The sequence below is a fragment of the Schistocerca nitens genome, chromosome 3 (assembly GCF_023898315.1).
Source record: "Schistocerca nitens isolate TAMUIC-IGC-003100 chromosome 3, iqSchNite1.1, whole genome shotgun sequence".
NCBI classification, from domain to species: Eukaryota; Metazoa; Arthropoda; class Insecta; order Orthoptera; family Acrididae; genus Schistocerca; species Schistocerca nitens.
The window spans coordinates 793,453,176-794,556,065 of record NC_064616.1 but is presented as its reverse complement, the minus strand read 5'-3'; the positions used below and the strand labels follow the sequence as shown (position 1 = coordinate 794,556,065).

Here is a 1,102,890-nt window from a genome sequence, read left to right as displayed (position 1 = left end):
TTATTTCTATCAGTTACGTTATTTTTTGCCACCTCTATTATTGATAGATGTCTCAGTTCTGAAGGTATCGTTACAGTCCAAAGCCGGATTCACAAACGCATTTTTGTGGCTTGCTGTATTGGCATCGTGAGCTACCGTTCACATAGAACGACATAAATTCTACTTAGTTGCACAGCTGTCAATGTGGCGTCAATGGAAATCATATGGTCGAGTACGAATTTTATAGCGCAGTTTATGGTATTAGAGAGCTATGACAAGAGTTAAATACAAGGAAGATGAAACCCAAATTTTGAATCCGAAAATAGGTTTCATCCAATACAAAAAGGAGCCATGTGTATACATAGCCGTGAATCGTTCTGTTAAATTTCCGAATTTAATTAACTTAAACTGTATAGCGGGTGAAAGAACACCGATAAAGGGTGTTCGAATGTGCCCAGTGATACGTCTGTGCGCTCATCTATGTTTGTCGAATTTAAATACAAGTAATCTTTAGTGTGAACGTACTTTAACAGACTGTAACTGTCAAAAAATTGTGAGCATGGACTTCATGTTGGTTTGGAAGAATCTGTGGTAGAAGTACTCAGAAAAGAAGTTTCCGTAACAGAAAATTATTTGCGGAATATGAAATCAGTATTAATGCAAGTCAAAACTGAAGAATATGTGCAGGACGAAAACTAACGGAAAGACATATTAGACCTAAGAACTCAACTTGTTTAGTGCGAATAAAAGAGAAATTTGTGCTACAAACGGAGAACAAATTTGATATTCTTGAACATGAAGACTTTAAATCCGAAGGAAAAGGGACGACAAGGAAAACTGATGACTGGGAAGATAGTAAGAAATTTTCGAACAAAAGTGATCGAAAAAGTCAATCGTACATAAACCATGTACCGAAGAAAAACGGCAAATTCCTTGTTTTTCCGACTGCCATGGTAAAGGAAACACCGAAATTTTGCGCAATGCTCAACAAAGACTTGACATAACTGAAACTGTAAAACCAAGAGCCCCTATATCTGAAATTCTAAAAAAAATGTGAAAGATCGTTACAATCTGGAAGCAAGTTTATTGTAATAGGAGGTGCAAACGACGTTTACTGTAATGAAAGTAGGCAAGCAATGAGGCTTTTGAAAAATAAACTTCGAAATAACACACATATTATCTTCTGTGTTGTGGCTATTCCACAGAGGTATGATTTAATACACAAATCAAAGAAAGTTTTGCATCACCCAAAGTCCCAGAACTCCTGAAGATAGCCGTCCACTGTGGATATTGTATCACAGACACAGTCCCTTTGACTGTTCAGAGATGTCACTGAACCCGCCCAAAGATGTAAACAACCATGCATGAGCAGTGCCTATTAGACAGAGCGGGTCCGACAGCCGATCAGTTCCAGTCATTCCACCAGGAAGGCGGTACACGGCTCGTGTTGACTGTAGTTCAACCATGCCTAGACGGTCAATACCGCGGTTCGATCGCGTCAGAATTGTTACTTTGTCCCAGGAGGGGCTCTCAACAAGAGAAGTATCCAGGTGTGTTGGAGTGAACGAAAGTGATGTTGTTTGGACATCGAAGAGATGCAGAGAGTCAGGAACTGTCGATGACATGCCTCGCTCAGGCCGCCTAAGGGATATTACTGCAGTGTAAGCCCGCTACCTACGGATTATGGAATCCTGACAATAACGCCACCATGTTGAATAACGCTTTTCATGCAACCATAGGACATCGTGTTACGAATAAAACTGTGCACAGTAGGCTGCATGATGCGCAACTTCTTTCCAAACGTCCATGGCGAGGTCCATCTTTGCAAACACGATACCATTCAGTGCCATACAGGTGGAAACAACAACATGCCGAATGGACCTCTCATGATTGGCATCATGTTCTCTTAACCAATGAGTGTCACATATGCCTTCAACCAGACAATCGGCGGAGACGTATTTAGAGGCAACCTGGTCAGGCTGAACGCCTTAGACACACTGTCCAGTAAGTGTAGCAAGATGGAGGTTCCCTGCTGTTTTGGGGTGGCATTATGTTGGGCCGACGTACACCAGTGGTTGTCATGGAAGGTGCTGTAACGGCTGTACGATACGTTAATGCCACCCTCCAACTGATAGTGCAATCATATTGGCAGCATATTGATGAGGCATTCACCGAACATGCCTGGGATAGATTTGAAAAGGGCTGTGGATGGACGACGTGACCCACCAACCACTCTGGGGGGTCTAAACTGAATGACTGTTGAGGAGTGGGACAATCTGGGCTAACAGTGCCTTGATGAACTTGTGGATGGTATGCTACGACGAATACAGGCATGCATCGAAGCAAGAGGACATGCTACTGGGTATTAGAGGCACTGGTGTGTACAGCAATCTGGACCACCACCTCTGAAGATCTCGTTGTATGGTGGTACAACATGCAATGTGTGGTTTTCATGAGCAATAAAAAGGCTGGAAAAGATATTTATGTTGATCTCTATTCCAATTTTCTGCACTGGTCCTGGAACTCTCAGAACCGAGCTGATGCAGAACTTTTTTTGATGTATGTAGAATAATTGTGTTAATATAGAAATAATGAGCACTGACAGGAAACTACACCAAATTGCCATTTCCCAGTGCCATTTTCATACCAATTGATGGCTCTGTAATAGAGCATTTTACAACTCATGGTCTGCACAAAAATAACAAGTAAGAAAGTCATACCTGCTGAAATAATAGACGCTGTTCTGTCAACAAGTAAAGTAAACAACATTCCATTTTCGCTGCCAGTAGTGGTAAATTTAGAAGGCCCAACCATACCTGTGCAAACAATGGAAAATCAACAGGATCATTACCACAAACTTCATGTGCAGCACCAGTGATTGTGGAGTCTCAAAATGTAGCAATCAAACCTAGAACTGCTGACCCCTGCACTCATCAGCAGCAGTGTCAGAAGCTTCATCTGCTGTTGCCCTCCCATCAGTGGCTCAAGACCTTTTATTAGTATTAGTGCCTTAACAATCTTCAGCAGTGCAAGACCCTTCACCATCTCATGTGTTGCACCATCATCAGCAGTGACAGAGGCAAGCAGAAGAATCACAAGAACCAGGAAACACACAACTCTACATAGTTTTGGTACCTGGCCTCAGTTCCAGGACTAACGTAACTCAGAAACATGCAGGTACACTTCCTACAATTTCTAGCTACAATTTAGAACAAAACAGTGATGTCAGAACAAAGATTTTGGGGAATGACAAACTTCATGTTTTTTCACCAGAATATAATGAATCTAAGAACCAAACTGAAGCAGTTGTCTGTTTACATTAATGACAGCAATGCAATAAACAATGTGAATATATTATGTTTTACTGAAAATCATTTGAAGGCAAGGATTGAGATGATACTATGATATATATATTTGTTCTGATGTCATATATACACAACACAACATTGTAATTGAATGGATTAAGGTAAGGTTATAATTTATATTAAAAATAATAAAGCATACAGGTCTGTTGCTGTAAGAAATTACTGTGTTGATCAACATTTTGAGGCTTGTTGCATGGAACTCCATGTCAATACTCTGCCTATTTCTGTGGTTTCTGCTTACAGAGTGCCCACAGAAAAGCTTAGTGTGTTCCTCAAAAATACTTTAACTCGCCTGTTCTCAAAAATCAGAGAAATTATCATGCTTGGTGACTTTAATGTAAATTTCCTTACTTATAATAATGATGGAACAGATTTTGAGAATGTAGTGACCTCTTTTAATCTGAGGGCAGCTGTTGACTTTCCCACAAGAGTAACAAAGGACTGCATAAGTCTGATTGACAATATCTTTGTAGACGGCAACAGAACTGATAACATATGTGTAACACAAATTTTAAATGGCCTTTCTCACTATGATGGGCAGCTGTTAAAATGCATTATGTAAGCCCTGCTAAAAAGAGTAGTTTTATCAACAGGTCGTTTATACTAATCAATAGAAAGATCTAGAAACCTTCAGCAGACATTTGCAGCAGTTAGAATGGGACACAGTATATCAGACCAAAAATGACAGTGATCAATTTAATCTATTCCTAAATGAATTTATTACCCTTTGTGAAGATGTATTTCATAAGAGAACTGCAATTAGTACCAACCTGAGTGAGTACAGGAAGCAATGGCTCACTAAGGGAATCAAAACAGAGTGTAAAGCAAAGAGAATGCTTTATGTTTCACTAAGAAATTCTAACTAATCTTAAGGTAGGAGCACCACAAATTATACTGTAGCATTCTAAAGAATGTAATTAAAAAATCCAAGAGTATGTTTATCAAATCTTATACTGACAACTCAGATAATAAAATATAAGCTATATGGAAAGAGATCAAAAGGGAGACAGGAAAAATTTCAGAAGATACAGACAGTATCGAAGTGTGTAATAATGGAAGCATTGTAAATGTGGCAGATCAAACTGGTTGTAAAGGATCTATAACTGAAGCCATGAACGTTCTTCAAAAAGCAATGGAAAGCAAAATAAGTCAGATTCATATACCTTATATCACAACTGATGAGAATGAGAAGGTAATAAGCCAAATGAAAAATAAACGTTTCACTGAGTGGATAACATATCTATGAGAGTACTGTAGCACTGCTGCAAAATTTATTCTTGAAGTTCTCTGTCACATATTTAATGAATCTATAAAGCAAGGTACTGTCCCCAGTAGACTCAAATATGCAATTTCTATGCCACTGTTCAGAAAAAGGTGATAAAGCTGAGGTTTCCAACTATTATCCAGTTTCATTGCTAATAACTCATTCTAAAATCCTAGAGAAACTTAAGTTCCATAGAATCATGGATCATCTTAATAAACATAACATCAAATGTGTAGATCACAGAATTCTACTTACAAAGGCTGAGCACTATGGCTTATCTAGTAAAGTAGGGATATGGCTTGAATAATATTTAGATGACAGAAGGCAGAAGATAGTATTGCATAATGCTGCAATGCCACCTGCTTGCTGTGATGTGGGGCACAGTAAAATGGGGAGTACCACAGGGCTCAGTGCTTGGTTCGTTTTGTTCCTTATCTTTATCAATCATCTGCCATGGTGTATGACACAAAAAGCAAACTTCACCCTCTTTGCAGATGACACAATCATTATGATAGAGAAAGTACCAAACCACAGTCTAGAGAACTCTGTGGTCATTATATTCAAAGAATCTCTAGATTGGTTCACTTCTAATGGTCAGTTCCTCGATCTTAAGAAGACTCAGTTCATGCAGTTTCAAACAGCAAACGAAAAACTTGAAAATACTGAAATAAAATGTGGTGACAAAGAAATATGGAGAGTTGAGTGTTCCAAATTCCCAGGATTACACATTAACAACACTCTAAACTAGTCAGTTCACATCATTGACCTATGTTAAAGACTGAACTCGGCAGCATTTGCCATTCACTCAATTTTATCTGTTCGTGACTTGGAAACAATCAAATTCGTCTGCTATGGATATTTCCATTCACTTATGATGTATGACATCAAGTCCTGGGGAAACCAGTCACGAGCTAATAAAGTCTTCATTGTGCAGAAGAGAGTCATCTGAATTATGGATAGAGTGCACCCTAGATACTCTTGCAGAACTTATTTAAACAACTGGGGATCCTCACCATGCCATACCAATACATTTTATCACCAATGGGCTTTGTGGACAATAATCATACAATATACTGACAAAGAGTGAATATCATGATCATGATACAAGAAGTAAACATGATCTTCACAAAGAGATAAAAAATCTCTGCATGGTACAGAAAGGACAATCAAAGAATTTAAAATGAGAAATGGTAAAATAATCTATGTTAAATTGAGTGAAAGTCCAAATCCGCAATAGCTGTTTATTGTTTTTTTCCCTCTATGACGACAGGTTTGGAGTACAGCAGTAATTCCTCCACAAAAACTGCTACATAGTCTTTGTGTTTCGAATTACTGTCACCAGGGAGCTGTCTCCATCTACATCGTAATTCGCAAGCAACCTAATGGTGTGTGGTGGAGGGTACTTTTTGTACCACTAACTGAGCCTTCCAACCCTGTTTCACTCACGAATAACGCGTGGGAACTATGATTACCTGTAAGCCTCTGTATTGGCTCTAATTTCTCGAATTTTCTTCTCATAGTCATGACTCGAGACCTATGTGGGGGACAGTGATATGTTGTCCAACTCTTTTCAGGAAATACTCTCTCGAAATTTCAATAATAAATCTCACCTTCATGCACAAATCCTCTCTTGTAACGTCCACCAATGGAGTTTGTTCAGTGTTTCTGTAACGCTCTCGCGCCAGCTAAACTATCCTGTGATGAAACGCGCAGCTCTTCATTGGATCTTTTCTATCTCTTCTCTCAGTCCTACCTGGTAGGGATCCTACATAGATGAACACTAATACTCAAGAATTGGTCGAAAAAGCTCCTTATGAGCCACTTTCTTCGTGGATGAGTTACATGTCCTTAAAATCCTTCCTATAAAACAGAGTCTGACATCTGCTTTTCCCAGTATTTGTTTTACATGGTCATTCCATTTAAGGTCGCTCTGGATAGTTACTCCCCGATATTTTACGGTAGATAGTGTTTATAGCGGTATGTATCAGTGGTGTAGCTGTACAGTAATGGTTTTCTTGTACTATGAATGTGGAATATTTTACATTTATTTACGTTCAGGGTCAACTACCAGAGCATGTACAATTCATCTATTCTCTGGAGGTCATTCTATAAATCGTTACTATATTCTGGCATTGCTACTTTGTCATAGACAACTACATCATCTGCAAACATCTTTAAAGAGCATCTGACGCTTTCTACTGGATCATTGACATATACTGTAAACAGTAACGGTTTGTAACAAAAGTTCCCAAATTTACAGCCCTCCAGGAAAGTTCTCACACTCAGATTATTCTTGTGCTACTCTAGTTGATAAAGAAACCCACATCCAAAGAGTCACCAGGAACCAATATATGTTTAATGTAAAATTGTCTGCCAGTTCTCCCAGTTCTTCTTCCTAACAAATAAAAATATGACATGCTTTAAGATCTTAGACTATCAAGAGTAAGACTGTGTGAGAATGTCTACAGTAACCAAACGAAGCCACAGGGCATTTCTTTGTGGAGAAAAAGAAGTTCGGACATATGCTGAGTATCAAACCATTTTTTTTTGTTTTTATTCACAATGACTATCCTGTGATGTGGACAGTTAGGGTGATCAAAGAACATGCCAAATAACTACAAAATAAAAATTTTATTTGTGGTTAAAATGTGAAAGAATGTTTGTTGTAATATAATTGATCACTTATCATAGAATATGTAATCTGTTTCTTATCTGAAATGTATTTTGTATATACTTTGTTATTTTCTTAGTATGAAAAACGAGAATGTTAGTTGATGTAAGCTTTGTTAATTAGTAATTAAAATTTTTTATTAACCTTAAATATTAAAGATTTTGATAACAGTTTTTATAATTTTTACAGCTGATGCTGCCATAACCAAAGGAGCTCCTATATTTAAAAAAATGCTAAATACACTCCTGGAAATGGAAAAAAGAACACATTGACACCGGTGTGTCAGACCCACCATACTTGCTCCGGGCACTGCGAGAGGGCTGTACAAGCAATGATCACACGCACGGCACAGCGGACACACCAGGAACCGCGGTGTTGGCCGTCGAATGGCGCTAGCTGCGCAGCATTTGTGCACCGCCGCCGTCAGTGTCAGCCAGTTTGCCGTGGCATACGGAGCTCCATCGCAGTCTTTAACACTGGTAGCATGCCGCGACAGCGTGGACGTGAACTGTATGTGCAGTTGACGGACTTTGAGCGAGGGCGTATAGTGGGCATGCGGGAGGCCGGGTGGACGTACCGCCGAATTGCTCAACACGTGGGGCGTGAGGTCTCCACAGTACATCGATGTTGTCGCCAGTGGTCGGCGGAAGGTGCACGTGCCCGTCGACCTGGGACCGGACCGCAGCGACGCACGGATGCACGCCAAGACCGTAGGATCCTACGCAGTGCCGTAGGGGACCGCACCGCCACTTCCCAGCAAATTAGGGACACTGTTGCTCCTGGGGTATCGGCGAGGACCATTCGCAACCGTCTCCATGAAGCTGGGCTACGGTCCCGCACACCGTTAGGCCTTCTTCCGCTCACGCCCCAACATCGTGCAGCCCGCCTCCAGTGGTGTCGCGACAGGCGTGAATGGAGGGACGAATGGAAACGTGGCGTCTTCAGCGATGAGAGTCGCTTCTGCCTTGGTGCCAATGATGGTCGTATGCGTGTTTGGCGCCGTGCAGGTGAGCGCCACAATCAGGACTGCATACGACCGAGGCACACAGGGCCAACACCCGGCATCATGGTGTGGGGAGCGATCTCCTACACTGGCTGTACACCACTGGTGATCGTCGAGGGGACACTGAATAGTGCACGGTACATCCAAACCGTCATCGAACCCATCGTTTTACCATTCCTAGACCGGCAAGGGAACTTGCTGTTCCAACAGGACAATGCACGTCCGCATGTATCCCGTGCCACCCAACGTGCTCTAGAAGGTGTAAGTCAACTACCCTGGCCAGCAAGATCTCCGGATCTGTCCCCCATTGAGCATGTTTGGGACTGGATGAAGCGTCGTCTCACGCGGTCTGCACGTCCAGCACGAACGCTGGTCCAACTGAGGCGCCAGGTGGAAATGGCATGGCAAGCCGTTCCACAGGACTACATCCAGCATCTCTACGATCGTCTCCATGGGAGAATAGCAGCCTGCATTGCTGCGAAAGGTGGATATACACTGTACTAGTGCCGACATTGTGCATGCTCTGTTGCCTGTGTCTATGTGCCTGTGGTTCTGTCAGTGTGATCATGTGATGTATCTGACCCCAGGAATGTGTCAATAAAGTTTCCCCTTCCTGGGACAATGAATTCACGGTGTTCTTATTTCAATTTCCAGGAGTGTATGTACAAATGGCTAAATTTTTAAGGAGTGACTAATTTTATGTATATTCCTTAAAGTCACACAGTCTTGCACAAATTCTATGTCTAACGTTGTATAAGAGTGTTGTTTTAATAAGTCAAGATCTTACAAAAGTTCTCTTAATTAAAGAAATTTGTGATATAACTTGTTTTTTAACCATGTTTACACTATTTAGCGATAGTGAAGTACCTGATTAATGTTCCTGGATATTTATGAAGTTTATTACCTCTGGAGCTAAGCTATGATTATACATACTGATTATATATTGATTCATACGCTGCCAGGTTATCTCACAACTACTAATTTCGAATTATGTTAAATCATAAGACATGAAAGTTTAGAAATTATTAACTGAGTCATGGACTGCTTTAGAAGTTGCTGGAATAAATTAAGTTTGCGAGAGGAACAGATGTAGTAATCCTTAGTCCAACGCTTTTGCATTTTTGTTGCAAGAACTGAGCTATTAGGATTGTTGTTGTTGTTGTGCTCTTCAGTCCAGAGACTGGTTTGATGCAGCTCTCCATGCTACTCTATCCTGTGCAAGGATCTTCATCTCCCAGTATCTACTGCAACCTACATCTTTCTGAAGCTGTTTAGTGTATTCATCTCTTGGTCTCCCTCTACGATTTTTACCCTCCACACTGCCCTCCAGTACTAAATTGGTGATCCCTTGATGACTCAGAATATGCCCTACCAACCGATCCCTTCTTCTAGTCAGGTTGTGCCACAAATTTCTCTTCTCTCCAATTCTATTCAATACCTCCTCATTAGTTATGTGATCTACCCATCTAATCTTCAGCATTCTTCTGTAGTACCACATTTCGAAAGCTTTTATTCTCTTCTTGTCTAAACTATTTATCGTCCGTGTTTCACTTCCATACATGGCTACACTCCACACAAATACTTTCTGAAACGATTTCCTGACGTTTAAATCGATACTCGATGTTAACAAATTTTTCTTCTTTGGAATCGCTTTCCTTGCCATTGCCAGTCTACATTTTATATCCTCTCTACTTCGACCATCATCAGTTATTTTGCTCCCCAAATAGCAAAACTAATTTTCTACTTTAAGCATTTCATTTCCTAATCTAATTCCCGCAGCATCACCCGATTTAATTCGACTACATTCCATTATCCTCATTTTGCTTTTGTTGATGTTCATGATATATCCTCCTTTCAAGACACTGTCCATTCTGTTCAGCTGCACTTCCAGGTCCTTTGCTGTCTCTGACAGAAATACAATGTCGTCGGGAAACCTCAAAGGTTTTATTTCTTCTCTATGGATTTTAATTTCTACTCCGAATTTTTCTTTTTTTTCCTTTACTGTTTGCTCAATATACAGATTGAATAACATCGGGGATAGGCTACAACCCTGTCTCACTCCCTTCCCAACCATGCTTCCCTTTTATGCCCCTCGACTCTTATAACGGCCATCTGGTTTCTGTACAAATTGTAAATAGCCTTTCACTCCCTGTATTATACCCCTGCCACCTTCAGAATTTGAAAGAGAGTATTCCAGTCAACATTGTTAAAAGCTTTCTCTAAGTCTACAAATGCTAGAAATGTAGTTTTGCCTTTCCTTAATCTATTTTCTAAGCTAAGTCGTAGGGGCAGTATTACCTCACATGTTCCTACATTTCTACAGAATCTAAACTGATCTTCCCCGAGGTCGGCTTCTACCAGTTTTTCCATTCGTCTGTAAAGAAAAAGTGTAATTTTTTTCTAGCCGTGGCTTTTTAAACTGATAGTTCGGTAATTTTCACATCTGTCGACAGCTGCTTTCTTTGGGATTGGAATTATTATATTCTTCTTGAAGTCTGAGGATATTTCGCCTGTCTCATACATCTTGCTCACTAGATGGTAGAGTTTTGTTAGGCTTGGCTCTCCCAAAGCTGTCAGTAGTTCTAATGGAATGTTGTTTACCCCCAGGGCCTTGATTCGACTCAGGTCTTTCAGTGTTTTGTCAAACTCTTCACGCAGTATCATATCTCCTATTTCATCTTCATCTACATTCTCTTCCATTTCCATAATATTGTCCTCAAGAACATCGCCCTTGTATAGAACCTCTATGTACACCTTCCATCTTTCTGCTTTCCCTTCTTTGCTTAGAACTGGGTTTACATCTCAGCTCTTGATATTCATGCAAGTAGTTCTCTTTTCTCCAAAGGTCTCTTTAATTTTCCTGTAGGCAGTATCTATCTTACCCCTAATGAGATAAGCCTCTACATCCTTACATTTGTCCTGTAGCCATCCCTGCTTACCTATTTTGCATTTCCTGTCGATCTCATTTTTGAGACATTTGTATTCCTTTTTGCCTGCTTCATTTACTGCATTTTTATATTTTCTCCTTTCATCAATTAAATTCAATATCTCTTCTGTTACCCAAAGATTTCTGTTAGCCCTCATATTTTTACCTACTTGATCATCTCCTACCTTCACTATTTCGGCTCTCAAAGCTACCCACCTTTCTTCTACTATATTTCTTTCCCCCATTATTGTCAATCGTTCCCTAATGCTCTCCCTAAAGCTCTCTAAAACCTCTGGTTCTTTCAGTTTATCCAGGTCCCATCTCCTCAAATTCCCATCTTTTCGCAGTTTCTTCAGTTTTAATCTACAATTCATAACCAATAGATTGCGGTCAGAATCCACATCCGCCCCTGGAAATGCCTTACAGTTTAAAACCTGGTTCCTGAATCTCTGTCTTACCATTATATAATGTATCTGAGACCTTCCAGTATCTCCAGGTTTCTTCCATGTATACAACCTTCTTATATTATTCTTGAACCAAGTGTTAGCTATGATTAAGTTCTGCTCTGTGCAAAATTGTACCAGGCGGCTTCCTCTTTCATTTCTTACTTCCATTCCATATTCACCAACTACGTTTCCTTCTCTTCCTTTTCCTACTATCGAATTCCAGTCACCAATGACTATTAAATTTTCGTCTCCCTTCACTATCTGAATAATTTCTTTTATCTCATCATATGTTTCATCAATCTCTTCGTCATCTGCGGAGCTAGTTGGCATATAAACTTGCACTACTGTAGTAGGCGTCGGCTTCGTATCTATCTTGGTCACAATGATGTGTTCACTATACTGTTTGTAGTAGCTCACCTGCATTTCTATTTTCCTATTCATTATTAAACCTACTCCTGCTTTACCCCTATTTGATTTTGAATTTATAACCCTGTATTCACCTGACCAGAAGTCTTGTTCCTCCTGCCAGCGAACTTCACTAATTCTCACTACATGTAGCTTTAACCTCTTCATTTCCCTTTTTAAGCTTTCTAACCTACCTGCCCGATTAAGGGATCTGACATTCCACGCTCTGATCCGTAGAACGCCAGTTTTCTTTCTTCTGATAACAACGTCCGCCTGAGTAGCCCCCACCCGGTGATCCGAATAGGGGACTATTTTACCTGTGGAATATTTTACCCAAGAGGACGCCATCATCATTTAGCCATACAGTAACGCTGCATGCCCTCAGGAAAAATTACAGCTGTAGTTTCCCCTTGCTTTCAGCCGTTTGCAGTACCAGCACAGCAAGGCTGTTTTGGTTAGTGTTACAAGGCCAGATCAGTCAATCATCCAGACTGTTGCCCTGGCAACTACTGAAAAGGCTGCTGCCCCTCTTCAGGAACCACAGGTCTGTCTAGCCTCTCAACAGATACCCCTCCGTTGTGGTTGCACCTACGGTACGGCTATCTGTATCGCTGAGGCGCGCATGCCTCCCCACCAATGGCAAGGTCCATGGTTCATGGGGGGGGGGGGGGGCTATTAGGGTTAACGGAACAAAAATTAATTTGGAAATTTGTGTTAAGGTCTTATGGGCCCAAACTGCTGAGGTCATCGGTCCCTAAGGTTACACACTACTTAATCTAACTTAAATTGACTTACGCTAAGGACAACACACACACAAACACACACACACATCCATGCCCGAGGGAGGACTCGAACCTCCGATGGGGCGACCAGAAATGTGGGTATTACAAGCACATGTTTTCCTTGTAGTGATTCTGAAAGATGACTTATTAAGATCTGGGTTGATGGATGGAAGAAATTCGATAATCCGTGAAGGATGCTTTAATGTTTCCATTCCCCTGAAACTGCTTTCAGGATGTTTCGAGAACGTACTACTACATACCAAAAAAGAAGTTACATTAGTACATGCCACATCTGCTCGTAATTCGAATATTCATATGAAGGAGAGTACTCAGCATCTACATGTACATGATTACTGTTCAGTTCACATTTAAGTCCATGGCAGAGATTACTTCTCTGCTGCTTACCTCTCAGATATCTGGTGGAAAAAAAGAATAGTTAAATCCTTCTGTAGCAGCTCTGATTTTTTATTACAATTATCGTTTCCCCTGTGTAGGCAGACACGAACAAAATATTTTCGTATTTGGAGGAGAAAGTTGGTGGTTGACATTTCGTAAAAAGATTTAGTCGCAACGAAAAATGCCTTTGTTTTAATGTTTACTACACCAACTAGCTTATAATATCCGTTATACACACTTCCCTGTTTCGCGATAATACAAAAAGAGCTGCCCTTCTTCGAACTTTTCGATGTCCTCCATAAATCCTATCTGGTTTGGATTACGTACTGCACAGCAGTGCCCCAGAAGATTACAGACAAGCATAATGTAGGCTGTCTGTTTAGTAGATCTGTTACCTCTTCAAAGGATCTGTCAATAAAATGCAGACTTCGTTTCGCCTTACCCACAACATTATCTATGAGATCGCTCTAATTGTACCATGCTTTTCCAATGAGTAAAGCAGTAATCCGTGAGGTGTGTTGGAAGGGGCCTGACATTTCATTTAGGTAGCTAGGAACTGCATGAGCCTCCACTACTGCAAGCAGCATCTAAACAGAATAGAGAATCTGGAAGCACAAAGTCATACGATTCTAGTTGTCCAGACAGATAGAAAGAATAACATTACAACTGTCACTAGTAAGTTTGGGCGCTGCAACCCAACCAATGTAAAAGTTTATCTTTATTTACCTGTACGATAATCTACATCTAAATTTCTCAAAAGAAATACACTCCTGGAAATGGAAAAAAGAACACATTGACACCGGTGTGTCAGACCCACCATACATGCTCCGGACACTGCGAGAGGGCTGTACAAGCAATGATCACACGCACGGCACAGCCGACACACCAGGAACCGCGGTGTTGGCCGTCGAATGGCGCTAGCTGCGCAGCATTTGTGCACCACCACCGTCAGTGTCAGCCAGTTTGCCGTGGCATACGGAGCTCCATCGCAGTCTTTAACACTGGTAGCATGCCGCGACAGCGTGGACGTGAACCGTATGTGCAGTTGACGGACTTTGAGCGAGGGCGTATAGTGGGCATGCGGGAGACCGGGTGGACGTACCGCCGAATTGCTCAACACGTGGGGCGTGAGGTCTCCACAGTACATCGATGTTGTCGCCAGTGGTCGGCGGAAGGTGCATGTGCCCGTCGACCTGGGACCGGACCGCAGCGACGCACGGATGCACGCCAAGACCGTAGGATCCTACGCAGTGCCGTAGGGGACCGCACCGCCACTTCCCAGCAAATTAGGGACACTGTTGCTCCTGGGGTATCGGCGAGGACCATTCGCAACCGTCTCCATGAAGCTGGGCTACGGTCCCGCACACCGTTAGGCCGTCTTCCGCTCACGCCCCAACATCGTGCAGCCCGCCTCCAGTGGTGTCGCGACAGGCGTGAATGGAGGGACGAATGGAGACGTGTCGTCTTCAGCGATGAGAGTCGCTTCTGCCTTGGTGCCAATGATGGTCGTATGCGTGTTTGGCGCCGTGCAGGTGAGCGCCACAATCAGGACTGCATACGACCGAGGCACACAGGGCCAACACCCGGCATCATGGTGTGGGGAGCGATCTCCTACACTGGCTGTACACCACTGGTGATCGTCGAGGGGACACTGAATAGTGCACGGTACATCCAAACCGTCATCGAACCCATCGTTTTACCATTCCTAGACCGGCAAGGGAACTTGCTGTTCCAACAGGACAATGCACGTCCGCATGTATCCCGTGCCACCCAACGTGCTCTAGAAGGTGTAAGTCAACTACCCTGGCCAGCAAGATCTCCGGATCTGTCCCCCATTGAGCATGTTTGGGACTGGATGAAGCGTCGTCTCACGCGGTCTGCACGTCCAGCACGAACGCTGGTCCAACTGAGGCGCCAGGTGGAAATGGCATGGCAAGCCGTTCCACAGGACTACATCCAGCATCTCTACGATCGTCTCCATGGGAGAATAGCAGCCTGCATTGCTGCGAAAGGTGGATATACACTGTACTAGTGCCGACATTGTGCATGCTCTGTTGCCTGTGTCTATGTGCCTGTGGTTCTGTCAGTGTGATCATGTGATGTATCTGACCCCAGGAATGTGTCAATAAAGTTTCCCCTTCCTGGGACAATGAATTCACGGTGTTCTTATTTCAATTTCCAGGAGTGTATGTACAAATGGCTAAATTTTTAAGGAGTGACTAATTTTATGTATATTCCTTAAAGTCACACAGTCTTGCACAAATTCTATGTCTAACGTTGTATAAGAGTGTTGTTTTAATAAGTCAAGATCTTACAAAAGTTCTCTTAATTAAAGAAATTTGTGATATAACTTGTTTTTTAACCATGTTTACACTATTTAGCGATAGTGAAGTACCTGATTAATGTTCCTGGATATTTATGAAGTTTATTACCTCTGGAGCTAAGCTATGATTATACATACTGATTATATATTGATTCATACGCTGCCAGGTTATCTCACAACTACTAATTTCGAATTATGTTAAATCATAAGACATGAAAGTTTAGAAATTATTAACTGAGTCATGGACTGCTTTAGAAGTTGCTGGAATAAATTAAGTTTGCGAGAGGAACAGATGTAGTAATCCTTAGTCCAACGCTTTTGCATTTTTGTTGCAAGAACTGAGCTATTAGGATTGTTGTTGTTGTTGTGCTCTTCAGTCCAGAGACTGGTTTGATGCAGCTCTCCATGCTACTCTATCCTGTGCAAGGATCTTCATCTCCCAGTATCTACTGCGACCTACATCCTTCTGAAGCTGTTTAGTGTATTCATCTCTTGGTCTCCCTCTACGATTTTTACTCTCCACACTGCCCTCCAGTACTAAATTGGTGATCCCTTGATGACTCAGAATATGCCCTACCAACCGATCCCTTCTTCTAGTCAGGTTGTGCCACAAATTTCTCTTCTCTCCAATTCTATTCAATACCTCCTCATTAGTTATGTGATCTACCCATCTAATCTTCAGCATTCTTCTGTAGTACCACATTTCGAAAGCTTTTATTCTCTTCTTGTCTAAACTATTTATCGTCCGTGTTTCACTTCCATACATGGCTACACTCCACACAAATACTTTCTGAAACGATTTCCTGACGTTTAAATCGATACTCGATGTTAACAAATTTTTCTTCTTTGGAATCGCTTTCCTTGCCATTGCCAGTCTACATTTTATATCCTCTCTACTTCGACCATCATCAGTTATTTTGCTCCCCAAATAGCAAAACTAATTTTCTACTTTAAGCATTTCATTTCCTAATCTAATTCCCGCAGCATCACCCGATTTAATTCGACTACATTCCATTATCCTCATTTTGCTTTTGTTGATGTTCATGATATATCCTCCTTTCAAGACACTGTCCATTCTGTTCAGCTGCACTTCCAGGTCCTTTGCTGTCTCTGACAGAAATACAATGTCGTCGGGAAACCTCAAAGGTTTTATTTCTTCTCTATGGATTTTAATTTCTACTCCGAATTTTTCTTTTTTTTCCTTTACTGTTTGCTCAATATACAGATTGAATAACATCGGGGATAGGCTACAACCCTGTCTCACTCCCTTCCCAACCATGCTTCCCTTTTATGCCCCTCGACTCTTATAACGGCCATCTGGTTTCTGTACAAATTGTAAATAGCCTTTCACTCCCTGTATTATACCCCTGCCACCTTCAGAATTTGAAAGAGAGTATTCCAGTCAACATTGTTAAAAGCTTTCTCTAAGTCTACAAATGCTAGAAATGTAGTTTTGCCTTTCCTTAATCTATTTTCTAAGCTAAGTCGTAGGGGCAGTATTACCTCACATGTTCCTACATTTCTACAGAATCTAAACTGATCTTCCCCGAGGTCGGCTTCTACCAGTTTTTCCATTCGTCTGTAAAGAAATCGTGTAATTTTTTTCTAGCCGTGGCTTTTTAAACTGATAGTTCGGTAATTTTCACATCTGTCGACAGCTGCTTTCTTTGGGATTGGAATTATTATATTCTTCTTGAAGTCTGAGGATATTTCGCCTGTCTCATACATCTTGCTCACTAGATGGTAGAGTTTTGTTAGGCTTGGCTCTCCCAAAGCTGTCAGTAGTTCTAATGGAATGTTGTTTACCCCCAGGGCCTTGATTCGACTCAGGTCTTTCAGTGTTTTGTCAAACTCTTCACGCAGTATCATATCTCCTATTTCATCTTCATCTACATTCTCTTCCATTTCCATAATATTGTCCTCAAGAACATCGCCCTTGTATAGAACCTCTATGTACACCTTCCATCTTTCTGCTTTCCCTTCTTTGCTTAGAACTGGGTTTACATCTCAGCTCTTGATATTCATGCAAGTAGTTCTCTTTTCTCCAAAGGTCTCTTTAATTTTCCTGTAGGCAGTATCTATCTTACCCCTAATGAGATAAGCCTCTACATCCTTACATTTGTCCTGTAGCCATCCCTGCTTACCTATTTTGCATTTCCTGTCGATCTCATTTTTGAGACATTTGTATTCCTTTTTGCCTGCTTCATTTACTGCATTTTTATATTTTCTCCTTTCATCAATTAAATTCAATATCTCTTCTGTTACCCAAAGATTTCTGTTAGCCCTCATATTTTTACCTACTTGATCATCTCCTACCTTCACTATTTCGGCTCTCAAAGCTACCCACCTTTCTTCTACTATATTTCTTTCCCCCATTATTGTCAATCGTTCCCTAATGCTCTCCCTAAAGCTCTCTAAAACCTCTGGTTCTTTCAGTTTATCCAGGTCCCATCTCCTCAAATTCCCATCTTTTCGCAGTTTCTTCAGTTTTAATCTACAATTCATAACCAATAGATTGCGGTCAGAATCCACATCCGCCCCTGGAAATGCCTTACAGTTTAAAACCTGGTTCCTGAATCTCTGTCTTACCATTATATAATGTATCTGAGACCTTCCAGTATCTCCAGGTTTCTTCCATGTATACAACCTTCTTATATTATTCTTGAACCAAGTGTTAGCTATGATTAAGTTCTGCTCTGTGCAAAATTGTACCAGGCGGCTTCCTCTTTCATTTCTTACTTCCATTCCATATTCACCAACTACGTTTCCTTCTCTTCCTTTTCCTACTATCGAATTCCAGTCACCAATGACTATTAAATTTTCGTCTCCCTTCACTATCTGAATAATTTCTTTTATCTCATCATATGTTTCATCAATCTCTTCGTCATCTGCGGAGCTAGTTGGCATATAAACTTGCACTACTGTAGTAGGCGTCGGCTTCGTATCTATCTTGGTCACAATGATGTGTTCACTATACTGTTTGTAGTAGCTCACCTGCATTTCTATTTTCCTATTCATTATTAAACCTACTCCTGCTTTACCCCTATTTGATTTTGAATTTATAACCCTGTATTCACCTGACCAGAAGTCTTGTTCCTCCTGCCAGCGAACTTCACTAATTCTCACTACATGTAGCTTTAACCTCTTCATTTCCCTTTTTAAGCTTTCTAACCTACCTGCCCGATTAAGGGATCTGACATTCCACGCTCTGATCCGTAGAACGCCAGTTTTCTTTCTTCTGATAACAACGTCCGCCTGAGTAGCCCCCACCCGGTGATCCGAATAGGGGACTATTTTACCTGTGGAATATTTTACCCAAGAGGACGCCATCATCATTTAGCCATACAGTAACGCTGCATGCCCTCAGGAAAAATTACAGCTGTAGTTTCCCCTTGCTTTCAGCCGTTTGCAGTACCAGCACAGCAAGGCTGTTTTGGTTAGTGTTACAAGGCCAGATCAGTCAATCATCCAGACTGTTGCCCTGGCAACTACTGAAAAGGCTGCTGCCCCTCTTCAGGAACCACAGGTCTGTCTAGCCTCTCAACAGATACCCCTCCGTTGTGGTTGCACCTACGGTACGGCTATCTGTATCGCTGAGGCGCGCATGCCTCCCCACCAATGGCAAGGTCCATGGTTCATGGGGGGGGGGGGGGGGCTATTAGGGTTAACGGAACAAAAATTAATTTGGAAATTTGTGTTAAGGTCTTATGGGCCCAAACTGCTGAGGTCATCGGTCCCTAAGGTTACACACTACTTAATCTAACTTAAATTGACTTACGCTAAGGACAACACACACACAAACACACACACACATCCATGCCCGAGGGAGGACTCGAACCTCCGATGGGGCGACCAGAAATGTGGGTATTACAAGCACATGTTTTCCTTGTAGTGATTCTGAAAGATGACTTATTAAGATCTGGGTTGATGGATGGAAGAAATTCGATAATCCGTGAAGGATGCTTTAATGTTTCCATTCCCCTGAAACTGCTTTCAGGATGTTTCGAGAACGTACTACTACATACCAAAAAAGAAGTTACATTAGTACATGCCACATCTGCTCGTAATTCGAATATTCATATGAAGGAGAGTACTCAGCATCTACATGTACATGATTACTGTTCAGTTCACATTTAAGTCCATGGCAGAGATTACTTCTCTGCTGCTTACCTCTCAGATATCTGGTGGAAAAAAAGAATAGTTAAATCCTTCTGTAGCAGCTCTGATTTTTTATTACAATTATCGTTTCCCCTGTGTAGGCAGACACGAACAAAATATTTTCGTATTTGGAGGAGAAAGTTGGTGGTTGACATTTCGTAAAAAGATTTAGTCGCAACGAAAAATGCCTTTGTTTTAATGTTTACTACACCAACTAGCTTATAATATCCGTTATACACACTTCCCTGTTTCGCGATAATACAAAAAGAGCTGCCCTTCTTCGAACTTTTCGATGTCCTCCATAAATCCTATCTGGTTTGGATTACGTACTGCACAGCAGTGCCCCAGAAGATTACAGACAAGCATAATGTAGGCTGTCTGTTTAGTAGATCTGTTACCTCTTCAAAGGATCTGTCAATAAAATGCAGACTTCGTTTCGCCTTACCCACAACATTATCTATGAGATCGCTCTAATTGTACCATGCTTTTCCAATGAGTAAAGCAGTAATCCGTGAGGTGTGTTGGAAGGGGCCTGACATTTCATTTAGGTAGCTAGGAACTGCATGAGCCTCCACTACTGCAAGCAGCATCTAAACAGAATAGAGAATCTGGAAGCACAAAGTCATACGATTCTAGTTGTCCAGACAGATAGAAAGAATAACATTACAACTGTCACTAGTAAGTTTGGGCGCTGCAACCCAACCAATGTAAAAGTTTATCTTTATTTACCTGTACGATAATCTACATCTAAATTTCTCAAAAGAAATACACTCCTGGAAATGGAAAAAAGAACACATTGACACCGGTGTGTCAGACCCACCATACATGCTCCGGACACTGCGAGAGGGCTGTACAAGCAATGATCACACGCACGGCACAGCCGACACACCAGGAACCGCGGTGTTGGCCGTCGAATGGCGCTAGCTGCGCAGCATTTGTGCACCACCACCGTCAGTGTCAGCCAGTTTGCCGTGGCATACGGAGCTCCATCGCAGTCTTTAACACTGGTAGCATGCCGCGACAGCGTGGACGTGAACCGTATGTGCAGTTGACGGACTTTGAGCGAGGGCGTATAGTGGGCATGCGGGAGACCGGGTGGACGTACCGCCGAATTGCTCAACACGTGGGGCGTGAGGTCTCCACAGTACATCGATGTTGTCGCCAGTGGTCGGCGGAAGGTGCATGTGCCCGTCGACCTGGGACCGGACCGCAGCGACGCACGGATGCACGCCAAGACCGTAGGATCCTACGCAGTGCCGTAGGGGACCGCACCGCCACTTCCCAGCAAATTAGGGACACTGTTGCTCCTGGGGTATCGGCGAGGACCATTCGCAACCGTCTCCATGAAGCTGGGCTACGGTCCCGCACACCGTTAGGCCGTCTTCCGCTCACGCCCCAACATCGTGCAGCCCGCCTCCAGTGGTGTCGCGACAGGCGTGAATGGAGGGACGAATGGAGACGTGTCGTCTTCAGCGATGAGAGTCGCTTCTGCCTTGGTGCCAATGATGGTCGTATGCGTGTTTGGCGCCGTGCAGGTGAGCGCCACAATCAGGACTGCATACGACCGAGGCACACAGGGCCAACACCCGGCATCATGGTGTGGGGAGCGATCTCCTACACTGGCTGTACACCACTGGTGATCGTCGAGGGGACACTGAATAGTGCACGGTACATCCAAACCGTCATCGAACCCATCGTTTTACCATTCCTAGACCGGCAAGGGAACTTGCTGTTCCAACAGGACAATGCACGTCCGCATGTATCCCGTGCCACCCAACGTGCTCTAGAAGGTGTAAGTCAACTACCCTGGCCAGCAAGATCTCCGGATCTGTCCCCCATTGAGCATGTTTGGGACTGGATGAAGCGTCGTCTCACGCGGTCTGCACGTCCAGCACGAACGCTGGTCCAACTGAGGCGCCAGGTGGAAATGGCATGGCAAGCCGTTCCACAGGACTACATCCAGCATCTCTACGATCGTCTCCATGGGAGAATAGCAGCCTGCATTGCTGCGAAAGGTGGATATACACTGTACTAGTGCCGACATTGTGCATGCTCTGTTGCCTGTGTCTATGTGCCTGTGGTTCTGTCAGTGTGATCATGTGATGTATCTGACCCCAGGAATGTGTCAATAAAGTTTCCCCTTCCTGGGACAATGAATTCACGGTGTTCTTATTTCAATTTCCAGGAGTGTATGTACAAATGGCTAAATTTTTAAGGAGTGACTAATTTTATGTATATTCCTTAAAGTCACACAGTCTTGCACAAATTCTATGTCTAACGTTGTATAAGAGTGTTGTTTTAATAAGTCAAGATCTTACAAAAGTTCTCTTAATTAAAGAAATTTGTGATATAACTTGTTTTTTAACCATGTTTACACTATTTAGCGATAGTGAAGTACCTGATTAATGTTCCTGGATATTTATGAAGTTTATTACCTCTGGAGCTAAGCTATGATTATACATACTGATTATATATTGATTCATACGCTGCCAGGTTATCTCACAACTACTAATTTCGAATTATGTTAAATCATAAGACATGAAAGTTTAGAAATTATTAACTGAGTCATGGACTGCTTTAGAAGTTGCTGGAATAAATTAAGTTTGCGAGAGGAACAGATGTAGTAATCCTTAGTCCAACGCTTTTGCATTTTTGTTGCAAGAACTGAGCTATTAGGATTGTTGTTGTTGTTGTGCTCTTCAGTCCAGAGACTGGTTTGATGCAGCTCTCCATGCTACTCTATCCTGTGCAAGGATCTTCATCTCCCAGTATCTACTGCGACCTACATCCTTCTGAAGCTGTTTAGTGTATTCATCTCTTGGTCTCCCTCTACGATTTTTACCCTCCACACTGCCCTCCAGTACTAAATTGGTGATCCCTTGATGACTCAGAATATGCCCTACCAACCGATCCCTTCTTCTAGTCAGGTTGTGCCACAAATTTCTCTTCTCTCCAATTCTATTCAATACCTCCTCATTAGCTATGTGATCTACCCATCTAATCTTCAGCATTCTTCTGTAGTACCACATTTCGAAAGCTTTTATTCTCTTCTTGTCTAAACTATTTATCGTCCGTGTTTCACTTCCATACATGGCTACACTCCACACAAATACTTTCTGAAACGATTTCCTGACGTTTAAATCGATACTCGATGTTAACAAATTTTTCTTCTTTGGAATCGCTTTCCTTGCCATTGCCAGTCTACATTTTATATCCTCTCTACTTCGACCATCATCAGTTATTTTGCTCCCCAAATAGCAAAACTAATTTTCTACTTTAAGCATTTCATTTCCTAATCTAATTCCCGCAGCATCACCCGATTTAATTCGACTACATTCCATTATCCTCATTTTGCTTTTGTTGATGTTCATGATATATCCTCCTTTCAAGACACTGTCCATTCTGTTCAGCTGCACTTCCAGGTCCTTTGCTGTCTCTGACAGAAATACAATGTCGTCGGGAAACCTCAAAGGTTTTATTTCTTCTCTATGGATTTTAATTTCTACTCCGAATTTTTCTTTTTTTTCCTTTACTGTTTGCTCAATATACAGATTGAATAACATCGGGGATAGGCTACAACCCTGTCTCACTCCCTTCCCAACCATGCTTCCCTTTTATGCCCCTCGACTCTTATAACGGCCATCTGGTTTCTGTACAAATTGTAAATAGCCTTTCACTCCCTGTATTATACCCCTGCCACCTTCAGAATTTGAAAGAGAGTATTCCAGTCAACATTGTTAAAAGCTTTCTTTAAGTCTACAAATGCTAGAAATGTAGTTTTGCCTTTCCTTAATCTATTTTCTAAGCTAAGTCGTAGGGGCAGTATTACCTCACATGTTCCTACATTTCTACAGAATCTAAACTGATCTTCCCCGAGGTCGGCTTCTACCAGTTTTTCCATTCGTCTGTAAAGAAATCGTGTAATTTTTTTCTAGCCGTGGCTTTTTAAACTGATAGTTCGGTAATTTTCACATCTGTCGACAGCTGCTTTCTTTGGGATTGGAATTATTATATTCTTCTTGAAGTCTGAGGATATTTCGCCTGTCTCATACATCTTGCTCACTAGATGGTAGAGTTTTGTTAGGCTTGGCTCTCCCAAAGCTGTCAGTAGTTCTAATGGAATGTTGTTTACCCCCAGGGCCTTGATTCGACTCAGGTCTTTCAGTGTTTTGTCAAACTCTTCACGCAGTATCATATCTCCTATTTCATCTTCATCTACATTCTCTTCCATTTCCATAATATTGTCCTCAAGAACATCGCCCTTGTATAGAACCTCTATGTACACCTTCCATCTTTCTGCTTTCCCTTCTTTGCTTAGAACTGGGTTTACATCTCAGCTCTTGATATTCATGCAAGTAGTTCTCTTTTCTCCAAAGGTCTCTTTAATTTTCCTGTAGGCAGTATCTATCTTACCCCTAATGAGATAAGCCTCTACATCCTTACATTTGTCCTGTAGCCATCCCTGCTTACCTATTTTGCATTTCCTGTCGATCTCATTTTTGAGACATTTGTATTCCTTTTTGCCTGCTTCATTTACTGCATTTTTATATTTTCTCCTTTCATCAATTAAATTCAATATCTCTTCTGTTACCCAAAGATTTCTGTTAGCCCTCATATTTTTACCTACTTGATCATCTCCTACCTTCACTATTTCGGCTCTCAAAGCTACCCACCTTTCTTCTACTATATTTCTTTCCCCCATTATTGTCAATCGTTCCCTAATGCTCTCCCTAAAGCTCTCTAAAACCTCTGGTTCTTTCAGTTTATCCAGGTCCCATCTCCTCAAATTCCCATCTTTTCGCAGTTTCTTCAGTTTTAATCTACAATTCATAACCAATAGATTGCGGTCAGAATCCACATCCGCCCCTGGAAATGCCTTACAGTTTAAAACCTGGTTCCTGAATCTCTGTCTTACCATTATATAATGTATCTGAGACCTTCCAGTATCTCCAGGTTTCTTCCATGTATACAACCTTCTTATATTATTCTTGAACCAAGTGTTAGCTATGATTAAGTTCTGCTCTGTGCAAAATTGTACCAGGCGGCTTCCTCTTTCATTTCTTACTTCCATTCCATATTCACCAACTACGTTTCCTTCTCTTCCTTTTCCTACTATCGAATTCCAGTCACCAATGACTATTAAATTTTCGTCTCCCTTCACTATCTGAATAATTTCTTTTATCTCATCATATGTTTCATCAATCTCTTCGTCATCTGCGGAGCTAGTTGGCATATAAACTTGCACTACTGTAGTAGGCGTCGGCTTCGTATCTATCTTGGTCACAATGATGTGTTCACTATACTGTTTGTAGTAGCTCACCTGCATTTCTATTTTCCTATTCATTATTAAACCTACTCCTGCTTTACCCCTATTTGATTTTGAATTTATAACCCTGTATTCACCTGACCAGAAGTCTTGTTCCTCCTGCCAGCGAACTTCACTAATTCTCACTACATGTAGCTTTAACCTCTTCATTTCCCTTTTTAAGCTTTCTAACCTACCTGCCCGATTAAGGGATCTGACATTCCACGCTCTGATCCGTAGAACGCCAGTTTTCTTTCTTCTGATAACAACGTCCGCCTGAGTAGCCCCCACCCGGTGATCCGAATAGGGGACTATTTTACCTGTGGAATATTTTACCCAAGAGGACGCCATCATCATTTAGCCATACAGTAACGCTGCATGCCCTCAGGAAAAATTACAGCTGTAGTTTCCCCTTGCTTTCAGCCGTTTGCAGTACCAGCACAGCAAGGCTGTTTTGGTTAGTGTTACAAGGCCAGATCAGTCAATCATCCAGACTGTTGCCCTGGCAACTACTGAAAAGGCTGCTGCCCCTCTTCAGGAACCACAGGTCTGTCTAGCCTCTCAACAGATACCCCTCCGTTGTGGTTGCACCTACGGTACGGCTATCTGTATCGCTGAGGCGCGCATGCCTCCCCACCAATGGCAAGGTCCATGGTTCATGGGGGGGGGGGGGCTATTAGGGTTAACGGAACAAAAATTAATTTGGAAATTTGTGTTAAGGTCTTATGGGCCCAAACTGCTGAGGTCATCGGTCCCTAAGGTTACACACTACTTACGCTAAGGACAACACACACACAAACACACACACACATCCATGCCCGAGGGAGGACTCGAACCTCCGATGGGGCGACCAGAAATGTGGGTATTACAAGCACATGTTTTCCTTGTAGTGATTCTGAAAGATGACTTATTAAGATCTGGGTTGATGGATGGAAGAAATTCGATAATCCGTGAAGGATGCTTTAATGTTTCCATTCCCCTGAAACTGCTTTCAGGATGTTTCGAGAACGTACTACTACATACCAAAAAAGAAGTTACATTAGTACATGCCACATCTGCTCGTAATTCGAATATTCATATGAAGGAGAGTACTCAGCATCTACATGTACATGATTACTGTTCAGTTCACATTTAAGTCCATGGCAGAGATTACTTCTCTGCTGCTTACCTCTCAGATATCTGGTGGAAAAAAAGAATAGTTAAATCCTTCTGTAGCAGCTCTGATTTTTTATTACAATTATCGTTTCCCCTGTGTAGGCAGACACGAACAAAATATTTTCGTATTTGGAGGAGAAAGTTGGTGGTTGACATTTCGTAAAAAGATTTAGTCGCAACGAAAAATGCCTTTGTTTTAATGTTTACTACACCAACTAGCTTATAATATCCGTTATACACACTTCCCTGTTTCGCGATAATACAAAAAGAGCTGCCCTTCTTCGAACTTTTCGATGTCCTCCATAAATCCTATCTGGTTTGGATTACGTACTGCACAGCAGTGCCCCAGAAGATTACAGACAAGCATAATGTAGGCTGTCTGTTTAGTAGATCTGTTACCTCTTCAAAGGATCTGTCAATAAAATGCAGACTTCGTTTCGCCTTACCCACAACATTATCTATGAGATCGCTCTAATTGTACCATGCTTTTCCAATGAGTAAAGCAGTAATCCGTGAGGTGTGTTGGAAGGGGCCTGACATTTCATTTAGGTAGCTAGGAACTGCATGAGCCTCCACTACTGCAAGCAGCATCTAAACAGAATAGAGAATCTGGAAGCACAAAGTCATACAATTCTAGTTGTCCAGACAGATAGAAAGAATAACATTACAACTGTCACTAGTAAGTTTGGGCGCTGCAACCCAACCAATGTAAAAGTTTATCTTTATTTACCTGTACGATAATCTACATCTAAATTTCTCAAAAGAAATACACTCCTGGAAATGGAAAAAAGAACACATTGACACCGGTGTGTCAGACCCACCATACATGCTCCGGACACTGCGAGAGGGCTGTACAAGCAATGATCACACGCACGGCACAGCCGACACACCAGGAACCGCGGTGTTGGCCGTCGAATGGCGCTAGCTGCGCAGCATTTGTGCACCACCACCGTCAGTGTCAGCCAGTTTGCCGTGGCATACGGAGCTCCATCGCAGTCTTTAACACTGGTAGCATGCCGCGACAGCGTGGACGTGAACCGTATGTGCAGTTGACGGACTTTGAGCGAGGGCGTATAGTGGGCATGCGGGAGACCGGGTGGACGTACCGCCGAATTGCTCAACACGTGGGGCGTGAGGTCTCCACAGTACATCGATGTTGTCGCCAGTGGTCGGCGGAAGGTGCATGTGCCCGTCGACCTGGGACCGGACCGCAGCGACGCACGGATGCACGCCAAGACCGTAGGATCCTACGCAGTGCCGTAGGGGACCGCACCGCCACTTCCCAGCAAATTAGGGACACTGTTGCTCCTGGGGTATCGGCGAGGACCATTCGCAACCGTCTCCATGAAGCTGGGCTACGGTCCCGCACACCGTTAGGCCGTCTTCCGCTCACGCCCCAACATCGTGCAGCCCGCCTCCAGTGGTGTCGCGACAGGCGTGAATGGAGGGACGAATGGAGACGTGTCGTCTTCAGCGTTGAGAGTCGCTTCTGCCTTGGTGCCAATGATGGTCGTATGCGTGTTTGGCGCCGTGCAGGTGAGCGCCACAATCAGGACTGCATACGACCGAGGCACACAGGGCCAACACCCGGCATCATGGTGTGGGGAGCGATCTCCTACACTGGCTGTACACCACTGGTGATCGTCGAGGGGACACTGAATAGTGCACGGTACATCCAAACCGTCATCGAACCCATCGTTTTACCATTCCTAGACCGGCAAGGGAACTTGCTGTTCCAACAGGACAATGCACGTCCGCATGTATCCCGTGCCACCCAACGTGCTCTAGAAGGTGTAAGTCAACTACCCTGGCCAGCAAGATCTCCGGATCTGTCCCCCATTGAGCATGTTTGGGACTGGATGAAGCGTCGTCTCACGCGGTCTGCACGTCCAGCACGAACGCTGGTCCAACTGAGGCGCCAGGTGGAAATGGCATGGCAAGCCGTTCCACAGGACTACATCCAGCATCTCTACGATCGTCTCCATGGGAGAATAGCAGCCTGCATTGCTGCGAAAGGTGGATATACACTGTACTAGTGCCGACATTGTGCATGCTCTATTGCCTGTGTCTATGTGCCTGTGGTTCTGTCAGTGTGATCATGTGATGTATCTGACCCCAGGAATGTGTCAATAAAGTTTCCCCTTCCTGGGACAATGAATTCACGGTGTTCTTATTTCAATTTCCAGGAGTGTATGTACAAATGGCTAAATTTTTAAGGAGTGACTAATTTTATGTATATTCCTTAAAGTCACACAGTCTTGCACAAATTCTATGTCTAACGTTGTATAAGAGTGTTGTTTTAATAAGTCAAGATCTTACAAAAGTTCTCTTAATTAAAGAAATTTGTGATATAACTTGTTTTTTAACCATGTTTACACTATTTAGCGATAGTGAAGTACCTGATTAATGTTCCTGGATATTTATGAAGTTTATTACCTCTGGAGCTAAGCTATGATTATACATACTGATTATATATTGATTCATACGCTGCCAGGTTATCTCACAACTACTAATTTCGAATTATGTTAAATCATAAGACATGAAAGTTTAGAAATTATTAACTGAGTCATGGACTGCTTTAGAAGTTGCTGGAATAAATTAAGTTTGCGAGAGGAACAGATGTAGTAATCCTTAGTCCAACGCTTTTGCATTTTTGTTGCAAGAACTGAGCTATTAGGATTGTTGTTGTTGTTGTGCTCTTCAGTCCAGAGACTGGTTTGATGCAGCTCTCCATGCTACTCTATCCTGTGCAAGGATCTTCATCTCCCAGTATCTACTGCGACCTACATCCTTCTGAAGCTGTTTAGTGTATTCATCTCTTGGTCTCCCTCTACGATTTTTACTCTCCACACTGCCCTCCAGTACTAAATTGGTGATCCCTTGATGACTCAGAATATGCCCTACCAACCGATCCCTTCTTCTAGTCAGGTTGTGCCACAAATTTCTCTTCTCTCCAATTCTATTCAATACCTCCTCATTAGTTATGTGATCTACCCATCTAATCTTCAGCATTCTTCTGTAGTACCACATTTCGAAAGCTTTTATTCTCTTCTTGTCTAAACTATTTATCGTCCGTGTTTCACTTCCATACATGGCTACACTCCACACAAATACTTTCTGAAACGATTTCCTGACGTTTAAATCGATACTCGATGTTAACAAATTTTTCTTCTTTGGAATCGCTTTCCTTGCCATTGCCAGTCTACATTTTATATCCTCTCTACTTCGACCATCATCAGTTATTTTGCTCCCCAAATAGCAAAACTAATTTTCTACTTTAAGCATTTCATTTCCTAATCTAATTCCCGCAGCATCACCCGATTTAATTCGACTACATTCCATTATCCTCATTTTGCTTTTGTTGATGTTCATGATATATCCTCCTTTCAAGACACTGTCCATTCTGTTCAGCTGCACTTCCAGGTCCTTTGCTGTCTCTGACAGAAATACAATGTCGTCGGGAAACCTCAAAGGTTTTATTTCTTCTCTATGGATTTTAATTTCTACTCCGAATTTTTCTTTTTTTTCCTTTACTGTTTGCTCAATATACAGATTGAATAACATCGGGGATAGGCTACAACCCTGTCTCACTCCCTTCCCAACCATGCTTCCCTTTTATGCCCCTCGACTCTTATAACGGCCATCTGGTTTCTGTACAAATTGTAAATAGCCTTTCACTCCCTGTATTATACCCCTGCCACCTTCAGAATTTGAAAGAGAGTATTCCAGTCAACATTGTTAAAAGCTTTCTCTAAGTCTACAAATGCTAGAAATGTAGTTTTGCCTTTCCTTAATCTATTTTCTAAGCTAAGTCGTAGGGGCAGTATTACCTCACATGTTCCTACATTTCTACAGAATCTAAACTGATCTTCCCCGAGGTCGGCTTCTACCAGTTTTTCCATTCGTCTGTAAAGAAATCGTGTAATTTTTTTCTAGCCGTGGCTTTTTAAACTGATAGTTCGGTAATTTTCACATCTGTCGACAGCTGCTTTCTTTGGGATTGGAATTATTATATTCTTCTTGAAGTCTGAGGATATTTCGCCTGTCTCATACATCTTGCTCACTAGATGGTAGAGTTTTGTTAGGCTTGGCTCTCCCAAAGCTGTCAGTAGTTCTAATGGAATGTTGTTTACCCCCAGGGCCTTGATTCGACTCAGGTCTTTCAGTGTTTTGTCAAACTCTTCACGCAGTATCATATCTCCTATTTCATCTTCATCTACATTCTCTTCCATTTCCATAATATTGTCCTCAAGAACATCGCCCTTGTATAGAACCTCTATGTACACCTTCCATCTTTCTGCTTTCCCTTCTTTGCTTAGAACTGGGTTTACATCTCAGCTCTTGATATTCATGCAAGTAGTTCTCTTTTCTCCAAAGGTCTCTTTAATTTTCCTGTAGGCAGTATCTATCTTACCCCTAATGAGATAAGCCTCTACATCCTTACATTTGTCCTGTAGCCATCCCTGCTTACCTATTTTGCATTTCCTGTCGATCTCATTTTTGAGACATTTGTATTCCTTTTTGCCTGCTTCATTTACTGCATTTTTATATTTTCTCCTTTCATCAATTAAATTCAATATCTCTTCTGTTACCCAAAGATTTCTGTTAGCCCTCATATTTTTACCTACTTGATCATCTCCTACCTTCACTATTTCGGCTCTCAAAGCTACCCACCTTTCTTCTACTATATTTCTTTCCCCCATTATTGTCAATCGTTCCCTAATGCTCTCCCTAAAGCTCTCTAAAACCTCTGGTTCTTTCAGTTTATCCAGGTCCCATTTCCTCAAATTCCCATCTTTTCGCAGTTTCTTCAGTTTTAATCTACAATTCATAACCAATAGATTGCGGTCAGAATCCACATCCGCCCCTGGAAATGCCTTACAGTTTAAAACCTGGTTCCTGAATCTCTGTCTTACCATTATATAATGTATCTGAGACCTTCCAGTATCTCCAGGTTTCTTCCATGTATACAACCTTCTTATATTATTCTTGAACCAAGTGTTAGCTATGATTAAGTTCTGCTCTGTGCAAAATTGTACCAGGCGGCTTCCTCTTTCATTTCTTACTTCCATTCCATATTCACCAACTACGTTTCCTTCTCTTCCTTTTCCTACTATCGAATTCCAGTCACCAATGACTATTAAATTTTCGTCTCCCTTCACTATCTGAATAATTTCTTTTATCTCATCATATGTTTCATCAATCTCTTCGTCATCTGCGGAGCTAGTTGGCATATAAACTTGCACTACTGTAGTAGGCGTCGGCTTCGTATCTATCTTGGTCACAATGATGTGTTCACTATACTGTTTGTAGTAGCTCACCTGCATTTCTATTTTCCTATTCATTATTAAACCTACTCCTGCTTTACCCCTATTTGATTTTGAATTTATAACCCTGTATTCACCTGACCAGAAGTCTTGTTCCTCCTGCCAGCGAACTTCACTAATTCTCACTACATGTAGCTTTAACCTCTTCATTTCCCTTTTTAAGCTTTCTAACCTACCTGCCCGATTAAGGGATCTGACATTCCACGCTCTGATCCGTAGAACGCCAGTTTTCTTTCTTCTGATAACAACGTCCGCCTGAGTAGCCCCCACCCGGTGATCCGAATAGGGGACTATTTTACCTGTGGAATATTTTACCCAAGAGGACGCCATCATCATTTAGCCATACAGTAACGCTGCATGCCCTCAGGAAAAATTACAGCTGTAGTTTCCCCTTGCTTTCAGCCGTTTGCAGTACCAGCACAGCAAGGCTGTTTTGGTTAGTGTTACAAGGCCAGATCAGTCAATCATCCAGACTGTTGCCCTGGCAACTACTGAAAAGGCTGCTGCCCCTCTTCAGGAACCACAGGTCTGTCTAGCCTCTCAACAGATACCCCTCCGTTGTGGTTGCACCTACGGTACGGCTATCTGTATCGCTGAGGCGCGCATGCCTCCCCACCAATGGCAAGGTCCATGGTTCATGGGGGGGGGGGGGGGGCTATTAGGGTTAACGGAACAAAAATTAATTTGGAAATTTGTGTTAAGGTCTTATGGGCCCAAACTGCTGAGGTCATCGGTCCCTAAGGTTACACACTACTTAATCTAACTTAAATTGACTTACGCTAAGGACAACACACACACAAACACACACACACATCCATGCCCGAGGGAGGACTCGAACCTCCGATGGGGCGACCAGAAATGTGGGTATTACAAGCACATGTTTTCCTTGTAGTGATTCTGAAAGATGACTTATTAAGATCTGGGTTGATGGATGGAAGAAATTCGATAATCCGTGAAGGATGCTTTAATGTTTCCATTCCCCTGAAACTGCTTTCAGGATGTTTCGAGAACGTACTACTACATACCAAAAAAGAAGTTACATTAGTACATGCCACATCTGCTCGTAATTCGAATATTCATATGAAGGAGAGTACTCAGCATCTACATGTACATGATTACTGTTCAGTTCACATTTAAGTCCATGGCAGAGATTACTTCTCTGCTGCTTACCTCTCAGATATCTGGTGGAAAAAAAGAATAGTTAAATCCTTCTGTAGCAGCTCTGATTTTTTATTACAATTATCGTTTCCCCTGTGTAGGCAGACACGAACAAAATATTTTCGTATTTGGAGGAGAAAGTTGGTGGTTGACATTTCGTAAAAAGATTTAGTCGCAACGAAAAATGCCTTTGTTTTAATGTTTACTACACCAACTAGCTTATAATATCCGTTATACACACTTCCCTGTTTCGCGATAATACAAAAAGAGCTGCCCTTCTTCGAACTTTTCGATGTCCTCCATAAATCCTATCTGGTTTGGATTACGTACTGCACAGCAGTGCCCCAGAAGATTACAGACAAGCATAATGTAGGCTGTCTGTTTAGTAGATCTGTTACCTCTTCAAAGGATCTGTCAATAAAATGCAGACTTCGTTTCGCCTTACCCACAACATTATCTATGAGATCGCTCTAATTGTACCATGCTTTTCCAATGAGTAAAGCAGTAATCCGTGAGGTGTGTTGGAAGGGGCCTGACATTTCATTTAGGTAGCTAGGAACTGCATGAGCCTCCACTACTGCAAGCAGCATCTAAACAGAATAGAGAATCTGGAAGCACAAAGTCATACAATTCTAGTTGTCCAGACAGATAGAAAGAATAACATTACAACTGTCACTAGTAAGTTTGGGCGCTGCAACCCAACCAATGTAAAAGTTTATCTTTATTTACCTGTACGATAATCTACATCTAAATTTCTCAAAAGAAATACACTCCTGGAAATGGAAAAAAGAACACATTGACACCGGTGTGTCAGACCCACCATACATGCTCCGGACACTGCGAGAGGGCTGTACAAGCAATGATCACACGCACGGCACAGCCGACACACCAGGAACCGCGGTGTTGGCCGTCGAATGGCGCTAGCTGCGCAGCATTTGTGCACCACCACCGTCAGTGTCAGCCAGTTTGCCGTGGCATACGGAGCTCCATCGCAGTCTTTAACACTGGTAGCATGCCGCGACAGCGTGGACGTGAACCGTATGTGCAGTTGACGGACTTTGAGCGAGGGCGTATAGTGGGCATGCGGGAGACCGGGTGGACGTACCGCCGAATTGCTCAACACGTGGGGCGTGAGGTCTCCACAGTACATCGATGTTGTCGCCAGTGGTCGGCGGAAGGTGCATGTGCCCGTCGACCTGGGACCGGACCGCAGCGACGCACGGATGCACGCCAAGACCGTAGGATCCTACGCAGTGCCGTAGGGGACCGCACCGCCACTTCCCAGCAAATTAGGGACACTGTTGCTCCTGGGGTATCGGCGAGGACCATTCGCAACCGTCTCCATGAAGCTGGGCTACGGTCCCGCACACCGTTAGGCCGTCTTCCGCTCACGCCCCAACATCGTGCAGCCCGCCTCCAGTGGTGTCGCGACAGGCGTGAATGGAGGGACGAATGGAGACGTGTCGTCTTCAGCGATGAGAGTCGCTTCTGCCTTGGTGCCAATGATGGTCGTATGCGTGTTTGGCGCCGTGCAGGTGAGCGCCACAATCAGGACTGCATACGACCGAGGCACACAGGGCCAACACCCGGCATCATGGTGTGGGGAGCGATCTCCTACACTGGCTGTACACCACTGGTGATCGTCGAGGGGACACTGAATAGTGCACGGTACATCCAAACCGTCATCGAACCCATCGTTTTACCATTCCTAGACCGGCAAGGGAACTTGCTGTTCCAACAGGACAATGCACGTCCGCATGTATCCCGTGCCACCCAACGTGCTCTAGAAGGTGTAAGTCAACTACCCTGGCCAGCAAGATCTCCGGATCTGTCCCCCATTGAGCATGTTTGGGACTGGATGAAGCGTCGTCTCACGCGGTCTGCACGTCCAGCACGAACGCTGGTCCAACTGAGGCGCCAGGTGGAAATGGCATGGCAAGCCGTTCCACAGGACTACATCCAGCATCTCTACGATCGTCTCCATGGGAGAATAGCAGCCTGCATTGCTGCGAAAGGTGGATATACACTGTACTAGTGCCGACATTGTGCATGCTCTATTGCCTGTGTCTATGTGCCTGTGGTTCTGTCAGTGTGATCATGTGATGTATCTGACCCCAGGAATGTGTCAATAAAGTTTCCCCTTCCTGGGACAATGAATTCACGGTGTTCTTATTTCAATTTCCAGGAGTGTATGTACAAATGGCTAAATTTTTAAGGAGTGACTAATTTTATGTATATTCCTTAAAGTCACACAGTCTTGCACAAATTCTATGTCTAACGTTGTATAAGAGTGTTGTTTTAATAAGTCAAGATCTTACAAAAGTTCTCTTAATTAAAGAAATTTGTGATATAACTTGTTTTTTAACCATGTTTACACTATTTAGCGATAGTGAAGTACCTGATTAATGTTCCTGGATATTTATGAAGTTTATTACCTCTGGAGCTAAGCTATGATTATACATACTGATTATATATTGATTCATACGCTGCCAGGTTATCTCACAACTACTAATTTCGAATTATGTTAAATCATAAGACATGAAAGTTTAGAAATTATTAACTGAGTCATGGACTGCTTTAGAAGTTGCTGGAATAAATTAAGTTTGCGAGAGGAACAGATGTAGTAATCCTTAGTCCAACGCTTTTGCATTTTTGTTGCAAGAACTGAGCTATTAGGATTGTTGTTGTTGTTGTGCTCTTCAGTCCAGAGACTGGTTTGATGCAGCTCTCCATGCTACTCTATCCTGTGCAAGGATCTTCATCTCCCAGTATCTACTGCGACCTACATCCTTCTGAAGCTGTTTAGTGTATTCATCTCTTGGTCTCCCTCTACGATTTTTACTCTCCACACTGCCCTCCAGTACTAAATTGGTGATCCCTTGATGACTCAGAATATGCCCTACCAACCGATCCCTTCTTCTAGTCAGGTTGTGCCACAAATTTCTCTTCTCTCCAATTCTATTCAATACCTCCTCATTAGTTATGTGATCTACCCATCTAATCTTCAGCATTCTTCTGTAGTACCACATTTCGAAAGCTTTTATTCTCTTCTTGTCTAAACTATTTATCGTCCGTGTTTCACTTCCATACATGGCTACACTCCACACAAATACTTTCTGAAACGATTTCCTGACGTTTAAATCGATACTCGATGTTAACAAATTTTTCTTCTTTGGAATCGCTTTCCTTGCCATTGCCAGTCTACATTTTATATCCTCTCTACTTCGACCATCATCAGTTATTTTGCTCCCCAAATAGCAAAACTAATTTTCTACTTTAAGCATTTCATTTCCTAATCTAATTCCCGCAGCATCACCCGATTTAATTCGACTACATTCCATTATCCTCATTTTGCTTTTGTTGATGTTCATGATATATCCTCCTTTCAAGACACTGTCCATTCTGTTCAGCTGCACTTCCAGGTCCTTTGCTGTCTCTGACAGAAATACAATGTCGTCGGGAAACCTCAAAGGTTTTATTTCTTCTCTATGGATTTTAATTTCTACTCCGAATTTTTCTTTTTTTTCCTTTACTGTTTGCTCAATATACAGATTGAATAACATCGGGGATAGGCTACAACCCTGTCTCACTCCCTTCCCAACCATGCTTCCCTTTTATGCCCCTCGACTCTTATAACGGCCATCTGGTTTCTGTACAAATTGTAAATAGCCTTTCACTCCCTGTATTATACCCCTGCCACCTTCAGAATTTGAAAGAGAGTATTCCAGTCAACATTGTTAAAAGCTTTCTCTAAGTCTACAAATGCTAGAAATGTAGTTTTGCCTTTCCTTAATCTATTTTCTAAGCTAAGTCGTAGGGGCAGTATTACCTCACATGTTCCTACATTTCTACAGAATCTAAACTGATCTTCCCCGAGGTCGGCTTCTACCAGTTTTTCCATTCGTCTGTAAAGAAATCGTGTAATTTTTTTCTAGCCGTGGCTTTTTAAACTGATAGTTCGGTAATTTTCACATCTGTCGACAGCTGCTTTCTTTGGGATTGGAATTATTATATTCTTCTTGAAGTCTGAGGATATTTCGCCTGTCTCATACATCTTGCTCACTAGATGGTAGAGTTTTGTTAGGCTTGGCTCTCCCAAAGCTGTCAGTAGTTCTAATGGAATGTTGTTTACCCCCAGGGCCTTGATTCGACTCAGGTCTTTCAGTGTTTTGTCAAACTCTTCACGCAGTATCATATCTCCTATTTCATCTTCATCTACATTCTCTTCCATTTCCATAATATTGTCCTCAAGAACATCGCCCTTGTATAGAACCTCTATGTACACCTTCCATCTTTCTGCTTTCCCTTCTTTGCTTAGAACTGGGTTTACATCTCAGCTCTTGATATTCATGCAAGTAGTTCTCTTTTCTCCAAAGGTCTCTTTAATTTTCCTGTAGGCAGTATCTATCTTACCCCTAATGAGATAAGCCTCTACATCCTTACATTTGTCCTGTAGCCATCCCTGCTTACCTATTTTGCATTTCCTGTCGATCTCATTTTTGAGACATTTGTATTCCTTTTTGCCTGCTTCATTTACTGCATTTTTATATTTTCTCCTTTCATCAATTAAATTCAATATCTCTTCTGTTACCCAAAGATTTCTGTTAGCCCTCATATTTTTACCTACTTGATCATCTCCTACCTTCACTATTTCGGCTCTCAAAGCTACCCACCTTTCTTCTACTATATTTCTTTCCCCCATTATTGTCAATCGTTCCCTAATGCTCTCCCTAAAGCTCTCTAAAACCTCTGGTTCTTTCAGTTTATCCAGGTCCCATTTCCTCAAATTCCCATCTTTTCGCAGTTTCTTCAGTTTTAATCTACAATTCATAACCAATAGATTGCGGTCAGAATCCACATCCGCCCCTGGAAATGCCTTACAGTTTAAAACCTGGTTCCTGAATCTCTGTCTTACCATTATATAATGTATCTGAGACCTTCCAGTATCTCCAGGTTTCTTCCATGTATACAACCTTCTTATATTATTCTTGAACCAAGTGTTAGCTATGATTAAGTTCTGCTCTGTGCAAAATTGTACCAGGCGGCTTCCTCTTTCATTTCTTACTTCCATTCCATATTCACCAACTACGTTTCCTTCTCTTCCTTTTCCTACTATCGAATTCCAGTCACCAATGACTATTAAATTTTCGTCTCCCTTCACTATCTGAATAATTTCTTTTATCTCATCATATGTTTCATCAATCTCTTCGTCATCTGCGGAGCTAGTTGGCATATAAACTTGCACTACTGTAGTAGGCGTCGGCTTCGTATCTATCTTGGTCACAATGATGTGTTCACTATACTGTTTGTAGTAGCTCACCTGCATTTCTATTTTCCTATTCATTATTAAACCTACTCCTGCTTTACCCCTATTTGATTTTGAATTTATAACCCTGTATTCACCTGACCAGAAGTCTTGTTCCTCCTGCCAGCGAACTTCACTAATTCTCACTACATGTAGCTTTAACCTCTTCATTTCCCTTTTTAAGCTTTCTAACCTACCTGCCCGATTAAGGGATCTGACATTCCACGCTCTGATCCGTAGAACGCCAGTTTTCTTTCTTCTGATAACAACGTCCGCCTGAGTAGCCCCCACCCGGTGATCCGAATAGGGGACTATTTTACCTGTGGAATATTTTACCCAAGAGGACGCCATCATCATTTAGCCATACAGTAACGCTGCATGCCCTCAGGAAAAATTACAGCTGTAGTTTCCGCTTGCTTTCAGCCGTTTGCAGTACCAGCACAGCAAGGCTGTTTTGGTTAGTGTTACAAGGCCAGATCAGTCAATCATCCAGACTGTTGCCCTGGCAACTACTGAAAAGGCTGCTGCCCCTCTTCAGGAACCACAGGTCTGTCTAGCCTCTCAACAGATACCCCTCCGTTGTGGTTGCACCTACGGTACGGCTATCTGTATCGCTGAGGCGCGCATGCCTCCCCACCAATGGCAAGGTCCATGGTTCATGGGGGGGGGGGGGGGCTATTAGGGTTAACGGAACAAAAATTAATTTGGAAATTTGTGTTAAGGTCTTATGGGCCCAAACTGCTGAGGTCATCGGTCCCTAAGGTTACACACTACTTAATCTAACTTAAATTGACTTACGCTAAGGACAACACACACACAAACACACACACACATCCATGCCCGAGGGAGGACTCGAACCTCCGATGGGGCGACCAGAAATGTGGGTATTACAAGCACATGTTTTCCTTGTAGTGATTCTGAAAGATGACTTATTAAGATCTGGGTTGATGGATGGAAGAAATTCGATAATCCGTGAAGGATGCTTTAATGTTTCCATTCCCCTGAAACTGCTTTCAGGATGTTTCGAGAACGTACTACTACATACCAAAAAAGAAGTTACATTAGTACATGCCACATCTGCTCGTAATTCGAATATTCATATGAAGGAGAGTACTCAGCATCTACATGTACATGATTACTGTTCAGTTCACATTTAAGTCCATGGCAGAGATTACTTCTCTGCTGCTTACCTCTCAGATATCTGGTGGAAAAAAAGAATAGTTAAATCCTTCTGTAGCAGCTCTGATTTTTTATTACAATTATCGTTTCCCCTGTGTAGGCAGACACGAACAAAATATTTTCGTATTTGGAGGAGAAAGTTGGTGGTTGACATTTCGTAAAAAGATTTAGTCGCAACGAAAAATGCCTTTGTTTTAATGTTTACTACACCAACTAGCTTATAATATCCGTTATACACACTTCCCTGTTTCGCGATAATACAAAAAGAGCTGCCCTTCTTCGAACTTTTCGATGTCCTCCATAAATCCTATCTGGTTTGGATTACGTACTGCACAGCAGTGCCCCAGAAGATTACAGACAAGCATAATGTAGGCTGTCTGTTTAGTAGATCTGTTACCTCTTCAAAGGATCTGTCAATAAAATGCAGACTTCGTTTCGCCTTACCCACAACATTATCTATGAGATCGCTCTAATTGTACCATGCTTTTCCAATGAGTGGCAACGGCCTTGCCGCAGTGGCTACATCGGTTCCCGTGCGATCACCGAAGTTCAGCGCTGTCGGGCGTGGCCGGCGCTTGGATGGGTCACCATCCCGCCGCCATGTGCTGTTGCCATTTTTCGGGGTGCACTCAGCCTCGTGATGCCAATTGAGGAGCTACTCGCCCGATTAGTAGCGGCTTCGGTCAAAGAATACCGTCCTAACGGTCGGGAGTGCGGTGTGCTGACCACACGCCCCTCCTTATCCGCATCCTCCTCGGAAGATGACACGGCGGCCGGACGGTCCCGGAAGGGCCACTTGTGGCCTAAAGACGGAGCTTTTTTTTTTTTTTTTTTTTTTTCCAATGAGTAAAGCAGTAATCCGTGAGGTGTGTTGGAAGGGGCCTGACATTTCATTTAGGTAGCTAGGAACTGCATGAGCCTCCACTACTGCAAGCAGCATCTAAACAGAATAGAGAATCTGGAAGCACAAAGTCATACGATTCTAGTTGTCCAGACAGATAGAAAGAATAACATTACAACTGTCACTAGTAAGTTTGGGCGCTGCAACCCAACCAATGTAAAAGTTTATCTTTATTTACCTGTACGATAATCTACATCTAAATTTCTCAAAAGAAATACACTCCTGGAAATGGAAAAAAGAACACATTGACACCGGTGTGTCAGACCCACCATACATGCTCCGGACACTGCGAGAGGGCTGTACAAGCAATGATCACACGCACGGCACAGCCGACACACCAGGAACCGCGGTGTTGGCCGTCGAATGGCGCTAGCTGCGCAGCATTTGTGCACCACCACCGTCAGTGTCAGCCAGTTTGCCGTGGCATACGGAGCTCCATCGCAGTCTTTAACACTGGTAGCATGCCGCGACAGCGTGGATGTGAACCGTATGTGCAGTTGACGGACTTTGAGCGAGGGCGTATAGTGGGCATGCGGGAGACCGGGTGGACGTACCGCCGAATTGCTCAACACGTGGGGCGTGAGGTCTCCACAGTACATCGATGTTGTCGCCAGTGGTCGGCGGAAGGTGCATGTGCCCGTCGACCTGGGACCGGACCGCAGCGACGCACGGATGCACGCCAAGACCGTAGGATCCTACGCAGTGCCGTAGGGGACCGCACCGCCACTTCCCAGCAAATTAGGGACACTGTTGCTCCTGGGGTATCGGCGAGGACCATTCGCAACCGTCTCCATGAAGCTGGGCTACGGTCCTGCACACCGTTAGGCCGTCTTCCGCTCACGCCCCAACATCGTGCAGCCCGCCTCCAGTGGTGTCGCGACAGGCGTGAATGGAGGGACGAATGGAGACGTGTCGTCTTCAGCGATGAGAGTCGCTTCTGCCTTGGTGCCAATGATGGTCGTATGCGTGTTTGGCGCCGTGCAGGTGAGCGCCACAATCAGGACTGCATACGACCGAGGCACACAGGGCCAACACCCGGCATCATGGTGTGGGGAGCGATCTCCTACACTGGCTGTACACCACTGGTGATCGTCGAGGGGACACTGAATAGTGCACGGTACATCCAAACCGTCATCGAACCCATCGTTTTACCATTCCTAGACCGGCAAGGGAACTTGCTGTTCCAACAGGACAATGCACGTCGCATGTATCCAGTGCCACCCAACGTGCTCTAGAAGGTGTAAGTCAACTACCCTGGCCAGCAAGATCTCCGGATCTGTCCCCCATTGAGCACGTTTGGGACTGGATGAAGCGTCGTCTCACGCGGTCTGCACGTCCAGCACGAACGCTGGTCCAACTGAGACGCCAGGTGGAAATGGCATGGCAAGCCGTTCCACAGGACTACATCCAGCATCTCTACGATCGTCTCCATGGGAGAATAGCAGCCTGCATTGCTGCGAAAGGTGGATATACACTGTACTAGTGCCGACATTGTGCATGCTCTGTTGCCTGTGTCTATGTGCCTGTGGTTCTGTCAGTGTGATCATGTGATGTATCTGACCCCAGGAATGTGTCAATAAAGTTTCCCCTTCCTGGGACAATGAATTCACGGTGTTCTTATCTCAATTTCCAGGAGTGTATCTGCATAGCTATACGATTATACGCTCGGTTTTCAGCTTCATATTATTACATACAAGTTATGTCACCTCTCTTAGAACTACCTCAATTCAAAGATCGTGCTTCGACCACTGTTATGGAGCATTCACGACACAATGAAGGAATTAAAAGCTAGCATATCATACTACAAATTGGGTATGATGGCTGTGCTAATGCCCCTAAAAAGGTAACGGCGTATTGTCTAATTTTACGTGATCGCATTATAGAGTATACACCTGTGACTGGTGTTGTAAGCCAACCTTTCAGTTGCTACAGTATCAATTTACAATGACAGCATATGAAGTGATGATTCTTGACGCTGAAGCCTTAACGAATGATGCAATGACGTTCGAACAAATATCGGGCTTGCAGCCGGTTTTCGATTCACTCGTTTCACGATATTTCGACAGGGCCCCTGCCAGTCATCTTCAGGTGAGCCATCGAAGTCTGACGAATATTTGCTCCGTTCTATCCTATATAGCGCGCTGCGAGTATTCTGCGCACGCCTCATTGTTCAAGCTGACACACGGACCACACCTCATGGTGGCAGCTCCCTCGCTGGTGGAACCGCGCAACTCAGCTGTCCTCTGTACTACCGCTCGCCGTGGCTGTTGGCGCACTCTGCCATCTTCGATTAGAACAAATTGTGGAGATGATGGGGTTCCGCGCACTGTCTAACTGGCAGTCACTATATACACTGAAGCGCCAAGGTAACTGGTATAGGCATGCATATTCAAATACAGAGATATGTAAACAGGCAGAATATGGCGCTGCAGTCAGCAAAACCTATATAAGACAAGAAGTTTTTGGCGCAGTTCTTAGATAAGTTACTGCTGTTACAATGCCGCCCGCTCTGTTTTCCACTTAAATTCCTACACCACCTACTCCCACAACCAGGCCCACTTTACCTTCATCCGCCTCGACAGCCTTGTTTAAGGTTCTCTCTCCCCGTACCGATTCCTTCTCGCCTCTCACCTCCTGGCGTGTCACCAGTATCGTCTCCTCTACCTCAACATTCTTCCCTCTCTGGTAGCAAATACCTATTCATGCATACCCTACCCCAGGACCAGGTTGACTCCTTCATCCTTAGTGAATCCTTCCTCCAACCTCAACATGTTGTCCGCACCTCTCCCTATCTCCTTCACTACACCGACAATCCCCTTCCCCTCACCTGAGGTGGGGTCGCTATTGGCCTCGTCAAACATCTCCCTGTCTGGCCACAACCCCTCCTCAATGACCCAACTGAACATTTTCTCCTCAGCATGTTTTATCCCTCCCTGACCATTACCTGTGCAGCTATCTATATCCATCCCTTAGCTCCTCTACCCTACGACTTCATTTCACATGTTGACTGTACCTTCTCCACCAATGTGATTCTCCCTGCCCTCAACATCCACAGCTGTGACCCTGCCACCCCCTCGCAGTGGCATCAGTTCCTTGTCACCCTCCATGGTGACCTTGTTCCTGTCCAACAACACACCTGTCCTGAAAGTAACTCGAATCCTGATGTTATTCTCACTTCCCCCAACCTCCTTGATCACATCGCCATGGACATCCTCGATCCTATTTGTAGTGACCACCTCCCCGTCCTTCTCACTGTCTCCTCTGCCCGTGGCCCCCTGCAGCCCCCCTCCCAGCTGCCCCTCCAAAGTCCAACCATAACTACTGCCGTGTGGAATGGGATGCCTACTGGGTTGAAAGCTACCCCATCACCTTTCACCATCCAACTGTCGTCACCCCTGCCTCTTCCTTCCTCCAGAAGACCATCACAGATGCTGTGGAGGCCCATGTCCCTACCAAACTCATCCACTCTCACCACCCTACACTTCGTCCACAGGCCATCCTTCCTCTTCAAGAATCCCGCAGGCTCTACAGCTCCTTCCTCCGCACCTGTGACTGGGATACACTCATCCACCACCGGCAATTACAGCGACACATCTGGAACCTCCTTACAGCAAAGAAACGCTGGGACTGGCGCCAGACATGCACATGCCTCAACTCCACCCTCCCTGTCAATTCCACCAAGTACTGGTCAGCCTTCCACAACCTTACTGGTAGCCATCCCACCCCACATTACCCTATCCTCCATGATGATCACACCTTTCCTAACAACATAATTAAGGCTAACCATTTTGCTTCCCACCTCTCTGAGGTCTTCTCCATTCCTGATAATCCCCATTTTGATTACTCCCTCTTCCCCAACATATGACCACAGTGATACCTCTGTTCCACCACTTGCCCCTAGCTTCCAGTACTTGGATCAGTTACCCCCCCCCCCCCCCCCCTCAGACATCAATAGTCTCATCACTGCACACAGCATCACACTCGTCCTAGGCTCCAAACGCAACACTGCCCCTGGTCATGATGGCATCATCTACCGCAACTCCAAGGAATCCCCCCCCCCCCCCCCGCATCCTTCGTAGCTGTCCTTGCTACCCTGTACAATGTCCTCCTCTCCACTGGATTTTACCCTGACCTATGGAAGACTTCCCGTGTCCTACTGTTCCCTAAACCCACCAAACGCCCCTCTGATACCTCTTCCTATCATCCCATTTGCCTCACCTCCATGTTCAGTATGGTCTTTGAGACCATCCTCTCCCATCGTATTCACCGCCACCTTAACCAGCACCACCTCCTTCCCCTTACCCAGTGTGGCTTCCAGCCTTCCTTCTCAGCTGACGACAAACTCCTTAACCTTACCAATCTTTTTCCCTCCAACTTAACTCCCACCACTCCGCTATCTTTATTTACCTTGACCTCCAGAACGCCTAGGACCGTATCTGGCATCCTGGGCTCCTCTTCAAACTCCAGACCTATGCCCTCCCTATCAATTTCGTCCATCTCATTGCTTCCTTTCTCTCCCTTCGTCACTCCTACGTCACTACCCTCAATTTTAACTCCCGTTCCTTTTGTTCCTCCACTGGCGTGACCAAGGCTCCGTCCTTTCCCCTCTCCTCTATCTCCTGTACACTGCTGATACGCCCAAACCTCCCCCACCTGTTCATTTCCTCCATTTGCTGATGACACAGCCTTCTGAGCCCTTTATCCTTTCCTTCAACAGTCCCAACGTACCCTCCAAACCCACATTGACCAGTTAACTGTTTGGTGCAACCAGTGGTTCCTCCGTATCAACCCCTCCAATATGCAGGCGGTCATCATAGGCTGCATCATAGGCTGCACCTTCTGCATCTGCCTTCCATCCCCCATGTGCACCCTCTATGACCTCATCCCCTTTCCCCAACTTCTCCTTTTCCTTGAACACATCTGCACCCTGTATATTGTATGCTGACTCGATCCCCCTCACTCCTTGGTGTCTTCCTTCCTCTCCACCCCTGGCCCGTTGCTGTGCTTTACGATTATGTCCCACCCTCTCTCCATCTCCACACCCTCCACCTCCTTTCCCAAAGCAACTTCCAGCATCTACCCCTCCCGGATGATGAGGTTCACCCTGACATCTACCCTTCCTACCAATTCTAACCCCACCTTCCTCCTCCCTCCTTCTCAGGGCTCCCTCTCCTCCCCCCCTTCTCCTGAGTGGCTTTCCCCCTCCTATACCCCCTCCCTCTACTGTGCTCCCCTTCAGTGTCTCTACATTCCCTCCTGCCTTATGTTCCCTCTTCATCTCCCACCCTGCCCGTCTCCTGCATCTTGGTGCGCCCCCTGTGCCCTCCTTTTCCTCTTCCTCCCGCCCCCCTTCCCCCCCTCTTTTTTCCTCCTCTCCGACCTCCAGTCCTTCATCAGGTCCCTATCAGTAGCTTTTATTCTTTATGAGTGTTCCGTCGTTTCCAATGGTTTTGTTTTTTTAAGCGCCTCGCTCTGTGTAATTTTTATACTGTCGCCAACTTTTATCTTCTGTCTGACTCCAGTGATTTTAAGTACGCAACGGATTGCCAGCTGTTTTCTTTTAACTCTATGCCGACTTTTTAATTGTCCCCCAATGTCCCCATATTAGTGTTTTCTTTAAGTCCCATTTACTGTGTTTTATGTCCCCCTTTTTACCCCAGTTTTTTATGTAAGAGTTCCCCTTGTATATTTTTGTTAAAGCCGTTTGGCTGAAGAACAGTGGACTGTGCCACTGTCAGCCATCACCTGCCCCATAGGGGCAGGGCAATGAAATTAAAATAAAGGAAAAATGGTGGCCCATCAATAAGTATCAGCATGTGAACCATTCAACGAAATATCATTGATGTGGGCTTTTGGAGTCAAAGACCCACTCGTGTACCCTTGGTACGACACAAAGCTCTATGCCTCACCTGGGCCCATCAACACCGACATTGAACTGTTGATGACTGGAACCATGTTGCCTGTTTGAACGAGTCTTGTTTCAGATTAACCAAGCAGATGGACGTGTATCGGTATGGAGACAACCTCATGAATCCAATGACCCTGCATGTCAGCAGGGTACTTGGGCAATTCCAGCAGGACAGTGCGACACCCTACACTTCCAGAATTGCTACAGAGTGGCTTCAGGAACACTCTTCTGAGTTCAAACACTTCTGCTGGCCACCTAACTCTCCATACATGAACATTATTGAGCATATCTGGGATGCCTTGCAAAGCACTGTTCAGAAGAGATCTCCACCCCCTGGTACTCTTACGGATTTATGGATAGCTCTGCAGGATTCATGGTGTCAGTTCCCTCCAGCACTACTTCAGACATTAGTCGAGTCCATGTCATGTTGTGCTGTGGTACTTCTGTGAGCTCACGGGAGCCCTACACCATAGTAGGCATGTGTACCAGTTTCTTTGGCTCTTCAGTGTATTTAGATAAAATGGTTGAAGAAGACAAAGTACAAGTGTAATGTGAGTTGATCTAGCTACAATGACCATCTCACTGGCTGTGAGCTGAATCGATAGCACAAGTGAAGTGTGGGCAGAACAGTGAGTAGTAGGGCACTGTGGGTTCTGGCCAGAAAAGTGCTGACATTAGTATCAGCAGTTCTCATCAGTGTTGTCATATGACGGCTAGGAGAGTTGTGTGTGTTTTATTTAACTGAAGTCAGGAGCTGCACAGTCTTATCTCCAAGGTAATTTCAGGAAACACAGCATGTTGCCATGTGCTAAGGCCAAGGATAGTAGGGCTTCCCCACCCATCCTGCACTCCTGCATAAATCATCCCACAGCTCATGATCCCATGTTCCCATGAGCCTGATACCCACACCCAGCAGCTATGTTCGCATTATTGACTTCCAAAAATATGCTTAAGGACTGATTCTCTAGTCCTCACATCGATTACTTTGATTTGAAGCTATATATCATTCGATTTGAAATATTGGAACAAGTAGATGTCATATTTCTACATAACTCATTAAAAATCAGAACTCATATGTTAATATAAATAATGAAATTGGAATTCTCATTTGATGAAAATAAGTTTTTTTACCTAAAACACTATCCCACAACCTCTGAAAATGAAAACAAATTCAAGAACATTGTCACATCCTACTTGCTCCTGTCACCAGCAGATAGCTGTACTGAAAAATCGATTTTTCCCTATAAATAATTATAAACGAACATCTGCTTGGAAAAAATAAATAACAAATTAGGAATTTGTTGAACACGAGTTTCACCTTAAATACCATTCCAAAAAACCTGAAAATGTGAAATAATAGAAAATCCAAGTTCCTCCAGTAACCAGCAAATAACTACATTGTAAAATCGCGACCATAGTCTGATCTTTGTACCACACCAATAGACGGCTTCAGTAACAATTAAAAACTCAAAGATGGTAAATTAATTATTTTCTTCGTCTAAGATGTTGGAAATATTCTCAAATGTCCTCAAAATACTACAGCATTGCGATGTTTCCATTGCTTGTTGAGGTTATTACATGAAAACGCTGTTTCATGTCACAATTCAGCAAGATAGTTTGCAGTGTAAACGAAAATGCCATTTAATTTCCACATACACATGCATTTGCCAAATTAGTGCCCAAAATTCCGAAGTATATATCCCAATAGTAGATTTCAATATTTGACATTTGGGAATGTAGGCCTAAAAATTCGATGTCATATAACTACCCTGACCAGTCTTATACCAGCAGAAAAATAAGTGGTAGCTAAGTGGCAAATAGACAGACTGAAGGTAACTAATTAGACACACCCTCAAATAAAATATTTCACCCTCATAATATATATTTCCGCATTTTTAAATAGTTCTCAAGCACCAATTCAGGAGGTAAAAGTGGAATGCATCATGTTACTCACTAGGAACATCATAAACGAAACTATACATTGCCTGTTATTGCTCTTATTATTAATGACACAGGCCTACTAAAGTGTACGTAAACAACAATGGTTTGCGGTCAGGAGGCACCCTATGAGCGTTTTATACTGTATTTGTCCCACTTTATTGTCCACAACATACTAAAAAATATGTCAGCTGTGCTGTTTACGTTGTTAAGTACGTAAAATGAGTATTCGATATGTGCAGTTGCATTTCTGCAAACTATGACTTGCAAAAATAAAAACCAGCAACCAACTATACCACCGTAAACGCCCACATAACACAATTGTTTTATTAGGAAACGAGGGAAAGACTATGGTGTTTTGTATTACAAAAAATGTTACTTATACAACAGAAGAACATATAGCTCACAGCATGTAAACACACAAACAAAGATGCTAACAGAGTCGATTTCTCGGGAAAAAACTATGTACCATGATACACTGCAAGACACTTCGCATTTCGCAAGTTCAAATTTAATATTATCACAACTAAATTATTTGTTTAACTGATTAAAGTACATTACATTGTAATATAAACAAAATTTCAATGGAAAGTCGATTCTGTATACCTTGCATACACAAAGGGCCATCATAATACACCTAACATAAGGTTTTGTATGACCATCCTCCGTTACTATAAAGGCTAAACAAATACCACAACACATATTAAAGCGATAGTATTCACTATAACGTACAGAAATGTAGATTTGGAAGTCGTCATGTTCTAAAAAAAATTAGTGAATCACAAACGGATATGACGTTACCAATTCTACCAGCCCAATATGCTACCCCCTTGTGGAATATACTTAATAACAAGCACTCAACAACATAGTGCATGTTAGGACTTCCTGTGAACAAAGCTTAAACAAAGTGACTGTAAATATTACAAGGTATGGTAGCTCAACATTGTATTGTAACAGCTTGACAATGCCGCTTCCAAGAGACGATGATTTCAACGTCATAATAGACGGAAAATAATGTGATTAAAGCAGCAATAGCGGTGCGGAATTACTAATAATTGCTATAGTGACGTAATTATATTCCATAACAGAGTAGCTGAAAAGTCATCAAGTACATACGCAAACAGCTTGCACAGAGAACAAACATAAAATCCATTCTGTAGTGGTTCCCACCTGGTTAATACCATGGTCGGTCATGTGTGTGGTCACATTATAAAATCTATAAATTTGTTACCAATAACGTCGCCCACTCCTGGGCTTGTGATTTCATATACATAACAAAAGTTTTACTACTCTACAATCGGAGGTCACCCAAGTTAGTCAACCCTAACCATCTTATCATATAGTGTAAGCCTAGATGTCGCTGAATATGCTAGATATCACCTCCACCTAAGAAAAACTTTACGACACTACTGGTCCCGTTAATGTACGAGGGTCAGTCAAAAAGTAATGCCTCCTATTTTTTTTTCTACGTTTAATTGTCAGGAAATTTAAATGCAATTACATAGGTTGAAAACCACAACATTGAGGATAATTTTGTCATTTTTCAATGTAATCTCCGCCCATCTCTACAGTTTTGGTCCATCTTTGAACAAGGGCATGTATCCCAGCACTGTAAAAATCACAGCTCTGCTTCCTAAGCCATTGACGCACGGATGTTTTGACGGCCTCCTCATCTTCAAAATGAATCCCACGATGAGCTTCTTTTAGTGGCCCGAACAGATGGAAGTCTGATGGTGCCAGGTCAGGGCTGTATGGGGGATGAGGCAAAACTTCCCATCCAATTTTGACAATCTCGTCAGAGGTGTGACGACTGGTGTGTGGTCTTGCATTGTCATGCAAAAGAAGAACATCTGCCATTGATTTTGTTGGGCGAACTCGCTGAAGACGTGCTTTAAGTTTTTTGAGGGTTGTGACGTATTGAACAGAATTTATTGTGCATCCCTGCTCCAAAAAATCAACCAGAATCACACCCTCTGTATCCCAGAAAACTGTTGCCATAACTTTCCCTGCCGATCGCACAGTTTTGAATTTTTTCTTCCTCGGCGAGCTTGTGTGACGCCACTCCATTGACTGCCTCTTTGATTCGGGTTCAAAAAAATGCACCCATGTTTCGTCCCCGGTCACAATTTTTTTCAGAAACTCATCTCCCTCCAAACGGAAGCGCTGCAAGTGTTGGGAGGCTATTGTTTTCCTTGCCTCTTTATTCTGATCGGTTAACATTCTTGGAACCCACCGTGCACAAACTTTTGAGTACCCCAATTGTTTAATAATCATGATCACACTGCCTTTACTAAGAGAAATAATGCGACACACTTCATCTGCAGTCACCCGACGGTCACCACGAATGATGTCATCAACTTGCTGAATGTTGTGTGGAGTCACTGCACTCACCGGCCTGCCGCTCCGCTTTTCGTCAGTCAACGGTGTTTGCCCTTCAGCTTCCTTACAACGACGAACCCATCGTCTAACAGTGCTGACATCCACTGTCACAACACCATACACCTTCTTCAGTCTTTCATGAATGCGTATGGGCGTTTCACCTTCTGCATTCAAGAATTCAATCACACAACGCTGTCTCAAACGAACATCGATGTCGGCCATCTTACAAACTTCTGCTGTGCTGCCACCTGTTGACACAGAAAGTTACTACTGCAGTGGATTGCAGAAGAAGGTTTGAGGAATGGCGCCAAATTCAAATTTTTCACTTAACTTAATTTCTTTAAGTAGAAAAAAAATGGGAGGCATTACTTTTTGACCGACCCTCGTAGATTTATTATGTAGTTTCATGAGGTAGAATACCTGTGCTGTATGTAAATTATAAATTAATAGCATAGTCAGCAAAAAAAGGCCAGCGGTTAATAATTGTAATGGGATAATTTAATGGTAAATACTCCGATTTGTGTGACAGAGTACCAAACAGCGATGGACAGACTGTATCACTGACGGGATTGTGAAGAACAATGCTGCCCCTGTTTTAATATGGCGCTTCCGTCGGAGTCAGAGTAGCATATCACTGCTGTATGCTGGTAGAATATAGTAGTTCATGGTCTTCTTCTTCGTCAGTAGACGAGCAGCAGAGGGGCTTCCGACAAAGTGATAGCAGAACTGACAGAGTTACAGCATACAAGTGTAGGAGACAAATTACACTATGAGTGCTCGAATACAATGAGTGGAACCTGCTATAACCGAATGATAGTAAATTGTCATTTGTCATCCAGTTCTCGTGGACTGCAACCGATGTAACTGCATCCAGAAGGTGGAGCTGCTTCTGTCTTAGTAATCAACAAACAGCCCATACTGCTGACAATGTGCTCTCAAAACATGTCATTCTACGTGTAATATATCATAAAGTTTGCATATACAGCACTTTGGTAAGGTTCCCAGCATACATAACAATAGTAACATACACTACGTCATCAAAAGTATCCGGACACCCCCAATAATATACGCTTTTCATATTAGATGGATTGTGCTGCCACCTACTGCCAGGTACTCCATATCAGTGACATCAGCAGTCATTAGACATCGTGAGAGAGCAGAATGGAGCACTCTGCGGTACAAACGTACGCGAGATTTCCACACTCCTAAACATCCCTAGGTCCACTGTTTCAGATGTGGTAGTGAAGTGGAAACGTGAAGGGACACATACAGCACAAAAGCGTACAGGTCGACCTCGTCTGTTGACTGACAGACACTGCCGACAGTTGAAGAGGGTAGTAATGTGTAATAGGCAGACGTCTATCCAGACCATCACACAGGAATCACAAACTGCTTCATGATCCACTGCAAGTAATATGACAGTTAGGCGGAAGGTGAGAAAACCTTGATTTCATGTTCGAGCAGCTGCTCATAAGTCACACCTCACGCCGGTAAATGCCAAACGACGCTTCGCTTGGTGTAAGGAGCGTAAACATTGGACGATTGAACAGTGGAAAAACGTTGTGTGGAGTGACGAATCACGGGACACAATATGGCGATCCAATGGCAGGATGTGGGTATGGTGAATGCCTGGCGAACGTCATCTGCCAGCGTGTATAGTGTCAACAGTAAAATTCGTAGGCGGTGGTGTTATGGTGTGGTCCTGTTTTTCATGGAGGGCGTTTGCACCCCTTGTTGTTTTGCGTGGCACTATCACAGCACAGGCCTCCATTGATGTTTTAAGCACCTTATAACTTCCTACTGTTGAAGAGCAATTCGGGGATGGCTATTGCATCTTTCAACACGATCGAGCACCTGTTCATAATGCACGTCCTATGAAGGAGTGTTTACACGACAATAATATCCCTGTAATGGACTGGCCTGCCCAGAGTCCTGGCCTGAATCCTAAGAACACCTTTGGGATGTTTTGGAATGCCGACTTCGTGTCAGGTCCACTCCATGAAGAATGGGCTGCCATTCCCCAAGAAACCTTCCAGCACCTGACCGAACATATGCCTGTGAGACTGGAAGCTATCATCAAGGCTAAGGGTGGGCCAACATCATACTAAATTCCAGCATTACCGATGGAGAGCGCCACGAACTTGTAAGTCATTTTCAGCCAGTTGTCCGGATACTTTTGATCACGTAGTGTACGCCAGTGGCGGTGTCAATACTGCTTGCTAATGCAGATTTCCAGTTCCCCAGTCGTATCTAGATATCGCCATACACAGTGTTTAATGTATTATGTAAGCCTTGCCTGCACATCTGCTATATATTTTTATATTTCCAATTACAGTTTGTATTCTTCTGTAATGACAACATTTACTCTTTTTCTTACGACTTGTGGGATAAAATTATTTGTGAGCACCAGTCTCAACTCAGTGACATCTATAGCTGACCGTATTGTGGAGGATAATACCCTGAACTGAGAGAAATACACTCCTAGAAATTGAAATAAGAACACCGTGAATTCATTGTCCCAGGAAGGGGAAACTTTATTGACACATTCCTGGGGTCAGATACATCACATGATCACACTGACAGAACCACAGGCACATAGACACAGGCAACAGAGCATGCACAATGTCGGCACTAGTACAGTGTATATCCACCTTTCGCAGCAATGCAGGCTGCTATTCTCCCATGGAGACGATAGTAGAGATGCTGGATGTAGTCCTGTGGAACGGCTTGCCATGCCATTTCCACCTGGCGCCTCAGTTGGACCAGCGTTCGTGCTGGACGTGCAGACCGCGTGAGACGACGCTTCATCCAGTCCCAAACATGCTCAATGGGGGACAGATCCGGAGATCTTGCTGGCCAGGGTAGTTGACTTACACCTTCTAGAGCACGTTGGGTGGCACGGGATACATGCGGACGTGCATTGTCCTGTTGGAACAGCAAGTTCCCTTGCCGGTCTAGGAATGGTAGAACGATGGGTTCGATGACGGTTTGGATGTACCGTGCACTATTCAGTGTCCCCTCGACGATCACCAGTGGTGTACGGCCAGTGTAGGAGATCGCTCCCCACACCATGATGCCGGGTGTTGGCCCTGTGTGCCTCGGTCGTATGCAGTCCTGATTGTGGCGCTCACCTGCACGGCGCCAAACACGCATACGACCATCATTGGCACCAAGGCAGAAGCGACTCTCATCGCTGAAGACGACACGTCTCCATACGTCCCTCCATTCACGCCTGTCGCGACACCACTGGAGGCGGGCTGCACGATGTTGGGGCGTGAGCGGAAGACGGCCTAACGGTGTGCGGGACCGTAGCCCAGCTTCATGGAGACGGTTGCGAATGGTCCTCGCCGATACCCCAGGAGCAACAGTGTCCCTAATTTGCTGGGAAGTGGCGGTGCGGTCCCCTATGGCACTGCGTAGGATCCTACGGTCTTGGCGTGCATCCGTGCGTCGCTGCGGTCCGGTCCCAGGTCGACGGGCACGTGCACCTTCCGCCGACCACTGGCGACGACATCGATGTACTGTGGAGACCTCACGCCCCACGTGTTGAGCAATTCGGCGGTACGTCCACCCGGCCTCCCGCATGCCCACTATACGCCCTCGCTCAAAGTCCGTCAACTGCACATACGGTTCACGTCCACGCTGTCGCGGCATGCTACCAGTGTTAAAGACTGCGATGGAGCTCCGTATGCCACGGCAAACTGGCTGACACTGACGGCGGTGGTGCACAAATGCTGCGCAGCTAGCGCCATTCGACGGCCAACACCGCGGTTCCTGGTGTGTCGGCTGTGCCGTGCGTGTGATCATTGCTTGTACAGCCCTCTCGCAGTGTCCGGAGCAAGTATGGTGGGTCTGACACACCGGTGTCAATGTGTTCTTTTTTCCATTTCCAGGAGTGTATGTTTTCTTCGCCTTAATACAGCACTTCTGTGTAATACTTCCGTTGCCTTTGTTGGAGTCAGAGTTAAGAATTTCCACGTAGTTTAAAGGTAGATAATTAAAACTGTATGCAGACAGAACATAATTAATAAGCTTTTCTCTGTTTTGTGTGTCACGAAGGGTTATTTGTACGCCAGTGGATTTTCGTGTTTTCTTATTACCCCTGTAGACAAACTGCAGAACGTTGTTAAACACCACACAGAAGTTAGTATGTAACTTATTCGTAACTGACACCAAGTGGACATGATTGACACAGGGTACAGTGGAGCACATTGTAAATATTGTTCGTTGAAGTCATACACTTTAACAGTATTGTACAGGGTCAAACACAAGAAGATACACTCTGTAGCCTCCAGCCTGGTAATACCATGGTCCTGAGCCAAGGAAGATGTAAAAGTTTCTCGTAGTGGTGTACAGACACATTATAAAATCTATAAGGTGGTTGTCAATAACTTCGATAAATTTGTTCACTCCTAGACTTGCGATTTGATTTATAAAATTATTATATATCTTTATTCCACAAATTGGAGATCAGCCACATTAAGCTGTCTGTCACAACTGTCATATCGCTGTCGATAAACACAGTGCTCTTTCCCTGACAGTCTCTTTCCATGCAGAAGTTGTAGTTTGATATTAGGTAGTTACACATATCCACTTTGTTAAAAATACAGGCAAAATCTTGCGTTATGTCCAAATCCAAAAGGTAAAACCAGTTTGGACAAGTAGATAATAAATTAAAATTTTTACGAAAGCACATCTTTGGTTCTCTGGATGCTCTGGAAAACTACTGCAGAAACACGACTGGGACATATTTTGTTAGATTCACCAGATCAATAACAACAAAATGAATGGAAATCGTGCTTAACTTTAACCTCGTACAGTTTTGCGATGGCTTCATATTGGTGAAATTGCTAAGTTTCAGGCAAAATCTTTTATTAGCCGTAACTCTGTAACCAAACATTTGTGGACCTATGTTTATATGAACTTTTTTCTTTAGTTTTACTTGTAGAATAACATATTAAAATTTTTGCATACATTCGTGAATCACATTGTATATTAGACTTTGTTTGTGATATTTATGAATGTATTTTATTGTGTATTTTTGGGCTATTGTGATGTGTCTTTTTTAAGTTATTGGTTTGTGTCAGTCCTCGCAGTATCACAGTTATTTTAGACTACCTCATATCTTTCCATCTTTTCCTAATAAAACAATTGTGTTATGTGGGCGTTTGAGGTGGTGTAGTTGGTTGCTGGTTTTTATTTTTGCAAGTCATAGTTTGCAGAAATGCAACTGCACATATCGAATACTCATTTTACATAATTAACAACGTAAACAGCACAGCTGACATATTTTTTAAAATGTTGTGGACAATAAAGTGGGACAAATACAGTATATAAAGCTCGTAGGGTGCCTCCTGACCGCAAACCATTGTTATTTACACACACTTTAGTAGGCCTGTGTCATTAATAATAAGATGTGAGAAATAGTTTTTTTGTCATAATATCGTTTAACTTTCTGTACATTTTCATTTCCATGGAACGTCCAGCGTGATATTCTTTCAACTCCAGTGTGTTAGGATGCTTTAACTTGAACCTTTATATGGTCCCTTATATACATGGTGAAATTTCTGTATTACATGGTCGTCTTCCCTAGATTGGTGGGTTCATATTAATACAAGGTCCCCACCTCGATACATGATCTGATGCACCATTTTATTGTTCTGTTTCTTCCTTTCTTCAGCTTTCTTGAGAACGTTCTGTTCTACTCTTTCCAAACTTCCTTCAGTGTTACGTTTTCTGCTGTCACGTTGTTCATACTTCTCTTATACAACTGTCTGGCGTCACATCCATTAAAATTTTCAACAGAACGTATTCAGTAGAGTTGTGGGGTACATGCTTTATTATATCTTCAAAAGTGTTTACCCACTGTGACCATTTACTCTGTTGGTTATGACAGTAGGCCCGACATAGCCTATTAATCTTTTTAATATTTACCAGTCGGTCTGTTTCAGGTTCAGATACTTTTTTCGCCTGTCTTGCATCTAAAACCAAACGAACCTGCCTCTTCGTCTTAACGATGTGAGCGAACAAGCTGTAAGGGCTGGGGGGGGGGGGGGGGGGAGAGTTGAGTGGCACTTCCCCGCTGCAGAGCACGTGGCTGGCGGTTGCTATGGGGTCGTGGCGAGTGGTTGGCGTTTACGTGGCCTTGGAAAAACACGAGCGCGAGCTTGTCAGGGGCACGTATGGCCGTATTTGCGCGCTTGGAGGAATTTATATTCCAGAGAAAAACTGATAAAAACAAACCTAATAGTGACACAGATATGCGAATTGGTACTGATGGAGAGAAAAATATGTAAAGCTAAATTATGTAGACGCGCCGCCGGCCGCGGTGGTCTAGCGGTTCTAGGCGCTTAGTCCGGAACCGCGTGACTGCTATGGTCGCAGGTTCGAATCCTGCCTCGGGCATGGATGTGTGTGATGTCCTTAGGTTAGTTAGGTTTAAGTAGTTCTAAGTTCTAGGGGACTGATGACCACATATGTTAAGTCCCATAGTGCTCAGAGCCATTTGAACCATTTTTTTTTGTAGACGCGCCACAAAAATATATAATAGTTTAAATGTTATTGCTGTCTGAAAAATTGTAAATTTATGAAAGTTCAAAAGCTAATATTTCGGCAATGCTTTGGCCGATTAATATAAACAAAGTGTCTATGTATGCTGCTAGTAGAGTTGCATGGAGCAATCATAGCCTGTTGCTGCTATGGTGTTTTTTATTACAAAATTTGTTACTTATATAACAGAAGTACATGTAGCCTACAGCTTGTAAACACACGAACAAAGATGCTAACAGTGGGAAATGTGACATTTCCAAAGACGATATCAGAGTCGATTTCTCGGAAAAAATCTATGTACCATAATACACTGCTAGATGCTTCGCATTTTGCAAGTGCAAATTTAATATTATCACAACTAAATTAATTGTTTCACTAATTAAAGTACATTATATTGTAATATAAACAAAATTCCAATGGAATGTCGCTTCTGTATACCTTGCATACACAAAGGGCCATCATAATAAACCTAACATAAGGTTTTGTATGACCATTCTCTGTGACAAGGAAATAGTTAATGGGGATAAAGATGTTAAATCATTGGATGAAGAATGTTTGTTTATCATGGGAAAAGATGGTATAGGTGATAATAATACTGTGAATATTGATACAATTAGTGAAGAAGGTGAGGATGTTGGTGAAATCGAAAATTTCATAGTGTATAATGATGAACAACAGAGAGCCATGCATGAGGGGCTAAATACTGAGTGGATGGGGAAAGATGAGTGTGTTTATGATGCTGATGACTGGCTTAATTTTGAGACCTATTGGGGGGGGGGGGAAATATAAAGTTGCTAGAAAGGTAGGGAGGGAGGGGGGGTTGAATGTAGGAAACTCTGGAATTAAAGAGGCCTTTGACTTAAAATTTTCAGGAGATAAGGATACTGAATCTTTTAGTGAAGAGCATGACTAACGATTGCATTCATGAGATAGAGGTGGACTTGTTGGCCAAAACAGAATTGAAGCATCATTTTACTGAAAAGGTGCAACCGATAATAACTGTTGCTGTGTCAGGGTTCTGTGAAACTGTTTTGGTGGATACTGGTAGTTCTGTGTCTGGGGTGGCCGACACCTTTTATGATCATATTAAGAACAGGGAAACTGTGGAATTTCTGGTCACAGTGGTGAGAATTAAAAATACTAGAGGAACTTTCAGTAAACCACTGAGAAATGAGGTGGTTCTAGATGTAAACATTGGAGGTGAAGTATTTAGTCACTCATTTTTGGTGGCCCCAAACTTAGTATGAATATGGTGTTGGGTATTGATTTCTTGAGTAAGTACGACGCATACGTAAATTGTAAGGACCAGATGATGGAACTGAATACTGTTGAGGAAAGAAAAAGGTTTAAATTAAAAAAGCATTCAATGATGAAAAATTGGTGACGAGTTTGCACGTAGCACAGTGCTTAATGCATGCGATGGAGATTGAGAAAGAGACAAGGAGTAAAGTAACTGGTACAAAGAGGATTTCTGATGATGAGAAGGCAGAATTATATTAATTATTGAGTAAAAACAAAGATGTGTTTTCTGGAAAACCAGGGAAGGTGACTGATGTTGAGTATTCACTCAAAGTGAATCGACACGAATCCATTAAGGTCAGGCAATAGTCTACAGCACTGGCAGAGAGGGAGGCAGTTAGAGGATAATTTTTCATGTGTATGTTAGCTAAGTTTTTTTTTTGTTGCAAGAGACTCCTTGTATACTATTTACATATGTGTTGAGTTTTAATAATTTTCTGGATGACCTAGTGGTTTGCATGTTATCTTGATAAAAGTATAGTGGTACTTGAAGTTGTGGAACAGCTGGTTGACACAGCCAATTCTCTCATAATGACTAGTGATAGAGGCTACAACAGTTGTAGGCACTGTACAGCACTTATATGTACATGATAGTATGTGAATGTGAGAGAGGGACACTGTGTGGCATTTTTTATTGTTTATAATGATACGAATATTGATTCAATTTTTCATGAGAGGTGAGTGTGATTTGGTCACACACCAATTTTTTTGTGCATGGGGGTGGAGATAGTTCAACATGGGACTGACTGATGAGAATATGAAACTGAATGGTATACATATAATATGTTCTTGTATTCATTGAAGAAATGTTTGGATTTGGGGGGATATATAATTTGTTTTTATTTTTGTTGATATGTTTAGAATTATTTAGTTTCAGGGGATATAGGCTGGTTTGTGGATTATGTTATGTCATAGGGTATTTTATAATATTTGATTTTATTCAGTTTGCTGTGCTGTAGTTTTCATTGGTCATTGTTTGCAGTGCTGTAGTTTTCATTGGTCATTGGGCAGCAGTTAGATTACTGTTTGTGTTAAAACTAGAGACAGGGTTGTTGCTGGAACCTACCATGGAAACCATCATGTAATAGATTTTTGAGTACTATTCTGGTCACATATTTCCCTAGTTTCACTTTCGTTAGAGAAACCTTGTCTCAGTGTTGTACAGTTGCAATGATTTGGACAGCTTCTGTTCTTCAATGGAATAAATTGTTGTTATCAAAGAAAAGTCTGTAGCCAGCATGTATTTCTTGCTAACACTACCATCTGCATGTTTGTGTCAGGTTTCGCCCTGAAATTTGGCTTTAACTGTGTCAAGTCTGGATAGCAGAGGAGGTGGGTTTACATCCGACTGGTTATTGGTACTCTTTGCTGATAAGAAATTGATGCGTGAAATTTGTTTGTTCCTTGTAGAATCGAGTTAGCTGATTGGCAGGAGAACTTGAGAAATGGGCCTGAGGTCTGAGCTGCAGCACTGATGCACAGAAGACAACAAAAGGTGTAGTGCTTACTGTATCTGCTGCGTAATTTCTACCAAGAAATATAGTGCATTGAAATAAAAAGATTGATAAAAAAGGACAATATTTAGAGGACTTAAAGAAAAATTGCTGGTCCATCTTGGATTCGTTGGTTTCGTTACTTACAACTTTTGGTCAAACATATCAGCATCATGGAAATGCTGATGAATAATATTTAGCGCAAGTTGGGAAGTGCTGCAGCATAAGATAATACAGGGTGAGTCACCTAACGTTACCGCTGGATATATTTCGTAAACCACATCCAATACTGACGAACCGATTCCACAGACCGAACGTGAGGAGAGGGGCTAGTGTAATTGTTTAATACAAACCATACAAAAATGCACGGAAGTATGTTTTTTAACACAAACCTACGTTTTTTAAAATGGAACCACGTAAGTTTTGTTAGCACATCTGAACATATAAACAAATACGTAATCAGTGTCGTTTGTTGCATTGTAAAATGTTAATTACATCCGGAGATATTGTAACCTAAAGTTGACGCTTGAAACCTCCGACGTTCAGTTGCGTGTTGTAACAAACACGGGCCACGGTCGGCGAGCAGCATCTGCAGGGACATGTTTACGATGACGACTGTGTTTACGAGTGTGGCTGTAGTCCACTGTTGTGGTTTGGTCTAGCTGTCGCAGTTTCCGCATGTAGCACTTGCTGCTATTGTTATTCTGCATTCGCACGCAGACCAACTGTAGTACACCGTGTTACCAGACGTCTGTGATAGTATAGTGTTGTAGGAACTGTGACCATGGTGTATTCGAACTCTGAAAAGGCGGAGATGATACTCATTTATGGCGAGTGTCGACGAAATGCAGCTGAAGCCTGCAGGGTGTATGCAGAACGGTAGCCGGACAGAGAGCATCCAACGTGCCGCACATTGCAAAACATCTACCGCCAACTGTATGCACCAGGTATGGTCGTAGCACGCAAACGCGTCCGTAACAGGCCCGTCACAGGAGAAGCGGGTGCAGTTGGTGTGTTAGCTGCTGTTGCCATGAACCCATACATGAGTACACGAGACATTGCGAGAGCCGGTGGACTGAGTCAAAGTAGTGTCATGCGCATACTGCATCGTCACCGCTTTCACCCGTTTCATGTGTCGCTACATCAACAATTACATGGTGATGACTTTAATAATCGAGTGCAATTCTGTCAATGGACATTAACAGAGAATGCGTTGCAGTTCTACCTGTTTACCGATGAAGCGGGTTTCACAAACCATGGGGCAGTGAATCTACGGAACATGCATTACTGGTTCGTGGACAATCCTCGCTGATTCAGACAGGTAGAGCGACAGCGACCGTGGACTGTAAATGTATGGTGTGGAATCATTGGCGACCACCTCACTGGTCCTCACTTCATTGCAGGGGCCCAAACAGCTGCAACATACATCGCGTTTCTACAGAATGATCTGCCAACGTTGCTCGAAAATGTCCCACTGGAAACGCGTCGACGTATGTGGTATCAGCATGATGGTGCACCTGCACATTCCGCAATTAACACTAGGCTGACCCTTGACAGGATGTTCGACGGGCGTTTCATAGGACGTGGAGGACGCATAAATTGGCCAGCCCGTTCTCCTGATCTTACACCTCTGGACTTCTTTCTGTGGGGTACGTTAAAGGAAAATGTGTACCGTGATGTGCCTACAACCCCAGAGGATGTGAAACAACGTATTGTGGCAGCCTGCGGCGACATTACACCACATGTACTGCGGCGTGTACGACATTCATTACGCCAGAGATTACAATTGTGTGCAGCAAATGATGGCCACCACATTGAACATCTATTGGCCTGACATGTCGGGACACACTCTATTCCACTCCGTAATTGAAAACGGAAACCACATGTGTACGTGTACCTCACCCCTCATGGTAATGTACATGTGCGTCAGTGAAAAAGACCAATAAAAAGGTGTTAGCATGTGGACGTAATGTGCTGTTCCAGTCTCTTCTGTAACTAAGGTCCATCACCGTTCCCTTTGGATCCACACGTAATTCGGTGCTCTCCGATACACACGATCGAACAGCGGAGGAGTGGTACTCAAGCGTCAACTTTAGGTTACAATATCTCCGGATGTAATTAACATTTTACAATGCAACAAACGGCACTGGTTATGTATTTGTTTATATGTTCAGATGTGCTAACAAAACTAACGGGGTTCCATTTTAAAATAACGTAGGTTTGTGTTAAAAAACATACTTCCGTGCATTTTTGTATGGTTTGTATTGACCAATTACACTAGCCCCCCTCCTCACGTTCGGGCTGTGGAATCGATTCGTCAGTATTTGATGTGGTTTACGAAATATATCCAGCGGTAATGTTAGGTGACTCACCCTGTATAGGGACTTTTTCGTTTCGATTTTTCTGCTATCATATGTAGAGTTTATTTTTGTGCATTATTTCGTTTCTGAAGGTACAGATTGGGTTTGGTGCTACTTGCGACACCATGCACTGCGTTTACGGAGCAGCAAGTGGGGGTAACTCTGAGCGTACAAGCTGTGGCGGGAGTTTGAGTGGCAGTTTCCCGCCGCAGAGCACGTGGCTGGCGGTTGCTATGGGGCCGTGGCGAGTGGTTGGCGATTACATGGCCTTGGAAAAACACGAGCGCGAGCTTGGCAGGGGCACGTATGGCCGTGTTTGCGCGCTTGGAGGAATTTGTATTCCAGAGAAAAACAGATAAAAATAAAACTAAGAGTGACACAGATATGCGAGTTGGCACTCATGGACAGAAAAATATGTAAAGCCAAATTATGTAGACGCGCCACAAAAATATATAATAGTTTAAAAGTTATTGTTGTCTTAAAAATTGTAAATTAATGAAAGATTAAAAGCTAATATTTCGGCAATGCTATGGCCGATTAATATAAACGAAATGTCTATGGATGCAGCTAGTACAGCTGCATGAAGGAATCATAGCCGATTTAGCAGAATCTCTACCATTTTTGAATGAGATGTCGGAATATGGGATTCGATTGAGAGAAACAGTGTTTTTGGTAATAAATAAATTTAAAGAGATGAAACTAGCGGCAGCATTCTAAAGTTTAGAGAAGTAGGTGAATAATTAAGTATGTATTTTTATTTGTTTATTTACGTTTAGTATCAAAAACCTGCGAAAAGCTAAATCACGCCACAAGAACATCATTTGTGAAAAAACCGTCGCAGATACCAAAAATTTGACTTAATATTATTATTGTCCAGAAAATTTCCATATTTTTCAATACATCATATGTGTTTTTGTGTTTAGTTTTAGAATATTCGTAATTTTTTTGTCGAGCATTGTTTTGAGTTAGGCTGTCGTTTCGAGGATGGATAGGACGGCCATCTTTGAGGATAATTGGTTTTGAACGACGCTTAGAGCCGGACGTGCCGCGCATCTGGGGGTACTAAAGAGCTGGTAGCCACGTTCGGGACAAGTATGTATGTAGCGACGTTCGAAAACGCTCAAGTTGAGCGCAATATAGTGGTTTAGGACAGCAGACAACAGTGTATTTTGTGAACTGTGAAGAGACTGTCGAGTGCCATGATCGCGACAAATGAATTTTGTTGTGAAGTGTTGTAGCATCAGTTATTAATGGCCGCCTTTACGTGAAAGCCACTGAGAGAGCATTTTAAGATTTTAGTCAATATACTGAAGACTTTCGTGGAAAAATAGAAATAAACTACTTGTTTAATATATAAATCAACGTGAGTGACTCAATATTTTTTTGATTTCACCGCAATACTTGTCTGCATTGCTATTTTTATATTTTTATTTAAACTTGAAAATTGAGTTTACGCTAGGTGCGAACTGGCACCCTATGAATGAAAACGTAGTCAAACAAAGTTGTTAAATTGACTCCTGAATTGTTTTTTTTTACTCTGCATGACATCGTTTGGAGCTCATTTTCGATGGCTCCCTTCTGTGCTTGAGATAGAGTGTATGGAGGCAAAAAATATGGTTTGTGTGGTCTTATTTTGATCTGATAAAGTGGTCCTTTTATGATCCCTGGTTTTCGACTGCATACCTCTTTATGTTTTCTAATCAACTTGAACAGTTCTTCAGTTTCCCTTGGTACCGAAGTCGCAATGCCATTAATTTTCGAACGCACTTCAACCTGAGTGAGTTCGTGTTCTTCTTCTGATTCCTCTAAATTTTTAGTTTTGTGATCTCCTATGCCTCCAACACATCGTTTTCAAATCCTTCCGTTTCAACTACTTAGTAGATTCGCGAAAATTTCTTATCTATTTTTATCCTTTTCGTAAACTGAATTTTCTTGACTCCTCCATCTCCTCTTACTCTCATCTAATTCCTTCCATAATCTATTTTTGCTCTTTGCTCGATGAACCAATGTGATCGAATAATAAACTCCTCCTGTAACCCAGGTACCAACATGGCATCCACTCGATAAGTTTCGTCATCTGTTGTAACTTATGACACGGATGCTCAACTAATTGGTTTTCTAGCTTCTCCCACAGGACTTTTAATCTTAAAAACTGTCACAGGCAAGTTGGTATCTCTGCATTCTCTGCTAATAATGCTTTGTAACCGTTGTTGGCAACTGCACACAGCTGTCTCCCAGAGACAACGTTCACGTTTTTGTTCCACAGACTTCTGTTTTTATAAACGGTGCTATTACTGCCTTACCATCGCCAATTGCTTCTTCTTCTATCAAATCTTCTTGGTCATCTCTAAATTGATCATTTGCTGTTACGAAAACTTCACCAGTCTCATTCATATTGTCATGTTTCGGTCCCGCGTCGTATGGGCCACACCTGAAACTACAGCCTGTTTCCCGGTCTGATTATCTGCAAAAGGCTCTACCCCACTTGCTATCTCCCAAGTATCACATTCGTTCCCACTTGCTTTACGCTCATCTCCGCTCCTCGTTGCCTCTATACCATAGCCACCTCATCCTCTGACGCGCGACCACCAAATTCCTTTATCCGTTCCGTTTCGAGCCAGCCTTCTAGCTGTCGTCAGTCATTCACGAAATTTTCTGTAAACGATTCCGTTTGTCTTTTTTTTCTCCGAAATAGGGCGAATATCTTCCTTGCTTGATCGACGGACTCAGTGATGGTTACTACTGAGTGGCTGGCTATGTTTCTAGGTAATCTTTGCACCATCCACCTTACAACTGCTCTTTCGTCGTATGGAGTATTTAAGTACTAGTTCCTTTCATGTTTCGTTTCCAAAAATTCGACATATGTCCCGTCCGATCTTCTGTTATACAGCCGTTTGTAAATGATATTAGTATACCATGCCTTTTGCTTTGCAACCAGTATTTATCCAGACACATGTTCTCAAATTTTTGGTATGACGGTCATTCCTTTTCTAGCCTCGTACCCCAGTTATAGGCTTCGTCTTCCATCTGCTTTACCAAGCACGCGATTTTCGTTTTATCGTCCTAACGTGTAGGTAACTGGCCGCAAAGATTTCTAATGAAAGCTGTGGGGTGAGTTTTCCCCTTGGATGATATTTCCTGAATTTACAACTGTTAATGAACTCAACCTGTGAGTTATTTTTGCTAATTATATGTAGATCCAAATTCCTGCTTCAGTTTACTTTTCAGTACCTGATCGACCCGCTGCTCTACTGTCTGTTGTATGTACAGCTTGCATCTTTTCTACCTTTTTTCTCAACTTCGTGAACCCTATTGGCCGTCTTCTCTTGACATTGTGCAGTGTCATGTGTGAGAACTGAAACCGCTACCACACTATCCTCTAATACAGTTTGCTTTTCACGAAATTAACTTATTTCAACCTTTTGCAAATTCACTTGCCGCGTTAATTCCTTATTGACCACTGACTTTTCCTATACCTTTTCTATCTGTTTGTTTATGTCCTTTTCCGATTTCGTTACTAAGTTGTTAATAGTTTGTTCACGGATTTCCAATTTTTCGCCAAGTTTTTAAAATCTTCCCTTTGAGGCCACCGACGCCACAGATGATTGGAGTTCTTTAAAATTTTCCTTCATAATATGCATTATTTGTCTGCTAAAACCTTCCTGATTACTCTTCTTATTGATGTTTTTATCACTGTACTCCAGGCTTCTACCATTTCCTTCTCTACTGTGTATTCCGGTAATGTGAACTTACCTTTTGTGCTTTTTATCTGCAGTGATCCCATGTTTCACGGGTTGCCCACTTCCGCTCTGTTTAGTGGAATTTCCTAATGAAATTTCCATTATTCCCACAGACGAATTATCCTCCTGAATTTGACTTTCAGTTAACAATTGTTTTGAAATACTTCCCCATTCACAAAATCCTCTCTCGTCATCTATTTTTCCATTTTTAGCTTTATCTACAGGAGTTTTTTCGTAAACGTTAAACAACGAAAGACCAGTTTTCTGATAATATTGAAACTACTATGTTCGTCACGCGCACTTTGCTTTGCACGCTTTCAAACTTCAGTCCAGTTGCCAAGCGCATAGAGCTATGATTAGTTCTTTTCCCAACCGTTCAAAAACTGTTAGTGGCCTAGGCATTTGCGGCTACCTTTTTTGGATGTTTTCCGGCAGAATTGGAGGCTTCGCGGCCTCTGCTGCCTCAGCCCACGACTCCACCGACGGCGCCTCCGCTGCGGGCGCTCCTTCCGACGCCGCCGCCACTGCTGGTCCGGTCACCTGCACCGGACGGATGCCTCTCGCCGCCACAACGGCCCCATCTCCGACCACCGCCCGTCGCCGCTGCCGTGTTTCTCCACGGTGCCGAAACCGATGGACGCTGAGGCTGCCGTCACGCCGCCGCCACCGTCGCCCATGGAGGTCGTTGCTCTGCTTCCTCATCCGAGCATACCCAGTGGCAATGCGCGGCCTGGGCATGTTTTCCACGGCGAGTTTTCCTCATCCCTCTTGAGCAATTTGGGGTCACGGGTGGGCAGCACGCTCAGGCATTTCCGCTGTCCGCCCCCTCAGTTGCGCCGACCTTGGGTCCCTCCACCCGCCGTCGGAAGCCCTACTCAACGACGGTGCTTCATTTCAGGGGGGAGGGATGTGGTATCGACAGCTACGATGCCACGGCATAGGTGCAAGTTCTTAGGTTGGCACTACGATACCGACACCGACGACAGCGCCCTCTAGCCGGCGCTGTGGAGCTCTGTGAGCTCCGCTCCAGATTCAGCCCATTTGATTCCACGCTGACGACCAAGCAATTTACCTTCTACTTCATAGGGGGCCATTACAGACTTTGTTACTTCAATGATAGTTTGTCCTTCTACTAGTGGCTTCTAGCGTTGATGCCTATCCAGCTTCGCACCTACCTGCTCTTCAGTGCAAAGTTACATATGTCACTGACTACTCTTCTCTATTAAATGTTCTGTAAAGTTAAACTCAGTACCGAAACATTTCACTTTTTCCTGCTCCTACACACTTCCTACATTCGGCCTACCCTTCAGTTTACAGGAGCAGAGCCACACGCCGCCTACCAGGCGGGATACAAAAACTCCATCGATAACTATGAATTCGAAAAGTCCTTTCACGTGTCGCCAAATGTAAGATGGCGAAGTTTCTCCCTAAAATCAGATGTTGATATAAGTATGGCGATCGGATCATTGTTTATGTTGCACTGCTTAGATTTGGCTTCTTGCTGCCATGGAACATGCGCCTGAAGACTAAGATTGGGGAAGTGTTCCTACCAGTAAAAGCCCTATCAAGATCACCACACATGCCAATAAAAATCTTCACACTCGGTTAGTTCTAATAGACATGAAAAGGATTGGATAGGAGATGCTGACTACATAGAACTGAAAGGTTTATTGTCTGTAGTACAACGCACAGTACACGTTCCTAACGTTTCTACCAACATGTACTGTCGTTCACTCTTATTTCGACTTGTTATTACTTTTCTAATTTAACCATTGCTTCTACCAATCTTTGCTAGCGACTCACTTATAATATGATGAGTGCTCAATCCTGTCCACGAACACTATAACATTTAACGGATTTATCGAATTCGTCCTGGCACGTGGCCACGTATCATTCAACCAAATCTCACATCCAGACACAACTCCTCACTACTCATTGTCTTCCTCACCACCCATAACGATTGAAGCCACACCAAACGCCATTCCCCATGATATTTGATACACCAAAGTGAATAAAATCAATTAATAATAATTTTGCATCTCTAATTCTGACTACTAAGTGAGGCCTTTCAGCGCACTTGATGGACTATTTCGTTAACATCCCACAAACTAAGTATGTACCAAACAAATCACATAACAAACATTGACAGTAAACATAGACACAAAAAATGAACAGCAAATAATGGATGATAAATCTGAGCACACTAGAATTTTTGGTACAAGAAGTGGATAGCAAAAATGGATAGTAATTTTGAGTGCACTAGAATTTGGAGACTAAAAGTGGACACCGAAAATAGACACAAAAAATGAACAGCAAAAAAGGATAGTAAATCTAAGTGCACTTGAATTTTAGGTACATAAACAGTTTGGGGCAAAATAAATAACAGCAAAAAAACAATGAAAATGAAAAGACTTGAAAAATGGATGTCTCAGAGACAAGTGATAGCAAATGTAAGTTGTACAAAGAGCAAGTGAAGAGTAAGTGTATTTTAATATTTTAACATTTAATATCCAGATTTTTTAACATTTACACTAGTAGTTCTAGCAGTAAATGGGTACATTGAGTGCAGTTGGCATGTTTTGTTTCACACCCCTTTCTAAGTGAATTAAGTTAATCTTATTTTAATTTTTAACTAATTTTATTTATTAATTTATTTTATAATTAAAATTAAATAAAAATCAAATCAAAACTAATTAAAAATTAAAATAAAAAAATTTAATTCATATTGAAATAAAATTTGTTTAATTAAACTGAGTAAGGATGTGCAAGAAAAACTTGCCAACTACACTCAACATACTCGCTAACTATTAGAATAACTCAGGTAAACTTTAGAAAAACTTGCGTGTTAAACATTAAAATATTAAAATACGTCTATCTTTCATTTTCCTTTTGTATAACATTTGTTTGTGATTACTTGTCTCTGAGATGTCATTTTTTCCTGTCTATTTTCTTTTTTCGCTACTCATTTAGTTTCCCAAATTTTTGTGAGCTTAAGAGTACTATCCACTTTTGCTATCCAGTTTTTGTACCTAAAATTGCAGTGCACTCAAATTTACTATCCACCTTTTGCTGTTCATTTTTGTGTCTTTTTGCTGCCCACTATTAGTCCCCTAAAATTCCAGGATGCTCATATTTACTATCCTCTTTTGCACCAAAAATTTCAGTGTGTTAAAATTTTTATCCACTTTTTGGTTCTAATTCTTCTGAATCTATTTCAGCTATCCATTTTTACTATGTGATTCGTTCAATTACAGAAAAATACAGAAAAAACTTATAAAGACTTGAAGGATAGCTAACCATTACCCTTACAGCTAGATACAATATTTATCAATGATTTTTCATTACCATTTAACAGCATATTAAATATTAGTCAAACATAGAAATATATATACAATTGTCAATTAGCAATAAAGAAAAATTAAATCCTTCTTTTGTAAATTCGACCACTATTGTAATCTTTTTCAGCTTCCACTACACCAAATTAATCTTTATAATATTTATAATTATCTGTTTTGCTTTTTTTCACTAGACTTTGAATGTTTTCCTCCCAGTTACATTTTTTAATTACCTTAAGAATCTTTTTTTTACACATTATTCTTTACTACAATTATTTAAATCTTCATCTTACTTTTTCTCTTGTATCTTGGTAATGTATTTTATTCTCGTTAAATAAATTAAAAATTTTAGCATTTTTATCTTCTCCCACTTATTGCAACAAATTTTTGGTGTAAATAATTTGAAATAAAACAAATGGGACCACTTATTATTCCTAAACATATTGCACCATGGGAAATGAATGTATGTGCTTGTATAACCAAGGAAATTATAAAATTTCTGCTATTATTCAATTACCTGATATATTATATTTACCAGATTTATTGTGCAGAAATAGAAATTTAATTCATCCTTTTTATAATTTTGGTGATTATTATACTTGTAAATGTATAACAGCTTTAGTTGGAGTTAATAAAGAAATGAATGTTAGATTTTTTGAAGAGAATAATATAGTTCCAGAGAAATTCCAAACAGTTAAAATAGATAGATACAAACTGAGTAACAAACACAAGCCTTTCTTTATGTTTATTTAATGTTGTTTTAATTTTATCTAATTTATCATGAATATTGTAATTTAGATCTGTTTATTTAACTCAAGTTTCCACTTCTAACCAATAAATACAACTATAAAATCTTGTATAATTTGGAATTCAAAACCATACCTAGTCTTTCTTCTATAATTTTCAATAGTAATATTTGAAATACTTAGTTCAAATCCTTGTTGTAAAGTTTCTTGTTGTTTACATTCATTATTGGTCTTTAATTTTTATATTTCCTAATAATCTCTACTTTCTTTCGAAAATCGCTAGTGTTTTTAAGCAAACTATTCTGGGGAAACAATTTACATCAAAAGTAGAAAAACTGTCTTTTATTTCAAAGCTTGGTTCTTCTTTAGAATAATAAATAATTTCTAATTTGTGTCTTATGAGAATACAAATAAATATTTCATTTTTGAGAATATTTTATTTTCCTTTATTTCTATAAATTTATTTCTATTGGAACATTTAACCATATATATAGCTTTTTTCTCATTTTGTTTGCCCAAAACACCTATACATGTAAAATTACTTTTATTGTTTACAACAAAAGCATAAATTTTATAAACTCTGCACTTTACAAAGACTATCCATTGTTATTGAAAATAATTTTTTATTCTGTCTTCGTTTTTTCTTATTTTTTCTATCCAAAATATTTTTTGTTCATCTTTGAAACATATATTATTACCAAAATATTCTAGTTTTTCCTTGTGTTCTTAAATTTATTAGTTCTTGTTCTTGCTTTTTATTGGATTGTAAATAACCATATTAATTGCTTTACCATCAATAATAGGATATGGATAGAGTTAGTAGGTAATAATGGCTCTGAGCACTATGGGACTTAACTGCTGAGGTCATCAGTCTCCTAGAACTTAGAACTCCTTAAACCTAACTTATCTAAGGACATCACACACACCCATGCCTGAGGCAGGATTCCAACCTGCGACTGCAGCGGCAGCGTGGTTCCAGACTGTAGTGCCTAGACCACTCGACCACTCCGGCTGGCTTAGTAGGTAATATTTTTTCTTTTTAGATATAAATGGAATAATATTATTTATTTTTATTAATCCTAATTTTTCGCTATTCATATATTTTGATATTCTAGAAAATAACCTATTGGATATAGAAAAACATATGTCCCCGCATTTTTGTAAAAAAGTTTGTCTCACAGAACAATATTCTCTGTCGAAAATTTCAGTTCAGTTAATAGGCAAGAAATTAAAGGTAATGCAGTTACAACAAATTTAATTAATTTTGTCTTTCTTCTTCATTAAAGATTTTAATTTTTATTTGTATTTGAGTTAATTTTTTATTATTTTTTCTATCATATGTATGTTTTACTGTTCTGCCATAAGTATCTATCTTTTCCTGTTTTATCTGGAAAATGTAAAAAATCTATAATAAGATACTCAAGTTGTTTATTAACTCCTGGACTCAATAATTGGCTAATTAATTTGTCAATTTTTACTCTAGAATTAGAAGTCATCCAAGTTAAACAATCTTATCCTATAGTATTATTGTTGTTGACTATTAGATTACAATCTCTTTTATATTGTTCTTGCATCTGAAAACTATAATTATTTGTTAGATATTTACACATTTATTTTTATGAAAAATAACTGCAAAATTTGGTCTAACATCTAAATCTGATATATAATACTGTTCTTTTGTATGTTCTTTTAAAATATCTGGTAATTCTTTTAATAATATACCTAATTTAACGTCAGATAATTCTATTTTATAAGGAATGATAACAGAACTTATTTCCTTAATAATTTTACATCTTTATTAATAATTTGTTTAACATCATTAATTGCTTGTACATTAGAATCAAACAAATAAGGAATTTTTTCTTAGACTTCATGTCTACTGAAATTAAATTCCGAATATCTAGAACTAAAAATCTATTAAAACTGACACAGGCTAGTTTTTTTTCCAGAAATTTATTATTTCTTATTTCTCCATCACAATCTATAACATCTGATATTTTGAAGATCATAATGTTGTCGAAAATGGTTCTGTAATCGGTATAAATTCTTCTAATTTTTTCTCCTTTTGTGGAATTATCTCCAATATTTGTACTAAGATTATTATTATTTAAATCTTTGGTAAATAGCCATAAGCCAAATATTTCGTTAGTTACGTTTTTTAATTTCCAAGAAGTTCTACAAAAGAATATTTCATTTTATTTGTACCTTACATTTTATTTTCAGCTTCCATTTACATAGGAAAAAATGTTATTAGATATGTATAAAAGTAGCTGAAATTATAGATGCAAAATTATTATTGAAAGACTTTAAATTATTATTATTAAAAGATATAAAATTAGCTGATCTGGGATAGCTGAAAGTAGAGTGCTAGCCTCATCTAGCTAATTATTAGACATGGAGAGAAAATGTGTTTCGAACTGAATAACGAATTGAAAATTATTTTGCCAGATAGATATTTGAAACTAATTAGTGGTTGGACTTTTCAGTTTTCCAGTTTTTTCAGCTGTTAAAGGGAGGGAATATTAAACAGAGGTAATGATAATAATCACAATGAATTTCACAGTCTAGAATTTTATTTATATATATTAGTTTGTGGGATTGCTGTACTAGTATTAGTCTTAGTCGTAGGAAAGGGGAATTTTGTTAAAAATTCATTAAAGGCGTGGTTGGGTGATGAAGTCCAGGGCTGCTGGCAGTGTGTGGTAATAGTTTGCAGCCGGTAGGCCAGGCAGAATAAACATGCAGTGGAGCAACACCAAGGCAGGGAACCGCAGTGTTGCTTTAAATTATTGTGATGTATGAGGTGAGGTAGTAGGCCAGAGCCGGGAGTGGTGATGTTTAAGTGGCTGACATATGGGAATTTAACCCTGCCATAGTTTCTGTCTTTCTCTGACACTATGTCAGAAGCGATGGGAAAAGCAGTATAAATAGTCAGGCACTTTTAGCTTGATAGGTGTGTGGCAGGTCAGTTGTGAGTTGGGTCAGACCTGTGGTGTTCTACACTTATAGGGGCCAGTCTGGCAGTGATGGTGTAAATATTCTGTGTAAACTGAACTTCGTTTCCATGTACTTGTTCAGACTGTATTCCGTCTCCTAGGACACAACACCACAGTGGGACGGAACGGCAGCAGGGTACTTGGAGATTGCATGGTCTGCCTGAACGAGGGCAGCAATAGCCGTCTGCAACGGGGCCAGGACAGGCCACGTTCGCTTCACACTGGGAGTACTTGGGGCCTGGCGAGGCATACGCTGCAGGAGGCGCAGCAGCGCTCAACAGCATTAGGGACGGCAGTGGACGGCCATCCGGCAATCACCACTAGCAGCAAGTTGCGGCAAGGCGTCCAGGAGGGTGTGGGTTCGTGTCCAGTGCTGTCCTCGGAGCAATAGCGGCAGAGGACCACGGGTAACCAGTACAACCACCTTCGTCCCATTGTTGCACAGATCAGGCTTAACGGGGTGTAGGGTGGTAGGGACCAGGGCTGAAACAGTCTCTGGAATCGTGGGTAGCTACTCAACGTAAGACACAATGCCTCAGCAGGCGGTGACTGGGCAGAGCGCGGTCGACTTCCAGCTGAGTGGCCTTGATGATGGAGCAGTGGCATCGGGATGCTATTGTTTGTCATGATGACTACACACTCAATGGCAAACGTTAATTCACATAATTCAGGTCTCAGTTTTGCAACAAGTTTCATCCACATTAGGATATTGATATTCAGGGGAATCACTTCTAGCATCCTTCACTCTCTCTGCAAAAGTGTGCCCTGAAGTGAAGTGCTTCGAGCTATCTTGCAGAACACGACTAGGCCCTCGCATTTCCTGCTTTTCCAGAACAAATGGGGATAGTTACACGTTAATAATGGCAACACTGGAGAGTGTAAGTGAAGGAAGAATTAATGCTGGAAATGTGTGTTTATTTGGAAACAGACTATTATCGTCCTATTTGATACTTACAAGAAACCTTTTTAGTGCGAGGTCGCAAGTTAAGTCATTAGTAACGCTCATCTGAAAGAGTTGTGTTAACATTGATCACAGGAAAATATTAGCTCCTATTGACCAACCATGTGTGTCAGGAGGGGAACAAAAAATGAGTGTCTGAGGGGTGCAGATGTCAACCTTCTATGGGATGTATGTATTACACATCACAAAATAGACTGAACCACGAACACGGAATGAACAATCGGGCGCCACAGTGATCACAAAGGTTCCCACTATCAAGATCGAAGGCAAACTCCTTCAGAGTTACAAACCGTACAAGACCTTCAGCTAGGTATCCACTCACAAAGAATGCATAGAGAATTGTGTTGATTGAATGAGATGATGACAACTGATGGAATGTGATGGCGTGCAACCGAATCCGAAACCGTCTGTCATGGAGCGTATCATGAAACTGGCTATCCTTTAAAGTGTAGCTACAAACAGTAGAATAATATGTTTTGTAGGCACAGAAAAAACGAATATCCAAACACTTCCAGGTGCTTAGGCAAAATGTAGTGCTCATACCAAAGTTGTTGTTCTCTTACACTAATTTTCACACTCTTGCGGTCTGTGACGTAAGTATTCTCTACTGCCCTTACAAGATCATGCACACAAGAAAGAATCGTATAGGGAAGAGCACCTCCTACTTCTCACAGCACATTAAATAACTTTCCAGCCAATTTACCATCCAGCTTAGCAGTCGGTATAATTGTATACCAACTCGATAAGGCATTGAGGTTACTTGATCTAGGTACAACTTTCTTGGAACCTCTAATTTCCAGGGTTCTCTTCACATGCATTTCCTCTTCAAATCCTGATTGATCTGAGTCGAAAACAAATTCCTTACTGAACGATGGGAACAGATTATCTCATTTACAAATTTTTGGTCAGATTTGGCAGTTAGCTGTGGCTCGTCAAGTTGATAATTTGTTTGAAATCTCGTTATCTTATGTCTTCCAATAGTGATTCCTTTTAGCCACAAAGACGGGATGAGGTCCTCCATGCTTGTCTTTGCATAGGCCACAGTATCCTGACGCATAGCTTCTTGCTCCAACACGACGGTCTTCCAATGTGTGGTGCTTGTAGCATACAAATCATTGTGCACGACATTTTAATAGATTGTGTTTTATTTTCGGACCAAGGTTCAAGGCAGATTTTCCAGCAGATCTGCCCTTTATTGTCAGTGACGTTCAAACGAATGAGGTTAGACTGTTAAAGTTTTGTGATTTGTCCAACTTGTTTCTGAAAACATTAGGGAGATGCTTTTAATGTGTTAACAGGGTGATTAGCTCACCCAAATTTTTACTAAGTGGTCAGCCAACCCCATATCATTGTGCCATGGTTTTAGCTCCTCTGTCGTTTTACTTCTGTTTTAATCCCTGGTGTAGCACCTTTCATTCTTTCTCTGTTGTCTTAAAGTGTATTTAATAGTGATTGTGTAGGTGAATGCTAGTGAGGTTTCATTCTCACTGTGTGCAACAATTTTACCCATTTTATCCACATTCGTGAATTTTAAAATGTGTCAGGGCGCTGATAACGTCGCTATTGAGCGCCCATACTGAGAAAACACACACACAGAACACACACACACTCACACACACTCACACACACACACTTACTCTTATTCACTACACAGTTGCACTGCTGCAGACATATTCAAAATACGTTCACAGTTGTTTTTTACTAGGCTGCTATTCGAAATATGTTCATAGTTGTTTTTTACTTTGCTGCTCTTGGTATTCGACATATGTAATTATGCTTGGTACCTGCTCCTATATCTGTACCCTCAAATCGAAATTTTCATTTAAATAAAAATAAATTATTTACCTAAAATTAAATATTTCAATAGCCCTGATTTACGGCCTATAAAAGGAAGTGAAATATCTAAAAATTCATTCAAACTCAATAACAGGAACTGAACAATCTTTAATCTCTTTCTTACCTCAATAAATAATTTTCTGTTATTTATCATCATCTTCTGAAATTATTTTAGTATAACGATCTGGAAGAGTAATTTTATATTTATATCTAAAAGTAATAAGTATTTTGGATCATATTTAGTTGACAAAATTTCAGCTGTTGTAATATTGTGAGATTTATTTTCTTTTAGCCCTAAAAATTTAGTGAACACATCTGCACAACCGTGACTATAACTGTTAAATTCACTTACTAGATTTTCTATGCTATAAATTTCGTCCATTCGGTTTTGGTTTTATTTATGTAGAAAAAAAAACTAAGTTCTCAGAAACTGAAATGCTTAATAAAGGAACGAGTCATTACTCATGTTCAATGTTTTAATTACTGAAAAACTAAATTGTTCAGTTTTTAACTTCTTTATTTTTCTGAAATTATTTTGGAAGGAAATGAAAACATGATGTTACAATTTGTTTAACTCTTTTAATTATTTATTTATTTATATAATTAAATTTTTCAGTAAGCATTTGATGTTGTGAATCATAAGTAAAATTCTTTTTATGATACATAACAACATTTGCATTTGTATCATTAGTTACATTTTCATGAAAATACACATAATTTCATTTTCGTTTTTTGAGTAGTTACAACATTCATTCATCTAGACATATTTATGACATAGATAGGAGCATTAAAAGAAAACTGAATGGACCTGTATTTACATTGTTATTTAACTGGGTTATTTTTTAAAAACTCTAAAAGCATTGTAAGGTTTTAAAAAATATTTAGAAGATCAAGATTCCATAATTCTTGAGAAAAAATGACATTTCTTCCACTTTTTACAACGGTATTCTATAATCTTACAAGACAGAATAAACAAGAATCCTGGAATCATTATTTTTTTGATTGGTTTTTAAAAACCACGAAAATAAAGTAGGGTATATCAAATTTTGTAGAATTATAATAATTAGTAATACCTAGTTGAGAACTTCTTTTTGCATTTAAACGAGCAAATTCAATTTTTTGTAGTTCAGAGAAAGAAATTGGAATTTTGGGTTTTCAAGTCTTTCTTGTTCTGGTTCAAGTGAATATTCAAGTTCATATTTAATACCAGGAAGACGAATTTCAACCTTTTTAAAACAGTTTTGCCTCCTTTTAGAAGTGTCCTATTATCATTATCAGTAGTTGAATTAAGAATAGAATCTTCTTGATCTTTTCTTGAACTCCAAGCAAAAATTACAGTTATATCACCATCCGACATAATTTTTCTGTACTCTTTAAAAAATCAACCAAATAATTCTTTGTTTTTAGTTTTACCATTGTTGAGAGTATGTCCTTCTATATTTAATATATTTGATAAGAATGAAATTAATCAAATAACAGTTACTGAAGAAATAAATAGATGTTCTATTCTAGATAAAATAATGTTTACTTTTCAATTGTCAAAACATCAAACAATTTTCAAACATAAATATCAATTAATTTAATGTTCGATTTACCATTGTGTGCTGAGAAATGTGTTCCAACTGTTTGAATAACATCAAATGTTGTATAAAATTGTGATCAATTAGGATGATCCAATCATCACCAGCATTAACATTAATTTGTGTTTGCTTGTTACAAAGATACAAACTATTTGTTGTTTTCTCTTTAACATGAAATGAGTAAAATTGATAACTCTCGATATTTTTCATGATCTATTAATGGAAAAAATAATTAGTACGTTTTCAAAATTACTGTTATATAAGCACAATTGAAGTCAATCAAATTATATTTTTCATCAGTTATAGTTACTTCTAAATTCTAAATAGTATCAAAAATTGGAATATTTATCGGATGATTTGATTTATAAATTATTGGTCCTCCAAATTCGACATTAAGGCTAATTGAAGAAATAACATTAGCTCCTTTATGAAAATGATCATTATGTTTAACGATCATTCCATCAGATAGATTAAAATTTAAATTAATTAATTCGAATCGAATAACTTTAGGAACATCTTTAGCAACAGTGTTTTCATTAGTTTCAATAACTTGATTAGTACATTCTAAAATTTTAGAGACACAATCCTCTTTATCTACAAGTAATTTAATTTCACTTAATTTCGGTAACAAGTCTATTTAAAATTTGTTTAATGCTTATATTAGGTTTTTTCGACTGGATAAATTTTTCTAAATGTTTCAAACTGCACTGACCAACAGGAATTTCTATCGCTGTTTCGTTAGTATATAATTTATTATCCTTTGATGTAATATTTTGAGTTATTAAACTTGAATAGAAGTCAACTAGTGAGACTCTTTTATAAGTTTCTCTTATCGGAGCAGTTAATCTATTTTTCAGAGCAGATGAATTATCACTCTGTTCATATAACCTACTCATTTATATTAATGAAAATCATGTAAATAAATCACAGATTGAGATTCAAAAATAAGTATTCCATAAAAGAAATAAAAACATAAACATAGTAAACTTTTACCAAATTCTATTCAATGTGCAGTCATAGCACCAAGCGGTTGTGGAAAAGTAGCATTAATGATTGATAATAATATTCTAGTTATAGGATTGTTAGACTGGAAAAATTAATCATTTACAACTTATCAAGAATTTATAAAAAAATGAAGAAGTTGAAGATAAAAGAAATTTAAAATTTACTGCTTTTATTGAAAATAATGATGAAATATTATTGATTCAGTTGAAAAAGTTGATGAGGGTTTAGGAAAAAAAATTTAGAAAAACCAATTGAATATATTTCGATGAATGATGAGTGTCAATTTGTTGATAAATTAGCAGTAATCCATGGAGAAGAATTAGCTGGAAATAAAAAATTTCATAATGAAAATGTTGGAATAACTGAAGTGTTAACAAATAAATTTTGTGATTTATTACTAATGATCCAAAGTAATTCCTTATTGAATTAGATTTTTGAATAATTTGCACACACATTTTGGAAAAGTGTAAAATATGGAAAAGATTAGTTAATAATTTAATTAATGAATTGCCATTTCAAATGCATCTTCCAGGCTATCGATTTTGCATTCTGGGGACCAAAATTGAAGAAAGATTAGCTAGAGGTCGTAAAGGAATTAATCCATTAGACGAAGCTTATATAAAACATGATACTGCTTATAGAGATAATAAAGATTTAGAAAAAAGGCATGAAGCTGAAAAAGAACTTCAATTATTTGCAAAAGAAAGAATCTATGTTTTAGATGCTTCATTACCAGAAAATTTTTTTCAACTGCCATTAATTTGATAATGTATGGAAAGAGAAAATTAGGTATGGGATTAGGTGTGGGTGAAGATGGATGCAGTTATAAAAAAAATTCTTTATTAATTTTTAATCTACATCAGTATAAATCTATATAAATGAATAACTTTTCAATTGATTATACTTTGCTGCCTAGTGGCAAAATTCAACCAAAATCAATTAAACATACACTCAATAAGGAGCAATTATATAGTATTTAACCATTCTTAACTGATGCTCAAAAAAAGAAAGGCAAAAAAAACTAGTAGAAGTTTACTTGTTACCCTTAGCTTTTCCTTTTGTGAAAAACATTATTGAGTGTGTTATGAGAAAGAAAGGAGCAAAACATGAAAGTTGATTTTTACCATTAATATTAGCAGCCTTACCATATTACACTGTTATTGGTTCACTAGCTGAAGGAAGTGCAGCAGTTGGTAATACATTTATAAATAACAAAAAAGCTGATAAAAATAAAAAAGAACAAAAAATACTCAATGCAGCAAATGAAAAACAAGAGGAGTAAGAAAAATTGAAAGAAATAATCACAAAATATAATAATATTTTATCTAATAATGAAATAGAAGAATTAGTTAAACAATTAAAAATTAAATATTTTCATGGAGTTTTTATGACTGATGAATTATCAGAAAAAGCAAAAAAATTTAGGATGTGAAATCATAAATTTTGATGCCTCTGATCATGATGGTACTCAATGGATTTGTTATTAAAAGAATAAAGATAAAAAATATGTTTTTGCTTCATTTGTGGGAAAAATACTAAAAGAATTAGTAAATTATTAAGGAGAAAATGATTTATGTTATAACAACGACCTAGTACAGAATTTTGATGAAGTAATTCGTGGACACTGTTGTCTATTTGTTATAAACTATTGTGTATGAATTATAAGTTTAATTATATTTTAAATTTAATAAATAGACACTTTTGGAAACAAGTTATATGATAACCTCAGTAATGATATTAAAATATAAAAGATTTTCAATCATTCGAACCAAAAATTAAAGAGCGAGCGCATTTTTCCACTGATTTTTCAAAATTGGAAGAATTTCAATCACAAATATTCAATCATCAGTAGACTCGTAAATAATTAATATAATTAAAGAAAGAATATGTAAAGTAACTAGAGGTTATATTAGTTTTAAAGGTAGAAGAATTACGAATGTAAATGATCCAATGGATGTAAAAGATGTAGTGAACACATGTTCTTTACAGAATGAGTTATCAAATCTTGTTGCAAAACCTGAATATACAAGTATCGTAATGAAGCGGAATAATTATGTCATTACAACGGGTTTACTCCATATTTAAATCAGTTAAGTAATCTTAAAGATACAGTGTATGACAAACCAATAATTGAATTTACTTTAATGAATGGAGAGTATGACTGTATTCTTAAAAAACTTGTTGATGAAAGCATAAACAAAGATTTAACATTAATGATTTTGATCTTTCAATGTATGTTTTTGTCAAACTCCAGACATTCAATCAATTAAAATAGTGCACAAATCAAACTTTCAGAATGTAAGATTAAAAGATTAACACTGTTTCAGTTGACGTAAAGCTAATTATATTTTTGTGAAATAATTTACTTATTTTTTTTCTATATACATGAAGAACGAGAATATCATTTACAGTTTTTAGTGCAAAAAGTTTATTGAAACATGTAATTTTCATAGATTAACAACTGAAAATGAAAGAGAAAGAATTGCAGGTCTTTGTGCTGTGTGTTAAAGTGAAGGGAGTAAATTAGATAAAACAGTGTTGTAGATAATGGAGTAAGTATCTGTGTACAAATTATTAATAAATTAGATAAGCCAATAAGAAAAATTTTTGAAAGAAAAGTGTAATTTCTATTGGAGTAGATGATTTATAGGAAGCTGCATCAGTTGAAATGGATTCTGGAAAGTTAAAAGGCGTTTTGCAGATAGATAAAGCATATAAATACTAATTAACTGTTATAGATGTTGTTTCAAAATTTGCTTGAGCTATTCCAGTTAAATATAAAGCTGGTAAGAACATAGCCGATTCCTTCGAAAAAATTTAAAAATGAATTACCAAAAAAGTTACAAACAGGTAATGGAATAGAATTTTCTAATGAAAAGTTACAAGAATGAGTGAAAAATTTAACTTTAATAATCATTCAACTTTTAGTGAATTAAAACCATCTGTTGCTAACAATTTCATAGAACATTAAAATAAAAACTGTGGAAGAAATTTTCTCTGCAAGAAAATTATCGATGTGTTGATTAGTTTCGAAGTTAGTTGACAAATTATGTAAATTTTTGGATTTGAAGATGTTATTCATTCTAATCCAATCACATATAAATTTAATAATTTAAATGGTGAACAAATAAAAGGAAATTTTTATGAACAAGAGCTACTGAAAAAAAATTTTCCAGATGTCTATCTTCTTGAAAAAGTGTTAAATAAGATAGGTAATGAAGTATATGTCAAATGGTTAGGTTTTGATAAATCACACAATAGTTCTGTAAAGACGCCTAAAGTAATTTTTTGAACACATGTAAAAAAATTTCACATGTGTATTGCAAATTTAAACAATTTTGCTATTGAATATAATTTTCAAAATCCTCATTGTTTTATTAAAGTAGATATGGCATATTATGATATTCAGAAAAGTCAGCAAAGACGATGTAATGTCGAAATTATTTGAAAATTTAAAATTTGAATTAATGGAATCTGATGTTTTTTCTTTTTATCTATTAGGTGTATATAAAAATCTATATGAATCTTATGTAAAATTTTATTAGTGAAAAAGTACTTGGAAGTGTAGTTTATGTTCTATGAAATGTTTGCTACGTTATTTACGTCTTCATACAACTGTTTCGTGAAAAATTATTCAAAGTAGTGAAATAATTTTGATGACAATCTATTCTTGAAGTTTCTTTCATTCCTGATATAAATTTAATTACTTTGTCACATAATTAATTCTATGAACGTCTTCACAATTAAGATGTCTATTTCCAATAATGTGTATTTGATTTTGTGCATTAGTATACTGTCTTTAAATAACAAAATATTTATACTTTATATTTATAATTAAAATCATATAATTGAAGAATAACAAAAGATTTTAAATTCCAATCATTTGTTTGAGGAACCACATGTGGTAATAAATTATCTATTTGTTATTTTTTTCTTTATAAATGGAAAGCAAAAGTAAAATGATTTGTCTATTGTGCAATCAACAAAAGGAAATTCATAATAAACTAAAAATAACAAAACATAATACACCTTCAAAAATGGTTAATATTAATTGTATAAAAAAGAACGAAAAATAATATAGGAAAGATAAATACGAACATTTAAAAGAACTTGTCAATAACTGGAACACAGAACATTAATTTGTGAAAATTATAAAAAGGTAATTATAAATTTTCCTAAATATATTCATAACTGTGACCATAATCAATTAAAGAAATATAAAATAGATTTTCGTTATCAAAAAATTAAAGATAGATAATATTGAAAATTTGAATGTTTGTGGGAAATATGTTTGATTAATGTATCTGAAAAAACATCAAAAATCAGCATATCACGAAAAAATACTAGTAACTAATTAATTATTTGTTTTATTTAATCTTCTGTGCAACTGTTTATTCCCAACCGAAGCTGACATTATATATTATTTTATTTTGGCTTAATTTACAATGTTAATGTATTAATTAGATCTGGTAATAGACACATTATCATGCACTTAAAACAATTTTGTTAAGTTTATCTGTATACAATTTGTGTTTATAAGATCTAATTAAATTAGTTTTTCTGTATAGTTTCATTTTGTTATGTAAACAATTTTTTGAATCTCCAAACTAATTTCAAACTAATTTCTGTTTTTACAAGTTTATAAGCAAAACTTTAATCTTTAATTTTTCTTAAACTTTCTTATTTACAAGTATTCCATAAATATTATCTTTCGGATAATCACTTGTCTCAAATTCGTTTATCATCGATTTCATATCTTTATAAAAATCCACAGTTCTATTGTCATAAATAAAAAAAAATCAATATTGCGAAACATAAATCAATAATTTCACTGTATTTTTGTTTCATGACATTAATATGAAAGCCATATATTTTTATTTTTGATATATCTAAAATACTCACTACATTATAAATTGGTTTATTGAATATTATTTTATTTTTTCCATATGAAGTCTACTAGATTTTTTGCAAATGCAGTAGTATGTCCATATTTCTGTTTTGAAATACAATTCGTTTATTTTCTTGGATCTAGTATTACTTTAATATGTTTTCTCTTTCTAATATTTTCCAATGTTCTTCCAAATACTGAATTATTCATTACCTTGTAGAAATGTTTTTCAAAATCTTTAGCTGTATTTTTTCTCATTTGTGTATTGAAATGAATGTATTTCTTCAACCAGTCTGACAGTTAAAATGATAAGATTCTATGAATTTCCGTTAATTTTAATCGAAGATTTAAACATTGTTTAAAGTTTCTAAATGTAAAACATTTTTTTCTTTATTATTTAATGTTGTTAATACTTCGTTTTTTGTATCAGGTGCCAATTCTAAATCTTTATGTAAGTATTTTCTAAATTGACTTTCCAAATATAACCATATTTTATATCGTATCCGAGTCAAACATTTTGGTTCTTGTCAACTGAAATCTTTCAATGGCAAAAACCATGTTATTTATTTGCATCTAAATATCCAATATAATATTATTTTCTTTTTGGCTTAAAATTTTTCATGTTTTTATTATTTGAGTTAACATATTTTTTAATACTTTGAGAAATTCCTCCTCGAATTTATTTTTCAAGAAGTAAATCTAATTCATTTTTGTCATTTTCAACATAGAATTCCAAGATAATCCTGGTGCAGTAAAATACCAAGATGGATCAAGTTGATATGAATTAATACATATATCTCTAAAATTTTCGAAAATGTCCCGAAAATTAAAAACATTTATTGTATATGCTTGTATATTGATCTAAATTTCTAATATTTAATTTTTTCCAAATTTTTTTTTGCTCGATTAGAAATCTTCATCAGCAGTATTATCTTTATTAAGTCACAAATAAAAACATTATTTTTTAGGTAACTTAGGCTCTTGTAATTTTTCTTCATCATCTATATATTCACAAGGATAAACTCCTTTTTTAATAATTGTATCTAATTGTTCACCTTCAAAATTTTTGGTGTTTCTGTAAATTGTTCTTTTGTAAGATAAGAAGATAATTTATCAATAGTTAATGCCATAATTTTAAAACGTACCTAAAAATCTTAATGTTTATCAATCTTCATCATATTTTCTAAAAGAAATATATTTTTGTTCATTATGTGGAATAGCATAAATATCTTTATTATCTATTGTTAATTCTTTGACCATCAAATGAACATCATAATTTGTGAAATTATGAACATAAACTGGAACAAATGAAGGATTTTGATAATTAAGATTATAATCTTCATGTGCATCTCCTCGATACTTTTCTGTTAAATGTCAGTTATCTTTTACTTTCGTTACTGCTTTAGTATATTTATTTTCACAAATAAGAGAAGTTTCCTAACTTTTAAGGATTACTTTATATTTAGTTGTCATTATCATTGGAATATTTCGTCCCTATATTTTAGCAATTTCTCTGGATGCTTATTTTAACATTACAACGAATTTTTTTGCTGCATCTTTATCAGTATACATAACAGGATTTTTGTAATCTTCATTAGAATATTTAACATAGTAATTGAATGAAATTGGTAAATGTTTTTGATATTTATTAATACAAGATTTTCAGGATAGGGTTGACAAAGGTTAATATCTTTTAATAAACTTCCGAAATCTGCATAAAGAACAAAAGGTACCCTTAATGAATGATCATAATTTACAAATTCAATTTTTTATCCATTAAAAGGTATATCTATTTTTACTTCTTTACATTCTGTACAATCAATTTCGTGATCTAATTTCTTAGACATTCCCAGTGATTTTGTGACATCATGTCTAATCGGGTGTACTACCGGTGATCTGCATTCATCTAACTCAATATTTCAACGTCGTACCTCAGCGTCTTCATCAGGCGCTTCCTGTGACTGAACGACAGATTAACTGTGTCCTATATTTATGTCTGGACAGTGTCTGGCTTTGCCTATGCCGTCCGCTCCCGCTGCGACCGTGTCGGTTGGTCGCCAGATGTTCTGCCTTCCGTCCGCGCCCGCTTCCGCTGTTTTCCCCAGTGGCAGCCGTTTTATGGCGTACCCTACTAGGTCCACACCCGCCAGAGGTGTTCCTGGAACTGTCGACAGGCTGCGTTTGCTGTTGGTGACCGTTCCGACTTCCTCCAGCGCGACTGTGTCGGTTTGTCGCCAGGTGCCCCATCTTCCGTCAGTTACCGCTTCCGCTGTTTTCCCCGGTGGCAGCCGTTTCATGGCGTTCCCTACTAGGTTCGCGCCCGCCAGGCGCGTTCCTCGCAGTGTCGACAGGCTGCGTTTGCTGTTGGCGACCTGTCCGACTTTCTCCAGCGCCCCTGTCATTCTCCTTGTCTTGTGTTTTCTTCCATTGTTTTTGTAATAGGTCCAAAGACGGGTTCCACGCTGTACTGAGTTGGTCCCAGTTTATCAAGTTCTCTGTCATCTAGATTTCAATCGATTTAGTGATGACGCTGTTCCAAAATTTGGGGGTCTGAGATAAGACCCTGATTTTGTCATAATTCATTGTGTGCTCAAGTTCCAAGCAATGTTCTGCTATTGCCGATTTAGTGGCTTGTCGTAGCCTGGTATGCCTTTGGTGCTCTTTACATCTTATATCAACGGTCCTGATGGTCTGGCCAATGTAAGACATACCACATTCACATGGTATATGGTAGATTCCAAGTTTTCTCAATCCCAGATCATCCTTAACCGTTCCAAGAAGCACCCTGATCTTGTTTGGTGGGCAGAACACATTCTTGATACTGTGCTTTTTCAGTATTCTGCTGTTCTTAGCACATATAGATCCTGCATATGGTAGAAAGGCTACCCTCCTGGTCTCTTCTACTTGTTTTTCTCTCTCAGTATCAGGTGATATGGAGGGATGTAGCGCCTTGCAGATGACCCTTGTTGAGTATCCATTGTCTGCAAACACTCGCCGTAGGTATTCAAAGATTGTTTACAGATTTTTTACTAAAATATTTATTCTTATTATTAATTTTACTTTCAGATCTTTTGATAAGAGCGAGTTATTGTCTTCTATTAAGTTTAGAATCATTTTTCAATTTTCTTATTTTACAGGTTTTAAGAAGATCTTTTACAGACCTTTTTATTCAGTTCACTATCGTTATCATTGTTATTAATATTGTCAAAAGGATTTGTAAAGATTGACTCATTTTTCTTTATTATGTATGCAATAATTCTTTAAATTTTTTGTTTTACAAATTGATCGAAGTTCTATTATATTTGTATAACTTAGATCTCCCATCTTCATTTCTTTTTTCATTTATTTGTTATTATAATAATCAATAAATTCCAACAGACCTTGTCTAGTTAGATTGAAATAACTATTTTCTTCAGAATAATTTTTTAATTAATTGTAACTTAATCCACATTTTCCTTTACTATAATTTCCTGAGTTTTGTGATAACTTAGCTTTGAAGTACATTTTTGTTATGCTTTTATTTATATAGAAAAAATGTAGTTATTCAGAATTAAAACATTTATGTTTGAAATGTACCTTTGAGTTTTTTAATGCAAATTTCAATGGATGTCATAGATAGATAAGGTTTGACAGATCTCATTTATCAAGAGAAAATTTATTAGCTGATTATTTTTTAAATAAATAGGTAGTTCGTTTTGTGGGTGTAGACATATGAGGTTTGATGGCTCTTATTTATAAAGAATAAAATTTATTTTATTTTCACATTTTTAATGAGGATTTAGTTTTATGAGTATAGATAAATTTTTGGTGGGAGGATATGGCGAAACTAGAATCTTGGTATATACCCTGGAATTCTTTGTGTCCAAACTCTGATTTATATACTACTATGATGAACCGCGTGGCTCAATTCCTGTTTCAATATCACCTTCACTTTTTATGAACATATCATCATCACTGTCCACACAGTCAAGCATATAGGACACCACACATTCAACTGATGCTCTTGTAGAAAAGCTAATATTTCATCTGCCACTATTTTCTCACTCTGCAAAATTCTTTGGATTCCATCCAGACGAAGTCTCAACTTCTGCAACTGTTGTAGATATAATGCAATGTTTACTTTCTTTGTAGCTGCCATTGTTCTGCTTTTTATCAACACCACTAGCATTGTAGCACTGTTGTGAATCACTTGTCAACTAAGCAGTTCACCTATGCTCCTCACCCACATGCTGTGCTCACCATTGGATACATCCAGCCCCGCTCCTTGTAGTCAGTAGCAGCAAATATTGTGGTTGCATGGTAGGCAACATGTGGGGTATTAAATGGCATAAACATCTTTGGCCTTTTGTGACTTAGCACTCAATGGGGTTCCTTGTTAGTGAAGTGATCCTTCGACACTCCTTCCCTCCCCATCTTTTTCCTTTCTTGCCGCTCTAATAGATATAGAATAACCTTAATACCGATAAAGAAAAATATTTATGAGACTTGAGTCATTCGCCTCAGGAAAAAACATTATTGGAAGCTTGGCAACCCATTGAAAGGCTGTCTCTTCTATCTTCTGTAATCAAGGTGACAGAAAATTTAAGCCCTCGTTACTGTCCATAGTTTGCTTCCCATCATATAATTCACAGGATTGTTTGTGATGTAAGAACAGTTTCATTTTATCAAGCATGTATGGTTAATATCTTCGAAATGTGGCATCTCACAGGCTTACTGAGTATTTTTCACTGACACTAAGTTAACGAGAACACAGAAAAGAATATTCCAGTCATGAAGAACTTAAAACTGAGTGAGAAAAATAAAATTCTTAAGTAGTTGGAAAACCCGTTGACGACGTCTGTATCATGTTACAAGAAATGGCGTACATCACAAAGAAAGTTATTTTTACTGGCTGTGATGTTCATAGGTAACTGCTTTATTTCCACGTGTTGCATCACAAGAAAACTGACATCTTTGTTGAACTGTTTCTGGTCAAAATTCCTTTAACTCATAACGTTGGTGCTCTCACTCATTTTTTCCTAAGGGATAAACTTAGCACATAACTGAGTTGACAATATGTGGATAACAATGTGTCACCTTTCCTATGAGGCATAGTAATAGATGGTGAAGGCTTTCAGTTCTGCATAACTGTAAGTTGAGAGATCTCGCGAACTATGTCTCCGACCCTATGTATACTACCTAATGGTAAAAATAAGAAATCCCACGATAGTCGACTGACTGCCTCGTTATGCTCAGTCATTCATCATTGTGTGCGGTATTATATAATTTCGAATCATTGAAACATGTATGCCACATTCACTCAATGAACTCTCAACAGAAAAATGGTTTCCACTTGGATAACCTTTGTTTAACCATAGTCGTGCACTGTCCAGCTGGTTTCGTTTTCAATTAACTTCCAGCAGAACTGGAAAAACTAAATGACACATAAAAGATTTCCAAATTTTAGTTGAAACACTTTATTGCAGCTAACTTCTTTTATTCTGTGCAGGAGTTCTCCACATTACTTTACATTCTTGCCCTATTATTTATAAATTATTGTATATACTATAATATTTTTTAAAGTTTTCGTAGTATTTTTTAGTCTTTAATTTTATTACAGGTTTCTGTGAATTATGCTGTGATTTGTTTAATGACCATGTAGATTTGACTCAGATGGTCTCTCAGAAGCTTGTCAATTTACCTTCACAGCTGTTAGGCACTACTGTCTAGAATGAGAAAACTTAAAATGACGTTTTCCTGAAATGAATACTGTTGTGGTTGGCAGAAGTGCCAACACCGTGTTACTACAGGAGGCCGAAATGCACGCGTTTTAGCTCACGCAGGCTGGCGTGAGGTCTGGAACAAGACAAGGAAATTAGAATTTCGAAAAACGGACGTAGCTGGTGGAATACTTAACTTTAATCCATTAATGATGAACGTCGCTTTTGATGGTACATGATTCACAATATCAATAGTAACTGAATATGGTGCCTTGCTAGGTCGTAGCAAATGACGTAGCTGAAGGCTATGCTAAACTTTCGTCTCGGCAAATGAGAGCGTATTTTGTCAGTGAACCGTCGCTAGCAAAGTCGGTTGTACAACTGGGGCGAGTGCTAGGAAGTCTCTCTAGACCTGCCGTGTGGCGGCGCTCGGTCTGCAATCACTGATAGTGGCGACACGCGGTCCCGAGGTATGCTACCGGACCGCGACCGATTTAAAGGCTACCACTAAGGGTGATGCCCAGAGAGAAGCCTGCACACGTTCAATTACACCTTGTGATTTCAAATCGTGTAATGTTTTTGCGACCTCATCACGCAATACGTGGGGAACATTGCGCGCTCCGAAAAGTTTCCGTTGCGCGTTTACTTTCAGTTCCAAATGTGCTTTATAGTTCTTAGCGCAACCAAGGCCCGGTGAAAAAATGTCTGCAAATTCTTCACATAGAGGAGAAACACTGTCGGAAGGCACAGTCTGGTTCATTGATAGGACCTGATTTACTATAGACAAGTTAAGCAACTTAAATAAATCAAAACCAAACAAGTTCACTGCAGAAGAAGAACGAAGGACGTAAAACAACACAAGTTTTGTTCGTCCTTTGTATGTTGCAAGAAGGCTGCACTGTCCTAACACAGGGATCCCTTGACCTGAATAACTAGTTAACTTAACATTTGCGGCATGCAACGGAGGTGTGCCCAGCAGTTTGTAAGTGTCTTCATTGATCAGTGAAACTGCAGCCCCGGTATCGAGCTGGAATGGTATCACTTTGCCATTAATGTCCAAGTCCACAAAAAGTTTATTGTCCTGCTGACGACAAGAGCGACTGTCTCGTGCAACGTGAACTGACACTGGTACAAAATCACTTGTAACTTGACAGGAGTTCCGGCTATGTCAACGCACACTATTTGTGGGATGAACACAGTCACTGTTAGAGAGAGTGGCACTGAGCGGAGTTGAATGAACTACATGAATTTCCATGGGCGAAGTTTCACGAGCCTGAGTATCCTTGGTTCGAATCCGGCGCGACGCAAAGGGCCTGGAATGGTTGTGTGTTTCCCATCTGAGCTTTTTCTGGCAAACACTCTGAACATGTCCTTTTTTTTACAATAAAAGGAAATAGTTTGGCGTGACGGGCAATTCTCACGTTAATGTCTAGTAGCGCACCGCAGGCAGGATTTGAGCACTGCATTTGCTTGCCTGCGTGGCACACGTGGCTGAGAGCCTGGCAGCAGTGGCGTGACCGGGCGCGAGGGCCGTTTACTGCTCTGTGCAGCTCGCCTGGCGGGCCGGTTAACCTGACACATGGCTGGTTAAGTTTCAAATGATTCCTGAGCAAAGTCAGGTGTGTCCTGCCGATCCAATATGTCCATCACTTGTTGAAGGGAGGGATTGACTAGTTTCAAAATCTGTTCCCTTATACGAACATCAGAAACGTTCTGTGCAATGGCATCACGTGCCATAGTATCTGAATAAGGGAGTCCACATTGACACTCAAAAGCACAATCCCTAGTAAGGCCTTGCAAGGTTGCAACCCACTCCCAATTAGTCTAACCTGCCGTACGTTTTGTACGAAAGAAGGTATACCGTTTCGCAACTACATTGACTGATTCTTTGAAATATGCATCTAATGCAAACAAAATTTCTTCGTAGGACAGAGTTGCTACGTCGCGTCGGGGAAATAATTTGACTATCACACGGTACGTTTGTACGCCGATCGATGATAAGAGATAAGGCTGTCGCTCGTTACCTTGAATTCTGTAGGCGGCGAGATGGAATCCAAATTGGCGTGACCACTCCGTCCAGCTTTCCAGTGCAGCATCAAAAGGTCGAAAAGTTGGTGCAACAGCGTTTTGTGGCTGCGTTAGCGGTGGAGCAGAGGCTGCCGCATCGTTTTGCATTGCACGTTGACCCTGGACGAGCTGTCCAAGGTCATCCAGTAATGCCTGCGTCTGCTGATTCTGTAAGCGATAAAATTCGGACAGTACATCTGGAGGTTGTGGCGAAGCCATTACACAAGTAAATCAGGGCAATATCGATAAGAACACTGTTTTTACTCTCGTCGCCAATGTTGTGGTTGGCAGAAGTGCCAACACCGTGTTACTAGAGGAGGCCGAAATGCACGCGTTTTAGCTCACGCAGGCTGGCGTGAGGTCTGGAACAAGACAAGGAAATTATAATTTAGAAAAACGGACGTAGCTGGTGGAATACTTAACTTTGTATGAAGGCTTTCACGACCGGATGACATATCTTCCGGTAAACCTTCTGGGATGTAAGGTCGTGGTCGATGAAACTCTTCAGCTCCTAACGTTTCGTCCAGAGCTGCGCTGGACATCTTCAGAGGGGTGTTTCTCCTCCGGTGAGTCTTGCCGACTGATGGGTCGGACGTCTGAGAGCGACTTATATATCGTAGAAAGTGGGCATGACCTGAGTTGCACATGACATGCAGAGATAATCTTTGTCAGAGATAAAACTTAACTATCGATCGTAATCTCGTCACGGATAAAACTGTCTAGCTATTCTGTAGTGCTACTGTCCAAATAACACTAAGTTTCATGGTCTCTTCTTTCCGATTAAAATGATCCCTATGTTTATATATTTCAATTGCTTCTCTACAAAGCCGTGGGTAATAGTTCGTCGTCGTAGATAAAATTTTTGTTTCGGAAAACTTCACTTGATGATTTATGAGACAGACAGATGGAAGACTGAAGCAACAGATTTTTAGAAAAATAACTCACACAGACAGATACTTACATAAAAACTCTAACCACCATCCACAACAAAAGAGAGGTGTGATTAAAAGTCTCGTTGACAGAGCCAGACGGATTTGCACGCCGGAGTATCTAGACGTCGAATTAAAACATCTGAAGCACGCTTTTGAGAAAAATTGCTACTCAAAGAAAGAAGTAAGCAGAATTCTGCACCCAAACAACAAAAAGCCTAAGGACAAGCTCGAAAAACGATGGAAGAATAGTCTCTCTCCCTTTTATAAAGAAAGTAACGGATCAGATTGGAAAGATTTTAAGTAAACATGATATTAGACCTTTTTTTAGGCCAACGAAGAAAATTTGTCATGTTCTCCGGTCTGTAAAAGATAAACGCGCTCCTCTATCAACCAGTGGCGTATATAAAATTCTGTGTACATGTGGTAAAGTTTATATAGGAACAACAAAAAGAAGCGTAAATACACGGTTAAAAGAACAGTCTTTGCCGATTAGGAAAAACAGATAAATCGGCTGTAGCAGAACACGCTTTTCAATCAGGAAATCATCAAGTGAAGTTTTCCGAAACAAAAATTTTATCTACGACGACGAACTATTACCCACAGCTCTGTAGAGAAGCAATTGAAATATATAAACATAGGGATAATTTTAATCGGAAAGAAGAGACCATGAAACTTAGTGATATTTGGACAGTAGCACTACAGAATTGCTAGACAGTTTTATCCGTGACGAGATTACGATCGATAGTTAAGTTTTATCTCTGACCAAGATTATCTCTGCATATCACGTGCAACTCTGGTCACGCCCACTTTCTACGATATATAAGTCGCTCTCAAACGTCCGACCCGTCAGTCAGCAAGACTCACCGGAGGAGAAACACCCCTCTGAAGATGTCCAGCGCAGCTCTGGACGAAACGTTAGGAGCTGAAGTGTTTCATGGACCACGACCTTACATCCCGGAAGGTTTACCAGAAGATATACTTAACTTTAATCCATTAACGATGAACGTCGCTTTTGACGGTACATGATTCACAATATAAATAGTAACTGAATATGGCGCCTTGCTAGGTCGTAGCAAATTACGTAGCTGAAGGCTATGCTCAACTTCCGTCTCGGCAAATGAGAGCGTATTTTGTCAGTGAACCCTCGCTAGAAAAGTCGATTGTACAACTGGGGCGAGTGCTAGGAAGTCTCTCTAGACCTGCCGTGTGGCGGTGCTCGGTCTGCAATCACTGATAGTGGCGACACGCGGGTCCGACGTATACTACCGGACCGCTGCCGATTTAAAGGCTACCACCTAGCAAGTGTGGTGTCTGGCGGTGATACCACAAATACCTGATAGTGTGTGTAGACAAAATATTTGTTTCTGCAGTTAGAATTTGGACTTTCCCCATCCCTGCCATTGGTCACAATGCCTGGCGACACCCCCAGCATGTGAAGCCAACCTCTGCCAATCACTGAGTCTACTTGGGGGCAAGCTCAGGATGATATTCTAGGGCCCATTAAGTGTAGAAGAAGTTCTGATCTGTAGGAAAACTCAGTCTCTGGCAAACGAAACTAGATCAGGGTTACTCCAGGCTATGAAGTTTCCGCAAAGTACAAATATCTAAACCTATATCAACATTTGTGTACAAGCACAAGATCATTTAGAGACCAGGCTCGTGGATCGATGTCAACGGCAGTGCAGACAAAATATCTACAACGTTACATACAGCCTACATTCAGTGACGACATCGCAGGCGGAAATGAGCGCAGGCGACGAATGATTTCATTGACAATGTTAGCGAGACATACAAAAATAGTAGCGGTAGCAGAGCAGACGACAGTAGCAAAGACGAATATGGAGTGACGTGGGAAAACAAGTAAATGTAAACTTCTATTTCACAAATATGGCTATAATAAGGTTTACATATCCTTGAATACGTCAGATGTCACCACACATTTTATCAGTACACAGATGATTAGTAAATAAATACCCGAATTGGTCACTATAGTCAGCGTCCCTTAGACGTAGTTGTTCGATTATAATAGTACTGTAAAGAAAACGAATTGTTCAGACGAGTACTGTGTACCGTTGACGAACGTACGAAAGACTCATGTTATGTTGCTGTCAACCACTGCACACGGTTCACGATATCACAGCATGGAATGCAGGTAGAGGCACCCAGCTGTCGGGATGCCACATCACTGTGCGACAAACGGTTGTAGTGAGGACAGAATTGGGTATAGATGTCGTGGTAACGTGTGGAAAGAACTGATAATATTAGCACTTGAGATAGGATATGGACGCTGCAAGAAAGACTATTATAAGTCAAATAACAAAACCAGCATAGAAGTTTTTTAATGTCCTGTGCAGTGTCTTAAGATGATTGATCGAGGATCTGCAAATCGATACTAGTTTTGTATGTCAACAGTCGGTATGGAGAAGTAAAGTTAACGATAATAATTTATTACTCATGAAAATGACTAATTGTGAGTTTCTTCTCTAATTTAATTATCTTCCCACAAATATACTGCAATGAAAATTTACAATGATTTCACCATGAAAGGAGTGACGCACTCAACCAGGATTCACCTACATGATGCAGGTAAAACAGACAAAATTACTGGTATACTCCAGAAATCATCACTTCAAGCGTAAGAGACAGATTAAGACACACTTTAATATAAGGACTAATGGATTTAGTGCTCAAGAATAGATATTGCATGTCGCGCAGATTTTTTTTATTAATATTGCATTTTGCTGTCAGACCAGATCATATAAAACTAAAGCCATTGCACAAATAAAAATAAAAATGACATTTGCAGAGTCATAAACAGTAATAGAGAGTTCTTTTACTGTAAAATAAACATTCACAAGTAAATTACACACGAATTGCAGCACCATTTCACATCTCAGAACAGGAGTCCAAGTATTCCATGTCAATACTGCATTTCTTAACAAATATTGTTTCAGTAGATACATAGTCTATTGCCAAGTAATGTCCAATTTAAGCCTAATGTGAATATTGTAAGGGCCAGCACACCAGGCTGGTGTTCTACTGTGTTCAGAATGGTCGTGGTAGGTGCCTGCATGCGTTGGTCGATGCAGTAACAGATGAATCAGTTGTAAAACATGTTTGTTCCGTAATTTTACAATCCAGGCGGCGTCGTACTTTCTTCGCTGGGTATGGTCAGCGCACCTCACGTCTGTCTGTTGTTATTGTCCTCTGACTAGAACTCTGAGAGGATGTGGGAATGCTTGGTCTGTCTTTTTACTTGCATGTGTTAAACCACTCTACAGCAATTTCATGAATAGATTTTTCATTTGCAACCATGATTCTTTTTTTAAGAAAATAATACACTGCACAAATAATCGCTAGCAACACGGTAACACTAGTGGTTGATACACTAATCGTTATAAAGTTCCATATACACTCCTGGAAATTGAAATAAGAACACCGTGAATTCATTGTCCCAGGAAGGGGAAACTTTATTGACACATTCCTGGGGTCAGATACGTCACATGATCACACTGACAGAACCACAGGCACATAGACACAGGCAACAGAGCATGCACAATGTCGGCACTAGTACAGTGTATATCCACCTTTCGCAGCAATGCAGGCTGCTATTCTCCCATGGAGACGATCGTAGAGATGCTGGATGTAGTCCTGTGGAACGGCTTGCCATGCCATTTCCACCTGGCGCCTCAGTTGGACCAGCGTTCGTGCTGGACGTGCAGACCACGTGAGACGACGCTTCATCCAGTCCCAAACATGCTCAATGGGGGACAGATCCGGAGATCTTGCTGGCCAGGGTAGTTGACTTACACCTTCTAGAGCACGTTGGGTGGCACGGGATACATGCGGACGTGCATTGTCCTGTTGGAACAGCGAGTTCCCTTGCCGGTCTAGGAATGGTAGAACGATGGGTTCGATGACGGTTTGGATGTACCGTGCACTATTCAGTGTCCCCTCGACGATCACCAGTGGTGTACGGCCAGTGTAGGAGATCGCTCCCCACACCATTATGCCGGGTGTTGGCCCTGTGTGTCTCGGTCGTATGCAGTCCTGATTGTGGCGCTCACCTGCACGGCGCCAAACACGCATACGACCATCATTGGCACCAAGGCAGAAGCGACTCTCATCGCTGAAGACGACACGTCTCCATTCGTCCCTCCATTCACGCCTGTCGCGACACCACTGGAGGCGGGCTGCACGATGTTGGGGCGTGAGCGGAAGACGGCCTAACGGTGTGCGGGACCGTAGCCCAGCTTCATGGAGACGGTTGCGAATGGTCCTCGCCGATACCCCAGGAGCAACAGTGTCCCTAATTTGCTGGGAAGTGGCGGTGCGGTCCCCTACGGCACTGCGTAGGATCCTACGGTCTTGGCGTGCATCCGTGCGTCGCTGCGGTCCGGTCCCAGGTCGACGGGCACATGCACCTTCCGCCGACCACTGGCGACAACATCGATGTACTGTGGAGACCTCACGCCCCACGTGTTGAGCAATTCGACGGTACGTCCACCCGCATGCCCACTATACGCCCTCGCTCAAAGTCCGTCATCTGCACATACGGTTCACGTCCACGCTGTCGCGGCATGCTACCAGTGTTAAAGACTGCGATGGAGCTCCGTATGCCACGGCAAACTGGCTGACACTGACGGCGGCGGTGCACAAATGCTGCGCAGCTAGCGCCATTCGACGGCCAACACCGCGGTTCCTGGTGTGTCCGCTGTGCCGTGCGTGTGATCATTGCTTGTACAGCCCTCTCGCAGTGTCCGGAGCAAGTATGGTGGGTCTGACACACCGGTGTCAATGTGTTCTTTTTTCCATTTCCAGGAGTGTACATTGTATATAATTATCCTCTACATGCAACTCAGTGACACTTGTCCTTTTTCTCAATCGTTCAGGTCGTCAGCTGATTGTAACATTTTGAAATCTAAAGTACTATTCAGATAGATGAAACTTCGTGTGGACACTATAGCGAAAGGTGTTTCTGGCCAAAGTAAAACTAGTAGAGTGAGTATCTATATTGATAATGGTTCAGGTAATTGTAACAGGAAAGTGAAGATGTGTTCCAGCGATATCACATCTCCTATCATTAATCAATAGCCCACTCCCCTGTAACTCCAAGTTTGCTAGAGTCATAGAAGTCTCATTCTCATAACGATTTATTGCCACCGTTTCTGGTGAAAACACAGAACGGATCCAATCATTCACCAATCACTGGAAATGAACACAGGCACTGACACCACTCTTTCTCACTGTGGTGGCTCCATCTGCCCCAAGAACAACTGAATGCCACATGATCGTCTGTCAGTATGTAGCACTTGCACTGGACCAATGGCGAGCAATTCCCTGATACATTTACTGTAATATGCTGCTGCCATGACAACCTGCGTATTTCTCTTCTCCGAAACCAACAATATTTCATGAATTCGAACCTTCACCAATTTATTGACACATTCCAACTTGACACGATATGTATGTGTAGTATAACAGTGGTAGTGCGTAATTAATCCAGTAATGGGAAACTGTATTTCTGTGTTCACTCTGGCGTGATCTGTGTAAATCTTAAGCCTAGAAACAGGATAAGAGAATGTTACGTTGCTACTTGCTGATACTACTGTCTGTTTCAGCCCTGCTGGAAAATCCTTCTCTGCCTGCTGCAGGCCCTTTAAAAACTGTTGTCGTGTGAATAATGTAATAGTTAATTGCCAATGGGTAGCATGGTGAATCGCTTCCTGCAACTCACAAATCTCTGATCTGGCATCTTCTATACTGGTAATTAATCCATACAATAATTTGGCCATTATTAATTCCTCATGAGGGCTAAAAGTAACTCGTTAAACTTCACACTTATATGGATATGGTGTCTGTTCTTTCGGACATGTCCGAAAGGACAGACACCATATCCATATAAGTATATAGTTCTGGCTACACCGGCCATGACCTTCTTTTCTGTGCGGATGCACACATATTCCCCGAACTCTTACGGGACTTGGTAAGAATGTCTTCCACGAGTAATGAGTATGTTTGGGTGGGACATTACGAATGTAGTGTGTGGACATACAAGGTGAGAACGTAGGTCTCGCGTGAGGCGTGCGCTAGATATCCTCTGCAGTGGTGCTATCGTCCGTGCTCTCAGTGGCTCAGATGGATAGAGCGTCTGCCATTACGTAGGAGATCCCGGGTTCGAGTCCCGGTCGGGGCACACATTTTCACCTGTCCCCGTTGATATATATCAAAGTCCGTTAGCAGCTGAAGGTATTAATATAATTCTAATTTCGTTAAACTTCGGTTAGACGAGAAATCACTCTAATCTAAAAACCATAAATTCAACTAAATACGTAGGTATTACAATTACGAACAACTTACATTGGAAGGATCACATAGAAAATGCTATGGGGAAGGCTAACTCAAGACTGAATTTTATTGGCAGGACACTTATAAAGTGTAACAGACCTACTAAGGAGACTACCTACACTACGCTTGTCCGTCCTGTTTTAGAATACTGCTGCGCGGTGCGGAATCCTTACCAGACAGGACTGACGGAGTACATCGAAAAAGTTCGAAGGAAGGCAGCACATTTTGTATTATCGCGAAATATGGGAGAGACTGTCACAGAAACGATATAGGATTTGGGCTGTACATCATTAAAAGAAATGCGTTTATCGTTGCGACGGAATCTTCTCACTAAATTCCAATCACCAACTTTCTCCTCCAAATGCGAAAATATTTTGTTGACACCGACCTATATAGGGAGGAACGATCAACACGATAAAATAACGAAAATCAGAGCACGTACGGAAAGATATAGATGTTCATTCTTTCCGCGCGCTATACGAGATTGGAATAATAGAGAATTGTGGAGGTGGTTCGATGAACCCTCTGCCAGGTACTTAAATGTGATTTGCAGAGTATCCATGTAGCATGTAGATGTAAATGTCGATCAATGTGCTTAAGTGAGGCTGTATCTGATTGAGCCTCTTGTGCAGTGTATCATTTGTTTGATTCACATACACCTGCAAATCGGTTGCTATAATGTGCAATACCTTTATGAGGTCCAGTAGCTCTTGACCCATAACTCTGATCTTTGTCATACGTAAATCCACTATTTTTCCGGTTTACTCTCCATTTTCTGTACTTCCCCTGTGGTGTTATTAAAATTTTCGACATCTTCCCTCTCAGCTGTCCGAAACACGTTCTTGAGAAGTTTACCCTTTGCATTCAAGCAATCCTTCTTCACCCTTACCCATGTCTTTGGAATGACTTCTATCAGTTGCTGCAACTTATAAGGAAATTCTAGCTGCTGATATTCATCCTTTATGTCTGCTAACATTTGATTCTTTGTTACTTCAGTTACCAAATTTAAAAACACGTCTTGCAACCTCTCATATGTTAAGTGTAAGCCTCAGTGACCACTTGTGGCTTGTGAGGAGTACATCCGGTTACCTCGAGAACAAGACTCTGATTTCCAGTGGTAGATTCTCTATTCAACTAGTCCCATATTCCTGCAAGAGAGTTATGGTCATGATAACCCTTCTTAGCATCACCGCTGGCACCACCTAGGAGAAAGGAATTGTCAGTGAATCCTTTCCCCTCTCTGAACTACAAAGACAATTAATACAAGACAAATCAAGGGAATCTATATCTTACATGTCGTTTACACCTTTCTCTGGCTTTATGAGACAGCTATTGCTCTTGTTGCATAGAAGAAGGTGCGTGGATTAACACATCATTTATATCCTGAAAAGGTTTTATGTGACTGACATGGGCATTTTATGTTCTCACGAACTGCTTCTTGGTAGGCAACTGCAATTAGACATGCAGTGGTGATGTCATTTCTACCTGAAACTTAGGAATTTCTTAGTCTCATCCTTTGAACTATACAGATTCGCTAACAAAACCCATTGTCCTTCCCTATACTGCCATAGCTTGCTCACTGGTAAACCCGTACACTCCTGGTGTTGTAATGCTTTTGTGTTTGCCCGTTTCACCTTTCACCAAACTTCATTTTATGTTCTCACGAACTGCTTCACATGCTCGCCTTCAGCACTTAACTGTGGCTGTAGAACATCAGAAGAGGATGGCATTTTCTGCCCATATGCCACCTTGTATAGTGATAGTCCTATCCATGTGGGGACTTTAGAATTATAGGCTCATGTGACGAGACTTATATACATGTCCTAGTCCCAGTGTTAGCTGTTTACATAGTAATTCAACATCTTCATTATTTTGCGGTGTACTTGCTCCATACATGCATTTGCTAGTGGATCAAATGGATTGGTACGCAATTTCTTGAGTCTTAACAACTGGCATAATTGCTTCATCAGATCAGCCATAAAACTAGTTTCTTTGTCTGTGATTATTGTCTCTGGCACTCCAAATTCGAGAACCAGTTGTCGACCGTAGCCTAAGCTATGCCACTGTACTTGCTTTTTGATCCAATATTGCCAAAATCATCAGATATCTCGAAAAATGATCGATCATCATCAACAAATATTTGTTCTCCATTAATCTCCTGTTAAAGGATCCAAAGACATCAACCCCTATCATTTGAACTGATTCAGGCAATCTATGATGCTGAATTTTTTGATAACTCAATTTGGCAAGTTGTATACACGGAATACCGTTCTGGACAAACTGCTCCACATCTTGTCATTGCGTTCTACACCAAAACTTTTCTGCGTCCCTTCTGTCTATTGCTCTCCTGCCTTCTTAACCCAAAAGCATGTGATCATCTGCTTGATGCAAAACTTCCGTTTGAAGCGCAGTATTTTAGACTGTGACTGTTTGTTGTACAACTGACATTCCTCATTAGCTGTTTGTGCTTTCTTCCAGTCAGCTAGACTTAGTCTCAACACCTGTAATACCGCAACTTCTCTACTCAAGCTATCCGCATTTGCATGGCTCACTCCAAGTTTATGGATTACGTCATACTTGAATTCGCTCAGTTTCAAAAGCCATCTCATAAGCCAACATAAGGCTCCTTTAAAGCCAGTAACCATTTCTAGTATGCATGATCCATCAGTACCTTTAACTTACGTTCACATTAGTAGCAACGAAAATACGTAATGTTGTATATCACAGTTAGTAATTCTGTCTCAGTTGTTTAATAATTTGTCTCGGCTTTATAGATCTGACGAAATGTAAATTTATCAGATGCTCATTCCCACTTAGCTTCTAACTCAAACAGCTCCCTGAGTACAGTTGATTATGTCACATGACAATATGAACTCCTTCGTAAAATCCACAACATTTAACACAGGCTCGGATGTCAATTATTCTCTCAAATTCTAAAATGCTTCTTGCACTCTGGTGTTCAATCTAGAGTTACACTTTTCTTTAGTAGTGTGCTCAGTGGTTTTACAACCTCTGCAAACCCCCTGACGAATTTTCGATGGTAATTAGCCAACCTAATAAATAACTGCATTTCTTTAACTGTCTGTGGAGTTGAAAAGTCACATACAGCAAAGTGAGATGACTATCTGTCCTTACTGTCCTTACTCTGTCGCGGTAGATAATGTGCCCCAGGTAATTCACCTGTGTGTGAGCAAAATGACACTTGTTGGTGCTTAGTGTGAGACACGCAAATCTTAACCTGTCAAACATTTCTTCCAATCGATCTGTGTTCTCGTCCAAACGTTTAGGAAACACCATAATTTTGTCGAGGCAACCCATACACTTTTTGTGTTTTAGACTGCAGAGAACTCAATACAATAACTGCTGGAACATAATAGGCACATTTTCAATTCAAAAAGCATTCTAGGATACTCGTAGGGACCAGAATGGCTCATAAATGCTGTCTTCAGTCTATCTTCTGGATCTACCTTGATCTGGTAATGCCCACTCTTCAAATCCATTACTTACATTGCCGCTAGTTATCCAAAGTTTCTGTAATATTCGGAATTGGGTATGCATCCGTCACTGTTTGTTTATTCAAGTACCTGTAATCACAACAAAAATGGTACTTCCTCAATCCCTCTAGTAACTTCTTCAGAATAAACACTATACTTGCTGTCCATGGACTATTACTGTGCTGAATTATTTCATCTGCTGACTGTTGATTTATTAGTTGCTCCACTACCAGTTGGAGATGCTTCACCAATCTGTACAGCTTGCGGTACACTAACGCACGGTTCTCTGTCAGAATCTGATGCTGTGTTATCTGTGTAGATGGCGTAGGTCCTTCCATTTCAAACAAATCTTTGTACTTCAATAATAATGCTTCAATTATTGTGTTCATCCCCGTTCAAGTGACCAACCTTATTCCTCAAATGCAGATGCGATGACGGTTTGTTTGATTCGTAATCTAATTTCGAATTATCGATGCACTCCTCTTCTATAATTTCTATCATAGCAACTACCAATCCCTTTGGGAGATCCACTTCCTCTTGCCCAAAGCTGTCAAAGCTTATCGGTATCACAGCTTGCCAATTTACATCCCTCACATTAGCTATACCCCTCTGAACAAAGCAATGCTTCTTGTCTAACACATAGTTACTTGGCAGCAGTTCTACCATGCATAAATCCTGTTGTGGTACATCAACGCCCACCGGTACCCAGATCAACTTTCCTGACCTACCAGCATTCTTTCATGCAGAATCACTTTTAATGTACTTGTATTGTTCGTAACTTAGCAATGAGTGTACCTTGCGACTTAGAAACTAGCTGCCGTACTTAACGTGAACAAGTTCCTACTCCCACTGAGTTCAAGTGTGTGTTGCAAAAGGTTAATCTTAACATGATACCTAACCTGAAAGTCTAACATAAGTACTGCAGAAAATACTTGCGTCACAGGTGGTAACGCTTCCATCTGCTCATGGAACCACACATTCCCCACCTCAAGCTGCATTGGCCGTAACAAATGTAACTTGGTATCCCCTGTTGTGCACAATCGGAATTTCCAGTTCCCTCTTGTTCACAAGACTCAGACTGACAATCGGTACATGTGCCCCAGTGTCTGCTAAAACTCTGCACTTCTTACTTTTCACTCAAACCATCAAGCAACAATCCGCCCTTGCCTGTACTACGTCAGTGCCATTATTTAATGGGAATGCCTACCGGGGCAGGAACATTCCCTTTGCTATTTAACGGTTTCTTCCCGTCTATCCCTTTCTCCTATCTTTCAGCCCTACTCTCCCGAGCCGTATGCCGAAAACACTGACAATTACGACTTAGTGATTGGCGACACTGTGCCTCCAGATGGCCCTATTTCCCAAATTGGTAACACCCTTGATCTGATGCAAATATTTGCCGATGCCAATGTATTCTACTCACACCGTCTATCTCTTGCACGTGCGTCGCAACCCGAAGTACTATCGCTAGATCCTCAGGGTTCTTCGTTCACACTCGTCGTGAAAAATCAGGTGTAATGCCTTCCAGGAAAACACATCCAAAGTCCTACTCTCTGCCTCCTTAAGTAGCACTCTCTCTTCCTCCAGATTTCGAGATAACTCGTACGTCTGTACGCTTATCGTCCGAATTCTATCGGAAAGTCCTCTATTATTTCTTTCACTTTCCGTGTCAGTGTGTTCAACTTCACTTTGAACAATCGGAAATTATTCTGTCTCTTGAAACTCTGATGTAACAGCTAATTCTAAAAATGTGGAGAATTTGTATGAGCCCTCAGGATACAAAACACGAGTTTTCGCACACCCATGAGACGATGCTTAGCCGTATGCAAACACACCTTCTCCGACCAATTAAGAAAACTTGGTCGTGGCCTAGACATCACTTATGAACGGATTCACATACTCTGACGTTTTGCTGGAGAAAGGAGTTACAAGGTTTTCAGCAGAGGGATCTACATCTACATCTAAATGGTTCAAATGGCTCTGAGCACTATGGGACTTAACATCTGAGGTCATAAGTCCCCTAGAACTTGGAACTACTTAAACCTAACTAACCTAAGGACATCACACACATCCATGCCCGAGGCAGGATTCGAACCTGCGACCGTAGCGGTCGCGCGCTTCCAGACTGAAGCGCCTAGAACCGCTCGGCCGCTCCGGCCGGCCATCTACATCTACATCTACATCCTATATCTCTAACGTAGATCAGTTGTAGAATTTTAGAACATGTAATAGGTTCGAGTATAATGACTTTTCTGGGTACTAGAAATCTACTCTGTAGGAATCAGCATGGGTTTCGAAAAAGACGATCGTGTGAAACCCAGCCCGCGCTATTCGTCCACGAGTCTCAGAAGGCCATAGACACGGGTTCCCAGGTAGATGCCGTGTTTCTTGACTCCCGCAAGGCGTTTGATACAGTTCCCCACAATGAACAAAGTAAGAGCATATGGACTATCAGACAAATTGTGTGATTGGATTGAAGAGTTCCTAGATAACAGAACGCAAGGTGTCATTCTCAATGAAGAGAAGTCTTCCGAAGTAAGAGTGATTTCAGGTGTGCCGCAGGGGAGTGTCGTAGGACCGTTGCTATTCACAATATAAATAAATGACCTTGTGGATAAGATCGGAAGTTCACTGAGGCTTTTTGCGGATGATGCTGTAGTATATCGAGAGGTTGTAACAATGGAAAATTGTACTGAAATGTGGGAGGATCTGCAACGAATTGACTCATGGTGTAGGGAATGGCAATTGAATCTCAATGTAGACAAGTGTAATGTGCTGCGAATACGTAGAAAGAAAGATCCTTTATTATTTAGCTACAATATAGCCGGTCAGCAACTGGAAGCCGTTAATTCCATAAATTATCTGGGAGTAGGCATTAGGAGTGATTTAAAATGGAATGGCCATATAAAATTAATCGTCGGTAAAGCAGATGCCAGACTGAGATTCATTGGAAGAATCCTAAGGAAATGCAGTCCGAAAACAAAGGAAGTAGGTTACAGTACACTTGTTCGCCTACTGCTTGAATACTGCTCACCGGTATGGGATCCGTACCAGATAGGGTTGATAGAAGAGATAGAGAAGATCCAAAGGAGAGCAGCGCGCTTCGTTACGGGATCATTTAGTAATCGCGAAAGCATTACGGAGATGATAGATAAACTCCAGACTCTGCAAGAGAGACGCTCAGTAGCTCGGTACTGGCTTTTGTTGAAGTTTAGAGAACGTACCTTTACCGAGGAGTCAAGCAGTATATTGCTCCCTCCTACGTATATCTCGCGAAGAGACCATGAGGATAAAATCAGAGAGATTAGAGCCCACGCAGAGGCATACCGACAATCCTTCTTTCCACGAACAATACGAGGCTGGAATAGAAGGGAGAACCGATAGAGGTACTCAAGGTACCCTCCGCCACACACCGTCAGGTAGCTTTCGGAGTATGGATGTAGAAGTAGATGTAGATGCTCTCAGAGGCGGTCTGCACCCGTGGATAAAGACCAGACAGCAAAAGCGCAAGCGTGAAACGACAAACAATAACCGATTTTTGTCGCCAAATGGTAACAGACAGTCTCTGTCCATATTACCATGACAGTAAAATTCTGACTTTTGAGATCAGTCGCGTGGAGTAGCCGCGCGGTTTGAGGCGCCATGTCGCGGACTGCGCGACCCCTCACGCCGGAGGTTCGAGTCCTCCCTCAGGCATGGGTGTGTGTGTTGTTGTTAGCGTAAGTTAGTTTAAGTAGTGTGTAAGTCTAGGGATCAATGACCTCAGCAGTTTGGTCCCTTAGAAATTCACACTCATTTAAATATTTTTTCCTTGTGATCACATTCACTCTGGCTGATGAAAAGTGAAGATCACGACCGATCTCGCGAGCCGCTCAGAAGCGAATCCATTGGGCACCCCAGATTGCCTTCACAACGAAAGATTAGCGCCTTGTTCCCAATGCACAGGAAAATCTCCAATCGTGGGAGTTTAAAGAAACAGCTGCCGAACATACTTTTAGATTCTGCCACTCCTTTCCCTCCAAACCATTACAACAAATTTTCCTCTCATCGCCGGTCGTCCCACCCAATTCAGTGTGTGCTCTTTCTCATCAACACACGTACACACCAATCCACCATTCAGATGCCTTTTTTCCGTCATGCACAGGAAAGCTAAGGCCTGCAACTGCCTCTGGCCGTTGGATGGTAGCGGTCTTCGTGGGCGCCATACTGTAGATCCCTCTTGGACACAGACATCAAAATTCTCCAAACCACCATAGACGATGCAGTCATCCGGCATTGTCTGGTAGGCGAGCGGCGGGCCTTAGTGCACTAAAACGATGTGAGGCGCTGGTCTCAGCGCTGGTCACGTCCCAGACAGCATGCTCTCCTCGCTACAAAATGCGAAAACGCCGGGCACCCCCTGTGGTGTGACGAGTGGACCGTACTCTGTTCTTGTCGCTGAGGTAGCCGTGCCGCCACACATCTTCCCACGAACGAACAAACGAACCGGGCTTCAGCAGGGGCCCCCCGACCCCTGGTTGGCGGAGTCCTAGTAGGCTTAACCTACTTTGCCTCGAGGTCTTCTTTCTTTTGGCATGGTTAATTCTTCTCTTTCATTTGTGTCTTCTTGTGGCCCTTCTCAGGTTGGTTAAACTTCTTGGTGTCTGCTCCGCAGACACTGGGTGGGCCCATGACAGGCCGACTTCGCTGCTCCCGGCGCGGACGGCGTTGGGAGCACCTTATTTCGACGGCTGTTGAACGGCCGCCGATGAGGCTGTCATCACTGTCATCTTCCCACGCCTAACAAAAGGCGCCAACCCCATCACCCAGTTTCTGTCTGAAGAAAATCAAAGCTCTCATTCCAGATTTATCACTCCAGTGACCTTAATTGGCCGTCATCACTTGAGAACTTAACGAGAAAAAGTTGAATCAAGGCAAAAAATGGAAGGGGATAAGTCATGAGAGCTTGGCGTCTTTCGTAGCCCCTCATTCACAAAAGATTTTGCTTTACAGTGATTGGCCCACTTAGCGTTAGCATAGTGTGTTATTCATATAAAAAATATGAGAAGTTGGAACTTACATTTCGTCTTAATCAAGTCAAACAATGTCAGCAGGAACATGAAGGTAGGTGGATGAGTTAACAGTTCAGCCAAACTTTCTCACCCACTAACTATTCATGCAATTAATATGAAAATTTTATTGTAGTGTCCTGACAAGGTTATAAAAATACTGAACTACAAATATTAATTTATGGTACAAATTGTATCATTAACAGAGTTTTTAATTTTGCACAGCCAATATTAAATTTTTTTTCTACATACAGTCATCTAAAAATCAGAATGCAAATTGCATGATCTCGTATTTTTAGTTCCAGGGAGACAGCAAAACGTTGCAAACAGCTCTTGAAAGTTTCATGGCTTTAGCGCATATACTTTTTGAGAAAAGACTTCTAATAACGTAATAAATGTAAAACAGAGACAATGAGGTTCAAAGACTTTCTTCTCATACTTCTACGTGTAATAAGCTTACCTCAACTTTAAAATGCTCCATACTGATACCCCTCATTCTCCAGGTTTCTCTTCTCTCCTCTTAAAATCTGTCTGGCCTGTATTCACAGATAAGACAGTAATCTGTTAGCTTTCTTGACCCTGCTTTCGATGGTGTAAAATGCTTTTACTGTAAACACATCAGGATCTATATAAACTCTCTTCATCACTTCATTTCTACCGCTATTTCCGTTATGGTAACATAAAACTGCATCATAGACACCTACGAGGGCTATTCGGAAAGTAAGGTCCGATCGGTCACGAAATGGAGACCGCAGCGAAAATCCGATGACACTTTACACAGAGGTGTTGGGCAGTGTCTCTTGTGTGCCCATCGATTGAATCACGTCACACTTTTCAGTTCTGAGCGCATAGCGAGCACGTAAAGCTACCTAGATAAATAGTGTTTCCCGCCAAGTACGAGGGCAGCGTGAAACATTTCGCCTGATTTTATGCAACTCATTTAACACAGTTGTCAAGCGTTTCCTCATTCATGGCAAATACACTCCTGGAAATGGAAAAAAGAACACATTGACACCGGTGTGTCAGACCCACCATACTTGCTCCGGACACTGCGAGAGGGCTGTACAAGCAATGATCACACGCACGGCACAGCGGACACACCAGGAACCGCGGAGTTGGCCGTCGAATGGCGCTAGCTGCGCAGCATTTGTGCACCGCCGCCGTCAGTGTCAGCCAGTTTGCCGTGGCATACGGAGCTCCATCGCAGTCTTTAACACTGGTAGCATGCCGCGACAGCGTGGACGTGAACCGTATGTGCAGTTGACGGACTTTGAGCGAGGGCGTATAGTGGGCATGCGGGAGGCCGGGTGGACGTACCGCCGAATTGCTCAACACGTGGGGCGTGAGGTCTCCACAGTACATCGATGTTGTCGCCAGTGGTCGGCGGACGGTGCACGTGCCCGTCGACCTGGGACCGGACCGCAGTGACGCACGGATGCACGCCAAGACCGTAGGATCCTACACAGTGCCGTAGGGGACCGCACCGCCACTTCCCAGCAAATTAGGGACACTGTTGCTCCTGGGGTATCGGCGAGGACCATTCGCAACCGTCTCCATGAAGCTGGGCTACGGTCCCGCACACCGTTAGGCCGTCTTCCGCTCACGCCCCAACATCGTGCAGCCCGCCTCCAGTGGTGTCGCGACAGGCGTGAATGGAGGGACGAATGGAGACGTGTCGTCTTCAGCGATGAGAGTCGCTTCTGCCTTGGTGCCAATGATGGTCGTATGCGTGTTTGGCGCCGTGCAGGTGAGCGCCACAATCAGGACTGCATACGACCGAGGCACACAGGGCCAACACCCGGCATCATGGTGTGGGGAGCGATCTCCTACACTGGCTGTACACCACTGGTGATCGTCGAGGGGACACTGAATAGTGCACGGTACATCCAAACCGTCATCGAACCCATCGTTCTACCATTCCTAGACCGGCAAGGGAACTTGCTGTTCCAACAGGACAATGCACGTCCGCATGTATCCCGTGCCACCCAACGTGCTCTAGAAGGTGTAAGTCAACTACCCTGGCCAGCAAGATCTCCGGATCTGTCCCCCATTGAGCATGTTTGGGACTGGATGAAGCGTCGTCTCACGCGGTCTGCACGTCCAGCACGAACGCTGGTCCAACTGAGGCGCCAGGTGGAAATGGCATGGCAAGCCGTTCCACAGGACTACATCCAGCATCTCTACGATCGTCTCCATGGGAGAATAGCAGCCTGCATTGCTGCGAAAGGTGGATATACACTGTACTAGTGCCGACATTGTGCATGCTCTGTTGCCTGTGTCTATGTGCCTGTGGTTCTGTCAGTGTGATCATGTGACGTATCTGACCCCAGGAATGTGTCAATAAAGTTTCCCCTTCCTGGGACAATGAATTCACGGTGTTCTTATTTCAATTTCCAGGAGTGTATCAGCAGCACACTGCAGGGGCAGTGAAAATGCTCTTGCAGCGTTTTCGGTGGGACATGTTTGATCGCCAACAATGGAGCCCGTAATTGACTCCCTCTGTGTTTCATCTCTGGTTACATGAACGTTTGGCTACGGAAACAACATTGTGGCACAGATAGCGAGCTGCAGATCAGCGTAGAGAAGTAGCGGAAACCATAGGCGGCTGCCGTCTATGACGAGGGTATTGGAAAGCTGGTACAATGCTACGACAAATGTCTAAGTTTGAGCAGTGACTATGTAGAGAAGTGACTAGAAGGTGTAGTAACTCTTGCAAATGAAACATATTTGATTTTCACAGTGGTTATCATTTCTCGACGAATCGGACCTTACTTTCCAAATAGCCCTCGTATTTTGAGTACTTCAAGTCCACAGACTATCCTTTTTGAGCATCTAATCCAAATTAAATTACTGAGGCTTTCATTTGCTTTTCGTGTCTCTCCGTGGAGACACTTCCTCTATAAATCAGGGTTTTCAAGAAATCTGAATGTGGGCTTAATTGAATTCATAACAGATTCCGGTAATGAGTGTTTATGTGAATACGTCTCAGTTCTGTTGTTGAACTTACACCAATCATCTTTCTAACACAGATTGTGCATTGGTATTTGGTCAGCAGATAGTTAGTGGAAAAAAATTGCCCACACAGAACGCCTCATTGCCTCTAGATAATATGTGTTTTTCCTGAAAGCTCTCCCATAAAATGCCCTCCATGCCTCCACAGCCTCCAGTTGAGCCACTATAATTTTTAGAGCATGCTACTGCATCCTTTTCTTGCCACAGTTCCTCACTGTCTTCATTGTTGGATAGTTTTTAACATTTTTATGCAGCGACAGCAACTGATATTGTTTATGTAAGAATATACAGCCTACAGTTGCAGGTTAACTTTATCGTTTACCTAGGTTTCAACGTTAGTAATAACGTCTTCTTCAGAACCTGCAAAAAGTTGATATACTGTGCTAGTAAATTATATTAGATAGGGTCATCCTACAGGATGCAACGTGTAGTACTTACATAAAATATTATTTAAATGTTTGCCTAAAACAAGCCATGTTCTAAGTCAACTTTATAAAACTTGATGCATAACCATAAGGTTTTGTCATTTCTATTAAACAACAAGCTGTAGCAAATTCACTTTAAGCCCGTTGTATGGGCCTCGTCGTGCGACTAGAGACTGCGGTCTGCTTCACAGAGGGCGGCGCGCATGCGCGAGACGTATAGAATCAAACTCTTATTACGCACGCGTCAGATAACATTTTTGCTATGAATTAATTTTCTACTTAACTATTGTAAGTTAATTACAGTATCCAGCACGACTAAGTTTTACGTTCTACTACAGAGCCTTATACACTGACACAAATCTCGTATGAACATCTGTAGGGAAGGTTCTGTTATTACAGACACTGTAATGGTCACATGCATTATGAATTATTGTAAACCTAATATAGGCTGGAAGCCTTCGAAGTATGCCCTATTTTTTAGATACAGTTGATCGTTCAGTAAATTGCCAAAATGTTCACGAAAGATATGTGCAATGTTAAAAACATTAACGAAAAGCTAAGAAATAATGAAGCCCTAATAAGTAAGGCCGACAAGGGGAACACGATTATCGTTTCTACAAAAATAGAATATATTCAGAAAACGGAAATGTTCTTTGAAGAGAATGGCATCGTACCACTAGAGGTAGTCCCAACGCCCGCCACACAGAGGGATATTAGAGCGAGTCTTAGCAATACTAAGAAGTTGATCGGAGAATTTAGAGAAAAGGCACTGATAAACATGAACCCCAAGCCGCCGACGTTAAGGAGTCAATTTAAGCTCCACAAAATTTCCCATCCGATCCGCCCTATCGTGGATAGCACCAATAGCGCTTATCATAAATTAGCGAGACATTTACATTATAAAATTAAAGAATATTTCGTGTTTCAAAATAATGTTTCGATTAAAAATTCAGTGGACCTAGCCAACAGACTTAAAACCGTAACATGTTCCGAAAACACCAAATTGGTGTCATTTGACATCATTAGCTTGAACACAAACGTACCAGTGGATCAGACCTTGAACATTATAGATCAAAACTTAAGGTACCACAAAAAATTATCCACCATAGAAATTGATGAGCTAATGTTACTTCTTAGAACGACTCTTAAATACAATTATTTTTCATTCAATAAAAAATTATATTCACAGCCATGTGGCCTAGCTATGGGGAGTCCACTTGCATGTATCATGTCTGAAATTTTTATAAATTCCCTGGAATTGTTTTTTTTCCGAAATTACCCGGACTTAGTGAACAACATCATCTTTTATGCGAGATACGTGGATGACATTCTTCTACTGGTTAATAACTCACCAGAAGGAATAAAGCAAATTTTCGCAACGTTTAACAGTCTACATGAAACAATAAAATTCACACAAGAATTGTAATCAGTTGATAGATCACTAAATTATCTTGATTTAACGTTGACTATTAAAGATGCTAAAATAGAGTTCAAGATATTCCGGAAGGCAACTTATTCAGACAACATCATCCCGGCCGATTCAACCCACCCCCAAGCGCATAAAATTCTATTCTAGTATTCATCGGGTGATTTCTATCCTGTTGTCAGGCGTCAACCTCGAAAAAAATTACAAATTCTCGAGAGTACTGCACAGAATAATGGCCATGATCCAAAATAGTGAGGCAATTATATCATAAGAAAACGCGAAAAAGGACAACGACTTTAGTAAACACAAATACTCAAACCCAAGATCAGACCAAGAAATGGTTGTCGGTTCCTTATATAGGTAATGTCTCCTACAAGATAGGGCGCCTGTTGAAAAATTCAGGTTTTAAAATTTCCTTCTCGACGAGTAATAGTTTAAAGCGAATTTTGCTTCATACCCTTGAGAAATATTGTGATAAGTCAGCGAAATCAGGCATATATAAGATTATGTGTGATGATTGCGCATGTTATTACATAGGTCAAACAGGCAGAGCTATAGCAGTAAGGTTTAATGAACATCTTCCAATAAAGGGCGTAGGAACACGGTCAGCCTTTGCAGAACATCTGGTGCAAATGGCTCATACACCTAAACCTTTACGTGGCATAGAACTACTACATCATGAAGTTAAGGGCTATAGACTCGACACGCTTGAGGAACTACAAATTTATGCACACCTAATTACAGATAGAGGCAATTTACTGAACGATCAACTGTATCTAAAAAATAGGGCATACTTCGAAGGCTTCCAGCCTATATTAGGTTTACAATAATTCATAATGCATGTGACCATTACAGTGTCTGTAATAACAGAACTTTTCCTACAGATGTTCATACGAGATTTGTGTCAGTTTATAAGGCTCTGTAGTAGAATGCAAAACGTAGTCGTGCTGGATACTGTAATTAACTTACAATAGTTAAGTAGAAAATTAATTCATAGCAAAAATGTTATCTGACGCGTCCGTAAGAGTTTGATTCTATACGTCTCGCGCATGCGCGCCGCCCTCTGTGAGGCAGACCGCGAAGCCCTCGCGGTCCGCAGTCTCTAGTCGCACGACGAGGCCCATACAACGGGCTTAAAGTGAATTTGCTACAGCTTGTTGTTTAATAGAAGTGACAAAACCTTATGGTTATGCATCAAGTTTTATAAAGTTGACTTAGGACATGGCTTGTTTTAGGCAAACATTTAAATAATATTTTATGTAAGTACTACACGTTGCATTCTGTAGGATGACCCTATCTAATATAATTTACTAGCACAGTATAATATCAACTTTTTGCAGGTTCTGAAGAAGACGTTATTACTAACGTTGAAACCTAGGTAAACGATAAAGTTAACCTGCAACTGTAGGCTGTCTATTCTTATATTCATTGTTGGACATTTTCTTTGTTGCACACTGGTGGCAGTATTTAGACATACTTTCTACATCTAAAACTTTACAGGAATCAATACCAATAACAGATGCAACTCCATACAGAGATGTGTGACCCCTTTTCATCCAGGTCCCCTCTGCAGACACATACACGTCAGTAACATTTGTAGGAGATTCACTGTCATGAATATCTATCCCAAGATCTATTTCTCTTTGGTTTATTTCTACCAGTTCCTCCACTGCTTTCTTCATAGAAACTTTAGCAGTATCGCATAAAGCCTCAGACATTTCTTTATTAATTTTTTCAAACCTTGCAGAAGGTGGAGCCATGTTCAAAAAAGCACACAATAAATTACCGCCTTCCCTGCCCTGTCCAAGGCATCTCAGAGCATATGATAACCTAAAATTGCTTTCATAGGTACCAGTGTCAGTTTTTTTGGAGGAGGAAAATGAAAATTCATAGCCACACGAATTACAAATTAATTTCATATCACAAGCTATTCCAACTCTTCTTTCTTCAACAACAATCATGCATTCTGAATTTTTGCAGCTAACACATGAACATGAAACCTTTATAGCCTCTCAAAGAAGCTCTAAATCAATAAGTCTGAATCCAGTGGAATGCATATCAACATCATTCACGCACCTGTACAATTCTCCTGTCCCAAGTTTCGATGCTGAAGCTGAGAGTTTACATTCTTCATTTCGAGCAGCTTCCTCTTTTTTTGTTGGTAAACCGATTTCCATGGAACACCCGTTTCCTAAACAGTTTTTCCTCCACCTTCCACATAAAGGTTTGCGAATTCAACCTTCCACCTACTAATACGTTTTAGTATTGTCAAAACGTAAATAAACCACATGCAAGAAAGTTTTTAGGCAAAGATATAGATGTCAGTCAGTGATATAGATGCCAGTCAAAGATATGGAAAGAAAATAGCCTTCACACTGACAAAAATTCCGCTGAAGCAAGCAGTTTCCCCAAAGTCGGAAAAGGTGGGAGTGGCCATCACTGCAGAGTTAATCAGTTTAACAATTTAAAGGCATTTGTAAAGCTGCTATCACGATAAAATTCACACGTAACATAGACTAAACTGTGTAGATTAAGAAAATAAAATTTCTGAAAAATCGATTTTTTGGACCAAAATCCATTACATCCACCCTTAAACGCAGGTGACTGATGCAATTTTCTGCTGACATTCAACACTTGATACAGGAAATTTGCAACAAATATACAGCACTCATACACCTGACAGCACAATGAAACATTATCACTGTTTGTGTGGCATCTATATACTGTCACATTTTGTAGGTCGTGATAAGCAATCATAATTATATGTCACATTATATGAGACAATTCGAAAGATCAAAACAATAGCATCACAACAAAATACCCAACAGAATTAAATACGTTGCCACAGTGGCATCAAATACACATAACAAATTTACACTCCCAGAATGAAACACAGAAAAGGATTTAATTTTTCAGTAATAAAAAGTCATTGACAGCGAGTGCTGTATGAAATCCTCCGGGGGAGGCTACCCATTGAAGTAATCCCTCTTAATCGATTTACCAAAAACTGAAGTTAAAAATTAGAATTATTTTAGAAAACTTGTCAAATAAAAAAAAAAATAAAAACTAGTGATTAGTAGCTTAAGGGGTGAGGAAAGATATCATAGGTCCAATGCCCTCTATTGTATAGAAACTAAACAATGAAAAATAGGTAAGAGTGGCAACACCAAGACTGTGAAACATTACAAGAGACAGTTCATTAAAGTCTCAACTTGTCTTAACATAGTGGATGGGGGACTATTTTTTGCAGGACTACGGTTTGCCACTGGCAGTACCAAAATAAAGAACACATCACACACTTGCACTTCACCCTTCCACTCACTTCACACGAATCATCTTCCTCCGTGACAGTGGTCCAGGGATGCGAGTTAGCATCGGTGTGGTCACGCTCTCAGAAAATGCGACTAGTGGCAAGGGCCACCAGGCTGATGTCCTCCAGAAGATGCATCGATGATAGGTACCAGTGGGCGGCACCAGACATCCTTCTGCATCGATAGAAGTACCAGCAGTCGGAGCAAGTGGCTCACATCGTGGCGAGGCAGCTCATCACAGGTAAACTATTCAACAGGATATTGCATCAGCCGTCACAGGAAGTCTCTGTTGGTGTCTCAGTCGTGATCGAAACACGACATGTGCCTAGTCCCTCTGTGGACCTCACCTCGAATCTGCTAAAGACAGGATTATCAGATAGCTGTCTGAAGAAAGGAAAGAAAATTTATAGTTCAGGGCTGAGCAAGGAATAGGATGGCCTGGATGGGGTAGTACCACTGATTTGTTAGTCAGCGACAAGGATTTGAAAGTTGGTTCGCAGATCGAGTCAGATCACTCTAGCAGAGGAGAAGTTGAATTAGGATACAGGTGTGCATTCTCTTTAGCACGAACTGCATTGTGCTTGCGGTCCGGCCAAGTGCATGGGAGATTGAAACACGAAATCAGTGTAGTGTCTACAGTGTCTGTGCAGTCGAGATATTGATTCCATAGGTCGATGCCGCTGTCACCGTACATGTGCGTCTGATACTAATCGTTTTCCCTTGTTTGGAAGGTGAATTTCGGGGAAGCCCTCTTCTGGTCAGGCACGGTGCAGGCTGTCGCCGCTGACTGCCCGGTCCGTCTTCTCGCTTTCCTCCGCCACGCACTGGTACGCCGCTCCGGAATTTGGAAAGTCCCCTATGTTCACTCGGCGGGATGCCTGACAGCACACTGACTCAGCCCCACGCTTTTTCGTCAGGCCTGGTGACTGAAGAGTTGGGTTCAGCTTACATCTTACAGCCTGCCTCACTTCACCTGCACGATGTAAACGAATTCCCTATCAGTCATTGTCCGCAACACTTTCACAATACAATTTTACAAATACACTACTGGCCATTAAAATTGCTACACCAAGAAGAAATGCAGATGATAAACGGGTATTCATTGGACAGATATATCATACTAGAACTGACATGTAATTATATTTTCACGCAATTTGGGTGCATAGATCCTGAGAACTCAGTAGCCAGAACAACCACCTCTGGCCGTAATAACGGCCTTGATACGCCTGGGCATTGAGTCAAACAGAGCTTGGATGGCGTGTGCAGGTACAGCTGCCCCTGCAGCTTCAACACGATACCACAGATCATCAAGAGTAGTGACTGGCGTATTGTGACGAGCCAGTTGCTCGGCCACCATTGACCACACGTTTTCAATTGGTGAGAGATCTGGAGAATGTGCTGGCCAGGGCAGCAGTCGAACATTTTCTGTATCCAGAAAGGCCCGTACAGGACCTGAAACATGCGGTCGTGCATTATCCTGCTGAAATGTAGGGTTCCGCAGGGATCGAATGAAGGGTATAGCCACGGGTCGTAACACATCTGAAATGTAACGTCCACTGTTCAAAGTGCCGTCAATGCGAACAAGAGGTGACCGAGACATGTAACCAATGTCACCCCATACCAACACGCCGGGATATACGCCAGTATGGTGATGACGAATACACGCTTCCAATGGGCGTTCACTGCGATGTCGCCAAACACGAATGCGACCATCATGATGCTGTAAACAGAACCTGGATTCATCCGAAAAAATGACGTTTTGCCATTCGTGCACCCAGGTTCGTCGTTGAGTAAACCATCGCAGGCGCTCCTGTCTGTGATGCAGCGCCAAGGGTAACCACAGCCGTGGTCTCCGAGCAGATAGTCCATGCTGCCGCAAACGTCGTGGAACTGTTCGTGCAGATGGTTGTTGTCTTGCAAACGTCCCCATCTGTTGACTCAGGGATCGAGACGTGGCTGCACGATCCGTTAGAGCCATGCGGATAAGATGCCTGTCATCTCGACTGCTAGTGATACGAGGCCGTTGGGATTCAGCACGGCGTTCCGTATTACGCTCCTGAACCCACCGATTCCATATTCTGTTAACAGTCATTGGATCTCGACCAACGCGAGCAGCAATGTCGCGATACGATAAACCGAAATCGCGACAGGCTACAATCCGACCTTTATCAAAGTCGGAAACGTGATGGTACGCATTTCTCCTCCTTACACGAGGCATCACAACAACGTTTCACCAGGCAACGCCGGTCAACTGCTGTTTGTGTCTGAGAAATCGCTTGGAAACTTTCCTCATGTCAGCACGTTGTAGGTGTCGCCACCGGCGCCAATCTTGTGTGAATGCTCTGAAAAGCTAATCATTTGCATATCACAGCATCTTGTTCCTGTCTGTTAAATTTCGCGTCTGTAGCACGTCATCTTCGTGGTCTAGCAATTTTAATGGCCAGCAGTGTACATTGCACAGACAGAAATTAAAAGACAGTCTTTACCCTGATAACATTAATCGCTAGTGTTCAGTTGAGTTTGTAATGTTGCCATTATCATGTCAGAATCGCTCACAGGAAAGTATGCTTATTTACAAGACTTTGGCCATCTTACTTACTAAAATTAAAGTTGTGCAGGATAATCCTATAGGGTCCAACTAACCTAATGGTACAAAAATCGAGCTCTCTTATGGATTAGAAAACCTTCACCCAAAACAATGAGTAGATGCAAACTCAAGAGACAGGAGAAAATGTAGTAGTGTCATAATTAACCCAATTCCCAGTATACATTATTCTAATAACACAATGAAATCCAGTTACTGTCTTCCGTCACCATGTGAATAATTGTCCAGTATACTAAGTACTGCATGCTATGCCTTTCTGGCGCCACCGTCATCGACGACGACGACTACTCCAGTCACGTCAGAAAATAACATGTGAGGACAGAGTACAGTGTAATGGTTCAAATGGCTCTGAGGACTATGGGACTTAACATCTGAGGTTATCAGTCCCCTAGAACTTAGAACTACTTAAACCTAACTAAGCTAAGGACATCGCACACATCCATGCCCGAGGCAGGATTCGAACCTGCGACTGTAGCGGTCTCGCGGTCCCAGACTGAAGCGCCTAGAACCGCTTGGCCACAGACACCTACTAGAGTACAGTATATACCACAAAAAAGAACACTAGTAATCATCCCTGTATAATTAAGATCTTAGTGATCATAATGCAGAACTATGAAGTAGTAATAATAAAAACATTCCGAAAAATTCCTACATGCTAGGCAGACCATTACATTTAACGTTTTGCGATTGCAGCTGTAGCGTTTCTAAAGTTAAGTAATGTCAAACATGTTTGTGCACTGTTATTCGATTATTAAAGTTAATGGTTTTCAACGTTGTCTCTTACTGTTTCTGGTGAAATAACGGTTTAATAATTTTTTGGAAACTTTCGCCCATTGTGTTTTATAGAGTGGTTGTCATTTATTAAGTTTAGTACGATAGTTTCCAGCCGACGTTTCTTATTGCTTGCAGTGAAATATTTCAGTAAAACTTTCGTTCACTGTGTTTAATTTCGTTGAGAGTTCCAGGGTCGCTTTAATTTTTTGTTGTAGATACTAAATTATGTGAAATTTGTGTGGTATTGATAGTAATTGTGGTTTAGTAGTATTAATGAAAGTAGTTGCTTTCTCACTAGAGAGCGAAATTCTAGATCGCAATTGTTAGTTCTTTAAATAGTCTTACTGTAGGAAAAGGGTGAATGGCCTAAAATTTTTCCTTTGAGAATGGTCAGTTTCCTGAACGATTTAAGTACTCAGTAGTAAAGCCATTTCACGAAAAGTGATGAAGGGATAATGTAGACAATTTTAGACCTATTTATATGCTATCAGTGTTTTCTAAGGTTTTGAAAAGGATGCATCTGTAAGTATAATTAATCATTTTATTCCACGAAAAATTCCTCCGAAAAATGGTGCAACGCAGCCAGCGGTGTGCCCATACTCAAACGAAAAATAAGGCGAGCAGCTACCCAACCCCATCCATGTCACAAAATCGGCCAACTTTCGACACACACAAGAAACTTCGTCAATAACTCGAATCTCGGATGGATGGTATTGCTATTCCCGCAACAGCAATGAGTTGCTTCTTGTGAATGAAAAGAAACTCAGTTACATTTCATTAGTTCTCAAAAAGGACGCACAAGATAACATCGTCGTCTAGTTTACTTTACCGGTCTACTCAACAACAAATAACTTGTTCAAAAATTATTCTACACACTTCTACATCTACTTTATGTACATTTATATCTTAAACACTTTAGCCTAAACTTACAGCACAGAAGTTCGCTACCTTAACCTACGCTACAAATGGTTTAATATGGGAGGTTTGGTGGAGCCAAACGGATTGCTTGCTCTTCATCAATTCCAGTTCTATGGCGTGCTGGTGGCAGATCCTCCTTATGCGGTATCGTCCATTGTACATCGAAAAGAATTTTTGACAATTCTGCTTCAGTTTGTTTGATAGCTGAAACGATTTCAGGAGGAGCTTTTGGTCCACTTGGAATACTCTTTTGCGTGCTTTTTTGACAGCACGTTCCTTCTTGCTTCGACCTGCAGACTGAATTCTGAGGAGAGCATTGTCTACAATTTTCTGATGCTGCAGTTGAGTTCGCTGTGAGAAGTCTATATCATCTTTTCTATTAAGTTCTGAGGCTGTCGATTCTTTAATACTGTTACCGGCGCTAGCTACGTAATCCTATGACGTGCCTCATTGATGAAATTTTGGGAATCCTTGAGGAAAACGTCCCAGGAGGTGAGTCGTTTGTGGCAATATAGCCGACACAGGTTGCCTGACTCTGTTAAAACACACACAGCCGAATTCGAGCTCGGGTGGCGTCGGGAGATAAACATTGGTTCAGTCCTGTTTCTTCATAGGTTCTCTTTCCACCGCCCTGACTTGTACACCCTTGGACAAAACTATTGAGCACACTAGAAATTTAGCACATGCGAGATATACATGACAGTAAATAAACCTTTTGGTTTAAAAGGTAGTCTGTTGGCATCGGAAAAGGCCAAAACAATAATCCACCTCAAAGCCACCAGTAAAAAATCTGGCGTAACAAAATTTGCCAGTTGAATGTCTTTCTGTGTACTAATCAGTCCGCTACATTCGATAGTTGTGGACACATGTCACTAATCTAGTGCTCTTTCCCTGTTTATATCTGTGACATCGGTGATGCTGATGCATGGTGGCTAAAAGAAACGAACTTAGTTTAGAAAAGAGAGAGCAGATAAAGCTTTTGCATGCATTGTTGTTGTTCTTGTTGTGGTCTTCAGTCCAAAGACTAGTTTGATGCAGCTCTCCATGCTACTCTATCCTGTGCAGGCAAGCCTCTTCATCTCCGAGTAACTACTGGAATCTACATCCCTCTGAATCTGCTTACTATACTAATCTCGTGGTCTCCCTCTACAATTTTTACCCCAAGCTTCCCTCCAGTACTAAACTGATGATCCCTTGATGCCTCAGAATGTGTCCTACCAATCAATCTCTTATTTTAGTCTGGTCATACCACAAATTTCTTTCCTCGTCAATTATATTCAGTACCTCCTCATTAGTTATATGATTCTTCTGTAGCACCACATGTCAAAAGCTTCTGTTCTCTTCTTGTCTAAACTGTTTATCGTCCACGTTTCACTTCCATACATGGCTTTTGCACGAGCAAAGGAAATCGCAGACGGAGATTTCGAAAACTGTGACATGTTCGCGCTAATTTGTGCATTATGCTACTAAGCGATTTGCGACGACCGGGTCGCATGTTAATAGGCCCAGACTGGGCACAAGCGGATCACAACAGACCGTGAGGACTGAATGATAGGAAGTCGTCAAAAAATAGGCAGAAAACCCATTAGACCTCGCTGGTGAGTTGTCTGAAAGTTTTAACAAAACAATATCTGCTCCCACCAGTCTTAGACTCCTTCAAGAAGCTACTCTGAAAGGCTGTAAATCCAGGAAAAAGCCATGGCTCTCTGACAAGAACAGAAAGGCACGGTCTGAGTGGGCTATAAAACTCCAAACGTTCACCGAACGAGATGGGTCAAATATCGTGTGGTCTGACAAAGCAAACACTCAGGTAAGTTTGTCAACTTGATGCTCTAAGAAGAAGTATCAATTTGGATAGAAAACAAAATGCATTAATTTAAAAACTCATGAAAGAATTCTCTACAATATTTATCCAAATTTCAGATTTTTGGTACACAGTGTGTAACCTATGTCCGTCGCCTGACGGGAGAGGAATGTAACCCAGAGTGTGTGGTACCTATCGCAAAATACGATGGAGGGAGCGTCATGTTGTGGGGATGGATGAGCGGTGCAGGAGTGGGACAAATGGTCGTGTTTGAAGGCCGCATGGATTCCACAAAGTAAATAGACGTCCTAAAATCTTCTTTACTGCCCTCTTTTAAAACGGTTTTTGGCGATACAAACGTGGATGGCGTCAAATTCCAGCAAGATAACGCAAGCTGCCACAAGTCTGTCAGCAGAATGGCTTGGCTTAGGGAAAATAAATTAGAGCGTCTGTACTCGCCTGCCCAATCACTGGACCTGCATCTCATAGAGCACTATGGCGTTTATTGAAGAGCAAAGTCAGGCGACACACAATTAAGTCAAAAGAAGAATTAAAAGACCACCTGCGCCTTGAGTGGAACGCCATGTGTCGACGATTGTAAAAAGCTAGTGTACTCTCTACCAAAAGGAATTTCTGCTGTAATAAGAGCAAAATGTGGGCCCACGAAATATTGATTTTGTGTTACTAATGAACATTATAAACTTGAACAAATTATTTCTATTTGTTTAATTTTCTTATTTTTGACAACGCTCAGAGTTATCTAGAGTGTTCAATACTTTTGGCCAAGGGTGTATTGCGGCCCATTATCAGAAATAACACCCTCTACGCGACCCACCTGTGGAAGAAAGTCTTTACACAGAGGTAGTGACACCGTCAACCACGTAGACTTTTTCAGCGGTGTGAAAGTCACAAATTTTGATATGAGTTCGACAAAAACCAGCACGTAACTGTATCCCCTTTGCGTTTTCGATAACGGTCTCATTAAATATATGGCAGCTAAGTGTTTTAAACTATTGGAAACGATTGGGAACAGAAGGGTTTGCATACTTATAGTCGTATGCATTGCCTTCTGGCAGTCCTTGCACACTAAGAGCACACACCGGAATTTCCGTTCCACGTTCCAGAGGTGACAGCAGGTCCTTAGCTTCCGGAAGCATTTTTCGGACCGAAATGCCTGTAACTTAAATGGATGTGCCACATCACTTTGTTGATCAAATGTTCTGGTAGGCACAGACACCATTCCGATTCCCCCACATTGTTTCTGTGAAAGAGTATACCTTTTCTTAGCAAGTAGAATTGTCCAATGGCCGGATGATTCCGATCTTTCCACTAATCTTTGACCCTCAGAAGCTCTGGATCCTTGTTCTCCTCTCTCCTAATGTCTTTCATAATGCAGATCAGAAAGTCTTCGAATGCGACTTTTCTCGTAGTGGAGACTGTAATGGTTCCCCTCAAGATCCTCTTTGACGCTGGACCCTGCCTCTGTTGGGGACTGTGATAATGCGTCAGCTATTACATTTTGACTGTACTCTATGTATTTAATGATGAAATTGTGTTGCTGCAAATGTGTTTCCCATCTTGTTAACCTTTTGTGGGTTAATTTAGCAGTGAGAAATAATTCCAGGGCCTTGCGATCTGTATAGACTCTTGTCTTCCTCCTGTATAAGAAATATTTGAACTTTTCGTACCCACAGAAATTCCCAATGCATCGAGCTCTCTGACAAAGTAGTTCTTTTCGCGTTTTGAGAGGACTCTGCTTTCAAATGCAGTAGTTTTCCAGAATCGATTTCCATCCACATTACAATCCGGGAAGACTGTCACGCCCACGCCTGTATAGGATCTGTCAGGGCCCATGCAGAATTCCTCTGCCAAGTTGAGGTGTGAGAGCATTGGCGCTTTCAGAAGTGCCAACTTCCAGGCCTGAAATTCGCACTGTGTGGTTTCGTCCCATTCCTATGCTTTTTTCTTTCCTGTAATCTGATTCAGACATAGGATGTTCTGGGTGTTCACATGAATGAATCGATTACAAAAATTTATGATATCAAGGAACCCTCTTAGTTGTTCAAAATGGTTCAAATGACTCTGGGCACTATGGGACTCAACTTCTGAGGTCTCGGTCCCCTAGAACTTAGAACTACTTAAACCTAACTAACCTAAGGACGTCACACACATCCATGCCTGAGGCAGAATTTGAACCTGCGACTGTAGCGGTCGCCTCTTAATTATCTTTTGGTCGTCGGTCTTTCAAACTTCTCAGTCGCTTCAATTTTTTTGGGATGATGTGGCCAAGAAATTTCTCAGATGAAATTCCGAATATTGGTTTTTCCATGTTCACAGTGATTCCAAACTCCTCGAAGGTGTCAAGAAGTTCTGTAGTACTGTATGATGTCCTTGACATGTCTTTTCGGCTATTAGTAGGTCGTCAACGTAACTGGTTATGTGTTTTATGAGGTAATCACTTAGAATGTCACGAAGACCACGGATAAACGCAGCTGACGAAATATTAAGCCCAAAAGGCAGTCACCGGAACTGATAGCATTTTCCAAGTGCCAGGAATGATGTGTGCAGCCAGCAATTGGGTTGCAGCTCAATTTGCCAGAAGCTAGAACTGTGATCGACTGAGGAGAAAATTGACACTCCGTGAAAGTTCTGGAGAAGTTCTTTGAGCCTCTCTGGTCTCCCTGTCTCCGTATCAATAATGGTATTGATCTGACGTGAGACAAGAACGAGATGGATAGCTCCATCTGCCTTCTTGACTACTTTGAGTGGGTTATTATAGGTGCACCTCGCGAGCTCTATCACCCCATCTGCAAATATTTTCGTGATTTACCTCGCCATTTGTCTCTGAATAAAAATTTGGAAATTTGTGGTAAGATCTTATGCGACCAAACTGCTGAGGTCATCGGCCCCTAAGCTTACACATTACTTAATGTAACTTAAACTAACTTACACTAAGGACAACACACACACCCATGCCCGAGGGAGGACTCAAACCTCAACGGGACTCTCTGAATAACAGAGGAATGGCATAGGGTAGCGGAAATATCTTAAACTCGTACTGGAAATTTTAATTTAGCACTGTTTTGGCAGAAAGACTTCTGTGTTCTTTAGTAGCATGTCACGTAACTCCTCAGGTGCAATGCACAAAACAGATTCGACATTTTTCCCCATGAACTCTTTGATATCTTGATTATTATTTCCTCTTCCTTTTCGTCTGCTTGCTGAGAGGACTCTTCCGAGGCGTGATCTTTCCTGTAATCACTATTTGTGTAATTGAGACGGACGCAATTGACTGGAAGCTGCACTTATATCGCCTGCTCCTCCAAATTTTATGCAGATGTAATTGCCCTAGCACAGTATAATTTTTCCTCTTAAGAGGTCCAGAATGGGCTGATATTCACTTAGGAAATTCATCCTACAATTATATCGATTGCCAAATTTTGCACGACTAAGAAGTTGGTCTGTAGTTCGTATCCTTGACACATGAATTCCAATCGCGCCTGCAAACTCACTTCCGTACGTTTTCCTACAAGTGCGCCTTCTATCTTCATCTTTCTCATTGATGGAGTAGGCCAGCTCCTCTTCTCTGAACAACATTGGTATGCTGCCTCCGAAATGGTCGTAATACGGCTCCCACTGTCGATTATGCCGAGCAAATGCACGTCACCTGTGGTTGCAGTAATGCAGTAATCACGGGATGAAGGTCCTGTCCCGTTGTCACTTGATGCTCCTCCAACAGTATCTTCGATAGGTGCTCATACTTAAACATGCATACCCGGCTTGGTCCTAGAGTGTTTGAGGAATCGTTTTGAGCCGTCTCTGCACGAACCTGGCGTTAGTTTCACGTCGTACTAGTACTTCATTGTTGGCTATTGGGGTTAGGTACCCGAATTTCGAATACCTGGGCCCCCTGAGAACAATGGCTTGCCTCTCTCCAGTTTTAATCAAAATGCCGCTCGTCATTACCTCTTTGGAACTGGTAAAAGATTTCCCTTCTTCCCGAATTCTGTTCTCAGTGCTCTTGTCCTGATGACGGTCCATCCCTATTGTTTCTTCCATCATTCTTCCGGTGTTGTCCGTAGTAGTTGTTATTCTGTCCTGCATTTCACTCCCCAGCAGTTTGTCTGTCGAATATCAACTGAAATTCGCGAAGTAGACTCTTAAAGTTCTCGATATTTGTTCCACATTTACCAACTAGGACATTCCGGTAATTACTCGGTAGTTTAGAGAAGGTGAATCCACTGATTTCTCTGTCATTATGAGGCGCGTCTAAGAACTAGAGATGGGCAAAACTGTTCTTTTCAGAGATTGGATCAGAACTGTTCACTCCCTGAAATGAATTAGCTGTTTTTCATGACTCACCACTCATTTACAAAAGAAAATAAATGAAAGGCACATTGCCCTTTAAACTTGGTTTATTCCAGTACTATACCTGTATTTTGATCTTATTTGATCCTATTTTGAAGTAACATAGATAATGAGTAAGAATTTTGTATTGTTTATTGAAATTTCCACGATATGACAAAGTTTTTGATTATTGATTTATTTTGCACTAGCGTGGTTTTTTGGGTGATCGGAAAATGTTGTAACTTGAGATTTACATTAACAATATATTTGGCTATAATGTATTAAAATTTCATTAACCTCGTACAAATACATTGCAAGCCATATATTTTTCCTTTCGAAGACGCCTAAAATCGCAAAATCCGTACCAGAATAAGAAAAAAAAATATAAATTTGACTGTAAAACGAAAGTGCTGCATATAGCCTTACGCAGAATAAAACAAGGAAAATATTGGTGTATCACATTTTGCGATACGTTTATCGGTTCGCTCGTAATTAAAGCGTAAATTCGAGTGTCCATAATAAAAATCCTATAGTAAGAGTAGTCATCAGGAACCTAATCTAATCAGTTTAAACAAATAAAAATAAAATTAAAACAATTGATATATACATAACATAATAATGTAATATACATAGCGGTATTACTATGAGGAACAATATCCAGTGGGGACAAACTCCGATGCAGAGGCGCTGAGTCGAGCAGGTCGAGCCGCGAGCTGTATTACTGCGTGAGCTGAGACCGCAGAGACCAGAGTGACACCAGAGTCGCTTTGCTCGACGCTCTGGCTCGAGTCGTGACGGTGGGGTGAGCGTTGAGCGGGCGAGTTCCGAGGGTGGGGGGAGCTCACCCGCTCCGAGACAAATCGTCCGCTCCCTTGCGAGCAGGTTTTTGCAAGTAGTTCCTATGTTATCCGCTAGGTGGCTCTCTGTCCTGTTGCTGGCATCAACTGCCCAGAGGGCAGGCCGTGCGACTGAAACGATCGCCGACAGAGTGCGATGCGAAGTTAAGCTGCGCCAGACACTGCACAGTGCACACGGCAGACGACGCACAGAGACGGCCCGGCATATGTGAAACACAAAATCCAATGGGGCACTGCACAATGCAGGCAGCCAAGGTAGAAGCAGGGCAGAGGCCGGCGCTGGCTGTGTTGTGTGGCGTGCACTGTGCTCTGACCAGCAGAGGCGCTGCTGATATGCTCCGTCTCTCTCTCTCTCTCTCTCTCTGCCTGGGAAACGTTTGGAGCTACCGTTCTTTTTTTCTGAATCACTGATTGTTCACTCCTTTGAAAGATTGAACTCTATGAATTAGTTCAAGAGCGGATCCCCCATCTCTACTAAGAACTGGTTCTTTTTTGTCAGTCCATCGACTAATTTTGTATGGCTCCTATACTCTGACAATTCGAGGTCTGGGCATAGGATAATTTCTCGTTTTATTCGGTGCTGCATTTACCGTGACCTGTATATTCCCAGAAACGCGTCTCTGATTTCTCGGAATGATCGACAGTTCGTCGCCACGCCGCGCATTTTCTCGCCTGCTGTCCCTTCAATGTGTCTGCAAATAAATTACAGTTTTGCCTCTAGAGGCCATGACCCCGGTAACGGGAGGCTGAATTGAGACACCCAAGCTTTCGCGTGGAGCGGACTTTCGTTTCCCTAAAAATTCTAGAATTTTAGCAACGACAGGAAGTGCTTATAATCGAAGTCCTCTCCTCGCCTTGCGCTCTCACTAAGCCCCGAGTCGCACATCCTATTTTTCCCTTCGTGTCCAGATACGTATGGTCGGTTGTAGTGAGGGACCAACCGTGCGTTACTCTGGTATTTAAGCTCGGTATTGTACAAGAGGTCACTGTGATGTGTTTTCTCTTTCTGACTTCACACACAGTGAGCATCCAATTCTCTCTGCCGCTCCCGTGAGGTCGGAGCGCAAAGCACCCATGTGTCCTGCTCGTTCTATTTGAAAAAGACGTTTCTGTTCTCAGTATTTTCTGTGAGGTGCCCGCCACATTATCTTCTACATTCGTTAGTCGTTGTGAGGTATCCACCACATGGTATTGTCCCTGCATTTTGAGGGATTCAGCTGCAAACGCATTAATGTTTGCAGTTCGCCTCAATTTCGCCTTTGCTGCGGTTCTTTTGGCGACTGCCGCTTCGGCCCTAGCTAAGTCAGCCTGGTAACGAAGTCTGCTTAGCCTCGCTACTAATCATGCCCACTACTGTTAGGTGGTCATAGATTTTCTCTAGTTGACTTCACATCTTTTTTCTGTCTCCTGACGTCTCTTCTCAGTCTCCTCACCTTTCGTCTCTAATTCTTGCATTTTCTCTTTTCTGTTTGTTTTATTTTTCGCAAAATCTGAAATAGTAAATTTTACTCCTGCTAGCGCTCAGAATCACCTATTGGTGCATGACACGTGATTCCTGTGCGCTGCTACATCGTCTTGGTAAGACTGGCGTTCTGATGCTTCGATCTCCTTCTTCTCCCATATTATCAGATTCACCGCTCTGCTCGCGACCAGTCATTGAATCTTACCTCACATTACTGTGTCTATCATCCTATTCCGTAGGAACGTGATCCGTCTCATCCGCTGACCCGTTTTCGTTCGTAACTGCGGCTCTGTCCTCCACGCTACACCTTTTGGACTGACTCCCGTTACGTCTTAACCTAGCCTTACTTCGTGTCAACATTCACGCGAATAGACAGCAAACAAAATTTGCAGGGCACGACAAGTGGTAAAAATTTTAAAATATATACTACTCTTTCTAGTTTCCATATAAAACTTGTCACATCAATTTGCATAATCACTTAACATCCCCTCCAAAATTTGTCCACAGATATCGACACAGAGAAAACATGGAATGTGCTGCAGACATCCATACGAACAACAAAAAAACCACAGCTAAATAAAAAGAACAAGTCAATGATTAGTAAATTCACGCTAGCGTCTTTTACCATCACGGAGTTAAAAAATAAATGAAGGGAGAGAAAAAACTGAACTTTATTAAATGCTGACTACCTCTCATAGCCAACCTGGAAAGCTCCTAGACATGCCTCGACATATAATGCGAGGCGCTGGGGTTGAGAGGTGGACATGTCACCCAGATTCGTCAAAGAAATCCGTATTAGTTAGGTTAATACACACAACCCCCGTCCCCTTTAACTACCACAGTTCCTATCACTCAACAGACAATTTATGGAAGAAATTATGACATGGCCCTGTTGCGGTCGGTATAAGAGTTGCCCTTCTACGTAATTTTATTCATGATAATTTAATAGCTGATTACTTGTATCTGACAAAGGACACTGATAATAAAGGTGGAATTTAACTAATAAATACCGAGCGAGGTGGCCCCGTGGTTAGCACACTGGGCTCGAATTCGGGAGGATGACGGTTCGGCTATCCTGATTTAGGTTTTGCGTGATTTCCAATAAAATCGCTTCAGGCAAATACTAGGATGGTTCCTTTGAAACGGCACGGCCGACTTACTCCCCCTCCTTCCCTAATCCGCAGGGACCGATGACGTCGCTGTTTGGTTCCCTCTCACAAATCAACTAACCGACCAACTATTAAATAATACAAAGCTTTGATATCGCAAAGCGAATTATCGAGAGAATTCATAACGTATTGCAAGACACAAATATTAAATAATAACATTGTAACTTGGGTAATGAGATGTTGGCGGAATCAAGTTATGGAGCCCTACCAACTTCGTGTGTGAGAGTATGCCTTATCACGTTACCACTGACTATTCCGAACAATACTGATCGGGAATGAGAGCCTTTGATACAGATCGCACATGCAAGGCGTGGCTGTGTATGGCGACAAGGCGGCAGCATAAGCTGGAAGGGGTCAAGTTTGTATTAGACAAGTCCCTACTGCGCCGGTGCAGCAAATTCATTACCACTTGCAAGACTGGCCGCGCGACGACAGCTCGGACCACAGGGCTGACGTTGCAGCTGCTCTCAGTGGCGGTCCGCACGTAACAGACAGGCTCCGCCCAGACTACCGTGACCGTAATACTTCTGACTTTTCCAAGCACCTACACTTTGATGCCGGCCGCGGTGGTCTAGCGGTTCTGGCGCTGCAGTCCGGAACCGCGGGACTGCTACGGTCGCAGGTTCGAATCCTGCCTCGGGCATGGGTGTGTGTGATGTCCTTAGGTTAGTTAGGTTTAAGTAGTTCTAAGTTCTAGGGGACTTATGACCTAAGATGTTGAGTCCCATAGTGCTCAGAGCCATTTGAACCATTTTTTTACACTTTGATTGACCAGAAGTGAAGAACTCGAGCGTTCGCTCTGGCAGTACAGATGCAAAACAGGACCGATCTCACCCGCCGTCTAGAAGCGAATCCATTGAACTCCTCACTTAGACTTCACACCGAAAGATTAGCGCCTTGTTCCCTCCTCACAGGAAAATCTCGAATCGTGGGAGTTTACAGAAACAGCTGCCAATCGTAATCTTAGATTCTGCCACTCCTTTCTCCTCCAAACCATTACAACACATTTTCACCTATCACGCATCGTCCGACCAAATTCAGAGTGCACTCTTTTGCGTCGGCACACGTCATACCGATCCACCAATCAGACGGCGTAGGCCTGAAACTGCCTCTGGCCATTGGACGGTAGTGGTCTATGTGGGCGCTGTGCTGTCGACGTAGACACTAAAACTCTCGAAACCGACGCAGACAATGCAGCCCTACAGCCTCGTCTGGTGGGCGAGCGATGAGCCCCAGTGCACAAATCGATTTGCAAGGCACTGGCCGCGTCCCAGACTCCCTGCTCGCCTCGCTACAAAAGGCGAAAACACCGGGCACCCCCTGTGGTGCGACGAGTGGACTGTACTCTGCTCTTGTCCTTCAGGTAACCCTGCGCCACACATCGCCCACGCCTAGTAAAGTGCGCCAGCCCTGTCACTCCGTTTCTCTCTAAAGAAAATCACAGCTCTCGCTCCAGATCTCAATACTCCAATGACATTAACTGGCCCCCACCACTTCGGAACTTAACGAGAAATAGGCGAAACAAGGCAAAAAAGGAAGGGAGCAAGCCAAGAGAGCTTGGAGTTTTTCAGAGATAGTCCACGATTGAAACCGGTAGTGAATAAATATATCGTAAGACAGCACAGTGGGTACCATGCATTCCTCTAAGTATTTATCATGATTGGAGAATGGATTTTGCTAATATGCGTAATTCGCAATGACCGAACCGTCCTCCTTTATTCCTAGCTGTCAGCAGTCTCTCCCGTCTTCATAATTCGTTTTGGAACAATGTCCCTCTTGACAAACCCACAGTGAGTGAATTTGCGAAGCGAATTGTACTTTTCGGATGACGTTACAGAGGCTCACCGTGGCTGATCTAGTTTTGTATGTTGCACAATTCCTGCTGAATCGCTGGCAGTCGCTCAGTGCCTTGCTGAGATATCTGTTTCTGCCGGTCTGCTCGCCAAGATTACTCGCTTACGACACACGTCGCCGCTGTTGATACACTGGTCCCAATGCGGAAGGTGAATTTAGAAATTGTCTTCCCAAAATGAACTGTTCCACTGTGTAACAGTATGCTGGTTATAAGTGTCTCTTACACTGTAGTTTTTCTTCAGCTTCCTGTGCACATGTAGTTTTAAGAATAATTAATCTTCAAACGTCAATTGTTAATGTGTGCTGAGGTCTATAGATAAAAGAGACTGATGTTGGGTAGAACAGATATATCACTGAAGTAAAAATAAATAAATAAGTATTCAATTTTAGCCATTCGCTTTGTGGTACTTACCTTGTAAGTGAAACACACGTGAGTACACTTGGGTCTGCATTCGCTCCATCGGGACACACTGAACGCTACCGACGTTGCCTCTGCTGGGAAGGAACTATACCATGCAATTATTCATAGAAGTACATTTCTCAGTGCACGTCGGAGTGTCATGATAGAGCTACCATGTCGCATTTTAGAAACCCACGCCACTGCTGCGAAATTTATGACGGAGGTAAATATTGTATATATTATCGGTATCTTAAGGCTTGTAGTGGCAAGTCTTACAAGTTTTTTCATAATTTTGGAGACCTCATTTATCTTGACAATATGAATGATGATTTCACTTCTCACTGAGTAATATGATTTGATACTGCAAACTGGATGTACACTATGTGATCAAAAGTATCCGAACACCTAGCTGAAAATGACTTACAAGTTCGTGGCGTCCTCCATCGGTAACGCTTGAATTAAGTATGGTGTTGGCCCACCCTTAGCCTTGATGTCAGCTTCCACTCTCGCAAGTATACATTCAATTAGGTGCTGGAAGGTTTCTTGGGGAATGACAGCCCATTCTTCACGGAGTGCTGCACAGAGAAGAGGTATCGACGTCGGTCGGTGAGGCCTGACAAAAAGTCGGCGTTCCAAAACATCCCAAAGGTGTTCTGTTGGATTCAGGTCAGGACTCTGTGCAGGCCAGTCCATTACAGCGGTATTATTGTCGTGTAACCACTCCGCCATAGGCCGTGCATTATGAACAGGTCATCGATCGTGTTGAAAGATGCAATCGCCATCCCCAAATTGCTCTTCAACAGCGGGAAGCAAGAAGGTGCTAAAAACATCAATGTAGGCCTGTGCTGTGATAGTGCCACGCAAAACAACAAGGGGTCCAAGCCCTATCCTTAAAAAACACGAATTTTACTGTTGGGTGGTGGTGGTGGTGGTTAGTGTTTAACGTTTAACTTACTGTTGGGACTCCACACACTGGCAGATGACGTTCACCGGGCATTCCCATACCCACATCCTGCCATCGGATCGCCACGTTGTGTACCGTGATTCGTCACTCCACACAACGTTTTTCCACTGTCCAATCGTCCAATGTTTACGCTCCTTACACCAAGCGAGGCATCGTTTGGCGTTTACCGGCGTGATGTGTGGCTTATGAGCAGCCGCTCGACCATGAAATTCAAGTTTTCTCACCGCCCGCCTTACTGTCATAGTACTTGAAGTGGATCCTGATGCAGTTTGGAACTTCTGTGTGTTAGTCTGGATAGATGACTGCCTATGACACATTACGACCCTCTTCAACTGTCGGCGGTCTCTGTCAGCTAACAGACGACGTCGGCCTGTACTTCACTATCACATCGGAAACAGTGTCCGCCCCCGATAGCTGAGTGGTCAGCGCGACAGAATGTCAATCCTAACGGCCCGGGTTCGATTTCCGCCTGGGTCTGAGATTTTCTGCGCTCAGTGACTGGGTGTTGTGTTGTCCTCAACATCATCATTTCATCCCCACCGACGCGCAAGTCACCGAAGCGGCGTCAAATCGGAAAACTTGCACCAGGCGAACGGTGTACCCAACGGGAGGCCCTAGTCACACGACATCAGAAACAGTGGACCTAGGGATGTTTAGGAGTATGGAAATGTCGCGCACAGACGTATGACACAAGTGACACCCAGTCACGTGACCACTTTCAAAGTCCGTGAGTTCCGCGGAGCGCCTCATTCTGCTCTCTCACTATGGCTAATGACTAATGAGGTCGCTGATATGGAGTACCTGGCAGTAGGTGGCAGCACAGTGCACCTAGTATGAAAAACGTATGTTTTTTGGGGGGGGGGGTGCGGATGCTTTTGATTACATAGTGTATGTAATAAGGAGATGAAGGCAGGCACACGGACCTGAAGAAGTTCTTCGCTAGATACTAAAAGATAAGAAAAAAATAATATTAAGACTAAACGCACTGCCACCGACTGTTTGGATTAGATGGATGAAAAAGGAAATTGGTCATGTTCTTGTCAAAGGATCCATCCCGAATTAGTAGTTTAACCAAACGACAGAAAACTTTAATCTGGGTTTTCATGTGGGGATGTGAACCGTTGTCCTTCTGAATGCAAGAGATAAGAAAAGACTAAAACGATGACTTAATACAAGGTACAGAAAATGTTAGAAAATATGCAGGAGCAACATATAAAAAGATAAGATGCAGGAACAACAGTGAACGTAAGCTGAAGATCCAAGCCCGTGGAGAAAGCTTGAGAAGAAGCTTGTTAAGTAATGTATGCCAAATGAATAATGATGGCAGAATATGGCGTTGTAACTGAAGATGATGTTATCATTGTGATCATCTGGAAATACAGTGATCAGCCAAAACGTTATTACAGCAGCCCACTACGCGATTGTGTGCTGTTTGGTGGCATTGAGGGGATGTAACGCAGTAGGGAAACTACATAACCGGAGCAGATTCCAATGAGGAAACATAGCGATGATACGGGCTGCAAACAGAGAAATCCAGAGGGGTGATGGATATGGCTTGACGCCTCGCGAGCAACTTGCAATCCGCAAAGCTGGTCAGCTATTCATGTGCTATTGTCACCAGGATTGACGGAAGGACTGCAAAACCGCAAGTAGGCAACAAGGCGTTGGACGTCCATACCTCGTTACACAATGCTGGAGGTCGGAGGCTGGGCCACTCTATAAAGGAGGGCAGTCAGCAATGTGTGCCAGATCCGACGACAGAGTACAGTGTTAGTGCAAGTACGAGCGTTTTGGAGCATACTGTTCAGAGCTCATTGTTGAAAATGAGAACCGACAGCAGATGATTCCTTCGCGTTCTGATTTTGACTCGATGACGCAATCAATTACAATTGCAGTGGACACGCTATTGTCGTGATAAGACGTTGAATCAACGGCTACGTGTAGTCTGTTCAAGGAAATCAAGTTTCTTGTAACACTAGGTCAATGATCGTGTCCAGACACACCTCGTCCAGGCGAATGGCTGCTGAAAACATGCATCGCGCCGTGGAAGCAGGCTGGTGGGGGCAGTATTACGGCAAGGGAGGCATTCGCCTGGCCTTCAATGGGTCCTGTGATAGAGATCGAAAGCACAATTACATTCGTAGATTACGTGAACATTATTGCAGACCAGCTGCATCCCTCCACACTCGATGTCTTCCCCGATAGCAATGGCATCTTCCATTAGGGTAACTATTCACGTCACAATGCTAGAATCATGCAGCATGGGTTTGAGGAGCATGATACTGGACTTTCGTTGTGGTCTTGGCCAACAAATTCGGATGAGCTTGTAGGGAAGCAGACTACTGACGCCGTAGTAAATTCACATCAGTCTTTCCATTGTGTGCCAGCCAGTCCGCAGTAACTAGCTCTGACGTCATAAATGTTGCACAAAACTTTAAAAATCAAGTAAATAACCTAAAATGTTTCTAGTATGTCAGGAGTAATACTAAATTAATATGTATTGAATATCAGTTCGATAACTTTAGCCATTTTCGAAATTTGGACGTTTTTCTGTAAAAATCATTGGCGCAACAGAAAAGAGCTAGAGACTTCAAAATTTATAATCAGATTCCTTTTTCATAAATATTTAATAGAAATAGTCTTCTGGATCTCACAATTTAAGATTTTAGTTGAAATTCAATATTTTCTGGTTTTTGTCTTAAAACTTAAGGAAGCAAGATAGATTAAGTAGGCTAATAAATAAGGCTAGGATGTTTATATTTAAGTAGGTTGGAGATCCGCTATAACTATGAAGATATGAGAAGTTTCATTTGAATACCTATAAAACTATAGCGATAGCGTATCTCCAAAGGGCCAGTTCAGAGCTCGTCTACTGCGTGTAGTGTAATTAAATTAATTCTCTCGCCCAAAATATTTAACTTAGCCACGTCAAAATTTTATTATCAATACTTACCTGCGTGCTGAATGCACATTTAAATTAAGAGCTTCATCGGCCATCAGCAAGAGAAGCTATGATTTATTAGGTAACTTAAAGTGGTGCATTACTAGCCCAGCGGCTAGTCGGGAGAGCCGATTTGATCAGGCGTTCCCTTAGCCGTCCGCACCGCGGCTTTATATATAAGAACGCTGCGCGAGGAAGCAAGGCCCCAGTTCTCTCCAGACGCTGAATAGCACGTCATCTGTGTCGGCAGTCGCGTCGCGTCGGTATCATTGCTACAAACAGCCTCGGATGCCGTATTAAGTTACTCGAGAGACGCGTAACCATGAAATCATTTTCGAGTGAAGTGTTAATTCTGGGATGACTTTAATTATCGATCTTCAGTTTGCGTATTGTCGTATTTTCACGTGCCGCCGCGGGACGGACATTCTACCAATTATTTAGCGTGACGTTTGATGAAACTAATCATCAAATTATGGCGAGCATTCATTTAAATATTTAATTTGGACAGTTGTAGTTGAATCAGCGCATTAGACTCTGAACTGCTCTGTTAGTTAGATTGTGTGGATTCTTTTGTTTTCATCTGTGACTTTCAGAATACAGAACCTTTTTTTTTTCACGACCGTTTTTGATTATAAATCCCGGACAATCTCCTAATTCATCAGAGCTATAAGCTGTAACTATAAGTGTATTCTCAGATGAAGTGGGCACTAGGAATTCTAATTACAGGCTTCACGTTTTGCTAATCACTTTCTGGTTGCCAATATTGTAGTTAGAGAGCCAGTGTTGAGAACGGCGAAAGACAGCATAAATAACATTCTAAATAATGGGAAATGCATTGTTTCTCCATTCAAACAAATTCAACATTCAAACATTTATACAACAAATTATTCCACCCGCCGCCCCACAAGCTGATCGCGATAGAACGAACAGAGCAGGGACACTAACGGACAGCAGTTCCGTGCCCGCAAACCGCCGACCTACGTTTACCTACAATTTTGCGACCTGTCCAGACATTTAGAGCTACATACATACGGAAATCTACCTGGGACTTCCCAAATCATCTGTGAGACAACTGTCTGTCAGATCATAATGAATAAGGTCCAGATCGAAGTCCAACAGTGGGCGCATACAAGAAAGACTTATAAGCGTATGCGAAATGGCAGTGGCCATTTTTTCTTTTTAATTTTTAGTCTCTACAGCTAAAAGCGCAGTGGGCTGTTTGGTTTCTGTCCCATTGTAAATAAAAGGTCTTTTGAGCCACATTCCAGCCGAATGGTGAGAGTCCCAATTAGGAAGCTTTGGGATTAGATTTACAATCCCGATTTTTGCTTTACAAGCAAGAGAGACCTCCTGAAAACCTAGGTCAGAATTGGGGAATGGGAACTAGTTTTCATTTATTACCGAAACAATATATAGCAGATAAAAATACAAAACCCTAGTATAAGTGTACGTGAATTTTGCTCATTTGTATATGAAGTAAAGTCGGTGAGTTGCACGAAATTTGGAAGTGTATGCATGTCTCTACCAACCGCTGGTAATGCAAATGACGGCATGCGTTCAGCTAGCTGAATGATGGCCACAGGGCTCGCGACGTAGCTTGGAATAGTCAAGCAAGGAATCTTTTCAGCGCAGCCTTTTCTGCTGGCGACCTTTGTCGGCTCTGAGCTTAGATGAAGAGCACTGAACCAAATTAACAAAACGTCTAACGGTATCGTTTCCTGTTATTTAATTATTAGCAACCTGCAGTGCGAAAACAACACAAAATTGCCTCTTCTGTTATTACTGTGTTACGGATTGAGTTAATCACTTTGCGTGTAATTAGCTTACATATTCATCTAATGAAGCTATTACAATGAAAGTAGCTTTAATTAACAATAAGTACTCGCTATTTACCTCAATGTTAACACAGCATCTAACCTAGTATCTACTCAAACAGTTACAGTGTGACTGGACAATGACCTAAGTTGACATCAAAGGCAATCGGTATCCGAAGAGGCACTAACACACTGAGCTATGACCGTTAATAAATTTCATCACTTTCTACCTGTGCAGCCTTCTCCAAAATCAGCATGTGGCATTGTAGTACACAGGTAAGGCAGATGCTGGAACCCGTCATTAAACCATCCACGCGAAAGTTTTACAATTTAAAAATGCTGTAGAAATTCTGCTAATACTATCAAACCTATCTGGTATGGGTCCTCACACTTGAGTAATATTATAGGATGTGTTGCACGAGTGTTTTGTTAACCATCTCTTGTAGGCTACAGTTTCCCAAAATCCTAAAAACTGAACTGAGGCTAACTGCATGCAACGAAAATTTGTGTCGGCTGCTACATAAAAGGCCATTGTTAACAGGAGCACTTGAAGAAGTTCGCACTCCACAGATTAAACAACACAGAAATTAGGAGCCAAATAGAGGCGCATACTATGATCCGGCGAGTCGCGATTTTTCCTCTTTTCAAATGATATGAGGAGTCTACTGCAACAACGGCACAGTGTGTCGACAGTTCTGTCACGTTTTGAAAGTGGTTTTCATTCCATCATTTGACACAGTTAATTCGTATTACCCTGAATATGAATCAGAATGTTCAACGTTCACGACGACCACTTTTTGCTATTTCTTATACACCTTCACGATGAGTATACTGCGGACTCTTCCGTACTACAGGGTGAAAATAGGACTGCGTACATACATTCCTGGTTTGAGGACCGCTCAGTGACTGTGTCGTTCCTCGACTAGTCCGCCCAGTCATATAGAAACCGTCTGAGGCTATTTAGATCAGCAGCTGCAACGTAGCAACGAATATCCTTACAGTTATTCAGTTCTGCAGGATCTAATTGTCAACGAATGACATCAGCTGTATAGGGCAAACATGAGGAAAGTTCTGGACTATCTTCCGCGCCGCATTGGGACCATCACCACGGTGTTAGCGTGACCTCTTTCTTGTCCGGAGTGCTAACAAATATTTGCACAGTTTAATCCACTAGTCTTGTGAGAGGTTTCCGAGAGCGGATGCGGAACGAAGGAGGGTAGGGTGTCATGAACACCCCCAACCCCATTAATTGTTTTTAGTAGTGTGTCTCCACAAATGGCTTTCAGAGAATTAAGTAACATGAAAATTTGGATTATCGGAAATGGCAAGGAATTCTAGAAATTACAAGCTACAGGTAACTCAGGACACTTTTGAGATAATTGCCTATGTGGATGGACTTGCAGTCTGACCAGTATAACTACTGTGACGTAAATAGGCTGAACGTACCTACTGTCAGGAATAAATCCCACAAGCTTCGTTAGTCCACAAGTGAACTAACAAAGCACAGGAAAGAGGAAGTGGGAAACGCCTCCAGCAAGAAAATAGAAACATTGAATTCCGCAAGGCAGACAGAAACAGCATGGCTGTCATTTATACGCTCTGTGTTCGGATAGCCAGATGTGTGTTCACTACCTTAGTGCTTGGTGAAATACTGATAGTGGTGATTGTGCAATTCGATATTACACTGTTAACTTCCGTATACACCTCCCATCCCCCATGCGGATCCTCTATGACCTGATTCCTTTCCTCCATCTGCTCCTTTTCCAAGAATCCCTTATCCCCTGGTTGCTCCTCTCCTATACAATCCCCGTTCTTTGCCCCATCTTCACAGTTGTCCCCCCTCCCCTCCATCTCTACACCCTTCATCTCCTTTCCCAAGGTGGCTTCCATTGACTCCCCCTCCCGGATGATGCCTTTTCTCCCTCCATTTATCCCTCCTAACAACTCTGATCCTCACCTCCCCCTCCCTTCCTCTGTTCTTTTCCTGGGTTCCCTCTCCCGCCCCCCTTCAATCCTGTTTTTCTTTTCCCCATCTACCCTCTCTCTGACTTCCTTCTCTCTCCCGAGTCCTTTTGATTTCTCCTCCAGTGCCTACCCCACTCCTTCTCGTATCTGCCCTGACCCCCTTTTTTCTATGTCCTCTCCCTCCATCGGTTCGGTCTGGGTCCTCTCCCGCCCCCCCCCCCCCCACCCGCCCCACCGCCGCCATCTGCTGCCGTGTCGCCTCTATTGTGCTGTTTTAAGTGAGTGTTCAGTGTTGTGCGTCCCCTGTCAGTATTGCAACCAGCCACCATACTGTCGCTAGGTGTGTTTTTAACTGTTGCGAACAGAAACCAGACTGTCGCTGTGTTTTTTAATTGTGCCTCTCTACTTACTGTGTGTTTTAATAAGCATCACCGACCTTTTGTTTTCACATTTTTTTCGCAACTTTTTCGCCTTGTTTCAGTTTTTAACAGTCGCCGTTTTGTCGCGTGCTTTTACTGTTATATCTCCTAATTCAGTTTTTTTTTGTTTTTAACTTTTCAGTAGGCTGCAGAGTGGCGTATTGTGCTGCTGCCAATCCGCCCCCCCCCTCTGGGGGGAGGGGGAATCGAAATCCAATAAAGGAAAAAATGAACGACCGATCTGCTTCAATCTCTCAATCTCAGTACGTCGCATCGGGACTCAGTTCGCATTGCACTTCAATACGTCGCACTGTGCTCTTGTGTTCTAGTGATAGTCGTCACCTCACACCTTAGTTAGCTGTGAGGGAACGTTAGTGATTGTATATAGTTGTGGTATGGACACAGAAAAGATTTAAGAATTAGTAAATTGTATCTGATTGCTGTTATTCACAAAACTTCAGATTGGACATCATTGAAGTTAAGTACTAAGTTGGTTCCTGTAGTTAAGTGTATTTTAACCATGTGCGCATTTTGTGTTGTAGTGAGAGGAAACGGGCCACCCACTTATCGTACCACCCTCTTCTCATCCAGCCAGGAACCACAAAAGATTACAAGAGGGCACAGCCACAACAAGCGGCGACGAGTCTGATCAACAAGCTTTGTTTGCTTTTCATGTGCTCCAGGTAGCTGCAGGGGATCTGTCGCTACAGTGATTCTGTTTGCTAATTTGTTTTTGTTGTTGCATGTATTACAGGAGGGGAGATTCAGGTCGCGGCAGCCAGATTTCAGTTCTTTCACAGTAAGAAAAAGCCGGAAAAGACGTTCCGTCAGTGGTATAGCGACTTGTAGGGTCTCACTAAGAAATGTAGTTGTGGCAACTTTTATAGTGACATGATGATCCCTGATGCGATCACATACTATGTGCCCGATAGCAGAGTTAGAGAACAGATTCTGAAGTACACAGAGCTTTCGTTGTATCAAGTGTTGCAAATATTAGAACAATTAGATTTCGGCGCCATAGCCGCCGATAAATTTGATCAGGTTCCGATTTGTCGGGTCATGTCACCTCTTGCCCACGACCGCCCCACTCAGCCGCCACAAAACGAACGATCAGACTGCCTAGTAAACAAGTAGCCAGACCAGTAAATCTAGTGAAGTCTTGCCCTCGCTGTTTAGCTCGCCATAAGCGGCAAGATTGCCCGTCGCGCGACGTAACATGTTACTCATGTGGAAAGGAAGGCCATGTCCAGACAGTTTGCTTGCGCCAATTCTGCCCGCTCTCGCAGCAATAGGTCCCGTGCACAGTCTGTGAATGCAGTGTTTTCAAAACCAACTACAGGTTCTAGTGGTAATTCAAGTAAGGTTGTGCCCTCATCTCGCTCCAGTACAGTGCGACGCCATTCCAACAAACTATTTCTAATATTACAAATTGCTCGTCGTCGCATTGACTGTCCAGTGGACACAGCTTCTGTAACTTTGCTTAATCGTGCCACGAACGATCAATTAGGCTCACCACGCCTGTCAAAATTTAGCACGCTCGTCACTTCATACCACGGACAGGACATCTCAGTACTTGGACTGCGTAATTTGCCTGCTACTTACAAATATCACACTAGGGCAGTGAAATTTACTGTGTTGTAATCAAGAGACAGTGAAAATATTTTTGGCTGAGATTCGTTTGACTTGTTTGGCCTTAGCATCCAAGACAATGTACTTTCAGTGACTGCTTTGAATCCAAAAGACAGTGTAACCAGTCTGATTAGGGAATTTCCTGAACTCTCTTCCTGATGGACTTGGAAAAGCTTATAACTTTGTAGCGCACATTACTCTGAAAGACAATAACAGCCTAAGTATTTCCGAGCTCAGTCCGTTCCCATTGCTTTACGGCACAAAGTAGCTAATGAATTTAAAAAAAAAAAACTGCAAGACAATAGTGTGATTGCTCCAATACAAGCTAGTCAGTGGGAAAGCCCATTGGTTTTAATGCCCAAGCCTTCTGGTCGCATTCGCATTTGTGTTGACTACAAAGCTACAGTCAATCCACAGTCAATAATTGGCACTTATCCATTGCCTCGCCTTGAGGAACTCAAGGACAGGCTTGGTGCTGGCCGTTATTTTTCTAAGATTTGCGTGATGCTTATTTGCAAATACAACTAGATGAAGAATCACGAAGTGTTTGTTCTTAATACACACCTAGGCCTCTTCAAGTATTTGAGTTTGCCCTTCGGCAGTGCCTCTGTAACCGCCATTTTTCAACATTACTTTGAACAGCGGACTGCTCAAGTGCCGTTACGTTCGAAATACCTTGACGATATTATCGTCACAGGTAGTACGCCAGAAGAACGCATTGTCAATTTGCGTAATCTTTTTCGAGTGTTGATAGATGCAGTACTTAAGTGTCGTCTCTAAAAGTGACTTTTTTTGGGACAGAACTACAATACTTAGGTCATGTGACAGTCAGGGTGTACATCCCCTGAAATCTCATTTGTTTGCAATCCGTGACCTGCCTTTTCCTCACAATTTATCTGAACTGCAGTCAGTGCTTGGCAAGGTGACATGCTATATTCGTTTCATTCCGAACGCTTCACAGATCGCTGCTCCGTTGCATTGTTTGCGTCGGAAAAAAATGTGCCTTTAGTGCGGCACAAAGAGTGTCACGATGCATTTCGGAAACTCAAAAATGTCTTGCTCAGTGACAGATCTTCAGTACATTTTGATCCTGCCAAACCAGTGATTTTCGCAAGTAGATGCTTCCTCTCACGGAATCAGCACCGTGCTTTCGCACAGAATTGGTGCACAAGACGGACCTATTGCTTTTGCCTCAAAGTTGTTAACTCAAACTCAGTGCAATTACACTACTGGCCATTAAAATTGCTACACCGAGAAGAAATACAGATAATAAACGGGTATTCATTGGACAAATATATTATACTAGTACTGACATGTGTTTACATTTTCACGCAATTTGGGTGCATAGATCCTGAGAAATCAGTAGCCAGAACAACCACCTCTGGCCGTAATAACGGCCTTGATACGCCTGGGCATTGAGTCAAACAGAGCTTGGATGGCGTGTACAGGTACAGCTGCCCCTGCAGCTTCAACACGATACCACAGTTCATCAAGAGTAGTGACTGGCGTATTGTGACGAGCCAGTTGCTCGGCCACCATTGACCAGACGTTTTCAATTGGTGAGAGATCTGGAGAATGTGCTGGCCAGGGCAGCAGTCGAACATTTTCTGTATCCAGAAAGGCCAGTACAGGACCTGCAACATGCGGTCGTGCATTATCCATTATCCCGCTGAAATGTAGGGTTTCGCAGGGATCGAATGAAGGGTAGAGCCACGTGTCGTAACACATATGAAATGTAACGTCCACTGTTCAAAGTGCCGTCAATCCGAACAAGAGGTGACCGAGACGTGTAACCAATGGCACCCCATACCATTACGCCGGGTGATACGCCAGTATGGCGATGACGAATACACGCTTCCAATGTGCGTTCACCGCGATGTCGCCAAACACGGATGCGACCATCATGATGCTGTAAACAGAACCTTGGTTCATCCGAGAAAATGACGTTTTGCCATTCATGCACCCAGGTTCGTCGTTGAGTACACCATCGCAGGCGCTCCTGTCTGTGATGCAGCGTTAAGGGTAATCACAGCCATGGTCTCCGAGCTGATAGTCCATGCTGCCGCAAACGTCGTGGAACTGTTCGTGGTGATGGATGTTGTCTTACAAACGTCCCCATCTGTTGACTCAGAGATCGAGACGTGGCTGCACGATCCGTTAGAGCCATGCGGATAAGATGCCTGTCATCTCGACTGCTAGTGATACGAGGCCGTTGGGATTCAGCACGGCGTTCCGTATTACGCTCCTGAACCTACCGATTCCATATTCTGCTAACAGTCATTGGATCTCGACCAACGCGAGCAGCAATGTCGCGATACGATAAACCGCAATGGCGATAGGCTACAATCCGACCTTTATCAAAGTCGGAAACGTGATGATACGCATTTCTCCTCCTTACACGAGGCATCACAACAATGTTTCACCAGGCAACGCCGGTCAACAGCTGTTTGTGTATGAGAAATCGGTTGGAAACTTGCCTCATGTCAGCACGTTGTAGGTGTCGTCACTGGTGCCAACCTTGTGTGAATGCTCTGAAAAGCTAACCATTGGCATATCACAGCATCTTCTTCCTGTCGGTTAAATTTCGTGTCTGTAGCACGTCATCTTCGTGGTGTAGCAATTTTAATGGCCAGTAGTGTATTTACAAATTGAAAAAGCTCTCGCTATTTGCACGGTGTGACAACATTGCATCACTGCTTGGTCGCAAGTTCTATTTAGAGACAGATCACAAACCTTGCAGCCCTTGTTTCATCCGTCAAAGCCGGTTCCTACACGTACTGCTCAAAAAATGCAACGTCGGGCTTTTCTTCTAACCAAGTATCAGTACGAAATTGTGTACAGACCTGCGGCAAAGCGTGGCAATGATGACGTCCCTTCTCGCCTTCCAATCCGCTCCGACTCTAATTTTGATTTCTCTCACGTATCTTGTTGCCAGATCGATGTGCAGGACTCTGAACTGCTGCAATCTTTTCCACTGAACTACAGAAAAATTGCACAGGCCACGGAAGTGGACCCTGATCTGAAGATTTTGTTGCATTACATTCGCGCGTCTTGCCATCGCTCATTGAAAAGTATTCATAACTCGGTAGTGCGCCGATGCTTTGGTCGTCGGCATAACTTTTCAGTACAACAGTGTTGCTAAAGGATTTGTTACAACTGCTTCACGAAGGACATTGGGGAATTGTTCGCACGATAGAGTTAGCGCGCTGGCACTGTACTTGGCAGGGCGTGGACGCCACATCGAACAGATGACGTCATAGTGTTCGCGCATGCGCGGACAACCAGTCACCTCCGTCACAGACATTCTCAGCTTGGCCTAAGACTCAATCGCCATGGCGGGGAGCTCACATTGACTTCGGGAGACCACTCTGGAACACTCGTTGCCTTCTTCTGGTAGACTCTTTTAGTAAGTTTCCATTTGCGGTGTATATGAACTCTGCCACGTCACGTATCACCATTCAAGTGTTGTCCTAAATTTTTTGCATTGAAGGATTGCCTGTAGTGATTGTTACAGGCAGCGGACCTCAGTTCACGTCACGTGACTTCGAACAGACTAATTAAATTGACCATTTATCACCCACACCTCCACCCCCAACCACGCCCACCCTGCCCCCGGATGATGTCACGTGTTCTTAGCCTGCACGTGGGTCCCAGCTCCCCCCTCGCCCCTCCGCCCTCCAACAACCTACCCTACTGGCGGAAATTTCGAATTTTAGCTGAAATTTCTTTGGCTCAGAGCAGTGCTGACGTCCCACTCCCGACCCAGGAATTGGAGAAATTAAAATTGGTGGTACCCTTTCCGGAACCCGAAAATTGGTCCTCCTGGATAGACAGCCCGAGTGTAACCCCCCCCCCCTCCCGCCGCCCACACCTGCAAACTATCAAACTATCCGGATGCGGGAGAGGGAGGTTAGTTCAGTGTACTTTATTTATTTTGGTCGGTAAACTGACGCAAAGATAGTAATGTACCAAACGCTACCCAGACATTGACCTTCGTTTGTGCGAATGCGCACAGGTTGCCCGAAATCTTACGGGAATCGTCACCTTAGTGTGCGCGAGTAATGAGTGGATGGGCAAATATATATTAGGTACATTACGTATGTAGATTGTGGACAGTTGGGAATGTGGGTCTGTAATCCCTGACACAGCACTCATTAAAGCCTGCGCTATGGCAAGTGAGTGGGATTCACCTTATGAGAAAGGATTTTCGCATAGATATCGACTGCGTGTACCTGAATGGTGGCAAATCAGACTTACATCCACTCTGTAATAACAATGATCCGTCAAGCAAGTTCGAAATACAATTACACGTCAGGATGGATCACAAGCAAACCAGGAGATGCTACCAATGTGACAATAATACGGTCGCCAGCCTAATTAGGCATTAACTGAGTTTCTTCCCTGTACAAGTTGGTATATATTCATGCAAAACAACAAGTTGTAACACTGCATAATATAGTGGAATTTTAGAATCAGAAAATCTATTAAACTGATAGTTTCACGTTCTGTACTGATATGGAAAATCATGAATACATAACACTACAGTATAATGTTTACTACAAAACTTTATACTGTCTATTAATCTGATTAAAATCGGGCATAGGTTACCCTAGAAATTGTACTTTCACGCCATACACAAAATGTCAGTTTTGATAAAGATAAAACACTGATAAATTTTGATTTTTATATTGACTTTAACTTTTGCTAGTCAAACCAATTTAGAACACTTCAGAAATCAAATGAATGAGGGGGGGGGGGGGGACCTTGAAACTGTTATGATCGCTGTATTTTAAAAAAAAGATTACTGAATTTATTATTCATTCAAGATTTCCAGTATATAAGTTACTACTCTTTTCATCTTATTTACTGCTCATTTAAATACCTTTAAATCTGTCTCGAAATAATAAACTTCATTACTACATCAATACTAAAGTTATCTTTCGTCTTTGTTAGACCTTCGCTATTCATTTACTGGTTCATTAACAGAACATTTCTTTAAACACCATTCTAATATAGCTAGTTCTGCAAATAATTATTATTATCACAATTTTTAATTTTCATTTTGGGACACTCGGATTGCACAACGTTTGGAAAGGACCCTGTCTAAGTTAGTTGTGAGGATAATTAAATGATGGAAAAGTTCTGGTAAATTTTAGGTTATTATTGCACCAAACAAACACAGTTCACTCTCTGACCCATACGAATACAGTACTAAAAGTTTCAACCTGCTAGTATCGATGCGGCGGTTGGCGGGCGGCGAGATGGCGAGGTACAGAGCACACATACAACCACAGCTATGGCTCTTGACGTATCGGCACTTTAATTCTTCTTAGCGTCGCAATACTTTTCCATTTAGTGCCTATGGAATTTTGCCATGCTGTGTGGGCGTCGGAACGGCATACCCGAGGCTCAGTGAAGCTATGTCTTCCAGGAGAGCCTCCTCGCTCCAGAAGGTGTTGCTCAAACCAGTGCCAAACTCCAACTACTACTGAGACCATTGTGCCGTGCAGTGCCCGCGCGCATTTTCCCGCGCTCGCCTGCCATCCACCTTTTACCGCTCCCTGACAGACCGGATATTCACCCGAGGTTTTGCATTCTACATATTCTAACACATTGCCTACGTATGGACCAGACGCACAGTTACAATTTTAAACATCTTACAACAGTTTCAATATTTACATTTAAATTCTATTACAATATTACTTGACATTTGACATAAACATTAATATTCTCACTGAAACTTATTTACAGTTTTCTTAACATAATGGCATGAAACAAAAAGAAATGAAATCAGAACATCAATTACACAAGTTTATCGTAAAATCAGATGAAAAGAATTACTTATATGTACAATAGTATAGAGTCGTTGTTGTTACACGTCTCATGGGAAGCGTGCAAGGGATAAGTCCCTGCAGTCGCGCTATTCATCTGTGTCCTCGGTGGCTCAGATGGATAGAGCGTCTGCCATGTAAACAGGAGATCCCGGGTTCGAGTCCCGGCCGGGGCACACATTTTCAGCTGTCCACTTCGAGGTATATCAACAACACCTGTCGGCAGCTGAGGGTTTCAATTAATTATCATTTATTCTAGAGAATCTGCAGGGTCATCAATGGTATCTGTTCTTTCGAGAACAGTTACTATCTTCATATATAAAGATAAGTGTTCTACTCCATTGTTTGTGCGTGTGTCAAAAAACTTCGCATCATGGCAGAAAGTAATCAGAAACTAGTAGGTGAAAAACTAAAGGTAGATTTAGGCGATGTAGACTATCTAGATAATTCCATGATAGGTAACTTCAGTTTGATGTATCACAAGCAAATGACAGTGGTTTGCCTGAGTCATTACCTTCTAATTGTGGTCAAGAAAATGATTTGAGCACGGTAAACCCGGTGTTAAATATCTACTGGTAGCTATTCCTAAAACGCAACAGGAACCAGTGTCAGTTTCTGACGTGTTTCAGATATGTTAGCGAATATTCTACAGCATATGAAAGAAATGGGATCAAATATTGACGGAAAAGGGGTCATATGGATTCCAAAATGAGACAAATGGGTTCAGAAATTAAATCTTCAATAAGTTCTGACATTGATACTAAAATGAATAAACTAGGTTTGGATATAAATGAGTTACACAGTGAGGTTGTAGAAATGGAATCCAAAATGGAAAATAAAATTTCGAGTTTGAGGGAATCGTGGAAAAATGACCTGACTCTGTTTGGCAATAATATTAAGAGTGATATTAATCAGGTCAGGCAAGAATGTATTGCTGCAATTGTAACAGTGGAAAGTGAACTAACTTCCCAGATTAAGTAGGTTGCTGAGAATAGCGAAAAGTTCAAAGAATATGTAAGTTTAGAAGTGGGTAAAATTCATGAACGTGTACGAAGTGGAGAAAATTAATTTTAGGTTAACCACGCTGTCTTAGAAAGTAAAATTAAAGAAGGGAAAGATATGCGTACAAAGTTTGGAGCACAAGTACCTAGTAAACTCACTAACCTAGAAACTAACATTAATCAGTTTAGTACTAGCGTGAATGAACAATTAGGTAACCATGAGAGAAGACTAACAAAAGTTGAACAGAATGGTAACAGACAAAGTGTTTGTGTAATGTCTAATTGTGTCATGGAATCTACGGAAATTGCCTATGTAACGCATTGCCAATTTCTGAAATTTGATCCAAATAAGAATATGCATCCGAAAGAATTCTGGAGTGACTTTGAAGATGTGTTATCTATAGTGTGTAACGATAAACAAAAAATCGGTTTCATTACGTCTAATCTAGAAGGGGAAGCTAGAATTTGGGGTAACTTAAATTCAGATAAATACGACAGTCTAGTGGAATTTAAGCAGGCATTCTTCGAAGAATATTAGGGGACGAGAAAGCAAATAGAAGTTTTGAGTAAGTTTTGGTCAGGGGAAAAATATGATCCTAAGAAAGATAGCATTAAAAGGTTTGTGCAAAAGTGGGTGGCTACACTGTGATATTTAAATTCAGAAGTTGAGATAGAACATATAATCATGGGCATTGAAAATAAGTTGCCATTGTACAGGCGGAATAAAATCATTTCTGCTCCCAGGGATGACATTGATCGTTTTGTTCTTTATTTGGAAAGAGTTGAGATCCAGTGAAAACCGAGCGGACGTCTATATAAACATGGTTTCAGTGCTGCGGGCGAACAGTTATAGAGGAGAGGGAAGAAGGGGAAGTGCCGGTAGAGGCAGGTTCATTAAGCCAGACCGACATGCCAACTGCAGTCAGCTGAGAGACAGTGACGTAATGGATACGTGACATCTGTCAGGTGGTAGCTACGTCAGAGGCAGTAATATCACACGTCACGGAAATCTTTAGCGGTCTGTGAGGAAGCTGGCGTTTACAGACTGCAGCCGTATATAGTGTCGGAAGTTCCATGCGGCTTTTCGCGGATGATGCTGTAGTATACAGAGAAGTTGCAGCGTTAGAAAATTGTAGCGAAATGCAGGAAGATCTGCAGCGGATAGGCACTTGGTGCAGGGAGTGGCAACTGTCCCTTAACATACACAAATGTAATGTATTGCGAATACACAGAAAGAAGGATCCTTTATTGTATGATTATATGATAGCGGAACAAACGCTGGTAGCAGTTACTTCTGTAAAATATCTGGGAGTATGCGTGCGGAACGATTTGAAGTGGAATGATCATATAAAATTAATTGTTGGTAAGGCGGGTACCAGGTTGAGATTCATTGGGAGAGTGCTTAGAAAATGTAGTCCATCAACAAAGGAGGTGGCTTACAAAACACTCGTTCGACCTATACTTGAGTATTGCTCATCAGTGTGGGATCCGTACCAGATCGCGTTGACGGAGGAGATAGAGAAGATCCAAAGAAGAGCGGCGCGTTTCGTCACAGGGTTATTTGGTAAGCGTGATAGCGTTACGGAGATGTTTAGCAAACTCAAGTGGCAGACTCTGCAAGAGAGGCGCTCTGCACCGCGGTGTAGCTTGCTGTCCAGGTTTCGAGAGGGTGCGTTTCTGGATGAGGTATCGAATATATTGCTTCCCCCTACTTATACCTCCCGAGGAGATCACAAATGTAAAATTAGAGAGATTAGAGCGCCCACGGAGGCTTTCAGACAGTCGTTCTTCCCGCGAACCATACGCGACTGGAACAGGAAAGGGAGGTAATGACAGTGGCACGTAAAGGGCCCTCCGCCACACACCGTTGTGTGGCTTGCGGAGTATAAATGTAGATGTAGATGTAGATGTAGACTAAACCTGTTAGCAACGCCCTTTCTAAAGAAGGCACGTACTAAACAGAGTTTAGAAAATAATATTAACGAAAATACGAGGGCTAAGGAGAGTGACACTGCTAAACAATTTGTTTCTTTAGAAAAGGAAGGAGCATTTATTGAGAGTGAAAGTTCAGGCAGATATCAGCAGAACCATTTCAAAGAGGAACTTATTTCAGAGAGTAAATATGTAGATCAGGAGGAGGGGTTGGATCAGCACCGCAGAACAGATGAGAGGCTACCTGGAGACTGTGGAATCAATATTATGGAAATGCAGGAGGAAGAGGAAGACAGTGTTGAGGAGTTTTTGAATAAAGTAAGTGGAGTTATTTCAGAAAGTGAAGACGAGGAATCAGGAGAGGAAGAAGAAGGGGGTAATATAGATAATTCTGTCAACACCTTGGATAGAGTTGCAAAAAATGGTTCAAACGGCTCTGAGCACTATGGGACTTAACATCTGAGGTCATCAGTCCCCTAGAACTTAGTACTTAAACTTAACTAACCTAAGGACACCACACACAGCCGGCTGGAGTGGCCGTGCGGTTCTGGGCGCTACAGTCTGGAACCGCGCGACCGCTACGGTCGTAGGTTCGAATCCTGCCTCGGGCATGGATGTGTGTGATGTCCTTAGGTTAGTTAGGTTTAATTAGTTCTAATTTCTAGGCGACTGATGACCTCAGAAGTTAAGTCGCATAGTGCTCAGAGCCACACCACACACATCCATGCCCGAGGCAGGATTCGAACCTGCGACCATAGCGGTCACGCGGTTCCAGACTGAAGCGCCTAGAACCGCACGGCCACACCGCCGACGGATAGGGTTGCAGAAACAGAATATATTTTAGATGGAGAGGAGGGAAAAGACAGAGATGTTTTTTCCATTGAGTAATTTAGTGAAAGAGGCAAGTAGCAGTAGAAATAAGGTGAAAGAGAATCCTGAAAGTGTACAGTTAATTTCCACAGGAGGGGTAGGTATCGACAGACGACAGGTGGTGCATGATTTGCTAGACAAATCTGAAACTCAATGTCTAAAAATAAATCCTAGAAATCCTATTACTGAAGTCATTGTATATAACGATAAAGTTACTTGTTTAATTGACAGTGGTTCTGAAATTTGTGCAGTGGCACAGGAATTTGTGAATGCTCTCCGGGAAAGTAAAGCAGTTGTGATAATGCCAGTAAGTGGGTTAAACATTATTGTGGCCACTGGTAGAAGCAAAAAGGTGGGGTTCAGTTGGAACCAACTTTTTGATTATTAAAGGACTTAGTGTTGAGATGCTGGTAGGTGCCGACTTTCTACAGAAATACAAAGGAAGATTAGATTTTGGAAACATTGAGGCGGTAATAAATGTACGAGGGGAAACTATATCCGTTCCTTTTGTTGGAGAAAAAGGGTCCATTGCCAAAGGCTTGCCAATACGCTTTTGCAGAACCACAGTAAACTTTGAAGAGATTGATGAAGATGGAGAAGGGAAAGAAGTTGGTCCTGTTGAAATAAAATCATTTAAGTGATTGGGAATTAAAAACATACATGATTTAAAGAGATTTTTAATGGAGCAACAAATAAATAGCAGTAACTAAGAAGCCTCAGGGGGCACGCATTCTTTGCATTGTTTGGTGGTTGACGGTCACCAGACGTCCCGAGTTGTTGACAATACTACTTCCCTTTCTTTTCGTGTTGTCAACCTTCCTCTTCAACATTTAGAACTTTGGCTATCATCTTTCCTTCTTCCCTATCAATAAATAGTGTACTAGTGTAGTACAAAAATAGAAACGGAGTTGTAGAGTGAGTATAGTAAAGTTAAAAGGAAGACTGTTTTTCAGAGTAGATGGAGTAAATGACATGACTAAGAAATAACTAATCAGGATGAAAGAGGAATGGAAATGAGAGGAAAAGAATGCTTTAATGTGACTATAAAGTAATGGCAAGAGGGAATTGTCTACTAAGTAAGTAAAGTTTAGCATTTGAAGTGTTCTGAAAGCCACAGAGGTGAGCTTAATGAGTCTAATTTTCCAAAGTCTGTGACTTGTAGAAATGTTGATGTAAAAGTAATGTGTTCAGAGGCAAGAGAGGATTGCCTGCAAAACGAGTCAAAGGAACTTTGTAATTGATGTCTTTTGAAAACTACAAGAGTGGTCTTAAGTGAATTTAATAATTTTAGTGAGGTATATTATTCTTGAATATAGTGTATGAAATGTGTTAGAGAGCCACAGAGAGTTGGCATGTCATGCTTAGTGTTTTTCTATTAGGACTTTTTGTATTTTTCTTGAATATTGTGCACGAGAGGTGAAGAGCCACAGAAGTTGGCTCGAGTTGGTTTCAGTATTCTCCATAAGAACTTACGGTATTCTTTGCCAATAAGAATGTATGCTCTTTATAAATGATGTGTCTAATGTGTACTGCTAAAGCCACAGAAGCTGGCAAAGACAATTTTCAATAATTGTATAAGGACTTTTCTGTAGAATATGTATTCTCTGTAAATAGTAGTAGGTAAGATCTGCCTCTGACCGATTGAAGTGGGCATGAGTAATTTCAGTGATTTTATAAAATTGTTTTTCTCTCTGTATATAGTGTGTATATGAGGTGTTGCAGAACTGCAGGAGGTGGCCTGGATGTTTTTCAATGCTCAATAATTTTGTATTTCTTTACCTAATGTGTAATGATGTTTTTCAGAGCCGCAGAGGGTGGAATAAATAATTTTGCAGTATATTTAATGATGTATTTCTTTGGCGTATAATAGATTATTTGTATAAAGTCCAGCAGTAAATTTTTTCTGAAAGAGGGTTAAGAAAGAGTAAATTTGGAATCGGCCAATTTTGTAACAGTAAATTACTTAATAACTAACAGATTTTGAAAAAGATTTCAGTAGTAGTGCCAATTTTGGGTACTGCTGAAGTTTTGAGAAACAGTTAATTCATTTTTCACAGATTTCATTAATGCTATATGTAAAGAAATGTTGGATAAATAATGAATATGAGTTGCCTGAAGAAGAATTTTGAGAAAATTTGGATAAAAATCTTGAAAAAAAATTATTTAAAAAAAGTTTTGCATTTAACTTTTGAATTTGGGAAGCAAGCTTTAAGAAATATTATCTATTAGGATAAATGTATGTGTTAGGATTAGGATGTAGAGATTGAGAATGGACGTTCAGACATACTGTATATTACAGGCGCTGAGAGAGAACCCGAGGTTGAGACTGAGCTGGATGCTAAATATCAGTGATGAGTCATTTTGTGATTGAAGTGTAAGTGCTTATGACCCATACTCATTTTACTTCGTTTGTGAAAACATTTGAACACCGCCCAAAGTGTCAAAAATTTACTGTGATAGTTATAGATGACGTAATGCTTCAACTAGATTGTCAGTAATGTTTTTAGACGTCATTAAGAGACGAAACAGTTAGTGTTTTTTTTTAAATGAGAGAATTGGATTTAAAAATGAGTTCGTTGTTTCAAAAACTTTTGTAAAAAAAATCTTCTTCATGAATGTTTTCAAAATAAAAAATTTTGAAAAAATATTGTAATACGTAAATTTTGAAATTTGAATTTTGTTTAAGTCATCCTTTGAACAAGGAAGTATTAAACTGAAAAGAATCCTGTAAGAACAAGAGATGTGTTACTTCATTTCAGCTGATGAAAAATATTTTTTTTTTATAAAATTAATTTCCTGTACGTCATCAAGCCCTAGCCATTAACAATCGATGTAAATAGATATATCATGTTGTGATGTTATGTAATTTAAATAATTTTATCAAATGAAAAAAATTTTGCTAAAACAGTTTAATGAGAAGTGTAGGTGTAGTTAAGGAAAAACATTACACCAAAAATTGTAAGAAACATAAAAATATCATCAGGAAAATTTTTATTTTCTTAGGGGGTGTGTAGCGTCACAGCTATTACGCGACTGCAGATTTTTGCAGTAAGTTTTGTTACGTTATGGCGAGCTGTTTTGGAAGCCTGCAATATAGTAGCATTCGGCGGCTGCCGACTTCTGGCCTGCCGTCTGCGCCTACCTGTCGCTAAGTGGACCGTGAGAATGCTCACTGTGGCGCGTACTAAATTCACTTATTCAACTCACCTAAGAAACTAAATAACTATGTTAAATATTATCTGTTTTATTCCAAGTTTGGTACATGACTTTTTGTTATTCAGACGAACTTTGTGTCAAAATTTGATACCGCTACCTATAATACACTCCTGGAAATTGAAATAAGAACACCGTGAATTCATTGTCCCAGGAAGGGGAAACTGTATTGACACATTCCTGGGGTCAGATACATCACATGATCACACTGACAGAACCACAGGCACATAGACACAGGCAACAGAGCATGCACAATGTCGGCACTAGTACAGTGTATATCCACCTTTCGCAGCAATGCAGGCTGCTATTCTCCCATGGAGACGATCGTAGAGATGCTGGATGTAGTCCTGTGGAACGGCTTGCCATGCCATTTCCACCTAGCGCCTCAGTTGGACCAGCGTTCGTGCTGGACGTGCAGACCGCGTGAGACGACGCTTCATCCAGTCCCAAACATGCTCAATGGGGGACAGATCCGGAGATCTTGCTGGCCAGGGTAGTTGACTTACACCTTCTAGAGCACGTTGGGTGGCACGGGATACATGCGGACGTGCATTGTCCTGTTGGAACAGCAAGTTCCCTTGCCGGTCTAGGAATGGTAGAACGATGGGTTCGATGACGGTTTGGATGTACCGTGCACTATTCAGTGTCCCCTCGACGATCACCAGTGGTGTACGGCCAGTGTAGGAGATCGCTCCCCACACCATGATGCCGGGTGTTGGCCCTGTGTGCCTCGGTCGTATGCAGTCCTGATTGTGGCGCTCACCTGCACGGCGCCAAACACGCATACGACCATCATTGGCACCAAGGCAGAAGCGACTCTCATCACTGAAGACGACACGTCTCCATTCGTCCCTCCATTCACGCCTGTCGCGACACCACTGGAGGCGGGCTGCACGATGTTGGGGCGTGAGCGGAAGACGGCCTAACGGTGTGCGGGACCGTAGCCCAGCTTCATGGAGACGGTTGCGAATGGTCCTCGCCGATACCCCAGGAGCAACAGTGTCCCTAATTTGCTGGGAAGTGGCGGTGCGGTCCCCTACGGCACTGCGTAGGATCCTACGGTCTTGGCGTGCATCCGTGCGTTGCTGCGGTCCGGTCCCAGGTCGACGGGCACGTGCACCTTCCGCCGACCACTGGCGACAACATCGATGTACTGTGGAGACCTCATGCCCCACGTGTTGAGCAATTCGGCGGTACGTCCACCCGGCCTCCCGCATGCCCACTATACGCCCTCGCTCAAAGTCCGTCAACTGCACATACGGTTCACGTCCACGCTGTCGCGGCATGCTACCAGTGTTAAAGACTGCGATGGAGCTCCGTATGCCACGGCAAACTGGCTGACACTGACGGCGGCGGTGCACAAATGCTGCGCAGCTAGCGGCATTCGACGGCCAACACCGCGGTTCGTGGTATGTCCGCTGTGCCGTGCGTGTGATCATTGCTTGTACAGCCCTCTCGCAGTGTCCGGAGCAAGTATGGTGGGTCTGACACACCGGTGTCAATGTGTTCTTTTTTCCATTTCCAGGAGTGTAGTTTCGGAGATATAAAAACCCCATTAAAAAGTACTTAACCGACACTTAAGAAAGTAAATTCAGTTAGGAACTATAATAGTTTATCTTCTGGTATTATTTGAAAACATAAACAGAACTCTCAATGTGCAGACTTAATTAATTGAGATTTTCATACTAAAACTTTAATTTTCATTTTCATCATCATCATCATTTAAGACTGATTATGCCTTTCAGGTTTCAGTCTGGAGGATAGTCCCCCTTATAAAATTCCTCCATGATCCCCTATTCAGTGCTAACATTGTTCCCTCTTCTGATGTTCAGCCTATTACTTCAAAATCATTCTTAACCGAATGCAGGTACCTTCTCCTTGGTCTACCCCGACTCCTCCTACCCTCTAGTGCTGAACCCATGAGTCTCTTGGGTAACCTTGCTTATCCCATGCGTGTAACATGACCCCACCATCTAACAATGAGTTGGATAACCTTGCTTCTCCCATGCGTGTAACATGCCCCCACCATCTAAGCCTGTTCGCCCTGACTGCTACATCTAGCCGGCCGGAGTGGCCGAGCGGTTCTAGGCGCTACAGTCTGGAACCGCGCGGCCGCTGCGGTCGCAGGTTCGAATCCTGCCTCGGGCATGGATGTGTGTGATGTCCTTAGGTTAGTTAGGTTTAAGTAGTTCTAAGTTATAGGGGACTGATGACCAAAGAAGTTAAGTCCCATAGTGCTCGGAGCCATTTGAGCCATTTGCTACATCTATAGAGTTCATTTCCAGTTTTTCTTTGATTTCCTCATTGTGGACACCCCCCTGTCATTGTTCCCATCTACTAGTACCTACAATCATCCTAGATACTTTCATATCCATAACCTCAACCTAATTGTTGATAAGGTAACCTGAATCCACACAGCTTTTGCTCCCATACAACAAAGTAGGTTAAAGATTGAACGGTGCACAGATAACTTAGTCTTGGTACTGACTTCCTTCTTGCAGAAGACAGTAGATAGTAGCTGAGCGCTTACTGCATTGGCTTTGCTACCCCTCGCTTCCAGTTCTTTCACTATGTTGCCGTCCTGTGAGAATATGCATCCTGAGTACTTGAAACCGTCCACTGGTTCTTACTTTGTTCCTCCTATTTGGCACTCAATCCGTTTATATCTCTTTCCCACTGACATTACTTTCGTTTTGGAGATGCTAATCTTCATACCATAGTCCTTACATTTCTGATTTAGCTCTGAAATATTACTTTGCAAACTTTCAATCGAATCTGCCATCACAACTAAGTCATCCGCATATGCGAGACTGCTTATTTTGTGTTCACATATCTTAATCTCACCCAGCCAGTCTATTGTTTCCAACATATGATCCATAAATAGTATGAACAACAGTGGAGACAGGTTTCAGCCTTGTCTTACCCCTGAAACTACTCTGAACCATGAACTCAATTTACCGTCAACTCTAACTGCTGCCTGACTGTCTATGTAAAGACCTTTAATTGCTTGCAAAAGTTTGCCTCCTATTCCATAATCTCGTAGAACAGACAATAACATCCTCCTAGGAACCCGGTCATATGCCTTTTCTAGATCTCTAAAGCATAGATACAATTCCCTGTTCCAATCGTAACACTTCTCCATTCTTTGCCGTAAGCTAAAGATCTGGTCCTGACAACCTCTAAGAGGCCTAAACCCACACAGATTTTCATCCAATTTGTCCTCAACTAATACTCTCACTTTCCTTTCAACAATACCTGACAAGATTTTACCCACAACGCCGATACATTTCAGATCTAGCTCTGAAATATTACTTTGCAATCTTTTCTGTTTCCATGTTTAAAGTCTGGTGTGGTTACTGCTTTCGTCCAGTCTGATGGAACATGTCCCGACTTCCACGTCATTTCAGTTATCCTGTGTAGCCATTTAAGACCTGATATTCCACTGTATTTGATGAGTTCCGACTTAATTTCATCCACCACAGCCGCTTTATTGCACTGAAATCTGTTGACCATTTTCTCCACTTCCTCAAACGTGATCCTATTTCCATCATCATTCCTATCCCATTCTACCTCGAAATCTGAAACATTGCCGATCGTATTTTCACCTACATTGAGCAACTCTTCAAAATATTCCCTCCATCTGCCCAAGGCATCCACAGGATTCACCAGCAGTTTTCCTGAACTGTCCAAAATGCTTGTCATTTCCTTCTTACCTCCCTTTCGAAGACTGCTAATAACACTCCAGAATGGTTTTCCAGCAGCTTGACCCAATGTCTCCAACCTGTTTCCGAAGTCTTCCCAAGATTTCTCATGGATGCTGCAATTATCTGTTTGGCTTTGTTTCTTTCTTCAACATAACTTTCTCTGTCTAACTGAGTTCTAGTATGTAGCCATTTTTGATACGCCTTCTTTTTCCTTTTGCAGGCTGCCTTGACTGTGTCATTCCACCAAGCTGTTTGCTTCATCCTACCTTTATACACTACTGTCCCAAGACATTCTTTAGCCCCTTCTAGTACTGTGTCCCTGTACCTTGTCCATTCCTTTTCCAATGATTGTAATTGACTACACTCAACTAACTGGTAACTTTCTGAGATCACTGTTATGTACTTGTGCCTGATTTCCTTATCCTGAAGTTTCTCCACTTTTATCCTCGTCCATATGGACCTGACCTCTTGCACTTCCGGCCTCACAATACCAATTTCACTGCAGATTAAATAGTGATCAGTGTCATCAAAGGATCCCCTGAATACACATGTGTCCCTCACAGCCTTCCTGAATTCCTGATCTGTTATTACATAGTCAATGACAGATCTGGTTCCCCTACCTTCCCAAGTGTACCGGTGAATGTCCTTATGTTTAAAAAAGGAGTTTGTGATTACTAAGCCCATACTGGCACAGAAATCCAAGAGTTGTTTCCCGTTCCTGTTGGCCTCCATATCCTCTCCAAATTTACCCATAACCTTTTCACACCGCCGGCCGAAGTGGCCGTGCGGTTAAAGGCGCTGCAGTCTGGAACCGCAAGACCGCTACGGTCGCAGGTTCGAATCCTGCCTCGGGCATGGGTGTTTGTGATGTCCTTAGGTTAGTTAGGTTTAACTAGTTCTAAGTTCTAGGGGACTAATGACCTCAGCAGTTGAGTCCCATAGTGCTCAGAACCATTTGAACCATTTGAACCTTTTCACACCCTTCTGTTCGATTTCCAATCCTGGCATTAAAATCACCCATGAGCAGAAAACCGTCCTTGTCCTTTACTCTAACAACTACATCACTGAGTGCGTCATAAAAACTATCCATTTTACCTTGATCTGTCCCTTCACAATGCGAGTATAATGACACAATCCTAATTTTCTTGCTAGACACTGTCACATCTATCCACATCAATAATTCGTTTAAATACCTTATTGCAACTACGCTGGGTTCCAGTTCTTTCCTGATGTAAAGCCCTACACCCCATTGTGCTATTCCTGTTTGACTCCTGACTGGTAGACCTTGTATTCTCCCACTTCCTCTTCTTTCTCACCCCTTACCCGAATGTCACCAACCCAATCTTACTTGCAGCCTCTGCCAGCTCTACTTTCTTCCCAGAGTAGCTCCCATTGATATTAATAGCTCCCCATCTCGTTACCATTCGTTTGCCGAGTCGTATCTTAGGTGTCCCTGGTCTGTCAATTAGAGGTGGGACTCCGTCACCTCCAACGGTTCGAGGCATTTTGCTCTGAATGTTGCCAGCATCATATTTAAAGTACCAGGGAAGCAGGTTGCTAGCCTTACTTGCCCCGGGCCCCATTGAGTTCTACCCGTAACGGTTGAGGGACTAACCAGTGGATTTGGTAGTCTTTACCGTCTGAGCACAAAGGTGACCACGACTCAGAATATGTCCGAGATGCCCAGCCTTATTCCAAAGTAACTGCTATCCCGACTGTCAGGACCACTTACTTGGCCACTCATACGTTGCCCGTGGTTCATGAACTAGGACATGACAACAGGAACCCACACCATGAACCATGGTGTGGGTTCCTGTTGTCATTTTCATTTTCATAATATTTTCGTAATATTTCATTTTCATAATATTAAATTCAGACGAAATTATTATTTGTGTCTTATGTCGTTGTGGGAGTAAATGAGAGTGACTGAGAGTGTTATGTGGGACATACGTTAAATTTCAAGATTAATTTTATGTAATGCATTAAGCAATCATAGTATGGGAAAGATGTTTGTACCCACATTGCTGATGACGTATGTCCAAGAGTACTTGTTTTTGTAAGAAGACCGCCAGAATAGTTATTTGTAGAGCAATGTTTTCCTAAAGTTATCTCAAGATTAATTTTTGTTTAGTTTCAATTAATAAACATTATAGTAATAATTTGCTTGTCGAAGTGATGTCAATGAATCTGATGTAGTGATTGGTTCAGAACAGTTTAGGCGCGAATATGATCTTGAAAGATTGATCTAATTGGCTGTTCATTTGATCAACCAATCAGAGTGAAGTCTTTCCCGCGCTCTATCAAGTAGTAATGCGCTGTGAGCAACGGCATTGAGGGAGTCGTGGACTAGCTTTTGAGACGCGAAGGTCATGTTAAATTTATATGTCTGTAAAATGTGTAAGATGAAGAAATGTTCAGCCATTGTTCAGCTTTTGCTGCTACGAACATTTTGTAGAAGACTGAGAGTCGTTGGATATTTTTGTTAGGGAAATATACGCGTGTGACTTGTTTTACTACAGAATATACACTCCTGGAAATGGAAAAAAGAACACATTGACACCGGTGTGTCAGACCCACCATACTTGCTCCGGACACCGCGAGAGGGCTGTACAAGCAATGATCACACGCACGGCACAGCGGACACACCAGGAACCGCGGTGTTGGCCGTCGAATGCCGCTAGCTGCGCAGCATTTGTGCACCGCCGCCGTCAGTGTCAGCCAGTTTGCCGTGGCATACGGAGCTCCATCGCAGTCTTTAACACTGGTAGCATGCCGCGACAGCGTGGACGTGAACCGTATGTGCAGTTGACGGACTTTGAGCGAGGGCGTATAGTGGGCATGCGGGAGGCCGGGTGGACGTACCGCCGAATTGCTCAACACGTGGGGCGTGAGGTCTCCACAGTAAATCGATGTTGTCGCCAGTGGTCGGCGGACGGTGCACGTGCCCGTCGACCTGGGACCGGACCGCAGTGACGCACGGATGCACGCCAAGACCGTAGGATCCTACGCAGTGCCGTAGGGGACCGCACCGCCACTTCCCAGCAAATTAGGGACACTGTTGCTCCTGGGGTATCGGCGAGGACCATTCGCAACCGTCTCCATGAAGCTGGGCTACGGTCCCGCACACCGTTAGGCCGTCTTCCGCTCACGCCCCAACATCGTGCAGCCCGCCTCCAGTGGTGTCGCGACAGGCGTGAATGGAGGGACGAATGGAGACGTGTCGTCTTCAGCGATGAGAGTCGCTTCTGCCTTGGTGCCAATGATGGTCGTATGCGTGTTTGGCGCCGTGCAGGTGAGCGCCACAATCAGGACTGCATACGACCGAGGCACACAGGGCCAACACCCGGCATCATGGTGTGGGGAGCGATCTCCTACACTGGCCGTACACCACTGGTGATCGTCGAGGGGACACTGAATAGTGCACGGTACATCCAAACCGTCATCGAACCCATCGTTCTACCATTCCTAGACCGGCAAGGGAACTTGCTGTTCCAACAGGACAATGCACGTCCGCATGTATCCCGTGCCACCCAACGTGCTCTAGAAGGTGTGAGTCAACTACCCTGGCCAGCAAGATCTCCGGATCTGTCCCCCATTGAGCATGTTTGGGACTGGATGAAGCGTCGTCTCACGCGGTCTGCACGTCCAGCACGAACGCTGGTCCAACTGAGGCGCCAGGTGGAAATGGCATGGCAAGCCGTTCCACAGGACTACATCCAGCATCTCTACGATCGTCTCCATGGGAGAATAGCAGCCTGCATTGCTGCGAAAGGTGGATATACACTGTACTAGTGCCGACATTGTGCATGCTCTGTTGCCTGTGTCTATGTGCCTGTGGTTCTGTCAGTGTGATCATGTGATGTATCTGACCCCAGGAATGTGTCAATAAAGTTTCCCCTTCCTGGGACAATGAATTCACGGTGTTCTTATTTCAATTTCCAGGAGTGTATTTAGCGAGCAATTCTTTGAGAAAGAAATCCACTGAATGACTTATATAAGATATCAACGTTATGTGTACAAAGTGACTGTATATTAGCGCGGTTATTCGCGGAATGGACTTAGGAGAATTATAGCTGCTTTATGTGTGACATAAACTGGGAACTTACAATAGCAGTTTTGCATACTAAATGTGGGCTGATGACACATGTTTAAGCAAAGGAAATGAAACCTACTTTTACCAGATTTCCGAACTTTCAATGAAGACCAGGACTCCGAGTTCCACCTGAAAATTGATTAAGAATATTTACAGGAACAATCATAACGAGATTTACGCGGCCTCAGTAATAGTAGATATTAGGTGCTGTTTTTCATCAACGCTGCTTTTTCATCACCTTGTAAATTTCTATCTAGCAGAGCGAAGGGACACTGAGCAGACGCCGAACTGAGGTAGGTGAATATCAATTTGCAGCTTGCTTCAGTGACATTGAAACACAGAGACAGTTCCGTCGCAAACCTGTCTTCTTGCGTGCTTCATGCCTTCCCAGTCTCACGATAACGTCATCCTCCAGTGGAATTGTGGTGGTTTTTACCACTACCTGGTTGAGCTATGGCAACTCTTAAGCTTTACACTTGATTTCAGCATTACCCTTCAGGAAACCTAGTTCCTGGAAATGCGGGCCCCTGCCCTCTGTGGCTACAGGGGATATTACAAGAAACGTAGTGAATATACAGGGTGGTCCATTGATAGTGACCGGGCCAAATACCTCACGAAAAAAGCATCAAACAAAAAAATTCAAACAACGAAACTCGTCTAGCTTGAAGGGGGAAACCAGATGGCGCTATGGTTGGCCTGCTAGATGGCGCTGCCATATGTCAAACGGATATCAACTGCGTTTTTTAAAATAGGAACCCCCATTTCTTATTACATATTCGTGTAGTACGTAAAGAAATACGTATGTTTTAGTTGGACCACTTTTTTCGCTTTGTGATAGATGGCGCTGTAATAGTCACAAGCGTGTAAGTACGTAGTATCACGTAACATTCCGCCAGGGCGGACGGTATTTGTTTCGTGATACAATACCCGTGTTAAAATGGACCGTTTACCAATTGCGGAAAAGGTCGATATCGTGTTGATGTATGGCTATTGTGATCAAAATGCCCAACGGTCGTGTGCTATGTATGCTGCTCGGTATCCCGGACGACATCATCCAAGAGTCCGGACCGTTTGCCGGATAGTTACATTATTTAAGGAAACAGGACGTGTTCAGCCACATGTGAAACGTCAACCACGACCTGCCACAAATGATGATGCACAAGTAGGTGTTTTAGCTGCTGTCGCGGCTAATCTGCACATCAGTAGCAGCCAAATTGCGCGAGAATCGGGAATCTCAAAAGCGTCGGTGTTGAGAATGCTACATCAAGATCGATTGCACCCGTACCATACTTCTATGCACCAGGAATTGCATGGCGACGACTTTGAACTACGTGTACAGTTCTGCCACTGGGCACAAGAGAAATTACGGGACGATGAAAGATTTTTTGCACGCGTTCTATTTAGCGACGAAGCGTCATTCACCAACAGCGGTAACGTAAACCAGCATTATGTGCACTATTGGGCAACGGAAAATCCACGATGGCTGCGACAAGTGGAACATCAGCGACCTTGGCGGGTTAATGTATGGTGCGGCATTATGGGAGGGAGGATAATTGCCCCCATTTTATCGATGGCAAGCTAAACGGTGTAATGTATGCTGATTTCCTACGTAATGTTCTACCGATGTTACGACGAGACGTTTCACTGCATGACAGAATGGCGATGTACTTCCAACATGATGGATGTCCGGCACATAGCTCGTGTGCGGTTGAAGCGGTATTGAATAGTATATTTTATGACAGGTGGATTGGTCGTCGAAGCACCGTACCATGGCCCGCACGTTAACCGGATCTGACGTCCCCGGATTTCTTTCTGTGGGGAAAGTTGAAGGATATTTGCTATCGTGATCCACCGACAACGCCTGACAACATGCGCCAGCGCATTGCCAAAACACTACAGAAGGCGAACTACTCGCTGTTGAGAGGAATGTCGTTACACGTATTGCCAAATGCATTGAGGTTGACGGACATCATTTTGAGCATTTTTTGCATTCATGTGGTATTTACAGGTAAAAACCTACCTGTTACCAACTGTTCGTCCAAAATTGTGAGCCATATGTTTGTGACTATTACAGCACCATCTATCACAAAGCAAAAAAAGTAGTCCAACTAAAACATTCCTATTTCTTTACGTACTACGCGAGTATGTAATAAAAATTGGGGTTCCTATTTAAAAAAACGCAGTTGATATCCGTTTGACCTATGGCAGCGCCATCTAGCGGGCCAACCATAGCGCCATCTGGTTTCCCCCTTCAAGCTAGACAAGTTTCGTTCTTTGTAGTTTTTTCGTTTGACGCCTATTTCATGAGATATTTGGCCCGGTAATTATCAATGGACCACTCTGTAATAGTGTCAGGTGGAGTTTGTGTCTTTCCTGAACTCATTATGCAGTGAACCTGTGCCCCTTCAAACACCTCTTGAAGCTGTGGCTGTCAGGATAAGGGCGACACAGGAAATAACTGTCTGCAACGTAAATCTTCCTCCAGATGGCACAGTACCTCTGAACACATTGGCTGCACTGACTGATCAACTCCCTAAACCTTTCCTACTTTTGGGAGATTTTAACGCTCATAACCCCTTTTGGGGTGGCACAGACGTCGAAAATTTACTGTCACAACTCGACCTCTGCCTTTAAATACGGGTGCCTCCACACATTTCAGTGTGGCACATGACACATATTCGGCCATTGATCTCTTGGTTTGCCATCCTGGTCTTCTTCCATCTATCCACTGGAGAGCACATGACGACCTGTGTGGTAGTGACCACTTCCCCATCTTCCTGTCACTGCCCCAGCGTCTGTTCCACGGACGCTGCCCAGATGGGCTTTAAACAAGGCACACTGAGACGCTTCTACCTCTGCTGTCAGCGTTGAATCTCCCCCAATGGTAACATCGATGTGGTGGTTGAGCAGGTAACAACGATCGTTTCAGCGGCGAAAAACGCGATCCGACATTCTTTAGGGTGCCCTCGGCGAAAGACAGTCGCTTGTGTCTCGACCATTGGGTGCCATATGTCACCTTCGCAAGTCTCGGCAAAGATCAAACGAGTTTTAGGGTACCAGACCCCAACAGGTGCTCCCAGTGTTAACGTATATGGCGTGTTATCTACCGACGCAAACACGATTGCCGAGCACTTTGCTGAGCACTATTCTCGCACCTCTACGTCCGAGAATTACCGTACAGCCTTTCGCACCCTCAAACGACAGATGGAAAGGAATGTCCTCTCGCTCACTACACGCGACAGTGAACCATATAATGCCCCATTTACAGAGTGGGAGCTCCTCAGTGCCCTTGCACATTGCCTCGACACAGCTCCTGGGCCAGACCGGATCCACAGTCAGATGATTAAAAATCTCTCATCTGACTACAAGCGACATCTCCTCGTGATCTTCAGCCTGATCTGGCGCGATGGCGTCTTCCCATCGCACAGGCGGGAGAGCACCATCATACCAGTGCTCAAACCCGGCAGAAACTAGATTGATGTGGATAGCTATCGGCCCATCAGCCTCACCAAAGTTCTTTGTAAGCTGCTGGAATGTACGGTGTGTTGGCGGTTGGGTTGGGTCATGGAGTCACGTGGCCTACTGGTTCTGTGCCATGGCGTTTTCTGCCTGGGTCGCTCTACCACTGATAATCTTGTGTCCCTCGAGTCTGTCATCTGAACAGACTTTTCCAGACGTCAAACCTTGTTTCCATCGTTTTTGATATACGAAAAGCTTGTGACACCACCCGTCGACATCATATCCTTGCACATAATCTGAGTGGGGTCTCCGTGGCTTACTCCCGATTTTTATCCAGAATTTCCTGTCGCTTCGTACTTTCCGTGTCCAAGTTGGTGCCTCCCATAGTTCCCCCCATATCCAGGAGAATAGGGTCCCACAAGGCTTTGTGTTGAGTGTATCTTTACTTTTAGTGACCATTAACGGTCTAGCAGCAGCTGCAGTGCTGTCCGTCTCACCCTTTCTGTATGTAGACGACTTCTGCATTTTGTACTGCTCCACCAGTACTGGTGTTGCTGAGTGGTGCCTACAAGGATCCTTCCACAAGGCGCAGTCATGAGCTGTAGCCCACGGTTTCCAGTTTTCGGCCGTAAAGTCATGTGTTAAGCTTTTGTCGGCTTCGTACCATTCATCCAGAACCATAACTTTACCTTACTGACGATCCCCTCACTGTAGTGGAGACATATCGACTCGTAGGACTGGTTTTCGACGCCCGATTTACTTGGCTTCCTTACCTTCGACAGCTTCAGCAGAAGTGCTAGGAACACCTCTATGCCCTCCGCTGCCTGAGCAACACCAGAACTCTACAGAACCCTTGTTCAATTCCGCCTTGACTATGGGTGTCTGGTTTATGGTTCGGCCCGCAGTGTTGCATTTACTCGACCCAGTGCACCACTATGGCATTCGACTAGCTACAGGAGCTTTTAGGACGTGTCAGGTGACCAATGTCATGGCGGAGACTGGAATCCCTCCAATGCAGGTCAGGTGTGTGCAACTGCTTACCAGTTACGTCGAACATGTTCGTAGTTCTCCTGCGCATCCGAATTACAGTCTCCTTTTCCCACCTACGGCGGTTTATCTCTCTCATCGACGGCCGAGGTCAGGGCTTACAATTGCAGTTCATGTCCGATCCCTTGTTTCCGAACTGGAGTCCTTGCCTTTACCACCTATACTTGAGATCCATTCACGCACACCTGCCGGCGAGAGGCCCACATGGGGGCCGTGGCTTTGCCTGGACATAACACATGGCCCTAACGACTCAGTTAACCCTGCGGCTCTCCGCTGCCACTTCCTCTTGATACATGACATGTACCGAGGACACGAAGTTGTTTACACCGACGGCTCGATGGCTGATGGACACATCGGTTTCGTGTATGTCCATGAAGGACATATTGAGCAGCATTCCTTGACCGATGGCTGCACTGTTTTCACTGCTGAGCTGTTGGCTGTACCTTGTGCTCTTGAGCACATCCGTTCATGCCCTGGGGAGTCATTTCTTCGGTGTACTGACTCCTTGAGCAGCCTACAAGCTATCAACCAGTGCGACCCTCGTCATCCTTCGGTAGTGACCATCCAGGAGTCCACCTATGCCCTGGAACGGTCCAGTCGTTCAGTGGTGTTTGTCTGGACCCCAGGTCATGTCGGAATCCCAGGCAACGAACTTGCTGACAGGCTGGCAAAACAGGCTACTCGGAAATCGCTTATAGAGATCGGTTTCTCTGCAATTGACCTGCGTTCAGTATTACCCCGCAAGATTTTGCGTCTTTGGGAGACGAAATGGCATAACCTCAGCACGCACTACAAACTGCGTGCCATTAAGGAGACTACGAATGTGTGGCAGTCCTCCATGTGGGCCTCTCGCAGGGACTCTGTGGTTCTCTGTCAGCTCCACATTGGCCACGTTTGGGTGACACGCGGCTACCTACTGCGCCATGATGACCAACCTAAGCATCGGTGCGGCCCCGGCTGTCTGTGGCCCATATCTTGGTGAGCTGTCCCTCTTTGGCTGCCCTGCGACGGAGTCTTCAGTTATTGGACTCGTTGCCATTAATTTTAGCTGACAACGCCTCATCGGCTTATATAGTTTTACATTTTATTCGTGAGGGTGGGTTCTAACATTTGTTCAAAGTTTTAGCGCGCGTCCTTTGTCCTTCTGTGTCCTCCACTCCATTGCTTTTAGGGTGGATGTTTTAACGTGTTGCAGAGTGGCTGGCTCCTCCTTTTTATTCTCATGGTCAGCAAGCCACGGTCATCCGCTCTCTTGTTTTTATCCCTTCTACCTGTTTCTTGCTTCTCTCTGTGGTTTTATTTTCCTGTTTTGTCCATAGCCGTGCTGGTTGTTCTTCGTGTTCTTCCTTTCTCCTGTTATTTTGCTGTACGTCTCCTTGCGTTTCTTCTTTCCCTTGTGTAATTATTTTACTGGGAACAAGAGACCGATGACCTGGCAGTTTGGTCCCCCCCCCCCCCCCCCCCATTTTTAACCAACCAACCAACCGACGAATCACCACAGAATGTCCTCGTTATCTCGAAACCGTCATCTGTGTAAAGAAGAAGCGAGAATTTAAACTACAAAGAAAAAAATCAGTAATAAGCTAATTCTATCAGCTTGTTGAACAAATTACATGACCTGAGAGCGTCTCTCGCATTCATTGTCTGTAAATGAACTGTCATGCGCTTGTATATTACAACTACTTCAGACAATCTTTCACGCCATTGGCACACGTCGAAAAAAAACCTTCATTTTACGTTTGATGACAACAAGCCATAATTCAAAGAGAACGTAGCTGTTTTGTACAGACAGGTCCCCTTTTACCAGTGCGATGCTATATCATACTAGCACTTACGAAACAAATCGTGAGAGCCTGTTTCGCCCTGTTGATGTGGGACATTTAACGAAATTTCAAAGATATCGCCGCTACGGAAAAAAATAAACGCCTGCCAAGAATCATACCGTGATGTCCTATCCATCTGTTACATCCGTCAGGAAGCAAGTCATTGATATCAATTTGATAGGCTAAGTAATTAAATTGATCATGAGAGCCGGCCGGAGTGGCCGAGCGGTTCTAGGCGCTACAGTCTGCAACCGCGCGACCGCTACGGTCGCAGGTTCGAATCATGCCTCGGGGAATGGATGTGTGTGATGTCTTTAGGTTAGCTAGGTTTAAGTAGTTGTAAGTTCTAGGGGACTGATGACCTCAGAAATTAAGTCCCATAGGGCTCAGAGCCATTTGAACCATTTGATCATGTGAGTCAGTTTGCAAGGCGAGTATTTTTTTTTTTTTCAGTAGTCGGATTACACTCACCAGGTCGGTCAAATGGGAATCCGTGGAGGGAAGACGATGTTCTTTTCGAGGAACACTATTCGGAAATGACATCTGAAGCTGATCACAGTCGGATTCTACAGCCCACAACATACATTTAGCGTTAGCAGCGCACTATTAGAAACACGATCATAACGCGTATGTTACCATCACCCTGCATAAAAAAGCGGTCTTGTGTCTACAGGCACACACGGGTCACTGATGGTGTTATGCTTTCTGGTAGAAATGCTGTCCACGATTTGGAATCAAGTCTATCCATTTAACCACATATTTGCGTTGGATCCTGTAGAGACGTCTTTTAATGATTACAGCCACTGGTGAATCATATTCGCGCCACTCTCGTATCTTGAAAAGAGTCACCTTTTTTCGAATCTATCTGATAAGGATCCCACACACCAAGAACCCCCTCGCTGTTTTTTAGACAGACCCTATGCATCTCGTAACTACTCCTCTGCCCCCCCCCCCCCTCCCCCGACCCTCCCTGCAGCTTCGTCCGTGTCTGAAGCCTTCCCCTTGTGAGACCACTATATCTAACGCCTTCCGCACCCTGTGGGGAAACAGGACGAGCTGAGTTGATGCGACATGAGCGCGTTTCGACCACTCGGTGGAAACGGGAACATGTTGCCGTAGCTCTGCCAAACGTTTACAGTGTGTAAGGCCAGCGCCAAATGAAGCTTGCCCGCAACACAAGGTAGTAGAAGAGAGTACAAGCAGTTATGGTGCTGTTTCCCGTTGGGAAAATTAGGAAGACTTCACATCATACATGGTATGGAAGAAGGACGAAGATTTTGCTACTGCATTGTGACACATCTCCAAACTACATACAGATACTGCAGTCCGAAGGAGATCTGTGTCTCTCAGGGTGTATTCATGTCTATCACCCAAACTTATGTGACGATCCTATTAACTATACAGGTTCATTGGAGCAGTTGGTTCGTGAGCGAAGTCGCTTCCATAGTCCGGTGTAAAGTTTCATCACCTGTACTGAAGGGTGACCATATCCAACAGACTATCAATCACACGAGAGGGTTCCTGTATTGTTCCTTCATAAGCAATTTAATACATTGTATTTTTGGTTGTAACACACCCAATCAGTGTAGACCGCTATACACTTTGTTTTTTTCTACCATGACTTGGAGGTCGGTGTCAGCTGCTGCTAAACTGACATTAACATGTTTCGATCCTCTGGCTCTCACAGAAAGCTGAATATCACATGGCATAAACGTACAGGTACCACAACACAGGCTGGTAGAGATAAAAGACAGAGGCGATGTTTCTTATTGACAAAAATGTGGAAGACATCGCAGCATATGGAAACTGGAAGAGTTAGCGATATTGCAGAGCGCTTCCGACAGCTATTCGATGGTGATGACCTGTACAGTTAATCTGATATTCCCCATCGACAGCCTTCTGCAACACATTCACAATTACACAAATACAGAAAATAGAGCAAACGTGCTGGAACTATAGAATATACAGTTGGAGGTGACTGGTTGCATTCCAGTACGGTGCTATACTATGCCGTCCGACCTTAAAAATAGTGCATTTGCGCTAGGTGTTGGTAACTGTACTACATTTACAAGCAATTTTAGAACACAGAACGAAAAGTGATGCCGTGATCGTATGGATAGAGGTGACATGAAATCGATAACATGACGGAAAATACATGTAAACTGAGAGAAAATACGACGAAATGCGGAGAAATTGAGGGAGTACTTGCATGTCTTCTGATGGGTGCAGAACAATTCTTGTACATGGGAACGAGTATACCACAGCAAGAGGAATACAGGAAAATGTTGAGATGCAAACACCGTGAACCGGGGAAACAATCGTATTTTTCTTCGAGGCAACATTCTAGTGTCTATTGAGGTAATACTGACACGCTCGAGTTGACTGCTGTCTTTGATGCTTTCCCGGAAAAAAAAGAAAACCATCTGCCCCTAAACTTACTTGCATATGCGCTAAGGATGACAAAGTGAATGGAGTGATCGGCTGAGATGGAGTTGTAACATGATAGGATTTAATGGTAGACTAATGACGCAGTCTAGAGAGAGAGGGACATGTTGCTGCAGGTCTTTTGACCATTTTTCCCCATCGTTCTGTTTCGATGTATCAGTTGTGTGACATAAACAGCGTTCAACTCTCATACAACGCGTGTTCTGTGTGCGACTTCGAGCACTGCCTACTTGCGATCGTTAACAGCAAACCTCTCGGTCATCAGAGGACTTCCAGCCCGTTCCGACACATTCCTCTAGATGAACGAAGATTTATGCGACCTACTCCATTCCCCTACCACATCTTCGACATAAAATCGAGTCTTCAGTTTCATAACTACGGTGATTCTAAGTTAGCAACAGGTGTTTGTGAGGTACTACAATCCCCGTGTATACATCTGCTTGACAGATGTCATGTTTACGGTGTCAGTGACGGCATGACATGTAATGTTACATGTCAAACACTGCTGCTATGTGTTTGTCTCTTAATTTGTATGAGGCATTCTCCGGTACTAACGATCATTTTATATAGGACTGATGCGAGCATAGTATAATTTCTGAACTGTGATCGGATGTGATCAGTGGGGGGTATACGCCTCTGGAAAGCTATATTGTACATGTCCCACAAGGAATCGATGTTTTTAAGGAGGTACTTTTTCATTTTACAGTTTATCACCATAGTGTGTCGTAGAAAAAGCTGCAAGGATAATGTACTTAATGCGCTGGAAATATATTTCTTACATTGGGATACTAACTGCTTTGCATTCCACACGACTAATAATTAGGAAACCGCAACGATCTAACATTATAGCGTGTTTAAGTTCAGAACCTTGTAGCCTTAAGAGTGCATGTGTTTATGTTCTCTCTTAGCAGCACCTTCTTGGTAATGACCCCAGACACTACAACGATACTTCAAAATTGATAGCGTAGTTGATTTACGTACAATGCAGCTAACTCCGTCTGTCTGGAGCTCCATTGTGCATAAAAACAACCCGTTTCTTGTTGTTAACCGTCTGTCATATCATCACAGTAGATTCATATCTGCTTGACACCGATAAGGGGTACTAACCTCCTCGACATTCGCGCATCAGGAGAAATCTTGTGCTCTTGGATGGGTGCAGGACAGCAGTTACAGCCTCGGATCACACTGTTCCTACACTAAACGTGGAATTAGCGGTCTACTTCTGGTCAGCTGCAGATTAAATCGATGCCAGTGCTGCAGGGAGCGTTGGTCAAAGACAGTGCGAAGAGGTCTTTCGGTCTCTAACTTTCTTCTAATAATGCGAGAATGCCCTGTGACTCCCATCCACATAGAGAAAGATCGTAAATTATGCGCTATGATGGAAGCGCAGGAGGCATGTAGGTCGCTGTCTGGTATACTTTGGTGTGTATGTTCGAGAATTAACAATGAATGAACGTACCTCACAGTCATCTATTTACATTCGCGATAGTACTCGCACAGTAGTGGAGGGGGTGTTTAGCGATGATACAGAAATTCGTACGCATGCTGTCGCATTATTGGACGGTGTTGAAATTACGATAAAATTCCTAAAATTGATCACACTTGCAACTATGATGATTATTATTACAGTACATTGACGGTGTCTTTTCCATTCCAATCGTCCACTGGTACGCTGTTGATTACCACATAATGATTGACTGACATCGCTTGTTTGAGATGGAGAAAGAATCTTAGTGGTGAAAGCAACACTTTCTTGGGATGGCTAACACCGAAACAGTGATCGCGTGCATTGCAGCAATATGAGGAATCAATCAAACAGAACACAGCACCATCAACTATTCTGTCACTGTGAATGATGAGCTTAAATGTAGAGGTCGTCAATCACCTTTAGATAGCAGTTTGGAAACTGCTCCATAATGCCTAAAAACTGTTCCACGTTCCTTATATTGTGACTGTCTCTTATTTCAATCACCCAGTGTGTGGGTGTGTTGTGGCATCAGCAGCACCAGCATGTTTTACACTGGGCTATGTCTAGTTTTATAGGGGAGCCAATGAACCAAAATGTGTTAGTTTAAAATCTGACAGACGTCGAAGTCGTGGCGAAAAAAAAGAAAAAAAAAACAATGTATCGCAGTGCTCAAAGCGTGTTACAGTAGAAAAAGTGGTGTATCAAACAACAAAACAGGCACCCCTCTCCTGCGACAGATAACCTGTGGGAGATGGTTCTCGTACAGTACGTGCGATGAAACTTTACACTGGTCTGTGCAAGTGACGTCGATCATTGGCCACATGATCCAATGGATAAATACCTTTGTATTTAATATAATAGCTACATATGATCAATGCCGGCACGTAGACGGTATTCGTTTTCGATATATCGGAAGAGGGAGATGAAATAAAAATCTATAGGACGAAGTTAGAGGAGCTTTTATAGTTCGTAATTTTTCTCTGTTGGATGCTGCAGAATTGTGATGATAGAGTGTTTGGGTTATCGACGTGAATGGACCATGAGGGATGCGGATCTGGTTTGGACTGCAATACCTGTATGATGTTGAGTCTTCTTAATTTTCCAAATAAGAAACACCACTGTAACTGTTCGTACTGTCTTTTATACTATGTCATGTTGCAGGGGCAGACTTCGTTCGGTATTGACCTGACACATCGTACACGGGTAGTGGAGCTATGACAACATGTTCCCATTTCCACTGAGCGGTCAAAACACGGTCCAATAGCATTAACTCAACTCACTCTGTTGCAACATGGATTGCAGAATGTGGTAAATATAGCTCTCTCCGACTTCTGGGTAAAACTGATCTCGCTATCAACTGCGATGTGTATTACAGTACATCATTCCATATCAACAGTGTCTTTCACAATCCGACCGTCCGCTGGGTACGCTGATGATTACCTCATAATGATTGACACCACTCGGTTGGGTTGGAGGGAGCCTTGGCAGAACACTGGATATCTGCTACTTGTCGCTGTGGAGCATGGGATTAAATGTAGAGGTCATCACCCCCATACAGCTGTTTGGTAGCGTTATTCCATGCTACAGACTGGTCCTATTTCCATATGCTGCAATGCCCTTCACATGCTTTTATTTTTTCACCAATACGGTAGCAGTACCCACGCGTGTTGTGAACAGCACCTTCCAGCGATGGTCGACACCAGAACAGTAATCATGTACATGAGTGCAAAATGTGGACACAAGACCGATTTTTACGCAGGGTGATGGTAACATACGCGTTATGATCGTGTTTCTAATAGTGCGCTGCTTACGCTAAATGTATGTTGTGGGCTGTAGAATCCGACTGTGATCAGCTTCAGATGTCATTTCCGAATAGTGTTCCTCGAAAAGAACATCGTCTTCCCTCCACGGATTCCCATTTGACAGACCTGGTGAGTGTAATCCGACTACTGAAAAAAAAAAAAAAAAATTACTCGCCATGCAAACTGACTCTCGTGATCAATTTAATTACTTAGCCTATCAAATTGATATCAATGACTTGCCACCTGGCGGGTGGAACAGATGGTTAGGGCACCACCGAATGATTCTTGGCAGGTGTTTCTTTTTTTTCCGTAGCGGCGATATATTTGAAATTTCCTTAAATCTCCCACGTACACAGGGCGAAACAGGCTCTCACGATTTGTTTCGTAAGTGCTAGTATGATACTGCATCGCATTGGTAAAAGGGGACCTGTCTGTACAAAACACCTACGTTCTCTTGAATTATAGCTTGATGTCATCAAACGTAAAATGAATGTTTTTTTCCGACGTGTGCCTATGACGTGAAAGATGGTCTGAAATAGCTGTAATACACACGTGCATGATAGTTCATTTACAGACACTAAACGCGAGAGACGCTCTCAGGTCGTGTAATTTGTTCAACAAGCTGATATAATTAGCTTAATATTGATTTTTTTCTTGGAGTTTAAATTTTCGCTTCTTCTTTACACAGATGACGGTTTCGAGATAACAAAGACATTCTGTGGTGATCGGTAATTTTTTCAGGAAAATAGTCGAAGAATTTTTCCTGATTTACACATGGTGGACATGTCTCTGCCGATCATTTGTGATCGGTGGTGGTGCACTTCGTTGGACGTCACAAAAAAAAAAAAAAAAAAAAAAAAAAAAAAAAAAAAAAAAAAATGGAATTGGAATTGTAATCTGCAGTCGAACCGAAAAAGTAATCCGATTCTGTTCATAAACCTAAAAGAAATTGGACTTTGCCTATTTTCGTGGAAAGAGGACATTTATTATGATCGCGGTTGTGTTTTTCTTTAATAGTTGCTTTATTATAGGAGTCACGTTGATGTTAAATAGTCCAGCGCAGAATGGCGGGCTGCTGCTGGCAGTTCCATAACATGCCACGGCTTTCCCTCAGTTTTCTTTTTTTTTTTCGGCAGGGGCTTCGTGTTTTGCAAGCAGCTGACTTTTGAAATAGCCATGTGGAGTTTTCTCCAGATGGACGGGGTAGTGCTGCTAAATATCCCGTTCGTGTTGTCTATGACCGCGGCCTCAAGGCATGCTGCATATTGCGATTGACCGTATGAGTAGACTGTTTAGGTTTTTATGTTGGTAACGCCACGTAGTGCTCTGTATGAAAATCGCTGACTGCGCTGTGTGCAGTCTGTGGCTGGTTGGACTCATTGTTGCAATATTCTCTTGAGTAGTGTAGGGCAGTTGGATGTGAACAGCTTGTAGCGTTGGGCAGTTGGAGGTGATCCGCCAGCAGTGGTGGATGTGGGGAGAGAGATGCCAGAGTTTTGAGAGCGGACGATCTGGACGTGTGTCCGTCAGAAAAAGAAAATTTTTAAGACTGGATATCATGAACTGATATATATATATATATATATATATATATATATATATATATATATATATATATATATATATATCAGTTCATGATATCCAGTCTTAAAAATTTTCTTTTTCTGACGGACACACGTCCAGATCGTCCGCTCTCAAAACTCTGGCATCTCTCTCCCCACATCCACCACTGCTGGCGGATCACCTCCAACTGCCCAACGCTACGAGCTGTTCACATCCAACTGCCCTACAATACTCAAGAGAATATTGCAACAATGAGTCCATTGTTTGTTCTCTACAAAAATCTTTTATTTGCTAATTATGCCTATCAGTAGTTAGTGCCTTCAGTAGTTAGAATCTTTTATTTACCTGGCAGTATTGGCGCTCGCTGTATTGCAGTAGTTCGAGTAACGAAGATTTTTGTGAGGTAAGTGATTCATGAAAGGTATAGGAGATTGGTAGTCAGGGCCATTCTTTTGTAGGGATTATTGAAAGTCAGATTGCGTTGGGCTAAAAAATATTGTGTGTCAGTTTAGTGATGATCAGAATAAGTAAAGAGAGAAATGTCTGAGTACATTCAGTTTTGCTCAGCTGTTTGAAAATCAAATAACGTAGAAGTTTACCAGCACAGTCATTCTTAATTTTTGAAGGGGAAGTTTCATATGTCGACCCTTAGCCGAGGATACCTCACTGGAATCTTCTGATTTTTTCTTGAAGTTTGAGTAATTAGTGTAGTTATTGTTTATTACTAGTGCGTAATTGTAGAGAGAATTTCCTTTGTAGTTGTAGTTGTAGTTGTACACTAAAACAGTTGTGGCATGCATGTAGATTTGCACCAAATATTTCGCAGTCGTGCTTGCAGTTAATTAGATATTATTTTCAGTGCTATGTTAATGTGTTTTCTTATTTTGCTCTTCAAATGGTGCTTTTGTGTGTTATCGTGTGAAATATTTTGACAATTATGGCGTGTGAAAAACGTAACACTAGGCTGCAAAGTAAATTGAGAAGTGACAGTGAAGACGAGAGTAGTGTGTTAGCGCCACCGTGTAATGAAAAACAAATATTCAGAATAGCAATTTGGTAACTGTTTATAGCGAAATGGACCAGGCAATAAATAATGGTGTAGGCAGTGAAACAGCTTGTGAACAGGGTAGTATTGACGATCGATCGGTCGGCAGCAGATCGCCCCAGGAATCCGGAATGATAGGACACAATCTTGCAAATACTGTAGATTCAGGTTTCTCAATCAAGTCGAGACACATTTTCTGCTTTTCAAAATGCGAATGTTGCCGGTGCAAATGCACTGCCGAATACTACAGAGGAACATGTTTCAGACATCAATGCATAGTTATTACAATTAATGCAACAAATGGGGCAACACCTTCAAAAATTAAGAATGACTGTGCTGGTAAACTTCTACGTTATTTGATTTTCAAACAGCCGAGCAAAACTGAACGTACTCAGACAGTACTCTCTTCAATTATTCTGATCATCACTAAACTGACACGCAATATTTTTTAGCGCAACGCAATCTGACTTTCAATAATCCCTACAAAAGAATGGCCCTGGCTACCCATAACCTATGCCTTTCATGAATCACTTACCTCACAAAAATCTTCGTTACTCAAACTACTGCAATACAGCGAGTGCCAATACTGCCAGCTAAATAAAAGATTCTAACTACTGAAGGCACTAACTACTGATAGGCATAATTAGCAAATAAAAGATTTTTATGGAGAACAAACAATGTATTTACCTTAATAGTGTTCAAAAGTCATAATATATATATCAGTTCATGGTATCCAGTCTTAAAAATTTTCTTTTTCTGACGGACACACGTCCAGATCATCCGCTCTCAAAACTCTGGCATCTCTCTCCCCACATCCACCACTGCTGGCGGATCACCTCCAACTGCCCAACGCTACGCGCTGTTCACATCCAACTGCCCAACACTACACAAGCGAATACTGCAACAATGAGTCCAACCAGCCACAGACTGCACACGGCGCAGTCAGGGATTTTCATACAGAGCACAGGAAGTATAATTAGAACTGTGACGCATTTTTCCCATCTGTTGTGGTAGCGTGTATTGGCTTCGATTACCTGGGCTCCAGGATGGCTATGGAGGCTGTATCAAATTCTGACGTCAAACAGCGATAGATACTGTATGCTTACAAGTAAAATACACTTTTTAAATTCCTCTCTGTCCAACATCACCATCTCGTCACTTGAGCGTATTTCCCACCAAAAATAATAAAGATAGTACCTTACACTCCTACCTTTTTCCTGCCAGCTTGTAGGTGTAAGGTAAAGTATGAGTGTGTCGATAGTTTCGAGTGGTATTGCGAAATTTTTTCCCAGTACTATAACACCAGTTCCATTGGATCGTCAGTTTGTGATGTATTGCGATTTTATGCCATCCTTCTACATCTGCATCTACATTTATACTCCGCAAGCCACCCAACGGTGTGTGGCGGAGGGAACTTTACGTGCCACTGTCATTACCTCCCTTTCCTTTTCCAGTCGCGTATGGTTCGCGGGAAGAACGACTGCCGGAAAGCCTCCGTGCGCGCTCGAATCTCTCTAATTTTGCATTCGTGATCTCCTCGGGAGATGTAAGTAGGGGGAAGCAATATATTCAATACCTCATCCAGAAACGCACCCTCTCGAAATCTGGACAGCAAGCTACACCGCGATGCAGAGCGCCTCTCATGCAGAGTCTGCCACTTGAGTTTGCTAAACATCTCCGTAACGCTATCACGCTTACCAAATAACCCTGTGACGAAACGGCCACTCTTCTTTGGATCTTCTCTATCTCCTCTGTCAACCCGACCTGGTACAGATCCCACACTGATGAGCAATACTCAAGTATAGGTCGAACGAATGTTTTGTAAACCACCTCCTTTGTTGATGGACTACATTTTCTAAGGACTCTCCCAATGAAACTCAACCTGGCACCCGCCTTACCAAAATTTAATTTTATATGATCATTCAACTTCAAAACGTTCCGTACCCATACTCCCAGATATTTTATAGAAGTAACTGCTACCAGTGTTTGTTCCGCTATCATACTGTATAATCATACAATAAAGGATCCTTCTTTCTGTGTATTCGCAATACATTACATTTGTCTATGTTAAGGGTCAGTTGCCATTCCCTGCACCAAGTGCCTATCCACTGCAGATCTTCCTGCATTTCGCTGCAATTTTCTAATGCTGCAACTTCTCTGTATACTACAGCATCATCCGCGAAAAGCCGCATGGAACTTCTGACACTATCTACTTGGTCATTTATATATATTGTGAAAAGCAATGGTCCCATAACACTCCCCTGTGGCACGCCAGAGGTTACTTTAACGTCTGTAGACGTCTCTCCATTGAGAACAACATGCTATGTTCTGTTTGCTAAAAACTCTTCAACCCAGCCACACAGCTGGTCTGATATTCCGTAGGCTTTTACTTTATCAGGCGACAGTGCGGAACTGTATCGAACGCCCTCCGGAAGTCAAGGAAAAGGGGAGCCTGTATCTGTTATTTTCTGCATCTCATGAACAAATAAAGCGAGTTGGGTCTCACACGATCGCTGTTTCCGGAATCCATGATGATTCCTACAGAGTAGATTCTGGGTTTCCAGAAAGGACATGCTACGCGAGCAAAAAACATGTTCTAAAATTCTACAACAGATCGATGTCAGACATATAGGCTGTAAGGTGTCAGGCAAATCCAACACCTTCCATTAAAACCCTGACATGATAAGCAAATCCAGTAGTATGTCACATAGCTCCGAATAAATCGTGACATTAAATTAACCAAAGTAATACGAGTAACGAGTGAGCAAATGGAATACCACAGACTAACACAAGAATGCCAAAGTGCATGTCACACCTTCCCACCGTGAGACAGACGCAGTTCCGAGGGGAGAAACGAGAACAGAAGCCGAGAGCAGAACCCTGTTAAGTTAGAAGGCCCTACGATAAGGGACGGACACCCACGTCGCCAGCTAACCGTTAGGACCGCCCTCCAGCCCATGTTAAAAGCTAGAGCCCTCCAGAAGATCAGTATAGATCTTACGATAACATTAAAAGGACCACACCAGCTGCAAGTTCTAGCGTGAGACTTTTTTGCGTCTCTGTTACGTTGCAAACTTTAAAAACATTGCCCTACCACGAAAAGTATAACGTTTCTCATTGGATAGACAGAATTTTTGTAGGCGGAGCTTAAGGTTAACATTGAGACCCTGATTGGTCAGACGAAAACACAGCCAGATAGTTTTTTTAAACCAACTTCGGTAAATTGTAGTAAGGATAAGTTAGGGGAGAGTTGCTTCCGAGACGGCGAGGTGAGCGGAGCTGTGCTGCCCGCCGCCCCCTGACGAACACCGACAAGGTAATGAACGCACGCGATGCCGCATAACAGCGCATAAAGCTTCACTCAGAACTGCAGAAGTCTGATCTGTTACACCCCCTTTTTGCGTAATACTAGTGTCGATCGTCAATTAAAGCTCATGGTGTTCACATTTGCCACTTGAAGTAAAAATCTAAAACGCGATGATTTTTCTGTTATATAGTTATTGAGAAGCCACATCAGCCACTGTAATTTACGACAAGTTAGATAAGTAATTAAAGCTAATTGAGGGTCACTGTAGACCATTTTGATAGTTTTCTCTTTTGTGAAATTTAATTTAAACCTAGATTATAGATGCGATATGGCATAGGTCATCCTTCGATCCATTGTAGAACTTGGAAACCCATTCAGGGAATATTCGTTCACATTTTTGTTGAACGCAGTTGGTTTTTACCATCCTGTATTAAAACATTTCCTTTTATCAATAGTGCAATTTATAAACAATGTTTTGTGAGTAGAATAAAATTTCCAATGGTAAACTTAACTGCTTTTTCGACGTTATTTTACCAGCTAACTAAAAATAGGAAAGCCTTGAACCCCTTCCACTAAATTTAGTTAGTATTAAGATTCTTTTACAGGGAGTGCAGTGGAGCTGACGCTGAAATCATTAAGTATTTGGTTATATCATCGCTAGTCTCACTGAACTCTTCTGAATTGTACATGTCATGTGTGGTCTGGCGTCTGCTTACCAGCAACAGGTCCCAGGTTCAATTCCCTAAAAAACACGCTCAGAGCATCGTTGCGCGAAAGTGGTAGGGAGACACGATATAGAACAAACAGACACCACGCAGAATGTTAGAAGGCCTATAGTTTTGCGCATCTGCTCGACGACCCTTCTTGAAAACTGGGGCTACCTGTGCTCTTTTCCAATCATTTGGAACCTTCCGTTCCTCTAGAGACTTGCGGTACACGGCTGTTAGAAGGGGGGCAAGTTCTTTCGCGTAATCTGTGTAGAATCGAATTGGTATCCCGTCAGGTCCAGTGGACTTTCCTCTGTTGAGTAATTTCAGTTGCTTTTCTATTCCTTGGACACTTATTTCGATGTCAGCCATTGTTTCGTTCGTGCGATGATTTAGAGAAGGGGGGACTTATGACCACAGCAGTTGAGTCCCATAGTGCTCAGAGCCATTTGAACCATTTGAACCATTTAGAGAAGGAACTGCGGTGCGGTCTTCCCCTGTGAAACAGCTTTGGAAAAAGGTGTTTAGTATTTCAGCTTTACGCGTGTCATCCTCTGTGTAGTGCTTTGAGTATGGTTGTGTAATTAGACCAGATCTTTGTGATTAATTACGTAATTAGGATCAATCTTTGCGTCAGTTTCCCGACCAAAATAAATAAAGTACACTAACCTAATCTTCCTCTCCCGCATCTGGACAGTTTCCTGGTGTTTGGAGTGGTGGTGCACTTGGGATTTCCATCCAGCAGAATCAGGGTTCAAGTCCTGGAAAGGGCACCACCATTTTTAATTTCCCGTCAATTCCAAGCGCCTGTGGTGATATAATTGTGATGGAGGAGTGCACTTGGGCTTTCCATCCAGGAGGACCAGGGTTTGAGTCCCAGAAAGGGTACCACCAATTTTAACTTCCAGCCAATTCCTGGATGGGGGAGGGGATGAGGTGGGACGTCAGCACAGCCCTGAGCCAAAGAGGCTCCCGCCAAAATTCGAAATTTTCGCCATTAGGTTAGGTTGGAAAATGGGGAAGGGTGAGTTCTGGGGACCACATGAAGGCTGAGAAAAACACGTACGTCATCTGGTGGTGGGGGTGGGAGGTGCGTGGTTGATTTGATATAAAAAGTGTAGTCAAAAATGGGTCTGAGCACTATGAGACTTAACATCTGAGGTCATCAGTTCCCTAGAACTTAGAACTACTTAAACCTAACTAACCTAAGGACATCACACACATCCATGCCCGAGGCAGGATTCGAACCTGCGACCGTAGCGGTCGCGCGGTTCCAGACTGAAGCGCCTAGAACCACTCAGCCACACTGGCTGGCAAAAAAGTGTAGTCGTAACCCCACTACCCTACTGCTGACGTTCATCCTGAGCAGTGGTTCTGGGAGGACGTTCCTCAGCTCTCGCAAGCCAGTTGGCGGGGTACAGCCAAGAGTACGCCATCCTCCACAGCTACAGCTCCAGGTTGATCTCTACGTCCAGCTTCTTGCCTCCCCCCACCCCTACCCCGCCCCACAATTGTCGTTCACGTCTCCAGTAGACGACGACGGTGCGGCGTTTCCGGGGGAGGAATGTGCTGGCGTACACCTTCGCCAGCACACCGGTCGGCACTAGAAAACATTGTATAGCACACGCTGAAGTATGCCCTCCAATGACAAGAGAAGATCAAGACATGCCTCCAGGCTACAAGCCGATAAAGCCCCCTGGGCAGCATTCGTATAGGCCACCGCCACCAACCGAACTGCTTCAATCTCAGTACCTCAGTACGTCGCATCGGGACTGTGTTCGCATTGCATCTCAGTACGTCGCACTGTGCTCTAGTCTTCCACAGTGATAGTAGTCGCCTTGCACCTTAGCTAGCTGTGAGGGAACATTAGTCATCGTATAAAGTTGTGACGTGGACACAGACAGGAATCAAGAATTAGTACATGTTACCTAATAGCTATTAACCACAGAACTTTAGGCTGGGCATCATTATAGTTAAGTACTCAATTGATTCCTGTAATAAAGTGTATTTTAACCAAATGTGCATTTTAGTGTTTTAGAAAGAGGAAACCGGCCACCCACCTATCATACCACCCTATCCTCATCCAGCCAGGAACCACAAAACATTACAAGAGGGCACAGCCACAACACACAATTTATTATTACATGAACATTTTAAATATAGTTTACTGTTAATATTATTAGGTGCGATTGGATCTTATCAGATTAAGCAAATGTATTATGTTGCAATCTTCGGAGTTTCCATGCAGTTGTCATTTTTTTCTGTGGATTCTTTTTCTTTCGTCAGTCCATTTTTTCCACGGTCTGGTGTTTTTATAGGCGGCTGTTGAAACTTTCTGGTGGAATTACTTGAGCCTTTTCTAAATCCCTTTTGACTTGCTGGATCTAGAGTACGGTTTTGTGTTCTTCTATGTATGTTGCAATTTATTGAATGAATCTTGTTGTTGTAAGTCTGTGGATATGTCCGTAAAATTTCTTCTTCCTTTTCTAATGTGTTTCGAAAGGTTCGATTGTTTTTCGGGATTGTAGTCTGCATCCGTCTTCTGTCCTTTTGGGGCTGAATATGTTTCTTATATTCTTCTTTTAGTATGTCATCCAGGTCACCTTTTTACGAGATGTAAGCGTTTCGCTAGTGTACAATCCTTCAGGCTTGATAACTGTGTTACAGTGCCTGAGTTTCGCGTGTATAGAAATACTTTGTACATTCTTTTTTCTAGATTTTACCGTAAGCTCTCCAAAGTTTCTGCATCCGACTTCTCTGTGCCGTTTTCTCTCCCCCTGTAGATTCAAGGATTTTGCCTAAATACCTGAAGTATGGAACTCTCCGATTTGATAATATTTTGTGATAATTTATTGAGTAGGATGTTTAAGCAAATGTACTTGGTTATTTGGATATTTGGAAGGCAGCTCTTTCAGCACATTACTTAAGAGTCTACCTGTTTAATTGCAGTCATCTAGATGTCTGTTAGTATTGTACTATTGCGAAATCATCTGCGAAAATTAGGTAAGAAATTTGGGTGTCGTTTCTCAGCCCTCTAAATCGTAGGGGCTTAAATTAGTTTTGGTTCCTAGGTTAGAGACTAGGAGACAGACCGTCGGGGTAGCTGACAGCCAGGACTGAGTCCGGGGCAAGATGTGTGATTGTGCCCCATGTCCAAACATTGCTACCAAAATGTATTTTTATTCTACAGAAAGTTTGATATGATATAAACATAATGCAATTCGGGGAATATCGAAGATACACTAACATTCTCGTTGGGATGAAATGTACAATAAATATAATTTTTTATTAAACAGTAAATAAATCCTCACAAGAAGCAATATGTTTCAAAAAGCTGCTCGCGAAAATGCGGTTTCTCAGGGGGTCATATCTCGGTGTCTAGTCATCTCAGAGACAAGGATTCAAGCGTTTTGAATAAGCTACCGACCATTTGTATACCTCAGTAGAGGGTCAAAATTTAACGCTACACATTTTCTCCAGGCCAGGCAAATTGTGGATATCGGTTGGTTTTTTCACATTTCGTGTGGTCTAGGATGGACGTAGGCGGCTTACAGAAGCACCGTTTGTTCATTGGCGATTCCTGAGAAAACTCCTAAAAACCACAATCTTTGTGTACGCAAAATACCAGTTGTGGGTATGACAGATTCTATAATTTCTATTGAGGGCAGACCATCGAAAATTTTACCGTTTGCTCCTTAGATGACATTCCAGGGGAACTTCGAAACTTTTTTCTTTATAATTATCTGTTACCGAGATCCATAGGTTCAAAGTTGTCGTACTAGTGCTGTAAATTATGCACCTAATATCCATTCTGAGGCGTAAATGTTATTTTAAATGACATAGTAAACACATGGAAAGAGTTCTAAGGTCACTGTTAGGATTCTGAGATACAAAACTGTTTTTAGCCATCATTTTTTTCACCAATAAAATTTTATGATGCATTGTCTCTGTGTTACGTACACTTCACGCCTATACAAGTATGCCCAAAGGGATACTGCAATAACAATAAGGAGGCTAAAAAGGATCTTAACAAGTCTGAAAATAACTTAAATTGACTGCCAAAGATTGTTTGAAACTGGATAGACTGGAAACTCAGTAAAATATTACTAATAATATTTTTAATCTTTTATGATAAGAGGCATAAGGTGAGCGTTTTCAGTGAATTGCAATCATTGAGTAAAGCGTTGAGAAAAAGTGTAAAACAAACGATTTTGTGTTAACATATTATGGGCAGTTATTTGTTGTTTATATGTGTCAAGATATATAAATGTGTCGAAGTATACCTACGAACTTTACCGACCTATAGCATTCGTTTCATTTATGGTACGTACGCCGCTGTAGCAGGGAAAATAAGGGAACCAGTGAAAAAATGCTCCTGTCGGAGCACAAAAAGGTGAATATGTTCCTCTTCAATATATTCTGACGGAAAAGTAGGGAATCAGGTGACTCATTCCTTATCCCTCCTCCCTCACCAAAAATTTTGGCATGCGAACGTATTCGCGGTTTTTATGCTGAAAGAGAGTAGCAGAGAGACAGTGACTGTGGAAGAGAGAGGAGACAGTAATGGTGGGAGAGGGAGAGCGTCAGTGAAGTAGAAAGAGAGATGGATGAAGACAATAGCAGTGGGATCCAAAGAGAAGGGAAGATGTTGATGGTCAGTGAAAGACTGGCAGTAAAAGAGAGAGACAGAGGTGCATGGAGATAGAGGCAGTGGGAGAAAATGGGAGAGGAAACAGTGAAAATGAATAAGATGATTAGATATCTTTCACAGGCTTGGGGGGCGGGGGGGGGGGGGGGTGGAGGCAGACTCACCCACTCAGGCGAACTTTAACACATAAGTATGGGGGAGGGTACGTTGTTTTGGAGTGAAATTGTAAACACGTGATTATGGGGGAAAATTAGGTTGGACCCACCTTTCCGGGATTTGTGAACTGCCGAGAAATGGTGGAGGCAGTGGCAGTGGCAAAGAGAGACAAGAGAAGACAGCCGCGGACGGAGGGTATTTAAATCGGCCGCCGCCGCGACCGAACCCAGTTCCCTCTGAGCAGCCTTAGCGTACGGATCTCCGTGCCGGCACGTTCACAGGAGCTCAGTCCGTCAGTTCACCTGATGATGGCGACATGTACGATCGCCGAAATATTGTGCCCGTTGGGCACTATAGACCGGCAGCACACCCGTGGATATTTTGATTAAGAGAAGACAGGTTAAGTGAGAGGGGGCAGTGATAGTGGAATGTACTGCAAATCAATGGAAGAAAACAGAGACTCTGGTAGAGAGACACAGGCAGTGATAGTGGAATGTACTGTAAATCAATGGTAGAAAACAGAGACTCTGGTAGAGAGACACAGGCAGTGGTAGTGAGAGGGAGATGCTGCGTATGAAGGCTTCACTACAAAGAGAGACCGGATGAAAGGACGCTCTGGGGCGGAATGAGAAGTGAGCCAGCTGGTTCCTGACTATTTTGTCAGTCTTTTCAAGAGGAACATATTCGCCATTTTGTGCTCCGTTCCATTGGTGTGCACTATGGTAATATACGTTGCATGAGATTTTGCTGGCGGAATTCGACCGAATTAACAGTCGCTCCTGGTGCAATGGCCCGGATCAGTGTGTGCGGTAGTATACATACACGTATCACGGAACCACTTCTAACAGTACTAACTTCAGGTGCATGTTCTATGCAGTGTTATCCTGTACTATACAAAATGTGAATCTTCGGGAAAAGTTACACGGACCGTGACTTGTCATTGCATTTTATTTAGAAGGCGTATGCAACAGAAGAAAAGCGCAAAGTGTTCCGTCGCAGAACAGAACGTTTACATACAAGTGTATCACAGTAAGTGTTCCTAATTTTCTGATGTCGTAGAGGACAAGAATGTAACCATTACTGGTCATCATCATCATCATCATCATCATCATCATCATCATCATCATTTAAGACTGATTGTGCCTTTCAGCGTTCAGTCTGGAGCATAGCCCCCCTTATAAAATTCCTCCATGATCCACTATTCAGTGCTAACATTGGTACCTCTTCTGATGTTAAACCTATTACTTCAAAATCATTCTTAACCGAATCCAGGTACCTTCTTGGTCTGCCCCGACTCCTCCTACCCTCTACTGCTGAACCCATGAGTCTCTTGGGTAACCTTGCTTCTCCCCACCATCTAAGCCTGTTCGCCCTGACTGCTACATCTATAGAGTTCATTCCCAGTTTTTCTTTGATTTCCTCATTGTGGACACCCTCCTGCCATTGTTCCCATCTACTAGTACCTGCAATCATCCTAGCTACTTTCATATCCGTAACCTCAACCTTGTTGATAAGGTGACCTGAATCCACACAGCTTTCGCTCCCATACAACAAAGTTGGTTAAAGATTGAACGGTGCACAGATAACTTAGTCTTGGTACTGACTTCCTTCTTGCAGAAGAGATTAGATCGTAGCTGAGCGCTCACTGCATTAGCTTTGCTACACCTCGCTTCCAGTTCTTTCACTATGTTGCCATCCTGTGAGAATATGCATCCTAAGTACTTGAAACCATCCACCTGTTCTAACTTTGTTCCTCCTATTTGGCACTCAATCTGTTTATATTTCTTTCCCACTGACATTACTTTCGTTTTGGAGATGCTAATATTCATACCATAGTCCTTACATTTCTGATCTAGCTCTGAAATATTACTTTGCAAACTTTCAATCGAATCTGCCATCACAACTAAGTCATCCGCATATCCAAAACTGCTTATTTTGTGGTCACATATCTTAATCTCACCCAGCCAGTCTACTGTTTTCAACATATGATCCATAAATAATATGAACAACAGTGGAGACAGGTTGCAGCCTTGTCTTACCCCTGGAACTACTCTGAACCATGAAGTCAATTTACCGTCAACTCTAACTGCTGCCTGACTATCCATGTAAAGACCTTTAATTGCTTGCAAAAGTTTGCCTCCTATTCCATAATCTCGTAGAACAGACAATAACTTCCTCCTAGGAACCCGGTCATATGCCTTTTCTAGATCTATAAAGCATAGATACAATTCCCTGTTCCACTCATAACACTTCTCCATTATTTGCCGTAAGCTAAAGATCTGATCCTGACAACCTCTAAGAGGCCTAAACCCACACAGATTTTCATCCAATTGGTCCTCAACTAATACTCGCACTTTCCTTTCAACAATAACTGAGAAGATTTTACCCACAACGCTGATTAAAGAGATAACTCTGTAGTTGTTACAATCTTTTCTGTTTCCATGTTTAAAGATTGGTGTGATTACTGCTTTTGTCCAGTCTGATGGAACCTGTCCCGACTCCCAGGCCAATTCAATTATCCTGTGTAGCCATTTAAGACCTGACATTCCACTGTATTTGATGAGTTCCGACTTAATTTCATACACTCCAGCTGCTTTATTGCACTGCAATGTACTGACCATTTTCTCCACTTCCTCAAATGTGATCCTATTTCCATCATCATTCCTATCCCATTCTACCTCGAAATCTGAAACATTACTGATCGTATTTTCACCTACATTTAGCAACTGTTCAAAATATTCCCTCCATCTGCCCAAGGCATCCACAGGATTCACCAGCAGTTTTCCTGACCTGTCCAAAATACTTGTCATTTCCTTCTTACTTCCCTTTCGAAGACTGCTAATTACACTCCAGAATGGTTTTCCAGCAGCTTGACCCATAGTCTCCAACCTGTTTCCAAAGTCTTCCCAAGATTTCTTCTTGGATGCTGCAATTATCTGTTTGGCTTTGTTTCTTTCTTCAACATAACTTTCTCTGTCTACCTGAGTTCTACACTCCTGGAAATTGAAATAAGAACACCGTGAATTCATTGTCCCAGGAAGGGGAAACTTTATTGACACATTCTTGGGGTCAGATACATCACATGATCACACTGACAGAACCACAGGCACATAGACACAGGCAACAGAGCATGCACAATGTCGGCACTAGTACAGTGTATATCCACCTTTCGCAGCAATGCAGGCTGCTATTCTCGCATGGAGACGATCGTAGAGATGCTGGATGTAGTCCTGTGGAACGGCTTGCCATGCAATTTCCACCTGGCGCCTCAGTTGGACCAGCGTTCGTGCTGGACGTGCAGACCGCGTGAGACGACGCTTCATCCAGTCCCAAACATGCTCAATGGGGGACAGATCCGGAGATCTTGCTGGCCAGGGTAGTTGACTTACACCTTCTAGAGCACGTTGGGTGGCACGGGACACATGCGGACGTGCATTGTCCTGTTGGAACAGCAAGTTCCCTTGCCGGTCTAGGAATGGTAGAACGATGGGTTCGATGACGGTTTGGATGTACCGTGCACTATTCAGTGTTCCCTCGACGATCACCAGTGGTGTACGGCCAGTGTAGGAGATCGTTCCCCACACCATGATGCCGGGTGTTGGCCCTGTGTGCCTCGGTCGTATGCAGTCCTGATTGTGGCGCTCACCTGCACGGCACCAAACACGCATACGACCATCATTGGCACCAAGGCAGAAGCGACTCTCATCGCTGAAGACGACACGTCTCCATTCGTCCCTCCATTCACGCCTGTCGCGACACCACTGGAGGCGGGCTGCACGATGCTGGGGCGTGAGCGGAAGACGGCCTAACGGTGTGCGGGACCGTAGCCCAGCTTCATGGAGACGGTTGCGAATGGTCCTCGCCGATACCCCAGGAGCAACAGTGTCCCTAATTTGCTGGGAGGTGGCGGTGCGGTCCCCTACGGCACTGCGTAGGATCCTACGGTCTTGGCGTGCACCCGTGCGTCGCTGCGGTCCGGTCCCAGGTCGACGGGCACGTGCACCTTCCGCCGACCACTGGCGACAACATCGATGTACTGTGGAGACCTCACGCCCCACGTGTTGAGCAATTCGGCGGTACGTCCACCCGGCCTCCCGCATGCCCACTATACGCCCTCGCTCAAAGTCCGTCAACTGCACATACGGTTCACGTCCACGCTGTCGCGGCATGCTACCAGTGTTAAAGACTGCGATGGAGCTCCGTATGCCACGGCAAACTGGCTGACACTGACGGCGGCGGTGCACAAATGCTGCGCAGCTAGCGCCATTCGACGGCCAACACCGCGGTTCCTGGTGTGTCCGCTGTGCCGTGCGTGTGATCATTGCTTGTACAGCCCTCTCGCAGTGTCCGGAGCAAGTATGGTGGGTCTGACACACCTGTGTCAATGAGTTCTTTTTTCCATTTCCAGGAGTGTAGTTTGTAGCCATTTTTGATACGCCTTCTTTTTCCTTTTGCAGGCTGCCTTGACTGTGTCATTCCACAAAGCTGTTTGCTTCATCCTACTTTTACACACTACTGTTCCAAGACACTCTTTAGCCACTTCTAGTACTGCGTCCCTGTACCTTGTCCATTCCTTTTCCATAGACTGTAATTGACTACATTCAACTAACTGGTACCTTTCTGAGATCGCTGTTATGTACTTGTGCATGATTTCCTTATCCTGAAGTTTCTCTACTTTTATCCTCGTCCATATGGACCTGACCTCTTGCACTTTCGGCCTCACAATCCCAATTTCACTGCAGATTAAATAATGATCAGTGTCATCAAAGAATCCCCTGAATACACGTGTGTCCCTCACAGCCTTCCTGAATTCCTGATCTGTTATTATATAGTCAAATGACTCTGAGCACTATGGGACTTAACAGCTGTGGTCATCAGTCCCCTAGAACTCAGAACTACTTAAACCTAACTAACCTAAGGATTCGAACCTGCGACCGGAGCAGTCGCGCGGTTCCGGACTGCGCGCCTAGAAGCGCGAGACCACCGCGGCCGGCTGTTATATAGTCAATGACAGATCTGGTTCCCCTGCCTTCCCAAGTATACCGGTGAATGTTCTTATGTTTAAAAAAGGAGTTTGTGATTACTAAGCCCATACTGGCACAGAAATCCAAGAATTGTTTCCCGTTCCTGTTGGCCTCCATATCCTCTCCAAATTTACCCATAACCTTTTCATATCCTTCTGTTCGATTTCCAATCGTGGCGTTAAAATCACTCATGAGCAGAACACTGTCCTTGTCCTTTACACTAACAACTACATCACTGAGTGCCTCATAAAAACTATCCACCTTATCTTGATCTGTCCCGTCACAATGCGAATATACTGACACAATTCTAATTTTCTTGTTAGACACTGTCAAATCTATCCACATCAGTCGTTCGTTTACGTAACTTATTGCAACTACGCTGGGTTCCATTTCTTTCCCGATGTAAAGCCCTACACCCCATTCTGCTATTTCTGCTTTGACTCCTTACAGGTAGACCTTGTATTCTCCCACTTCCTCCTCTTCCTCACCCCTTACCCGAATGTCACTAACAGCTAAAACGTCCAGCCCCATCTTACTTGCAGCCTCTGACAGCTCTGCCTTCTTCCCAGAGTAGCCCCCATTGATATTAATAGCTCCCCATCTTATTACCATTTGTTTGCCAAGTCGTATCTTAGGAGTCCGTGGTTTGTCAGTTAGAGGTGGGACTCCATCACCTCCAAATGTCCGAGGCATTTTGCTCTGATTGTTGCCTGCATCATATTTAAGGTACCAGGGAAGCAGGTTGCTAGCCTTACTTACCCCGAGTCCCATTGGGTTTTACCCCTAACGGCTGAGGGACTAACCGGTGGATTTGGTAGTCTTTGCCGTATGAGCACAAAGGTGACCACGACTCAGAATATGTCCGCGATGCCCAGCCTTATTCCAAAGTAACTGGTATCCCGACTGTCGGGACCACTCACTTGGCCACTCATACGTTGCCCGTGGTTCGTGAACTAGGACATGACTACAGGAACCCACACCATGAACCACATTACTGGTACTTATAAATAATACAGAGTCTGTATATGCTTAGTTTTCTATACAAAAGCTGTATGTGCGTAGGTGTTATGTTGACGAGTTGCGCAACGGATTGATCTGACAAGTACCCTTTGGCTCCTGCAAGAAGCAATTTCCACCCCACACTACTACAGAAGTCAAACAGACGCTCCTAACGTACCAAAAAGAAGAGCCTGAAAAACTTTCAGCAATAAATATCTTCTGGAGTCGTCTGCTGTAAGGAAAAGACACAAAAATATTCTATTTTCTTACGTAACTAATGGGATACTTGGGTACTGGAGTCTTGCTAATTAGTGCAAGAAAAACATTAAATGAACGGAAAATATTAATTATTACAAAATCTGAGAAAATCAAGTGAAACTTTTATGTATAAACTGATACACAAATTTCTGAATTCTTTTTGGAATAGGAGGTTACCTCTTATGGACAGGAATCCTGTTAATGAAATTTATATACAAAGTGTGGGAAAGCTCTTTTATCCCTTTTCTTTAAGAATGTTATTTACTCGGCAGAACCGATAGAGGTACTCAAGGTACACTCCGCCACACACTGTCAGGTGGCTTGCGGAGTATGGATGTAGATGTAGATGTAGAATGGCTGAGAGCTGCGCCTACTCAACTTGAATAATTATCCGATTGAATTTTTCTAGGTACAGTCGAGGCTGTCGCGTGAGAAAAGTAATGGAGTGATGTGAATGAAGTATGTTATTTCTAATGGAGGAAAGATGAGGCTCGCCTACTCTGTAGCACACAATACTGTGAGCTGCGACGACTGCTGCCTGCGTCATTCGCCACTGAAAAATAACAAAACTATCTCTTTCTATCTGGATTGACCTTCGCCAATCGAACTCTCACTACGCCTTGATGAAGTCGAGGACTCCTATCTGCCCCTAGTCTAACTATTGGCGTGGTACACCGGTCAGATAACCAGTCCACCACGATGACACTCCATGTTCGCTCCCAGGTGCTAACTATTACTCTGTCTGTGTTCACACTGCACATTGTCGCGGCCAACACAGTGAAAAAACGCTTAATCGCAAGCGACTCAATATAGAGTATCACTCTGATTCGCTAGTGGCAGAGGTGCTCTCTCAGTGCAGTACTGAGTAGAGACTTTGTTCCTCGCTCTCTGCGTACACGCACGAGCGCACTCGCTCCTGCTACGTGTTCCCACTTAAAGAGCGTCACCGGAACGACCTCTCTCCACGTAAAAAGCGAAAAAGTATATCATCAGCTGTCTTTCCCTCACTTCTCCAGCTCATTGTGTCAGAATTAGTCCGCCAATCAGCTTTACTCTTACAAACAGGAGAATGGCGCTCTGTTTAAGCCGACCAATCCGGAAATATACTGTATAGCACCTGCGTTAGGCGTTTACTGTCCACCTGTGAGAACTCTGAAACTGTGCCCTAGGTCCATCAAAAAATGCGTATGCTGGGGCTCTCCCAAACAATGCAGCAGGTTTTGCTTTTAAGGTGAACATGTAGGCCATTATCCATTTTCTCTGGCAAAAAAAAAAAAACTGTTTTGGTCCCTGGGCCGGCACAGCTGAATACTAACTCACCCTCCTACAGACTTTCCAGCGGGCCGGTTGCCTCTGCTGAACAATAACTCCTGTGGCCGTCGTGTCTTGAATGTTTGTGTATGCCAGCCTCGACTTTTTAATCTTGGTGCGCACTTACGATTTATTTATTAGATTTGCATATCGATTAAATGTAAATATATAAAATTGACTCTGCCCTATCGAGTTTGGGCTCAAATGAAACGTCTTGATACACAGAATACCTTGGTAAGGTTGGAATATGCAAGAAATGAAGATCAGGAGACCACGCCACCTTACAAAGCCAGAGTTCATCACTCAGGTTTTAGATGTTTTTGTTTCAGTTGTCATGAACTACTGAAGTTAATTTGTTATAAGTCACAGTATATCTTCTGTGAAATTTGTTTACTCAGTTGCGGGTACTATAACACGTAACATTGTTTTTGTTCGAAAGTGCGCAGACAGGCTTCCTAGTTACAAAAACTGATACTGAAAGTAAAATTTTCTGCCTACAGTATGTAATTTGTTTCAGAGCACATTTTCTGTATTCACATTTCTGCTTTCCACACATTTTCGATCATCTTTAGAGTAGATCGCGATAGCTACTAATTTAAATAGTATTTACAAATATATTTGTAGTTGTCTTTGTATTTAATTATAATAATTTCATATAAATGTGCCCTTGCAAAAATCATGCCCCAAATTTCAAACTTGTTTTGCAATGGAGTCTTTCCAGCACTTTTATTACAATATATGGCATCCTTCATCGCCGTGAAAGTTCAAAACACCGCATATTGGATATTGCTTTATTGAGAAAATTTCATGACCTCTATTATTTCACAAAACTAGTAATAGCTGTTACGATACACCTTGTAGAATGTTCTGTTACAGTCAAAATTATTTGGAATGTAGTTAAAGAAATAGACGTCAATCATGTCTCCAGTTTCCCACTACTAACCAGTCACGTGAATCATGAATGAGCGTGCAAACGTTAAACATATCGATAAAGAGTACTAGCGCCATGACTGAAAGAACTGAAATAAATTTATTTCAAAAGTAGTGACGAAAACTATTATCAGAAGCCCAAAACCACCAGACGTAGGGAACTGGGAGATAGCTCAAACATGATGTACAAGGCAAACGAGAAAACTGATCCGACTGACAAACTTTCAAGTTCAGCTGAAGCTGAACTTCAGAAACTACGCAATAATTAATTACAGTAAAAACACTAAAGCGCCAAAGAAATTGGTACAGCCATACAGAGATATGTAAACAGGCAGAATACGGCACTGCGGTCGGCAACGTCTATATAAGACAACAAGTGTCTGGCGCAGTTTTCAGATCGGTTACTATTGCTACAATGGCAGGTTATCAAGATTTAAGTGAGTCTGAAGATGGTCTTATAGTCGGCGCACGAGCGATGGGACATAGCATCTCTGAGGTAGCGATGAAGTAGGGATTTTCCTGTACTATCATTTAAAGAGTGTACCGTGAATATCAGGAATCCATTAAAACATCAAATCCAACATTTTTGTGTCGAGCAGATGGACGTGTACGGGTATGGAAGCAACCTCATGAATCCATGGATCCTGCACGTGAGCAGGGTACTGTTCAAGCTGTTGGAGGCTCTATAATGGTGTGGGGCGTGTGCAATTGGAGTGATTAGGGACCCTGGATACGTCTAGATACGACTCTGACAGGCGACACGTATGTAAACATCCTGTCTGATCACCTGCATCCATTCCTATCCATTGTGCATTCCGACGGACTTGAGCTATTCCAGCAGGACAATGCGACACCCCACACGTCAAGAATTGCTACATAGTGGCTCCAGGAACACTCTTCTGAGTTGAAACACTTCCGCTGCCCTCGAAACTCCCCAGACATGAACATTATTGAGCACATCTGGGATGCCTTGCAAAGTGTTGTTCAGAAGAGATCTCCTCCCCTCGTACTCTTACAGATTTATGGAAAGCTCTGCAGGATTCATGGTGTTAATTCCCTCCAGCACTACTTCAAACATTAGTCGAGTCCATGCCACATTGTGTTGCGGCACTTTGCGTGCTCTTAGGGGACGTACACGATATTAGGCAGGTGTACCAGTTTGTTTGGATCTTCAGTGTATCTGTTTGCTCCATTTCATTTTATTTTTTAAATTGCTTTACTTTCACTCCACTGTAAAACAAAAGACGGATCTGTTCATTGAGGAAATCTTTGGTGCCAACAAACAAAAAATGGTTCAAATGGCTCTGAGCACTATGCGACTTAACTTCTGAGGTCATCAGTCGCCTAGAACTTAGAACTAATTAAACCTAACTAACCTAAGGACATCACACACATCCATGCCCAAGGCAGGATTCGAACCTGCGACTGTAGCGGTCGCTCGGCCAACAAACAGTGCGATAGGACTGTTCTGACTCCACTCGTGCCCACACATGTCACTAAACAGACATCAGTGTATTAGCATGTAAGCCCCAGTCAGTCGTGCAACGACTAGTGTATTACAACTTACTTGACTATAATAGTGTAAATGGTGGTTTGGAAGTCTTTCGTTGAGGAAATATTTTAATCACAGCATAATACTCTACTTTCCTTGCCAAATTATGATCAGTTGCCAAGGTTCCCAAACCTGTTGGACGTTGTTGATGCACAGTTGATGGTTCAAATGGCTCTGAGCACTATGGGACTTAACATCTGAGGTCATCAGTCCCCTAGAACTTAGACCTACTTAAACCTAACTAACCTAAGGACATCACACACATCCATGCCCGAGACAGGATTCGAACCTGCGACTGTAGCGGTCGCGCGGTTCCAGATTGTAGCGCCTAGAACCGCTCGGCAACCCCAGCCGGCGCACAGTTGATCTGAAACAACTTTACAGTCACTGAAAGAGTGCAAAATGTGCGCAAAGCTGCGGAAACAAGTTTAAAATTTTAAACGAGTGCATCTTATTGAAGAGTTCCAATGGTTCCAAAGTAATGTATTTTAAGTGTGAATTGTTTTCAAGTATTTAACTTCATCCTCTAAATCTGTTCTGACATTATGATATTCATTGATAAATAACTTGCATAACTCAGCGAATAGATGGTTCCTTTGAAACGGCACGGCCGGTTTCCTTCCCTAATCCAGTGGGACCGATGAAATCGCTGCTTGGTCCCCTCCCCTGATACAAATCAACCAACCAACTCAGCGAAGTGATAGTCAGCCATCTTTCAGTATTTCCATAAAACCCAAACGTTTCATCTAAAATCTTAAATGCTTTATATTTTAAGTTAGACACTAGATTGCCAATAATGACATAAAATACGAGTAAAGCCTTTGGATCCCCACCTGTCACTTCATTCCTGGTTTCATAATGAAATTATTTCCTCTTCTTAGTGCTCACTTCTGGAAATTCAGAACTCAAATAATTGCGCTGGCAACAACTTCAGATCAAGGAGAATGGTCTCAATATTCGACAAGATATGTCAATTTATTCAGTAAGCACTCAGTGTCCTACCCCAACATCAGTGGTAGTATTTCGAGCTTGTAATAATTGCTTCTGTAGTCAATTTGTTCTAACAGCTTAAGCTAAATCGATGCCATGATTAAACACTTGAATGATCTCACATTATCCAAAGTAAACCGTACCACAGAACGTGTTTAAGTTGACAAATTTAACTTACTGAGAGTCTCAATAGCAATGGCAACTGGTATTGCACCATCAACCTGAGCACTCCAACGGTTTTCAAACATAAAGAATAAAGAACTTTCAACACACTCTTTCAGAAGTGTTGCCATCGTTGTGGACTGCTACTGAAAAAGTTGTAAAGAATATAAAGGTAGGCTTCCGCGGCCACTGTCACTCTCAACAAAATTTTTCTGGTGTTTGTGACCGCAAAAAAAAAAAAAAAAAAAAAAAAAAATGGTTCAAATGGTTCTGAGCACTATGGGACTCAACTGCTGTGGTCATTAGTCCCCTAGAACTTAGAACTACTTAAACCTAACTAACATAAGGACATCACACACATCCATGCCCGAGGCAGGATTCGAACCTGCGACCGTAGCAGTCGCACGGAAACGGACTGCGCGCCTAGAACCGCGAGACCACCGCGGCCGGCTTTGTGACCGCATTAGCCATATTTAAAACTACTGACGTTTCGGACAGTTGCGAGTGACCTTCTTCAGGGTGTTTTTGTTTACTGCCAAATGAGAAAACTTTGTTTCTTATATACCTGCAGACGTGGCTGTTATCTGATTCTGATAGGTTGTTAAGGATGAAGGGGGGGGGGGATATTAGAAGTTCATTATTGGTGGAAAAGCGACGTTCTGATTGGTGTTTGCATTGCTGCTTGTGATTGGTGGAGATCGACGAATGGAAAACCTGGTGGCAATTGTGACGTGGCGTTGTTTTCCTGCTTTATAGCGCCGGCTGAGACGCGCCAGTACTGATGTACAGTCATGGACAAAACGAGCGAGACCCCTCGCCTTTTCGTTATGCTGATCCGCACACCATAAGAGGCAAGGCGACGAAGTGCTACCAACATACTATGCACAGGCGTGAAATTGAAAAACTATTCGAACTTTGTCAGACTGATTCCAATCATGTGTAAGACCATATTAATGCTGATTTATGTGTAAACACAACACGTAAATATAAGGTATAAATGAAACTTCCTGGCAGATTAAAACTGTGTGCCCGACCGAGACTCGAACTCGGGACCTTTGCCTTTCGCGGGCAAGTGCTCTACCAACTGAGCTACCGAAGCACGACTCACGCCCGGTACTCACAGCTTTACTTCTGCCAGTACCTCGTCTCCTACCTTCCAAGGTATAAATGAAAGACGAAACGCTAATTAGTATGAACTGTAAAAATAAAAATGAAATACAGCTTATCGAGATAACATAACTGTTTTAGTAAGACAAAGTACCCCAAATCGTTACGTGTTAGCAAAATGTTATGCGCATTCGGCCGCGAAACGGTCTGTGTCAACGTTCAGACCAATCATACTGGATTACCATTACTGACCTACCATGAAAGTATGCAAATTTAGCAATGCGTGAAGATTCATAACGAAATGCAGTAAAAATCATTCAGTGCCACACTGAAGTCAATTCAATTATTGACAGAAGCGGAAAAAGTAGGCAGTAACGAGTATGAAATTCTACAAGAGTATCATATCGACATCCACAGGACGTCAGTACAGGATAAAGGTACTGGGGGCACGAGAATTTCTTAAAATTACTTTACTGATAGTCTATCTGCCTAAATCGAGATTAGAACCGAAAACAAACCAGACCTCCCTTTCAGTAGCAAACACCTTTCACTATGCTAGCAGACATCCCAGGCAAACAGCCCTCTATTATTACCCCAGACATGATTAAGCCAGCAACATACTTTTGTGGGGAAGGCAAACGAATGACTGCGTTTTATTGGCCGCACTCTAAGAATACGCAACAGGTCTACTGAAAACACTGCCTACACTACGTTTGTCCGTCCACTGCTATCGTATTCCTGCGCGGTATGGGATCCTTGACAGACGTGATTGACGAAATGGTGCACGCAAAAAACGTCCAAGGAACGGTAGCAGGATTCGTAATGTCAAGAAATAGGGGAGAGAGAGTCCCAGATTTGATAAGCGAATTGGGGTGACATTCATGGAACCAAAAGAGGTTTTCTTTGCCGCGAGATCTTTTCACGAAATTTAGATCACCAACATCTGTTCTGAATGCCAAAACATTATTTCCTCGTGAACTTACACAGGAAGAAATGACCATAATAATAATGTAATTCAGGGCTGTTAAAGAGTGGGACGGTAGAGAAATAGTCCTAAGGTGGTTCGATGAATCCTCTGCCAGGCACGTAAGTCTGGATTGCAAAGAAATCCTGTAGATGTAGTCATGTAGATGTAACAACGAAATTATGTTGTAATTGCGACATGTGAGTTACATTTGATTTGAACATCGAAGTTCTTTGCTGTTTATTGATTTTTTGTTCATTATTATCAGCCATAGACAAACACCTAGGTGCGTTAAATTGATACTGAAATAAAGGACCAATAACAATAAATTCTTAACTACTTGTTATGGTACTGCAGTAACTGCCAGCGTCTTCAGAAGTGGATACCGCATACGACGTTCCTAGGTTAGTGTGGATATTGCAGACGACTTCAAACAAAATTTGAATGTAGCTTCGTAAAAGTTCCCTGATAAAACGATCTGAGTTGCTGGCGAATACAGTTTATCCTCACTAGGCAGAATATATTATAATTATACACGAGGTAAAAAAGGCTGGGCCGGGTGCGGTGGCCGAGCGGTTCTAGGCGCTTCAGTCACGAACCGTGCGGCTGCTTCAGTCACAGGTTGGAATCCTACCTCGGGCATGGACGTGTGTGATGTCCTTAGGTTAGGTAGATGTAAGTAGTTCTAGGTATAGGGGACTGATGAATTAAGCAGTTTGATCACATAGTTCTTAGAGCCATTTTTTGACCTTTTGTGTAAATTTTCTTTACTTAAAGGGTCGTATCATCATATTGCGTTGACATAAAAGCTCACATTTTTGCACCACCAAGGGACAGTATACCGCAGGAAGTGCGATATTTCTGCTTATTATGTCTACCCGTACTCGAGGTAACCGGATGTTAAGGCTTTGGTAGACAGATAGCCGGTCAAGAAAGTGAGACTAGTAGGGTTCCATTTTTACCGATTTAGGTGACGAAATCCTAACGGTGAAAATAGCTACGACAGTTACTGAAGATCAGTGCCGCATAAATAATTCCCCCTACTCTTTATTCGAAATGTTCTAGTTGCAGTCGATACATCAGCATATTAATCGTAACTACGCTTTCGATCCAAATCACGTTTACAGGAATGCAAATAAAATCCATTTGCCTATACACGTGGTAATCCAGATCCCAGTATTAATGCCACCGCGTTTTAGAAGTGCGAGTATTCCCACTGGTAGCTAGCTTAAGAAACAGTTCGGCTAATGAACGTTTTCTGGCTGTGGAGAGTCTAATGGAGAATTCGAAACATTGCAGAATACGTTTGGCAGCTATGTCGCCGTTTATTTCCTGGGGTGGTGCAGAATTATCCTACTAAATTTACTCGCTAATAACAGTATTTTGTTGTTTCGATAAACACCCCCAGTGATTGTCATATGAGCGGTGACATAAAGGTAGAAAATTCATGTTTTTGAGTCCACAAAGCTCTATGCAACAGAAACTGCACATCATTTTGCCATTTTCATTGTGAAATTGCCCGCTTTATCATGTCTGGGGTAATAATAAAGGGCTGTTTGCCTGGGTTGTCTGCTAGCTTAGTGAAAGGTGTTTACTACTAGAAGGGCGGTCTGGTTTGTTTTCGGTTCTAATCTCGATTTAGGCAGATACACTATCAGTAAAGTAATTTTAAGAAATTCTCGTGCCCCCAGTACCTTTATCCTGTACTGACGTCCTGTGGATGTCGATATGATACTCTTGTAGAATTTCATACTCGTTACTGGCTACTTTTTCCGCTTCTGTCAATAATTGAATTGAATTCAGTGTGGCACTGAATGATTTTTACTGCATTTCGTTATGAATCTTCACGCATTGCTAAATTTGCATACTTTAATGGTAGGTCAGCAATGGTAATCTAGTATGACTGGTCTGAACCTTGACACAGACCGTTTCGCGACCGAATGCGCATAATATTTTGCTAATTCGTAACGATTTGGGGTACTTTGTCTTGCTAAAAGAGTTATGTTATCTCGATAAGCTGAAATCCATTTTTATTAGTACAGTTCATACAAATAAGTGTTTCTTCTTTCATGTATATCTTATATTTACGTGTTGTGTTTAACACACAAATCAGCATTAATATAATCTTACACATGATTGGAATCAGTCTGACAAAGTTCGAATAGTTTTTCAATTTCACGTCTGTGCATGGTATGTTGGTAACACTTCGTCGCCTTGCCTGTTAACGCTGTGTAGCAGACTTTAAAGTTGTGTGGATCAGCATAACGAAAAGGCCAGGGGCCTCGCTCGTTTTGTCCACGAGTGTACCTACGGCCGCTACTGTACCCCGCGCGCCTGTGTGTATACCTTCCCGTGAGCTGTCGTCCTGAAACGCTGTAATTGCTGGCAGCCAAGACGTCGGAAGTCGATATCTGTCTTCTCTCTTCACATTGGCGGGTCGCTTGGCTATTTCTATTGCCTCTCTAGTCTTCCTCCTGAAAGTAAGAAGCTGTTTCGCTAGTACGCGAGCTTCACCAAAATCAATTTGTTTGCCGCACTCATCTTGGTGTTCTGCCACCGCTGACTTGGTGTGTTGTCTTAGTCGGATACGTCTTTCGTGTTCAGATATCCGTGTGCTGATGGGCCGCCCCATCTCGCCTACATACACTACTCCACATTCGCACCTGATTTCGTAACTCTAGTAGCATGTGGTTTGTCAACTGCATCTTTCGTTGGGCAAAGAACGTCTTTTATTCTGTTGCTACTTTGAAAGATCTGCTTGATGCATGCTCGGCGGAGAATTTTGACCACCCGTTGAATATCTGATAATAGAGCGATATTTTGTGCTTCCCCCTGCTCTCCTCTATGCCCTTAATTCTTTGTCGCCATAGTTTTATCTATTAGTTTTATCCCATAACCACTGGCAACAAAAATGGTCGAAACGCCGGTAGTTTTATATATTGACAATGCTGTCAAAAACCCAGAAAAATGTTATGGAAAGTTGTAAAGAAGTTGACTCTCTCTGAAAAAGTATCTGCTTTATGACAACTCTCGTGCATAAACTCAATATAATACTATCACAAGTACGCACGGAAAATTTTGCAGGAAGATTGCACTGAAGAAAATATGTCTGAACTGCTTTGTAAGATTCTCTAATATTCCTTCGGTTATCACAACCTTGTCCGCAGCATTAACAAATAGGAACTCAGTGTTTCACAAGTGCTAGTGCAATTAAATGTGCAATAGCAACTCTCGCTTTCTGATTACAGTACATGAATTCCAAAACCCGTTCATTTATTTCATATTCATCAGTTTCGTTATTGAAGTAAATATAACGCAAGATGAATATTGTTTGTTCAATATGATTTGAATCAGGAGTTGCATCAATAATAATTGGAATAATACTTCTCATTTTCTCTCTCTTCCAAGATGGCACCCAAGACATGATGGGCACAGCTAGAAATAAATTTGACAGATAATGCTCTTGTAACTGCTTTCCATGTTTTTGTTGGGCTATGACACTGCCAATGTGTTTTACAGGAAATGGATCATAGTGATTTAGGAGCTGTTATATTCCGAGGAAATTTCAATTATTTGCATCTCCAATTTTCTGAGCTGAGTCTGAAGGACGACCGTCGTTGCCCAAGAAATAATGTCAAGTAACGTGAGAGTTCCCATGTGAGTTGGCTATTCTACGGACGAACAAGTATCAACATGTCCAATGTACGTCTCTCACGTCAGTCCATTTCTTCACTTTTACTGTTTTCCCAGGACGACTATCTACAAACAGGAATATTTTATTTTGTGTTTACTGTAGAATGCAAAATATTTTCTGTATACTCGTTTTTCGAGTAAAATCACCTTATGATGGAATCAGAAGTGCCTTATCTTTGAATGCTGCTGGCAAACCTATCAAATTATAACAACGTTTCACAACTGTTACCGTGTACATTTGTTGGGGAAATTTTTTGTTAGGATTTTCAAGAAGAAAGCACATTTTCGACTCCATGCAAGGTTGTTTTAGTGAACGATATCTAAAGAAAATATAGTGCATACAACATTAACACGAAACAGAATTGTAGAAGATGGTGTTAATGCGTGATTTCTAAAGAAAATGTAGTAAATTCAAGATTAAACACAAAATAGCATTCTATGCAGCTGGCCCGTACGACTCATAAAACTAAAGAAATGAAGTGGAAAGGAAGAGCTAGATTGGTCATGCTGATGCAGGAGTAATAATCTTTTATTTATTATACACTACTGGCCATTAAAATTGCTACACCAAGAAGAAATGCAGATCATAAACAGGTATTCGTTGGGCAAATATATTATACTAGAACTGACATGTGATTACATTTTCACGCAATTTGGGTGCATAGATCCTAAGAAATCAGTACCCAGAACAACCATCTCTGGCCGTAATAACGGCCTTGATACGCCTGGGCGCCCGCATCTCGTGGTCGTGCGGTAGCGTTCTCGCTTCCCACGCCCGGGTTCCCGGGTTCGATTCCCGGCGGGGTCAGGGATTTTCTCTGCCTCGTGATGGCTGGGTGTTGTGTGATGTCCTTAGGTTAGTTAGGTTTAAGTAGTTCTAAGTTCTAGGGGACTGATGACCATAGATGTTAAGTCCCATAGTGCTCAGAGCCATTTGAACCATTTGATACGCCTGGGCATTGAGTCAAACAGAGCTCGGATGGCGTGTACAGGTACAGCTGCCCATGCAGCTTCAGCACGATACCACAGTTCATCAAGAGTAGTGACTGGCGTATTGTGACGAGCCAGTTGCTCTGCCACCATTCACCAGACGTTTTCCATTGGTGAGAGATCTGGAGAATGTGCTGGCCAGGGCAGCAGTCGAACATTTTCTGTATCCACAAAGGCCCGTACAGGACCTGCAACATGCGGTTGGGCATTACCCTACGGAAATGTAGGGTTTCGCATGGATCGAATGAAGGGTAGAGCCACGAGTCGTAACACATCTGAAATGTAACGTCCACAGTTCAAAGTGCCGTCAATGCGAACAAGAGGTGACCGAGACGTGTAACCAATGGCACCACATACCATCACGCCGGGTGATACGCCAGTATGGCGATGACGAATACACGCTACCAATGTGCGTTCACCGCGATGTCGCCAAACACGGATGCGACCATCATGATGCTGTAAACAGAACCTGGATTCATCCGAAAAAATGACGTTTTGCCATTCGTGCACCCAGGTTCGTCGTTGAGCATACCATCGCAGGCGCTCCTGTCTGTGATGCAGCGTCAAGGATAACCGCAGTCATGGTCTCCGAGCTGATAGTCCATGGTGCTGCAAACGTCGTCGAACTGTTCGTGCAGATGGTTATTGTCTTGCGAACGTCCCCATCTGTTGACTTAGGGATCGAGACGTGGCTGCACGATCCGTTACAGCCATGCGGATAAGATGCCTGTCATCTCGACTGCTAGTGATACGAGGTCGTTGGGATCTAGCACGGCGTTCCGTATTACCCTCCTGAACCTACCGATTCCATATTCTGCTAACAGTCATTGGATCTCGCCCAACGCGAGCAGCAATGTCGCGATACGATAAACCGCAATGGCGATAGGCTACAATCCGACCTTTATCAAAGTCGGAAACGTGATGGCACGCATTTCTCCTCCTTCCAGAAGGCATCACAACAACGTTTCACCAGGCAACGCCTGTAAACTGCTGTTTGTGTATGAGAAATCGGTTGTAAACTTTCCTCATGTCAACACGTTGTAGGTGTCGCCACCGGCGCCAACCTTGTGTGAATGCTCTGAAGTGTTAAGTCCCATAGTGCTCAGAGCCAATGCTCTGAAAAGCGAATCATTTGCATATCATAGCATCTTCTTCCTGTCGGTTAAATTTCGCGTCTGTAGCACGTCATCTTCGTGGTGTAGCAATTTTAATTGCTAGTAGTGTATAATAGAAAATTTATTTTACAATAGCAGGGTGCTATTTACCAAATTTGCACCCTGTGTTATCCGAGCCCTTGAGACTTCGGTCCCCCATGAGGATTTGGCCTCGGGGATTATGCCCCTCCCCCATCCCCACCCCATCATCGGGCCGGTCGACTGTCGCCCTGCCGAACACTGGATTTGATGAGAAATGGTTCTGACATGTCACCTACAAGTTAACAAACTGTGAGCGATTCCTGGATCCTTGCCTGCTTCACAGTAGCTACAAATCCTGTGTAAGGTACGCGTACAACGCAATGTGTCGTCGGGAATTGGTGGCGGGCGCGCTGACTCAGCAGGTGTGGTTCTAGGCGGTCGTAATAACGCGAGGAACAGCTGGCAGCGAGCGCCCGGCAGCGTGCTGCGGGCGATAAGCGCGCCACAGGAAGGCGGAAGGGAAACAACGGCGCAGTCACAGCACAGCCCATGGCGCGACGCGTCGTCCTGCTGCCGCACCAGGTAAGTACTGTATTGTACTACCACACTAGTCGCGGGTTTTCGTCCCTAGCGCGACACGTTTCAGTAATTCATTCCTATTTTCAAGTGTGGTTATCTATCACACTGTGTTCTTTATGTTAAATCGTAGTGGCTGCACCGTCATGGTTTGCGTATATGAACGTTTCTGAGTAATGGAGGAGGCACTATAGTTTAAGGCCATAAAAGGACTACGCGACAACAGAATCGGAACAAGACATACACTGACATCACTTACAGTAACAATGTAAACTGCTACAGTACCTGAAAATTGGAATAAACTACTGAAACGCGTCGTTTCCTATGAAAAAAACTTATTAGTGCAGTACGTTTTTTTATGTAAAACGTTATTGAGACAGTTGCTGGCTCTAGAGAAACATCGTTGATGATGGTTGAAAGTTGTTGACTTTTTTGCTTATCTGCAAGTCATATGTTTCGATTCGTTGTGAACGACTGCGGAAAGTGTTCCGACAGATTTAGCACTTACGATTAACGTAATGAACATATCGATTTCGGTTGATCTCGATGTCAGTCCTTCGTATCAGCGATATCTGCATATATCGTACATCACCTATGAAAAATACGGGAGAGAACGATTACGTAACTCTTACGAAAACCTCATAGAGGTTTTTCTTTTCACAGTTAGTGTTTAATGTCGAGGCTGTGTTTCATTTAGGTTGAAACATGAACCACCATAACTGAAGAATATAGGAAACAAAGCAGCCACGTATCACAGTCGAGGACGGCGGAGACTTTCCAAAACTTCGTGTATATTGAGCTCTTTTTCCGGATAAGAACTACGGCCAGTTCTTTTTCGTGGAGAAACGTTTACAGGAATCGGTTTCCTGGGTATTTTGCTGATCTGACTTCTTCTACGATAGCGAGAGCATGCCGAAAATTTGGGTTTTCAGCGGGACTAAGCACAGCTGCAGTGGATCCTACATTAAGAGAATTTCTAACCGATGAGCCACCTCAGCGATGGATTGGCGTACGAATCTCGCATTACAGCATGAGATTCCAGCGTCACCTAATTATACGGGATGTGCCCCCTCTTCTAATAACGTCGGTTGAAATTCGACGCGATATAGCAAAAGCAGTGAAAGCAGTAATTCCAAACAAGCTCGCGAAAGTGAGGGAGGAGTTTGACTCAACTGCGCTGTTGTCAGCGCCCGTACAAATTCCCAACCTTTGCTCAGTCCAATCTCTCCACTTTCATGAATGATGATGAAATGATGAGGACAACACAAACACCCAGTCATTTGGAGGCAAGGGAAAATACTTGACCCCGCCGGGAATCGAACCCAGGATCCCGTGCTCGGGAAGCGAGAACGCGACCGCGAGACCACGAGCTGAGGACCCTTGTAAAAAATATGCAATTGTACAATCGGATGGTGTTTTCCCCAAGTTTATGACTTGATTCATGTAGAAGGTACAGTCTTGCGAAATCGGATGAATCTGTGAAACACCCTGTGCTATCAAAGGTAAAAACACTGTACTGCAGTAAAATAGTAGCACCGCAGTGTGGGTCTATTAAGAGTTACGTAGTTTTTTTTTTTTCTTTCAAAGAGGTGGAGCCCCTCCACGCCCACACCGACATGTTGGCCAACTCAAAAGGTCTGCATAAGGGTTAGTTTTCACTAAAGTGAGGTGTCGCGGGATATGGGTACTGCGATGTTTGCGTACGTCTGGTTAAGGTTAACCATTAATACGCGTCCATCTGGAGATAGATTGGGTCGAAAGTCGAACGAAGGGTAGCGGTTGGACGGGCAGAGGAAACAAAGTGCCAAGGCAAGAGCCAAGGTAAAAAAACCTCTGCGATAGGTCGGGTAGTAAGAGCAGTAGCGGATGTCTTGATGCCTGTGACAGGTCATGCAAGGGTAGGCTTTGAGTTCGTGATAGGTATGATGCATGTCGATACCTCTGACGTTGTGCGGTGCTGTTACTCGGCGGCTGCCGCTCGGTGCCGGTGTTGATCTCTCGGTCAGCTTCAGCATACCTGTAACATTTAGGGTCATCATTGTTTTGTGTCCGATAGGCCATATATCAGATGCACAGTGCACGGTGATGTTGGTAATTTGTTTGTGCGTCAGTGGGCGAGCTCGTCGGTTTCCCTGCTGTAGCCTGTTGGTCGGTCTTAATAGCAGCTGGTAAATCCAGTCAACGTTGCTGATATGCAGGGGCTTGCCGACGTTTGTCGCTTGTCGGCGTATGTCAGCGTATAGGTGGTTACGCCCTAGCTAGTAGTGTCTTTGGTCGCTTATGCTTCCACCTATGATTGTGATCATAGTTTCTCAGAGTAAAGATGAAAGGATTGTTAGTGTGTCTCGAGTTCCTGCATAGTCGTGTGGCGTGTTTTTTTTTTTTTTTTTTTTTTTTTTGAGTACTTCCTTGATGGTTTCAAGGCGATATTTATTGTGACGATCCACGGTGCGTGTGTAGCGTGGAGCGTTGCTGATGATGCGTAGCACTTTGTTCTGTATGAACTGCAGGCGGCGCAGGCGTGTAGGAGCTGCATATCCCCAGACGGGAGCTGCGTACGTCATCAGAGGTCTTATCAGTGTCATGTATATGGACCTCGACACCCTCCTATTCAGTGTGCTCTCCCTGGTAAGCATCGGGTAGAGTTGTTTGAGCTTCTCGTGCGGTCTGTTGGCAACGTATTCGTTGTGCCCCCCCCCCCCCCCCCCCCCCCCCAATCCCTCCCATGTACGTTTCCGGTCCAGCCAGACACCGAGATATCTGACTTTCTCTCGGAAACGTTTTGGGTGTGTATGTAGTGTTTTCTGTCTACTGTTCCAACCAAGGCTCGGCAGGACTGAGTGCCGTCTGTATTCGTGAATTAATGTTCGACTGTTTCCAGTCTCGCCCAAGGATGGCTGAACCATCAGCGTAGACGGCTAACGTCGTGTTTTGTGTTGCTGGGAAGTCGTTAATGTACAGGTTGAACAAGATGGGCCCTAGCATGCTTCATGGGGTACCCCAGCTTGGATACCGAGTTGTCGATTGTTTGCCCTGCACGTCAGTGTTGAAACATCTGTTCGCGAGATATGAATGTATGAGACGTAAGAATCCGCCCGGGAAACCAGCTTCGCTTAGTTTGCGTGTAAGGCCGTTGGCCAAAGACGGTCGAAAGCTTTTTCGATGTCCAGGAACAGGGCCCCTGTGGCTTTATTCATGTTGTAGCCATGTGTAATATGTTCGACTACGCGGAGGAGTTGTTGTATTATTGAGTGGTGATTCCTAAAGCCGAATTACTCCGGTCGGTGTCATTGGCGATGCAGTGCCTAGTGATGCGTTTTAATATTATCTTCCCAACAATCTTGCTGAGCGAGCACAGCAGACTGATGGGTCGGTAATTTTGTGGGAGGGAGTGATCTTTCCCTGGCTTCCTGGACATCAGGACCTTGGCCGCTTTCCAAAAGTCAGGGAAGTGTTGGTGTTTTAGGATGGCATTCGTTGTGTGTGCAAGGTATTCTACGGGTCTATCCGTAAACTCCTGGAGGACACGGCTTTTAATGCCATCAGGCCCAGGGGATTTCCTAGCGTTGGTATGCTTGATAGCCCATGTAATCTCATTTGTGCTAGTGCGTCTAATTTCGTCGCGCGTGGGCTGGGCTACAAGTCGTGTAACCTCCTGGCACCTTTAAAGTGTGAATACCGGATCTGAAGGAGCCAGATTCGGCATGCAAGACGCTGCAAGTGTTGTGGCCATAATCTCTGCCTTCTCCGTCGCGGAGTAAGCTGGGCCGTCTGGTCCTTGTGGAGTGAAAATGTAATGTTTCTCCCTTGTGAAGTGTTTGGCTAACTTCCACACGTTAGGACGTGTGGTATCTAGCCCTGCGAGTTTCTGTCCCCATTGTTCGTTTAGAAATGTTTGTATTTTGTCCCGTATTATACCCTGGTGTCTGTTGACGTGCAGTTTACAGAATGGGCGCCTGGTACGTTACGAGTTCTCCTGAGACGGTTCCTCATTGAGATAAGGCCCAGGATTTCCTGGGGCAGGGCCATTGAGTTTTTTTTTGTGTGTTGTCCATAGAATGGCGTCAGTCATTGCACATTGGACGGCAGTAGTAAGAGCCTCCACAGCCTCATCAGTTTGTTGCGTGTTATTAATTTCGTGGGTGTCCACGTAGTACTCCCCTTTTCAACTTTTCGTAATTGACGTACTGCATACGTACATAATATGCACGAAAGAACTCGTCGGAGATTTTTCTAATAATGTAATATAGCTTTACTTAATCTCCATTTCAGTTTTGCTAATGTACAATGAAAAGTTCGTTAGATGTAGAACAAACGTGAACTTCGTGCTATGCTTCAGATGCTTATTTTGAAATTGCATTTGTTTCCTTCATTAACTCACAACCAAATTTTCACCTTCAACCTAATCTACACCTAGGAACTACGCTACACATCAGTCTGTCACCACAAACAGGATTTCGAGGGGAACACTATCATTCCTGAACTGTGAGTCCTACGTAGGTCACAAGAACAGTACAATATTTCATATTTTTCAATTATTTCGCATCAGTTTACAATTTTACGGTCATACATTTTACAACTCATACAAAAATTGTGTTGTTGATAGTAACAGCAGGCGTGGTGTAGCAAAATAGTGGTGCTTTGGATGTTCGTCCTTAATCAGAACAACAGGGTAAACTCTGAATTTTTCAGTTAACTGGCATCGTCATTTAATTTTGTTGTTATACTCCGTATAACACATTCGAAAAAAATATTATTAATCGTAACTGTGGTCGTGGAACATGGTTATGGGGTTAGAGTCACAAAAATATAACAAATTTACAGTTTTTCATGTTTTTAGCGCGGTTGTGAATTGCGTAAATTTGAAATATATATATCAATGTTAATAGCGATCAAAGGTCAGTGAAGTATTGACACCTAGCAGAAAGAGGCACCCATACTGCTCCATAAATATTACCACTATTCTAGTCCCGAGTTATTTATGTGATTATGACTGATTCAAGTTAAAAAGAAACGTTTTTATGGTGCCTTAGTCGAGACACGAAATGCTTTATATAATTAAATAAATTAAGAATGGAGTACAAATTAAAATTCACTCTGCGGTTATGTGTAATTTGCTGGTTTAGTTGTTCGATAAAAGAACTGCTATGACATTAGCAGAGAACATTGTGAAAAATTATCAATATCTTCTTACTCTCCATGGTTCGTCTATGCGGCTAAATACGAGTAGAATGACCTTTACAGTCCACTATACGCGTTTCGCATATTACTTTCTTGAAGTTTCTTCCGTGGTTTCTTCTTTACACTTGTGCCATGGGTCAGCTATACTTTGTTCTCCTATGCAGTCCAGTACATTTGCGTGCGTATTTCATAAGTTTCATCTGGTGTTCACAATTAAATTTTTAAATGCATGTTTTGTATATGTAGTGCCCACAAAACAAACGCGTTTACAAACATAAGATGGAAAAATTTGAATAGTGTACGAAAATATTCGCAATAACGCAGACTGGATTGTATAATACAGAAAAATAAAGTGTACCGTGCCACACACGTGAACAACAGGTCTGAAACTCTAAAACTGTTGATGAGTTGTATATTACTTCAGAATAAACAAGCTGAGTCACTTTTATAGTTTATTTCCGAACCTCTTCTTTAGGGATGACTATCTATCATACATCTGTCAGAACGCGGTGTTGCGGTGTGCGAAGTTCCCGAGTCTGCTAGTTCCACTTACTGCAATCAAAAACAAAAATAATGACGGATAAGAGTGAGAAGGAGAAAGTATCTAATTGTTATTTAGCGCATAATCACGTTTTATCGAATTCATTGCACTTACAACGCAGAGTTTTGCTGGGAACAATGACGAGTTGCACAAGCAGCTACGCGACAGTAAACAATCTCACGAAAGCCACAGTTGGGGAATTCGCTACGCTGGGACCGAATATCTGAACCATGGTCGTGTCCTGAGTGCACACCCTGTGCTGTATTTATTCTACGGGTACAGTTCAGTGTGCCAAAAGTTTTCGTTCTTAAAGGCGTTTTCCACAGTTTTATTTTTACAAAGACTGTTGGTAATTCTTCAGACCTTCAGAATCACAGCATATTATTTTCTAATGTTTCTGTGATTATAGAATAATCTTTGGGTTCTCACAAATGTAATACGAATGTGTAAGTTTTAAGGGAAAAAACAAGATAACATATACGAATTCTGATGCTCTGTGTGAAAACCACGCTATCAATGTTCTTGTAGAGGGAAATAGCAATTATCACACTGTGATGTAATGTTGTAATCAGTCACGTATTTACACAGGTAAAATTATTATTGGCTTTGAAGTTCTGGGAAGTGCCCCGGTTTGAATGAGGATTTCTTTGATCCTCTTGGATATCTGTTGAACTGACCGTGTAAGTAGGCTGTTTAGGTTTTTATATTGGTAACGCCACGTAGCGCTCTGTATGAAAATCACTGGCTGTGCTGTGTGCAGCCTGTGGCTGGTTTGCATTGTTGTTGGCCATTGTAGTGTTGGGCAGCTGGATGTTAACAGCGCGTAGCGTTGCGCAGTTGGAGGTGAGCCGCCAGCAGTGGTAGATGTGGGGAGAAGGATGGCGGAATTTTGAAAGTGGACGATCTGGACGTGTGTCCAGCAGAAAGAGTAAATTTGTAATATTGGATTCATGGACTGATATATATATTATGACTTTTGAACACTATTAAGGTAAATACATTGTTTGTTCTCTATAAAAATCTTTCATTTGATAACTATGCCTATCAGTAGTTACTGCCTTCAGTAGTTTGAATCTTTTATTTAGCTGGCAGTAGTGGCGCTCGCTGTATTGCAGTAGTTCGAGTAACCAAGATTTTTGTGAGGTAAATGATTTGTGAAACGTATAGGTTAATGTTAGTCAGGGCCATTCTTTTGTACGGATTTTTGAAAGTCAGATTGCGTTGCGCTAAAAATATTGTGTGTCAGTTTAAGCACAGTCATGTATAAATTTTTCAAAGGGGACGTTTCAACCGTTCATCCGAATTCTTCATATTCTCCACACATTACACCGTGAATAGCCCCAAATCGCAAATAAACGCAGAATTTCAGAATTAAACAGCATTAGGAGAGGACGTGACTTGTGATAGAGTGTGCAACACGAGGCTATTACGTCGGATTCATAAAGGACCGAAATGCTCATTCGGGTTATACGATTTCGTCAGTGTTCTGCAGAAGCAAGTGGGGACCCAGTGAAAAAGATGCGACGCAGTGGACGACTTCGCTATCCGCCACTGCCGCTCATTAATGGTAAACGTATGCCATTAATTATCCTCGATGGTGTGTTTGCAGTAACAACAAAATGATTACAGTGAATAATTACATTCACTACTATGTTATAAGAAAAACGACATTACGTTGTATCAGACGAAGGTTTAGCTATACGTTTGTATATTGACTTATTAATCCTGCCATGATGAGGACCATAAGGCCCACTCCTACGCATAAACAGGCATTCTACATACACTACTGGCCATTAAAATTGCTACACCACGAAGATTACGTGCTACATACGCGAAATTTAACCGACAGGAAGAAGATGCTGTGATAAGCAAATGATTAGCTTTTCAGAGCATTCAGACAAGGTTGGCGCCGGTGGCGACACGTACAACGTGCTGACATGAGGAAAGTTTCCAACCGATTTCTCATATACAAACAGCAGTTGACCGACGTTGCCTGGTGAAACGTTGTTGTGATGCCTCGTGTAAGTAGGAGAAATGCGTATCATTACGTTTCCGACTTTGTTAAAGGTCGGATTGTAGCCTATCGCCATTGCGGTTTATCGTATCGCAACATTGCTGCTCGCGTTGGTCTAGCTCCAATGACTGTTAGCAGAATATGGAATCGGTAGGTTCAGGAGGGTAATACGAAACGCCGTGCTGGATCCCAGCGGCTTCGTATCTCTAGCAGTTGAGATGACAGGCATCTTATCCGCATGGCTGTAACTGATCGTGCAGCCACGTCTCGATCCCTGAGTCAACAGATGAGGACGTTTGCAAGATAGCAACCATCTGCACGAACAGTTCGACGACGTTTGCAGCAGCATGGACTATCAGCTCGGAGACCATGGCTGCGGTTACCCTTGACGCTGCATCACAGACAGGAGCACCTGCGATGGTGTACTCAACGACGAACCTGGGTGCACGAATGGCAAAACGTCATTTTTTCGGATGAATCCAGGTTCTGTTTACAGCATCAAGATGGTCGCATCCGTGTTTGGCGACATCGCGGTGAACGCACACTGGAAGCGCGTATACGTCATCGCCATACTGGCGTATCATCCGGCGTGATGGTATGGGGTGCCATTGGTTACACGTCTCGGTCACCTCTTGTTGGCATTGAAGGCACTTTGAACAGTGGACGTTACATTCAGATGTGTTACGACCCGTGGCTCTACCCTTCATTCGATCCCTGCGAAACCCTACATTTCAGCGGGATAATGCACAACCGCATGTTGCAGGTCCTGTACGGGCCTTTCTGGATACAGAAAATGTTCGACTGCTGCCCTGGCCAGCACATTCTCCAGATCTCTCACCAATGGAAAACGTTTGGTCAATGGTGGCAGAGCAACTGGCACGTCACAATACGCGAGTCACTGATCTTGATGAACTGTGGTATTGTGTTGAAGCTGCATGGGCAGCTGTACCTGTACACGCCATCCAAGCTCTTTTTGACTCAATGCCAATGCCTATCAAGGCCGTTATTACGGCCAGAGGTGGTTGTTCTGGGTAGTGATTTCTCAGGATCTATGCACCCAAATTGCGTGAAAATGTAATCACATGTCAGTTCTAATATAATATGTTTGTCCAAAGAATACCCGTTTATCATCTACATTTCTTCTTGGTGTAGCAATTTTAATGGCCAGTAGTGTAGAATCACGGAAAAGGCAAGCTTTACGCTACTAAACACCTATCGATATGTATCAAACGTTTTGGACACACTAATCACATAACATAATAATTAAACCTTAATTGTATTTGGAATGAAGTCCGTAATAAAAATCAGTGCGAGTTGTGCCCCGCAAGGGCACTTGTATTCGTAGTGGCGTGGAAGCGAACAGCTTCCGAATGTCACCTTGAGGAATTTCTTACAAACACATGCTGTGTCGCTTCGTGAAGACTTGTGGCCGGAGCTAGGTATCAAAGTACTCGTCTTACCATCGCATCCCATACATGCTCTATCAGTCCAGCAAAGGACCCGCACATGCCTCAAGGCGTTTGTGGTGGCCTTGGGTCATCCGGTTGGAATTTGCCATTGTGTACACTGCTCGTGAAGGGCATTGAACCTCCTTTCAACAACTGTCAATCCAGTCCTGCTGACATATCCTATAGCTCCCCCACACGGTGACTGCACAAGTTGGAGAGGCGTGGATCTCGAGAATAGCTGCTTTGTATGAACTTCATTAGGTCATCTACAGACACGTTGACATCAAACAGAAGCTACCTTCAGCACACTGCGAAACACCTGTCGGTATGTATCAAACGTTGTGGACATGCTAATCACCACATAATGCCACTCAATGCGGCAGGTGGCTCTGTACAGTGTAAGTCTATGTCCTCCGTAGTAAGCGACGCATTATAATTAGAGACCTCAAACTAGATATCAGTAATTTGTTCTGGCCGGTTCGTGGTGCCACTCTGACTGTAACCCCTTCACGTATTTCAGTTGCCGTCATCCGTCTGTGCGTCAGTCAGTGGTACAATTCTGGGGATTTCTCGTGTTGTCTTTCTGAAAAGCTTCGCGCCTACTCTTTTACCACACTGATGTTCTGAATATATGTCATCACCACTCGTTTTAGAGACATTGGATTTTGTGATCTGTCGGTAAGGTGCATCCTCATGCCTATCCTCAAAGTCCTAAAGATAACGATAAGGTGCACGTGCCAGTCCTGACGTTGTTATGTGTTACAATCTCCACCTGGAAAGTTTCAGTACCGTTAGACATGCCAAACAGCCATTATGTGCTCACACCATTCTTCATATGCAGGAATGGCTATTTTTCTGTACTGAAAATAGCTCGCGTAAAGATGAAATTTTCATAGCACATCTTCTTAGCTTTCGGTCAAGGTGTCCATAGTTCGCACTTTCTGTTTACGTTGGTTTGTTTTACATTATGTTCATTACAATACAAATAAGAAGTCTTTCATTTAATATGGACTATAATAATGGAGTGTGACGAGGGCCTCCCGTCGGGTAGAGTGCAAGTCTTTCGATTTGACGCCACTTCGGCCACTTGCGCGTCAATGGGGATGAAATGATGATGATTAGGACAACACAACACTCAGTCCCTGAGCGGAGAAAATCTCCGACCCAGCCGGGAATCGAACCCGGGCCCTCAGGATTGACAGTCCGTCGCGCTGACCACTCAGCTACCGGGGGCGGACAATATGGACTCAAATACATAGAAATAGAGGGAACAGTAGTAGGTACATCAGAAAAAAAAAAGCTTATATTCGTCCATGAAAATGAAAAAAATGGAAAGAAAAATTGCAGGTTGGTAGACTGAAGTGGAGGGCAGAGGCAGCAGTGTACGTAATAGAAGTGGTGGGAGAGGGGAGGAAAGACGATCATAATAGAACAAGTAATGAAGACATGGGAATGGAAAGTGGATCCTAGAGAAACGAAAATAGAAAGAACAGTAACTGAAGAATATGAGAACACTTGTTTTACTTTTTGACAGAGAAAACTACATCTACATCATTCTCCGAATCCCAGGTAACTGTGTGTGGGGGAGGGTGCTTTTGGTATCTCTGATACTCCTACACTGTTCCACTCTGTGAATGGCGCGTGGGAAAAAATGATTGTCGGTAACACTCCGTATTAGCTCTAACTTCTCTAAATTTCTTGTCGTGGTCATTTAGCGAGATATATGTGGGAGGAAGTAATATGTCCGACTCTTCCCGGAAAGTGCTCACTCGAAATTTCAATAGTAAACCTTCCCGTGATGCAGGACGGCACTCCTGTAACGTCAGACACTAGAGTTTGTTCACCATCTCCGTGACGCTCTTGCGACAACTAAACCATCCCGTTTGATCTTCTCTATCTCTTCTGTCAGTGCCGCGGGTGGTAGCCGCGCGGTCTGGGGCGCCTTGTCATGGTCTGCGCGGCTCTCTCCCCCCCCCCCCCCCCGCATCCCCCCCCACCCCCACCCCCCATCCGAGGTTCGAGTCCTGCCTCGGGCATGGGTGTGTGTGTGTCGTCCTTAGCGTAAGTTAGTTCAACTTGGATTAAACAGTGTGTAAGCTTAGGGATCGATGACCTCAGCAGTTTGGTCCCATAAGACCTTACTATAAATTTCCAATTTTCTGTCAGTTGTACATGGTAAGGATCCCATACTGATGAACAATACTCAAGAATCGGTGGAACAAGCGCCTTATAACCCACTTCCTTCGTGGCTGACCTACATTTCCTTAAGATTCTAACTATGAATCTTAGTCTGGCATCTGCTTTTCCTAATATTTGTTTTATGGGGTCATTCCACTTCAGGTCGTTCGGATCGTTACTTGTTCGGATCGTTACTGCTAGGTATTTTATGGAAGATTCTATTTCCAGCAGTTTGTCATCAATGGTGTACTTGTATAGTAGTGGATTTCTTTTTCTACTAATGCATAACATGTCATGTTTATTGACGTTTAGGATGAACTGCCAGAGCCTGCACCATTCATTAATCTTCTGCAGGTCTTTCTGCAAATCAGTACTGTCTTCTGTCGTTGCTGCTTTCTTATACACAAACGCACCATATCCGAACAATCTTAAACAGCTTCCGACGCTTTCTACACGATAGTTTACATATATTGTAAAAAGTAACGGTGCTATCAAACTTCGTTGTGGTACCCAGGATATTATCTTTACATCTCTCGATTTTGTTCCTTTAAGGGCGACGTGTTGACTTCTGTCTGTAAGGAGGTCTTGAATCCAGTAGCAGTTATGGTCCGAGAGCAGATAAGTTCGTATATTTTTTCACTAACTGGCAGTGCGGGACGGAATCAAATGCCTTCCTGATGTCAAGGAACACGGAATCACCCTGTGCGCCGTTGTCTACAGAGCTGTGGATCTCATAGAGGTACAGAGTGAGCTGAGTTTCGCAAGATCTCTGTTTGCGGAATCCATGTTGAGTTTTATAGCGGAGATTCTCTATCTCCTGAAGTATCGTAATTATTTAGCGTAAACTATGCAACAAATAGACTTCAACGATGTGGGTCTATAATTATGTGTGTCTGTCCTACGGCCCTTCTTAAAAACGGAAATGACGTACACTTTTTTTCAGTCGCTAGGTACCATTCGTTGCTTCAGGGATCCTGTGATAAACTGCTGCTAGCAGGGGCGCAAATTCTTTCGCTTAATCTTCGTACAATCCTATGACATCTCATCTGGTGCCGATTCCTCTCCGCCACTAAAAGACTGTTTTTCCGCGATCGGTTATATCAGTATTTGCCATTTCGACGGTCGTAGAATGGTTGTAAGGAAGGACCGTGCTACGACCTTTCGCGGTGGAATAATTTCGGAAGACCGAATCCAATAATTCGGTCTTCTATTATCTTCCGTTTCGGTGCCATATGGTCACTGAGTGAAAGAAAAGAGGATTTCGAATCGCTTACTGACTTTAGATAAGACCAAAATGTCATACGGTTTTTACTCAGATCGTTTGACAAAAATTTTACTTTCAAAGTCATTGAACGCATCTTTCATTCCTCACCTTACGATCGTTTTCGCTTCGTTCAGCTTTTGTTTGTCAGCAAGGTTTTGATCTCTTGAATCTGCGGTGAAGTTTTTTTGTTTACGTGACAGCTTTCTAAGATGGTTATTAAACCATGGTTGGTAATTTCCATCTCTTAAAACTTTACTTGAAAGATATTTGTCTAAGGCACATTGAACCTTACTTCTGAATTTTTTCCATTTGTGCTCTTCATCATCGTCCTCTTCACTGAATATTTGATGCTGATTGCTCAGATACTATGCAATTTGCATCCTGTCACTGTTGCTAAGCAAAAAAATCTTAATATCTTTAATAACATGTTGCTATCACAGCCTTACCCTCAATGACAACTTCTATTACGTTAACTGATTCGATAAGTTCAGGACTTTGTTGCTAGGACGTCTAAGATGCTACCTTCACAAGTTGGTTCTCTATCTGCTCGAAGTAACTTTCGGATAAGACAGTCAGAATAATGCCACCCGAATCCCTATCTATAGCTCCAGTTTTGATAGCATGAATCTGTCAATCTATACGTGGCAAGTTCAAGTCACCTCCCATTACCAGAGCATGACCAAGAAAATTAAGGATTTTCGGCGCGTTCTCTTCGAGGCGCTCTATCTATTTAGCTCCTGCCACAGGCGGTCTATAAAAGCATCCGATAACCATTTTTAAGTAATCATTTATGCATAACTTCACCCAGATCAATTTACATTCGGAATCTGTGCCGCGCGGGGTAACCGCACGTCAAGGCGTCTTGCCATGGTTTGCGCGGCTCCTCCCCTCCCCCCCCCCCTCCTCCATCGCCGTCGGATGTTCAAGTTCTCCCTCGGGCATGGGTGTGTGTGTTGTCCTTTGCGTAAGTTAGTTTAAGCTAGATTAAGTAATGTGTAAGTCTAGGGACGATGACCTCACAGTTTGGTCCCATAGGAACTTACCACAAATTTCCAAATTTCGGAATATGTGATAACGTCGCTAGATATTATCGAATTCCTTACTGCTATAAATATGCCGCCACCATTGTCGACCAATGTATCCTTAGAATAAGCATTCCAATCTGAACTTAGGTTTTCGTTGCTATTCACTTCCAGTTTCAACCAATTTTCTGTTTCTAATGCTACGAGGCCGCTATAACAAACCTTCAAGAAGCGTTGCTAATTCTGGGATATTTTCTTGAATGCTCCTGGAGTTTACTAATATCTTATTGACCTTTTCTGTGTCCGATCTGCAAGGACGAGCATTCTATGATATCATTGTGGCTGCTGTAATTCGATTTTGGCAGGCAATTCGTCTTTGATACCAAGGGAGGGTTTCTCTAAAAAATAAATAAATAAATAAAAAAATAAAAGATCCACGTGCACGTCACATGTACTCCGCTGCCCCATTAGCCGATTCCTGCTTGTAGTCAGGCCTGACCTATTAAGGGGAATTCCACAGTTCTGCACGCGATAGCAGAGGTCGAGAAATTCGCATCCGATAATGTCGCACAGTCGTCTGAGCTGCTAGTTAGACCTTCCACTCTGCTGAAAACCAGAGGACCACGATCGACACTGGGTGCGATGCTACAAATAATCAGCTTAACCAGCACCCTGGTTGCAATGCTAGTTTCCTTCTCCAAATTAGCCATCCTCTGAAGGGAGCCGCGGATGACATCAGAACGCGAGCGGCAGGCGTCATTCGTGACGACTCGTGCCATTATTTGCGGTCAGTTACAGCCAGTGCGCTCGATAGCCGCCGGCAGGGCCTCCTGCACGTCACGGACGTGATCACCTGCAAACATACCGAGTGTACATTGGTATTCTTCCCCGCCCTGCATGCTACATCCCTGACGGCCGCCGTTACCCACCTAACATTGGAGCTCCCAATGACCAACATAGCCACCTTATTCACTTGTCCGGACTGGACAGGAAGAGCAGCCGCTGGCCCAATAAGAGGCATCCTGTGCTGACTCAGAAGTACCACCTCGTACCTGTAGCTAAGCCATAGGGTGCGAACTGTGCTGCCTGTTCCGTATTGGAAGACGAAGCGACAACCGGCTAACCAGGGGATTACGACAACACCAAAGGTGTCGAGGGCCTCGTCACCGGTGTTCCCGTGTCGCCAAAGCTTTCAGAATTAGCCAGAAGCCTGTCGAGTGGGACAGATGCAGCTCAAAACTGTTTGCGGCCAGCAGCCAATTCTCCTTGTGCCCACTCCTAGCAAACACAGTCCCTAGCCGTATCGTACTGAGTAAAAAGTCGATATATAATCTCAAAAAATACAAACAAAACTGTCGGAAATAATTTCGTGTTATGGTGCTATTCGGCAGCCACTATGTTCCGATTAGCCAAATGTTATGTTATCATTGCTAATGCTAAATCGGTGGAAGGTGGCCAGAGGATCTGTCGCCGTAGGAATGTGGACAGACAAGCAAAATATTGTTGCCATGAGTGCACTTTATGTAAATACAGTATATTGTACTAAACTTGTGGGTGAAGAAATGTTACATTGTTGACGGCTTGTGGTACAAATGGCTCTGAGCATTATGGGACTTAACAGCTGAGGTCATCAGTCCCCTAGAACTTAGAACTACTTAAACCTAACTAACCTAAGGACATCACACACATCCACGCGGTGGCCGTGCGGTTCTAGGCGCTTCAGTCCGGAATCCCGCGACTGCTACGGTCGCAGGTTCGAATCCTGCCTCGGGCATGGATGTGTGTGAAGTCTTTAGGTTAGTTAGGTTTTAGTAGTTCTAAGTTCTAGGGGACTGATGACCTCAGATGTTAAGTCCCATAGTGCTCAGAGCCATTTGAACCAACCTGCGCGTAGCAGCTACGTGGTTCCGGACTGAAGCGCCTAGAACCGCTCGGCCACCATGGCTGGCTCGTACGTAAACATTTTGTCTGATCACTTGCATCCATTTATGTTCATTGTGTATTCCAGTAGTACAATGCGACTCCCACACATCCAGAATTGCTACAGAGTGGCTTCAGGAACATTCTTCTGAGTGTAAACATTTCCGTTGGCCATGAAACTCCGCAGATATGAACATTATTGAGCATATCTGTGATGCGTTGCAATTTGCTGTTCAGAAGAGTTATCCCCCCCCCCCCCCCCCCATCGTAATATTACGCATTTATGGACAGCACTGCAGGATTCATGGTGTCAATTCCCTCCAGCCCTGCTTCAGAAATTAGTCGAGTCCATGCCACGTCGTGTTGAGGCAATTCTGTGTGTTAGCGGGGGCCCTACAAGATATTAGGGAAGTGTACTAGTTTCTTTGGCTCTTCTGTGTATAAGCAAAGGCACGACACGGGCGTGGGCTTCAGTACACTGAATGTTTGCCGGTAGAGGTACCAACAACTCGGTGTAACTTCAACACCAGGTAGCGACACGGAAGTAATCTCGTATTGGGAGCCTGATGGTCAGGTGGCAGCCGCTTATAACACTGTCTGGGCAGTCTTGATTGTTTGACGGCCTCGAGGTTCACCCCCTGTGGGCCCAGGGGTTAGAATAGGCCCGAGGTATTCCTGCCTGTCGTAAGAGGCGACTAAAAGGTGTCTCACACCTTTCGGCCTTTATGTGATGGTCCCCTGTAGGGTTTCACCTCCATTTTTCAAACTTTCCCCGAAGAGCAAGCCAATTAGGGAAGGGCGCCTTACATGGTGCATCGTGTCCATCGTGCATTGAGACCTTTAGCCCACTTACTCGTCGTGGCATTGCAGTCCCGCTAATCCTCCAACTCTTGAGCAAGGACACCTTCCTGGGTGCGTTTTCCTCCACCCACTATGCAGTGTCGTTTTCTGCGCTGACGATGACCATGGAATTATTTGCACCTCATATCCAGCACGGTAGCCAGTCCATTGTGGTGGGGCCGCCATGTACTGTATTGGTTGTAGCCCCCTGCCTACAAACGGATCGCTCTGCTGATGCCTGCACTGTTAACTCCCCAAGGAGTAGATGCCCATCACCCTGGGGCATTAGGACTCCCGGCAGTAGCCATCCTGCCATGTGGCCTTTGCTGTGGCTGGGTGGCGCCTGTGAGGAGGCCCCCCTGGTCGGAGTGGGTGGCATCAGGACAGATGACGTGCAATGAAGCGTATCACATCATCACTTGCTGGTGATCAAATGCCAGCAGTCACTAAGCGTTACAAGTCTCAGACAATACAAGGAAGTAAGATCCTAAATCGTTCCCCTCCCTGGCCACACCATGGGAGGAACGCCAGGCTAAGGATGGCAGTGAACCTTATTGTCCCCACCCCCAGTATCTCGTATGTAAGAGAGCTGATGAGGACTCCTTTGTCTCGATGAAGTCTCAGTTTTTTGTAGAGCATTTAGAGGACAAGTTTGGGGAGGTGGAGGGCTTGTCCAAAATGCAGTCAGGGTCTGTCTTGATAAAAATGGCACCCTCTGCCTTGTCACGGGCATTACTTGCTTGTGACAACCTGAGGGAAGTTTCCATTATCAACATGCCTCATAAGGGCTTAAGTGTGGCCCAGGGTATTATATTCCACAGGGGATATCTTTTGCAGTCTGATGATGAGCTGCACATCAACTTAGAGCAACAAGGAGTTCATTTCATCCAGCGTGTCCATCGGCGTCAAAGGGATAATCAGGTTGCCCCCAGCGCCTTCATCTTGGCCTTCGAGGGTGGCACATTACCCGAGACGGTCAAGGTGATTGTCTACCACTGTGATGTCAAGCCATATATCCATCCCCCAATGAGGTGCTTGAAGTACTGGAAGTTCAGACATATGTCTTCCCACTGTACTTCCAGCATCACATGTCGAAATTTTCGATGTCCATCCCATCCCAATACACCTTGTGCTCTGCCTCACCACAGTCCAGAGACAGGTAGTGCTATTTTCATTGTTTTCTACAAGAAGTGGCTAGCAACCACAGTTTAGTCAATAAACAGCCGCCTTTAGTGAATTAGCAGTCTAGTTAACAGTTGATTAACTCTCTTCAGTAAATTGATTCCTTAGGATGGATAGGATGTGTGACTGCTGTGTACGAACGCAGGAGGAGCTGGCCACTGTTCGCGAACAGCTGAACGTGTTGATGGCCGCGGTCAGCCGTCTTCAGGCTGCTGCCTCGGAGTGTAGCGGCAGTGGGGAGTCTGGTGCGTTGCAAGGTACACCCCAGGTGTTACATGCTTTACCCACTGTCCCTGCTGTCGAGACATCTTCGCGGGTACCGGGCGCGGTTGGGCCACCCTCTCCCCAAGGGGAGTGGCGGGTTCAGCGGCGTTCGCGGAGCACGAGGCGGAGGGTAAATGTGGACGCTGGCCGTGTGGCATCGCCCGCTCTGCCTGTGAGTGGGCCTGTGGCTGCTCCTTCAGCAAGGTCCGAGCAGGCACAGGGGGGGAGGGGTTTATTAGTTATTGGGAGCTCCAACGTTAGGCTGGTGATGGAGCCCCTTAGGGAAATAGGGGAAAGGTCGGGGAAGAAGGCCAGTGTTCACTCTGTCTTCTTGCCGGGGGGTCTCATCCGAGATGTGGAGGAAGCCCCACCGGCGGCGATAGAGAGCACTGGGTGCACCCGACTGCAAATTGTTGCTCATGTCGGCACCAATGACTCCTGCCGTCCGGGTTCAGAGGTCATCCTCAGTTCGTACAGGCGGTTGGCGGAATTGGTGAAGGCGGAAAGCCTCGCTCGCGGGGTGGAATCAGAGCTAACTATTTGTAGTATCGTTCCCAGAACCGATCGCGGTCCTCTGGTTTGGAGCCGAGTGGAAGGCGTAAACCAGAGGCTCAGACGATTCTGCGGAGATCTGGGGTGCAAATTTCTCGACCTCCGCTATCGGGTGGAGAAATGTAGGGTCCCCTGAATAGGTCAGGCGTGCACTACACGCCGGATGCGGCTACAAGGGTAGCGGAGTACGTGTGGAGTGCACATGTGGGTTTTTTAGGTTAGAGAATTCCCTCCCTAGGCCCGAGAAGACGCCTCCTGAGACGCGAAAAGGAAGGATAGGCAAAATGCAAGAGAGAATAACAATATTAATGTGCTAATAGTAAACTGCAGGAGCGTCTATAGAAAGGTCCCAGAACTGCTCTCATTAATAAACGGTCACAACGCCCATATAGCACTAGGGACAGAAAGTTGGCTGAAACCAGACGTAAACAGTAATGAAATCCTAAACTCAGATTGGAATGTATACCGCAGAGACAGGCTGGACAGTGAAGGGGGAGGCGTGTTTATAGCGATAAGAAGTGCAATACTATCGAAGAAAATTGACGGAGATCCGAAATGTGAAATGATTTGGGTTCAAAAATGGTTCTGAGCACTATGGGACTTAACATCTGTGGTCATCAGTCCCCTAAAACTTAGAACTACTTAAACCTAACTAACCTAAGGACATCACACACATCCATGCCCGAGGAAGGATTCGAACCTGCGACCGTAGCAGTCGCGCGGTTCCGGACTGCGCGCCTAGAACCGCTAGACCACCGCGGCCGGCGAAATGATTTGGGTGAAGGTCACGGTTAAGGCAGGCTCAGACATGGTAATTGGATGTCTCTATAGGCCCCCTGGCTCAACAGCTGTTGTGGCTGAGCACCTGAAGGATAATTTGGAAAATATTTCGAGTAGATTTCCCCACCATGTTATAGTTCTGGGTGGAGATTTTAATTTGCCAAATATAGACTGGGAGACTCAAACGTTCATAACGGGTGGCAGGGACAAAGAATCCAGTGAAATTTTGTTAAGTGCTTTATCTGAAAACTACCTTGAGCAGTTAAACAGAGAACCGACTCGTGGCGATAACATATTAGACCTTCTAGTGACATACAGACCCGAACTATTTGAAACAGTTAACGCAGAACAGGGAATCAGCGATCATAAAGCGGTTACGGCATCGATGATTTCAGCCGTAAATAGAAATATTAAAAAGGGTAGGAAGATTTTTATGTTTAGCAAAAGTGACAAAAAGCAGATTTCAGAGTACCTGACGGCTCAACACAAAAGTTTTGTCTCAAGTACAGATAGTGTTGAGGATCAGTGGACAAAGTTCAAAACCATCGTACATTATGCGTTAGATGAGTATGTGCCAAGCAAGATCGAAAGAGATGGAAAAGAGCCACCGTGGTACAACAACCGAGTTAGAAATCTGCTGCGGAAGCAAAGGGAACTTCACAGCAAACATAAACATAGCCAAAGCCTTGCAGACAAACAAAAATTACGCGAAGCGAAATGTAGTGTGAGGAGGGCTATGCGAGAGGCGTTCAATGAATTCGAAAGTAATGTTCTATGTACTGACTTGGCAGAAAATCCTAAGAAATTTTGGTCTTATGTCAAAGCGGTAGGTGGATCAAAACAGAATGTCCAGACACTCTGTGACCAAAATGGCACTGAAACAGAGGATGACAGACTAAAGGCCGAAATACTAAATGTCTTTTTCCAAAGTTGTTTCACAGAGGAAGACTGCACTGTAGTTCCTTCTCTAGATTGTCGCACAGATAACAAAATGGTAGATATCGAATAGACGACGGATGGATAGAGAAACAATTAAAATCGCTCAAAAGAGGAAAGGCCGCTGGACCTGATGGGATACCAGTTCGATTTTACACAGAATACGCGAAGGAACTTGCCCCCCTTCTTGCAGCGGTGTACCGTAGGTCTCTAGAAGAGCGTAGCGTTCCAAAGGATTGGAAAAGGGCACAGGTCATCCCCGTTTCCAAGAAGGGGCGTCGAACAGATGTGCAGAACTATAGACCTATATCTCTAACGTCGATCAATTGTAGAATTTTGGAACACGTATTATGTTTGAGTATAATGACTTTTCTGGAGACTAGAAACCTACTCTGTAGGAATCAGCATGGGTTTCAAAAAAGACGGTCAGCTCGCGCTATTCGTCCACGAGACTCAGAGGGCCATAGACACGGGTTCACAGGTAGATGCCGTGTTTCTAGACTTCCGCAAGGCGTTCGATACAGTTCCCCACAGTCGTTTAATGAACAAAGTAAGAGCATATGGACTATCAGACCAATTGTGTGATTGGATTGAGGAGTTCCTAGATAACAGAACGCAGCATGTCATTCTCAATGGAGAGAAGTCTTCCGAAGTAAGAGTGATTTCAGATGTGCCGCAGGGGAGTGTCATAGGACTGTTGCTATTCAAAACATACATAAATGACCTTGTGGATGACATCGGAAGTTCACTGAGGCTTTTTGCAGATGATGCTGTGGTGTATCGAGAGGCTGTAACAATGGAAAATTGTACTGAAATGCAGGAGGATCTGCAGCGAATTGACGCATGGTGCAGGGAATGGCAATTGAATCTCAATGTAGACAAGTGTAATGTGCTGCGAATACATAGAAAGATAGATCCCTTATCATTTAGCTACAAAATAGCAGGTCAGCAACTGGAAGCAGTTAATTCCATAAATTATCTGGGAGTACGCATTAGGAGTGATTTAAAATGGAATGATCATATAAAGTTGATCGTCGGTAAAGTAGATACCAGACTGAGATTTATTGGAAGAATCCTAAGGAAATGCAATCCGAAAACAAAGGAAGTAGGTTACAGTACGCTTGTTCGCCCACTGCTTGAATACTGCTCAGCAGTGTGGGGTCCGTATCAGATAGGGTTGATAGAAGAGATAGAGAAGATCCAAGGGAGAGCAGCGCGCTTCGTTACAGGATCATTTAGTAATCGCGAAAGCGTTACGGAGATGATAAACTCCAGTGGAAGACTCTGCAGGAGAGACGCTCAGTAGCTCGGTACGGGCTTTTGTTAAAGTTTCGAGAACATACCTTCACTATGTAGTCAAATTAAATCGGGTGATGCTGAGGGGATTAGATTAGGAAATGAGACACTTAAAGTAGTAAAGGAGTTTTGCTATTTAGGAAGTAAAATAACTGATAATGGTCGAAGTAGAGAGGATATAAAATGTAGACTGGCAATGGCAAGGAAAGCGTTTCTGAAGAAGAGAAATTTGTTAACATCGAGTATAGATTTAAGTGTCAGGAAGTCGTTTCTGAAAGTATTTGTATGGAGTGTAGTCATGTATGGAAGTGAAACATGGACGATAAATAGTTTGGACAAGAAGAGAATAGAAGCTTTCGAAATGTGGTGCTACAGAAGAATGCTGAAGATAAGGTGGGTAGATCACGTAACTAGTGAGGAGGTATTGAATAGGATTGGGGAGAAGAGAAGTTTGTGGCACAACTTGACTAGAAGAAGGGATCGGTTGGTAGGACATGATTTGAGGCATCAAGGGATCACAAATTTAGCATTGGAGGGTAGCGTGGAGGGTAAAAATCGTAGAGGGAGACCAAGAGATGAATACACTAAGCAGATTCAGAATGATGTAGGTTGCAATAGGTACTGGGAGATGAAGCTTGCACAGAATAGAGTAGCATGGAGAGCTGCATCAAACCAGTCTCAGGACTGAAGACCACAACAACAACAACAACCTTCACCGAAGAGTCAAGCAGTATATTGCTCCCTCCTACGTATATCTCGCAAATAGACCATGAGGATAAAATCAGAGAGATTAGAGCCCACACAGAAACATACCGACAGTCCTTCTTTCCACGAACAATACGAGACTGGAATAGAAGGGAGAACCGGTAGAGGTACTCAAGGTACCCTCCGCCACACACCGTGAGGTGGCTTGCGGAGTATGGATGTAGATGTAGATGTGTCAACTGCGGAGAGCATAATTCCCCTTGGTTACCAGACTGCAGGATTTTACAGTGGGAAAGGAAAATCATGGAATACAAGACTCTGGACAGACTGACCTACACTGAAGCCAAGAGGAAATTTGAATGCCGACCACATCGTGTGGCTATAACCTCCTCTTATGTTGCCACTACGAGAACATTTATAGCCCCATCAGTTCCGCGAGCTCCAGTCAACTCTAAGAGCCAAAAGACTTCACCTGCCCCCTTGATGGTGGGTGGCACTCCCTCCTTGGTTGCTCCCACACCACCTACCTCAGGAGCACTGTCACTCAAACATCGGGGACACTAGTCCCCACTTGTCAGCCAGAGAAGCGTCAGTCTTTTTCGGCTCCTCTCGCTAGGAAGGGGTCCCTTGTTTCACTCCCTTCCCAAGTTTCTGCTGGAGGGAAAGATGACACCCACAAGATGCTGAAATGCCCAAGAGCAGCTGGTCATAGGGCTTCACAATCATCCTCAGTCCTGGAGACTGAATCAGTGCAGCTCTCCCAGCCAGAGAAACAAAAGGATGAACGAGAGAAATCCAGAAAGAAGGCCCCCAAGACCAAGGGAATTGCGGTGGCACTCACACCACCGCTGTCTACAAGCTCTGAATCTGAGGATGAGATGAAGAATCTGGTGTCCGCTGAGGACCTAGATCTCGCCAGACCCTCAGACACAATGGATATAGCCCGCATCTCGTGGTCGTGCTGTAGCGTTCTCGCTTCCCACGCCCGGGTTCCCGGGTTCGATTCCCGGCGGGGTCAGGGATTTTCTCTGCCTCGTGATGGCTGGGTGTTGTGTGCTGTCCTTAGGTTAGTTAGGTTTAAGTAGTTCTAAGTTCTAGGGGACTTATGACCACAGCAGTTGAGTCCCATAGTGCTCAGAGCCATTTGAACCACAATCGATATAGCCTGTTCAGGAACTAAGTTGGTGGCAGCAGGTGACCCAGAGGCGTAGACTGGCTCATTGAGTGTTTCATGCCTTCCCATTTCACGATCACGTCATCCTCCAGTGGAATTGCAACGGTTTTTTCGACCGCCTGGCTGAGCTATGGCAACTGTTAAGCTTTACACCTGGTTTGCAGCAGTGCTAACCCCTGCCCTTCACGGCTACAGGGGATATTACAAGAACTGTAGCGAATATAATAGTGTCAGGTGGAGTTTGCGTTTATGTCCTGAACTCTGTATGTAATGAGCCTGTGCCCCTTCAAGCTCTTCCTGAAGCTGTACCTGTCAGGATACGGACGACACAGGAAATAACTGTGTGCAATGTTTATCTCTCTCCAGATGGTTCGGTACCCGTGAACATATTGGCTGCACTGATTAATCAACTCCCTAAACCTTTCCTAATTTTGGGAGATTTTAACGCCCATAACACCGTGTGGGTTAACACCATGCTTGCTGGCCGTGGCAGAGATGTCGAAAATTTACTGTTCCAACTCGACCTCTGCCTCTTAAATACTGGGGCCATCACACCTTTCAGTGTGGCTCATGGTAGTTACTTGGCCATTGATTTATCAATATGCAGCCCAGGACTTCCACATCTATCCACTGGAGAGCACATGACCTGTGTGGTAGTGACCACTTCCCCATCTTCCTGTCACTCTCCTGGCGTCATGCCCACGGACGCCTACCCAGATGGGCTTTAAACGAGGCACACTAGGTAGCCTTCACCTCTGCTGTCACCGATGAATCTCTCCCACGTGGTGCCATCGATGCCGACATTGAGCAGGTCACTACAACGATAATTTCTGCGGCGGAAAACGCGATCCCTCGTTTTCTAGGGTGCGCCCAGCGAGAGACACTCCCTTCGTGGTCGCTGGAAGTCGCTAAGGCAATTAAAGAGCGTCAGCGAGCTCTACAGCGACATAAGCGGCACCCTTCCCTAGAGCACCTAATAGCCTTTAAGCGTCTCCGTGCCCGAGTTCGCCTGCTTATCAGACGACGGAAGCAGGAGTGTCGCGAAAGGTATGTGTCGACCATTGGATGCCATACATCACCTTCTCAAGTCTGGAGGAAGATCAGAAGTCTTCTTCGATACCAGACCCCAACAGGTGTCCCTGGCTTTAGCATCAATGGTGTACTTTCTACCGATGCAAACGCGATTGCCGAGCACTTTGCTGAGCACCATGCTCGAGCCTCTGCGTCGGAGAACTACCCCCCAGCCTTTCGCACCCTCAAACGGCGGATGGAAAGGAGTCCTCTCGTTCACTACACGCCACAGTGAATCCTATAACGCCCCATTTACAGAGTGGGAGCTCCTCAGTGCCCTTACACATTGCCCTGACAGTGCTCCTGGCCCAGATCGGATCCAGTCATATGCTTAAACATCTCTCATCTGACTACAAGTGATATCTCTTCATCTTCAACCCGATCTGGTGCAATGGCTTCTTTCCATTGCAATGACGGGAGAGTACCATCATTCCACTGCTAAAACCCGGTAAAAACCTGCCTGATGTGAATAGCTATCGCCCATCAGCCTCACCAACGTTCTTTGTAAGCAGCTGGAACGTATGGTGTGTCGGCGGTTGGATTGGGTCCTGGAGCCACGTGGCCTATTGACTCCGTACCAGGGCGTTTACCGCCAGGGTCGCTCTACCACTGATACTCTTGTGTCCCTCTAGTATGCCATTCGAACACCGTTTTCCAGACGCCAACACCTGGTTGCCATCTTTTTTGACTTACGTAAAGCATACGACACGACTTGGCAAAATCATATCCTTGCCACATTGTATGAGTGGGGTCTCCAGGGCCAACTCCAGATTTTTATCCAAAACTTCCTGTAGCTCCGTACTTTCTGTGTCCAAATTGCTGCCTCCCGTAGTTCCCCCCCCTCCCCCCTCCCACCTCCCCCTCCCCCCCCTTCCCCATACTCAGGAGAATGGCGTTCTGCAGCGCTCCGTATTCAGTGTCTATTTTTAGTGGCTATTAACGGCCAAGCAGCAGCTGTAGGGCCGTTGGTCTCCCCTTCTCTGTATGGGGATGACTTCTGCATTTCTTATTGCTCCTCCAGTACTGGAGTTGCCGAACGGCGCCTACAGGGAGCCATTCACAAGGTGCAGTCATGGCCTCTGGCCCACGGCTTCCAGTTTTCGGCCGCAGAGTGGTGTGTTACGCACTTCTGTTGGCGTTGTGCAGTTCTTCCGGAACCTTAACTTTATCTTAATGACGATCCACTCACTGTAGTGGAGACATATCGATTCTTAGGTCTGGTTTTCGACGCCCGATTGACTTGGCTACCTCACTCTCGTCAGCTTAAGCGGGAGTGATGGCAGCACCTCAATGCTCTCCGCTGCCTGAGCAACACCAACTGGGGTGCAGATCGCTCTACGCTGCTGCAGCTTTACAGAGCGCTTGCTCAATCCCGCCTTGACTATGGGAGTCTGGTTTACGGTTCGGCGGCGCCCTCAGCGTTTCATTTACATAACCCAGTGCACCACTGTGGCGTTCGCCTAGCGACGGAAGCTTTTGAACGAGTCCGGTGACCAGTGTCCTGGTGGAGGCCGGAGTCCTTCCATTGCGTATCCGACGTGCACATCTGCTCGCCAGGTATGTTGCACACATTCGTAATTCTCCTGTGCATCCGAATTACCGTCTCCTTTTCCCAACCGCGGCAGTTCATCTCGCGGCAGTTCATCTCACGCATAGGCGGCCCAGGTCAGGGCTCACGATTGCGTTTCGCGTGCGATCCCTTCTCTCCGAACTGGAGTTCTTCCCCTTACCACCTCTACTTGAGGTCCATTCAAGTACACCTCCATGGTATACACCTCGGCCGAAGCATCGTCTGGACTTTTTGCATGTCCCTAAGGACTCTGCTGTCACTTCCTCTCGATTCTTGAGGTGTTCCGGGGCTGTGAAGTCGTTTACACCGACGGTTCGATGGCTGATGGTAATGTTGGCTTCGCCTATGTCCACAGATGCCATGTTGAACAGCATTACTTGTCCACTGGCTGCAGTGTATTCACTGCAGAGCTTGTGGCCATATCTCGTGCACTTCAGTACATCCGTACCTGGGATGGTGAGTCGTTTCTTCTCTGTGCTGACTTGTGAGCATCTTACAATCTGCGAACGTCCAGGAGTCCATCTCTGCACTGGAACAGTCCAGTCTTTCAGTGGTGTTTGTGTGGATCCCAGGACACGTCGGAATCCCAGGCAACGAACTTGCTGACAGACTGGCCAAACAGATTATGCAGAAAGCACTCCTGGAGATGGGCATCTCTGAAACTGACCTCCGTTCTGTCTTACGCCGCAAGGTTTTTTGGCTTTGGGAGACGGAGTGGCATAACAGTATGCACAACAAACTGCGTGTCATTAAGGAGACTGCGAATGTGTGGAAGACGTCCCTGTGGGATTCTCTCAGGGAATCATTTGCCCTTTGTAGGCTTCGCATTGGTCATATGTGGCTCACACATGGTTACCTCCCCCATCGCAAGGACCCACCTCAGTGTCGCTGTGGCCCCCAAATGACAGTCGTCCACCTCTTGCTGAACTGCCCACTTTTAGCTGCTCTGCGGCGGACTTTTAACTTTCCCAGGACCCTACATTCGGTGTTGGGCGACAATGCCTCAACAGTAGCTTTAGTTTTACGTTTAATTCGTGAGGGTGGATTTTATCATTTGATCTGAGTTTTAGCGCATGTCCTCCACACTAGGGCTTTTACGGTGGAGGTTATAATGTGTTGCACAGTGACTGGCTTCTCCTTTCTCATTCTCATCGTCAGCCAGCCATGGTAATCTGCTTTCTTGTTTTTAATCTCTTCTCCCTGTTTCTTGCGCCTCTCTGTGGTTTTCTTGTCCTGTTTTTCCCATTGTAGTGTTCGTCGTCCTTCTGTCGTTCTTCTGTTTCTTCCTTTCTCCTGTTACTGTGCCTTATGTCTGCTTTGTTTTCTTCTTTCCCTTGGGTGATTGTTCTACCGGGAACAATGGACCGATGACCTCGCAGTTTGGTCTCCCCCCCCCCCCCCCCCTTTTAAACCAACCAGCCAACCTGGAGGTTCATCACTGGTGGCAGTGCACACTGGAAAGTATCGAAATAGTTTTCCAAAGTGATGATGAACGCATTCCTTTGTGCAACGTAGCAAGTGGTAGCCATATTTTTCTCAGAGACCAACACACGTCTAATTATTGTAGCCCCAGGTTTTAGGAGCTAGAATAACTCGTAATTTGAGTTGGAGTCTGCAACAAGATGGCCTGGCTAGTCTATATCTGTACGAGCAGGTGTGTACGGCGTTTCTCGGCTGTTCCAGCGGCCTGGCACCCGCTGCTATGGACTTCCATAACAGTGTGTGAGGCCCACTTAACTCTTCCTGCCTTCGGTCGCCTTTTTACAAAGATCCACACTAGCATCTCTTCCAACACTCTTGCCACCACTGAGAAATGTTCTGACAGGTGGTCATTCATCCTGCTCGTCTGCAGCTCGTGGTCTAGTGGCTAGCGTTGCTACCTCTAGATCATGGGGTCCCAGGTTCGATTCCCGCACGGGTTGGGATTTTCTCTCCCCGGGGACTGGGTGTTTTTGTTGCCCTCATCATTTCATCATCATCATAATTATTCGTGATAGTGGATAGATTGGACTGTGAAAAAACTACAACTTTGTGCGGGTGCTGATGACCGCTCAGTTCAGCGCCCCACAAACCAAACATCATCATTTATCCTGCTCTGTTAAGAAAGTACTTTCAAAACCTGTGCGGTCCAGATTATTAAAAAAATTCTTAGGTACTCTCCTTACCTAAGAGAATTAGTTATAGTGTTATTAGCTTTAATCATGGGTAGTTACAAATGTTTAATGTAATGAAAAGGGTCTCCCATATGCAGTCTGCCTCTCAGGGTTCCCTCTAATGCCAAGTTTCTTGCTAGATTTTGTGTGACTCTCGCCAACACTAATTCTTTGTGTGCTGCTTATAAGGCTCTAAAGCACCCATATTTGTATCTTCAACAGTATCACGCAACATTTAACAATGAAAACTTTCGTAAAAATGTCCAATTGTAGCAGAATCATTTGAGGAGCACATTTGAAAGCATTCTGTTTTCTTCTTATCTGAACGGCTTAACGTCCACAATTCACTTGTATACAAAGCTGCTTTGCTACAAATACCTTCAGTAAAGACATCTTAAGATTCAAATTTATATTCGATGTTAAAAAAATTCTTCTTTTCAGAAAGCCTTTTCTTGCTGCAATCCTCGAATTATATCATCTCTACTTCAGCTATCTTCAGTTATTTTCTCTCTCAAATAGTAATAAGTAGTAAATCTGATCTTCCAAGTCCTGAGCCATCTATGACAGAATTACAGTATCATTGGCAAATCTTGAAGTCCTTGTTTCTTCTCCCTAAACTTTTATTCCTTTTCGAAATTTCTCCAGTTCGTCGGTCATGCAGCTTGAGGCATCGTGGCCATCACTGTGTGGGGCCAAGGGACATCCAGCACATCCCATGTCCGCTACTGTGGCTACCTGGGCTTGCTGCCTACACTAAGGTTGACCACTCACCCTTGGTCGAGTGGGCGGTTGTCCCGAGGTGTAGCAGGCAGCAAAAGGCTTCCCAGGAACGGGATGGGGGAAGCTGATCGAAAAGTATCCCCAGGTCGTCTGACAACGAGGTTTAAGGCTCTGTTTGTGGTTGATAAAGATCTGAACCAGATGTTGTCACTTGTCTTGTTTTAGAGGAAGCCTCTCGACCTGCAAGGTCTGGGCAGTCACAGAGCGTGGGATTATTGGCCTTAAAATATTCCTTAACGAACCCTTCAGGATAGTGGCTCCTCTCCACAGCGGAAAATTTAAAATTCCCCTGTAATATAACATTAGCCCTCATGGTAAAATTTTTCCGAATGGCGGACATTCTCAGTACAGGACGCGGAGACTGAAATGTAACCGCCAACAACAATTACAACTTCCAAACCACGGGTGGCACGATAAAAGAAGCAGTTGTAAATTAAACGGCAACAATCATTGTCATACAGATGAACCTTTTGTAATTTCAATTGCATACTATTTGTCTTCAAGCGAGAGAACTTATGTACTGTAGTGCAAAGACGTCAGAAAAACGAACGGTTAACGCTGAATGAAATGCTCGAGATCATTAACGTGTGCGAAATGCAAAAGCTTAGTGTTAGAGATATGGCAACGAGTTTTGCTGTTGGAAAAATACCTATTAGTGACATTTTAAGAAACAGAAAGCACATTCTAAAATCGTGGACTGGAAACGATAATCTTACCAGTAAACGGATCCAACAGACCAGGCTTAAAAGTTGACAATTTGTCTTTTTAATGGTTCTGCAGTGCTCTCAGCAATAACATGTCAGTTAGTGGATCTCTGATCCTTGGGAAAGAAATTGCAGTCGGCAAGAAGTTAAGACTTCACGATTTTAAAGCGTCTGTAGGTTGGCTTGACAAATTTAGGAGTGGACACATCTCTTTTGTAAACTCTAGTTGAGTGCACGAAAACATCGTGACAGATTGACAAAAACGGGCAACACGAACTTGTGAGGGTTAGGAAGAGAGAAACATTTTTAACTGTGACAAGACTAATATGTTTTCAGAACTCTTCCAACTAAAACAATGGCCTTGAAAGACGGAAAAATATTCAGGAGACAAAATTTAGAAAGAACGACTCAATGTTCTACTGTGTGTTAATATGATACAGTAATTTGAAAAACCTTTAATTATTGGTAAGGTTGCGAACCTTAGATGTTTTGTGGGTATAGACTTGATAAAACTGAACGTAGAGCGCTATGTTAATAAACGATCTTGGAATACGACGGCAGTCATGACTGGCATTTGATAGAAGAATAAGAAAACAAAAAAGGGAAAACTATTTTGTTTATAGACAATTCCATTTCGATTGCGATGCTGCTCTAAAATATGTGAAAATAGCCTCTTTTCCGTCAAATTCAACTTCATGTTGCCAACGACTGGCCATGAGATTATTCGAAATTTCATAAGGTTTTACTGGCAAAATTGTTGAGACATATGTCTCGAATGGACAATGCTGAATCTGGATATGAAATCGGAAAATCTGTCAGTGTAATGGATGAAATTCTTCAGCCATAAAACAAGTAACATCCACTAAAGTCAGCAACTATTTCAAGAAGGCAGGATTCATTTTTAATTATCGTGCTTCAGCGATTGATGATGGTGTCGAAGAAAACAACTTCAAGGAGAGTAAGGATGAACTTAATACTTCAGAGGAGGAATTAGGTAGATCCGAGGGATAAGCCAATATCAATGATGCACTGTTCACAGAAAGTACATAAATTAGCGTAAGTGTACTCGTACAAGAGCTTCATAAACACAAGTGTGGTGACAGCGTCGAGAATACACAACAGGCTGAAGAAGCCGTAACTGAACTGGACTTCATTCAACTTTCAAGGAAGGGGGAAGTTGAAGAGATAAGAAAATTGAAACAATAATTTTTTAGTGGAAAGAGATGAAGAGGCACTCACTTTAACGTTAGCTTCATAAACAAAAGTGTGGTGACAGCGTCGAGAATACACAACAGGCTGAAGAAGCCGTAACTGAACTGGACTCCACTCAACTTTCAAGGAAGGGGGAAGTTGACGAGATAAGAAAATTGAAACAATAATTTTTTAGTGGAAAGAGATGAAGAGCCACTCACTTTAACGTTATTAGTTGAAACACACATTGAGAAGGCAATTATAAATGGCTCTCTGGTTCAGAAAAAATACATGATTATCTCAAAACAACCTTCCATAACGCATGAAAGAAATTTTAATTCTGTATTTTACCAGTATAAGGAAATTTGTCAATGCGATAATGTATTAAAATGTAGAGAAATTCTCATTAAATTACTTATACAGTGTACAGTAGTACAGCACTTTTCTACATACTGTACATTGTATGTAACGTGTTGTATGATGTATTTTTATTCATTTCTGAATAGCGGACAATTAAAAAAAGCGGACAGTTTTATTTGATCCATGGATTTCCAATATTCAGATGTTTTGCTGTAGTTGAGAGCTTCAGATGGGGCCCCTCAAGGACATGGCGGTAAAGGAGAGGAATAAGTCCAGTGTGCATTCTGTGTGGATTCCGCGGGAGTAATCTCACATGTGGAACATGTCCTTCCGTATACCATGGGAAGCAAAGGGTCCCAGCACACTGTCACTTGGATCGCAAGAGATTCTGTCTTGTTTCCGGCAGGTATCTGAAGTAGTAAAGGCCGCCGGGCTTGCATGCGAGATGAAGGCATATATCACCGTATGTAGCACCGTCGCCAGGACCGATTGTGGACGTTTAGTACAGAGCTGAGTCAGAGACGCAGACGGTTCTGCAACCGTGCAGACTGTAGATTCCTCGACGTGTACCATGGTTGGTGGAATATCGGGTCCCGCTTGCTAGGTCAGCTGTCCACTACACACAGGAGGCGTATACATGAGTAGTGGGGCTGTGTGGGTGGAGTGGACTGCAGTTTTTTAGATAAGAAAATCTCGGTAAAGAACAGAAAGTGTTAGTCACTAAGGGTACACGACAAACACAGGATAAGTGTTGACCTAGGAACCATAGGCATTATAGTAATAAATTATCGTACTGTTGGGAAAGAACCAGAGCTCCAGGAGCTAATAGAAAGCACTGAAGCACACATCGTTATAGGTACTGAAAGCTGGCTAAAGCCGAGATGAGTTTAGCCGAAACTTTTACAAAGTACTTGACGGTGTTCAGAAAGAATAGATTGAATACAACTGGCGGTGGCACGTTTGTTATTGTGTAAAGTGGTCTGTGTAGTAGCGAAATTGAAGTAGATAGCTCCTGTAAGTTAGTAAGGGCAGACGTTAAACTTGACGACCAGAATAAATTAATAATAGGTTCCTTTTTACCGACCTCCCTAATCAGATGATCTTCCTGAACAGTACAAAGAAGAGTTGAATTTCATTTCAAATAAGTACCTCACTTATACAATAAATACTTGGTGGTGACTTCAATTTACCGTTGATATGTTGGCGAAAATACATATTCAGAGCCGGTGATACATATAAAATATCGTCCGAAATCGTATGCTTTCTGCGAAAATTATTCTGAATAGCTAATTCAGAAACCCACACGGAGTGTAAATAGCAACGAAAACGTACTCGACCTCTTGGGAACAAGTAATTCTGAGCAAGTATGGAGGATTATGACGGATACAGAGATTAGTGACCACAGAGTCATTGTAGCGGGACTGAATACCGTAAATCGAAAAACACTAAAAATAACCGCAAAATATATATACTTTTAAAAAGCAGATAAAAATTCACTTGACACCTTCCTAAAGGACGGCCTTCATTCCTTCCGAACTAACTAACCACAGGCCAAATGTGACTTACATTCAAAAAATGGTTTCGACAGTAATGGAGAGATTTGAACCAAATAAATTAATAAGATACACTTGCGGGTCATTCAGAACGGCTGCTAAAATTTTTGATGATCAATAAATTCGATCGGGTTGTACTTCAAAAATCCTTTATTTGGATAAAATCGTGCACACGATGTGGGTTTCAGGTTATAAATCCAATTTTTTCCGTTACTGGAGATTTTATGAGCCATAATTATGTAGGTTACCGTGTAAGTGGTGTTACACTATCTTCATCAAAAAAATGGTTCAAATGGCTCTGAGCACTGGGACTCAACTGCTGAGGTCATTAGTCCCCTAGAACTTAGAACTAGTTAAACCTAACTAACCTAAGGACATCACAAACATCCATGCCCGAGGCAGGATTCGAACCTGCGACCGTAGCGGTCCTGCGGTTCCAGACTGCAGCGCCTTTAACCGCACGGCCACTTCGGCCGGCCACTATCTTCATCCATAGCTTTTCATTCTTAATATGACATACTCTGAATATTGACAGATCGTCCATTATTATGTTTAACTGTAGTTGGTTCATACGTTACAGGATAGCAATGCGTGCTTATTTGGTATTAAATTCAAGTTTTTTCGGTTAGACCCTGTTTGTCCATTGTGGTACTGGCTGACTCAAAGAACCTCTTCATGCCTTAACTGCACAGGATCTCACATGCTACGTGATAAATTTGCTGGATTTTTTGCATCACTGCCACGAATTTCTCGTGTACAAGCAAGGTGTAACCTGATGATCACATTTGTAAGGACCCTTTTAATGTTAATTAATTTCATAAAGACTCCCTCTTTGCTTTTTGTAGAGCCTGAAGATAAGATTTACATCCTGAAACTTAAGTCGTACGTACAATTTTATCCAAATAAATGATTTTTCAAGTACAACTGGGGCGGATTTATGGATAATGAAAAATTAGTAAGAGACGAAACGGTACATAAAACAGGCCAGAAAACTGTTGCAGAAACGACGACAAAAGCATACAAGACACTCAATAAAACAAAGGCGATTTTGGATGCAGTGAGATCTTTTCACGAAATTTCAATCTCCAACGTTCTCATCCGAATGCGAAAATATTTTGTTGACACCGATGTACCTAAAGATAAATAATCATTGTAATAAACTACGAGAAATCAGAGTTCGCTTTCTCCTCGAACTGTTACAGTGTAGAGAAATAGAATGAAAGAGGTTAGATAAACCCTCTGCCATGCACTTTAGTGTACATTGCCAAGTAGTCGTGTAGATGTAGATGTGTGTCCAGTGGTGTGAAGTGGCAATGTTCATTTCTCTCACAGCCTTCGCACAGGGATATGTAGATCGCGACGCTGTACGCAATCAGGATTCATCTGAGAAGACAAAGTTGTGCCACTGCTGTGTCGGCTCGCCTCTCTCTGCTGCGACGGAATGGGAGGCCACAACAACGGCCGCTGTGTGCATAGTTGTCTTGCTGTCCAATTATAAGTGACGTGCTGTTCGATCCAACATGACCGAATGCTGACTGTGTCTGTGATCTCTAGTTCTTGTCGCTTGGGCCTTTCAGATCCTGCATGGTGTTGAGAATGGCGCTCCTGAACCCATAGATTCCATTCTGAAATGATAGTTGTGAAATCTAGTATATGGTACTCGCAAAGTAATGGAGGGGTGGTTTAGCGATGATACAGAAACTGGGAAGCTGCGGCCATGTCGTTGGTCGGCATAGAAATTACGGAAAAACTGATAAAATTGCTAAAACTTATCACATTATTTACTGTGATTCTTATGACAGCACACTAACGGTGTCTTTTCTGTCCACAGCTCTTGGCCTAGTGGCTAGCGTTGCTACCTGTGGATCACAGGGTGCCGGCCGAAGTGGCCGTGCGGTTAAAGGCGCTGCAGTCTGGAACCGCAAGACCGCTACGGTCGCAGGTTCGAATCCTGCCTCGGGCATGGATGTTTGTGATGTCCTTAGGTTAGTTAGGTTTAACTAGTTCTAAGTTCTAGGGGACTAATGACCTCAGCAGTTGAGTCCCATAGTGCTCAGAGCCATTTGATCACAGGGTCCCAGGTTTGATTCCCGGCTGGGTTGGGGATTTTATCTGCCCAGAGACTGAGTGTTTGTGTTATCCTCATCATTTCATCATCATCACCACCATCACCACCATAATCATTCGTGGCAGTGACTAGACTGGATTGTGTAAAAATTGGACTGTATAAAAATTGGGACGCTGTATAGGAGCTGATGACCACGCAGTTGACTGCCTCACAAACCAAATATCATCACAAAACAAACATCATGGTGTCTTTTCCATCCCATCTGTCCACTGGTATGCTGTTGACTACCACACAATGATTGACTGACATCGCTTGTTTGAGATGCAGAAAGAGTCCTCGGGGAGGGGCAACACCTTCTGGGGATTGTTAGCACCGAAACAGTGACCACATACATGACGGCAATATGAGGAATCAAGCCATCTGCTATCCCGTCACTGTTAATGATGAGTTTAAATGTAGAGGCCATTAATCACCTTCAGACAGCTGTTTGGAAATGCTTCACAATGCTGCAGAAGTCTTCCAGTTTCCGTATGTTGTGACTGTCTTTTATTTCAGTCATCCTATGTGCGTGTTGTGGGAACAGCAGCATAATTTACAAGGTGCAGTGTCCAGTTTTATGTGAGAGCCAATGGATCGAAACATGTTAATGTCAGTTTAGAACCTGACACAGACCTCAAAGTTATGGTGGAAGAAAGAAAATGTATGTCGTACAAAACTGTAGTCATACACTGCTTGGACGTGTTACAGCAGAAAAAAAACAGTGTATCAAACAACAAAACAGGGACCCTCTCTTGCAACTGATAGTCCGTGGGATATGGTCCTCAGACAGTACAGGCAGTGGATCTTTGCACTGCTTTGTGTAGGTGACATCCATCACTGGCCACTTGCCCCAGTGGATCAATACGTGTGTATATTTGATAGGATCACCACATATGCTCGATGTCAGCACACAGACGGTATTTGTTTCCCAGTACATCAGTAGAGAGAGAGAGATGTGGTAAAAATCTTATCGAGTTTTCTATTGGATGATGTTAGCGGAGTTATGGTAAAATCTAACGATGATTAGATGATGGACTATCAGACCAATTGTGTAATTGGATTGAAGAGTTCCTAGACAACAGAACGCAGCATGTCATTCTCAATGGAGAGAAGTCTTCCGAAGTAAGAGTGATTTCAGATGTGCCGCAGGGGAGTGTCATAGGACCGTTGCTATTCACAATATACATAAATGACCTTGTGGATGACATCGGAAGTTCACTGAGGCTTTTTGCAGATGATGCTGTGGTGTATCGAGAGGTTGTAACAATGGAAAATTGTACTGAAATGCAGAAGGATCTGCAGCGAATTGACGCATGGTGCAGGGAATGGCAATTGAATTTCAATGTAGACAAGTATAATGTGCTGCGAATACATAGAAAGATAGATCCCTTATCATTTAGCTACAAAATAGCAGGTCAGCAACTGGAAGCAGTTAATTCCATAAATTATCCGGGGGTACGCATTAGGATTGATTTAAAATGGAATGATCGTATAAAGTTGATCGTCGGTAAAGCAGATGCCAGACTGAGATTCATTGGAAGAATCCTAAGGAAATGCAATCCGAAAACAAAGGAAGTAGGGTACAGTACGCTTGTTCGCCCACTGCTTGAATACAGCTCAGCAGTGTGGGATTCGTACCAGATAGGGTTGATAGAAGAGATAGAGAAGATCCAACGGAGAGCAGCGCGCTTCGTTACAGGATCATTTAGTAATCGCGAAAGCGTTACGGAGATGATAAACTCCAGTGGAAGACTCTGCAGGAGAGACGCTCAGTAGCTCGGTACGGGCTTTTGTTAAAGTTTCGAGAACATACCTTCACCGAAGAGTCAAGCAGTATATTGCTCCCTCCTACGTATATCTCGCAAAGAGACCATGAGGATAAAATCAGAGAGATTAGAGCCCACACAGAAGCATACCGACAGTCCTTCTTTCCACGAACAATACGAGACTGGAATAGAAGGGAGAGCCGATAGAGGTACTCTAGGTACCCTCCGCCACACACCGTCAGGTGGCTTGCGGAGTATGGATGTAGATGTAGATAGAGAAAACGTTTGGGTGACAGACGTGGCAGAGCTACAACATGTTCCCATTTCCACTGAGTGGTCAAAAAATATGGTCCTGCTGCATTAACTCAGATCATCCTGTTTCTTCACAGGTTGAAAAAGGTCTTAGATACAGCGCTCTTCGACTTCTGCTGAGATTAAACTCAAAGTGCAACAGTCACATGGACAAAGCTGCAGGCAGGGCGGGGCAGAGACTGAGGAACAGCGCTGGAGTTTTACTGTAGCAGATATGTTAGAAAAAGGTAGCTCATTTCGAGATACGATTGCGCCAAGAATATGAATCACTAGTGGCTGTAATCATTACGGCATTTCCAAAGGATCAAACACAGGAATGTGGTTCAATGGGAAGACTTGATCCCAAATAGCTAACAGCATTTTTACCAGAAAGGCTAACACTATAGATCTGAAAAGCCAGGGTATTGGTCATAGGATTTTGTACATTTATTACGACCTCAATCTAGCGTTGCATTTTTTAAGTGATTCATCACATAGCACACCATCTACTACATGTGTTCATTCTCAATCAACCGTCACCCTCCCACGTCTATAATCGTGGATATATCACAGAACCTGTGACATGGGATCAGGATGGAATGCATTACAAATACTTTTTGTTAGTGTGAGAAATATTTAGTGGCGACATGAGGGAGTTTGATACGGGCTTAATACCATGTTCATTACATGAAACACTTTCTAAGTTTGGCGATTTTATTATGAGCTTACACCGCTGGCGATGTGCATCTGGGCTTTCGGTCTGTCAATACACAGCCCAGCTATCACCATCTATATTTAATGTTGCGGTTTTTGTGTGGAAAACCAATACCATATCTCGATTTATAAAGATTGTAGCCTGTGGTAGGAACGATTGAAATTTCCGGCTTACGGCAAGAGCTGTCCGAACTAGACAGGCTGCGGTACAACATACAGCTGAACATGCACGTCGCCCTCTAGGTGGCTGAATAACAAACTAATACTCAGTATGTGCTAGGCAGCCTTAGTGAAACGTGTGTTGGAGGTGTTATCCGTGGAAATTTCAGGAGATTCAATATGGGCGTGTGTTTGCATTGGAAAATTATTCCTTCCCATGTAAATTATCTGGTTGACTGCTTTTACTGCCATCCTACACATTTCCCGTCTTTATTTGGTTGAGAGGACGTCGATTGTGATGTGTGTTGCGTGCATCGAGATGGTGAAATTCAGGTGAAAGAGACGTTTCCTGGTTCTCTAAACATGAGAAACACGTTACTTAACTTTATAAAGTACAAGGAGGATTTGGAATGTGTTAGATCATTGACATAGGTATTCGTTAAAAAATACGAGTGGAACTACCAGTTTCCGCTATTTTTTCGAGTTTTCACTTAAAGATCTTCGCAGACAAGTTTGTAGTTACTCAGTGATTTGCAGCTTGTCCCATGTAATGACCTCGATAAAGTTTTGGGTCTCTAGACATATAATCTCCTTATCTTTGGAATTATACTGTGCAAGCGATCGGTAGTATACTGCTATGTGGCTGATACTGAGAACTACCGCTTAAATGGCATGATACTCTGGGAACCATGTGAAAGTGCGTATGTTCTTGTAATCCTAGTATCTGGAGAGGGGTGTAGAAAGCATGGCAGCAGGCAGAAAAGCAGGCAGGCAGGTCAGGGCTGCAAAGAGTAACAACTTTGTGCTGGGAGAACCACCCCAGGCTTTGTACTCCAGTTCAGAGTGACCGCAGTCCGTGGAGGGTGCAATAATCGCGCATCGGACAGGTATGTGCGGTGAGCAATTGACTCATTACTGTTGACCCCAGTGGATCACCAACCGACCTTGCAGGAAATAGCTAGTACTTTGGCTGAATATACAGTGCATGTGCTTATGTTTTTTGGGATCTGTGTGTCTTCGTGGTATATGTCTAGTTGATAGCTATATGCAGGATGCAGAGTTGATGATTTTGTATGGTGTAGGATACGAATTGTGTTTACTACATCGATATGGTAATCGTCTTTGATGATATAGCCCGGTAGAAGATCGGTTTCCAGCTGAAAAATTCAAGTTTTCCTTGACAGTAGCAGAACAGTGGAATTGGGGAAGTGTCTTCGGCGAGTTTCCATATTTCATGATCTGTAGACCACTTTTGCGGGGTTTAACTGTCAGTGCAGTATGACTGCTGTATTTTTTTTCGATCTGTACAATATAGTTTTACCTCTGAAAGTCTCATATTTTGTCCGTCTGTAGAAAATGGCGGACAGTGCTCCCGCAGTGGTGGCAGCAGCAGTTTGGCGGGTAAGATTCAGAATGATCCATTCACAGGAAGTTCCATGACGTCAGAGAGTCTCAAGACATCCTCTGTGCATGGCATTGGAGCCTTTACAGACTGGTTCAAACGAGAAAGGGGCAATGTATCTACGGAACGTTCTGTGCCATCTGAGAGTTATGTGATGTCTTCTTGTTCGAGTGTTCAGAGACAAGTTCAAGCAGTCCATCCTCCTCTGGTTGTGACAGGCGGGATCCTGTCCCCCAGCCGCCATTGTGGTTTTAGACCATCTCCAGACAAGCAGTTGTAGGACATCGAAAATTCACCGACAAATCCAACAATTTTTCTCGTCTGTAGGACAGTGCTTTGATTCTGATTGTGTAATTGTTCTGATTTTCCCATCTGTGCTTAGACATCAGTGTGATTCTAGAAGTGAGGAAAATAACATCCCTGACTCCAGCAGCAAATATACACTATGCACAGTCAACGTTTCCGAAACGTGATGAACACCACCGCCAGCTGTAGGACTCAAAAAAAAATTTCTCCCTCTGGCAGTGCCTTCAAACAAGCAGCTAAAACTCGAAAAGTGGTGAGCGTCCTGTTTAGAGCTGTAGACAGAGGTATTTATTTCGACTTCCAAATCATCGTTTTGGCATGTAAAATCAGATATTGCAGCTGATACCGTTTTCGGGATCTGTTTCCCACAAAAGTGAGTGAAGTGTCTCAGGAACGTTTCACAAGTGTGCCGCTGTCGTTTTGTACTCTGTGTTCAAGTATGGCGATATACATCGTAAAATTGAAGCAAACTACTGTGCAGAGACCTTTTTGAAAGTGTATTTAGAGACATATTCAGTTTGATTTAGTAACTGCTGAAGCAGCCCATGTTAGCGACAAGGGAAGTCTGTGGTGTAAATATATTATAAGTGTTGTTACATTAGTGGAAGTGTTAGTGAAGTGTTAAATAAGATTAAACGGGGTAAGAAGCTTATTTTCCTTCTCGCACCTATAGCACAGATTTTAGGCTTAATTTCACGCGCGCGTATCTTAAGTAAACAGTGGCTTAAACTTATACGTAATCACCAGTTTTTTTTATTCATTACTCTTTCAATTTATTTATATCTGCCTGAATAGTTTCTAGGGTCCTTTGTTTACGTATTAGTCAGTACTTAAATCAGTTTATACGATTTCTGTTTTTGCCATGAGTGAGATGTGTGTGACATGCCATAGGATCGTTAGTTCCGGGGTGTGGTGTGATGGGTGTGTAGTTTCTTTCATTGGGGCGAATGTAGTGGCGTGGGAAATGGGGACATAAATGAGGCTCACCAGTGGTATTGTAGGATCTGCAGTAGAGATAGGAAAATACTGGAACAGGAAGGGAAAATTGCAGCTCTTCAAGCTGACCTAGGCAAGGCAAGGGAGTATCTGGACAGGTTAAAGAGGGAGAAGGGTGAACAGAGGTGGGAAGTGGCAACAGGTAATAGGGGGAACAGGCAAAGGAGAGCATCAGACAGCTTTGTCATAAATCTTGAAAATAGATTTGACCTTTTGCCTCAGTCAGAATCGGATGAGCCTCATGTAGCTGAAGCTGTAGAAAGGGCACAACAAGCTTTCAAGGACTTGAAAAAGGTAGGGAAATTTGTAAAGAGAAAGAAAGTTCTGTTGTTAGGTAGTTCCCATGGTAGAGGTGTTGGCCAACTACTGCAGGAAAATCTATGTCCAGAGTACCAGGTCACAAACTTTTCCAAGCCTAGTGCAGATCTGGGTCAGGTAACAGAGGATATAGGTTCTTTATGCGAGGATTTCACGAAAGAGGATGCCATGGTTATAGTGGGTGGTCCGGGAAACAGCACTGACAGAGACTCTGAAAAGCAGGCAGGCAGGTCAGGGCTGCAAATAGTAACAACTTCTGTGCCGGGAGAACCACCCCAGGCTTTGTACTCCTCTGTGCATGGCATTGGAGCCTTTACAGACTGGTTCAAACAAGAAAGGGGCAATGTATCTACGGAACGTTCTGTGACATCTGAGAGTTATGTGATGTCTTCTTGTTCGAGTGTTCCAAGCAGTCCACTAGGCATGGCTTTCACCTCAATAGGAAAGGGAAGGGATAGCATCAGCAACGAAGCATACGAGTGTGGGATTTGTGTCTGTGTTGAGACGCCATGATCGGCCTCATTTGAACTCTTCTGTATGGAGGGTGAACTTGGAGTTGGAGTGGCTGCTTAGGACGGATATAGGGTCCCATATTGGTTTGATTCCTGTGGATGCTATTGATAGGTGGGGCTACACTAGGCATGGCTTTCACCTCAATAGGAAAGGGAAGGGAAAACTGTCTGGGTTGATTGAAGAAAACTTAAGGGGGGACACTGTCACAAGTGGTAAAATACCAGTGGTCACAGGTGTCAAAGGGATGCCTTTTTTAGGATAGGGAAGGGGGATAGAAAACGAGTTTTAAGAAAGATTGGCAGACACACTCAGTTTGAGGAAACAGATGAGCAGGAGTCAGATTTTAGCATACAGCCTCCATTTAAACAATGTTTAACAGAAAGTAATCAGAAACAGCCAGTTCATCTTCACCAAAGCAGATATAATCCCATTAGTATGCAGTATCAGTTATCTTTATTACACCAGAACATTCCGGGACCAAAAAAATGGCTCTGAGCACTATGGGGCTCAACATCTTAGGTCATAAGTCCCCTAGAACTTATAACTACTTAAACCTAACTAACCTAAGGACATCACACACACCCATGCCCGAGGCAGGATTCGAACCTGCGACCGTAGCAGTCCCGCGGTTCCGTACTGCAGCGCCAGAACCGCACGGCCACCGCGGCCGGCATTCCGGGACTCAGAAATAAAGTTGATGAACTACTCATTTGTATCGATGAAATGAATCCATCTAACCAAATTGACATAATCTGCCTCTCTGAACATCAAGTGACCTCTGGTATAGGTATGTTAGACATTTCAGGATTTAAGCTAGCTTCCTACTTCTGCAGAGTAGATATGGATGGAGGAGGAGTTGCCACATTTATTAAAAACTGCCATAAATTCAAGAACATTGACATTAATAAATTCTGTTTAGAGCAGCATCTAGAAGCATGTGCAACAGAAGTAGAGTTCCATAACAGATCCTATATAATAGTAACTATTTACCGAGCACCTGCAGGAAATTATAATCTATTCATAAATCATCTAGAAGCTCTTTTGGGTTATTTAACAGGAAGAAACAAAGAAATTTTGATTGCTGGTGACTTTAATACAGATTTTCTAATTCAATCTTCCAGTAAACGTTTACTGCAGTTAGTAATGTTGTCTTTCAATCTAACTCACACTGTAAACTTTCCAACTAGGCTCACTTAATCCTCAGGGACAGCCATTGTTAACATTTTTATAGACAAATCAAAGGAACAAAATCATATCATAAAACCTGTAATAAATGGACTATCAGATCATGACATGCAGCTCCTTGTTTTAGATGTAAATTCTAAGCAGATTATCAACACTGCTAAATCTGAGTACAGGAGAGTATTCAATCGACCAAAAATTGAGTGTTTTAGAAAACTGCTCAAAGATATGAACTAGAAAGACGTTTATAGTGCTCATGACATGAATGAAAAATATAAAACATTCATGAACAATGTCAGTACCATGTTTGAAAACTGTTTTCCTCTAAAAGTTACTCAAATTAAACAGAAGTCTATAATAAAACCATGGATCACACAAGGAATAAGGATTTCCTTTAAGACAAAAAGGAAAATGTATCTGTCGACCAAGAATAGCTCCAATGCTGATGATTTAGCTAAATGCAAGAAATACTGTAAAATATTTAAAAAAGTAATTCAGACATCTAAACAAATGCACTACGAGAAGAAGATAGCAGTGTCAGGGAACAAAATAAAAACAATATGGGATATAGTGAAAGAGGAGACTGGTAGAACCAGAAAGGAACAGGAGCAAATAGCACTAAGGGTAGATGACACATTAGTAACCGATGGGCATAGTGTGGCAAATCAATTTAACAAGTACTTTATATCCGTTACTGATAGAATGGGATTGTCAGGTTCAGTAAATAATGCCCTTGAATATCTGATACTAGCCTTTACAAATAGCTTCAGGTACATGAATATGTCACTCACTTCACCAAAAGAAATAACTTCCATAATAAAATCTTTAAAAACAAAGCAGTCTAGTGGTTACGATGAAATATCAACAAAGTTAATTAAGGCATGTTCTTGTGAATTTAGTACTTGTGTAACCAGTCAATTATAACTGGGACAATTCCTGACTGGCTGAAATATGCAGATGTTAAGCCTCTATTCAAGAAAGGGGATAAAGAGATGCCATCAAACTACAGACCGATTTCACTTTTGCCAGCATTCTCAAAAATTTTAGAAAAAGTAATGTACAGGCAGCTTCTCAACCATCTGACCACAAATAACATATTATCAAGAACACAGTTTGGATTTCTGAAGGGTTCTGATATCGAATAGGCTATAAAATGCCCAGTGTTGTAGTATTAAAGGCAGACCAAAATTTCGATATTAGTTCCCTCCTGGGTCATCACGTCTCCTACTCTCAAGCAGAAGACCTTCAAAGAGCGCCCAAAACCAGCTGCTCCTCACAATCACCTGCTCATTCAGCAGGTAAATGCCGGATGACCCCGGATTGCTGTATATCTTCATGTCCTCCAGGTGTTCCATCAAACCTGCCCTTTTCAGCTAATAGTAAGTGTAACAATCTGACACCCGACATCATTGAGGGTAGTGGGCAGTGAAGCTGGATCTCTCAGCTATATCCTATCTATTCAGAGTTAAATACTTACCTAACCTGATTTCAAGTCTTCTACATGTCTCTCCCACAGAACATGTTTCACAGTCTGGACATTCTATCCTGTAAGTAGACAACACCACCCCACTCTGAATTGTTGCCAGATTTGTACAAGATGACAGATCCAAGATAGCGGCCATAGATGTGGCAACATGGCAGTGACGACATGGCGGGAAATCAAATTTTTGGTGGGAAAATAGGTCGATTGGGCTATCTCCACTAACCCAACTACACCAACCCTTCCCCTGCCCCCTACCCCCTCCCATATCCCATCTGGAAATGTGTGGTAAAAGGACTCAGTCTGTACTGGGCTGCTGGATAGGATGGACATAAGTCTTTATTTTATATGCATTTAGTATACTACTTTTTAAACAATTTGAATTGTCCTAGATAGTAGCTCCATACAGTGTGTTCCCCTTGAGGCCCCGAGTCCAACTGACGTAGTTCAGAACACCATCACCATCAAAGGGCGCTTTCAGCCCTACCCCCTCCCTTCCATGACGTAATCCAAGATGGCGATCTGTGGAAAAATGGCAGGAAATTCACTCAGTCTGTGCTGAGCTTCCCAAGAGGACAGACAATTGTTTACTGTGTACTGTCTGTTCAATGGCTGATGTCTGTGCTGGAAAAGGAGGAGTTTAACAGGTATATTAGGTGTAATCATGTAACTGAGGACTGTGTCCATAGTCTTGGAAAGCAACGATATTTGGTGAACGTATGAAGAACATGAATACACTGTATAAAATGATGAAGATGTAGCAGGATGCGGCTGAGCTACACTTCACAACTCATGCCGATAAATGTGTGTGCTAAACTGTATATTATTCGATAAAGCCCAGTCAGTCTTATGAAGTGCAACAGGCATTTACCCACTCCGGCACGTGGCCTCTTCCAGCAGGCACGGGGACTGTGGGGCAGGGACCACACCAGGCTCACAGCACCAGCATGCAGTAGCTGCAGGACAGTCATGCGATAAGTACTCCCTGTCGCTATGGAAATACCCGCAGTCTCCCACCTGACCCGTAGCGCATGGACACCCATTGTCATTGAACGCGAACTGCTTCAGGAGTTACTACATCTGGTGTTTAAGCAATATGCGGAATAGTGTCACATACATAATTTGAAGATGTCACAGGAACTAAATGTACCACTGCACAAAGAGAGAGCTTTGTAGGTGACGCATGAATATTTAAACTATTTGCGAAGTGATTTTATACGTTTTATTCTGAGGAATACCATCAGCACACTTGAACACCGACTCTAAAAAATGGTCGCGGCACACTTGTGACCCTTCGTGAGACACTTCGCGCGCTTTTGTGGGATATACCACAGATTAGAGATTAGATTAGATTAGTTTTTCGTTCCATAGATCCGTGTTGAGGAGATCCTCGTGGATGTGGAACATGTCACTGATTTTAAAGAAAAAAGCTGAAATAACAATACTAATAGTATGAATATATACAATACATCATTTGTTTCTATTAAAAAATTCGTCAATGGAGTAGAAGGAGTTGGCCACTAGTAAGTCTTTCAGGCTCCTTTTAAACTGATCTTTATTTGTAACTAAATTTTTTATGTTTGCTGGCAAATTATTGAAGATGAATGTTCCTGAGTAGTGGACCCCTTTTTGAACTAAAGTAAGTGCTTTTAAGTCCTTGTGCAGATCATTTTTGTTCCTGGTATTGTATGTATGAACTGAGCTGTTTGTTGGAAAAAGAGATATATTATTTAGGACAAATTTCATTAAGGAGTAAATATACTGAGAGGCAGTAGTTAGTATACCCAGTTCTTTGAAGAGGTTTCTACAAGACGTCCGTGAGTTTACTCCACAAATAATACGTATTACACGCTTTTGGACTTTGGAAACTTTTGTTTGACTTGAAGAGTTACCCCAAAATATTATACCATATGACATTATGGAATGAAAGTAGGCAAAGTACGCAAGCTTTTTCACTTTTATGTCGCCTATGTCTGCTAACACTCGAATTGCAAATACAGATTTGTTAAGGCGTTTCTGCAGTTCTGTGGTGTGCTCCTCCCAACTGAATTTATTATCAAGTTGTAATCCCAGGAATTTAAGGCTGTCAACCTCTTCTATCTGCTCATCTTCGTACTTTATGCATATGCTGGGTGGAAACCTCTTACAGGTTCTGAATTGCATATAGTGAGTCTTTTCGAAGTTTAATGTCAGTGAGTTGGCTTTAAACCATTTATTAATATCCATGAAAATATCATTAGCAGATCTTTCTAGAACTACACTTGACATACTATTTATTGCAATACTTGTGTCATCTGCAAACAAAACGAACTCTGCTTCTGGCAGTGTAATTGATGAGAGATCATTAATGTACACATGAAAAAGCAATGGCCCTAAGATGGATCCTTGTGGGACACCACATGTAATTTCTTCCCATTCTGATGATGACTGATGACTTAATTCACTAGTCCCTTGCACTGACACCCTTTGTTTCCTGTTAGCGAGGTATGACTTGAACCATTTTGCAGCACTGCCCGTGACACCATAGAATTCTAATTTATTTAAAAGGATGTTGTGGTTTACACAATCGAATGCTTTTGACAAATCACAGAAAATACCTGCTGCTTGTAACTTGTTATTTAATGAATTAAGTACATTATTAATATCATAGTAAAATACTAAGATCAACATGACAAGGCTACTTTAACCAGGTACAATTAATAAAAGTATTCTAGCGACCTCTATTGGCGTAAATTTCTTATGTAATGTACGATGTAGCTCTAATTGTGGTGCGTCACTTACAAAGAACGATGTAACACACTACATTATTCTTAGGCCCTAAGACTAGCGGCCCTAAGACTTTGTACCTGTTGATAATATAACCGATACAGCATTTGATGGAATCGACAAAATGGATGACAAACGGATCCACTGACAATAATAAGCTATGTTCTCTCAAACTACCACAGATTTGTATGACCTTTTGTATTTATTTTAAACTAATTACTTAGTGGACCAGCAACGGCCTTGCCGCAGTGGATACACCGGTTCCCGTGGGATCACCGAAGTTAAGCGCTGTCGGGCGTGGTCGGCACTTGGGTGGGTGACCATCTAGGCCGCCATGTGCTGTTGCCATTTTTCGGGGTGCACTCAGCCTCGTGATGCCAATTGAGGAGCTACTCGGCCGAATAGTAGCGGCTTCGGTCAATAACACCATCATAACGACGGGGAGAGCGGTGTGCTGTCCCCACGCCCCTCCTATCCGCATATTCCACTGAGGATAACACGGCGGTCGGATGGTCCCGGTAGGCAACACGTGGCCTGACGACGGAGTGCTTTTTTTGTACTTAGTGGATCACTTAACCACTATGATACTATCGACTGAACTAGATTTCAGCTTTTGACTAATTCCATTTGGTATATAACTATATTTTATCAAAACCATCTTCGGAAATTTTTTAATTTTTTTATTAGGAGTGTGACGTAACAATTCTGCAGGGGGCAGTTCCATGAACCAATTAATGACTTTCTACGTTCAATTTTGGATCGCTTAACAACGACCGTATGATTAAACACTTTGTAAATTGACGTTTCTTGATGTACTTTAAGGGTGAATGTAAATATAGTTGATGATTTTATTTAAGAAAGAAGGGTTTTAAACTACTGTATCGTAAACAAACGGGGTTGGTTAGTTTTTGAAATATAGTGGGTATTATTTACACTACGTGACGCGATCTGAGGTTGTCATACTTTTTTGTAAACAGCCACCTCAGTTTCCTTCTGCTTATACACCAGTTTAGTTATGTGGTGACATATACTACTGCGAGTTTGTTGCAATATAACTCACTCAAATGGTGAGTGGAAAGGTTCAGTGCTATTGGATAACGCGGTGTTTTGGTTACTGTTTTATGTAAATCAGTTCTGGTTCTGTAATTTCCTTGTATTTTAACACTGAAGATGACTATTTGTAGTTGAAATCTAGATATGCAAGAATATTAAAAAACCAATGAGTCTGCGACTGATTATTTCTTCCTTATCAAACACATCTTGCAGATCCCGCTCTTCCGTTTGCGTTCAATATGCAATGCTTGAAGGCCGTTTACGATCTCTCTGAGGTGATGACTCGCTAATGGATTTAAATAGCTACAGCTGAATGTTTATATTCCTTAAGCCTGATAGCATCTTTATGGTCATTATATATATATTTATAAACGCCCATCGCGTTTGTCCTGTGACTTGGCAGAACGTTTAGTTTTGTTCAGACCGCAATTTTGAAACTTATTATTCTTTTCTTTTTTGTTTTTTATCGGTGATGACGTCTTTATGTCCCGATATGTTCTTAGTCTGAAAAACTAATTTTTCCGCCGGCCTGGGTGGCCGAATGGTTCTAGGCGCTACAGTCTGGAACCTCGCGACCGCTACGGTCGCAGGTTCGAATCCTGCCTCGGGCATGGATGTTTGTGATGTCCTTAGGTTAGTTAGGTTTAAGTAGTTCTAAGTTCTAGGGGACTGATGACGTAAGAAGTTAAGTCCCATAGTGCTCAGAGCCCTTTGAACCAACTAATTTTTCCACCTTTCGCGATTTTCTGTCATAGTACAGAAATGTAACTATTTTGAAGCTATTGCTTTCATCTGATTTCTCAGCCTGGCATACGTTTTGCCTAATGATTGGACCGTGATCTCTCGAAACGTATAATAAGTATGATTAATGTTAATGAACATTGTGGTTCACGCTGAAAATCTACAAAATCTTGATACAATCGCGACAACGCATGCAGTAAAACTTAACGAAGTACTTTTTCAGTACTGTAGGAATGTTGAGCCGAACGTGAGACCGACTCCGTGCCATTATACCGCTTTTGGAGAAATACGGAGAGATAGAACGCTGGTGTGTCGATGAGAGCACGGAAGCCAGGAATCGAGGCCTGTGGTCAGCCTGCGTCCGCTTCCGCCAGCGCTGCTTCGGGGAGAGCCAAGAGGCAGCGGCCAGTACGGGCGTAACATGCAGTACAGTCACAGGCAGAACCAGCTGCGCTCCGTAAGTCCCACAAACCTTCTCTCATGACTGGCCACTCGCAACGGCCAATACGCTAATTCGCTTTAATTTACTTAAACGATTCAGTCTGCCCTCAGAGTTGTTCTCGAGAATGGTCATCATCGATTGCTCTCATGGAAGGTGTGTACAGTCTGAAGATATGAAGCCCGATGCCCCCTCCAAATACTCTGCTGGCTATTAAAGTTGCAGTACCACGAAGTATAGAAAATAGCGCAATTGTGTAAAGTGTGCATAAACAAGATAGTAGGAAGAATACACTATTAAATTTGTAGTTTGTTTGGGGGAATTCGGAGAGGGAAATATAGTACACACATGTGCCATATTAGGCATGAAAAACGACACTAAACTGGCTGGGCATCGAGTTGAACTGTGAGTGGACAGAGACCAGTACATCATCGACTGCTGCTTCGCCGTAGCGGCTGGCGAGTGATGCAGGCCAGTCTCTCGGCAACACGAAACGAGATTTTTCATTAGGTGAAATATCGAGAAAACGTGCTGGCCAGGAAAACAGCCGAAAACCATATGTATGGATGGTGGATAGGACATCACTTTCGACATGCGGTGTTGCCTTATCTTGTTGAAATGTAACGTCGTACAAACCTCGAAGATACAGCACAGCCACCGGTCTTAACATGTCAGAAATGTAGCGGCTGCTGTCTGAATTACCGGCTACACGAACCACAGCTGAACACAGTGACTACCCAGTGACACTCCCAACCCTCACGCTGCGTGCTGCATCTTTATAACGAAACCAACAAATCTGGCAATGTACGTTCTCCTCGGAGCCTCCACACACAGGTACACTCATCGTGCTGCTGTATGCAAAACCGGGACTCTTTTGAAGGTGACACTCCTGTGTCCAGTGGTAGCGTAGGACGCATCATCGTCGCTTCAAGTGAAGTCGCAATAGTATCCGTGCTTCTCCAGACGTGGTCGCACTCTGTGTGTCGTACAGCAAACAAGAGCATTTGCTAAATCACGGTACGTGACGTGGCTGTACGATACTGCATAGCCGAGTGTCTCGATTCCTTCCAACACGAGTCTTGTGGGGCCACCGGGATTCCGAATGGCGGTGAGTATGGCCCTTATGAACCCATAATTTCTATATTCGCATGATAGTCTGAGATCCAGACCAACAGCAGTAGCAATATCATTGAACGAGAAACCGCAGTCTTCGTAGGCCACAATCCTACCGCTGTATAATTGTATAGACGTTTCTCCATCTCATACGTGGCGTAATACTCTCTTGCTACAAATAAGAAACGTAGAAACGCAGTTTCTGAATGAATAGCACTCTGTGTAGTACTTCCTTATACACAGAATATAGATGGCGTTACTGTTAACTGCTTTGTGCGGTTACACTGAAATGATAATCGTTTGGATATCCAAACATATAGTAAGCATTGTGCCAGTTTGACGTTTACTGAGCAGTGTCTTCATGATGTTGAAATTTTAATCGCTAGCTGCATACTTGAACGCCATGTCCTCCACCTGGTTCTTCTTTTCTCAACTTCCGTATCTAATCTTTAGATGCCTCTCCCTCCCTCCCTCAAAGATGCGAATCCGTGTTAGGTTTGGGTGCGGAGTTCCACAGTTTGTTACTGTCCTCTCCCCTACCAAATGCAGCTTGCTGTCAACCCCACTTATAACGTGCCACAGATGCCTAGACTTTAATGATATTCACAATAAAATATCGAAAATGTCTTAATAAAGTAGCAGGAATTTGTTTACATCGGTGGTTAGTGCATCGCTTTAACATAGCCTCTAAGAAAATGCAGTTTAGAGTAATACAGAGTGTAGCAGATATAAGTGTAGATATTTCTATTGGTAACTGAGGATGGTGTACTGGAGATTAAATCAGTATTTATTTCATTTGCAGACTAGTAATTATAGCTATTAGGAGTAGTATGTTTTTAGGTTCGTCAGTACCTCCAAGTACACGTGGGAAGAGGAAGATATTAATGCTTATTTTCCATTGGGCAGCAGGTCAGATGTTGAAGTGTGGACACGTGGAAGCAAAATGGTTAGTCTCCACTAACATGTGTTTTCCACTGAGTGGTGCAGTTCTTGTCATGCAGATAACGTCAAGTATGTGGGAAGACTGTTCAACACAAAAAGACGTTCACACTGATGTTTGTACATATAAAGGTACCACATATAAAAATATCTGCACTTATATCCATTAGACCCTGTATATCATGGAAAAACATTTGTCCAACACGTTAGAAATAAATGTGTCATGCCAATGACTTAGGAACAAAGTCTCTTCATTTTGACAACTTTATATTTAACAGAACATGACATCACAGTGTGTCAGTACCACAGACCAGTGTACTAAGGCTATGCGCGCTTTTAAGTCTTATGAATGCTGTTTCTTTCATTCGTTTCCGCCTACATTTAGCACATTTTGTTATTCTTTCTTAGCGGTGCGTCATTACCTTCCTTTCTTGACTTATTAACTTTGCTGGGGTTTCTTGATTCTGCCAGTAGATTCTGCTGCTCAGGCAACGTACTTATACACGTGGGCTGCCACTGGAAAGTATTGTGTATTAAAAAGAGTTTATCATTTTCTGGAATTCCTACACATATTCGAGACTTTTAGTCTTCATGATACTTTTTTGTGCCAAAATTAGCTGAGAAATTTAGGATTCTATATATTTAAAAAATTCTGTAGGGGCACTTATTGTCAAATGTTCTTTGTCTACATCCTGTAACCTTGCTTTCAGCAATTTTTATCTTTCCCCCTAGTTAACAATCGTAATATGCTACAGACACTACAACTACATATCTTTCATATCCTTTCTTAACAGCCACAGATTACACTTTCTCATAGCATTACTTAACCTTCTTATTCCCAACTTATTTTTTTGTGGTGCAGGTTGTGCAACTTAAGACAGTGGATTGTAATGAGGTGGTTTCACCCTCCTTGTAAAAACTACCGTAAATACTTGCATTGTAAACATGTTTTAACATCTGCGAACACCACCAATTAAATAATAAAAATTATATAGATATTTTATCATTTTAATATTTTAAAATTGTGCTTATATGTTATATAAATGCTCTTGGATATAGAGTACTATTGACTGACAAACTATAATCGTTAACCTCCCGCTAATTTAAGTTGCATTAAACAAACAGTAACGAGGCCTGGTTTTACCGAGTTTGTCATTGTTTCTCTGCACATTTGTACTGCACTTAAAGGTCAGCTCCAAATAATCGGATTACTATAACACACAATAAAAGAAATAGCTTTATATATCCACCCATGAATGGCATTCAGTCATCTTGGATTTTATTTCTGTAGTTAGCTTTCTTATCCATCGTTTAAACCTGAGATGGAGAGTACTCCTCATACTATTTTCATGTTCCATCTTTCCTGTTCTGTTTGCAGATAGTACATAGGAACAACTGCTTTCGATAATCCTACCTATAAGCTCGTATTCTTCGATACTTCTCTGTAGAATGTTCGTGATGCACGACGCCTCTCTTGCAGCGTCTGCCAATGAAGTTTAATGAGCATCTCCACGACTCTCTAGCGCTTACTGCAAAAACCGCGAGAAAACGTGCATCTCTTCTTTTGGTGTTCTCGATCTCTTCTACTAATCCTAAATAATGTGGCATTGCGTGCAGAAGCCAACCTTGACCTCGACCTAGAGGCTACTCTCGGAAACCTCACGAATTTGCGCTTGTTATAGTCTGCTGACATCGTGATCAGCATTTCCGTATCTCCAAGGCCATACCACGAACCATGACATCAGGATCACTGCACCCAGTAATGTGTCAAGGCCATGGAGTGGGAGAGGTGGAGCAGGGGGCATGGAAAGGGGAGGAGGGGTGGGGCCCTCTTCCGCTCACTTGCTCCTGCACCCGGCAGGCAGTTGCATGCAGCGCAATGGTAAAGCTGAGATATGGTGACCTCATAAGAAAAAGTTAATATATAATGCCAAATATTTATCTTAATTACCTAAGATAAAGAAAATTTCGTCAACTATGTTTACATTACTGACAAACAAAAATTTATTTAAGGACTGGTCTACAGGTCACATAGGTTTTTTTTTTTCCTTTATTGTAATTTTGTACCTGTACAGACAACAGGTAGGCTGGCAGCAGCATTCTACGCCGCTCTCCAGCCTTAGAGGAGACAATGATAAAAACAGAAAGAATACTCATAATTGACATAATGGCAGGTAAAAAAACAGTAGACATAGAAATACAAAACATGGAGCCGTTCACACTCGACGATAATCCACACTACAAACTGTTGACACGACGCACATACACTGATGATTTCGATGGCACATGTGAACGATGGAGCGTGACGGTGAACACTGAACACAAAACACGACGGCACACACGAGAAATGGATGGCGATGATCTACGGCGCACGAATGTCCACGTAACGTGTGCGAGTCCGGGGACCTGCCGAGAGGGCGAGAAGGGTGAGGGGGAGGGAGAGGGGAGAGCAAAGATGCCAATGGCAGAGGAGATGGCAGGAGGAATGGAGGGACGGGGGTAGGGGAAGCCAGGGGGAGGCGTAGGGAGAAAGGGAGGAGGGAGGGAAGGGGGGGAGAAGGGAGAGAGGGTGCCCAAAGGAACAAACGCAGGAAGAGGGAGGGAGGATCAAAGTTGGTAGGAGGGGTAGATGGAGGGGAGGAGGGCATCATCAAGGAGGGGGAGCTGGCGGAAGCCACCTTGGGAGAGGATGTGGAGAATGGAGAGATGGAGAGCAGGTGGGACATGGAAGTACAGGCGTGGCAGTGGACGGGGTCGGGAGAGGATGGGAGAGACCACCGGGTGAGGAGGATCGAGTTTGCGGGAGGTGTAGAGGATCTGTATCCGTTCAAGGAAAAGGAGGAGTTGGGGGAAGGGAATTAGGTCGTACAGGATCCGCGTGGGGGAGGCGAGACGGATGCGATAGGTGAGGCGAAGAGCATGGCGTTCTAGGATCTGAAGGGATTTGTAAAACGTAGGGGGAGCGGAGATCCAGGCAGGGTGGGCGTAGCAAAGGATAGGGCGAATGAGGGATTTATAGGTATGGAGGATGGTGGAGGGGTCCAGACCCCAAGTTCGGCTGGAAAGGAGTTTGAGGAGACAGAGGCGGGAGCGTGCCTTGGCTTGGGTTGTCCAGAGGTCAGGGGTCCAGGAGAGGCGACGGTCGAGGCAGACACCAAGGTACTTGAGGGTGGGGGTGAGGGCCATAGATGGTGATGTAGAAATCAAGGAGGCGGAATGAAGGGGTGGTTTTGCCTACGATGATCGCCTGGGTTTTGGAGGAATCGACATTAAGCAACCACTGGTTGCAGTCACATAGGTAAAATTCATATGAGCTATATATCGTTCGCCATGGAATACTGTAATGAGTAGGTTGCATATTTCTCAGTAAATAATTAAATATCTACAATCATAAAATATAAATAATGAATTAAGAACACATAGTGCTGAACATGATTTTTACCTTAAATAGTATCTTGAAAACCTACTAAATGCGAAATAAAATCCCGTCACATTTTACATTTCAGTTGCTTACTGTCACCAACAGATGGCTCCACTGTAGCATTCTTTGTAGCATGAGTTGTTCTCACTGCCACTCTTGGATGGCGCCTCTGTACAAAAGAGCTTAGTTCGTTCTTTGTTCCAAGAGTTGTTCTCACATTGCAGTGGTAAAAACGATAAATGTTCGTTTTACAAGGTGTACAACTTTGCTTCTGCCGTTTTTTCCCCAACATTTGAGGCTTTAGTGAAACAAACTGGTTACAGTTGTATATTTCAAAGTATTTTCCATCGCAGGCCACTGCTTTCTCCCATGTTTCGGGCAGTGTACGAATCCCGCGTCGAAAAAACTGTTCATCTTTTGAAGCGATCCACGAATCGATTCAATTTGTGACTTCTTCATGAGATCGGAAGTTATCGTCAGCCAGGCCATGCTCCGTTGATCTAAACAAGAGATTGTCAGAGGGAACAATGTCTGGAGAATACGGCGGGTGTGGTAAGACTTCCCAATTTGACGTTTCCAAATACGTTTTGACATCTTTTGCAACGTGGGGTCGAGCGTTGTCGTGCTGCAAAATCACTTTATGGTGCCTCTCGCTGTATTGTAGCGGGTTGTCTTTTAATTCTCAGCTCATATGCATTAATTGCGTTCGATAACGAGCACCTGTGATTGTTTCACTTGGTTTTAGCACCTCATGGTACACGACGCCTAGCTGGTCCCACCAAATGCAGAGCATGATCTTGGAGCCGTGAATATTCGGTTTGGCCCTCGACGTGGAAGTATGGTCGGGATATCCCCATGATTTTTTGCGTTTAGGGTTATCCTAATCAACCCATTATTCGTCCCCATTCACAATGCGATGCAGAAATCCCTTCCGTTTTTGCCTCTGAAGCAACTGTTCACAAACACACAAACGCTGTTCAACGTCTCTTGGTTTCAGCTCACACGGGACCCAAGTTCCTTCTTTCTGAATCATGCCCATACCCTCGAGACGTTTTGAAATCATTGAAATCGCTTGCTGTGTCACTCCCACTAATCGTGCCAATTCTTCTTGAGTTTGACGCGAGTCTTCCCTCAGCAATGTCTCCAATTCTGCATCTTCGAAAACATTATCTCTTCCACCACTATGCCGGTCTATGACGTTAAAATCAACGTTCTTGAAGCGTTGAAACAACTCACGACACATTCTTTCAGTAATAGCGTCCTTAACATACGTACTTGAGAGCATTCGATGAGACGAGACTCAGCCGCTGTTTTCTTCATATTGAAACAAAACAGTAACACCTCCCGCAAATGACGAGAATTAGTCTCGTAAACTGACGTTTTCAATCAAGAGCAACTTTATGATGCATACACAAATCGACTAATGTTTGAATGAGGTTATGTTGACCGAGGTCCAGGCTAACTGCCTGACGTCTGCGATCTGGTTCAAATGGCTCTGAGCACTATGGGACTTAACATCTTAGGTCATCAGTTCCCTAGAACTTAGAACTACTTAAACCTAACTAACCTAAGGACATCACACACACCCATGCCCGAGGCAGGATTCGAACCTGCGACCGTAGCAGTCCCGCGGTTCCGGACTGCAGCGCCTAGAACCGCACGACCACGCGACCGGCTCTGCGATCTGTTTTTACACCGCTACTTACCGTTGTCCCAACCTATCGGCAAACGGCGGAAGCAAAGTTGTACACCTTGTATGTTTGTACAACGCTTTGCTTAAGACACAAGAGTCGTAAAACATCAATGATACCTGGCAAGTGTCACAATATTCTAAAACGCCTGCAAAAATGTGTCTACAGTGTAAAGAAAGTGCAAGTTATTTTTCCAGTACGCACATAGCAGCCAAATTAGTGTCCAAAATTGTAAAGTATGTACCCCAGTCCTAGTTTTCCATGGGTAATAACAGTTGACATTGTACACGATAGACCGGTGGAATCGATGTCATAAAACTGTCCTGACCACCCTGATAGAAAATGTGTGTTTGCTTAAATACTACGCTATGCAGGTAGGCACACAAACAAATTAATAGTCTGAATGTAACTAATTAGGTCTATTCTTGATGTAAGTCACAATACACATTCAAATAAATATTCGATGGTTTATATTGTTCTCAAACACCATTTTGGGCGGGACATGGATAATGCATCATCAGTATCACAACTAGCTGCCTTAGTGTGTATAATGCAGTGTGGTTTTTGCTAATAAAAACAGCAATTCACTAGAAAAAATATAATCGATGATACTGCTTGCTAATTATCGCTATTATTGTAAATGACACAGGGTAGGGTTCGTTGCAGGTGTTGCAAAAACGGGGAGAGGCGAGATTAGGACACTGTTTAAGGAAGTGGGAGGCTTTACAATGGGGCGGGTGGGGGTTTCTTGCACTTTTTGGTGAGGTGGTCTCGTTTTACTGGAGACAGTGCTGGCAGCAGTAGGATTGAGGAAGGGAACGGGGCAGATCAAGGGGGTGGCGGCAGTTGAAAATCAAGGCTCCCTGTGTGATGAGGTGATCGATGGAGGAGACAGACTCAGTAAAGACACGCATGAGGAAGGTAGGGACAGAGGAGTTGTAAATACTGTGGGCCGAGCGGATTTCCAGGGCTGGGTGAGTGTTCAGTTCTGTCAACACCTCTGCCTCCGTGATTACAGGACGCCGTGATCACGGCAGTGAGGGTTGGCGGACGATGAAGGGGTGGGGGCTGACAAAGAGAGGAGAATGTAAGGAAAGGGGTGAGGAATGCATGGGGGCCAAAGGTGATACAGGGAAGGCACCGGAGGAGATCAGTATGGAAAGAAGGAAAGGAGGACTTGATGACAAGAGAGTCTCTAAGTTGGGTAATAGGGGCACTGGGATGTATTTTCGGATTTCAAGGGTGAAGGTGCAGGCATCTAGGAATTTTGGATCAGGGTTGGTAAGGAAGAAGGTATGCAGGGTGGGGGCTGGAGAGGTGGGAGGAGGGAAGAGGGATGGTATCCATGGTGGGATCAGAGGGAAGTGGGATGGGCGGTGGTTTTTTGGAGGATGAGGGGGTGGAGGTGAGGTCACCACTTGGGCACCTGGGAGGAGGGGTGTGGGACTGGATGGATGGGGAGGTGGTGGGAGGCAGGCCCCCCCTCTTGTGAGGCGGCGGCACTGGGTATGGGGGTGTGACGCTCTGTGGTAGTGACTGTGACAGAGTGGGTGGTTACTCGGGTGGGGGAAGTAGGAGTAGTTGTAGTAGGGTGGGTAGGGAGGGGGTAAGTCGTCTCGGCGGGCGATGGCAGTGGGAGGGGGGGCGGGGGCAGGAGCAACATACAGGTGGGGGTAAAGGGATGAGGAGGAGATAGACGGGGAAGAGGCTGGGTAGAGTAGATGGTTTAGAAGGGTTAAGCCCAGAGGAAGCACTGTGCTTTGAGGCGGAGACGGGTAACCAGAGGTATTAGCCTACATGGCAGATGAAAACTGCCATAACCAGCCAGCCCGAGCAGTGAGAGAAGTGAAGGTTAAGTTTTAATGGCCCATGCATTACGAAGTCATCAATGGCGGAGCTCTAGTTCAAATTGGAGAACGGTAGCTGCATCCACTTAAAACAATTATTCGAACATTGTATTGTCACACTTTTAATAATTTCATGTTAACATATGAAATGTGTGTACGTCATGTAATAAAGCGAAAGTAAGCTTACCGAACCAAGTATTAGTCATCCACATAGAAAAGAGCACACCGTTCGATTTGAAGGGCTGCAGATGGTGCAGAACTGTTCCGTCGCTGACGTAAGTCATGGCGGTGAAGTGGTGGATATGTTCAGTCGCAGCCCTGTAAGGTAGGTCGACGTGGATACGTAACAGAATGGCAGAGAGCAGTTGTCGTTTTTGTCCAAACGGTCTACAAAATATGATGTGACCCTCCAGACCATAAAACACGGCGTGGGAATAGTGGTCGTAAGAAAAATCCTAACCAACAGGGACCGGAGGCGAATGTGTGTGACTCCTCATCAACGACAATCTGTATCAAACCCGTCAGGAATTGGCTGTATATGTCGGTATAATTACCTACAGTCGTTTTTTTTAACTACACTCCGTCGCTTTTTGAACTACTCCCTGGGCAACTTCAGGTTAAGAATTATACGAATGTCTTACAGCAACATTATATCTTTGAACCAAGTGCAGCTGGCTGCTATACACTATGGTTGTGGTGCTGGTGGAAATAACGGATATTTAAAATGTTCAAATGTGTGTGAAATCTTATGGGACTTAACTGCTAAGGTCATCAGTCCCTAAGCTTACACACTACTTAACTTAATTATTATAAGGACAAACACACACACCCATGCCCGAGGGAGGACTCGAACCTCCGCCGGGACCAGCCGCACAGTCCATGACTGCAGCGCCGCAGACCGCTCGGCTAATCCCGCGCGGCACGGATATTTAATTAACAAAAATGTTTCCGAAGCGAAAAGCACATTATGTTTTAGGATACTTACGTTGCGCCACCTGTGTCAAATTCAGTATAATAATGTACATTTTGTCAGCTTACGTATATACACATCGACCGAAATGACAAAAGTCATGGAATAGCTACTGGTGGCTCCACAAAGGTGTGGGCTGTGTTTTTCATGGAATGGACTGGGTCTCCTTGAACCGATCATTGACTGGAAATGGTTACGTTCGGCTACTTGGAGACAAATGGCAGCCATTCGTGGACCTCATGTTCCCAAACAACAATAGAATTTTTACGCTATTTTGTCGAAAGTCGACATGTTGAGAAACGTGGCTGTTGTACTTAAGGTTTATAATTTATATAAAAAACAGCTACCAGCCACATATATGGTTTAAAAAGGTTTATTATCTTCAGACCATGACCGGTTTCGGATTTTTCTTTACAAATCCATCTTCAGATGGCAGTTACAAGCATTCTTAGTTGGACCTAGTTTTGTTTGTGTTATTCGTTTGCTGCACTGGGAAAGAAAAGAAATATTTTTCGCTGTCATATCGGTAATGGTATTTAAAGAAAGATTTACTTGTTTTACAAAATCTAATTGCACATGGTTTTTATAAACATTAGTAAACTTGCAGGTTAGTGTACTTACGAGCTGTGTAGTTCTGCCTGACGAAATATTCGTGCGTTTATATTTTCGAACGCAAGTTTAATACACTTTTCAATATGCACTATGTGAGTGCTATTCCAGTCAATGGACATCACTTTCAACCTCATCATCTTAAATACACACGCAGCACACACGAACAACGTTTACAAAACGTGGTCCAGCTTCACATTACAAACGAGAACAATATTTCCAAAGAGCTTACAGTCATAACGATGTTAACTTACAGATGCTGTATAGTCGATATGGGTACAGTAAAATATCTCTTTGCTATTGTATGAAATTAATCTAAAACGGAATAAATAAAATTACATACAAATAAGATTACAAACATTATATGTAGTACAGAATTACTGTGTGTTACTAATTAGTTGTTACAATAGTAGGGGATAAATTCTAATATATGACATAATAAGCAATGCACATGTTTTCATTATGCAATTTTTCAATGACATATAAGCAGTTGTTGGGGCCTGTATACTGAATGTTTTTGATGGAATATTAGGCTTAAGTTATTTTAAAAAAGTAAAAGTTTCTTCAAAGTTATTTAGGAAGGGGGTGTTAACTGACTCTGTCTGTTCATTGAAAATGTTATCAGGGAACCTGTTTTTATGTGTATGAATCTCAATCTCCTCTAGGAGATTCAATGTGAAAACTTTGTCTTTGAGGTGTAATATCTGCAGGTTGTTTTCTATATTCTCAACTGTATGATTGTTTTCTGCAAGATGGGTGGCAAAAGCAGATTTGCTTAGGTTTTTCAGACGTAGGGCATCAAGGTGTTCCTTGAATCTTGTTTCAAAAGCTCTACCTGTTTGGCCAATGTAGAATTTAGGACAGTTGTTACACTTGAGTTTATAAATTCCAGATCTTTTATGGAGTATGCTATTGTGTGGGAGTGAGTGTATGACTCTTTGTTGGAGTTTGTTATTGGTAGAGAAACTGATTTTGACATTCCTGTTCTTGAATAAGTTGGAAATTTTATATGAAAGTGGGCATATATATGGTAGGGCTACATATTTTACTGATTTTTTGTCTTTCATAGTTATTGTGGCTGTTGCTTGTTGCAAAGACTTATTGCTAGCAATCTTTTCTTTTGTTTTTTGAGAGAGTGTGTCTATGATTGAAGCATCATAGCCATTATTTTGGGCAATTGATTTGATTATGCTGATTTCTTTGTGCTGTTCAGTGGGGGTGAGGGGGACTTTATGCATACGATGTAGCATTGACCGGAAATTAGCCATCTTATGTTGGTTCGGGTGGCAGGATGTGTTACTGATGGTAACATCTGTGGTTGTTGGTTTTCGAAAGATGCCAAAATGGTGTTTGTTATTTATGTTTGATATTTTGAGATCCAGAAAATTGATGCTATTATTTATTTCATGCTCCACTGTGAATTTGATGTTGTTGTGTAATTTGCTCAGATCTTCAGCTAAGGCATCAATTTCGCTGCTGTTACCATCAAAAAGTAATAGAGTGTCATCTACATATCTCTTGTAGTAAATTATTTTACTGTTCATTTGGTTATTGGATGAGAAGAACTTTTGCTCAAGATGGTTAATGTAAATATCGGCTAATAATCCAGCAAGACTGCTACCCATCGCAAGGCCATCATTTTGTTTATAGACTTTATTATTGAAGGTGAAGTAATTATTAGACAAAATGAGTGTGAGGATCTCAATTAACTCATATATTTCTGGTAGATTGATCTTTTTGTGTTTTAAAAGGTTACTTTTTATTATGTTAATTGTTTCATCTACTGGGATGTTAGTGTATAGGTTTACAATATCTAGTGAGGCAAATCTAGCTGTTGGTGGTATGTGGATGTCTTTGATATTTTCTATAAGGTCCACTGTGTTTTTAACTGTATAATTATGTTCGAACATGTAGTAAGTGGTAAGGAGATCCTTCAATTTTCTGCTTATGTAGTATGCTGGGCTGTTTCTTAAGTTCACAACAGGGCGTATGGGGGAATTTTCTTTGTGGATCTTAGGCTGTGACCGAAGTTTTGGTGCAGTTGAATTCATGGCAATGCAGTCCAGAATTTCATATTTATTTAAAAGGGATTCAAAACTGTTGAGTAATCTACGAAGTTTAGCTTGAAATTTTGCTGTGTGGTCTGATTCCAGTTCTGTGAAGTTATTGGACTGAAAAAATTCAAGAGTTTTTTCAATGTATTCTGATTCATACAAAACAACAACTGAATTTCCTTTATCAGCCTTTACCATGAGAGCTTTCTTAGCAGTAAGTTTATCATTGATATCTTTAAGAATTTTTTATTCATTACTAATTATATTATTTTTTGAAAGCATGTGTTTAGTGATGAGTTTGTTGGCTTTATATGCCAACGCATTTTTCTCATTAGACTTAAGTTTGGCAGTGTCACATGCCAGTTTCGTAGCTGCTATTAGGTCTTTTATGTTCTTATTAATTAATCTTGGGGAACTATTATACTTGAAGCCTTTATCTAAGAGGTTAAGTTCATTGGGATTGAAAGAAATATCTGTTGTGTTTACCACACTGTTATAGAATATGTGCGTCTGCTGTTCACCAATGTTAAGTGGTTCCTTTAATTTGAGTTGAATGAGGGATTTTAACTTCTTCTTGTGCCTAGAGGAGATTTGATGTTGTTCTCTGCTAAGAGCATGATTAATATGGTGTGTTACATATATGAACTGTAGAGGTGTGAGACTATTTCCTGATTGTAAATGCAGCTTGTACATAGATTTATTCAGCTTATCTTTCTTCTTATATTGTAATTTGATTTCTGTTTTTATCCAAATAGTTTCACATTTTACTTTAGCAAGCTTAGCAGCTTTTGTTTGACTATTGACCATAACTTTAAAATAATTTGGGGTCACTTTTTCTAACAGACATCTTTTGTTGAATTTTATGTTGTTAATTGTTTTCGTTACATCAATCTTACATTTTTTGAACGCATGTAACATTCTCATTACCTGGCTCGGTAAGCTTAACGCTATTTTGTCGAAAGTCGACATGTTGAGAAACGTGGCTGTTGTACTTACGGTTTATAATTTATATAAAAAACAGCTACCAGCCACATGTATGGTTTAAAAAGGTTTATTATCTTCAGACCATGACCGGTTTCGGATTTTTCTTTACAAATCCATCTTCAGATGGTAGTTACAAGCATTCTTAGTTGGACCTAGTTTTGTTTGTGTTATTCGTTTGCTGCACTGGGAAAGAAAAGAAATATTTTTTTGCTGTCATATCTTTGCAAATATTGTTCTCGTTTGTAATGTGAAGCTGGGCCACGTTTTGTAAACGTTGTTCGTGTGTGCTGCGTGTGTAATTAAGATGATGAGGTTGAAAGTGACGTCCATTGACTGGAATAGCACTCACATAGTGCATATTGAAAAGTGTATTAAACTTGCGTTCGAAAATATAAACGCACGAATATTTCGTCAGGCAGAACTACACAGCTCGTAAGTACACTAACCTGCAGTTTACTAATGTTTATAAAAACCATCTCATGAGCAATTAGATTTTGTAAAAGCAGTAAATCTTTCGTTAAACACCATTACCGATATGACAGCAAAAAAATATTTCTTTTCTTTCCCAGTGCAGCAAACGAATAACACAAACAAAACTAGGTCCAACTAAGAATGCTTGTAACTGCCATCTGAAGATGGATTTGTAAAGAAAAATCCGAAACCGGTCATGGTCTGAAGATAATACATATGGCTGGTAGCTGCTTTTTATATAAATTATAATAGAATTTTTATTGATATTTTTGCGTTTGCGCTTGGTTTGAAGATTATTCTGGACAGTTCGAGCGACTGATTTGGCCGCCCAGATCGCCCGACATGAATTCCATCAAACGTTTATGGGACATCATCGAGAGGTCAGTTCGTGCACAACATCCTGCACCGCCAACACTTCCGCAATTATGGACGGCTATAGAGGCAGCATGGCACAATATTTGTGCAGGGGACTTCCAACGACTTGTGGAGTCCATGCCACGTCGAATTGCTGCGCTACGACGGGCAAAAGGAAGTCCGTCACGTTATGAGAAGGTATCCCATGACTTTTGACACCTTAGTGTACAGTAGTTAGGTGTACCAATTTAAATCACAGTTGCAGTTCGTCATCAACAATGGAATTAATGCATGAAGCGACAGGAATTGCTGCTTCAATTGAATGAATCTCAACCAGTTTCCGAATGAGCATTGGAAAGAAAAGTGCGTGCAATGAACACATTGCTAAATGTGGTACATAAAGTTGCATGATTTCAAATGGCCGAATAACACAGCAACTGAACAGAAGCTGTCTGGAGATATGTGGCAAGTAACTTTGTTTGGTTTTGAGGACAGAACAACAACTCTATAAGCTGTTTTTGGTTTAATGTTGCAATCTTATCACAGAGATACACGCATTTACACAGTTTAGCACGTGACAATGTTGCGACAGTTGTCAAACGAAAGTGAAATAATCCTAAACACAACAATGGTAAATTTTTACTAGAAGTATCTTTACAAAATTATTCTTACGACCACGTCATGATGTTGACCAGTACTATGATAAATCATCCGATTCCGGTTCAAAGTTCGGTACTATTTAGGATTACAACCAAGCCTACGGAGGATGGTTAGTTCTGTGACAAGATGAGCAAAATATTACCCAAAGACGCTCGAGTTTACAGAGGACGCAAGCTGGTGAACCAACAAGTTTACGCCTCTGCTCGCGGTATTTACCTTAGCTGCGATGTGCTGTCGTCTGCATGACTGCACTCGTCCTCTGAAATTGGTTCAAATGGTTCAAATGGCTCTGAGCACTATGGGACTTAACTTCTAAGGTCATCAGTCCCCTAGAACTTAGAACTACTTAAACCTAACTAACCTAAGGACAGCACACACATACATGCCCGAGGCAGGATTCGAACCTGTGACTGTAGCGGTCACGCGGTTCCAGACTGTAGCGCCTAGAACCGCTCGGCCACTTCGGCCGGCCTCTGAAATTCCTATAAAAACTAATTAAGCCTTTGCTGATTTTTCCAGCAGAAACTCTCGTGTCGGCGGTCTCTGTCAGTCAACAGACGAGGTTGGCCTGTACGCTTTTGTGCTGTACGTGTCCTATCACGTTTCCACTTCACTATCACGTCCTAAATCGTGGACCTAGGGATATTTAGGAGTGTGGAAATCTCGCGTACAGGCATATGACCCAAAGTCACACTCAATCAGCTGACTACATCGAAGTCCGTGAGTTCTGCGGAGTGTTCCATTCTGCTCTCTCATGATGTGTAATGACTACTGAGGTCGCTGATAAGGAGTATCTGGCAGTACGCGGCAGCACAATGCACCTACTATGAAAAACGTATGTTTTTGGGGGTGTAAAGATACTTTAGATCACGTAGTGTATCTCTACCCATAAAAAGTAACTTTGGTTCGGCACGTTTGGCTTCGCAAACTCATCGTAGAATCGGTACAAGTGGAGTTTGGAAAGGTCGGAAACACTGTCACCGATATGGTAAGGTTTTTGAACTGCATAGAAACCTTGGCCATCTCCATAGCGACTAGTTCTTCTTTGAAGATGATGACCCACATGCAGTTGGGTTGGATATGTAATTTCTTGCGCAATAACGACTCCCCCAACGGCAACTTAAATGAATTGCGCGATAATTTTCCATTGTATTTCCGAAAATTAAATGATTAATTAACATGTAAAAATCAGTTTCAAAATCGTACGTCGCAAGAGCCCTCTGTTCGGTAAGGCGTTACCGGTACTTGGACTGAGACTGTCTAGGTACGTCGCGTGCTGTAGAAAATTTTCCCTTTGCCTTAACGGCAGAAGTAACAGGAGTGTTGGTAGTATAAAGTCCCTGATAGCCAGTATTCCCTCCTATTATAACCCTATCACTACTATTGTAATTTAGTATGCTTTTACCTAAATAACAGAACTCTGTCTCTATGTTGACACGTATAACCCTCTTACTAAATTTAGTTTAGTTTCCTGTTAACAGGGAGAGCTAAACAACAGAGGTGCCCTTTTTACGGGATTTGACCGTGTGTTTTGTATAATGGATAAGTAAATCAGACTATTCAGTCCTTTTTCTAAGATCTTACCCAGCGGTTAGAAAGAAACGCAGTATAAATTGTATTATATTGAAGCTAGGACACCTCAGTTCCAACTTCATTTAGTGGTTTAAAATATGTACTAACGGTCGCCAGCCTATCCAGGCAATGAAACGGTGAAGTATTGGGAAAGCAAAAGTATGGACTTTGCCTACTTTCTTGCAACTGTTTAAGTTCCTTCTTCAAATAAATATTACTACACGTAAATAATGTTGGTGCAAAGACTGGAATTTATTTTTGATTATTACACCCTTATACACTACCTTTTTAAAAGAGAAAAAGCCCAGTAGATAACTCTAAGAAAGCTAAAAGAATTTGGCCAGGGGGACCTTTAAAAAAGCACTTTCCAAACTCAGCAAACTTAAATACTAAAACGCTTAGGTACTAAGGCACACGCTTTTTGTACTGAACATTTCACCTCAAGAAAACCTCTTTCTTACTGGAATTTACTTTCAAAAGCTATTATTCTTTGAACTGACTCTGTATAGTCATTTAACAGATTCTAGTAACTTTACTTGACTCTGACTGAATTTCACGTAAGCAAACTTTTATTATAACACTTTGCAATAGTTAAGAAAACTTTCTCAATATTAATACAAAAACAATTTGAGTGGTTCCTCTTTATATTAATGTGGCACTTCATATGTCTGTGGAACAGGATACTCGGATTAATCAAGCACCAGCAATGAACCCTATATATGTGTAGGATTAGGATGAAGTAACAGGGTGAACAAGTTTCTGTAAAGCTCAAGAACGCTTGTTAAAACGCAGTTTAAATTAATGGTTCACGCTGTACAAAAGTAAAAATACCAAAAAATCTTATCTGGTGGCCATAGGCTTGGGTGTGGCGAACAATTATGACGGCTACACTACCCAGAGTACGGCCTCCAAGTAACTTGTTGTATGGCTCAGTTTCTCTTCTTAGCGTCTTTCAATTTAACATACAGTAGCTCAATAACTCGCAGGTATGCCGTATTCCGGTTGCAGTTTTCATCCGAGGCAATTTTGAGCAAATTTGCAGGCAGATCTTCTCCTTCTCCACAATGGTGTTGCCTCAATCAGTGCTGCCTACGAACTGTGTGACTGCTTCGCGCACTTGCTCTAGGTAGCGCGCCAATTCGCCCTTGCCACCTTTTCCACTCCCCAGAGCCGCTTTCGTTTCAAACAAAAGCACACTGGCTTTTACATAACACCTATTTCTTACATTGTTCCTAAGCGTGACCATTTCTTAAATTGTCAAATTTACATCAGCATGAACAATTTATACACTCAAATATTTTCAAATATTGTTAAATACAAAATGTCATCAGAAAATTATTTAACGTATTAACCAATTTACATAGAATTTTACATACATTACTCACATAAAATGCAAAGAACTTCAAACTCCATTGTAGCACACTTGACATCTATAGAAAATATAGTACCAATATGCGAAAATTTTAAAGAAAAAAAAATTCTAAAAATTTAATTGAACCATAAACAAATAACGGTATACCCTGTTTCAATTATGTGTCCTTACAGGCAAGCCTGATTGAAATACCTAAAAATAATAGGTGTCATTGGTTCATTTACATTAAAGCACTACCCTCCTGAACAAACACTATACACTTAAGTCTGTTACAAGTTACTTCATAAAAACACACTTTACACATAAACATTTTAACATTAATGACACAACATTTCTACACTTAAATAGCACAATTTGCTGCTCCCAGTATGGGTATTATGACAGTCCTTCTTGGCTCCTGTGAACCAATATCATACACTTTTCTTTTGGCTGCCTCTTTATGAGATCAAAGGCAGTCAGTTTCACATTTCCTTTCAGAAAACTTTGTGAATTCTTCCTTTGTAGGCTGCCCCTTTTATTTTGACACAATTTTTGGCATTCCATTTACGTCAAAAACCATGAGTTTCTTATGCCCCTTAGGCTACAGTATTTCTCTTAACAGTCCTCTAAGTGACACATTTGTTTCAATTTTCCATCACTGCATATCTATACAAAAGTAGCTCAGAACCTGAAACTTGACAGATGTTAATATGGTTGCAATAAAATTTATACATAAACAGACATTGGATAATAATAATAATAGTAACAAATTTTTACACATTTCTGGCTATATAAGTATTTAGGTCAATAATGTTTCAAATTCCTAGTGGTTTTCTGGACTTAGGATAAACCAGAAAGTATGCATTAGGAAGTGGTATTCCTTGAATTTCAGAACGACCGTAGTAAACATATTTAAATTTTGAAATCTCCTGGTTTACCTCACTATATTGTTTGTGAGCTTTAACAAGTACCAGTTCACCAATGTTAAGTTATGAAAATTTTACCTTTTCATCGTGCCTTTTGGCTCTTGCTTTTGCTTTTCGTTTACTTGGTTCTCTTACCATTTCCATTTTCCTTACCAAATCTATTTTTTACTGGGTGGGAATTCTAACACTTCTATCAAACTTTTTGTTTTGTGGCCTAACATAATTTCTTCATGTGTGTAACTAGTGGTTTCCTGTTGTAATGAATTCATGATTACTTCAAATTTTGGAATAAATTTGCCCTAAGTTGTATGGTTTTGGTGACAGTATGTCCTGCATAGTCTTCCTAATTCTCGCGTATAGTGTGCTACTGGATTACTAGATAGATGGTAGGCTGAAATGTGTGTTACTTCTATTCCTTTTTGCTCCATTCCCTCTAACCATAATTTTGCAATAAATTGAGGACTACTGTCAGGTAGAACTCTTCTTGGTATTCCTATCTCATTAAAGTATTCCAGCATTTTATGGAAAACTGCTTTAGCTGTGGGTTTCCTGATTGGACGAAGTTTAATAAATTGTGAAAATACATTTAAAATAACTAGTATGTAAGTGAAATTTCTAGTGGTTTTACGTATTGGCCCATATAGATCCACGGACAGTAGCTCTATGTTATCTAGTGATTTGAGACTCTGCATAGCATCTCTGTTGGTATTGTTGGCCACTTTAGCCCTTTGGCAAACATCACATGACTTTAAACGTTCTGTAACCTTTTTCAAAGCAGTACTCCCAATTTTGACAAGACTTGCAATTTTCTCATGGCACTTCTTCGCCCCACAATGTCCATCTGCAATATAAAAGTAATCAATAATTTTGTTACAAACTGTGATGGCGAACAGACTTGCCTTTTCTAATAAACAGTACCCCTTTAAATATTTTGTAAAATTTTGGTATCTGTGGACAATCATTACTGTCAAATTTGACGTTCACTGATTTCCACATTTCATCTTTGGTTTGTAATCTCCTAATATTTTTACATATATTGGCTATTCTTTTACTACTAGCTACATCTTTAAAGTAAAACATTTTAAAAGTTGCATCCTCATTGGTTTCTAAATTGATCTGTTCATTGCCTTCAGGTAACCTTGACAGTGCATCAGGAATTTAGTTTTCTGTTCCTTCCACATACAATATTTCATAATCATATTGCTGTAAATATAAAGCCCAACGAGATAGTCTCTGGTTCAACAGTCTGCAATCATTCAAAAATGTGAATTTTATGGTCAGTACGTACAATAATTTTGTGATCCCATAAATAATTACTAAATTTCTTCAATCCCCAAATTATAGATAACGCCGCCTTTTCTGAAATAGTATAATTTCGTTCATATTTTGTTAATGTCCTGCTTGCAAAGGAAATGGTTTTTTGAACAATTTACCCTTCAAATTCCACTTCCTGAAAGATTTCTATTCCAGTCCCATACCCGTTGCTATCTGTGCTCATGTGGCATAGCAATGAGAAGTCAGGATGATGCAGTATGTTATCTGTAAGTAATTCCCTTCTTATTTCTTCTATATCCCTTTGGCATTGAGCTGTCCAAACGAATGCACTATTTTTTCTTAACAAATTGTTTCAAGCTTGACTATTAAAACCTTGCCCTTTTACAAATTTTCTATAAAACCCACATAATCCTAAATAAGCTTTTAAATTTTTCCTGTACTTTGTAGGGGGACATCTTTCGATAGCTTTTAGCTTCTCAGGGTCCTTCTGTATCCCTTCTTTGGTAATAATAGGTCCCAAAAATTTGAATTCTTTTTTCACTAGTTCACATTTCTTAAACTTCAGTGTCATTCCTCCTTTCTGTAATTCAACAAATACTTGTTCCAATAAATCGCAATGTTCCCTCCATTCTTGAGTAGCTATCAACAAATGGTCCACATAAATTGTGAGGCTACAGCTTAGTGCCCTTCCTAACACTTATTCCAAAGCACGCATGAACACAGAAACTGATGTATTTAAACCAAATGTTACCACCTTGTAATGATAACACTTGCCAGCAAAAAGGAAAGCTACATATTTTCTTGAATCGGCATCCAACGCGATTTGCCAGTACCCAGCCGTCATGTCTAAGTTGGATAAATATTTGATATCATAGAACCTTTGCAACATTTCATCTAATGACTCAGGACGAGCTATTTCCCTCTTCACTGTCTTGTTTAAAATCCTGGCATCAGTTAACACTCTTACACCAACGTCTTATTACTTACAATTGTACGCTCTGTAACTCCCCATTCAAGCATCTACCAATTTCGACTGAAACGGCCTGTTTTTCGCTGGTGGTACCTTATATGGGTAAATGAAAAACGGTTTATGTGGCAGAATTTCCATGTGATACTCCAAATCTTCCACTCTTCCATTAGTAACTGAAAGCGCGCTGTAATTTTGATCCAGTATTTTCAGTAACTCGTTTTTCTGCACTGGATTCCAATATGGTATGTCAGTGAAAATTTTACGAAATTCTTCTAACATCTGGTATGAACTTTTGATGCTTCTTACGTGATAAGCTTCAAATAATTCTGAGAATCCTTCATTATTAGTACCTATCTCCATCATCATAGATTGAAATTCTGGGTCAAGGTCTTCGTCGGTTTCTTCGAACTCTATGATCACAGTCCCTTCCTCACTAATCACACTAACAATTTCATTTGCGTAGTTGATGACTACCTGTTGTTTCTGTAGCCAATCTATGCCCATAATTATTTTGGTGCTAAGTTCCGAAATCACCAGAAAATACCGTGTAAAAGGACGACACTTTATTACAAATTCTATCAAAATTTGGGTCTTAATCGGTATGCTTTTTCTTCCAGTCGCGCCCACTATTCTGATTCCCTGTACTGACATTACGACTATTCCTGGCTTGTTTTTAACGTATTCGTAGAAAGATTGAGACATCATACTAACCTGGGAACCAGTGTCCAGTAATTCTCTAATTTTGTAACCATAAACCTCAATGGGGATTTCATCACTGTCACTTCCTTGTCCTCTTGTTCCTCCCGCAATAAATCCTGGTCTACCATTACATCTTCCCATAAAATGGTATTCATTTCTTTACATTCTAAGTAGGGTGGTTCTTTCTTCTTTCCAATCGCAGAATCCTTTATGATCTATAGTTTTTGCTGTTTACTAATCATTTCGTCCTTCGTCCGGTGGTTCCTTTTTCTTGGGATCCGTTATGTCTTCCAGATCCTGTGTTGACATTACTGCTTCTTCACAGGTCTCGTCATTTACAGATTTTATTTCCTCTTGACTAACTTATTTTCCCTGTTTACGGTCCAATTTCGGCAACTTTTCACACGAAATATCCTCATTCTCTGGTATTCTCATTTCTTTGATTGGCGACTCCATAGTGTCCTGTGCACTACGACCAGATAATGGGTATACTTGAAAGGAGAGACAGCATTGGTCGTATATTTTTGTTTATTATCGCAAAATCGATTTTCGGTCACTTAGTGACCATCTTCAGTGCTGTAATATATAACTTAAATTAGTAAGCACTGGTGTCAATAAGCTTACGGCGATCACATAGACTCCATGTGATCGCCGTAAGCTTATTGACACCAGTGCTTACTAATTTAAGTTATATATTACAGCACTGAAGATGGTCACTAAGTGACCGAAAATCGATTTTGCGATAATAAACAAAAATATACGACCAATGCTGTCTCTCCTTTCAAGTATTCTCATTTCTATCACACAGAGATTTTCAGTAAGCTTCGTATCCACCGATTCTGAATCACTAGGTTGATTGGTTTCTTCATTTTTATTTAAGCATCTTCGCTAACACTATCAGCTTCTAACATGAAAGCCCTTATTAATTTCTTTGAGAACTCTAGATCATCACTAGTCTCGTAATTCATGCATTTCTGGATTCGTTCTGTAGTAACGAGTTCCTTTTGTTTATCTTTTGTAGCAGGCAGGTGGTTTTCCTCTGGTAGTTCGTCTTCATTAGAACTGTCTTCCTAATCTTCCCTGACGTCATCAGCTTGCGTTTCATAAACATTATTATCTTCGTGGATTTCTATGAATCGCACAAATTCGTATTCCTTCAAATCAGGCTTATACATGACAGAAACTTGATCTGTAGATTCGTTGTCACGGAAAGATTCTTCTTAAAAGTGTAAATCTGTATCTTCTACTACGTGTATACTTACTACCTCTTCGTTTTCCCTAACATTAGCGACACGCATCCTCTGCGCGATGCTTTTTAGTTCAATTGTATTGGCAGCTCGCATACTCTGCTTGGCTTCAGACAATAAATTTTTCTCCTTTACCTCCTTTCCGGTCGTAGTAACGCTATCTTCCTTTTCGTTACACTTCTTTATACCATCACACAGATTACTCATCTGTATACGCCATTTATTAACTCCGTACAAACACTCCTCCATCTCAGTTACTGCGTATTGTCCGTTCGTAGCCTCTGAATTGGTTACAGGGGGCGGTGCCCCGTCTAGTGGCTTACTCACAGCCTCAGCTGATTGCCCTGTGACGTCACTCTCCGTCTGCACTGCTATAGAATTAATTCTTGTTACAGCACTCTGCTACAGCGGCTTGTTAGTGCTCAAAATACGTCCGTTGCTAGGCGACTGTGATTCACCTGCAGTACCATCTGTCACGGCAGGTCTAGTGGCCGATCTCTCATCTGCACCGTATTGCAGCGTATCGAAGCTTCTCTGTCTATGTCGAGAATATTTCTTGCGTTTGGGCCTCCTGTATCTTGTTCCTGCGTCCGTTCTTTGGTTTAACTCCTCTCTATGGGAGCTATTTCACGGCCTATGTTCTCTTCGCGATGGTTAGAGGAAAATCTTCCTCTGACTCTTCTCCTCTTTGAACAGTATTAATCTGATACTGGTTATCATTCTCCTCATCATTGCTGTTATTCCAATCGCTCCTTTCATTCCGGCAGTTATTATTCTGACGGAAATTGTTTTCTCGCCAGTGGTCTTCGTCAATAACTTTTCCTAAAAATGCAGAAAAATAGGGTGGTTACTGCCTACATAGCTCTTGGAACCTTCTGGTAATTTCTTCCAGAGTTCCCATATAATTTCGGAATCGCTCCTTCGATTCCTTAAGTGAGTCAATCTCCTATACCATGATCCACAAAATTCTTTCATGTTCATTCGGTCTTTACCTTCGAACATTCTCACCATTATAAACTCACTCCAGAGGCTATTTTGTATCTGCTGGGACCAATACTCATCCAAGAACTTCTGTCTAAATTCACTGAAGGTCATTGATTCAGTGCTGAAGTTAGTTCTCCATCGTTTAGCACCTCCTGATAAACCACTAATTACGATATTTACTTTTTCCTGATCAGTGATTTTTCAGGAAACAGCCTTTCGCAGTTCTTAATAAAATCCACAGGGGATAATCCACTGTTTTCGGCAAGGGTCGAATTTTTCGTCGCCCTCCAGTATCTTGTAAATTGGTGTTCTGTCTACCACTTAAGGGCCATTACATGTAATCTTTCTTTCTAGGTCACTAACTTTTTCTTGTATACTGGAAGTCTTATGGCAACAGATTTCTTCACAATCCTCTACTTTCCTTTCTAGGTTTTTCTCAGTCTCTTGAACAGTCATTCTCAGTTGAGAAACTTGTTCTTCGTTTGCTTTCGTTATTGTTTTCTTAACGTGGGAAAACTTTTCTTCAAACTTTGTCCCTACCATAGGTTAGATCTATTCCTGTATCTTCTCTGCTACAGTTTCAAACCTGTCATTAATGTCCACAATTTCTGCCTGTATATTACTAAGTTTCACCTAACTCTTTCACATATTTCGTCATGATAATAAGTTCCTCAGTCAGAAAACCTATTTTATTATTAACTTTTTCTAACTTTTCGTCATTGCTTTCCATTTGTTCATTCTGTTTCGTAAGTTTATACTGGCAGTGTTTGCGTTTAAAATTGAAGTGTACTTGTTTTGGGCTATCAACGGTGTATGCATACTGTGTAGTAATGCATAAAAAGCAATCGGTTGTTGTTCATTTTGTTGATTATTGTCTACCCTCTTGTCTTCCTTCTCTGAATATACCTCTTTCTTAATCTGAGATGGGCTTAACAGCATAGAAGTCTCATCTCCCAAATCAATATTTTCTACCTACTTTTTCATCAGTAAAATCGATTCCTCTTTGTCCTGCTCCTGATAACTGTTTACAGAAGTGTCATCACACTTGTCCTCCTGTTTTACTTCCTATACTGCATATACTTATCTATATACATTTTTAATTATTGCTTGGACCACATATATAATAATTTATACTGCTGTACCTTTCTCCTAACTGCTTTAACAATTTCCTGCCCCTGAGACCTATATACTTGTTTCGAAGGACTCCTACCTATCTATAAAATGTATAACTGTGTTAAACTACGTATGGACTCTTAACTGCTGTAGAAGGTCCTGTCACCAGGCGCCACGTATACTATACCGCAACAGAACAAATAGCCCTGACACAGGAAAAGCCACATATAACCCTACCACTACTATTGAATTTAGTATGCTTTTACCTAAATAACAGAAAACCCTGTCTCCATGTTGCCTCATATTACCGTCTTACTACATTTAGTTTAGTTTCCAGATAAACCACACCATGGGAGGATAGTCCTGTTAATAGGAAAAGCTAAACGATAGTGTTACCCTTTTTACGGGATTTGATCGTTTGTTGTGTCTAATGGATTAGTAAATCAGACTATTGAATTTTTTTTCCTAAGATCTTACCCAGAGGTTAGAAAGAAACGAAGTATGAATAATATTATATTGAAACTAGGACAACTCAGTCCCAAGTTCATTTAGTAGTTTAAGTTATGTACTAATGGTCGCCAGCCTATCCAGGCAATGAAACGGTGAAAAGCATTGGAAAAGCAGAAGTATGAAAGTTGCCTACTTTCTTGCAATTGTTTAAGTTGCTTCTTCAAATAAATATTACTACACGTAAACAATGTTGGTGCAAAGACTGGAATTTCTTTTTGACTAGTACACCCTTATACATTACGCTTTTAAAAGAGAAAAAAACCCAGTAGATAACTCCAAGGAAGCTAAAAAATTTGGCCAGGGGAGAGCACTTTCCATAATCAACAATCTGAAATACTAAAATACTTAGATACTAAGGCACATACTTTTTATACTGAACATTTCACTTCAAGAACAACTCTTTCTTACTGGAATTTACTTTCAAAAGCTATTATTCTTTGAACTAACTCTGTATAATCATTTAGTAGATTCTAGTAACTTTGCTTCACTCTGACTCAATTTTACGTAAGCAATCTTTTATTATAACACTTTGCAACAGTTAAGAAACTTTGTCGTGATTTATACAAAAACAATTTAAATGGTTCCTTTTTATATTAACTTGGAACTTCATAAATCTGTAAAACAGGATACTCGGATTAATCAAGCATCAGCAATGAACCCTATATATGTAACAGGGTGAACCAGTTTCTTTAAAGCTCAAGAATGATTATTAAAACACAGTTTAAACTAATGGTTCACGCTGTACAAAAGTGAAAATACAAAAAAATCTTATTTGGTGGCCGTAGGGTTGTGTGTGGCGAACAATTATGACAGATACACTACCCAGAGTACGGCCTGCAAGTAACTTGCTGTATGGCTCAGTTTCTCTTCTTGGCGTCTTTAAATTTGACATAGAGTAGCTCAACAACTCGCAGGTATGCCTTAAGAAGTTTGCAGTTTTCATCCGAGGCAATTTTGTGCAAATTTGCAGGCAGACGTTCTCCTGCTCCACAACGATGTTGCCTCAACCATTGCTGCATACAGACTGTGTGACTTACTTCCCGCACTTGCTCTATGTAACGCGCCAATTCGCCGTTGCCACCTTTTCCACTCCCCAGAACTACTTTCGTTTCAAACAAAAGCACACTGGCTTTTACATAACACCTTTTTCTTACATTGTTCCTAAGCGTGACCATTTCTTAAATTGTCAAATTAACATCAACATGAACAATTTATACATACAAATATTTTTAAATTCAAAATGTCATCAGAAAATTATTTAACGTAATAAACAATTTACATACCATTTTACATACATTACTCACACACAATACAAAGAACTTCAACCTCCAGTATACTACACTTTACGTTACATATACGGAAAATATAATACCAATATGCGAAAGTTCTAAAGCAAAAAATTACATTAATTTAAATGAAACATAAACAAAAAATGTTATGTTATGCCTTGGGTTCAATTCCAAACCTCTCCGCAGTATCTCATGAACTGGGGGCATGTGACATTGTTGATGGGGACGTTGAGCTCCTGGTGCTCTGCTACAAGCCGGCAGCGGATTCCAACCTCTCCCATCCTTCATGTCCAACATGAACACGATACAGCACTACAGTTATAACGATTACAGTCACTTGCAATTAACAGATATGTTCACATATTATACCTCGCGAAGGAAATGTGCCTGTAGGCGCGGGGGATAGGAAAAACCTGTCCAATTAGGTGGCTCAACATGCACTTCAGGGTCTTCCAGCCATTCATGCCATATGACGTTACTTTACTTTTTTTATCAATGTACTCCTTCAACCAGCAATGCCGCTTGAGGAATATGCCATGGATATACTAACAAGATCCAGCCCCAATGAGATATAGCTGGAGGTTTCTGTAGTGCAGACTACATCGCTACTGGCCGGCCGAAGTGGCCGTGCGGTTCAAGGCGCTGCAGTCTGGAGCCGCAAGACCGCTACGGTCGCAGGTTCGAATCCTGCCTCGGGCATGGATGTTTGTGATGTCCTTAGGTTAGTTAGGTTTAACTAGTTCTAAGTTCTAGGGGACTAATGACCTCAGCAGTTGAGTCCCATAGTGCTCAGAGCCATTTGAACCATTTTTTTACATCGCTACTTTTTCCCCTGCATTGTCAGCAGCTTCGGGATGGAACCATTTTGTGGGACTTGGCGGTCCGGACATAGTGGCAAGTCACTATGCACATCGTGCAAATGGGTGGGATATGCCAGTTCTATGTACAGGACATATCCCTCACCAGCATACCTAGGCACGTCATGGATCTTTTCCTTCAGTCTGGCGATTTCCCCTTTGGACGTACATTGGAAGCCTCCAAACGGATTACTTTGTTTGAATAAAATCTTCTCGGTTTTCAGGCCGAGTCAATTTCAATAAAGTTCTCGATCTTTCGATAGCTGACTGCGTTGCATGACATACCAGAGAGGTTGTTTACATCGAGGTATAAGATGTGACTTAAATAGTCAGATGAACCGTACTCCTCCTCACTCATTCGTGGGTTATTAGCCTTTGCGTACCTCTGCAAGCACTGGTCAAGTCTACCACAAATCCCGCGTTAGAGGAAGATCAGCATGTCAACATCAGTCGACAGTTCGATGCTGACGCGTGCTGTTCTAACACTGCATCCCATGAAAACCGAGGCGCTGTGTAATAGAAGGCAGGATGCATAGATTATGTTCCTAGGCACACGCTCGGGAATTTTTCGAAAATGTCAGCGATCAGTTGTACAGCGATATTTGTGTAAAATCTTGCATATTTTCCTAAGTTAGTAATGACAAATTTCACTTATTCCACACCTGTTATGGCAGTTCCTATTACTTTACTGGAGTATGTGGCTATTTCTGGTAATGCGTTTTCGTGGGGTCTTTCTATCGAATCCGGGTATTCGTATGGAAAGACCTCCTTCTTTGACACAAGCTGAAACTTTACATGATCAGGATATGAGGCTCTGGTGACATGCATATCCTCCTGAGGCATTGTCTCAGCAAGTTTCTTAATAGACGCGTGCATGAAGCGAAGCGAATCCAGGAAGCAGGGCAATATTTTTGGCGTGATTCTCTTGGAAAAAGAAATACACTTTTGAACAGTATCAGGAATGACACTGACCCTATCGCCCTTCAAACCGAAATCACCCAAGTGCTGAACAAGAAAGTGGGCATCATACCTGCTCACATTGTGAAAGAAGACGGATATGTGGCATGGCAGCTGCTACTTCAAGTTGCACGAGTTGTGAGCTGCACCGCAGAATTTCTCCGTTAGATGGCAATGGTCTCCGCTTCTCCTGGCAACGGCTGCCCATAAATATACTGAAGAGCCAAAGAAACGGGTACACCCGCCTAATATCGTGAGCACGTAGAAATGCCACACCATGACGTCACATGGAGTCTACTAACGTCTGAAATAGTGCTTAAGGGAACTGACACCATGAATGCTGCAGGACTGTCCATAAATCCGTAAGAGTACTAGGGGGTTGAGACCTCTTATGAACAGCACGTTGCAAGGCATTCCAAATAAGCTCAATAATGTTCATGTCTGGGGAGTTTGGTGGCCAGAGAAAGTATTTAATCTCAGAAGAGTGTTCCTGTAGCTACTCTGCAGCAATTCTGGACGTGTGGGGGTGTCGCATTGTCCTGCTGGAATTGCCGAAGCCCGTCGGAATGCGCAATGGACATGAATGGATGCAGGTGATCAGACAGGATGCTTAAACACTTGTCCCCTGTCAGAGTGGTATCTAGACGTATCAGGGGTCCCATGTCACTCCAGCTGCACACACCCCACACCACAACAGAGTCTCAACTAGCTTGTAACCTTCCCCTCACTTATCGACCTTAATGACAGTGAAAAACTAAACCGCGTGTACCTAATGGAAATTTGGGAAAAGCAATCGTCACCGAAGTTAATCTGTCGGTAAAGAGGGAGGAAAGGGTTACATCTAAATGAAAGGAAAAATGCAAATGAAACTGGTGGAAATTAATTTTGAAAAGGGGTAAAGTTAATACAGAAAGTAAATGTGCGGCCGTTACGTCAACAATTAACTAGCGGTAATTAGATATTTGAGATTTGGGGGAAATTACGGTCGCCAGTCCTAAGTACAATTACTATAGTAACTGAAAAAGAAAGGTTATTACACATATAATTAGCACTAGAAGCGTGGCAACTGAAGGTTGACACGTGTAGTGTGAAAACTGAAAGTTTGTCAGAAGTAATAAATTTCGCTACACTCTGACTTAATTTAGCAAAATAATTAATAAAACCGGAAAATTGAAAGTTAATTTAGTGACTGAGATTAATAGTGAACTTTGTTTCTGAAGCATATCGAAATTCAGTAAAATACAGTTAGTCTTGGGCTACCTCAACGATCATTTCAAAAGCTACTTGAATCTACGCAATTTAGAAGTAAGAGATTTAACTTCGAACTTGAATTAAATGATTCTGAACAATTAACAATAGTAAAATTTAGTACGTACCAAGCTGAACTGCAGTCACAGGTAAGCTAAAATATGCTAACAAAACTCGCACTCTTAATTTGTGCTCGTGTAATCTAAATATTGTAGCCAGCTATGAATACTTTAACTGAACTTTGAAATTAAAGCAGTGAAATCGAATTATATTATTTTAATGCTGGCGTTTGAATTTCAACGACACTCGGGTTCATTTCGGAAAAGGAAGGGATCCTGCTTGGCAATGCAATTGGGACAATGAGCAACAAAGGTTCATGCTAAGTTGCTGTAATTTTGTGATGCAACAATTTTAAAAGCTGAGGTCTGCCATACAGTTCTGAAACTTTACGTACTTTTAGTCTTCCTTGTTGGTTGATTGAAGGTTTGAAGTCGTCGATCGAGGAGGTGGCGACAGTCACTCATTGTCGGCCGTCGCTGTTGCAGAAGCTGGATGCTGGCGCGCCTTCTTCTCGACACGGTCACCAGGCGAAACGGGCTCTTGATGTGTGCCAGCTAATGCTTCCCGTCCGCGACACCGTGCTAGAAACTATTATAGCCAGTCGAGAGCAATTACATGCTGCCCAACCCCTAACGCGCGGCAACTCGCGGGAGCGTCACACAACACACCTGCTCCACTGCACTACTCCGGCCAGACTCTCTCTGCCCCGCGCTCCACGCGGCAGAGTTAACAGTACCAAAGATCCTAAACACTTTCGTTCTCTACACGACCTATCGATGTATTCGTTCGATAGTATAGTTTTCCCTAGGCCAGACCCAGCGTATAAATACAAATAATATTCACAAAACAAACCAATTATACATCGACATAAATGCATATATATATATATACAAACAGTAAAACAATTACAATATTCAAAGACACAGAAATGTTATATTTTCAGGTAACAAAATAAGGAAAAAAATTTGCAGTGCAATAGATGGAAATAGGAGGATATGCATTGCCGGCGTTACATACTGACATGCAGGGTTCACGGATTCATGAGATTGTTTCCATACCCGTACACGTCCATTCGCTCGATACAATTTGAAAGTCCAATGTCGGTGTTTTCAGGCTCAGGTGAGGTGTAAAGCTTCGTATCGGGCAGTCATCAAGGGTACACGAGTGGGCCTTTGGCTTCAAAAGACCATATCGATGGTGTTTCGTTGAATGGTTTTCACGCTGACACTTGTTGATGACCCAGAATTGAAATCTGCTTCAATTTGCGGAAGGGTTGCATTTCTGTCACTTTGAACGATTCTCTTCAGTCGTCGTTCTTCCGTTGCAGGATCCTTTTTCGGTCCCAGAGATGTTGGAGGTTTGATGTTTTACCGGATTCCTGATGGTCACAGTACAATCGTGGAATGGTCGATCGGGAAAATTCCCACTTCATCGCTACCTGGTAGACGCTGCGTCCCATGGCTCGTTGTGCCGACTAAAACACCACGTTGAAACTCACTTAAATCTTGATAACCTGCCATTGTAGCAGCAGTAACCGATATAACAACTGCGCCAACTTGTTGTCTTGTATAGGCGTTGCCGACCGTAGTGCCGTATTCTGCCTGTTTACATATACCTGTATTTGAATACGTATGCCTATACCAATTTCTTTGGCGATTCAGTGTATGAAAATCAACTGAATGCTAGTGTAAGGCATCTACATCTACATCTACATCTACATCTACATACATACTCCGCAATCCACCATACGGTGCGTGGCGGAGGGTACCTCGTACCACAACTAGCATCTTCTCTCTCTGTTCCACTCCCAAACAGAACGAGGGAAAAATGACTGCCTATATGCCTCAGTACGAGCCCTAATCTCTCTTATCTTATCTTTGTGGTCTTTCCGCGAAATATAAGTTGGCGGCAGTAAAATTGTACTGCAGTCAGCCTCAAATGCTGGTTCTCTAAATTTCCTCAGTAGCGATTCACGAAAAGAAGGCCTCCTTTCCTCCAGAGACTCCCACCCAAGTTCCTGAAGCATTTCCGTAACACTTGTGTGATGATCAAACTTACCAGTAACAAATATAGCAGCCCGCCTCTGAATTGCTTCTATGTCCTCCCTCAATCTGACTTGATAGGGATCCCAAACCCTCGAGCAGTACTCGAGGATAGGTCGTATTAGTGTTTTATAAGCGGTCTCCTTTACAGATGAACCACATCTTGCCAAAATTCTACCAATGAACCGAAGACGACTATCCGCCCTCCCCACAACTGCCATTACATGCTTGTCCCACTTCATATCGCTCTGCAATGTTACGCCGAAATATTTAATCGACGTGACTGTGTAAAGCGCTACACTACTAATGGAATATTTAAATATTATGGGATTCTTTTTCCTATTCATCTGCATTAATTTACATTTATCTATATTTAGAGTTAGCTGCCATTCTCTACACCAATCACAAATCCTGTCCAAGTCATCTTGTACCCTCCTACAGTCACTCAACGACGACACCTTCCCGTACACCACAGCATCATCAGCAAACAGCCGCACATTGCTATCCACCCTATCCAAAAGATCATTTATGTAGATAGAAAACAACAACGGACCTACCACACTTCCCTGAGGTACTCCAAATGATACCCTCACCTCCGACGAACACTCACCATTGAGGACAACGTACTGGCTTCTATTACTTAAGAAGTCTTCGAGCCACTCACATATTTGGGAACCAATCCCATAAAAAATGGTTCAAATGGCTCTGAGCACTATGGGACTCAACTGCTGTGGTCATCAGTCCCCTATAACTTAGAACTACTTAAACCTAACTAACCTAAGGACATCACACACATCCATGTCCGAGGCAGGATTCGAATCTGCGACCGTAGCAGTCGCACGGTTCCGGATTGCGCGCCTAGAACCGCGAGACCACCGCGGCCGGCCCAATCCCATATGCTCGTACCTTAGTTAGGAGTCTGCAGTGGGGCACCGAGTCAAACGCTTTCCGGAAGTCAAGAATCATTCTTCTGCGAGTCAGTCATGGGAACGTTGTTCCGATAAATCCCATCAACTTCCCACACAAGGTTTTCGACCTCAGCGAGCCCCCATCTCGCAAGATTTTCGTATGACGCATGGCTCGAATATCTCACAGCTGGAGTCATATGAGCATAGAAGGTCGTATGTTGTGAGATATGGCACATGTCGTTCTCTGAAGACTGTATGGGAGACAGTGTGGTTACCCTCACAGCGCACCACAGGAGCTATGAGGCACATGAAATCGGTGTATACAGGGTGTTACAAAAAGGTACGGCCAAACTTTCAGGAAACATTCGTCACACACAAATAAAGAAAAGATGTTATGTGGACATGTGTCCGGAAACGCTTAATTTCCATGTTAGAGCTCATTTTCGTTTCTTCCACCTACGCTCAGTGGAGCACGTTATCATGATTTCATACGGGATACTCTACCTGTGCTGCTAGAACATGTGCCTTTACAAATACGACACAACATGTGGTTCATGCACAATGGAGCTCCTGCACATTTCAGTCGAAGTGTTCGTACGCTTCTCAACAACAGATTCGGTGACCGATGGATTGGTAGAGGCGGGCCAATTCCATGGCCTCCACGCTCTCCTGACCTCAACCCTCTTGACTTTCATTTATGAGGGCATTTGAAAGCTCTTGTTTACGCAACCCCGGTACCAAATGTAGAGACTCTCCATGCTCGTATTGTGGACGGCTGTGATACAATACGCCATTCTCCAGGGCTGCATCAGCGCATCAGGGATTCCATGCGACGGAGGGTGGATGCATGTATCCTCGCTAACGGAGGATATTTTGAACATTTCCTGTAACAAAGTCACGCTGGTACGTTCTGTTGCTGTGTGTTTCCATTCCATGATTAATGTGATTTGAAGAGAAGTAATAAAACGTGGAAAGTAAGCGCTTCCGGACACATGTCCACATAACATATTTTCTTTCTTTGTGTGTGAGGAATGTTTCCTGAAAGTTTGGCCGTACCTTTTTGTAACACCCTATATAATGAAGGCACATCGCTCCTGGTGATGGGTGTTTTTTAACTATAAGAAATTTTTATCCTCAGTAGGGATTTCCACACGTATCAGTTCTTGGCTCGAATAATCAGTGAGGTGTCTGTCAAGACCCTCACTCGTGACAAACGAGGAACCCAGAGCAAAAATGCCGTGTACTATGCTGTGCGTATACATGAATTGAATAATCAGGATTCTGCCTCTTGAATTGTGTTAGCTCCTCGAGTATTTTGGGGAATGAGACGCCTTCGAAGTTATTATCCTCTCAGACATCAGATATTCATTTGCCGGGCGCTTATCCGTGGGTTGTTGTGTACTGCCGCTAGTACAGCTATTTCGTTAGCTTCTCCTGTAACACGTTTGCTTCGTTTCCTTTTGCCCGTCTGTACACTACTATCAGACATAAAGGCTTCACAGCCTTCTAAAGAAATGAGCGAGAGCGAGCTTTCTCTGGAAAACGCTCGTCGTACAAGACAACAGCAGCCTCAACATTTCTCTTACTTTCTCTGTAAATCAGGATCATTTCAGTTTTTTCTTCTGTGGTTGCAACATTAGTCATCCACTTACACGTCTGTTCTACAAATGATAGGTCGGTGTGCAGGCAATAAACACTGCGCAAGTATTTTAATGTTTAGAGCCGCTATTTGTTCTACGTGTGCAAGATACATGAGCTCCGATCGGAGTGTTTTGGCTGCTGTGATACGTCGTAGTTCGCTACACGGTCACGGTGGCGCTAGAGTAGTCCCCTCTTCGATATGTTGAAGGAATACAACGTTTCGGATGGGGTCTCCAATTAGAAGTTCTGAAATACTGCCCTGCCCTACCCTCGCACCCTCGCAGCATGGAGATGGGGTCCCACGTGCCATTGGATATTCAAGAGCCATTGAGTAGAAAGTCGTAAATTACGATTGTGTACCCATTTCTATTCTTCCGATAGCAACACCATCTGTGGCTAAACGACTAAAATGCTTCAGTCAAAACGTATCTACATTTGGCAGTAGATTCATTATCCACAATAAAAAACGGAGGTTCCCACTGAAGATTTGAAACTTGCTCACACTAACCAAACACGGGGTTGGGGCGGCGGCCTGAAGATGGGCCAGACTGTCCTAAATAGGTCGTGGCCAAAGCCGACACGGCCGTCTCACAGGTAGTCATTTCCCCATAGCGGCCGGTATTCCCGTCATCTATAGTAGAAAAAATTCTTAATGTCCTCTCAATAGGCAGCAGGCTGTAAGCAGGGGAAGGAAATGCTTCGTGACAGGGCCTACAGTCTGCTCCTCATTCTGACTGGCTGAATGGCCTATAGTACAATAATTTGGTGTACCGGATGGGAGATCTCGAAACTAGCGAGACGGTCAGCAGCACTCGTTGGTAAGTCGTGAGCCGTGTTTAAAGTGCTTCTCATTTCGGAAGTCTGGCGTTACTGATCCTTCGTGATGAACGAGGCTACTTTTCCGACACGAGAAGCCTACAAAGCGAAAGTGCGCTCCCGTGTAGATCTGCTTAGACACTTTCCGACCAGTGTTGCACATTAGTCAGCGGCTACTTGTTCGTAAAAAGTAGCGTCACAGCAGAGCGCAGGTGCTGTCGGACAAAAGTGGCGCATTTGGCTAGCGTTAATTGGGGTCAGTAAATTTCCTTCAGTGCCGTGCAAATTTGAGTGTGCGACTTTTTCCTGTATTGACAATGAATTGTATTTCTGTTTTGTTACTCGGAGATAATCGTCGGGTATTGTTAGTAGCGGTGTATCATATTCCAGTCCAGTGGTCGCTTTTAAGTAGGGCTTTCAAGTATTAACTTTCGACTGGTGAAAGGTTAACGGTACCTCGCGGGTCAAAACGAGACTGACGGCCGTTATTTATATTGATTTTACATGTGTAGCAGAGGAAAGAACTAATCTGGGCCTGCCAATAAACGTTTGCAATGAAATGAGTGGAGCAGTACGTCATATACGTAACTTGTTTATCGCGCAGCTCGTGCGTCGATTCCGACCGCGGCCGCCTGTCGAACGTGCTGCGACATTACCGAACCTCCGAGGCATATTTCAGCTTTCCTGCAGTAAAAAAAGAAACATTTTACATGATAACGACCGAAAATTATAAAGGGAATTGTCTGTTCTTTTTTCTTATAGAGTAACATCCCTTTAAAGAAAAGAAAAGCGGCAAATGATGAACATTGGGACATAAACTGGTAATAGCGAGTTACAATAAAATGATTTTAATGTGATATCGGTATGTGTTTAGTAGCTCTGTAACAATGTATGTTATTTATTGCTACGTATACCGATTATGTGCATATATTCTTTATCGAACCTCCGCGTTGTGAGTCGGCGAAACGAAACTTAGATGTGTTTCGAGTTACCGTGTCGCCGACTTCGGTGACAGAATTGGCATAAAAACTTTCTCCGTGTGACGTAGAGGTCTCTCTCTCTCTCTCTCTCTCTCTGTTTCTCTCTCTCTCTCTCTCTCTCACACACACACACACACACACACACAAATTATCACCAGCCAATCGTTTAAACTGTCAGAATACCCAAAACCCAAACCCTTATGGTCATAATTGTACACACTGCAAATAATCTTAAACTGAATATTTAGAGATCAGGAAACGATGGTAGTAAATGGATTTTTCAGGAGGTACGAGATCTTGAATGAACAACACTTGTGAGTCACTTGTTTATAATATTCTTCTGTTTCATAATAAACAGCTGCCAGCCGTATCGCCGTCGGTGGCGCTTCGTTTAAAATCAAAACACAGCCGTATGTGGTGTGTCCACGGAGCTTATCACTGTTAGTAGTACAAGACTGGTTGACCAAGATGGAGCATTATCCCTTACCGGAACTCTGAGACTTACACTAAAATATAATGTAGCAGGGTGTAGAGCCCAGGAAACTGAAAAACTGTACAGAAATAATTTTCACACCATTTGTCATCCTAATTGCTCGGAATTTAATGTCGTAGTTCAAAAGTTACAAAAAATGAATCGTTGAAACCACAGGTAGTTGAGTAAGGTTTTCAACAAAGAACTGTTTGTACGGTAAAATTCGAGGGTAATTTAGGAATAGTGCTGAATCATTTGCGAAAATTTTCATCAATAAGCATCTAGAAACTTGAACGTGAAATGTAAATTTCGATGGATTATTTGTGGGACGCTGATGGAGTAGTGATTACTCCCCTATCAGCATGCAGGCACGGAACCATGAGTGGGCGAATTAAGTGCATAGTGATTGTACAATGTCAGCACACACGAGGCGTACTAGCAATGGTGTGAAATTGTTGTGAACCGAGTTTTCATTTCCGTAAATGGACTGATCGCTTAGAGTAATTGTTGCGAGCCTAAATTGTCGCTACAAGATGTAACTTGCTTATATCAATGTAAAGGCTAAATATGAATTGCAATCATGGAATTTTTACAATAGCTTATATTAGAAATTTTCTCGACCATCATTCCTCGCAAATAAAGTCTTCCCATCATTTATGAGATGTTGGCTTAGGGTAGTTGGTTTTCGAATGCAGATTATAATACTAAAATTCTTTAATTGTAAAAGCTGAGAGAAGTGTGTTATTTCACCCTCAAGAACGTCAAACTAATACCGAATTTTAACAGCATTTCTTTCCCTTCCGTTTTGGCCAATAAGAGACCACGCGATAGTTTCAATTCCTACTCATTTGCCTTCAGATTATGTCATGTTTTCATCATGTCTCTTTTCTCTTTCATCAGACGACTTCACACTTGTTTTCTTACTGCTTCTGCCTTGGAATCCTTCTTAGTTTAAAATTTACCATCTGAAAATAGCTCTGCTGCTTCTTCTGATTTTATGTTGCGTATTTCTAAATCTTTGTAACTTCTCAGGTGCAGTTTGTTACTTTCTTATCCCACAGATGCCTGAAGATATGTTTTGTGAGCTTATTGTCATTCACCCTGCATAAATGTCCAAAAAATATCAGTCTTCTTTCTGTTATTGTTTCCGTTATTTTTTCTGTATTTTATTTCATCATTGCTTCTTAATTTCCACACTTCCTTGCTTCTTATTGGACCTGTAGTTTTCCTAATGATTCTTCCCTCTAATACCTCTAATTTGTCAGATTTATAACGATTCTGGCTCCAAGACATGTATAGTTAGTTATACTGCTGAAACATCACATCGCCATCGGGGTACACATCAAGCATGAAAGGGTGCAGGGAGTTCACAGATATTCTGTTATTTTGCGCAACGGATTAATCTGAGATGTACCCTTTACCATGTGGCTCCTGCAAGATGCAATTTCCACCCCCACACTACTACAGAAGTCAGACAGACGCTCCTAACGTTCTAAAGAGAAATGCCTGAAAAACTTTCAGCAATAAATATCTTCTGGAGTCGTCCGCTGTAAGGAAATGACACAAAAATTCACAAAATTTCTTACTTAACTAGTGGGATACTTGGGTACTGGAGTAGTGCTAGTTAGTGTAAGAACAACATGAAACTAACGAACATTATTATTTATTTTGCAAATATTCTGAGAAATCACAATGGCACTTTTAGTTATGAATTGAACAAGTTATAACCTGGTTCTTTTCGGAATGTGAAGTTACCTCTCAAGGATAGGATTCGCTAATGAAATTTCTATACAAAGTTTAAGATTGTTATTAACTTGGCACAACGGCTGAGAGGCGCGCCTACTCAACTTGAATAATTATCATTTAGAATGTTGCTAGGTACGGTCGAGGCTGTCGCGTGTGAAATGCAGTGAAGTGTACTGTTGTGGAGGAAATATGGGGCTCACAATAGCTGTAGTGCACAATACCGTAAGCTGCAATGACTGCTGTCTGCGCCGCTCGCTGCTGACAAATAAGATAACTCTCGTTCTAACTGGATTGACCTTCGCCAATCAAACCCTCCCTACACCTTGATGAAGTCAAGGATTCCTATTCGCCCCTAGTCTATTGGCGTGGTACACCAGTCAGATAACCAGTCCACCGCGATGCCACTCTAAAATTCGCTCGTAGGCGTTTAACTATAACTCTGTCCGTTCACACCGCACAATAACTGTGTCGGCCAACACAGTGAACAACGCTTAATCGCAAGGACTCAATATAGAGTCGCACTTCGATTCACTCTCGACAGAGGTGCTCTCCCAGTGAAGTACTGAGGAGAGACTTGTTCCTCGCTCCAAGAGTGACAACGGAACGGCGCCTCTCCACGCCAGACGTGAAGGGGTATATCTTTCAGTCTCTTCCATTACTCCTTCAGCTCAAGACATCAGAAATATTGTCTGCCAATCAGCATTGCTCTTTTGAAACGGGAGAATGACGTTTCGTTTAAGGCGACCAATCCAGAAATCTGTAGTATTGGCATTTGGCGTTTGCTGTCTCCCTGTGAAAATCTCTGAAACTGCGCACTATGTGTAAAGAATGCGTAGGTTGGACACTCCCACACAATGTAGCGGAATTTGCTTTTAAGCCGAACACGGGGTCGTTCTCCCTTTCACTCGGGAACAAGCTGTCTGCTCCACGGGCGGCCGAGGTTGACTCGTCCTCTGAAGGGAGCGGCCTCCTGGTGTGTGGTCTGCCTCTCTCGAACTAAAAGCTCCTGTGACCGTCGTGTCTGGAATGTATGTGTGTATGCCAGCCACGAGTATATCAACCCCGGTGCGCTCTTGTTATTTGCATATCGTTTACATGAATTCATGCAACATTGACTTTATCTTGTCGAGTTCGGGTCTGAATGAAGCGCCTTAATGTGCGGAATATGATTGTGAGGGCAGAATATGTAAGCAATGAAGGTCAGGAGACCACGACGTCTTACACTATCACAGGTCCCATGCAAGTGCAGGAACATGTCTACCATAGCATAATACTGCTCCCACCAGCCTGCATCCGTGGCGCGCTGCACGTTTCGAGTCGCTGTTTATCTCGATGACGGCGTTTGTGGAGACGACCATCGACCTAGTGTAGCAAAAATGTGATTCACCTGATGAGGCGACACGTTCCCATTGATCGACCGTCTAATCCCGATGGTCCAGTGCCCAGTGCTACCGTAACTGACGATGTCGTCGGCTTAACATGTGGGCATGTAGGGGTGGTCTGCTGCGGACTTCCATGTTCAACAACGTACGACGAACGGTGTGCTCCAAAATACTTGTGCAGGCACCAGCATTGCACTCTTTCGGCAGAGATGCCCCAGATCACCACCTATCCTACTTCACAGATCAGAGAAGCCTCAGAAACTATCGTTCTGTGAAGAGTCGTGGACGTCCAACCATTTAGTGCCTAGTGGCAGTCTCTATGTCCTACCTCTTTCCATGCTTTCCATGCTGTCGACAGTAGCACGCGAACATTCGACCAGATTCGCCGTTTTCGAGATACTCGTTCACAGGCTCTGCGTCTTGGTCAAAGTCGCTACTGTCAATGGATTTCCCCATTTGCAGCCAATATCTTTGGTAGGGTTATCCCCTGTCCGTATCTGCTCCGCTTACAGACCTTTGCTACCGCGTCACGTCCCTGCAACGCTACTAGGCAGCATCGAACTTCGAGGTGGGCAGTGGTCGTAATGTTTTGGCTTATCAGTGTGTAGTTTTAACATGGGTTTCGGTTAGACACACACACACACACACACACACACACACACACACACAAACTGTTGTCTATAAAGACTATCTATTGGAGGACTTTAATGTTTCTCTGCTGAGAGGTAGAAATCATTTCGTTTATATGTTAATTCCTAGAGAATGCAGTCGCAGCTGTGGAAATGAAATAACCGTTCGGCGTCATTGGCCGGGAGGCCCCTTACGGGGCAGGTCTGGCCGTCTTGGTGGAGGTCTTATTACATTCAACGCCACTTTGGGCGATCTACGCGCCGGATGGGGATGAAATGATGATGAAGACAACACAACACCCAGTCCCTGAGCGGAGAAAATCCCCGACCCAGGGAATCGAACCCAGGTCCGTAGGACGGCAATCCGTCACGATGACCACTCAGCTATCGGGGCGGACAGTCGCAGCTGTGATCGTTATTAACACAGCCTTCCCAGAAGCGTTAAGTTTCCACGATGTAGCGCTGGTCTCACTATGGTGTTGTAAACAAATACCTAGAATTACCCATCGAGCTGTAATTATCAAATGAATACCATTTTTAGGCTTTTCTTTGTGTGTTAGGGAAAAAAGGTAATTGCTCGTCAGTCTGAGGCACATATACTATGTGATCAAAAGTATCCGGACGCCCCCAAAACCATACTTTTTCGTATTAGATGTATTGTGCTGCCACCTAATGCCAGGTATTCCATATCAGCGACCTCGTTAGACATCGTGAGAGAACAGAATGGAGCGCTCCGCGGAACTCACAGACTTCGAATGTGATCAGGTGATTGATTGGATGTCACTTGTGTCATACGTCTGTACGCGAGATATCCACATTCCTAAACATCCCTAGGTCCACTGTTTCCGATGTGATAATGAAGTGGAAACGAGAAGGGACACGTACAGCACAAAAGCGTTAGGGAAAAAAGGTAATTGCTCGTCAGTCTGAGGCACATATACTATGTGATCAAAAGTATCCGGACGCCCCCAAAACCATACTTTTTCGTATTAGATGTATTGTGCTGCCACCTAATGCCAGGTATTCCATATCAGCGACCTCGTTAGACATCGTGAGAGAACAGAATGGAGCGCTCCGCGGAACTCACAGACTTCGAATGTGATCAGGTGATTGATTGGATGTCACTTGTGTCATACGTCTGTACGCGAGATATCCACATTCCTAAACATCCCTAGGTCCACTGTTTCCGATGTGATAATGAAGTGGAAACGAGAAGGGACACGTACAGCACAAAAGCGTAAAGGCCGACTTCGTCTGTTGACTCACGGAGACCGCCGACGGTTGAAGAGGGTCGTAATGTGTAACAGGCAGACATCTATCCAGACCATCACACAGAGATTCCAACCTGCAACAGGATCCACTGCACGTACTATGATAGTTAGGTGGGAGATGAGAAAACTTGGATTTCATGGTCAAGCGGCTGCTCATAAGCCACACATCACGCTGGTAAATGCCAAACGACGACTGAACAGTGGAAAAACGTTGTGTGGAATGACGAATCACGCCACACAATGTGGCGATCCGATGGCAGCGTGCGGGTATGGCGAATGTACGGTGAACTTCATCTGCCAGCGTGTGTAGTGCCATCAGTAAAATTCGTAGGCGGTGGTGTTGTGGTGTGGTCGTGTTTTTCATGGAGGAGGCTTGCACCTCTTGTTTTGCGGGGCACTATCACAGCACAGGCCTACATTGATGTTTTAAGCGCCTTCTTGCTTCCCACTAGTGAAGAGCAATTCGGGGATGGCGATTGCATCTTCCAACACGATCGAGCACCTGTTCATAAATCACGGCCTGTGGCGGAGTGGTTACACGACAATAACATCCCTGTAATGGACTGGCCTGCATAGAGTCCTGATCTGAATCATATAAAACACCTCTGGGATGTTTTGGAATTCTGACTTCGTGCCAGGCCTCACCGACCGACATCGATATTTCTCCTCAGTGCAGCACTCCGTGAAGAATGGGCTGCCATTTCCCAAGGAACCTCCCAGCATCTGATTGAACGTATGCCTACAAGAGTGTAAGCTGTCATCAAGGCTAAGAGTGGGCCAACACTGTATTGAACTCCAGCATTACCGATGGAGGGCCTCAAGAACTTGTAAGTCATTTTCAGCCAGGTGTCCGGATACTTTTGATTACATAGTGTACCATGTTGGATTAGTACTTGTGGGCTATAATTATCGCGAAAAGTATGTTGTAGCCTATTTTACTGTCAGCTGAGTGTTTACATACGTATATTTCCGAACAAATATTACACTGGCCTTGCACACTGGACAAGAGTTATAAAACGCTTTGAATCAAACTATGTATCGCTTGTTGCTTATAAGAGGATCACGCGATAGTGACGTCTCTTTCTAGATTTATTTAAAACACACAGCCATATATCCTGTGTCACAAAAACAGATCTGGAGAGGAAACGTCTACCTGTAAAACTCCCAATCTTTCTCTTATCATACGCTGGTTGAGCGTGTCGGTTCACAATAGTATTTCCGAAAGCTATGAATGCACCCATTAGTAACAAGTCCAGCATTACTTTATTGGTTTTGGGAGAAGTCTTCTACTTAGTAATGAGTGTGTTACAGCATATCTACAGAAAACAAAAGATTCATTGTTAGAAAGCGTTGCCAGTAACCTAATGAAACACTTGAGTTGACTGTAGTTTTTTTTTTTTCCTTCTTCGTAGGAAATAGTGTGTGAGCTGTCTTGTGACAGATCGGCCGTTATTTACCAATGCGGAAGTAGACAAAACGCGTATTTAATGGTCCCATTATGTTGGTAAACATAACACAAGGTATTGCATATTTGTCGCATAAAGCTATTCCTTAGTGCAACCGACTTTATAAATTATTGCTGTGCAGGTAAACTCTACTACCGATAGTAATATCTCGTTAATGGTATAATTCTCAGTATTTAGAGAGATGTATAATAAGAAAAAATTTAGAGAAATTTTATTCATACGGAGTTCTCTGACTGTAGAGCACTTTCGACATGTGGGCCGCTGCAAACACTACCAAGCACCGTCTTCTTGCAGTTAGAGACGTCACTCGCAGTGCATGGACTCTCCTGGGGGGAGGGGAGGAGGGGAAGGAATAACTTGTTAACTGGACAGACGCACTGGTCGATGAGCCCCCCTCCCCTCCCCCTTTCATTAGTTAGCGTTGGACGTTTCCCCACAATTGCTGTCCCCCAGTGGCCACACTTTGAGGCTGTTGTAGTTCTTCACTGGGACTGGGAGTTTGATTTATGCAGGGAGTGTCATCGCGGTAGTGCCTCTGCACGACTTGGACCCGTGATGTGATCACGGGAACTGAGAACAGAAGTGGTGATTTTACTGTTTTCAGATATGTACTATCCGCTTTTCCAGCGGTCACATGAGTGTGTGTTGTTCACAATTTGAAACCCGTTGGTGATACGGTAATAGTAATTGAGTCTTTGGGAGAATATGCTTATAGACAGGCCGTGCGTTAAATCTACAGATTTCTAAGTTTGCCTTTTATTATACAGGGTGTAAATTTTAAGTTGACAAACCAGAATAACTCGAAAAATAATCTTCACATAGAAAAAAAATTGGTAGAATCCAAAGTTGATTATTTTCGATGGAGACATCTGCTGGTGCCAAAATTAGCCCGCCACCCCAACCCCTGGGGGTGGGGCGGGAGGCAACTTTAAAATTTCAAATGGGAACCCTCATTTTTTTTATTGTAGAATGAGATTCTACATAAAAAAAACTACGTGCATTTTGTGACCTCTGTTAGCCTATGATTTTGTATGGAAGGATAGTTTAATTTTTGCTGCACTGTGGCTATTACTCAGTCTCATTTGTATGTGTGTAAATGTGTGAATATTACGAGAGTTTCGTGTCTTTTTATTCTACCTGGGAGACCTGGCAGGTCGGTCACGCGGCGTTAGTATGTTTCCGGGACTGTATTTTTGTTTCTAAGTTTCTGCCGATGTGTCGCATACGGTTCACTTACATGGGTAAGGGATAAAGCAGCTGCGCCATCCTGCTCATGTTTGAAGGAAATTCCAAACTAATTTTGCCAGTGCGATAGTCACAGAGGGTTTGATAGCACTAGTACTTGAATCTTTTATTTATCTTCTAGCAATGTCACGTTTCCTCTAATAATTATGGAGTAGCTTATATCGTGTTACCTGTCTTCATTCCACCTAGCGCTCTGGCTTACCGAGACTGACACCACCGACACATAACTGCTAGTTTGGGAAGGTTCATTCTCATTGGTCCAGAGAGAAAGGTGGAGAGGAGGGGAGTGCTTGGCGCTTAAGCTGTTTGCAATACTGATCTCGTAATGAAGGTGTATATTTGTAGCAGCTTTTGATATTTCCTCCGATATGTTGGGATCTGTTTCCATCATTACTATGGTAGGGAGGTCTCTCGGACAAGCTAATTATACAAGCAGTGCTTTTGTGCCAGCTTCCAGATTGGAGAGGATTACATCTACACTCCTGGAAATGGAAAAAAGAACACATTGACACCGGTGTGTCAGACCCACCATACTTGCTCCGGACACTGCGAGAGGGCTGTACAAGCAATGATCACACGCACGGCACAGCGGACACACCAGGAACCGCGGTGTTGGCCGTCGAATGGCGCTAGCTGCGCAGCATTTGTGCACCGCCGCCGTCAGTGTCAGCCAGTTTGCCGTGGCATACGGAGCTCCATCGCAGTCTTTAACACTGGTAGCATGCCGCGACAGCGTGGACGTGAACCGTATGTGCAGTTGACGGACTTTGAGCGAGGGCGTATAGTGGGCATGCGGGAGGCCGGGTGGACGTACCGCCGAATTGCTCAATACGTGGGGCGTGAGGTCTCCACAGTACATCGATGTTGTCGCCAGTGGTCGGCGGAAGGTGCACGTGCCCGTCGACCTGGGACCGGACTGCAGCGACGCACGGATGCACGCCAAGACCGTAGGATCCTACGCAGTGCCGTAGGGGACCGCACCGCCACTTCCCAGCAAATTAGGGACACTGTTGCTCCTGGGGTATCGGCGAGGACCATTCGCAACCGTCTCCATGAAGCTGGGCTACGGTCCCGCACACCGTTAGGCCGTCTTCCGCTCACGCCCCAACATCGTGCAGCCCGCCTCCAGTGGTGTCGCGACAGGCGTGAATGGAGGGACGAATGGAGACGTGTCGTCTTCAGCGATGAGAGTCGCTTCTGCCTTGGTGCCAATGATGGTCGTATGCGTGTTTGGCGCCGTGCAGGTGAGCGCCACGATCAGGACTGCATACGACCGAGGCACACAGGGCCAACACCCGGCATCATGGTGTGGGGAGCGATCTCCTACACTGGCCGTACACCACTGGTGATCGTCGAGGGGACACTGAATAGTGCACGGTACATCCAAACCGTCATCGAACCCATCGTTCTACCATTCCTAGACCGGCAAGGGAACTTGCTGTTCCAACAGGACAATGCACGTCCGCATGTATCCCGTGCCACCCAACGTGCTCTAGAAGGTGTAAGTCAACTACCCTGGCCAGCAAGATCTCCGGATCTGTCCCCCATTGAGCATGTTTGGGACTGGATGAAGCGTCGTCTCACGCGGTCTGCACGTCCAGCACGAACGCTGGTCCAACTGAGGCGCCAGGTGGAAATGGCATGGCAAGCCGTTCCACAGGACTACATCCAGCATCTCTACGATCGTCTCCATGGGAGAATAGCAGCCTGCAATGCTGCGAAAGGTGGATATACACTGTACTAGTGCCGACATTGTGCATGCTGTGTTGCCTGTGTCTATGTGCCTGTGGTTCTGTCAGTGTGATCATGTGATGTATCTGACCCCAGGAATGTGTCAATAAAGTTTCCCCTTCCTGGGACAATGAATTCACGGTGTTCTTATTTCAATTTCCAGGAGTGTATAATAATGCGACTTCCTTGGCCATTTCTGGGTTGGAGAAGTGTTTGTGGCTATACACCATGTCGGCATTAGAGGGGCGGGTCTACGCGAATGGGCGACACCTTCTTACTGGGGTGGTTGCAGATACTGGTCAGCTACATCTCTAAATATATATTTTGTAGCACTGTGCTACATGCACCGTATCTTCAGTTGGAATCATCAGAATTTTCCCATGATGTCACACAGTCTAGTAATGTGGTGGTGGCTTAGCAGGGGTTTATCTGTTGTGGTTTGGTATCTCTTATACATACAGTATCTTTGATTTGGTGTTTATAGAATTTGCTATGGTATCCTTAATAGGATGTGACTTCATTATTTCTGCGATCATGTCTGTTTCTACCACATACATTATGACATCACACACACACAGAGTAGTAATGTAGTGATGCCTAAGTAATGATAAATAATTCAGGAACATGCTGCATTGTGATTGGCTGAAACGATCATGATGTCTGTGTGGCGTCAGGAACAGCTGGAAGGAGTTCTTATAATAGGATGAAATATGAAGAAATGTGGAAAAATATGTAAAATTGTGTCAAATAGGAAAAAATTTCAAAATGAGTGAAGGATCCGAAATAATGTGGAAAACGTGAATAAATATTAGGTCTACAACTTCGCTTCCGCCGTTTTGCAATAGACGGCAGTAGCGGTACGTGGGGTTCAGGTGGTTGGTCATAGGTGTAATACAATATGCTTAGGCATCTGTAAACATAACGCCATAAAAGTATTAATCGATTTGTGATTGCGTCATAAGGTTATTCTTGATTAAATGCGTCAACTTACGTACCCATTTCTCGCCATTTGCGGGAAGTTTTAATTTTCTGCTTTAACTTGAAAAAATCTGCGGCTCTTAAAATGCTGGGTAAGACCAATGGTGAGGGAACTATTAGTGGAAGAACGTGCAGAGAATTTTTTCAACGCCTTAAGAATGGTGATTTTGATGTCGAAGACTGACATGGTGGGGGGGAGACAGAACGTTTTCGTAGCTACTGAAACAGACGAAGACAGTCACAGGACATCATTATCGAAAGCAATTGATGCGTTCGAGCCCAGCACTGAAACACAAACGGCCACAATACAGCGATAGACACGCAAAGATAATTTCGCAGCAGGTCAGTGCTCGACCCCATGTCGCAAAACCCGTCAAAATATACATGGAAACGTTGAAAGGAGAAGTCCTATCCCTCCCGTTGTATTCTCCATACGTTGCTCTCTCTGACTACCACCTTTTTCGATCATTGGCATACATTCTGACTGACCAGCACTTCCGATCACATGAACAAGAGCAAAATTGAATCGATTCATGGATCCCCACAAAAGACGCCCAGGGGATTCGTATGCTATCCGAAAGATGGGAGAACGTAGTGGCCCCGAACTTCGAGAAAAAACGGCGGAAGCAAAGTTTTAGACCTCGTACATAAAACTGTGGAAGAATGAGAGTACTTGCATGGCTTAATATAGTGACACTAATTTGTCATTAACAAATACACAGAGCCTACAATCTCTCCCTATGCTGCCCAGCTCTAGCGTGAACACCACTGACTGAAATGCCCCAGTTATAAAAGATGAAGATAGGGAGGTGGTGCTTCAGTCTCATTGGTCCCGTAAGGAGGTGTTGGGGGAGGGGGTGAAGGTGAGGGAGTTGGGGTTCCCCGAGGTGACCTTAATTGCCGGTGGTTCCCAAGAGGGAATGGAGTTGGGGTGTCCATTAATATAAAGAATCAAAGTGTGTAACCTGAATCTGACACTGGGTAAGTGTCCCTTTAAAGCCAGAACCGGCATTAAAAACCTACTACCATTAAGTAAGCGTTAGAGCGTTATGGAGATGCTTAGCAAACTCCACTGATAGATCCTATAAGAGAAGAGCTGTGTATCGAAATTCAAAGTAGAGTCAGCCAACATATTACCTCTGACGAGAAGAAAATCAGAGAACTTAAAGCTCGTCTGGACGGTTTACTGGCGGTCGCTCTCACAATTACGAACTAAAAGGGGGAGGGGCAAACGATGGTGGTGTCAGAAGAATTCTCCAAAATACACTGCAAGGTGGCTTGCGGATTATATACATAAATGTAGATGTAGATGCGGATGCACAGTTGCCCATGCACTAAGTCCTTCGGCGGTAGACAGTCATGCCTATTCTAAATGCTCACTAATGACATGAAACTCCTCACCGCATCTTCCATTAAACTGTCAGCTTTTCTTCTCTTTTGGAATCTAGCAAAGAATTTGCTTAGTCTTTCCATCAACAGTTCAAGTGATTACACGGCCTACACATCGCCACTGCATTTTTATTACAACCATAATTGGACTTTCACTCCAGTTTGTCCTCTGATTCATTTGTTTATGTTCCTGCAGGTCTTAGTAAATCCAAGCTTTCATCTGTTCATTGACCTCTGAGCAGTCCTTTGTGTCTGAATAGCATTCACATTAAAAGATTGTGTGATACAAATTGTTAATGGTGTACGGCAACAACCAGCCAAACACATCTCAATGTAGGTTTACAAGTGAGTTGTCTTAGGACAAAGAATAATTCACAGCTAAAAAATTACAATAATGTTGTTTGTGCTACAGAATTGTGTTAGAATTCAACTTGCGTGGGATGTTTTAACAGGTTTTCTCTTCGTATCTCATCTCAAAATTTCTTTTTTTTCCAATTTTTCAGTCACATAGTTTGTAACCACACTGTATTCGGTTCCGTACGTTATAAGTAAGTCGAGGCACGTGGTGCGGATTGATAATTTGTCTAGTGACCCAACGAAAGTGTATAACAATGAAAACCAATGTGTGTGTGTGTGTGTGTGTGTGTGTGTGAGAGAGAGAGAGAGAGAGAGAGAGAGAGAGGGAGAGAGAGAGAGGGAGGGTGAGGGGGAAAATACGACTAACAACGTGAATATGATTTCCTAGAGAAAAACTGTAAAAACAAGTGTTCCAGGCGGACAGTCACCTAAGTTGGATTGAAACAGGCGTATGTGGTGCATGTAACATAACACATGTTTTGGCGACCTATCAGCCACCTAAAGTTATTGATATCGTTGTAGTTTTAAGTACTAGGGGAGGGCGCTAGCTAGCAGCCACCGCAAGGCCGGAGCGGCTGTCTTGAAAAGCAAGTTAAGGAAACGGAAACTGGATTTTACAGGGTCTAACGGAGGGAGGAGAAAACGATTGGCTTCGGTACCAGTACGTAGATGTAGAAGCTGGCTCCGAAGATGGCGACGTTAACAATGACACTGAATATGGTTACTTCGAAATTCAACAGTAATTCGATGTTTCATCGCAGCACACGTCCAATCATATCAGCGTGCTCATGGCACTGAAGTGCATCTATTGAGACATTAACATTACAAATATCAATAACTTACACAAGTTACGAAGTCACATCAAATGAATATTCTTACAAAAACTCTCAAAAAATTAGTAATTGCTGAACTCTTCATGTGATGTTAAAAACCAAGATATTTGATGATAGCTTACGAATCTCCAATCATCTCTGAAAGGCGCACATTTGCACATATTTAACTTATCGAGTTAATTACGTAAATGATTCAATTAATTGTATTCCCCATTGTAGTTCCGCGTTTTTGCCCAACACGGGCCGATCTGGCCCGACCGATTACCATGTTATCCTCTGCCAATGGAGTCATTGGATGCGGTATGGAAGGACATGTGGTCAACACACAGCTGTCCCAGTCGTTGCCGGGTTTTTTGTCCCCGGACAGCTACGACTCGGTGAAGCAGATCCTCAGATGGCCTCACAACTCTGAGTGCACTCAGTTGCAGTCCGCCCGCCAAGGAAAAATCCCAGGCAGCACTGGCAATCGAAACTGCGACCTCCACAAGGCAGTCCAGCCACGCTGACCACTTATCTGTGGAGGCTAAGAATAGTGATGAAACATACTGATTTTGATCTTTTCTTTTCAGGTACAATGGAAGCTTAAGTTTTTTTAACTGTTCGTTTCACCAAAAGCACTCCCAGAAACTTTAGTCTTCTGCTTATTGGTCCCACAGTCCACCCAGCCGTTGTCGGCAGGTTCCTTTAATATAAAAAAAAATCATTAACTCGTGCTGTAAATTCGTTGTTAATTTGTAAAATTTTTTTCATTATGATGAATACAGATGATTTCAGTCTTCTGGTCCACTGTGAAATGTGCTGTACAAGTTCTTCGTTCACGTTTGTGAATACTGAAGTCAAACAGGATACTTTCATCAGAAAAATGAAGGTGGTTCACATATTTTCCATTAACCTATTACCTTCTTCGTTATCCCATTTTACGGATCTGAGAACTTACTGACTACATTTGAGATTTGCTTTTCTCTCGCTATATTTCTGGATTAAAGTGGCCACTCTATAGGAAACTGAATTTTCACTAAATCGTGCTTATTAATAGGAGCTTGCCGATTACAAAAAACCAAATGGCTCTGAGCACTATGCGACTTAACGTCCGAGGGCCTCAGTCCCCTAGAATTTAGAACTACTTAAACCTAACTAACCTAAGGACATCACACACATCCATGCCCGAGGCAGGATTCGAACCTGCGACCATAGCGGTCTCGCGATTCCAGACTGTAGCGCCTAGAACCGCACGGCCACACCGGCCGGCTTGTCGATTACATATTTTGATCAGCGTATTATAAGGCATCACACCAAATATTCGTAAGCCGAAAAGAATGTAATAAATAGGATCTGAATGAATTTTTACGAAGTGGTCACTTTTATTACGTGGGAGATAATGTGACCAGTGCCATCGCAAAAGCATCCCATGATTGTTGTTCTGATTTTCGCAGCTGAAACAATACTAGCCTGCTGGAGCAGAACGTTTTCAAGCGAATATTTGTAACAGATAAAAAAAAGCAGAATAGCGATGGTTTAGAATAATGTAAATAGATCAAAATCGTTACAAAGAGATAGAATTACCGATGATACATTTGCATATAAAAGTGTTTAGAAGTCGGTGTGACCTGTAGTATCATACGTGGTATATGGAAGTATGTAACTCTTTTTGGGTGAACACTTCCTGAAGTTTTCCCAAAGAGTGGTATGGCCACTTTTACCGATCTGAAACCAAGGCGAGCCGGCGCTGGTGGCCGAGCTGTTCTGGCGCTACAGTCTGGAACCGCGCGACCGCTACGGTCGCAGGTTCGAATCCTGCCTCGGGCATGGATGTGTGTGATGTCCTTAGGTTAGTTAGGTTTAAGTAGTTCTAAGTTCTAGGGGACTTATGACCTCAGCAGTTGAGTCCCATAGTGCTCAGAGCCATTTGAACCCTTTTTTGAAACCAAGTCGACGTTAATGGTTCACAGAGGGAAAGTTGTCTTACATCGGACAAATCGTAAAAGTTTTTCCTCAACAATAAGGGAACATGCTTTCTCTACCAAACTCACTGACAACAATGACTCTGTACATTAGATCTAGCGTGAGCACTTCTCGGTGGGCAGCAGACGCAAATTATATGCAATTGACACTTTATCCACCCCGGTCACTTGAATCTACCTACCCCTACTACATTCATCTAAGTATTTTCTATGATGCCAAAATTCTTGCTAATTTTTTTTCTGGTGTACCTCCCAATTCATAGATAAATTCTCAAATCTACAGTTCTTATTTCCCGTTTGTCGGTTTCTTTAATACAAAATCTTGGAATTTTCAAACGGTTTTTGGCGTTCAACTCCTGTACAAAAAAATGGTTCAAATGGCTCTGAGCACTATGGGACTTAACATCTGTGGTCATCAGTCCCCTAGAACTTAGAACTACTTAAACCTAACTAACCTAAGGACATCACACTCACCCATGCCCAAGGCAGGATTCGAACCTGCGACCGTAGCAGTCCCGCGGTTCCGGACTGAGCGCCTGAACCGCTAGACCACCGCGGCCGGCAACTCCTGTACAACTTCTTTGTTGAAACTTCCTGGCAGATTAAATCTGTGTGCCGGACCGAGACTCGAACTCGGGAGCTTTGCCTTTCACGGGCAAGTACTCTACCATCTGAGCTACCCAAGCACGACTCACGCCCCGTCCTCACAGCTTTACTTCCGTCAGTACCTTGTCTCCTACTTCCCGGAAACTTCTTTGTTATTCGTTAAAATATAATATTTCGATTTTGGTTGAATTTGATCCTTGCCAATTGTATTTTGTACTTGTTTCTCTTCTGGATGAATGTGCCGAGGATAAACGTATCGTTTTCGTGAAATTCTACAAACATACACTGATGAGCCGAAACATTAAGACCACCTCCATAATAACATGTTAGTAGATTTTTGGAACGCAATACAGCAACGATTCTGAGTGGAATGGATTCAAGAAGTCCTCCTTAGGTTTCTGGAAGAATGCGGTGCCACGTGTCTACGCAAAGGTCAAGGTCACAACAAAAAAAATGGTTGTGTGGAGTTGTTGGCCAGGAGGCCTCGTCCGGGAAGTTCGGTCGCCGGGTTGCAAGTCTTAGTTCAGGTGACGCCACATTGGGCGACTTGCGTGTCGGTGATGATGAAATGATGATGAGGGCAGTACAACACCCAGCTAACGAGCGGAGAAACTCTCCAACCCAGCCTGGAATCGAACCTGGGACCGCTGCATTGTAGGCAAACACGTTACCACTCAGCTATGCAGGCACGTAATTCCCGTAAATTACGGGACGTGGTTTATCGGTGCGGAGGTGGCACCTGATAGCATCCCAGATGTGTACATCGGGTCCAGATCGGACGAATTTTGGGGACAAGGCATTGACAAGAGTTGACTGTAATGATCCTCAAACAACTATAGCACGATGTTGGCCTTGTTATCCTGCTGGAGGATGCCATCACCACCAGGGAAGATACGAAGCATGGAACGATGCAGGTGGTCCACTATACTGTTGATGCAGTGTACAACTGTCACACCACCGCAGGTCTCAGCACAATACTGCCACTAAGGACCTGCGGTGAATGTTCGAGCAGCCGTTTGCCTCGATACCATCAGCGGCGGCGCAACCATTTTCAGGGCAAAATCTGTGAAAAGGTGCGGTGGAATATTGCATTACCCACCAATAGCTCTTGAGCAAGGCTAAGGCAACAACGCTGTTTAATTAATGTGACGTGTTCTAGGATCGCTGAGTGTAACGTGGCAACACAGACAAGGGAATTTCAGCATTATCGAGGTATCAGTGGTGTTGCCGATTACGTGACCAGAAGCGGCACATTGGCTAACAGGTGCAATGCTGTCTGGAATAAATAGCAGTCGATTTTGAAGCAGAATCACTCGCAGCCGTGCATTCTACCAGCATGAAGGGCTTACGCCGGATGAGAAGGCAACATGCAGCCGCCAGCCGCAGCTACGGGTTAAATTCCTTTCGCCGCCCGTGTGCAGGCATTCAGTACAGGTTTGGCTACCTGTGCAGTTCCTGTCCGTCTCCACGCGCCACTGACATCGGTGCTGTAACTCGCGCAACAGGAGTGCGTGCCAGGCACGAGTTCCGGGATCAGCAAAGCAGGGCGCGGCCACCTGTTGCAGTCAGCTGCAGCTGCCTGCACAGCTACCACCCCTCTCTCCACGGAGGGGGGAGGGGGTGGTCGCCTCCCCACATCGACGCAGTGCTGATGTACAAGTAGAAAAAAACATGGATTTTGACAGTATTTACAGGGTGATCAAAAAGTCAGTATAAATTTGGAAACTTAATATACCACACGGAATAATGTAGATAGAGAGGTAAAAATTCGCACACGTGCTTGGAATTACATAGGGTTTTATTAGAACAAAAAAAAAGTTCAAAAATGTCCGACAGATGGCACTGGACAGCAAAATTGCTACCGTGACGGGAGAGAGGTACACCGATATGTTACAGAATCGCATCATCCCCAGCCTGGCTGATAAACACCTGCCGGAATGTACGATGTTTATGCAGGATGGCGCTCCACCCCATATTGCTAGACTCGTGAGAGATCTTTTGCCCGCGTCGTTTGGTGATGATCGTGTGCTCAGCCGCCACTTTTGTCATGCTTGGCCTCCCAGGTCCCCAGACCTCAGTCCGTGCCTGAAGTCACAAGTGTATCGTGACCGACCATCATCTCTAGGGATGCTGAAAGACAACATTCGACGTCAGTGCGTCACCATAGCTCCGGACATGCTTTACAGTGCTGTTCACAACATTATTCCTCGACTACAGCTATTGTTGACGAATGGTGGTGGACATATTGAGCATTTCCTGTAAAGCACATCATCTTTGCTTTGTCTTACTTTGTTATGCTAATTATATTTTTTTTGGTTCTAATAAAACCCCATGTCATTCCAAGCATGTGTGTCAATTTGTACCTCTCTATCTACATTATTCCGTGATTTATTCAGTTTTCAAATTTATACTGACTTTTTGATCATCCGGTATAAAAATGGTTCAAATGGCTCTGAGCACTATGGGACTTAACATCTATGGTCATCAGTCCCCTAGAACTTAGAACTACTTAAACCTAACTAACCTAAGGACAGCACACAACACCCAGCCATCACGAGGCAGAGAAAATCCCTGACCCCGCCGGGAATCGAACCCGGGAACCCGAGCGTGGGAAGCGAGAACGCTACCGCACGACCACGAGATGCGGGCATATCCGGTACATTGTGTGTGAATGAGGAGTGCATGGTGTAATCCACGGAAAATCGTCGAGTAAAACAAAATTGATATCCAGCTTTCCCCAAGAAAGTGTTATAGGTCCTTTGCTGTTCCTTATCTACTTAAACGATTTAGGAGATAATCTGAGCAGCCCTCTTAGATTGTTTGCAGATGATGCCGTGATTTACCGTCTAGTAACGTCATCGTAAGATCGAAACCAGTGATGTGAACGGAGGCAATTGTCTCTGAATAAGGAAAATTGTTAGGTCATCCACGTGAGTACAAGAAGAAATCCGTTAAATTTCGATTACACGATAAACCACACAATATTTAAGATCTAAATGGTTCAAATGGCTCTAATCACTATGGGACTTAACATCTGAGGTCACCAGTCCCCTAGACTTAGAACTACTTAAACCTAACTAGCCTAAGGACATCACAAACCTCCATGCCCGAAGCAGGGTTCGAACCTGCGACCGTAGCAGCAGCGCGGTTCCGGACAGAAGCGCCTAGAACCGCTCGGCCACAGCGGCCGGCATTTAAGATCTGTCAATTCTGCTAAATACCGAGGAATCACAATTACAAACAACTTAAGTTGGAAATATCACATAGATAATGTTGTGTGGACGGCTAAGTTAAGACTACGCTTTATTGGCAGAACACTTAGAATATGCAACGGGTCTACTAGAGAGACTGTCTACATTACGCTTGTTCGTCCTCTGCTAGAGTATTTCTGTGCTGTACGGAATCCGGACGGAGGACGTGGAAAAAGTTCAAAGGAGGGCAGCTCGTTTTGTATTATCGCGAAATAGGGGAGAGAGTGTCACGGATATGGCAACTGAGTTGGGATGGCAACCATTAAAACAAAGGCTTTTTTTTGGTTGCAGCAGGAGCTTTTCACAAAGTTTTTCACCAACTTTCTCCTCAGAATGGGAAAATATTTTACTGTCGTCAATGATCAGCGTGATAAAATAAATGAAATCAGAGCTCATACAGAAAGATTTCAGTGTTCATTTTTCCCTAATGCTGTTAGAGAGTGGAACAGGAGAGAAATAATCTGAAGGTGAACTTCAGAGTAGTCACGTAGATCTAAATGTAGATGTAGAAATGTTGCAGTGTCAGACTGAGACACAGAGTGTTATTAGTCGGGAGGCTGTTCAATAACTGTTTAATGAAGTAGCACAGTGGAGAGCAGATAATACGTGTGGCGTCGACCGAAGAGTTGGGTGCCATAGTAAGGTTCGCACATCGCAACGAAACCACAGACGCGACGGATCAGGAACGCCTGCTAGAGCTTCGCAACGAATAAGCAGAGGAACGACATCGTAGATACACCACAAATGTGTCAAATGTCTTATTCGGAAGATTACGAGAGTATTATGCCAGTTGTGCTTCAGATGAAGAGTATCGTAAATTTGTCAGTATCAAGTGATACTTTAATCTTCAGAGACATTTGTAAATACTCAGAACATTCCTGTGGAAATGGATTGCACAAAATTAAGTAAATCTTCATATCTGTATTGTAATACAGTGAACTAATATTTTATATGTTATAGTTCCGCCCAGTCTCCTTTCGGACCAAACCAAAGAACCCAGAGTTGTGCCGGCGAGTGTATTTTCGTGAGTCCCTTCTCTGGAAGGTCATCAGAGGATGTGATATGGTTCGTGGAGGACCTGAAGACGTCGGTGAGTATTGGTGGTTGGTCCGATAGTCAGCTGTTTCAGGTAGCAAACTTACGCCCAGCGGGAGAGGTGAAACTTTTTCTGTGAGGGAGGTAGAGACGTTTGACCATTTAAAGCAGGGTTGGGGGTTGGATGGTTTCTGGGAAGAGACCAAACAGCGAGGTTTGACCATTTAAAGCAGGGTTGGGGGTTGGATGGTTTCTGGGAAGAGACCAAACAGCGAGGTAATCGGTCTCATCGGATTAGGGAAGGACGGGGAAGAAAGTCGGTCGTGCCCTTTCAGAGGAATCATCCCGGCATTTGCCTGGAGCGATTTAGGGAAATCACGGAAAACCTAAATCAGGACGGCAGGACGCGGGATTGAACCATCGTCCTCCCGAATGCGAGTGCAGTGTGCTAACCACTGCGCCACCTCGCTCGGTTTAAAGCAGGGCTTAAGCAGAGATACAAGAAGCAAAAGAGCGGGCGGTTCTTTTTGGAACAGCTGAGTGCTGTTACAAACAGACAAGGGGAGTAATGAAATATATGAATGAATATTAACTGGGTTAGAGAGATGAAGTAAATAAAGTTTTGGTGCAGCAGATTAAGCAATGCTTTTTTAAGAGGCTTGTTACCAGATATGCCAAGAAGGGTGCGGATAGGGGCTCCTAAGGATCTCTATCTGGCTGTTAGACTGGCGATGGAATAGGAGGAGATTGTTATGTTGGTGTGAAGTGATAAGCGTCTCGTATGCTCTGTGGATGTGAGACGTTACGGATGTGGGCATACAGAGCATGTGCAGAGGCAGTGCCGCCAGCCTCGGCGGAGAAAATTTGATGTGTAGTATCAACAACGTTATGGTAACGATAACAGGGATGGACGGGGTGGAAGGAAGCAGCCATTAAATTCAAGGAGGAACCAGGAATCTGCCGGAAGGCGTTCCCATCAAAATTAGAAGCAACAAATACGTATGTAGAGGCAGAATGTGTAATAGTGGTTGCTGTAAGGGGCAGGAAGTATGAGTGCTTGTTGGGCAGATGTGTTGGTGGCCAGTAGAGACATAGTGGTTTGCAGGCGATGGAAACCACCGTGACATAAGTCGTTCTGAGTGGGAGACAATGCTGTATGGCCATTGGGGTGAGCTGGGTTTAAGCAGTGTGTGGAAACAGGGTCACATTTAAGCGAGGGTTACCGCATGACATTGGGTTTGGATTTCTTGCATCAACATCACGCCATAATCGACCTGAGGTGACAAGAAGTGGAACTTAGTGGGAAGACATTCCAACTAGGAGAAGCCGTCGCTATTGTCGATGTGTTAAGAGATGCGTCTATTGTCGTGGGCCATCCAGTTAAACCGTGTACAAATATACTAAGACCTGATTCGCATTGTTGTGTGCCAGGTGGCACCAGGGAGGCGCTCTGAGTGAGTGTGGAACCAGACTTTCCAGTCGATATGTTGTGTATTGTAAAGCTGCTGGAAAATAATGAGGTGCTGGATTCGGCAAGTTGTTTGGTTAAAATCAGCATTGTGTGTGTGTAAGAGAAGGATGGCGCAATGGTGGTGCCCATCAGTCTTGATAATTTTGGTTCGAAAGAAGTGAAGTTGATGAATGGGATGTTAATAGCGAGTTTGGACATTCTAGAGGAGAAGAATTGGTGCACAGAGCTTGTAAGGAAGCATCAGGACTCTGCTAAGACTGCATTAAATAGAAAGGTGGAGCATCTAAAGGGGGCAGACAGAATACGAATGGAGGTAATGATGGAATTGAGGATTTACTTTTTCCTTTGGGTCCATTGCCAACAGGAAGTGAAGCACCGCTGCAAACTATATATAATCCCTTCATATTTACAGCCAATTATGGAGGAGTTTATCAATTACCAGTTGGCTGATGGCATGATAGAAAAGAGTAATAGTCCATGGGGGACAGGAATTGTGACTGCAGCAAAAGGTCTATGGATAGTTCTAAGAAACACAAATTCTAATGTGATCACCATCTTCTTAATAGTAAGATCGTAACAGATGCATACCCGATACCCAACATCACAGAGACCAACAACCTGGGGCAACGCCGGTATTTCTCTAATATGGATTTAAGGAGTGGAAACCATCAGCTGAAGGTGGATCTGGAAGACCGGACAAAGAAAGCTTTTCCGTTACCTTGGTCCATTATTACTATCTGAGGATGTCCTTTAGGCTAAAGAATGCTCCTAGGACGTTTCAGCGTTTGTTGGACTGGTTATTAAGTGTGTTAGAGTCTCACCAGTTTCTAGTTTATCCGGACGATATAATTGTGTTCTAAAGAGACGTAGAGGAACAGAGACAACGATTGAGAAAAGTGTTTAAGAGGGCGTGGGCTGCTCATCTCACATTGCACATGAATGAGTCACTTTGCGTTGGGTGAAGTAGGTTATTTACATCTACATTTAAATCTACACTACTGGCCATTAAAATTGCTACACCAAGAAGAAATGCAGATGATAAACGGGTATTCATTGGACAAATATATTATACTAGAACTGACATGTGATTACATTTTCACGAAATTTGGGTGCATAGATCCTGAGAAATCAGTACCTAGAACAACCACCTCTGGCCGTAATAACGGCCTTGATACGCCTGGGAATTGAGTCAAAAAGAGATTGGATGGCGTGTACAGGTACAGCTGCCCATGCAGCTTCAACACGATACCACAGTTCATCAAGAGTAGTGACTGGCGTATTGTGACGAGCCAGTTGCTCGGCCACCATTGACCAGACGTTTTCAATTGGTGAGAGATCTGGAGAATGTGCTGGCCAGGGCAGCAGTTCAACATTTTCTGTATCTAGAAAGGCCCGTACAGGACCTGCAACATGCGGTCGTGCATTATCCTGCTGAAATGTAGGGTTTCGCAGGGATCGAATGAAGGGTAGAGCCACGGGTCGTAACACATCTGAAATGTAAGGTCCACTGTTCAAAATGCCGTCAGTGAGAACAAGAGGTGACCGAGACGTGTAACCAATGGCAACCCATACCATCACGCCGGGTGATACACCAGTATGGCGATGACGAATACACGCTTCCAATGTGCGTTCACCGCGATGTCGCCAAACACGGATGCGATTATCATGATGCTTTAAACAGAACCTGGATTCATCCGAAAAAGTGACGTTTTCCCATTCGTGCACCCAGGTTCATCGTTGAGTACACCATCGCAGGCACTCCTGTGTGTGATGCAGCGTCAAGGGTAACCGCAGCCATGGTCTCCGAGCTGATAGTCCATGCTGCTGCAAACGTCGTTGAACTATTCGTGCAGATGGTTGTTGTCTTGCAAACGTCCCTATCTGTTGACTCAGGGATCGAGACGTGGCTGCACGATCCGTTACAGCCATGCGGATAAGATGCCTGTCATCTCGACTGCTAGTGATACGACGCCGTTGGGATCCAGCACGACGTTCCGTATTACCCTCCTGAACTCACCGATTCCATATTCTGCTAACAGTCATTGGATCTCGATCAACGCGAGCTGCAATGTCGCGATACGATAAACCGCAATCGCGATAGGCTACAATCCGACCTTTATCAAAGTCGGAAACGTGATGGTACGCATTTCTCCTCCTTACACGAGGCATCACACAACGTTTCACCAGGCAACGCCAGTCAACTGCTGTTTCTGTATGAGAAATCGGTTGGAAGCTTTCCGCATGTCAGCACGTTGTAGGTGTCGCCACCGGCGCCAACCTGGTGTGAATTGTCTGAAAAGCTAATCATTTGCATATCACAGCATCTTCTTCCTGTCGGTTAATTTTCGCGTCTGTAGCACATCATCTTCGTGGTGTCGCAATTTTAATGACCAGTAGTGTACATGGCTACTCTGCAAATTACGCTTAAGTGCCTGTCAGAGGGTCAATCTAACCACGTTCACAATAATTATCTGTTATTCAATTCTCGAACATCGCGCGGAAAAAACGAGCCATGATCAGCGTTAACAAAATATTTTCGCATTCGGAGGAGAAAGTTGGTAATCGAAGTTTCGTGAGAAGACCGCGCTGCAATGAGAAACGACTTTGTTTTAATGATGTCCACCCGAAATCATGTATCATGTCCGTGCCACTCTCTCCCAAATTTCTCTATACTACAAAACGTGCTGTCCTTTGAACTTTCTCGATGTACTCTTTTAATCCTATGTGGAATGGGGTCCCACACCTCATAGCAGTATTTCAAAAGAGGATAGACAAGTGTAGCATAGGCAGCCTCTTTAGTAGGTCTATTGCGTCTTCTAAGTGTTCTACCAATAAAACATAGTCTTTGGCTCGCCTTCCCCACAACTTTTTCTATGTGTTCTTTCCAATTGAAGTTGTTCGTAATTGTAATTACTAGTTATTTGGTTGAATATACGGCCTTTAGATTTGATTGATTTATCGCGTAAGTAAAGTTTAACTGATTCCTTTTAGCACTCATGTGGATTACATCAAACTTTTCGTTATTCAGAGTCAGTTGCCAGTTTTCGCATCATAGAGATATTTTGTCTAAATCGTTTTGCAATTGGGTTTGATCTTCTCATGACTTTACTAGACGATAAACGGCAGTGTCATCTGAAAATAATCTAAGACGGCTGCTCAGATTGTCTCCTAAATCGTTTATATAGGTAAGAAACAACAGAGGGCCTGTATCACTACTTTACGCAACTCCAGAAGTCACTTCTGTTTCACTCGATGACTTTCCGTTAGTTACTACCAACTATGACCTCTCTGACAGGAATCACGAATCCAGTCGCTTAACTGAGACTATTTACCGTAAGCACGCAATTTCATTAGAAGCCACTTGTGAGATGCAGTGTCGAGAGCCTTCTGGAAATCTATAAACATGGAATTAATTTTAAATTCCTTGTCGATAACGCTCAACACTTCGTGTGAGTAAAGAGCCCGTTGTGTTTCACAAGAACCATGTTTTCTAAATACGTGTTGACTATGTGTCAGATGACCGTTGTCTTCGAGGTAATTCATAATTTTCGAACACAATATATGTTCCAAAATGCTGTTGCATATCGACGTTAATAATATGGGCCTGTAATGTAGTGGAATACCGATATTGCCTTTCTTGTGTAACATGTGCAACTTTCAAGTCTTTGGGTACGGACACGATATTTGCCAAAATTGAGTGATAAAAGATCCAAGACTGATGTAGAGGTACAAGATTTTCCGATGCCAAAGACCGGGAAAGAACTACAATCATTCTTGGAATTGTCAAAATATTATAGAAAATTCGTGAGGTGCTTCGTTGATACAGCGTGACCACTCACACAACTGTTGAAAAAAGGTGCAAAATGTGTGCAGACAGAGGAATGCCAGAGCACATTTGAGGAGTTGAAGAGAGTTTTGACGTTGAGTTCACTTTTAATTTTTCCGGATATCAAGAGGGAGTTTGCACTATCCTGCGATGCCGCTGACCACACTTTAGGGTGTGTCCTACCTCGGAAGGTTAATGGTGAGGATACTCTGTGGCTTTTCCATCAAGGCAGCTTAATAGAGCCAAGGAAAACTATTGTACCACACAGAAGGAAATGCTTAGCCTCATGTATGGAGTGACGTGCTTTGATGTTACCTTTATGGAAAGAAATTTAAAGTAGTGCTGCTCTAAAATTGGTATTAGAGTTGAAACCACCCAGCAGCTATCAGATTAAAAAAATGGGCGCTGAGTCTCAGCGAATGTAACTACAAAGTGGTTCGCAAGTCAGGAAAGAAACGTGGAAATGCAGCTGCATTAAGCAGGTTGGTGGCAGTAGGCCTTGCTGGAAGATAAGCAGTGCAGAACGCTGACAGCGTCTGCAAGATATACAAGGGGCAACCACAGTTCATCATGTGTGACGATCTGTTGTGTAAGATAACTTGATTAGGACTGTGGGTGATGGTGCTGGCTAAGAAGGAGGAAGAACTTCTGAGAGAGGCTCATGATCATGTGCTATCTGGCCATGAAATACGCAGAGCAACTAACAGAAGGGTAGCTGAGAGATGCTACTGGAAAAAGAGAAAGTGAGATGTGTCCCAGTATGTACAGAGTTGTGTGCAGTGTGCACAGCAAGGAATCGTTTTGCGTACATCTACATCATACTCCGCAAGCCACCTAATGGTGAGTGGCGGAGGGTACTTTCTGTACCACTATCTGATCCCTTCAACCCTGTACCACTCGCGAATAGTGCGTGGGAAGAATGATTGTCGGTAAGCCTCTGTATTGGCTCTAATTTCTCGAATTTTCTCCTCGTGGTCAATACGCGAGATGTATGTGGGGGGAAGTAATATGTTGTCCGACTCCTCCTCAAAAGTGCTGTCCCGAAATTTCAGTAGTACATCTCTCCGTGATGCTCAACGTCTCTCTTGTAGCGTCTGCCAGTGGAGTTTGTTTACCGTCCCCGTTACGCTCTCTCGCCAGCTAAACGATCCCGTGATGAAACGCGCCGCTCTTAGTTGGATCTTCTCTATCTCCTCTATCAGTCCTACCTGATTGGGAGCCCAGATAGATGAACAATACTCAAGAATCGGTCGAACGAGCGCCTTATAAGCCACTTCTTTCGTGGATGAGTTACATCTCCTTAAGATTCTTCCGATGAATCTGAGTCTTGTGTCTGCTTTTCCCACTATCTGTTTTATGTGGTCATTCCACTTAAGGTCGCCCTGGATAGTTACACCTAGATATTTTACGGCAGACGCTGTCTCCAGCTGTTTGTCATCAATAGTGTAGCTGTACAGTAGTGCATTTCTTTTCCTACGTATGTGCAATATGTTCAGGGTCAACTGCCAGAGTCTGCATCATTCATCAATTCTCTGCAGGTCGTTCTGCAAATTCTTATAATCTCCTGGAGTTGACACTTTGGTATAAACAACTGCATCATCTGCGAATAGCCTTAAAGAGCATCCGACGCTTTCTACTAGATCATTTATATCTATTGTGAACAGCAACGGTCCTATCACACTTCCCTGCGGTACTCCGGATATTACCTTTACATCCGTTGATTTAGTTCCGTTAAGAGCGACGTGTTGAGTGCTATCTGCAAGGAAGATTTGAATCCAATCGCAGGTCTGCTCCGCTACTCCATAAGCTTGTATTTTTTTCATTAAACGGCAATGCGGGACGGTGTCAAATGCCTTACTGAAATCAAGGAAATCAGCCTGAGCGCCGTTGTCCACTGCACTGTGGATCTCACGGAGGAACAGAGCGAGCTGAGTTTCGCAGGAACTCTGTTTGCGGAATCCATGTTGATTTTTATAGAGGAGCTGTTCATTTTCCAAGAACGTCGTAATTCTTGAGCATAAAACATGTTCCATAATTCTACAACAGATTGACGTCAACGATATAGGTCTATAATTGTGTGGATCTGTAATATGGCCTTTCTTAAAAACGGGAATGACCTGCGGTTTTTCCTAGTCGTTGGGTACCTTTCGTTGCTCAAGCGATGTACGATAAATTACCGCTAGAAGGGGAGCAAGTTCTTTCGCATAATATTTATAGAATCTTATAGGTATCTCATCTGGTCCTTAAGCCTTTCCATTACTAAGCGATTGTAGCTGCTTTTCAATTCCGCGATCGGTTATTTCAATATCTGCCATTTCGACATTCGCACAACGATTGAAAGGAGGGACAGTGTGACGATCTTCTGCGGTGAAACAACTTCGGAAGACCGAATTCAATATTTCGACATTCTCTCTGTTATCTTCTGTTTCGGTGTGGTCGCTGAGAGAATGAATAGATGATTTTGACCCCCTTACTGATTTTTCATACGACCAAAATCTCTTAGGGTTTTTACTCAGGTCGGTTGACAACGTCTTTCAAAATCATTGAACGCTTCTCTCATTGCTCTCCTTACGCTCATTTTCGCTTCGTTCAGCTTTTGTTTGTCAGCTAGGTTTTTACTTCTCTTGAATCTGAGATGAAGTGCTCTTTGTTTACGTAGCGCTTTTCTAACACAGCTATTAAACCATGGTGGATCTTTCCCATGCCTTAAAACCTTACTCGGAACATACTTGTCTAGGGAATATTGAACGATGTATTTGAATTTTTTCCATTTGTTCTCCACTTCTTCGTCCTCATCACCGAATATTTGATGCTGAATGCTGAGGTATTCCGAAATTTGTATCCTGTCACCCTTGCTGAGCAAATATACCTTCCTACCATTCTTAACATTCCTTGTAGGACCCGTCGTCATAGATGCTGTCACGGCCTTATGATCACTGATACCTTCCTCTACGTTAGCTGATTCGATAAGTTCAGGTCTGTTTGTTGGCAGGAGGTCTAAGAAGTTACCCTCACGGGTTGGTTCTCTATCTGCTCAAGGTAGTTTTCGGACAAGACATCCAGAACAGTGCCACACGATTTCCTGTCCTTGGCACCAGTTTTGATGGTATAACACTCCCAATCACCTGGCAAGTTGAAGTCATCCCCTATTACAACAGCATGATCAGGAAAATTACTAATGATATTTTGCAAGTTCTGTCTGAAGCGCTCTCCAACTACAGATCCTGACTCAGGTGATCTATAAAAGCATCCGATCACCATTTTCGACCGTTCTTTGATGCTCAGTTTCATCCAGATTAATTCACATTCGGAATCCATGACAACCTCGCCAGATTTTATTGATTTTTTACTGCAATAAACACGCCGCCACCATTGGCAACTAAACTATCCTTACGATAAACATACAGTCAGAACTTAGGATATCGTTGTCATTGACTTTTGGCTTCAACCAGCTTTCTGTTCCCAATACTATCTGTGCGTTATAACCTTCAATAAGCGATACTAATTCTGGGACCTTTCCTTAGGTGCTCCTGCAGTTTACTAAAATCATATTAATCTTTTCTATCTCTGATCTGCGAGGACCAAGATTCTCTGTGGTCACTGTGGCTGATTTAACAGGCGAATCGTGTTTGTTCCCAAGGGAGGGTGCCTCTAAACTAAAAAAGCCCATGTGCACGCCACACGTAGTTCGCTACCCTAGTAGCCGCTTCCTGGCTGTTCTGGAGGCCTGACCTATTAAGGGGAACCCTACAATTCTGCATCTGATAGCAGAGATCGAGAAATTCGCATCCGATACCGTCGCAGAGCCGTCTGGGCCTCTGGTTTGGACCTTCCACTCTGCTCCAAACCAGAGAACCGCAATCAATCCTGGGTACGATGCTACAAATAGACAGCTTAGCCTGCACCCCGCGTGCGTTGCTAGTTGCCTTCACCGAATCAGCCAGCCGCCGAAAGGAGCCGAGGATGGCCTTAGAACCCAAGCGGCAGGCGTCATTCGTTCCGACATGTGCCACTACATGCAGCCGGTTGCTCCCAGTGCCCTTCATAGCCACCGGCAGGGCCTCTTCCACATCGCGAATGAGACCTTCCGGCAAACATACCGAATGCACACTGGAATTCTTTCTCGCCTTGCCTGCTATCTCTCTGAGGGGTTCCATCACCCGCCTAACATTGGAGCTCCCAACGACTAGCATATCCACCTTCTGTACTTGTCCAGACTTGGCAGGAAAATCGACCGCTGGCCCAACAGGAGAGGCATCCCGTGCTGGCTGAGAGTTATCAACAACACTGGGAAGCACCTCCTACCTGTTGCTAAGACGTAGGGAGCCAGCCGCACAGCCTGCTCTTTCTTTCGCCTTCCGCCCAGTGACACGCGAACCCACCACTGTCTGCCACCCACTCTGGAAAGAGGACGGACCGGTCAGATGTTGCGTATCGGTAGCCGCAGTGACGTCCGGGTCACCAGGGGATTCCAGTGACACCAAAGTTGTCGCAGGTCTCGTCACTGGCGCTCCGATGTCACCGCAACTTCGAGCATTTGCTAGAAGCTTGTCGACGGTAGCCAATGCAGCTCCCAGCTGTTTACGGACAGCAGCCAACTCTCCTTGTGTCCTCTCACAACAAGCACAGTCTATAGCCATATCGTACAGTGTATAAACTAGATATGAGGTCTCAAATGGCGATACTGAGTTTGAAAATATACCAAAGGAGAATAAAGTAACACTAAAAGTTGGTGTGCAGATTCTCACTTATCTCTGAGACCGCAAGCTATTAAACAGAATTAAATTTCTCTAAACGGAAAATTTACACTAGGAAGCCGCCCTACACAAGGATATTCACAAGACGTCACAAAAACTACGATTAAATTTCTAACCGCTAGTTTACACAGTAAAATACACACGTTCAGTTCACTTCTTTGCAGAAGCACGTGAACAAAAAACAAAGACTAAATTAATTTACATTTTATCACACACGTTCTGCTGCTGCTGCTCTGCTGCACGTCCTCCCGGCTCAGCGGCTGCCGCTACCCATGGTAATAGATCGCTTCTATTAGTATGTAAAGTTGATGGCCTCACCGATTCATCCTGTGGGTGGACTCGTGGCGTCTCCTTCAGCAGGGTCCGAGCAGGCACACGGGGGTAGGGGTTTACTGGTTACTGGTAGAGATGGGCAAACTCGTTCATCCTTGGGAACTAGTTCACTGCTGATCGTTCATTTTTGGGAACCGTTCATTTTTACTCGTTCATTTGTGCTTGGTATATGGTTCTTATGAGAAACTGAAAACTAGTAGTGTAGGTGACTGATTGATGGAGGGCACCAAGAGGGGGCACTTGCCTCTCCCCTGGAGTATAGAGTTTTTTTTCATTACAGAATTCTTACACACTTTTAGAAGTAATTTCTGTGATTCTGCAGAACCTCTCGTTTAGCCAACCGTAGCCTTGTGTGGCTGATCGCAGGGAAATCATATAGAATGGCGCACGGAAAACCGGCCCCGAGTACAGACCTGCTCGCCAGTTACGGACGATGTGTTGCCCGTTACGAGCAGATACAGCAAGCAGACAAACATTTAATAATTAGGCAGTGAAGAAATAACAAGCTAATGCAAGCAACAATTGCGAAACAATCGATGACGATGTGTGGAGAGCTGTAGAAGAGAACATGAAAATCTCACACGACGCGCATGGGCTATAACTCATGTAGTCTTGTAAAACTGTTGGTGACTGTTTCCCAACTTAATAGACCAAAACTGTCTTGTATAAAATTCTTCGTTTCGACTTCCACTACATAGCTATGCTACGTTGTAAACAATAATCGTTTACACCGTATATATACTTCACGTTGTCTCTGAGTTCGTAGGCGAAGTAAAGACTTTATGGAAGCATAAAATAAAATGTGGTTTTCTCATCATACTTGCGTCACAAGCTTAGTAAAAATTAGGTTCAAATGGTTCAAATGGCTCTGAGCACTATGGGACTTAACATCTTAGGTCATCAGTCCCCTAGAACTTAGAACTAGTTAAACCTAACTAACCTAAGGACATCACACACATCCATGCCCGAGGCAGGATTCGAACTTTCGACCGTAGCAGTCGCGCGGTTCCGGACTGCGTGCCTAGAACCGCGAGACCACCGCGGCCGGCAGTAAAAATTAGGTTTTTATGTTGCATTATTAAAGTTAATGCAGCAGTAATAATAATTATTAAGTTCGCAGTAATAAGGTTTTTGGTTTAAAAGCTCCTTCTGAACAAATGTTTTTGAGATAATAAGTAAATATGATTTTATGGCAATCTATGTCTTTTCAAATGGAGAGGCACCGCTTTTCCTACTGAGCCAAAATGACCCACAACCCACTTTATTTTTTTCAGAGAAACCAAACTAGCAGGTAATACGAATTGGAAACAACCAAACTTAAAAATAATTAGAGCCTTCCTAAATGTAATGTTTTGTATATGAAAGATACACGAAAATCGTTTTATATGAATTTTCTTACACTAAAAATTAAGCAAATTATTGAAAGTTAGTTGCTAAATCAAGTCGATGAAACCAAAAAATATATGAATAACAAAAAAACTTGCCTTGTTATACTTATGACTTCTGCTGTTCATCTATATAATGAAGTGAGCTGATATGCCCTTTTGTTACCTGAAAAGACGTACCTATTACATACAACGTAATTTTATGTAATTTACGTAACCATAAAATACTTTTTGATTACCGGTCATGGACGCTGAATAGCCAGCGCCAAGTGCAAGAACAGTTTGGAACACATGTAAAATGGGCGAGCACAGTGAACGAAACGAACAACCGGATACTGAACTAACTAGGAGCAGTCGGAAGTGGAAGTGAGACAGGTGGTCATGCGAAGAACGACGAGTGCGGCCGAAGGAGACCGAGACTGAGACGAGCACGCGACCGAGGCTGGAACGAGAACTGCCGAAGTGACCGCCGCGACCGAAGTGAACTAGTGAACTATGAACCGATCGTTTCTCGTTCCCGGGAACTATAAGTAGACCGCTGCGACGAAGTGAACTCTGAATCGATCGTTCCTTGGAATTCGTTCCTCCGTCCTTTCGTTCATCTTGGTGAACTGTTCCTTTGCACTCGTTCGTTCGCGAACTAACCATCTCTAGTTACTGGTAGCTCCAGTGTCAGGCACGTTATGGAGCCCCTAGGCAGATAGTGTTCAAGGCTGGAAAGAAAGCCAATGTTCACTCGGTGTCTGCCGGGGGGCGTCATCCGAGATGTGGAGGAGGCCTTGCCGGTGGCCATCAAGCATGCAGGGTGCAGTCGTTTGCAAGTTGTGGCTCACGTGGGCACCACCAACGCCTGTCGCGAGGGTTCTGAGGTGATCCTCAGTTGGTACAGGCAGCTGGCGGAGGTGGTGAAGACTGCTGTTCTCACGTGCAGGGTGCAAGCAGAGCTCACAATTTGCGGCATCGTTCCCATAGTTAATCGGGGTCCTTAGATTTGGAGCCTAGGGAGGGTCTCAATCAAATCGTGTGGGGATTTGTAGGACTTCCCTGTGATAGGTCAGGGGTGCACTACACAAAGGACGCAGCTACTCGGGTGGCAGAGTACTTGTGGAGTGCACGTCAGTTTTTTTTTTTTTCAGAATAACGACGTTTCGGCTATCACAGTTTTATGAGTAAACTGTCGAAGTATTCGTAAGAAAGTTACCGAATTTACTGCGCTTCAGGAAAGTCCTCGCGCTCAGATTATTCTTGGGACTGAGAGCTGGCTGAAACCCGAAGCGGAAAGCTATGAAACATTTAGCGGAAAGACAGATTAGAGGCCATAAGTGGGGGAGTTTTCATTGCGGTTGACAAAAATATTGTCTCTATTGAGATTGAAGTTGCGTGTGACAGTGAAGTCGTCTGGTCGCGTATAAAAGGTGTAGGAGAAACTAAGTTGGATGTTTTTACCGACCACCCGATTCCGCTGTGACAGTTCTAAAGCCATTCAAAGAAAGTATACGGTCAATAGCGCGTAAATACTCAGATCAAGCAATACTAGATGGAGGCGACTTTAACTTGCCGAGTATAGACTGGGATGTCTTTGGATTCATTGCGGGGGGTACAGACAGACAGCCATGCGAAATACCTTTGAACACATTTTCTGAAAATTCTCTTGAGCAGCTAGTTCGGCAGCCCACTCGCAATGGAAATATCTTAGTCCTTGTAGCTACAAATAGGTCGGATCTTATCGACAATGGTAGTATAGAAACGGGGATTAGCGATCATGATGTCATTATAGCAACTATGATTACGAAAGTTAATAAATCTGTCAGGAAGGCTAGGAGAGTGTTGTTTCCACTAGACAGATAAGCAGTTATTAACATCTTACTTAGACGGTGAATTGGCATCACTTAGTTCCTGTAAGATGGATGTAGAGGAATTATGGGCAAGGTTTAAGCAGATTGTAAATCGTGTCTAGTATGTGGATAAAAGATGGAAAAGACGCGCCATGGTTTAATAACGAAATTCGTAAGATGCTGAGGAAGCAGAGGGTGTTGTACTCTAGGTTCAAAAGGGGACGCACAAACGACGACAAGTGAACGTTATGAGAGATTCATGCGTCTGTGAAAAGATCTATGCGCGAAGCATACAACAATTATCACCATCACAGCTTAGCAATAGATGAGGCAGAGAACCCGAGAAAGTTTTAGTCGTATGTAAAATCGGTAAGCGGGTCTAAGGCTTCCTTTCAATCCCTTGTTGAACAGTCTGGTGTGGAGGTTGAAGATAGCAAAACGAAAGCCGAAGTTTTAAATTTCACGTTCAAGAAGTCGTTCATGTAAGACAACTGTACAAACATACCGTCATTTGACCATCGGACAGACTCCTGTATGGCCAACATAGGAATAAGCACACCTGGCGTAGTGAAGCAACTTAAAGATTTGAAAAGAAATAAATCACCAGGTCGAGATGAAATCCCAGTTCGATTTTACAAAGAGTACTCTACAACTGTGGCCCCTTACCTAGCTTGTATTTATCATGTATATCTCGCCCAGCAGAAAGTCCCAAGCGACTCGAAAAAAGCCAGGTGACTCCAATGTATAAGTAAGGTAAAAGAACGGACACGCAAAATTACAGACTTCTGTTTGCTGCAGAAGCCTCAGTTCGAATATAATAAACTTTACTGAGGCTACACAGCTTATGTCCACGAATCAGCATGGTTTTAGAAAGCAACGCTCGTGAGAAACTCAGCTTGCCCTCTTCTCATATGATATTCTGACAAGGGAACCTCCCCATCGCACCCCCCTCAGATTTAGTTATAAGTTGGCACAGTGGATAGGCCTTGATAAACTGAACACAGATCAACTGAGAAAACAGGAAGAAGTTGTGTGGAACTGTGAAAAAATAAGCAAAATATACAATCTGAGTAGTCCATGGGTCACATAAGCAACATATTGGACAAAGTGAGCGTAGGAGCGCCGTGGTTCCGTGGTAGCGTGAGCAGTTGCTGACTGAGAGGTCCTTGGTTCAAGTCTTCCGTTGACTGAAAATTTTACTTTCTTTATTTTTGCATAGTTATTACCTGTCCGTTCGTTCATTGACATCTCTGTTCACTGTAATAAGTTTTGTGTCTGCGTTTTGCGACCGCATCACAAAACCGTGCGATTAGTAGACGTAAGGACGTGCCTCTCCAATGGGAACAGAAAACATTTGATCGCAATGTCATAGGTCAACCGATTCCTCCACAGGAAAACACATCTGATATATTCTATACGACACTGGTGACGGCATGTGCGTCACATGCCAGGAATATGTTGTCGACCCACCTAACTTGTACACTTGGCGAATGGGTAAAAAGATTCTTCTACCTTGCCCGATTTAGGTTTTCTTGTGGATGTGATAATCACTCCCAAAAAAGTGATGAAAACATAAGAGTTTGTCACATAAACTGAAAATAAAAAATTAAACTTTTCACTGGATGGAAGATTTGAACCAAGGACCTTTCGTTCCGCAGCTGCTCACGTTACCACGAGACCACGGCGCTCCTGCGTTTCCATTGTCATTAATGTTGCCTATCTTCCCTTGAACTACTCAGTTTGTATATTTTGCTTATTTTTTCGCAGTTCCACACAACTTCTTCCTGTTTTCTCAATTGATCTGTGTTCAGTTTTTCAAGGCCTATCCACTGTGCCAACTTATAACTAAATCTGAGGGGGGTGCGATGGGGAGGTTCCCTTGTGAGAACTATGGATGAAGGGCAACAGGCAGATTCATTTCCGTAAAGGATTGCAGGCTGTTGACGAAAGTGCGAGCATATGGAGTTGCTCAAAGACTTCTTAAATAATAGAACCAGTTTGTTGTCCTCGACAGCGACTGGTCGTCAGAGAAAAAGGTGTCGTTAGGAGTGCTCCAGGGAAGTGTGATGGGACCGCTGTTGTTGTCTATAAACATAAATGTTTTGGCGGGCAGGGTGGGCAGCAGTCTGCGGTTGTTTGCTGATGATGCCGTGGTGTACGGTAAGGTGTCGAAGTTGAGTGACTGTAGGAACATACAAGACGACTTAGTCAAAATTTCCAGTTGGCGTGATGAATGTCAGCTAGGAAACATGTAAGTTAATGCGAATGAGTAGGAAGAACAAACCTGTAATGTTCGGATAAAGTACTACTAGTGTTTAGTTTGACACAGTCAAGTCGTTTAAATATCTGGGCGTAACGTTGCAAAGCGATATGTGGTGGAACGAGCATGTGAAAACTGTGCTAGGGAAGGCAGATGGTCGACTTTGGTTTATTGGGAGAATTTTAGAAAGGGGTGGTTCACATATAAAGGAGACCACATATAGGACGCTGGTACAACCTATTCTTGAGTAGTGCTCGAATGTTTGGAATCCATACCAGGTCGGACTGAAGGGAGCAATTCAGAGTGGGGCTGCTAGATTTGTTACAGATAGTTTCGCTAGTTTGGCTAGAGGACAAATATAGGATGTAGAGGCTTTTCTCACTAGGGGTAAGATAGATACTGCCTACAGGAAAATTAAAGAGACCTTTGGAGATAAGAGAACCACTTGTATGAACATCAAGAGCTCAGATGGAAACCCAGTTCTAAGCAAAGAAGGGAAAGCAGAAAGGTGGAAGGAGTATATAGAGGGTCTATACGAGGGCGATGTACTTGAGGACAATATTATGGAAATGTAAGAGGATGTAGATGAAGATGAAATGGGAGATACGATACTGCGTGAAGAGTTTGACAGAGCACTGAAAGACCTGAGTCGAAACAAGGCCCCCGGAGTAGACAACATTCCATTGGAACTACTGACGGCCTTGGGAGAGCCAGTCATGACAAAACTCTACCATCTGGTGAGCAAGATGTATGAAACAGGTGAAATACCCTCAGACTTCAAGAAGAATATAATAATTCCAATCCCAAAGAAAGCAGGTGTTGACAGATGTGAAAATTACCGGACAATCAGTTTAATAAGCCACAGCTGCAAAATACTAACACAAATTCTTTACAGACGAATGGAAAAACTAGTAGAAGCCGGCCTCGGGGAAGATCAGTTTGGATTCCGTAGAAATACTGGAACACGTGAGGCAATACTGACCTTACGACTTACCTTAGAAGAAAGATTAAGGAAAGGCAAACCTACGTTTCTAGCATTTGTAGACTTAGAGAAAGCTTTTGACAATGTTGACTGGAATACTCTCTTTCAAATTCTAAAGGTGGCAGGGGTAAAATACAGGGAGCGAAAGGCTATTTACAATTTGTACAGAAACCAGATGGTAGTTATAAGAGTCGAGGGACATGAAAGGGAAGCAGCGGTTGGGAAGGGAGTAAGACAGGGTTGTAGCCTCTCCCCGATGTTATTCAATCTGTATATTGAGCAAGCAGTAAAGGAAACAAAAGAAAAATTCGGAGTAGGTATTAAAATCCATGGAGAAGAAATAAAAACTTTGAGGTTCGCCGATGACATTGTAATTCTGTCAGAGACAGCAAAGGACTTGGAAGAGTAGTTCAACGGAATGGATGGTGTCTTGAAGGGAGGATATAAGATGAACATCAACAAAAGCAAAACGAGGATAATGGAATGTAGTCGAATTAAGTCGGGTGATGCTGAGGGGATTAGATTAGGAAATGAGACACTTAAAGTAGTAAAGGAGTTTTGCTATTTGGGGAGCAAAATAACCGATGATGGTCGAAGTAGAGAGGATATAAAATGTAGACTGGCAATGGCAAGGAAAGTGTTTCTGAAGAAGAGAAATTTGTTAACATCGAGTATAGATTTAAGTGTCAGGAAGTCATTTCTGAAAGTATTTGTATGGAGTGTAGCCATGTATGGAAGTGAAACATGGACGGTAAATAGTTTGAACAAGAAGAGAATAGAAGCTTTCGAAATGTGGTGCTACAGAAGAATGCTGAAGATTAGGTGGGTAGATCACGTAACTAATGAGGAGGTATTGAATAGGATTGGGGAGAAGAGAAGCTTGTGGCACAACTTGACTAGAAGAAGGGATCGGTTGGTAGGACATGTTTTGTGGCATCAAGGGATCACCAATTTAGTATTGGAGGGCATCGTGGAGGGTAAAAATCGTAGGGGGAGACCAAGAGATGAATACACTAAGCAGATTCAGAAGGATGTAGGTTGCAGTAGGTACTGGGAGATGAAGAAGCTTGCACAGGATAGAGTAGCATGGAGAGCTGCATCAAACCAGTCTCAGGACTGAAGACCACAACAACAACAACAGTTTCAAAGAAAACTTAAGTCTTCAGGAACTGAAATGGGAATACCTGGAGGGAAGGCGGCCTTTCTTTCTGGGAAATAATTTAGAGAACCGGCATTTGAAGCTGACTGCCGAATGGTTCTGCTACCGCCAACGTACATTGCTCGTAAGGACCACGAAGATAAGATACAGGAAATTAGGGCTCATACAGAGGCGAACAGACAGTCGTTTTTCCCTCGCTCTATTTGCGAGGGGAACAGGAGGGAAAATGACAAGCAGAGGTACAGGGTACCCTCCGCCAAGCACCTTACGGTGGCTTTAGATGATGACTGTGAAAAACGAAAATGCACTTACAGTTCAACAGGTGGATACTTAAGTTTGGGGTACCGGAGATAATGATTATGGATCAAGAGACAAATTTTGTCAGACGTGATGGAGGTATTATGTTACTTCTTACGTGTGAAGAAATTAAGAACTAGTCTGCTTCACGCACAGTCGAATGGTAGGATGGAACGGGTGTATCGGATAATCAGACGTATGTTAAGTTTCTATGTGAACTTACACCGTAACGACTGGGATACATAACTTTCGTTTGTCATGCCTGTGTACAGTTAAAATCTCCACACCTTTACAGGGTTTTGTCCACACTATGTGGTGTACGTAAAGAAATTGCCATTGCCATTTGATATAATTAAGGTCAAAAGGGGCGATAGTGTCAGTCCATGAGTTGGTAAGAGCAGTAAGAGATATACTGAAACAGGTGTAGAAGCAAACACAAAGGCACTAGAGAAACTGGAGGAAACTGTAAGATGCACAGTGAATTTACCGCATTATAGAGTAGGGCAATGGGTGACGTTATCCAGCTCTTACATACGGAAGAGTAAAACGTAGATGTTTGTCACAAGATACCAAGGAGCCTACCGCGTGATAGAGACTACGTCACAAATCAACGGTAGGCTATAGTTGCCGGGAAGGTCGACAACAGTGCATACTGGACGCCTGCGACCGGTTTCGACCCCAGGAGTAGTCTGAGTGGAACCGGAGACGGAGGTAAAAAGGAAGAAATGGAACGATGTATATGAAAGTATAGATGAACCTATTTAAGAAGGGATTATTTCGGGTATTATATGTGAGGTATGAGTTGAAATATATGTTAAGGGTGCACGAGTAAGTTTTGTATCTGTTAGAGTAAGGGTTTGTGTAGTTCTATTTTAATATGAAATGCTGACCAGTGACAGCAGCTTTCTGAGGGGGGAGGGTATGAGGATAGTGTTTGCCCTCAGGTTGCTGCACGCTGAGAGCGAGGACGAGAAGAATGCATGGCGTGGCGATGCTGTACCTCTTCACCTGGGGTCGAGTGGGAACCCTGTTGTGCCACTGGAGGGAGGAGTTCTGTTTGCGAGACGAGAAGATGTAACGATTGCTAGCCATCAAAGGACACTGAGCATGGTAATTCGGGAATGAAGTAGGGAGGTTGGAGAAGGTATTTTCTGGTTTTCGACGGGTAACCAAGAGCAGAGGAGTACTTGGGGAAGTTTTGTGCGAGTGTGAGAAGTTACGTAAGTCATATGAGCAATTACGAGAGCATATTTAACAAACAGTGTTTTTTGGGCTGCATTCACTACGGTGACAGAAGGGAGTTTGGATTGAGCTGAAGTAGTCAGTGGGAGTGGAGGAGTAGGCATAGGATAACAAGTCGTGGTGAAGTGGCATACCACGCAGAGAGCGAACATGGAGAGCAGAGTGTTGGACAATACGTGTACGCTTCGGAAACTGACATGTAACGTGATGGAGTATGCAAAGGCATCAGATGATATTGTGAACCGAGACCTGGGGATCATACAGGTACGGGTAGATCTGCTGGGTGCAAGAGTCACAGTGACAAGACTGCTGCAATCGCTAGCGGATAGTCACACCGAAGTTTTTCACGACGGCACTGTTGTATAAAACATTCTCGAACTGCTTTTCGCGTCAGTTCAGGGTAAAATGTCGAGCTTTCAGTGATTACCTTCATCTATTAAATTTGGCTTCCCTTCGTCCATCTTCAGTTTATCATTATGTTGACGATACGTTTATGGCCTGGCCGGACGGCGTAGAAGCACTTGAGCACTGTCTTGAAGATAGGTTAACAGTATGCACCCAAACATATAGTTCACTGTCGAGACAGAGAAAGAAACAAGGCTACAATTTTTAGATGTTTTGGTTCAACAAAAGTCATATGGGCTCCTCGGCCACTCAGTGTACCGCAAACCAACTTGTACGTACAATAGTAAACAGAGCAAAAACTGCTTCTGACGAGGACCACTTGGATTCCGAAATTAATCATCTGAAGAACGTATTCCGAAAGAACGGCTATGGTTCACGTGATATGAAGTCAGCGTTCTCGAAGAAAAAGAAACGCCAAAATATTGAACATTTACGTGATGAGCCACTGATTGTATTCCTTCCTTTCTGTGGCGCTATATCCGGCAAAATAGTCAGAATCCTGGGAATAGGAGGTACAAGACCTATTTCCAGACCTCTTAAGAAGATAAAGGTGATGCTACCACCTGTTAAGGACAGTCTCGGCTTCAGGATCCGCTGGCTTTATAACATCTCTTGCGAATGCGGAAGCATTTACATCGGTCAGTCCACCCGTACCGTTTCTTGCAGCTGTATAGAACGTGAGTGGCATATTAAAAGTCGAGAACTGGAGAAAACTGCACTTGCTGACCAGAGTCCCACAAACAAACAAACAAAATGTTTGACAAAACTTAAGTTTTGTTCCAGGCTCCTACATACGGATATTCAGTAATTGAAGAGGTTGTGGAAATAAGAAAGTGTGAGAAGAACTTCAACCGTGACAGCGGATATAATCTTGGTGGTACATGGAAGCGAGCTCTCAAAGCAGAGAAGAGGCAGATATATTCGTCGCAATGTTTACGCTGTTGCAGGAGCGGTGGCGCCACCAGCGCAACCGTTGACGCTAACTGGACAGCATTACGTAATTACCGACCAATCGGAAGTCGTCTATGGAATATATAAGGCCACCGCAGCAGCAGTTTTGACGGTTAGTTGTTCCTGACAGAGACGATCGAGGTAATCGTCGAAAGCTCGAGGTTTTACCCTGAACTGACGCGGCAAAAAGTCCGGAAATGTTCTATATACTAGCGGACAGTGTTTGGGACGTGAGAATGGAAATTACGAGCTTGCAAGAGGCTGTGCACCACACTTCGTACAAGGAGTTGAGTCCCATCTGGTTTTCGCTAGAACAGTATCTGTTGGGGTTGAGGGAAGTTCAGGAGGAACAACTGTCAGAGCTGTGACTGCTAATGGAGTCCAGTCGGCAAATTTTGCCTTTTTATTATGAGATGGCATTGCTAGATGTGAGGACTGACCAGGCATGGCTGTACGTACTGGTTAGGGACCCAGGAACAGGCAGGCATGCACAATTTAGGTGTTATACCATTCACCCCTGTCCAGTGAAACGGGCATCTCAGAGGGAAATTTGTGCAGGCGAGGACAGGAGGTGTACTAGTGATTTCTGAAGAGGAGGACGGGCGTGTCGTATTGGCAGAGGAGGAGCTACGACAGTGTCGGAGGAAGAAGATTACAATGCTGCTAGCCCAAGTGAACCAAGCACATGCGCAGTGTAGCTATTCGTGTTCGTGGGCAAAACAGGGATACAGAATTATCGAGGGATATTGTGGAATCTAGACCTCAGTTCCTGTAACCAGGACTGCGCTGGGAGTGGTAGCGAGTTGCAACGATCGAGGAAGGTCACGGGGGAAGGAGACGGTTAGAACTGAGAGATGTGGGTTGTTAGTTAACGGGACAGTATGCGACATAACAAGGCCTACCTTTCATCTACTAGCCTGGCGACAGGAGGTACTTAATCTTGTGCGCTACCATAGGGACATTGATTCGATTTTCACTGATAGATAGACTGATTCACAAGGAAGATTTTAGCAGTGAATTTTCTTCAGTTTATACATCCCATATTTGTGTCCATCTCCTCCACTTCCCTCTCTCTGTCCATATCAACCTCCCACTCCATCCGTGACTCTTACACCTCCTCCTTCCCCCTCCCTCTCTAGCCCCGCTCTCTTCCTACCTACCCATTCTCCCTTGCACCGCTCTCTTCCTATCCATCCGCTCCAGCCCCTGTCTCTCTCCATTCCCTCCTCTACCCATCTCAACCTCCCACCAAGCCTGCTCACCCACACGTGTAGCCCCTGCAAAAGGATTTGATAAACCAGGCTGGCACTACTCCCGCAACATGCCTCTCGTGCAGCACAACCTATATGCCAAGGACTTGGAAACCCTTTTTTTCTCCATTACATATATGCTGCCATGAACAGCAGTCTGCGTATAGGCTGCTCTGCAAAACAGGTCGGTAAGGCTGAAGGCTGGTCGATACAATTCCCAAATACGTCACCTGTTGTTCAGGGCAGCCTGTATGGCTGGGCTTAAAAAACACACGTCTGTTTTAACTCCACAGCCTATTGTAGATACTTCATTCAACCACAATCATGTGAACACAGACGCACAGGTGGACCATATTCGTGTTGACAGCTGAAATCAGTTTGACAGGAGCACATGCAGGGCCAGTTTCACACTAAGCTCCACAGATGGAGTTGTCTTTGGGCTTAATTTAATCCTCATCTGAGGATAAAAAGATGGACAATTACGCGTGCAAAGACGCGCCTTAGATATCTGCATTAGTTTGTAAGTTACTGTAAATTAAATATTATAAATAATTCCTGAATTGTAAAAATTAATATCTCGGCAATGCATTACCGATTGCAACAGACAAGGTGTCTACGGGTACATCTTTTAGAACTGTATCGGACTGTGATAGTAAATTTACTGAAATTATCCACATATTTAAATGAGGGGCCTAAAAGTAGATTTCGCGCAATTAAAAACAGCTGTTCTTACTAAATAAGTAGAGAAACATTAAAAGTAGTGCAATTACTGTAAACTTCAGATAAATAGCAAATTATTTAATGCATAATTTAAATTGTTTGTTAATATTTACACTTATAAATCCGAAAACGGAGGAAAACCATAGAAATAATTGTTTACAAATAAACTATGGTAGATAAAAGAAAATTGGTAACAGCATAATATTTCTCGAAAAATATCTGTGTGATTTGACGTATCATATGTGAATAATAGGTTAAAATTAAGAATTTCAGTGGTTTAACTGACTTCATTGATGCAGGACCGACGTTCCCTGGGTGAACAGCTGCAATTTGGAGGGGGTGTCTAGGTTCGCACGCCGTAGGAGGCGGTCAAATTGTGTTAGCCTATGCTAGAATAAAGTTTTATATGAGGAGTGGTGAAATAGCCAGCACCCATTTCTTCAGAGTTCCTACTTTCGGACATAGATCCTTTCCGGCATCTGATGAACTTGTTACTTTTCGGGTTGTGAGTGATACAAGCCGCACCTATACGGTTTCAGTGTGTAGCCATTGTAGAATTTATAGTCTCATATACTGTGGAACTTGAACGGTAACTTACGAAATTAATCGTAGTTCATTCAACCACCACAAGGATTTTAAGAAACTCGGTCAGGGCCTGAAATTAATTTATTGTGAACTGTGACTTTCAATTTTTCTGTGTTTTTATTAGAAATAAACTCGAATTTGTGAAACTTAAAAAAAATACGTGGGTGCGTACATATCCTTCCTGGGTTCACATTAAGTACTTTTGTGGGACATAAGGTACAATGTGACGAGTGTGAGTTGGCGGCCCATAGACGAAACGTAAGCGAACTTGTAAGCCCAACCACATTTATGGGGGCCCATTGAAGTGTTTGTACTGTGTAATGCGTAGGTAAATATTTTCGTGCAGTAGAATATGGGGGTTGCAAGCTGATATAAAACTTGTGGACAGTTTAGAACTTTGATTTTCAGCGAGTTGACGAGAGAGATCCTATTTTATTTCATCATTCACACCACATACACATTCTCATACAACACGTATGGTCGCACTGTACCTCTCTAAATACTGGAGCTAGACTGTTGTAAACTCCCTCTGTGTTTCTATTCTTGGAGCAAGGAGTTTGTGTGTCACATTTGGTCCACTTCATCCAAGGGCCTGAGCGCATGGGATGAGTTCTTACACATTAATACATATGCTCAGCTTTATAGATACAGGAGCTGGGAATCCCAGCATTGCCCAGATTTTCATCTTGCCAATTTTGTATTAGAAAAAAAAAACCTTATATGTACTCCTCCAGTAGACTCTGTATGAGATGATCCCAGACAGTTTATCTACACTGAGAGCAGCTGGTTCATTTGTCTACAAAGTGATTTTGTAAACGTCTCTATGCAACACCACTTCATAGCTATTGTTTTCACCTACAGCTATTTGTGCTTTGCAGTTGAAACCTGTCGAAAGCATTGCCAGGTGTCAGGGATTTCGTTAAGTTGATTCGACTGTGGGCGTGTCTTAGTAGTATGGAATAAATTTATTAAAGCTCCATGCACGATGTGGTGTATGTATTGTACCATGATATATCTGTATAGGTACAATCAGCAGCATGTGTGGAAACTGTCTGCAAAATATATTTCGAATGAAGTTAGTAGCAAAGTAGTCATAAATTTAAGTGTGATGCATGATGCAGTTTTTCACATATCTCAGTGATTATAACATTGTATCTCCTGAACTGTGTGAGATACCATAATATAATTAGGTGCATTTATCGGCATATGTGAATAGAGTCAGTAGCACAGAACTAATCAATTTAAACGTCATGCAAGAAGACATCTCATCGTTTATGACATCATATTTCTCTGCAGAAATGCTAGCATGTTTACAGCTGTTGTTCCATACCAGTCTGGAAGCACGTGTTCCCACTGCCGGTGGTAGTTTAAACACAACCTGTGATGGTCAGTTGTCTTGTTACTGGTCAGAATCCACGTAACTATTGTATGCACTGGTGTTAGCCTTTGCTGTGTGCTAGCACAGGTATTGTACAAGTGTCGGTGAGGGAACTTTTCAAAATATGATATAAAATAAAAGACTCGCACTAGAAACCAGAAACAAACATTACTGTCATTCTAATTTACCATACTGTTAGTTTGTTAATGTCAATAGACATTATTCCATTTAAAAATGGCACATTTGCACAAAAATTGCACTTTGTAAGTATTATTGCAATCTGTGGATTGGATAACAATACAAGCTTCTGACTACCAACTCTTCTGTGAAAACTGCGCATTAATAGTACTTTCCCTTTCAGCAATATTTGCAGTGCAAGTTTTAGGTGAACCTTCACTGCCAACCGGTCAGTGTTAGTAAATAACTATCGACCCGCTCCAGATTGGCCCGGGTAGCATTAAATACTTACTGCTCGACAACCTTTCTGGCGTAGTTGTAATCTCTGTATGTAAAGGAAATGTCCCAACTGATTCACCGACCCCTCATCGCCGATTCAAAACCATTAAGGACAGCAACCTTAAATTTAGCCAGAGTGTTGATCTAACACTGTCGACATCATTTGAGAACGGATTTCTCGAAATTACATCTGCAAGGGGGTGAAATAAGGAATGAAATTTTTTTGTGGTATTTGCCACTATTAAGGCAATTTTGAAGTTAGAACTACAAAAATTGGTATCCGACCTGTCGGTTGAAAATAAAAAAAATACTTGTTTCATTATTTTTGGAAATGCAACACCTAAGGAGGCGAAAAAGGGGATGAATTTTTTATATGAATATTTCAGTTTGAAAGCATTTTTAAGCTAAATCTATGAAACCAGAATGAAATTTTCACTCTGCAGTGTAGTGTGCACTGATATGAAACTTCCTGGCAGATTAAAATTGTGTACCAGACCGAGACTCAATCTTGGAACCTTTGCCTTTCGAGTTACGGTGCTCTTCAAACTGAACTACCTAAGCATGACACACGACGGTCCTCACATCTTTACTTCCGCCAGTACGTTGTTTCCTTCCTTCCGATCTTCACAAAAGCTCTCTTCCGAATCATGCAAGACCAGCCCTCCTGGAAGAAAGGATACTGAGGAAACATGGCTTAGCCATAGCCTGGGTGATGTTTCCCGAATGAAATTTTCACTCTGCATCAGAGTGTACACTGATATGAAACTTTCTAGCAGATTAAAACTGTGTGCCGGACCCAAAATTAAAGCCGTGAGGACATGTCCTCCGTTGTGACTGTGTAACTCAGTCGGTAGAGCACTTGCCTCCTGAAGATAAAGGTACAGACTTCGCGTCCTGATATGGCATAGTTTTAATCTGCTAGAAAGTTTTAAATCTACGAAAATTTGTATTTTACTTTTCACCTGAGAATAAAAATATACCTTGTTTTTGGAAATCAACCGCTAAGGGTGTGAAATAGGGGATACGTCTACACATCTACGTGATTACTCAGCTATTCACAATAAAGTGCCCGACAGAGGGTTCAATGAACCACCTTTATGCTGTCTCTCTACCGTTCCACTTTCGAACGGCACGCGGCAAAGACGAGCACTTACATTTTTCTGTGCGAGTCCTGATTTCTCTTATTTTATCGTGATGATCATTTCTCCCTATGTAAGTGTGTGCCAACAGAATGTTTTCGCAATCGGAGGAGAAAACTGGTGATTGAAATTTCATGAGAAGATCCCGTCGCAACGAAAAACGCCTTTGTTTTAATGATAGCCACTCCAATTCACGTATCATGTCTGTGAAACTATCTCCCCTATTTCGCGATAATACAAAACGAGCTGCCCTTATTTGTACTTTTTCGATGTCATCCTTCAGTCCCACCTGATGAGGATCCCACACCGCACAGCAGTACTCCAGAATAGGGCGGACAAGCGTAGTGTACGCAGTCTCTGTGGTAGACCTGTTGCACCTTCTAAGTGTTCTGCCAGTGAATCGCAGTCTTTGGTTTGCTCTACCCACAATATTATCTATGTTATCGTTCCAATTTAGGTTATTTGTAATTGTAGTCCCTAAGTATTTAGTTAAATTTACAGCCCTCAGATTTGTGTGACTTATCGCGTAATCGAAATTTAGCTGATTTCTTTTGGTACTCATGCGTTTAACTTCGCACTTTTCTTTATTCAAGGTCAATTGCCACTTTTCACACCATACAGATATCTTATCTAAATCATTTTGTAAGTCGTTTTGATCATCTGATGACTTTACAAGACGGTAAATGACAGCATCATCTGCAAACAATCTAAGACAGCTACTCAGATTGTCTCCTATGTCGTTAATATAGATGAGGAACAATAGAGGGCCTATAACACTTCCTTGGGGATATTACTTCTGTTTTACTCGATGACTTTCCGTCTATTATTACGAACTGTGACCTTTCTGACAGGAAATCACGAATCCAGTCGCACAACTCAGGCGATACTCCGTAGGCACGCAGTTTGAGTAGAAAACGCTTGCGAGGAACGGTGTCTAAAGCCTTCTGGAAATCCAAAAATATGGAATCAATTTGACATTTGTCGATAGCACTTATTACTTCATGAGTATAAATAACTAGCTGTGTTTCACAAGAACGCTATTTCCTGAATTCATGCTGACTATATGTCAACAAATCGTTTCCTTCGAGGTACTTCATAATGTTCAAATACAGTATATGTTCTAAAACCCTACTGCAAATCGACGTTAGTGATATAGGCCTGTAATTCAGCGGATTACTCCTACTTCCCTTTTTGGGTATTGGTGTGAATTGAGCAATCTACCAGTCTTTAGTTACGTATCATTCTGTGAGCGAGTGGTTGTATATAATTGCTAAATATGGAGCTATTTTATCAGCATACTCTGAGAGGAACCTGACTGGTATACAATCTGGACAGGAGGCCTTGCCTTTATTAAATGATTTAAGCTGCTTTGTTACATCGAGGATATCTACTTCTATGTTTCTCATCTTGACAATTTGTTCTTGATTGGAATTCAGGAATATTTACTTCGTCTTCTTTGGTGGAGTAGTTTCGGAAAACCGTGTTTAAATACTCTGCTTTAGTGCCACTATCATCAGTGACTTCGCCGCTGTTATCGCGCAGTGAAGGTATTGATTGCGTCTTGCCACTTTTGTGCTTTATGTATAACCAGAATCTCTTAGGGTTTTCTGCAGATTTCGAGACAAAATTTCGTTGTCGAAATTATTAAAAGCATCTCGCATTGAAGTACGCATCATATTTCGAACTTCTGTAAAACTTTGCCAATCTTGGGGATTTTGAGTTCTTTTAAATTTGGCATGCTTGAAAAAAGCTTCTGCAACAACGATCTGACCCGTTTTGTGTACCATTGGGGACCAGTACCATCACTTATTAATTTATGTGGTATACAGGGTGAGTCACCTAACGTTACCGCTGGATATATTTCGTAAACCACATCAAATACTGACGAACCGATTCCACAGGCCGAACGTGAGGAGAGGGGCTAGTGTAATTGTTTAATACAAACCATACAAAAATGCACGGAAATTTGTTTTTTAACACAAACCTAGGTTTTTTAAAATGGAACCACGTTAGTTTTGTTAGCACATCTGAACATATAAACAAATACGTAATCAGTGCCGTTTGTTGCATTGTAAAATGTTAATTACATCCGGAGATATTGTAACCTAAAGTTGACGCTTGAAACCTCCGACGTTCAGTTGCGTGCTGTTTCGTCAGTATTTGATGTGGTTTACGAAATATATCCAGCGGTAATGTTAGGTGACTCACCCTGTATATCTCTCAATTGCTGTTGATACCATCTCTTTGAAGACATTCCACAACTTTTCTACACTTACATGATCATACCGGAAGGAGTGAAGACTGTCTCTTAAAAAGGCGTTAAGAGCATTTTTATCAGCTTTTTAAATAAATATACTTTGCGTTTCTTTCTGATGGTTGTACGTGTTACGGTATTCAGCCTAGCAGCAACTGCCTTGAGGTCGCTAATCCCTGTATTCGTCACAACACTCACTATTTGTCCAGGATTATTTGTTGCTAAAAGGTCAAGTATGCTTTCGCAACCATTTACGCTTCGCGTGGGCTCATGAACTAATTGTTCAAAATAATTTTCTGAGAAAGCATTGAGTACAATTTCAAATGATGTTTTATGCCTGCCGCCGGCTTTAAACGTATAATTTTTCCAGCATATCGAGGGTAGATTGAAGTCACCACCGACTATAATTGTATGAGCGGGGTACTTATTTGAAATGAGACTCAAGTTTCCTTTGAACTGTTCAGCAAATATGTCTTCTGAGTCGGGAGGTCGGTAAAATGATCCAATTAATAGTTTAGTCCGATTGTCAGGTATAACCTCTACCCACACTATTTCACATGAACTATCTACTTCAATTTCGCTACAAGGCAAACTACCTCTGACAGCAATAAATACTCCACCACCAACTGTATTTAATCTACCCTTCCTGATCACTGTTAGATCGTTTGAGAACATTTCGGCTGAACATACAGTATTTCCAGCTATTTGAGCTTCAGCGCTTTCTTTTAGGGCTTGGAGCTCTGGTTCTTTCCCAACAGAGATACGACAATTTTCAACTACAATACCAATCGTTTCTACAACTACCTTACTGTGTTTTACCTGCCCACTTTTAGACGGACGTCCCTTCTGTGGTTCCCTGAGACCCTCTAACCTAAAACACCACACAGCCCCCGCTACCCGTGTAGCCGCCCCCAGTGTGTAGTGGACTCCTGACCTATTAAGCGGAACCCGGAAACCCACCACCCGATGGCGCAAGTCAAGGAATCTGCAGCCTACACGGTCACAGAACCGCCTGAGCCTCTGATTCAGACCCTCCACTCGGCTCTGTACCAAAGGACCACAGTCGGCTCTATCGATGCTGCTGCAGATGGTGAGCTCCGTCTTATCCCGGAAGCACGACTGGCAGTCTTTACCGTTTCCGCTAGCCGCCCGAAACCAGACAGAATCTGCTCCGATCCAAAGCGACACATGTCGTTGGTTCCGACATGAGCCACCACCTGCAGTTGGCTGTACCCCGTACTCTTCATAACATCCGGAAGCACCCTTTCCACATCCGGAATGACTCCCCCCGTAATGACCGAGCGACGTGGCGCAGTGGTTAGACACTGGACTCGTATGCGGGAGGACGACAGTTCAATCCCGCGTCCGGCCATCCTGATTTAGGTTTTCCGTGATTTCCCTAAATCGCTCTAGGCACATGCCGGGATGGTTCCTTTGAAAGGGCACAGCCGACTTCCTTCCCCATCCTTCCCTAATCCGATGAGACAGATGACCTCGCTGTCTAGTCTTCTTCTCCAAACAACCCCCAACTTCCCGCGTAATGCACACAGAGTGCACACTGGCTTCCTTCCCCTCCTTGGCAGCCATGTTCCTAAGAGGCCCCATTACGCGCCTAACGTTGGAGCTCCCAACTACCAGCAAACCCACCCTCTGTGAATGCCCAGACCTTGCGGCCCGAGAAGCTTCCTCTGGAACGGGGTGGACGACTGCATCCGGCTCAGAGACATCGTCAGCCACAGATAACGCCCGAAACCTGTTCGTCAAACGAACCGGGGAGGCCCTATGATCGGCCCCGCGGAAAGTTTTTCGCTGCCTGCCAGACTTTGGAATGATCTACCACTCGACCACGGGTGAGGGGTCAGCCTCAGTGCAGGCAGTACCCCGGGAGGTCACAGCAGTGGACCGATGGGAGGACACGTGGGACATGCTCGACGTCCCTCGCATCCGCCAGCCTCAAGCTGTGTGACGGAAGCCAACGCAGGCTGACGCCGTGAGCGAAGGATCGCGAGCTCAGCTCGCATCTGTACAACAATCACAGTTCCTATCCATTACTGCACTCCTCCTGTTTGAAGCTCGTAAAAATATGTCACAAGTGAACGGTGCATTCGCCTTAGTAGGCGCAGGAACTAGCGGTGAACTCTCGCTGACGGTCTGACACTGAGCTGTTCTAACCAAACAAACAAAAGCCTGCGCGATAGTAGAGTCGATACAACGGTCGATAGCAAAGGCGCTACTGTACACTACACTGTTATTGAAATAAAAGGTTGTGCCTAGTAAGCACTCGAACACGCAAGAAATTGCAAAAATAAACTCGTAACTGCACAGATAACTGAAAATAAGTCGTTCCTGTTTAAAGCTCGTAAAAATATGTAAAAAGCTAATGGTGTACTCGCCTTAGTAGCAGCAGGAACTAGCGATCCGCTCTCTCTGACTGTCTAACTGACAAAAATTATTATGTAAGTATTTCGTTACGTGAAAACATTTTAAGTTATACTATGACAATTAGTGTATGACTTATCTGTTACAGATAAAGGAAAATGTCTTTCGGAATGAGAATCTTTATGGAAATATTAGCACACGAATTCAAAAGGCAGGAGTAACAAAAACCTCCGACTCCACTACCAGAATAGCTTTTTGGTCAGATGTACATTCAGAGAAGACCATGCTTCTATAGCCTTAATTATCCTGAAAAGTTTAGAAGGTGATGCAGTGTGTGAAATTTTAGGGAATTTAACATCCACATGCAATAAACATGACTATGATAGTAGTCAACACTTTACTGTATTTACTCACTATACATAGAACACTCTTCAGTGTGCACAATCGAAATCTCAACAACATAGTAATAACCAAAGAACAAAAAAAAAAAAGTATGTCATATTGTCCAATACAAAGATAAATGTAGTTTTTATATCAAGGCTATTCGGTGAATCAATGGTTGCACTTGCTCCATATCGATAGTCCCTTTTCTTCCGCCACATCGTGCCCCCATTTTTGGGAGCTGTAGCTCGCCAATTCGTGTGCATAGTACGTTTACTCACTTGGTCCATCGGTACCCCAACTAGACTGAACTTGAAAACCTGCCCCCCCCCCCCCCCCCCCCCCCCGGACCGTGGGGTGTCGACAGAGTACTTGCCTGTCAGTCTGTCTTTTCAGTTTGTTCACGGGGATGAATGTGTCTATGCTTCTCTCACATATGATGAAGGAAATATAATATTTGGGCTCTTTCATTGCATGGTTCGTATAGACATCTTTCGGAGTATGCTGGTTTAAGGTAGTCAATCAACACTGTGTCTCGTTTGCCATTTTTTTTCAACTACAAATTTTTTGACTCACCTATCAATGACCTTTAAGGGTCCTATACATGGATGGGAAAGAGGAGGTCTAGCAGGGTCAGCTTTCATCCATAAAACTCACATTTGAAAAAGTCTTTCTGGAAGTCGTGACGGACTGACGGGTTTAAGGAGTTGCATATAAGTTTGTAGGATATGCAAAAATGTGGCATGTTCCCTAACCTATAGATTGGAAGGTATGGAAGGGGGGGGGGAGGAGAGGGTAAGAAAAAATTACCTTTCAATTGCTCTGTATAGACCAACTGCACATCCTAAGTCTTCTTTAATTACTGTGCGTGAGCCTAGAAGCACTAATGGTAGTGCTGTCGTCTAGGATTCCGCACGGGAGACCAAGGCAGCTTTCAGGATGTGGTGCATACGCTCTACCATCCCATGCAGGCGCGATGATAGCTCATAGTTCGTATGTGTTTGCATCTGCATAATTTCATGGGCTCCTCAAAGAGTTGGCATTCAAACTGCTTACCCATGTCGGTAGTGATGATTTGAGGGATGCCAAACTTGGAGAACCAAGTAGAGATCCATGTGCCGGTGAGAGACACTGATCAGCATCCCTGAATATGGAAGTTAACAGGAATATAAAAAAAGGGAGGAAGGTTTATCTGTTTAGCAAGAGTAATAGATGGCAGATTTCAGACTACCTAACAGATCAAAACGAAAATTTCTGTTCCGACACTGACAATGTTGAGTGTTTATGGAAAAAGTTCAAGGCAATCGTAAAATGCGTTTTAGACAGGTATGTGCCGAGTAAAACTGTGAGGAACGGGAAAAACCCACCGTGGTGCAACAACAAGGTTAGGAAACTACTGCGAAAGCAAAGAGAGCTTCACTCCAAGTTTAAACGCAGCCAAAACCTCTCAGACAAACAGAACCTAAACGATGTCAAAGTTAGCGTAAGGAGGGCTATGCGTGAGGCGTTCAGTGAATTCGAAAGTAAAATTCTATGTACCGACTTGAGAGAAAATCCTCGGAAGTTCTGGTCTTACGTTAAATCAGTAAGTGGCTCGAAACAGCATATCCAGATACTCCGGGATGATGATGGCATTGAAACAGAGGATGACACGCGTAAAGCTGAAATACTAAACACCTTTTTCCTAAGCTGTTTCACAGAGGAAGACTGCACTGCAGTTCCTTCTCTAAATCCTCGCACAAACGAAAAAATGCCTGACATCGAAATAAGTGTCCAAGGAATAGAAAAGCAACTGGAATCACTCAACAGAGGAAAGTCCACTGGACCTGACGGGATACCAATTCGATTCTACACAGAGTACGCGAAAGAACGTGCCCCCCTTCTAACAGCCGTGTACCGCAAGTCTCTAGAGGAACGGAAGGTTCCAAATGATTGGAAAAGAGCACAGGTAGTCTCAGTCTTCAAGAAGGGTCGTCGAGCAGATGCGCAAAACTATAGACCTATATCTCTGACGTCGATCTGTTGTAGAATTTTAGAACATGTTTTTTGCTCGAGTATCATGTCGTTTTTGGAAACCCAGAATCTACTATGTAGGAATCAACATGGATTCCGGAATCAGCGATCGTGTGAGACCCAACTCGCTTTATTTGTTCATGAGACCCAGAAAATATTAGATACCGGCTCCCAGGTAGATGCTATTTTTCTTGACTTCCGGAAGGCGTTCGATACAGTTCCGCACTGTCGCCTGATAAACAAAGTAAGAGCCTACGGAATATCAGACCAGCTGTGTGGCTGGATTGAAGAGTTTTTAGCAAACAGAACACAGCATGTTGTTATCAATGGAGAGACGTCTACAGACGTTAAAGTAACCTCTGGCGTGCCACAGGGGAGTGTTATGGGACCATTGCTTTTCACAATATATATATAAATGACCTAGTAGATAGTGTCGGAAGTTCCATGCGGCTTTTCGCGGATGATGCTGTAGTATACAGAGAAGTTGCAGCATTAGAAAATTGTAGCGAAATGCAGGAAGATCTGCAGCGGATAGGCACTTGGTGCAGAGAGTGGCAACTGTCCCTTAACATAGACAAATGTAATGTATTGCGAATACATAGAAAGAAGGATCCTTTATTGTATGATTATATGATAGCGGAACAAACACTGGTAGCAGTTACTTCTGTAAAATATCTGGGAGTATGCGTGCGGAACGATTTGAAGTGGAATGATCATATAAAATTAATTGTTGGTAAGGCGGGTACCAGGTTGAGATTCATTGGGAGAGTGCTTAGAAAATGTAGTCCATCAACAAAGGAGGTGGCTTACAAAACACTCGTTCGACCTATACTTGAGTATTGCTCATCAGTGTGGGATCCGTACCAGATCGGGTTGACGGAGGAGATAGAGGAGATCCAAAGAAGAGCGGCGCGTTTCGTCACAGGGTTATTTGGTAACCGTGATAGCGTTACTGAGATGTTTAATAAACTCAAGTGGCAGACTCTGCAAGAGAGGCGCTCTGCATCGCGGTGTAGCTTGCTCGCCAGGTTTCGAGAGGGTGCGTTTCTGGATGAGGTATCGAATATATTGCTTCCCCCTACTTATATCTCCCGAGGAGATCACGAATGTAAAATTAGAGAGATTAGAGCGCGCACGGAGGCCTTCAGACAGTCGTTCTTCCCGCGAACCATACGCGACTGGAACAGGAAAGTGAGGTAATGACAGTGGCACTTAAAGTGCCCTCCGCCACACACCGTTGGGTGGCTTGCGGAGTATAAATGTAGATGTGGATGTAGATCAAATATCTGATGTGGGGACAGTCTCGGGCCACCTATTAAATCTGTCTACTATGATAACCAGAAAACGACAGCATTCTGAAGGGGGAAGAGGACCTACAACATCAAAATGCAAGTGTGAGAAATGCCAGGTAACATTTCAACTTTGACATCGCGTGCAACACTGAGCCACTTTGGTGGGATAAACGGACGTAACTTGTTTCCTAAAGTGTCGCGCCAAATCCATTTATTTGTGTGCTGCTGTGGCAGGCGGTCAGACACTGCTGAAGGAAGCCGTCCATATCTCGTTCTGCTGCCACGTCAGCCCAGTTAATTACGGAAAATACCGCACAGTTGTGCGACAAGCTGTCAGCCTCAACGTTATCCTGCCCTGCGATGTGTTGCACGTCTGCCAAAAACTGGGCAATGAACTCTACTTGGCGAATCTAACGTGGTGAGTTGAGGTTCGTAACATTTTGGAAAATGGAAGTTAGAGGTTTACGATCTCTGAAAATCGTAAATACTTGTCGCTTTAGGAAATTGCCGGAAATGTTTGACAGCTAGATATATAACCAGGAGTTCCCTGTCTCATACACTCCATTGCTTGTGCTGTACCAACAGGCTTTTTGCAAAAAAAAAAAAAAAAAGGCCAGAGCTTGCCATTTCGCTGTGACGTATTGTAACACGGCGCCCAGCGAGGTCACTGCCGCGTTCTGAACGGAATTTGACAACAATGTAGTATTCACGAATGTATTTTTTAGGTCGCTACATGCAGATCTAGCTTCGGGAGTCCATGGAACCATCTTGCTACCGGATGTGATTTTACCCGTGAGGAATTCGTTAAGCGGTTCCTGCAGCTCTGTGAAATGTGGCAAGTGACTTCTGTAATAACTTAACATTCCCGGCAAACGTGTAAGGCCTTTGAACGTAGAAGGAGGCGGCATGTTTTCGGGAAATGGAGAGATACCATGGCGCGATACGGTATAATCGAGAAACTTTACATCTTTTTTTTCAAAAACATATTTGTCCTTATTAATCGTAACACCATAGTAATCTAGTCTTTTGAAAAAAGTATACAGATGCTTAACATTCTCCTCCTTGGTTGTCGACAGTAATAACACGTAGTCCATGCAGCAGAACACGAAATAAAGGCAGTGCGGGAACGCATGCATGAAACGTTGTCAAGTTGTGGAGCATTTCACAGGCACAGAGGTATAGTATTTTGATAAAAAGGGCCAAAGAGTGTAGTCACAACCGTTTTGTTCTTATGGAGTCATAGGTATCTGTGAGAATGTCTTAGCACAGTGAGCAAAACTAAAATGACAAGTGCGGCTGGTTCCGGCGGAGGTTCGAGTCCTCCCTCGGGCATGGGTGTGGGTGTTTGTCCTTAGGATAATTTAGGTTAAGTAGTGTGTAAGCTTAGGGACTGATGACCTTAGCAGTTAAGTCCCATTAGATCTCACACACATTTGAACATTTTTTTAAAATGAGAAGCACGTTCTAGGTCACCATTAAAGTCAGCTATATGAGGCACCGGATAGCGATCTGGAATAGGGCGATCTTTTAAACCCCTGTAGTCTCCGCAGATTCGCCATGGTCCGCGTTTCCTCTTTACCACTTGCAGTGGGGCTGCCCTCGCACTATGTGATCTCGATGCGGCCCCGTTACCTATCATGTTATCGAATTCCTGTTTTGCTGCGGATAATTTATCGGGCCTCCTCCCATGAACCATGGACCTTGCCGTTGGTGGGGAGGCTTGCGTATCTCAGCGATACAGGTACCTGTATCGTCGGTGCAACCACAACGGAGGTGCATCTGTTGGGAGGCCAGACAAACGTGTGGTTCCTGAAGAGGGACAGCAGCCTTTTCAATGGTTGCAGGTGGAACAGTCTGGATAATCGACTGATCTGCCCTTGTAACATTAACCAAAACGGCCTTGCAGTGCTGGCACTGCGAACGGCTGAAAGCAAGTGGAAACTACAGCCGTAATTTGTCCCAAGGGCATGCAGTTTTACTGTATGGTCAAATGACAATGGCGTCCTCTTGTGTAAAATATTCCGGAGGAGCCGGCCGGTGTGGCCGAGCGGTTCTAGGCGCTTCAGTCTGGAACCGCGCGACTGCTACGGTCGCAGGTTCGAATCCTGCCTCGGGCATGGATGTGTGTGATGTCCCTAGGTTAGTTAGGTTTAAGTAGTTCTAAGTTCTAGGGGACTGATGACCTCAGATGTTAGGTCCTATAGTGCTCTAGTGCTCAGAACCATTTGAACCATTTTTTTATTCCGGAGGTAAAGTAGTCCCCCATTCGTTCCTCCGGGCGGGGACTACTCAGGCGGACGTCGTTATCAGGAGAAAGAAAACTGCGTTCTACTGATCGGAGCGTGGGATGTCAGATTCCTTAATCGGGCAGGTAGGTTAGAAAATTTAAAAAGGGAAATGGATAGGTTAAAGTTAGATATAATGGGAATTAGTGAAGTTCGGTGGCAGGAGGGGGGGGGGGGGAGTTTGGGGAAGGAGACCAGACAGCGAGGTCATCGGTCTCATCGGATTACGGAAGGATGGGGAAGGAAGTCGGCCGTGCCCTTTCAAAGGAACCATCCCGGCATTTGCCCGGAGCGATTTAGGGAAATCACGGAAAACCTAAATCAGGATAGCCGGACGCAGGATTGGGCAGGAGGAACAAGACTTCTGGTCAGATGAATACAGGGTTATAAATTCAAAATCAAATAGGGGTAATGCAGGAGTAGGTTTAATAATGAATAAAAAATAGGAGTGCGGGTAAGCTACTACAAACAGCATAGTGAACGCATTTTTGTAACCAAGATAGACACGAAGCCCACGCCTATCACAGTAGTACAAGTTTATATGCCAACTAGCTCCGCAGAAGAGACAGAAGAAATGTATGATGAGATAAAAGAAATTATTCAGATAGTTAAGGGAGATGAAAATTTAATAGTCATGGGAACTGGAATTCTATAGTAGGAAAAGGAAGAGAAGGAAAAGTAGTGGGTGAATATGGAATGGGGGTAAGGACTAAAAGAGGAAGCCGCCTGGTAGAATTTCGCACAGAGCATAACTTAATCATAGCTAACACTTGGTTTAAGAATCATGAAAGAAGTCTGTATAAGTGGAAGAGGCCTGGAGACACTTGAAGGTTTAAGATAGATTATATAATGGTAAGACAGCGACTCAGGGACCAGGTTTTAAATTGTAGGTCATTTCCAGGGGCAGATATGTACTCTGACCACAATCAACTGCAGATTAAAATTGAAGAAATTGCAAAAACGTGGGAATTTAAGGAGATGGGACGTGGATAAACTGAAAGAACCAGAGGTTGTAGAGAGTTTCAGGGAGAGCATTAGGGAACGATTGACAGGAACAGGGGAAAGAAATACAGTAGAAGAAGAATGGTTAGCTTTGAGAGATGAAATAGTGAAGGCAGCAGAGGATCAAGTAGGTAAAAAGACGAGGGCTAGTAGAAATCCTTGGGCAACAGAAGAGATATTGAATTTAATTGATGAAAGGAGAACATATAAAAATGCAGTAAATGAAGAACGCAAAAAGGAATACAAACGTCTCAATAATGAGATCGACAGGAAGAACAAAATGGCTGAACAGGGATGGCTAGAGGACAAATGTAAGGATGTAGAGGCATATATCACTAGGGGTAAGATAGATACTACCTACAGGAAAATTTAAGGGACCTTTGGAGAAAGAGAAAGACTTGTATGAATATCTAGAGCTTAAATGGAAAACCAGTTCTAAACAAAGAAGGGAAAGCAGAAAGGTGGAAGGAGTATATAGAAGGTCTGTGCAAGGGTGATGTACTTGCGGACAATATTATGGAAATGGAAGACGAGGTAGGTGAAGATGAAATGGGAGATATGATACTGCGTGAAGAATTTCACAAAGCACTGAAAGACCTAAGTCGAAACAAGGCCCCAGGATTAGACAACATTCCATTAGAACTACTAGTAGCCTTGGGAGAGCCAGCTCTGACAAAACTCTACCATCTGGTGAGCAAGATGTATGAGACAGGCGAAATACTCTCAGATTTCAAGAAGAATAAAATAATTACAATCCCAAAGAAGGTAGGTGTTGACAGATGTGAAAATTACCTTACTATCAGTTTAATAAGTCACGGCTGCAAAATACTGACACGAGTTCTTTACAGACGAATGGAAAAACTGGTAGAAAGCGATCCTGGGGAACATCAGTTCGAATTCCGTTGAAATGTTGGAACACGTGAGACAATACTGACCCTACGACTTACCTTAGAAAATAGATTAAGGAAAGGCAAACCTACGTTCAAAATGGTTCAAATGGTTCTGAGCACTATGGGACTTAACATCTATGGTCATCAGTCCCCTAGAACTTAGAACTACTTAAACCTAACTAACTTAAGGACAGCACACAACACCTAGTCATCACGAGGCAGAGAAAATCCCTGACCCCGCCGGGAATCAAACCCACGTTTCTAGCATTTGTAGTCTTAGAGAAAGCTTTTGACAATGTTGACTGGAATACTCTGTATCAAATTCTGAAGGTGGCAGGGATCAAACACAGGGACGAAAGGCTATTTACAATATGTACAGAAACCAGTTGGCAGTTACAAGAGTCGAAGGGCATGAAAGGGAAGCAGTGTTTGGGAAGGGAGTGAGACAGTGTTGTAGCCCATCCCCGATGTTATTCAATCTGTATATTGAGCAAGCAGTAACGGAAACAAAAGAAAAATTCGGAGTAGGAATTAAAATCCATGGAGAAGAAATAAAAACTTTGAGGTTTGCCGATGACATTGTAATTCTGTCAGAGACAGCAATGGACCTGGAAGAGCAGCTGAACAGAATGGACAGCGTCTCGAAAGGAGGATATGCGATGAACATCAACAAAAGCAAAACGAGGATAATGGAATGTAGTCTAATTAAATCAGGTGATGCTGAGGAATTAGTTTAGGAAATGAGACACGTAAGGTAGTAGATTCGTTTTGCTATTTGGCGAGCAAAATAACTGGTGATGGTCGAAGTAGTGAGAGTATAAAATGTAGACTGCCAATGGCAAGAAAAGCGTTCCTGAAGAAGAGAAATTTGTTAACCGCTACTATAGATTTAAGTGTTAGGAAGTCTTTTGTAAAAGTATTTGTATGGAGTGTAGCCATGTTTGGATGTGAAACATGGACAAGAAATAGTTTAGACAAGAAGAGAATAGAAGCTTTCGAAATGTAGCGCTACATACGAATGCTGAAGATTAGATGGGTCGACCACGTAACTAACGAGGAGGTACTGAATAGAATTGAGGAGAAGAGGAATTTGTGGCACAACTTGACTAGAAGAAGCGATCGGTTGGTAGGATACATTCTGAGACATCAAGGGATCGCCAATTTAGTATTGGAGGGCAACGAGGAGGGTAAAAATCGTAGAGGGAGACCAAGAGATGAATACAATAAGCAGATTCAGAAGAATGTAGGTTGCAGTAGTTATTTGCAGTAGTTACTCGGAAATGAAGAGGCTTGCCCAGGATAGAGTAGCATGGAGAGCTGCATCAAAGACAACAATTTATCGGGAAACAGGCGTCGCAGGCCTGAAAGCCATCGGCTGACCCAGTGTTGCCCTAATAAAGTGTTGAGAGGAATGACTTCTGTTGATATTGGCCAACGCCGGCTCCGTCAGAAAAGGAAACTCATACAGCAACTGTTGGCCAAGCTCGTTGCCCGAAACACAGGCGGTCATGGAGAGGGTAGCGGGAAAAGAAGCTGCGCCACCGTCTGGCACCGTAACAGCGCAGCGCAAGCACCGTAGTCGTTCACGTATGCAGTCGAACTCCTTTGCGGTATGGAAATTTTCCTTCGCGGTTTAGCATTTTCGTCTTATAATAGACGAGAAGTCGACCGTTCCCCAGAACACAGTCCTTGGATCTCAGAAATTTGTGCTTCAATTACCTTGCGGGTCTCTTCAACTCCGAATGTTCGATTGTTTAATGCGAATAAGTGTCTTCTTCACGCGTAACGCACACGAGTGCGCTACGCATTGAGACGGTAACGATCTCTTCTGCTGTATAACCGACGTGGCTAGCCCGGAAATATTCGTGCGACCGAAAGCGGCGGATTCGCACAGTACCGTTCCGATGCGGTAGTGAGTTTCGGATGGAGTGGTATTTGAACTAAACATCGATGCACTAAATCTGAGACAACTGCAAAATGTCGGAGAAAATTAGATCCTAAAATTGTCACTTCAGCAATGACAAATGTCCATGTAGGGCGAATGTTGTCATCTAGTTCTAGAGTTAGTGTTTTCTTATGATTGCGGAACAGTTGGCAACTGTGAGAAAAGGAAGATCGTTATGTTTGCCAGAATCATTAAGAATTCTTGGATAAACACTGATTCCTGAGCCAGTGTCTTTTAGGAAAAGTGCACCAGACTTACTGTCTTTGATAAATAACCGAGTGGAACGGGTAACGGCTGAAACCGTTGCATTCTTTCTGCTGTGAAAAATCCTGACGAGTGGACGCGCCTGCTGACACCCGTCGTTCCCGATTGGCTACGTGGGGCTCCCTGTGGTATCTGTGGTCACAATGCGCGGTCTGCGGCCGCACACCATATCCACATTCACAGCAGCACAGTTGGCATTATCTGTGCATGCAGTCGCAACCGCATCTGCTTTGTGTGTCAATTAGTGAAGGGAGAGCTCTGTAGAAGCTCCAAGAACGGCCATCTCGTTTTGTGACAGTATTCGAAGCCAGAAAAGTTTTAAAGACTATTCTGATAGCAGTCAGTGGCCCAACGTTGCACGTAACGACCGAAGCACTTGGGACGGAGCATCACCGGCATACGCTTCACTCTCAGTAATTTTTTTCTACTCTTGATTCAGACAGTAGCACTAAACGCTGGAGAACAACTTCCTTAAACACAGCATAAAATCATTAATGTAAAATATCGTCTAACTACTCGATTACATTTAACTCCAACTGTGATATAATCAATGTAAACTGTTAGCGGGGGGGGGGGGGGGGGGGGGGGACCGGGGTATCTGCCCCGGGCGGCAATTTCAGAGGGCGCCAGATTCATATCCTTGAAGGAAAAATCTTGTTTCACAAAACGCCTAGCGTCCAGCTCACAATTGAATGCGTGCATAGTGTAAGTGATATTTCTTCAAGGGGAATACCCGTCGCATCTAGAAATAAAAAACTCACGCAGACAAAAGGCGACGAGAAATTACGAGCAGAGCCAAATAATTGCGAACGGGTGAATGCCAATCTGTTTGTTTATGTGGTTGATTGGGTGTGCGAATGATAAGCGTTGTTATAATTACTAGCCGAGTCCATAGGTTCAGACTACCAGAGTGGAAATAAACGACGCACAGGAACCACAGGTTCTCAGTGTATCCAGGAAAACGAAATTTTGACAGAAAATTTTTGCCAGATCGATACACTTCTAAGAGCTAGTTTTACAGTCTCCGTTTAGCAGTCGCTTACGATCTGTTCTCGGAATAGCGCGGAGAGCGCGTTGTACGAACACGTAATAATGCGTAACAGGAGAATAAACGCGGGATAACTGAATTGGTGATTCTGGAAGGGTTAGTGAAGTTAGCCGGAGAATAAGTTTTGACAATGGCAGGAATATTTACATAATTAGCGATGACAATATTATTTGTTAGAATGAGGATGGAGAAGAATCGAGGACATCACAAAAATTTATATGGAAGAATATGACGACTCCAAATTTATATAAACATTTCGTACTACTACTACTACTACTTTTAGATCTTATTCTTGAGAAACTGGAGCATTTGAATGAAGTGTGAAACTATATCCTAACATAAAACGTTTTGATTGTAGTAGGCGTAACAGGCATTTGATATTGGTACTTCGTGAATCCTAATTTGTCGTGTTATTTATGTAAATGAGGTAGATAAAAAGACCATTTGTGCCAAAAACGTTTCTCTTATTTGGCGTGAGCTACAACTGATGCAATATTAGAAAGGCCTGTTTCGTTTTATTTAGCAGACAGTGAGAAAACAGACGTAATCAAAACGAGGAACTACACCAGTCTTGGGTACTATTCGTATTACAGCTTTTCAGTATTAGACATCTGCATTTTGATTTTTCATGTAGCAAACGTTTGAAGAACTTAGATACAGTAATCGATTGTTTCGCAGAAGGGAAGGCACGCCGTGTAAAACTGCAGCAAGATTAGAGAGAAAAAAAATGGTGGGACCTAAGAATTGAAGAAATGTGTACTGTCTTGCTTGTCTCTTGTTTTTACTGGTTTTATGTTTTCTATACACAAAAGAGAAACTTATTAGCTAATAGGCAATAAAGAGTGGAAATTTTCTGAAGAGTTTTTATTCTCCCGGTCACAAATAATTCCACTCAGTATTAATTGTGGGTTTTCTTTTTTTTTTTTTTTTTTTTTTTTTTTTTTTTTTTTTTTAAAAAAGAGGGGTAGGATGTCAAGGTGGCCGACTGGGAGCAGGAGAGGCACCACAGGACGTTTTAATTTCCACTGTACTGAATATCAGTTTGATGGCTTCCATTACAAAAAATACACATTTGAGTTCCACAGAGCGAAATAAAGTGACGTGCGATAGGAGAATGCTGTGTGAAGAGGCGTGGCAGTGCGCTTTGGCACGTTTAAGACCAAACAAGATTTCTTAGATTTCCTCTAACATATATGTTTTATATATCAAACTCTTCAGAAAGATGTGCGCCACAAAATGAACATATTTTTGAAAATATTTTTTTTTAAATTTTTGACTTCCTACCTCAGACGCCCTGGTTCGGATATATCGTAGATCCGGGGCTGCTCCATAGTAGGCGAGAAAGGCGGAATTTTTGTGTTATAGTTGTTATTGTCGTTTCTTGAGCCTGTGCTGGTACTTGGAGCAGTTGTCTGCGGCATAGTGTTTGCTGGTAGACTGGGGGTCGTGGCAATCCATCTTCACGGCCATTGTGTTGGGATCCATTGTCTTGCGCTCGCGGTCGAAGAGAATGTTTCGTATTGTTCGGTACGAGATCCCCTGATTTCGGCATCCACTTGTAGTACACACGACAATAATAGTAATCAACACTTTACTGTATCTACTCACTATACATACTGTAGAATAATCTTCTACGCAGCAGTAGAAATATCAACAACATATTAATTACCAAAGACCATGAGAACTTTAGTCATATTGTCCAATACAAAGACAAATCTAGTTTTATATCACAGCTATTCATGAATCAATGATTGCACTCGCTCCATATCGATTGTCCATTTTAGTCCACTACAAACTAAATAAAGAAAGCTATTTAACAGTGAGATGACAAATTAGCTCTATCAGAATTGCATAGAAAAAAAAAACGGATCTTTAATACATTTACTATATTCGTTTCAAATTGTAGTACCCTGTCCGCAGCTTAGTTTGTGCGGACTACATACACTGTTTGCATAGTATGTAATGGGCGTAACAACATACAAATTCGATCAAAGGAAAAAAAAGAAAACATTGTGTTCGGACCACAGTCTACGCGAGCGACGCAGCAGGCGCAAAGCTAGTAAAGTTGACAGACACAAACTTTCGACAGATTGCCGGACCTGTGACGCAATAAAAGAAAAACAGCTGTGTACGAGGATGAGATGGTTCCTCTGAATAGTGGTTAAATATTAAAATGAATTTAGAGCAGTCTTTGAAAAATTACAGAAATGAATGATACCCTACACAACACGTCATTAGCCTACAAGCTCAGTTTACCTTTCTTTTTTCTTTTTTCTTTTTTTTTTTAAAAAAAAGGAAAACTTGCATTAATGACGCACTTACTAGTCTATATTAGTAGTCTTGTTCCGTTAATGTAATACATTGTATCCTACCTTGCGCATCCAGAGGGATGGCTTTAAATTCCTGTTTCCAGCTGCGTGGGTTAACGACCATCCTGGCATCATTTAACTACCGTCAAGAGAAACGCGACAAACTGTGTCGTTAGTTGTTGGAACTTTAAAAAACTGCTGAGAGAGATGGTCCGCAAACTACACGTTTTTATGAGACTATTGGAAAGTATCGTTAAATTTAAATAACATTATGTCATAATATTATTTTAATATCTGAATAGTATCGACAACAGTTAATCTACGTCACTAGTATGTAACAGATCACTGTTGCTGTGAACTAATAAAACGTCACCCACACGCTCGGTAACCACCACACTTGGGACAGTAAATTCCTTTCACAAGATCCACTTGACGCTGGAATACATAGGGTACTCTTAGCTACACGTGCCACGGGAAGTACTGCCTTTTTAAGTACTTTTCATCATGCGAGAACATCAGCTTCCTCCTCTTACATCTTTCTCTTTCGCAGTGTTAGTCCGCAAGGTCCAGACTTCTCACAGACCTCTGAAATTTCAACGATGCACCAGGATCTGACATACTTTCATGTGAACCACGAGTTACTAGAAGAACAGAGGTAGAAATCTGTAGAAACATTCACTTGTAGTCATGTTTTAAGAGCATAGAATAATCGGCGTATATAGTTGTTAACTGAAGTATTTAAAAACTGAGCACCGTACACTAAATGGAGAGTTGGATAGTTCTCTCATTTTAGATCATTACTGCCTCCTTTGAGTGGCTTGAGGAACGTGACAAGTTCATTTAGGGTCTGCTAATCTATATTCTGCAGTTTACGTAACAATTTTTGTGGGAGCAGCTCCTTGACCTCGATCAGAGTATCACGTACTAAACCGAGCATACCTAAAATAGTATTCCATCGGACGTCGATCTCTTGCTTGCATTATTTTGTGAGTTTATTTGCTGTTTTTTCTTCATAGAAAAATGAGGGTGCAAAGAGTACTTTGTACTTTATATGTTGTATTGCACTAATATAGGATACAGTCACTGTAGTAGTTTATTTTATGTGCATCATCCATCCACATTTCAGTTTGGAAAGAAGCTCTTTTATCGCTAATAGCAGCAGTATTTCGCGAAACGAGGACCTTTTTCATAGCATCTGCAATGGGAATTACTTGATTCTTAACCGTAGTCGGATCAGGTAGTATAGCCCTCACAACTACTTCACAACCAACTACTGCTTCTACAGAAATGAGTGGTTGGGGCTAGATGTTTGAAGCCGCAGCCATGAACCATACTCAATGGCGAAAGATCTTCGCAGTACATATGTTGTTGTTGTTGTGGTCTTCAGTCCTGAGACTGGTTTGATGCAGCTCTCCATGCTACTCTATCCTGTGCAAGCTTCTTCATCTCCTAGTACCTACTGCAGCCTACATACTTCTGAATCTGCTTAGTGTATTCATCTCTTGGTCTCCCTCTACGATTTTTACACTCCACGCTGCTCTCCAATACTAAATTGGTGATCCCTCGATGTCTCAGAACATGTCCTACCAACCGATCCCTTCTTCCAGTCAGTACATAAGTGTCACAGAATCATAAATAGCACTCTTTATGTTTGCAGCTAGATAAGAGTCGTTGCTCTGTGCCCTGTTTTCGTTTGATTGAAAACATACGTTCTCTCATGGTGGATATGGAATAAACAAAAGTACAATCATTTCGTTTGCACAGAACAAATTTGGTATGTTTTCCATCTGCAGCGTGGACTGTACTTTCGAAATTTTTCCGTTATCACTCGTTTTTTTCTGGAGATCATTTGTAATTCTGTACGCTCCGTCACTTAATTTTCGTTTTAAATCTTCAACAGCCTAACAAAATAAAGCTTCGTTAGAGGCCATCTGATCTCGAGAGTCGGTCACTTTCGCTCAGTCAGTGCTGTACAAGTACAGCAAGAACATGATCTCAACTTTTGTATTACGTCATAGCTTGTCGTACACTAACACACGTTTCAGTAAGAGGTAACGAGTCGACGAGTAGAAAGTGACTGCAGCGTCAACTTTCTCAGACTCGTCATATTCGCGGAACTATTGCGAGAAGGAGAGAAGTCAGTATAAGTAGAGGATCAAGGAGAGAACGAACCAATCTTCAAATGACTTTTGGTGTCATAGTATAGGTGATGCAGTTGTGTTCAAGGCCACTAGTGACACATGTCAAGGTCACCCTCACCACTTCCACCCCTCCCCTCCCCTAGCCTACCCTAGCCTACCTCACTTTGCTCTTACACAGTAGGGACTGTTTGATGTTTGCACTTGGTAGTGAAAGGACCATCATGAAACACAATCACACTGATCGATCAGAAAGCAGAAGTAGTTTGAAAGTCAATATTTTTCCATCAGTTAATAATACTATTATTAGTCCTTTGTAAATATATTCTTCTATACTTACTTCTCGTTATTAGTCAGTTCCACAAGAAAGCGTATGTCATAATTTTAAATGTAACGTCCGCAGCGACATCTCTGGTAGTGGTCTCGACTCTGTAATGAACTCGCTATTGCACAGTGTATAGATAAACAGTGTGAAAATTGAATGTTTTGTTTTGTCGGTTGCAGTTTAAAGTGAGTGCAAAGCGTCTGAAGTGTCACAAAGTAGAGTTCCTTGTAAATCATCCAAAGGGACCAAAGCTTTCATAAGGAGCTGCTGCTAAGGTTCTGAGAAAGTCAAAGACATTCATTGCAGAGTGGGTCAGACACTATTTAGAGGTTGGAAATGTGGATGATTTACTGGAGAGAGGGCTAAGGTGCCAAGCTATAATCGATAATGACTGCGATTGGATTAACTCTTAGGTAATTTTGCAATTAGTAATAACATGTATTTTCATGTTAACATATATTTATAATAGTGTCTTTTATTTCATACAGATAACGTTGTATACTTTCTTGTTGAACTGACTGTATATAGAGAAGAAACTGATGACCGATTATTATCCATCAGATATACAAATTGAAATTCCTGTGCTCGAATGAAAGATTTCAAAGTTGATATGTCCAATAAAGCTGTGCTAACCTAGGGAACACAAACATATACCTAACACATTCAGGTGTTCTGAATTTGTATGATCTATACTTTGTGCTAGAAATTTCAGTAGATAGACTAACACACTGACATACAAATGTCAAAGTTCTAAACTGTGACTTTGTTGCGGACTTGCGTGTGAATAGCGTAAATATAAAGCAATGAGGACAGTATGTAAAAGCTTGTATTCAACCAGTGTCAAGTAATGTAAGTGTTGAGCCTATAACTATAAAATCTGTGGAAGCCGAATTTACTGAAGGAATGTCTATCTAATTAATTCCACCTCTAGACTTAAGTATGATAGAAATAATTACATGATGCTGTGTTCAGATGAGGGCTGAGTTGGGATCCCTTCCCTCACAGCTGCAGGCGGCGCTGACTTCGGTCGCGCAGCTTGAGGCTGTTGCCAATGGGCACCACTGTGGGGAGTCGGACTTGGGTATCACGGGGATGTCAACCTCGTCCTGTCTGTCCCGAGATTGGTCTGCCGCTGTGGTTGCCCCGGTTGCTGCCCGCAGTGGGGCTGAGCCCTCGCCTGTGGTTGATTGGGAGGTCATTCCAAGGCGTGGCAGGCAGCGAAAGACGTCCCCAGAGGCTGATCAGAAAGCCTCCCCAGTGCGTCTGACAAACAGGTTTTAGGCACTGTCTCTGGCTGAGCCAGATGCAGCTGCCTGCCCTGTTTCAGAGGATGATTCTCAGCCTTCAAGGTCTGGGCAATCGCAGAGGGTGGGCTTATTGGTAGTTGGGAGCTCCAAGTACCGCGTAATGGGGCCCCTTAGGGATATGGCGGCTAAGGAGGGGAAGAAATCCAGTGTGCACGCTGTGTTCATTCCGGGTGGAGTCATTCCTGATGTAGAAAGGGTCCTTCCGGATGCCATGAAGAGCACAGGGTGCAGCTAGCTGCAGATGGTGGCACATGTCGGCACTAATGACGTGTGTCGCTTTGGATCTGAGGAAATACTCTCTGGATTCCAGCGGCTATCTGATTTGGTGAAGGCTGCTGGTCTTGCTTATGAGATGAAGGCAGAGCTCACCATCTGTAGCATCGTTGACAGAACCGACTGCGGACCTTTGGTGCAGAGCCGGTGGAGGGTCTGAATCAGAGGCTCAGACGGTTTTGCGACCGTGTTGGCTGCAGATTCCTTGACTTGCGCCATATGGTGGTGAGGTTTCGGGTTCCGCTGAATAGGTCAGGAGTTCACTACACTCAGCTTGTGGCTACACGGGTAGCGGAGGTTGTGTGGCGTGGACTGGGCGGTTTTTTTAGGTTAGAAGGCCTCGGGAAAGTACGGGGTGGGCTGCAATCTCAAAGGGTGCATGGCAAATACAGGACGTGCTTGGATCAAGGAACAGTCGGAATTGTAGTTGTAAATTGTTGTAGTTGTGCTGGGAAAGTCCCTAGGCTTCAAGCGCTAATAGAAAGCACAGAAGCTGAAATCGTTATAGGTACAGAAAGCTGGCTAAAGCCTGAAATAAGCTCTGCAGAAATTTTTACGAAATAGATTAGGCAGGAGTGGTGGTGGAGTGTTTGTGTCTGTCAGTAGTGGTTTATCTTGTAGTGAAGTCGAAGTAGATACTCCTTGCGAATTGGTATGGGTGGAGGTTATACTTAACAGCCGAACTAAGTTAATACTTGGCTCCTTCTACCGACCCCCAGACTGCGATGATATAGTTGCTGAACAGTTCAGAGAAAATTTGAGTCTCGTAACAAATACCCCACTCATACGGTTATAGTTGGTGGGGACTTCAATCTTCCCTCGATATGTTGGCAAAAATACTTGTTCAAAACCGTTGGTAGGCAGAAAACAGCTTCCGAGATTGTCCTAAATGCTTTCTCCGAAAATTATTTCGAGCAGTTAGTCCACGAACCCACGCGAATTGTAAATGGTTGCGAAAACACACTTGACCTCTTAGCCACAAACAATCCAGAGCTAATAGAGAGCATCATGACTGATACAGGGATTAGTGATCACAAGGTCGTTGTAGCTAGGCTCAATACCGTTTCTTCCAAATCCACCAGAAATAAACGCAAAATAATTTTATTTAAAAAAGCGGATAAAGTGTCACTAGAAGCCTTCCTAAGAGACAATCTCTATTCCCTCCGAACTGACTGTGCAAATGTAGTCGAGATGTGGCTCAAATTCAAAGATATAGTATCAACAGCAATTGAGAGATTCATACCTCATAAATTGGTAAGAGATGGAACTGATCCCCCATGGTACACAAAACAGGTCCGAACGCTGTTGCAGAGGCAACGGAAAAAGCATGCGAAGTTCAGAAGAATGCGAAATCCCGAAGATTGGCTAAAATTTACAGACGCGCGAAATTTGGCACGGACTTCAATGCGAGATGCCTTTAATAGGTTCCACAACGAAACATTGTCTCGAAATTTGGTAGAAAATCCGAAGAAATTCTGGACGTATGTAAAGTACACAAACGGCAAGACGCAGTCAATACCTTCGCTGCGCAGTGCCGATGGTACTGTTAGCGACGACTGTGCCGCTAAAGCGGAGTTATTGAACGAGGTTTTCCGAAATTCCTTCACCTGGGAAGACGAATGGAATATACCAGAATTTGAAACACAAATAGCTGCTAGCATGAGTTTCTTAGAAGTAGATACCTTAGGGGTTGCGAAGCAACTCAAATCGCTTGATACGGGCAAGTCTTCAGGTCCAGATTGTATACCGTTTAGGTTCCTTTCAGATTACGCCGATACAATAGCTCCCTACTTAGCAATCATATACAGCCGCTCGCTCACCGATAGATCTGTACCTACAGATTGGAAAATTGCGCAGGTCGCACCAGTGTTTAAGAAGGGTAGTAGGAGTAATCCGTCTAACTACAGACCTATATCATTGACGTCGGTTTGCAGTAGGATTTTGGAGCATATATTGTATTCAAACATTATGAATCACCTCGAAGGGAACGATCTATTGATACGTAATCAGCATGGTTTCAGAAAACATCATTCTTGTGCAACGCAGCTAGCTCTTTATTCGCACGAAGTAAAGGCCGCTATCGACAGGGGATCTCAAGTTGATTCCGTATTTCTAGATTTCCGGAAAGCTTTTGACACCGTTCCTTACAAGCGACTTCTAATCAAGCTGCGGGCCTATGGGGTATCGCCTCAGTTGTGCGACTGGATTCGTGATTTACTATCAGGAAGGTCGCAGTTCGTAGTAATAGACGGCAAATCATAGAGCAAAACTGAAGTGATATCAGGTGTTCCCCAGGGAAGCGTCCTGGGACCTATGCTGTTCCTGATCTATATAAATGACCTGGGTGACAATCTGAGCAGTTCTCTTAGGTTGTTCGCAGATGATGCTGTAATTTACCGTCTAGTGAGGTCATCCGAAGATCAGTATCAGTTGCAAAGCGATTTAGAAACGATTGCTGTATGTGTGGCAGGTGGAAGTTGACGCTAAATAACGAAAAGTGTGAGGTGATCCACATGAGTTCCGAAAGAAATCCGTTGGAATTCGATTACTCAATAAATAGTACAATTCTCAAGGCTGTCAATTCAGCTAAGTACCTGGGTGTTAAAATTACGAACAACTTCAGTTGGAAAGACCACATAGATAATATTGTGGGGAAGGCGAGTCAAAGGTTGCGTTTCATTGGCAGGACACTTAGAAGATGCAATAAGTCTACTAAAGAGACAGCTTACACTACACTCGTTCGTCCTCTGTTAGAATATTGCTGCGCGGTGTGGGATCCTTACCAGGTGGGATTGATGGAGGACATCTAAAGGATGCAAAAAGGGGCAGCTCGTTTTGTATTATCACGTAGTAGGGGAGAGAGTGTGGCAGATATGATATGCGAGTTGGGATGGAAATCATTAAAGCAAAGACGTTTTTCGTCGCGGCGAGATCTATTTACGAAATTTCAGTCACCAACTTTCTCTTCCGAATGCGAAAATATTTTGTTGAGCCCAACCTACATAGATAGGAATGATCATCAAAATAAAATAAGAGAAATCAGAGCTCGAACAGAAAGGTTTAGGTGTTCGTTTTTCCCGCGCGCTGTTCGGGAGTGGAATGGTAGAGAGGTAGTATGATTGTGGTTCGATGAACCCTCTGCCAAGCACTTAAATGTGAATTGCAGAGTAATCATGTAGATGTAGATGTAGGTGTAATGCTGGTGAGAAGGATGCGAACCCAGCACCTAATCGGATTGTTGAATAAGTACGTAAAATCAGAATGTAGATATCACAGTTTGTCACCAGTAGTGAGGATGGAACCTTAAATGACGATTGAAGTTGTATTGCCTGCCCGGGATTCGAACCCGGCGCCTACCGCCGTCGTTGTCTAACCATGAACAGACGAAAAATGTCCAATGTTGGTCCACCATTAGCGAGATGTGCGCACGTTTAACTAGAAATACGGCGTCGAAAACGTTTATGCTGAATGAGAGTCGAACGCCGCACACATGGTTATGAAGACACGTTAATAATCAAATTCTTATTCAGTAGTAGCTAGGAGTAGCATGTTTAGTTGCAAACCTTAAGGCCTTTCTCATCCCTAGTAACGCGTTACATAATATCTGCGATATCATGGTGTTAATTTACAAGTGGATTGACTGCCGTAAAGAGCAATGTTCTCTAGTAGTCGTGTATCATTGAGGTGTAAATGAAGTGCCTCAGCAGAAAGTAATTTCCGTAGTGCAGCACGTATTGTTTCAGAGACACTGAGTACATGTTATAAGTGCACAAAACGTGTATTATATACTACGCATATACTACAGGGTTATTACAAATGATTGAAGCGATTTCACAGCTCTACAATAACTTTATTATTTGAGATATTTTCACAATGCTTTGCACACACATACAAAAACTCAAAAAGTTTTTTTAGGCATTCACAAATGTTCGATATGCGCCCCTTTAGTGATTCGGCAGGCATCAAGCCGATGATCAAGTTCCTCCCACACTCGGCGCAGCATGTCCCCATCAATGAGTTCGAAAGCATCGTTGATGCGAGCTCGCAGTTCTGGCACGTTTCTTGGTAGAGGAGATTTAAACACTGAATCTTTCACATAACCCCACAGAAAGAAATCGCATGGGGTTAAGTCGGGAGAGCGTGGAGGCCATGACATGAATTGCTGATCATGAGCTCCACCACGACCGATCCATCGGTTTTCCAATCTCCTGTTTAAGAAATGCCGAACATCATGATGGAAGTGCGGTGGAGCACCATCCTGTTGAAAGATGAAGTCGGCGCTGTCGGTCTCCAGTTGTGGCATGAGCCAATTTTCCAGCATGTCCAGATACACGTGTCCTGTAACGTTTTTTTCGCAGAAGAAAAAGGGGCCGTAAACCTTAAACCGTGAGAGTGCGCAAAACACGTTAACTTTTGGTGAATTGCGAATTTGCTGCACGAATGCGTGAGGATTCTCTACCGCCCAGATTCTAACATTGTGTCTGTTCACTTCACCATTAAGAAAAAATGTTGCTTCATCACTGAAAACAAGTTTCGCCCTGAACGCATCCTCTTCCATGAGCTGTTGCAACCGCGCCGAAAATTCAAAGCGTTTGACTTTGTCATCGGGTGTCAGGGCTTGTAGCAATTGTAAACGGTAAGGCTTCTGCTTTAGCCTTTTCCGTAAGATTTTCCAAACCGTCGGCTGTGGTACGTTTAGCTCCCTGCTTGCTTTATTCGTCGACTTCCGCGGGCTACGCGTGAAACTTGCCCTCACGCGTTCAACCGTTTCTTTGCTCACTGCAGGCCGACCCGTTGATTTCCCCTTACAGAGGCATGCAGAAGCTTTAAACTGCGCATACCATCGTCGAATGGAGTTAGCAGTTGGTGGATCTTTGTTGAACTTCGTCCTGAAGTGTCGTTGCACTGTTATGACTAACTGATGTGAGTGCATTTCAAGCACGACATACGCTTTCTCGGCTCCTGTCGCCATTTTGTCTCACTGCGCTCTCGAGCGCTCTGGCGGCAGAAACCTGAAGTGCGGCTTCAGCCGAACAAAGCTTTATGAGTTTTTCTACGTATCTGTAGTGTGTCGTGACCATATGTCAATGAATGGAGCTACAGTGAATTTATGAAATCGCTTCAATCATTTGTAATACCCCTGTATTATTTGGAGAAGCTGCCGACAAACCTGTTTACTTTTACATTCCGCTTAGTTGTCGTGGTTGAATACACGTTTTCTTAAGGTTCAAATGGTTCAAATGGCTCTGAGCACTATGGGACTGAACATCTATGGTCATCAGTCCCCTAGAACTTAGAACTACTTAAACCTAACTAACCTAAGGACATCACACAACACCCAGCCATCACGAGGCAGAGAAAATCCCTGACCCCGCCGGGAATCGAACCCGGGAACCCGGGCGTGCTAAGCGAGAACGCTACCGCACGACCACGAGATGCGGGCTTTTTTTAAGGCTACATCTAATGCAGAGCGCTTACAGGAAAGAATAGTTTCCTGCGTCATGCTATTGCTAGCTATGTGATATGTTTTGTGGTAGTTATGTTCAAAATGAATGTATTTTTGAACGTATTGTTCGTCAAATATTTGAATGAATCGTCAACTGTAGGAGTGCCTGCACATGTTAAAGCATAATAGCTGTCGCTGCGTTAGTTTATACTACAGACTTGGGTAGGTTAGGTGTAACTTTTGATCCCCCAAGGTGTGATCGGGGCCTTGCGGCCCGGGTCTGTACTAGCCGCGGCTCGCGAGCTACGGGCCATCCAGGCTCGCCGAGGCGAGAAGGAAGTGAGCGAGCTGGCGGTGGCGTTGGTGGGCCAACAGCCCGGGACGAGCCAGCACGGCTGCGCCGCATGCCTCTGCCTCTGCCGCTCCGTTTGACGTAAATATGTTTACCTCCTCTCCTGGCATCAGTATAAGAGCGGCAAGCAGAGATACACACATCAGGCTGTCTGCCGTAATGGCTCACTGGGAGAGGTCTATTCCAGATAGAGTCGTCGCTCTCATTGAAGGAGGATGTTCCATCAGAGAAGCTGGTAGACGGTATGGCGTACCACATACCACTGCAACGAGATGGTGGAGCATCTACCTTGAAAGAGGCACCACCAACAGGGATCCTGGCTCAGGAAGGAAGAGTGTGAGCTCACGGCAGGAAGACAGGGACGTAATGTCTAGGAGTAGAGAAAATCCCTTTCTGAACGCGAAGCATTTGCGGCGGGAGACCAACTTCCCCGGATCCAGTGACACGATTCGCCGAAGGCTGAGGGACGCTGGACTGCATGCACGACGATCCGCCGTGAAACAAGAGTTCAGAGAAGACAACGTTTTATACCGGCTAGCATTTGCGGAGCTCCATCTGAGGGCGTCGTGGGACAACGTCATTTTCACTGATGAGAAGGTGTTTTCAACCAGTAACGACGGCCCACGAATCGTTTACAGGCCGCAAGGGACTCGCCATCTACGCGAATATGTAACCACGACGAGAAGAAGTGGCCGGCTATCTGTTACCTGCTGGGGTTGGATTTCTGCGAGAGGGGCGGGAATTCTTCACAGGATAGAAGGAACTCTGGACAGCGTGCAATACGCCCACATATTTGAAAATGTGATGCTTCCGTCAGTGCGAATGCCGTACGCAGAAGGGGACGTCACATTTCAAGAGGACAATTCTCCCATTCACAAGTCTGCATTTGTTCAGCAGCGGCTCTCCACGATTGGCGTTAACGTCATGGACTGGCCGCCACGGGCGGCTGATATGAACCCCATGGAAAACATGTGGGCTGAGATCGCCAGAACATTAACAGAGAACTGGCCACGAAACCAACCAACTACTGCGGACGCTCTTTGGGACTGCGTCCTGGAAGCCTGGGAGGAAGTTGCTTCTTCAGGCTGTTACGTCCGACGGCTTATACATTCTATGCCAAGACGTATGATATAAGTACAAAATAATGAAGGATTCTGGATAAAATATTAGAGTCGTTAAAATGTTTTGTTATGTCTTCTTTTTCGTCATTTTTCGTCATTGGGAGCTAGTGGAAGATCGCGTGGCAACAGAAAAGATACAATATGGGTTAGTTTTCCTTTGAGTTGCCTTTTTAATTCAAGTGGGTTGCTTTTGAATATACAGTTTGTTAAATATTCTATTTTGATTTCATTTATACCCTGTCTAGATACTTACAAACTAATCACCGTAGATGGACTCTGTCACAGTAGTTTTTGTTATTTCAAATACATCTCTCTCTTCCCCTCCATCCATGAATACACCCACCGTCCTCCACACAATACGCAAACGATTTCATATTATGTTTACTCGTTGTTAATATCTCCTCTGTTCTCTCTCACACATACTCTCTCTCTGACACTATCGCCGCAAGTGCCCTTCTATTCCATTCCCCCAAAACTTTATAAACAAATCTAGCGGATTCCATTGACGCTACATTTTCTCTTTTAATTGCTGCTGTCTTTACTCTCTATCATTCCTCTCAACACCTATGAAACCGTATTCTTTGATCTCCCCTTCCCTATAACCCATTCTTCGTTCTGAAAACAGTCCTTCCTTATCTCTCGGTCCTAAGATAAAACGAACTGTGGCACGCAACTAAGTACGCAATACTTTGCAAGCATTTCACGCTTATATTATGCACTTCTGCACTTCTATCCATTCCCAGATCCCGCCCTCCTTCCTGTTACCCGTCCCTTGTAATCTGCATCTACATCTAAATGAATACTCTGCAATTCATAATTATGTGCTTGGCAGGGGGTTCTGTGGTCTGGTGGATTAATCTTGTATTGATGTGTAAAACGTGTAGGTTCACATCTCACGTCAAGCGTAGATTTTTAACAGACACATGTAACTCTCCTTCACCCCTAGTGACGCCAAGTGCAGAACGCCAGTAATGTCCGTAGTTCAATATCCGCAGTAAAGATAACATCCCTTCGCTGCCGACTGGAGCAGAGCGGCATTCGTTTGAGCTGTGACAGATGGAGAAACCCCGGAAGGCAGAGACTCTGTCACCAGCAAGCCGTCGTAAACTAGAAAACGTACTTCATTTAATAAACCAATGGCCATGTAAGTTCACAAGGCTCTTACTTTATTTGAAACTGAGACGTTGGAAATTGTGGTGCTGGACTGGGATTCGAATTCGATTTCACTGTGTTCCCCAAGATTGCAAACTCTTCTGGGCCTCCTCGAAAGGCACCTATCTGGTTTCGAATCCTGATCAGCACAAAATATTCATTATTTCATTTCAAGCCCTAGCATGTGCACTCCAAACTACTGGTGAAAAATAGTTGCATTTTCAGCATTTTCAACGTCTCTTCGTGCGTTGTCAGCTGTAACGTGTTCGTTTCAACTAACAGCCACACGATGAGCTTTTTATCACAACATTACAGGATCAAACGTTTCCTTACATCATTTCAAGTACAAACATTCCTTTCCATCCTACTGGCGAAAACAGATTTGGGTTTGACGTTGTGTTCGTTGCGATCACCAACGACGACATGTTGTGGATTCAACTTCTATCCAGCAGAGTATTTTCCATCACATCATTGAAAGTACAAACATGCCACTCATAGGTATTATTGGAAAACAATTTGATAGTTAAAGTGTCTTCATGACCACGTGTGCGGGGTCTGAATTCCATTCAGCACAGAACTTTTCGTCGCCTGAGGTCTAGCTAAACATGCGCACATCTCGCTACTGGTGAACCAACAATAGCTATTTTTCGTCTGTCCCTGGCTAGAAAACAACGGCGCTAGATGCTGGGTTCGAATATCAGTCAGGCAAAAACAATTCTATAGTCATTTAAGAATCCAATATCTCGCTATTGGTGACAACATTTGATATTTAACTTCTGATTTTACGTACTTCGTTAACAATCCGATTAGGTGCTGGGTTCGCATCCCTGTCACAAGCTTTACATGATGGCATTTCAATTATAACATGAGAATACCTTGTTCCTTGTGAATGACACAATATTAAACGTCGTTGGGGGTAGTTCCCAGGAAGGTAACTGTTATGACAGGTTTCCCAGTTCAGTACAAACATTTTCGTCATTTATTTTCAGGATCTGAAGTGATAAATGATACTGGTGCAAACGTCTATACTTCACGTCTCTTTATGCCTAGTGATCGGGTCTCAATAAGGCACAAACAAAGCTTAGCATAGTTAGCAATGGCTATAGGTGCTGGGTTTGAATCCAGGTCCAGAACGACGACGTTGGTCATGTCATTTAAAGTTCAAATTTGTGTACTCGTAGCTGTTGGTGTGTTACGAGAACAATGATATTACTGGTGATTCGCTGTTATGACATTTCCGTAGAGTGCTTGTTGCCGTTAATCGCGTTTTTTTACTGGTTCATCCAGTATCCAGTTTCCAGAGCCACTCACCGTTGAGCGACGTTCAGCACGTGGATGGAAAACCGTTTCCAGAGTGAAAAACTGTTTTCCAATTGCCGTACAGCTTTGTAACTCCATATATTGTCTCAAGTATTTAATTTTGACTAAGGATTACTGTACGATATATGTAAAATAATCCGTTTTCTCAGAACTTCTGGAATGTCACTCGTTGTAATTAAGGTTAGTTTATGAGTGTTATGGGGAGTCTCATCGCTAAGAACGTGTTTTCTAATATGTTTTGTATGACGATATTAGTTAACGCTTAGACGGACTGCCTTAAAGACCTTTGGTCTCTAGTAGTCTCTTGCGGTACCCATTGTGTGTAGTCAAACGACTGTACCCCACGGGGTTTTGGTGTTTAGAGGACCTCCAACACAGCCACGTTATATTGGTTGTATTCGGCAGTGACCCACTTTTTTTGCTGTCAAGTGCACATTTATTGCTTCTTTGCTACAAACTCTTTTCGCAGTGCATTTCACAAACATTATCTGCATATGCCACTAAATGTATCTATACAAATATGTCACTGTATGAGACATACTTCAAGAAATATGATGCCATAAACACTGAGATATGTGAAAAATGCTGCATCAGACATGAAGATTTAATGCATTTATTGTGTACTACTAAGCCACTTCTACGGTTGAGTCAACTTTAGGAAATCCCTGACACATGGCAGAGGTTTTAACTGCTGTCAACTGTGAAGTGCAAACAGCTGTAGGTGAAAGTAACAGCAATCTGTAGAGCAATGAGCAAGAATTGCCATAGAGACATTTATAAAATTGCGTTGTAGACACGTGAATCAGTTGTGCCTATCATACAGAAACTGTCTGGCACCATTTCACACAGTGTCTACGGCAGGAGTACATACAAGGTTCCGTTTCTAATAGAAAATTGGCAAAATGAATAGTCCGGCAATGCCAGGTTTGTCATCTAGTATGTCAATAAAGAAAGGGTAATACAAAAATAAATTCGTCTTGTTTGATCCTATGATTCAGTTTCATATAAAACACAGCATGAATTACCACCAGCGGGCTGCACTGAGTGGTGACTGAGTAATAAGGTTCTCAACCACGCAGCACTGCTGTCAACACCTGAACAGTGGGGAGGGAAGGTCCACTTGACAGCCTAACCGATGACACACGCCCATGGATGCAAGTGTAGAAAAAATTGTCTGTAGAAGAAGAAGAAGAAGAGGAGAAGAAGAAGTAGAAGTAATACTACTTATTTATCTGATCCTGCTCAATTGGGGAAAAACCCCTCAGAACTTTGAGCTGGGAATTGCGGATCTCAATCAGATGTTATAGAATCTAGATCACAATCACCTTGCTGTAAATCGGATGTTAAGAAAGCTTTGGTCTGATCTTTGAAGAGCAGTGATGTTCTGCTTGAAACGAAGTGGTCAACGTCCAACAAACGCGTACATTACCTTCGCTATCACCACTGCCAAAATAGAACCGTTGTTTCATAGTGAAGCACTGAACTGGAATAGGAGCTAATCAATGAGCTTTATTTACAGACAGCACCAGCATGTATGTCTCGATTTGATGTACATCATTGGTGGCATGTGATTGCGATTGGATCATTTCTCCAACCCTGGGGCACTGCACTGACCTAGGTGCACATGTGGTTCGATTTTTTCATGGACATTGAGTTCCTAAATGCATTGTGTGGCGGCCCTTTTAACTCGAGATGCGGTGCACATCTGCTGCTTTGCATTATCTGGCATACCTATTGTGTATGTAGAATATTGTAGAACAAAAGCAAACTGGTGCTTTTCATTTATTATTATTGTGTAGGCGTTGAATGAATAAATAAACAATATCTTTTGTTGATAACCCAGAGCAGTCGGACACTGGGGAGAAGAAATTTCATTTTCCAAGTGAGGAGTGTACATCACTTCACCTCACCTTGAACGTGTGAGCTATTTTCCATAACACATACAAATAGATTCACTTCTTGATTAAAATCTTCTCGGTTTTTGAGCTGCATACATTCGAACAAGATTCTCAAGCTCTTGATGGCTATCTCCGCCATCATCGTCAGAATTAAAATCCACTGACTACTTGGCTGGCACGATTTTCTGTTTGTGTAGGCGCGATTGCAGCATCTGGTACTAATCAGAGACAGCTGATATGTACACGGAAGGTGAGTTTGGCTGATCATAGCAGCTCGAAGATGGGACTGAGTGATGTCAGGCGGTGCGAGGGGCCAGCCACATATTTGAAACTGCTGCTCTCACCTCCCTACAACCATCAAGCATCTGTCTTTGCTCTTGTTCTTGTTTCAGCCTTCTCTGATTGATGCCGGATGCTGCAGTAGTGCCTATATAAGTGGAAAACCATGCCAGCCCAGCATTCAGTGGTTTTTACGCCTGACAACGGTGGCAGAGACAGTCTTTGAAAGCTCCAGAATTTTATTCGAATTGACACAGTCTGAAGCCTCAGAAGATTTTATTCAGACATGCCACTACAAAACACTCCGAGGATAGATTCCGTTCCTGTTTGACGCTCATAACGACACATTTATTATCTTCAAAGAAGTCGATTAATATTTTGAATGGGATGCAGTCACTAAAGTGAGCATCTATCGATCCATCTATGAACCATCCCACATTTTATAATACTTTCAAGTTCAAAGTTGATATGGAGACGTATGTTTTGAGAGTCGATGTGAATGCAACATTTCACGTGTGATCATGCTCGATAACAGTAAATTTCTTTCTTATTTATTGAAATACTGAGGCGAATGCACTAACTATCAGGCGCGATGTTGCTGATGGCATACCACTTTCACCCTTCTTCATGGTCACAAATCTTCCTTCCAAATATAGGAAATTGTTGCTTGGAAGTGTTAATTCATTATAATGCTGAATAAATATTCTTATATCGTCATTATTATTTAAGGTCGTCGAAGGAAAAGGTCTGTTTGAGAAATATTCCTGGCGAATGATTCAGTCATCTTTTTGAACTGGAGTTGCTATATCGAATGAAGTTATCACAAGGTTTCAGTCCAATCAATTTAAAAAATTCGTAATTCTCGCTTGTTATTGAGTTATTATTCCGCTGCAGAGTGATGTTGTAATGACTGCGTGTGCTTTATTTATACTTTGTACCCATGATACTGCTCCAGATGAGAACATGCTATAATTTCCTTGCCACGACACTTGAGTATATTACTGTTCTGATGTATGATATTCAGCTCTAGATGGTCTAATATCTTAACAGTGACTGGAACGTACAATGGATTGCTGGGCAATTCTACACTATCATACTCTTTATCCACTCTAGGAAAAAATCGGTAGATATGAATTCGTTGTGATATTTTACTCAACACAGAAACCTACTTCTAAAATGTCAACTGTTATTAGGCGTTGAAATATGCCATTGGAGCTCATACTTTAGTACCTTGGGTGGGGAGGGGGGGGGGGACAAATGTGATGAATAAGTATATATGAGGAAATTAGCTCTCACGTTCTTTTACATTGCTGACATATGTGACATCACTTTAGTTCATTTAAGTCTTATAGTATTTTTTGATGTGTTAACCTGAACCAGCAATGGTTCAAATGGCTCTGAGCACTATGGGACTTAGAGGTGGCGCAGTGGTTAGACACTGGACTCGCATTCGGGAGGACGACGGTTCAATCCCGCGTCCGGCCATCCTGATTTAGGTTTTCCGTGATTTCCCTAAATCGCTCCAGGCAAATGCCGGGATGGTTCCTTTCAAAGGGCACGGCCGACTTCCTTCCCCGTCCTTCCCTAATCCGATGAGACCGCTGACCTCGCTGTTTGGTCTCCTTCCCCAAAAAACCAACCAACCAACCACTATGGGACTTAACTTCTGAGGTCATCAGTCCCCTAGAACTTAGAACTACTTAAACCTAACTAACCTAAGGACATCACACACATTCATGCCCGAGGCAGGATTCGAACCTGCGACAGTAGCGGTAGCGCGGTTCCAGACTGAAGCGCCTAGAACCGCTCGGCCACATCGGCCGGCTGAACCAGCAATGTAAATATAATACTTCTGCACTAGTGTAGAAATATTTTATTTGAGGGTGTGTCGTGAGTAGGCCTGGAACGAAGTCGGCGTTCCAAAACATCCCAAAGGTGTTCTATAGGATTCAGGACAGGACTCTGTGCAGGCAAGTACATTAATGGGATGCTATTGTCGTGTAACCACTCCGCCACAGGCCGTGCGTTGTGAACAGGTGCTCGATCGTGTTGAAAGATGCAATCGCCATCCCCGAATTGCTCTTCAACAGTGGGGAGCAAGAAGGTTCTTAAAACTTCAATGTAGGCCTGTGCTATGATAGTACCACGCAAAACAACAAGGGGTGAAAGCCCTCTCCATGAAGAACACGACCACTCCATAACACCACCGCCTCCAAATTCTACTGTTGGCACTACACCCGCTGACAATGGCGTTCACCGGGCATTCGACAACACACACCCTGCCATCGGATCACCACATTGTGTACCATGATTCGTCACTCTACACAACGCTTTTCCACTGTTGAGTCATCCAATGTTTACGCTCCTTACACCAAGCGAGGCTTCACTTGGTATTTACCGGCGTGATGTGTGGCTTATGTGTAGCCGCTCGACCATGAAATCCGAGTTTTTTCACCTCCCGACTAACTGTGATAGTACATTAGTGGATCCTGATGCAATTTGGAATTCCTGTGTGATGGTATGGATAGATGTCTGCCTATTACACATTACGACCCTCTTCAACTGTCGGCAGTTTCTGTCAGTCAACAGACGAGGTCGGCTTGTACGCTTTTGTGCTGTACGTGTCCCTTCACGTTTCCGCTTCGCTATCACATCGGAAACAGTGGAGCTAGGGATGTTTAGGAGTGTGGAAATCTTGCGTACAGACCTATGACACAAGTGACACCCAATCACGTGACCACATCCGAAGTCCGTGTGAGTTCCGCGGAGCGCCCCATTCTACTTTCTCACGATGTCTAATGACTATTGAGGTCACTGGTATGGAGAAATTGGCAGTAGGTGGCAGCACAATGCGCCTAATATGAAAAACGTATGTTATTGGGACTGTCCGGATACTTTTGATCATATAATCTACTTAATTATTTATATTTTACTAGCAAATGATGGTTTTTAATTATTTATCGAGAAATATGCTATCTATTAGTTCGATTATTCGATGGCGAATGATATGTAGCTTCAAATCAGAGTTACGAATGCTAGGACTTCGTGAAATGAATAGTGCGCCATTGATGCGACAGATAATGTCATGTTCCCTAGGTAACTTGCATGTCATCTATCGAAATGATGGGGGAGCGGTCAGTTAATAGTGGTGAATCTTCGTTTGTCGCCCGTGTCACAACCGCAGACTTCACAGCCAGATAGCTTCGGCATCTCCTCCGTGACTGGCGTCATACGATCCGGCCACCACTCTCACAGCAGAGAGCCACTGACTGCCACCCTGTGAAGGCACCCGCAGCTCATCTGGGAGCGCCACAGCACTGCTGTCGCTGACACTAGAGGGCCACATGATACAAGCACGACTTCCCAGTATTCTTCGGCGGGACGGCTTTATAAAATGCCGCACAACAGCTCGCCAATCAGTCTGCGAGCGTGCAGCTCGACATCGACGTTAATAGACTGTCATTCGTCAGAGTGCAGCCCGCGCCAGTCATAACCGAGACATCTGTAGTGTAACACATACAGACTTTTCTTACTGTGGCAGACTGTGTACTAAACTGCACCTTCAAGAAATGTTATTGGATAGTGCAGTTTCTTATCAAATCAGGACGATAATTTAGTTAAATTCATTCAGAAACTGTTCAGTTGCTGTTCAGAATGTAACTGTGGGGTGTATTTACTGTGTCAGTAATAAATTTGTATTATTCGTGGTTATTTCTATTGTTCGTGGTTACGTGGGCACATCTTCTTGTAGCATGCATCACCCACGTCACGAGATATTAAAAATAGGTTAAATAACATAATTTATAAATTAATAATTATTAGCTTGTGTGGGTATATACTGCCTATTTACAGCTCGCAGTAGCACAGCGGCCTAAGTTTAGTAAATATGAGCGTATTTAATCCGTCGCACTATTCATGTTACATAATTAAAGGTAAAAGAGAAATAAACATCTTTCTCTTATATTTACTACAGACACTAGATAGTAATTAAAATATGTCAACAGAAAAAGGAGTAGTCGAGAATCATTGACTGATATGGTAATTCTTAATGAAGATCGTTTATTTTCTTATAGTGTTGCAGCTGTGGACATCACTATTTTGATGGATTATGTACAATGAGTTTCAGTAGGGACCATATTGTGCAGCTAGAATGCCTAACTCATTGAAAAGATGCCCAAAACACAACTGAGGATAAAAATACGTGTTATTCTCACTGTGCAATCAGAACTTTTGGTCAAAGTGATGAGTTACCTCAGAAATTAAGGGTTTAAGGCATTAACCTATGCAATAACAAGGGATGGAAAGGTGTTAGGGATACTTTAAGCCCACCTTTAAAAATACTGTAGTCGAGTCAGCTACTTTATATTTTAAAATATAAATTTAAATAAATAATTTAAATGTAGATGCTACTTTCCCTAGTGAATGGCATACTCAGTGTTCTCAGGTTCAGGATCTTACTTACACATCAGTATCTTTTTAGAAAGTGTGTTGTGAGTGAAAGTCAACAACAATTCATGAGATTTTTTAATCTTTTTAGTATGGACCTAAAGTACTCCCTTTCCCATAGGTAATACGTGTTACAGACAGTACGTTGGTTTTGCTAGGGTTAATAACGGAAATATGTAATATATGTTAAGATGTTGATCGCAGTCGTGCAAACAGCAGTAGTTTCTGTACTTAGATATTGGAGAAGCTCAATAAAACGTCTCTCTCCATTAAAATTTTCATCTGTATGTTCAGCTGAAATATATGAACATTCTACCTTCTCAGCCTGCATGTCACTCTAAGTTTCCGTGTCCACATATCTGCAAGATGTTCTGGTCTGTTTACTTCCAACGTGAAATTATCTGTCATCGACGCATTTCGTACATTTCTTCGTTCTTCCCTGAAATATCTGGATGTCAAATGAAAATAGTTATCAGTCTATGATCAGCATAGTACCGAAGCCTCACACATGCGGCCACGTCTATGTAATTGTTACCTTGACGGTCTCTTTACTCACTGGTAGCACAAACTGGCGTCCTATTCTTCGATATGCATTTCTCTTCTGTGTACTGGAATGTATTGATCGTATGGCATTATTGGCCGGGAGGCCCCATGCGGGGGAGTTCAGCCGCCGGATTGCAAGTCCTCTGTAGTTGACGCCACATCGGCGACTTGCGGGTCAATGATGATGATGGACACACAACATCCAGTCCCCTGCCGGGAATCGAACCCGGGCCCCCTGCGTGATTGGCGGTAACGCTACCGCTACGCTACGGAGGCGGATTGTGTACTGATGACGTAAGCGGGTTTCACAAACGCAGTTTCCATCTGGTTGTTTTATATGACATAGTTAGATTTTGGAAAGGAGGTAAGGAAATTTAGGGTTGATCACCATCGGTGTACAGGCTCGCACTAGACGAAATTGGGCAGGAAATAGGACGTGGCCTTTTGAGAGGAACCACACCAACATTCATTGGTAGTGTTTGTGTTTGTTAGTAACGCAAGTTTCAGTAGTAGCAGTAGCTGCATGAAAAGCATGGTAGTGGTAGCAGTAACAGCACCTTTTTATACCCGTAATAGTAGTTTTCTATTGTCGCAATAGTGTGTGCTGTTATAATAGTAGTAATAGCAATAAATGATAAATATAGCTGTAAGGTTAGTGAAAATAGTTTGAGATAACGAATATCTATGGTTGTTTTTTCACTCACAGTAACGAAACACCCGACTGAGAGTGTTAAGCGATGTAGTGCAGTAGCTAGCACACTTAAATCTCATTCGTCAGGACGACGGTTTAAATCCTCGTCCGACCACCCAGATTTAGGTTTCCCGTGATTTCCATTAACTGCCCCAGGCAAATGCCGGGATGGTTCCTTTGAAAGTGCACTGCCGAATTCCTTTCCCATTCTTAAGACAATTCGAGCTTGATCTCCGGCTCTAATGACCCCGTTATCGACGGGATGTTAAACCATAATCCTCCTTTCTCGCTTTTTCCGAATGAGAATAAAAAAAAATGCCATAGGTATCTCCTACATGTAGAATAGCAGGCAGGTAGATATCTAAATGTTATAGTGATAGTAAGAGAAACATTGCATGATACTCATTGTAAAGTTAATTCAGTATTCATAACAGAAAATAATGAGAAAAGCTTACATAAAGAGTCACATGAATTTTATATGTAGCAGTCAAGTCTCACAATCTGCGACATTGTCGCGAATAAAACAGTGACCCGAATATAGAATAAATTTCCTTTACTTTACGTTTATGGTTACAAATTTTTTGTCATCAGACTACCGGTTTCGGTCTATAATGCCCATCTTCAGATCTGCAACAAAATATGGGAAAACATAAATACACTAGCAGATTGTCTACAGCTTAAAACAATAAAATAAACCATAATGAGAAGTGCTACTGACGTACATTTACATCTGCGTGCTTCAAGTATGAAGAGGCGTACCTGTTTTATAAAAATGGCTCTGAGCGCTATGGGACTTAACATCTTTGGTCATCAGTCCCCTAGAATTTAGAACTACTTAAACCTAACTAACCTAAGGACATCACACACATCCATGCCTGAAGCAGGATTCGAACCTGCGACCGTAGCGGTCACGCGGTTCCAGACTGAAGCGCCTAGAACCGCACGGCCCTGTTTTATAAAAACATGTCCTAATGTACTGCAGCCATAGTGGCATTGTCAAATGTTAAACACAAAATTGACACCATCATCGTCAAATATATATAAATAACATCATATGCAAGAGTCATCTTGTCAGCAGCACTACTGGTCAAAACAAACTGCCGTACAGTAGCCACAATATGTTTGTGTTGGAAGTTCACAAGATGTCGCTACTTGAGGCATACACATATTCTTCAGTGATTAATTGAGCAGCTTAAAATAAAGGGGGATACAATCGGTATAGTTTGTAATGGGCTTATAAGGTATAACACGCATTACAGTAATAAAAGGCGAGGAAATAAAACATGACAAAAGTTAGATTGTTAAAAAGAGGAGCGTCTTCTATCTGTAACATAGTGTACCTAGGATCAGATGATTCGTTTTGGTCGGTGCTGCAGTCTAGTGACTGTTTTTAGAATTGCATGAAGGGATGCGCCCAAGAGACCGCCATAAGCACTTTGCTCTATTTTCTATAGGTTTGTTGTTGTTATACATGAGGTTGTGTTTTGTGCAGCATCTGTAAATATTTAGAGTTCTAATCATTGAAGTGATGTATAATATATTAAAGCTACTGATTATCGGTGTAGAGAAATAATTTAACAGATAGTGTATTAAATACAGTACTGACAAGATTTTCTCGATGGTAAGGCTTTTAAATTTCAATGTAATGTTTGTTTCTGGGCACCTGGCCATGTTGTACCTAGGAAAATGTTTCTCACTTGAAAAAACCTCAACAGTCTGAAGAAATTTAAGTAATTTCGGAGAAAGACTGCTGTACATATAAAGTGAAAGCCATCATTTAAAAACGGGATCAGAAAATATATTTAACAGGGTTGGCTACAGGTGAAAGTCTAAAAAGTGTGCAAAGGTAGCTGCTACATGTTTGGATTAAGCCGACGGTGAGAGACCGTCCCTAGGGAATTTAGAAATTAAAAGACTGGGCTATTGTCGGGCAGCGCATCAGGTGAGAGCGGTACCTGGCAAGTTTGGAATACGGAGGCTGCACATCTGTGATTTGGAGAGCTCCTTCACTCGGCCAGCGGCAGCTAATCGATTAGGCGCCAAAGGAAGCGCTGACACTGCGGTGGCGGGGGCCGGGGAGGCGGGGGAAATCGAAGCCGGCGCCTTGTTTTGCCGCCAAACAGGCTCCTATGCTGCCGCCGGAGCTCTTCTGCCGTGGCAGACACAGCGTTGTTTCTTGTCGGTTCATCGATCAACCGTACTATTCTCACACTCGGCAAGCTGACAGATAGGAGAAGTTAATCGATAGAAATCGAATGCAAATGAAGTACGGACCACTTCCCGGTCGCTGCTAACTTCAGCAGGCAAAGCTGAATTTAATGGATCTATGATGTCAACAAATGTGATTATTTCAAACTCATTAACATATAACTTCAGACGTTACCCAGGATCCAGTTCTGGAACCACTCCTGCTCATGGTATACCGGGTGATCAAAAAGTCAGTATAAATTTGAAAACTTAATAAACCACAGAATAATGTAGATAGAGAGGTAAAAATTCACAGACATGCTTGAAATGGCATGGGGTTTTATTAGAACCACAAAAAACAAAGTTCACAAAATGTCCGACAGATGGCGCTGGACAGCAAAACGTCAGGGACTGCGCATGACAATCGTGTATAAAAGGAGCTGTAATGAGAGAGAGAATCAATGAAATCACAATAAAGAAAAAAAAAAAAAAAAAAAAGAGAGAGAGAGAATCAGATGCGCCAGCAGTCGCAGCATGTTGACGTTACCTGAAAAGGCGCTTTTAGTGAAGCTGTATTATCAGAATGGGGAATGTGCTAGTTCAGCGCTACGATCCTATCGCCATAGGAAGGGGATTCGAACGGGTAAAGGTCCGTTGACAAATGCAGCTGTGGCGAGAATGATTTCGAAGTTCGAAGCCACAGGTTGTTTAGACGACAGACCCCGTAGTGGCCGACCGAACACAAGGCGTAATTCTGCTGAGACAGTTCAGGAAGAATGGAGACTTTAGCGGGTTCGTCTATGCACGGGGAAGTCAGCGCTAGTGCAGCCGCACGTCGCACCGGCATTCCATACACTAATGTTTGGTTGGCACTTAGGCGTACCCTCCGATGCTATCCGTACAAAATCCATCGGCATCATGAACTGTTACCTGGCGATTTATTGAAGCAGAGGGCATTTGCGATGTGGGCGTTTCAAAAGATGGCGGAAGATGACGATTGGTTGAGTAATGTGTTGTGGACTGACGAAGCTCATTTCACGCTCCGAGGGTCTGTAAACGCCCACAACTGCAGAATTTGGACTACCGATAATCCTAGAACTGTCGTGGAAACTCCATTGCACGACGAGAAGGTCACGGTATGGGTTGTATTTACCACATCTACCGTTATCGGGCCTTTTTTCTTCGAGGAAATGCGTGGTTCTGGTTTTGTAACTGCTACCGTGACGGGTGAGAGGTACGCCGATTAGTTACAGAATCGCATCATCCCTAGCCTGGCTGATAAACACCTGCTGGAAGGTACGATGTTTATGTAGGATGGCGCTCCGCCCCATATTGCTAGACGCGTGAAAGATCTCTTGCGCGCGTCGTTTGGTGATGATCGTGTGGTCAGCCGCCACTTTCGTCGGGCTTGGCCTCCCAGGTCCCCAGACCTCAGTCCGTGCGATTATTGGCTTTGAGGTTACCTGAAGTCGCAAGTGTATCGTGATCGACAGACATCTCTAGGGATGCTGAAAGACAACATCCAACGCCAATGTCTCACCATAACTCCGGACATACTTTACAGTGCTGTTCACAACATTATCCCTCGACTACAGCTATTGCTGAGGAATGATGGTGGACATATTGAGCATTTCCTGTAAAGAACATGATCTTTGCTTTGTCTCACTTTGATATGCTAATTATTGCTATTCTGATCAGATTAAGCGCCATCTGTCGGACATTTTTTTAACTTTTGTATTTTTTTGGTTCCAATGAAACCCCATGTCATTCCAAACATGTGTGTCAATTTGTACCTCTCTATCTACATTATTCCGCGATTTATTCAGTTTTCAAATTTATACCGACTTTTTGATCACCCGGTATGTAAATGACTTTTCATCTTACGCTGATAAAGCAGAAATAGAGTGCTCTTTGCGAACGATGGGAGCATCATAATCGTGTCCGACGGACCTGCAATAACAGAATGAGTAATAAATGAAATATTTAACTGTGTTATAGACTGGTCGATCACTTAACTTAGGAAAAGCACACTGTTCAATCAATTCTACATAAGGCAATATACATAACCATCAATGACAATACTGCACGAGAGCAAGGAAATATGTACAACTAAACGTTCAAATTTCCTGAGTGTGCATATTCAACAGGGCTTGAATTGAAAATCACGTATTGAAGACACTTCACAACTTTATGAACATTTGCTCTACGTGTAATTGCTGATTTTCTTGATGAAAGCTTCCGAAAATTAGCTTACTTTGATATACTTTGATGTACTGATGTCATATGGAGTAATTCTCTGGGGTGATTATACACACAGAAATTTGCTGTAAGAGTAATAGATGATGTCTATGCTCCAATTTCGTGTGGACAACTGCCCAATATATTTGATATGCTACAACACACATGCCATTCTCTTTCTTATGAAGTTCGTTTCAGCTGAGTCTAGATACGATTGTTGTAAATTATCTTGTTTCCTGCATAATTATCTGGTCAACAGCATATAATAGACTGTTTTATGGTATATTTACTACGCCTTAACTATACCTGCAAATAAGACAACGATAAAATTATTTTCGAAGGAAAGAACCCCGTCGGATCGAAGATTTTAGAACAAATATCCTACTTCAGGTACCTAGAATGTGATATTAGTTTTATCTATAACAAATTTATTGAGAAGAAGGTTAATAAATATCAAACTCTCTACAGAACTATTGGAAGGGCCTTGGTAAGAAAAACGAGAAAGGAAACACAAATAAAATGCTATAAGGTATGGCGGTAGCTACACTTGTATATGGTTCCGAACATGGGCAGTAGTAAAAAGAAAAAAAGAAAAACAGACAGCACAGATGAACTTCATGAGATGTGTAAGGGGCCATAATCAAATACATAAAATACGAAATGACACAATAAGATCATTTTTAAAATCTTTTCAGTTATGACAATACAGAAGAGAAGAGACTGTAATGGAAACACAATGTTGATATTATGATAGAAAATAGGTTGCCAAAAACGATAATGAATTAACGGCGAAATGGAAAGACAGAACTAGGTTGACCTCATGAGAGATGGATGGATGGTAGAGACTGGAGCAGCTGACTATAACGCCCAGTTGTTGGAGGAGGAGCAAGAAGAAGAAGAAGAATAAGATGATGATGATAATGGTGAAGTTCTTTATGAAGAACTAGGCATAAATTAAAAATAATAGTAACATTCATAAATATAGCACTGTTAACAGAAACATGTTTCACCGTACCCATCATAACCTTACACTTAGATTGAAAAGAGCATAGTATACAGCCATGAAAATATTTGAACACCTTCGTAGTGAATTAAAGGCGCTGGCAGATGACGGAAGTTTTAAAAATAAATTGAAATCATCTCTGTTTGACCACTACTTCTATTCCATCGATTAATTTCTGAATAGGTGTTGTGTGTCCAATTGTGTTACATTTATCAAATTTTATTGTAGCTTAGGATTAAAACAAAAACTACTTTATGCAGATCGCTAGCATGTAGCCATATTTTCATAGAGAAAATTTACTTTATTTGTAAACCTTTGGACACGTTCAAGATCATTCAAATTGTCACGATTATGACCCACGGAACACGCAGTAAACTAAACGTAACTGACATTTCAGTGATCGTTGCTTGCTCGCCTGTACGGTAATTTTGCGCAAGCGTTCAGAATTCATTCACACTGATATGGTACAGAAACGGGAGATTAAAAAGTCCCTACCGCTGAGCATTGCTTCAGCTTAGGGATGTGTCAACACAAGCCAACACCAAGGCGTAAACATTTCGATACGGTTAGTCGGTCACCAAGAGTGCGACATCAACACTTTCGTCTGTGACTGCGAGCAAGATGAGTGGAAAAGTCTAAGACAAGCCCACACCAAACTGCCTCTGTTGGATTTGGAATATTAAGTAAGATGCACTAGATAGGACGCAACCAACGCCTGTCAGGGACCTGACAGAGCAGTTACGGTAATGAATCGTACCTGTTAAGCAAATGTAGCAGAGCCAGAGACCGACGACCACTCGTAATAAACAGGACCAATTTGGCCATCACGAATCATGTCTCCGGGCAAAGCGAACCCCCCCCCCCTTTTCCCCGTTTAAAATAAACACCTCAAATACCCTCACCAGCTAGCTTAGAGGCAGTCGATCAGTAGGAGCCGTGGTGTCCATGTCGTTCGCACTCGACTCTCTGTAGCATTTTCAGCAGGATTGTTCGCGGCTGCTACGGTCGCACGTTCGAATCCTGCCTCGGGCATGGATGTGTGTGATGTCCTGAGGTTAGTTAGGTTTAAGCAGTTCTAAGTTTAGGGGACTGATGAAGGCTCTGAGCACTATGGGACTTAACATCTTAGGTCATCAGTCCCGTAGAACTTAGAATTACTTAAACCTAACTAACCTAAGGACATCACACACACCCATGCCCGAGGTAGGATTCGAACCTGCGACCGTAGCAGCCCCGCGGTTCCGGACTGCAGCGCCTAGAACCGCACTGCCACCGGGGCCGGCGGGACTGATGACCTCAGATGTTTAGTCCCATAGTGCTTAGAGCCATTTGAACCATTTGATTGTTACAGTATTGTCACACTATGCCAGTAATACTCTCTCGCAGCCTGACACTATGAAAACAGTTCCGTAAACAGGGATTCTTCTTCTTTCTTTTTTCTTCTTCGCAAAGTGAGTGACCGTTACAAAACATTTTCGTGTAAACATCAGTCGAACTTCCAAAGTGACATCGCCTCTTACTAAGTTTTCTCTTCTCCCACAGGATGACTACAGCATTTACGGAAAGACTATGTAATATCAGTATGATCGTATTGTAAAGTTGTTTTTGTAATGCCATTTAGCCTGAAGATGAGGTTTAACCCTCGAAACATGTCGCTAAATAAATAAGTAATACAAAAGTTGACAAAGTTTGTGCCTGGTAGCGGTAATTAAAAAATACCTTTACATATTTCTTGAGACAGTCACGGTCGAAAATTAGTCAAAATGGCTTCAAATTCTATTATATTCTTCTTGAAGTCCGAGGGTATTTCGCCTGTCTCACACATCTTGCTCACCAAATGGAAGAGTTTTGTCATGGCTGCCTCTCCCAAGGCTATCAGTAGTTCGAACGGAATGTCGTCTACTCCTGGGGCGTTGTCTCGACTTAGGTCTTTCAGTGCTCTGTCAAATTCTTCTCGCAGTATCAGATATCCCATCTCACCTTTATCTACGTTCTCTTTCGTTCCTATAATATTGCCTTCAATTTCATCTCCCTTGTATAGAACTTTTATATACTCCTCCCAGCTTTCAGCTTTCCCTTCTTTTCTTAGGGGTGATTTTCCATCTCAGCTCTTGATATTCATTCAGGTGGTTTTCTTTTCTCCAAAGGCCTCTTTAATTTTCCTGTAGACAGTATCTATCTTTCACATAATGATATATGCTTCTGAATCCTTACATTTGTCCTCTAGCCATTCTTGTTTAGCCATTGTGCACTTCTTGTCAGTCTCATTTTTCATACCGTTATATTCCCTTTCATCGGGTTCATTTAGTGCATTTTTATGTTTTCTCCTCTCATCAATCAGATTCAACATCTCCTGTGTTATCCAAGGATTTCTACCAGGCCTCGTCTTGTTACCTATTTGATCCTCTGCTGCCTTCACTATTTCATCTCTCAGAGGTATCCATTCTCCTTGTATTGTAATGCCTTTATTGTCAATCGTTCACTAATGCTTCCTCTGAAACTCTCAACAGCCTCTGGTTCTTTCAGTTTATCTGGGTCACATATCCTTAAATTCCTATGTTTTTGCCATTTCTTCAGTTTTAATCTACATTTCACAACCAATAAATTGTGGTCAGAGTCAACATCTGCTCCTGGAAATGTCTTACAATTTAAAATCTGGTTCCGAAATCTCTGTCTTACCATTATGTATCAGTTTGAAACCTTGCTGTGTCTCCAGGTCTCTTCCACATATACAACCTTCTTTCGTGATTCTTAAACCAAGTGTTACCGATGATTACGCTATGCTCTGTGCAAAATTCTACTAGGCAGCTTCCTTTTTCATTTCTTTTCCCCAGTGCATATTCACCGTCTGTTTTTCCTTCTCTTCTTTTCCCTCCTATTGAATTTCAGTCCCCCATCACTATTAAATTTTCGGCTCCCTTAATTACTTTTATCAAGTCATATATTTCTTTAATCTCTTCATCTGCAGAGCTAGTTGGCATATAAACTCTGGTGGGTGTGGGATTTGTATTTATCTCGGCTAAGATGCATTTACTATGCTGTTCATACTAGCTTACCCACATTCCTATTTTCTCATTCATTATTAAACCTACTCCTTCATTACCTGTACTTGATTTTGTATTTCTAACATTGTGTTCACCTGCCCAGAAGTCCTGTTCCTCCTGTACCGAACATTAGTAATTCCCACAATACCTAACTTTGAACTATGCATTTCTCTTTTTAAATTTTTTAACTTGCCTGCCCGATTAAGGGAGCCGCCACTTTTGTTTCTCCTGATAATAATATCCTTCTCAGTAGTCCCCACCCATAGATCCGAATTGGAGGACTATTTTACCTCCATAATATTTTACCCAAGATGATGCCATCATCATTTAACCATATAGTAGAGCTGCATGCTCTGCATGGGAAAAATTATGGCTGCAGTTTCCCCTTATTTTGAGACGTTCGCAGTACCAGTACAACAAGGCCGTTTAGGTTGATGTTGCAAGCCCAGATTAGTCAATCATCCAAACTATTGCTCCTGCAATTACTGAAAAGGCTGCTGTACGTCTTCAGGAACCACACATTTGTCTAGACTCTCAACAGTTAACCCTCCATTGTGATTGCACCTACAGTATGGCTGTCTCTATCGCTGAGGCACTCAAGTCTCCCCACCAGATTCAAGGTCCATGGTCCATTGGGGGGAGTAGAGCGGTATTAATAGTATTAATAGCAACCTTAGACTTTTCTCAGATGATGCATTTATCTACAACGAATTGGAATCTGAACGGAGCTGTACAAATATTCAGTGAGAACTTGATAAAATTCAAAGTGGTGCAATGAATGGCAGCTTGCTTTAAATGTTCAAAAATGTAAAGCTGTCCGGTTCATAAAACAAAAATATCACAGTACTCTGTGAATATACACACATCAAAAAAGTTCTGGATCAGCTCGGTTCCGAGAGTTCCGGAACCTGTACAGAAAATTGGAATAGAGATGGACATAAACATCATTTCCGCCCTTTTTATTGCGCATGAGAACCACACATTGCATGTTGTACCACCATACAGCGAGACCTTCAGAGGTGGGGGTCCAGATTGCTGTACACACTGAAACGTCCCCTTTGAAGAATTATACAAGACTGTGCTTATCCTGACACACAATATTTTTAGCGCAACGCAATCTGACTTACAAAAATCCCTACAAAAGAATGGCCCTGACTAACATTAACCTATACGTTTCACAAATCACTTAGCTCACAAAAATCTTCGTTACTCGAACTATTGCAATACACGGAGCGCTACTACTGCCAGCTAAATAAAAGATTCAAACTACGGAAGGCACTAACTACTGATAAGCATAGTTAGCAAATGAAAGATTTTGATAGAGAACAAACAATGTATTTACCTTAATAGTGTTCAAAGGTCATAATATACACTCCTGAAAATTGAAATAAGAACACCGTGAATTCATTGTCCCAGGAAGGGGAAGCTTTATTGACACATTCCTGGGGTCAGATACATCATATGATCACACTGACAGAACCACAGGCACATAGACACAGGCAACAGAGCATGCACAATGTCGGCACTAGTACAGTGTATATCCACCTTTCGCAGCAGTGCAGGCTGCTATTCTCCCATGGAGACGATCGTAGAGATGCTGGATGTAGTCCTGTGGAACGGCTTGCCATGCCATTTCCACCTGGCGCCTCAGTTGGACCAGCGTTCGTGCCGGACGTGCAGACCGCGTGAGACGACGCTTCATCCAGTCCCAAACATGCTCAATGGGGGACAGATCCGGAGATCTTGCTGGCCAGGGTAGTTGACTTACACCTTCTAGAGCACGTTGGGTGGCACGGGATACATGCGCACGTGCATTGTCCTGTTGGAACAGCAAGTTCCCTTTCCGGTCTAGGAATGGTAGAACGATGGGTTCGATGACGGTTTGGATGTACCGTGCACTATTCAGTGTCCCCTCGACGATCACCAGTGGTGTACGGCCAGTGTAGGAGATCGCTCCCCACACCATGATGCCGGGTGTTGGCCCTGTGTGCCTCGGTCGTATGCAGTCCTGATTGTGGCGCTCACCTGCACGGCGCCAAACACGCATACGACCATCATTGGCACCAAGGCAGAAGCGACTCTCATCGCTGAAGACGACACGTCTCCATTCGTCCCTCCATTCACGCCTGTCGCGACACCACTGGAGGCGGGCTGCACGATGTTGGGGCGTGAGCGGAAGACGGCCTAACGGTGTGCGGGACCGTAGCCCAGCTTCATGGAGACGGTTGCGAATGGTCCTCGCCGATACCCCAGGGGCAACAGTGTCCCTAATTTGCTGGGAAGTGGCGGTGCGGTCCCCTACGGCACTGCGTAGGATCCTACGGTCTTGGCGTGCATCCGTGCGTCGCTGCGGTCCGGTCCCAGGTTGACGGGCACGTGCACCTTCCGCCGACCACTGGCGACAACATCGATATACTGTGGAGACCTCACGCCCCACGTGTTGAGCAATTCGGCGGTACGTCCACCCGGCCTCCCGCATGCCCACTATACGCCCTCGCTCAAAGTCCGTCAACTGCACATACGGTTCACGTCCACGCTGTCGCGGCATGCTACCAGTGTTAAAGACTGCGATGGAGCTCCGTATGCCACGGCAAACTGGCTGACACTGACGGCGGCGGTGCACAAATGCTGCGCAGCTAGCGCCATTCGACGGCCAACACCGCGGTTCCTGGTGTGTCCGCTGTGCCGTGCGTGTGATCATTGCTTGTACAGCCCTCTCACAGTGTCCGGAGCAAGTATGGTGGGTCTGACACACCGGTGTCAATGTGTTCTTTTTTCCATACATCCAGCTGCCGCTGCCCAACACTACAATGGCAGACAACAATGCAAACTAGCCACAGACTGCACACAGCACAGCTAGTGATTTTCATACAGAGCGCTACGTAACGTAGCCAATAAGAAAACATAAACAGCCTACTTACATAGCCCCCATGCTCCCCACAAAAAATTTTACAAATTGTTTTGGGCACTGGCCAATACAGATTTGAAAATTTTTTTCATAATTATAATTAGAATAACAAAGAAATCAAATGCACACACTTATTGATACAATGTTGGTCAATAGCTAAAATTTTCTCACAGTCATAAAGACAGTCCTGATCGTTCATCACAGTAAAATTGCAGTTTTTTTTTCTCAAAGTCTGAGCAGTAAAACAAAATGCACACGGAAGTAGTGGATTTCCATGCAGTCTTGAAGAAGTTGTGTTGTCCTTCCAACGGAAAGACAGTGCTGACTCTTGACATGCAGACAGGTAATGGGCCACACCAGAGCAAACCCACCGCAGAGTCAGTCGAAGTTTTGAAGCATATTGGTAGGCAGGTCATCACAGAGTAGACCCACTGTATTTCTCGTAGAGATTATGGTATTAGTGGGCCACCAGAGGTGCAGACCCACTGAAGTCCTTGTAGAAATAATGGTATTGGTGAGTCATCAAAGGTGTAGACCCACTGTAGTCCTTGTAGAGATGGCTAGAAGCCATCTGTTGCGACTGTGCAGGTGCACAATCACCATCGAAGAGTCTTGTGAACAATATAGCAAGTCCATGAACCACCACTTGTGCACTCACAAAGTTTTTTTCTAATTCTCCTTAGAACCAGCAATGCTGTTAACGAGTCCCTTGCTGAATTATTAACACACGTGCAAACACTGTCAGTCCCTACTTCTCACATATTGTTCATATACTATGACCAACAGAAACGTGTGTAGTGAAATGTAACTAACAAGTTACTTAATTTGATGAACTGGTGTCAATTACAATTTTATAACATAAGAATACAATAACAAAGGTACAAAATACATCATTAAAGAACATAACAATACAGATGACATTTGTAGTAATATGGGCTTTACAAAAAAATAGAAATAAACATGTATACTTGAAAAAAAGAGACAGCATTGGTCGTATATTTTTTAGTATTGCAAAATCGATTTTCTGTCACTGAGTGACCATCTTCAGTGCTATATTGTATAACTTAAATTGGGATGCACTGTTGTCACTAAGCTTAGTGACAACAGTGCATCCCAATTTAAGTTATACAATATAGCACTGAAGATGGTCACTCAGTGACAGAAAATCGATTTTGCAATACTAAAAAATATACGACCAATGCTGTCTCTTTTTTTCAAGTAAACCTGTTATCTGGTCGTGGTGCACAGGACAACATGGAGTCGCCAATCAATAAACATGTACATCAGTGTTACAAGAATTATGACTTAAGTACATACATAAAAGATCAGAATAACTTTTGAAACATCAACTTCACACATGAGCATTAAAACAAGACAGAATAAATAATGTCTAAACATCAGAAAAATTCTACAACGTAAATCTTATTAGCTAAACCTATAAAGACAGGAAAAACACAAATTCACATAGCATAATAATACAAAGGTACAGGACAGGGTTTGTTTTCATTGTGACATTTGGTACTGCAGTCCAACCCAAAACATCATTCTGTAGATCTTTCCTCTTATTTCAATATTTATTTCCACCAAAAAAACCTTATCCACGCATGCTTTCTGTATTCTGGTCACATCCTCTTTCAAAAATAGTTTTTCTCCACTGTACACTACTTTTTTGGCCAAACCATTTTCTTATAGCTTCTCAATGCATTTCTTCCAATTTATCACAACTTGTTCTCTTATATGGCCTAACCCATCTTAAGCTAACTTAAATCTACTGAGCTCAGATGCTAAACTAAGGGACGAGGCAATGCAGCAGCACAAAACAATTAACACAAACAGCAATGACAAAAAAATGCAGATTTGCAAAGCAAGCAGCATTATAGAAATTAGCAAGGCAATTGCAATATTACAACTAATATAAGGCAATGTGCAGCAAACAAGAAAAATACATCAGTAGTAAAACTGGCTTAACAGAGTAATACAAAGTGAAATTTAGTAGCACTATGCCTGGCAAACAGCAGCAGCAAATGCAATAACTTATATCTAAACATGACATAGGTCAAGCAGATAAAATATTACACTAAAAATGGCCATGTTTAATACCTATGTCACATCTTAATACTAGAGTGATGCATCAAAATTTATTCTACAAAAGAAATTACCATGTACTTGAAAACAAAATTATGTATGCAGTTACTGTTATTAATCCCTTCTTATTGTTCTTTCCATTCCAAGTGCTCCTTTTTCGAAGAATATGGATCATAAAATAATTATTTAATAGATCTGTTGCCAGAAAGTGTTCACATTAGCAAATGCATTTAAGTTTATTTTATAAAACCAATGCTGCAACACAGCTGGAAAACAGGTATCAAATGAAATAAGCAATTACGCAAACCAAAGCATAAAAACATCATTCAACAGCTATGTGGCATTCCATAAGTCAGTAGAAATTCTCTCAATTCTCGTAGAAAGACACTTGTCATAATCAGGTGTGCAGATGTACGAATATTTCCCGTCAATTCATAAGCATTTCAGTAAGTAGCACAAAGTACGAGTAATCATGTTTCCAAGTAATGAGGGTGTCATATTTGCGATGCTTTCTGCAAAGAAATGTCAATAGCGAGTATAATGGCCTCTTTTTTTTCTCCACGCCTCTGAAAGGCTTTTTTCCGGGCAGGTGGTACAGCTGGGCGTCCACGATGCATTATGTGAAGGTCACTTAACTTTCGTACCGAAATATTTACGACAGCAGTGTCAGTCTCATATAGAAATTTCACAGGACGAGAATTTGCGTTACAAATGAGTAGAAACAAAATCCTGTAAATATAACAGTGTCCAAAAAATTTTCGCTGGCGTTGTGATACATTCGCGCATTTACACACATTTCATAACTCTTAAAGTACGAGTCTTGGTTTCCAACATCCTTTTTCACAAGTCAGAGTCCCTAACCACTACTCCTTATTCCTTACCTTATTACACATGTACATATTCATCAATATGTCTTCAATATTTCATCATAATAAATACAAAAAAATGGTTCAAATGGCTCTGAGCACTATGGGACTCAACTGCTGTGGTCATAAGTCCCCTAGAACTTAGAACTACTTAAACCTAACTAACCTAAGGACAGCACACAACACCCAGCCATCACGAGGCAGAGAAAATCCCTGACCCCGCCGGGAATCGAACCCGGGAATAATAAATACATAGCATAATTAGATTCCTCATAAAGCATCATCTCATTGATCATAAACATACCTCAACGACATAATACACATCGTCGTCGTAATAATAACATCATAACAGATCAATCACATCTCAAAACCTTCGTAGCTTTGTGAATAATTTAAAACCTAAAAAAAATTCTCTGCTCATTTCAAAAGTGTTATCTACCTCAAACGTACTTTAAAAATCATGATCCCATGCCAAATACATCATTCAAAGCTCTCATAGTATCACAATGGTTCCGAAAAATTATGAACATTTCATAAAGTACAGACAAAATACAATTTCGTAAGTGTGAAGTTATCCAACGGTGTAATTCCGTAAACATGTGTCACTGACGTAGTAAAAATATGTTTGTTTCTCTGTTAAATAATCAGATAGCTGTGTGATTTTGTGTTAGAGAAATATGGTACCGCCGGCCGAAGTGGCCGCGCGGTTCTGGTGCTGCAGTCTGGAACCGCGAGACCGCTACGGTCGCAGGTTCGAATCCTGCCACGGGCATGGATGTGTGTGATGTCCTTAGGTTAGTTAGGTTTAACTAGTTCTAAGTTCTAGGGGACTAATGACCTCAGCAGTTGAGTCCCATAGTGCTCAGAGCCATTTGAACCATTTTTGAAATATGGTACCGATGTGTAAAGTTGTATAAGCAAATACCATATTAACTAGGGCTCCTTGTGCTTGCCAAACACATGGTACACAAAGTAAGCGTGTACCCCCCTGAGGATTAATGTAGTTATACCCTCAGGTGTTACAGATTACAGCAATGGAATGAAATATATCATGGAAAACTTTCTTCGCAATTCAAAAATCTTTAAAAATAAATGGTTCAAGTACAAAATTAATCACTCACTCAAATGCGTGTCCTGTAGCGCTAAATGTGCGTCTTGCTGTAAGATAACTCTGTGGGAGTGTCGTAGTTATCGTCCTCTGTAAGCAAAGTTCTGATGAAGTCAATGTACTTACCTCATGATAAACAAAAGTGAAATGCTGTGCGTATAGATATCTTACTTATTACGCATATTGCCGTGATGAAGAAAGTACCGTGCTGTAACGTATTGTTGTGCTACGGAAAAGGCTGTCTCATTGTAGCTATACCACAAAAGTTGCTACTAAAACATGTTTTACTTTCCAGAATAATTCAGAAAAACTGTGCAGATATAAAACAGAAACACCGCAAAAGCAACATTGTAAATTGTCACTCATTAGTAGTGTCGTGATAAAATCGTGTAGCTGTCACATAAACTAGCCACTGTGTCATCTGGTATCTCACAGAAAGTACTTTAAATCCAGAATGTATTTTCAAGTATACCAAAATGTTGCATTAACATCTCATTAGCAGTACTGGTAAATGTTCTAAGTATGTGAACCTTATAGTCGTTACGTAATCGTGCAACTAACAAGCAAGAATGTACACACACAATAACACTGTGTCGTCTGTTCACAATAACAATGCATTCGTACTTTCTGCTTAAATAAGTTCTCTTGGTTCTTGACTGGATATTTAACTTCAAACATTGTTGCATATTAACAGATTCTAAGTCTGACAAAGCATACTAGTAATGTAAAGTGAAAAGTTATATGGCAAAGACAAAGTTAAAAAGCAGATTATCTTTCAATAAACAGTTTTACATGTGAAATGTGGTGTAAACCTTTACTCTTCCTAGTACGCAGTTTCAGTTTCAACGGAATCATCGTGTGGTATATGTCGGTAAAGAATACTGGAATTTTTCTCAAGGTTAGCATCTATGTTATTTTTCTCTGAGCCAGCTGGCGCACGCGGCTGCCTGCTGTGCGAGTCATTGTCTGTCTCTTTGTTGGCGCGTGTCGTTATTAGGATTAGGAGACCTAACTTCTACAAATTCACCTTGTCGAGAGTGCCCTGCTCTGTTTGAATCCCGCCAGTTCTGATAAAATTCAGGTCTGTCGTTATGATTATATCGTCTGTCATGTCGGTAGATTCCACTGTTTCTTTCTTGTCGGTCACGTGGTGGAGAATTTCTCCCTGAGTCGTAACTGCGCGCTGAACTGTTGCGTCTGAAATTATTCTGTCTCCCTTGATAATAATAGTTCTGGTTACCATATTGTCTATTTCTATGATTGTGTCTGTCATATTCATTACTACGGAAACGCGAACTTTCTCTGTAACTATTACTCTGCCAGTGGTTGCCATTCGGGTTGTGTCTGTTTTGGTCACGATTTGTGTTGTGAGAATAGCCTCGTCGTGTCCAGTTATTATTTCTTTCATCGCGGAATTGCGACGGATGTGACCTGTAATTGTTGTGTTCCTGTTTTCGCGTTCCGCGATTGTCAGTGTCAATTTCTGATTCTTGTAAGAGTCCCTGAAAAGCTTCAATGTCGTCTTTGCAACGTCCTGCCAAACTAATATGTCGTAAATGTTCAGGTAATTTGATTAAGCAAATGCGGATGAGTTCTGAGGGGCTGTATGGGTTTGACAGGTACTGATTCTTGTGCAACATGTCTTCAAAATATTTCACAAGACTGGAAAATTCAGATTGTTCGAAATGTTTCATCATTATGATGCTATGTTTTACTCGGTCTTTTGTAGCTTGAGACCAATATGCTGAGAGGAAGGCATGATAAAATTCTCCTTCACTGTGACAATCGTGAATGACCGATCTTATTCTTACAGCTGGTTCATTCTCTAAGTAGCCACACATAAATTCTAATCTGTGTTCTAACGACCAGTTGGGAGGAAAACAATGAGAGAATTGATGGAGCCATGCTTGTGGATGAATGTCGTTGCCAGAATTCTTAAATGTTTTGAATTTACTTGTAGTAATGAACAGCTTATAGTCAAAATCATCATGTCGGCGAGTCGCATGTCGGTCATTGTTACGTCGTTTCGGCGGTTCCATCTCAAAATTCGGTGTACCTTGCCAATTTCTTTCATAATTTCCGAAGTGCCCGGTGTTATTATTTTGTGGTTGTTCCGTATTTCTAAGTCCCTCTTCCCGTATTGGAGCGCGAGTGTCCTCTGAAATATGTAATTTTTGTATTACTTGTGCCAACTGATCTTGTACTTCCCGGATTTCTCTTTCGTGTTGCGTATTAGTTTGACTCTGATTTTGTTTGAATTTCTTAATTTGTTCATACTCTTCTGTGTCAGTGATGGCTACAGGTCTTGTGTCATTCAGATCATCATCTACCTTTGTAGATAAGTTAGTGAACTGATCCGAAAGTTCGGCTACTTTCTCCGATAGTGTACTTATTTCCTCAGTGTGTTTTTCTGAACCAAGTTTCAGAGTATCTGCTGTGTCCTTTAAGTTTTCCTGAGTTTTTGCAAGTTGTGTAACCGAATCGGTAGATGCAACTGAGTGAATTTTAGCTTGCAAGGTGTCGTGATTTTCATGAACAATGGTTTGCAGTTCTTTTATGGCTGCTTCGTGATTCTGTAATGCATTTTCATGCCGCGAAAAAATAGGTTGAAAATGCTCACAAATTTGTGTTTTTACGTCATTACAGACTTTTTGACATTTCGATTCAATGTTATGTAACTCAGTAGTTAAATCTTCACGTGTTTGTTCAAGTGTGGTGTCTAACTTTTCAAGCTTTTGCTGTGTTTGTCTCTGATTTTGTTCCATTGTGTCTAACTTTTGAAGCTTTTGCTGTGTTTGTCTCTGATTTTGTTCCATTGTGTCTAACTGTTGCTGTGTTTGTCTCTGGTGTTGTTCCATTGTGTCTAACTTTTTAAGATTTTGTTCCATTGTGTCTAACGTTTGAAAATTTTGTCCCATTTGTTTCTGATTTTGTTCGAGCGTTGTGTCTAACTTTTGTAGCCTTTGTCCCATTTGTTGCATTAACTGTAATAACAATGCATTAGTGTCTGGTATCTGTTCCTCTACGCTTTTCGGCAGTGCATTTGCACCGGCAACATTCACATTTTGACAAGCAGAAAATGTGTCTTGACTTATTTGAGAAAACGGTGAGGACGCAAAACCTGAATCTACAGTATTTGCAAAATTGTATCCTGTCATTTCGGATTCCTGAGGCGAGCTGTTGCCGAGCGATCGATCGATAATGCTTCCCTGTTCACTAATTGTTTCACTGCCTACACCATTGTTTACCGCCCGCTCCATTTCCCTATGCACAATTACCAAATTACTATGTTGAACATTAGTTAATTCATTACACGGTGGCGCTAACACACTGCTTTCGTATTCACTGTCATTTCTCAGTTTACTTTGGAGCCTAGTATTACGTTTTTCACACGCCATTATTGTCACAATATTTCACACGATAACACAGAAAAGCACAATGTGAAGAGCAAAATAAGAAAACACATTAACATAGCAATGGAAATAATGTCTACTTAATTGCAAGCGCAGCTGCGAAATACTTGGTGCAAATCTACATGCATGTCACTTTACTGTACAACAATGAAAAACTACAATTACAAAGGAAATTCTCTCTATGATTACGCGCTAGCAATAAACAAAGGCTACACTAATTACACAAACTACAAGAAAAAAATCAAAAGATTCCAGTGAGGTATCCTCGGCTAAGGGTCGACATATGAAACGTCCCCTTTGAACAATTATACAAGTCTGTGCTTATCCTGACACACAATATTTTTAGCGCAGCGCAATCTGACTTTCAAAACTCTCTACAAAAGAATGGCCCTGACTAACATTAACCTATACGTTTCACAAATCACTTACCTCACAAAAATCTTCGTTACTCGAACTACTGCAATACAGGGAGCGCTACTACTGCCAGCTAAATAAAAGATTCAAACTACGGAAGGCACTTACTACTGATAAGCATAGTTAGCAAATGAAAGATTTTGATAGAGAACAAACAATGTATTTACTTTAATAGTGTTCAAAGGTCATAATATATATAGCAGTTCATGACATCCAGTCTTACAAATTTCAAAACTCCGCCATTTCTCTCCCCACATCCACCGCTGCTGGTGGCTCACCTCCAACTGCGCAACGCTACGCGCTGTTCACATCCAGCTGCCGCTGCCCAACACTTCAATGGCAGACAACAATGCAAACTAGCCACAGACTGCACACAGCACAGCCAGTGATTTTCATACAGAGCGCTACGTAACGTTTCCAATAAGAAAACATAAACAGCCTACTTACAACACCGGTACCTCTAATACCCAGTAGCATGTCCTCTTGCATTGATGCATGCCTGTATTCGTAACGGCATACTGTCCAAACATTCATCAAGGCACTGTTGGTCCAGATTGTCCCACTCCTCAACGGCGATTCGGCATAGATCCCTCAGAGTGGTTGATGGGTCACGTTGTCCATAAACAGCACTTTTCAGTCTATCCCAGGCATGTTCGATAGGATGCGTGTCTGGAGAACATGGTGGCCGCTCTAGTCGAGCGATGTCGTTATCCTGAAGGAAGTCATTAACAAGATGAGCACGATGGGGCTGCGTATGTCGGCTCCACATAATGTCACCCCAAAACAGCAGGGAACCTTACCTTGCTGCACTTACTCGACAGTGTGTATAAGGCGTTCAGCCTGACCGGGTTGCCTCCCAACACGTCTTCGACGATTGTCTGGTTGAAGGCATATGCGACACTCATCGGTGAATAGAACGTGATGCCAATCCTGAGCAGTCCATTCGGCTTGTTGTCAGGCAAATCTGTACTGCGCTGCATGGTGTTGTGGTTGCAAAGATGGACCTCGCCAGGGACGTCGGGATTGAAGTTGTGCATCATGTAGCCTATTAGGCACAGTATGAGTCGTAACACGACGTTCTGTGGCTGCACGAAAAGCATTATTCAACATGGTGGCGTTGCTGTCAGGATTCCTCTGAGCCATAATCCGTAGGGAGCTGTCATCTACTGCAGTAGTAGCCCTTGGGCGGCCTGAGCGAGGCATGTCATCGACTGTTGCTGTCTCTCTGTATCTCCTCCATGTCTGAACAACATCGCTTTTGTTCACTCCGAGACGCCTGGACACTTCCCTTGTTGAGAGCCCTTCTTGGCACAAAGTAACAACGTTGACGCGATCGAACCACGGTATTGACCGTATAGGCATGGTTGAACTACAGACAAGAGCCGTGTACCTCCTTCCTGATGGAGTGACTGGAACTGATCGGCAGTCGGAACCTCTCCGTCTAATAGGCGCTGCTCATGAATGGTTGTTTACATCTTTGGGCGGGTTTAGTGACATCTCTGAACAGTCAAAGGGACTGTGTCTGTGATACAATATCCACAGTCAATGTCTATTTTCAAGAGTTCTGGGAACTGGGGTGATGCAAAACTGTTTTTGATGTGAGTAATATTAGTGAACCTCAGTTGGACTCTGTAAACTAATACAATATTTGATAGGAACATAAAGTTGAACGATCACATGGGCACAGTCGTGGATGAAGCAAGTAACACACACTGGTGTCAGTCTACTAAGGAAGCTGATTACAAATCACTGTACCTCACAGCCTATAATATTGCTGAAGTTTGTAGGACTCATAACTCATAGGACTAAATGGGGATGTTGAAGCTACACTGAGAAGGGCAACACGAATGGTCACAGCTTTATTTGACTGTGCCACTGTGATGTTGAAAGAACTGAACTGCTGTAGTTTTGAAGATGGACGGAAAATATGTAGAAGAAGTCTACTGACAAAGCGAGGAGAACCGGCCTTAAAGGATAACTCTAGGAATATACTACAACCTCCTGCATATCGCTCCCGGAGGGATCGCGACGATAAGATCAGATTAACTGCTGCTCGGACAGCTTCATTATTTTTTCCGCACTCCTTACGTGAATGGAACGGAGAAGAGACCTGGCAACTGGTACAGTAGGATATATCCTCTTCCATGCACGCACAGTTGTTTTCAGAGTATAGATGCAGATGTGGATAATAGCATGTGAGCGATTTCAATGGGGCAGAATGATCTGATTGCAGTAAGTGAGTTTCTAATTCTTAAACGATTCTGCTCAGATCGATTCCGTATTTCTGGATTGCCGGAAGGCTTTTGACACTGTACCACACAAGCGGCTCGTAGTGAAATTGAATTGCGTGCTTATGGAATATCGTCTCAGTTATGTGACTGGATTTGTGATTTCCTGTCAGAGAGGTCACAGTTCGTAGTAACTGACGGAAAGTCATCGAGTAAAACAGAAGTACTTTCTGGCGTTCCACTTGGTAGTGTTATAGGCCCTTTTCTGTTCCTTATCTATATTAACGATTTTGAGGACAATATGAGCAGCCGCCGTCGGTTGTTTGCACATGACGCTGTCGTTTATCGACTAATAAAGTCATCGGAAGATCAAAACAAACTGCAAAACGATTTAGAAAAGATATCTGAATGGTGCGAAAAGTGGCAGTTGACCCTAAATAACGAAAAGTGTGAGGTCATCCACATGAGTGCTAAAAGAAACTCGTTAAACTTCGGTTACACGATAAATCAGCCTAATCTAAAAGCCGTAAATTCAACTAAATACCTAGGTATTACATTATCATTCATTTGATAATGTAATACCTAGGTATTTAGTTGAATTTACGGCTTTTATACCTAGGTATTACAATTACGAACTATTTAAATTGGAAGGAACACACAGAAAATGTTGTGGGGAAGGTTAACCAAAGACTGCGTTTTATTGCCAGGACACTTAGAAAATGTAACAGGTCTTCTAAGGAGACTGCCTACACTACGCTTGTCCGTTCTCTTTTAGACTACTGCTGCGCGGTGTGGGATCCTATCCAGATAGGACTGACAGAGTACATCGAAAAAGTCCAAAGAAAGGCAGTACTTTTTGTATTATCGCGAAATATGGGAGAGAGTGTCACAGAAATGATACAGGATTTGGGCTGGACATCATTAAAAGAAAGGCGTTTTTCGTTGCGACGAAATCTTTTCAATAATTCCAATCACCAACTTTCTCCTCCAAATGCGAAAATGTTTTGTTGACACCGACCTACATAGGGAGGAACGATCACCTAGATAGAATAAGGGAAATCAGAGCTCGTACGGAAAGATATAGGTGTTCATTCTTTCCGTGCGCTATACGAGATTGGAATAATAGAGAATTGTGAAGGTGGTTCGATGACCCTCTGCCAGGCACTTAAATGTGATTTGCAGAGTATCGATGTAGATGTATTGGTTGCTCTGATACATGACAGACTACACGAGAAGGCGCGCGCGAGCGCCCGCGTGCACGCGCGTTTGTGTGTGTGTGTGTGTGTGTGTGTGTGTGTGTGTGTGTGTGTGTGGATAGAAGAATTGCACGATGCAGAGGATCCTGTAACTCCCCCTCCCTCTCCCACTATCTTTCTATACTACGGGTTAACTGCCATCTTGTTCGCATGACCCTAACAACATAACGTACACATGCTTCTGAAGTGTTGGCTATGCGCTATAGCGCTGCACATTGTGTAGACCTCTCCGTGGCTGCAGGAGGAAGCCATTAGCTATGAACTAAACTATCAGCATCCACGCCATTGCTCTACGGGTCTCAGAATCACTCTGAAACAGCATTAAAAACTGGATGTCGAACAGCTGAATATCTTGCAGGAGGCCTTATAATCACCAAAGGCTGTCCTCAGTTGCCAGTATGTGAACCTGTGTTTAGGGACCTTTAGATAGGACCCCACTTTTAATTATTACATGGAGCAAATTCAGTAAACAGAATAGTTGCCTCTGTTACGACATTCCCATTGTGGTGTATGCTGACGCCAGAGTGAAGCTAAAGGATAGAGCGAATGATGCAGTCGTGCAGATGAAGCAGTGGTGTGCGAGCAACAAATTGAAAATAGCTGCACAAAATATTACGTACCTGCACCGTAAGAGGAACTCCGTTATTAAGCCGTATGGCTGTCCGATAAAGGAAATACCGGACACCGTTAAGCACGTTGGAAAAAAGAATTGTCACCTCCAAGAGACATCACGCTAACACCGTGTCACACTGCCTCTAGACCAAAACTTTTCTGCGGAATAAAAATCAGCTAATTTTGCGGGCCAGTCGAGGTGTGGTGAGATGCCTGAGTTCAGGAATGTGTAAGTGCAACCCTGTTAACACAACAGTAGCCTCCGTGGAAAATGAGAATATCCACTGCATACTCTAAAAGTACGAGGGTAATCCAAAAAGTAAGGCCTCCTATTTTTATAAGTACAGAATTCTGTTTGCGTGGCAGTTGGTCACACTGTTATGAAGAGTGCTTCACGCGCTGTGTGTAAACATGCGCACGCCGCGTTGAGATGCTCGGCTTGGCATCCGTTGAGAATAGAGCTCGCGTTCGATGTTACCGCCAAGTGCGAATTGCGGTTTTTGAACGCAAAGGGCTCTGCGCGGATTGAAATCCATCGCCAATTGACGGAAGTGTATGGTAAGTCGTGCATGGATGTCAAAAATGTTCGTAAGTGGTGTAGAGAGTTTGCAGCTGGTCGGACCGAAATTCACGACGAACAAAGGAGCGGGAGACCGTCAGTTTCTGAGACAGTGTTGAAGGCTGAGCAAAGCATGCGTGAAGATCGGCGGATCACCCTGGATGATCTCTGCACATTGGTTCCTGAGGTTTCCCGAAGCACCGCTCACAGAATTTTAATGGAAACATTGAACTAGCGGAAGGTGTGCGCAAGATGGGTGCCACGCATTCTGACTGAGGGCCACATGCGACAACGAGCTGATGCTTCCCGCGCATTTCTTCACCGCCTTGTAGCCGCACAGGACAGCTTTCTGAACTCAATTGTCACGGGTGACGAAACCTGGGCATACCACTTTACACCTGAGACCAAGCAACAATCACGCCAGTGGCGGCATCCTTCTTCGCCAAAGCCGCGGAAATTCAAACAAACACAGTCAGCCGGTAAAGCCATGACAACCATTCAAAAAATGGCTCTTAGCACCATGGGACTTCTGAGGTCATCAGTCCCCTAGAACTTAGAGCTACTTAAACCTAACTAACCTAAGGACATCACACACATCCATGCCGGAGGCAGGATTCGAACCTGCGACCGTAGGGGTCGCGCGGTTCCAGACTGTAGCGCCTAGAATCGCTCGGCCACTCCGACCGGCATGACAACCGTTTTGTGGGATCGGAAAGGGGTATTTTTGGTCGAATTTATGCCCACTGGGACCACAATTAACGCGGACAGGCACTGTGAAACTCTGAAAAAACTCAAACGGGTAATTCAGAACAGGAGAAGAGGAATGTTCAGCAAGGGCGTACACATTCTCCATGACAACGCTCGCCCACGCATTGCTCGGCAAACCGTTGCTCTCCTGCAACAGTTTCAGTGGAACATAATCACTACCCACCCTATAGGCCTGACTTGGCGCCCAGTGACTATCAAATGGTTGAAATGGCTCTGAGCACTATGGGACTTAACATCTGAGGTCATCAGTCCCCTGGAACTTAGAACTACTTAAACCTACCTAACCTAAGGACATCACACACATCCATGCCCGAGGCAGGATTCGAACCTGCGACAGTAACGATCGCGCGATTCCAGACTGAAGTGCCTAGAACCGTTCGGCCACATCGGCCAGCCAGTGACTATCACCTGTTCCCTAAGTTAAAAGAACATTTGGCCAGAAAGCGATTCAGCTCCGACGACGAGCTGAAAGAAGAGGCTCATAACTTTCTGAACAACATGGCGGCAAGCTGTATGACATGGGCATACAAAACTGCCACAGCGCCTCCAAAAATGCATCGACAGAAATTGTGATTAAGTCGAAAAATAACTAAATGTTCAAGCTGTAAACTGATGTAAACCATTGTAGAAATAAATAGGTCTATGTACTTATAAAAAAATAGGAGAACTTACTTTAGGGATTACCTTCATATCTAATGAAAAATATTTAATGATGGGAAATTGCAAAAGGTATTTAAGAAAATGAAAACGATTTTTTCGAAATTTCTAATAAAAGGAACTTTGAACATTGACAGTATTAAATGAAACCAAGTCCGCAGCTCGTGGTCGTGCGGTAGCGTTCTCGCTTCCCGCGCCCGGGTTCCCGGGTTCGATTCCCGGCGGGGTCAGGGATTTTCTCTGCCTCGTGATGACTGGGTGTTGTGTGATGTCCTTAGGTTAGTTAGGTTTAAGTAGTTCTAAGTTCTAGGGGACTGATGCCCATAGATGTTAAGTCCCATAGTGCTCAGAGCCATTTGAACCATTTTTGAAATGAAACCAAACTTGTCGCAAAAATGGTCACTCACAGTGGCTATACATTACGTGTCGAGAAAATGCTCACGTCTAATTTATTTCACTGCCCACAATAAGGAAATCTTCTTCCAAATGAGTTCTATAATTTAGGCCCTGGTAATGTCTCACCTGCAACCGACGCTCGGTTCTGTTCTCTGTCGGCGTAGCTGCCAATGACAATGCTGTTGCGACATACGCTACTGTGTGACACAAGTGAAACATCGAGACCGGGAAATGTGATCACAGTGAAACTTATTCCGCCGGTTAGGGACACGGCACTACACAAATGATTTGCATTACAGAACTGTACATGCACTGTGACTGTATGGAGTAGAGCTACCACGTGCTGCAATATTTTTGGAATAGATGAACTACATACAAATGGTTTTAAACTAAATTAAAAACGATTTTCATTGATGATATTTAAAATAAGAGATAGGAAACCGTCGTCTGATATTTAGAATCAGTGATGGTTAGTTGTGAGAAATTTAAAACAAACACTCCAGTGCGTCATACTTCAGTACTGTTTAATGGGAGTGACCTGAATATGGTAGGAGTAATGAGAATAGGGAATACGGTTTGGTTCTTTGGGGTAGTTAAAATTCTGTTGAGATATGTGGCTCAGGCAGGTTGGGTGGAGTTGACAGAATGTGGGAGGACGGTTTGTTGGATTCAAGGTACAGGTGGGGGGCAGGCCAAGGTAAAGAGGAGGAAAGAAAAGGGAGGAAAGGGGGCCCTGAAAATAAAGAAGGAATAGAGGTAGCGGCTTAGATCTGATACGATGGATGGATGTCCGGAAGTGGGAGTCTGTTAACATTGCGGTGGGAGAGGGTATAGACAATGTGTAAGTGTAGAGTTACTGGGATGTGTTGATAAAGGTGCGGCAGCACGATATCTTTCGTAATTACGGGGAAAACAATGGGGTTGTTGACGCTGAGTTTATGGGAAGTAAAGGATATACGGAGGTGCTCAATGTGTGTGACAAAGTGGGGAAACGAGATGACTGCTAACGGATTCTATTGTTGTTGTTATGGTCTTCATTCCGACGACTGGCTTGATGCAGCTCTCCAAGCTACTCTATCCTCTACCAGCTTCTTCATCTCCGAATAAGTACTATAAACCACTTCCATTTACACCTACTTACTGTACTCGTCTCTCGGTCTACCTCCGCAATTTCTCCCCATACTTCCCTGCAGTACTAAAGTGACGATTCCCTGATGTCTCAGAATCTGTCCTGTCAACTGATCCCTTCTTTTGGTCGTGTTGTGTCACAAATTTCTTTTCTCCCCAATTTTATTCAGAACCTCGTCATTTGTTGTGCATTCCCCCTAACACTCAGCATTCTTCTGTAACACACATTCAAAAGCTTCTATTCTCTTCTTGTCTAAACTGTTTATTGTCCACGTTTCACTTCCATAAAAGGCTATACTCCACACAAATACCCTCAGAAAAGATAGTCTACGGATCATATCCTCTCTTCTTCGGTCATCATCCCTTATTTTTCTGCCCAAATAGAAGAATTTATCTATTACTTTATGTGTCTCATTTCCTAATCTAAAGCCCTCAGCATCGCCGAACTGAATTTCGCTACATTCCAACATCCTCGTTTCGCTTTTCTTAATATTCATCATGTATTTCACTTTCAAGACACTGTCCACTCTATTCAGCTGCACTTCCAGGTCCTTTGCTGTTTCTGACAGAATTACTAAGTCATCGACAGAACAAAGTGTTTATTTATTCCCTCATCATCATCATTTGAGACTGATTATGCCTTTCAGCGTTCAGTCTGGAGCATAGTCCCCCTTATAAAATTCCTCCATGATCCCCTATTCAGTGCTAACATTGGTGCCTCTTCTGATGTTAAGCCTGTTACTTCAAAATCATTCTTAACCGAATCCAGGTACCTTCTCCTTGGTCTACCCCGACTCCTCCTACCCTCTACTGCTGAACCCATGAGTCTCTTGGGCAACCTTGCTTCTCCCACGCGTGTAACATGACCCCACCATCTAAGCCTGTTCGCCTTGACTGCTACATCTATAGAGTTCATTCCCAGTTTTTCTTAATTTCCTGATTGTGGACACCCTCCTGCCGTTGTTCCCGATTTCTAGTACCTGCAATCATCCTAGCTACTTTCATTTATTCCCTCTGAACTTTAATTCGCTTTCCAGATTTCTCCTTGCTTTCCTTCACAGCTTGCTCAATGTATAGACAGAATAAGATCGGGAATAGGTTACAACCGTGTCTCACTCCCGTCTCAACCACTGCTTATACCTGCCGTCTGGTTTCCGTACAAGTTGGAAATTACCTTTCGCTACATGAATTCTACCCAACTCCATCAGAAATTTAAAGAACCTATTCCAGTCAACATTGTGAAAAGCTTTCCCCAAATCTACAAACGGTGTAAACGTAGGTTTGTCTTTTCTTAAGGTCAGTGTTGTCTCATGTGTTCCAACGTTCCTCCAGAATCCAAGCCGATATTCACCAAGGTCGATTTCTACCAGTTTTTCCGTTCTTGAAGGGAAGGGCGGTACACACCGTTTGACTGCTATGACTCATGTGACCAGTTCTACAGTGTTCTAAAGCGGCCAGTCTCCTCTTTTAAAAGGGTTTATAGTATAATGTCCTGTGGGCTTATATAAGTTTGCGTTGTTGTTGTTGTGGTCTTCAGTCCTGAGACTGGTTTGATGCAGCTCTCCATGCTTCTCTATCCTGTGCAAGCTGCTTCATCTCCCAGTACGTACTGCAATCCACATCCTTCTGAAGCTGCTTAGTGTATTCATCTCTTGGTCTCCCTCAACGATTTTTACCCTCCACGCTGCCCTCCAGTAATAAATTGGTGATCCCTTGATGCCTCAGAACATGTCCTACCAACCGATCCCTTCTTCTAGTGAAGTTGTACCACAAACTCCTCTTCTCCCCAATTCTGTTCAATACCTCCTCATTAGTTATGTGATCTACCCATCTAATCTTCAGCATTCTTCTGTAGCACCACATTTCGAAAGCTTCTATTCTCCTCTTGTCCAAACTATTTATCGTCCATGTTTCACTTCTATACATGGGTACACTCCATACAAATACTTTCAGAAACGACTTCCTGACACTTAAATCTATACTCGATATTAAAAAATTTCTCTTCTTCAGAAACGCTTTCCTTGTCATTGCCATTCTGCATTTTATATCCTCTCTACTTCGACCATCATCAGTTATTTTGCTCCCCAAATAGCAAAACTCCTTTACTACTTTAAGTGTCTTGATTTCCTAATCTAATTCCCTCAGCATCACCCGAGTTAACTACATTCCATTATCCTAGTTTTGCTTTTGTTGATGTTCATCTTGTATCCTCCTTTCAAGACACTGTCCATTCCGTTCAACTGCTCTTCCAAGTCCTTTGCTGTCTCTGACAGAATTACAATGTCATCTTCTCCATGGATTTTAATTCCTACTCCGAATTTTTCTTTTGTTTCCTTTACTGCTTGCTCAATATACAGATTGAATAACATCGGGGAGAGGCTACAACCCTGTCTCACTCCCTTCCCAACCACTGCTTCCCTTTCATGCCTCTCGACTCTTATAACTGCCATCTGGTTTCTGTACAAATTTTAAATAGCCTTTCGATCCCTGTATTTTACCCCTGCCACCTTCAGAAATTGAAAGAGAGTATTCCAGTCAACATTGTCAAAAGCTTTCTCTAAGTGTACAAATGATAGAGACGTAGGTTTGCCTTTTCTTAATTTAGCTTCTAAGATAAGCCGTAGGGTCAGTATTGCCTCACTTGTTCCAACATTTCTACGGAATCCAAACTGATCTTCCCCGAGGTCAGCTTCCACCAGTTTTTCCATTCCTCTGTAAACAATTCGCGTTAGTATTTTGCAGCCGTGACTTATTAAACTGATAGTTCGGTAATTTTCACATCTGTCAACACCTGCTTTTTTGGGATTGGAATGATTATATTCTTCTTGAAGTCTGAGGGTATTTTGCCTGTCTCATACATTTTGCTCACCAGATGGTAGAGTTTTGTCAGGAATAGCACTCCCAAGGCTGTCAGTAGTTCTAATGGAATGTTGTCTACTCCCGGGGTCTTGTTTCGACTTAGGTCTTTCAGTACTCTGTCAAACTCTTCACGCAGTATCATATCTCCCATTTCATCTTCATCTACATCTTCTTCCATTTCCATAATATTGCCCTCAAGTACATCGCCCTTGTGTAGACCCTCTATATACTCCTCCCACCTTTCTGCTTTCCCTTCTTTGCTTAGAACTGGGCTTCCATCTGAGCTCTTGATATTCATACAAGTAGTTCTTATTTCTCCAAAGGTCTCTTTAATTTTCCTGTAGACAGTATCTATCTTAGTTCGCAGTACCAGCACAGCAAGGCCGTTTTGGTTAGTGTTACAAGGCCAGATCAGTCAATCATCCAGACTGTTGCACCTGCAACTACTGAAAAGGCTGCTGCCCCTCTTCAGGAACCACACGTTTGTCTGGCCTCTCAACAGATACCCCTCCGTTGTTTTTGCACCTACGGTACGGCTATCTGTATCGCTGAGGCACGCAAGCCTCTCCACCAACGGAAAGGTCTATGATTCATGGGGGGTTTGCGTATTGATGAGAAAATAAATTTTTCGTCCCATATGTCCACAATTACGCCAGTTCAGTCAAAATTGTGCTCGTGATAGTCCGTGCCTATACTGTAGAATACCGATGCCAGCAGTACGTGTGTGTCATGACGCCATCTTCAATGCAGTAGTCATTTTTGGAGCCAGTGTATGGGTGCATCTGTTGCGATGCTGTTTGGTAAGTGCAACTAATTCCGCTCCTAATGTTCTCAGGACTACACCGGCTGAAGCGCTGTTTGTCGTTTCTGGAGTACGCCCACTCGATGTAATTGGAACATAATAGCTGCTTCGTAGGGGCTGCGCGCTGGAGACGTAAACAGCGACTTCGAAACGATAGTTTCTGGAATTGTAGTCTAAGACTCGGGAAGGCAAATAAATGGCAGCGTGAGTGGGACGAACTTAAAAATTTATTTCATTAACAGTATAGAGTAACCCACCGCCTGGAAATGTAATATGGATCGGATGCTTCGGAATCCAACAGGAAACACTTCTCATTTTATAATATAAAGAACATAATATTTAAAAATTTCTCGAAGGTTAGAGCGAATTGAGTGGTTAAGAGTTGTTAAAATGGTCCTATATAACTTGTTTCTGCCTAGTTGATGAGAATATTATTTATACAAAGCAAATGTCAAAGAAAAATAAAAATAAAAATGTAATACAATGAGTGTGGTGAAAATAATTTGCAGTATGTAGAGGGAAGTGATATACTGTATCTGGATGTGTTATACAGCCTTGTAGCATGTTGGTTGGTAATGGCCTATTTCTATCTATTTCAGGTGAGAAGGTCTGGGTACAACCTCGAGCTATTCTCGTCTGAAATGGTTTGTGCGAATGTATGTTTACCGTGTTTGTGTGTATTGGCGTATTACTGGGAGTGTTGCAAGTCAGGACACTGAATGCTATCCAGCGGCTGTTTGTTTGTCGTGTTGTTGGTAGTTGAGGTATATTCTATGTGATGCTTTAGATACATACGCCTGGTATTATACAGATTAAATACTGACTGAATATTTGATGCATGGAAGACATGAATTTTAGCTTTACATGAGAAATACACTTACGTTCGTAAATCTTTTAATCGAAATAGAATGTAGTTCGTTCTTACCTGAATGCATTATTCCTTAAATAAATTAATACATTACATTTTTAGTCTTATACGTACTTTATAAGAAAATACATTTGATGTAGAAAATTAATTCACTGTAGCTTTAAATAGAGAAGAGAATATACTTCTGTCTACACATAATAAGACAAACAATACATTACTGCTTGTGTGCAGTATACTTTGAACGCTATGCAATATGTCATTGGGGAGTAGGAACCTCAGAATAGAATTCTTCGAGCCTTCTCCTCCCAAGCGACGTTACGTTATTACTAGAGTCTTAGTATGTAGTGTCGGTGTTTGTTTGTTTTATGACTTTTACTGCCTGTTGTGTTGTTTGTGACTGTGTTGTGGCGTGCAGTGTCATGCGTTGTTGGCTTGGGTCCCTTACGTGTTGATCCCTTCTGAGTCATGTTCACTTAGTGTGTTGGTTCCTTCCTCGGTTTCGGAATCTTGTGTCCTCCCTTGTGGTTTGTGTCCTCCCATGTGGTTTGCTGTCTTGTTTGTGGTTGTCTACGCCTTCTTCCAATAAGGGTTTTGGCGCTTGTATTCTTCATGCAGTGTGTTCGATACAATATCGGCTACGCTATTTATTGCGTTCCAGTCATCAGGATTACGTATTATACTGGTGATGTCACTGTCGCTCTGTAAAGGTCTCGCCGGCTGTGGTGGCCGAGCGCTTCTAGGCACTACAGTCTGGAACCGCGCGACCGCTACGGTCGCAGGTTCGAAACCTGCCTCGGGCATGGATGTGTGTGATGTCCTTAGGTTGGTTAGGTGTAAGTAGTTCCAAGTTCTAGGGGACTGATGACCTCAGAAGTTAAGTCCCATAGTGCTCGGAGCCATTTGAACCATTTTTTTTGTAAAGGTCTCACTTGTGCAAGCGTGTTGCATAGCAGTGTGAAATGTTCTGGTGTCCCAGTTTCTCCGCAAACGCATAGTTAATCGTTAGTCCCTTGTTTAAATGTATCGGATAAGGCCCGTGGCCTGTCAGGAAATGGACCATCCCCCGGCTTCGGTCGACATGTTTCAGTAGTAATCTTTCGCGCACGTCAGGAAAGAAAGAGTATATTCGACGACCCTTGTCGGATGCGTCCCACTCTCCCTGCCATGTTTGAATTTGCTATTGTTTCATTTGTGTTTTGTTCATAATGTTGGTTCCTCTAATTTCGGTGACGTTATCAAGCCTGTCCCTCTTAAGCCAGTAAAGAGCAGCTCTATACCATATTGTTATGTCTATGTTCAAATGTGTGTGAATTCCTAAGGGACCAAACTGCTTAGGTTATCGGTCCCTAGACTTACACACTGCTTAATCTAATTTAAACTAGCTTATGCTAAGAACAACACAAACATCCATGCCCGAGGGAGGACTCGAACCTCCGGCGGGAGGGTTATGTCTATAGGACAGGTCCCCATCACAACGCAAAGTGCCTCTAGTGATGTGGTGTTGAAGCCTCCGCTCATTCTCAGGAGTACACTACGCTGACCTCATCTTGCAATTGTCTTGTTAGTCTGTATGTTCAGTCTGTGAGCCCACGCACTTGCGGCGAAGCATGCGGTGGCATCAAATATCGCAATTTGGTAGGTCCTTATGGTCTTAATAGGTAATTTTTACTGAGTTGTGTTGAGTCTTGCTAGTTCGTGCATAATTTTTGAGGCTTTGTCAATTGTCAATTTGATGTGATAGTTGAAAGTCTGTTTTTCGTCAAGATGCAGTCCTAGATAACGCGTGGCTTGCTTCCTATGTATCCTTGTATTATCTAATTTTAGAATTGGATTCCGCTGTAGTATCCCTCTGAGCAGTAAATCTACAGTTTTGATGGGAGCGATTTTTAATTTATTTTCTTTGTACCAATTGTTATTTTTCTGAAGCAGTTGCGTGCATTTTGTCTCTGGTGCTTTTCTCGAGTTGGCTGACACCACTACGAGCAGGTCATCTGCGTACGTCACCACACCTCTTACCCTATCATCACCGCGCAGCATGCTCAGCAAGGGCTCTTGATAGCGAGGTCCCAGAATATTGGTCCGCAGATCGAGCCCTGTGGACATCCCTTCGTTATTCTCTTGACAGCCTTCCGTGTACCAGCCCTCCACTCCGCCACTCTGCCTCTGCAGTAGTCGAGGAGGCTATTGTAGAGGGAAGATGATAGCCTCATTTCCCTTAACCTGGCGTAAAGGGATGGCCAACACAAGTTGTCAAAAGCCCCGACTATGTCGATTAGCATGGCGGTCACGTACACTCCTGGAAATGGAAAAAAGAACACATTGACACCGGTGTGTCAAACCCACCATACTTGCTCCGGACACTGCGAGAGGGCTGTACAAGCAATGATCACACGCACGGCACAGCGGACACACCAGGAACCGCGGTGTTGGCCGTCGAATGGCGCTAGCTGCGTAGCATTTGTGCACCGCCGCCGTCAGTGTCAGCCAGTTTGCCGTGGCATACGGAGCTCCATCGCAGTCTTTAACACTGGTAGCATGCCGCGACAGCGTGGACGTGAACCGTATGTGCAGTTGACGGACTTTGAGCGAGGGCGTATAGTGGGCATGCGGGAGGCCGGGTGGACGTACCGCCGAATTGCTCAACACGTGGGGCGTGAGGTCTCCACAGTACATCGATGTTGTCGCCAGTGGTCGGCGGAAGGTGCACGTGCCCGTCGACCTGGGACCGGACCGCAGCGACGCACGGATGCACGCCAAGACCGTAGGATCCTACGCCGTGCCGTAGGGGACCGCACCACCACTTCCCAGCAAATTAGGGACGCTGTTGCTCCTGGGGTATCGGCGAGGACCATTCGCAACCGTCTCCATGAAGCTGGGCTACGGTCCCGCACACCGTTAGGCCGTCATCCGCTCACGCCCCAACATCGTGCAGCCCACCTCCAGTGGTGTCGCGACAGGCGTGAATGGAGGGACGAATGGAGATGTGTCGTCTTCAGCGATGAGAGTCGCTTCTGCCTTGGTGCCAATGATGGTCGTATGCGTGTTTGGCGCCGTGCAGGTGAGCGCCACAATCAGGACTGCATACGACCGAGGCACACAGGGCCAACACCCGGCATCATGGTGTGGGGAGCGATCTCCTACACTGCCCGTACACCACTGGTTATCGTCAAGGGGACACTGAATAGTGCACGGTACATCCAAACCGTCATCGAACCCATCGTTCTACCATTCCTAGACCGGCAAGGGAACTTGCTGTTCCAACAGGACAATGCACGTCCGCATGTATCCCGTGCCACCCAACGTGCTCTAGAAGGTGTAAGTCAACTACCCTGGCCAGCAAGATCTCCGGATCTGTCCCCCATTGAGCATGTTTGGGACTGGATGAAGCGTCGTCTCACGCGGTCTGCACGTCCAGCACGAACGCTGGTCCAACTGAGGCGCCAGGTGGAAATGGCATGGCAAGCCGTTCCACAGGACTACATCCAGCATCTCTACGATCGTCTCCATGGGAGAATAGCAGCCTGCATTGCTGCGAAAGGTGGATATACACTGTACTAGTGCCGACATTGTGCATGCTCTGTTGCCTGTGTCTATGTGCCTGTGGTTCTGTCAGTGTGATCATGTGATGTATCTGACCCCAGGAATGTGTCAATAAAGTTTCCCCTTCCTGGGACAATGAATTCACGGTGTTCTTATTTCAATTTCCAGGAGTGTATTTGTCACTGATGCTTTTTGTAACTGTCAGTGCTTGATTGACGGCGTCTTCTATTGATCTACCTTCCCTGAAGCCGAATTGATGGGGCGTTAACCCGAGGAGACTTATGTGCAATTGTAAGCGGTCACACAGGAGTCTTTCCTGTACCTTGGCGAGAGTGTCTAAGAGGCAGATCGGTAGGTACCTCTTGGGGTCTGTTGGCTCTTTGTCTTGTGATTTCCTGATTATTACTACATTAGTAGTTTTCCAGAGGTTTGGAATCCTGCCAGTTAGTAGTGCCTAGTTGAACATGTTAAGAAGAAAAGGTGTGATTTGTGTTACTGTTTGTTTTAATGTTTCTGAAAGTATTTTGTCTGGGCCGGGTGCTTTTAGGTTTTTAAGCCTGCTGATTGCCGTCGCGACTTCTTCTTGTAAGAATGGTATGGTTACACTGTCATTGATACATGGTCGCCTCATGCTCTCTCTTAGGTCAGCGTGGTGTCGCTCGTCTTGTGTGGGGTCGTCATCTGGGAGGAGCCTGTTCAGAAGACATTCTGCTGTTCTTCTCCACCCTCTGGTCATTCTACCGTCAGCTTATTTTAGTGTTGACAGAACTATCGGTGCCTTAACTCTTTCTGTTTCTATTTTGAAAGGTTGTCCCCAGATGTCGTTCTGTAGCTGGGTTTTCATGAAATTGGTCCAGTAGTCTTGCCTTGTTGTCTTTAGTTGTTTTTGGTGTTCCTGTTTAGCGTCACGATACAGGTCAAGTCTTATCTGTCTTTCAGAAGCTGTCTTTGCTTGTTGGTAGTACTTTCTTTTGTCCCGTAAATCCTTCCTTAATCTTGCCAGTTCTGTCGACCACGGTTGTTCCTGTTCCCACCCTGCTTTTGCCCGTGGTAAAGCTGCTTCCTGTGGTGTTTGTAGGACCTCTGTTAGTACATGCGTTCTGTAATCTGTACTGCCTTGAACGGTGTTTAGTGACGATGCCTTAACAATATCTCGAACTTTTTGCCAGTCAGCTCTTCCTATGAGTAAATGCTGCTGTTCATGGTCCATATTATGTGTAGTGACATATCCATCTGTGGTTATGACGATTGTGTTGTGGTCGATGTGTGTGGCTGTATCCAATACCGTCTATGTGTTGACTAGTGGAAGAGATTTTGCGTTCCCTAGAGAAAGGTCTATGGTACTTACACCACCGGCGTCTCCGCGGCAGGTAGGTATCTGACCCTCCCTATTCAGTATGAAGAGGCTGCATTCATTTACCACGTCAACCACTAGTTTCCTCTGTCGTCAGTTCTATCTGAGTTCCACAAGGGAGATTTTGCGTTGATATCGGTTAGAACGAGCAGCCTTTTTCTTTCTGAGTGTCGTGCAATGTCTTTTATTTTGTCTATGAAAGGTTCTATATCATACGAGTACTGAGCGTAAATAGACGACATGAGCCATACATCCTGTCCGTCTGTTGTTTCTGCTGTGGCGATGTGTTCAGAGCAAATCTGGGTGATCTGTGTTACTATGGGGTTTTTAGTAACTACTATTAACGCGGCTGTCACGTTTGGTGTTCCTGCTATTGTGATGTAATGTAAGGGGAGCTCTGTATTCTTAACGCCTCGCAGAAAACGTTCGTGAACGCAGGCGATGTCTGCTTTTGTTTCTTCTAAGAGCCTACCTAGTTCCACGTTTACTAGGGCACTGCCTTATCCAAAATGCATGCATGTAGATCATAGAGAAAGGAAATTAGTGGGGTGTTTTAGTAGACTGGTGTATAGCACACGCAAAAATCCTCATGTAGAATCAAACAACGCATGGGTGCGCCAGCAATAGGTCAATATAAATATGGAAAACTATTGAAGAAATATGAAAGAATGACATAAAATCGGTAAAAATCTAAGAAAAGCTGGTGTAATTATGACAAATTGATGGGGAATGCGTAAAATTGAGGGAAATACGAGGAAATGTGTAAAATCACCAAAAACCTTGAAAAATTATGTAAATTCACTAAAAATGCATAAAATTAGGGAAAACGTACCACGATATGAAAGGGATTGAGGTATGTTTTGGGTACCCGGACACTCAGGACTGAGAAAAGCTTAAAAATCATGCTCTGGCTGCATTTATTTTTAACCCTTCTCCTCCCCCTGTAAACTACGTGGGTTTTTGTAGCACATACTTGTGTTTTTACGACATGTGGGCAAAAATGGCATGAAAGATTGTATTCTCTAGTGTTATTTCACAGTGTATTTAACAGACACTGATTTGAATTCGAGAGATGCTGTCAGGTCGTGTCGTGATCAATAGATTTCACAGCAAAGTAGTGCAAGTTTTCTTTCCCGGCTTTATGCAAGGTGGACATGTATAGGGGGTTTATAGCCCAACCTCTGAATTTCAGTCATCTGTAGTCGGTGGCAGTGCACTTCGTTAGATATCGCAAAATAATGAGATGGGAATTGTATCCTGCAATCAAACGTGAAAACTACACCGACTTTGCTCATAAAACTAAAAGAAAATGGACTGCACCTGTTTTCGTGGAAAGAGGACATTAATTATCGTTGCGATTGTATATTCCTTTCTAGTAGATGCTTGATTATAAGACTTGCATTGACGTTAAATGCAATTTTTACAGAGCAGTGTTTTCACATTCAGAACGGTTGGAACTTGTGGGTACGGTGTGGGGACGGTTCAGTGTGTGTGTGTGTGTGTGTGTGTGTGTGTGTGTGTGTGTGTGTGTGTGGCCGCCATAGGCAGGTATGCCCCGACCATTGGGTGGCGTGTAGGGGGGAGGGCACTCTCATTTACCTCTAATTGTTTAGTTGGCTTCGCATCCTTTAGTGTTGGTGAAATGCCAAAGGAGAATGCAGTTCATCTGCCACCCTCTCTGCAATCTTTTGGGACAACGATCTTCCGCAGTACATGTGTTGCATTATGACCTATTGATTACGAGTGCTGATCTTTTTTCACAACAATTACGATTTTTAATTAGAGCAGTGAAGCATTTTACATCAGTTGCGGTAGCATGTATTGGCTACGATTACCTGGGCTGCAGCATGATTGTCTAGGAGGCGTCTGTAGTATGCTTACAGGTAATACACATATTAAACTCCTCTCTGTCTGACACCAGCATCTCGTCACTTGAACATATTTCCCACTCTCCCACTCCAGCATTTTCCCCACCAGCTTGTAGGTGAAGGGTATAATTTGAGTATGTCTGTCACAAGTTTCGAGTGGTATTGTGAAATTGTTTCCCAGCAGGGTAACGTCAGTTGTATGGTATCGCTAATTTTTGAGCTGTATTGCGTTTTTAGGCACTCCTTGTGTAGTCCTTTGCATAGAGTTGGGTAATTAGGACCAACCTTTATGATTAATTACGTAATTAGGACCGATCTTTACTTCAATTTCCTGTCCAAAATAAATAAAGTGCACTAAACTAACCTTCCTCTCCATCATCTTTACAGTTTACATGTATTGGGGGGGGGGGGGGGGAGCACTTGTGCTTTCCATCCAGCAGGACCAGGGTTCGATTTCCAGTAAGGGCACCACCATTTTTAATTTCCCACCTTTTCTCAGTTGGGGAGGGGGGGGGGGCGGGTCGTCAAAGAAATACCCACCAAATTTGGAAATTCCCACCAAAATTCGAAATTCCTGCCGTAATTGGTAATTCTCGCCAAAATTCGTTATTCTCTCCAAAATTCGAAATTGTCATAATAACTAAAATTTCACACCAGTAGGGTAGGTGGGGGAGGGTCAGGGGAAGGGGGTTGGGATGACGCCAGCTGAGAAAACTCATGACGTCATCTGGGGTGCAGGGGGGGGGGAGAAGGTTGGGTGTGGGGATAATTAATTAATCAATTTAAATAATTTGCATATCAATTTGATATGAAAATTGCGCTTGGAGCCCCATCACTCTACTACTTATGACATCCTTCCCAAACAAATCAGTGTTTACACCCAGACCGGAGGGGGAGCAATGTCATACCGAAAAGTTGGCTTTGAGCGCTAGGCTCTTTGTAAATTAGTCTCGATTTTGTAACCACAGAAATAACACCACAAGTCCTCTCATCCCATCAAATTTAATTTCCTTTCCTACTGTCCTGAGTGCTTCACTTCCTTTCTCACGCACTGACTGGTTTTTTGGAAACCAGAAATGATTCAGGCTGAACACCGCATCTGCTGTCTCAAATGGTTCAAATGGCTCTGAGCACTATGGGACTTAATATCTGAGGTCATCAGTCCCCTAGAACTTTGAACTACTTAAACCTAACGAACCTAAGGACATCACACACATCCATGCCCGAGGCAGGATTCGAACCTGCGACCGTAGTGGTCGCGCGGTTCCAGACTGAAGCGCCTAGAACCGCTCATCCACAGCGGCAGGCTCTGCTGGCTGTGTCGAGTGGCAAAATGTGTTTTCGCTTCAACCTTCCCTACAGCGATTGTCTCACTCGTATTACTTATTCATTTGCCGTACGCTGTTATAGCGTGTTACGTAGTGTTCTGCAACAAACCATATTTTATGTCTACTATTTTTATCTTAACTTTCTGTTAAATGATAATGACACTATGGTTTAAAAAAACAAAATACAAGGTGTTTCAAAAATATTCACTGACGCCTTTGATTCAGGTTTCATTTCAGGGCTGTGCGGAGTGGCTGCGCGGTTTGAGGCGTCGTGCACGAATTGCGCGGCCCCTGCCGCCGGAGATTCGAGTCCTCCCTCGGGCACGGGTGTGTGTGTTGTTCTTAGCATAACTTAGTTTAAGTTATTTTAAGTAGTGTGTAAGTCTAGGGACCGATGACCTCAGCAGTTTGGTTCCTTAGGAATTCACACACATTAGAACATTTTTTCATTTCAGGAGTTCTCTCACCGAACTTTCACGCGCACCGCAGTGTTCACATGAGGGTGTGGAGGGGAGGGGGAGGGGGGGGGAGAGGCGCAGTGGGATTGTATTATTGTTCTTAATTGGCTCCGAGAAGCTAGACCAGGGTTTCCCAAATTGTGCTCTGTGGGAACTAAATAAGTTCAAAAAAAGAAGTTCAAATGTGTGTGAAATCTTATGGGACTTAACTGCTAAGGTCATCAGTCCCTAAGCTTACACACCACTTAACCTAAATTATCCTAAGGACAAACACACACATCCATGGCCGGCCGAAGTGGCCGTGCGGTTAAAGGCGCTGCAGTCTGGAACCGCAAGACCGCTACGGTCGCAGGTTCGAATCCTGCCTCGGGCATGGTTGTTTGTGATGTCCTTAGGTTAGTTAGGTTTAACTAGTTCTAAGTTCTAGGGGACTAATGACCTCAGCAGTTGAGTCCCATAGTGCTCAGAGCCATTTGAACCATTTTTGAACACATCCATGCCCGAGGGAGGACTCGAACCTCCACCGGGACCAGCCATACAGTAAATAAGTTCAAATGGCTCAAATGGCTCTGAGCACTATGGGACTTAACTGCCGAGGTCATCAGTACGCTAGAACTTAGAACTACTTAAGCCTAACTAACCTAAGGACATCACACACATCCATGCCCGAGGCAGGATTCGAACCTGCGCCCGTAGTAGTTGCGCGGTTCCAGACTGTAGCTCCTAGAACCGCTCAGCCACCCTGGCCAACGAACTGAATAAGTGCTCCACGAAAAACTGTTGGTGAAATGACGGTTTTTTCGACATTTTAACGTTACTAATTATTTTTTAAAAAGTTCTTATGATTTCTGTTTTATCAGTTACGATTTAAAAAGGAAATAATCACTGCATAAAACAAGTTTTTATAATTTTTTAAAAATTTTATTCTCGTTCAAAATAAACAAGCTGTTGCATCAAAGTACCAGCATTCTCAAAGTGTTCCGTCAGAGGAAAAGTTTGGGCACCTCTGGACTGGACTGATCATGTTTGGACGGCCGCGTACTGTAGAACAGCAAGTTGTCCCCAAAAATGCAGCGCCAACGTGTGTTGCATTCTGCGCACGGTAACCAGCCGTAATGTGTTGACGGCAGTCGTTAGTTGATGATGCCGATCTCGCGCAGTCGCTACAAAGCAGTTATTCAATGTTTTGTGTATCTAGATAGGGGTTGAGTGTTCCAGATGTCTTGCTGTGATATCCGCCAATTCGACCGGCACCGTCCCGTGTTGATAACCTTTCTTACCGTAAAGTCACAACACGCGCTCGATCAAAGTTTAAAATGACCTTCTGAAGCATGTTCGGATACATGTTTACACAAGCTTCACTTTCAGATTGGTGGCTCACGCGAGACCTGCACTGGAAATGCAGGTTGAAGTTCATTTCCATTACACGGGTGGTTGTACGGTGCGATTTCCTGTTATGAAAGGAGTGAGGACAGCGAGGTCTCCTATAAAAAACACAAGCATACTAGTTATGAGGGTGCAAATGATTTTTTGAGAGTTCTGCGTCTTGTCGTCGTACTTTTCACGAAGGTTTGTGTACTGACTATAGTTTAGAATGTTGATAATATCGTCATGTTGACTACCTGACGGTCTTGATAATGATGAAAGAAGGGATAACGTGTGATGTCTTGGGGGCGCGTCAGTATACAAATGGACTGATAAGGTAAGAAATAAAGTGGTGTTCTGCAGAAAAGACTGTAAGAAACATGTAAAAAGCACTTACTAGACGAAGGGACAAGATGAAAGGACATGTGTAAGACGTCAGGGGGAATAACTTACATGGTATTTGAGGCACCAATAGCCGGCTACAATTGTCGGTTCAAGACAGAGATTGGAATATATCCAACTGTTAATTGAGAACGGGTACGCGTGCTACTTAAAACGATTGATGACCCCGCTGTAAAGAAGAAAAACAATGCTCAATGTAATTGGGCTCGTTCTACGCCGAAACTAAACTGCTGTAGTTCGATCCGAGATACCACTGCCTGGTAGCTGCGTTCTTCTCCGCGACGATAAAAACATTTTTCTGTGCTGCTCGCATCGCATCGCATCGACCTCCACCCACGCTGCTTGGAATTCTGAGCGCTTGAAAGGGCTTTCGTGTTAAGAAGCGGCAGTGCGTCGTAAGCGGATTCCCTCGTAAGTAAGCACCGCTTTCGTAAGCCTTCAGTGTGTCCCAGTACAAGATTTACAGCCTAAATACGCATAAATATGAAACAAGCTATTATTGAAATGCAAAGAATATTTATTAGAATTTGTAGCAATTAAGTGCAAGCCATATGGCGGACATAAAATCAAATACGGATATCTTAAAATACCTCTGAGCGGAGGAGACGATATTGATGAGCCGTAGACTCTTTTCTGAGCCTCGTGGAAATGCAATAGACGATAACATGCGGAAGGTAAATAAATTTTAAAGCATTTAACATTTACCAGCTGGATGGAATGATCTACTTAGATTATTTGTTTCCGAGGTTTCTCGAATAAGGAGAATTATTTGTCAGTCACTGCAAATAGTGAGTGTAGATTCTAGTAGACGTGAAGTCTACACAGTAAATTGAAAGAAACAAGCTTTAATGTGCCTATTAGTCCCACTGCCGACGGTAAATTATTAACAACGGTTTTAGGTAGACTACTCTTGTGCACTACACATCACGTATTATAAATTGCGTTGTTATCGAGACAGAATGACATAAAGATAAAAACAATATTTTAGTTTCCCAATGTGATAAAAACTTATTATGCTCAGACGTAGGAAAGAGTGCTGAAGCCCTGTCGTTATTTATTGAGATAAAATGTGTAATGACAAGCTCAAAAGAATTTCATTACGAATTAGTAAAATTGCATGAAGAGACAAACTTCCTGAAACAATTTTTTTTCTGAAATAAGAGAAAAGAACTGATATTCAGAACACTTCACATTTGAACAACGAAATACCCTGCATCTTGATTTTTTCCAGTGGTCATTTCTGTCATGCGCATTTATATATTTTCACTAGAACTGGTTGTGATTATATTGTTATGTTCTTTGTTTTCTTCACTCAAATTACCTTCCTCTTTCTCATTTTCTAAATTTCCAAGTATGCTGTTCAATCTGTCAAAAAAAAAGTATTGGAACCAGAATTGGAGAGAGTAAAATTGTATCCATTGCTTGTTTAATTATGAGATGTAATCGCAGAGATTCAAAGTAACAACATGATGCATCTAAGAAAAGATCGTTTTGAGAACTAATATCGGATTTTACTTCATTTCCTTTGGGTTAATTTAAATCAAGGACCCATTAAACAACTTATTCTGTTTTAGATAGCAATAATGCTAAATTAGTGTTCCTAACCTTTTCATCGTTAAGCTAGTCTGGCCTGCTCCGAAACTGATTGTTACTGGTTGTTTTGGGTCTGTAAATCAGTCGGTACTTCGAGGAATTACAAACAGCTCTTGTTTATTCAATAAGTTACAGTTACATATGTACTAATAAAACGCGATGTTTCTAGAATGAAATGTTCACTCTACAGCGGAGTGTGCGGTGATATGAAACTTCCTGGCAAATTAAAACTGTGTGCCGGACCGAGACTCGAACTCGGGACCTTTGCCTTTCGCGGGCAAATGCTCTACCAACCTTTTTTTTTTTGTGTTCGTTATTGATCGTTGTGGACGTCGCAAGACATCCTGTTCAAGTTCGGTGGTTGATCCTTCCACTCAGTTTTTTGTTATTACAGAGGCCAACCGGCTCTCTGACCGAACACGCTGAGCTACCGTGCCGGTATTTTTGTTCGTTGTATCTGCTCGGGGCGGATGTCGTAAGACATCCGATGAAGTTCGTTGATGATCGATTAACTCAGTTTTTTTTTTATTACAGAGGGTACGTAACACTCTGACCGAACACGCTGAGCTACCGTGCCGGCGCCCCGTCCTCACAGCTTTAATTCCGCCAATACCTCGTCTCCTACCTTCCAGACAATTGACTGGAAGGTAGGAGACGAGATACTGGCGGAATGAAAAGTGTGAGGACGGGGCGAGAGTCGTGCTTGGGTAGCTCTGTTGGGAGAGAACTTGCCCGCGAAAGGCAAAGGTCCTGAGTTTGAGTCTCGGTCCGGCACACAGTTTTAATATGCCCGGAAGTTTAAATAAAATGCGACTTCTGCTAAAATTACTATCCTCTTCAAACTGTAATTCCTGCACCACTGAAGAGGACAGTGTACGTATATTAATAAAATGTAATGAGTATAATAATACGAGGACAATAAAAAAGATTTCGGGCTTGCAGCCGGTCGTCGTTAGCTTCCATCCACGATATTTCGACTGGACAACTGCCAGCCATCCTCAGGTGAGCCATCGAAGACTGACGAAGACGCCCTCCGTTCCGTAATATATAGCGTGCAGTGAGTATTCCGCGCATGCGTCAAAATCATATGGAGAGACGAACCGAAACCGCCCGCCAGCAGCGCCCTCGCTGGTGGAACTGCAGAACTCAGCTGTCTTCGGAGTTGTCAATTGCTGCGGCCATCGGAGTACTCTGACGTCTTCGTCTGGAGCAGATCTTAGAGATGACGGCGTTCCACGCATTATCTAGCTGGTAGTCATTGTCACGGTTCATAAGATTGTCTGTCATGCGAATTTCCACTGATTCTTTTATGACAGAGTCCCAAAAGGATGTTGCTGTGGCCAAAATTGTTGTCTTGTCATACTCAAAATGGTTCAAATGGCTCTGAGCACTATGGGACTCAACTGCTGAGGTCAGTAGTCCCCTAGAACTTAGAACTAGTTAAACCTAACTAACCTAAGGACATCACAAACATCCATGCCCGAGGCAGGATTCGAACCTGCGACCGTAGCGGTCTCGCGGTTCCAGACTGCAGCGCCTTTAACCGCACGGCCACTTCGGCCGGCTGTCATACTCCATTGAGTGTCCAGTGGAAATGCAGTGCTCAGCAATTGCTGACTTGCTAGGTTGCAAAAGGCGAGTACAGCGCTGATGTTCAGTGCAACGTTCTTCTACTGTTCGCAATGTTTGTCCTACATATGACTAAATTCCCGCCTTCCGCAATATCAAATCGTCTTTCACTGATCCCACCTGGTCGGAAATCTTCGATGGTGGACGGAAAATTACTTTCACTTCGAAACCGTGGAGGATTCTTGCAATTTTGAAGGAAATGTTGCCAACAAAGGGAAGAAAAGCTAAAGATTTAGTAGACGTGCTCCCTTCTTTCTCCACTCCCTGTTTCTTTGGCTTAATTGCAAGTGCCTTGCTAATTTGACGGGTAGAATATCCATTCTCTTTGAACACCCTCTTCAGATGGGCAAGCTCTTAGGCAAACTATCTGCATCTGACACTACATGAGCTCGGTGTACAAGAGTTTTAAGTACACTCATTGTTTGCAATAGGTGATGGCAGCTGGACGAATTTAAATACAAATCAGTATGTGTGGGCTTACGATAAACCGAATGCCCCAGAGAGCCATAACTCTTCCGTCTAACTAGCACATCCAAGAAAGGGAGGCAACCATTCTTCTCTAATTCCATGGTAAACCGAATGTTCTCATGAATGGAGTTGAGGTGATCTAAAACTCCTTTAATTTGTCTTCTCCATGAGGCCACGCCACGAAAGTGTCATCCACGTACCTCCAAAAAACAGTTGGTTTGAGGGCTGCTGAATCAATTGCTCTCTCCTCAAAATTTTCCGTCCACCATCGAAGATTTCCGACCTGGTGGGATCAGTGAAAGACGATCTGATATTGCGGAAGGCGGGAATTTAGAAAATACCTTGTCAGTGTGGCATGTCATATATAGGACAAACATTGCGAACAGTAGAAGAACGTTGCACTGAACATCAGCGCTGTACTCGCCTTTTGCAACCTAGCAAGTCAGCAATTGCTGAGCACTGCATTTCCACTGGACACTCAATGGAGTATGACAAGACAACAATTTTGGCCACAGCAACATCCTTTTGGGACTCTGTCATAAAAGAATCAGTGGAAATTCGCATGACAGACAATCTTATGAACCGTGACAATGGCTACCAGCTAGATAATGCGTGGAACGCCGTCATCTCTAAGATCTCCTCCAGACGAAGACGTCAGAGTACTCCGATGGCGGCGGCAATTGACAACGCCGAAGACAGCTGAGTTCTGCAGTTCCCCCAGCGAGGGCGCTGCTGGCGGGCGGTTTCGGTTCGTCCCTCCATATGATTTTGACGCATGCGCGGAATACTCGCTGCTCGCTATATATTACGGAACGGAGGGCGTCTTCGTCTTCCTCCCTCCTTGTTCTTCCCTCTCCTCCAGGTCCCCCCCTCCCCTCCCCCATCTGCCTTTGGCTCGGGAGTGTCATCTTTGTGCCGCCACCTTCGTGCAGTGTTCTACATTGAGTGTTTTCCAGTGGGTGTTCCGTGTTGTGTTTTTTGGGAAGTGTTGCGAACGGGCATCATACTGTCGCTGAGTGTGCCTTTTATCTCTTGCGAACAGAAACCAGACTGTCGCCGTGTTTTTTTTAAATTGTGTGTGTGCTATATTACTTGTCGGATTCCTGTGTCTTTTATTAACGTTGCCAGCCCCTTTTGCTTTCTGTTTTAACTTTCCGCATTTTTACGCCATTTTACGCTTGACGTCACCGTTTTATCGCCTGTTTTTCTTGTTCCGTTTTTTAAAATAAAAGTCTGTAGGCTGTAGAGCAGCGTACTAACCTGCTGCCAGCCCGCCCCCTTCGGGGGGAATTGAAAATCAATAAAAGAAAGAAAAAGCGTCTTCGTCAGTCTTCGATGGCTCACCTGAGGATGGCTGGCAGTTGTCCAGTCGAAATATCGTGGACGGAAGCTAACGACGACCGGCTGCAAGCCCGAAATCTTTTTGATTATTCAGTTCGCCGGGAAAATTTTAAATTTCACAACAATACGAGGACAATTACACTGCACATTATCTCCAAAATGAAAGCGTATTTTTCTCTTCGAGCAGCTCTTAGCTCCATGAATAGGTCCGTTGCAAAATACGTTTCACATTTTATCCGTCTTTGACAAGAAAATTGTAAAATTTGAGAGCTTTTCTAATGCTTCATTATGTATAATTCTTTATACTTATATAGTAACATTTCGTTCTAAAATTGTGTATTTTATGATAGTGGTGCAGTCAGATTAACATACTTCTCAGAATAATTTTTTCTCACCTAATTATCAGTTTAACGTTGTATATTTTGGTTTTATTTAATACACTGAGTTTCATATTTTGTAATGAAGCTAGATAACTGTTCTGTTCGTTTCATTATGTGGAATTATTTATTAAGTGAACTGAACTTTGCCTGAAAGCAATAAAAAATAAAATAAAATGTTTCAGTCTGTAACCTCCCCCTCACTTATCGACCTTAATGACAGTGAAAAATTAAACCGCGTGTACCTAATGGGAAATTTGGGAAAGCAATCGTCACCGAAGTTAATCTGTCGGTAAAGAGGGAGGAAAGGGTTACATCTAAATGAAAGGAAAAATGCAAATGAAACTGGTGGAAATTAATTTTGAAAAGGGGTAAAGTTAATAAAGAAAGTAAATGTGCGGCCGTTACGTCAACAATTAACTAGCGGTAATTAGATATTTGAGATTTGGGGGAAATCACGGTCGCCAGTCCTAAGGACAATTACTATAGTAACTGAAAAAGAAAGGTTATTACACATATAATTAGCACTAGAAGCGTGGCAACTGAAGGTTGACACGTGTAGTGTGAAAACTGAAAGTTTGTCAGAAGTAATAAATTTCACTACACTCTGACTTAATTTAGCAAAAGAATTAATAAAGCCGGAAAATCGAAAGTTAATTTAGTGACTGAAGTTAATAGTGAGCTTTCTTTCTGAAGCACATCGAAATCCAGCAGAATACGGTTAGTCTTGGACTACCTCAACAATCATTTCAAAAGCAACTTGACTCTACGCAATTTAGAAACAAGAGATTTAACTTTGAACTTGAATTAAATGATTCTGAATAATTAACAATAGTAAAATTTAGTACGTACCAAGCTGAGCTGCAGTCACAGGTAAGCTAAAATATGCTAACAAAACTCGCACTCTTAATTTGTGCTTGTGTAATCTAACTATTGTAGCCAGCTATGCTTTAACTGCACTTTGAAACTAAAGTAATGAAATGCAATGATAGTACTTTAATGCTGGCGTCTGAATTTCAACGACACTCGGTTTCATTTCGGAAAAGGAAGGGACCCTGCTTGGTAATGCAATTGGGACAATGAGCAACAAAGGTTCATGCTAAGTTGCTGTAATTTTGCGAGGCAAATGGAACAATGTGAAAAGCTGAGGTCTGCCATACAGTTCTGAAACTTTACGTGCTTTTGGTCTTCCTTGTTAGTTGATTGAAGGTTTGAAGCCGTCGATCGAGGAGGTGGCGACAGTCACTCATTGTCGGCCGTCGCTGTTGCAGAAGCTGGATGTTGGCGCGCGTTCTTCTCGACACGGTAGCCAGACGAAACGGGCTCTTGATGTGCGCCAGCTAATGCTTCCCGTCCGCGACACCATGTCAGAAACTATCATCGCGAGTCGAGCGCAATTACATGCTGCCAAACCCCGAAAGCGCGGCAACTCGCGGGAGCGTCACACAACACACCTGCTCCACTCGCTACTCCAACCAGACTCTAACTGCCCTGCCCGCGCTCCACGCGGCAGAGTTAACACTACCAAAGATCCTACACACTTTGATTCTTCACACGACCTATCGATGTAATCGTTCGATAGCAGTTTTCCCTAGGCAAGACCCAGCGTAAAAATACAAATAACATTTACGAAACAAACCAATTATACATCGACATAAATGCATATATATATATATATATATATATATATATATATATATATATATATATATATATATATATAATAGTAAAACAATTACAATATATAAAGGCACAGAAATGTCATATGTTCAGGTAACAAAATAAGGAAAAAACTTACAGTACAATAGATGGAAATAGGAGGATATGCATTTCCGGCGTTACAAGTCAACGTTCATAGGAAATATAGTGCGCTTTACGAAGGAATTTAATTTTAACTGGCGCACTGTGTGCGACGCAGAGGGTAGCTGGAGATTAAACAACTTCAGTAATGTTTAACTTCAGTAGGGAGTTGTTGGATAGGGATGAATATCATCACTTTGCTGCATTATATATTAAATATGCTACCAATCACGATTGGTTTTTATCACATTACATTCACCACCTTCACCGATTTACTTCAAATTTTTGGACTGTACTCTGATAAACATTCGGACAGACATAGGCTATATTTAAAGGGGCAACGTTGTTAGCAAAAATCTCTAAAATTTTTAGAACTTTTACTTCACATTTTTAAGCGATACTGTAATAAATGTTTAGACGAACTTAGGCTGCGTATTTTTCTAAACATGTGGTTTGTAAGTATATAAATAATGATATATAAAGAGGAAACACTGTTAGCAAAAATCTTGAAAAGTTCTTGATTAGTTTACTTCCAGTTTGTACACAATAATCTAATAAACATGTTGACAACCATATGCTACATATTTTTCGATACATATAATTTATGAGCTTATATATAATAGGAAAAAGTTGTTAACGAATATTTGAAAAATTTCTGGAGCTACTTACTTGAAATTTTGACCAAATTCTCTAATAAACATTCAGACGGGCATGTAATATATTTGTTTTAAACACCAATGTACAGGTTTTCTGTTAAAGCCGACTGTGAGAAAGAAAATACTGTGCTGTGAAATGTGCAGTTTCGTTGCTTTCCTGTAGTCTGTTTTAAGTGCGATTGCAGGGCATTTAAACCATTTGACAAATTCAAATAACTTAGAGAATGGGCCGGCCGCGGCGGCGGAGCCGTTCTAGGCGCCTCAATTCGGAACGGCGCGACTGCTACAGTCTCAGGGTCGAATCCTGTCTCGGGCATGGATGTGTGTGATGTCCTTCACGTTAGTTAGGTTTAAGTAGTTCTAAGTTCTAGGGGACTGATGACCTCAGATGTTAAGTCCCATAGTGCTCAGAGCAATTTGAACCAACTTACGAGAATGCAGCCGGGTGGCACTGTCGACAACCACCGATATTTCGACAGGATCACACCCTACCATTTTGAAGGTAAAACTACAACACGTAAGCGCTGTGCAAGTGAATTTAAAACCTTGGTTTCCGCAGAAACTTCGTAAAGATAACACACACACACACACACACACACACACATACACACACACACACACTGTAAACATTAGCGCCATCACAAACCAAAGACGGCCGACGTCTTAAATTATCGATAGTGAAATTAATAATCAACAGGTGTGGTATCATAAACTCTGTCCCACTGTTTTTTTGAGAAGCGAGAGAGCAAGATTCCACCCAGAATTCATCTCTAGATCCGCCGCACCAGGCTGAAGACACCCGTTTGGCAAAACACCGTCTATAGCTGCGTGAAAAGTACGTAATTGCTCACTGTACATCCTCGTGCCATAGGAATCGTCGACGTTTCGAGGCTTTTTTTAAGTGGCTGAAGGCGTGATAATAATCACTTTTTCGAACCATTGAAAACAATCAAATATTGCTTGCAGACTACAGAGAAATGGAATGCAACATTTAAGAAATATGCACTATCTGATCAAAAGTATCCGGACACATCTTTGTGATTTGGAACTGACCTCTAAACGTCACGATAGGCAAGCACGCCAGTCTAAATGGAGGAGGAGGCTACTGTGTTGTCAATGAAGGAGCAGTAATAGCAGAATGGGTCAGTCAGGACACCTCAGTGACTTCGAACGTGGACTATTCATTGGATGTCACCTGAGTAACATATCCACACGGGGACATCTGAACCCCTCTAAGGCTGATGATGATTTACCAACAACTCTTTTAACAACAGAAGACATGCAGTAACGGAAAAAATCGAAACACGAAAAAAATAATTAATGTAGAATAATGAAATTTCAGGAATACATTTGTGTAAGTAACACATTTAAATGATTAATATTGCAAGATCACAGGTTAACAAAAGCGTGAGATAAGCCACTGTAAATGTGAATTGCTGGTACATTAACAACCAGTGTAACTACCAGAATGTTGAATGCAAGGATGCAGACGTGCACACATTGTGTTGTACAGGTGCATGATGTCAGAGTGTGGGATGGAGTTCCATGTCTATTGCACTTGGTCGGTCAATACAGCGACGGTAATTCTGCTTGTGGATGACGCTGTGGTTGTCGTTCGATGATGTCCCACGTGTATTCGATTGGAGACAGCTGGTGATTGAGCGGGGTTAGGCAACATGTCGACAATCTGTAGAGCATGTTGGGTTGCAACGGCGATAAGTGGGCGTGCATTATCCTGTTGGAAAACACCTGCACAAATGCTGTTCATTAATGGCAGCACAACAGTTCGAATCTGCAGATTTGCAGTCAGGGTGCGTGGAATAACGACGTGAGTATTCCTGCTGTCATACGAAACTGCAGCCAAGACCTTAACTCCAGGCTTAGGTCCAGTATGTCTAGCATGCAAACAGGTTGTCTGCAAGCCCTCAAATGGCCCTCTTCTTACCAAAATACGGCCATTACTGGCACCGAGGCAGAACCAGCGTTCATCAGAAAAGACAACGGAACTCCACCCTGCCCACCAATAAGCTCTTGCTTGATACCATTGGGGTTAGTGGAACGCATACCACAGAGCGTTTGTTTCGGAGCTGTCCTTGAAGTAATCGATTTGCAACGGTTCTTTGTGTCACTGTGGTGCCAACTGCTGCTCATGTTACTGCCCTAGATGCAGTACGATGCGCCACGTGACCGTTCGGAGCACGGTCGTCTTGCGACCGTACGTTCTTGTGACGACTGCTGCTAGCAATCGTGTTCAGTGGCTACGTTCCTGCCAAGTCTTTCCCCAGTATCGCACAAGGAAAATCTAGCTTCCCATAGCCCTGTTACACGACCTCGTTGAAACTCAGTAAGGTGTGGATAATGGCGTCTTTGTCACGTCAAAGGCATTCTTGACTAACATCTACTCACCACGTACAGTCTCAAAGGTAATTAACGTTCACGACAGTTACAGCGTCTGTTTGAAGCAAACCCGTTTAGCATCCTCATAGTGGTGCTACTAGCGAAACTTACGCGACTGGCGCGAAATCTGAATAAACATCAATTTTCAAATGTAGAATCACGCCTAGCAGCTTAAGTTTATGTCGCACAACTCCTTCTTGGTGTTGCGGTTTTTTTTTTCGGTCAGTGTATATTCCATCATATGAACTGCATTTGGAGTGGATAAACCTTTAATATTTATATATATATACTGACAAAGAAGAAACGAGACTGCTAGTATTACTAAGAAACTATTTGTCGTGTCATGTTGGCGTGGTACTGTCTTTCAACCTCGAACTATTTCGTTACGCTGTAACGAGATCAGTGGGACTAATATTGTGAGAACGGTGCATGCGTCCACTGACTTGACTTAAAACGGGTACACCACTATCCCAGCTCGCTATCGCGACGTCGCCTAAGGAAGTTAGTTGGTTACGTGTTCCATTGATCAATCTCACGGTAACCGTTCTGATGTGGAATGTGTCAAGTGCATAAGAAATGCACACATGAATGAAGGTTTTTTTAAAGCTTAAAATTTTTATTACCCATGCCATTCCCTTAAATGGCACAAAATGCATATATTATACCTATAGATTTATTTATTCCTATTCAGAAATTCATCTATGGTATAGAAGGAGTTCTCAAGAAGGTATGATTTCAATTTATTTTTGAAACTATTACGCTGTCTGTCAGATATTTTAATTTCATCTGGTAATCTATCGAGAAGTTTTACAGCAGCATATTTTACCCCTTTCTGTGTCAAAGATAAGTTAAGTAGAGGATAGTGTAAGTCTTTCTTTCTTCTAGTGTCATAATCATGAATGTCACTGTTGTTTTTAAACTGGTACATGTTGTTGAGAACAAATTTCATTACTGAGTAAATGTGCTGTGAGGCTGTTGTGAGAATACCTGACCTCTTCAGGAGATGCCTACAAGATGCGCGAGTATGAGCCCCACAAATTATTCGGACCACTTTCTTTTGAGCAGTGAATGACTTTTGCCTAAGCGTTGTGTTACTCCAAAATATTGTTTCTTATGACATCAGAGAGTAAAAGTATGCAAAGTATGTTAACTCGCTAATTTCTATATCCTCAAAATTAGCAATTATTCTGATTGGAAAAGTTGCTGAACCTAATCGTTTTAGGAGATCCGAAATATGAATTTTACAATTAAGATTGTCCGGAACCGCGCGACTGCTATGGTCGCAGGTTCGAATCCTGCCTCGGGCATGGGTGTGTGTGTGATGTCCTTAGGTTAGTTAGGTTTAAGTAGTTCTAAGTGCTAGGGGACTGATGACCACAGATGTTAAGTCCCATAGTGCTCAAGGCCATTTGAACCATTTCCAATTAAGATTCTCATCTGTATGTACACTGAAAAACTTAGTATGCTCTACCCTGGCTATTGACTTTTGTTGATGTGTTATATTTGTTGAAGGAACTGTACTCCCTGCAGTAAAAAACTGGATGTACTGCGTTTTTTCAAAGTTCGGAGCAAACCCATTCGCAGAAAGCCAATCAATAACTTTTCCAAAGACATTATTTGTATCATTTTCTATTCGAGTTTCTTTTACCAGATTAATGGTAATACTTGTCTCATCAGCAAACAGTGTCAGTTTAGCTTCTTGTTTCAGGTAAGAAGGGAGGTCATTCACATATATCAAGAACAGAAGGGGACCCATGATCGAACCCTGTGGAACACAAATGTAATTTCACCCCAGTTAGATGAAGTGGGAAACTTCCTTAAATCACTTAAACAATATAAAGCAACTTTTTGCTTCCTGTTGTGTAGGCATGACTTAAACCGCTCATATGCTGTTCCATTTATACCATAGAATTGTAATTTTTGTAACATAATGTCATGGTTCACACAGGTCCGCAGCTCGTGGTCTTGCGGTAGCGTTCTTGCTTCCCGCCCACGGGGTCCCGGATTCGATTCCCGGCGGGGTCAGGAATTTTCTCTGTCTCGTGATGACTGGGTGTTGTGTGTTCTTCATCATCATTGACTCGCAAGTCGCCGAAGTGGCGTCAACTAAAGAGGACTTGCAATACGGTGGCCGAACCCGCTTGGGGACCTCCCGGCCAACAATGCCATACGATCATTTCATTTCATGGTTCACACAGTCAAACGCTTTGAAGAAGTCACAGAAAATTCCTATTGGTGACATTTTACTATTTAAAGACTCTTATGTGGGCACTGAAACTGTACATTGCTGTCTCAGTTGAACAGCATTTTTGAAATGCAAATTGTGATTTACTAAGTATCCCATTACTGCTGACATGGCTAACCACTCTTGAGTACATTACCTTCTCGACAATTTTTGAAAATGCTGTGTGCAAGGATACTGGCCGGTAATTATTGACGTCTGTGGTGTCGCTTTTCTTGTAGAGAGGCTTCACAATGGCATTTTTTAACCTGTCTGGGAAAATACCTTGAGTTAGTGATGCATTACAGATGTGCCCTTATCCTACTACAGGCATAATTTGCCTTGGTCTCATCCTTCACCGTTCTGATGGTGTCCGAGCGTGATTGATATGAAGCTCAGGTGGGGAGAACAGAATGCCACTTAAATAACAGTCGACTACAGCCTCAATTATGCACCGTTTCACGGAGACCAAGAAACACATTTACGAGTAGGTTCACATTTAATAAAATAGAAAGCTCTGACATAAGTGATAAACATGCTGTGGTTCAAATGGCTCTGAGCACTATGGGACTTAACATCTATGGTCATCAGTCCCCTAGAACTTAGAACTGCTTAAACCTAACTAACCTAAAGACATCACACAACACCTAGTCATCACGAGGCAGAGAAAATCCCTGACCCCGCCGGTAATCGAACCCGGGAACCCGCGCGCGGGAAGCGAGAACGCTACCGCACGATCACGAGCTGCGGACTAAACATGCTGTGGCTATAGTTAATCATCTGTTAAGGGACTGGCAGACCGCGCTCGGTCAATAAGGAAAAGAACTACACACAAGAGAACAGGGAACCTAAGAATATAGAAATCAAACATGAAAACTGAGGGCGAGCGTAAGAGATTTTGTCTAGTGATGGTACGTGGCAGTGAAATGTTGGAGAGGCTACTGTGGTCTGGATGTGGTCGTAATTACGAGTTATTATCGTAATTTCGATGTATCTGAGTGTTGCTATTAGCGAGTAAAAAGATCATAAACTGTTTTGCTTGAAAAAACCAGCAGTCTTTCCTAAGTTCTTAAGACTGCAAGAACTTAGTTGAACTTTTGCAACATGGCGGTTAAACTGTAGGTGCATGTGACATGGAGGTTGCTTGCAGAAGATCAACATTACACTGACCGGTAGTTTTAGGTATTATTTAAAACCTCCACAGTTAAGAAAGCAGCTGACTGTGCAGGAAGATGCTTCTTTTTGCCGTCTTCATTTTCACAGGTTTTGTAATGCTGCTGATGTCAATTAATTTGTCAGTTAGTGACTTCACCTAACAGCTGAAACCGTCTTTCTTGTTTATCCATGTCCAAGTTCTCACAGCCGTAAAATGCCAAACTGGCAAAAATTACTAACCTCGTAATAAAATAGAATGAAGATCCGCACCTCAACACGTGCGGGGCATCATGAACTATTTTGTATCTCTCCTCTACCCAGAATTATACATCAAATTATTAATAAAAATTAAGTACTCATTAATAAAGTCTAATTTCTATGTTTTTCTGTCCTAGAAATTTCGTATACAATAAACGTAATCCGTCTTTTATTATTAAATTCTGCCGCCCCTGTGACATCTCAGTACATCAAAACAAATAGTTTCTAATAGTGCGGATCCCGCCATCGGGGGTTCGAGTCCTCCTTCGGGCATCGGTGTGTGTGTGTGTGTGTGTGTGTGTGTGTGTGTTGTCCTTAGCGTAAGTTAGGTTGAGTTATATTAAGTAGTGTGTAAGCCTAGGGACCGATGACCTCAGCAGTGTGGTCCCATAGGAACTTACCACAAGTTCCCAAAAAAGTTTTCTAGTAGTGCAGGCAGTCTTTTTCGCTGACAGGCTTGTGTGTCCGTGTCTCTTATAAGTTTTGGAAATCATTCTGCTATGTACGTGTTAAGATTTGTGTAAAACGGAACTTGAAATGAGCTCTGGTTTTTCTCTGTGAACTCGTGAAATAGACTAATAATCATAATCCTGCAAACACGGCTCATCCCCAAACTCACGAAGGCGTTGTAGAACGGGAAGCCAACCAGCACAGGCGTAGATCCGCCATTGTGCTTTGTTGCGGTTGGGAAGGAATTCAGCTGTGAAGGAGTTAGAATACCGCTCCTCTGCATTGTACCTTCCTTTGTGCACATTCTTGCCTCACGGCTCAACGTTGATGATACAGGCTCGGTCGCCCCGCCACAGTAAACGTGGCGCATAAAGAGGCGGACAGCGGTGCGCCTATCAAGACATGTTCTCCACTCCAGCACATTATTAGCCACTGGCTCTTGATGGTAAAATCTACAGTAGATACATACTATAGACAAAGAATACTGCGCACTGAATTTCATCAAGACTTATCAAAAAACAGTCCTGTCTTATGCTGCGTTCCACATCTTCGAGAGTTGTCGATGTTTTCTCGTAGACCTTTAGTGAATACTTTGATAAAAGCCCACCGCGCTGCTGCTGCGGTCGCAGGTTCGAATCCTGCCTCGGACATGGATGTGTGTGACGTTCTTAGGTCAGTTATGTTTAAGTAGTTCTAAGTCTAGGCGACTGATGACCTTAGATGTTAAGTCCAATAGTGCTTAGAGCCATTTGAACCATAAAAGCCCAGATGTGTTAAATTTGGAAGGCGTGTACGCCATTTTGTGTTTCCTGAATAACCAATGATCTCCAAATGCTCCGTTAAGAAAGACTAATTATATGCAGAATGGACTACACATTCGTCATGTAATGTCCAATGGGATATCTTCCAATAACTAAGGCAGTATATCTGTTAGGGATCGTACATACCTGTGCTCTACTTGTGGTTACACACTGTCCAGCCACATTAATGTGACCACCTCTCAAAAGACTGAATAACCAGTTTCTGCAGCATTTGTAGAGTCATTGAGGGTCTGGACCATAGCGACAGGGACGCGGGACCATGCCGACTTCAGTGCCGTGTCCAGCTACGCTAGGTCTCTCAGATGAGAATCCATAGCGGGAACAGTCCGATCGAGGTGGTCCCACAGATCCTTGATTTGGTTTAAATACGGGGAATTTGGTGGCCAGGGGAATACGGTGAACTTATTCTGGTGCTCTTCGAACTACGCACGTACACTGCGAGCTATGTGACCCATTACCTTTTGCTGCTGGTAGATGCCATGTTGCCGAGGAAAAACAAACTGCATGTAGTGGCGTACATGATCCCCATGTATAGCTGCATCCTTGTGTTGATCCATTGTGCCTTCCAGAACGACAAGACCACGAAAACATTTACCAGGCCATAACACTCCCTCCTTCGGCCTCGGCCCTACCGACGACTGTTGCAGGGTGTTTTTTTGCCTTCAGACGTTTCACGCCATACACGCCAACGGCCATCTGTCTGATGGAACATAAAACATTATCTATCTAGGAAGGCCACCTGTCGCCACTCAGCTCCCAGCCTTAGTCGCCGATCAACAGCAGTCAGCATGGTTGCACGAACGAGGCGCCTTCAGCGGCTTTGCTCTTGGGCAAATTGAGTAACAACTTTCCTAAAAAAACTTGCCGTACCAATAAAACTGACAATGTCTCGAATGAAGATCAGAAGGCGGAACAGATCAAAGAATTACCTTTATTGTAAGTTTCCTATAATCTACAACAGATCTTGAGCTTTCCCCTGCCTCAGGGATTTAAAATATCGGCGACGCATAAGGAGATTTTGAGGGCATAATGACTCCCTGATCTAACATCTTCTCAGTGTGTCTTTTAAGCTCCTTTCCTGTAGGGGGTGATAATCGATATTTTGATTTCCTACTGGGAACTTGATCTGTTAGCTCAAATGCTCCAAAGCCATCTGTGACACCTCATCTACTGGCGACGCCTCCCCAACCACCTCTGGGATATTTCCGTGTGTTAGCTCGAGTTCACGTTCGTACAATGCAAAGCTGACATTTTGAGCAAACCTAAAATCTTACTTATAGCACCTGGGCCAGTAGCAAAAGGAACTGACAAATTACCGATTGCCCTAGCTTTAACCTTCCACGTAAAACTGTCATGTCCTGAGAGAGAGATAGAAAGACATCTTACAAAAGAAAGGGTTCTTACCTGAGTCGACGCAGTCGACGCGAGAAAGTGGCATGGTCTGCTTGAGTACACTGACAGCGACTCGGCTACAAGATGAATGTTTTTCAAAGTACGGAACTCGAGGAGGCAGAAGGGAAATAAAGGTCGGACTGGATCATGATAATGGAATTCTACTCCAGGCACTCCTGTATGGCAAGATCTCCTTAGCTAATTCCATGTCAACGAATACATGCTGATATAAGTCTGCTGACTATTCCACACAATCTATTTCAGTAGCAATGGCAACATGCCAAAGCTAACCAACTGTCCTAAATTCGAGACCGGGTGGCGGGGTAGTGCCTCCTTACTACTAGGGACCTGCTCTACCCTGGGCTGCAGACGGATCTGTATTTATATTGTTCATAAAGGTCGCTTTCTTGACGCATACCGTATTAGGAAGTACATCTCCTCTGACGATTCTCTGTGCTCGCCATGGTTGGAGCCGTAGTGCACGCCTCCCTTTATCTGTGTGTACAAGTCCTGTTTGTCGCTGGGCGCCAGCATTTTGACTAGCTAAGCTGCTTGTTCAAACGACCTCGCAACGTTCCGACTGGCTCTGCCTCCCACTCCCAATTGCATTCTCGGAATAATTTCTGAATTAGTTAGCTCTTACGGGATCGGGATTCATGACACCTCCCATACCCAATGAAAAAATTTGCAGGCTCTGTCCTCAGAGGCTATAAAATTTTAGTTGTCCTGTCATTAGGGCTTTCGGAATATACATCTGTTTATTTCTGTTCCTTTGCATAGTTACGTCCTGCCGTGATTATCAACTCTACAGTTTACATGATTATCAATTTTATGGTAAGCTTACGTAACACTTCATAGGTAATAAGATTAAAGGACAATAAATCCGGCCTTTAGTACAACATTATCATGAGTTTAATGAATACCTTTGACATTTATTCAGTTCATTCTGGTTACAATTCACACTCATACACCCGCACTTATGTATAGTTCTCGTTAGCTCAGTCCACAAAATGATCGATCAGTTACATACAACATTGTCTCGATGTATATCTAAACAGTTATAGGTTTCTTATTTATTAGTGTAGCATATAAATATATAAATATATATATATATATATATATATATATATATATATATATATATATATATATATATTGTTATAGTTTAGCAGAGTAGCCTTTTCTTTTAATCTTTGGCAGTTTATGCTTCAGACTTTCATCTGTGAGTAACTTTAGTCGGTCTAGTATTGGCGTAAGCGGATCCATTTCCATAGTTCTCGGTGGAGTTGGACTGTCGTCTCTCCACAGAACCTTCTCTGGAAGTGGTGAATGGTTGCCTGATCTTATGTCACACTCTAATAATTCATTCTCACCACTATCACACACAGTCAACATGGTTTTACAAAACATCGTTCTTGGGAAACACAACTAACTCTTTATACACACGAAGTGTTGAGCGCTCTTGAATCATTTCAAATTGATTCCGTATTTCTAGATTTACAAAATATACCGCACAAGCAGCTTGTAGTGAAATTGCGTGCTTATGGAGTATCGCCTCAGTTATATGACTGGATTCGTGATTTTCTGTTAGAGATGGCTCAAATGGCTCTGAGCGCTAAGGGACTTAACTGATGAGGTCATCAGTCCCATAGAACTTAGAACTACTTAAACCTAACTAACCTAAGGACAGCACACACATCCATGCCCGAGGCAGGATTCGGACCTGCGACCGTAGTGGTCGCGCGGCTCCAAACTGTAGCGCCTAGAACCGACCGGCGACACCGGCGGGCTCTGCCAGAGAGGTCACAGTTCGTTGTAATTGACGGAAAGTGATTGAATAAAACAGAAGTGATTTCTGGCGTTCCTCAAGGTAGTGTTATAGGCCATCTGCTGTTTCTTATCCATATAAATGATTTAGGAGACAATCTGAACAGCCGTGTTAGGTTTTTTGCAGATGATGTTGACGTTTATCGTCTAGTAAACTCATCAGAAGATCAAAACAAATTCCAAAAGGATTTACAAAATGTATCTGAGTGGTGCGCAAATTGACAATTGATCGTAAATCTACATCTACATCTACATCTACATCCATACTCCGCAAGCCACCTGACGGTGTGTGGCGGAGGGTACCCTGAGTACCTCTATCGGTTCTCCCTTCTATTCCAGTCTCGTATTGTTCGTGGAAAGAAGGATTGTCGGTATGCTTCTGTGTGGGCTCTAATCTCTCTGATTTTATCCTCATGGTCTCTTCGCGAGATATTCGTAGGAGGGAGCAATATACTGCTTGACTCTTCGGTGAAGGTATGTTCTCGAAACTTTAACAAAAGCCCGTATCGAGCTACTGAGCGTCTCTCCTGCAGAGTCTTCCACTGGAGTTTATCTATCATCTCCGTAAAGCTTTCGCGATTATTAAATGATCCTGTAACGAAGCGCGCTGCTCTCCGTTGGATCTTCTCTATCTCTTCTATCAATCGTATCTGGTACGGATCCCACACTGTTAAGCAGTATTCAAGCAGTGGGCGAACAAGCGTACTGTAACCTACTTCCTTTGTTTTCGGATTGCATTTCCTTAGGATTCTTCCAATGAATCTCAGGCTGGCATCTGCTTTATCAACGATCAACTTTATATGATCTTTCCATTTTAAATCACTTCTAATGCGTACTCCCAGATAATTTATGGAATTAACTGCTTCCAGTTGCTGACCTGCTATTTTGTAGCTAAATGTATTCGCAGCACATTACACTTGTCTACATTGAGATTCAATTGCCATTCCCTGCACCATGCGTCAATTCGCTGCAGATCCTCCTGTATTTCAGTACAATTTTCCATTGTTACAACCTTTCGATACACCACAGCATCATCTGCAAAAAGCCTCAGTGAACTTCCGTTGTCATCCACAAGGTCATTTATGTATATTGTGAATAGCAACGGTCCTATGACACTCCCCTGCGGCACACCTGAAATCACTCTTACTTCGGAAGATTTCTCTGCATTGAGAATGGCATGCTGCGTTCTGTTATCTAGGAACTCTTCAATGCAATCACACAATTGGTCTGATAGTCCATATGCTCTTACTTTGTTCATTAAACGACTGTGGGGAACTGTATCGAACGCCTTGCGGACGTAAAGAAACACGGCATCTTCCTGGGAACCCCTGTCTATGGCCCTCTGAGTCTCATGGACGAATAGCGCGAGCTGGGTTTCACACGATCGTCTTTTTCGAAACCCAAGCTGATTCCTACAGAGTAGATTTCTAGTCTCCAGAAAAGTCATTATACTCGAACATAATACGTGTTCCAAAATTCTATAACTGATCGACGTTAGAGATATAGGTCTATAGTTCTGCACATTTGTTCGACGTCCCTTCTTGAAAACGGGGATGACCTGTGCCCTTTTCCAATCCTTTGGAACGCTACGCTCTTGTAGAGACCTACAGTACACCGCTGCAAGGAGGGGGGCAAGTTCCTTCGCGTACTCTGTGTAAAATCGAACTGGTATCTCATCAGGTCCAGCGGCCTTTCGTCTTTTGAGCGATTTTAATTGTTTATCTATCCGTCTGTCGTCTATTTCGATATCTACCATTTTGTCATCTGTACGACAATCTGGAGAAGGAACTACAGTGCAGTCTTCCTCTGTGAAATAGCTTTGGAAAAAGACATTTAGTATTTCGGCCTTTAGTCTCTCATCCTCTGTTTCAGTACCATTTTGGTCACAGAGTGTCTGGACATTTTGTTTTGATCCACCTACCGCTTTGACATAAGACCAGAATTTCTTAGGATTTTCTGCCAAGTCAGTACGTAGAACTTTACTTTCGAATTCATTGAACGCCTCTCGCATAGCCCTCATCACACTACATTTCGCTTCGCGTAATTTTTGTTTGTCTGCAGGACTTTGGCTATGTTTATGTTTGCTGTGAAGTTCCTTTTGCTTCCGCAGCAGTTTTCTAACTCGGTTGTTGTACCACGGTGGCTCTTTTCCATCTCTTACGATCTTGCTTGGCACATACTCATCTAACGCATATTGTACGATGGTTTTGAACTTTGTCCACTGATCTTCAACACTATCTGTACTTGAGACAAAACTTTTGTGTTGAGCCGTCAGGTACTCTGTAATCTGCTTTTTGTCAATTTTGCTAAACAGAAAAATCTTCCTACCTTTTTTAATGTTTCTATTTACGGCTGAAATCATCGATGCAGTAACCGCTTTATGATCGCTGATTCCCTGTTCTGCGTTAACTGTTTCAAATAGTTCGGGTCTGTTTGTCACCAGAAGGTCTAATATGTTATCGCCACGAGTCGGTTCTCTGTTTAACTGCTCAAGGTAGTTTTTAGATAAAGCACTTAACAAAATTTCACTGGATTCTTTGTCCCTGCCACCCGTTATGAACGTTTGAGTCTCCCAGTCTATATCCGGCAAATTAAAATCTCAACCCAGAACTATAACATGGTGGGGAAATCTACTCGAAATATTGTCCAAATTATCCTTCAGGTGCTCAGCCACAACAGCTGCTGAGCCAGGGGGCCTATAGAGACATCCAATTATCATGTCTGGGCCTGCTTTAACCGTGACCTTCACCCAAATTATTTCACATTTCGGATCTCCGTCAATTTCCTTCGATACTATTGCTCTTCTTATCGCTATAAACACGCCTCCCCCTTCACTGTCCAGCCTGTCTCTGCGGTATACATTCCAATCTGAGTTTAGGATTTCATTACTGTTTACGTCTGGTTTCAGCCAACTTTCTGTCCCTAGTACTATATGGGCGTTGTGATCGTTTATTAATGAGAGCAGTTCTGGGACCTTTCTGTGGTGTCACCGCCAGACACCACACTTGCTAGGTGGTAGGTTTAAATCGGCCGCGGTCCATTAGTACATGTCGGACCCGCGTGTCGCCACTGTCAGTGATCGCAGACCGAGCGCCACCACACGGCAGGTCTCGAGAGACTTACTAGCACTCGCCCAGTTGTACAGACGACTTAGCTAGCGATGCACACTGACGAAGCCTCGCTCATTTGCGGAGCAGATAGTTAGAATAGCCTTCAGCTAAGTCAATGGCTACGACCTAGCAAGGCGCCATTAGTATTACATTGCATGAATCTACAGAGTCTCACTTGTATCGTCAAGAGCGATGTACAACAATGATGGATTAAAGTTAAGTATTCCAGCAGCTACGTACTTTTCTTTATAGCATTCATTACGTATCCTGTTTCAGACCTCCCGCCAGCCTGCGTGAGTTAACGCGTGCATTCGGCCTCCTCTACCAAGTAGTGTGCGTAGTGGTTCAAATGGCTCTGAGCACAATGGGACTCAACTGCTGAGGTCATTAGTCCCCTAGAACTTAGAACTAGTTAAACCTAACTAACCTAAGGACATCACAAACATCCACGCCCGAGGCAGGATTCGAACCTGTGACCGTAGCGGTCTTGCGGTTCCAGACTGCAGCGCCTTTAACCGCACGGCCACTTCGGCCGGCCTGTGCGTAGTGTTGGCTAACTGCTAACACTACACTTTCTATAGATGCTCCTGCAGTTTACTATTAGCACATTAATATTGTTATTCCCTGTTGCATTTTGCCTACTCCTACCTTGCTGCATCTCAGGAGGCGTCTTGTCGGGCCTAGGGAGGGAATTCTCTAACCTAAAAACCCCACATGTGCACTCCACACGTACTCCGCTACCCTTGTAGCCGCTTCCGGCGTGTAGTGCACGCCTGACCTATTCAGGGGGACCCTATATTTCTCAACCCGATAGCGGAGGTCGAGAAATTTGCACACCAGATCACAGCAGAATCGTCTGAGCCTCTGGTTTAAGCCTTCCACTCGGCTCCAAACCAGAGGACTGCGATCGGTTCTGGGAACGATACTACAAATAGTTCTGATTCCACCCCGCGAGCGAGGCTTTCCGCCTTCACCAATTCCGCCAACCGCCTGTACGAACTGAGGATGACCTCTGAACCCAGACGGCAGGAGTCATTGGTGCCAACATGAGCAACAATTTGCAGTCGGGTGCACCCAGTGCTCTCTATCGCCGCCGGCAGGGCCTCCTCCACATCTCGGATGAGACCCCCCGGCAATTAGACAGAGTGAACACTGGCCTTCTTCTCCGACCTTTCCGCTATTTCCCTAAGGGGCTCCATCACCCGCCTAACGTTGGTGCTCCCAATAACTAATAAACCCCTCCCCCGTGTGCCTGCTCGGACCTTGCTGAAGGAGCGGCCACAGGTCCATTCACAGGCAGAGCGGGCGATGCCACACGGCCAGCCTCCACATTGACCCTCCGCCTCGTCCGCCGTGAACGCCGCTGAACCCGCCATTCCCCTCGGGGAGAGGGTGGCCCAACCGCGCTCGACACCCGCGAAGATGTCTCGACAGCAGGGACAGTGGGTGAAGCATGTAACACCTGGGGTGTACCATGCGACGCACCAGACTCCCCACTGCCGCTACACTCCGAGGCAGCAGCCTGAAGACGGCTGACTGCGGCCATCAACACGTTCAGCTGTTCGCGAACAGTGGCCAGCTCCTCCTGCGTCCGTACACAGCAGTCACACATCCTATCCATCCTAAGAAATCAATTTACTGAAGAGAGTTAATCAACTTTTAACTAGACTGCTAATTCACTAAAGGCGGCTGTTTATTGACTAAACTGTGGTTGCTAGCCACTTCTTGTAGAAAACAATGAAAATAGCACTATCTGTCTCTGGACTGAGAAGTGTTAGATCATCCACATGGGGGGTGAAAGGAATCCGGTAACTTCGGTTATACAATAAATCAGTCAAATCTAAAGACCGTAAACTGAAATAAATACCTAGGAATAACAACAACGAACAACTTGAATTGGAAAGAACACATAGAAAATGTTGTGGGGAAGGCAAACCAAAGACTGCGTTTTATTGGCAGAACATTTTGAAAATGTAACAGATCTATTAAAGAGACTGCCTAAACTACGCTTGTCCGTCCTCTTTTGGAGTACTGCTACGCTGTCTGGCATCCTTACCAGTTGGGATTAACAGAGTATATCGAGAAAGTCCAGAGAAATAGTGGAGAGAGTGTCACGGACATGATGCAGGATTTGGGATGGGCGTCATTAAAACAAAGGCGTTTTTCGTTGCGGAGGAATCTTCTCACGAAATGTAAATCACCAACGTTCTCCTCCCTACATAGGGAGAAACGATCATCATAATAAAATAAGGGGAATCAGAGCTCACACAAAAATATATAGGTGTTCGTTTTTTCCGCGCGCCGTTCGAGATTGGAATAATAGTGAATCATTATGAAGGTGGTTCGATGAACCCTCTGCCAGGCACGTAAGTGTGACTTTCAGAGTATCCCTGTAGACGTAGTATAGATGCATTTCGGGTCGGTGAGAGGGGTACATTTAACCATTTGTCCTGAGGAACTTCTGTTTGCAACGTTATTTGTTACACAGACTTAAGCACAACAGTTTTGACTCATAATTTTGCACACACTTTTACTACAATGCCTACAACACTTACAATACATACATAAGCAACACACTATTATTATTAAATATACAATAACAGATCCAGAGTATCCCCACACAGAATACTGTTTCATGGACCATCCTTTGAATGTCATTCTATGTTTAAACTCAATTTCATTTTATGATTCATCTATCTTATCCCCTGTTGCCTTCAAATCATCCAACTGCCAGACCACGTGCTTTAAAGATAATAACACTGGTACATTTGATATTTTCTGTTTCTCTTCCTCAGTTACTCAACAATGTATTGTAGTGTTTAATGCTGGTTAACTATCCTTGTTACTTACAGTCGTAAAAATCACGTGTTTGGACTGCAGCATTATCTGTGCTCCATATCCTTTACATTTTCCTAAAAACTTAACTTACCCATACCTCTCATGAATAAGTCAGTAGGCGGTAATTCATTACATAGGTCGGGTATTCGTTTTATCCTTAGGGACTATGAATAGCCATTCACTGTTTTGTATCTGCGTCCAGATACATTTGTTCAATACAATATACTTTAGAGTGCAGTCTCTAGATATTTCTTTCACTGGCTGTAGCATGTGTGCTTCACATCTTTCATGGTCGTAAGTTGACGTGAGTACAAAATTTGTGTTTACATTTTTGACGCTTAACTGTGACACTCTTATAGATTAAATGGTCACTGGACAGTTATGCATTCTGTCTCTTGACTTCTTCAGTCATTAGGAATTCCTTTTCTGAAGCAACACAGGCATCAACAAATTGTATTTTTTTTCTAGTTTGTTGAAAATCACAGTTAGCTGCACTAACTGTTCAGCTATCGTTATCAAAATCAAGGCTTTATGTATCATTTTACTCCCACTATTCTCGAAGTCCTCTACATGCATGAATAGTTTCCGAATTCCGTTTGCTATTATCTGCTCAGTCTTCGTGACAGCATTGACGATCTGACTGAAAGTCATTAGGAATGATCTTACTATCATCACTTTCTGCTTTTATAACCTTAAGAGTATCCCTTGCTGTTTTTCCAGAGCCGGCCGGAGTGGCCGTGCGGTTCTAGGCGCTGCAGTCTGGAACCGAGCGACCGCTACGGTCGCAGGTTCGAATCCTGCCTCGGGCATGGATGTGTGTGGTGTCCTTAGGTTAGTTAGATTTAATTAGTTCTAAGTTCGAGGCGACTGATGACCTAAGAAGTTAAGTCGCATAATGCTCAGAGCCATTTGAACCATTTGTTTTTCCAGAACATGTATTTTTACCTCGAAAAACGACCTGTCCTCTTCGTGCAGAGTACTAAACAGGATTTCGCTCGTCTCACCAATGAAATTCAAAATTCCTCTTCTTGGTTGGGAATTTTCATGTCTAGCCAACTGACATATCAACTCTTTAGCTCAGTTTATTTTTTCTACCTGCCATGTTACAGCTTTTGTGCATGTTCATAATGTGTACTCAACTACACAGTATTCAGTCTAGTTATACAATGTAATACCGCATGGGTTGCTGCTTCTTGTGTTTTCTCAAACTTATCACTTAATTATTTCTAATTAAAATAATCTACAATATGCCCTTGTGTACTGTATATACTAACCACTCCTTGGTTATCATAGAAAATTCCTGGAGTTGATTGGAATCGTTGCAACTGTATGTCTCGTGGCGTCTCCACTTGGTCTGCTAGGCTGGCCGTCACACCTCCGAAAATTAAGGATCCCGATGGGTCCCATACTCCAGCCATCTGGAATCTTAACAATTCCTTCAGTCTATTCGCATCGACCTTTATACATTTCTGACCTTTCATTCAAATGACTACATTGGGTCCTTTTACAATGACTACTGTCTAGGGCCCCTCCACTGACTATCCAAATTTCTTGGTTGGCCTCTTCTCATGCTCTCATCGAATAAGAGTACTGCATCATTTTTTTAATCTTTTTTGATTTTTAGTTCGGTCACATTTTACTTTGTTTCTTTACTTACTTTTCTAGGTGGTTGCTTGTACTTCCTGGTGAAGCAACTGCGTTCTCTGGTGTATTTCAGTGACACAGTCATAGTAATTGTACAAAACAGTAGAAGGCTTTCGTTGCAGTAAGCCCGGTAGATTGCATTTCCTACTGAAAAATAGTTCAAACGGCGCACACCTGTTGTGCTGTGGGGAGTAGTATTATATACAAAAGTGGCATACGGCATCCGACAGTCCCAGTCTGGCTTGGTCTCTGTTAATGCAGTGTTGGAACATTTCAGTTAACATTCGATGTGTTCACTCTATTGCACTGTTTGTTTTGGAATAGTAACTGGCAGTTTTTATTTTAACGATTATCAGTAACTTATACGTAAGCTTCATGGTGTCACTAGCAAATCTGCTGCCCATGCTATTCAGCAACGACGCTGGTATCCTGAATTTCAAGACAGTGCTCTCAACTAGCTTTCACGAGATGGTGGTACACATTTCCTGTCTATTTATGGGCATTACCACAGCAAATTTTGTTGATGAATCCTGGAAGGTCAAGATATATCGGTTACCTGTATTTGATTGGGGAACGGGGCCAACCATATCCACATCATATCTCTCAAACATGAACTGTCGAGTAGAAGTTAATTCTAGCAGTTGCTCGGTGTTAGCTTTCATAATTTTGTTTTTCTGACAACAGTTGCACTCCCAAATGAGTTACTCAGTGTCTGTCTTCATCACAGGCCAGTTAGAGTACTGCTTTACATGCCAGTATGTTCTACCTTAATGTCCTGTAATTGGAATAATGTGCATTTGTATATGAATGGGTAATTTTTGGTTCAAATGATTCAAATGGCTCTGAGCACTATGGGAGTCAACTGCTGAGGTCATTAGTCCCCTAGAACTTAGAACTAGTTAAACCTAACTAACCTAAGGACATCACAAACATCCATGCCCGAGGCAGGATTCGAACCTGCGACCGTAGCGGCCTTGCGGTTCCAGACTGCAGCGCCTTTAACCGCACGGCCACTTCGGCCGGCTGGGTAATTTTTCTTCGACATTCAATATAGGCTACCATTCCACAGTTTCCAGTTTCTCCTGTGGAACTTATGACTGCACTTCTCATGTCTGATGATACTTGTCATCTAATATCGCTGTTATTTCAGTTACAGCCAGCTCCACCCATGTGCAATGGCTGCAGTCTCAGCTGTGCTGCCCGTGTCAACAGCGCGATCTTTGGTACATTCCACTCTTTCTCTTGCACTTGGTGTAGATTCATGAGTTATTTCACATACATTTATAATGCACCATAAGGCATCTGCCACCTGATTGTGTTTTGCCTTCTTTACATACGATCTGCTCATCAGACTCCTTCAATTGTTACGTAAACTTCATTAAACAGTAGAGTAGATAGGAAATACTGCCCAGCCATAAGTCGCTTGTGATCGGTCGATATTTTAAAGCGTCTGCTGAGCAGGTAGGGTCTAAAATATTTTACTGCCCACACAATAGCGAGTACCTTCCGCTACACTGTACTATAGTTTTGTTCTGCCCTGTTGAGAGTTTGTGAGATGAATGTTACTGGCAGATCCTTGCTCATTTCGCCCTCACTTAGTACTGCACCAGTTGCATACTGACTCGCATCAGTTTCATCATGAAGCTTTGTTCAAAGCCAGGAAATTGAGGTACTGGTGCACTTATATGTTTTTATTTTAACTCTTCTTGTGTGTCTTCCCAGTTATACAGGGCTCCTTTCTTGAACAACTCATACAATGGCTTAGTAACTTTGCTAAAGCTACTTAGGACGTTTCTGTAATATCTTATGAGACATGGGTACGCCTTTCATTGTCTCATATTTTTATGTTGTGGATGTCGTCTGACTGATTCGACTTTAGTAGGGTCTGGGTGATGTTCCTTGGCTGTGAACATATCTTCCAAAAAGATCACCTCTTTCCTAAAAAATTCATACTTATCTAATTGAAATTTCAGATTTTCCGATCTTAAGTATTTGAATTTCTCTTCAAGGCAGGCATTATGTTCCTTGTGTGATGATCCTACAACAACCACATCATCTGGATATATAAAAAACTGATTACCCTGTAATCCTGCTAGCACCATATTCGTTAAGCTTTGAAACGTTGGGGGAGTGACCTTTAGCCCCATTGACATTTTGTTGTATTCGAAATGCCCATTGAGCATGTTTCCTCTTGATCCTTTTTCCCTATCGGCACTTGCAAACATCCTTTGGCTACGTCTAGCGTTTAAAAGTACGTGACTTTGCGTAGGCTATCTAGGATTTCATGTATTCATGGAAGAGGGTTATACCATGTTGAGAGATATCTCACTTAATTTTCTGTAACTGGCTATCACTCTCCACTTTCGCTCTTGACTAGAATTTAGTTCCTTGTGTATTATTATTAATAAAAAATTCCATAGGGACATGCTAGGTGGTATTATCTGTCAGCTAACATATTGACAATTTCCTTTTGTAGTGCTTACTTCTGGGCGAAGAATCCAGTGAGGTCTTTGATTCCACCTTGGCTATTAGAGATATTTTATGCTTCACCAAGTGAGATATGTTAGTACATCTCCAGGTACGTGGAATACGTTGTTGTAGGCGACGCACAACTCTTCAATAGATTGCCTCTCTTCTTGGTTTAAATGATCTACCGACATGTTTTCCCTTAAGAGACTCCGTCTCAATTTAACTGTGACGTTTGGGTCAGGTTTCACGTGCCAGATTTTACAGCTGCTTCGGGAAGGTACTGGCTCTACGGGTACCTCAGGGGTTGACATTCACACTCCTTCTTCGTGAGTGATCAGCACGCTAGTAATGCAGCTTCCATTTTTCACGGTCACTAAAGCATCAGGGATGTAGATACCAAGTCGGATTTCTTGCTTCAGTGTTATAGCTTCCGTTCCTTGGATGCAAGCTAGCGTAACTTTAAAAAACATTCTTTGCAGAATCCTGCAAGAATTTCATTTTTGCTGTTGTCACTGATAACTATCACTTCCTGCAAGTTTCCTATTTGTTGCCTTGTGTCCTCTGTCACTTCTCTGCGCAGGTGCAGTTCTCTCTCACAACCATTTCCTCTGTTGTCTGCTGGCGGCTGCTGTCGGTTTAAGTGTCTGTTGTGACAGCATTCGTGGTGGCTGTCTTAGTAATGGTCCATTATCCGTGCCATTACATGAGTCAACTTTCGTTAGTAAACTTAGACTCCTTGTGTGTGTGGTAGTCCACAGCTGGGTCACTGACATCGTACTCTCCTGGCTTGTGCACTTAGTGTTTCCCAATTCCCATTTCTTGCCACAAATACATAGTTTGCTCCTCTTACATGGCCGTCCGTACCTGCAGTTATTAGTAACTTTGCTACAGTTGTATCCTCCTTGGCTTCTCATAGCTCTATCCACTTATCCTGTACCATAAGTCTTCAAAGTGCGTAGTCAGTTAGTGTGTGGTGCTGGTCCAGGTAGTCGTGTACTAATAAACCCTTGAAGAGCGGTGGTATGGAATTTGAGGATACACGGTGGGAAAACCTTTCACCAGGTTGGACTTGGCCCTTGTGTGGTAAAACACTGACCACATATTGAACAGTTTATTAAACAATCTATCAAACAACAACAAAGACAGTTTCAACTTTCGTATTGTAAAATGTTTTTAAAAAAGCTCACACATGACACACTACAAGATAGAAATAGATAAACCACAGCCAAAAATATAATAGTTTGTTTTGGGCAAGCCGTCCCTATATACAATATTATTCCCACGTAGCACCCACTGACAAGCACTATCAATCTTACCACAACTTTTGTAAATATCCTTTATTTATCAATAAATAATGGTGTTCACACGAGCAGTTAAATTAAATAAAAATATAAAAAATTATTAATCTTTAATAGCAAGAAATAGGCGGAGCTGTTTATATTCAGAATTACACTAGAAATTAGTAGTTTAAAATATTTCAAATAAAGGAAAATATTGTTGCACTTAATTAAACAGCAAATATATTAAAAGAAAAATTCACATTTCAACTGTCAGTTCTACTTAGCTAGTACTGGAAAAAATATAGTTTACATAAATGTCAGCTGTCAACACACAGACAAGGGCATTAAGCTTAATTAAATATTGAAGACACTTGTTTGATGTTTGTTAACAGCACTTGACTAGAGAACCAGCAAGATTTAACGTTAAGCCTTCGAGACAGAACAGAGACGGCTGTCTGCACTCAGACCCAATTCAAATTAAAGAGAAGTGCATAAAATTTTAAACTTTAAATGTTAGATAAACAATAAGCAGGCAAGCAAGGAAAAATAGTTAATTTGAATTAATCACAACACGGTATAACTGATTGCTATTCGCATTCCAGTCAACCAGAATCTTACGACTTACATTGGTGAGTACCGGGGTAAGTGATTTAAACGGGAAAATACTATTACTAGAGTACCAGTTTACATGTTATACCTGGGCGCTTGTTTTCTTCCATATGACCTGACAGTATTCACTGCCATGTTGTAAAAAATGGTGACGCCTTAGGTATACCCAGACACACCAGATTTAAATGACAGATGACAAAGGTTCTACAACAGGAAAAAAAACATATGGTATCAACACATGCACTATTATTTAAAAAATCGCCTTGCAACACACCCTGGCACAGTGATCTCTTAATCACGTCAAATCAATAAGTTTCACAAAGCTTCAAATAGGACTGCCAGACATGCCTCTACAGTTTTTTAATTCACAAGCGTATGTAAGTAAACATAGCTGTACTACTAGTGCCGAACAACAGCTAGCAGGAGTAAACTTAAGCGCTCCTCATATTAACATTAAACTGGATGTAGCGAGCTCACCAACAATCTGTTGGCAGGGAAGTCCGACTAAATGTAGCATACGATGTGGCTATACAGTTCCAATGCAGCAGATTGGCAAAATACTCATTCAAACACTGCAGGACCCATACTTGTCACACCCCTGAGCTTTTCACAGCACAAGACTAAAATACCGGCGCACAACCATCACACGCTATTGACCCTTCCCTACTGTAGGTCAGACATGGCTGTCTCATCCCCATCCCACGCACCAATATTTGAAATCTACTCAAGTCAGAGATCGCGTGTACCCAGGTCACCATGCAGAACCTCTCTGAGGCAGAGAGCAGAATCAATATGGACGTATCAGGTAGGTCTATGCTTATTCCTACGACCAGGAAATCTTGTGCACGTTCTGTTCCTTTTTCGGATATAGAATTATCTTAACTCTCCCTTTGGTTTGAGTTTCTTCGTTGACAATACTACGAATGGAAATGGCTCTCCAAGGTTCCCAGTGTTTTCCCCTTTTTAATATGTTGTCTTCATTAAGCTAACATGGGTACCACTTTCCATCGCTGGGTTTATCTACGGTTTACAGACGTCTGTATATCATAATTTGATGTAATCATTGTTACTTGTACAGTCCCCGGTACATTCGAGTGTAATTCCAGATACAGCGTTAAGGTGACCGTCATATTACGTCCGGTGCCTGTTTCCCTGCAAGCTCTTTGCACAGTTGTTGGCCATCTTTTCCCTTGCAGTCTCAGGCCTATTTCCCAGTGCACTGACATGTTAAACTAGTTCCCGACTTTGCTTGTGTACAAGGGGGAATCCCCCTGTGCTCAGATTACTGTATTCATCCTGTCATCATATAGTGACTGGATGAATACAGGTCTACTGAGTTTCCCTATCAAAACATTGCTCCGGAACATTCATCAAAGGTTTCATTATTTCTCTAACATGAAATTTCGTTGTGTCTGCTTGTGCAGCTCACTGAACCACAGTCTCAGCACATCCTTGTCTACTACTGAACAATTTACAGGAGTAAAAATATAATGTTTGTTATTTTCTTAACTGTCTAATAAGATCGCACGCACTGCAGACCAGGGGTCCATGTGATTATGTCCTTATAAGTTACTATGGGCTGACCAAACGATTTGTCCTGTGATATGCTTTAAGAACACCTTCTTAGTTTTAGGGTCTACCAACTCATAAGCGCTATCACAGATGTCTAAAAACTCCAATAATTGTTCTCTGCTGCCATAGAATTTCCTAGGCACTAATGTAATGGCTTCAATGTAACTCAGAATTGTGGATCTACATCGTCAAGAGCGGTAATATTGGAATCTATGGTGGCTTCCGTGTTTACTAACATTCCATCGCTATTGGTTATGTGACAATTGCTGCATCTTCTTTCCTGCTTGCTGGTCCCTGGAATGGTGAGCCTCTAGTTCACGACAGTATCACCCTGCAAGTTGATGCTGTGCTTAGTCTTGCGTGCCTCTGTCTCGCAATGGCACTTCTACGGTAATAGCTGCGGTCCATCGTCTGGCAGGCCTCTAGATCCCGATCGTAGCTGGGTTACAAACTATTTTATTTCAAAGCTGTTCACCTAACTTCGTTTTAGGGTGACTTCTACGAAACTACTACTCTTACCTATACCTATCGCTGTACTCTGTGGCATGTTGACATCGTTTCAGTTTAACTGGTAACCCAACTCGATCAATGGCCAACTATTAAACCCCACACCTGGCACCTAAATTTTCGTCCCTGTCGTGTCGTAAGAGGGAGATAGGACAACTTACAGGGGGCAGCGATTCTTACCTCAGTCGACATAGTCCATTCAGAGAAAGTAGCTTGGATTGCTTGTAGTACTCCGACAGTGTCTCGGCTAGAAGCTGCATGTTTTTCAAAGTACAGAACTCATTGTAAATCTCAAGCAAGCAGAAGGGAAATAAAAGTCAGACTGGATCCGTGATATAGAATTATACTCCAGGTACTGCTGTATGGTTAAGACGTTCTTAGCTAATTACATAACTTGCCCTGAATTCTTTCCGATGTAAGTCTGCTAAGTATTCCTCAGAATCTCTTTCATTAGCAACAGCAGCATGCCAAAATTAACAAATTGTCCTAAGCCTGAGACTGAGTGACGAGTGACACAGTATTAATGCTCCACTACTATGGACCTGCTCGCCCCCAGGTTGTAGATGGACCCGTAATTATATTGTTCGCATAGGTCACTTTCTTGGACCATACCATATTAGGGAGGTTCTAGAACATCTCTGCTGATATTTCTCTGTACTTGATATGACTGGAGTCACGTACGCAGAGCGTGCCTCCCTACATCTGTGTATACAAGCCTTGTCGCTGGGCGCCAGTATGTCAGCTGGCTGGACTACTTGTTCAAACATTGTCGCAATGCTCCGGCTGGCTCTGGCTGCCAGCTTCTAGTTGCATTCACGGAACAATTTTTAAGTTCGATGCTTTTTACCTCTTATGGGATCAGGGCTCGCCACATAGCGTTGTATCCCCAAACAGACTATCAACACACCTCTAACCTCCATCTGGATGTTGTTAACTGATACTATTTAAATTGATTCTCGTTCAGTTTTCTTTCCATTTGCAACTATTATTTTTACTAACCCACTACAGGTCCAATGTCGTTACAATGCTGCCAGAATCCACCAACCCACAAACTGGCTCATTAACGTTACAGCATATACATGGAAGCTAATCGTCTTGTGACTGAAGCTCTTTCATTATCCATGTTTGCTACTTAATATGTAATACAGAAATGTGGTTGTGCCTTGAGCAAACAACATTATTCTCTTTTAGTAGATGAACATATTTCAGAGAAGTTTCTCGATCTTCAGTGGGTTAATTTATTCTCTGTAAAATAACAAAGAACTTATGTACTATAATACATAACAGTTTTTGAGTTTATAGTAGATATATTAGTAAAAGTACTGACAGAAATATTAGAAGGAAAAATAAATATATACCTTGGTATTTCATATTGGTGTTCACTTGGCTGACATTTGCTACACATTTGTAATTATTGCTTTCAAGTATGTCATTCAGAGTTAATAAGGGTTCATCAACATTTTGTTACGTATTTTGCCAAAGTTTAGACGTAATAAGATTATCGATTTCTTTACGTTTTTTAATTTTTTATTACAGTACTACTCTCATTACTTTGTATTGGAAACAATGATTCGCAATTTTACTCTTTGATCAGCTTTTTTATGTTAACTGCGAATCTTTGTTTATAACACAACATAATATACTGACAGTAGTGCAATAATTAAAAAATGATAGTTTAATATTAGACCTAAAATTTGCAAATCCCATAACAAAACATAAATAACCACTTATTAATTACAGATGACATACTGGAAGTCAATAAACGTACCTGTGTTACAAATATCAGACATCCACTTGAACACCAATATGTAATACTAAGGTATATACATATTTTCCCTGTCAATATTTCTGCAGGTACTTTTATTAACGTAAGTACTGTAGCCTCAAAAACTGTTATGCATTATATTGCATTAATTCTTTATGTGTTATTTAGCAGAGCGTAAATGAAATCACTGACGGTGGAGACATATCTCCAAAACACGTTTGGGTACTAAAACAAGAAAAACTATGTTTACTTTAGGTTGGACGACTTTTCCCTATTACATATACGGGAGACTGTCCCTACTTCATGGCTGTAACCAACCCAATTCACACTTCTACAAAAGTCGTCTCGGGGGACGAGTTTTTCAACTTTCATAATTGTGGTCCCGTCCCTCGACCTACAGGACGGCTCCGGGCTGGGTGGACAGGACTGCCACAAGCAAAACACATTATGTCATCTTGGGCTGTATACGTGCTCTTCTCACATGGTTTCGTTTCCGTTATTTCTTACTCTTTCATTCGCTTGTTGACATAAGCAATCCCCTACACGTGACTAACCATATCAGTCGAGGGAACAAAATCGTAGGGGTTTTCACAAAACATAACAACAGTGAAACTACGACAGTCTTCCTCTCCAGCTGGAAACCCTTGTGACTGGCCTACTTAATAACTTCAAAAACCAGTAACCCCGCAGATAAACCTAATACGGAAACCTGCTGAAGCACAAACAATTATTCAAACATTAAATTTGCTACATCACGAAGATGACGTGCTACAGACGCGAAATTTAACCGACAGGAAGAAGATGCTGTGATATGCAAATGATTAGCTTTTCAGACCATTCACACAAGGTTGGCGCCGATGGCGACACCTACAACGTGCTGACATGAGGAAAGTTTCCAACCGATTTCTCATACACAAACAGCAGTTGACCGGCGTTGCCTGGTGAAACGTTGTTGTGATGCCTCGTGTAAGGAGGAGAAACGCGTACCACCACGTTTCCGACTTGGATAAAGGTCGGATTGTAGCTTATCGCCATTGCGGTTTATCGTATCGCGACATTGCTGCTCGCGTTGGTCGAGATCCAATGATTTTAGCAGAATATGGAATCGGTGGGTTCAGGATGTTAATACGGAACGCGTGCTGGATCCCAACGGCCTCGTATCACTAGCAGTCGAGATGACAGGCATCTTATCCGCATGGCTGTAACGGATCGTGCAGCCACGTCTCCATCCCTGAGTCAACATATGGGGACGTTTGCAAGACAACAACCATCTGCACGAACGGTTCGACGACGTTTGCAACAGCATGGACTATCAGTTCGGAGACCATGGCTGCTGTTACCCTTGACGCTGCATCACAGACAGGAGCGCCTGCGATGGTGTACTCAACGACGAACCTGGGTGCACAAATGGCGAAACGTCATTTTTTCGGATGAATCCAGGTTCTGTTTACAGCATCATGATGGTCACATCCGTATTTGGCGACATCGCGGTGAACGCACATTGGAAGCGTGTATTCGTCATCGCCATACTGGGGTATCACCCGGCGCGATGTTATGGGGTGCCATTGGTTACACGTCTCGGTCACCTCTTGTTCGCATTGACAGCATTTTCAACAGTGGACGTTACATTTCAGACGTGTTACGACCCGTGGCTCTACCCTTCATTCGATCCCTGCGAAACCCTACTTTTCAGCAGGATAATGCACGACCACATGTTGCAGGTCCCGTACGGGCCTTACTGGATACAGAAAATGTTCGACTGATGCCCAGGCCAGCAAATTCTCCAGATCTCTCACCAATTGAAAACGTCTGGTCAATGGTGGCCGACCAACTGGCTCGTCGCAATACGCCAGTCACTACTCGTGATGAACTGTGGTATCGTGTTGAAGTTGCATGGGCAGCTGTACCTGTACACGCCATCGAAGCTCTGTTTGACTCAATGCCCAGGCGTATCACGGCCCTAATTACGGCCAGAGGTGGTTGTTCTGGGTACTGATTTCTCAGGATCTATGCACCCAAATTGCGTAGAAAGGTAATCACATGTCAGTTCTAGTATAATATATTTGTCCAATGAATACCCGTTTATCATCTGCATTTCTTCTTGGTGTAGCAATTTCAATAGCCCGTAGTGTACTATCTACTATCACGCAATTAAAGAAAATACTTGGAACCAAAAGCAAGCCCCTTCATGGGATATGCTTATACGGGAATCCAACCCGCTCCTCATGAATATTACGAACACCGACGGACTTGTAGACGGTAGAATGACAACGACGTTTCATCGGTACACCAGACTTAGTAGATGCCAGGCTAATTGGCACGATATTTAAAACCACTTAAATATTTAATAAATATTTAAAGAACAATTAGCGCAACAATAACCATAGCTTAACAAAGCTCAATTAAGTTCCTCTCAAGGAAAAGTACGAAGGCACAGCATCAAATTCTTAATTCCTCCTCTTATTCCCTTAACAACAGCTGAAACCAGCAGAAAAGCACATCATCACTGAACGCGGAAACATCGACAGCTGTAAGGTTATTGATTCAATCACCGTTCCCTAACCACGCAGTCTTTCAAAGGACATCGATGAAAATAAAAACTTCAGAAAACAAAACCACTCGTACTAACTCTCAAGGACACCGACGTTTGGATAGCCCAGTGCAAAGCAACGTCGGAGATTCTGTCCGACCAACTGCCTTTTCCTCGGGCCGCCGCTGGGTAACGCTAGAAGCCATTGCTCGCTTACCCAGAACGCAACAGTTGGAGGCGGTGGGTCTTTCAAATTAAGACTGTAGCCCACCACGACCAAAATTGAGAAAAAAGCTCGCCGGAACTCCCATACGGCACAAGATTCATCCCCTTAAGCGAGCTACAGAGACGGCGAGCGGAGCCAAACGAATGCCAGAAGGCACATTCGGCTATTGCTTACTAGCGTAATAAGGCTGTGCATTATAAAAGCGAAGCTCCATCTATCGTCTCCACATGATCACTGAGGGCGCCATACGATGTTAGCGTATGTAAATACATCGAGAAAAGTGGTTTAAGTAAAATGAAAAATTAGACAGTATAAATAAATAAGTCAAATTAAGTCGGTATTAGTCGTCACACAAATTAAACCCATTTGTAATAAAACGACAAAATGATAAAAACGACAACCAATAGTAATCAGTTACAGTAATCGAACTGCCATCAAGTTTTCTACCGGCTATTTCCATGGCAGCAGACACTAAGTCGGCACGCTTCGTTGCTTTCGTCTCCATGGTGGCCGACAGCATTCCTTGTTGGTAAATCTTTGGATGGACGTCTGCCCTGCCAGTGACACGATTCATCGATGGACTCGAGGCCACTCGCCTCCAAGGCGACTAATGGCTCATTTGGGTACATCTCTGCGTTGAATAGTATCCAAAAATCTTTTACAAAGACTGTACGATGTATAAATTTGATTTATTGTCCACTGGTAGTGGTTCGAGTAACTGCAACTGATTTTTATTGGTTTCCGCCTTATCCTTTTTTCATTGTACTAAAAATGTGTTTAATGTGTTTGACGAGTAGTACTAAGAAGTTTATCTGTCTGATTTATATTTCTTAATTTTTTATTTTTTGAGTTACTTTTCTTCGTGTTAATAATTTACGTTAATAATGTATAATTCTCATTGGCATCCTACGCGATCATGACGATGGCTGGACCATAGTGTCTTACGTTATTCAGCAGGCGACAAATGTGTCTTTTGGAATATGTTTGGCTCGTCTCGCCGTCTCCGCAGATCGCTAAAGGGTATCAATTTTTGGACTTCATACTAACTTTTATTATCTATTCTGCTTATTTTTTATGTGTTTAAGTTCCTGATCTCCTTTTAAGGGCGGTTATATTTCATTTTCAGAGACACCTAATGGTCTGCTGATAATCTCCAAAGACTGAAACCGGTTACAACGAATAAAATGTTTTGCGATCACGACACATTGCTTTATTAACATTTGCAGTAACATGGACAGTATTTCATACTGAAGTCAGTGAGGCCTCGTAACCTCACGTTCGCAATTATATCACAAACAGTTCGTTTGTGAACTCATGTTTAGTGAATGTTTTTGCTTTTTTTATCACGTACTTTCACCTGTGTCAGTTTTCGCAGTTAATTATGATACATCCTGTACATGTTTCTCTCTTTCGGCCCACTCACGTTGCCAGTCTTCAATTTCTACAGTTTAAGCTGTCTTTGTATGCGATTCCGGAACCTGTGAGGCGTAGTGTCGGCGTAACAGGTATGACGCACTTACACTGCCAGACAAAGAGGGGAAACATATAGAAGGGGAGGAGGATATAAAAACTTCACGGGTTGAAAGGTTATGTGATGTTATTTCGGTGATTACAAAAGCGAGTCAAATTTACAAGGAAGTTGGTAGTATGAACAGACATATCAGTATGACGTTGCACCCTCTCTGTTCTGGATGCATGCACTGATTAGGTTCGGAAGGGTGTCATAAGCCGTTGTACCCTCACCTGAGAAAAGCTGTCTAAAAACTGTGATAATTTGTGCTTAATATGCTGTATACTGGCGCTGGGGCGGAGTTGGATTCCAAACTGGACCCATATTCTCTCAGCGACAGATCTGAGAATCTCGCAAGCCATGGAAAATCCACACAATCTCGCAGACAGTTCGTAGAGACGCCTACCATTCGAAAAATGGTTCCTCTTCCCAGTTCGTCATCATACTAACCGAAGATTGTCATCTGTGATAGTGCAGAACCGCGACTGACCGCTGAACAGAATACAACTTCATTCATCAACAATCCATGCTTCCCAGTCATGCCACCCCTCCAGACGCAGCCGTTTCTCGTACTGTATATTAACGGCGGCTATGCCCAGGATAGTAATCCACTACTTTGGATCCTTCTAGTCTTCAACCAATGTTGCTGGAAGACAGAAAATGTGGCAGGGGTCCATTACTTGTTGTCATATGCCAGACATAGATATGAAGGGGTTGCGATGTGTTTGGTGCACCGTTCGTCAAAAAATGTTCAAATGTGTGTGAAATCTTATGGGAATTATCTGCTAAGGGCATCAGTCCCTAAGCTTACACACTACTTAACCTAAATTATCCTAAGGACAAACACACACACCCATGCCTGAGGGAGGATTCGAACCTCCGCCGGGACCAGCCGCAGAGTCCATGACTGCAGCAGCTTAGACTGCTCAGCTAATCCCACACGGCGCACTGTTCGTCGATCATCCCTTGTGGTGGTTAGGTGTGGTCGATGGCAAACTTAAAAATGAGAATGTGGCCTTCACATTTGCATGCAGTTCAACTCTGAGCTGCTGTCATATCTGAATGGCTCACAAATCTGGGTAGAATACAATTCGACCAGCAGGCCAAAATGTAAGCCACATCCCTTTCAAACTATGTGAAGTGCTGTTAATGCTGTCTCACACAAGTGTGTGGCATCTATATGTTCTTGCAGTGATCACTCAACATCGGATGCTGATCACGCTCTTTATGTACCATATCAGGTATGGTAATGACAGTAAACAAGACAAACCTAGTAGAGTGGCAAGGAGAGTTTTGGCCATAAATGCTGACACAGCGTAAGTCAATACTTTCAACTACTGTGAAATCATCCAACTGTGCATGTCATACACTCCTGGAAATGGAAAAAAGAACACCTTGACACCGGTGTGTCAGACCCACCATACTTGCTCCGGACACTGCGAGAGGGCTGTACAAGCAATGATCACACGCACGGCACAGCGGACACACCAGGAACCGCGGTGTTGGCCGTCGAATGGCGCTAGCTGCGCAGCATTTGTGCACCGCCGCCGTCAGTGTCAGCCAGTTTGCCGTGGCATACGGAGCTCCATCGCAGTCTTTAACACTGGTAGCATGCCGCGACAGCGTGGACGTGAACCGTATGTGCAGTTGACGGACTTTGAGCGAGGGCGTATAGTGGGCATGCGGGAGGCCGGGTGGACGTACCGCCGAATTGCTCAACACGTGGGGCGTGAGGTCTCCACAGTAAATCGATGTTGTCGCCAGTGGTCGGCGGAAGGTGCACGTGTCCGTCGACCTGGGACCGGACCGCAGCGACGCACGGATGCACGCCAAGACCGTAGGATCCTACGCAGTGCCGTAGGGGACCGCACCGCCACTTCCCAGCAAATTAGGGACACTGTTGCTCCTGGGGTATTGGCGAGGACCATTCGCAACCGTCTCCATGAAGCTGGGCTACGGTTCCGCACACCGTTAGGCCGTCTTCCGCTCACGCCCCAACATCGTGCAGCCCGCCTCCAGTGGTGTCGCGACAGGCGTGAATGGAGGGACGAATGGAGACGTGTCGTCTTCAGCGATGAGAGTCGCTTCTGCCTTGGTGCCAATGATGGTCGTATGCGTGTTTGGCGCCGTGCAGGTGAGCGCCACAATCAGGACTGCATACGACCGAGGCACACAGGGCCAACACCCGGCATCATGGTGTGGGGAGCGATCTCCTACACTGGCCGTACACCACTGGTGATCGTCGAGGGGACACTGAATAGTGCACGGTACATCCAAACCGTCATCGAACCCATCGTTCTACCATTCCTAGACCGGCAAGGGAACTTGCTGTTCCAACAGGACAATGCACGTCCGCATGTATCCCGTGCCACCCAACGTGCGCTAGAAGGTGTAAGTCAACTACCCTGGCCAGCAAGATCTCCGGATCTGTCCCCCATTGAGCATGTTTGGGACTGGATGAAGCGTCGTCTCACGCGGTCTGCACGTCCAGCACGAACGCTGGTCCAACTGAGGCGCCAGGTGGAAATGGCATGGCAAGCCGTTCCACAGGACTACATCCAGCATCTCTACGATCGTCTCCATGGGAGAATAGCAGCCTGCATTGCTGCGAAAGGTGGATATACACTGTACTAGTGCCGACATTGTGCATGCTCTGTTGCCTGTGTCTATGTGCCTGTGGTTCTGTCAGTGTGATCATGTGATGTATCTGACCCCAGGAATGTGTCAATAAAGTTTCCCCTTCCTGGGACAATGAATTCACGGTGTTCTTATTTCAATTTCCAGGAGTGTATTTCACTGACAGCAGCAACAGTACTTATGTCCAAGACCATACCAGGAAATGTGTCATCTGACCACGTGCGATGGCTAAGGAGGGGAGGGGAGGCGAGGGGAACCAGATATCATGTCACGTCAGCATCAGCACTTTCTTATCTCCAAGGCCATTCCAGGGTTTGTGACACCAGCATCATCGCATCTGTCCATATGTCAAGGTTATGGGAGGGAGGGCAGGGGAGTGAGAGGCCCCTCATGCGCTCCCTTCCCACGCACACTGAGCACCAAATTTGCTGCAAAAATTGTCAGAAATATTTGCATTACTGACTCCCAAAAATTCGTTTAAAGACTGACTCACCAGTCATCAAGCGCATTGGTAAATTTCATTTGAGGCTACAAATCATTTGGCATGGAATATTGGAATGAGCAGATAGCATATTTCTCTACAAACAATCAAAAACTAACATTTGTTTATGAAATATAAATAAAAAATTACGAATTTGTATTTGTTGAAAATGAGTTTTATCTTACATACTATCCCACAAACCCTAAAATTGCGAAATAAAAGTAACTCCTCTTTCCTTCCTGCTTACTCCTGTCACCAGCATGTGGCAGCACTGTACTAAAACGAGTGGTTACTACCACCAGCAGGTGGCTGCACTGTGAAATCGAGGGATATTCAACCTTTCAACCACAATTTCCTACTGACACCAGAAGACTGCTGCACAGTTAAATAACGGAATTGGAGTCTTAAAGTAATTACCTTCCACATCCAATAAGTTAAAATAGATCTAAAATGTCCGCATAATATGTCGACAGCGCGAAAATTGCGATGTTTGTATTTATGGTTGAGATTAACACATGAAAACTCGCTGTAAGATTCAAATCAATTGATGTGATGTCGCAATACTGCAAAAATACATCTGCAATGTAAGAGAAAGCGTGAGTTAATTTCAACATATACACATATCTGACAAATTGCTGTCTAAAATTATAAAACATGTACACTAGGGCCAGATTTCAACACATAATAGTTGACATTTGAGAGTGTACACTTAATAATTCTACTTTGTAAAACCAAGCTGACCATTCTTATAACTGCAGAAAAATACTTGTTAGCTCAAACTACTACGCTAAACAGGTAAATATGCAGACTACATGTAATTAATTAGGCCTCCTCTTAATGAAGGTCACAATACTCCCTCAAATTAAATATTTCTACATTTGAACTGCTCTAAGGCATCATATAAGCAGGGACAAAGGTTATGCATCATGTTCAAAAAATGGTTCAAATGGCTCTGAGCACTATGGGACTTAACATCTGTGGTCATAATTCCCATAGAACTTAGAACTACTTAAACCTAATTAACCTAAGGACACCACACACATCCATGCCCGAGGCAGGATTCGAACCTGCGACCGCAGCGGTCACGCGGTTCCAGACTGAAGCGCCTAGAACCGCACGGTCACACTGGCCGGCTGCATCATGTTAATCACTACAAAAGATATAAACATGGTACTGATTGCCAGTTATTACTATAATTAAAAATAAAACAGGCCTACTGAAGGTATGTAAAATAACAACATTTTTCAGTCAGACACGTGGCGGTAAAGCACAACAGAGTCGTAAATTAATTATTTCCCACGTCTAAGACGTTAAAAAATTGTAAAATTAGACTGTGCAAAAATACTATGTTTATATCGAAGGACTAATTGATATTAATACACATAAAAAACTGTATAAGACTCAATGTGACGCCACGTACATCTGCAATGTGAAAGAAAGTGAAAGTTAATTTCTATATATACACATGTGCAAGAAATAAATGTCCAAAATTCTAGGGTATGTACCATAATACTAGATTTCCACGTCTAATGACGGTTGACATTTTAGAAGTTAGGCCAAATAATTCGATGTAAAACTAACCTAAACCCAAATTTTTTTGAGGCATAAGTCTTCTGACTTGTTTCATGCAGCCCATCATGCACTCCCGTCCTGTGCCAAACTCTTCATCTCAGGGTAACACTTGCAATCTACGTCTTCAACTATTTGCTGGATATATTCCTATCTCTGTCTTCCCCTACAGTTTTTGCCCTCTACAGCTCCCTCTAACACCATGACAGTCATTCCCTGATGTCTTAACAGATGTCCTGTCATCCTGTCCTTTCCCTTTGTCAGTGTTTTACACATATTCCTTTCCTCTCCGTTTCTGTGCAGAACCTCCTAATTCCTTATCAGTCTATCTAATTTTCAACATTCGTCTGTAGCAGTACATCTCAAATTCTTCGATTCTATTCTGTTCCGGTTTTCCCACAGTCCATGTTTCACTACCACACAATGCTGCGCTCAAAACGTACATTCTCAGAAATTTCTTTCTCAAATTAGGGCCTATGTTTGATACTAGTAGACTTCTCTTGGCCAGGAATGCCCTCTTTGCCAGTACTAATCTGCTTTTGATGTCCTCCTTGCTCTGTCCATAATTGGTTATTATGCTGCACAGGTAGTAGAATTCCTTAACTTCATCTACTCAGTCCATATTCTGCACTCATTAGGCTGTTCATTCCGTTCAACAGATCATGTAATGCTTCTTCACTTTCACTTAGTATATAACTGCAAAACATACATGTTAGCTCAATATACAGTAAGTAGGCAAATAGACAGACTGAATGTAACTAATTAGGTGCCTGAGGTGGGGCGGTGGGAGGAGCGTGGGGGGGCTCAGGGAATGGGGGGCCTCTCACTCCCCTACCCTCCCTTCCATGATCTTGGCACATGGATGGGTGGGATGATACCATGATTCCTGGAATGGGCATGGGGATGAGAAAGTTCTTATGCTGATGTAACATGATACCTAGTCTCTCTCTCCTCCCTTCCCCTTCCCTGTTTGTCTATGTCACATGACCTAATGTCGTAGTTTCTCATATTGCCTTGGAGATAAGCAAGTGATGATGCTGTGTCAGCAAAACATGCCTTATGCAGTTGCATTATTTTGCACTAGCTGAAAGTGCTTTTGACACTCCACTCCTTTTCACGTTTGTCAGACATCAGCAAAAGTACCCTGTGAGTGCGTTAGGGTCAGTAGGATAAATGATTGAGGTCAGGAGTTTAACTGTAAAATTGGTAGAATTTCTCTATTATTGTCAAAGAAGCACACAAGATTACATATATTGTGACATAGCAATTTCAGGACAGTTGTCAATAGCCGGCCGCGGTGGCCGTGCGGTACTAGGCACTTCAGTCCGGAACCGCGTGACTGCTACGGTCGCAGGTTCGAATCCTTCCTCGGGCATAGATGTGTGTGTGTCCTTAGGTTAGTTAGGTTTAAGTAGTTCTAAGTTCTAGGGGACTGATGACCTCAGATGTTGAGTCCCATAGTGCTCAGAGCCATTTGATCAGTTGTCAATACAACGCATTACGTCCTGTTTAGCAGAAATAACACTGAACACAACAATATAAAATTTAAATAGAAGGTGCTCTACAAGACTTTTCTTACTTCTAGATAGTGAAGTTGGCCAATATTTTGACAAATCATCCAATTATAGTTCTAATTTGAGTACTATTTAGGATGACAATCAAGTCTACAGACGATGGTTAGTTTTTATGAGAAGACGAGCAAAAGATTACTCAAGCTTGCTCGAGTTCACAGTGGACACAAGCTGGTGATCCAACAATTTTACGCCTCTGCGAGCTGCATTTACCTTTAGCTGTGATGTGCTGTTGTCTGCATGGCTGCTCTCGCCCTCTGGAAATTCTATAACTAGCTAATCAAAATCTTTATCAGCTGAAACTGCCCTATGTTTCTCGTTAGGTGAGAAAACAGGCACTCATCCCTAGTCTGGGAAATATGGTGATAAACACGTGCATAGATGGAGTAGCGTGTATACTTCAATGACCTCTCAGTTCTCGCAAGAACAATTAACTACGTGGCCGTTTTGTTTCTTCGATGTCGGATCTCAACGACTCTTCAGCTAATTTCTAGCTGAATGTCAACCAAAGTGAACGCAGTGTTCACACAAAAATTCCTCTTTTGGCGTCGTACAGAGAGTGATGTGCTCTGTTCTACACTTGACGCTGGTTCAGAGGAGAGTCCCCGAAGTTTTCAGTATTGTGTGTTTCGTAGCAAACTGTCCCCCACCTGTGTCTTCTTGTGCTTCATGGCACGGCTTTTTCGGACCAATGGGAGCGTTCCTTTCATCTTGTGGAAACTACCCCTGCCAATCGCAAAGGGCCTACCTTTAAACTGTGTCACAACATCGCCCCCATTTCTCCTTCTGAGTTTATTTAAGCCAGTCAGACATTTTGTCCCCGATCATGATGCCTAAAAGTTACATGCATATATCACGAGCATACGATGGGCCTTGCACGTGATCAACTGCGTTCCTGATCTGTTTGTATCCATCTGGAAATTCCCGAATACAGTTTTCTAAGGAATTTCTCTGTCACAAGCAGTGCTGGGCCGCTACCTGCTACCCTCCCTGTATCGCACAGCACGTTCATTGTCCCTCTCACTACGGGTCACCAACCCCTCTTAGAATCCCTCCGTTGTATGCAGACCATGACGGTGCAACTCACATTTGCCCCCAAACTAAAACGTTTCTTCTAACAGATTTTTTCACTTTTTGCCCATTGACATGCAGGATGTGCGTTTGGTGTGTTAATACCGTTGGATCGAGTGTCATCTCTTTGCATTACATACTGTACATTTTGATAGGCAAATCTGCTCACTATCGCTGAAGCATGTCAGATAACATATCCTTCTACTTGTTACGTCGTGTAAAATCTCATGTAAGTTGCGAAATTAACATTCATGCAAGCTGCCACCTTACATGCTGACTTACGCTACATTGGCGCATTTGGCCAGAACTCTCCTTGCCATCCTACCTGTGCAAGAGAATTGCAACACTAATCATCTACATACCATCTGATGGTGTGTATTTGTAGTTACATAAAATCCGACCAGGCCTTCTGGGTTCTTAATTTTCTTTGTGAGACAATGTACATACTTTGTAGTTTTCTTGACTGGGTATACCCCAAGAATGAAACAGCTTTATCAGTCGATGTTGTCCTGTAAGCCCCCATGAGTCTCAGGAGAACACTGTGCTTCTGTGTACTCTGTGTTCCTGTAGCTGTTCAATCGAAGTGGATGTGTCCATGTACTTGCCACAAAGCTTATTATGGGGACAAACATGACATTATGGTACATACACAGGGTGCAGTGGAATCTTGTGATCTGCAACGCTGACACTAACTATCATATGCATATTTTTAACTGCTGTCAGTGAAACTTTATCTAAGCGAATAGAAAAATTTACTCCTTCATCAGAAGCATTCTTAGACATTTGCTGACAATATTTTTATTTATAGGAATGCCTCTTGAGAGTAGGATTTCTGGTTACAAAGGGTCTGTCCATAAGCAGCAATCAACAGGTCTTTTGTGCAGATATTTCTCATTTACCACAACTGCTCGAGTGCCTCACCCACTCTCTCTTCCATCATATCTCCGCAATCGGTGGTGAATATTATCTGTGTAAACAACTGCCCTATCCATTGTAATGGCACCATTTCTATTGTGATCCCAATATACAAGTCCCTATCTTGAGCTGTAAGGACAGCCAGCACTGATTTTTGTTTTTAATCATCTTTGCAGTTCAATTAGACATTCAACTAAATCTTACAGCATTCGAGTTCAATATAATGATTACCACTACACCACGTTTAAACTAGTGTACCGTTTCTTAAAGAAAACAGAGTGGAATGTAGACATTTTTTTTCCAGACTGGTAGATACCGATTAAATTTCAGATATTTTGGAAGATACGCTGATGGGAAAAACAACTGCACCAAAAAATAAATAATGCAGAGTAGTGAAATTTCGAGAATACATTTGTCTAGGTAACATTTTAAGTGAGTAACATTGCAGATCACAGGTTAATGTAAGTGTCAGATAAGCCATGGCAAATATGAGATGCTGGTATACTAATAACGAGTGTAACCACCAGACATTTGAATGCAGGCTTGCAAACTTGCATGCATTGTGTTGTACATGCCTGTTGCATGTGATCAGTCAGTAGAGGGATGGTTAATGCTGTTTGTGGATGATGCTGGAGGTGTCGTCTGATGATGCCCCATATGTGCTCAATTCCATAACCATATTTCACCAGAAATCACAACAGACCTTCATCGTGCTCTCCAATGAGCTCAGACTTGACACCACTGAAGTCGCGAAAGGCGGTGGTTTGGGGTAAGTGGAATACACGCTGCAGGGCATCTGGCTTGGAGCTGTCCTTGAAGTAACCGATTTTTAACAGTTCATTCTTTCACTGTGGCGCCAACAGCTGCTCATATTGCTGCTGTAGATGCAGTACGATTCGCCGGTGCCATACACCAAATATGATGATCTTCTCTCTGAGTAGTGCCAGGAACCCAATCTTCTTGCGACCATACATTCCCATGCCCACCGCTAGCAGCGTCATGTTACTGCCAAGTTCCTTCTGCAGTATCACAGAAGGGACATCCAGCTTCTCGTAGCCCTATTACACGACCTCATTCAAACTCATTTCTATGTGCATACCAGTTTAGGGGGTTGTTTCTATTATCGTTTTAGACTGAGTCTTTTTCCTGCCAATTCACAAGTGGGTCAGATAGATTTATTTCGACTTGTGGGCGAAGAGAGCGTCCAATGTAGAGTTACTATTTATTTTGAGTCTGTCTGCTACTAGTTTCAAACGATATTGCAATTTTTTCCAGCAGGATAGCACCAGTTTTGTGACAGCGTCCATTTTGGGATATACTGCGATTTTAGGTACTCATTGTGTAGCGGTATGCATATAGATGTCTAATTAGTAGCTATCTTTGCTTCAGTATCCTACCAAAAACAAATAAAGTACACTAACCAAACTCAGCTGGATAGAGGCTGACTGTTTACTGCTGTTTCCAGTGGAGAGGCGGTGTTGGTGGTGGGTGACGTTGTAGGAGTGGGGAGAGAGGTGGGGGAGCCAACTGTGACGCCTCTGGTAGATGTAGTGCAAACTAACTCAGTTGGTCCCTACACATTGAGGCGAACACAAATGTTTCCAAGTGAGGTTACTGAAGGTAGCCCAAGTGAGCGATGAATAAATAAATTAATTAAATACCCTACCTTCCTCTCCAGCACAGAATTACCATTTGCCACCAAAAATAAATAAAGTGAATTATTCTAATGTTCCACTCAGGCAGCTGTACAAAGACTGACCATTTCCTGCTATTTCCGGGGGTGATGTCTTAGGAGTGGTGGGGGTGGGTGATCTCATTGGAGGGGGCAGTGAGACGTTACATTAGTGGAGGTAGCCCAATTCCCTATTTCCTGCCAAAATTTCCCGCCATTTCCAGGAGGTGGGGAAAACCCAGCTGCCGTTTTGAATAAATTATCTGTCCCAGAATACACTTAGCTCCCCTAATCACATAGAGCCAAGTATGGACAAAAAAATATAAGTTTAACGATTTTTCAGCACAACATGTGTACTTCTGACATCGTAATGGCTGTGTTGCCAGGGGCATTCTCCAGGTAGAAATATCAGTACATGGGTATATGTGTGCTGGTCAACGCTTCCGCTCGTAGTCTCTCCGATTACCAGTCACTGTTTTCTTCTTCTTGAAAAAATGCCCCCTCAAATTTTATTGCGTCAAAACGGCCACTTCACGTTTTATCTGTGCACTTTCACCATCACAAACCCATTGTTTCTACAGAAATTCTGTTTTGGGGCGTTATTGTAGACTGTAACGACTGCAGCTGTCTTTCAGATTGTGCTTCGGTTTTTACAAATAAGATTTTGAATGTTCTTCCTGGAGCGTTTTGGTGCGGAGTTCTTACTACGGAGGTCTTCTGTCATATCATGAATTTTAGTGACTGCTTTTCGAGAAAGAACGTGAAGTTGGCATCTAGTTCTGCCAGGTCTGATGGGCACATTTAAAATTCATGTGTCCGATAACAACCTGTCTTGAGTGCTAGTTATCGATTTTGCAGATGGCATCAGCTCTGCTACACTGTCGCAAGCTTACAGCTGAGAACACATTTAGAATCAATACATTTGATTTCCATTTAGTGAGAGAAACTAAATTCAAGTTGCCTCCGAAATGATATAACAGTAACCAGCGAAGATTTGTATTTACGAGGCTTATAGTTACTTTAAAGTAATAGGTCATCCAGATAAAAATTTCCAGTGATTTTCCCTCAACTATTTCAGCCTAATATTGGAGCAACTTAAAACGCAAGGTCGTGGAGGAATACTTCCTTTAACCCAGTAAGTCTCCCGTCATTTAATTATGGGGGTCACAATTTTTTTTCTTGTTAGCGATGACGCAGTTTTTGTATGTTAATCACAATCGATGTTACTATGAAACCACTTCACGTTATCCTCGCTGGACACAGCGTTTCCTGACCCGTGACCACATAACGGATATCTATTCTGTCGTATCGTTTTGTTACGAATGTATTTCCCTGCTTGTCGGTACTAGCGTATGCAGATATTCTTTTAATATGATGAACAGTAACGACGTCATAGAGAGTGCTATATAAGAACGCGACTTCACCTGGAACGTCATGTGATATTACGATGTAAGATATTGTGATCGTAACCGATACTGGAATAAAATACTAAGCAGCGGCTGTGGCGGACAATAATGAGTTTATAAATAAATTCCTGAGCAACTACACAGCACAATTAGCATAAACCTCTTGCGTTAATTACTATCTTTTTCACCAGACATATCAACTATCCCTCGTAACGGTGTTAGGTAAGTAGACGAATGCATGAAGTTGTTTTAATTTACATAGCAGTGTTGTATTTCACGGCACCAGCAACAGAAATGTGCAGTTTCGTAAAACGCGTGGAGTTGTGATGTGCTTCACGTTCCGTAAAGATTCCTGCGCAAGTCTGAATGCGTGCAAATGAGCTTTTTCTGCTACTGGCCTGCCGTCTCTCCGAGGACTGGAAGACTTCCAGGAGCTGTACACGTGGCGCCTACTCCAATCGATATGCTTCAAGGGAACGTGTCAGAATTTGCCTTCTTACTTGAAGAAATATGGTTTCTCAGCTGAGACACTCGGTTCCTCCGCGCTCTCGTAAGCTCTGGAGCGCATTCTAAATGAAGATCGGCATTAGAAAGAGCCATCACTGCATCGTCAAATGCAGGGATTTTCAAAACGTTTTAAATAAGCCACATATTTGGCTGGTTGGTGAGACACTAGAGCCGCTCTCGGAAGGAACTGGATTCACTGACGACAACAGTATTCATGTCGGGTTAGAAATCAATTGTTATTGACAATGGTGAGATATTCGTCTCGGGTCCCTGTCGCCTAGGATCTTTGTTCTTATACCGTGTTGCGTGGTTGCGAGTGGTACACCATTCCTGGACAGCTAGCGTTGCTATACACAGCACTTTGCTGCCATACAGTTCTGTACCACCTGCGGCGCTCCGAAGTCACCATCCTGCGTTTTTATAGCCTATCTAATTTTTGGCAGGTGTGCGTATAACTCCACAAGCTACTTTTTAGTTAGTTAATTCGTTAGTTAAGTAGTTGTTTATTAATCGGTTATGTTAGTTACTGTCTCGAATGAAAAACAGCCCACAGTTGCACTAATTATGTTTATTCTAAACCTTGACCATGGTTTCTGCTATAATAATATAGCCTTCTTCAGAAGTCATATGCTTTTAAACATGAAAAACGTCTTAATCCAGTGGCTGCGTCAAGATCAATAAAATAAAGTAACTTCTGAAGATGGCTATATTATTATAGCAGAAAACATGGTCAAGGTTTAGAATAAACGTAATTAGTGCAACTGTGGGCTGTTTTTCATTCGAGACAATGTCGTAACGATTGCTGGTGCTGCTGCCATGATAAAAATAATCATCTTAGTTAAAAAGGGAAACAGTTTCTGAAAGATTAGCAACGTAATGCGCACAGTAATATTAACAATGACACAGTGCTCATTTATATCACATCACTGGTCACTGCGCTACAAAATACACACACAACACTACACTACACTACATTCCCTCTATCTCTCTCTCTCTCTCTCTCTCTCTCTCTCTCTCTCTCGGCTGACGTCAGGACCTCGACTATAGATATCTTATTCTATTGAATTCTTCGTGTTGTCCCCATTATCCGCCAGGAAAATGCTTAGTCAGCACCTCTCACCACAGAGGACGAGATGTTGAGGTCAAGAAAATGGAGAGAGGTTAGAATAACGCATCACAGACCTTGGGCGTAGAATTTTGGTGTAATATTCATTCAACTACGACAGTTCATTGTAGAGTGACAATTATTTATCTTTAAATAATGTTAATTTTTTACCGTTCTCTGTTTCGTATTAACTAAGCAATCCTTGAGTTTTAGTATGAATTATTGAAGAGGTACGCTTTTACTGACTTTTTAAACATTTGGATATTAGTTGTCTCCTTATTCTCCTTAGGCACTTTATTGTACAGCTTCATTTCCGTGTGGAAAAGCTGTTTTGTATTTTTTATTTTTCATAAATATAAGTTCAGTCTAGCTCGTGCTATAAAAGAGATGGAAGGAAGTTTAAGGTTTCACGTCCAGTCGAAAACGATGTCATTAGAGACAGAGCACAAGGTCGGATTAGGGCAGTATGAGGAAGGAAATTGAGCGTGCTCTTTCAGAGGAATCATCCCGGCATTTGCCTTAAGCGATTTAGGGAAACTGCGGAAAAAGTAAATCTGGATGGGCGGGCTGGAATGTGAACCGTCGTTCTCCCGAATGGGAGTCCAGTGTGCTAACCATTACGCCACCTCGCTCGGTAGATCTTGTTACATGGTCATGAATTCAGAGACAATCGCTGATGTTCTTCTTCGAATGAATAACATATTGGTAGGTGTACTCGCATGTTGCAGTTACAATCCCCAGCTGCTTGGAAAGATCTTGACATGGTACTCCGTTACTATTTTTGAGCCGGCCGTTGTGGCCGAGCGGTTCTAGGCGCTTCAGTCTGGAACCGCGTGACCGCTACGGTCGCAGGTTCGAATCCTGCCTCGGGCGTGGATGTGTGTGATGTCCTTAGGTTAGTTAGGTTTAAGTAGTTCTAAGTTCTAGGGGACTGATGACCTCAGATGTTAAGTCCCATAGTGCTTAGAGCCATTTGAACCATATTTGAACTATTTTTGATAATTATTCAAATGGCCCTACACTGCAGTTTGAAGACTGTTTCCATGTTTTATGTGCAGTATAACACCCTCCGCCCCCCCCCCCCCCCGAAAATTTATCCATAGCTAAAGTTACGCATGGTATGGTGTAGGGTACTTCCTAACAGTTTAGGCGATTATTGTTCTATTCCATTTGCGTATTGTGTGAGGGCAAAATGACTCTGTATACGCTCGCTATTCAGTATTTGCCTTATCCCTACACCAAATATACGATGGAGGAAGCATAGTCTTCCACTAAAATGGACTTTCTAAATTTACCTAACGTGGTCTTGAGGGAAAAACGTCGCATTTCGTCTGAGAACTCCGGAGAACCTCTGACACACTCCAGATGCTGAAAAAATGGTCTACAGTTGATTTCACTAGCGTAATTATTAATTCAATCACTTATCCATCGTAGACTGTGAATTCCATCAAGAAACGGAAACCTTCAGCGATGTGGAACGAGTCAAGACATACATTAACATAAGACAAGGAAATCATAGAAATTATAGCTGTATACTATGTTATTCCTGTACTGCTTAATGCGACTCATTCTTACAACAGTTAAATTTAATCGACGAAATTAGAACGCTGCTACTCTCAATAAGCTGGTGCCTCCTCAGTTATCTCTATGTATGCTATAGGTAGCTTAACACTACTTCATTACAATGGCATATAAATGCTGTTTATAGTACCTGAATATTTTCATGCTGCGTTTCAACGAACACTATTACTTTCCATGTCGTTAACATAACTTTTCAGTCCCTGTATCTACAGGCTGACAATTATTGAACTATATGAAAAAATTTAAATTAGTTACAAATTACTGCATGCACACACTTTATTCAACTTATAAACGCCACTACAGATATTCGGATTTAGGTTACGACATGTTCGGTATGCCTGCCGTCATTGGCGATGATGTGGCACAGGCGCATAGCGAAATTCTGCATGACCCGCTGAAGTGTCGGAACATCGATGCTATCGATGACCTCCCGAGTGGCTGTTTAAAGCTCAGCAATGGTTTTGGGGTTATCGCTGTACACCTTGTCTTTAATATAGCCACACAAAAAGAAGTCGCATGTTTTCAGATCCGGAGAATATAGCGGCCAATAGAGGCCCTTGCCAGTGATCTGTGGGTACCACAGAGACATAATGAGGTCCCAACTTTCTTTGTTCGATGGTGCCGAGCTCCGTACTGCATGAACCACATTTTGTCGAAATCAGGATGACTTTGGATAATGGGGATGAAATAATCTTCCAGAACCTTCATGTACCGCTCGGGAGTCACCGTGCCATCAAGGAATATAGTACCGATTGTTCCGTGACTGGACATTGCACACCACACAGTCAGACATTGAGGTTGAAGAGACTTCTTGATCGCGAAATGCGGCTTCTCAGTCCCCAAAATGCACCAATTTTGCTTATTGACGAACCCATCCAAATCAAAGTGGTCCTCGGGGCTAAATCAAACCGTGCATGCGCATACTAATTCCCATCATGGCCCGCGGCCAGCCGTGCAGTTTGAACATCCTAACGCAAACCGTTCAGAAATTATGACAATTTTATTTCGTATAGTTCAATAACTGTCACTGTGTTGAGATACAGATAATTTGCAGTGACAGCGCAGTCAGATATGTTTTTAATTTCCTTTTTAATTGATTGCAATTTCGATTACTTACTTTATGTTAGATATTAATTTGTTGAATATTTTCCCGCCAGAATAATTAACTTTGTTCTGAATCCTAGACATGTAGGCCACGTCTCCATGAAAATTACCTGTATGTCTTGTATTGTGATTGTGCAAATCATAGTGCATCTGCAACTGCTTTTTTATCAGCAAAAGATAATCATTAAGGAGTAAATGTGTTGGGAAGTGCGTAAGAATTCAAAGGTACTTAAAAAGACTTCGACGTAGGTCATATACCTTACACAATACTACTACTTATTGCTTCTTCTGAGTAAATACTTTATCTCCTTTAGACTCACTGCTTCAAAATATAATTCCATGAGACAACAAAGAGAGGAAATATACAACATAAGCCAACACTCTTGCCTTTACGTGAACACTACGAGAGAGGCTTATAACAGCACAACACACTGAATTGAGCTTCTTGCTTAGTTTATCTATATGTTTTTTTATTTTAGCTTTTCATCCATTAGATCCCAAAACATTCTAGACACTGTGTGTCATATAGTGTATGGCTATTAATATCTACTACTAGTGCTGCTTGCTTGAGTTTGTGTGAAATTAGGGCTTCAACTATTAGCTGTGAACCACAAACATTCGTCTTCAGTTATCACCTAAGGTGTGTCTGATGCTAGTGAGTTTGGGCTCTTGATTAGTATATTTGTGTCATCATCTGATCCACCTGGCTCCCAAAGAGGTGAGGGTAAAAAGGATTTGTAACGTCTCACATCTCGGGTGCCCTGCAGGACTGGCATGATGGGCAGGTAGCATCACATTCATTCCAGGCGGTATGTGTGGAACTCGCTGACGGCGGACACACGGCACTGCTACAGCTGTGAGCGCTAGTATCGCCTCTGTAGCACTGACCTGGTGACGCTGCAGGGCCATGCCCACCTTGCCAGCCCATTAGCTTATAAAGCAAGTTGCGCCGCAACTCTGCCTTGAGTTGTGTATTCCCTGCACTTTTATGTCATTCCGATTACACGCCATTGGTTTGCTCTCAGATTTTTCTACAGCTTAGGTTTTCGCTCACGAATTACTCCTTTGAACTATGTTATCCTGTCATGCCATCTCCGTTCTGTTCACATTCAACTAACTGCTGTTGACAGCCCCTGGCCGGCTACTCGCTGCTGGTTCTTTGAGTCATTCTTTATCCTTGTCAGATTACAGTCACAATAGTTTGCAATGCTAAAGCAAGACTAAAAGCAGGAAACAGTTACTGAAATAAAAATAAAATTTTAATATGACCCATTTTAAATGACACTAAAAGGTATAAAATAATTTATACTGGCCCCACACAGATTTCTAGCCCAATACAGATAGTTCTGTTAATTTGCGATTGTGAATTTTAAGAGCTTACAAAATACTTGTAAGATTCATAAAAAAAGACGTGGGTCGCATGCAACAGATAATAGTGAGGAGGTGACCTGTTCATGGATCAATTATATATATAAGTATTTCATAGCTCTCAAAAATTCACTATCACAAACATTCAGAATTTATCTGTAAGGCGCTAGCAGCCTGTATGGGGCTAGGAGAAATTATTTTAAACTTTTTAATCCTATTTAATAACATGTTATGTTAAACATTTATTTTTATTAACGTAATTATTATTTATTAAGCTATAGGACACTAAATGCGTTTTCTTTAATATTCTTGGCGTTGTCCAAATCGCAATATTTTGTCTGCTAGTAGCTGTTTCACCTGCAGCCATCCTTATTCTGAAGCTCTGTCTTTCGGATGAGTTTACTCTACAAATAGTTTAGAGAACGCTTTGGAAATCAATAGGGTACGATGGATACTGATTTAGTCAGACTGGGTGCTTCTGGGAAACGGCCGTGCAACTAGCCTCATAACAGAAATATTCAGATGCAAAAGATGTTGTACAAGACACAAGCGAGTGAGGAAAGGTGCCCAGCCGTGTGTGAACGTCTCTCTTGCACGAGCGATTATCCAGCCTCTTAATGTTCCGTATATGATTTCCTTTTCAGAACCAATTCACTTACCCAGAAGCCCTCCCCCAAATCTTAATATATGATTCGCCTCCGCTACAGTGGATTTTACTTGTTTGTCCCATTTCAAATTGTTTTTTAGTGTCATTACTATGTATCTAACCTATGTGACGTATTCCATCTGTTCGCCACTAATCATGTAATCGGACACTATTAGGTAATTTATTAGCTTTAAACATTTAGCTTAACTAGATAAACGCAAATCAGGATGGCTGGACATGGATTCAAACCCTAGTCTTCCTGAGGGCGATTACTTCATGCTTGAAGCCTTCCCGACGACAGTGACACGTTGTAGCAGGACAGTTGTCTTTGACACAAGGTCAGAATCACGCTATAGTGGTTTCAGGAATAGGTTGCCATCAAATGTGCCTCATCTCAGCCCAATGGAACACAACTGGGACGCCAACTCGCTCACAAACCGCCGGCCCGTAATTTAGTGGAATTGCGTGACCTAGTTCGTAAAATCTGGTGCTATATATCTCCGGAAATCTACGAGGAATTCTCGAATCCATGCCTTGCAGAATCACTGCCGTATTCCGTCCCAACGGTGGACCAGCAAGCTATTAAGCAAGTGCTCATAACTTTTAGGCTCATTAGTTTACTTCTTTTGAGGCTCAGGGAACAATGTTTGCACTTGATGCTGATGATATGAATGTCTCTCTGGATTTCGTAACTATTTTATATAGATGTTACACCACTGTACACAACTGTGTTGTGACTTGGGATTCGCTACGGTCGCAGATTCGAATCCTGCCTCGGGCATGGATGTGAGTGATGTCCTTAGGTTAGTTAGGTTTAAGTAGTTCTCAGCAGTTAAGTCCCATAGTGCTCAGAGCCATTTGAACCATTTTTGAGCTTGGGATTTGGGGCCGATGGTCTTCAGTCGTTCGATACACAGTTATCGTACATTATTTAATGTCTTACCCATAATTATCTTCTTAGTACCAGATAGTGTTTCGGATTCCTCGCCAGCCTGAGTGTAACTGGTGAGAGAAACATACTGAAGTCGCAGTTTGTGCCTGTGCGAAGCTGACGTAAGACTGCTGTAAATACCCCGGCCCAGCACTTGCCAGTCAGTCTCGTTCTAGTATTTGAAGCCTTTAGTTACGCGTCATCCAACAGTAGAGTTTTGACATTGCGTGTTATACATTTGTGATCTGGATTGCTCCGTGGACTGTTGTATATGCTCAAGACGATTTTGCTACGATCTGGTTAGCCATTCAGCTCGTGACTCCGCCCTCAACGACCTCAGGAACCGCCTCTCGGTCCCACCGGTCTCTGCCTTACCGCCCGTGCGAGTGATCATAAATTGTGTGCTACCGGCGCAGAGTAGGATAGAGAAATCCAAAATCTTTGCCTCTATATTACACTAAAAAATCGGCAAAACAGCGGGAATATCGACAGCACGTGTTGTGTTTTTTATTTTGAAGAAAAGTTAAGAGGACTTGAAGGAACGAACGAAGATTAGGTTTCTTAGCCCCTTCGATGACAAGGTAATTAGAAACGGAACACAAGCCCATATTGGGGAAGGGTGGACAGTTAAATCTGTCTTTCCCTAAGAAACCATAGCGGCATTTACCTTAAGTGATTTAGGGAAACCGTATAAAACCTCAGTCTGGGTATCCTGACAAGGATCTGAAGCTCCTTCTTTACAAATGGAAATCCAGTGTCGTGTCCACTGCTCCACCATGCGGAACAAAAGGCTGTTAACCGCAGAGTTACAACACAAAGTGTAGTCGAACGAGGCAAAGTCATGTTGCCAAGTGAGTGACTAGCAGGACAGTGAAAGAGTACTTGAAAACCTAAGTGAATGCCGTCACAGCCCCATAAAACAATAGACAACTATCAAGTTATTCCGAACTGTTCTTTTCAATTAGCTGAAATATATAATTTATTGAAGTTCATGTCAGATACACGGTAGGAAAAATGAAAGTTGTCAGGAAGATATTTATGACTGACATGTAACTGCCACTTATTAATGAACAGAACTTGTCCATAACAGAAAATGTTGCAAACCAGTATTACGAAGCACCGATCGTGTTCTGCCTCATGCACATTTCCCGCATGCTCTGCCCCGAGTACTTGGCTGTGCCCTTTCGCCTGAGCCAATAAGACAAGCTTAGTGCTTAGTGACCAGTTGAATGGAACACAAAATGGTACTCGAGATGAAACAGCATGTGTTCATTGTCGCAGATTGTGTAAAGCACAATACACGGAAAACGCGTGCGGAACTGTTTCTGTAAGAGTTTAAAACTAGAAGTGTTTTGGCTAAACTTGCAGCAAAATCTGCAATGTAAAACTTTTTGGCAAATAGGTGCAAAACGAGCTCCGTAGCGAATAACAACTGCACCTATCCGGAAATAATTCGAATACCAGAAAACATTGCCCGAGTGAAGTAAAGCGTGGAACAAAGTACAACGAAATCTCAAAGTCGTTTATCTGTGCAAGTGACAATTAAGAGATGATCGTGTCGAAACATTATCAGACAGTATCTGCATGTATATTCTTGTAAATTTACAATTGTGAATGAGGTAAAGCGTACAGACGAACTGATGAATTCTGCCAGTGGTTTCTGGGTAAAATGGAACCGGGACTTCTGGATCCTCAGTTTTTCATTTCTTTAGATGAAGCATAGTTTAGCTGTCAGGGTATGCGAACTCACAGATCATTTGCCATTATGCACCAGAAAATTTCCATCAGCATAATTTCCGTTGCATAACCTCAATACTGGTGTTTGCTGCATAATGTCCTGCGCCCGCATCGTGACACGATTATTTCATCAAAATGTTAAAGCTAATGAGTATGTCCAGAAGCTGATTAAGCGATATGTGAATCAACTCACAGATGATGGGCCGTATGGACGTTTCCAGCAAGACGGAGCAACATCACATATCGCCTTGACAATCCTGTCACAAGTAAGTGAGGTGTTCGGTGAGGTAAGGACAATCAGCAGAGGCACTGTAAACTCCTGGAAACTTCAATAGCCGGATCTGTCCCGCTGTGAATTTCCCCGTGGGTAAATTGGTGAGGTGTACTCAGATAATCGTATAATCGTCATACACTGGAGGAGCTACACACAACACTGAAAACTCCCACTGAAAATTCTGTTGTTGTTATCCCTCAGCAAATTTGTCTCTGCAGTTTGATAAATCGAGCACTTGGCTGCACTGACGTCAACGGTGGCCACTTCCAGCGTCTTCTGTGATTTTCGTTGAGAACGGTCAATCTCGCGTCAATCTTAATGCAAATATTTTGCGGGTTAATTTTATTTTGCTCACATCGTATAACAGATTTATTACAGGGAACAGAACCATAAATCTGATATTTCTACTTCAATTGGGTCTGTAAAAATATGGAAAGCGCCTGAAGCAGTCAGTACTAGCGATTGTGCATTTAGCAAACGTTTCTAATAGTGTAATTCTGGTACACTATCAGAGATGACGTTTAATCTGCCTCTTAACGTAGCTCTCCATGTGTAATACCTTTCCAATGTTCATCATCAGTACTTGATCTTCTTGGATAGCGACAGTCGGTTGCAGCATGATGACGGTCTTGCACGCTGAAACCAGTTAACTACATAAATTACTACTGTATGACAGCCACAATTCTGAGCTTTTTGTTTTGTATAAAGCTGAGAACGTCATTACTAAAACACACTACACAACAGTCTAAAACAAAGAAAGGTGTCTAATAAAATATAGTAACTATCCACAACTACTTTTATCACGCTCCACGATAGTGCAGGAGAAAAAGATTTCTTAATGCCAGGCAATCCAGCCGGAACGGAAATATGTTGGATCTGATGGAAACAAGCTGATAAGAGCTTTTTTATTCGGTGAATATATATATAACAACAACAGAATTTTCAGTGCGAGTTTTCAGTGTTGTGTGTAGCTCCTCCAGTGTATGACGATTATACACCACATTCTCCTCTCTACAACAATATTTACTACTGTAAAGTGATCAACGACACTGTAATAACATTGTAGCCACTATATATATATATATATATATATATATATATATATATATATATATATATATATATATATATATATATATAGTGGCTACAATGTTATTACAGTGTCGTTGATCACTTTTGCTAAAGAAAAAATTAAGAAAGGTAGACCGATTTTTTTGTCAGTTACAAAAAGAAACTGACTATAAACTGCCTGACCTGACAGTAGTAAATATTGTTGTAGAGAGGAGAATGTGGTGTATTGCTGTCACAAATTTAGATGAATTGCAAAGCAGGTGCTGGTTGCGTTTGTATCGTGGAATAGGGCGAGTGACAGATGGGATGGACTCACCACATATAAATAACTATATCAAAAACTTACTGCTGAAACATAGAGCTGCATATCAGACTCGTACGAGACGAAATTCTTGCTGATCTACAAAATCTGAACGCAATGAAACAAAGCGAACTGACAGACAAGCGAGAAGTGGTCAATAAATGAGATAGCAAGATATGCCCCGGTGAGCTTTCAAAAACCTGTAGTAATTTTGAATCTACGAAAATCAGCCAACAGAACAAAAACGCCTGTACTGACTTCCATTTGTTTGGACCACAGCACAAACCCCAAAAATCAGAAGAACGCAGTTCAAGAAGGTTTTGATTTATTGGCATATGAAATAGGTAACCTTAGCTTCCGAGAAGAATCTTTTGCCCCCAAGCGTGGAAGAAACCACGGTTACTAGAATACATGGTAGCTATAAAGCACTGACGCACAAGCCTTATCGCATTGCATAGAAGCTTATAGGCACACCGAGCACACATGTTTAACTCGTACACAATTTTGAATACAATCAGGATTTTTGTGGTATAGTGCGTTGCTATTACTAACTGGTTTGTTTTTTTAAATAAACAAAACAAATTTTCCTTTATAAAAACACATAACTCTTTATAAGATATACGTTAAGTTGACCTGTTAGTTTTCAGTATTTACATAACCACATTTTGTTGACATTCAAACAATGAATACTCGACAAATAATTGAAAATGCTGTATTTTAAATGCCTTAACTCAGTATTACACCGAGAGAGACGATCCTCTTAACCTGTATTGTACATTGATGGAAAAAAAATCCCAACAAAAAGAAAATTATGTAGAATAATGAAATTTCGGGAATACATTCGTCTAGGTAACATATTTAAGTGATTTAACATTGAAAGATCACAGGTTAATGTAAGTGTGAGATAATCCATTGGAAATGTGAAATGGCGGTACATTAATAAGCGGTATAACGGCCAGGATGTTAAATGCAAGCATGCAAACGTGCAATCATTGTGTTGTACAAGTGCCAGACGTTAATTTGTGGGATGGATTTCCACGCTTGCTGCACTTGGTCTGTCACTGCAGGAACGGCTAATGATGGTTATGGATGAAGCTGAAGTTGTCTTCCGAAGATGTCCCATATGTGCTGTTAATCGAGCATGTCGACACTCTACAGAGAGTGTTCGATTACCAAATGTTCAAATGTGTGTGAATTCTTAATGGACCAAACTGCTGAGGTCAACGGTCCCTAGACTTACACACTACTTAAACTAACTCATGCTAACAAGGGAACCTCCCCATTGCACCCCCCTCAGATTTAGTTATAATTTGGCACAGTGGACAGGCCTTGAAAAACTGAACACAGATCAATCGAGAAAACAGGAAGAAGTTGTGTTGAACTATGAAAAAAAAAAAAAAAAAAAAGCAAATTCAAATGGCTCTGAACACTATGGGACTTAACTTCTGAGGTCATCAGTCCCCTAGAACTTAGAACTACTTAAACCTAACTAACCTAAGGACATCACACACATCCATGCCCGAGGCAGGATTCGAACCTGCGGCCGTAGCGGTCGTCCGGCTCCGGGCAAAATATACAATCTGAGTAGTCCATGCGCAAGATAGGCAACATCAAAGACAATGTGAGTTCAGGAGCGCCGTAGTCCCGTGGTTAGCGTGAGTAGCTGTAGACCGTGAGGTCCTTGGTTCAAGCCTTCCCTCGAGTGTAAAGTTTAATTTTTTGTTTTCAGTTTATGTGACAAACTCTTATGTGATTATCACACCCACAAGAAAACCTAAATCGGGCAAGGTAGAAGAATCTTTTTACCCATTCGCCAAGTGTACAAGTTAGCTGGGTCGACAACATATTCCTGTCATGTGACGCACATGCCGTCACCAGTGTCGTATAGAATATATCAGACGTGTTTTCCTGTGGAGGAATCGGTTGACCTATGACCTTGCGATCAAATGTTTTCGGTTCCCATTGGAGAGGCACGTCCTTTCGTCTACTAATCGCACGGTTTTGCGGTGCGGTCGCAAAACACAGACACTAAACTTATTACAGTGAACAGAGACGTCAATGAACGAACGGACAGATCATAACTTTGCGAAAATAAAGAAAGTAAACTCTTCACTCGAGGGAAGACTTGAATCAAGGACCTGTCGTTCCGGAGCTGCTCACGCTAACCACGGGACCACGGTGCTCCTGAGCTCACACTGTCCTTGATGTTGCCTATATTGCACATAGACTACTCAGTTTGTATATTTTGCTTATTTTTTTTCATAGTTCCACACAACTTCTTCCTGTTTTCTCGATTGATCTGTGTTCAGTTTTTCAAGGTCTATCCACTGTGCCAACTTATAACTAAATCTGAGGGGGGTGCGATGGGGAGGTTCCCTTGTAAGAACAACACACACACACAGACACCCATGCCTGAGGCGCGCGTTCGATTATCCTGGAATGCTGTTCATGATAGGCAGCACAGCAGGTAGAATCACCAAACTGCCGTACAAATTTGCAGTCAGGATGCGTGTGATAAGGACGAGAGTGCTGCTACTGTCAAACGAAATCGTAGTTGCAGTGTGTCCAGCACGCAGACAGGTTAGTGGCAGGCCCTCAACTGCCCTCCATCTACCCGACACACAGCTATTACTGGCACCGTGGCAGAACCAGGTTTAATCACGAAACACATCAGGCCTCCACTGTGCCCTCCAATGAGGTCTTGCTTCACACCACTGAAGTCACAAATGGCAGTGGTTTGGTGTCAGTGAAACGCCCGTTACAGGGCTTCTGTCTCGGAACTCTCCTTGAAGTAACCGATTTGCAACAGTTCTTTGTGCCACTGTGGCGCCAACTGCTGCTCAGTTTGCATTGAAGATGGAATAGGATGCGCCAGAGCCATATGCCATACACGATGGTCTTGCCTCTCGGTAGTGCCTCGTGTCCGTCCGGAGACCGGTCTTCTTGCTACACTTAATAAAGGCAAGGTCTCCGGTCCAGATTGTATACCAGTCAGGTTCCTCTCAGAGTGTGCTGATAAAATAGCTCCATATTTAGCAATTATGTACAACCACTCGCTCACAGAAAGATCCGTACCTAAAGACTGGAAAATTGCCCGAGTCACACCAATACCCAACAAGGGAAGTAGGAGTAATCCGCTGAATTACAGGCCTATATCACTAACGTCGATTTGCACTAGGATTTCAGAACATATACTGTATTCGAACATTATGAAGTACCTCGAAGAAAACGATTTATTGACACATAGTCAGCACGGTTTCAGAAAATATCGTTCTTGTGAAGCACAACTGGCACTTTACACTCATGGAGTAGTGAGTGCTATCGACAGGGGATGTCCAATTGATTCCATATTTTTAGATTTCCAGAAGGCTTTCGACACCATTCCTCACAAGCGTCTTCTAACCAAACTGCGTGCCCACAGAGTATCGCCTCAGTTGTGTGACTGGATTCGTGATTTCCTGTCAGAAAGGTCACAGTTCGTAGTAATAGACGGAAAGTCATCGAGTAAAACAGAAGTAATATCCGGCGTCCCCCAAGGAAGTGTTATAGGCCCTATATTGGTCCTGATCTATATTAACGACATAGGAGGCAATCTGAGGTGCCGTCTTAGATTGTTTGCAGATGATGCTGTCATTTAGCGTCTTGTAAAGTCATCAAATGATCAAAACGAATTGCAAAATATCTGTATGGTGTGAAAAGTGTCAACTGACCCTGAATAAAGAAAAGTATGAAGTCATTCACATGAGTACTAAAAGAAATCAGCTAAATTTCGATTACGCGATAAGTCATTCAAATCTGAAGGCTGTAAATTCAACTAAGTACTTAGGGATTACAGTTACAAGTAACCTAAATTGGAACGATCACATAGATAATATTGTGGGTAAAGCTAACCAAAGACTGCGATTCATTGGCAGAACACTTAGAAGGTGCAACAGGTCTACTAAAGAGACTGCTTACACCACGCTTGTCCGCCCTATTCTGGAGTATTGCTGTGCGGTGTGAGATCCGCATCAGGTGGGACTGACGGATGACATCGAAAAAGTACAAAGAAGGACAGCTCGTTTTGTATTATCGCGAAATAGAGGAGATAGTGTCACAGACGTGATACGTGAATTGGAGTGGTAATCATTAAAACAAAGGCGTTTTTCGTTGCGACGGGATATTCTCATGAAATTTCAATCACCAGTTTTCTCCTCTGATTGCGAAAACATTCTGTTGGCACCCACCTACATAGGGAGAAATGATCATCACGATAAAATAAGAGAAATCAGGGCTCGCAGAGAAAAATTTAAGTGCTCGTTTTTCCCGCGTGCCGTTCGAGAGTGGAACGGTAGAGAGAAAGCTTGAAGGTGGTTCATTGAACCCTCTGCCAGGCACTTTATTGTGAATAGCAGAGTAATCACGTAGATGTAGATGTAAATTCTCGTGACCACTGCTGCCAGCAGTCATGTACCGTGGCTACATTCCTGCCACGTCATTCTGCAATGTCGTAGAAGGAACATCCACTTTCTCATAGCTCTATTACATGATCTTTTAACTGACATCATGTTTCAGTTGTAGAAACACGCCTACCAACTTTCGTTTATGTTGCACAGCTTCTTCTTAGTGTTGAGATTTTTTTCCATCAGTGTATATTTCTTCACCCGTAATTTCAAATTGTTGGCACAAACGCACATTGTCACGTTTACAGAATTCTGTGTTTCCATAGTTTTCTCTACTAGCAGTTTCTTCGTGAGTTGATAATTTATTTACCTTAAAAAATCCCTTCTACTTCTTTACAGTGGTGACTTTTGTTTTTGTGTCCGAATTTTTCTCTCATTTTTAGCCTCATAACTACCGCGTAAATCAACTTTGGTGGATGGCAGATATGGAGCTACAGCTTAAGTTTCGGAGGAAAATTCTACAGTTCACATTTCAAATTCCTTTCATAATCGGAATCAGCAAAATGTATTGAGCACACTCGAGTATTAGCAACTGCAAATGTATCGGCACATTTACAAGTATTTATAAATTTTTGTTTCAAGTCATTGTTCCCAGGCCGAGCGGTTCTAGACGCTACAGTTTGGAACCGCGCGACCGCTACGGTCGCAGGTTCGAATCCTGCCTCGCGCATGATGTGTGTGATGTCCTTAGGTTAGTTAGGTTTAAGTAGTTCTAAGTTCTAGGGGACTGATGACCTACGATGTTAAGTCCCATAGTGCTCAGAGCCATTAGAACCATTTGAACCATTGTTCCCAGGATATACGAGGGCTATTCGGAAAGTAAGGAACGACAGGTCACGAAATGGAAACCACAGTGGAAATCAAAACTGTTTTATTTGCAACAGTTAGCTACAACTTCCAGCTTCTTATCTCCATAGTCGCCGATCTGACTTAGACGTTTGTCATAGCGCTGTACCAACTTTCCAATAACCTCATTATAGAAGGCAGCGGCCAGTGCTTTCCGCCAATTCTCTATGCTGGTCTACAGCTCGTTGTCTGTGCCAAAATGTTGTCTTCATAGCCAGCGGTTCATGTGAGCAGAGATGAAACTCAGAGGGAGACATTGTGGGTAATCAAACATTTCCAATTTAAAACGACGCAGGAGCATCTTCATTTCCCCAGCAGAATGCGGCTGAGAATTGTCTTGAAGAAGAAAACGCACGACAGTTATGTAATGTTGGCTGCATAGTTTCAGGCGAAATTTCTCACCAGGCTCTTGTACTTGGCGGGAGACACTATTGTTCTAGGAATCTTTATGTGCTCCAGGTGTGCTCAGAACAAAAAAGAACGACGTAATGCGATCGACGGGTAGACGGGCATACTAGAGACACTGCCCAACACACCTGTGCAAAACGTCTCGGATTTTCACTGTAGTTTCCATTTCGTGACCGATCGTTCCTTACTTTCCGAATAACCCTCATATATGAAACTTAATTCCTAACTTTTTTCATTGTCTGTAGTGGTTAGTACAACTCGCAGTCACACAGTGGGCCACTGTTTTTTGTTGAAAACAATGTTTAAAACATATTCGCAGAATCCCCCAACACAATGACAACTGTAGCGCTACTCCACATTTAATCGTCAGTCACAGATGATGCTTTATATGTAGAAAAGTCGCAATGCTGTAAATTTGCAACGAGCTACAGAAGGCCTGTGGAGTACCGACACTTGATGTAGGAATTTCTCAGTTGGCCCTCAGCATAAACAATTTTAATGTTTTGCGCATAACTAGGCAGAAACACAAGCTATTGTATGATTATACGATTACAGAACAAGCACAGTGACAATACTATAGTTGTAGCTAGTGATCTGTGACAGCCTAAGAGAAATATGGGCCCCGCACCGAACTTGTGATGTCATACTAGTTACATTACCAAATATTCATTGCAAACACTCAGCTACGTACAGGTGCAGGCGGAGCATGTGCACCACGACTTGTATCTTGATTTCCAACTGCTCTGCTACGGAATATAATTACGTAACTTCGGCGTTGTTGGTAATTCCTCACCACTATTGCTGCTGTAATCATATTATTTTGTCTCGGTTTTCTGTGTATTACAACGTCGATATCTTCTCCTCTGCAAACCGGCGTTACCATTGTGTCACACTGCAATGTTGAGGTACCATATCTAGTTACATTTAGAGCCGTTTTGCTTAAGTATATTTTATTGGAGGTCTGAACAGGAATGATATGGTTGAGGATTTGATATTAAGCGTTTATTTCAGCTGAGGCATCATCATCGGTTGATAGCATCTCTACCGGCTGTTGTGGCCGAGCGGTTCCAGACGCTTCAGTCCAGAACCGTGCTGCTGCTACGGTCACAGGCCCGAATCCTGCTTGGGGGATGGATGTGTGTGATGTCCTCAGGTTAGTTAGGTTTAAGTAGTTCTAAGTCTAGAGGACTGATGACCTCAGATGTTAAGTCCCATAGTGATCAGAGCCATTTGAACCATTTGATAGCATCACTAACTTCGTTTCCGGTTGTGACCCACTAAATTGTAGAACACAAAAACTTCCACATCTGCATCTCCATATCTGTAAGTTATAGAGAATAACATCACTTTAATACGTATTGCGTCATTTATTTAGCATTTTTTGCAATGGAGGACGCTCGTACAATGTCTTGCGTTAGGCATTCGGCGTATTTTGACGAAGCATTGTGCTAGCAAGGCGTACAAATTTGAATGTTCGTAGCGGTTTTGCTTATATTACTATAAACACAAATTTTAATGAGTTATACACCCAACTCAGATGTGGCACTATTTAATTTGAGTTTGCAAAGCATCTCAGAATATATGGAAGTAGTTTTATTCATTTTCCTAGACATCAACTCCAAAACAGTCTTTGGAAATGTCACATCTCTCACTGATGCCGTCTTGGGTCTTGTGTTTATAAGCAGTCTATGTCCTTCTGCAGAAGTAATATTTGGTAACAACAGCATCTAATTCCTGCCTTGTCTAATAAGACAATTGTGCGTTTGTTTTTGCTGATGTAGTTGGTTGCAGGTATCGGTAATCCACAGTTTCCAGAAACGCAGCTGAACAGATTGAATACATACATTATGTGTTTGGATGACGCTGCAATATGAACATCTGACTTTTCATGTTGCTAACGTATTTTTAAAATGTTGTGAGGAATAATATAGTTTATGAAGCTTTTAAAGGTCCTCTTGATTTCAAGCGCAGTTATTTACACAGTATTCACTAGGCCTGCGTCATTAGTAATAATAGCAGTAATTTTCAATTACTATAATTGATTATGTCTCCTTCACTGAGTAACGTCATGCATTATCTCTGTCCCTTGGTGTCTGAGAAGAATTTAAATGCTTCCCTTACCAGGATACAGGTTGGCTGGCAGCTTTTCTAGGAGCTCTTTGCGGTGTGGGGGAGTAGCCATGTATGTGGAAAACGGCATCCCATTTGAGTCAATTGATGTTTCAAAGCACTGCACTGAAAAGGTGTTTGAATGTTGTGCAGGTGTGGTTAAATTTAGTGGAGCTAAGCTTCTAATTGTTGTTATTTATAGATCCCCAGACTCCGATTTCACAACATTTTTGCTAAAGCTAGAGGGGGTTTTTGGTTCACTTTATAGGAAATACAAAAAGTTAGTTATATGTGGTGACTTCAGTATTAATTTTATAAGTGATTGTGCAAGGAAAAGGATGCTGGTAGACCTCCTAAATTCATATAATCTTATGCAAACCGTATTCTTTCCAACGAGAGTGCAAGGGAACAGTAGAACAACCATAGACAACACTTTTGTTCATTCCTCATTACTAGAAGGGCATTCTGTTAGAAAAAAGGTGAATGGCCTTTCAGATCATGATGCACAAATTTTAACTCTGAAAGATTTTTGTACTGCAACACATATTAAATATAGTTATCAACTGTTTAGGAAAGCTGATCCAGTTGCTGTAGAGACATTTGTAAACCTTATCAAGGAACAAGAGTGGCAAGATGTTTATAGTGCTGATACAGTAGACGATAAATGTAATGCTTTCCTCAAGACTTTTCTCGTGCTGTTTGAAAGTTGCTTTCCGTTAGAACGTTTAAAACAGGGTACTAGCACAAACAGGCAGCCCGGGTGGCTGACTAGGGGGATAAGAATATCTTTTAGAACAAAGTAGCAATTATATCAAAACGTTAGAAACAGTCAAAATCTAAATGCAGCAGCCCATTCCAAACAGTATTGTAAGGTGCTTAAAAATGTTATTAGGAAGGCAAAAAGTATGTGGTATGCAGATAGAATAGCTAAGTCTCAGGATAAAATTAAAACCATATGGTCAGTCGTAAAGGAAGTGGCTGGTCTGCAGAGACAGGTCGAGGGTATAGAATCAGTCCGTAATGGGAATGTCCATGTTACTGATAAGTCGTATATATGTACAGTATTTAATAATCACTTTCTGAATATAGCAGGTGAACTAAACAGAAACCTAGTCCCAACAGGGAATCATATAGCGCTCTTAGAAAAAACTGTTCCGAGACTGTTACCTGAAATGCTCCTCCATGATACTGACAAGAGGGAGATTGAGTTAATAATTAAATCACTAAATACCAAGAACTCTCATGGATATGACGGGGTATCTAGTAGAATACTGAAGTATTGTTCTATATATGTTAGCCCAGTACTTAGCCATATCTGTAACTTTTCCTTTAGGAGTGGTCGGTTTCCTGACCGATTAAAGTACTCGGTAGTGAAGTCATTTTATAAAAGGGAGACAGGGATAATGTTAACAATTTTAGACCTATTTCTATGCCAAGTTGCTAAAGTTATCGAGAAGGTTCTATATACAAGGTTACTGGAGCATTTAAATTCACATAATTTGTTGTCAAATGTATAGTTTGGTTTTAGAAATGGTTTAACAACTGAAAATGCTATATTCTCTTTTCTCTGTGAGGTTTTGGACGGATTAAATAAAAGGTTGCGAACGCTAGGTGTTTTCTTTGATTTAACGAAGCCTTTTGACTGTGTTAACCACAAAATATTACTGCAGAAGTTGGACCATTATGGAGTAAGGGGAGTAACTTACAGTTGGTTCGCCTCTTACTTTAAGAACAGAAAGCAGGAGGTAATTCTCCGCAATATTGAGAGTGGTAGTGATGTTCAGTCCCAATGGGGCACTGTTAGGTGGGGCGTTCCCCAAGGGTCGGTTCTGGGGCCACTGTTGTTTCTTATTTATATAAATGATATGCCTTCTAGAATTACAGGTGATTCGAAAATATTTCTGTTTGCTGATGACACCAGCCTGGTAGTGAAGGATCTTGTATGTAATATTGAAACAGTATCAAATAATGTAGTTCATGAAATAAGTTCATGGCTTGTGGAAAATAATTTGATGCTAAATCACAGTAAGACTCAGTTTTTACAGTTTCTAACTCACAATTCAACAAGAACCGATATTTTGATCAGACAGAATAAACATATTATAAGCGAGACGGAACAGTTCAAGTTCCTAGGCGTTCGGATAGATAGTAAGCTGTTGTGGAAAGCCCATGTTCAGGATCTTGTTGAGAAACTAAATGCTGCTTTATTTACCATTAGAACAGTATCTGAAATAAGTGACAGTTCAACACGAAAACTAGTCTACTTCGTATATTTTCATACTCTTATGTCGTATGGTATTATTTTTTGGGGTAATTCTTCTGATTCAAAAAGGGTATTTTTGGCTCAAAAACGGGCTGTTCGAGCTATATGTGGTGTAAGTTCGAGAACCTCTTGTCGACGCCTATTCAACAGTCTGGGAATTATGTCATTGCCCTCACAGTATATATTTTCTTTATTGTCGTTTGTTGTTAGCAACGTTAGCTTATTCCCAAGAGTTAGCAGCTTTCACTCAGTTAATACTAAGCAGGAATCAAATCTGCATGTGGAATGCACTTCCTTGACTCTTGTGCAGAAGGAAGTGCAGTATTCTGCTGCATCAATTTTCTATAAGCTACCACAAGATCTCAAAAATCTTAGCAGTAGCCCAAACACTTTTAAGTCTAAACTGAAGAATTTCCTCATGGCTCACTCCTTCTATACTGTCGAGGAACTCCTGGAAGAGCTGAAAAATTAAGCAAATTCCAGTGTTACATTGTTGATTTTCTTTATTTAAACTTATGACTTGTCGCCTGAATATGTTTCTTATATTTTATTTTATCTGTTTCTACTACCGTGTTATAATTTCATGTATTGACTCGTTCCATGACCATGGAGACTTCTCCTTAATTTGGTCCCACGGAACAATAAATAAATAAATAAATAAAAAATATTTACTTTGAGGATGTGTTGCGACTTACATCAAGAGTTGGTCTAATTAGTTACATTCAGTCTGTCTGTTTGCCTGCTTAGAGTACTGTTTAAGCTAATACGTACTTTTCTGCAGTTATAAGCCAGGTCAAGTTAGTTTGATGACATCAGATTATTAGGCCTAACTTCTAAAATGCCAACTGGAAATTAACTCGCACTTTATTTTACATTGTAGACGTATTTTTGCAACATTTTGACACTATATTAATTAAATTGACCCTTACTCTGTTTTTTCGTGTGTTATTCAACTAGGTCCTGGATACTTGGTGTAAGCATTGTACGTTTTGCGCTGACTGTGTAGTTTTCAGACATTTTAGAATTTCTCAACATCTTAGATGTGAGAAATAATTAATTTACTACTTTGCTGTGTTTTACAAGCGTATCTCTGACTGCAAACTGTTTTTATTGTACATAGCCTTCAGTAGGCCTGTGTCACATCTACTAACAGCAACAGTTGGCAGTGTGTGTAATTTTTCTAGTGAGTAACACAGTGCATTGTCTTTGTCCCTCCTAAAATGGTGCTTGATAACAATTGAAATGCCGAAGTATTTAATCTGAGGGTGTTTTGTGACTTACATCAAGGGTAGCCCTAATTAGTTACTTCCAGTCTGTCTATTTGCTTATTTATCTTAGTGTATTAGCTAACACGTGTTTGTCTGCAGTTATAAGCCTGGTTTTACGACATAAGATTATTATGCCTACATTCTCAAATGCCATCTGCTATTAGCAGTGGAAATCTAGCACTGGGGTTTATACCTTGGAATTTTCGACACTATTTTGGCGAATATGTGAATATGTGCAATTAACTCGTGATTCCCTTTACATTGCAGACTTATGTTTGTAATATTGTGACATCACATTCATTGATTTGAGTCTCATAGCGTTTTTTCTTGTAACAGCCTCAAGCAGGTCCTGGCTACTCGGAGCAAACATAGCGCTTTTTACACTGCCTCCGTATTTTGGAAACATTTTCGAATTTTTCAACATGCTAGACGTGGAAAATAATTAATTTACGAATCTGTTGCGTTTTTTAACCGCGCAACAATCGATTGGTAGCAGTACGAAATCGTGGTACAAAGACTGAGCTTTTACGGTGTAGCCATCTGCTGTTGACAGGAGCAAGCAGGATGTGATACAGTACTTCCTGTAATTCAGATATTCAGGGTGTCTGGGATAGTACTTAACCCCCCAATCGCTCGCGCTTGAGAAAAAACCTAAAACTCCTGATTTTACTGAAATATTTCAGAATGTTTTAAAAATATTGATTAGTTGATCTACCAATGGTTTCTTCGATACCTCTACTTGCAGTGCAGCTGTATTCTTTCAGTCAAATTACAAATAAAACTTTCTGGTAGCGATAGTGTTTGAAGCAGTGCGTTTTGTTAGTTTTTTTCCTCACGTGGGAGTTCAACACTCATGCTCATAAATTAAGGATAATGCTGATACATGGTGAAGCAACGCTCTGGTGGGCGCGACAGATAGATTATATCGCTGGCGCCCATGTGTCAGAGCTGCATAAATGACTTTATAAATTATTTACGTTGTCATAGAGTAAAGACAAAGGAATTAGAACAATGTATAAATGCCTGTATTCCTCCCGTGCCAGCGTCTACAGCAGTTGACCCCATAAGTAGAGAATCTGCAGAAGCAGAATATACAGAGAGAATACCCATGTATGTCGTCGCTTCTCTACGTTTGAACACGATTCAGGGTGAATTTAAGGCTTATAGAAATCAATTACTTGTAACATATTGTAGAACAGAATGAATGGGATATATATATATATATATATATATATATATATATATATATATATATATATATATATCTGTGTGTGTGTGTAAATTTAAAAAAAATACATACAAAAGTGATATTATTTCCCCAGGTCTTTCAATCAAATGTTTCATAGCTGAGTTTGTCCAAAGGAGAACCATGCTACAAATACAGTTATCACACGAGTACTGCTGCATATCGAGTGCCACCATCACGGCTTCTGCTGGGCCACACTGAGTGGTAAGGTGTGCATGCTGAGCAATGATAAGACTCACGCCACTACTGCTGCTGCCACTATGAACACCCACGGTGGGTGGAGTGGTCTGGCAGGGACATACCACCCCCTCCCCCTCCATCTCACCAGCCACTAGTCTTGTCTCTCTGCTGCCACTTCCTCCCAGCCCTACACACAAAGCTTACTGAAACAATGGCCAACGGTCCCCACCACCACGCCACCTCTCAAGTAGAGCTGGCAGCGTGCCTTCGCTGTATCCCTCATTCCTTCTGTAATAACAGTCAGTATTCAGATGTTAACTAAGAGATAATACGACAAGTATAGTCACTGTAGCATTTTGGATAAACGGCTTGAGTCATAAATAAAAAACAATAACCCTAAGCTGTAATGATAAAACACACAATTTTTTAAATATATCTGCAGTGGTCGATAATTCACTCATTCAGTCATATAAGAACGCTGGAAGGGTAAGCATGTCGAAACACACAGCAGGACAGCCTTCACATGAGGAGAATCTGTCCGACGTGAAATTAACGTTATTTAAACTGAATTACAGCCTTAACATCAGCAACAGCAAATTCGTCATTATGGGAAAGATTGTGGATAATGAGCTCCATCTGGTGGGGGTTTTCGAAAATTCCTGATATGGTGTTACCAAAGTCATGTTGTCCATGGATGAGTGGCTGTGTCTGTGCAAGACACCAACGAAAATTGCCTCATTGTTCCATGGAAATGCGGAAATACGGAAATGTGTGCTCTCCGTCTGTGATACTGGGTGATCATAAAATCTCTGCAAGGGACTTCCCACAAATAATTGAGCTGTATAGAGAGAGAAAGTACATCCAGCTACAAAATGACACTTTGAAAACTCTAATGTACACTAGTTACACGTTTTAGTCTGCTCTATACTGGCGATACAGCTGGCAGACGTATGTCCATAGGCTCTATGAGAAAATATTGAGCAATCTGTTGCAGTCAGCATGCAAAATTTTTATCCACCTGAAGAAACTATTGCTCAGTTCATGTTGTGCATCAATACAGCTTAATATGTACGAAGCAACCATGCCAAATGTAGGCACAGAACTATGCTCATATTTCAGTATGTTGATGTATCCTGCTGTATTGAAATGACAATAGATAAAAAACCTATAAAATCCCCTGTATGTTAATTTGACCATATGGTCATCACCATTGCTAAGTAGATCAAACGCCTTCGCCAAAAGAGCCTCATAGTAATTGACTGATCCTGCAGCGACACTGAAAAGAAGAAGAATGGATTTCTAAAACTGGTTCAAATGGCTTTGAGCATTATGGGATTAACTTCTGAGGTCATCAGTCCCCTAGAACTTAGAGCTACTTAAACCCAACTAACCTAAGGACATCACACACAACCATGCCCGAGGCAGGATTCGAACCTGCGACCGTAGTGGTCGCGAGGTTCCAGACTATAGCGTCTAGAACCGCTCGACCACTTAGAATGGATCTCTACTTTCCAATAACATACATTCTATAATTATTGAGACATCTGACTGCAGGAACACTAGTGTCGTTCTATCACTGTTAACACAACCTGAGGGGGTCAATTTCGAACATGTTTATATATTTTCAGGAATATTATTTCAGCTATTAGAGGAGATTTTGCATGGCGTCGACAGAGTACATACCAGACATTCAGCGAAAATGGCAATATTCCACGTCCTGAGAAAGTAAATCCCAAGAGTGTCATCGTATTTGATGATATTGTGAAACTCAGTACCTTCTGCTTGAGCCAGATATATTCCACGATTCCAAAGATTACCTGCAAAACACACAGTATCGCTTTCTTGTCATTGGAGAAGCTAGAAAACTGAATGATGGCTGATATAGACGAAACTTCGAGAAGATTCTGCTTAAAAGATAGTGTACCAGCACGTAGCTGTGTCGGTGTACTATAGGCCATGAACATGCTGGGCGATTTGGGTGACCAAATTATTTCGCTAAAACTGTACAAAATGTTCTTCAAAGCAGTCATAAACAAACTGCACCCTGATGACATGGCACATTGTCATCCGTAAAAACCTCATCGTTGTTTTGGAACATGGAGTCCACGAATGGCTGCAAATGGTCTCCATGTAGCCAAACGTAATCAGGACAGTGTCCATTCCATGCTAAAACAGCCCACACGATTATGAAGCCACTACCAGCTAGCACAGTGTCTTGTTGACAACTTGGGTCCATGGCTTCGTGGGGTCTGTGACACACTCGAATCCTACCATTAGCTCTCGCCAACTGAAATCGGGACTCATCTGAACACGCCACGGTTTTCCCGTCCTCTAGCCCAGGAGAGGTACTGCAGGCGATGTCGTCGTCCTGTTAGTAAAGACACTCGCGTCGGTCGTCTGCTGTCATAGTCCATTAACATCAAATTTCGCTGCAATGTCCTTAAAGATACGTACGTAGTACGTCCCATATTGATTTCTGCAGTTATTTCACGCAGTGTTGCTTGTTTCTCTAGCGCTCACAACTTTACGCTAACGCCGCTGCTCTCGGTCGTTAAGTGAAGGCCGTCAGCCACTGTGTTTGTGGTGAGAGGTAATATCCGAAATGTGTTGTTCTCGTCACACTTTTGACACTGTGGTTCTCAGAATACTGCATTTCCCAATGATTTCCGCAATGGAAGCCCCATGCGTTTAGCTCCAAGTACCCTTCCACATTCAAGGTCTGCTAATTTTCGTCGTGCTGCCATAATCTCATCGGAAACGTTTTCACACGAATCACCTGAGCACAAACGACAGCTTCGTCGTTACTCTGTCCTTTTATAACTTGTGTACACGATAGAACCGCCATCTGTATTTGTGCATATCCCTATCCCCTGATGGCATTAGCGAGTGTCTTTACTAACAGCATGACGACATGGCCTACAGTACCTCTCCTGGGCTAGACGTCGGGAAAACCGTGGCGTGTTCAGATGAGTCCCGATTTCAGTTGGCGAGAGCTAATGGCATTGTCTAGGAATCAACTACAAAAGATGAGAAGTTCAAAAAAAATTTTCAAATTTGTGTGAAATCTTATGGGACTAAACTGCTAAGGTCATCAGTCCCTAAGCTTACACACTATGTAACCTAAATTATCCTAAGGACCAACACACACACCCATGCCCGAGGGAGGACTCGAACCTCCGCCGGGACCAGCCGCACAGTCCATAACTGCAGCGCCTAGACCGCTCGGCTAATCCCGCGTGGCAGATGAGAAGTATTTGAATGACACAATCAACCAACATGAGTTATATGTCGAGGGAAAAATTGATGCAATCAACAGAAGTCTCAATGCACGATTAACAAAACCGGACTGTTTTATAATGCGAACAGTCGAGTTGCACAAATCTCTGATGGGGGACACGAATGAACAAGTCCATCGACAAGAATCTGAGATGGAAGAGTGAAAGAGGAGAACAACCCAACACCACAGCTAGTGCAGAGTATATTAATTATACACTATCTCAAAACCTGTTTATTACGCACTAATGTGTCCGTAAAACGTAAACTCAGCGATGATGTTCAATAAGGCTTACAACTGCTAAAATTAGGACAGTAGGACAGACATCATTCTCTTTCCAGAACGTAACAGAAAGTATTAAATACACTACTGGCCATTAAAATTGTTACACCACGAAGATGACGTGCTACAGACGCGAAATTTAATCGACAGGAAGAAGATGCTGTGATATATGCAAATGATTAACATTTCAGAGCATTCACACAAGACTGGCACCGGTGGCGACACCTACAACGTGCTGACGTGTGGAAAGTTTGCAACCGATTTCTCATACACAAACAACAGTTGACCGGCGTTGCCTGGTGAAACATTGTTGCGATGCCTCGTGTAAAGACTGATAAAGGTACGATTGTAGCCTATCGCGATTGCGATTTATCGTATCGTGACATTGCTGCTCGCGTTGGTCGAGATCAAATGACTGTTAGCATAATATGGAATCGATGGGTTCAAGAGGGTAATACGGAACACCGTGCTGGATCGCAACGGCCTCGTATAACTAGCAGTCGAGATGACGCATCTTATCCGCATGGCTGTAACGGATCGTGCAGCCACGTCTCGATCCCTGAGTCAACAGATGGGGACGTTTGCAAGGCAACAACCATCTGCACGAACAGTTCGACGACGTTTGCAGCAGCGTGGCCTACCAGCTCGAAGACAATTGCCGCGGTTACCCTTGACGCTGCATCACAGACAGGAGCGCCTGCGATGGTGTACTCAACGACGAACCTGGGTGCTCGAATGGGGCGACCGATACGGTCGCAGGTTCGAATCCTGCAATGCATGGATGTGTGTGATGTCCTTAGGTTCGTTAGTTTTAAGTAGTTCTAAGTTCTAGGGGACTGATGAGCTCAGAGGTTTAGTCCCATAATGCTAAGAGCCATTAGAACCATTTTTTCGGATGAATCCAGGTTCTGTTTACAGCATCATGATGGTCGCATCCGTGTCTGGTGACATCGCGGTAAATGCACATTCGAAGCGTGTATTCTTCATCGCCATGCCGGCCTATCACCCCGCGTGATGGTACGGGGTGCCGTTCGTTACGCGTCTCGGTCACCTCTTGTTCGCACTGACGGTACTTTGAACAGTGGACGTTATATTTCAGATGTGTTACGCCCCGTGGCTCTACCCCTCATTCGATCCTTGCGAAACCCTACATTTCAGCAGGATAATGCACGACCGCATGTTGCAGGTCCTGTACGGGCCTTTCTGGATACAGAAAATGTTTGGCTGCTCCCCTGGCCAGCACATTCTCCAGATCTCTCACCAATTGAAAACGTCTGGTCAACGGTGGCCGAGCAGTTGGCTCGTCACAATACGCCAGTCACTACTCTTGATGAACTGTGATATCGTGTTGAATCTGCGTGGGCAGCTGTACCTGTACACGCCATCCAAGCTCTGTTTGACTTCATGCCCAGGCGTATCAAGGCCGTTATTGCGGCCAGAGGTGGTTGTTCTGGGTACTGATTTCTCAGGATCTATGCACCGAAATTGCGTGAAAATGTAATCACATGTCAGTTCTAGTATAATATATTTGTCTAATGAATTCCCGTTTATCATCTGCATTTCTTCTTGGTGTAGCAATTTTAATGACCAGTAGTGTAGCTCTCACGCATGATAGACAGAGAGAAATAGGTAGAAGAGGAAAACAAGAACAAGAAAGAGAAGAGGAGGAAGAAGGATATGCTGTTACTGATTATATTAACCATCACAGTGCTAGTGCAATAGATGCGACTTGCAGGATGAGACCGGATCAGCCATATATGCTTGGACAGAACCCTAAAAGCTAAACCAAGCACATAAAACATGTGAGGGATAGGGAATTTGAGAGAGCACCCGGTTCATTGGAACTAATATTCTTAAAATCATCAAACCCGGCAAGTGCAGTGTTTCCTAAACGATTTACTAGTGAATTCTGAAATACTGCATTTGGCTAACGCACACTGGTGGAACAACACCATCAATGGATGAATAAAACGCCCAAACAGTAGTTGTACGATTCTTCAGAGATGAGTAGTTTATGAGGCGATCATGGGGTAGTAGCACATATGCTGCAGCGTCTGGAGGGAAGTTTTGCGATGATTCAATATCTACAGTGATGATACATATGTCCATAGTTTCAGATTTCACCATCGGATTTTGCTTAGACTAATCGTCACCACTATAGATGGTAATTCGTTAAACTTTTAGGACCTATCATACAACAAAATTCATCACATTCAGAGTAAATAGAGCAAGAGTTATTATCTGTTGCACTTCGAATTAGAATCATTTCTTGTTCAGCATTTATAAAGGCTCATGTATTAGCCTCAAAGAAGAACATTGACATCTTTAGCGGGATACAGACGCTGAAGGGGGCATCTGTGGGTACATCATCGAGCCGTCCTTCTTTTTTGCTGGTCCAGAGTTGATGCGGAGACGTATATTTTGAGGGTTGAAATGATTCCAACATCTCTTGTGTGGTCGAGCTCAATACTATTAAGTTAGTATGTTATTTATTGAACCATGTGTAAGCTGCAGTGCTGTTGGTGACAAAACGATTGCATCCTCCTTTGTGATCATAAGTCTTCTTTCAAAATTTAGGTAAATGTTGCTTGGAAGTATTAACTCGTCTTGATGTTGAATAAGAATTCTTATCTCAGAGTTTTTGTTAAAGATCCTCAACGCAAAAGGCTCGTGCGAGAAATACTCATGGAGAATGATGCGATAATCATATTGAACTGGAATTGTTATATTGAGCGACGTCGGCGCGTAGTTTCAGTCCTATTGCTTTAAGAAACAAGTAAGTCGCTCTTGCTATTGCATTCTTCTTACACATTATACCCATTATGCTGCTTCACATGAAGATGTACTTCAATTTCCTCACCACGTAAATCGACTAGATTCCCATTCTAATCTGTGATATTAAGACAGTCTAATGTTTGAACACAACCTGGAAGGTATATTGGATTGCTAGTCATTTCCGTAATTTTGTAGCCTGGACCCACTGTAGTAAGAAATCCGTAGATTGCGTGAATTATCTATTATTAAGGTATGAATTCGTTGCGATATTACACTCAACACAGATCATAATAACATGTTGAATATCCAATTGTTGATTCGACTTGTAACACTTATATCGATTAGGACTAGGTTTACTTTAAGTAACTGTGTATCTGCAATTTATGAAGTGTGCATTCTATGTTGTTTGAACTCCTTGATGTATGGCAAGAAAATTAGAGTTGTGTATGTGTATATGAAAAATGCAAAAGAATATGTGGAATTTTTAAAGTGTTATAATATGAATATGTTTATGAAAGAAGTATGTTTTTTAAAAGCCGGTTCATGTTTTTGTAACAAGTAAACGCTGTAGGAAAGTCCCTCCGCAACGAGAGTGGCAGGGCTTGATGTAAAAGGTGGGTTTGGTCGTCGACCTGAGCGGCTCCTTTGTGTGAACGACACGCAGTGTGCGGCTAGTCTTAGCACGGTACACCTCGACGGTGCGAAGAGAGGCAATTGGACGCTGCATTAGAAGGAATTTGCCTCGGATGTGGATCTGGCCCTAATATATTGAAAATCCGACACCAAGAAAAGATTTTATAGAGCATTTGCACATCAAGAGCCGTGAGTACAGTTAACTGCCATTTCGCCTGCCACTGACCTTCGCCACTGCTTCACAGACTTCATACATTCAGTTACGTAATATATATTGTCATGGACCTGTTAATTTGTGTGTTGTTTCAATAATAGTCACATAAAACGTCAATTCGTGTTCGAAACCATAACTTCAATCCTGATCACGAACCTACACAGGGTCCTCACCTTAGTGCTGCTAAAACCGAGTATCCTGATTTAAACGAACAATTCTGGCATTCATGTGTTTAAAAGTGATTTTCTGTATAAAGTAAAAGGAGTAGCAAAAGTTAAAGTAAGAGTAAAATTTGGATGCTTTGTTTATGGACTACTCCAAGTGAAATTGTTAAGGTAGGAAGTTTAAGTACAAAAATTTAAAGATCAATCAATAGGAAAGTGAAAACCTTAATTATTTAAAAGATAAAACTATACAAGTTAAGTTTAATAGGTCTTTGCTAAAGTATCTTTAGTTCATTATAAAATATAGTTTTGTAGGATTACAGCGCAAAATTGTGTAAATATGATTGCCAAGAATACTTGCTTCACAGGTGATTAAAGTACAAGAACATATAAATCTTTTATGAACCGATTTGTGGTAGTACTATTAGGAGTGAAGTTATGCACATTTAGTTTTGGTACCCAATATGAATGGTCCCTTTTGAAGTTAATTAAGCCCAGTGATGCATTTTATTACCTTGCAAAGTAATTTAAGTGAACGATTAGCTTTTAGAAATAGTTTTTACTTTTGCAATAATCAAAGAACCTTGGCTAGTGAAACTATACCAGTTTATGGGTCCCTATCATATTGTCCTCCCATTAAGAAAAAAGTGAACTATTACTTTTACTAAGGAAAACTGCTATATGTAGATAAGCTTAAGCAGTGTATTTAAGATGTTATTCATCTTTATTTGAGTTATTTATGTCAATCAAGATATGAGCCCTTTACGTCCAAAATTAGTCCTGCACTTCATGCAGTGATGTTTCAGTATTTTGATTAAGTGATGCTAATGGCTGTGGCCGTCATTAGTATGAGCTCGGTGCAGTTTTACTCCCCATATAATACTTGTGTGTGTGTGTGTGTGTGTGTGTGTGTGTGTGTGTGTGTGTGTGTGTGTGTGTGTGTTATTGGTAACAGCTGGTACACGCAGAACAGAGTGCACTAGGTCAGTTTGTATCCTGTTTGCTATTCAAAGGGAATCTCAACAAAAGTAGCTTTAAGAACTAATATCCAAAATTCTCAAATATATACACTACTGGAAATGGAAAAAAGAACTCATTGACACCGGTGTGTCAGACCCACCATACTTGATCCGGACACTGCGAGAGGGCTGTACAAGCAATGATCACACGCACGGCACAGCGGACACACCAGGAACCGCGGTGTTGGCCGTCGAATGGCGCTAGCTGCGCAGCATTTGTGCACCGCCGCCGTCAGTGTCAGCCAGTTTGCCGTGGCATACGGAGCTCCATCGCAGTCTTTAACACTGGTAGCATGCCGCGACAGCGTGGACGTGAACCGTATGTGCAGTTGACGGACTTTGAGCGAGGGCGTATAGTGGGCATGCGGGAGGCCGGGTGGACGTACCGCCGAATTGCTCAACACGTGGGGCGTGAGGTCTCCACACTACATCGATGTTGTCGCCAGTGGTCGGCGGAAGGTGCACGTGCCCGTCGACCTGGGACCGGACCGCAGCGACGCACGGATGCACGCCAAGACCGTAGGATCCTACGCAGTGCCGTAGGGGACCGCACTGCCACTTCCCAGCAAATTAGGGACACTGTTGCTCCTGGGGTATCGGCGAGGACCATTCGCAACCGTCTCCATGAAGCTGGGCTACGGTCCCGCACACCGTTAGGCCGTCTTCCGCTCACGCCCCAACATCGTGCAGCCCGCCTCCAGTGGTGTCGCGACAGGCGTGAATGGAGGGACGAATGGAGACGTGTCGTCTTCAGCGATGAGAGTCGCTTCTGCCTTGGTGCCAATGATGGTCGTATGCGTGTTTGGCGCCGTGTAGGTGAGCGCCACAATCAGGACTGCATACGACCGAGGCACACAGGGCCAACACCCGGCATCATGGTGTGGGGAGCGATCTCCTACACTGGCCGTACACCACTGGTGATCGTCGAGGGGACACTGAATAGTGCACGGTACATCCAAACCGTCATAGAACCCATCGTTCTACCATTCCTAGACCGGCAAGGGAACTTGCTGTTCCAACAGGACAATGCACGTCCGCATGTATCCCGTGCCACCCAACGTGCTCTAGAAGGTGTAAGTCAACTACCCTGGCCAGCAAGATCTCCGGATCTGTCCCCCATTGAGCATGTTTGGGACTGGATGAAGCGTCGTCTCACGCGGTCTGCACGTCCAGCACGAACGCTGGTCCAACTGAGGCGCCAGGTGGAAATGGCATGGCAAGCCGTTCCACACGACTACATCCAGCATCTCTACGATCGTCTCCATGGGAGAATAGCAGCCTGCATTGCTGCGAAATGTGGATATACACTGTACTAGTGCCGACATTGTGCATGCTCTGTTGCCTGTGTCTATGTGCCTGTGGTTCTGTCAGTGTGATCATGTGATGTATCTGACCCCAGGAATGTGTCAATAAAGTTTCCCCGTCCTGGGACAATGAATTCACGGTGTTCTTATTTCAATTTCCAGGAGTGTATTTCCAAATTAATTTGCGTAATTAGGCTGGCGACCTTTCATTTTTTCATTCACTTATAATTTTACCACTTCTGTTAACTCCTAAAGTTAAGACTCGTTTGGTTTTACTGCCAACTTGACAAAAATCGAAAGTGTAGTCCGATACCCTTTTACACTAGACTCACGCACGGAGAGCTTTGAAATCCTCTCAGAGGGTAAAAGTAGCGTGTTTCACGGCACTTTAGTGCTATAGACTGTTAAATTTTATAATTATGCTCCAACACCTGGCCACTGGAGAAAATCTATTAGTGATCCTATTGGCTCTTCGTGTGTATAGAGTATTCTTTGTTGTATAGTCTTTATCTCTGCTTTAAGGGTATTAATGTTTGCATGTAGCTCAAAGCCTTGTGCAAAACATTCTAGATACACATTCAAATTCAGCATCGTGTGAGCCGAGAGGTATTACCACAGTTTCACGACCTCCTAGATGAAGTTTCTAGTTCTTCTGGGTGACATCAGGTACGCTGTTATTCGTTTGCATAATGATGAATACAATGCTCCACTCCCGCCACCTCCCCCTGTTAAGATCTATTACGGGAAAGTAGTTCACTCTTCATATCAATGAGGGGTTTTTTAAAGTAAAATTGTATGACATCAAATATAAATCTCAGCTGATGTAGTGATGTGCATACTGTTTCTTTTTATGCATTCGCCAGGATAAACGTTAGAGAAAACGGCCACAAAACGGCCACAAAACGGCCACAAAACGGCCACAGAGGTATGAACTGCAGTCTTGGTAGCGTCGAAAATCGTAGAACACCTGATTCATGTCGATAAAGTATAGGCCCAATTCTTCAGCTGGTCTCAAATTACCATACGAGTCAATTGCTTTATTGACAGCTATAGCCACCATTTCTCTATAGTGCCTTTTGACTTCATGTAGTTGCTCCTGAGCGTTTTGTGGATTTTTTACTGTTAGGGCTTTGTTGGTAGCACCATGGCCAAAGGATCGGCTGCTCATAACTTGCAAGGGCCGGAATTAAAAACGGTATGATCCCATCAGATGTCTTAGGTGTTGGTAGAACCACTGGATTTTTACTCAACCTTTTCTTCCTTTCTGCTTCAAAGCACATTTATCCATTACTTCTACAAACTAGTTGCACTTTTAAAACCTTACAGTTTCCTTCTTTTGTGTCGCAATGAGCTGCGCTCATAATTTGTTTGGAAATTATTCAAGCACCCAATTTAAGTTTGGCTTGAGTTGCTTGGTAACTACGAATGTTGCAATATATTGTCCTCTGCCTATGTCCATTCTTTCAGATTTTTGCCTAGCTTTATCGGCTAATATTCGACCTACAACGTGGCGATCTTTATTTTTTATGTAAGCACTATTGTGCTCCCTGTAGGCATGGTCTAGTATATTAATTCACTTGTCGACAAGGGCTAGATCCTTTTTCACCTTTGGTTCAGACTCACAGTAGTTGCAGCCAGATAAATTCAGTTCAAGTAGTAACTTATCTAGAATGCCACCACTACCTCTGACTTGCTTCCTATGTCGTTTGAGATTTATGTTTCCTGTTTATGTAACGAATGGTGAACGTTCATCCAGATGTTTTGCTTTGACGGGAAGCCAGGCTACTTCACTAAACCCTCATTGTCTTGACGTCTAATAACTTGCTTTATGAGAAACAAATGTGGTTCAAAGCTTTTCTGTTATTCCTCTGTGTAACAACTTCTGGCAATTCAGTGGGTAAGACTTCTCAAATGCAGTTTTGTATCTTGAAACAGACACCAAATCACCTGCACTGAATTTCCATTTGCATAGGTCCATCATCTTAATCCACTGTATGCCATATTTAGAAGACCAGTATCATGTACTTCAGTAGGCCTCGTCTTCGTCGTACTTTTGTCTAGTTAAATTATATTGAACATTTTTTTGTAGAAGACTGTAAAACCATTTGTATGACTCCTGAAGATTAAGTATCGTCCACATGCACTTTTTTGTAGTTCTGTTCAAATGTTCCACAATACTCGTTTTCATTTGCGATAATGTCGAGTAGTGGTTTATTTCGTATCGTTTCATTACGGACTTAAAATGTCTGTTGTAAAATTCGCCTCCGTAGTTGTATTGAACATTCTCATAATATCGATTTGTCCCCATCTGCAATACTTATTTGAACACCGACACAACCTCCTTCCCTGTCTCTCCTCAATGGCACGGCCCAGGCGAATTTCGAATGTGTATGTATGACCATTAAATTGTATTTGGATTGTTTACTCGATCATGAAATTGGTTCATATAAACGATATCAGTTTGCTATAAATCATCTAAACCCGTACCTGGATATGTCTTTGGGGGAATGTTTTGCATTGTGGCTTGTGAATCTCATGAATGGCTGTCTCAATGGTCACTTGATAATGTATTCTTCTCAAAACTCTGAAATTATTGGTATGATTCTATTTATTTTTGCTGTATTCCCTGATGCAGCTGATGGTGTGAGCAGACATAGATGCTCCATGGTTTCATTCTAGTCACAGTAATATATATCCTGCAGAGGCAGGGTGTTCAGTCCCTTGTGTTGTGTGTGAATGTCTTCACCTGCGCTATGCATATACCTTTTGAAGCATATTTAATGATATTATTGTATTTCTTACTTTTAGAGTCTTTTATTTGAGCTTCGGGGTCATAGTCTTGCATTAGTCGTACATAATATTTTGGCATTCAAACACTTGCCTCTCTTCCGATAGATACTCGCCACTACTTGAAGGTTTGAAGATTTTTATTGAGTCGTCAGTCTACTGACAGGTTTCATATGACCCACCACAAATTCCTCTTCTGTCCCAGCCATTTCTTCTCAGAGTAGCACCTGCAAGCTACACCCTCAATTATTTATTGGATGTATTCCAATCCATGTCATCCTCTACAGTTCTTACCCACCGCAGCTTCCTCTAGTATCATAGAAGTTTCCTGATGTCTTAACAGGTGTCCTGTCATCTTATCCCTTCTTCTGTTCAGCGTTTTCCATATATTCCTTTCCTTTCGGCGCCGATTCTGCAGAGATCCTCCTCATTCCTTACCTTATCAGCCCACTTAACTTTCAACACTCGGCTATAGTACCACATCAAATGCTTCGATTCTCTTTTGTTCCAGTTTTCTCACAGTCCACGTTTCACTATCATGCAATGCTGTACCCCAAAAGCTCATTCTCAGAAATATCTTCCTCAAATTAAGGCCCATGTTTGATACTAGTAGACTTCTCTTGCCGAGGAATGTCCTTTCCGCCAGTGCTAGTCTGCTTATGTCCTTCTTGCTCCATCCATTATGGGTTATTTTGCTGTCTTCCAGAATGAAATTTTCACTCTGCAGTGGAGTATGGGCTGATATGAAACTTCTGGCATATTAAAGCTGTGTGCCGGACCGAGACTCGAACTCGGGACTTTTGCCTTTCGCGGGCAAGTGCTCTACCGAGGTACTGGCGGAAGTAAAGCTGGTAAAGCTGGGATGACGCGGTGTGAGTCGTGCTTGGGTTAGCTCAGCAGGTAGAACACTTGCCCGTGAAAGGCAAAGGTCCCGAGTTCGAGTCTCGGTCCAGCACACAGTTTTAATCTGCCAGGAAGTTTTTTATTTTGCTGCCTGTTGTTGTTGTGGTCTTCAGCCCAAAAACTTGTTTGCTGCAGCTCTCTATGCTGCTCTATCCTGTGCAAGCCTCTTCACCTCCGAATAACTACTGCAACCTGCAGCCTTCTGAATTAGCTTAATGTATTCATCTCTTGGTCTCCCTCTATGATTTTTACCCCTCACACTTCCCTCCAGTAGTAAATTGGTGATCTCTTTATGCCTCAGAATGTGTCCTACCAACCGATCCCTTCTAGTGAGGTTGTGCCACAAATTTCTCTTCTCCCCAGTTCTGTTCAGTACCTGCTCATTAGTTACATGATCAACCCACATAATCGTCAGAATTCTTCTGTAGCACCACATTTCAAAAGCTTCTATTCTCTTCTTGTCTAAACTGTTTATCGTTCATGTTTCACTTCCATACATGGCCACACTCCAGACAAATATTTTCAGAAAGGGCTTCCTGTCAGATTTATACTCGACGTTAGCAAATTTCTCTTTTTCAGAAACACTTTTCTTGCCATTGCCAGTCTACATTTTATATCCTCCCTACTTCGGCCGTCATCAGTTATTTTGCGTCTCAAATAGCAAAACTTATCCACCACTTCAAGTGTCTCATTTCCTAATCTAATTCCCTCAGCATCACTTGATTGAATTCGAGTACATTCCATTATCCTCGTTTTGCTGCCTAGGTAACAGAATTCCTTAATTTCGTTTATTTCACGATCCCCAATTTTGATGTTAAGTTTTTCGCTGTTGTCATTTTTGCTACTACTCATTATTTTCGTCTTCCTTCTATTTAGTCTCTGTCCATATTCTGTACTCATTAGACTGTTCATTCCATTCAGTTGATGCTGTAATTCTTCTTTCTTTCACTGAGGCTAACAATGCCATCAGCGAATCTTATCTTTCACGTAACGTTCGAAGTTTAATCCCTTTCTTGAAAGTTTCTTTTGTTTCCGTTATTGCATCTTCGATGCGTAGACTGAACAATAGGGGTGGAAGACTACACCCTTTTTAAAACCCTTTTTAATTAGAGTACTTCGTTCTTCATCTTGTGGTATTATTTTTCCATCTTTGCTCTTGTATATATTGTATATTACCCATCTTTCACCCCATCTTACGCCAATTTTTCTGAGGATGTCTTACATCTTGCGCCATTTTACACTGTCGAACGCTTTCCCTAGGTCGACAAATACTATGAATTATTCTTGACTTTTCTTCAGTCTTTCTTCAATTATCAGCTGCGTGTCTGGTTGCGTGTTAAGCTGGTTGTGCGATAATTCTAGTACTTATCTGCTCTTGCTATCTTCGGAATTTTGTTGATCAATGTTCTCTGAAAATCTGATCGTATACCGCCTGTCTCGTGAATTGTGTTTTGCTGTCACTTACCCAGTTGATTTTTGAAATTCAGATGGAATAATATCAATCCCTACTGCCCAATCGATCTGAAGTCACCCAAAGCTCATTTAAACTCTGATTCTAATACTAGATCCCCTATGCCTCCCGTTTCTTTTTTCATCACATCGAGAGACAAATTCTCCCCCTCATAGAGGCCCTCAGTGTTTTCTTTCCACTTATCCGCTCTCTCCTTTGCATTTGGAACATTTCACTCTTCATATTACCGCCCTTGCTGTTAATTTCACTAAAGGTTGTTTTGACTTTTCTGTATGCTGAGTCGGTCCTTACGACAATCATTTCTTTTTCGATTTTTTCACATTTTCCAAGCAGCCATTCTTCCTTAGCTTCCCTGCACTTCCTGTGTATTTCATTCCAAAGTGACTTGTATTTCTGCCTTCCTGAATTTCCCTCAACATTTGTGTTCTTCGTTCTTTCGTCGGTATTTCCCTATTACCCATGATTTCTTCGCAATTACCTTCCTTATGCCTATAGTTTTCTTTCCGACCTCTGGGATTCCCCTTTTTAGAGATGGCCATTCGTCTTCAAATGACCTACCTATTGATCTATTCATTATCGCTGTGTCTATAGCCTCAGAAAACTTCAAGTGCATCTCCTCGTTCCTTAGTACTTCCATGTCCCACTTCTTTGCACATTGATTGTTCCTGACTAGTTTCTTAAGCTTCAGACTACTCTTCATCATTACTAAGCTCAGATCTAGCCTATATCGTGGTACGCCTTACAATCCAACATCTGATCTTGGAATCACTGCCTGGCCATTATGTGATCTAACAGGAATCTTCCCATATCTCCTGGCCTTTTCCAAGTATACCTCCTCCTCTTGTAATTCTTGAATAGAGTATTTAATATTACTAGATGAAATTTATTGGAGAACTCAATTAGTTTTCCTCCTAGCTCTTTCCTATTACCAAGCCCATGTTCTTCCATAACCCATTCTTCTACTCCTTTCCAGCTCCATTCCAATCACCCGTTACTAATACTCTGGAACTAGTGGTGGTGATGGGATGAAGCTTCTTTGCCTATTGCTTGGATAAAGCTAACCATATCTGTTTGTCTGTTGTTGACGTTTTCAATTCCATCATTCATCATCTCACTTTTTCTAGCTACAAGCTGGATAACACTTTTCAGTTGCATTAACATCGCACTGATTGCTTCAGTTTCTCTGTCCACATATAGATCCATGTGTTTCAATGTCTTGAAACGAGTGTACGACACACTTGCGCATTTGCCCGTAGTCTAAAGTGTACTTATATAGTTGTGTATTAGTACACTACCTTTTAAAAAGAATCTCCAGGAAGTTTCGTCTGTGTCGATCTTCACCCAATTTCTTCATTTTATCAATCACCAGAAAGCCATACTGCTTTTGAATGCAGCAATCCCTAAATATACTAACAAATTCATTGAACGTCATGTTAGTACCTACATGTATCAGGTAAATATGTTTTAAATTCATATTGTCCAGTTTGGAAGTGATAGTAAGATTCACATTATACCTCATCAACTGTTTTCGAATCGTGGAATATCTTTGGCTCAAATACATGACATCACCTTTCATACGATGACCAAAACGAAAATATTGTCTGATCCTGGTCTTTCCCTACCACATCATGAAATATGGACACAATGTTTGAATTCGTTTTCTTAAGTTGTGAAATATGACTGCTTTTGCTAAATGTCTGGTAGGTTTTTCCATCAACACCATCTCCTGTAATAGCTGGCATTTTGGTTGAAATAGAGTTTTATATACACTCCTGGAAATTGAAATAAGAACACCGTGAATTCATTGTCCCAGGAAGGGGAAACTTTATTGACACATTCCTGGGGTCAGATACATCACATGATCACACTGACAGAACCACAGGCACATAGACACAGGCAACAGAGCATGCACAATGTCGGCACTAGTACAGTGTATATCCACCTTTCGCAGCAATGCAGGCTGCTATTCTCCCATGGAGACGATCGTAGAGATGCTGGATGTAGTCCTGTGGAACGGCTTGCCATGCCATTTCCACCTGGCGCCTCAGTTGGACCAGCGTTCGTGCTGGACGTGCAGACCGCGTGAGACGACGCTTCATCCAGTCCCAAACATGCTCAATGGGGGACAGATCCGGAGATCTTGCTGGCCAGGGTAGTTGACTTACACCTTCTAGAGCACGTTGGGTGGCACGGGATACATGCGGACGTGCATTGTCCTGTTGGAACAGCAAGTTCCCTTGCCGGTCTAGGAATGGTAGAACGATGGGTTCGATGACGGTTTGGATGTACCGTGCGCTATTCAGTGTCCCCTCGACGATCACCAGTGGTGTACGGCCAGTGTAGGAGATCGCTCCCCACACCATGATGCCGGGTGTTGGCCCTGTGTGCCTCGGTCGTATGCAGTCCTGATTGTGGCGCTCACCTGCACGGCGCCAAACACGCATACGACCATCATTGGCACCAAGGCAGAAGCGACTCTCATCGCTGAAGACGACACGTCTCCATTCGTCCCTCCATTCACGCCTGTCGCGACACCACTGGAGGCGGGCTGCACGATGTTGGGGCGTGAGCGGAAGACGGCCTAACGGTGTGCGGGACCGTAGCCCAGCTTCATGGAGACGGTTGCGAATGGTCCTCGCCGATACCCCAGGAGCAACAGTGTCCCTAATTTGCTGGGAAGTGGCGGTGCGGTCCCCTACGGCACTGCGTAGGATCCTACGGTCTTGGCGTGCATCCGTGCGTCGCTGCGGTCCGGTCCCAGGTCGACGGGCACGTGCACCTTCCGCCGACCACTGGCGACAACATCGATGTACTGTGGAGAGCTCACGCCCCACGTGTTGAGCAATTCGGCGGTACGTCCACCCGGCCTCCCGCATGCCCACTATACGGCCTCGCTCAAAGTCCGTCAACTGCACATACGGTTCACGTCCACGCTGTCGCGGCATGCTACCAGTGTTAAAGACTGCGATGGAGCTCCGTATGCCACGGCAAACTGGCTGACACTGACGGCGGCGGTGCACAAATGCTGCGCAGCTAGCGCCATTCGACGGCCAACACCGCGGTTTCTGGTGTGTCCGCTGTGCCGTGCGTGTGATCATTGCTTGTACAGCCCTCTCGCAGTGTCCGGAGCAAGTATGGTGGGTCTGACACACCGGTGTCAATGTGTTCTTTTTTCCATTTCCAGGAGTGTATATATATATCCTCAAAGTGAGTCCCCTCAGGGTGTGTTAACAGTGAGAGAACAAGATTAGTCTTCCTAAAGTCAGAAGACCCATCAATCAAAGCACATATATTATCAGCAGGCAGTAGTGAGCCATTCCTCATCTTCTCTCAGTTTCCAGAAACATTGCAGAACCAATCAGTTGTTACTAGACTCTTCTGATAGGACTGTTTCATCCAGTCTTTCATGGAGATGACTATACAGTTACATTAGGTACACTTTTTTGTTTGTAAATACTTATATATAGCAGGGTATATGAGTGTGCTGAAGTAAGATTGTAGTTCTACACCGAAATTTAATTCATAAATTTTCTCTCTGTCCTGCATAGATGTGCAACATGAATCGTAGAGTTGAGTAATGGTTTCATCTGATTGCTGAGGAGTTTTTCACACTATCTCCACCAGTTTGATCCACTTTCTCTCCTATAGCCTGCCAACTTTGCTGATAATCTAGAGGATGTTGAATTAAATGACTGGACAAAATTAAGTTCTTAAAAGTATGATCCTGTAGATGAGTGTACTCTCTTTCGATAAATAGTTTGAATTTTTATTGGAAGTGTCCTGTTCTGATAGTATGATTACCTATTATGACTGAGGGGAATGGAGTGTTTCCATGGAATAAAGCTGCAATGTACATTGAGAAATTACATAGATGATTCCACTCATTTAGGGATAATATTACCTCACTGTCACTATATCACAGGTTTTTGAGTACCACCATTGAATACAGCACACGAACCTGTGCCATCGCTGTGCTAACAGCACTCTTGTTTATGTTGTAAAAAACAGTAAACAATATTATTTGTGATGATGGGGTTAGCTTTTGAAAGTTCTCATGTGAATGTGTGAGTAATTAGTCAGTAGCTGTTGAATACGTATTGTAGCGGTAAAGTGTAAATTTTTATCATTAACGTAGAGTAAGTTGGTTCCTTCTCACTGACGCGCTGCACAGCGACCTTATCTCTGCCTCATGTCTTCAAGCAGTGAATATTCCACGTATTCCAGGCAACATAATTAAAGTGTCGGAAAATTTAACTATAATCAGTCTGTATTTATGCATTTTATTAGTACAATACATCCCGATTATCCGAATATCAGGAGTAATGGAAAGAAATGTTTATGGTAAGTAATGTTTTCACGCATGATGTGAAGTGGCTGCTCATATGATATGGGCCAGACACTCAAGGCGTCACAGGCACTCGACGCCATTTTTGGAAATATCAAGGACAGGGCGATCACGTGCACAGCACATCGTCTTGTCTCTGTGCATTCGCGAAACCGCGCAGTGCTATGATTGCAGAACAATCGCAACAATAGTGAACACCAAGGCCAGGGAAACGTCGCAGTTGTGATACTGCGCATCATGACATTGATATCAGTGCAGCACGGGCGTCGCGTTGGTGTGATGCTGGCGTCATATCGGTGAGCTGCTGTGACGCTGGTGTCATGTCATTGCGACACTGGCATCGCATAATAGAAATAATTTGTTACAACAATGAAATATTGATCAAAGTGTATTCTCACTGCATAGCGTAGACCTCGAATGATTGCTACTGGACGGGAGCAAACCGAGAGGCAGGAGGGAACTCGATTCACATTGGACGACCTTCCCCTCCCCTCCCACCCCTACATCCACTGGGTGACGCTGCCATGTGTCTACAGTGACCTTCATTATTACATGCACAACTGAATCAGCTGTAATACGAAAGAATGAGGAAGTGTACATTTTAACTTATCAACCAACAATCCTGCAGAAGCCGAAGACAAAAATGTTCAGTGGGTGGGCAAAGTAGCTCATACGCCAAAAGAAAGACAGGGGAAGAGAGCACTTGAGGGGAAACCAGGCACCAGACACACTGAAGGACGACCAAGGGAGCGCTGGATGGACCACCTGACGAAGGTCCTGGGAACCCTGGGGGATGAAGATACCTGGAGGAACAGAACAGAAAAGAGAGTGGAATGGATGCAGTTTGTGGAGGCAGTTCGTCTTTAGCGCGGTTTGTGATTGCTGGATATGTACGTATGTATGTAATATGACACCAAAGGCCATTTGAAGGTTGGCTCCTTCTCTCCATGACCCTCTACTCGTTACATCTTCCTTAGCTAAAGATCGTGGTATAACAATACTTGAAGATACGATTTCTAGCTATGGAATAGACCGTGTGTTTTGCCACATGCAAGCCTATCTATACGTATTAAATATCAACAAATAGTATTTCTTTTTAATATGCTTGCTGTACTCTGTACCAATCACCTCCCATTTAGTGCTGTAAGTCATAATAGAGACTCCAACAAAAATAACACTTGTATTACTCGTAAGTGTCATATTAAAGTTGTAGAAATACACTCCTGGAAATGGAAAAAAGAACACATTGACACCGGTGTGTCAGACCCACCATACTTGCTCCGGACACTGCGAGAGGGCTGTACAAGCAATGATCACACGCACGGCACAGCAGACACACCAGGAACCGCGGTGTTGGCCGTCGAATGGCGCTAGCTGCGCAGCATTTGTGCACCGCCGCCGTCAGTGTCAGCCAGTTTGCCGTGGCATACGGAGCTCCATCGCAGTCTTTAACACTGGTAGCATGCCGCGACAGCGTGGACGTGAACCGTATGTGCAGTTGACGGACTTTGAGCGAGGGCGTATAGTGGGCATGCGGGAGGCCGGGTGGACGTACCGCCGAATTGCTCAACACGTGGGGCGTGAGCTCTCCACAGTACATCGATGTTGTCGCCAGTGGTCGGCGGAAGGTGCACGTGCCCGTCGACGTGGGACCGGATCGCAGCGACGCACGGATGCACGCCAAGACCGTAGGATCCAACGCAGTGCCGTAGGGGACCGCACCGCCACTTCCCAGCAAATTAGGGACACTGTTGCTCCTGGGGTATCGGCGAGGACCATTCGCAACCGTCTCCATGAAGCTGGGCTACGGTCCCGCACACCGTTAGGCCGTCTTCCGCTCACACCCCAACATCGTGCAGCCCGCCTCCAGTGGTGTCGCGACAGGCGTGAATGGAGGGACGAATGGAGACGTGTCGTCTTCAGCGATGAGAGTCGCTTCTGCCTTGGTGCCAATGATGGTCGTATGCGTGTTTGGCGCCGTGCAGGTGAGCGCCACAATCAGGACTGCATACGACCGAGGCACACAGGGCCAACACCCGGCATCATGGTGTGGGGAGCGATCTCCTACACTGGCCGTACACCACTGGTGATTGTCGAGGGGACACTGAATAGTGCACGGTACATCCAAACCGTCATCGAACCCATCGTTCTACCATTCCTAGACCGGCAAGGGAACTTGCTGTTCCAACAGGACAATGCACGTCCGCATGTATCCCGTGCCACCCAACGTGCTCTAGAAGGTGTAAGTCAACTACCCTGGCCAGCAAGATCTCCGGATCTGTCCCCCATTGAGCATGTTTGGGACTGGATGAAGCGTCGTCTCACGCGGTCTGCACGTCCAGCACGAACGCTGGTCCAACTGAGGCGCCAGGTGGAAATGGCATGGCAAGCCGTTCCACAGGACTACATCCAGCATCTCTACGATCGTCTCCATGGGAGAATAGCAGCCTGCATTGCTGCGAAAGGTGGATATACACTGTACTAGTGCCGACATTGTGCATGCTCTGTTGCCTGTGTCTATGTGCCTGTGGTTCTGTCAGTGTGATCATGTGATGTATCTGACCCCAGGAATGTGTCAATAAAGTTTCCCCTTCCTGGGACAATGAATTCACGGTGTTCTTATTTCAATTTCCAGGAGTGTATATTTTTTAACAAACCACGACGTTGTTCTCCACAATACTGTAAAATATAGGTGTTACAGATTCAGAATTTGTTCCTACAAACGATGTTATTCCACGGGTGTGAAGAGAAATAGGTAGCTTAAGGGGAGCCATGTTACTTTCAGCAAACACAAGATATATTTTTTCTTAAACCATTAAACATATGGCTCTGATATTTGGACAATATTTTCAATGAGTATTTCTCTACAAAGTTATAATGCCTATTATGAAATATTTATTGGTTATCGTTTACAATTTTTTTTAAATGTTGCCAATTTTTTATCTAAAATTTTGTATCTTGTATAACTCCTTAAATATACAATGTTTTTACAATTTGTTATAACAATGAAGGAAATGAAATAAACAATATTGTGTATAATTTTGATTCATCTACTATTAGTAGTTTTTGGGAAAATGTTCCTTAAATATCATAATCTGTAACTTGCAGGAAATGGCTTCCAAAGTTTTCAATACATTCCCGCTCCATATCATGGATCGTCTGCATCCTCTTTATTTTATAGTATTATATTTCTTTTCACAGGTCTCTTCTTCCCATTTGCTGCATGTTGTAGACTTTTATCTCTTCTTGCTGCACCGCTAAGTCTTTCTTCATCATTTAGGCGCATTGTGGAAATGGTGTTGTGCCCTGGTTGGAAACCTAAACCTTTCAGCGTATCACAGTTTATAATGTTTACAGTACTGTATGTTGCAGCAGCAGCATGCACTCCAAAGTGCAATGTTTTTACGTGTACAAACACTGTTTGTGGAATCCTAATCCAAATTAAATTATTCACACTGTCATTGGGATTTTGTGTTTTCCCATGTAGGCACTTTTCCAATAAAGTTGTCTGTGACAAATCTCTGAATATGGGCTTCATTACATCAATTACAGCATTTGGAAAACTGTTTTTATGGTCATATTCCTTTCCTGATTGGTACTTACACCATGAGTCACTACCTGTGGGACATAGTGCATGTTGTGGGTGCTCATTTGTTGATGCAGTATGAAAAAATAATGCCCACACTGCTTTCCTCATATGCTCAGTGCTTCCTGTATTTTGCCTAATTGCTCAACCATAATACCTCTGCAATCTGCCAATTGTTTCATCTGTCAATCTCCCTCTTCCTCCAAGGGTCTTGCCATCACTAAGCTTCTGGGATCCTAATATCTGCTTCAGTTTGCGCTTCTACACGTGTCCAATGCATTCCTGTTTCTTAATGTCATTGCCATATGGTTTGAGTTCCTCTACAGTTTTATATCCCTTAGAATCGCAATCCTGTAGATAGTTAATATATCGTACATTACACTACTCCTCTCACCTGGAAAAAATTCTTTTCACTCCCTCTACTTGTCCGCAGCTCGTGGTCGTGCTGTAGCGTTCTCGCTTCTCATGCACGGGTTCCCGGGTTCGATTCCCGGCGGGGTCAGGGATTTTCTCTGCCTCGTGATGACTGGGTGTTGTGTGCTGTCCTTAGGTTAGTTAGGTTTAAGTAGTTCTAAGTTCTAGGGGACTGATGACCATAGATGTTAAGTCCCATAGTGCTCAGAGCCATTTGAACATTTTTTTTGAACTCCCTCTACTTCCATCGCTCCACTTGTGCCATGAAAATTTGCTTCACAACCTTCATTGTGTCCCTCCTTGGTATTGCCCTTACATCTACAATGTTTGGAGAGAATAGCAACATCAATAATTTAGCAACTGTCTCCACTGGTAGCTGTCATGACTCCATTTAGAGATTTCTCTCTACATTGCCATGATCCATCTAAAGCAACAGTTAAATCTCTACAATGTCCATTATCAGTCACAGCCTCTTCAACTGCTTTCTTCATTGTTGCTTGTGCAACATCTTCAGCAGAAGATTCCACCAACTCATTATAAAATCCATACTTAGTTGGTGATTTTGGCATGTTCATAATTCCATGTAACATTTTTCCTGCAGCACTACCATTTCCTATGCAACACAAACCATACACTAGCCTAACATTTACCTCATACACCTTGTTTCCACTATTACCAGTACGAGGAATACTATTAGAATTATAAAACGAAACCTCCGCACCACATTTGTCACCCTTCAGTAACATTTTACATGCCAAACCAATGAGCGAAATTATTTTCAATTCGAGTCCTCTTTCTTCACGAACCTGGCATAATACATTATGTTTTAAAACATAAGACAGCAAGGAAATGTTAATTATTTCATTCATTCATTCACATCATTACTGTCACTTTCATAGTTTTCAAATTTTTATTTGCTGTCAAAAAGTTTCTTGCTGGAAGAAGTTTTCTCACACAGATTTGGAGTGGTTGGTGAAGCATACGGAACAGCATCTCCCTCTGAAACAACAAAGGATTTCTTCTTCCACTCCTTGCGTCTTTTCTTATAGACTCGATTGTGAAACTGGGCTTATTTACATCCAAAAGCCAAATACGTAAAACAGATACGAGAAAAATTCGTCAAATATGCAAAATTGTTGAGCCAAACAATAAACACATAGGAAACTTCACAAGTCAACAAACACGGCGTACCTTTTATGTTTACTTACATGAACATTCACTTGTCACTGAGATCCAAGCCTACAACGTTGGAAAACAAAGCACTGGCGAATTCCGCCAAGGAACGATGCCTAAAGACAGCGAGCGATGCTGTCAGAGATAATACACCAACTCGCTACGGCCATTTACGCGGCAGAGCGCCGTGCATCAACTTTGAAACGATAAAAAACACACTTAGAATTCACTTAGAAGAGTGAAACTTGATTTTCTTTAATCGGAAAACTCCAAATAACTTTATAATGAAAAACCTGAAAACGCTAATTTTGCCGTTTTCATCGTTCTGGCTCCCCTTAAGCCGTTCCCTATGGGAAACATTTTTCTCACTGCAGGACCTTGTTAAAGTGATTTACCACGCACGGAAGTTCTACATCGATGTGGATAATACATAGAGGAAATAACGTAACCAGTAGACTTAAATCATACCCTGCAACGCGGCTTGTGATATACTCTAGAATAAGACGGCGCTAACAGGTTTAGCCAAGCTAGACAGACCAATTATGGACCATAGCCTGAATCCGATCGTCCCTATAGCTGCAACAAATTACTTCCTCCTACATACCCCAAGAATGGAGTTGTGTAAAAAACGGAAGAAAACGCTGGTAAAATTTTTCCTTGAATTCAATTTCGTTATTCTCCTATAATAAATTTAAAAGATATGACAAATGTGTTTTTTTTTTGTTGACTACAATTCTACTAGTTAAAAAATTACTGCTGAATTTCTATACCTTTATTTTTCTAAATACAACTTTCTGATTGGCATTTAGGATCGGTCATTTCCCTGTACAGGATCTACAAAGTTCTTAAAAAAATATGTATTTGGTAACCTGTATTATTCTTGTTTTGCACTGATGAAGTGAGAATAATTAATAATTTTTTATACAAATGAGTTATGCACAAAATAAACTGCATTGACTTTTACTGTCCTGGCAATGTGAGATTAGGTACATAGAAATTTTGGCATTTCCACTCTTCATTTATCTAAATCTACGTCTACATGCATTCTCAACAAGCTAACGTACGTTGCGTGGCGGAGGACACCCTCTATCATTACTAGTCGTTTCCTTTCCTTATATAGAGCGAGGGAAAAGACGTCTTGGTGCCTCCGTATGAGACCTAATTTCTCGTATCTGATCTTCGTAGTTCTTTCACGAAATGTATGTTGGCGGCAGTAGAACCATCCTGCAGTCAGCTGCAAATGCTGCTTCTAAAAATTTTCTCAATAGTGTTCCTCGGAAAGTACCTTCCTTCCCACCAGAGATTCGAATTTGAGTCCGCGAAGCATTTCCGTAACACTTGTGCGTTGTTCGAACCTACCCGCGACAAATCTAGCAGCCTGGCTCTGCCTGTCTTCCTTTAATCCAACGTAGTGCGAATCTTAAACTCGCGAGCAGTACTCAAGAATAGGCCGCACTAGCGTTCTGTATGCGCTCTCTTTTTACAGATGAACCACACTTTCCTAAAATGCTCCCAATAAACTGAAGTCAACCATTAGCCTTACCTACCACAATCCACACGTGCTCGTTCCGTTTCATATCGTTTTGCATCATTACATCGAGATATCTAAACGACCTGACTATGTCAAGCAGTACTAATGCTGTATCCGAACATTATGGGTTTGTTTTTCCTACTCATCTGCATTAACTTGCATTTTTCTACATTTAGAGCTGGCTGCCATTCATCACACCAACTAGAAATATTATCTAAGTCGTCTGGTATGCTCCTACAGTTACTCAACTTCAACACCTTCCCGTACAACAGACCATCATTAGCAAGCAACCGCAGATTGCTGCCCATCTGGTCCGCCAGATCATTTATGTATATAGAAGATAATAGCATTCCTATCATACTGCCCTTAAGCAGTCCCGACGACACCCTTGCCTCTGATGAACTCTCACCCTGGAGGGCAACATAACTGGGTTCTATTACTTACGAAGTCTTCAAACCACTCACATGTCTGGAAACCTATTCATAAGCTAGTACTTTCATTAAAACTCTGCAGTGGGGCACGGCATCAAATGCTTTTTGGAAATCTAGAAATATGGAATTTTGCCTGTTGCCCTTCACCTGAAGTTCGGAGTAGATTATGGCTAGATTGGCTAGATTGGACTGTGTTAAGATTGGGACTTCGCACGGGCTCTGATGAGCGCGCAGTAGAGCGCCCCACAGACCAAACATCATCATCTGATTTCGCTATTTGCCTATCGATTCGCGAGTGTTGATTAGAGTACCTCAAATTACCGCCTACTTAAAAAAAACCGTGTGCACTCCACAAGTATTCTACTACCCAAGTAACTGCTTCCTTTGTGTAGTGCTCCTCTGACCTATCAGACTACGCAGGTCTCGAAATCAGCAGTCAAGACTGTCACAGAGATGACGAAGCGTTTTGGTGAAACCTTCCACTGGGCTCCAAACTAAAGGACCCGGATTAAAGGGTAAGATGAATTTCGCACGAGCGATGATTTCTAAAGCACCTCGTCTTCAGGCCACGAGTGGCCTACCGGGACCATCCGACCGCCGTGTCACCCTCATGTGGAGGATGCGGATAGGAGGGGCGTGGGGTCAGCACACTGCTCTCCCGGTCGTTAAAATGATGTTCTTGTCTGAAGCCGCTACTAATCGGTCGAGTAGCTCCTCAATTGGCATCACGAGGCTGAGTGCACCCAGAAAAATGGCAACAGCGCATGGCGGCCTGGATGGTCACCCATCCAAGTGCCGACCACGTCCGACAGCACTTAACGTCGGTGATCTTACGGGAACCGCTGTAGCCACCGCGGCAAGGCCGTTGCCGATGCTTTATAAGACAGTGCTGATTCGTGGACATAAGATTTTCGGTGTCGAGGAAATGTATTATATTCGAACTGAGAACATGTTCAAGAATTCAGCTGCAAACCGAAGTTAGGGATATTGGTCTGTAATTTTGCGGATCCGTTCTTTTACTCTTCTTATAGACAGCAGTCACCTGCCCTTCTTTCCAGTCGCTTTTGTACTTTCCGCTGGGAGAGACATTCACGATAAATGCTATCTGCGTGAGAGACCAATGCCGTAGAGTATTCTTTGTAAAACCGAATTTGGATTCCATCCGGGTTTGGCGACTTATTTGCAGTCAGCTCTTTCAGTTATTTCTCTGCACCAGGGATACTTATTACTATATCGTAGATACCGGGCTCTATGCGATGATAAAACGACGGTATGTTTGTACGAGAGTACTGCGTGAACTCGCGAACTAAATTTAAAACTTTGGCTTTTTTTTTTTTTTTTTTTTTTTTTTTTTTTTTTTTTTTTTGCTATGATTCGGTATGTTTGTACGGGAGTCCTGCATGAATTCGCGAATTAAATTTAAAACTTCGTCTCTTTTGCTATCTTCTTTTGCCACACCAGGCTGGTCAACGAGTGACTAGATAGAAGCCTTAGACTAGCTTATCGATGTTACATATGACCAGAATTTTCTCGGATTCTCGGCCAGATCTTTTAACAAACACACGAATCTACCAACCCTTGCCGGTCGTCATTTGCACATCCTCGTTTGAACCGATAGTGCAACAGCCTTTGCTTCCTCAGCATTTTTCGAATTTCATTGTTAAAATACGATGGCTATTTTCAGTTCTTAATCCTCTTATTAGGCACATACTTGCCCAGAGCACGATTTACAGCCTGTTTAAACTTTGCCAATCTTCCCTCTATGTCCGTAGTACTGGAACTAAGTGATGTCAATTCGTTTTCTTAATGAGATGCTGACAACTGCTTATCTACTCTTCCTAGTACAAACACTCTTTTAGCCTTCTTAATTGATTTATTAACTTTTGTAACTATGATCGCTATGTTGACATCGTGGTCACTAAGCCAGGTCTCTATACTGCTGCCATCGATAAGGTCCGGTCTGTTCGAAGTACAAGGTCTAAGATATTTCCGTTGCGTGTGGGCTGCCGAACAAGCTGCTCCAGACAGTTTTCGGAAAATGTTCTCAGAAGTACTTCGCACGACTGTCTGTCTGTACCCCCTGCAGTGAATCCATAAACGTCCCAATCTGTACTTGGTAGTTTAACGTCGCCTCCAGCTAGTATTGTATGATCGGGTATCTACGCATCCCAAGCGGTTCTAGGCGCTGCAGTCTGGAACCGCGCGACCGCTACGGTCGCAGGTTCGAATCCTGCCTCGGGCATGGATGTGTGTGATGTCCTTAGGTTAGATAGGTTTAAGTAGTTCTAAGTTCTAGGGGACTGATGACCTCAGAAATTAAGTCCCATAGTGCTCAGAGCCATTTGAACCATTTATCTATGCATCACTGACCGCAGACATTCTTCGAATGACTCAAGAACTGTCACATAGGAATCGGGTGGCCGGTAAAAACGACAGACAGTCAGTTTGGTTTCAGCTACACCTGTTAAACGAGGCGGAAAACTCAGTTTCGATTTAAATAGGGACAATATTTTTGTCGACTACAATGAACACTCCCGCTCGTATGGCGTGTAATCTGTCATTCCGATGTACGTTCCATGAGTCGATAAATATCTCATAGATTTCTACTTTGGGTTTCATACAGCTCTCGGCGACAGGAATAATGTGAGCCGGCCGAAGTGGCCGTGCGGTTAAAGGCGCTGCAGTCTGGAACCGCAAGACTGCAACGGTCGCAGGTTCGAATCCTGCCTCGGGCATGGATGTTTGTGATGTCCTTAGGTTAGTTAGGTTTAACTAGTTCTAAGTTCTAGGGGACTAACAACCTCAGCAGTTGAGTCCCATAGTGCTCAGAGCCATTTGAACCATTTTTGAATAATGTGAGCGCGAGAAGTTTCCTGGAGGGCAGTAAATTCGGGAACTTTGTTACGAATACTTCGACAGTTTACTGATAAAAGTTTGACAGTCGAAGTGTCTTTACTCTGAACGCATTCTAGTTTCGCTATGTCCGCAGCTCGTGGTCTTGTGGCTAGGGTTGCTGCCTCTGGATCACGGGGTCCCGGGTTCTAATTTCGGCCGGGTTGGGGTTTTTCTGTGCCCGGGGACTGGGTGCTTGTGTTGTCCTCATCATTTCATCATCATTTGTGAAAGTGGCTAGACTGGATTGTGTAAAGATTGGGACTTTGTACGGGCTCTGATGACCGCGCAGTACAGCGCCCCACAAACCAAACATCATAATCTGATTTCGCTATTTGCCTATCGACTCGCGATTGTTGATTAGAGTACCTCAAATTACCGCCTAACCTAAAAAACCCCATGTGCACTCCAAAAGTATTCTCCTACCCGAGTAACTGCTTCCTTTGTGTAGTGCTCCCCTGACCTATCAGGGTGGTCCTACAATTCCCCAACATAATACGCATGTCTCGAAATCTACAGTCAAGACTGTCACAGAGATGACGAACCCTTTGGTTGAAACCTTCCACTCGGCTCCAAACTAAAGAACCCCGATCAACTCTGGCCACAATGCTGCTAATGGTGAGCTCTGCTTGCACCCAGTGCTCGAGGCCAGCAGCCTTCACCATCTCCGCCAGTTGCCTACACTAAATGAAGATGGCATCAGAACTCATGCGACAGGCATCGTTGCTGCCGACGTGTGCCACAACTTGCAGACGAGTACAACCTGCCCTCTCGATGGCCGCTGGCAAGGCTGTTTCCACGTCTCGGATGGTGCCCCCCCCCTCCACCGGCAGACATATCTTTCCAGCCCTCAACACTGTCCACCGAAGGGGCTCCACAATACACCTAACGTTGGAGCTCTCGGTAGATAGGAAACTTCTGCTCACGTGTACCTGCTCTGATCCTGTTGAAGGAACGGTCACCTGTTCATTTACATGGCAGGTATACTAGGAGGTACCTCGGCAGCGGAGCCCGTGACGCAGGAGTTGTCCCGTGGGACGCACCAGGTTATCCGCCACTGCTACACGCCCTGACAGCAGCCTGAAGGCGGCTGGTCGTTGCCAAAAGTGCATTCAGCTGTACGCGAACTGCGGACAGTTCCTCCGGTGTCAGGACGCAGTATACACTCATCCTATCCATCCTAACAAGACTGAAGAAAAAGCTATAGAAGTAGACAGAAACCTAGATATGCAACTTGCTACCCTTCTGAGGTCTCACCAATGGACGCTGATGCCTTATTGTGTTGTTTAGCTGGCTGCTCAGAAGAAATGCAAACTGCGCCACAGACTGCCTGAAATTACGCTTACAGTTAAAACTCTAGATGACTCCTATTAAACGGAAAATCACGCACGAAATTTAAGAAATATACTGCTAGAGGAACGTAACTTGTCGCTGTGGAGATGCGGAATGGCGACAGCTGAGGGCAATTATATTTTTCTTCGAATAAGTTAACTAAAACATACAACACGAACGAGACACGAGAAAAGAAACTATTGAGAAAACAACCGTTTAATTACGCAGCATAGTATCACACTTTTTTCGAGAGTAGCTCTCTCAAAACATTGCGTTGTACACGTCGTACGCACCAGCTACAAACGACATAGCTATCGGCTCCTGCGTTTTAAACAGTTTTCTATACTAATAGCAGGTGATATCCGACGTGAGTGCTAGTTTGAGTATTGCCTACTCTGCTCGTTGTCATACACCACTTTACTACAGATGCCACAAATTTTACAGACATGGGAGTTACATCGCCTACTTCTTTTCGAGCAGTGTTGAGTAAATGAGTATAGATGCCCTACAATGTTGCAACTGTCACAGGAATTGACATAATTCCATCAGACACTGACACTAACAAGGGAACCTCCCCATCGCACCCCCCTCAGATTTAGTTATAAGTTGGCACAGTGGATAGGCCTTGAAAAACTGAACACAGATCAATCGAGAAAACAGGAAGAAGTTGTGTGGAACTATGAAAAAATAAGCAAAATATACAAACTGAGTAGTCCATGCGAAGATATGCAACATCAAGGATAATATCAGCTCAGGAGCGTCGTGGTCCCGAGGTTAGCGTGAGCAACTGCGAAACGAGAGGTCCTTGGTTCAAGTCTCCCCTCCAGCGAAACGTTTTTCTTTATTTTGGCAAAGTTATGATCTGTCCATTCGTTCATTGACGTCTCTGTTCACTGTAATAAGTTTAGTGTCTGTGTTTTCTACCGCACCGCAAAACCGTGCGATTAGTAGACGAAAGGACGTGCCTCTCCAATGGGAACCGAAAACATTTGATCACAAGGTCATAGATCAACCGATTCCTCCACACGTAAACACGTCTGATATATTCTATACGACACTGGTGACGGCATGTGCGTTACATGACAGGAATATGTTGTCGAGCCACCTAACTTGTACACTTGGCGAATGGGTAAAAACATTCTTCTACGTTGCCCGATTTAGGTTTTCTTGTGGATGTGATAATTACTCCCAAAAAAGTGATGAAAACATAAAGAGTTTGTCACATAAACTGCAACAAATGAATCCAACAGTTTCGCAGTCGCTCACTTTCCCCTGTGATCTGTCAAAACATATGTTTCAAATTTTTCCGTGTGTAGACCGTCAAATCCTGCCTATGTCCAAGCAAATCTGAACATTTCCTGGAATTTTGGAGAGCGAAGTTGATTATGTGTGAGTGCCTGAACTTTGATAATTGTCTGAAAATAAAAAAAAAAACTTTTCGCTCGAACTTTTCGCTAACCACGGGACCACGGCACTCTTGAGTTCAACCTATCATTGATGTTACTTATCTTGCACATGGACTACTCGGTTTGTATATTTTGCTTATTTTTTCATAGTTCCACACAACTTCTTCCTGTTTTCTCGATTGATCTGTGTTCAGTTTTCCAAGGCCGATCCACTGTGCCAACTTATAACTAAATCTGAGGGGGGGTGCGATGGGGAGGTTCCCTTGTAAGTATTCTTATAGCTAATGAAAGCAAACCTGATAGTCTTGCTCTGCATAAGATCTACATTTAAACGTTTTTCAATTCTTGGCTAATCAAGCTATTACGGAAGCCTGTCTCGACATCGTTTGTAGCTTTCGCATTTCATCCACGAAAGGAAAAAACGAAATAGTGGTCATCTTTACGCTCCAATATGTGTGGCAGGCAATCTACTATATGGCTGTTATTCAGTTTATAATGTTATGCTGCTTGAACTTCCCATTGCTTTTTCACGTCCACTGAAATGTCATGACGTTAAGACTCCTCTTAGGTGCCCTGGTAGTCATGTCATTTTTTTTATAGCACTAATAACGCGATGGGCAAGTTCCTTCGAGTGAAATATAGACTTGGTGTGTATCATTTCATTTACATCTACATGGGTACTCTGCAAATCACACTTCAGTGCCTCGCAGAGGGTTCTTCGAATGATCTTCACAATAATTCTCTATTATTCCACTCTCTAACAGCGCGCGGAAGGAACGAACACCTGTATATTTCCCTGAGAGCTCTGATTTTCTTTATTTTATTATGATGATCGTTTCTCCCTGTGGAGGTCGGCGTCAACAAAATATTTTTGCATTCGGAGAAGAAAGTTGGTGTTTGAAATATCGTAAGAAGATCCCGTCTCAACGAGAAGCGCCTTTGTTTTAATTATGCCCACGCCACAACCTATATCATGTCCGTGACATTCTATCCCCTATTTCCCGCCTAGGAGCCCCCACGGCACAGCGCTACTCCAAAAGAGGACGGACAAGCGTAGTGTAGGCAATTTCCTTAGTAGGTCTGCTACGTCCTCTAAGTGTTCCGCCAAGAAAATGCAGTCTTTGTTTCACCTTCCCCACAACATTTTCTATGTGTACTTCCCAATTAAAGTTGATTGTAATGACCTCACACTTTTCATTATTTAGGGTCAACTGCCAATTTTCGCACCATACAGATCTCTTTTCTAAATCTTTTTGCAATTTTTTTCATCCGCTGATGACTTTACTAGACGATAAAAGATAGCATCATCTGCAAACAGCCCTAGACTGTTTCTCAGAGAGTCTCCTGCATCGTTTATATAGATTGTGAACAGCAGGGGGCCTGTAACATTACCATGGGGAACGCCAGAAATCACTTTTGTTTTACTCGAAGACTTTCCGTCAATTACTAAGAACTGAGACCACTGTGACAGGAAATCACGAATGCAGTCGCATAACTGAAACGATATTCCATAAGCACGCAATTTCATTACAAGCCGCTTGTGAGGTACAGCGTCAAAAGCTTTTTGAAAATATACATATACGGATTCAATTTGAAATTTCTTGTGGATAGCGCTCAACACCTCGTGTGAGTAAAGAGCTAGTTGTGTTTCACAAGATCAATGCTTTCTAAATCTGTGTAGGCTATGTGTCAATAGACCGTTCTCTTCGAGGTAATTCATAATGCTCGAACACAGTATATGTTCCAAAATCCAGCTGCATATCGACTTTAATGATATGGCATGTGTTTTAATGGACAACTCCTATTGCTTTTTTAAAATACTGGTGTGACTTGTGCAACTTTCCAGTCTTTGGGTACGGATCTTTAGTCGAGCGAGACGTTGTGAATGATTCTTAGGTACGGAACTATTGCTTTAGCATACTCTGGAAAGAACCTAATAGTTATACAGTCTGGACCGGAAGACTTGCTTTTATTAAGTGATTTAAGCTGCGTCACTACTCTGAGGATATTTACTTCGTCTTCTTTGGTCACTCTGCATCAATAGCACTGCCATCGATAGTATTTGCATTGCTACTACGCAGGGAAGTCATTGATTGCGTCATGCCGCTAGCATGCTTTACGTACGACCAGACTACCTTTAGATTTTTTTCCAGGTTTCTAGACAAAGTTTCTTTGTGGAAACTATTGTGAGTATCTCGCATTGAAGTCCGCGCTATATTTCGAGCTTCTGTAAAAGATCGTCAATCTTGGGCATTCTGCGTTCGTTTAAATTTGGCATGGTTTTTAGCTATTTCTGCAACAGCATTCTGACCTGTTTTGTGTACCAAGGGGCATCAGCTCGGTCGTTAGTTAATTTATTTGATAGAAATCGCTCAACTGCTGTCGATGCTATCTTTGAATTTAAGCTATATCTGGTCTACGCTTATATTGTTAATTTGGAAGGAGTGGAGATTGTCTCTCAAGAAGGTGTCAAACGAATTTTTATCTGATTTTTTGAATAGATATATTTTTCGTTTATTTTCGGAGGATTTACGAGTTACGGTATTCAGTCTCGTTACGACAACTCTGTGTTCACTAATCCCTGTATCTGTTTTGATTCTCGTTATTAGCTCAGGATTATTTGTTGCTAAGAGGTTAAGTGTAGTTTCACAAGTGTTTACTATTCGAGTGGACTCATGAACTAATTACTCGGAATAATTTTCAGAGAACGCGTTTAGCACAATATCGGATGATATTTCATGCGTACCTCCGGATTTAAAGATGTATTTTCGCCAACATATTGAGGTCAAATTGAAGTTACTACCAACTATAATTGTGTGAGTCGGGTACATGTTTGAAATGAACTCAAATTTTCTCTGAACCTTCCAGCAATTGTATCACCTAAGTTGGATCCAATTATTAGTTTATTCGGATATATACGAATGACCTCTACCCATACTAAATCACAGGAACTATCTACTTCAGTATCAATACAAGATAAACTACTTTTAACAGCAACAAACACTTCGCCGCCAACTGTATTTAGCCTATCCTTTCTGAACGCCGTCAGGTCCTTCGTACAAATTTAGGCTGAACTTACATCTGGCTTAAGCCAGCTATCAGTGGCTATAACAATTTGAACACCGGTGCTTTCTATTAGCGCCTGGAGCACTGCCGGTACTTTTCAAACACAGCTTCGACAATTTACAGCTGTTATGCCAATGGATCCTAGATCTACGTTCTTCCTGTGTTCGACCTGCACCCTTGAAGACTGAAGCCAAATCTGTCTTTCCCCGAGGCCCTCTAACCTAAAACACCGCCCAGTCAATGTCACATAGCCCCTGCTACCCATGTAGCCGGCTCTTGTGTGTAATGGACTCCTGAACTATTTAGAGGAACGCAAAACCTCACAATCCTATGGCGCAAGTCGGGGAATCTGCAACCTACACGACTGCAGAACCATCTGAGCCTATGATTCAGACCCTCCACTCGGCTCTGTACCAGAGATCTGCAACCAGTCCTGTCGACTATGCTGCAGATGGTGAGCTCAGCTTTCATCTCCCAAGCAAGATTCTGCGTTTACCAATTCTGATAGCTATTCAAAACCATAGAGAATCTCTTCCAATCCAAAGCGACACGCGTCATTGGTACCAACATGAGCCACGACCTGCAGCTGACTGCAGCCTATGCTCTTCATGGCATCTGGAAGTACCAATTCCAGGTCTGGAATGACTTCACCTGGTATGAGCACGGAGCGCACACTGGCTTTCTTCAACTTGCACTTGGTGCGGGGAGTGGCAACTGACCCTTAACATAGACAAATGTAATGTACTGCGAATACATAGAAAGAAGGATCCTTTATTGTATTATTATATGATAGCGGAACAATCACTGGTAGCAGTTACTTCTATAAAATATCTGGGAGTATGCGTGCGGAACGATTTGAAGTGGAATGATCATATAAAATTAATTGATGGTAAGGCGGGTGCCAGGTTGAGATTCATTGGGAGAGTCCTTAGAAAATGTAGTCCATCAACAAAGGAGGTGGCTTACAAAACACTCGTTCGACCTATACCTGAGTATTGCTCATTAGTGTGGGATCCGAACCAGGTCGGGTTGACGAAGGAGATAGAGAAGATCCAAAGAAGAGGAAGTAAGATTTCGAATCACGGCCCAATGTAGAGTTGGTTTCGCGTAATTGTCTGTCGAATCTGCGAGATTCACCTCAGCACAAAGTTTCTCCTGCCATCTTCTCGTCATGCATCAGCGTACATTCATTCAATCAGGTATTTGTATCGATTATGACCACATCCTATCTACATTAAAACTGTTCAAGACTAAGAAAAAATGATGCAAATGGCTCTGAGCACTATGGGACTTCTGAGGTCATCAGTCCCCTAGAACTTAGAGCTACTTAAACCTAACTAACCTAAGGACATCACACGCATCCATATCCGAGGCACGATTCTAACCTGCGACCGCAGCGGTCGCGCGGTTCTAGACTGTAGCGCCTAGAACCGCCCGGCCACCACGGCCGGCCCAAGACTAATATTTGGTCACCACTGTTCTTGATTGTTTCAAGCTTATTTTATTTGCAAATGTTCAGTCTTCGCGACAGTAACTGTCGGTTACTGCTGAGTGTAGCTGCTCTTCCTAACAGCATCCCACACAAGCAAGCAGTTGTGTTTTTACCTGCAGTTACTCGTACATTACGTACGGGGCTATGCACGGCTGCGTTAAAAGGAATAGCTCGATACAGTCACAGGGTCGAGCCGCGCACATCTGCTTTCATTCCCCGCAGCTTATTCGCTGCAAATAATAATCTGCAGCTGTGATCCTGCAGTCAGATAGTCTATGCATTGGCTAGAATTGCGAGTTAATAAAATACACAGAAATACGTAATACAAGTTAAGTAAATAATTTAATAACGAGGATTCTACTCTAACATCTGTAATTGATGTATGAGAAAGAGAATTATGTTGAATAATGTTTATTTAAGACAGGACACCTCTAATAAATGGGAAGTGGTCCTAGCATATTCAGTTAAATACAGACAGAAATATCCTTATCAAATGCAGTAACGTTACGTTGAGAGCGTTGCGAGAATGGTAGCAAAATCACCAAACTAGATAGTCATTAAAGACTCGCGGAAACTAAATCCATTTCGTGATCACGATACACGAAAGATTCACCAGCTCAAAATAGTTCATTGTTCAACTTGATGATTCACAAATTAACACGCGTAATGTAACGAACAGTAACTCATACTCAGTCTAAGAGCAATTCCGTATGACAAACGGAAAAAGTTAGTCATACTCTGGAGCACTTTCAGACGTCTCGAATTATAAAGTCCCTTCAGAAGTATGATAGCGGCCGTTCACCGCCCAGAATCAAACACCTCCACGATCGAATCACGCACGTTACTGCAGACAGGTATGTCTTCCTAAGGAACTCGGTATAAAGTGCCTAGAATCGCCACCTCGAGTTCTCCACTCGAAAGGTCCCTGTCTGTACTTGAATCCCGTAGTGTTCGGCTTCCCCGCTGTTCCATTGGCTGGAGGATATCCCCACCATAAATGCATCGTTCTATACATGATTTGAGTCATATTGACCACTTCCCGGACTGAACTAATATATTACGAGAATATTTAAGTAAAGAAATGGTATAAACATTCTGATACACATAGATAATTTACAATAATTATAAATAAAGGTTTGTCCATAAGTAAATATGCCAGTATTCTTTTGCAAGTGTGCTCACGTTAACTGACAACGGATTCTTAAATATTATTTAAATACATTGAAGAGCCAAAGAAACTGGTACACCTCCCTAATATCGTGTAGGGCCCCCGCGAGAATGCCGCAACACGGCTTGGCATAAACTCGACTAATGTCTGAAGTATTGATGCAGGGAATTGACACCATGAATCCTGGAGGGCTGCCCATAAATCCATAAGAGTATGAGGGGGTGGACATCTCTTCTGAACAGCACGTTGCAAGGCATCTCAGATATGCTCAATAATGTTCATGTTTGGGGATTCCGGTGGCCATCGGAAGTGTTTAAACTCAGAAGAGTGTTACTGGAGCCATTCTGTAGCAATTCAGGACGTGTGGGGTGTCGCATTGTCCTGCTGGAATTGCCCAAGTCTGTCGGAATGCACAATGGACATAATGGATGCAGGCGATCAGACAGGCTGCTTAAATACGTGTTACCTGTCAGAGTCGGATCTAGACGTGTCAGGGGTCCCATATCACTCCAACTGCACACGCCCCATACCATTACAGAGCCTCCATCAGCTTGAACAGTCCCCTGCTGACGTACAGGGTCCATGGATTCATGAGTTTGTCTCCATACCCGTACACGTCCATTCGCTCGATGAAATTTGAAACGAGACTCGTCCGGCCAGGCAACATGTTTCCAGTCATCAACAGTCAGCCGGAAGGGGTGGCAAACGGTTCTAGGTGCTACAGTCTGAAACTGCGCGACCGCTACGATCGCAGGTTCGAATCCTGCCTCGGGCATGGGTGTGTGTGATGTCCTTAGGTTAGTTAGGTTTAAGTAGTTCTAAGTTCTAGGGGACTGATGACCTCAGAAGTTAAGTCCCATAGTGCTCAGAACCATTTGAACCCATCAACAGTCAAATGTCGATGTTGATGGGCCCAGGCGAGGCGCAAAGCTTTGTGTCTTGCAGTCATCAATGGTAGACGAGTGGGTCTTCTGCTCCGAAAGCCCATATCGATGATTTTTCATTGAATGGTTCTCACGCTGACACTTGTTGATGGTCCAGCATTGAAATATGCAGCAATTTGAAGGAGGATTGCACTTATGTCATGTTGAAAGATTCTTTTCAGTTATCTTTGGTCCCGGAGATATGATGTTTTACTGGATTCCTGATATTCACGGTACATTCGCGAAATGGTCGTACGGGAAAATCTCCACTTCATCGTTACCTCGGAGATGCTGTGTCCCATCGCTCGTGCGCCGACTATAACATCATATTAAAACTCACTTAAATCTTGATAACCTGCCATTGTAACAGCAGTAACCGATCTAATATCTGCACCAGACACTTGTTGCCTTATATAGGCGTTGCTGACCGCAGATCCGTGTTCTGCCTGTTTACAAATCTCTGTATTTCAATACACATACTTATACCAGTTTCTTTTCCACTTCAGTGTAATTATTTAAGCCTTCTTAGTAGAAGTGTCTTTTACCTCTCTTTTGAATTGTGGTGTCCGCTAACACATGGGACTGAGCACTTTTAAATTACCACATATTTTTAATAGCGCTTGGAATCAACATTCAAATGAAGTCACTGGAAAATTGGTGAGTTGTTCATTAAATAAAAAATACGAGCATGACAAGATATGAGGTATTGATACCGTATTCATTTTCTGCTTAAACGTGGAGAATACGATGTTCTGACAATCATTTGCATAATGAAAAAAATATAAAAGACAACGTAAATCAATAAATGAAATAGATACAGACTTTTAGCTCTCAGGAATGATAGCTAATAGCAGTTCTATCATCTGAGATATCGCATATTCAAATCGCATAAAGCGATTAAAAATTGTTAATTCAGAGGTTCGTTGTGTAAATGTTTATTCACTGTGAAATGTTAACTTTTGTGGCGTTAAAGAATTAGGTGTTACTGATATCTCATTGGATGCGCCTCATTTTTCTGAAATCGACGATGTACTCAGACTTGCGTTTAAAACTTGACTGTAAATTATTACAGACTCTCAAATAGCTGTAAGACGCCATCTTTCAGCGTGTCTCAGAGTCCGACATTGCTGGTCATTCTGCATTCTGCTAAGCGAGCGACCATTGTCCAGTTACTTTTTTTGGGAATGGCCTGGAGCGGTCGCTGCGGCCAGTTCTCAACCCCTGGCCTGTTAGCGTTCAGTCGTACCTTCCTCGTAGCAATTCTGGGCGGCCGATTAGCTCACCTTAATACGCATAACGTTACCTCGTTCAATAATGTTGCGCATGTTGTCGTTCTTGAGCGTTATCATAGTGTCCTTCCACTTTCTTGGCATTTTGAGCATTATTTACTGCTTGACAGTGACATGCATTACGTTGTTCCTTCTCACCTAGTCTACGTTGACGCTAGACAAAAAATAGTATTCATCTCTGTCTACAATTTGTCGGTGTTACACATAAATTGTTTCTCATACTCGGTACCTCGTTCACAGTTGTCATAATTTAATGTATGATACAAGTGAAGATGAGTTCGTTGAATTACATGGGTAATACGAAATAAATATTTCACGTAAGCGTGATTATCAACTTGGTGTGCTGCAGCATGTCTGGCTCTTTTGTTGCTATGCATCAAGCAGTCAGCTGGAAGAGTGCCGCCGGCCGCTGTGACCGAGCTTTTCTAGGCGCTTCAGTCCGGAACTGCGCTGCTTTAGCAGGTTCGAATCCTGCCTCGGGCATGGATGTGTGTGATGTCCTTAGGTTATTTAGGTTTAAGTAGTTCTAAGTCTAGGGGACTGAGGACCTCAGATGTTAAGTCCCATAGTGCGTAGAGCCATACGAACCATTTTCTGAAAGAGTGCCCGTGGCATACTGGAAGCAGCACGCTGGGGTGGTCCCTGCACAGTCCGTGGCGACAACCAAGTGGCCCAGTGACTCGTAGCCTCAGGTAAGCGACCGTTCTGCTATGCTGCTCCCCGGAGTGCTAGATTTGTGTCAGCTCATAGCGGTACAGTGCGGAGTTGCGTGTCACGCGATGACCTTGTCCCACCAGCTTACTTCCTGCACTGTCGGCATCAGAGTCGTGTAAAACGGCCCGCCTCACGAGCGGGACCCGCATTGCTTCGCACTGGGCGTCAGGAGTCGCAGACGAAACGTCACCTCATGGGCCGGGCTGGGCTACCCGTTTCTGACCGGAGTGCTCCGCTGCGAGCAAGGAACTGTAGGACGAACTGAGACCGTGACGTCAGTACGCGGGCCACGCTGCTCCGCACAGTATTTAGAAACTGCTCACAATAATTTTACCTTTTATTTCCACAACTGGGAACACATACTTCATTTTCTCGTTAATCTGTGTACTTCTATTTCAAAAATGACGTTTTATTCTAACAATTTATTCAGAACTATACATAATGGGCTTGGCCTCACGTAGTATAACTAGAGCTACGTTTGGAAGAACGGCCGCGCGGGATTAGCCGAGCGGTCTTAGGCGGTGCAGCCATGGACTGTGCGGTAGGTCCCGGCGGAGGTTTGAGTCCTCCCTCGGGCATGGGTGTGTGTGTTTGTCCTTAGGTTAATTTAGGTTAAGTAGTGTGTAAGCTTAGGGACTGATGACCTTAGCAATTAAGTCCCATAAGATTTCACACACATTTGAACATTTTTGATTGGAAGAACGTTTCAGTCAACATCTGCAACTCGGTGTCGTAACTACAGCATCTACGCTCTGCTACCACGTCATAACACTCAGTTTAATTTTTATACTGAAGATGTAAAGAAACTGGTACACCTGCCTAATATCGTGTAGGGCCCCCGGGAGCACGCAGAAGGGCCGGAACACGACGTGGCATGGACTCGACTAATGTGTGAAGTAGTGCTGGAGGGAACTGATACCATAAATCCGTAAGAGTGCGAAGGGGTGGAAATCTCTACTGAACAGCACGTCGCAAGGCATCCCGGATATGCTCAATAAATGTTCATGTCTCGGTAGTCAGGTGACCAGCGGAAGTTTTTAAACTCAGAATAGTGTTCCTGGAGCCCCTCTATAGCAATTCTGGACGTGTGGGGTGAGGCATTCTCCTGCCGGAATTGCCCAAGTGTGTCGGAATGCACAATGGACATGAATGGATGCAGGTGATCAGACAGGATGCTTACGTACATGTCAACTGCCAGAGTTGTATCTAGACGTATCAGGGGTCCTATATTACTCCAACTGCACACGTCCCACACCATTAAAGACTCTCCACCAGGATGAACAGTCCCCTGCTGACATGCAGGGTCCGTGGATTCATGAGGTTGTCTCCATACATGTACACGTCCACCCTCTCGATACAATTTGAAGCGAGACTCGTCCGACCAGGCAACATGTTTCCAGTCAGTAGTGCAATGTCGGTGTTGACGCGCCCAGGCGAGGCGTAAAGCTTCAGTCGTGCGGTCATCGAGAGTGTACACGAGTGGGTCTTCGGGTCCGAAAACCCATATTGATCATGTTCCGATGAATGGATAGCACGCTGACACATGTTAATGGCCCATCATTGAAATCTGCAGCAATTTGAGGGAGGGCTGCACTTCTGTCATCTTGAAAGATTCTTTTCAGTCGTCGTTGGTCCCGTTCTGGATATGACAAAATCGATTGTAAGAAATCCTAATGTGACGTCTTTCGTGTATATGGATTAAAAAGGAAAAAAAAAAAACTGGACGTCTCCTTTCCAACTGCTGGTGTCTGTCGTTGTACATTCTCAAATATTTTCTTCTGTTGGCGAAAGATGTAAGTTTGGCATCATGAATACATAAGACTTTATATAACGACATTTAGGAGCCAGGTTTTAAATTTTAAGGCATTTCCAGGGGCAGAGGTGGACTCTGATCACAATTTATTTGTTATGAACTGTAGAATAAAACTGAAGAAACTGTAAAAAGGTAGGAATTTAAAGAGATGGGACCATGACAAACTGAAAGAACCAGATGTTGCAGAGAGTTTCAGAGAGAGCATTATGGAACGATTGACAAATACAAGGGAAAGAAATACAGTAGAAGAAGAATGGGTAGCTTTGAGAAATGAAAAAGGGAAGGCAGCAGAGGATCAAGTAGGTAAAAAGACGAGGTCTAGTAGAAATCCTTGGGTAACAGAAGAGATATTGAATTTAATAGATGAAAGGAGAAAATATAAAAATGCAGTAAATGAAGCAGGCGAAAAGGAATACAAACGTCTTAAGAATGAGAATGACAGGAAGTGCAAAATGGCTAAGCAAGGACGGATAGAGGACAAATGTAAGGAGGTAGAGGCATATGCCACTAGGGGCAAGATAGAAAATGCCTACAATAAAATTAAAGAGACCTTTGGAGAAAAGACAACCACCTGTATAATTATCAAGAGCTCAGATGGAAAACTAGTCTTAAGCAGAGAGAGGAAAGCAGAAAGATGGAAGGAGTATATAAAGGTTCTATACAAGGGCGATGTACTTGAGGTTAATATTATGGAAATGGAAGAGGACGAAGATGAATATGAGACGGGAGATATGATACTGCGTGAGGAATTTGACAGAGCACTGAAAGACATAAATCAAAAATAGGGCCCCGGGAATAAACAACGTTAGTGCTTCTGATAGCCTTAGGGTAGCCAGCCATGGCAAAACGCTACTATATGGTGAGCAAGATGTATGAGACAAGCGTAATATCCTCAGACTTCAAGAAGAATATAATAATTCCAATCACAAAGAAAGCAGGTGTTGACAGGTGTGAAAATGGCCAAACTATCACTTTAATAAGTCATGGCTGCAAAATACTAACACGAATTCTTTACAGACAAATAGAAAAACTGGTAGAAGCAGAACTCGGGGAAGATCAGTTTGGATTCCGTAGAAATGTTGGAACACGCGAGGCAATACTGCCCCTACGACTTAAGAAGATAGGTTAAGGAAACGCAAACCTAAGTTTCTAGCGTTAGTAGACTTGGAGAAAACATTTGACACTGTGGACTCGAATACTCTCTTTAAAATTCTGAAGGCGGTGGGAGCGAAAGGCTATTTACAATTTATACAGAAACCGGCAGGTAGTTATAAGAGTAGAGGGGCATGAAAGGGAGGCAGTGGTTGAGAAGGGGGTGAGACAGGGTTGTAGCTTATCCCCGACGTTATTCAATCCGTAAATTGAGCAAGCGGTAAGGGAAATAAAAGAAAAATTTGGAGCAGGGATTAAAATCCATGGAGAAGAAATAAAAATTTTGACGTTGCCGATGACATTGTAATTCTGTCAGAGACAATAAGAAAGGAGGATGTAAAATGAACATCAAGAAAAGCAAAATGAGGATAATGGAATGTAGTCGAATGAAGTCAGGTGATGCTGAGGGGATTAGATTAGTAAATGAGACACTTAAAGTAATAGATGAGTTTTGCTATTTCGGGAGCAAAATAACTCAAAATGGTCGAAGTTGTTGGGGTCTTCAGTCCTGAGACTGGTTTGATGCAGCTCTCCATGTTACTCTATCCTGTGCAAGCTTCATCATCTCCCAGTACTTACTGCAACCTACATCCTTCTGAATCTGCTTAGTGTATTCATCTCTTGTTCTCCCTCTATGATTTTTATCCTTCACGCTGCCCTCCAATGCTAAATTTGTGATCCCTTGATGCCTCAAAACATGTGCTACCAACCGGTCCCTTCTTTTTGTCAAGTTGTGCCACAAACTCCTCTTCTCCCCAATTCTATTCAATACTTCCTCTTTAGTTATGTGATCTACCCATCTAATCTTCAGCATTCTTCTGTAGCACCACATTCCGAAAGCTTCTATTCTCTTCTTCTCCAAAGTATTTATCGTCCATGTTTCACTTCCATACATGGCTACACTCCATACAAATACTTTCAGAAACGACTTCCTGACACTTAAATCTGTACTCGATGTTAACAAATTTCTCTTCTTCAGAAACGCTTTACTTGCCATTGCCAGTCTACACTTTATATCCTCTCTACTTCGACCATCATCAGTTATTTTACTCCCTAAATAGCAAAACTCCTTTACTACTTTAAGTGTCTCATTTCCTAATCTAATTCCCTCAGCATCGCCCGATTTAATTCGACTGCATTCCATTATCCTCGTTTTGCTTTTGATGATGTTCATCTTATATCCTCCTTTCAAGACACTGCCCATTCCGTTCAACTGCTCTTCCAAATCCTTTGTTGTCTCTGACAGAATTACAATGTCATCGGCGAATCTCAAAGTTTTTATTTCTTCTCCATGGATTTTAATACCTACTCCGAATTTTTCTTTTGTTTCCTTTACTGCTTGCTCAATATACAGATTGAATAACATCGGGGAGAGGCTACAACCCTGTCTCACTCCCTCTCCAACCACTGCTACCCTTTCATGCCCCTCGACTCTTATAACTGCCATCTGGTTTCTGTACAAATTGTAAATAGCCTTTCGCTCCCTGTATTTTACCCCTGCCACCCTCAGAATTTGAAAGAGAGTATTCCAGTTAACATTGTCACAAGCTTTCTCTAAGTCTACAAATGCTAGAAACGTAGGTTTGCCTTTCCTTAATCTTTCTTCTAAGATAAGTCGAAAGGTCAGTATTGCCTCACGTATTCCAACATTTCTACGGAATCCAAACTGACCTTCCCCGAGGTCGGCTTCTACCAGTTTTTCCATTCGTCTGTAAAGAATTCGCGTTAGTATTTTGCAGCTGTGACTTATTAAACTGATAGTTCGGTAATTTTCACATCTGTCAACACCTGCTTTCTTTGGGATTGGAATTATTATATTGTTCTTGAAGTCTGAGGGTATTTCTCCTGTCTCATACATCTTGCTCACCAGATGGTAGAGTTTTGTAATGACTGGCTCTCCCAAGGCCGTCAGTAGTTCTGATGGAATGTTGTCTACTCCTGGGGCCTTGTTTCGACTCAGGTCTTTCAGTGCTCTGTCAAACTCTTCACGCAGTATCTTATCTCCCATTTCATCTTCATCTACATCCTCTTTCATTTCCATAATATCGTCCTCAAGTACATCACCCTTGTATAGACCCTCTATATACTCCTTCCACCTTTCTGCCTTCCCTTCTTTGCTTAGAACTGGGTTTCCATCTGAGCTCTTGATATTCATACTAGTGGTTCTCTTTCCTCCAAAGGTCTCTTTAATTTTCCTGTAGGCAGTATCTATCCTACCCCTAGTGAGATAAGCCTCTACATCCTTACAATTGTCCTCTAGCCATCCCTGCTTAGCCATTTTGCACTTCCTGTCGATCTCATTTTTGAGACGTTTGTATTCCTTTTCGCCTGCTTTATTTACTGCATTTTTATATTTTCTCCTTTCATCAATTAAATTCAATATTTCTTCTGTTACCCAAGGATTTCTATTAGCCCTCGTCCATTTACCTGCTTGATCGTCTGCTGCCTTCACTACTTCATCCATCAGAGCTACCCATTCTTCTTCTACTGTATTTCTTTTCCTCATTCCTGTCAACTGTTACCTTATGCTCTTCCTTAGACTCTCTACAACCTCTGGTTTAGTCAGTTTATCCAGGTCCCATCTCCTAAAATTCCCACCTTTTTGTAGTTTCGACAGTTCATGATCAATATATTGTAGTCAAGAGTCCACATCTGCCCCTGGAAATGTCTTACAATTTAAAACCTGATTCCTAAATCTCTGTCTTACCATTATATAGTCTATCTGATACCTTTTAGTATCTCCAGGATCGAAGTAGAGAGGATATAAAACGTAGACTTGCTATGACAAGGAAAGCGTTTCAGAAGAAGAGAAATTTAACATTGAGTATAGATTAAAGTGTCAGGAAGTCTTTTCCGAAAGTATTCGTATGCAGTGTAGCCATGTATGGAAGATAAACATGGCCGATAAATAGCTTAGACAAGAAGAGAATAGCTTTCGAAATTTGGTGCTACAGAAGGATGCTGAAGATTAGATGGGTAGATCACGTAAGGAATGCGGAGGTACTGAATAGAATTGGGGAGAAGAGGAAATTGTGGCACAACCTGACTAAAAGAAGGGATTGGTTGGTAGGACACGTTCTGAGGCATCAAGGGATCTCCAATTTAGTACTGGAGGGTATCGTGGAGGGTAAAAATAGTAGAGGTAAAACCAAGAAATGAATACACTAAGCAGATTCAGAAGGGTGTAGGTTGCAGTAGTTACTCAGAGATGAAGAAGCTTGCACAGGATAGAGTAGCAAGGAGAGCTGTATCAAACCATTCTGTTGACTGGAGACCACAATAACGATCATTTTACAATGCTGTATGCATTATGGCAGGAGATAGAGATGATAGATCTTAGTACACACGAAGTGTTAGCATGTAATCATATATGTAACATATGAAATATCGCATGGAATGTGAAACAGTCAGTGTGGTCACAATTCGGTAGTAAAAGTTGTCCATGGTTATTGTGAAAGGAACTCGAATCGATATACGTTGAAAAATTCTTCATTTAAAGAAATTAAGGCAAATACGTTGAGCCAAGAAGATACGTTGAGGAATTCATTGCTGGAGACAAGGAATAACAAATGGTTCAAATGGTTCTGAGCATTATGGGACTTAACATCTGAGGTCATCAGTCCCCTAGAACTTAGAACTACTTAAACCTAACTAACCTATGGACATCACACACATCCATCCACGAGGCAGGATTCGAACCTGCGACCGTAGCGGTCGCGCGGTTTCATACTGTGCATGGGGGCTTAATAAAAATATTAATGCAAATAATTTTAAATTTTTTTTTTGCTTTAGTAGCTGTCTGTCCGATTACGAAGTCTCGTAACGGTTGGCCCTGACTGTTATTGTTACGCAATCTGACTGCTTAGAACAATAACAAAGAATGAAATGGAAATTTTCATTAACACAGTTAATTAATTAAGCCCCCAGCAACTATAAAACCAACGCAACAACAAGCACAAGAGTAACTGTTCTGTGTGTGGGAGTGTGACTCAACGTACGCATCTGGCACGGTTCTTCTTCAACAACACAACAATTTTTAAATAACATTATACTGAATTAATTAAAGAAAATACAAATACCATAATTACTCAAGAGAACCACAATTACACTCTAATCCAAGAACCCAAGCCAGATGCTTTGTTGACTGAACCTGTAATGACACATTATTTAAAACATGGAAATAATGAAAAATAAATCAAGTTTCGTTACCTTCATATATTGACCAAAATCACTCTCATAATTACAATATATCTCCACACCGCCTCGCTATTACCACATCTGAACAAGAACCTTTCAGTATCACATCTCAGCAAGCACTCCCTACTAGCACATCTGAACACCAACTGACTACTACGAGCTCTCCCCAAGCAGTGACCTCTAGCACATCTCAATAATGACTGCCCGTGGAGGCGGCGGAACAATGCTCTCTAGCGATCTCTGGCGCTGTGGCTCAGTGTAGCCACCTTTCATATGCCCTTCCTCCACGGCTAGAATTTGATGGTATTTTTGCCAGCATTGGTGGTGAAAATACCACCAAATTCGTCAAAAAAATACAGACAAAAATAAAAGATAATATTAATACGTAAATATCATATAACTAGATAAAATTTTGGCTTTGCACTGACCTTTCAATAACCTATTATATAGAATACAGTAAGCAATACAAATTTTTTCATACATGTGACTTTACATAACAGTTTACACAAGTATTATGTGGTTAAACAGTTCAATCAATAGCGTCAGCAATGACGAATATGTGCAGGTAAGAGTCTCATAACTTTTCACGAACAGTAATACACAAAAAATCAGTTTATACAAATATTCACATAAACGCTTTCCATAGCTCAAGAATAAGCAGTTGACAGTTCCAGCAGTAGCACCCAGCAATGGTCAACAGGTGCAAATACCACAAGTAACATTTTTTCAATAGAAACAGTCCATCAGTGGCACCCAGTACTGTTGAATAGGTGCAGACACCAACAAGTAACACCATTTCAGTAGAAGCAGTCCATTAGTGGCACCAGCAATGTTGATCAGGTGCACACAGCGACAGGTGACTTCATTTCAGTAGAAGCAGTCCATCAGTGGCACCCAGCAATGTTGAGCAGGTGCACACAGCAACAGGTAACTTCATTTCAGTAGAAGCAATCCATCAGTGGCACCCAGCAATGTTGAGCAGGTGCAGACATCAACAGGTGACATCTTTTCAGTAGAAGCAGTCCATCAGTGGCACCCAGCAATGTTGAGCAGGTGCAGACACCAACAAGTAACACCATTTCAGTAGAAGCAGTCCATTAGTGGCACCCAGCAATGTTGATCAGGTGCACACAGCAACAGGTGACTTCATTTCAGTAGAAGCAATCCATCAGTGGCACCCAGCAATGTTGAGCAGGTGCAGACATCAACAGGTGACATCTTTTCAGTAGAAGCAGTCCATCAGTGGCACCCAGCAATGTTGAGCAGGTGCAGACACCAACAAGTAACACCATTTCAGTAGAAGCAGTCCATTAGTGGTACCCAGCAATGTTGAGCAGGTACACACAGCAACAGGTGACATCTTTTCAGTAGAAACAGTCCATCAGTGGTACCCAGCAATGTTGAGCAGGTACACACAGCAACAAGTCACATTTCTCAGCAGAAGCAGTTCAATAAAATACACTGTCACTGATCACACTGTTCATCAGAGTTTATAAGCAGAAATTAAACATGTCCTAGTGGCACCAATATTGTAGAAAAGGTACAAGTAACAGTCCATAATTTTTTTACAATCACTGATCACACAGTTCATCAGCAGAAATTAAACATGTCCTTGTGGCACCAATCATGTAGAAAAAGTGCAAGTAACAGTCCATACTATTCACCATAACTACTGAGACAGTTCAGTCATGAACAATAGTTTGAATGCACATACAATTTCTTTAACAAAATATAATCAATGCTCTTACACTAAACATACAAATCATAATAAACACACAAATGATATCAGTTAATTGTCACATTAACTATTACAGTACACAATAACAGTTAACCTATAATATTTATGGGTGTCAGTGCAAGCCACAACAAACAAGTGAAATAATATTTAGGAGATAGGTTGGGATCACTTCTCTGGGATTATAAAAGGAAAACACACAAAACACATCCACTCATCTTTCATCCACATTAAGTACTACTGTGTAATTGAATAGTGTTAACTGTGTAAATGCAATTCTGTCAAAATTTTATGTTCATCATGTGTATCAAGTAGTAGTGGCAGCAATGTATAACAGTCAATAATAGTTAGTCAACGTCATAGTCATCATGTCAAGACCAATGTTTGCCAAGCCAGATCAAATTGTACTGTTGCTGAACAACTGTCAGGAAGCCAAGATATGCAAATACTTCCTCTCTTCAAAAAAAGTGTATACTGCTTAGTGATTTAACAAAGTGTGTGTATAGACAATCTTCTTTCCACTTTAGTGTTCTAGTCTGCCATCTTCATCCTCCTTGTTCCATATAAACCAACAAAACAATATGCTCCTCATTTACTTTACCTCTTATCCACCAAAACTCCAATAATCATCAACTTCACCTAATCTCAATACCTCAATAATACGTCGATACATATAAACCTCAGCACCAATATCATTTCACTTCCATAACAACTCTTTCCTCTAGTCAGTCTCCTCGAACAAGTACAGACAAAATCCTAGTGCAACTTCAATTCATCATCCCATACAATCCGAAGACACAGTGTCCACACACAACCTCTGTGTAATCCATCTGACCCAAATTTTCTACTCATTATAAATTACAAGATACATTTTGGTTCCTTGTCCATCATTAAATAAAAGAAATGCATACATGACCTCTAACAGACTTAGTTCGAATAACTCTCAGTAATTAAGTACGATTACGGAGTGTGAATAATCATAATATTTCACAGTGTGTACACCACTTCAAGAATCATGGCAGAAGCAATCATGTGGAGTATTCCTTGTGTCAAGTGTCACTTCCTATTTCAATTGCTCACGAAAAATGCAGTGTAATACTGTCAATGGTCTAAACCTAGTTTTGGTCTGTCATGTCGTTAGCTTCCTTCCTATTAGCATAAATTTATACAGCTTCCATAAAACCTCAGCTCATGTGACTTCTATGACTTTCTTGTACTAATGTCGTTCGTCGAATTATAGCAGTTCATTTTCTTATCTTAAAAATATAAGGCACTGAGCGTAAGCAAAACAAGCAATAGCGAGTAAATATACCAGTAGAGAACAGAATGTCAACAAGTGGATGCAGCACAATCCCTACAACGAGGCTCTGCCAAGCGAACAATCTACAATTAATACCATAGTGTGACCTAAACTCTATGTACGTACACAGTATATCAGCATTTCTATATTCTAAATTGAAGAGTAGTTATGACAACAAAACAGAAACGTGTAAATATGCAATCCATAAGCAAGGCAGCAAATATGTTATCTATCATAATAAACAGGTCATTAGAATCACATCGCCATAAGCAAATAAATCTTCATATGTAATCTTAATAAGTAAACATGAAGGCGCAAGGAGATAAATCACAAAGTATAACTTACATATCTAACCACATCAGCACAATTAATCAGGTGACAATTATAATTTAAATAACTAAGCACAGCAGGCACATAATAAAAAAAATATGACGTCAGTGAAAAAGCATAGCAGCCAAGCGATGCATAATATACGCAAGTAATAACACTGTTCATTAATCAATAATTGTCAAAATCAGTAAATGTACACAAGCACGTCGCTTCACAAGTAATTTCATAGAACATAAAATTTAGCACAAAGTATGAGTCACGTAATCGCGAGCAGCAAATTACGTCTAAAGTACGTACCTAAGTGAAATTATGTTACCTGAAAAATAAACTCAATTAATAGTTACCCTTTTTAGTTTATTAGTTTCATCTTCGAAATGACATTCTTCCTGAAAATTTTCTCCAAAGCAAGTCGTCTTAACGTCGGACACGCACAGAATTTACCTGAAGGTCTTAAATACTTTATACAACCGTATCCTGAAAAATACTGAACGTTAATGACATAATTTATGAGGTCACCATAGCTTTATACTGAATTTAATCCGAGAAATTAGACTGTGTATTTGTTTACGTCTGTCAGTGCATTCGCACTGAGCGCTCGATCAGCTGTAGGCGCGTGACGTAGGAATTCATTGTTTGCGGTCAACGACTGCCTCGTGCGGCGCGCAGACTGACTGTTGCTTTGAGTACGCGCCGCCGCCGGAACACGGCGCGGTATCCTTGTATTCTCCGCATGTTTACATGTAGCTGTTAGTTTCTCTAAAGTATGTCATTCCACAAAAAATTTTTTACGTTAGATATGTGATGTATTCCCTTAGAGCGTCGAGATTTAAGAGTTTCTACTTCAACAGTGTTATCATGTATAATTTTGCGAATCCTATATGGACCGTTATAAAGCAGAAAAAATTTGCGACACAAGCCTTTTCCTTTATGAGACAAACGGTGGGACTTAATTAACACCTTCTGGCCAACTGACAAGATTTTTAAACGACCAGGACGTTTCGCTGATTTCTCTCTTCTAGCAGCCGCCGATGCAATATTTTGTAGAGCCAGGTTGACAACTTCAGAATGCCGCAGTTTCCGTGAAGGCGGAAAAGGAACGATTTCAGAAATGCGATTTGTTGGTACTTTATTTTTTAATATCAATAGAGGCGGTAAAGAAGTTGAGTCATTAGGAAGTTCATTCAGAATGTTTTGAAAAATATGAAGATACTGATCCCAAGTTCTGTGATTCTGATGACAATAAAGACGACACAATTTATTGATTTCCTTCATCCATCTCTCTGAAGGATTAGATTGAGGGTGAAAAAGTGAAATGAAAATTGGTTTAATTTTACGACGCCGTAGAGTACGAAGCCAAATTTTAGAGCGAAACTGTGATCCATTATCTGATATAACCTTATCAACATGACCAACTTCCTTAAGAAAATGTTTGATGAAAGCATTGGATACTGAACGAGCTGTTGCTTTGCGTAAAGGTGTAAAACACACATATTTTGATGTTAATTCCACTGCTACGAAAATATACGCAAAACCATTAGTAGAACGAACCACTGGACCGAACAAATCGACTGCAGCCATCTCCTTTAATTTCGCTGGAATGATAGGAAACAATGGTGCTCTGTGAGAAACTGTTGGCGGCTTAGCCTTTTGACATAATTTGCATTTGGCAAGAACAGATCGAATACGTTTTTCCATATTACTGAAGTAGCAATTTTCTCGTAATTTATGAAAGCATTTACTGGGACCAAAGTGCGCATAACTGAAATGTGTGTACCAAATCAATTTATTGACCCACTCATCAGGAATACAAACTAACCAAACAGAGTTGTCGACCGATTTTCGTTTGAAAAGAATATCATTGCGAACTAAATAATACTGTCTGATCGCTACGCTTTCCTTTCTCCTCCACTTCTCCTTAATGTCCTTCCAGATTGGATCCTTATTTTGCTCCTTAGCGATGTCCTGGAGCGAAGACGAAATAAAGTTCTCAAACGCAACACCTTGAATGTACATCAAACAATAATGGTTTTCTTTGCCGTCCTCTTCGGCACTTTGTTTCAAACCCATAGGTGCACGTGATAAAGCATCAGCAACAATATTTGAAGATCCCTGTATGTAAACAATACTAAAATCAAATTCCTGTAGGTACAACGCCCATCGTGACAATCTTCCATGAGTTAATTTTGTTGACATAAGAAATTCCAGAGCTCGATGATCGGTGTAAACCTTAGTATGTCTGCCAAACAAAAATGTGCGAAATTTTGTGAAAGCCCATACAACAGCCAAAGCTTCAAGTTCCGTAATCGAATAATTCTTCTCTGATTTAGAGAGAACACGACTTCCAAATGCAATTGTCTTCTGTACTACAACGCCGTTTTCTTCTACCTCTTGAAATAAATGTGCACCTAGGCCTTTGTATGATGAGTCCGTCGCCAAACAAAAATCTTTAGATAGATCCGGATGTGAAAGAAGTGGAGCAGCAACTAAAGCATCACGAAGTTGTTCAAATTCTGATTGAGCTTCCTCATCCCAACACCAATTAGATTTCTTTCCAGATAGTTCACATAAACGAGGTGTGGCCAAATTGTCCAATCTAACAAAGCGTCTAAGAAAATTACAGACACCAAGGAAACTACGAACATCACGTTTTGTGGTAGGAACAGCATAATTACGAATAGCGTCTAGTTTCTCTGGATCAGGGAGAATACCTTCTGTAGAAATAATGTGACCGAGAAATTTCACCTGAGAACGACCAAATTCAGATTTTTTTCAAGTTCACCGTTCTTGCAAAAATACGTAATAATGAATCCAAAATTTTGTTGTGCTCACTCCAAGAATGTTTAGCAATGAGAATGTCGTCAACATATGAAGTAATATTGTCACGAAGATAAACAGGTAAGATTTCGTTTAAACTACGAATGAATGCTGCTGAAGATACAGTAAGTCCAAATGGCAATTTCCAAAGTCACTTTTGGGTAAAACAGTCAAATCCGGTTATTGTTTACTTACTGTCTAGATAGATGGATAGTAGAAGAATTGTTTTTTATAGATGCAAAGAATAGTGAAAGAGTAGGCAGCGGTGCAGAAAACTAAGAGGGAAATAGCACCACTACAGCTCGGGGCCCTATGCTCGCTACGGCACATATTCACTTAGTATAGTGAATCCCCTGAGGACATTAATAGCTGCACATTAATTTCAGTTTGTGACTTATTGGCAAATTTGGCGGAAATGCGTACGTAAATTGATCTAACCCTGAACATGGATGTATGTCATTCCTAGAATTACAAAAGATCTTAAATTTCCGAACAGTCAAGAAGTGTTTACAGTCAAAGTTTTCGCCTCGTGGCGACAAAGACCTACCGCGTCTGTCCCAGTCCCAATGTCGATTATTGTCAAGTTCGCGCGCCTGGCGCTCTCTTGTTGCGTCCCGTAAATGAAACAAATTACTTTCTTCAAACCCCTCTGCTACCTGTGATTCTAAATTTCTTTTGCTGTCTTTTCCTACGATTTCGCTTTCAATATATTTGTCTTGCTTTTGTAATGCCTCAAATTCCCTTTTGACGCATTCGTTAACTTTTCCCTGATTTTCAACATGCTTATTTATGTTCTGGTACTCTTCGGTTTCTGCAAATGGTAATGGAGCTGTATCATCTGAATCTCTATCCCCATTTAAACTAAGACTTGTCAATTTATCTGAAATCTCCTCAACTCTTTCCGATAAATCACCTATTTGTTCTTTCTGTCTATTTACGTCTTCCGTAAGTGTCGCGACTCGGGTTTCAGTATTAACACATTTGGTAGTTAACTGTTCATATTGTTGTGTTAGTTTATTTATTCTGTCATTTGGTACGGATTCCTCGATTCTCTCAAATATTTCTTCCTTATCGTGTGCACGTTGTAAATTTAACTCTGAAAATTTCTGTACTATCACGCGATCTCTCTCCTCCTGTTCTCTATCCTGTTCCCTTTGTCTAATCTCTACTGCAATTAATCTATTATTGTGAGCATTCAAAATCGGTTGTACTTCTTCTCTGATTTCTTTTTTTAATTCATCTTTCATATTTTTGAAACATGTCCCTATTCGTGAATCTAACCGTGTTTCCATTGTTTCCATCTCTGTTTTAATTGTGCCTATTTGTGATCCCAACTGTGATCCCAGTGAGTCTAACCGTGTTTCCATTGTTCCCCTATCTGTTTTTAATTCAGATCGTAACTGTGATCCCAGTGAGTCTAACCGTGTTTCCATTGTTCCCATCTGTGTTTTAATTGTTCCTATTTGTGATCCCAAATTTAATATTGCACCCATCAACTGCTCCATAATAGCCGGTTCGAAATTCTTTTCGCCCCTAACATTTCCCGCAAAACCAGTTTCATTCGTCATAGCTGTAAAGCTATCTGTGTTTGATGCTATTCCAGAACTTTCTGATTGAGAAAAATTTTGAAATGGTTCCGGACTACTTTCCCGACTTATTAAATTGATTTCCACTTCATTATTCAACATACTGTTCTCCTGTGTTGGCGAGTTCGCCATGTCAACAATTTCGTCATTCTCACTATTCATCATTTTTGCCTTTTTCATCGATCGCGTAATCATTTACAAAACATACAAAACTCGTCACAGTACGAAAATTACACACAATGACTCTTTATAATCAACAATACCATTCACTCGAAATGTTTCCCGAAAAACACGATTAACGAACAATTGAAATAATTGCACTAAATCGTCAAACGCGTATACAAGACAACAATCAAATTCAGAGAAAAAATTACCATTATAAGAATGACAATTACCAAATCTACACATGCAAAATAGACTATAATTACTAAACTACAAATTACAACAACAATGCTACTGTCCACTATTTTTACAATCAGAAGAATTCCAAGGGACGATCCGAAGCAGTGGTCGCCACGTGCATGGGGGCTTAATAAAAATATTAATGCAAATAATTTTAATTTTTTTTTTTTTGCTTTAGTAGCTGTCTGTCCGATTACGAAGTCTCGTAACGGTTGGCCCTGACTGTTATTGTTACGCAATCTGACTGCTTAGAACAATAACAAAGAATGAAATGGAAATTTTCATTAACACAGTTAATTAATTAAGCCCCCAGCAACTATAAAACCAACGCAACAACAAGCACAAGAGTAACTGTTCTGTGTGTGGGAGTGTGACTCAACGTACGCATCTGGCACGGTTCTTCTTCAACAACACAACAATTTTTAAATAACATTATACTGAATTAATTAAAGAAAATACAAATACCATAATTACTCAAGAGAACCACAATTACACTCTAATCCAAGAACCCAAGCCAGATGCTTTGTTGACTGAACCTGTAATGACACATTATTTAAAACATGGAAATAATGAAAAATAAATCAAGTTTCGTTACCTTCATATATTGACCAAAATCACTCTCATAATTACAATATATCTCCACACCGCCTCGCTATTACCACATCTGAACAAGAACCTTTCAGTATCACATCTCAGCAAGCACTCCCTACTAGCACATCTGAACACCAACTGACTACTACGAGCTCTCCCCAAGCAGTGACCTCTAGCACATCTCAATAATGACTGCCCGTGGAGGCGGCGGAACAATGCTCTCTAGCGATCTCTGGCGCTGTGGCTCAGTGTAGCCACCTTTCAACTGTAGCGCCTAGAACTGCTCGGCCATTCCGGCCGGCCAAGGAGAAACAGACATCGTTTTGGCATTATTTGTGAACTGAGACAGTCTGCGTGAAATCTGTGTCGGTATTTATCAAAAGAAATTATCTTTATTAACGACTCTGCGTCAAAACAGTGACAAACATTTCTAGATACTTATTCACTCGTGTTCGTACAATAGCGTAGAACTGTTATTAATTTCATTAGATGCACCTGCAGTTATAAATTAACCGATTGTATTGCTTCGATGTACGAAGTCATACTGTAGTTCGTTCCCCCTCTTTTCTCGATTTTCGTTATCTATTTCTGAGGCTGTTTTCCTCCCATATATATTCATATTATTTCATATGCAATCTAGATCGTTACCAGACAGAGACTATCTTCCATCCTCAACATATTGCGGTCTTTGTGTTGTTATCCAAAAACAGACATATTATGTTTCACTTTAGAGTTTAACCCAAAGGAGCATACGACGTTTTTTTATTAATCTTCAGAGAAGCGCTCGTAGAAAAACTGCCATTCTGTATTTTGCAACATATTGCTTCTTACTTCGATGCCATATTTTCTCACAGCGACTACTTTATAGCCTTCCCTAGTGACACTAATCTCCTCGGCCATTTCCATGCACACAGTTTAAGCTTTATTTTCTCACAACGGTTATCTTATAGCCTTCCATAGTGATACTAATCGCCTCGGCCATTTCCATGCACACAGTTTAAGCTTTATTAATTTTTATAACCAGGATGGCAGCAGTTGTACAACATTGTGATGTCTTCATACTTTTAAAGTATACACTTTGTAACACAGCTGCTCCTACACAATTAGGAACATTTATATTACGATGGAGGCAAATAAATGAGGCACGAATCGTTAATAAATTCTAGGAATTCGCATACAAAAGTTTGTATTTAATCTTTTTCAAAAATTCTTTGTCTTACTATTTGTCAAATAAAAGTGATGGCGTAATAGTGGTTCAAATGGCTCTGAGCACTATGGGACTCAACTGCTGCGGTCATAAGTCCCCTAGAACTTAGAACTACTTAAACCTAACTAACCTAAGGACATCACACACATCCATGCCCGAGGCAGGATTCGAACCTGCGACCGTAGCGGTCGTGCGGTTCCAGACTGTAGCGCCTTTAACCGCTCGGCCACTCCGGCCGGCGCGTAATGGTCTTTCATGTTTTTCCTACTGTATAGAAGATGAGTGCGAAGTCAAGAAAACAAGAAATAAAACAAAAACTAATGCCTGGTGAGTACAGAACCATAAAGCCTGATCCAAATCTCAAAAGTTCTATTTGGTAGTGCTTCAGTCTATAGCAGATGGTGATGACAACAGTGTTAACTGTGTTTCTTTTGTGGAGTGCAGTGAACTTTACTATCAGCTTAAGATAAGTAACTTTCTGTTTTGATTAATAAAGAGCTCCGTTAATACATGCATGCAGTTATGTTATAGAAAGAGGATACCGGCAATCAAACAACATCCTCTCCTTGCTTCCCATGGTACAAGCCTACAGTGAAAACGAGACGACACGGATGGGATATTTGGATCTGACTTAGAGATTGGTCGACACTGCAGCGACTTACGCAAAAGAATTCTCAATATCTGTTATGCTTCATCTTACAACCGTCTCACGACACATTATAGAAAAAGCGAAACATCTTAGAAAGGAAATTATGCCTGAAGAAATGTATTACGTGAACGGAGGTGAATGCTATCACACTTTTTGTTTACAACCCAATTTCCAGACGAGCTTAAATCCGGTTAAAATACTGGAAAAGAATTGTTGAGACGGTTTATCTCCTTTGGTATTCACGAGAATAGTCTCAAAGATGACTGAGCAAGGTACAAACACTATCGCTGCTCTTTGTAGATATTCTAGACTGACTTATTCCTGTCTTGTGCTGAACATATCCTAACAAATGCGTTTAATGTGCAGAAATGTCAACCAACTGCCCGCGACTTCATTTTGTTGTCACTGCAGTGAAGGAATTTCTAATATTTGTAAAGCAAAGTGACCTTGATCATAGGCTGGAGCAGTTCAATGATACTCGCTGGAACACACGGTTGACTATGCTTAAATTTGTCAAAAGGCAGTATTCAGTATTGTGTAAAAAGCTCTCTAAGACATGATAAACAAAGAGACTAAAAGGAATTCACATCATGTTGATGGAGGAACTGATTTCTGATCTGATGGTGTGTACAGTATTATGTTTTTATACACACTTCAACAAAAGTTTGAAATATGGTAGGGTTTGCTACAGTGACTTCTTCTAGTACACCCATTGAGTTTGTACAATACTTTACAAACAAAATAAACACCATTCCTTCTGAAAACAAGAACGATTTTGGTTAGTTATAAAAAATCATTGCAAAACAAAGCAGGCTCTCTCCAAAGCGTACATCTTGAAAACAAAAGGAGTGAACACTTTTATCTCATGATGATGGTTGTTAGTCCTTAGTAGTAAATATCTCTTCCCTGCATAGATGAGTTCTTCCACTCTGCGAGGCATTCTCTGGATGAGACCATCAAGTATATCTTGAGGTATGAGTTCCCACTGCTCAATGGCAGCTGCAGTGAACTCCTGAAGATTGACTGGTGGATTCGGACGCTATGCAATTGCCACCTTCAACCAGTCCCATGCATACTCAGCTGAATTCATGTCTGGGGACTGTGGTGGCAAATGCATTTGGCTGATGTTGCACCTTTGAAGATACCAAGACACTACTAGAGTACGGTTCGGGCTTTCCTTGTCATCGACTAGGATGAAGTTGTCACCAACTTCGTGTCTGTAAGTCCTTACAATCGCTTGTAGGACCACTTGAAGGTATTCGGAACCAGTCAAATTACCGTAGATGGAAATTACAGGGGTCCACCGTCCCATCATTATTGCGACCCAGAACATTATACTTCTACCTGAAAACGGATGGACTTCCTGAACTTATCGGCGTTCCTGCTATCTTTTAGCGCTTCTCGAAAGCCTAACACATTTACTTTCATGCCGCAAATCAGTACTGGTCTTTTCAGCAAACATGAAATTATCCATTCTGCAATGATACGATGTTTGTGTGCAAGATCCCTGGTCATTCGATTTCGTCGGTTCCGTTGGCTCAGTGCAATACTTATCATTGGTCTTCTGGAATGAAGGCCACCTTGATGAGATCTTCTACGCGCTGTTTGGTCTGAGATACGAATCCCTGTTGCCGGGGAGAAGAGTGTGTGTGTGTTTGAGGTTTACGGGCGCTAAACAGCGGGGTCATCAGCGCCCAGGGAGAAGACATTTCCAATACTTCTGGCAGTTGATAATGGGCGCCTGCAAGCCGACATTTGGAGGAAACCATCCTGCATTGGTGTTGTCATGTGTGGTCGACAATTGCGAGGCCTATCGCTCGCATTTTCCGTCTCTCTGTACTTTCTCCACTCCGTAGTCACACCACTTTGAGTGGCAAGTAACCGATGGGCATCTTGCTGCGTATGACCTGCTGAAACTAAAGCCACTATCCTGACTATATGAAAGTGCTGTATGCCTCTACGAGGCATGTTTCTGGAAAGCTGAACACAAACTGGATGACTCTGTTGTTGGTACGGGACTGCCCGCGGTGTGTCGCTGCGACAGCGATATGTTTATATTACTGGGAAACGGCCACAAAGTATACCAACACTAAACACAGTCAAGTATATGGACTCTAACTCGATAATGCATAAAGTGCCTAGGTTAATGAGACCCGTGGTATCGTAGACTACATTTTTCGATACTGTTGCAAACTTTTCTTGAGTAGTGTACTAAACTGGTGTACATTAGGACGTAAATTATTTCAGGAATTGTAAAGCAGGGATTTTTCTTACATCTCTTTAAGGAAACCTCAGAACAACAGGAAACGGCAAACTCGCCTACACTGCACTTTCTTTTTCCATGGAAAATGACACGTATCTGGAACACTTAAGTAGACAACTTAAAGACGGAGGAGCCTCTGAAATAAATCTTGCCAATCCGCCTGAAGATTTGTGCAGAGGGAAAAGCACAACGAGCTAGCTACTTTCATATGGGCACCATTTCCCTATCTGAAAATAATGACTGAATCTCAGAGGCGTGAAGTTATGGAAGAGGTAAAGCATACAATTCGCTAACTACTATATCAGTAATTTTGAGTGACAAGTCACAAAAGGATGCTCACTCGTGAAGCGCCGTCTACCAACGCCTAAAGACTAGCCAAATATACGTGAACTGTTTGTCGGACTGTCCAGTTCCAATTTTTTTAAGAACGGAACATTTGGTTTCGTTTGCAGTAGTACTTTTACGTTCTTCTGATTTGCTCTCTGAGCACTATGGGACTTAACATCTGAGGTCATCAGTCCCCTAGAACTTAGAACTACTTAAACCTAACTAACCTAAGAACATCACACACATCCATGCCCGAGGCAGGATTCGAACCTGCGACCGTAGCGGTCGCGCGGTTCCAGACTGAAGTGCCTAGAACCGCTCGGCCACACGGCCGGCTTCTGATTTGCCACACGATCTGTTTTGTCATCACTAATAAAAGTATAGAAGTTAGCTTTGTGGGAGGATATTGCCGATATTAGACACGTATTTAAACCAGAATTGTAAACTGGTCGAAAATGTGGCTCTTATTGGAATGAAAATGGAGAAATGTTTCCGACTCTCCGGAGGATAGCCAGAAAAATTTTATGTGCGCAGTCAGCCAACTTCGCAGCAGAGCGAAATTTTAGTTTTGCAGGTTTTAGTCTAAGTGCTCGACGGTCACATTTGGACCCAGACAATGTTGATGCTCTTCTCTTTCTTCGTAACAAATTCCATATCAGAGAAAGTGTTGTAAATAAATTTTTCACACCGCGTTTTGTTTCATGTTCTCTCTCTGTTGTCGACTATTGTTAGTGTTGATTTAGGGCAGCCAAATAAACGAACCTGTTTCTTTGTGAACTATGACTGCATTGTAGAAATTATGTTGGCAGTTTTACCAGACACGAGATCATCATGTTTTGAAGTTAGTTCCGTGATAATCGTTTAACATGAAAACGTTTGATTTGAATAATATTTTGACATGAAATTGTGTTGTGGAATCGACGTAATTCCATACTCAGTTTTTCTTTGGCACGCATCAAAATGGTTTGACACGACAATAATCCGCTTCTCGGGAAAATGAAATGTTCAGTACCTACTTTCTGCATTCTCATCAACACTCATAAGGTTTGTTCTTATTTTCGTTTATTTGTTCGACCAAACAGAATAAACAATGCTGCTTTTGGGTAGGTTCAGGTACCGCCTGTGTGAGCACATTTCACTCTACTAGTCAGTTACATTTCGAACTCGGTTCTGAATGTGTCGAAATCTAATTTACGCATATAATGGCCGAGCAATCTATAAGAATATAACCCATCACTTTACTTAAAATGTGGATATTCATAGTTTAAACAAATGTATCTAATCAGACGTATTAACAACTGCATGTGTACATTTTAGCAGCAAATAGCATCAGACGTATTAACAACTGCATGTGTACATTTTAGCAGCAAATGGCATTTCTAAGAATTACTTGGAGCAGGAGAGGCACCACTGTCTAAACTTTTACAAATAAATTCATAAAATTTTGTCAGCATGATCAGAAAGGATTCAGGATTCACACTCATAGCAGTGGAAGTTCAAAAAGATAAAATAAATTTTTTTACATGTGAAATTTCATCAATTTTTTAAATTTCTATTTGACTGCATTTGTTGCTATAGGTACACTTTTCTTCATAAGTAGGTGAGAATCTTCGATGAATTTCGCTCAGCATACAAACCATACTTACAGGTGTATGAAAACCTAGAATTTTCCAAATCTATTAAAACTGTGGTAAAAATGGAGATGATTAACCATAAAATTAGAGTTTTTTTCTAAACACGAAGTTTAATATGTAACAGCTCATTCACTTCTTCATAAATTAAATAAATTGTAGAGTTTCAGACAACTGTAAGTATTGTTTGTATGCTGTGCAAAATTCATCGAGGAATCTCCCTTACTTATGAAGAAAAGTGTACCTATAGCAACAAATGCAGCCAATAGTAAGAGAAAAAAAGATGAAATTTCATATAAAAAATTATTTTGTTATGTTTGAGTGTGAACCCTGAATCCGTCTTGATCATGCTGACAAAGTTTAATGAATTTCTTTGAAAAAGTATACACAGTAGAAATTAAAATGTGCTTTAGTGCCTCTCGTGCTCCAAGTCAGCCAGTTTGATGTCCTACTCCCCTTAACAAAGAAAAATATTTTGGCCTCGTCAGTATCGTGTTAAACGCTTTTCATGGTACAAAGCGAAATCCCTCACAGAGAGGAGGTAACAGCAGGTCTTTCTTCATGTCTTTATTTTGGCTTTGGATTACAAGGACCATACAGCCAACAATGGTTATGAAGTTCTAATAAAAAATAATTGCAAAACAGCAGAATAGAACAAAATTACGCAGGTGGCATACACACACACTGTTAAAGTAAAATGAAAGCGCAATTAGACAAACACCAGACAACCAGCGACAATGATGACAATAACATTGGAACAGAATTACAGACAGCACTATACAACAGCAGTGGTATAGTTTGGTATGCAGTGTGGGAGGTATATTCGATAGACGGCCCCGCCCATCCAATGTGGTGGGCTGCAGTGGGCTGAGCAGTCTGGTGTTGCAGGCTGGCAGTGCAGCTGCGTCAGCTGAGGCATTAAGTCAGTGCACTGGGCCAGTGAAGCCCCATGGGCCTGTCAAGCCTGTGGACCAGGCAAGCCGTGGGCTGGCCAAGCCTATGGATCAGTAAAGCCCATGGATCAGTCAAGCCCATGGGCTGACCAAGCCCATTGGTCGGTCAAGCCTGTGGACTGGTCAAGCCCATGGGCCAGTGAAGCCTGTAGGCTGGTCCAGCCCTTGGGCTGGCAGTGCTGCATGCCGGGCCGCCGTGCAGGACTCTGTTGGGTTAGTTGTCATTGTCCTCTATCAGCTGAATTGTGCCACTGCCTCATGGCTCATGATTATTTTTTGGACCACCTCTCCCTCTTGTTTATCTCCTTGATGTGTAACCTGTGCAACCCTGAACAGTGTTACAAAATCCATTACAAAAAAATAATATAAATAAACAAAATTATATCCTTCAATTATAATTTACTATTCTCCGTACACTTAATTTATGAAAATTACGATGTTACATTTATTTAAAAAAATGATTTTAATTTTCTGCACTTTATCATTATTTGTAAACCAAGTGCATCATCTACATTTACTTTATAGATAGATAAATCACCTACAAACTAGGTGGTCAAAAATTCTTCCTTAAATCAACGTGAAATAATTCCTGTTTATTCCTAGTAATTACAGGTTGGGTTGTCAAGTTTTGTTTCATTCATATTTTAATTAGGTTGTGGTTATTCATTCATTTGTACACTATGTTACTGCGCCAGAGATGTCTACTGATACAGAAATGAGGCCTTACTATTAGTTGCTAGCTCACAGGAAACTACTGTACCACCGCATCTACCATGCCATTCTACTCGCGCTGTCAGTACTACTATATCCATCTTATTGTTCACGCTCGCTTGTTCTCTGGCGATTCATCTTGCGTTTCCTTTGTGTTGGCGTGAACTGTCGCCAGCATACCGGCTGCGACAGTGCATAACGACCAGATCGAGACTAGCAGCGAGACTAGAGTTCGTTATAGCGAGATTATCGATATTGTCTGCAAAAGGACTATTACAAATGAGCTTGTACCACAACACATGGACTCTATTCAAGATAAGTAGCTTCCAGTTCATGTAAATAAAGAACCCTGGTAATCCACGTGTGCATTTGTGTCGTAGAAAGAGGGTAACGACCACCCATAACAAAATCATCTTCCTTGCTTCCTTGGCGCAAGACTCTACATGCTTTTCATTCACTGCTTTTCCTTGTATGATTGTATTTGCTTTTTTTGCTATTAATCTCTCACACATTTTGTAATAAATAATTTATCCTGCAACATACTAAACATTTACGTAGTGCTATTTAATGTTCACACTAAAATTACCACTCAACATAGTTCCCGTATTTTATAGAGTATGGTATCACATCATACCGTCCTTACCTCCTTACCATACGTTTAGTTTTACTATCATTGTCGCATCTTGGAATTTCATTACTTGCATGGTCTACGTACTCATTATCTTTTCGTGTAATCCTTCTTTTAAACTTAAGACTCATCTCTCATGATACATCTTTTTTTCTTATTTGGATATGGGTTTCTTCCAACGGCTCAGATGCTCATCCTGAAAACAATACAGTAAAATATACACAAAATTCACATGCTACTCTCAAGTAAAATTGAATATCTTCTTACATATCAACTAATACCCATGACACAGTGCTATGTTGCAACTTGCTCATTTATGCAAAATCCTCATAAGCCTACGGCTACCTCGCAACTGGCTCATTCAATGTAAACCATCAGTACATCACTACATCGCAGGAGCTCAGTTAATCTTAAATAGTTCCTGCTCACTGCTACCTCGCGACCGGGTCACTTAATGCCCAATGGCTCTGACACAGTGGTACCTTGCGACTGGGTTACTAAAAATTATAATCACCAAAATACGCACATTCTCCTTGCTTCAGCACCACGCAATGTTCGTACGATGCCTCTTCTTTGGGTGACTTTCACACAGTCTCCATGACTCCATGTGTCGACTATTGGTATTATCCGACACACGAAAATACTAAACATGGTTTTACGACTCTTCTTTACTTGGATCAAACTACCTCCTGTTCACAAATCTCCACTTTTTTTTAACGAACATGAGTCTGGCTATACCGTCTAAGCATCTTCCTACGAATTTTCTTACTCCCTAAACATCTTGACATGAGGAAGATGATGTCTTCCCCTCTACTTGCAGTTTCGCAAATCTCCAATTCCACAACATTACCATATATAACCCTTCATAAATGGCGTGGTCCACAGATTATATAAAATAATTTGCTGCGTTATGTATCTACTTTTCTTAAATCTTCTTCTTGATTGCAACAAGACTTTATCACCCAGGGCTAGTTGAACTTTCTGTACTGATATCTTCTGACTTCCAAAAATCCATGTTTGATTCACGTACACAATTTCATTAAGCTTACCATGTTACACAAATAACTTAACATGCAACACACTTATTCTAGATAACACAATAACAATTTATACATTTGTTACCATATCCTAATACTCTTGATATTTACTACCTTTCTGCACTGAGCCTTCATTGAAGATGTTACCCCACAGATTGTACTCGCTGTCACTATCTAGTCGTTACTCGTTACATTCTCGCTACCATTGTGCTTCCATCAACAGAACGGGTGAACTTCCTTTCGTCGCAGTCTGCTCTTCTCCTTGATGCCTCGTCATACGTTCATCATAACTCATCTTTTTCTCTTACTGAGGTGCGTCCAATAGTCCATCGACAAACTTGTTCAAATTAAAAGTTTCAAACGCAGGACGGTTCTCAATTTTGCATCCTACATGTTCCGTCTCTTTGTCCTCAGGTCCGCTAGTCCTCATGTCTTTTCATTCTTCGTCATCCTGACATTATTTTACACTATCTGTTTCTCTTTTTCCGTGATTGGATTGACAATCGTGTCTGTCAAGCAATCATGTGTTCCCATAATACTATAAATCTTCCTTCTCCTCTCTGCTCATCTCTCTCATCTCTTCCGTTTCGCTGCCGAGTGGAATCTCCTACTCCACATAATCCTTGACAACAAGACCTAGTTCATCAAACCTTCCTCCTCTCGACTCTTCTGCGTTGCCCGTGAAATTTAATTTAACTGCTTCGTCATTCAGATGCACCATAGAAAATCTTTCCTTCAAGTGCAAAATAACTCGGTAATATTTTTAAAAAGTCGTGATATAACATTTGCTGCGAGGTTATGTATCACTAGAAAGTTTGCTTTGAGTACATGTGATTGGCACTCAGAGTCGACTCTTATTTGCTCTTTCACTCCCGCACAGCTGTCTTTTACCGCTCCTTGAATTTTCATGCCCTACATTATGAACATTGGTCATTTCTTCTCAGTGTCGCACTTTTCATACTCTTCTTTATCTATGCCAGCATTTGGCTTTCCGATTCCAGAACAAATGGTACTACGTTAAAGCCCATATTTACATCTATAATTGAGTATGAAACCTCGTCCGTTCTGTTGTCGAATTTCTTTACTTCTTGTGATTATGTTTTCTTTATCTCTTCGCTATTTACAAACAAGGCTACCGGTAGACTAATATCTTCTGCGGCCAAATCAAATACCCAGTTACTTGTCAAATTTTCTGATCATCTCCTTCCTCCACATTCCGCTGATTTCTAGCAGGAGATGTCGTATCTCTACTATTTCGACTCGCTGTCTGTACTTTTCTTTTCTTCTCCCATTATTTCTTCGTTCATTCAGCCTATTTCACTGTCCTCACAACCCAAATTGATTATGATGGTTCCAACGATTTCCGTTCCTTTCAGGTGGATGCCTCGCACTCCGATTCTGATGGTCTTGTTCATTTGTTTCTGGTTTAAAGTGAGTTTGCGCAAAGCATACCGGCTGCTTCGCTCCTGCACCATGATCATATCCAACCTCCACACGTAAGATTTGGAAGGTTATTACATGAGACAAATTTTGGCCTGCTATCATAATCTCTTCCGTCATAAAATCCTTATCAACTCTGTCGGTTCATACGGTGAATCTAGAAACTGATTACAGCTAACCACATCTTTAAAATATTGTATTAGATCTGGCCATCTGGAACCTACATATGTAGGCATCATGATAATTCGTAATTGTACCTCATTCTGTTTGCGTAACGGTCAGCACTCATTCAAGAATGCATGCTTAAAATCATATGTTTTACACTCTCTCGCAATTATTCACTTTCTACATGGCTACATCATCAACATTCCTTAACTCTTAGCCGGCCGAAGTGGCCGTGGGGTTAAAGGCGCTGCAGTCTGGAACCGCAAGACCGCTACGATCGCAGGTTCGAATCCTGCCTAGGGCATGGATGTTTGTGATGTCCTTAGGTTAGTTAGGTTTAACTAGTTCTAAGTTCTAGGGGACTAATGACCTCAGCAGTTGAGTCCCATAGTGCTCAGAGCCATTTGAACCTTAACTCTTGTGCAGAAAGGTATGCAGTATACTGCTGCATCCATTTTCAGTAGGCTACCACAAGAATTCAAAAATCTACGCAGTGATCCATGCGCTTTCAAATTGAAACTGAAAAGTTTCCTCTTGGTTTACTTATTTTATTCTGTTGAGGAGTTTCTTGAAACATTAAGCTGATTCTTATGTTATATTTTTGAATGCTTTTACTGAAACTCATGGCTTCACTTTTTTTGGCTTCATAAACATTTTATTTTTATGTGTTATTGCTTTTATGTTGTATTTTCATGTGCTGACCCGTTCCATGACCTTCAAGATATGTTCCTCATTTTTGTCCTACGGAACTTGACGTGTAGATAAATAAATCAGTAGGTGAAGGTCCGGCCTCGCATAGCTCCTTCTTCACCAAAAAGGAGCACAAGCAAAATATATTTTCACTGTGTGTGACTACGACATTGGCAGTGCTTCTTGAAACTGTTGTATCCAAATTTTGGCAAGCATTCTATTTGAAGAATCTGGAAGCACAGATCACTTTTGTACTGACACGAAGAGTTTTTGGATCTAGTTCTCGTCAATGTGTTGCCGTACTGTACCTACTGTTTCTGGAGAATTTATGGGTGGAGATGAATATGTAGGGACGCCTCTAATACTAAAAAGTCTGTCTGTTAGAACTCGTTATTCTTCTTCTTCTTCTCTGCTCCTTTCTGCTTCACTCGTGCTTCTATCAGTATATTTTCCATTACGTTTGGAGCTACTGCTCTCTTTCTCCTTTTGTAATGCAACTAATGCTCCGCTGCTCCACCGATAGATGTGGACCTGTGTTCGCTTAACTTCAATAAGTCCTTGATCTCTTCATTATCATGGAAATTTGTCAGGACGGTTCTACCAGACGAAAAATCATTACCCATAGATAAATGTTCTACAGCTGTGATCAAAACTTCGACTCGCTTATCTACTTTCTGTATTGCATCTTCCCGTGACTTGATATTTTCCATGACTTCCCTTTCCCACGTACTAGTTGTTTCAGTACTGTTCGTGTTACTGCCAACTTCTTTCCTTAATTCATCGGTACTCTCCTTAATGTTATGCGTCAACGTCCCTAATTTGTTATGAAAACCACGCGAATGCTCGTCAGCTTCCTGCATTAACTGATCCTGCAACTGGTTCATTTGATCTTCAAGCATCTTGTCTAATTTTTAGAACTGTTCGATGTTTTATTTGCACAGTTTTTCCTCCTTTTTTTAATCCAATTTCGCATACTGTTCATCGTGCCTTTTCACTTGTCCGTCTGTCATTCTTGATTACTCTTTGAACTGTGCGTCACTTGTTGCGACCTGTTGTATTAAAAATACTTGTAAATTAAATGCTGCTGGAACCTGAGGATTCGGTTCCTGATTTACGACACTCTGCACAACTGTTCCAAGACCGATTGCTTTGCGTACTTCCGTCGCCAGTGAATTCGTCACACTATCCAAGCTCGTGGATTCTGTTCCTAAGACATCTCAGCTATTCTGTATTTTACTGTGTTCCCCTTCCACATCAGTTGCACTCTGTGAGTTTCCTCGTTCAAATTAACTTGCTGAATTCTTTTCTGGTGCTTTTCGAAACAGCTCTCCTGGCCAATCTTCAGTCGCTTGCCGTTTTCCCGTGCATTATTGGCTCCCATACTGTTCGGAACACACTTATGGTCACCTTTAGCTATGTTGTCCGAACCGAAACGTCCCGCCACGTCATGTGGTACCCTAGTCGCATGATGGAAAACCACGAAAACCCAGTGTTCGATAAACTGAGCGACGTTATTTATTCAGCAATTCTATTCCTTTGTGGGCAAAATACTGGGAGCCTCTAAACATCTGGTACTGCATTATGCAAATGCCTTACTTCATCTCGATATTATATCCTTTACGTGATACCATGAGATAAATCAGGTAGTAAAGTAACGAGATGCCGCTTGCGGCGTCTCTCAGCTCCATCGAACGACGCGCCATATTGTACTGGGCGATATTTACTTGCACTCCACAAATTACAACCAAGTATTTTTTGCTACTCCATGAACTTATAAACAGTCCTTCGTGGCTCGAAACAGCATATCCAGACACTCCGGGATGATGATGGCATTGAAACAGAGGATGACACGCGTAAAGCTGAAATACTAAACACCTTTTTCCAAAGCTGTTTCACAGACGAAGACCGCACTGCAGTTCCTTCTCTAAATCCTCGCACAAACGAAAAAATGGCTGACATCGAAATAAGTGTCCAAGGAATAGAAAAGCAACTGGAATCACTCAACAGAGGAAAGTCCACTGGACCTGACGGGATACCACTTCGACTCTACACAGAGTACGCGAAAGAACTTGCCCCCCTTCTAACAGCCGTGTACCGCAAGTCTCTAGAGGAACGGAGGGTTCGAAATGATTGGAAAAGAGCACAGGTAGTCCCAGTCTTCAGAGAAGGGTCGTCGAGCAGATGCGCAAAACTATAGACCTATATCTCTGACGTCGATCTGTTGTAGAATTTTAGAACACGTTTTTTGCTCGAGTATCATGTCGTTTTTGGAAACCCAGAATTTCCTCTGTAGGAATCAACATGGATTCCGTAAACAGCGATCGTGTGAGACCCAACTCGCTTTATTTATTCACGAGACCCAGAAAATATTAGATACCGGCTCCCAGGTAGATGCTATTTTTCTTGACTTCCGGAAGGCGTTCGATACAAAAAAATGGCTCTGAGCACTATGGGACTCAACTGCTGTGGTCATAAGTCCCCTAGAACTTAGAACTACTTAAACCTAACTAACCTAAGGACATCACACACATCCATGCCCGAGGCAGGATTCGAACCTGCGACCGTAGCGGTCGTGCGGTTCCAGACTGTAGCGCCTTTAACCGCTCGGCCACTCCGGCCGGCGGCGTTCGATACAGTTCCGCACTGTCGCCTGATAAACAAAGTAAGAGCCTACGGAATATCAGACCAGCTGTGTGGCTGGATTGAAGAGTTTTTAGCAAACAGAACACACCATGTTGTTATCAATGGAGAGACGTCTACAGACGTTAAAGTAACCTCTGGCGTGCCACAGGGGAGTGTTATGGGACCATTGCTTTTCACAATATATATAAATGACCTAGTAGATAGTGTCGGAAGTTCCATGCGGCTTTTCGCGGATGATGCTGTAGTATACAGAGAAGTTGCAGCGTTAGAAAATTGTAGCGAAATGCAGGAAGATCTGCAGCGGATAGGCACTTGGTGCAGGGAGTGGCAACTGTCCCTTAACATTGACAAATGTAATGTATTGCGAATACATAGAAAGAAGGATCCTTTATTGTATGATTATATGATAGCGGAACAAACACTGGTAGCAGTTACTTCTGTAAAATATCTGGGAGTATGCGTGCGGAACGATTTGAAGTGGAATGATCATATAAAATTAATTGTTGGTAAGGCAGGTACCAGGTTGAGATTCATTGGGAGAGTGCTTAGAAAATGTAGTCCATCAACAAAGGAGGTGGCTTACAAAACACTCGTTCGACCTATACTTGAGTATTGCTCATCAGTGTGGGATCCGTACCAGATCGGGTTGACGGAGGAGATAGAGAAGATCCAAAGAAGAGCGGCGCGTTTCGTCACAGGGTTATTTGGTAACCGTGATAGCGTTACGGAGATGTTTAATACACTCAAGTGGCAGACTCTGCAAGAGAGGCGCTCTGCATCGCGGTGTAGCTTACTCGCCAGGTCTCGAGAGGGTGCGTTTCTGGATGAGGTATCGAATATATTGCTTCCCCCTACTTATACCTCCCGAGGAGATCACGAATGTAAAATTAGAGAGATTAGAGCGCGCACGGAGGCTTTCAGACAGTCGTTCTTCCCGCGAATCATACGCGACTGGAACAGGAAAGGGAGGTAATGACAGTGGCACGTAAAGTGCCCTCCGCCACACACCGTTGGGTGGCTTGCGGAGTATAAATGTAGATGTAGATGTAGATTAATATAAGTCATTCCCACATTCATAATTTCTCTAAATTCTGCTAGTTTCTTCTACACATGTCCAGTAATTTCGACTAGGTTTTTCGTCGAACGGCCAGCCGTGCATGTTCTCCACATTCGCTTGCAAGGTGACTGTTATACTTACAGATTGAAGAAAACGCTAGTGTCGACTGATTACACAGGGCTCGGTGTCTGATTGGGTTACACGGAGTAAACCTGGCGGGATAAAGGCTACCATCCACCCTTCTGTTAGTCCCTCAAATCATCGCAAGTCAGGCCCTAAACTCTCCTGTAACAAATTAACACGGACTACTGGATAACGAGACATCGTAATCGTTGTACTACGACAAATTTTGTACTCTCACTTTTCACCCTAACATTATTCTACTTTATTTCCTCGCTAAAGGAAGATAGACCTGACTTCCAGCACTCCTAACCTCACTCACTTTGCAACACAAATATCACATTTACACTCAATCCTACTAAAACATAGAATTCAAAGCTAAACATCTTCAAAATTTAAACTACGGTTTTCAACTGGACAACGACTGGCCAATACAAACCACCTCTTCTTGCTGAAAGAAAGTACATCGTTTAGTTATGTAACAGCAACTTACTGATAATTTAATTTCATTAGTTTAATAATTATTAAGGTTGCCATGGGGATTCTTTCTACACTGCGCTGACTGTCAAGGAAAAGACGAAGAAATTTAACTGAAAGTAAAAGTTCTGACCTCTAAATTAGGAAATCGCAAGTAACCGAAATCGTGGCAGATTTCGCCAGTTTTGTATATGATTTTGAGAAGAGGTTGTCCGTCTTGTCATATGGGGGGATGCGTGGATAGTAGAGAGAATTATTATTGTCAGTGCCAGGGGTAATGGTACGAAAGAGCGAACGAATATTTCGGAAACTCCTTACGGTCACGCTATCTTTTCTGAGTCAATGCTTGTTAGAAAACAATAAGGGATGGCCCGAATAGTTACTAAACAATCAAGTACACTGACCATGAAATGAAATAACTAGCACAACGGATAACGCTAAAGGGAAACAAACAACCAAAGAATATAACGCATTGCGAGTGACTACACTTTTGTCTGACATGCGTCTTATCAGCATATTATTCTAAAGTAATTATTTATGAACTCAAACATGATTCCTTCATGGGGGTAAATTTGTATAGAATTCAATTATCTGATGCTGTACAGTGACTGCAAGTAATGGACCAGGTTAGTTTTAGCGATAAGAGTGATCATGTAATGTCATACTGCATTATAGGAACACGAGGAAGCGAAGAAGACATAAATACACAGCATAGAATAGCATATTAATCATACTTGCACCCTAATAAAACTTCACACGATCAAACGCATTGTCTAACATGAAAACGATCAGAGCCCATTGACTGTGTAGCCACCACCACATGGATGACTGGAACTTAGTACTCACCATTTCGGATCGTTCTTGAATCATAATTAAAATCGCACACGTAACATACGTAATGCCTAGCCTTAACTTATATAAGACTGGTATGGTTCGTTGTCTACCCAGTCGTGCCCACGTGGATGTATGACGATAAAGACCATACAAAACTTAGCAAACAAAATCAGTTAACATCACACAAAAAAAACTTATATATTTGACGCTGTCCACACGCATGGAAACCTGAGCTGAAATAGTTAAAAGTTACGTCTTCTTTGTTAGAGTGGTTGCTTCCACATGACTACTTAGAGGATGAAGGCATCAGGCCTATTTCACAAATAAAATGGTAAAAGTTCTTAAGAAAAACTAAAGAAAATGAATAACCGAAAACACATCATGATGTAAAGTCAGTGTACACCTAGATGTGCTGAAGACACCATTTAATTAGGCATATCCGCGTGGTTTGAAATGAGCACGAAGATACCATTAAGAAACGCAAGTCCGTATCACTGAATTTATGTGAAAAATCACTAAAAAGAAAGTCTCAGCATTACCATAACTGAAACAGACCAGAGAGAACAGGTTTACTAGAATCTTAACAATAACATACCTCGTTCTGAACTGCACCATTCAAACCGCTTTAGACGATCACAGAGTCCGTCTATTCCCTTACCAAGTCGGAATCTGAATGCCAAAAATGGTGGAGGACTGCCTAACCGTCTCTTTGAGCCACCCAGGTGGAGTGAGAAGGACGCCCTACCAACCCTATAGAGTAGTCCAGTTCAACACTCTCTACTACAAATGTATTTCTGATTTGAACTTCCTCGTTTCCAAACATTCACCCCAGGTATCAAGTTGGCAGAAAAACTCTAGTATCACATGAATGTTTGAAATACCACTGAATAAACCACACAAAAAAATCATTCAAACATTAAAAAACTAATAACAACATTTTATGAAAGAGGAAAAAATGGATGGTTCAAAATGGTTCAAATGGCTCTGAGCACTATGGGACTTAACATGTAAGGTCAGCAGTCCCCTAGAACAGAACTACTTAAACCTAACTAACCTGAGGACATCACACACATCCATGCCCGAGGCAGGATTCGAACCTGCGACCGTAGCGGTCGCGCGGTTCCAGAATGAAGCGCCTAGAACCGCTCGGCCATAACGACCGGCTGAAAAAAAAGGATGTTTACCAGAAAATAAAGTGACTCAGTTTGTATCCATTCCAAAAATCCTCGGTACTTTTACAGATTATGTATGTGTCATTGATACTAAAAACACAATGTACCATGAGTGACAGTAATGGTACAGTAACAATGCTGAACCATCGACTTATCCCTGTGTATGTCAGAATGAGCTGTACCAGGTGGTCGTACCGATAATAAGCTTGACATGAGTTTGATTACATGCGCCTCCCAATGCATATATTAATAAATTTAGTTTATTAATGCGGCTGGCATACATGAAATATGGGTTCAGTAGTAACTCACAAGATGATAAGATACGGAGTTTCGTCGAGCTGCTGAATGAAGCAGTGGTCACTATAAAACCCTATTCACCCTAATTTGCTGTGGACTTCCAGTTATACACAAGTACACATGGAGATGAAGTCATTAATCCATCGGGTATTAATACAACTGTAGAACAGGATTAAAACAACAACGGCATGGGAAAAAGCCGAGTAAAGAGATGGAGGTGAACGCATTAACCTCACACAACATAGTGGCGGGGGGAGAAGGGGGGATGTGAGTTCACGGGAGTCACATTGTGACTGCCAAATGTTAATCAGAGAGGAAAGAAGGAACTACAGGGAGAATCATACATACACCTACCATTTGACTGTGCACATGTTGAGTTCGAGAGTGCTAACAGATGTACACCTAACAGACCTAACATCAGTCTGAAACCTCCATGTACTTACTGCCACCTGATTTGTGACTGCTGCACTGGCTCACCGAACTTAACGCCACCGGTGCCTACTAGTGGCAACTGTGGCTGTTCAAAATTCAAAATCATTTGGTCTGCCTTAGAGCTGTCTTGGCTGAAGCGCCCTCTGACGAGTCTCGTGAGAACATTCTGCCACAAAGAAAAACGCCTTTGTTTTAATGACGTCCACCCCAAATCCCATATTATTTCAGTGACACTCTCTCCCCTATTTCGTGATAATACAAAACGTGCGGCCCTTCTTCGAACTTTCTCGATGTACTCCGTCAATCCTATGTGGTAAGGATCCCACACCGCGCAGCAGTATTCTAAAAGATGACGGACAAGCAGTCTCTTTAGTTGGACCGTTACATTTTCTAAGTGTCCTCCCAATAAAACGCAGTATTTGGTTAGCCTTCCCCACAACATTTTCCATGTGTTCCTTTCAGTTGTAATTCCTAAGTATTTAGTTGAATTTACTGCCTTTAGATTTGACTGATTTATCGTGTAACCGACGTTTAACGGATTCCTTTTAGCACTCATGTGGATGACCTCAAATTTTTCGTTAATTAGGGTCAATTGCCAGTTTTTGCACCATACATATAGCTTTAGCTTTGCTAAATCGGTTTGTTTTGATCTTCTGATAACGTTACTAGTCGATAAACGACATCATCATCTGCAAACAACCTAAGACGGCTGCCCAGATTGTCTTCTAGATCGTTTATACAGATAAGGAACAGCAAAGGACCTATGACACTACCGTGGGGAACGTCAGAAATCAGATTTCCACACCATATTCTTCTCCTAAAAATCTGTTTAATTGCAGCTGGGCGTCTTATAAAGTACAGGTTGGGCAGAGGCTACACAAGCAGGGGGAAATAGCAAGTGTTCGGCCATTAGATGGGCCGCAAGGCTTTTCAAGTAACTAACTCTGCCAAGGGGATAAGAAGCGCAGGTAGAAAGTAGAAACAGTGTCTTGTGTGTGGCTAAACTCCATCAACGAGGGACCGAATATTTGTCCAAAACGATGAGAAGCCTATGTATCGTGTTTTAATGCGAGCGGTCCGCTGGCGGTTGAGAGGGACATCACGAGCAGACAGTGAAACAGCGACGCTCTGGGAAGTCACGGTTCTGGGAAATGCTAGACCTGAAGCAATACAAAGAGAGAAATCTCGGAAGCGGAATGAGACAGGCGGCCATTTAGAGCTTTTGTGTTTAAGTACACAGGACGCACAGTCGCTAGACTGGCGCCAAGTTATTTGCCTCGTTATTGACTCTGCTACGAAATAATAATAGCTAATACCATTGGACAAGAGAAACCACTAAGTGCACATGCAGGAGACCAGGATGGCTAATAACGAGAGATAGGACAGATGGTGAGAGTCAGGAGCTGCTTTTTTCCGAACTCCAACACTAAAAACTCATACTACTAGTTAATTGTGTATAAAATGAGTATGAACAGGAAATGTTTGCAATTTAGAATGGACTGGATTGGTTGGCACCCGGAAGGGTAACAGTCATTGGTGCTCAAAATCATCTTCAAGTATAAATTCTACTTCTTTCTGGGTCAGCTCTGTGGAACTTACATCCATCCGCTATTAACTGCTCCGAATGCGAAAATAATTTTGTTGATGCCGACCTTCATAGGGAGAAACGATCATCACAATAAAATAAGGGAAATCAGAACTCGCACAGAAAGATATAGGTGTTCGTTTTTTCTGCTCGCTGTGCGAGATTGGAATAATAAAGTATTATTGTGAAGCTGGTTCGATGAACCCTCTGCCAGGCACTTAAATGCGGTTTGAAGAGTATCCATGTTGATGTAGATATAGAAATCTAGTAACTGGACGTAGCTATCACTGACATTAACTTTAATCAGACTTGTATTCTCAGTTCTAGATTGGGGTTAATTTAGATTGACTGGAAGTGTTAATTTATCGGAATTTAATTAAGGATCATGACAATTTTACCCAAAACTGCAAAAACAAGCTACAAATACAAAGGTCCAGGGCTCAGTCCTCAGTCAGTTCTAAGATTTTTTCTTACACTTATCCTTCCTCTCACGATTGAAATGATTTGTATATGCGAAAAACGCCAAGTTGCACCATTACTAGGAGTTCGTGCTAAACTGAAGGTCTCACTGTGGAACATAATGGGTAAGTCAGCGCCAAGATCGGAGAAAAGGCAGTATAAGAATGGCGAGTAAATAAGTGCACTGTTCAAAAGAAGCTTCAAGTTTAGTTTTAGACTATTTGTGACTTATAAAATTTGACAACATTTCTTTAAAAAAGATAAATTTGGTTATAAGTTTTTTCTTTAGACTGTTTGTTTGGTCTGACCTGTGCTTGTTTGTAAACTATTGCCCATCTAGTGTTTCTGGTTGTCGAGTGTGGCGCTGTGTGTGTTCCCTTATATACAAATTGCCTTCCTGTTTCGATTTAAGAAACTCTGTATAAAGAAACGATAATTTCTTAGGTGTGTGACTTACACACTTCTGTAGCCCTTATTTTGTTGTACTGTTGATGATTATGGTATGCATTAAAGACTTCTCTAAACGTCCGACAGCGGCGCCACTTGCAGGAAAATTTCCTCAGGCTCACTAAGGTTAGGCTGTCTGTTTCTGTTTGTATCTAGTTTCACGATCACTTTCACAGTATTTCTTTGGATAAGCCGAGGATGTAGAGCATATATTATTACCACCAACTTTCAAATCGCGCAATGATCACCATTCAAAAATAAGGAAATTAGAGCTCGTTCTGAAGCCTTCTGACAGTCGTTTTTCCCTCGCGTGATTCGCGAGTGGAACAGAGGTGGGAAATATGACTCTGGCGCAAATTGTGCCTTCCGTCACACACCGCTTGGTGGCTAGCGGATTATACATATAGATGTAGATTGTCCTGATTTTGCTATGTGGAGTAATATTTATTCTGAAATGATGGTGCGTATTTTGATACGTTAGAAAGGGATATTTTGCAATTTTGTCTGTTTGTTGTCTTGAAATTTAATTTTTTGTATTTAACAGTAATTTTACATTTCATCTTTTCTGTAATTTTAATTGTGCTATGACCCATAAGAGTCAAAACAGAAAAAATGTTTAAGTCCATTCAGTGAAATGAAGAGAATTCTTAATAAAATAAAAAGTATTTTTGAAAATATATCCCGTGCAACAGTTTGCCAACGTAGAATTTCATTTCTATGTTCCTACTTTAGCAGGTACTTGTCTGTCTCTGCAGCAGTTTGGTATTTTGTCTAGATGTATCGATATTGCTGCAGTTGTTGTGAAATGACACTGTCTCAAACAGAACGATGCGATCTTAGAACTGTCTAGAATTGCTATACTTTATTCACAAAATCTTTGAGGTGTAAGATTAGCAGTAGTTACCCTATTAAAATCCTCAGTTGAACTTTGGTCAAATCGTTTTTATTGTTAACAATAGCACTGTTGACAATGGCAGTGGGCAGCGTGCTAAGGGTCAACCAAGTATCCTCATTGTGTATTTCCATCTCAGATGAATCGTCAAAGAAACCGGAAGGACTGATGATTGAAGTTTAATGCTCCGTCAACGACGAATCTATTAAACATGTAACATAAACTCGGATTGGACAAGAAGCGGTAAGGAAAATCGCCTGTGATCCTTCCGAAGCAACCACCCCCAATATTCGGCTTCAGTGAAATGAAGAAGCCATAGAAAAATAATATCTGGAATTCTGGACGGATAAAACGAACGGGCGAGAATGCGGTGTAATAGTGAAAGTGCACAGTTTGGACACACGTCCGTATTACTGGTCTGTCTCAACATTATCGTTGGGCCTGCAGGGCGCTGGGGTCTGTTAGCATAGAAATTGCGCCGCAGCCTTTGGTGGTGCGCCGCAGCAGCACTCCGTTTCGTAATGTTCTTGGCACTGCGAAAATACAGGCTGCTTCAGAGAAAGGTATATCTCCCATATGAATCAAGATAGAATGTTTGGGTAAGTTTTAAGTTACATGTAGAACTACGAAGTTTCCATTTTCAAAAGAACAATCCGAGTTTACATGGCTATCTCTTCTACATTCGTATACATTGTAATATATTTTACAATAAAGTTTAGGATAAGAGTTCTGGTTTATCTTTCACAAATATTCAATGTGCCCTCCACTAGGTGCACCACAGACATTTAAAAAGCAGGGTCGTCCCATACTGCGACACGATTAGACTTACTGCATTCATTGTGGTTGCTATGCGGTGAAGCTATTAACCCAAATTTGCTTTAAAGGGAACTACATAGATGTAACCTTTCACAAATCCCCGCAAAAAGGAAAAGATCAATACTGTGATCTCCAGCAACCTTGGGGGCCAATGGTGCAACGTGATACCCAGACTCAATCTTTTTGTCAAGATACGCTCTTGCATTCAGGTGAGAGCAAGTTAGTGCTTCTTCCGATCGTAAAATGAAAGTTTTGGCATGTTCTAGATATTGCGGGAAAAGCTAGATCTCCAGAATATCCAGCTACATAATTCCGTAAACGTATTTTCCGAAAAAAAAAAAACAGAATATCCTTTCTTATGGAAAGTCGCAAAACACATCAAGCTTTGGAGAGTATCTTTTGTGCTCTACTATGGTACCTAGGGGTTATTTTACGCTTGTCGACCCAAGATGAAACTGTTGAGCAAAAAGAATGGCGCATTGTCAGAAGAGGGTACATGTTGTGGCTCGTGCAGACACAGTTTTTATGCGGTGCGGATAACATATACATCACAGTGTGCAATCGAAATGGCGCGGCAACTGTAAACGTTCTGCGAAGTTGAGGAACTCGGGACAATACGATTCTTGTGGGCAAAATGTCTAAATTGCTCATAGATTCACACTAAAATTCTGGCGCTGTATGGAACAAACACAGCATCGCTTGCAGAATTATAAAATAATCTCAACAACTTGGTAGACGTGGGCGATACTGATCCGCCGTGCAGTCCAGATCTTGCACCTTTCTGGCACGCCGAAAGAATATTTGGAGGAAAGAGATTTTCCCACAGTGAGGACGTTCACACAGTGGTTCCCGAATAGCTCTGAGATCGAGTAGTGGATTTCAATCATCGAGGAACTAAACGATTGGTAGAACGTTCCAACCGTTGCTTATACCTTGTCACTACGTTGAAAAATAGTGTCGTGTGGTTGTAAGAAACTATAATGCCTTGTGTTGGTAATAAAAAGAACGAATGCACATATTCTGAACGTGGTGATTTAATTTTTCGTGTAGAAATTTCGAGAAGGTACGCTTCCGGATACGTGGCATTCACTGATTAGCATAACTGTTTGAATAAATTATGAAGGGCACAACGGCTATGACGCAGTGACTGAAGCGAACAAAATTTGACACAACAGATAACGCGAAATTTGACGAGCGTATCAGAGAATGTGACGTATCATAGTAGCGCTAGATTCTGTCGTACTGCACATTTCTCTTCATTCTTTACTTTCTGTAAGTGTTTCGATATTACATGCATGATGATCTCTCTGAGTTAAATACAGACGGGTGGAATGGGTAAAGCATCGGTGACAACGAGATCTTTTATGTAACATTTAGGGTTCCTTTTATCACGAATGACGAACTCTCATTCATCTAACGCCAAATGATTGTTAACAATAACTTTTTGGAATACACTCAGTACATTATGTCCGTGGCGCAAACAGGCGTATTTAGTCACAATTGATTACTGAATGGGAGATCCCTTAACACATTAATATGGTAAAATCACTTTGATACAAGCTTCATTTGTAATGGACACAGTCTTGGGTTGGAGACATCGTAAGCGGTGTTGGTGGAGAAAATAATGTAAATCACACTCTCATTCACACAATTAAAATAGTGGACAATGGTTTATTTCACTCTCTATTGTTAATGAGATAAATAAAGAATGACTGCAGTAAGTAATGGATAAAATCACAGCATAAAAAGACAATCGCAAACATTTCTTAAATAATCAAAAACTAGTCACCAGAGAATAACTGGAACTCATACACAGGGTGATTCAGCTGCCCCTAACGCTAGATTTTATGCAGCCCACAATGCCGTCAGTTACCGTGCACAAGATTTTCTTATCCTCTCGCATTGATACTTGGAAACTATTAGTCCTGCACCAAAATTAACAGGCCCTTTTGGTAGAAAATTTAACATAGTTAAATTTAGCACTGGAGTATGTTTTCAATGGCGGCTACGGTTTTCGAGTTATTCAAGAAAAAGGTGTCTGAAGTTTTTGGACTTTTTTCTTGAGTAATTTGAAAATTGGAGCCTATGGCGAAAATGCATCCCAGTACAAAATTTAACTACATTAAATTTTCTACAGAAGGGTCCCCTCATTTTTTCTGTTGGACTTACAGTTTGTGCACAGCGAGCGAGAGAATGTATGTTCCACAACCTTGAAACAGTTTCGGGTTGCATGAAACTTAGCGGCAGGAGCAGCTGAATCATCCTGTATAAGGGGCAGCCAAATGAAAACGACACAGACTGAAAGATATAAGTAGACTGCTTAGTATTTCCATAATAGTTAATACATTTATCCCACTGTGTGACAAGGCAGTCAGTGCCTTCATGGAAAAATGAAGTTGTCTATGGGTCCATGATTGTACCCAGGCATTCACCTCTTTCTTCAAAAATCAATGGAAGGACTGTATAGTCCCTAAGTCTCGCGATGTGACTTCCATAGATTTGGAACCCAGACGAAATTCATTCCTGGCCACTGACTACTTCGGATGAAGAGGTGCGTGCACACCTTGGTAAAATCGTGATTCTGTAGGCAAACAGCAAAAATTTTTCCACAAAGTTACTGGCCCTCTTTTCTGATGATGGTATAAATGTATTGATAGTAATGAGGATTATTTTTCAGATACTGAACAGATTACTACTTTTTTTCATATGTCCCATTTTTATTTGACTGCCCCATATACACTCCTGGAAATGGAAAAAAGAACACATTGACACCGGTGTGTCAGACCCACCATACTTGCTCCGGACACTGCGAGAGGGCTGTACAAGCAATGATCACACGCACGGCACAGCGGACACACCAGGAACCGCGGTGTTGGCCGTCGAATGGCGCTAGCTGCGCAGCATTTGTGCACCGCCGCCGTCAGTGTCAGCCAGTTTGCCGTGGCATACGGAGCTCCATCGCAGTCTTTAACACTGGTAGCATGCCGCGACAGCGTGGACGTGAACCGTATGTGCAGTTGACGGACTTTGAGCGAGGGCGTATAGTGGGCATGCGGGAGGCCGGGTGGACGTGCCGCCGAATTGCTCAACACGTGGGGCGTGAGGTCTCCACAGTACATCGATGTTGTCGCCAGTGGTCGGCGGAAGGTGCACGTGCCCGTCGACCTGGGACCGGACCGCAGCGACGCACGGATGCACGCCAAGACCGTAGGATCCTACGCAGTGCCGTAGGGGACCGCACCGCCACTTCCCAGCAAATTAGGGACACTGTTGCTCCTGGGGTATCGGCGAGGACCATTCGCAACCGTCTCCATGAAGCTGGGCTACGGTCCCGCACACCGTTAGGCCGTCTTCCGCTCACGCCCCAACATCGTGCAGCCCGCCTCCAGTGGTGTCGCGACAGGCGTGAATGGAGGGACGAATGGAGACGTGTCGTCTTCAGCGATGAGAGTCGCTTCTGCCTTGGTGCCAATGATGGTCGTATGCGTGTTTGGCGCCGTGCAGGTGAGCGCCACAATCAGGACTGCATACGACCGAGGCACACAGGGCCAACACCCGGCATCATGGTGTGGGGAGCGATCTCCTACACTGGCCGTACACCACTGGTGATCGTCGAGGGGACACTGAATAGTGAACGGTACATCCAAACCGTCATCGAACCCATCGTTCTACCATTCCTAGACCGGCAAGGGAACTTGCTGTTCCAACAGGACAATGCACGTCCGCATGTATCCCGTGCCACCCAACGTGCTCTAGAAGGTGTAAGTCAACTACCCTGGCCAGCAAGATCTCCGGATCTGTCCCCCATTGAGCATGTTTGGGACTGGATGAAGCGTCGTCTCACGCGGTCTGCACGTCCAGCACGAACGCTGGTCCAACTGAGGCACCAGGTGGAAATGGCATGGCAAGCCGTTCCACAGGACTACATCCAGCATCTCTACGATCGTCTCCATGGGAGAATAGCAGCCTGCATTGCTGCGAAAGGTGGATATACACTGTACTAGTGCCGACATTGTGCATGCTCTGTTGCCTGTGTCTATGTGCCTGTGGTTCTGTCAGTGTGATCATGTGATGTATCTGACACCAGGAATGTGTCAATAAAGTTTCCCCTTCCTGGGACAATGAATTCACGGTGTTCTTATTTCAATTTCCAGGAGTGTAGATAGTCTTACTACACAATACAAGATACAGGTTACTAGTAATGAAATCATGAACACATTAGGTTGTGCCAAACAAAGGCCATTTTACTAGACACAAAGAGAAAGCCATTGAAAAGATATAAAATCCCATACGAATTTCTCCACTCAAATCACAAGTTAATGCTAATGAGAATTCAACAAACTATAGATCCATAATGCTTAAGGCACTAGAGTAAGTTAACATAGAATGCTGGTTCAAGTTCAGGAAAGGAAGTCGCCATCAGATTGCTCTTTCACACAAAATCTAACAAAATAAGCCAAGTAGGGAACATCAACACTTACCTGAACACAAATGAATACAAAAGAAAGAAATAAAAAGAATTAAGTTATTCTCCAATTCAAGTAACAAATCCATGTACATGTATCCTCTAGTAGAATATGTTCTATCTCACTTTTCCAAAATCGTCTGAATTCCGAAAATTCCTTGGAATTTTTTCAAACCTACGATCTTTTTTTCCAGTTTTTGAAAAATTATCCAAACATTCATTTATATTCTTTTATATTCTAATATAGGACGATGACTAAATTACCCCTTTTTCAAGTATTTTCAAAATTTTAAGGGCTTTTCATAATTTTTTCACATATTTTCACCATAATTTCCAATGTTTCCATTATTTGTCCAAAGATTTTTCACATATGTCCCAAACATTTCAAAGAGGAACCGTGAAATTTCAAGCATGAACTCCAGATGTTAAAGTTTCAAATTATGTCCTCACTTTCAGTTCTGTTTTTCTATAAAATATGTATAAGGAAATGGAAAACTCAGTAAATCAACAACTAATTTTTTCACTTGTCCCATGTTCTTATTTAAATAATTTTTTTTTATATTAAAATGTGTTTTTTCAATATAAATGGGTCTCTTCAATGTACTGGAAGAGTAAGAAAATTTTTGCACAGAATATATTTTAAAAGAAACTCAAAGGTGTTAGCTGATAAATCTACGAAAATGATAAACATCGCACATGCATTCTACATTGAGAATTATGATAAGAGAATTTCTTCAAATTTAGTGATGTTAAGAGTTTAAAAGATGAACATAACAGCTGGATATACAGCGTAAGACTCAAACAACATGTAATTAATATATTAAAAGTGAATTTTATAAAAATTGGAAATATGTTAAGTACAAATTGTAACACCTCACCCGTCACTTATCTGGTTTTGGTGTGTGTTCACCCCAGGTAATTGACTAACAGATTAACAGAGTGTGCAAAACTGCCGCAATGTCAGATAACGCAAAGAAAGCAATAAGGCCCTGTGACTCCTGATTGAACTGCGGTGGCAGTGTTGACATTAATTGATTCAGAATTGATCCCTTTTAATTAAAAAGGGGTGCACATAGATGTTATATTCAGCTATTGGACACCACATGCTAATGTTGAACATAAAATTAATTAAGAAAGTGACTTGGGATTTCAACTACTTGATTGAAAACAGATGCAGTCGATTAGCACAGATTTATTTTAACTGACGACCTTCAATCATCACATTACATGACTCTCCTAACAGGCAGTGGTAATAAATTGCGTTTGCATGGAGTAAAGCGCGATAAATCAAAAGTAATTCCTGTCGACTGACCCAGGCGTAATGCGAACTGCAAGAAGAATTCTACAATAACAGCCCATGAAACCCTTATGGAAACTTTGCCGACGTGATGCAACAAATTAATCAGTGGCCGGAGCGGGCGTAATATCACCGAATTCAGCGTGGCGGAGCGGTGTCGTTGTGCGGACATCGGCCAACCTCGTGGTGCTGCAAGGCTGCGCTCGTCTATTCACTCCTAGCTATCTTGCTCAGTACATAGGTGAACCAAAACTTCCTATCTCCAAGCTCAATCGTTCCATTTGCTAAGTCCTAAACTGCACAGATGCTCACTCTTTCTCAGGCAAGCTGAGTAAAGAACGCCACGTCCGCACTCTAGGCAAGCTGGGAATGAAAGACCTCTACGGAGACTTCTCACAGTCTGCTCTTCACCTCGGTTTACCCTCCAGCAAAATCACTTACGCCAATTGCAGCGCAAGTCGCGTTAGTTATGCGTCGCTTCCCAGCGCCGACCAATGCCTGCTCTGGGAAGTGAACAAATTCCCACAAAATTTCCCTTCCTCTCAACTTCTGCTATTTAGCTCCTCCCAGGCCACCCATCAAGGTTAGCGTCTGCACAAACACCAAGTTTTCCGGAATTCTGACACCCAGGAGAGTACTTCAAATTCCTTGGTCCTACGTTCCCATCGGAGGCTGGCATATTTCATTCTGTCGCTCTTCACCTGATTGACTTCAGACTCTGTGGACCGTGAATTCAGCGTGAAGTTGCTATAGTCACGAACACACATATTTTGACCTCTGTTGACTGCTCCACCGTAGCTTTGCGTTCCTTTCTCGAATGTTTCACTGAAAATGGGACGACGGACATTTATCAACAGGTGTACAAGTTCTCCGTCGGCTTCCCGCTACACCAGCATGGGGTCAACCACCCCCCTTTATTGTCACTCATCTTAAGGCAGCTGGAGGCCACGCCCCGTTACCGCTTTCGCAAGAGTTTGACCCGCCCTAAGCTGCCTATTGTCGCTTCCCTTCGCCGTTCCCCAGCCACGAGCTGTGGTCAACTCGAATACTTCCCTGGGGTAAACTAGCCTCCAGTAAATTGACGCGTTTCCACAAAGTTTTCATGTCATGTGAATTACTTTAAAACCATCACCCGACAGTAATTATTCCAATACATTCATACTATACCCTCTACCAGATGCATTGTGCCTTGTCAGTCATTTTTGTTCAGCCCTACTGTTCGCTCAACTTGAGTTAGGTGATCTTTAATGACTACATGTAAGGGGCATAGTTCTTGCCACCTTACAAAATTTTATGTAATTAAACAATTTTATGGCATCCATATAGTTATTTTATTAATCTCAACAGAATAATTTACATCTTTATTAGTTTCGATAAAATTCATCGTTCTATATTGTTCAGTATCATGAAATTAAAGTTTATTGTTTTGTAAGCTTATTTTTTTGCAACATATTTCTTAGCTCCTTTAGATTTTTGTTCCTGAGTACCACCAGTTAACAAAAGCATACATTTTTGAGCTGAAACTACAAAATTCTTCAATCATTATTCCATTACCTTCATCTTCCATTTTACCGAGTACTTTCTTATCACTTGTATCAGATCTGTTAAGAGTTTTCTACATATCTTCATAAAATCTACTCTTTCTATATTATAAATGTTACTGCCACTATCTTGATATGAGAGTGAAATTTTATATCTATATTTTGGTTTTATAAAATTATACTGAAAATTATACATTAATTCTTTAGTTAAATCGACTATGCTCATTTCAATATAAATTTTTTAACAATTTTTATCTTTTTCATGTGAATCGCAGCATGATTTTCATTAAATGTAGTTCTTCAATTGAAATTTTGTTTTGCTATACCGTTTTCACACTTTTCTTGAATTCAAACTAATTTTATACCCACTCTGTTGCTTATATTTTCAATTGTTTTTCCAAATCAGAGTTATTCATTAACTTGCAGATATCTTATGCAAAATCATTTCACACTTTTGTCCTCATTTCTCTATTCAAATATATATATTTTTTTAACCAGTCAGATTGCTCTTAAATTATAAAACCATATATCTTTTTGGTGTTTTAATTCCATGAGACAAATATTGTTAAATATTCCTATAGGGAACTAAATAATATTTTTGTCATTTGGTGTTGTTAATAACTTTTTTCTTTAGCCTCAGGCACAATTTTATTTTCTGAGCTAAATCTTTATGTGTTTCATGTAAATTTTTGGATATTCTAAATCTACTTCAAAAATATACCCATATTCTGAGTTATCAGCAGCTTCTCTTATTTCTTTAGAATCAAGATCATTTGAATTATCCCATTCAAATCCATCATATGTCAAATGTTGACTAATAGCCCAACCATATTAGTTATTGCCACAAAGGGTAGCCGCATGGTCTGAGGAATCTTGTGATGGTTCATGTGTCTCCCCCCTCAGAGGTTCGAGTACTCCCTCAGACATGGGTATGTGTGTTGTTCTTTGCATAAGTTAGTTTAAGTTAGATTAAGTAGTGTGTAAGCCTAGGAACCGATGACCTCAGCAATTTGGTCACATATGAACTCACAACAAATTTCCAAAATATCAATTATTTGCATAAATATATGTTAAATAATTTGACCTCATATGTGAATGGTAATTTTTCCAACATTTATTATTTGCTTTAACATATCTTTTCCAACAATGAGATATACTGCCTTTAATTCTTTTCAGTCTTAACGATCACACCATAACCACCAAATAATTATAATTTAACTTTCCTCATATTTAAAATCGTATCCCAACATAAACCTTGTATGATAAAAGCCATGATGGATGTAAATCATAAGACTTTGTACAAGATTTTCTAAAATTTTCGGAAATATCAGATAACAACAAAACATCAGTTTTAATATATAAATCATGATATTTAACATGATTTTTATATTACATTTTTCTTAAATTGATTTGTGTTTATAATTTTCCCCACTAATATCACATTACTTTAATTTATCATAGAATTTTTCTTCTGATGCAAGTTCTGTCCCTTAAAAATTTTTCCGATTATCCATATAACCTTAAGGACAACTCCTTTTTTGGTTATTAAATTTATTAAATATTCTGAAAAAGTTTCTAATATTTTTCATTTGATCTTTTCTCAAATTTCATGGAAGTTTTTGAGATGTGAAGTCATGAACTTAAATGTATCAATAAATCTAATTTTCAATTTTTTTGCCAAAACAAATATATACATCTATTCCAGAAATGATGATGAAGCCTTTTGTTTATTGTGAGTAATTACATCTACATATTGAAAAAGTTTTTGATTTATTACGTCTCATTTATTCTTGAGACATTAGTGGTTTGAATTCTCAATATCAGAAAAAAATCACCAATTTCTTAAGCTTCTTTCATCACACATTCGATAAATATTTTATGACAATTTGGCCATGACTTACAACTGGATTTTTATAATGTCCTGCCATGTATTAAATGTAATAACAAAAACCACTTGGTTCATGTTTTTTATATTTTATAGCATATATTTTTCTGGATGAGTCTGGCAAATATCCATTTTTGAAAGTAAACTTTCAAAATTAGCATAATTAACAAATGGAACTTGCATTTATGTTGACAATTTTTAAAACTTATTTATAAATTATTAACTGCTGATACAAATTTTAATGGTTTATTAAGTAAACAATTTGGAATGTGGATCTCTCATTATTCATTATTAACGACTTGCATTAAACACATTTTACATAAAATTTCACTTCTATATCTCATGTTCACTGAACTCAAACTAATGTTGAGATATTTTTTTATCCAACAATAATGTGAAATATTTTCATCTTTAAAATGTAATGGATTAATAAGCTAATTGTGTTTAGATTTAATTATTTTCAATGGATATACTTGAGATTTTTCATCAGATGAGTCACCATAAATAGAAATATTTTAGTCCTGATTTTGGAAATATCTTCAAGTGTAAAGGGGAATTGAAATTTGTCACTCTTCTGGTCGGTATCCAGTATATCATCCATATATTCTGTAATTCTCTCTGCAGTTTTGTCTATAAAATGATATATCGATTTTGTAGACCACTGGAAATAGCTTTGATCTTTTTTTTTCATTAACACAAATTTCCTTATTTTTCCTTTTTATGGCTGTTCAGTGTATGATGAACGTCTTAATGGGACATATTTATCAAATACTAAGAGATTGAATAATTCGATGTGAACTGCTTTCAAATTCTCGAGTTCGAAATTCGGACATTCATGAAAGAATTTATTTTTTCTCATTTTTACCCCATTTAATTAAAGCTCTTCCATTCATTCCACTGCCGATGAGTTCCCTGTTGTTTTTTTGGAATCTGATAACATTTTATCATCACAAAAAAATAAAATTTAAATTCAATCTACTATGTAATTTTAAATTTTCTTTCACTATTTCAATAACTTTTGATTTTGTTGCATTCAAAAAGAAATTTATGTTAAGTAAATTAAGATTGTTTACTATGTTAACAGTTCGTCATCTACTGCCAAATGCTTTGTTAACTAGATACTGATTAACTGTTTTTCTTTTTCTTTGTTTCTCAACTATGTCAGTTGAAACTAGAAACATTTCTTGCAATTCCTGAGGGTATTTTCATTCTGTCGATGAAATTACAAGAAAATATCGTTTTTTTTTTCCTACCAGATGCATCTTGCTTTGTTGAGGTAAAGCATCATCAGTGGTCTGCAATTAAAGATATGTACTGTTTGATCTGTTTTTAACATAAAAAAATAGTTCGTCAACAATACGTTGCTTTTTACATATGCTGATTTCTCCCCGGTTTCTCTCCTACATTGGGAAATGAAATTGTTTAACTTCGCTATTTTTCAAGTTTCATCGTTACTTTCAGCTTCAAAATATGGTAATTGTTGGAACTTCATCGCAGATTAAAACTGTGTCCAAACTGAGACTTGACATTGGAGGCTTTCACAGGCATGTGCTCTGCCAACCGAGTTACCTAAGCACAACTCATAATCCATTCTCACAGCTTTACTTCCACTGGACCTCATCTCCTATATTCCAAACTGGACGGAATCTGTTCTGCGAAACTTGCAGGACTTGCACTCCTGGAAGAAAGGATATTGTGGAGAGAAGGCTTAGCCACAGCCTCGGTGTCTTTCCAGAATGAAATTTTTGCTCTGCATAGGAGTGTGCACTGATGTGATGTCACTAAACCCGCCCAAATATGTAAACAACCATGCATGAGCAGCGCCTATTAGACCAGAGGGGGTCTGACAGCCAATCAGTTCCAGTCATTGCACCAGGAAGGAGGAACACAGCTCGTGTTGTCTGTAGTTCAACCATGCCTAGACGGTCAATACCGCAGTTCGATTGCGTCCGCATTGTTACTTTGTGCCAGGAAAGGCTCTCAACAGGGAAGTGTCCAGGCGTCTCGGAGTGAATCAAAGCGATGTTGTTCGGACACGGAGGAGATACAGGGAGACAGGAACTATCGATGAAATGCCTCGCTCAGGCCGCCCAAGGGCTTTACTGCAGTAGATGACCGCTACCTACGGATTATGGCTCGGAGGAACCCTGACAGCAACGCCACCATGTTGAATAATGCTCTTCGTGCAGCCACAGGACGTTGTGTTACGACTCAAACTTTGCGCAATAGGCTGCATGACGCGCAACTTTACTCCCGACATGACGAGATCCATCTTCCCAACTACGACACCATGCAACGCCATACAGATGGGCCAAACAACATGCCGAACGGACTGCTCAGGATTGGCATCACGTTCTCTTCGCCGATGAGTGTCGCATATGTCTTCAACCATACAATCGTTGGAGGCGTGTTGGGAGGCAACCCGGTCAGGTTGAACGCCTTAGACACACTATCCGGCGAGTGCAGAAGGTGGAGGTTCCCTGGTGGTTGGGGTGCCATTATGTGGGGCCGACGTACGCCGTTGGTGGTCATGAAAGGCGCCGTAGCGGCTGTACGATATGTGAATGCCATCCTCCAACCGATAGTGCAACCATATCGGCAGCATATTGGACAGGCATTCGTCTTCATGGACGACAATTCGCGCCTCCACCGTACACATCTTGTGAATGACTTCCTTCAGAATAACGACATCATTCGACTAGAGTGGCCAACATGTTCTCCAGACATGAACCCTAGTGAACATGCCTGTGATAGATTGAAAAGGGCTGTTTATGGACGACGTGACCCATCAGTCACTCTGAGGTATCTACGCCGAATCGCCGTTGAGTAGGACCAAGAGTGCCTTGATGAACTTGTGGATAGTATGCCACGAAGAATACAGGCATGCATCAATGCAAGAGGACGTGCTACTGGGTATTAGAGGTACTGACGTGTACAGCAATCTGGACCACCAACCCTGAAGGTCTCAGTGTATGGTGGTAATAGACGCAATGTTTGGTTTTCATGAACAATAAAAGGGCAGAAATGATGTTTATGTTGATCTCTATTCCAGTTTTCTATACAGGTTCCGGAACTCTCGGAACCGAGGTGATGCAAATCTTTTTTTGATGTGGTGACAGGCTAGTGATATCGAATAATCATGATCTACATATACAGAAAAAGTATCACATAAACGCAGGATCATCACCAGTTCTGGGCAGAAACTCATTGACACCAACATCGGTATTTCTGGAATTGACATCAGCGTCAGCATTCACAGGATCGCTGATACCAGCATCCGGCACTCAGGCAATGTCATTAATCCTGCAATTCCCGACTCTGCTTCCGCTCTCACCCATGTAGCCAGTGGCGCTATGCCGAGAGGCCCCATGGCATCAATTGCATGCAAACTCAGCAGGTTCCCCCTCCCGCTTTCGAGCAATTTTAATTTTTATAGTTGGATTGTCAATACATCCATGCAATATGAAGCGATAACACCAGCAGCAGCGATGAAATGGACAAATGAACTCTAACAGTAAGTATTTGTCTTTTTCTTTTCTATTTTAACAATATGGTTATTACTAACAAAAACACACTAATTTCCATGCACACATCGCAGGATCCCGATGCGGCAGCTGATGTGCTACAGCTTCCATGTGTGTGTATTTTACAGATACACTAGCCTATTGTGGTAAGCTAATAACGTTTGTAATCAGGTTTTTTGTTTTTGTTACAGGCAAGGACACATAAGTGTTCTGCAACATACTAGATCCTCAGGATGTCTGTCTGACTTTTCGCAACTGGTTCGTTCGACTATGTCATCGCACAGCCACAGCAGCTACTGTCTGCAGCCCAAAGAGCTCTAATCACATGCTAGACCAGGACATGGAGGTGTTCCACAAGCAACAGCAGCAGTCTTCTACATTGCGTATACTTGGACTCAAAGCAAGCAGAAAGGAATGTAGTATGACAATGAGTGCTTCTAGTTTATTGTTACTGTACATTGACAATATACATATGTAAATAAAACATGTACTATATTTCTTGTTATTATTCAACCCTGTCAACCAATAACAGCATGCAGGCACGCGCGCTCACACACACGCGCACGCACACACACACACACACACACACACACACACACACACACACACACACACATACACACAATTTGCATAAATGTGATGCATGCACCAGTGATACACCGGCATTATATTTTATGCCAGCCAGCATCATATTTTACTCTAGCATATTCTAGCATATTCGCCACAGTTACACCATGGTAAAATGCACTGACAATATAAAAAATAATGACGTAATAGCATAGTCAGCAAAATGCTAGTGAAGTGGTACCATATCTTGAAATTAGTAAAAAACTGGTAGTATACATCGAAATCAAACGTACCAACGCAAAAAATTCAGCACTTCATGCAGATGTGTGTGTATCTGCCTAGTATGTAAATGCAGGAGAAGACATGGGCAGTATAAATAATCAGTTGCCTGATATTTAGCGTAGGTCTCCGCCCAGACAGCACTCCAACAACAGCTAATCACAATGTCACAATGACTGTACTCAAAATTATCTGAATTATTTATCACTCAAGCTCTGTTGCTCCACTTCCTTTAGGCATTTGCTCTCCATTATAGGTCTTTACTCTGCTGTGAGAGGATTAGGATGTAGGTATCAAGATCGAAATCATTACTACGATGAAATATGTCATTCAATGCCCTCTGTGGGCATTTGCATTAAAATATTCCGCTGAACTTGCATTTCCGTAAGTCTCAGTTGTCCCTACACACTCTTTCATTTTTATCAAATCAGTGTTTGCTAAAAGTATTGAGTATTATGGGACTTGTCGAGATGGTGAAATACGGAATTACGTACGTAGGAGATGTAGTGTTTGTAGGTATTGTGGTAAAAAAGAATATTTCTCCTGGTTGAGTGTGGCACTTCTGCGACATATTTGGTGGAGATTGTGTACTGTATTAAAGCTATAAGCAGGCAGAACATAGTAATAATAATCATGTTCGGCTGGGCGGTTTATCTGTACAGTGGGAGATGAACTGCAGAATGTTTTTAAACTCCACACAGCAGATATTCTACACGTTATTCATTAACTGGCACCACATGGAAGCACATTGTAAACACCTTTTGTTAGCATTTAAAAATGGCTCTGAGCACTATGCGACTAAACTTCTGAGGTCATCAGTCGCCTAGAACCTAGAACTAATTAAACCTAACCAACCTAAGGACATCACACACATCCATGCCCGAGGCAGGATTCGAACCAGCGACCGTTGCGGTCGCTCGGTTCCAGACTGTAGCGCCTAGAACCGCACGGCCACTACGGCCGGCTGTTAGCATTTAAAAAAAACGCTTATTCATTCTCTCTCAGGGTCAAACACGTGTCTACTGAAAACTTTGTTCACTCGTGGGCCAAATTTTAAACGAAACTCTATTAAAAATTCAGTTATAGACTATATGTTTTCTATATAACGATGTACAGGTTTTCTGTTAAACCTAGGTGTGAGAAAGAAAATGCTCTACTGTGCTCTGTGGTATAAATGTGCAGTTTTATTTCCTTTGTTGCAGGCAGTTTCAACTACAATAATAGTGAACTGAAAACATAGGGCAAATTGTTTCTTTTGTATGTATTCTTTCTCATTATACACTCCTGGAAATTGAAATAAGAACACCGTGAATTCATTGTCCCAGGAAGGGGAAACTTTATTGACACATTCCTGGTGTCAGATACATCACGTGATCACACTGACAGAACCACAGGCACATAGACACAGGCAACAGAGCATGCACAATGTCGGCACTAGTACAGTGTATATCCACCTTTCGCAGCAATGCAGGCTGCTATTCTCCCATGGAGACGATCGTAGATATGCTGGATGTAGTCCTGTGGAACGGCTTGCCATGCCATTTCCACCTGGCGCCTCAGTTGGACCAGCGTTCATGCTGGACGTGCAGACCGCGTGAGACGACGCTTCATCCAGTCCCAAACATGCTCAATGGGGGACAGATCCGGAGATCTTGCTGGCCAGGGTAGTTGACTTACACCTTCTAGAGCACGTTGGGTGGCACGGGATACATGCGGACGTGCATTGTCCTGTTGGAACAGCAAGTTCCCTTGCCGGTCTAGGAATGGTAGAACGATGGGTTCGATGACGGTTTGGATGTACCGTGCACTATTCAGTGTCCCCTCGACGATCACCAGTGGTGTACGGCCAGTGTAGGAGATCGCTCCCCACACCATGATGCCGGGTATTGGCCCTGTGTGCCTCGGTCGTATGCAGTCCTGATTGTGGCGCTCACCTGCACGGCGCCAAACACGCATACGACCATCATTGGCACCAAGGCAGAAGCGACTCTCATCGCTGAAGACGACACGTCTCCATTCGTCCCTCCATTCACGTCTGTCGCGACACCACTGGAGGCGGGCTGCACGATGTTGGGGCGTGAGCGGAAGACGGCCTAACGGTGTGCGGGAGCGTAGCCCAGCTTCATGGAGACGGTTGCGAATGGTCCTCGCCGATACCCCAGGAGCAACAGTGTCCCTAATTTGCTGGGAAGTGGCGGTGCGGTCCCCTACGGCACTGCGTAGGATCCTACGGTCTTGGCGTGCATCCGTGCGTCGCTACGGTCCGGTCCCAGGTCGACGGGCACGTGCACCTTCCGCCGACCACTGGCGACAACATCGATGTACTGTGGAGGCCTCACGCCCCACGTGTTGAGCAATTCGGCGGTACGTCCACCCGGCCTCCCGCATGCCCACTATACGCCCTCGCTCAAAGTCCGTCAACTGCACATACGGTTCACGTCCACGCTGTCGCGGCATGCTACCAGTGTTAAAGACTGCGATGGAGCTCCGTACGTCACGGCAAACTGGCTGACACTGACGGCGGCGGTGCACAAATGCTGCGCAGCTAGCGCCATTCGACGGCCAACACCGCGGTTCCTGGTGTGTCCGCTGGGCCGTGCGTGTGATCATTGCTTGTACAGTCCTCTCGCAGTGTCCGGAGCAAGTATGGTGGGTCTGACACACCGGTGTCAATATGTTCTTTTTTCCATTTCCAGGAGTGTATGTATTTTGAACATAAATTCTATACACAACAGTGTGCTGTTTTGTTTTTTTCTCACAGACGGTTTTCACAGAAAACAGGAAATTTGTATTCCTGGATAGTCAGCTTATAATTAGAATACTACTAACAGTAAACGAGGCTCGAGGTCTGAGGGGCGCGGAAGAGGAGATGAGCAGAGAGGTGGGGGGAAACAGATATAGAGAGCAGATAGGAGAAGATGGACATAGAGAGGGGGTAAAAAATTGAAGCGATCGTGTGACATTGTTAGCCGGGAGGCTCCATCCAGGGAAGTTCGGCCGCTGGGCTGCAAGTCTTATTTCAGGTGACGCCACATTGGGCGACTTGCGCGTCGCTGATGATGATAAGGAGGAGGATGAACATGACACAGCACCCAGTCTACAAATGGAGAAAATCTCCAACCCGGCTAGGAATCGAATCCGGACCCACTGCATCGTAGGCAATCATGTCACCACTCAGCAAAGCAGGCAGACAGGGAGAGTGAGCAGAGGAGCTATAGAGAAATGTGGGAGGAGAAGGTGGACAGAGAGGGGGAGAAAGTGATGGATGGAGAGAGAAGGAAGAAGGAGGAGATGGACAAAGAGAGGGGGAGGAGGAAGTAGTCTAGTGAAGGAGAGTAGGACGTATATCCAGTCTCCAAAAATATTAGGAATGTGTTCTTTCTCTTTTCTTTCACTTCCGTTTAAACAGACTGAGACACAGCAATGTATGGTCAGGTTCACCAATTTTATTATGTGCTTTTACTCTACAATTGGAAATCATCCACATTTTATCGTTATTAAAAGAATGGTTCAAACGGCTCTAATTACTATGGGACTTAAAATCTGAGACCATCAGTCCCCTAGACTTAGAACTACTTAAACCTAACTAACCTAAGGACATCACACACATCCATGCCCGAGGTAGGATTCGAACCTGCGACCGTAGCAGCCGCGCGGTTCTGGACTGAAGCGCCTAGAACTGCTCGGCGACAGCGGTCGGCTATCATTATTCATAATCACATTGCTGTTGTGAGACAATGAGATCTTTGTGTACATCAGTGTGTAAAACTGATTAAATTGGAAAGCCTTCTAAGTTCGAATTGTGTCATCCTTGGTAAATGTAACCAGTCATAATAAATGGTGGCAGAGACCAAAATGCAAGGGCAAAAAACGGTACAATCTGTTGCCTGATGTTAAGATAATACAATTAGGACCCTTGCCTCTCTTCTTTATGCAATAATACAATACCTACAGCAAAGAAATAAGTTCCATCTATCAACAACATAATTCGCCCTGTCACGTGGCATACACACCAAACACGTGGGACTTTACCGCCAAAGCTGCTAGTTGGGCTAAAAGGATGGAAAGAGAAAAGTCGTTGGAATAACATGTGTCCTAGATCCATTTATGTGACAGCACACATCTTAATGCCTACCCATAAATTAACATAGAGAGACTGTACAGCAACAGAATGCCATGTAGCCAGCCAGCTCTGCACTAAGTGCATTTTCTTGAAGCACTGTTTCTCTCTCCCCCCTCCACACACACACACACACACACACAGCTGCATTGCCCAGTGGAAATGAATCATGCAGCCAATATTAACAAGCCGATTCGGAGCTGTATTTTATGCTACCAGCACCCAGCTACCACCAGAACGGACATGACACCACTGAGTAGGGAGGCATATAAACGGTAGTATTTTCCTCCACTGCTATAGATTGATTGCATGCATGTGCGCTGTCATTTAGCATCTGTATTTCCATCAAGATCTCATGTGCTCAGTTGACAAGATTCTTATGCTAGCAGAACTACTGGAGCAGGTTATGTGGATATTCTGGGGTCCATTATTGTTTGAGGTATCAGAGCTCAGCAAATGCCTACAGCCGAACAGACCTCTGATCCAATGCTAGCAGAACTGTTGTATTGGGACATTAATGTGTTCTGCAAACCAGTGTTGCCAGAACCCTCATATCAGCAACAGATATCTGCACAATGCACTATTTCTGGACTCATGGCAGCAGCAGGGGCAACAACATACAAGTGTGAGATACACATTAGAAGATAGGATACTCGAATACAATGAGTGGTACCTTCTGTACTTGAGTGATTATAAATTGTAAATTTCTGTGTGGTAAATAAATATACAGGGTGTTTCAAAAAGAATATACCTATTTCTAATGCATATATTTATTAAACTTTAAGACATACGAATATGAAACTTTACACACACATTTACGAACCTCTCAAGTTCAGATTACAGGTGTCAAATACGTCCTCCATCAGTGACACGAATAATATCACACCGATACTCAAATTCCTCCCATACTCGGGCAAGAATGTCCTTCGTCACTGTACGGATGCAGTTCTCCAACTCTTCCAGATTCTGTGGGAGTGCTGGTACATAAACGTTGTCTTTAAGGAAACCCCACAGGAAGAAGTCAGAGGGTGTCAAATCCGGTGACCGTGGAGCCCAGCTGAGACACGCTATGTCGCCAGCTCCTTGACGACCAATCCAAAGGTTCTGTAGAGTTTCATTCAGATATTCACGCACTTGGCGACTCCAGTGTGGGGGTGCCCCGTCTTGTTGGAAAAACGAAGTTGTCTTCATGCAGCCTCGGAAAAAACCAGTTTTGTAAGATAACAAGATACTGCTGAACCGTGTTTCCATCAAAGAAGAACGGGCCGTAAACAGATGATCAGGATATCGCACAAAACACATTGACTTCGGGCGAATCTCGTACATGTTCATTGGCTGCATGTGGGTTCTCTAGGCCCCTAATTCGAACATTGTGTTTGTTTACCTGACCACTAACACTGAACATGATGCGTTGTGCGAAAGTGTTATCATTGTCAGTAGCATCAAGAATCTCGTTACAAAATGCCACACGTTTGCGTTTGTCATCAGGACGCAGAGCTTGTAACAGCTGTAACTTGTACGGTTTCATAAACAACTGACGTCTCAAAACACACCAAATAGTTTTTGTAGGCAATTGCAACTCCCGACTGGCATGACGAGTTGATTTTGAAGGACTATGATGGATAATAGTTTGAATTCGTGCTACATTTTCTTCAGGAACACGAGGGCGGCCAGGACTCTTTACTTTACATACACTTCCTATATCTAGAAACTGTCGATACCATCTGCGAATGTTCCACCCATTCGGAGCATCAATTTGGTAGCTCAACCTGAAACGTCTTTGCATTGTAATCACGGAATTGCACTTCGAAAACTCGAGAACACAGATTGATTTCTGCTGCCGAGTAGCCATTTTAAACATATGAAGGTTACCTAGCAAAACAGAAGACAACTGACATCTGGCGGCTATTAATATAAACTAGACTACGTATTGGTTTCTCCTATAGCCGAGCCGAGGCGAAGCGATCGATAGTTTGGACAAAATAATACTTTGTAATACGTATATTATTTTTGGAACACCCTGTATATGTATGATACAAATGGGAGTGTCATTAGTTATTATGTGCTCCATGTGCTATTGAGGATCAGGTTGTCTGTATTTTAATGACAAATAATTTCTTTATATCAATTACGTGAGCCAGTATTAGCTTATTTAATGGTATTTGTATCCAGTGGCAAAGTATTGGAGATTTGTGTAGCCGTGTAGCAATTGCAACGAGGAAATACATTTTGCACATTTACACTGAATATTTGAATGCTGCTTATGACCATGTAGAGTATTTTTTTGGTGTAGTACTTATTTTATTTTTTATTTGTTTATTTAATTATCCTGATCTGATTAGGCCAATCAGGTCCCCTCTTACATTGAACCAGTGTTAAACACATACAGTAAATTCTTTACATCACAGTATCCAAAGGACAATATGACATATAGCGTTAAAATTATTTGAGTGTCTGAAGTCGCAATGTGAGTAAATATCACTGACTATGAACTCATGAAGTTGGCAGTACTTGTACTTCAAATGGCTCTGAGCACTATGGGACTCAACTGCCGAGGTCATTAGTCCCCTAGAACTTAGAACTAGTTAAACCTAACTAACCTAAGGACATCACAAACATCCATGCCCGAGGCAGGATTCGAACCTGCGACCGTAGCGGTCTTGCGGGTCCAGACTGCAGCGCCTTTAACCGCACGGCCACTTCGGCCGGCGCAGTACTTGTACTATTGCAGCTGCTGTCACTAAGAGTTATAATAGTAATATTAATAATAATGATGACAATAATAATGATAATGATAGTGGCAGATATAAAAAGGAATTGGTTGGTGTACAAGATAGCTGTTTTCTGATGTATCGAGTTCTGAGGAAAGCAAATTTAAGAAGACTGCACCAGCTAAGTATACTGGGAAAAGATGAAGATCGTTGGAAACAAGGATGTACGAGGGTAATGAGTGCTACAGTGGCAATGGTATTCCTTATTTTTGCTTTAGTAGATACGTTATTAACTGTCTTCTGAAGCTGGAGATGTTATTAAGTTCCCTAATATAATGCGGGAAGTTATTGAGGTGATTCCAGAGTCGATTTCCTGCTACTGAGAAGCACTTCGAGTATGTGAATGAACGATGGAGTGGGACAGAAAGCATTTTGCTCTGATGTGTATAGGTGCTTCTGCCATGTTAGGTAAGAGCGTTAAGCTCGATGAGAGATGCGAGGGCCAGTGTCCGTTGACAAGACAGTAGAGCAGACAGAGGGTATGGTAATCTTTGTCCTTGTATGCATGAAGCCCGGATATGCAGGATAACATCGCTGTAATCAATAATTGGAAGCATAACTGTCTGCAGTAGTTTGCTTTTCAGGTCAAGAGGGGATAGCTTTTTATAATTTTGTAGGATATGGAGATACTGACGCCTTTTTACATATTGCTGTTACATCCTGAGTACAAGAGTCCCAGACTCTTTGCTGAGGGAGAGAAGTTGATATTTGTCCCATTCAGGATTAAGTATGGTAGGTATTCCCAATAAATTGGGCTAATGAGCCTAGAATGACCAATGGACGGGCTGAGCTTTTATCCTGTATCCTGCAGCCATTGTGATAGTGCACAAAGGTCATTGTTGAGAATCTCAATACCTGTCTTCAGGTTTATAGGTTTTTCATTTAGATACAATGACAGGTCGTCAGCGTACATGTACTTGCAGTAGGACGAAACTGATGACACATCCTCTACATAGAAAGAAAAGAGTAAAGGACCTAATAACGAATCGTAGGGGGACGCATGGTACTACCTGCCTCCATTGTGACTTTATGGTGCTGGATATGACGCATCGCTTGTGAGACGTCCGGTTTGAGGGAAACCATTGCACCGCACTTTGCGAGAAATTTCGGCTGCTAAGTTTGGCAAGTGAATTGTCGAAGGCAAGAATGTCAAAGGCTTTGCTGAAGTCTGTGAACCACTTGATATTTGTCTCTTGTGCATCCATGGCAAGCTTCAGTTCATCTCTTACCTTTATTAAGGCAGTTGTTACGGTGCGATGTTTATGGAAACCTGACTGGTATTCATCATGTTGGTCGTTTGTAGTTAGGTAGTTTATTAGCTCGATGTAGAGTATATGAAGGGCTTATTTCATTAGTGGTACAAGTCCATTTTTGTTCATATTGAGATACAGTGTCCTAAAGTTAAATGAGCGCTGAAAAATCTGCAGTTGAGATATCAGAAATATTCAAGCATATGGCTTCTTGCTAGAGATGAACCTTTCTTTCTGTTTGTTTTGCTCACTAATTTCAGAAGCATTATGGACAGAAAAGTGCAGGTAATGGACTTATACCACTATTGAAATAAGCCCTTCATATATCCTAAGGCCTTGGATAGTGCAGGAAGAATGCAAATAGGTTGGTAATGAGAGGATGCACTGGCAATATCCATGTTTCTTAGTGGCTTAACTAGACCCTGTTTCAAGGTCTTGGGGAAAACACTTGTGATTAAGGAGTACTTGAAGATATCTGTTGTAGTGTGGAGTGATAGGTCAGTAATAAGCTTCATAGTTTGGACTGTAACACCATCATTCCCAGTAAATGCTTATCTGATATGCGTTCTTTTTGATGTTGTCGCAAGTAATATGCTTTAGATAGAATTTTTGGGGGCTACAATAGTTTACCTCCCTGAAGTAGTCAATGAGTCTGTTTCATTTGTTGTTCAGTTGTGGTTGTTCGTATAAGAAGTGCTAGGTCAGTTATTCGGTTGGGACAATGGGGTCAGCTGCAGCTTTTACTTTACTTGTACCAACACCACCTATCTTTTTCCATAGGACAACTGGTCTGTTTTTGTTGTCGGTTAATGTATGGATATGCCTGAGTTTTGCATTTCTCGGAGACTGACTGACTTTGTTCTGCTTCTGCTCTGTAAGCAATATGATGTTCAGGCATGGGGAGTAGTTAGTTTGTATGCCCGATGTGGAGCGTCTCTGAGATTCGTGAGCTGTTTTAGTTCATTTAGCCAAGGTGCAGGTTTCCGTCTTACTTTTCGGTTTTTAGGGGAGCATATTTGTCGTACAGTTAAGTAACAAGTCGATTAGTTGGCAGCAAGTCGAAACTGCAAGTCGCGGCCAGGTAGAACTTCTTGATATGAAATTGCAATATGTAAAACAAGTGTCAACGCTCCTACCTCCAACAGAATACTAGAGAACGATCAGTCCAGGGGATATGTTTAAATGTATACAGACAACAGTATTTCACTCTACACCTCAGACATATACTATGTTGTACATTCAGTAAACTGGTTTCATGTTGCTGTATCCAGTGTCTACATACGTAACATATCCCTGTCATCGACAGATCATCGAGATATTAGATGAGGTATCATAGCAACGGCATACATTCATCCCAGACATAAACTGATTTGCTGACTACACATCGCCACCTCTGTATAGTCTTAACTAAAATAATTGTTATCAAAACAGACTACATTGTCATATAAAGTAATTTTTAACACCGTATGCTTGGCTGCGTAGTGGAATTAGTAGCAGCAGCATCACCTACAGACAGTCCATTTTCTACACGGATTATTATTATTAGATTACTAGTATGAGCAGACAGTAACGAAATGTGTTACTTTGCTACAGCTATATATTTCAGTTAAATTTGAGATTCACTAAGGCTTAGACTCTGTACATGTTAACCATCGACAGTGTTACCAGCAGATGTGTACATGCTTTGAGTAGTTGAGTGATCAGTCCAGGATATACACTCCTGGAAATTGAAATAAGAACACCGTGAATTCATTGTCCCAGGAAGGGGAAACTTTATTGACACATTCCTGGGGTCAGATACATCACATGATCACACTGACAGAACCACAGGCACATAGACACAGGCAACAGAGCATGCACAATGTCGGCACTAGTACAGTGTACATCCACCTTTCGCAGCAATGCAGGCTGCTATTCTCCCATGGAGACGATCGTAGAGATGCTGGATGTAGTCCTGTGGAACGGCTTGCCATGCCATTTCCACCTGGCGCCTCAGTTGGACCAGCGTTCGTGCTGGACGTGCAGACCGCGTGAGACGACGCTTCATCCAGTCCCAAACATGCTCAATGGGGGACAGATCCGGGGATCTTGCTGGCCAGGGTAGTTGACTTACACCTTCTAGAGCACGTTGGGTGGCACGGGATACATGCGGACGTGCATTGTCCTGTTGGACCAGCAAGTTCCCTTGCCGGTCTAGGAATGGTAGAACGATGGGTTCGATGACGGTTTGGATGTACCGTACACTATTCAGTGTCCCCTCGACGATCACCAGTGGTGTACGGCCAGTGTAGGAGATCGCTCCCCACACCATGATGCCGGGTGTTGGGCCTGTGTGCCTCGGTCGTATGCAGTCCTGATTGTGGCGCTCACCTGCACGGCGCCAAACACGCATACGACCATCATTGGCACCAAGGCAGAAGCGACTCTCATCGCTGAAGACGACACGTCTCCATTCGTCCCTCCATTCACGCCTGTCGCGACACCACTGGAGGCGGGCTGCACGATGTTGGGGCGTGAGCGGAAGACGGCCTAACGGTGTGCGGGAGCGTAGCCCAGCTTCATGGAGACGGTTGCGAATGGTCCTCGCCGATACCCCAGGAGCAACAGTGTCCCTAATTTGCTGGGAAGTGGCGGTGCGGTCCCCTACGGCACTGCGTAGGATCCTACGGTCTTGGCGTGCATCTGTGCGTCGCTGCGGTCCGGTCCCAGGTCGACGGGCACGTGCACCTTCCGCCGACCACTGGCAACAACATCGATGTACTGTGGAGACCTCACGCCCCACGTGTTGAGCAATTCGGCGGTACGTCCACCCGGCCTCCCGCATGCCCACTATACGCCCTCGCTCAAAGTCCGTCAACTGCACATACGGTTCACGTCCACGCTGTCGCGGCATGCTACCAGTGTTAAAGACTGCGATGGAGCTCCGTATGCCACGGCAAACTGGCTGACACTGACGGCGGCGGTGCACAAATGCTGCGCAGCTAGCGCCATTCGACGGCCAACACCGCGGTTCCTGGTGTGTCCGCTGTGCCGTGCGTGTGATCATTGCTTGTACAGCCCTCTCGCAGTGTCCGGAGCAAGTATGGTGGGTCTGACACACCGGTGTCAATGTGTTCTTTTTTCCATTTCCAGGAGTGTATGTGTAAGTGCTTGTACACAGCAGTATCTGACTCAACCCCTCAGACATATACCATGTTACTCATTCAGTTAAGTGGTTACCTGGTTACATGCTGAGAAATAAATATAAATTTTAACATGCATATAATGTTAAAATTTGTATTTATTTCTCAGCATTTAACCAGTCAACTGAATGTGTAACATGGTATATGTCTGCTGTTTAAGAACTGCAGATCTTCAACATTCATGTCTCAAAATTCCGGTGGTAGAAAGAGCATGTAGCTCAGCCAGTACTGCCTTCCATAAGGTTTTGTTAGTTTTGTAACTTTCAGCATAAGTAACTGTTTTATAAGTAGTGATGAAAGCCTCGACGGAGGTTCTAATAGGTGTCCCCACTACAGATGCTGTTGTTCTGCAAAGAAGGCGTCCTATCTTGAAATATAAATCATATTCTTTCACTGTAATGTTAGTATATAACAGTGCTTAAAAAACAGTCGTGTAACCACACATTTTGATTTCTTCTTCTTAACAGTGGTTGATGTGTATCAGTAATCCCTCTGTGGTATCAGCAGGTGATGGATGGATGCGAATAATGGCTACAATGCGGAGACACTGTCTGGAATACATAATGAGAATGAAATGATGATAATGTGAACACCTCACACATTCAACATTTTTAGGGTACTATGATGTTCAGGATCGCTACCCACTCCCACACAGCGGTGAGGATGCAGTCATTGCATATAAGCATAATTTGCGTAATTTGGGGACACAGATCAGACCATAACGCTTTTCTTCCATCGGATTGTGCAACCGCCGTATTTCATCACCTCGATGCATCCTGCAAAGAAAAAAGGTACGAGATGGTATTATCACAGTCAGCCCACAAACGCATAATTTCAGGACCTCATATCACACCGTGTCATTCCTCTCCCGAACTACTGAGAGTGCAGTGTATTCAGTATTGGTAGCAGCACACATACACGGAACTTCTGGAACTAGATCACGCCACAAAACTCGCAAGTGCATTTCCGCTACATGAGTGTTATGGCACATGGCCCTGGGCAGTTGGCCATCAACGATCTCACCGAGCTCACATCGAGTATGTGGTCTAGTCTGACAGCACAGAGCGTGGAGAAAACAGTTCACTTCCCATATGAGGTGTGTACATCAATTCATGCATTGGGCGGTTAGCATTTTGCTTTATACAGATAGGCTCCAATTGAAAGTTTCTAAACTTATTCATGAACAGAAAAGGTGGCATATGTAAAATACTTGCTTGAAGACTGAGAGTGAGGTTCTGAGAAAAATATGAAGTGAATAAGTAAATACAAAGCTCATGTTTTTAAAAATATTTGTACATTCTCTGAAACACACACATAACTGCTGCTTGACTATTTATTGTTCGTTTGTTTTACACAATCGTGATACATAATGAGGCTGACACTGTGCACAATGAAAAACCATTGACACAGGATGGCTTATTTAACACCCAATATATTCCTGTGAGCTGAATTCGTCACTTCTGTTCGTCAGCTGACATATGTCAAAATAGTTACACAAATTGTAACAAAGCGGCACCTCTGCGTGGGGCGTATGACCTCTGAACTACCAGAGGTATTACCAGGAACGGACAGGTGGATGTTTATTTAGCTAAATGCTTAACATGTACTTGTAATACATGTTCATAGCAGCTTCTTACAATGTGACATCTAGTTTATGGAACAAAATTGTGAGCTTCAGATCTCCTCTTTATGGAAGTGTTAAGACATCATCGATAAGAAATGTATGTAGAACTTATAATTTTTGGTTCAGGTCTACATGTTCTGTATATAGTGGGGGTACATTGATATGAATTTAATGGACATTCATGTAATACTGAAGTATATAACCAGGTGTATAATATAGTTCACGGATAGACCATAGTCTTGAGGGTGGGGGTGAGGTGAATAGGATGACCATAGATGGTGCCATAAAATTGAAGGAGGCGGAAGGAATGGGTGGTTTTGCGTACAATGATTGCCTGGGTTTTGGAAGGATTGACCTTGAGCAGCCACTGGTTACACCAAGTGGTGAACCGGTCAAGATGGGATTGGAGAAGGTGCTGGGAGCGTTGCAGGGTGGGGGTGAGGGCAAGGAAGGCAGTGTCATCGGCGTAATGGAGAAGGTAGATGTGGGGTGAAGGTGGTGGCATGTCTGCCATATATAGAAGGAAGAGAAGAGGCGACGGAACCTTTGGGCACACTGGTGAAGGGGTGGAAAGTGTAGGAATCCATGTTATGGATGCTGACATAGGAAGGACAGTGAGAAGGGAAGGAGGCGATCAGACAGACGTAGTTAACAGGAAGGGCAAAGGTTTAGAGCTTGAAGAGGAGACTGGAATGCCATACACGGTTGTAGGCACGCTCAAGGTCGAGAGAGAGGAAGATGGTGGAGTGACGGGAATTTAGTTGTTTGGAGAGGAGGTGAAGGAGAAGGTCATCGGCAGAGAAGGATGGTCGAAAGCCACATTGGGTAGAGGGAAGGAGGCGGTAATGGTGGAGTTGTCGGTGGATGTGTCGGGTGAGGATGGATTCCAGGACCTTGCTGAAGACCGAGGTAAGGCTGATGGGGCGGTAGGACGAGACAGCGGAAGGCGGTTTGTCGGATTTGAGGAACATCAGTATCTGGGAGATTTTCCACAGGTTGCAGTAGAAGCCAGTGGACAAGACCACTTTTTAGAATCTGGCCAGGGTGGAGAGGAAGGATGCGGGAGCTTCACGGAGGTGACAGTAGGTAACACGGTCGTAACCCAGAGTGATGTTGCGTTTTGTGCATAGTATAGCTATGATATTTTGAGTTGTGATTGGGGTGTTGAGTTCAGTGTGTGGAATGTTGTCCAAGTACTGGAAGCCAGGAGCGAGTGGAGTGGCAGAGGTGTCAGTTCGATCACGGACATCAGGGAAGAGGGTGTAATCGAAGTGCGGATCCTCAGGGATGGTAAAGATATTAGATAAGTAGGAAGTGAAATGGTTGGCCTTACTACGGTTATCAGGAAAGGGGTTCTCATCATGAAGGAGAAGGTAGTAGGGGGGGGGGGGGGAAGACTGACGAGTACTTAGGCGAGTTAATAGGCAGGGTAGCCTTAAGGCAGGTACATGTCTGTCGCCAGTCCCGGCGTTTCTTGGCCGCGAGCAAGTTTCATATATGTCGTTGGAGTTGCCGGTGGGGTTGTAGTGTGTCCCAGTCTCGCGTGTCAAGGAATGCAAGGTATAGACGGCAGAATTCACGCAGGAGGAGGACGGCCTGTGGGGGTAAGGTGGGGCGGTGCGGGTGGATGGCGATGGTAGGGATGTGTGCCTCCACGGCCTCAGACGTGGTCTGCTGGAGAAAGGAGGTGGCATGGGTAACGCCATCGGGATGGTGGTAGGCGAGGGGTGACTATCGATCTGGGTAGAGAGAGTATCCCGTTAGGCATTCCAGTTGGCACGGGAATTGTCATGGACATATTTCGGGGGAGGGTCGATGTGAGGGTTGAGGCACGGGCGACGACCGTCTGATATGGTGAGGAGGACAGGGAGGTGGTCACTGCCAGTAGGGTCGAGGACGTTCACTGTGATGCGGCCAAGGAGGTTGGGGGAGGCCAGGATGACATCGGGAGTGGTATTGGATTTGGGGTGGGTGTGTTGGGGAAGGGGAAGGAGGTCACCTTGGAGCGTGGTCAGGAACCGATACCACCACCGTAGCTGGGTGGCGGAACGACTATGGGTGTTGAGGCCGGCGGCAATCATGTAGGAGGAGAAGGTACGGTCGATGTGAGAAAGGAAGTCGAACGGAATAGGGGTCGAGGGGTGGACATAGATGGTGGTGCAGGTAATGGTAATGGCAGGGCAGAAGAGACTTAGGATCAGGTGTTCGGGGGGGTCGGGAAGGAGGGGTTGGAGACTAACAGGGATCTGGCGGTGGTGGCCGATGGCTACTCCGTCACGCGCTATCGGGAGGGGATTATCGGAGCGGTGAAGGAGGTAGGGCGACGTGTGTACAGGATTTTGGGGCTGGAGAAATGTTTCGTTCAGGAGGAAGGCACCCACGCAGTTGGTCGTGAGGGTATGAATAAGGCGGTTCTTGTTAATGGGAAGGGAGCGGATGTTGTTGAACAAGATACAGTGCTGTCACGCTCCATAAATCAGTGAATTACGATTTTCTGATATTGAAGCCACGCCATCGTTTTGAGATCAAAATTTTATTGTGCATCTAAAATCTTTATTTTTACACTCAAAGTATGGAATATTACAATAGCTCCGTGTTAGAGGCTGTGATGAACATGTATTACAAGGATACGTTAAGCATTTAGCTAAATAAATATCCACCCGCCCTTACCTGGTAATGCCTCTAGTAATGCAGAGATCATGTGACCCACACAGTGGTGCCGCTTTGTTACAATCTCTGGCACTGTTTTGATATACGTTAACGTCAGCTGATGGACAAAACTGAAAACTGCAGGTCACAAGAATATATTTCTGTTAAATAAGCCATAATGTGTTTTAACGGTTTTTCACTGTGCAGAGTGTCGGCCATATTATATATCTTCGATATATACTCGTATCCTGTAATGCAACTGGTCTATAAGGCCACACGTATGTGTTTTCGACGATGATATATCACAGACAGGTCAGACGTACTTTAACTTGTAAGTAATTTTTTCAAATGCATAGTAATGTCTTGTTCCTATGCCCGACACTGTATGGTAAATATTAGACCTTCTGGTGACAAACAGACCGGAACTATTTGAAACAGTTAACGCAGAACAGGGAATCAGCGATCATAAAGCGGTTACTGCATCGATGATTTCAGCCGTAAATAGAAATATTAAAAAAGGTAGGAAGATTTTTCTGTTTAGCAAAATTGACAAAAAGCAGATTACAGAGTACCTGACGGCTCAACACAAAAGTTTTGTCTCAAGTGCAGATAGTGTTGAAGATCAGTGGACAAAGTTCAGGACCATCGTACAATATGCGTTAGATGAGTATGTGCCAAGCAAGATCGTAAGAGATGGAAAAGAGCCACCGTGGTACAACAACCGAGTTAGAAAACTGCTGCGGAAGCAAAAGGAACTTCACAGGAAACATAAACATAGCCAAAGCCCTGCAGACAAACAAAAATTACTCGAAGCAAAATGTAGTGTGATGAGGGCTATGCGAGAGGCGTTCAATGAATTCGAAAGTAGAGTCCTATGTACTGACTTGGCAGAAAATCCTAAGAAATTCTGGTCTTATGTCAAAGCGGTAGGTGGATCAAAACAAAATGTCCAGACACTCTGTGACCAAAATGGTACTGAAACAGAGGATGACAGACTAAAGGCCGAAATACTAAATATCTTTTTCCAAAGCTATTTCACAGAGGAAGACTGCACTGTAGTTCCTTCTCCAGATTGTCGTACAGATGACAAAATGGCAGATATCGAAACAGACGACAGACGGATAGATAAACAATTAAAATCGCTCAAAAGACGAAAGGCCACTGGACCTGATGGGATACCAGTTCGATTTTACACAGAGTACGCGAAGGAACTTGGCCCCCTTCTTGCAGCGGTGTACTGTAGGTCTCTACAAGAGCGTAGCGTTCCAAAGGATTGGAAAAGGACACAGGTCATCCCCGTTTTCAGGAAGGGACGTCGAACAGATGTGCAGAACTATAGACCTATATCTCTAACGTCGATCAGTTGTAGAATTTTGGAACACGTATTATGTTCGAGTGTAATGACTTTTCTGGAGACTAGAAATCTACTCTGTAGGAATCAGCATGGGTTTCGAAAAAGACGATCGTGTGAAACCCAGCTGGCGCTATTCGTCCACGAGACTCAGAGGGCCATAGACACGGGTTCCTAGGTAGATGCCGTGTTTCTTGACTTCCGCAAGGCGTTCGATACAGTTCCCCACAGTCGTTTAATGAACAAAGTAAGAGCATATGGACTATCAGACCAATTTTGTGATTGGATTGAAGAGTTCCTAGATAACAGAACGCAGCATGTCATTCTCTATGGAGAGAAGTCTTCCGAAGTAAGAGTGATTTCAGGTGTGCCGCAGGGGTGTGTCATAGGACCGTTGCTATTCACAATATACATAAATGACCTTGTGGATGACAACGGAAGTTCACTGAGGCTTTTTGCAGATGATGCTGCGGTGTATCGAGAGGTTGTAACAATGGAAAATTGTACTGAAATACAGGAGGATCTGCAGCGAATTGACGCATGGTGCAGGGAGTGGCAATTGAATCTCAATGTAGACAAGTGTAATGTGCTGCGAATACATAGAAAGATAGTTCCCTTATCATTTAGCTACAAAATAGCAGGTCAGCAACTGGAAGCAGTTAATTCCATAAATTATCTGGGAGTACGCATTAGAAGTGATTTAAAATGGAAAGATCATATAAAGTTGATCGTTGGTAAAGCAGATGCCAGCCTGAGATTCATTGGAAGAATCCTAAGGAAATGCAATCCGAAAACAAAGGAAGTAGATTACAGTACGCTTGTTCGCCCACTGCTTGAATACTGCTCAGCAGTGTGGGATCCGTACCAGATAGGGTTGATGGAAGATATAGAGAAGATCCAACGGAGAGCAGTGCGCTTCTTTACAGAATCATTTAGTAATCGCGAAAGCGTTACGGAGATGATAGATAAACTCCAGTGGAAGACTGCAGGAGAGACGCTCAGTAGCTCGGTACGGGCTTTTGTTAAAGTTTCGAGAACATACCTTCACCGAAGATTCAAGCAGTATATTGCTCCCTCCTACGTATATCTCGCGAAGAGACCATGAGGATAAAATCAGAGAGATTAGAGCCCACACAGAAGCATACCGACAATCCTTCTTTCCACGAACAATACGTGACTGGAATAGAAGGGAGAACCGATAGAGGTACTCAAGGTACCCTCCGCCACACACCGTCAGGTGGTTTGCGTAGTACGAATGTAGATGTAGATGTAGACATGCACGCTCCATTAATTTTTACTTCGGCAATCGCTTGAGATGGCTATAAAGCCGAAATCAGGATTGTGTAAAATAAATGAACAGTTAACAGTCAAATGGCGGAAATTTGTTTAAAAAAATTCTACATGACTGTGATCCCCTGTGAAAGAGAGATCCGCTGCTGTCACCATACCTTTGCTTTAGTCTTCGAATTGATGGGCAGCTGAAATCATGTAGCTCGTGCATTGATGCGCTCCTAAGATATCATGCAACCACAAGACTTTTTCACGGCCTTTGACGTAAAGTATGCTGTGTCTACGGCCATAGATTCGACGCAATATCACCATATTTTCATTCAACTCTCCATCCTCGTCCCACAGTATTCTGTCATGACAGCGATTAATCCATGCAATTGTTCGACGAGTTTAGCACAGTGTATTATACTAAATGGTTTAGGCGAAGCAGCGGTTGTTGATTTCTTCAATAATACTTTTCCAATCTTGGAGAATGCCGTGAAGGGACCATCTTTAAACAGAAACTGTCCACACTTATCGTGAATCCCCTGTATACACACAACGACATTTACACTCAGACGTCAGTGTGAGACATGATGCATGTAGTGGAATATCTCTACATTCATACCACATGTTCTTCGATTCCTGTTAGAGGTGTGTAAATTACCATTCGGTCTGATAGCAATATTGCGTATCCTGCAATGCCTTTAGGGAAGTTTGCGATGGTTCAAATTCACTACGTACGTCTACAGTTCTGCGTTTAATGACTTCCTTTGGTCTGGAGCAATCAATCACCGTTAAGGCCGCTAATTCTTTAAATTTCTTAGGACTGAATATGCAACCAAATTCTTTGCTCTCATAGTAAAAAGAACAAAATCTTGCATAAATATCATCTAGTAAACTAACAGTGTCACTCTTCCAGTCAAGCTGTAAGTTATAGTATGGAAAATACTCGGAATTAGGTACACTCTTGCATTGGTTAGTTTTCAGTTGTGAAATGCGCTTGAATTCTTTTTCCGATTCCCCCTTCTGTTTGTTTGCAGCGCTGTAATGACAAAACGAAGCTATTCTAGTTGAACATATGCCACAATTGTCTCTGATTGTTCGGAAGTATCTATGAGGACTGGATACTCGTCAAGTTCCCGTGAATAGAAAGTTAATGGCAGCTGGGCACCTGCATGCAAGTCACGCAAAAGTTGCAGGCACTCTTCATCGGATACTGATAAATGGGGTACTTCCCACAGCAATTTATCCAACACAATTTTATTTTTGTCTTATGATGCTTCTTGAATGTATGAGTTATTAGCCATAGCACTTCGAATTGGAATAATTTCCTGTTTAGCGTTCAAAAACAGTCATGCAATATCCTAAAAAAATACCACTAACATTTTGAGTGGGATACAGGCGCTAATGGGAGCACCTATAGATCCATCTATAAACCGTCCTGCATTTTAGAATGTATTTAGATCCAAAGGTGATGTAGAGTTGTATGTTTTGAAAATCGATGTGATTCCATCATATTTTGTGCAGTCGAGCTTGATACCATTAGGTTCATGTCTTATTTCCTGAAACAGAAACGAGAATGCAATACGTGTAAATAGCTAATTGCTGTTGGCAGATTGCTTCCATCCTTCTTCGTGATCACAAATATTTCTTCTAAATACAGAAAACTGTTGACTGGAAGTGTTAACTCATCTAGATAGTAGATAACAATTCTTATCTCATCGTTATTCTTGCAGATTGTTGAAACGAAAAGTTTGTGGGAGAAATATTCCTGATGAATGATCCAATCATCATATTTAACTGGAGCTGTTATATCGAGTGATGTCATCGCGAGGCTTCAGGCCTGTCGATTTAAGAAACTCATAATTCTCACATTTATCACGTTGTGTTCCACTGCGAAGTGGTCTTTTGATAGCTATTTGTGGTTTATTTATACTTTAAACCCATGATGCTGCTCCAGATGGAGACATACTATAATTTCCTCACTGCAAATGCCTACTAGATTTCCACTTTGATGTAGAATATTCATCTCAAGATAATCTAATTTCTGAACAGTCACTGGGAGATGTATTGGACTACCAGGCACCTCCACAATTTTGTACCCTAGCTGCACTGTGGCAACACGTCTGTTGATGGTGTGCAATAATCTACACTATGTGATCAAAAGTATCCGGGAACCTGTCTGAAAATGACTTACAAGTTCATGGCGCCCTACATCTGTAATGCTGGAGTTCAGTATGGTATTGGCCCACCCTTAGCCTGACAGCTTCCACTCTCGCAGGCGTACGTTCTATCAGGTGCTGGGAGGTTTCTTGGGAAATGGCAGCCCATTCTTCACGGAGTGCTGCACTGAGGAGAGGTATCGATGTTGGTTGGTGAGGTCTGGTAGGAAGTTGGCGTTCCAAAACTTCCAAGAGGTGTTCTGTAGGATTCAGGTCAGGACCCTGTGCAGGCCAGTCCATTACAGGGATATTACTGTCGTGTAAACACTCCGCCACAGGCCGTGCATTATGAACAGGTGCTCGATCGTGTTGAAAGGCAATCGTCATCCCCGAACAGTGGGAAGCAAGAAGGTGCTTAAAACATCAGTGTAGGCCTGTGCTTTGCTAGTGCCACGCAAAACAACAAGGGGTGCAAGCCGCCTGCATGAAAAACATGACCACACCATGACACCACCTCCTCCGAATTTTACTGTTGGTACTACACACGTTGGCAGATGACGTTCACTGGGCATTCAACATACCCGCACCCTGCCTCGGATCTCCAAATTGTGTACCGTGATTCGTCACTCCACACAACGTTTTTCCACTGTTCAATCCTCCAATGTTTACGTTCCTTACACGAAGCGAGGCAACGTTGGCATTTACCGGCATGATGTGTGACTTATGAGCAGCCGCTCCCGCTCAACCACGAAATCCAAGTTTTCTCACCTTTCGCACCGCGTGGTTTGAGGCGTCATGTCACGGACTGCGCGGCCCCTCCCACCGGAAGTTCGAGTCCTCCCTCGGGCATGGGTCTGTGTGTTGTTCTTAGTATAAGTTAGTTTAAGTAGTGTGTAAGTCTAGGGACCGATGACCTAAGCAGTTTGGTCCCTTACGAATTCACACACATTTGAACATTTTCACCTCCCGCCTAACTGTCATAGTACTTGCAGTGGATCGTGATGCAGTTTGGAATTCCTGTGTGATGTTCTGAATAGATGTCTGCCTATTACACATTACGACCCTCTTCAACCGTCGGCGGTCTCTGTCAGTCAACAGACGAGCTAGGCCTTTACGCTTTTGTGCTGTACGTGTCCCTTCACGTTGCCACTTCACTATCACATCGGAAACAGTGGACCTAGGGATGTTTAGGAGTGTGGAAATCTCGCGTACAGACGTATGACAAATGACATCCAATCACTTGACCACGTTCGAAGTCCGTGAGCTCCGCGGAGCGCCCCATTCTGCTTTCTCACGATGTCTAATGACTACTCAGGTCGCTGATATGGAGTACATGGCAGTAGGTGGCAGCACAATGCAAGTAATATGAAAAACGTATGTTTTTGGGGGTGTCCGGATACTTTTGATCCATAGTGTATCATTAAGGTATGAACTTGTTGTGACATTACACCAAGGATCGTGCTCACAGGCAGGACATTCGCTTGCTGATTCGACTCCTAAATTTTGTCAGTATATTTCCGCTAGTATTTGACTGCTTCAGAAACTTGGCAGCGCTCCTGTACAGCCTTCGTGCTTAAAGTCTATTACATCTGCATCTACATCAACATACATACTCCACAAGCCACCGTACGGTGCGTGGCGGAAGGTACCCTACACTACAACAAGTCGCTTCCTTTCCTGTTCCATTCGCAGATAGAGCGAGGGAAAACCGACAATCTAGATGTCTCCATATGAGCCCTACTTTCTCGTACCTTATATTCGTGGTCCCTACACGAAATGTATGTTCCAGGGATTCCCACTTGAGCTCCCGAAGCATATCCGCAACATTTTCGTGCTGATCGAACCTACCGGTAACAAATCTAGTTGTTTTTCTGTTCCGCGATCGGTTATCTCAATATCTGCCATTCCGGCGTTCGTATAATAATCATTGAAATGAGGGACCGTGTTAAAATCTATCGCGTTAAACAGTTTAGGAAGACCGAATTCAGGATTTAGAACTTCTTTCTGTTATCTTACATTTCGGTTTCACAATTGTCACTGAATTAATGAGTGTTCAACTGCTTACTGATATTACGTGAGACAGAAACCTCTTTAATCTGTGATGAAGCTCTATTTGTTTACGTTGGAGTTTTCTGACACTTCTGTTAAACCACGGGGGATCCATCCTATCCGTTGAGAACTTGCTCGGAACTTACCTGTCTGAGGCACGGTGAACGATGCTTTTGAGCCGGCCGAAGTGGCCGTGCGGTTAAAGGCGCTGCAGTCTGGAACCGCAAGACCGCTACGGTCGCAGGTTCGAATCCTGCCTCGGGCATGGATGTTTGTGATGTCCTTAGGTTAGTTAGGTTTAACTAGTTCTAAGTTCTAGGGGACTAATGACCTCAGCAGTTGAGTCCCATAGTGCTCAGAGCCATTTTTGATGCTTTTGAATTTGTTCCATTTGTGCTCCGCGAGTTCATCCTCAGCACTGAATATTTGATGCTGATTGCTCAGATACTCTGCAATTTGTATCATGTCAGTCTCTTGAAGCAAAAACATTTTCATATCTTTCTTAAAATTCCTTGTAAAAACCGTTAGCATGGATCGCTGATACCTTCCTCAACGTTGACTGTTCCGGTACGTTCAGGCTGTTTGTTGCTAGGAGGTCTAAGACGTTACCTTTTCGGGTTGGTTCTCTAATTAACTGCTCGAAGTAATTTTCGGACAACGCATTCAGAATAATGTCACACGAATTCCTGTCTTTGGCATTAGTTCTGAAGGCGTCACACTCCCAATCACTACCTGGCAAGTTAAAGTCACTCCATATTACATCGGTATAATGAGGAAAAATGCTAGCGATATTCTGCAAGACTACGTTCTAACTCATCCCAGAAGTGTTCCATTGGGTCCAGGTCGGGACTCTGGATAGGACAGTACATTTCAGGAATGCTGTTTTCCGCAAACCGTTGCTTCAGGAGTGCTACTTTATGACAGGGTGCAATCATCGTGCCGTAACTGTTCCTCTGCTGCACACTGTACACATTACTGTGTATCGATATTCTTTCGCGTTTAGCGTTTCCTTGAATCCAATAATGAAAATGTGCTCATAGCTTTCTGCATCAAGAATGGAAAGGTATGGTAACAGAGGAGCGTATGACTGCAGACATGAGGAGTATTGTTCAACAAAAAATGGTTCAAATGGCTCTGAGCACTATGGGACTTAACATCTGTGGTCATCAGTCCCCTAGAACTTAGAACTACTTAAACCTAACTAACCTAAGGACATCACACACATCCATGCCCGAGGCAGGATTCGAACCTGCGACCGTAGCAGTCGCGCGGTTCCGGACTGCGCGCCTAGAACCGCCAGACCACCGCGGCCGGCTATTGTTCAACAAATTATGTCATTGTAACAGAACGGCAAGAAGATACATTACCTGTTTCACTCCACCAACACAACGCGTTGTATCTGCTGTTGCCAGGCGTATGACAGCCATGCACAGCTTCCTGCTAAGTAACGAACTATTCCACAGGTATGCATGAAGCAGTATGCAGCCTGCGCGTTTCTAAGCGAGCACAAGCTGCTTAGAGCACCAATGGAATTGCATAATTTACTGTAAAAAGGTTTAACCACTTGACCGTACTCTCGCTGCTTAGATAAAGAACATTATATTTAGTGCCAGAGCTAGTAACATTATTTATAATACTGAAATGTATATATTTACAACTATCGATAAACGGTTCAGTCAGTCGTGTATGAACTCTCAAACAGTGAACATGTCAAGGGGTATAGTGGCAAGGCAGTCGTCAATGATGAATAAGAAAAATTCCGTCGTTAACATAGAATGTGCTAAATATTTTTTTTTTTTTTTTTTTTTTTTTTACTTACAGACAAGGCACTGTCATTGCAGCAGATGCCTGATGCAGAAATAATTTTGCATAACCGTACCTGCATTTTCTACAAATATGATACTAAACTAGTTAGCGTAGGAAAGACGCTGGGTATGGAATTCTACCAAGAGATGGTACTTGAAAACCCACGATGTAGTGACATCAAAGTTACATTATCTCCAGATGAACAGAATCGTCTGTGTGGTGCTTGAACGCAATTCTGCTATGTTCTATGAAAATGCACTCCCCTCTCCCCTCCCCCTCCATCCCCCGTGATACTGATTACTGTGTCCGCAGCTCGTGGTCGTGCGGTAGCGTTCTCGCTTCCCGCGCCCGGGTTCCCGGGTTCGATTCCCGGCGGGGTCAGGGATTTTCTCTGCCTCGTGATGACTGGGTGTTGTGTGATGTCCTTAGGTTAGTTAGGTTTAAGTAGTTCTAAGTTCTTGGGGACTGATGACCATAGATGTTAAGTACCATAGTGCTCAGAGCCATTTTGAACTGATTACTGTCATCACACGAAGTATGGTTCAAATGGCTCTGAGCACTATGGGACTCAACTGCTGAGGTCATTAGTCCCCTAGAACTTAGAACTAGTTAAACCTAACTAACCTAAGGACATCACAAACATCCATGCCCGAGGCAGGATTCGAACCTGCGGTCGTAGCGGTCTTGCGGTTCCAGACTGCAGCGCCTTTAACCGCACGGCCACTTCGGCCGGCACACGAAGTATGGATGTGGAGCACATGTGTCTATTCTTTGACACGAAAATTCAGATAATCGACACAAAAATAATGTAACTGGAAAATATTGTAGAGTCAGTAGCTAGATAAGGTGAGATGCTGAACGACAAAATTGAAGAGATCAACGGAAGACTAACGGATATGCTCAGCTTTATCCATGCAACAGGTAGGGAACAAGCATCCCATCACCACCAGTAATTTCAGAGGATATATAAGTTGTACGCCATTACAAAAACCGGCTTAGTAAACAACAGCATATCGGCGTCAAAGCGTAAAGTTGTTGAAGCATGAAAGCTATTCGTCGGGGATTAGGATTGCTAAAATTAGGACAGCTGCAGCGAGAACATTCTCTCTCAGAAAAGTGTAAACCGGTAACGGAAAGTCCAAAAACGCTGTTGAAAACTGCGAATGATGGTAGAAGAGCAGAAGAAAGAGGAGCGAGAGGAACCCCTATTACCGAATACGTTGACGAACATTACCTGGTTTATTAGACCTAATATTCTTCAAAACATCAAGTTTTGAAACATATCTCCCGAAAAAAGCAAGCACATGCCGAACTATTTATTACGTATGATTAAAGCACATAGGCAAGGCAACAGCCCAAAATGGAGATTGAAAGGCTGTAAAAGTGAGAGATTCGATAACATTATTAAACCTGCTTTAAATGACATAGTGGCACAGATAAATTGACATTCAGAATAAAAGAATGAGCACTCTACCTCTGGGGTATACATACTACGATCACCCAAACCGAGGTCACAGAACAGTTACAAATACTCACAGCATCAGCCACAGCAGGGAATATAGCTCACACGAATGAAATCATATCAATTATTTCGGAGTTTCAAGAAAGACATGTAATCCGGTAATTGTGGAGACAGTCTTTCATAAGCTTCACAAACTTGCATCAATAACTTTCCCATGTAGACAAATCTTAGTGTGAGGTTCAGGTGAGTTGCGGCAAACACGTCTCGTAAATATAAATCGATATTCAAGGTGGGATAAAGGCTTCAAATATATTTTATTGATCATAAATGTGTATTCCAAATTCGCCTGAGTCGTGCATGTGAAGGCAGAGACAACGAAAGGTATAGTGCAGGCGTTTGAGTAGTCGCTGTCGATGGAAACGAATCGATGACCGGACAATCTTCAAGCCGATCATGGAAGCGAGGGCGATGAAAAACTGCATATGGCTGAAATAATCTTCTAAGGTCACACACAGAGCTAGACAGTCTACCACCAATAACTGAGTAGTATAGCAGAACTAGACAGTACGATAAAGACGAAGCCTTTTGATGTAAATGATAATGGACTTCTAAATACTGTATACAGCCGTATTAGTATGGTGTATTTGTGCAAGCAGAAATTTAATGTAGGTGACTTCGAACATATTTTGAAATACAAAACTGCATTTGAGGAGTCTTACCTGCCAAAATGGTCAACGGAGAAACTGTTCCCAAACTGCAATGCACCAACCTGAGAACTTACAACTTAAAGGATAGAAATGTTGAAGGCACTGTCAAAATTTTTCATAGTGAGAAATCACAAGAAAAACCTCTGAAAAATATTAGTTTCTTGTGGAGTATGTTGTAAGACGTCGAGAGAACAAGGCTTTTGTTAAGCAGATTTAGGTAAGCTGAGTACACGTTCACGATTTAGTATGTAAACAGGACACATATACAGCAAACCATATCGTAGTGTGACATGAGTGCTAGGAAGTATAAGAGGTGGGGGCGGGAGGGGGGTGGTATCCTCGATAAAATAGCAGTTGAATTACATTTACCAGTATACAATTATTGTGGACCTGGAACAAAAAGCGTCTAGCTCATGGCAATAAGAAAATTAATGCACTGGACGACGCCTCCAAGGACAACAATACTGCTTATGCCACAAATAAAAATCGTCATGCTGCAGGTTGCATATTAGCTGATACAGCCCGGCAAATACATGGAAGAAAGGACGTAGGCATAGGCCAACGTATTGCAGCATTCACAGTTGGTAAAGCGATGCATTCAAAACTTAAACCGGGTGTTCGATTAAATGTTAACAAATTATGAACGCAGCTCGTTGCACACTGAAGAAGAAAAAAATTGTAGGGAGTTTTAAAACAAATTACATCAAGTCAGCCGTGGCAGTGGATAAAAGTGGTGTGAAATGGAAAGCAGGAAGAAAATGGAGCCATGTTAAAATGGCTAGGGTTCTGTTAATACCTAAGACATCAGGTGGATTACTTGTGTTTCTAATTGCAAAGCTCACAGTGCTATTAGCAGAAGATTCCCGAACTGTCAAGAATGCACAAAACTCAGAGAAGCAACTTCAGGAAGCTATAAGGCATATTAGAGCAATGGAGGCCATCACTATCGGTAAAGGACTCTATTTAAAACCATACAACAAAGGAATTCGACTGTTTGTATATAAAAAGCATTCCTTCTACCTGTACTAGCGGACAGACCGCTTACCGATACAGACCCGCTTAAATTCGTCAAGAAACTCAAAAACCCAAGATTTCGTGTAGTGTTTATGTGGGATTGTTGCCAACAAAGATGTGGAACTGAAGGAAAGTCGGACTATCAATTTAATGTTGGAGGGGTAAATGGCACTCCCTGGGTTCCATGTGTTACAAACAACCAAAATTCCATCTACTACTTTGACTCATATGGTGATCTGAGACCATGTGAGGAATTGTGCCGATACATTACGGACAAGAACCAGGTGTTCTACAGTTCTTGACGCCACCAAGAATCGATTCATAACTCTCTGATCATTTCTGTTTACTGTTTCTCCTGACAAATACTTAAAAACAAGCACTATATATATTACTACATTAGTTGACATGTAGCTATGATGTCGTACTCACTCACTTTAAAACAATGCTTGTGGATATTAAAAGTGAACTGTTTTCCCCCAGTATATCCAAGCAAGGCCGGGTGGAGCATTACATTGTTCGGTCTGGCACCATGTAACAGCGTACCTAAGATCACCAAGGCTTAAACGAAACTACATCTACGAAGTGGTGATCTGGTGGTAATACTGTCTAACTCATATGATACTGACGATTTTCTACATATACATCTACGTGATTACTCTGCTATTCACAACAAAGTGCCTGGCAGAGGGTTCAATGAACCACCTTCATGCTGTCTCTCTACCGTTCCACTCTCGAACGGCAAGAGGGAAATACGAGCACTTAAATTTTTCTGTGCGAGCCCTGATTTCTCTTATTTTACCGTGATGATCATTTCTCCTTATGTAGGTGCGTGCCAACAGAATGTTTTCGCAATCGGAGGAGAAAACTGGTGATTGAAATTTCATGAGAAGATCCCGTCGCAACGAAAAACGCCTTTGTTTTAATGATTGCCACTCCAATTCATGTATCATGTCTGTGACACTATATCCTTATTTCGTGATAATACAAAACGAGCTGCCCTTCTTTGTACTTTTTCTATGTCATCCGTCAGTCCCACCTGATGCGGATCCTACACCGCACAGCAATACTCCAGAACAGGGCGGACAAACGTGGTGTAAGCAATCTCTTTGATAGACCTGTTGCACCTTCTAAGTGTTCTGCCAATGAATCAGTCTTTGGTTTGCTCTACCCACAGTATTATCTATGTGATCGTTCCAATTTAGCTTATTTGTAATTGTAATCCCTAAGTATTTAGTTGAATTTACAGCCCTCAGATTTGTGTGACTTATCGCGTAATCGAAATTTAGCTGATTTCTTTTAGTACTCATGTGAATAACTTCACACTTTTCTTTATTCAGGGTCAATTGCCACTTTTCGGACCATACAGATATCTTATCTAAATCATTTTGCAAGTCGTTTTGATCATCTGATGGCTTTACAAGACGGTAAATGACAGTATCATCTGCAAACAATCTAAGATGGCTACTCAGATTGTCTCCTATGTCGTTAATATAGATCAGGAACAATAGAAGGCCTATAACACTTCCTTGGAGAACGCCGGATGTTACTTCTGTTTCACTCGATGACTTTCCGTCTATTATTACGAACTGTGACCGTTCTGACAGGAAATCACGAATCCAGTCGCACAACTGAGGCGATACTCCGTAGGCACGCAATTTGGTTAGAAGACGCTTGTGAGGAACGGTGTCTAAAGCCTTCTGGGAATCTGGAATTTTAATGAGCGTATAAAGTGATTTGCACAAAGTTTTGAGTTACGTGCAAACATTAATACAGTTAAAACAGAGATATAAGCAACAAAACAGAAAATTAAGGACCAATATCCTTAACAATGGTTTGCTGTAGAATCCTTGAGCATATTCTGAGTTCGAATATAACAAATTTCCTAGAGACTGAAAAGCTCACATTCACGAATCATCATGGCTTTAGGAAGCATCGCTCGTGCAAAGCCCAGCTTGTTCTTTCCTCACACGATATACTGCGAACTATGGAAGTAGGGCAACAGGCAGATTATACACTCCTGGAAATTGAAATAAGAACACCGTGAATTCATTGTCCCAGGAAGGGGAAACTTTATTGACACATTCCTGGGGTCAGATACATCACATGATCACACTGACAGAACCACAGGCACATAGACACAGGCAACAGAGCATGCACAATGTCGGCACTAGTACAGTGTATATCCACCTTTCGCAGCAATGCAGGCTGCTATTCTCCCATGGAGACGATCGTAGAGATGCTGGATGTAGTCCTGTGGAACGGCTTGCCATGCCATTTCCACCTGGCGCCTCAGTTGGACCAGCGTTCGTGCTGGACGTGCAGACCGCGTGAGACGACGCTTCATCCAGTCCCAAACATGCTCAATGGGGGACAGATCCGGAGATCTTGCTGGCCAGGGTAGTTGACTTACACCTTCTAGAGCACGTTGGGTGGCACGGGATACATGCGGACGTGCATTGTCCTGTTGGAACAGCAAGTTCCCTTGCCGGTCTAGGAATGGTAGAACGATGGGTTCGATGACGGTTTGGATGTACCGTGCACTATTCAGTGTCCCCTCGACGATCACCAGTGGTGTACGGCCAGTGTAGGAGATCGCTCCCCACACCATGATGCCGGGTGTTGGCCCTGTGTGCCTCGGTCGTATGCAGTCCTGATTGTGGCGCTCACCTGCACGGCGCCAAACACGCATACGACCATCATTGGCACCAAGGCAGAAGCGACTCTCATCGCTGAAGACGACACGTCTCCATTCGTCCCTCCATTCACGCCTGTCGCGACACCACTGGAGGCGGGCTGCACGATGTTGGGGCGTGAGCGGAAGACGGCCTAACGGTGTGCGGGACCGTAGCCCAGCTTCATGGAGACGGTTGCGAATGGTCCTCGCCGATACCCCAGGAGCAACAGTGTCCCTAATTTGCTGGGAAGTGGCGGTGCGGTCCCCTACGGCACTGCGTAGGATCCTACGGTCTTGGCGTGCATCCGTGCGTCGCTGCGGTCCGGTCCCAGGTCGACGGGCACGTGCACCTTCCGCCGACCACTGGCGACAACATCGATGTACTGTGGAGACCTCACGCCCCACGTGTTGAGCAATTCGGCGGTACGTCCACCCGGCCTCCCGCATGCCCACTATACGCCCTCGCTCAAAGTCCGTCAACTGCACATACGGTTCACGTCCACGCTGTCGCGGCATGCTACCAGTGTTAAAGACTGCGATGGAGCTCCGTATGCCACGGCAAACTGGCTGACACTGACGGCGGCGGTGCACAAATGCTGCGCAGCTAGCGCCATTCGACGGCCAACACCGCGGTTCCTGGTGTGTCCGCTGTGCCGTGCGTGTGATCGTTGCTTGTACAGCCCTCTCGCAGTGTCCGGAGCAAGTATGGTGGGTCTGACACACCGGTGTCAATGTGTTCTTTTTTCCATTTCCAGGAGTGTATATTTCTGTATTTCGAGACGGTGTCCCACTGCAGACTGTTAACGAAGGTACGTGCATACGGAATGGTCTCCCAGATGTGTGACTGACTCGAAGACTTCTAAAACAATAGAGCGCAGTATGTTGTGCACGGCGGCGAGTGTTCATCGGAGACAGGGGTAACATCAGTAGTGGCCTAGGGATGTGTGATAGGACAGTTGCTATTTTCTATATACATAAGAGATCTGGTAGAAAGAGTAGACAGCAATCTGTTGTTGTTCCCTGATGATAATGTGGTGTACACGGAGGTGTCGAAGATAAGTGACTGTAGGTTGATACAAAATGACCTAGACAAAATTTCTAGTTTGTGTGATGAACGGCAGCTGACTCTTAATTTAGAAAAATGTAGGTTAATGCGGATGAGTAGGAACAACAAACCCGTAATGTTCGGATGCAACAGTAGTAGTGTCCTGCTTGGCACAGTCACGTCATCTAAATCTCTGTGCGACACCTTATAAAGTGATATGAAACGCAACAAGCATGTGAGGATCGTGGTAGGGAAAGCGAATTGTCAGTCTCGGTTTATTGGTGGACTTTTAGGAAAGTGTAGTTCGTCAGTAAAGGTGACCACATATAGGTCGCTACTGCGACCTACTCTTGAGTACTGCTCGAGTGTTTGGGATCCGCACCAGGTCGCATTGAAAGAAGACACTGAAGCATCGTTCACTGTGCCTTAGACAGGTAAGTTCCGAGCAAGTTCTCAACGGATAGGATAGATCCCCCATGGTTTAACAGCAGTGTCAGAAAACACCACCGTAAACAAATAGAGCTTCATTACAGATTAAAGAGGTTTCTGTCTCACGTAATATCAGTAAGCAGCTGAACACTCATTTTTTCAGTGACAATTGTGAAACCGAAATGTAAGATAACAGAAAGAAGTTCTAAATCCTGAATTCGTTCTTCCTAAACTGTTTAACGCGAAAGATGGTAACACGTCCCTGATTTCAATCATTATACGAACGCCGGAATGGCAGATATTGAGATAACCGATCGCGGAACAGAAAAACAACTGCAATCGCTTTGTAGTGGGAAGGCAGCAGGTCCAGGTGAGACATCTATAAGATTCTACAAATATTAAGCGAAATAATTTGCTCCCGTTCCAGCGGCAGTTCATCGTAAATCGCTGGAGCAGCGAAAGGTACCTAGCGACTGAGCGACTGGAAGAAAGCGCAGCCCATTCCCGTCTTCAAGAATGGGTGTAGGACACAAGCACATGATTATAGGTCTATATTGTTGACGTCAGTCTATTGTATAATTTAGGAACATTACTTATGTTCACCGATTATGACATTTCCTGGAGACCGAAAATTTGCGCTACTAAAATGAACGTGCAAGATGTTGCAAAACTCAGCTCGTTCTCTTCTTCATGAGATCCATAACGCTGTAGACAACGATGCTCAGGTTGAGGCCATGTTCCTCGGCTTCAGGATAGCATTTGATACCGTCCCGCACTGCAATTTAGTGGAAAAAAAGCGAACTTACCAAGTATTGGACCAGATTTGCGACTGGTTTCAACATTTCCTAGTAGATGGAACTGAACACGTCGCCCTTAACGGAACAAAGTCGACAGATGGAAATATAATTTCTGCAGTACCCCAAGGAAGTGTGATGGGATCTTTACTGGTTAGTAGAAAGCGTCGGAAGCTCTTCAAGACTGTTCGCAGATGATATGGTTGTCTACAAGAAAATAGCAACGCCAGAAGAACGTGTCGATTTGCAGAATGACCTGCAGAGGCTTGATGACTTGTGCAGGCTCTGCCGCAACAGATACTGAAAAAAAGTGTGAAGTCCTCCACATGAGCACTAAAAAACTTTCCTTCAATTTCGTTACGTGATAAATAACATAAATGTACAACGTAGTCGATCGAACTAAATTCCTAGAGGTTATAATTATCAACAACTTAAGATGGAATACTGTGGGAAGGCGAACAGAAGATTGCGTGTTATTGGCAGAACACATGGAAGGTGCAGCATATCAGCTGAAGAACCTTGTCCGTCCTCTTCTGGAGTACAACTGCGCGGTATGGGATCCTTACGAAATAGGATTACGGAGGATTTCTAAAAAGTTCAAGGAATAGCAGCTCCTTCTGTTTAATCGTGAAAGAGGGGAGAGAGTGTACCCGATAAGATACACGAGTTGAGGTGGCAATCATTAAAACAAAGGCTTTTTCGTTGCCGCGAGGCATGCATACACATGACACTAACAGATGCTAGAAGTAGACTGAGGAGAAAGTTCATCTGCTAAACTATCTTATATACTGTTGGTCGGTGGATAAGTGGTGTGGGTGTTGATGAGGTGGTGGGGATAAAATCATGCCACTATGGCTGCAGCTTTCACCAGCAGTGACACATGTCACCATTGCTACATACGTGGAGGGTGACTAGGAAATAAGACGATAACAAGACATGAGAGCTAGTTTTAAAATAATTTATTTATAATCCAATTAAATAGCACCTTTACATTATCTATTGCACATATATTCGTCTTCTTCAGCCTAACACGATTCTGTGGAAGACATCCATATCTTTGTAGATCTTTAACGGAGGCATTCCTTAAATATCATGTATCGATGAAGATTTCCCATAACCTGTCACATAAACAATCGAGTCAGTAAGATCGAAATTTCGAAGTAATGTCACTATATCTTCAAACATAAATCTGTGTTCCTCCCAGTTGATGCCATGATAATATTAACTAAACCATGACACATTTTTATGCGTTTTGACGCTGTTGATGTCTTTGAAAGGTTTGTTTGGAGCCACGATTGTTGCAAAGGTTATAATAACTCATCTCTCATTCGTGAAGGAAAATACGACTTCACTGAATACGAAACGCTCATATTCGTCAAGAAATCCTTGGTTAGCAGTTGCAGATTCCACTGTGGAATGGTTCAGTTGTTATGCTACATCTAGTAATTTGTACAGGTATCTGTACAATTCCAGTAAGTGGACTGTAGTTGGTGATCCAACAATGTAGCATAAATTCCAATACTTCCACGTTTTCTGGAAAGCTTTGGAAATTTAAAACTCGATAAAAACGTCAATAGCACCTTCGTTCACTGTTTCATTCAATTTGGAGCAGTCTGTAATGTGAACTGGAGCTAGCTTCTTCGATTTCTTAGGACTGAGCAGGCACGCATTACCCTCTTCACTGTCATAGTATGCAGGACAAAACGCAGCATATATATCAAAAAGCAGGCTTTATACATTATTAGACCAACCTTGCTGTAAGTTGTCATATGGGTAAAATTCGGCATTTAAGTATACTCGAGTGTTTGTTAAATTACAGTTGTGTAATTCAGTAGAATCACATTTAAGGTTCACATTCCTATCGGTCTGAAATGAGAGGATGATAGATTGAGGTCTTTCTAATAGGACTGATGTCTAAATGGTGCATGATCGACAGAAAGAACTTGGAAGTAGAGGATATTCAAATAGTTTCGATGGTCTGAAACTAAAGGCAGTTGAGTTCCAGATCCAAGTTTTTTTTATGTTTCAAGCGTTCTTCAATGGTTGCAGAGGCATGGAGCATCTTCCAAATTAATTTCTTGAGCACTGTCTTGCTCTGCTCTCCATTGGCACCTTGAATATATGCATAGCCGTCTGTTTCACTTCTTAGTGATATAAGTTCCTGCTTCACATTAATTAGAATCAGAATCATCAAATCCTCTTTATATCCTCAAAGTATCTCATCGGCATTTTGAGAGGTATGCATGCAATAAATCGCTTGTACTCATTTGTTGATGGCAGTTTATCGGTAAACCATTCTGTATTTTCTAAGTCATTCAAGTCTGACTTTGACACTAAAACGTATGTTTTTAAGATTTATTTGATACCTGCATTCCCACTGTGGTCAATTTCTACACCATTCAGCTCATATCTTATTTCCTGAAACAGGAATGCGAATGTGTTACGAATTATATCTGGTGCTAGTCCTAGATCATCATGCAGAGACCTCTTTAAGAAACTTGGTATTCTAACTACCACTGCTCAGTACATATACTCATTGATGTTCTTTGTCATTTTCAACATGTCTCTTTTTACACAAAACAGTGCAAAACATGATTATAATACCAGAACCAAAAACAATCTGCATAAGGACTATAAAAGCTTAACATTAGTACAAAAATGTGTCAAGTACATGGGTACTCATACATTCAGTTACTTACCAGAGCACATCAAAGGTCCTGTAAGTGATAAATATCGGATTCAGAGTGAATTAAAGAACTTCCTGCTGGCCAACTCCTTCTAATCCGTCGATGAATATCTTCACGAGGATTATAGCTCATAACTCTGTCTGCATTAGAATTGTACAATATCCATGTATCTGATAACAATGAAAAAAATTTAAAATAAGAAAAATTTAAAAAACCTTTGACTCTTTCCACATCCCGGAGACTCCTCTCTAATGGATCCATGGAAAACGATAAAAGTAATCTAAAATAAGATGTTGCCGTGGGAGTCCCATCCGTTTTCGTGAATTTACCTCCCAAATATAGGAAACTTCTGCCGAGAATGGTCAAAGTACCCTGGTGTTGAATCACAATGCGGATTTCATCATTGTTCTCGAATGATGCTGATACAAAAGGTTTGTGTTGGGAGTATTCTTGATGAATTTCTCATTCATCATATTCGACTAGAGCAATTACGTTGAGTGATGACATTGTTCTTGCATGGCTGAAGCCGAGAGATTTAAGGAATTGACAGTTCTTTAGTGTTAAAACGCTTCGTTTCAGTTGTAAAGTGAAGTGCTGTTGGCTGTGCATGTGTTTTTTTCTTTTTTATCGCGTGCCCATCATGCTTCAAATGACAGCACCTTACAATTTCTTCATCCCAAAAATTTGCGAGACCGCCGCTCTAGTCCGTAATTCTCAACTCAGGATGGTCTAATGTCTAAACAGACACTGGTAGGTAAATGGCATTGCTTAGTGCCTCCATAATTATATATCCAGGACCCACTATAGGGAAGAGCCCGTAGTTGCTGTGAATCAGTTTATCATTGAGAAATGAATTGCACTCGATACGAATTGTGCCAACCCGTAGTATATCCACTGAATGCACTAACTCGTAAAACTTCTTTGGATCTTTTTTGCGGAATCTGATCGTTTGAGAAGCCTAGTAACGATCTGATTGAATTTTCCTTTGCAAAGTTTATTATATGCTTCGTCATTCTTGTTTCGGTTTTAAGTATGTTGACGTTCAAGCATGACTTGAAACCTGGTACAGCCTGTTTTAAATATCCTTTTACATCATCAATTTCATATTCCCTGTGACATACTTGTACAACTTTAGCACTTCTCAGATATACATTGCTGTCTGATGCAGTAATATTTGGAATTGTGTTGTACATTTTTAAGCCTATCAGCGCAATATTCCAGCCACATTTGTCTGCTCGACTGGTGTGAAATAATTCACACTTAGTACTGACAATCGACCATTCGACCATTTAAAGTTAGATGTATGACATCGCCCCTCAAACTTAACTGACGAACTGGTGAGCTGGATTACCGTTGTCAGATCTTCCTTGTAGCTATCAGGATGAACAATAGATATACATAGTGAAAATTATTGAACTATATGAAAAAAAAAATTAGCTACAAACTACGGCGTCCACACCCTTTTTTCAACATATAAACGTCACTACAGATATTGGGATTTAGGTTATGACATGTTCGATATGCCTGCCATCATTGGCAATGATGTGGCGCAGACGAATGGTGAGATTCTGCATGACCCACTGAAATGTCAGAATATCGATGCTGTCGTTGACCTCCTTCATGGCTGTTTTCAGCTCAGCAATTTTTTGGTGTTATTACTGTACATGTTTCTTTAATATAGACCCATAAAAAGGAGTCACATGAGTTCAGATCCGGAGAATATGGCGACCAATGGAGGCCCATACCAGTAGCCTCTGGGTACACGAGAGCAAGAATGCGGTCCCTGAAGTGCTCCTCCAGGACAGCAAACACTCTCCTGCTTCGATGGGCTCGTGGTCCGTCTTGCATGAACCACACCTTGTCGAAATTAGAGTCACATTAGGTAATGGGGATAATATCCTCTTCCAAAACCTTCAGTTACCGTTCGATACTCACCATACCATCAAGGAATGTAACACCGCTTATTCCGCGATTGGACGTTGCACACCACACAGTCACCCGTTGAGGATGAAGAGACTTCTAAAGCGCGAAATGCTGATCCTGAGTCCCTCAAATGCGTCAGTTTTGCTTATTGACTAACTGGTCCACATAAAAGTGGACTTCGTTGCTAAACCAAACCATGAATGTGCATACTAATTCCCATCATGCCCCACCCAACCGTGCAGTTTGAACGTGCTAACGCAAACCGTTCAGAAGTTATGACGACTATATTTCACATAGATCAATAATTGTCACCCTGTATGGTTCCAGAGAGGTATTTATGGAAGTTCTGGTAAAAATGTAAAATACATGGTTACCAGCAAAGTAGCTGCGTAATTCTGCGGGAGGCCTCAAATCGCCAAATGAGTCGAAGTAGTGAACACTATTTTGAGATCTTCTTCTAACATCAGTAATACAGTGAGCTCCAGATCCACTCGTAACATCAAATTTTAAAATTGCACGTTCATTAGGTTCTCATCTATTGTATTCTGCATGATCGCTCCATGAAATCGGAGGAGAGAGAACTTTTTGACGAATTTAAGCAGGTCGATATTTGTAAATGTGTGTCGGGGGCTTTTTTTATTGTACGATCCAAGCCCTCTCCTGTGAAGTTGTAAATATGGCCCTTTCCAATAGCCACAGATTTCACGATTATATGCCTCTGGCTTCGTCAAGTTGCTTCTGTGTGTTTTTCGCATTTTTCACTGTTCTGACGATAGCCGCCGCACCCCCAGCCAGGGGACCGACCGCTGAAAGCCCTGCCAAGGCTTCAATTAAGGAGGAAGGAATCCACGAGATGTGCTTTGCTGTGATGGGATTCTAAGCATTTTAATAAGTTTGCCGGACGCTGAGGCCGAGCGGTTATACGGTCGCAGGTTCGAATCCTGCCTTGGGCATGGATGTGTGTGATGTCCATAGGTTAGTTAGGTTTAAGTAGTTCTAAGTTCTAGCGGACTGATGACCTCAGGTGTTAAATACCATAGTGCTCAGAGCCATTTAAACCATTTTTTAAAATAAGTTTGCCCTTTGAAGCTCTTTCAGCTGACCACGAAGGTTAGGTTGAATACACAGTATATATGGTTTTCTCTTGCTTGCATTGTAAATTCTTTCTATTTGACTATTGCTTGCCATGTTACTGTCTCCTTCAAATGCTCCACAATACATGTTTCATCTGAGAGAACGTAGAATAGTGATGTATTACATACTGTTCCATTACCGCCTCGAAATACCTATTCTAGAACTCACCGCCATGATCTGCTCGTAGGTTGTGTGGTGTGAAGTTGGTTCTTGTCTGTAATACACACATCAAAAAAAGTTTTGCATCACCCCGGTTCCTGCAACTCCTGAAGATAGACGTTGGCTGTGGATATTATATCACAGACACAGTCCCTTTGAGTGTTCAGAGATGTACTAAGCCCGCCCAAAGATGTAAGCAACCATGCATGAGCAGCGCCTATTCTACGGAGGGGGTCCGACAGCCGATCAGTTCCAGTCATTCCACGGGAAAGAGGAACACGGCTCGTGTTGTCTGTAGTTCAACTATGCCTAGACGCTCAATACCGCGGTTCGATCGCGTCCGCATTGTTACTTTGTGCCAGGAAGGACAAGGGAAGTGTCCAGGCGTCGCGGAGTGAACCAAAGCGATGCTTTTCGGTCATGGAGGAGATACGGAGAGACAGGAACTGTCGAAGGCATGCCTCTCTCAGGCCGCCCAACGGCTACTACTGCAGTGGATGACAGCTACCTACGGATTATGGCTCGGAGGAACCCTGACAGCAATCCAACCATGTTTAATATGATTTTCGTGCAGCCACAGGACGTCGTTTTACGACTCAAACTGTGCGCAATAGGCTGCATGACGCGCAACCTCACTCCCGGCGTCCATGGCGAGGTCCATCCGTGCAACCATGAAACCATGCAGTGCAGTACATATGGACCCAACAACATGCCGAATGGACCACTCAGGATTGGCATCACGTTCTCTTCACCGATGAGCGCCGCATATGCCTTCAACCAGACAATCGTCGGAGACGTGTTTGGATGCAACTCGGTCAGGCTGAACACCTTAGACACACCGTCCAGCGAGTGCAGCAAGGTGAAGGTTCCCTGCTCTTTTGGGGTGGCATTATGTGGGGCTGACGTACGCCGCTGGTGGTCATGGAAGGCACCATAACGGCTGTACGATATGTGAATCATATCCTCCGACCGCCAGTGCAACCATATCTGCAGCATATTGGCGAGGCATTCGTCTTCATGGACGATAATTCGCGCCTACATCGTGTACATGACTTGTGAATGACTTCCTTCAGGATAACGACATCACTCGACTAGAGCGGCCAGCATGTTCTCCAGACATGAAGCCTATCGAACAGGATTGGGATAGATTGAAAATGCTGTTCATGGATGACGCGACCCACCAATCACTGTGAGGGATCTACGCCGAATCACCGTTGAGGAGTGGAACAATCTGGACCAACAGTGCCTTGATGAACTTGTGGATAGTATGCCACGACGAATACAGGCATGCATCAACGCAAGAGGACGTGCTACTGGGTATTAGAGGTACCGCTTTGTACAGCAATGTGGACCACCACCTATGAAGGTCTCACTGTATGGTGGTACAACATGCAATGTGTGGTTTTCATGAGCAGTAAACAGGGCGGAAATGTTGTTTATGTTAACCTCTTTTCCAGTTTTCTGTACAGGTTCCAGAACTCTCTGAACCGAGGTGATGCAAAACTTTTTTTTGATGTGTGTAGTTGTCCAGACACCAGTGCAACACTCTTTCTCGTCTTTGTTTTCACTAGTAGAGCCCAAGCAAGTTTTGAGCACATGTCAATTACCAGTAAAATGTATCTGAAACATTTCTTCTCCCATGAATATTGTCTCATATCGACAAGGTCTACCTGCCATAAGTCATACAAACATTGCTTTATAGACGACCTATGAGGGAAAGTCCTGCTACTGTTTTAAGGGATTCTTCTTGAACAACTTTCTCCTTGGTTATTCGATAGGATGTCTTTCTCTAATTTCAGAAATTATAAAAGTAATTTCATTTGGAAGTGGTGTATTCTCAGCTGCAGACAGTGCTGTGATCAACTGCAAACATTCAACTATTTTGTCGGGATCGTAGTACGAGTAATAAGTATATTGGGGTGACCTGTTGTTAATTTTCTTATTCTGAATGACGATAATGCCGCTGGGAGGTATGTTTGCCAACGCATGTTTAATAATCTTTTTGTATTTGAGCTGTTGGTACAGTTAACCCCTTCTCTATTGACTTTCTTATATACCTCTGCCTTTCTTAATATCTGGCCTTAGATTTTAATATCTTTCGGTTAACAGCTGTCTAGTTATGTAGTTTTTAAGAACATAAGATTTAGGAAACGAACTTTTTTTTTGGAATTCTCTGTCTCTGATCTGTATTGCATTCTTGGTTCAACGTATAGGTTGAGTACCTTACATATATGGTTATCCGTTGCTTACACTATAAGTCGTTTCTATCCGACTATTGCTGTAACGTTTAATGAAATCACTAATATGATTTTATTCACCCTCTTCTTTAGCGTTCGAGAGTTGTCCGAGAAATTCTTTGATGGGCCTAAACATGTCTCTTTCCAGATGACCTAACTTCAACAATCGCTGTTTCTCTCGGATAACCTTACGTGCATCAACGACTTTATGTTCTGTCGACACGTTGTTACACACTAAATACACTTTGAAGTGGACAAAACTTATATACACTCCTGTTGGCCTTCTTTTAATTTACATCAAGCTGTGCAGTTAACGTGCTTGTCTTCTTTTCAGTGACATCAAACGTTGCAGTTAAATCGTTGATTAACCCCAGAGTGGTTTGAGAATAAGTACTTAACTCCTTGATCCTTTTGTTGAGTTCTTCAAAACTAGTAGTATGGCGTTTAATACTGTCACTGAGTGATTCAGTTTTCACGTCAACATACAAGACGAATGTTGTGCTTTCCCCTCTTGACTGGTTGTGGTTGGACGATCTTCCGCGAGTTTGTCTACACCATAAAGTACGATTTCATGTTCATTTCATTGTATTACTACACTCACACTCACACTCACACACACACATACAAACACACACATGCCATCGTCTTTTAAAAACATCCTGACAGTTCCGGCAGTATTGGTCCTCATTCAGCTGTTTAGCTTTATTGATAACAAATCTGTAGTGTGAACGATCCTTGAGTCTCTACATAAATTTATAAAATCACCGAATATCACGTCAGTTCTTACATATGCCTGGTAAATGTGTTTTAAATTCATATTATCCTGTTTGAAGGCAATAATAATGTTTGTATTATCTATTATCAGTTGCTTTGGGGTCCATGAACATGTCTAATTTAGGTAAAAGACATCAAGACCTCTATGCCCGTGCTCAACGATATCAAGCATCCCGTTGGGAATAGAAAACTATTACAGTTACATCGTTGTACCTGGATCATGCTAAACGTAGTTTTTAAACAGACATTGAAACGGCTAAGCATACTGTACTGCACAAGCAAATTTGCTACGCTGAAGTAAATTTTGAGCATAAATAACAACCGTTAGAAGACAAAGGTCTACATTTACATTGTAAATGAAATGTAGAATCAAATGCGTCGGTTCTTAATTGCAAAAACGGGCACACGTGACATTTGTAGATTGCAGTAACACTTACCACGAATGGAAAACAATGATTTGAGTAAACCGTACGTATATTTTGGTGTAGACTCGGAATATGCAATAAAAACAGGGATTTCTCATTTGAAAATACAAAACTGACCCCACCCATACAGGAGGGGTGGTTAGGAGGTGGCCAGCTGTAGCACAGATGTCACCTTCACTAATATTAACGTTTCACCTGGAACACTTTTTTTGTACGATGCGTCGTTTTCGAGATATTTAGTTGTCTGAAGTTAAAACAAACACCCTCTGTATGCTAAAAAAGCACACATGGATTGTTGACTATACCCAATATCTTAAATGCAGCTTTATGCCTACTGATACTCCATGATCACATAACAACGTGACTAATAGTTTGTACTGCATTCTCCTTACTGTTTACGATACTGACAGATAATGCTCACACTACTTGTACATTAGGTGTAATTTTTTAGAGTAATTGTTCTTTCAGAGACCATGCTAGGGTAATTGGAAGCAGTGATTTTCACCTTAGCATCGGCATCTACATTCACTGAGTGTTTACGGTTATTTCATGCGTCATAAAACGTAGGGCACAAGCGGATGACCGCAGCTATTTGTCAGCTTATCAACACTTACCTAAATAACAATAAAATGACGGAATTTTCCAGCTCTCCATACTGAGAAAGTAAGTTGTTCGGACACATGTATGTGTGAACACTGGACTGGTTTACTACCCCTACAGGAAAAATTAGGCTTCCATCATATTGTGCTCTACATCTATTAATCCAAACTGGTAAATGTCCCAGGCTAACGAACATATCCCATATTTTTTTGCACGTAACACACAACGAAAATCCAAATCGGTTATGCATGTGATAAATAATTATAGATTTGATTGAATAAACGGGTAACCATAAGTATCTTTTACGAATGCATATTTGTCATGAGTGTAGCGTGGTGGAGCTGTAGTACATTTGCACATACAATGTTACCTGCTGTAGCGTTAGAGCACTAAACTAGCACATCGACAAGTGACACCATAGTCATGCGTCCAGCATATAGGCTCTCAAGAGGTGATACATTAAGTCTGCTAGACACATTGACTCCTTTAAGTATCTGTATCTTTGCCAGCAAGACAGTCAGGCCTCCAGAGGTGTATAGACATTCTCTACATTCCTCTTCCTAGATTTTGTCCTTACTCTTTAAACACTAGCAAAGAAAACCGGTGGTGCTTTTGCCAGCCATAGTAACCACAAATAATGTACACGCTTCATGGTATCATCATCTTAATCAATCTTGACTCCATGGCAAGTTTCCGACCCAAGTAACTTAGCTGGCGACTCGATTTCCCCCGTAGACGAACTTAACAAGTTCTACATGAGAATTTCGCAACGAATAGCCAGTCACCATTTCATACCAACCGGTAACAAATACTCCGTTAAAAAACAGGCACTCGTGTACATCATACACATTTCATACTGAATTTGAAATGTTATTTGTTTACAACCAGTATACAGTCATCTAGCTGAACAACATAGAATTCCATCAAGAGACTGTCCACAACACAACTGTCTGTATCGATGTTTTGGTAGTTTTTGTAATCTATTGCCTTGTTAATATAATTGAAACTTTAGCCATACAGAGCCTAGTTTTACAACCAATTATCGGTCGTTATTACTGGGAATGTATTTAATTCCCTGGAATATGTCGCTTTAGATCACATGTTGGTCTGTCATAGTATTTGCATATGTGTAGGACAAAACACAAGAAGGCGTTTTAATATAGCTCGCAAATGCGAAGGCAAGCTTTAAATATACACTCCTGGAAATGGAAAAAAGAACACATTGACACCGGTGTGTCAGTCCCACCATACTTGCTCCGGACACTGCGAGAGGGCTGTACAAGCAATGATCACACGCACGGCACAGCGGACACACCAGGAACCGCGGTGTTGGCCGTCGAATGGCGCTAGCTGCGCAGCATTTGTGCACCGCCGCCGTCAGTGTCAGCCAGTTTGCCGTGGCATACGGAGCTCCATCGCAGTCTTTAACACTGGTAGCATGCCGCGACAGCGTGGACGTGAACCGTATGTGCAGTTGACGGACTTTGAGCGAGGGCGTATAGTGGGCATGCGGGAGGCCGGGTGGACGTACCGCCGAATTGCTCAACACGTGGGGCGTGAGGTCTCCACAGTACATCGATGTTGTCGCCAGTGGTCGGCGGAAGGTGCACGTGCCCGTCGACCTGGGACCGGACCGCAGCGACGCACGGATGCACGCCAAGACCGTAGGATCCTACGCAGTGCCGTAGGGGACCGCACCGCCACTTCCCAGCAAATTAGGGACACTGTTGCTCCTGGGGTATCGGCGAGGACCATTCGCAACCGTCTCCATGAAGCTGGGCTACGGTCCCGCACACCGTTAGGCCGTCTTCCGCTCACGCCCCAACATCGTGCAGCCCGCCTCCAGTGGTGTCGCGACAGGTGTGAATGGAGGGACGAATGGAGACGTGTCGTCTTCAGCGATGAGAGTCGCTTCTGCCTTGGTGCCAATGATGGTCGTATGCGTGTTTGGCGCCGTGCAGGTGAGCGCCACAATCAGGACTGCATACGACCGAGGCACACAGGGCCAACACCCGGCATCATGGTGTGGGGAGCGATCTCCTACACTGGCCGTACACCACTGGTGATCGTCGAGGGGACACTGAATAGTGCACGGTACATCCAAACCGTCATCGAACCCATCGTTCTACCATTCCTAGACCGGCAAGGGAACTTGCTGTTCCAACAGGACAATGCACGTCCGCATGTATCCCGTGCCACCCAACGTGCTCTAGAAGGTGTAAGTCAACTACCCTGGCCAGCAAGATCTCCGGATCTGTCCCCCATTGAGCATGTTTGGGACTGGATGAAGCGTCGTCTCACGCGGTCTGCACGTCCAGCACGAACGCTGGTCCAACTGAGGCGCCAGGTGGAAATGGCATGGCAAGCCGTTCCACAGGACTACATCCAGCATCTCTACGATCGTCTCCATGGGAGAATAGCAGCCTGCATTGCTGCGAAAGGTGGATATACACTGTACTAGTGCCGACATTGTGCATGCTCTGTTGCCTGTGTCTATGTGCCTGTGGTTCTGTCAGTGTGATCATGTGATGTATCTGACCCCAGGAATGTGTCAATAAAGTTTCCCCTTCCTGGGACAATGAATTCACGGTGTTCTTATTTGAATTTCCAGGAGTGTAGCTTTAAACATAGGGAGATATTATCATTCTACCATAAATAGGAATGTTGAGTAACCATACGTTGGAGTACTGGTGGGAAATGTAATCGAGACCGTTTACTGCATTATGGGACGAACGAAAAAACCAAGAAATTATTTATACAGGGTGTTACAAAAAGGTACGGCCAAACTTTCAGGAAAAATTCCTCACACATAAATAAAGAAAAGATGTTATGTGGACATGTGTCCGGAAACGCTTAATTTCCATGTTAGAGCTCATTTTAGTTTCGTCAGTATGTACTGTACTTCCTCGATTCACCGCCAGTTGGCCCAATTGAAGGAAGGTAGAACATGTGCCTTTACAAGTACGACGCAACATGTGGTTCATGCACGATGGAGCTCCTGCACATTTCAGTCGAAGTATTCGTACGCTTCTCAACAACAGATTCGGTGACCGATGGATTGGTAGAGGCGGACCAATTCCATGGCCTCCACGCTCTCCTGACCTCAACCTTCTTTACTTTCATTTATGGGGGCATTTGAAAGCTCTTGTCTACGCAACCCCGGTACCAAATGTAGACACTCTTCGTGCTCGTATTGTGGACGGCTGTGATACAATACGCCATTCTCCAGGGCTGCATCAGCGCATCAGGGATTCCATGCGACGGAGGGTGGATGCATGTATCCTCGCTAACGGAGGACATTTTGAACATTTCCTGTAACAAAGTGTTTGAAGTCACGCTGGTACGTTCTGTTGCTGTGTGTTTCCATTCCATGATTAATGTGATTTGAAGAGAAGTAATAAAATGAGCTCTAACATGGAAAGTAAGCGTTTCCGGACACATGTCCACATAACATATTTTCTTTCTTTGTGTGTGAGGAATGTTTCCTGAAAGTTTGGCCGTACCTTTTTGTAACATCTTGTATAGCTCCACTTACATTTGGACTTACTTAGATGTTGTACACTTAACATAACAACCGTCTGCAGAGTTTAAAACCAATGGAATAACAGTTTTTAATTGCAGTTCGTTTGCAAAAGAATTGTTAACTTGAGGTTTCAGATGGCTGTACGACGTTGGAAGCGGAAGCGCTCACCAGCAGCCTGTTCTCATATTCCAGCTGGGAGTCTTTCCGCGTACAGTAAAATGACAGTGTGCGTGTGTGGTGTTTAACAGGGTTCTGCTGTTTTCCTATTGGGGTAATAAGCTCCTAAGGACGTTTAATGTGTGATTTATACAAAGAAAAAGAAAGAAAACTGGAAATGTAGGACATCGAAGTGAAGAAACGGAAAACTAGAGTATATGGCATAGACAACTGCCGTAAATGAAGAATGTGTAAATTAAAATTGAGAAAACAGAAGAAGCTGTCACAAAATATGTGGAGCAAGTTCTACTTATTGATTTAAACACAGGAATATATTAGCATTTACTGTAGAATAGCAATGGGAGGTAGCCATATGGCCAATGCCCTTGCTGCAGTGGTAACACCGTTTCCCATACGATCACCGAAGTTAAGCGCTGTCGAGTTTGACTAGCACTTGGATGGATGACCGTCCGGGACTGCCGAGTGCTGATGGGGGGTGACCTCAGACCTTATGTGGCCATTTGAGGAGAAGTAGGGCTCCACTCACGAAAACTGACAATGACCCGAAGAGCGGTATGCTCCCCATGTGGCCCTCTACATCTGTTTCCAGTTACGCCTATGTGCTGAGGGTGACACGATGGTCAGTCGATACTTCCGACAGATAGCGTAGCTGCAGGACGGTGTCAAAATGGCGTCTGTGGGTGCTGTACCGTACAAGCAACGTGGTTTCATCGAATTTCTCACTGTAGAGAAAGAAACTATGGGGAATATTCACAAACGCTTGCACAAAGTCTATGGAGAATATGCTGTCGACAGAAGTGCAGTTAGTCGCTGGACACGGAGGGTGAGGTCTTCAGAATGCGGTTCGGCGGAGGTCTACGATTGGCAGCGGTCGAGGAGATCATCCACGGCTGTCGCATCTGACACGTTGCAGCGAGCTGATGTTGTCATTCGCGAGGACAGACACATTGGCATCTGCCAGTCAGCAAAGGAAGGGTGGATGCAAATATCTGCACTCTTGGATATTCAAAAGTGTGTGAAAGATGGGCCACGCGGCTACTAACGGTGGATCACAAATCGCGCAGAACCTTTTTGCAGTTTCTTCAGTTGTAATATACTATTCATAACCAATAAATTGTGGTCAGAGTCCACATCTGCCCCTGGAAATGTCTTACAATTTAAAACCTGGTTCCTAAATCTCTGTCGTACCATTATACAATCAATCTGAAACTTTCCGATGTCTTCAGGTCGCTTCCACATATACAAACTTCTTTCATGATTCTTAAACCAAGTGTTGGCGATGATTAAGTTATGCTCTGTGCAAAATTCTACCAGTCGGCTTCCTCTTTCATTCTTTACTCCAGTCCATATTCACCTACAGCTTTTCCTTCTCTTTCCTTACCTACTACCGAATTCCAGTCTCCCATGACTATTAAATTTTCGTCTCCCTTAACTATCTGAATAATTTCTTTTTTCTCATCACACATTTCTTCAAGTGTTTCATCAACTGCAGAGCTAGAGCTACTTATAGAAGATATAGATAGATAATAGTTTGCGTTTTATACACTGGTTCTTTTTTTCTTAAGATCTACGATCTGATTCGACTAGTAGATGGAATGTCCTGACAATACGGGGCGTGCAAAAGTATTTCGTCACTACTTCTACTAATCACTGACTTCGTAGAATGCGTGTGCCTAGTGACAGGCTGAGAAGTGCAGAAATGAGAGTTTAGTCGAATATTTAATTAAGATGCACACGGAAGGCACTGCAAGACCTGTTTCCTGGTAACAATAGTTTCCATCTCGATACCCACACCCTAATCCTCCCACTGCAGAGAACGGATCTATAATGGAGAGCGAATTGCCTAAGAACAGTGGAGACCTACAGCTACTGGCTGAGAGCAACAGCGCGTGATTGGAGACAGGTATATCATAGTTTGCGTTTGATACACTGGTTCGTTTTTCTTAAGAGCTACAAAACAACGTTTCTTGACGATATTGTAGTGGTACCTCGTCAATACTTAGGACATATATATAGATATCGTCGATTTACAAACGACAATTACAGTAATAGCCACTCATTGTCATGTCATATTCCTCCTGATTGCTTGGCAGTGAAAAAATTAAAAATTCTAAGTAGATGGCTGCTGTTGTGGCTCAGTCAATGATGGATCTTTTTTTCTTAAGATCTACGATCTGATTCGACCAGTAGAAACACCTCCATATCCTGGTACAGCAGTTTTGCCAGCTTTGGAGTAGAGGCTCTTTGGGTGTGGTCGGTTGCTGCTGTTGCTGTGCTACGGCATAGTCAAATGACAATACGTCCGATAGGGCACGCAGACAACGTATGGAGAGGGACTGCTGCTGTTGCAAAGGTACCAGTGCATTGCGGAACACGTCTGCGTCCTCATCTGCAAGAATAACAACAAAAACGTAGGTATAAACACATGAAAGAGATAATATCAAATTGATTTATCACAATAGGTCAATGTGTCTGTAAAATACACGTGTCATAATTCTCTAAATGTTGCACAGAAGCAATATAAGCTAGCTGCTGCACTCGTGTGCTGTGTTGGAGTGCTGTAACATACACATGGAAATCGGTGGGTTTTGCTAGTAATAATCATATTGTTACAACGAAAAAGAACTGACAGATACTTATTGATAGCGTTACTCTTCCCAGCTGATCGATGCTGTTGCAGCTGGTGGCAATTCATACTGGATGTACGTACAGACTCTATGGAAGACTACTCAGGCGCAATCGAGTTTTCAAAATTGAATTTGCTCGAAGATTGCTCTGGGGGAGAGGGGGGAGAGGGGAAGAGGGGGAGGGCGAGCTTCAACTTCTCGGTACCCCGGGAGGCCCTTCGTGTAACGCCATAGGCTACAGGGAGTGGGGGATGGATCAGTGATGTCATGAATTCCAGGAATTCCGATGGTGATGTCAGCAAAATTCCCGCTATAACTGGCAGAGACCCTCCATTTATGACCCTTCTCCTTCCTAGTTTAAGGTTCTGAAAGTCCATCTGTGTTTGTTAAGAATAGTTTTAATGTTATGTAAGCTCATTGTCTGACTATTCCCACTAATCTCATAAACTTTTTTGTACTAATGTAGGTTGAATGACTCTCAGTGGCCACCACTACAGATTTTGTTGAAACTGAGTCAAAATCGTTATCAAAATATATGAATTCCATCCAGGGTGGTAATTCAAACAAATTGCTTCATTGTAGAATATAGTTCATGACTTAGAAATAGTCCATTGTTTTATATACACTCCAGATGACAGTTTATTACATAGCTTGATTAAAACCCAATATTGAAATGTGTATGGTTGGTGATAATTGATAATTTTAGTTACTATGATGGGTAGATCACATAACTAATGAGGAGGTATTGAAAAGGATTGGGGAGAAGAGGAGTTTGTGGCACAACTTGACTAGAAGAAGGGATCGGTTGATCTGACACGTTCTGAGGCATCAAGGGATCACCAATTTAGTATTTGAGGGCAGCGTGGAGGGTAAAAATCGTAGAGGGAGACAAAGAGATGAGTACATTAAGCAGATTCAGAAGGATGTAGGTTGCAGTAGGTACTGGGAGATGAAGGAACTTGCACAGGATAGAGTAGCATGGAGAGAGCTGCATCAAACCAGTCTCAGGACTGAAGACCACAACAACATGTTCTATAGTACTGAAAAGGGAAGACCTCAGAAATGGTCAACCCATTCAGCTCATTTTTCTAAGGTCGCTTGTATACAAACTAAAATTAAATACGCTAAGATATTTTCTCCCCAAAACCCACCATTTTGAGAGAACTATTCCTCAATTTCAAAACACACAGTTGACTTGTAATTGATGGGATTGATAGATAATTGAAAATTGAGCATATTTCATAAATATATATGGAACATCTAATGACAGCAATCTTCGAACAACTGCGTTGTTGTCTCCAACGATTCATAGGAAAACAAACATGATTTACATTTTAAAATATTTATTCTTCACAAATTAATTTTGATGCATACCATGCATACAGTAACATTGTATGAAAAATCGGCTGAAAGTTAGTCACGAATTACGCTGTAAATCTTTATTGTGTCCGCATGGTTGCGTGATTCCCATTCGGTTACCAGAAGCAGACGCAAATTTTTAATCATCGGGATAATGTTTTTAAAGATAAAAATAAACACCACATGGCTGGCACAGACGTCTACAATTTGGCGATATTACTTCTACCATGCAACTCAGTTGACCCAAGTCATCTATAAACATGCGATCATACATTATGGTATTAGTATTTCCACACCAGAATCCCATTTTCAGACAAAACTTGTCATCAGCAACATCCGTTTTTAAAATGTGCTCAAGATATATTTTGTGAATTGAATTCTTCAGTTTACCTGGTTTGGAGAAAGTGACACAAACATTTTTAACACGTTGGTTAAATGGTTGACATCTTCTATGTCCTGAGGATCAAATTAATTGGCAGGAGGCACGGCACTCTCCCACTTTAACAACATTGTCAGAAAGATTAACATTCATATTTTAGGACACGATCTCTGTGTTCCCAGGTACCACATTTGCTATGTTTGGTTACTGACTTTTTCTAAATGAGGAAATTATGAGCAGAATGTTCTTGTAACTGTAAATGTAACCTGTATAGAGTTTGTACCCAGGGGTCATAGCAGAAGCGACAAAAGATAGGGAGAGAGATGAATTCGGGCCGTAAATACTGAGTGCAGCGACCTGGCTATGCGTGTGGGGCTGGGAAACAGTGTTCTGTGGCTCGTACCTGTAGAGGCACATCTGACCAAAGCAGTCTCCTCCTTCCACTTAGTATTGGATAGAAGGGAACTGGCTTGCAAAACACTTTACGTGGGCCAGGCGCCAGTCCATCAACGGAAAACAGTTGAATGGCTGAAAGTGGGACAAGGAAGCTATTTAAGAGAGACTGCTGTAAACTGAGCTTGTGCAAGTAGTGGTAAGGTCATAAAACTCCATGCATTCTCATGTTAGAAGCTGGAACATTACGGACAGATTCGCATCTCATAGTCGTGCGGTAGCGTTCTCGCTTCCCACGCCTGGGTTCCCGGGTTCGATTCCCGGCGGGGTCAGGGATTTTCTCTGCCTCGTGATGGCTGGGTGTTGTGTGCTGTCCTTAGGTTAGTTAGGTTTAAGTAGTTCTAAGTTCTAGGGGACTGATGACCATAGATGTTAAGTCCCATAGTGCTCAGAGCCATTTGAACCAGCCATTACGGACAGATTGACTAGCATACATGTCTAGTGGAGGTGGGACTGTGACACGCCCCCTGACGCCAGGATGTCGCCAAATTCTTTTAGTGAGCGGCAAAAGCATGTATTTCATGGGCATGACTGTCTGAGAACCTTAACAAATTTCTTTCAGAAACTGGAAATGGTCCCCCTGAAAGGATTAGATCACTCACAAGGGAACCTCCCCATCGCACCCCCCCCCCCCCCCTCAGATTTAGTTATAAGTTGGCACAGGGATAGGCCATGAAAAACTGAACACAGATCAATCGAGAAAACAGGAAGAAGTTGTATGGAACTATGAAAAAAATAAGCAAAATATACAAACTGAGTAGTCCGTGTGCAAGATATGTCACATTAAGATACCTGTTCACTGAGGAGCACCGTGGTCCCGTGGTTACCGTGAGCAGCTACGGAACGGAAGGTCCCTGGTTCAACCCTCCCTCGAGTGAAAAGTTTTAATTTTTTATTTTCAGACAATTATCAAAGTTCATGCACTCAGACATGATCAACTTTGCTCTCCAAAATTCCAGGACATGTTCAGATTTGCTTGGACACATGCAGGATTTGACGGTATACACACGGAAAAACTTGAAAACGTTAAAAACGTTTGTTTTGACAGAGCACAGGGAAAACTGTGCGACTGTGAAACTGTTGCATTCATTTGTTGCCGTTTATGAGACAAACTCAATGTTTTCATCACTTTTTTGGGAGTGATTATCACATCCACAAGAAAACCTAAATCGGGCAAGGTAGAAGAATCTTTTTACCCATTCGCCAAGCGTGCAAGTTAGGTGGGTCGACAACATATTCCTGTAATGTGACGCACATGCCGTCACCAGTGTCGTATAGAATATTTCAGACGTGTTTTCCTGTGGAGGAATCGGTTGACCTATGAATTTGCGATCAAATGTTTTCGGTTCCTATTGGAGAGGCACGTCCTTTCGTCTACTAATCGCACGGTTTTGTGGTGCGGTCGCAAAACACAGACACTAAACTTATTACAGTGAACAGAGACGTCAATGAATGAACGGTCAGATCGTAACTTTGCGAAAATAAAGTAAGTAAAATTTTTGATCGAGGGAGGAGTCGAACCAAGGACCTCTCGCTTCGCAGTTGCTCACTCTAACCACGGGACCACGGCGCTCTTCGTGTTATATAGTCCTAGATGTTGGATATGTTACACTTGGACTACTCAGTTTTTATATTTTGTTTATTTTTTCATAGTTCCACACAACTTCTTCCTGTTTTCTCGATTGATCTGTGTTCAGTTTTTTAAGGCCTATCCACTGTGTCAATTTATAACTAAATCTGAGGGGGGTACGATGGGGAGGTTCCCTTGTCAGTAAATGAGGGACCCTGATACCCTCTGGGTACATGTTTTTTGCCAAAGTGTGTCCATGCTTTCAGTGAGAATGTTGCCTCCTTGGTCTATAATCTTATTTTTTTCAGACAGCAGAAGTTTCAAGCCGCTGATCGGCTTCTCTCAGGATATGCAATGTAGGAGCTGGCTCCACCAGCGTGGGAACCCTTGTGCCATGTCCGGATAGACAACCAGCCTAACAGAACAGTCAAGAGTGATGATTCAATGAATAGAGGGTTGTTCGATTGGTTTGTGCAATGTGAGGGCAGTTTCGTTTTGTTATTCGCTCCCTGCTCCCTGTCCTCAGGTGAGCCATAGTTTGTAGTACAGTTGATCGTAGTTGATTCCATTTGACTAGAGTTGGGCCTCACAGGGGATCGATGTAAACAAAGTCAGATTGCGTTATAAAAGGGATTAATTCAGGGGAGAATTTGTATAGCTTCCACTCCAATGTGTGCTTTGCCTCTCAGACAACATTCCCTATCTGACTTATGTTTCTCATTTTTGTATAATATTTATCAGTCAGTTGTAGTTACTAAAGCTTTAATAAAACTTATTATTATTTTGTAAACTCAAATACGCCATTGTGCTCATTTATACTCCCACTACTATTCACTGCTTTTATTTTATTGTGGTACATGAGTACCTTCACGCAGACATATATTTATGATTAAAGCGAGCAACGGCTTGGGTAATCATTAGTTTCTTATAACAGAAATCTTCGGGCAACAAGTTTCCAGACGCAGCGACGGAATATTGCGCCGTTTACGAATGCGTAATTTTATGTGCACTATCAACTGCGAGAACGGTTAGCTTTTCTCCTTTATATGATAAAGTGAGTCCAATGCTCGTCTTCGAAGAATTCTTACTTGGAATTGTTTTCATACAACGAGGCTTAGCAGTTAAATTCTTTACTAACACAAGGCATTTGAGAAATTTATTTGTCTACCTCGTTATTACTAATTCTTTGTTTAATTGAGTTATTTACCCTGCTATTCCTAAAATATCGATTCAGAAAAAAATATAAATGATAAAAAAATACTGCAGAATGTACCTGGAAATGGAAGCCATGATCTATGCTTGATAGGCAGATTCCATGGCCAATTTAGCAGCACTTACACAGTGGGTACATAAGAGCCAGTCAGAAAAGTATGTTTCTTCGATTTCTAGGAAAATATAAATCTGCGGACCCAATATAAGTTGGTGAAAAATGCTCAGTTTTAAGTTATCTATTAACCCCGTCAATTCTGACTCGATTACACGCCAGGAATTTTAGGGGCGGTTTTCTCAGAAACGAAGAGTTGTTGAGCCAAAATAACTTGCTGTCTCTCATTTTATGTTGTACATAAGCGACCTGTCAAATATAAGCCGAATCGGATGGCCTTAACCCAGGTCTACCCCTCGTGAGAGGTGCTTGACAGGCCTTTTATATATATTGTGCTTACTTTCTTGTGATGTAAAAAAATTACATTGTTTCATTTTTTGGGAACTGCCTTCAAAACAAGACAGTATTAATTTAATCGTGCAAGAATCTTTTTTATTACGTTCTTTGCAATTATAATAATTGCAACTGAATAGCTCCATATGCCTTGTCTAGAATACTATCATTTTTATTATTGTCTATCTGTCTACTTACTTTCTGTCTTGAACTATACACTCATTAAAAATGTTTAATTGTCTTTACAATTTGCTTTCTTTTAACTTTTTATCTATAGTTACTTGAAAGCTGTTTTAACAGTGGTCGACGTTTTGAAGGATTCGTACTTCTATGGCACAATATGTTTTATAATAGCTGCCCTCGTGACGTATTATTAAAAAATTTTATTGTCTCTTGGTATTGCCGCTTTCAAACAATTCTTCATCATCGCCTGACTGCACTACATTTAATGATCAGGTGTTTAATGCTTACAGTGCTATGATGTAATAGAGTGAGAAACAATTTTTATTTGTGATACACTCTAAATAGAAACGAAAATCGAGTGTAAACTACAATTAAAATCATTAGGATTATTACACGCTCCATGTACTTCTTACTTTTGGAAATAACTGACACAGTAATTTATCCATTTTACTGGCTGTTGAGCTCAATGGCTGTGGATTGTATTATTTAAATAAAGACGGCAACCAGAAACATTCTTAGATATTTTCATTGAATCCAATATGCGTTCAGGCTTTCGCCTATCTTCAGTTAGCATGATACGCATTTGAGTCTTCAGTGAGTGGATAGTCACAACATCGACAGAGAATTCGATGCTGCAGCTGCCTTTCTGCGCTGCTTACTGTTATTCCGATTTACGCCCTTATGGATGCCGTACAAAGACTTTTTTACTTCTGTTTTGCACAAAAACGGGCAAGTATCTACCATGTTGCCGACGATGCAAAATAGGAGTAAAAAAGTGCTTTTGGCACATCCATAAGGGCGAAAGTAGGGGTAGCAGCAAGCAGAGTAAAACGGCAGCTGCAGCATCCAGCTTGCCGTCGATACTGTAACTGTGCACTGACTGAAGACTCAAGTATCTATTGCGCTAATTGAAGATGGGTGAAAACCCAAAACGCGTATCAGCTTAAATAAAAAATACTTAAGTGGCTGACTGCTGTGTTTATGAAAATTTTTATTGTAAGCACGTGAGTCACACGTTTACCTTATTGCTTTTAACTTGAGTTTACCCTGAGTTTTCGTACCCATTTCGAATGTATCTGGATTGAACATCAAATGTTTTTAAATTATATCACGAATTGAGTGGTTGTTTAAAGCGTAATTTTACTCAGCATATTACTTGTCTACGAGTTACATTTGACTGTCGGCTAAAAGATAACATGAACGAAAAACTTGTTTTAGCGCCTCTCGAGAAGAAATTAATAACAGTTTCTGTTTGGCTCCAGCGAGCACATGCATCAAATCCTGTGGCACTACCGGAAGACGTTGGCAGCATCACGTGGCAGTGGCAGATGTCGAGGAAGGCGCATCTCGCTCGATGACTACTCTGCCGACTTGTCGGGGATAAACGGCGAGTTGTAACACGGGCAACGTACTCACTCCAGTGGCTGTCCCAGCGCCAGATTGCGGAAGAGCCGGAAACAGCTACCTAACTTACTCGAGTTCCACGGACGTATTATGCAGAAGCTAAACCACTTTTCTGCTTTCTGTTCCTACGCTTCTCCTGTTTTCTCGAGCTTACAATTTCCATATATTTTCTTTATTTAACTGTCATTCTGAAAGCTCCTTCCATCAGTGAAACACTATAACCTACCCCTAGGTTTGGCGTAGACTAGGATGCAATTGGCATAGGCAGGCAGGCTGTCAAAGAGGCAGCGTACGCGGTATCGCAGGACTGTCTGTAACAGGACGGTGCTCGGCCCTCTTAAAGTTACCTGCTTCCTGAACCGTGCTTTCACCCTTAGCTTAATTCAAATTAGCATCTGATGTTGAAGATGCAAAGTAGCGACGTTGCTCCGGACAAGCACTGTTTCCAGACAGCCGTCTCATCGCTTTGTTCTTCGCGACAATAGAAACTGACATTGCAGCCTTTATCTTCCACAAAAGTCACGTAAAAGTAATAAATTCACTTACGGTATAGACCTCTAACGAACATCTAAGCATGTCGAAAATCTTCACTACCTTTTGATGAGGATTAATGCTATGTTAATTTTTCTGAAATGGTCGAAATTGTCTCGTCCGGGAAGCAGTTCAGACTTATCTCGTCGCGGCTAGACACTATTTTATTGAAATACTTATACTTATTGATTACATACATTCCTCGTTTGCCAACAGATCTTTCAAACTATGGCGTTTCTAGAATTCCATTCCTTATTTGGTAAAAACGGACCCCTTACAGGATTGTCTGTCTGTCCGACTGTTAAGAACCCGATCTTCCAAGTCAATTGTTTTGGTTTGTGGTAAGTTCCTGTGAGACCAAACTGCTGAGGTCATCGGTCCCGAGGCTTACAAACTACTTAATCTAACTTAAACCAACTTACGCTAAGGACAACACACACACCCGTGCCCGAGGGAGGACGCGAAACCTCCGGGAGGGGGGGAGGGGAACGCGTGGGGGGGGGGGGGGGGGCAACCGTGGCAAGGCGCCCTGGACCACGTAGCTAAGTCAATGCAATAAAAAGATACGGCCATTTATGTCACGTATTTTGATTTTCGCAAACTCACTCATCGAAACCTATAGGGTACTTCCCGTTGACCTAGAATCACGAAATTTGGCAGGAATCTAGGTTTCACAGTACAAGCAGAAGGAAAAAGTCCGGAATCTCCATATTGTAATTATATCACATAAAAAATCCTTGTTGCCATTAGAACTTACACTGCATTCATCATCCGTCAAAAACATAACAGAAAAATGGTACTGCATGCAAACATAAAATGTTAAGTTTTAGTCACGTTTTAGTAAGTAAATAAAATATATTTTAATAACTGGACTCGTAGGTGTGTCAAGTGGTTGCCTACCTGCAAGCACCTCGGCCTCTGTCACAAGTTCTCTCTGTACACTTTCATTTATAAAATTCTCAATAAATGAGGGCGGGTGTCACCGAGGGTTTCGCTTTGTCGATGATGTGTCAGTGTCGCATCCCTCTGTGTTCACGCCACAGGAGGAGGCGAAACAGGAGGCCTGGAAAAGCATAAGCACCCATTGCTGCTTCGAATTACGTTCAGATTTCGTCGAATGCTTGTGAACGGTCCCTTGTGGTATCAAACTGTACAAGAGAGCAAACACTGCAGTCACGATGCATTCCAAAGGGGTGCGATCATTTTTAATTAGGATGCAGCCCCACAATGTCCGTACAAAATGACTGAAGGGTCCAGAGGTATCAACAGGGTCAGAGGTTTTCAAGAACGTCCTCTAGTTGCTCACAGCGCTGCAAACTGTCGTTTCCTGCAGCTCAATGTGTAGGAATCAATGGCAAAGGGAAAAGGATTGTTTCATTGACGCCCCTGAGTACTTTTCGTGACGGTTCTGAGCAGCAGCATGTCTGCAATGTTTTCCTCGGTGACTTCAACGCTTGGCGTCGCGGTCCACCGCAGAGGCGTCAACAAAAGGGATGACATGTGGGTAAGAGGGGCTGTGACAACCTTCCCATTGTGTAACACACCCACGCTGACGCTGGGCAGAATTGTGGTGGAATTTGGTGCCAATTTGACATCATTAACCAGCCTTACACGTCACATGAACTTCCGAGCTAGGACGCTTGTGTGCACCTTTGAGCTAAATTTCAAACGTATGCGTCGAAATGGCAGGCAAAGCAATTTTTTCATTGTGCTGCGCAGTGTATATAAATAAGACCATAGCAACTGGAGTACCAACATGCGAAATGAAAGCTTCTCTCTGTAACCAGGTGTATCACTGAAGCCGGCCGCGGTGGTCTCGCGGTTCTAGGCGTGCAGTCCGGAACTGTGCGACCGCTACGGTCGCAGGTTCGAATCCTGCCTCGGGCATGGATGTGTGTGATGTCCTTCGGTTAGTTAGGCTTAAGTAGTTCTAAGTTCTAGGGGACTGATGACCACAGCAGTTGAGTCCCATAGTGCTCAGAGCCATTTGTATCACTGAAATGAATAACATTTAGACATATAGCATACAAAATGCTTTATTCGAATTAGCCTATACTAATTTCTCCTAAAATACTTAATATTCCTCCTGCAGCACTTATATTTTTACAGTGAACATTCAGTTCTGAATATATAATGTTAATGCCTATCACTCTCATTTATTTATCTTAGACTGCGAATAGTTAACTGTATCTGTGTCATATTAATGTTTAAAAGTTTACATATTTGTACTCTAAGCGCTATTTTAGCTCATCTGTATCTTATGATTTATGACCGTCGTCTATGGGTTAATGTTTAATGACCAAGGAAAAATAATAATAATAAAAAAAATCCGATATGTGGCCCCAGAATGCTCGCAAAATGCTAGTCTTCCCAGCTACTGATTTTGCATGTCCTTTCCACTTTACATACTTTCGCAGTTTTATGTCTAGGTATTTTAATGGAATGAGAGCTTACAGAAGTTTACAACCAATGCGTCAGTCTAGTATCAGGTCTGTTTTGTCGTATTGAGTGTTATTTTGCATTTAGCCACTTTTAATCAGGACTCTCATTATAACAATTGTGGATTTGTATGAGGACATCACTTTGTAACTTGGTTTTCTCACATTTTTTGTTGGGCTTGATATTCAGTACGTAGTTGATGCGCAGTTTGATTAGGTGTCAGTCTAGCCATTTCTCTGCTTTCTTTTTGGCCCCTATTGAGTTTTATGATCAAATTCCATGAAGATTTTCCGCTACGTGGTTCAAATGGCTCTGAGCACTATGAGACTTAACCTCTGAGGTCATCAGTCCCCTAGCACTTAGAACTACTTAAACCTAACTAACCTAAGGACATCACACACATCCATACCCGAGGCAGGATTCGAACCTGCGATCGTAGCGGTCGCGCGGCTCCAGACTGAAGTGCCTAGAACCGCTCGGCCACACCGGCTGTCCTCTGCTACGTGATATGTCCATTTTCTCAAAGGTTTCGACGGATTTCTTTTGCCTTTTTCACTTAGTGCTGTCACAGGAGTTGTGCCACAAGCTGTTGTCTTGTCACTAAAAGGGTCTTTTGAGTACAATTCTTCATTTCGTTAAGATGTGTTTGGTCCCCCCTCCAGAGAGTCCTGGTACGAAGTTCTGTCTACAGCCTCTGGGAATGTGCTTTTTTGATACTTTACGAAGAATTTGTACAAAAAGTATGCAGTTTCCTGGTACGGGATTTATGTCGTTAATTTCCACGTCTAATTCCCTGGAGAAATCCATCTATCTGGCTTTCTTAAAGTAGAACCTTCTTTGAAAGGGCATGTTAACAGATTTGCCTGCCGAGAGGACCTGAACTGCAATGGGACTATGTCGAGTTCTTGGAAGAGCTTCATATGCATTTTTAACACATCTGTCATGGATATTGCTGCTGGTAAAGCGGTTATCAAGGTTGTAACCTAGTTTCCAAATTTTACTCACGAAGGATTAATGCAGCTTTGAGTCATGTAGGAGAAAGAAGTTATTCAGTTCCATCCAGTCTTCTAGGCAATGGCTAATGCCATCAGTTTCGTTGTATTCCCGGTTTATAACATAGCAGTTCAAGTCACCTGAGATAAACCCTTTGTTTTGGTTTTTAAAATCGTCTGGCATAATAAGCTTAAGGTTACCACTTGGGGGCTTCTATGCAGACGTTATTGTGAAGATTACGCATTCTTTAGATAAGATCTCAGTGTCATTTACCGCTATTTACCCTATGGAAGTTAAGGACATGTCAGATCTAATGAAGATTATACTGCCGTATCTAGTGTGTAGTACCTTTATTGCTAAATGCATTGCATTAATTTGGGACCTATCTGCTGATTCACCTCTGTGTGTTTCCTGTAGACACAGTATGCCACAGTTATACATTTCGCATAGCTGCGAAATAATGTCTTGTTTGTTCTTCGTTATTCATTCGATATTCAGGCTAGCTATAAGTCACAGTTGGCTCTGAGAAGTGCCTTTCATTTTATTTTGATTCTCTGCGGTGATGGATTGGTCGGTACCAGTATGGGCATCATTTCCAGAGAGCGCCGGCATTATCTAGTCTTGATGGTGATTTCGAGTGGAAATGCACACTTAAAGGCTCCTTCCGTGCGCCAGTGCCCAAAGATACGAGACATTTTCTCTATCCTGACGATTTGGGTATCACAGCGTAAGGAAGAAACTTTGAGGAAGTAGAGGTAAAGTTGGAGAATACCCTAGAAGCTATGCCAACATATTACGATGACAAATCTCTCAAACCAAATCCCATTAAAACGAAAGTTTGCACCTTTTACCTGCACGCACACCTAGCAAATAGAAAGCTGCGCCGACCGCGGTGGCCACGTGGTTCTAGGCGCTGCAGTCCGGAACCGCGCGACTGCTACGGTCGCAGGTTCGAATCCTGCCTCGGGCATGGATGTGTGTGATGTCCTTAGGTTAGTTAGGTTTAAGTAGTTCTAAGTTCTAGGGGACATATGACCTCAGATGTGCCTGGTGTGTATAAAGAACTTGTTGTGTTTCATAAGAACCTGTTTTCCAAATCCGTGTTGACTGTGTGTCAATAGACCGTTCTCTTCGAGGTAATTCATAATGTTCGAACACAATATATGCTCCAAAATCCTGCTGCATATTGACGTTAATGATATGGACCTGTAATTTAGTGGATTATTCCTACTACCTTTCCTGAATATTGGTGTTACTTGTGCAGCTTTCCAGTCTTAGGGTACAGATCTTTAGTCGAGCGAGTGGTTGTATATGAGTGTTTAGTATGGAGTTATTGCATCAGCATACTGTGAAAGGAACCTAATTGGTATACTGTCCGGACCGGAAGACTTGCTTTTATTAAGTGATTTAAGTTGCTCCATTACTCCGAGGATACCTACTTCTAAGTTACTTATGTTGGCAGCTTTTCTTGATTCGAATTCTGTAACATTGTAACATCAATTTTGGTCATATAAATACCTGATATCGAATCTGATGATGTAAATATTCCAATATCGGTTTAATAAGTGCGGTACTGACTGCCGGATTGCAGGTTCCACAACCGGGTTTCGAACACTGTTGCATTTGGATCGTGAATAAGTAGGTTTCTCCTTGCTTTAGAAATTGCTGGTTAATGTCGGTGATGTGCTTTTTCGTGGAATAAACGAAAAGAGCAAGAAGTGGACTGATCAGGAAGTTGTCCCCCCACGAACCATGGACCTTGCCGTTCGTGGGGAGGCTTGCGTGCCTCAGCAATACAGATAGCCGTACCATAGGTGCAACCACAACGGAGGGGTATCTGTTGAAAGGCCAGACAAACGTGTGGTACTTGAAGAGCGGCACCAACCTTTTCAGTAGTTGCAAGGGCAACAGTCTGGATGATTGACTGATCTGGCCTTTTAAAATTAACCAAAACGACCTTTATGTACTGGTACTGCGAACGGCTGAAAGCAAGGGGAAACTACAGCCGTAATTTTTCCTGAGTGCATCCAGCTTTACTGTGTGGTCAAATGATGTTGGCGCCCTCTTGGGTAAAATAGTTCCCCATTTGAATCTCCGGGCGAGGACTACTCATAAGGACGTCATTATCAGGAGAAAAAAAACTGGCGTTCTACGGATCGGAGCGTGGAATGTCAGATCCCTAAATCGGGCAGGTAGGTTAGAAAATTTAAAAAGGGAAATGGATAGGTTGAATTTAGATATAGCGAGAATTAGTGAAGTTCGGTGGCAGAAGGAACAAGACTTCTCGTCGGGTGAATACAGAGTTATAAATACAAAATCTAATAGAGGTAACAGAGGAGAAGGTTTAATAATGAATAAAAAATAGGAGTGCCGTTAAGCTACTACGAACAGCATAGTGAACGCATTATTGTAGCCAAGATAGACACGAAGCCCACGCCTACCACAGTAGTACGAGTTTATTCTCCGCAGATGACAAAGAGATTGATGAAATGTATGATGAGATAAAAGAAATTATTCAGATAGTTAAGGGAGACGAAAATTTAATAGTCATGGGTGGCTGGAATTCGATAGTAGGAAAAGGAAGAGAAGGAAAAGTAGTAGGTGAATGTGGACTATGGGAAAGGAATGAAAGAGGAAGCCACCTGGTAGAATTTTGCACAGAGTATAATTTAATCATAGCTAACACTTGGTTTATGAATCATGAAAGAAGGTTGTGTACGTAGAAGAGACCTGGAGACACCGGAAGATTTCAGATTGATTATGTAATGGTAAGACAGAGATTCCGGAACCAGGTTTTAAATTGTAAGACATTTCCAGGGGCAGATGTGAACTCGGGCCACAAATAATTGGTTATGAACTGTAGATTAAAACTGAAGAGTTTCGTCCACGAGACTCAGAGGGCCATAGACACGGGTTCAAAGGTAGATGCCGTGTTTCTTGACTTCCGCAAGGCGTTCGATACAGTTCCCCACAGTCGTTTAATGAACAAAGTAAGAGCACATGGACTATCAGACCAATTGTGTCATTGGATTGAAGAGTTCCTAGATAACAGAACGCAGCATGTCATTCTCAATGGAGAGAAGTCTTCCGAAGTAAGAGTGATTTCAGGTGTGCCACAGGGGAGTGTCATAGGACCGTTGCTATTCACAATATACATAAATGAGCTTGTGGATGACATCGGTAGTTCACTGAGGTTTTTTGCGGATGATGCTGTGGTGTATCGAGAGGTTGTAACAATGGAAAATTGTACTGAAATGCAGGAGGATCTGCAGCGAATTGACGCATGGTGCAGGGAATGGCAATTGAATCTCAATGTAGACAAGTGTAATGTGCTGCGAATACATAGAAAGATAGTTCCCTTATCATTTAGCTACAAAATAGCAGGTCAGCAACTGGAAGCAGTTAATTCCATATATATTATCTGGGAGTACGCATTACGAGTGATTTAAAATGGAATGATTTTATAAAGTTGATCGTCGGTGAAGCAGATGCCAGACTGAGATTCATTGGAAGAATCCTAAGGAAATGCAATCCGAAAACAAAGGAAGTAGGTTACAGTACGCTTGTTCGCCCACTGCTTGAATACTGCTCAGCAGTGTGGGATCCGTACCAGATAGGGTTGATGGAAGAGATAGAGAAGATCCAACGGAGAGCAGCGCGCTTCGTTACAGGATCATTTAGTAATCGCGAAAGCGTTACGGAGATGATAGATAAACTCCAGTGGAAGACTCTGCAGGAGAGACGCTCAGTAGCTCGGTACGGGCTTTTGTTAAAGTTTCGAGAACATACCTTCACCGAAGAGTCAAGCAGTATATTGCTCCCTCCTACGTATATCTCGCGAAGAGGCCATGAGGATAAAATCAGAGAGATTAGAGCCCACACAGAAGCATACCGACAATCCTTCTTTCCACGAACAATACGAGACTGGAATAGAAGGGAGAACCGATAGAGGTACTCAGGGTATCCTCCGCCACACACCGTCAGGTGGCTTGCGGAGTATGGATGTAGATGTAGCTGTAGAAACTGCAAAAACGTGGTAATTTAAGGAGATGGGACCTGGATAAACTGGAACAACCAGAGGTTGCAGAGAGTTTCATGGAGAGCATGAGGGAACGATTGACAAGAACGGGCGAAGGAAATACAGTAGAAGAAGATGTGGTAGCTTTGAGAAATGAAATAGCTAAGTCAGCAAAGGATCAAGTAGGTAAAAGGACGATGGCTTGTAGAAATCCTTGGGTAACAGAAGAAATATTGAATATAATTGATGAAAGGAGAAAATACAAAAATACAGTAAATGAAGTAGGCAAAAAGGAATACAAGCGTCTCAAAAATGAGATCAACAGGGAGTGCAAAATGGCTAAGAAGGGATAGCTAAAGGACAAATGTAAGGATGCTGATGCATATATCACTAGGGGTAAGATAGATAATGCCTACAGGAAAATTAAAGAGACCTTTGGAGTAAAGAGAACCACTTGTATGAATATCAAGAGCTCAGATGGAAACCCAGTTATGAGCAAAGAAGGGAAAGCAGAAAGGTGTGAGGAGTATATATAGGGTCTATACAAGGGCAATTTACTAGAGGACAATATTATGGAAATGGAAGAGGACGTAGATACTGCGTGAAGAGTTTGACAGAGGAATGGAAGGCCTAAGTCGAAGCAAGAACGTTAGAACTATTGATAGCCTTGGGAGAGCCAAGCCATGACAGTACTCTTCCAGCTGGTGAGCAAGATACATGAGACAGTCGAAATACCCTCAGACTTTAAGAATAATATAATAATTGCAATCCCAAAGGGAGCAGGTGTTGCAGGTCTTGACAGATATGAAAATTACCAAACTATCAGTTTAATATGTCACGGCTGCTAAATACTAACAGGAATTCTCTACAGACGAATGGAAAAACTGGGAAGCCGTCCTGGGGGAAGATCAGTTTGGATCCCGTAGAAATGTTGGAACACGTGAGGCAATACTGGCCATACGACTTATCTTGGAAGGTAGATTAAGGAAAGGCAAACCTGCGTTTCTAGCATTTGTAGACTTAGAGAAATCTTTTGACAGTGCTGACTGGAATACTCTCTTTCAAACTCTGAAGGTGGCAGGGGTAAAATAGAGGGAGCGAAAGACTATTTACAATTTGTACAGAAACCAGATGGCAGTTTTAAGAGTCGAGGGCATGAAAGGGAAGTAGTGTTTAGGAAGGGAGTGAGACAGGGTTGTAGCCTATCCTAGGTGTTATTCAATCTGTATATTGAGCAAGCAGTAAAGGAAACAAAAGAAAAATTCGGAGTAGGGATTAAAATCCATGGGGGAGAAATAAAAGCTTTGCGGTTTACTGCTGATAGTGTAATCCTATCAACGACAGCAAAGGACCTGGAAGAGCAGCTGAACGGAATGGACAGTGTCTGGGAAGGAGGATATGGGATGAACATCAACAAAAGCAAAACGAGGTTAATCGAATGTAGTCGAATTAAATCGTGTGATGCTGAGGGAATTAGATTAGGAAATGAGACACTGAAAGTAGTTGATGAATTTTACTATTTGGGGAGCAAAATAACTGATGATGGTCGAAGTAGAGAGGATATAAAATGTAGACTGGCAATGGCAAGGAAAGCGTTTTTGTAGAAGACAAGTTTGTTAACATCGAGAATAGATTTAAGTATCACGAAGTCGTTTCTGAAAGTATTTGTATGGACTGTAGCCATGTATGGAAGTGAAACATGGACGATAAATAGTTTAGACAAGAAGAGAATAGAAGCTTTCGAAATGTGGTGCTACAGAAGAATGCTGAACATTAGATGGGTAGATCACATAACCAATGAGGAGATATTGAATACAATTGGGGAGAAGAGAAATTTGTGGCACAACTTGACTAGAAGAAAGGATCGGCTGATAGGACATGTTCTGAGGCATCAAGGGATCAGCAATTTTGTATTGGGGGGCAGCGTGGAGGGTAAAAGTCGTAGAGGGAGACCAAGAGATGAATAGACTAAACAGATTCAGAAAGATGTAGGTTGCAGTAGGCACTGGGAGATGAAGGAGCTTGCACAGGATAGAGTAGCATAGAGAGCTGCATCAAACCAGTCTCTGGACTGAAGACCACAACAACAACATGCAATTGTATGTTTATTAGATGAGAACATATAGTTAGATAGTGAAATATTTACGGAAGTACCAAAATTGAACTGCTTGGTTACGTCCGTATACCCTTCGTTGTTGATTAATTTGTTTCTGTTCTCACTCTAGGTTTTAAATGCAACGACACTCGAATACAGTCAATACCTGACGGCAAAATATTCGCTAATGGTTATTCTTCTCGTTCTCCTTAAACGTTCAATGAAAACAATAAGGAAGTCGTTCTGTGACTTATCTATGTTTCATTGTTTTTGCACGAAAGGCAATCCCAGATTCTCAGATTCATAGCCCCCGTGGATATACTCTGTCCAGTCACATTAATGTGACCTCATGTCGAAAGCCTGAATAACCACGTTTTGTAGCGCGGACCGCTGCGAGACGTGCAGGTGGAGAGTCAATGAGATTCCGGAAGGTACTGACAGGGATGTGGAACAATGCCGACACTAGTGCAGTGGCCGACTGCGCTAGGTTTCTCGGTCGAGGGTCAATGTCGCAAACAGCGAGCAAGTGGTCCTACAGCTTCTCCACTGGGAGCTTGGTGGCTAAAGTACAGTAAACCCATCCTGGTGCTCTTCCAACCACTGCGATTTGTATGACACGTTGCAGTGTCCTGCTGGTAGATGTCATCATGCGGAGGAACAACAGACTGCATGTAGCGGTGGACACTGTTCCCAAGGATAGATGCATACAGGTGTTGATCCATTGTGCCTTCCAGAATGACACGATCACCCACGGAATGCCACTAAAACATTTCCCAGGCCATAACGCTCCCTCCTCGGGCCTGCATGCTTCCGGTCATGTTCCGTGGTGTTTATTTTATGACGTTTCACGCCGTACACACCAACGGCCATCGGTCGGATGGTGTATGAAACGTGATTCACTTGGAAAGGCTACCTGTATCTACTCAGAGGACGCCCAGTTGCGGTATTGGCATGAAAACTCCAGCCTACGTCGCCGATGATGAGCGGTCAGCATGTGTACACGAACCAGGCGCCTGCTGCGGAGGTCCATACGCAACAACATTCGATAAACGGTCGACGAGTAGGCGCTGTTAAAAGCACCTTGGCTCATCTTGGCTGTCATTTGCTCAACAGTTGCACGTCTATTCCCTCGTACACATCTCTGCAGACAGAATGAGATTTTCAATCTGCAGCGGAGTGTGCACTGATATTAAACTTCCTGGCAGGTTAAAACTGTGTGCCGGACCGAGACTCACAGATTCGCAGGAGAGTTTTTGTAAAGTTTGGAAGGTAGGAGGCGAGGTACTGGCAGAAGTAAAGCTGTGAGGACGGGGCGTGAGTCGTGCTTGGGTAGCTCAGATTGTAGAGCACTTGCCCGCGAAAGGAACATGTCCCGAGTTTGAGTGTCGGTCCGGCACACAGTTTTAATCTGCCAGGGAGTTTCGTCTCTGCAGACGTTTTCCACCCCTGTCATCTATGGGCCGTGGCGCACCACAGTTGGCTCGAGTGCAGCTTTGGATAGTGCCAGTTTGCCACGTACGGTATATTTTAACCACAATGGCACGCGAGCAGTTTATAGCTTACGCGTTTCGGAAATGCTGCCACCCTTGGCCCGAAATCCTATTATTGTGGCCTTTTGGACGTCACATAAACCGTTCCACACTACGACAACGACTGCTCTGTTTTCCGCGTTCTTGCACACGCTTCACACACCCTCCACTGCCAGTGCTGCCACCCCCGTCTGTGAGTGTTTGCTGCACGTTGACGTCGGACATAGGCGGTAGTCACATTAATGTGATTCGACCGTGTATTTGTACTTATGTTGATTTGATTTGCTTAGGGTTGCATGTCTACAGGTTCATATATCACAGGCAATACTACACAACTGAAAAATTTTCCAAAACTTTGCGTAATGTTTGTTTATTCTCTTTGAGTAGAGAAACATAAATGTATTTGTCCGGTTTGACATGGCATCATCAGTGTGCCATCACTGTATTTATTAGAATCGAATCATCTTCTCAGTTGAAGGCATAAAGTCTGAAAATGAGTCCATGATCATATTTTTGGCACTTTATTTTACAGGTCCGTCTTCAGATAAATATTTACATTTCACTGTGACCGTTTTCGGCTACTGCCATCTTCAGATCATAAAATATCCTGATGTAGTATCAACGTCAAACTAAACACGTAGGTACGTAGTAAGTGCTCATCTTCCGTCACGCTGCTAGTAATAGGCCCAACTCACTGAGAACTCTCCAGAACTGCCTTTAGCCCACCTTCAGCTGAGGCGGCTTGTTTATTGTGGTGGCTTGTGACGTCATTCTGTGTTTTCTTTTCTTTTTTTTTTTTATTTATTAGCCTTTGAGTACTCCCCATATAGCCAACTATGTAAGTAAAACATAATGGCATACAGCTGATACAGATACAAAAGCAAATGGATAAAAACAGAAACTACTGATGATTACATAAAACAAAAACAATATAAAAATGAAATAAAATACTTAAATTAACAAAGTTATGTAATTTATGTGAGCTAGATCATCGCTGTCTTCGTGACTGCGTTAAAAAAGAGAAAATTTCCTTATACCCTGCAAAGTCCGTGGTTCCCAATAATGTTTCGACAGATGTTGGTAACTAGTATTTCTTGTCCGCAACATTCCTCAGCATTTTCTATATGAGCCTGCCGGGGTGGCCAAGCGGTTAAAGGCGCTACAGTCTGGAACCGCGCGACCGCTACGGTCGCAGGTTCGAATCCTGCCTCGGGCATGGATGTGTGTGATGTCCTTAGGTTAGTTAGGTTTAAGTAGTTCTAAGTTCTAGGGGACTGATGACCTTAGAAGTTAAGTCCCATAGTGCTCAGAGCCATTTGAACCACTTTTTTTTCTATATGATGTCTCACCGATTGATGCATCCAAAAAATATGTGATTTATGTTTTCTACTTGGCCTCAGTCACAAAGTGAAGATGGTGCTGTGCGTATGTGGTGGAGAAGCTGTGCTTATCGACAGCGGTTGAACTTCAACCGCGCAACACTAATTGCAAATATTCCTGAGCCCCATGGTACCGAGGCCTCGTTGACAGTACTGGAGCCAACTGCGCATAGTCTTTTCCTGTAGCTGTCTGAGAAGCTTTCCATTCTTTGTCCCACTCGGTTAGAAACTTCTTCCTGTAAATCTGAAAGAGATGCTCCACTGTAATACGTGTATATCTTAAGCCTGAGGTCACCGCCTCCTGTTAATATACATATGTTACTACCTCGTGGGCTATCGGGTGGTTTGAGTGCCCTCGATGCAAATAGTTTAGGAGAGTGAGCCCGGACTGAGAGTCCGGAAAGACAACAATGATTTCTTCCGGCACCGCAAAGCAGTACTTAATCAGTTCATCACGAATGGTGTCTGTTCTGTCGGACACCACTTAGATTTACATATTTCTGTAAGAGCGCGACGACTCCTTGGCGTTTCTTTCAATGCAGATGCACTAATATCGTCCGACCTCCTACGGAATCAGTAATTTGGGAATAGGAGTTTAATGGAAGATGGATGCTGAATTGTCGTGTGCGTAACGTTTGAACCAGGGACCGCTTCCGGCTGGCCAAAGTGATTAGGAACCCGTCCGACACAAAATTACAACTTTCGCCACTGCATTACCACAGTGCCCTGTACAGCTGGAAGTGAACGAGTTCCACACTCAGCCTTTCCTTTCATTTCCTTTCCCCATCCCCAATGTCATATACATAACGCTATCCTCTACTTCATATAAATGTATGCGCCAGCCACGTCATAACGAGTGATGTTTGTTCTGTCGGACATGTCCAACAGAACAGACACCACTTAGATATACGCAACCCGTATTTACTGTCCCGGTAGTCACAGTGCCATACATCCAACCTGCCCAGTGCATCTAAAACACAAGGAAATTAACAAAAATATGTCTCTCAATAACATTTCCTTTCGATAAGCAGTAGCTGTGTTTGAAACCAGGCCTTATGCGAATGTGGTTACTTTTCCCCACACATTACGAGACAGGGTACAGAATTTCCATCCCTTCACGCTCAACAGCCGCCCAAAGTAAATGTCAGGACCGTCACGTACGATCTGAAACAAGCAACCCATGCCATGACGACAATGCCGCAGACCTCAGGAACGGTGGCTCCAGTGGATTCAGCAACGATACCGCCGCCATCTCCTCTAATCCAGCATACGCAACTACGCCACCAGCAACGTGAAAATTCTGCAGAACGTAGAGAACCCCACCAAAGTATGGTCCTACGTTACCAGTTGTACCAACCAGTACTCCGCCCTCCTCTTGCTCCAATGGGTCGCAGCTCCTACCCACCACAATTTCACAAATTCAGCCAACAGACTGATGTTGGGAATTACCACGTTAACAACATTTTAATTATAATTATGGCTGTGATGAATGATACATCGTACCAGCAGGATACCTAAGGGCCCACTCTAGAACTACATACAAATTTGATCTGGATGTGAATCCAAATCATGCCGACCCCACTCCTTACACCCAAAAGTGGCCTATAAAATTATCTATTGGAATGTAAGGTCGCTCAAGGTAAGCAAATACAGCCTTAGACATTTTCTGCTCGAACTAACGTAGAAATCCATGCCATCACGGAAACATGGTTAAAACCGAACGACCCGTTCGCTCTCCTAGGCTACTATGCCATTGTAGAAGTCATAGATGGCGGTGCAGCGTTCTTGGTAAAACAAGATATCCATTTCCCCGTTGTCAGTACTGGCAATGAAAACGATCCGCCCGCATCTCGTGGTCATGCGGTAGCGTTCTCGCTTCCCACGCCCGGGTTCCCGGGTTCGATTCCCGGCGGGGTCAGGGATTTTCTCTGCCTCGTGATGGCTGGGTGTTGTGTGCTGTCCTTAGGTTAGTTAGGTTTAAGTAGTTCTAAGTTCTAGGGGACTTATGACCACGGCAGTTGAGTCCCATAGTGCTCAGAGCCATTTTGAACCATTTTGAAAACGATCCATTGCAAATGGTGGGTATTCTTCTGCGGATCAAGGACGTGAATGCGAATTTTGTCTCAGCATACATAGCACCTAACGACAGACTTTCCAAACAATAGTTAACAACAATAATTGACTCCATCGGGAGACGCCTTCTGCTAACAGGTGGCTTTAACGGCCATCACAAACCATACACTGTGGGACTGCAAAATTGCCGACGCAATGGGAAAAATACTAGTGGATGTACTAGATTCGGAAAACCTTATAGTACTGTACGATAGCTCACCAGCACGAATAGTCCGACCAAATGGTAGACCTTTGCATAGCATCCCCTGCACTGTGTACCGGAACAACATGGGAAGGGATGCAAGATACTTTAGATTCGGGCCACGTACCAGTTCAAATTATAATAAACGATCAACCTAGGGAGACTGTCAGACACGTAATCAGCCGAAAATGGAAGACAAACAATACCAATTGGAACCTATACCAAACACTACTGCCGCGCGGGGTAGCCGCGCTGTCACAGGCGCCTTGTTACGGGCAGTGCGGCTCCCCCCGTCGGAGGACCTTCGGAGGTTCGAGTCCTCCCTCGAGCATATGTGTGTGTGTTCTTCATAGCGTAAGTTAGTTTAAGTTAGATTAAGTAGTGTGTAGACTTAGAGACCGATGACCTCGGCAGTTTGGTCGCATAAGACCTTACCGCAAATTTCCAAAATGTCCAAACACTACCAGAAGAAAAACTGAAATAATCAATAATGGAAACTGGAGATTACGAAAGAGACCATGGCGTCTCAGTATCGCTTACCAATGAAGCAGCGGAAGTCTCAGTATCTCAAAATGGACATAATTGGACCCCTCATAGGTCATAAACCTTTTGATGGGATTCGGAATGTGACGCAGTCCTCAAGGAACGCAGGGAGGCGTACTGAAAATACAAAATTCTCTTTAATGATACAAACTTTATTGCTCTGAAGAAGGCACAAGCTACAGTCAAGAAAATTTTCAAATACAAAAATAGGAGGTCGTGGCAAAATTACTGCCTATGGTCTGCAAAGAAACAGAACTAACCAGTATTTGGAATGTAGGTAAGGAACATAAAAAACGGCCTGATGGACATACACACACTTCCACCAACAGTCGAACTTTTACAATCGTTTTTGTGTGTGGTAGTACCATGTAATGTGATGGAAAAGGAAGAAAGGCGGATTATGAAGAGGACAACAATGTCACTACACAACCCTTTTCGCTGCAAGAACTCCAGTTTTCGCTCTCCCAAAGGGTGCTGCCCGTGGCCCGGATTGTATTGACTACCCGAAAGGACGAAAGACTGGGAAGTTGCACAGGTCACATCAATATTCAAGAAAGGTAGTAGGAGTAATCCACTAAATTACAGGTCCGTATAATCAAAATCGGTATGCAGCTTGATTTTGGAGCATATATTGTGTTCAAACATTATGAATTACCTCGAAGAGAACGGTCTATTGGCACACTGTCAATACGGATTTAAAAAACATCGTTCTTGTGAAACACAACTAGCTCTTTACACTCACGGAGTGCTGAGTGCTGTTGACAAGCGATTTCAAATTTATTCTTTATTTCTAGATTTCCTAAAGGTTTTTGACATCAACCGACAAGCGGCTTGTAGTGAAATAGCGTGATTATGGAATATCATCTCAGTATGTGAATGGATTCGTGATTTCCTGTGAAGAAGAGGTCACAGTTCGTAGTAATTGACGGAAGGTCATGGGGTAAAACAGAAGTAATTTTTGACTTTCCCAAGGTAGTGTTATAGGCCCTCTGCTGTTCCTTATCTATATAAAAGATTTAGGAGACAATCTGAGCAGCCGTCTTAGGTTGTTTGCAGATAATACTATCGGTTTTTGCGTAGTAAACTCATCACAAGATCGAAACAAATTGCAAAACGATTTAGAAAAGATATATGAATGCTGCAAAAATTTGCAATTGACCCTAAATAATGAAAAGTGTGAGGTCATCCACACGAGTGCTAAAAGGAATCCGTAAAATTAGTCAAATCTAAAGGCCGTAAATTCAACTAAATACCCAGGAATTACAATAACGAACAATTTAAATTGTAAAGAACACAAAGAAATGTTGTGGGGAATGCAAACCAAAGACTGCGTTTTATTGGCAGAACACTTAGAAAATGTAACAGATCTACTAACGAGACTGCCTACAGTACTCTTGTCCGTCCTCTGTACTACTGCGCGGCCTGGGATCCTTACCAGATGGAATTAACGGAGTACGTCGAGAAAGTTCAAAGAAGAGCAGCACGTTTTGTGTTACCGCGAAACAGGGTAGGGAGTCTCACGGACATGATACAGGCCTCGGATGGACAACATTAAAACAACATTTTCGTTGAGGCGGAATCTTCTCACGAAATTCAGTCACCCCGTTTCTCCTCCGAATGCGACAACATTTTGTTGATGCCGTCCTACATTGGAAGAAACGATCATCATAATAAAATAAGGGAAATCAGAGCTCGCACGGAGAGATACAGGTGTTCGTTTTTTCCACACGCTGTTCGAGAGTGAAATAATAGAGAATTAATGTGAAGGTGGTTCGATAAATCCTTTGACAGGCACTTAAGTGTGATTTGCAGAGTATCCATGTTGAGGTAGATATAGATGCAGATGCTGCGACACATCCCTCACAAAGGGATGCTGATTCTGCTCAAAATTTATCGTAGTGTATGGACTCAAAAGATTCAAATCGATTTTCTGGGAACATGTGTCGTCCCCATCCACAAATTGGGAAATGGATGAAATAAATCCGAACCCGAGTAGTATCGGCCAGTCACCTTACAACAGTGTTCGGCCAAGGTAATAGACAGCACCATTTAAAATAGTGGTGTGAAACCAAGAAAATATTATCAAAGAAAAAACTGGAAAAACAGCAGAGTCCACAACCATTCACCTGTAACATTATAAGCCTCCTGAGCAATCATTTTGCAACACATGACTACACTGGGACCCAGAGAAACTAGCAAAGGACTCCCGCAGGGATCAGTCTCGGCTCCCTTAGCATTTAATCTTTATACTGCAGACCTTCATGACCTCTTTGCCAGTGATATGCAAATATTACAGTACGCATCTATTCCGAAAACTACCCTTCAGTCCTACCTACTGAAAATGCTTACCGCTCTCGTACGTCTGCGTGAGTGGTGTACAGAAAATGGCCCCGCAATCGCTGATAGCAAGTCCACTCTAATGACTTTTACTCAGCAAAGAATTCCACTTCCCCAAACAGCGCAAATAGGACAATATAATTTTTCAGCTGCGAAAACAACGTAATACCTTGGGATGATTAACGATGATAAACTCAGATGAGCTCATCATATCCGACATATCATTAATAGATGTGAAAAGGCTTGCACTCTCATCAGAGCTACGATTGGAGTATGGTGGGGCTCTCATTGGTGGACAGCGATGACGTTATATCGATCTCTACTAGGGATGCTGTTCGGCTAAAAAGACATGTGCTACGGATCAGCTTCAGGCAGCACGCTCCAAAGACTCGACACTATGCAGAACAAAAGCTTACGTATAATTACTGGGGCGCTCATGTGAATTCCAATAAATGCATTATTGGTTGAAGCGGAAGAACCACCGTTAAAACTGCGAAGAATGTTCCTCAGCAATAAATTCTCCCCTGCGGCTCTTTCTCAAAGAATAAGGACCCCTGACGAAAATACCCTGGAATTAACATCCTAGTGTGTAAGCGGACTTTATTGGATAAATAAGCAACTTCCACACGTCGTGGCTGAGTATATGGATATGCAGGCATTAATGCACAAGTTGTGGAAAAGTCCTCTTATACCATATCGCAACATCGTGATGGTATGGATTAAAGGCCACTCTGGGATACCTGAACACGTAGATGTCCTAGCAAAGCAAGCATTTATACATGGAGCTATTAAATATGAAAAATTCCCTTTCACCGATATGATACCCATGCTCAGAAAGCTATTGCCATCAGACTGGCACGGCAATGGTCGAGGACATTTAAAATCAAAGGCAGCCACTACGCACTAATGCATCCCACGATTCCAAGAGTACCGTGGTATAAAAGGATACAAATCTCGAGGAGCTTTACAACAGTTATGGCATGGCTGAAATTTAATCACTGGAAGTTCAAATACACCTCTATCGGCTCAACCTAAGCCCCGCCCCTATATGAGTTTGCACAGAGGAGGAAGATCCAAATCATATGTTCCTACAATGTCCTCGGAACACGTATCACATCAACATCTTTACAAGCAATGTTCGGGCTCTTGATCATGAGTTCCCAAGCAGCCTCCAAACCTTTTTCCGCTGTAGCAACGTATAAAATACTGTACAACATTAACTGACTTTTCCATCGATGCTTGTCAGAACATGATAATTATATTAAAAACGAAAACACCTCCTAACGTTCTGCAAAATTATACGTATCGCATTTATTTGAGCACGGACCGGATTTCAGCTTCTCTGTGTTTGCGACATTCAGTTGTCACTTGAAGATGGCCTGAGAAGCTGAAAGCTGGTTCGTGGCCAAATAAATATAATTTTTCAGAACATTAGGAAGTGTTTTTCCTTTTTAATATTATATACTGTACAAGTTCGTTAACAGTGCCAAAATGCAGATACAGCTCCCTGCGCTGCTAATCTAATGCTCTTGGTAATCCAAATGCTGAGAGATGAACGCACCCAAGTTCACTGACTATGTTGTCAGGATGTGAAACGCTCATTGTGTAAAACGTTTCCTCCTATATGTACTGTATATGTCTGAATATTGGTGTATCCATATGTACGGCAGTAACACACAAATCTGCTGAATGTATACTGTTGCCGGCCGGAGTGGCCGAGCGGTTCTAGGCGCTACAGTCTGGAACCGCGCGACCACTGCGGTCGCAGGTTCGAATCCTGCCTTGGGCATGGATGTGTGTGATGTCGTTAGGTTAGTTAGGTTTAAGTAGTTCTAAGTTCTAGGGGACTGATGACTTCAGCAGTTAAGTCCCATAGTGCTCAGAGCCATTTGAAACATATTTTTGTATACTGTTCTCGTGTTGTGTGTAGATGGTACGTATCGACCAGCACAAATATTCAATTATCTATCCACAGCTTTTAAAACATTTCTTAAAGGACATACAAAAGAACATTTCCTTGTTAATTTAGATGCATAGTCATTAATATGGATTGAATTCGGAATATCCCGAATGAGTACCAACGGCGTTTTAACATTTTTCGTCTTGTTTACTAGTCTTAGTATACTGTGCATGTAAAATTTGTTATATATCGAAATCTACCCTTTCTTAAGCCAATGTAGCTTCATTCCAGCATACGACTTACACTAATACATACTCTCTATTGTCAGAACGAACTGTAGAAGCCTATTTTCAGTGTTGAGATGGCTGTGTGGGCACATAACGAAAGACATGAAAAAAAAAAAAAAAACTGCGTGTATGCATTCTCCGTATCCGTATGAACCGCTATTAGGAACCTGTTATTGCTGAGACAAATCTGGATATTTGTAATAAGCTATACTAGTGTTTCATAGGTTCCTCCGCTTCTGCGGAAGCCCACCTGTGCAATCTGTAACATGCCGTTATTTTCGCACCACCATTCTGTCTTACGTTTATTACCCTTTCTGACACCTTCAATGAGCATGACTAATGCGATGCGTCTTTATGAGATTTCATCTGGAGGGTTCCAGGCTTCAAAACTGGAGTAGCTCGCACTGTCTTCAGTTGAAGATCGTAATTCCTACTGCAGCAGGAATTGCTTAAAATATTTCTCAGGTCAGTTTTTCTGATACCGTCAAATTATACAGCATGGAAAAGACGACGTTGTCAGGACCAGGGACCCTGCTTGTGCGAACCGGCAACACTCGATTTCGTTCGCTTATTGTTATCGATTCGTCCAAGATACGAGGGTTGTCCAGAAAGTAAGTTCCGATCGGTCGCGAAATGGAAACCATAGTGAAAACCAGAGACGTTTTATTTGCAGCAGTTAGGTACACCTTACACCTACTTCTCTACACAGTCGCCGCTCCAACTTCGAGTTTTGTCGTAGTATGGTGTCAGCTTTCCAATATCCTCGTTATATAAAGCAGCCGCTTGTGTTTTCGGCCAGTTATCTAGTCTGCAGCTCGTTGCCTGGGGAAAAATTTTGTCTTCATAGCCAGCGGTTATTGTGAGCAGAGATGAGACTCAGAGGGAGCCAATTACGGACTGTATTGTGGGTGATCAAACACTTCTCATCGCAAACGCTGCAGGAGCGCCTTCATTGCCCCTGCAGTGTGCGGCCGACAATTGGCATGAAGAAGGAACTGCTCGACAGTTGTGTTATGTGGGCTGCATGACGCAGGCGAAATCTCTAACCAGGCCCTCATACTAGGCGGGAGACGCTGTTCCCTACGCGTCTTTACGTGCTCACTGTTCATTCAAAACTGAAAAGAGCGATGCGACAAGATCGACGGGCATACTAGACACATTGTCCAACGCATCTGTGCAAACCTTTACCGGATTTTCCCAGTGGTTTCCATTTCGCGACCAATCGGAACTTGCTTTCTGGTCAACCCTCGTATGATGTACACCAGAAGCATCTAAATTGACAGCAAGGTTCACAGAGTCAGCTGTAAAATGTTGAATAAACAAATCATGCCGCTGGACGTCTGGATTTGAACCCTTCCGATAAGTTTAATTTTTTCCCACACAGATGAAATGGATGTCCTTGCATTTAATCTCCCGTAAATTTCCATCCAGTTATTTGGTTTCATGTCCTTTAGGAGACTTTTCAGTTTTTTATGCACTCTATTGAAAGCAACGTAGTTTTCTACTGTCACTTGATGTTTTTATAATTTGAGTGCGCTCTTAAGTTCTTTCACCGCGTTTTGAAACTCTTTGTCCCACCGAACTGGTACTTTGTTTTTTTTTCTATCAGAAGAAATGGTTTATTCTGTTGAGTGTACATCTTCGCTGCTTCCTCAGTATTTTTTTCTGAAATTCTAAAATTGGTATAATCCACTGCTAGGTTGCCTCGAATCTCGAAGCTGGTCATTACGGGTGCTATTACCATTTGATATTGCCTCCAGCGCCAAAAATGTTGATCGATATTGAAAAAGAGACCGATAATTTCGAGAAAATTTAAATAGTAGCCGAAAGCGTTTGTTGCGTTACACAAGAAACAACTTTTCTGACGGGAAAATTTCGTTTACGCTGAACAATGGATGTTCCTTGTTTAGCAATTGCTTCAGTAAAATTCAAGAGCTGGCAGTCGATCTTTGATTTACAAAAAGAGCGGAGAATTCCCTTTACCAAAAATATCACGAAAATACTGATAAACTCACTTTCGAAAGTGGCGAAACTAACGAAACTGAAAAGTCTTATTTACAGACACGACTCGTGTAAAACAATCGAATCTCGGAAAACCAAAAATCGACAGGGATAACAAAATCGATTCAGACCTTACAAGTAAACACAAGTCAGATTCTTTAATTTTGTTTTGACTTCCACACGTTGCATTGGAAGTAAGCCTAGTGTCTGATAAAATGATTCTGCAGCAAAGCAGTAGCTAGCCTACTGCGGTTTTGGCACACACGCAATGTTACTTCGTTAATCGTACACATAAGATCACTGGTTTATCACCATTGTCGATTTTGGGCTTCAGGAAATGCTCATAGTTTATGGCTTCACAAGTGAATTGTTGTAACTACGTGACGCTACTTTCGTTCTGTTTAGCTAACCGTGCGGCTAACTAGGGACTGCATCTGCATTTATAATGAGCAAATAGCCGTGAAGTGCATGGCAGAGGGTACTTCCCAATGTACTTCATATTAGAATATTTTGCAGTTCCGTTCACGTGCGGAGTACGGGAAGAATCAGTGGGTAAATACCTCTCTATGCAATGTACTTTGTGTTATTTAGCTTTCGCAATCCCTAATATTTAGGAGACTTTAGTGTATTCCTAGATTCGTAACTCAGTACTGGTACTTGAATCTTTGTCAACAGGCTTTCGTTGAATGTTGTCAGCCAAAGTTTTTCGGCATTTCCGTTATGCTCTCTAGTGAGTCAGAGCGGCTCTTCTTTGTATACGTTCAACATTTCCGGTTAGTCCTATCTGGAGCAGATCCAACACGTTTCAGCAGATTGTTGGATGGGTGGCAGGAGTCTTTTCTGAACAATGTCCTTTGTAGACTAACTGCATTTTCCCCACAGCCTACCTGTGACCTAAATTCCGCCAAGTGCTTTACCTAAAATTGATACTGTGTGATCATACTACTTTATTACCCCACAAAGTATTGCATTCAGGTTTATGTATCCTTTCAGCGATTCCAATTGTGACTCGTTTTTATTGTAGTCATAGGATACTAATCTCGGCGGGGAAAATATTAAGTACGAGGGGCGTTTGAGAAGTCCGTGCAAAAATAAAAACTACTTACGTTCTTGGTGTAAACCTTTTTTATTTTTCGACATAGTCTCCTTTTAGACTTGTACACTTCGTCCAACACTATTCTAATTTGTTGATCCCTTCCGAATATTAGGAATTGTCCAAGTCTGCAAAATTGCTATTAGTTGCTGCAACCACCTCCTCGTTTGAATAAAATCTTTGTCCCGCCAGCCATTTCTTCAAATTGGGGAACAAATAGTAGTCCGAGGGAGACAAGTCTGGAGAATAGGGGGCGGGGGGATGTGAAACTAGTTGGAATTCTATTTCCATTAATTTTAAGACCACAACTGCTGAGGTGTGTGCTGGTGCATCGTCGTGTGACTAACTTTTTACCCCTTTATTGTGTTTAGCCAAGACCATAATATTACATTTCGCAACATTAAAAGCAAGATGTCAATCTTTGTACCAGTTTGAAATATTATCAAGTTATGAGCGACTATTTGTGCAGCGTTTTTCACACAGTATTTCATTATATACCTGCAATAGGTCTGATGTTACTATTAAAATTGACTGCCAGGTCATCAATATACGAAGTAAACAGCAAGGCTGCCAACGCACTTCACTGGGACACGCCCAAAATTACTTTCACATCTGTCGCAGACTCTCCATCCTCGACAACATTCTGCGCCCTCCGTACCAATAAATCTTCATTTCAGGCAGAAAGTTCGTTACTGCCCCATATAACTGTACTTTCGTTAATAAACGTTGATACGATGTCGATTCAAATGCTTTTCGAAAGTCAAGAAATATTGCATCCACCTGTCTATCTTGATCCTCGGCTTTCAGGACGTCACGTGAGAACAAAGCGAGTTGCGTTTCGCAAGAACGACGTTTACGGAACCAAGCTGGTTGTCTCGGTCGAGATAATTCTGTTCGAAGTATCTCATTAGGTCTGAGAAGTTGTTATAAGATACTACAACAGATGATCGAATGTTCCAGTTAATCACTGGAAGCAACATAAGTATGGAGAGGAAGTTGAACAATGGATTGCCTCAAGGATCAGTTCTTTCACACTTACTGTTCAACCTATATCTATCTGATCTACCTGACACTTCGTCCAGAAAATACTGCTATGCTGATGACCTGGCTCAAGCCGTAAAACACCAAGAAATGAAGACAACAGAAGACATTCTAGCCAATGACCTGTCTGCATTAGATAATTACTTCAAAATCTGGAGACTCCAACCCAGTGTGAGTAAAACAGAAGTTTGTTGCTTCCATCTAAATAACCGGTTGGCGATCGTAAAACTGGAAGTAAGTTTTAGAGGCAGAATTCTTCGTCATAATTGGAACCCAAAATATCTTGGTGTCATCCTGGATCGTACACTATGCTTCAAACAACACCTTCTTAACTTAGCTCAAAAGTTGAGGACTCCATAAGTTATGCGGAACTACCTGGGGATCTTCAGCAACCACCCTGCGATCTTCTGCTCTGGGCTTGGTGTACTCAAGTGCTGAGTATTGTGCGCCTGTTTGGACGAACAGTCATCATACAAGGCTTGTTGATACCCAGCTGAATACGACAATGCGCATAATATCTGGCGCAATCAGATCTACTCCAGTTTATTGGCTTCCACTGTTAAACGGTATAATGCCTCCTGATCTACGCAGATGTACTGCCCTAATGAGAGAGTTCCACAAGATCTCCAGGAATTCTAACCTACCCGTGCACAGCGACCTGCCGCTTTTAAATCGTAAGAGACTTAAATCACGCCATCCAACTCTGTGCGATGCTGCTGACATGGTTGCTAAGGATTTCAAACCTCTTGAAGAATGGAAAGGTCGGTGGGCAGCAGTGACAGATGTGCACCTGCATAACATCTTCTCAGGTGCTAAACTTCCAAGTGGATTCGACATACCAAGCAAGACCTGGACTACTCTGAACAGAATCCGTACCGGCCATGGCCGATGCAGGGATGCTCTCTTTAAGTGGAAGAAGCTGCCTGATACAGCCTGTGACTGCGGGGCTCCATACCAGACTGTTCACCACATTGTCAGTGAATGCAGGATTCGAGCCTATCACGGCGCCAAAGAGGACTTCCTGCTAGCAACTCCAGATGCAGTGCGCTGGATTGAAGGACTGGATATTCAGTTGTAAAGACAAACTTAAGTTTCTTGTGTGTTAATATGTACATATGTATACGTAATTTAATTTCATGATATGTCTGTATTAGCCATACGCTAAATAATACTAACAGATGGATATCGAGACACGATCGTACAGATACAAATTTCTGGCTCGTCTCTACCTTCGTTTTTGTAACATTAAAGTATATTCGGCTCCAGTCGTCTCAGATTGCTGATTGTACCACTTAGCTATCCGATTAGTTTACTAGGGCCGTGATCGGAGTCTCCAAAAAACCGGTTTATATCGCGAGTAACCCGACGAGCGTAACTAGGGCAGAGGTGCAAAGCGAGGGAGGAACGTGGCACTTGTCGCATTTGGGCTGCGGTGCTAACTCGATCGGATTGTGGCCGCATACATTGACGAGCGGCTGAATGAAGCGCCTTGTAGCGGGCGGGCACCCGCCTGCGAAATCAATACCAGGGGGGAGCAGCTGGCTACACTCGCCACTAGAGCGCAGCAGCAGCGCGCGCCATCTTGTAACGTTACTATGATAGCGTATTAACCCGCAGTGCTCGGCCGTGCTTTGCTGACAGTCACTAACACCTGGGTGCGCGACGCACTCTCGCGATATTCGGCTGGTGCGTGGCGTGTCTGTCAGTCGGTGAACACCACAGCGCACTCATCACCAGGTCTGTTCTCCTTCGACGCGCTTTCCGCGTAGCTCTAGCCGCGCGCAATGCAACATTTTTCTCGGATCCTTGCGTAGCCTTGCTCAGAAATATGCGGCGACTGTATAATTGTTAATGTAATAAATATTTTTGCAACTGCGCGACCTGTTGCGAATAGCATTTCGAGAATGTGCCGTAGTCTCCGATGTACTCGATTTTGGCGGTAAACTAGTTTCGGGAAAAGTTTCTCGCACCTCAGACAGTGCAAAAAAAACTGCAACTCATTGCATATCTTTCCTGACGGTCGCCTATAACCGCCAATCCCCTGTGTTCGTTGACCCGTACACCGAGCAGTTTTCGTCAATAACGCCTCCTCCTTGCGTCAGTAGAGATTGTCGAACACGGATGTCATTTGAACACGAGAGTACTGTGTTGCAACATTTAGCTAGCAATACGCATACGCCTGTTGCAATTCTGTGGGAATGATAATGATTAAATGTCCACGTAACACGCTGTTACATGTGTTACCAGTTGCGAGTACATATTTTTGCACCATTTCAGTCATAATGGGCCTCACGAAACACGGGAATTCGCTGCTGTGCCCCAATCAAATAATTTTTTCTGACTAGATCTGCGTATTATTCGAGAATACAGATCATTTATTTAACAGAGTAAACGTATGTTTTACTCCCTTTGTGGCCAATGCCTCCTACTTTGGTTAATATAAGCAAAAGTATTGCGTGGTTTCTCAAAATATACTTTAGGTTTAAAAATTACTGTTTCCTAGTACTATATCAATGGCAGTTCGTATGAAACTGACTTAGCGTGAAGTACTTACGTATTAAGGGAAATGTGTCGTGTATACAATTGAAATACACGAAATTTATCCATCCCTTTCAAATCCGTGACAGGCTCTCTGAAATCATTAACTAACTTTCACGTATTATAATTCTGTCCTCCACACAAAAATTTCGACACTTTTCAAGACGACAGAAGTTCGAAGTGTGGCGGGAAGCGTAACACTAACGCAGCAACGGAAAAAGTCCGTGCTTTTCGTGGAATCTGATTGCACACAGCAGTGTATCGATGAGGTAAATTATTTATACGTCTAGAACTTCTTTCAAACATTGTAGGTAGCACCATATGTGTACTATTTTGGGTTGCTACTGCCGATTTCGATTCATACCTTATTCGATATGTCGTACTGGTTAGCGATTATTTCATTCAAAGGATGTATGCATAAGGAAAAACTGAACTACAAAGCAACTGAAAACTGTTAGAAACAGGTATTAAATCACGATCTCTCACACAAGACTATGTTGAACTCCACTTTTTTATAGTTTTAATGAAAGATTATTCAGACACTTTCACATACGTAGAACTCTTGAAACATTTAAAAAGTATGATTTGGTGCATTATTGGTGACACCCCTGTGAGCAGAAACAATTCTGTACCTTTCGGCAACAGCTGAATATTGATTACTATGCTCAAACTGGCGGGTCACAACGCTGAATCGACATCAGGCAGACACAAGCCTACAGTTGCTAACATCCTGAAACAGGCATACGTAAATCTGCTTTTATTGCACATCTCATGGTGTGTTTTTCCGTTAAGTGTTCTCGACTGTTTCAACAGCAAAGAAAGTGGTGCGCATATGGGTCCTAGATATTGGTTACAAGTTCTACGTAGCATATTTCTCCATTACAGACTTTAGAAGAAGCGTTTCATGACTGACAGATCTCACTATCTGAGGCCTTCCGTGCGAATACGAACAGATCAATATAACACCATTTTCGTTCTTTCCTTTTTCCCAGAGTATCTTTTTCGTGAGTTGTACTGTCTCGTTAAGTGTGCTTTCACTGCGGAAAACGTGTCCGTATAGATTACGTTTACTCTAAGAATTAAGCTGTTATTACTTTGCGTAAACTGTATGCCTTCTTGTATTACAGCAGCATAACAATATTGTTTAGGCGCGTTAATTAATCTGTTCCCCACACTTTCACACTTCACACTTTCAGATTTAACACAAAACTTCATTTTAAAAGTGGGATTTTCTTTTCGGTTATCTTATTTAATAAAATAATTGTCGATGGAAACGCCTTCAGCTGGCGCGTTGCTATTGCCTTGCATTGTTCCCAAATGTCAGTTAGTCTTGCAGTTTTTTGTTTAATATTTTTCCTAGTGCACAGCGCAGCTTTCGTGTCTACCTTGTAATTGCACTGTTCGGTCAAATATTGCAAACGAATGCCGCTCCAGTAAGCACACAAGAGTGCTCTAGCAGCAGGCCCCTGCATCGCCAATGAGACTTCGCCCGTTTCTTCCGAAGTCATTGCTCCTGCTCGTAGCAGTTCCTGTAGCTTGTAGGATAAAATTGTAAGCTATAAGCTGGATTGTTAATATCGTCGTCTCTGCTGAACTGCTAGCATTCTCACATAAGTTGTGCCCGGAGTGTTGAGAATACAGCAGTGTAACTCAGCAGTTGACAATGAAAGAGGTTTTGGCATTTTCTACACGGCAACGAACTGCTGTCATATGTTAGTGTAAGTGGATAAGTTCCATATGGACACACTTAAAAAGTAGCTGTATCCATATGTATGTCTTTAGCGTTGGGCCCATCGCGCCATCCGACAATAATCCAAAGAGACTTGTACGGAGGGTAATCTTTCCACAGATTTCGTCACCAGAGGCTGCTTCCGTTACTGAATATCTCAGTGACGCCATTTATAGGTGTAACTGGTGCTGTGTGCAATCGGACTTTGAACAACTTTCAGGTATTCATCACGAAAAAAAGTAAAATATATCATTCATGCGTATCCAAAATATGAAGGACGTTCCAGCCCTAGATAGTAGACTGAGCGAACGCGCTGGATCGAAAGTTTACCGTACTCTCACCGTCGGTCATTTAAGTTTACCCAACTCCAAGCTACTCCCGCTGGCTCGTAAAGCCTATCTTGACTATATATGATAACTTCTACAAACAGTATTAATTTTTGCATGTGTAGTCCGTGCGATACCTTTCGGTGTGTGGCGGAGGTTACAATATCAACCCTCCACCCACCAGCGCACCACTCCTATTCCTTCAGTGGGTGGTGCGGGGGAAGAACAATGTCGACACGTCTCGATATAGCTGTAATTTATGTAGTTGTACTGCTATCTCATTCTGCGAGTGGTAGCGAAAGAAAGAAATATCTACTGACGCTCTTGGAAGTTTAAGTCGGAGATGCGTTCACCGACGACGCCGTTAACATACGGCGCAAGAGTTTCGAGTACTAGTTCGTTATGAATACCACATAAACAACGAATAACACAAGTGTACCCCATTAATTTTCGCTATAACGCTTTTTGGAACGTTGCTTTCATTTCAGAGCTTTTTGTGGGTTCTCTAGCATCAACAACAGCCTGCCCACGGAGACAGGTTCACTGAATTGAGTTGCAGTGTTGTGGCACAGCGGAAATTCTCTCAGCCGTTACCACAGTGCCCGATGCTGCAGTCATTGCATCACAGCGAGCACGTTCCTGGAGCGGCGCTATCAACCAAATGACACAAGACGTCTCAATTAATTTATGTACGCAAATCTCACTCGTTGTCAATACTGAACTGCTGCTAAAATTTGGTTTATTGAGTAGCAGCGAACAAATACGTCGTAATGCAATAATTACTCAATACGTAGCTTTCATATCTCAAATATGACGTCCTGTGTATTCAAGTTCTTCTTTATTACGTGAATATAAGTTTGGAGTTATTTCACTAGACTCCAACTTAAATCGTTCCAACAGATCCTCTATGGCGTTCCGTTCGCTGCGATTCACAATTCCTATACAAGTTATTTTCTTGTCGCGTCACAAATTTTACTGTCAGCTTCATAGAGGAAAAGAACGCCCGATTTAGGCTGAGTATACGACCAAATATTTCGACATCTGTATCGCGATGTTATATAACTGGAGTTCTATGTTGAATTAGACCCATAAAAGATGTATCGCATGTAGAAAGTTGATAGCTGACCGGTTCCTGCGGGTTGGAATGTCTTTGACCTAAGCAGCATTTCAAATAAATTTCGATTGTACGTAACACATAGTCCTGGTAGTCATTACTTTGGTTACTATTTTGTCAGTTGTCTGATGTAAGATACACAAAATAAATTTTATACTTCGATACCTGTCAGAGAATGCAGTATACATTTCCAGTTATCTGTGTTGCGTAAGCGACAAATTACACTATCGCTTATTGAAAGAGAAATTTACACATTGTTCGTGGTGACTAATGAGCCCAGTGAGGGGTCAGAGGGGCGTACTTCATTAAGCTGCATCATCACAGCTGATATTCACTTGTTGAATTACATCATATATTCCAGCGATTGGCGCAGGTTGCCAAACTTGTAAGTGAATACAAGTCGTCGTCTTCTTTTTCTTGGCCATATCAGCATGTTAATCTGGATTTGGCAATGTCAGTGGTAGAGGGTGGCCTGATGCCGTCTGTTTGGAATTGGCCCTCCAGTGCATGCAAACAACAAAATCTTACTATATTACTTTTTTTTGCACTAACGTATTTTGGCACAGTATAGTGAGAAACATGAACAAATATTTTGTTCGCTGTCTCCTTTGTATGAAGGAGTGTCAAAATGTGTGAACGCGTTGCTCTATGGTATATGCAACCCAGCGCGAATCCGATGCAGGTATACAAGCACTGACCCGTAGGTGCGGGCTTGGTGTAGCCTGCGTATGGAAACTTTTTGATCGCTCCTTATAGATAAGCGCAACATCCTAAAATTCTCCCAATAAACTGGTGTCCGTTTTGTACCTTCCCTACAACCAACCTTACGTGCTGATTCCATTTCACGTCGCTTTGCAACGTCCCGTGTATTTAATCGACGTGACTGTCTCAAGCAACAAACCACCCATACTGGTTTTGAAGATTACTGGATTGTTTTTCCTCTTTTTTACATTAACTTAGATTTTTACAGTGAGCTGCTACTGATCATACCAATTAGAAATTCTGTCAAAGTCATCTTATAGCTGTAGTGCAAGCATTTTTGGTTGCAAAATTAAAACATACGTTCTGGAAAGTACGACAGTGTGTTGTAAAGTAATGACTCCGAATTTTTTATGTGAAAACTATTAAGGCTTTTGAAATAAAATAAACTTTAATATTCTACATTTTACTCCTCATGTCTACATACATTGCTGAATAAAAATAGTACACCTGGAAAATGGATGTTGATTTCGATCCAATGGCAGCATATCACCAGTGCAGATACTAATTTTATTGATAATGGTTTCAGCGTCGTGTGCCAACAAATAGCGTAGTTGCATATCAACCAGAGCACACTCTGTGTCTAAACTTTAATAGGGAATACTCACAACCAGAAGACTCAGTGTGGTGCAAACATCTGAAACAAGCCGCCATTCCACGGAGGACGACTCGTGCAAAAAAAAAAAGGTTCAAATGTCTCCAAGCGCTATGGGACTCAACATCTGAGATCATCAGTCCCCTAGAATTAGAACTACTTAAACCTAACTAACCTAAGGACATCACACACATCCATGCCTGAGGCAGGATTGGAACCTGCGACCGTAGCAGCAGCGTGGTTCTGGACTGAAGCGCCTAGAACCGTTAGGCCACAGCGGCCAGCTGCACGGAAGAGATAGTCGTTTGTGCGTACGACATACGAGGTGCGACAATAAAGTAATGAGACTGCTTTTCTTTCAAGATGTGGCAACCCTGCAGGCTTGAGTAGGCACAATATCTTTGACCTTGGTCTGTAAGCTGCTTCTTGTCCAAGCGGCACATCGATGCAACTGCTCAGTCGTGAGTTGTGCTGTAATAAGTTAACATGTGTTTGTGTCTCTCGTCACGGAAATGGAACCGCATAATATTGCGCAACGGTATGCCATTTCTTTTTGCGTTGAACTGTGTAAAAACGCGACAACTTACGGTAAGCTTCAGAAGGCTTTTTGAGAGGAGGTTATGTCAAGAGCTCAAGTTTTTCGTTGGCATAAAATGTTTAGTGAAGGCAGTATAAATGTTCAAGATGAAGACTGCAGTGGACGATCATCAACCTCATGGATGGATGTCAACTTGGCCAGGGTGCGTGGACTCGTACGATCTGATCGAAAATTATCCGTGAAAATGATTGCAGAAGAACTGAACATCAATCGAGAAATGGTTCGTCTAATAATACCTGAAGATCTTGGTATGAGAAAGATTTGTGCAAAAATGGTCCCCAAAAATTTCACACAACAACAGCGAGAAACACGGAAAAATGAGGCTGCCGATCAGTTAGAGAAAACTGAAATCAATCGAGAATTGTTGAGCCATGTTATCACTGGTGATGAAAGTTGGTTTTTTCATTGCGATCCAGAGACAAAACCCAGCCCAAAAAAAAGCTCGCATGTTAAAGTCAAAAGTGAAATGCATGCTTATGTGCTTCTTTGATTCCAAGGAAACTGTTCATAAAGAGTGGGTGCCTCCTGGACAAACAGTTAACCAATATTACTACAAAGAAATTTTAGGAAGGCTTCGTAAAAGAGTTCTTCTTCTCTGTGCCAACATTGCTGATAATTGGATTCTGCATCACGATAATGCGCCATCCCATACTGCTCTGTCAGTACAGCAATTTTTAACCTCTAAACAAATTTCAGTACTTCCCCAGCCATCTTATTCACCAGATATCGCTCCATGCGACTTTTTTCTATTTCCAAGAGTCAAAACGGCGGTCAAGGGACACCATTTTTAAACAACACAAGATGTCCAAAAAGCTGTGACGAGGGTCTTGGAGGATATTACAGAAGATGAGTTCCAGAAATGTTACCATCAATGGCAGAAACGCTGGAAAAAGTGTGTGCAATAAGAAGGGAACTACTTTGAAGGAGACAACACTAAACTTGACTAAATCGGTAAGCAACATTTTTTTTTCACATCAGTCTCATTACTTTATTGTCGCACCTCGTATACATGGTGAGCGCTGTCTCGTAGAATGCATTCGTACCAGTCACACTGGCCCCACCCCATCCGGCCGCGGTGGCCGTGCGGTTCTAGGCGCTTCAGTCCGGAACCGCGCGACTGCTACGGTCACAGGTTAGAATCCTGCCTCGGGCACGGATGTGTGTGATGTCCTTAGGTTAGTTAGGTTTAAGTAGTTCTAGGGGACTGATGACCTCAGATGTTAAGTCCCAAGTGCCATTTGAACCAGCCCCACCCCAGACCTTATGGTCTGGGGTACGATAAGCTACAGCTCTCGTTCACCTTTGGTGTTTCTGGAGGGGACGCTAACAAGCGTTCGGTACGTTCAGAAAGTTGTTAGAACCGTTCTTACTACGTTCTTGAAACAGGAATGTGATGTGCTATTCCGACATGATAACGCTCACCCACACACTGCCTGTGAAACTCAGCGTGCTCTGCAATACATGCGGCAACTTCATAGACCAGCACGATCCTCGGACTTGGATCCGATCGAGCACGTGGGATATGTTTGGACGAGAAATGACTAATGCACATTGTCATCCAAAAACTCTTAAAGAATTACGTGAAAAAGTCGAGCAAGCATGGTATAACATATCCTAGGACAGTATTCGCCATCTGTATGATCGACTGGATGCCAAAATCAGCGCCTGCATTACTGCCCGTGGTGGGTACATCACGCATGGATTGATACCTGATATATAGAACCGCTTGTGCTATTGGTTTGTAAATGTAATCATTCTATGTTCTCCATATGCACTGTTGCAACAGTAAATATTGAGTGAATTGGAAACGCCTAAAACTGTGTACATTTGCAGCCTTCTGCCACTGGAGGGCTCCGAATTGTAGCCATAACATGGCGATGTGTAACGTGACTATGTTGGTGCGTGAGAAACAGCGTACTGCAATCCAGTTTAGAATTCGAAGGATTCGTCCACCCACAGAGCATGACAATGCCAGATCACAAACGAGCGCTGCAACATCAACAATCCTATGCGTTGCGTTCACTGTCATCCATCATACTCCATACAGTGCAGACTTGGATCCATTAGATTTTCATTTCTATCCAAAACTTAAAGAACACTTACGAGGACTTCACTTTGATAGTGATGAAGAAGCGCAAGCAGAAGTAACGTTGTAGCTCCGTCAACAAAGTCAAACGTTCAACAATGGTGGTACCAACTACGTGGTCTCTCGTTTGGAGAAATGTGTTCGTCGCCAGGGTGACTATATTGAGTTGAGGAATGAATAATGGTTCAAATGGCTCTAAGCAATATGGGACTTAACATCTGAGGTTCAAAATGGTTCAAATGGCACTGAGCACTATGGGACTTAACTTCTGAGGTCATCAGTCCCCTAGAACTTAGAACTACTTAAACCCAACTAACCTAAGGACATCACACACATCCATGCCCGAGGCAGGATTCGAACCTGCGACTGTAGCGGTCGCGCGGTTCTAGACTGTAGCGCCTACAACCGCACGGCCACACCGACCGGCTAACATCTGATGTCATCGGTCCCCTAGACTTAGAACTACTTAAACCTAACTAACCTAAGGACATCACACACATCCATGCCCGAGGCAGGATTCGAACCTGGGACCGTAGCAGCAGCGCGGTTCAGGACTGAAGCGCCTAGAACAGCTCGGTCACAACTGGAATGAATATGTGGACATGAAGAACAAAGGTGTATAATGTAAATAAGACCTATTTTACTTAGAAAGCTTTAAGAGTTTTTACATGAAAAATTCAGAGGCATTACTTTTCAGCACTCGCACATATTTCTTTTAAACAACAATCACCACACTCCATTTAGAACATTTAGAACCAGGAACTACGTTTAGACACACGAGGTGCAACAAAACAATACTTATGACCTTGGAATATTTGCAAGGAATGTCACGAGAATCATACTGAAGAGAGGAGCCCATATCCAGGAACGACATCCCTCGTCGCTACAGAGCGCCGAAACTAGTGAGCGAAACTTGCCGCTAACCCAGCAAACGTCACTTGTGAGGCTGATAATTCTGCCGTCCCTGCGCTGAATACCCTCAAAAGTCTTATTATGACAGGCGTATACGCAATAGACTCCATCTAACGTCCTCCATTTACAGGAGATAGGATTGCGGTTAGTCAGCGTTCGAAAGGGTGTGTCCGCTGTAGCGTAGCTGAATGGCGTTGCTGGACATGGTATGTTACATCTACACTACTGGCCATTAAAATTGCTACACCACGACGATGACGCGCTACAGACGCGAAATTTAACCGACAGGAAGAAGATGCTGTGATATGCAAATGATTAGCTTTCCAGAGCATTCACACAAGGTTGGCGCCGGTGGCGACACCTACAACATACTGACATGAGCAAAGTTTCCAACCGATTTCTCATACACAAACAGCAGTTGACCGGCGTTGTCTGGTGAAACGTTGTTGTGATGCCTCGTGTAAGGAGGAGAAAAGCGTACCATCACGTTTCCGACTTGATAAAGGTCGGATTGTAGCCTATAGCGACTGCGGTTTATCGTATCGCGACATTGCTGCTCGCGTTGGTCGAGATCCAATGACTGCTAGCAGAATATGGAATCGGTGGGTTCAGGAGGGTAATACGGAACGCCGTGTTGGATCCCAACGGCCTCGTATCACTAGCAGTCGAGATGACAGGCATCTTATCCGCATGGCTGTAACGGATCGTGCAGCCACGTCTCGATCCCTGAGTCAACAGATGGGGACGTTTGCAAGACAACAACCATCTGTACGAACAGTTTCGACGACATTTGCAGCAGCATGGACTATCAGCTCGGAGACCATGGCTGCGGTTACCCTTGACGCTGCATCACAGACAGGAGCGCCTGCGATGGTGTACTCAACGACGAAACTGGGTGCACGAATGGCAAAACGTCATTTTTTCGGATAAATCCAGGTTCTGTTTACAGCATCATGATGGTCGAATCCGTGTTTGGCGACATCGCGGTGAACGCACATTGGAAGCGTGTATTCGTCATCGCCATACTGGCGTATCACCCGACGTGATGGTATGGGGTGCCATTGGTTACACGTCTCGGTCACCTCTTGTTCGCATTGACGGTACTTTGAACAGTGGACGTTACATTTCAAATGTGTTACGACCCGTGGCTCTACCCTTCATTCGATCGCTGCGAAACCCTACATTTCAGCTGGATAATGCACGACCGCATGTTGTACGTCCTGTACGGGCCTTTGTGGATACAGATAATGTTCGACTGCTGCCCTGGCCAGCACATTCTCCAGATCTCTCACCAATTGAAAACGTCTGGTCAATGGTGGTAAAGCAACTGGCTCGTCACAATACGCCAGTCACTATTCTTGATGAACGATGGTGTCGTGTTGAAGCTGCATGGGTAACTGTACCTGTACACGCCATCCAAGCTCTGTTTGACTCAATGCCCAGGAGTATCAAAGCCGTTATTACGGCCACAGGTGGTTGTTCTGGGTACTGATTTCTCAGGATCTATGCACTCAAATTTCGTGAAAATGTAATCACATGTCAGTTCTAGCTGGTATAATTAATTTGTCCAATGAATACCCATTTATCATCTGCATTTCTTCTTGGTGTAGCACTTTTAATGGCCAGTAGTGTGCATACACGGAGGTGACAAAAGTCATGGGATACCTCCTTCTGCCCGGTGAAGTGGATGAAAGTCCTATTCAAAAATTTGAGCCGTGATGTCTCTATAACCGTTTTTAATTGCTGAAGTGTTGCCGGTGCAATATTTTGTGCAAGAACTGACCTCTCCATTATGTCCCATAAATGTTCGATGGGATTCATCTCGGGCGATCTGGGTGGTCAAAACTCAGTCAAATTGTCCGAACTGTTCTTCAAAACAGTCCCAAACAGCTGTGGTCCGGTGATATGGCTTATTGCCATCCGTAAAAATTCCATCGTTGTTTGGCTGAAAATGGACTCCAGGCAGGCGAACATAACCATTTCCAGTCAATGATTGGTTCAGTTGTACCAGAAGACCCAATACATTCCACGTAAATACAGCCCACACCATTATGTTGCTGACAGTAGCTTGCACTGTGCCTTCTTGACAGCTCGGGTCCAGGACTTCGTGCGGTCTGCCTCACACGATCAGCTCCTAACAGTATGAGCATTGGTTGGCAGTCATCGGGAAACGGTGTGTGAATTCGCTGTTTCTTCATGCGGGGCTTGGGTCGCGTGACGGCAGTTTCAATGTTTGCTGGCCACATTCACAAACAAGTGGAGATATTGTAATAAGTGTGCGGAAACAAATAAGACTGCTCGAAGCGAACAAGTTGCCAGGCCCTGAGAAAATAGGAGTACCTAATAGACATTGCATTGAGTTTGTAGTGGAATTAGTCACTTTCTCAGACTATTCGATTCCGCGACTGTAGATGTTTCTGGCTACCTCTGCTGCTGTCACCCCACTACAGAATTCAAACAGAAGAATATTTCGGAAAGGTTCCGATTTCTCCACTTGGCCCTCCATGTTCTAGCGATCACAGTTCCTCTCACTATGTCCAACTGACAAAATGACAGTATGAAACACTCAAATAGCAACAGTGACAACAAATAAAATTGAAATCGACAAACCCATATCTACGGAAATACCAACCCGCAAAACAAAAACGTTACTAACTTTTTCACAATCCTAATAGTTTAAGGTTCATTTCTTTATAGACTCTCCGTGCATTGTAATATGCTTATGTTTTTGTTATTGATATATATAATCGTAAAGTGTCACATTTCTTTCCTAAAAGAATCTTTGTATAATTATAAACTCTCGCTGATGTTGTGTGAACTATCTGTCTGGTCTTATGTCATCTGATGGTGATCTAGAAATCTGAAAGCCAATACACAGCGAATTATAAAAAATATTATTGTGGACACCAATACCGTGCACTTCAATTTTTAATTTGTTTATGCTCCTGCAAGTACCGGTGGAGTATTTCATAAAAAATAATATACATTCGTCGAATAATATTACAGGCAATGCACCTCGTAGTATTAAACTTCCTAACAATCTTTAAAAATATTAATCAAAACTGCAATAGCCCCAGCCTGGAGCATCTGCTGTATAAACCTATCAGTGCAGAACAAATGCCTCTGTCGCAAGCACCTCAGTTTCCCGGGCACTGCATTCCCGGAATGTAAGACTCGATGGTGACTCGGACGTTCGTAGACGTGAAAATGAAACAAGATTTTCCAAAATTAATATTAAATGGATTTATCCTACTTGCGCCCTTCTTCCATCACTGAATATTTAATACTTGTTTTTATACTTGAAGCTGAACTTTAGTAGGGAATAGAGAAAAACTTATGTAACTGGGCCGTTATACAAGCCAAGATATGACTATGCGGACTATCTTTCCAGATGTATGGATGACTCGATGTATTTTCGAGTAATAGGACACAGTACGTTATACTGGATGGCAAATTTTTGAACTAAACGAAATTGTCAGGTGTGCCTTAAAAAAGGCATAATAGGAACTCTAATATTGTCAGTGTATCATGTACACAATCTCAAATGGCTCTGAGCACTATGGGACTAAACATCTGAGGTCATCAGTCCCCTAGAACTTAGAACTACTTAAACCTAACTAACCTAAGGACATCACACACATCCATGCCCGAGGCAGGATTCGAACCTGCGACCGTGGCGATCGCGCGGTTCAAGACTGAAGCGCCTAGAACCGCTCGGCCACTTCGGCCGGCACACAATCTCAGATAGGGTCGTCAGCACAAAATGTTCGATGGCGATGCGACAGAGGAAGACTTGGGTAAAATTTTCACTTAGTGTAAACAGTAACAGTTTTCTTTAAATATGGATAGATGCAAGATAAGAACCGTAAGGAGGAGAAAAAACCCAAGAGTATCTGATTACAAGATTATTGGTCTAGATCTGATGCAAGAAGCAACATTCAGATGTTTATGACATACTAAGAAGCAATATGAAGTGGGACGAACACGTAAAATCTGTATCAGCAATTGGGAATTTAAGAGTTATGTTTGTTAGAAAGGGTCTGGAAAGTGCAGTGCGTTTGCAAAGGAAATAGTACACAGGGTGTTACAAAAAGGTACGGCCAAACTTTCAGGAAACATTCCTCACACACAAAGAAAGAAAATATGTTATATGGACATGTGACCGGAAACGCTTGCTTTCCATGTTAGAGCTCATTTTATTACTTCTCTTCAAATCACATTAATCATGGAATGGAAACACAGCAACAGAACGTACCAGCGTGACTTCAAACACTTTGTTACAGGAAATGTTCAAAATGTCCTCCGTTAGCGAGGATACATGCATTCACCCTGATGCACTGATGCAGCCCTGGAGAATGGCGTATTGTATCACAGCCGTCCACAATACGAGCACGAAGAATCTCTACATTTGGTACCGGGGTTGCGTAGACAAGAGCTTTCAAATGCCCCCATAAATGAAAGTTAAGAGGGTTGAGGTCAGGAGAGCGTGGAGGTCATGGAATTGACCCGCCTCTACCAAATCCATCGGACACCGAATCTGTTGTTGAGAAGCGTACGAACACTTCGACTGAAATGTGCAGGAGCTCCATCGTGCATTAACCACATGTTGTGTCGTACTTGTAAAGGCACATGTTCTAGCAGCATAGGTAGAGTATCCCGTATGAAATCATGATAACGTGCTCCACTGAGCGTAGGTGGAAGAAACTAAAATGAGCTCTAACATGGAAATTAAGCGTTTCCGGACACATGTCCACATAACATCTTTTCTTTATTTGCGTGTGAGGAATGTTTTCTGAAAGTTTGGCCGTACCTTTTTGTAACACCCTGTATAAGATGGCAGTGCGAACATTTCTAACGGCACAGCTGTAGCATTTGGAGTACGTATGACGGCAGACATTGAACTTGCAACAGGTCTGCTCTCACTATCGTATATCTCGCGCAGGGGTAAGAGAAATTATGTTGCGTACAGTGTACCATATACACAGTAATTTTTCTCTTGGGTAGTACGCAAATGAAGGACAGAAAGTCGATAATATCGGCATGAAGTATGCAATCCTGCCACACACTTTTCACTGGCTTGCGAAGTGTGTACGTAGGTGTAGTCGATAAATATTTATCTTCAGTGCGCACGGTAGCTGAGGTATTAGTTCCAAGGCCTAGGAATAATCTGTCATTCGGCACACGCTCCACACTCGGACGGAGCAGTGAGTTGACTGTTTGGTAAAACGAAAGGTATTCCCTGCCGCGCGCTTTTCGAGCGATTCGCGGGAGTGTAACTGTGGGCGACGATCTTATGCAGAAGATATCGAGGTCTCGTCATACACGCAGGATCATTGATTTCTACTGGTGCAAGCCCTAAGACGTCGCGTGCGACCTTTACTTTCCAGCCCTGCCTTTGCTCGCGAAGGGACAGAAATAAAAAAAGTGGCACAAATACGTGGTATTTCGTATCGTGCGCTCAAATACATTCACAAAGCTCCGCACGCAACTTTTGTTGGTGAGTATTTTCTGTCGCTTATTCTGTCTCCGAACCAGGGATATCATTACAAACGTAATGATGTTGCTCTCATTTTTAGTAGTAATCGGTGATTCGCTATCGTCATACTCACTACTGAATAGTTAGACTTGTACAGTGGGAACGGACACTACTGCTCTTACACCTCGTTCTCTTTCATTCTCTCTTTCGTTGTTCCATTATTAAATCTAAATGTACGCCTATAGATTAGTTTTTCGAAGGCATTCAGCCGGCCGCTGTGGACGAGCGGTTCTAGACGCTTCAGTCCGGAACCGCGCGACTGCTACGGTCGCAAGTTTGAATCCTGCCTCGGGCATGGATGTGTGTGATGTCCTTAGGTTAGTTAGGTTTACGTAGTTCTAAGTTCTAGGGGGACTGATGACCTCAGATATTACGTCCCATAGTGCTCAGAGCCATTTGAACCATTTCGATGGCATCCGCTTTGAGCAAAACACCATTTTTTTCTTTCTGCCAGGCATTTGTTTTTTTTTTTAATTCTACCACAAAAACCACAGCACATGGTAATAGGAAAGAACATAAAAACCAATTGATGATGCTGTAACTTTAACTGTGTTTTGCTCAAGGCGGATCCCACTTAAAAACAAATTTATTGGTATGCAAACAGCAACACATGAGCTTTGGCCTCAAAATAAATGTCTATATATATATTCTGCAAGCCACATTATGATGTGTGGCGGAGGGGATTTCTGGTGCCACTATATTTTCCACACCTTTCTGGTCCATTCACGAATGGCGCGTGGGAAGAATGTTTGTTTGTAAACCTCCGGAATTTTTTGTTTCGGTCATTGCGTGAGACATATGTGGGAGGAAGTCATGTATTTCCCAACTCCGTGCTCCCCGAATTTCAATAGTTGACCTGTGTCTGGTGTGTGACGCCTCTCTTGCAGTGTCCAGCACAGGATTTTTATGGCTAGCTGCGTGACGAAGCGCGCCACTCTTTCTCGGATCTTCTCTATCTCTACGTCTTCTATTAATCCAGCATGGTGAGGGTCCAACACTGACGAGCAGTTCTAAAGAACAGGTCGAACAAGTGTTTTATAAGCCACTTCTTCCCAGGATGAATTCTATTTCCTTAATGGGAGGTTTACTATCTTTGCAAGAAAAAAGCATGTTCTTTGAGAATTCTTTTCTCGGGATGTATTATAGACATCAGTGTCAAATTTGGTCACAATGTTTATTAATATTTCCTCTACAAACTGGAATTTTTTCGACCTGAAATTTCGATGTAGACCCCCACGTGTGGTATGTCACAGGTCAGCCGGTTTGTCTGAAATCAAAATTGAGTTGACGTTAGCGAAGTATGTAAGATTCTTTAGGAGTTGTACCTTGCTTAAGTTATTTGGACCATAGGAAACAATATGGCAGCCATTTGAAGAAAAAAGCTTTTTTCATCGCTTTTGTGACTTCGTCGGCCAAGTAAAAATATTTATAGTTGATGGATCGGAATAAAAGTGGTACAACTCCTAGACAATTTAGTTAGCTTCGTCGGAAACAAAGAATCATGCCAATCGGTTCAGTAGATTTGAAGTTACCATACCGCGCGATAAAAAGAACTTCATTTCGAGAAAAACGCGTTTGAAGTTTTGACTACATATAAAAGCAATATTACGAAACTTACGTTCAATCTGCTATTCCGGGTTCATAAACTATTCCGTTCTCTTCCTAATAGAGGGCGTTCTGCTCAATCTGGGCCATCCTGCGCTGCTCCAGGGCCGCTCGTACGGCCGGTGACAAGCAGTTTTCGGCCGCGTGAATCCGGTGGTCGTCCGAATGCTTGGCGAATTGCGTCGAATAGACTCACAGGGTGACGTCCATCGTTGTCATGGTCTTCAGAATTGCTGAACATCCTTCGCTGAACTGCTCACTGCTCACTGCCAGGAAAATCGCAATCTCCATAGTCTTCGGACCAGAACGCAAATGCTTGGGGGCTAACTTCCAAACACACGCATTCAAACTTTCATTTGAATTTTGTGTGTTTCCCCCCAAGAACCAGTACAATAACTCTTACTGCGAAAGAAAAAAAAACTGGTGCGTGAAAAAGTCCGATTTCAGGCGGGTGCATTTTTTGTTCAGCCGCGAATAACAAACATTTCCGTTCCATATTCGGAAAAACCGTTTCATGGGTGGATTCTAAACACTTTTTTGGATCCAAAAATATAATTTTTAAAAAATCGATTTTTTGAACCAAAAGATAGTAAACTTCCCCTTAATATTCTTCCAATGGATCAACGTGGCATATGCTTTCCCTACAATTTATTTCATATAGGCATCCCACTTTAGATCGCTCGAATATTGGACAGTAGCTGCTTCTCCAGCGATCTGTCGCCAATAGTGTAATCGTACAGTAGTCGATTTCTTCGCCTTCTAATGCGCACTATAGTGTATTTATTTATATTCAGTGTCAACTGGCAGTCGACCTCCTGTAGGTCTCCCTGCAATACGTCAGTTCTCTGGCGTTGCAACAGCTTTGTGTCTGAATAGTCTCACGGAGTATAGGGCGTTATTCATTAGGTTGTCTCTATACAGGGTGGTCCATTGATCGTGATCGGGCCAAATATATCACGAAATAAGCGTCAAACGAAAAAACTACAAAGAACGAAACTTGTCTAGCTTGAAGGGGGAAAGCAGATGGCGCTAAGATTGGCCCGCTAGATGGCGTTGCCATAGGTCAGACGGATATCAACTGCGTTTTTTTAAAATAGAAACCCCCATTTTTTATTACATATTCGTGTAGTACGTAAAGATATATGAATGTTTTAGTTGGACCACTTCTTTCGCTTTGTGATAGATGGCACTGTAATAGTCACAAACATATGGCTCACAATTTTAGACGAACAGTTGGTAACAGGTAGGTTTTCTAAATTAAAATACAGAACGTAGGTACGTTTGAACATTTTATTTCGGTTGTTCCAATGTGATACATGTACCTTTGTGAATATGTAATAAAAATGTGGGTTCCTATTTAAAAAGACGCAGTTGATATCCGTTTGACCTATGGCAGCGCTATCTAGCGGGCCAACCATAGCGCCATCTGGTTTCCCCCTTCAAGCTAGACAAGTTTCGTTCTTTGTAGTTTTTTCGTTTGATGCTTATTTCGTGAGATATTTGGTCCGGTCACTGTCAATGGACCACCCTGCATAATGTAACGAGAATATATATATTAATACCTTGTTCGTCATCATACATGTATAGTCTGATGAGCCAAAACACTATGTTCAGCTCACTAACAGGTTGTCGGCTCACCTTCTTGAGGCTACACAGCAGCGATTCTGACAAGGGAACCTCCCCATCGCACCCCCCTCAGATTTAGTTATAAGTTGGCACAGGGATAGGCCTTGAAAAACTGAACACAGATCAGTCGAGAAAACAGAAAGAAGTTGTGTGGAACTATGAAAAAAATAAGCAAAATATACAAACTGAGTAGTCCATGCGCAAGGTAGGCAACATCAAGGAGAGCGTTGGCTTACAAGCACCGTGGTCCCGTGGTTAGCGTGAGCAGCTGTGGAACGACGGGTCCTTGGTTCAAGTCTTCTCTCGGGTGAAAATTTTAATTTTTTGTTTTCAGATAATTGTCAAAGTTCAGGCACTCACACATAATCAACTTCGCTCTCCAAAATTCCAGGACATGTTCAGATTTGCTTGGACATATACAGAATTTGACGGTCTACGCACGGAAACATTTGAAAACGTAAAAAACATATGTTTTGACAGAGCACAGGGAAAACTGTGCGACTCTGAAACTGTTGCATTCATTTGATGCAGTTTATGTGACAAACTCTTATGTTTTCATCACTTTTTTTGGAGTGATTATCACATCCACAAGAAAACCTAAGTCGGGCAAGGTAGAAGAATCTTTTTACCCATTCGCCAAGTGTGCAAGTTAGGTGGGTCGACAACATATTCCTGTCATGTGACGCACATGCCGTCACCAGTGTCGTAAAGAATATATCAGACGTGTTTTCCTGTGGAGGAATCGGTTGACCTATGACCTTGCGATCAAATGTTTTCGGTTCCTATTGGAGAGGAACGTCCTTTCGTCTACTAATCGCACGGTTTTGCGGTGCGGTCGCAAAACACAGACACTAAACTTATTACAGTGAACAGAGACGTCAATGAATGAACGGACAGATCGTAACTTTGCGAAAATAAAGAAAGTAAAATTTTCACTCGAGGGAGGACTCGAACCAAGGACCTTTCGTTCCGCAGTTGCTCACTCTAACCACGAGACCATGGCGCTCATCGGCTAATATTCTCCTTTATGTTGCCTATCTTGCACATGGACTACTCAGTTTGTATATTTTGCTTATTTTTTCATAGTTCCACACAACTTCTTCCTGTTTTCTCGATTGATCTGTGTTCAGTTTTTCAAGGCCTATCCACTGTGTCAATTTATAACTAAATCTGAGGGGGGTGCGATGGGGAGGTTCCCTTGTGAGTAGCACGGATTCGTCAGGTGGTTGGTGGCATCTTGGAGATATGTCGTACTATGTATCACACAGGGGTCGTGGTTTGTGTACGTGGAGTCGGCACCCGATAATGTGTCAGATGTATTCCGTAGACTTGTGATCAGGTGAATTCAGTGGCCGAGACATCGACGTGAGTTCACTATCGTGCTATGCAAATCACTGTGCACGATTCTGGCCGTGTGTCACCGACAGTTATCCTGCTGGAAGATGCCATCACCATCGGGGAAGATATGGAGCGTGAAGGGATGAGCGTTCACGACGTCCACAGCCTTGGACTGCATCCACAGAAGGCCAGGTGAACGTCCCACACTGCACAATGCTATCCTCGCCGACCTGCGTCCGTGTGCGGTGCATTTTTTGAGCAGCAATTCGCTCGGAAGACGGCGTACACTTAAACGATTGTCGAGTTGTTGTAATAATAAATGTGATTACTCTGACCGGGACTAACGTTTATATCGATTCTCGATTTAATCTCGATTATCCCGTGGCCACTTCAGTCGTAATTGACGACGTCTGCAAGTCAACAGTGGATCACTTAGAGGTATCTGCTGCAGTGGATCAATTTTTAAGAATATGTGCTCCGAAGTACTTGTACCACACACAGCTGCGGTGTGCTCTGTCGTCATATCTACCACAGGTCGCCGCTAGAGATGGGCAAACTCGTTCATCCTTGGGAACTATTTCACTGGTGATAGCTCTTTTTTGAGAACAGTTCATTTTTACTCGTTCAACGTTCATTTGTGCTTGGTATGTGGTTCTCATCAAAAATTGAAAATTAGTAGCGCAGGTGACCGAAGATGGAAGGCACCAAAAGGGGCACTTTCGTCCCCCCTGGAGTACAGAGTTTTTATTCACAACAGAATTCTCACACAGTTGTAATTTTCGTGATTCTTCAAAACCTCTCGGTTAGCCGACTGTGGCGTTATGTGGCTGATTGCAGTGAAATAATATAAGGTGGCGCACGAATAACCGGCCCCGAGTACAGACTGCTCGCCAATTACGCACGATTTGTTGACCGCTACGAGGAGAATAGATAAACATGTAGTAATTAGGCAGTGAAGAAATAACAAATAAGCTAATGAAAACAAGAACTTCGAAACAGTAGAGGACGATTGGTGGGCGACAATGAGCAGTCTAGTACTCGGGGCCGATTTTTAGAGCGCCACCCTGTACCACTGAAATAATATTGTAGAAATTACTGTATTCTCTTTACAAAATGTGACACCAGACACCTGATTATGGAGCGCAGGCTTCATTCGGTTGTAAGTTGGTCTGCCTTCCATAACAATGAACATGCTCTTTTACCTTGTATCAAAAAAAGACGGAAAATGGCCACTCGTGTGTGCCGTGGCGACTTCCTTTGCATGTGTAATAACAAAAAATCTTGCCTTTTTACAAGTATTTTTTCTGCTGTTTATCGAAATAGTGAAGTAAGCTGATATGCCGTTTTGTTACCTGAAAAGATGTATGTATTACATTCCACGTAATTTTATGTAATTTACGTAATTATAAAATGCATTTTAATTAACGGTCGTGGACGCTGAATAGAATACGAAAAGAACCAGAAGTTCAGAGTTCAAAAAAGGTTTGAAACCGATCTAGAATTGGCGTGTGCAGCTAACGAAACGAACAACAACTCGATACTGAATTAACTATGAGCAGTCGGCAGTGGAACTGCGACGAGTGGCCACCGAAGAAGGATGAGTCCGGCTGAGGAAGACCGAGACAGAGACAGACGGGAACAGGACCGAGGCTGGAACGAGACCGGCCGACGTGCCGTTGCGGGAACGAGACCGACCGTTTTCCCGTTCCCGGGACCTATAAGTTGAAGGCCGCGACAGAAGTGAACTATGAAAGACCGTTCCTTAGAATTCGTTTATCGCTCGTTCTGTTCATCTTGACGAACGGTTCCTTTGGACCCGTTAGTTCGCGAACGACCCATCTCTAGTCGCCTCCTATAATGCTTTACAGCGCGGGCAAGCCTCCGACATCGACATTCTGTGATGAGGTGTGGACGTCCAACATGTCGCCTTCTCGTGGTTTCGCCGTCGCTCGTCCACTTTCCGCAGATGCTCACGAGAGTACTATTGACACAGCCGACCGTCTTTGCCCTTTGCGAGAAGCTCGTACCTAGGCGCCAGGCCATAACAGATGGTTCAAATGGCTCTGAGCACTATGGGACTTAACATCTGAGGTCATCAGTCCCCTAGAACTTAGAACTACTTAAACCTAACTAACCTAAGGACATCACACACATCCATGCCCGAGGCAGGATTCGAACCTGCGACCGTAGCAGTCGCTCGGTTCCGGACTGACGTGCCTAGAACCGCTCGACCACCGCGGCCGGCCAGGCCATAACAACCTGCCCTTTTTCAAAACTGCTTATGTCAGTAGATTTCCCCATTTATAACCCGTATTGTAATGAGAGTGATTCGTAATTGTCTCTGCTCCACTTTTACGTTTGGACACGGTCGCAATACCAGCAGACGGCACTGAATCTCACTGTGACCAGTAATCGTAACTATTTTGGTTCATTAGCGTACATGTTGTGTGCTTCATTTTCTGTCTTTCTACCAACATTATACTTTTAGTTTGGTCAGTACAGGAACTGAATCAACTGACATGGCAGTAATTGCTTGTTGTGTGACTAGCGGGCGAATTTGGAGTAATCTTTTATGTTCTCAATCGAATTTTTAATTAAACAGATGGCTGTAGACGGTATGCGTAACACGAGGTTGACCTCGCTCTATCTCTCTTCTTTTTTTCCCGTCGTACGTTCCACAGATTCCAGATCACGGACGAACGAGCATTTAGTCACCCTCAGCATGTTTTCGCCCTTCTTCCAAACTTTCAGCTACACGCCTCTAAAATGTGTTTTTCTGTACAGCCACACATATGGAAATACTAGATGAGTGTTGGTTCGTGGGATATTGAAGAAATGTTGTTTTTGTTGTTTCTGTTCTTCAATCCGAAGACTGGTTTGACGCAGCCCTCCACGCTATTCCATCATGCGGAAGCTACTTCATCTCTGCATTTAATGTTCCGCTCTCCACGTTGTGTAAACTTTAAAAAGAATAAATGCACAGGAAGACTGTCCACAACAAATAACACAGTCTTAGGGTAGCCACGTTTGTATTCCTGATGAAGCAGCAAAAAAAATTATTCAAATGGCTCTGAGCACTATGGGACTTAACAGCTGAGGTCATCAGTCCCCTAGAACTTAGAACTACTTAAACCTAACTAACCTAAGGACATCACACAGAGCCATTCCCGAGGCAGGATTCGAACCTGCAACCGTAGCGATCGCGCGGTTCCAGACTGAAGCGCCTAGAACCGCTCGGCCACATCGGCCGGCGATGAAGCAGCAAATGAAGTGCGAATACATTTTGTCACCGCAAGGAGTAGGGAAAAGAAACACACTACAGTTTCATTAGTTTAAATTGAAGTTGGGCAGCTCTTCAATCGAGTCTACGACTTAGTAACATCGTTACAATCACACAGAAGTACGAAACAATCGTTAGATTTCATTAGGCGAAAATATATGGGGACTACACAAAATTCAACTGATTCTGGAAGAAAATTCTTCCAAGAAAATAATTTACTAATGAATGGTGGTAGCAATCGAATCATTCTTTCTGGACGGATCGTTGTTTATACTCCTTGCCGACGTTAATAGTTCTTAGAAGGAAACGCACCATACCAGTTGTTTAAGCTTTGCTTCCAAATAAAAAGCGAGAAACATACGAATATTTTTTAAACTTATTAAAACTAACGTTCATGGATGGAACGCTGCATCTCTGATGATGAACTTCGAAATTGTTATCGTCCAAGCAGCCAACAGTTTATTTCCTAGAAAAGAGATTATTGGTTGCAATTATTATTTTAATCAATGTACGTGGAAACGAGTTCAGTGTTGCAGCCTCGTTCCAACACGTAAGGAAAATGAGGAAATACGCTGTCACATAAGAACGTGTTCTGCTGTAGTACATATTCACTGTAAATGTTGGACGATGGTTGGGTCTGTATTCAGCAGAGCACGCCTGGAAACCAAAGCTTCAGACTTTTATGACTATTTTTTGAAGCAGTGGCTCGATAACGAACATGCGCCAAGAGAGATGTGAAATTACAATGAAAGGCGCATCGCACTAATAACGTCTCAGGAGGATGGCACCGAAGAATTAATACTTTAGTATCAAAAGTTCATGCGAATGTTCACTCATTAGTGAAAAATCATGGAGAAGATGCAGAGCACCACGGCCACCAGTGTGACTGACTAATTTTAAACTTTGATGGAAAAGGAAAAAAATAGAGTCAGCAATGAAGGCTGACGAAACGGTAGCAAAGGCTTTAAAGAAACTCCAAACTGATGGAAACTTTAAAAATCATTTCTGACTTGTGTGCCTTACGCACAGAAGTTATAGTGACGAAGAGAACGTTTGGTTCACCCAAAAATTTGTAACTTTTGAAAAGTAGTTGAATGTAACCATTGTCAATCTTGTGAATATTATAAATAAATTTAATGGGGAACTAAAAGAGACTAACTTTTCGTGCTGTTCCCTGGAAACTACACAAAGTCGACTAAATGTCTCTTGAAATTTGTAAAATTTTCCCTAATAAAGACGAACATGACTATCCCAAAGCCCAACCTTTTTACGGAATATTCATACCATTCGCCTTGAGAAGTTCTTAGAGTCAAAATCTGTATGGGCGGACACAGAATACAAAATATTTGCAGCGATAACGCCGGCAAATGATATGCAATTAAATCCACACTTCTTCCCTCCGCTAGAAGAAATTGGTAAAGACAAAATAAATTATCATAACAAGTGACTGGTCGCAGTTCCGCAACATTTCACCATATCTTAAAACTAATTCCTAGAAACACATGTCGTAGACTACAGCAGGCCTGTTAAGGATGCGGCTACGCGAACAAGAGTGCTCACGCTCGCAAGCTGCCTGGGTTGTGAGCGCTCGCGGTAAAATGCGTTATGTAGTTCAGCACGGCCGACTGGTAAGCGCAAACAATATGCTGCCTTCAGAGGAATGAGCAAAAATACACACATAAAAAAAAGTTTAGCATCACCTCAGTTCCGAGAGTTCTGGAACCTGTACAGAAAATTGGAATAGAGATCAACATAAACATCATTTCCGCCCTTTTTATTGCTCATGAAAACCACACATTGCATGTTGTGCCACCATACAACGAGACTTTCAGAGGTGGTGGTCCAGATTGCTGTACACACCGGTACCTCTAATACCCAGTAGCACGTCCTCCTGCATTGATGCATGCCGGTATTCGCCGTGGCATATTATCCACAAGTTCATCAATGCACTGTTGGTCCAGATTGTCCCACTCCTCAACGGTGATTCGGCGTAGATCCCTCAGAGTGATTGGTGAGTCACGTCGTATATAAACAGCCCGTTTCAATCTATCCCAGGCATGTTCGATAGGGTTCGATAGGGTCCATGAAGACGAATGCCTCACCAATATGCTGCCGATATGGTTGCACTATCGGTTGGAGAATGGCATTCACCTATCGTGCAGTCGTTACGGCGCGTTCCATGACCACCAGCGTCGTACGTCGGCCCCTCACAGAGCCACTCCAAAACAGCAGGGAACCTCCCACCTTGCTGCACTCGCTGGATAGTGTGACAAAGGCGTTCATACTGACCAGCTTGCCTCCAGACACGTCTCCGACGATTGTATGGTTGAAGGCATATGCGATACTCATCGGTGAATGCCAATCCTTGGCGGTCCATTCGGCATGTTGATGGGCCCATCTGTACCGCGCTGCATGGTGTCGTGGTTGCAAAGATGGACCTCGCCATGGACGTCGGGAGTGAAGTTCCGCGTCATGCAGCCAACTGCGCATAGTTTGAGTCGTAACACGACGTCCTGTGGCTGTACGAAGAGCATTATTCAACATGGTGGCGTTGCTGTCAGGGTTTCTCCGAGCGATAATTCTTAGGTAGCGGTCATCCACTGCAGTAATAGCCCTTGGGCGGCGTGAGCGAGGCATGTCATCGACAGTTACTGTCTCTCTGTATCTCCTCCATGTCCGAACTACATCGCTTTGGTTCACTCCGACACGCCTTGACGCTTTCCTTGTTGAGCGCCCTTCCTGGCACAAAGTAACGGTATTGACCGTCTAGGTATGGTTGAACTACAGACAACACGAGCCTTGTACCTCGTTCCTGTTGGAATGACTGGGACTGATCGGCTGTCGGACCCCCTCCGTCTAATAGACGCTGCTCACGCATGATTTTTACATCTTTGGGCAGGTTTAGTCACATCTCTCAATAGTTAAAGGGACTCTGTCTGTGATACAACATCCCCAGCCAACGTCTATGTTCAAGAGTTCTGTGAACCGGGCTGACGCAAAACCTTTTTCGATGTGAGTTTAACCAAATTATCGAAACGGGAGGAGGAAAGAAGACTAGCGTTTAACAACTCGTCGAAGACTAAGTCATTTGAAATAGTACTAGCTAGGAATCTGGGAGGATGGGAAAGGAAATCGGCCATATCATCATAAGATGGTCTCGGCCTTCACTTCGATTAATTTCGGGAAACGACAGTAAATAAAATCTGGATTGCCGGACGAGGATTTGAACCACCTTCATCCCGAATGCGAGTCCAGTGTCTGAACTACTGCGTATTGTGTCTCGGAATGTTGGAAATAATACTTTACAAATTACGGAAACGAAATGTTTTTGGAGTCCAGTATATGATAGGAGTGAGACGACCTTCTGATGGATGGCGAGTAATTAACATTAGAAAAGATACAGGTGTCTGGAAGATTAGCTATGCTGGAGACAGAGAAGTGTGACACTTTCTTCACAGCACCGTTTAGTAAGCGGTGGCAGCGTTACGGAAATGCTCAACAAACTCCTCTGGCTGGCAACAAAAGAGGGGTGTTATTCATTATGGGCAGGTTTACAGATGAAATTCCTCGAGCGTACGTTCGAAGAAAAGTTGTACAACGTATTGCTTCCCACGTCACACGTTTCAAAAAATGCCCACTGCGAGAAATTAAGAGAATTTAGAACTGATATGGAGGTTTATCGAAAGTCGGTCTTACCCTTTAGAATTCGTGCAATTCGTGACTGGATCAGTGGGGGGTGGGGGGTGGGAAGAGCCTTCCACCACACTCCGTAAGATAGCTTGTCGAGTTTAGATGTGGATGTTGTGAAGGTTTTTCTACAATTTCTTCACACTTCCGCAGACTGAAATCGCCCAAACGCTACTGCATGTGTAAGATGCGAAATTATAGCAACAGGATACACAGTCAGCTACGTTGGAATTGGGCCGCCATGGTACAGAGCGCTGCTGCTCTTACGCTGCTACACGCAGATGAAAATTGCAATTACGTCAAATAATATGCGGCAGACCCACTTTAAATATGGTTTTTGTATCCATCATCATGATGAATTATTTGTCAGCCGGATTTTGCTCTTTAATTAGTCCTTGCCATTAGCAGTTCAGAGAGGCCACGTTGTAATATATGGCGTACATTCAATGAATGTGGAAGGCCAGATCTCTGTCTCGCGGGATTAGCCGAGCGGTCTCGGGCGCTGCAGTCATGGATTGTGCGGCTGGTCCCGGCGGAGGTTCGAGTCCTCCCTCGGGCGTGGGTGTGTGTGTTTGTCCTTAGGATAATTTAGGTTAAGTAGTGTGTAAACTTAGGGACTGATGACCTTAGCAGTTAAGTCCCATAAGATTTCACACACATTTGAACTTTTTTTTTTTTTTTTTGGAAATTGGAAATTTGTGGTAAGGCCTTATGGGACCAAACTACTGAGGTCATCGGTCTATCTGTTTCTCTGTTTGTATGAGAGAGTTCTTGCACAGCAAATACTTCCACATTATCACAAATGAGCGGAGCATCCTACTGCTTAAATACGGAAAAAAAGGATGGCTGCACGCAATTACAGGTCAGACTCCTAATATCCGTCTGCATTATTAGCATTCTACATGTTTATTCTCCATGTCTACATATTTGCAGCCCTCTGCCGCTATAGATCACAGCGGTGTGTAATGAACTGTGTCGGTGCGTGAGAAACAGCGTGCTGTAATTGAGTTTCGAATTCGGAGAGTTAGTCCAGACGTGCAGCAACCCCTCCTTCAGCATAACAATGCCAGACCACACACGAGCGGTGCGATGTCTCCGACAATCCGACACCTTGTATTTACTGTCATACGCCATCCTCCATACAATCCCGACTTGGTCCCATAGGATTTTCATCTGTTTCCAAAACGTAAAGAACACCTTCGAGGACCTTGCTTTGATAGTGATTGGCGGTGCGAGCAGATGTGATGTGGCTTCGTTAACAATGGCTAACAATTTACAGTGACAGTATCAACAAACTGGTCTCTCGTTGGGAGACATCTGTTCGTCGCCAGGGTGACTATATTAATAAATAAATATGTGCACATGAAGAATAAATATGTAGAATTTTAATAACGTATGTTTTATTTAAAAAGCTTTAAGAGTTTTCGCTTTAAAAATTCAGAGATTTTACTTCATAGCACGCCCTCGCTATTAAATGCAGCTATTTTTATATGTGGATAAATGGAATGTATTATCCATATCAAACAACAACAACTCCATAATATCCATTACAATATTAGTGACCAACAACTGGAGCATGCCACATTATTTAAAAATTTGATTGTTGTATTCACCAAATGCACGTGGCGTCAAACATATAAATGTGGCAGGAAAAGAATCCCCTAACAACGAGAACTTGCTGTTAGAAAATGGACTCCTTGTACGCAGCTACCATACGAAGAAGTCACAGGACCCAATAGGGTTAGGCTAGGCAACAGCTATAGCAAAATAAATGGTAACTCCGATTCGTAAAAATTCAAAAAACCGTTTACAAACTGACATGGCACATCGGGTAGAGAAGGATCACTAATCACTTAGGGACCAGTGGTCTCAAAGTCCACTTGGAGCTACTAAATGGCGTTTCAGTTATTTTGTCACATGCTACAAATGAACGCCAACTACAGGTGATAATCAAAGTTTTGTCCACATGAATAGAGACACGCCTTACATCTACGCCGCACTGAACGGCGCACCATCTGAAAGATATCTCGGTTATCTCGAAGACGTCCTACTGCTGCAACGTTCCTGCCCACTAAGTCATCCGGCGATGCAACAGATGTTTCATACACAACACTCTTCACATGCCCCCAAAGGAAAAAATAGATTGGGGAAATGGGACGATCGTGGTGGCCATGCGACTGGCCGACCGCGGCCAATCCAACGGCAGGGAATGGTTGCCCGCAGATGTGACCTCAGTTGCTTGCTGAAATGCGTCGGGGCTCCGTCGGGCTTAAGTTGAATGCTGAGACGAATAAACGTGGGAACATCATTCAGCATGTTCGTCAGAAACTCTCGCAGGAATACGAGATACCTGCGACCATCAAGTAGGTCCGGGAGAGTGTACGGCACAGTTAAACAGTCTCCGACGATGCCAGCCCACACGTACACGTAAATTTGCGTTGTAAGGCATGCGTACGTGTAGCGTGTCAAAAAAAAATGGCTCTGAGCACTATGGGACTTAACATCTGAGGTCATCAGTCTCCTAGAACTTAGAACTACTTAAACCTTACTAACCTAAGGACATTGCACACATCCATGCCCGAGGCAGAATTCGAACCTGTGACCGTAGCAGTCGCGCGGTTCCGGACTGAAACGCCTAGAACCGCTCGACCACAGCGGCCGGCTGTAGCGTGTCGATACACAGCCGCCCACGTATGCAGGTAGTGAACGTTCATAACACTCTCGAGTGAGAACGCAGCCTCGTCGGTGAAGAGGACACTCACTGTGACGCTTCGGCCTGCAGTGGATTCCTACACAAACTACCGCGCAAATCCCATGCGCATGCTGTTGTTCCCCGGTTGGAAAGCCTGGACGCACTGGAAACGAAACGGATGCAATCCGTCGTCGTGTAGGATGTGCCAGGTGGAGTGTTGGGGGCTATCAGTGGCGCGTTATGCACCTCGTGCACTTGTTTATGGTGTAAGCTGCAATGTTTCGAGAACACTTTCTTGCACCACAACTGTCAGTGTTGTTCGTTGGCGACTAGCATAGGGGTTGTGCACACGGAACGAGCCGGTTTCACTCATTCGGCGATGCAGGGTGGCGAATAACGTGTGGTACGGCACCTTTCCATCGGGGTATTTCACACGATACAATCGCACGGGCCGGCCGGAGTGGCCAAGCGGTTCTAGGCGCTACAGTCTGGAACCGCGCGACAGCTACGGTCGCAGGTTCGAATCCTGCCTCGCGCATGGATGTGTGTGATGTTCTTAGGTTAGTTAGGTTTAAGTAGTTCTATGTTCAAGGGGACTAATGACCTCAGAAGTTAAGTCCCATTTATCGAAGCACACGCTCTGACAATTCTCTCTCGTATATCGTGCAAATAACAAATATTCGCCGAATACGGCGTATCCGTCTAACGTGCCATTGACACGCAAATAGCATTCGACGGTTTCGCAATACAACACTAATAGGAACGGTAAGACTAGTATCGTCGAATCAAACGAATGTGAATGATATATTCCTTCGAAGAACAAGTCGATATGCTTCTCATTTACGGAAAATTCCAACAAAATTCATTGATATCTGAAAGCAATCTTCAGCGTACTCACCCTACACATCGTAAATTTAAATATGTGTGTGATAAATGGAGAACAACTGGATCTTTAACGCATCGGAATCATATCCGGCAAAGGAAAGCTACTAACGAGGAAACGGGAATTGGTACTCTTGCCCCTGTGGTTCGAGATCCTTGTGTTAGATCGCGTCAAATCGCAAGGGAATCTGGCATGAACCAGAGTAGTAGTGTTCGTGTTGTACATCACCGTAAATATCGTCCTTACCATATCAGTCTCCACCAAGAAATAACTGGTATGGATTGTATGCGTCGCATTGGATTCTGCCGATAAGCCCGACTTCAGATTCAGAGGGATGTCACATTTATTAATTTGATTTTATTTACTGACGAGGCTACATTCACGAACAATGGAAATGTCAATTTGTATAACATGTATTACTGGGCAACTGAAAATCCATGTTTGCTGCGGTATGTTGCACACCAAAAATCGAGGTCGGTGAATGTATGGTGTGGGATTCTGGAGGACAGAATTGCAGGACCCTACGGCGGTGCGGGTCTCCCGCATCGTTCCCCTACGCTCTGTTAAGGAGTATGGGACTTCATCATCATCATTTCATCGATGGTAATCTTAATGGCCGGAAGTACACCACATTCCTGCAAGAAACATTAGGTCTGTTATTGGAGGAAATACGTTTAGGAACAAGGAACAGAATGGGTATCCGGCAGTTTTTGCTGATGGCTAGAAATGAGTTGCAGAGATAATTCCCAAATAGTTGGTTTGGACGCAGAGGAGATGTGTCGTGGTCGGCTCCTTCGCCAGAGTTGACGCCTCTGGATTTTTTATTGTGGGGATTCGTAAAAGACATTGTTTATAAAAATGTTCCAACGACACCTGAAGATATGTGAGAGAGCATTGTCAGAGCATGTGATTCGATAGGTACCGATGTGATAAGATATAGCCCGCATCTCGTGGTCGTGCGGTAGCGTTCTCGCTTCCCACGCCCGGGTTCCCGGGTTCGATTCCCGGCGGGGTCAGGGATTTTCTCTGCCTCGTGATGGCTGGGTGTTGTGTGATGTCCTTAGGTTAGTTAGGTTTAAGTAGTTCTAAGTTCTAGGGGACTGATGATCATAGATGTTAAGTCCCATAGTGCTGAGAGCCATTTGAACCATTTTTGATAAGATATACCACTCAGTCCATGATAAGAAGATTGCAGCACTGCATTGCACTTACGAGTACCTTCTTTAAATGGACGTTCATGCTACCCTTGTGAGCTTCGTTGACCTTCAAAGACCTTACTGTTACACATCATTGGATTCGACTCGAGCCGGCCGGAGTGGCCGTGCGGTTCTAGGCGCTACAGTCTGGAACCGAGCGACCGCTATGGTCGCAGGTTCGAATCCTGCCTCGGGCATGGATGTGTGTGCTGTCCTTAGGTTAGTTAGGTTTAATTAGTTCTAAGTTCTAGGCGACTGATGACCTCAGAAGTTGAGTCGCATAGTGCTCAGAGCCATTAGAACCATTTGATTCGACTCGATAGCCGCTATCAGAAAGTAAGTACCAAACTATATCATCCCATTTAAAAAAGCAAAGTTGACCATATCTCTGAAGCGACCCCACCTACCGACAAAAAACCAACATCATATTATGGCCTCTGTTGTCCCATGCAACTTTTGTTTCACAAACTTTCAGCTCCTATCATACTTTCGGAGGTACTCTTGGTTGCAATAGTTAGTGACTCACCCTGTATAAAGGAAACATTTCTACCAGACATCTCGAAACGTACTTGATCTATTTGCTTCGAAGTTCGTGGACTATTTACTTAAAATTTCTACATTAAGATGAAACAATGGAGGAAATTAATGAAATATTAAATGCCTAACAAACGAAATATGTCGTGGCAAACTGACTGTAATTCCAACGGAGAGAACAAATTACAGCGGTAATACCCGTCTTGGAGATAGTACCATCAGACGTCACTAGATCGCGGGACGAGCGATAGCTCGAGCATTCAACACCTATGTATTGATTAGTTGCCGTTATTACATAAGACATATACACAGCTATTTTTATTATTAAAATCCATAGTGCTGTACAAACGCTAAGGCAGCTCGTGGATATAGTGCCAACAAGTCATTAGATCGCGGGCCGATCGAAATATCGAACAGAACATGACATTTTCCGAACTGTGACAATCTGTTCGAAGAGTTAGTCGTGCTCTAACACAGCGCTACTTGAATCAGTGAAAACAGCTGAAACAATAGATGGCGCAGCTAAACATCTTGCAACTTTTGAAGCAAGTGAAGACGTTCGTTGCATTCCGTTGATATCCAGTGATTCAAATAGGCGCTTCGCCTTAAAGCGATTAGTTTCGCAAGCGGCATGCATCAACAAGGAACAGGACCAGTCACTTTGTATGGCAGATATTAAACATCCCAGGCAGTGCCGGGCACTGCAGCTAGTACAGGGTAACTTAGAAGAATTTCTAGCTGGTGTGATGAATGGCACGTAGCTCTAAATGTAGAAAAATGTGAGTCAATGTACACACCCCAAAGAAGTTTTGCACCACCTCGGCTCCGAGAGCTCCAGAACCTGTACAGAAAATTGGAACAGAGATCGACATAAACATCATTTCCGCACTTTTTATAGCTCATCAAAACCACACAATGCATGTTGTACCACCATACAGGGAGACATTCAGAGGTGGTGGTGGTCCAGATTTGAATGTTCTGCAGGGGAAGTTGAATTTAGTGAAACTAAACTTCTAATTGTTGTTGTTTATAGGTCCCCTAATTCTGACTTCAGAGCATTTCTACTCAAGATAGTGTGTGCTCTTCATTCACTTTAAAGGAAGTACCAGAAATTAGTTATATGTGGTGGCTTCAACATAAATTTTGTATAGGGCAAGAAAAAGGATGTTGATAGAGCTCCTAAATTCATATGATCTGAAGCAGACTGTGTTTTGTTTTTCAGCTAGGGTGCTGGGGAACAGTAGCACAGCCATAGACAATATTTTAATCAGGATGCTATCCATTCGGAAAGTAGGTGCACTCAGCGACTGTTATGTGGCTTATAAATTATAAGAGTGCAGCAGTCAGTCGTCCTTTTTTAGATTTTATTACGCAAATCCAGATTTAGGCTAGTGGCTAGCCATTCTCAATGCACTATTTTCTATTCTCGATGGATGTAAGTCCCTGTTGTTCGGGCGTCAATCACATTTCTTTGAATTCTTGATACAGTAGTATTCAAAGGAATGTGACTTACATGCATCGAGAATAGAGCCGGCCGGTGTGGCCGTGCGGTTCTAGGCGCTTCAGTCTGGAATCGCGTGACCGCTACGGTCGCAGGTTCGAATACTGCCTCGGGCATGGATGTGTGTGATGTCCTTAGGTTAGTTAGGTTTAAGTAGTTCTAAGTTCTAGGCGACTGATGACCTCAGAAGTTGAGTCCCATAGTGCTCATAGCCATTTGAACCATTTTTTGAGAATAGAAAATAGTGCATTGAGAATGGCTAGCCACAAGCCGAAATCTGGATTTGCGTAATAAAATCTAAAAAAGGACGACTGCCCGGTGCACGCTATAATTTATAACACATATTTTTATTCATTCTTCATTACTAGATGGTCATTCAGTTAGTAAAAGGATGAATGGCCTTTCAGACCATGATCCACAAATTTTAACACTAAAAGGCTTTTCTACTCAAACAAATGTCACATATAATTACAAACTATGAAGGAAAGTTAATCCAACAGCAATAGAGAGGTTGTTAAACCTCGGCAAGGAACGAGAGTAGCTGGATGTTTATAGTGCCGATAACACAGATGATAAATATAATGCTTTCCTTAAGACATTTCTCGTGCTCTTTGAAAGCTGCTTTCCATTAGAACGTTCTAAACGGGGTACTAGCAGTAATAGGCAGCCCAGGTGCCTGACTGGTGGGATATCATATAGAACAAAGAGGGAATTATTTCAAAATGTTAGTTCAGAGTAGTTTCAGGGGTAAGACAAGGCTGCAACCTGTCTCCACTGTTGTTCATATTATTTATGGATCATATGTTGAAAACAATAGACTGGCTGGGTGAGATTAAGATATGTGAACACAAAATAAGCAGTCTTGCATATGCGGATGACTTAGTTGTGATGGCAGATTAGATTGAAAGTTTGCAAAGTAATATTTCAGAGCTAGATCAGAAATGTAAGGATTATGGTATGAAGATTAGCATCTCCAAAACGAAAGTAATGTCAGTGGGAAAGAAATATAAACGGATTGAGTGCCAAATAGGAGGAACAAAGTTAGAACAGGTGGACGGTTTCAAGTACTTAGGATGAATATTCTCACAGGATGGCAACATAGTGAAAGAACTGGAAGCGAGGTGTAGCAAAGCTAATGCAGTGAGCGCTCAGCTACGATCTACTCTATTCTGCAAGAAGGAAGTCAGTACCAAGCCTAAGTTATCTGTGCACCGTTCAATCTTTCGACCAACTTTGTTGTATGGGAGCGAAAGCTGGGTGGATTCAGGTTACCTTATCAACAAGGTTGAGGTTACGGATATGAAAGTAGCTAGGATGATTGCAGGTACTAACTAGTAGATGGGAACAATGGCAGGAGGGTGTCCACAATGAGGAAATCAAAGAAAAACTGGGAATGAACCCTATAGATGTAGCAATCAGGGCGAACAGGCTTAGATGGTGGGGTCATGTTACACGCATGGGAGAAGCAAGGTTACCCAAGAGACTCATGGGTTCAGCAGTAAAGGGTAGGAGGAGTCGGGGCAGACCAAGGAGAAGGTACCTGGATTCGGTTAAGAATGATTTTGAAGTAATAGGTTTAACATCAGAAGAGGCACCAATGTTAGCACTGAATAGGGGATCATGGAGGAATTTTATAAGGGGGCTATGCTCCAGACTGAACGCTGAAAGGCATAATCAGTCTTAAATGATGATGATGATGATGATGATGATGATGATGATAGTAGAACTATCCATGATGCACAGACCTTGAATAGAGGGCTACACAGTTAAATCAGTTATAAAGTGTGATACGTGGGATTGGGAGCTTGAGTGTTGTTGGTGCAGGGGGAGGGTGAAGGGTGAGAGGTTTCCTGTCATGATGATGTCCTCCCATTGGCTCACGATTTAAGTCCAAAATTGTGTATCACGTGACTAGTATCGAGTTATGCGACGAATGTGAATGTAACTAGGCCACTTGCCTAATGTGCACGAGGGGCTCCGCCGGATGACGTCAATGAGTTTCCAGTAGTCTCCCAGGGGCAGGCTAGTGGGGAGGGGGGGGGGGGTTGAAATCGAATATAAATCACACAAGTGGTAAGCCTTGTATCGAAAGGCCTTGTCAGTGACGGTGAGATGTTACCTCACCCAGTTCTCTCCTCCTATAGTACTGTGGCGTTATCATATCACCAAAAGTGATGTCACCGAATGTTTACCTGTGCTCGTATCCGCTCTCGATAACTACTGTGGGTATTATTACGGGTCAGAATGGTCCGAGCGTTGACTCCATAATCGTTCGAGATGATGTTGCAGGACTGTAGGCTGGGCAGCAAGTACGAAGAACCAGGTTCCCTAGTTGGCGTTGAATCATAGAGGCATAGGTGATGACAAGAAGATTTATTTAACACAGTTGGTACAGCTGATATAGTCTGTGTCCTAGAAGCATGCAGTGACCCCAGGCAGCAGTGCCTGCTTACCACAGCATGCAGCAGCGGTAGGCAGCCACCAGTGCAAGGACGCTGGACCGGTGAAGGGGCCGGAGTGAAGAAGAGAAGTCATGTCTCAGCAGGCGTGGAGCTGTGTCGAGCCTGCAGACATCGAGCATGCTGTGGCACCAGTCTTCGGTGCTATTAAGTGCAAATGTGGCGACCACCCAGCAGCTGATATTGGAGCCAGTGCAGGAGGCGCCCAGTCACGAAACGTGAACTGAGGAGCGCAGAAGGCACCCTGGGCTCAGTTGATGTCTGACAACACAATGACCCCTCCAGGGAGGCACCAGTTCAATTCCTGGCAGCATCACTGTTGGGTATGGAGCGTACACCAGCAGTTAGCAGAGGCGGGTACATCAGTCGATGGCCAGCATGGAATACTTCTCAGTGTACGCAGCGGTCGAGACGAGATACTCTTGAGATCTGGATGGCCAGTATTTATATTGGCTCGCCTCGGATTTATTAGGAAAAAGTGCAACGTAGCGCCTCATACGAGGGCTGGGCAAAAGGCAGTAGGGCCCAACTGTCGGTACCCTGCAGTCGCTTCGGTCCGAAAGCAGAGGCTTTCGCTCTGAGGGCTCAGCGTTTCCCGGCGCATGTGGTAAGCTGCCTGTCGACCCGCCTTCTTCCGGGTTGTGGAGTCGACTTAGGAAGATAGTGGCGTCACAGTACATACTTAATGCAGTCGTGGCCATGAGGCAGAATGCAAAAATGATTGTTGTGAAGCATTCTACATGATTACATATGGAAATCGGTGTTTCAGCAGAATCGCAGATTATGGGCAGGTGCAATGCAATGTACATTCTGTGTATGAGGCATTCAAAATACAAGTGGTTCAAGTCCAGAGAAAGTGGTTCTGAGATATCGCAGGATAAAAGTATATCAGAATTTTTAAAAAATCAGCATCAAATTTACAAACAAAAATTTACTTTATTTTGAAACAGACATTTGTTCTTCACTTGTTTCATGCAAAGTAGAGAACATAGAGGAAACATTGGAGACTGCAACAATGTTTGAAACAGAAAATATGGAAAAATTCAGTAGTCTCCTGAAAATAATTGCAAAGTAGTACACAATATAATAGTTCCATGTTTAATGTTCCCATATCCATTCATATGTTGACTACATTTACCTACACATTCACACACAGAACAATTCATCGAAGCCTTCGGACTCAGCGTCATTTTCAGCAAACAGCAAACCCTTTTTGATGAGCATTTGAAATACAAGAATTATATTTGAAGTAACGGTACTAAATGGGTGGAATAAAAGGCAGCAAATCGAGTATATCCTTCATCTTCTTTGCATCCGTAACTGCACGTTGCTACTTGTAGAGAATGTCTTGTTCTGGTAGCTGACGTGCTGGCCATCCTGTACCTTTCTTTACCAAATTAATTTCATAGAACTGTGTGTAAGGACCGAGGCAGTTTTTAAATTTTAATGAATCTGCACATCCCTTTCCATACCTCAACTACTGAATGTCTAGTCAATTCACTTTGCGACCACCTACGGTTTTCTTACTGTTTACAATGGCTGCTTCCAGTTTCTTTCGGATGAAAAGTCTCTATGTGCCATGTGAGCTATTTTAAACGGGTTTTCCTTCTTTGATTCTTTCTCAACGGTTACCCAATCATCTGGCGAATAAATATGGGTTGCTTTCCTACTCTTTGTTTCTATCAAGCCAAAGTCGGTATCATTTGCTAGGTACGAATGCCCCGAAACGGGGAATTTATGTTTTATGATTTTTGTTTCGGTACCATGTTTCTGTAATTGTTTCTTCAAACCAAGTGCCATTTTCATGCACCAATTTTTTCCTGTACAGCTTTGGGACTATACATCCTTTCAATGTTTCAAAACAGGTTATGTTGTTGTCAAACCATGTACCCAAATGATATAAGGGATAATAACGTGACCTACGTTTCACATTACGTTTTGAATTACATTAGTTTACCTACATTTTCTTATGAACAGTCGTCTCTGCCCATAGTAACGATTATTTGGTGTAATGGAACTACAAAATTACGAAACGCAGTGTGTAGTGTGGACCTTTATCACTTGTCAGAAATAATAAACAGCTGTTTCCGTTGCCAAGTGAAGTGCTGCCATCTGACACCACACAGCTCAACTAGGGATTCATTCAATAATTTGCAGGAAATTACACAGTGTAAAACGCCTCTCTCCTCAAAACACAATTTTTGTGGACTTACACCACTTTTACTCTCATCGCCTCACATAAGGAAAGAGTACGCCAGGTTTTTCTCATTTAGAAATCGCATCTCAATATTGATTTATGTGAAGGGTTTGTGTTATGCATCGTGTAAGGAGGACATACACCTTCTAGTACGTGTCAGAATTCGACAGAAGCACGATCGTCGTGTATCGAGACTGCGGTTTACCGTCTCGCGATACTGCTGATTACGTCGGTGGAGATCTCAGGAATAGGTGGGTTCAGCAAGGATGCGCTAGATCCTATTAAGGCTGTCAACAACCTCACGCGACTAGCGCCGAAGAGGAATGACGGGTGGTACCACTACCGTACCTAATGAGGGGACCTTCTGGGAGGTGCATAGAGTTATGAGCTCCCACTTCGGCTGCTTATAGTGAGGGTAGGCACCGATCACATCCTAAAACTGTAGGTGCCAATGCGGCCTCGTTTTTGAAATACTGCCTGTTAAAGTTTCGGCAGCTCTTTATATACACAAAAGTTTCACTATTGTGGCAAGTGAGCGAGTAGCCGAGAGAAAAGGGAGCGAGACTCTCGCCCAGGCGACCCTAGTTCGAGACCCGTCTATGGTGCTTTTGTTTCCTTTTTTTCTCAGATGCCTTTTTAAATTTATAATTAATCATCAAAATTCCGCAAGGAATTGATTAAAAAGAATTACAAGCCTCTACAATTCAAAATTACATACTGAATGTCAAATTTTGTCAAAATTTGTTAACTCCTGCCGTTCTCCATTGTTAGGTGGAGCCCACAAAAGGCTTCCTTGGTCTTCCACCAAATGTTCAATATTGTCAAAATTGCACTGACTAACAACTTGTGAACAACTTGCACTTTTTGCTCCATTTTAAAGGATAAACGTCTGCACACTTCAGAGCCAATCTTTCAACTGACGAGAAGCGTTTTGTTTATTCGGCAGTTATAACCGTCGCTACTCACGTACACAGACGTTAGAGTCCCTTTATTCGTGGAACGGCAGGTTCAAATAGGAGAACGCCAACGGTCACAGACCATAAACAGGATCAGCCACGACGACGCGTCAACGATCTGACAGGTATAAAATTTTCTAGGACCCTGTCCCAACACTTGTGTGACGGGTTTATGACTATTTTCGAAGAAATATTTTAACAACTTCTCTCAATTTTCAGGTAAATAAGCAAATTTATGTATGCCAACGTTTTAATTACGTTTAATTTCCTGTTAAAATAAAAATAAACGCAAAAGATTGAAACAAAATGTGACATTCAATTTATAATTTTGATTTATACAGGCTTGTAATCCTTTTTAATCAATTCCTTGCAAAATTTTCATGAGTAATTATAAATCAAAACCAGCATTTAAAAAAACAAAAAGAAAACAAAAGTACCGTAGACGGGTCTCGAACCAGGGTCGCCTGGACGGGGGTCTCGCTCGCTTGCCACTTTTTTTAAATCTCATTTTGTTCGATTTCGGCTACTTGTTCATTTTCCACAATAGTGAAACTTTTCAGTATATAAAGATCTGCCGAAACTTTAACAGGCAATATTTCAAAAACGAGGCCGCGTTGGCACCTACAATTTTAGGGTGTGATAGGTGCCCACCCACACTATAAGCAGGCGAAGTGGGAGCTCATATCTCGATGCACCTCCCAGAAGGTCCCCTCGTAAGACCGAGTGGGCGCACCACTGTCATCGCGCCTCTCTCTGCTTCCACGTCGAGGGAATCCGCAAGAATAGTCCCTATGCTGACAGTTCGTGATGCTCCATACGTCGTCACACTGTCTGTTTGTCTAACTACAAACAAGCCCATCTCCTGAGTCAAGTTATGTGGCGTGACTGTACGATCGTGCACCAAGTAATATGTGTGGCCCCTGTGGCGCAATTCTCGTGGGGCCGTTGACATGTACATCTACATGAGTACTCTGCAGTTCAGACTGACGTGCCTGGCCGCCCTGCACAGCCTAGTACGACCGCCATGCGCCCACCGATTCCATATTCGCATGACAGTCGTCGGAACCGAACCAACCAGCAACAATATGCCAGTCTAGATAGGTCACGATTCTACCGTTGTAGAATTCCGACATGTTATAACCAGGAATAACGCAATAAATATTTCACCGTTCTACGGTTTATTGACACAACACTGACACGAATAAGTCTCTTACCAAGCGCCAAGTTGCAGATAAACACTTTATGGAAAATTATATAAATTGATGGTGGTTATACCAATTTCCAGGAAGTGCAAGTTCTAACACCCTACCACAACAAAGGTCAAAAATTAATTATGATTGTAGTGTTGCTCACGCTGCTAAATATTGAATTTTCGGGCAACAGCAATGTTATATTATGTGGCAGGTGTCATTAGAGCACAGTTAATAAAGTCATTTCTTGAAATAATGGATAAACTAGACACTCATCTTTACGTGTTTCCCACGCTGGTCTCGTTGTGAACTCATGGCTCAATCGTCGAAAATGTAGGTAGTGATGATTCCAAGCTCGGATGCAAAGTGGCCTAGGTGTTATTCTGCGATACTCAAAAGTTTTATAGATGTGTTTCATAAACCATTCTTGAAGATTAAACTATTGCAAGTTAGGACAATGGTGATGTAAAAAAGTAATCAGCACTCCGAATTTAAGTTACACTTCTTCTTTATTACTTTTGTTGCATCTTCCTCACTGTTAAAGTTCACATTTCATAAACCGACTACAATTTGCCTCTTTTTAACATCACGATCAAAGCTTCACTCTCCAATAACCGCTTACGCGCCCAAAAATCAGAGTTAAAAGAACGTCAAAGATCATAGTGACAAAAGAAAAAATGCACATAAGAATAATATCATTGCAATATATACATATCGATGTATCGAAGTACCTCTACATTAATGATTTCAAATCTGAATGTTATCACAGAAATATGTTAACTATTTTACAGAAACACAGTAGAATATTGCTGGTATCGAGAGGTTGAGGTGAGGTGCCGTAATGGTTACGTAATTCAAGTACCAATACAAAGTGAAATAGAGAATTCCGGACTTCTGACATACTAAGCGTAGTGAACGTCGAAGTCCAAGTTCCAATATAGAATTCGGATTCTAAGTCCAGAGCGCAGTCAAATCGACGTCGAACAGCAGGTCCACCGCAGCGTAGCACTTCCGAGTCGAGTAGAACACAGCACGATGAGAACTGGCGTGCAGACGTCAGTAGCGGCGTTAAATTAGGCTCCATAGTTAATGGAGCCGGCGGCTGGGGTTGCTGTATATTCTGGGTGGCCAGTCGCTGAGTAGTACGGGTGGCCGACCAATCGCTGTGGTTTGAAGCGCGCGCGAAGGCGGTCGGCGATGATAGCAGCGGTCCGATCACGGAAAGCTGTGGTCGACGATGCGGTTGTCGGCCGCACGTAATGGAGCTCGCCGCTGTTCGGTGCGGAGCTTCAATAGTGATAGATTCCACACGACACGTGCTGGTAGACTTTTCTTCTTCTCACACGAGGCAAAACACGACCTTCTCACAAACATCCAACATTAAAATGCGATTTCTGACTGATAAGTGCGCAGTGTTATCTTTTCTTATATATGAATGTAGATGGCGTTACTCTGATCTGCTTTGAGCTGTTACGGAAAAATACTAATCGTTTGCATACCCAAGGATGTAAGACACTTCATGCGAATTTGTCGTTTGTAGCGTCCATCTTAACGGTGTTGTTACTTTAATGGCCAATAGTGTATTAACAATATACGATACATTTATTAGTGTGCAGATGGAGCGTAGTTTCCCTCTGTACATGCGTTCTCTGTTTATTGTAAGGGGCAAAAAAATGAAAACGAGACAGAGTAAAGTAAAGAAACTGTTTATTATTCTAAAAGCAGTCGATATAACATTTAGTACATCACTGGCCAATAAAATTGCTGCACCACAAAGATGACGTGCTACAGACGCGAAATTTAACCGACAGGAAGAAGATACTGTGATATGCAAATGATTAGCTTTTCAGAGCATTCAAACAAGGTTGGCGCCGGTAGCGACACCTACAACGTGCTGAGATGAGGAAAGTTTCCAACCCATTTCTCATACACAAACAGCAGTTGACCAGCGTTGCCTGGTGAAACGATGTTGCGATGCCTCGTGTAAGGAGGAGAAAAGCGTACCATCACGTTTCCGACTTTGATAAAGGTCGGATTGTAGCTTATCGCGATTGCGGTTTATCGTATCGCGACATTTCTGCTCGCGTTGGTCGAGATCCAATGACTGTTAGCAGAATATAGAATCGGTGGGTACAGGAGGGTAATACGGAACGCCGTGCTGGATCCCAAAGGCCTCGTATCACGAGCAGTCGAGATGACAGGCATATCATCCGCATGGCTGTAACGGATCGTGCAGCCACGTCTCGAACCCTGTGTCAACAGATGGGGACGTTTGCAAGACAATAACCATCTGAACGAACAGTTCGACGACGTTTGCAGCAGCATGGACTATCAGCTCGGAGACCATGGCTGCGGTTACCCTTGACGCTGCATCAAAGACAGAAGCGCCTGCGATGGTGTACTCAACGACGAACCTAGATGCACGAATGGCAAAATGTCATTTTTCGGATGAATCCAGGTTCTGTTTACAGCATCATGATGGTCGCATCCGTGTTTGGCGACATCGCGGTGAACGCACATTGGAAGCGTGTATTCGTCATCGCCATACTGGCGTATCACCCGGCGTGATGGTATAGGGTGCCATTGGTTACACGTCTCGGTCACCTCTTGTTTGCATGGACGGCACTTTGAATAGTGGACGTTACATTTCAGATGTGTTACGACCCGTGGCTCTACACTTCATTCGATCCCTGCGAAACCCTATATTTCAGCAGGATAATGCACGACTGCATGTTGCAGGTCCTGTACGGGCCTTTCTGGATACAGAAAATATTCGACTGCTGCCCTGGCCAGCACATTCTCCATATCTCTCGGCAATTGGAAACGTCTGGTCAATGGTGGTCGAGCAACTGGCTCGTCACAATACGCCAGTCACTACTCTTGATGAAATGTGGTATCGTGTTGAAGCTGCATGGGCAGCTGTACCTGTACACGCCATCCAAGCTCTGTTTGACTCAATGCCCAGGCGTATCACGGTCCTTATTACGGCCAGAGGTGGTTGTTCTGGGTACTGATTTCTCAGGATCTATGCACCCAAATTGCGTGAAAAAGTAATCACATGTGGTGTTCTAGTATAATATATTTGTCCAAAAAATGGCTCTGAGCACTATGGGACTCAACTGCTGAGGTCATTAGTCCCCTAGAACTTAGAACTAGTTAAACCTAACTAACCTAAGGACATCACACACATCCATGCCCGAGGCAGGATTCGAACCTGCGACCGTAGCGGTCTCGCGGTTCCAGACCGCAGCGCCAGAACCGCGCGGCCACTTCGGCCGGCCCGTATTTGTCCAATGAATACCCGTTTATCACCTGCATTTCTTCTAGGTGTATGAATTTTAATGGCCAGCAGTGTACATTTATCCCACTGTGAGACAAGACGGTCAATGGCTTCCTAGAAAAATGTTTGTGGTTGCCTACGGAACAACGATTGTACCCAGGATCGTATCTCTTCGTTCGAAGCAAACCAACGGCCACAAATGCCTTCCTTCATAGCTTCAGAAATACTGTAATGGCATGTGGAGAGATCAGGACTGTATGGAGGATGTGTATGGGCTTCCCAGCGAAACTTTTGCAGCGTAGTCAAAATTGGGCCCGCCCGGACGAAGTGTAAGTAGGCTGTTTAGGTTTTTTTATTGGTAACGCCACCTCAGTATGAAAATCACTGGCTGTGCCGTGTGCAGTCTGTGGCTGCTTTGTATTGTTGTAATACTCGCCATTGTAGTGTTAGACAGCTGGCTGCGAACAGCGCGTAGCGTTGCGCAGTTGGAGGTGAGCCGCCAGCAGTGGTGGATGTGGGGAGAGAGATGGCGGAGTTTTGAAATTTGTCATGAACTGCTATATTTATATATGATGACATCAAGGTAAATACATTGTTTGTTCTCTATTAATATCTTTCATTTGCTAACTATCCCTATCAGTAGTTAGTGCCTTCCATAGTTTGAATCTTTTATTTAGCTGGCAGTAGTGGCGTTCGCTGTATTGCAGTAGCTTGAGTAGCGAAGATTTTTGTGAGGTAAGTCATTTGTGATAGGTATTGTTTAATGTTAGTCAGGGCCATTCTTTTGTAGGGATTATTGAAAGTCAGATTGCGTTGCGCTAACAAAATATTGTGTGTCAGTTTAAGCACAGTCTTGTAAAAAATTGTTCAAAGGGGACGTTTCAGAAGATCGTCGTTCCGTGGGCAACCACACATATTTTACCGGCAAGGCCCTGCCCGTCTTGTCTCATAGGGGAATAAATGTAGTGACAGCTATGGCCATTACTTTTGAAATAATAAACAGGATACTACATTTTTTCCATCTGTCTCGTTTTCATTTGACTGTCGCTAAACTCATTGTGAAAAGTTATCGTCCCCCACCCTTCCCCAGTTACCACCCTATACTTTCAGAACGGAAATCAGATATTGCGTATGATACTACGACATTGTCGAATATTTGTTGTCTATACCAGTGCCATAGGTATCTAAACACAACTATCGGTACACATGCAACAAAATGCGCTACCTAATGCCGCCCATAAGAATGAGGATTCTTCCGGAACGCATACCTCGAGTTTCATTGGTGATAAAAAGGTGAGGTCGAGTGTGTAGGATAGGCCTTGGGCCAAGAACCATTTGTACACCAACAGAGGATCGTCTTAGTGTCACTATCCTACAGTGCAAGGTCGAAGTATGAATATAAGCTACTTGCGCCTGCTTAGGCAAATGGAGCGTATCAATTGGCTGTTTTTACATCTGATGGTCTACGGTGTCCTTGAGGTGCATATGCAGGCACCTTTAGTTAATGGGCGGTTGTTTAGAAAACCCTCTAAAGAAGTCTTTCTAGCTTTTTCTTTTTGCACCAAAACCGAGCAGCGTATTCCAAGACGGCTATGCGCAGCAGATGGCTGAAATTTTTACGATATATTTCTAAGATCCAGATCTCGAACAATAGTGAAAATTTTCTTGATATCCTTATCCGTTTCCGAGATACAGAGGTTCAAAGTTACCTTACATGTACCCGTGCAATACGTACGTACAACCCTACATGAGACGAAAGGTAAATAATAAGCGCAACAAATTGTTCAAATTTTAAAGATACATTCTCTAGGCATATGTCTACAAGTGCCATCAGTCTTTATTAGTTAATCGGCATTTCCGCAGACAATCCCAAAACACCTTTTCTTACCATTTTTTTCGTACTACATCGAAAACGCGGATTCCAAGACGCCTACGCACAGATAATGGCTGAAATATTTATGATATAATCGTTAGACCCCGATCTCGTACAAGTTTGAAAAATTTCTGTATGTATTAACCCGTTTTAGATGTACAGAGGTTTAAAGTTATCTGATTTTGTCCATTATAAATGGTTTTCTTGAAATCCTGCGACTGCGACTGTTTCACTGTACACTGAAAGTTGTGAGTGATGTTTAACATGTGTGAGAGACTGCGCAAATGGACCATAAGAAAACTGTAAGTACAAGTTACTCCAAATTTCGCCAATAACTACATATAAAAACAATAACTAAAAATTGCGCCGTTTTTATATGTTGCAGTAAAGTCAACAAAACAAAGCAGGACCTCATACGTCGAAAACATTACGAAAAAATGGCATATTACAAAGAAATACACTTGAAAATGGGAATAATTTTCCGAAATGCGTCCTGTAAAACATAAATAAAAGAAAATCGTAGCTGCTACCATAAAGTAATTTATAAACAAACCCACTCGCTTAAAGTTACCTTACATGTACGCGTAAAAGTGTTGCAGATTGGAGATTAAGTTGTAAAGTGTCTGCATTAACATAAGAAGGGTTCCGGAAATCCCATGTTGTAGTACTGAATAGCCGCGCGTAGTGGCCGCACGCTTTGAGGCATCATGTCACGGATTTCGTTGCCCTCCCGCCGGAGGTTCGAGTCCTGCCTCGGACATTGGTGTGTGTGTTGTTCCTAGCATAAGTTAGTTTAAGTAGTGTGTAAGTCTAGGGACCGATGACCTAATCAGTTTGGTCCCTTAGGAATTCACACACACAGTACTGAATCACATGCAAAGTTTTTGTGCACGTAAAATTCGGTCTGAATTGTAAAATTAGTTTTGCGTTATTTCAATTTCACGTAAGTAAACTATAAAAATTTTACTGGCCCATGAATTTCTTTTCATCTGAGCGACATGCCCTTCTGTGGCAGGGAAAAGAAAGGAAGCAGTGGAAAAATGCCGGAGCACAAAAAAGGCGAAGACTGACTGAAAAGTGGGGGACCAGCTGCCTCATTCTACCTTCAACACCTTTAAAAATTTACTTTAAAATTTTGGCATGTGAACATATTAGTACTTTTTTATGCTAAGAGACTGTGGAAGAGGGGGGGGGGGGGGGCAGTAATGAATACTGGAAGATAGTAGACGGTGGTTGTGGTATAGAAAGAGCGAAGGACACTGCCAGACTGTGACAGAACAGTGCTAGGTAAAGAGTGAAGGAGACTGTGCCAGTGGGAGACGAATAAAGAGGAGGAGGAAGAAATGGAAGTGGGTGAGAGTTAGCGATGATGAGAGTCTGTCTGACAGCGACAACGATGGAGAGAGATATGGTGACAGTGAGAAGGGACAGCAGCAGTGGGAAGGAATGAATAAGATAACAGCAGTAAGAGAGGGAGACAGTGATAATGAGATTAGACAGTAGTAGTACTAGGACAGAACGAACATGGCTGTGGCCGTGAGGCAGGAGACAGTCACAGTTAAAGAGACACCAACATGGGCGTACCCAGGATCTGAACAGGGGGGGGGGGGGGGGCGCAGGTCATACTAGTCTCAGGAAACAAGGCTTGAGACAACATACAGCACTTCTTATTAAATAAAGCAGTAAACCAGTGAAGAAGTGCTTTTAATAAACATTTTAAATACAAGAATGCACTTGTACAATCCGAGAAAACATGCAGCATTTCTTATTAAATAAAACAGTAAACTAGTGAAAAACTGCGAACATCGTCTGGGGGGGGGGGCAACAGCCCCCCCCCCCCGCCCCTTGCTGGGTACGCCCATGGACACAAAGTGACGACAATGAAGTGGTCTCAATGAATGAGTGAGAATGCGCAAATACTGGACGGGTATGAGCGATTTACAGTGATGGACTAGTGGGTGTGAACGAGTTACTTACGGGAGCTTGTGGCAGTGAGAGCTGAGTTGCATGTTAAAAAGAGCGCGAATATGTTCGTAAGCCAAAACAGTCTGGAAAATTTTTGAAGGTGCTGAGAAAAATAGAACGAGGCAACTGTTACCCCACATTTCAGTCAGTCTTCTAACCGGAGTGTATTCGCCTTTGTGTTCCGATAGGAGCATTTTTGCACTGGTCGACGTTTTATCCTATTGGTTATATCGGAGCGTACGATGTCGTAACCAGTACGCCATTTGCTCTACTGGTTGAATACAAGAACATCGGCCCCACTGATAAAATGCTGTGACTATCAAAACAACCTCCCATAACTAGTTGTTGAATTAAACCGCCAAATTCGAAGGCACTTGGGCAAATAAAGATTCTTGCAGAAATTTGCCTCTCCGCGGTATGTCCTCGTAGGCACACTTGCAGCCGTGTCAAAGGAACCTCATTAGCGTGCGCTGAGCGCTCTGTTCTTTCAATGGCGGGTTGTGAGCCGGCCGGCACAGCACATGTCATCCGCAGCGCTGACAGATCACAGATTACGGCTTCGTTTGATCACCACTAGCCTAGAGACGGAGAGGTGTTCGCTGTGTCCGCACGAATCTCTGCAACGCGCCGTGCTCTTCCACTTCCCAGCACCCCACACAAGGGGGGTGTCACACGTTTCCCAGTAAATATGCACCACGGCTCTTCCAGTGCCTGTTTTTATTTCATTCATTGCTTAACGGTCCGATTCTTCCTCTTTGCTTCGAGACCGCTGGATAAAGTAGTTCGATGAAATGGGAAATGGCCTGCTCGGTCCCCAGACTTCAAATCTCTGGATGTTTAACTGTGAGTAAAATTAAAAACAAAAGTCTACAAGGAAACGTCGGCGACATCCAAAGACATGACATGCGATATGAAACAGCCCAGTTCTGAAGGAGTTCCAGATCAGGCGCGACTCAATGAGTCTCTGAGGTGGGCTGCCCCAAAAGGTAGACTGAAATTTAGTTTCCAATAGTGTACTTGTATTAAACAACTTAAATTCTCAGGTAGTGTTCGAAAATTTTCAATACGGGGTTAAATAAAGTAGCCAACTGTTTTAGAACTGACGATACGAAATGGTTCAAATGGCTCTGAGCACTATGGGACTTAACATCTAAGATCGTCAGTCCCCTAGAACTTAGAACTACGTAAACCTAACTAACCTAAGGACCTCACACAGATCCATGCCCGAGGCAGGACTCGAACCTGTGACCGTAGTGGTCGCGCAGTTCCAGACTGAAGCGCCTAGAACCGCTCGGCCATTCCGGCCGGCAACTGTCGATACGGAGTAATGTTTCTGGAACTGGTAGTATTATGCATTTAGGCCTGAAATTTCTGTTAGCTCGATGCGGCAGAGGTCTGGGGCGTGTGTTCTATGGAGCACAGCGCATATGGCCTCCCGGAGGGCTCAACGAGATGAATCTGAAGCCGTCCTCACAGGGGACGAGTTAGCTAACGTTGACGTGCAGTTTTGTGGGTCATTTCCTGTTATTCCACGTTGAGTAGCCATTACATCAAAATATGTTCTACATCTACATCTACATCCATACTCCGCAAGCCACCTGACGGTGTGTGGCGGAGGGTAGCTTGAGTACCTCTATCGGTTCTCCCTTCTATTCCAGTCTCGTATTGTTCGTGGAAAGATGGATTGTCGGCATGCCTCTGTGTGGGCTCTAATCTCTCTGATTTTATCCTCATGGTCTCTTCGCGAGATATACATAGGAGGGAGCAATATACTGCTCGACTCCTCGGTGAAGGTATGTTCTCGAAACTTCAACTAAAGCCCGTACCGAGCTACTGAGCGTCTCTCCTGCAGAGTCTTCCACTGGAGTTTATCTATCATTTCCGTAACGCTTTCGCGATTACTAAATTATCCTGTAACGAAGCGAGTTGCTCTCCGTTGGATCTTCTCTATCTCTTCTATCAACCCTATCTGGTACGGATCCCACACCGGTGAGGAGTATTCAAGCAGTGGGCGAACAAGTGTACTGTAACCTACTTCCTTTGTTTTCGGATTGCATTTCCATAGGATTCTTCCAGTGAATCTCAGTATGGCATCTCCTTTACCAACGATCAACTTTATATGATCATTCCATTTTAAATCACTCCTAATGCGTACTCCCAGTTAATTTATGGAATTAACTGCTTCCAGTTGCTGACCTGCTATATTGTAGTTAAATGATAAGGATCTTTCTATGTATTCGCAGCACATTACACTTGTCTACATTGAGATTCAGTTGCCATTCCCTGCACCATCAGTCAATTCGCTGCAGATCCTCCTGCATTTCAGTACAATTTTCCATTGTTACAACCTCTCGATATACCACAGCATCATCTGCAAAAAGCCTCAATGAACTTCCGATGTCATCCACAAGGTCATTTATGTATATTGTGAATAGCAACGGTCCTACGACACTCCCCTGCGGCACACCTGAAATCACTCTTACTTCGGAAGACTTCTCTCCGTTGAGAATGACATGCTGCGTTCTGTTATCTAGGAACTCTTCAATCCAATCACACAATTGGTCTGATAGTCCATATGCTCTTACTTTGTTCATTAAACGGCTGTGGGGAACTGTATTGAACGCCTTGCGGAAGTCAAGAAGCACGGCATCTACCTGTGAACCCGAGTCTATGGCCCTCTGAGTATCATGGACGAATAGCGCGAGCTGGGTTTCACACGATCGTTTTTTTCGAAACCCATGCTGATTCCTACAGAGTAGATTTCTAGTCTCAAGAAAAGTCATTATACTCGAACATAATACGTGTTCCAAAATTCTACAAGTGATCGACGTTAGAGATATAGGTCTATAGTTCTGCACATATTTTGCCAATTCGCTACGAAAAGTTGAACAAATAAGAAACAAGAACACTCTACATCACAAGCAGGACTTTCGAGGCTCCCAATGGTCTTTGTCTTTCTCAGTTGAAGCTCATATTTCATGGGTTTTATATTATAACTTACATCCTACGAATATATGCTGTTTCTAAGCACCAACACGTAGAAAATCTCTCGAAGACGCGTCGGTACTGGTATGATTTTTTTGTAATAAAACCTCATATTGCTTGTTAAAGAATTTTCATATGCGGTTATATTCGTGTTATAATTCGCACGTTATGAAAGTACGCTGTTTTAAGATAACAGCGCACTGAAGATTAATGAAAAACGTGTCAGTCTTGGTAGGATTCGTTGTAATTCAATGCCAGTTAATAACGCATCGGCGTTTAAAGTTTTTAGAAAATCGTAACATAAAATACGTCATTCGTTGTGGAAGTGCAGCGTAGCATAGTCGCTAGTGGCCCCGAGTTTCGAAACAATTTGTAGTGGGTCCACGTCTTGCCGTATCCAATATTTTTTTCATCTTCGCATTTTCTATAGCGTTATGGGACTTTCTTATTAAATTAATAAATAATATATTTTGTAATATTCGGTGGTAAATAAATGTAAGTGGGAGCTCTCTCAGGAGTGACTTTTTCCGACTTTGTGAAGTTTTATAAGCCGATGTCCTCACTGACTGGCAATGGAACTTTCCTTTTCGTCTTACGAGATGTTCATGGATACTCAAGTTTTTATTTCTATATATTTTGGACCTAAGAACGTGGCTAGCATGTTGACATGGATGAATTGTATGTTTTAATAGAAGTAATATAGGAATTTTATCTGTGTCTAGTTTCACTTCACTGTTCCGGAAGGGCTCTGATTCAGATGATAATTTTACTGTCTTACGTTCATTTCCATTTAGCAGTTTACTATTATGCCGATGTTGTTATTCATTATTAAAACCATTAAATGCAATTTGCTTTATTCCATTCATGTTACTTTCAGTACTGATATGCACAGAGTATTCTAGTTTAGCTTAGCGGGCTTTTGTTCCTGACACCAGTCGGCTGTTTAACAACCGCTGTGAAAGCCTGCTACCCTCAGCCACAAAGCCTCCCTTCTACGTGAAGGTAGCTGCCAGTCCCACTCCCACTTCCACAAACCTGTGCTCCCCCATCGTAGAGCGCCCCGCTATGCATCGTTCCCCCACCCTCGGTGGCCAAGGGTCGGTAATGTACATCAGCGGTATCCTCGCCAATCTTGCACCCAAACGCACTAAGCATCAAATTGCATACAAAAATGTCCAGTCTGTAACAGCTCATCTTGAAAAGTTCCATCATATATTTCAAGACAAAGACATCCATACAATACTTCTGTCGGAGACCTGGCTCAAACCAAGTATTCCCAGAAAATTCGGCAAGTCTAATAGGCAACATCTTTCTAAGGCATGACAGATGTAACTGGCGAGGGGGTGGAGTAGCGGCGTACATATTCTCTGATTTGTCATCTACTGTGCTTCACACATCCAAACAAGTGGAATATCCCCGACGGAGGTTCGAGTCCTCCCTCGGGCATGGGTGTGTGTTGTCCATAGTGTAAGTTAGTTTAAGTAAGATTAAGTAGTGAGTAAGCCTCGAGACCGATGACCTCTGCAGTTTGGTCCCATAAGACCTTACCACAAATTTCCAATTTCCAAGTGGAATATACGTTCGCAAATATCAAATCCCTTAGCAGGAAGTGCCTGATAAGTGTGCTCTACAAACCCTCTTAAGTAGGAGGGTCTTCCTGCTTCGAAAATGCTTTTTCAATACTCTAATTGACATATGACTAGCTAGTGACACTAACAAAAATTTTCTACACAATAGTCCTCCCAGTGAGAAATTTAAGTGGATGGTTTCTTCTTCAAATAGTGTCACTACTTCAGTTTGCTCTTACCCATCACACAAATAGTAGTCACACTTTCATAGATATGTTTGCAACGAAACCCCATACACCATAATTTGTATCTCTCGAGTATCTGCACCTCGCATTTCCACCCATGACATAATTTTTATAACATATTCGCTTGAAGGTTCCAGAAAGAAACTGCAGCTGACTACATACCGAGATTTATAACATATTCTCTTGAAGGTTCCAGAAAGAAACTGCAGCTGACTACATACCGAGACTTCAAACGCATAAACTGATCTGAACTTGCAACTGAGGCGCAAGAAATAGTTTGGATGACGTCTTCTGTTCCTTTCTCAGACAAAACGAAAAACTACACGGCTTTACTAACAAACTTACTCAACTATATGACAAATATGCTCCCCTAAAAACCGGAAAAGTAAGAAACCTGCAGCTTGGCTAGCTGAAGGAGTAAAACAGCTCATGAATCTCAGACACGCTGCACATAGGGCATACAAACTACACAACATGCCTGAAAATCGTATTCCTTATAAGCAGAAGCGAAAGAGTCAGTAAAACTGTGCTAAATGCAGAACTCATGCATCACCATACATTAAGCGACAACAGATATGGACCAGCTGTCCTGTGGAAAAACCTGCATGGTCTCGGTATAGGCAAAGTAAAATTTGCACCTGATATTGTTCCAGGTGAAGAACTGAAAATTACTTACAACCAAAATTGAACCACAAACGAAACAGAGACTCATTGATTAGTTCATGGGGGTTAGCAGCCGTAGCCACGAAGTTTACTGTCTAAAGCGTGTTACTTGCAATACTGTCAAAAATGCCATCATGCTAATCAGGTCAGCATCTACTGGAGATGATGGCATCACAGTCCTAATGATGGAACTTATTATTGACCCACTACTGCCCACAATGAGTTATCTTCAACCACTCCTTAACCACATGTGTTTTCCCAAGGCCTGGAAACAGGGACTAGTTAAGCCTTTACCAAAAATGGACGTTGTCGCAGCACCCTGTCGTTACTGACTTATTTGCATTCTTCCCACAGTGTCCAAGGCCTTAGCATATACGAGGTGTGGCTAGAAAAAAACCGGACTAGTACTGGTGAAACAATAAAACGAATGCAATAAGGCTGAAAGTCGCGTGGCCTGTCACGTGACTCTCGCTCCGCCTACTGCTCGAGTTTCATCTGCCTCCTGCACTCAGTCTGTCCGTGGCGTCTGTTTTAAGTAGTTGACGTTTTGTCTGTGCGTCGGAAAATGTTGAGTGTACAGAAAGAACAGCGTGTTAACATCAAATTTTGTTTCAAACTAGGAAAATCTGCAAGTGAAACGTTTGTAATGTTACAAAAAGTGTACGGCGATCATTGTTTATCGCGAACACAAGTGTTTGAGTGGTTTAAACGATTTAAAGATGGCCGCGAAGACAGCAGTGATGACACTCGCACTGGCAAACCATTGTCAGCAAAAACTGACGCAAACAATGAAAAAATCGGTAAACTTGTTCGACAAGATCGCCTTTTAACAATCAGGGCAGTGTCTGAGTTAACAGGAGTTTCCAGGATGTCAGAACAAATCATTCTTCGGCGTTCCTTCTGTTCAATTGTGAGACACTTTGGAACCATTTTTGAACACATTTTGTTCATGTTGAAACTTTCATGAAGAATCTGCCTAACACTTTCCTTGTCAACTCCTGTTAACTCAGACTTTAAATCGTTTAAACCACTCAAACACTTGTGTTCGCGATAAACAATGATCGCCGTACACTTGTTGTAACATTACAAACGTTTCACTTACAGATTTTCCTAGTTTGAAACAAAATTTGATGTTAACACGCTGTTCTTTCTGTACACTCAACATTTTCCGACGCACAGACAAAACGTCAACTACTTAAAAGAGACGCCACGGGCAGACTGAGTGCAGGAGGCAGATGAAACTCGAGCAGTAGGCGGAGCGAGAGTCACGTGACAGGCCACGCGACTTTCAGCCTTATTGCATTCGTTTTATTGTTTCACCAGTACTAGTCCGGTTTTTTTCTAGCCACACCTCGTATAGTCCACAACCAGCTAATAAACTACGTAACTGCAAACAACCTACAAGGAGAATACCAGTCAGATTTCTGTAACCATCGCAGCACTACATCTGCCTTAATAAAGATAACAGCTGACCTGAAGCTTGCCATGAATGTACAAGAGGCAACTATCCTGTGCTATCTTAGATTTCAGCAAAGGGTGTACCACTGTCGACTTCGACGATTTACTTACCAAACTTAGCAGCCTAAATTTCTGGTCATGTGTATTCCAATGGTTCTGCTCATACCTGAAATTTCGCCAGCAATACGTCATGTCCGGCACCGTAAAGTCACCACAATGGACGCAGATAGTATCAGGCACCTCCAGGGTTCAGTATTTCATGGTACATAAATGATGTCAATTTTTTCCTACTGCAAATACTACATTTAGGTTGATGACCTCCACTTGTATGTAAGTGCATATCCAGATAACCTGAAGACAGCTACTGAGAATCTCAATACCGACAATGGTGTACTATCAAAATGTGCATAGGTTATAGGGTACAAGCTGAGCCCATCAAAAACCAAATCGGTACTGGTTGGTCATTCTAGGCTGATTAACCCGACATACCGGGATGGTTCAAATGGCTCCAAGCACTATGGGACTTAACATCTGAGGTCATCAGTCCCCTAGACTTAGAACTACTTAAACCTAACTAACCTAAGGACATCACACACATCCATGCCCGAGGCAGGATTCGAACCTGCGACCGTAGCAGCAGCGCGGTTTCTGACTGAAGAGCCTAGAACCGCTCGGCCACAGCGGCCGGCCGACATACCGGGAATCCTTACCATCTTTAATCTTAAATCTGACAAATGCCAAATTCTCTTTCTTTGCACTGAGTCTGGGAATAATAATAGATAAAAATTTACACTGGGCTCCGAACGTAGCTGCAATATGCAAGAATGCATCAGCATCTCTCCATGCCCTACAAAAATACAAAGAGCTATTCCCTCCTGAAAAAAGCAACTTGTACAAACGCTTATACTTCCAGTTACCAAGTACAGCGATGTTCTCCTGCAAGGTCTTTGTCAGGAAAGCCCACGGTGCCTGGAAATTGTAATGAATGCGTGTGTTCGTTATATCTGTGATGTTCACTGTGATACGCACAGCTGTCCCGGTGCCAGCCGGAGTGGCCGTGCGGTTCTAGGCGCTACAGTATGGAGCCGAGCGACCGCTACGGTCGCAGGTTCGAATCCTGCCTCGGGCATGGATGTGTGTGATGTCCTTAGGTTAGTTAGGTTTAATTAGTTCTAAGTTCTAGGCGACTGATGACCTCAGTAGTTAAGTCGCATAGTGCTCAGAGCCTTAGCTGTCCCGGTTACGTGCAGACAAGTGCAGAGATTTCCATATCTCCTGTCTTCTCTACGGTCTTAGCAACGGATACTGTCCCTCATATACATCGTCGATCTTAACACTTTTACCCGAATTACATGGCAGAAACATCCGTTCCCATCAGAGCAAAATCCTTTCTGTCCCACTACATGAGTTCAGCCAATTTCTCGAAGTACCTGTCAGTAACAGGAACCCGACCCTAGAATAACCCCTCTCATTATATTAGAGAACTGAATAACATTCTTATCTTCTGAAGACAGTTAATGACAATCTAGTAAAACAACAATAATGATTACCATTGTCTCTGTACACACTCGTTACCTTCTCAACCAGACCTTCCTCTTTTACCAGTACTCTTACCTGACACAGTCTCCTGAAATTTCCTTTCCCCAGAATTCGATATATCGGAAAACATATATCTTGTACACCTATAAATTCTTTCTATATCTGCCACCATCATTATTGTTATTACTCATTATTTATTCATTTAGATTGTTTAGACCCATAGAGGATCACATAAAGCAAATTATGACCTGTGGCTCTTATTTTTCTTGTTCTTCCAGAACTGTTTCATCATCTCGCTATGCTTATTAGTTATTATTATTATTATTGCTATCACTATTACTATTAGTGGCAACAGCTGCAGTACTATGACTACTGCCAGCGTTAACTTTATTACCATAATGAAATTTTTATTCTGGAGCAGAGTGTGTGCTAATATGAAACTTCCTGTCAGATTAAAACTCTTTGCCGGCTCGAGACTCGAACTCTGCGCTTTGCCTGTCGCGTACAACTGCTCTACCGACTGAGTTACCCAAGTACGACTCACGACCGTCTCTCTGGTCAATCTAACTTTCGCACTTAAAGGAAGGTAATATAAAACTAGAAGAGTTTTTTATAAATTGTACATGGAAAGCTTCTGAGGGCAACAGATGTTTTCACGATTACAGTACTAGAAGAAAATGTGAGCTGCATTTCCCTCTAGCCGGCCGCTGTGGCCGAGCGGTTCTAGGCGCTTCAGTCCGAAACCCCGCGGCTGCTACGGTCGCAGGTTCGAACCCTGCCTCGGGCATCAATGTGTGTGATGTCCTTAGGTTAGTTAGGTTTAAGTAGTTCTAAGTCAAGGGGACTGATGACCTCAGATGTTAAGTCCCAGAGTGTTTAGAGCCATTTGAACCATTTGACCTTCTCTCTAGTGGATCTAACCTTTTCACAAAAAGGAGGGTAGTACACAACTATAAAACTCTTTGATAATTTGTACATGGAAATAAAAACATCCGTCACGTATGTGTGTGTATGGGGAGGAGGGAGGGGTGGTTGAGGGGGGGCGGCGGCGGAGGAAGGGGTGGGGGGAAGGACAGGAACAATTAATATTGAATATTTGCTGTCTGATCAAAAGTATCCGGACATCCTATGTAAGGTGCAGCTGGCCACTAGCTGTCACATACCGGGGACACGCTGGTATACAAGTAGACGGGGAGAATTGTGTTGTAAATAGAGAAGCTGGAACAGCAGAATGGGTCGATTAGGACAACTCAGTGACTTCGTATGCGGACTACCTACTAGATATCACCAGACTAACATATCTGTCAGAGACATTTCAACCCTTTCAAATGTGCCAAGTCGGCTGTAGTGATGTGGTTGTGAAGTGGAGAACCCAAGCAACAATCACAGCTAAACCAGGACCAAGGAGACATTATGTCCTGACGGACAGGGACAGTCCAGCATTGTAGAGGGCGGTTTAAAAAATTGTAAAAATCAACGGAAGGAATTACCCGTCAGCTTCAAAGAGGTATTAGCAGTTCAGTTAGCACAATGACTGGCGTAGGGAATTAAAAAGAATGAGGAACACGGGTGGAGCGGCCCATCATAAACCACACATTTCTGTAGTTAATGCTAAACTACAATTGAGATAGTATAAAGAGTAACGCCACTGGAAAGTGCATGACTGAAAACGAGTTAGTTGGAATATCAATCCGGTTGAGGGTATTGGATTTGGCGATTTCCTGAAAGAGAAGGTTGTGTTACGGTATGGGGAGTTTTTATTGGGCAGAATGTGGTTAATTTTTTTATTGATTTATTTAACCTGGCAAGATTAGGGCTATCAAGCCCTGTCTTACATCTAACCAGGCATTCTACTTATTTTACATTCATATGTTTTAGTATGCATGTTAAACTACATCTAGTACAAAAAGTGAAATAAACAATTACATAGGCACACTTGGAAAAATACGTACATATAGAGTTTATAAAATGGTTCAAATGGCTCTGAGCACTATGGGACTTAACTTCTAAGGTCATCAGTCCCCTAGAACTTAGAACTACTTAAACCTAACTAACGCCGGCCGCGGTGGTCTCGCGGTTCTAGGCGCGCAGTCCGGAACCGTGCGACTGCTACGGTCGCAGGTTCGAATCCTGCCTCGGGCATGGATGTGTGTGATGTCCTTAGGTTAGTTAGGTTTAAGTAGTTCTAAGTTCTAGGGGACTGATAACCACAGCTGTTAAGTCCCATAGTGCTCAGAGCCATTTTTGAAACCTAACTAACCTAACGACATCACACACATCCATGCCCGAGGCAGGATTCGAACCTGCGACCGTAGCGGTCACGCATTTCCAGAATGTAGCGCCTAGAACCGCTCGGCCACCACGGCCGGCTATAGAGTTTATAAAATGGTTCAAATGGCTCTGAGCACTATGGGACTCAACTGCTGTGGTCATAAGTCCCCTAGAACTTAGAACTACTTAAACCTAACTAACCTAAGGACATCACAAACATCCATGCCCGAGGCAAGATTCGAACCTGCGACCGTAGCAGTTGCACGGTTCCGGACTGCGCGCCTAGAACCGCGAGACCACCGCGGCCGGCTATAGAGTTTATATTCGTAGATGATAAGTACTGTTATAATTAGACATTATGAAAGAGACAGATTTTAGATACGAGTGCTAGTAGCAGGGAGTATGAGGGAGACTGATGGTGAAGGGAGGAGAAGAATAGAGACATGGTGAAACTTAATTAAGGAAATATAAAGGAAAAGAAGATTGCGTGGCTAATAGAGGCAGATGAAGAGGAAGAAGAGAAAGGAGCAAGATAGGAGACACTAGCTTTGCTATTTGACAGAGGAGAGGATTGGCCTTGTGCACTAATTTTGTGCAAAACGTTATGAGGATGATAGAAGGAAATGCTTCAACTTCTTAAAAGCAGCAGGGAATTGAATTTTGCGCAAGGTAAGAGGCAGTTTGTTCCAGAGGCGGACAGCGGCAACTGAGAAGGAGTTTGCAAAAGTTTTTGTTTTGTAAGTGGGCACAGTTAGGATACCAAATACGAGTGACCTCGTGTTTCGATTATGATGACATGAAAGGTGTTTAATCTCTGAAGTAAGGTACTGGGGTGTTTGCGCGACGAGGAGTCGGTGAAGTTGACATAGAGTGTGGTAGTCACGCAATTTGTCTGGCCGCAGCCACCCTAGCTGGGGGTATGAAGCACTAACATGATCATCTCGGTGAATGTTGCAGGTGTGACGCACACAGGCATTCGTGGTTAGTTCTAGCTGTCTTTCGTTTTCACTACTCATGCCTTGTTGAATTACATCACAATAGTGGAGGTTCGGTAGAACGAGTGGCGTTTCAAGTCCTGTGGAAATACGTTCCGAAACTTTTTGAGATCATAGAGACAAGCGGACGTCTTCCGGCACACTGCGACTGTATTCTCCGCCCAGTTGAGATGCGCTTATGAAAATGGTAAATGAAGAATGATATGAAGACGTTTTGCAGAATTGTATACTGTGTACAGTAGAGGAACGGTTTGGAGCCAGTGATTGTTTACATTAGTCTGACGGTGTACCCTGTCATAAAGCAGCATCTGTGTGAGGCAATGGTCTATTGGCAATAACATTCCTGAAATGAGCTCTCCTGCCCTGAGTCACGATATGAACGAAATGTAACAATTTGGGGTGAGTTAGAACATAGACTTCGCTTCATACCCAGCGTCACTACCTTCTCTGGTTTAGATTCCTTTAGGATAAATTGACTGCCATTCCTACAAAGACATTGAAGACACCTCATCGAAAGCGTCGACAGCAGAGTTCAAGACGTCATAAAGGCGAACGGTGGACACAGCCCATATTAATGTCGACTAATAAGTGTCCAGATACTTATTATCGAATAGTGTGTAGATTCGAATAGTCTCTGCCATCCTTTTTTTAACTGACACGTCACACACTGTATCTTTTATTGTCAAGAGAATCCACGGAACACAGAGCTAACCAACTAACGGACGGATCACCATCGTCAAAGTCACACGGCCTCACTTAATGAGAATCTGTGGCAGTGCGTAGAATTTAATGCAGAATACTTTAGCCCGGTGTAGTGGTGAGGAACTTTACGCCACAAATTTTCCCTATCTTGCCGGCCAAATACTGACGGTCGACATTTCTAACATCGCCTGGATTCAGACCAGCCTAATCTACATCTACATCTACATCCATACTCCGCAAGCCACCTGACGGTGTGTGGCGGAGGGTACCCTGAGTACCTCTATCGGTTCACCCTTCTATTTTAGTCACGTATTGTTCGTGGAAAGAAGGATTGTCGGTATGCTTCTGTGTGGGCTCTAATCTCTCTGATTTTATCCTCATGGTCTCTTCGCGAGATATACGTAGGAGGGAGCAATATACTGCTTGACTCTTCGGTGGAAGTATGTTCTCGAAACTTTCACAAAAGCCCGTACCGAGCTACTGAGCGTCTCTCCTGCAGAGTCTTCCACTGGAGTTTATCTATCATCTCCGTAACGCTTTCGCGATTACTAAATGATCCTGTAACGAAGCGAGCTGCTCTCCGTTGCATCTTCTCTATCTCTTCTATCAATCCTATCTGGTACGGATCCCACACTGTTGAGCAGTATTCAAGCAGTGGGCGAACAAGCGTACTGTAACCTACTTCCTTTGTTTTCGGATTGCATTTCCTTAGGATTCTTCCAATGAATCTCAGTCTGGCATCTGCTTCACCGACGATCAACTTTATATGATCATTCCATTTTAAATCACTCCTAATGCGTACTCCCAGATAATTTATGGAATTAACTGCTTCCAGTTGCTGACCTGCTATTTTGTAGTTAAATGATAAGGGAACTATCTTTCTATGTATTCGCAGCACATTACACTTGTCTACATTGAGAATCAATTGCCATTCCCTGCACCATGCGTCAATTCGCTGCAGATCCTCCTGCATTTCAGTACAATTTTCCATTGTTACAACCTCTCGATACACCACAGCATCATCTGCAAAAAGCCTCAGTGAACTTCCAATGTCATCCACAAGGTCATTTATGTATATTGTGAATAGCAACGGTCCTATGACACTCCCCTGCGGCACACCTGAAATCACTCATACTTCGGAAGAGTTCTCTCCGTTGAGAATGACATGCTGCGTTCCGTTATCTAGGAACTCTTCAATCCAATCACACAATTGGTCTGATAGTCCATATGCTCTTACTTTGTCCATTAAACGACTGTGGGGAACTGTATCGAACGCCTTGCGGAAGTCAAGAAACACGGCATCTACCTGTGAACCTGTGGCTATAGCCCTCTGAGTATCGTGGACGAATAGCGCGAGCTGGGTTTCACACGACCGTCTTTTTCGAAACCCATGCTGATTCCTACAGAGTAGATTTCTAGTGTCAAGAAAAGTCATTATACTCGAACATAATACGTGTTCCAAAATTCTACAACTGATCGACGTTAGAGGTATAGGTCTATAGTTCTGCACATCTGTTCGACGTCCCTTCTTGAAAACGGGGATGACCTGTGCCCTTTTCCAATCCTTTGGAACACTACGCTCTTCTAGAGACCTACGGTACACCGCTGCAAGAAGAGGGGCAAGTTCCTTCGCGTACTCTGTGTAAAATCGAACTGGTATCCCATCAGGTCCAGCGGCCAACGTCACCGAAGTGGCGTGCGGTAACGATCTGTGCTGCGGGGACAGCTGTTCATTGTTTAAAACTCTTATAGGAACCGCAGTCTGCTAGTGCACTGGACAATGCACGGTTTGGTTTTTAGCTGTTTCAAACAACCACGGAGAGACAACCTGGACTGGTTCCAACGTCCGTCTCGCAGATAAAACATGCTAATAGTGTACACACTAAAACAAGCTGAACACGCGAAGTGCCTGCAGATATGCAGCATAGCTCGCGTTTCGTAAGGCTTCGTGAAGTTCCTGGGATTGCACTACTTTGTACTCTCTCGGTGTTACAGTGTATTGATTTAGGAAAAGTTTAAAAAATTACCGCCGACAGTGACTGTAGTGTTGATTGGAAGTAAGGGTTGCTTAGCTACGTTCGGGCGGACAACTACGTCACACCGAGAATATACATTACTCGCATCTGAAACACCATCTGTCGCTACGGCCCATTTTCAGCACATCGCAGCTTGCAATGAGTTTGTAATTTAACCTTCTGTGGCTTCGTTCACTTACACTACCACTTTTTTTTACGTACATGGGCTTGTAGAGACGTGAAGTAAATTCAATCGTCACGTACCGTCATATGATCACAATTTACATGTTGGTAATACGGTATCTGGTATCATATTTGTATACGTCTTCCTTTTTATCGTTTGTTTTGGTACTGCTTTCGTGTGCAAATTATAATACTCGAGAAAGCGAATCGTAAATCCGGTTGTAGCTGGAACTACTTGGTGACATGACTAGGTGCAGTCACCTTCCAGGACAAAGTGGTGCGTGTTGTTGCCTACCAGTGTAGGGCAGCTGGCTGTTAACGTCATTAAATTTACTGCGATAAAAAAAGGAAGGAGCGTGCAAGCAAAATCTTAAAACGGAGAAAGTCGATAGTTTGAAAATTACGCTAATCGGTTGGGTTTCAAGTACCAGTCACGAAGAAGAAGAAGAAGAAGAAGAAGAAGAAGCGAAGTGCACAGAGTACAGATCACACTGATGATATAGTTAAATGAATAACCAAGCAGCAAGTTGCGCTATGTTAAGAACAATACAAGGAAAATCTCTGCTTTACAGGAAATTCCCAGCTTTTGTCCCTCAGAACTGGATTTTAACGCCAGCGATGAATCCAAAGAAAAAATTGTTCTGCAAATAATATTTGGTTTCAAAAGGTGCCCGTATAAACGAGTGGTAATGTGCGAACGAGACATCGTCGATTAAAAAAAGGCGCGTTACATTAGATTTTTGTGAAAAAATGAAAAATCAAAATCAAAGCAGCGAGCCAAAGTGTCCGTCAAAATTCAGATGTGCTATGCAGGGCACTGGGATGTACATTATCCGGACACCCTTATACAGGGTGGTCCATTCATAGTGACCGCGCCAAATATCTCACGAAATAAGTGTCAAACGAAAAAACCACAAAGAACGAAACTTGTCTCGCTTGAAAGGGGAAAGCAGATGGCGCTATGAATGTTTTAGTTGGACCACATTTTTCGCTTTGTGATAGATGGCGCTGTAATAGTCACAAACATATTGCTCACAATTTTAGACGAACAGTTCGTAACTGGTAGATTTATTAAATTCAAATACAGAATGTAGGTACGTTTGAACATTTTATTTCGGTTCTTCCAATGTGATACACGTACCTTTGTGATCTTATTTCTGATAACGCATGCTGTTACAACGTGATTACCTGTAAATACCACATTAACGCAATAAATGCTCAAAATGATGTTCGTCAACCTCAATGCATTTGGCAATACGTGTAACGACATTCCTCTCAACAGCGAGTAGTTCGCCTTCCGTAATGTTCTCACAGGCATTGACAATGCGCTCACGCATGTTGTCAGGCGCTGTCGGTGGATCACGATAGCAAATATCCTTCAACTTTCCCCACATAAAGAAATCCGGAGACGTCAGATCCGGTGAACGTGAGGGCCATGGTTTGATGCTTCGACGACCAATCCACCTGTCATGAAATATGCTATTTAATACCGCTTCAACCGCACTCGAGCTATGTGCCGGACATCCATCACGTTGGAAGTACATCGCCATTCTGTCATGCACTGAAACATCTTGTAGTAACATCGGTAGAACATTACGTAGGAAATCAGCATACATTGCACCATTTAGATTGCCATCGATAAAATGGGGGCCAATTATCCTTCCTCCATAATGTCGCACCATACATTAACCAACCAAGGTCGCTGATGTTGCACTTGTCGCAGACATCGTGGATTTTCCGTTGCCCAATAGTGTATATTATGCCGGTTTACGTTACCGCTGTTGGTGAATGACGCTTCGTCGCTAAATAGAACGCGATCAAAAAATCTGTCATCGTCCCGTAATTTCTCTTGTGCCCAGTGGCAGAACTGTACACGACGTTCAAAGTCGTCGCCATGCAATTCCTGGTGCATAGAAATATAGTACGGGTGCAATGTATGTTGATGTAACATTCTCAACACCGACGTTTTTAGATTCGCGATTCTCGCTCAATTTGTCTGCTACTCATGTGCGGATTAGCCGCGACAGTAGCTAACACACCTACTTGGGCATCATCATTTGTTGCAGGTCGTGGTTGATGTTTCACATGTGGCTGAACACTTCCTGTTTCCTTGAATAACGTAACTATCCGGCGAACGATCCGGACACTTGGATGATGTCGTCCAGGATACCGAGGAGCATACATAGCACACATCCGTCGGTCATTTTGATCACAATAGCCATATATCAACACGATATCGACCTTTTCCGCAATTGGTAAGCGGTCCATTTTAACACGGGCAATGTATCACGAAGCAAATACCGTCCGCACTGGCTGAATGTTACTTGATACCACGTACTTATACGTTTGTGACTATTACAGCGCCATCTATCACAAAGCGAAAAAGTGGTCGAACTAAAACATTCATATTTCTTTACGTACTACACGCATATGTAACAAAAATGGGGGTTCCTATTTTAAAAAACGCAGTTGATATCCGGTCGACCTATGGCGGCGTCATCTAGCGGCCAAACCATAGTGCCATCTGGTTTCCCCCTTCAAACTAGATGAGTTTCGTTCTTTGTAGTTTTTGTTTGATGCTTATTTCGTGATGTATTTAGCCCGGTCACTATCAATGGACCACCCTGTATAATACGGAACTGACCACCAGAAATGACCCGCCAGTATAAAAGAGGGCGAGATTCGTCGTGTCGTCAGCAAAGAAGCAGGAACAGCACATTGGATCGTTCACGACAGCTGAGTGACTTCGAATGCTTACTAGTCATTGGATGCCACCTGAGTAATAACCCATCAGAGAAATTTCAATCGTTGTAAAGCTGCACAATTCGACTGTTGGTAATGTGACTGTGAAGTGGAAACTCCAAGGAAAAACCACAGTTCAACGGAGACCAGGCAGACTCCACGTACTGGCGCACAGGGGAGGGTGGTTCTACAAAATTGGATGGAATTAGTGGAAGGTATCACCCGTGACTTCCTAAGTGCTACAAGCAGTGAAGCTCACACTGACCGTGCGTAGAGAGTTAAAAAGAGCAGAAGGGTACAACGCTCGAGTAGGTCTTTATGAGACACACATTTCCGTAGTAGAAACTAAGCGAAGCTTGAGGTGGTGTAAAGAGGGACGTCAGTGGACAGTGGATGAATGTGATCGAGTTGGAGTAAAGAATCAAGCTATACCTTGTGGAAATCTTATGGTAGGATTCTGGTTTGGCGAATCCCTGAAGAACGTTACCTGCCGCCATTTGTATTGCCAACAGTGAAGTACTGAGAAGATTTTTGTTAGTAGGTCTATTCCCTTATTGCGATGAAGAAAACACTAAATGCAAAAGGATATCTTACAGCATTACGTACTGTGTACAGTAGAGGAATCGTTCGGAGATGATGGTTGTATCAGCATGACAAAGCAGCATCTCCGAGGCAATGGTTTGTGGCCAACCATATTTCTGAAACGGTCTGGCCTGTCCAGAGTCGCCGGCCGGAGTGGACGAGCGGTTAAAGGCGCTACAGTCTGGAACCGCACGACCACTACGGTCGCAGGTTCGAATCCTGCCTCGGGCATGGATGTGTGTGATGTCCTTAGGTTAGTTAGGTTTAAGTAGTTCTAAGTTCTAGGGGACTTATGACCACAGCAGTTGAGTCCCATAGTGCTCAGAGCCATTTTTTTTGTCCAGAGTCACGACCTGACCATCTGTGTGATCAGTCAGATCGTCGTTTTCGATCCAAACCAAAGCGTCTGACATCACTACCCTCTCTGATTCCAAACCCTTGAGGAAGAATGGGCTGCCATTCCTCCACAGACAGGCAGCTCACTGAAAGTGTCCCCAGCAGTGTTGAGCCGTCATAACGGCGAAAGGTGAATACATCCCACATTAATGTACACTAATAGGTGTCCGGATACTTTTGATCAGAGGGTGTATACGTGTAGCGTGTCAGTTCTTCACGTGTAAAAATTACTGGACTGTATTCTATTACTGCATCCACTCCCTGTTTCTGGGGTGTAAATGTGATGGTGCCGCTGACCGTGCCACGTCTAAGGTTTGCTTTACCAGGTAATAGTTAAGAAACTAAATTGATACATTCTGTATACGTGTTCTTTCAGGAGGAGTAGTAAATATTTTAGGAATCTATATCGAATAAAAGTTCAATGTAACATAAAATTCAAAAAATGGCTCTGAGCACTATGGGACTTAACATCTATGGTCATCAGTCCCCTAGAACTTAGAACTACTTAAACCTAACTAACCTAAGGACGTCACACAACACCCAGTCATCACGAGGCAGAGAAAATCCCTGACCCCGCCGGGAATCGAACCCGGGAACCCGGGCGCGGGAAGCGAGAACGCTGCCCCACGACCACGAGCTGCGGACTAACATAAAATTGTCTAATACTTAATTGGTTAGAGAGTGTTCCTCGTGAAGCACCCTATTCAGTTTTTCGCGTCATTATTTACGGCCTGCTGCACAAGATCTTTCTTTTTTCAAAACTGTTCCATATTCTTGTCGGAAATTGTATTTGCATACACTAGAAACAAAATTCCTAAGAACATATGTCAGAAACAAATACGTTTTGAATTATGAGCTATCTCAATACTCAGTGGTGTAGGTCGTTGTATTCTTATTCTACTAACTGAGCTGCAAATATCAGGCATGGGAATAACAATCGCTTCGTATATATCTACCTTTCTATACGTGCCACGGACTACGCAAAGAAAAGCTTAACTAACTTGCAGAACATTTTCATGTTAATCGTAGTAGCAGAGTTACTGGTACGTTTATTATGACTGGCGGGTGATTGCACATCGTATGAAACTGACTCTTTTACTTTGCAACAATGATTGATCTGTGATGTTCAGTAAAGAACGAAACCACTGATTATTGTGCAACGATAGACTGCGGTAAAAGGTACGATTGTGTGGCGTTATAATCTTCATAATGGTTGATTAAATCTCTGACTAATGGTGCCGTGTTCTGTCGTATCCTTCACTAATGTACTGTCGTGCTCGAAAGTATCCGACAGACCTGAATTGCGTTTCGCCTGATTTGTATCCAACCAACATAACGTAGCTGTTTTGCGAGTCCTCAGCTCTATTTTCGGTTCAGTCGTTTGGCTATACAAAATGGTTACTGCAAGAGGCCACAGGAGATAACTGCAATGCATGACTAGCAATACAGATGCAAATTAATATCACGACAATGGAGATATCAGAAAACATGTTATTAGAGATTACACTGGCATTATGACAGTAAACAGAAATTTATTAGAGTAAGTGACATTTCAAGAAGCACATTTCGACCTGAAATTACATTCCGAACGTCTGTGCTGGACTGGGACCCGAGATTACAATCCCGTAGAATAACCACGTAAGACATCGAATATGGTTTCAGTCACACGTAACAAAGTGTACGAAGGTTTAAACTTGAAATGACATGGCATAAAGTTTTGCGTTGGACGGGAATTCGAACGCAACACCAGCTAATTGATGTGAAAAGTTATAATTATGCTGTGAAACTTTTGTACCACACCGGGTTTTGTACCCAGACATCGGCCTTCCGTGGAGACCTTAAGGACTTTGGAATCTTGCGGAAACAATGAAACAATGTAACTGTATCATCTCAAAGCAGTCAAACCTAGCTAAAGGAAGGGGCTAAGTTCGAATCACAGTGCATCACAATTTACTTTCAAAATCTCAAGTTGAGATACTATAAAAAATACGAGTAAGTGCCCTGTGACCTTACGTGACGATTGGCTCATTAATAAAAAGAACTCTCGCGTGAGGAAGCTCACTGGTGACAGTCTCAACCTGGCGTGACTTTCACTTCTGTCGTGAGTCATCACCCAACCTACACGGATTCTCCTCCAGCAGATAGCGGAAGGACATAAAGTTTAATGTGGATATGGAACCACGATGCAACCCTACATTGTTCAACCGGCGTTACCAGAAGTGAAGGGAGTCTATTTATACTGGCTAAAAATAGTTTCCCGATGCGTGAATCGAACCCATACCTTCGGCATACGTTTCTAGTTTCTATTATTCCAAATTACATTGCTACTCAAAAGAGAATAAAACAAAACTCGGATTTAATTCTACATGGAACAGCCACTTTTACACTTTAAAAAATTTCATTTCTAGACGTAGTCTGCGTTTAATTCTTTTATATATTTTTAAATTTTTTTTAAAATGACAGGACCAACAGGACCACAAAAATGAAATAAACTGTGAAACAATATATCTGAAAAGGGGTCATGACTAGAATATCCCAACCACCAGCTAACTCAAGAGATATCTCGACGACGAAATACAAGGTTCAACATACTGGCGAATAAGTAGCAATACAGTGGCAGACGCAAACACTTCCTATATGCAGTAGCCATATGTTGGTGAAAGAGTGGGTTCGTAACGCTCCTCCGTCTACAATGTAATGAACAGTGGCCAAACAGCAATGAAACTGATTTGGACTTTGCCCTTGGGAAGTAGCAGTAGTCTGGACGCAACACGATATCAGCCAAAACGGTAGCCTCAGCGGATCGATTTAGAAACTCTAATCACTTTTTAAGCCAATGTCAATTCGATTCAAGACCGTGACAGGTAAATCTATGTCGCAGCTTGTCAGTGGCAGGACAGCGAGTGCAATGATCTGTAGCACTAAGTCCAATAGGATATAGGCGCTCATAAGTGGACAAAAGGTTGTGTACCACTTGATACCACGAGGACGCCACCACCATTGATACAATAGGAAGATGAAACCACACCGTCTTCCCAGAATTTTGGAGGCGATGCCGGTTCAACAGGCGCCATACAGTCAATCCCTTTCCCGCGCACTATCAAAGATGGGGTAGCGAGAGGCTGCCTCTCTAGAATATCAGTCCCCAAATAGCTGCTAGCAGTATAAAATTCACGGATATGTGAAGTTCAATCGACTATCAACGATAGGCGGATCAAGACTGGCCGGCCGCAGACAGTGAAATAACTGAGAAGTGAATGTGTGGATTGCAAAATGGTTCAAATGGCTCTGAGCACTATGGGACTCAACTGCTGAAGTCATTAGTCCCCTAGAACGTAGAACTAGTTAAACCTACCTAACCTAAGGACATCACAAACATCCATGCCCGAGGCAGGATTCGAACCTGCGACCGTAGCGGTCTTGCGGTTCCAGACTGCAGCGCCTTTAACCGCACGGCCACTTCGGCCGGCGTGTGGATTGCACGAGAGACAGTCAACACAGGGCGCCGAACAAATAATACAGACTGTCTACTTTTAATATCTGAAAGTCTCGAAACCCCGAGGAAACCCACCTCGTATCGTAATCGAAATATGTGATTATTCCCTAAAAAATGACTAGGCAGCTGTTTGTTTCCTAGCTATCATCACAGGAAGGCTTATGATCTGAGCTACTTAATATGTTTTTGCACAAGTCATACATATTTAGGATCCGAACTACCGGACGCAGGTAAAGGAATCGCCATTCATGTTCCAGGATTGCACCTTGTATTTTCTCCATGAAAGAATTCCAATTAAGTGTTGAGATTTGGAGTGGAATCCGATCAATTACATCTCCCAGAGATTCATGTTTATCGACCACCATCGCCCACGAAATGACAGCATTATCAAAACCGCGTAATTTCATAAGCCAACATTTACCTTCGTTCGTACAAGCACCAGATACAAAGCAAACGGCATCCAACGCACGCCTGAGCAACGGAATCTCAGCAGGAGAACGGAGCAACACCAGCACATCGTTCGTGTATGCGTCTCGCCCAGGAGTTACCATCCTTGTAACAGAGCGACGATCCTTCGAAGAAGGGGCTCAAGTGAGAGAACGAACGACGACACTGAAAGCGGAATTCTCTGAGGAAAACCACTGCAGGTGTCAGCTGGCCATTGACAGCCACCTAAGCTCGGATATCGGTAAACAAATCAGACAAGACACTGTCCGCGTCAGCTGTGAACCAGACAGCTTCCGGTATCTGCAATAGGAAGCCATGGCTGAACCTGTCAAAAGCCTTGTAAAAATTTAAAAGTGGTAGAGCAACAGGAACAGAAGTAACAGCGGCCACCTATACGATATCACTACATGCAGATATCGGGGTCAGAATAGTATGACCGGGAATACAGCTTTGATGGTCAGCAACAACTTTCAGCAGCAACGCGGACGGCCAGCTATTCACTGCCCTCGCCACAGTCTTCTAATCAGAACTTAAAAAGGTCATCGGGCGAAATTTATCAATTGCTGCCTAACCAGAACTTTTAGGGATTAAAACAGTTACGCCAACTTTAAACGTGTCGGGCACGAACCCCCTTTTCAATACTTCGTTCAAAAGCAATGTAAAAGTAGTATCCATGAACGAGCAAAAACGCACATACAGCGGTTGCCCACAAAATAATACACAGCATCTTTTCCTTCAACAATTCTTTATTGAACATAACAAGAATGACACACACGAAAGAATTATCTACACACCTTATTTTTCCACCTAATCTCCATCCCGTTCTATAGCCTTTCTCCAGCGCGAAACAAGGACGGTACGACCTGCCGGTACAAATCCTTGACCTGGTGGGGGAGCCAGCTTCACTGTGTGAATCATCTCCTCATCGTCCTCAAAATGTCCTCCACCAATGACATCCTTGAATGGCCTAAATAAGTGGAACTCCGAGGGGGCTGTGACAGGTGTGACAGCCGTGGATGGTCTCCCCGACCGCTGCAAATCGTAGAGATCCGCAGAACCGTCTTCTGATGATCTCACCCTCCATGCACAGTGTCTAACTGTACCTCTGACGACAGCTGATGCTCCATAGTCTTTGAACAAGCGTTTGTGAATATTCCCAGCAGTTTCTTTCTCTGGAGTGAGAAATTCAATGACGGCACGTTGCTTGTAACGTACATCACCTACAAACGCCATTTTGAAACGTTCCTACATCTACGCTATCTGTCGGAAGTGACGGAAACTTGGCGCGTTCACCAAGAGTTTTTTTCGGCTGAGAAATAAAAAATGTGCATTACTTTCTAGGCAACCCTTGTAGAACACCTATGAGAGGCCATCCAAACCTGGTGACTTATGAGAAGGCGACCTGACAATGAGGTCTTAAGGCACAGTCACATTGAAAATCATCTAAAAACGCCGCATTATGAGCAGGTGTAAGTCTAATAGCCAGAGCCCGAACAAAAAACAAAACAAAAAAAAAAAAAACGGATGACATGTCGACAGGAACCTCATACAGCCTAACGGAGAATTGATGTAGAGCATGCAACATGTCCTGTGCTGTCAGAACATTGCCGTCCTATGTCTTGAGAGACGTGATACATGCACGTCGACGACGAGTCTGATATCGAATCGGATGATATAGAGAAGTCAGTTCATCTGCTACCAAGGAATGTGGTTTGAATCGCATCTTTAACCCTTCCGTTTGACGCCGCTTCAACCGTAACAAATACGCTTTTACACGCCCGACGACTGCAATCCGCAGGGGAGGCTCGTGAGCACTTTCACGTCAAAAAGAGTAGTAAAATTCCTCCTTCCTCCGAAATTCCCACGCTCTATCAGCGCAGAATCGTATCAACTTTTGACGGAGCCTCGGATTTGCCAGTTCAACCTACCATTCAAAAAATGGAGGCGTATCTCGCAGCTGAACGGGGACTGAGCTCCGACAATTCCCGGGTCACCCATTTAGAGGGAGGCCTCATTCAGCACCCAAGACGATCGAAACAGTTTCACCGACTGTCATCTATGATTTAGGTGAAGATGCCTAGGATGACATGACAGTCAGAATCCTATCACACACCCAATCAAATAAATGAAATCTGTCAAGCCTACTGGTAGAAATGGCAGTAAAATACATCAATTCGAGAAGAGTCAGATGTTTACAGACCCACACACCTTGCAATTTCAAGAAACGAACTAAGTTTTGCAATTCCCTGCAGAAATTAAAATTGGGAGACTGATTTACAGGACACAACACACAGCTAAGCACCACTTATCAAAATACTCTGCGGACATTTCTGTAACAAATAAATCACCGCTTCCTTATAAAATCGGGAACCGTCCGAAGTGCACCCGATACCGGACGGTGTATAAGGGAGAATCAAGGTGAGGTTAAGAAAAGTACATCCTTTTCCTCTATCATTATCAGGAACTTCAATGAGAATACTTTCCCCCTAAAAGCAAGGCAGTTCCTGTGGAACATTCGGGAACCACATTAAACACACGGGAAAAACCAGGGAGAGAAAAAAGAGTAAATTGATCTTCTTCTAAGAATACGACATTCACACAGGAACCATAGATAAACTGACGCAACGAAGCAAGCTGGAGTCCCGATTCCAAGCGATTAACAATGAAACAAAGAAATGTATAAGCCTGCAACAACAACAAAAAATTCGATTTTCTGACCAATTTCATTGCGTCATCAATGTGTCTAAAAGTCCATAGCCGAGTCCACTGATGAATCCGAGGGGATGGTGTGTGTCTGGGGGGTGGGGGTGGGGGGAGTACGTGGTCTCTCAGGTTGGACGCGTTGTTTACAGCGACTACAGGCAATACAGGATCTGCAGTTGGAGACGTAGGCAATTCTTGAACATTAACCAAAATAGGTGACAACCAAGGAGCCTCAGAGGCCCACTGCGCAAGATGAGATCCTTGAAATTCAGATTGAAGCACAATGCAGAGGTCAGGTATCACAACATCTGGGTCGACAGGTAGGACTTCCTGGCCACCAACTGCCTCCATGGGAGTAACAACTGTAGATTGTTCCGACGTCACCTGAATGGGTGACATCAAGGGAAGAGGTACGTTTATGGGCGCCTCAATTTGCTTCTGTTGAATCGTTGGAACGCCAGAAGGCGCAACGGCTTCCCCACCCTTGGGTGATTCCGAAGGAGTTACTCTAACCATGGAAGGAACATTAGGAGAAACACTGGAGGTCTCAGCAGCTGTTTTCGCACCACCGACACCGCCAGGAAAGTAGGACTGAGCACTAGAAGATATCGACCCACAAACTTCCTTCAGGGAGAGTGAGTGAGGTGTAGATGTATCCGACTCCTCACTATCCTGCCTACGGCGTCTCTTATGTTGCGCTAAGGATACTGACGGGCTTGGCAATAACAATTTCAGGACCGTACTGCGAAATTCGGGAGCAGTAAGCTGCGCGTCCCTCTGTTGTCCCATTTCACGCGGGAACGACGTGGCACGAATCTCCTGAGTAGGAGAAACGAGATCAGCTAACGTCAATTTTCTGTACTGTTCAAATGAGGACACCAATACTGTTAGATCTAAGGTGGCCATTTGCAGAGGAAACACGTCCCCATTTGTCCACTATATGTTACATGAATGTGGCAACCACAGTCCTGTAGATGGGATGGAATGTTACGTTCGACTACCATCTCCAGAGAATGGATGCGGCTATAACATTCAAACCGGTATTGAGTGGACGACATTCCCTCAAAGTTAGTGAGATCCTTGGGAGAAAATACTATGACAAAATTATTCTATCGGGTATGAGCTGTGGTTTTACAGAAGAATGACAAAACGTCACTTTCTGATAAAGTGAGAAATGAGGAGCTTCGCTGCAGAAACGAGTGGATTCCCTTCTTTTCCGCTTTTCAATTGAAAATATAATTGTCACAAAAATTGTCAAAAGTGAAAGTTCCTGTGTAAAAGCGTTATAATGAGATATTCCAATAATTAGAACACATTACACATTTTTGTACTACGACAAAACATTGACTATCTCGACTTTTGGCAGTTGTTTTGAGCATTTGTAAACAGGCGTTAGCTTATGAAGTGGAGATAGGGCCTCGAAAGTGAGGTGAAGACAGGAATGAGCCTACAAAAATTTATGTTCTTTGGAACTTTCACGCAAGACTTGCAAACCTTTAGTGAAATTCTGAACATTGAAAGGCGGGTGGCAGTGAACTGATTATTTATCGGATTGTAACACGTAAAAAATGTGCAGTGACCAGCCGCAGCTTAGGGCGCCAAAATGAGAGCGGTGGGGGAAGCGCCACAACTGTAAGATTTCTATACAGGCTGTGTCACAATCAGTGACGGCCGCTTGCAGTGCCATTGGCACTCAAATGCAAGATTTGCATACTGTAGTTAGTAGCGGAAATTGACACTGGTGAGGATGTACTAGCAAAAAGGGGGGAGAGGTGGGCCGCCAAACGACAACTCGCTTCTGTGCCAAAATGTTCTCCAAGGAATTAACAAAATAAATATTGCAAGTAACGAATCACGACATAGTCCAGTCGCCTCATTGTCTCCCCTTTGATCACCAACCTCGTATACTTCCGCTCCTTCACAAACACATCCTTCTGTCCCTATACCTATACACACTCCATTATCATATCCCAGTGCAACTCCCTCTCCCAGGCAATGGGATTCCCCCACCCCCGTATTTATCCCTCCTATCAACTCTTCTCCGCCTATCCACTCCATATGAGGGTTCCTCTCTCCTATCTGTCTCCATCCATCCCCATCCTTTTCCTCTTGCATCCTCTGCTCTACTCAGACGACACCCTCTGTCTTTCCCACCGACTGTATTTCCACTATCCACCTCAGTTCCTACCTCTCATCTCCATAGTTCTTACTATCCAACAGACCCCTAGCTTTCTACCCACACCTTTCAACCATATGGAACATACTCTCACCTCCGGCAATACCTCTCGTCCTAGCGCAGGACCTTCAGATTTTAAGTGAAACTGCAGTGCTTCGGTGTTTTTATCAGAAGAACTTCATCTTCCTGCAATGTGTTTTTAGAATGTATGTATTTCCGTTTTTTTAACTGTCCGTCTTTGATTTTTAATTTAAAATAGAAATCCGTCTCAAATTTTGTTTGTATTTTAATACGCTTGGCTGAAAAGCGGAGAATAGTACCGCTGATATCCCCCCCCCCCCCCGCCCATGTGAGACGATAGGGATGAAATAACAATAAAGGAAAAAAATTACGACAGTGAACAACGAGTTACTAAGAAGAGTTTGGCCCATGTCTGTAGCCAGTTCTGATTGTGAGCCGATATAACGCTGTCTTAGAGCTTCACAAGTTAGGCAACATTACTTTCAGAGCAGTTCTGACTCATTCTGCATGTCATCAGAAGATGAAACGGAATTAAAACTAGGGTCACCGACTGAGTCATATTCAGCCACAAGTACTACTGAACGTAATATTCTGTTTTAACAATTACACTATGTTAATTCTCACATGAAGTTTCTGATATCCAAGAAAAATGAGAAGCGAATTGTAAAACAAGTCTCGCCAATTACGAAGCGCTGCGTAGAAACTTCACTCCACATTCTGCCTGTTGGATCTCCTACTGATATTTTGCTTTCCCTCCATCTGAAGTGTGCTGCATGTTGACACGGCCATACATCAGACGCATTTCGCTTTCGCTAACGCAGCAATATCAGCCATTATATTGCAGTCACTTTAAGTATATGATAATATTTGCTGTTCTGAGTAGTGCAGACTGAATGGCAGCTTCTCTTAATAAATACACCTTCCAGACAATACTGTCAGCACTTTATGTTCTTTTTACATGTGCTGACGACAGCTGTTTCTCCCTTCGCGTTAGCAGAAACACGAATCGGATTTGCTCTGCACACCTGACGACAGCTGTTTCTCTTTTCGCGTTAGCAGAAGCACAAATCGGATTTGTTCTGGATGCAATCGCTGGATCCATTTCTTTGAGAGTTTTGGAGCCGACTTCGCTTCCTCGATTTGAAACTTTGTCATGCCAGTGAAAGTATTCTTAAAAAAACTTTTCGTAAGCCCCTAACGACTAAAAGAATATAAAGTTCCATCTCCTCATAATGTTTACAGGGTATCCACGCGTGATGCTGGAAAATAAAAAGAAGCGAATCGCGTGTAGCTAATGAGTTTGTCAGTTAGACGAAGAAAAATAGACAGCTACTGAAATCTAGGACCGTCTAAATAATTCCCCCTGCTCTTTATATACGATGCTCTAGTTGCGGTCTGTGGGTATTAGATCAAAATAATTGTGTTACGCTTCAATTATTTCGGCTTCCAATTAACTCAGAGCACCGGCGTAGCGTCGTCTTCGAAAGGCGAGCTTCCCAACTGCTATTCAGCTTAGCAAACGTTATTCCTCCTGTCGCTAGTCCAATACAGAATTGACAACATTATAGAATACGTCTGGGAACTACGTGATCGTTATTTTACCTCCTGATGTGGTGGAGAACTATCTTGCCAACTTCATTAGATTGTTCTTTGTCATTTCCGATAAATAATCTGAATGATTCTCACTTACGATGTATCACTGGGGTGTCAAATCTATTTGGCTCCAGGAAGATCATTCCACACAGAATCTATAACAAATCTAATATTTAAAATTACTAATTGTGTCTGTTAATCAACAATACTGCATTAAAGCCTACGGTCGCGGGTTCGAATCCTGCCTCGGGCATGGATGTGTGTGACGTCCTTAGGTTAGTTAGGTTTAAGTAGTTTTAAGTTCTAGGGGACTGATGACCTCAGGTGCTAAGTCCCATAGTTCTTAGAGCCATTTGAACCATTTTGCATGAGAGCATGCGCAGTGCTGTGCAGGCTCGGTAGCTACGTGGTAGTGCAGCAGGGAACGCTACGTTATGGGGAATCCTAAAGACTTTGTCTCATTTTTACATCTTCTCTTACCGAACTGGTCTAGCGGCTAGCGTTGCTGCTTCTGGATCAGGGGGTTCCGGGTTAGATTCCCGGCCGGGTTGGGGATTTTCTCTGACGGGAACTGGGGGTTCGTATTGTCCTGATTATTTCTTTATTATCATCATACGTGACAGTGGCTCGATTAGACTATGGAAAAAACTGGACTGTGTAAAAATTGGGACTTGGTATGGGCGCTGAAGACAGCGCAGTTGAGCGCCCCACAAGCCAATCATCATCATCATCATCTTACCGAACTATAAGCTTCAGATCGAAAACAATAAAGGAAATTTTAACTTCACCATCTTAAGTCTTATTACAGTTTCGCTCTAGTACCCCCAGATCTGAAGGTGAAATATTTAAGAAATAGTGATCTTGCATTCTCGTTAAAACTTGTATTTTTTTTTGCATCGTTTTTTGTGAATACACGAGTCACTTGATTATGTGTGGCAATGAATAATTTTTAAACTACTCTCACTGCGAAGCTTATATGTTTTCGTGGTAATCTCGAAATGGTTCTTGGGTAGGACAAGGGACTTCACGAAGACACAGACCATATTGGACTCAAAACTGCGTAATATCTTGCTAATGTGTGATGTTTTATGAGGTTAGTGTTACAGATAGTATCTCTTTTATTAAAGTAGGGTTTTGTCGTAAGGATAACCTGATAAATTGTAATTCATTTGCATTGGAAGAGAGCATATTTTTATGCCGTTTCCCGTTGATTTGTTGAACACAACAGATAAACATAAGAGAGAAATTAATCATCAAAAATGTGTCTTCCTCTTTCCCAATTAACTAACGGTGTTTGAGGGTGGTCAGGCAGTTTTCTGGATTCTACGCCTGTAGAAAATTACTGTTTTGGAGATAAAGATGTCATCAGTACAGGTTTTAAGAGCATTTCCTTCCACAGAAGGGTTTTCTTGATAGCTGCTCAAGTAGCGATAAAGATAAACGTTTGAGTGCCCTAGATGAGAAGTGCGATAGGGCTTGCTTTCCTAAAGAAGCTCAAGAATAGGTTCTTTTTTGACATCATCAGGGTGAAGACGGGCGGCGTTCTCGTACCGTAGCAACAATAGTTGCAGTTTCCTTGGTCACTTTTCGTATGTTGCGACCGCAACCTCAGTTGTTGATACAGATGCCTACTGCGAAGAAAACACCTTTGAGGTGCAGTTCTTAACACAAAACTTCTTATAGCGATTTAAATCTCCGTCTGATCATTCTGATTTAGTTTTTCAGTTATTTCCTCAAACCTATTTTTTGCCATTTTTTTCGTTTGTCTCTCTGTTCGTCTGTTAAGACCTCTTTTTTTCAAGAATGGGAAGAGGTACCAATTTGAAATTTATGTCAAATACTAATGCCTATGGCCCCTTGGAGGGGTAAAAATTATAAGGTTCTAAGTCACTGCAGCCAAAGGTACGGCCATAGATGTCACAGATTTTGATATTCGCTAAATGACACATCAAATTTTGTAGATGAACAATCTGGTATAGCGGCCTGTTCCGTTTTCGACGCCGTACGGTTGGCACATTGTTTACTTCTGCTCCGTCACAGTGGTGTGAATATTGGAAGTTTGATACTGACGTGACGTATTGTGCTTAGCGAGTGTATGGCCTACGTTGAATTCGCCTTTGTCTTCGTTTACATGTCCTCTTGATAGCGGCGTTATCCGGTTCTGGTTTGCGATCTTCTTTTGAACAGTGGTATAAGTTAAGTGTGGCGGACCTTGTCTCCAATGACAGTGAATAAGGGGCCGAGAAATCTTCTGCAAGTGACGCCCACCGGACTGATATGTATTTCGCTGTGGTTAATTTTGCGCCGTTACGACCGAAGATGGCTCCCGATGTGCCTGTTCCTCGCACGGACGCTCAAGTCATCCAAAATAAGAGGCGCCGTATGGGGATACCGTTGCCCCCCACCCCCATATTTGGACAGTTTCCACATGCCGGGGCTGCACCTGGGCTCTCTGTCCAGAAGGACCAGGGTTCGAGTCCCAGAAAGGGCACCGCCATCTTTAATTTCCCACCAGTGCTCAGGTTGGAGGGTGGAGTGGGACGTCAGCACAGCCTTGAGACGAAGATATTCCCGGAAAAATACGCAGTTCATGCAAAAATTCGAAATTCCCAGCAAAACTCGAAATCGCCTCCAATACAGTATGTGCCCCCCCCCCCGCCCCCCCCTCCCCCATGAACCATGGACCTTGCCATTGGTGGGGAGGCTTGCGTGCCTCAGCGATGCAGATAGCCGTACCGTAGGTGCGACCACAACGGAGGGGTATCTGTTGAGAGGCCAGACAAACGTGTGGTTCCTGAAGAGGGGCAGCAGCCTTTTCAGTAGTTGCAGGGGCAACAGTCTGGACGATTGACTGATCTGGCCTTGTAACACTAACCAAAACGGCCTTGCTGTGCTGGTACTGCGAACGGCTGAAAGCAAGGGGAAACTACAGCCGTAATTTTTCTCGAGGGCATGCAGCTTTACTGTATGGTTAAATGATGATGGCGTCCTCTTGGGTAAAATATTCCAGAGGTAAAATAGTCCCCCATTCAGATCTCCGGGCGGGGACTACTCAGGAGGACGTCGTTATCAGGAGAAAGAAAACTGGCGTTCTACGGATCGGAGCGTGGAATGTCAGATCCCTTAATCGGGCAGGTAGGTTAGAAAATTTAAAAAGGGAAGTGGATAGGTTAAAGTTAGATATAGTGGGAATTAGTGAAGTTCGGTGGCAGGAGGAACAAGACTTTTGGTCAGGCGAATACAGGGTTATAAATACAAAATCAAAACGTGGGAATGCAGGAGTAGGTTTAATAATGAATAAAAAAATAGGAGTGCGGGTAAGCTACTACAAACAGCATAGTGAACGCATTATTGTGGCCAAGATAGACACGAAGCCCACGCCTACCACAGTAGTACAAGTTTATATGCCAACTAGCTCTGCAGATGACGAAGAAATTGAAGAAATGTATGATGAAATAAAAGAAATTATTCAGATAGTGAAGGGAGACGAAAATTTAATAGTCATGGGTGATTGGAATTCGGTAATAGGAAAAGGAATAGAAGGAAACGTAGTAGGTGAATATGGATTGGGGGGAAGAAATGAAAGAGGAAGCCGTCTGGTAGAATTTTGCACAGTGCTCCCTGCCGCCGTTGGATATGCAGCTGCAGCAGCAAGTCGTATACTCCTAGCTCACTCATTTGTTACATAGTTTAATTCTTAATTTCTTTGCGTGTTTTTGGTACTTGCATTGTTTAATTCATAAATTTCGGGCGTATTATAGTATTTGAGAGTTGTAGCATCGCGTTTTAGTACCTGAATAGTGTAAAATCGCATAGTCTCCTTCCGCCGCCGAGCAGTGTGTCAGCAGTGCGCAAGTAGCAGCATTACTGCATTTACTAGGCAATCTTGTATTTTAATAACCGTTTAAATTTTGTGTCGATCTGTTTGCGCTCTCTGTAGATTAGTTCAGACGTTCTTTGCACAACAGTTTTTAGCATGGATAGGGACTGCAACTGCTGTGTTCGGATGCAGGCTGAGTTGGCATCCCTTCGCTCCCAGCTTCAGGCAGTGTTGGCTTCGGTCACACAGCTTGAGGCTGTTGCCAATGGGCATCACTCTCGGGGTCCGGATGGGGGTTTGTCGGGGACGGCCAGCTCGTCCCACGCATCCCCCGATCGGACTACGACTGTGGTTGCCCGGGATACTGCCCGCATTGAGGCTGATCCCTCACCTGTGGTAGAGTGGGAGGTCGTCTCAAGGTGTGGCAGGGGACGAAAGACATTCCGGAGGGCTGAACGGAAGGCCTCTCCAGTTTGTCTGACGAACCGGTTTCAGGCTCTGTCTCAGGCTGATACTGATCTTCGGCCTGACATGGCTGCTTGTCCTGTTCCAGAGGTTGCCTCCCAGTCTGCAAGATCCGGGCGGTCGCAGAGGATGGGCTTACTGGTAGTTGGGAGCTCCAACGTCAGGCGCGTAATGGGCCCCTTAGGGAAATGGCAGCAAGAGAGGGGTAGAAAACCAATGTGCACTCCGTGTGCATACTGGGAGGAGTCATTCCAGATGTGGAAAGGGTCCTTCCGGATGCCATGAAGGGTACAGGGTGCACCCATCTGCAGGTGGTCGCTCATGTCGGCACCATTGATGTGTGTCGCTATGGATCGGAGGAAATCCTCTCTGGCTTCCGGCGGCTATCTGATTTGGTGAAGACTGCCAGTCTCGCTAGCGGGATGAAAGCAGAGCTCACCATCTGCAGCATCGTCGACAGGACTGACTGCGGACCTTTGGTACAGAGCCGAGTGGAGGGTCTGAATCAGAGGCTGAGACGGTTCTGCGACCGTGTGGGCTGCAGATTCCTCGACTTGCGCCATAGGGTGGTGGGGTTTCGGGTTCCGCTGCACATAAATTTTCTCAGCATGTTATAGTCTTAGGTGGAGATTTCAATTTACCAGATATAGACTGGGACACTCAGATGTTTAGGACGGGTGGTAGGGACAGAGCATCGAGTGACATTATACTGAGTGCACTATCCGAAAATTACCTCGAGCAATTAAACAGAGAACCGACTCGTGGAGATAACATCTTGGACCTACTGATAACAAACAGACCCGAACTTTTCGACTCTGTATGTGCAGAACAGGGAATCAGTGATCATAAGGCCGTTGCAGCATCCCTGAATATAGAAGTTAATAGGAATATAAAAAAAGGGAGGAAGGTTTATCTGTTTAGCAAGAGTAATAGAAGGCAGATTTCAGACTACCTAAGAGATCAATACGAAAATTCCTGTTCCGACACTGACAATGTTGAGTGTTTATGGGAAAAGTTCAAGGCAATCGTAAAATGCGTTTTAGACAGGTACGTGCCGAGTAAAACTGTGAGGGACGGGAAAAACCCACCGTGGTACAACAACAAAGTTAGGAAACTACTGCGAAAGCAAAGAGAGCTCCACTCCAAGTTTAAACGCAGCCAAAACCTCTCAGACAAACAGAACCTAAACGATGTCAAAGTTAGCGTAAGGAGGGCTATGCGTGAAGCGTTCAGTGAATTCGAAAGTAAAATTCTATGTACCGACTTGACAGAAAATCCTAGGAAGTTCTGGTCTTACTTTAAATCAGTAAGTGGCTCGAAACAGCATATCCAGACACTCCGGGATGATGATGGCATTGAAACAGAGGATGAAACGCGTAAAGCTGAAATACTAAACACCTTTTTCCAAAGCTGTTTCACAGAGGAAGCCCGCACTGCAGTTCCTTCTCTAAATCCTCGCACAAACGAAAAAATGGCTGACATCGAAATAAGTGTCCAAGGAATAGAAAAGCAACTGGAATCACTCAACAGAGGAAAGTCCACTGGACCTGACGGGATACCAATTCGATTCTACACAGAGTACGCGAAAGAACTTGCCCCCCTTCTAACAGCCGTGTACCGCAAGTTTCCAAATGATTGGAAAAGAGCACAGGTAGTCCCAGTCTTCAAGAAGGGTCGTCGAGCAGATGCGCAAAACTATAGACCTATATCTCTGACGTCGATCTGTTGTAGAATTTTAGAACATGTTTTTTGCTCGAGTATCATGTCGTTTTTGGAAACCCAGAATCTACTATGTAGGAATCAACATGGATTCCGGAAACAGCGATCGTGTGAGAACCAACTCGCTTTATTTGTTCATGAGACCCAGAAAATATTAGATACAGGCTCCCAGGTAGATGCTATTTTTCTTGACTTCCGGAAGGCGTTCGATACAGTTCCGCACTGTCGCCTGATAAACAAAGTAAGAGCCTACGGAATATCAAACCAGCTGTGTGGCTGGATTGAAGAGTTTTTAGCAAACAGAACACAGCATGTTGTTATTAATGGAGAGACGTCTACAGACGTTAAAGTAACCTCTGTCATGCCACAGGGGAGTGTTGTGGGACCATTGCTTTTCACAATATATATAAATGACCTAGTAGATAGTGTCGGAAGTTCCATGCGGCTTTTCGCGGATGATGCTGTAGTATACAGAGAAGTTGCAGCAATAGAAAATTGTAGCGAAATGCAGGAAGATCTGCAGCGGATAGGCACTTGGTGCAGGTAGTGGCAACTGTCCCTTAACATAGACAAATGTAATGTATTACGAATACATAGAAAGAAGGATCCTTTATTGTACGATTATATGATAGCGGAACAAACACTGGTAGCAGTTACTTCTGTAAAATATCTGGGAGTATGCGTGCGGAACGATTTGAAGTGGAATGATCATATAAAATTAATTGTTGGTAAGGCGGGTACCAGGTTGAGATTCATTGGGAGATTGCTTAGAAAATGTAGTCCATCAACAAAGGAGGTGGCTTACAAAACACTCGTTCGACCTATACTTGAGTATTGCTCATCAGTGTGGGATCCGTACCAGATCGGGTTGACGGAGGAGATAGAGAAGATCCAAAGAAGAGCGGCGCGTTTCGTCACAGGGTTATTTGGTAACCGTGATAGCGTTACGGAGATGTTTAGCAAACTCAGGTGGCAGACTCTGCAAGAGAGGCGCTCTGCATCGCGGTGTAGCTTGCTCGCCAGGTTTCGAGAGGGTGCTTTTCTGGATGAGGTATCGAATATATTGCTTCCCCCTACTTATACCTCCCGAGGAGATCACGAATGTAAAATTAGAGGGATTAGAGCGCGCACGGAGGCTTTCAGACAGTCGTTCTTCCCGCGAACCATACGCGACTGGAACAGGAAAGACAGGTAATGACAGTGGCACGTAAAGTGCCCTCCGCCACACACCGTTGGGTGGCTTGCGGAGTATAAATGTAGATGTAGATGTAGAATCATAGCTAACACTTGGTTCAAGAATCATAAAAGAAGGTTGTATACATGGAAGAAGCCTGGAGATACTGACAGGTTTCAGATAGATTATAAAATGGTAAGACAGAGATTTAGGAACCAGGCTTTAAATTGTGTTTCCAGGGGCAGATGTGGACTCTGACCAGAATCTATTGGTTATGAACTGTAGATTAAAACTGAAGAAACTGCAAAAAGGTGGGAATTTAAGGAGATGGGACCTGGATAAACTGAAAGAACCAGAGGTTGTACAGAGTATCAAGGAGAGCATAAGGGAACAATTGACAGGAATGGGGGAAAGAAATACAGTAGAAGAAGAATGGGTAGCTTTGAGGGATGAAGTAGTGAAGGCAGCAGAGGATAAAGTAGGTAAAAAGACGAGGGCTAGTAGAAATCCTTGGGTAACAGAAGAAATATTGAACTTAATTGATCAAAGGAGAAAATATAAAAATGCAGTAAATGAAGCAGGCAAAAAGGAATACAAACGTCTCAAAAATGAGATCGACAGGAAGTGCAAAATGGCTAAGCAGGGATGGCTAGAGGACAAATGTAAGGATGTAGAGGCTTGTCTCACTAGGGGTAAGATAGATACTGCCTACAGGAAAATTAAAGAGACCTTTGGAGAAAAGAGAACCACTTGTATGAATATCAAGAGCTCAGATGGAAACCAAGTTCTAAGCAAAGAAGGGAAAGCAGAAAGGTGGAAGGAGTATATAGAGGGTCTATACAAGGGCAATGTACTTGAGGACAATATTATGGAAATGGAAGAGGATGTAGATGAAGATGAAATGGGAGATATGATACTGCGTGAAGAGTTTGACAGAGCACTGAGAGACCTGAGTCGAAACAAGGCCCCGGGAGTAGACAACATTCCATTAGAACTACTGACAGCCTTGGGAGAGCCAGTTCTGACAAAACTCTACCACCTGGTGAGCAAAATATATGAGACAGGCGAAATACCCTCAGACTTCAAGAAGAATATAATAATTCCAATCCCTAAGAAAGCAGGTGTTGACAGATGTGAAAATTACCGAACTATCAGTTTAATAAGTCAAGGCTGCAAAATACTAACATGAATTCTTTACAGACGAATGGAAAAACTAGTGGAAGCCGACCTTGTGGAAGATCAGTTTGGATTCCGTAGAAATATGGGAACACGTGAGGCAAAACGGACCCTACGACTTATCTTAGAAGCTAGGTTAAGAAAAGGCAAACCTACGTTTCTAGCATTTGTAGACCTAGAGAAAGCTTTTGAAAATGCTGACTGGAATACTCTCTTTCAAATTCTGAAGGTGGCAGGGGTAAAATACAGGGAGCGAAAGGCTATTTACAACTTGTACAGAAACCAGATGGCAATTATAAGAGTCGAGGGATATGAAAGGGAAGTAGTGATTGGGAAGGGAGTGAGACAGGGTTGTAGCCTCTCCCCGATGTTATTCAATCTGTATATTGAGCAAGCAGTGAAGGAAACAAAAGAAAAGTTCGGAGTAGGTATTAAAATCCATGGAGAAGAAATAAAAACTTTGAGGTTTGCCGATGACATTGTAATTCTGTCAGAGACAGCAAAGGACTTGGAAGAGCAGTTGAACGGAATGGATAGTGTCTTGAAAGGAGGATATAAGATGAACATCAACAAAAGTAAAACGAGGATAATGGAATGTAGTCGAATTAAGTCGGGTGATGCTGAGGCAATTAGATTAGGAAATGAGACACTCAAAGTAGTAAAGGAGTTTTGCTATTTGGGGAGCAAAATAACTGATGATGGTCGAAGTAGAGAGGATATAGAATGTAGACTGGCAATGGGAAGGAAAGCATTCTGAAGAAGAGAAATTTGTTAACATCGAGTATAGATTTAAATGTCAGGAAGTCGTTTCTGAAAGTATTTGTATGGAGTGTACCCATGTATGGAAGTAAAACATGGACGATAAATAGTTTGGACAAGAAGAGAAGAGAAGCTTTTGAAATGTGGTGCTACAGAATAATGCTGAAGATTAGATAGGTAGATCACATAACTAATGAGGAGGTATTCAATAGAATTAGGAAGAAGAGGAGTTTGTGGCACAACCTGACTAGAAGAAGGGATCGGTTGGTAGGACATGTTCTGAGGCATCAAGGGATCACGAATTTAGTATTGGAGGGCAGCGTGGAGAGTAAAAATCGTAGAGAGGGACCAGTAGATGAATACACTAAGCACGTACTGGGAGATGAAGCAGCTTGCACAGGATAGAGTAGCATGGAGAGCTGCATCAAACCAGTCTCAGGACTGAAGACCACAACAACAACAACAGTATGTGGGGAAGGGGGTGGTGATGGGGTGAGGAAGGGCGGGGACACACGTGTCAGTTGAGGAAAGTACATGACGTCATCCGGACAGGGGATTGGCGTTTGGGGGGGGGTGTAATTAATAGATCGATTTAATTAATTTGCATATCAATTTGACATGAAAAGGGGACTTGAAGCCCCTGTAACTTATTATTAGTATCCACAAATATCAGTGACTGTACCTGCAAAATTATATCACTGTACGATACATAGTTCAGTGGATACGATTTCGTAAACTTTTTCATTATTCTATGGGTGAATAATACGAGACTAATAAAAGCGACATAATTGCGGTTTTGAATCTGCATACATAACGGCTTTACATGCTTACCGTCAAACATTTAACATAATAACTCATTTTTAAAGTTATCAGACCTTTGAAGCTGTTTTATACACGGTAGTTGGATTCTTTAAAGAATTGTGACGGAAGGGGATTCACAGCTAAATTAGTGAAACATATGTGCACAATCTTCAGATATCCACTGACACCCACTCTGAGGTTGTGAATGCGGTGACTTCATTATTCTATGGGTGAATAATACGAAACTAATAAAACCGACATAATTGCGGTTTTGAATCTTCATACATAAAGGCTTTACATACTTACCATCAAACATTTAAAAAATTAACTCGTTTTTAAAGTTATCAGACCTTTGAAGCTGTTTTATACACGGTAGTTGGATTCTTTAAAGAACTGTGGCGGAAGGGGATTCACATCTAAATTAGTGAAACATATGTGCACAACTTCAGATATCCACTGACACACACTCTGAGGTTGTGAATGCGGTGACCGTGTGGTCCGTGCGGAGGACATGTTGGAGGTCAGTGAGTGGGTGTTACAAAGATTCGGAGGTCGATATGTTCGGCCACAGCGCGAAGCGGCCAGGAATCAATAGGTATGTGCACAGCACAGTGTGACGTCACGCAGCTGGGCGCAGGTCTTATCTGAAACTGCGGTCGATGTCCGTGACGTAAGCCGGCTGCAACACTCGTACGCCTTACACAAACCGTCGTCTGTCGCGTAACACCGCGGAGAGCATTGCTGGCGTGTTGCAAAATCCTGGCTGGAAGCGGAATGAGGAAGTGACGCGTGTCAGTGGGGAGATACACTAGCCGAACAAAAGTATCCGGAGACACTAATGTAATGCGGAATCAACCACGAGAAGCGAACCAGCCGGTATAAAAGGAGGCGGGGAATGTTGTTGTGTCAGCGGGGGTCGGTGAGGACACCTCAGTGACTTCGAACGTGGACTAGTCATTGGATCCCACTTAAGTAACGAATCCGTTAGGCGCAGTTCAACCGTTCTAGACATGTCCGAGGCGACTGTTTTTGATGTGACTGTGAAGCGGAAACTCCAAGGAACAATCACAGACAAAGAAAAACGATGCAGGCCTTTTGTACTGACGGAAAGGGACCGTCCAGCTTGCCGAGGGTGGCTGCGAATAATCCCATCAAATCAGTTGAGAGTTCAAAATTGCTGCGACGAGTTCAGCTGTCGTAGTGACTGCGTATGCAGTTCAAAAACAGTGGGTTACAATGGTCGAGCAGCTGCTAATAAGCCAAACATTTTTGCAGTACAAGAATTATATTCACATTTGTGAATATGGTGAATCTCGAGCAGCTCTGTTTATTGGTAACAATGAAAATTTATTCCAGATCTTGACTGTAACCCTAATCTCGCGTTGTACGCGAGCGGTCGCTTTACCCGCTGAAGGCGTGCATGTCTGAGGACATTGCAGAGTATATCGAACCAACACAGCCACTGGAATATAGTGATTCACGAATAAAAATAAGGCCGCGACTTTAACCAGTGTCTCTCCCTTTACGGAATACATAGTACCTGTGCGAGTATAGGATGTAGACAAAACGGTGACGTATGGAAGTTTGGAACTGTCGAGGAAGCGTCCCCAGATAGCCAAATGCTTGCGTAAAGCCGCAAATTCGGGTTAAGAGTCCCAGACCGACACAAATTTTTACTGCTACCAACAAACTGTGCAACTGGAGTTTCACCATATTCGCAAATGACAAGAGAACGCTTGTATTTCCTACAGCGGGCGATCGCAGCAGTGCCATACATGCATGGCTCGAGGGTACATAGAACCAACACAGGCAGTGGAACGTAGTATTTCGTTAGTCGGCCAGTTAGTTAGTTACACGTTAGATCATTCGAACGATTCTTTTATCTAAATGATGTGGCACAGGTCAGTCTACGGGATATGTATACGTGATTAGTGCTAACATTAATGACACGTTATTATTTTTCAGTCCTACTCGTGCAGCTACATTTCATTTATTTATTTATTTTTTACTTTCTGACAGTTCTTAAGTAGAAATTGGTCAGTGGATTAGGACGAGTTGTGCAAAAGCCACGATTTTAAACCAGATTTAAAACTTGCTTCGCTACCTTTTGTGTTATTGTGCAAATGACTAGATATTTCTGTTGCTGCATATTGAACCCTTTCCTGAGCCAATGACAGCTTTAACAATGAGTAATAAAGGTCTTTTTCCCTCTAATGTCATTTTCAAACATTGATGGATTATTTATGACGAATTTCATTTGCGAATATATGTTTATGACAGCGCGGTTAAAATGCCTAGCTCCTTGATGAGTTACATTCTTAGACAGAATTCCCGGCCACCGGTCGGCCGCAGCAGAGACTACGTCGGGATCGTTCACTTAAGGCGGCCAGTATAACTGGCCCTTCAGAATTTGGTGGCGAGCACCAAACAAGAGTAAGTGAAACTAAAGTAGTAAGTTAGAGAGAAGTTGGAGAGTAAGAGAGAAGGAAACTGGTGACTTCCAGTCGAGAGTACTGAACTAAAGGAGCAGATTTCTACAGGACTAATTTTTAATTTTCTCCCAAATAAGTAAGTTTATTTACTCCTCAACTGCTAGAGAGCACCATCAAAGAGAACGCTACTACATTAGTACATCGTGTTGTTTTCCGTGAAGAAACTTCGGTATTTCATGTTATCCGCGAAAGGACAAGAGAACAGTAAAATAATCACGAAAATTAAAGAACCGATGGAACTGTTCTTAAAACGCAGAACGAAATTAAAAAGAAATTTTACGACCACCTTGCAGTCCTTCTTTCCAGCAGTGCTACTAATAACGAAAAACAAGACAATCTGTTACAAAATCTTCGAGGAAGGCATAACAAAAAATGGTTCAAATGGCTCTGAGCACTATGGGACTTAACATCTGTGGTCATCAGTCTCCTAGAACTTAGAACTACTTAAACCTAACTAACTTAAGGACATCACACACATCCATGCCCGAGGCAGGATTCGAACCTGCGACCGTAGCGGTCACGCGGTTCCAGACTGAAGCGCCTAGAACCGCACGGCCACACCGGCCGGCGAAGACTTAACACCCAGGCATCTTGGAGTCTTATGCACTGACGAGAAAAAAATCACAGCACCAAAAAATGATTAATGTAGAATAATGTAATTTCGGGAATACATTTGACTAGGTAACATATTTAAGTAATTAACACTGCAAGATCACAGGTTAGTGTAAGCAAATGTGAAATGTTGGTACTTTAATGGACGGTGTTACCGCCAGACGCCGGCACGGCAACTCAGCGTGTTAGGTCAGGGGGTTAGCTGCCCTCTGTAATAAATAAAAAAAAAACTTAGTTAATGGATCAACGACGAACTGAAACGGGTGTCTTGCGACGTCCGCCCCGATCAGATACAACGAACGAAAACGTACAAAATGAGATTAAAATAAAAGAAAAAAAAAGATTGTTGGATGTAGCCATGCCACGTGCATGAATTGTGTTGTACAGGTGCCGGATGTCTGTTTGTGTAACGGGGTTCCATTTGTGTTGCACTTGGTCGTCAATACAGGGACGGTTAATGCTGAAACTTCCTGGCAGATTAAAACTGCGTGCCCGACCGAGACTCGAACTCGGGACCTTTGCCTTTCGCGGGCAAGTGCTCTACCAACTGAGCTACCGAAGCACGACTCACGCCCGGTACTCACAGCTCTACTTCTGCCAGTACCTCGCCTCCTACCTTCCAAACTTTACAGAAGCTCTCCTGCGAACCTTGCTGTTTGTGCATGACGTTGGATTTATCGTCCGATGATGTACAATATGTGCTCTAATGGAGACAGATCTGGTGATCGGGTAGGTCAAGGCAACAACTCGACGCTATGTAGAGCACGATGGGTCACAACAGCTGTTTGTGGGCGAGCTTTATCCTGCTCGCAAACACCTCCTGCATTGCTGTTCATGAATGGCAGCACAACAGGTCGAATCACCAGATTGCCGTATACATTTGTACTGAGGGGGCGTGGGATAACCACGAGAGTACTCCTACTATCATATGAAATTGCACTCCACACCTGGTATAGGTTTCCAGGTGTAGGTTGGTTGCAGACCCTCAAATGGCCTGCTTCTAACCAAACCACAGCTATCACTGGCACCGAGGCAGAATTAGCTTTCATGAGAACGCAACGGACCTCCGTCCTGCCCTCCAATGAGCTCTCGCATGACACCACTGATATTGGGGTCAATGGAATGAACATTACAGGCCGTCTAGCTCCGAGCTGTCATTGAAGTCAGCAAATTATAACAGTTTATTGTGTCAATACGGTGCCAGCCACTGCTCAAATTGCTGCTGCAGATGCAGTATGATGCCCCAGAGCCATACGCCAAACACAACGGTCTTCCCTGTCGGTAATGCCATGTGGCCATCCAGAGCCCGGTCTTCTTGCGACTGTACATTCTGGTTACCACCGATGCCAGAAATCGTGTACAATGGCTACATTCCTGGCAAGTCGTTCTCCAGTATCGCAGAAGGATATAGCTTCTCGTAGGCCTATTACACGACCTCGATCAAACTCAGTGAGGTGTTGTTAATGGCGTCTTCGGCGCCTTAAAGGCAGTCTTGACTGACATCAACTCACCACGTCCAATCTCAAAGCTAATTAACGATCACAACCGCTAGAGCGTGTATTTAAAGCTAACCTGATTTGCATCCTCATAGTGGCATTACGAGCGCCACTCTTATGCGGCCGGCACGAAATTTTAATGGACATGATCTTTCAGATGTAAAAAAATGCTGAGCAACTTGCATTTATGTCGCACAACTCCTTCTTGGCGTTGCGATTTCTTTTTCCGCCAGTGTAAGTGGAGATGGACGATGACGACCTGTTGACTTCCATCTCGGTGTCCCAAACACAAGTTGCTAGGTCCAGATGAAATTCCGGCAGGGTTTTACCAGGCTTTCCAGGCGCAAATGAAGTCTGAATTGCTCCTCATATGTAACGAGTTAATGAACCGTGGCACCGAAATTCAGAAGCAATTCCTAGAAGGTACTGTCGTGCTAATCCCGAAACACCCACGCTGTGCGTCAGTAAACAATCTACGACATATCACTCTGTTGAACAGTGACTATAAAATTATGGCGCGCATACTTGCACGAAGAATAAAAATTGCTATGCATGAAATAACCGGGCCATACCAAACTAGTGTGGGTAAGGACAGAGCAATTATTCGAACTCTGTGCGAATATGAAGACATCATAGTGACAGCCGATGTTCTGGCACTTCAATGTGCTATTATGACGCTTGAGCCGGCCGCTGTGGCCGAGCGGTTCTAGGCGCTTCAATCCGGAACCGCACTGCTGCTACGGTCGCAGGTTCGAATCCTGCCTCAGGCATGGATGTGTGTGATGTCCTTAGGTTAGTTAGTTAGTAAGTAGTTCTAAGTCTAGGGTACTGATGACCTCAGATGTTAAATCCCATAGTGCTTAGAGCCAGCCCACATCTCGTGGTCGTGCGGTAGCGTTCTCGCTTCCCACGCCCGGGTTCCCGGGTTCGATTCCCGGCGGGGTCAGGGATTTTCTCTGCCTCGTGATGGCTGGGTGTTGTGTGCTGTCCGTAGGTTAGTTAGGTTTAAGTAGTTCTAAGTTCTATGGGACTGATGACCATAGATGCTAAGTCCCATAGTGCTCAGAGCCATTTGAACCGTTTGCTTAGAGCCATTTGAACCATCTGAATGACGCTTGACTTCGAACAGGCCCTCGATATTGAGAGCCACCAGTGTCTTCTCAAAACATTGACTGCAATGGGTTTTTCCCTGTGTTTTGTCATCGTCATTGGTCTGATTCTACTGAACAGCTCATCCAAAATCATGACCATATGACCATCTAACCAGGAATCTAGATTTCACGAGTTACGTGCGTCAGGGTTGTCCAGCGTCGATGGCCCTGTTCGCGATCGTCATTGAACCCTGCTGGCCAATCTGGAAAACAACTGCGAGGGCTGTACACACACGGCCAGAATATCACTTGTAAAGCATACGCAGATGATGCAGACATCGTGATTACAAGCGAAAGCGATGTTGAGAAGGCATTTCAGGTCATCAGCAAACAAGATCTCGCATCTGGCGCAAAATTAATGTAATCTAAACCAAGCACCATGAAAGGATGGCGTGGAATATCTCTGCCAAACATAGAACGATTGAATGTGGTCACCCGCATGAAAATTCTGCGTATCGATTATAGGTCCAAGATAAAGTCTACTGTAGTTGCAAACTCCAGGAAAATCCTCTCAAACGTGCAAGCTAGTGTCAAAGAACAAAGTGTGAGAAAACTGGATGCAATCTAGAAGGTAGCCTTATCAAATATGTGTATGATTTCTAAAATCAACTATGTGACACAGGTTTTAGCTATACCACGTGAAACAGCGGCAAAATTCTGTCAGCTTTGGGCTATTTTGTAAGCCGTGGTAACATTTTCAGTGACATGTTGATTCTCTCCGCCGAAAACGGGGGGCTACAACTCACTGGCGTTGAAATGTAAGAACAAGCTTTATTCGTGTGCACAACACATACACTGTGGAAGAAGACAAAACACAGTTTAACGTCCCAATTACTATAATCCGTTCATTATAAGAATAAACCTGATGTAAACATTGCACTATGTGTTCTTCAGCGTTTGTTGGAACCTCACTGGATTTCCGTTTCACGTGGAACTGCAGCCAAGCTGTCTCGAGTACTCTCAAGTACGATAATAAAGGTACGTTTTGTGCTGTGCGTGAATCGCACATTGCTTTGGCGATAATACGGCATAACAGCTTTACCGGCACATTTAACTTGGACAGCACTGGCCGGCCAGCTGGTACAGCTATCCTGCAGTCACGTTGCCAGCTGTAGCTTACACGTAAAAAGGGACAAGCGGAGGAGCCACACGGCTTCGAATGTCATTTAATTTTTAAGCAGAATGAAATAATACACTGCAAATCCCTCACAATGCGCTCCTTAGACGACTAGACGAAAACCGCAACACGTTATCGTTTTTAGCTAACGTACTATTTTAATTAGCCGTCCTATGTGGCCGAGCGGTTCTAGGCGCTTCAGTCTGGAACCGCGCGACCGCTACGGTCGCAGGTTCGAATCCTGCCTCGGGCATGGATGTGTGTGATGTCCTTAGGTTAGGTTAGGTTTAAGTAGTTCTAAGTTCTAGGGGACTGATGACCTCAGATGTTAAGTCCCATAGTGCTCAGAGCCATTTTGAACTATTTTAATTATAAACAAGAATGATGAAAATTCCTGACTTAACCACAGGGTAATTTTTCTGCATAATCTGTGTGTAACGTAAGGAAGGATTTCACTGTATAGTTAAATATTGAAGCCACTGAAGGTATTACTTACAGTCAGTCCTTATCCGAATCCGAGAAATACATTTCAGTTCTGGAAGTGTCACCTGCTACGTTGATAACGAGCCTATCAACAACAGAATCTACGAAGGCAATAACAGGCGCAGCATTTCTTCTTCTTCTTTTATGACGAGCCGTTCTATATCTCCCCCCCCCCCCTCCCCCAACGTTCGGCGGTGACGTGTGGAAAAGTTGCGAGCGTTAGTTCCAGTACGTCTGGCAGCTTAACAGTCTTGTTACTTCTCGGGCCAAATTTCGCAGCTTGGCTCCAGATCAGTTCTGTTGGGTTCACATCGTAATGGTACAGTAGCAGATGTAAAAATGCAGCATTCGTATGATGTGCTCGATGCTGTAAAAATGATTGTTTTTCATGTTTCTACGATAATTATCTACTTCTGTGGTATAAAACGATGGACATAGTCCAAATAGAGGATTTGGTTTCTCATTTTTGCCTTAAAAATTAAATTGTTATGTTTTCTTAATTTAAACAACTTTTATTAATAGTCTTTCATAAAACATCGATAAAAAAGAATTTGTACTTGAAATGGAAGCAGGAACTTCGTAATATATAATTAGAAACAAGAAGACGTGCATTATTCATAAAAAATGATGAGTTTATAATTACGAGATGTAGGTATTTAAAATGAAACGAGAAAAAATGATACTGGGGAGATTTGAACCAACGCACGAATAATCGCACAAGATTCACATTCCATTACACAACCGTTTGCGCTACACGTTCAGCGATTAAATGCAGATCAACTGCAGTATATACAGTGCTGGGAAAACTTCAATGCCGATTATCTCCGTAAATTTATGAAAAACAATAAGAAGAGCCTGTTTCTCGGCCCTTTTTAACCGTGTTCCACGCGCATGATTCACTAAGGAATAGAAAGCAACCACAGCCATTTTCATACTGCGCATTAACAACGCGATACTCCGAACACAACGCTGCAGAGGCTCTGACTGTACACGATTTTTGAAATAAAAACTCCGTAGCTAAAGCGTGGTTAAGAAAAACGTTGATGCCTGTTAATACATTTGAATATCTGAAAGCTTCATTTAATGTAACTTAGTCATAAGATATCTAATAGATAAGTAGGACCTACTTCCGAGAGTGTAATAACACCAGTGTACGTGTGCTGCGGCTTCTGACCAATCATCGCGTTTATTAGCTCAAATGGCTCTGAGCACTATGGCACTTAACATCTGAGGTCATCAGTCCCCTAAAACTTAGAACTACTTAAACCTAACTAACCTAAGGCCATCACACACATCCATGCCCGAGGCAGGATTCGAACCTGCAACCGTAGCGATCGCGCGGTTCCAGACTGAGGCGCCTAGAACCGCTCGGCCACACTGGCCGGTTGCGTTTATTCTTATGATGAACGGATTATAGAAGAAATTGCCCCAGTTGCTTTGTACTCATCTATAGATATGCGGCACGTTCGTAATGGCTTTTATCATTTTAAACTGTCTTTAATAGAATTTATCTAAATTCAAACCAGTGTCCGTTCAGGACTATGACAAAAGTTAGACATGTACAAGAAACTAATGCAAGCTAAAAGCAGAAATGTGATTGAAGAAAATTACTCTCATTATCATTGTAATCTGGAAAAACATCAATGCCCGTAACTTACCAACAAACGTGAAACCTTCACGTAACACGGCAGTAAACCTGGAAGTCGCAACCAAACAAACTTCACGCCATCCATGTAATGGTTTCGCCAACGTGTGAGTCTCACGGCTTAATGAATACCGGAGAATATAGATATGTGTACACTACACTTACGGAAATCTGGCAACTCATCAGACAAATCTTATCCAGGATAAACCGGACAGCACCCAACAATATCACGCCTGCAGAGTTTTTGAATCCCAGTAATGTACAAAAAAGAATGCTGTAAACTGGCTAAACGTCCAATCGGTACATTTCTCATGACCGAAGAAGAGAAAGCAAAGATGATGTCCTTCACCACCACAGCCTAATGAAGAAAAAATACTGTAAGAAACGCTTTGCCAACTTTTTAAAAGTGCCATTATGTGAAATTTAGTGACCAATTTGAAACGAAACAAATCTAAACAAAAGACCTAAATATCAAACATATGTTGGTTTATTTCTTCTCATACGTCCTTTTTATGGTGTCAGGAAAGGGAACAACAATTACCTATGAAATACTCAGATGAGAAGCTCTTTTGTTTCGTTTTCAAACTTCCTTGGAGCGAAACCTTGTCCTCACCACAGAAGAAGTCGTCTATATTCGATAAACTATTCTATCAACCGGAAGAAGCTATTAACCTAATTCCTACTGTTTTACAATACATTCATCGTCATCTGGAGCAGCCCAGATGGTGGTACGAAGGTTTCGGCGAGTGGGGAGCTCAGAGTTAAGAGAAGCTAATTTAGCAAAGAAACCTCCTGAAACCGATGCACCGTATGAAACATGAACAGATTGTGGAACAAAATAATCAACAAATCTCCGCGAAGACAAACTCTGAAGCCGTCATTGAGCTGAGAATGTTCCCGTGCGGCGATGGCCATCTGAAAAAGGCCGAAAAACGATGAAAGACATTTTTATTTACCATTCTTCCAATAAAGGAAACCAAAGAAAATTTGGAGTAAGAATGAAAGTTCATGGTTCTGTTAGAGACAGCAAAGGACTTGGAAAGCAGTTGAACGGAATAGACAGTGTCTTGAAAGGAATATATAAGATGAACATTAACAAAAGGAAAACGAGGATAATGGAATGTAGTCGAATTATAAGGTGATGGTAAGGGAATTAGATTAGGAAACGACACACTTGAAGTAGTAGATGAGTTTTGCTACATGGGCAGAAAAATAACTGATGGTGATCGAACTACAGAGGATGTGAAACGTAGATTAGCAATGACAAGAAAAGCATTTCTGACTAAGATAAATTTTTTAACATCGAATATAGACTGACGTGTTAGGAAAACTTTTCTGAAGGTATTTGTCTCGAGTGCATCAATGTATGGAAGTGAAACATGTACGCTAAATAGTTTGGACAAAAGAAAATAGAAGCCTTCGAAATGTGCTGGTACAGAAGAATATTGAAGATTTGATGGCTCAACCACGTAACTAATGAGGTGGTACTGAATAGAACTGGGAAGACAAGAAACTTGTGGCACAATCTGACTATAAGTAACACTTTATCAACTCTTTAAAAGTGTTAGTATAATATGGTACATAAATTCTTGAGTTTTACTCAACTCTATTCCCTGTATTTTTATATCTCATTTCGGTTGACTGCTAAAGTTATCAGTCTGATGGGGCCTCAAAGATAATTGCCTTCACTTTCTAACCTACCGTAACAGTAAAAACTTCGAGAAATTGTTCGGCCAAAGAGCTCGTGGCTCCGTCAAGATCAGAACAGTATACGCTCGAGTGTTTCCTCGCTCTACAGCGGCTGCCGACCATACGCCAGTGGCCATCTAACACCACGCGCCGTCTCCCAGGTGAGCGCGGCGTGGAGCTATGAGTGTGTTTATCAGCTGCCATTTTCTTATTTGAAGTTCTGGTATTTATCTCGCGTTCTTGAAACGTATGCACGTTGCTCAAGTGTTGTAAAATAGACTCGGAAGTGGTAAAGGGCCTAACATTTGCAACATATTATTCACTTTGGAGTCAATAGAGGGCTGAAGGCGGCAGAGGCAGCTCGGAACCTTTGTATTGTGTATGAGGCAAGTGTTTTTGGGCAGAACACGTCAGAAAAGGAATTTCTTGTTTCTAGAGAGATCGTTCTGTCATGAATGATTTTCCACATTCCGGAAGTCTCGATGGCGGACGCACGTGAGTAACTGTGGGCGACGGACTGCGACCACTGATGCGTCGTGCTTTACCTGCATTCAGTAGTTAAGGTTCCGAAGTCGGCTGTAGGAGTATCCCTTGCTCTAGTTTCAAAGCAATAAGAATCAAAGTAGTGATTCTTATTGCATTCTTGCTTGAACGACATCAGTTCATACACTGACAAGGGAACCTCCCCATCGCACCCCCCTCAGATTTAGTTATAAGTTGGCACAGTGGATAGGCCTTGAAAAACTGAACACAGATCAATCGATAAAACAGGAAGAAGTTGTGTGAAACTATGAAAAAAATTAATAAAATATACAAACGGAGTAGTCCATGCGAAGATAGGCAACATCAAGGACAATGGGAGTCAAGGAGCGCCGTGGTCTCCTGTTTAGCGAGAGCAGCTACGGAGCGAGAGGTCCTACGTTCAAGTCTTCCCTCGAGTGAAAATTTTAATTTTTTATTTTCAGTTTATGTGACAAACTCTTATGTTTTCATCACTTTTTTGGGAGTGATTATCACATCCACAAGAAAACCTAGATCGGGCAAGGTAGAAGAATCTTTTTACCCATTCGCTAAGTGTACAAGTTAGGTGGGTCGACAACATATTCCTGTCTTGTGACACACATGCCGTCACCAGTGTTGTATAGAATATATCAGACGTGTTTTCCTGTGGAGGAATCGGTTGACCTATGACCTTGTGATCAAATGGTTTCGGTTCCCATTGGAGAGGCACGTCCTTTCGTCTACTAATCACACGGTTTTGCGGTGCGGTCGCAAAACACAGACACTAAACTTATTACAGTGAACAGAGACGTCAATGAACGGACGGACAGATCATAACTTTGCGAAAATAAAAAAAAGTAAAATTTTCAGTCGAGGGAAGATTTGAACCAAGAACCTATCGTTTCGCAGCTACTCACGCTAAGCACGGGACCACGGCGCTGCTGAGTTCACATTCTCCTTGATGTTGCATATCTAGCGCATGGACTACTCAGTTTGTATATTTTACTAATTTTTTTCATAGTTCCACACAACTTCTTCCTGTTTTCTCGATTGATCTGTGTTCAGTTTTTCAAGCCCTATCCACTGTGCCAACTTATAACTAAATCTGAGGGGGGTGCGATGGGGAGGTTCCCTTGTGAGCATTCCTATGCATTATTGTTATTGGTGGCGAGTTACGATGCCATTATGTTAACTTTCTGAAGAACAAATTAAGGGATGAGTCATAACAAGAGATATATACTCGAGGAAAGGTCAGTGTGAACATACATTGCATCTTGTGGCTGAAAAGGGGTGTTGTACCATAGGAACTCCTCATCAGGGGTGTGTCCATCGTAGCTGGTACTTGTTGCCAACAACTGAGACACCTTTCGATCGCAGTGTAAGAAAAACGACAAAAAAATGTTCAAATGTGTGTGAATTCCTAAGGGACCAAACTGCCGAGGTCATCGGTCCCTAGACTTACACACTACTTAAACTAACTTATGCTAAGAACAAAACACACACACACACACACACACACAGATGCCCGAAGGGGGACTCGAAGCTCAGGCGGCATGGGCCGTGCAATTCGTGACATGGCGCCTCAAACCGCGTGGTCAGTCCGCGCGGCGAAAAACGACTGACAAAACTGAATCGCGTGTTGTTACTACACGATAACACGCTCTGCTGATTTCAAAAAATAAACTATCTATGTGATTGTTTGGGAAGTCATTCCTGATGCAGTTATTACTCTGATCTTATGCCCTCAAACGTTTCCCTTTCCCGCCCCTTATCGAACAAAACTCAAGAAGATTCTTTTCCAGACGAAAATGCACTTAAAACCTGGCTTGACGACATCTTAAACTCCGTACCAGTAGGCTACTACACTTGTGGAATCGGTGAACTACCTGAGCGTTGTCAGACTGTTTGAGATAATGCGAGAAAATATATTGTTGATGACTAATTAATGTTTACTGCTGTATTCAATAAAGTAATGAAAACGCGTTAAAATAAGCACTGTACTGATACAAATGAAATACAACTTACCACGTAACCTTAGGACGAAAGTCTGTTTTAATAAACCATGAAGTATCTGCAACCTTTGCATGAATTGGTAAGATGTTATTCACTTTGAATTTCAAAACCGTTTGTGTTTGCTTGCTTTCCTGTATCATACTCAAGTAGTACAGAAACGTAAAACTTCATAAATAAAATTGTGTATTCACAAAAACCAGAAGTTATGTCAGAAAAAGCGGTAAGTGACATCAGTTGTGCAGTATCACAAGTTTTTCGCCTTTTCACTATGAGGAACTGGAAGTAGCGAGACGAAAAAATGGTTCAAATGGCTCTGAGCACTATGGGACTTAACATCGGAGGTCATCAGTCCCCTAAAACTTAGAACTACTTAAACCTAACTAATCTAAGGACATCACACACATCCATGCCCGAGGTAGGATTCGAACCTGCGACCGTAGCGGTCGCGCGGTTCCAAACTGAAGCTCCTAGAACCGCTCGGCCACTCCGGCCGGCGTAGCGAGACGATCCGTGATGCTAAGTTTACTTGATATTTTACTTATTGTTTTTCGATGTGGCTGTTTGTAGCTCTGTAACCTAATGGATAAAAATAGTGTCTTCAGCGAGACTGCAACTGAAAGCTAACACAGCTTTCGTTTGGCAGGCATTCACATTGACCGTTTATGGAGTACATGAGTACATGCCTCTTGTTACGGCTCAGCCGTTAATTTCTTCTTAAGACGTTACCACCAGTAACGATACTGCATAGGAGTGCTCAATATATGAACTGATGTCATTCAAGCAAGAATGCATTAATAATAACTGCTTTGAATTTTTGCTTTGAATTCGGCATGGAGTACTTCTACATCCGACGTCTGAACCTTTCCCATTGAACGCAAATTTTGAACGACGCATGAATGATCGCAGTTCATCACATATAGTTCATCACATATGTCTGCCATTGAGACGTCGTGAATGTGGAAAATCATTCATGACAAAACTTTCTTTCTTCAAATAATAAACTCCTTTTCTGACGTGTTTTGCCCAAAGACACTCGCCTCATACACAATACGAAGGTTCCGAGTTGCCTCTGTTGCCCTCACCCCTCTATTAAATCTAAAATGAATAATATGCTGCAAATGTTAGATATCTTTCCTCTGGAGAGTCTATTTTACAACAACGTTCATAACTTTCAGGTATTTAATGTTCAATACGTAACTGCAAGGTAAATACTAGAGCTTCAAATACGAAAATGACAGTTGATAAATACACTCATAGTTCCACGTCGCGTTCACCTAAGGGATGGCGCCTGGCGTTAGACAGCGGGCGGCGTATAGTCTGTAGCCGCTTTAGGGCGAGGAAACTCTCGAGCGTGTACTGTTCTGATCTTGACGCAGTCACGAGCTTCTTGCGGAACAGTTTATGGAAGTTTTTGCAACTATAGGTGGGTTAGACAGTGAAGCGAATCATCTTTGATGTACCATCAGACTGATAACTTTAGCAGTCAACCAAAACGCGATTTAAAAGTATAGGGATAGAGTGGACTCCAGCTCGAGACTTTGCATATACACTGCACGACGCTTACCACATTTTTCACAAATTGTGAATTGGTGGAAACAGGGTGAGTGAGGGGTCGCAAACCCTAGGCCTAGTCACAATATTTCGTCCAAGGGATGAAATGGTTGCTTTTTAATATTTATTTTTTCCTTGAAATTTACAGGTGTAAAACATAACAGAAAGGAACTAAAGGTGCCATTAGACACATGCAAACGTGAAATGGCTCCCAACGCTGTCCAGATTTAACGAATTCTCTAGCTATAGAAAACGGTTGAGAGGGCGTGTATTCAGGTTGGCTTCTTCCTAACTTAAAAATGTTATAAAGGCCCCTGAGTACATCAGGCATGAACGAAAGTTCCTGAACCGTGATCTGTCTTCCCACTTCACTTCTCGCAACTTGAACACCCCACCTAGCCAGAGGGTCCGTGAATAGCAAACCCAAGAAATTGCCAAAAGATGTTCTACACTACTGGCCATTACAATTGCTACACCACGAAGATGACGTGCTACAAACGCGAAATTTAACCGACAGGAAGAAGATGGTGTGATATGCAAATGATTAGCTTTTCAGAGCATTCACACAAGGATGGCGCCCGTGGCGACACCTACAACGTGCTAACATGAGGAAAGTTTCCAATCGCGCTTTGCTACGAAAAAGCGCATCACAGAAAGGATCGCCTGCGATGGTGTACTCAACGGCGAACCTGGGTGCACGAATGGCAAAACGTCATTTTTTTCGCACGAACCCAGGTTCTGTTTACAGAATCATGATGGTCGCATCCGTGTTTGGCGACATCGCGGTGAACGCACATTGGAAGCGTGTATTCGTCATTTCCATACTGGCGTATCACCCGGCGTGTTGGTATAGGATGCCATTGATTACACGTCTCGGTCACCTCTTGTTCGCATTGACGGCACTTTGAACCGTGGACGTTACATTTCAGATGTGTTACGACCCGTTGCTCTACCCTTCATTCGATCCCTGCGGAACCCTACATTTCAGCAGGATAATGCACGACCGCATGTTGCAGGTCCTGTACGGGCCTTTCTGGATACAGAAAATGTTCGACTGCTACCCTGGCCAGCACATTCTCCATATCTCTCACCAATTGAAAACGTCTGATCAATGGTGGCCGAGCAACTGGCTCGTCACAATACGCCAGTCACTACTCTTGTTGATCTGTGGTATCGTGTTGAAGCTGCATGGGCAGCTGTACCTGCACACGCCATCCAAGCTCTGTTTGACTCAATGCCCAGGCGTATCAAGGCCGATATTACGGCCAGAGGTGGTTGTTCTGGGTAGTGATTTCTCAGGATCTATGCACCCAAATTGCGTGAAAATATAATCACATGTCGGTTCTATTATAATATATTTGTCCAATGAATACTCGTTTATCATCTGCATTTCTTCTTCGTGTAGCAATTTTAATAGCCAGTAGTGTATGTTCTCACTCGAGAGAACAAACGCTTCTGTACATTTTTCCCCCTCTTTCACACAGAAATTCACTTCATAACGTTGCTGGCATATCTTATTAGCCCGCCAGTCAAGCGTTGTGAAAGCTGGCTCAGAGAGTAGCGTGTATAGTATCTGGCTAGAGGTTATTTCCGCCTGCTGTGGCCGTAACATGTAAGGCAGTACACTGACAAAGTGTTGCCAGATTGCAGGCGGTAGCTATCCTGCTACTGTGATATACTGACTGGTATTATCCAGAATGTCCCAGAAATGTTGCGACAAACTTAGAGGGGTTGTAGAGGGTGTTTTGAAGAAAAAATCGGGGATAGGAACCAGTGACAGGAAACGTTATCCGACGATGCTGCAGGGCGTCGAAGTTAGAGGCCCCGGCGCCTCCTACTACGCCACCCCTTCAGCAGCAAACGTGACTTTTTACGCTGACGGACTGTGGTCGGAACGTTTCGCAATGATTTTTGTTAATCAGTTATCGCGACTGAGTGGCACGATCGACAATGGAGAAAATGGAGCTAGCAGCTGCCTCGATAGGGCTCGTCTCCTAAGAATGTGATCCTGTGTTGCCTCGACGGATGACGGGTTTTCATCTGCAGTTTAGTTTTCTCCTGAATACCGAAAAACAACGGAGATTTTACAGGGTTCCAGGAGAAAAATAAACTGCAGAAGGAAACCCATGTTTGAAACCATCATCCATCGAGACAACAGACTATCGTATTCATAAGAGACAAGGCCTAACTACACAGCAGTCGCTTTCACAGATTAACAGACAACAATGCGGAACGTTGAGCCTACGGTCCGTCAGCGTACAAAGTCGCTTTCCTGCCTAAGGGATGACCTAGAGGCATACGCCGGAGCCTGTAACTAGGACGCTCTGTAGCGGCGTTGGATGACGATTTCACGATTTCATTCTCAAGACCCCCCCCCCGACGACGAAGTTTATCGCAAAATTTCAACATTTCTAGGACATCTGGTAAGTCTAAATTTTGCATCACCCCGGTTCCCAGAACTCCTGAAGATAGACGTTGACTGTGGTTATTGTATCACAGACACAGTCCCTCTGCCTGTTCAGAGATGTCACTAAAACCGCCCAAAGAAGTAAACAACCATGCATGAGCAACGCCTATTAGACGGAGGGTGTCCAACAGCCGATCAGTTCCGGTCATTCCACCAGAAAGGAGGTACAAGGCTCTTGTGGTCTGTAGTTCAACCATGCCTAGACGGTCAATACCGCTGTTCGATCACGTCCTTATTGATACTTTGTGACAGGAAGGGCCGTCAACAAGGAAAGTGTCCAGGCGCCTCGGAGTGAACCAAAGCGATGTTGTTCGGACATGGAGGAGATACAGAGAGACAGGAAGTGTCGATGACATGCCTCGCTCAGGCCGCCCAAGGGCTACTACTGCAGCGGATGGCCGCAACCTGCGGATTATGGCTCTGAGGAATCCTGACAGCAACGCCACCATGTTGAATAATGCTTTTCGTGCAGCCACAGGACTTCGTCTTAAGACTCAAACTGTGCGCAATAGGCTGCATGATGCGCAACTTCACTCCCGACGTCCATCTTTGCAACAACGACACCATGCAGCGCGGTACAGATGGGCCCAACAACATGCCGAATCGACCGCTCAGCATTGGCATCAAGTTCTCTTCACCGATGAGTGTCGCATATGCCTTCAACCAGACAATCGTTGGAGATGTGTTTGGAGGCAGCCCGGTCAGGCTGAACGCCTTAGACGCCATGTCCAGCGAGTGCAGTAAGGTGGAGGTTCCCTGCTGTTTTGGGGTGGCTTTATGTGGGGCCGACGTACGCCGCTGGTGCTCATGGAAGGCGCCGTAACGGCTGTGCGACATGTGAATGCCATCCTCCGACCGATAATGCAACCATATCGGCAGCATATTGGCGAGGCATTCGTCTTCATGGACGACAATTCGCGCCCCCATCGTGCACATCTTTTGAATGACTTCCTTCAGAGTAATGACATCGCTCGACTACAATGACGAGGATATTCTCCGGACATTAACCGTATCGACCATGTCTGGGATAGATTGAAAAGGGCTGTTTCTGGACGACGTGACCCACCAACCACTCTGAGGGATCTACGCCGAATCGCCGTTGAGGAGTGGGACAATCTGGACCAACAGTGCCATGATGAAATTGTGGATAGTATGCCACGACGAATACAGGCATGCATCAATGCAAGAGGATGTGCTACTGGTTATTAGAGGTACCGGTGTATACAGAAATCTGGACCACCACCCCTGAAGGTCTCGCTGTATGGTGGTACAACATGCAATGTACGTTTTTCATGAGCAATAAAAAGAGCGGAAATGATGTTTATGTTGATCTCTCTTCCAATTTTTTGTACAGGTTCCGGGACACCTGGAACTGAGGTGATGCAAAACTGTTTTTGATGTGTGTAAATTGCTAAGTTAGAGCAAAGACTTCAAAGTGAACGTCTCAAACTCATAGCATCAAAAAATGTATGAGAAACGTGCCGAAAATGCTTTTCTGTGGTAAGAGTAGACCATAGTTTCCAAAATGCTGTCATTTAGCTACAGCGACAGATTTCGCAGTTTCAGTTACGACAGCGAGCCCAAATACCTAGTGGTATCTTAAGTAGCTTTAATCTGATTATTTCGAATTCTCAAAAACAGCATTACAAAAAGATGAACAGTATTATGTTTCGTGTCAAAGAAAACTTAGGACTGCAAGACATATAAATGAATCTGACGCTGTTTTTGTTATTGAAACTTAAAAGAAATTAGATAAAAATACTTTAAGCACAGAAACGGTGCTCCTCGGGCACCAAGTTTTATATAACAGATCAAATTATAAGTTTTTCATCTGCTATGTTTCTTATTGTGATGATTTCGTAAGCTGTCAGTCATTACTAGGACAGAATTACAGTATATTAATGCTATGTGTGCAGTAATATTGCATTTTTGTCAAGGAATTTTTACTGAAGCAAAATACTGTGCAAATCAAAAGTGCCTCTGAATAATGTACATGCAATCACCAGTTTCCTCTGTACAGATGTATTATCCAAGCACCAATTATTCACAATGTCTTTCTTTGATAGTTATCAGCCTACTCTTAAATATCTCTGTTCCAAAGCAACCGATAAATAAATCATATAAAGATCGCTGTTTCCAGCTTCTGAACTAGCTGCAAAATACACAGCAAAATATGACGTAATGTATGACTGTATAGTTTGCCTCGCCGAACGTATGAGTACAGTCTGAATCGCAGACGGCTAAACCGGGCAAATATGGGCGGAGAAGGAGGGAACCACACTGAACACGTCAGCTCGATGTCCCCGGAAATCTCTTCTCAAGACTACTTTGAGGCAGTGTATTGGACTCAACGTGGAAACCGATCGATCCCTAAGCCCTGCAGAATAGCGTCGGGGTCAGGCGTCGTGTCCTTTACGAGGTGCGCTAGCAGCGATTGTGGGCAGCCGAGGCTACAGATTCTCAGCGCACCCAGAATACTGTCTTCACTACAGACGCAATACTAAACGCGAAGACAGTTTGATCTTTGTGTATCACAAGCTGTGCCGCACCTATGCTCGTCTTGATAATAGTTATCCCAAAAATTTAACTCACAGTTCCAGTTACCGATAAATGCGGAAGAAAGTCAGACACTGGAGTTTTTTGTACATCTCGGTAACGCTTTCGTGCTGGTTAAACGATCCCGGGGTAAAACGCGCCGCTCTTCGTTGTATATTCTCTGTCTCCTACCATTCCTACTTGATAAGGCTCAAAATGGTTTAAATGGCTCTGAGGACTATGGGACTTAACATCAGAGGTCATCAGTCCACTAGATCATAGAACTATTTAAACATAACTAACCTAAGGACATCACATACATCCATGCCCGACGCAGGATTCGAACCTGCAACCGTAGCAGTCACACTTTTCCGGACTGGAGAGCCTAGAACCACTCGGCCACGGCGGCCGGCACCTGATAAGGAACCCATATTGAGGAAAAATGCTCAAGAGTCGGTGGAATAGTAGTAGACTCCCCAGAAATCAATAAATCATCACTAGTTAACAGAAATAACAATGTCCCATGCTTTGAACGAGGCAAAAACAATTCCAGTACAGGAAGCAAATCGTGTCAGAGTCTCTCACAGTAAAAGTTTATATTAACTCCCCAAGTCAAAGTCCCGCTTGCCTCAGAATTGCACTAAGTATGAACAAATTTTGAAGTCTTCTCGAGCGCTAGCCGCCCGAACTATCACTTTACCACACGCCATACCAAATGTTTCAGCTCTCTACGTCTTCCAGAAATCCCACCTTGCTGCCTGCCAAGAGCCACTCCATGAATCCGAATATCAGAGAGCCTCACTTCTCACTCCAATGAGGAACACTTACTGCCCAAACAAATATCATCGTTGACTAAAATCTATAAAATGAACCTCCATTTTAATAAAGATACAAATTAGGTATATGACTTAAATTACGGAACATTTTCTACCACTTTTATAGGGACCAACACAATACTGTACACATAAAAGCGTTGACATAATGTATTAAACATGATATAGCACATATGTGCTTATAACAAAGAATAAAGAATACACGTTAAAACGTATGGAATGTAAGTTTTGCCTGCACAACTGATGCGTTCTCTCACACTCAATCTGTTTATGGTATTAAATCTTACAGATCATTTACCTTTTTTAAGTTACAAAGTTTTTATGGCTGGCCAACATAACTTTTTGTTATCATTCAGAAACAGTTAATAATTGAGATAAACATAATATGGTCACATATAGCTAGACCTGAGAATTGCCACACTGCTTTCATTTGCTATGAATCTGTGGAGGATACTATGATATGACACATTTACACAATAGAAAGATATAAAACGCAATAATTCAACTAATAAAATACTCATCAATGTGTGACTTTCAGCGTTGGTAGCTGGAGTCCTGAGCTATCATCCAATACTTCATCCATAAAGATCGCATGAAGTGTTGTACAGTTATTATTTTGCAGTGATTGTTATATTTTTTAAGTAAGTTCAACTAATTTATACAGTTTTTTGATATTTATAATATGGAAGTCTTAATAAATGTGTCTCAGTGCTGTAAGTACGCTGGTATGTTCGGATTTTTCGTATTGTGAAACACCAGATTATTATAGAATAATGAAGTACTTAATATGGCCATTTTTCATACTGTGGCAAAAGACCAGACCCCTTGTTACCGTGCTAGTGTCTGCCGCTGGTCGCTCCTTTGTCGACGCATATGGCCCACCCGGAAAGGCCATCCAGCTGGATCCCACTGTCATGATACATTTTAAAACTTTCCTCTGGATGATTTCTGGAGCATGTGCGCTATATCACAATCCCCTGCAGGCTGGAGTCTACATCTGGATGGGAGGGAGGGGGGGGGGGGGGGTTGCTGGGGTGCTATACATAGATCACTGTCTCAAGATCCCCACGCGAGGTTACACCAAGCAGAAATACTGTTCAAGCCGTTCTGAATCCTTACATCTATCGAGCGACTATGCCTCCCTGTACTCAACATCATTAGCGAATAATCTGAGAATGTCACTGAGTCTGACTGAACGTTTTGTATGTTGGGGACTAAACCATCCTTTTATTCTTCCTTGGTACACACCCGATGTTACATTAGTTTCTGTTGAGCATTAGCCCTGGGTTCAATTAGTCAAACATTCTTCACGCCAGTCACACCTTTGTGAAGTTATTTCGTTTAATCGTGTCTCAGTTATTAGTCGACAATTTTGTGCAGTCTCGAACGTATTTAGAATATTTTTGAAGACTGAGCCCACCTGCTCCTCTTCATCCAATATTTGCAAGCAGTTCCTCGTGTTCCCTTTCATTGTTACATATTGCGAGGAACAAAGACAACGAAGAGTATACCAATTTCTGCAACAAGATGTATAAAGTGACTAAATTGTTACTCAGTTGACTATTAATGTTACGTAATCGAATGCGTTGTTTATTATGATTGCCTGCTTTACACATCATCGTTTGAACTCCGTAGATATGCAATAATTGTGTTCACAAGAGTACTTAAAGTGACATGAAGCAGAGTCAACAAATTCCACGTTAGTAACGTTTACAGAACTTACATACAGCAGTTAAATTTCTGGAAAATTTACATCTTTAATATAGCCCCAGGATGTAGTTGAATCGTTTTTTGTACATAAGCTACAATGCAGTAGCAGTATATATGAAAGAAGTTAAGTGGCTTATTCTAAATCCGCTGCCAGGGTGCGCTATGCAGGCTGCGTGCTTCCAGGGGTCGAGCCTGCATTTATCATGGGGTCTAGCCGCAAGCATTTGAGCGTAGAGGCTACCATCATCAGGCCTCATACCAAATAAACAACGAGACAGGACGGCAAATGAAGCAAAATGCCCAGTTGGGACAGTTGGGTAGCGCCGGAAGTAAACGGTCACTCCGTAGTCTGCACGATGTCCTAGCACCCTATGGAATATCTGTCATACTCTGTTCACAGTTTTCGGATGAGTTAGCACCTCCTTTGACATAAAATACCGCATTCAGAAACCTAGTATTGATGGAAATATGTTACATCTAATGGTAAAGAGACACGACCTCTATGATGATGTCCACATTCAAACGTGTCACTGATCATAAGGCAGTTTCGACAACAATGATTACCAGAGTACAAAGCACAACCGAAACAGCAGGACGACTTACCACGTTCTTGCACATCAGATAAAGAGGCAGTAGTGTCATACCTTAATGAACCTTGATTTAGCTCTGGAGAAGAACGCGTAGAAGAACTTTGGCTCAAGTTTAAAAGAATAACTGATAATGCACTTTATGACGTCAGTGCTAAGGGACAAGCTAGTTGTTTTGATAAATTGCGCTGGAAAGTTTCAGGAAAATGTCGTAGGTAATGTTTCAGCTTCGCTCTAAGAAAAAAAAAAAAAAAATAAAGGCGCACCACGAAGGAATTCTCCTAATGGGATGGAAATCGGTAGATGTGAACGAATAAATGTTAACTAGCTAATAATGTTTTATGAGCACCGAAAGATGCTCTACAGTTTCCATAACACCATTGTAACAACATGTCCTCACTGAACACCTTTACAATACGTATTGATACGATCCTATACACAGTGGTTGAGAAGTGCGTAATATGTAAGTGTGAGGTTGCCAGTGACCTTTGTAGCGTAGGTGGGAAAGGGATTGGATTAGTAAATGTGGCACCTTGCTACTGTCTATTGTTGTCAGAGCATTGTAAGACCAAGTAATTTTGTTGTCACTTTATGTGAATTAATGAATGAACAGAAAGTTACTGCACTTTTCTCACCATTAATTGTATTACTGGTAGATCCCATAAATCTCTTCCATTCAGGAATTTCTGCACTTTTAGAATGTCCTGCACTGAGTGGAGCCACTTAAGACATACACACAATTTATCTTCCATGGTGGGTGTGAATATGTCTGATAAAGTGACACCGATCATGTGGAAGTCTTTATTTGCATTTTCAGTAACATGATACGTCTTGTAGGCGATGATGTCTCTGTCGACGAAGCTTTCCAGTCCCGACACGTTTGGAACACCTGTTCCACCTCTTACAATGGCCACTGTCAGCCATCCATTACCATGGGTAAATGTATCGTTAATGTCGATGCTGAAGTTAAGTTTACATCCACAAAAGACTGCGGGTCCATCTAGAAGAGAGTGTGCAGCGACAGATTTAATTGTGTTCTTCTTCTTGTCGGCTGCAGATGTTGTCATTTCCACGTCCTCAATGGTTTAATATACTGTCTGTCTTGCACGACGTCGCTGTCTTCTGTAGCGCGTTGCTTGACTTATGTTGAAATATCTTAAGTTTCATAATACCTAGCTGAACTTTTTCTGCTGCAGAGGGAGTAAATTTATGGCTCTGGGACTCTTCGGTTGTTTGGGGAGCTGAGACAGGGGTGGTGCAGTAGATAAACCTCATACCGTAAAAAAGTATTCCAACCAGTCCAGACAATGAAATCGACGTTGTTGACTAAACATTGACACCGTATTACACATGGGACAGTCACTTCAGTGCAGTAGACAGTTAATAACTCCAGCTGTTGAACGTTTTTACATGACAGCTACTTATCAACTGAAACAATGTACTCATTTAATAAACAGAATAATTCCACTTTATAAACACGAGATCAATGAGGTTACTTTGTCTACCCACACAAGAAAACTGGACAGGAAATTTCTGGGAGATATAATCTGGCTCTAAACTGAAAAGCGAGCAGTGCTAGTGGTGGGGATAGCTGCCTTTCCCGAAAGAACGTTACAGCTTCCGTACTGGATGACTAAGAAGCAATTTTCGTACTAGCTGTGTACAGAGATTTACGTAGACTCTATCGTTATGCTTTCTTGTGTTACTATTTTTAGTAATTAATGTGTCCCATCTAATGTTAATATACTTTGTGGAAAATAAGCGTTCCTGGGCATGTCTGAACGTTGTCACTAGTGTTTCCTGCGGACGTTTCGTATAACTTTGTGAAACTCCCTGTAGTTGCTACTTGTGACGTAGCGACATAGGTATAGTGGGGAATCACCTACTCGCTCTTCGGTCAGCGCAGCTCAGGCTTCTGCGCTCCACCCCCGCCCTCTCCATCCCACAACACAATTTATCTCTTAATACGGCACTGCTGCACTTAGACGTGGTATACACATTTTTTACTTATCCTCAACCCGCTTCATTTAACACTAACTATAATTTTATACCATTAAAACATTATTTTTAGCCGGCCGGTGTGGCCGTGCGGTTCTAGGCGCTTCAGTCTGGAACCGCATGACCACTACGGTCGCAGGTTCGAATCCTGCCTCGGGCATGGATGTGTGTGATGTCCTTAGCTTAGTTAGGTTTAATTAGTTCTAAGTTCTAGGCGACTAATGACCTCAGAAGTTAAGTCGCATAGTGCTCAGAGCCATTTGAACTATTTTTGAACCATTATTTTTAACAATCGTCGATTTTTTCATCCACTGAAACACGGAAACTATTTGCCCTAAAGAGAAAATGAATAGGACCTGTTTTGCAGGAATTTTAACGTAGTTTAATTTTGTATGCAGAAATACGAGGGTGTCATCACTTCTGTCTCTATGCTGTTCATTTTTGGAACACAACCTACGACCAGCTTAGAGACAGAAGTGATGACACTTTCTGCAGGACCTGACCATCATTTTTCAGGACAATGCTCAAGCACGTACAGTGCAAGCTGTTACTGATTTGTTTCACTGATGGGGCTGCTAAGTGCTATGCCACGCACTGCACTCCCCTGACAAAAGCCCTCGTGAGTTCAACTCGATTTCTAAACTGAAGGAAACACTTCACGGCATTCGCTTCACAAGTGCTACAAATTCGTCGGGCAATTGACCGCGCCGTTCGAACTGCCAATACAACTGGTACTGCTAAGAGTATCCTACGTCTTCCACATCGCTGGCAACTGGTTATAAAATGGTTCAAATGGCTCTGAGCACTATGGGACTCAACTGCTGAGGTCATTAGTCCCCTAGAACTTAGAACTAGTTAAACGTAACTAACCTAAGGACATCACACACATCCATGCCCGAGGCAGGATTCGAACCTGCGACCGTAGCGGTCTCGCGGTTCCAGACTGCAGCGCCAGAACCGCGCGGCCACTTCGGCCGGCCAACTGGTTATAGACAATGCTGGTGACTTCTTTGAAGATCAGTATAACTTTGAAACACGTATCTATTTTGTACGAGCTGTAAATAAATAGTTGCCACTATTAAAGTTCCAACCCTCGTATTTGCCCTAGAAGCCGCGATTTTCCAGTTATTCAAGAAAATTATGGAACAGTTACTTTTAAATGCCTCCGCCCTCCTCGTTAACACCACACCGGTGGGGATATTTACCACTGTACGAACATTTGCTGCGAATTCACGATTTTTCTCCTTATTCGAACTTTTTTGGTCTTCGTTGAGAAGGCTAAATAGTTTTTGAAGCTATATATATATATATATATATATATATATATATATATATATATATATATATAGCTTCAAAAACTATTTAGCCTTCTCAACGAAGACCAAAAAAGTATATATATATATATTCCATCTTTCTCCCATGGACGAGGAGTGCTTAAACTTTGAGGGTGAGTCAACGCACACAGTTGCCACATTTGGGCTGAAGAGGATCCCTTGCCACCCACGTACGAGGTCATCGAGAAGAGATTTCCACAGATTTATGGGCTGGCATGGTACAAGATTACTTGCTTGGTTCCTGCATGCTTCCTCCTCGAGTCACACGCGATATATATACAAAGTTCGTTCGAGAAGTGCTACCGGAATTACTGGAGGAGCTGTCATTTGCAGTTCGTCGACGTATGTGGTTCCAGCACGCCGGGGTAGGCACACATTTCAGTCTAGCTGCCAAAACCCAGATAGAGCAGAAGTCTGGAGATTGATGTATTGGTTGAGGTGGCCCTGTATCTTGGCCTTCTCGGTCGCATGACCACAACCCGCTGGATTACTACTTGTGGGAACATCTCAACAATGTGATGTGTGAAACCCCAATGGAATCAGCGGAAGACTTAGTTATAAGGATTTACGCAGCGTGTGAAGATGTTCTCAATATGCCTGGTATCTATGAGCGAATGCGTCAGTCAGTGGTACGCAGATGTCGCACACGCTGCAATGTTGGAGGCATGCATTTTGTTGTGGATTGGCAGGAGAGCCAACCCACGGAGTTTGGAGGAAGCCGAAAGGCACGCGTTTAAGATCACGCAGGTTGGCGTGAGGTCTGGAACAGGACAAGGAAATCAGAACCCAGAAAAACGGACGCAGATGGTGGAATACTTAACTTTAAACCATCAATGTTGAACGTAGCTCTTGTCTGTACATTCTTCACAATATCAATAGCAACTGATAATGGCGCCTTGCTAGGTCGTAGCAAATGACGTAGCTGAAGGCTATGCTAACTATCGTCTCGGCAAATGAGAACGTATTTTGTCAGTGAACCATCGCTAGCAAAGTCGGTTGTACAACTGGGGCGAGTGCTAGGCAGTCTCTCTAGACCTGCCGTGTGGCGGCGCTCGGTCTGCAATCACTGATAGTGGCGACACGCGGGTCCGACGTATACTAACGGACCGCGGCCGATTTAAAGGCTACCACCTAGCAAGTGTGGTGTCTGGCGGTGACACCACACATTTCTTCTATAATTTTATTTAATTTCTTGTAACAGTAGAATAAATAGTGATGTTCACTCCTTGAAACTTATCTACCCCAGTGAATACTCTGATGTTTCCTCCTCTTCTCTTTGCATTCAGCCGGCCGCGGTGGTCTAGCGGTTCTAGGCGCTCAGTCAGGAACCGCGCGACTGCTACGGTCGCAGGTTCGAATCCTGCCTCGGGCATGGATGTGTGTGATGTCCTTAGGTTAGTTAGGTTTAAGTAGTTCTAAGTTCTAGGGGACTAATGACCTCAGCAGTTGAGTCCCATAGTGCTCAGAGCCATCATCCGGACATGGGTTCCTATCTTCAATTTGTTCCTCAACGGACCGTATGCAACCTCCCGCCGTTTTTCGGTATCGTTTTGTAACACACTATGTAGATACAAACATTTGTGCTTGCTCTGAGGTAATACTAACAGTCAAAGGCGAAAATATTGCCCTTTAAAACCATATCTGGAGCAGCACAATTATTTTATTGGGTCATTAGAGACAGTAATAATTTATCAAGTGGTTGCAAATGAGAATTTAGATCCCTGCTCACATATTATAATAAAACAAAAAAGTTCCATCTTTTAATTTATCTCGGAAAGAAAATGTTAACACTGAGATGAAAGAAGGAAGAAAATTAGCCAATTAATAAATGCCTAAGAAACAAAATAAATCATATTAAATTGTAATTGCTATTGCGAGAGCCGGCCGGGGTGGCGCGAGCGGTTCTAGGCGCTACAGTCTGGAACCGCGCGACCACTACGGTCGCAGGTTCGAATCCTGACTCGGGCATTGATGTGTGTGATGTCCTTAGGTTGGTTAGGTTTAAGTAGTTCTAAGTTGTAGGGGACTGATGATCTCAGAAGTTAAGTCCCATAGTGCTCAGAGCCATTTGAACTTTTTTTTTTTTTTTTTTTGCTATTGCGAGAGTAAATTAGTGCTCGTCGTGAAGTTAATACTCACAGATGTCGTAGATAAAAAAAATGGCTCTGAGCACTATGGGACTTAACTTCTGAGGTCATCAGTCCCCTAGAACTTAGAACTACGTAAACCTAACTAACCTAAGGACAACACACACATCCATGCCCGAGGCAGGATTCGAACCTGCGACCGTAGCGGTCGCGCGGTTCCAGACTGTAGCGCCTAGAACCGTAGATCATGGGACGAACAAAAGCTCGGGAACTGGACTGAAACGTGGTCGCTATCTCTTCTTTATTTATTAGTTGCTAATGTTACATAATTAGAATCTGCACCGTAGATGATATAGCGGTCCGTGTTTCCCAGTTATTATTAATATTATTAAAATTAATAGTACGTGAATTAATAATACATAATACATTAATACTTTAATAACTTAATAACATTAATAACTCAAAGAGACATCATGAAGATAGAAGGTACGGCAATCTAATGGTGGAGTTTAATCTGTGATTTCTCGAGCCGTTCGGTTCGTGCTCAAGCATAGCAGTATTTGATATTGATGTACTGGGCCGTTGTGTTTGATGATAAATTAAAACATAAAGAAAAAGTAAAATCCTGCCAGAATAATTGTTGTGGATCGGGCGGTAAACGTTGTTTCGGTTGTTCGTAGGTCGTTCAAACTAGAATCGGGAAGTAGTGTTTACCAAGCGGCTCGTTACTCCAGCGAATTGTTATCTTTGGAGCTCCGCTGCACTAGGCATGTTTATTCACGTCCGATGGCGTGGTTTAGTACAGCAATGCGGGTTACTGCCGTATCTGTGGTCCTCAGGTTCCTTCCCGTCGGACAAACCCAACGCGGGTATTTCCTGTTTGGCTTCTGTCCGCTTGCCGGAAACGATCAACAAACAAACGGTTTCCTACGTCTGCGTACTAGACTCCGCTTTCATTGCATCACAAACAGTGCGGTATCCAACGGACGTACGGTGCTTCCTAATTGACACGAAAAATTGCGGTTTAACCGTCTTTTGCAATTGCTGTGGTTTCTGTTTAACAATATCTTTCAAGTAGCTTAAACATTATTACGTTACGCTCAATTTAATAGGTTCTGTTGCCTGCTTAACGATATAATTCGTATCTGTAACAGCGGCACATAATTGGTTCTTGCCCTTCTTTGCTTTTTTTAAAGTGCTTTATCTGAAAACTACCTTGAGCAGTTAAACAGAGAACCGACTCGTGGCGATAACATATTAGACCTTCTGGTGACAAACAGACCCGAACTATTTGAAACAGTTAACGCAGAACAGGGAATCAGCGATCATAAAGCGGTTACGGCATCGATGATTTCAGCCGTAAATAGAAATATTAAAAAAGGTAGGAAGATTTTTCTGTTTAGCAAAAGTGACAAAAAGCAGATTACAGAGTACCTGACGGCTCAACACAAAAGTTTTGTCTCAAGTACAGATAGTGTCGAGGATCAGTGGACAAAGTTCAGAACCATCGTACAATATGCGTTAGATGAGTATGTGCCAAGCAAGATCGTAAGAGATGGAAAAGAGCCACCGTGGTACAACAACCGAGTTAGAAAACTGCTGCGGAAGCAAAGGGAACTTCTCAGCAAACATAAACATAGCCGAAGCCTTGCAGACACACAAAAATTACGCGAAGCGGAATGTAGTGGCTCAAATGGCTCTGAGCACTATGGGACTCAACATCTTAGGTCATAAGTCCCCTAGAACTTAGAACTACTTAAACCTAACTAACCTAAGGACATCACACACACCCATGCCCGAGGCAGGATTCGAACCTGCGACCGTAGCAGTCCCGCGGCTCCGGACTGCAGCGCCAGAACCGCTAGACCACCGCGGCCGGCTGCGGAATGTAGTGTGAGGAGGGCTATGCGAGAGGCGTTCAATGAATTCGAAAGTAAAGTTCTATGTACTGACTTGGCAGAAAATCCTAAGAAATTCTGGTCTTATGTCAAAGCGGTAGGTGGATCAAAACAAAATGACCAGACACTCTGTGACCAAAATGGTACTGAAACGGAGGATGACAGACTAAAGGCCGAAATATTAAATGTCTTTTTGCAAAGCTGTTTCACAGAGGAAGACTGCACTGTAGTTCCTTCTCTAGATTGTCGCACAGATGACAAAATGGTAGATATCGAAATAGACGACAGACGGATAGAGAAACAATTAAAATCGCTCAAAAGAGGAAAGGCCGCTGGACCTGATGGGATACCAGTTAGATTTTACACAGAGTACGCGAAGGAACTTGCCCCCCTTCTTGCAGCGGTGTACCGTAAGTCTCTAGAAGAGCGTAGCGTTCCAAAGGATTGAAAAAGGGCACAGGTTATCCCCGTTTTCAAGAAGGGACGTCGTACAGATGTGCAGAACTATAGACCTATATCTCTAACGTCGATCAGTTGTAGAATTTTGGAACACGTATTATGTTCGAGTATAATGACTTTCCTGGAGACTAGAAATCTACTCTGTAGGAATCAGCATGGGTTTCGAAAAAGACGGTCGTGTGAAACCCAGCTCGCGCTATTCGTCCACGAGACTCAGAGAGCCATAGACACGGGTTCACAGGTAGATGCCGTGTTTCTTGACTTCCGCAAGGCGTTCGATACAGTTCCCCACAGTCGTTTAATGATCAGAGTAAGAGCATGTGGACTATCAGACCTGTTGTGTGATTGGATTGAGGAGTTCCTAGATAACAGAACGCAGTATGTCATTCTCAATGGAGAGAAGTCTTCCGAAGTAAGAGTGATTTCAGGTGTGCCACAGGGGAGTTTCATGGGACCGTTGCTGTTCACAATATACATAAATGACCTGGTGGATGACATCGGAAGTTCACTGAGGCATTTTGCAGATGATGCTGTGGTGTATCGAGAGGTTGTAAAACTGGAAAATTGTACTGAAATGCAGGAGGATCTGCAGCGAATTGACGCATGGTGCAGGGAATGGCAATTGAATCTCAATGTAGACAAGTGTAATTTGCTGCGAATACATAGAAAGATAGATCCCTTATCATTTAGCTACAAAATAGCAGGTCAGCAACTGGAAGCAGTTAATTCCATAAATTATCTGGGAGTACGCAATACGAGTGATTTAAAATGGAATGATCATATAAAGTTGATCGTCGGTAAAGGAGATGCCATACTGAGATTCACTGGAAGAATCCTAAGGAAATGCAATCCGAAAACAAAGGAAGTAGTTTACAGTACGCTTGTTCGCCCACTGCTTGAATACTGCTCAGCAGTGTTGGATCCGTACCAGATAGGATTGATAGAAGAGATAGAGAAGATCCAACGGAGAGCAGCGCGCTTCGTTACAGGATCATTTAGTAATCGCGAAAGCTTTACGGAGATGATAGATAAACTCCAGTGGAAGACTCTGCAGGAGAGACGCTCAGTAGCTCGGTACGGGCTTTTGTCAAAGTTTCGAGAACATACCTTCACCGAAGAGTCAAGCAGTATATTGCTCCCTCCTACGTATATCTCGTGAAGAGACCATGAAGATAAAATCAGAGAGATTAGAGCCCACACAGAAGCATACAGACAATCATTCTTCCCACGAACAATACGAGACTGGAATAGAAGGGAGAACCGATAGAGGTACTCAGGGTACCCTCCGCCACACACCGTCAGGTGGCTTGCGGAGTATGGATGTAGATGTAGATGTAGAAGGTCAATAAAGAAGGCTTTACATTTTATCTGCGATCGTCTTGTGAACACATGTGAATTTTTGTATTAGTATCTAAACGAGACGAGTGTCGCATACGACCCGTGGCCGTAAAACAATATCGTATGTGTGTGAAGTAGCTATGTCGGCCTGTGAGAAACATCTTGCTGTAATCTACTTTCGAATTTGGGGAGTTGGTCCACCCGTGGAGCACACTCTTCTTCAGCATGACAATGCCGGACCACGCACGAGCGCCGCGACATCTGCAACAATCTGACGCCTTGGGTTGGCTATCATCGATCGTCCCCCATGCACCTGCAGGGTTTATCGGTCGCGTCGCGTCGCTCTTTTCAGTTTTGAGTGAACAGTGAGGTGCGTAGAGAATAGCCTCTCCCGCCAAGTATGAGGGCCTGGTTAGAGATTTCGCCTGTGTCATGCATCCCACGTAACACAACTGTCGAGCAGTTCCTTCTTCATGCCAATTCTATGCCGTACACTGCAGGGGCAATGAAGACGCCCCTGCAGCGTTTCCGATGAGAAGTGTTTGATCACCCACAATACAGCCCGTAATTTGTTCCCCCTGAGTCTCATCTCTGCTCACAAGACCCGCTGGCTATTAAGAAATTTTTTTTTCCACAGACAACGAGCTGCAGGCCAGTGCAGATAACTGGCCGAAAGCACAGGCGACTGCTTTCTATGACGAGGATATTGGAAAGTTGGTACAACACTACGACAACACTCGAAGTTGGAGCGGCGACTATGTAGAAAAGTAGGGGGACGGTGTTCCTAACTGTTGCAAATAAAACGTTTCTGGTTTTCACTGTGGTTTCTATTTCGCGACAGATCGAAACTTACTTTCTGGACAACCCTCGTACTTTAACGTAAAATCGGCACAAAGTGTTGCGGTAGCATATCGATATAACGATTAAAAAAATAACACAATGTTTCATTATGATTTTGTTTCTCGATCGTAAGTTTTATCATTCTGTTGCACTAAAATGTCGGAAGAATAATAGTTAAATGTGTATTTCTGTATACACAGGGTGGTCCATTGATCGTGGCCGGGCCAAATATCTCACGAAATAAGCGTCAAACGAAAAACTACAAATAATGAAACTTGTCTAGCTTGAAGGGGGAAAGCAGATGGCGCTATGGTTGGCCCGCTGGATGGCGCTGCCGTAGGCCAAACGGATATCAAATGCGTTTTTTTAAAAATAGGAACCCCCATTTTTTATTACATTTTCGTTTAGTACGTAAAGAAATATGAACGTTTTAGTTGGACCACTTTTTTCGCTTTGTGATAGATGGCGCTGTAATAGTCACAAACGCATAAGTACGTGGTATCACGTAACCTTCCGCCAGTGCGGACGGTATTTGCTTCGTGATACATTACCCGTGTTCAAATGGTTCAACTGGCTCTGAGTACTATGGGACTTAACTTCTAAGGTTATCAGTCCCGTAGAACGTAGAACTACGTAAACCTAACTAACCTAAGGACATCACACACATCCAAGCCCGAGGCAGGATTCGAACCTGCGACCGTAGCGGTCGCGCGGTTCTAGACTGTAGCGTCTAGAACCACTTGGCCACTCCGGCCGGCATTACCCGTGTTAAGATGGACGGTTTACCAATTGCGGGAAAGGTCGCAATCGTGTTGATGTATGGCTATTGTGGTCAAAATGCCCAACGGGCGTGTGGTAGGTATGCCGCTCGGTATCCTGGACGACATCATCCAAGTGTCCGGACCGTTCGCCGGATAGTTACCTTATTTAAGGAAAGAGGAAGTGTTCAGCCACATGTGAAACGTCAACCACGATCTGCAACAAATGATGCCTTAGTAGGTGTTATAGCTGCTGTCGCAGCCAATCCGCACATCAGTAGCAGACAAATTGCGCGAGAATCGGGAATCTCAAAAACGTCGGTGTTGAGAATGCTACATCAACACCGATTGCACCCGTACCACATTTCTATGCACCAGGAATTGCATAGCGACGACTTTGAACTACGTGTACAGTTCTGCCACTGGGCACAAGAGAAATTACGGGACGCTGACAGATTTTTCGCACGCATTCTATTTAGCGACGAAGCGTCATTCACTAACAGCGGTATTGTAAACCAGCATAATATGCACTATTGGGTAACGGAAAATCTACGATGGCTGCGACAAGTGGAACATCAGCGACCTTTGGGGATTAATGAATAGTGCGGCATTATGGGAGGAAGAATAATTGGCCCCCATTTTATCGATGGCAATCTTAATGGTGCAATGTATGCTGATTTCCTACGTAATGTTCTACCGATGTTACTACAAGATGTTTCCCTGCATGATAGAAAGGCGATGTACTTCCAACATGTCGGATGTCCGGCACATAGCTCGCGTGCGGTTGAAGCGGTATTGAATAGCACATTTCATGACAGGTGGATTGCTCGTCGAAGCACCATACCGTGGCCCGAACGTTCACCGGATCTGTCGTCCCCTGATTTCTTTCTGTGGGGAAAGTGGAAGGTTATTTGCTATCGTGAACATTACGGAATGCGAACTACTCGCTGTTGAGAGGAATGTCATTACACGTATTGCCAAATGCATTGAGGTTGACGGACATCATTTTGATGTGGTATTTACAGGTAATCAAGCTGTAACAGCATGCGTTCTTAGAAATGATAAGTTCACAAAGGTACAGTCGTGGACAAAACGAGCGAGACCCCTCGCCTTTTCGTTATGCTGATCCGCACGGCTTTAAAGTCTGCTACACAGCATAACAGGCAAGGCGACGAAGTGCTACCAACATACTATGCGCAGGCGTGAAATTGACAAACTATCTGAACTTTTTTAGACTGTATTCCATAATTTCTAAGACTATATTAATGCTGATTAGTGTGTTAAATACAACACGTAAACATAAGACAGAACTGAAAGAAGAAACGCTAATTTGTATGAAACGGACGAATAAAAATGAATTTCAGCTTATCCAGATAACAGACAAAGAACCCCAGACCGTTACGAATTAGCAAAATATTATCCGCATTCGCCCGCGAAACGGTCTGTGTCAACGTTCAGACCAGTCATACTGGATTACCATTGCTGACCTACCATGAAAGTGTGCAAATTTAGCAATGCGTGAAGATTCATAACGAAATTCACTTAAACATCATTCAGTGCCACACTTAAGTCAATTCCATTATTGACAGAAGCGGAAAAAGGAGGCAGTATCATGTATGAAATTCTACAAGAGTGTCATATTGACATCCACAGAGCGCCAGTACAGAATAAAGGTAGCGGTAAATCGTATTGGGTGCGCGAGAATTTCTTAAAATTGCTTTACTGATATTCTACCTGCCTCCATAGAGATTAGAACCGAAAACAAACCAGACCTTCCTTTCACTATGCTAGCAGACAACCTAGGCAAACAGCCCTCTATTATTACCCCAGACATGAACAAGCCGGCAATTTCGCAATAAAAATCTGCAGTTTCTGTTGCATAGAGCTTTCTGGACTCAAAAACATGAATTTTCTTCCTTTATGTCACCACTTATGCGACAATCATTCGGGATGATTATCGAAATAACAAATTACTGTTATTAGAGAGTAAATTTTGTAGGATAATTCTGCACCACCCCAGGAAATAAACGGCTACATAGCTGCCAAACGTATTCTGCATTGTTTCGAATTCTCCACTAGACTCGCCACAGCCAGAAAACGTTCATTAGCAGAAGTGTTTCTTAAGCTAGCTAGCAATGAGAATGTTCGTACTTCTAAAACGCGGTGGCATTAATACTGGGATGTGAATTACCACGTGTATAGGCAAATACATTCTATTTGCATTCCTGTAAACGTGATTTGGATCGAAAACGTAGCTACGACTAATATGCTTATGTATCGACAGCAACTAGAACATTTCGAATAAAGAGTAGCGGGTGTTATTTATGCGGCCCTCATCTTCAGTGTTTTCGTTGTTAGGATTTCGTCACCTAAACCGGTAAAAACGGAACCCTACTAGTCTCACTTTCTTGACCGTCTATCGGTCTACCCAACCCTTAAAACCCGTTTACCTCCAGAACGGGTGGACATAATAAGCGGAAATGTATCGCACTTCTTGCTGTAACCGGTCCCTTGCTGGTGTAAAAAAGTGAGCTTCTATGTCAACGCAATCAAAAGATACGACGGTTTATGTAAAGAAAATTTACGCGAAAGGTCAAAAAATGGCTTCAAGAACTATGCGACCTAACTGCTTAGGTCATCAGCCCCTAGACCTAGAACTACTTAAACCTAGCTAGCCTAAGGGCATCACAGACATCTATGCCCGAGGTAGAATTCCAACCTGCGACTGAAGCAGCCGTGCGGTTCGTCACTGAAGCGCCTGGAACCGCTCGGCCACCGCAACGCGGCGAAACCCTACTCACCTCATGTATAATGATAATATATACTGTCTAGTGAGGATAAACTGTATTCTCCAGCAACTCAGATCGTTTGATCACGGAACTTTTACGAAGCTACATTCAAACTTTGTCGAAGTCGTCTGCAATATCCATTACAAACACCCTAGGAACTTCGTATGCGATATCCACTTCTGAATACGCTGGCAGATAATGCAGTACTATAACAAGTAGGTGGGAACTTATTGTTATTGGTCCATGCATGACACTTTATTTCAATATCACTTTAACGCGCCTAGGTGTTCGTATATGGCTGAAATTAATGAACAAAAAGTAAATAAACAGTAAACAACTTCGATGTTCAGATCAAGTGAAAGTCACATGTCGTAATTACAACATAATTTCGTCGGTACATCTACATGACTACATCAACAGGATTTCTTGGCAATCCGGACTTACGTGCCTGGCAGAAGGTTCGGATTATTTCTCTACCGTCCCACTCATTAACAGTGTGCGGGAAAAGGGACTACTTAAATCTTTTCTTGCGAGCCTTGAATTACATTATTACTATGGTTTCTTCTTGTGTAAGTACCCTAGGAAATAATGTTTTGGCATTCAGAACATATGGTGGTGATTGAAATTTCGTGAAAAGATCTCGTGGCAACGAAAAACGCATATGTTTTCATGAATGTTACCCCAACTCGATTATCAAATCTGGGATCCTCTCTCCCCTATTTCGTGACATTACAAAGCGTGCTACCGTTCCTTGGACGTTTTTGCGTGCACAGTCAATCACGTCTGTCAAGGATATTATAGCAGTGGACGGACAAACGTAGTGTAGGCAGTGTTTTCAGTTGGCCTGTTGCGTATTCTTAGTGTGCGGCCAATAAAACGCAGTCATTCGTTTGCCTTCCCCACAAAAGTATGTTTTCGATCTTTCCAGTTTAAGTTTTACTGGGTACTGAGATGAACTGACAGTGCTTCGACTTGTGTTTTGTCATGTAACCGAAAGTTAATTATTGTTATTGGACGCAGCTTTCGTGTTTAATGTATTCCTCAGTCAACAACAGTAGACTCCTCGTACACCACACATAACTGTTTCAAAGTATTAAATTGTTACTGATCTTACCATGTTGCAGTGGTCATCTTAACTTGCCGTTTTGAAAAAAAGGAAAATATTTTAGCGAAATGTAGCAACTAAGAAGCGGAGTATCCAAACAAACAAACGTTTCCGGTTTAAGTAGTTGCAGTAGGTCTACTACACAGTAACGTAAATTAGGAGCAAAGTCCATAAGTAGATCCTCATCAGGAAAACCAGCCCTCATAATGCAAAGTGCAACTACAACAAAGAAAGTTTCCAAACATGTCAATGAGTAGTCGAGGAAAGTGGACGCATTCTGTCTACTGAATCCCAACGCACGCAATTTACGAGGGGGCACGCCAAGTGTCAGACCCCGATCTTGCTTTTAACTACGCTCATTGAAAGAGGGGACAAAATAAGCTTAAACTCTACCGCTTCTGAGAAAACGACGGTCAAAGTGTTCAATGCGTTGTTGCTATAGTGTAGATACCGCTTAGCGGTTAAGGATTCAACTGAAGCGGTGGCTCTGCGGCTACCATAGCGACTTCGGAACTTTGCGCTGCGAGTTCGAAACCCGATTTTTCCTTTTTTCCCCCCTCACTCTCTGAATTATCTACGAATGTTTATTCCAATTTATGATGAAACACTGTTGTCGTTATTCGTCAGTTAATTTACTGTGTAAAGAAATAAGTTAAAAAGGGAACACACAGTGCGTAGTGGGGCGATCACTCTGTTGTAGAAATAATTCAGAAGCCAAGATCGCTTAAATACTGTCTACTGGATAACCGGTTTCAACACACTAAAGGTGCCATTATCGGATCTAAATGTAGATTAACATTGATAAACCATTTGGATATAACGATACATGAGGCAGACGAGATGATTTTATATCAGCTTGTCTCATTCGTTTATTATTTTTTTAATTCATTAATTACACATAAAGTTAATTGTCGAGTAATGACAACATTATTTCAACATAAATTAGAAAAAAAAACATTCGAAGATAATTCTGATAGAGAGGCAGGAAAATAAAATAATTAAAAAACCCCATATGGTCTCGAACACGGGAATCAATGCTAAGAAGGAACGACGGTAGCCACTGAGCCACCGCTTCAATTGCGTTCTCGGCTGCAGAATGTATCTACACTAGAGCAACAGCGCGTTGATAACTTTGGCCGTCGTTTTCTCGGAAACGGTCGAGTGTCTGCAGATAAGCCGAAACACAAGTTCGCTTATTTTGTCCTCTCCTTCACTGACAAGGGGAGGCCGCCAATTGTGAAATTCAGATTCGATTCATACTGCGCATAATAAAAGCTCATGGCCAGAGGTGTAATGTGGCAAAGCACCAAGATGCACTTCTCAGCCGTTGTCGAGAAAATCAACAGTTAGAAGAAACCGCTGCGGTGAAATACTCTCTACGATTCATAATTTTCTACAGCGTCGTGGCGCAGCGGTAAGCACTCGAGTTCGTAATCCGAAGGTCGGCGGATCGAATCCCGCTCCATGCAACTTTTTTTTTTAGTATTTGTTTTTTGTAATTCAAATGTGTGTATAAACACACACACACACACACACACACACATATATATATATATATATATATATATATATATATATAATTCCCGGCAACAGGTTGCAACAATTATGCATATAATAAGTTGTTGAAAGTCGTTTGTCGTGGAAAAACTGGCGACTTCGAACATCATTATGTTTTCCGCAAACAAATTTGTATTTCACAAATGTTATTAATTGTCTTCATAATGTTAACCACGTATAGTTAGCGGAAGACGTAGAAACGATATTCCGAAACGAATACGTATAGCGTAAGTCAAACGTTCGAATTAGAATAGAAACCCCACGAACACAAATTTGCTGTGGCAGGTATGAAATATAAACTCCGTTAATCGCTCGTTACACTTGAAGGACAGATGTTGAATGGGCCGAAACGAGCCGCCGCATAACAGCGTAGTTGCCTGCTAACTTCGAAAGAAGGTAGATGCGGTCCCTAGCACAACTTATAACACCGTCGAAAATCAGTGCGGACGTGAGAGCTTTGGTACACCCTGTTAAACAAACGGTAAAATGGAGGCGGTACAATTGGAGAGCGATCCGCCTTCACCAACATGCATAAGCAATTCATTAATAGTTTATATATATATATATATATATATATATATATATATATATATATATATATATATATATATATATTTGAATTACAAAAAAATAATAATAATAAAAAAATGTTGCATCGCGTGAGATTCGATCCGGCGACCTTCGGATTACGAACTCGAGCGCTTACCGCTGCGCCACGACGCTGTAGAAAATTATTAATCGTAGAGAGTATTTCACCGCAACGGTTTCTTCTAACTGTCGATTTTCTCGACAACAGCTGAGAAGTGCATCTTGGTGCTTTGCCACATTACACCTCTGGCCATGAGCTTTTATTATGCGCAGTATGAATCGAATCTGAATTTCACATTTGGCGGCCTCCCCTTGTGAGCAAAGTTTCGGGACAATCAGCCTATGACACTTGGCGAGTTCCCCTCGCTCGTCGAGTCGCTTCTTACGCCCGGCGAGAATTATGTATGCCTCCGAGTAAACTGCGCCACCTGGAAACACGGCGAGCGGGGATAAACACGTTTTCCTTCTTATAAGGCAACCCTCTACAGATAAAATTCATGAAGTGTTCTTCAGGTTGCCTCAGATATTTCAGAAATGTTTCTTGCGTCAGGCCTGCCGCATATGCAAAACGTAAACATTTCATTTCATGTAATATTTATCAGGATAAGACATGACAAGAGTGGACCAGTCCCTTCTGAGAAAAATTAGAGATTTTAAGTTGCTCCACTATGTAATGACACGGGTATGGGCTTGCGATCTCTCTTTTATGCCATCGATTTCCGTGTTACACATACTTGGCCACTGCGTTGTGGCTGCCATCGTGGAGGAGGCAGTCTGTTTCCTGCCAGCGCTGTTTCCGCAGCCAATATTAACCGCGACGAATCATTCAGTCAACGCTAAATGGCCCATCTGGCTGAGGCAGACAAGGGCGCTATAATAGAACTCCATGCAGAGGGATCTTCAAATGCCGACATAGCAAGAACTATGGGTCTTCACAAGTCGACGGTAGTCAGGTGGATCAGACGAAAGGAAGAGTGTGGTAACTTGAATGGGAGGCCTCATGGCCGTCGCCGCAAAACAACAGCAGCTCAGGATCAGCAGATACGCCGTTTCAGTGAGAACCACCCATTTGTCAACGCACGACAAATTCAGCAAACTTTGGGTCTCAATGTTAGCAGTAAGACCGTCACTCCTCGTGTAAGGGAAGGTGGACTGAGAGCAAGAAGCGCTGCTGTGAAAGAGACATTGACTGTTTCCCAAAGAGAAGCTTGCCTTGCTTTTGCTACTGAAAATGGCGACAAACCTCTCCAGTTTTGGAGGCGAGTGATTTTCACGCACCAAAAAGTTTTCTCTACGGCATCATCCGGAAAAGTACTAGTTTACCGGCCTAAATGTGCTAGGTATAATCGAAAATATATTTACAGTTGCCGAAGGAGTGGCAGGTTGTCGGTGCCGGCCGGTGTGGCCGTGCGGTTCGAGGCGCTTCAGTCTGGAACCGCGTGACCGCTACGGTCGCAGGTTCGAATCCTGCCTCGCGCATGGATGTGTGTGATGTCCTTAGGTTAGTCAGGTTTAAGTAGTTCTACGTTCTAGGGGACTGATGACCACAGATGTTAAGTCCCACAGTGCTCAGAGCCATTTGTAGTCGGTAACGGTATGGGCGTGGATATCGGCCGAAGGGTGTGGGCTCCTGTGGGAAGTGGTTCAAAAAATGGCTCTGAGCACTATGGGACTCAACTGCTGTGGTCATTAGTCCCCTAGAACTTAGAACTAGTTAAACCTAACTAACCTAAGGACATCACAAACATCCATGCCCGAGGCAGGATTCGAACCTGCGACCGTAGAGGTCTTGCGGTTCCAGACTGCAGCGCCTTTAACCGCACGGCCACTTCGGCCGGCGTGGGAAGTGGAAGGAAGATTCGATGCGCGCAATTACATATCAATTCTGGAGAACGTGATGTTGCCTGCTGTGGCAGCAAGATTTGGCGATGATCAGATCATGTTCCAACAAGATCGCTCGTCTATTCATATGGCACGTGTGGTTAAGAGGCGGATCGACGACCATAGTAATATTACTGTAACGGAATGGCCACCTAAAGGAGCTGACACGAATCCCATTGAGAATATCTGGGCAGAAATGGTCAGAGTAATACGAGAAAAGGGCAGTCACCGTCGACTCGCCGACAGCTTTCTGATGTGATTCATGACGCTTGGAATGAGTTACTTGAATCTCCTAGTTATGTGGCTCGAGTTGTGGGCTCAATGCCCAACAGACTTCGAGCTGTTGTGAAAGCCAAAGGAGGCTTCACCAATCAGCTGTTTCAAGCTTTGTTTCTTTCTTCTTCGTCTTTTTTTTTTTTTTTTTTACTTACAGACGTATATTTTATATAATTTCAAGGAAACGCAGTAAATGGAATGTGGACTGATTTTTGAGGCTTCATTTTGTGACGGCTAAACAGTGCTGCATCATGGGACCCGCTATTTGTCCACATGTGGCTGAACATCAGAGGTGTAAAAAATTTTGAGGTGCCGAAGTTCTCTGGAAGAATAACGTCTTTTAGACAAGGAGATGATTTTTAGTTCATTTCATTTTAACCATTCACACTATGATTTGACATTCTAATCTTTGATTTCATTTTATTATTATGTATCTTTTCTCCAGTGAAAGTCAACGGTAGTAAGTTTCAAGATATGAAGAATAACTGGAAGCTTCTAATTTGTGGAAAGCGTATTTAACAGTTAATATTTTCGACAAATCTGTAGTTATAGGACATATTAAGAAGCGAGTCAAAAATGGCATTGTGGAATGATCAGGTTGGTCTCTAAAGGGTAACGACGATAAAATAGCAAATATGAAACTATGGGTAACAACTATTGTTGATGGTGAGCAGCCATAATCGATATGTCACTTTTCCGTAATTGTATTTCTGAAGTTTATCGTCAATCCTAGGACTGACACCGATACTCTGTTTTACGTAAAGAATACAACCTTCAAAATTTATTTAGCAGCGCAGAATATTAAATCACAGTTTATAGATCAGGAACCTAATCCAACTGCCTTTAATTTTATTTTCACGGATGACATTGAGACAGTAAATAACAAGAGAAATAAGAAAACTCTCAGAATCAATATAGAGAATTCAAGTATCATGTGAATTCAAAAGTTTGCTATAATAGCGATTAATTGCTTTTTACAGACCCCTTCATGCCTACGTTTTCCGTCAGACAGACAATGTTTGAAACTAGGACTAACGAGGTAAACAATTTTTCCACAAATTGTCAAATTGGAAGTCGGAGAGCCAGTTACATAAATTACGATGACAACAAACGTTTTTCAAGTAAACTGATCACAGGAGGCATCCAACGCATTTATTGTGAGTTACATGCACAGTATGTAAACTGGCAACGCCACCAACACACAATACCACTAACAAGGGAACATCCCCATCGCACCGCCCTCAGATTTAGTTATAAGTTGATACAGGGGATAGGCCTTGAAAAACTGAACACAGATCAATCGAGAAAACAGGAAGAAGTTGTGTGGAAGTATGAAAAAAATAAGCAAAATATACAAACTGAGTAGTCCATGCGCAAGATAGGCAACATCAAGGATAGGGTGAGCTCAGGAGCGCCGTGATCCCGTGGTTAGCGCACGCAGCTGCGGAACGAGAGGTCCTTCCGTCAAATTTTCCCAGGAGTGAAAAGTTTAATTTTTATTTTCAGACAATTATTATCTGTCCGTCCGTCCGTCCGATGCGAGGTAACCGCGCCGTAGTATGATGACGCTACACCTAAAAAACATCGAAAGACATGACGTCAGTCGACTATAGCGCACGGAAGAGAGAGTATTCCTGCTAATGAGGCTCCCTGGCTGGCAGTTAACTGTTCGCTACTTTGGACGAGAGTGCATTAAATACGTGCGATGCATTGCGTGGGCAATATGAATCCAGCAAATATAGCTCGTGACTCCAATAACAATGTCAATGAATATTTTCCGAACTGTAAGGCATCGGAAAGTTCCTTAAGGGATCGAACGATTGTCGAACATTTGTATGATTATTTCCTACATTTGTTGAATAACAGTACGTGTGGTGATGATTGTCTGAAAATAAAAAAAATCAAACAACTAACCCGAGGGAAGCCTTAAACCAACGACCTCTCGTTCTGCAGCTCCTCACGCTAACCACGCGACCACTGCGCTCCCGTGCTCAAGCTATCCTTGATGTTGCTTATCATGCACACGGACTACTCAGTTTGTTTGGTTTGAATATTTTTTTCATAGGTCCACACAACTTCTTCCTGTTTTTCGAATGATCTGTGTTCAGTTTTCAAGGCCTATCCACTGTGTCAACTTATAACTAAATCTGAGGAGGGTGCGATGGGGAGGTTCCCTTGTTAGCTATGAAACAACTGTAGCAAAACGGAGCATCCTCGTTATCCATGTGATGGATAAGACGACTAATTCGCAACATAAATGTCAATGTAAGCATCAGTTTCTGTTGGAACGTGCTTCCCGGACCAAATAACATACATTTCCTACGTCTTCAATGCGAATCATGTAGCAAATGTAATTTAAAGGACATAAAAATATCGAGTGAATTTACTAAAATAATTATGAACCACTTGAATTTGCATTCAACAGGCAATGTTCAGAAGTCTGATGTAGGAGTACTGCATGCTCTAATTCGAAACAACAAAAATCAACAGAGTAACTATTATTGAACGTCATCAGGTCACTCATCGAGCATTCCTATGCAGTACTGTTACTGGTGACGTGTTATGATGCCTTTATCGTTAACTTCCTAAGAAGAAATGAAAGGCTGAGCCCCACCAAAAGACGTAAACTCGAGGAAAGAGTTGCGTGAACATATTATTTTACATCTGATAAATCCAAAAGTGTGTTTTGGGCTACGAATTCTGCCCCCAGGGTGTGTGCAACACAGCTGGAATTTGTTGCCAACAACTGAGACACCTTTCGGTCACAGTGTAAGAAAATCGAGCAACAAAACTACATCACCTGTGCTACTGCATGATAACGCACTATGTTGATTTGAGAAACAAAACTATCCAGGAGATTGATAGGAAAGTCGTCTCTCAGGCACATTTGTATTGATAGGGAAGTCCTCTCTCAAGCACTTGTCCCTCTCGTCATATATTTGTAAAATTTTACCTTTCCCACTCTAGATCGATCAACCGTCAATGCAATTCATTTCTAGACGAAAATACTTTTAAAACTACTCTTGTTTATTGACATCGTTAGAACAAGTAGGTTTCTACAGGCGTAGAATTTGTAAACAACTTTAGCATTGTCATATCGTTTTAGATATCGTGAAAGAAAATTCTGCTGCTAATTAATTTCTCTTTGATAATTACTGTTGCGTTTAGTAAACTAATGGAAAATGCAATTAAAATATTCACTGTACTAATACAAACTAAAGTCAGCTTAATACAGAAACATCACGACGGCAGTCTATCTTAATAAAGCATTAAGTTTCTGTGAGACAATTGGGCTTATTTTAACACGAATTAGTAGGATATTACAGACTTTACACTTAGAAAAGATCTGTATTTATTTCATTTCCTGTACCATTCGTAAGTGTTATGAAAATGGGGCTTTTCATAGATAAAATTATGTATTCACAACAACAAAAAAATGTCGGCAGAAAACAAAAGTGGCATTATGAATCTGGCAGTACCGTAAGGTTTTCACTCTGACACTAAGAGTTACTGAAAGTAGCAAGAAGAATTTTGCTCGAGCGTTGTCTTACGATTCCCTTATTAAGTTTTTATCTGCCTGCTTGTAGCTGTGCTACAAAAGAATTAAAAATCTGGCTTTCAGCAAGTCTCGAAAGGCGAACAAAAGCAGCTTGCACCTGGTTACTAAGCATGTTACCTGGGGACTGGTTTTTTCTTAAAGCGGGAAGACATCCTTTTGTGGTTCAATTGGCAAATGTCAGTCAGACGTGTGACGTTAGTCTAAGCGTTTCGGTGTGTTGAATTTGTACCAATGATTTTTCTACACGTTTTTTCTGTCCCAAATAGAGTTGAAGTCTCCCATTAGTATTTTCACGTCATCTTGGTGAATTTTGCTCATGGTATTTTCGAGTGTGTTCCAGAATTTTTCAACATTGTCGGTGTTTTTCTTATTTTCGATGTTGGTGGGTTCAAATGGTTCAAATGGCTCTGAGCACTATGGGACTTAACTGCTGTGGTCATCAGTCCCCTAGAACTTAGAACTAGTTAAACCTAACTAACCTAAGGACATCGCACACATCCATGCCCGAGGCAGGATGCGAACCTGCGACCGTAGCGGTCGCGCGGTTCCAGACTGTAGCGCCTAGAACCTCTCGAACACTCCGGCCGTCGATGTTGGTGGGGACACGTGCATTGATGAGTGTATATGTTTTACTGGGGCTCTGAATGACCATAGTCATAAGTCGCTTGTTGACGGGCCAGCCGCGGTGGCCGAGCGGTTCTTGGCTCTTCAGTCCGGAACCGCGCGACTGCTACGGTCGCAGGTTCGAATCCAGCCTTGGGCATGAATTTGTGTGATGTCCTTAGATTAGCTAGGTATAAGTAGTTCTAAGTTCTAGGAGACTGATGACCTCCACTGTTAAGTTCCATAGTGCTCAGAGCCATTGGAACCTTTTGATTGTCGATCGGTGTGAATTCTTTGACAGAGTTGATAAATCGGTGTTCGAGAAATGCAATGCCGAAGATTGGTACGCCTTTCGTTACCTTTTGTTGTATTCTGCTCTTGAAGATGCAATGGTTTCCCTAATGCACGGTTTCATTGTCAGTTAGTCGTGGTTCTTGAAGTGCAAGGATGAGAATTTTTTGTCGGTCCATTTCTTTTGTGAGATTATTTAGTTTTCGTGTTTGGATCAAGGTATCGATGTTTACTTTTAAATGCATGTTTTTTGCTTGTAGGGAAATTTACCAGAGATCTTCGATATTCTCTGTCGTGCTAACCTGGACTCCCCAGAATCCGAAAATCCAACTGCCGCCTGTCGACAGCCGGGTTGTGTACCACCTGGGATAAAGTTGACTTTGCTTGCATAGTTTACGTTTGCTTGTGTTTCATTGGTTGTGCTTGGGTGATACCAGGACCGGACAGGACCAGAGGGTGTTGAAGCCTTTGAAAGCAAATATTTTCAGCCAAGCTCATTGAGCTAACACGGTGACCAGAGTAACGGTGATTTTCACTCAGACGTGTCTGGATTTTGCGTTCAACGGATTGAGTAGCCGTTCAGGATTGTGTTAGTATTTGGTTCACCCCTAGTATTTGATTTCCTCGGTACCACCCATATGGGGGAGGGTTTCCACTATCCGCCACACGCGATTATTATTATTATTATTATTATTGTTATTGTCATTATGTCTCAGCAAATCCCATATGGTGTATCTTCCCACCACTGAAATAGATGTGTATTGTTCGATTCAGTATTTCCATCACATAAATGTGGTTTATAATTACGTTACATTGCTACTAGTAGACATATTTCTCACTTTTTCTTAGACAGTTGCTACCTGTTACTCCATCATAGGAATTTATGTGCGAAGCATTGTTGAAATACAGACGTTCAAATTATCCGATTTCTGTAATTTCATTTCGATACCAGATCGTTCTAATCGGATTCAGCCAGGTAGTCTTAATGTGGATATCCGACCACGACTGTCATCATATGATAGACTGTGTAAACCACATTCTTTATCGGACTGTTGAATATAGATCACTTATCTATGACAGGACCTGAATTCTTAAACACTGTGGAAAATAATAATCCGATGTGCTTATTACAAATACGTTATTCCAATATAAATATGTGAACTAACGAGATAACAGTTTATTTACAGGAGCAGAACTAATGTTCAAATGTTCAAATGTGTGTGAAATCGTATGGGACTTAACTGCTAAGGTCATCAGTACCTAAGCTTACACACTACTTAACCTAAATCATCCTAAGGACAAACACACACACCCATGCCCGAGGGAGGACTCGAACCTCCGCCGGGATCAGCCACGCAGCTCATGACTGCAGCGCCCCTGACCGCTCGGCTAATCCCGCGCGGCTACTAAAAGTATACTCGTCCACAAAACCCATGTGGACAATTATCTGATAATCGGTCAAGCTTTGCTTTGTCGCAGCTCTTTAGGACAAAAGAATGGACAGCTCCCTGCTTTTTGCGTTTCCGATAGCGCCTACGATAAGAATCTGGTGTCATATTATGTTTCAGAGCCGTAAACTGTTTATTTTTTCACCTCATACTAAAACAAAAGCTATGATATGAGACGAGGAAATGACTTATATGCTTCTCAGGAACTTAAGTTTTTCGCGTTAATTTTCTCACTTCATTCTAAAACAAGGACGTTAATATGAGAAGAGGAAATGAAATATACGCTTCCAAGACATATTAATTTTTGTATGTTGGATAAATTTTGATATCACCTCACATTCCTTTGTGAGAAGGTTCCTATTTTCTTAGGATTCAAATAGAGTGGACATTTCATCACTGGTTAATATTCTCATGACTAATGACATGATACCCGTTGCAATTGCTCCATGGCACCTGTGAGTAGAGTCTCACGTTGGTTACTATAAGAGCACGCAGGCAGTGATATCCGCTCACTGCAGTCAGAGCCAAGGTGATTTCTTTCTGTTTATGGCGAATCGTCTGCTGCAGTGTCCACGCTCAGTCAACATAAACAAATCGCGGCGGCATTGGGCAGTGCTGATCGCTGCGCTTGTCGCAGGCCTCGACAACAAGAGCGCACTCTCTGCTAACGATACTATGGAGTTAATACATCTTACTTAACGTAATATGCAGGACGTGGGTTAGGTGAAAATTCAGTTTGTAACTTCCCATCGCATTAACATACTTTACAGTCATATTTGATGCCCGGTTGTCTGTCTGATGTTAATAGTATTGAATCAGATTGTGCATTAACACGAAAACTCACTCACACACACACACACACACACACACACACACACACACACACACACACACACACACACGCACACACTCATTGATTCCAGTGAGGGTGACAACTACTGTGTGTTGAACAACACATGCACCAGTCAGTTCCTCAGTTGGCGTCGAGTGGATGAGTTTTTTCAATTACCTTGCATTGCAAGAATTGTATGTAAGAGCCTGAAAGTAAATGGACTTGTATCCTAAAGAGCTGCGACAAAGCAAAGCTTGACCGATTATCAGATAATTGTCCACATGGGTTTTGTGGACGAGTATACTTTTAGTAGCCGCGCGGGATTAGCCGAGCGGTCAGGGGCGCTGCAGTCATGAGCTGCGTGGCTGATCCCGGCGGAGGTTCGAGTCCTCCCTCGGGCATGGGTGTGTGTGTTTGTCCTTAGGATGATTTAGGTTAAGTAGTGTGTAAGCTTAGGTACTGATGACCTTAGCAGTTAAGTCCCATACGATTTCACACACATTTGAACATTTGAACATTAGTTCTGCTCCTGTAAATAAACTGTTATCTCGTTAGTTCACATATTTATATTGGAATAACGTATTTGTAATAAGCACATCGGATTATTATTTTCCACAGTGTTTAAGAATTCAGGTCCTGTCATAGATAAGTGATCTATATTCAACGGTCCGATAAAGAATGTGGTTTACACAGTCTATCATATGATGACAGTCGTGGTCGGATATCCACATTAAGACTACCTGGCTGAATCCGATTAGAACGATCTGGTATCGAAATGAAATTACAGAAATCGGATAATTTGAACGTCTGTATTTCAACAATGCTTCGCACATAAATTCCTATGATGGAGTAACAGGTAGCAACTGTCTAAGAAAAAGTGAGAAATATGTCTACTAGTAGCAATGTAACGTAATTATAAACCACATTTATGTGATGGAAATACTGAATCGAACAATACACATCTATTTCAGTGGTGGGAAGATACACCATATGGGATTTGCTGAGACATAATGACAATAACAATAATAATAATAATAATAATAATAATCGCGTGTGGCGGATAGTGGAAACCCTCCCCCATATGGGTGGTACCGAGGAAATCAAATACTAGGGGTGAACCAAATACTAACACAATCCTGAACGGCTACTCAATCCGTTGAACGCAAAATCCAGACACGTCTGAGTGAAAATCACCGTTACTCTGGTCACCGTGTTAGCTCAATGAGCTTGGCTGAAAATATTTGCTTTCAAAGGCTTCAACACCCTCTGGTCCTGTCCGGTCCTGGTATCACCCAAGCACAACCAATGAAACACAAGCAAACGTAAACTATGCAAGCAAAGTCAACTTTATCCCAGGTGGTACACAACCCGGCTGTCGACAGGCGGCAGTTGGATTTTCGGATTCTGGGGAGTCCAGGTTAGCACGACAGAGAATATCGAAGATCTCTGGTAAATTTCCCTACAAGCAAAAAACATGCATTTAAAAGTAAACATCGATACCTTGATCCAAACACGAAAACTAAATAATTTCACAAAAGAAATGGACCGACAAAAAATTCTCATCCTTGCATTTCAAGAACCACGACTAACTGACAATGAATCCGTGTATTAGGGAAACCATTGCATCTTCAAGAGCAGAATACAACAAAAGGTAACGAAAGGCGTACCAATCTTCGGCATTGCATTTCTCGAACACCGATCTATCAACTCTGCCAAAGAATTCACACCGATCGACAACCAAAAGGTTCCAATGGCTCTGAGCACTATGGAACTTAACAGTGGAGGTCATCAGTCTCCTAGAACTTAGAACTACTTATACCTAGCTAATCTAAGGACATCACACAAATTCATGCCCAAGGCTGGATTCGAACCTGCGACCGTAGCAGTCGCGCGGTTCCAGACTGAAGAGCCAAGAACCGCTCGGCCACCGCGGCTGGCCCGTCAACAAGCGACTTATGACTATGGTCATTCAGAGCCCCTGTAAAACATATACACTCATCAATGCACGTGTCCCCACCAACATCGACGGCCGGAGTGTTCGAGAGGTTCTAGGCGCTACAGTCTGGAAACGCGCGACCGCTACGGTCGCAGGTTCGCATCCTGCCTCGGGCATGGATGTGTGCGATGTCCTTAGGTTAGTTAGGTTTAACTAGTTCTAAGTTCTAGGGGACTGATGACCACAGCAGTTAAGTCCCATAGTGCTCAGAGCCATTTGAACCATTTGAACCCACCAACATCGAAAATAAGAAAAACACCGACAATGTTGAAAAATTCTGGAACACACTCGAAAATACCATGAGCAAAATTCACCAAGATGACGTGAAAATACTAATGGGAGACTTCAACTCTATTTGGGACAGAAAAAACGTGTAGAAAAATCATTGGTACAAATTCAACACACCGAAACGCTTAGACTAACGTCACACGTCTGACTGACATTTGCCAATTGAACCACAAAAGGATGTCTTCCCGCTTTAAGAAAAAACCAGTCCCCAGGTAACATGCTTAGTAACCAGGTGCAAGCTGCTTTTGTTCGCCTTTCGAGACTTGCTGAAAGCCAGATTTTTAATTCTTTTGTAGCACAGCTACAAGCAGGCAGATAAAAACTTAATAAGGGAATCGTAAGACAACGCTCGAGCAAAATTCTTCTTGCTACTTTCAGTAACTCTTAGTGTCAGAGTGAAAACCTTACGGTACTGCCAGATTCATAATGCCACTTTTGTTTTCTGCCGACATTTTTTTGTTGTTGTGAATACATAATTTTATCTATGAAAAGCCCCATTTTCATAACACTTACGAATGGTACAGGAAATGAAATAAATACAGATCTTTTCTAAGTGTAAAGTCTGTAATATCCTACTAATTCGTGTTAAAATAAGCCCAATTGTCTCACAGAAACTTAATGCTTTATTAAGATAGACTGCCGTCGTGATGTTTCTGTATTAAGCTGACTTTAGTTTGTATTAGTACAGTGAATATTTTAATTGCATTTTCCATTAGTTTACTAAACGCAACAGTAATTATCAAAGAGAAATTAATTAGCAGCAGAATTTTCTTTCACGATATCTAAAACGATATGACAATGCTAAAGTTGTTTACAAATTCTACGCCTGTAGAAACCTACTTGTTCTAACGATGTCAATAAACAAGAGTAGTTTTAAAAGTATTTTCGTCTAGAAATGAATTGCCTTGACGGTTGATCGATCTAGAGTGGGAAAGGTAAAATTTTACAAATATATGACGAGAGGGACAAGTGCTTGAGAGAGGACTTCCCTATCAATACAAATGTGCCTGAGAGACGACTTTCCTATCAATCTCCTGGATAGTTTTGTTTCTCAAATCAACATAGTGCGTTATCATGCAGTAGCACAGGTGATGTAGTTTTGTTGCTCGATTTTCTTACACTGTGACCGAAAGGTGTCTCAGTTGTTGGCAACAAATTCCAGCTGTGTTGCACACACCCTGGGGGCAGAATTCGTAGCCCAAAACACACTTTTGGATTTATCAGATGTAAAATAATATGTTCACGCAACTCTTTCCTCGAGTTTACGTCTTTTGGTGGGGCTCAGCCTTTCATTTCTTCTTAGGAAGTTAACGATAAAGGCATCATAACACGTCACCAGTAACAGTACTGCATAGGAATGCTCGATGAGTGACCTGATGACGTTCAATAATAGTTACTCTGTTGATTTTTGTTGTTTCGAATTAGAGCATGCAGTACTCCTACATCAGACTTCTGAACATTGCCTGTTGAATGCAAATTCAAGTGGTTCATAATTATTTTAGTAAATTCACTCGATATTTTTATGTCCTTTAAATTACATTTGCTACATGATTCGCATTGAAGACGTAGGAAATGTATGTTATTTGGTCCGGGAAGCACGTTCCAACAGAAACTGATGCTTACATTGACATTTATGTTGCGAATTAGTCGTCTTATCCATCACATGGATAACGAGGATGCTCCGTTTTGCTACAGTTGTTTCATAGCTAACAAGGGAACCTCCCCATCGCACCCTCCTCAGATTTAGTTATAAGTTGACACAGTGGATAGGCCTTGAAAACTGAACACAGATCATTCGAAAAACAGGAAGAAGTTGTGTGGACCTATGAAAAAAATATTCAAACCAAACAAACTGAGTAGTCCGTGTGCATGATAAGCAACATCAAGGATAGCTTGAGCACGGGAGCGCAGTGGTCGCGTGGTTAGCGTGAGGAGCTGCAGAACGAGAGGTCGTTGGTTTAAGGCTTCCCTCGGGTTAGTTGTTTGATTTTTTTTATTTTCAGACAATCATCACCACACGCACTGTTATTCAACAAATGTAGGAAATAATCATACAAATGTTCGACAATCGTTCGATCCCTTAAGGAACTTTCCGATGCCTTACAGTTCGGAAAATATTCATTGACATTGTTATTGGAGTCACGAGCTATATTTGCTGGATTCATATTGCCCACGCAATGCATCGCACGTATTTAATGCACTCTCGTCCAAAGTAGCGAACAGTTAACTGCCAGCCAGGGAGCCTCATTAGCAGGAATACTCTCTCTTCCGTGCGCTATAGTCGACTGACGTCATGTCTTTCGATGTTTTTTAGGTGTAGCGTCATCATACTACGGCGCGGTTACCTCGCATCGGACGGACGGACGGACAGATAATAATTGTCTGAAAATAAAAATTAAACTTTTCACTCCTGGGAAAATTTGACGGAAGGACCTCTCGTTCCGCAGCTGCGTGCGCTAACCACGGGATCACGGCGATCCTGAGCTCACCCTATCCTTGATGTTGCCTATCTTGCGCATGGACTACTCAGTTTGTATATTTTGCTTATTTTTTTCATACTTCCACACAACTTCTTCCTGTTTTCTCGATTGATCTGTGTTCAGTTTTTCAAGGCCTATCCCCTGTATCAACTTATAACTAAATCTGAGGGCGGTGCGATGGGGATGTTCCCTTGTTAGTGGTATTGTGTGTTGGTGGCGTTGCCAGTTTACATACTGTGCATGTAACTCACAATAAATGCGTTGGATTCCTCCTGTGATCAGTTTACTTGAAAAACGTTTGTTGTCATCGTAATTTGTGTAACTGTCTCTCCGACTTCCAATTTGACAATTTGTGGAAAAATTGTTTACCTTCTTAGTCCTAGTTTCAAACATTGTCTGATAGAAAATGTAGGCATGAAGGAGTCTGTAAAAGCAATTAATCGCTATTATAGCAAACTTTTGAATCCACTGGACACTTGAATTCTATATATTGATTCTGAGAGTTTTGTTATTTCTCTTGTTATTTACTGTCCCAAAGTCATCCGTGAGAATAAAATTAAAGGCAGTTGGGTTAGGTTCCTGATCTATAAACTGTGATTTAATATTCTGCGCTGCTAAATAAATTTTGAAGGTTGTATTCTTTACGTAAAACAGAGTATCGATGTCAGTCCTAGGATTGACGATAAACTTCAGAAATACAATTACGGAAAAGTGACATATCGATTACGGCTACTCACCATCAACAATAGTTGTTACCCATTGTTTAGTATTTGCTATTTTACCGTCGTTACCCTTTAGAGGCCAACCTGATCTTTCCACAGTGCCATTTTTACTTGCTTCTTAATATGTCCTATAACTACAGATTTGTTGAAAATATGAACTGTTAAATACGCTATTCCACAAATTAAAAACTTCCAGTTATTCTTCATATCTTGAAACTTACTACCGTTGACTTTCACTGGAGAAAAGATACGTAATAATAAAATGAAATCAAAGATTAGAATGTCGAAGCATAGTGTGAATGGTTAAAATGAAATGAACTAAAAATCATCTTCTTGTCTAAAACACTTTACTCTTCCAGAGAACTTCGGTACCTCTCAAAATTTTTTCAGCTCTGATGTTTAGCCACATGTGGAAAAATAGCGGGTCTCATGATGCAGCACTGTTTAGCCGTCACAAAATAAAGCCTCAAAAATCAGTAAATAAAACTATTCTTGTACAGTTGCTCCGAATCGCATATACCAACCGCCCTTTGCTGCGACAACTACTCAAAGTCTATTGGGTATTTGATTTTGTTCTGCTTTTTCGGGCCTCCTTACCTCTCCTTCTAGCCCAACCTTTGTTCTGCAATTACGTCTTCATCGGGGAGCTTCTCCTCAACATTTTTATTTTGTGCTGAACTGTTTTGTACCCTTCTTGCATACACACGTGTGTCACGTATTTTATAGAGACTGAATGAATATATAAGGTGAGTATTTCTTCTCTTATCAAATTAAATATTACATATCTTGCTGTGAATTAATTTGTTTGTCCCCATTCCACTTATTGCGTTTCCTTGAAATTATATAAAACATAAGTCTGTAAAAAAAAATCGCGTATAGCCTCCTTTGGCTTCCACAACAGCTGGAAGTCTGTTGGGCATTGAGCCCACAACTCGAGCCACAGAACTAGGAGATTCAAGTAACTCATTCCAAGCTTCATGAATTTGCTGATTTGTCGTGCGTTGACAAATGGGTGGTTCTCACTGAAACGGCGTATCTGCTGATCCTGAGCTTGCGTTGTTTTGCGGCGACGGTCATGAGGCCTCCCATTCAAGTTACCACTCTCTTCCTTTCGTCTGATCCACCTGGCTACCGTCGACTTGTGAAGACCCATAGTTCTCGCTATGTCGGCATTTGAAGATCCCTCTGCATGGAGTTCTATTATAGCGCCCTTGTCTGCCTCAGCCAGATGGGCCATTTAGCGTTGACTGAATGATTCGTCGCGGTTAATATTGGCTGCGGAAACAGCGCTGGCAGGAAACAGACTGCCTCCTCCAAGATGGCAGCCGCAACGCAGTGGCCAAGTATGTGTAACACGGAAATCGATGGCATAAAAGACAGATCGCAAGCCCGTGCCCGTGTCATTACATAGTGGAGCAACTTAGAATCTCTAATTTTTCTCAGAAGTGACTGGTCCACTCTTGTCATGTCTTATCCTGATAAATATTACATGAAATGAAATGTTTACGTTTTGCATATGCGGCAGGCCTGAGGCAAGAAACATTTCTGAAATATCTGAGGCAACCTGAAGAACACTTCGTGAATATTATCTGTAGAAGGTTGCCTTATAAGAAGGAAAACGTGTTTATCCCCGCTCGCCGTGTTTCCAGGTGGCGCAGTTTACTCGGAGGCATACATAATTCTCGCCGGGCGTAAGAAGCGACTCGACGAGCGAGGGGAACTCGCCAAATGTCATAGGCTGATTGTCCCGAAACTTTGCTCAGTGAAGGAGAGGACAAAATAAGCGAACATGTGTTTCGGCTTATCTGCAGACACTCGACCGTTTCCGAGAAAACGACGGTCAAAGTTATCAACGCGCTGTTGCTCTAGTGTAGATACCTTCTGCAGCCGAGAACGCAATTGAAGCGGTGGCTACCGTCGTTCCTTCTTAACACTGATTCCCGTGTTCGATACCATATTGGGTTTTTTAATTATTTTATTTTCCTGCCTCTCTATCAGAATTATCTACGACTGTTTTTTTTCTAAGTTATGTTGAAATAATGTTGTCATTATTCGCCAATTAACTTTATGTGTAATTAATGAATTAAAAAGTAATAAACGAATGAGACAAGCTGATCTAACATCATCTGGGCTGCCTCATGTATCGTTATAACCAAATATTTTATAAATGTTAATCTACATTCAGATCCGATGATGGCACCTTTAGTGTGTTGAAACCGGTTATCCAGTAAACAATATTTAAGCTATCTTGGCTTCTGAATTATTTCTACAACAGAGTGATCGCCCCACTACGCACTGTGTGTTCCCTTTTTAACTTATTTCTTTACACAGTAAATTAACTGACGAATAACGACAACAGTGTTTCAACATAAATTGGAATAAACATTCGTAGATAATTCAGAGAGTGAGGGGAAAAAAAAGGAAAAACCGGGTTTCGAACTCGCAGCGCAAAGTTCAGAAATCGCTATGGTAGCCGCAGAGCCACCGCTCCAGTTGAATGCTTACCCGCTAAGAGGTGTCTACACTATAGTAACAGCGCACTGAAAACTTTGACCGTCGTTCTCTCAGAAGCGGTAGAGTGTAAGCAGATAAGCCGAGACACGTGTTCGCTTATTTTGTCCCCGCTTTCACTGAGCGAAGTTTCAGCAAGATCGGGGTATTTCCTCGGGAACACAGGAAGAAACCATAGTAATAATGTAATTCAAGGCTCGCAAGAAAAGATTTAAGTGGTCCTTTTTTCCGCACACTGTTAATGAGTGGGACGGTAGAGAAATAACCCTAACCTTCTCCCAGGCACGTAAGTCCGGATTGCCAAGAAATCCTGTTGATGTAGTCATGTAGATGTAACGACGAAATTATGTTTTAATTACGACATGTGACTTTCATTTGATTTAAACATCGAAGTTGTTTGCTGTTTCAAAATGGTTCAAATGCCTCTGAGCACTATGGGACTCAACTGCTGTGGTCATAAGTCCCCTAGAACTTAGAACTACTTAAACCTAACTAACCTAAGGACATCACACACATCCATGCCCCAGGCAGGATTCGAACCAGCGACCGTAGCAGTCGCACGGTTCCGGACTGCGCGCCTAGAACCGCGAGACCACCGCGGCCGGCTCGTTTGTTGTTTATTTACTTTTTGTTCAATAGTTTCAGGCATATACAAACACCTAGGCGCGTTAAATTGATATTGAAATAAAGTGTCATGCGTGGACCAATAACAATAAATTCCCACCTACTTGTTATAGTACTGCAGTATCTGCCAGCGTCTTCAGAAGTGGATATCGCATACGAAGTTCCTAGGGTGTTTGTAATGGATATTGCAGACGACTTCGACAAAGTTTGAATGTAGCTTCGTAAAAGTTCCGTGAGCAAACGATCTGAGTTGCTGGCGAATACAGTTTATCCTCACTAGACAGTATATATTATCATTATACATGAGGTGAGTAGGGTTTCGCCGCGTTGCGGTGGCCGAGCGGTTCCAGGCGCTTCAGTGACGAACCGCACGGCTGCTTCAGTCGCAGGTTGGAATTCTACCTCGGGCATAGATGTCTGTGATGCCCTTAGGCTAGCTAGGTTTAAGTAGTTCTAGGTCTAGGGGCTGATGACCTAAGCAGTTAGGTCGCATAGTTCTTGAAGCCATTTTTTGACCTTTCGCGTAAATTTTCTTTACATAAACCGTCGTATCTTTTGATTGCGTTGACATAGAAGCTCACTTTTTTACACCAGCATGGGACCGGTTACAGCAAGAAGTGCGATACATTTCCGCTTATTATGTCCACCCGTTCTGGAGGTAAACGGGTTTTAAGGGTTGGGTAGACCGATAGACGGTCAAGAAAGTGAGACTAGTAGGGTTCCGTTTTTACCGGTTTAGGTGACGAAATCCTAACAACGAAAACACTGAAGATGAGGGCCGCATAAATAACACCCGCTACTCTTGCTGTCGATACATAAGCATATTAGTCGTAGCTACGTTTTCGATCCAAATCACGTTTACAGGAATGCAAATAGAATGTATTTGCCTATACACGTGGTAATTCACATCCCAGTATTAATGCCACCGCGTTTTAGAAGTACGAACATTCTCATTGCTAGCTAGCTTAAGAAACACTTCTGCTAATGAACGTTTTCTGGCTGTGGCGAGTCTAGTGGAGAATTCGAAACAATGCAGAATACGTTTGGCAGCTATGTAGCCGTTTATTTCCTGGGGTGGTGCAGAATTATCCTACAAAATTTACTCTCTAATAACAGTAATTTGTTATTTCGATAAACATCCCGAATGATTGTCACATAAGCGGTGACATAAAGGAAGAAAATTCATGTTTTTGAGTCCAGAAAGCTCTATGCAACAGAAACTGCAGATTTTCATTTCGAAATTGCCTGCTTGTTCATGTCTGGGGTAATAATAGAGGGCTGTTTGCCTAGGTTGTCTGCTAGCATAGTGAAAGGAAGGTCTGGTTTGTTTTCGGTTCTAATCTCTATGGAGGCAGGTAGAATATCAGTAAAGCAATTTTAAGAAATTCTCGCGCACCCAATACGTTTTATCGCTACCTTTATTCTGTACTGGCGCCCTGTGCATGTCAATATGACACTCTTGTAGAATTTCATACAGGTTACTGCCTACTTTTTCCGCTTCTGTCAATAATGGAATTGACTTAAGCGTGGCACTGAATGATTTTTAACTGAATTTCGTTATGAATCTTCACGCATTGCTAAATTTGCACACTTTCATGGTAGGTCAGCAACGGTAATCCAGTATGACTGGTCTGAACGTTGACACAGACCGTTTCGCGGCCGAATGCGGATAATATTTTGCTACTTCGTAACGATCTGGGGTTCTTTGTCTTACTGAAACAGTTAAGTCATCTCGATAAGTTGAAATTCATTTTTATTTGTCCAGTTCATACCAATTAGCGTTTGTTCTTTCAGTTCTGTCTTATATTTACGTGTTGTATTTAACACACTAATCAGCATTAATATAGTCTTACAAATTATGGAATACAGTCTAAAAAAGTTCAGATAGTTTGTCAATTTCACGCCTGCGCATAGTATGTTGGTAGCACTTCGTCGCCTTGCCTGTTATGCTGTGTAGCAGACTTCAAAGCCGTGCGGATCAGCATAACGAAAAGGCGAGGGGTCTCGCTCGTTTTGTCCACGACTGTACATGTATCACATTGGATCAACCGAAATAAAATGTTCAAACGTACCTACGTTCTGTATTTTAATTTAAAAAACCTACCTGTTATCAATTGTTCGTCTAAAATTGTGAGCCATATGCTTGTGACTATTACAGCGTCATCACAAAGCGAAAAAAGTGGTCCAACTAAAACATTCATATTTCTTTACGTACTACACGAGTATGTGATAACAAATGGGGGTTCCTATTTAAAAAAAAACAAAGTTGATATCCGTTCGACCTATGGCAGCGCCATCTAGCGGGCCAACCATAGCGCTATCTGATTTCCCCCTTCAAGCTAAAGTTTCGTTCTTTGTAGTTTTTTCGTTTGACTCTTATTTCGTGAGATATTTGGCCAGGTCACGATCAATGGACCACCCTGTATAGTTCTACAAAGTATCCGGATGTATATTAGATATTCTGAGAGATATTATGATAGATGGAAGCAAGTGTAGCCTAGATTCGATAGTGAGGTAGGATGAAATGTAGTGTGCATTAGCAGGGACGCGAGGTGGTATCGGAGTCCTGGCACAGCTTGTTTCTGTGAGTCGTGTTACGTCGATGCAACAAGACCTTATAGTGGGAGGAGGGAGCTCTAGTGCGGATTGCTAGGACGTAAGCTGCGGCGATACTGCCGAAGATGACGGCCAATAAATTAGCGGAACAGAAGCCCGCTCTTTGGGGAACGAAAATAAATTGGCTCCGGCTGGAAGGGCAACTGCCAAGTCTGCTAGATGATGGCGAGGTACTGTTTAGCAGAGAAGACGCCAGCAGCGACCGTAGTCGTTACGTTATTTACTAGCTTTTCGAGTATCGGACCAGACTTGTCACTTCGTACCAGATAGAATGTAACACGTTATTCTTGTTGTCGTCGCTGTGGTCTTCAGTGCGAAGACAAGTTTGATGCAACTGTCCACGCTAGTCTGTCCTGTACAAACCTCTTCGCCTCCGAGTAACTATTGCAACTCACATTCTTCTGAATCTGCTTACTGTGTTCATCTCTTGCTCTCCTTATACCATTTTTACCTCCGACACTTCCCTCTAATACTAAATTGATGATCCCTCAATATCTCATAACGTGTCATATCAACCTATCCCTTCTAGTCCCCAGGGAAGCGTCCTGAGACCTCTGCTGTTCCTGATCTATATAAATGACCTGGGTGACAATCTGAGCAGTTCTCTTAGGTTGTCCGCAGATGATGCTGTAATTTACCGTCTAGTAAGGTCATCCGAAGACCAGTATCAGTTGCAAAGCGATTTAGAAAAGATTGCTGTATAGGGTGGCAGGTGGCAGTTGACGCTAAATAACAAAAAGTGTGAGGTGATCCACATGAGTTCCAAAATAAATCCGTTGGAATTAGATTACTCGATAAATAGTACAATTCTCAAGGCTGTCAATTCAACTAAGTACCTGGGTGTTAAAATTACGAACAACTTCAGTTGGAAAGACCACATAGATAATATTGTGGGGAAGGCGACCCAAAGGTTTCGTTTCATTGGCAGGACACTTAGAAGATGCAACAAGTCCACTAAACAGACAGCTTACACTACACTCGTTCGTCCTCTGTTAGAATATTGCTGCGTGGTGTGGGATCCTTACCAGGTGGGATTGACGGAGGACATCGAAAGGGTGCAAAAAAGGGCAGCTCGTTTTGTATTATCACGTAATAGGGGAGAGAGTGTGGCAGATATGATACGCGAGTTGGGATGGAAGTCATTATAGCAAAGACGTTTTTCGTCGCGGAGAGATCTATTTACGAAATTTCAGTCAACAACTTTCTCTTCCGAATGCGAAAATATTTTGTTGAGCCCAACCTACATAGGTAGAAATGATCATCAAAATAAAACAAGAGAAATCAGAGCTCGAACAGAAAGGTTTAGGTGTTCGTTTTTCCCGCACGCTGTTCGGGAGTGGAATGGTAGAGAGATAGTATGATTGTGGTTCGATGAACCCTCTGCCCAGCACTTAAATGTGAATTGCAGAGTAATCATGTAGATGTAGATGTATATGTAGTCAGGTTGTGTCACAAATTTCTTTTCTTCCAAGTTCTGTTCGGTACCTCCTCATTATTTACGTGACCTACCCACCTTATCTTCAGCATTCTTCTCTGGCACCGCATTTCAAAAGTTTCTATTCTCTTCGTGTCCAAACTGTTAACCGTTCATGTTTCCCTTCCGCACAAATACTTTCGAATATAGACTTAAGTGTCAGGAGAAAAAGAATTTTCTCTTCTTCAGAAAAACTTTTCTATCCATTTCCAGTCTCACAGCCTGCAACAGTCGAGGAACACACGGCACCTGACCGAGCGAGGTGGTGCAGTGGTTAGCACACTGGACTCGTGTTCGGGAGGACGACGATTTAAACCCGCATCTGGCCATCCTGATTTAAACCCGCATCCGGCCATCCTGATTTAAGTTTTCCTTGGTTTCCCTAAATTGCTACAGCAAATGCCGGAATGGTTCCTCTGAAAGGGCACGGCCGAATTCCTTCTCTAATTCGATGGGACCAATAACCTCGCTGACTGGTCCCTTTCCCCGAAACCAGGCAGCCACAGCACGTGGTCAGAGAAACTTTGGATCGTCAGCGCCATCTACTGTGGCAACGATGCATTTACGGACACATGTTCATAGAAAATTTTGTCCTCCATTTCCAGTCAGAAATCCGTCCCTGTAGTTTGTCGGTTTTATTAATGATCACCCTGTATAGTCCTTCCACTTTCAGCTTTCCTTGCCTTGCTTAGGGCCGGCTTTCAATCTAGGCTCTTGATATTACTGCAGCAGCTTTTCTTTTCTCCAAAGGTCTGTTTAATTGTCCTGTAAGCGGTGTTAATCTGTCCCCTTGTGATATATGCTTCTAAATCTTTACATTTGTCCTCTAGCCATTCCTGCTTAGCCATTTTGCACTTCCTACCACTCTCATTTTTAGATCTTTGTATTCCCTTTCACCTGCTTCATTTACTGCATTTCTGTATTTTCTTCTTTCGTTAGTTAAATTATCCAGGGATTCCTACTAGGCCTTTTTGTTTTACCTATTTGATCCTCTGCTGCCTTCACTATTTCATTTCTCAAAGCTGCACATTCGTATCCTACTGTATTCCTTTCTCCTGTTCTTGTCAGTCGTTGCCTGATGCTCCTACTGAAGCTCTAAACAACCTCCGCTTATTTCAACTTACCCAGGTCTCACCTCCTTTATTTCCTACTTTTTTGTGATTTCTTCAGTTTGAATCTACAGCTCATAACCAATGAACTGTGGTCAGCGTCCACATCTGCACCGGGAAAGATCTTATGATTTAAAATCTAGTTCTGAAGTCTCTGTCGTACCATTACATAATCAATTTCAAATATTCCGGTGTTTCCAGGTCTCTTCCAAGTGCACAACTTTCTTTCATGATTCTTAAACAAAGTGTTAGCCATGATTAAATAATGCTCTGTGCAAAACTCTTCCAGATGGGTTTATGCTTCATTCCTTTGCTCCATTCCATGTTCACCTACTATTTTTCCTCGTCTTCCATTTCTGCTATCTAATTCTAGTCCCCTATCACTATTAAAATTTGGTCTCCCTTAATTACATCAATACTTTCTTTTATCTCGTCATAAATTTCTTAAATCTCATCATCTGCGGAGTTGGTTTGCATATAATCTTGTACTACTGGAGCGTGTGTCGGTTTCGCGTTCATCTTGTCTACAATAATGCATTCACTATGCTGTTCATAATAGCGTACCGCATTCCAATCTTCTTATTCATTATTAAACATACGCCTGCATTACCCATATTTCACTTTTTATTTATAACCCTGTATTCACCTGACCAGAAGTCCTGTTCCTTCTGTCACCAAACTTCACCAAACTTTAAACGATCAGTTCCCAATTTTAAATTTTTTGAACTACCTGCCCGATTAAGGGATCTAACATTGCACCCTCAAAATTTGTTTCTCCTGATGTCACCCTCCTGAGTAGTCACCTCCCAGACATCCGAATGGGGGACTATTTTACCTCTGGAATATGTTAACCGAGAGGACGCCATCATCATTTAACTATACAGCAGAGCTGCGAGCCCTAGAGAAAGATTATAGCTGTAGTTTCCCCTTGCTTTCAGCTGTTTGCAGTACCAACACAGCTAGGCCGTTTTGGTTGATGTTGCGAGGCCAGATCAGTCAACCATGCAGACTGTTCCTCCTACAAGTACCTAAAAGGCTGCTGACCCCTTTCAGGAACGACAGATTTGTCTGACCTCTCAACAGATACCCCTCTGTTGTGATTGCATCTGCGACAAAGGTAGCTGTATCGATTAGGCACGCAAGCCTCCCCCACTAACGGCAGTGCCCATGGGTCATTTGGGGAGGGAGGGGGGACGGAGAGAGGAAATCGTCCTGTCGACTACATACAGGGTGCTACAGAAAGGTACGGCCAAACTTTCAGGAAACATTCCTCACACACAAATAAAGAAAAGATGTTATGTGGAGATGTGTCCGGAAACGCTTAATTTCCATGGTGGAGCTCATTTTAGTTTCGTCAGTATGTACTGTACTTCCTCGATTCACCGCCATGATTTCATACGGGATACTCTACCTGTGCTGCTAGAACATGTGCCTTTACAAGTACGACACAACATGTGGTTCATGCACGATAGAGCCTCTGCACATTTCACTCGAAGTGTTCGTACGCTTCTCAACAACAGATTCGGTGACCGATGGATTGGTAGAGGCGGACCAATTCCATGGCCTCCACGCTCTCCTGACCTCAACCCTCTTGACTTTCATTTATGGGGGCATTTGAAAGTTCTTGTCTACGCAACCCCGGTACCAAATGTAGAGACTCTTCGTGCTCGTATTTTGGACGGCTGTGATACAATACGCCATTCTCCAGGGCTGCATCAGCGCATCAGGGATTCAATGCGACGGACGGTGGATGCATGTATCCTCGCTAACGGAGGACATTTTGAACATTTCCTGTAACACAGTGTTTGAAGTCACGCTGGTACGTTCTGTTGCTGTGTGTTTCCATTCCATGATTAATGTGATTTGAAGAGAAGTTATAAAATGAGCTCTGACATGGAAAGTAAGCGTTTCCGGACACATGTCCACATAACATATTTTCTTTCTTTGTGTGTGAGGAATGTTTCCTAAAAGTTTGGCCGTACCTTTTTGTAACACCCTGTATACTATTTCCTTTGCAAACGCACTGCACTTTCCAGACCCTTTCTAACAAACCTAACTCTTAAATTCCCAATTGCTGATACAGATTTTACGTGTTCGTCCCACTTCATATTGCTTCTTAGTATGTCATAAATATCTGAATGTAACACTCTGTATATGCATTTGAAAGATACACATTACTACTGAGTCCCCACTTAATTGTGAGACGTCGGTCTGTGCCGGGCAGACTCCACATTTTTATTTCTGTCTATATAGTGATTTGCATACGCCTTGCGTATCCCCATCATTCTCTCTTTCGATTCTGACAATTGCTTTTCTCGATCAAATTGTTTCCACGCTTAGCTACATGGTCAGGAACAGCAATGCAATTTTCACCTGTACTCTGATACTAGGAAAACCTGTCATTATTTGACTTTAGAAGACCTGTATCTTGTAGCTTTCGGTGCACGGGAACTCCCAACTGCGAGGAAGAATCAGCCTTTCCCACTGACCATGCACGCTAACGGCAGCCCGGAAACATAATTCACCGCACTGGCAGGAGCGAACACGAGTCGCCTCTGCCAGCCTTATCTGGGGCTCGGGAAGAGAAAAAGCTTTCCGCAGAACAGGTGGGCTTAGCGACCAGTACAGACAATATGGGTCAGAAGGCTTAGGAACTTAAAGAGGCGGAAGCCTCTCAAGCTCTTAAACAGCCGCAGAGGGTCTGGGCGACCACTTACTAAAAAGACCGTTTCGTTCTTTTCGAAATTCTGATTTATTGCTACAGCTGCGCCAGAGAAAATTTCCTCTACTGTTTTCCGTGGGAAGGACAGTCCGAAAAATATCTAACTTCACATGATATCCCAGAATGCTTGCCTCGCCACGAGAATGTGGTTTTGGGTCTTTCCCGGGCACGTTTCTGATTTGCATTCTGTCTAAATTGTTGGTGGGCGTAACATACGAGAAATCGTGCGTATTCGAAAATACAACTGACAGTTTGCTACGGTCCTCCGTGGATACGCAAATAAATTTGGCTTCCAGGACTACCATCAGAGATCAGGAATCGGTAGCATACGCACTTGAAACACTAAGAATGGTTATCAGTATAACTGTGGCGCTAGCAGGAGGCGTTAATTTAAATCCTGGATTCATCAGGAGGCCTCACTTAAGTGTTTGTTTGGAGGGCTTTGACAACTTAATTACAACAGTGCTGTAAATGTCTGAATCATGGAACTTGATCTGCTAATAACATCCTTTTATTGATCCATAATTAACACATAACGATTATATTTTTTGACATTGGCATAGTAATACAAATCGACTAACAAATTATTTAGAAAAACAGACTAGGGTCGCCATCAGCTTACTGCTGGACAAAACTAGCTTGTTCAGTTACTGTCTTACCTAGCAATTTAATTCAACAGTGGTGTCATAAAAACATTCAAGAGAAACAAGAGGGTGAACTGAGTACACAGCATCACAAAGAAGAAGGAAATAATCATATCAGAATGTTCTCAAAGAAATTATTAATCATTTAAAAGGCAATACTCAAGTGGCGGTTAGTTAATGTTTTCCCCAAATTTAACATGACAGGAAAAGACACCACAATAATAATTGATCTGACATAGCTTATAAACTTCTTACTTTTTCATTTTCCATAAACATTTTTTATTCACTAAGGCACCAGATGTTTAGGCATTACTAACACTGTTGATTATAGTGATATTTTCTGACACATTTATGTAAAAAATTTAAATTTCCTTTTTTTTAATGCATATAAGCTCATTTGAAATTACTGTCATGTTGGGGAACGTATCTTCAATTAATTCCATTATGCTGAGATAGTAGAAAACAAATAATAATATAATGTAATTATAAACAGATGAATAGGTAAGTAAATTCAAATTGATGGGACACTATTCACAAGCAAAAACAATAAATCAGATAGTCAATTATTGACGGACATGTCCGAAAGAACAGACACCATATACATATAAGTATATAGTTCTGGCAACACCGGCCATGTCCATTTTCCTCTGTGCGGAAGCACACATATTCCCCGAACTCATACGGGACTTGGTGTCTCCATGAGTAATGAGTGTGTTGGGGTGGGACACTACGAATGTAGTGTGTGGTCATACAAGGTGAGAATGTGGGTCTCGGGGGAGGCGTGTGCGAGATAGTCCCTGTGCCCTCGGTGGTTCAGATGGATAGAGCGTCTCCCATGTAAGCAGGAGATCCCGGGTTCGAGTCCCGGTCGGGGCACACATTTTCACCTGTCCCCGTTGATATATATCAACGCCCGTTCGCAGCTGAAGGTATTAATATAATTCTAATGACGAATAATGGTCTGAGGTGGCATTTCATTTCATAGCAGGACCCCTTTGTTTGTCATCCGCAGCACAGCGGTAAGTCGACGATATTTTACACCCTGTTTTGTTGCTCTTCATGGCAAGCCATCCTGGACTTACATTTTAGGAACATAATGGCTGTCCACTCATGGAAAAAATTTCTACTGCTTTTCTTGGCACTTGCCAAACCCTACCATGACCAGCAAAGTTGCCGAATCTCTCTGTAGCTCAGAACGTTTCGAACATCATGAGCAGGGCGCTTCAACAAGCTCGGAATTTTGACGATCTAACGCACCAGTTAGACAAAATTTCGTACGAGGATATCCAACAACTCTATCAATCAATGACGTGACGAATAACTGCTTGCATAAGAGCCAGAGGTGGACATTACAGACTTCCTCAGTTTGCCAAGCACTTTCACTTGAATAAATTATCCAATTTTTCTGAAATTACAATAATTTGTTTGCCTGTATATGTACACCACATCTACCTCTATTCGTCCCATTCGGATAATTGCTTCGTGGTTCATCTCCTTTTTTTTTTCTTAGAGTGTATTTTTGGCGCGCTGGAGACATGACACAGTCTACCTATGGAGAGACGCTGACAATTTAACGTATTTTCGCACTTAGGTTGATACGTAATCGTGACTTACTTAGTTTCATATTCGAAAAAGTCTTTCACACAAAGATGCCGATCGAAATATTATAGCACTTTTGAGACCTTGTTTTGGAGATGTGGAAACTCTACCTGATAACGTTACACATATGTAGGCGAATTAATCGGCCGCCTAGAGTTGCTATTAGAGGAGATGAATTTTTTTGTGCGTCTGAAATGTAACTGCGGGTCGGGGGCCCGCCGCGGCCACTCCAGGTGAGCCCAGTTGCAGACGAGTTAGCGGAAAGCCAGATGTGGCTAAATCCCAATACAGCAAATTTGAACAGTGGTCACATGCTTAGAAGTAGACGATGTAACAGCAATGGCGAACTTTCAGTCAGTCTGAAATACGGCTACTTACATCTCTTAGAAATTCAACAAGAAATCACAGTCCAATAATAAAGGAAATCAGAATACATTTGCAACACCAGAAAAGTGAGGCACATCCAGAGACACAACAATATTTTCAATATGTTTAAAACTACAGATGTTAATATGTTGCAATGACTAAACATGTTCACGCTACAACTCTGAATTAAAACTTCTATACATTTCGTGCAATTTCAGCAAACGATATCTCAGATGGTAGCATTGCACTATAGTTATCATCTCTCATAGCTACATATATGTACCACTTTTATTTAATAATTTATAAGGTATTTCACATCCATTTTATAATACCAATATCTGTCAGAACACTGTATTCTCCACAATAACACAGCAAATGAATGCAGCATGAATATATCATGTCTTGTACTTGCGTATTTATTTATTGAATATGTTACAATTTTTACCAGATATTTATTTAACTATTTATTATAACTGCTAATTCAAAAGCATGGTAATTTAATAAGTGGTCAGTCACATGTTACCTGACGCCACTATTGAAATGAGAACCCAAAAGGCGCTTCTATCAATCAAATGTAAATAATTTTTTATGCAATATTAAATGACAGTTATTGTGAGCGCCCTTGCGCAAGAATAATAGCTTATTTATTTATTAACAAACCTATAACTGTAATTATTGTGAACGGTCTGAGTGTGACCCAATGCTTATAACATTTCTGTATTTAAATATGTTGTAATATATTAGTTTGCCGTGGGAAGTGGTGCAGCTGAGTCAAATCGGGACTGTGGAACTTAAGAACAATGTATTTTTTGTGTGATGATCTTCAGTCAGTGGAAGAGCAGACAGCCGAAGTCAAATGGAGACAGATACTTTTCGAGTGGTGCGCTCAAGGGAGCGATTCTATACTTCTACGAGTGTGCTTCAAGAAGACAAACCTGCCCGTGGTAAAGAGCGGTATTTGATTGTGTAGGTTATAGATTCTGGGCGGTGAGTGGCCGCTGCAAGACTATAACTTTGGGAGACACTCTTACATTCGTCCTTGAAGAAAAAAGATCTACATGTGGTGTGCAAGTGGAATGATGCGTGCGACTACAGAAATTTTAGTATTCATATCATCGATTTCTTCGCGTGATCGGTGTCAGCAGATTTAGCACAAATTTTTTCTTGACAGTACCCGTCGCCTATGCGACTGTATAACATACATGATGATTCATGTATCCTTACTGATGTTTTATGCAGCCTGTAATGTTATATCAGGACTACAAAAACCACGCACGAATATTTCATATTCTTTCGCTCGCTACATGCAAACTATTAGCTCTAAAAAAAAAAAAAAAGGTGAACAGGATCTTTCTGTGGGAAATTCAATGTAGTTAAACTACTGGCCATTAAAAATACTACACCACGAAGATGACGTGCTACAGACGCGAAATTTAACCGACAGGAAGAAGATGCTGTGACATGCAAATGATTAGCTTTTCAGAGCATTCACACAAGGTTCGCGCCGGTGGCGACACCTACAATGTGCCGACATGAGGAAAGTTTCCAACCGATTTCGCATACACAAACAGCAGTTGACCGGCGTTGCCTGGTGAAACGTTGTTGTGATGCCTCGTGTAAGGAGGGGAAATGCGTACCATCACGTTTCCGACTTTGATAAAGGTCGGATTGTAGCCTATCGCGATTGCGGTTTATCGTATCACGACATTGCTGCTCTCGTTGGTCGAGATCCAATGACTGTTAGCAGAATATGGAATGGGTGGGTTCAGGAGGGTAATACGGAAAGCCGTGCTGGATCCCAACGGCCTCGTATCACTAGCAGTCGACATGACAAGCATCTTATCCGCATGGCTGTAACGGATCGTGCAGCCACGTCTCGATCCCTGAGTCAACAGATGGGGACGTTTGCAAGACAACAACCATCTGCACGAACAGTTGGACGACGTTTGCAGCAGCATGGACTATCAGCTCGGAGACCATGGCTGCGGTTACCCTTGACGCTGCATCACAGACAGGAGCGCCTGCGATGTTGCACTCAACGACGAACCTGGATGCACGAATGGCAAAACGTCATTTCTTCGGATGAATCCAGGTTCTGTTTACAGCATCATGATGGTCGCATCCGTGTTTGGCGACATCGCGGTGAACGCACATTGGTAGCGTGTATTCGTCATCACCATACTGGCGTATCACCCGGCGTGATGGTATGTGGTGCCATTGGTTACACGTCTCGGTTACCTCTTGTTCGCACTGACGGCACTTTGAACAGTGGACGTTACATTTCAGATGTGTTACGACCCGTGGCTCTACCCTTCATTAGATCCCTGCGAAACCCTACATTTCAGCAGCATAATGCACGACCGCATGTTGTAGGTCCTGTACGGGCCTTTGTGGATACAGAAAATGTTCGACTGCTGCCCTGGGCAGCACATTCTCCAGATCTCTCACCAAATGAAAACGTCTGGTCAATGGTGGCCGAGCAACTGGCTCGTCACGATACGCCAGTCACTACTCTTGATGAACTGTGGTATCGTGTTGAAGCTGCATGGGCAGCTGTACCTGTACACGCCATCCAAGCTCTGTTTGACGCAATGCCCAGGCGTATCAAGGCCGTTATTACGGCCAGAGGTGGTTGTTCTGGGTACTGATTTCTCAGGATCTATGCACCCAAATTGCGTGAAAATGTAATCACATGTGGTGTTCTAGTACAATATATTTGTCCAATGAATACCCGTTTATCATCTGCATTTCTTCTTGGTGTAACAATTTTAATGGCCAGTAGTGTATTAGAGCAGAGTCGCGCGCCGCAACGGCTTGTCGTACGGTCGCGTGAGCCGGCCACCAGCTGTCTTCTTCTGCAGGCTTGTTTCCTTAATTATTTTACACTTACAGTTATGTTTAATCGTTTTGTCTTGCTGAAAGTTTTCCGTTTATCCACATGATGTTATTTTTAAACTTTTTGTTCTGACTTTTACACAAATATGTGTGATTTACTTTTCCAGGGTTGGTGTTTTCTGTTAATACTCTTAACACGTTTTCGTGGGTTTTAAGTATGGATTTTATTTCTACATTTTGTACGTCAGTTCATGTTCTGTTGTCAGACGCCCATATTCGTTACTTATCTGGCCTAGCATTAGTGACCTCTACCGGCCTCAGTTATTCGTATAACGAGGCCATCATCTATATGTATAGATACTGTCTTTGATACTAACATCAGAATATTTTTATGGACTGTATGACATGTGTGTAGGCCAGTTATTAATAATAACTTTTTTTTATTTTTCTTATGTTTCACTAGGCTTGTTCTACATTTTGCTTCAGCTTATGGAACTTAATAATAAATGAAAAGCACCAGTTTGCTTTTGTTCTACAATATTATTTTTATTGCTAACCGGTTTTCGGCTTACAAGGTCATCTTCAGACATTTACTGAGTATTATCACCAAAGAAGTTAAATGTTAGCAGACAACATTGGAAGAGAAGTAACACATCTAGAGTGAAGTAGAAACATACAGTGAGTAACATCTTTGCAAGAACTGGATTGTAGCTATTGGCTGAGGCAATAAATTTTATTGTATCTAACTCTGCTTTAAAATCGTCTCTGGACATGGGGATAGATATGAGACGGTGTACTATTGAGTGGAAAGCTGCATGTTTGTGAGCTATGGGGTGTTGTGGGCAAGAAGGTATTACTGTGTCTGTAGTTGTTGTTTTTCTGTAAATTTTGAAACAATGTGTGTGTGTGTACTGATGTCAATGGTGAGATCTAAGAAGTTTATGGCTTTGTTGCCAATTTCCATAGTGAACTGGATATTTTTATGTTGAGTGTTTAGGTTTTTCAAGAATGTGTTGAGTTGTCTTGTAGAACCAGTCCACATACACAGGACATGATCTACATATCTAAACCAGTATTTGATGTTTGCACTCAAAGGTTCTGTTTTTAGAAAATTTTGTTCAAAATGGTCCATAAATATTTCAGCCAACAGTGGACTAAGAGGGGAACCCATAGCTAAGCCATCTAATTGTTTATAAAGAGTGCCTTGGAACTGGAAGTAGTTCTGTGCAAGGCACGTCTGTGTGGCCAGTCTCAAGTCATTCAATTCCACAGGATTGACATTAGACTTGTGCATCACCTCTGTCAGAAAGTCAATACATTCTACTACTGGTATGTTAGAAAACAAACTGCTGACATCAAAGGATACTAATTTATCACTGTGTGAGACAGATATACCTTTTAACTTTTTTACTAGGTCCACAGAGTTTGAAATACCATGCTTTGGTTTGAATTTAGTCTTGCTCTTAATTAGGACATCAAGTTTACTGGCTAGTTTGTAAGATGGAGCAGTGAATGATGATACAACTGGACGAATAGGAACATCTTGTTTATGCAGTTTAGGAAGCCCGTACATTCTAGGAGGCACTGGGTTCATATTAGTTACCAATTAGTTATTGCTTCAGCCAATGGCTGCAATCCAGTTTTTATTGACCACATCTTGCACAGGAAACAAAAACGGAAAATTGTACCCCTCCTCTATGCCCCACCTGCTTCCCCATCCACTGTCTGCAAGAAATGGTGTACTCTACCATTTCTAGGTCAGGTATCACAGACTGTAGCCAAAGCACTGAAATCCTGCAAGGATAGGGTTTCCTACTATGTCAGGAACACTACAGCCCAGGGTGTTTTTAATAGCAAAGACAAGATCCAGTTATTAGCCAACAGTGGAGTATACAAAATCACCTGTTCTGATTGTGACAAATTTTACATTGGTCAGTCAGGCAGAGACATATCAACTAGGCTGGCTGAACATGAACGCAGCTGGAGGTTGCAGAATTCAGACTCTGCATTTGCTGAGCATGTACTGAGTGAGGGTCACAACTACCAGCCAGTGTCCCATGTACTTCACTTAGCAAACAAAGGCCATAAACTCAACCTGTTGGAAGCCCTACAAATTAACAAACATCTTGCTCACAGTCCAGATCTCATCCTAAATGACCAGACACAACTCAACACTTCCCCTCTCCTAAACTTCATATAATCATCTTTGTTGTTCATCACTTCCCACACTCTCTCTTCCTACATATTCCCATTTTCCTGTAGTCCTTATGTTGTTTTATTTGTTGCAGTTGTCTTTGTATTCCTCATATGCTGTAGTTTCAATAGTTAAGGGTCTGCTTTTAACTTGTACTTGTATTACTGTCCATGTTTAAATCCCCTTGTAGTTGTCTCATCAAATACTGTTCATATTTTACTTTGCTCATTTATTTAATGTAAACTGGTATACAGCCACTGCTTTGATTATAATGTTAATGTTAAAATGCAGTACCACCACACTCTCAAACTGTATGTTCCCTCAAACACCTCAATTTTCCTGCATTTACTAATTTCTGTTGATTTTATTGATATTGTTTAAGTTCCTCGTGTATTCTGCATTTACAGTGACAACTGTTTCTTCTTTTTTAATTGGTTGTGTATCACTCTCCATGTTTCATACCTCTTGATGCAGCCTTGTCTAGTACTAATTTTATCTTATTTCATTAGTTTTGTTTGTTAATAGAAACTGTTATGTAGGCATGCCATTCCTATTTTGTGCTAAAGGTTTTCCTGTCAACTCCATTGTTATTTATGTACTGTTCAGTTTTTACTATTTCATTGCAAAGATGTTACTCACTGTATGTTTCTAATTCACTCTAGATGTGTTACTTCTCTTCCAATGTTGTCTGCTAACATTTAACTTCTTTGGTGATAATACTCAGTAAATGTCTGAAGATGGCCTTGTAAGCCGAAAACCGGTTAGCAATAAAAATAATATTGTAGAACAAAAGCAAACTGGTGCTTTTCATTTATTATTATAATGTTGATCTACCAAGAACCGACGGAAGATTCTGTTAATATTATGGAACTTAAGTTATTACACCCCGTTTTTTTTATTTGTAACAGTTATGAGGATGAGAATGACCGGACCCAGTAACTGTGAATTGTAAAATTTATGTAAACGACAAGGACCTTTACAAATAACAAGAAGTTCTGTTTTACGCAGCATTTGTAAATCTTTCGCGATTTATACACTCCTGCAAATGGAAAAAAGAACACATTGACACCGGTGTGTCAGACCCACCATACTTGCTCCGGACACTGCGAGAGGGCTGTACAAGCAATGATCACACGCACGGCACAGCGGACACACCAGGAACCGCGGTGTTGGCCGTCGAATGGAGCTAGCTGCGCAGCATTTGTGCACCGCCGCCGTCAGTGTCAGCCAGTTTGCCGTGGCATACGGAGCTCCATCGCAGTCTTTAACACTGGTAGCATGCCGCGACAGCGTGGACGTGAACCGTATGTGCAGTTGACGGACTTTGAGCGAGGGCGTATAGTGGGCATGCGGGAGGCCGGGTGGACGTACCGCCGAATTGCTCAACACGTGGGGCGTGAGGTCTCCACAGTACATCGATGTTGTCGCCAGTGGTCGGCGGAAGGTGCACGTGCCCGTCGACCTGGGACCGGACCGCAGCGACGCACGGATGCACGCCAAGACCGTAGGATCCTACGCAGTGCCGTAGGGGACCGCACCGCCACTTCCCAGCAAATTAGGGACACTGTTGCTCCTGGGGTATTGGCGAGGACCATTCGCAACCGTCTCCATGAAGCTGGGCTACGGTCCCGCACACCGTTAGGCCGTCTTCCGCTCACGCCCCAACATCGTGCAGCCCGCCTCCAGTGGTGTCGCGACAGGCGTGAATGGAGGGACGAATGGAGACGTGTCGTCTTCAGCGATGAGAGTCGCTTCCGCCTTGGTGCCAATGATGGTCGTATGCGAGTTTGGCGCCGTGCAGGTGAGCGCCACAATCAGGACTGCCGAGGCACACAGGGCCAACACCCGGCATCATGGTGTGGGGAGCGATCTCCTACACTGGCCGTACACCACTGGTGATCGTCGAGGGGACACTGAATAGTGCACGGTACATCCAAACCGTCATCGAACCCATCGTTCTACCATTCCTAGAGCGGCAAGGGAACTTGCTGTTCCAACAGGACAATGCACGTCCGCATGTATCCCGTGCCACCCAACGTGCTCTAGAAGGTGTAAGTCAACTACCCTGGCCAGCAAGATCTCCGGATCTGTCCCCCATTGAGCATGTTTGGGACTGGATGAAGCGTCGTCTCACGCGGTCTGCACGTCCAGCACGAACGCTGGTCCAACTAAGGCGCCAGGTGGAAATGGCATGGCAAGCCGTTCCACAGGACTACATCCAGCATCTCTACGATCGTCTCCATGGGAGAATAGCAGCCTGCATTGCTGCGAAAGGTGGATATACACTGTACTAGTGCCGACATTGTGCATGCTCTGTTGCCTGTGTCTATGTGCCTGTGGTTCTGTCAGTGTGATCATGTGATGTATCTGACCCCAGGAATGTGTCAATAAAGTTTCCCCTTCCTGGGACAATGAATTCACGGTGTTCTTATTTCAATTTCCAGGAGTGTACATTTAAATGCTTCTTGTTAACTCCCTACGCAAAGTCATTGTCCTAGCTGGACCGCTGGTCTCACGAGGGATTCCTTCCGCTGATTTCATACAATTTCTTAGAACCACCCTCCAAGTTGCTCGACGGTATCATTCCGTCAGTACGTGAGGTCTGTGTGGTCTCGGTTTAGCTACGGTTGTTCGTTCGCGTTTCCACTTCACGACCCCAGCACCAACAATCGACTTGGCCAGCTGTAGAAGGGTTGACGAATTTGTTAATTAGGTGACATCGAATGACTAGTCCACCTTCAAAGTCGCTGAGCTCTCCTCACCGTACTAATCTTCTGTTACCGCTCCTCTACCGACAACGCCTCTAATACTGGCGGGTCCGTTCGTCGTCACGTTCCGCGTTAGATACGAGTGTTCAGATACGTTTGCTCAGATAGTGTAACTGCTGCTGCCTACATCATCGACGATTTGTCTTATGTACTCGTACCTAGAGCTGACCTAGTGAGTCTTTCCCGATCAACTACTGCTTTCTGCAATGACTAGTATATGGTCGAGCATTTTGTGTTCTACCGTATCTTCCTTCGTCGTCGGCGTTGTCGTTGTTGCCGTGAGGCACCGTTATACCAAGTGGAAAGGCGCGTCGATCTTAGAGCATGAGATATGGTAACCTTAAGTCACTGACAACACACAACGGTCACGGTAGCACCTGATTCCAAAATAGCTGCAGTAGTTAGGATCTACGAACTACCTCCTCTTGACCAGGTCCCCAAAACTTAATTCGTAACGAGATCGAATGGTTCGAATGGCTCTGAGCACTATGGGACTTAACTGCTGTGGTCATCAGTCCCTTAGAACTACTTAAACCTAACTAACCTAAGGACATCACGCACATCCATGCCCGAGACAGGATTCGAACCTGCGACCGTAGCGGTCGCGCGGTTCCAGACTGCAGCGCCTAGAACCGCTCGGCCACTCTGGCCGGCCGTAACGAGATCCCTTCGATGCAAATTGTCATAAAGATCATCTATAAAGGCTTCGTACAACGATAAGAAATGTTACAGTTTATGGAATAATAACAGATACGATCAAACAGTCTTGTTTCTTCTGTTTTATTTAACGTAACTTTGTTCGCAGTTTTTTTTCGCATTCACTACTCATTCATATCCTGATGTGGAGTATATGCGAGTGCCTGAACCCTAACTCCCAAGTTCTATCGAAACCCTTTGATGAACAGTTTTGGTTGCTCGACACCAACAGTCAATGATTGTGATACAGTATTTTGTTATTGACTCTTCTAGTTTAGCCACCGCCTTCCACGAATGTTTGTTAGGCGTAAGACAATTACACACTTTTCTCTCCGATCCGCTATTATTAAGAGTTCGCGTAAAAGTTAACGTTTTTCTCCTTTTCATAAATTGGAGCCCGCTCTCCGCCATATAATTAAAAAAAAAAACGGTCTCAATACCGCGTCCCTCGTGAGATGCGTATAGATTTATCCCGGAATTGACCGCCCTGTAGGTGTACTCAATTTAATGACCACACTTCGCTATCCGCGATTTCGTGTAACTAATTGTCCTTTTCTTACTCTGATCGTATACCGTAGTTATTTAAAACTCGCCCCTATATTTTTTCACAACGCTCAATTATTACTTCTTTACTTGTTTATTTCCAAGAGTAAACGAAAAAATGACGCCGTATCATCGGCTTCGTTGACATAACGCAAAATACCTCAATATGCCCAGTTTTACCTCTTATTATAGGATGGGCTACCTTACGCGTTAATTTACCACATATTATTTCCAATAACACTAAACAGGTAACACCGTTATATTTTAATTGTATTCAAAAGCAAGTTATTATTGTTATGACCGACCAAATCGTAACAAATCGCGCGGCGTGCGTTTTTAACGATAGCCTCACAGTCTCCCAGCCTTTATTCATGCAATATTATGTATAAATATAAAGACAGGACCGAAAGATCGATCTCTCTACCGTAACCTATAGAGGCAAATACGCTATTCTAGTTCCGTTACATCTATCTTGACTCGTATTGTTACAGTGTCTCCATGTCATTATGTTCTTTACTACACTTTTGTCTATTTGACTTGTCAAAGGACACATTCTGCGCTTACCTCTGTACTATGCAAACCACTGCCAAGTGCATGACAGAGGGTACTTCCCCGTATACCACCTATCGGGATTTCTTCCTGTTTGCGTCGCGTACAGAGCGCGGTGTGAATGACTGCTTAAACTCCTCTGTGTGCTCTGTAATTAGTCAGCTATTGTCTAAGCGATCCCTATGGCAGCGGTATGTAGAGGGTTTTGGTGTATTCCTAGAATTTCCACTTATTATTGGTTTTTGAAGGTTTGTAAGTAGGCTTTCGAGATCGCCACTACTCTACCAGTGAACCGTCCGTTGAGTGGCAACCGCGGCTTACTGCTGTCTGAAGGACCCGGCTTCAATTCTCGGGATTTTTCCTTGGTGGGTGGACTGTCACGGGATCCACTCAGTCTCGTGATGCCAACTGAGGAGCTACGTGACTCAGTAGTCTGAGAACGTCCGGAAAGTGGAGTGCTGACCCCATGTCCGTACATACCGCGTCTAATGACACCAATGGCAGAGGCTGGCACCACGGTGGGTACTGTCGGTGTGCCAGGTTTGTGGACGTAGTTCGCGTTTACTACCAATGAACCACCGTCTCCCACCTTTTTTACTATGATTGCCAATTGTTCTTGATAGATAAATGCATCGTGCGCAAAAAGTTTGAGGTTACTATTACACCCGCCAGGTTGTGTTCGTGCCGTACTCGACCGATCCACTTGATTTTCAGCGGTCCTCTGCAATACCACATTTAAAACACTTCTAATCATTTAATTTCTACCTTTTTTTTACACTTTCCATTTTTCATACTCACACTATGCATCAAGTAACCTTTCCACGAAAATTTTTCTGTTCTTAAGGTTAGTATTTTTTTATGTTAACAGCTGTTACATTTTATAGAGAGCCCTTTTGCCTTGTGCAGTTCTTACCCTACGTTGTCTTTCTCGTAGCTTCCTTCTTTAAATTGTCTATGAACTTGCTAGAGAACCATTCCAACATTGACCCAAAATGACTCAGGAAACCCTACAAAGCTCTAAATCGTGTAAGCTGCACTGGGATATATCGGCTCATATTGTTTCTTTCCTGAGGCTCCTAACTCATTACGTGACGGAAAGCTTCGCCTGGAGCTCCGAACAGCGGCCGTAGTTTGTAACGAGCAGTGGCGACGTGACCTCTGACCTATGGCGCGTGCGTCGCCCAGTACACTCTACCACGCGGAATCCCATCGATTCAGCCTCCTCAGAGGATCGTGTGCAAGCGAGCCCCGGCCCGGATGTTCGGGCTAGGTAGCCCCTAGACCAACTACCACGTACTTTATCCTCCTATAACGAGAACTCGTCCAGTTGTGCAGTGCTGTTATGACGAACGTTTTCCTGGGTCAGAGTGTGCCAAACTGTGATTTATTGTTTTGATGACCATATTATTTCACTCCTGCAGTTCTCTCGGAGACTCGCTGCCAAAGTGCTAGACTAGGAATCCAAAGGCCATGGGTTCCATATCTGGTTCGTCTCGGACTTTTCTCTGCCACTTTTCGCTTCTTTCACCTCTGGAAATATTTGTTAATGCAAGAAATGCCAAGCTGCACAGTGTTTCCTACTCCACATTCAACTATAGCTAGTTGGTTAAGCTAGTTCCAAGGTGAGAGGAAGCCAATGGCATACCATCTCCCACAGAGACATGACTACTAAAACACTTTGGTGTAAAAATCAGTCTTCAGGTTGATGACATCTTTACTTCTTTTTAGAAGGGACAACATCTATTACACATATGTTTTCCTCACACTGAGGTGGCAGAAGTCATGGGATAGCGATATGCACATATGCAGATGGCGGTAGTATCGCTTACAGGAAGTGTAATAGAGCAGTGCACTCACAAAGCTGTCATTTGTACTCAGGTGATTCAAGTGAAACGGTTTCCAACGCGATTATGGGCGCATGACTTCGAGCACGGAATGGTAGCTGGAGCTACGGGACATTCCATTTCGGAAATCGATTGGCAGCTCAATATTCCGAGATCCACAGTGTCAAAAGTGTCCCGAGAATACTAAATTTCAGGCATCACTCTCACCACGGACGACAAAGTGACCAACGGCCTTCACTTAACGACCGAGAGCAGCGGCGTTTGCCTAGAATTGCCAGTGTTAACAGACAAGCAACACTGCGTGAAATGACCACAGAAATTAATATGAGAGCTACGTATCCGTTAGGACAACGCGGCAAAATTTGGCGTTAATGGGCTATGGCAACTGACGATCGACGCGAGTGCCTTTGGTAACAGCACGACGTTGCCTGCAACGCCTCTTTTGGGCTCGTCACCACATCGATTGGACCATAGACGACTGGAAAATCCTAGGTCCCTATATCAATTGGTAATATTTGATGGCAGGGTTCAAGTGTGGCGCAGACCCCACGAAGCCACGAACCCGAGTTGTCAACAAGGCACTGTCCAAATTGATGGTGACTCCATAATGGTGTGGGGTTTGCTTACATGGCATGGACTCGGCCCTCTGGCCCAGCTGAACTGATCATTGAGTGGAAATAGTTATATTCGGCTACTTGGAGATCATTTACAGCTATTCGTGGACTACATGTTCCCAAACAACGATGGAAGTTCTTTGGATGACAATGCGCCATGTCACCAGGCAATATTTCTTCGCGATTGGTTTGAAGAACGTTCTGGCTGTTTCGAGCGAATGATTTGGCCACCCAGATCGTCCAACGTGAATCCCGTCGAACATCTATGGGATATAATTGAGAGGACAGTGTGTGCACTAGATCCTGCACCGGCAACACTTTCACAATATGGAAGGCTGTAGAGGCAACATGATTCAATATTTCTGCAGCGGACTTCCAACGACTTGTTGAGTCCGTGTGACGTCGAGTTGCTGCACTACACTAGGCAAAAGCTGGTCCGTCACCATATTAGGAGGTATACCATGACTTCTGTCACCTCACCGTGCAGTACTAGATGATATGGGAAAGACTCAAATTAAAAGCGTAGCTGTCTACTTAACAGAAAAAAGAGAAAAATGAGAGTGCCAGTAGCTCGTAAGGATGTCTTAACCCTTTCACCACCACTGTTTTCGGTGTGAAATACATAAATATATGATTATTTCAACTAATGTCATAGAAGTAGCAACACGAAAAAAATATTTATCACGGTTTTGTTTTCTAAGATGTAGAGGGGCAGACCTACAGGTATCTTCGGGGTTTCAGAAAACGACTGCGCAAAAACTACAACATATACATAAAATAGACACGATCGGTGTATTTATTGTTTCTCCAACTCACTTTACAGGTGCTCTATACGGGCACCGCTTGTGACGCAGCAAACGTCAATACCTGCGTGCAGTCCAATCACACGAATGCGCGACAGCAGCCCGCTTTGCAAACCTGTGCATTTCGTTGCCTATCTGCAAGTACCATCTAATTCGGTGCGACAACATTGAGCAGAGGATTAACACTGAAACTGGAAGACAGTACAACTTATAGGTGAAATTTAATTTCTAGTTATAAGACTACTGAAAACTATTATCACGCTTCTCTCTATCTGTGGGACATAGATCCACAGCAATAATATCAGCAGATTCCCATCGGTTCTCTGATAAGCTGTTGTGGGAGACATACGTCCCAGTGGTAGCAATAGGGTTGAACAGTGCCCCCAAACCCGCGCGCTATGCGAGAGTGGAACGGTAGAGAAGTCACTTAAAGGTGGTTCGATGAACCCAATGCCTGGCAATTAATTGTGAATTACAGAGCACTTATGTAGATATACTACTTCCCGCGGGTCGCCCTGTAGCTTATATGATCCTACAGCAGAAACCAGGACTACAGTTTTCGTCTGATTTAGCACCAAACTCAATCACGAGTGAGTGTACAAAAGATTCCAATCTTCTAAGCCGTTTTAGTTCAGGCCAGAGTTACTGGTTTTCTCGTAAAGATATTTTCCTTAACGTTGCAAAGTTTAAGGAAATTTCGTGTGTTTTTAAAGATTCAATACCAGTTTTCTCAATACATAAAATTATTGCAAAGTATTTAGTCTATACTGACGCATATGTACACCATAATCCAGAATTTAGATAAACATTGTACAGCAAAAATCGAGGCATTTGTTGTGCAAAATAAATAAATGTTATATTGCTTCATTTTTAGCTAGTTTGTGGCCGTTATAGTCCCCCCCTCACCATCGTAAATAAGCATCTTTCATGAATATACTGTAGGAGATAATGAACAGGCTGTATGAGATAGTGAAAGAAACTTCTGAATTTTCTCAACTACGAACGAACAACTCTGTCATGGAGTACAGCAAATAATTTATTAAGCATCAAAACACTTACGAGGAGCACATATACACAGACACTCAACAAATATTAAAAAGCCATCCATACTTCTCAAAGAAGTTCCTGCACAATCAATACACTGTGGTCGCCGCGGGAGCTCCCCTCCCTTGAGAAGCTGCAGAGGCTACAACTTGGATCGATGGTGCGTTGTGCCTCATCTGATTTCTGTCTCTGGGGGAGGTCACCAACTCGTACCTGTGGGAGGCCGCCTGGGCAGAGGTATGGCTGGACCGTTTCTCGACAATGGTGGAAACAGCAGGTGCCGTACTGAGCATCTGGGCGTGAGTTGGCACACAGGAAGGCAGTGCTGTTGTAATTCCGCAGAGCAAAGCCATCGCACCCGCACTTTCACTGTGTACACGATATCCTGGTGCACCAGGAATCTCTGGAATTTGGATTTTGTCAGCCACTGCGAGTGAATAGTGTATAGCAGGTGGCGGGACAGGGGTGTCTGCGTCCTTCGAGGAGGGTGTCACTTGAGACGAAGCGGAGAGGCGTTGGCGCAGGGACGTGTGGCGCAGGTGTCAGCTCAGGTGGATTGCACGATACTTCGTCTTGGGGAGGAGCAACGAAGGAAGGTTTGAGTCTTTTACTGATGCTGTCTCAGTGCTTCCTCCCTCGCAGATGATGAAACTGTTAGGTCCCCTCGAGAACACTTCGTACAGACCAGAGAATGGGGAAGTGAGAGGCAGCGGAAAGGCATCCTCGCGCAGCCATACGCAATTTGATGTGTTTAGTTCTTTGAAGATGAACTGATCATGTTGACCGTGGCTTTGTGGGTTGCCTGGGGGTAGACGACTGATGCGAAGAAAGTTCAGGTGGTTCCCAGGAATCTGTGCCGGTGTAGGTGCGACGAAGTCACTCGGCTCCCACAGCTGTTCACCGAAGACTAGTTGCGATGAAGAGCAGAACAAATCCTCTCCTAATGCTGTTTGGAGACCGGGCAGCGCCCAGGGCAGAGTATCAGTCCGGGATTCTTTGTGGCACACGACGATAGATTATAGTGACCGATGTACGTGTTCGACCCTGCCATTGCTAGCTCGGTGATAGCTTGTGAAAGGTCACGGGCACCACACAAGTTGAGTAGGTGGTCGAATAGCGATGCTTCAGACTGACGGACGTGGTGAGTCGTGACGGTGAGAAGAATGCCGTTGTGAGGAAACCATACGTCAATCAGTGCTGTGGCAACAGATTCAGCGGTGATATTGGCGAGAGGTGTGGCCTCGGGCCATCTGGTGTGACGATTGACAATGCATGGTAGTGGACCAACCAGATCTCAGCGGATGTGGGCCAAGTGCGTCGATGGTAGGAGCAAGTCCACAGTGGCAGTATGCACATGCCATGAGACTTTGTTTCATTGACATGCGAGGCAGGAATGGACCCATGTACGGCTGTCCTTATTGACCAATTTAACCATTGCCTTGATACAGGGATGTGACGTGTCTTGCATGAAGATTTCTTACACAGTGTTTCTGCAGGATGAGCGCACGCAACTGAATGCTGCCGGCGTCATATCACATTTCGTATTAGGAACCGTCAATCGGTGCTCGCACCAGAGGAAGTGAGACAGAGTTTGCACTGTGGACGTACTGTGAATGTGCGTATGCGCTGGATATCTGCAATCTTTGTCCAGTCCACAACAGTAATACTTGCCACCGCTCACGAGAGGCAGTCAGCGACAGTGTTATCTTTGCCTTTGATGTGCCGAATGTCGGTTGTGAACTGAGCCACTAAGTATGCATTTCTGGCTTGACGTGGTCAGGTGTGTTCCGTTGGCCGCTGCAGAATGAACGTGAGATGCCGATGATCAGTAAACACTGCAGAGTGCTGACCTTCTAGTATAGGTTGGAAGTGTTTGACAGCATGGTACACGGCCAACAGTTCTCTGTCTATGACACTCCATTTTGTTTGTGCTTCTTTCAGACGCTTAGAGAAGAAAGCTAAGGATTGCATCGAGCCATGAACTTGTTGTTGTGAGGCCGTACCCACCGCTGCCTGACTGGCATCAACAAAGAGCTCGATCAGCGCCCCAGGCTTTGAATGTGCGCGATATGTAGCCTCGGATAATGCTGTTTTAGCCGGCCGCTGGTGGCCGAGCGGTTCTGGCGCTACAGTCTGGAACCGCGCGACCGCTACGGTCGCAGGTTCGAATCCTGCCTCGGGCATGGATGTGTGTGTTGTCCTTAGGTTAGTTAGGTTTAAGTAGTTCTAAGTTCTAGGGGACTTATGACCTCAGCAGTTGAGTCCCATAGTGCTCAGAGCCATTTGAGCCAATGCTGTTTTAAGTTTCTAATGCTGCGGCAGCGGCTGCTTCCTTCCTTTTGCCGGAGGTATTTTTGCCCAAGAGAAATCGATCAAGAAGCTGCAGTCACTGCTACATGCGGTAGATTACGACGATAATAATTTATCATTCCGATGAATCGCCGAAGGTCTTTCTGTTTTGTGGGGCGTGGCATGTCTTGAACGGTAGCAACCTTTTCCCACATTGGAGCTAGGCCAGAATGGGAAACCTTGTAGCCCAAAAAGAAAACATCAAGTCTGGCGAACACACACTTATCAAGATTGATGACTATAGCATAATCCTCAAGACGTTGAAAGAGCTGACAAACATGTTGAAAATGATCTTAACGGGATTTGGAAAAGATCAAATAGTCATCGACAAGGCAGAAAACGAATGAGAGATCACGTAACACATCTTGTTATACCTTTGCCATGTTGGTTTGGCGTTACGCCATCCATAGGGCATAAAGTTGTACTGGTATAGTCCAAAAGTGTTATGGTGGCCTCTTTTTTGGATGTCCTCTTTGGCCATAGGAATTTGGGAGAACGCCTTGGCACAGTCAACGACTCTGAATACAGATACATCACACAAACCGTGTAGTTGAAGTCTGCAACATTGGCAACCAGGTAACTGTCCGGTATGGTACGAGCCTTCGAAACTCGGTAGTCGCCACATAGCCTCCGTCTACGATCTTCATGTTTTGCCATCGTGAGCGGCGACGCCCTATCACTGTCTCACACGGATACAATGCCCTCTGCTAATATTGTGTTCGCCGGCCGCGGTGGCCGTGCGGTTCTGGCGCTGCAGTCCGGAACCGCGGGACTGCTACGGTCGCAGGTTCGAATCCTGCCTCGGGCATGGGTGTGTGTTCTGTCCTTAGGTTAGTTAGGTTTAAGTAGTTCTAAGTTCTAGGGGACTTATGACCTAAGATGTTGAGTCCCATAGTGCTCAGAGCCATTTTATTATTGTGTTCATTGCCTGCTGTGCTACTTTGAATTTATCTGGTGATAGGCGACGTGCAAACGTGAAGATAGGCTGTCCAGTTGTTGTTTCGATGTGATGCTGTGTGGTGTGCGAACATTTTTTACGTGGTTTGGCAGGGTCTGTCAGGGCGAGAAATTCACGCAATAATTGAGCACCAATAGAGTCGCTGGAGATGGCATTGCCTGTCGCGGATACAGTATCGGAAGGAACGGGTTTCTTCTCGCGTTCCGCAAAGTATACGATCCGCATTTAATGCTGGATGCCGCGAATATCTTCATACGAGCCAAAGCGAACTCAGCACACTCATCACGAATCGGTGCGGGCGACGTGACAGGTGGAAAATTGTCAGTGTGCATTCTCACTAGACAGACATTGCCTAAGTCCGGCACCATCTTGTAAAAAAGTAGGAAATCATCTCCAATGTTCTGACTACTAACATCAGCAAGAATGAACTTCCGCAATGGGCAGAAGGACGAGCAGAAATGTAGTGAATTTTCACGTTCGCCATACGTGCTGATGCGGGTACTATTTGCTGTAATCAACGTATAGGGTGTGGCTGAAGTTGATTCAGAGCACAGCTGCCATGGGAAACACTAATTTCCGAGCCAGAGTTGACTGTCCTTGATAAACAGCCTGTTGAAATGTTGTGGCGCAGCGACTGTCGCGTCGCTGAAATGTAGGGCTCTGGTTGTGGTCGGGCGTGTTTCGTTTGGATGACGAGTGGGACGCCCATTAACGCTGGTCGCTCGCGTTTGGATATGCATACGCTGCGGGACAGATTTTTGCATCAGCACCAAACTTTCTGTGAAACCAACACCAAGTGAAAGAATCATTTGTGTTGTTGGTGACATATGGTTTCTTGCATCCTAGTGGTTTCTTGGGGGCTGCGAACTGACGTTGAATTTCAGCACAGATATCACTTGCTTGTTGTGTACATGCTGTGGCTCAAGACGCGACACTGCTAACTTTATCCATTGTAGTCATGCGCGTTGGTAGATATTGCGCGATACGGGGCCGCTCTCGGATGCACAAGGTAATTGATCACAACAGACACTGTCTTCAAGGTAAGTAGCCATAGTTTCCCCCTTCTTAGCTAAATCTTCGAATGGCAGATTAGTTTCGGCAGCTAACACAGGGCGTAACTTTTCGGGAAGCTTGTTCATACATACAAGGCGTAAAGCAGTCTCAGTCAAAAAGTCTTTGCATGCAAATGAACGTAATTCCCGTAGCAGTTCTGATGCCTTCAGCTGCACATAGTTTTGGGATGAGAGCAAGTTTTTGAGACGTTCATGGAGCGGTAGAGAAGAATGTTCAATTAGAGCCTGTGTCAGGTCTGCATAGATTCTTCATTTAGCACATTTTGATGTGATAAGAGTTTACTTGCGCTAACGCATTTTTGTCAAAGTCACGGTGCACTCTGTGTTTGTAAAATATTACTTGCAGTTGAATAAACAACAATTCTCTGTTTGACGACCAAAATGGTGGCAGTTTCACATAACCAATGTTTGGCGGAAGCGAGGCGTGATGAAGGTCCCGATTGGCGTGACGGCTTATTTGCGCAGCTGCGGTCGAAGTAGCAGCCGTTAGCGTAGAAACTGATGTATGTTCCTGCTTGACTGTTGTCGGAAACGAGCCCGAAGTAGGACACAACAGAGATGGCTCTGACTCTGTTGTCACTCGTTCATCCACGTTATAGAGGATCACCAATGTAGCAGATAATGAAAGGGATTTCCGAGTTATCTCAACTACGAACGAACAACTCTGTCATGGAGCACAGCAAATAATTTATTAAGTATCAAAACACTAACGAGGAGCACAGATACATACACACTCAATACACGTTGAAGAAAGCATTCATACATCTCAAAGGAGTTCGTACACACTCATTTCACTGGAGTTAATCGATTAGTCGATACTGTGGCCAGCACAAAGCAACCAATTTAAAAATATCCTGTAGTGAAACAGAGACGTGAGAGTCAGTACTAAAAGAAATTAACGTTTATTGACTGTCATCACACAGTGAATAACAGTAAAAATAAATTGACTTTTCATCCGACATTATAGCTTCGCAAAGACCATAGGCTACTTGAAGGAAAATGCACGGGTTAAAATGAAGAGGCACACCCACAATATCCATACTGCAAAATGAGATTAGTGATATTGGCTGCATCAGTTATAGGCGGTGATACGGATGACACGACTGAGAGAGGCGGGGCATCGGCTAAGGCAATGGACTCGCGTTCTTAAACCAATTACGGCGACTTGTAAAACACGAATCTGTGCTCCCTCTTTATAAAACTCGAAGAACTCGTCGTCGATGGGACGTTACATCATAATCACTCTTTTTTGCTTCATTACGGATGGCCATAGGCAGACAAGGATGTTGCTTCAACAGTGTGACACGGATGTTGTTTCAACAGTGTCTGAACGATGATGATGAAGATGATGATGGTGGCGGTGATGCAGTGGTAGGAGAGAGTCAAAGTTAGATCCCAAAATGTCATCAACACTCGGTGAAACCCTTCGGCAACTCCAGTGTCATTGATGAGACGAAGAGGTGTCCAGACAGCACAGCAACAGGTGGATATGGGCGTCTTTGACTAGCTACTCGCCGGCCGCTCAGTTAGACAAGTCCCAAAATCTTGGACAACTCGTTACCTGCTATTATACAGCGTTTTTCAAGAATCCGACTTAACAGGACTATATCTTCGACATAACTGAAGATAGACAATTGGTCTTCATTTTAATCCACGCATCGAAATTGTCGATTGACCTTGGCGCCAGTTATAAGATGGCGGTTGTGCAGCTAACTCGCTCGTTCACTGCGTCTCGAGATAGCGATACACGGCCTCTGTTGAAACAGCTGCCATTAACTTACAACTGTGCAGCGTCATTTTCATCTCGAGTGCAGCACTGTACCTCCCGCAGTTCGTATCATTCGCCGATGGCGCGAGAAGTTTCACGACCCTGGTAGTTTATGTGAGGAGAAATCCACAAGTCGTTCCTGAGTGCTCATTCAAGCCGCAGAGCGCAATCAAAGAGTTTTGCACGTAGACGTGCCAGCCTAGAGTCAGCCATTCCTATCTGGCTGTTTTGTGGCAACGTTTATGTTACATACCATATACACTGAAGCGCCAGAGAAACTGGTATAGGCATGCGTATTCAAATACAGAGAGATGTAAACAGGCAGAATGCGGCGCTGCGGTCGGCAGCGCCTATATGAGACAACAAGTGTCTGGCGCAGATGTTAGATCGGTTATTGCTGCTAAACTGGTCGGCGCACGGGCGATGGGACACACCATCTCCTAGGTAGCGATGGGGATTTTCCCGTATGACCATTTCGCGAGTGTACCGTGAATATCAGGAATCCGGTAAAACATCAAATCTTCGACATTGCTGCGGCCGTAAACAGATCCTGCAAGAACGGGGCCAACGATGACTGAAGATAATCGTTCAACGTGACAGAAGAGCAATCTTTTCGAAAATTGCTGCAGATTTCAGTGCTGGGCCATCAGCAAGTATCAGCGTGCGAACCATTCAACAAAACATCATTGATCTACATCTACATCTACATCCATACTCCGCAAGCCACCTGACGGTGTGTGGCGGAGGGTACCCTGAGTACCTCTATCGGTTCTCCCTTCTATTCCAGTCTCGTATTGTTCGTGGAAAGAAGGATTGTCGGTATGCTTCTGTGTGGGCTCTAATCTCTCTGATTTTATCTTCATGGTCTCTTCGCGAGATATACGTAGGAGGGAGCAAAATACTTGTGGACTCTTCGGTGAAGGTATGTTCTCGAAACTTTAACAAAAGCCCGTACCGAGCTACTGAGCGTCTCTCCTGCAGAGTCTTCCACTGGAGTTTATCTATCATCTCCGTAACGCTTTCGCGATTACTAAATGATCCTGTAACGAAGCGCGCTGCTCTCCGTTGGATCTTCTCTATCTCTTCTATCAACCCTATCGGGTACGGATCCCACACCGCTGAGCAGTATTCAATCAGTGGGCGAACAAGCGTACTGTAACCTACTTCCTTTGTTTTCGGATTGCATTTCCTTAGGATTCTTCCAATGAATCTCAGTCTGGCATCTGCTTTACCGACGATCAACTTTATATGATCATTCTATTTTAAATCACTCCTAATGCGTACTCCCAGTTAATTTATGGAATTAACTGCTTCCAGTTGCTGACCTGCTATTTTGTAGCTAAATGATATGGGCTTTCAGAGCCGAAGGCCCACTCGTGTACCCTTGATGACTGCATGACACAAAGCTTTACGCCTCCCTGGGCCCGTCGACACCGAGATTGGACTGTTGATGACTGGAAAGAAATTGCTTGGTCAGACGAGTATCGTTCAAATTGTATCGAGCGGATGGACGCGTATGGGTATGGAGACAACCTCATGAATCCATGGACCCTGCATGTCAGCAGGGGACTGTTCGAGCTGGTGGAGACTCTGTAATAGTGTGGGACGTGTGCAGTTGGAGTGATATGAGATCCCTGATATGTCTAGATACGACTCTGACATGTGACGCGTACGTAAGCATCCTGTCTGATCACCTGCATCTATTCCAGCGCCAGTAGGTGACGATATGTCCAATAAAACTCTAGTGGGCGACCGCCAGAGTTGAGCGACTTGTTCGTAGAAACCGCCTTGATAGCATCATTGTTATCGTCCACTGTGGTCTGTGGCATCAGCAGACAGGTCCACCAAAGCATACTGAGGAACCAAGCCAAAGGAGAGTCAGGAGATCACCGCAATCTTGGCAGGGTGGGTGACATTGTGCAGAGTGCAGCACAACGTAATTTGTATGGAGGGCAGACCCTATGTGACACTGGGCATTTAAATGTGTTCCAGCATCAGTCGTAAGAACATTAATCAATGTCCTCTGACGGTGGTGATGTACTGCTATCACATGGTAGATAGACGGAGGCCGGCCGCGGTGGTCTCGCGGTTCTAGGCGCGCAGTCCGGAACCGTGCGACTGCTACGGTCGCAGGTTCGAATCCTGCCTCGGGCATGGATGTGAGTGATGTCCTTAGGTTAGTTAGGTTTAAGTAGTTCTAAGTTCTAGGGGACTGATGACCACAGCAGTTGAGTCCCATAGTGCTCAGAGCCATTTGAACCATTTTTCGTAGACAGACACTCCTGCACTAGCCCATCATGTTTGCGTGCTCTGACCATAGCTCCTTCAACGTGACACAGAGAGGGCCGTAAGCCATGCCTTGGCATGATTCACCATCGCCTGACACTCTGATGAATACACCATCTAGTACATTCCCAGACTACGGTTAAGAAGAAATCCAGGGTCCATCGCTGCCATGCCACGACCTCCCTTTCATAACCAATCAAGGCCTTGCAGATGGCAGGCTTTGTGTAGAACACCCACCATGACAGATATAGACATCATGGTCAGAGAGTGCAATGGGCCAGACTTCAGTAGCCTGAGCCCTACCAACAATATCGCGAGAGATATAAAGGCGACTGAGGCGACTGGAAGAAAGACTAGTGAAATGCGTAAACCCCAGACGATTGGCATGAACATTTTCCCACAACGTCCGCAAGGTTCAGGAGTTGGACGTTGGCGGCTATCACCACACATGGAAAGTGACACGAGAGTGTGCCTGGGTGAAGTTGAGGTCACCCCCCCCCCCCCCCCCCCCCACTATCAAGGCATCCTGTCGACCCAGGAAGAGAGACGTGACCGTCTCAGAGAAGAAAGTTAAAATGTTTGCAGACCAGATGGCGAATAGACGTTGATAATCTTGATGTCAAACATGAGAGCCATACCCCTGGCATCAGCTAGAGGGGCAGCTGCATCAGTGACGATACCATCACATAAGAGGATACTCACCTCTCTACCAGCATGTTATCGACACCCACCTTGGTTATGCAGTAAGTTTGAAAAGATGCCACCACCAGGGTTGGGCAATGAAAACACAGAGGAAGTGCAGGGGACTCCCCGCTATGCCCCCATGGAATGGGGAGTCAACCCTACCGAGGAAGTCCATCGCCCTGTACACCTCCAGAATGTCCATCCTCAGCATCAACATCATCCAACCAGGAGACAGACGTCTCACTGGGCCATTTCAGTGGAACACTTTAAGAGGTGTGTCGACAGGTAGCGTCAGGCACCGAAATGGGGGGTAACTGCATCAGAGACAGGCAGCGCAAGAGATTTCCTTCCAGCGTGTGTAGAACTTCTGAAGACATGCAGACAGAAGAACTTAACAGTGTTAAATTTCTGGGAATACAAGTCGATAATAAATTCAGTTGAGAAGGGCATATCACACAGCTGCTGAAGTGCTTAAATGTGTCTGTAATTGCAATGCGAATGATGTCAGTTGCAGGAGATACAAATATAAAATAATGTGCATACTTTACTTACTTTAATTCTATTGTACCATATGGGATCGTATTCTGGGGTAACTCGTCAAACCGAGCAAACGTTTCAGCATGCAAAAGCGTGTAATAAGACTCATTTGTGGTGTAAATACATAACCACAAAGAAGAAACCTGTTTAAGGAAATGGGTATTCTAGACACTGCTTCTCAGTATATTTATGCCTTACTGAAATTTGTTGCAAATAATATGTCTATTTCCAACCAAGAGCTCAACACATAGTATCAACACTAGGAATAAGAACAGTCTACATAAACAAATCAAATCCCTTACCTTTGCCTAAAATGGAGTCTAATATTCCTCATTCAGACACTGTATTAATTCTATAAATATTAGCAGTTTCAGTTTACTCTATTGTATTCACATATCTTGACGATCTCAGGACAAATGATCAGGGGAGTGAGCATTATACTCAAATGTTCCATACTTTTGTGTCATACTTTCTGATATGTTTCACACCCACTAGCAGCATCTCAATGTTGGGTCTATGGAAAGAAAACCGAAGCTAATCTATTCCAATCTAGTTGCACACGTAAATTATCTGTATGCCTGTCTGGCGAGGAAGTCAAGGTGTGTGAGACTGAGAGCTGTCAGCTGGATGATATTTTTTCAGGTTTATCAGCACACAAGTCTGACTGCAGATAGGGTAGTAACGCGTAAGGCATAACCTGCAATCTCAAAACTGCACACAGTTATCTTACGGATTGTAGTGTGGATAAGGTTCAAATGGCTCTGAGCACTATGGGACTCAACATCTTAGGTCATAAGTCCCCTAGAACTTAGAACTACTTAAACCTAACTAACCTAAGGACATCACACACACCCATGCCCGAGGCAGGACTCGAACCTGCGACCGTAGCAGCCCCGCGGTTCCGGGCTGCAGCGCCAGAACCGCACGGCCACCGCGGCCGGCAGTGTGGATTAGGAATCTGGGACATTTGCCCTGCTATTTCAATGTTTCCTGTTAATTATACAAATATCAGATTAGACTAATTTGGGATGTAGCGATGTACCTAACAGACAGATCCAACACTAAGTCCCTAAATAGCACGTTGTTCTACGTGTGTAATAATGTTGAACGATGTATAACTAGGCGATTTTTCGGACCAAAAGCCGTGCTACCTGTCACGTCACACACAAGATGAAAACGTGTCTCTTTTATTATTTATAATTTATTTTATGGTCTTCATTGGACCACTATAGTCAAAACTCCAAAGTTGTAAAAAAGGTGTTACACAGGGATACAATCTGGCTCAACAATAACTTAATATGATATTTAGGTAATGTAATTATTAGAGTCTGTTCTTATATGAAAGGTGTTTTGCTCTTCTGTCTGCCCAATATTTCTTCATTCTTTCAGATATTTTCTTTCTTTCTTCATCTGAGACCACTCTTTCTGTACTCCTTTTATTGATTTTCATTTGTAGTCTGGTTTTCGGGTCTTGCAGTATTCTGGTTTTCTCTGTCTTGTTTTTTACTTCATCTACTGTAATTTGGAGTTCTTTTATATCTTCCTTAATTTCTGTGATCCATTTAATGTCGCTCTTGCTATTCCACAATTTTTGTATTTTTTTTTTTACTAATTGTGTTTTCTGGATTTCTCATCAGATGTCCGTCCAAAGAATGAGATGCGTTTCTTCCTGATCGTGCTCATGACTGCTTCTATTTTCTTATATACTGTTTCATTTGATGCTATTCTCCAATGTCTATTTATTTTATACTGTTTATTTATACATGTCCTAATTATTCTTCTTTCTACTTTTAGTATTCTGTCAATTTCTGCTGTATTAGTTGTTTTGAAGACAATTTCAGCTGCATACGTTATTTCTGGTTGTGTAACTGTTTTATAGTGTTTTAATTTTGCATCTATAGATAGGCTTTTTTTGTTGTATGTAGTTTTGGTAATGTAATTTGCGTAGTTCAGTTTTTTTTATTCTATTCTGCCATGATGGCTTCTCATTTAACGTTTCTCTATTAGCATCTGGATACTTTTTGATCATATATAGTTTATGTGAATAATTTTTACAACCTGTTCGCTGCAGCCACCAAGAGACGCGCTCTGATGTGTTCTTTACCACCCTCCAGCGCGTGTCCCAGATAACGCTGAGTGCCAGCTGCAGCCATATGCTCATGAGGTTGGCGTGTGTGTGTGTGTGTGTGTGTGTGTGTGTGTGTGTGTGTGGGTGGGTGGGTGGGTGGGTGGGTGGGTGGGTGTACGCTTGTGCGTGATGCGGCCTAGAAAGCAGTGTACTGCTAGCACATTCGTGTGGATTAATTAACGAATTATATCTCCCAACAATACATTGTTTAAACAATTAATTAACTCGTTCAGGTACTTTTGCGGAGCATATACCGAGTTAAGTTATGAGGCTTTGCGTGGAATGATTTCTCGCTTCGGATCGGCGCACAGCACTGAAGATGCAGGAAGAGACAGTTGGGGACGGTAGTAGTGTGCGCGATAGGGTGTCACCAGCATGAGCCGAGGCAGCAGTCGCGGGACCGGCTCGCACTCGCAATGCGGCTCCTTGCCAGAGCAGCGGCCGAGATGAATACATCGTGCCGCGTTCATATCACGTCGCTGTGAGGCATCGTGCAAAGTCGGCCATCCACGTGTGGTTACAGTGCAGATTCTTTCTATTTGAATAAGAAGTATACACTTTGTACATACTCCGGTTCGATGAGCGCTCACATCCCCTAACGTCTATCAAAGAAACTAGACTAGGCAGGGTACTCCCTTGCGCTAGTTTTTGATAACAACCAATCTTACACTGACAGTCATTGTCTAAATTGAATAGACTGGCCGGGGTGCTCTTTAGTACTAGATCAATCTCGATTACCCTCCAACGCTTAACAGCCAGATGGCTTCTCTCTCAATCCCAAAGGGATCAGCCAGTGTTGAGAGCTCACATTAGCAAGGTATGCCCACAATTTGGCTAAATAAAATTCACCGCCTCTTTGGTAAGTAGCTCTTACTGTCATCTTTTTCATGCAATTGAGACTTTTATTTCGAACACTTTGTACAGACACAGATGTTTTGAAAACAACTCCTTTCCACCTATCTACTGAAAACAGAAATGGAAATGAGCGTATGGCATCGTTGGCCGGGAGGCCCAATTCGGGGAAGTTCGGCTGCCAAGTGCAAGGCTTATTTCATTCGACGCCCCACTGGGCGACTTGCGTATCGATGATGAGAATGAAATAATGATGAGGACAACACAACACCCAGTCCACGGCCGGGAATCGACCCAAGGCCCGCTTGCATGGGAAGCGAGCACGTTACCACCCAGCTAAGCAAGTGAACGTTGAACACAGCACTTATTCTCGAGAATTCCAGAGAACTTAAAATTACGTCATCAGCTAAATATGCGAACACAATGTGCTTGAGAGACGAATTGAAGCTAAGTTATCTTTGTCCTTTTTCGGAGAGGTCGTGCATATTACACTGAAGCGTCCAAGAAACTAATACACTTGCCTTATATCGTGTACGGGCCCCGCAAGCACGCAGAAGTGCCGCAACACGACGAGCCATGGACTCGACTAATGTCTGAAGAAGTGCTGGAGGGAAATGACACCATGAATCCTGTACGGCTGTCCATAAACCGGTAAGAATGCGAGGGGGTGGAGATCTCTTCTGAGCAGTACGCTGTAAGGCATCCCACATATGCTCAATAATGTTCATGTCTGGGGGGTTTGGTGGCCAGCGGAAGTGTTTAAACTCAGAAGAGTGTTCCTGCAACCACTCTGTAGCAGTTCTGGACGTGTGGGGTTCCGCATTGTCCCGCGGGAATTAAATAAGTCCACCACACCGAGTCCACTACGAGAATTCTTCAGCTTATGTTAACATCGGCGAATCAACTCAAGAATTCCGCATCATGAGGGGTGTCAAGCAAGGCGATCCCATCTCCCCAAAAATTTTCTCTGCTGTATTTGAAATGGCTATGTCAAAGTTGAGGTGGGAAGGTAAGGGAATTAGAATTAATGGAAGAAGGCTTACCAACTTGAGATTTGCTGATGATATTGCCTTACTGGCCAAAGACTTCGCAGAGCTCCAAAACTTAGTTACAGATCTTGCATCGGAATGTCAGCTGGTTGGCTTGAGCATGAACCTTTGTTGACTTTGAAAAGGCATTTGACTCCGTTAGCCATGTAGCTGTCCTCCAAGCTTTGAGTGAGCAAGGAGTGGGAGCAGCATACATTGAAGTGCTCAGGAAAATCTACGAGAATTCTTCAGCTTATGTTAACATCGGCGAATCAACTCAAGAATTCCGCATCATGAGGGGTGTCAAGCAAGGCGATCCCATCTCCCCAAAACTGTTCTCTGCTTTATTGGAAATGGCTATGTCAAAGTTGAGGTGGGAAGGTAAGGGAATTAGAATTAATGGAAGAAGGCTTACCAACTTGAGATTTGCTGATGATATTGCCTTACTGGCCAAATACTTCGCAGAGCTCCAAAACTTAGTTACAGATCTTGCATCGGAATGTCAGCCGGTTGGCTTGAGCATGAACCTTTCCAAAACAAAAGTAATGTCCAACAAATGGGTCCCAGCTGGAGATGTAAAGGTCAAGGACAGTCTGCTAGAAGAGGTCAGTGAATATGTCTACCTTGGCCAGATTATAAATATGAAGGGAGACATAAGGCCAGAAATCTATCGACGCATCAAGCTTGGCTGGCAAGCATTTGGGAAGAATTCAAAAGTGTTCAGATCAAAAATGCCAGTAAATTTGAAGAAAGCAGTATTTTATCAATGCATTCTTCCTGTGATGACGTATGGCTGCGAGACATGGACACTGAACTCATTTACAAAAGGGAAACTTAGGACAGCACAGAGAGCCATGGAGAGATCAATGCTGGGCTATACAAGAAAGCACAGGAAAAGGTCAGATGACATCCGGTCTGTGACGAAGGTTAATGACATCTTAGAGACAGTAGGTTCCTTGAAATGGCAGTGGGCTGGCCACGTCGCAAGAAGAAAAGACAACAGATTGACGAAGCTAGTACTGGAGTGGAGTCCGAGGGAGCACCGGAGGCCTAGAGGAAGACCACCAGACAGATGGGACAAAGACATCAAGAAGATCGCTGGTAACACCTGGCAGAGAACTGCCCAAGACCGTCCCACTTGGAGAAGACTGCTGAAAGCCCACCTGAATCCACGACTCGAAGAGGCCACATCATTTAATGATTGAATTGGCTGATGATGATTGTAGTGTCGGCAGACTTGCCAACACTACGTACACTAATTGAAAGAGGCGGCCAAGATGCACGCGCTAACTCACGAAGGATGGAGTGAGGTCTGAAACAGGAGACTTAATGAATGCTATAAAGAAAAGTACATATCTTCTGGACTACTTAACTTTTAATCCTTCCTTTGTATACATCGTTCTTGATGAGACATCTGGAGATTGTGGCGATACAAGTGCGACTCTTTAGATACAAGCTATCTAAGGCTAATGGCGCCTTGCTAGGTAGTAGACATGGACTTAGCGGAAGGCTATTCTAACTCTCGGCAAATGAGAGCAAAGGCTTCGTCAGTATAGTCGCTAGCAACGTCGTCGTACAACTGGGGCGAGTTCTCGTACGTCTCTCGAGACCTGCCGTGTGGTGGCGCTAGGTCTACGATCACACAGTGGCGACACGCGGGTCCGACATGTACTAATGGACCGCGGCCGATTTAAGCTACCACCTAGCAAGTGTGGTGTCTGGCTGTGACACCACATTCCTCCCCCGCAAATCGGCGAACGGTCGTGTTATAAGGCTTCCGTCCGCCGTGGGGAGGACCCCATGTTGACGTATGCGATGAGGTGGGGAGCCTAACAACAGGCGAGGCTGTGCCACCCGCACCCGGCCATTCGGTCCGAGGGGAGCTAGGAAACGCCTGAAAACCTAGTCCAGGGTGCACGTCAACATGCGGTGTATGCGCCCGTAGAGAGACAGGAGGGGCCGAAGGGTCGACCTCCATTGCGTCGGGGTATCCGACGCGCGAAGACAACATCTGGTCCGGAGCGGGCAAGAGTTCCATGGTGGAGGACAGCCGGTCACGGGAAGCGATCGGCGGCGCGTGACCCAGGGAGGCGCCAGGCGGTTGCAGCGACGCGTCCACTGCGGGCGGCGCCGGCGGGAGAACAGGCGGCGGCTGCTGCGCGTCGCCATGAGGCAAAATGGAAGGCAGCGTCGGTAACACCTGGGGATGAGGCGAGCCAGTAGATGGGTCCCCAGGGCGCTGACCGGACGGCACCGTCGCTGAAAGCAGACGGGGAGCGGCAGAACCCAGGCGACGACAGAGGCGCAGCTGATTGAGATGCCGACGCACCTCACCAGAGGTCCCCAAAACCAAATACATCGCGCGGCCGAGGCAGCGAAGAATGCGCCCTGCGAGCCAACGCCGTGAACCGCGATAGTTGCGATAGAAAACAACGTCGCCAGGAGCAAAAGCAGTAGTCTGCCGCTGCACTGGAACCGGATGCGGCGAACCAGCGGATCCTCGATCCGTGACTTTGACAAGGGCCATTGCGTAGCAACAAAACGCAAAACAGTAGCAAGGACAGGGTCAGCAGCAGTGGCTGTAGCGACACGACGAAAATCAATCGGAAACGATTCGACCACGTCATCGGTTTCCGCATCAATGAACATACAAGCAAGTTCGGAAGAATCGAATGCTTTATCCTCAGCAACAGGCAAACGGGACAACGCATCAGCGTTTCCGTGCTTAGCAGTGGACCGATACAAGATATCGTAGCGGTACTGCGAGAGGAAAAGAGACCAGCGAATGAATTTCTGCGCTGTACGTGGAGGTACAGGCTTGTGCGGATGAAAAAGCGATGTCAAAGGTTTGTGGTCTGTGATGATGGTAAAGTGACGACCATACAAGAAATCATGGAACTTAGTAACACCAAACACGAGAGCTAAAGCTTCTTTCTCTATCTGGGAATAATTGCGTTGCGCAGACGAGAGCAATTTTGAAGCAAAGGCAATAGGACGATCATGCGATCCATCTTTGTGCGCAAGCACAGCACCGATCCCGAATTCCGATGCATCGACCATCAACAAAAGGGGTTTCTGGGGATCGAATGGCGTAAGGCAAGTATTTGAAAGCAACGCCGATTTCAACTGGCGAAAGGCGCGTTCGCATTCCGTCGTCCAGACGAACGGAACACCTTTACGGCGTAAGCGATGAAGCGGAGCTGAAATGGAAGAAGCGCGCGGCACACACCTGGCATAGTAGTTAATTTTTCCCAACACACTCTGTAGCTGTTTCACATTTTGTGGCGAAGGCAAGTCCTGTATGGCACGGAGGTGCTCTGGACTCGGATGTATGCCTTGGGCATTAATTACATGTCCCAGATACGGTAAGTCACGAGCAAAAAACACACATTTGTCCTTCCTCAAGCGAAGACCATTTTGTCGCAAGACCTGAAATAACGTTCGTAGGTTGGCTAAATGTTCGGCTTCTGTCCTTCCGGAGATCACAATATCGTCCAGATAGTTCGCAGCAGTAGGGACCGACGCACAAACAGTTTGTAAATATTGCTGAAACAATGCAGGGGCGGATGCACACCAGAATGGCAGTCTTGTGAATCGGTACAATCCAAGATGCGTGTTAACCACCAAGACGCGCTGGGATTCTTCGTCCACTGGTATTTGCAAGTACGCATCTGCTAGGTCCAATTTCGAAAAGTATTTACCCGGGCACAGTTTATCAAAAAGATCTTCCGGGCGGGGCAAAGGAAAAGTAGCAGTCACAAGTTGTGGATTCACAGTTGCCTTGAAGTCCACGCAAAGTCTCAATTTTCCGGAAGGTTTTGGCAAAATTACTAAGGGTGAGGCCCAGAGAGAAGCCTGCACACGGTCAATTACACCTTGAGATTCTAAATCGTGTAATGTTCTTGCGACCTCATCACGCAATGCGTGGGGAACATTGCGCGCTCTGCAAAATTTCGGTTGCGCGTTCTCTTTCAGTTCCAAATGTGCTGCATAGTTCTTAGCGCAACCAAGGCCCGGTGCAAAAATGTCTGCAAATTCTTCACAAAGACTAGCAACACTGGCGGAAGGCACAGTCTGATTCACTGATAGGACCTGATTTACGATAGACATGTTAAACAACTGAAATAAATCTAAACCAAACAAGTTCACTGCCGTAGAAGAACGAAGAACGTAAAATGACACAAGTTTTGTTTGTCCCTTGTATGTGGCAAGAAGGCTGCACTGTCCTAACACAGGTATCTGCTGTCCTAAATAACTATTGAGCTGAACATTTGCGGCACGCAACGGAGGTTTGCCCAGTTGTTTGTACGTGTCTTTATTGAGCAATGAAACTGCAGCTCCGGTATCGAGCTGGAATGGTATCACTTTGCCTCCAAAGTCTAAGTCTACAAAAAGTTTATTGTCCTACTGACGACAAGAGCGACTTTCACGTGCAATTTGAACTGATACAGGTACAGAAGCACTTGCGACTTGACTGGATTTCCGGCGACGTCGACGCACAGTTTTTGTGGGACGAACACAGTCACTGTTAGAGAAAGTGGCACTGGACGGGGTGGAAGCAAGTACATGAATGTCCATGGGCGAAGGTCCACGAGCCTGATTGTCCCTGGTTCGATTCCGGCGCGAAGCAAAGAGCCTGGAATGGTTTTGATTGTCTGATCTTAGCTTTTTCTGGCAAACACTTTGAACATGTCCTTTCTTATGACAGTAAAAGCAAATAGCTTGGCGTGACGGGCAATCGTCACGCGAATGTCTAGTTGCACACCGTGGGCATGATTTTAGAACTGCATTGGCATGCTTATGCGGCACACGTGTTTGCGAGCTAGGCTGCAGCTGCGCTGACGTGCGCGAGGGCCGTTTAGCGTCCCGTGCTGCGCGCCCGGCGGGCCGGTCAATGCGACACACTGCTGGCGAAGTTTCAAATGATTCCTGAGCAAAGTCAAGTGTGTCTGGCCTATCCAATATGTCTATCACGTGTTGAAGGGAGGGATTAACTAGTTTCAAAATCTGTTCCCGTATGCGAACATCAGAAACGTTCTGTGCTATTGCATCACGCACCATAGTATCTGAATACGGAAGTCCACATTCACATGCAAAATCACAATCCCTAGTAGGTCCTTGCAATGTTGCAACCCACTCCCTATTAGTCTGACCGGCCGTACGTTTGGTACGAAAGAACGTATACCTTTTTGCAACGACATTAACTGTTTCTTTGAAATAGGCATCTAAAGCAGACAAAATTTCTTCGTAGGACAGAGTTGCTACGTCGCGTCGGGGAAACAATTTCACTATCACACGGTAGGTGGACACACCGACACAAGAAAGCAAAAACGGCTGCCGCTCATTACCTTGAATTCTGTAGGCGGCTAGATGGAAGCCGAATTGTCGGGACCATTCCGGCCAGGTCTCGTGGGCTGCGTCAAAGCTACGAAACGGAGGTGCAACCGCGTGTGTTGGCTGCGGTAGCGAGGAAGCGGCTGTGGCCGCATTGGGGTGCAGCGCATGTTGACCCTGGACGAGCTGTCCAAGGGCATCCAATAACGCCTGCGTCTGCTGATTCTGCAAGCGATAAAATTCGGACAGTACATCTGGCGAAGCCATGACACAAGGAAATGTAAGCAATTAGAAAGAACAAGATCCTGATGAATCCGCGTCGCCAAAATTGTAGTGTCGGCAGACTTGCCAACACTACGTACACTAATTGAAAGAGGCAGCCAAGATGCACGCGCTAACTCACGAAGGATGGAGTGAGGTCTGAAACAGGAGACTTAATGAATGCTATAAAGAAAAGTACATATCTTCTGGACTACTTAACTTTTAATCCTTCCTTTGTATACATCGTTCTTGATGAGACATCTGGAGATTGTGGCGATACAAGTGCGACTCTTTAGATACAAGCTATCTAAGGCTAATGGCGCCTTGCTAGGTAGTAGACATGGACTTAGCGGAAGGCTATTCTAACTCTCGGCAAATGAGAGCAAAGGCTTCGTCAGTATAGTCGCTAGCAACGTCGTCGTACAACTGGGGCGAGTTCTCGTACGTCTCTCGAGACCTGCCGTGTGGTGGCGCTAGGTCTACGATCACACAGTGGCGACACGCGGGTCCGACATGTACTAATGGACCGCGGCCGATTTAAGCCACCACCTAGCAAGTGTGGTGTCTGGCTGTGACACCACAATGATGATGATGATGAGCACACCGAGTGTAGCGAATTGACGCTCCCTCCACTTCGCGTTGTCGGTTTCCTGCTACCCTTGATGTAGGGAAAAAAAGACACCTTGTCTAACTGATGTGCTTTGTGACTCTACTCCCCGTTCCCTCCGGACACAGTGGTCATCACAGCTGCACGGACTGCCTTAGCACGTCTCTCGTCAGACCAAAATTCTCATCTTATCCACACACTACTAATGTAGCGCCCCTTGCCCATTATCCACAGTAGTCGCGGTATTTCGCCGCCCTTAACAGCTCGAGCCCGATGTTGATATGTAGTGAAGAGATCATTGGCCGTCTTCGCTTTAGTTATATGTATGTGGTGTCCGTTCTTTGGGACATGTCGGAATGAACACACATCACATACAGTATATACCCATGAACACGTTACAAGGTAAAAAGGAAATTTCTCTGTTCATTCAGTGAGGGTATGAGCTTACAAAAGTTCTAGTACAAACAGTGCGATACAAATTTACAGTAGTCTCGCATACAACATAAAAAACATTTCATCATTCTCACTTTTTAGTAAAACTCTACGGTCATTCTTACTTCATCACTACTTCTACTCAGTAACAGAATCTTTAGAACATGTGAAATACAAATCTTTAAACACAAAGTTTGATATGCAAGGGTTGTTCACAAAGTAAGTTCCGATCGGTCGCGAAATGGAAACGACTGGGAAAATCAGGTAAAGCTTTGCACAGAGGTGTTGGGCAGTGTCTCTAGTATTCCCATCGATCGTGTCGCGTCGCTCTTTTCAGTTTTGAGTGAACAGTGAGCACGTAAAGGTGCGCAGGGAATAGCGTCTCCCGCCAAGTATGAGGGCCTGGTTAGAGATTTCGCCTGTGTCATGCAGCCCACATAACACAACTGTCGAGCAGTTCCTTCTTCATGCCAATTGTCGGCCGCACACCGCAGGGGCAATGAAGACGCTCCTGCAGCGTTTCCGATGAGAAGTGTTTGATCACCCACAATACAGTCCGTAATTGGCTCCCCATGAGTCTCATCTATGCTCACAAGAACCGCTGGCTATGAAGACAAAATTGCTCCACAGACAACGAGCTGCAGATAAGTTCGAAGCTTAAGCGGCGACTATGCGGGGAAGTAGGTGGAAGGTGTACCTAACTGTTGCAAATAAAACGTTTCTGGTTTTCACTGTGGTTTCCATTTCGCGACCGATCGGAACCTACTTTCTGGACAACCCTCCTACCTTAAAAACACACTACTAAGAGAGCGCGCTATTATACTTAGACAATATCGAATATTATAGACTACGGGTCACTTAAATTTATAAGAAAGCTTCAAAACATATTACAAAACGCGAAGGTGTGCGTAATTGGTATTCCTACACATGTATGCAATAGTAATTCCTATACAACATCCAATTGTAAGACCAGAAATGACAGCTCCATCCAACTGCCTATAGTCTACTGCAGGGAGCTGTCATTTCTGGTGAAGTTATTGGACCTTGTATAAGCATAACTATAAGATTCCCATTTATGGCTGTTGCAAGTGTGTGCACTTGTGGAAATGTATGTCAACGTTTACAGCGAAGGCTACGGTTTGAGAATGGACAATGTAGTCCAACACTAGTCACAACATACAATTTTTTTTTTTTTTTGGAATTCAACTGTGAGAAAAATTGGAGAAAACGAAGCTTATTTACATTGCTTACATTACTGCAGCCGGCCGGAGTGGCCGAGCGGTTCTAGGCGCTTCAGTCTGGAACTGCGCGACCGCCACGGTCGCAGGTTCGAATCCTGCCTCGGGCATGGATGTGTGTGATGTCCTTAGGTTTGTTAGGTTTAAGTAGTTCTAAGTTCTAGGGGACGGATGACCACAGCTGTTAAGTCCCATAGTGCTCAGACCCATTTGAACCATTTGAACATTACTGCACTGAAGACATGCGGAAGTCAGTTTTTACATAACACTCACATTATTTGATGTGATTGATAATATATAAATGAATCGATTCTCCTAAGAAATTCGTGAATGGAGTAGGTGTTGGCCACTCCACTACTTCAGGCTCCACTTAAACTTAACTTTTACTAAAACCTTTTATGGTTGCTGGCAAGTTATTGAAAATATGTGTTCCTGAATAATGTACACCTTTTTGGACCAAATCTGGTGGCTTTAAATTTTTATTGTGATGCATGGCTGCAACTGCCTACGAATTATCGTACACAGCTCATGACACAGTGATCAGCCAGAACGTTATGACCACCTACCAAATAGCCAGTGTGTCACCTTTGGTACGGATAACAGCGGTGACACATAGTGGCTTGGAAGCGGTGGGGCCTCGGTAGGAGTTGGCACCACATCTGCACATACAAGTCACTTAATTCCCGTAAAATTCTGGGAGGGGGGGCGGGGGGGGGGGCGATGAACTCTGACGCCACGTTCAAACACATCCCAGATGTGTTCGATAGGGTTCAGATCTGGAGAGCTGGGGGACCATCACGCAAATTGGATCTCGACACTGTGTTACTCGAACCACTCCATCACACTCCTGGACTTGTGACATGACGAATTATCTTGTTGGAAAAATGCTACTGCTATCGGGAAACATGATGGTCATGAAGGGGTGTACGTGGTCTGCAACCAGTGTTCGATACTCTTTGGCCGTCATGGTGCCTTGCACAAGCTCCACTGGACCCACAGATGACCACGCGAATGTTCTCCAGGGCATAATGGAGCCGTAGCCAGCTTGTCTCCGTCCAGGAGTACAGGTGTCAAGGAGCTGGAAGATGACGGATTGGCGCCCTTCTATTGGCGTGGTGAAGAAGGTAACCGGATTCATCAGAACTACGCCAACGTGCAGTGCCGATGGTCATGTGTCCATTTCAGTCATAGTTGCCGATGTTGTGTTGTTAACATTGGCACATCCACGAGTCGTCGGCTGCGGATGCCATCGTTAGGAGTGTGTACTCGGTGCACTGTCTTCAGTCATACTTGTGCTCTGCCCAGCGCTCAAGTTTGATATTAGTTCCGCCACATTTCGCCGCCTGTCCTGTTTTTCCAGTCTGCTCAGCCTACGACGTCCGACATCTGTAATGAGGGGTGGCCGCACAACCCCACACGTCCTCGAACACCCGACAAGTCGTGCAGTTTCCGGCCTTTCCCGTTCTAGACACGGACAGCAAGCTCACTGATTCTACATGCGTCGTGCTTGCGTCTGACTGGAAGTCATTCCTCGCCAAGTGACGCTGCTATCGCCTGGACGAGTTTAAATCGATAGTAGGTCGGTGGTCATAATGTTCTGCCCGATCAGTATATATATATATATATATATATATATATATATATATATATATATATATATATATATATATATATGTTTCAGATTTTATGATTCATTCCACATCCATAAGCACAAATTCACTTAGGATGTGTGTATGGAACATTAGGATACCTCTTTGTAGGGCGCCGTACCTCTGTCGCTAACAACGGAACCCTGACAGCATCGCCATGTTTTCTGTCTGTCTGCCTGCCCATGCGTCCGACTTGCTAAGACCCCTGTTTCTCAGGAAGGGCTAGACATACCAAGTTCAAATTTATGTCACATATTAAGGCCTACGGTCCCTTGGCGATGTAAAAAATGTGAACATCGAAGTCAGTGCAATAAAAAGATACGGCCACTTATGTCACATATTTAAATACTCGCAAAATTATTCATCATAAATGATAGCGTACTTCCCCTGGACATAGAATCATGAAATTTGGCAAGAAGCAATGTTTCAGAGTACAAGTGGAGAAAAAATTCCGAACATTGTTGATCTGTAATTATATTACACGAAAAAACATATTTTTGTCATGTTACCCGACTGTGAATTTGTCCATCTGTTACGACCCATTTTCTCTGGTACTGCAATAACAAACGGGAAATTACCCAAAAAATTTAAACTTAAAACTTAATTCTGAAATTCACGGGACCGATATCTTGCCGCCGTCTGTCAAAAAGCTGTCGGAACTCATTTTATCTGGGGCGTATATGTGATATCAGCGCAGTAACAACGATGGCAACTTGAACTGTCAACTGTAAACAACAGATTTGCATTCGACCTGTGACTTGTGAGCAAGCAGTGTTAAGTAGTGGATGTACGGCCGTAGTGTGTCAATGCTGATGTGTCACACGTCGCTGTAAATCGAGTGTTCAAAACGTTCTCCACAATGTCTTGAAGAAGAGAAAAGTGTGTGCAAAGTTTGTCCTGCACACCTGCAATCGCGAACAAAATGACACCTAGATGTCTACCGCACCTTTATTCACATGCAAAACGTGGACAGTTCCTTTCAGGAGAAAATCATCACAGGCGACGTGACTAACTTACCACAAAGCAACAAAGTACAGAAATTCACGTGAAGGATCAACGCTCTTACGACATAACCGACAGTCGGACCAATCCGAAGCGCGAGTTGAACAACATTCCGAGGAATAACTTTTCCCATAGTTTCACACGGTTATACGAACGTTGTACGGATTGTACTCATCTGAGGGAAGATTATGTAGAGCACCTAAAGCATTATGTTAACTCTTCTTTATTTTTTATTAATCCATTATCGAACCTTTTAGGACTGCATGTTATGTATTCTTGTTTCATAATACGTTATACACCTCCTCACTGTGGATTTATCTAACTTAATAATTTTGCACAGACTTTGTACCACAGTTGAAAATTTTTTTAAAAAAAATTGCCATTAGCACGAGAAAGGCGCATCAGCTCTGTGAGCTAAGTTTAAAGACGTGGTATCGCTTTGTGTGTGCAGATGGCTGGCGGGCAAGACCCTAAGTGGCAGAAAGATGCCGCCGACCAGAACTTCGACTACATGTTCAAGCTGCTCATCATCGGCAACAGTAGCGTGGGCAAGACGTCCTTCCTGTTTCGGTATGCCGATGACTCGTTCACATCGGCCTTCGTCTCGACGGTCGGCATCGACTTCAAAGTGAAGACGGTGTTCCGCCACGACAAGCGTGTCAAGCTGCAGATATGGGTGAGTACACGACGTAACATTTCTTCCAGTGCTATTGCTCTGCTTTACGTACAATACTGGCCATTAAAATAGCTACACCCAGAAGCAATGCAGATGATAAACGGGTATTCATTGGACAGATATATTATACTAGAACTGACATGTGATTACATTTTCACGCAATTTCGGTGCATAGATCCTGAGAAATCAGTACCCAGAACAACCACCTCTGGCCGTAATAACGGCCCTGATACGCCTGGGCATTGAATCAAACAGAGCTTTGATGGCGTGTACAGATACAGCTGCCCATGCAGCTTCAACACGTTACCACTGTTCATCAAGAGTAGTGACTGGCGTATTGTGACGAGCCAGTTGCTCGGCCACCATTGACCAGACGTTTTCAATTGCTGAGAGATCTGGAGAATGTGCTGGCCAGGGCAGCAGTCGAACATTTTCTGCATCCAGAAAGGCCCGTACAGGACTTGCAACATGCGGTCGTGCATTATCCTGATGAAATGTAGGGTTTCGCAGGGTTCGAATGAAGGGTAGAGCCACGGGTGGTAACACATCTGACATGTAACGTCCACTGTCAAAGTGCAGTCAATGCGAACAAGAGGTGACCGAGACGTGTAACCCGGCACCCCATACCATCACGCCGGGTGACACGCCAGTATGGCGATGACGAATACACGCTTCCAATGTGCGTTCACCGCGATGTCGCCAAACACGGATGCGACCATCATGATGTTGTAAACAAAACCTGGGTTCGTCCGAAAAAATGACGTTTTGCCATTCGTGTGCCCAGGTTCGTCGTTGAGTACACCATCGCAGGTGTTCCTGTCTGTGATGCAGCGTCAAGGGTAACCGCAGCCATGGTCTCCGAGCTTGATAGTCCATGCTGCTGCAAAAGTCGTCGAACTGTTCGTATAGATGATTGTTGTTTTGTAAACGTCCCCATCTGTTGACTCAGGGATCGAGACGTGGCTGCACGATCCGTTACAGCCATGCGGATAAGATGCCTGTCATGTCGACTGCTAGTGATACGAGGCCGTTGGGATCCAGCACGGCGTTCCGTATCACCCTCCTGAGCCCACCGATTCCATATTCTGCTAACAGTCATTGGATCTCGACCAAGGCGAGCAGCAATGTCGTGAATACGATGAACCGCAATCGCGATAGGCTACAATCCGACCTTTATCAAAGTCGGAAACGTGATGGTACGCATTTCTCCTCCCTACGCGAAGCATCACAATAACGTTTCACCAGGCAACGCCGGTCAACTGCTGTTTGTGTATGAGAAATCGGTTGTAAACTTTCCTCATGTCAGCACGTTGTAGGTGTCGCCACCGGCGCGAACCTTGTGTGAATGCTCTGGAAAGCTAATCGTTTGCATATCACAGCATCTTCTTGCTGTCGATTAAATTTCGCGTCTGTAGCACGTCATCTTCGTGGTGTAGCAATTTTAATGGCCAGAAGTGTAGCTTGGCAACGCTCAGTATCGCGTAGCCAATGCGCAAACAGTCATAAGTAACAAATGAGAGAACAGAGAAGAGACGATGTATTTTGAGAGCAGAAATTTAAACCATTTCATATTACTGCTAGATTATTCGTTGTTTCATTGGGTCATTTACGGCTGCTGTAACGTTTTCACTACCATTGTTTTTCTCTGAGTGAAAGACATTGATGTGTGGTTATTTTAATTAAGTTATCGTCAAAAGTAACAATTTGAAAAAAATATATCACTCTGGTTTCCAACGCAGGGACGGGTGAGACAAATGTGTCCCATTGGTATTTTGAGGTGGAAACAGTATGACCCAGTGATAGCGATATGAACGATCATCATGTATTTCCACTTATGATATACATGATGACTCCCTGATGCTGTTATAAACTTCCAGATATGATGGAGAAGAGTAAATTTAGCAAGTTGACGTAAGTGATTCTAGTTCGGAAACGACTTAATCGAAAGGTATAAACGAAAATCTATTCATGTTCGTCCATAGCCTCACGCAGCGCTCGAACTATGGGCCCCAACTTCCGAACTCTGACCCTGACGCACAGAATTCCCGCTGAACACTCTCCAATCCTCTCAGATAATTTCCCCCGTGGAAGAACTAGTGACAGCGCACGTAATTTGATGTCGGAGAGGCCGAAAATTCTAAGTTTACAGTACAGTAATAATGAATTCGATTTAAGCACCCAAGTTTCGCAAGCTGCTACAGTTACTACAGTTGTTCAGACGCCAACAGCGTCACTGCAGCCATCGCATCAACGCACAAAGTTCTGTCGTGCCCGTTCTAAAATCCCCGGTGTCTTTTGAACAGTATCGCAGGCAGCGAGAATTCTTGCCGGGAGATACTCTTCAGACTCGGAAGGAGTCTTGCGAACAATTATAACTTTCCATTCGTTCGTTTTCGGACCAGGGTCTCTTGCCTCAAACTGATACATTTACTTTTATATATCCACGAAAATTTGTATCATCATCGCGGAATCTCACAGTACATTTTCAGAAAAATACTTGGATCGTATGAATGATCATATATGAAATTTCGGTCTATTACGAGAAATAGCAAGGTCTTTATCATTACATACAAATTCGAGTGTCTCATGTGATAACCACATCGATCTGCGTGTGATGTGATGCGAAACGGTTTTTACGCAAATCAGTTTGACAGATGGTACATGGCAACAACATGCTGCAGATTCTCATTCGTTTGCTGATAATCTGTCGTGGGCCACATACATCCAAATGACAGCGAAAGTATTAAATGCAACCACCGCAGCTTCGATAACTTTTTACTTCTTTCTTGAAACGACATTTAAGGTGGTTGTTTTGTTGTATAGCTGAAGCCCGCCTCTCGTGGTCGTGCGGTAGCGTTCTCGCTTCCCACGCCCGGGTTCCCGGGTTCGATTCCCGGCGGGGTCAGGGATTTTCTCTGCCTCGTGATGGCTGGGTGTTGTGTGATGTCCTTAGGTTCCTTAGGTTTAAGTAGTTCTAAGTTCTAGGGGACTGATGACCATAGATGTTAAGTCCCATAGTGCTCAGAGCCATTTGAACCATTTTTTTGTATAGCTGAAGGTAAATCTTAGCGTGGATAGTAATGAAACTTCCTCACAGATTAACTCTTGTGTGCCTGACGGGGACTCAAATCAAGAACTTTGCATTTCGCAAGTGTTTTCCTTACCAATTGAGCTATCCAAGTACGACGTCATCCCCTTCACGGATTTACGTCTGCCAGTACCTATCTGAACCTAGAAACAATCCCATAGGCTAAGGCTACACTATTTCTCCATGAGATCCTTTCTTCGAACAATGATAGTCTCACTAGACAGACAAAGTCGCGAAACGCCCTGATAGCCGAGCGCGTTAACGCACCGCATCTAGGATACGGGGAGGCGATCCTTACGTGATGGGCTGGCGATCCGGCCAGCCTGGATCTAGTTTGTAGGTTGTTTCTCAACTTCCACTAAGTAAATACCGGATTGGTGTCGAAGTTACGCCTCTGGTAGACTCTACGCAAACAAAGGAAACGTTCTCATACTTCCACATGAGATTTATTCTAGGCGCAGACAGATGTACAGAATTCCGTCCTGGAGGGTGACTAATACACTGATGGCCACAAAACCCACGATCATCATCATCGTTATCATGGAAAGTCGGAGACACGTTCTGGAAGAAGAAAAGCTGTGAGGGCGAGTCATGAGTCGTGGCTGGATATCAGAGTAGGTAAGAGTACCGTCCGCCGAAGGCTGGGTTCCGGGTTCGAGTCCCTGTCAGACGCACCGTTTTAACCTGCCAGCAAATTTAAAAACCGCGTACATACCGCAACAGAGTAAATGATGCGTTCTGGAAGACAATAGGGTGAATGCGAGTTGGCGAATCCAGCGAATCTGATGCCATGACGATAATCTCAGATATGATTATGAACAGTAGAAAGTAACGAGATCATACACATACTGTATTCAGGCTGTTTAAAAACAACTGTCACATATTGTTCAAAACTGGAAGAAAAGTTCCAATAATTATGTTTCCGCAAAGCAATACCTGTTCAGTTATGGACCGTTGAAGATCTACATCTAGTAATCGAGGAGCTGAGGCATCAGAGCCGATTCAGTATCAGTGTAAGATCGCGAATTGTCGGTGACAGAAACATGGAGCCATACACTTTAGCGGACAAACTAACACGTGCTGTGTGTCACTGATTTCTGCGCGATGCATCATCAGTAGTGATGGAGAACGTTACCCCTCCAGAAAGACAACGGCTTTGGTTTTCACACCATACAGCGCCAGATACTTTTCTACGGATCGTTTGACTGTACGTCAGTGCAACGTTTCGTAGGCGTTTGGTCGACATGGCATGGCCTTCGCGTTCACTGAGCCTGAATCCGTTGGATTTCTAGCTGTAGGGACATTTATTTATAGGAACTGGTGTACGCTCAACCCATCGACAACGTGCAGACGTTACAGGAGTGTGTATCAGTGCATGTGACGCAGTCCGAATGGGCCCGGTGTATTTGAAAGAGTGCGTGAGTCACCGCGAAGAATGGCTGAAGATGTGTCAGGATGCATGGTAACCACATGCAGCATTGTCAATAGTGTCTACTTCCACGTAACAAACAGATGGTACACATAATAATGATATATATAATTTCCAGGCACAAACACACACACACACACACACACACACACACACACACACACACACACACACACATGCCCACAGGTACGCTCATTCATTCTCGAGTGAATAGTGAGAGAACGGGAGATAGTACTGGTTAGTAACAGTCTTGGTTGCAATTTTAGTTTTTTTTTATTTTTCAACTACGCGTTTCGCCTTATTTACCCATCTTCAGGTTGATATACATAGAAAACAGAGAACAAATACATCTATTTAAGAATCGCGATCGCGTTGTGCAGACTTGGATAACCTAAAAGCATGTATAAACAGATCAAATACTCGAAGAGCAAATACCTTAATTTGGTATTTCTTAGAACGATCCTTTAGACAGTGTAGCCAAAGGGCATCGTCGGATACATCAGGCCAACATCGCCTTCGTTAAACTTAGAAAAACTAGAAATATAAAATAGTAAAAACAGATAAGGAAATTCACCAGTGATCGGACACACAGAAATGTAATCATATTGCCGAAGCCTTATGATAAGGCCTTACCTTTTCTAGATGGACGCGAGTGACTCCAAGACCTGCATAACGCGTTCGCGTTCACAGGAGCGAGTAACAGAATAAGATGGGGCTCAGGTAGTAAGCATAATGCACCACAACGTTGTGTATTAGTACTGACGCCTAATACAGAATCACCTCAACAGGTGGCGTTGCCACGCAGCTGTTGGTAAGAATGAAAGATCGTAAACTGGATATACATACCCACTAAAACTTTATAAATGTAATGCACAGAAAACATTAGTAAGATGGAATTACTAGGAGCAACACCTGCGCAATAACTTATCCTGAAATTTTGACGAAGTAAAATACAAATGAAGGGGATAAATTTAAAATGAGAAAACAGGGTGTATAATACAACATACAGGTGCAGTACATAAACAGATTTTACGTTGAAAAATAAAAAAAAACTAAAATTGCAACTAAGACTGTTTTTAAACAATACTGTTAAGCACTGGTTTGCTGTATGCCACATATGGATTGAGAGAACGGTAGAGTCCCGATCTCATTTGCACAAGTGAAGCTTTAGTCATCATTTCGCGAGAGACAGACTCTCAGTTGCACTGCAATGTGCACCTCATGGCCGAATGATCGAAAGACTACTTCCTGCACAATATGAGGAGATACATCACCAACAAGCAGAAATCCCTTGTAGTTTTCGATTAGTAGAGCCTGTGAGGCAGCATGGTGCACTCCCTTAGCCTGTTTTTTGCTGACGCCTCCATCTATATGGTATGCATACATTTTGTATCTGAGCGTTACAAACTCCATAATCTGCAAGCCATTAGCCTCGTCCTTCATCGGGAGAATAACCTTTTTGTTCTGTGGTGTTATACCGTAAGGATTATCGGCCACATCTCCAGATGTGTTAAATTCCTTGGTATTGTATCTAATTGCTTCATGTGGATCACAGCTTTTCACCTAGTTCATGAAACGATCTGTATCGCTATAAAGTAACTTAACACCAGCGAGCCCGCATTTCGTGGTCGTGCGGTAGCGTTCTCGCTTCCCACGCCCGGGTTCCCGGGTTCGATTCCCGGCGGGGTCAGTGATTTTCTCTGCCTCGTGATGGCTGGATGTTGTGTGCTGTCCTTAGGTTAGTTAGGTTTAAGTAGTTCTAAGTTCTAGGGGACTTATGACCATAGCAGTTGAGTCCCATAGTGCTCAGAGCCATTTGAACCATTTTAACACCAGCGAAGTTTGGTTTAGCAAATCCGTAGTGGATCGGACGCACGTGGAGTTCGAATACCGTACGTCAAGAACACACATGCCGATATAAACAGGCCTCGTGAACTCCTCTGAAGCCTTAGCCATCTGCTCAGTGACTAGATCTTCAATGAAGATTGTGACCCGCTTAAAATTTGGCTTGATGAAGTAATCTCGTGCACTATAACGCCCATCCCCGCGGTAAACTAAATGAATTTCGCGGTGGGTTCTAACAGTCTCCATGGTTTTCTCGAAAATTAAATTATTCATTAATTTATAAAAGTCTATTTCAAAATCACACGTCACGAGAGACCTCTGCTAGGTATTGAGATCAACATATTCCTTTAACCATGGTCGCTGGTCGAAGAAGATGCTCCGGGTGATTCTAACAAGTTTCATCCCAAACTTGAGACATTCCTGGAGGTTCCTGGAGAGTAGAATTATTTTAGGGCGACAAACATTTGATCTTGGTTTTAAAGGAGATGACCAACGTCTGACCGTGGTTTTAAGGGAGGTTTAAGGGAGATTTAGTCACAATATATTTTAACTGGACAACTATATCGAATTGGTGACAATGGAGATATAAATATAAAAAGCAGGCATACCTTACTTACGAGGCGAGGCATGTTGCCAGTACCGACCGAGAAAGAAGTATATGTTTCCACTCTCCCGACCAATCTGGACGTATAGGCTACGCCATTGTTTATTTATTTCCCACATTCCCTTGAACCAAACCGTCTTCCTTCCGTAGAAGCACGAGCGAAAATATTTCAAGATCTGTCAATCAGGGAATTTGAACTATTTGTAAACTTCGAGAGATTATCATATGTAACAGCCCTCACTGATTAAATATACTAGAGCTGTAAGTATTTAAAAAATTCTACAATACGGGAGATCGCAAGAAATAAGGGAGAGTTGGTCTCCCTAGCTTATTCCCCACTGTTGGCATCAACTTGGGGATGGAATCATTTCGCAGGAATAGGCGCTCCGGACACAGTGACAAGTCGTTGAGTAGGTCACGCAAATCGGTGAGACATTCCAGATCTACCTCCAGAACATACCCCTACCGACATCAGCAGTCGCACGATGGATCATACTAAAGATATTATCTTTAGATAGCCATCAGAATCCACCAAACTGTATAGTTTGTTGCACGGTATGGCAGTAACGGCACTAGAGACTGTTTTTATTGGAAATAAATGTTGTAACTCAAATAGACAGACGTCTGTATTCCCCTCATTCATTCGAGGGTTATTGATATTGGTGTACCTTTGGATGCACTGGCGAAGTCCCCTCGGAATCCCGAGTTCGAAAAATAAGCAACATATCAACACTGGTCAACAGTTTGATGTTGATACGTGACTTTTTTCAACATTACGTCTCACAAAAGCCTGGTACGCCGTAATAGAAGGAAAGTTCCAGTTTATTTGCCCAGGTATACACTCTGGAATTTCTCATAAACATCTGCAGGAAAGCGCACATCTCTCTCCTCGTACAACTCTCCCCCTTAATTAGAGATATTGAATTCCTGCGTAACATTCACCTCTTGCCTGTACTCCACATTCGTTATGGCAGTGCCTGTGTGTTTGCTGGTGGATGTGGTTATATCAGGCAATGAGGTTTCTTGGAGTCTCTGCTTCAAATTCAGGTATTCAGACGAAAAGACCCCTTTCTTCGTCACAAGCTGAAACATTGTATCATCAGGATACGCAGTTCTGGTGATATGCATATCCTCCCGATGCATTGTCTCAGCAAGTTTCTGAAGAGGTATGTGCATGAATCGTAGCAAATCCGAGGAGCAGAATAATATTCCCGACGTGATTTGCTCGGAAAATGAAATGTATTTTTCTACATCGGCAGGTATGACACCGACCTTACGACGTTACCTAATAGTTACTCGTAGTGTAGATTCTCTTTCACACAGCATCCCTTACGAGCAAACGAGCTCCGTCGTTACCGCTGGCCGGAGTGGCTACAGTCTGGAACCGCGCGACCACTACGGTCGCAGGTTCGAATCCTGCCTCGGGCATGGATGTTTGTGATGTCCTTAGGTTAGTTAGGTTTAAGTAGTTCTATGTTCTAGGGGACCGATGACCTCAGAAGTTAAGTCCCTTAAGTCCCATACTGCTCAGAGCCATTTGGACCATTTTTTTGCGTCGTTACCTGTGGTTACTCGTTCTTTAGGTACGTGGGCTCTGTTTAAAAGGAATAGTTCGATGTAGTCAAGGTCGAGCGCGTATGTCTGCTTCCATGCTAATTTGCTGTGTTCCTGCAGTCAGATGGTTTATGAACTGGCTAGAATTGCTAGTTAATAAAGTAAATGGTTCAAATGGCTCTGACCACTATGGGACTTAACATCTGTGGTCATCAGTCCCCTAGAACTTAGAACTACTTAAACCTAACTAACCTAAGGACATCACACACATCCATGCCCGAGGCAGGATTCGAACCTGCGACCGTAGCAGTCGCGCGGGTCCGGACTGCGCGCCTAGAACCGCTAGACCACCGCGGCCGGCGTTAATAAAATACACAAAAGCACAAAATAAGAGTTAAATGAATAATTTACTAACAATTCATGTAGGAGACAGTGAATTACGTTGAATAATGTTTATTGAATAAAGGAAATCTCAAACAAAGGGGAAGTGGTCTTACGATATTCAGTTAAAATACAGCCAGAAAATGCCCTTATCAAATACACTAAAGTTACTTTGAGAGCGTTACGAGAATGGTAGCAAAATCCACAAACTAAGTCCATTTCCTAGTCACAATACAGGAAATGTTCACAATTTCAAAACAGTTCAGAGTTCAACTTAATGATATACAGATTAATAAATGTGAGATGAAGAGTAGAAACTCATACACTGTCTGTTCTCAGTCTCGTTATATAAATGGAAAAAGTTAGAGCTGTAATGTGGACCACATTCAGGCCTCTCGAAATATAAAGTCCCTTCGAAAGTTAAAGTACTGTAGCGGCCGATCACCGCCCAGAGTCTATCACTGACATGACTGAATATCACACCTTATCACTGGCAGGTCTGCCTTCTTCCAGAACGAACATCCAAGTGCCCAAAATCGCTCCCTTGAACTCTTCATTTGAAAAGTCCCAGTCTCCACTTGACCCCCATACTGTTCTCTTACTGTTTGATTTTCGATTGGCTGTAGGCCGACCGCACCAAAAATACATCGTTATTAAGCTCTGCAGACGTGAATTGACTCAACATGATCCGTTGGACTAAACTAATATATTACAACAATATTTAACTGAAGAAATATTATAAACTTTCAGTCACACTCAGACCATTCATAATTGGTATAAAAAAAAGTTTTGTCGTTAAATAGAAAGGACAGTATGCCTGCGCAAGTGCGCTCACGATAAATGACAACAGATTGTCGTTAAATATCGTTTAAACAACTATTCAAGCCGGCTTGGCGCAAGAGTCTTTTGGCACTCCTTTACAATGGTGGTGTCAGCTGTCCTCTTTTAAATTGCCATAATACTGTATTCTCAATTATAATTAATATTTAAATAACGTTACCAGCAAATTAATAAACTATTCGTAAAATAAATACACAAGTATGTCAAAATGTGTGGTCATTTTTCCCGTTTTCCGTCGTTTCTTAGTTGCTTCAAAATTCATGGAGGTATGTTCCGTGTCTGCAACTAAATGAGTTTTTCAGATTAGAAACAAGTTTTGTAGCTCAAGTTTCGTGAGGTTAAATTATCGTTTGCTGTTACTCACGATTTCCAGTGTTGCCTGTTCACGTGGTGTGGTCCTGGATACACTATGTAATCAAAAGTATCCAGACATCCCCAAAGACATACTTTTTTCATATTGGGTGCATTGTGCAGCCACCTACTGCCAGATACTCCATATCAGCGACGCCAGCAGTCATTAGACATCGTGAGAGAGCAGAATGGGGCGCTCCGTGGAACTCACGAACTTCGAACGTGGTCAGGTGATTGGGTGTCACTTGTGTCATACGTCTGTACGCGAAATTTCCACGTTCCAAAACATCCCTAAGTCCACTGTTTCCAATATGATAGTGAAGTGGAAACGTGAAAATATACGTACAGCACAAAAGCGTACAGGCCGACCTCGTCTGCTGACTAACAGAGACTGCCGACAGTTAAAGAGGTTCGTAAAGTGTAATAAAAGACATCTATCCAGACCATGACACAGAAATTCCAAACTGCATCAGGATCCACTGCAAGTATTATGACAGTTAAGCGGGTGGTGAGAAAACTAGGATTTCATGGTCGAGCGTCTGCTCATAAGCCACACATCACGCCGGTAAATGCCAAACGACGCCTCGCTTGGTTTAAGGAGCGTAAGCATTGGACGATTGAACAGTGGAAAAACGTTGTGTGGAGTGACGAATCACGGTACACAATGAGGCGATCCGATGGCAGGGTGTGGGTATGGCGAATGCCTGGTGAACGTCATCTGCCAGCGTGAGTAGTGCCAACAGTAAAATTCGGAGGCGGTGGTGTTATGAGGTCGTCGTGTTTATCCTGGAGGGGGCTTGCACCCATTGTTGTTTTGTGTGGCACTATCACAGTACAGGCCTACATTGATGTTTTAAGCACCTTCTTGCTTCCCACTGTTGAAGAGCAATTCGGGGATGGCGATTACATCTTTCAACACGATCGAGCACTTGTTCATAATGCATGGCCTGTGGCGGAGTGGTTACACGACAATAACATCCCTGTAATGGACTGGTCTGCACAGAGTCCTGACCTGAATCCCACAGAACACCTTTGGGATGTTTTGGAACGTCGACTTCGTGCCAGGCCTCATCGACCAACATCGATACCTCTCCTCAGTGCAGCACTCCGTGAAGAATGGGCTGCCATTCCCCAAGAAACCTTCCAGCACCTGACTGAACGTATGCCTGCGAGAGTGTAAGCTGTCATCAAGGCTAAGAGTGGGCCAACACCATACTGAACTCCAGCATTAGCGATGGAGGGCAGCCAGGTGTCTGGATACTTTTGATCACGTAGTGTGTGTGTTCATTCGGTCCCCATACTCCAGCTGCCCCATTTCAGGCGTTTTTTATTCACATTTATTACAGCTCATCATTTGCACTTATAGTTATGTGATCAACATGTGTGTGTTTACAGTTTGTAGTGTTGCCAACTGTCACTGTATGTTTACTTTTTTCTTTTGTTTGTGTAGTTTGATATTTCTTATTTGTTTTGTGTGTTTGTGAATGTGTGCGTGCGTGTGTATTTTGTTACGTGTGAATGAGTCACTCACTGTGACAGGGCTTTCTTTACTGATTTTTTAAATCTGTCGATGTGTTATTCTTTGTGATTGGTTGGTTGATTTGGGTGAGGGGACCAAACAGTGAGGTCATCGGTCGCATCGGATTAGGTAAGGCTGGGGAAAGAAGTCGGCCATGTCCTTTCAGAGGAACCATCGCGAAAAACCTAAATCAGGATGACCGGACGCGTGGTTGAACCGTCGTCCTCCCGAATGCAAGTCCAGTATGCTAGCCATTACGCCATCTCGCTCGTGTTATTCTTTATGTGAGTGCATATGTACCGGTATATATATAATCTCTGTGTGTGTGTGTGTGAGAGAGAGAGAGAGAGAGAGAGAGAGAGAGAGAGAGGGGCAGGGAGGAAGATCCATTGATTATTTATTATGGTTGGGTTTCACTATTGTTTGTTATTGTTTTAGTGGCTAACATAGTCAGTAGCTCACTGATCATGTTAGCCACGAAAACTATAACAAACAGAAATGTGAAGCATAACCAGAATAAATAATCAATGAACCTTCCTCCCCCCCCCCCTCTCACCACTCTCTCTCTCTCTCTCTCTCTCTCTCTCTCTCTCACACACACACACACACACACTCACACACACATACACACACACAGATATATATCTAGTCATGTAAAGAATAACACATCCACACATTTTATTTTAAAAATAAATAATTAAAGCCCTGTCACCACAAATGACACAGTCACACATACACACACAACAAATGAATAATATCAAACCACACATACTACACAAACAAAAGACGAAAGATAAAACGCAGTTGGCGACACTGCACACTGTAAACACTCATATGTTGATCACGCAATGAAAAGTGTAAGTGATTAGTTATAATAAACATGTGTTTAAAACACCATAAATTGGTCAGTTGGAGTATGGAGACCGAAAGAACACATTTCCGGTACCACAAACATGGACTAGCAACACTGGAAGTGGTAAGTAACACCAGACGATAATTTAAACTCACGAAACCTGTGCTACAAAAGTTGTCTCTACTCTGAAAAACGTGAGAAAACGTAACATTGTAACATACTTGTAACCACTACGTAATACCTTTCTTAGATATACAAAAACAAACCTTATATTACAGGCCACTGAAGATGCTTCATAAATACAAGAAGCGAAACTCATATGGCAAAAAACAAACTGACTTTCATTTAGTTGCAAAGACGGAACAGACCTCCATGCAGATGTGAGGTATTCATGCTGCACTCATTTTCTGTGTAATGGAGAAGAATACAATGCTCTGACAAACATTTCCGCAACGAAAAGATATAAAAAACGGAATAAATCAAGGAATAAAATACACAAATAAGCAGCTTTCAGAGACAGTAGATATAGTGCAATGTTATCATCTGAGATACTGTATGCTGCAATCGCATGAAGCTTTTGAAAGTTGTTAATTCAGAGGTTCACTGCAAAATGTTTATTCACTGGGAAAAATTGACTTCTGTAGTTTTAAAGATATTGACATATTGTTGTGTCATTTGATGCACTTCATTTTTTGGCATCGCCGGTGTATTCAAAGTTTTCAATAGGTGAGAGATCTGCAGTCGAACATTTTGTGTATACAGAAAGGCCCGTACAGGACCTGCAACATGCGGTCGTGCATTATCCTGCTGAAATGTAGGGTTTCGCAGGGATCGAATGAAGGGTAGAGCCACGGGTAGTAACACATTTGAAATGTAACGTCCACTGTTCAAAGTACCGTCAGTGCGAACAAGACGTGACCGAGACGAGTAACCAATGGCACTCCATATCATCACGTCGTGTGATACGCCAGTATGGCGATGACGAATACACGCTTCAAATGTGCTTTCACCACGATGTCGCCAAGCACGGATGCGACCAGCATGATGCTGTAAACAGAATCTGGATTCATCCAAAAAAATGACGTTTTGCCATTCGTGCACCCAGGTTCGTCGTTGGGTACACCATCGCAGGTGCTCCTGTCCGTGATGCAGCGTCAAGGGTAACCGAAGCCATGGTCTCCGAGCTGATAGTCCATGCTGCTGGAAACGTCGTCGAACTGTTCGTGCAGATGGTTGTTGTATTCCAAACGTCCCGATCTGTTGACTCAGGGATCGAGACGTGGCTGCACGATCCGTTACAGCCATGCGGGTAAGATGGCTGTCATCTCGGCTGCTAGTGATACAAGGCCGTTGGGATCCAGCACGGCGTTCCGTATTACCCTCCTGAACCCACCGATTCCATAATCTGCTAAGAGTCATTGGATCTCGACCAACGCGAGCATCAATGTCGCGATACGATAAACCGCAATCGCGATAGGATACAATCCGACCTTTATCAAAGTCGGAAACGTGATGGTACGCATTTCTCCTCCTTACATGAGGCATCACCTGGTAACACCGGTCAACTGCTGTTTGTGTATGAGAAATCGATTGGAAACTTTCCTCATGTCAGCACGTTGTAGGTGTCGCCACCGGCGCCACCTTTGTGTGAATGCTCTGAAAAGCTAATCATTTGCATATCACAGCATCTTCTTCCAGTCGGTTAAATTTCGCGTCTGTAGCTCATCATCTTCGAGGTGTAGAAATTTTAATGGCCAGTAGTTGCGTAATTTGTATTGAAGGTGAGAAGCGAACGTATGAAGCAGTATTCATGTTCCTCGTCTAGATTCTTAACGTTGATACAAGCGTTCAGCGAAAATATTTGGAGGAAGAGAGCTGAAACTGAACCCCAAATTAATTGAATCAAAAGCATGTGAGTACAAATCGAGGTCGATTACGTGGCTCAGTGCCTTACCAGACTCTCTTTAATGGATATCAGAAACATGGCTTAGTATGACACTCTCATTAAAAGTTCCATACCACTCTTCAATTGACACACCCCTCGATATCACATCACCCTTATCCCAAATTTTGACAATGCTTGTCTCTCCAGCAGTACCGCTTGCTTTGGGGGGATGTGGCAGCTTACAGTACAGAATTGCCTTGCACTGCATGGAAGAATACCGATGAGTCTTGATGATATCAGAGAGCTCCCTTTCCAACAATGCATGGAAAGCATGAAGGAAGGTAGCTGGGTTTGATAACCTGCATTGGTGTTACCAATGAAGCACTCAAAGATCCTACAGCAAAAGCACCAGCAACCATAGAGCTGCCTAATGCAGCTACATGATTTACCAGGTTTTCATTAAAAAGATTGGCTCAGTAACTCCTACTGCTACTAGATCCAGTACGTTGTTGTGGTGAATGATTACAAAGTGAACATTGTAAACATAGAACTCCAGACGGGAAATGTGAGGTAGCACAAGGTGGTAACCATCTGTGACGGACCTCTGTGCTTGCAGCTGCCAGTTAGAGGGTCCACGCAGGGGTGGTAATGGTGACGGGTGTATCATCAGCCAGTGGCATACTATCCACAAGTTCATCAAGGCACTGTTGGTCCAGATTGTCCCACTCCTCAACGGCGATGGCGTAGATCCCTCAGAGTGGTTGGTGAGTCACGTCGTCCATAAACAGCCCTTTTCAATCTATCCCAGGCATGTTCGATAGATTTCATGTCTGGAGAACGTGTTGGTCATTCTAGTCGAGCGATGTCGTTATCCTGAAGGAAGCCAAAAAAAAAAAATGGTTCAAATGGCTGTGAGAACTATGGGACTTAACATCTGAGGTCATCATTCCCCTAGAACTTAGAACTACTTAAACCTAACTAACCTAAGGACATCACACATATCCATGCCCGAGGCAGGATTCGAACCTGTGGCCGTAGCGGTCGCGCAGTTCCGGACTGAAGCGCCTAGAACCGCCTCGGCTGCAACGGCCGGCCGAAGGAAGTCATTCACACAAGATGTGCACGATGGGGGCGCAAATTGTCGTCCACGAAGACGAATACCTCGCCAATATGCTGCCGATATGGTTGAACTGTCGGTCGGAGGATGGCATTCACATATCGTACAGCCCTTACTGCGCCTTTTGGTTGCAAGGATGGACGTCGGGAGTGAAGTTGCGCATCATACAGTCTCTTGCACACAGTTTGAGTCGTAACACGACGTCCTGTGGCTGCACGAAAAGCATTATTCAACATGGTGGTGTTACTGTCAGGGTTCCTCTGAGCCGTAGTCCGTAGGTAGCCGTCATCCACTGCAGTAGTAGCCCTTGGGCGGCCTAAGCGAGGCATGTCATCGACAGTTCCTGTCTCTCTGTATCTCCTCCATGTCCGAACAACATCGTTTTGGTTTACTCCGAGACGCCTGGACACTTCCCTTGTTGAGAGCCCTTCCTGTCACGAAGTAACAATGCGGACGCAATCGAACCGCGGTATTGACTGTCGAGGCATGATTGAACTACAGACAACACGAGCTGTGTACCTCCTTCCTGGTGGAATGACTGGAACTGATCGGCTGTCGGACCCCCTACGTCTAATAGGTGCTGATCATACATGGTTGTTTACATCTTTGGGCGGGTTGAGTGACATCTCTGAACAGTCGAAGGGACTGTCTCTGTGATACAATATCCACAGTCAATATATATCTTCAGGAGTTCTGGGAACCGGGGTGATACAAAACTTTTTTTGGTGTATGTATATTAAGAACAATAATGCCCAAGACTGAACCCCGCGGAATCCCATTCTTGATAGCTCCCTAGTCTGGGGAATCTTCTGATTTTTGTGCATTGTATGAACCCTTTATTTTAACCTTCAGCTCTCTTCCAGTCAAATATGAATTAAAACATTTGTGTACCCTGTCACATTAGGCGCCTCTCATGCATGATGTATGCATGCGTCTTTTTATAGACACATGAATGTTCGTTAACTTTCGCCTATTGTTGTTTGCGTTTTCCCTTCTGAATCGAGAGTTCAACATCCTCTGCTTCCTCAGCATTGTGTGAATTTCGTTTTTGATCCGCGGTGGGTCTTTGTTGTCTTTAATCCACTTACTCGTCATGCATTTCTGCAGATTATGATTTATAATCCGTTTAATTTTTGTCCATAATTTCTCTACTTCCGTCATACTGGAACTAAATGATGTCAAATCATCGTCTAAGTGAAATGCTAATAATTGTCTATCTGCTGCTTCTGGAAGAAATACTCTCCTAGCCGTCTTGATTGATTTATCAACTATAGTAACCAAAGTCGCTATGGCTGTCGAACTGGTTGCTAAAGACAGTTTTTGGATAACGTCTTCAGAAGAACCTCGCAACATAGACCGTCTGTACCCGCTGCAGTGAATCCATAGACTTGGAGATGGAGGAGTAGATTAGTGATTGACGTCCCCTCGACCACGAAGTCACTAGAGACAGAGCGTAAGTTTGGAGTACGTAAGGATTAAGAAGAAAATCGGCCGTGCCCTTTCTAAGGAACCATCCCGTCATTAGCCTTAAGCGATTCAGGGAAATCACGAAAACCTAAATCTGAATGGGAGGACGCGGGGTTGGTTGTCGTCCTTTCGAATGCGAGTCCAGTGTGCTTAACCACTGCGCTACCTCGGTCGGTCTCAGAGCCGTCGCAGTCCATACTCGCTATGTTAAAGTCGCCTCCAACTTATATTGTATGATCTGGGTATTTCAGCACTGCCGGCCGCGGTGGTCTCGCGGTTCTAGGCGCGCAGTCCGGAACCGTGCGACTGCTACGGTCGCAGGTTCGAATCCTGCCTCGGGCATGGATGTGTGTGTTGTCCTTAGGTTAGTTAGGTTTAAGTAGTTCTAAGTTCTAGGGGACTGATGACCACAGCAGTTGAGTCCCATAGTGCTCAGAGCCATTTGAACCATTTTTTTTATTTCAGCACTACTCACTGTAGACTTTCTGTCAGTGGCTAAAACTGTCATAGCGGAGTCGGATAGTCGATAAAAACATCCAGCAATTAACTTCGATTCAATTAGACCTGTTATACACTACTAGATAACTTCACTGTCACACTCAAGTTCTACTTCAGCAGAGAGAATATTTTTGTTAATTGCAATAAACACACTCCCTCCAATGGCGTCTAATCTGTCTTTTCAAAATACGTTCCATGACTCGCTAAATATATCAGAGCTTTCCATCTCGGGTTTCACCCAGCATTCTGTCCCGAGCAAAACACGAAGGCAATTCAAAAAGTATGTTACTCATTATTATGGCACGACAAGTAATTTTTTTCAATGCTCCATTACACTTCAAAGTGACACAGATACATGACTCTACTTTTCCACGTAGTCATCAAGTCTGTGTAAGCAACGGTTGGACCGTTTTGTTCAGTTCCTCCACTACTGAAATCCACTCCTTGATCTCGGAACCGCTGCGTGCAACGACTGTGTCGAAGTCAGGGAAAGCAACAGGTGAGGTAGAGCCTGTGCCATCCATGTTTCCTGCCTCAATCGTCTGAGGGCGTACGGCATAGCTTTTTATGTTTCCTTGGAGACGTCTGTTTCCGGACGTGGGTCTCTCTCTCTCTCTCTATCTCTCTCTCTCTCTCTCTCTCTCTCTCTCTCTCTCTCTCTCTGTGTGTGTGTGTGCGTGTGTGCGTGTGTGTGTGTGTATGTGGTTTCTGCGCCGCATACCCCTCAGGGAGAAACGCAGAGGCCGGTACAACCCTAGTCTCGAGTTCCATTCATATTCAATTTTAACTCGTCGCATGCGGCAGGGGACCGGGGACGTCTTGAAAGTGTCCCATTTTTCTGCCACATGGCTAATTACCGTCCCACACAGTCGGGAAGCTGTGGTCGCTACGTCCGGCGGCACTTCGTAGCGTGCGTAATCCTAGTCCTGCACGGTCAATGGTAACCGCTAAGATGTGGCTATCGCAGTTATTGAACTTGAGAGTGTCCGCACATCTGCTCACAACAGCGTTACATATCACGTCTTCGACCGTCTTGACGTAGACGACGCTACTTGTGTTGGAGAGGATGATACCGACGATGTGCTATTTGAACTTCGTCACGAATGAAGAATTCGATTTCAAAGGCTCGTGGTCTTGTGTGGTCGGGTTGGAATCTGATCTTGATGGTAGCTTTTCTGTAGAACTGAGCCATAGCGACTCAATAACGGACTGGAGCACTATCTGCGGCGAGTAAGTAAACAAACTACGCGCGCTTGCGCACGAAACGCAAACAAGACGTCATCGCCGCTCAAGTGACGAAGGCAGACTGCCTGCCCTTGAGCGGCCAACATTTCACCGCTAAGCTGCTATACAACTGTTGGTTGAGTTGAGGAAGGGGACCAAACAGTGAGGTCATCGATCCCATCGGATTAGGGAAGGATGGGGGAGGAAGACGGCCGTGCCCTTTCAAAAGAACCATCCCCATCAGAATAGCCGGACGCGGGTTTGAACCGTCGTCCTCCCTAATGTGAACCCAGTGTGCTAACCACTGCGCCACCTCGCTCGGTGTGAAACAATGCTCCCTTGTTGCATCCACCGATTGCCAAGACAGGGAATTCGCTACATAAATGCGAAGTAAGCTGAAAAAATGGTTCAAATGGCTCTGAGCACTATGGGACTCAACTGCTGAGGTCATTAGTCCCCTAGAACTTAGAACTAGTTAAACCTAACTAACCTAAGGACATCACACACATCCATGCCCGAGGCAGGATTCGAACCTGCGACCGTAGCGGTCTCGCGGTTCCAGACTGCAGCGCCAGAACCGCGCGGCCACTTCGGCCGGCTGAAGTAAGCTGAAGTTTCTGTTGTAAACAGACGGTCACATAGTTAACAAACGTATTCTACAGTGCTGCCAATTCTTCACTAGACTAGCGGCAGGCAGACTACAGCTGCTCAGCCGATGTGAATCTTGAGCTGGCTGCAATCGCGGCAGCTTGTGTTATGAAAACGCGCTATACCTTGTATAGGTCAATGAGTTTTATGCGTATTTCTTTAACAGTGATTTAGGTGCAACGCTTAGTTATGAACAATATCCATATGCATCGACTGCTACTCGAACATCATAAACAAAGAGAACCGAAAACTATCTCGGTTGCACTCCTCTCCTGTAGTTGTCATAAGCAGGCCTAGTTTCGTTTTTCTGCTTTAAACGAATTAACCAAAAAACTCATTCACTCGAAGCGGTTTGCTTTTTTAGCATCACTAGACGCTGTTAACATTGAGTATATGACATTCATATTAAAATTATATACTTACGCAAAACTCAATTAATTCTATAAAAACCAACGCGATGCCAAGTATCTTCTAACTGTAACGATACAACTGCTGATGATGCTAGCAGCGAAAAACGCCTGATGAATGAGCTTTTCAATTTTCAGAAAGCTTAAGACAGAGAGGAACCAAAGTAACAAGAAGAGATTATCCTAGGTGAGCGTCGGACGGAATTTCTATGCAGTATCTCGTATCCGGCGCGTTTTGCTCGTAGTTTATGTATCAGTTGTTTCACACAAACGACCCCTCTAGGCTAACGCAACATTCAGATTTGAATTATCGAAGTCTAATTTTTAAAACGGAGTGCTATTTTAAATACTGCAGCACTTGTGGCCGGATCTGATTCAGTGGACCACGGTATCGTAAATCATTTCATCTTGAAGATTTACGGAAAGGCTTAATAACGCTCTCAACACGCACGTCAACGTGTCTCCTGAGACAATTGCTCATCAGCTTTTGCTTAGCGAACAAGTTGAGTGCCATATACACAGGGTAAAACCAGAAGGACAAATAGACATAGGCACTAGACACATCACTCTGTAAATCACTGTGGAATAACTTGAAAAACTTGAGCATTGTTAAGTCGACGAACTGAGATGAAATGTGGCTGATGAACTAAATTAAACATTCCGAGATGGAACCTAAATCATTTCTCCTGTAAGCACGTTCGCTTTGAAATCGCCCCTCTATGGCTCACAAACGCTAAATACGTGTAATTGAAGATCACTTTCGGCGGGGTCAGGGATTTTCTCTGCCTCGTGATGGCTGGGTGTTGTGTGCTGTCCTTAGGTTAGTCAGGTTTAAGTAGTTCTAAGTTCTAGGGGACTTATGACCACAGCAGTTGAGTCCCATAGTGCTCAGAGCCATTTGAACGATTTCTGAAGATCTCGTTGAGTCGTTTAAACACTTTAGTAACTTGAGGTCGCGGTATAGATTGTCCGCCACCTAATGCTGTCATTATGCCAGTCCCAGTGCGATGCATTCCCCAATTAGTAGCCTGTACTCCTTCACCAAAGAAGACGAATTAATTTTCCTGAATTCCAATCAAGACCAACTGCCAAGATGAGTAACATAGAAGTAGACATCCTCGCTGTGGCAAAGCAGCTTAAACGACTTAATAAAGGCAAGGCTTCTGGTCCAGATTGTATACGAGTCAGGTTCATCTCAGAGTATGCTGATACAATAGCTTCATATTTAGCAATTGTATACAACCGCTCGCTCACAGAAAGATCTGTACCTAAAGACTGGAAAATTGCTCAAGTCACACCAATACCAAAAAAGGAAAGTAGGAGTAATCCGTTGAATTACAGGTCCATATCACTAATGTCGGTTTGCAGTAGGGTTTTGGAAGATACACTGTATTCGAACATTATGAAGTAACTCGAAGAGAACCATTTATGGACAGATAGTCAGCACGGATTCAGAAAACATCGTTGTTGCGAAATACAACTGGCTCTTTATACTCATGAAGTAATGAGTGCTATCGACAGGGGATGTCAAATTGATTCCATATTTTTAGATTTTCAGAAGGCTTTCGACACCGTTCCTCACAAGCGCCTTCTAACCGAACTGCGTGCCGGTGGAATATCGACTCAGCTGTGCCACTGAATTCGTGATTTCCTGTCGGAAAGGTCACAGTTCGTAGTAATAGACGGAAAGTCATCGAGTAAAACAGAAGTAATATCCGGCGTTTCCCAAGGAAGTGTTATAGGCCATCTATTGTTCCTGATCTATGTTAACGACATACGAGACAATCTGAGTAGTCCTATAGATTGTTTGCAGATGATGCTGTCATTTACCGTCTTATAAAGTCATCATATGATCAAAACGAATTGCAATATGATTTAGATAAGATATGTGAATGGCGTGAAAAGTGGCAATTGACCCTGAATAAAGAAAAGTGTGAAGTTATTTACATGAGTACTAAAAGAATTCCGCTAAATTTTGATTACGGTATAAGTCACACAAATCTTGAGGCTGTAAATTCAGCTATATACTTACGGATCACAATTACAAATAACCTAAATTGGAACGATCACATAGATAATGTTGTGGATAGAACAAACCAAAGAGTGCGATTTATTAGCAGAACGCTTAGAAGGTGCAATGGGTCTACTAAAGCGACAGCTTACACCATGCTTGTCCGCCCTATTCTGGAGTATTGCTGTGCGGTGTGGGATCCGCATCTGGTGGCACAGATGGACGACATCGAAAAAGCACAAAGAAGGGCGGCTCGTTTTATATTGTTGCGAATAGGGGAGATGGTGCCACAGACATGATACGTGAGTTGGAGTGGCAATCATTAAAACAAAGGCGTTTTTCGTTCTCATGAAATTTCATCACCAGTTTTCTACTCCGATTCCGAAAACATTGGCACCCACCTACATAGAGAGAAATGATCATCACGATAAAATAAATCAGGGCTCGAACAGAAAATTTTAAGTTCACGTTTTCCCCTCGTGCCGTTTGAGAGTAGAACGCGAGAGAGACAGTTTGAAGGCGGTTCATTGAACCCTCTGCGAGAGGCGTTATTGTGAATAGCAGAGTAATCATGTAGACGTAGATACTGTCTTCGAAAAGATGAGTAATGATGTGGTTTTAGGAAGTGAGTTGAAAAGAGATAACAAAAATGTCCACAAGTTACAGCAAATGAAATGTGTCGTTTTTCACGGAATCAGTAGTGTTTAATTAGATCATATATAATTTCGCTGGTATATTATTCTCTGAAGATCAACAGTTGGAGCCCATACACAATGAAGCTTGTACGGAACCCTCAGAGCGCGGTCACTCTTCGCACTTGTCTGCCTTTTATGTAAGATCGCAAAACTGTCCAAAAGCTGACGATAGATTTCTTTGTTTCAATTGGCCGACAGTTACTTCTGTAACTTTCTCACCTCAAAATCATAACGTTCTCTTACTAGAGATGTGAAACATTTTGTTTCATGCGTACTCGTAACTACAGTAAATCAGGGTTGAATTCAGGAATTATAGTAGAAGTTTGAAAAAAAAAGTTGAAAGAATGTTTCTGTTTCCAATAATTCATCGAACGTAAGCTTGTCATTGGTGCTGATGTATTTGGTGACACAACGCTCCCAATGTCTGTATTTCACAGTGAATGAATCGCACGAAGCATTTGAGGCTCTGAATCGAAAACTTTCCGACAGCAATGAGATTGCTGCAGCCATTGCCCACTGCCACAACGCTCGTGTAATAACCACATGTCCCTTGTTTCTAGCCTCTGTAAAACGATCGAAAAAATACGAATTGATCATTTCATGTTTATGTGAGTCCGTCCTCCGGTTGTCACTTGGTTCCTCAAAAATGGTTCAAATGGCTGTGAGCACTATGGGACTTAACATCTGTGGTCATCAGCCCCCTAGAACTTAGAACTACTTAAACCTAACCAACCTAAGGACATCACACACATCCATGCCCGAGGCAGGATTCGAACCTGCGACCGTAGCGGTCACACGGTTCCAGACTGAAGCGCCTAGAACCGCATGGCCACACCGGCCGGCCCACTTGGTTCCTCCATCGCGATAGTTACCAGTACTTTGTATCTGTGACTTAACGCACTCTTACACAGCCCATTACGTATTAACACTTCCCGAAAAACTATTACCAACAGATTTTGTTTGTCTCCAAGAAGTCTTTGGGAAATTCGGTCCTCGAGTCCCACAAGACGTAAACCAGCCGACGGAACGGAGTCTTAGTGTGTGAAAGCTACAAAATCTGGAAACCTAGCAAAAGAATACCAGTGTCTAGACAAAGTTTTGTGACGTTACACAAAATTGAAGCTGTTTCAGTACATTATTGACTCGTGGGATGGGCAAAGCTTATCTCACCTAATATGATGGAATGGTTGTCAATGAAATCGGAATATCGAAGTGTTCAGCAAAATAATTCCGCCAAAGTGCACGTACTTGTGTCAACCCTACGGGTATACTTTTATTGACATGTAAAGAATTTCACACGCCCACTAAAAAGTGCCCTATTTTCACGTCATAACAAAAGGAAATCATAAGTAGAAGCGATGAAGTTAATAACATATATGTCTGTGTCCGTAATTAACTGCATGCTCCAACTTGCGAGAAAATGCTTTAATAAGCTTGATTTGCCACGAAATTATCGCCGGAGCATGAGGTACTTAGAACGTTACCGAAGTTGCGTTTCTTAATGATATTCACATTAGAGAATTTTCTTTGCACTTTGCTAGTGGTGCGCTGCCTTTTCGCGTTTTGAACGTTTTTATGATAAATACCAAACTGGGAGGTACACTGGTACTCGAATAGTATAAAAGTAAAAATAAAAGTAAAAATTTCTGTACTGGGGTTTATATGCTTTTCATCTTTGATTACTATTAGCTACATCAGGTTATATAGGATTTGTGATGATCAAATTTAATTTTAATAATATTTGTAATGTCTATTTATTTTGTAAATAATAATTCCATTGTAATCCTATGTCACAATGATACTGGTCTCATTGATATCATACTTCCGTGACAACCAAAGGAAAAAATAACGTCCTAAGACTGGATTTGGTCCTGGGGCGCAAAAATTCGAACCAGTCCTGTGAGCCACTATGCCACGAACTCGCTTGCTGTAGCAGCATGCAGTAGCATCAAAACTTTGAATGTCACTTCTAGAAAATTATTGAGTGTTTGCATCTAAGACAAAATAAGTGTCCATTTATTTTCGCTCTTCTTTCACCAAGCTAAGTTCGCCTTTTCGGAGAGTGATTTAATGTAGCACCTCCTTCTAAGATATAGTTTCAGGAAACTGTTGATGTAATTCCACACCCGCACATGGAACATGGAATCCTTGCTGTATTTCCTTCCACACCAGAAACGTAGTCGGCCAATGACTATGAGCTCCAACTGTTGACCTTGAGAGAATAATATACCAGCGAAATTATGTGTGATGTAATTATGCTTGTTAGACTAAATATAACACTACTGATTCCGCGAAAAATAACTTGTTTCATTTACTGTAATTTGTGGACTTTTTATTCTCTCTTTTCAGCTCACTTCCTAAAATCACATCATTGCTGATCTTTTCGACGACAGTATCTACATCTACATGACTACTCTGCTATTCACAGTTCAGTGCCTGGCAGAGGGTTCAATGAACCACCTTCAAACTGTCTCTCTACCGTTCCACTCTCGAACGGCGCGCGGGGAAAACGAGCACTTAAATTTCTCTGTGCGAGCCCCGATTTCTCTTATTTTGTCGTGCTGATCATTTCTCCCTATGTAGGTGGGTGCCAACAGAATGTTTTCGCAATCGGAGGAGAAAACTGGTGATTGAAATGTCATGATAAGATCCCGTTGCAACGAAAAACGCCTTTTTTTAATGACTGCCACACCAATTCACGTATCATGTCTGTGGCACCATCTCCCCTATTTCGCGACAATACAAAACGAGAATAGCGCGGACAAGTGTAGTGTAAGCAGTCTCTTTAGTAGACCTGTTGCACCTTCTAAGCGTTCTGCCAATAAATCGCAGTCTTTGGTTTGCTCCATCCACAACATTATCAATGTGATCGTTCCAATTTAGGTTATTTGTAATTGTGATCCGTAAGTATTGAGTTGACTTTACAGCCTTAAGATTCGTGTGACTTATTGCGTAATGAAAATTTAGCTGATTTCTTTTAGTACTCATGTGAATAACTTCACACTTTTCTTTATTCAGGGTCAATTGCCACTTTTCACGCCATTCACATATCTTATCTAAATCATATTGCAATTCGTTTTGATCATATGATGACTTTATAAGACGGTAAATGACAGCATCATCTGCAAACAATCTATAGGACTACTCAGATTGTCTCGTATGTCGTTAACATAGATCAGGAACAATAGATGGCCTATAACACTTCCTTGGGAAACGCCGGATATTACTTCTGTTTTACTCGATGACTTTCCGTCTATTACTACGAACTGTGACCTTTCCGACAGGAAATCACGAATTCAGTGGCACAGCTGAGTCGATATTCCACCGGCACGCAGTTCGGTTAGAAGGCGCTTGTGAGGAACGGTGTCGAAAGCCTTCTGAAAATCTAAAAATATGGAATCAATTTGACATCCCCTGTCGATAGCACTCATTACTTCATGAGTATAAAGAGCCAGTTGTATTTCGCAACAACGATGTTTTCTGAATCCGTGCTGACTATCTGTCCATAAATGGTTCTCTTCGAGTTACTTCATAATGTTCGAATACAGTGTATCTTCCAAAACCCTACTGCAAACCGACATTAGTGATATGGACCTGTAATTCAACGGATTACTCCTACTTTCCTTTTTTGGTATTGGTGTGACTTGAGCAATTTTCCAGTCTTTAGGTACAGATCTTTCTGTGAGCGAGCGGTTGTATACAATTGCTAAATATGAAGCTATTGTATCAGCATACTCTGAGATGAACCTGACTCGTATACAATCTGGACCAGAAGCCTTGCCTTTATTAAGTCGTTTAAGCTGCTTTGCCACAGCGAGGATGTCTACTTCTATGTTACTCATCTTGGCAGTTGGTCTTGATTGGAATTCAGGAAAATTAATTCGTCTTCTTTGGTGAAGGAGTACAGGCTACTAATTGGGGAATGCATCGCACTGGGACTGGCATAATGACAGCATTAGGTGGCGGACAATCTATACCGCGACCTCAAGTTACTAAAGTGTTTAAACGACTCAACGAGATCTTCAGTTACACGAATTTAGCGTTTGTGAGCCATGGAGGGGCGATTTCAAAACGGACATGCTTGCAGGAGAAATGATTTAGGTTTCATCTCGAAATGTTTAATGTAGTTCATCAGCCACATTTCATCTCAATTCCCCTACTTATCAATGCTTAAGTTTTTCAAGTTATTCCACAGTGATGTAAAGAGTGATGTGTCTAGTGCCTATGTCTATTTGTCCTTCTGGTTTTACCCTGTGTATGTGGCACTCAACTTGTTAGCTAAGCAAAAGCTGATGAGCAATTGTCTCAGGAGACACGCCGACGTGCGTGTTGAAAGCGTTATTAAGCCTTTCCAGTGGTCTTCAAGATGAAATGAAATTACAGTTAGCGTGGTCCACTGAATCAGATCCGGCCACAAGTGCTGCAGTATTTAAAATAGCACTCCGTTTTAAAAATTAGACTTCGATAATTCAAATCTGAATGTTGCGTTAGCCTAGAGGGGCCGTTGTGTGAAACAACCGATACATAAGCTACGAGAAAAATGCGCCCGCTGCGAGATACTACATAAAAATTCCGTCCCACGCTCACCTAGGATAACCTCTTCTTGTTACTTTGGTTCCTCTCTGTCTTAAGCTTTCTGAAAATTGAAAAGCTCATTCATCAGGCGTTTTTCGCTGTTAGTGACAAAGCATCACTAGCAGTTATATTGTAATCGTTACAATTAGATGATACATCTCATCTAGTTGGTTTTTATAGAATTAATTGAGCTTTGCGGCTGTATAGAAATTTAATATGAGTATTATTTTCTCGTGATGTTTATAGCATCTGGTTACGCTAAAAAAGCGAACCGCTACAAGTGAATGATTTTTTTAGTTTGCAGTTTGTTTAAGGCAAGAAACAAAAATACCTATGACAGCTACAGAAGAGGAGAACCACCGAAATAATTTTCGCTGCTCCTTTTTTATGACTTTCGAGTTGCAGTTTGTGTACCTGGACATCATTCGTAATTGCACTTTGGACCCATGTCAAAGTTAACAGAAATTCGATTAAAACGCTTTTGCCAATGCTAGGTGTTACTAGTCGATACAGTGGCAGCCGCCGACACCACGTTTCCGTGGGCACGTTGCCCCGATGCTAGCCAGCTAAAGATCCATATCTGTCAAATCTGACGATAAAACGTCAAATCATGAAAATTACGAGAAAGGGCGATTAACAACAGCTGTAACCTAAAATAGAGCCAACAACGTAACAGTCCTAAATCTACGCCACATTGTAATAGAGTACAGATGACAGAGACCACTCATGACATATGGACGTACGTAATAAGTTTCTACATCCGAAAATAATATAACCAACAATATAATAATATGAAAGTGTTATATAACTTTCGCAGATAGTCTGGAGATGGCATTGTAGCCGAATTGTATCCATCACAATAATAACACTAAACTGCTCTAGCAGGAATCTGGATTTTATTACACAATTGTAGGATTTGTTTGGCAAGTATGTGATCGTCCATTTACTTCCTGGTTTGGTTGATAATTATTCTTGTAAATTCACTAGATATTGTCTTGTAATTTAGATGAACTATTATGAATTATTCTCAGTTAAGAGAAGACATAGAGATAGCAAATTTATTGTATTGAGTACCGGAAGTTCTTTCGAACGGAAACTATAGCTTCCTTTGCCATTTACATTGGAAATTCTCTGTCTTGGCCATCACTGGTGCAACAAGAGTGTGCTGCTGTGTGCTGGGGTAGCAGCAGTCGAGGCGCCGCTGTCGTGGCGGTGGGAGGTGCGGGCATCGTCGATTACTTGCACAGCTGAGGTTAGTGATGAGTCAAAGGCTGTCGCTGGGCGCATAACAACTCGTTATCCCTATTGATAATGATTAGATACTAACGTCGATCATCCAGAGCAGAAACATACTTCGGTATTAATTTTTGATAGTAACTTCTCAAGACGAACATTTTTTTAAATAGAATGTTTTCTAGATGAAGTGGTTAAATTACCTCCAGTCAATACCACTGGGATCCACTTGTCGATGGTCAGCAGAAGGGTGTACATCATGTTGCGAAATCCCGAAATATGTGATAAAGTTATACACTACTGGCCTTTAAAATTGCTACGCCAAAAAGAATTGCAGATGATAAACGGTTATTCATAGGACAAATATAGTACACTAGAACTGACACGTGATTACATTTTCACGCAATTTGGGTGCATAGATCCTGAGAAATCAGTACCCAGAACAACCACCACTGGCCGTAATAACGGCCATGATACGCCTGGCCATTGAGTCAAACAGAGCTTGGATGGCGTGTACAGGTACAGCTGCCCATGCAGCTTCAACACGATACCACAGTTCATCAAGAGTAGTGACTGCCGTATTGTGACGGGCCAGTTGCTCGGCCACCATTGTCCAGACGTTTTCAGTTCGTGAGAGATCTGGAGAATGTGCTGGCCAGGGCAGCAGTCGAACATTTTCTGTATCCAAAAAGGCCCGTACAAGGCCTGCAACAAGCGGTGCGGTCGTGCATTATCCTGCTGAAACGTAGGGTTTCGCAGGGATCGATTGAAGGGTAGAGCCACGGGTCGTAACACATCTGAAATGTAACGTCCACTGTTCAAAGTGCCGTCAATGCGAACAAGAGGTGACCGAGACGTGTAACCAATGGCACCCCATACCATCACGCCGGATGATACGCCAGTATGGCGATGGCGAATACACGCTTCCAATGTGCGTTCACCGCGATGTCGCCTAACACGGGTGCCACCATCATGATGCTGTAAACAGAACCTGGATTTATCCGAAAAAATGACGTTTTGCCATTCGTGCACCCAGGTTCGTCGTTGAGTACACCATCGCAGGCGCTCCTGTCTGTGATTCAGCGTCAAGGGTAACCGCAGCCATGGTCCCCGAGCTAATAGTCCCTGCTGCTGCAAACGTCGTCGAACTGTTGGTGCAGATGGTTGTTGTCTTGCAAACGTCCTCATCTGTTGACTCAGGGATCGAGACGTGGCTGCACGATCCGTTACAGCCATGCGGATAAGATGCCTGTCATCTCGACTGCTAGTGATACGAGGCCGTTTGGATTCAGCACGGCGTTCCGTATTACCCTCCTGAACCCACCCGCGAGCAGCAGCGTCACGATACGATAAACCGCAATCGCGATAGGGTACAATCCGACTTTTATCAAAGTAGGAAACGTGATGGTACGCATTTCTCCTCCTCACACGAGGCATCACATCAACATTTCACCAGGCAACGCCGGTCAACTGCTGTTTGTGTATGAGAAATCGGTTGGAAACTTTCCTCATGTCAGCACGTTGTAGGTGTCGCCACCGGTGCCAACATTGTGTGAATGCTCTGAATAGCTAATCATTTGCGTATCACAGCATCTTCTTCCTGTCTGTTAAATTTCGCGTCTGTGGCACGTCATCTTCGTGGTGTAGCTATTTTAATGGCCAGAAGTGTATATGATTGATCTCTTAAATATTATGCCCGTTGGACACTATGAACCGGCAGTACACCCGTGGACTATTCGATCGACAAATACGCCGGGAGAAACTGAAGAATCACATTAACAGAATCATCTCCCAAGTTAAGATCCACAGCCTTAGACAGTATTCAATGACAGCTGCCATAGATATGTTCTTATAGGATGCAATGTCACCGCTAATAGCAAACATACCCGGTTATGTAGCCGTTGTCAATATAGAAACTGAGTCTGGGACCGTGCTTCTGTACAAAGAAGGTGTCGAAGTTCCTGGCCATTTTACCAACCGGAGGAGGCATTACCGTCAGATTCCATGATATCCTCCTCATTCCGGTTCCAGAGCGAGAGCAACGAGGAGAATGTGTTACACCAGAGAGCTTAACTACCGACTTGTGCCTGCACAGTGTTATGGCAGGCGACTTCAACTGCGTGTGGCGTCACGCCGACGAAACGCCGAATTTTAACTTCAGACAGGAACTACAAACGTTAGCAACAGAGCTGCAGTTAGTCGACACGTAGTCCCACTGCCAGAGTGAGCTCGCTTATACCCATTTAACCCGCATTCATCAAGTTGGATAGATCCAATATATGTGCAGTGATATCTTTTGGCAAACGTGGGTCGCTGAGAATATTGGCCAGCAAACTTAACCGATCATATCGCTTACCACACCGTTCTTAATCACACTCCTTGGAAAATTTACAAAGGCTCAGGACGATGGGAACTCAATAATAGTACTTACGAGATAAAAGTTTAGAAAGTGAGATCTTGTTAGAACTGCAATACATGGCTTCTCACAGGCCCAGGAACGCCACGGTGTTCGAATCGTCGACTGTTTATCCCAAGGGGAAATTTACTAACTGTAAAAAACATCACTCCACAATCCGTGAACGTGGTGAGAAAATTAGGAATTATATTTCCTAGTTTTATGAGAACTTTGCAAGGACTATGGCCAGTTCCTAATAACATAACGCAGATACTGTGCATGTAAGAAAAAATTACAACCTTCGTGGGACAGTTCGCCGTCACCACAGAAGGCGTCTGTATATTACATTGCGAAACAGTGGCACATGGCGCGCAGGTAGCTTATAGACAAGTTACAGGACGACGACGGCACCTCTTATAGAGGTATCAAAAACTGCGTTGCGAAACACTTTGCTGCAGTTTAGCACTGTGCAAAGATCTCGTCTCATTCACCTGGACGACACGCACTCCCGTAGCCGTAGCCTTTCTTGACTTTATAATTCTTATGACAGAGCTGACTGCAGCTATCTTAGCAACGAGATGGAAGCGATGAGCTTCAGTCACAACGTTCTGTGTATTGTCAACAACTGTTTTAAGGGAACCCGCACGAGGTTCGTGATACAGAACACAGTGGCGGGATATGTGCCGCTCTCCAGAGGAATAAAGCAAGGATGCCTTCTCCCACCGGCGATCTATGCGATACTCACAGAAACCTTGTTGCACAAACTACATCAAAGCCTGTTCGGAGACCAGTTTTATGGTATAAAATCTATGATCCAATCATAAGCCGATGATGTTGGCGTGCTTCCTGATAACGTTCCAGCTGTCGATGAGGCGAAACGTACTCTCGAAGAATTTCAAAGAGACCGCAGCGCACTTTCAAACGTCAACAAATCTGCCATCTGAACACTTGGTCGAAATGAATCCATCACAGCAGACACCTGGCTGCCCTGTGGTAGGTACAGAAAAACAGCTTGGTATGTACGTCACGGCACGGCCTCCGGACATGTATATTAGAAACTGGCTACCAAAATAAAAGCAATCTTACGCGAACAGAATATGAGACACCTAGATCGTCTACAGAGGGCTTTTTCCGTTAATTCTTCCGATCTCTTCAAACTGCAATATGTGGCGCCGCCCTGCCAGTGCCAACCACAATGACGATACCACTTCTAGCAGCGGCTGGCTCAGTATTTTTAAGTTTCCTTTCAAAACCACAGTTTTTTTGTGCTACATGGGAGGCCTCGGATGAATCAAACCAGGAATCCGTGCCTTAGCTATACCCTTATATGTGAAGCGATCGTGGAAAGTACTTACGACCAGCGAGGACACCGTCACGAAGCGGCTCTATCAGCTATCACGCCCACGCAATATGCCTCCGCCAGTAGATATGGCCCACATCAGCCCACATCTCAAACATATAACGCTATATAATCCCGAAAGCAGTTATACTGAAAGACGAGATTTCCAAGAAGACGACTGCCCAGATGTACCGAGATCACAGACGTTCTGCAACCAGACTTCCGACTTTTCCCAGAAGCCAAGCACAAGAGCTACATACGGCTGGCGCCTCCCTTTGTATGCTACACGCTTTCCAACAGTATCCCTGTTTTCCGCGTGTATCTACTGAATTAAGACTGGGGACTGAAAACCAGCACAAGACAATTTTTCAAAATTTTCTCGAGTGATCCTACTGACGCCATAGGAAAGGGATCATACGAGAGACATTATTTCGGAGGGGATATTTAGTTTGGAATTTTTTGTTACGTAACAAAAAAAACACACCCACTATTTCCAGTGCATGAAGCCACGGGGAAGAAACTGCTACAAGTGGCATTAGAAATTTATTTTTCATTTTGTTTTCAGGTACATTCTACTTTCTAACCCCTAAGCCGCTTTCACCGATTACTACTTATTTTTGTATACATACTCATTGTTAAAAACGCATATGTATATGATGCTTCTTATTTAAGGATTTTTCAAATATGGAAGGATACTAGCCGCCAAAGACGGGGAGGAAACTAAAATAACAATCAGTAAATAAATGGAAATGCCTTGTGGCTAGGGCCTCGCTAGACCGTTCGCCTGGTGCAAGTCTTTCGAGTTGATGCCACTTTGGTGACTTGCGTGTCGATGGGGATGAAATGATGAGTATAAGGAAAATACAACACCCAGTCCCTGAGCGGGGAAAAATCTCCGACCCGGACCGTTAGATATGATATTTCGTCACGCTGACCACTCGCTGCCAGGGGAGGACAAATGGTTCAAATGGCTCTGAGCACTATGGGGCTCAACTTCTGAGGTCATCAGTCCCCTAGAACTTAGAAATCTTAAACCTAACTAACCTAAGGACAACACATACATCCATGCCCGAGGCAGGATTCGAACCTGCGACCGTAGCGGTCTCGCGGTTCCAGACTGTAGCGCCTAGAATCGCACGGCCACTCCGGCCGGCCAGGGGCGGGCAGAACGATCAGTAAAGAAATATTAAGAGAGCTATTCCTCCGTAAGTTTTGTCGCTACCTTGATTCCGTACGCTTTGGATCTAAAGGTGAAAAACTTTCAGAACTTCAGACGTGTTAATGCATGCTTTTTCTGCTGGTGTGGATTGTATTGACTTAATTGTAACACTAGTTGATTTGTTAACTGAATTTCGTTATATATCTATCCCTACTGCTACATTTATATACAGGGCCACTCAAAAAGAAGGAACAGATTTCAAACATTTATTGCTTCCATACTAGATAGAAACAACTTCAACGTTCTTGGAAAGATAAAAGTTCAAATTATTATACATTCAGTGTGAGCACCACGTGTTACACGACAAATATCAAAACGGTGCCTTATTTCCTGCCACACACGAAGCTGCTGGACTATCGTTATCGAATTCGCAGCTTTAACAAATGTCATCGGTTCCTACCGGCAGCAGTGGCCAAGCGGTTCTAGGCGCTTCAGTCTGAACAACGCAGTGTCATCTAAAGAGCATGTCGTTGAGGGTACCTGTCTGTCTAAAATTTGCTTCCGGGATGAGATAGTTTTTTTTTAATAGAGATGGGGCACCTCCACACCCGCACCAACGTGGTGATCAGACCAAAAGTTCTACTCTCACCTCCGTCAAGGTGTTAGTTATCTAATAGGTCGATCACAGGATGCTGGGCTGTGATGTTATCCGTGCGTCTGGGTAAGACCACGCATTAAGACGGTCCATCAGGTGATAGATAGTGGACGAAACGCGAATGAGGGTAGCAATTTGAAGAGCAGAGGGAAAAAAGTGCCAATGCTCGTGCCCTGGGAAAAAAAAACCTCTGTGACAGTGGGATGAGTAGTAAGAGCAGTAGTGGCTTACTAGCTGCAATAGTTCATGCAAGGTTGGGTTTGTTAGTATGGGTATCATGCATCATTACCGTGGCAAGCGATGGCGATGTATCCCAGTTTGGCCGGCCAGGGTGGCCGAGCGGTTCTAGGCGCTTCAGTCTGGAACCACGCGACTGCTACGGTTGCAGGTTCGAATCCTGCCTCGAGCATGGATGTGTGTGACGTCCTTAGGTTAGTTAGGTTTAAGTAGTTCTAAGTTCTAGGGACTGATGACCTCAGATCTTAATCCCCATAGTACTCACAGCCATATTTTCATCGGTCCCTAGACTCGCACACTACTTAAACTAACTTATGCTAAGAACAACACACAAACCCATGCCCGAGGGAGGACTCGAACCTCCAGCGGGAGGGGCCGCGCAGCCCGTGACAGGGCTCCTCTAACCGCATGGCCGCTCCGCGCGGCTCTTTAACAATGCGATGTCACAGACTTCAAAGAGTGTCAGTCATAGGGGGGATAAAAACGCAGCCTTTTACATAATCTCACAGTTAAAAGTCACAAACTGTGGAGTCTTGGACGTTGCATTCGAAGAGGAGGAGCAGAAGATGAACTTCACCGCCGGTGGGCTCCCAGGTATCCAGACCTCACACCTTGTGGCTTTTGTCTGTGAGTTTACATAAAAGAGCGCCTTTTTATAATCCCTCCCCCCCTATGACTGACTCTCTTGAAAGTCTGCGACATTGCATTGTTGAAGCTGTGAATTCGATAACGAGAGACCAGTTGCTTCGTGTATGGCTGAAAATGAGCCACCGTTCTGACATTTATTGTGTAACACATGGTGCTCACAATGAGTGCATAAAAATTTGAACTTTACTCTTTCGAGGAACGTCGGAATAGTGTTTCTATCTTTCGTAGTTTCCAAGCAATAAATGTCTGAAATCTGTTCCTTCTTTTTGAACAGCCCTGGTTTTTTTTCCGCAGTGATCTTTCCTGTAACTTTCCTGTAACGCGACTTCACTATCACTGTCTACTGAATGTAGACATGGATCGTTTCGAAAACAGATGTGAGATTAGCGGTCTCCTCAAAACTTTTATAAAACTATCCTTCTAATTCTTTCAAGGACGCAATGAATTCTTCACAAAATACTTGAAATGGCTCTGAGCACTATGGGACTTAACGTCTGAGGTTATCAGTCCCCTAGAACTTAGAACTACTTAAACCTAACTAACCTATGGACATCACACACACCCATGCCCGAGGCAGGATTCGAACCTGCGGCCGTAGCGGTCGCGCGGCTTCAGACTGTAGGAATTCTTCACACCTCGGATTTTCTTTAACAGCAGTGAGCTTAAGGAACTTCAGTGTGTTTGTCAGAATGTGTCCCTTCTATAGCGAAATTTTCTTTTTACATACATCCTTATCAAATCATAAATTAGCTGATTCTCATTTTCCATTGACTTACTGCACGCAGCATGCAGTCAAGTCTACTTAAAATGTGAGGTCTGCAATCCATTCCAGATGTTCTAATTTTCATTCCCGCACAAATATTTCGTTGATAAATTCAACAATAACGTGTTTTAAATCTAAAACTCGTTTTAGGCCTGCTGCCTGACTAAACCAACGTACTTTGAGGTAATATATAAAGTCTCCATACTCTTCCTTTAGTTTCATCGAAAACTATTGCAACTGACAGTGGAATAATGCGTGCGACTTCAGAAATTTTACACACGTACCACCAATTTCTTCATGTGCTGCATGCCTACAAATTTAGCAAAAGTGCTAGTTGACATTCAGAACAACGAATCTACAACGATCACTGTAATTTTTTGCTCTTTCATTGTCAACTAAATCTCTAAATTCTTTCTGCATGATACTGTAATGTCGTTTCATAGCAAATCTCCGTTATCCGTCGCTTACGCAACTGCTTAAAAGATATTGAGATTTCCTTCCCTCTATTGTGTCATTCAATTCATTTTTAAAGGCTAGTGACGATAGATCGTTGGATTGCCTTTTTTGTGCAAAAACAGGCACTGGATCCGTCAACGACCTTTTCCTCAGTTACCGGTACGAAACTGCCCGATCTCAAAGCTGAGCGTCACGTTTCTGACCTACATCGCAGAGGTGTCAAAAAAAGGGCTGAAATGTGGATAAGAGGGGACGTGATGACCTTCCCATCGTGCTAACTGTGCTGAAATTTAATGTCAATATGATGTTAAATTAGCTTAAATGTCATATGAACTTCTAAGCCAGGGCCGGCCAAACGCTGCACAGTGTGCAGACGTGCGGAAGTGCTGCACATGTGCGCACGTGTGCGACAGCGAGCGACAGCGACATCTGTTATTAGAAATGTGTCCTAAATGAACGGCGGCGGCTCCACTTCCCTGTTTATGTGGTACACGCAAGAGCTTGTTTGTGAAAGATTTTTCTCGCTGATGAAAATGAATAAATCAAGGTTTCGATCAAGCATAAGTGATGAAAACCTTCGCAACTGCTTGCGTTTGTCAATGAATCGTGCTTTTGCGCCAGATTTGAACTATATCATTTCTCATGACGAGTGATAAACGTGTTTGGATTTATTCCTTTCATAATTAAAAATTAATGTTTACTAATTGTGCATTATTGCCTCATTCTGCTCCATGTTACATTATTATCAGGAAAATTGGTCATTAAACCGATTGTTCCAATGTATACTTGCATTCAGGGGTTTTTATTAATGTGAGAAGGGCTACGCTCAGCTGAAGTCGATAAAACATAACATACATCTAATTGTCGGTTACTATGGAGATTTCAGACAACTGATGAAAGATATAGCAATAATGGTATTGAAATAACAGGTGATCATTGAGAGGTCTGCGGTTATCATTCTGTTCAGAGGTCAGTGAGACAGAAATTATGTGGGTGTAACTGAGGGCACCGAGAATTAGTTATAGGAAACCTTGCATTAGTTTAATGTTATTTGAAATCATGAATAAGGTTCGTTGGAAGTCGCTAAGTGCTCTATTTCTTAAATACTAGATCAAAAACATTAAGCGTATTTACGTGCCGTCAGTCAAGCTGCCTTAATAAAAACCCACGGTTGTTAACTGTATTGCTTGTCTTACTGGGTTAAACTGTTAACATAAAAGTAGACGTCTCAATGAGCAGACTGTGACAGTAATGTTTAATACGCGAAATACCTTCCTATGGTTGGCTTGCAAGCTGTGGAAAGAGCACTAGAATTCGCCGATACAGAGTATCCCAGCAAGTGGATAAAGCGACATCTGTGCGTAGAAACATGCACTACATGAACGCTGACGGCTGCGGGGTGCACGCTGTGACCCGGAAGTTGCACATGTGCAGGAGCACCGCACGCGTGCAGAATTTCTGGCCGGCTCTGTTCTAAGCTATAGCCCTTTTTCGCATGTGTCGACACATTGCCGTTTGAAGCATTGTCCATCCCGAGGGTGACGCCGCAAGGCGCCACGCTTTTGCACCATTGCAGGGGGAGTTTGAATTTTGTGAACACCTATGAGCCAAATTTCAAACTTATACGTCGCAGCGGGAGACAATCACGGGGTTTCGAGAAAGTTATCCCTAACTGTGTTGCGCAGTTTATATGCGTCACTTCAGATACAAAAGATGTCAGCTTCCATTCCTTTGCTAATATTCGTAATTAATCTTGCTGCAAAGTGTTCGTAGATCAGCTAAAATGTACTGTCTGTGAAGATTGCCAATAATCAAAGTCTTGGTTCATTTTCAGTCTTTTGTAGACTGTATATTGTGCAGACAATAGAAAAATGGACAGCATGTGTGCTGTGTACAGTATTTTTACAAATCATAAATAACCAACAGTTTGTTTCTTTACGCTGTTTATTTTCTTGATTGAATTGGTTTTAATGTCTGCTGTTTCACTTAAGAAACAAACCATACAAAATCTGAGAATTCCAAAAAGCCTTTCAATGCGTATCCTACAGGGAAACTTCCCAACGTATTCCTTGTAACCTTGACAATACATTTTGCTGATGATATCCCGACAGTCTGCTTCTAGGTTGCCTCCAGAACCAAAAATTGCATTTTCAAATGTTCGAAATCATTTTGCACACCATCGATGGACGATTACAGCATCTACGAGCACAACTATCTGATTACTCCGCAGTTCAGAATCAGGTGTTTGCAGAAGCTTGATGAAACCCCCCTTTCAGAATATTTATCGACCGTTCCACTCTCTAATTAAAATGAACACTTAAACCTGTCCGCGTGTGCTCTGGTTTCTCTCAATTTACTAGGATGGTAATTTCTCCCTATGTAGGTAGGAATCAACAAAATAGTTTGGCATTCGGAGATGAACGTTGGAGATAAAAATTTCATAAAAAACTTCGCTGCAGTGAAAAACGCCTTTTTATTGATAATTGCATCGTATTTAGTTTATCATATCTGTTACATTCTTTTCAGTATTTTGCGATAGTAAAAAGAACTGCTTCGAACTTTGTCAATGTCCTCTGCTAGTCCTACCTGGTAAGGATCGCATACTGTTTAGCAATACTGCAGAAGAGTGTAAATGGTGATCAAACAATGTATTTTCATTGCTGTGGAGGTTTGAAGCATTGGCATGAAGAGAATGATAGATGGGCGGCACACGCTCTGTGGTTCTCCAGACGTACGTTTTTGATTCATATAAATGGCAATTGGTTTCGTAGATACTATTTGTCGAACGAAAAGTGCGATAATTTATAACAGACAAGGTATTAAATATTAAATTGAGCGAAACAGTCTGAACAACGCAGTGTCTTCTAAAGGGCATGTCGTTGAGGGTACCTGTCTGTCTAAAATTTGCTTCCAGGATGAGGTGGTGTTTTTTTCTTAAATAGAGATGGGGCCCCTCCACGCCCGCACCAACGTGATGACCAGACCACAAGTTCTACTGTCACCTCCGTCAACATGTTAGTTACCTAATAGATGGATCACAGGATGCTTGGCTGTCGTGTTATCCGTGCGTCTGGGTAAGACCACGCATTAACACGGTCCATCAGGTGATAGATAGTGGACGAAACGCGAGTGAGGGTAGCGATTTGAAGAGCAGAGGGAAAAAAGTGCCATGGCTCGTGCCCTGGGAAAAAAACCTCTGCGACAGTGGGATGGGTAGTAAGAGCAGTAGTGGCTTACTAGCTGCAATAGTTCATGCAAGGTTGGGTTTGTTAGTATGAGTATCATGCATCGTTACTGTGGCAAGCGATGGCGATGTATCCCAGTTTGGCCCCCGGGGTGTCCGAGCGGTTCTAGGCGCTACAGTCTGGACCGCTACGGTCGCAGGTTCGAATCCTGCCTCGGGCATTGATGTGGGTGATGTCCTTAGGTTAGTTAGGTTTAAGTAGTTCTAAGTTCTAGGGGACTGATGACCTCAGAAGTTAAGTCCCATAGTGCTCACAGCCATTTGAACCATTATCCCCGTTTGCTGCAGCCGCTGCTTTCCTGGAACAATCAAGATCGTTATATAGTAGTGGGGGATCGGCCATAGATCATCTCACTGTGTGGGGGGGGGAGGGGGGGGTGTGGAGCTTGTCTGCATGCAGTGTACGGTACAGATTCCCTGTGTCGTGCCAGTTATTCGGCAAGTGTGTTCCAGCTGGATATCCAGTAATGGCGTCTGATTAACAGGGGCTCACCTGTACCGTTGTGTTTGCGTGTACTTGGCCATAGATGTTAGGTCCTTACAAGTATGTATTTAGGTATTTTATGTTTCCATCTATGGTTGTGGTCGTAGTTCCCCAGATTCAGAATAAACGGGTTCTGCGAATGTCTGGAGTTTCTGTATAGTTTTATGGTGAGTTTGTGTATTACCTCCGTGAGAGTCCCAAGTCGGTATTCCCGGTGAAGGTCCGCGATGCGTGTGTATCGTGGAGCATTGCTTATGATTTTGAGTACTTTGTTTTGTATGAGCTGCAGACGGCGCAGGCGTGTGGGCGCAGCGTATCCCCAGACAGGAGCTGCGTACGTCATCAGGGGTCGAATAAGTGTCATGTACATGGACCTCGACACCCTTCTGTTCAGTGTGCTACGCCTGTTGAGCATAGGGTAGAGCTGTTTGAGCCTCGCGCTTGCTCGGTTGGTCATGTGTTGTATGTGGTCCCCCCAGAGTAATTTCCGGTCCAGCCAGACACCGAGGTATTTGACTTTCTCACGGAAACGTATTGGGCGTGCATGTAGAGTTATTGGTCTGCAGTGTCGGTGTTTGCGCAGTTGCTTCGGTCTTCTAGTGAACAGAACGGTTTCGCACTTGTCGACATTTACTCTAACACGCCATTTCTCCAACCAAGGCTCAGCCACTCTGAGTGCGATATTCAACCCAAGTGGACACATTGCTACATGTGTTAAATGTGCACTCTCAATTTCCTTGTGTTTAAAACAGTATCAGCAAATAGTGCACTTTTCCATTGCAACATGTTAACTCCACGGTTCGCAGATCAATATGTATCTGTTGTAAAGCACAATGACTTTTTTGTAAACAAATGTATGTAGCTGTATCCACTTCAAATCCACACCAGAAAAATTCGTGATGAGTTATAAATCCGATAAACAGTACGATTAGTGTATAAATCGCACACAACGACATTCAGACTGTGAGGTACAGATCTTGTTTAGAAATTCATATTAATGAGTTGAAGTAAACTGCGGAGTGTTTGAAAGGCGGTCTTGCGCAGTGTGCTTAGTGTGAGAGCTGAGGGAGGTCTGGGGCCGCGTTCGCACGGAAAAATGCGCTTAGCTTGAGCGTATGCACTGGGCTGGTCGCTTCCGCACATTATCCACCAATAAATAAATCGTTTCCATTTTTAAAAAAATCTGTGATTCTTCAGTTTCTCCCGGCGTATTTCTTGCTCAAACAGTCCACAGGTGTACTGCCGGTCCATAGTGTCCAACGGGCACAATATTTCGGCGATCAGACATGTCGCCGTCCGCAGCTCGTGATCGTGCGGTAGCGTTCTCGCTTCCCACGCCCGGGTTCCCGGGTTCGATTCCCGGCGGGGTCAGGGATTTTCTCTGCCTCGTGATGACTGGGTGTTGTGTGATGTCCTTAGGTTAACAAACTGCCTATTGGCTTCTGTCTCGGGTTCTTCGGCCGACGTTCATCTAATGATTTTTCTGACGTTTCGCCAGCACGAGTGGCTGGCATTGTCAAAGCTTCACCCTCCATTGCCGGTGGTGAACTGGAGCCGAGCTCGCGGGCGCAGACTATATGTACCTGGCGCGCCAACGTCCGAGGGCTTCTCCGCGGTCATTTCCGGTGCGGTTCTCCTCTTGCTACCTGCGACGGTCGTTTGTCAACAAGTGGCCACGAAAGCCTCAACAATTTTGTCCTTAGGTTAGTTAGGTTTAAGTAGTTCTAAGTTCTAGGGGACTGATGACCATAGCTGTTAAGTCCCATAGTGCTCAGAGCCATTTGAACCATTTAGACATGTCGCCATCGTCAGGTGCGCTGACGAACTGAGCTCCTGAGGCTGACGCTGACGCTGAAAAAGACGAGCCTATCCTTGGCTCGGGATGGTGCAGTTTGGACAAAAATTGTCATGTCTGCGGTTCCTGTGGGAGAGAAAAAAATATCTTACCACTCTTGTTGATCTGTCCTTGTTGGTGTAGCCTCAAAAAGACACACTCTGGTGAGGGATTAGTAAAACTTAATCCCTCAGCAGGTCAGGCCAACGCGTGGTTGGCCTGTGATGAGGTTGTTGGCCCAGTCCTCGGATGAGCCGGTTGCGGGAGTGGCCTGCTTTCTCGTTAAACTTCCTGGCGATGGCGCGAAACCTGCCTCGGAGAAGCAGGATCCTGGTGTCCTCGTGGAGTTGGCGCGTCGACAAGCGCCTCGGAAGATGCATAGCAGTCTTCAGGGCGCGGTTCTGTATCCGCTGCAGAGTCACAATGTGAGCATCTGCGGCTTTCCCCCAGACCACGGCCGCATACTCTAACACTGGGCGGACCAATGTTAGGTAAAGCGTGATGCCGTGTTGCAGTAGCAATGACGACTGCGGGTTTAGCAGCCGAATACAGGGCGCGAAGGCGTCCTATTGCTCTCCCTTTCACATCACGGATGTGATGCTTCCAGGCGAGCCTGCGATCTAGGGTAACCCATAGGTATTTCGCCGTCCCACTCCATGGGATGGATTCTCCCAGGATTTTGACTGGCGTAAGCCCTGGCGGCAGAAGTCTTCGGGTGAAGACAACTGCCTGGCTCTTCGTGGCGTTGAATTTCAGCCGCCACTTCGTTGCCCATGAGCCCAAGGCGTCGCACCCGCGTTGGAGGCGATTTCTCAGCACTTGGGCGTTCATGCTGCGAGTGAACAGGGCCGTATCATCCGCGTACAGCGCCAGTTCACCTCCTGCCACTTTCGGGGCGTCGGCAGTGTACAGGGAGTACAGCGAGGGACCGAGGACCGACCCGTGCGGCACTCCTGCACGTGTCTGCCGGTCTGCGGACGTACCGTCGTCAGCCCTGACGTGGAAGGTTCGTTCTGACAGGTACGTCCGCAGTAGCATCATGTGGGACGTCGGTATCCCTTGTTCAAAAAGTTTGAACTCGAGACCGTCGTGCCACACCGAGTCAAACGCTCGGGAGACGTCGTGGAACACTGACCCAAAGTATTCCCTTGTTTCCAGTGACCTCATCGCCGGTTCTACCACCCGCAGGAGCTGGTGGGAAGTGGAATGTTCTTCTCGAAACCCGAACTGCTCGTCCGGGATGACGCCCTCCTGGGTGACGAGTCGCGTTAGTCTTCTCGCGTACAGTCTCTCGAAAACTTTCGAGAGGGACGGAAGCAGGCTGATGGGTCGGTAGCTCGATGCCTGGCGTGGGTCCTTGCCGGATTTCAGAATGGCGACGACCTCCGCGTGTTTCCACGCAGAGAGGTAGACACCTGATCGGAGGATCTCGTTGAAAACATCGGCAAGTTGCCGGTGTAATCCCGGCGGAAGGTTCTTCAGCAGGAGGTTTGTGACGCCATCGTTGCCTCCAGCCTTCTTGGGGTTCAACGAGCGAAGCTCCACAGCAACTTCCTCCTCCGTTATCCGGTCGATAACGTCGCCTTGCTCCCTTGCGACGCGGAAGGTTGGTAGTTGTTCGTGGACCCGCCGTACGTGGCCGTCATAGATGACGTCGGCCAACGGTGTGAAGTTCTCTGCAAATACGTCAGCCAGAACGCTGGCTTTCGCGTCCGGATTGCTGGCGAAGTCGTTCCCGACTTGTAATGGCAGTATTCGCTGTTGCCGGCGTAGGAAGGATTTTATCACCCTCCATGCACTGCCATCCTCAGGATGGAGGGTAGACACAAAGTCTTCCCATTCCTGGTTCCGGTGTTGCTCGACTGCTGCCTTAATTTCCCGTCTCATGCGGTTTAAGCGGTGCCTCGTGTCTAGTTGGCGAGTGAGCTGCCATTCACGAAACAGTCGGTTCTTCTCGGTGATCGCGTCCAGGATAGGGCGCAGTAGCTGTCGCGAGAAGTCTCGTGGCCCGTGGCGATGTCTCGGCGTTGCTTCCTCTGCTCCTCGGAGTATTCTTCGGGTGAAGATGGTGAAACCCGAAAGGATCTCACGTAAGTTCGACTGGAGTTTTGAGTTCCAGGGGACTCAATCACAGCCGAACTAACTGGCAATACATCTAACTATTCTCTAGCCTCGCTCGCTGCGGCTCCTCGGACCGTAATGCCTGTGTGGCGTCGGCACTGTACTGCTACTTACCAGTCACACACATCGCTCAATTAAACGTTCCGCACCTTCACCAGTATAAGCGTATGACCTACTACTTGTAACGTCACATCATTTTTGTGTTGTTAGTATAGGGTGGCTGTAATGAGTGTGTGTATTGTGTGGCGTCATTTTCGTGTTAATGATCATTAGGAAAGAGACGCTGAAACCCAGTGCCATCACGTAGCCTACACTTCAGGGGGCCGCCATGCGTAGAGATTTAGCTTCACGGAATCGTCGAGAGTGACAAATTTTGAGAAACTAATATTTTTCTCCTATAGTTATCATGTTCCATCTCGCCTCTTCTGCGACACTCCACCAAAAAGACTAATTCAGCTGCGATTATAATGATACGGAATAATTAGTTTAAAAAAATTTAACTAAGGATATGACAATTAAATATTTACGAAAATTCGCGATAATGTGATTTCTGAAGCATTCCTGTCACGAGTGATCGATGGTTGGCTACCAGAAGACATGTCTAATAATCTGATTGTTGGTACAAAGGCAAAAATGTAATTTGTTAATTATTTTATAGTAAACATGTATAGCAAATGAAATGAATCAATAACAACGAATCATAGGTGGCAGCTTGCATTACAGTTTAATAAAATGTATGTCACACGATACTGTTTCCTCTCACGTTTCTTGATGAAGCTACAGTAATGGCATCGATCCTTTGCGTCACAGAATTTTGCCGTATGGTCGCATTGGACAGTTACAGTATTGTAAAGAGTGGTTCATACATCAATAAAAATCGAGCATTAGACAAATAATGTTCAGTAACCACTGTTCTAAAAAAGATTTCTGGATATTGTGAGAAAGAGTCAACAATAGCCGATTAGTTTGTTTTTTGTGTTTCAGAAAAAAATTACAGGGACAACTACCGAAAATAACACTCGAGACAGTACAGCGTAATTCACAAAATTGTACATGTAAGCCGGCCGCAGTGGCCGAGCGGTTCTAGGCGCTACAGTCTGGAACCGCGCGACCGCTACGGTCGCAGGTTCGAATCCTGCCTCGGGCATGGATGTGTGTGATGTCCTTAGGTTAGTTAGGTTTAAGTAGTTCTAAGTTCTAGGGGACTGATGACCACAGCAGTGAAGTCCCATATTGCTCAGAGCCATTTGAACCATTCTGTACATGTAAAGTAGGCCTAATAATGACTAAGAAAGTAAGAAAGCCCTGAAATACTACGAAAAGCATAATGAACAAATTATCGTAGCCTACATAGAGAAGAAGTTAACACGCAACATATTATTACAAGTTTATATGTCAGCTAGATCCGTAGAAGATACTGGATTTAATTGATGGAAGGAGGAAATATAAAAATGCAACAAAGGAAACAAGCGAAAGGGAATACAGACATCTAAAAAATGAAATTAATGGATAATGAATGGTTGAGCTCCGAAAGAACAGGCACCAGTCGTTCATATAACTGATTCACCTAGATGGGCAATGAATCCACCTTCTTTAATGCAGATGCCCGTGTAGGTCCGACCTTCAGCGGGAATTTAAGAGTGGCGAGAATGGAGGAAATGAACAGGTAATGGAGACAGGTGGGAATGTGGGTCGGTCGTGGGACGTGCCCCGCTGTTGCGATAACACGGTGTCCCGGATCACGCAGCGGTAAACTCACCTGCCTTAGTAAGCACGAGATTCCGGGTTCGCATCCCGATCCGGTAGACATTTGCACTCGTCGCCGCTGATTACACGTAATTTCCTGTTGCAGCTGACATCAGTAACCCCTCCCCTCCATTTCCTTTCTCCCCCATCCCCCTTGCACCTTCAATTTACGTAAGATGTAGAAGTTCAAATGGTTCAAATGGCTCTGAGCACTATGGGACTCAACTGCTGTGGTCATAAGTCCCCTAGAACTTAGAACTACTTAAACCTAATTAACCTAAGGACATCACACACATCCATGCCCGAGGCAGGATTCGAACCTGCGACCGTAGCGGTCGTGCGGTTCCAGACTGTAGCGCCTTTAACCGCTCGGCCACTCCGGCCGGCTAAGATGTAGAAGTACTTCCGCCTTTCCCCAGAGAACTGCGTTGGGAGTCACGGTAGAAATTAATGATCAGGGGTGGGGCGACATCAGTAGTAGGGGATAGTGCTGTCGCTGGAACATAGTGTACGTAGGAAGATTACGATGTGTTTCAGTCTAATAACTGATTTTCGAGGCACATGAAGGAACGCAGCGAGCACCACGAGCAGTTTCCGGCGTTTTCGGCTGTTCTTGTTGATGTGGAAGCTGAGGTTATGTTTTGAGCAGCATTTCAAAACATTTCCCGTTTTACAAATCTAAATGCTGTAAAATGTATGAAAGCGATTTGGAATATTTTGTTCATTCTTCAGATAAAAATTTTAATTCTTACTAAAATTCTGTATATTTATAAAATTAGCGAGACAACGTGTGCACCATTAAGCCGTACTTCGTCTGTCGTGCACAATCTTGCATCTTGCACCTTAAAGAGGATGGTTCAAATGGCTCTGAGCACTATGGGACTCAACTGCTGAGGTCATTAGTCCCCTAGAACTTAGAACTAGTTAAACCTAACTAACCTAAGGACATCACACACATCCATGCCCGAGGCAGGATTCGAACCTGCGACCGTAGCGGTCTCGCGGTTCCAGACTGCAGCGCCAGAACCGCGCGGCCACTTCGGCCGGCAAAGAGGATGGTCTTCTACCATCGATCACGTAATATATGCAAATACAAATGAGTTTCTTTAATGTTTTAATAACTTTACCTGTCTCGAGAATGGAAATTTTATACTTCAAAATGTTATTAACTTACAAAGGGATTTTGATAATAGTTCTTCTTAATTTCACTTCACTTGCTGAGTAATGGCGTGTAGTAGATTTACACCTACATCAACATGAGTACTCTGTAATTCGCATATAAGTGCCTGGCAGAGGGTTCATCGAACCACATTAAAACTATTTCTCTACCAGAATGAGATTTTCACTCTGCAGCAGAGTGTGCGCTGATATGAAACTTCCTGGCAGATTAAAACTGTGTGCCGGACCGAGTCTCGAACTCGGGACCTTTGCCTTTCGCGGGCATGTGCTCTACTAACTGAGCTACCCCAACACGACTCACCCCCCGTCCTCACAGCTTTACTTCTGCCAGTACCTCGTCTCCTACCTTCCAAACTTTACAGAAGCTCTCCTGCGAACCTTGCAGGACTAGCACTCCTGAAAGAATGGATATTGCGGAAACATGGCTTAGCCACAGCCAGGGGGATGTTTACAGAATGAGATTTTCACTGTGCAGTGGAGTGTGCGCTGATATGAAACTTCCTGGCAGATTAAAACTGTGTGCCGGTCCGAGAATCGAACTCGGGACCTTTGCCTTTCGCGGGCAAGTGCTCTGCCAACTGAGCTACCCAAGCGCTGGCAGAAGTAAAGCTGTGAGGACGGGGCGCGAGTCGTGCTTGGGTAGCTCAGTTGGTAGAGCACTTGCCCGCGAAAGGCAAAGGTCCCGATCTCTAGTCTCGGTCCGGCACACAGTTTTAATCTGCCAGGAAGTTTCAAATCAGTGCACACTCCGCTGCAGAGTGAAAATCTCATTCTAGAAACATCCCCCAGGCTGTGGCTAAGCCTTGTCTACGCAATATGCTTTCTTTCAGGAGTGCTAATTCTGCAAGGTTCGCAGGAGAGCTTCTGTAAAGTTTGGAAGGTAGGAGACGAGGTACTGGCAGACGTAAAGCTGTGAGGACGGGGCATGAGTCGTGCTTCGGTAGCTCAGTTGGTAGAGCACTTGCCCGCGAAAGGCAAAGGTCCCGAGTTCGAGTCTCGGTCCGGCACACAGTTTTAATCTGCCAGGAAATTTTTATTTCTTTACCGCTCCACTCTCGAACAGCTTAATTTTTACCAGACGAGCACTGATTTCTTTTATTTTATGATGACGATATTTCTTCCTAAATAGGTTGATATGAATAAATGTTTTTGCATTCACCGGACAGGAGGAAGTTGGTGATTGAACTTCCGTGAAAAGCTCTCACGACGACGAAAGATGCCTTTGATTTAATGACTGCCACCCCAACTCGGTTATCACATCCGTGACACTCTGTCCCTGATTTCGCGATAATACGAAACGAGCTGCTCTCTCTGGACTTTTACGATTCCTCCGTCAATGCTATGGCAACACATCTTCTAAGTATTCTGTCAATAAAACGCAGCCCTGGCTTTGCCTTCCCCACGACACTAGCTATGTAATCCTTCAAATTTAAGATGCTCGAGATTGTAATTTCTATGTATTTACTGGAATTGACAGCCTTCATATTTGTCTGATTTATCGTGTAACAGAAATTTAACGGATTCCTTGTAGTACTCATGTGGATGATCTCGCACTTTCTTTATTTGGAGTCAGTTGCTACTTTTCGCACCATACAGATATCCTGTCTAAATCATTTTGCAATTGGTATCTGAAAACTTTACAAGATGGTAAATGACAGCATCATCTGCAAACAATCTAAGAGGGCTGCTCATACTGTCTCCTAAATCGTTTGTATGGTAAGGAACAGCAGAAAGCGTATAATACTTTCTTGGTGAACACCAAGAGTAATAATAAACACATACATTATTAAATACAGTACTGACAACGCTGAAATATGACTGTTAGCTCTCAAACTAACCACCAGCTATAATGAATTGGACAAGGTGGCCTGCAAGTGAGATACGCAGATATATTTCCGCCACAAAAAGTGCTTATTTAAGACTAAATCGCGTTAAATTTAAATATCTTTTGTTCTACATAGTTGCTCTAGTGCATGTTCACCTATTGTTCATTTTTCTTAAAAACAATTGGTGTTATTTGAGATCTCGACAGTCGCTAATTAGGTCGAAATTTTGCGTGATATAAAAAAATGGAAATTATATTTAAACTTTGTCAACAGGAAGCTATAAATTTCATTTAAAGAACGCAAGTATACTTTCAGTAGTCTCTTCTCTCGCAACAAAAGTGTAATGAAACTTTTCTAAATCGTATTTCTCAACCTAATTCATACTGTTTATTGGTTAAATAGATGTGATTTTCGCCTAAATTTTCCGAGTTCTAAACGTTTAAAAACCTAGCAGCAGCAGCAGTAGTAGTAGTAGTACTTATAGAAGGAACCATCCAGGACACACTAACAGTTGATGTCAAGACCATGTTGTGAACCGCCACTTCCATTACCTAACATGAGAAACTGAGTCATAAATCCTCTATAACGAGTGAAACGTTAGCGAGGATAAGTTGTTACTATTACACACTGCATAGCTCTGGGAGTAAGTCTTTTCATAAAATGAAAAAAGAAGGAAAAAATAGAGTGAAAATATGTGAAATGTTAGATGTTTTATTATCGTATTATTATTTGTGTTATGTATTTTACCCAATCCCTACTCTCTGTTATCTAAGTGATCTTTCATTGTATAGAATTTTTGGGTTAATAGGTACATTTTACGTGCCTTTTTTTTAATAAGTTTGTTTTAGCAATTTCTTTAATCTCCTTTATGAGATTTTTCTGCCGTTTTGACCATAAGGGCCTAGGGTTTTGTTATATACAGGACTATGAAATTTGAGATAGAGTTCTGGTTTGTAATATAACCCGCGCTGCTGGATTTGAAGTAAGACGATGCCGCCGTCGTAATCGATGACTGCAGAGTCGGCTGCGCTCTTACAGGAGCGGCAGCGGCCGCTTGTGGGAACTCGGGAGGGCGTGCCTGCGTCGACGTCTCTCATTCGTTGCTGGGACTCTCCTAACTTGCGGTTCTGTTGTGATGTACCAACTACGACATGGAATCTCGTTCTTCGGACGACACCACAATTTACAGGCCGTTAACTAAATTATAGAACAGAGAAATGAATATCAGTTATAATTTCTTTCGGATTCGCATGTTTTAAGATACCTTTTGAATGAAGTGAATAAAATCTGTGCTAACAACCAGTGCGACATTTAGTATCGATTCAGCCTATGTTATTGTACCGATGAATACATACATCACTACATCCTCCACCAGACTACTCAGTGTTGTGGGAAACTTAGAGGTGAAAGAGGAGCGTCTCCACATCACCAAAACTACTCTCAATGAGCGCTACAGAAACTGAAAAAAGAAGGAATACGTATTAATGAAACATATCGTGTCACCTTCGTTCTGCTGGCATTGTGTTATTTGTCTTTAGTGAAGATTGACTTCGACGTCTAATGGAGATGCCTAATAGCTCAAATTTGACAGTAGACCTCAAAATCCACTATAGCAAGACTATAATCGACACGTGGTGAATGGAACAGTACAAATAAACTGCAAAATCGTAAGAAACAGCTGAAGGATTTTGGTTTCTGGGGCAGCTGAAAACAACGGGATAGACAGGCTAAAAACATTAAAGAGTTAAGTGTCGACGAGTGCTTCTGACTAACAGAAATATAAAATAAGAATATCATTCACCTTGAGCGTTGATCACGTCTGTCAGCTGTAGTTTACAATGAAACGAAAATGTAACACATACTTACTGACAAGCTAAGGGACACAAAAGACTGTTTTTCTTTCTGTGGTTTCGTCAACTTAGTCTTCATTATCGTTGATGATGATGAAGTCCCATACTCCCTCGCAGAGCGTAGGGGAAAGATGCGGGAGACCCGCACCGGCGTTCTAGGCAAGTGGAGGTGGTTTGCCATTGCCTTCCTCCGACCGTAATGGGGATGAACGATGATGATGAAGACTTATGAATGGTGGGCTCCATGTGGTTCCCAAGTCTCGCAGCGACCGTAAACCATAAAATTACCAAATATGCAGCAACCAGTCGGGAAACCATATTTTATTTATTCACTTTTGCAAATCAACTTTAACTGATTAACAGCCATCATCGGTGCTTTCAACCAATATGTGCCCTGAGTAGTAATACTGTCTTAAGCAGAGGTCAATCATAAAGTCAACTTTATGATTGACCTCTGCTTAAGACAGTATTACTACTCAGGGCACATATTGGTTGAAAGCACCGATGATGGCTGTTAAATCATAAAGTCAACTTTATGATTGACCTCTGCTTAAGACAGTATTACTACTCAGGGCAGATATTGGTTGAAAGCACCGATGATGGCTGTTAAATCATAAAGTCAACTTTATGATTGACCTCTGCTTAAGACAGTATTACTACTCAGGGCTCATATTGGTTGAAAGCACCGATGATGGCTGTTAATCAGTTGAAATCGATTTGCAAAAGTGAATAAATAAAACATGATTTTGCGACTGGTTGCTGCATATTTGGTATGTTGATGATAAAGACGACACAAAAACATTGAATCATCTCGAGGCAGGTGAAAATCCCTTACCCCGCCGGTAATCGAACCCGGAACCCCGTGCTCGGGAAGCCGGAACGCTACCGCGAGACCACAAGCGACAGACTCATTATCGTTCTAAACTATAAATTGCACCAGTTCTTAGTAGAATAAGTTCCAGATTATTCATAACACGGATCATGCTGGACGAAACAGGAGTAAGATGTTTCGTTACGGAATAAATATTATCAAACACACACAACTTTACGTTTTCAGTTAAAGTTGTTAGTTTTTATCTTACTACAGAGAAGCATGGCACCAGTCCATATCTACTCGCGCGACTCTTGCAACTTCACTGTGCTGTGTTTTATCTCCCCTGCCGTTTGCTGTGACGCTGCTAACCAGGCAGTTCGCGGACGGTTAATCCGATATTAGTTTCAAGGGCTTCGCGTCGTATTGCTCGATTCAGGGGATCAAATTATCACGCTTGCGGTAAATTTGGCAACGCGAAGCTTATTAGTGGCCAGATGCGGAACGTCACAAACAGTGTTACGAAAAGCGTGCGACTCGTAAAAGCAAAGAGTATGGCTTAAAAATGGCGGGTGGGAATAACCCCATGAGCACTGCTCATAAATTCTCATGCCTTGGAAATAGAATTCCGAGGTACGAAGCAACAGCTTCCAAAAGCTAATTTGCAAATGCGTTACCAAACCGGAGACAGTATTTAGTTTCGTTGGTTGATAATCTAGCCTCATAGCAATCCGGCTTCGGTTGAGCGTTAAACGTTGTACTCATTTCTGGATTGGGATTTACGTTTCAGTAGGCAATATGGCCATTAAAGACTTAAAAAAGCGAGAATGCCGACTATAATAGTACGTAGTCGATAGGGTACCATGTGAAAAGAACAGTTCCGAAGAAGATGTTTTTAGAGAGAATGCCCTTCTATGAAAATGAAAATGTACTATTTCAGGATACACTCTAACCGTCAATCTTATAGCTGCGTATTCGCAGACAGGTTAAGTCTTCACCTACAGAGAGGATTATCTAGTACTTCATATTTATCGGTACACCATCTCATTTATTCTGGTTGTAGTTACCGTAATCACAGCGACACACATGCACATGTCTGGTATGCAAGTATGCATGCATTGGTGCTTGTCTCATTTGTTTACGACGCCTACAGAATAACAAAAAAATGGCTCTGAGCACTATGGGACTCAACTGCTGTGGTCATAAGTCCCCTAGAACTTAGAACTACTTAAACCTAACTAACCTAAGGACAGCACACAACACCCAGCCATCACGAGGCAGAGAAAATCCCTGACCCCGCCGGGAATCGAACCCGGGAACCCGGGCGTGGGTAGCGAGAACGCTACCGCACGACCACGAGATGCGGGCTACAGAATAACAGATTAACTTTCTGTTGCATCTCTAAGCAATTTCTGATTATTCCTGTCGGACTACAGATACATTTCTCGTGCAGGAAATATCAAGTAGTGAAAAACAATGTGTTTTGGATGAGATATTCTGTATTTCAAGTCTACATTTGTGAGAGGCACAAATAAATTTGCTAAATTTCAGATGCACTATTAATTCTAATCTACTGAAACCACACACGCGCGCACACGCGCGCACACACACGCACACACACACACACACACACACACACACACACACACACACACACACAGCCACACACACATTACAGCAAATGCAGTTCACAATGTGAACATCGCTGACGAAAATAGTCTGTTGCAACAAATCTGAAACAACAGATAATCCTGACTGATGATGAATGCTTGGGAATTAAATGACTTAATTAGTGGGTGATAGCTTGCTTACTCTGAACTAGTACATCATGTATGTACATCGTAACCACATCATCATTATTATTATTACCGTGTACTCTACTCTGGGGACAGGTTTTTCATCGTAAGCTGAAAATTCTATTTTCTTTCACTGCTTAAATTTTCTTCCAAACTCACATTTCGAAGACTTAAAAATACTGCACTTTCTGTCTTCGCAGTGTTCACGTTTCAGTGCAATACAGTGAGTGTAAAAAGTGTTCAGAAACTCAGATACTTTGCCCATGGAGCGGACGAATCACTGTTTTAATAAGAATATATGCTGCAGTTTTTACGAAAGATGAAAAAAAATTAAAAATGAAACAAAAAAATAAAATGAAACTTTAAGTAGCGACCAATTTCTGAGGCGCACCACAAAGGATTAAGAAGCCAAGGTTTTTTAACTTGTAATGGAACGTATGTGCAAATTCTTGTCCTAATACTTGCCGAACAAAACCTGTTATGACACAAAAACATCACGCTGAAGTTGTTGCTGAGATGAATTACTGTAGCAGTGTGAACAGATGGGGAAAGCTAAAAATTTGGCATCAACGCAGGGAAAACTAAAAACAAAGCAGACACTACGAAAAGTTAGGCGCAGAGAACTATTCGTTTCAAACGCGTAACAAAACTCTTTCATTCCATTGGCCATAAAATCAAAATAAGAATGAATTTAGCTACAAGGCCAGAGAGGAAACTGACCAGACCATAAGGCTATCACGGGCGACCAGCTAAGAAGAAAGCAATGATAGCGAAGCATATCGGAAGAATGGTTGACAGCCGTCACCCGGTATGAAATTATACACACAACTTCTGTAATCGGATTATCTGAAGTGAATAAAGTAAAGTCCTTGCCCTGAGCAAGAAGACTTCAGAGCTGCAGTTCAGATAGCTAATTTCTGTTATGTTTACGGATTCTTCCGTTTTCTCTTTGTGGATCAATTCCATATTTAAGGTCGAAAAACAAGTACGCAATTTCTGTTTTACTGATCACTGGAACAAAAACAGTGTACTTGTTATTCAGCCTTAAATTCCAATCATATCACACCAAACCATCGGTGGAAGAAATTTTCATGGCTATTTGATTAGCAAGTGGAGATAACGTACGGTCTTGGATACTCGACTCAGGTTTATGTTCTCGGTTGAACCCCAAATCTTTTCGCAGTGTGTCACGAATTGATGGACTGAGTCACTAATGGTAATCCTTTCGTCGAACGGGAAAGTTAAGCTCGACTGCTGCCTTTGGAGCTTTTCTTTCGAGAGGACTAGACTACGTGTCTCAGCATCTGGTCCGCTCCCCGCCCCCCCTCCCTTATAATAATAATAATAATAATAAACCCCGTGGAGGGCCGGGAAAAGAATAGGCCTCCGGTATGTTCTGCCAGTCGTAAAAGGCGACGAAAAGAACAAACCACTAATGGTGCTAACCCCCCCTTTTAGTGTGATTAGTTGGTTCAGGACGGAACTAATGAAGCCTCAGACAAGCGCTGTCATAGTCGGGGACGACGCTTGAACCCTATGCCCGTCCACAATTGTAACGACACTGCTAGCCACACGGAAAATGATTTAAATCCAAATAGAGGTGTTTTGCAGGATATGCTTCCTGCAACCACCCTAGAAGGAAAACAAAGACAGAGGATGAGATGGTCAGATGAAGTTAACCGACACCTCATGTTCTGTTATTACCAAGCAAGAAACTTAGGAACCGACACAACTGGATACAGATCACAAGTATACACAACAGTTATTTCCAGATACCCAGAATTAAAATTTTTAACAGAACAACGACTAGCTGATCAGATCCGGGTAATAATCAAAAATAACAGGATATCCCAGTCAGAATTAGAAAACATCAAACAACAAGTACAACAAATACTGGAACAAAATAATGTGCACTCAGAAGAAGAAAAACAGTAATGGACTCAAACATCCCAGCGCAAACAAACAAAGAACAACACGCATCAATTAAACAATCAGAGGAAAAGAAAATCTTAAGACAGCCACCAGAACAAGCACAAATAGAACACGAAGTGACACACATGTTAGATATAGAAGAAAAATTTCAGCTGACGTATATAGAGTACAAAGACACAAATACAGATATTAGACCATTTTTGCATAGGCCACCAAATAACCCGCAAGTCGAAACAACAATAACAACTATCAACACAATCATAAACAACAAAATAAATGAAAATACAACGATGGAGGAGTTACAACTACTGGCTTATATAGAAGCACTCACTACACTAAATATACACACTAGGCAGAGATCAGAACCAACCAACACACAGAAGAAACCCAAAAAACCAGCATGGCAACACAGGCTACAGATCAGAATAGAAAAACTGAGAAAAGACATCGGACAGCTAACACAATTTATAAGAAATGAAATATCAGACAAAAAACGAAAAAGGTTAGGTAAAATCTCACAACAATAGGCGATAGAGCAATTAGATGAAAAGAAGCAGAAATTACAAGCACTGGCCAAACGACTTAGAAGTTACAAAAAAAGTGAAAATAGAAGGAAACAAAACCAAACATTCAACACAAACCAAAAGAAATTTTACCAGACAATAGATAACACACACATTAAAATAAACAATCCACCAAACATAACAGACATGGAACACTTCTGGAGCAACATATGGTCAAACCCGGTACAGCATAACAGGCATGCACGGTGGATACAAGCAGAAACAGACACATACAAGATGATACCACAAATGGATGAAGTGATAATTTTGCAACATGAAGTCACCGAAGCAATTAATTCTACTCACAATTGGAAAGCCCCTGGAAAAGATAAAATAGCAAATTTCTGGTTAAAGACGTTCGCCCCAACACATTCACATCTAACTAAATTATTTAACAGTTACATTGCAGACCCATACGCATTCACTGATACACTTACACATGGAATAACTTATCTGAAACCTCAAGATCAAGCAGACACAGCAAACCCAGCAAAATATCGCCCCATAACATGCCTACCAACAATATACAAAATATTAACTTCAGTCATTACACAGAAATTAAAGACACATACAACACAGATCAAAATTATAAATGAAGAACAAAAAGCCTGTTGCAAAGGAGAACGAGGATGTAAAGAGCAACTGATAATAGATGCAGAGGTGACATATCAAGCTAAAACTAAACAAAGGCCGCTACACTACGCATACATTGATTACCAAAAAGCTTTTGATAGTGTACCCCACTCATGGTTACTACAAATATTGGAAATATACAAAGTAGATCCTAAATTGATACAGTTCGTATACATAGTAATGAAAAATTGGAAAACCACACTTAATACCCAAACAACTTCAAATAATATCACATCACAGCCAATACAGATTAAGCGTGGAATATACCAAGGAGACTCATTAAGACCTTTCTCATTCTGCCTTGCTCTGAACCCACTATCCAACATGCTAAATAATACAAATTATGGATACAATATTACTGGAACATACCAACACAAAATCACACATTTGCTATACATGGATGATCTAAAACTACTGGCAGCAACAAATCAACAACTCAACCAATTACTAAAGATAACAGAAGTATTCAGCAATGATATAAATATGGCTTTTGGAACAGACAAATGTAAGAACAATAGCATAGTCAGGGGAAAACACACTAAACAAGAAGATTACATATTGGATAACCACAGCGACTGCATAGAAGCGATGGAAAAAACAGATGCCTATAAATATCTAGGATACAGACAAACATAGGAATAGATAATACAAATATTAAAGAAGAACTAAAAGAAAAATATAGACAGAGACTAACAAAAATACTGAAAACAGAATTGACAGCAAGAAACAAGACAAAAGCTATAAATACTTATGCTATACCAATATTGACCTACTCATTTGGAGTTGTGAAATGGAGCAACACAGACCTAGAAGCACTCAATACACTTACACGATCACAATGCCACAAATATAGAATACATCACATACATTCAGCAACAGAAAGATTCACATTAAGCAGAAAGGAAGTAGGTAGGGGATTTATCGACATAAAAAACCTACATTATGGACAGGTAGACAATTTAAGAAAATTCTTTATAGAACGAGCAGAAACTAGCAGAATACACAAAGCAATCACTTATATAAATACATCGGCTACACCACTGCAATTTCATAACCATTTCTACAACCCTTTAGATCACATAATATCAACAGATACGAAGAAAGTAAATTGGAAAAAGAAAACACTACATGGCAAAAACCCGTATCATCTAACACAGCCACACATCGATCAAGACGCATCCAACACATGGCTAAGAAAAGCCAATATATACAGTGAGACGGAAGGATTCATGATTGCAGTACAGGATCAAACAATAAACACCAGATATTACAGCAAGCATATTATTAAAGATCCCAATACCACAACAGATAAATGCAGACTTTGCAAACAACAAATAGAAACAGTAGATCACATCACAAGCGGATGTACAATACTAGCAAATACAAAATACCCCAGAAGAGATGACAATATAGCAAAAATAATACATCAACAACTTGCCATACAACATAAACTAATAAAACAATACGTTCCCACATACAAGTATGCACCACAAAATGTACTAGAGAATGATGAATACAAATTATACTGGAACAGAACCATTATAACAGATAAAACAACACCACATAACAAACCTGACATCATACTCACCAATAAAAAGAAGAAATTAACACAACTAATCGAAATATCCAAACCCAATACAACAAATAAACAGAAGAAAACAGGAGAAAAAATTGAAAAATACATCCAACTGGCTGAGGAAGTCAAGGACATGTGGCATCAGGATAAAGTTGACATTATACCAATTATACTATCAACTACAGGAGTCATACCACACAATATCCACCAGTACATCAACGCAATACAGCTACATCCAAACGTATATTATACAGCTACAGAAATCTGTAATTATTGATACATGTTCAATTACCTGAAAGTTCCTAAATGCAATGTAACATATACCGTACAGTTAAATGGAAGTGACGCTTGATCAAGGTCTGCGTCACTTTCCATTTTTAACCAGACATAACGTCTGAGAAAGGAAAGAAATAATAATAATAATAATAATAATCACATCATCACAAAAACAACAGTGAAACTCCACACGCACCCACCTTCATTCAACATGTACACTTACGACACAATAATCTCACTTCGAGAAGGAAAGGTGCCCTTGTGCTCGAAGAAAGCGCCTTAAACCTTGATAATGGGTAGGCAGTTCAGTAGTCAAGCGCCAGACTATGGATCTAAAGCTCTCGATCGAGTCCCAGTCCGTCCAGGGATTCTAATGTATCACTTTCCACTTGTTTCCCCTTCGGAGATGTATGTTAATGTTAAAAATGTTGAGACCTACGGTGTTTCGGAGTCTACGTTAAGCTGTAGGTCCCCCCGTAACTGCAAGAGTCCGTTCGAAGGTCGGAAGAAGCGAGCGACATGCCAGCTGCAGTAGGACGATGCCCAGTACAGCACTATACGTCGGTTGATGACACCTTTATCTCTGTCATTACGTGTTTCGCACGTCAGCATAAACATCGCGACTACAGTCAGAATGTAGATTTAATGCTATACGTCTTTTTTACATAAAACAAAAAATGTTTGTTCTTCTTGTGGAGTAGATACGTCTCTTCTGTATGTGTCTGTCTCTTCATGACAGTATATTAGTTTGAATATCACAGTATTTTGTTTACGTCCAAGCCAATAAATACGCTACTATTTTTATTGAAGTCGACGCAAAAGTAGCAGCTTCGGCCTGCACATTTTCAAAAGCAATTACATATCCACGGAAGATGACATACACAATGCAAAACATAAACAGACGACAAAGAAAGAAATTTATTACGTGTTGTTGAAACTTTGACACTATATATAAAGCACATGAGAGCAGTAAAACGTGATATCTCTCATTCAACATTTTCCGGTTATCTTATGAGGAGAGACAGAAACTAACACTAGCAGCCAAACGTTCTACTAAGGTATACGGTTTGTGAAAATTGTCAGTAAAACTGCTTGTCTAATATAAGTTATCTTTTACAGCAAAATAAACGGAAAACCGCAGAGGATGCAGTAACAGAACCGAAACGCCTATGGAATATAGTAAACTAGAATAAATTTTGTTATGCTCACTAAGAATTAACAGTTATAATTTATTATCTAAAAATATTTATTTCGCGTAGATAAAATTAACATTTTCAACAATTGTCAGAACGATGAATTTATCAACATGGTGTTACGCAAAATACTTCTATAGCGTATTTCAAAGTCTTTAAATCAGTCATCTATGAGGGACACGTCACGTCATGGGAGCATCTGTGTCATTAGGCGTCATTTCACTGAATCCACAGACGCTCGGTGGGACCGAACTAGCGGGATCTGCTACCCAGCTGTGCTGCATCCGCATACTAGCTACTCCAGTAAGTTCATAGAGTGATTGAGACTGAATGAGGAACTTGAATATTTTGTAACCATCTTGTGGTGTTGCAGTTCTTCTTATGTCCGTGCTTGCTATGAAAATAGGACGAGGAATTCCGCCTTATGCAAGACACCTTTGAGTTTCGTTTTACCCAGACCTGTTTCAGCGCTTATTGTGCTATCTTCAGTGGGTTATTTTATTTTCTTACTGTAAAATTGTTGTTCCATATTAACATTTAGAGAAACTTTTGGTACAAATATTACAATTATGAATGAAAAATTGTTGTATAACAGTTGTTGTAAAACAACAATTATTCATTCACAATTGTAAATATTTGTACCAAAAGTTTCACTAAATGTTAATATGGAACAACAATTATACAGTAAGGAAATAAAATAACCTACTGAAGATAGCAGAAAAAGTACTGAAAGATGTCTGGGTGAAACGAAACTGAAAAGATGCCTTGCATAAGGCGGAATTCCTCGTTCTATTGAGTATTTTGCTCGGCCTAGCAAAGACGCCAAGCGTCAGCGACATTTTGCCTCTGACAAAAGTTGTTCCTCACGACGTGTTCTATCATACCTACACGTTCGGTGCAAAGACTTTGAATCACCTTGTACTGGCAACTTATGACATCAGTACACTATTATGTTTTTATTTATTTATTTATTTGTTTACGTAGGCTTACTTATAAGAGCCCACTTTCTTGACTACAAAAGTGGACAGTTACATGTAGAATTCCATGTGTGTGCTTTTTAATGACATTCTACTTACTTTCCTATCACTTTTCTTGTGTTCTGGCGTCAACGCACTACCAATTTTACTTGTAATCAAAGAATCCAGTTAGTGTGATAAGTGTTATATATCTGTACCGAAAAATCTCAATATTTGTCGTGGTGGAAGCAAGGAGTAGATAAAGTATGGAAAGCCAAAGCAGGTTGGCTGACTCAGAAATGTATTCTAGTTCATATTGAATACTAATCGATAACTTTTTGCCGCTTCGTATAAGGAGCACGATACTGCAGTACCTCTTTTTAAGACGCATATATAAACAGAATCGTCCTTTTTTTTACGTCAGCTATAAATTTTGTTGTCTCCCTCCTGATTTTTTCCTCATACCAGAAACTTCAGTGATACAATTATATTTTGTAGTTCGTATCTTGACTGTGTAAACCATGCGGCAAATGAATAGAATTTGCAACTCTATCTCCAAAATTTCTAGTCTGTCACCTTGAATATATATCTCTGTTGTCAAAACAGATCACGTGCAGTACCTACAAGTACAGATAATTTCACTGAAAATTAGATATTGATCTCGTGTTGAGAGAAATACATATCGCACTTGCCAGTACGTATCTCTGACATCAAATGCCAACATAAATGCTGACAGGTATTGCACCACTTCAGATACCAAGTGTGTAAAAATTCATTTCGCTTTCTATTGAAAAGTAAGTGCTGTCGACATTTTCATATTATTTTTACAGCCAATGAGAGCTTACTTCGCTCATTACATTTCATCATCATTAGTGGCTTGTCTGAGTAAACTTTCAACTTTGTTGAAGAAGCCTCAGCATTGTTTGGGGAACTTCATTTTAGGAATTATACGTACTTAAAGATTAAAATAATCGATTTCTGCTGCATCTTACGGCATTGTTTCGCATGACAGTGGGATTAATCACTAAATTGTAAGTGAAAATACAGCAGAAGTAATTTCATAGTCATCCTGTGAACATCCAGATCACTCGAGTTTTGAAATTATACAGCAGAACTGACAGGCCGGCGCTGTGACCGAGCGGTTCTAGGCGCTTCAGTCCGGAACCGCGTTGCTGCTACGGTCGCAGGTTCGAATCCTGTCTCGGGTATGGATGTGTATGATGTCCTAAGGTTAGTTAGGTTTAAGTAGTTCTAAGTCTAGGGGACTGATGTTCTCAGATGTTTAGTCCCATAGTGCTTAGAGCTATTTGAACCAGAACTGACACTGATTTGGAAACAGTTAGCTTCGGTCTTTCTTAGAAATCTGGAATGTCCTATGTAATAGATTCAGGTGGAATCAAAATCGGGAAGTATTTTATTTTTCGTTGTAGTGACATATCGTGGCCACCAAATTGCTCTTAGGCAAGTGAAGATTTTTGGCCGCCGCGCTTAGACACCAGCAGACGGCATTATGATAGTCTTTGCCGCTTGGGAAGTATCCTAGTACCAAGTAGCCCACTGTGCTCGGCGCCTTTTCATTCGCCTTTCTACATCTACATCCATACTCCGCAAGCCACGTGACGGTGTGTGGCGGAGGGTACCTTGAGTACCTCTATCGGCTCTCCCTTCTATTCCAGTCTCTTATTGCTCGTGGAAAGGATTGTCGGTATGCCTCTGTGTGGGCTCTAATCTCTCTGATTTTATCCTCATGGTCTCTTCGCGAGATATACGTAGGTGGGAGCAATATATTGCTTGACTCCTCGGTTAAGGTATGTTCTCGAAACTTCAACAAAAGCCCGTACCGAGCTACTGAGCGTCTCTCCTGCAGAGTCTTCCACTGGAGTTTATCTATCATCTCCGCAACGCTTTCGCGATTACTAAATGATCCTGTAACGAAGCGCGCTGCTCTGCGTTGGATCTTCCAGTTGCTGACCTGCCATACTGTAACTAAATGATAAGGGATCTTTCTTTCTATGTATTCGCAGCACATTACATTTGTCTACATTGAGATTCAATTGCCATTCCATGCACCATGCGTCAATTCGCTGCAGATCCTCCTGCATTTCAGTACAATTTTCCATTGTTACAACCTCTCGATATACCACACCATACTCCGAAAAAAGCCTCAGCGAACTTCCTATGTCATCCACAAGGTCATTTATGTATATTGTGAATAGCAACGGTCCTACGACACTCCCCTGCGGCACACCTGAAATCACTCTTACTTCGGAAGACTTCTCTCCATTGAGAATGACATGCTGCGTTCTGTTATCTAGGAACTCTTCAATCCAATCACACAATTGGTCTGATAGTCCATATGCTATGACTTTGTTCATTAAACGACTGTGGGGAACTGTATCGAACGCCTTGCGGAAGTCAAGAAACACGACATTTTAACAGACCTCTTCCTATGATTTCCACAGTCTATAAGTAGTCCTACTCCTTTGTCCACATGGTGACTTCAGGCACTACAGGAGATTCAAATTTATAGTCCGAGTTCGTTAACAAGTACGAACGTTTTGGTACTTAACTCATATCGATGGCTGCGTTGTTGTCTTCGTGAAGTCTAGAGGTGATTCCACTGCGATGTTCCCGCGGTTTTCTTTGTGTTTGGTTGAGACTAACTGGTGGGTAGGACGATGTGGTATTTTGATTTTTAGAGAGCAAACGTTACATTAGTTTTGCAAATCTCTATTTAATTCATTTATTCACATTTAACACTTCTACAATAATATGCAATAAGACATTGTTTTACACCACATCTGTATTCCCACCTCCTCTAACCCACGCTCCCGATCCAAAAACCATCCACCACCTCTTCCAAAGATCGACCTCCTTCCCGCATGACCAAAGATAACCGTCTCTTAGTTGTTAAACTCACAGTCAAAGGCTATATTTACATAAAACGTTACACGTAAAGAAATTACTGACATACATGATTTTACGTTCTGTTATAGCATCTACCTGGGAACCCGTGTCTATGGCCCTCTGAGTCTCGTGGACGAATAGCGCCAGTTGGGTTTCACACGATCGTCTCAAAATTCTACAACTGATAGACGTTAGAGATATAGGTCTATAGTTCTGTACATCTGTTCGACGTCCCTTCTTGAAAACGGTGATGATCTATGCCCTTTTCCAATCCTTTGGAACGCTACGCTCTTCTACGGTAACAACCCTGCCTGGCGCCTCTCGTGTGATGGAACGGTAGGATTCTCTTGCGACATATGAGGTCACAGCGCCCCATCTCGGTTGCTGCTATCGATCTGCAAGCGGCGCGTCACCTGTGGCCAGTAGCAGGAGCCGATGGGTCGATGGCCCTGTGCTCCTGCCAGCGTTCGTCGCACCGCGCTTCTACGTTCACTGCCAGTAACGAGCGTTTGCTTGCGTTTTTGGTTCTAAAAAAGCTTGCAGCAACGCCACAAGGAAGAGATAACAACATAGCTACTGAAGGCGTGCACAAATAACGAGCAAACAAGACATTATTACAATATGTTACCATCTTATTTCTTGGGTTTCGGAGACCTCGTTAAACTGAAGGTCCCTCCCATAACTGAAAAGCCAGACGTACTAAGTGCCGTTTCTTTCACAAAGCGTGTATTCAGTGCTGTTGTGTTTTCGGCACATTTTTGCATGTCCATAGATTTGTTACAATTGCCAGATCGTGGAAAAAATGTTTTAAAAATTCATTAACAGATGGCGCATGGTCTTAGTGCCAAGCAGCTCTTCCCTCCGTAGTTCCGACTGCCGCACCTCAGTCTCCTCCATTTAGTTGTAGTGAGCAGAATGCATGTAAGCTGTTGTTTGCGTCAGTAAAACGGCTGTGTAATGGAAAGAGATAATTTCGGTTTCAGAAATGTAAAATAGGTTGGAGAAGAAAGGCAAGCGAAGCCTTTGTTTCGCAAGATTTGCACGAGACTGTTGAGTCAAGTAAGGCTACGACTCATACCATGAATTCCTATGCATAAAACTGACCTCTTCGATTTTAATGATACTGCTGAGACATTTTTGTCAGTGCAGGCGCGTAAAATATCCATATGACACATTATCAAAGTGTCATCTACTCATCAATTTGAAATAGGTACACTCCTGGAAATGGAAAAAAGAACACATTGACACCGGTGTGTCAGACCCACCATACTTGCTCCGGACACTGCGAGAGGGCTGTACAAGCAATGATCACACGCACGGCACAGCGGACACACCAGGAACCGCGGTGTTGGCCGTCGAATGGCGCTAGCTGCGCAGCATTTGTGCACCGCCGCCGTCAGTGTCAGCCAGTTTGCCGTGGCATACGGAGCTCCATCGCAGTCTTTAACACTGGTAGCATGCCGCGACAGCGTGGACGTGAACCGTATGTGCAGTTGACGGACTTTGAGCGAGGGCGTATAGTGGGCATGCGGGAGGCCGGGTGGACGTACCGCCGAATTGCTCAACACGTGGGGCGTGAGGTCTCCACAGTACATCGATGTTGTCGCCAGTGGTCGGCGGAAGGTGCACGTGCCCGTCGACCTGGGACCGGACCGCAGCGACGCACGGATGCACGCCAAGACCGTAGGATCCTACGCAGTGCCGTAGGGGACCGCACCGCCACTTCCCAGCAAATTAGGGACACTGTTGCTCCTGGGGTATCGGCGAGGACCATTCGCAACCGTCTCCATGAAGCTGGGCTACGGTCCCGCACACCGTTAGGCCGTCTTCCGCTCACGCCCCAACATCGTGCAGCCCGCCTCCAGTGGTGTCGCGGCAGGCGTGAATGGAGGGACGAATGGAGATGTGTCGTCTTCAGCGATGAGAGTCGCTTCTGCCTTGGTGCCAATGATGGTCGTATGCGTGTTTGGCGCCGTGCAGGTGAGCGCCACAATCAGGACTGCATACGACCGAGGCACACAGGGCCAACACCCGGCATCATGGTGTGGGGAGCGATCCCCTACACTGGCCGTACACCACTGGTGATCGTCGAGGGGACACTGAATAGTGCACGGTACATCCAAACCGTCATCGAACCCATCGTTCTACCATTCCTAGACCGGCAAGGGAACTTGCTGTTCCAACAGGACAATGCACGTCCGCATGTATCCCGTGCCACCCAACGTGCTCTAGAAGGTGTAAGTCAACTACCCTGGCCAGCAAGGTCTCCGGATCTGTCCCCCATTGAGCATGTTTGGGACTGGATGAAGCGTCGTCTCACGCGGTCTGCACGTCCAGCACGAACGCTGGTCCAACTGAGGCGCCAGGTGGAAATGGCATGGCAAGCCGTTCCACAGGACTACATCCAGCATCTCTACGATCGTCTCCATGGGAGAATAGCAGCCTGCATTGCTGCGAAAGGTGGATATACACTGTACTAGTGCCGACATTGTGCATGCTCTGTTGCCTGTGTCTATGTGCCTGTGGTTCTGTCAGTGTGATCATGTGATGTATCTGACCCCAGGAATGTGTCAATAAAGTTTCCCCTTCCTGGGACAATGAAGTCACGGTGTTCTTATTTCAATTTCCAGGAGTGTATTAAGAATTCTTGCTGTGCAACAGAAGAATGGAGAAATGTCAATCTATTCGTAAGAACAAAGACTATGGCTTATGTATGCTTTGCCGTACTTCATCTGAAGGACCATATGTGTTTATCAGTCGCAAAATAGAAAGACCTGATGAAAATGCTGCCATTTCGTCCTAAACAGCACAATGAATTCTGCAGTGAATTTTGCAACATCTAGTCCCAAGAATGGAGGTGTGTAAGTAACGTAAATCAGTAATGAAAGTAGTTTATAGCATTTAATTTTGTTATTCTCTTGTACAACACTTAAAATATTAAAGAAATAGTTTTTTGACTACAGTTCTACTAGTTAAAACATTACTGCTGTATTTCTTAGTGAGTGGGGTATGTGTGATACGAGAGGTGGCGGTTACGTGAGAATTTCTCGAAGTTAGCGTCACGACGTGACAAGCCGATTTTATGTTGCGGGTGCTCCATATGTGGAAAAAAGAAGAAGAAGAATCCTAATCAGGTAGGAGGCACTCCAAGTAATCATCAATCATGAGAGCCAAGAAGGCTGCACAATGCACACCATTAGTTCACTTTTGGGTGGCGCCTGTCTGTGTATGACATGCGTACATTTTGGATCTGAGACCCACAAACTCCGCTACCTGTAAACCAATCGCCTCATCCTTCATCAGAGAAATAACCATTTTGTTTTGAGGTATAATTCTTTCAGGATTATTGGCCGCATAGTCGGACGTGTCGAATTCTTCAGGATAGTATCTAATTACTTTACATGGATCTCAGCCTTTCACCCAGCAGGTGAAACTGTTTGACACTTTGGATCAGCGAAATACTTCTTCTTAAAGCCATACATGTGGAATTTGGAAAAGTCTAATATACACATACCAACATAAACAGATTTCGAGAACTTTATCGAAAATTTACTGTGCTCCACAGTGAGTAGCCCTTCATTGAAGACTGTGGCCCGTTTAAAAATCCTGTGTGCCACTTCGCCCCTCCCAGTAGCAAATTAATGAATTTTTCGTTGGTCTCTTAAATTATCCATGGTTTTCCCTAAAAAGCATTGTTCATTAATGTAAAAAAAAACTTTTTCAAAGTAACATGTCTCGAGAGCCCTCTGCTCGGTATAAACGGAAATATAATCATTCAACCAGCGTGTCTGCTCGAAGGAGATGCCGCGGATGACTCTAAGCAGTTCCATCCCAGACTAATGTTCTGGTGGAGGTTTCTATAGTGCATGACATGTCTGTTTTCCCCTAGCGTTTTCATCAGTTTGGGGAGACGCCGTTACGTGGGACTAGGCGTTCTGGACATAGAGGCAAATCACTGTATACATCACGCAAATTAGAAGGATATGCCATGTCTGCCTCCATGACGTATCCTTCACCAGAATCACCTGCCACACCTGTGAAATCACCTAATCTGATGATGTCGTCTTTGGATAGCCATCAAATTCTCCAACAGGTAGATATTGTTGCATGGTGTGTCCATATACGCTGATGACATCAATGTACATGTTGTACCTCCCATCCTCAAATGCTTTAACTGTCCACCCATTCGCAGGGTTTCTGCCTTGGCATGCTATGGACACATTGGCAAAGTCCACCACGAATCAAGCGAGGAGCATGTCGACTTTGGCCAAAAAAATTCAATCTCGACATGTGTCTTTTTCAACATAGCATCCCATAAAATCCGCCGGCCCCTGTGACCGAGCTGTTCTAGGCGCTTCAGTCCGGAACCGCGCTGCTGCTACGGTCGCAGGTTCGAATCCTGCCTCGGGCATGGATGTGTGTGATGTCCTTAGGTTAGTTAAGTTTAAGTAGTTCTAAGTCTAGGGGACTGATGACCTCAGATGTTAAGTCCCATAGTGCTTAGAGCCATTTGAACCATTTTTGAACCATGAAAGCCTCGTGTGGTGTAACTGAATGCAAAATCGAGTGTATGTTGTCATGCTTGCACTCTGAAATTTCTCGAAAATATCTGCTAGTAGTCACACGATTGTGTCCATACATAGCTTTGCATACTAACCTAAATCAGAGATGTTGAAGTCCATCAAATCATTCACTGTATGACCATGCTCTGCATCCATTATGGCATTTCCTACAAGGTTACTATTGAATTCAATTATGCTGGGCAACATGGTTTGATTGAGTGGCTCCATAGGATCCTGGTATTCCTAAGGAACCCCACCCCCCTTCTTTGTCACAAGGTGAAACTTTACATCAGTGGGAAATACAGCTCTAGTGAAATGCATGTCCTCCTGATGCATCATCTCAACAAGTTTCTGAAGCAGTTCATGAATAAATCGAAGTGAGTCTAACAACTGTAACATGATGTTCGGTATCGTATGCTTGGAGAACGAAATGTACCTCTCAACACTCTCAGGCAGGCCACTAACCTAATTGTTGCATCAATTGAAATCACACAAGTGCTCATTGATGAAAAGGAAATCACTCATGCTCAAACTGTGGAAAAAGACGGGTATGTGTCGTGGCACTTGGAAGTTTAGGTTGAATTAATTGTGTGCTGCACTGCGGGACTTGCTCATCAGATGACAGTGGTCTGTACATGAACTTTACGCTTTTCTGTCCAAAGGCAGTCCACAAATATGCATTTGGCAGATTTGTCGTACAAGGCGTCATTCCCCTGCGATATGGTCATCAGGATGTTTGTGCCATAAATGTGATCATCTTCCCATGCAAGAAAGGGGGGTTCCTATTTTTAAAAAAACGCAGTTGATATTTGTTTGATCTATGGCAGCGCCATCTAGCGGGCCAACCATAGCGCCATCTGGTTTCACCCTTCTAGCTAGACAAGTTTCGTCCTTTGTAGTTTTTTCGTTTGACGCTTATTTCGTGAGATATTTGGCCCGGTCACGATCAATGGACCACCCTGTATAATCCTTATATCAGTCTCGTCTGCCTGTGGACTGCCTCTTGTCAGTAGCTCAAGACAGTCTCCATCATTATTACTACTATTGGGCATGCCTACAAACAATGAAACATGTTAGAAACACTGCATGTATGACAAAAAGTTATTGTAGAAGAAGAAGAAGAAGAAGAAGAAGCATTATCACATGTCTCTTCATCTATGATGGGGCGGATCCAGCCTTGTGAGCTGATGAAAGAGAATGGAGCCATGGGCGGAGATAGCTCGACCCATTCGCCTCCAATGGCTTCACTGTTATCGACAGCATCTCGAAACAAGAACAACAGTAAATAGGCAATTAATGCAAGCATGAGTAACTGTAGAATAAGAATGAATTATTGCTATTTTATACAAATTAGTTCGTCAATTATTCGCGCCCATCCCTGTGAGGCAATAGAGGAAAATGGCGTCATGGTCTGAGATGGAACGTCATTCTGAGTATAGATCTAGAAAGAAGGAAAACTCGTAAGAATTGCGTGCAGATGATGATGATGTAGTAGTAGTAGTAGTAGTAGAAGAAGAAGAAGAAGAAGAAGAAATATGTATCCCTGCACACGTATACCCTGCCCCGAGCTATGTCAAGTCTTGGGAAGTTAGAGCCGAAAACGGTGTCATGGACTCCGCATGCGTAAGAAAACCTCAGAAGAAAGCTTATACTCACCATGTTGTGGAACCACAGGACTGACTGCAGCCCACAAGTCAGCTTGTGGGACAAGCCAAGTGCACAGGAGGGATGGGCTCAACCTGGGATGCATTCGCTGGAGCAATATGATTGAACACATGTACAAAGAACAAATTGAAGTATGTAGCAGTATTCACAAACACCAGAGAAAAGCGGACGTTATCATAAAAGTAACATGGGTAAGGGCGTTATTACACTAGGCCGCGGTGTTCCTATTACACTAGGCCGCAGTCAACTGCGCCACCGGCTGCGCAACAATCGCTTGTTTTTCAGGCTACGGTAGTTCGACAGTTCTCGCTAGTCGAGCAGTCTGTTTTCCTCGCACACTTTTCTGCGCACTATTTCATTTGCTTCAGTATGAATAGTGAAATGCAGAGTGTCACTGTGGAAAGGAGTGAAAGTGTACACACGACAAAAGCTGGAAGAAGCACTGAAAGAATGCCAGAAGTTATTGGACACACAAATGAATACCCAAGATTTCATTTGTGCAGTTGCAAATCATCCCGCAGTTTGGGATACCAGTTCTGAAGCTTACAGCAATAAGCAGTTAAAACTAAATGCTTGGAAGGAAATTATTTGTTCACTCCTACCAGATTTTGAACAGCGGTCCTTGGTTGAGTGTAATAACCGTTGTATGTATCTAATTATTATATTTATTCTTAAATCCTCGCAAGTATAATGTTATCATTATGACTACAGAGCCGGCCGCTGTGGCCGAGCGGGTCTAGGCGCTTCAGTCTGGAACCGCACGACCGCGGTCGCAGGTTCGAATCCTGCCTCGGGCATGGATGTGTGTGATGTGATGTCCTTAGGTTAGTTAGGTTTAAGTAGTTCTAAGTTCTAGGGGACTGATGACCTCAGCAGTTAAGTCCCATAGTGCTCAGAGCCATTTGCACCATTTGCACCATGTTGAGTCCCATAGTGCTCAGAGCAATTTGAACCATTTGACTACAGAGAAAACTGAATGCTTGTGCTTCTACTTTTTAAAATCATGACCTTATTCTTCTACATTGTGCTTGGGAGGATATCCTTCGTTTTTCTCTATAATAGGAAAAAATTCGGAAGGTTATGAATTTTTAAAATAGCTGCCGTTTATTTATTTGTTTATTTTGCTTATATTCACATGGGTGTTACAACACCAAGCAGACTTTATCCACTAAACTATAATGACGATAAATAGTAGGTACATGTTCTCGCTTTAGCGGTAGTGCCGATGAGTTTTTTTATTTAGACTGCCCATTTGCCAAGGTACAGCTCCCGCTTCACTGACAAACTAATCACAAAACTTGTCTCTTAGCTGTGTTGCTTTTTTTGTTAGTAGTTGACGGCCTTCACTCCATTCATATAAACCTTCAACTGACAAGGTATCTTATGCATAGACATAGACACCCTGTACTAACCAATCAAGTTATAGATATGATCATTAGCAGACTCCCTGATTTAAATTTAGAATCATTTTAAGCTATTCCGTGTTCAGTATTGCTACTAGTTTCATGTGCGTCGGTAATTGGTTTTATTAACTGTTACACCTAGTTCATTTAAGGTGCGTGTTGTTGAGAGGCTTATGTTACTGTTTACTATCTTATTCGCCATTTCTTTGTTAGTAGCACATTTATCTGCAAGGTTTGGTTACTGTGTTGTAGTATGAACAGGAAAGAGTGTAGTGTGTGTCAAGGAAGGTTAGCTTAGCCTTAGCACTGCCTTCTGCTTTATTATTTTGCTTGACACAAGAATGCCTAATTAGGCTGGCGACCGGTTTTAATATGTAATGTTACAACTTTTGTGCTGGGACAACGTCTGCTCCCTGACTCACTTGTTTACTGCTAGCTATACCCTGCTGGAGTGTTTCGGAAACGAATACCAGTTTGATTGTTCTGTTTCCATTAGGTTATCTCACGGTCAACATTCTCAAAAATCCCTCGCAGAGGTATGACGTTAGTATCGATTGCCGTTTAATGTGGTCGGTGGTAGCGTTACATATGCCGACAGCGGCCAGCTTTCATCACCTGCTCACTCGCCCGCCAACGCTCAAGCACTGACAGAATACAAAGAAAATAAGGTGCATAGCTAACCCACCCCAGTGTTACGTTGGAGTAGCAAGAGCGGTTTTCGTTTTTTAGTACAGCGTGATGTGTTTTTTTTTTTTTTTTTTTTTTACGCTTGACTGCAGGTTACGCATTGTGACGATAGTAGCACGAGCGTACTTTTCGGTGCACTGAGGTGTTACCTTCCATTACTTTTTTCTTCTTTTTTTTTTTAAGAAAATCGGTAGATAGCATTGGGACACACTGTCGCGCTGGAAATTGAATATGCTTTGTGGTGATGGCATTATTGCTCCAACGAAATACGTATTAAGAATGCCAATCTCAAGATGACCCTAAGGAGCAGTGGAAGCGGTGATGGTGGGGGCTGGGGGAGGGGGTGGGGGTGGAAGGGAACGTCCAATAGCACAATAGCAGTAGAGTGGGGCCGTCTTTTATTTTTCTGTCATAAATTACCATCATTAATAATGACAGTTATCACTTTAAGCTAAAAGACTAGGGCACCTGGATAAACAAGCCGCCATAAATTATGGTGATTATCATAACAGTTATTTCCCATTAATTATAACCTAAATAAACAATACATGCACCCAGGTGAACAGTGTGTTTACAAAAGGAGCATTATGCAAGGCTAGTGCTACTGGCTGGTTTCTTTACTTAAGGACAACAACGCCGTCCTTGTCCCAGACCTTACATGCCCCCTTAATTTTCTATTTTCGCATTATCACAAAAACATCTAGTGACTCTGTATTAACGCACTTGATAAAAAATTTTCTTATTAGCACTTAGCAATAGTCGGTTCCGTGGTATGACACCTAGAACGTTCTTAATACATTATTTATTTTTTAATTCTCCTTATAATTTTTTGCAGCGATAAGGTTAGCGGCATAATTGTGTTGTATCATAGCCCCTTCTCAGTTTTTTGGAAACAAGTTAGTTAGTTACAAAAAGAGATGCACTGTTTTTTGGTTCTGTTGACAAACGTGAGATTTGTCACTTAGTTGGATATTTGCACTATTCAGTTGTCTGGTAATTCAGTTCAAATGTCGGAGGATCGCCACCTCCAATTGGACATACTTTATGTGTAATTACGTCTGTACGACATGACGCTGTGTATCATTTTCCCGGTCCGTTTTCCATTCGCGAATGCTACGTGGGAAGAACTGCTGTCGGTAAATTCTGTGATTCTTACCGTCGCGATAGTTACAGGGAAGGCTCTAAGCACTATGGGAATTAACATCTGAGATCATCAGTCCCCTAGACTTAGAACTACTTAAACCTAACTAACCTAACGACATCACACACAGCCATGCCCGAGGCAGGATTCGAGCCTGCGACCGTAGCAGCCGCGTGGTTCCGGACTGAAGCCCCTAGAACTGTTCGGCCACCACGGACGGCCTACAGGGAAGGAAGTAATATGTTGCCACACTGTTAGTGGAACGTAAGCTCTCGGAATTTCGACAGCAATCATGTCCGTGATACGCAACGCCTTCATTGTAGTGTCTGCGACTGGAGTTTGACGAGGCTCCGTAACGTTCTCGCGCTTAAAAACGGGTCAAGTGACAAAACGCGCTGATGGCAGCTGCATCTTCTCTTTCTCTTCTACACTGCTGCGCAAAACTTAGGGACGAAAGTAACTTTCACCGATCTGTCACAGTCAAGTAACATCTCTCGATGAAACTGACACCATACGCCGAAAATACTGCTAATTATGGTATAGAAGATGTTCAGCGCCAAATCTCAATCACGGTACACTCCCGGTCAACGTACCCCGTTCCCATGTATATCGTTTCCGGGGTGCATTCGGTCCTGACTTCATTTTGAGGAGAACAGTGCGCGACCGCATGAAACAGCGCATGTGAAGGAGGTCCAGGATCTGAAGGATATACGGCGGATGCACTGGCCTGCCACTTCCCCCGATTTACGTCCCATGGAGCACGTGTGGGATGCGTTGGGGAGAAGCACTGCATCTCCACATGCACCAACGACCATCCAGCAGTTGTCAACCCCGTTAGAAGCGGAGAGGCACGCACTATCATGATAACTCCTTATCTCTACATATACAGGGTGGTCCATTGATAGTGACTGGGCCAAATATCTCGCGAAATAAGCATCAAACGAAAAACCTACAAAGAACGAAACTCGTCTAGCTTGAAGGGGGAAACCAGATCGCGCTATGGTTGGCCCACTAGATGGCGCTGCCATAGGTCAAACGGGTATCAATATGCGTTTTTTTTTTAAATAGGAACCCCCATTTTTATTACACATTCGTGTAGTACGTAAACAAATATTAGTGTTTTAGTTGGATCACTTTATTCGCTTTGTGATAGATGGCGCTGTAAAAGTCGCAAACGTATAAGTACGTGGTATCACGTAACATTCCGCTAGTGCGGACGGTATTTGCTTCGTGATACATTACCCGTGTTAAAATAGACCGTTTACCAATTGCGGAAAAGTTCGACTTCGTGTTAATGTATGGCTATTGTGATCAAAATGCCCAACGGGCGTGTGCTATGTATGCTGCTCGGTATCCTGGACGACATCATCCAAGTGTCCGGATCGTTCGCCGGATAGTTACCTTATTTAAGGAAAGAGGAAGTGTTCAGCCACATGTGAAACATCAACCACGACCTGAAACAAATGATGATGCCCAAGTAGGTGTTTTAGCTGCTGTCGTGGCTAATCCGCACATCAGTAGCAGACAAATTGCGCGACAATCGGGAATCTCAAAAACGACGGTGTTGAGAATGCTACATCAACATCGATTGCACCCGTACCATATTTCTATGCACCAGGAATTGCAGGGCGACGACTTTGAACTACGTGTACAGTTCTGCCACTGGGCACAAGACAAATTACGGTACGATGACAGATTTTTTGCACGCTTTCTATTCAGCGACGAAGCGTCATTCAACAACAGCGGTAACGTAAACCTCCATATTATGCACTATTGGGCAGCGGACAATCCACGATGGCTGCGACAAGTGCAACACCAGCGACCTTGGCGGGTTAATGTACGGTGCGGCATTATGGGAGGAAGGATAATTGGCCCCCATTTTATCGATGGCAATCTGAATGGTGCAATGTATGTTGACTTCCTACGTAATGTTCTACCGATGTTACTACAAGATGTGTCACTGCATGACAGAATGGCGATGTACTTCCAACATGATGGATGTCCGGCACATAGCTCGCGTGCGGTTGAAGCGGTATTGAATAGCATATTTCATGACAGGTGGATTGGTCGTGGAAGCACCGTACCATGGCCCACACGTTCACCGGATCTGTCGTCCCCGGATTTCTTTCTGTGGGGAAAGTTGAAGGATATTTGCTATCGTGATCCACCGACAACGCCTGACAACATGCGTCAGTGCATTGTCAATGCATGTGCGAACATTACGGAAGGCGAACTACTCGCTGTTGAGAGGAATGTCGTTACTCGTATTGCCAAATGCATTGAGGTTGACGGACATAATTTTGAACATGTATTGCATTAATGTGGCATTTACAGGTAATCACGCTGTAACAGTATGCATTCTCAGAAATGATAAGTTCACAAAGGTACATGTATCACATTGGAACAACCGAATTAAAATGTTCAAACGTACCTGGGTTCTGTATTTTAATGTAAAAAACCTACCTGTTACCAACTGTTCGTCTAAAATTGTGAGCCATATGTTTGTGACTATTACAGCGCCATCTATCACAAAGCGAAAAGAGTGGTCCAACTAAAACATTCATATTTATTTACGTACTACACGAATATGTAATAAAAATGGGGCTTCCTATTTAAAAAAAAAACATTTTATATCCGTTTGACCTATGGCAGCGCGATCTAGCGGGCCAACCGTAGCGCCATCTTGTTTCCCCCTTCAAGCTAGACGAGTTTCGTTCTTTGTAGTATGTTGGCGACATCAGAATGAGTCATCAGTCAGCTTCACATGCCGGTTCTCTAAATTTACTCAGTAGTGTTTCTCGAAAAGCACGTCGCCATCCGTCCAGAGATTCCCATTTGAGTTCCTGAACTATCTACGTAACGCTCACGTGTTGTTCGAGCCTATCGATAACGAATGTAGCTGCTCTCCTCTGAATTCGACCTGGTACAGATCCCAGACACTCGAGCAGTACTCAAGAATAGGTCCCACCAGCTTCCTACATGCGGTCTTCGTTACAGGTGAACCAATCGCTCCTAAAATTCTCCCAATAAACCGACGTCGACCATTTGCATTCCCTACAATAATTCTGACATGCTCCTTCCACCTCATATCGCTTTGCAACGTTTCGCCTAGATATTTAAACGACTTGACCGTGTCAAGCAGGATGCTAGCAATACTGTATCCGAACATTACAGGTTTAATCTTCCTACTCATCCGCATTAGCTTACATTTTTCCACATTTAGGGCTAGCTGCCATTCATCAGACCAACTGGAAATTTTGTCTAAGTCGTACGGCATCATCAGCAAACAACCTCAGATTGCTACCCACTCTGTCCGCCAAATTGTTTACGTATACAACAGCAGTCCTATCACTCTTCCCTGAAGCACTCCTGACGATACCCTTGTCCCTGAACACTCGCCGTCGAGGACAACAAACTGGGCCATATTGCTATATTATTTAAGGAGTCTTCGAGCCACTAACATATGTGTGAAGTTATTCCATATGCTCGTACCTCCGTTAACAGACTGCTATAGGGCATTGTGTCAAATGCTTTCTGGAAATATAGAAATATGGAATCTACTTGTTGTCCTTCATCCATAATTATCAGTGTATCATGTGAGGAAAAGGAAAGTTGGGCTTCGCACGAGCGATGCTTTCTAAAACCATGCTGATTCGTGGACATAAGCTTCTTAGTCTCAAGAAAGTTTATTATATTCGAACTGAGAATGTGTTGAAGATGTCTGCAGCAAACAGAAGTTAGGGATATTGGTCTATAATTCTTCGGGTCCGATCTTTTGCCTTTCTTATATGCCGGAGTCATCTGCCCTTTTGGTCAGTTACTTGCGACTCTGCGCAGGGCGAGAGATTCACGATAAATGAAAGCTAGGTAAGCGGCCAATGTCGTAGAGTACTCCTTGTAAAATCAAACCGTGATACCATCCGGACGTGGTGATTTTCATTGTTTTCAAATCCTTAAGTTGCTTATCTACGCCAGGTATGCTAATTTCTGTGTCGTCTATACGGGAGTCTGTCCGATGGTCAAATTACGGGATGTTTGTACATTTCCCCTGAGTGAGCAATTTCTTGAATGTGTAATTTACAACTTAGGCTTTCGTTTTGCTATCTTCAACTACCACAACAGACTGGTCAACAACGAACTAAATGCAAGCCTTAGAACCGCGATATTACATACTGCCAGAATGTTCTCGGCTTTTCTGCCATATATTTTTGCAAAAGCTGTTGTATGCTACGCGCATAGATCTTTTCACAGACAACCGAATCTCTACTAACATTAGCTTGTCGTCGATTGTGCGTTCACTTTTGAACCGGGAGTGAAATAGCCTCTGTTTCCCCAGTATCGTCCAAATTTCGTTATTAAACCATGATGGGTCTTTTCCATCCTTTGTCTACTTACTAGGCACGTCACTCTCCAGACCACTCTCCTTACCAACCTTGTCACTAGTATGAGCATCCACTCCCGTTTGTTGTCATCACGATTGCAAATAAATCGCTGGATACAGTAATAAGCGCAAAATTCGTCCAGACTGACCTAAAGTGCATTAAACTAGACTAATTTCTTTAAAGAAACTTGAGAAAATTTAAGTCACTCTTGCTAAAATGTAGCTAACAGAAACCTCGTCAATCCGATTCTTGAAAATGTTGATCAGTCAGGGCATCTGAGTACTAACAGTTGAAATGTGAAAGATCCAAAGAAGAGCGGAAAGTTTCGTGACATGTTCATTTAGTAAACGCGAGCGTGTTTGGGAGATGTTCATCAAACTCCATTGGTAGACCCTACGAAACAAGTTTTGTGTAGCACGGAGAATTTTACTGTTAAAATACCGAATATGGACGTTTCAAAAACACCCAGGTGCTTTATGCAATATATTCTTCTTCATACTCACATCTTGTCAACTGGCCATAGCAGGAAGAATGGAAGGAATACCGATGCTGTCCGACAGTCGTCTTCTGGCGGATCATTCGGAAACGGAGCAGGAGAAGGGTAAATGACAGTCTTATTCAGTAGAGCAACACATTTGGAGTATAACTGTGTGTAGAATCAATGAGAAAATGGAACCAGGAATGGAAAGAGCTAAAATTCCAGTCAACACTGAAGCCACTATAGACAATCTAAGGTTAATCAAGGACGGTGAAGTAAATCGACTGTGACCGTCCTTATGGAAAGATCGAGCATTCGCCTCGAATGATTGAGAGAAACTGCGGAAAATTTGGTTCAGGTGGATAGGTGGATACCTGAACCTTTTTCCTCCCGAATACGAATCCGTTATGTGAATCCTGTATCACCTCGCCGTTTTGTATTGAGTTGCGCATTGAGGTTCACTCGGATAGCTCGCGTGAAGGTCAGTGTGAGTGTGTCACAGCAATTTCTCGACAAGATGCAGAAGCAGATGTTGCAAGGCAGACGTTATGCGTCGCGGAGAGCCTTACTACCAAAATTTCGCGAGACCGTGCCTTCCGGAATGAGTCACGAATGCTACTACTTTTTGTAACATACATCTTGAACTATAGCCCCAACGCTAAGATTAGGTAATCGGGCCCACAGAGCGGGGTACCGACAGCATTTCTACGCACGTATCATGCCCCAATGGAACAGGAAGAGGGCAAGTATACTAGGTAAAAAAAAAAAAAAAAAAAATGGTTCAAATGGCTCTAAGCACTATGGGACTTGACATCTGAGGTTATCAGTCACCTATAACTTAGAACTACTTAAACCTAACTAACCTAAGGACATCACACACATCCATGCCCGAGGCAGGATTCGAACCTGCGGCCGTAGCGGTCGCGCGGTTCCCTGACTGTAGCGCCTAGAACCGCTCGGCCACTCCGGCCGGCGCCCCTTCCGAATACGATTTCAGTGTCCAAACCTTTGTTAGAGCTCTGTTGACGTGAATCTCTCTAATTAGTGCAATTATTTCTGGTTAACGTCATTTTCGCAGCTTGTACATTACCGTCTACTGTGTAACTATTTAGAATGTGTGCCTCTGCTGAGTGCGTAGATTTCACTGCCTTGTTTGTGCTGTTGACGGTGATCATGATAATGAAAGAGAAGGGTAAGTCTAAAACCATTGGTGACACGTAACCTATTCTAGTCGAATAAAACCGAAGAAGCTGCCACCTTAACGACCCCAGCCGACGAACATTATATACAGGTTAGTCAAAAATCAACGACAAAATTTCAGGAATGGATTCATCGTCCGAGAAGAAGAAAAAAGTCTAGTACCAAACATGAGCTCTAAAACACATGCCTCAAAAGCTATGAGCACTTTATCATCTTCGATAATATGAAACAAATCTCTTGTACTGCAAGCTCTTTGCGATCCATATTTTGGGATGAAGTAGTACGGACAAAAACAAGAAAAAATGCCTTGTGGAGATAGGCTCTGAGATGTGTACCTCAAGGTTTGTGAACACAGTTTTTTTTCCTTTCGGTCCGTACTACCTTCTCCCAAAATTTGGAAATCTAAGATCTTGCAGTAGAGCCACAGTATTGAAGGTGAAGAGGAGCTCATAGCCTCTTAAGGTCTGCATTTTAGAGCCCACTTTTACTAGACTTTTTTTCTTCTTGTCCATTCGTGAAGTTTTGCCGTCGAATTTGGGAACACCCTGTGTATAGAGATAAGCCAAATCATTATGGCTACTGCCCACCGAGAGCTGCCTGCTGCGTGCTGGCGCTGCGGGCGAGGAAAGTACATAAGCCAAGCAGAGACGAATGGCGAATCGTTCGAAAAAGCGTCGATACTGCATGGCACGTAAGAGAAAAATACACTGCTGGCCATTAGAATTTCTACACCATGAAGATGACGTGCTACAGACGTGAAATTTAACCGACAGGAAGAAGATGCTGTGATATGAAAATGATTAGCTTTTCCGAGCATTCACACAAGGTTGGCGCGGGTGGCGACACCAACAACGTGCTGACATGAGTAAAGTTTCCAACCGATTTCTCATACACAAGCAGCAGTTGACCGGTGTTGCCTGGTGAAATGTTGTTGTGATACCTCGTGTAAGGAGGAGAAATGCATACCATCAAGTTTCCGACTTTGTAGCCTATCGCGATTGCGGTTTATCGTATCGCGACATTGCTGCTCGCGTTGGTCGAGATCCAATGACTATTAGCAGAATATTGAATCGGTGAGCTAAGGAGGGTAATAGGGAACGCCGTGCTGGATCCCAACGGCCTCGTATCACTAGCAGTCGAGATGACAGGCATCTTATCCGCATGGCTGTAACGGATCGTGCAGCCACGTCTATATCCCTGAGTCAACAGATGGGGACGTTTGCAAGACAACAACCATCTGCACGAAAAGTTCGACGACGTTTGCGGCAGCATGTACTATCAGCTCGGAGACCATGGCTGCGGTTACTCTTGACACTGCATCACAGACAGGAGCGCTTGCGATGGTGTACTCAACGACGAATCTGGGTGTACGAATATCAGAACGTCATTTTTTCGGATAAATCCAGGTTCTGTTTACAGAATCGTGATGGTCGCATCCGTATTTGGTGACATCGCGGAAAACGCACATTGGAAGCGTGTATTCGTCATCGCCATACTGGCGTATCACCCGGCGTGATAGTATGGGGTGCCATTGCTTACACGTCTCTGTCACCTCTTGTTCGAATTGACGGCACTTTGAACAGTGGACGTTACATTTCAGATGTGTTACGATGCTCGGCTCTACCCTTCATTCGATCCCTGCGAAACCCTACATTTCAGCAGGATAATGCACGACCGCATGTTGCAGGTCCTGTACGGGCCTTTGTGGATACAGAAAATGTTCGACTGCTGCCCTGGCCAGCACATTCTCCAGATCTCTCACCAATGGAAAACGTCTGGTCAGTGGTGGCTGAGCAACTGGCTCGTCACAATATGCCAGCCACTACTCTTGATGAATTGTGGAATTGTGTTGAAGCTGCATGGGCAACTGTATCTGTTCACCCCATCCAAGCTCTGTTTGACTCAATGCCCAGGCGTATCAAGGCCGCTATTACGGCCAGAGGTGGTTGTTCTGGGTACTGATTTCTCAGGATCTATGCATCCAAATTGCGTGAAAATGTAATCACATGTCAGTCCTAGTATAATATATTTGTCCAATGAATACCCGTTTATCATCTGCATTTATTCTTGGTGTAGCAATTTTAAATTTTAATGGCCAGCAGTGTAAATTTCCTAAAATGATTCTCTATGGTCAATTCAGTATTTAATTACCAACTATCCCGTACCAGTAAAAAACAATGAAACACAATACTCATAGTGAATCACGTTCCTTGTTACACAAGGTCGATGACCTTGTCCAGATACATAGTCATCTACACGAACAACTGCTCGGAACGTGCAACGCGTCACGAACATTGGCCTGTGGGGGCAGTATCATACTATGGTGAATATCCACCTGGGCGTCCAGGAAACTGTGGAAGTAACCTAAGGCGCCATGCTAGCTATGGACTACGCGAACACTGTTGCGAACTACCTGTATCCCTTGCTGTTTGATGTCTTTCCCGACGGCGATTACATCTTCAAGAGGATGACTGTTCACGTTACAAGGCAAGAATCGTGCTACACTGGTTTCAGGAGCGTGACAGTTGTTTACGGCTACTCCTGTTTCTCGCTTCTCAACCTCTGTAATCTGTGGTCTTCATTACCCTTCTCTTGGACATTTACGAGGGTTGGATCTTAAATAGTGGCAACTATTTATTCACAACCGATACAAAAGAGTAAAATGTTTGCACCTGTTACTGTCCTTCAAAGTAGTCACCAGCGTTGGGTATAACCCTTTGTCAGTGATGTGGAAAGCATAGTGTACCGTTAGCAGAGCCTGTTCCGTTGATGGTGCGGTCTAAAGTTATGGTGATTCTCGTGTACGACTGTGATGGTGTCATCCTAAGCATTACGTTCCTCCACGGCAGACCGTAAATGCACAGTATTACTGTTCGTTTTTGGAGCATCACCTGCGACCATCGTTGCGAAAGAAGCGGCGACACTTTCTGCGCATCCCATCCATCATTTTGCACGACGATGCATTTTGCGCTGTGGCTGCTCTGTACGGTCGATGGGACAGCCACCATACTTCCCGGACTTAAGTCCAAAAATGGTTCAAATGGCTCTGAGCACTATGAGACTTAACTTCTGAGGTCATCAGTCCCATAGAACTTAGAACTATTTAAACCTAACTAACCTAAGCACATCACACACATCTATGCCCGAGGCAGGATTCGAACCTGCGACCGCAGCGGTCGCGCGGCTCCAGACTGTAGCGCCTAGAACCGCTCGGCCACTCCGGCCGGCGACTTAAGTCCTTGTGACTTTGATTTGTTTCCGAAGATGAAGGAACCACTTCGTGGCATTCGCTTCAGAACTGTTACAGAGATTCGACAGGCTATACTACGCCTTCCACATCGCTGGCAACGAGTTCTACACGACGCTGGTGACTACTTTGAAGGACAGTAACAGGTGCAAACATGTAACTCTTTTGTATCGGTTGTGAATAAATAGTTGCCACTATTTAAGTTCCAACCCTCGTATATGTATCTTTGGGACGATATTTATGTTGTATAGATGAGAAACAAACACTTCGTTTCGTTTATTATTGTTCTGCAAGTAAACAACGACAGATCGATGCACTGCCTCAATGAGTCAGTGTTTCTAGCATCACCCTTCACTAAATCATTGCAGCGACATTTTGTAATCGTACGTACGTCCGTCGTGTGACGCAAGTGTTCCTGCTAAAAACGATCCATCTGCTGCTTTTCTTCTAGAAGCTCGTCACGTCATTCTTATGGCGTCACACAAGCCCTACGTCAGAATTACGAATTGTCTAATGATTCAAATTACCTATTGTGTAAATTTAAATTATTTTGGTGACTAATAATACTGATACTTCAGTGCATTCAAATAACATCGGTGACACTTCACAATTGGTCGGGTCTGGTTGTAAGGAAATTGTATTCATAATCTTTCGACTTAATCTAGTTGAAACGGGTGGAAAACGCTAGAAACATACAAAAAAGAATCACTAGAAAAAAGCCAAAACAAGAATCTAACAGAATGTTATCGTGATCTCAACCAAACTGTTTCGTTTGGCGAGAGGATTACAAAACTGAAATTGCATTTCGACCAGGCAAGGCATTTTGAAAGTTATTTATATGTCATTACCGATGTTTAAATTAATGAATTGTAATTAAAATATCGTCTTTTAAGTGAAACAAGTTATCTGAAGGGAGAGTCTTTGACTTTCTGCTTTGATTGAAATATATCAATTGCTTCAAAAGGTTTTTCTAAAAAAGTATCACCATTAATATAAGCAGTGCTCTCATATCATGGTTTTCAGGATTGTTTGATAGAATCCATTCCACAGGAAACCTCTGAAGAAGAGCTGGATCTCACTTTCAAAATATGTTAGTATTGCTGGGGCTAATTTCTAAAAAATAAACCAAACACAATAACTTTAACTTCATGAAGTAAGCTAATAAAGTAAATACATGTATCAATTCACGGTCTTAAGTTTACTGCAATTAATTAAAGAGAATTTTACAGCAGACGCGTTTCGCTTTTGTTTATGAACCATCATCTGTGATCACTCTGGAAATACGGATACATGTCTTTGTATATTTTGGTTTCTGCTTCTTGTTCACGTATTCTGCAAACCACTACTTTTTCCAACTTTGTTAGCGGAGATTGAGGTCAGAAGAAACATCGTTGTACGTAATTATACACTTCGCAGTTTTTACCTTTTTGCGCTTTCTCTTACGCTGCGTTGTCGTTATTTGCAATTCAGCGCACTTTAGGAAACACAGTGACTAAAACACACACACACACACACACACACACGCACACACATTCTTCTTCCACCATCTCTTGCGCTTTCTCTTACGCTGCGTTGTCGTTATTTGCCCACTTTAGGAACTAACTAACACACTGACTAACACACACACACACACACGCACACACACACACACACACGCACACACACACACACACACACACACACATTCACACATTCTTCTTTCACCATCTGTCTCTCTCTCTCTCTCTCTCTCTCTCTCCCCTCCTCCCACTCACGCATCCGCCACACCCATACGAATTAAATATTTAAACAAATATTTGACAGGACATCAACGCTCAGAACCGAAACTAAAAACAAATGAAGAAAGATAAACACTGTATTACTGTGCTAAGGGCGAACACGTTTAACTGCAGTTCTACTTCTAAAGCGAGGTGAATTGCAAATAATGGCAATGCAATGTAAGAGAAAGTGCAAAAAATCAAAAACTGCCAAGTGTATATTTACCTACAACGAAGTTTCCTTCCGCCTCAACCTCCACTAAGAAAGAAGGAAAAAGCAGTGGTTTGCAGAATATGTGAACAAGAGGCAGAAGCACCGTAAGTAAATTGCACGCCAACTTTATAAAGAAGTACTGTTTTTAACCTATAGCACTGTGGACAAATATATGCATCCATATTTCCAAAATGACCACAGACGAGGTTTTGTAAATAAAATCGAAACGCGTTTGAAGTAAATACTTTTTCATTAATTCCAGCAAGGTTAAGGTGAAGAAAACAACAATAATTGATTTTAACAGGTGCTGTTGGAAGATGGTCATGCAAATATACCTAAATCTACGTAAATCTATGTAAAAGGACGGCTAATTTCAATTAGTTTTGTGCAGTACAAATTTTATTTCGTAGAATTTAGTTTACGACGAAGAAAACAGCTTTTATTTGCAGCAGCCGATGTGGAATATGCCGATTTGTCGCAGTTGATTCGTGATTTATGATAAAACGGCGAGCTAAATAGGATTATACCACAAACTGTCGGCGCCACAAGTCCAACATTATACTGCAGTGCTTTGAGAAGCACGATAGTGAGGTCACCTGGACAGGAGCTTCACAGACGCCATAACTGTAAGATTTCCATCACAATTAGTAGCACGCCGAGCTGAGAGGGATGGCCAAAGTGCGTGTTAGTAGCGAAAACTGCTGCGGGCGAAAGTGTGCGAGAGGATTGGTGGGAGGAAGGAGGGAAAGAATAACAAGTCGCCTGTGCGGAGAAATGTTCCCTAACAGGCACTGCATGTGGAAGTGTTGGCCAACGAGTTCGCCTGATCTGAATACGATAAGAAAAAAAGTCTGTGACGCTGTCGGGCACCTGTGAGGGGGGCGCGGAGGTCAGCCGTAACCCGGGCACGGATTATTGGCTGCCAGGACGACGGCAGGCCCTCAGCTTCCTTCCATTCTCTTTAATATGAAACTTCTCTGATTTCATTGGCCCGATGCACACGTATGAGCTCGATGCACACGTATGAGCTTATAGAGGACACAGCTGCACGTGCATGCTACTGCTTATTCAATGGATACTCCGCAATGTGGAAGTTTGAGATTTCATATAATACCTATATTTGTACTCCGCAAGCAACAATGTGGTGTGTGGTGGATGGTGCGTGGCGTAGCAAATTCAGTTTCCACTCTTATTTGTTCGTGGATGGTAATGTGGAAGAAAGACTGTCTACATCCAATTGTAAAGACCAACTTTATCTTATTTTTCTACCGTAGTATTGTCCGCCCCCGGTAGCTGAGTGGTCAGTGCGACAGAATGTCAGTCCTAAAGGCCCGGGTTCGATTCCAGACTGGGTCGGAGATTTTCTTCGCTCAGGGACTGGGTGTTGTGTTGTCCTAATCATCATCATTTCATCCCCATCGACGCGCAAGTCGCCGAAGTGGCGTCAAATCGAAAGACTTGCACCCGAAGAACGATCTACCCGACGGGAGGCCCTAGTCACACGACATTTACATTTTATTTACGGTAGTATTACGAGAAGCGAAATTCGGAGAAAGTAATTTGTTTCTCGATTCATTTTATAAGAACATCTTTTGAAACCATTTCAGTAAGGTTTCGCCATGCACACTGCCAACATTTCTGCCTTTTGGGCTGCATTTTGTGGAACATTGCTGTAACGTTAACACGAAGGTTTTCTGGAGATGATGCCGCGTCATGTTGTAAAATAGCTGTCACTGCATAAAACCGGCTTTTTCGACCAGAGCTGCAGTGGCTTTCCTGTGGTCCACAGTACGGTGTGTTTCGTTTATACCCTTCTTCTGGGCTTGACGTTACGTCACAATTAAAAAAAAGACTGTCGACAGGTCTTATATCGTGCGGTGGAAGGAGAGGAAAACTTGATTAGAGTGATTTCCTGTACTGGAAGGAGTGGGAATCTACCATGTGTGGCAGTCATCGGCGAATGGAGTGTACATTCTTCTACCTCATACTGAAAGGGGCAGTAGATAACGGATGATCCCCACTCGTGCAGAGTATCATTTTCTGGCCTCCTATGTGAAGTAGCTCTTTTCATTATTGTGAACGCAAGAATTATTATTTGGGAGAAGGCAGTACACATGATAATAGGTAACGCTACTCCGGAATTTGCCAAACCCATACCCTTCCATGGGATTGCCACCGGGTGTAGCCGGCCGCGGTGGCCGAGCGGTTCTAGGCGCTTCAGTCCGGAACCGGGCGACTGCTACGGTCGCAGGTTCGAATCCTGCCTCGGGCATGGATGTGTGTGATGCCCTTAGGTTAGTTAGGCAAAACGTCTAGGGGACTGATGACCTCAGATGTTACGTCCCATAGTGCTCAGAGACATTTGAACCACCGGGTATTGCGTGATTCGTCACTCCAAGTCGCTCGTTTCCAGTCACCCACTGCTCTTTACACTACGTCAGGTGTCGCTGTGTACTGACTACAGAAATGTTTGGCTTGTGAGGAGCTGAGGCTGTTCATTAGCGTTAGTTAAAATGTCGCTGATGGATTTGTTACTACGGTGACATCCAATGACTAGTCCCCGTTCTCCTGACCGACCCACTCTGCTGTTGCTGTTCTGAGCAATCCTCGCCTCCTCCGATACTGCCGGTTCCGCCTCTCCTCACATCTAGTTGTCAATTCCGCATTACAAAGCAGTGTCAGGTTACTTTTGGTCAGATTGTGTAGTTGCCCACACTATATCTCTCCGACAGGATACTGTTAAATACAAGGTGTACAACTTCGCTTCCACCGTTTTTTCCCCAAAATTTGAGACTTTAATGAAACAAATTGGTTACACATGTATCATTCAAATTACACTACTGGCTATTAAAATTGGTACACCAAGAAGAAATGCAGATAATAAACGGGTATTCATGGGACAAATACATTACACTAGAACTGACATGTGATTACATTTTCACGCAATTTGGTTGCATAGATCCTGAGAAATAGGTACACAAAACAACCACCTCTGGCCGTAATAACGGCCTTGATACGCCTGGGCATTGAGTCAAACAGATCTTGGATGGCGTGTACAGGTACAGCTGTTCATGCAGCTTCAACACGATTCCACAGTTCATCAAGAGAAGTGACTCGCGTATTGTGACGAGCCAGTTGCTCGGCCGCCATTGACCAGACGTTTTCAGTTGATGAGAGATCTGGAGAACGTGCTGGCCAGGGCAGCAGTCGAACATTTACTGTATCCAGAAAGGCCCGTACAGGATCTGCAACATGCGGTCGTGCATTATCCTGCTGAAATGTAGGGTTTCGCAGGGATCGAATCAAGGGTAGAGCCACGGGTCGTAACACATTTGAAATGTAACGTCCACTGTTCAAAGTGCTGTCAATGCGAACAAGAGGTGACCGAGACGTGTAACCAATGGCACCCCATACCATAACGCCGGGTGATGCGCCAGTATGGCGATGACGAATACACGCTTCCAATGTGCGTTAACCGCGATGTCGCCAAACACGGATGCGACCATCATGATGCTGTAAACAGAACCTGGATTCATCCGAAAAAATGACGTTTTGCCGTTCGTGAACCCAGGTTCGTCGTTGAGTACACCATCTCAGGCGCTACTGTCTGTGATGCAGCGTCAAGGGTCTGTGGTCTCCGAGCTGATACTCCATGCTGCTTCAAACGTCGTCGAACTGTTCGTGAGGATGGTTGTTGTCTTGCAAACGTCCCCATCTGTTGACTCAAGGACCGAGTCGTGGCTGCACGATCCGTTACAGCCATGCGGATAAGATGCCTGTCATCTCGACTGCTAGTGATACGAGGCCGTTGGGATCCAGCACGGCGTTCAGTATTATCCTCCTGAACCCACCGATTCCATATTCTGCTAACAGTCATTGGATCTCGAACAACGCGAGCAGCAATGTCACGATACGGTAAACCGCAATCGCGATAGACTACAATCCCACCTTTATCAAAGTCGGAAACGTGGTGGTATGCATTTCTCCTCCTTACACGAGGCATCACAACAACGTTTCACCAAGAAACGCCGGTCAACTGCTGTTTGTGTATGAGAAATCGGTTGTAAACTTTCCTCATCTCAGCACGTTGTAGGTGTCGCCACCGGCGCCAACCATGTGAATGCTCTGAAAAGCTAATCATTTTCATATCACAGCATCTTCTTCCTGTCTGTTAAATTTCGCGTCTGTAGCACGTCATCATCGTGGTGTAGCAATTTTAATGGCCAGTAGTGTATTCTCCATCGCTGGCCACTACTTTATCCCATCTTTCTGGCAGTGTAAGAATCCTGCGTCGAAAAAATTGTTCATCTTTTGAAGTGATCCACGAATCGATCCAATTTGTGACTTCTTCGTGGGATCAGAAGTATTGGTCAGCCAGGCCATGTGACATTGATCAGAGGGAGCAATGTCTGGAGAATACGGCGGGTGGGGTAGTACTTCCCATTTTAACGTTTCCAAGTACGTTTTGACGCCTTTTGCAACGTGGAGTCGAGCGATGTCGTGCTGCAAAATCACTTTATCGTGCATCTCGCTTATTGCGGCCGTTTGTCTTTTAATGCTCTGCTCAAACGCATTAATTGCGTTCGATAACGAGCACCTGTGATTGTTTCACCTGGTTTTAACAACACATAGTACACGACATCGTGCTGGTCCCACCAAATACAGAGTATGGTCTTGGAGTCGTGAATATTCGGTTTGGCCGTCGACGTGGAAGTATGGCCAAATATTCCCATGATTTTTCGCGTTTAGGGTTATCGTAATGAACCCATTTTTCGTCCCCGGTCACAATGCGATGCAGAAATCCCTTCGGTTTTTGCCTCTGAAGCAACTGTTCACGAACACACAAACGTCGTTCAACGTCCCTTGGTTTCAGCTCACACGGGACCCAAGTTCCTGCTTTCTGAATCATGCCCATAGCCTTGAGACGTTTTGATATCGCTTGCTGTGTCTCTCCCACTAATCGTACCAATTCTTCTTGAGTTTGACGCGAGTCTTCACTCAGCAATATCTCCAATTCTGCATCTTCGAAAACATTCTCTCTTCCACTACTATGCCGGTTCAAAAATGGTTCAAATAGCTCTGAGCGCTATGGGACTTAACATCTGAGGTCATCAGTCCGCCACGCTGGATTAGCCGAGCGGTCTGGGCCCTGCAGTCATGGACTGTGCGGCTGATCCCGGCGGAGGTTCGAGTCCTCTCTCGGGCATGGGTGGGGTGTGTGTATTTGTCCTTAGTATAATTTAGGTTAAGTTGTTTGTAAGCTTCTGGACTGATGACCTTAGCAGTTAAGTCCCATAAGATTTCACACACATTTGAACATTTGTTTTTCGTCATCAGTCCCCTAGAAATTAGAACTACTTGAAACTAACTAACCTAAGAACATCACACACACCCGTGCCCGAGGCAGGATTCGAACCTGCAACTGTAGCGGTCGCCCGGTTCCAGACTGAAGTGCCTAGAACCGCTCGGCCACAGCGGCCGACCACTGTGCCGGTATACGACGTTAAAATCACCGTTCTTGAAGCGTTGAAACCACTCACGACACGTTCTTTCACTAATAGCGTCCTTACAATCCGTACTTGAGAGCATTCGATGAGACTCTGCCGCTGTTTTCTTCATATTGAAACAAAACAGCAACACCTTCCGCAGATAACGAGAATTAGGCTCGTTCAAAAAATGGTTCAAATGGCTCTGAGCACTATGGGACTCAACTGCTGTGGTCATTAGTCCCCTAGAACTTAGAACTACTTAAACCTAACTAACCTAAGGACATCACACACATCCATGCCCGAGGCAGGATTCGAACCTGCGACCGTAGCAGTCGCGCGGTTCCGGACTGCGCGCCTAGAACCGCGAGACCACCGCGGCCGGCAATTAGGCTCGTAAGCTGACATTTTCAAACAAGAACAACTTTATGATGCAGACTCATATTGACTAATGTTTGAATGAGGTTATGTTGACCGAGCTCCAAGCTAACTGCCTGACGTCTGCGATATGTTTCTTTCGACCGCTACTTACCGTCGTCACCACCAATCGGCAAACGGCGGAAGCAAAGCTGTACACCTAGTATTTGACAGTTGTGAGTGATTCCTGTGACTGAAATCTGTTTGCATAGTCAAACGAAACCGAATGTTTTCGTCTATTTACTAGTATTACATTAGTTTTTTTTTGTCGAATGTCCGCTCTCGAAATCTTTGCTTAAGGCGGTTATTTGGAGGTCTCTCTGCATTTAATAATAATATCCTAACGAGACCATCCACCTGTACACAACTGAGTTATTTGATAACAGGTTCGAAGCTATAGACATTACCTGCCACGTAATTTATATACAGTGAAGCATTAAGTCCTCCAGCTCAACAGCGTGTTGGTTCACGAAATATAGCAGCCATTTTATGTCTTACAGATTGGACAAGTCCGTGCCAGGTTTGCGGACGTATGTGGCACCAGATGTCTATGTACAGGTCACGCAATTCTCTTAAATCACGAATCCGTGGTTTGTGAGTGCAGGGCTAGTGCCGGATTGCATCCCAAAACGTTCTCCATCGTTTTCGTATCGGGCGAATGTGGTGACCGAGACGTCCAAGTGAGTTTACTATCGCGCTCGTCAAACCACTGCAGCACGACTCTGGCCTTGCGACAAAGCAGTTACCGTGGTGGGGCATGCCATCGCCGTTAGGGAAGAAATCGAGGTGAAGGAATGCAGGTGGTCTGCAACAACGTTCACCGAGTCTGCAGATACCAGTAGTCCCGTGGATGCCCTCCACAGCATAACACTGCCCCCAACTATCTGCACCCGTGGTGTGGTACATGTTCACCTGGATGAAAATCTGGACACGATCATCGATCTGGTGCAAGAAGAAACGCTATTCGTCCTCGGCACGTTTCCATTCATTCACAGTCTAGTCTCGATGATTCCGTACCCACTGCCGTCATAACTGGTGATGCCGTGGGGTCAAATCAGAGTACAGAAGGGTCATCAACTGTGGATCCACATTTTCACCAGCGTGCGCTACACGGTGTGCTCCGAGAATCGTATCCCTGCACCAACATTGTACTCTCTCGTCAAATCTGCCACAGGTCACCGCCTATTAGTCAGGCTCCAGCTCTCGGCTGTGATACGAGTACGTCTACAGAGAGGCAAGTTAAGGGTTTATCCTTTTCTGTGTTTTCCACATAGTATATTTATTAAATTTCATGCGTGTTTCCCTATTTAAGAGCGTTAATCTCGCGTTTTTGTAAGTGTACACTCATTCAGTGTTTTGAGCAATAATTGCTTACAGAATAGCCAGCTACGTAACTCTTTAACGCATCAGCGTCCATTGGTCACGCATCGGGAGGGTAGCAAGTAGCATACCTAGGAGTGTCTGCTTTTATAGTTCGATTCTTCAGTTAGTCTTGCTAGAATGGGTAGGATGTGTGCATGCTGTGTGCGGACGCAGCAGTAGTTGGCGCAGTTCGCGAACAGCTGAACGTGCTCCTGCCAACAGTCAGTCACCTCCAGGCTGCTGCCTCGGGGTGCAGCGGTGGCGGAGAATCTGTCGCGTCGCATGGGACATACAAAGTGTCACTTTTGTTGCCCAAGGTCTCTGCTTCCGATGCACCTCCTAGTGCACACGACGCGGTAGATCCGCTCTCACAGCAGGGTGAGTGGCGGTTATCAACGCGTTCGCGTCGCTAGAGGCGGAGGGCCAATGAGGAGACTGGCCGCCTGGCCTCGCACGTTCACCCTGTGAGTGGACAGTTGGCCATTCCTTCAGCAGAATACAGGCAGGCACACGGGGGAGTGGTATACTGATCATTCTGAGCTCCAATATTAGGCGCGTTATGGAGCCCCTTAGGCAGATAGCGTTCAGAGCTGGAAAGAAAGCAGTGTGCACTCGGTATGTCTGCCTCATACGATATGTGGAGTCGGCCTTGCCGGTGGCTATCGAGGTTGCCGGTTGCAGTCATCCGCAAGTTGTGGCTCACGTCGGCACCACGACGCCTGTCGCATGGCTTCTGAGGCGGTCCTCAGTTCGTATAGGCGGCTGGTGGAGGTGGTTAAGACTGGTGGCGTCGACCACAGGGTGCAAGCGCAGCTCGCGATTTGCAGGATTGTTCCCAAAGTTTCTCGGGGTCCTTTGGTTTGAAGCCGAGTGGAGGGTCTCAACGAAACGATTCGTTGAGTGACGGTGTTGGCTGTAGATTTCTAAATCTGCATTATCGATTGGGGACATATTGGACTCCCCTTGACAGGTCAGGGATGCACTACACTAAGGGGCCAGCTACTCGGATAGCAGAGTACTTGTGGAGTGCACAAGAGGCTGTTTTAGGATAGGCGGTAGTTTGAGGTGTTCCGATGAACACTCGCCACTCGATTCACAGCAAGGGAAGTGAAATGGCGTTCAGAATAAAGACAGACTGTAACAATTTTATCAGTAAACTGTCGAATTATTCGTAATTAAGGTCCCTAATTTACTACCTCCAGGAAAGTTCTCGCTCTCAAATTATTCTTGGGACTGACAGCTGACTGATACCCGAAGTTGAAAGCTCCGAGATATTTAGCGAGTCGTGGAACGTGTATCGGAAAGACAGATTAGCGGCTATAGGAGGGGTAGTGTTCATTGCAGTTAACAAAAATATTGTCTCTATTGGCGTCGAAAATGAGTGTGACAGTGAAGCCGTTTGGTCGCATATAACAGGTGTAGGTGAAACTAAGTTAATTGTTGGATGTTTCTTCCGGCCACCCGATTCCGCTGTGGCAGTTCCAGAGTCATTCAAAGAACGTCTACCATAAATAGCGCATAAGTATTCATATCATGCAATACTAGTTGGAGGCGGCTTTAACCTCCTGGGTATAGACTAGGATGCCTACGGATTCATTGCGGGGGTACAAACAGACAGCCATGCGAAATACTTTTGAACACGTTTTCTGAAAATTGTCTTGAGTAGCTAGCCAGGCAGCCCCGATGCAATGGAAATATTTTAGACCTTGTAGCTACTAGTAGGCTGGACCTCATCGACAGTCTCAATACAGAAACGAGGACTAGCGAACATGATGTCATTATGGAAACTATCATTACGAAAATAGTAAATCAGTCAAGAAGGCTAGGAGAGTATTTCTGCTAGATAGAGCTGATAAGCAGTTATTAACACCTCACTTAAGACAGTGAATTGGCATCATTTAGTATTAGTAAGATGAATGTAGACGAATTACGGGCAAAGTTTAAGCAGATTGTAAATCGCGGTCTGGAGAGGTACGTGCCTAGTATGTGGATAAAAGATGGAAAAGACCCGCAATGGTTTAATAACAAAATTCGCCGGATGCTGAGGAAGCAGAGGCTGTTGCATTCTAGGTTCAAAATGGAAAGCACAAACGACGACAAGCGAAGCTTAGTAGAGATTCGGGTGTCTGTGAAAATATCTATGAACGAAGCATAGAGAAACTACCACCTTAGCAAAAGATCTGGTAGAGAACACGAGAAAATTCATGTCATATGTAAAATCGCTAAGCGGGTGAAAGGCTTCCATTCAGTCCCTTGTTGACCAGTCTGGTGTGGCAGTTGAAGATAGCAAAACGAAAGCCGAAGTTTTAAATTTCACGTTCAAGAAATTGCTCATGCAAAAGAACTGTGCAAACATCCAGTCATTTGACCATCGGACAGACTCCCGTATAGGCGTCATAGATATGAGGATACCTGGCGTAGAGAAGAAACTTAAAGATTTGAAAACACATAAATCACCAGATCCGGATGGAATCCCAGTTTGATTTTACAAAGAGTACTCTACGGCATTGGCCCCTTACCTAGCTTTCATTTATCGTGAATCTCTCGCCCAACAAAAAGTCGCAAGTGACTGAAAAAAAGCGCAGGTGGTGTTAGAAAGCATCGCTCGTGCGAAAGTCAACTTGCCCTTTCCTCACATGATATACTGATAATTATGGATGAAGGGCAACAGTCAGATTCCATATTTATAGATTTCCAGAAAGCGTTGGACACGATGCCCTATTGCACGCTGTTAACTAAGGTAAGAGCATGTGGAATAACTTCACAGATATGTTAGTGGCTCGAAGACTCCTTAAATAATATAGCAATATAGCCCAGTTTGTTGTCCTCGACGGCGAGTGTTCAGAGACAAGGGTATCGTCAGGGGAGCTTCATGGAAGTGTGATAAGAGCGCTGTTGTTCTTTGTATACGTAAACGGTTTGGCTGACACGGTGGGCAGCAATCTGAGTTTGTTTGCTGATAATACCATTCGACTTGGGCAAAATTTCCAGTTGGTGTGACGAATGGCAGCTAGCCCTAAATGTGGAAAAATGTAAGTTAATGTGGATGAGTAGGAAGATTAAACCCGTAATGTTCGAATACAGTATTACTAGCGTCCTGGGTCACACAGTTAAGTCGTTTAAATATCTGGGCGTAACGTTGCAAAGCGATATGAGGTGGAAGGAGCATGTGAGAACTGTGGTAGGGAAGGCAAACGGTCGACTTCGGTTTACTGGGAGAATTTTAGGAAAGAGTGGTTCACCTGTAGCGGAGACCGCGTATAGGAAGCTGGTGGGGCCTATTCTTGAGTACTGCTCGAGTGTTTGGGATTCGAACCAGATCGGATTGAAAGAAGACATCGAAGCAATTCAGAGGAGGGTTGCTACATTTGTTACCGATAGGTTCGAACAAAACTTAATTGTTACATAGATGCTTCGGGAACTCAAATGCCAATCCCTGGAGGAAAAGCGGTGTCCTTTTCGGGAGACACTATTGAGAAAATTTAGAGAACCGGCATTTGAAGCTGACTGCCGAATCATTCTGATACCGCCAACATACATCGCGTGTAAGGGCCACGAAGGTAAGATACGAGAAATTAGGGCTGATACGGAGGCGTACAGACTGTCGTTTTTCCGTCGCTCTATTTTTGAGTGGAACATCAGGGGAAATGGCAAGTAGTTGTACGGGGTACCCTCCACCACGCACCTTACGTTGGCTTGCGGAGTATCTATGTAGATACAGATGTAGGCAATCGCTGTTCTGTGATTAGGCGTGGACGACCATCCACTTCTACACTCTCCTTCGCCACCGCGAAGCGTTCAGTATCGCAATGGCAGTGGTCATCATAATGTTTAGCTCATTGCTACATTAAGTATGCTCAGAAACAGCATGAAAATTCTGTAAGGCTGATGCAGGGTAGAATGGGCTGGGAAATAATTGTTAAGAAAAAAATTCGATACGTAGTTGCGTTTCTGAGTCAAATGACATTGAAGTTAGTCCAAGCAAGCCATTTCGCGCAGAATGGAGCGGCCCGTCGTGTACAGTTAGTGTCAGTTCCTCTCACAGCGTAGACGATAGCGCACGAGACTCTTCAGTCTTTGGCTCGGGTTCGATCCATACTACCATCCCATGCCCCACCTTTGTATCGCTCTCTCGTTCGGTTTTAGAGAACCAAACGTTTGGCGACACCATCTCTTGCTGGTAGCTCGAATTTGCCTACCAATCGGTCTGATTGGCTACTTTCGGTGCTAATTAGCTAACGGCGTAACGTATCGAATTTCTTTCTTAACAATTACTTCTCGGCGCTACCTACCCTGCAACACCCTCGCAAGCTTTTCAGACCGACCTTCACTTCTCACGATGCCACCCATGTACGAACGAAATAGAGCGTTGTGTAAGCCGTGTCGATTCCGACAGAGGAGCTATTAGTTTTTTAGAAAAATCGTGATACGCGAACACAAAATACGTTCCATAATTCAACATACTAACGTCAGTGAAAGTGGTAGTAGATCGGTGTCTCTTTGTGGGAAAGTATACGCTGTGTCGGGGCTTCTACGTCACTCGGCCCGAGGCCGAGCCGGCTGCGCCTTACGTGTGCAAACGCACTCAAAGAACTGAGAAATAAACGAAAATGAAATTAAATATTTAAATAATATCGCAAAACTTTGCCACATGATGTAAAAACGTACCAATATTTTGAGTTGCAGCATAATCCGCTAATTACTTGCCAAAAGAAATCTACATTTTACAAAATTTCGGAAGCCTCTAATATAACGATAGAAAGTTGTAACTTCGGGATTAAGTTCCAGTTTTATATAAAAACATTTTCAAGTTGTTAAGTAAAAACTGACTCTTGTACTATAATTGATAAAAATATGATACAGTACATTATGTAGTCCTTAGAAATAAGTTACAATGATGTCCGCCCCCGGTAGCTGAGGGCCCCGGTTCGATTCCCGGCTGGGTCGGAGATTTTCTCCGCTCAGGGACTCGGTAGCCGGCACGATAGCTCAACGTGTTCGGTCAGAGAGCTGGTTGCCCTCTGTAATAAAAGCTGAGTGAAAGGATCAACAACGAAGATGAACGGATGTGACGTCCGCAACGACCAACCACAACGATAAAAAAAAAAAAAAATCTACGCGCCAGCATGTCAATCCGTCAATCCTAAGGGTCTGGGTTCGATTCCCGACTGGGTCGGAGATTTTCTACGCTCAGGGACTGGGTGTAGTGTTGTCCTAATCATCATCATCCCTATCGACTCGCAAGTCGCCGAAGTGGCGTTAAATCGGAAGACTTCCACCCGGCGAACGGTCTACCCGACGGGAGGCCCTAGTCACACGACATTTTAGTTACAATGATGAAATAACATCACTATATTTGCATGAAGTAATGATGGAGCTATAACTAATTAGAAGATAATCAGGTAGCGTTACAGAAGTACAGGCGGTAGAATAGAAGCAGTTGCCGGCCGGAGTGGCCGAGCGGTTCTAGGCGCTACAGTCTGGAACCGCGCGACCGCATCGGTCGCAGGTTCCAATCCTGCCTCGGGCATGGATGTGTGTGATGTCCTTAGCATAATTAGGTTTAAGTAGTTATAAGTTCTAGAGGACTGATGACCTCAGAAGTTAAGTCCCATAGTGCTCAGAGCCATTTAAACCATTTTTAGAAGCAGTTCAGAGGTCACAATGTATACTCGGTTCCAATAGAAAAATTCTGGAAGTTGTTATTTAAGAGACAACTCACGGAAAATTTTATAGTACGCCCATAGAGTACAGAATCGATTGTAGAAAAACTGGGGTGCTTCTTAGTCTTCAACTTACAACGATATGTGAAATTTTGTAGTCAAAAAGGATGCCTTGTGACCACTGCTTTAGGCACTTAAGACGTTCTAATTACAGGTGCTGTGTTTGCCGTCCGTCGGAAGCAGCACCGAGGGTATAGAAGGACCACTGTAGTTGCATAGGAGGTGATCCGATCGTCGTCAGTTGCCCGAGATGCATCTCAGAATGTGCCGTAATACTGTCCGCGTACGGGTCCACTGAGCGTCGTTTGGCTTTGAATGCTTTTCAGTCGAATTAGATATTGTTCATATTTTATGCAAATGTGTAAAAGTGTACCTCCTAGAAAGCTTGTGTTTTACTTTCGATGTTTTGATTCGTGGGCCGCCCGTGGTATTGTAGAAAACCGCGTGGTAAGCGGCGTAGCCTATTCACTACATTTAAGCGAGCAATTTACTGTACTTAATTAACAGATGGACTGATAATTAGTAATACTTGCAACATCGAATAGAAGTCATCTCTGAAATACGTCGAGTGCTGATTACGATAGAAAAACTTCAATGAACTGCATAAATGTTACTTTTGGTGAATTGGGCTCCAACCCAGATTTTGTTTTGACCATCTGCCAACATTTCCTCTAGCAATATTACTAAACCACTACCATTTCCAGGAAATTAACTCTTTCCATTATGTCACTAACCTTTTTCGGTCGTTTGACATCTACAGCTTTCTTTCTTTCCTCTTTACGTATCCCACATTGATCCTTCCATTCCTCTTTGATCTGTTACTCAGTCAATGTCCATGTCTCACAACCGTAAATTATTACTGGTATTATGCACTGGTCTAAAGCTGTATTCTTCAGCTCCGCCGATATCATAGTATTTTTAGTAATATTTCCAGCCTAATTTAATATGTCGAGATATTTCAGGTCTGAAATCTCCTTTCATATTAAAAAGTCACCCAGAGAGACATATTCTGTGACGTTTCGCAGATGTGTACTTTTGTCACGCATTCTCGTGCTTCCTTCTGGTGTGCATTCATTCATCGTGATCTTGGTTTTCTCACAGTGTATTTTTAGACCAACTTCAGAGCATACTGACGCAAGTTCACTAAGTTCCTGTTTATAATTATTGCTTTAGATCCGTCCATTCACAACGTAATAAACCAAATTTTTGTTGTCATACGCGTTTCGCTTTTATTATTTGTCAGATGTCTTCAGTGACCTGGAATACAGGGTGTTACAAAAAGGTACGGCCAAACTTTCAGGAAACATTCCTCACACACAAAGAAAGAAAATATGTTATGTGGACACGTGTCCGGAAACGCTTACTTTCCATGTTAGAGCTCATTTTATTACTTCTCTTCAAATTACATTTATCATGGAATGGAAACACACAGCAACAGAACGTACCAGCGTGACGTCAAACACTTTGTTACAGGAAATGTTCAAAATATCCTCCGTTAGCGAGGATACATGCATCCACCCTCCGTCGCATGGAATCCCTGATGCGCTGATGCAGCCCTGGAGAATGGCGTATTGTATCCACAATACGAGCACGAAGAGTCTCTACATTTGGGTTGCGTAGACAAGAGCTTTCAAATGCCTCCATAAATGAAAGTCAAGAGGGTTGAGGTCAGGAGAGCGTGGAGGCCATGGAATTGGTCCGCCTCTACCAATCCATCGGTCACCGAATCTGTTGACGAGAAGCGTACGAACACTTCGACTGAAATGTGCAGGAGCTCCATCGTGCATGAACCACATGTTGTGTCGTACTTGTAAAGGCACATGTTCTAGCAGCACAGGTAGAGTATCCCGTATGAAATCATGATAACGTGCTCCCTTGAGCGTAGGTGGAAGAACATGGGGCCCAATAAAGACATCATCAACAATGCCTGCCCAAACGTTCACAGAAAATCAGTGTTGATGACGTGATTGCACAATTGCGTGCGGATTCTCGTCAGCGCACACATGTTGATTGTGAAAATTTACAATTTTATCACGTTGGAATGAAGCCTCATCCGTAAAGAGAACATTTGCACTGAAATGAGGATTGACACATTGTTGGATGAACCATTCGCAGAAGTGTACCCGTGGATGCCAATCAGCTGCTGATAGTGCCTGCACACGCTGTACATGGTACGGAAACAACTGGTTCTCCCGTAGCACTCCCCATGCAGTGACGTGGTCAACGTTACCTTGTACAGCAGCAACTTCTCTGACGCTGACATTAGGGTTATCGTCAACTGCACGAAGAATTGCCTCGTCCATTGCAGGTCTCCTCGTCGTTCTAGGTCTTCCCCATTCGCGAGTCATAGGCTGTTCCGTGCTCCCTAAGACGCCGATCAATTGCTTCGAACGTCTTCCTGTCGGGACACCTTCGTTCTGGAAATCTGTCTCGATACAAACGTACTGCGCGACGGCTGTTGCCCCGTGCTAATCCATACATCAAATGGGCATCTACCAACTCCGCATTTGTAAACATTGCACTGACTGCAAAACCACGTTCGTGATGATCACTAACCTGTTCATGCTACGTACTGGTGTGCTTGTTGCTAGTACTGTAGAGCAATGAGTTGCATGTCAACACAAGCACCGAAGTCAACATTATCTTCCTTCAATTTGGCCAACTGGCGGTGAATCGAGGAAGTACAGTACATACTGACGAAACTAAAATGAGCTCTAACATGGAAATTAAGCGTTTCCGGACACATGTCCGCATAACATCTTTTCTTTATTTGTGTGTGAGGAATTTTTCCTGAAAGTTTGGCCGTACCTTTTTGTAACACCCTGTATACGTATACTTGTGTTTAAATTACTATGCTTTAGTCCGCAGCTCGTGGTCGTGCGGTAGCGTTCTCCCTTCCCACGCCCGGGTTCCCGGGTTCGATTCCCGGCGGGGTCAGGGATTTTCTCTGCCTCGTGATGACTGGGTGTTGTGTAATGTCCTTAGGTTAGTTAGGTTTAAGTAGTTCTACGTTCTAGGGGACTGATGACCGTGGATGTTAAGTCCCATAGTGCTCAGAGCCAGAGCCAATTACTATGCTTTACATTTAGGACATAACATGTTGAGGCTATAAACAGTTCTGGCACTTCCTGCTTCTCTATGATGTAGTGATCGTATACATTTCTACAATAGTTCTTTTTCCTGTTTTCAAGCTGTTCTTCTTCTGCTTGCTGCCAACGGAATTTCTTTTTCACAGCACTAGAAAATGAACGTTTGTTGTGTTTTGGATGGTGTTGTCAACTACTGAGCGCTATTACCAATTGCTGAATGTGTGCTTGAGATATGTCATCCATCCACGCTTGTGCGTGTGCGTGCGTTTGCCTGTGTGTGTGTGTGTGTGTGTGTGTGTGAGAGAGAGAGAGAGAGAGAGAGAGAGAGAGAAGGGAGGGGGCGAGAGACAATATGCATTTGATCGTGCGTAGAAAAGGATTTCTTTAAATTATATTTTCATTTCCGTTATTAAGTTTAGCGCAACTCGTGTGGGTGCAGGGGTTTCGGCTCGTGCGAGAATACTACTAGAATTCTGAAACAAAAAAACCTTTAACTCGAGAAAATCTGCTTGTTCAGTTTTAGAAACTGATTTACATTGGATAATCCCGTAGCCCTACCTTCGACGGATTGTGAAGAGAAGGAGCTTATTGTTAGAAGAGGCGAGACTCTCCACCGTCTCCCCGCGGCCTGGTAACTTGATACCCTGCAAGACACCGAAGCCCAGAGATGACTGCGCGGAATTTCGAACACAAAGAACCCGGCAGTATCTGATTACAAGATTAGTGGTCTACATCTTGCGCACGTCACATCGTGTGACTAATACTACGGAGCGATATAAATGGGACGATCGCGTGAAATGATTACTAGGGTACGCAAATGGAAGACTTAGAACACTTCTGGGAAATCAGGCATCGAAAGAATTGTGAGATGGGCTGCTAACTTGGTATAGCCCATATCAAAGTCCAACAGAAATGCTCGGGGGACGCAAAAGCGAATCCCTGGAAGAAAGGCGGTGTAATTCTTGCGGAACACTTTTAGATAAATTTAGAGATACTATATTCGAAGGATACTATGAGACCATCTTGGGTCTCACGTTTGGATCGTGAAAAGAGATATAAGGAAACTTAAAAGGGCATATAATTAGTCATTTTGGAACAGGAAAGAAAAACAATAATATTAGTTCGATGTACCCTTCGCCGTGCAGTTTCTTGCTGTGTATAAAAATGGATGTAGACCAACCAGCAAACAGCATCTCACAATGCTTCTGACTGGGTACTGAGAAGGGTTGTCTTACTGACAAGGGGAATGCCTCAGACATGGCTGACCGATTCGGTTCATTTTTGGTTTGCTGCTTGTGTACAACCTAAAACCAAAGATTCTTAAGATATTTTAGCTCAGCGTCCCTCCGCTTTTGACAAAACCGTCCCTAAAATTCATGAAGCGCAGACGACTCAGAATTGACAGGATTGATAGAGAATTGAAAATCGAGCGTTTTTCATTGCCATACATGGGGTCCCCAAACGCATATTTTCCTAGAAATTGAGGAAAAGAACTGCTTTGACCACCAGTTATACATCCATTAGGAAACGTTCTTAAACCAAAGCGACGCTGGCGTAGCGACGGAAGCACCTAGCTGGGGAGCAGAGAACATTTGTTCGATTCTCTACTTCATTCTGCGGCTTTCTTTACGTGTATTTTTTCCGTATCGAAATTGTTAGGAATAGGAAGTCTAATAAGGTAATCAGTAAGGAATAATAACAAGTTAGTCAAATAAATTTCTCAAACAACTACGAATAGTAAAGAATTAAAACTATAATCCTCGCTGTTTGAAAACAATTCCGGGTAATAGTGTTGCGAATTCGTCACTACAGACCACAGACAGCTGACCGCACGATGTCTGTTACAGCCACTCGCGGTGCAGAACTTTCTTCGGAAGTTTCAAAATTGCAAAGTACTTCTGCAAATAAAGCAGGAATTGCACAATCGCGCGGATGAAACGACGATTCGTAGCATAATTTATACCCTGTAAAGAACCGTTTTTCAATGTGAACCAAGTCTATTTTCCGTCAAATCTTCGGGAGGAACGCTGTAGCTAGGCGAAAATTGTATTCATTAGATGTAGTTGCTTCGAAGGATGGTGAGTACATGTAAAGCAGTGATTGAGAGAGCCATTGTAGGGCAACCAGCATTAAAACTGCAATTCTTTACTAAGAAATTTGACTATATTCTTAGTATTCCTTATTGGTTACCTTATTAACCCTGTTTTTCCAACCAGTTTCGATATAGAAAACAAAACAAATGAAAAAAGCTGTAGTTTCTTTTTTGCTTTCTTTGGAAGCTTCTGTTTGGCAAGAAGTATTAACATCAATATTTTTCAAAGAAACACAGATTTTACTGTAGGAAGGAGGGCGGGGTAGTGGGTGGGGGCGCAGGGTGCAAATGGTTCAAATGGCTCTGAGCACTATGGGACTCAACTGCTGAGGTCATTAGTCCCCTAGAACTTAGAACTAGTTAAACCTAACTAACCTAAGGACATCTCACACATCCATGCCCGAAGCAGGATTCGAACCTGCGACCGTAGCGGTCTCGCGGTTCCAGACTGCAGCGCAGAACCGCGCGGCCACTTCGGCCGGCCCGGGGCGCAGGGTGGGTAGCGGCCTGGCCACGGTGTATCCCTCACCACCAACGGATTAGGACAAGTGAGGAGATATCAGTAGTGGGACCCACTTTTTTACCGCACCTAGAATACGTGCTGCTATCACCACTTCGTGCAGTAAGTAAAGAAAACAAATCATCCCGGGACTGTCCCACTCCGTTGCGATATCTAAGGGGAAAACGGGAAACGTGCGATGTAGCATGATGCAGAGGGGTGCGCCGCTGCTCTGCATACGCTTGAACATCCAGGTATGTCTTCACGCACGTCTACATCTACATCTACAGCCATACTCCGCAAGCCACCTGACGGTGTGTGGCGGAGTGTACCTTGATTACCTCTATCGGTTCTCCCTTCTATTCCAGTCGCGTATTGTTCGTGGAAAGAAAGATTGTCGGTATGCCTCTGTGTGGGCTCTAATCTCTCTGATTTTATCCTCATGGTCTCTACCGCGAGATATACATAGGAGGGAGCAATATACTGCTTGACTCCTCGGTGAAGGTATGTTCTCGAAACTTCAACAAAAGCCCGTACCGAGCTACTGAGCGTCTCTCTTGCAGAGTCTTCCACTGGAGTTTATCTATCATCTCCGTAACGCTTTCGCGATTACTAAATGATCCTGTAACGAAACGCGCTGCTCTGCGTTGGATCTTCTCTGTCTCTTCTATCAACCCTATCTGGTACGGATCCCACACCGGTGAGCAGTATTCAAGCAGTGGGCGAACAAGCGTACTGTAACCTACTTCCTTTGTTTTCGGACTGCATTTCCTTAGGACTCTTCGAATGAATCTGTCTGGCAACTGCTTTACCGACAATTAATTTTATATGGTCATTCAATTTTAAATCACTCCTAATGCCTACTCCCAGATAATTTATGGAATTAACTGCTTCCAGGTGCTGACCTGCTATGTTGCAGCTAAATGACAAATGATCTTTCTTTCTATGTATTCGCACCACATTACACTTGTCTACATTGAGATTCAGTTGCCATTCCCTGCACCATGCGTCAATTCGTTGCAGATCCTCCTGCATTTCAGTACAATTTTCCATTGTTACAAACTCTCGATATACTACAGCATCATCCGCAAAAAGCCTCAGTGAACTTCCGATGTTATCCACAAGGTCATTTATATGTATTGTGAATAGCAACAGTCCTACGACACTCCCCTGCGGCACACCTCAAATCATTATTACTTCGGAAGACTTCTCACCATTGAGAATGATATGCTGCGTTCTGTTATCTAGGAACTCTTCAATCCAGTCACGCAATTGGTCTGATAGTCCAGGTTATTCCACCTACAGACGATCGTGTTATCGTCAGTTCAGTCACTGGACATCTTCTTCTACCAGTTAATGAACCACTTGAGTGGAAGATCGAGTAGGGCGCTCACTAAGTAATTAGAAAAATGTTGCCTGTACTTCGGGTTCTCTACAATCTTACTATGACGCTGTTGTAGGAAGTTCCAAAAGTCCACTACGTGTTTACGTTAATCGTAAAATAAATATTTCCCTGCGTGCTCACGGACCCACAACTGTGCGTTGGTTTTGGTGCGCGGGTAATAAGGACCATCCGGAAAAAGTAAAAGCCGAGATGCAATATTTTTCGGGGTTACTCGTAGAAAGTACGCAAATTTTTGTTGTGCCAAGGGCCATACATCTTCTGCTGCGCCAGATCTGAGACGATGCTAGTCCGGGTCCGGTACTCTGTTTTCCGCGAGTCCGCGCGGAAGCGCAATCGGGTGACCGGCTTACCGCTGGCTGTGATGCTGTTTGCGTCCAAGACGATCGGTGGATGCCTCCATTGTAGGACGCGATATATCTCCCGTGCCGTCGCCTGTTTCATCATTGATAGTTCCCTGCGGACAACTGTATTCGAGGTAGAGGTGACCGATGTTGTAGACAGGCGGGGGCATATCTTACGTCGTAAGGGAGGAAGGAGCAAACCCGTCAAACGTTCCGGGTAAAACCTTCCAGTCTCCTCTTTATCTCTTTTGTTACGCAACCTTCCCTTCTAAAATAACCTATGAAACCTTCCCTTATGATTTATATCTCTTGCTTAATAATAACAAATGAAATCTTCCCTTTGAAATTAATTCTCTTTCTCAATAATAGTAAGTGCAATCTTCGCATACAAATTTAAATGCTGCTTATTAAAAGTGATTTGCTGATTATTTCGACGAAACATGGAATGTGTCGTCGTCGTGGCCCTCAGTCGTTACCTGCAATAACCCAAAACTGTTCCTCACCTTTTTTACTGTTACTGGATCGCCATCTGGCTGCTACATCGAACTGTGACATGAATATACTTACTCTATTTTACTATACTCTATTAGCTGCTGGTGGGCTGTCATAATAAGTGGATGTTTTTATTACCAAAGCTGACGTTATTCTTTAATAGCAAAGCTGACGTTATTCTTTAATTAATTTGACTGAAGTTACGTAATTCATAGTTAAACTTTTTCTTGACAATAGTAAAACTTTTGCAAATTTTTACGTTGATTGTTTTTGGGGTGGATTATAATCAGTAATGGTATATTGCTGGCAAAAATTAATTATATTCGGAAAACGATTCTTCAAATATTTACTGTTGGTAATGAAATGATTTTACAAACGTTCAAATGGGACTTACGTTTCACAATAATCTTATAACAAACATTGCGCAAAAATACCTTCAGTAGTCTTGAGTTTCTAAAAAAAAAAATTCAATAATATTAGTTCCTCTTATGATAATAGTTAGCTGATGTCTTGTACGTCCGTTTATAATCTCTTGTATATCATAGCTGGTGGCTGGCAGGCACACCGCTCCTCTCAACCTTTCGCTTCAGACCTGCTACCGAATCGCTTCACATCTCGCTTACTACTGACTTCCTAGGAAGGCTAATGTGCGGTGTCTCCCGCCAACAATGCTTTCTGGTGTAGATAATCCCTGCTACCATTACAAAATGTATCAATACGCGGTCTTTCCCGCTCTTTTCTTAAAATGTATCGATAAGCGGTCTGTCCCGCCCTTTTTAAAATTATATCAATGTGCGGTCTCTCCCGCCAACAATACTTTCGTGCAGACATTCCCTGCTACCACAATTATTTCCAAAATGATTAATATTAATTATTCCTGTTAATAAAATATAAACACATTTCATAAATTGTGGTTTGACAATAGACAATAGAAATATACACGTCTTACACGGGTTGTGGCGCCACAGCATGATGTGCGAACCGACAAACAGGGCCATCTCTGTAGTGGACGTGGACTAGGCCGAGACGTCTTCTGTCTGGGGGAAGGGTCAGCGATTCATAATCGATTCTGAAGAGCATGGCGGTACTGACGTACCTCCAAATGCCGCTAATATACGTCGAGCTATCTTTAACATTATTGGAAATATATGCGCTAGGTGTGGAATGCGTGATGCTAAGTAAATACTGACGAAGTACGATCTTTGAAATTTTCGGGAGTCCGTGGACGAAGGTTGGCGATCTTGTCCCGAATTTGTTGTAACAAGCGGAGGTAGTCACGAGCCGCAGTGCGCCGTATATCGTCGTTAAACTTTACTCCAACTCATTAGATAGCACCACTAAGCCGTAGGTGGTCAACACACGCTGGGTCTATGTTCATGGTAACCGATCTCTTTACATTCAGACAGCTGTCGGAAGCCTCACGGTATGTGTCAAATCATTCTAATGCGCTAGTCACATCATCATCATTGCGGAGCGCGAGCACCAGGTCGTCTGCGTACACTGTACAGCGAAATGTGACGCCGTGTAACGTTACACAGGTTGACGGAGGCTGCAAAGGAGAGGTGTCCCACTGACGAGTCCTGAGAGGGAGCAGGAAGGACTGCACGAATGCGCGTCATGCAACTTACAGACGAGGTACGTCGAGAACAACTCTGCTAATGGGCCGCCTGCTCTTCACTTGCTTGGCTGAAAAGTAGGCTATTGAGTGTGTTAGAGTACGGAACTCGGCAGGAATATCGGGGATCCGAGGAGGATACATAAAGCGAGAGATAGGATTACTATTACTGGAAGCACCCCCTGGCAAATTCCCTATGTACAAGTCTATATAAAAAGTATCTACATTTGGTTATAAGACTTCCTATTTTTCTCTGAGCCTAAGTCTCGTGGTGCAGAGCGTGCCGGCCTAAGTGTCGACAGTATCGGATTCCTCCAAGTCCAGCCCCTGCCACACAGTGACACTCTCAATCCTCCTCCCGACGACTATGCAACAAAAGACCTTTCTATTAGGGTGGATAGCCCTTTTATAGGCGTCTTTGCGCACGGCCCCATTCCCCTGGAAGTTTCTACCCTTTCGTACACGGGTGGGGCTGATCGCGCGGGAGCGCGTACTCGCATGATATTTCCTCACTGACTGTGTTCAGAGGTCACTTTTCCTCTCTTACCCCGAGCCTCGTGATGCTACAGAGTCCGCCCTTGTTTTCAGAACAAATAGTAAACAGTAGCTGCGTCCGGTCACGTACGCACCTCTACTGCTCTGGCTGAGAATTTATGTTCTACTATACTACTGAATTTAGCTTGTTCTTTCTGCTGTTTGCGACAGCGTAGAGTAAACTCGATAGGGGACAGCCGTGGCGCACTGATCTGGAAAGCGGTAAGGACTGCGTGACACAGCCGTTGAAGAACACCGTCGAAGTCACCCCACGGACGAAGCACATCACGACGTTTATGAATTGCTGTGGGTACTGTGTGTGTTGGAGAATGGACGTCAGTTACACGTGATCCACCAGATCTAAAGCTTCACTGAAGTCTAGTGACGCTAGCGATATTGGGATGTGGCGTGCCCTCGCTAGGGCTATCATGTCACGGTTTGCTATGTGGGTATCATTAATGTCCCTGATGAAAGCCTGATCTGGTGAGATGATATTAAGTGGGGTCGGCCGTGTACTGGTCGCTAACAGTGTGGGGAGTATCTTCATGTCGCAGTTGAGGAGTGTCAGCAACGGTAATCATGTACTGTTGACAGGTATAATCATTCCTTCAACGAAGGTTGCTGGGAGCAGCACCACGCGGGACGTAAGCTACCGACAGGTGTCCGTCAGCTTGCGAGCCAGTAAATACTGAAAAGTTCTCTCAGACTCCAGTCGGAGTCCACCGTGGCCAAAAGACGTGTTCGACGCTCCTTTACCTATGTAGTCGATAATTTCTTCTTCCGAATTCCGTCCAATAATTCAGTTCGTTAGTCCGGTGGAACAGTGTCATAAACCAGTCGTGAGACACCTGTCAACGTCGCTGGGTTGGAACATTGAACTGAATACAGTCGTGCATAACGGTCGAAGAAGACTGCGCTAATATCACGCTGTGGTGTGAGGCTGCAGCCATCTGCAATAGTGATGGCCTGTATCGGAGCCCGTCGTCGTTATTTACGGTCTCGTATGACGTGGTAAACAGTGGTTGGTTCCATTGCTGTTCTGTCTTGTGCTCGCGCTCGGACGATCGTCCTTTCTAGGTGACAATGCATATGGTGAATTGTCTGTCGGTCCGGTGTTGGTGGCAGGGGGCACATTCGCAAAGACGGTGAAATAAAAGTTTAGGGTGCGCCGTCTTCGAGCTGCGGTCTCACGACTGTACGTAATCAGATTTCTTCGTGGGGCTGATTTGGTGCAGTTTAACAGTAGGAGGACCGGCGTTAGCGAACTACCTGAAAGGACCACTACAAGTCAGTTTGACCGGTGACGTTTACCTTTCTTTTTTCAGTTTAACTTGTTAAATTAATTAAATACGGTGTCTTTAAATGTCGCTAGTGTATTTTGCTCATTCTACTGATGTGTTATGCTTAAGTTTTTCTATAGCATCTATAATTAACTAAAGAAAAAAGAATATCACTAAGGAATAAAGCATAAATACAATATTCACAGAAACTAAACTATATTACTAACTTACAACCCCAAATAAATATGTAATTATAAAATACCATTTTTTATCTTTTTGATTTGTCCTTAATTAAAACCCCAAACAGGCCGTAAACATATATTTATTAGGAAATGCAAAGAAAACTTTTCATAAACTGCTGTGCCAGTTACGAGAAAATAACATTATCTTTCTCTATGGCATGTTTGCTGTCAGAGCCGCCATCTTTATCAAAACACTTTGCATACTCGTACTGAACACTTCCCTCACATGGACCAAATATAAATTTCTTGCACTGCACACGCAGATTTGTAGTTTTGTTTGAATTTCTGCATTCTCCTATTTGGCAAGTCTTCCGCACTGGTGCCTTACATATTTCAGTAGTCGCAGTGAATGTATGAACAGGCTCTTCCCTTGAACATACATACAAAGAGAAGAGTTTTTCAGCTAATCTGGAAAGAAACATTCCCCAGCAGCACTTCCTCCAGTTGTCTTTCTGTAAACTATCCGTGCGCATATTCCGGCAAGGTCATAGGCCATCTGCGGCAGACTTGCTGGACTGTGTACAGGCGAGACCTCGGGTCCTAAAAATTAGTTCCAAATTTTGTGGAATTGTAAAAGCTCATCTGAATGAAAATACCGGTGCACCATAATAATGAGGGGCGCTAAACTTCCGCACAGCATGACAACACACTGGCAGAGCATAGCAATTAAAGTATGTCCACTGCTCCACTAAATAAAGTAAAATGTAAAGAAAAAGAGGGAACGAGATAACAACAGTGAAATAAAATAAGCTAAGCGGATGTAAAAATCCATTATTACACGTTTTAGAGACATGAAACCTAAAAATTATCGCATTGGTCAAAATGACCGACTGCCGTGCTGTAAGGTAAAAATTTTATAATTCGTTCAGCTTCTGTAACAGAAGTTTGTCTTTTACAGAAATTATAAACCACCAAACTATGTTGAAAGCCATGGAATACAAGCCCCCTAAATTGAAACTTGGGTATATATTAATTATTAAAAAACAATCATCTACCAACAACTGACGATGTACGATACGGTGGTAGGCTGCAGAGGCACAAATTCCGTGAATCCTCGGTGATGTATCGACAATCCGGAGAAGCGAGATGAGCGAGGATTAACTTCCAGGGATGTCGGCTGCGCCACAGTAGTGTATCACAGAAAGTACGAGTGCCCCTTTTCTAGAGACAGTACGAACACACTTTTTCCGGACGGAATACAAACACACTTTTGAATCATCCTCCCTCCCATCCCCCTCGTCGTTTCCTGTTGGCGGATACAAGCACACTTTTGATATGATGGGAAACCCTGAAATACGGGCGCACTTTTTATATCTGGGATCTGATTCCGAACCTCTTGGTTTCCAAACCATTCCCATCCACCTTCTGGAAATACTGGCACATACTAGTGCTTTTGAAGATGCGAGTGTAAACCTCGAAATGTATTGTGTAATGAAATAAAATTATGACTGTCGCAGATAATTGTTTTATTTCGAGATTTATTGTAGCAATTCCTCACAACAATCCGACATTGACGACATAAGGTTAATAATGGCAGTTTACATCTACTAACACCGAGAAACTTTTTGACTAACAAATTGAGGTCATTCAAATCAATTTATTAATTAAAATTTAACTGAATTAATATATCAATTAAAATTTAGAATTTTAACCGAATATAAAACAAGTGAAAATCTTACACAACTAAAATTTTAAATTTTTTTAATTTTTTAAAATATAAAAAAATTTTTATGTTTAAGAAATCTAATAAAATTTTTAATTTTCATTTTAAAAATCTAAAAATTCTTTTTATTTTTAAAAATTCCAGTATTTTTTGTTTTCCATTTTTAAAAGATTCACATGCAATAAATTTGTGTTTTCTATTAAAAAATAAATCAATTATATGTTCTTTGAGTCCCAAGAAATATTCCCAGCCATCATAATCAGCATTTAAATTCATAACTTCAATAAAATGTGAAAAACTTTTTATCGTAATTTTTAGTATATAATGTGTGAGTGACAAAAAACATGTTGGTAGATTTATCAAATGACACTGTTGATGTTTCTTTTAAAATATATTTTATGTGAAAGTTGTCTAACACTTCCAAAACTTTTAAAGACCCATTTATATAGAATTAAATTGTTTATTTTTTATATATTTTTGTATACATTGTTTACATTTGTTTGGATAGTGGTTTGGCTAGGAAGCTCTTACACATTCTCCACACAGTCCCGATAAATTCCAATGAGACTGACATATTTTTGGTGCTCTGAAGGAAGACATTCGTAGTCATCGATTGGCTTCGCATGAAGAGGTGCACGCCCGATACGAGACACTATCTTGTCTCACAGTGGGATAAATGTATTAACAGTTATGGCAATTATTTTTGAAGTAATAAACAGGTTACTCACTTTATTTCCATCTTGTTTTGATTTGACTGCCCCTTATAATAATAATAATAATAATAACTGAAATTATTCTGTTGGAAAGATTACATTTGTGAAATGAGTATCTGCTGCTGGGTAGTAGTGAGTAGCGTATTGCTGGAGTCATCCGCTGTAATACGCGGCGTCTGAAACTCTTGGAAACAGGCTCTGCAGCGTATGATACGATTCCTACAACGACGCATTGCAAGTTTCAACTAGTCTCAAGCATTTTCAGTTGGTGATTTCGTTCACAGCTGTAGGTCAGCAGCTGTAGAATATTTCCACAAAGATATAAAGTCAGTCGGCAGCTGCACAAGGAAACCTTCATTTAGTTCACTTTACCGGTTTCTACAGTGTATAGCAGTGCCGGCCAGATATTCTGCACGCGTGCGGTGCTCCTGCACATGTGCAACTTCCGGGTCACAGCGTACACGCCGCAGCCGTCAGCGGTCATGTAGTGCATGTTTCTACGCACAGATGTCGCTCCTCTGTTACACAAAGTGCGTTATCGACACCTCGTATGTATATCACAACCTGGGCTGTATCTGTAAGATCTGTTGCTTCATCGAGCGCAACAGAGAAAGCAACAAAGTATTTAGCCTTATTTATTAGCTGCCTGTGCAGATCGCCGGCCAAAACACTGATACGTCTTGTCACTGTTTGGATGGACTGATTTTTTGAAACCTGCTAACGTTCGTGAGACACACAAGTTCTGCAGCATCAATCAGACACCCTTTCACAAACTCTCCTTCGAAAAAGGGTTTCCCAGACTGTGCAATTCTTGATGCGATTTTAAAACTTGCTCGCAGTGACGATTTAGTGTGGTTGTCATTCTGGAAAATTGAAAACAGTATATTGTACAGCGTGCAGTAAAACAGACATAAATGTAACACATGAAACTAAGAGTTCAAAAAGTATCATTTACTTTGACGTACTGTAAAATCGAGTTGATGTGTCTCATCCATTTTCTTAAGGACATTTAATTTTGCTTGCCGTTCTTCACTGTCGAGTACACTACACTCGTCTTTGTGATATGTATTGTGATGTCTTTCAATTGAAAACTTACGCTGGACGCCTATTATTCGGCAGCACAGCAAACACTGTGAGTTTTTACCAACGGCTACAAAAAAGAATTGCAGTTCCCAGTCATTTTTAAACGACTGAGAACATAGGTCTCCCGTCCTTTGCTGTTTCACAGTGCTTGCCATTTCTCAGTACTTCTCTGTTAAGGTTACGGTCACCAGACTGGATATGTTGCGCTCTTGCTTGTACCACAGGGAAGTGGAGCCGCCGCCGTTCTTTTAGGACACACGTCTAATAACAGATGTCGCTGTCGCACACGTGCGCACATGTGCAGCACTTCCGCACGTGCAGCGTTTGCCCGGCCCTGGTACAGTGTCATCTTCAGAATTGAAACAGGCTCAAATCATTGATAAGCCAACGCCAAAATAAGAATCAGACGGTAGTGTCCTTTTCTAAAGAATCAATAAAAGAGAGTGCTTGCTCTAAAACTACACTCCTGGAAATTGAAATAAGAACACCGTGAATTCATTGTCCCAGGAAGGGGAAACTTTATTGACACATTCCTGGGGTCAGATACATCACATGATCACACTGACAGAGCCACAGGCACATAGACACAGGCAACAGAGCATGCACAATGTCGGCACTAGTACAGTGTATATCCACCTTTCGCAGCAATGCAGGCTGCTATTCTCCCATGGAGACGATCGTAGAGATGCTGGATGTAGTCCTGTGGAACGGCTTGCCATGCCATTTCCACCTGGCGCCTCAGTTGGACCAGCGTTCGTGCTGGACGTGCAGACCGCGTGAGACGACGCTTCATCCAGTCCCAAACATGCTCAATGGGGGACAGATCCGGAGATCTTGCTGGCCAGGGTAGTTGACTTACACCTTCTAGAGCACGTTGGGTGGCACGGGATACATGCGGACGTGCATTGTCCTGTTGGAACAGCAAGTTCCCTTGCCGGTCTAGGAATGGTAGAACGATGGGTTCGATGACGGTTTGGATGTACCGTGCACTATTCAGTGTCCCCTCGACGATCACCAGTGGTGTACGGCCAGTGTAGGAGATCGCTCCCCACACCATGATGCCGGGTGTTGGCCCTGTGTGCCTCGGTCGTATGCAGTCCTGATTGTGGCGCTCACCTGCACGGCGCCAAACACGCATACGAGCATCATTGGCACCAAGGCAGAAGCGACTCTCATCGCTGAAGACGACACGTCTCCATTCGTCCCTCCATTCACGCCTGTCGCGACACCACTGGAGGCGGGCTGCACGATGTTGGGGCGTGAGCGGAAGACGGCCTAACGGTGTGCGGGACCGTAGCCCAGCTTCATGGAGACGGTTGCGAATGGTCCTCGCCGATACCCCAGGAGCAACAGTGTCCCTAATTTGCTGGGAAGTGGCGGTGCGGTCCCCTACGGCACTGCGTAGGAACTTACGGTCTTGGCGTGCATCCGTGCGTTGCTGCGGTCCGGTCCCAGGTCGACGGGCACGTGCACCTTCCGCCGACCACTGGCGACAACATCGATGTACAGCGGAGACCTCACGCCCCACGTGTTGAGCAATTCGGCGGTACGTCCACCCGGCCTCCCGCATGCCCACTATACGCCCTCGCTCAAAGTCCGTCAACTGCACATACGGTTCACGTCCACGCTGTCGCGGCATGCTACCAGTGTTAAAGACTGCGATGGAGCTCCGCATGCCACGGCAAACTGGCTGACACTGACGGCGGCGGTGCACAAATGCTGCGCAGCTAGCGCCATTCGACGGCCAACACCGCGGTTCCTGGTGTGTCCGCTGTGCCGTGCGTGTGATCATTGCTTGTACAGCCCTCTCGCAGTGTCCGGAGCAAGTATGGTGGGTCTGACACACCGGTGTCAATGTGTTCTTTTTTCCATTTCCAGGAGTGTATATGATAGATGCTATGAGTGCGAGAAAAGTCCGTCACCAAACTGATCAGTCTGGTGGTTGACTTTCCCCGAACATACCGTGCATGATGGTAAATTTGACAGTTAATTGATTGCCACTCGGCGCACGTATGATATATTTTTAGAGACGTCACTCCCCTTTATTGAGTCTGTATCGAAGGACACTACCGTCTGATTCTTATTTTCACGTTGTCCTAGCAATGATTTGAGCCTGGTTTACTATTAGAGATGACAGTATGAACTGTTGAAACCGGGAAAGTGAACCAAATAAAGGTTTCTTGCGCAGCTGACGACTGACATTTTATCTTGTGGAAATTTTCAGTTGGATTCATGTTTGCTGATACCGCAGGCCATTACACAGAGTTGATCCGTGCCTCACAGAAGAAGGTGCTCACGAAACTGTTGCAATGTGCCCATGTGTTGTCGTCATGACAACTTAACGCATTGCCGAAATATTGACTTTAGGCTCAGACAATAGACCGGAGGATCCTGTCCCGATCGTCCAAGCCCTCAGATTATCCTCCATGGGGATGAGGAGCGTCCGATCTCCGTATTCGATGCTGGCCGACCGTCCTGTTAAATCTCTTGTACAACATGTTTGACAAGGGAACTGGTACCTGGCTACCTTCACATTCTTATATGATTATCGTCAGAGGCAGCCAAATTATGCACCCCTTGGTGAAAAGTGTCAGACGCCTTTGATCCAATTTCCATTTCAGTTGTTTTCTTGCCCACCCACCTTCTTCGCTCACCATAACGCTAGTGGTATAAACTGTTGATTGGATAGGACACACAGAAACTAAATTATGCGTGTGGAGATGATTTCGTATAGTCTGTGTCTAGACAGCCCTCCCAGTAACATCATGCAATTTATTTACATGCTCTTTAGGGTACCTAATAGCCGCAGTTTTTACGTAGTGGTCATCAGCTCGTTATGTTTGCCTCGGGCAACTACTACGATGCAGGTCTTCACTGTTTTGTGTCCCACGATAACGGTTGAATTTCGAATTCTGCGCGTAGTTTCCCGCAGTAACAATCCTTGCCGCAAACTGAGAATGCGCGCACACACTAGGCTTCGAGGCGTGATGACAGAAAGAAGAGCGGCATTGTCCCATTCACGATAAGTGGCAGCGCTTTCCACTAAACTGGACCAAGAATACAGCTTTACTTTAACATCCGTTACATAGGTGTCTGTACATAAACGAAAGATGATCGAGAAAGCGGTTTCTAACAAAAGCACAATCTATGCAAGTCACAAGAGTGTTATTCAGCAGCTTCTTTACCGTCCACTGTTCAAATTTCGCGTATTTAGCCGTTTTTAAATGACGAAGAATCTCAGCACTTGCCTAAGAATTAAATGGGCTCTCGAAGGAATTAGACACTATCATAAACTATAAAAGCAGTGATCAACACAGTGTGGCCAACACTCGAGAGTTGGCAGGCCTGACCAAGACGGCAGACGCTGGATTATTGAGCTCGTAAAGATGAACTGCTTAATTTTGTAACAGCTCTTAATTAAGTTAATATTACTCAAATGGTTCAAATGGCTCTGAGCACTATGGGACTTAACAGCTATGGTCATCAGTCCCCTAGAACTTAGAACTACTTAAACCTTACTAACCTAAGGACATCACACAACAACCAGTCATCACGAGGCAGAGAAAATCCCTGACCCCGCCGGGAATCGAACCCGGGAACCGAGATAATACGTATTACGCCTCAAAGAAATTACTTAACGTCTATTCTAGCTTATGTATCGAAGATTTCACTTTTTCAACGGCGTTTCTCGAGAAAATAAAACATTTTTAAGGGTCACATTTCTTACATTCCAGTAGTAGGTTTACTCAAACTTAAGGCGTTTGTGTAAGTGTTAAGATTAGAATTTAGGTTATTTTTGTTTCAGATATATAGGGCGTAAATTTTAAGTTGACAAACCAGAATAACTCGAAAAATAAGCTTCACACGAAAAAATGTGTAGAATCCAAAGCTGATTATTTTCGAGGGGGACATCTGCTGGTACTAAAATTAGCCTGCCACCCCAGCCCCCTGGGGGTGGGGTGGGATGCAACTTTAAAATTTCAAATGGTTACGGATAAATAAAAAAATACTCTGGTCAACACTTGTAAAACTCTAATTCCTCTCTCTCAAACCCCGCCCGCATCTCGTGGTCGTGCGGTAGCGTTCTCGCTTCCCACGCCCGGGTTCCCGGGTTCGATTCCCGGCGGGGTCAGGGATTTTCTCTGCCTCGTGATGGCTGGGTGTTGTGTGCTGTCCTTAGGTTAGTTAGGTTTAAGTAGTTCCAAGTTCTAGGGGATTTATGACCACAGCAGTTGAGTCCCATAGTGCTCAGAGCCATTTGAACCATCTCTCAAACCCCACCCTCTGGGGAGAGTTTTAGTTTTAGCGAATCAAAATTTACAAAGTAAATAAATATTTTTTATTTATCCGTAACCATTTCCACGCAAAAGTGAGAACATGGATTTTCTTGAATTACGGCGCCAACTACCAAGAATCAAAACAAATGTTTAAGACAAAATGTACATAGGTTTTTATGTATAATCTGGTTCTGCAATGAAAAATGGGAGTTCCCATTTGAAATTTTAAAGTTGCCTCCCACCCCACTCCCAGGGGCTAATTTTAGCACCAGCAGATGTCCGTCTCGAAAATATTCAACTTTGGATTTTTTTAATGTGTGTGAAATCTTATGGGACTTAACTGCTAAGCTCAGCAGTCCCTAAGCTTACACATTACTTAACCTAAATTATCCTAAGGACAAACACACACATCCATGTCCGAGGGAGGACTCGAACCTCCGCTGGGAACACAACTTTGGATTCTACACATTTTTTCGTGTGAAGCTTATTTTTCGTGTTATTCGGGTTTGTCAACTTAAAATTTACACCCTGTATACTGCTGAAAATTAGTACACCATTTTAGAAGTTTCCAATTCAGTGAAGATTTATTGTTGCAACAGTGCGTATGGAGTACATGAAATGAGTGCATTTACAGGTCAATTGCAGAAGCGGTTTAAGGTACCAAGTATCGACCCATGATGATTAACCCAGATTAGTACGTAGTGTAGCCTCCACGGGCAGCAATGCAGGCGCTGACTGGCATCCAGTCGATCGTACACGTGGCGAATACTGTCGTTTGATAAGTTATCCTACGCCTGCTCCACCTGTTCACGTGGTTCTTTAAGAGGTGTTGGTTGACAGGTCGCATCAGTCACTTCTCGTTCCATCATATCCCGCAAGTTCTCAACTGGAGACAAGCCTGCAGATCGTGCCGGCCAGGGAAGCTACTGCATGTCGTGCAGAGCGCGCTGAGTTTCATCGGCAGTGTGTGGGCGAGCGTTATCCTGTTGGAACAACATATCACTTCCTGAATGATATTATCACTCTGCAGCGGAGTGTGCGCTGATATGAAACTTCCTGGCAGATTAAAGCTTCTTTCAGGAATGCTGCTAGTTCTGCAAAGTTCGCAGGAGAGCTTCTGTACAGTTTGGAAGGTAGGAGACGAGGTATTGGCAGAAGTAAAGCTGTGAGGACGGGGCGTGAGCCGTACTTGGGTGGCTCAGTTGGTAGAGCACTTGCCCGCGAAAGGCAAAGGTCCCGAGTTCGAGTCTCGGTCCGGCACACAGTTTTAATCTGCCAGGAAGTTTCATACCACTTCCTGTTTCAATAATGGCAAAATAACGGGTCTAACGACACTCTGCACGTACCGAGGGCTGTTTGGCGTCCCCTACGGAAATGCCAAAGGTTAATAAGAGTTGTAGCTTATCGCACCGCAAACCATAAAGCTTGGGTTTGGGGCCAGTGTGTCTTGGGCGAACGCACTCTGCGAGACATCACTCACCAGTTCTACGGCGTACACGCAAACGACTGTCTCTTGCCTGCAGGCATAATCTACTTTCATCGCTGAAGACCACGGCGCGCCATTCCATACTCCAAGTGATCCTCTGACTGCACTAGTCGAGCTATGCGCATCGATGTTGTGGCATGAGTGTAAGATGGGCTGGAGGTGTGAGTGCCTGTAGCCTCATTGCTAGTAACCGGTTCGCAGTAATTCATGTTGACATTTCTGGGCTCACAAGCTCACTTACTTGTGTGTGGTACCTGCACGATCTGCCACTGCTGCCCTTACAATGCGATGACCCTGGCGGGCGCCTGGGTGCGTGGAAGTCCAGAATCTGGTCTACAGGTGTGAGAATGTTCACGTGATGAGTAATACCAGCGTCTTTGTGCAACTGACACAGCGTGTTCCACTCGTGTGGCAGTTCTCCGAGAGGACCATCCCGCCAAAATTTGACCCGTTTCAAACTCGCTCCGTTGGCTGTAGGACGCACAAGTATGTCTCCGTGGTATGGTTGCCTGCTTGCTTCACACATCTGCACCACAGTGAACCATCTACCTGTGAGCATTCCCTGTTAAAAATAGTCACAGATTGCGCTGTGGTAGCTATGCCACTACACTATCTGTTTGGGGACGACGCTGAAATCATCTACTGTTCCCCAGGTGACATATACTATCATCAGATCGACACTGTCTTTCCAGGTCTACATTTTTTTCCGGCAGTGTGCGTAGTACAGCCTTATATACTTGGAGAATTAAAGATTTAAAGTTCTGTCTATCATTTCTTTTAAAAACACATGTAGTCCGTATCGCACTTACGCGATTTTAGGTCTATTTTTTGGGTTTGCAAGTTTAGTGTATTAACGTATTTTAAGTACTTTACGTTACAATATTAATAGCACATACGTATATTAATGTGCTATATAACTTTAATGTTTCCTCTGATCTCTAGTTAATAGAATATTGTCGTTTATTATTTAGCTAAATTTCGTAAGTAAAAATTGTAAACGACGAGCGCGAAGTGTTTGAGCTACCGTAATGAAGTTATATCTTGGGTTCTATGCAGCTGTTGTGACAAATGGTTTCATTGGGAGGAATGTAGTGGTATGCGAATTGCGGAAGTAAATGAAATTCTTCCATGGTATTGCAAAACATGTTCAAGGGACAGGAAAATAGTTGAACAATAAGGGAAATATAAAGCCCGTAAAGCTGAACTGGATAGTCCAGGGAGAGACTGATGAGGTTAAGGGGGAAGAAGGGTGAAGACAAGTGATAGCAGGGAACAGGAGACACAGAAAGAGAACACTATCAGGCGGTTTCATCATTGGCACAGAAAACAGATTTGTATTGCTACCTGAGTTAAGAAGGAAGAACGTCAAGTAGGCTTAGGTGTAGGTAATTCTCAAAAGATTGTCATTAGAAAACCAACTGTTTAAAAAATATAGAAAGTAGAAGGGAAGGTCTGTTGCTGGGAAGTACCCGTGGAAGAGGCGTGGGCTACAGTTTGCGAGGAAAATCACGTGACAGGTACCAGATCACTAACTTTTTCAAGCCCAGCACATTTCTTAGCCAAGTTGTAGAGAGTGTAGAACAATTGTGCAAAGGTTTTAAAAAGTAGGATCATCTTGTGGTAATGGTGGGAGCAGAAAACAGTTCTGATAGGGATCAGGGCTACAATACCGAGAGTGACTTGGTAAAAATAATTTTTCCAACGAACCATACAAATGTTGAGTTTGAGCCTGTTGCCAAGCGGTATTATCAGCCTCAGTTGAACAGCTCTGCAAGGAAGCACGGTATTGAGTTCGACAGGCTGCTCCAGGCAGCCACTGCGTCAGACATTGGTTCGGTTTCTGTTGATGCGGTTGGTAGATGGTATTTCTCTAGGAAAGGCCTGCATCTCAATACGAAAAGGAAGGGTAAGATGATTGGGCGGACACCAAATACCTGAAGAGAGGGAGGGCGCAATAATTCATGGGAGTACCTCTTTTTTAGGCCAAGATCAGTGTCCAGTAATTGAGCATCGAAAGGAGTTAAGCTTAATGAGAATCTCAGGCAGGCAGGTACTGAAGGCGCTTAAATAACACAAGATTCTCATAAAGGCACAGTGAAAAATAATGTTAGTATATTGTGTTAGGGTATCAAGGGATTAAAAAACAAAGTAGTGACATCTTCGTTTGTTTAGGAGATTTAGAAATGAGGATGAGATAGCTGCACTATATATGTCTGAACATTATGTAGTTACAGATATGGAAAAGGCAAATGTAAGTGGATATAATTTTTCAGCACATGTAAGTAGAGATAATATAGAGGAAGGAGGAGTTGCCATACATATTAAAAGTTATCACAGTGTGAAGTATTTGGAAAATAAAAAAAAATTGTGTAGAGCAACATACAGAAGTATGTGCCTGTGAACTCAAATAATGGTACTTTTATAACTGTAGCTGTGTATAGGTCCCCTTTGTGAAATTTTCAGCTATTTCTGAAAAATTTGGATTGTTTCCTGCGCTATCGGTCAGACAGAGGCAAGAAAATTATTATTTGCAGGTATTTCGGTGGAGATTTTCTGAAAGACTCTGACAGGAAGAATGACCCTGAAGTACTACTCGGTTCTTTCGATTTGGTATCAGTTATTGATTTTCCTACGCCGGTATTACAGGAAAGCGACAAACTGATAGATAAATATTTGGTATACCGAGATAAATTTAATCAAATAAACATTTATCCTGTTAAGAATGGTCTTCCTGATCATAATACACAGCTAGTTACAGTATGTCATAGCTTTATAGAGTTATGCAGAACAGTCCTCCAAAATGGTGCGTTCAATTAACGATTTAACAATTGCTATTTTTAGGGAAAGCTTGTAGGAGTTAGAGTGAGTGAGGTGTACTGAGAATCTGATGCTAATTTAAATGATAGCTTATTTCATGATACGTTTGTGCGTATATTTTAAAACAGTTTCCCTACGAAAATAGTGAGGTATAGTCCTAAGAATCCATGTAAAAAACATGGCTTCCTAAAGGGATAAAAATATGTTAGTAACCGTAAAAGGGAAAAGTACCTAATAGCATGAAAGAGTAACGGTTCAGAAGCAGTCAAAAATTGTAAAAAATACTGTTCTATATTAAGGAAAGTTATTAAGAAGTCCACCCCACGCCCCTCCTATCCGCATCCTCCTCGGAGGATGACACGGCGGTCGGATGGTCCCGGTAGGTCACTCGTGGCCTGAATACGGAGTGCTGCTGTATTAAGAAGTCCAGAAATATGTGTATTATGTCTGAGATCAATACCTCTGATAATAAAATTAAAACAGGGCAACCAAGAACACAGGAGGACTGTGTTACCATCAAGCTGAAGGAAAAGGTTATTAACAAAAAACAGAAGTTGAAACTATTTTTAACAATATCTTTTTTAAATTTTGTAAAGAAAATATGATCCAGATGTTTATTAGAAAAGTCAAGAATGTATATGGAAGAGGCAACAGCTATGCAACTTGTTAAAATTGAAATTCTACCCACTTCTCTTTCTGAAATTAAGAAAATAAAGCTAAAAGCTCAAATGGAATTGTTGACATCTCTGACAGAGTACTAAAAACTTGTTTCCAACTGCTAAGTAGGATTCTCAGCCACATATTTAATAGCTAAATGAAGTAGGGGAATTTTTCCTGATAGACTGAAATATGTTATTGTTAAACCATTGCATAAGAAGTCGGACAGGTCTGAGACCAGCAACTATTACCCAGTCTAACTACTGACAGTTTTATCCGAAATACTTGAAAAAGTAATGTATTAAGTAATAGCGTTAGTAGTAGCTTCAAATATTTGTAAAAATAAAGTACCAAGGAAGTCTCAGTTTTGTATTCAGAAAGGCATTGCTATATATCCTTTCAATGATAAAAATTAAATGCTGTGAATAACTGAACATTAGTCGTTGGGATTTTCTGTGCTCTCTAAAAGACTTTTGATTGTGCAAACCATGTAACTCTTCTTGATAAGCGTAAGTATTGCGGTATGAGTGACAGGGTACACAAATGCTTTAATTCATAATTGACTGGAAGAGAGCTGAAGGCAAAAATAAAGGGTTCACCTAATGCACAACAATCAGAAGATGCCCCAGAGTAGGGAGCTATTCCGCGGGGTTCAGTCTTGGGTCCATTATTGTTCTTAATATACACACGTCAAAAAAGTTTTGCATCACCCCGCCCCAGTTCCCAGAACTCCTGAAGATATACATTGGCTATGGATATTGTATCACAGACACAGTCTCTTTGACTGTTCAGAGATGTCACTAAACCCACCCAAAGATGTAAACAAACATGTATGAGCAGCGCCTATTAGACGGAGGGGGTCCGACAGCCGATCAGTTCCAGTCATTCCACCAGGAAGGAGGTACATGGCTCGTGTTGTCTGTAGTTCAACCATGCCTAGACGGTCAATACCGCGGTTCGATCGCGTCCGCATTTGTTACTTTGTGCCAGGAAGGGCTCTCAACAATGGGAGTGTCCAGGCGTCTCGGAGTGAACCAAAGCGATGTTGTTCGGACATGGATGAGATACAGAGAGACAGCAACTGCCGATGATATGCCTCGCTCAGGCCACCCAAGGACTACTACTGCAGTGAATGTCCGCTACCTACGGATTGGCTCGGATGAACGCTGACAGCAACTCCACCGTGTTGAATAATGCTTTTCCTGCAGCCACAGGACGTCGCGTTGGGACTCAAACTGTGCGCAATAGGCTGCATGATGCGAAACTTCACTTCCGACGTCCATGGCGAGGTCCATCGTTGCAACCACGACACCATGCGGCACGATACAGATGGGCCCAACAACATGCCGAATGGACCGCTCAGGCTTGGCATCACGTTCTCTTCACCGATGAGTGTCGCATATGCCTTCAACCATATAATCGTCGGAGACGTGTTCGAAGGCAACCCGGTCAGGTTGAACGCCTTTGGCACACTGTCCAGCGAATGCAGCAAGGTGCAGGTTCCCTGCTGTTTTCGAGTGGCTCTATGTGGGGCCGACGTACGCCGCTGGTGGTCATGAAAGGCTCCGTAACGGCTGCAAGATACTTGAATGCCATCCTCCGACCGATCGTGCAACCACATCGGCAGCATATTGGCGAGGCATTCGTCTTCATGGAAGACAATTCGCGCTCCCATCATGCACATCTTTTGAATGGCTCCTTTCAGGATAACGACATCGCTCCACTAGAGTGGCCAGCATGTTCAGACATGAACCCTATCGAACATGCCTGGGATAGATTGAAAAGGGCTGTTTATGGACGACGTGACCCACCAGCTGCTCTGATGGATCTGGACCAACAGTGCCTTGATGAACTCGTGGATGGTATGCCACGAAGAATACAGGCATGCATCAATGCAAGAGGACGTGCTACTGGATATTAGAGGTGCCGGTGTGTACAACAACGTGGACCACCACCTCTGAAGGCCTCACTGTATGGTGGTACAACGTGCAATGTGTGGTTTTTATGAACAATTAAAAGGGCGGAAATGATGTTTATGTTGACCTCTCTTCCAATTTTCTGTACAGGTACCGGAACTCTCGGAACCAAGGTGATGCAAAACCTTTTTTCATGTGTGTATATTAATGAGTTGTCAGTGTACAATCACGAAGATGCAAAGCTTCTTTTTTTTAGGATACAAGTATAGTAAAAACAACAATGAGCTAAGGAAATTGTAAATAGTATCTTTTGGCAAACTGTTAAGTGGCTGTCTGGAAATGTACTCATTAAATTTTGATAAAACACAGTACATTCAGTTCTGAACAGCAAGTTTCGTAACACCATTAATGAATATAGACTTTCAACACAGGCCTGCAAGTAAGGCAGAATATTCAAAATTTTGGATGTCTTCATTGATGAAAGACTGAACTGGAAGAAACACATTGATGAACTGCTGAAACGTGTGAATTCAACTACTTATACTATTAGTAGTGTTGCAAATTTTGGCGAAATTCGTATCAGTAAATTAGCTTTCTATGCCTATTTTGATTCACTGTTTTCATATGGCGTCATATTTTGGAATAATTCATTATTCAGGAAAAAGTTATTCATTGTACAAAAGCATATAATCAGACAAATAGCTGGACCCCACCAAAATCATCGTGTATACATTTATTTAAAGAATTAGGGATATTTACAATAGCTTCATACACTCCTGGAAATTGAAATAAGAACACCGTGAATTCATTGTCCCAGGAAGGGGAAACTTTATTGACACATTCCTGGGGTCAGATACATCACATGATCACACTGACAGAACCACAGGCACATAGACACAGGCAACAGAGCATGCACAATGTCGGCACTAGTACAGTGTATATCCACCTTTCGCAGCAATGCAGGCTGCTATTCTCCCATGGAGACGATCGTAGAGATGCTGAATGTAGTCCTGTGGAACGGCTTGCCATGCCATTTCCACCTGGCGCCTCAGTTGGACCAGCGTTCGTGCTGGACGTGCAGGCCGCGTGAGACGACGCTTCATCCAGTCCCAAACATGCTCAATGGGGGACAGATCCGGAGATCTTGCTGGCCAGGGTAGTTGACTTACACCTTCTAGAGCACGTTGGGTGGCACGGGATACATGCGGACGTGCATTGTCCTGTTGGAACAGCAAGTTCCCTTGCCGGTCTAGGAATGGTAGAACGATGGGCTCGATGACGGTTTGGATGTACCGTGCACTATTCAGTGCCCCTCGACGATCACCAGTGGTGTACGGCCAGTGTAGGAGATCGCTCCCCACACCATGATGCCGGGTGTTGGCCCTGTGTGCCTCGGTCGTATGCAGTCCTGATTGTGGCGCTCACCTGCACGGCGCCAAACACGCATACGACCATCATTGGCACCAAGGCAGAAGCGACTCTCATCGCTGAAGACGACACGTCTCCATTCGTCCCTCCATTCACGCCTGTCGCGACACCACTGGAGGCGGGCTGCACGATGTTGGGGCGTGAGCGGAAGACGGCCTAACGGTGTGCGGGACCGTAGCCCAGCTTCATGGAGACGGTTGCGAATGGTCCTCGCCGATACCCCAGGAGCAACAGTGTCCCTAATTTGCTGGGAAATGGCGGTGCGGTCCCCTACGGCACTGCGTAGGATCCTACGGTCTTGGCGTGCATCCGTGCGTCGCTGCGGTCCGGTCCCAGGTCGACGGGCACGTGCACCTTCCGCCGACCACTGGCGACAACATCGATGTACTGTGGAGACCTCACGCCCCACGTGTTGAGCAATTCGGCGGTACGTCCACCCGGCCTCCCGCATGCCCACTATACGCCCTCGCTCAAAGTCCGTCAACTGCACATACGGTTCACGTCCACGCTGTCGCGGCATGCTACCAGTGTTAAAGACTGCGATGGAGCTCCGTATGCCACGGCAAACTGGCTGACACTGACGGCGGCGGTGCACAAATGCTGCGCAGCTAGCGCCATTCGACGGCCAACACCGCGGTTCCTGGTGTGTCCGCTGTGCCGTGCGTGTGATCATTGCTTGTACAGCCCTCTTGCAGTGTCCGGAGCAAGTATGGTGGGTCTGACACACCGGTGTCAATGTGTTCTTTTTTCCATTTCCAGGAGTGTATATTCACTTATGAAATTGGTTATTAATAATCCATCCCAATTCAAAAGCATCAGCAATCTGCATAGCTACAACACTTGTAGAAAGGCTGATCTTCACTATTCTGGGGTAAATCTAACTTTGGCACGGAAATGGATGAATTATGCTGCAATAAAAGTCCTTGGCCACGTGCCAAATAGCATCAAAAGTTTGACAGATAGCCAACAAGCAGTGCAAAATAAATTAAAAGAATTTCTTAATGACAACTCCTTCTACTCAATACATGGATTTTTAGGTATAAATTATTAATTTTACAATTATTAAGAAAATTGAACTGTGACAGATAGAGAAACCTTTCGTTAGACTGACATGTTCCACATCATTACGAAGTGTCAAATTGATGACTATGGAAGAAGTATTAATGTAATCTAATCTATTCTAGGCTAACAAAACTAAAAAAAAAAAAAAAAAAAAACTACTCGTCGCGCGCTCTCACTCTCGTCGAAATATAGATTTATTTTCCATTAAATATGTTTCTTTATATTTTGACAAGAGCAAGGCTGCACAACGCACGGTTTTTTCCTGTGTTTTTCCTAGCACCTGGAGTACTGGTCACAAGGTGTTATTCACTGCTTTTATGCTCTATGGTCAAGCGTGTTGATTTTCTTGTGGATGCCTTTTACCTTTTGACATAAGTCGCTGCACTTCGTCACCCACTTCAAAATGGTTATATAGTAGAAACTGCAGTTGTGGGCAGTTAACATATTTACAGTTGCAGGCGAAAATGTTGTTGCTTAGGAAGTACAGTCACGTTCTGAATCCAATGCAAAAGTAATTAATCATTGTTTCGCTCTCTGTCGCGTCGCAAGAGCAAGGATATTTAGATTAATAATTGCAGCATCTGTCGACTTTGTCTAAAGCCTACACAACACCAGAGCCTTACTGCTAAGAAGTGCTGCGTCCAAAGCGACGCCGACCGTTGCTAGAAGGCTTTTAAGAGAAGTGCTCTTCTCTTTGAGCTTAAGTGACAATCTCTATATGGCTTACGGCGTTGACAGAGGATTACGCCCCCTCAGAGAGCGTGCGAAGTGTACCGTAACAAGCTGCTCCAGCGAACAACGGCGTGTCAGACCTTCATCTGCCTGCTGGAGAATTCTTTACTTAATGCAGAGTGCTTTATTGTACGCCAGCATTTTCCCTCTGCTGGAATTCCGTACTAAGGCACTTCCTTACACATACATAAAACTACCACCCGTAGATTGTGCGCTACATCACCAGTCATTTCGCCCTAGCTCCATTCATGAACACGACGAGAAAAACCCTCAACATCGCCACTTATGTGACACAACTTTCGGAAGACGAAAACCAAATTTCGGAATCGTTTCCGGCTCTCGGTTTTATATCTGAATCGATGTTGTTAGTCTGATCAAATGTAGATTTTCCGAGCGTTAATTGTTTTACACTAATGTTGTCGGATTCGATCTACACGGTGAAATGAGGTAATCAGAAGTTCTGTAATATTTTTAATAAGTGTGAGAACTATTTCCTTACGGCTATGCGTGAACTCATAAGTGGGTGGAAGAGGAGGAGACTGTAGAATAATAGATGTTTAAAAATGTTGTCGACACTAATTAATGCGATTGAAACTTTTATTAATCTTATGGCAAAAAGTGTAAAGTAATCACCAGTGGCAGATTAACGTAGTCCAACGATTTGGAGACTTGTAATGGCCAGAGAACTTCGAGAGAGTAAGGACAATTTCGTACTGCTGTTCACGGAACAACCTCGTTCCAGATGGGACATTAGACCCTAGTCTTCCTTCATGTAACTAAATACTTGACCTCTAGATAAGCTTGAAAACCTAAAAATAAACATAGCGGACAAAACGTTTGTATCCCCAGGAGACACACCGCCACCAGCCTTGATAAATGTCTCAGTTCGGCGAGGAAGAGACTCCACAAGTTCCTATACGTATGCCAGATCCAGTTGAAGCCACTCATTGATGACTCGATCCCATAGAACTACGAAATTTCGGGGATGTCGACTGTTAAGTTTCACCTGCTGATCCAAATAGTTCTACACATTGCCTATGGAATTAAGATTGGGGGAGTTAACGAGCCAGACGAGATGAGATAGCGTGCCTGAATGTTCTTCAAACAACAAGCGTACGCATGTAGTTCTTTGAACAAGGCTTTTGTCATCCTCGAGGTGTGTCTCCAAAACATCACAGAACCACCTCCGCCCTGAACTGCACCCTCCACACACTATGCTAGATGCCACACTGGTTCGTCTGTGCCCTCAGCACCTTGTACAACTTGAAAAGAGGCAATATCGCCACTCATCGAAACACAATAGACGTTTCTAGCGCGCTACCGTCCTCTTTCTGCACTTTTTGGCCCATGCATATTTTTGTGCTGCTGTGAGGCATCATCTGATGCGAGATACTCGACTCAAAATGACCATTGCACGCAATTCCCTTCGCGATGTTTGCTCACAAAGCAGTTAAGATGGACCTGCGTCCTCTGAGAGCACCATTTCCTGTCGAGTCAGAAACCGACTGCCATTGACAAGGCGTGATGCTCGCCTCCATTCCCTGTCGATTTGGATGTTATTACAACCACACACTGTGTGGTACACCATTCCTTATAGATACGTGGACAGTCCACACTGATAAACCGGTAAACCGGACAACCTCATTTATGTTATGGTGATGGAAATTGGAATCCGCAGACAGAGATTTTGCGAAACTTATCTCGGTTTATTCCTCGATGAGATCCATGGTGATGTACACAACGGCGCTCAGGTTGATGCCGTATTCCTTGACTTGACCATGAATTCAAATAAATATAGCATATTGCGAGTACATAGGAAGAGAAATTTTCTACTCTACAAGTACACTATTGATGACAAACTGCTGGAAACAGTATCTGCCGCAAAATATCTAAGAGTAACTAACCAGAGTGACCGTCTACATCTACATCATTACTCTGCAATTCACAAGGAAAAGCCTGGCTGAGTGTTCATCGAACCAACTTTGAGCTACTGCTCTACCGCTCCACTCTCGAAGACCACGCGGGAAAAAGAAAACTTAAATATTTCCGTGTGAGCTCTGATTTTTCCTGTTTTACAGTGATGATCATTTCCCCAATCTAGGTGGGTGCTATGAAATCTGAGTAGTAGTTGTTCATTGTAATTTCATGAGAAGGTCTTACCGCAGCGAAAAACGCCTTTGTTTTAATAACTGTCACAACAATTTGTGTATCATATCAGTAGCACTTTCTCCCTTGTTTGACGATAATATAAAACGAGCTGTTCTCCTTTGAACTTTTTCGATGTCCTCCGTCAATCCTATCTGATGAGGATCCCGCACCACGCAGCAATACTCCAGAAGAGAACAAACAAGCGTAGTAAAGCAGTCTCTTTAGCAGACCTGTTACATTTTCTGTGTGTTCTGCCAATAAATCGCAGTCTTTGGTTTCCTTTCCCCACAACATTAAGTTATTCGTAATTGTAATCCCTAAGTATTTAGTTGAGTTTACAGCTTTTAGCATTGTGTGATTTCTCGTGTAACTGAAATTTAGCAGATTCCTTCTGCTACTCATGTGGATGACTCGACACTTTTCATTATTTATAGTCAATTGGCACTTTTTACATCACACAGATATCTTGTCTAAATCATTTTGCAGTTGGTTTTGGTCATCTGAAGAATTTACAAGATCGTAAATGACAGCGTCACCTTCAAACATTCTAAGAGGGCTGCTCAGATTGTCTCCTACATTTTTTATGTACATCAGGAACAACAGAGGGCCTATAACACATCTCTGGCGAGCGCCAGATATTACTTCCGTTTTACTCTATGACTACCGTCAATTATTACGAAATGTGACATTTATGACAGGAAATCACGAATCCAGACAACTTAAATGATACTCCGTAGACACGCAGTTCAGTTAGAAGTCGTGTGTGGAATGACCACGTAAAATAAATAGTAGGAAAAGCAGATCCCAGACTGAGATCCATAGGAAGAATCGTAAGGAAATGTAACTCTTCCACGAAGGAGGTGGCTTATAAGGCGCTTGTTGGACCAGTTCATGAGTGTTGTTCATCAGTATGAGAACCTTACCAGGTAGGACTGATACGAGAAATAGAGAAGATCAAACGGAGAGTGGCACGTTTCGTCATGGGACCGTTTAGTCGGCGCGACAGCGTTGCTGAGATATTCAACAAAATCCATTGGCAGACGTTACAAGAGAGGCGGCGTGCCTCACGGAGAGGTTTGCTATTGAAATTTCAAGAGAGCACTTTCCGGGATGAGTCGAACAACTTATTACTACTTCCCACGTACATTTCGCGGAATGATCACGACGAGAAAAGTCGATAAATGAGATCCAGTACAGAAGCTTACCGCAGTTATTCTTCCCAAGCGCATTCGCGAGCGGAACTGGGTAGGGGGGAACATTTAGTGGTAATAGAAGTATCCTCCGCCACACACCGTGAGGTGGCTTGCGTAGTATGATGTAGATATACACTCCTGGAAATTGAAATAAGAACACCGTGAATTCATTGTCCCAGGAAGGGGAAACTTTATTGACACATTCCTGGGGTCAGATACTTCACATGATCACACTGACAGAACCACAGGCACATAGACACAGGCAACTGAGCATGCACAATGTCGGCACTAGTACAGTATATATCCACCTTTCGCAGCAATGCAGGCTGCTATTCTCCCATGGAGACGATCGTAGAGATGCTGGATGTAGTCCTGTGGAACGGCTTGCCATGCCATTTCCACCTGGCGCCTCAGTTGGACCAGCGTTCGTGCTGGACGTGCAGACCGCGTGAGACGACGCTTCATCCAGTCCCAAACATGCTCAATGGGGGACAGATCCGGAGATCTTGCTGGCCAGGGTAGTTGACCTACACCTTCTAGAGCACGTTGGGTGGCACGGGATACATGCGGACGTGCATTGTCCTGTTGGAACAGCAAGTTCCCTTGCCGGTCTAGGAATGGTAGAACGATGGGTTCGATGACGGTTTGGATGTACCGTGCACTATTCAGTGTCCCCTCGACGATCACCAGTGGTGTACGGCCAGTGTAGGAGATCGCTCCCCACACCATGATGCCGGGTGTTGGCCCTGTGTGCCTCGGTCGTATGCAGTCCTGATTGTGGCGCTCACCTGCACGGCGCCAAACACGCATACGACCATCATTGGCACCAAGGCAGAAGCGACTCTCATCGCTGAAGACGACACGTCTCCATTCGTCCCTCCATTCACGCCTGTCGCGACACCACTGGAGGCGGGCTGCACGATGTTGGGGCGTGAGCGGAAGACGGCCTAACGGTGTGCGGGACCGTAGCCCAGCTTCATGGAGACGGTTGCGAATGGTCCTCGCCGATACCCCAGGAGCAACAGTGTCCCTAATTTGCTGGGAAGTGGCGGTGCGGTCCCCTACGGGACTGTGTAGGATCCTACGGTCTTGGCGTGCATCCGTGCGTCGCTGCGGTCCGGTCCCAGGTCGACGGGCACGTGCACCTTCCGCCGACCACTGGCGACAACATCGATGTACTGTGGAGACCTCACGCCCCACGTGTTGAGCAATTCGGCGGTGCGTCCACCCGGCCTCCCGCATGCCCACTATACGCCCTCGCTCAAAGTCCGTCAACTGCACATACGGTTCACGTCCACGCTGTCGCGGCATGCTACCAGTGTTAAAGACTGCGATGGAGCTCCGTATGCCACGGCAAACTGGCTGACACTGACGGCGGCGGTGCACAAATGCTGCGCAGCTAGCGCCATTCGACGGCCAACACCGCGGTTCCTGGTGTGTCCGCTGTGCCGTGCGTGTGATCATTGCTTGTACAGCCCTCTCGCAGTGTCCGGAGCAAGTATGGTGGGTCTGACACACCGGTGTCAATGTGTTCTTTTTTCCATTTCCAGGAGTGTAGATATAGATGTAGACATAATTTGATATAATACTGTTGGAGAACAGCGATCTTTACTGTCATAAAATTATTTAAAAACAGTTTTGATCGCAGCCGATGTTAGCTTCTGGCCGGTTTCGGCCTTTTAATTACGGGCCATCATCAGAGTTTCCACTGTTCAAATGGCTCTAAGCACTGTGGGACTTAACATCTGAGGTCATCAGTCCCCTAGACCTAGAACTACTTAAACCTAACTAACCTAAGGACATCACACACATCCATGCCCGAGGCAGGATTCGAACTTGCGACCGTAGCAGCTATGTGGTTCCGGACTGAAGCGCCTAGAACCGCTCGATCACAGCGGCCGGCTAGTTTGCATTATAATCACAAAAGTAAAAGTGCTATGTTACTGAAAAGTCAATGATATAAAAGTATACTCTAAAACGATGCATCATTACGCATGTGGGTGACGACGAGGGCGTGTGACCCCTTGTGGAGGCCTCAGTCATTGTAACTGATGCTGATGGCTAAGCAGCCACGACTTACATAAGGTAGAGAGAGGCTGCTCCAGGGACTAAGGCATCACCGTCAGCCAATGGGGAACGACTTTCATATCATTTTGAGTCTTCATTTTTAAATATTCATCTTTTAAATTTAACTAATCAAGAAACGAATTTCTATTCATTTATGGTTCATAATCTATGTTACAGCGTACCTCATAAAATCCTTTAAAATTTTATGTAATTCGTTAACTAAGGTCCAGAGTGTGGTCTAGAGGAAATAATTAGCACTGTAAGATTGCTAATTCTATAGCTACTGCTATTTATTCGTAATGAAACAAAATGTATGGTGTATTAATACGGAACTTATACACATTGACTCATTTGTATTAGTAGTCACTTATCTAAAGTCTTAAAAATCACTAGAAAAAACTAAATGCATCGATGTATATGTGTGACTTCTCTTGGTGCCTGTAATAACGTATTTGGACGCCGTTTCCATGAAGATATCCAGGTTGATATATCTATCACTTGTCAAAGATGTACTTGACGCTTGTCTAACACTGGAGGTCGATATCACTCACCAAAGATAAAATGGGCGTTGTTCACAGAGGTGGCGCCAGTTTAGCTAAATTATGTTATTGTGGATAATATGCAATACATCATTGTTCACAAGAGGAAGCGATTTGTTACAAATAATTTAGAAACATATGGAGCTTAGGATAAAAACATATCTTAAGAAGAGCAGTAAAAATGTAGAAATGCTGTTAAAATCGTATACATGTCGTTTGTAAAATCATTGACGTTACTGGTACTATAAATTAATTTTTCTGCTCTCTCTCCTGAGATAAGACGTGGAACAGTCACCGAAATATTAATTTATAATACCAGTAATGTCACTAATTTTGCAAATTACATGTATACGATTAAATGCTGGGCCATCAACAAGTGTCAGCGTGCGAACTATTCAACGAAACAAAATATATTTAAGTAACACGATCTTTAGTTGGTAGTGGGCGGTAGTGCTGATGTAACATAAATGTCTAGCTTCACAAATTCAGTTCTTTAAAGCAGCATATTCATAGCTATTAACTAAAATGGTTTCATATGTCCAAAGTGCGTGTCTAACAATAGGATATAAAGTATAATACAATGTGCAGCAGTAAAATACATACTTCAAATTAGAATAACACATGTAGCAGCGGTAAAGAATCTACTAATAAAAAAACCATTTAGCATGACAAAGTACAAAAAAGAAGAAGCTGTGTGAAAGGTGATTAAATTAAACAATAGTCATTTATTTAAAAGTGTCGATGTTGGACAGTACATTCAGAGGACACTCCAAAGTAAAAAAAAAAAAAAAAAAAAAAGTCAGGCAGGCCGCGAGGTGACGCCGTCTGCATTGTCCTCCGAACACGTTATAGACCAACGAGACATTTAATTAGATACCCTAGACTGGGTCTCCTGGCCAATAATGCCATAATTTCATTTCAATTACTGTTTCATTTAAGCATCCTTCACACGTCTTGTTCTACTTACTTTGTCGTGCTAAAAAGGTTTAAACTAGTAGCACTGTAACACGTTCTATTGTAATTTTAAGTAAGATTTTTGTTCCTACATATTGTATTATATTTTATGTCTTAGACACACACATTTTGCCCATGTGCGTCCATTTCTATTAATGACAATGAACATTCTATTTACAACTACTGAATGTGTGACGCTGGACACGTACGTTACCTCGTTACTTACGCCCTCTGCCGACTAGAGCTGCCAATTATGTTTTCCATATCACATTCTCGTTGACTTTTTCTGTAGATTTGGCCTTCAGCCAATTGAACATATTATTGCTACGTTTCTTTCATTTTGTTTTAATGGATCTGATGACAGTAACGCCCAATTTTTGAATTATACAGTAATGTGTGATCAAGACACATATGAATGAAGGATATATGTTTGTCGATTCTTTAGTATGTTGTCCACCCTTTGCATTCCGTCGTTTGAATTTTTTGGGGATATGTATTGGACATGAAATTTTAATGCCAAAAAAACATTTTTGTTGCAAAAATATTTTAGTTGGATCTTAAACGGTTATGATCTTTAACTTGCCCATCAACCTGCCTAGTTTTTCGAAGAATCTGCCAGTATTTTCCTTGCTGAAACCTGCTGATCGCCTCCGAACTCGAGCATTCAGCTTTTCTCAGCCTTAAGTGTTCATGTCTCGTCGTAAAATCGTACTAGAAATCTCTACCGTCTTTTAGTTTTGTCTTATTGAACCAATGATTTGTTTTCAGTTGCTCTTGATGTTTTTACACTAGTTTTAAGAACTCATCTTTACCAAAAGGCATGATATGGCTATCTAAATTTTTAATCTGCTCGTGGAATAGTGTTTATTATTCATCACTGAAGGTTGTCGTGAAAGCCTATTATTTCCTAAAACGGCTTTCATCGCCACTTCTTCGTTTTTCCGTAAAACATTAAGTACTGATGGACACTGCTCTGCAGAACTTAATGAGGAGATAGATGCAGTAAGATAACATACTACCAACTCTGTGGAAGTGAATGAAAATGCTAGAGAGTGTTACCAGAGATTTCCCTGTCGTGCTTAGAAAGTTGGAGGCCATATGGCGTGAAGTCAGGGTGACCTTAGCGTTGGCAGCTGAAGGAACGGGAAAGACAGCGTGTTTCAAATCAGCGAGCAGTTACAGTGCATTGTAAGTGTGTTGTTCATTGCAACGTGGGCCGGAGACAACATTTGGATGACTTCACATGGGGAAGAATCATCGCTGAATTGTAAGAAGGACGAAGTGCGATGGGTGTAGCTATGGAGTTTGGTGCTGCTCACGACATTGTTTCACGTGCATGGGGAGTGTTTCGAACCGCAGGCTTTGCTGCCCGAAGGAGAGGAGGTGGTCGAACGCGATGAACTGCAGCAGCAGAGGACTGCTACATTGTAGCAAGAAAGAAGTGACCCACGTCAAACAGTGGGGCAATTGCAACAACATTTAACAAGACTGTAAGGCAAGCAATCTCAGAGTCCTCAGTGACAGAGCGACTGCCAGGGGTTGGCCTCTTTGCCCGGTGACCAGGACGTTGTGTTCCGTTGACACTCGCACATCGGCAGCACCGTTTGCGATGGTGCTAAGAGCATAGCGACTGCACCAACGAGGACGGTGGTTATGTGCTCTTCCCGGAAGAGAGCAGATTCAGTTTGACTAGTGGTTCTTCGCGTACCCTCACATGGTGAGAGGTGAGAGCGCCTAATACCCTCAGGACCATTGGCGCACATTATCGTTATGGTGTTACGGTGTGGGGAGGCATAATGTAGTATCGGTGATCTCCAAATCTTTGAATACGGCACACTCACTGGCCAATGTTGTTGTGACGCTGTCCTATGTGCGTCATTCCAGGGTATATTCTGGCCTGCTTTCATTTTTCTGAATCACAGTGCGAGACTATATCGAACTGCGCAGGTGGGGAAGCTCTTGGAACGAGTGGATATTCGGCGATTGAGCTGTCCTACCCTTTCCCCCCACATAAATCCCATCGAACACAAGTGGAATGCGTTGGGGAGACGTATTGCGGGCCGGCCGTGGTGGCCGAGCGGTTCTAGGCGCTGCAGTCTGGAACCGCGCGACCGCTACGGTCACAGGTTTGAATTCTGCCTCGGGCATGGATTTGTGTGATGTCCTTAGGTTAGTTAGGTTTAAGTAGTTCTAAGTTCTAGGGGACTGATGACCACAGCAGTTGAGTCCCATAGTGCTCAGAGCCATTTGAACCATTTTTGAACGTATTGCGGCTCGTTCACATGGACCAGCGACCATCCAGTAGGTATCAACCGTGCTGGTCGAAGAATAGAACGCCCTACCACAAGTACACCTTGCCAACGTGTAGCCAGCATGTGAGCACGTCGGAGAGCGTGCATTGTTGTCCGTGGTGATCATTCATCCTATTAAGAACCATGTCACGTCTTTTTTAATGTCCAGAGAACAACCATAAATCGCAGTGACTTCGGTGTGATTATGGCATTTGAATAAATGAGTAATTTCTGTTCGTCTCATTTCGTTTTTATGTCAGTTACCTCCTGTACTATACCGTACCAGTTATTCCTATGTATGGTTCAAGTTTCAACGATCTTTGCTACTTGGCAGTGACACGCCATTCGAAAGTTTTTTCACCCTTATCTTTTGCAAACCAGTATACGAGTACTTCTTGGAACTGAATGTTTCTCTCTCGATTCCCTGATTGTCATTTCAAATGGTTCAAATGGCTCTGAGCACTATGGGACTTAACATCGGAGGTCGTCGGTCACTTAGAACTTAGAACTGCAAAAACCTAACTAACCTAAGGACATCGCACACATCCATGCCCGAGGCAGGATTCGAATCTGCGACCGTAACAGTAGCGCGGTTCCAGACTGAAGCGCCTAGAACCGCTCGGCTACAGGGGCTGGCTGATTGTCATTTCATGAAGTCTGTCTTCTTCTACGCTTCCTTCGTGTTATTTCCCTCCCATTTGTGTCTTGACTTTGCTATCATTGCCCGTTAAACAACAAAAACCGTAGAAAGATTTATGCCATTTCTTTTGTCCGGTACGGCCCGAAATTTCTTTTTCCGATATAGTTTAACATTCTCATTTGCGACTGTACGGAACGGTTACGGCTAAGAAGTTGCTCTTCTAAACAGCAAACAATACGAGAAAATTGGTTGCGACTTTGCCTGATTGCCCGTACCTTAGGCACCTGGGCTGTGCACGGCTCTGTGTTAAAAGAACAGCTCGATGTAGTCATAGGGTCGAGCCGCACACGTCTGCTTTCAAGCCCCGCAGCTAGTTCGCTGCAAATAATAACCTGTAGCTGTGATCCTGCACTCGAATAGTCGATGCATTGGCTACAACAGCGATTTAATAAATTACGTAGAAATATAAAATGCAAGATAAATGATTGATTTAATAAAAAAAGGGTTCTATTCTAACATCTGTGATCAATTTAGACGACAGAGAAATGACATCTCAAATAAATAGAAAGTCGTTCTACGATATTCAGTTTAAATACATACAGAAGTACAACGAAGTTAACTTTGAGAGCGTTACGTGAATTGTAGCAAAATCCCCAAACCAAACAGTCATAAAAAATATGCGAGAAGTACGTCCATTTCCTGATCACAATACTCGAGAGATTCACCAGCCCAAAATAGTTCAGAGTTCAACAAGATGACTCACAAATTAACACATGTGATACAAGGAAAAGTCTGTTCTCAGTTCCGTAAACCGAGCAGAATAAATGAGAGTCCTCCTCTGACGCACATTCAGACCTCTCGAAATAGGGTTTTCAAAAGTATTGTAGCGGCCGTTCATCGCCCAGTAACAATCACCTATATGAATAAATCGCGCACGTTACTCTAGACAGGTCTGACTTCTTCAAGAACTCGACAGAAAGTGTCCAGAATCGCTCCCTTGAGTGCTTCACTCGAAAGGTCCAAGTATGCACTTGACTCCATCAGCGTTCCGCTACTGTCCAACTCTCATTGGCTGTAGGCCATCCCCACCAAAGATACGTCTTCCTTAAGCTCTACAGACATGATTTTATTCAAGTTGACTACTTCCCGGGCTAAAGTAATATATTACGACAATATTTATATAATAAAATATCATAAACATCTGGTTATACTCAGATCATTTACAATAAATATAAGTAATAGTTGGTTCATGAACAAATAAGTCATAATTCTTGCACAAATGTGCTTATGACAAATGACAACAGACTGTCCTTAAGTATTGTTTAAGGTAATAATTTGTGCCTGTTGGACAGAAGCGTCTTGGCAATCTTTACAATAGTGGTGACAGCTAACAAAGACGATTGACCACTTTCATATTACCATGGTCCTTAATAGCACTTGCAGTCAACATTTAAGTAAAGTTTCTAGAAAAATGGTAAATGTTCATTAAATAAATACGAAAGGATGACAATATGAGTGTTGATGCTGTGTTCATATGCCGTGTACATGTGGAAGTACGATGTCCTGACAAACATTTGCGTAATAAAAATTATAAAAGACCTAATAAATGAAATAGATACAGATACATAGCTTTCATGGATGATAACTATAGTGCAATGATGTCACCAGAGACATCGCTTCTTGAAATCGCACGAAGCAATTAAACGTTATTTCAGAGGTTCATTGTGTAAATCTTTATTCGCTGTGAAGTATTAAGTTCGATAGTTTGAAAAATATTGAAATACTGTCGTGTCATTGGATTTGCCTCATTTTTCTGAGATCGCAAATGTATTCAGATTTGCATTATTATTTGATGTGAGTTATTGTCGAATCTTAAAGAATTGTAACTTGGCCATCTTTAAGATCGTCTGACACTCCACGGTTTCCTGGAGCATATTATGTACAGAGGCAATGCGAGCATCAGCCGTCCAAATTGCCAGCTCCGGGTTTTACCCCTTTACTCATTATCTCTGCTTGGGGCGGCCCTGTGACGCAAGCCGAACTGCCGCAGCACGCCCTCACACCTGGGTCCGCTATCACGCAGCCGTACAACAAATTCATTTTACCGTGTACCGATACTAAGCGGTCGATTAGCAATGCTTCCTAACCTTTTTGAGATTCTACCCTCGGGTGCAATGGGTGCAATTGTGATATTAGATAGTACCCCTTCATTTTTGAAATGACGAAATATAAATTATATTTCATTTCTGTGGGTGTTTTATTAAACCACGAACTAATGAGCAATGAGGCAATTTCTACCGCTTATGTCTATCATCTGTTTATAGAACGATGAAGCAATTCTCAGTGCATCGCGGCAGCTAACAACAAATCCTTCCGAGAAAAGGGAAAAGAAAGCTAACTCTCCACATTGAGGGTAGACACTTGGTACAAAACGTACTTGCTCTGCACCACGCCTCTCACTAGCGGCCTTGCTTCACCCATCATTACACCCTCATTTTAAATTAACCAAGCTAAAATGTATGTGTTGTCCTTATTGTCTGTAAATCATCTGATTGCTGGTCTCCTTTCTTTTGAACTGGTGGAAATTGGAAGACTTCAGTGTTCCCGTCCTTTGTGTATGATAACTACCACTAATAATAATAATAATACCGTGTAAGCCCTACAGCAATATCGTAGCCATTATTCTGGTTACAGTTGTGTTGTGAGCTGATAACTAGTTTCACCTCCATTGCAGGAACTATCTACATCTCGGACAAGGCATTTTCATGAGATGAGTTTGTATCACGCATCTATGACAAAAGTGAGTGGACTATGTTAGGAAGAAGGCGTTCATAGATTCATTTCAGAAGCTGTAACCTCCATCACGTTTTGTCACACGTTAATGCCAATAACTGAAAAAAATGTAATTATTGGTAACATATGTAACCATTGTTTTGGTATTAAGGAATAGTAATAATGGCAATGATCTCTAAAAAATAATTTAGTTTTATGATAGAAACGCTTTTGCTTTTACCCCTCAGAAAATTAAACCGTGCCCTCAGGGAGAATTACCTGCAGGTTTGGAACCACTGATAAAGAGAAACAGTTCTGTCTAAAGATACAACAAACAATTTAATTTTACTTGGTGCATATAAAATGTAGTATTCCAAATTTAAAATCGTGCACCGAAAAACTCATTAGGAACCTATAACTTGACGCCACTCCGAAATCCAGTGTTATTTTGACCGAAAATAACGTTAGTCGTCCGGTTCACCATAGTTCGCAAAGTTGCTGTCACTAGCAACTCTTTCCTGATACAATCCACTATATGACATTCCCCTAGGAAAATTTATTTTCACATATATTGGAGTTTGATTTTTCGTATGGGGCATATTGTGCCAGAATTAAATTAAAAATGGTTTCTACCAGTGACAGTGTATTCTGTTTTCCACTTTTTATTCTGAAACTTTATCATCTCCCTTACCTGGTGGACAAATGTTAACTAACGAGACACGGATTTATCGTATGTACGACTTTTACGTTACCTGTGGCACTGTTTGCAATGCTCACTTGCTTGCCAGTCGTGTTTGCCTCATGTCCAGTGGAATGAGCACAAAGTAGGAAGACAGGCGTGTGCATGTGGGCGTATGTCTGTGTGTGTGTGTGTGTGTGTGTGTGTGTGTGTGTGTGTGTGTGTCTGTCTGTGTGCTTGTTTCTCCTATAGCCTGAGAAAGGAATTTCATTCCGAAAGCTAGCAAAGCGAAGCTGTGTACTTTTCCTTTGTGTACCTGTCGACGACGCAACGCTGCTACCTTTCTGTGAGTCGTCTCTTTATTCCTAAATAATTCATGTCCATTCCGTATATACAGAATTATATTGTGATTGGTCACAGTAAATTTAGTTTCACAATACTCACGGCAAAGTATAACCTAAAATACTATCTTTTTCGAAAATACACACTTCCCATCCCCTAGCTCTGACCAAGGTATATTCTACACTCTCTTTCGTTGCCTTTCATGACAATCCATTCTGGGCTTACATTTCAGCAAGGGAATACCCGCTCGCTCACGGCGAGTCTCTCTACTGTTTGTGTTCGTGCTTGCCACACTCTAGCTTGGCCGACAAGTTCGTAGAATTTCTCCCCAAATGAGGCCATTTGGAGCATTATGGGCAGGGCCCTCCAACCAGGTCGGGATTTTGCCAGTCTAACACGACGATTGGACCGAGTCTGGCACGATATCCCCCAGGAGAACATCCAACAATAGTATCAATCAATGCCGAGCACAATACTGCTTGCTTATGGGATAGAGATAGATCAACTCGCTATTGACTTCCTCAATTCGAGAAGCTCTTTCCCTTGAATAAATCACCCATAATTTCTGAAATTGTAATCATCTACATGTACATCACGTCTACCGATTTCCGTCCCATTCGAATAATTCCTTCGTGGTGCTTGTTCGTTTTTAGTGTATTTTGTTATTTATGTGCAAGGAAAACTATCACTGTCGCTTGTTAACGTAAACACTTATTCATTGACTGATTCACTCACTGCTGAGTGTCACGACCTCATTTCTTCATTAATTTCCTAAGTAACTGAATCTTTAACTATAACTCGCCATCCACTGCTATCTTCAGCTCTCCTTAACATAATGTGAGAAGGTAGTCCCATAATCTTCCTCGCCTGAATCAACCATCTACTTCCTCGTGGTCTTCTGCCTTCGATTTTACCTTGAAAGATGGTCTTCTCTTAATTATTCCCTTCACAAAATATACCCAAGGGACTGTAAGTATCTTTGACTGAGATGGGAAGATAAACTTATTGTTATGTTAAGTTCTTCCATAACTAAAACACTGGTTCTTCTTTCGGCCTATGGTACATGTAACATCTTCCGCAAGCATCTTCCGCAAACATAACTTCTCGGAAGCAACAATTCGGCTCTTGTCTCTAGTTTCCACGGTGCAGGTCTCGCAGAACATGAAACACCAATGACACCTTCAAATGCATCTTTGTTGTTTTGGATATTTCTCGGTTGGCGCAGATCTTAAGCACCACTGAGGCTCGGCCGAGAACGATTCGTCTTTTTATTTCTTTATCAAACTTTCGTGCATCATGGATCTGAGATCCTAGATATACAGAAACATTCACTGCCCGCAGTGAACACTTTAGTGGTTAAATACCTTCACCATAGCTAAACTAACACTGAAATAATGCTAAATTTTCTACGCACACCGTGAACGGGACGCTAGAGACAGACACCGCTGGAAGATGCTATGGACTATGGTGCCACGTGGTACAAAGTCGCCTCTTCTTGTGTGCTCTCCGCAATAGTGCGAATGGAACCGTGTATCTCTATGCTTGAAACAAGCCTTTCTATTAATAAACACCTGCTGGGTACCTTGCACGTAACATTCCGTAAGTACGTCTATGTAATGCAGGTGATTGCAATGAGTGCTTTCATAGTGTAGCGTCGTAGTTTTTTTTTTAACTTTTTAAGAGGGAAGAGGTGGAACCTGGAGCTGATACATACGCTTTTCCTCTCGAATAGTACCAAGATAGCCACCACGCTTAAGGTTCCCATTCAAATGCTGCATCAAACATAAGTCAAATGCCACACTCTATAAAACACTGGAGAGAAGTTTCGACTTTAACACAGGAATTACCAAAAAGTGTAGTATTCAGGACCTGTACGCCGTTACCTCTACTCCCATTGCCGGACAAATATCAAGGACGTAAATTTTTTTTAGAAAAAGGTCACATGTATATCAGAACAATCTTGGGCTTATAATATGGCTCTGAGCACTATGGGACTTAACATCGGAGGCCATCAGTCCCCTAGAACTTAAAACTTCTTAAACCTAACTAACCTAAAGACATCACACACATCCATGCCCGAGGCAGGATTCGAGTCTGCAACCGTAGCGGTCGCGCGGTTCCAGACTGTAGCGACTAGAACCGCTCGGCCACACCGGCCGGCTAGCTTATTACTACGAGTAATAACCACCAGTTATTACTACGAGAGCAAGTCACCAATAATGTAGCTCCTTTGAAAGGAATTTAAAAAAAATGGTTCTAATGGCTCTGAGCACTATGCGACTTAACATCTGAGGTCATCGGTCGCCTAGACTTAGAACTACTTAAACCTAACTAACTTAAGGACATCACACACAATCCATGCCCGAGGCAGGATTCGAACGTGCGACTGCAGCAGTCACGCTGTTCCAGACTGAAGCGCCTAGAAACGCTCGTCCACAGCGGCCGGCGAGGAATTTGAAGTTTGACCGGAAGCGTATACTAACGGGAAGGAATCGGACTGTTTTTCGTCAACTGAAAGATTATGTTCTGAAAGGGAGCAGCAATTATAGTAGAGAGAATCGAACCAAAGTTATTGTGGTTTTAAAGCAAAACTGTAGGCATGTTAATCAAAGACGGTCGCCAGGCTTGTTAGGCAAAGTGATTTCAAGTAAATGAAGTGTTCGTTTATCAAGGAAACCAACTGCTGTATTTGTTTTTACGTTGGACTGACATCTGTTTTGTCAATTTCACACGAAACAATACTACAATCTAGCAAGTACTCGTAAGATAACTAGTCATGAATAACACAAATAAAAGCTTCAAATGTCTTGGCAACGAACTATCTCTCACTAACGTACACTGTCTGTTTCAAAGCAGGAAAGTTAATGTTCTTTACATAGTACGGCTCCTAATAATGGAGGAGTACAGTTAAATTGGACATGAAATGGCTTTAACACTTTTCTGTTTAAAGACAGTAATATATGGAAATGATTGTCAAATGGCTCTGAGCACTATGGGACTCAACTGCTGAGGTCATTAGTCCCCTAGAACTTAGAACTAGTTAAACCTAACTAACCTAAGGACATCACAAACATCCATGCCCGAGGCAGGATTCGAACCTGCGACCGTAGCGGTCTTGCGGTTCCAGACTGCAGCGCCTTTAACCGCACGGCCACTTCGGCCGGCCGAAATGATTGTCAAACTATTGTTCTAAGTAATGGGATTGCTATTTGTTTACAAGTGAATCATGTTTGTCGTTGCACTGTGCTGAGGATACGTGAAGTATGGGGATCCTGAGTCTGTTATGGTCTTAACAAGTTGTAGCCACTTATATTTACAAGAACACAGCTGTCTGTAAAATGATTACTACACTTTGCATTTGCTCTCACTGTAATAATTACTGAACTACTGACTCAACGTTTGGAGGGAGGGCCCAGAAACTATTCTGTCTAATGAATGTGTTAATTACATACACTTCTGACCAGACACAATAAAGGTACATACATAAATGGAAATAGAAGATTAAAAGTACTTTTGCAAACCTGTAAACTAAATAATAGTTGTGTAGGCCTTTAAACTGTAAATGTCTGTAAATACTTCTTCTAATCACAATTCTATTCGGTTGCTTTTAGTAATAAACGAAGTATTTAAAGATGTAAAACTATGTACTGTGATCAGGCCTGTTCTTAACACTCATTCTTTTGAAATACACTAACCATCCACTTTACTGATCATGTGGAGCATACCATACAAAAGATTAACTAAAAAGTTGAGAAAATTACTACTCCACGAAAAATAAACAATTTTGAAATAGCAATGATTCTGCAGTTCAGTAATTTCGGACACTCGAAATTATTGCATCATCAGGAAAAGGAAGCTATCTAGGTAAATGACTGCGATATAACTCAGTGTTCTTAAAGCAAAGTTGAAATAATATCACTTATTTCCACATTAAGCGCCTTACTGATCCATGCAAATAAATGTAATACTAAACTTAATTTGTACTGAAGGTGGTGGCTGTTATGAAGTCGTCATACATGGTAATGGCTCTTGACGTAAAACTGCTCTATAAATTTTCTCCTTGGCGTCGGAATTTTATGATGCAGAGCAAACCAATAAACGTCATGATCTAATAGCCGATATGTATTCGCGCCTGAGGCGTAATTAATCAATCAATCTTGCAACTATTCTTGCCTTATTTAGCTCACTATACATTAACTCAATGAATGCTGATTACCGAATGTTTCAAATGTTCAGATGCGTGTGAATTTCTAAGGGGCCAAACTGCCTAGGACACTACTTAAACTAACTTATGCTAAGAACAACAGACACACCCATGCCCGAGGAAGGACTCGAATCCCCGGAGGGAGGGGCCGCACAATCCGAGACATGCCACCTAAAACCACGCGGCCACTCCGCGCGGCACCGACTAATTGTGCCACGAACGCTTCTTGTGGTATTTCGCCCCTGTCCAGCTTTTACATTGCTGCCTACAGTTTTTCGTTACGGACGGATTTCCCTCCACGTTTTACATATGTGAAAACCTGTGTGCCCTATGTATGAAACAATTTTACGTACATCAATTTAATACGCTGGCGTTATAAAAAAACAGAGTTTTACAAAATACATGCACAAATCAATCCTTGTTAGTTAACTTTACAGAAAATAAGAACATACTACACTCTAAGGCTAGGAAAAAACGACGCGCAAAAAAAAGAATTATCCGAATTGGACGGAAATCGGTAGATGTGGTATGTAAGTACATCATTTCAATTTCAGAAAAGTTAGGTGATTTATTCAAGAGAAAGAGCTTCAGAAATTGAGAAAGTCAATAAGGCATTGGTCCACTTCCACCTTATAAAGGCTATTATTCGGCATGACATTGATTGACAGAATTTTTGGATCTCTTCATGACTGATATCATGCCAATCTTTCCAATTGGCGCATTAGACCGTCAAAATCCCGGGCTAATTGGGGGACGCTGCCCATAATGCTCCAAACGTTCTCAATTCGGGAGAGATCCTGCGGCCTTGCTGGCCAAGGTAGGATTTGGCAAACGGGAAGACAAGGAGTAAGAGACTCACGCCGTGCGTGGATGGGCATTATCTTTCTGAAATGTAAGCACAGGATGGCTTTCCGTGAAGGGCAACAAAACAGGGTGCGGAATACGTCGACGTATCGCTGTGCTGTAACGACGCCGTGGATGACAGCCAAAGGTGTCATGTTATGAAATAAATGGCACCCCAGACCTTCATTCCTGGATGTCGGGCTGTATGGCAGACGAAAGTCAGGTTGGTATCCCACTTCTATCCGGCTCGTCTGCAGACACAGCTCCACTGGTCATCGGGGCTCAGTTCGAAACGGGACTTACGACTGAAGATTCTACTCCAGTCAATAAGACTCCAGGCCGAAGATGTGTCTGGGGACGCCCCAGATAGCAACCTGAATATCGCCTGCCATGCAACCCGACAGTCAGGAGTACTGGTCTGGGGTGCCATTTTATTTTTTAGTACGACCCGTTTGGTTGTCATCCGTGGCACGCTTACAGCACAGCGGTACGTCGACGGTATTCTATGTCCCATTTTGTTGTCCTTCAAGCCAACCTGGGTTTACATTTCAGCAAGATAATACCCGTCCGCACACGGCGAGAGTTTCTGCTGCCTGTCTTCGAGCTTCCCAAATCCTGCCTTGGCCAGCAAAGTCACCGGATCTATCCCCCAACTGAGATCGTTTGGAGCATTATGGACGGGGACCTCCAACCACCTCGGCATTTTGATGATCTAAAGAGCCAATTAGACAGAATTTGGCACGATACACACATGTGGACGTCCAACAACTCTTTCAATCAATGCAAGCCGAATAACTGCTTTCATAAGGGGCAGAGGTGGACCAACGCGCTATTGACTTGCTCAATTTGTAAAGCTCTTTCTCCTGAATATATCACCCATTTTTTTTCTCAAATTGCAATCATTAGTTTGTACAAGTACATCACAACTATTGCATTCAGTCCTATTGGACTTCCATCGTAGTGTGACGCTTTTTTTTTCTCTCTTAGAGTGTACATTATGCGTAAGAAAACAAGGATATGCACAAGTTAAAATACAGTCGATGCCGAACATAAGTGTTACGAGCTACTGGTTAAATAAATCCGTGTTAAGTAACGGTTTCCATCATCTAATGATTATCAAGTACGATGCATTGCAACTGAGAGAACACATCAGATACATTTACCATTTAACTGTCAATGGAACGAAACGCTGTTAACATACTCTCGAAAACAATGCAAGATACATAAAATTATTTACAGCAGCCTATACCGCAAAATCCTTGCTGTTACGTACAATAAAATAAAAAATCATCTTGTTTTACTTATCTGAAAATACAGAATATAAAGCTATGGAGTCGTCAGTGTTTATACATGTGAACGAAGTAGATATGTACCATCAATAGTAGAATGCATTAAACAATAGAATGCACTGCTTTAGTCAAGTAATCGTCGTACACTGTCATAATCAGGTTCCATCATTTCGTGTGGAGTGCACGCCACATACTTCCAATTGCACAGCTGATATCTATTTATAGGTCGTTGCGTATTGACACATAATAGGTGGCAGAGCCTCCTGTGTTCGATATTTTAGCAGATATCCCAGAAAGCATTATGTTTACTACTTTCTTCACAGATAGACATCGTATAGCCATATGTGAGGTACGCACAGTTGCGTCAATTGTATATAAAAACACTTTCTTGAAGTCATGTGCATCAAATTATCTGTATTATAATGTCCCAGTAATACGATACATATTCGCACTGACATTAATGGTGTGCAAATAGATAATGGTTTTATATGCGTACATTTTTGTATATCTGAAATAACCTATACCCCTCGTTTTTATAAATGCTTTACTGTGGCCTATGAGGGATACAAGTTTTAGTATTAGTGAAGCACAAGGAAGCATATAGTTAGATTAACGTTGTGAGTCTCCAGATTGCAAATACTTCATTTTACACTCTTCCATCACCCGGGGTTCTTAGTGGATGGCCGGCCGGAGTGGCCGTGCGGTTCTAGGCGCTACAATTTGGAACCACGTGACCGCTACGGTCGCAGGTTCGAATCCTGCCTCGGGCATGGATGTGTGTGATGTCCTTAGGTTAGTTAGGTTTAAGTAGTTCTAAGTTCTAGGGGACTGATGACCTCAGATGTTGAGTCCCATAGTGCTCAGAGCCATTTGAACCATTTTTCTTAGTGGATGCATTCGAGTAGAGTAATAGCACGTAACCGACGACCGGCTACTTGTCAGTCAAATAATGGTTGTTGTGCTACCTCTCAAACACATCCTCAACATTCGACCCAGGGGATACGACATGGCAGGCGGTATATTATCAATACAAAACGCTTTTACCCTGTTAACAGCACTTGACTAAAAACAGCGACGTAAAAAATTGCAACAGCAAGAAGTTGTGCGACATAATCGAAAGTTGCTAAGCGTGTTTCTATATCTGAAAGATTACGTCTTTTCACGTTTCACAGCATTCGCATAGGAGTGAAGCCAGTAGCTCCATTATGAGGATGCATAGCGGGTATGCTTTAAATACACGCTGTAACGATCCTGAGTGTTGATGACCTTTGAGAGTGGATGTGGTCGTTCGTCGTGTGACTAGGGCCTCCCGTCGGGTAGACCGTTCGCCGGGTGTAAGTCTTTCGATTTGATACTACTTCGGTGACTTGCTCGTCGATGGGGATGAAATGATGGTGATTAGGACAACACAATAGCCAGTTCCCGAACGGAGAAAATATCCGACCCAGCCAGGAATCGAACCCGGGCCCTTAACCCGTCGGCACACGGACCATGCATCCGATCTTTGAGCATGCCGAGTTTCTGACAACATTGCCTTAGAACTACTGACAGCCTTGGGAGAGCCAGTCCTGACAAAACTCTACCATCTCGTGGGCAAGATGTATGAGACAGGTGAAATACCTTCAGACTTCAAGAAGAATGTAATAATTCCAATCCCAAAGAAAGCAGGTGTTGACAGATGTGAAAATTACCGAACTATCAGTTTAATAAGTCGCTGCTGCAAAATACTAACACGAATTCTTTACAGACGAATGGAAAAACTAGTGGAAGCCGACCTTGGGGAAGATCAGTTTGGATTCCGTAGAAATATGGGAACACGTGAGGCAAAACGGACCCTACGACTTATCTTAGAAGCTAGGTTAAGAAAAGGCAAACCTACGTTTCTAGCATTTGTAGACTTAGAGAAAGCTTTTGAAAATGTTGACTGGAATACTCTCTTTCAAATTATGAAGGTGGCAGGGGTAAAATATAGGGATAAAATGTAGGGACCGAAAGGCTATTTACAATTTTTACAGAAACCAGATGCCATTTATAAGAGTCGAGGGACATGAAAGGGAAGCAGTGGTTGGGAAGGGAGTGAGACAGGGTTGTAGCCTCTCCCCGACGTTATTCAATCTGTATATTGAGCAAGCAGTGAAGGAAACAAAAGAAAAGTTCGGAGTAGGTATTAAAATCCATGGAGAAGAAATAAAAACTTTGAGGTTTGCCGATGACATTGTAATTCTGTCAGAGACAGCAAAGGACTTGGAAGAGCAGTTGAACGGAATGGACAGTGTCTTGAAGGGAGGATATAAGATGAACATCAACAAAAGCAAAACGAGGATAATGCAATGTAGTCGAATTAAGTCGGGTGATGCTGAGGAAATTAGATTAGGAAATGAGACACTTAAAGTAGTAAAGGAGTTTTGCTATTTGGGGAGCAAAATAACTGATGATGGACGAAGTAGAGAGGATATAAAATGTAGACTGGCAATGGCAAGGAAAGCGTTTCTGAAGAAGAGAAATTTGTTAACATCGAGTATAAATTTAAGTGTCAGGAAGTCGTTTCTGAAAGTATTTGTATGGAGTGTAGCCATGTATGGAAGTGAAACATGGGCGATAAATAGTTTAGACAAGAAGAGAATAGAAGCTTTCGAAATGTGGTGCTACAGAAGAATGCTGAAGATTAGATGGGTAGATCACATAACTAATGAGGAGGTATTGAATAGGATTGGGGAGAAGAGAAGCTTGTGGCACAACTTGACTAGAAGAAGGGATCGGTTGGTAGGACATGTTCTGAGGCATCAAGGGATCGCCAATTTAGTATTGGAGGGCAGCGTGGAGGGTAAAAATCGTAGAGGGAGACCAAGAGATGAATACACTAAGCAGATTCAGAAGGATGTAGGTTGCAATAGGTACTGGGAGATAAAGAAGCTTGCACAGGATAGAGTAGCATGGATAGCTGCATCAAACCAGTCTCAGGACTGAAGACCACAACAACAACAACAACAACAATTAAATTTTGAGTAGTGATAAGTTTACAAGGATTCTGATACGTAATTACTGGACAACGTACATCGTTATTATAAAAAACAACAAAACACTGTTACAATTTACAGATTACAATAATAAAAAGATTACTTACAATAAAATTTGACGTGAAACATATATGAATGTGTGAGCACGATTGTTCTGGCGTTGTACGTTATATGTCAGCCTCGGGTTGTATTACTGACGTGGCAACAGCACTGATTTTGGACGTTTACGTTTCTACTGGAAAAAGCAGGAGACATTTTTATACTCTTTACATATGATTTTATGTTTATTGAGAGGTATAAGGTAGATAACACGCTCTGTTTTGTTTGCTACGAATGCCATATGGTTCTTGAAGGTTAGGCGTTTGTCGAAATGATCTCCCAGATATTTGGCGGAATCTGTGTAGGGAATTCCTTCACTAGACAAGAGCAGAGGGGCTTATAAATTCTGCCAAAGACTCGATTGATACAGCTGTTGATGATAGTCTATCCTGTGCAAGTCTCTTCATCAGCAAGCTAGATTCATTTGAACTTGCTTCCTGCATTCGAGTCTTCGTCTCCCTCTACAGTTTCTACACCCTCCCCCCCCCCCCCTCCTTACCAAACTGACAATTCCTTCTTGCCTCAGGATGTGTCTTATCAAGCGAGCCTTTCTTTTAGTCAAGCCTTGCCACAAATTTATGTTTTCTCCAATTCGAGTCAGTACCTACGTATTAGTGATTCGATCTACCCATCCAATTTAAGCATTCATCTATAGTACTACGTTTCGAAAACTTGTACTGTCTTCTAGTCTGCGCTGCTTACCGTACACGTTTCACCTCCGTACAAGTCTACACTCAATACAAAATACCTTCAGGAAAGGCTTCCTAGCATTTGAATAGATATTCCAAGATAATAGCCGACCGCTGTGGCCGAGCGGTTCTAGGCGCTTCAGTCCGGCACCGCGTTGCTGCTACGGTCGAAAGTTCGAATCCTGCCTCCGGCATGGATGTGTGTGATGTCCTTAGGTTCGTTAGGTTTAAGTAGTTCTAAGTCTAGGGAACTGATGACCTCAGATATCAAGTCCCATAGTGCTTAGAGCCATTTGAACCATTTTATAGTGAACTCACGTTGATGTCTCGGTGACCAGATTCGCCTGATTTAAATCCAATGGAACGCGTTTGAATAGCTATCGGGCTTCATCAGCGCGTACGAAAATCAGTGGCCCAATGTTTACACGAACTACACGACCTGTGCGTAGTCATCTGATGCCACAGACTTCCACAAACCTACCAACAAACTGTCGAATTCCTGACACGCAGAATCAGTGTTGTATTTCGTTCCAAACACGGACAAACACGCTATTAAGCAAGAGGTCGTAATGTTTTGGCTCATCAGTGTAGCTTTCTACATTCAAATCTACTGTTAGCAACTGACCCTGCAACTACAGCAACAAAGTTCTGTATTATTTTTAATATTTGAGATTAGATGTAAAATAATTAATATCGGAATCCTCTGTTCATGAACGGCATCTGTTCCTCGCTCCTGTGTCCACTAAAGAACCACACAGTGAACAAAGGAAATTATAACAGAAACTACAACCTCACGCTATAGCAAAGAGCGACGCTTACATCTCCAAACTGCATAGTCAGCACAGATGACACCAGGAAGCGAATGATAAGAATATCAAGTTTTCCGTACTCAGCCCAAACTTCCTTTGGAGGTGCGATAGCAAGCTTCTAGCCAATGTGTAGAAGGTAAATTGCCTCAGAGCATTAAAACAGATGGGGACTCCTTGAAGGTTTCTCTGATATGGCGTGCAAATACGCATAAACAATTTATGAGGCTGGTACCAATTTTGAACAGCCCTCTACTATTCAAGGGCGTAGCACACACAGTAGGTAGTAGGGATGCCAATACACAGGGTTGAAAAAACAGAAATAGTGATAAGATGGAGATAAATTTCTCATGTATAACGGGGATTGTGGCCACATGTCCGGAATTAACTGCAGGAAACCGAACCTTGAGAATACTCTTGGTAGGTCCTGGGAATCACCCTAGAATTGCCACACAAACTGAGCAAAGCCCTCTTGCTGCTACTCCACAGAAGAGACGGGATGTCCCAGAATCCGCAACTTCGCTTGAGAACTTTTCAGCCACCACCCAACAGTCGGTCCTGCCCTCTTTGTATACAAAATAAAATGTAGATGAACTGATACAGGATCGAGAAGCGATCTGTACCAGTTATGTTACACTTGCTCGCCCGGTTAGCCGTGTGGTCTAACGCACGGCTTTCCCGATTGGGAAGGAGCGCCTGGTCCCCGGCACGAATCCGCCCGGCGGACTTGTGTCGAGGTCCGGTGAGCAGGGCAGTCTGTGGATGGTTTTTAGGCGGTTTTCCATCTGCCTCGGCGCTGCTGACTGGTTCCCCTTATTCCGCCTCAGCAACACTACGTCGGCGATTGCTGCGCAAACAAGTTCTCCATGTCGCGTACACCACCATTACTCTACCACGCGAACATAGCGGTTACACTCGTCTGGTGTGAGACGTTCCCTGGGGTGGTGCGGGGGGGGGGGGGGGGGGGCGGTCCATGGGGGGCTGAACCGCACAATAATCTTGAAAGATTGGGTCGGTGTGGGGCAGCGGAGGGGTGAAGTGGACTGCGGTAGTCGTCGTGGGGTTGTGGACCACTGCGGCTGTGGCGGGGACGGAGCCTCTCCTTCGTTTGTAGGCCCCCGGTTAACATACAATACAATACAATACAGTAAAATTTCTTCTTCTGAATACACTCCCCTAAACCACTGTGAAGTGCATGGCACGTTCGCCTCGGCAGGTATTGCTTACCGAACGGTCCCGGCTTCGACTGCTGGCCGAGTAGGGTATTTTCTCCGCTCGGGGACTGGGTGTTGCTTTGTGCTCACGTTCGTATCCTCATAATTGACATTCCACTATTAAGATGGGTGTATGGGAACGTCCCTAAAGCCAATAAATTAAAAAAGGTGCAGGACAGAGGGTAGGTAGCATGGTATTACATGTTAATGTATTTTACTGTTCCAGTCGCATAAGTTGTGCGGGAAGAATGACTGCTTAAATGTCTGTCTGCATGATGTATTCAGGCTCTCTATAGGAGTAATACACAGCGGTCTCAATAATATCTCTAGATCCTTCACTGAGACATCCACCTCTGTGCCTGCGTCCACAGGAACCGACACACATCCCCTGAAGCGCAAGTTGTACCTACGTGGGCATGGGCTCGGCAAGGGTGGACTGTCCAGATCCGATGTATTAACTGAGGGCAGTATAGTCGGTAGCCTCAGATGGAGTCGGTTCGTATGCCAGTGGGGCAAATCCCTCAGAGTGTCAACCATCATAAGATGCTGCCCTCAGGTGGCAAACACTACAGTCGACATCCACAAGAGTTTTGTCCCACAGGCACGTGCCCACACAGCAGGGCCTGGAACAGAGTGTATCACAAGCTGTGTCTGGAGATTCTGTGTCTGTGGGGACAGGATTTGGAGGAGAGTATGTGGTTGCCACCCACGGAAGTTCTCTGCCGTGACAGAGGTGGTCCTGCATGTGCTCAAAAATATCGTGAGCACAGCTGTGGTGGTAGAGGTGCCTAACACCTTTAACATTTATAGTTTAAATTTTACACTTTGCTTCGCGATTGGTGTACAGGTGAAATGGCGGATTAAACAGCTGCTTGATGCCACTGAATATGCAGAACCGTTTTAAATAGTCACCACGAATATGGGCTCGTTGTCTGACAAAGTAGTGCGAGGAAGCTCTTTGATAGCTAGAAGCTGGATGAGTGCATTCAGTGTGGGATTGGTGGTGGTGGACGCCATAGTGACCACATATGGCTAGTTAGAAGAAGAATACTTAACAATGAACTTCACAGAGCCCAGAAACGGCCCACAAAGTCCTGATTAATGTGGCCCCAGGGGCGACTGGGGAAGAGTAATCTTGTGCTGGATGCAAATGGAATGTCCGCTCACTATGGCCTTTACATCTTTATTCAGTCCAGGCTACTGTACATCTCACCTTGGTAGGGCTCTTATTCATGACACGCCTCAATGTTAACAATGGAGGAGTTGCAGGACCTCAGGCTGTGGGGTGGACAGGATGACGACTCAGTGAGTGTCCACCTCTGCGTCAAGCAGCAGAACATTGAAGACGACTAACAAACGGTGGAGAATCGAGCTCAGCCCGAAAGCTCTGGATTAGCGTTCTTTGAAAAACAGATTGGCCATACATGGAGCACACAATGCATGCTGCACCATGAAACAGGTCCGCGGCGAGTGTCTACAGCGATTTGAGTAGCTGTAATGGGAAACCCATCCAAGGCATACCGCTGTTCCTCGTCTATGGGAAAACCTTCGATTTTCTCCTGTTGAAAAGCCTGATGATATCCGATGGATAGATGAGAGAGATCATCTGCATTTACTTGTTGTGCTTCATGGTATAATTATAGGAGCTGAGGAAAGGCGCACTAGAGCCGTTGGGGAGTCAGCTCTGAAAGTTAGGAGAGCGGCACAGAAACAAAAATCACAACCATCAGTTTGTGGTCCTGAATAGGTAAACATGGAACTCCTTAATTGAAAAGATAATCGCCTAAGCTACTTTTTCTATCTATGAGTAGCTATTCTGAGTGGGTGTCAGCTTCTTTGATCCATAGGCAATCAGTTTCTCAGTACTGTCATCATTCGTATGCATAATGTGATTTGATTGTTGGAGGAATATAGGATAGTAATTTACCATTCCCATTAAGACTTACAGCTCCTGTACATTTTGGGGGCGGGGTAGAGACTCAATAGCGGCAACTTTGCGGTCAGTGGGCTGGATCCTGTCTTTATGTGCAACTCTCAGAGGTGTTCCACTTGCTCCTGAAGAAACTGACATTTTTGTAAGCGGCACTTGAGCCCTGTATCAGGCAACGTAATAAAAAGGGTGCACAGGTTGCGCAGATGGTCCTGATGCGTAGTGCCTGTGACAGTTAAGTGATAAAGACAGCATAAGCATGGATGAACATGGTTAGTTGTTACAGATGTCTCTGCAAGGTTGCTGGAGTGGATCCCAAAGGGCAGGAGCTTGCATTTGCATAATCTGAAGACTTTTGATGACCTTAATGTGTTGCGACTCCTCATCCAGTGGAATCTGCAAGTAAGCTTCAGTAGTCTGTTGTGGCCGTTAATTGTAGATGGAGCGAGCCTTTGGGTTTCCTGAGCACTACAAGGGATGTGGTTTTAACGGGTTCAATCTCCACAGTTCCGTGAAGGAGATAGAGTGCCTCCTTAACTGCTGGCTGTAGTGAGACGGGAATGAGCCGTGTCCAACATAAACTGGGCAGTTCGTCCGCACGCAAAAAGAAATGAAACAGGCAATCAGTGGTACATGCCAGGCCATGTTTGTATATAGGTGCAATGGCAGGACAGAGGCTCTCATGTTCCTGGAAGAGAATCGTGACAGAGACAACGTGAACCTTGTCGATGATGGAGAATCCAAACAGCGAGAAGGCTTTCAGACCGAAAATGTAGCCAGCCGAGTGAGTATCTGCATCTACATCATATTATGCAAGCCACCTATTGGTGTGTTGCGGAGGGTACTATCCTTAAGATAAATACTCAAATCTTAACTTATGATTTCCTTGACATTAACGTCCAGCTTCAACCAACTTAGCCCACCAACCCTGTTCCACTCGTGAATAGCGCGTAGGAAGAATGATTGTCGATTAGCCTCTAATTTCTCTGTTTACGTAGCAGTTTTCTAACAGTGGGTCTCTTATCCCTTAAGGCCTTATTTGGAACACACTTGTCTAGGACAAATTGCACGATGCCTATGTATGTTTCCATTCGTTCCCCAAATCTTCGTCCTCGTCACCGAATATTTAGTGCTGACTGCTCAGATACTCTGAAATTTGTATCCTGTCACTCTTGTTAAGTAAAATACCTTCCTACCTTTCTTGACATTCTTTGTAAGACCCACAGTCATTGATGCTATCACAGTCATATGATCACTTTCCTCTACGTTAGCTGCTTCGATAAGGTACTCACTAGTTGGTTCGCCAAGTATCTGCTCAAAGTAATTTCTGTGCTAGACCTCCAGAACAATATCCCATGAATCTTTGTCCCTGGCACTAGTTTTGATACCACGACACTCCCAATCTATACCTGGCAACTGGAAATTACCCCCTATTACAACGGCTGATCAGGAAAATTGCTAACGATATTCTGAAAGCTCTGTATGAAAAGCTCTACCATTGGAGCTCCTGACCCAGGCGGTCTATAAAAGCATCAGAGTACCATTTTTGACTAATCTTTGATACTTAACTTCACCCAGATTAATTCACAATAGGAATCCGTGATAACCTCGCTAGATTTTATCGAATTCTTTACTGCAATAAACACGCCGCCACCATTGGCCTCTAACCTATCCTTAAGATAAATACTCAAATCTTAACTTACGATTTCGTTAACATTAACGTCCAGCTTCAACCAACTTTCTGATCCTAATACTGTCTGTGCTTTATAACCTTCAGTAGGCGATACTAATTCTGGGACCTTTCCTTGGATGCTCCTGCACTTTACTAGAACCATATTAGCCTTTTCTATCTATAACCTGCTACGACGAACGCTCTCAGAGGACAGTCTGGCTAATTTGTCAGGCAAATTGTCTTTGTTCCCAAGGAAGTGTTTCTCTAACCTAAAAAAGCCCCATGTGCACGCCACACGTACTCGGCTACCCTAGTAGCCGCTTCCGGCATGTTGCGACCGCCTGACCTATTAAGGGAAACCTTTCAGTTTTGTACCCGATAACAGAGGTCGAGAAATTCGCATCCGATACCGTCGCAGAGTCGTCTGAGCCTCTGGTTTAGACCTTCTACTCTCCTCCAAACCAGAGGACCGTGATGACCCCAGGGTACCAAGCTACAAATAGACAGCTTAGCCTGCGCCCGTATCCGATACTAGTTGCCTTCACCAAATTAGCCATCCGCCGAAAGGAGCCGAGAATGTCCTCAGAAGCCAAGCGGCAGGCGTCATTCGTGCGACATGTACAGCTAGTTGAACCCAGTGCACTCAGTAGCTGCCGGCAGGGCCTCCTCCACATCACGGACGAGGCCCTCCGGTAAACAGTTCGAGTGCACGCTGGCATTCTTTCCCACCCAGCTATTTCCCTGAGGTGCTCCACCACCCGCCCAACACTGGAGCTCCCAACGACAAGCATACACACCCTCTGCACTTGTCCGGACTGGGCAGGAGAGGCGTCCCCTGCTGGCTCAGAGTTATCATCAACAGTAGGTAGCAACTCGTACCTGTTGCTAAAGCCGTTGGCACACGGACCGTGCGGTCTAACGTCAACGTTGAGCGTGCTGAATTCAACGTGCTGCTGAACGTTCAGGAACGATGCGACTTGTGCATACGGTACGTGGGCCCCAACGTGGTATACGCGATCACAAAGCACTCCAGAGGCAGTTGCGTGATGTTTCTAGTTCCTACCTAAATCACACTGTTTACTTAAACGGGCGCACGTAAAATTTCAACATTAGCTCTATTAAAACGCACATTTCCTCCATTGTCCATATGCTAGTCACGTTGTTCTATATGTAATATTCACAAATAAAAACTTCAATATCTATGTATATGTTTTAAGACGAAAAGTAAAGCACCATGTCCAATCAATAAGGAAACAGGCTTATAAAAGTTCCTTTACAAACAGTGCGGTACAAATTTGCAATGTCTTTCTTACTTGATCACTGTTCCTGCCCAGTAGCAGATTCTTTGCAACACGTGAATCACGAAACTTAAAAGAAAAAGGAGCAAACTCTCTTTATACAAGCAGCGCAAGCTGTCCTGTAGATTGAGCCAATCGAACTAACTCACTCCTCAAAAAAAGGTGAAATATTTACATAACATCAAATATTATAGAATATACTTATATTAAACTAATAATAAAGCATCAGAACCTTTTAAAAACGCGATGTTAGGAAAAAAAGTTTGGATGTGGCGACACGCGAACCAACGGCATAACACGCGTTGCGTTGACATCGGTAATGCTGCTCACTACGCTACACCGTTGACAAATCTAAGGGAACTAAATACTCACTACACTAAAGCGATGACAAATTTTGGATAACCTAAGTTAGTATGTTGCCACTTGCTAAAAGCTTGAATCGTAGCTATGTTACTAATTGAAATTTAATTATAACAAATTGTACCAAGAACAATGCGTTTTTGGTGGATCCTCAGTGTGTCGATGCCTTCAAATGCCATACTTTCATAATACGCAGGTTGCAATACTTCCTTTATTTCGAATATGATGTTTCTCATTATTTTATTGCAACGATTCATACAGTTAACAACGGGTTTTCGACTGATTCTCAGTTTGCTGGTGCTCAGAAACGGCATATATATAAGTATAGACTTGAACTGAATGCCAATATGGCGCATCACAGCTCTGTGCTGAAGAGAAATGGCGTACATGTGACGTAGGTGGCGTTGTGCTATCTCATTGGTCAACGCTCAGAATATCTAACATGCTAGAAATTACTCTGCACGTTCGGAAAGACTCCCGATTGTGCTATTCCACGATATAACGCCAGAAACTCGGCACGCTCATCGCTCATCGTTCGGATGCACGGTCCGTGTGCCGACGGCTTAAAGCGTAGGGAACCAGCCGCGTGACCTCCTCGAGAACGGACCGGTCAGACGTAGTGAATCAGAAGATGCAGCGACATCCTGGTCACCAGGGGATTCCAAAGGCACCAAAGGTGGCACATGTCTTGTCCCCGGCGCCCCGATGGCGTAGCAATTTTGAACATTACCAAGAAGCATGTCGACGGTAGCCAACGCTGCTTCCAGCTGCTTACGGACAGCAGACAATTCTCTTTGTGTCCGCTCACAACAACCATAGTTCCTAACCATATCTTAGTGTTAAAAATAGATATAAGATCTCCAATGGCGCTACTGAGTTTCGAATGTACGCAAAATATAACGAGGAGAATAAAGAAATGCTAAAAGCTGCTCTGCAAATTTCTCACTATACCCCGAGACGGCAAACTCTTAAACAGAAATAAATTTCTCTAATGAAGTGGATGTATTTACAGTTACCGTGCCGGAATACCAGAGCTACGGTTAATACTGTTTGCTAATTCATTAGTGTACAACATCAACAAGTGTCCCAGCATGCTTCCCCAAGACACACGTGAAATTACTTATGCTTCTGTCGACGACACACTACCCGAGATAACATGCTGCATCCTTTCTACTAAGACACCCTTAATCCAATCACAAATTTAGAGTGATACCCAATATAACAGTACTTTTGCAAATAAATCTTTGGTGCTAATGTCAGCACTGGGTTTTGCTCTCTCCTTTCTCTATTATCGTCAAGCACAACACAGATATGACACTAACTACACACGCTATTCTTCAGTCATCTAGAGTAGATATTATTTATACTTTGAACGCTAGCTACCAAACAGACTACCAGATAGTCTTTCACCAGACCGTCATCCATTTTAACTAATAACAACCAACTGTTATTACTAAACGGCTTTCATGGACATCAAAATTTTTATCTCCAATACTTTCCGTAATTATTGACCGAATTTTTTAAAAAAACACCACTGAACCAATTTAGAGAACCGGCATTTGAAGTAGACTGCCTAACGATTCTACTGTCGCCAACATACATTGCGTGTAATGACCACAAAGATAAGATACGAGAAATTAGGGCTCGTACGGAGGCATATAGACAGTCGTTTTCCCCTCGCTCTATTTACGAGTGTAACAGGAAAGTAAATGACTAGTGTTGGTGCAGGGTACCCTCCGTCAAGCACCGCACGGTGGCTTCCGTAGTATCGATGTAGATGTACACGTTTTTTCTCCTTTTCTGAAGTTGATGATACTTATCGCGTTTGAATTTGGATCCACTTGTTTACAGTTCGCCATCTGAACTCCAGAACACTGAAATTGGGCATTCATGCCCACGATCGGAAACTGAATAAAGACATGCAGTTTTGCTCTGCTGATCGAAATTTAACGGATGCTGTGTGGTACAATAAGAGTAGGTTTTTCTTGGTTAGTGTTACTACGTGTTGTAGTTCAGTGGCGAGTTCTTTTTCTGCTTGGCGTAAACCTATCAGGAATTGTGGGGGAGACAACAGTGTGGAACTGTGGCATCTGTGCATGGCATGGTTAACTGCGTCTTGCAGTGTTGCTGCTTCTATTCTCGCATCATTCGAGCTATCTGCTAATCCACGCAACAGTCTGTCCAAGGACGCCCATACCATACTCGAGGCCAAACACCACCTCCCCCCCTCCCCCCAGCTCTTAGGGAAAGGAAAAAAATGTAGTGTTATGAGGTGCTTCCCTTTCAAGAACATGGGACAGCTCTAGTGTCAACTCTGATGCTATTCTCGTGTTATTAAGCACAATCTGTTCCATGTTTGGCAACTACATAGCATCCATTATTCTGTAGTTCTAATGGTATCCGCTTTTTCCCGCGTTTGTTCCAGTGTATTACTTAAATTTCGTATATATTCATTGTTTGCCGTCATCCAACCGTCCTCTTTTCTTCCTGATTAACGTCTGTAGTACTGTTTCCGTCATTCGGTTTAGCTGTGCTTTCAGTTTCGTATTAAAGTCGTAGGTCGTGATACTCGTATTGTGTTTCCTACAAAACATCCTCTTTCTGCGCTTCTTCGTGTAATTTCTAGGACACCTCTTGTAACATGCGTACCTAATTTCGTATTCCCCATATGCGGTCAACCGATGACGAGTTAATACGACTTCCGGTTGTCTGGAGAACAATATCGCAGAATAGAGCGACTGGTTCCGAACTATATTCGGTACTCATTCCTTGACGAAGTGAAGCTTTATAAGGACTGGGATAACCTTCCTGTACGTCCCTAGTGGTACACTACCGAAGAGAAAGGAATGTCTCGCCAATTCCTTCCCTTGACGAAAAAGTGTATCAGTCAAGAAATGAAAATAAACTTCACCCTACTCAGTACAAACTTCTGAACTCTATCGTACATGATATATCAATGAATACATAGCAACACTTAAATAACGAATGTACAGTAACCTCTACAATAGTATTAAAAATCTGCCCATAACCTCTCATTTCTCGAGCTGAGTGCATAAGGCATGTCGTGTATCTCTTTCTTCTCAATATTATAGCTGTTTCCTACCGTTTTTGGGCGCTATTTTCGAGACTGGTACAACTGATGGAAATTGGTGGTAAAGCATGAACAGTTCCTTTTGAATGGTTTCACTCTACTTATATGATCAACAAATGTTCGTGGGAAATTGCAACTTAATATACAGGGTGAGTCACCTAACGTTACCGCTGGATATATTTCGTAAACCACATCAAATACTGACGAAGCGATTCCACAGACCCCGAACGTGAGGAGAGGGGCTAGTGTAATTGTTTAATACAAACCATACAAAAATGCACGGAAGTATGTTTTCTAACACAAACCTACGTTTTTTTTAAATGGAACCCCGTTAGTTTTGTTAGCACATCTGAACATATAAACAAATACGTAATCAGTGCCGTTTGTTGTATTGTAAAATGTTAATTACATCCGGAGATATTGTAACCTAAAGTTGGCGCTTGAGTACCACTCCTCCGCTGTTCGATCGTGTGTATCGGAGAGCACCGAATTACGTAGGGATCCAAAGGGAACGGTGATGGACCTTAGGTACAGAAGAGACTGGAACAGCACATTACGTCCACATGCTAACACCTTTTTACTGGTCTTTTTCACTGACGCACATGTACATAACCATGAGGGGCGAGGTACCCGTACACACGTGGTTTCCGTTTTCAATTACGGAGTGGAATAGAGTGTGTCCCGACATGTCAGGCCAATAGATGTTCAATGTGGTGGCCATCATTTGCTGCACACAATTGCAATCTCTGACGTAATGAATGTCGTACACGCCACAGTACATCTGGTGTAATGTCGCCGCAGGCTGCCACAATACGTTGTTTCATATCCTCTGGGGTTGTAGGCACATCACGGTACACATTCTCCTTTAACGTACCCCACAGAAAGAAGTCCAGAGGTGTAAGATCAGGAGAACGGGCTGGCCAATTTATGCGTCCTCCACGTCCTATGAAACGCCCGTCGAACATCCTGTCAAGGGTCAGCCTAGTGTTAACTGCGGAATGTGCAGGTGCACCATCATGCTGATACCACATACGTCGACGCGTTTTCACTGGGACATTTGCGAGCAACGTTGGCAGATCATTCTGTAGAAACGCGATGTATGTTGCAGTGCTCTCCGATACACACGATCGAACAGCGGAGAAGTGGTACTCAAGCGTCAACTTTAGGTTACAATATCTCCGGATGTACGAGGGTTGTTTTTTTCGTAAGGGCCGTTCGCGCGTATAGTCCCGTAGTTCGCGCGGACGCCGCAACAAGCCACCGCGCCACTTGCCGGCATCCTTCCTGTTCACACTGATGCAAGTTGCAGCTCTGTAGCTGACGTGTACGCATCGCTGTGCTACTTTATAATGTTTACGATTATTGAATCGCCCGCCGCGTGTGAGATACGGTCAGTGATACGTTTTTTGACCGCGAGAAGCCTATCAGCTGCAGAAATGCATCGTCAGTTAACAGAAGTTTATGGCTTGAATGCAATGAGTGAAGGTAAAGTGCGTCATTGGGTTAGAGAGTTTAAAAATGGCCGTCAAAACGTCCATGACGAAGAACGCTCGGGCCGGCCCTCTGTGATCACTGATGATTTGGTGGCTGCAGTCGAAACAAAGATTCGTGAGGACAGAAGATTCACAATTTCCACTCTTTCTTTGGAATTTCCACAAATTTAAAGATCGGTTTTGTACAAAATTGTGTCTGGAAACCTAAACCTTAAGAAACTGTGTTCTCGGTGGGTATCCAGACTCCTCACAGAGGACCACAAAGGGAAGAGATTTGCCACTTCATTGGACTTTTTGATTCGTTACGAGGAAGAAGGAGATGATATGTTGAGTCAAATTGTCACTGGAGATGAAACGTGGGTATCCCATATCACTCCCGAAAGCAAGCGACAATCGATGGAATGGCGACACACAACCTCACCCGTCAAAGTCAAAGCCAAACAGACGCTGTCAAAGCGCAAGATTATGGCAACTGTGTTCTGGGACCGGCGCGGTGTGTTGCTAGTGGACTTTATGCCACGAGGAACGACAATCAACTCAGATGCCTACTGTGCAACTCTAAAGAAGCTCCGCAGAGCAATTCAAAACAAAAGGCGCGGCATGCTGACAAAATGAGTTTTGCTCCTGCACGATAACGCTAGGCCTCACACCTCTCAAAAGACTCGGGATTTGATTGATTCTTTTGGCTGGGAAGTTTTGGACCATGCACCATACAGCCCCGACCTTGCTCCTAGCGATTTTCACCTTTTCCGGTACCTGAAACACCATCTTGGCGGGCAGCGCTTCAATGACGACGATGAAGTGAAAGCGGCAGTGAACTCTTGGCTGTCGGAGCAGGCGGCCGAATTCTTTGAAGAGGGAATTAAAAACTTAGTTGTACGGTATGACAAGTGCTTAAATAAACAAGGCAACTATGTAGAAAAATAGGTAAAAGTGTGTAGAATCAGAAAATAAAAGTTTTTTTACCAAAGTTTATGTATCTTTTTTTAAAAATAAAAACTGCCCTTACTTAAAAAACAACCCACGTAATTAACATTTTACAATGCAACAAACGGCACTGATTACGTATTTGTTTATATGTTCAGATGTGCTAACAAAACTAACGTGGTTCCATTTAAAAAAACGTAGGTTTGTGTTAAAAAAACATACTCCCATGCATTTTTGTATGGTTTGTATTAAACAATTACACTAGCCCCTCTCCTCACGTTCGGTCTGTGGAATCGGTTCGTCAGTATTTGATGTGGTTTACGAAATATATCCAGCGGTAACGTTAGGTGACTCACCCTGTATACCAATGACGTCATTTCAATGACGCGGTATGGTCTGCAGCACAAAAATTTTTTGGCTTTTACCTTTTGGTGTATACAGGGCGGAGAAACATTGCGTCACGAAATTTTAACCGTGGATAGCTGATGCCAGTAGGAACCAAAATTACTAATGTTATATAGGTCGATAACGCACCATTTTTAATCTTCGGAAACTTGGCGCCACGCACTCCGATTGGCCGTGGGATTGCCCTATTACCTTTCGTCGGTTGACTGACAGCGCTATGGTTGTCGGTTCACATACACAAACGTCCCTCGCCCCGTCACTGCCCCTGCGTGATACGTACAGTTGCCGAATAGGTCTTACAGTTTGTCTCCACCTCACGTCAGAGGCATTCACACGTAAGCTTCGCTCCGGAGCACACGCACGTCATCTGCGATTTAGTCATACAGTAAGCATGGAAGCACAGTATTCGTTTGAAGAACAACGAGATATGGCTTTTGTTTATGGACTAGCCGTCGGTAATGCTCATGAAGCTCGACGGTTGTATGAGGAACAGTACCCAGCAAGACGCCACCCACACCCGCAAACGTTTACAGCAATTCACAGGCGACTTGGCGAAACAGGCTCGTTAGCGGGATATCATGGTGATGCTGGAAGACCTCGAACACGACGGGATGCTGCGTTTGAAGAGACTGTTCTGGAGTGCTTCGAGGAAGCACCTACAAGTACTCGAGCGGTTGAACACGACCTGGGGGTAACACATCGGTTAGTCTGGGAGGTTTTGAGGGATGGCGGTCAGCATCCATTTAGTTTCCACCCTGTCCAAGACCTAAATCCTGTGGCGGACTATGAACACAGGCTAGGGTTTTGCCGGTGGTTGCTGCGACGTGTTGCACGAGATCACGACTTCCCCGCCATTGTGTTGTTTACCAACGAGTGCATCTTCCATCGGGATGACCCTTACAACACTCGAAACGTCCATTACTGGGCAAGGGGAAATCCTCACGTCACGTACGTCCACGGACACCAGGAACGATTTTCGCTCAACATTTGGGCAGGAATTGTGGGTGACCATGTGGTTGGGCCGGTCCGTCTACGTCCTCGACTTACCGGGGCAAATTACCTTCACTTTTTGCAACAAACTCTACCCAACCTGCCGGTAGATGTTCCCCTAGACATACGGCTACACATGTGGTTGCAGCATGATGGGGCGCCCGCCCATACCAGTCGTGCTGTGTGCGGATTTTTAAATGAACTCTTCGACGGCCAGGCAATGTCCCCTGCGATCACCAGACGTCACGTCACCAGACTTTTTCCCGTGGGGATTCTTCAGAGTTCTAGTTCACCCACCCAGACGCGAACCACCTACAAACGAAGAGGAATTAATGGATCGCATCCAACATGCTGCCAATCACATTAGGGCAATGCCAGGAATGTTTGAAAGACTTCGGCAAAACATTGTTCGACGTTACCGAGCTTGTGTCGCGTCAGAGGGTCGACAGTTCGAGCATCTGCTTTAAGTAAACAATGTCCTAGCTACAAAAAATGGCCTTTTCAGGGCCGGCACAATTTGTAAAAGACTTTATGTACGCGAACTAACAGCTGTTGACGGTTTTTCCCGGTATGTCTTATCATGAAACTACTAAACATGTGTCGGGACCCCGGCGGATTCTCCCCAAGGCCCCCAGAGTGGAAGACGCCCGCCACCACCGAGCGAGCTGGCCGCCTTGGATACATCGCGATCTCCGGCAGGCAAAGCATTCGCTGTCATGCGTTGTCCAGAGCATCCGGCAACAGAGTAATCCTTGCGGCCAATAGGAGCGCGTTGCGCCAAGTTTCTGTAGTTTAAAAATGGTGCATTGTCGACTTACACAACATTAGTAATTCTGATTCCTAGTGGCATCAGCTGTCCAGGGTTAAAATTTCGTGCAACAATTTTTCTCCACCCTATATGGGTCGGTTAATACCAACGACTGACCAACGCTGTATTGTTGCAGTTTCGCTATCCGTTGCTCTGTCTCTTCCTAACATTGTAATACTTTCATGTGGCTCTTATTACCCTTTTTTCATGTCAAAATTGGATGGCATTTTCCTGCTGTATACCATCTCGTATGGTAAAATATTGGTACTGGTGTTAACTTTAAGGTTGTACGCCGAAATTATGAATGCTAGGTACATGTCCCAGTTATCATGTTGGCTGATAATTTAATGGGTCAACGTTTTGAAAATCTCCCTATGAAATCTTTCTGTTCTTCCATTTGCGTTGGTTGGTAAGGAATTGCTCTTCACTTGTGAATGTGAAGCAAACGACATAACCTTTTCATTAACTCTGATATGAAATTTGTATCTTAGTCTTTTAGCACGCTACGTGGTACTCCGCACATAATTTAAGGCTTGTGCTATTGTGTTACCTTGTTGTTCTGAGATTTCTACCATTTTGATGTATCAAGAAAAGTGATGTGTTACTGTTAACATGTCCTTATTTTCTATAGACGTTTTATTAAAAGGTCCTAAAATGTCCAGTCAAAGCGTTTCAGAAGGTTTGTTCACTTCTGGCAATCGTTATATTAGAGCTTTTCGGTGGCTAAGATCAGCCCTTTGAACACAAGGTATACCGTTTTTTATATACTCTGCCACATCACTCTTCCTAGTATACCACGAGTATTCTTCGCCCATTCTCCTAACCGTAGCTCTGCGACCACCATAATTTGCTAACATGTGGTCATGTCCTTGTCACAAAACTTCGTCATTGAACGTTGCTTCAACTATTACACACAGTCCGCACTCTGTTAATCCGCAAAATAGGCCGTCGTACATCACGAGCTGTGGCTGCAGTTTAAATGCCTGACACTCTATTTCATTTTCTTTTGCCTTCTATCATTCAGCTGTACTCTTGCCTATTGGTCGTATTCATGTCAAGTCTCCAGCCGCAACATATCATCTGGACACAATATGTCGGCCGTCCACCTTGCCGCCATCTTCAGGTGAGTAGGCTGTCGCAGTAATTCGCCGGAACTAAAATCAAACACGCCGCGACGACTCCTTTATACATCGACCGGGGTCCACCGCGCGTGCGAGAACGTAACTGCTCTCTAGCGCCAGGCTCAACAGCGCACCGGTGTTGAAAGCTCACGCAAACGATAAATCGATATCAAACACTATTTATAGCTTTTGATGACCGAAACAAGGACCATTGTTTTTTAATGTCAAACAGAACAGTGTTCCATCTCTTACTTAAAGGATACCCATTATCTCTTTTTATAATATTGTCGGATAGCCGGATTTCAATGGCGTCTTTCATTACATAGTCCCAGCACCGCGACGCGACTTGTCTCTCATCGTACAACATTTTATGTCCTTCAGTAAGACAATGTTCCACCACTGCAGATTTTTCTGGCTGAAATAAAAGAGTGTGGCGATGACGCTCCACGCAACGATCGTGGACCGTAGAATCGTTTGTCCAATATAGGCTTTCCCGCAATGGCAGAGAATCTTGTAGACCCCGGGCTTTCTCAAGCCCAAATCATCCTTCACTGAGCCCAGCAAAGCTCTGATCTTAGCTGGCGGACAGAATACACTTTTCATATCAAATTTCTTTAAAATTCTTCCTATTTTTGAAGATATGCTCCCACAAAAGGTAGGAACTCCACGGATTTGCTTGTATCTTCTGTTGGTTTCCGCGAAGGTCCAATCTGTAGAGCACGACGGATCTGATTGTCAATATAACCATTCTGCTTGAACCCAGCAGCTTGTGTCAAACTATCTCTTTACCAATGTACGTAGAACCCCACTGCGATGGTACGATGGATGACAACTTGATGCATGAAGATATCGGTCCATTTGAGGTGCTAACGATAAACACTATGACATAATGTCCCATCATCCTTGCTGTAGACCAAGACATCTAAAAAGGAAGTTTTCCATTCTTTCAACTTCCATCGTGAACTTAATATTGGGATGCAAACAATTAAAATGATCAAGGAAATGATCCAAAGCATCCCTCCCATGTGGCCATTACATAAACGTATCGTCGACGTATCTCCAGAAACAAGTTAGTTTTAAGAACGCCGTCTTCAGTGCCATGTCCTCAAAATATTCCATAAACAAATTGGCGACTATGGGGATAATGGACTCCCCATAGCCACTCCGTCAATTTGTTCGAAGTATCTGTCATTAAATAAAAAATACCTCGACGTCAACACATGGTCACAAAGCGTAATTCTTTTCTTTCCAATTTTTCTATCACCAATTAGACGAAGAAACAACTAAGCTTTGTCGCCAAGTGTCGACGTCGATGTATTTTTTACTTAATGACAAATACTTCGAAAGAACTGACGGAGTGGCTATGGAAGTTCATTATCCCCTATAGTCGCCAATTTGTTTATGGAAGATTTTGAAAACATGACACTGAAGACGGCGTTCTTCAAACTAACTTGTTTCTGGAGATACGTCGACGATACGTTTATGGTAAGGCCACATGGGAGGGATTCCCTGGATCGCTTCCTAGATCATTTGAACTGTCTGCATCCCAATATTAAGTTCACGATGGAAGTTGAAAGAATGGAAAACTTCCTTTTTAGATGTCTTGGTCTACAGCGAGGATGATGAGACATTAGGACATAGTGTTTATCGTAAGCCCACGCATACGAACCAATATCTTCATGCATCAAGTTATCATACATCGCACCAACGCAATGGGGTCCTACGTACATTGGTAAAAAGAGCTTACGCCATCTCAGTCAGATTCAGATAGTTTGACACAAGAAGCTGTGTTCAAGCAGAATGGTTATACTGACAATCAGATCCGCCGTGCTCTACAGATTGGACCTTCGCGGGAACCAACGGAAGATAGAAGCAAATCCGTAGCATACCAACCTTTTGCCGGGAGCATATATTCAAAAATAGGAAGAACTTTAAAGAAATTTGATATGAAACGTGTATTCCGTCTGCCAGATAAGACCAGAACTCTGCTGGGCACAGTGAGGAATGATTTGGGTTTGAGAAAGCCCGGGGTCTACAAGATTCTCTGCCATTGCGGGACAGCCTATATTGGACAAACGATTCTACGGTCCACGATCTTTGCATGGAGCGTCATCGCCACACGCGTTTATTTCAGCCAGAAAAATCTGCAGTGGCGGAACATTGTCTTACTGAAGAACATAAAAGTTGTACGATGGGACACAAGTGGTTGCCCCGGCGTTGCGGTACTGGGACTGTGTAGTGAAAGAAGCCATTGAAATCCGGCTATCTGGCAATATTATAAACAGAGATAAGGGCTATCCTTTAAGTAAGAGTTGGAACCCTGTTCTGTTTGACATTAAGAAACAACGGTCCTTGTTTCGATCCTCAAAAGCTATCAGTAGTGTTTGATATCGATTTATCGTTTCCGTGAGCTTTCACCATCGTTGTGCCTTGCGCTAGAGGGCAGTTATGTTATCGCACGCGCGGTGGACCAACGATCGATGTATAAAAGGAGTCGCCGCGGCGCGTCTGATTTCAGTTCCGGCGAATTAGTGCGACAGCCTACTTACCGGAAGACGGCGGCAAGGTGGACCGCAGAAATATTGTGTCCAGATGACGATTTGTTCCGGCTGGAGACCTGACATAAAAACAACCATTTATTGCGCCGTGAAAGTTTACAGAGTATACTTTTGCTTATTGTTTGCAGAGCTCCGATTTTTCTGCTTAATGTGTCTATAGCTAATTGCTTCTTTCCTGGGATATGTACTACTTCATAATCGAATTCATTCAGTTTAGGTTCCCCTTGTTAACCTACTATAAGGATCCTTCAATCCCAACACCAATCTTAGCTGGCCGTGCGGTTCTAGGCGCTACAGTCTGGAACCGAGCGACCGCTGCGGTCGCAGGTTCGAATCCTGCCTCGGGCATGGATGTGTGTGATGTCCTTAGGTTAGTTAGGTTTAAGTAGTTCTAAGTTCTAGGCGACTGATGACCTCAGAAGTTACGTCGCATAGTGCTCAGATCCATTTGAAACCAATCTTAGCGCTGCACGATCCGTTCCAATGAGAGCTGCAAGTTTCCAGCTGATGGGACTGGTGCGACGTATATGCAGCTTAACGCGACTCTGATGCAGGTACATAACCACCGCCATCAAGGAATAGGATTAGTGTGTCATTCGTGTCTTGCCGACGTGCGTGCGATAAATGCAGAACAGTGAAGTGTGGCGACGTTATTACCAAACAAGGAAAACGTGTTATTATTCTCTTCTTGGTGCCGAAATACAAACACCGGTAGACATCCATCAGAAAAATAAAAATGTGTATGGGACAGCACATCTGTCGAAAACCACCGTTGTGGAATGAAAACGCATGATAACGCACGTCCGCATACAGCGAAAGTCTTAACGCAGAAGTCATGGTAACACAAGTGGGACACACTCGAGCCTCCGCCCTATAGTCCTGATCTCTCCCTTACGATTTTCACGACTTCAGTCCCTTAAAAAATGCCTCAAAGGGTCGACGATTCATATCGGACGAGGATGTGTAGCAGGCAGTTATAGACTTTGTCACGCAGCAGAACATGTGGTTTTAACAATGGGCATCTTCAAACTAGTCAGTCGGTGGGATATATGCCTCGGTGTTCATTGCCACTTTTTCTGACTGACATACCGATTTTAGATTGTACAACCTTGGACAGGAAACTTTTTATTCCCCCTTTATATTTTGAACTTTGCCGCGCAGTGTGGCCGCGCGGTTTGAGGCGTCATGTCACGGATTGCGCGGGTCCTCCCACCGGAGGTTCGAGTCCTCCCTTTGGCATGAGCATGGGTGTGTGTGTTGTCCTTAGCGTAAGTTAGTTTAAGTAGTATGTAAGTCTAGGACTCGATGACCTCCGCAGTTTGGTACCTTAGGAATTCACACACATTTGAACAAACGTTTGGCCATACACATAACGAAAGTGGGCAATTCCATAAATCACTGTGCAGCGTTACGTACTTGTTTTTCGCAAAGTAGTTCTTCTCTTAAGAGCTCTCTCTTACCAACAAACCAATTATGACTTCACTTGCAGTTAACCGTACTTTAGGTAAATGGGTTATGCATGGCTCTGTTAAAAAAAAATTAAAAAAAAACTATGTGTAGTCATAAGGTAGAGCCGCACATGACTGCTATCATGTCCAGCAACTAACTCTCTGCAAATAATAACCTGAAGCTGTGATCATGCAGTCAAATAGTCTATGCATTGGCTAGAATTGCACATTAATAGAATACGTAGAAACAAAACGAATAATTTAATAAAAAGAGTTCTATTCTGATGTCTGTAATTGATGCAGCTGACAAACAATTGCTCTGAAAAATGTTATTCATGAAAGTACATCTCGAGTGGAAAGCGATCGTGTGATATTCATTTAAAATACAGATAGAAAATAGTCTTATCAAGTGCAGGAATGTTGTGTTGAGAGCCTTACGAGAATGGTAGCAGAATCCCCAAGGTAAATAGTCGTCCAAGACCCGCGAAAATTAAGTCCGTTTCGTGATCACAATACACGAAATGTTCACCATCTCAAAATAGTTTAGAGTTCAACATGATGATTACAAATCAACGCACAAGAGTTAACGAGTGGAAACTCATACTCTGTCTAATCTCAGTTCCGTAATGCAATCGCAAAACATTAGAGTATTGTAGCTGCCACTCACCGCCCAGACTCAATCACTTATTCGACCGAATCACGCATATTAGCTCAGGCAGGCCTGCCTTTTTCCAGCGCAGACGTAAAAGTGTGTTCTTAAATATCTAAATGGAAAGGCCAAGCATCGCTCCCTTGAGAGCACCACTCGAAAAAAAGTCTGTCTCCACCTGACTCCAGCGGTATTCCGCCACCGCCTACTTTTCCATTGACTGAAGGTCATCCATACGAAAATTACATGGTTATTGAGTTTTACAGACGTGATTTGACTCAACTTGACCACTTCCCGGACTAAACTAATATTATGTAGCTGAAGGAAGAGATGAGAGAAGGAAAGTAAAGGGAAGGAACTGTTGATATCAGCTGCATCGGGAGTCTGCGCGAAATCAGTGACGCCGAGTGAAAATGTGTAACAGACCAGGACTCGAACCCAGGATCTGCTGCGTAGAAGACCGTTGCGTTGCACGCACTATCTCAGCATGTTCCCCTGACTAGAGCCGTCTACCTCTAGTCCCCGTTCATGTCCTCCATGCTCGCTAAGTTTAGATACCCACCGGAGGTCGAACGAAATGTTCATCTGCTGTGAAGGTTGTGGATTCATTGCCCATCGAGGTGGATCAGCTATATGAACATGTGGTGTCTGTTATAGCAATATTTAAATAAAAAAATGTTATAAACATTTGGCCACTATCAGACTGTGTGCAACAAATATAAGTAAAGTTTAGTTCATAAATAAATAAACAAGCGTTCTTGCACAAGTGAGCTCACGTTAAATGGCAAGAGATAGTCGTTATATATTGTTTAAAAAATTATTTAGGCAGAAGCGTCTTTTGGCCCTGTTTTCAAAGGTGGTATCAACTAACACATGGGATTCGCCACTTTTTAAATTACTATGATTTTGTAATCTGACAAAAATACTAGCATATTCATAAATAAATACACAAGTATGACAAGATATGAGATATTCATGCTGAATTCCTTTGCTGTGTTATTGTGTAGAATACGAAGTTGTGACAAAAATTTTGCGGAACAAACATAAAAGGCGTAATATTCTTGTTATTGTCTTCCGTTCAAAGACTGGTTTGATGCAGCTCTCCATGCTACTCTGTTCTGTGCAAGCCTCTTCATATCCTTCTGAATCTGCTTAGTGTATTCATCTCTTGGTATCCCTCTACGATTTTTACCCTCCACGCTTCCCTCCTGTACTAAATTGGTGATCCCTTGATGCCTCAGAACGTGTCCTACCAACCGATCCCTTCTTCTAGTCAAGTTGTGCCACAAATTTCTCTTCTCCCCAATTTTATTCAGTACCTCCTCGTAAGTTGCGTGATCTACCCATTTAATCTTCAGCATTCTTCTGTAGCACCACATTTCGAAAGCTTCTATTCTCTTCTTGTCCAAACTAGTTATCGTCCATGTTTCACTTCCATACATGGCTACACTTCATACAAATACTTTCAGAAACGACTTCCTGACACTTAGATCTATACTCGATGTTAACAAATTTCTCTTCTTCAGAAATTCTTTCCTTGACATCTCCAGTCTACATTTTATGTCCTCTCTACTTCGACCATCCTCAGTTACTTTGCTGCCCAAATACCAAAACTCATCTAGCCTCACTTCCTAATCTAATTACCTCAACATCACCTGACTTAATTGGACTCCATTCCATTATTCTCGTTTTGCTTTTATTGATGTTCACCTTATATCCTCCTTTCCAGACACTTTCCATTCCTTTCAACTGTTCTTCCAAGTCCTTTGCTGTCTCTGACAGAATTACGCTGTCATCGGCAAACCGCAAGGTTTTTAAAGTTGCATGTCCTCGGGAAAAATTATGGCTGTTGTTTCTCCTTGCTTTCAGCCGTTCACAGTACCAACACAGCAATGCTGTTTTGGTTGATGTTACAAGGCCAGTTCAGTCAATCATCCAGACTGTTGTCCCTGCAACTACTGAAAAGGCTGCTGCCCCTCCCCAGGAACCACACGTTAGTCTGGCCTCTCAACAGATACACCTCCATTGTGTTTGCACCTACAGTACGGCTATCTGCGTCGCTGAGGCATGCAAGCCCCCCCACGAACGGCAAGTTCCGTGGTTCACGGGGGAGGAAAAGACATAAGTCAATAAATAAAATATGTGTATATACAGAGCTTTCATGGATGATAGATATAGTGTAATGCTGTCATTTGAGATATCGTTTGTTGAAATCAAAATAAGCGTTTAAAAGTTATTTCACAGGTTCATTGCAAAAGTGTTTAGTCCCTCTAAAATATTAATATTTTTAGTTTTACAGACATCGAAAATATTGTCATTGGATGTGGCTCATTTCTCTGGTATTGGAGATGTATTCAGATTTGCTTTATTATGTAACTGTGATTTGTTGTCGAATTTCGCAGAGCTGTAAGAAGCCATCTTTCGGCTTGTCTGGCACTCTACCACTGCAGGGGTATTGCCTGTCCTTTTGTGTTCGACCATCGTCCAGAATACCCGTAATGGGATTTAGCCACTTCCTGTCAGCCACTGTACACGCACCTGGGCTCGCCGAGGCGCCTAGGCTGAGCTGGCGACGCCGAGCTCCAGCGCTCAGCCTCACAAACTCCATCTCATACCAGTTCCAGGTGGCCAATCGACCCGCCCACATATGCGTAACATTTCAACTGCTAGCAGCTGTCTTTCTATCAGACTAATTCCTTTCTGCCTTGTTGAGTTGTCTAGACACATAGGGCACAGGATGTTCCTTATCATCTAAATTTTAACTGAGAACGCAACCTAGCGTACTGTTACTACTGGGGCTACAACTTTGCTTCCGCCGTTTTGTCTCAAAGGTCGAGGCTTTATTGTGAGAATCTTACAAAAAAATTACGTTTCAAAGTGCTGGCCATCGCTGGCCACTACTTTCTCCCATCTTCCGGGCAGCATACAAATCCCGTGGCGGAAGAACTGGGCGTCTTTCGAGAAGATCCATGCATCGATCCAATTTTGCAATTGTGACAGGAAGCCCTGGGCAGCCAGGTCGTGTGCCATTGAACTAAAAAGTTGGTAATCAAAGGGAACACTGTCTGGAGAATACGGCGGGTGGGGTAGGACTTCCCATTTCAACGTTCCCAGGTATGTTTTGGCGGGTTTTGCGTCATGGGGTCGATCACTGTCATGCTGCAAAATCACCTTTTCATGTGTATCACTGTATTGTGGCCGTTTGTCTTTCAGTGGTCGGCTCCAACACATCAATTGCTTTAGGTAACGATCTCCTGTGATTGTTCCCGTCGGTTTCAGTAGCATCAAAAGCTTTCTCTCTTTCACGACTATGCCGGTCTTCAAAGTCAAAATCATCTTTCTTGAAGCATGGAAACCATTTTCTGCAACGTTCTGTCACTAACAGGCGTCTCATCATAGGTCTTACCCAGCTTTTTATGAGTCACAGCCGCACATTTCTTCATATCAAAGCAGAAAATTAAAACCTCCCGCAGATGACGAGAATTAGGCTCGTAAGTTGACTTATTCAGCCGAGAATAACTTTAAGATGCAATCAAAAATCGACTAATATTTTGATGACGTTATCCTCTTAAATGCCAAAGCTTACTGTATGACACTTACGACCTACGACTTGCGCCACTACTTTCAACTAATGCCGTCTACTGTAAAATGGCGGAAGCAAATTTGTAGACCTAATAGTATCACACAAAAGGACGAATTCGTTTTCGAAATCTTGGAATATCAGTACTGGAACCGATGTCATTTCCTTCTTCAACATCTCTTAATGCTATTAGGGAATCTGCTGCTTATTCTGTTTTTATAATTTTTTGCATCTATCAGTTCAATGGTTCAGCAATTTCTACAAACTCTTTAATGTATTTCCTATAGCAGTTCCATAGACCTGCAAACGACTGAAGTTGTTTGGTTGTCTGCAGTGTTGTGAAGCCCCGGACTACTGAAATTAACTGGGAATCAGTTTTTACACTTTCTGCACTAATTGCATGATCAAGACATTTAACTTTTGTTTGCTCAAAATGGCATTTCTCGGTATTGAGCGTTAGATGTGCTGTCTGTAGTCTGTTAAAGACTTCCTCTAAACGCTTGACACGTCCTTCCATGGTTCTTGAAAATACACTCATATTACACAGATAGACCATGCGTTTTTTAGGTTTGAAACCGCAAATTGCGGCATCCAATAGTCTCTAGAATGTAGCTGGTGTATTTTTGAGTCCAAATGACGCTCTCCGATACTGGTAATGACCTAACAATGCTGTGAAGGTAGTTTTTGGCCGGTCTTCTGGAACTACTTCTGGTTGTTGGTACCTGCTACTTAGACCCATTGTTGAAAGTATTTACATTGACCCAGATAGTCCAATGTCTCCACAGTATTGGGAACAGAATGTTGTCAGTGACGGCTTTGGCGTTAAAGTACCTGTAATCGCAACAGAATTTAAACGTTTTAGTGCATCTGCTGACTTCTTTGGAATAGCAACGCCATTAGCACTACATAGACGATGTTCTGTTATTCATTCTGCCAGTTCCTGATCAATAAATTTTTGGGAACACTTATGGTTTCCTACAGACTGGGGCGTTGTTACCTGTGGTTATATCATGCGTAATAGGCGTCGATGTTAAAGGACCGCTTGTGTTAAACAAACATAAAAACAATAGTGACAAAGCTTCCATCGCTTTCATCGCTACCTTGCAACTGACTCATTCACTTTCGTACGTAATTCAGATGCACCAACGGTTTTCTTGCGGCTCAGGTCATCACATGACCTATCTATGTCTTCTTCATGTAGAACATCTAAACTGGCAATCATCGAACCTTTTGGCAGACTGACATCGTTCATGTCAAAATTATCTATGTTAACAAGAACCATATACTCTTCATTTATACAATATTAACAATGCGTGCTATGCTTCTGCGTACCAAACTACATAATTTATCTGATTTTTCGCTGCTTTGTAGTGATTCTGCCACACACAAAACTTCTTGGGGTGCAATGGTACCTACGCGCATCCAAACCTACTTTCGTTTACGTGGTGCCACGTTATCATGGGAACCAATATTTAGCGTATATGTTCGCAAATGCACCTTTGTGATTGGTGTACTGTGCGATACTGCCTCGCTTGCAGTTGTTCCCAGTAGAAATAAAGTACTTCAATTGTTGTACCACGAAAGATCGATTATGGCATGACGTGTATCCAGAACGTGTAGTCCGAGAATCGCAGTATGGTGTGCGTACTGTAAGACCTTCGGTACACACACCATCAGATTAGTTGACTTGTCGCTCTAGCGAAGCAGGCGAGTGTCAGCAATATGTCTCGTGGTCTTATTGTGGCGTGTTTATCTTCTGCCGTTAGGTCAGACGATAGAAATGCCACTTGCACGCTTAGAGTAGCAGATTGACGGTGACCAACTTTAAACAGAACTTGATTCATTTTCACACACATTTATTAAAATAACAATCATAAACCTCACTTAACTTGATTCTGGGTGGTACAGGTATTTACAATTGACAATCTGAAGTTCAAATGGTTCAAATGGCTCTGAGCACTATGGGACTTAACTGCTGAGGTCATCAGTCCCCTAGAACTTAGAACTACTTAAACCTAACTAACCTAAGGACATCACACACATCCATGCCCGAGGCAGGATTCGAACCTGCGACCGTAGCGGTCGCGCGGTTCCAGACTGTAGCGCCTAGAACCGCTCGGCCACATCTGAAGTTCCTTTGGTCTTGGTACGGTAATCTTATTCTCACATATCTCTGATACTTGACAAAGTGTCTATAAATTTATCTTCATGGCTATGTACAGGAATATGATAATCTTATTAGGCGCAGACTGAAACTTGACTACAGACTAATGCAGACTGACTAATCGGAGGTCTGTACACTCGTTATAATACCTCGCGCGTTCAGGTATCACTGCGCGAGTGTGATCCGCGAGGAGAAAAGGTTCTACGTTAGCAGCAGTCTCATTGGCTGCGTTACATATAAATACGCGCATCGGCGGAAGCAGAATTTGGTCCGTCTCTAAGACAGCGCCATCTCGTAGTGCGGAGACGGACGAGCGCTGCGTCTGCGCTGTTGTGCTTAGCGGGGCGCGCTCTAGTGGGAAAGTTGTGTACGTGCTGACTACGCGGAACTATGTACACAACACGCCGAATAACCTTCCCCAACATTTGACAACAATCCCATATTCTACAATGATATTTTCACTCTACAGCAGACTGTGCGCTGATACGTAACTTGCTGGCAGACTAAAACTGTGTGTTGGACCGAAACTCGAACTCGGTACCTTTGCCTTTCGCGGCCAAGTGCTCTACCGATTGAGCTACCCAAGCACGACTCACGACCGCTCCTCACAGCTTTACTTCCGCCAGTGCCTCATCTCCAGTCTTACAAACTTCACGGAAGCTCTCCTGCGAAATGTGCAAGACTAGCTCTCGTACAAGAAGAGATACTGCGGAGACGAGGCTTAGCCACAGCCTGGGGGATGTTACCGGAAGGGGATTTTTCACTCCGCAGCGGAATGTGCGCTGATATGAAACTTCCTGGCAGATTACAACTGTTTGTCTGACCGAGACTCAAACGCGGGACCTTTGCCTTTCGCGGGCAAGTGTTCTAGTGCTCGAGTCTCGGTCCGGCACACAGTTTTAATCTGCCAGGAAGTTTCAACACTTCTATACACTCACGAAAACTCTTAGCTTCGAAGTTAAAGTCGAGCAGTGTTGTCCCTAATGACTTCTAATCATTATCACTTACTCCACATATCCTGTATCATAGAGACTTAAGTATCTTCCTACCCAAGAGGTCCTAACTAACGACTGACACGTTCGCACCTGGCTCTACTAAAAATTATGTTCCTTGCACTGTGCAATGCCTAACAAGCAGCTTTCCGTCTCTCCATGTCTTTGCAGTGTTCCGTTATACCGGGAATACCTTCCGACGGGCGTTGTGTTTAACAACCCATTTTTCTCGTGATGATTTCCTTGTTGATTGTTATGGAATCCCGCATCTTATGACCTACTTGGCCACGCTCATAACAATCGGGTTGGCGACATTGCTTCTGCAGATGACCCTTACGTCCACATCTGTAACAGTTAACGTCAGAAGAGAAGACCCGATGGCCATTATGCCCTTTCGGAGCAATATCTATCTCCTCCAACCATATGGTGATCCTAATAGCTTCGGACCGGTCAGATGGATTCCTATCCTGACTTTCCGTGCATATCTGCGGAGATACACCGTAAGAAAACATCGAAAGCCCCATTTTTCAGTTTCACGCAAGGTAACTGCATCAACTGCATCCGTTTCTGCTCTTTGCGTCAGCTAGTATGTTAATGTATTTAGCTTCGATATTCGGTCTGAACAAGGTTCCACTGACACATTCGTCTTCTGCACTAAACTGCTCAGTGACTCCCTCAAACATCTCGTGCTGTTTTGTTAACGTAGCGCTGTCGCGAACCATTAGCTAACTCCTGGAACTTTCCTGCCTCACTAAGTACCGCATGATACATTACATATGCTTTAGCTTCACCCATTAACCGTAAGTTAGCCATGCGCAAACATGGTTCAGTAGTCAAATCGCACAAACTCATCGGTAGCTAATACATATTTAATGAACACAAGAACATGCTCAGTTGCTTTTCCTGAAAAAGGCGTTATTAAATTTGCTACCTGCAGGCAAAGGGGAGAGGAGAGAAGGGTCCACTTAACGCGATCTTCGCTTCTCCTGACCCTGACTGCAATTCTTGTACCACAGCACGTAGCGTCTCAACTTGCTTACGCAGGTCTTCATTTTCTGCTCTTCGTTTTTACTCACTGTGTTAAGACTGTGACAGTTTCACACTTAGTAGCAGCATGCATTTCCACCACTTTTTTGATTCTACTAGTGCTGTTAAAAAATAAAATGTGGGGAAAATACTCTTATACTACACACAACAACAAAACAAAACAAATTACACTACTGGCCATTAAAATTGCTACACCAAGAAGAAATGCAGCTGATAAACGGGTATTCATGGCACAAATATATTATACTAGAACTGACATGTGATTACATTTTCACGCAACTTGGGTGCATAGATCCTGAGAAATCAGTACCCAGAACAACCACCTCTGGCCGTAATAAAGGCCTTGATACGCCTGGTCATTCAGCCAAACAGAGCTTGGATGGCGTGTACAGGTACAGCTGTCCATGCAGCTTCAACAAGATACCACAGTTCATCAAGAGTAGTGACTGGCGTATTGTAACGAACCAGTTGGTCGGCCACCATTGACCAGATGTTTTCAATTGGTGAGAGATCTGGAGAATGTGCTGGTCTGGGCAGCAGTCGAACATTTTCTGTATCCAGAAAAGCCCGTACAGGACTTGCAACATGCGGTCGTGCATTATCCTGCTGAAATGTAGGGTTTCGCAGGGATCGAATGAAGGGTAGAGCCACGAGTCGTAACACGTCTGAAACGTAACGTCCACTGTTCAAAGTGCCGTCAATGCGAACAAGAGGTGGCCGAGACGTGTAACCAATGGCACCCCATACCATCACACCGGGTGATACGCCAGTATGGCGATGACGAATACACGCTTCCAATGTGCGTTCACCGCGATGTCGCCAAACACGGATGTGACCATCATGATCGCAGGCGCTCCCGTCTGTGATGCAACGTCAAGGGTAACCGCAGCCATGGTCTCCGAGCTGATAGTCCATGCTGCTGCAAACGTCGTCGAACTGCTCGTGCAGTTGGTTGTTGTCTTTCGAACGTCCCCATCTGTTGACTCAGGGATCGAGACGTGGCTGCACGATCCGTTTCAGCCATGCGGATAAGATGCCTGTTACCTCGACTGCTGGTGATACGAGGCCGTTTGGATCCAGCACGGCGTTCCGTATTACCCTCCTGAATCCACCGATTCCATATTCTGCTAACAGTCATTGGATCTCGACCAACGCGAGCAGTAATGTCGCGATACGATAAACCGCAAAATGCGTACCATCACGTTTCCGACTTTTATAAAGGTCGAATTGTAGCCTATCGTTGAATATGCCATCGCAGACGCTCCTGTCTGTGATGCAGCGTCAAGGATAACCGCAGCCATAATCTCCGAGCTGATAGTCCATGCTGCTGCAAACGTCGTCGAACTGTTAGTGCAGATGGTTGTTGTCTTTCGAACGTCCCCATCTGTTGACTCAGGGATCGAGACGTGGCTGCACGATCCGTTACAGCCGTGCGAATAAGATGCCTGTTATCTCGACTGCTAGTGATACGAGGCCGTTGGGATCCAGCACGGCGTTCCGTATTACCCTCCTGAACCCACCGATTCCATATTCTGCTAACAGTCATTGGATCTCGACCAACGCGAGCAGTAATGTCGCGATACGATAAACCGGCGCCAACCCTGTGTGAATGCTCTGAAAAGCTAATCATTTGCATATCACAGCATCTTCTTCCTGTCGGTTAAATTTCGCGTCTGTAGCACGTCATCTTCGTGGTGTAGCAATTTTAATGGCCAGTAGCGTACAATCGTATGGGGTATTAAGCGAAATTTGTGACTAGACTGAAGATCTCTTAGCAAGAAGGGAGCATCCCGTAAGAGGTTCGAAGAGTCATTGACAGACTTTTGCAAATGATACAGTTATGTATAATGAATAACTTTCCGAAAAAAAATTAAACATTGTCAGATATTGATAAGATTCCAAAGACTAGAAACTTGCTTCAAAGTTTCATAAATATAAAATTGTGCGTTTCACAAAATGAAGAAACTTAGTACCTTATGACTACAATATCAGTAACTTACAACTGGACTCAGCCAGTTCATACAAATACCGAGTTGTACCAAGTCGTATTGATATGAAGCGGAACAATCACATAGGATGTACCATAGTTAAATAAGGTGGCAGACTTCAGTTCATTCGTATGTTACTAATAAAATACGGTAAAGTCTGTGGGACCTGTGCCAAACAGGACTAAAAGGGTATTGATGTTTAGAATCAGTAGCAGCACAAATGGTCACAGGCTTGCTAGATCCCTCGGAGACCATCATAGAGATGCAGGGATATTTAGCCATTATCATGGCTAGAGGTAAGATTAGGCAATTTTAGTGTTATGTCCCATGGGAGTTGCTAAATTTTATCTTGTGCACTTATTAGCACTCAGTTTCTAAAGACTGCGTTGGATCTTGCCCACTCGTCTCGTATAGAGAGTGCCTAAGGGATGCTGCGTTCTCGGAATGCTATACAACTATTCAAGCAAATAACATTAGTAGTTTTATTTCTGTAAAGCAAATTGACACTACTTTAGTTGTATTTACAAATGTGTCGCAAATGACATGCAAACAGTAAGAGTCTTCACTATAGACAAAGTCGAAGTAAGCACTTGATGTGGATCACTACAATGTGTTCTGCGAGTGCCAGTCTACAACCGTCCAGTGATGTCAGCATACGGAGCCGATCTGAGCGCTAACGTCCGGCCGAAGCTGGCAGGAGCGGCGCTTATATTCACTTCTTGCAGAGGTCGCTCCTGGCGCAGCACGGTCCTTGTCAGCGGGCTGTTTGCTGACGTTTCCTCACAGCCTTCTCTGGTATTCGTCCTCTTCGTTCCATCGCTTGTCGTTACGCTAGAACGTTCCTCCGCGCCAAAGCGACGGGCCGTCGTCTTGTAGGGAGTGCGACTAGGGCGGGGGATGCAGGAGTGCGGGAGCAACGTCGGGCAGGAAGCTGTGACTGCAGGGGACGTCAGGCTTCTGGCTATACCCCGCCATCTGGCCTGCGCTTTAGCGGAAACGTCCCCCGGAAAACGACCAGAAGGGTACGCATCCACTTCCTGCTTCCATGAACAAGATGAAGAAGGCGGCGACTCCTGCAGTGTGGGTGGGACGAGAGGAGGTGGAGGAGGCGAAGGCTCCGTCTCCATAGGGTCATCCTGCGGTGTCGTGAAGACACCCTCTGGCGGCGGCTGTGGCCGCGCTGTCCTCTGGACCTGGCAATCTGGGGGGGATTGAAAGATCATCGTGTACATAACAGAGGCAAAATTGATTTTGATGGCGGTGCTGCAAGGCATCTGGGCGTGAACCGAGATACATGCAAGCGCCATGTCGACGGACGATCTCGCTTCACGCCCACCGTCTGCTGCGGCTAAAATTCCTGTAAAAGACAATATTATGCGGCACGAAGCTACACTTGCGGCTTTCCTTCGGCGCTGGATGCTGAGGAGGGTGGAGCAGGTGGAGCAGTGTCCGATGGCGGCGGCCGTGAAGCAGTTCGTCCGGGGATGGTCCATCTCGTGGGTGCAAACATATGAGGCGAGAAACAGTTGCAATGCTTGATCCATGGTGTGTGCGGAGCGAAGTTTGGCCATCTGCTGCTCGAATGTATTGACAAAACGTTCCGCTTCGCCGTTTGACTGTGAATGGAACGGTGCACTAGTTAGAAGCTGTATGCCATTGCGTTCGCAGAGTGTTTCAAATTTATTTGACGTGAACTGAGGGCCGTTGTCTGACACTATTTCTTCAGGTAAACCTTCGAGGCAAGAAATCTATGACAACACCTCAGTTTAGCTATGTGACGTTGTCGAGTTCATTGGCACATCAAAAGGAAACTTGCTACACGACTCAACCACAATCAACCAACGAGTGTTCCAGAAAGGTCCTGCAAAGTCTGTGTGCACACGTTGCCATGGCGATTGCGACTTAGGCCAAGAGAGAATTTTGTGACGGAGCAGACTGATTTTCCGCACTTGCGTGACACTGTTACGTCATCTGTTTTATTTGGACGTCAGTACAGTGTCGACGCGCAAACTGTTCAGTTCCAACAATCCCCCTGTGTCCTTGGTGAAGTGACTGCAACACTTCTTTTTGCAAAGGTTTAGGAATTAACACACGTGACTGGCCATTGTCATTTTGAACAAGAATTGCACCTTTCTGTACAGGTAGGCTATGCCGACGTGCAAAGTATAGGCGTACTACAATGAGTGAGGCCAAGATGTGCGAATGTATGTTAGCAAATTGTTCCAATCTGGATCAGCTTCCGTGGCCTGTGCAATTTTCCTTTAGTTCAGAGGAAATGACTGAAACAATTCAGAATCCTGAGCATCGATGTGACAACAAGATGCAGCAGAAGCGTCAAAGTCAGTATCAGGGCCAATCGGAAGACGTGAAAATGCGTCCGCATTACCATGTTGAACTGTCGGACAATACACTATCTCGTACTGGTTCTGAGGCAACAGCAAAGCCCATAGTTCCAATTTTTCGGCAGTTCGTAGAGGAGCCGGTTTAGTCGGATGAAACAAGGACTGCAAAGGCTTGTTATCCGTAGAATTTTCTGCCATACAAATAATGGTGGAATTTGCTCTCTAAGTTTTTGAAAAGCTACTTGGCACTCATCTGCCCAAACAAGGGGGACATTCTTGCGACGCACGACGCAAGCGATGCAACGGAGCTGCGATTTGTGCAGCATTCAGTATGAATCCAATATAATAGTTCATTTTCCCTAAAACTGACTGCAATTCTGTGATATTGCGAGGAACTGGTTGGAAGTGAGATGAAACAGAGGTATCCACATGGGAGAAAGTGAAATAAGGATGTTTTGCGGATATTTGACGGTGATGTACAGAAGTATGGAAAGGAGACTAGCGAAAAACATGGGATTATTCAAACCGCCAGATATTTTGGAGAACAGTCGTGAGGAACAGACTGAATCTCCAGTAGTCGAGGCAAGAGGAATGGAGTAGTTTGAGCGGCTCAATATGCTGATGGGGCGGATGATATCACTCATTTCAGGTTTTGTGAGAGGGAATTTTGCCTTGAAAGTGTCGCCTGACGGTCACGCTCTGTTGCACTGAAGAATAGCTACTGCGTACACGTGGCAGAACATGAATAATGAACCACTATATTTATTATGAAGCCCTTAATTTTATTATTATTGTGTCCATACGACTTTGAGGTGTATTTTCATTAAATTGCAGTTTTTATTATTCCGAAATGATCATTGTTCCTAAATCACTTCTATATTATCACCTAGAAGATGCATAAAACGACTACGAAAGTTTATTGTTACTATTAATTTCTCCATGCGCTCCACAACTGTTTGTTTAATTAATGAAAAGGCTGCTCCAGCTGCTCTGTCGAACTTTATTTAGTCCACTGCCGTTTGAGTTTTTTGTTAAGCCATTCTCAAGGGGATCTGAAACTGTCTTACATCAAACAGTTGTATACAGGTATATAATTGTACACTCTAAGACAAAAAGAGAAAGATGCACCACGAAGGAGTTAGACAAATTGATCTCATATTCATTGTCATACAGGTATCGACGGAAAATGGAAAACAGTAAAATTTGGTTGCCGATGGATGAATGTGTGACGCTGCAGCGCAATTTCACAATGCGGCTGGGAAGGTTAGTAAACAGGGGACATGACGCTACGAGAGCATAAAGTCTTTGGGAATTGCATTCCGTGCACTCAGTTGGGCAATAAATTTGCCTCGCAGACAGACGTATGGACAATACACACAGATATCAGCATTTGACAGAGGACGTGTAGTTGGGCTCAAAAAAGCCAGTTGGAGTAACCAGCGAATCACTTGACATTTGAATAGAAGCGATGCCCCTATTCATCGATGTTGGCACGAATGGGTGAACCACGGCTGAACGCAGCGGCAAGAAGGAAGCGATCGACCTAGAGGGGGCCGGCCGGTGTGGCCGAGCGTTTCTAGGCGCTTCAGTCTGGAACCGCGCGACCGCTACGGTCGCGGGTTCGAATCCTGCCTCGGGCATGGATGTGCGTGATCTCCTTAGGTTAGTTAGGTTTAAGTAGTTCGAAGTTCTAGGGGACCGATGACCTGAGCTGTTAAGTCCCATAGTGCTCAGAGCCATTTGAACCCATTTGATCTAGAGGGACGAGAGAACGAGAGGACCAAGCAACTGTCAGAGAAATACTCAGACCCCAAGATTCAACATTATCACCACCCGACGTGCAACTGGTGCTTCAGTGACTACGATAAACATTAATAGGTGGCTCATAGAAAGGGGGAGGGAGGTGAGCTCATGGCACCCCTTGTGCCGATTGCCATTGACCTGTGTACACCAGTCAAACCGTCTGCAGTGGTGTAGGGCACAATCAAATTGGAATCTCATTGAGTGGAGTGTAATTGTCTTCAGTGGTGACTCCTGGTTCCAATTGAGCCCCGATCACCAGCGAAGATGGGTCAGGGGTCAGGAGACGCCCCGCACAGCTGTGGGATACCAACCTGACTGTCGTCCGCCGCGGGCCGACAACCAGGAGTGATGGTCTGCTATGCCATTCTCTTTCATAGTAGGACACAGGTTTTCATCGGCGCCATCCTTACAGTACAGCAGTACGACGACGATATTCCACGCCCCGTTTTGTTGCCCTTCATGGTAAGCCATCCTAGGCCTATATGTCAGCAAGATAATGCCAGCTTACGCAGGGCGAGAGTTTCTACTGCTTATCTTCGTGCATACTAAACCCTACTTTGGCCAGCAAGCCCTCTGGATCTCTCCCCATCTGAGAAAGTTTGGAGCATTACGGACTGAGCCCTACAATGAGATCGGGATTTTGAGGATCTAACGGGCTAATTGCACAGAATTTGGCGCGATATCCCAATCAATGCCAAACCGAATAACAGCTTGCGTAAGAAGAAGAGGTGGACCAATGCGTTATTGACACGCTTAGTTAGTGAAGCTCTTTCTCTTCAGCAATTTAACCAATTTTTCTGAAATAATAATCATTTGTTTATCTGTAGATGTAGATCACATCTACTGATTTCCGTTCCATTCGGATGATTCCTTCGTGGAGCTTCGTTTTTTATGTCTTAGAGCGAATTATACAGCCTCAGACGACTAATTCTCACGATATCATTAGACAAGCAAACTTTTAAATCTACCAGCTTCTTTTTATAACTTTTGGACATTATTTCTAACCCGCAAGTTTTATAGTCCATCTGTTCATAAACATATGGGAACCTTGTTTTCTCCATCTTCAGTTATGTACTCCAAACATTTACCGTATGTATAGCAACTTCAGATGCAACTTCGAATGGCTTAACAAAATAAAGCTGAAATCGGCAGTGAACTACATAAAATTCTACAGAGCAGATGGAGCGACTTCTTCATTAATTTATTGTTACTGTTTTATTTTTCATTTGCGTTCTATGCCCAACTAAATCCTTGATCAGAATAACAATGTGATCGGCAGTCTAGTACAGCTCAGAGTCGAAATGGGGTGACACTGCCACATCGCAGTAACTCACGCTCGTAATATTCCCACAGTAGTAACAGCTGTGCAGTGCCATACAGGGCACATTTGCACACTACCCTATTTACGCCTTTTATTCAATTCTTTTCGCAGCGTCATAATGGGCTTGACATTTCCACTGCCGGCTTCAGCTATTCTTAAACGTTCCACGCACATAAACAACGAAACGGAACCGGAGCTATTAAGACATTGGCCGCAAGTATCCTTTGCTGCAGACTGGTAAGTGACGCCTGAGGTGGCGGCGTGAAATGGCAGTGATGAACAGGACAGAAAGTGGGACCCATGTTATTCCCCGAATGGTGTCGCTGTGATGGCTGTTCTCTAAAAACTGGATTTAAATTACTTTGTTGTTCTGATCTAGGAAGCTCTCTCTCACACGCACACACATGATACGGTGCTCTCATCACCAGTCACAACATTTCGCAGCAGTATAGATGAATAGAAGAAATGAGGAATAAAAACATCAAATTTAAGATCGTTTTAAATATATTGACAGGCAGAAAAGAGGAAATGAATAACCTTTAGGTATTTAATAGAAGGAAACACAGACATAGGAAAATAATGCTGAAATAGAAACTTTTCCCAAACTATGTAAGACTGTAGCTTTGCGACTGTTACTGTTGTTATCCTAGCTCCTATGTCGAAATTATTTCTGGGAAATGAACGTCCTGCCAAACAAAACACTACAGGATACTCTTTCTTTTACATAGTAACCTATATTGCTTTTCAACACACCCTCATATATACACTATATGATTAAAACTATGCGGACACCGGGCTGAAAATGACTTAAAAGTTCGTGGCGCCCCCCATCGGTAATGCTGGAATTCAATATGGTGTTGGCCCACCCTTGGCCTTGATGACTACTTCCACTCTCGCTGGCATACGTTCAATTAGGTGCTCGAAGGTTTCTTGGGGAAAGGCAGCCCATTCTTCACGGAGTGCTGCACTGAGGAGAGGTATCGATGTCGGGCGGTGAAGCCTGGAACGAAGTAGGCGTTCCAAAACATCCAAAGGTGTTCTATAGGATTCAGGTCAGGACTCTGTGCAGGCCAGTCCATTATAGGGATGTTGTTGTCGTGTAACCACTCCGACACAGGCCGTGCATTATGAACAGGTGCTCGATCGTGCTGAAAGATATAATCGCCATCCCTGAATTGCTCTTCAACAGTGGGAAGCAAGAAGGTGCTTAAAACATCAATTTAGGCCTGCGTTGAGATAGTGCCACGCGAAACTACAAGAAGTGCAAGCCCCTTCCATGAAAAAAACGACCACACAATAACACCACCGCTTCCGAATTTTATTGTAGGCACTGCAGATGACGTTCACCGGGCATTCTCCATACCCAAACCCTGCCATCGGATCGCCACATTGTGTACCGTGATTCGTCACTCCACACAACGATATCCCACTGTTCAGTCGGCCAATGTTTACGCTCCGTACACCAAGCGAGGCGTCTTTTGGCATTTACCGGTGTGATGTGTGCCGTGTGAGTAACCGCCTGACCATGAAATCCAAGTTTTCTCACCTTCCACCCAACTGCCATAGCACTTGCAGTGGATTCTGATTCAGTTTGGAATTCACGTGTGATGATCTGGATATATGTCTGCCTGTTACAAATTACGACCCTCTTCAACTGTCAGCGGTCTCTGTCAGTCAAGAGACGAGGTCGGCCTGTACGCTTTTGTGCTGTACGTGTCCCTTCACGTTTCCACTTCACTATCACATCGGAAACAGTGGACCTAGGGATGTTTAGGAGCGTGGAAATCTCGCGTACAAATGTATGACACAAGTGACACCCAATCATCTGACCACGTTCGAAGTCCGTGAGTTCCGCGGAGCGCCCCATTCTGCTTTCTCACGATATCTAATGACTACTGAGGTCGCTGATATGGAGTACCTGGCAGTAGGTGGCAGCACAATGCACCTAATACGAAAAAAGTATGTTTTTGGTGGGTCTCCGGATACTTTTGATCACATAGTGTACATACATTTGTATAATATATGTGGAATTTTTTTTTTTCTGTTTCACTTTTAGCAGTATACCATGCATATTTCATTTTATTAGAGACATATTTGTGCATTAAATAGTTAAAATACTATCACACACAGAACAAAGGTTACACTATTTACAGACACGACTTTTCTCTATAAAGTACCCGTAACTGACGACTGTGTCTACATTAATGACATCCAGCCACTAGTAAGATAGATTTGTCAAATCTTGAGTGCAGCGAATCCCACACAAGGTGGGGTTATCACTAAGAAGAAGAAGAAGAAGAAGTAGAAGAGACATATTTGTGCGTGGTCAATTGTCGTTATGTTTCTTTCTTTCACACCTCCATACAAGATGTTCCAACATGCTCTGGTAATAGGCCTAGCGTCGAATTTTAGTGATATGTTCTGATTATACATTCCTTTTGTTAATTTTCCTCATTTTGGTAGGGGAGGCAGAGGCTAATTCAAATTCAAAAAGAACAATTCAAACAAACTGTAGCTGAAAACCTATTTTACACTATGCTTTACTTCAATGTTGACTTAGTAGAATATGTGGCACTGCATTGGAAGAAATTGTCTACTTCCATAAAATCAAAATACGATTATTTTAATTTCAGGACACGGCAGGACAAGAAAGATATAGGACGATCACTACAGCATACTATCGAGGTGCCATGGGCTTCATACTGATGTATGACATCACCAATGAAGAATCTTTCAACAGTGTTCAGGACTGGTAAGTAAACAACACCAGCAAATAAAACAGCCATCTTGTGTGATGGTAAGAATATAAATAGAACTGTCGTATCTGTTTGTGCATCAGACCACACAGTCCTTAAGAGACTTCATTAGCAGTAGGAAACAATACACAGTTGTGACATGGTTGTTAGCTTGTAACATAAGGAGAAACATAGCGCAGAGCATTTTTCATAATCATGAAATCAGTACAATGTGGTTTTGTACTGTTGCATAATGATATGGTAGGTGCAGTTAAATGAGTCTGATTGCAAGTGACTTTAGACTTCTGATCTTAAGGACTACAACAGGAAACTCAAATACGTCAGTTGGTAGATACAGAACACAACATTCCTTCTGTTCGGTAAACAAAGTCCCATGAAAATTATTGCATACTTAAGTTCAACATGATATGAATCTAAAACATGTTTTTATATGTTTCTTATAGTTAAAATTAAACTAAACACATTCTAAAATACGCTAAAAACTTTAAGATCATAGCTGTTTTAGAGAACTGCATTGCTGACTGTAAGGGCAAATGTTTTCTTGTTTAACTGAGTGAGTGGGAATGTCCTTCAGTTATCTAGTTATATCTAAACTGGAAAGTAATTTCTTGCTGCTATTTAAACAATTTTCATAACAAGTTGATTCAGAAAACTCATAAAATCTAAAAGAAATTGAAACCATTATCCGTTCGTCCTGAAGTCAACCACATGAAGAATAAGGTCTTTTGAAAAAATTAAACAGATTAATGAAAGTTTTTAGGACTAAAATATAGTAAACTTCAAGACTATGCACGGGTACCACACCAATTTTCTAGTTTTTGCCATAATTTAAGATCAAGTTACAAGAATCTGATTAACCAGAATTATAGGAAAAGAAATCTAAGAACTAATGAAATACCCTCAATATCAGTGATATGCATCATGACCAAAAGATCCAGTTGTTGAAAGATCATTGTTTTCTTCTACTTTCGGAACTACAAGAGCAAACAAATACAATATCATGTTCCACAGTTGCTATATTTTTTAAAATGTAGCTCCATCACTAGTCCTAGACACAAAATTTTGTTAATAGTTATTTGGTTATCGAACCAGTGAGGCACATCACACATAAATTTATACTCTTTCCTCTGAGGCTAATCCTGTGTATTTTGACCTTACTGAGCATGCAGGATTAGGAATAACTTTGACTTCCAAACAAAAACATGTGTAACATGATAGGTACCTCTCTTCCATTCTGAATCAGTGATTCAAAAAAATAAATAAATAAATAAATTGGAATGAGGATCATTGTTTTCGTTTACATGTATCTTGTACATGATTTTCCACTGCTTATCACAACATAGGACTTCATGTTCAATTGCACAACTCCACAAATTTTGAATTTTTTACTTGTTTCGATAAAATATAGATAAAGTAGACTAGAGGAAATCTGACTGCTGAGTATAAATGATGTGTACATAAAAGTACTACTGTTGATTTGGATTCTGTATGTTTCTGGGGTTTCCAGTAATAGTGCAAATAGTACTGCACAGTCAGAATTTTCCTTTAGTTGTGAATTAATAGTCACAGTAATAGAGATATAAACATTTTGTAGTGATGTAAGCCCAATATAAAGAGAAGTATCTTATGAATACAAATAAGGTACAATTTACTATGTGAAATAAGCAGAGGCCACACTGCATCCTACACTGTAGGGACGGATTTCAAATGTGAGTGGCAAGAACTCATTAAAAAATTGAATGTTATATTTTTGATTTGCAGTACAGTACACTTTAGAATATATAAACCATATTGTTGCTATCTGCGTAGTTTTGTCAGTTACATTGTGAAATACTCTCTCTCTCTCTCTCTCTCTCTCTCTCTCTCTCTCTCTCTCTCTCACACACACACACACACACACACACACCACAAAGAGAGACCCACCATATTCTGTCATATTAGAAAGAAAGTAAGTTGAATGGATATGTAAGTAATAGCATTGTGAAACGAACTGCTCTAGAACATTACACTGTAACAGGATACTAATAAACATTTATGATTGTATAAATATTATAAAAAACTCTATTGCCTAATGATGTTTCTAACTAATCAAATAATTTAAAAGCAGTAGGAAATAATGATGCGCAGATTAGTCTCCCTGAGATGTTAATTGCTGATATTGAAATGTATATTACAGGCAATGTTTTAACATGTCCAGAATTAAAATCCTGAGTACAGCTCTATGATCCATAGAACATTAGTCAAACTTCTAAATAATGTGCTTTATTTAGCCCAGTCAGTGCAACACTATGGTTTAAAATTGTGGAGCAAAGCAGATAACAGTTGCAAGGAAAAGATATGCATAGATCACGAGAGAGTAATATCTGAGTGATGTAAATACAGAAACCATTTGTATGTATGTCATAAAATGAATCATAACACATCAGTTATATCACATTCCTTTATTCAGATGCTTGTCAGGTATGTAAACAAGAAAGTTGTTAAGTAGTTAACCTGTTTACAATACAACTTCCACCCTGTGTACGTGCATACATCAGTACAGTTATCTTCCGCCCCCCCTCTCAATAATGTAAACAATTATCAAATATTTAAGTAAAACGTTTATTAAGTGTATATGATGATTACCCTACTTTCTTTCTTATATGCTTGATTTTAATGACACTGGGAAATGCTTCTAGAGTTCATTCTGCTTATTTTATTTAATGTCTCCATTTTTCCTGCAGGGTGACTCAAATAAAAACATATTCTTGGGACAACGCACAGGTAATCCTAGTTGGAAATAAGTGTGACATGGAAGATGAAAGAGTAATCAGTTTTGAAAGAGGAAAGCAACTTGCAGAACAACTGGGAATTGAATTTTTTGAAACATCAGCTAAGGAGAACATTAATGTGAAAGTAAGTTATTGTTACCTTTAATAATTTTATATATAAACGATGGACACAATTCATTAGTGTGTTATACAGGGTGGCGCAGTGCTGACTGACACAATTTGACCTCGACTGTTGTGCATGCGCAGTAGCTCGTATTGAGTGGCAGAGAGGTGAAGCTTAAGGAAGAGGAGGCTTATTGGCAAGTGCTGTGTCTTCCATAAAACACACAAACTCGATTGCAGTCGACTAGCTTCAAGTGACACCAGCAACTCCCACGAATACGACTAGATGCTGTTTCAAAATTCAAGCACATTGAGGTTCTCTCAAAAACGTGCTGGTATTGGCACAATTAACTGTACTAAAATGACCAAAAACGTCATATTGGTGTTTTGCTGCTTTCATATTATAATATCGTCATATGTTAGTATGTAGTTGCAAGGTTATGGCTTATTCAAAATTTATCAGTGAATGACATATTGGCGGCAAAATCCATCAGGATATACTAAGATGAAAGACATTCTCAAAAGCTGTAGGAGTTCTCCATATCGATTGTGTCGTAGTTAGGGGCATGGAGCTACGAAATGGATAGGGGCACGTTGATGTACTGCTATTTAGTTTTTTTAAGCAGAGAAATGCTACTGTTGGGGCACAAGAAGGCAAATATGTCGCTCTTTAAAAACTCTTATAGGAAAGTGGGGAATCACCTACCTCAGTCCTCGTAACACCTTTCTCAACAAAAATTTCTACTTGAGAATTTATTCGCGCTTTTTTAACACACAACATTCTAAGTCCTTTCAGCCAGCCTCTTTTTATATTTAAGTCTTCATACTCAGCATCTCCCTCTCACTGCCACTGTCTATGTATGTCTCTCTCCCACTGTCTCCTTTTCCTTCCGTTGATTACATTGTATACCACTGCCACTGTCTTCTCTCTCACTTATCCTGTCTCCTTTTGTCTTTATTTTCCACTGTTACTGTCTTCCCATATCACAGAAGCTCAAAAATTCTGGGGCTCCAACCTATTTCTTCTCCTTTACCTACTTGTTTAAAATTTTGGTCCAAAATTCTGCCTCCCCTATACCTACATGTTAAAGTTCACTAGTCTGGGAGGGTCTCTTTCTCTCAGCATAAAAAACCGCGAATATGTTCGCATGTCAAAATTTCTGGAGAGGGAGGCGGAATGAGGATTGAGCCAGCTGGTTCGCAACTTCCCTGTCAGACAGGACATGAACATATCCGCTACTTTGTGTATTTTTCAGCTGGTTCCCTTCTTTTCCCTGGTACAGCAGGGGGTGTTGCTTATATGAAACGTATTGTATAGGTCAATAATGTTTCGACTGTTTACTTATATACTTCAACACATTTGTATACTTTAACACATATAAGAATCAGATAAGTACGCATAATATAAGGTTGAGATAAAATCGTTTGCTTCAAATTTTTTTCTGGAGACTTTGCTCCTCGATTACAATTCATTAAAAATATCCAGCTTATGATTTGTTTGTCAGAAGAGTTAAAAAAGTTATCGGAAATACTTTTCCGCCTTAACAGTCTTTCCAGTCTTAAACAATTTTTGACAGTCGTTTTAAGTCCTTTTCCGGTATATTAATACCCCTTCTAGCCAATTTCATGCCACTGCAGTACCACCTTGGACATATTTCTATAGGTGTGAAGTGTCCATTACACAGAGACAGCGAGACATACAGTTTTATCAGTGAACGAATTCTTACTAAAAACGTAGTTCGACTATCTCAGAACTCTTTTGATTACCATAAAACACTTGCTATGTGTTCTCTACTTAAGCTAAAACTACATTTACGACTCAGACCAGATATTACGTGCATATTTTAGGTGCATAAGCGCAGAAAATTTTAACTTATGGATGTCGGTAACGGATAATGCAATCGGAAAAAGTATCAAGGTTTCCCAACATCATCTTAAGAATCTATGGTAAACATTTCGACGATTTGACATGAATAGAAATTATATAAGTGGCTATCCCTACAACTGATACTTTTGCTACCAAATAATTACATCCGGAAAAACATATCTTTGTAAGTAATCCATGGCAGGACTCGTGCAGAATGAAGCATTAACTGGATGTACTCTTGCTGTTTTATTGCTATTAAATGAAACAATGCACACGTTATCATCTAACATCATGGCTGTCCAAAATAAGACTGCTTAAACACTAAAGATGTAACAAATATCACTATTCTTTATTCTGATATATATATATTCTGTAAAGACGTGTTTATCACAGAAAGAACGCATTTCCTGACTCATGTTTATTGGACTTACTTTTCTTGTTTTGATGAGTACTACCAGCTCTGAAAGTATTCGACACTTTTTTGAACATCATCATTATATATTTCAGTCGCATCCTGCTAGTGAAGTCCCAACAGAGTCCGCCCTCCACCCCTCTTGTGCGGAGCAAATGTGTGAGTTCCTAATGGACCAAACTGCTGAGGTCATCAGTCCCTACACTTACACACTACTTTAAACTAACTTACGCTAAGGACAACAGACACACACACACACACACACACACACACACACACATCCATGCCTGAGGGAGGACTCGAACCTCCAGTGGGAGAAGCCGCGCAATTGGTGACATGGACTGGCTTCACCCAGTGCGTGATGTGATCGACAGCCGACAAAATATACTTGAATCCACCAGAATCAGGCAGCCGGAGGAACAAATCCAGGTGTCCATACTATAAGCTGTCCTCTGGAATGTCATTGGGGTGGAGCTCTGGGCTAGCATGCATACCTGCTTTGCAGCATTGGCACAGAATGTAGATGTGAGACCACATCTTAGTCACGCTTCACATCCTGCCAAACAATGTGACAGGTTGAGGAGATTATTAAACATGAGTCATCTCATCTGTGACGCAACCAGCATTCGAACCTCCCTCGCGATACATCGCACCAGACTTGTCTGTCCGATCCGGGGAGTCGACAGCACTCGAACCGAAGGCTGATCAATGTGTAATGTGTTCTACAGAAATTCTTTGATTTGTATATCTGTCTCCTGCCGTAATGCAGGTTCATCGTAGGGAAGGGCATTGATTCTTGAGAGGAAGTCTGCCACTACATTGGCGGCCCATTTAATGTGTTACATGTTTATTGTAAACTGACTTACATTGTCCAAACTGTGAGAACGTAGTGTGTGTGTGTGTGTGTGTGTGTGTGTGTGTGTGTGTGTGGCGGGGGGGGGGGGGGGGGGGAGGTTCAGTACTTTGTGACGTTGTGTGTAGCCTCTGCTAGGGGTCTGTGATTTATGAAAATAGTGAAGGGCCTACCCTTCACTTCTGATTTGAAATAACACACTCTCTTGTACACTGATAGCAGTTCTCAGTCAATGCAAACCATTTGTGCTGCAACTCTGTAAGTTTCTGAGAAAAGAACTGTAATGGTTGTTTAGCTCCAGTGACCAACTGTTGAAGCACTGCACCAATAGCTATATCGCTCACATAGGTAGTGATAGATAAGCAAGCTTCACTTACGCAATGTACTAGAGTCACAGCCTGCTGGAGAGACAGTTTGATGTTATCAAAGGCCCTGAGCATTTTATAAAATGGTTCAAATGGCTCTGAGCACTATGGGACTTAACTTCTGAGGTCATCAGTCCCCTAGAACTTAGAACTACTTAAACCTAACTAACCTAAGGACATCACACACATCCATGCCCGAGGCAGGATTCGAACCTGCGACTGTAGCAGTCGCGCGGTTCCAGACTGTAGCGCCTAGAACCTCACGGCCACTCCGGCCGGCCTGAGCATTTTATAGTCCACATTACCATTTGCTTACCACTTTTGTTCGTGGCTGCCAGAGCGTCTCTGAAGAGAGCTAGAGTTGCCACAGCCTGTGGCAGATGTCGCCTATAAAAGATGTTGTTCCCAAAAATCGTCTTAATTCTTCGTGGGTGCATAGCCGAGACAGAACTAGAATCAATGCTTTTTTTTCTGAGGTGGGTCAGACCCCAGACACATTAACCACGTGTCGCAGATATATGACTTCTTCCTGGCATAGCTGTCACTTGTCCATATTAATCTCAAGGCAATGATGATCAAGGTTATAGAACAAAGGGCGAAGGTGTACCTAATACTGTACTAGAGACACCACAAAAAAAAAATATCATCGACGTATGAACAACAAGAAGGAAGAGTCTTAAAATTTTATCGATAAAGTGTTGCCACGTCTGCTCGACGTTTTTTGCACCATATGGCGTGAAAACCAACTCATACAACAGAAGCGGTTTAATAACAGCTGTCTGAGCCATGGGTATGTGGAGATATGCTTTTTTGCAATCTATTACACTGAAGACAGATGCCCCTGCCGAGGCATGAGAAAAATGCAGAATGTTGGTAGTGGGGCCCCTGTCTGGTGCCATTTATGCATTTTGTGAATGGTAGTCCCCACAAATTCTAAGAGACCTGTCCTTCTTGGTGACCAAATGTATGGGCCCCGCGTAGAAAATGCTGAATTCTTATTGGCTAGTACGTTAAGAAGCCATACAGATCATCTGGAGCACTTCAATACTCGCTGTATTTCTAATGTAATCCAATCAGATTACCACACGTAATTTCGACCAGAAATCTCGTAATTCCGAAACTAAATAAAATTTAATGAAAACAAAATACGATTCCTTTCCACATAATAAACAACTAATGAATTTAATACTCAACGTCCCTTCTGGCTGCCTCCTACAAAATTAAGCTCACTCGGATATACGTCACAAAGTCCCCTATTGCACAATATCTTTCTCACGCACACATTAACATAGTTTTAATACAATATCACATTCTCACTTTACGTATGTCCTCCCTTCGCTCTCTGTCTCTTCAAAACACTCACTCAACTAAAACACGATGAAATAATAATTTTCCAAACTACTTTTAATTATCGAATAACTTACGGGTTTGCTACCGGGTGACGACGTCGACCACCGCCGGTATTTCGACAGGAGCACACCCTGCCATTCTCAAGGCACAAATGCAAGGAGGAAGCAATGTGCAAGGGAATATAATACCTTGATTCACAGAGGAGAAACAAGGAAGATAAGATACCACACACAGAACTAGTAACCGTAGAGTCAACACACAACCAAAAATAACCACATCAGAAATATCGATGGAGACTATTAATCAACAGGTGAGGTAGCACTAATTCTGTCCCTCTGTTTTTTGATGAGAGACAGAGCCGGCTTCCAAGCAGCATTTAAACAAAATCCACCATCTCTGTTTATAAGGTTGCTTGATAGTTTGATTCCAACAGTTTCCTTAGTAACACTATCCTAAAAGCTGGACGTGCAAGCCAAAATCTCTGTGTTGTTGTATTCCATAGGATGATCGGTATCAAGGCAATGTTCTGCAATAGCGGGGTTGCTCGGCTGTTGTAAGCGTGTGTGACGCTTATGTTCCACACACCGATCTTCCACAGTCCTGATTGTCTGACCACTATATGACACGCCACAACTGCAAGGAATACGTTAGACACCAGCCTTACGCAAACCAAGATAATCTTTTACGGACGCCAACAAGGTCTTAATCTTAGAAGGTGGTCGAAAAACACATTTCACATCATATTTCTGCAAAATACGGCCAATCCTGTTGGAAATGCTTCCTGCGTAAGGCAAAAATGCAGTAGACTTAGGTGCCACTTCGTTGCTATCGTCACTCACCCGTTGCACAGAAGGCTGATAGCGCAACAGCCTCCATTCCGACGAAAGGTGGCTTCGAGATGTGATAGCTCAGCTGCCAAACTGAGCTGGATGGTGACTACTATCTGCGAGCTGATCGGCGGTGGTCGACGACGTCATCCGGCAGCAAACCCGTAAGTTATGTGAACATTCAATTCGCCGGGAATAGTTAAGGTCTCACATACTTTTGATTACGTCAGAAATACAGTATGTGGTAATGAAACTAAAGAGGAGATTAGTGTTTAATACTCCCATTGACAATGAAGTCATTAGAGATGTAGCACGAGCTCGGATTACGGATGGATGGAGAAGGAAATTGACTGTGCCCTTTCATAGGAGCCATCCCAGCATTTGCCTGAAACAATTTAGGGAAATCACGGAAAACCTAAATCAATTCCAGAAAATTTGGTAATATGAACCTATCATCGTGGTTGTAGTTTCATTTTATACTATAGATGAACACATTTCAGTCCCTGGCTCAGTTTCACATTGCCAGCACGGTTATTATGTGTTTTAGGTAAAAATTTATATCTCTAAAAGTATTACAGTTATTGATTTGAAACTTTAACAGTGTGGTTTTGTTATTAATAGAATTTTGTATACTCATTATGAAAAAGATCGATTAATATTTAATAGTACTACTTCACATTCATAATCGTACTGCGCTACACAGCTCGGTCGGCCCAGTAGCCAGCGTCACATGTGCCAGCATGAGAACCAAAACCCGCTCTCCTCCCAGCTTCCCGGTAAGATACACCTTCAATGCAAGATTGCAACTCGTAATAATTTGCTACGTTATAGCTGGACTAACCTTGCCCTCCCATTTTGAGCCGAATACTCTTGTAGACAGCGAGATTTCGTGGTGGAGGCACGAAGTATACAGTTACCGCAGTTGTTATTATTGTTAGAGTTGTTATACACTCCTGGAAATGGAAAAAAGAACACATTGACACCGGTGTGTCAGACCCACCATACTTGCTCCGGACACTGCGAGAGGGCTGTACAAGCAATGATCACACGCACGGCACAGCGGACACACCAGGAACCGCGGTGGTGGCCGTCGAATGGCGCTAGCTGCGCAGCATTTGTGCACCGCCGCCGTCAGTGTCAGCCAGTTTGCCGTGGCATACGGAGCTCCATCGCAGTCTTTAACACTGGTAGCATGCCGCGACAGCGTGGACGTGAACCGTATGTGCAGCTGACGGACTTTGAGCGAGGGCGTATAGTGGGCATGCGGGAGGCCGGGTGGACGTACCGCCGAATTGCTCAACACGTGGGGCGTGAGGTCTCCACAGTACATCGATGTTGTCGCCAGTGGTCGGCGGAAGGTGCACGTGCCCGTCGACCTGGGACCGGACCGCAGCGACGCACGGATGCACGCCAAGACCGTAGGATCCTACGCAGTGCCGTAGGGGACCGCACCGCCACTTCCCACGCCTGGGGTATCGGCGAGGACCATTCGCAACCGTCTCCATGAAGCTGGGATACGGTCCCGCACACCGTTAGGCCGTCTTCCGCTCACGCCCCAACATCGTGCAGCCCGCCTCCAGTGGTGTCGCGACAGGCGTGAATGGAGGGACGAATGGAGACGTGTCGTCTTCAGCGATGAGAGTCGCTTCTGCCTTGGTGCCAATGATGGTCGTATGCGTGTTTGGCGCCGTGCAGGTGAGCGCCACAATCAGGACTGCATACGACCGAGGCACACAGGGCCAACACCCGGCATCATGGTGTGGGGAGCGATCTCCTACACTGGCCGTACACCACTGGTGATCGTCGAGGGGACACTGAATAGTGCACGGTACATCCAAACCGTCATCGAACCCATCGTTCTACCATTCCTAGACCGGCAAGGGAACTTGCTGTTCCAACAGGACAATGCACGTCCGCATGTATCCCGTGCCACCCAACGTGCTCTAGAAGGTGTAAGTCAACTACCCTGGCCAGCAAGATCTCCGGATCTGTCCCCCATTGAGCATGTTTGGGACTGGATGAAGCGTCGTCTCACACGGTCTGCACGTCCAGCACGAACGCTGGTCCAACTGAGGCGCCAGGTGGAAATGGCATGGCAAGCCGTTCCACAGGACTACATCCAGCATCTCTACGATCGTCTCCATGGGAGAATAGCAGCCTGCATTGCTGCGAAAGGTGGATATACACTGTACTAGTGCCGACATTGTGCATGCTCTGTTGCCTGTGTCTATGTGCCTGTGGTTCTGTCAGTGTGATCATGTGATGTATCTGACCCCAGGAATGTGTCAATAAAGTTTCCCCTTCCTGGGACAATGAATTCACGGTGTTCTTATTTCAATTTCCAGGAGTGTATATGTTGCTGTTGTCACTAACGTTGTTGTAACTTCTTGTAAGAGGGCAATGTGGTTATGAGCATTCCTCTAGCCCTTTTGTAACGCCAGTAGTTCCTCTTACAATTCTACCTTCACTGTGCGCAAATTCAAACGTTATTGTCTCGTATCTTCAAATATCTTCGTCATGCTGTGGACATCTAGTGCTTAACACTTTGCCGTCCGCACGTCTCGTACAAATTTATTCGCTTGGCGCCGGCAGCGCTAATTCGGATTACTTGACTTGTCGCCGGCCGCTTGTCACCTTTCCATTGATGGCAAGCTTCAAAAACATCGACTTTCGGGCGCTTTAATTTTTCCGGAAATCCTCTATTTTGTCGTATCGTTACAGAAACTCGAATTTTCTTTTCAAGTAATTTCTCTACAAGTTCTACACTGTTATAATAATTACCCATGTAGAGGTGATGCCACTTTCCATAAGAAGGTGTCAATAGTTCCATTACTGTTTTTGCTAAAGGTTGTCCAGCGCCGGAATATATCTGGAATGAGGAAATGTATCTCGTACTCGAATCACACAGCATCCGAATGAGTATGCCATATTTCGTAATGTGGGACGGATTGTAAACTTTAACTGTCCACGCGACGGTAAGGTTGTCCAGCGCCGGAATATATCTGGAATGAGGAAATGTATCTCGTACTCGAATCACACAGCATCCGAATGAGTATGCCATATTTCGTAATGTGGGACGGATTGTAAACTTTAACTGTCCACGCGACGGTATCACTCCTTTATCAACTGAGATGTTTTGACTTAGATTAAACATTTCTTTAAACTTCTTGGAGAAATAATCAATTACGAATTGCACTTTGAAAAGCCGGTCGGCATTATCGGTTTATTTTTGTTGTCAGAAAAATATAAAAATGATAATATATGTCTGAATCGGTTGCGGGACATCGTTTTGCGAAATATCGGTGTGTCTGTCAACGGATTCGTTGAGTAGTAATCATCGATTCTTGTTTTTTTTTTTTTTTTTTACAATTCGCATAAGGATAGCAAGCCCAAACCATTTTCTACGTTCGTGTCCCTTAACGTCGACAAATATGGCATTTTTTATCCAGTTTCCTTCTATTGCAATTTTGACTATAATACTTATTGGTTTCATTGCTAATATATACAAATAGATCGTTCCCAACACCTGTTCAGTCCCGTCAGTGTGTTCAAGAATCTTTCCTTGACATGAAACTGATGGGAATCGATTTTTATGCAACTTCACTGTACTTGCATTGGCAGCGTAGACTATAGGAGATTTCACTTGTTTGGAAGTTCCATTTTTCGCCGTGAAGTATATAAATTGTTTGTTGCAACAATGTGATGTCTTTTTCTGACAATAAAGAATTTTCTTCGCTACACCAACGCGACCAGTATCAAAACCTTCAGTTTGTTCCATGTATACATCATCTTTGATTACACAATTCAGAAACGCTATTTTGATGTCAAACTGGCAGAGCTTCATTTTCTCAGTAGCAGTCGACAGGTTTGCAATAGTATCACAATGTGCAACAGGGCTGAATAATTCTTCGTAGTCAATTCCCTGCCTTTCTACATCTCCTTTGGCCACAAATTGGCTCCTGAAGCGAACTTAACTTTTCTGCAATTTTCTTGCATAAGACTCATCATTTTTGCAAAATATGTGCCTCACTTGGACGCTCAACTAATACCTAAGTATTATTCTCTTTCAGGGACTTCAACTTTTCATGTATGGTCTCCAGTCAGTGACTTCAACTGCTAGATTGCAAAGCTTCAGTATACAAGCTTGGACCCTTATGCCTGTTGATAGGAGTTCCAGCCTGGACACATAATTTCGTTTCGGCATCAATTTTGGTTTTTTCTTTTCGCATCTGTTTCTGTATTTCCCACTTAATACTTGACTTCCTCTGGAATCTACCAGTCTATCCCAATCTTCTTCCTCTTCACTTAAAACTTCTGTCCTCGTGTCACAGCTGACATATTCTGATATCTTTCTCTCATTGGAAGTCTGTTTAAACTGACTCTGTAAACAGATACAACTTGAGCAACTTCAGATTCAGGAATATTTCTTCAGCCTTGAATTTTACATTTTAACGTAGTACCACCTTCCTCTGAGATAGAATCCAGGCTCTTAAACCATCTCTCTCATTCATATACTCAACCAGATGTCCGCACACACCCTTGTTGTCAAACTTTGAACGAATGATTCTTTGCATTTTTTCCTTTTTCATTCAACTTTATATGAATTTTCCCAGTTCCCTGTCCACGAGCCAACATGCATACACCTCTTTTCTGAATTTAAGTCTTTCCAGGAACAGCGAATATTGCGTATAATGCAAAATATTTTTTATTCATAGTGACGTAACTTGTGGTACTGTCACAATACTAACTGTCGACTTCAACACGGTTATCAAGTGTGGCACTAAAAACATGTGACAAAATGCATTATCCTTTTCAGTCTGATTGATGTGACTATTATTGTCTACATTTTTCACCGAAACTCTGCTGACCAATAGCTACGTGCCCACTTTTCCTTTTGCATGTTGAAGATTTTTTTTTTTATTTCCCACTATAGTCACTTTAATTTCACTGAATTTGCGTCTTAAGATATAGCTCTACTGACAGCTACCAAACTAGCAGTACATCGATAATGTTACTCCTGTGAAAGGATTTTAACTTTTGATCTTAACTCTGTGTAATAGAAAGATATTGGGTGGTTTTTCATTTATCGAAAGATTCCTGTAAGGAAACAATAGCAAAAAAAACAGGGAAATCAAATTAATGTTTGCTTAGTAATAAAGTGAACTGTAATTGTGTAGAAGGAAACGGTCGCCAGCCTCATTAGGCAAAGTTGTACCAAGTACTAGCACGGTTCATAAAGAAGGTTACTATTGAGATTGACTTTACTTGATGCAGAAGTTTTGTTTTCCAGATGAGACACCAAGCACTATCCCAATTTATCAATCAAGGTAACAGTAGTTTGGCATGAACAACACAGAAGGAATATTAACCGTTTTTGCAACAACTGGGTCTCACTAACACTATCCGTATATTCAAGCCGAATGCTACTGATTATTGTAAGTAAATAATTACTGATGGTTGAGCAATATTAACTTGGAACAGAGATACTTTTATCAATTCATTTATTGGAAAATACAAAAAAATGGTTCAAATGGCTCTGAGCACTATGGGACTCAACTGCTGTGGTTATCAGTCCCCTAGAACTTAGAACTACTTAAACCTAACTAACCTAAGGACATCACACACATCCATGCCCGAGGCAGGATTCGAACCTGCGACCGTAGCGGTCGCACGGTTCCGGACTGCGCGCCTAGAACCGCGAGACCACCGCGGCCGGCATTGGAAAATACAGTCCTTGAAACATTTATCGTGTAATTTCATTCTGTATTCCTATTATTATTTGTATTTTGGAGGCGCATCTACATCCTTGAACTATTTAGCTGAAATGGAACATGTGGTACCTAGATCTAGCATAGTTTCAATAAATGTAGCTAGGTGCTTATTATAGCATACAAATGTTGGATAGCTGGCAAGTGCACTTCATTAACACTTTCACGGGCCGTGGGGGATATGCTTCCCACTAAATGTATTTCTGTACAGTGGTTAAGGGAATACATGTTACCACTTCTGTACGCTCCTGGCATCTAGCGGCAGTCCGCTGCACCAGCTTTAATTTCTGTTTGTTGTGAAATATAGTCTTCAGGGCTGTGGGAGGTATATGTCTGACAAAATAACGATGTTTTAATGGTTATTGAGAAGTATGGTTACCACTTAAGTAATTTCCCGAATGGGCTTGGGAAGTATACTTACTAAAAAATTCATCTGTCATTTTTGGTCCTTGGGAAGCATGCTTAACACCATCTTAGAGGTATCCTAAAGCTTTTGGGAATATGTCTTACCACCTCTGTCTATGTCTGACATGTTTCTGGTAGTATACTACACCAGGTGTATGAAAACTGCTACAACAATCAGTTTCTTTTTGTCGTGGGATCACTACTTTGTCGGAACACATTGCTTCGCTTCTGCAGTATACATTATTGTGACCTGTTTCAAGTCATACCTTCATTGTGTGGTTAAGTTTCAAGGATTGTTTTAATATTTTGGTAAGTAAACTTAGGTATCGCTAACCAGTATTTTTTAAATAAAGTAAAAGAAAACATAAAATAAAAACAGAAAGCTCTGTTTTACGTGTAATGGAGACATGTAACAGCTCACTAAAGGGAAGTGGGAAATGCATTTACCACCACAGTTTTAATACCTTACAAACGTGCCGTGGTGATAAATGTGCCACCATAATTTTTGGTCCTAAATCACGAAAATAAATATAGTCAGGTAATCACAATTGTAATAGGATAGCAAAAATAAAATATCGTTGCTGAGTTGCTACAAAAAATGTGTGTAAAACTGTTCAGAGATTTCAATAAACCAATCTTTAAGCTGAATATTATAAATCTTTTCTAGTCAGCTGAACTTATGATGGAACTTTAACTATCCTTTTATGAAAAATACGTGGAGTACTCACTGAATAACTGAGAAATTTACTATTCCACGAGGTTTATTAACTATAGCAAAAGTTTACTGAAATGACTTTTCAGTTCAATACAGTAGGATGCTCGGGAATATCGAAGCACGTTGGATAAGAACCTGTCTAGGTGAATGACTAAGGATATTCAACGCAAAGTTTACAGAACACAAACTTATTACTGAGAAAGAACTCAAATAAGTGGTCGACGCAGTTATACAGTACACAGCTGGTAATTTGAGATGAAGGTGGTCGCAGCGTCGATCTACTGCGGCCGTTCTAGAAACGAGGCAACAGTATCCATGTGTCTTGCTTTATGACTATCGCTGCAAATCCTCTTCGTAGTGTCGGATTTTCGTAGAACAGAGCCAACCAAATTAATCGATGAATAACAAGCCAAATTACCTCCACATCCGAGGCTATATTATATAATCTTGTTGTTCTTCTTGCCTCGTTCGGTTCACAAGATGCAAAAACGTCGACTGCTAGCCACCGACTGACTCATGCCATAAAGACGCTTCGCATTTCGACCGCCAGATCGATGTTTCTATTCCCGCAAAGCCAGTTTCGTTACAGAGGGGCTTCCCTCATTATTTTACACGATTACTAACCTACATGCCCTAAGCATGAACCAGTATTGCAAGCAAAGTTTTAACATTTCCATTTTCTCACAGAATATTACTTTTGAAATTACATCCACAAATTAATTCAGTTACATAAACTGACGTCAATAATAATAAAAAAAAACACTGAGATAAATGTTACATCAAAGAGCTTATTGATACAAAAGTCACAATGAATAAAAGCAGATAAAGAAATTAGATGAGACAAATGTAGGTATTATCGATAATAGTCGAACACATGCCCCATGTTTCAGGGGTATTTCCTGATAGGGACACGTCAGGGAAACATTCGTGACACCTCAAACATCATTCACTCTACATGACACCAATACAAAGACCTAAATCTCATTTCATCTCATTCACTTAAGAACAACAGTAGGTACATTTTATCAAAACATATATGAAAAATGGTTCAAATGGCTCTGAGCACTATGGGACTTCACATCTGGGGTCGTCAGTCCCCTAGAACTTAGAACTACTTAAACCTAACTAACCTAAGGACATCACACACATCCATGCCCGAGGCAGGATTCGAACCTGCGACCGTAGCGGTCGCGCGGTTCCAGACTGAAGCGCCTAGAACCGATCGGCCACACCAGCCGGCAAACTTATATCGTCATACAAAATAATCTGTGTTACATAGGGCGTTGGTTAACAGTTTATATAGCCACATGAGAATAGAAGAGAACATATAATACATAATTACAATAGAGGAAATATTTTACGAGCTTTCACATAATCATTATTTAAAATTTTTCCAATGTTTACAGTTGCTTACCAGAAACTTCAAGCAGTCCATTTACTTTGCTTTCGAGGCAGTAGATACTTTTGAAATAGTTATTATTTTCAAAATATTTCATATTGTGTACAGGGGAAACAATGGGGAGAAATTGTTATTTTCACTGTTTTTGACTGTTATTTTCATGCAGTTCAAAAAAATAACACAACACTATTTACAATAATCATAACATTTTTCACTGCCCTTCCATTACTTCAGACAGTTCACGTCAATACCTTTGTTTACAAACCTTCTTTTAACAAGGAAACACTTGGCTGCCCACTAAGATTTTAGGCAGTCCATTTCAAACAGCCTTTAAACACCCATTCCTGGTCTATCCATTTAGCAAGTAGGCTAATTATGCAGCACATTTCACGTATTGGCAGTCCATTTTCTTAAGCTACAGCTCATTATCCTGTGTAGTCATTTAGTATGTCATTTAACTTTTTTTTGAAATGTCCATTTCATTATGAAACTTATAGACATATATTAGAAAAACAACTACAGTAAATCTTCACAACAGTATAACATACGTTACAAAACACAGTTTGTAGGAATAAACATATTATAATACAGTACATATTAGTCGTGACATGTTTCCAAACAGTGCACGTTTTCATTCTGTTCTGTGGACGTAAGGATTCAAGTCCACTGTCTTATGAACACCTATGGGCTTCTTTGATTTTGGGCAAACCAAATAGTATGCGTTAGCGTGAGGCGTTCCTTTCACTTGAAACGGTCCATTGCAAACATATAGTTAAATTAGGAAATAAACCTGTCCCGCGCCCCCTAATTATGATAGCAGTATGTACTGCTGTACGCAGTATAATTCCGTTTTCCAGATCTTACCATAACAAGTCTTAAGGAGGTCTAATTTTGATCCCAAGGGCTGTTGTCTACATATCCTTTAATTATATCTGAGAGCTTTCTTGATTCTGGAATTGCAAATTCTTTCGCGACTTAAATCCGTTTTTCATAATATATTGCATCTTCCGGAGTTTCTGTCTTTACCTCTGGTTCTTGTTTTGAAATTGCGTCATTTGAGCCGCGCGGGATTAGCCGAGCGGTCTACAGGCGCTGCAGTCATGGACTGTGTGGCTGGTCCTGGCGGAGGTTCGAGTCCTCCCTCGGGCATGGATGTGTGTGTTTTCCTTAGGATAATTTAGGTGAAGTAGTGTGTAAGCTTAGGGACCGATAACCTTAGCAGTTAAGTCCCATACGATTTCTAACACATTTTAGCTTCATCTGATGGTTACAAAACAACACTTCGTCACGCATTCCTCAATTTCTGTTACTTCAATATATTCTTCATCCGAACTATCTTCTATATCGGACGATTCTGGGTCACTTTTAGATTCTAGCAAAAAAATGGCTCTGAGCACTATGGGACTTAACATCTGAGGTCATCAGTCCCCTTGAACTTAGAACTACTTAAACCTAACTAACCTAAGGATATCACACACATCCATGCCCGAGGCAGGATTCGAACCTGCGACCGTAGCAGTCACGCGGTTCCGGACTGAAGCGCCTAGAACCGCTCGGTCACCGCGGCCAGCAGATTCTAGCAGAATCGCTTTTCTGAGACACTTGTTAATTTCCTCATCCCAACTTTTGTCTGGTTTTAAATACTCAGGATCATGGTTTTCTCCTAATGTTATTAGTTCTTTTTCTTTCACAGCAGGCTCTTCGTCTGAGCTGTCGTATTCGTTGGGTCTAATGACATCTGACTTTACAATTGTATTTTGTGTAGTCATCGTGAACATCAATAATTCGTAAGCAATCGTCCAAATCTACCTCTTCATGTCTACTGACATCAGTTTGTTCTGCTGGCGGTTCATTAGTTAGGAATCCTTCGTCGGCAACGCTGAGGATTTTATCTTCTTCCATTCTCCTCATTGCGATCGTATTGTGTACTTTGCGTGGTGCCCTTTTCCTCGCTGTCGTCATCTTTGTACTATACTCCGTTCATCGTAAAAATAAACCTCATCTAAACATTACACTATGAATTCTTCCGCGTTTGCTGGAACCTCATTGTATTTCGGTTGACGTGGAGCAGAAGCCAAGCTGTCTCGAGTACAGTCAAGTACGATAATGAGGATACGTTTTATGCTGTGCGTTGACTCAGCGATAATACGGGACAACAGCTTCACCAGGGCATTAAACTTGGAAAGCACTGACCAGTGATGTGAACAGTCGTAGTAAAGACCCATAAAAAGACGAGTAGTGAACAATATAGCATTGACTGTCATTTAATTTTTGAACAGAAGGAAATAATGGTAAAGCTCAGGCGATAGGCTTATTAGGTGAGCTGATGGAAAATATAACATGCTCTCGATCTTAGCTAACATAGTACTGTAATTAAAAACGAGAGTGATGAAAATTCCTGACTTTAACAACGGTAACTTGTCTGCATGCGTTGTGTGCTGGGATTTCACCATGTAGTTTAATATTGAAGCCAGTGAAGGTATTACAGTCGGTCGTCTGGTAATCGCTGAGCTTCTGTCATCGGACTCCGAGGAATGCGGTACATTCAGTACTGCTACGTTGATAACGAGGCGATCAGCAACAGAATCCCAATCCGCCAAAAAGTCCTCATTTCCCCTCCTCTTTTATGACGTGCTGTTCTGCATTTCGCCATCGTTCGGCAGTGACGTGTAACAAAGCTTCGTGCATTAGTTCCAGTAAGTATGGCAGCTTAAATGTCGTGTTATTTCACGCGGCAAAGCCTTAACTTGGCTCCAGATCAGTTCTATTGGGTTCAGATTGCAGTGTTAAAGAGACAACTGTAAAAATGCATCATTTGTAGTGTGTGCACAACGCCGTGAAAATTGTTTTCCGTGTTTCTACGACACTTATCACTCTGGTTGGTGTGAGACCACATGTTTCCTATAAAATAATGGGCATATTCAAACAAAGAGGATTCGATTTTTCATTTTTGTTCAAAAAATTTAATTGTGTTATGTTGTCTTAACTTCAAAATCTTTAACAATTTTTATAATATATTGATAATTAAGAATGTTTATTTACAATGAAAACCAGAATTCTGTGTGTGGCATGTAAATAGAAACTAGAACACGTGCATTATTCTTGAAGAAATTATGGTTAAGTATGAGTTAATTAACACATATTTGATACATTTCGTATTTAAATGATTTAGTTATTCAAACAGAAACAAAGAAATTGTGGATCTTAACGGGTTTCGAACCTCCGCCCACCTGCCCGCCTGGTTATCAATCTACGACACTAGCGGTCAATATATTGTTTCTTGAAAAACGTGCGAGCTGATTTTTCTCTGTAATGTTGTGAAAAACATTAGGAACAACTTGTTTCTAGCCTTTAGCGGTGTTCCGCGCGAGTGTTGCACTAGAAGGTAGAAGCAGCGTCATCCATTTTCGCGGTGCATCTGAACAGCGAGACAATGAGAGCACTAGTAGCGTTTACCGAGACTGTGACTGTACACGATTTTTGAAATAAAAATTACGTAGCTACAGTATCATTCAGAAAAACTTTGATGGCTGTTAATTAATCAGAATGCCTGAAAGTTTCATTTACAGTGACGTAGTAATAACATATCTAATGCATAAGTTGGACCTACTTCCAAGAGCGGAATAACACCAGTACGAGAACAACGGCTGCTGAACAATCATCGCGTTTGTGTTTGTTTACATCAGGTTTATTCTCATGATACACGGTGTATATCTGCTGCTCGCGAACTTCGGGCGGCGCTAAATATTTCCATTTCCTTCTTTGCTGTCGGGCAACATCCTGTTGTCGAGATCTCTTCCCTCCTTTCACTACCACCTAAGCTTCTGGTCGTGTACATCCTTTTGAAATCCTCCCACTCGCACTGCTTTAGCCCTTGGTACAGATCATCCCTGACAACTCATTTTCAGATTTTATCATTATTCAAGCTGTTGTTTTCTTCCTTACGAATATATTCAGGTTTTCTGTTGCTACGGAGTCATCTGCTGCGTGTTCATTGCATTCTACTCTGACGCCCTCATTCTGTCCTGCTGCCGTAACTGCAACTTCCACACGGATAACTGCTTGATACGATTTATTCGTTACTGGTGGGCATTCTGTCCGCCAGCAAGTGTATGTTTCATGACCTGTCTACCGTGACTCAGTCCTGAACACATGTCACTTCATTTGCAGGATCCTGCGATGCTTCGGAGTCGCTCTCTCGTGCACTAAATTCATAACGTCTGCGACGGTACTGTTTCTTGCGTTTGGGCCTCGGAAATGTTTCTGCGTTAATTTGGCCCACAACATACGCGGTCTTCAGTTTACCACGTTGTTGCTGTCGTGGTAATGTCTCGGTGCAAATGTACTACCGCGAACGGCTAAAGTACCTTGACCTCTGTCCCTACCTCTTGGAGCCGTATTAACGCGATATCTATCACCATCATTTTTTTTTTTTTGTCATCGTGATTATCTCTGTTGTTATTATTCTCGCAGGCAATGGCCTTTCCGCAGTGGCTACACCGGATCCCATCAGATCACCGAAGTTAAGCGCTATCGGGCGTGGCCAGCATTTGGAAGGGTTACCATCCGGGCCGCCGTGCGCTGTTGCCATTTTTCGGGGTGCAATCAGCCTCGTGATGCCAATTGAGGAGCTACGCGACCGAGTAGTCCGGTCAAAGAAAGCCATCATAACGACTGGAAGAGCAGTGTGATGACCACACGCCCCTTCTATCCGCATCCTCCGTTTGAGAATGACACGGCGGTCGGGTGGACCCCACGGGCCACTTGTCACCTGACAACCGAGTGCTATTATTCTTGCGAGAAACAGGATTACTTTGCGAATGATATTCATCTCTTTCTAGAAACGCAGGAAAGCTTTTATGATAGCCTCCTACATATCTCTTTGAATCCTCTGGCAGCTTCTTCCATAGTTCCCAAGAAATCTCGGATTCGGATCATCAGCTTTTTAAGTACGTCAGTTTTCGTTACCAGGATTCCCAGAAAGGTTTCATGGAGTTTCTGCCTCTACTGCCACAATCTGGTCATTATGAATTCTCGCTATAGACAATGTTTTCGTTCTGACCACTATTCCTCGGTAAATTTTTGTTTGGATTCCTTAAATGTCACTCCATCTGTGTTCACATTTAATCCCCATCGTTTAGCATCACCTAATGAATTGGTAACTACGTTAATCTTTTCCTGGTCTGCCAAATATTCAAGAAAGACCCTTTCGCAATTTTTCAGAAAATCCAGTGCGTGCCAGGCAGTACGTCTTTTGTCAGGATCAAAATGTTCTTCTCCCTCTAAGGGTTTGTTATGAGGTATCCTATCATCGACACAACTGGGCTTGCTTTTTATTTTATTTTCAAGGTCGCTGATTTGCCTTCAATTTGTGAAGTGTTTTCGTCACACTTCTGTTCGCAAACATATTCCTATTTGCTTATTTCTTTCTCATAATCAACCTCTGTCATTCTCAAATGTGAGTTTCATTTCCACATTCGTTAACGGTTTCGGTTTTCAGACCAAAGGCCTTGTCGTTCAATTTCGTTACTACTAAATGCTTTACCGTTACTTGGAATTTTATGATTTCTAAATCGCACCTTTCGTTGATATCATTGATCTGCCCCTGCATAATGACCACATTGTTATACAGGGTGTTACAAAAAGGTACGGCCAAACTTTCAGGAAACATTCCTCACACACAAATAAAGAAAAGATGTTATGTGGACATGTGTCCGGAAACGCTTAGTTTCCATGTTAGAGCTCATTTTAGTTTCGTCAGTATGTACTGTACTTCCTCGATTCACCGCCAGTTGGCCCAATTGAAGGAAGGTAATGTTGACTTCGGGGCTTCTGTTGACATGCGACTCATTGCTCTACAGTACTAGCGTCAAGCACATCAGTACGTAGCATCAACAGGTTAGTGTTCATCACGAACGTGGTTTTGCAGTCAGTGCAATGTTTACAAATGCGGAGTTGGCAGATGCCCATTTGATGTATGGATTAGCACGGGGCAATAGCCGTGTCGCGGTACGTTTGTTTCGAGACAGATTTCCAGAACGAAGGTGTCCCGACAGGAAGACGTTCGAAGCAATTGATCGGCGTCTTAGGGAGCACGGAACATTCCAGCCTATGACTCGCGACTGGGGAAAAACTAGAACGACGGTGACACCTGCAATGGACGAGGCAATTCTTCGTGCAGTTGACGATAACCCTAATGTCAGCGTCAGAGAAGTTGCTGCTGTAGAAGGTAACGTTGACCACGTCACTGTATGGAGAGTGCTACGAGAGAACCAGTTGCTTCCGTACCATGTACAGCGTGTGCAGGCACTATCAGCAGCTGATTGGCCTCCACGGGTACACTTCTGCGAATGGTTCATCCAACAATGAGTCAATCCTCATTTCAGTGCAAATGTTCTCTTTACGGATGAGGCTTCATTCCAACGTGGTCAAATTGTAAATTTTCACAATCAACATGTGTGGGCTGACGAGAATCCGCACGCAATTGTGCAATCACGTCATCAACACTGATTTTCTGTGAACGTTTGGGCAGGCATTGTTCGTGATGTCTTGATTGGGCCCCATGTTCTTCCACCTACGCTCAATGGAGCACGTTATCATGATTTCATACGGGATACTCTACCTGTGCTGCCAGAACATGTGCCTTTACAAGTACGATACAACATGTGGTTCATGCACGATGGAGCTCCTGCACATTTCAGTCGAAGTGTTCGTACGCTTCTCAACAACCGATTCGGTGACCGATGGATTGGTAGAGGCGGACCAATTCCATGGCCTCCACGCTCTCCTGACCTCAACCCTCTTGACTTTCATTTATGGGGGCATTTTAAAGCTCTTGTCTACGCAACCGCGGTACCAAATGTAAAGACTCTTCGTGCTCGTATTGTGGACGGCTGTGATACAACACGCCATTCTCCAGGGCTACATCAGCGCATCAGCGGTTCCATGTGATGGATGGTGGATGCATGTATCCTCGCTAACGGAGGACATTTTGAACATTTCCTGTAACAAAGTGTTTGAAGTCACGCTGGTACGCTCTGTTGCTGTGTGTTTCCATTCCATGATTAATGCGATTTGAAGAGAAGTAATAAAATGAGCTCTAACATGGAAAGTAAGCGTTTCCGGACACATGTCCACATAACATATTTTCTTTCTTTGTGTGTGAGGAATGTCTCCTGAAAGTTTGGCCGTACCTTTTTGTAACACCCTGTATATCACCACATGTAGTAAACACACAATTCGTATCCTGCGCCATACAAAATCACCACTTCTGCATCTTGCATGTAGCTATCAACCATCAGACAGTCGTGCATATACCACAAAGATAGACAGCATAAGCACATGGTCCGTATATAGTCCTCGCAGCACTAGTTATTTCCCGCGAGCTCAGTAGGTCATCGACCACAGCCAACGGTCACAAGTCATCTGCCCCTGAACAAAACTGGCCAGACGCATGACCAGAGCGCCCTCAGCGGAACAAGGTCACTCTCCGAACTGTTGTACAAAGTCTGGGTCGGTTACTGTTTCTGGGCCTGACCTGCTTGCTTGCTTGCTTTCTACACTCATTTACAGACTCTGTGATTACAAGAACATATGTATTTTCACAAGGTTTACCAGAGTATCATAGCATTTTTGCGATACTTCTCGATATCAAGCGCATAACAATATTGTTTGGATAGCAATATCGCTTGTGCAGTATAATTCCGATATAGACTGGAAATTATTTCTCTAGAAACTCGAAACTTTAGCGAGGGGGAGCGTGCTGTATACCATAGAGTAACTAGTAACGTATCTTCTCTGCGAAGACCTTTGAGCGAAACTCGGAAAAATAGATGAAACTGGTATTTTAACTAACGAATACCGATGTCGGTGATATAACAGATTCCAAATCATCCTTATAATTTACAAAGTCAACTAAGGTGTTTCTCATATCTAAAGATGCAGAAAACGTGTCTTCCATCCGTCTTTCATCTGCTAGATGCACACAACGCACACCCTAATCGATGTTCTGTCAACCAAATAAAGATGGGTTAATGTGCAGAAGCAGTCAACTGGAGAATTTACATGGGAGGGAATAATGGTCCAACGCAAACACACGTCCATATTGAATCTTCTCAAATTTTTGCAGGGAACACATGCGATCACGAGGGCTATACAACACATACTGAGTGTTAGGCCGCTATTCAGCCGTCTAGAATACGACACGGTTAGGTCAGCTACATTCCTGTACCCCAACAGGCCTTTCCATTTGGACAGCTCCTGTCGTTAGCTGGAAACGTGAATCATTCCCACCACAGGCCACCGCCGCCGTGCACCATGCACCCCCATACAGAATCGTCCTAGTAAACAAGCTACATATTTATTTGATCGCTATACTTACAGTTAAATATTACGATCGCGGTATCAATTGGACGACATTCGACAATGAGCAAAGTATCGGAAATACCCCGTGGTGATGGCTGTGGCTCTGGAAATATAAATATCTTTACCATTCTTATGACTTGACATACCTTTCCAAGTAAAAAGAAAATCTTCCATTCCCTTTCCTGTCACAGTATTCCACGTGAAATCCATACCTTCCTTACTACTGGACATAGTCATTCTCCTTCCACATGTCGGAATACACACGCACACGCATACTTTATAAGCCTCGTGCTCAAGGTGAACCTATCACGCATCCCCTACTACTAAGTAGTAATAACTGATTGCTGGCGATACGAAACAATACTGAGCGAAAATTAGCGATGGGTGGACATGTTTCATAAGTTTTTCCTGTAATTGGTACCACTGTGTCTTAGAAAGAGAGGCATAATCGTCCTACAAACCGCCAGATCTTAAAAACATGATCGCGACGACCATGTTACTATCACAAATGGTCTTGGTTCTACAGGTGCTCACAAGTATCGCTAACGATATCTGTGTTAAAAATTATACAAGCCTTATAAATCGAGGTATGACATTACCTCTGAATGAAGTGGTTTTCCCAGACAAATACCGCGCCACTGAAAATAGATGGTGATCGCCGGAGTATATATTATCAGACCAACAGTGCGATAACACGTCGCCAACACACTTAACAAAATCACAGAATTTAGGAAGTGATTTGGCTAAGGAACGCGGTATGAAGCTGGTGTTTGCAACTCCCTCATGCAGCCACTAGATATTTTTCCAGTATTTGTAACACATTGTGTCTCGATGCCACATCAGAGGTCCTGCGAGGCCGGCCGGAGTGGCCGTGCGGTTCTAGGCGCTACAGTCTGGAGCCAAGCGACCGCTATGGTCGCAGGTTCGAATTCTGCCTCGGGCATGGGCGTGTGTGATGTCCTTAGGTTAGTTATGTTTAATTAGTTCTAAGTTCTAGGCGACTGATGACCTCAGAAGTTAAGTCCAATAGTGCTCAGAGCCATTTGAACCATTAGGTCCTGTGATGTATTCACTGGCTTATAGGGGATGATTGGTTGAGAAGGATCCCAACAGTAGATGGTGTGCTTATTGAGGTTGTAAGAAATGTACACACGCTTTTCAGATCTCTAGTGTTACGTTCTCTGGTATAAATGTCGTCTGCGATTTGGAATCAAGTCTTTCCATTCAATCACATACCTGGGTTGGATCCTATGGAGAAGTCCTTTAATGATTACAGCCACTAGTGAAACATATTTCTGGCACTCTCATATCTCGAAACGAGTCACTTTTTTCGAAACTGTCTGCTAAATTAAAATTTTAGATAATCCCTAGGCACCATGCAACTGCCCCTTAGACTCTGTGCTGCCATCCCTGCAGCTTTGCGCGTGTCATCATTCCAATTTAAGTCAGAACTGAGTAGAATTCGGAGAAAGCTATATCTACCACGTTCTGTAGTCCATGTAGAAACAGGCTAAGCTGAGTTAGTGTGACAGGACCATGTTTTGACCATTCGATGGAAATGGGAACATGTTTTTGTAGCTCCACCAACCATTTACTATGTGTAAAGTCGGCGCCAAACGAAGCCTGCTTCTGCAACACAAGGTAGTATACAGACAGTACGAACAGTTATGGTGATGTTTCTTATTTGGAAAGTTAGGAAGCCTCAACATCATACAGGTACTGCAGTCCAAAACAGATCTACATCCCTCGGGGTCCATTCACGTCTATCACCCCAACATTCTATCATCGTTATTCTGCACCATCCAACAGAGAAAAATTACGAACTATAAAAGCTTTCCTAACTTCATCTGATACAGAACTTGATAAGATTTTAACCACATCTCTCTTTCTCTTCAGATATCGAAAACAAATACCGTCTGTTTAGCAGCATCGAGCAAATGTGGCGATCGTATTAAATATACAGGTATTGTTCCACTGGAGTAGGCGAGTAGTGATTGAAGTCGCTTGCACAGACCAGTGTAAAGTGTGTCAGCGCCCATACTGTTGGAGGAGGAGGAACACCGTATGCCACAGACTATACTGTCAGCCACAAGAGTGGCTACCTGTGTTGTTGTTTGAAACATTAATTTTTTTTCTGCTGTAACACGATTTGTACACTGCCATATATTTTGTTTTTATCCGCACGACTTCTAGGTCTGTGTCTGGTTCTAAACTGAGATTAACACGTTCTGATCCATTCCCTCTCACAGAAAACTAGACGTCGCATGGTGTAAATCATGTTGTTGCTTCTGCTACCACCCCATACCCCCCTCCCCCCCCTCCACACACACACACACACACACACACACACACACACACACACACACAGCCTTCATGATAATGTGTGTTCCCAGTGGAAATTTCACAAGCCGGTGTGTCTGCAGGGGACAAATGACTTTTGACCATTGGCTGCTGTGAATAACCTACTGAGCTCATAGGTGCTGCGATCACTATATATGGTCCATGTGCTTATCCTGTCTGTCTTTGCGGTAAATGTAAAACTATCTGATGGTCGATAGATACATGCAAGACACAGAAATGGTGATTTTGTATGGCAAAGGATATGAATTGTTTGTTTACTACATCAAAACAGTATGTGGTGATATACAGCCAGGTTGGAGATGGGTTTCACGCTGAAATATTCAAGCTTCCGTCGCCAATGACAGAGCAGTGTAATTGAGGAAGTATTTGACGATCCGTAGACCACTTTTGCAACGTTTAACTGTCAGTGCAATATGGAGATCTATACAAAATAGTCTTGTCTGCAGGAAAAAGGTGGACAGTGCTTCCACACCGGCAGCGTGAATAATTTGGCAGGAAAATTCAGTAAGAGCCAATCAGAATTCTTCATTCATTCATTCACAAGACAACCTTTGTGCTGGGACATAGGAGCCTTTACATAGCAGTGAGAATGTTTACCGTTTCGGAGATGTTTGTTGCCAGCATGACATCGCGATTTCCAGGAAGGATAACACGTGATGGATGTGGTGCCTCGTTAGTACCACCAGGAAGAATGCATTCGGTGTTATTCAGGGCTATTTTCGTGAACAGCTCCTGTTAGGACAAGAATTTCCTTGCAGACAAGCTGAGACATCTCGAAAACTCCTACAACAACAAAAGTGACCATTAACTATTTCTGCAACACTTAACGATTTTGGAGAGGGAGAGATGGCTCTTATTTACATAGAGATGTGATGTCAATATAACACTGACAAACTTTTAGCTGCGCCTGCGAGGGTGAGCTGCTATGCAAACGTCTCGCTCAGCACTGGACCTGCTGCTTTGAAAGATCTGCATCAGCAACAGTGAATAGGTAAACAAGTGCGCGGCCAGAGTCGTCTTGCATGTGGGATTGGCTGTCCTGTTAGGATCGCTAGGAAGAATGCATACTGTCATCATTCTGCCTTGGAACTCTGTACAGAACGGTTCTCTGATATGTCGCAGTCGAATTTCTTAACGACAGTCCAAAAGCGGTTTTAAATGCAATGAGTGTTTGTGCACTGCATTATTTCGCCTGTTTAAACGTTGTGTGCGTGTTTGCAGATCATTATACATGCATTATTTCGCCAGTTTTATACGTAGTGAATGTGTCTGTGCATCAGTGAACTGCATTATTTTGTGAACATGTCTGTAAGATGTGCAATGCCTTATTTTGAGAGCTTACAATCAGTTAGCGTTTTTACAGAGCGCTGTACATGTATTATTTTGACAATTTACGAGTTGTTTGCCTGGCTGTACATCAGTGTACTGCATTATTTCGGTGATTTACGAGTAGTTTGCAGGTCTGTAGGCTATTTACTGAGACCCCAAGCACGCCAGGGTGAGTGATTTGTAGCAGCGTAATAAATAAACTACCTGAAACCCATCCCTAAATAGATTGTTCCAACTTCCCAATGAAAATAAATGAAGTACACTCCTGTCTCTCTCCAGCAGCTGGACACAGACTGAGTCCTTTTCCCGCCATTTAACCGCAGACCCCCATCTTAGATTACATTGCTTGGACCTCTGCTTCACTTAATCCTGGAAATCCTGGAAAGATTGCCCTCTGCCTCGCTTTCTGTATCGGCCACCATCCTGATCCTGAATCCTGTACCAACTCATCCACTTCCCACACCTACTCCTTTTCCTAGAGCACTTTCGGATCCAATACATTATTCGAAAAATCCAGTCCACACACCCAAATTCCAATCCACTATCAACAAATCCAGATGTCCTTTTGCGCGACTATATACAAATTAGACCCGTAATGCACCTTCATGCCTTATCCATCCTGCCGGCCGCGGTGGTCTCGCGGTTCTGGGCGCGCAGTCCGGAACCGTGCGACTGCTACGGTCGCAGGTTCGAATCCTGCCACGGGCATGGATGTGTGTGATGTCCTTAGGTTAGTTAGGTTTAAGTAGTTCTAAGTTCTAGGGGACTGATGACCACAGCAGTTGAGTCCCATAGTGCTCAGAGCCATTTGAACCTTATCCATCCTCTTCTGTCGGCATTTTAACCAACTTCCATTCCTCAACAGTGGTGTCCTGCCCGAGATATGTACCTCTTTCTAGTCATAATCACAACGCTCTGCCTCACACCATCCTCCTATTTTCTCTGTCCCCTTCATCCACCTTGCTGACTTCTAATCGCTACCTGCGATTCTACAAGGACTCATAGTCATACTCATAATTGCACCTTCATCATGACGTAATTTACGTGTATCACCTAGCATCACTTTTAAACCGTTTCATCATTCAAATTAATCAGAGCTATATTTTAACTGTAACATTAAATCGTCAAACTAGTTTTAAAAACAATCATTATTTTGTATCTATGTATATTTAACAAAGTTCTCATTCATTGTCACTTGTTTTTATATAAAAATTGTCAGTGTCGACCACCTATGTATATTTTACAAAACTATGTGTTATTGTCGCCTTTTATATACACTCCTGGAAATTGAAATAAGAACACCGTGAATTCATTGTCCCAGGAAGGGGAAACTTTATTGACATATTCCTGGGGTCAGATACATCACATGATCACACTGACAGAACCACAGGCACATAGACACAGGCAACAGAGCATGCACAATGTCGGCACTAGTACAGTGTATATCCACCTTTCGCAGCAATGCAGGCTGCTATTCTCCCATGGAGACGATCGTAGAGATGCTGGATGTAGTCCTGTGGAACGGCTTGCCATGCCATTTCCACCTGGCGCCTCAGTTAGACCAGCGTTCGTGCTGGACGTGCAGACCGCGTGAGACGACGCTTCATCCAGTCCCAATAATGCTCAATGGGGGACAGATCCGGAGATCTTGCTGGCCAGGGTAGTTGACTTACACCTTCTAGAGCACGTTGGGTGGCACGGGATACATGCGGACGTGCATTGTCCTGTTGGAACAGCAAGTTCCCTTGCCGGTCTAGGAATGGTAGAACGATGGGTTCGATGACGGTTTGGATGTACCGTGCACTATTCAGTATTCCCTCGACGATCACCAGTGGTGTACGGCCAGTGTAGGAGATCGCTCTCCACACCATGATGCCGGGTGTTGGCCCTGGGTGCCTCGGTCGTATGCAGTCCTGATTGTGGCGCTCACCTGCACGGCGCCAAACACGCATACGACCATCATTGGCACCAAGGCAGAAGCGACTCTCATCGCTGAAGACGACACGTCTCCATTCGTCCCTCCATTCACGCCTGTCGCGACACCACTGGAGGCGGGCTGCACGATGTTGGGGCGTGAGCGGAAGACGGCCTAACGGTGTGCGGGACCGTAGCCCAGCTTCATGGAGACGGTTGCGAATGGTCCTCGCCGATACCCCAGGAGCAACAGTGTCCCTAATTTGCTGGGAAGTGGCGGTGCGGTCCCCTACGGCACTGCGTAGGATCCTACGGTCTTGGCGTGCATCCGTGCGTCGCTGCGGTCCGGTCCCAGGTCGACGGGCACGTGCACCTTCCGCCGACCACTGGCGACAACATCGATGTACTGTGGAGACCTCACGCCCAACGTGTTGAGCAATTCGGCGGTACGTCCACCCGGCCTCCCGCATGCCCACTATACGCCCTCGCTCAAAGTCCGTCAACTGCACATACGGTTCACGTCCACGCTGTCGCGGCATGCTACCAGTGTTAAAGACTGCGATGGAGCTCCGTATGCCACGGCAAACTGGCTGACACTGACGGCGGCGGTGCACAAATGCTGCGCAGCTAGCGCCATTCGACGGCCAACACCGCGGTTCCTGGTGTGTCCGCTGTGCCGTGCGTGTGATCATTGCTTGTACAGCCCTCTCGCAGTGTCCGGAGCAAGTATGGTGGGTCTGACACACCGGTGTCAATGTGTTCTTTTTTCCATTTCCAGGAGTGTATTTTAACAATCTTTAAATACAGTTTATGCAACCTTTGAATTGAGAGCGGTTTTTATCCGCTGCTAGCCCACCCCCGCTGTGGAAAATTAAAATAACAACAAAGAAAAAAGTGTGTACAACAAACTAAAGAATGTCCCATCACGTGGCAACACGTCTAACACTATGGGCTACTACTACAGTACAACGATAATGTTAATCCTGTGAAAGAAACTTAATTTGTGACCGTGACAATGTATTGGATTGTTCTTTGTCTCTCAAAAGATTTCTATCCAAAGAAAACAATATCAAAACAAATGGGATTCGAACCAAGATTGAGTCAGTAATAAAGTAAACTGTAATTGTGTAAAAGGATACGGTCAGCGGCCTCATTAGGCAAAGTTGCTCCAAGTACTAGCACGGTTCATAAAGAAAGTTAACTGATGAGACTGACTTTACTTGATATATAAAGTATGTTTTGCAGATAAGACAGAAAGCACTAGCGCAATTTATAGAACGAGGTAACAGTAGTTTGGTAAGAACAACACAGAAGGAATATTAAACGTTTTTGCAACAAGTGGCTCTCAATAACACTAACTATCTGTATACTGAAGCAGAAACCTACTGATTATTATAAGTAAATAATTACTGATGGTGGAGCAATATTAACTTGGACCAGAAGTTCTTTTATCAGCTTCATTGTTGGAATATACTGTCTTCAAAATGTCTTTCAGGTTATTTCATTCTCTATCCCTTACATTATTTGTATTTTCGAGGAGCATTCCCATCCTTAAACTATTTACCTCAAATGGAACATGTGGTACTTAGATTCGGAATAGTTTGAATAGTTGTAGTTAGTTAATTATATAGCATACAGATGTTAGATAGCTAGCAAGTTCGCTTCATTAAAGCTGTAACTGTGATATGAACTTAAATCTGGCTCAACAATTAGCAAGGGAACCAGATACTAATCTAACATTACACTCAGATCAAGGTTAAATATTTTAGTCAAAACACAATCTGAGAAAAACTGTTAATTATGTACAAATGAAATTGTAAACACAGTTACTTCCTAATTTGCACAATAATTAATTCTTGTACTAGCCCTTGAAAGCATAATAGCTAGTAACTTTCTGTATCATCGTTTTTGCATGTAACTGTAATCCTAAACAGGGATTTCAATAAAAGCAATCTTTAAGCTGAATATCATAAATCTTTTCTTGGCAACTGATGTTTGGTGAAACTTTAACTATCATTTCACGAAAATTACGTGGAGTGCTTCGAAACGTATGCTCACTGAATAACTGTGAAATTTACTACTCCTCAAAGTTTATTAACTATAGTGAAATTGTACTGAAACTGAAATAACATTTCAGTTCAATAAAGTAGGATACTCAGGATTACCGAAGCATGGTGGATAGGAATCAGTCTAGGTGAATGACTAAGTATAAAATACGGCTACTCAACGCAAATTCTACAGAACACAATCTTATTATTGAGGATGAAACGCAACAATTGGACCATGCAGTTATACAGTACTCAGCTGATAATTTGAGATGAAGGTGGTAGCAGTGTCGATCTGCTGTGGCTATTCTACAAACGAGACAACAGTATCGATGGCTCTTGCTGTATAACTACGTCTGGAAATTCTCTTCTTAGCGTCGGATTTTCGTAGAACACAGACAGCCAAAGTAATCGATAAGCCAAATTTCTTCCACATCCGAGGCTATGTTATATAATCTTGCTGTTCTTCGTGCCTCGTTCCGTTCACAAGATGCAAAAACGTTGACTGCCAGCCACCGACTGATCCATGCCATAATGGAGCTTCGCAATTCGACTGCTAGATCGACCTTATCTATTCCCGCCAAGACAGTTTCGTTGCACAGGGTCTTCCCACCATGTTATGTCCTATGCAGTAACCCGAACTACAAGTAAAGTGTAACATTTCCATTATCTCACAGCATCTTACTTTTGAAATTATATCTATAGGTAAATTACAATTACATAAATTGACTTAAGTAATGAATAAAACATTTACCTCAATAATACATCAAAGAGCTTGGTGTTACAGGAATCATATTGAGTAGAAACAGATAAAAAAATTAGATGAGAGAAATATACGCATTATCAATAGTAGTGTTACAAAGACAACTGCATGCAACAAATGCAGTTGATTCATACCTACTCTGATCACACAATTCAGTCATGCATAATTTTTCAGTCAAATGGTTCGCACTTTGATTTGTGAATAGAATCATGTCCCACAGTCCTTTAGAATTGTCATATTCTTTGCGTAGTGTGGATAAAATTCGACCACTTAAGAGTCTATCAGAAAAACATTTTCCTTGTGCTTACACAATTCACGGAAAGCCTTTGCAGATTCGCAACGTGTGTGCCAATGGCATCTTTGTTGTCATGCTGAATACGAAAAACTGCCCCGATCACGTTCAGTCGTTGTGTACTGGTCGATTCAAATCGCGCGAATAATTTATCCAAATATCACTCGCATCGATGCATGTCAACACGTGAGCACCAACGGATTTTCATTGTGCACTTGCTAATAAACTTACCAATTCCGCATCATCTTGCAGCCACTGCTGATGTGTCGCTGTTTCGTCTGTGGTCACAACTTCCACCGATTCAGGGCACTTGTATGTATGTACCAGTAACTACGTCTTCAAGTGCATGTGCTCGAAACAGCATCAACACATGCCATTTCCAATTTGCTCACTCTTCAAGTGCTTAGAGTTTATTCTCTTGTATTTTGTAAAACCAAATACTTTGTAACTGTTCACACACAACCTGGGCCTATAAGCTGTTAAGATTATTTATTTAAAATAGACTACAACAGATTTACAAAGCTAGGTTCCTCATATATACACTCAAAAAACGTGGTACCAATACACTTTATGTTTTATAAGTTCAGTGATTCCACTGAACTTCCATAACATAGAAATGAAAACTCACGTTACACACATATGACCACACAGATCAAATTTTCCTTGGATCTTCAGCCAGATTAAACTGTCACCTGAATACAATATTTCGATAGTCCACGTAGCCGTCATCAGGTAAGAATCGCTAAGCCGCTCTCGCCGATAACTAATTCAACCATCAACGACGGACCCTTTATATGCAGCGAAAATACGAAGCCGTTGGCGCTAAGGTGAAATGCGCAAGCGCTTAATCGTTGCTGCTGCCCCCTGGCGAAAGGAGAGTTGCAGAACCTGCACTACTGAATACCGTCGAAAAACCATATATCGTTAAAGATTATTACTCACAGACGGCCGATGTTTCTTCATATCTGATAATAGAGGATTCCAAGTCTAAATTGGCGGATACCTATCGTCACGTTTAATGATATTATCTGTTAGTCTTATTTCGACAAATTCTTTTCAAACACATTCCCAGTATCGCGAGGAGTTTGCAATCACTTGTGTCTCATTGTATAGCATCCTGTGTCTCTCTATAAGACAGTGCTCAGCCACCACAGATTTGTCAGGTTGCAATAACCACGTATGGCGATGATGTTCAACACATGTCATTGATGGTACGAATAGTTTGGCCAGTGTATATTTTACCGTACTCACACAGTATTTTGTAAACGCCAGGCTTCTTCAAACCTAAATCGTCCTTAACAGACCCAAGAAGTGCTCTAATCTTAGCTGGCGGACGGAATACACATCTGATTTCATGTTTCTTCAAAACCCTAGCTGTCTTGGCAGACACTTTCCCAGCGTATTTAAGGGAAGCCACAGAACTAAAAGTGTCTTCAAGTGGTTTAGGTAGACATAGGATGCTATACAATGAGACACAAGTGTTTGCAGACGCCTCGCGTTACTGGGATTGTGTTGTAAAAGAATCTGTCGAAATGAGGCTAACAGATAAACCCGCTAAGTAAAACTTGGAATCTTATTTTATCAGATATGAAGAAACAAAGGCATCTGAATCGGCCGTCTATGAGTTATAATTTTTGACGGTATATGGTTTTTCGACAGTATTCACAAGTGGAGGCGCTACAACTCTTCTTGCGCCAGGGGGCAGCAGCAACAATTAAGCGCTTGCCCATTTCACCTTAGCACATGCACCTTCGTATTTTCGCTGCATATAAAGTTTACGTCGTTCACGGTTTGAATCAGTTATCGGCGACAGCGGCTTAGCTTTCCCCACGCGATGATGGCGGCCATGTGGATCGCTGAAATATTGCGTGCGGATGACAGTTTGATCCGGCTGGTGACCAGACTAGAATTTGATCTCTTGATACGCCACAAAGTCTAAATAGCCACATATGAAAATACACTTCCTATTTTTCTTCTCATTGTTAACAGTAAGCGTTCCTAGTTGATTAAAGTTTATGACAGGACGTTTCTTACATTTTTCTGCAAATTATTCTAATCACCCTTTTCTGAGCAATGATTAGCCTCCAAGACGAGAGATCACTTCTAGTTCGTAGTATGAGATGAGTGATGACAAGTAGTCACCTCCTACTATACGTCTCACTCTATTCTTCTGTACTGGGTAATGTGGCACAGCATCACATGCTATCCATTTCTTGCACTTTCTCGTTTTGTGTTTACATCAACTCGCTATAGGTAAACTGTATTGGTGTGATGTGTGTCCAAAGAATGTGTGAATGCTACTATCACAAGTTACTCTTAAGGATTGTATAGTGACGTTTCTACTTCTATACTTTGCAGATGTTCACACACTCCCTGAGCCCATAAACTGTTAAGATTATTTATTTACCATACTTTTTCTATGTTGAATTTGAATGGCTACGAGGAAATGAATGTTTTTTAGGTCCTAGAATTTGTTAGGTAACTACTTCTTAGTGAATTTATACATTAAAAGTGATTTTATGTGTTCACAGCGGTATGAGAGAGTCTAAGGAATCTGATCACTTCGTTAGGCACTGGCCTCATTTTGTACAACTTTTACCCCCCGAAGACTTGTGTATTTTTTCAGTTATTCTACTAATATTTCAACAGTACTTGTTATCTTAACTGTTCTACCTTAATGTACACACTAAGAAGTCTATTCCATCTCTAATAATTGGGAATGAAAAAAGTTTTTATTTCTTGATTCATACTCGACATCAGAGCCACAAGTTGTATTTCATCTTCAATTAAATTAAATTAACAGGTTTTCTTGCAATTTAAAAATTGTGACCAAAGTTTTTAAGTCTGTTTGTTAGAATAAAAATCATTACTATAATTTATTTATTATCAATGATCAAATTACATTTCCTTTGTAAATTTGTTTTTCTGTACACAGGCTGTTTTCGAACGGTTAGTAGACATAATATGTGACAAGATGTCAGAGAGCCTGGACTCGGATCCAAATCTCATGAATGCTGGCTCTAAAGGAACACGTCTGACAGAACAACCTGCTGGTCCACAAAATGGAAGCTGCAATTGCTAACTGCTTCTGGAACTGTAAATTAATCAAAATAAGCAGCCACAATGTAATGGGAAATAAATTTAATATGGAATTAAATATACCTGAATAAGGATGTTAACATTTAAAACAGAATTGTACAGTAAATATGTTATGTGATTAAAAATATTTCTTAATAGTGATAAGTGCCAGTGTGTATTTATCCAGGTGTCTAAATAATGAGAACTAACCAAACTTAGGAATTACACGAATACAATAACAGAAAGGTAATTAAGGTGACTGCATTCTATGATACTTAAATAAACAATAGTGTAAGAAAATGTTTGTGTGTAAGAATATATACATTCTGAATCATTGAAATCGAAATATGTGTTTTCTGTTTTTATTGCTTTGTAATTGTAGTTACTGTCCATTATCTCTGGCTTCTAGGTTTCTTGTTGTTCTGTATTTTCTAATGTCAAACATGTTACCTCAGCCAGTTGTAAGTATGATAGCTAACTCTGTTTAAAATGAGGAATAAACTATGAATAATATTCATGGAGAGATGTCAATTTCTTGGGAAACATTTTGTGGGTATAAAATATAATTTTTATAATTAATGATCATTGTTCAAGAATGTTTATGACAGAAATAAGATAAAAGCTTCATAGATCAAATACACACTTCTTGAAGAACTGAAATTCTTTTCACTGAAAGTCCTTCTGTATTTCTACCTGTCTGTATCTAGTGATCAATGCAAATGTGTAGAGAAACAAATTAAATGTTCGTATTATGGCCTTAAGTAGAACTGTCAAACAGTTAGTAGCTTCACCTCCCAGTATAATAACAATGTATTCAAGGTATTATTACTGGATATTTCAGCAAAGAGCTTTATTTGTTTCCATGCAATTGTTTGAAGTAGTATGTGGCATGTAAAGCATTTTGTGTGCTCACTGTGTGTGTATTTTCCTGATCTATGTGGCTTGGACTGTTGTGTTATATTAAGTATTCAGTTGTCACAAATGTGGTAGATTTAGAGCTTCAATATGTTTAGCATTTTTTATAATATTTTCCAGTTACATAAATATTTGAAAAACATTCAAAGTACCATTACTTTTTATATCACAACATTTGTGTTCATCAAATTTTTTAAGTAACAATGTTCTCTGGCTGTATATGTTTGTTTCAGAACCTTTCATTGTCTATTTTATCTCTGGTTTGTTGACTCTTCTCTGTAAGAGATATTATTTTTTATAATTGGTTCTCAAGACCATCAATTGAGTACTATTATTATTGCATATAGCTATTAACACCTGATGTCATTGTGTGGCACATCATTGACTATAAAACTGATTGTATGTGTAATACATGAGGGGTAGCAAATCTATATTTTTAGACTTTATTCATGTATGTCCTGAAATGTAGGCCTACAGACAAAAGACTTTCTTTGTGTTCAGTGTCAAGGAAAAAAATGTTATTAGTTCTTTTGGACTATAACATGGGTAACAAGCCACTACAAAGAACTGCAGCCATTAAAAAACCAAGTACACAATTTTTATGTTATTTTAATTGCTGAATTGTGAAATAAAATATAACCTTCCACAAATGCAACCAGTGTACAGTTAGAAATTCATTATTAAATATTCGTATAAATGACATTTTCTGAAATTTATTTCATTATACATAGCTGTTAGCCAGTCTGAATTTGTGAAGATGAATGACACACACATAAAACCTATTATGTTGCATTATATAGGTAATTTATCAATGTAGAATGTTTCTGCATTTGATTCAAAAATCAAAACAGCGTTAACAGACCATTTCACAGGTCATGTATAATTCTATCTTGAAAATCATATTATCATATACAGGTCACTTTTCTGAGAAAATTCGTTATATCTTGTACATCAAAATTAATCAGAGTTTTCATTCTGCAGTCAGCAAAATGTATGTAACATGTACTTCAGTATTCATTGTCTGCAGGAAATATAGCTCTGCCCTTTGTTAAATGCAAAATCATGATATTAGTTTGCTGAACCGGAAGTAAGAGTGTAAATATGCATAGTTTTGTTTGTACTGTTTAAAATATATTTATTAGTTGTATTGAGTGAGTTATTGTTCCAGTGTGATCTTATTGTTCCTTACAACAAGCATTTACTGTTTGAGTGACATAGAGTAGGTACCCCAACATATGTGCCTTAGCTTACTGCATGAGTTCACTACTTCAAAGGCTGCTCCAACTCTAATTGCTGTCTTCCTGTAGAGACTGGTGGGACATATAAAAAGAAATTGATGATGCTGACTATGAATCTAGATTCAGGTTATATGAAAGCTATTTTCAGAAATGTAGATAATATCCTAATAGTCTCATATATTTTCACAGTCTTTAGAAGGAAAAAAGATGATTTTATGATTCTATGACTACATTTGCGTTATATAAATTCTTTCTAGCAGTTCACATATATGTATCACATGTACTATGATGTACATTATTTTACAGAACATCTTTTACACATCCAGTATTTAAACCTTATACTCAAATTGGTTTGGCTTTGTTGCTGCATGTCACACTTCAGTGACCATCTAGTACAAATATTAGTGGATATCATACACAGTTATTACTATGACAGACCACCACTGTCGTTATAGATGGAAGCTCTTAATTAAAGACAGTCACACAAAAAGAATGGACATGCCTGCCTCACTGTGAAATTAACATCCTTCATTCATCATTCATATATGCATTTTTCTTAAACAAGTACTGTGCAGCCTCAGCAGCATCTCTCTCTCTCTCTCTCTGCCTGTCGCTCTGTATCTCTCTCTCTCTCTCTGTCTGTCGCTCTGTATCTCTCTCTCTTTCTCTCTCTCTCTCTCTCTCTCTCTCTCTCTCTCTCTCTCTGTGTGTGTGTGTGTGTGTGTGTGTGTGTGTGTGTGTATGTGTATGTGTGTGTGTTGGGAAGGTGGTGTGTGTTAATTTGTAAATGAGCAATTTGTCTCCAAAACAGGTGGTACTGTGACCCCATAATATTACACACTTTCCATCCAGGACATTCCACTGTCATTACTTTTACTTACTGTCACTTAGCTCATATACATTTCACATGAAGGAATTTTCAAGGACCATGAATATCACAGTGGAACATAATGTAAAGTAACTTTTTTACATCCAAATGAACTTATAATCTCGAGTAAAAATATAAAAACTGTATCATGAAAATTAGGTTCTGCACTTCTCATCATTTCTGTAATGATTACTCAGTTGTTATTATCTCAGCAGCATTTATGAGGAGTTTGATTTCTACATTTTTATTAATAATTCCAAAGCTGTAGTATTATGCTTTTGTTCTGACTTTTCTGCATCCACCACTACTAATGTACACAAATACATAGTCTAATTCTGAACAACTGAATAATAAAACATTCAATTTATTGCTTCCATTATTGTATTCTGTTGTGTCAAATGTGTTATGTACGTTAATCATTTGACCCTTCTTAGTGTTCAGTAATAATAATTCAGTCTAGCAATCAACACAATATCACAAATATAATATCATAGTTGTGAGAGAAATTTGGTACATAAAGTAGCAGCCTCAATGTTGGTTATATTTAACATATTCCACAAATAGTACTATATGTCTAAATTTCCCAAATTGTGACAGGAAACTAAATCTAAAAATTATAAATGCAAAACTTTGATGTCTATACAATTTCACTTTAATTTAGCCCACTGGACAGTGTGCAGTCTTATGAATCAGAAAAACATACATGTTTTCTGTACTTGTGATACTGAACAATTAGCCAGTCAGTTAACAGAACGTAAAACTTTTTCTACCCTAGGAGCTAATTTTTATTAATTGTTTGAGGTGGCCATGGGCAATTGACATAGATTTTCGTTTTCTAATTTTTCTACCCTATTGTCAGCAATTCGAGAAATTCTGGTGAATGTAGTGGATTGCTTAACTTTTTAACAACAAAATTTTGGAGGACTCATTAATTAAATATGTGTTTAAGTAATGCAAAGAACACTTTTCCTATAAGCTTGCAACTATGCCAAATAACCTGAGGTTGGTTGGCATAACTCTAGGAGCATAACGTGATATGGATAGGAATAATTAGAAAGATACAGAAATTTTTTAACAATATGTTTTACTTTATTGCAATATGTGGTAACTTCGTTTTCAAAGAATACAGTCGACAAAAAATAAATTTCTCATGAAGAAATAATACCTGAACAAAAATAAACTCTGCTTAAATGTATTTACAACAGTATAAACTGGCCATCTCTAATTTATCTCCTTTTTGACCATGTCTGACAGTCGAATCTCACTGCCATCAATTTCGGCGATCTTCCCATGGCACACATGGTGCTTCACCAAGAAAAGTCATTTACAAGGTATTCAGGCGCTCAGGGGACCCCCGAAATTGTGAAGGATTCATTAACAGTGTTGCTTGACATGACTTATAGCCATGTCTTTGGGAACTGTTAAGTGAGAACCACCCTACTGCAGGAGGCTGAGATGGAGATGTTCTTCAGCCTTTGAACTATTGTTAAGGAAGGTCAAGGTATCATCACTATTGGCATAGCTAATGCTTCACATGCCATCATCATAAACTGTAGAAGCACATTCGCATCAGTGTTTTCAAGGAAGTTTTTTTCTTTTCGGACTTGTCAATCTTAGCCATGTCACCTTCCTTGACTGTGGATGGCGTTTTCTTCTCATTAGTCCTTCCAACCATGATTTTATATTTTATGCAACTGCCTCCTAGAATAGCAGTACAACTTCTTTTCAGGCCATGGTTGGATTTGGGAATAGGACAGGATTCTTCTGGGATGATCTATATTGGTCCATTTTTCACAGAAATTCTCTTTTTTAAGGAACAATAATGGAGTGTTTGGTTGGCACAGGTGTGGGATGAGTTTTCATAGCTGTGCCACCTGACCTCATACCTATCTATGTCAACTAGCCCCATTAAGATATCAAAAACAAAATGGTTACCACACAACCCCAAATATCAGAAACAAAAGATTTTGATTTATGCAGGCAACCACTTTTTTTCAAAACTGCTATCAGTAGCACCTCAATTTGATCTACAAGTTCACGAAAAATTATGTGCAAAAAATCTACTCACCAGTCACAAAAATAATGAAACAGGGATCATGACACTTTCAACCAGACTGAAGATAACGTGAATAATGCGTCTTTACATTCACTTCCCACTAGGATGATTCTAGATTGTAGATTCTAGCTCTACTGTGGCAGGAAATGGTAGCTGTGTGCCAAGTAGCTCATTATGCCAACTAACCCCAGTTTTCCCTAATATTTTTAATATTACTTTCGTTATTTCAATTACTGTCATTGTGCTTTGTTATAAAATTATGTAGATTATATTTAACTGACACATTTACTTCTGTATGTCCTTTGTGATATTCACTAACACAACAGAAATATTCACATGTGATGTCATTAAAAATACTATACCATTCAAGACTGATATCTGTAATGTCTGTGGAAGTCAGTAAGCGAGAAGGCTCATTTCTTTGTCTGAATTGCATTGTTTAATAGTTCAGTTGTAAAAATAATTGGAGTTCTTCATGCCTTCTCAGGCATGAAACTTTTATGCAACGTTTTAGCATACTTCAGTGGAAATCTCTACATTTCATGTTTGCCTCTCTCAATTTAGGAGTAGTTTCCTGCTGCATATCACATGTATGTACTTCTACTCTTTGTTTCCAAAATTGTTTTTCCATATAAGTTTTTCATGATTTTACTTAACTGCATTTCACCTTATTGAGTAATTATTTATAATTTTCATTATGCAGCATACATAAATAACACCATCAGTTTAATTAATCATCAGCAGTTTATTAGGCATCAATAGCCTGTGAGCCACATCTAGTATGTGCAGACTATTTATCTGCAGTGTAGTCCACTATAGTTGAGCAGAAATCTGAAACCTAAGTTTAGAAATCTAAAACCACATATACTGAGTAAAACTATTGTGTACAGTCTCATAATCAGTGCACCATGTTAACAGAAAAACAGATAAATATGTAATGTAGAATTCTAGATTCATACAAATGTAAATTTACATTCCTGGTTGATTGGTTTAACTGACAGCAGGGAGAGTTATCCCAAAACATGTAATTTAAACTTGAAACAGGAAAACGAGTAAATCTTCTACGTAAACATTTTCTGGGAGACAAAAACAAAAGAAGAAATCTACAGCATAGTGACATGGCTTTCATTTTTTCTCTTTTTCATTGTTTGGCACGTTATTTACGTTTTCAGGGGGTTATCATCACTTCTGTGTTTAGAGATTCATGCTTTAATGCATAGCTGTGTTTTCTGACATTTAATGACAACAAATAAGTACATAATACCATGACCCACTCCGTTTTTCCATCAAATACACATCCTCTTCCACAGATGATTGAATGTTTCCTGGCAGTGCCCTGTAAACAAAAATTAATAACAATTTCAAGCGCTGGGATATTTGTTGGCAATAATTTTACAGAAAAATTAAATTTAATGTATGAATCAGTTAACAAAGGATACCATAGCTACTGTGGTGATATCTATGGGTATTTGTTTGTTTCTTCGTATTAGATTTTCTGGATAATTAAAGAATATTAAATAAAATAATTATTTTTTTTTGCACAAAATCATTTTCTTTGAATCTTTGTGCTACGCCTTAGGTGAAGCCTGGGACTCTGGCACTTTCATGTATACTGTCAGGCATAAGTTGTTACTTACTACAGGTAACAGAGGATGTGAGAAAGAGTCAGGAGAAAATACTAAGATGTTACAATGGGTTACAAAGAGTCATGTTTCACAAAAATCTCTGTTAAGTAAGATACCTCCCAATATTCATCATAAGGCTTGTCAAAAGTTTCCATGAAGTTCTTTCAGCTGTCATAAATTCAAATTTTGTATGAATACCAGTATTCATGACCTATCAACAGAATGTAAATATTAAGCAATAGAGTCATTTCATCACTGTACATAAAACTTGTTATTAAAGAAAACCAAGTGGATTCAATTCTTACAGTTTCATTTGTAAACCCCAAGATATTGTAGACTGTGTCATTATGTCATGAGAAGTTCTGTTCTCCAGTAACAGAATTACAAAATAATAGAAAAATATGATGTAATATGACATAAAATCTTGGGCACAGAGACTGGTACAGAGGCTGCAACTTCAAATTTCTAGATAGCCTTGAACACTCCTTTGAACTTGGCTGCAATCGGAGTTTTCGCGTTTTATATTGTTGGCTTACCGTAACTTGTTGTTCAGATTTGATGGAACATCTGTCACTGCAAAAAAAATGTAGAAGTTTATAGCTTTTCACACCATGACTTACTTCTCATTCACCTAAAGCGATCCACATTACTTCTTCAAGTTTAGTATAAGAAAAATCACTCTTTTTCATATTCACTGTTGTGTGATATATTATCTGGAGCCTAAGAAACTAACGCACATCAGTTTAATTTGACAGTTGTTTGTAATAATCTATGCCATATAACACAAAACAAAACATCATATATGCATTAAGCAACCTTTTCCCAAAGAACTGGATGCCCTCAACAGTAAAAGATCAAAGCTGTTCCCAGCTTTTGTTGCTAAAGTTGCAGTACAAGCTACAAGACGCATAATGAAATATATATGTGAACTGGAAACCCTATGGAGAAACAAATCTTCTCATGACAACTGTACTGCTGTTCTAGTGATTCTAGTGTCATTGTATATGAAGATTTTGTTAACACATTCGCCCTATATATGACTATAGAAGATACTATAATTTTTGTCATTAAATAGTTTCAGAAGTATCTTCTGTTTTTCTGTCTCGTTTGAAAGAATTCTTTAGAAGAGGCATTACAAATTTGGTAATTGGCAATAAATTAATTGTCTGTGATCTTCATGTAAACTTACTCCCTTGAAAATTTGTTGTAGGTAATATAGTGCTAAAAGACATTGTCTGTCACTTTTCTATTTTCTTCACATTTAGGGTTTAACACTGTTTCTCCAGTTTGATTTACCAATGAATTCATCCTAGTTTCTTTGAAACTGTGTTTGATTAGCTGTTATCAATTACCAGAACTGTATAACATATGCACAAAGGAAAATAATTTCTTAATGTTATCAGTTCACTATGTTTTATTTTTACTGTGATATAGAAACCTTCTCATTGTGAAATCACTGGTAACAATTATTACAGGAGCACTATGCAAAAATATAAATACTTGTTATTTAGCTACCTATGGAGCCAAAGCTGACACATTCAGTAGACATTTAGGTTTGTTGTACGGAAAGTCAATAAATACACCTATGTGTTCAATATCTATTTTTTGAAACAGGTTTCATCTGTGACCCTCCATAATGCTAACATTTTTGTTTTTACTGAAGCTCCAAAGAAACTGGTATAGGTATGCATATTCAAGTGCAGAGGTATGTAAAAGGGCAGAACACGGTGCTGTGGTCTATATTAGAAAATAAGTGTCTGACACAGTTGTTGGAATGGTTACTGCTGCTATAATCGCAAGTTATCAAGATTTAAGTGAGCCTGAACGTGGTGTTATAGTCAGCACATGAGCGATGGGACACAGCATATCTGAGACTGCGATGAAGTGGGGACTTTCCCGTATGACCATTTCACGAGTGTACCGCGAATATGAGGAATCCGGTAATACAGCAAATCTCCGACATCGCTGTGGCCGGACAAAGATCCTGCAAGAACGGGACCAACGACGACTGAAGAGAATCGTTCAGTGTGACAGAAGTGTAACCCTTCCGCAAATTGCTGCAGCTTTCAATGCTTGACCATCAACGAAACATCAGCGATATGGGCTTTCTGAACCAAATGCCCAATAGTGTGCCCTTAATGACTGCATGACACAAAGCTTTACGCCTCGCCTAAGCCCAGCAACACTTATATTGGACTGTTGATGACTGGAAACGTGTTGCCTGGTCGGACGAGTCTCATTTCAAATTGTATTAAGTGGATGGGCGTGTACGGGTACGGGTATACTCTCTGCATGTCAGCAGGGGGCTGAGCAAGCTGGTGGAGGTTCTGTAATGGTGCGGGGCATGTACAGTTGGAATGATATGGAGCCCTGATACATCTAGATATGACTCTGACAGGTGACATGTCACAAGCGTACTGTCTCAACACCTGCATCCATTCATGTCCATTGTGCATTCCGACGGACTTGGGCGGTTTCAGAAGGACAATGCGGCACTCCTACAGAGTGGCTCCAGGAACACTCTTCTGAGTTTAAACACTTCCGCTGGACACCAAACTCCCCAGACATGAACATTATTGAGCATATCTGGGATGCCTTGCAACATGCTGTTAAGAAGAGATCTCCATCCCGTCTTACTCTTACGGAATTACAGACAGCCCTGCAGGATTCATGGGGTCAGTTCCTTCCAGCACTACTTTAGACATCAGTCGAGTCCATGCCATGTCGTGTTGCGGCACTTCTGCGTGCTCGCGGGGGCCCTGTACGATATTATGCAGGTGTACTAGTTTCTTTGGCTCTTCAGTATACCTGTACACGTAGACACATTTATATGTGTGTGCATGTAAAACATATGTGCTATGGAGGAAGAAATAATTATCATGCAAAATAATAAGCAGGATGTCCATAAATCCAGGTTCCCACTCCTCTATCCCTCATAAACAGCGTTCATTCACACAGATGTACGTTGTAAACCAAAGCTCTCATCTTGAACAGCTTCGGGATTACATAACAAATCGAATTATAAATTAACACAGAGAAGTATATGTCAGAAACCGTTTGTCAAATTGTGTTAACAATTAGCTACAACTAGAAGAGAAATCATCAATTTTCTATTTATACTAAGAGGCGTTTTATGTACATCTGGCTGAAGAATATTTGCGTGAATAGACATACACTATCTGATCAAAAGTATCCGGACACCCCCCAAAAACATACGTTTTTCATATTAGGTGCATTGTGCTGCCACCTACTTCCAGTTACTCCATATCAGCGGCATCAGTAGTCATTAGACATCGTGAGACAGCAGAATGGGGCGCACCGCGAAGTCACGGACTTCGAACGTGGTCAGGTGATTGGGTGTCACTTGTGTCATACGTCTGTACGCGAGATTTCCACACTCATAAACATCCATAGGTCAACTGTTTCCGAGGTGATAGTGAAGTGGAAACGTGAATTGATACGTACACCACAAAAGCGTACAGGCTGACCTCGTCTGTTGACTGGCAGAGACTGCCGACAGTTGAAGAAATGGTTGAAATGGCTCTGAGCACTATGGGACTCAACATCTTAGGTCATAAGTCCCCTAGAACTTAGAACTACTCAAACCTAACTAACCTAAGGACATCACACACACCCATGCCCGAGGCAGGATTCGAACCTGCGACCGTAGCAGTCCCGCGGTTCCGGACTGCAGCGCCAGAACCGCTAGACCACCGCGGCCGGCACAGTTGAAGAGATTCGTAATGTGTAATAGGCAGACATCTACCCAGAAAATCACATAGGAAATCCCAGCTGCATCAGGATCCACTGCAAGTACTATGGCAGTTAGGTGGGAGGTGGGAAAACTAGGATTTCATGGTCGAGCGGCTGCTCATAAACCGCAAATCACACCGGTAAATGCCAAACGACGCCTCGCTTGTTCTAAGGTGCGTAAACGATTGAACAGTGTGAAAACGTTGTGTGGAGTGACGAATCACGGTACAAAATGTGGCGATCCAATGGCAGGGTGTGGGTATGACGAATACCCGGTGAACGTCATCTGCCAGCGTGTGTAGCGCCGACAGTAAAAGTCGGAGGCGGTGGTGTTATGGTGTGGTCTTGTTTTTCATGGAAGGGGGCTTGCACCCCTTGTTTTGCGTGTCTCTATCGCAGCACAGGAATACGCTGACGTTTTAAGCACCTTCTTGCTTCCCACTGTTGAAGAACAATTCGGGAATGGCGATTACATCTTTCAACACGATCGAGCACCTGCTCATAATGTACGGCCTGTGGCGGAGTAGTTACACGACAATAACATCCCTGTAATGGACTGGCCTGCACAGAGTCCTGACCTGAATCCTATAGAACACCTTTGGGATGTTTTGGAACGCCGACTCCGTGCCAGGCCTCACCGACCGACATCGATGCCTCTCCTCGGTGCAGCACTCCGTGAAAAATGGGCTGCCATTCCCCAAGAAACCTTCCAGCACCTAACTGAACCTATGACTGCGACGGTGGAAGCTGTCATCAAGGCTAAGGGTGGGCCAACACCATATTGAATTCTAGCATTGACGATGTCGGGCGCTCGAACTTGTAAGTCATTTTCAGCTAGGTGTCCGGATACTTTTGATCACATAGTGTAACTGTCCAAGGACAACATCTGTTTTTCTTTACAGTGTTCATTTTCTCCTTTATATTAATAGCACTCATTTCCAGTCCATTGATATTGATAATCAAATAATTAACAGGAGTGTTATGAGGCACATTTTGAATTACCTTCTGAATTTGTAAGCTATCCAAATTTTTTTTCGTATGCACGTTGCAAACATCATCAGACCATGGTACGAAACTCCGACCTGAATTTTTGAGATGTAACGAAAATCAAAATGTAATTTCCTTTCATCTCTCGTTCTGTATTTGTGTAAATCACAGTTTATTTTTATCATCAGACAGGAATTAAACAGGAACATTAAGTCTCTTTGAAGAGGTCTCTGCATGATGTATGACTGCCTGCATTATTCGTTCTTCAGTTCTGTATTTGCAGGTAATAGCTTTGTTCTCTTTTGGTGAACTACGCCGGCCGAAGTGGCCGTGCGGTTAAAGGCGCTGCAGTCTGGAACCGCAAGACCGCTACGGTCGCAGGTTCGAATCCTGCCTCGGGCATGGATGTTTGTGATGTCCTTAGGTTAGTTAGGTTTAACTAGTTCTAAGTTCTAGGGGACTAATGACCTCAGAAGTTGAGTCCCATAGTGCTCAGAGCCATTTTTTTTGGTGAACTGCCCAGAGCACAATTTCATAGCATGGTATGTCTCTAAGCACTATGGGACTTAACTTCTGAGGTCATCAGTCCCCTAGAACTTAGAACTACTTAAACTTAACTAACCTAAGGACATCACACACATCCATGCCCGAGGCAGGATTCGAAGCAGCGACCGTAGTGCCTAGAACCGCTCGGCCACCCCGGCATGGTATGCATTAAAAATGTACAGAATCACCTAGCATTTATTTTGCAGATCACCGCAGTAAGAGACAGCTGGAAGTCCAAAATATGTCAGCATGGTGACTCAATTGAAGCCTGTTACCCACATCAACATTGAGAACACGTAAGATTATTTTTTATTTTATGTATGTCCATATTCAGTATTACTGACCTTTTAGTGGCGTGTGCAATGTCCTCTTCATGATTCGGTTAACGAATAGAGATGTTCTTAAAATTTTCAATAAAAAGTTAACAACCCTGATTTTTAATTTACAGGCAATGTACATTTATAGAATGAGATTTTCGCTCTGCAGCGGAGTGTGCGCTGATATTAAACTTCCTGGTAGACTAAAACTGTGTGCTGAACCGAGACTCGAACTTAGGATCTTTGCTTTTCGCGGTCACGACCTCTACTAACTAAGCTACCCAAGTACGACTCACGACTCCTCCTCACAGCCTCACGCTTGCCCCCGAAAGGCAAAGGTCCTGAGTTCGAGTCTCGGTCCGGCAAACAGATTTAATCTGCCAGGAAGTTTCAGTGTACATTTATGTCGACATCGAAGTTTTCTGAGTATCACACTGCGTCATAATGCAAAAAACGATACTGGGGAAACCAGCGTTTCGACCACAGTTACAGTGGCCTTTCGCTTATTTTTGTCATTGCCAATCAGTGAGCATGACGTTATCCCATAATTTTAAAGGGTCGTAGCTACACTACTGGCCATTAAAATTGCTACACCACGAAGATGTGCTACAGACGCGAAATTTAACCGACAGGAAGAAGATGCTGTGATATGCAAATGATTAGCTTTTCAGAGCATTCATACAAGGTTGGCGCCAGCGGCGACACCTACAACATGCTGACAAGAGGGAAGTTTCCAACCGATTTCTCATACACAAACAGCAGTTGACCGGCGTTTCCTGGTGAAACGTTGTTGTGATGCCTCGTGTAAGGAGGAGAAATGCATACCATCACGTTTCCGACTTGGATAGAGGTCGGATTGTAGCCAATCGCGATTGCGGTTTATTGTATCGCGACATTGCTGCTCGCGTTCGTCGAGATCCAATGCCAGCAGAATATGGAATCGGTGGGTTCAGGAGGGTAATACGGAACGCCGTGCTGGATCCCAACGGCCTCGTATCACTAGCAGTCGACATGACAAGCATCTTATCCGCATGGCACTAACGGATCGTGCAGCCACGTCTCGATCCCTGAGTCAACAGATGGGGACGTTTGCAAGACAACAACCATCTGCACGAACAGTTCGACGACGTTTGCAGCAGCATGGACTATCAGCTCGGAGACCATGGCTGCGGTTACCCTTGAGGCTGCATCACAGACAGGAGCGCCTGCGATGTTGTACTCAACGACGAACCTGGGTGCACGAATGGCAAAACGTAATTTCTTCGGATGAATCCAGGTTCTGTTTACAGCATCATGATGGTCGCATCCGTGTTTGGCGACATCGCGGTGAACGCACATTGGTAGCGTGTATTCGTCATCGCCTTACTGGCGTATCACCCAGCGTGATGGTATGTGGTGCCATTGGTTACACGTATCGATCACCTCTTGTTCGCATTGACGGCATTCTGAAGAGTGGACGTTAAATTTCAGTATGTTACGACCTGTGGCTCTACCCTTCATTCGACCCCTGCGAAACCCTACATTTCAGCAGGGTAATGCACGACCGCATGTTGCTAGTCCAGTACGGGCCTTTCTGGATACAGAAAATGTTCGACTGCTGTCCTGGCCATCACATTCTCCAGATCTCTCACCAATTAAAAACGTCTGGTCAATGGTGGCCGAGCAACTGGCTCGTCACAATACGCCAGTCACTACTCTTGATGAACTGTGGTATCGTGTTGAAGCTGCATAGGCTGCTGTAGCTGTACACGCCATCCAAGCTCTGTTTGACTCAATGCCCAGGCGAATTAAGGCCGTTATTACGGCCAGAGGTGGTTGTTCTGGGTACTGATTTCTCAGGATCTATGCACCCAAATTGCGTGAAAATGTAATCACATGTCAGTTCTAGTATAATACATTTGTCCAATGAATACCCGTTTATCATCTACATTTCTTCTTGGTGTAGCAATTTTCATGGCCAGTAGTGTAGAATTGGCCACCTGAGAGAGAAAGAGCGGAAACTTTATTATAATAGGTTGTTACGTTGCAGGGAGTGGAGACCAGCTGTTGCTTATAGCTTCTTGCACTCGTCACTTAAAACTTGCTGGTTCTTGCGCTGTTTGCTGTGACTGATGCTCTCCGGAAAATTAGGCGTTGGCTCCCGTTTTCCTCCTGCTGGACGCAGGCCGCGCGCCGGCATGTATTCGCCGGCGGTGCTTACGTCCCTTGTTGGATGTGCAGCCTGTTGTCAGAATGGATACAAGCTTCCCCATCCTGGCTGCCACCCTCAGAGTCGGGAGTGTCTCACGCCATTAATAGCCTGGTTGCGCTGACGTTTCAAACCGGAAACTAGTTGGTGAATACCTCTGCTTGAACGGCAGATGAACAGCTGACACAGAATTCTATGCTCGAGTGAAATATGATCGTATATTTATAGCTATAAAATTCGTGTATTTCTCCTCATTTCCATTCTTCAGTTGTCTGCATGCTCTAAACAAATTTGCGAGTATACTGAAATGGCTCACTGATATTAAAGGGAAAATATGATGGTAATTGTGGCTGAGAGGTTCCAGGCGCTTCAGTCTGGAACCGCGCGATCGCTACGGACGCAGGTTCGAATCCTGCCTCGGGCATGGATGTGTATTACGTCCTTAGGTTCGTTAGGTTTACGTAGTTCTAGGTTCTAGGGGACTGATGACCTCAGATGTTAAGTCCCATAGTGCTCAGAGCCATTTATGATGTTAATTACATTTCAGTTGTGCTTAAGAACTTTCACCTGACAGAAAGAAAGCGTATAATTGCTATTTTTGTAACGCATGATTGTGATCCCGTTGTAGAAGCAGACTCAAAATTAAACAGTAGTCAACATGTAACGTAACGTAAATGGCGAATTTCATTATCATTAGGCATTAAATACTGAGAAATGTATTACGGTACTGAAATTTATGGATTACGTTAAATAGATTTCTCCAAGTATTTCAAATGTAATTATTACTATATGCCAATAAATTATTTTAATGCTGTATAAATTTTGTCTAAACCAAGTAATAAGCCTTCAGATATCGTATACATTTCTCTTCTAGTACGTTGTGTATGACACGAAGCTCTCATATCTTTCTAGGTGTCTGTACCACTGGCGCAGGTAGTTCATTGGCACATTCAAACCACCGAAGTTAAAAATATTAATACTAAGTCAGTCTAAAAGCGACATCTATTTTACTATCACATGTAAGATCATGTCTGTACACGCCACATTTTTTGTTTGTCTTTGGAATATGGCATTTCTTAGCGTACTATGGTAATACAATTAACGTTGTAAACCACTGCGAAGGATGACCTACATTCACGTATTCAGTATTTCGTGCTAGCTCTGGTCGCCTTGTTTTCTCACAAGAACACTGTTAGTGATCAGTATAGTTTCTATGGGGACTAATACGAAGAAGAAAATTTTAACAGAAGGAAGTGTAGCATGTAAGCGATTATTTTTCACTTATAGTGGTTCCTAATTTGTGGAGGATGAAATCACTTTTAACTGATTGCTATATGCACTTGCTATGTACACTTCCTGTACAGTATGTACAGTATGGCGATGACGAATACACGCTTCCAATGTGCGTTGACCGTGATGTCGCCAAACACGGATGCAACCATCATGATGCTGTAAACAGAACATGGATTCATCCGACAAAATGACGTTTTGCCATTCGTGCACACAGGTTCGTCGTTGAGTACACCATGGCAGGCGCTCCTGTCTGTGATGCAGCGTCAAGGGTAACCGCAGTCATGGTCTCCGAGCTGATAGTCCATGCTGCTGCAAACGTCGTCGAACTGTTGGTGCAGATTGTTGTTGTCTTGCAAACGTCCCCATCTGTTGACTCAGGGATCGAGACGTGGCTGCACGATCCGTTACAGCCATGCGGATAAGATGCCTATCATCTCGACTGCTAGTGATACGAGGCCGCTGGGATCCAGCACGGCGTTCCTTATTACCCTCCTGAACCCACCGATTCCATCTTATGCTAATAGTCATTGGATGTCGACCAACGCCAGCAGCAATGTCGCGATACGATAAACCGCAATCGCGATAGGCTGCAATCTGACCTTTATCAAAGTCGGAAACGTGATGGTACGCATTTCTCCTCCTTACACGAGGCGTCACAACAACGTTTCACCAGGCAACGCCGGTCAACTGCTGTTTGTCTATGAGAAATCGGTTGGAAGCTTTCCTGATGTCAGCACGTTGTAGGTATCGCCACCGGCGCCAGCCTTGTGTGAATGCTCTGAAAAGCTAATCATTTGCATGTCACAGCACCTTCTTCCTGTCGGTTAAATTTCGCGTCTGTTGCACGTCATCTTCGTGGTGTAGCAACTTTAATGACCAGTAGTGTATATAGATGCACAAGCAGGAAACTAAACATTGCAGTTCAGCATTTGTGCTTGTTTTCTTCTTTAGATTACACACACACACTCACACACACACACACACACACACACACACACACACACACACACACACACACACACACCATTAAAGTGTTTGTATGGCATTATCGCCTGAGAGACCCTGTCTGTGTTCGTTCAGCCACCTGGTGCATGTCTTTCTATTTGACCTCATTTCAGCAACTTTAGCGTTGATGAAGAGAGAAAATAATTAGGGCACACAAAGACACACACACACACACACACACACACACACTCTAACACACACACACACACACACACACACACACACACACACACACACACACACACACACTCTCTAACACACACACACTCACTCATACAGACGCCTGATTACATGCTGCATGGAGCTCGCATTTTGTTATGTGTAGTCAATCTGAAGTGTTGGGAGAACGTAGGTCTTTCTCTCTCTCTCTCTCTCTCTCTCTCTATCTGTCTACCTCTTCTCTTCATATACAATAGTCAACACCCAGTTTGCACGCTTCCTTACTGTTCAAAAATTCCCCTCTATGGTAAATGGATATCTGTTCATACCATTGTTCATCCAATATTTTTCGTTTTGGTACCTGTAGGTCATATTTATTTTCTTGAAATTTCGCAATATGAGATTTTGTAAGTTAAGAGTTTGAGCCCATGTCTATCACGTTCAGGTGATCAGGAAATGTGTCAACATGATAACATTTCTTGCTAGGGCAGGAAGAACATCATTTGTGGCCTTATATACACTGCCTGACTATAAAAGTGAAGCAAGGCCAGATTAACCATCTGGAGACCCCTAGCCAATGCGCGTCTCGGGGCCCCTTTACCCTTTACTAACTTCCTAAAATATATTTTTTCTACCTCAACGCAATTTTATTCGTAATAATGCTATTTTTTCTACATTATGAAGTCATGCCATCGCCTTATTCAATAAAAAAATTTAAACATAGGAAAGAAAAATATACGATTTTTTAAAGAGTTTTGTAAAGTACAATGCATTTAAATTTCTCAGATAAAAACTCTTTTAAATCATCCTTAAAACTGACTTTTTCCAATATATAATATTCAGTCACCATTATCCCCAACGAATTTTAACGTTTCTCAGACATTGATGAACTAAGACAGTTCTTGATTAGTTCTAATTTCGAAAAGTTACGTTCACCCGAGGCGATTGTAATGGTCAGACTTCTACATATTTGAAATGCTGTCATTACATTCGAGAAAGTTGTGCCATATTAAAAACATTCTGTTAATACGATTCCTTGGCGGTCTGGGGGAAAAGTGGCGGGAAAAGGACTCAGCCTGTTCTGGGCTGCTGGATAGGAAGGACAGTGCTTTATTTATTTTGGAACAATTTATTTAGCCATGGATTTCACATAATCAATTTATTACACTGATACAAAATCCTCGCTCTGACATACTTGGGGTCACACTACACAGCATACAAGCCTGCAAAACTACTCGTAAATTACCGAAATAATGCAGTACACTAATGTACAGACACGCAAAAAACTCGTAAATTACCGAAATAATGCAGTACACTAATGTACAGACACGCAAAAAACTCGTAAATTACCGAAATAATGCAATACACTTATGTACAGACACGCAAAAAAACTCATAAATTATTGAAAGAATGCATAGCACAGCCTACAGACCTATTCATAAAATAATGCAACAGACACGTTCACTACATATAAAATTGTCAAAATAATGCATATGTAACGCTCTGCCAACACGCTCACAACGCCTAAATAGCGGAAAATAATGTAGTGCACTAACACTCATTGCATGTAAAATCGCTTTTGAACTATCATTAACTGTGACGTATCAGCAAACTATTCCCTACAGAGGTTCCAACTCGCACTCGCCACCGCCACAGAGATGAACCCAGGGGCGCAAGCCATTGCTCTCAAGCCACTACCACCTACAGCCGGCAGGTGAAAGTCGCTTCTATTTTCGGGTATGTAAATAACAGCCAAGTCTCCCTCTGGGCGGGCTATAGAAATCTGCTGCAATGCTTCCCACAATAATACAGGGTGCATTCTCCCTAGCGATCCTAACAGGACAGCCATCTCACATGCGAGACGATTCCGGCCGCGTAAGTGTTTACTCAGCCACCATGCGTACCTGCTGGTCGTGCGCAGGCCTAATTGCCAAGCGAGAGATATCTGCGTAGCGACTCACCCACGCAGGCGCACTAAACGGATCTCACTGTTATACTGATGTCTCATGTCTATGTCAATAACAGCCAAGTCCCCCTCTGTAACTGCTACAGAAACCTTTTGCAGTGCTTCCCAGAATAAAACACAGGATGCATTCTTCCTCACGATCCCAACGGGACAGCCGGTCCATTACTTATCAGCCCCTTCTTGGAATTCATTAACTGTCACAGAAATAGTTAACAGTCTCTTTTGTTGTTATTGTGGTTGCTGTTGTAGGAGCTTTCGTGGTGTATCAGGTTGCTTCCATGGATATTCTTGTCCTAACAGGACCTGTTTACAAAAATAGCCCTAAAGAACACCGAATGCATTCTTCCTGATGATCCTAATGGGACAGCCCACCCATCACTGAATTTACCCATCAAACTTCTGCTGCTGCCGGTGTGGGAGAATTGTCCACCGTTGTTTACTGCAGACGAGACTTTAAGAGGTAAAACTATTTTGTACAGATCGCCATATTGTACTGACAGTTAAACCCCGCAATAATGGTCTGCAGATCATCAAATACATCCCACACACTCACTATGCCACAGTGCAGCGCCAACGGAGGAAATTGCTGCCGTAAACGTGGCCCATGACCACAACCGCAGAAGCATGTGTCAGCCAGAGAGGGGCCAGCCAGCCGTGTACGACCCCCCCACCCCCCACCACCCACCAGGAGGACCTGAGTGGTAGCAGTTCGAACGCCATCAATACTCCCAGTGCAAAGGCTTCTGTTACTGAATCTTCTCAAATTTCTGCAGAGTATACAGGGT

At 42.9% G+C, this 1,102,890-nt stretch overlaps 1 protein-coding gene, 1 long non-coding RNA gene, 1 other non-coding gene and 1 pseudogene across 3 annotated transcripts; 3 read left to right on the top strand and 1 right to left on the bottom strand.

Moving 5' to 3' along the window:
• Positions 1-214,893: 214,893 nt before the first annotated feature.
• Trnad-guc (transfer RNA aspartic acid (anticodon GUC)) lies at positions 214,894-214,968 on the bottom strand. The gene has a single exon. It is a non-coding gene; the product is annotated as a tRNA-Asp (tRNA).
• A 36,492-nt stretch (positions 214,969-251,460) lies between these two features.
• Positions 251,461-251,578, top strand: LOC126250141 (5S ribosomal RNA; annotated as a pseudogene).
• A 1,873-nt stretch (positions 251,579-253,451) lies between these two features.
• LOC126248811 (ras-related protein Rab-3) lies at positions 253,452-1,084,700 on the top strand. The gene is made up of 6 exons (XM_049950221.1): positions 253,452-253,481; positions 407,288-407,332; positions 857,506-857,730; positions 1,046,087-1,046,205; positions 1,048,933-1,049,104; positions 1,083,047-1,084,700. The coding sequence occupies exons 2-6, from the start codon at positions 407,330-407,332 to the stop codon at positions 1,083,191-1,083,193; spliced, it is 666 nt and encodes a 221-aa protein (XP_049806178.1). The 5' UTR covers positions 253,452-253,481; positions 407,288-407,329; the 3' UTR covers positions 1,083,194-1,084,700.
• LOC126248812 (uncharacterized) lies at positions 485,156-583,672 on the top strand. Its single transcript, XR_007545542.1, has 2 exons — positions 485,156-485,282; positions 583,369-583,672. It is a non-coding gene; the product is annotated as an uncharacterized LOC126248812 (long non-coding RNA).
• Positions 1,084,701-1,102,890: the final 18,190 nt, after the last annotated feature.

What these genes read in the sequence shown, in the direction of transcription:
- LOC126248811 (XM_049950221.1), top strand. An exon ending in GTGTCAAGCTGCAGATATGG is followed by an intron (nt 857,731 to 1,046,086) that starts GTGAGTACACGA and finishes TTTTAATTTCAG; the next exon opens with GACACGGCAGGACAAGAAAG. An exon ending in TTCAACAGTGTTCAGGACTG is followed by an intron (nt 1,046,206 to 1,048,932) that starts GTAAGTAAACAA and finishes TTTTTCCTGCAG; the next exon opens with GGTGACTCAAATAAAAACAT.